We start from the raw sequence: 1153433 nt of genomic DNA, 5'->3' as shown, positions 1-1153433 counted from the left end.
GCTGCGATTACAACATTGGACCCTAATAGAAACTGCGAGGGCTCTTTAACATCTCAGTAAAAAAACACCACACGGTGTCCCAGTCCCAAAGTCACTACAGAGAAAACACCCAGGGTATATGTTCCAACGTTCTGTAATCATAGATGCAGTGATGCAGTCACACAAGAATGAAAACAGAAGAAACCTGATAATCTGTACGAAAACTGATCTTTTGGATTACGCGGAAAGAGTTCAAGAATTTGAAATACGTTTGACATAGTGAAGAGGAGACTATGTGGACATGAACTGAGATGAATATTGTTTCTTGCAAGACTGATCAATGATCCTGGAAGACAAATTACTACACCTCACTGATTTGGAGGAGGCATGGGACTAATTGGAAGGATGGCAACCAACCAAAAGAATACCTCACTTTGACAAAAGGAGCAATACACTTAGGCTAGAAAGAAATGGAGGGGTTTCAGTTGTGCCTTGTAACAGCCATAGAATTTCATCAAGCCTTGAGATGAAAAAATTAGTATGAGGTGGTGACTTCGGCGATGGTGGAGGGAGAAATGCTGAGACCAGAGTGGCATAACCCAGCTAAATTTGACTTGGAGAATGAAGACCAGAATTATAAGGACTAAGAGGATATGGGGTATTAGGGACAGTGATGTTTGTGGCTGTGAGGTAAGACAAATAATTTTAATGCGAGATGAAGTTAGGGAGTCAGCACAAGATATGTGCAAGAATTTGTTCAGATATGACTGCCCACATGAAAACAATGTAACGTAGTAATTAAAATACTTGCAAAGTGTGTGTAAAGATGATGTTATTTGGGTGATACAATGGCCATACATCTGAAAAAATAATTGGTGACCAAAAAAAATCTCCGTAAACCCCAAAATTCTCATCCAAGTGTCAGCCCTCTCGATCCCCGTCTTCAAGACTGAAATATCTTTCCTCGAATGTCCTTCCACAACAGTAGAACTGCTGCGAAACACAGCCTTAAGATTGCAGATGTGATTGTCTAAAAAAAATCCTTGACCTAATATTCCTGATAGATATATAGCTAACAAGCTCATCCCAACCAGTTCTTGACTTTACCTCTCCGTACTACAAGATCTCTTGCTTGGATAATATGGGAAAGATTGAGTGGTGGGGTCACGGTTGGGGGTGGTGTGGGTGCCATTCACAGACTTTCCGTTAAATGTAAAAGCACACCTATACGTCAACCCTCACCTTTACAATGTCTGTTGAAGTAAGCACATCAGATGAGCTTCCCACAATCTTCCAATTTTTATATAATTCTCCAGGGGACAATCTCTTATTTGTTTAACAACATATACAATTCACAGCAGAACAAAACAACTAGGCCACACACATCTTTTTCTTAGGAGAATCTAATCCTCTTCACTGCAGAGATGCCCAAGTCCGTGTGCATCCTGAGTGGGACTATTTCTACCTGACAACAACATGAATCAATCTTGATCTACTTCATCCCATGACAAGGGCTTGATCCTGGACCTTTTAAATATGAATAAAGACTCAACAGAACATGAGTTCCCTATTTCAGTGAACTGGTCAGACCATCACCAAATCCTCTTCTGTGCGCCAAAAACACTTCCTGGGGTCCATCAACAAAATTGAATGTCTTGAGTCAGATACTTGAATGGGACCAATAGGTCTGCTCTAGAAAACTCAATTTCCTAGTAATATCCTTGCAACAACACACACTGCAGACCTGTAAACAAAACTACTTGACTGGAGACCAACCATAGTAGAAACGTCAAGATGGATAGGCTTCATTCCAGGAAAAGAACCCAAACCTACATACATGTGCACAGTGCTATAACAAGGTGTGCACAACACCAAATAAGCATTATGTGAAAAATCAAGCCCCTAATCCGAATTTAAGCGTTTGTTCGGATTCTGCTGGTTACGCAGAACTGTGTGTCAGGACCACAAGATGTCTGAGTGTGGGGAATGAGTCGCTCTATGTTGGTGCCTGTCTGTACAATCCTGGCTAACTCACAGTGCCTCCCCTGAACTCCTAAGCTTCCCATTGTAACAGGGGATTTTGGCTACCTAGAACATGACCCTCTAGTCCCCAAGAGAACTATGGAAACCAGTACTCCCCTTTCAATACTCATGCATGCCCATAGTAAACATAAACAAGCATTTACAATGCAACGGTTTCGCCTTTGGCACACACTAATTAGGACTCGTTCCCTGATGATGCATCAAATTGGGGCTAATTTAGGCGCTACTAAATAAATCTTTAGTCATCAGATACCAACAGGGTTGTGGTGTGGGTGGTTAAAAAAAAAAAGAAAAACAGCCAGTCCAAACTGTACGATTTTGACCGCTCTAGAGTTAAGAGCTACAAAAGGTGCTACCAACATGGACAAAACGGATCGAAGAGAGACTGAAAAACATGACATTGTATATTCGACCGTGATGAAGCTAAGCGGCCGCGCTGTATTGTGTGTTCTTATTAAGACTGTTTTTAGACATGCATTCTTTTGGGGGTCTAAGATTCTACTGTTGTCGGGTACGGCCGCCTCGGGCCCCGATCAAGTTCAAACGATTACCCAAGAGATACCAACAACAATCGCTAACTAGAGCCACACTAAGGCGACTCTCCCTCCGAGCCACTGGAAGGATTTCCAGCTCTCGCCATTCTGACAAGAAAAGAATAAAAATTAAGGTTGCACCTTAGACCATTAGAATAATACCAGAAAAATATCCAACAAAGGATGAGACCCATAACAAGGCGGGGTAGAAAATTTATCGACACCACCAAGGGGGAACGCAGTTCCAAAATTCCCAAAAACGCCAAATAAAAGAACAAATGTAAGTATCATGGCCTTTGAAATACTTTTCCGAGTTCAACACACCCTATATGAAAATATTCCAGGCCACATTCACAACCTGATCATTTAATGCAAATTAATTAAGATCTGGTATACTGCTTTTACATTGTGTAAATATCTCCAGACAAAACGGATGTTTGTAGAAATACAGGATTCCCCGGTGACGGGATACACTTGTTACAACGAATGTTATGAATATGTGGAAATCGATAACAAGTTTGTTGATGTTCAATTCCTGTTCTTTTCTTCTATATGGCACGACTATGATTACATAGAATGCTGTGAAAAGAAAGATATAGATATTGCATCGAATACTGTAATGATCAACTGCCTGGTCTCCCTTTGATTTGGAAATAAAGCGAAGGCAACTAATTAATTTTAAGTGTATCACATGAGCACGTGGTCTAACCTCCCGTGACACTGGCCCGCCCCATGTTAATCTAATACGAGTGGTGTAGCCGACACTGTGGGCAATGTTAAAATAACCTGTGACCAACTTTTCTGTGAATTACAATTCCAGGATATCAGACACTTTAACCAAAGCCCGTTCTTACTTGAATTTATTATTTATTTATTTTATTTATGCATTTTTATATAGCGCGGACTTTACCCGAAGGCGTCAGAGCGCTTCACATTAAGAACAGAGATGAAACATAATGAGAAACATTACAACAACAGATTGCAAAAACATACGTTACTTACATAAGGTAATAGTGACAATTGTGAGCAAAAAAAATACATGAGGTAGTAAAAACTGTGAGCAACCACAAATACATGAGGTAGTCAAGGTAATACTGACGGTAATAGTGAAGGGTGAGGAGAAGATATATATATATATGCCCTCGCCAAACAAACACGTGGCGCTAGAAGAAAATAGCACTGCATGGCCAGTGTAAGAGCAAAAGGTGAAATTGAACAGTAGTCCCTGTTTCTGAGCACGGGGTGCTCACGATGTATCCCCCTTTGCCCACCGACCCACCCCTTCCTTACCTTGAAGATGGTGTACCCTGCCGCCGTTTCTAATAGCACCAACATGGCGAAGACGGATCTGTGGGGATTCAGAGAGAACGGGGCTTCCGTATAACGATTACGGAGCCCTTTGGAGGACGTGAGCTTCTGTCTGGTGCAGTTTCGACCCACAGAAATCACCGACCGGGGCTCTTAGTGCACGCATACTAGGGCCCACTCCTCCCCCTTTCAAGCCCCAGTCTCTTTTCTACACACCACAACACCGTCCATCACCGGTCGCCACCCTTCAAGCACAACACGATACACCCCTCCCCCACCCTGCACTGGAGCCAACCTTGTACACTCACTTCCGATCACGTCGGAAAACAACTCGACCCTGCAGCTCAAGCCTCGCTTAGTATGTGATGATTCCAGAGCCACCATGTCCCAGCGATTTCCTTTAATTCTAGAACCAAATGCATTCTGGGAGCTGTAGTCTTGGCCAGTTAAAATGAATGGTTTGCAAGTGTAGCGCTCGAAACTATACGGTTGCAAGAGCCTGCAGTCATCTGCTAATCCTACTTGTCTGTAGACACCCAACACCCTACAACTACAATCCCTCCCCGCCTGCCGTCCTGCCCGAAGCCTCTCTGGCCTTGGATTACTGATGGATTATTCGGTGCCCTCCTTCCCTGCCGCCCATTTGTCCTCACTGGCCGCCTCGATGAGCCCGTGATATGCCCCCTCCCTGCGCCCCTTCTGCTCACCCAGCTCGGGCGGCTCCTCGGTGGGCACGGCGCCCCCGTCGATCACCCCGAACCCCTCGTCGTTCTCGATCCCCGCAATCTCGCTCTCCTGCTGGGCCAGGAAGGCGGCCGCCGGGTCCTACTCCGGCTCCGCGGGCTCCCCGGGCACCCCGTTCTCCGAAGAGGAGAAGAAGCCAAAGTCATCGGCCATGTTTCCGTCCGTGCCCCCCCGCGCTCACTGCTGCTCGAGGTGGGTGTGGGTCAGTGGCCCCGGGCCGGGACGCGAAGGTCGGTCTAGGGGTCTCGCAGGCACGGGAGGGGCAGGAACAGGACGGCACTTCCTCCTTCTCCGGGTGGCAGGTGGAGCTTTTCACAATAAACAAGCATTTACGGACGGACAGCAGGAGGGGGAGGGGGGCGGTAACGGGCAAATGGACAACGGCAGGGGGGGCGGGAAGGGCCACACAGACAGCGGGAGGGGGGGGCGGAATAAAAAGCACTCACCTGGAACTGGACTTCCTCCGGCGGCTGCGGTCGGCCGCGGAATGAGCTGGATGCCGAGAAAAAAAAAACAACTCCGCCCACCGCCGCACAGAGGGACGCCCAGGGAAAAAATCGCGGGAACGCCCCCGAATCTGGTCCGGCCTTGACGGACAGATCCGGCTCCCAATGGCTAGCCTCCATTTATGGAGCTAGCCATTGGGAGGTGGGGGACGTTCCAATAGCCAGTATGGTAAACAAAAGATTTCACCTGCGCGAACTGCTTGCGCAGATCGCCAGGTCGAAACCTAAAAAGACACAAAGGAAGTTTACAATACATTTATTGAAACTATTGTAGTCTATTATGAAGCAAATGTGCTGTGATCAATAGGCAGATGCAACTAAACAAAGTAATTAGCATTACTAACAGACTGTATACGACAAACATCCCAACCATGGCAAATTATAGATCTGTCTAGGTATACTCTTACTATGTGACCACAGTGATATATTTGCGATCTCTGGGATTGGCCTAAAACCTCATACCTAGTGTATGCAGTTAGGTGGTCGGCTTCAGGGCTGCATGTTTGACACTGCTGTCATTTCAGAACAGTTGTCTCTTCCGGGATTCTCCTCTCTAGCCCCCACGGTGACAGGACACAGTTTATATCATAAATTATTTGCCTGGAGATGCAGTTGTGCAATCGTATTATTTCTAAACATTAGGAACTGTTGCTGAACGAGCAAAGAAAACAGTACACTATATTGTTATGTATTTCAAGCAACCTTGTACAAAATGTGTAGATGAAATCCCAAGAAGAGTCCCTGAATAACAACATGTACAGCATATTCTCAAAATACTGTGGCAAAAACAAATGTGCTATAATTCAAATCTTTATTTTTAATTTGGAGCTCAAAAGTTGTCAGCATAAAATCTCACCAATACAAAATATAGCATGCTTTAAAATTACACGTTAAATCTAATAAAGAATAAACATAAAAATTATAACATATTTGTACACATGATCTCATTTCTGTAGCATCCACATGTATATGAATTGGAATACGTTCATAAAACCCAAAAATATTACTTATGTGGAAATTACTCCGTTAAGAGCAGCTAAAGGAGTTCTCACCACACCACAACATCAAGCATGAATCCAGATTAATCAATATTCATAACGCCTTTAAAAAATTTAAAAACCTTTGTACAAATTATTTCATTTATTGGATACAGGGGAAACTCTTGTGCCACCTCTACAGATTTAGTATTATTCTTTGAAACATTGGCAGTAAAAGGTGGTGGTGCTGAAGTAACAGTGCAGGACAAACAAAAAAGAATATGATTAAGATCCTGGGTCTCCGAGTTATACTTGTCACAATCTTTCCCTGTTTTTCCAGAAGAGGATCAGTGTGCCGTTAGCTCATTTAAAGGGAGAAAATTATTTCGAAATAATATCTAAAAATGGCAAAGACGGTGGTCCATGTTCCAGGCGAAGTACTTCTGGGCTACCTTATAATAAAGTTTCTACCTCCAACCTTTTCTTCAGTGTACAATACGCAAGATCGCTCTGATAACTAATAGTGCTAGCAGTACCCTTTCAATCATTTTTAAATTGTTTGTATGAAAGGGAGGTTAAGACCTCTTTCTGCAGATCAAGATAGCTTAGCACCAAAGTAAAATCTCGGGAAAAGGAATATTTACTCTGGTCTGAGCCAAATACTTCACAATTCATGAAACCACTCATGGAAACTTTTTCACTGTTCTTAAGCTGCTAGCCCCACCAAATCACTCCAGCTAATCCTTACACTTAAGAGCTTGTCAAACCAAATTCTAACCTTATTGCTAGGGTTGAGACACAAATTACAGTTACACAGTTTATGCAAGATGTGCCCTTACATTTTCTTTGGAAAGTCCCATTTTGTCACATTAATAGATTCTTTAGCGTGTAGTAGAGTTGGGGGGACTTTCACTTGAAAACAGAAAGGCAACTCTGTTAGAAATGGGATTTTTGGCAGGCTAGGGCATGTGCCAAAGCCAGGCAGAAACACCACTCTAGTCAGGATAAGGGAGTTACACTCCTAAAATAACCTCTGCTCACCCCCTTGGTAGCTTGGCACGGCAGTCAGGCTTATCTTAGAGGCAGTGTGTGAAGCATTTGCACATAACCAACAGTAATACAGTGTAAGCACTACAAAAAGACACCACACCAGTTTAGAAAAATATCCAATATTTGTATATACTATAGACCAAAAACGATAAAAATCCACAATACAGTATTTCAAAATCTTCACTTATCAAAATATGCTTTAAAAATAGTTCCTTGATGTCGCTAGCTCCGTCAGGGGCTATCACGGCGTCGTGAGCAAACAAATCCAAACAGTTCTGGCTGACTGCGGCGTCGCAGGCCAGCTACGGTGTCGGGAAGACCCGCAAACAGTACCTTTTAGAAATTCAGGGGGTCGATGACCTCTTGTTGAGCTTCCGAAAACACTGCGTCCGCAGGTGTTGGTTCTGGAGGTCGGTGCAGGAGTCACAGTGCAAGCAGCGGCGTCGTAGTTGCTGAAGCGCTGTCGTCGGCTGACAAACTGGAGTCGAAGGCGCCGGCAGGCGCAGTCTGCAGTGGGGGATGAGGGCGATGCGTCGTGTAACTTTACGAGTGGTGCCCTCGAACCACGGTGCAAGCAGCGGCGTCGATTTTAGTGTGGAGCGGCATCGTGAAGCGAGGCGGTGCGGAGTAAGGTGTCCACTGGTCGCGGTGCGAGCAGCGGCTTGGTGGCGGCATCAGCAGGCGACGACGGTGAGACCAGGGTTGCGGTGCCAAGGTGTCGCCGGGAGGCGGTGCTGAGTGTTGTGCCCACAGGTCGCTGTGCGCGCAGCAGCTCGGTGGTGGCGTCGGTGAGACCAGGGTTGCGGTGCCTTCAGGACACGGAGTCGGCAGCGTCGTCGTAGACATCGTCGGGTGCTTCTCTTCTGTTGCAGCACAAAACACACAGTCCCCAGTGCTGAGGGCAGAAGAGCTTGAAGTCTTTGCTGTTCCTGAGACTTCTTGAACAAGCTCCACCTCAAGCCCTTGGAGAATCTCACAAAAGTAGATTGCAGAAAGTTCAGTCCAATCCTTTCACTGCCCAAGACAGAAGCAGCCACTGCAAGGCAACACAGCAAAGCACACAGCAAAGTGGTAGTCCCTCCTCACAGCTTCTCCAGCTCTTCTTCTTGGCAGTATTCTTGATCCAAAAGAGTTCTCAAGTTCAAGGGTCTGGGCCCCAGTATTTGTATCCAAAAATCATTTGATCCTTTAGGCAGAGGGTGTCTGTGCCCAGCCAGAACCAGTTCCCCCTCCTCTGGTGTGATTTCCCGGCAGAGGGTGGAGACGGCATTGTCAGAGGCAGACCTAGACCCTTTGAGGTGCAAGGAAATCTCCTCCCTATTCCCCCATCGCAGCCCAGGTCTATTCAACCCTTTCCTTACCAACCTAGATTATCGGGAGCCACCCTTGCTTCCTAGCCATCTGTCGTCTAAAACCCAGACAGGCAATCCACATTCCAGCAGAGGCACACGGGATGACTGAGCAAGAAAATACCTACTTCCTAAAAGTGGTATTTTGAAACACAGAATGTAAAAATCACCTTTACTAAAAGATGCATCGTTGGATTCTGAGTTCTGGCATACTAAATTTTATTTTCCACCTAGTTCCCATGGCCAGTTATGTTCATAAGATGTTATAAACAAACTTCCCGTACTGACCATTGGGGAACAGGTAGCCTTGCAATAGTGAAAAACGAAATAGGCTGTAATTCACTATCAGGACATGCCACACACACCAGGGCATGTTCTACCTTTCACATACACTGCACCCCGCCCACAGGGGTACCTTGGGCCTACCTTAGGGGTAACTAACATGTAGAAAAGGGAAGGTTTAGGGACTGGCAAGTGTGTGCACTGGCCAAGTCGACATGGCAGTTTCAAACTGCGCGCAGACTCTGCATTGGCAGGTCAGAGTTACCTTTTTAGGGCTACTTACGTGGGTGGCACAATCCGTGCTGCAGGCCCACGTGTAGCATTTGGTTCCCAGGCCCTGGCACACTCAGTGCACTTTACTAGGGGCTGACAAGAAAACGAAACAGCCAATCATGGAAAAACCAATCCATGACATAATTTACACAGAGAACATATGCACTTTAGCACTGATTAGCAATGGTAAAGTGCCCAGAGTCCTAAAACCAACACAAACAAGACAGGAAAAAATAGGAGAAAGAAGCAAACATTTTGGGGATAACCCTGCCAAAAGGCCCATTTCCAGCAAACTTCATAAAGCGTCTGCGCCCCATTGCGTTATAAAAAGCACGTAGTCCATTTGCATGCGAGCAACCTTAGAGGAACAATAATCAATTTGAGCTTTATCCAGTGTAAAACCAGCTACAATTTTCCCTAAATAAGGATATCAATTTACAATCTCCTGTTTCTCTGAACCTATGCCCCACTTAGCTATAGGTCTTCCTAGAATTTCTACGTTTTATGATCAGTATTTTACTCTTTGAAACATTGATCTTCAGGTAATTTGGAGTGGTACTGTTGATGGGACACCAGCCTATTTTTTAAGCCCTTGAGCGGTAGGTCCAAAATTACAGGGGAAAGGACGGCCACCTTTCTTCGGAGCGTCTCCCTTATTAGATGCAAAACAGTTAGGAAGGTCCAAGACATATAATGAAAAAATAAGTGGGTCTAGCAGACAGCCTTGTTTCAGCCCATTTTTTGTTGGGATTATAGAAGATAATCCTCAATCACCCCATAATAGCAGCTAGCACCATGTAGAGGGGTGCAGGGCGATTATTAATGAAAGGAGAGTAACAGGCATACCTAACTTCTCTATTTCTTTCCAAACAGTTGGCCGGTCAATCCTATCAAATGCCATTGAGAAATATAGATATTAATCCCTCCAAATTAGGTGTACTTTTCGGCTATGAGTTTCAAAATACATATGTTATCTGGTGTTCAATGTTTTTTCCTAAAACCCGCTTGTTTAATATGGAGGACATTCTCCTCCTCGAGCCATTCTGTAAGGTGCTTTAAAATGCTTCTAGCGAATACTTTCCCAACTGCATCCAATAGTGCTGTTTGGTGATAGTTAGTGAAAAGGAACAGGAGTAGGACCCATAGACCAAACTGGGACTGGGTATGAAGTATATATAAAGCACAATGTCCCAATAGGTAACAATTGACAGGCAATTAAGTTGTGCATGCAAAAAGCATTACATCTGAAGGAAAACAAGGAGGCTCAATTAGTTAGTACATGGCTTGTAATTCACCAATATTCTAGGATATTTACACATGGAAATACAGTTGAAAAGCAGCACTGTACAAGAGAAACAATGTTTGGTGATAGTTGCCAGGGAAATTTCTAGGAACTTTTTTATATAGTGGGGTTAAGAGGCTTCCAGACCAGGAACGTGGAGTAAACCCATGACGGTGGCAGTAAACAAAAAGAGGTGCAAGGTAGGAAGCCCAAAACAAGGGCTCCTTTTTAATAACAGTAATGGGCACCTCGTCTGGGCCCATTGCCCCTGAGGTTCTACTTCCCTTAATAATACCCACAATTTTATTCGCAGAAGGAGTACAACACGCTGAGAAAGAAGAAGGGGCTTCAGTATGAGAGAGAGGAAGCCAATGGGAATCAGCGCTTCCTGAATAAAGTTCTTCCAAATAGATACTGCATACTGCTTTCTTTATGGGAACCACAAGAGATTTTAGTCTAGATCCACAGCTGTTTGAGATGATTATCTCAATATTGTTTGGCATCTTTACAAGAGTTTGCTTCTTTTAACAGGATGGGGTTATTATCTTCCTTCTCTTTTTTTCCTGCATCTTCTCCTCTTAATGAGATTAATTTACTTTATTCTACGGAAAAAGAGAGAAATTGTGCCCTCACTAATCTATTACTTCACTGTTTAAGCCAGCAACTGGATTAATGTAGAATCGTTGGGAAAACGATGAATTAGTTATTTTACAAGGGGAAACTATGTTTTTTAGGCAGGTTCCATGCTTAATCAGTGGGTCAAGAGAGAAAAGCTACTGATCTCCTAATTGTGCCGTCAATGATTCTTCTAATTTTACAGAAGCTTTAGCATTCCAATACATTATGTCATTCGTTTTTTTTAAACCCCCACTGATTCGTCTTTAAAATTCCAGGGACCTACTTCTGTTAAGCTCACGTCAATCACATAGGAAATCAACATATGACCACTAGAGGCATTATCTAGGACTTCCATATGTGATAACCTATTAAACGTGACAAATGAGACAATTTCATAATCGATAATAGACCTACTGAAGAGGAATGTATGACTAGCCTTCACTGGGGTGTCATTTTCAATCCTTAGGTTTACAGTAAAAAGTTCAGAACTTTTTAGATCTTCTGGCAAAACCAATCCTCTTTTATCTGCCCTACTGTTAGAAGGAAAAATATCTGCAGGGATTTTTAATGCTTTCTCTTTAGATTCATTTGCAAATAGCCTTAAAATGTGATTAGAGACTGTAGCATTCAGGCCGCCTACCAGAATTATATGTGTACAAACCTCTCTTACCGTGATAGTAGAAATAAAATCAAACATATTCTTCAACAAGTGAACATGGGAGGACTCAGGTAGAATATATGCATTTACAATCAATAGTGAGTCAATACTTTCCTGCTTCCAACTGAAACATATTTTTATTACCTGAAATAGATTTGAATCATGAGAGAAATCGTTATACATTCAACTATAGTTGGTGGTAAGCAGTATGGCTATACTACATTTTGCGTGTCCCCTCTTAACTGAATGCACGCTATATCAGCTTCCAAAACGTTAAAAATTTTGATTCTGGTATTATCTGACAGTAAATTATACAACAAAAATGTAAATGTAAATGTAAATGTAAATGTATTGTATTTATACAGCGCACTTCTACCCGGAGGCCTCGTAGCGCTGTATTCATACCGCTGTGGAACCCATCCTGGCTTTCCTGTGAAATGTACACTCCTGGGCACCCCCAAGGTGAAGCCAGGCATCCAAGCGCTGCTGGGGCCGTTGTGGAGATTAAGCAAGCTATTGCCCAGAGTCACAGAGTGGGACCCATGATTAGACTAGGCACGAGGCGAGAATTATCAGGTCCGGGGAAATTGAGTCCAAGAGCCGCCCAAAAACTGGGTCATGTGTATATATTCATCATAGTGCACTTCGTTGTATACATCATTTGTTGTTAATCCGTGGCCAGAAATGAATAACTTATAAATATAGATACACTTGCCTTTAGCGTTGTTTTTTTCCTTAGTATTATCGGACAGTAAACCTTCTACATTCCACGAGACCAATTTACGATTAGCACTAGGAGCAATTTTTAAAATGTAGCCCTGTAGAACTGTTAGAATTAAGAACACCCGCCACCCAACTTCATTTTCCAGCTTTCTCATCTTTGGTCAAGATCTGCTTCTCTTTTGCTGGAAGCAGTGAGACTCTCCTACTCCCCTTTTCCAGCAAGACCCGCTAATTACTTTCCCTCTTAGTTGAAAAGGAGTCTGGAAGAGGAAATTTTGAAAGATAGCTGCCCTAACCATGGGAGTTACGCAAGAAGGTTTTAGAAACCTTCTCATGCAGTGGGAATTCATCCATACCGTGACAATGCAGCTTATCACTATTTAGAATTATTAAGTTGGATATCACTTTGGCCCTAAAAGTCACTCTAGCCCACTATTCCTCCGTCAATTGATGATTCGAACCAGTGCAAGATCACTACTCTGTACCATATGAATATCTGGAATATCTGCAGAGCAGCCCATGCAACCAAACATAAAATGGTAATTACGGAAAGTTATCTCCCCCCTGCCTAGACATGCTGGTTCCTCCGGGATTCTCCCTCATCTCCTAAGACAGGATAGAACAACGAGGAGGTGGAGTTGCTATCATCCACAAGGACAGCTGGATCATCACAGAAACCTCCCCCTTTGAATACAACTCATTTGAATGTCTATCCGTTTCCATCAAAACCAAAGACAATGATTCTCTATTTTGCCATCTACTCTATCACCCCCCGGGCAGAAACAATGAGTTTGGAGACCAACTATCCAACCTGATCGCTCAAGACGCTCTCGGTGATTCCAAAAACCTAATTCTTGGTGACCTAAATCTCCGATGGAATGAAACCCGCAACCCTCTAATTAGATCGCTATCCAACCTCCTCGCAGATAACAACCTCACTCAACATTGCACCGAGGAGACACACTACAAAGGAGCCACACTGGACGCCATCATTGCACAAAAGAATTCAATCACGATCAACCACATACTCCCCGTTGACTGGTCAGATCATCATATGATCCTATTTCACATTAATCACCCCATCATCCCGTTCAAACCTCCCCAAGACCCACCCAAATGGTCAAGAAACCTCTCTCAAGTCCCCCTAGACATTCTAGAAGGGCAGCTAAGCTCACTTCTCCCAGACAACTCTCCACACCTTTCGACCAACGATCTCATTGACCAGTACAACTCTGAGCTAGTCTCCATTCTCGATAATCTAGCTCCTCCAAAGCTCAAAAGAAGCCGTACCACCCCGTCCAGAACCTGGTTCAATTCGGACCTCAACGCAGAAAGAAGATCATTGAGAGCCAAAGAAAGAAAGTGGAGAAACAACCCAACAACCTTCCTTCGCCTACAATTAAAAACAGCCCGAAAGAAGTATAACAACCATATGAAAAACAAGAAATCCAACTTCTTCCGAGAGGCACTTGCCAACTCCAAAAACAGACCTAAGGAACTCTACAGCATAATCAGACACCAAACATCCAAGCCTCTGCCCTCTCCCCTGCAGGCGTCCAAAGAACTATGCGACAACTTCGCAAGCTTCTTCAACGACAAGGTCCTAAAAATCGAACTATCTCTAGACATCAGCAACACGACCATCCCTCAGGCCCTCCCTTCCGGCCCCCCTCCCCTACCTTGGCTAAGCTTTCGCCACGTGCAGGAAACGGAGATAATCTCGCTAATCTCGACCTCCAAACCATCAGCTCACATCTCAGACCCCATTCCCCCCTCACTTGTCAAAAAAAATGAAGCTCACCTTAGCACCAATATGGGGCAAAATCATAAACAGCTCCCTACAAAGCGGAGTGGTCCCCGACTGTCTAAAAATGGGACAAGTCACTCCTTTGCTGAAAAAACCCGGCCTTGACTCTACAGACTTGAACAATTTCAGACCGATATCCAACCTCCCTCTACTCGCCAAAACAATGGAACGCTGCGTGCTCCTGCAACTAACTCATCACCTGGATAACATCAATCTCCTGGACCCCCTCCAATCTGGCTTCAGACAAGGTCGTAGCACAGAAACCGCAATGCTGAACATCATAGACGACATTCACGGTTCTCTTGACGCTGACAAGTGCTGCCTTCTCATACTCCTCGATCTATCCGCAGCGTTCGACACGGTAGACCATAAGCTCCTCATCAAAACTCTGCAAGTAAGAGCCGGCCTCGGCGAGGTAGTTCTTGACTGGTTTTCTTCCTTTCTCCACAACCGCTCGCAAATAATAAAACTGAAGAACTTCACCTCCGAAACACAGCAAGTCAACAAGGGTGTCCCCCAAGGATCAGTACTTTCTCCTCAGCTCTTCAACATCTATATGGAACCGCTCGCCAAACTACTCAGGAATGCCAACATCCTCTTCCACCTCTACGCGGATGACACGCAGATCTACCTGGAAACCTCTTCAACCAACGACATCCATAGACTAAATGCTGTCTTAAAAGATGTTCAAGATTGGCTGACAAAAAACCACCTGAAACTCAATCCCGACAAGACCGAAACCCTTCTCATATCAAACAAAGAAGACAACCCTCAAGTCACAGAGTGGCTGAAGTCGATCGATGCTCTTAAAGGTTCTCTCACGCCAACGGACTCCGTCAAATCTCTGGGTTTCACCCTAGACCCCAAACTCACCTTGACAAACCACATCAAGAACTCGGCAAAAAGTGCCTTCTTCAACCTCAGACTGCTGAACAAAATCAAACCTTTCATTCCCAACAAGGATCTTAAACTAGATACACAATCTCTAGTCCTATCTAGACTGGACTATGGGAATTCAATCCTTACAGGTATCCCCAAATCACACTTGGCGCCACTAAAAACAACACTACATGCGGCAGCAAGAATGATCACAGGATGCAAAAAATTCGACCACATCTCCCCAGCACTCAAAGAACTTGAATGGCTTCCGGTGGAAATGCGTAGCTCCTTCAGAACGGCCTGCCTAACCCACAAAGCCCTCCACACCGGTAAACCGGAGTACCTGGCAACCAAGCTCAAAAAAGCAGGCCAAAGCAGATATTTGAGAAGCTCCAACTCCCTGCTGCTCATCCTTCCAAAAACCAGAAAGAAGAAAACTGCGGACTGCTCCTTCACTGGAAATGCCCCCAAAATATGGAACTCTATCCCTCCACATATCAGAACTCTACCGTCCTATGCGGAATTCAAGAACCAACTCAAATCCTTGTTCCTCATCCGCTCCCTAGGTCCCAGATAACCAGGATCTCCCACTGAACTATGTGTTGCTATGTATCCTTATACCAAAAGCCCCACTGTTACGCACTTTCCCTCCCCCAATATTGGACTGCCTCTACTTGTTACATGTCTTGTTGTTCACCCTGTCACACCTGTTACTGTAAAGCGCTCTGCTACCTTCGGGTCTTGTTAGCGCTATAGAAAACTTCTAAATAATAATAATTTCAATTTTATGTTTCAGCTACTCGCACTGCAAGAAAGCAGTGGGGCAACGCTCTTCCGCCCTAGTGGAGGAGCCGTCCCAGCATGAATTAACCACACTGTGCAAGGTGTTTCACCTATTGTGAACAGCAGTTGTTCTAACTTCTCGGTGTGTAACACTATAAGCTGCATCTTTTCTTGCCATTAGTTGCTGTTTACGTGTCAGGTTAAAAGGTAAAAATAGGTGCGTAGAATTTAAATAATGCCATGGCACTCAGACAGATTTCAGTACCTGAAATGTCCAACTAAATTGCATAATAGATCTAAGCTGACTTTACCCATGATATAATGAAGACATGTCATTTTGCATGATAACAATAACAGACGACATCATGTCTATCCCATGCCCAGCAATATTTTGCCTCCAGAGTAGTATAAATATCTCGTTTCCACTGATGGTTCAGCCTAGCCTGCTATACATACCAAGCTCCAATATTCAGGGGCGTGCGCCACTTTTCATGGTGTATTGTTGGATGGTAAATTCCATCCACAAAAAACTTGCACACAGTCCTTAGGTGACTGCGCTGAGCAGTTGGTTAAACTAAAAGTATTGTTTCTGCCACTGGAAAATATGGATCCTGAATTCCCCACTCTTATAGTGTGTGATTCTTATTATTGTGTTCAGTCTTTTAATGACAATTTGCATTATCAGCACTAAAATGGTTTCAGAGATTCTAAAGGAAACACTATAAAGCATAAACTGCTTTGATTTTCAGCCACGCACACTCCTTGTACCTACCTCTATGAGCTGAAGCTGCGGTGTGCTGCTGGGTGCTGCCACTGTCATGAACTGTTGGACCTGGCTTTTCCAGTGGGTTTATGCTTAGACTTTTTGCTTTTTGGCCTTTTGTTTCTGACCTTTTTTTTTTGTTGTATGACTCTGGGCACTTTACCACTGCTGATCAGTGCTAAAGTGCGTATGCTCTCCCTGTAAATTGTTGTTATGGATTAGTGATTCCATGATTGGCATAATTGGTTTACTAAAACGAAAAAGAAAAGTATATACCCTGCCAGAGCATATGTATAGGTCCTACAAGAGGATCCTTCAATCAGAACATCGGGTGATCAAACAATGAACATCAGAGCCAAGTACTACACATGACCATTTTAATTTTTCTCTTTTTTATATAAAGCATTTATTATTTTATCAAGGACATAGTCATTCATTATAAACATAATTGATATTAGGATGATAGGTAAATAAATTTGTGCATAAAAAGTTTTATATCATATTTAGACACTGTCTAGAAAACAAAGGTGTCCCACAATAACCCATTCATCACAACAACAAACATACTCAGTAGCATACCATAAATAAAGTCAATCACACTCAATCAGACAACATTTTCATTTTCATACTATTACAACAGGGCCCACAGTCAAGATGGAGTTATGACTGTATGGACAGTTTTTACAGAAGGTGAGGTGGCAGAGTACACGATGAAATCGCTTAGCCAGAGTAGAACAACTTCTGCCGTTCAAAGGAACCACGCCAACATGCGTTTCGGTGTGAGGCTCTTTCAGGCCACACCTTCGTCAGGGCGATGATGCGGAAGTTAAATCAAACACAGCAGAGGGAAGAACAACGTCCTCGTCATATGTATATAGGGAAGGTATTGCAGGACCCGTCGGGTTTTTTCTCAGATATCCTATTTTATGTATTGCTCTCCTACAGTATGTCTATTCGATGGCCGGAAGGAAGGGAAACTATCTACGTGCACACAGTCAGATCAATTCGCTTGATTTCAGCGGTACGTTGTACTCAACCAAAATACAGCCAGAGTGAGTCCTAAGATTAAAGCGCCCCGCGTCAACAGGCCCGCACGTTTGTGTGCTCCATAGGTTAAGCAATGCCGTTGATAGGAATCTCCCAATGTGGGAGCCGGTCTGTGTAAAGGGAGCTCTCTTCAAACATCCAGAACTGTCACACACCTCCTGAAAAAGCTTGGTGCTTTTTCAGGAGGTGTGTGACAGAGAGCAATACATAAAATAGGATATCTGAGAAAAAACCCGACGGGTCCTGCAATACCTTCCCTATATATATATGACGAGGACGTTGTTCTTCCCTCTGCTGTGTTTGATTTAACTTCCGCACCTACTTTGATTATTACCCAGTTGCGTGTCCCCCACCCCAAGATACATCATCGCCCTGACGAAGGTGTGGCCTTAAAGAGCCTCACACCGAAACGCGCGTTGGCGTGGTTCCTGTGAATGGCAGAAGTTGTTCTACTTTGGCTAAACGATTTCATCGTGTACTCTGCCACCTCACCTTCTGTAAAAACTGTCCATACAGTCGTAACTCCATCTTGACTGTGGGCCCTGTTGTAATAGTATGAAAATGAAAATGTTGTTTGATTGAGTGTGATTGACTTTATTTATGGGATGTATGACGTTACAACGCAGGCTATTATAACGCCTGCCTTTACAACGCGGTTTTTACATCGCAGTCCATTACAACGCATAGCGCTTTGGGGTGCTGGATAGTGAATAGTTTAATTTACTATTCCAACTCCAGTCCCCGTGGACACTAGGGAAGGTTATTGGATAATAAATTAACCTATTCCCTATCCTAGAGCGCCCCCCAGAGCAATGCGTTGTAATAGTTTGCATTGCAATGACCGCGTTGTAATGGTAGTGCGTTGTAAAAGTTTTGTTGTAAAGGTTGTTCACCTATTTATGGTATGCTACTGAGTATGTTTGTTGTTGTGATGAATGGGTTATTGTGGGACACCTTTGTTTTCTAGACAGTGTCTAAATATGATATAAAACTTTTTATGCACAAATGTATTTACCTTTGATCCTAATATCAATTATGTTTATAATGAATGACTATGTCCTTGATAAAATAATAAATGCTGTATATAAAAAAGAGAAAAATTTAAATGGTCATGTGTAGTACTTGGCTCTGATGTTCAGTGGTTGATCACCCGATGTTCTGATTGAAGGATCCTCTTGTAGGACCTATACATATGCAACGGCAGGGTATATACTTTTCTTTTTCGTTTGATTAACCCCTTTTTTCCTGCCAGCATCACAAAAACCCAACTGGGAAACTCCTTCTTTATTGATATTTGGTTTACTAGTCAGTCCCTAATACAGTGCACTGTGTGTTCCCAGGGCCTGTAAATCAAATGCTGCTGGTGGGCTGCAGCACTGATTGTGCCACCCACATAAGCAGCCTGTAAATGTAACTCAGGCCTGCCATTGCAGAGCCTGTGTGCAGTCTGGTACTGCCATATCGACCTGGCAAGTGCACACAGCATGTGATCTTTTTGGGTAGATCCAAGGCAGACACCAACCTGTCTTGGTGGCTGTAGGAGGAGATTGTTCAGGACTTCTTACACCAGTGCCACACGGCCTAGTCAGAGCACACTGCCTAGCCTATGCAGAATATAGGGATGCCATCTGAGAGGAAACAAGGGGCTCTATGAAGCAAAGTGAGTAGCAGTGTGTTCCAGTCCCAGACAAGCATCCTTGGTCCAGTTGCATCTGGGGACTGTATGCATAGCAATCACTTCTCCTCAAAATGGGCCCGACTCATTGTCAGCAGCACAGTAAGTGTTCTGTAACAACACAGCGCCTATGCCGGACTGGCTGTAGTGGGTATCAGGCATTTCCATGGGAGGCTGGAAGGATGGGGTCCAGTTTTGCAGCGATGGGGCTTGTTTTGTTACTGGGGGCCGACTTTTGCAATGGTTCTGCAATATCGGCCCCTAGTAACAAAAGCAGCAATGGGTGGGCTGATTCGACAACATTGCCAAGACTGCTTTGGTTTCCCAGTCCGGCCCAGGCAGTGCCTCAGTACAGACAGCATTTCCATCAACATGTATGACACAGCATTTCAGTGTGATGATGCAGACACCAGCACTAAAAATTTGTTAGACTATCCTGTGATGTGTAGAATACCCCCATGTACCGATGAGATTGCCACTAGTTACCCAAAATGTGTCAGCCTATCATATTCTCTATCAATATTATTTAGCCATATATTGTTTTTAAATATGTAGCAAGATTATTTTATATCAATCATATGTAGGTGAGGTTTTTGTAGAGCACACATCCTGTAATTAATTACTTCAATGTGCTCTCAAGCTGGATAGTTGAAAATAACAATACATAATGAAGTAAAGTGATTGGATGAGGATCACAAAATGTGGTCAATTAGAGGGTTACATCCTTCTCTATTACACCCTTCTCTATTATGTTTAGCATCAAAGGTCAGTGCTTTGTATGCAGTTATTCACTATTTTGTTATTAATTAAGTGTTACTATACGGAGTTCAATAAATACACTTATCATCAGTGGCAGCTGCTGCATAACGGGGGTGGCGGGCCGGGGGGCAGTGATGGGTAAAGAAAATCCACTTACCTGCAGGCTGGTCGCCGCCTCCCGGTCCTCATTGGTCATCGACACGCTGGAAGCACACAGGCTCCCCTAGCCAATCACGACAGCAGCGTCATGATTGGTCTGAGTGCTGTGGTTCGGTGCTCAGACTGGGACTATGAGCCAGTGAATGTTCTCCACCCAGCCAGTGAGGAACATGCAAAGTGTGCATGACTGTTTGGCCGGCCCAAGACGACTGGCCAAACCGTCATGAGCACTTACAGTGTGCCCACCAATCCTTCTCCTGGCCCCTGCTCTGGCCATCCCTGTCCCGCCCCACACCTAAGCAGGAATGGAAAAATGAAATGATAATAGCGTTGGGGTATTATCATTTTATTTTTCCTTTTTAAACTGCTCGCAGTGGAGTGACACTCCTCCACCTTAGCGGAGGAGCTGCCGCTTCTTATCACACCTTTAATGAAATTGACACTATGCACATATGCGTAGTCATAAGATTTAAAGGTGTGGTTTTTCTGTTTGGAATGTTTCCATAGACACTGAAGATCAAACACCGTGATATAAAACATGCCTGTATGAAATCATGCTCCACTTTGTAAGTGTCTCTTTGCAGAGCTGTAACCCAAAGAAGCAGACTCTGAGGGGGGTGTATGCTTGGAAATCTCTTCCTTTTTTCTAATTATTTATTTGTGGTGATTGAAGTGTTGAGGCTCTCCTAAAATCATTCTTTGTCTCAAATCAGTGGTGATAGAAGTAACGTTAACATAAAAAAGCATCTCATATCTTCATTACTCTGCTGACTCGCCTGGCTTGACAAACAAACTATTTTATGAGAGGCTCAACACCTCAATGACTGCAATTAAGTAACGAACAACATATAGAGGACCACAGAGTTTGGTCCTCAGGTTACAATACTTTGTGAAGTCTCTAACGCGATGTGGAGCATGGCTTCACAAAGACATGTTATGTCTGTGACGGTTTAATCGATAGATGCCACTTTGAATTCTGAGGGTTTGTTGTACAATGTGTAGTCTAACCCCCATTTGCAGGCCTCAAACTTTTGAACAGGTGTAGCACCGAGACTTGGATTTCACTGCACCTGGCATGTGTGCATTCAAAACCCTTCCAAAGAAGTTGCCACCTCTGTGCCTGTGTAGATCATAGTCCTTAGGCTGTGGCTGGGCTGTTCTAAATTACTACAACCTACAATTTAACGAATACTTCTCGATATGTGGAAAACCTGGGACTTTCAGGATGTTGACCTGAATATCGAGTACGCGAGAATGGTGTCCGAACTCACATATTCACTCACTGATCCTGGCATACATTCTCTTCTGTGAGTTAGGCACCTGCTTCGGAGATCTGCCCCTAACCTGCATGTCACTCATACCTTAACCATGTATGTTCTCTGATCAATGAAAGCGTGTACTAGTCTGCAGTGCTGGATTTGTTCTGCTGGGAATTCTTGCTGTCTTCTGTGATATTGGGAATCTTGCTTTGCTACTGCCATTTCACACCCTTTCAATGAGGAATCAAAACTTTCACTGCTGCTGCCTCATTTGTATGTGTCAAGTGATGGGGAAAGCTTGCACTGCTGCTGCCCTGCCAATATTTCTCCTCTTGAAGGCTATTCGATGAAGGGGTGTTTCTACTGCTGAATAAAGGTATTTCTCCTGCTTATGAAGAAAAAAAAGAAAATATTATATAGAATGTGCTTGCCTAGCATGCCATATGAACGGAGTTTTCCACAATATTTGATGCAAGATGCCTGTAGTCCTCAGTTAGTTGCTGTCCCCAGTGGGACAATATTTAAGTGCCAAAGCATGTTGACAGAATAGAGAAGCAGGATCCATTGCAGTACACTCTACTTTTATTGTTGTGGCAGGGAGACACCAGTAAAATAGCATTTATCTCACACACACACAATGATATTATAGTTCTGAGAGTTTAACAAAGGGAGAACATTGATGTTGACGTAGGTGACATAACCTTACCAAAACTAAGGAAGCCATTACTAGCAGACTATAGAACCAGCAAACGTTAGTACTCTTGGATGTTACTTTTGGATTACAGCACTATGGGGCCGATTATGATGGCGGACGGACCTGAGTCCGTCCGCCACCATAGAGAAGGAGGGACCGTCCGCAGGGGCAGCGGCGGTCCCTCCGTGCAAATTAGGATGTGACCGCCACCCTGGCGGTCACATCCTGTATTTTTATCATTGCGACGGGTGCTGCTTGAAGCAGCACCCGCCGCAATGATAAAAAAGTAAGTTGTGCATTTGCATGCACAAAGCGGCAGGCACCTCGCGGTGCCTGCCGCTTTGTGCAGGCAAATGCAGGGGGGTACCATAGGTACCATGTGCACCCCCCACCCCCCCTTCACCCCTGAATCCGCCCGCGGCGGAAAAGCGGCGGACAGATAGTAAGACCCACCAGCCATCCTAATATGGCGGTGGGTCTTTCAAGGCTCCCCGGCGGATTTCCCACATCCTCCGGGCCGGCGGTGGCTTCCGCCGGCCCGGTGGATGCGGGAAATCCGCAATCGTAATAGGCCCCTATATGTGGAATATACTAATGAACCATATCACAGGTTGATGTTTCTAGCTCCCCTCCCTTACCATCCTGATCCCAGTCACCCACAAGATGGCCTGTAGAAATGTCTGTCAAGAAGGGGCGTTCATAGATTGCAGGACATTGCTATATGGCAAGACAGATACATTGTTAGAGATCTTTTTATATATCAGACTTTGGCATGATATCAAAGCTGCTACTCTCACCTTCCCGCAGGAACCCCCACTATATACGCTACATATTCTACTACATGCTTCAGGGCTGCACATATGGTCGTGGTCTCTTTGCTTTCTCAAGGGGCACAGGCGGAGTGTCTGTAGGGTCAGAGTGGGGCACGTACTGGATGGGATTCAGAGCTAGACACACCACTAACAGATAAACAATGGCTTTATTGCTGCAAGCAAATAGGTGGATAATAGCTAGTAGGTGCTCATGCATCATCCATTACAAATATATACATCTAGTTCATTACACCCTGGCAAAACACCATAGATATAAACTACGGCCTGATGATCGCTGGGTGAGATGTGGGAGTGAGGGGGCATACTTCCTACATTTTGCGTGAGGATGTACAGTGATACAAGACTTCTGGTTGAGGGTGTTGGATGCCTTATCACATATGATAGAGAAGCACATACATCTCACCTAGTTAATGGCGCTGCATGACTACACAGAGGGAATTGAGGCCCCATACAGGAAACTAATCTCACTGGGGTTAATGTTGGCAAAGCAAAAAGTGGCATGTAGATGGGGTAGAGGACGTGCTCCCAAATTCAAGGACTGTCTAGAAGACTTCACCTATTGTAAGGACCAACTAAACAGCTACGCTGCGATGTTCCCCCACTTCAAGGCCGCAAGGTATTTGGGGCCCATTGCAGTCCTATCTGAGGGAACATCTTCAATTTCCTTGGACAGTTATTCTGTGTGTTAAACACAATGACTACCGAAACAGAAAACTTAGACCAGGTACTTGATCACTCAGAGGGTGAGGAAGATACCGATGCAATTCAGATTGCACCCAATATAAGACATACTCTGACACTTAGACTATTCAAAAATGGGTTAGCAGCCAGAGGAGGTGTAGTAATATTTGTGATAGAGGCACACAAAGATTTCAAAACAGAGGTAGTCTACTCATGGATTACATTCCCAGCAGCGAATGCCGTAACAAAAAACTTTTGATTATTACAAACATGAAGTTCCAGGGGTCTACAATCCAATTGAGGGGGTTGAGATTCCACTTACTCACCAGGAACATATTTTCTGGTTTAATGGCGCCCTACCCCATTCAAGAACAAGAGTAAGGCTTTGTCCTTTAGGAAGACTGGCTGATATTAGCGACCTATGCACCACATCCTGATATTGACACAATGCCAGGTGATGAACTGCTTGTTCAACACAAAGAGTTGATAAAACTCCACAGAAACGTGATACACTTCATCTTGAGGACACTCGCGGTCCAACCAACAGCAATTACACCAAATGTAGCTCCTACACCGAGCACAGGTACTAAAATTATGCCACAAACATTACACGCGGTAATGGGCAAAGTGCCCACAAAATGTTAGCAAATTCCTTTTTGGGTAGCTCAGAAAATAACCTAGTTAGACGCAGTATTCCCAAATACAACACCACTTGAAAAACACAGAATGTTAACAATCTGCTTGCCCATGGGGGTTACACCACAGTTAGAGGATTATACCTCTTGGGGTACAGTCTTTGCTGCCATATATACCAGAACTCATGATATTCCTTCATTAGCTGTAATACCAGATGTATTAGGACAAATACAAAATGAGTTCGGAGCAGAACCTGCCCTAAACTTAGGGATGAAGTTATTAAATAACTACGACCAGATATCAGCCATAATACTAGCTAATATTAATGGGGAAGCAGCATCAGTGTCAATCCGCCAATGCCTACAGGAGTTCTTTCCATTAGAACAGGTGAATGAACTACCCAAAATAATTGAAACTGTGTCTGCAGAATTAGGCAGGGATAGTTTGTGGGGAAGAGATTTAAAACCTCAACTACAGGGCAGTCCAGAAAAGGACACTTCTAAGCAGATACCTACTTCTTCTAAAAAGAAGTGGGATAATAAAAAAGAAAACTCTAAAGACAAGAGATCTCAGTCCCAAGGTAGGTCTCCTCAACAGGAGCCCTCTGAAAAACGTGTGCCCAGGACTTGGTTTGAATTTCAGTGTGGCCCTGTGCCCTCATTTTTCAGGGGTTAGTTTGGGTTTCCCCTGACCTGGTTGCACCGTATTTATTCTGTACGCCTTTTTACCTTACCACTAACTGTTGAGAGTGCCAGTCTTCCTGTTCACTCAAAGCCCTATGTAGAATCTGTCCATCTGAAAAGAGGCGCAACCTTAGGAATAGGGATAATATTAGAAAACCTGACAGGTATCAGGATACTGATAAACGTTCCTCTCGTTCCTTTCAGGGCTAGAAGAAAAGCTCCAAAAGAGAAGGACGGTCAGAAAATAGAGAGGCGCGCACACAGTCCAAAGACAAGCAGCACGCTCAAGACTTTACTTCTAAAAAAAGAAGATAAGCAAAATCCAAAACCTCAGTTTAAGAAAAAGAAAGTTGCTGGTCTGATAATCAAACATGCCCAGAATTCTGAGGACACAACTTCTGAACAGGGAATGGGCTCTGACAATGCTAGACAGTACAGCAGAAGTAACAATAGCTCACCTGAACCTAATGGAATTTCTGGTGACAGCGGAGTTGAATGATTACATCACGGTGGAAACACCAGACACCAGAGTGAGCGTCCCACATAAGTTATATGAAATAACACTCCGTATGGAGGGGGACAAGCCCAGGAAAGTAAAAGCTCTTTTTTGGAAGAACTTGTCATCTGTTTATGACATCCTGTTAGCAGAACAAGATTTGCCACCTGCATTCGTAATGGAGTGCCCCGAGGGAGAAAGTATAATTTTTCCTGTATTTTCCAACCACGTTCCCGTTCACCTTAAACATACATATGCACAGGGGGGCGCTAGAAGGCGCACAGCAAAATGGCCGCACTGCTGTGAGGCTCTGCCTGACCGAGTAATCATCCAACCACTATCCGCTGCATCCTGTACTACTGACGACTCCACATAACTGGTGCGGACATTTGATCGGCTCCTGCACTGCCTGGAGTGAATTGCGGCGCACATAACTCTGTCCTTTGCTGAGAACTGTGGCGTTTCATCTGCCTTGCTGCTTGGCCTGGAACTGGCGGCCGCTGGGTCTCGGTAGGCCACCGGACGGAGGAACTGCCTGAGGCCTGCGATTTTTCTGCGAGGCCCTCCTCTGGGTGTTGGATGGCACTGCGGCAGAGGTAACGGATGTATGTCTACCCTAGGCGGCGGCTGGTGAGGGGCAGCATGATCGGAGCCGGTCCAACCTGGAGGAGACCCGCAGTGCTGTTGGCGTGTCCCGAGGGCAGCATTGCCAGCAGGGTCCAAGGCTGACATCAAGGACCTGCGACTGCGGAGGAAAAGGCCCCTGCTGCTTTCAGACAACGGTGCCCATCGGCGCCGGATGCGGTGAGTGGGTAGTCCATTCCCACAGCTCGGGCCGCGGAGGTGGGATCGGGCCTGGGATTGGGGTTGTGCCTGGCTCGCTGTGTCTGGTGCGGGGCCTTGTGAGGTGGCGGAGGAGTGGCCGGCGTGCTGCAGGGTCTGTGGCTCTGGAGGAGCCTCCTCTAAAATCGAGTCCTGGGTGCTGGTGTGAAACGGCCGAGAGGACGTCGGCAGCTGTGGTAGTGGCTACGGGGGACTGGGCCTACTTGTAACCTGGCGGGGGCCCCCCTCTGATGTCGAGTGCTGGGTGCTGATGTGAGACGGTCGAGAGTACGTCGGCAGCTGCGGTGGTGCCTGCGAGGGCCCGGGCCTACTTGTATCCCGGCAACATTAGGCCCAGCGCGCTCGGATTTGGAAGGCGCCTGCATTCCCTGCTGTACCACCGACGGCAGGCCATTACTACTTGGGGCTACGCACTTCTGGGGCTGAAGTTGTTCTCTTGTTGATGCTGCTCTCCTGCACGTTGTCCTGCAATCCCTGCTTGCTAAGGGCCTACGGTGACCTTGGGAGTCTCTACGGACTTTGATAGACTTTTTATCACCCCTCCCAATTGGCGATTTGTGACTCCTCTAATCTCTACCACACACCCTGATACGGCCCGGTACCCTGGTTGAATCACTTGGCGGACCGGCTTGGGGAGTCTCCGAGTGGATGGGGGACTGCTTAGGCTGCGTTTAGGGGTGAAGCTGTCTGCGGGTACTGTGCGACCACTGGTGGGATTGCGCTACCTCTCTTTGCCTGGCAGTGTGTGGTGTGGTCCTAGGAGGGTCCTGACGCCTGGGTGTACTAGTCCCTGCCGTTTACTGCATAGCTGTCTGCGGCATGGCCTACGAACATGGGACGGACAGATAAAAATCAATCTAAACTTACATTTGAGACACGGAGGACACCTAAGACCCCACAAAAGGCTGCATCAGACTCGGAGGCGGACGCCACAATAGATGGACCCCCCACATTGGAGGCCACTTTGTTGGCCATGCAGCAGACTTTACAGTCGATTGAAGGTGCTATGGCTGCTGTTAATCACAGACTGAATCACATGTCCTCTCAACTTGAAAAGCAGAGCGCATGCATGGGGGAAGTGGAACAAAGGGTCTCGGCTGCGGAGAATGGACTGTCCACTGTCACTGACAAGGCGTTGAATGTGGAAGTCCTATCTCTCATCCAGGCGAAAAATGAGGACTTAGTGGCGCGGTCCCGACGCAACAACATCCACGTTACGGGGATGCCGGAGTCCACAAATGTGGGCAGTATGGAGACCTATATGGAGCGCCTCATTACAGACATCTTTGGCACGGAACAGTTGTCTAACATGCGCTCTTTGGCTGCCCGTCCTGTCCCAGGGGCTCCCCCGCCCCATAATAGCTACAGTTCTCAATTATAGGGACCGAGATACAATTTTGCGCCTGGCAAGGGAGAAGGGAACGATTGAACACCAGGGGAATACACTTGCCTTCTTCCCAGATTTCACAGTCACTGTGAAGCAGTTCTTGCTAAATGAGGGGGTCCCGTACGCCATGCTATATCCGGCCCGACTCCGCATTGGCGCTACGGCCGACAACAAGCTTTGTTCTTCACCAAAGGCTGCGATGGATTATGCCAAAGAACTGAAGCGCAGGAAGCGTAATTCCACTGAAACACCCGAGGGGGAGGGGCAGGAGGATGCTGAGTGCTGATGGTTCCGCTTTGGGGAGTACTGTGACTCTCTCTCTGGGGATCCCTGTTTATATTGGAATCTGAATGTACAGTTATGGTGCCATGTTCCCTTATTGGTCAAGCCTTTCTTGTATTTTTTAATTCTGTGACGGTCTCTACGTATGGGTGAATGCTGGCAAAATTCTGATCGTCCACTATTTTGCAACAAGTTGGGTGGATTAATTGTCCTGCCCCTCCTGATTAGGGTGGTAACTGTTATCTGCGTGGTACTCCCGCTTTCTTTAGTCCAGCTTCTATACGCCCCTTTCACCGTCGTCGGGGCCTGTGGCCTCCCCCATGTTCTGACTACAGTGAGTTATCCTACTCTATTCGTATACATATAGTCTGTTGGGTTGAGTTGGGATGCTTTGATATTGACTGCTCGGACAACTCCTGCTATGTGGGAGGACTGCGCAGCTGTGCCCCCTTCATATGGGTGTACCCCAAACATTGATCTTTGTTGTTACGGGGAGGGTTAGGCTGGGTTTCGGGATGGCTTTGGCATGGTTGGGGTGCTGAAGTGGGTGTTGGGTGGGTGGAGCTGGGTTTGGGGGAGGGGGAGTGTTCGTTGTTTCTTACCAGGCGCAAGAATGTGGTGTGCAGTATTCGCTGCGGGTTGTGGTCACATTGTTCTGAATTCAACGATCAATGCTTGATTTTTATGCAACCAGGTAATGGGTAGCTCTATTAAATTTGTCACATGGAACGTCCGTGGCCTGAATTCGCCGCGGAAAAACAGGATCGTATGGGAGTGAATGTCGCTTTCCTTCAGGAAACACATTTGACGGCTGCTTCAGTGTGGAACGTGGGGGTGCGGTGGGCCAGTGTGCGCACGACTTCCTCATATTCCTCGTATGCAAGAGGGGTGATAACATTGGTGAAGAAAGGTGTTCCCTTTACGGAAATTAAAACTGAAACGGATGATAGTGGACGGTTTGTGATTCTGCATGGTAGATTGGGAGATGAAAGTGTGCTCTTGGTGAACATTTATGGACCTAATGTGGATGACCCTGCATTTATTTTGGAAGTGCAGCGCAGGATCCTGTTATTCCCACCTGCTGAAATCATTTGGGAAGGAGATTTCAATGTGTATTTGGACACGTTCAAGGATCGGCATGGCTCTGGTGAGCTCAGACACAAAAGGGCATCAGATGTGCTGTGGGGTCTTATTGATGCTGGACATGTGCATGATATTTGGCGCTTGCGTTATCCGAATGCCAGTGAGAGTACGTGTGTGTCTTCGGGGCATGGCTCATGGTCACGTATTGATTATTGGTTGATCTTGGGGGAGGTTGGTCACTGGGTCAAGAATGTCTCTCATGCAGCCAGAACACTATCTAACCGTTCTCCGGTGCTTATGGAGTTGGTCTTGAAGGAATATCGGGCGCCACAGTTTGCATGGAGGCTCCAACCATCGGACCTTAAAGATCCTGGGCCAGATGAAGGAAGCCTAATACCGGTCGGTAATGGCCGAAATTACCGAATTTATGGTAATTAGGTATTAGGCTTTTCAGATGTAGGAGGCCACATTTCAGTAAACTACCAAATTCTTAAAATACCGATTACAGATTCTGTAATGTAGGGAGCACTCAAGTGAGTGCTTCTTACATTTAAGGATAAATAACGAATTCCTTTTAAAAAGCAATTTTTTGCTTTTTATTCAGTGCCATGTGGCAGACATACATGCCCTTAGGGCATGTATGTGTGCCACATGTGCACCCATGCACTATTCAGGGGTGCAACAGGGTGTCAATGTGACACCCTGCCACCCTTGAAAGGGTTCCCCCTATTACCGATTCGGTATTTACCGAATCGGTTAGTCCCATTCATTTGTATTGTATTGTATTGTATTGTATTTGAGCTTGTAAAGCGCACTGCTACCCGTCCGTAGGTTTCCTGGCGCTGTATAACTCTGGGGAACCCGTCCTGGCTTTGCCTGTGGGATGGTCCCTGCTGGGAGTCCCCAAGGTGGAGCCAGGCATCCCCGGAATTGATGGGGCCGTTGTGGAGATTAGGCAAGCTAATGCCCAGAGTTGCCGAGTGGAACCCCTGATTAGAGTAAGCACCGAAGCGAGAATTATCGAGTCCGCTGACCCAAGTCCACGACCCTGCCGCGTCAGGAATTGAACCCTGGTCCCGGGCCGACTTCTGCTCCAGGGTCTGCCGCCTCTAACCAGTGAGCCACACCACTCCACCAGGCCCATAGGAATGAATGGCAATTACTGAATCGGTATTTACCGATTCGGTAAATACCGAATAGGTAAATACCGATTCTTAATTACCGAATCTTACCGATTCGGTAATTTTTACCGAAAAATTATCTACATCCCATTTACCTATTCTTAAATACCGAATCGGTAAAATTCGGTATTTAAGAATAGGTAAATTGAGATTGCCTACATCTGGCCCCCAGTGTTTAAGCAAACTATAGAGAAGGCGATTGGAAATTATTTTAAAGAAAACGAAGGCACGGTAGATAGCACAGGAGTCTTATGGGAAGCCTTTAATGTCACCATTAGGGGAGCCTGTATACGGGCGCAAGCCGGAGTTCTGCGAGATATCAGGCGCCGGATACGGAAGCTGGCTGCTGACATAGGTGTCCTAGAGCGATCCTTTGATACGGATCCCACTGCAGATAAGCTGGCACAGATACATGACCTTATCACTGGACACAGTGACACTGTAGATCAGGAGCTGTGGCATTGCTCTCGGCGTCAGACAGCTCAGTATTATGGGGAGGGTGGGCCGCCTAGCCGCTCTCTCGCCCAGAAATTGAGGGAGCCCCATAGTCAGGAACCCATAAATGAGCTTATTGATGACACTGGTACGCCCCGCCACTCGACGGAAGAGCTCTGCAATATAGTGCTGAAATTCTATAAGGACCTATATACTGCTAGGGAATCCCCTTCATCTGAGGAAATGCATGATTACCTGGACGATGTGGCACTGGGTTGGCTGTCTAAGACCCATTGTGAATATTTGGTGCAGCCGTTTGGTGAGGAGGATGTGCGGGACGCTATAATGGCTTTGCCTACGTGTAAAGCTGCTGGACCGGATGGTCTGCCAAGTGAATTCTATAAGACGTTTGCGACAGTCTTGGCTCCGCGATTGTTGGAGGTTTATGCGGAGGTGTATGATAGCGGGTCTCTGCCACTGCGCTCCGGGAGGCCTTACTGGTCACCCTGTTGAAACCTGACAAACCCCCTAACAAGTGCGGCTCATACAGGCCACTCTCCATCATGAATATTGATACCAAAATATTAGCTAAAATGATAGCCACCATGCTCCAACCCCTTGTGCCCTTGCTGGTCTTGCCCATTCAGTCCGGTTTTGTTATGGAGAGGTCCACTACACATAATCTGCGCACGTTATTTTCTACGTTACATTATTTCGAACCAGACTTTCAGGCCGTTGCTGTGCTACTTGACGCAGCAAAGGCGTTCGACTCCGTGCATTGGTACTATATGTTTACGGTCCTGAGCAGAATGGGGTTTCGACCCTTCTTTGTACAGTGGATTCGGGTTCTTTATAGCGGGCCTGACGCCAGGGTGCGAGTCAATGGAAGGGTATCGTCCTTATTCTCCAAACAAGAGGCACATGGCAGGGATGCCCCCTGTCATCCATGCTCTTCTTATTGATAATAGAACCTTTATCCTGCAAGCTCCGCCAGAAGCATTCTGCCGCGGCTTTACGGTTTCGGCAGCGCCCGCTGATCATCTCGCTATACACGGACGATATGCTACTCTACGTCCGGGAACCATCAGTATATCTATCACCATTATTGAGGGAATATGTCCAATTTGAGAGGTTTTCTGGTCTGGGTATTAATTGGACCAAATCTGTGGTCTTTCCAATAACGGAGCACACAAGGGAAATTGAGCTGGATTTCCTGCTGTCTTTGTCTTCTGAACCCGTAAAGTACCTGGGGGTGATGATCCATAGGGATCCGGCTGTTGTGGTCACCGAGAACTATGGACGCGCCATTATGCGTATAACAGAGCAGGCAGAACGATGGGCACGTCTTCCTTTGTCGTTGGCGGATAGGATCGCTGTGGTTAAAATTGTGTTTCTGCCCAAGATGTTGTACTTCTTTATCAATATACCAATTAAACTGAATGCGGTGATGTTCCGAACGTTACAGACGGCACTGCTTACATTCGTTTGGGGGGAAAACAACCTCGATGATGCTGGGATGTGCTGGTGCAGCCCTTTGACCGGGGCGGCTTTGAGGCTCCAGATCATCGTTTGTATTACATCTGTGCACAGGTGCATTTTGCCCACTACTGGCATTTTCCGCAGCTCTATCAACCACACGTAGCCATTAAGGTGGATGCTGTTCTTCCCATCCCGGTGCAGGCTATGGTTCTGTCAGGTGGCTCAGGTGGACCCCGGCAAGAAATAAACCCCCCTCTGTGCACATCTTGGGCGTGGCGGGCTCTGGCTGCTAGAGTACAGCTCCCATATTTATACACGCCTCTCTTGCCCATAGCGTCACATCTGGGGATTTCGGTTGCTCGAGAGCCCGCCGCATGAAGGGAGCTGGCGGCTGTGGGCATTGTCCGGATGGGTGATCTGTACAAGGAGGGACGCTTCAGGACCCTTGGGGAGGCCCAGAGTGAAGTAGATTGCACCTTTATGTTCCGATTCTCATACGTCAGAGTCCGGCAGGCCGTTCGGGATGCGTATCCGGACTTTCCTGAGGAGACTACGGCTCTTCGAGCGTTACAGGCAATGTTGGCAGGGGAGAGCCATAAGGGCCTTATTACTAGGCTTTATTATGCTTCCCAGCGGGAGCGAGAGTTCGAGGACCACCAGTCCCGCCAACGATGGCAGACCGCGATAGGTAGTCCAATCTCGATGGAGGTGTGGACGGCATGTTGCCAACTCACAGGCAAACTCACGGCCAATTGTAACCTCAGGATCATTCACTTCAAATATCTGCACCAAGTATATTATTCGCCTTTACAACTCCATAAGTATGGCCTGAGAGAATCGGCGAGGTGTGTACGGTGTGGCGCTGTGGATGTGGATTTTTATCATGTTGCCTGGGTGTGTGGGACAGTGTTTGCATTTTGGACAGAAGTGGTTCGTATGCTGTCGGAGGTGGTGCTGGAACCTGTGGCCTGTACACCTGAATTATGTCTTCTAGGGTATGTGAAACGGTTGAAACCCGCCAATAGACGCCTAGATGGGGATCGAGGTCTGCTCCCACTATAAAATTGTGGCTTAAGGATCTAGCCTACTGCAGGGACCAGCTGCAAGTGTATGAAGAACAGTTGCCTGAAGCTTCACGTTCTAAAGATGTTTGGAGCCCTATGACAGCGTATCTGATGGCCCATTCCGATCTATTCTGAGGGGTCATGTTCCATGAGTGGTACAAAAGGGGGTGGTGATGGACGGAGCATCTGAATCAATCAAACACTCACACCCAGTCAAAAGATCTTGGTTTAATCCATCACCGTTCTTTAGCCCACTCTGCCACCCCAGTTCAGACATGGCTATATGCAAATCAGTCTGACCCTGTGCCTCATGCGAACAGTCCAGCCCGAACTGCCAAGCCATGTCTTCCCTGGACCTGAAACAAGCTTCCGAGGACCGGGTTCGGTTCCTGTTAAACAAAAATTAAGAGGAGTCCCCATCAGCATAAGAACGGAATTAAAAGATATGTTGGATGCTATGGTCAAGGATGACATCATTGAAGAAGTAGAATCATCTGAGTGGGTATCTCCCATAGTTTTGGCCCTTAAACCTGATAAAAGTATTAGGTTGTGTATTGATTTAAGAGCATTAAATACTAATTTAGTTACTGATTGTCATCCCCTCCCTAACATCAATGAGATGATTTGCATGTTAGATGGGGCTTGTGTTTTTCCACCCTTGATATCCGCTCTGCTTACCATCAAATAGAACTTACTAATGATTCCAAACAATACACTGCTTTCATACCTCCCCACTGTCTTTTCCAATTTAAAAGGATGCCGTTTGGCTTAGCATCGGCTGCTTCTGTAACTTTAGTTGATGCCATCGTAAATGCTCCAGCTCCAGATAATAAAGAGAAACTTCTTTCTTTCGCTGGTCTTTGCGAGTACTATAGCAAATTTATACAGAACTTTGCTACCAAAATGGAGCCCCTCAGAGAATTGACTAGAAAATCTTCTGAGTTTGTCTGGTCAGAGGACTGTGATTCCGCTTTCAGACAGATTAAGAAGGAGATTATCAATGCTCCTACTCTTAAATCATTTTGTCTTAATAAGACATGTGTCTTTACTGTGGATGTAGTTTTCAAAAGAGGGGAGGGTGATCAATCGATCAGCGGGGCACTCTTTACCACTTAGCAGAGTGGAAGGTCCAGTATCAGCCAGTGCCCCCCTCATTACTGTGGATGCCAGTCTATATGGACTTGGTGGTGTTCTTAGTCAAAGTTCAGGTAAGGATGAATGGTGTGTAGCTTTTGCTTCAAGGACTCTGTCAGCAACTGAAAGGAGGTATGCTGTAATTGAAAGGGAGTTATTAGCATGTATCTGGGCTGTTGAACATTTTCGCAACTATGTGTGGGGAAATAGATTTACACTTAGAACAGATCTTAAACCCCTGGTTGGCATATTGTCTCCTGGAGGAGGTTGGAATTCAACTGAATGGATAGCACGCCTTACATCTCGTTTACAGGAGTATGATTTTGATGTGGTATATGTTCCTGGCAGAAGTAATGTCACTGCAGATTTTCTTTCAAGACTGCCATGTACAGAGGATTCTATTGCTACTATTGAACAAGATGTAGGCATGATTGTTACCATAAAGGATTTCATTTCTCATGAATTTGTAAGTTTATCTGAAAGTGAGTGGACTATGGAAATGAATAATGATGTTTTATGTCATCAGATTTTTGAGTGTGTGAAAAATGGATGGCCAAAGGTAAAATCTGCTTCTGCTGACATTTCTCCTTTTTGTCGTGTTTCTGCTGAGATTGAAGAAATTGGAGGATTACTTTTCAAAGGAGGTAAGATCATTCCTCCTGTTTCCATGCAAAATAAGATTTTGTCTCTCACTCATCAGGGACATTTAGGGATGTCCTCTATGAAACGTCTTATTAGAGCCAACTTCTGGTGGCCAGGACTAGACAAAATGGTTGACAGGACGGTCAGAGAATGTCCAGAATGCATAAGTAGTGATAAAATGCTTCAAGTTTTGTCTACTCCTCTCAAACCAGTATCTTGGCCTATATACCCTTGGCAAAAGATAGCTTTTGATGTTTCAGGTCCATTTAAACATTTGCCTATTAATGCCCGTTTTGCTTTGATGATGGTGGACTACCACTCTAAGTGGCCTGAAGTTAAATTTGTAGCAAATGCTTCATCTCAAGTAATCATTACTTTTTTCAAAGAAGTTTTTGCACGTGAAGGGTCACCAGAGGTCATTGTTACTGACAATGGTATATAACTCATGTCACATGAAATGAAAGATTTTTCCACATGTGTAACATCAAACATATTACTACATCGTTATGCGAACCAAGGGAAAATGGTCAGGTAGAGCGTTTCAATCGTGTTTCTAAAGATTGTGTTCAATCAGCTACCTTGTCCAGTGAGCCTTGGATAGATGTGGTGAGGAAGAAGCTGTGGATGTATCGTATTACTCCACACTCAGTTACTGGTGAAAGTCCTTTCAAATTATTGAAACGCAGGGAACCTTCTTCAGAGATTTGTCCTTGGTGGATTAAAAAATTGAATAAAACTGATGACAAGGGTTGACATCAATCTCATTCTCAATCGTGTGGGGAAAAAAACAAGAGAAAATTAAAGCATTATTTGATTCCAAAATGAAAGTCGAAATTCCTGATTTTGTAGTGGGAGAATCGGTCAGAATCAAAAAACCTGGATTCTTAGTGAAGGGCTATTCCAAGTTTTATCAGCCTATTAAGATCGTGAAACTTTGTAAAAACAGTGTTATCACTCAAGATGGTAGAGTGTGGAACGTAAGGATAGTTGCTAAGTGTAAGACTTCAAATTCTGATAAATCTCTTTTATTACATAATCGTACTAATATGTTTGATGTTGTTTCTCAATCTGTAGCATCCAGAGTCAAGAGTAGTACTCGACCAAAGAAATTGCCAGGGAGATATCTATGTTAATTTTATTTTAGTTTTTTTGTTAGGAGTGAGATGTGTTGCATTTATGTTGTGTTGCTCTGCTTCTCTTTCTCGTGCTCTCCCCTGCCTGGAACATGGAATGCTGTACCTGCGCTGTACGAACCCCGTTCCATGTTCCAGACTAGGCAGTTTGAGGAGCTGTCTTTACTGTTAGACGTACTGTGCCCCATGCTTAATCTTTAAATAAATACATTAATCTTACCTGGATCCCGAATTCTTCTTTACAGGCTGCCACTGCAGAGGTGGACAGCAGAAGGATAGAAAAGAGTAAGACTGTACTTGGGGTGAAAGGGGGCACAGGGGAGGATGGAGGAGACTGCGGGAAGGGGGTAAAGGGTGTGAGAGTGACTGCAGGGTTGGAGTGGGTGGGAGTGCAAGGTTGGTGACAGAGAAAGATATGGAAAGACTGCAGGGCAGTGAAGAAAGGATGTCAAAGAGTGACCAGAAGAGACAATGCATGGGGGCAGGTAACAAGAGCAGAAGATAAAGAGTGGAAGGCAGATGTGGGCTTCTGAAGTGGGGACGGGGCATGAGAGAGAGAGGGGAAGGGAGAGATTGCAGGTGACAGACGAAAAAGCAAAGATAGGTGAGGGAAACACAATTCTGGGAGGGAGAGGGCGAGGGGGAAAGTGGGCCATGGGATAACGTACATGGAAGGTGAAGATTGCAGGAAATGGAATGACAGTCATGAGGGTTGAAAGGCAGGTGAAGGAGTTGAAAAGGGGTGGGGTGACTAAAATGGTTAGGAGGGGAGAGGGGTACGAGGCAAGAGAAGAGAGAGACAGAGACAGATGGTGAGAGAGGAGTTACCTGGTAGAATGGAAGGGTGTTTAAGGTAGAAAGGAGGCCGGAATTGGTGAAAGCTCTGGCAAGGGTTAATAGTGAGTCAGGAACTAGTGAAAGCTCACGCAAGGGGTCCTAGTGAGCCCCGGACTAATTAAAGTTCACGCGAGGGGTAAAAGATAGTGAGTCTGGAACTTGTGAAAGCTCAGGCAAGGGTTAATAGTGAGTCAGGAACTAGTGAAAGGTCGCGTGAGGGGTCCTAGTGAGCCCGGGACAATGAAAGCTCATGCAAGGGGTAATAGATAGTGAGTCTGGAACTAGTGAAACCTCAGGCAAGGGTTAATAGTGAGTATGGAACTAGTGAAAGCTCACACGACGGGTCATTTGTGTGTCCAGAACTACTGAAAGCTCACAGGGGTCATAATTAGTCCGAAAGTAGTGAAAGCTCACGCGAGGGTTCATGTGTGTGTCTGGAACTACTGAAAGCTCACGGGGTTCATAAATAGTCGGTAAGTAGTGGAAGCTCACACGAGGGGTCCTAGTGAGTCTGGAACTAGTAGAGAGGGTAAACCCGAAGGGCTATAATGTGTCAAGTACGCGAGTAAAAGTAAAAAAGACGCGCTCTATGTTGGGGGAGGGGAGGAGCACTGAAGCGCGCGCTTGGGAGAGCTAGCGAGAGGAAAGCCAGATGGTGCCTGATCGCCTGCTGTAAGGGAGCCCGCGAGCGATGGGAGGAAAACAAGATGGCGCCTCTGCTCATAACTGTGCACGTAACCGCACGCTCTAGGCTGCACAAAAAGCTGTGGTCGGCTTTTTAAAGCCCACTCACTAAATGTCTCGCCAGAGAAGCGCATGCGCTGGCTCAGGCGAGACCTACAAATCATGCAGGGTGGGATGAGAACTCAACCTACCACGTGATCTCGTTAAAAGTTTCACCTAATGCTCAGAGGCAATATCCAATAAAGCAAGAAGCTAAAAAACAGGTCAGGGAGATACTAGATCAACTTGAATACCAGAGGGTCATTGAAAAATGTACCTCTCCAATGACCAATCCTTTGTTTCCTGTCTCTAAACCCGACAATACATATTGTCTAGTTTTAGATTACAGACATTTAAACTCATGCACAAAGACATTTGCTGTCCAAAGTGCTCATAGTGCTGCATTAATGAATAACATTGAGCACAAAAAATACAATGTCACACTTGATATCTCAAATGGATTTTTCTGCCAAAATATTGCACCTGAAAGCAGGTATCTGACCACATTCAGGGCCATATGTAGGTAGCTTATTACCGGTCGGTAACGGCCGAAAAATCGGTAAATTTGCCATTACCGACAGGTATTTAGCTTTTTCTAATGTAGGTGGCTTGATTTTAGCATTCTGTAATTTACCGATTGGGTAATTTAAGGATTCAGTAAATTACTGATTCCTTAAAATACTGAATCAGTAAATTACCAAATCCTAAAATCCTATGTAGGAAGCACTCAAGTGAGTGCATTTTTGATTTAAGGATTCGTTATTTACCACCAACTACAAGTTGGTGGTAAATATCGAAAACCTTTAAAAAGTGCCATGTGGCACACATGCATGCCCTTAGAGCATGTATGTGTGCCACATGTGGACACATGCACGATTCAGGGGTACAACAGGGTGTCAATGTGACACCCTGCCACCCTTGAATATGTTCCCACTATTACCGATTCGGTATTTACCGAATCGGTAATGGTGAATGGGAATTACCGTAATGGTAAATACCAATTCTTTAATACCGAATATTACCGATTCGGTAAAATTTACCGAATTTTTACCTACATACTATTTACTGTTTCTTAAATACAAAATCGGTAAAATTCGGTATTTAAGAATCGGTAAATAGAGATTACCTACATATGGCCCTCAGTGCGTTAGGGTCTCAACGACAATTTTGTCGACTAGCACAAGGGTATAAGAATAGCCCCGGTGTATTTTCAGCAAGAGTAACAGAATTACTTCAAAAATTTGATGAAGAAGCGTTGTCCTATGTGGATAATATTTATCTGACAGACGACGACTTAGAGAGGCAGTTGACCAGGGTAAGCACCATTATTATGGGATCTGCCGGAGAGGGATACAAATTTAACTTTAAAAAAATCAAAAATAGCCCACCTCAATGTCCTATTTTTGGGATATGAGCTGTCAAGTGAAGGCAAAAGTCTGGCAGCTAACTTTTTAGAAAGTGTGCGCTGCTCCAGCCTCCAAAATCATAAAAAAATTACAATCAATACTAGGATTCCTAAATTTCGACGGGACATACTGTAGGGAACTGGCTCTATATATACTGGACCAAAGTAAGGTGCAGTGTGTATAGAGTCCCCAGTCCCCAGAGGTTTGTCAGAGGCTGAAGTTAGAGCTTGGTCGAGCAGTAAGGCAGGATCAGAGGACAGTGTAAAGCATTTGATGTACACACCCAGTCAGCAAATGGTCTCACACACTCAAGAACTGAACTCTAGGCCAGTGGTTTTGTATCAAAAGATATAGTCGTTTTATTTTAGAACCAACAAGGTATCAAAATATACTTTCTCAGGATGAGTTGCTTTAGTTAAATACTTTTCAAATAGGCAATAGACTTTTTGAATGCAATAGTTACAGTTTGTTGCAATAGGAAACACAATTTCAAACACAATGCAACATTGAGCTCAATGGGAATTTCTGTTTAAATGCAATTAGTTACTTTGTAGATTACTTTTCTAACCACAGGCCTGGATTCTAGATTTGATACACGATAGTCAGGAAATCAATACTAGATCGGTACATTGTTAGGCGTGCTATCATACAACACTGATATACTGTTAAATTAATGACATATCATATGGCAACAGTGGATATAGTCTTGATGGCAGGGCAATACAAAACCACAAACAGTCAGCTCACATGCCTCGGGGTCAATAGTCTTGAAACCGTCCCAGCTACGGGTATAACCACAAATACATTATTCTTGATCCAGTGGCGTCCTAGAGACAGGCATTGTACATTAATATGAATACAGTATACAATATCAACAGGAGTGACACTCCGACTCACCATTCCCTTAACCCCCCCCCCCCCACTCCGGTACAATGCAAAGCTCCACCTGCGTATCAGAGTCCCTATTTATCTCAGCAATGTATGCCCTATAAGGGCCCCAGATGTCATTAGGACGTGAGGAACTGGGCATAAGGGACGCATAAACTTCACAATTCACATTACAATATGCTAGGCTACGAAGCCAAGCCTGTAGTGTGGGTGCCTGTTTCTTGCCCCACATTAATGCTATCTCTCGTTTAGCCAATAGGAACCCAAGCACTGCAAACCTCCTCACTTTCTTGGGAAAGTTAATCATGTAGCCCAGGAGTGCAATTTCCGGGGTGGGGGTCAAAGACAGGGAGACCATGTCCCCCCGTGTGGCATGTACCTGTTCCCAATACAAGTCCAAGTCAGATGTGCAAAATCTGCATGAGGGGCAGAGTATTTCCAGCAATGATGTCGCCTAGATGAGTCGATCCTGTGCGACCAGGCAGGTGTGTGGTACATTCTACAAAGGAATTTAAAATGCAGAAGTTTGTGCCTGCTGTTAAGGGACACCTCCTTCGTGACCCTGCAACACTGTTCCCATTGGTCTTCCGAAATGGGCTGGCCTAAATCATGTTCCCACGCCGTCCAAGTTTTAACATCAACGTATGGGCGGGCAAAGACGCACACCTTATACCTTTTAGAAATCAAATGAGCGCCCGTTTCACTTTCAATAACTAACGTTAATGGAGCAGTAGGTTCGGGCGCAATGGGGAATGTGGGAAAAGTGGCCCTCAGTATGGAATGCATACGCCGCAGTATAAAGTCATCCATGAACGAGCGGTCTTGGAACTGAACAACCTCTGCCACCGAGAAGACATGATCTTCTAGAATTAGATCACCCATCCTTTGGACCCCAAACTTAGTCAGTGTGAGTTGTACTAATGTTTCTCCCGTGATGGGAAGCCATGAGGGGTTCGAAAGCTGCAAAGCCGGTGAATTTAATAGACCCAGCTCCAAAAATGTCCGTAGCTTCACCCATGCCCAGCTAGTGGTGGAAACTGTCTGGATATCCAGTGGGTCCCTCGAGATCACTTTGGGTAGAACCGTGGATAACTTCTGCGGGAGCACCAAATCTGCCTCTGGTCTCAAGTAAGGGATCCGGGCGTCCGGGTGGTACCAAGCAAAGGAATAACTGCACTGTGCCGTTAAGTAATATAAGTACATATCTGGGACACCAAAACCACCCCTCTCGTAAGGGAGAGTCAGAGTCTGCCAGCTTACCCATGGTCTCTTAACCCCCCCACACCAATCTTATAAGGTGTTGCCTCAACTGCGAGAAAAATGACTAAGTGAGGAGAATGGGAATGTTATAAAAAATCTCGGCAGGACTACCATGGACAATGCGAGGTGAAGCCATCGCTCTATTTGCGACTTCAAGGAACTAACCGCCCGTCTATAATTTAACCTGATGATAGTGGTCGAGTCCATGTGTATGTGGACACCAAGATTACGTTTTGATAGTGGGTACGATTTTTAAAGAATATTTGTAGTTTGCAAAAATCAACACTTAGAAGAAATTTCACAGAAAAACAGCCAATGGTTTCCTATGGAAGCAAATTCAGTTTGCAGGTAAAGTATGTTCACTTTACTATTGTAATCCAGTACTGGAGTCCTTGGTTCAGCACTGGGACCTCTATCTGAAACAAATAAGTAATTGAGTTTTGGTTGTTGGTACGATTTTTAAGGAATATTTGTAGTTTGCAAAAATCGACAGAAGAAATTTCACAGAAAAACAGTCAATGGTTTCCTATGGAAGAAAATTCAGGTTACTGATAAGTACGGTTAAATTGACTTTTCAGGGTTTGTGCTGGGCTAAAAGGTGCAGCACTGAGGTCTCTCCTGATAACACGTGAGTTAATCAGAATTCGTTGTTCGGCTGATTTTAGGAAGAGAGTTAGCGGCTTTTAGGTAAGTACTCGACTGGCAGAGTTAAGGTTCTGGGCATAGACTCAGGGGTCTCCTAGGGTCAGGTAGGTACAGTTGATACACCCTCAGCGGCACAGGGGCAGCCGGGTGCAGAGGTAGTTAGGCCCAATGTTATCCAATGAGAGGCAGGGGCCTTCGGTTGGTGGCTGCTGGCTAGCAGCCACAGAGCTGTGGGAGCTGGGCTCCTGGTCACTTGCTCAGGGCAAATGGGGAAGTGGGATAGGACACAGGTTGCACTGCCAGGGGCACTCAGGCGGCTGGGTGCAGGGTGCTTTTGAGCCATCAGGCGCTCAATGTTATTCAATGGAGATCTTGAAAAGAGAACAAAGGCTGCAGGCCCGGGGACGGTGGATCTTCTGGAGTGACCAACACTTCGAGGGGTAAGTTGGGAACTTGGAGGGTAGGTAGGCACCCCGGCATTGGGCACAGGACGCCGGGGGTGCCGGGTGCAGGGGTGTCTGTCGACGTCGGGAAATCTTACCCTCTGCTGGTCGCGGTAGGAGGGGTCCCTGGTTCTGAGTCTGCAGGCGTCTTCTGGGTCGTCGAGGAGGGTCCTTGGCCACTGGATTCCAGGTCAGGGTCGCTGGGGGGACGTCCTCAGGGTCTTTGTCCACTTGGGCACAGGCTCGGCTCGGCGGGTGCACAGTGGGCTGGGTTTGCGGTTCCTGGCTGGCACCAGGGGTATTGCTGTTTGAGCAGAGCCACTGCTTGTGGGAGTCCCAGTCTCTAATAGGGTCAAGGCAGGCAGGTCCTCCGAGGTTCTCGAGGTTGCTGTCAGCAGGAGACGCCGGGATTTTTAGCGGGAGTAGGTTTAAGGATCAACAGGCCTGTAGGGCTGGATCCAAGTCAGTTGGTGTTGTCCTCTTGTTAGCAGCTGCACGACAGGTCTTCTTCTTCTTGATCTTCTTTCTTGTTTCAAAATCGGGATCTGAGGAAGGAAGGTTCAGGGTGCCCCTAAATACTACATTTAGGGGCGTTACAGGTAGGAGAAGGGAAGGGGCCAATAGATCCCTGTCCTGGGGTGAGTACACCCCCTATCCTGCTCCTCTCCTTTGGGAGGGGGCAAGAGCCTATCTCTAATTGGGCAAGGCTCCCCATCTTCAAGATGACCGGAGCCCGGAGTTGCGCTTCACCTCGCCTCTCCCACCTGAGGGGTGGAGTTGGTACAGGCTGGCACACCCCCTTCCCTAGAGTAGGTTTTCCCACCTGTCTTCCTGCCAGAGTGGTGGTCAGAATCGGTGGGGGCCAGTTGCTGAGTACAGCAAGTGGTCTGGAGAAGCTCACAAAGGCGGTATGCCTTTGAAGCTTTCCCTTGCCCATCCTGGGGGGGGGGGGGAGGCCTAGCACCTCGCCCAGGATGTGCATTGTTGCAGGCCCAGGAGAGCAGGGGCTCTCCACCCAGGGGTCCAGCAACATGTCTGCTGTGTGGCAGCCTAGGCAGCCTCTCAGACCAGATGTGGATTGTAGGTTAGGTTTCAGGGGGCATCTCTAAGATACCCTTTCTAGTCTAGTGCATTTTACATTAAATCCCACACTGGCATCAGTGTGGGTTTAATGTGCTGAGAAGTTTGATATCAGTGTAGCCATTATGGTGCTGTGGAGTCGTAATGACAACCTCCCAGCACCATATACTGTTAATGGCATCACTGCACTTACAGTGCCCAGGAATGGCCCTGGGTACTGTAGGAGCACAGGGCTCCTGCACCAGTGGCATAGGGCACCCAGCTAGAGGGGTGACTGAGGTATACCAAGGCAGTGTGTGTGTGGGCATGGCACACAGGGATGTGTGCCATGTCGAGACTTTGGTTAGTTCTGCATTAGGCCACTCAGTCTGCAAAGGCAGTGTGTGGGTGTCAGGGTGCAGAACCCCTAAGGGTGGCACAATACGTGCTGCAGCCCTTAGGGGTCTTCTCTGGTCACAATGCCCTGGGTACCTAGGGTACCATTTACCAGGGGCTGACAGGTGGCCAGAGATGCCAATTGAATTTCAGCTTCAATACAGTTTTAGGGAAGGAACACAGGCCCTGGGTACCTGATTGGCAGGAGCCCAGGGCACACTCAGTTAAAGAACATCAGCAATTCAGCAAAAGGTGGGGGCATACCAATGCAAGAAAGATGGCGCTTTCTCACACAACCCCCCCTCACCAAACGAAAGGTGATGAGACTAACCTTGCCCTACGGAGTCTTCATTGTCTATGTGGAAGAACCTGGAAAGTCCATCTGCATTGGCATGGGCAGTCCCTGGTCGGTGTTCCACTTCAAAGTCCATTCCCTGTAGGGAGATGGACCATCTTAGTAGTTTTGGATTTTCCCCTTTCATCTGCATTAGCCATCTGAGAGGTCTGAGGTCAGTTTGAACCCGGAAGTGAGTTCCAAACAGGTAGAGCCTCAACTTCTTCAGGGACCAAACCACAGCAAAGGCCTCCCTCTCAATGGCACTCCAACACTGCTCTCTGGGGAGTAGCCTCCTGCTTATAAAAGCAGAGGTTGGTCTTGGCCTTCATCATTGGACTGGGATAGGACCGCTCCTATCCCTAGCTCAGAGGCATCAGTCTGCACTATGAACTGCTTGACATAATCTGGTGCTTGTAAAATTGGTGCTGAGCCCATTGCTTTTTTTAGGGTGTCGAACGCCTTTTGGCAACTAACAGTCCAGTTGATTTTCTTGGGCATCTTTTTGGAGGTGAGCTCTGTGAGGGGAGTCACAATGGGCCCATATCCCTTCACAAACCTCCTGTAGTACCCAGTCAAGCCAAGGAATGCCCTGACTTGGGTCTGGGTGGTTGGAGCTGCCCAGTCCATGATAGTCTAGATCTTGGTTTGTAAGGGCTGTACCTGGCCTCCACCTACAAGGTGGCCCAATTACACCACAGTGCCCTGCCCTATCTGTAATTCGGATGCCTTGATAGTTAGGCCTGCAGATTGCAGTGCTGCTAAAACCTTCCCAAGGTGGATCAGGTGATCCTGCCAGGTGGAGCTAAAGACAGCAATATCATCAAGATTAGCTGCACTAAAGGACTCCAAATCCAATCAGGACTTGATTCATCAACCTCTGGAAGGTGGCAGGTGCTTTCTTTAACCCGAAGGGCATTACAGTATACTGATAGTGCCTATCAGGTGTGGAGAATGCTGTTTTCTCTTTTGCTCCTGGGGCCATGCCAATCTGCCAGTATCCTGCAGTCAAGTCAAAGGTACTGAGAAATCGGGCTGCCCCCAATTTGTCTATCAGTTCATCTGCTCTTGGAATAGGGTGAGCATGTGTCTTGGTGACAGAGTTGAGTCCTCTATAGTCCACACAGAACCTCAGATCTCTCTTTTCGCCCTGTTGATGGGGTTTGGGGACCAGAACCACTGGGCTAGCACAGGGGCTCTCAGAGGGTTCAATAACCCCTAACTCCAGCATCTTGCTGACTTCAGCTTTGATGGTTTCCTTGACTTGGTCTGACTGGCAATAGATCTTGTTTTTGACAGGTGCACGGTCAGCAGTGTCCACATCAGGGGTACACCAGTTGGTCAGGCCAGGGGTCAGGGAAAAGAGGCTGGCATACTGTTGCAAGACTTGCTTCCAGTCAGTCTGCTGTTGGGCAGAGAGGGTGTCTGAAAAGACAACCCCATCTACCGAACCATCTTTTGGGCTACAGGAGAGATTAGGAAGAGGTTCACTTTCTGCTTCCTGTTCCTCATTAGTCACCATCAGCATGGTGATGTGAGCCCTGTCATTGTAGAGCTTTAGGCGGTTCACATGGATAACCCTTTTGGGTGTCCTGCTTGTGCCCAGGTCAACTAAATAAGTGACTTCACTCTTTTTCTCTAGGATAGGGTAAGGGCCACTCCATCTGTCTTGGAGAGCCCTTGATGCCACTGGCTCCAAAACCCACAACTGTTGTCCAGGCTGAAATTCAACCAGTATTCATTACAAACAAATCTGGTGGTCAAACAAGGGGTGAAAGGGGAGCAAAAACTAGTTGAATACCACACAACAAATGTGCAACAACCCAACAGATATACCCAATAGATAAGAACAACATATGAGAAAGTGACCTTTACGAAATAGTCAGATTTCCATCAACTGCCAAGAGAGGCCAGTGTCATCACTTGGATATCTTTCCTTCCCGCCATAGCACCTCTTGATCACAGAGGGGAATCATGTGGTTCGGATTTCGTACAGATCACTGAAATCTCGACAAGAGGAAATATATAAAAAGGGTGAAAAGAATGACCAGCTTAGTCACTTATTTCAAGGATGTAAACATAGGATATCTATTTGGTTGGGTGATGGATAATATTCGTGCAGTGCAAGTGAGTGAGGACTAAAAAGGATACGGAAGAGAAAAATACTTTTATTACAATATCTCTCCCAATCCTATTATAATTGTGCAAAAGCGGCTATTAACAAATAGGCCACTTTTCAAAAATGGTCGACTAGTTTCAGCCTGATGGGCCACTTGCCCAGGCTTTCTTCAGGACCTAAGCTTTAGATAGCTACTGCATTCTTAAATTTGTGCAAATTTGCATTATAATTGTTAAATAAATACAACCTCGTACATAATACCTCGATACAAGCAGAGTGGTCTTCACACCTGAAAGAGATAGCGACACAAACACTTGATGTGAAATAGTACACCAGTTTCACTTCCTCGCCCTAACTCATAAACCACACTGTCATTGGCTAACTATTTCTATAATAACAGATGCACTCACTTGTCTTGTATGAGGTATAAGCCTCACCTCACCTGGTAACCACTCAGGCATATGAGACCCCGCCCTGTATGGAAAATAAAGTCACTATTGAAGAGGGGGCACCATACAAACTTCTGGATGTACTCTGTTTGGGTAACTAGTACTCCATTAAAATCCCCTTAACAAGAAAAACACATCTAAAAAAGGTTATTTCTTCTCATGGCTGATATTTGTGTGTATGCTTCAATATAGGATTCATCAAGAAATGTCTTGCTCAGTGTAGGTCTTAAAATAGCAACATCTCTGCCTGTGCTTCGCATCAATCACCTTAATCTTTATAATGGAACGTTGTAGCCATAGACAGGACATTCATCTCATTGTGCAGAAATTAATTTGTACTTAAATCGTGTATATAGAATGAAAACAAGATTTCTTCCGCTTACAGCTCTAGGCACACACCAGAACTACTCAAGCATAAATGCAGAAATTTCAAAGCGAAAGCACATTTATGTGATATTCATGGTACACTCTTTATGTGTCTATTTGGTCTACTCTAAAGTGTCACCACCTTAAAACACTCTTCCAGATATAGAGCCTACTCTGGACATAGCGCTTAATAAATATCATACTGATAGCGAGGGATTTCCTGAACTTAATGTGAGATCAGCATGCAAAGAAGTGGCGGCGTAGCATAGGAGTACGTTTCTCATATGTCTACTTCGTATTCCTAAACCAGTCAAAAGTCCCGTGTTACAAGTGCCTTAAACAACCTAGCGCATAAGTGCAAGACGGCATTGCTATGCAGAGAAGCGTGTTACTACAAGGTTAAAGCTAGGTGGTGATAGCGCATGTAATACCAGACTTTCATAGCGCTAAACGGGAGCCTTACCGCTTTGTCGGTGCCTCGGGCTTCTCCTGAGATTGTGGGAGGTCCCAAGGCACTGAACGCGCTCCATTTTGAACACATGGACGCTAGAGTTACACAGCGTCACGTGACCGTACTACAAAATGATGTCATCTACGTGGGACCTAGTAGTTCCTTATCGGCCAGTCTCTTACTTAGCGAAAATGTAGCGAGACTACAGAAAACACATTGTTTTTCCCGGCCATAGTTTTTAGATGCACGTGCTTAAAATAATCGCTATTATATTTTCGGGACACATATTCATTTGTTAATGTATTTATTCATTAGTCAACCGATATGTGCAATACAAATTGCCTAATGCGTTTATGGGTGGACAATAACGTTTTATTGCAAAAGCATTATGACAATTGCAGAGGTTTATCCATCACATTAAAGGGAGAAGCTAGGATGGGACTATTCAGCATAGGACTTTATTTTTAAGTACGGGCGCCAGTTATGGGCGGCGTCACGTGAGATCTGGAATTCAAGTGTATTCTGGCTATCGTAGTTCGCTATGTTTATTCAGGACAAATAACAATACTTATGTCATCTGTTTTGTATTCATAAACGGTTGAGATTAAATTTTAAATTTGTAATTACATTACAGTTCTGTAAATCTGGTGTATTCTGGCAATCATAAATGGTGATAGATTAAAAATAGGTAAGACCCAAATCAGCATTCAGATAAAAAGTGCCATCTACCTATATGTAGGGCACGTCTCATTATTGTGTTATCAGTTTTGGCCATAGGTCTAATCAGTATTTTTTTGTATTTATCGGCCCTTAGCGTTAACTAGTCAGGCTTTCAGACATAATCTTACATCCGGCCTGCACGTTATAGTAACCACAATCATGTGATCCCTGAAAAGACAACATTTTTTGAAAAAAATCTTTTTCTGAATACCTGGTTATGATGGATAATGAATTTAAGGAGCTCATAGCAAAGTCCACGGTATTGTGTCATTAAGGCCCTTGGTGTCACTGCGCAGTTTAAACACCCATTTTTGTGCTTTATTAAAAAGATACTTGGTTCTGTCACTCACATGAGGTGGTATGAATGGTTTCTCTAAGACCGTCCATGCAAAATCGTCTTGTTGATGGTTGAGTTCAGTGAAGTGCCTTGTGAGTTTTGTATTGGTCATCTTACACCAGAAGGTGCTTTTATGTTCTAACATCCTCAGTTTAACCTTCCGAGTTGTCATTCCGACATACTTGTATCCGCAGGGACACTGGATGAGGTAGACAAGATTGTCACTGTTGCAATTTGAAAAGCTTATTTGTGTCCATGGCCTTGATGTCCCAATATCAACCGTTTTTGATTGTTGAGTTTGTGGGTAGATAGCACAAGCTCCGCAACGAAAATGGCCTTGGACAGGTGGTAAGTCCCACAGCGTCCCAACTTTTCTTGGTCCTTGTTGTATTGGACGCGTGTGTACCAATCTGTCGCATAAGTTTTGCCCTCGTTTGAAGGCAAAGAGAGGCATTGGTATCTTTTCTTTGCTGGTATTCAGAAAACGGCAGTTATTTTCGAATGCACTTCTGGATCCCATTAGTTAGTGTACTAAAAGTGTTGACAAAAGTCAGACGCCCCAATGGTGTTTTTTAAATCTTAGGTTCCAAAAGCACCTCTCTGTGGTCGTTGATGGCGTGCTTATATGCCTGTTTTATGAGTTTCTTCGGGTACTTCTTTTCCATCAATTGATTGGATAGATTACTTGCATGGTGTCTATACTTTTCAGTTGTAGAACAATTCCATCTCACCCGTAAGAACTGGCCAAACGGCAAGTTGTTACGCAATGACTCTGGGTGTTGACTATCGTACCGCAAAAGAGAATTGCGTGCCATTGGTTTGCGGAAGAGTTCACTTTCCAATCCTGTAGGTGTCACATAGATTGATAAATCAAGAAAAGAGATCCTAGTTTTGTTCACCTCCAAGGTAAACCTCAGAAAATCGTTCCAAGTGTTGAGCCACGCTTGGAATTGTTCTACTGATTACAAATCTCCACGCCATACCACGAGAATATCATCGATATATCGCTTCCATAGTCTGATCGACCCATGGAAGGGATTATCGTTATTCAGTACGTGTTCTTGTTCGAAGATGTGAACGTAAAGATTCGCCAGACTAGGTGCAAAAATGCTCCCCATGCTCGTTCAGGAAACCTGGAGGTAGATTGTTTCTTCAAATTTGAAAAAATTATCTTTCATGGCCAAATGTGCCAGTGTCATGATGAAATGGACTGGAGTGATCGAGTTCGAGTTTGAATCATTCAAGATGGTCGAGATAATGTCCAACGTCGCATCCTGAGGTATAGACGTATAAAGTGATTCAACATCGAAGGAGACCAATAGGTCACACGCCGAGTCAAATTCCACTGTGGGTAGCAGACGTAGTACATCTTTTGTATCTTGCAGATACGTTTGCATCTTTTTTACCATCGACCTTAGAAAGAAGTCTACAAAGGTCGACAATGGCTCCAACAGAGAACCTAGCCCCGATATTATGGGCCTGCCCGGTGGTGGTCTTTGAATCTTATGTACTTTTGGTAAAGTATAAAAATAGGGCATCACCATGTGGGCAGTCTGGAGGAAAGCAGATTCTTGAGATGTTATCCATCATTCATTGTAGGCCTCGTCTACTACTTCCGTGATGGCTCTACTGATTCTCTCTGTGGGGTCCCCTTTCAGAGGGCGGTAAAATCTCCTGTCATTCAATTGTTGCAGACACTCAGTCCGGTAGGCCTCAGTGTCTGAAATAACAACTGCCCCGCCCTTATCCGCGGGCTTGATTGTAATCAATTGATCTTCAGTGAGCGCTCGAAAAGCAATTTGTTCTTTATTGGGGAAATTACTGTAATTCCTTATTTTGTTTGAACAAAGGGTAGTGATCTCCTCTTGTACTGCTCTTTCGAAAGTGAGCACTTGTGGTGGTACACTCTACTCTGTAAAGGGGAGATTAAAGGTAGAACGCTTTTTTAGCCGAGTGTTGGTGGTATCAATCGTGGGTTCCAATTGGTCTCTATCTGTGAAAAAATGGCATAAGCGGATTTTCCCCAAAATATGCGCAAGTTCACACTGAACTGTGAAATCATCACCATCCGACGTTGCAACGAAACCTAGGCCTCTGTTGAGAACTGTTTCCTCTTCGGTTGTCAGAGTTTTATTGCTGAGGTTCACTATCAGGTCCCATCTGGGTTCATCCCTGTTTGTTGCTGGTTCTGATTCAATTTGGTTTTGCTGAGAGTGCCTATTTGTTGAGGTGCTGGCGGAGAATGATTCCAATGCACTTGTAATTGGCGATTTCTTCTCCTGCCTCTGGATCTGCCTGGGCCTGACCCTAAAAAAGACTGGTTATTGAAGTCTTGCTGATATGTCTGGAATGGCGCCCCGGGTGGCTGGAATTGTGGTGGCGAATAACCCCATGGTGTGGGTGGCCACCATTGGTGAAACGGTGGTGCAGAATGTCCTCTCCATGATGCTCTTCTACCGCGACCTCTGAATGGTTGTCTGTTAGTTTCAGAGAATTCTGAGTCGCTCAAGTTATCTTCGGAGCTGCTGCCCGAGTATGTAGAGCCATAGCGTTTACCTTTGTTGTTAAACTCAGGAGGAGTATAGTAGTCGCTAGTATATGGATAAACCACCTCCTTCTTAAACTTAGCCAAGTCTTTCTTAAATTTCTCTATTTTGGACAGAAGTATTGAATCTTCAAATTCTTTATTCACCTTATTGGATTCATCTTGGTTCTTTTTAAAGAGAATACTCGTGATGGTAGTTTTAATTTGAGCTTCCATCACCTGTATTTCTATTAAAATGGCATTGGCTAACCGTTTTGCCGTGCTAATGATCAAGAGTAGCCAATCGCGCCTGCAGCGCCAGGCTATAAAAGACCAATCCCTCCAGAAGGCCTTGTCCTGTAAAAACAGGCGTGGGGCGTTAGTAACAATCAGACCTGGGGATGCACAGTTCCCTCGCAAATACTCTGCCATGATGGCACCATGTATCACTGTACGTGAATGAGACTTTTTCAAAACTGTGACTAAGCTCCAATCATCTAGATTAGGACCTGCAGAGCTGGTAATGCTGTCCAATATACTCAGCGTGTTGTCTAATATGCTTTGGTATGTGGCATCATCATATGCTAGACCACTAAGAGTGTACCATGAATATCACATAAATGCGCTTTCGCTTTGAAATTTCTGCATTTATGCGCGAGTAGTTCTGGTGTGTGCCTAGAGCTGCGAGCAGAAGAAATCGGGTTTTGAGCCTATATACACGATTTAGGTACAAATGAATTTTGGCACTATGAGATGAATGTCCTGTCCATGGGTACAACGTTCCATTATAAATATTAAGGTGATTGATGCGAAGCACAGGCAGAGATGTTGCTATTTTAAGACTGAGCAAGACATTTCTGGATGAATCCTATATTGAAAACATACACACATATTTCAGCCATGAGAAGAATTTACAGTTTTTAGATGCGTTTTCCTAGTTAAGGTGATTTTAATGGAGTACTAGTTACCCAAACAGAGTACATCCACGGGTTTGTTTGGTGCCCCCTCTTCAATAGTGACTTTATTTTCCTTACAGGGCGGGGTCTCATATACCTGAGTGGTTACCAGGTGAGGTGAGGCTTATACCTCATACAAGACAGGTGAGTGCATCTGTTATTATAGAAATAGTTAGCCAATAACAGTGTGGCTTATGAGTTAGGGCGAGGATGTGAAACTGGTGTACTATTTCACAACAAGTGTTTGTGTCGCTATCTCTTTCAGGTGTGAAGACCACTCTGCTTGTATCGAGGTATTAAGTACAAGGTTGTATTTATTTAATAATTATAATGCACATTTGCACGAATTTCAGAATGCAGTAGCTATCTAAAGCTTAGGTCCTGAAGAAAGCCTGGGCAAGTGGCCCATCAGGTTGAAACTAGTCGACCATTTTTAAAAAGTGCCCTATTTGTTAAAAGCCGCTTCTGCACAATTTTAATAGGATTGGGAGAGATATTGTAATAAAAGTATTTTTCTCTTCTGTATCCTTTTTAGTCCTCACTCACTTGCACTGCACACATATTATCCATCACCCAAACAAATAGATATCCTATGTTTACATCTTCGAAATAAGTGACTAAGCTGGTCATTCTTTTCACCCTTTTTCTATATTTCCTCTTGTCGAGATTTCAGTGATCTGTACGAAATCCGAACCACATGATTCCCCTCTGTGATCAAGAGGTGCTGTTGCAGGAAGGAAGGATATCCAAGTGATGACACCGGCCTCTCTTGGCAGTTGATGGAAATCCGACTATTTCGTAAAGGTCGCTTTCTCATATGTTGTTCCTATCTATTGAGTATATCTGTTGGGTAGTTGCACATCTGTTGTGTGGTATTCAACTAGTTTTTGATCCCCTTTCGCCCCCTTTATTTGACCACCAGATTTGTTTGTAATGAATATAAGTTGAATTGGGGATTAAATCTGGGAGTTGGTCGTTAAACTGCCCCTAGGCCCCTTTTTCCCTTGTGGATTTGTATAAAAATGAAATTCAACCAGTGCAGCTTTTTGGTCATACCAGTGCTTCTGAAGCTCCTGGCTGGCCTCAGGATTCTTGGATGTTTTTTCCATGTACTCAGCCATTCTGGACCTTAGGCCAAGTGCATAGTCCACAATGTCTTGCTTGGGTTCGTGGAGAGGCTTCTCCCAACCCTCTTTCACAAGACAAAGTGGTCCCCTTACAGAATGAACAAACAGGAGTTCAAAGGGGGAAAACTCTACTCCCTTCTGTGGCACCTCCCTATAAGCGTAAAGCAGGCATGATAACAGGACATCCCATCTCCTCTTGAGTTTTTCAGGGAGTCCCATGATCATACCTTTCAATGTCTTGTTGAATCTTTCAACAAGTCCATTGGTTTGGGGATGGTATGGGATAGTAAACTTGTACTGCACTCCACACTCCTTCCACATGTGTTTTAGGTAAGCAGACATGAAGTTAGTACCTCTGTCTGCAATCACCTCCTTAGAAAACCATACCCTGGTAAATACACCCAGGAGGGCCTTCGCTACTGCAGGAGCTGTAGTAGTCCTAAGGGGAATTGCTTCAGGGTACCTAGTGGCATGATCCACTACCACTAGAATGAAAGTGTTCCCTGAGGCTGTGGGAGGTTCCAGTGGGCCCACAATGTCCACACCTACCCTTTCAAAGGGAACGCCCACCACTGGCAGTGGTATCAGGGGGGCCTTTGCGTAGCCACCCGTCTTGCCACTGGCTTGACAGGTACCACAGGAGCTAACAAACTCCTTCACCTTTTGGTGTATTTGGGCCAGTAGAAGTGACTCACTAGCCTTTCCAAGTTTTGGTTTGCCCCAGATGTCCAGCTAGGGGGATGTTATGAGCCAAAGTTAGGAGGAACTCCCTGTACTTCTGTGGCACTACCATCCTCCTGGTAGTTCCAGAAGTGGGGTTTCTCACCTCAGCATACATTAATCCCTCTTCCAATAAGCTCTGTGGGTACCACTGACATCTCCCTGTGCTTCTGAAACAGCTTGCTACCTCATGCTTTCAAGAGTGGGACAGTTTTGCTGACCCTGGCACAGTTCTTCCCTAGTGGGTCCCCCTGGGCCTAGGAGATCAACCTGGTAAGGTTCAAGCTCCTGGGGCTCAGTTCCCTCTGGGGTTTCCAAGTACTCTCCCTGAGGAGAGGGGTTCTGTGAGGTTAGCTGTGCAGAAGCTGCCCCCCCCAGTCTTCTTGCTGTTTCTCTTGGTTGATTGGGCCATACTTCCAGGCTCCAAACCTACTTGTTCACCCTTCTTTTTGCTCTGGGCTCCTGTTTGCACACTTACCAATTCAGGGATACCCGGCATGGCTGCATGTGTCTTCAACTCAACTTCAGCCCAGGCTGAGGCTTCTAGGTCATTGCCAAGCAGGCAGTCAGCTGGTAACTTCTGAGAGACTGCTACCTGTTTCAGGCCAGTACCCCCCCCTCCCCAGCCTAGTGTCACCATAGCCATAGGATGCATGGTGGTGACACTGTCAGCATTGGTGACTGGAAAACGTTTTCCAACTAGGTATTGCTCAGGGGAAACCAGTGTATCTCTCACCATAGTGATACTGGCACCTGTATCCCTCAGAGCTTCTATTCTGTTCGCATTCACCCAGGGGTTCTGTAAGTGCTTCTTTAGGTTGGGTGGCCATACAGCTGCATTGGTAAACTCATCCTCCCCCATGGAAACTAGACGTGCTTGAGTGTACGTCCAGATTTGCTCTGGGTACTCCTCTGATCCCAATTGTAGACTTACTGCCCCAGGAGTAGCTGTACTGGGTGCCTTAGGGGCTTTGATGTGGGGGCAATTTTGGTCTACAGGTAAATGTCCCAACTTCTTACAGTTGTTACAATAGGCCTTGGAGGGATCAAAGGGCCAGATGTAGGTAGCCAAATACCGGTCGGTAACGGACGATTTCCGCCGTTACCGACCGGTATTTGGCTTTTGAGATGTAGGTGGGTCGTTATTTCCCGAATCGGTATATTTACCGATTCGGTAAATTTACCACTTCGGTATTTTACCGAATCGGTAAATATACCGATTCTGTAAATCCATATGTAGCTGACACTCCTAAGAGTGCCACAGGCCCTTAAGAGTCGGTATTTTACCACACAATCCTATTGTGTGGTAAAATACCGAATTCAGGTGTGCATGCACATCTGTGCATGCACACCTGTGCAATGTGACACACAGACATGCCCTTAGGGCATGTATGTGTGCCACATGTCACACAAGCCTGTACTTGGGGTGCTAGAGGGTGTCAAAGTGATAACCCCCTGCACCCTTGCAGGATTCGGTATTTACCGATTCTGTAAATACCGAATCTGTATTTCCCATTGATTCCTATGGGCTTCAAGGCCCATAGGAATCAATGTGAAATGCCGATTCGGTATTTACAGAATCGGTAAATAACGAATCTTACCGAATCGGTAATTGGAAAATAAGATTTACCTACATATGCCTCCTTTCTATTTACCTACTCTTAAATACCGAATCGGTATGATTCGGTATTTAAGAGTCGGTAAATAGGAATTACCTACATCTGGCCCAAAGTTCTTTCCCCTATAGGGCTGAGGCACATAGGGAGTAGTTTGGGACCCACCCACCTGTACAGGTTTTTGGGGCCCTTTGGAAGACTCAGACTTTTTATCTTGGGAATTCTCACCACCTTTCCCCTGGGGAGGTTTTGTGACCACTTAATTTTGGTCACCCCCAGTGGTTGTCCTTGTCACCCTTGTCTTGACCCAATGGTCTGCCTTTTTCCCAATTCTTGGGGAGAAATTAGACCTAGGTCTACCAAATGCTGATGCAACTTTTCATTTGTGCAATTACTTAATATGTGTTCCTTCATAAACAAATTATAAAGTCCAGTAAATTCATGCACATCATGTCCAGGTAATCAACCATCCAGGGTCTTCACTGGGTAGTCCACAAAGTCAATCCAGGACTGGGTCTGGGTTTTGTGAGCCCCCTGAATCGAATTCTGTATTTCTCAGTGGTGAGTCGAAATCCCTCAATCAGAGTGCTCTTCATGAGATCATAGGACCCTGCCTCTGGCACATAGAGGGTCAGAAGCCTGTCTCTGCAGTTACCAGAGAACAGTTCCCACAGGAGTGACCCCCTGAGAAGTTTCTTTACTTTTCTCATTTCACATGCCCTCTCAAATGCTGTGAACCACTTGGTGATGTCAATACCTTCCTTAAATTTAGGGATAATCCCTTTGGGGATCAGAAGTTTCCTCCCTATCCTGATTGTTATTATTGCTGCCACCATTGATGGGTGCTAAACCCATCTCTTTACTTTATTTTTCTAGAGCCAGGAGTCTGGACTCTAGGTTTATCCTTTTGGCCAGCTTTGCTAGAAAGCTGTCCTCTTCACTGGGACTACTCCCAATGTTTTCCCTGGGGCCTGGTCCACCTGTGTGAGGCCTAGGATCCCAGAGATTGACACTTGGAGGCAAGGGTATGTGGGCCCTCTCCTCCCTAGAGATGACGGGGGGGATTATTCTCCTCCTCTGACACATCTCCCTCTTCTCACTGGTCATCACCATGTTCAGAGGGGTGGCCTTTATCATACTCAGCCAGGAGCTCCTGGAGCCCTAGTTTGGTTGGATGCAGGCCCATTGGTATATTTTTAAGTTTGCATAAGGACCTCAATTCCTTGAAATTCAAGTGTAAGTAAGGTGTGAGGTCGAGCTCCTCAACCAGGTCCATGGTGTTATCTTCACTAATAGCTGGGTTCTGTTGAGCCATTCTAACCTGACAGTTCTAACCCTCTACCCTTGACTATAGTGACTTCTATTTTTCTAAAATGCTAATGGACTTAAGCAAGGCCCTGACAAGACTTTTAGTATTTTGGAAAACCCAATTTCAGAATTCTAAAGGCAATTTTAAGAGTTCTGTTGTGTGATCAGATGGTAACCAAGTTGTCCAACAAATGCAAGTTTGTATCCCACTGCTGCCACCAATGTAGGAAAGTGGCTCTATATATACTGGACCGAAGTAAGGTGCAGTGTGTATAGAGTCCCCAGTCCCCAGAGGTTTGGCAGAGGCTAAAGTTAGAAATAACCTTACTCTCTTAGTCGAGCAGTAAGGCAGTATCAGAGGACAGTGTAAAACATTTGTTGTACACACCCAGTCAGCAAATGGTCTCACACACTCAAGAACTGAACTCTAGGCCAATGGTTTTGTATCAAAAGATATAGTTGTTTTATTTTAGAACCAACAAGGTATCAAAATATACTTCCTCAGGATGAGTTGCTTTGGTTAAATACTTTTCAAACAGGCAATAGACTTTTTGAATGCAATAATTACAGTTTGTTGCAATAGGCAACACAATTTCAAACACAATGCAACATCAAGCTCAATGGAAATTTCTGGTTAAATGCAATTAGTTACTTTGTAGATTACGTTTCTAACCACAGGCCTGGATCCTAGATTCAGTCCCGGGACACGAGCTGTAAACAGTTAAGTAAAAGTGTTTTGGTTACAGTAGTGATTTTTAAGGAATATTATTGTATTTTAAAAGTTGACATTTAGAAACTTTTCAGCTGAAATTACCAATGTTATCCTATGGAAGGAAATTCAATATGCAGGTAAAGTAGGTTCTCGTTACTTTTGTAATCCAGTACTGGACTCCTAGGTTCAGCACTGGGACCTCTATCTAAAACAGGTAAGTAATTACGTTTTGATAGTTGGTACGATTTTTAAAGAATATTTGTAGTTTGCAAAAAACGACACAGAAGAAATTTCACTGAAAAACAATCAATGGTTTCCTATGGAAGAAAATTCAATTTGCAGGTAAGTATGTTCACGTTACTTTTGTAATCCAGTACTGGACTCCTAGGTTCAGCACCGGGACCCCTATCTAAAACAGGTAAGTAATTACGTTTTGGTTGTTCGTACGATTTTTAAGGAATGTTTGTAGTTTCCAAAAATCGACACTAAAGAAATTTCACAGAAAAACAGTCAATGGTTTCCTACGGTAAAAATTACTTTTCAGGGTTTGTGCTGGGCTAAAAGGTGCAGCACTGAGGTCTCTCCTGATAACAGGTGAGTAAATCGGAATTTGTTGTTCGGCTGATTTTAGGTGAATATTTTAAAGTTCCAAAACTCCACACTTTCCAAGTGAAACCAGTCAATGTTAGCCTATGGAAGAAAAGTGAGTTATCGGCTTTTAGGTAAGTACTCGACTGGCAGAGTTAAGGTTCTGGGCATAGACTCAGGGGTCTCCCAGGGTCAGGTAGGTACCCTCAGCGGCACAGGGGCAGCTGGGTGCAGAGGTAGTTAGGCCCAATGTTATCCAATGAGAGGCAGGGGGCCTTCGGTTGGTGGCTGCTGGCTAGCAGGCCACGTGGCTGTGGCAGCTGGGCTCCTGGTCACTTGCTCAGGGCAAATGGGGAAGTGGGAGAGGACACAGGTTGCACTGCCAGGGGCACTCGGGCAGCTGGGTGCAGGGTGCTTTTGAGCCGTCGGGCGCTCAATGTTATTCAATGGAGATCTTGAAAAGGGAAAAAAGGCTGCAGGCCGGGGACGGTGGATCTTCTGGAGCGACCAACACTTCGAGGGGTAAGTTGGGATCTTGGAGGGTAGGTAGGCACCACGGAGTTGGGCACAGGAGGCCGGGGGGTGCCGGGTGCGGGGGTGTCTTTGGACGTCGGGAAATCTTACCCTCTGCTGGTCGCGGTAGGAGGGGTCCCTCGTTCTGAAACTGCAGGCATCGTCTGGGTCTTCGAGGAAGGTCCTTGGGCACCCGGATTCCAGGTCAGAATTGCCAGGGGGACGTCCTCATGGTGTTTGTCCACTTGGGCACAGGCCGGGCTCGGCGGGTGCAGAGTGGGCTGGGTTCGCGGTTCCTGGCTGGCACCAGGGGTATTGCTGTTTGAGCAGAGCCACTGCTCGTGGGAGTCCCAGTCTCTAAGAGGGTCAAGGCAGGCAGGTCCTCCGGGGTCTCGAGGTAGCTGTCCGCAGGAGACGCCGGGATTTTTAGCGGGAGCAGGTTCAAGGATCAACAGGCCTGTAGGGCTGGGGCCAAGTCAGTTGGTGTCGTCAGCTGCACGGCAGGTTTTCTTCTTCTTGGTCTTCTTTCTTGTTTCAAAATCAAGATCTGAGTAACTGTGGGTACACTTATTTGACCTTTAATGAAGGAGACACTGTACCAATCGCTTACAAATCACACCTGTACACAAATGCAGAGATGCGTTTCACTTTAACAGAAAAAATACTGACAGCGTTCAGATAGCTGTAGCAAAAGAAAGAGCACTGGCTCTGGGAAAACGCATTAATGTTGTAGCTCCAGTACCAGCTTTAGAAGCAGTTACAAAGGCCAGCATCCCAAATGCAAAAGTGTTACATCCAAGATGGATACAATGGGCTAGTTCTCTTACTGCAACAGAGGTTGAATACAGAGTTGATGGCAAGTTTTAAAACACAGGCATTCCTGCAATACGAACAAGAATATCCTCTACCAAATGAAACCTTGCCTCTAGAACAATATGAATATAATATTTATACTGACAGATCTGCACAACCGGCCATAGGAAGTAAGCAGCAATATTTTTCGTCATGTGCTATCGTTAAAGGTTGCATGCTTGATGGCAAGTGCAATCTCTAGGAGACTGCCAGGCACAGTTGGCAGAATTGAAAGCACTTATACTGGCACTTGTAACTACGGATAACGAATTCCCCACACCAATCATGTGTGATTCTTTTTACTGTGTACATTTGTACAATGAGTACTTCCAGCATTGGGAGCAAAATGGGTTTGAGGACACAAAAGGTGGCACAATTAAGCACAAAATATTATGGGAAGAGGTAGCTGAATTGAAAGCCGAGCTACAGAGGACTCACATGATCCATACGCTGAGTCATCAACGTGATGTCGTTCATGTTGAAGGGCATTCATTGGCTGATGAAGCCGCAATGGGGGCTGTTCACAAGGCTTCAATATCTGCGCTGACTCGCTCAAACATGAGAATAGACAGAGATATTATGGTAGCTGTATGCGGCTGTATCTTTAACTATATCTCGCCCTCATAGCGCCCCATTGCTCCCACTGCCTGTGCCCCAATCTCGCCCTGCCTTGCAGCGTTTGTTGTTGTTGCTGCCATTTTGTTTGTTGACCCGAGCCCTCCCTCCACCTCGCTCCCGCCTCCCAGCTGCCCCTCCCACCCACTGGAGCTACAGGCCGTCCTCACCCTCACGAAGAGCTGTGACCATCTTGCCTTACACACGAGCAGTCGCTCCCCTCGCCTCCTCCTCATCTGATACTTCTGGTATCGTAGCGCTTAACTCTGCATTTGCAATTTAGACCGCTAGCGCGCACCTCTGGGCATTATCTTTGGCTGTGCATTATTTTGTATTACTTATCATAGCGCCTTGACTCTGTGTATTTGGCTGTGCTTTATTTTGTATTACTCATCATAGCGCTTTGACTCTGTGTATTAGGCTGTGCATTATTTTGCATTGTTTAGACTATTATCATAGCGCTTTGACTCTGCGCTTCAATCCGCTTCCACTGCGGCTGTATCTTTAACTATATCTCGCCCTCATAGCGCCCCATTGCTCCCACTGCCTGTGCCCCAATCTCGCCCTGCCTTGCAGCGTTTGTTGTTGTTGCTGCCATTTTGTTTGTTGACCCGAGCCCTCCCTCCACCTCGCTCCCGCCTCCCAGCTGCCCCTCCCACGCTCCGCCCCCCCCACTATCCATTTATGACAGATGTCCCAACGCGCAGCGTCCACGCGCTGCGGCCGCGCCGAAGGTGCGCCAAAGGTAAGCCCGTCTACGCCCGTCCGCGCCTGGACCGCGCCCAGCGCCAGTCCCCCTGGTCCCCGCATCACTCACCCCTCCCGCATTACATACGACGCCTCCACCCTCTCAGCACTTATCCCCGACCGACTCCCTAACTGCACCCAAGCAGCACCAGGTCACACCCAAGGACCCTTCACCTGCCACTCCTGCAAATTCACCTGCATCAAGACCCACACCAAACCCACAAACACCAAACAGAGATCCAATACCAACCACCTCAATTGCATCCTTCTCAACACCTGCTCGGTTCATAAACACGCCATCGACCTTTGGAATCTACTCGACACCATTTCTCCGGACATCGCCTTCCTAACAGAAACCTGGATGAATGCCTCTTCAGCTCCAGACATCACCATAGCCATCCCGGACGGCTACAAGATCATCCGCAAGGACCGCACCATCCAAACAGGAGGAGGCATCGCCATCGTCCACAAGAACACCATCCGCGTCACAACCAGTTCAGAAGACAACCTCGCTATCGCCGAACACCTTCACTTCCAGATCCACACCGACCCCAGGACCACACTCAGAGACACCCTCCTTTACAGGCCACCAGGACCCCGTACAAAATTCAGCGAAGACATCACTGACTTCATCACCCCACACGCCCTCCCCTCGGAAGAATACATTCTACTGGGAGACCTCAATTACCATCTGGAAAAGAGCAACGACAGCAACACTACCACTCTTCTGGACAACCTCGCCAACCTCGGACTCAAACAACTTGTTAACACCCCCACACACTATGCAGGACACACACTCGACCCTATCTTCACTTCCAGCAAGCATATCTCCTTCACGCACACCACACCCCTCCACTGGACGGACCACAGTTGCATCCACTTCATTTACAATAAGACCACGATCCACAACCACCCTCAACCAACTCTGCGAAGAAATTGGAACAAAATCACCATCGACAAGATCTCCACATCGCTTCTCCAAAACCCCCTGGCCTACTCAACGAACCCTAACCAAGCCGCCATCAACCTAACACAGTGGTTAACCCAAACCGCCGACAAACTAGCTCCCTTGAAAAAAACATCAAATCAAGCAAGACAGCAAGAATGCCCCCTGGTTCAACGATGACCTTAAGAAATCCAAGAAGCTCTGTCGCTCCCTTGAGAAAACTTGGAAAAAAGACCCAAACACTATCACCCAAGCGGCCTTCAAAAACGCCACCCGCAAACACCACCAACTAATCAGGACAGCCAAGAAATCAGCACTCAAAGACCGACTAGACAACAACGCCCACAACAGCAAGGAACTTTTCAAAATCATCAAAGAATTCACCAACCCCACCGCCAGCTCAAACGACATCACCCCCTCTCAAGTCCTCTGCGACTCCCTCGTCTCATTCTTCCATGACAAAATCGCCGACATTCATAACAGCTTTGACAACCAACCCGTAAACCAGTCCACCTCACTTACCCCCGAACCTGTACCTCCTCCGAATAACCTTTTCGACTGGAACCCAATCACCACAGAAGACACCATTCGTCTGATGAACTCCATCCACTCAGGATCCCCTACAGACCCATGCCCCCATCACATCTTCAAAAAAGCAGACTCCATTATAGCACCCCATCTCCGAGACGTCATCAACTGCTCCCTCTACTCCGCCACATTCCCAGAAAGCTGGAAACACGCCGAACTCAGCGCCCTTCTGAAGAAACCCACAGCTGATCCCACCGAACTTAAAAATTACCGCCCCATCTCGCTCCTCCCATTCCCCGCCAAAGTCATTGAGAAAGCCATCAACAATCAGCTCGCTGCCTTCCTCGAAACCAACAAATCACTCGACTCCTCACAGTCTGGCTTCCGAGCCAAACACAGCACCGAGACCGCCCTCATCGCAGCAACAGACGACATTCGAACACTACTGGACAACGGAGACACAGTCGCCCTCATCCTCCTAGACCTCTCTGCAGCCTTCGACACAGTCTGCCATAGCACCCTGATACAACGCCTCAGAAACATCGGAATTCAAGGAAAAGCATTGGACTGGATCAGCTCGTTCCTCACTGGAAGAACTCAGAGAGTCCGCCTCCCCCCTTTTAAGTCAGAGGCCACCGAAGTCATCTGCGGCGTCCCGCAAGGATCATCACTTAGCCCCACCCTCTTCAACGTCTACATGAGCCCCCTCGCAACCATCGCACGTCAACACAACCTCAACATCATCTCCTACGCTGATGACACTCAGCTTATCCTTTCACTCACCAAAGACCCAATCGCCGCCAAAATCAACCTACATGAAGGGATGAAAGAAGTAGCCGAATGGATGAAGCACAGTCCTCTAAAGCTGAACTCGGACAAAACGGAAGTCCTTATCTTAGGTGCACCCCCTTCCGCCTGGGACGACACCTGGTGGCCAACGGCCCTAGGAAAAGCCCCCATACCGACGGACCACGCACGGAACCTGGGCATCATCCTGGACTCCTCACTCTCGATGACCAGACAAGTCAACGCCGTCTCATCATCATGCCTCAACATCCTACGCATGCTCAAAAAATCATTTCGCTGGATCCCCACCGAAACAAGAAAAATGGTCACCCACGCATTGGTTACAAGCCGTCTGGACTACGGAAACACCCTTTACGCCGGCACCACCGCAAAACTGCAGAATAAACTCCAACGCATCCAAAATGCCTCAGCCAGACTCATACTAGACATACCCCGCACAGACCACATTTCTGCTCACCTGAAAGACCTTCACTGGCTCCCCATCAACAAGAGGATAACGTTCCGACTCCTCACCCACGCACACAAAGCCCTATACGAACTTGGTCCTGATTGTTTCAACACGCGCCTTTCCTTTTACACCCCCACTCGCCAGCTGCGTTCGTCCAACCAAACCCTCGCCACTGTTCCGCGCATCCACAAAGCCACCATGGGGGGAAGATCCTTCTCCTACCTAGCGGCCAAAACCTGGAATTCCCTTCCCATCCACCTCCGCCTCACTCAAAACCACCTAGCCTTCAGAAAACAGCTTAAAACCTGGATATTCGATAAGTAAACCTCCCCCCCCTTCCTCAAGCGCCTTGAGACCCTCTGAGTATGTAGTGCGCTATATAAATTCTGACTTGACTTGACTTGACTTAGCTGTCATCGTATCAAGCAGTACGCAAAACATTTCCACTCAAATACTCCTACAAGTTAGATGCACAAAACATTCCATATGCTCATATTCCTGGAGTGGGAGATAGAGTAATACCAAATATGGATCGTAGACAAGGTTTAATACTAGCTGCACACAGGGTTTGGGCTCTGCGCACACAGGCGTTACAGCAACTATTTCTTTACTGAAACAGCGCTATTGGTGGCCAGGGTTAACTAAGCAAACGAAAGACTATGTCTTGAAAAGTAACATCGGCCAGCAGTTAAAAGGCTCCACCGTTGCACACCCGGTACAGCCGCCATTACTAAAGTCAGACAAACCTTTTGCATGTGTGTACTTGGACCACTGCGGCCCCTTACAAACAGATGGGGCTTACAGATATACCATGGTTGCAGTGGATTCATGCTCGAGATTTCTATGGGTATGGCCTCAGCCTTCGGGTGACGCTCGAACTGTTAGAAAAAATTTGAGAGTCTTTATCGGCACATACGCAGTTAGCACATTACATTCTGACCGCGGCCCTGCGTTTAGCTCTCGGGCTTACAAAGAGGCCATAGAAAGAATGGGCGTAGCATTGCGGTTCTCATCTGCGTACCATACTGAGGGAAATTCGGTTCTGGAGAGAAAAAAACAGGACTGAAAGCAATCTTTCACAGCTAGGGTACTAAGCAAGGGCGGTAGTTGGGTCACACACCTTTATGGGGTACAGCGGGCATTAAACAACCAGCCAAGAAGCTCTCTAGGGGGTGTCACTCCATATGAGGTCCTCTTTGGGACACAAGTGTGGGTACCGGATCTTGATTGTGAAGGTGCAGTGGCGGATGAAAAACCATTTGATATCCATGATCGTTTGGCTGTTTTACAGGATCTAAATGAATCCAGGACAAAACAAAGCAATGTCCATCTAAAGCAGACCGCCACTGAGGAAGTCAAGGTAGTCATGGCAAGACCTTTCTGGATCCCAAAAGTCGTGGATCTGGTCAGAGAGAAAACTGCGGACAAAAAGGAATTTGGACCTTCTTAAAGAAAACCTGTACCAGTCCTTCCAGTACACGGAACAAGAACTGTGCTGCTCCCGCCTCTTGCCGTAAAAAAGGAGAAAAGATTTGTCTTAATCGACTTAATCAAACCACAATATGTGGCCGATACTAAACAGTAGGCCTAGTGGACTCCGCTGTAGCAGACACCATCCTCTAGCTACAATCCAAGAAGTTCAGACAGAAAGGCTCATCACGTTTAAGAGCCACCTGTAAGGAATGAAGGACTAAGCAACAATGCTATGGAACTTGTTTCACTTGAACCAGACATTGAATATCAAAATGAAAATCAGAATAATTCACAAGTTGCAATTAGACCAAATACAGACTTCTACATCAACATGCCTCGCCGAGAGGAAAATAAAATTTCAACTAATCCCAATGCAATTCCTACAATAGATCAAACAGCTTCTGGCTATTTCATTAACTTTGATACGTTCTCTCTGGATCCAAGTGAGCCGGAAATGACGCCATCCAAAACACCATTCAAGCAAGAATTAAAGAACTTTTTTTCTTTCTTCAAAAGAAATACCTGGAATCACCTTGGATTGAATTCTGGGTAATTTCTGGGATTTTGTTTTTTTCTTTTCTGGCTAGGCTTAGTATTGACTTTTAGTATGCTTATCAAAGGACACTATCTACAACAAGGTTCCACTGCCCAAAAGGTCAACATCCTACTGAATCCACATCCATCATCACATCGTGAACAAAGAGACTTGTCATCAGTGAACATTACAGCTGTTCCTATACCCGATGGTATAGTATGGGACAAGGATGATTTTAACATTTTTGACCCGACCGAAAGCTTAAAAATGAATCATGTATTTAAAATCTCATTGAGTGATTTCATTACCTCCAGTACATTTTCTGATGATTGGTACACTGAAACAGTAAATAGCATGTTGTCTGATTCAGAGAAAACTGCTGCATTTTCTAATAAAGAAATGTTAGAGGGTTCTTCAGACTATGACAAATTGTACTGTTACCAACATTATGGTCATCATTTCCTGAACCAATCCATTTCGGCTATGAATTTTTTTGAGTACCATCAGTGGGAACATTGCCCAAAACCACCGAAAAGTAGTTCACAAATATTTGACCAGAAATCTGCATACTTTTCAGGGTTTAACACCACAGACCCAGCCTCATTTTATAATAAGGTTGCACCAACATCAGCACTGAAAATTATGTTGACAAACACTAAACAAATTTACTCTGCTTCCTTTTTAGCCCAATTGTCTGAACAGGGTTTCAACCTATGGAAAGATAAAATTGCCTCAAAATCGATATGGGGTTCAAGGGACTGGCAAGTCTAGGGTACAGAGGCACTATTTAGAGCATGCTTCATTCCACAGCAGATGATCTTTTTAAATGATACTGTGAAAAAGACATCCTGTCTTGGAATAGCCAAGATAAAGGACCTGAACACTCCAAAGCTTCCTACACCAACACAGGGGTGGCAGAATTCTTCTACAAAGGAAGGGGCAACAGGTGATGATATACTAAAGTACAATAGATCAGACCCAAATTGGATGGAGTGGGTGGTTTGGCTCTTAGACACAAACACATGTCATAAACGGTTCCTGCACATCACCAAGGGACTCGGTATGCAAAGGCCAGATCCTCGATATGTACAGAGAGAACATCCGGGGGTATGGACATCCTATAGTGTTGGGAAGTTGTGCCGAGATTGGCTAGAAACCACAACACTGTAGAAGTGAAACAAGACTTATCTTTACTCTCACAAGACATGGATCTTAGGGACTTTTTACTAGGACCTAGGAAACAACATCAAAAACATTTCATATATGCAGGCATTTATGCTGCCTATAATGAAATCTGGAAGATTTCCCAACAAGAAGCCACAGACAGAATACGGGAAATAGACCGTATAAACTTAGAAAAAGCGTTAGCTGTGATGGATAATGGGTTAACAACTTTCAGCTCCAGAGTATATTCATTGGGCAACATTGCATCTTCTGCTATTGACATACTGGAACAGGATTTAGCCATATTACAACACGGCCAATCACAGTTACGTTCTATTATGTTACTGAGCTGGACGCTGCAATCTTTGCGTACAGGCTTTGTGCCTTGGTGTTTTATAAACAGTAAGTCTCTGTTTTCAGAATACAATCTAACTGACACACAGATAGAAATGGTACAGAGGGGAGAAAAATATACAATGCTGCAAATTGAAAAACTGGACATGCTACCGTTCACAGTGGCCGAATTACCATCCACTGAGTGGCTAATCCATAGCCAAATCACTCTCCCGGTCACTACCTTTCAGTTTCACTATTGCCTTGAGCAAAGGCAGGCAGGCAGGCAAATATGAAAAGTTGGGTAAAGAATACATTAGAAAATCCCTGGATTTACCATATAGATTTTGATGCTGGAGTGGGCCTCAAGAAGTGTTTCTTGCAGTTGGTACCACTACTGCAAGAACGCTTTAAGCGGTTCTCTCAAGTGCCAAGATTTTGTTTTGCACAGGGCCTGTAATGGTTCACTTTCGAATCTGTCTTGCCACATGAAAGGATCTCCAGCTGCCATGATTACGCCAGCATTTGAGTTACTTTCGAATGGGAGTTACTTGATGCTGAGCGATCAAGGTTGCTGTGGGATGCTCTCGGGCATTGCCTATCTGGTCACCGTGGACACCAGGGTTAATTGCTGTATGCAAGTATTGATTCCGCCAACAAATACAGTCAGGGCGGCGCTAGAATGGCCTTCACTGAATCTTTCTTTTACACAATTTGATGCTTTGAGCAGAATGAAAGGCATGCTTTTACAGCAAATCGTGCCGTTAACCTCCGCTCGAGGAACCTTTGAACTTCAAGTTGCAAGGACCTCGACAGAGATACAGGCACTAATACGTACTAACTGCCCCCAACATTTCATAGAAATGATGGGAAGTATCGCGAATATGTCAGATACAAGCAGTGTTGTACACCTATTTAAGACCATAGGGTCAGGATTCCTTAACCCCTTCCATGCTCATGACGGAACGGTTCCGTCATCAGCGTCGGTGCTCCGGTGCTGATGACGGAAAATTTCCGTCATGAGCCAATACGCTTTTAAACCCTTCAGCACTGCAGCGAAATTCGCGCAGCACTGAAGAGGTTAACACCTTCCAGACCATCCTCAGAGTTATTCCTAACTTTATACACTCCGTATTTGGAAGCATTTTCGGGGGTCTACCTCTGATCCTGCTTGCTATTGCTAGAATCCTGATTGTTGTTTACCTGCTACGCAATGGACGGACCATCCACCAGCGAGATTGCAAAAGCTCTCCTGGAAAGATATTACAGTGAGCGCATGGTACAACATCTTGGTGCACCTCGCCTTAGAGAACTAAGTGCTTCTTGGTTCCTATCAGTCAGACCAGTCTTTGAAGACTGCATCGTACCTGTTTTCCGATGCCTGTTTTGTGGAGGAGAATGCAAGTTGGGCATCTGTCTGACACATCTAACGGAGACACCAGCGGACTTAGACTCCAGCTGGAACCACTGCGGTCCCATGATCAATTCTGCCCTCAGCGTATTCTCATCTTAACACATGCATTCCTCTAGGATCCGCAGGTGCCCTTAACTGAGTTGGATTTCAGCTCCACCCTTGGCACCGAGGTATCGACTACAGCACCGGCTGCCTCTCCAACAGCTGTTGGCAGCACTGAGTTTAATCTATGCACTCTTGACGTCCTATGCGAGGTACTACAATGTTTGTCCCCTACGACAGCAGGTAACGACAATGTTATGTCTCCCAGCCATGACATATAATCTTAATCTGGCTCACCGTGTGCTGGGAACGAATTCAGTTTTTTTCTTTACCCTTCTTTTTCTCAAAAGAACTTTTTTCAAATTGACACTTTCTATAACAAAGCATGGCCTCTAAGTACGCTTGCAGTAGTTCAACTTGTGTGATCGAACTCATTTAGAACTGTGATTTGTGGAACTTTACTACAATGTCATACTTTCACAAAGAACATTTTTCCACAGTTTTTTAATGACTGCTTAATAATTGTATGCACTGACACCGTTATAAATGTGTATCTCAAATGTGTATTATTATTGTTAAGTATTAGATGGAATGGGTGTTATATTTCATATCGGTAGCCTGATATAGGTCCAGGGAACATCACACACTTTCCCTACATCATCTTCCTGTCATTTCATATGAACGAACCTTATAAGGACATAACTCCAAATAAGGACAGAATGCCCTGTATGGACATACGCCTTATAAGGACTGCAGCCTTTTATGGACTGAACCTTTCACCTAGTTCCATGCCGAGGGTGGGTTTTTCCTAATCGATATTGCTAAGACGTGATCCTTAGCACATATGAATAATTTATGAGTACAGCCTCCAGGAGGTACACTTCACCTCTCCCATTGATGCACAAGGCTTAATCCCCAACGTCATCCTCATACTGAACAATGGGGAACATACACACATAGACTGTATAAATACAGCTCCTCTTCCTATCAGTAGGCAGGAGGTAACCGAGACTTCAAGGCCGACACACTGACCAGAGACGCTGCCGCTCCGGCATGCCATTGCTCCAGCTGACAGTGGCTAACTATTCTTTGCGGGGTGTCCAACTCAAGTCCAGGACGAAGTCCCACACTCTCACTATTCAGGTATGGGGGTTCGACTAAATCCTAGTGGCATTCTTGGCTCTTAGACTCTTAGGCGCTTAGGCTCTTTCGCACCTACTCACATGCTAGGTACATTTAGTTACATCTAGACAGGCATCTTAGGAGTACGCACTTTATTTTATAAATGCATTTTACATTCATGTATGTGTTCATGACTATTGCAAAATGGTAGAACAATACTATTCCTTTTTATTCACTATCCTGCTGATTCTATATCTCTGCTACTGTGTCACAGTTGTAGCAGCACATTCGTTTTATATGAGAAGAACAACTGTACAATACATTCTTATTGTAAACACGCCCAACTGTTTCTTCTGTGTATCTCTCAGGGACCAAAACAAGCAAGTACGAGTGACTGGGTGAAAAATAGTATATTGTTTACACGAGTCTGAGGAATCAGGGTTTGTTGTGTTCTGAGGTTGCCAAAAACAAATCTCTCTGATAATAGAAGATACTAGTGGCACTGCGAGCTAGCTAATGCAAAACATAGGCTAACATATTTGGCGGGGATGTACAGAGTCAGTCTACCACCAGCCCCACAAACACACCCAACTGTTTCTTCTGTGTATCTCTCGGAGACCAAAACAAGCAAGTACGAGTGACTGGGTGAAAAATAGTATATTGTTTACACGAGTCTTAGGAATCAGGGTTTGTTGTGTTCTGAGGTTGCCAAAAACAAATCTCTCTGATAATAGAAGATACTAGTGGCACTGCGAGCTCGCTAATGCAAAACATAGGCTAACATATTCGGCGGGGGTGTACAGAGTCAGTCTACCACCAGCCCCACAGTATTTGTTATCCGTAAACTGTGTTTACTTTCCAACGATTATCGGATAATAAACACTCTGGACACTTGTTAATATACTGCTCGACTTAAGTATCCATGCCTGGCCACCAATAAAACGTACGCAGCAATTTCTTAGTACCAGACATACCTGGGTGGCCATTATGTGCTGATTTGACTAACTTTTCAAACAATGTAGATGGTGGTACAAACAAACCTTGCCCAGTGATTAAATTGTTTTCAATACTTAACTCAGAAGAAACTTGTTGAAATGGAACTAAGCATTTATCCAAATTCCTCACTGGCGGCCAACCATTTGTAATCTATTTAATTACTTTTCTAAGTACTTCATCTTTTTCATAATGTTGAATCCACTCCTTCTCGTTGATTACTCCAACAGTGCATGCTGAAGCATCAATTGCTGAAACAACACACTCATCATCAAGGTGCCCATTAACAAATTTTCTTTGAGGGGTAAACGAGACAAGCAATCTGCTCTAAAACTGGCCCTACCAGATATATGTTTTATCACAAAATTGTATTCTTGTAATTTTGAAATAAGCCTAACTAGTCTTGATGAAGCCAAACCTGTTCCATTTCTGCTCATCAAATATATTAAAGGTTTGTGATCTGTCCGCAAATCAAAACAATTTCCCCATAAATAACTTTTACATTTTTCAACATCCCAGGTACATGCAAAGGCTTCCCTTTCTATTGTGCTGTAATTTGTCTCTGCTTTACTTAAAGTGCGTGAAATAAAAGCAATAGTACATTCTTTTTCTTTATGTGAAAGCTCCTAGTCGAATGGAACTTGCATCAACAGTGACAGTAAATTTTTTCCCACCACAATATGGCTGTAATGCAGGTGTATTTTTAATCATGTCCTTAACATTAATGATAGCATCCTCATGAATCTGGTTCTATACAATTTTTTTTTCTTACGTGTTTAACATCTTAGGGCCTCAACACATAACGCATATCCATGCACAAAACGTGCATATTATTCACTGAGACCCAAAAATGATCTCAGTGAATCCTTATCCACAGGTGCTGGTGCATTGACAATACCATCAATTAAGTTTTTCTTTGGTTTAATTCCTTCACAGGTAATGGAGTGACTAGATACTCAAATTCTTTCACAAGGAAGTGAAGTTTTTCTTTTGAAACTGTCATACCTTTCTCACTCAAAATGTTTAATACCCTTTCCTAAACAGCATTATGCTCTTCAATTCCTTTCCCAAATATCAAGATATCATCTTGAAACGCTTGCACCACCCTGACGCTTCCAAATAATGAGTCCATTAGGTTCTGAAATACGCTAGGTCAATAAGTGAAAAACGTGTTGCCTGTCCAAATGTCATTAACATTTCCTGAATAAGTGGCAAAGGATGGCAGTCTACTGGTATATTTTTGTTCAGTGAGCGCAAATCTGCGCATAGGCGCAAACTGCTATTTTTTTGCCAAAAGCCACTGCCGAAACCCATTCTGATGCATCAGTAGGTTTAATAATGTTATCCTTGCACAAACAATCCAAAAGCTCTTTCAAATCCTTTCTGACACTGAGTGGCATGCTCCTAACCTTAAGGTTTACTGGTAATGCATCTTTTTTAAGCTTGATATCATGTATTACTCCCTTGACACATCCAATTTTATCCTCAAAAACTTCTTTATATTTGTTCAGAATTTCATCCAATTCACATTCTTTGCTATTTTCACATACCTCAACAGATGCAACAGGCATATCTCCTAATATTATGGGAGTATCACTTCCTGGTTTGAGCATGATGCCCATCCTTCCAAGATCACGCCATACAACCATGTCACGCCATTCTTAGCTATATATACCTTAGTTTGTATTGACCTGCCTAATAGACTAATTGTCTCATGAAAATAATCAATCATTTCTATGTCCTGTCCGCCAAACGCTTTAGGATTAACATCTGTATCAGTTAGTTTTTTTGGAAAAGCATTTTTATAATAAGTAACATTTGATAGTATGCTAATTGGTGAACAAGAATCTGCCATTACTTCACGTGAAATATCTCCTATGCATGCTTCTCCTAAAGGTGCCTTAAAGGATGCCCCTGAACAGTCAATATCAACATTTAATAATAAATTGTTAATTATGTAATCTAGAAACTCCTCCCAGGGTATAAATTGTCCTGGTGGAGGTTCACTTTCTGGCATATTGTCAAAGATCTCTCTCCCTGCTTCACCTAAAAATCCACAAAAAACGTTTTTTTTGCGTTCATTAGAATAGCCCTTTCCATCAATGGCTATAATGTAGTTTTCAAATGCTTTGTACCATTGCTGCCATTTGACTGTCTGTTTTCCTGGGTTTTGTAGAAATTGATTTATTTGATAAGGCTGCATTTGATTTGCCATGTAGATTCTTTAATAACTATAGTATTTGAAGAAATACTAATATAATATACTATATCTAACCTTTATATTACATTCCTTTCTCCTTTTCTTTTTTGTAATCTTGAGATAACTTGCTGTAGTACAAATGAAAGCCTTTGTAAAATATAAATATATTCTGAAAGTCTACAGTTCTTCAGGTACTAATCTACGATGCGCGTATGCTGCCTTCATTGTAAATCATCAACTGGCAGGCTTTTCAAAAGCGGTCTAGTCTTTCTTTGACTTAACGTACAACAAATTGGCGATGATTTGGCTGACCAGACCAGAGATGAAGCCGTCCCTGTCATCCTTGCACAGCCTCGAGCAACACCTCGCACGAAGAACCCATGGCGGTCCCCCGAACTGGTGCCAGAAACGAGAGGAAAAGAAACCAGAAACCAGAGATATGAGAGAAGCAAGAGAAAACTAGAAATAACTAAACAAAAAAAATAGATATGAAGAAACCACTCGCAAGTACATCTGACTTCACTCGCCTCAACCGTGAGTCAATTGCTGGGCTGCATGTGTCCCTCCCTGCAGGCGCCACTCCTTCACGCTCCAAACATTGCTAGGAAGCGGAGTTACCATGCAGCGCCGTATCTAAGAAGCATTTCTCGCTGTGTTCAGGGCTCGAGTCGGGGGACCACGCGGGTGGACGGCATCCCCCCACTTATTTTACAGGGGGGACGCCATCCCCCCTGCTCAAAAGCTGGACCATCTAAGATGGCGAGTTACTTGTCCCCACCTCCCCGTCGTGTGCGCAGCCCGGGAGGAGACAGCTTCGCGGGCGCGCACACAGCCGCACCCGAGCCCTTCACAGGTCTTTAATAGACCATTTGGTTGTGAATGAGGCTTTGTTGTTTTTTTTTACTCCTTAAAGCCCCTGCATCTGCATACCTAGCAACTCTTTGAAGCTCCAGTTTGAGGAAAGAAGGGAACCGGAAAAACACAAACAATGATGTAGAAACTTGAATGCGCCCTGCAGATGACTTTCTCTGATTGCACAGATGCACAAGGTGACGCTTAAATAAACAGGTGATAAACTGCCAGAGCTGCAGGAAATCTATCATTCCCCAAAGCAGTCACCTTGCTGGAACTGAAAAAAAGGGCGCTTTCTGTTTGCGCTGCAGACCCTCGGCACAACAATAAAACCTTTGAAAGTATTCTGATTTCATGTGAAGAGATTTAGGCCTGAACAGGGTCGGATTGGGCACTCGGGCATTGGCCGATGGACCCAGTGGCACATGTGGGCCGTTTTTTTGGGCCTCTGCAAACTGGCCCAAGAGACTTTTATAGTCTTCCCTAATCCCCGCCAGGCCACGACACTCTAATGAGGTGCCAGCATCACGGTTCTTTCCTGACCTGCTGTTTTTGAGGCTGGGGACCCGGTGTTGCTCTGGCCTTTGGGGAATTCTTGCCTCTGCCCCCTGCCTCGTGGGGCCTGCCTGGCAAGAAGCAGAGTCATCCCCCGCTGGGCCTTGGTCTTCAGGTTATGGGGGCAATAAAGGAGGGTGTGAATACGCGTGGGGTGGGGTTGACTTGTGGCCTTTGTGCCATTCTCACCTCAGGCTATTGTGTGCTGGGAGGGGGGTAAGAGAAGCAGCCTTCCTAGCAGCCAGGTGTTGTAGCCTCAGCCCCAGTGTCTTTTAGGCCTTGTTGCGGGGGTGCGTGGCTTAAAGACTGGATATGGCACCGCACAAAATGTGTGTCTATAAAAGTACAGAAAGCACTGAGTGGAACAGTGTCAGTGCTGTAAACGAACATTAACAAGAGTTAAATGAACAAACACAAAGCTAGTCTACACATGTGGCAAAACCAGATGGGCCCCTGATTATAGGTAATAGAGTAAAGCTGAATAGAGTATTATATCATGAACAGAGCATCACCTGTAAATCATGAGCTCCTGTAAAACAAGCTTCCTAAATGTAATCATCAGGGACTTCTCTGCTGTCAAACAGAAAGGGTTTTATGCAGCCACAGAAAGGGCTTCCCTATGTTTTTAGAAGATATTTGATGCAAACAAAGGAGGGGTATTCCTGACTTTGTGAGAGTTGCTTGCGAAAAGTCTGTGCAATTTGCACTTCTTGAAAAGTAGGGTATAGGGTTTTTAAAAATGTATTATTTTTTTACGATTGCGGGTTTAAAGCACGTTCAGGCATGGATAACATCAGAAACAAATACATAACACATCAGCCCTTTGCATTTATAAAGAAGACATTGGGGCACAGAAGGGGGCTTCTCCCAGCACATTTTCAGATTCTGTTCTCTGCAGCCTTGAGCAGTCCAGGGATATTGCTACACCAGTAACATGAGTGCCCCAGCAGTACTCACTTATAGTGCTTATACCGCTGGGGAAACATGAGAGAAAGATGTCAGTGGACTTCTTTCCACTGTTTGTGAATAACACTATTACAGAGTTTTCGTATATTTTCAAGCCCAGGGCCGCAACTGAAACTTAAAAAAAAACTCTCTCTGCCTTGTACCATGTTGAAAATTTAAAAAGCAAGAAAAAAAGTGCGAACGATTTGGAGGGAGCTGCAGGCAGGGGAAGTTGGAGGGGGAGAGAAATAGTATCTCAATCAGTCGTGAGCAGCAGATGGGCATAGATTAACTTGAATCAATCGGTACCTTTGTCCCTACTTCACTGAAATGACCAGAAATAATGTTTGGCCTGGTCTGGCCAATTAGGGAGCCTGTAAAGAAGAGTGTCATCAAACGTACAAATAGCAAGCAATGCCCGGGCTACAAGTCCTTCTTGTGAACAATAGCTAGGGAATTCTCTCACAGACTCGACTCTAAAAATGAATTTAATCTTGTATAATGTATTAGCATAATCTTGTATGTAAATTGCTTTAATGATTTCAAGCCAAGTTCACACTATATAAATCTACAAAAAAACAAGAAACAAACAGATTCTGCAAAGGCCGGACAATGATAATTAAAGAGAACTCTTTATATAAAAAAAAGTCCTGATTCCATTGTAACATCATTTTTCAGCTTTTCTTTTTTAGTTTAACTATCAGTCACAGAGTATTAAGCCATCTTTAGAACACATTTTAAAGTGCTTTCGCATTACATTTACTACTTAAAGTACATACCTGTAAGATGAAAAAATACCGGCTTTGGGTGATTTTCGTCTGTTTGGTACCATAACATAAACATAACATAACATGTGTATTTGTAAAGCGCACGTTCACCCAGAGGTCTCTTGGCGCTGAATAACAGATGTTCATTGTTACCCAACTCAATGGTACTCATTTTATCGACCTCAGATGGATGAAAGGCTGAGTGGACCCGCCGGGATTTGAACCTGTGACCATGAGGTCGAACACAGACCCCTGCAATGGACGCATTAGCCCACTGAGCCACCAGACCCAGCTTCCATCCAGGTGGCAACCCTAGCCAGATCAAGTGTTGTGGCTGTTATATATTCACAATTGCTCGTTCTATTGGTTCTCTCGTGCTTGCAAGCACGAGAGACCTTCAATGTCGTTCTAGAATTTCATGTCCAGCCTCGAGGATTCCTTGAACGTCACTTTGGACGTTGGCTTCCTCAAGACTGGACGGCTCTGGTCGTGGGTGCTTACTGAATACTAATTTCTGAAATAAACACTGAACGGAACCTATGCTAGTCTCTGTGACTAATTCATAACATATTTGGCGACGATCGGGATTTCTCCACACCCACCGCCAGTCAAGACTCACCAGGACGACTCGACCACTGCTCGTCTTTCACCTCTTCAGCCGAGCCTGCCTCCAGTCCAATTCTACCACAGGTCGTATACTTCTTGGACATTATCTCCCGTCCATCACCTGCTTCCCGGCGTGAATTTTCTTCATTTTGACATTTTCTCAGCGTTGCTTGCTACTGGCGGTTGCTGCCTCACGCTCTGTCGCGCGCGCAACGTTCCAGCTTCCTGCTCGCACTGCCTCACGCGCACTGCGCCTTCACTGCCAAACAAGCCCACCGCCTCTAGAAATTCACGTTGTCCCGTCACCTTGACAACGACGCCGGCGGCCATTTTCTGCGACCTTTACCCAGCGTTCAGCTTTAAACACAGTTTAACGCTGTCAATTTCAATTGCATCTACAGCGATAGGCACGCTTCACAGCCTACCGTCCTCATTGACATTTCATTTACAAGTCTTCTAATACTTCAGCGATAGGCACGCTTCACAGCCTACCGTCCTCATTGACATTTCATTTTACAAGTCTTCTAGTAACTTCAGCGATAGGCACGCTTTACTGCCTACCATGTTCATTTGACATTTCATTGTCGTTTTAGGTCTACAAGTAAATACAGCAATAGTCACACTTTACTACCTTTCATATTTACTTCACCTTATTACTTTACACTCTGAGCCTTTTCATTTACCATAGTAATAGACATTACCCATTGTCTTTCACAAACATTTCATTATGGCTTCTTCTCAACAGTTTCAAACACCAGCTCCTTTCCTACAAACTCCTGGAAAACCTACTCTTGCTTGGCGCAATTGGTTCAAAAGTTTTGAGAACTATTTAGTGGCCATTGATGCTACTAAATATGATCCTCCTCGCAAAGTCGCTATTTTGTATGGATGTTTGGGAGTTGCTGCTCAACAAGTTTTTGAAAATTTACCCCATATTTCTGCTCCCACTGGTGAAGCAGGTGACGGCTGGAATGCCTATGAAGAAGCCATTGCTCGTCTCAATAAACAATACGACGATGAACCTAGTATTGTTTTAGAACGTCATAATTTTTCAAACGTAAACAAAGTGTTGACGAAAGTGTTGAAGACTATATCGCTCAACTCAGAATCTTAGCATCTACCTGCGAATTTGGTGCTGGTACAGATATCTATATTAGAGATCAATTTGTCTTGGCTTGTTACTCAAAGAAAGTCCAAGAGCGTTTGTTAAGCTGCAAAAGTCCTCCCTTATCCGAGACAGTTGATATCGCAAAAGGGATTGAACGTGCAACTTATTCATCTAAAATTCTTCAAGAAAGTCTATCTCAACCATCTGTTCATTTAGTTGATCAAGCTTCTGGTTTCACTTCCATTGACTTTGTCAACAATTCCTCTAGACAACCAAACAAGAAACCACTCATTTGCTACAGATGCGGATCCAGGAATCATCTTGGCAATTCTCCTACGTGTCCTGCTTCTGGCAAAAAAATGCTCTTCCTGCAAGAAGATTGGACATTACCCCTCTGTTTGCAGGGGTCGCAAAAGATTCACCAGAGTCAATAACATTGAGTTTCAAGAAAATGTAGAATCTTGTTCCACCAGACTCAATGATGTTATGTTATCCATTGAATGTGATTCTATCGAGTTTACTAAAATTAAGAGTCCCTTATGTGAATTGTTGATAGGCACAATTGCAATCCATGTCAAAGCTGATTCTGGGTCTCCTATCACCATTCTATCCGACCTTACATTTTACGCTAATTGGAGTCATGTTGTTCTTTCAGAGTCAGACGTCAATCCCAAGGCCTTTGGCGAAAAGGACATGGATATGTTAGGTTTCTTTTATTCTGACATTGCTTGCCTAGGCAGATACACATTTACTAAAGTCTATGTTGCCCTTAAGGGCAGGGATATCGTAGGTTGGTTCGACTTAGCCAGAATGGGTTTGATTCTTAAACCTGGATCTGATCAACCTATCGCCCTAGGCGACATTCCTGATGACTATTATACTAGTCATGATTCTGGGACCTTCAATATTTCCGATCTTTCCTTTCCCATAGTCAAAATGGACACCTTATTAAGTTCCTTTCCGAACTTATTTAAAAATAAGGTTGGCACAGTACTTGGTTTTAAACATGAAATTCGACTTAAACCCAATGCTCAGCCCATTGTTCACAAAGTTCGTCCTCTTCCCTTGAGTGCTAGAGATGAACTTAAGGCTGTCCTGAAAAGTCTCTGCAATGAAGGAATCATTGCCCCCTGTGACTCGTCTGAATGGGTGTCTCCTATCGTTTTAGTTCGCAAAAAGTCCGGAGAGGTAAGATTGTGTGCTGATTTGCGCTCACTAAATAACAATATAATAGTGGATTGCCACCCCCTTCCCAAAATTCATGACCTTTTGGCTAATTTGGGTGAGGCTAAATTTTTCTCCCTCCTTGATCTCAGGTCTGCTTATCACCAGATTCCCTTGTCCCCCACATCTCAAGAATTAACAACATTCATCACACCCTTTGGTGCCTACAAGTACCTAAGACTCCCCTTTGGTTTGGCTTCGGCAGCCAGTATTTTCCAAAAACTAATGGACAATCTTTTTCAAGACATCCCTGGTGTGCAGGCATACCAAGATGACATCTTGGTTTATGCCAACGACTCTCTACAGCATAATCACACTCTTAATACTGTCTTACAAGTTTTAGAGAAAGCTGGCATGACTGTTAGACACGACAAGTGTAAATTTGGTGTTCAAGAGTTAGATTACTTGGGCCACTCTCTTTCTCCCAATGGCATTAAACCCAAGTTCTCTCTAATCAAAGCCATTCGAGATGCTAAACCTCCCAAAGATCGTGATGCACTTCGCTCCTTCCTGGGCTTATCTGAATACTACGCCAGGTTTGTTCATGGCTATGCCCAGATCGTTGAACCTTTAAGAGCACTTTTGAGAAAAGGTGTTAAATTCGTTTGGTCTCAAGACTTGCAGAAAGTTTTTGATCAAGTCAAGAAGATCATCGAAGATTCACCTGCCTTAAATCCTTTTTGTGACGGCTCCAAGTGTTTTATCACTGTAGATGCCAGTCTTACTGGTTTGGGTGCCGTTTTAGGACAATGGGTCGAAGGCAAAGAGCACACAGTTGCTTTTGCCTCCAGAACTCTTCTTCCGGCCGAAACCAGGTACAGTACAATCGAAAGAGAAGCCCTGGCTTGCGTTTGGGCAATTCAGAAGTTCAAATCTTACATTTGGGGTCGCGAGTTCGAGATTTACACAGACCACAAACCCCTTATGCATATGTTGTCTGACAGTGCCTCCAATAGAGCTTCTGCCAGACTTGTTCGTCTTCTATCCAAACTCCATGAGTTTCATTTTGTCATCAAACACATTCCTGGGGGTAAGAATTTCAGGGCCGATTGCCTGTCAAGAATGTCTTTAACTGATGATTCAATTGTTAATGATGATATTGAGTGTGTTGTTGCCACAGTTGATGCAGTTGCTGAATGTCAACCTATTTCTGTAACACAATGGAATTTGGCTTATAAGAATGATCTTGTTCTTTCCAAGGTTAAAGATTTCGTTGTCAACAAATGGCCTGAAACTAGAACCCTTTCCCCTGAGCTAAGAGGTTTTGCAAATGTTTCAGACGAACTATCCTTAGTTAATGATATGGTCATGCGCAATGATTTATTTGTTCCTCCTTAGTCTGTTCGTGATCATATCATTCGTTCTGCCCATCAGGGTCACCTTGGTATTATTAAGACCTGTCAACGCATCAAACAATTTTACTGGTGGCCTTCCATGGACTCTCACATTAGGAAAATGATTGAAAATTGCACACAGTGCATTCTTTCTGATAAGCACTGGAAAACTCTTTCCACACCTTTATGTCCCGTTCCTTTGCCGGCTGCTCCATGGGACAAAGTAGCTTTGGACTTTTCTGGTCCATATGATGTTTTAGCTTCTGAACACAAGTTTCTTATCCTTCTTGTTGATTATTACTCCAGATGGCTCTATTATTCCTTTTGCAATTCTGCTTCTACTGACAATGCTATTACATTTTTGCAGTCTATTTTTGATGTCGAAGGTTTTCCCAAGTCCATCGTTACTGATAATGGTACTCATTTTGTCTCACTGAAAATGTGTTCTTTCCTCAAGTCTCATGATATTTCTCACCTCAAAGTGGCCTTGTATTCACCATCATCGAATGGTCTAGTAGAGAGATGTAATCGCATTATTAAGGAGGGTGTTCAGACTGCTTTGTCTTCTAGGCTTGACCCTTTGGCCTTCGTTCATGACAAAGTGTGGGCCTATAATACCTCTCCACATTCTACCACTGGTGTTTCACCCTTTAGCCTACTTCGTAAAAGAGGTTTTCATTCTGCTCTCAATCCTAGTTGGTTACATAAAGATTGTGATTTGCCTAAGTCTTCTTTTTCTGTTCAAGATCGTGTGAGTGCTAAACAATTATCAATGAAATCACGTTTTGAAGAAGGTAAACATTTTGTTGATCAACCTCTGCAAAAAGGTGATATTGTTCTTGTCAAAAATCCCAAGAAGGTTTCCAAAGGGAGGTCTAAATTTTCTTCCCCAAATTTGGTTACACAAGTTAGTAAAACCTCAGCCCTTCTTGATGACAGTGGGTGGTGGAACAAGCGAGCTCTTGTTAAGATTTCTCCATTTCAAGCCCATGTCATCAGGGAACATGCCACTTCAGAATCCGAACATTGTGATTGGTTTGATTATACACCCTCATCCAATCCAATTGCTGAATTTTCCTCCAATTCAGTTATTAAAATCTCAGATGCCCTGCCTTCCACCTCTGCCTTACCACCGTCCTCTGTTTCTGCAGAGTTACCCGTGTCACATGATTCGACTTCACAGGGAACCTCTGAAGTGGCAACAAAAAGGGCTTTTCGTTTAAAGCAGTTATCATGCAGATTGAGAGACTATGTCTTAGAATAACTCTGTTTTATTTTTCAATTGCCCATGTTTGCCCTCATGTGTTTTCTTTGTTTCTCTTTGTAGTGGAGAAGATGTTATATATTCACAATTGCTCGTTCTATTGGTTCTCTCGTGCTTGCAAGCACGAGAGACCTTCAATGTCGTTCTAGAATTTCATGTCCACCCTCGAGGATTCCTTGAACGTCACTTTGGACGTTGGCTTCCTCAAGACTGGACGGCTCTGGTCGTGGGTGCTTACTGAATACTAATTTCTGAAATAAACACTGAACGGAACCTATGCTAGTCTCTGTGACTAATTCATAACAGTGGCCCTAGGCTATTTTATTTCTCCTCGCCAGCATGCAGAGCTTCTAGTTATGCCAATCTCAATGGTTCTAGAAGCATTAAATTATTTAATTTACCAAATATTTCTCAAAAAAATTAGTCTTAGGAGACTAACCAGATGGTGATCCATGAAAGGGACGTTCCGGGAAAGTGGGCCACGTTTTTGGGAGTGCCCGGGCCGAATTGTAATCCCAATCCGACCCTGGGCCTGAAGTAGAGGGCGTGAGCCTGGGTAGAGCCACCAGAGAGGGAGCTGAAGAATAGAAAGCAAGGAATCAGTGGCAGGAGCGGGGATGGGGGGAGAAATACAACAACGAGGTAAATAAAAAGAGGAAGGAAATTCATTGAGGAGGTAGGTGTAGTCAAGAGATTTATGAAGCGAGGAATAAAAAACTGTGGTGCAGATTTACAAGCCCCTTGCGTCACTTTTGCATCACTTTTAACATGGGAAAAGTGACGCAAAATTGGCGCAAGAGCCTTGTAAATCTGCCAGTGAGACTAGAAATAACGCAGCGAGTGAAATGCAGCGAGGAGGGAAATGTAGAGAGGCGAGAAAGAAGAACTGAAGAGAAATAATACGAGGTGTTGCAATTTTCCATGCTGTCCAGCTGCTGGCCTAGAATTCATGAAAGACAGCACGGAGAGTGACTTAAAAGTGGGACAATTTTCCGTATTTCTCTATTTTTAAAAATAAATGCAGACAGAAAACACATTTTCTGTCTGTATTTATCTGTAAAAAATCTGTGAAAATGGGAAGCCTTACACATAAGCATCCTGAAAACTTGGCATGCCATGTTTTAGTATGCCTCGCTTACAGCACTTGATGGCTTGACTAATGTAGTTGTACGCCAAACTTCATCCACATTTGGGCTCTAAATTCTTCCATACAGGGACCTTAAGTCACAGGCCTAAGTACTGAGCAGCTTCAATTGTTAAATCTTGCGATACATGCAAATGATAGATCTGCTGCACATGTGCTGTCACTTCCTGCCGCAATGTCACTTCTTTCGCGATGTCACTTCCTGCCGCGATGTCGCTTCCTGCCGCAATGTCACTTCCTGCCGTGATGTCACTTCCTGTGACACCATCTAACTTGGAGAGTCCCCCCACTTCTTTTTTTAGGACTTGAGCCCTGGCTGTGTTGCAGCTTCCTCGCCGTTTGTAACCACTTAACATAGCACGTCACGACGCAGCATAAGGCCGCCATCTTGTGTGTAATTTTTCAGCGCACAGCTGCACTCATACGCTATCATTTCTTGCGGCTGGATTTTTGTAAGCAATTACGGAGATACACACTCGTCGAGGTAAGCTGTGGCACGCAAACTATCGCGTCTTGTGCACAGAGGACACAGAGAAATCCCTTGGCAATATAGTGAAACACAAAAGAACTACAGTACGGGATTCTCTAAAACCAAAGGTAAATGCAGAAAATTTGAGACACGAATTTTTTTTTAAAGTGATTTATGTGTGGAAAGTCACAGTATGGATCTGCATTTAAAAGTCAAAACAAAATTAAAGCAGCACGAGAGAAAATGAGAGGAATACTAAAAACTGTTAAGTCAAAGGTTGAAGATTCACCTCAGAGTGGAGAGTCTGTCAGATGTTGTGTTGTTACTACATCGCCATGCTGTTTATTACTTGCTCTTAGTTTGAATTTCATTTATACACCCACCTGCTGCCATATATCTGCGCGCCATTTGCAACAACAGATAACAAACGGCTCCCAGATCCGGGTCAAAGAGCCCAATATCAGGGACAGAGACAGAGAGCCCAGGACTGGCACAGGGTATCAGGGAAAGAGAGTCCTGAACCTGACAAAGGTCCCGCAACTAGAACCTGGTCGGGGAGCCCACAAAACTGAGACAAAGAGCCCAGAACTGGGTCAAAACAGGGACAAAGGTCTCAGAACTAGGACTGAAGGTCCCAGAACTAGGACTGAGAGTCCAGAACTGAGACTTCATGGGGACAAAGGTTCCAAGGGAACCAAAACCAGGGCTGAGAGCCTAAAACGAGGACAAACGTCCTAGACCTAGAAGTGGGTCAAGGAGCCCAAAACGAGGAAGGAGAGTCCAGGACTGGGACAAAACTGGGACAAAGGTCCCAGGACTAGGACGGAGAGTCTAGAACCGTGTCCAAACAGGGACAAAGGTCCCAGAACTAGGACGAAGAGCCCAGAAAGGAGACAAAAGCCCAGAACTAGAACTGGGTCAGAGAAAACTAGGCCCGTAACATAGAATCCAGAACTTGGAAATAGACCCCAGAACCAAAGGAAAAAAAAACCAAGACCGGGCAGAGTGCCCACTACCAAGAACCTAAAAAAAAACTGAGGCAGAGAGTCCAGAAGTGGAGTACGCGGCCCAAAACCAGTGAAAGAGGCCCAGGACCAGAGAAAGAACCAGAACTGGGACAAAGCGACCCACAACTAGGACAGAGAGTCCAGACTCGAAGGAAGAAAAACGCCCAGAAACGGGACACAGGGCCCAGAACTTGCAAAGGAACGCCAGAACCGGTGAGAAATGGTGGAAAATAGAGACTCCCCAACAGGGAGTAGATTCAAAAGTCATCCAGAACGATTTCAAGTCAAATCGACAGGAGAACTTAAGTATGAAATGTCACTCGGTAATGAAGCACATAAATTAATGTACAAACTGCTGAGAACCTAAAAAAAACTATTATAAAGGACTTTGTGATATTATGACAGTCCGAAGCACTTCAAGAAGAAAAGCCATAGAAGACAGAGAAACCATCTGGTGAAGCTGCTGCAAAGTCAAACCGCAAGCATAAAATGTGACGACTAGGCAACAGCAGCACCATGGAAATAGAATAGAATACTATTACAAAATTCTAAAACAAGATATGTGTTAAAGGGATAGAGCAGCACAGCACTCATTGAGCTCTGCTTCAGCTTGGGCGCTAAACTGCACCCGCATTAGTTACTTGTTTGACCGCAGAACTGGTTAACTCAAGCACCAGAATACATATATGCATGCATCGTGGAATTTTGCCTCTGCAGCTAAAAAATGTAATTCAGCAAATATTAGGTGATGAGGAGGAGGAAAAGGTGTGACAGAAAGAGAAACGCACTGTTTTGAAATCATTACTTACATAGTGCACTTGACACTTGTAAAACACAAAAACAATATTTCTTAACTTTTTGCATTTTTTTTAGGGTTAAACAGCCAAGTGGGTGAGAGAGCAGGGAGAGCGTTTTGAATGTAAACAAGAAGGTTTCGCTGCTAAAGCGCTAACATTAACACTCCTTGGGGGAAAACAGCATGCTAAAAAGACCTTGGGGCATATTATCAAGGGCCATATCGCCGCTTTTTTAGTTTAAAGCCAAAAAAGCGGCGAGATTTCCATTGCACTATAAACAAGCTCACGCTAACTAACACTTATTAGTGCTTGTTTTCGCACGATGCCTCCCGATTATTTTCGCCCTGCATGCCATCGCTAATGACTTGCAAAGTAGGCGTTCCTGGGTAAAACAACATGGGAGAACTTGCTAACGCGGCTTCGCAAGATTATCAAGCCGGCAGCAGACCGGCGAAGTGATGTTAACAATCGCGCTAAGCCCCTTTATCGCAGGAATTTAACTCCTGCTTTAAAGTTGACTTAGCCATCTTAGTAATGGGAGGTGGATTGCAAGGCTGAGACAACAGGGGCGTATTAGCAAGGTTTCCCTTATCGCCCAAAAAATATTGCAGCATTTCCCACGCTATTCCCCCTTTTTGCAGCTAATGCTGGATTTTCTATCGCCTTTGAGATAAGCGTTGATAATAAAGCGCTAACTCGGCGAGGAAATCCAGTGATAGCCGGCGATAGAATTAAACGCGCTAAGCGTGCTCTGCCATATTTATCACAGTTTGTTGATAATATGCCCCCATGTTTCTCAGAACAATGCGAGCAGCAGCGATATTACGGAAGCAATGTGCTGGCATCCATTATGGCACTTCCTAACATTTATCTGTGGCTCACAGGTCACCACAAAACATTAGCAGAAATTAATAAATGCTGCAAGAATGCTTACCATGACACAGGTGTGGGGTGGGGGTCAAAGGGAGCCAAAGTAGTGGAAAATGGTGACAAAGAGCCAAGAGAAATTATTAGAATGGTAAAGAAAAGAAAAGTGTGAGGCAAGAGGAGTGAGGGTGCAAATGACTGAAAGATAATAGAATAGAAATAAGGAAAGAATGCTTGAAAGAAGAAAGGAAGCAGGATGTAAAAATGGCACAAAATAAGAATTGAAATAAGAAATGAAATACAGGAAGTTTTGGGTCTAGCCTCCAGAGCTGGAGGGGAAATGGTCATATAGCACACAGCACTTTGGTGAGGTACTAGCAGGGTCTAACCACGAGCAGCTAGTCCACCTTTATTTCTTTATTTATTACCTCTGGCTTCACCTGACCCTCGGTATGCATGCATCACGTAACTTGCGAGTATGAGCTGGGTGGCTCACTACAGCCCATCTAACCATTCAACTGAACAAAACACTGAAAGAAAGAAAATACAAACATAAAGTCCAATACATGAAATATTCAAGTCTCCTTCTTCTCAGGTCTGCAGTTTGCTGGGATCAGCACAAAAAGTCTTGTATCCTCTGACTCGGTTGGGGGTTGGCCTTGGCCCGTAAGGTGCCCCTTGGTAACACTTTCAATACTAGATGGAAAACGATAGCCGCTTTCAAACTCAGTTGTATTCGGGACGCTCTCCTCTCTTGGACACTGTCCTTTCGGTACGTGCATGCCGTCTTCCCTCTGCACCCCTTTGGTCCTGGTGATATACGGTTCATAAGTGGCGTTGTCCTCTTAGGCCTCATCACTAATCCCCCAGGGGACCTTCCGAAATCAGGACACATTTCTTGACACCTCTGTAGTTCCTCACCTCGCTGTCACCATGGTACTGTGAACTTTCACTACTCTACAGGTTTCTCTTTCGAGTCTTGGGGTCCCAATTTTTCAACCAGGGTGGCAGTCCTGGGTGACCACTCAGTCGCCCTCCTGCATGGTGAGGTTGGCGGCTCTTCTCATACGGCTAGCCCGGTCGTTATTGCTTCCCCTTTTCTCAAGAGCTGCTTGGATATCTAGGACTGTGGGTTGCCAGTTTGGGCCAGCGGGCTGCTTCATCGAGAGATCCGTTGGCGCACACCCGAGGAGTCAAAAACTGATGCAAACATCCTTCTAGGTCTTCTACTTTTACTACGCCAATGCAGAGAGCTTTATTGAGGGTCTTCATGAACCTATCTACCTCTCCCTTAGCTTGAGGCCACTGAGGTGTAATGCCACAGTGCGGAACATTGAGGTTTTGCATATACTCCTTGAACTCATGGCCTTGAAAAGGGGCCCTGTTATCAGTTTTAATTTCGTCAGGCAGTCCTAGCAGTGCAAACACCCTTCCCAATGCCGGTTTCACACACTTGAATATCGTGGAGCTCACCAGTTTAACAACAGGGAACTTGGTATGGCTTTCCACTAAGACAAGGGTCAGCGACTATCGGGGAAGCTTCCAAAATCCATGCTGAGGGAGGACCACGACTTGGTCCAGGGAGCTTCAGTGATGATTGGAGCCACAGAGTGATCCCATTCCGTGATGATGCACAATGGGCAGTTCTTGATGATCTCTTCTGCCAACCACAATCCATGTCAGGGTACCACACTGTCAGCTGTTGAGATGGCAGGGACGCGTGATAAAATTCTAGAGGAGTTGTTGTAGTCCTTTGTTTCTTTATTTCACATTTAGTTTACAAAACAAAAGAATAATTCAACTCTTTCTTTAGGAATAGATAGCGTTGATAATTGGTGCCAGTCCACAATATGAATTCAAGTTGCCTTCTTTATTTTTCAGGGTCTCCGGAGTTCCTGTCCGTCAGCACCCTCGGCAGAAAAACAATACAGGTTAGAATTCATTCTTGGGAAATACTTAAGTAATTAGGGTGTATTAGTACAGACTTTACGGTGTGGTAAATCTAATTCTTCCACCATGGAAGGAGCTAGTGCTGGGTAGTGCTGAAGAGTGAAAAAGAAAAGTTTCTTTAGGTCAGGAAGTACGTTTTTTTTATATTCCCTTGTGAAACAGAAATTTAAATAAAGTGTTCATGAATACAACATTCATTTTTTGTAGTCTGCCTTCCTTGCCCCACTTTTTAGGTCTCGACCTGCCAATGCGCTTGCGCATTGCAGCTGTCGAGACATATAGAGGTGCAACAGGAAAGCTTACCAAGAGGGCTTAGGCAGGCGGATTACACACAGTGCATGTGCTCCGTGCGCGCGCTTGCCGTTTGCTACCCGAGCCTCGGCATCACACTTCAAAGGAATCCATTCCGCTCCCCCGCCCCTGCTAGGTGTCCTTATCTCCTCAGACACTCCTTAGCGTCTACGCGTGTCTCCCCAGCTCCTCACAGTGCCATATGTCCTCAGCACCTCACACTGCCTTTCAATATGTCCTGTGCGCTTCACGCTATCCGTGTGCCCCCCGGCTCCTCAAGTCCATGCGGTCCCTCAGTGCCTACCCGTGTGCCTCCTGTTCCTCACAGTTTGTATCCACATGACCCATGGTCTCCATTATTGTACTTCTCTCCCTGTGCACTGTGTTGCTCTTGGTCGTGTGCTTCTCTCAACACCTTTCCATGTTGCTTTTGTGTATACCGCCTCATCTTTCTTGCCAGTGTGCGTGCTTCTCCTTGCCTGCTCCACGTTGCCCTTTCGCACGTTGCCTCTTCTACCCCTCCCCCCCACACACACGTCATTTTGAAGAAGTGCACATGTGAGGTGCTGGCGGCCACATTATAGTTTTTTTTCTATTTTTTATTTTAAATTCTTTATCTATGAGCATGTATAAACCACTGGCAATGAGTTACCTAGAAAGACCTAACGGCTTCGCCATTGTTTGTTTCATTATCCTTAGATGGTTGTGTGATATACAGTACCGTGTGGTCTGGTTTGCCTAGCCAACGGCTGCTCATGGCTTGTTTTTGAGGTTTTGCATACTTGAATATTGACAACAGATAAGGTTCTCTAAACTCATTTCCATGCCTGCTGTGCACTGCTGGCTACTCAGCCAGAGTTATATTTGTGGTCAGTCCATATCCTGTACGCCTATTGTCATGTTAGCCTCCTATTGAAATAAGGGTTCAGCGTGAAAACATAATGACAAAAATTCTATTTTCCAGAGTGTCCATCAAAGTAGCAGCTTTCAAGTAAATACATAGTCATCAAGAAAATGGATATGTGTACTTAATTTGTTAAACCAGTCAAACTCAACTCTGTTAATAGTAAGATTAGGTGGACGTTGATCTTTTTGTAGAAAGGTAGTTAATTAAGAACAGATTTTGTTAAACCGTTTTAAAGGTTCAGTTTTTGAAAAGATAATTTTTGCAGTATGTTTTCATGTTCTACTCAGTGGGTTCCACACTCCTGTCCTAATATCAGGCATCTGTTCACCACAAATGATGAGGTCTCCTTGGCTGTATTCATGAACACTCATCCAGCGCTTGTATGTCTTGCCTACCAGGCAGTGCTAGCTGTCTGGGGATGAAGCCCTCTCTCTCTTACACACTCTCTCTCTTACACACTCTCTCTCTTACACACTCTCTCTCTCTTATACACTCTCTCTTACACACTCTCTCACACACACACTCTCACACACACACTCTCTCTCTTTCACACACTCTCTATCTCTCACACACACACTCTCTCTCTGACTACACCCTCTAACTCCACCATCCAACTCAACACTCCAAATCCACCCTCCAACGCCTTCCTCCAACTACAAATCCACTCTCCAACACCACCCTCCAAAAACACCATCCAACTCCACCCTCCAACTCCAACATCCAAATACACCCTACAAATCCACCCTCCAACTACAGCTCCAGCCTCCAAATCCACCCTCCAAATCCAAATCCACCCTCCAAATCCACCCGCAAACTACAACTACAGACTCCAACTCCACCCTCAAAATCCAACTCCACCCTACAACTCCACCATCCAACTCCAACCTCCAACTTCCAAATCCACCCTCCAAATCCACCCTCCAACACAACCCTCCAAATACACACTCCAACTCCACCCTCCAACTCCACCCTCCAAATACACCCCCCTCCAACTCCACCCTCCAAATACACTCTCCAACTCCACCCTCCAACTCCACCCTCCAACTCCACCCTCCAACTACACCATCAAACTCCACCATCCAAATCAAAATCCTACATCCAAATCCAAATCCACCCTCCAAATCCACCTTCCACCATCCAACTCCACCCTCAAACTCCACCCTCCAACTCCACCCTCCAAATCCACCCTCCAAATCCACCCTCCAACTCCACCCTCCAACTCCACCCTCCAACTCCACTCCAACCTCCAACTCCACCCTCCAAATCCACCCTCCAAATCCAACTGCAACCTCCACCTCCACCCTCCAAATCAAAAGCCAACTCCACCCTCCAACTCAAAAGCCAACTCCACCCTCCAACTCCACCCTCCAACTCCAAACCATTGTTGTTTGTAATATCAATACATGTAAGTCACATAAATACAACCCATATTGCATTACAAATGCTATAGGTGTCACATTTGCAATAGTTATAACTATTAGCGTTGTAAATGGCAAAGCAATTCATTTCACTATTTTTCACAACAAAACATGAAAATAAATTGGTCATTTACAATAGCAATAGCTCAAACTTTCCAAATGAGAAACATATTGCATTGCATTTTAACTCCCTGTTAACTTCTGCTGATCTGATGCTCACTTTCACCTCACCTCCTTCTCTAAATCCCTATGCTATTCTCTTCTCCTGTGCTGATCTGCTGCTCTCAAACACCCCGCCTCCTTCTTTAACTCTGTTCTTTTCTCCTGTGCTAATCTGCTGTTCTCTTCCAACCGCCTCCTTCTCTAACTCCCTGTTCTCTTCTCCTGTGCTGATCTGCTGCTCTCTTCCACCCCAACTCCTTCTTTAACTCCCTGTTCTCTTCTCTTCTCCTGTGCTGATATGCTACTCTCTTCCACCCGCCTCATTCTCTAACTCCTTGTTGCCTTCTCCTGTGATAATCTTTTTGCTCTTTTCCATCAGCCTCCTTCTCTAACTCCCTTTTCTCTTCTCCGGTACTGATCTGCTGTTCTCTTTCACCCCGCCTCCTTCTCTAACTCCCTGTTCTCTTCTCCTCTACTGATCTGCTGTTTTTCTTCACCGCCTCCTTCTGTAACTCCCTGCTCTCTTCTCCTGTGCTGATCTGCTATTCTATTCCACCCCGCCTCCTTCTTTAACTCACTGTTCTCTTCTGCTGTGCTAATCTGCTGCTCTCTTCCACCTCACCTCCTTCTCTAACTCCCTGTTCTCTTCTCTTCTCCTGTGCTGATCTGCTGCTCTCTTCCACCCCACCTCCTTCTTTAACTCCCTGTTCTCTTCTCCTGTACTGATCTGCTGTTCTATTCCACCCACGTCCTTCTTTAACTCCCTGTTCTCTTCACCTGTGCTGATCTGCTGCTCTCTAAAACCCGCCTCCTTTAACTCCCTGTTCATTTCTCCTGTGCTGATCTGCTGCTCTCTTCCACCCGCCTCCTTCTTTAACTCCCTGTTCTCTTCTCCTGTGCTAATCTGCTGTTCCCTTCCACCCGCCACCTTCTTAAAATCCGTTCGCTTCTCCTGTGCTAATCTGCTGCTCTCTTCCACCTGCATCTTTCCCTAACTCCCTCTTGTCTTCTCCTGTGCCGATCTGCTGTTCTCTTCCACCCACATCCTTCTTTAACTCCATGTTCTCTTCTCCTGTGATAATCTTTAAGCTATCTTCCATCCGCCTACTTCTCTAACTCCCTGTTCTCTTCTCCTGTGCTGATCTGCTGTTCTCTTTCACCCGCCTCCTTCTCTAACTCCCTTTTCTCTTCTCTTGTGCTGATCTGCTGTTCTCTTTCACCCGCCTCCTTCTCTAACTCCCTTTTCTCTTCTCCTGTGCTAAACTGCTGTTCTCTTTCACCCCGCCCCTTCTCTAACTCACTGTTCTCTTCTCCTGTGCTATGTTGTTCTCTTCCACCCGCTTCCTTCTTTAACTCCCTGTTCTCTTCTCCTGTGCGGATCTGCTGCTCTCTTCCTCCCCACTTCCTTCTTTAACTCCCTGTTCTCTTCTCCTGTGCTGATCTGATGTTCTCTTCCACCCACCTCCTTCTTTAACTCCCTGTTCTCTTCTCCTGTGCTGATCTGCTGCTCTCTAAAACCCGCCTCCTTCTTTAACTCCCTGTTCATTTCTCCTGTGCTGATCTGCTGTTCTCTTCCACTCACCTCCTTCTTTAACTCCATGTTCTCTTCTCCTGTGCTGATCTGCTGCTCTCTTCCACCCGCTTCCTTATTTAACTCTATGTTCTCTTCACCTGAGCAGATCTGCTGCTCTCAAACACCCCGCCTCCTTCTTTAACTCTGTTCTTTTCTCCTGTGCTGATCTGCTGCTCTCTTCCACCCACCTCCTTCTTTAACTCCCTGTTCTGTTCTCCCATCCTGATCTGCTGCTCTGTTCCACCCCGCCCCCTTCTCCAAAACCCTGTTCTCTTCTCCCGTGCTGATCTGCTGTTCCCTTCCACCGCCTACTTCTTTAACACCCTGTTCTCTTCTCCTGTGCTGATCTGCTGATCTCTTCAACACGCATCCTTCTTTAACTCCCTGTTCTCTTATAATATGCTGATCTCGTGCTCTCTTCCACATACATCCTTCTGTAACCTCACACACACATACATACAACCACGCACACACACACATACAACACACATACAACCACACACACACAACCACACACATCTATCGCCTATCTATCACTCTATCTATCACCCTCACTCTATCTATCTATCGCCCTCACTCTATCTTTCACCCTCACTCTATCTATCGCCCTCACTCTATCTATCACCCTCACTCTATCTATCACCCTCACTCTATCTATCACCCTCACTCTATCTATCACCCTCACTCTATCACCCTCACTCTATAGATCTATCGCTCTCACTCTATAGATCTATCCCCTCACTCTATCTATCTATCGCACAACAACAGCATCACTCAGGGGCACCACAGCATCACTCAGGGGCACCACAACATCACTATGTGCTACCACAGCATCACTGAACGCCACAGCATCACTTGTCGCCACCACAACATCACTCAGCGCCACCACAACATCACTCAGCGCCACCACAGCATCAATCTGTGCAACCATTCAACAACAACTGGTTCAAATATGTTCTCTCAATGTTTCAAGCTTTATTACAAATGTCACAAAAAGATGTTAATATTTCCCTTCTGTTCTTGGATTTTCGCCTCAATAAAATACACAGAACATAATCTTCACACAAGTTATTTACAAAAGTTTAAGCTATTGCCATTATAAATTACAATAACTTTTATTTAAGTATTAATTATTTTAAAAAATTAAAAGCCATTGTTATTTGTAATATCAATACATCTAAGTCACGTAAATACAACACATATTGCATTACAAATGCTACAGGTGTCACATTTGCGAAAGTTACAACTATTGGCATTGTAAATGACAAAGCTATTAATTTCGCTATTTTCAAAACCAACACATTAATACAAAATGTGTCATTTACAATACCAATAGCTCAAACGTTCCTAATGCGAGACCTATTGCATTGCAAACGCTTGTTTTATATCATTCTTCTCCCACCCCTACACCCAAACTGCCCTCTGACCCTTCTTGCGGAATTTCTCATGCACCTGGTGCAGCCACGTCCCTCCAGGGGCCTGGCAGGGTTGGCGTGCCTTCAGACGGACAGGAGGCTCCTCTCTTCTTTTGGTGTCTCGGGCCAAGGTCACTTACGTTGCCACTGCCTCGCTCCTTCTCCCAGTGAGCTCTGTTTCCTCCTCCTCCTCACACAGTAGGTCAGCATCTCCACCCTTCTTCAGTTCTTCTTTCGCATCTGACAGCTTTTCTTCTTTACGTGTTTCTGACGACCACCCTAGCGCGTTGCCTTTCTGTTTTGTGTACTTGTGACTCCTCCCCTCTGCCTAACTTCCGGGGCGAGCGAGGAGGATCGGGTCAGATCCTGTCTACAGGGCACTGTGGACATCCAGTAGGTGACACAACCCCATCACAGGATTTTCCTGTTCGGGAAAAAGGGGAAAACATGACAGGTAATCTGGTCCAGTGAGAGCTGTAGCAGAATTATGGTACACTTCGAACTGAAAAGGTTGTAGAGAGAGAAACCATCTAAGGACCCGGGGATTGTTTCCTTTGTTTCTACTTAACCAGGTAAGAGGTGCATGGTCTGCATAAAGGACAAAAGGTTTGCTCTCAAGATGGTATCGAAGTTTCTCGATTGCCCACTTAATGGCTAAACATTCTTTTTCAATAGTAGAGTAGGCCATCTCACGGGGAAACAACTTCCTACTAAAATATAAAACTGATTTTTCGGCACCTTCCTCATCCATTTGCGCAAGTACAGCGCCTATACCTATATTAGAGTTGTCAGTCTGTAGAATGAAAACCTTCTCGAAATCTGGGGAAAAGAGAATGGGTGCAAAAGTAAGTATTCTTTTTAGGGTTTGAAAAGCATTTATAGCATCCTCAGAGGTGTTTCGGAAACTGATAGTAGGTGTTCCCTTCTTTATAAGATTAGTAAGAGGCGCTGCTATGCTGGAGTAACGAGGAATGAATCTACGATAGTACCCTACCATTTTTTAAAAGGATCTTACCGCTTTTTAAGATTTTTGCTAGGTGCTTCAAATGGTCTTCCCATGTATGGCCAAAATATAATGATATCATTGAGTTATGCAGAGGAATAGTCCTGGTAGTTTTTAAGAATTAAGTTCATTAGTCGTTGAAATGTGGCAGGGGTTCCAATAAGCCCGAAAGGAAGTACCGTAAACTGAAATAACTCAAAAGGAGTGGAGAAAGCTGTTTTTTCTTTGTCTTCTTCTGTTTTGAGGGGAACCTGCCAATATCCTTTTGTCAGATCTATCGTAGTGATGTATTTAGCATCTCTTATCCTCTCTATTAGTTAGCCAACCTTGTGAAGAGGGCACGCGTCTAATTTAGAGATCTGGTTAACTGGTCTGAAATCTATACTAAATCTTATACTCTTGTCAGGTTTCGGTATCAATACTATGGGTGAGGACCAACTGTTTGGGAAGGCTTCATGATGATGATCATGAGCATTTGTTCTATCTCTTTAAAGACAGCTTGACCTGGGGCAGCTGGGATTCGATACGGTATTTGTCTTATCACTTTCCCTTCCTGTGTGGGAATAGCATGAGCGGTTAGATCTGTTCTTACCGGGTTATACAAAAAGATAGGAGAAAAAGATTTTAACGTATTTCTCAACTCTTCTTTTTGTTCTTCAGTCAGATCTTCATTTACTTATAATTATTCTAAGGTTATTGTGGTGGAGGTACCTATCATATACACAGTTTTAGGTAGCGGTCCCAACCTTTTTTTAGGAGATTTATATGAAAAACCTGTTCTCTGCGACCACCCATTTTTTATTTATATGTGAGGTTCCCAATTTTCTCTATAATTTTAAAGGGGCCTCTCCATTCAAACTTCATCTTATGATGAGAGCTGGGTAATAAGACCAAACCCCAATCACAGGGTTGATATACCCATAGCTTCTTCCCTTTAGCGTATATTCACTTTTGTTTGTTATGATTTTTATCTAAATTCTTAACCTCCAGTTCTCTGAGCTTCCAGATACGGGTCCTTAGTTGTTGGATATACTCTAAAAGGTTATCTTCTTCTGGTTTTATGTCCTTCTCCCAAGCCTAAGAGGGTTCTTGGCTTTCGTCCAGAAACTAATTCAAAGCAAGTGCACCCTAGACTACTTTGGACCTGGCTTCTTAATACAAATATGGGAAGAGGGAGCATTTGATCCCATTTTTTTCCTTCCCCAACCAACATTTTCTTTTAGTAGGAGTTTCAATGAACCGTTATATCTCCCCACCAGCCCATCTATCTGGGGATGGTAAACAGAGGTTTTATTATGTTTAATATTTAGCCGTTTACAGATCTCGGTCATGAGACGGGAGACAAAAGGAGTATCTTAATCCGTGATCATTTCTTTGGGAAACCCAACCCAGGAGAAGAGTTCTATAAGGTGTTGTGTAATTGAATAGGTCTGCAGCTACACTCTGCTTTGGTTCTTCTTTTGCGTCTCCCGCATCTTCCGGCTTTTCTTTTTTATACGTTTGACCACCACACTAGCCTTCCTGTTTTGTGTCCTTGTGACTCCTACCCTCTGCCTGACTACCAGGGCGAGCGAGGAGGATCGGGTCAGATCCTGTCTCCGGGGAGCAGTGGACATCCGGTAACTGACACACACCTTCTGCCTTAGCCTGGCCTTCGTCTTTACCAACCCTTGGTGTCTTTGATGGGCCACTTCCACTGTGTGATCCCACAACATGATGACTCCTTAGGATGACTCCTTCCTTGCTCTGACAGAACTCATCTGGACACCTCCACAGCTGGGTTCCGGTGTCTTTTTCTTCTGGAGTGAGGTCTCCCACTCTAGCCAGGAAGTTCCTCAATGGTGCCTTTTCAGTGCTTCCATCACCTTTCCGAGGCAGAGATCTGTCAAATTTGCTTCAGCATGCTCTGAAAGGAATAAAGCCCTCTCCGTCATGTAGTCTCTGATACCCTTCTTATGAAGTATTCTGCCCCAGGATCTTCTTCTAATGGATTGCATGGATCTGCTGCAAGGGGATGCCAGGAGAGGTAATCCGCCGGGTTGTTTGTCCCCAGCCGGTAAATCACAGCGAAGGAGTACTGTTGGAGAGGGACAACCCATGTTTCTATTCGAGGCTGGCCATTTCCGGCAGATCCTGCAAACAGCGGTACCAAAAAAACAGTGGTTTGTGGTCGGTCACCACCTGAAAGATTTGACCACACAGATACAAATGGATGTTTTTGCACGCTCAGCAGATTGCCAGTGCCTCTCATTCAATTTAGAACAACGACACAGGGTCGTGACTCCGAACCAGTAAGGCTGAGCCCAAGCTAACTAAACAACAAAAACAACTGCCAATACCGGATGTTACTTCACTATTTTGAAAATGACCTATATGAAAAAAGCATAACGGTCCGTTTTTTAATTTGCGTCACTAGTTTATTTATTTATTTTGACACTAGTGGATCAAGATTTACTTTCATGAATAACCAACTCAATTTTTAGCGTATGTACAAACAAAGCAGAAAATACAGTAAAGCATTTACAAATAATTCATAATATACAGAACAATTTACAAAATTTACAATACATCCAAACTTTCACACTGGCCAAACCTTTCATCCATCTACAATCATACAACACAAAAGCACAAATCCTTAGGGCCTAATGTCAAAAGTATAAGTTCCTATATACATATATACAATTTCACATCCTGAAGTTGATATTTAATGTGATGAATGTAATTTCAGGGGAATTAATCCTATTTAATGAGCCCTATATAAAGTATTATTTCAATTTGACAGAAGGACCCAAAAACAGGTCGACGTGTTTCGAACTCCCCAATGCGGAGTTCTCCTCAGGACCAACAATCTACAAAAACAAACAAACATTTATTAAGAATTATTTAGTTCAAGAACCCATTCTCTAAGTAACAGTGACAACTCCTGTTGGCACCTCTCACCATACCTTAATATAGTGAACAAAGCACTCCACTAGTAGATGGCGTACAGACGGTAGACAACTGTAAGTAGGAAGACATGACATACATTTTAGAATTAACTGTCCCTGCGGACCATCTTACATATACAATCTCAAATGAACCTAGGTAAGGCAATGCACACTTACCTATATCAGAGTTCTTATCCCATTGTCTGCGGGAAAGAAATATATATAAGGATTTGAATTCAGCCTGCATATAATCAGACAAGGTGCGGGTACACCAACAGAATGCTCACCGTATATTTTTAGCATTCAGTTTCGGAAGTGACCGGCGTGTGCACAAATTAATCACTCGCATCCTAAAGAGAAGGAAAAGCGGTCGCGAGTTAGACCAAGTATGCCGTGTATGCTGCGGTCACGGGACTCAATGAGATCTCAGAAATCATGAGGGTAGATATGTAAAATTACACTACCATCCTATCTTCGGATTTTGGTTGCCCTTTAGACTCATTGGTCAAATATGCGGGTCGCAACTTTTTATGATTCTAAGCATTGGTGACAGGACTGTGCAGAAATGGCCGCAATAGAGCACACTATTCGGAAGCCACAAGGTCATCTGATTAGCTTCTGATTATAGTCCAGTGTTTAACTATATGTGAGCTCTACATCCAATAAATGTTCGTCAATTGGCAGCATAACCGGAATCCATATGTAATCTCTTAAAAGTTTATAGTGCTCTTCACAAACAGAAGTTTAAAAATACCACGAGGATTTCTAATTCATGAGTGCATAAATAAATAATAATTATGGTTTCATGTGTCCGTGGTGAATCATTTTTTGCAATCATGATATCCCTGAGCATAAGCAAATACATAATATGTTTACGAACCATAAAGCTTTTTTGAAATGCTATATTGAGTAGCACTACCGCTATAAATTTTCCTGCAGTCCCACGAAGCCCGCGATCACGTGACAGCTTAACCGTCCAATAACAGTGCTTGTTGCATAGCACTGTTACCGCAGATCACGAAAGTCTACTACGGAGGAGAAAAGTTGTTTACGCTGGTAAGCGAGCACTTTGTTTCTTTTACTGAATACGCACGGCCCACAACGGGCGGCATACTTGGTCTAACTCACGACCGCTATTCCTTCTCTTTAGGATGCGAGTGATTAATTTGTGCACACGCCGGTCACTTCCGAAACTGAATGCTAAAAATATACGGTGAGCATTCTGTTGGTGTACCCGCACCTTGTCTGATTATATGCAGGCTGAATTCAAATCCTTATATAAATTTCTTTCCCACAGACAATGGGATAAGAACTCTGATATAGGTAAGTGTGCATTGCCTTACCTTGGTGCATTTGAGATTGTATATGTGAGATGGTCCGCAGGGACAGTTAATTCTAAAATGTATGTCATGTCTTCCTACTTACAGTTGTCTACCGTCTGTACGTCATCTACTAGTGGAGTGCTTTGTTCACTATATTAAGGTACGGTGAGAGGTGCCAACAGGAGTTGTCACTGTTACTTAGAGAATGGGTTCTTGAACTAAATAATTCTTAATAAATGTTTGTTTGTTTTTGTAGATTGTTGGTCCTGAGGAGATCTCCGCATTGGGGAGTTCGAAACGCGTCGACCTGTTTTTGGGTCATTCTGTCAAATTGAAATAATACTTTATATAGGGTTCATTAAATAGGATTAATTCCCCTGAAATTACATTCATCACATTAAATATCAACTTCAGGATGTGAAATTGTATATATGTATATAGGAACTTATACTTTTGACATTAGGCCCTAAGGATATGTGCTTTTGTGTTGTATGATTGTAGATGGATGAAAGGTTTGGCCAGTGTGAAAGTTTGGATGTATTGTAAATTTTGTAAATTGTTCTGTATATTATGAATTATTTGTAAATGCTTTACTGTATTTTCTGCTTTGTTTGTACATACACTAAAAATTGAGTTGGTTATTCATGAAAGTAAATCTTGATCCACTAGTGTCAAAATAAATAAATAAACTAGTGACGCAAATTAAAAAACGGACCATTATGCTTTTTTCATATATCTCATTCAATTTAGGCATAGCGGGTTTCCACCACCGTGAGTGATCTGCTTGCATTGATGATGGACACCCACTTGTCTCTGTTCTGCCTCTGTAACAACACAGTGCTCAGCACAACGGGACTGGCGTCAACAATAAGCTCAGTCAGGCATGCAGGATGAAAGTATGCCATGGTGGCATCATGGAGAAGGGCTCTCTTTTTATCCTTGAAAGCTTGAGCTGTCCGGATCGCCCATTCCCACAAGACCTCTATTTTCATTAGTGTCCTCAGTGGTTCAGAGAGCATTTCCTGATTCAGAATGAAACGGCTGCAGTAATTTGCCATTCCCAAGAAACTGCAAATTTCTGCCAGGTTTGGGGGGATTGCAGCAGTTCTGATGGCCTCCACCCTTCGGGGATCAACTTGCAGACCATCCTATGAAAATATGTTTCCTTGCTGGACCAGCGTTGGAGACAGCGTCCGCTGGGGCCCGGTTGCTGCAGGGAGTGCGTTTGCGTCACTCTGGCAGCCCCGCTTGTCATCGGCTCGCACTGTGTCTCCTCTGGGTGCAAGTTGTTTTCTGCTCGGCACTGCTGAGGCATGTGTGGAGATTCTTCCTCTGACACGCTTTATAAACGATCCCACTCTCGTCGCATGTGCTGGGTCTGGCCTCCAGAACTGGAAGGGATATGGCCATAAAGCACACAGCACTTATATTTGGTACTAGCAGGGTCTAACAACGAGCAGCTGGCCCACCTTTATTTATTACCTTTGGCCGTGCCCGCCGTCGGTATGCCTTCACCACGTAACTTGCCTGGTGGCTCACTACAGAAAGGAAGAACAAAGGAAATAAAGAAAGAATGACTTATTGAACAAGCATTAGAAATGCAATCGGGCTCGGATTTATTTGAGTTCGAGCTAATGGCATTGTAAATGCCAATGTATTGTTGCTATGTGTTATGGGGTGTGTTCATGTGGTGTGTACTGCCAGTGATCTCCTTGTGAGTGTGAGAATATTGCACCGTTACTGCCTGTGATGTCCTTCTTGTGAGTGTGAGAAGCTTGCACCTCTGCTGCCTGTGGTCTCCTTGTGAGTGTAAGAAGCTTGCACTGCTGCTGCCTGTGATGTCGTTCTTGTGAGTGGGAGAAGATTGCACCTCAGCTGCCTGTGGTCTCCTTGTGAGTGTAAGAAGCTTGCACAGCTGCTGCCTGTGATGTCCTACTCACTACTCTACTCTACTCACTACTCTACTCACTACTCTGCACTCACTACTCACTACTCTACTCACTACTCTGCACTCACTACTCACTACTCTACTCACTACTCTACTCACTACTCTGCACTCACTACTCACTACTCTACTCACTACTCTACTCACTACTCTACTCACTACTCTGCACTCACTACTCACTACTCTACTCACTACTCTACTCACTACTCACTACTCTACTCACTACACTACTCACTACTCTACTCACTACTCTACTCACTACTCACTACTCTACTCACCTCACTACTCTACTCACTACTCTACTCACTACTGACTACTCTACTCACTACTCTGCACTCACTACTCACTACTCACCTCACTACTCTACTCACTACTCTACTCACTACTCACTACTCTACTCACTACTCACTACTCTACTCACCTCACTACTCTACTCACTACTCTGCACTCACTACTCTGCACTCACTACTCTACTCACTACTCACTACTCTGCACTCACTACTCACTACTCTACTCACTACTCTACTCACTACTCACTACTCTACTCACTACTCACTACTCTGCACTCACTACTCTACTCACTACTCACTACTCACTACTCTCTACTCACTACTCTGCACTCACTACTCACTACTCTACTCACTACTCACTACTCTCCACTCACTACTCTACTCACTACTCACTACTCTACTTTCTACTCACTACTCTACTCACTACTCACTACTCTACTCACTACTCTACTCACTACTCACTACTCTACTCACTACTCACTACTCCCTTCTCTACTCACTACTCTGCACTCACTACTTTACTCACTACTCTACTCTACTCACCTCACTACTCTCTCACTACCATACTCACTACTCACTACTCTACTCACAACTCACTACTCTGTACTCACTACTCACTACTCTACTCACTACTCTACTCACTACTCTACTCACTACTCACTACTCTGCACTCACTACTCACTACTCTACTCACTACTCACTACTCTACTCACTACTCTACTCACTACTCACTACACTACTCACTACTCTACTCACTACTCACTACTCTACTCACTACTCACTACTCTGCACTCACTACTCTGCACTCACTACTCACTACTCTACTCACTACTCACTACTCTACTCACTACTCACTACTCTGCACTCACTACTCTGCACTCACTACTCACTACTCTACTCACTACTCACTACTCTGCACTCACTACTCACTACTCTGCTCACTACTCACTACTCTACTCACTACTCACTACTCTCCACTCACTACTCTACTCACTACTCACTACTCTACTCACTACTCTACTCACTACTCACTACTCTACTCACTACTCACTTCTCTACTCACTACTCACTACTCTACTCACTACTCACTACTCCGCACTCACTATGTTTGAAGGGAAAGACAACAGTGGTGTAGTGTAGTTCCTATTATCCCAATAGGCTCTGCGCATTGGAATAATACCTTCAATAGTGTAGACCTAGGGCCGAGGTTAACTAGGTCTTCTACTGACGATATTAGACTTAAAGTTTTGGGTTTGCCAGCTAGCTCAGAGTTCACTAGAAACTTTCTCGAATAGGCAAGGAGGATTTTAACCTCCCTGGATAGACAAGAAGGGATTTAGTTTCTGACAACCATAGAACATGACAACTTTGCTCTCCCCTAATCAAGAGTGTATCTCTAGAGTCGTGTGAAAACAAAAGACAACTTATTTTACTCAGTCAGTTCAGTGCATTCTTAGTTTCAACAGATTGTAGAGAAAAGGAAGAGACGGGCGTGTTCAATAAAAGATGTTATTTATTGATCAGTCTCTTTTCTCGTACAAGAGAAATGAATCGATAATATTGTAATACTTATGGTTAAGTAAAGTGCATACAATAAAAGCAGAATTATAAAATAATACTGTAAAAGCATTGATATGGTTTCTAAGCCATAAGATATTTAAAATGGATAAAATAGATACATACATATATACATTTGACTAATCGTACTCAACTGGTGCTTCTAACTACGCCTACCCCGGTGTACCTGACCTAAGCCTAATACGTGGGCGGGAGTAGATAAGTAGCAGTTTAAGTTAAGTTTGTTTTGCCAAGTGACTGACTCAAGAATTCTCTGCAAGGGGTTATTCAGTTCTGTACCTGAGATCTAGAATGGTTGAGGGCTGGTATCTCTCGTCTTTGGTCTTGATATTCCAGCTGCCTGCAAGGGCTGCTTGGAAGCGCCGGAGCTGGATTTCTCGGCAGAAGAAAGGCAGCGTTTCCTTCTCAGCGCGTCAGGAAGGCGGGGCAGCGCCAGTGGGCTTCGCTCTGTGCTGGGCTCTTCGGCAAGTCTTGCTGCTCCGATCTCGTCACCACCGCGTGTGTTTGCTTAAGGCAATGTCGGTAATATTTATACCTGTAAGGTGCCGAGATTGACGTAAGGATGGACATATATACGTCAATAAGGATGTCATACGAACTGGTTGTTAGCACATTCTTTACTGAAGTTCTCGGTGAAATCAAAACAATGGCTGTAGGGATTTTCCCAGGTTGTCATAGGTTTGATTTGTTTTGAGAACTCCGTATGCCTTATCAGGGGCTGGAGGAATAGTGCTTGCCTAATTAGATGGCAAGCGTTATGACCTAATCAGATAACGCGTTCCTGTGCCGTGGTGTGGCTTAATCAGATAACGGTTTTTGCACCGTGGGATGGCTGCTAGTTAATTATTAACCAGACCAGGGTCAGGAATAGGGGGATCGATACAGAACCTATAGGAATACATCACACCCACTCCACGCAGACTATGTCCATAATTACAAATCTAGGCATAGTAAATATACTAGTAGAGCACGTGTATACCGTACCACCCCAAAATACATTCATATGCATTTTGAAACCATGAAATATACGAAAAGATAATTATATGCACCATATGCACTCAAGCAGTATAGTAATGCTAAATCAATTACGCATATTCATACATCATTATTAATAAGATATGAAAATAACACATGAAATGGCTCTTAATACAGAAGAAAAGGTGCGAGTCCATTTCATCACAAAAATAAAATATTTATGAACATGCCAGAGGGCAGCTAATGTCTCTAAAGTTCCTAAAATAGAATTTTAGTTCTCTAAGAATAGTTTCTACTTTAAGCAGAAGATAAGTGTCCCGAAAAATTGCAAAATATTTTGGGGCCGCTGAAAAAATTATGTTTCGCTGTCCGTAAACTGGAGAAAAATTGTTCATGATACTTTATTATCAAAGTTGAAGGCCAAATTCAGGGTGTTGGGAACGCCGTGTGCTAGCTTGCTCAAAAGTCATTATTTCTGCTCTGGTGAGAACATCATATCATTTAGACTGTCGAAAAAGCTGTCAACAGCTTCCTGTGAAAGTTCCACTAACTCGGAAAAAGTGGTTACCATGCATTCATGAGCATGATTGCCTTCATTGATGTTTTGATCAGCATAGCTGACAGAAGGTCGTACCTGATCGATGCTGCTTTCATCTTGAACTTCACTACCCCTCAATCGTAGTGGTGAAGTCTCCACGAATGCCGTCATCAGGATTGGTAGCCGCTGGGGACAGCACAATGCATGAGCCGTTACCGGACCCAACAAGGTTTCTGCGTCCATTGGCACATCCGATTGTAGTGTCAGACAGGTATCCAACACGCATTCTTCGCCACATAGCAAGCACCTTAAGACAGGCATAACACAACGTTGCCACATCGGTCTAAATGAAAGAAACCAAGTCATGTTTAGGTCTCTAAGCCGGGATAGTCCAAGGATTTTAGATATCCGGTCCCGGTATCCAATGGCTAGGATTGTTTCTTCCCTTGTCGCAGGTGTTTTGTCTGTGACACGGTTTGCCATAGCGAAATAACAGGATCAAAAATAGGATTCCTGCCACTAGTCCCAAAAGGAGAGGAAGTCCGCCAAAGATGGAATGGACGAAGTCTGGAAAAATACCCAGAATGGCTTTGAATGGTGTTAAAGCCCCAGAAAACACTGTCTTAAATACATTTGAGACTCCACTGGTATCAGAAATATTTAAGATTTCGTTCAGAATTTCTGCGAAATGTATGGGGGAATTAGTTGATAACAATGAATGAATCTCTGCCGTTGTCCTTGCAACTTGGAGATCATACGTTTCTTTTGATGACGTTAGCCTGGTCGGCGTCTGAAGGAGCACTGTCTTCATTCTGCTTAAAGTATCAATTCGAATAGAAGTAATTTTCAATTTGGGCCATAACCTTGCCTCCCTGTCTGGTGAAGCGCTGGGGAACAATACCCGTTCACAGCACATGACCTTCGCAGTCGTAGTTATGAGATAAGGTATTCCGGGCAGCAAACTACAACATCTGCGGTCTACAATCATAATGTAACTCCCGTTCGATAGTCTCCTAAAGAATGGTTCTATTTGTGTTGCAGGTGTGCCTAGCTGGTGACATGAAAGGTTATTTGAGGACCCTTCACAGGCTCCATGTAAACTAATACCATTACACAGAAGTGTACCGCTTAGTGACATCGCACAATTATTGCCACTAAGAAACACTTTCTGGCCTTTATTACTGACACATGCATGTGAATAGGGCAGGTTCCATGTTGACTTAATGTACCCTTTTCCCAATTTTTCGTACATGCCAGCCTGTATATATTTTTGGCAGTATTGAAACCTGAAAGTAGATATTGGAATATTAATTATCCCATGTATTATCCATTCAATGACAGGTCGTTCTGACATTGTCAAAGGTAATCTCTTGAGTTTCTCAATGCTCAGGATTGTATAATCAGCACCCTTCTGTGCCATACTGATTTGTTTATCAGTAAGGTTAAAGATATTGAATAGTGACGTTGTGTTGATTAAACGCCAAGGCACATAGCCTGAACGCAGATTTTGTAACGTCCAGCCAAGCTGTACAATAGAACGCAATTGGGACTGACCGTGTTGTAACAACAGTAAGTCTTGCGATATTATGTCGATTGCTGAAGACACAATGCTGTCCAAAGAGTATATTCTGGAGGACAGAGTCATTAACCCATTGTCCACTACAGAAAGTGATTTTTCCAAATTAATACGGTCAATTTCCCGTATTCTCTCTGCTGTCTCAATTTGAGTTATTTTCCAGGCTTCGTTATAAGCTGCATATACAGAGGCTGCTATGAAGCGTTTTTGACGCTGTTTGCGCGGTCCCATAATGAAATCACGCAAGTCAGCACCATCAGTAAGTAAAGTTAGGTGTTGCTTAATTTCTGCCAGTGTGGATGTTTGTAGCCATTGAAGGCAGAGCTTGCCCACACTGTACGTGGTAATTATCCCTGGGTGTTGTCTTTGGGAATATCTAGGGTCTGGCCTGGTCAATGTGAACCCCTGTATTTTGTTCAGGAATCTGTCTTGACAGTTATTAGTATCTGTGGGCCAGATCAACCATTGTTTCCAATCAGGATGTGTTCTGTTTTGGCTTAATACATGGTTTACGTCTATCTCCTCATCTATAGAGCTATTACTGTTCATTGTTGGCTTTGGAATAGACGGTTTGTTTAAATCTTTGATTTTGGCTAGCCCAAGACAGGTAGTTTGTTGAATAGTGTTATTCAAAAATATAATTTGTTCTGGGATCATGCAGGCTCTAAACAATGATTCCATACCTTGTACTTGCCATTCTTTTGTACCCCAAACACTTTTTACTTCAACATTTTTGTCCCAGTAATCAAAACCAAATGTATTCATTTGTTCAAAAAATGAGTCTGAATATATCAATTTAGTGTTTGTAAGCATGGTCTTCGTACCTGTCCTGTTTGACAATTTGAAATAAAATGTTTCTGCATTACTTGTGTTGAACCCTGAAAAATATGAATATTTGTCATAAAAAGTTCTTGAGCTACCTTTTGGAGGGGTTGCACAGTGTTCCCATTGATTATAATTTAAAACATTTCTAGGTTGTGCAGATTTATGCAGATAATGGTTACCAAAGTGATTATAGCAGAACATCTTATCATAATTAGACGAACCCTGCAAATAATCATGTTTTGTAAATTTAGCAGACATCACTAGATCAGACATCATATCATTAATACTTTCAAAGTCCCAATCATCAGCAAATGAGCTTGGTTTTACAAAGTCACTCAATGAGATCTTAATTTGATGTGGATACTTCAGGATTTCAACCGGACCATAGATTTCATAATCAGTATTGTCCCATGCTACCCCACCGGGTATAGGATTGGCTGTGAAGTTGACTGAAGAAAGTTCTCTTTTCTCAACGTGTGAAGTTGTGTGTGGTTTGAGGACCAAGTTGATTTTCTGGCTTGCTGTGTCCATTTTAGCATATTTTCCCTCAATGAAATGTCCCAAACATAGTACCATGATGAGCCAAAGTATGAGGATAAATGCACCTAAGGCCACCCAAATATCAATCCAAGGAGAAATTAGATAGGTTTCTTTCAGATGTTGAAAAAGTTCCTTAGCTCTATCTTTAAAAGTTTTTGTTGATGTCTGTTTCTTTGATTCACTCAGATCTTCAGTTGAATCATTGAAGTTGATGAAGTAGCCGGATGATGTTCTATCTATTGTTCCAATTGCTTCTGGATTAGTTTTTGTTCTAGAAGTTTCCTTTGTTTCATCAGCATAGTCATATGGTACTTCATTGTAGGTTGGTGTGTCTCGACTAAATGTTTTTATTTGGGTTTTTAGAGGTTTAAGTTCAATTGCTTTGTTGCATAGTCCTTGTTGATGTTCTGTAGGCATTTCGAATGTGATTAGCCTCTTAGTTTGAACCTCTGTATTTGTAGCAAACCTTGGTGTTCTACTACTTCTCGGGAGTCCACTTGGCCTACGGTTTGTTATCGGCCACATGATTGTGGTTTTACCAGGTCGATGGATACAACTCTGTTCTCCTTTTTACCAGCAAGAGGCGGTAGTACTACTGATCTTGTCCCGTTGATAGACAAGACAGGAACTGCTTTTCTGTAAGAAGGCCCAAATTCCTTCTTTACCGCGATCTTTTCTCTGACTAGATCCCCGACTTTTGGAATCCAGACAGGTCTTGCTGGGACAGGTGGTTTTTCTTCAGTGGTTGTTGGCTGTTGTTTCAACTTTATGTTGCTCAGGTCTTTCCTTGTTTCGTTTAAGTCCTGTAAAATAGCCAAACGATCTTTGATGTCAAAGCTTTTTTCTTTAACCACTGAAGTCTGACTGTCAAGATCTAAGATCATCATTCTAGTCCCAAACAATAATTCGTACGGACTGAATCCCCTCAGAGAATTTCTTGGCAGGTTGTTTAGACTACGTTGGACACTTATTAGATGTTTGACCCACCCAGCTCCCGAACCTAATACCTTCGCTGTTATAGATTGCTCTATGCCTTTGGTTTTTTCTTTACACTATCCCTTATCCCTCAGGTAGGAAGTGAGAAGAGTCCCGCTATGCTATGCTCATTTGGCCATGTTTTTCCACACGCTTTAGGGCAAGAGGAAAAAACATTAGCCAAACGTAGCATGCTTCTAGCGTATATGCCATTATAGACTCGCAAATCTTTTTATAACAGTCCAGACGTCAGCCGAGTGCTGGGGTCTACATTACAAGTGGAAACTAGTCTTTATATGTTAATTGGACGCATTATTTTTTATTGTTGATCCATTCTGGAGTGAAACGCCATGGTAATATACCGTTTCTCTCGCCACTGCGATCTCTATTGCAGTCTGGGCATTTCTTTACAAAGATGTGATGATGCAGGCTCATGCCTGGCCACCAGTACACTGATTGTAATTCTTCCAGGGAATCTTTTAGTTTGAGGTGTCTGAGACCCTCACCCATATGTGCGTCTGCTATTAACAAGCCTCTCCTATCCGTGTTTGGAATTACTCTATCCCCCACTCCAGGGATTCGAGCAAAAGGGACGGGGTTTGCATCGATTATGTATGTATAATTGAGTGGATAGTTGATCGGTAGCGCTGAGCAGTCGCCTTTTGATGACGTTTTCACCGCCAGCACTGTTCCACCGTCAATGTATTTTACTGCACGCTTTTTTCTAACTACGGAAGCCGATTCAGTTGCTACCGTTGTGGCTTTCTCAGCGAATGAATTCCCTGCAACGTGAACGCCATCACGCTGATGACTCAGTGAGTGTATCACGTGAGTCTTTGGTAGTTCTTTCTGCAAAAGAACTATTTGTTTCCAAAGCAGTTTTTGTAATTTCACATGTGGGGTTGTACGCTTGTTCTCCCCACCCTGGTGGTTGAGCATGGCCGTCTGTATAGATTACACAGGCGTACTGTCGTAAGGGCAGAATGTCGATTGGCAGAGGGTATGTCATTTCATATTCTAGATATTTTAATTCCTTTAATTCTGGATTAAAGTAGTATTTTACTTTGTCCGTTGTAATAGAATTCACCCATTGTATCCATTCTGGATTCAACGCTGTTGTTGGTAAATTACATGGGGTTGTTAATGCCTCAAAGGCTGATTCTGCTGTTCTGACTGTGATACGTCTACCGTCAGCTTTGTCTTTTTCTCTTGCTATAGCCGTTTGAACTGCATGAACAATGTTTTCTTTAATACTGAACTTCTTTTCAGCTTCTGTGTACAAGTGTGATTTGTATGCAATTGGTACCCTTTCTCCCTCATTAGAGGTCAGGTATGTGAATCCGCATCTTCCTGGGATGACTCGAATCACAAGATTGCGTGTGTTATCACGTGTTTGTAATTTTGTTTTAATTAACATGTCTGTTTGTAAAGATCTCAAAATTTCTGTGTGTTTTTGAGTCCAATTGATTCTTTTAAAATCTGGTTTTATTAGATCATAATGGGGTTTGACCCTTTCTGCGTAATTTATAATGTAAGTTCTTCCGAAATTTAGGAAGCCTAGAATTGATTGTAGGTTTTTTAGTGTTCTAGGTGCTTGGAGTACAGCACATTTCTCTAGGAAATTGTCAGCCAGGCTTTTGCCTTCACTTGATAATTCATATCCTAAAAACAGGACTGTTACATGGGCAATTCTAGACTTTTTAAAGTTGAATTTGTAACCCTCTGCTGCGAACCCAAGTATTATGGTTTTCACTCTCTTCAAGTGAGTATCCAAGTCATCATCTGTTAGGTAAATGTCGTCGACATAGGATAATGCCTCGTCATCAAAGGTTTGTAGTAACTCTGTTACTCTCGCTGAGAATAATCCTGGGCTGTTCTTGTGCCCCTGGGGTAAACGGCAGAAACTTTTTTGCGAGCCATTTACCGAGAACGCAGTCAAATATCTGCTCTCTGGTGCTATGTTCTGACAAAAGAATCCATTAGAGATGTCTAATGTTGTTTTATATTTTTTGCGCACTATGTTATTCATTAGCGCAGCACTATGCGAGTTTTGTACTGCAAAAGTTTTGCAACATGAGTTAAGGTGTCTGTAATCCAAAACAAGACGATATGAATTGTCTGGTTTGGAGACAGGAAACAAAGGGTTGTTCATTTGTGAGGTGCAAGTTTCAATCACCCCCTGGTATTCAAGTTGATCTAGGATCTCTTTTACCTGTTTTTTAGCTTCTTGCTTAATTGGGTATTGTCTCTGTGCAGTAGGTTGTGATTTTAACTGGATTTTATGAGGAGGAGAGTCCTTATCCCATCCTACATGATTTTTATATAAAGCAGGAGCTAGAGCTACTGCCCACTTTCTTGCAAGTGTATATTTTTTATGAATTGGAATATGATTTGAGAAGGCAGGCATAATTATTTCTTCGCCATGAGGGCACTCCCTGACAAACTCGGGTGGCCAGTCTCGTTCAGCTAGAAGGATGTCATAGCCCTTGGAGAGATTATCCCAAAATAAACCCCTTATTTTTCTAGTCTTATCCCCCTCTATACGTAATGTTATTTCATATATTTTGTGAGGTTTGCTAACTCTGGTATCGGCAGTTTCCACCTGAATGTATTCATTCGTGTCCACTGTCTCCAGATGATTCATAAGGACTTTGCGAGCTATGCTCACTTCTGCTGCGCTGTCTAGCATTGTCTGAGCCCATTCTCCGTTTTTCAGCTGTGTCCTCAGTATTCTCGGCATCTTTGATTACTTTAATACTGGCTACCTTCTTTTTTGGAAATTGTAACTTTTTATTTGGATGAGCAGGTTCCTTGTCTTTGGACTTGACGTGCTCTTCCCTGTGTTCTGATCGTCCTCTTCTTTCCGATTTCTGCGAGGAAGTCTGAAAAGATTGAGAGGGACGTGTATCATTATCTTGATATCTATCAGGTTTCTTTATATTATCCCTATTTCTAAGGTTGTATTTTTTCACAGAGGGCTCCCTTTGGGGAGACTTGCGTCCTTGGTCAGGAGATCTTTCTCTCTGCCGAGGAGACCTTCCTCTGGACTGGAATCTTTTTTCTTTAGGATTGGATTGTTTTTTTCCATCCCAGCTCTTTTTTTGAGTGTTTAAATTACTTTTAATAAATAATTTTTCTGGACTTTCAATTAGTTGGGGTTTTACCGGTATTCCACCCAAACTATCTCTACCTAGTTCTTCATAGGATTTTTCTATAATTCTGGCAATTTCAGCTGGTTGGTCTGCTATATTTGTCTCTTTTAACCTCTGGCGGATCGCCACATTCGCTGCTTCTCCCTTTATGTTGGCTAGTAATATTGCCGAGACCTGCTTGAAGTCTTTCAGTAATTTCATACCAAGAGTTAAAGCGGGTTCTGGACCGTATTCATCTTGAATTTGTTTTAGCACATCTGGTATTACTGACATGGATGGTACACCATGTGTTTTTGTGTAAATGGAAGCAAAGACTGTACCCCAAGTGTCACAGTCCTCCACGTGTGGTGCGATTCCCATTGGAAGACAGATAGTCAGAATCCTGTGTTTCTCAAGAGGAGTGGTTTCTGGAAATACCGCCTCTATTTGAGTGATTTTTTGTGCTAACCAGAATGGAATTTGTTCCCGTTTAGCTGGTACTTTACCTAGGCAGGACTGTATGTTCTGTGGTGTAATTTTATTTGTGTTCCCCTGATGAGGGGTCAGCTGTGGAATTTTAATTGCTGGTTGGACTGTTGAAGTCCGCATTACATATTGGACTAATTGTCTATGTATTTTGATTAGTTGTTTTAGCTGTATTAAAAGTTCTGGTGCAGGCATTTCTTCAATGTCTGGATGTGGTGTGTATCCGGCTAGGACCGGCCACGTTGCTCCTGGTCTACCTAGTGGACCGAGCCTGGTGATGCGATTATTATGTTTTAGGGCGCCATTAAACAAGAGCAGGTGCTCTTGGAATTTGAGTGGTACTTCCACCTCCTCGAAAGGAGTGTACTCATTAGGAGGTTCCTCTGTTTTGTAATAGTGGAAGTTCTTTGTTACAGCGTTTGCTGCTGGAAAGTTTATCCATGAATAGAATACCTCTGTCTGCCGATATTCGTGTGCCTCAATTACGAATATGACTGTACCACCTCTCGATGTCAGTCCATTTTCTATAAGTTTTAAAGTTATAGATTTTCTTATGTTGACCGGGATGAGTATAATATCCGGGTCATTTTCCTGCAGAGTAGTATCAGCTGCTATGAGTTCAGCTGTTATTCTAGCTGTCTCTCTTTCCTCTTCACTGTCTACCATTTTACCGACAGGAAGGTTATTCCGTTTGTTTGCAGATCAGGTTTCTTATGGAAACAAAGATTAGATGCACAATATTTTGGAACAGTGTATCCTTCAACGTTGACTAAACCAAGAATCATACATAGGAGTCTCCTCCTGCGAGGTTTGGCGGATATGACCTTTCACCCACTCCAGACGTCTTTGGAGTATTATGGGGAAAAAGGGGTTCTGTGTGAAAAAGCACGACTGAGTTACTCTAATGCCTTGCGTTAGATTTATCGCCTTACCAAACGTTGGGCGCCATGTAGTGTAGTTCCTATTATCCCAATAGGCTCTGCGCATTGGAATAATACCTTCAATAGTGTAGACCTAGGGCCGAGGTTAACTAGGTCCTCTACTGACGATATTAGACTTAAAGTTTTGGGTTTGCCAGCTAGCTCAGAGTTCACTAGAAACTTTCTCGAATAGGCAAGGAGGATTTTAACCTCCCTGGATAGACAAGAAGGGATTTAGTTTCTGACAACCATAGAACATGACAACTTTGCTCTCCCCTAATCAAGAGTGTATCTCTAGAGTCGTGTGAAAACAAAAGACAACTTATTTTACTCAGTCAGTTCAGTGCATTCTTAGTTTCACCAGATTGTAGAGAAAAGGAAGAGACGGGCGTGTTCAATAAAAGATGTTATTTATTGATCAGTCTCTTTTCTCGTACAAGAGAAATGAATCGATATTATTGTAATACTTATGGTTAAGTAAAGTGCATACAATAAAAGCAGAATTATAAAATAATACTGTAAAAGCATTGATATGGTTTCTAAGCCATAAGATATTTAAAATGGATAAAATAGATACATACATATATACATTTGACTAATCGTACTCAACTGGTGCTTCTAGCTACGCCTACCCCGGTGTACCTGACCTAAGCCTAATACGTGGGCGGGAGTAGATAAGTAGCAGTTTAAGTTAAGTTTGTTTTGCCAAGTGACTGACTCAAGAATTCTCTGCAAGGGGTTATTCAGTTCTGTACCTGAGATCTAGAATGGTTGAGGGCTGGTATCTCTCGTCTTTGGTCTTGATATTCCAGCTGCCTGCAAGGGCTGCTTGGAAGCGCCGGAGCTGGATTTCTCGGCAGGAGAAAGGCAGCGTTTCCTTCTCAGCGCGTCAGGAAGGCGGGGCAGCGCCAGTGGGCTTCGCTCTGTGCTGGGCTCTTCGGCAAGTCTCGCTGCTCCGATCTCGTCACCACCGCGTGTGTTTGCTTAAGGCAATGTCGGTAATATTTATACCTGTAAGGTGCCGAGATTGACGTAAGGATGGACATATATACGTCAATAAGGATGTCATACGAACTGGTCGTTAGCACATTCTTGACTGAAGTTCTCGGTGAAATCAAAACAATGGCTGTAGGGATTTTCCCAGGTTGTCATAGGTTTGATTTGTTTTGAGAACTCCGTATGCCTTATCAGGGGCTGGAGGAATAGTGCTTGCCTAATTAGATGGCAAGCGTTATGACCTAATAAGATAACGCGTTCCTGTGCCGTGGTGTGGCTTAATCAGATAACGGTTTTTGCACCGTGGGATGGCTGCTAGTTAATTATTAACCAGACCAGGGTCAGGAATAGGGGGATCGATACAGAACCTATAGGAATACATCACAGTGGAAGGTTCCCAAGAAAACAGCACCTAGTCAAAGATTCTCCAGGAAAAAAAAATTTGGGCCCACCCCCTAGTACACGGGGCAGTCTGTGTGCACACTCCACAACAAAAAAAAGCGTCACCCTCCGTCAAGTTCCCGCACACATGCGGGAACTTGACGGAGGGTGACGCTTTTCACCCCCTCTCTCACCGAGCCACGGATGAACCAGGGGATGCTGCAGCTCACTTTATTAAGAGGTTCTCTGCAACAGAACTACTATCCATTCTCCTACTAAAAAGAGGAAATAAGTAAAAAAGGCCCTAGAAGATACCCAAAATTCTTTCAAGATACTAGACATTGGAGTGGACACCATTGAAGGGACGTCCGTCTAACAAGAGATCAACATCAATATTTTTGACAACAGACGGAGCTCTCCCCCACTCTTTTACCCTGGTTCACAGCGATTGGAACATTATCCTTATTGGGATGTGGCTTGAATGTACAATACTTAAAAATACCATATCACTGGCGTAATTTGGATTTAATTAAATCCGAATAGACCTCTACTGTCACTCTGAGAAACTGATCTTCTGGAACAGAATTAAAACGGATAGGTGTCTGTAAAACATGCCAGCTTTTATTAAGGACCCTGTGTTGATCATTCTCAGATGCCATATGTACTATAGTGCAACATCGCGGACAAACATATACCCCTCTACAACGGGAGGAGACCCAGGGACCTCACCATTAGCTACTATCTTGCCCTGAAGAAGTCCCTTGAGGACGAAACGCGTCGGCTGTAGACCCTGTGTATAGCTTTTCAACTGAATTGAATAAAAAAACTCCAAGAATACAAGAAATAGTTGATGTGATCATTACTGTTTACCTTAACAGAGATAACAGTTTCTAAAAACGTTTAAGTGGTGCACCTTGACCCTTTCTCTCCAACTCTGCACTCACTACTTTACTCACTACTCTACTCACCTCACTACTCTACTCACTACTCTACTCACTACTGACTACTCTACTCACTACTCTGCACTCACTACTCACTACTCACCTCACTACTCTACTCACTACTCACTACTCTACTCACTACTCACTACTCTACGCATTACTCACTACTCTACTCACTACTCACTACACTACTCACTACTCTACTCACCTCACTACTCTACTCACTACTCTGCACTCACTACTCTCCTCACTACTCACTACTCTGCACTCACTACTCACTACTCTACTCACTACTCTACTCACTACTCACTTCTCTACTCAGTAATCTGCACTCACTACTTTACTCACTACTCTACTCACCTCACTACTCTACTCACTACTCACTACTCTGCGCTCACTACTCTACTCACTACTCACTACTCACTACTCTCTACTCACTACTCTGCACTCACTACTCTGCACTCACTACTCACTACTCTACTCACTACTCTACTCACTACTCACTACTCTGCACTCACTACTCTACTCACTACTCACTACTCTACTCTGCACTCACTACTCACTACTCTACTCACTACTCACTACTCACTTCTCTACTCAGTACTCTGCACTCACTACTTTACTCACTACTCTACTCACCTCACTACTCTACTCACTACTCACTACTCACTACTCTACTCACTACTCACTACTCTGCACTCACTACTCTACTCACTACTCACTACTCACTACTCTACTCTGCACTCACTACTCTGCACTCACTACTCACTACTCTACTCACTACTCACTTCACTACTCTACTCACTACACTACTCACTACTCTACTCACTACTCTACTCACTACTCACTACTCTACTCACCTCACTACTCACTACTCTACTCACTACTCTGCACTCACTACTCACTACTCTACTCACTACTCACTACTCACTACTCACTACTCTCTACTCTACTCACTACTCTACTCACTACTCTACTCACTACTCACTACTCACTACTCTACTCACTACTCTACTCACTACTCACTACTCTACTCACTACTCACTACTCTACTCACTACTCACTACTCTGCCCTCACTACTCTGCCCTCACTACTCTGCCCTCACTACTCTGCCCTCACTACTCTGCCCTCACTACTCTTCCCTCACTACTCTTCCCTCCCTACTCTGCCCTCCCTACTCTGCCCTCACTACTCTGCCCTCACTACTCTGCCCTCACTACTCTGCACTCCCTACTCTGCCCTCACTACTCTGCCCTCACTACTCTGCCCTCACTACTCTGCCCTCACTACTCTGCACTCTGCCCTCACTACTCTGCCCTCCCTACTCTGCCCTCCCTACTCTGCACTCCCTACTCTGCCCTCCCTACTCTGCCCTCACTACTCTGCCCTCACTACTTTGCCCTCACTACTCTGCCCTCACTACTCTGCCCTCACTACTCTGCCCTCACTACTCTGCCCTCTGCCCTCACTACTCTGCACTCCCTACTCTGCACTCCCTACTCTGCACTCCCTACTCTGCACTCCCTACTCTGCACTCCCTACTCTGCACTCACTACTCTGCACTCACTACTCTGCCCTCACTACTCTGCCCTCTGCCCTCACTACTCTGCCCTCACTACTCTGCCCTCCCTACTCTGCCCTCACTACTCTGCCCTCACTACTCTGCCCTCACTACTCTGCCCTCACTACTCTGCCCTCACTGCACTCTGCCCTCACTACTCTGCACTCTGCACTCTGCCCTCACTACTCTGCACTCTGCCCTCACTACTCTGCCCTCACTACTCTGCCCTCCCTACTCTGCCCTCACTACTCTGCCCTCACTACTCTGCCCTCCCTACTCTGCCCTCCCTACTCTGCCCTCCCTACTCTGCCCTCCCTACTCTGCCCTCACTACTCTGCTCTCACTACTCTGCACTCTGCCCTCACTACTCTGCCCTCACTACTCTGCCCTCACTACTCTGCCCTCCCTACTCTGCCCTCCCTACTCTGCCCTCCCTACTCTGCCCTCCCTACTCTGCCCTCCCTACTCTGCCCTCACTACTCTGCCCTCACTACTCTGCCCTCACTACTCTGCACTCTGCCCTCACTACTCTGCCCTCACTACTCTGCCCTCACTACTCTGCCCTCACTACTCTGCACTCTGCCCTCACTACTCTGCCCTCACTACTCTGCCCTCACTACTCTGCCCTCACTACTCTGCCCTCCCTACTCTGCCCTCCCTACTCTGCCCTCACTACTCTGCCCTCACTACTCTGCCCTCACTACTCTACACTCTGCCCTCACTACTCTACACTCTGCCCTCACTACTCTACACTCTGCCCTCACTACTCTGCCCTCACTACTGTGTGTGTGTGTGAAATACGTACGTAAAAATCAACTCAAGGTGATGGCAAATAAAACACGCCGCAATCTACATAGGTGTTTTTGTTTATTGCGAAAATCTCTGTTAAACTCTAACATATTGAAGGGATGAGAAAACAGCTACGGAAATCACTCCTCGCAGAGAAGAGGCAAATGTTCGTGCAACAACAGAAATATCTTTTCAGAAATCTTGAAAGACTGCGCACTTTTATTTTAGAACACACGCGGATTGGCGAGGCAAGGGTGCTTGTATGCGAGGTATCTTAAAAAATACTGTGACTGCCCTTGAAGCTACAGGAAACTTCTTTCCATTATCTCCGCCGTGCACGCGGCACTCTGACAGCTGCTAATTAAAATGAATGGACTGCCGTGCGCGAAAGGTAAATGTTAAACGCGCGCATGATACATGCAATGCAATGGTGAACGCGCTCGCACCATCTGGATTGCATTACACGGGCACTCTGACAGCTCCTAATTAAGATTAATAAGTCTGCCGTGCGCGAAACCGCCGACAATATGCCAAACATGGCGCGCGTAAATTACATATAGCCTATCACGTCTAGGCTACTAAATAGACAGCACAGCGAAGACGAATCACTAGGCAGATGCCATAAAAAACGCGGCGCGCACTAAGGAATGTGCCAGCCCGGACCCCTTTCAGAATTCTTTTTTTTTCTAAATACATAAGAGCTCGGAAGCTCCACCCCCACTTCGTGGTGACGTAGGCCCGAGCCCTAAAAAGGACAGCAAGGAGAAAAGATGAAAGGAACAAGAAAATAAACATGGAAGTGAGGGAAAGAAATAAGGAAATATAAAAATAATGAAAGAAGAAATGGGAGACGAAAGGAAGGTGATGGAAGTAGAAAAGAGAAAGAACTAATGAATGGAAGAAAAACAACAAGACAAAGGATGTAATAGAGAGGACGAAGGGGAGAAGGAAGTACAAGAAGATGATGAGAAAAAAGGAACAAAAAATAATGAAAGATTAGAAGGGCAAATGTAAATAAAATATTTATATAGAAGACAGGCAAAAAATGAGTGATTGAAAGAAACGACAAAAAGAGGAATGAAAGAATGTTAGAAGTAAAGAAAAAGTATAAAAGAAACATGAAATGAAAGAAGAGCATGATGAAAAATAATGTCATGAAAGATGGAAAGAGGAAAGCATGAAAGTAAGAAGTCAATGCAGATAAATTCAGTTTTTGCCAAAATTCATTTCCTGCTATAAACTGTATCATTCATTTTGCACATTTTCATTGAGGAAACAATTCTCACGGTCTTCCATGGCAAGGCCTGGGCTCGCTCACTTTGCTCCGATATTTAATGCCATTCAAAATGAGAAGCATTTTATTTTTCTAGCTACTGTTTTGGTGGTTCTAGATCATGCCAAATTTCGTACTCTAAGCTCCGGGCAAGGGTCAGTAAATGAGGCCGGTGTACTATCGATAGACCCACCCCATCTGTCTTTACACCCCCCGCGTTTCCACGCATGCGCATAATTATGCGCATGCGTGGAAACCCCATGTCTTGGCTGCATGTATTTTGAAGCACCCCACTCTACTGCCCGTGTACTGCGCATGCGTGTGATTACACGCATGCGCTTTCAAGATCCAGCGGCGAACACTCCTCCTGCTCGAGCAGCGTTAACCCCATCGCTGCCAGCCAAGGGCTGCAGCTGAAAACAGAGCAGAAGGGAGCCAGGCAGCGGCTGCACAGCTCTCAGACACAGTAAACTAAAGGCAGCTCAGAACGAATGAAGCATCAATTGTATTTATTAATGGCAGCCACAGCAGGTCAGCTGCACCGGGCTCAGGGAGGTGCACTGGCAGGGAGAGCTCTGTCAATATCATACTATCCTGCTGACTTTCAAAGGCTCTGCTCCATGAGGACCGGAGTATCACGGGTCAACTGGTGGCAATGTAATATTTATATAGCTTATATAGCTGCCACCCGAGCACTCAGCATGGTTTGCAGTGACTGCTAGGAGTCAGTGAGCTTACAGAGAGCCCCCTTTTCGGTCACAGGCTGCTCTGAAGACAGGCAGTATCACTAAAACACTCTACTGTGTGTGCTACTACACTGTCCGAACACCGTTATCTTACTGGGACATGAGGTATGGTAACAGTTATATATTACACTGGTGGCCCAAGGAGCTAATGTGCCTACTCCAAGGATCTGTGTTTGCTCTCCTATACTCACATGTTCACTTGTTTGATTCCACATGAGTTTACATAGCTTTTCATCCTTCTAGGGTCGATAAAATGAGTACCATTGAACAGAGGATCTTTGACCATTCAATAGCACAGCTAAACTCTGGGGGTTTTACTTGCAGTCTACTAATATGCGTGCTATGTTTGTAGGTAATAGAAATGAAAACTCTCAGAAATGTCCATCTACAAACAGTGGTGCTGTGTTCTGCTAAACAGGCAGAGCACAGCAAAAGACAGGACCACAGGGACAGCACGGCTATACAAATATCCAATCCACCACTGGCCTGAAACCCCCATCGCATGGCCATGCAGTCCACAATAACTGCTGACTGGCACCACTGGCGGACTCAGCAGCTATCACCTGCCTGCTGGAAGCAGGCATGGCGACCAGCTGACAACCTGCACCCCTGCATTTCATTTGGCCTCATAAATGACACTGTGGAGTGGGTCAGGTATAAAAACAAATTGCATCCACTTAAAAGATCCCCTCTCCCAGAAACCTCTGAAGGCAACATTGGAGATGATAGATCATTGCAGGATTCCTGTATCCTGGCACCTTTGGAAAAGGCATGTAAAGTGGCAGGGCTGTACTTTTAGAAGACCAGGTGGTGGAGTACAGAATGAGATAGATAGAGTGAGGGCGATAGAGAGATAGATAGATAGATAGAGTGAGGGCGATAGATAGAGTGAGGGCGATAGAGTGAGGGCGATAGATAGATAGATAGATAGATAGATAGATAGATAGATAGATAGATAGATAGATAGATAGATAGATAGATAGATAGATAGATAGAGTGAGGGCGATAGATAAATAGATAGATAGATAGAGTGGGGCGATAGATAGAGTGAGGGCGATAGATAGATAGATAGATAGATAGATAGATAGATAGATAGATAGAGTGTGGGCGATAGATAGATAAAGTTAGGGCGATAGATAGATAGATACATAGACAGATAGATAGAGTGAGGGCGATAGATAGATAGATAGAGTGAGGGCGATAGATAGATAGATAGAGTGAGGGCGATATGACCGATAGATAGAGTGAGGGCGATAGATAGATAGAATGAGGGTGATAGAGTGAGGGCGATAGATAGACAGATAGATAGATAGAGTGAGGCAGATAGATAGATAGATAGATAGATAGATAGATAGATAGATAGATAGATAGATAGATAGATAGATAGATAGATAGATAGATAGATAGATAGATAGAATGAGGGCGATAGATAGATAGAGTGAGGGAGATAGATAGATAGATAGAGTAAGGGCGATATGACCGATAGACAGAGTGAGGGCGATAGATAGATAGAATGAGGGTGATAGATAGAGTGAGGGCGATAGATAGACAGATAGATAGATAGAGTGAGGCAGATAGATAGATAGATAGATAGGATGAGTGCGATAGATAGATAGATAGAGTGAGGGCGATAGATAGATAGATAGAGTGAGGGCGATATGACCGATAGATAGAGTGAGGGCGATAGATAGATAGAATGAGGGTGATAGATAGAGTGAGGGCGATAGATAGACAGATAGATAGATAGAGTGAGGCAGATAGATCGATAGATAGATTGATAGATAGAGAGTGAGGGCCATCGATAGATAGAGTGAGGGCGATAGATAGAGTGAGGGTGACAGATAGATAGAGTGAGGGCGATAGATAGATAGAGTGAGGGCGACAGATAGAGTGAGGGCGACAGACAGAGTGAGTGCGACAGATAGATAGAGTGAGGGTGACAGATAGAGTGAGGGCGACAGATAGATAGAGTTAGGGCGATAGATGGATAGAGTGAGGGCGATAGATGGATGTGTGTGGTTGTGTGTGTGTGTTGTGTGTGTGGTTGTGCGTGTGGTTGAATGTGTGTGTAGTTGTATGTGTGTGGTGTGGTTGTATGTGTGGTTGTGTGTGTGGTTGTGTGTGTGGTTGTGTGTGGTTGTGTGTGCGATTGTGTGTGTGGTGTGGTTGTGTGTGTTCGTGCGGTTGTGTGTGTGTAGTTGTATGTATGTGCGCGCGCGTGGTTGTATGTATGTATGTGTGTGCGCACGCGTGGTTGTATGTATGTGTGTGCGCGGTTAGAGAAGGATGCATGTGGAAGAGAGCAGCAGATCAGCACAGCAGAAGAGAACAGGGAGTTAAAGAAGGAGGCGGGTGGAAGAGAGCAGCAGATCAGCACAGGAGAAGAGAACAGGGAGTTAGAGAAAGAGGTGGGTGGAAGAGAGCAGCAGATCAACACGGGAGAAGAAAACAGGGAGTTAGAGAAGGAGGCGGTGGAAAGGAACAGCAGATCAGCACGGGAGAAGAGACCAGGGAGGTGGAGAAGGAGGTGGGGTGGAAGAGAACAGCAGATCAGCAAGAGAGAAGAGAACAGGTAGTTAAAGAAGGAGGTGGGTGGATGAGAGCAGCAGATCAGCACATGAGAAGAGAACAGGGAGTTGAAGAAGGAGGTGGGGTGGAAGAGAGCAGCAGATTAGCAAAGGAGAAGAGAACAGGGAGTTAAAGAAGGAGGTGGGGTGGAAGAAAGCAGCAGAATAGCATGGGAGAAGAGAACAGGGAGGTAGAGAAGGAGGCTGGTTGAAGAGAGCAGCAGATCAGCTCTGGAGAAGAGAAGTGAACAGGGAGTTAGAGAAGGAGGTGGGTGGAAGAGAGGAACAGATTAGCACAGCATAAGAGAACAGGGAGTTAATTCAATTCAATTCAAATAATTTATATAGCGCGCTACATACCCAAAGGGTCTCAAGGCGCTTGGAGAAGGGTGGGGAATTATTTGTCGAATATCCAGGTTTTAAGTTGCTTTCTGAAAGCTAGGTGGTTCTGAGTGAGGCGAAGGTGAGTGGGGAGTGAGTTCCAGGTTTTAGCCGCCAGGTAGGAGAAGGATCTTCCACCCATGGTGGTTTTGTTGATGCGAGGTACAGCAGCAAGGGCTTGGTTGGAGGAGCGTAGCTGGCGGGAGGGGGTGTAGAAGGAAAGTCGTGTATTTAGGCATTCGGGTCCAAGTTCGTAAAGTGCTTTGTGTGCGTGGGTTAGGAGGCGGAATGTTATCCTCTTATTGACGGGGAGCCAGTGGAGGTTTTTCAGGTGGTCAGAAATGTGTTCATTACGCAGGATGTCTAGTATGAGTCTGGCTGAAGCGTTCTGGATGCGTTGGAGTTTTTTCTGAATTTTTGCGGTGGTGCCGGCGTATAGGGTGTTTCCGTAGTCCAGTCGGCTTGTAACCAGTGCGTGGGTGACCGTTTTTCTAGTTTCGGTGGGGATCCAGCGAAATGTTTTTTTGAGCATGCGAAGAATGTTGAAGCAAGAAGATGAAACGGCGTTGACTTGTTTGGTCATCGAGAGTGAGGAGTCCAGAATGACGCCCAGGTTCCGTGCGTGGTCTGTCGGGATGGGTGCTTTTCCAAGGGATACTTGCCACCAAGAGTCGTCCCAGGCAGAGGGGGAGGTGCCTAAGATAAGGACTTCTGTTTTGTCGGAATTCAGTTTCAGACGGCTGTGCTTCATCCACTCGGCTACTTCATTCATTCCTTCATGCAGGTTGGTTTTGGCGGTGTTAGGGTCTTTGGTGAGTGATAGGATCAGTTGAGTGTCATCAGCGTAGGAGATGATGTTGAGGTTGTGTTGGCGTGCGATGGCCGCGAGGGGGCTCATGTATACGTTGAAGAGAGTGGGACTGAGTGAGGATCCTTGTGGCACGCCGCAGATGACTTCATTGGCCTTTGACTTGAATGGTGGGAGGCGGACTCTCTGGGTTCTTCCGGCAAGGAACGAGGTGATCCAATCCAGCGCTTTTCCTTGGATTCCGATGTTTCTGAGGCGTTGTAACAGGGTGCTATGACAGACTGTGTCGAAGGCTGCGGAGAGGTCGAGGAGGATGAGGGCGACTGTGTCTCCATTGTCCAGTAGAGTTCGGATGTCGTCCGTTGCTGCCATGAGTGCGGTCTCAGTGCTGTGTTTGGCTCGGAAGCCGGACTGTGAGAAGTCGAGGGATTTGTTGGTTTCGAGGAAGGCGGAGAGCTGGTTGTTGACAGCTTTCTCAATGACTTTGGCCGGGAATGGAAGGAGCGAGATGGGGCGGTAGTTTTTGAGTTCGGTGGGGTCTGCTTTGGTTTTTTTTAGAAAGGCGCTGAGTTCGGCGTGTTTCCAGCTTTCCGGGAAGGTGGCGGAGTTGAGGGAGCAGTTGATGACGTCTCGGAGGTGTGGTGCTATGATGGAATCTGCTTTGTTGAAGATGTGGTGAGGGCATGGGTCTGTGGGGGATCCTGAGTGGATGGAATTCATCAGGCGGATGGTGTCCTCAGTGGAGATTGGGTTCCAGTCATTAAGGGTGTTCAAGGGGGGTGAAGGTATGGCAGAAGGTTGGGTGGGTTGGTCTTCGGGTTGGTTGTCGAAACTGTTGTGGATGTCTGCGATTTTGTCGTGGAAGAACGAAGCTAGGGAGTCACAGAGGACTTGAGAGGGAGTGATGTCGTTGGAGTTGGCAGTGGGGTTGGTAAACTCTTTGACGATGTTGAATAATTCCTTGCTATTGTGGGCGTTGTTGTCAAGTCGGTCTTTGAAAGCGGCTTTCTTGGCAGTCCGGATCAGTTGGTGGTGTATGCGGGTGGCGTTTTTGAAGGCGTCCCTGGTGTTGGTGTTTGGGTCTTTTTTCCAGGCCTTCTCAAGTGAGCGACAGAGTTTCTTGGATTTCTTAAGCTCATCGTTGAACCATGGGGCGTTTTTGTTGCTTAGTTTAATTTGACGTTTTTTCAGGGGTGCCAGGTTGTCGGCGCATTTGGTTAGCCATTGAGTGAGGTTAAGGGCTGCTTTGTTGGGGTTCAAAGAGTGGGCAGGGGGGTTTTGAAGAAGCGATGAGGAGATCTGGTCGATGGTGATTTTGTTCCAGTTTCTTCGCAGGGTAGGTTGAGGGTGGTTGTTGGTTGTGGTTTTTTTGTAGATAAAGTGAACGCAGCTGTGGTCCGTCCAATGGAGGGCTGTGGTGTGACTGAAGGAAATATGTTTGCTGGAGGTGAAGATAGGGTCGAGTGTGTGACCTGCATTGTGGGTGGGGGTATTAACAAGTTGTTTGAGTCCAAGGTTGGCGAGATTGTCCAGAAGGGTGGTGGTGTTGCTGTCGTTGCTCTTTTCCAGGTGAAAATTGAGGTCTCCCAATAGAATGTAGTCCTCGGAGGGGAGGGCGTGAGGGGTGATAAAGTCAGTGATGTCTTCACAGAATTGTGCACGGGGTCCTGGTGGCCTGTAGAGGAGGGTGCCTCTGAGTGTGGTCTTAGGGTCGGTGTGGATCTGGAAGTGAAGGTGCTCGGCGGTAGCGAGGTTGACGTCTGGGCTGGTTGAGATGCGGATGGAGTTCTTGTGGACGATAGCGATGCCTCCTCCTGTTTGCTTGTAGCGGTCTTTTCGGATGATCTTGTAGCCTTCCGGGATGGCAATAGTGATGTCTGGGGCTGAGGAGGCGTTCATCCATGTTTCAGTTAGGAAGGCGACGTCCGGAGAGATGGTGTCTAGTAGATTCCAGAGGTCGATGGCGTGTCTGTGGATCGAGCGGGTGTTGAGCAGGATGCATTTTAGGTGGTTGGTGACAGGTCTCTGTTTGGTGTTAGTGGGTGAGGAGTTGGTCTTGGTGACGTCAAATTTGCAGGAGATGCATGTGAAGGGTCCATGGGTGTGTCCAGGAGCGGCTTGTGCGCAGTTGGGGAGTCGGCCGGGGTTAAGGGCTAAGAGGGTGGATGATTTGTATGTAATGCGGGAGGGGTGGGGGCTGCGGGGACCAGGGGGTCTGGCGCTGGGCGCGGTCCAGGCGGGGACGGGCGTAGACGGGCTTACCTTTGGCGCACCTTCGGCGCGGCCGTAGCGCGTGGACGCTGCGCGTAGGACCATCTGACTTAAATGGATAGTGGAGGGGGCGGAGCGTGGGAGGGGCGGCTGGGAGGCTGGGAGGAGACACGGGCCACGAGCACAACAAATGGAGGGAGGGAAAGTGAAACTGGGGCACGGACACACAGAAGGGGACAGCTAAAACCCAGTTAATGCAGCGCAATATAAATAAAATATGATTTAAACTAAAAACGAAATTACACAGGACAGGCAATGCAGCGCTTTTAAAATCAAGTAAAATAAAATGTGATATTCCCTCAAAAACGATACCACACAGGCAATGAGCGCTAGTCCGGCGTCGAGGCGCTAGAACTGCAGGCGATGTCTGGCAGTGATCAGCAGGAGTGTATCCAGGTGGTCGGGGAAGTGAGGCAGGGAGCGAGAGGGAGCGACCGTCGAGGAGCTATTCCAGCTGGTCAGTTAAAGAAGGAGGTGGGGTGGAAAAGAGCAGCAGATCAGCAGAAGTTAACAGGGAGTTAAAGAAGGAGGCGGGGTGGAAGAGAGCAACAAATCAGCACAGGAGAAGAGAAGAGAACAGGGAGTTAGAGAAGGAGGTGAGGTGGAAGAGAGCAGCAGATTAGCACAGCAGAAGAGAACAGGGAGTTAAAGAAGGAGGTGGGGTGGAAGAGAGCAGCAGAACAGCACGGGAGAAGAGAACAGGGAGGTAGAGATGGAGGTGGGGTGGAAGAGAACAGGTAGTTAAAGAAGGAGGTGGGTGGGTGAGAGCAGCAGAATAGCATGGGAGAAGAGAACAGGGAGGTAGAGAAGGAGGCGGGTTGAAGAGAGTAGCAGATCAGCTCTGGAGAAGAGAAGTGAACAGGGAGTTAGAGAAGGAGGTGGGTGGAAGAGAGGAACAGATCAGCACAGCATAAGAGAACAGGGAGTTAAAGAAGGAGGTGGGGTGGAAGAGAGCAGCAGATCAGCAGAAGTTAACAGGGAGTTAAAGAAGGAGGCGGGGTGGAAGAGAGCAACAGATCAGCACAGGAGAAGAGAAGAGAATAGGGAGTTAAAGAAGGAGGTGAGGTGGAAGAGAGCAGCAGATTAGCACAGCAGAAGAGAACAGGGAGTTAAAGAAGGAGGTGGGGTGGAAGAGAGAAGCAGAACAGCACAGGAGAAGAGAACAGGGTGGTAGAGATGGAGGCGGGGTGGAAGAGAACAGCAGATCAGCACGAGAGAAGAGAACAGGTAGTTAAAGAAGGAGGTGGGTGGATGAGAGCAGCAGATCAGCACATCCTTAATTTTTCCTAATTTTTCAGCACATGAGAAGAGAACAGGGAGTTAAAGAAGGAGGCGGGGTGGAAGAGAACAGCAGATCGTCACAGGAGAAGAGAACCGGGAGTCACTTTTCATCTCTTATCTTTATCACCCCCCTCCCCCATTTATACCCCCGTGAAGCCTGATCCACAGCTAGTCCACACTCACGTGCGTGCGTTTCCAGGAGCGCCCATAACCGGCGCATTTATCTAATATGATGTCGAAGTCCTTCATTTCTGTCTAACGGTAACCGGTCGCAGCGTTGCACGCCCCGCATAAACATGGCTTCTTGGGTGGTAGATGAGCGGCAGCGCTCCCCACGCTAAGATGGCGGCTGGGGAGGCTGGCGTCACACAAAAAGATGGCCGCTGAAAGGTTGGTCTTCTCACCGAAATAACAGGCCACGTCCCTCACAAAGACGGATGTCAAAGTAGTCTCTGCTCTTGCACAACGCGTAAGGGCTAGAGCATCGCGTCCTTCACAACAAGGCTAAAGCGGTTATTGGGATCCACGTGACAGTAGCCACGCATGCGTTTGTCTCACAAACGTGCCGGTGTTCCGTGGTTCCCTGCTCCCCGTCTATATGCGCTCCCCCCTCGTGTGTGCTCATGCGCACTATCCTACGCAACCGCACAATGTACTTTTGGCTTCATACAAGTATTTTTAAGCTCCCCGGTGTTCTGCCGTTTTAGTGCGCATGCGTGTCCTTGCACGCATGCGCACTATATAATATGTTTTTTGATTTGAAACTCCCCACGACAGCGGTTGAAGTCCCAGGAACAGCCGGGGGCCACCCCCTCCCCATCCACAGCCTGACCTTCCAAAACACAAGCCACGTGCACACGGCACATGCTGGTCGTGCACTAAACACAACCATACGCTGTGCAACGCCCATTGGGCTCAAAGTGCTCCCCCCCCCCACGAGTAACTTCTACAACCAAATGTCTGACACTTGGAGCTTTTCTCTCGTTTAAGGACGCCTGGGTAGGGGATGTGATACCTGGGCAGGTGGGCGGGAGCTAAATAGGTGGATGTATGTGATTCTATGCGTGGTGGATGGAAAGGTGGTTGTCTGGATGAAAGGATGAGTGGAGTGGTGGTGGATGAATGGGTGGATGTCTATCTGGCTTGATAACTAGGAGGATCTGAATGGAGAGGCAGGCGGTGAAAGGGCGGGTTGCAGAGATCTAGCGTTCAGGGTTTTTAAATATCATCACTAATCTATAGCGTGAAATCACATCCGGTGGAGAAGAGGATAACTACACTTTCAGGGGAGAGACTGGCCCTCACCTGTGGGACTCCCACTCATACATCTCTATGGTGCCCAGGGAGGTGACCTTATATTCCTAAGTCACAGGGAAACGAGGATTTAATTTTTAAGCATTCACTTCAACAATACATTCTGAGGCAAGAGTCTTGGTTTACTTCCAATAAACCGACTAAATGCCAAATACAGAAAATGCCGCACCTTCGGTGGCAACGGGTCACCTTGTTGCAAACACACAGAGGCCACAAGCCAGCGTGAATGGCGAATACACCGCACTTCAGGCCTTGGGGGCCGTTAGGCCTCTGGCCTCACAGTTTCTTCAGTTACCCATCCAGCAGTGCACAAACGCACCTCCCCACGAATTCATCCATCAATTCATGCTCTAAGCACCCACAGTCAACCATCCACCCATGCATTCATCCATCCACCCTCAATCAATCAATCAATCAATCAATCATGCCATTTGTATAGCGCACTACTCACCCGGGAGGGTCTCAAGGCGCTTGGGGGGAGGGGTATGCTACTGCTCGAACAGCCAGGTCTTGAGTTGTTTCCTGAAGGCGAGATGGTCCTGGGTCAGCCGAAGGTGGATGGGGAGGGAGTTCCAAGTCTTGGCAGCCAGGAAGAGAAGGATCTTCCTCCGGCGGTGGCTCTTCGGATGCGTGGTACGGCTGCGAGGGCGAGGCTGGTGGACCGTAGCTGGCAGGTGGGCGTATAGAAGGTCAGGCGGTCGTTGAGGTACTTGGGGCCCAGGCCGTGGAGAGACTTGTGTGCGTGGGTGAGGAGCCGGAATGTGATCCTCTTGTCGACGGGGAGCCAGTGCAGGTTCCTCAGGTGGCTGGAGATGTGGCTGCGTCGGGGGACATCCAGGATGAGTCGGGCGGAGGCGTTCTGGATGCGCTGGAGTCTTTTCTGTAGCTTGGCTGTGGTTCCGGCGTAGAGGGCGTTTCCGTAGTCCAGTCGGCTGGTGACGAGTGCCTGGGTGACAGTCTTCCTGGTCTCGGTCGGGATCCAGCGGAAGATCTTGCGAAGCATACGCAGGGTGTTGAAGCACGATGAGGAGACGGCGTTGACTTGTCTGGTCATCGAGAGGGAGAGGTCCAGGATGAAGCCCAGGTTGCGTGCGTGGTCGGTTGGCTTGGGTGCGGTGCCCAGGGCTGGGGGCCACCAGGAGTCGTCCCAGGCGGAGGACGAAGATCCCAGGATGAGGACTTCCGTCTTGTCCGAGTTCAGTTTCAGGCGGCTGTCCTTCATCCACTCGGCGACGTCTTTCATCCCTTCGTGTAGGCAGGTTCTGGCGGTGTCGGGGTCTCTGGTGAGGGAGAGGATCAGCTGGGTGTCGTCGGCATAAGAGATGATGTTGAGGTTGTGCTGGCGTGCGATGGCTGCGAGAGGTTTCATGTAGATGTTGAAGAGGGTGGGGCTGAGTGAAGATCCTTGCGGGACGCCGCAGATGACTTCGGTGGCCTCGGAGCGAAACGGGGGGAGGCGGACTCTTTGTGTTCTACCGGCGAGGAACGAGATGATCCACTCCAGTGCCTTCTCTTGGATACCGATTTTGCTGAGGCGCTGGACTAGGGTGCGGTGGCAGACCGTGTCGAACGCAGCGGAGAGGTCCAGGAGGATGAGGGCCACTGTTTCCCCCTTGTCGAGCAGGGTCCGGATGTCGTCGATGGCTGCGATGAGGACGGTCTCGGTGCTGTGGTTGGCTCTGAAGCCGGACTGCGAGGGGTCGAGGGATCCGTTCGTCTCGAGGAAGGCGGTCAGCTGTCTGTTGACGATCTTCTCGATGACTTTAGCAGGAAAAGGGAGGAGCGAGATGGGGCGGAAGTTTTTGAGATCGGTGGGGTCCGCTGTAGGTTTCTTCAGGAGGGCGCTGATCTCGGCGTGCTTCCAGCTCTCCGGGAAGGTGGCGGTGTTGAAGGAGGCGTTGATGATGTTCCGGAGTTGGGGTGCCATGGTGGAGTCGGTCTTGTTGAAGACGTGGTGTGGGCAGGGGTCGGTCGGTGATCCGGAGTGGATGGTGTTCATCGCGCGGGCTGTGTCTTCGGTGGTCACCGTGGTCCAGGTGCGAAGGGTGGCGGTGGGGGGCGTTGGTTCGACGGTTGGGTGCGTGGGTGGGGCGCCGAAGCTGTTGTGGATGTCGGCGATCTTGCGGTGGAAGAACGAGGCGAGGGAGTCGCAGAGGTCTTGTGACGGAGTGATGTCGTTGGTGCCGGTGCTGGGGTTGGAGAACTCCTTGACGATAGTGAAGAGCTCTTTGCTGTCGTGGGCGTTGTTGTCCAGTCGTTCCTTCAGGGATTTCTTCTTGGTGGTGCGGATGAGCTGGTGGTGCTTGCGGGTAGCATGTTTGAGGGCGGTCATGTTGTCGGTGGTCCGGTCGAGGAGCCATGCTTTCTCGAGGGTGCGGCAGGTCTTCTTGGAGTCCTTGAGGTCGTCGGTGAACCAGGATGCCTTCTTGCTTCTGGGTCTGCTGGGAGGGTTCTTTAGTGGCGGGAGGTCATCGGCGCAGGTGGTCAGCCACTGTGTGAAGTTGGGGGCTGCTTCGTTGGGGTCCATTGTGTTGGCGGGTGGGCTCTGGCTGAGGGAGGTGGTGAGCTGGTCTGCGGTGATCTTGCTCCATTTCCTGTGAGGTACCTGTTGCGGTTGGTGGTGGGTCGTGGATCTTTTGAAGCTGAAGTGGACGCAGCTGTGGTCGGTCCAGTGGAGTCCGGTGGCGTGGCTGAAGGTGATGTACTTGCTGGAAGAGAAGACGGGATCAAGCGTGTAGCCGGCGTAGTGGGTGGGGGTGTTGACCAGTTGCTTGAGTCCGAGGTTGGCGAGGTTTTCCAGCAGGGCGGTGGTGTTGCGGTCCTTGTTGTTCTCCAGGTGGAAGTTGAGGTCCCCGAGGAGGATGTAGTCAGTGGAGGGGAGGGCGTGCGGGCTGATGAAGTCTGTGATGTCTTCGCTGAATTGTGTGCGTGGTCCCGGGGGTCTGTAGACGAGGGTGCCTCTGAGGGTCGTCTTAGGGTCGGTGTGAATCTGGAAGTGGAGATGTTCAGCTGCGGCGAAGGAGTCGTTGGCGTCGGTCGTGATGCGGATGGTGTTCCTGTGGACGATGGCGATGCCACCTCCGGTCTGGTTGATGCGGTCCCTCCTGATGATCTTGTACCCGTCTGGGATGGCGATGGCGATGTCGGGTGCAGAGGAGGCGTTCATCCAGGTTTCCGTGAGGAAGGCGACGTCCGGTGATGTAGCGTGATGTAGCGTCGAGGAGGTTCCAGAGTTCCACAGCGTGTCTGTGGACGGAGCGGGTGTTGATCAGGATGCACTTGAGGTGGTTGCTGCTGGTGTTTGTCTTGGCGGGTGCGGGGCAGGTTCGGAGGCAGGTGAACTTGCAGGTGCAGCAGGTGAAGGGTCCGTGGGTGCGTCTCGGCAGCAGGCGTGGGTCCGGCCGGCATTGAGTGCGTTGAGAGTGGCGGCGTCGTAGGTCAGTCGGATCGTCTTGCCTCGGCGGGGAGGGCCAGGGGTCCTGGCGCTGGGCGCGTTCCAGGCGCGGACGGGCGCAGACGGGCTTGCCTTTGGCGCACCTTCGGCGCTCAATCGGCGCTCCCGTTGCGCGCATCCGCTGCGCGGTCGCTCTGGGGGCGTCATAAGTAAGGAGCCGGGAGGGAGGAGCAGCTGGGTGGCGGGAGCGGGGCGGCGAATGGAATCACAGGGGGGCGGGGCCGCAGGGAGGCAGCGGCGGGAAATTCCAAGAAGCAGTGGGCAGCGGGAAATTCCCAGGAGCAGCGGGCAGCGAGCGAAGGAATCTGCAGGCAGGAGGCGGCAAAGGCAGGCAGGAGCGGCAGCAGTGAGTGGGGCGCCCATCTCCAACCCAGCATCCATCCACCCATCAATCACACATCCATCCACCCCTCACACATCCATCCATCTCCAACCCTGCATCCATCCATCCATCCCCACCCCAGCATTCATACATCCCCAACCCAGCATCCATTCATCCACCTCCCACACATCCATCCGCCCCACTCCATTCATCTCCAACCCAGCATCCACCCAACTCCAACTCAGCATCCAACCAACTCCAACCCAGCATCCATCCATCTCCAACCCAGCATCTATCCATCCCTAACCAAGCATCAATCCATGCCCATTCCATCATCCATCCATTCCTAACCCAGCATCCATCTATCCACCACCCAGCATCAATCCATCCACAACCCAGCATCCATCCAAGCCCAACCTAGCATCCATCCATCTCCAACCCAGCATCATCCATCCCCAACCAAGCACCCATCCATCTCCAACCCAGCATCTATCCATCTCCAACCCAGCATCCTTCCATCTCTAACCCTGCATCCATCCATCCCCAACCCAGCATCCATCCATCCCCAACCCAGCATCCATCCATCTCCAACTCAGCATCATCCATCCCCAACCCAGCATCCATCTATCTCCAACCCAGCATCTATCCATCTCCAACCCAGCATCTATCCATCTCTAACCCTGCATCCATCCATCCCCAACCCAGCATCCATCCATCCCCAACCCAGCATCCATCCATCCCCAACCCAGCATCCATCCATCTCCAACCCAGCATCCATCCATCCCCTACCCAGCATCCATCCATCCCCAACCCAGCATCCATCTATCTCCAACCCAGCATCCAATTAATTCCAACCCAGCACTCTGAAATAAAATCGACAAAGACTCCCATCTACCCAGTGGCTATTGCAGCGCGATAACAATCAGCGCAACTGCCTGCCTGTAGCGGTCAATACATAGCCCCTGCAGAGCGCACCAGTAGGAGACCTCTGATGTTGGTGGTTGGGGTCTCCCACAGATGCTGAGGGCACCCCTGACATTGAGAGTGTGTGCCTCGGAATATACCCTGACTCTGGGGGATTCAGCACGAGCCAACCTGAACCCAGCTGCCTGACCCTAAGATGGCGGCCATTCTGCCCAGGGTTCATTGCGCCCAGGTACCTGGGACTTACCTGACTCTAAAATGGCGCCCAGACTTCAATTTATGACTATGAGACCCCATCTAAGCTTGGAGACCGTTTACTCTACCGTCTTGAGCCCCCACAAGGTTTTTTCACTCCCACTGCTGATCTGCCAGTTCTAACCCGCTTCCCAGCTCCCTGCCCCCCCCCCCCCTTCCCTCTTTCCTCTTTCTTCTCCTGGGGATTGGTTTCTTCTGTCTTGGACTTTTGCAACTCTAACTATTGTAACCATGTGCCCTTTACCAAAGCACTCCTTCTCCCCTTGTTGAGAAGGGATCCAACATTTATACCCTCGAGTATGTAGGTAAAGACACTCGGGATCCAGACTCTTCTCCTGCTACACCTCGGAGACGGGAACTTATACTCGTCTGGGTTATTGTCTCATTACCCCTGAGCTGGCACGGCAGGTTAGGGAGGTTTCCTATCTGGCGTGGTATGTATCTGACCACTCCCCGCTTCTGGTGTGCCTGGCAAGGGGACGCTGTGGAGCTTATACAGCGATACAAAAGGGGATGATGGACAGAGAGTTTGAGCAAATCAAACACTCACCCCCAGTCAACTGATCTGGGTTTAATCCATCACCATTCTTTAGCCCACTCAGGCACCCCATTTCAGACATGGCTATATGCAAATCAGTCTGACCCTGTGCCTCATGGGAACAGTCCAGCCGAACTGCCAAGCCATGTCTTCCATGGACCGGAAACAAGCATCCTGGGACCGGTTTCGGATTCATAATCCTCATCAGCCAGGCTATCTTGAATCCAGTGGCCAAGTGAGCAAGGGACTCACGTCTGAGCATACCCTGCCACACTTATGGCGGCCAAAGCGGCACAAAAGGGGGTGGTGATGGACGGAGCATCTGAGCCAATCAAACACTCACACCCAGTCAAAAGATCTGGGCTTGATCCATCACCGTTCTTTAGCCCACTCCGCCACCCCAGTTCAGACATGGCTATATGCAAATCAGTCTGACCCTGTGCCTCATGGGAACAGTCCAGCCCGAACTGCCAAGCCATGTCTTCCCTGGACCGGAAGCAAGCTTCCAAGGACCGGTTTCTGGCATTCCAGCCGTCATCAGCCCGGCTTGCTTGAATCCAGTGGCAAAGTGAACAAGGGACTCACGTCTGAGCATACCCTGCCACACTTATGGTGGCCAAAGTGGCACAAAAGGGGGTGGTGAGGAATAATAATAGGGCACTATCATGTTCCAGAATGCTGCCAGCCTCCCGCCTTCCACCTCGAGTACAGAGCCCTATTGCTAATATACGTGACTTTTATCATATACATGCCCTAGGATGCTACGCGTTCTCCGTGGTAATATACTGTAGACAGTTCTCCTAACTATGGGCGTTATCAGTGATAATGCACACTACCCAGTGTGTGGTATTTATATTTATTTTTAACACTTTTACAGCTGCGCAGCAAATAGTGCCAGCTGCACCGTTTAGGCGTTTTACAGCTGCGCAGCAAGTAGTGCCAGCTGCACCGTTTAGGCCTCATACAGCTGTGCAGCAAGTAGTGCCAGCTGCATCGTTTAGGCCTTTTTTACAGCTGCGCAGCAAGTAGTGCCAGCTGCAACGTTTAGGCATTTTGCAGCTGCGCAGCAAGTAGTGCCAGCTGCATTGTTTTGGCCTTTTTACAGCTGCGCAGCAAGTAGTGCCAGCTGCACCGCTTAGGCCCTTTGTACAGCTGCGCAGCAAGTAGTGCCAGCTGCATCGTCTTGGCCTTTTACAGCTACGCAGCAATTAGTGCCAGCTGCACCGTTTAGGCCACCAATCTGATGTACAGCAAGTAATGCCAGCTGCATTGTTTAGACCTTTTCACAGGTGCACATCTAGTAGTGCCTGCTGCACCTATTAAGCAACTTTCTCCGTGGGGACAGTTCAAATTGAGTCATGACTCCTGCTGCATCAGAGGTGGTCTGAAGATGACGAGGTTACTGTGCATTTTCTAGACATTGCTAATCATTTTGTGATCCACCCTATGCTCTTTGCCCTAACGTTAGTGTCTCATAGGAGCTTAGGGTCATATAGTAGTCTGTTGAGAACTTGGGCATTCATGGCGGCTGGTACCGAATATGGTTCTATTAGCAGGCTGGTACTAAGTTCAGTGTTCTCCAATGGTCACTGGGTGATCATTTTTATTCTGTTCTACTTTGTCTGTGTTTGCTCTGTGATGGGTCCCTACTATTTGCAAATATTTCCCTTGTAACTTTTATCTAGTGCTAGGTGGCACCTCATACTCCTAGATGAAGGGCCCAACAAATTCCCACCTCACTTCCCTGACGGCACATTAACTGAGTATTCTCACCAAAAACGTTTGGATTATGCGCCCCCTTTTTGCCCTTTTATTTCTCCTCACCACCGCTTTCCCAATAACACCCCTCTCATCCCTCCCCCACCCTTCTTCGCCTCATCTTCCCAACATGGCCACCTGTCGAGTTAAGTCTGGAGCCAATTGCTACAAAATCATTTATCCTCCCGACCAGACTAAAGCTACAATAAAACGACTGAAGCATAACACTATTGAACGTTTCCCGGACTCCCTTTTTGTTGATCAATTTTACAATGGTTGTCTTGGGAGGCTCAAAAACGATTTCATTTTCTTCACTCGCGACACCCCCTCTTGGTCCAACAGTTTTTACAATTCCCTTAACGTCACCTCCTCCTCCTCTATCCCTTATGGGAAACAACTAAAAATTTCCCCCTCTGAGTGCTTCAATGGCTACCTCACTATCTCACTCTATAACAACGGTACTGTCATGATCCAAGGCAAAGACGCCTGCCTCTCGCTCTTTGACCACCTCTTCCCCACCTTACTCCCCTCCTCTGCAACCGGGTTTCCCCCTGTCTCTCCTTCCAGCTCCACCCATTACTCCCTTTCTCCTCCGCTGACCCCACCCCACTCCAATTGGCTGCACTCTCGAGAAGCACAGGTCGGCCCTCTTCCCTCCCCGCCCCAGCTTACCTCATCTCCTATTCCTCCCCCCTCACAGTATGTCCCCTCCCACATTACTTCAGCCTTACCACTAGCTAATACGCTCCTCGTCCCATCTGCACTATCACGATACTCCAATCTCTTCTCCTCCCCATACTTCTTCCTATCACCCCCCTTTTTAGTCCACCTCTCCTCCAACCCTATCCCCCAATTAACCTTCCCTATGCTCCCCTTATCCCTCCTCTCCACCCCTTCATCCCCTCGTCATTCATCCCGTTTTCGCCACATTCCCACTGCATCTCTCTCCTCCCTCCTACTCCCCCAGTACTGCTGCACTACCCCCTTTCCCCTCCTAGTAACCCCTTCCATCTCCCTCTCTCGGGCCCAACAGGACCACTTCCTTTCCTCAACTTCCCTTTCTCTCAACCCCCCTCACTCTGCCAGATGACCGTTCCCTCACTGCCACCTCTTCTAACTGACAGGACCTCCACAACCACTGCACCTCTTTTCCTCCCAAACCTCCTACATTCCCATGACGCCACTCAGGCCTCCCCCCTCCTACTTCCCTACCGCCGTGTTCCGCACCTTTCTCCCTCTAAATGTGTCCTTAATTCCTCTTTCTCTTGCAACACCAACAATGACAACTCTCCCTTAACGCCCAATTCACTTCCTCCACCTGTGAACCCCACACCCCAACTTACCTCCTGTCCCCCCACCTCTCCCCAACTTACCTCCTGTCCCCCCACCTCTCCCTGCCTTCCACCACCAATTCCACCCCCCCTTGTCTCAATCGAGCCACCCAACCTTCCGTGCCCTGCCTCATTCTCACTGGAAAATACGCGAGGCTCTCTGATCACCTCCATCTCCCAGCTTACAGCTGCCATTTCACTTTTATGCTCTAAGATCTCCACCCATCCATGCAACTCTACTCCCTCCCAACTTCCCATGAGATGCACCTCGCCCCCTCACCCCAATACAGCCAAGCTCAACCTCTCGTCTGCAAACGTCGTTAACTCACACAAGCCCTTGAACGCCACCCTTCTTCAACAGACATACCCTAGCAACCCCACTATCTACACTATTCCGACCATCACCTCTGTCAGAACAAAGCATCCACCTAAACCTTCCCGAGCACCCCCACATAAGTACAATATCCCGATCACCCTTCAGAGCCCAAGTGCCCCGTCACCAAAACAGTCTTGACAGAGCTGCGCTGTATGCTTCACAACTGCAGATCTGCAGTAAAACACAAACTTGAAATCTCCGATACCATCACCCTTCACAAACTTGACATGCTCTTCCTCACAGAGACCTGGTTCCAAGATACCTCTCACTCGATGTTTGATCTCCTATTACCCACAGGCTATTCCATTTTTAGGAATGACAGAACTGACAACACGGGGGGAGGTGTTGCAGTCATCTTTAGAAACGCCCTCCAACTTAAGGCTTCTCCAATCAGTTCCTCCCTCACCTTTGAATGCCTTTCTCTTGAGCTTCAATTGAAACACCGTTCACCGCTCAGATTCCATATCATTTACCGCCCGCCTCGTAGTGGCCCTTCGTTTATAGAAGATCTCACTGACTTCATCAGCGACCAATACACACAAAGTGACAATCAGACCTTCGTGGGTGACTTCAATCTCCACTAGGGCGTACCACAAGACTCCTCTGCGATCTCTCTGGCCACCTTCCGCTCTACAAACGATCTTATCCAACACTGCATTGAACCAACCCACTCTAAGGGCGCAATCCTGGACCTTGTTATTTCTAAAGCAGGCATGCTTTCTACCACTACCCCAATTCATGTAGATTGGTCTGACCACCACCTCATCCCATTCTCTCTTCACCTTTCACACTCTATAACTCTTGGCCAACCCAAGAGGGCCATCTCCTGGTTCCGTGATGCCAAAAATATTGATGTCGGTCCCCTCTGTGAGTCAGCTTTGCTATCACTTCCAAGGCTAGACCCGAACATAGCTGTTGACGACCTCACCTCCCAATGCCTCACAGTTCTTGCAGCTGAAATTAATAATGTCGCTCCACTCAAAAGCAAAAGGATAAGGCCCACTCCCTCAGCACCTTGGTTCAACAAATCCCATTATGAGGAAAGGAAGCAGCTAAGATTCCTGGAGAAGCAATGGAGGCAAGTGCCCTCCACAGACAATTTAGCCATGCTTCGCACAGCAAGATCCAAGTACCACAAGCATATCTTCCTTGAGAAAGCGGCACACTTCAAAACCCTCCTTGACTCCGCCAAAAATAGACCCAAAAAACTATTCGATCTCATCAAGATTCCGAGCTGCTCTCCCCCATCCTCCGAGGTGGAGGATTCTACTAAGAGAGCAGCGGATTTCGCTATTTTCTTGGCTGATGCGAAGGACCTCAACAACTTCCGCCCCATCACTAACCTTCCCTTTCTTGCGAAGATCACAGAAAGATGTGTAGCTAAACAACTCTCTCGTCATATCAAGGACAATGATCTTCTTGACAATTGTCAGTCCGGCTTCATCCAAAACTGCAGCACTGAAACAGCCCTACTGCAAGTGGTTGATGATGCGCTGAGGATACTCGACTCAGGGGGGTCCTGTCTGCTAATTCTCCTTGACCTTTCTGCAGCCTTTGACACTGTCAATCACAACACCCTCCTCAATATCCTTCAACAGAGAATGGGCATGGAGGGCACTGTGCTTAAATGGTTTGCATCCTTCCTCTCTGACAGATCTCAAATGATCAAAATAGCGAACAATCTTTCTTCTCCTGTGGCGGTGGGCCAAGGTGTTCCCCAAGGTTCTACACTTGCACCCACATTGTTCAATCTCTACTTAGAACCACTGGGAAACCTCCTAAGCAAATCCGGGATTCACTATCATCTCTATGCAGACGACACTCAACTCTACCTCAAGGTTGCCTCCACTCATGATCTCTCCATCCTAAGCTCTACTCTTGACTCCATCCAAAACTGGATGGCAACTCATCAATTGATTCTGAATCCCTCCAAAACTGAATTCCTCCTCTTCTCCTCCACACTCTCTCCTCCCCCGGTTCAATCATGGATGGATCAGATGAATCTACTAAACAATAAACCCATCATTGTCGACAACACAGTCTCTAGGGCGATATACGTTCTAAGTGCTGATAGGCGGTCCCGAAAGCCATATACGTACATGTCTCTGTTGGGAATATACATACTCCATTTTTTCCTGTAGGGTACCTTTTGATTGAGACCAGCTGAAAGCTCCTCTAGCAAAATGCAGGGCATCTCTGAAAGCGCAAGCATGTTCACGGAACTCAGCCTACCGTTTTGAAAAGTGATCGCCACCCAAAGTATCTGTGTTGTTTTTGTCTACATGTGAGTTATATTTTTGGGTGACTTGGATTTGAGTTTTCCTTTGAGAAACGACACCTCCTGTTTCTGGTAGTCTGTGACCTGACCATTTTTTTTAAATTTGCATTCAACACGGAGGTCTATGCATGTTGTATGGTTTCTAGTCAATCTATGGTATTCAACAGCGACCAGCTTTTTTTACTGTAGGGTACCTTTTGATTGCGACCAGCCAAAAGCTCCTCTAGCAAAATGCAGGGCATCTCTGAAAGCGCGAGCATGTGCAGGGAGCTCAGCCTACCGTTTTGAAAAGTGCTCGCCACCCAAAGTATCTGTGTTGTTTTTGTCTACCTGTGAGTATTTCTTTTCATGAAGCCCTAGTGTATAACCTCAAATCCAATTTTACCTTTTGAGAGTTCTATACTTGACATTTCTATCAATGAACATGTTGAGTGTAAAACAAAAAAAGCTGTGTCTTCGAGGACTGCAGCCCTCCTTCCCTCTCGCCCCTTCCTCTATTTCTACCCCTCTGCTTCTCTTGCCTCAATCCTACCCCTCTCTAACCGCCTGTCCAACCCCAGCCCCGCACCGGTCACCAGCACCCTTCTCCCTCTATCTCTCTTCAGCACCTTCACTGCAACCCGTTCCCTCACCACTGATTTCGCTTATCCTCCCTCCCCCCGCCTTCTGTGCGATCTACACTGCCCCTTTCCTCTCACCAGTTCCACGTCCCTGTCTCCCGCCTGCCCTGCTCTTCACCACAAGCCGTATCTTAGTCCACTTTTTCTACCCCTATCTTCTCCAGGATACAAGAGACCATCTACCCTATTGCACATTTTCCGCCTCGCACCACCTTTTCCTTCGTATTCTGCCTGTCTGCCCCTCCCCCGCCCGTTTATATTTCTGCACATGTTTTTCTCCCTATTATAGGCCTGCTCTGCCCATTCCTGTCCTGTTCCTCCCTGTCCCCGCCCCTCACTTCCCCATTTGGCCTTCTCAGCTCTCCTGAATGCACAATTTCAATTTCAGCTCTATCGGGTTCTTTCCCTGCGCGCCGCTCTCCCTTCTAGTTTTCCTTGCCCTCTCCTGCTCTGTAAAAGGCACCCACCTTTCTGAGTCACTGCCTCTCCACCTGCCAATGCTCTTCTTCTCGTTTCCCAGTTTCCATGTTCTTCCTTCCCTTTCCACGCCTCAAGCACCCCCTCTCATTCCAATAGCACACCTCTATCTTTCTGGTATTTTTCCTCTCACCACCTTTTCTCTAATTTCACTTCATTTTTTTTTCTATCTTCTTAATTCCCTTTTATGTTGCTAATGTCCCCATTAGCCCCAGCCCCATTTCAAAGCCGCTCATGTCCCTGCCCTTTCCCCTAGTTAACTCTCCCCTCCAGATGCCTCTCCTTGTAGTGTCCTAGCTGACACTGTTAAGGGTTAACTGTGTATGCTTACACTAAACACCCACCCACCACTGATGTCACGACATCACGTGACACAGTCAATAAAAGGAGCCGAGCGCACGTGCTCGGGGCTCACTAACCCACTATACCCCTGGTGTCAGTGTCGCACTTCTTACAGCATGTGGGCCTAGGGCCCCACACGATTACAATGGCGACGAGGGAGTGTTTCGAACTCCCCGCGACGCAGCCACTGCTCAAAAGGGGGAGAGAATCCTGCCCGAGCGAAGGGCACCCCCAGAGGAAGCAGCGCCGGCCGCCGAGTGCCCACGGGGCGTGCACCGTGCCCCGGGCCTAACCTTTGATAAGGAGGTGATCGGGAGCTGACCCCGCACCTCTCTGGCCCCACCGGGAGCTGTCCTGCTGAGCGAGGCACTCGAGGATAAAGCGGACCGTGCGGTGCCCACCCACCACGGCCGCAGCGGAAGAAAAGGCCCGTAGGCCAGAGGTGAGCACGGGGACTGCGTATGGCCCCGGGGGGTCACGTATGCCAGAAGCGACCCCCCTCATCGTTTGCCCATAAGCGGAGCCCACCCGCATGACCAGCGCGCCTCGCCGGGCGTGAGTGTGCCCACAAAGACATTTAATTAAAGCAGTGCCAGCGGAGCCCACCCGCGGCCTGCCTGCTGCGTCTGCTGTCCCTCGCCGCGCCGCGTGTGTGAGGAGAGGCGGCCGCGGCGAGGGTGAAAGACTGTAAAACAAAGCAGCGCCGGCGGAGCCCACCCGCGGCCTGCCTGGATCGCTCCCCGGCCGGTACAGCGCATGGAGCGGGGAAAAAGAAATTAAAGCGGAGCCTACCCGCTATTACAAAACAGCGCGAGCGCCTGCAGCGTGTGAAGAGCTGCGAGGCACTGTCCCGGCAAGTGTGGCCTACCCGCAGGACGTTGGAACTCAGAGCCGCATAAGTGCGAGCACGGCCACAGCCCCCCCCCCCCCCCTCCGTACACACAGCTGAGTGAGGCTGCCGCGGTGGGAGAGGGGCTGCAAAAGAGTGAGCACATGCGGGGACGAGTGGCCGCCCGTGACTCAGCCCGCCGGGCAAAAAGAGGCACCAGCACCGACGTTCCCCACCCTGCGCAGCAAGTGAAGAGAAGAGCTGCCGCGGGCGGGGAAAAGACTGCTTGCAGCCTGTAGCCGGTCAGGAGACGCACACCGGGAGACCGCGAGTAGGACAAGCCAGCCCCCCTGCCTGCGCGAGGACTAGGTGAAGCTACCGCAGGCAGGGAGGAACAAGGGAAGCACTGCACTGCATGGCTGCCAGTGTGGCCCCGGTAGAAAAAAAAAATGCTAATCTGCAAACTGCCAGCACCTTCAAAATGGAACGAACTGCAAATGCAGCAATGCATGCTGCTTGCCACGGATGAGATCCCTCCTCCCTCTGCAGCTCCCTCGAAGTGTTTTTCTGCCCTACTGCCACCAAGCTAAACAGCATAATTAGCTGAGACTTACCTTCAGCCAGCAGTGCCTCCAAGCCCCCTCCTCTCCTGCACGTTCCAGTGGAAGACAGCAGATTCCTCAAGCCCGGGACTTCAGGAGGGAACAGAAAACTTGGGGAGAATGCACCAAGAAGAAATAGGCTATTGAAGCAGGGAATCTAAATCCTGCACTGCCATCTAGCGGACAAAGAAGGAAACTGCACCCAAAAGAGGCACAATAGAAGGAAACAAGCACAAGTAAGCACAAGGGACAGCCTACAAGGAAAGCAAGCCTGCAGCGACGCGGACGGAGACCCATCAACACTGCAGAAGTGACGCCTGTGGCCACAGGTGCTCACCGCAATCGCAGAAGACAACCTCACGCTGGACGGAGAGGAAGAGTCAAGACGTCTACCGCAAGCAGCAAGATTCAAGTGCAACCGACTGGAAGCGCACAAGTGTACCCCGGACGCGGACAGTACAGGACAGCGCCTGAAAGTAAGGAAGCCACACCCAAAGCACCAGAAGACGTGCGAGGCAAGTACCCAAGTGTGGAGAAGAAAAGTGCGACACGCAAGTGGAAGAGCGACGACGCCAAAGAATCAAAGGAACCGCAAGGAACAAAGCTACATTGAAGATGTATCACGACGGTACCAAGTGAAGCAAGAACTTGCCACTACACTGCACACTGACGTGCACCGGAAGAGTAACGCAAAGTTACCCCGCAGCCAAAAGGAGGCGAAACAACCAAGCAAGGTCAACGCCCCAAGAAGCTACAGAGCCTCACCGGAAGCGAGCACGAGAAGTGCATCCACCGGAGAAGATCCAGGGAGAGGTGAAGCTAACCCTCCGGAAAAGCAGAGCACACGAAGAGCGCAGGAGAAACTGCGCCAACGCAAAAGCACTGCAGCAGAACTAACAGCGATCCCAACGGTCGCGGATAGCGAGAAGACTCACGAAGAGGAAGCTGTCCACCCCATCTGCAAGCAAAGCGATCGCCCAAAACAAAAGGATGATCCGACAAGCCAGAGGGGCACCCAAACAAAAGCCGATCACCCCAAATGATCGCCAAAGATGAAAGAAGAAATTCTGCCAAGTCAGGATGAATATGTCCTGCCAGAAGACGTCCGTGAACTGAGAGATCAGAAGACCCGGAGAGACGGACGCAACACCAACAGAGAAACTAGAAGTAACAGGAAGCAAGAGAGAAGATCGTAATGACCGGTCCAGTCACCGAAGAGTGGAGAGAAGACAGTGTCCTAAAGACAGGACAAGACCAGAAGGAAACAGGCGGAGTGCACGCTGCTTGAAGAAGCCTGGTCAGCAAGACAAAGGAAGAAAGGTGACTGCACTGTGTTGTGAAAAGGAGAAGCATGGCACGATGCCATGAAGAAGAGAACTGAAGTAAGAAGTCATGTGGCACGACGCCATCATCAACAACTTCTGGAAAAGGTGAAGAGAGGTGTAACAAGTCCACACACCCACAAGAAGAAGAGGTGACACACTACAACATCGTGTACAGTGACCCGCACGTCCTGGAGAACACTGATAGCACCAAGAACAGAACAGGCACCTATTCACAAGACCCCGACGACCCGTGGACGGTAGGAGAGCACAGGCCGGACCATTGGCAACACCCACCTTTGGGATTGAGCGGCAGTCTGGAAGCTGAGGGAGCTCAGATGTCCTGAACAAGGAGCACTGACCAATCCACACCAGCCCGTGGAGATCCAAGGGGCAAAGGCCTCAGGGACACCGGTGGCAGAGGGTCCCAACACGAGAGATGAGTCCATCGCCGTCTAACCTGCACGTCCCAGGAAGATGAGGAACTTGTGCGCAAAGGCAAGAGTCAACAACTACCCTTCAGGTGGAGCTACGGACTTTGCGAGGTAGTACCCCATCGACTCCTCCATTCACACGCAGACTGTGGAGTTGGAGCAACGCTGTGGAATAATACCCGGCCCAGTGGAAATTTGGTAAAAGGGCCTCCGGTGATATCTCGTGGCAGGAGAACACCCGCGAGAGGGGCGTCCTAGTGAGAAGAATGTCCTTCGAACACTCCACCCTTTGAAAAGAGAAGCCAAGCTGCCTACAGTGAAGAAACCGACGGACCAGCTGAAGACAACCCCATCCAAGTCTAACTTCTGGTCATCCTGTTTGACGTCATCCTCAAAAGTAAGATCTCCGTGGACTGACCACCACACGTCCACGGCGCAAGCAAAGAAAAACACGCCCACCGAGAACCAGGACGTCGAGCCAAGAATAAATAAAGTCTCAGCAGCAATTTCCATCACCGTCATCAAGCAAGCAGCTGAAGAGACTCACTGTAAATTTGTAATTACTGTATATTTATGTACTTCCTCCCACAGGCTCGGACTTTTTGCCTTTCCTTAATTTTTATTAAAGTTTGGGAGGAATGTAGTGTCCTAGCTGACACTGTTAAGGGTTAACTGTGTATGCTTACACTAAACACCCACCCACCACTGATGTCACGACATCACGTGACACAGTCAATAAAAGGAGCCGAGCGCACGTGCTCGGGGCTCACTAACCCACTATACCCCTGGTGTCAGTGTCGCACTTCTTACAGCATGTGGGCCTAGGGCCCCACACCATTACACTCCTCTCAGTCCCTGCGTTGTGTCCTGCCTCACCTCTCCCCCCTAGCGTTGTGTCCTGCCTCTCCTCTCCGCCACTGCGCTGTGTCCTGCCTCTCCTCTCTGCCCCTCGCTGATTGGGGCAATCATGGGCACTCAATTAACTTCCCATGGTCGTGTACTTATCTGGCACCAGGAAATACGAGAGGGAATGGCTCGCCTGAATGAGCACCGGTAACGATATCATAAGGCCCGGGAGATAAGTAGATTACATTTTCAAATTCCTTTTACAATGGTGCGATAAGACCGGGGTTCTAGGAGCACTTTGCAATGTCACCCCATGACTAAACCTCCAGGAGCGGGGGAAAAGTGCATTTTCTTAAAAATACCCATGCGTACTTATATATCATGATCACGCTTCCGACGGATAGTGATTCACGCTTCCCAAGCGTGTAAGGAAAAATGAGAATGGCCCCTAACCGGCTACAGCCGACTCCCCGAACGAACCAGGAACCTATAGAACTACAGTCAGAGCTCCCTGCACTGAACGGACACTGTCGTTCCCCTTCAAAATAGAGCCTAGCGCTTGATCGCTCGAAGTGCTGGGAGTGCAACATGCGCCCCGGATGCTTTTTCATGGGACACTCGCACGATAGCAAGCTGCTACGAGTCCCCGAAATACCGCCTTCGACCACATCCTGGTCTGTAGTGAGAGTCAGGATTGAGTGAGGGTCAGGATTGAGTGAGGGTCCGGAGTGAGTGAGGGCCAGAAGTGAGTGAGGGCCAGGTGAGGAGTGAGAGTCAGGATTGAGTGAGGGCCAGGTCAGGAGTGAGGGTCAGGAGTCAGTGAGGGTCAGGATTGAGTGAGGGTCAGGAGTGAGTGAGGGTCAGGAGTGAGTGAGGGTCAGGATTGAGTGAGGGTGAGGATTGAGTGAGGGTCGGGATTGAGTGAGGGTCAGGAGTGAGTGAGGGCCAGGTCTGTAGTGAGAGTCAGGATTGAGTGAGGGTCAGGAGTGAGTGAGGGCCAGGAGTGAGTGAGGGCCAGGTCAGGAGTGAGAGTCAGGATTGGGTGAGGGTCAGGATTGAGTGAGGGCCAGGTCTGTAGTGAGAGTCAGGATTGAGTGAGGGTCAGGATTGAGTGAGAGTCAGGAGTGAGTGAGGGCCAGGAGTGAGTGAGGGCCAGGTCAGGAGTGAGAGTCAGGATTGAGTGAGGGTCAGGATTGAGTGAGGGTCAGGAGTGAGTGAGGGCCAGGTCAGGAGTGAGTGAGTGAGGGCCAGGTCAGGAGTGAGAGTCAGGGTTGAGGCAGGGTCAGGATTGAGTGAGGGTCAGGACTTAGTGAGCTATGTTTAGATACATGAGCAGATGCCACCCTGCGTCACTGACCGAGCACTTCAGTATGTGTAGACAACAGCAGTCAAGCCGTCGGTTTCCGGTGCAGTATTATGCCTTTGCTTGTACTTTGTTCGCTTTTGTAACCTGCACACGTCATTTTTCCTCCTGTAATGCACCGTTTGCTCTTCATGTATTTTGTTTGCTCACGATTGTCACTTTTGTCTCATGTAATGTAGTGTTTGCTTTTGTAACATGCTGGCGTGTAATCTTCTCCTCATGCTTCAGTTCTGTTCCTAGTGTGAAGTGTTGGTTAAGTGAGCCCTGCACACCAGGTCTGCAGGAGTGAGTGAGGGGGTCTCGGGACTGTGGCGCTCAGGGGGTCTCGGGGATCTCAGGGCACAGGACTGTGGCTCTCAGGGGGTCTCGGGGGTCTCAGGACGGAGGACTGTGGCTCTCAGGGGGTCTCGGGGGTCTCAGGACGCAGTACTGTGGCTCTCAAGGGGTCTCGGGGGTCTCAGGACGCAGGACTGTGGCTCTCAGGGGGTCTTGGGGATCTCAGGACGCAGGACTGTGGCTCTCAGGGGGTCTCGGGGGTCTCAGGACGCAGGACTGTGGCTCTCAGGGGGTCTCAGGACGCAGGACTGTGGCTCTCAGGGGGTCTCGGGGGTCTCAGGACGGAGGACTGTGGCTCTCAGGGGGTCTTGGGGGTCTCAGGACGCAGTACTGTGGCTCTCAGGGGGTCTCGGGGTCTCAGGACGCAGGACTGTGGCTCTCAGGGGGTCTCGGGGATCTCAGGACGCAGGACTGTGGCTCCCAGGGGGTCTCAGGGGTCTCAGGACGCAGGACTGTGGCTCTCAGGGGGTCTCGGGGGTCTCAGGACGCAGGACTGAGCTCTCAGGGGGTCTCGGGGATCTCAGGACGCAGGACTGTGGCTCTCAGTGGGTCTCGGGGGTCTCAGGACGCAGAACTGTGGCTCTCAGGGGGTCTCAGGACGCAGGACTGTGGCTCTCAGGGGGTCTCGGGGGTCTCAGGACGGAGGACTGTGGCTCTCAGGGGGTCTTGCGGGTCTCAGGACGCAGTACTGTGGCTCTCAGGGGGTCTCGGGGGTCTCAGGATGCAGGACTGTGGCTCTCAGGGGGTCTCGGGGGTCTCAGGGCCGAGGACTGTGGCTCTCAGGGGGTCTCGGGGATCTCAGGGCGCAGGACTGTGGCTCTCAGGGGGTCTCGGGGATCTCAGGGCACAGGACTGTGGCTCTCAGGGGGTCTCGGGGATCTCAGGGCGCAGGACTGTGGCTCTCAGGGGGTCTCGGGATCTCAGGGCGCAGAACTGTGGCTCTCAGGGGGTCTCGGGGGTCTCAGGACGCAGGACTGTGGCTCTCAGGGGGTCTCGGGGGTCTCAGGACGGAGGACTGTGGCTCTCAGGGGGTCTCGGGGATCTCAGGGCGCAGGACTGTGGCTCTCAGGGGGTCTCGGGGATCTCAGGGCGCAGGACTGTGGCTCTCAGGGGGTCTCGGGGATCTCAGGGCGCAGGACTGTGGCTCTCAGGGGGTCTCAGGACGCAGGACTGTGGCTCTCAGGGGAACTCGGGGGTCTCAGGACGGAGGACTGTGGCTCTCAGGGGGTCTCGGGGATCTCAGGGTGCAGGACTGTGGCTCTCAGGGGGTCTCGGGGTCTCAGGACGCAGGACTGTGGCTCTCAGGGGGTCTCGGGGATCTCAGGACGCAGGACTGTGGCTCTCAGGGGGTCTCAGGGGTCTCAGGACGCAGGACTGAGCTCTCAGGGGGTCTCGGGGATCTCAGGACGCAGGACTGTGGCTCTCAGTGGGTCTCGGGGGTCTCAGGACGCAGGACTGTGGCTCTCAGGGGGTCTCAGGACGCAGGACTGTGGCTCTCAGGGGGTCTCGGGGGTCTCAGGACGGAGGACTGTGGCTCTCAGGGGGTCTTGCGGGTCTCAGGACGCAGTACTGTGGCTCTCAGGGGGTCTCGGGGGTCTCAGGACGCAGGACTGTGGCTCTCAGGGGGTCTCGGGGGTCTCAGGACGGAGGACTGTGGCTCTCAGGGGGTCTCGGGGATCTCAGGGCGCAGGACTGTGGCTCTCAGGGGGTTTCGGGGATCTCAGGGCGCAGGACTGTGGCTCTCAGGGGGTCTCGGGGATATCAGGGCGCAGGACTGTGGCTCTCAGGGGGTCTCGGGGGTCTCAGGACGGAGGACTGTGGCTCTCAGGGGGTCTCAGGACGCAGTACTGTGGCTCTCAGGGGGTCTCGGGGTCTCAGGACGCAGGACTGTGGCTCTCAGGGGGTCTCAGGACGCAGGACTGTGGCTCTCAGGGGGTCTCGGGGATCTCAGGGCGCAGGACTGTGGCTCTCAGGGGGTCTCGGGATCTCAGGGCGCAGGACTGTGGCTCTCAGGGGGTCTCGGGGGTCTCAGGACGCAGGACTGTGGCTCTCAGGGGGTCTCGGGGGTCTCAGGACGGAGGACTGTGGCTCTCAGGGGGTCTCGGGGATCTCAGGGCGCAGGACTGTGGCTCTCAGGGGGTCTCGGGGGTCTCAGGACGCAGGACTGTGGCTCTCAGGGGGTCTCGGGGGTCTCAGGACGGAGGACTGTGGCTCTCAGGGGGTCTCGGGGATCTCAGGGCGCAGGACTGTGGCTCTCAGGGGGTCTCGGGGATCTCAGGGCGCAGGACTGTGGCTCTCAGGGGGTCTCAGGGGTCTCAGGACGCAGGACTGTGGCTCTCAGTGGGTCTCGGGGGTCTCAGGACGCAGGACTGTGGCTCTCAGGGGGTCTCGGGGGTCTCAGGACGCAGGACTGTGGCTCTCAGGGGGTCTCAGGACGGAGGACTGTGGCTCTCAGGGGGTCTCGGGGATCTCAGGGCGCAGGACTGTGGCTCTCAGGGGGTCTCAGGACGCAGGACTGTGGCTCTCAGGGGGTCTCGGGGGTCTCAGGACGGAGGACTGTGGCTCTCAGGGGGTCTCGGGGGTCTCAGGACGCAGTACTGTGGCTCTCAGGGGGTCTCGGGGGTCTCAGGGCGCAGGACTGTGGCTCTCAGGGGGTCTCGGGGATCTCAGGGCGCAGGACTGTGGCTCTCAGGGGGTCTCGGGGATCTCAGGGCACAGGACTGTGGCTCTCAGGGGGTCTCGGGGATCTCAGGGCGCAGGACTGTGGCTCTCAGGGGGTCTCGGGGATCTCAGGGCGCAGGACTGTGGCTCTCAGGGGGTCTCGGGGATCTCAGGGCGCAGGACTGTGGCTCTCAGGGGGTCTCGGGGATCTCAGGGCGCAGGACTGTGGCTCTCAGGGGGTCTCGGGGATCTCAGGGCGCAGGACTGTGGCTCTCAGGGGGTCTCGGGGGTCTCAGGACGCAGGACTGTGGCTCTCAGGGGGTCTCGGGGATCTCAGGACGCAGGACTGTGGCTCTCAGGGGGTCTCGGGGGTCTCAGGACGCAGGACTGTGGCTCTCAGGGGGTCTCAGGACGCAGGACTGTGGCTCTCAGGGGGTCTCGGGGGTCTCAGGACGCAGGACTGTGGCTCTCAGGGGGTCTCGGGGATCTCAGGGCGCAGGACTGTGGCTCTCAGGGGGTCTCGGGGATCTCAGGGCGCAGGACTGTGGCTCTCAGGGGGTCTCGGGGGTCTCAGGGCACAGGACTGTGGCTCTCAGGGGGTCTCGGGGGTCTCAGGACGCAGGACTGTGGCTCTCAGGGGGTCTCGGGGGTCTCAGGACGCAGGACTGTGGCTCTCAGGGGGTCTCAGGACGCAGGACTGTGGCTCTCAGGGGGTCTCGGGGGTCTCAGGACGCAGGACTGTGGCTCTCAGGGGGTCTCGGGGATCTCAGGACGCAGGACTGTGGCTCTCAGGGGGTCTCGGGGGTCTCAGGACGCGGGGGTCTCAGGACGCAGGACTGTGGCTCTCAGGGGGTCTCGGGGGTCTCAGGACGCAGGACTGTGGCTCTCAGGGGGTCTCAGGACGCAGGACTTTGGCTCTCAGGGGATCTCGGGGGTCTCAGGACGCAGGACTGTGGCTCTCAGGGGGTCTCGGGGGTCTCAGGACGCAGGACTGTGGCTCTCAGGGGGTCTCGGGGGTCTCAGGACGCAGGACTGTGGCTCTCAGGGGGTCTCGGGGATCTCAGGGCGCAGGGCTGTGGCTCTCAGGGGGTCTCGGGGGTCTCAGGACGCAGGACTGTGGCTCTCAGGGGGTCTCGGTGTCTCAGGACGCAGGACTGTGGCTCCCAGGGGGTCTCAGGGGTCTCAGGACGCAGGACTGTGGCTCTCAGGGGGTCTCGGGGGTCTCAGGACGCAGGACTGAGCTCTCAGGGGGTCTCGGGGATCTCAGGACGCAGGACTGTGGCTCTCAGTGGGTCTCGGGGGTCTCAGGACGCAGAACTGTGGCTCTCAGGGGGTCTCAGGACGCAGGACTGTGGCTCTCAGGGGGTCTCGGGGGTCTCAGGACGGAGGACTGTGGCTCTCAGGGGGTCTTGCGGGTCTCAGGACGCAGTACTGTGGCTCTCAGGGGGTCTCGGGGGTCTCAGGATGCAGGACTGTGGCTCTCAGGGGGTCTCGGGGGTCTCAGGGCCGAGGACTGTGGCTCTCAGGGGGTCTCGGGGATCTCAGGGCGCAGGACTGTGGCTCTCAGGGGGTCTCGGGGATCTCAGGGCACAGGACTGTGGCTCTCAGGGGGTCTCGGGGATCTCAGGGCGCAGGACTGTGGCTCTCAGGGGGTCTCGGGATCTCAGGGCGCAGAACTGTGGCTCTCAGGGGGTCTCGGGGGTCTCAGGACGCAGGACTGTGGCTCTCAGGGGGTCTCGGGGGTCTCAGGACGGAGGACTGTGGCTCTCAGGGGGTCTCGGGGATCTCAGGGCGCAGGACTGTGGCTCTCAGGGGGTCTCGGGGATCTCAGGGCGCAGGACTGTGGCTCTCAGGGGGTCTCGGGGATCTCAGGGCGCAGGACTGTGGCTCTCAGGGGGTCTCAGGACGCAGGACTGTGGCTCTCAGGGGAACTCGGGGGTCTCAGGACGGAGGACTGTGGCTCTCAGGGGGTCTCGGGGATCTCAGGGTGCAGGACTGTGGCTCTCAGGGGGTCTCGGGGTCTCAGGACGCAGGACTGTGGCTCTCAGGGGGTCTCGGGGATCTCAGGACGCAGGACTGTGGCTCTCAGGGGGTCTCAGGGGTCTCAGGACGCAGGACTGAGCTCTCAGGGGGTCTCGGGGATCTCAGGACGCAGGACTGTGGCTCTCAGTGGGTCTCGGGGGTCTCAGGACGCAGGACTGTGGCTCTCAGGGGGTCTCAGGACGCAGGACTGTGGCTCTCAGGGGGTCTCGGGGGTCTCAGGACGGAGGACTGTGGCTCTCAGGGGGTCTTGCGGGTCTCAGGACGCAGTACTGTGGCTCTCAGGGGGTCTCGGGGGTCTCAGGACGCAGGACTGTGGCTCTCAGGGGGTCTCGGGGGTCTCAGGACGGAGGACTGTGGCTCTCAGGGGGTCTCGGGGATCTCAGGGCGCAGGACTGTGGCTCTCAGGGGGTTTCGGGGATCTCAGGGCGCAGGACTGTGGCTCTCAGGGGGTCTCGGGGATATCAGGGCGCAGGACTGTGGCTCTCAGGGGGTCTCGGGGGTCTCAGGACGGAGGACTGTGGCTCTCAGGGGGTCTCAGGACGCAGTACTGTGGCTCTCAGGGGGTCTCGGGGTCTCAGGACGCAGGACTGTGGCTCTCAGGGGGTCTCAGGACGCAGGACTGTGGCTCTCAGGGGGTCTCGGGGATCTCAGGGCGCAGGACTGTGGCTCTCAGGGGGTCTCGGGATCTCAGGGCGCAGGACTGTGGCTCTCAGGGGGTCTCGGGGGTCTCAGGACGCAGGACTGTGGCTCTCAGGGGGTCTCGGGGGTCTCAGGACGGAGGACTGTGGCTCTCAGGGGGTCTCGGGGATCTCAGGGCGCAGGACTGTGGCTCTCAGGGGGTCTCGGGGGTCTCAGGACGCAGGACTGTGGCTCTCAGGGGGTCTCGGGGGTCTCAGGACGGAGGACTGTGGCTCTCAGGGGGTCTCGGGGATCTCAGGGCGCAGGACTGTGGCTCTCAGGGGGTCTCGGGGATCTCAGGGCGCAGGACTGTGGCTCTCAGGGGGTCTCAGGGGTCTCAGGGCGCAGGACTGTGGCTCTCAGGGGGTCTCGGGGATCTCAGGGCGCAGGACTGTGGCTCTCAGGGGGTCTCGGGGATCTCAGGGCGCAGGACTGTGGCTCTCAGGGGGTCTCGGGGATCTCAGGGCGCAGGACTGTGGCTCTCAGGGGGTCTCGGGGATCTCAGGGCGCAGGACTGTGGCTCTCAGGGGGTCTCGGGGGTCTCAGGACGCAGGACTGTGGCTCTCAGGGGGTCTCGGGGATCTCAGGACGCAGGACTGTGGCTCTCAGGGGGTCTCGGGGGTCTCAGGACGCAGGACTGTGGCTCTCAGGGGGTCTCAGGACGCAGGACTGTGGCTCTCAGGGGGTCTCGGGGGTCTCAGGACGCAGGACTGTGGCTCTCAGGGGGTCTCGGGGATCTCAGGGCGCAGGACTGTGGCTCTCAGGGGGTCTCGGGGATCTCAGGGCGCAGGACTGTGGCTCTCAGGGGGTCTCGGGGGTCTCAGGGCACAGGACTGTGGCTCTCAGGGGGTCTCGGGGGTCTCAGGACGCAGGACTGTGGCTCTCAGGGGGTCTCGGGGGTCTCAGGACGCAGGACTGTGGCTCTCAGGGGGTCTCAGGACGCAGGACTGTGGCTCTCAGGGGGTCTCGGGGGTCTCAGGACGCAGGACTGTGGCTCTCAGGGGGTCTCGGGGATCTCAGGACGCAGGACTGTGGCTCTCAGGGGGTCTCGGGGGTCTCAGGACGCGGGGGTCTCAGGACGCAGGACTGTGGCTCTCAGGGGGTCTCGGGGGTCTCAGGACGCAGGACTGTGGCTCTCAGGGGGTCTCAGGACGCAGGACTTTGGCTCTCAGGGGATCTCGGGGGTCTCAGGACGCAGGACTGTGGCTCTCAGGGGGTCTCGGGGGTCTCAGGACGCAGGACTGTGGCTCTCAGGGGGTCTCGGGGGTCTCAGGACGCAGGACTGTGGCTCTCAGGGGGTCTCGGGGATCTCAGGGCGCAGGGCTGTGGCTCTCAGGGGGTCTCGGGGGTCTCAGGACGCAGGACTGTGGCTCTCAGGGGGTCTCGGTGTCTCAGGACGCAGGACTGTGGCTCCCAGGGGGTCTCAGGGGTCTCAGGACGCAGGACTGTGGCTCTCAGGGGGTCTCGGGGGTCTCAGGACGCAGGACTGAGCTCTCAGGGGGTCTCGGGGATCTCAGGACGCAGGACTGTGGCTCTCAGTGGGTCTCGGGGGTCTCAGGACGCAGAACTGTGGCTCTCAGGGGGTCTCAGGACGCAGGACTGTGGCTCTCAGGGGGTCTCGGGGGTCTCAGGACGGAGGACTGTGGCTCTCAGGGGGTCTTGCGGGTCTCAGGACGCAGTACTGTGGCTCTCAGGGGGTCTCGGGGGTCTCAGGATGCAGGACTGTGGCTCTCAGGGGGTCTCGGGGGTCTCAGGGCCGAGGACTGTGGCTCTCAGGGGGTCTCGGGGATCTCAGGGCGCAGGACTGTGGCTCTCAGGGGGTCTCGGGGATCTCAGGGCACAGGACTGTGGCTCTCAGGGGGTCTCGGGGATCTCAGGGCGCAGGACTGTGGCTCTCAGGGGGTCTCGGGATCTCAGGGCGCAGAACTGTGGCTCTCAGGGGGTCTCGGGGGTCTCAGGACGCAGGACTGTGGCTCTCAGGGGGTCTCGGGGGTCTCAGGACGGAGGACTGTGGCTCTCAGGGGGTCTCGGGGATCTCAGGGCGCAGGACTGTGGCTCTCAGGGGGTCTCGGGGATCTCAGGGCGCAGGACTGTGGCTCTCAGGGGGTCTCGGGGATCTCAGGGCGCAGGACTGTGGCTCTCAGGGGGTCTCAGGACGCAGGACTGTGGCTCTCAGGGGAACTCGGGGGTCTCAGGACGGAGGACTGTGGCTCTCAGGGGGTCTCGGGGATCTCAGGGTGCAGGACTGTGGCTCTCAGGGGGTCTCGGGGTCTCAGGACGCAGGACTGTGGCTCTCAGGGGGTCTCGGGGATCTCAGGACGCAGGACTGTGGCTCTCAGGGGGTCTCAGGGGTCTCAGGACGCAGGACTGAGCTCTCAGGGGGTCTCGGGGATCTCAGGACGCAGGACTGTGGCTCTCAGTGGGTCTCGGGGGTCTCAGGACGCAGGACTGTGGCTCTCAGGGGGTCTCAGGACGCAGGACTGTGGCTCTCAGGGGGTCTCGGGGGTCTCAGGACGGAGGACTGTGGCTCTCAGGGGGTCTTGCGGGTCTCAGGACGCAGTACTGTGGCTCTCAGGGGGTCTCGGGGGTCTCAGGACGCAGGACTGTGGCTCTCAGGGGGTCTCGGGGGTCTCAGGACGGAGGACTGTGGCTCTCAGGGGGTCTCGGGGATCTCAGGGCGCAGGACTGTGGCTCTCAGGGGGTTTCGGGGATCTCAGGGCGCAGGACTGTGGCTCTCAGGGGGTCTCGGGGATATCAGGGCGCAGGACTGTGGCTCTCAGGGGGTCTCGGGGGTCTCAGGACGGAGGACTGTGGCTCTCAGGGGGTCTCAGGACGCAGTACTGTGGCTCTCAGGGGGTCTCGGGGTCTCAGGACGCAGGACTGTGGCTCTCAGGGGGTCTCAGGACGCAGGACTGTGGCTCTCAGGGGGTCTCGGGGATCTCAGGGCGCAGGACTGTGGCTCTCAGGGGGTCTCGGGATCTCAGGGCGCAGGACTGTGGCTCTCAGGGGGTCTCGGGGGTCTCAGGACGCAGGACTGTGGCTCTCAGGGGGTCTCGGGGGTCTCAGGACGGAGGACTGTGGCTCTCAGGGGGTCTCGGGGATCTCAGGGCGCAGGACTGTGGCTCTCAGGGGGTCTCGGGGGTCTCAGGACGCAGGACTGTGGCTCTCAGGGGGTCTCGGGGGTCTCAGGACGGAGGACTGTGGCTCTCAGGGGGTCTCGGGGATCTCAGGGCGCAGGACTGTGGCTCTCAGGGGGTCTCGGGGATCTCAGGGCGCAGGACTGTGGCTCTCAGGGGGTCTCAGGGGTCTCAGGACGCAGGACTGTGGCTCTCAGTGGGTCTCGGGGGTCTCAGGACGCAGGACTGTGGCTCTCAGGGGGTCTCGGGGGTCTCAGGACGCAGGACTGTGGCTCTCAGGGGGTCTCAGGACGGAGGACTGTGGCTCTCAGGGGGTCTCGGGGATCTCAGGGCGCAGGACTGTGGCTCTCAGGGGGTCTCAGGACGCAGGACTGTGGCTCTCAGGGGGTCTCGGGGGTCTCAGGACGGAGGACTGTGGCTCTCAGGGGGTCTCGGGGGTCTCAGGACGCAGTACTGTGGCTCTCAGGGGGTCTCGGGGGTCTCAGGGCGCAGGACTGTGGCTCTCAGGGGGTCTCGGGGATCTCAGGGCGCAGGACTGTGGCTCTCAGGGGGTCTCGGGGATCTCAGGGCACAGGACTGTGGCTCTCAGGGGGTCTCGGGGATCTCAGGGCGCAGGACTGTGGCTCTCAGGGGGTCTCGGGGATCTCAGGGCGCAGGACTGTGGCTCTCAGGGGGTCTCGGGGATCTCAGGGCGCAGGACTGTGGCTCTCAGGGGGTCTCGGGGATCTCAGGGCGCAGGACTGTGGCTCTCAGGGGGTCTCGGGGATCTCAGGGCGCAGGACTGTGGCTCTCAGGGGGTCTCGGGGGTCTCAGGACGCAGGACTGTGGCTCTCAGGGGGTCTCGGGGATCTCAGGACGCAGGACTGTGGCTCTCAGGGGGTCTCGGGGGTCTCAGGACGCAGGACTGTGGCTCTCAGGGGGTCTCAGGACGCAGGACTGTGGCTCTCAGGGGGTCTCGGGGGTCTCAGGACGCAGGACTGTGGCTCTCAGGGGGTCTCGGGGATCTCAGGGCGCAGGACTGTGGCTCTCAGGGGGTCTCGGGGATCTCAGGGCGCAGGACTGTGGCTCTCAGGGGGTCTCGGGGGTCTCAGGGCACAGGACTGTGGCTCTCAGGGGGTCTCGGGGGTCTCAGGACGCAGGACTGTGGCTCTCAGGGGGTCTCGGGGGTCTCAGGACGCAGGACTGTGGCTCTCAGGGGGTCTCAGGACGCAGGACTGTGGCTCTCAGGGGGTCTCGGGGGTCTCAGGACGCAGGACTGTGGCTCTCAGGGGGTCTCGGGGATCTCAGGACGCAGGACTGTGGCTCTCAGGGGGTCTCGGGGGTCTCAGGACGCGGGGGTCTCAGGACGCAGGACTGTGGCTCTCAGGGGGTCTCGGGGGTCTCAGGACGCAGGACTGTGGCTCTCAGGGGGTCTCAGGACGCAGGACTTTGGCTCTCAGGGGATCTCGGGGGTCTCAGGACGCAGGACTGTGGCTCTCAGGGGGTCTCGGGGGTCTCAGGACGCAGGACTGTGGCTCTCAGGGGGTCTCGGGGGTCTCAGGACGCAGGACTGTGGCTCTCAGGGGGTCTCGGGGATCTCAGGGCGCAGGGCTGTGGCTCTCAGGGGGTCTCGGGGGTCTCAGGACGCAGGACTGTGGCTCTCAGGGGGTCTCGGTGTCTCAGGACGCAGGACTGTGGCTCTCAGGGGGTCTCGGGGGTCTCAGGACGCAGGACTGTGGCTCTCAGGGGGTCTCAGGACGCAGGACTGTGGCTCTCAGCTGCATTCACCGCCTGACACCTCTGCACACCTGCTCTCTGGGTGAACATACTTCAGGCCTCATCTTGTTGCATCAGTCTTGTAAACACTCAGTGACTGAGACTCATTGGGTTGTAGTGAACACCTGGTGCAGGGGACTTCTGCCTGTTATTCCCCAGACGTGACTGCGTTACTGACTGTGTTACCCTCTGTGGCCCCATCAAACATGAAGACGTTACAAGGAGCCCTGCCTCACCACACCGCTGTTACAACAACCACCCCCCCCCCCCCCCCCCCCCCCCCAGGCGGCGTAGCTAGGGGGGGCGGGGGCGGTCCATCCCAGGCGGCACCATTGAGGGGCGGCCGCGCTGCACTCGAGCTCCCTTGCGGCGGCATTTATCATTGATTTGGTGACACTCAGTGACAGTAGTGTCACTGTCCCCAAATAAATTATAAATGCCGCCGCAACCAGTGTTGCCAGATTGGGTTATTTTCCCCCCGCACAAATGGGAATAATGTCACGAGGGAAAAACGCATAAATAAAATCAATAAACCGAAGCACGCATGCGCAGAGTGAGTGACACTCGTAGGGTGTGCAACCAGACGAAGAAGCACGAATACACAGGTGGAACCTGCATGAATCGACACCCCTCTGACGTAGGGGGTGTACAAAACGACGGGGGTGGAAATATAGTTAGAACACCGGTGTACTATCAATAGACCCACCCCATCTGTCTGGTGGAAATATAGTTAGAACACCGGCAATTTAGGGAACTCAATATGGCGGTACCTTTTTTTCCCCTCTGCCCATAATCGCACAACATTCTTGTTGGGAAGAACGTCATGGGGAAAAAAAACGAATCGAACATTTTATTTGAGAAGCGTGACACCATAACTTTACTTGGTAACACATTCTTCCGAAATGTTTCATATGTTACTGTAAAGACGACTGACACAGAAGGTAAGTGTAAGGTCTTTATTATAATAACCTGACACCAGGGCACATCTGTTCGCTGCCACCATAACCTAGTAACTGACAATCAACTGCCAACCTGCCGGTGGTCAGTTAGACATACTGACGTCACAATGCACCGGCAGGTCGCTCGTGCAGAGACATGGCACGAGAGCAATACATTAGAGGAAAGAACTTTATTAATAAACACAACACATCTCCCTTCCCAGAGCAACTTGTCAGAAAGAAGATGTCCTGGTGAAACATGAGGAAGGGAGGAATGACCACTGCTAATCACGAATGTAATCTTGTAATTTAGCTGGTGGTTTCACCACCCTTCCGTACCTGCTCACAGAAGGTTCATCCTGACCACTAGCGTCTTGCGCCATAACATCTTCATAAATTGAGTCCTCGGAATCAGAATCTGCTTCACTGTTTGTCTGATACCTATATTCTTCACTTGCCTCCTTACTCAGACTACTACCACTGTCTTCTACCCGAGAAGCGTCCGAATAATTCTCACTACCCGAAGGTACTTCATTCATACCCAGAGATACAATATTGGTACCACTCGGTTGAGAACCTTCCCCATCTTCTCGGTCTAGAATCCACTCAAAGTCTTGAGAACCGGAAGCCCCTTCCTCATCATAAATGGATTGAAAGTCAAACATTCCTTTCCTTTCTTTGCATAATGATAAAGCAGAAAAATGCCAAGTTTTCCCATCACTCAAAAGGGCGGAATTACAAAACACTTCCTTAACTTGCAACGGTTGTGAGTAGTGGTGTTTCCCATTGATGACACTTTTGTTATTCCTCACTCTCACATAGTCTCCTGCTTTAATGTTAACCTCTTTACATGAATGTTTTTTGTCATAGTATTTTTTTTCTATGGTTTGACATTTTCTTACATTCTCCTTTATCTCCTCTGGAGACCACATTACTCTTTTAGGAGTAACCCATCCTACATTATCTTTTGTAATGGGGGTCCTCCCTCTCAGAATCACAAAAGGACTAGTACCAGTAGACACACATGGCGTAACTCGGAATGACCAAAGGTTTTTCATAAGTTGCTTCCTCCATGACATGTCATTCTGATTAGCCAATTGAATTATGCCTTTGATCACCCGGTTAAACCTCTCTACAGCTCCGTTCCCTGCCGGGTGATACACAGATGTGGTTTTATGTTCTATTCCCTGGTTTCTCAGGAACTCTTTAAAAATTTTAGACTTGAATTGTGGACCATTATCTGACACCATGCAATTGGGAAGGCCTTCTCTAAGGAATAGCTTCCTCAAAAATCCTACCACACTTTTAGCATCAGCTTCCTTCACCACCTCCACCTCTGGCCACTTTGAGAAATGGTCTACTAACACTATTAAGTACAGCATCTCACCATGTTCATGAATTGGCCCACAAATGTCAATTCCCAATCTTGTCCAAGGCATATCAGGACATGACAACGGTTGAAGGGGTGGTCTCAACGTGTATTTTGTCTTGTCCGAGTTTTCACAAGCTGTACACTCTCTGACACCCCTTTCGATTTCCAAGTCATACCCAGGCCACCAGTAAGAATTTCTGACCCTGCTCTTGGTTTTTCCAATGCCAAGATGTCCCTCATGGCAAATATCCAACAGTTTTTTACGTAACTTCTCGGGTGGAACTACTCTTCCATTTCTCAAGATAAGATCTCCTTCTACAGATAACTCATCTCTTACCTCCCAAAACGGACGCAAAAGAGGAGACACTTTTTTCTTTTCTGGCCACCCTGTTCTTATTTTCTCCTTCACTTCCATTAGAATGACATCTTTTCCCATCTGTTCACTCCACTCTGCCCCTGAGATACATGGTACTTCTTCCGTGATATTAGCTACACAGAAGGTGTCAATGTCCTGAATCTGGTCATCTCTGATTGGAAGAGGTAGACGGCTTAGACAGTCCGCCACCTTGTTTCTCACACCCGGAAGGTATTCAACTTCGTAGTTGTATTCTAACAATTTCATTGAAATTCTGGACAAGCGAGGAGAAGCAACCTGAAGACCCTTGGTAGAAAGCACTTTCACCAAAGGCTTATGATCACTTCTAAGGGTGATTTTGTACCCCCAAATGTATTGCCTGAAATAGTTCAAAGCCCAAGCACAGGCTAGTGCTTCTCTCTCAATCACAGAATATTTTTCCTCTGTGGTAGTGATAGAACGAGAAGCAAAAGCAACAGTGACCTCTTTGCCGTTTACATCAATTTGTGACAGGACTGCACCCAAACCCTTGTTACTAGCATCAGTTGTCACTATGCTTTTAAGAGAGGGGTTAAACCCTTGAAGAGGTGGGGCCTCACAAATATCCTCTTTAATCTTCTTGAATGCCTCTTCGCACACAACATTCCACTCAAACTTGTTTTTCTGTTTTATTAGTTCTCTGAGGTGTAAGGTCTTAGATGAGAAATTCTTAACGAATTTTGCATAAAACTCTGATAAACCTAGGAATGCTCTAACTTCTTCCTTATTCTTAGGTGAGGGAGCTTCCCTGATGGCTGACAGTAGTTCTTCTTTTGGTTTAATGCCATTCCCATCAATCTCGTGCCCCAAATATGTGACTTTATTAGTTGCAAACCTGCACTTGCGCAGATCGGCTGTAAGTCCATGATGCTCTAGCAACCCTAGGACTCTGTTTAATTTAGCATCATGTTCACCTCTACTTTTGCCCGTGATCATGATGTCATCTTGGAAAATTAATAGATTTTTCTCCTTCTTGAATATTTCACTCATTAACCTCTGAAACATGGCCGCAGCAGAGGCCAGTCCAAAAGGTACTCTTTTAAACCTAAAACATCCCAGAGGAGTTACAAATGTAGTCAGGCATCTGCTCTTGGGATGCAAAGCCACCTGGTGGTAAGCAGAGCTAAGATCGATAGTTGAAAACCACTTAGCACCATTGGTAAGGGACAGCATCTCATTAATCTTCGGCAAGGGAAATTGATCTACCAATATGTTTTTATTTAGATCGCGAAGATCAATGCATAGCCTGAGCTTGCCGTTAGGTTTCTTCGCGATAACTAAAGGTGAAACCCACTCGGCCGATTCAACTGGCTCAATGATGCCCTCCCTCTGTAATCTCTTCAACTCATTCTCCACCTCACCAATTATAGAGAACGGTATGTTCCTAGACTTGTGTATGCAAGGTATGGCATTTTTCTTAAGCTTGATTTCATGTACAAACCCTTTTAGTTTCCCTATGCTTTCTGTAAACACCATAGGATATCTTTTTTTAAAGAAATTGTTACAATCTTCCTCAGTTTGTAATATGAGAACTGGGTCAGGACTGTTCGGATCAAGTATTATACCTAGTTCCCCTTGGTCCATCCATCCCAACACTGATGGACCGACCTTGGATATATAAAGCTTGCCCATAGCTTGGCGTGATTTAAATATGAACTCCAGTTCCCTGTAACCTAGCATTTCAATTGGTTCGTAATTAAAAGACTTAGGGGAAATATCAGGTTTCTTCAACCTTGTTCCAATGGTTGGAACAAATTTCTCTAACCATACCTTTTCATTTACAATAGTATACGGCGAGCCTGAATCCGCCACAATTGACATGTCAACCCCGCCAATGTTCATGTCACAAATAGGTTTTTTCTTCTTATTAACACTGTCTTCAACATTTAACACAAACAAATTCATGTCATATTCATCTGAGGATGTACAATCTTCTTCTTCCTCATAAATTACAGCTTTTACATTCCTCCCTCCTTTTTCTTTCTTTGGACACATAGCACCAAAATGTCCCACCATACTACAATTTGAACACTTTTGTCTCACTGCTGGACATGACCTGTCATTGGCCAAATGGTATCTACTGCCACATCTGTAGCACCTCCTGTCATCCGAGAGTTTACTCTTACTACTAGAATCACTACGTCGTGCATACCTTGAACCCGGCATACTACTTGACTTTTTAGAACTAATCACTTTTGCTACCATGGACTTATCCTCAGTAGAGGATTTTTCCTCTTGTAAAACAGCTTTGGCACACCTTCCAGTTAATTCTGTACATTTAACTATTTCCACAACCTCTTCCAATGGTAATTCTCCCTTCGCCCACAGTTTCTCTTGAACATGTTTATTTGAGGATCTCATAACAACCTGGTCACGAATCAGTTCGTCATGTAACGCCCCAAACCTGCATGTTAATGCCAAACTCTTCAGCGCAGCAACATAATCCTCCACAGACTCTTCCTGTGTTTGCCTGCGTTGAAAAAATTTGAATCTATTCACTGAAATGGAAATAGTAGGTTTAAAATACATCGTTAAATCTTCCAAAGCAATAGTATAAACATCTCCTGGTCTTGCTCTTTTGTTTATGCGATTATAGATTTTCATAGCCTTTGCCCCCAAACAATGAAGAAGAATCTTTTTTTTCTTTTCAGGAGTCAATTCTTCATCTCCCTCAAATGTGGATAAATAGTTTTCAAAATACTCTCTCCATTCTTCCCATTTTAGGGCGTCATCCCCCGTAGACGGTATGAAATGTAAAGGTGGAGATAGATTCCAAACATTCCCTGAAGCCATGGCCAATACCTAACTTTAAGCGGTAAGTAATTATTTTTCAATTCAACTTTAAGCTGGAGAACACTTATTCTATTAAATGAGGATAGTAGTCCTTCTTTTTCCACTTTTAACTAATTATTACAAACTTATGTGTTCCCTGTTCACATAGTCTATACCAAGAATAACTTTCAATGGTGTGCGTGTCACCGCTGTAAGTAACACGCAATCAGAACATTTCTTGAAAACGGCGAGTTGTTTGCTTAAAAAACGCCTCCTTTCTCTTTTTATTTTCCTCCGTGAAACTGACTGAAACTCCTTTGCCGGATGACAGACACGCATTAAATGGCCGCCCAACGTCGTCCTGCGATGCGTTCCACTGACGTCACTCTGTCGGCTGACAGGAATCTCTCCTCAGGTTACCGTGCCTGCGCAGAGCACAACCGCTGAGGTGAAATATTCCAGAACTTCTCACACGCCGGAGACTCAACTCGCTCTCCCCAATTATCCTCACGTAGCTGTACAACAGTACAAGTGCACTCCTATGCGCAACAGACAACCAACAGCGCAAGGATGCGGGAGAAGGGCCGCTCTTAAAATTCTGACCGAAGGTCACAATTGCGGAATCTTCATGCGGAACATTCAACGCTCGCAGCGCTGGCACCGAAGGCTGGGAAACACTGACTCACCCTATTCAATGGCGTTCAACAAGACCTCCAGACCTTCTTTTCTTCCAGGCGTGTTCCAGGAATGAACACCAAACTGCAAAGCCGTTCGCCGATCCCCGACTCACTTCCACATGCTCAACGTGCATGTATAGAAAAGCTGCATCCTGGAAATTCCGCGGAGTGCGGAAAACAATAAACAGGTGGACACCACTGCGCCAGATGCACCCAACACAAACCGGTCCAATGGCCTCCCGTGGGTTCTTCGTGGTGTCAGGAGCCTCGTCGCCAAGTTGTAAAGACGACTGACACAGAAGGTAAGTGTAAGGTCTTTATTATAATAACCTGACACCAGGGCACATCTGTTCGCTGCCACCATAACCTAGTAACTGACAATCAACTGCCAACCTGCCGGTGGTCAGTTAGACATACTGACGTCACAATGCACCGGCAGGTCGCTCGTGCAGAGACATGGCACGAGAGCAATACATTAGAGGAAAGAACTTTATTAATAAACACAACAGTTACATTTCCGAAAGCTACCTAATGTGCTCATCGCATCCAATTGGGAAGGGCTTTTTCCATAATTACATCAGCTTTAAGTCGGTGAAGCTGAATATGCATAACCGATCCATTCCCAAAGAACACGAGTGCTTTGGAGCCTTTTTTTATTTTTTAATAAAGAAGATGTCAGATTCAAACTTGGCGGCCATGTTGGAACTGGGACAGGGAATAGCCTTCGTTATTACCGCATACGTCAGGACGTTCTCACCGATGTGTGTATATGTGTTTTTTGTTTCTAATTATTTCTACTCCCAAGATCCTCCATTTTGTAAGCCGTTCCGCAGACTTCGTCAGCGCCGCCTGTTGGCCATGATTATGAGTCTCAATGAGAAACATAAATTAAAAGAAGACACTAAGCCTGCTCACCGCCATCTCCTTCTATCAGGTGGATTCGTACGTTTTAAAGCGTCACGTACCTTTTTCATTGTATTGTAATTGGTATATTTTACTTTTTCTTTAACAGGGATTAACAATAACGCTTAAATAAGCGGCTTGTCAACAGAGCGTTCAAAGAGTAGAATTCTAAAACAGAACTAGAGGGATTTTCACCTTGATGACTGAAAAACAGAGCGGCGCCATTGGAGCATGAGGTCTTAAAGTTTAAGCAGAGGGGCTTTTGTAGAATTGACCAACCTATTTGTATTTCATGCTGTAAATGGGCAGGTACTCAGTGGTGCTGGAATACTTTTCAAAGTAGTGATGCTATCATCGATGTTACGTCACTGAGCTAATAGGGATTGTGAAAAATGTAAAAGTACTTAAAAAATAAGTGTGTCCAATAGCTGCCAACTTTGGAGCAGGGGAACTAGGTTTGAATCTCGGCGTTGGTTCAACATCCTGTGATTTTTTAGCAACACGCGTTATCTCCCCTTGCTTACCAAAAATGAATGTGTTCGTGTGTATTGTAACTGGTGCTCATGTAAAGTTTTCCAATACCTTCCGGTCGAGTTCGTGCAGTACAAAACTTCAGATTTTTTTTTCTTAATCCATACCCATTTGTGGATAGAGTCCAGTATGTAGCTACTGCATGCATACATGCCATTAGACCAGATTCAGACGGTAGACGTGATTTTTTTTAAGCCAAAAATTGCACTTCTTAGGGCTGTCTCCTGTCCAGTGCTTTAAATGAGCTGGCACTGAGTACATAAACTTCTGTTTGCCTTGACATTTCCTCCCTTCTTTGCCTAACAGCAGCAAGGACCGTCAACAAGGAGCCAGCCAGGACAGCACATGTATAGCAGGTTTCCTTCCAGTGCCAGGCAGTGGCCCGGAACCGGGTTCCTGCATCCAGCACCATCCGGGACCCAGGAAGCAAGGATCAGATTGCAGTTGGACCCCCCCCATCCATACAGTGTCGCTGAAGACCTAGAACATGTGATGGGCCATTTTCACCCCTTAGCCAGCTTGCCTTCCACTGGACTCTGACACTGTCTTTCACCTGAAACCTTTCCCCACTGTAGAGCTAGGACATTAAGGAAATGATGAGCAGGAGGGTTGAGATGGCCTGTGCGGCCTAACTGGAGCCCAGGTGAGATTGGAGGAAGCCTCTACCCTGGTGGAGACTCTTCTTATGCTCGGGACCCTAGCAGTGCTCACTGTCTCTGCTACTGCGAGTTCTCTGGCCGTGGGGCCCTCTGATCCCAATCCAATTCTACCTACTGCAAAGGTGGATGGAAAAAGTTAAGTTAGACAGACCACTTTCAGCGATGCCATTGCTGCTGCTCAGTGAGCACAATCTATTATTGTCGGGAAGATTTGTTTTTACACTTGTTTTTAGCTAGTAACATTACATCGCTGGAGTTAAGATGAAATAGCAAAAAGATGCCTTTACATTTTTTCTCTTGCCACAGAGGTTCAATGTCAGGCGATACCATCTGACAAATTGCTGCGTATTCTTTAAACATTGAGATTGATGTGTACTTTTAATTCCCTAACTGCAAGTTGAGAGCATTTTTGAAAGTTTGCAAACATAAATACCCGTTAATGGACTGTACATATATTTCAAAATTGGAAATAAGTGAGAAAAAAATTAAGCAGCTCTTTTGTTATTCTGAAGTGGCATGGAAGAATTTAATAGGATGCTTTACTGGGTGATGCGCAAAAGATAACTATTCTCTAGAGCGGGGTGGGGGTGCAGCAAGTGCAGTGGCCTGGGGCCCTATTGAATCCAGATTATTGCTGTATTTCACAGATCAAACCAGGATAAGTGGTTTATTTCCTTCCTTGCTGTCAGGCCCATGACACACTGGGCCTGAGTGCATATTATCCTTGGTGCAGTGCATAGTTTTTGTCTGTAAAACTTAGTCTGTGCAAATTTAGTAGCCATGACAATGGGAAATGTGCTGTCTCTGAATGACCACACAATGCACCACCAGTTACATACCACATCGATTTCCGGTAAATATTTGCCAGTAGGACAGATACCCTATGCACACACATTAGAAAGTACATACAATAGTCATATCATTGGATAAGTACAGAATCACAAAAGGTAAGGTGGCAGAGAGACGAAGGAGTCTTGTGTAGACTGTAATCCTCAGTTCTTTATTTTCATGACAGAAAAACAGCAGCCAGCCGACACGTGTTTCATCGCTCACGCGAATCTTCAGGGCTCGGACGCTACAATATACGGAAAGGAGGTCGCTCTGCCGGTGATACTTTCGACCCGGTGGGGCCCTTGACCAAAGTAAAAATAGCAAAACTGTGAGGAAGGTAACCATCTCGAACTCACCACTGACCCTTGCACCATAGACCTAACTGCCAGCCTGGAAGCTCTGCAATTGTGTCTACTCCCCACAGGTCCAAATCATGTAGCTGGACACACTCTTGACCTTTTATGTACCAACTCCCCAAAGGTCACGATTACACAGACTGATTCAGTCTTCTGGACGGACCATTCTATCATAGAATTCGCAATAAATGGATCTCAGATCCCGGCGACCCGCCCAGACAAGATGAAAAGAAGTAGACCATGGAGTAAAATCACCATGCCAGCTTTTGTCAAATCCTTTTTCCCTCCCTCAATCTCCCAATGCACCAATCCTAGTTTAGCTCCCATGGAATTTGAATCGGCCATCACCACTGCGCTGGATGTTATAGAACCCATGCGCACTTCTAAGCCTCCGAAAAATAATTCTCCCTGGTTTACGCCAGAGCTTAAACAAATAAAATATTTCACTAGGATGGCAGAGCGAAAATGGCGACATACAAAAAGCGCCCAAGACAGGGAACTATATAAAGTTGCTCATAGGCAGTACATGAAGGATATCGCCGAGGCGAAAAAAGTCTATCTAGGCAATAGGATCACTCTAGCAGCAAACTCACAACGAGAATTGTTTAATATTGTCAAGGAGTTCACTACACCCCCAGGCACACAGCAGGCGCCCCCTGATTCCAAGAACTGGGTGGAATCCGTAGCCTCCTACTTCCATGAGAAAATAAATGAAATTCACAAACGGTTTCCCCAACCTACGACAGAGGATGAGGCCACTACCCCTCACACCATAAGGCAAAACTCCCTTGATACCCACTCCACCACGCTAAAACAGTTCTCACTCTTGACTGAAAAAGACGTGAACCAAACTCTGTTGAAAATGAAATCTGGAGCACCGGGAGACCCTGCTTCGCCACAAATTATATGCAAAATCTCCCCAGTTCTGATCCCCACCTTGACCAATATTTTCAATCAATCAATACAGCACTGTGTTGTCCCAATCACTGGAAGGAAGCAATAATCAGGCCCATTTTGAAAAAACCCACGGCTGACCCGGATCAATTTGTAAATTATAGGCACATCTCCCTTTTACCACTCTTTGGGAAAGTCATGGAGACCCTAATTAACAAACAGCTTATTGCCCACCTGGAGTCTAACAAACTCCTTGATCCATCTCAATCCGGTTTCAGGGCATTCCACAGCACCGAAACGGCCCTGTTGGAGATCGTGGACAACATAAGACTGTCCTTGGACTCAAAAAAGTCAGCCATCCTGGTTCTATTGGACCTATCTGCGGCCTTCGACACCATCTTGCATCGCGTTCTGCTAGAGCGTCTTGCCGAGATTGGTGTCGAGGGCAACGCCCTCCAATGGATATCAAGCTACCTTGGAAACAGGCGATCAAGGGTCCAACTAGGCCCCCACACCTCTATCTCCTACAATAATGATAGAGGTGTCCCGCAGGGATCTATTCTGAGCCCGACCCTTTTTAACGTTTATGTTTCCCCCTTGGCAAAGATCATCAGAGAAAATGGTTTTGGGACCATATCCTATGCTGACGACACTCAAATTCTCGTCACCATTAACCATAACTCTGATGACGTAAAAGATAGGTTCAAAAGCTGTATGACTGATATACAAGAATGGATGACCAGAAACTATCTTATGATGAATGCAGGAAAGACCAAAGTCATGCTTTTTGGCAAAGCTGACCAAATCTGGTCATCGGACTGGTGGCCAGACTCCCTTGGTCCCTGCCCTGCCCCTAAGCCATACGTCAGGAACCTGGGAGTAATTCTAGACAACAAGCTTACCATGTCTGAACACATAAAAAAAACAGTAGGAAGCAGTTATGGCCAGATGCGAAGCCTGAGGAAGATCTTTAAATGGATCCCTCTCTCAGCACGCATGCCCCTAGTCCAGGGACTCATTGTTAACAGGATGGACTATGGGAATGCCCTGTTCCTGGCCATCAACCTAACACTACTGAACCGATTGCAGGTCCTCCAAAACACAGCTGCTAGGCTGGTATTAGGTCTACCTCCTCGCACCCCCTCAGCAGCATGCCTTAGATCACTACACTGGCTTCCCGTACAAAAGCGTATAAAGTTCAAGCTTTGCTGCCTGGTCCATAAGGCAGTAAACGGACATGGACCTGCATACCTTGAACAGAAACTCAAAACTCACGTCCCAAGCAGGACGCTACGCTCCTCCAGTAAAGCCTTTCTCTCCGTTCCCAGAGTCCGAACAGTAAGAAACGGAGACAGAGCTTTCAGCAAAACCGCCCCAGAAGCATGGAACTCCCTCCCCATCTCACTGAGAGCAGAGCCAGATCATATGAAATTCCGAAAACAACTAAAAACCTGGCTCTTTTAATCTCTAGTTTACCGAGCCCCCGACCTCCTGAATCTGTTGGGTTTTAAGGATCCTTATCAGCTGCCAGCGCTCTGAGACCTTCGGGTGATTTACGCGCTATACAAGTGAAATAAAATGGAAATGGAAACCTCCGATTAAGTTGCATCGGACAGGACTGGTAAGGAGTATTGTGTAATGACCGTAGGGATGTCAGAATATTGCATAAGTGAACCCACTATCAAATGTCGTGAGTCATGTCCGTCCCATTTCTTATTTGAAAATAGGAGAGTCCCCAAATGGTAGTATGGAAGACGTGATAGAAAGAGATAGACGCGAAGTGCGTGCCGACATCCAGATCTCCCGGGTCACAGTGTTCCTGGTGTCGGGTTTCATAGGTTTTCCATTCACCCAGTTGCACCACCAATCTACGGTTGCTAGGCTGCACACTCATGCGCGTTGATCTTTAGCAGTGCGCCCATCTTTTACTGACACCCAAACCTTTCTTTGCCTCAATATTTGCCAGTAGTTCAACCCCCGGCCCTACCCTAAACCCTCCTCCTCGCCCTGCCCCTAGGGTCATAGCTCTGTTTGGTGAGTGCCTGCACTCTTTTCTCCCCATTTAAAGCACCGTGGACGAGTACTTGCGCTTCTCATTCTCAACACTGCTACAATGCTTTTAATGAAAGAGTACTGCCACTTATCAGTAGCAAAGAGGTACTCCAATGAGTGAGTACCTGCACTTCTATATTTCTATTTAAAGCACTGCTCCTGCCTAAAATTACCTTGCTTTCAACATAAGTTAAGAGAAGGGGAAGAATACATTCTCCAGATAATTTTTTAAATATCTTCCACTTTCCTCTTCTAAAATGTTGGCATGTATACTGGTGGTATTTTTGGAGCACAATGTTGTAAATATATTACTAAAGCATGGTGTGATACCACACTGTCATTTGCAAACAGCACATTCTCCATTGAAATGGCCATTACATTTTCAAAGACCCACAGTTTTACTGATAAAAAAATATTGTGTACGTACAATAATACATGGACGTCAGGTTTCAGCAAATATTCGTCATCTGTGCATCACCAAGTAAAGTGTCTTGATTTGTTTTGATCTTATTAAAATCTTCGTTTCCATCACGTTCAGAATTACAAAAAAAGCCCTTTATTTGTATCTGCTGATATATTTTAAAACATAAATATAGTTCATTTATATTTAAATTTTGTTATGTTAGCAAAAATGAGATCCTGCATCCTTTCCTTTCTCAACAGCAAAATAATCACATAGTTCATTTGACAAAATCCTCTCTCTTTGAAGTTGGGGAAAGAAAAGTGTTGTGTAGTTTCCACCCTACGATAGTAACTGAGGGGCAGATTTACAATCCCCTTGCGCCACTTTTGTGTCACTTTTAACATGGGAAAAGTGGCGCACTGGGCTTGTAAATCTGCCCCTGAGTGCTTGTGGACGGCATAACCATTGGGATGATGCTAGACTGATTCTATGCACCCCCTCAGGATATGTTGTCCTAATGGCAAGCTGGCTCACAGCGCCACTGTGAGTACCCTTAATCCTAGGTGGGGAGCAAATTGTTCTGGCAATCACTGAACATGAGAACCCTGATTTCCCCCACCCCCTAAGGAATCATGGTAACGGATCTATAAGCGTTTTGCTCAGTCACTTGTGCTCTCTTACACTCGGAGAAATATACAAGGAATACACAGTGGGATGTTTTCAATGTTTATTGAATAGTGATTCTTGTATAAATATATGTGGTGCAATGATCAAATGACAGAAGTAAATGAAAGTTATTAGAAGCACTCGGACAGTGAACAGAATATGAAGCTTCACCATCGTGCTTAAACAATGTATATATGCAGGCATATTAAAACAATATAATAATCTGGCGTACTCCTACTATGCGCCCCTAACCTAAGTGTCTAGGGCATGTGTGTTCTGTCAAGAATCCCCGTACTGGATGATCCAACCCGTTTTCTGAAGGGAAAGAAAGTAAGTCCCCGTCTTGGTTACGAGCTGGATACCCTTCACAGAGACATCAGCAAGCTACTGGGCCAAAGCTTCAGCGTGTAGAGACCTCACCAATGACAGCCAAATGCTTCTCTGCCTAACCCCGGAAATGCTTGTTTAATTATAATGGAAAGCATCCTTGTGAGTCCCAAGGCAGGCCAACATTGTTATGGTCTATAGATAGCCATGTCACCCTGTGGATGCAAAATAGAATAACATTTGCACAATGTGTGTCGAGGCCTTGTACATGATTTCCAAGGAGTCGTGATAATGGTTTCGCGAAGTGGAATCTGTAAGCGAAGAGGTTTTAGAGAAATGAATCCAGCATCGTCACAAATGCAAATGTGTGTGAAGGTTGTGTGAAAGGGAAGGCAACTTAAGAAACATGTACATGGTGTAAGATGGCAGCATTTCATTATGGGCCTAACTAAGACACATGACACCCACTCAGACAAAGGGACGACCAGTAAGCTATCTAAAAATAGAAAAGCCATATAAAAACAGTGGCATTTAAAACTTATGATGTAGTAAAAATAGAAAAGCTATGTAAAAGTTATGATATAAAATCCTCTGAAACTATTAAGGCATTCATGCAATTTGAAAGTCAAAGCACACAGAAAGCCATTCGCTTAAAAATATATAAAACATATGAATTTAGTAAAATCAAATATAAAATCATTTTTGGAATTAAAAAATTAGGTAAACATAAGAATTCCCACCAAACAGAATAGCCAATTGTTTGTGTTCGGAGTGGTAGACAAAACAAATCTGGTCCCAGCAACTGCAGACGATGTTCCCAGAAGCAGGTTTATGGAGCAAATGTGTTCTGATCCAGCCCCCACAAGTGCCACTGAGGGAGTGACCACAGCCTGTAGAAGGTCCACAGAGCCAAGATTCATTTCACTAAGAGCTGAAGCATCCCGGGATGGCTAAATTCAGCAGCAATGGGATACCCTGGGGGCAACTATACAAATGGTCCTTTAAGGGGTCCACCAGTACGTCTATGTCCAACGGCTCAACTAATTGCAATCTGAGGCATAAATCCAAGGTACATTCGAAAGTGCACAGCAGACAGGAGAATACAGGTTGCACGTAGTGCATCCAGACAGGCCGAAATGACAAGAACCAATGCTCATTCAGTTCCTGAAGTAGGGGTGCACCAAAGTAAGGCACCATTACAGCACAGCAGCACATGTGGTAGAGTTTGTTTCATTTAGTTTTAAACTGGGACGTCCATTGCGGAGCAGAAAAATTTAAATCACATTCCTGGCAACCAGGAGCAGGACAAACAGAAGACCTCCAAAAATCCTTCAGAATACGTTGTGTATAAAGGATGGAATTACTTCAAAAATTGTCTGGCAGGTACTAACCAATCCTGAATCTATAGACTTAAAAAAAGTCTGCTCTTTCCTTCATATCAGACGTTAAAAATATGATGAAACAGCTCCCCAAAATGCAATGGGAAGTTAGTATGGTGTAGTGCCTGTATCTCCAAAGAGGACTTTGCAACCTAGAGATTAAAAGTCTCTTTAGCAGATGTTAAGGTCACATCTCATTGAAACAGTATAGCTTTCAGTTTGCTCAGAGAATCAAACCGTATGTTTGAAATATTTATTGAATGCCAAAGCATTGCCTCACTAACTGTGCAGGCAGATGGAAACAGAACTTGAGTATAACAAGTAAGCATGTAATTTACAGTCACCAGATAAGCGATGCAGAGTTTAATTCCACACCATCCTTGACTGTTTAGCATCAAACAACTCCCATTAGCATGCAATCTGAAAGCTGGATGAATCACGGCAGGCAGGGAGCCTTTTAAGTAGCAGGACTGGTTTGCCACAGAGGCATTACAAGCCCTGAGCAACAAAAGATCCTTGCAAACCAAGGATACACTTAAAGTGGACTTCAGTTTTCCCTTGATACATGTGGTTGGAGTACCAAGTACACCAGCTGTACTGCAGAGCATTCTGGAAGATCGTTTCCATTTAGAAACAAGAAAAAGACTGTCACCAAACCAAAGGACCAGGAAAAGTAACCCAATTGTAAAGCAAAGATGTCACCAAAGAGAAACCAAATATGACCTTTTCAGCCAAAGATAGAAAACATGCACTTTCAACCTGAAAGGGAGAGGTGGCAGTTGTGGTGGTGGATCCGATGTGTCAGAAGTTAAGTCATCAAAGTTGATGAAATAGCCAGAGGCTGTCCTAACTATCTTTGGCAGCTCAGCAGGTGTTGTAGAACTGGGAGAAGACTCGATCTGTGGTACATTGATGTAGACCTTATTCTTGTTTTGATTCCGAATTGAAATCTGAGTTTCTGTACTAATTGACTGTACAGTAGTTGTAACAGTTATCAAAGATTCCATCTGTACTGTTGCGAGAGTAGCTACCCATGAGCCCACTTGACTTACTGTTGAGAATCGGCCACATAGTGTGGTTTGATCAGAGCAATAGAAAAAAATCTTTTTTCTTTGAGAACCGCAAGGGGTGGAAGGAGTATGGTTCTGGTACCTTCAACAGCCAGGACAGGTACAGACACTCTATAAGATGGCCCAAACTTTTTTTTTGTCCACATTTTTTCTGACCAGATCCCCAATCTTCGGGATCTAGCCAGGCCTAGCTGGGACTACCTTCACTTCTCCAGTGGTAGTGCGTTTTACTTGGACGTTTCTTTGTTATTCCCGGAGTTCCTGTAAAACAGATAACCGTTAATTGATGTCAAATGGTGTTTCCGGCACCACTGTGCTGGGATTGTCGAGGTCTGTGACCCACATCTTTGCCCTAAACAGGATTTCATAGGGACTCTGACCACCCAGGCATTATCTCTGCATGGTATTGAGTGTCCTCTGGACCCCATATAGGTAATGGACACAACTGCGACCTGAGCTTTGTACTGCCGCTTTAAGTTACGGTTTTTCCTCTCCACAACCACATTTCCCTTGGGATGGTATGGAGATGAGAAATACAGGGTCACACCCAACTTCCCATGGCCTCTTTGTAAGCCGTAGAGCTAAATGCTGGACCCTGGCCCGTATGTTGTGTGCCAGCTGCGCAAGTCCCGATAAAGATTTGCAGATCCTTAATAACAGTTCGGGCGTCACCCGATCACTGTGGCCATACCCACAGAAATCGAGAGCAGGAATCCGCTGCTACCATGATATGCTTGTAAGCCCCATCTAATGACAGAGGACTGCAATTTCCAGATACACACAAGCCAGTGGCTTGTTTGAATTCAGTAGAGGTGTCTGGGGTTAACGCGCTATGGTGGAACCCTTCATCTGTTGGCAGATGTCATATTTAAGGATGAGTCCTTGGTCTGTTTGTAAAGACTTGGCAACCAATAGCGCTGCTGCAATAAATAAATTGTATCAGCCATCCCCAAATGAGTGAAAACCTGACCCTTGTGCGAGCTAGTATTAACCCCAATCTGCAAACAGTGTTTGGTATTACTCTATCCCCCACTCCAGGAATGTGAGCATATGGTATTTTCTGTGGATCTAACTTGTAGGAGTACTTGAGTGGAAAGCCTTTATGCAGGTGGGTGCTGTCACGTCCACCGTTGACAGCCACTATGATCTCTCTATCATTGTGCTAGTACGAGTAAGTGCAGCAACCACAGCAGTGCAGACTGTTGCTTTTGCTCCTTCATCAGCAATGGAATTGATGACTCAATGTGTGTATTACATGAGTTTGTGGTAATCAATCTTTCAGTTTTGCCACCTTTTCCCACAGCAACTTGTCCTCTAATGTGCAACCCTTTGAATCTCTGAATCCATTATGGCTCCAGTATTGTACATATTCATTATAGGACTGAGCACAGTAGTACGAATCACACACTATAAGCTTGGTGAATCCATGATCTGTATTTTATACTACCAGAATGAGAGCCTTTAGTTCTGGCATCTGCGCAATGCAGTCACCAAGTTACTGTGTGTAGGTTTTCCCAGGAAGGAATTCTCTATTGTGCATGTGCCCTTTCACAATTAAGCACGTAGCAGAGTGTTGATGCTTAGTCTCCACAGCATCATAACGATTAGATGCATTATTATTTGATTAGGCAGAGGATATTCTTGTTCGTACTGCAGGAAAACTTGCATTTGAAGTGTAGAATCAAATTTTTAGGCTACATCTATTGCGGTGAGTGAGTTAGCCCATTGTATCCATCATGGATGTAAAGCCTTAGTGTTTGGAAAGCTGCTCTGGTGACGGACTCTAAGGTCGTCGGGCTGGTCCTGACAATTTTGCGTTTAGCTTGAGCCAGGGCTCACTGTCTCACCACAGCAGTCTGTACTGTCAGTATTTTTTCAGTAGGTGCAAAACAAATTTTAGCGTTGGTGTATAAATGTGATTTATATGCAATTGGTACTGTCACCTTCATTGAACATGGCCTAAGTGTACCCTGATGTTCCTGCGATGACGCGGATTAACAGGTTTGTTGTGTTCACATGTGTGTGTACATTTTTGGAAGCTATCATGTCAGCTTGTAAGGAACGTAACATACTTGTGTGTTCCTGTGTCCAATGTGTGCTTGAGAAGTCTTGACATATCAAGTTGTAGAATGGTTTAAACCATTCTGGGTAATCTGAAATGTATGTTCTGACAAAATTTAGGATTCCCAATATGGATTGTAGTCTTTTCAATGTTGTGAAGCACACATTTTTCTAAGAAGTGTGTCACAGGTCATTTGCTTTCGCTTGACAGCTCTGTTGAGATCGATAAATATAATAGCAATGTACACCTGATGTAGGCACGCATAGCAGGGGCAGTACCAAAACATGCAATATCAATATATGCTGTAATCTATGTATGCACAATGATGTCAATATCATGAATTGCAATACTGATTTATGCTGTAACCTATGTATGCACAGTGGTGTCAATACCAGTAAATCCAATGGTGTTGTACACAGTAACTTATTCACACATAATGACGTCAATCTCAAATGTTGATGTACGGTGTAACAACTGTATGTAAATAATTAGAAGATCTGTAAATATGATATCGATGACCACCATGTTACACATGCATGAACTCACAAACTTGTATTATTGCTGTCTGATTCATCCAAGATGACCTACCCTTCAACTCGAAGTCAGAGAAAAGTGGTCAGACATGCCCTGTGACCCAAACACAAGTCTACTGATTGACAAGTCACATTGGGATTACACAAATGTGCACCCAGAGAAAACCCTGGACGATCTCACAGATAGGTAGTCACACCACAAAATGGACCGAGGAGATTGGCCCCAATAAAACACTTTTAGCAAAGACACGCAATCCCAAAATACCACAAAGTTAGATGCCACATGTAGTTGGGAACACTCAGCCAATCAGGACGCGACATGTAGCATCTCACAGGGTGATCACGTGATCATCAAACTGGACATCTGGACATGCACACACTGGCCCACACTAGCTTTCCCCGGGGTCAAGAACCAATTGTACCTCCTTATCAGATGGTTGAACTTGTTGTTTATTACTATGATGCTTGTCAAAGAATGTCAAAGTGTTTTATCGTACCCACAAAATGTGTTATATGTGCAGCCAAAACTTCTGTACTTCGAGACGGTCTTCAAACGTACCTCTGTCATTACCCTCCTGGTGGCTGTGTTTAATTAAACCAACTTGTTCCTGTTTTGCCTAACGCCTCATGTCTTTTACATTTATTTAAGGTAAATTAATATTTGAGTAACATTTTGGCAAGCCAGATAGGAGAGTTGGTTTATTGAGCCAAACTGCTCTCAAAGGAAGGACCCCGGCCCGAACGGATTCACATCTGCACAGTGAGATGGGTGAGCAGATACCATAATTGATTAGAAGTTCTGCGGAATCCACGGGGCTGAGGTCTGTCTGGAAACAGCCGTCACAGGGTAAGAGACTACATCTGATCCTTAGTCCAAGTATGTGGCCTGTGACAAGCTAGGACATGTGCATATATAACTTTTGCTTTTCCTCTAATCAGCACGCTAGAGAATGCGAAGGTAGCTACCATTTTTTTCGCGTATAGTTAGAAATTAGCATTTAAAAAACCTTAGATATTCACAGAAGAAAACCACATGTTTCAGGGGCGTTCTAGTTAGTTGGACATTTCACTCGTACAATACCATAGAAATTCCCCAGTTCTAGTTAGTTCAGCTAACTAGAACTTGCGCACCTGCAATGCACTGTTGATGACGTCACATATTGCATCACTCATGACATCACTCATGACATCTCAAATGACATCACTGAAGACAACATCCCATGAATGTGTGTTTTTCTGAAAAATAAATGTTTAATGTATGTATATCTCAAGGTCGATGGAAGAATAAATGGGTATATAAGTGTTTTATCGTACCCACAAAATGTATTCTATGTGCAGCCAAAACTTCTGTACTTCGAGACGGTCTTCAAACGTACCTCTGTCATTACTCTCCTGGTGGCTGTGTTTAATTAAACCAACTTGTTCCTGTTTTGCCTAACGCCTCATGTCTTTTACATTTATTTACGGTAAATTAATATTTGAGTAACATTTTGGCAAGCCAGATAGGAGAGTTGGTATATTGAGCCCTACTGCTCTCAAAGGAAGGACTCCGGCCCGAACGGATTCACATCTGCACAGTGAGATGGGTGAGCAGATACCATAATTGATTAGAAGTTCTGCGGAATCCACGGGGCTGAGGTCTGTCTGGAAACAGCTGTCACAGGGTAAGAGACTACATCTGATCCTTAGTCCCAGTATGTGGCGTGTGACAAGCTAGGACAAGTGCATAGATAACTTTTGCTTTTCCCATATCAGTATGCTAGAGAAGGCGATGGTAGCTACCGTTTTTTCCGCGTATAGTTAGAAATGAGCATTTAAAAAACCTTAGATATTCACAGTAAAAAACACTTGTTTCAGGGACGTTCTAGTTAGTTGGTCATTTCACTCGTACAAAACCATAGAAATTCCCCCGTTGTAGTTAGTTCAGCTAACTAGAACTCGCGCACCCGCAATGCACAGATGATGACGTCACATATTACATCACTCATGACATGGTCAGTGACATCACTCCTGACATCTCAAATGACATCACTGATGACAACATCCAGTGATTGTGTGTTTTCCTGAAAAATAAATGTTTTGTGTTGTATATCTCAAGGTTGATGGAAGAATAAAAGGTTATATAAGTGTCTAAATGGATGATATTTCTTGTAAAATTGATTGTATAACTGACTGATTAAGTGTATCTTAGTGAATACATGGGTTAGTGAGTAATGTTTAAATATGTAAATATCTTTATCTGTTTCTCACTTTCTGTATAAGTGGCTGCATGGGTTGTTGAGTAGGTACATGAGCGTCTATATGGGTTTTTAGTTGTTTTTTGAGTATCGGTATGAGTGTCTGAGTGTCTGTATGGTTCGGTGGGGGGTATTACTTAGTGCATAGATGCATGAATGAATGAGTGATTCACTGTTTGTATATGTTGAAGACAGCATGTGTGCAGGACTGTATGGGTGGATGAGTGTGAGTATGGGTGTGTTAGTGAGTGAATGACTGTTTCAATAGTGCCTTTATGAGTAACTATATATGTTTTAAACTAGTATATGTGAGTATTGGTGTAAGTGAGTATATGTGAGAGTGAGAGATTGGAAGAGTTCCTGTATAAATAAGTATGTGTTTCTTTAAGTGATTGTTGAAGAGAGTAAGTATGTGTACATTTCTATAGAAGTGTGGTGGTGTGTGTGTATATGCAAGTGAATGGATGTTTGATACTGTGTTTGCATGTGTGACTGTGTGAGTAACTCTATGGATGAGTGTCATTGAATAACAGGAAGTATAGGTGTATTAGTACATATGATGAATGAGTACATGTATGAGTGTCTGTATAGGACTGTTGATGAATGAGTGGATGTGTGTGTAGATCTTGGAATTACTAAATAGGTGTTTTGTAACTCGTATTGGTATGTCTATTGTTTTGAAACGGTTTGTTTGTATTTTTGAGTGTGTGTATCAAAGGTTATATTAGGGTGAGAGGAGGTCTGCCACTATCACAAGGATGATGTCATGAGTGATGTAATATGTGATGTCCTCAGCAGTGCATTGTGGGCGCGCGAGTTATAGTTAGCTGAACTAACTATAATGGGGGAATTTCTACTTTTTTGGTACGAGTGAAATGTCCAACTAACTATAACGCCCCTGAAACCTATGGTTTTTTCAGTGAATTTCAAAGGTTTTTTTAAATGCTAATTTCTAACTATAACGTGCCTGAAACCTATGGTTTTTTAAGTGAATTTATAAGGGTTTTTAAATGCTAGTTCTAACTATGCCTACAGGGGTAGGACATGTGAAGAAAGAAGAAAACATGCACAGAAAGAAGCAATAGAAGTCCACAAAGATGAAGAAAAGTGCAGGAAGAAGCAAGATGTGCAGAGAGAACAAACAGAGGAGCAGAAAGAGGCCTTGTTGCAAAATCATCCTGTGCCCACAACTTTTTTCAGGCGGGTACTGGTGGTAACTCACTCTGACTAAGCAGGCCTAGAACCAGTGCTATGCTAAAAGACACTTAGGATACAGTCAAAATACCTACATACACTAGGGAACACTATGCATTGGGGTACCCCTGTGATTAGCATGACCTCCTCTGTAAGGCCCTAGCACATAATAGGTCAGGGGGATAAAACTACCTTTAAGTCAGAGGTGCAGAAAGATCCTTCTTTAACTAGTAGTCGTGTTTGCAGAGTGGTGGAGAAAGGGTGCTGGGTGTCCAACCAACGCTCAGGAACTCCGCTGCGTAGTACTTACAGGAGGTACCAGGAGAGATTATAAGCCCCCAAACTCCCTCAGGACTAAATTTGACTTCATCCCCCATCCCGTAGCCTGCCACGAGGCACGTTTGCAGAGTGATAGAGAAAGGGGGCCATGGCCTCCGAAGACGTCTTAGCAATCCCACTGTGTGGGACTTACTGGAGGTAACCAGAGGGGTAGTTGGACCCTGAGGACATCCTTGGGGGGCCAACTTCCCAAACTATTACCTCCAGTCAGTCCCACACGGCAGCATTGGTAAGTACTCGTACCAAGCCATGCCCACTTTGCCCTCCACTCTACAAACGCACTCCCTGGGACGCTCTTGGATGGGGATTGAAGTCCTCTTCACTGCTGGAGGTTCTTAGGGGCCAACTAACCTACCTTTCACCTCCAGTAAGCCCCACGCAGTGGGATTGGTGAGAGGTAGACAAAGGCTATGCCCCCTTTTTCCACCACTCTGCAAACTCGCGCGTTGTAATTTGGGGGATTAAGCCCCCTTGAATCCCGAGGGTCTCTAGGGTCCAACTAGCCCACCAGGTACCTCCAGTAAGCGCCACAGAGCTGCAGGGATGTCATTTGAGATGTCATCAGTGATGTCACTGACCATGTCATGGGTGATGTAATATGTGACGTCATCAGCAGTGCATTGCGGGGGGTGCGAGTTATAGTTAGCCGAACTAACTATAATGGGGGAATTTCTATGCTTTTTTATGAGTGAAATGTCCAACTAACTATAATGCCCCTGAAACCTATGTTTTTTTTCTGTTAATTTCTAAGGGTTTTTAAATGCCAATTTCCAACTATACCGTGTTTTTTTCAGTAAAATATATATATATTTAGGTTTTTGATTTGTGTCGAGTTCTAAGCTTTAGAGTTGGATAGGGGTTTCAGGGATGGTTTGGGGTATAGGGTAGTAATGGTATTTTAGGGTTTAGGAATGGGTAGGGGTATAGGGTGGAAAGGGTATTTTTAGGATTTAGGGGTGGTGAGGGTTTAGGGTGGTAAGGGTACTGTTTAGGGATTGGGGCTGGGGAAAGGGTTTGGGTGGTAAATGTGTTTTAGAGTTTAGGGGTGGGTAAGGGTATTACTAGGGTTTAGGGATGGGTAAATGTATGAGGTAGTAAGGGTATTTTAAGGGTTTGGGGGGTAGGCGTATTGAGTAGGAAGGGTTTAATAGGGGGGGGGGGGGTTGGGCTAGTGTATATCTATATCCACCATTTGAATCCCGCCGGGTCCCAAGCCTCTTGTTAGCGGTATTCTGCAGCAGGGTAGTGAAACCCTATATCTCAATTTAATCATGCACAGCGTTCTTTCGAACAAACACATCGCGGCCCAACTTGTATTTCAAGTGTGTTTTTTAATCAAGCAAGGACAACTCTGCGTGTTTCGGAGAGCAAGGCTCCTTGTTCATGAGTGTTTTAAAAAACATTTCCTGTTTATATAACAAACCATGTGACCGTGAAACCCAATGTAATAGGAAAGAGACTTTGCCAGCAAATCAGACCACCATATTGAGTGTTTTTCAATGTAATAAATGGTGCTTGTTTGCAGAGTTATTAGCAATTGTGAGGAACAAGCAACAATCCTTTTCTATGACCACTTGATTAAAATATTGTATTGTATTTCTGATATTTCGAGTCTCAACACTAGTCAATAAAGTTATAACCCCCCCAAAAAATCATCAAGATTTCCATATTGTATTGAGGCTCAGTCTCAATAAAGCTTCAAATGACCGGCCGTGAGGCCTCGTCATGCCTGATTTTCAAGGGAAACACAAGCAGCAACAGCAATGCAATTATAAATCCCTGCTACAAGAAAATGCTGCAGTTCTTGATGAATGCATGGGAGGAGCACAAAGAATTGATGCTCCAGATACAGACACTGATGGACGAACTAAGTAATGAAACTGATCAAAACGAAGCCAAGAAAGTGCTAACCACCGTGGAAGAAAATATAAAGAATTTCGATAAGGTGGTTATTGACAGAAAACAGAGGAATAAGATGAGTGGGACTATAAAGCCGGGAGGATACTAACCTTTGAGAGAGAATTTGACAAAGCCAGAGCGGATTTAACCAAAGATAGAGCCCTTTGAATAATGGACAAGGGCAAATAGGAATCTGGAACGGACCTTAGTTCAGACCAAGAATCCCTGGACAGCAACTGCTCTAATCCTACAAAAATGATGTATTTTTCTGAGAAATTTCTCCTACAAAAAAACAACAAACATTCCTCCAGAGAAAAACCAAGAGGGAAGGGGAGAAGCAGAAAAAGCAAAAATAAAGACGACAGCCGCACAGGAGAAAAAAAGCAGCTGTACTGGCGTGGGAACACGAAGCCAGGGCTTGAAGAGACAATGATGGGAGATTCAATGCAACAACTGACAGTAATCAGTTTTTCTCATAGAGAAATTACTAACACTGAAGAACAGGCTTTTAAGTTGGGTCTTTCATTTTGTCCTGATATGCATTAGACTATTCTCAAACACGCATTGATCTGTACAAATTTGTATGAAGACTCAAATTATTCAAAGTACACACCTTACAGAATAAGAGTACCTTGGCCGTAACCACTAGATCATACAGAAGACTATCGTCCTCTCTGTCAGTTGAAGACATTGACCCATTACGACTTTTACATGACATGAGTGATCAGGTTAAGGGTCGTATTACAGACACAACACTAGATCCTTTTGACCCAACACATCTTAGAACACTACCAGCCACATTTGGTATTGACACAGGCACAGCCAGTGAGACCAGGTTCAGAGCACCTTCTAAATACACACCACAGGCAGCTAAAGACAACATAGATATATTTTGCGAAGCCCTGACCCATGACATACTAAAAATAACACAAAAAGTACCCCAAAGAAAGAACATTACAAGAGACCAATGGGCAGCAATTGCCGCTCTAAAAAAATATGAAAATCAAATCATTAAACCGTCAGACAAAGGCAATAATATAGTCTTAATGAGCAGAAACAAATACATATGCGAGGCACATAGGCAGCTGAATAACACTACATGCTATGTGAGGGTTGACCAGACATACTTGACAGAGCTAGAAAGGAGATATTGTGATCTGTGGTATGATGGCCAACTATTAAGATGGGACTAACAACAGTTCCTTAAAAATGAGACACCCATGACACCTACTTTCTACCTACTCCCCAAAGTGCATAAAAACACGAAGGATCTACCTGGGCGCCCCATAATGCCCTCAAAGAACAGCTTATTACATCCATTTTTGTGGACCATTTTCTATTTCCATATGTAAAAGATCTGAACTCATGTGAGAGACTCAAAAGATTTCCTACAGAAGACACAAAACCTACACTGGGGGCCTGAACACTGGATGGTATGTTTAGACATAGAAAGTTTGTATACCAGCATAAGACACACAGATGGTATGAGGGCATGTAAGCACTTTTTCAAAGCATGTAACATACACCTACAGGAGCATACACATATGATTCTTCAAATGATTGAGATTTGCCACATAGAAAATGTGTTTATGTTTGACAGTGTATGGTATGAACAAATACAGGGAACTTCCATAGGCTCCTGCTTTGCTCCCAGCTACACCAACCTAACAGTGGGCTGCTGGGAAAAGCAGGTGCTCTGGAGCAAGGAAATGGAACAGTGGACTAACAAGGTTAACCTTTGGCTAAGGTACAATGATGATATGTTCTTTGTATTGCAGGGCAATGAACAAGAACTTTACATTTTTTGTCAGAACTAAACAGTAACGTAATGAACCTCAGGTATGCCATGCAATACAGCCAAGATATCATAGACTTCCTGAAAGTTAACCACTGAATTATATAGAAAACTGACAGCAGGCAGTTCGATCCTCCATGCAGCTAGTTGCCACCCACCTGTTTTTAGGTGGAGCATTCCCTATAAAGAGTTTCTTTGAGCCAAAAGTAATTCCAGCTCAGAAGAAACCTATGAGAGAACAAAGAAAGAGATGATTAAAAAGTTCAAAGCTAGGAAGTATCTCCAGAAAGCCCTACACCAAGCGAGTAGGAAGGCAGTAAAAATCAAAAGAGAGGATTCCCTTTTCAAACCCCCTAAACTTAAGAAAGGGAAGGGAGGTAATGGTGGCCCCATTAGATTCTTACCCAGATTTAACACCCTTGCAGGAGACCTATGACTGACCCAAAGAAAAAAATTGGATATCTTGACTCAGGATCCCGTTCTAAAAGAACAACTTGAAAGGAAAGGGTTCCCTCAATCACCTACCAGAAAAACCTATCCCTTAGGGATATGGTAGTTCATAGCCTCCTCGCAAAACTAATTGGCTAGACCAAGGTGTAGTCATCCGCAAATGTGGGAGGTGCAAGGCCTGTAGACACAGGGAAAACATCAAGGCGGTAACCCTGCAGAAAGTGAACAGAAAATGGAGGATCCCCAGAGTAATAAACTGTGGGACCGACTTTGTTGTCAACGCTATAGCCTGACCATGTGGTAAATGGTACATTGGACCCACTACATTCCCAGTAAAAAAATGTGTCTTTGAGCACTGGAGAGGTATAACCAACAGAGATCTTAGTTACAGCACTGCCAGGCATTTCCACAAAGTACATGACGGGGACTAGACACTAGCCAAATACTTTGGCCTGGAAACAATCCCAAAACACCCAAGAGGTGGGAATCTCCTTTCAGCTTTACGCAGATTGGAATCACGATTTATCCTACAAGCTGGTACTATATTTCCGATTGGAATGAATATTGATGACGAGTTACATTTACATCTGTGAATAGCCAGATGTCCAACACGAGCCCAACTCCACAAGTTCCTTTTAGTTTCCAGTAACTGTATCTACACATTTTTTCGGTTTCATTTATATATAATTTCCTTTTAATCTTAGCCCAAGAAAAGTGCAAGAAAGTTGGAACCTCTCTAAGATGACATTTATCTTATGAGGACAAACTAGAGCACACTACAGTTAGTCAATATACACCAAGAGATATATGAACCAGAATTTAACTGGGGATATGACCTTTTCCCTACAGGATGCTTTCTACGAAGCTGAAGTGAATCGAAGAGTAGCCACTTCTATAGAGTTAAGAGCATCAGAGGAATGGGTATGTTCTGTGTAATAGTCGCCTCTCCTTTCCAGAATAATGAATAGTGGTAGGATGTTGTTTTCAGACAAAAACCTTTGTCTCTAGCTACGCTACTATAGCATAATCCTTATATGATTGTATCACCATAATCAAACATTTTGTCACTGACTGCCTCTCGAAATGTGCATATATTCATTTGTTAGATATCAAGAATGTCGCTCCACACAAACACACAATAACATTAGAATGTAATGCATCTCGGGGTACTAAACCCAAATGAAAGTTATGCTTCCCAGTTTTCCCATTTTTTAATAATATGAGGTACCACAACTGTATACAACATTGTTATTCCTAGTGAGAGGTATAGTGTGCATCAAACTGCTGGTGAAATTGATATTCCAGCTGGTAATTAGGTGACCACTGTAATACTGTCCTTGGCATGCATCACTGCTATGAAACCATGATTGATATTAATTCTTGTCTTTCCTCTAATGGTTTTCACGTGCCGTCTGGCTATATGTATTTGAGATTAATCTTTTTGAATACTGCGAACTTTTAACAGAATAAATATGAGGATGTATTCCACAAAACTACAAATGCATCCTCTTTTCTTTATGTCTATTTTTAATGTCACGTCATGTCTGACGCATTGACTTTATTTGACCCGGAACTCAGCACATGGTCATGTGACCCAGATCTTGTGTGAGGTCAAAACGTCTTTTTTTCTGCTGAATAAACACCTTGTTTATACACCCCAACTATTCTTCAATTGTGAATACATATATATATATATATATATATATATATATATATATATATATATATATATATATATAATCTTACCTTAAAAGACTGACAATTTTGTGGTAAAGGCATGCAATGTAAATTTATCAGACCTCGAAAAATTGAGTGAAATTTTAGCAGGCCGAGCTACTTTTAGCACTTACTCAACCTTGCTGGCGAGTAAACTTAAGCTGGAGGTAAAAGGTGTTTTTGTTCAGAAAGTGAATGAGCAATTAAAACGCCTTTAAATCTTGTGTTATCTTGACACATTTGCCAACTGCTCAAGGACAGAGGTCAATTGTCAGTTTGTCTTTTTACTAATTGTTGCTCATTTGTTGCTGGAAATGGTGTTTACTTTTCTTTCTCTTTTTACAGTTAATGCTTTTTGTCAAGTGAGCTATTTGACAATAATTGTGAAACAAAATGCCGTAAAATGTCAGTTTTTTCCTCTAAAGCAACATTTGAACAACTTGTAAATGAATAGTAGAAGTAGATCAGAAATGATGAAATAACTTTTTTTTGTAATTCAGAAGAGTGATCCAAACAAAGATTTAAATTGGTTGAAAACAAATTAGGCGACTTTACTTGGAGATGTGCAGATGACAAATATTTGCAGAAACTTTATTTCCAAACATTGTACACTATATAATTTTAAAACCACGTCGGTGACAAATTCTGTTGCCATTTCACTGTAAAATCTGCTGATTGCAAATAACAGTGGACTTTATACTTTTGTTATGTATTTATTAAAAGTGATAGTTTTTAAACATGATGTGAGAGACATTCCTGGCCAAGCCTTGATAACAATGCATTTAATTAATTAGGAGGCAAATCTGCAGTCAATTGTATCTTGTATGGGGCTAGATTTGCATTCTATATATGGAGCTAATGTTTAGTCTATTAAATAAAACAAAAGCGTTTTCTGTACTGCAGACGTGCTGAACGTGCGTATTTGAAGGTGCTTTCATATGTGATGAAGAAATTGGCGTCTCAGTGAATTAAAATACTTGCCCAGATCCACATAATTTGAAGCTAAATTATGGGTCAAGAGTATTATAATTAGGTTGAGTAGATTATTTAAGTCACTAGACCTGCAGGTCTAGTAAAAGTTTCAGGATTTTTCGAGCCCTATACGTGTGATAAAAAACAAATGTGGGCTAAAAAAATGTTTTTATAGTACTATGTTGTATTTCCATGCGTTGTAATGTTGTACAACCGTGTAATATTGGGTCACCACCTGCATCTTATTTTTTTGTTAAAGGGAGTTATCTTGGGCACTGTCAGTTTCTTAACACTGACGGTTCTTGAAAGAAGTGAAGGGTGGACTTTTTCGCTTGGACTGCTGGGTGCCAGGCACACAACCCCTGGGTGTGACACAGGGTGTAATTTGGATGTTAGGGAACAATGTGCACCTTGGTGAATAAGGTATATCTTGTGACTGGCCACAGAAGGCCAATAGTCATTAGCTGGTAAAAGGGGGTAGGAGCACACTGTCTTCACGTCTCAGCGTCATTACCTCTGGGCATCTTGGTAGATGTAGTGCCTCATTTTCGGTTCAGTACAAAGTTCGTAGTAATAATCGGCTAATGCCTTAATTTGTTATCGCGTATCCCTAGACATGTGTTTCTGGATTCTTCCGTCATCAGTTGGGAAAAAGTCGTAGGTTGCTGGACATCCTGCCGCTTAATTTTTACAGGCTTAATTCCACTCGGGGCATGCAGGCGCTCCCAAGCTCGTCAGCTCAGGCGCTCTAGGGAGCCAATTTAAACGGTAAAAGGGGGTAGGAGCACACTGTCTTCACGTCTCAGCGTCATTACCTCTGGGCATCTTGGTAGATGTAGTGCCTCATTTTCGGTTCAGTACAAAGTTCTTAGTAATAAGTCATTAGCTGTCCCTTTTTCTCTGCACAAATTGTTACTAATTTAGTCTGCAGAGCCGATATTGACAGACTATTGAGCTCTCTTAGCTCCGTGTTACAAGGAGCATCCCTCCTCTCTGGCTATCGGCTCTGGGAGGAGACTTAGGCTTTTTGGACAAAGTAACCATTTTTTCTGTCAAATCCTTTCTCTTCTAGTATCTTTTAGATTATTCCATTTTATGCATTATTGATGTTGGGGTGCTGTTGAAATTTTGCAAATTGTGCTTTAAATGTTGTCATGTTAGTAACTTTATGCGTTTCATGAAGTGATTACTATTTTTGTCCATAAATCAGAATTCCATATTTGCTGATTTACTGCAAAAAGTCAACTTGTATTGAACTAACCATTACACTTGGTTACAGGTTGATATTATTACATTGCGTTTGTGATTGTCAAACTGTTAAACATCTTTTGATTCATCAGTTTTTTAGCTCATAACCAGTAGATTGCTTCTGGTACAACCCTGTGTACACAGTTTCCACACAATTAGAGTAGAATGTGTAATCATTTAACATCTCAAGACAATCAAAAGTTTGTAAATTCCTTAAAACGAGTTCCCTAATCCATCATGGAGACTCGGGAAACATCCTTTACAACGCAACTTTTACCACGCAGTGCCTTTACGACGCTACTTTTACAACACAAACTATTACAACGCATTGCGCTGGGGGGCGCTCTAGGATAGGGAATGTGTTTAATGTACTATCCAACACCTTCCCTACTATCCACGGGGACTGGAGTTGGAATAGTAAATTAAACAATTTACTATCCAGTGCCTAAAAGCACTATGCGTTGTAATGGTGGTGCGTTGTAAAAACCGCGTTGTAAAAGCATGCGATGTAAAAGCATGCGTTGTAATGTCATACATCCTGGAGACTCCATTCGACCATATGAAGCTAGGTTTCCCACACAGGCCCGAAAATGAGGTAAACATTGCAGCGAGTGGCACGCCCATACCAAAGCATACGCATTCCTCTGGCGTGAAGGAGGAACATTCAATACCATAATCATAGAGCACACAAAGACACACAGACAGACCAGATAGTCTGGTCAGAAGAGGGCTAAATGAGAGGCCCTACTAAAACTATGGGCCATCTTCGAGGTGGCCCCAGCCTATAAGACTATCCCCGAGCCTGTAAGCGAGGCATCTGCTCCTACCCACCTTACACCGACAGGGGTGTGCTCTTGCTGATGCTGGCCATCCCAATCGCCACTGCTCTGGGTTAAACCAATCCATCGATGGAGGAGGCTGGTGGACCTCCCCAGGGCAGCAAGCCCCCATACCCAGGAGGGAAAGATCACTAGACCAACCAGCCCAGACTAAGTCAGCCTCGGCTCAGTCCAGTGCCAGGCTCCCTCAGTATTCAACACCCCATCCCATCGGTCCTGACTCACCAGGGCTGAGCAGAATGAGAAGCACATAATCCTAACCGCCCCACAGGACGTCCTAAGGTCAGAGGGAAGTTTGTGGGGGTCCTGGAATGTGATTCCCCGAGGAGGGGAAGATCCGGCCCCATTCCAAAATCCGACTCCAAAGGGGGAGCCGTGGGATATACTCCCATAGGGTATTCCCATGGTGCTGAGGAAGAATCTGGAGTGCGTTTGAGGACAAGACATTACCTAGAAGAACAGCAGAAAGCAAGAGTGAAGGAGGCAGCTCAGGTGGGAATTAGAGGAGAGGCGTGAGTTAAGGTTAAAAAGAGAGAGCTCTCGCCTTGGAATCCCAGCAGAGAGGGGGAACAATTCCCCCAGAGGAAGCAGGGTTAGGCCCTGGGCCCCACATTGGGACGAGCCTGGGGAAGAGTCAGAAGGAAGGCCCCCAACAAGCACACACACACCACCTGGCTGTCGGTGAAGGAAAGGGGTCAACCAGGAAATAAGTACTCAGGATAGCCTGACTTTAACACGACAGACACCATCATGCCTGCACGAGGAGAGCGATGAGGATGTCCGCCGCTCCCACTGAACACGTCGGTCAGGCAGACCAACCTCTAGAGAAACAGTGTCCAGAGAAGAGGGTGAGGCTTTTGTGTGGCTTTTCTGCCATTTACTGCCTAGTGGACCGAAAGGAAGGGCCAGTATGATCGTCCCTGGCTGGAGGAGGGATCCATCGAACCTGAGGACATGGCCATTGCAGAGGACTGCATTCACATGGAATGGGGGATCCGAGATGAACTCCCCCTAGATACAGGAATGCCTGAGATAATGGGAGCACTATGTTGGGGAGAAACCAACAGAGCCACCTGTGCCAGAATGTGTCCGCTACTGTAGAAAGGTGTATCAGGGACCATCTACTTGCCTTCGGCACAGATTGACAAAAAAGAGCTCAGAAACAAACTGCCCCTAATTGATGGACAGGGCAGGTATGTGGATCTTTTGGTTCGAGAAAAACACCACAGGAATAAACTTAGGGCTAGGTGACATCAAGTCTGCTCAGCAGTCTCATCGGGGAACAGACACAGTGTTTTTTCAATCCCACATCCCTGCAGTCACACTGATCAACAGTGAGAATGACTGTGCCGCATTTGACTCATTTAGGCCCCGCATATGGAAGCCCTGAGATACTCCCTGACCACCCAGACGTAGGAGGATTGATTGCAGAAAGCATCAAGCCTGGGAAGACCGTAACTGATTTCCTAGATAGAATGAGAGCACGATGGGGACAAGAGAAAGGACAGCCTTGGACCGACACGGGTCCCCAGGTTGCATTCTTTGACAACATCCTCAAAAAGGAACTACCCACCGAGATCCAAACTGGACTAGATGGCGTAGTGGGATTAGACCCAAACCCTGGCGGGAGATACTGGCCCACATATTGCATTATTCCTGGAAAAACAGGAGAAGGACAGGGAAAAGCAGCAGCTGGCCCAAAGAGACACTGTCAAATTGGTCCAACACAAATTGAAGAAGACTGGTCTAGAGGGGGCCGTGCTGGTCGCTAGTATACAGATGGCACTATTCTTAAAGGGAGCTTTGTCCCCGGACCTTTGGGGAATATCTGCCCAATCCTGGTGGCAGACACCATGGAGGTTGGCCGCAGCCAAGCCTTGTGGAATGTTACTATTATCACAGACCAGTTGACATGGTCAATCTATGTCACCTTAAAGCATACCACGAATAAAAAGGCATAATCCCAGGACAGCCCACACAGTATACCCATCCACAAAATCAAGCCCAAAGCGAAGCTCTTGCAGCTACCAGTCAGCCCCAGGGACATAAGGGAACCAGTGCCCCGCACAGCATGGACCAGATGGTTGTCTAAGCTTGTGACAACAGTCACCGCAGACAGGGAGCCCAGCCCAGCAATACACACCGTACCATTAGATCACCCCCAACAGGATGTATCCCCTCACACCATTGTGCCGATACATTTCCTTACCTACATCTACAACAGTTGTGTAGGCTGCCAAGTGCTAGGTCGATTGGGAGGCCAGGCCACAATTCGCCACCCTAGTGCCCATAGGGGTCTAGGCCTTCCTCCGCTGTTGGTATCCGAGGGCGGGGCTAGCTGACCACACCCTATTGGGATGACAGTCTGACGAGGGAGCAGGGCAGCCCCCCAGCTGGTCCTTAAAAAGGGCACCCAGGAACGCTCACCCAAGTCAAACTTTATGCATTCTACGTACCAACATCTCCCTCAAAGACCATCCTACAGCTTGCTCACCCCGTCAATCCCCGTAATGTGCCTAGTCCCATGAAACCTGCTTTGACATTCTTATAATGCATGCGCAGAGACCTCTTGCACCACATGTACACATTGCTAGCATCACACACACTACGCAGCACGCTCCTACACAACACAGGGTATCAACACATCACCAACGTGGGCTCTCAAACCACGAGCAGGTTATGTTACATATGCTCACTGATACCCCATGCCATAGGTTCAGACAGACTTTACTTACCCCAAGAGATAGCCCCAGAGAGAGCCAAATGTCTCACTCATTGGTATCTTATGCACACATAATGACGTCAGTCTGAGTGAATGCAATGTTGATGTATGATGTAACAACTGTATGTATAATAATGAAAATATCGGTAAATATGGTATCAATGACTGCTATGTTACACGTGCAAGCACTCACAAACCAGCATCATTGCTTTCAGATTCATCTGAAATGACCTGCCCATCAACTCCAAGTCAGAGATGCATGGTCAAACAGGCCCTGTGACTCGAACCCAAGCCTACCAATTGACAGGTCACAGGTGGGGTTACACTTAGCCCAAAGACAAACGCATACCCAGGGAAACCCCTGATCTATCCCACAGATAGGTAATCACAACACAAAGAGGACTGAAGAGATTGGCCCCAATAAAACTTGTTTGGCAAAAGGCGCGCATTCCCAAAATCCTTAAAGTCAGATTTCACATGTAGTTTGGAACACTCAGCCAATCTGGACACGACCGGTACATGTACCCCGCATGGACATCTGGACACGCACACACTGGCCCACACTAGCTCTCCCCGAGGTCGTGAGCCTTCTGTTGTTTATTACTGTGATGCTTTTCGAAGAATGTTGAAGTGTTTTATTGTACCCACAAAATATATATATATGTGCGTCCAAAACTCCAGGACTTCGAGCCTTTGTGGATACTCTCCCAGCCACTCTGTTGAATTAAACCGAAATGTTCCTCTTTTGCCGAACACCTCTTGTCCTTTTATTTTATTTAAGGTAAATTCATATATAAGCAACAGCTCATATTTCAGAAAAAGGACGTTGAGGTGGGCAATTTTAGATTTTTTTTAATATAATCTGTAGCCCATGTGAGCAAATCCTAAAATTATATGATCTACTCTTGTCAAGTGTTCCATGAGGTCATCATCCGTCAGATATAATTAATTGACATAGGACAATGCCTGTTCAAAGTTGTGTAATAGATCTGTTACTCTGGCCGAGAACAGCCCGGGGCTATTCTTATACCCTTGGGGTAATCAACAGAACTGCTTTAGAGAACCTAGTTTACTGACTGCAGTCAAATATCTGCTTTCAGGTGCTATATTCTGGCCCAAAAAATCCAGATATGAAGTGTTTTTGATATCTTCCGCACAACGTTGTTCATTAGTGCGGCACCATGTGCATTCTGTACTGCAAATGTGCGAGTAGCTGCTTTTAAGTATCTGTAACCTAACACAAGATAATATGAAATGACCGGTTTCCTTACTGGAGACAAAGTATTATTCATAGATGAGGTGCCACTTTTTAGTATATCTTTCAAGCTGTTCTAGGATTTCCTCAGCTTGTTTTTTAGCTACGTGTTTAGTTGGGGGTTGTCGTTGAGGTTGTGGGGTCGTCCTCAATGGGCTCTCATGATAAGGGGAACTGTCGTCCCACCCCACATGGTTGAAGTATAACGTGACCCCGGGCGGAGTAGCCGTGCTTGCGAGGCTATGCAAAGCAGCAAAAAAAACTCTGCAATGTTGCGCGAGCATGCAGAGTTGCTTGTTCCGCATGCTCGCGTATGCTTGCGAGATGTTTTTGACGTTCGGCAACTCGGATTACATGTTCGGGGGCCTATTTTTCATCCCTCTCTAATCTTTTCAATCCTTTTTTTTTATTACACATTTTTTCTGATCTTTTTTATTTATTATCTATCCCTCTCTCTCCCTAAGTGTATATTTTAGGTTTTATTTCTACCTTTACTGCGTTTTCTGACTTTTTTCTACTGTTTCATGTTACTGCTTTTTTTACATTTTTCTACATCTTCTCCTGACTTAACTCTGTACTCCTATATTTTCTTTTCAGCCCCCCCCCCCCCCCCCCCCCACCCAGTACTATAGCTAAGGCTACCTCTACCTCTAATAGTAAGGGGAAGGCACCTTCTCCCAACAGCTGCCTTCCTTGTGGCAGACTACGCTGCTCTGGGGTCTGGCTCACCCATAACCAGCTGACTCACTGGTGGTCAGACATCTTGGAACAGGATGGAGCTAGGTGAGGTTGTAGGGCTTTGTGAGTAGCTAATTATAGTAGTATTGTGTTTTATGTTCTGTGTTATTGTTATTGCTAATATTTTTTCCCCAAATAGCAAGAATGCTGCTGCTTACATGCAGGTAAGTTACGTTTAAAAATCGTATGTGATTGTTATTCTTCTAGACAGGTGCTCGACGCTACTAATCTTACTTGTTTGCAACTTTCCGTTCACTTGGGCTGATTATGTAAGAGAGTTTAGAGAATTTAAGTTAGGTAATGCTAGAGATACTCAAGTATTTTCCTTTGTCCTCCTGTCACTATTAGTAGGTCATTTTTTTCCAGTCTGAGTGACGTGTCCTCCCTCATGTCACATGCTCCTGAGTGCTGACTCCAGTCCTTAATAAAAAAAATGCAGTTTGTTAGTGAGTGAATAATATAGCAACTAAGTCATCAGCACATTACCAACAACCAACCAATAATTTGGTATATGCAAATTTATGCATGCGTCCATCTATGCATTTTTGAGGACTAAAATAAATGGAACTTCAGACTTAATGAACAATTGGCCCATCAAAGGGGGTTGATTTATTGATGATTTTGAATGAGATTGAAATTTAGAAGAAGCAAATATATTTTTGACAATTAATTTCCAATGTCTTTGGAATAGGTGGGCTAGGTCAGGTGGTACTTAGGTTTAGGATTCTGGAATCAGAATGGAACACTGGATTAACAAATAATAACTAGACTTTCTGTGAATCTTAGATACTACTAGTCGATCAGATTAGATATGTCAATTTTATTGCAATTGTTGTTTCCAAAAATGTTTATAGTGCGTTTTTTAAAATATTTGTTCACACCAATCATCAATGTTTGTCTCTTTCTTTATTATATCTTACATTATCTGCACCCAGGGGCTAGAAAACGACGGAGTCTGAGGCGGGAGCTGGAGATGCCTCCCAAACCCAGGACTGCTCCACTACCAAGGGCTCGGCTGCTAGCCCCAGTAAGTCCTCCTGTTGTTAATATTAAAAATTATATTTCCCTAACTTTTACTGCACCCTATTTTTTCCGAACTATTATTTCCGTTTCCTAATTCTATTTTTCCCCAAATCTTCTTCGATCTATCTATTTCTAAATTCTTGTTATCTCTGCCTCTAACTGCCTCTGACTCTGTACTACTACTATTAGTCTGTCTGTAGCTTGCCCAGTTGGCCGCTCTTTATTTTTTAAACGTTTTAAAACTCAGATTCACCAATAGCTCTAGCCACGGATTCCAGTCCTTTGGGTTGTCCTCTTTTTAATCTTGAGAGGCTTTTCGACAATTGCCACCAACAAAATGCCCAACCAGATATTTTACTATTTTTGTTAGGAAAGGACATACTACTACTGTCTACTCTAGTACCCGATTTGTACTAGTGATGTTTGTGGTGTATGTACGTATTATATTAACTAATTTCAATCTTGCTAGGGGGAGGCGTATATGGCATCTAAAAAATGTGTAATGTTTTTTCTAGGCGTACCGACCACTAGTGCCAGGGCCAGCTGCAGGGCAGGCAACGCTAGCCAGGAGGGAGCAGCGTATGTGGTAGCTGCCGCAGGGGTGGGTGAGCCACCACCCACCCACTCGTTGCAACAGTGTACACTGTATGTTGAGAGAGACTAAGTTGTTGTGAACAACGGTTGAAGAAGTCACCCTTTACTTAGCATTAGCAATAGCATTAGCGGTGGGAGTTGAGTAACTAATGGCCTCTTCTACCCGACTTCAACTCAGCTGGAAAAGTTTTATGGAGAAGACTACGAGTCAGACGACCTTGATGGATGGGTTGAACGAAAAGGGAAAGAATTATGGAAGGGGGAAGGACGGACGAGATGTAATATATGACTGGCAGAGAAGGATGCGTGGGATGCATAGGTGGCTTATAGGAATCGGATGCATGGGTGGTTGAAGGATGAGTGGAAGGTGAAAGAAAAGATGCCTGCCTGGGTGGGTGAAACTGTATGGGTAATAGGAAGAATCCTCCAGGGGGGTTCATGGGTCAAACTGGACGCTTGGGTGGCAGTTTAAAAAAATAACAAATGTATGTGGTTGGTGAAACTAAGGTTTGCTGAGAGATTAGGAAGAATGATAGACCTGTTTACTTTGAATGTTGAATGGATGGATGCCTGGATGGTATTCAATCATCATAGCATAGGTGGAGACTGTCACTGGATGAAGAGTCTTTGAAGAGAATGTAAAAGAAAAATAAACCGCACCAGAGTAGCAAAGCCAAGGAGAATAGAAGATTAGAATTAAAAAAATACAAGGCTAGAAGAGCAGTGCTATGATTGATAAATGGAATAATTACTGGGAAGAGAAACAATAGGACTGTTTTTTGCAAGGTTTTTGGTTCAAGGTTGTATTTTCAGAATACTCCCTTGACTCACAGTAGTTTGCAAGCACAGCATGTATGTTGTGTATGTATGGTATCAAGCCACTCCCTCCGACTCTGAGGCCCACGCCCTACCTATGTCATTTATTTTCGACTGTGTCAGACTGCCATGGGTGGATTGTCGGCTGCATGGTTACACAATCAGTCAAAAGTACCTCCTGTCGTCCCATATATAATCAATGATCATTTGGATCAGATATCATCTGCCTTGTTGTATCAGTCAGGGTGAAAGTGAAATTGAGCAGTTGCCATTGATGTAACAGAGTATGGCCACCCATAATAGAAAAATAAGATAATTGTGTAGTTGTAGACTACAGCTTCCCCACCTGCAGACAGTAGTAAATAAAAAGAATGTGAGTCTGCGACACAAGTATTTTTGTCTAGGCAACAAGCTGACTGAGCTGGCATGCATACAACAAGGTTAATTTAGCTAAACAAGAGAGAGAAGACTTGTCTACTCGTAAGTGCCTAGTATTAGTAATGCCTGAAACTCCCACAAATGTTAGAGGCCGAGAAAGTGGGAGGATACCACAAATGTTATGTACTGTGCTTGCTAGTACTTCTGTGCCACTATGTGTAGAATTAATTTTGTGCTACCGTTTTGCTTTGGTTACAATTATCTTTTTTCTGTCTTGATATGGCTACTGCTTCCTAACCAAAAGCACAACCAAACAGGAAAGAGTTGGCAGCCATGGCCCTGAACTGTAAGCTGGAAGCCATCTGCAAAGAATATCGGCGGCTGGTGGTTCTGGAGGAGGAAGAGGAGGCGGCAGCAGCTGGGCCCCAGCCAGGCCACGCAGTGGTACGGTGCTGGGGTCTGGCAGCCGCCCACCGCGCTTTATTCTACACTGCTGCCCACCCTGTGGATACAATTGTAAAGCATTCAAGCGACGCATGCTCCTCCGGATGGCGCGCCTACAGGAGCGGATAAAAGTCCTGGAGGGTAACAAGTGGGCCCACCGCTAGAACTCCGTCGCATTACCCCTTTTTTAATCTTTTTTGGTGGGTGGAAATTGGGCGTCGGGGAAAAGTTGGGGTTTATATTTATTATTTATTATTGACAATAGAGCGGATATTGGTTGGACTCTATCTTTGGACATTGATGGGTCAGGTGTTGTGGGATTTTTACATTAGTTTATTTTTTGTTAGGGGAATACATTATTTATACTTAAAGTTTACATATGATGTAAATGTTTTGTGGGGTATTACTGTTTTACTTCACACAGTTTCCTTTGCTGCTGCAGGGCTGCAGCCAGTTTTTGATTTAAATGGCAGTAGCAATTTAAAAAAAAGAAAATGAGACACTCAGTCGCCTGAGGGAGACTCGGGAAGGAGTAGTAGAACAAAGTACAGTACACAGGTAAGACTGCCAAACAAGAAACCATGATGATGAGCAAAGCTAATGTAAAATTACACATAATGGTGGCGGGATAGCCTAGTACAGGTTACAAACTGTAGTTGACTCGACCTATGAATTGGACAAGTATAACATTTAGTGCAGTAAGAATGATGAATCGATGCTAGCAATTAATTATGATGGATTATGTTCCTCTGGAAAAAGAATTGACTTGCAAATACTGAGCATAGTGTTGCTTTTACCACATCCGCCCCAGCAAGTGTGTGATAAATTATTGGTGTAAGTTCATTTAATTTAGTCACACCTCAATATAAATCACACAGCCCGGGGAAAGAGGGTTAGGGTTTGATGAATGGTTGGGAAGGGGTATTTGAGGGAAAGGTTTGACAAAGACAAACACTACACATGGACAGCACACAATCTTGGCAGACCATCATAAATCTGTTAAGGGAGAAAAAGGAAATACATGCATGATGATGACTTGATGGTTAATGTTGAGTAGTACTAGACTAGTAGTACAGGCGAGGGCAGCAGCATATTACTAATCATTATTATTATGCAATTGCCTTGCCTGTCTGCCCCCAGAGAGACCCAACTTACATACATTTTATGTTCTGTTGTACCAGGTTCCTTTAATAGCTAACAAAGACAATAAAAAAGTAGCTGTAGGGGTTAAATCTATATAAGCAAACATAATAAACAACAACACACACAGTCGTAGAATGATCGCAGAGAAAACATGAATCAAATGAAATGAAAGAAGACTACTATAAGTTACTATGTTATGGTCAAATTGGGAGTGGCATCTCTGCTTTCCTCGTGGTCCTTCCTTCCATGGATGCTCCGTCCGTCAATCTTGGGTGCCACTGCCTGCCTGGTGGATGCGGATTGGTAAGGTAAGTGTGAGTTGTTTTTCGCAGTGTAGCAAAGGGTAAAGGCCGGCCTGTAAGTGTAGATGGAAAAACAAAAGGGATATTGAAAAAACAAGAAGAAAATTAATGTTAAAATGCATAAATTACGGAGGAGTGCAACAAAATCACTTTCAGAGGCGGCATGGCTAAATCATGTCTACTCTGTTTCCAGCATTAACCTACAACAACAGGACAGAGCAGGTCAGCGGCGCCTACCGAATCTCCACTTAGCTTAGATTTTGAGCCAGACAGAGCACACATATACAGCAACATAGCATTTTCCAAATTAAGAAACAAAATCAATTCACCGCTGTCAGTCATACCACTACACTCGCCTGGACCACTACACAGACATGTTAACCTTTTAGGCCACTTCATGAAACGCCCAAAGTTATTCCATCAATCATCTCCGATCCTACTGACTGACTGCGACGAGTATAGTATGGTCCTCATGGTGTCCAACTCTGTAGTGCACCATATTCAAAAATGCCAAGGATCGGCCTGCAGTAGAAGTACAATTTTGATATTAAACAACAAGAAGAAAACATTGATTTGAGTCACTTTTTCGTGTGTAGATTAAATACTAGTACACTTCATGCACAACAACACCACAAACACCAATCACTCCGAGTCAGCGTCCAATTTTATTTATTTATAAAGTTTTATATAGAGCAAACAAGATCCCGAGGGATAACCAAGCGCTTTACAATATGATGGGAGGAAGGACAAAAGCAATATCTATAATATCAATAAGAGGAAGGAAGAGCAAGAATATACAGTGCAACATGCAACCAGGAGGGTAATACAATAAAACAGGTGTAGGCGAGCAACAAGGGTGAAACACAGTGTACAATAAGGGGGAGCTGTGACAAAAGTAAGAACAAAATTAGGAACAAAGTCAGCAGGTGCAGTGTCAACGGGCCCAAGGGTATCACCCTATTAGGGTATGAATTTGTTCATTATGAATCTTTTGGCTTCCACTTTGAACGCTGTCAATGAGATTCTGCGAACTTCCGGTGCGAGAGAGTTCCAGATTTTAGGAGCGGCTCCGGAGAAAGCTCAGTAACAACTTCTCCTTTTCTTAAGGCTGAGTGGTTTCAGGAGGAGGGTAGAGGCGCTTCTTGAAGCTCTTACGCCACAGGATAGTTTAAGTTTTTGCGCAAGGTACGTAGGAGTATTAAGGTGAAGGGCTTTGTGTGTGAGAACAGCAATCTTTAATTGAATTTGTGCTTCGAAGGGCAACCAATTGAGGGATTTTAGAACTGGGGCTTTATGATCTTTTTGCTTGGTGTCTGTAACCAGTCTAGCAGCCGAGTTAAGTGCAGCCCTTAGAGGAGCCAAAGCGTATTTGGGAAGGCCACTGAGCGTAGCACTACCGTAATCTAACCTCGGCAAGACAAGCGCTTGGACCACTTGCTTGAAATCATTTAGAGGAAGGAAAGGTTTGATATTTCTGAGGGATTTTATCAAGTGGTTAGCTCCTTTGCATACATTGCTGATATGAATTTAGCGAATGTGCAAGAGGTTCCAAGAAAAGACTGAAGAGGATAGGAGATAGAGCGGATACTTGGGGGACACCCATGACTACGGGAGAGATGGCTGGGAGAGAGAGTTGTTTGCCTTGACTCTTTGAGTTCTGTGATGAAGGAAGGATGAGAACCATTGTAACACCTGATCAGAAAAACCCATTCTATTTTGCAGGATGGATAGGAGGTTGTCATCATTAACCGTATTCAATGCGGAGGAAAGGTCGAGGAGGATCAGGAGGCCGGATTCATTTTGGTCGAGCATTATTAAAATGTCATCAAAAACGTGAGTGAGAGCCGATTCAGTGCTGTGCCCCTTCCGAAAGCCCGATTTATGCTGATCTAGGAGTTGGTAGTTCTCTATGTGAGCACAAAGTTGGGATTGCACACATTTTTCTAGTAGTTTCGCTAAAGTGGGGCTGTTGGAAATAGGGCGGAATTTATTGAGATCAGATTTGTCAGCCTTAGGGTTTTTTAGTATGGGTGTTACCTGAGCTGCTTTAAGGCACTCTGGGATCATGCCTTGTGCTAGGGAAGCATTAACAATCTTAGTCCATGTGGGGATCAGTGCATTCTTGATTTCTTTGAAGATAGAAGGGGGCAGTGGGTCGCTGGAGTGGTTGGAAGGGTTAATATTCTGAAGAATCTTGAAGATATCATATTCACTAAAAGTGGTAAAAGTGCTCCATGATGCAGTGTTCTTGGAATTCAAGGAGGTCGATCATCATTACCTGTTCTTGAGGGGCAGTTCCTCTAGTCTCGGCTCAGAAAGGAGGATAGCTATAGTCATGTTCTTTGGAGGGGCTCGACGAGGTAGGCACACATTTCTTGTTCTATTTTCCGTCAAATGTGTGGCTTGAGGGAAATTGATTTAGGGTGAGTCAGGAGGAGTGGACTGGAGCAGGACTCGGAGGAGTGGACTTACTTCTTTAATGACTGCACACAGTTGCAACTCCAATCCGGCAATATAAGAGTAAGATGGTGGTGATGGATTTGTGATTCAAACCACAAAGACAGAGACACACACAAATAATAAAAGTAAGTAAGGATGAAAGAAAGTAACAAGTTGAAAGCCTAGTTGTCAGGGAAGTAGAGCTCGTCCTCAAACTCTGGTGGTTCTGCCAGAAGTAGGTAATCTAAAACACTACTTCCATGACGTAAGTCGCTGTCATCATATTCCTGCTGTACTACTTCAGTTATGGTGTAATCCGGTGGTATAAAGTGCAGATTCATTTTGATCATGGTTAACCTCTCTACGTTTTGGGGCAAGAGACTGGTCCTTTTCACTGTTACAACGACACCAGCTGCACTGAAAACACGCTCAGAAGAGACACTTGCAACAGGTCGAGCCAGATAGTTGATCGCCAGCCTGCTGAGCACTGGCCATGGGCCCCTTTTCCCAAACCAATACACCAATGGGTTTTGATCAATGTAGACCTCTGTTGGGTCATTCAGCTAGGCCTGGACCATCCGCTCAATGCTCAAGGATGCTCCACTTTGCTCTGCCTCTTTTGCTTTTGCATCAGCACTGGACCTAACAAGCCCTTGCCATACATACCAATCCTGTGCCGATGTTACTAGGGCTGATGATCCTGTTCTTGCTGTTTTTGATGATGTCAGGTGGATAGTGTCAACAGCACTCTGCTGCAAAGCTTGTCCAAGCAATTCCAGCACATCGTGATGTAGTGCTGGAAGAGCAACTCTGGCAAAATAGAACCTTCAGGGAACCTTCGATTTTGGGCAGATGGCTGTCACAAATTCAAGAAAACCCACCCCTTCCACAAAAGAAAAAAGGAGAAGGTCCAGCCTAACATTTTAGCCAGCTTTGCATTGTACAAATGTGTCATTGGGTGGTTGCGTTCGTACTGCCCCTCCGACCTAAACATGCTGAGAATGGTAGCCTGGATTTTTTTCTTTTCTGGTGCCACTGATGCAGGTGACATCTTTTTGAGACCAGATGTTGGGCTCAACACACGTTTCGTTGTGGTACTCTCTTGCCTGGGTCACCTTGGTGTCTTACTCTCAGCCTGACTTTTTCTCTTGTGCCATTGCAATGTTGTGATGCGGATCTGGCCGGTACCACTGCACTGTTGGCGACAGGGCTAGTTTGTGTACCAGAGAAAATGTCTCTTGTTCACCTTCCACCGTGATCGGATCTTCTACTTCTTCATTCCCACCAACAAAGGGTGCAGATTTTTTTCTGCTAAGGTGCACCTCCCACTGGATCAAGTGGTGCTTTTCAGATGGGTTGTTTGGCCTCCAGTACCATAGTTTGTACCAAGCTCACCCCGACTAACACCTTGTCCACAAATTAAGCATACCTCCTTCCTGCTAACCGAAAAGAAGTCCCAAATTGGGGAGGTCAACTTTCTGGAGCTGCTGATGCCACTTTCAATGCCGGATGAACTGGTAGGTGGACGTGGAGTTGGTCTCTCTGCAGTGTCTACTTCTACTGCGGTGGTTGTGCAGGATGTAGGTTTCTGCTGGACCTTTGCAAATGCAATTATGGGAGCTGGAGGTGGTGTTGATGTTATCTGTGTTGGTGGTAATGTCTGTCTCCACTGGGGCGGGACTAATGTCCTTGATGACTGGCTCGTCATCATCATCTTCCTCTTCTTCTACATCTACCTCCATAACTCTAAGGCTTTCTGGAACCTTCCTTTTCTAGAAGCCTTGTCTCGTGGTGTGTCTCACTCTCAAACTGAGGTGGTGGCTTGCAAGTGGCATCTAGATCAACAGAAGGGGGACTTGCAGAAGAACTCAATGGACTAACCCTCCTTTTACTTGCTGGGGATCTGGAAGACAATGGATCGTCTGAAAGAGTGGCTTGCTCTTCTTCCTCTGCATTAAGCTTGATTTCCTGAACTGCCCCTACTTCGGGAAGAAAAACTACTATGCCACAACAACAAGAAAGGGAAGACCGACAATGCCGGCCTATGGCAAAAGCACACTGGCTGCCTTCACAAAATGGCCGCCAGCCACATGGCCAGGCCAGAACAAGAAGCAGTAAGCCAAGAGGAACAGGTAAAGACATACAGGCCTAAGGCAAAAGCAGCACACTAACTACCACCACAAAATGGCCACCAGCCACATGGTCTTACACAACAAGCAACAAGGCCTGTAAAACAATTAATTAAAGCAGGCCTATATGGCCAGACAAAGGAGGCATGCTAAACAACACAGCTTTAATGCAACAATGCAAAAACATAAATCCACAGGACTAAAAAAGGTTTGCAAGTTACACAAAAACCACCTCACACACATCCAACAAAGGCATTTAACACACACGATAAAAGTGAAAAAAAAAGAAAAAACACATTTTGCAATGCAACCCAATGCCATCCATGCCCTAAAGGATGTGTAAATTCAACAGACACCACAGAAACAGTTGTTTCATGCACCCATGAGTAGCTCTGGACCTACTGGCTGAAAGGCCTATTGACAGAATACTGGGCTAGTGAATTAAATAAATATTGCAAATTAATTTCAAAATTTGGAGACAATGCAGTGAACTGTGCAACACATTTCCTTTATAAAAGATAAGAAATTACTTACAAAGAAACAACTAGGCTCCTAGGGCCAGATGTAGGTAATTCATATTTACCGACTCTTAAATACCGAATTTTACCGATTCGGTATTTAAGAGTCGGTAAATATGAAGGGGGGAGATGTAGGTATTACAGATTCTGTAAATACCAAATCGTTAAGATTCGGGATTTACCGAATCTGTAAATACCGAATCGGTATTGCCCATTGATTCCTATGGGCCTTGAAGCCCATAGGAATCAATGGGCAATACCGATTCTGTAATTACAGAGTCGGTAAATACCGAATTTTGCAAGGGTGCAGGGGGTGTCACTTTGACACCCTCTGGCATCCCAAAAATAGGCATGTGCGCCATGTGGCACACAGACATGCCCTAAGGGCATGTCTGTCTGTCACATGGCTAGGTGTGCATGCACACGTGCATGCACACCTGAATTCGGTATTTTAACACCCAATTGGATTGGGTGGTAAAATACCGAATCTGAAAGGCCTGCGGCACTCAAAGATGTGCTACCTACATGTGCTTTTACAGAATCGGTATTTTTACCGATTCGGTAATTTTACCGAATCTGTAAATACAGATTCGGTAAAATACCGATTCTGTAAAGCATGCTCCTACATTAGAAATCCCTAATACCGGTCGGAAACGGCCGAAATCGGCCGTTTCCGACCGGTATTAGGGCTCCTACATCGGGCCCCTAATGAACTACAGGCCACCCACCACAATAAAAAAAATGTAAACAATAAAAATGACAAAAAAGTAGGTGCAATGCCCCAATCAAACAAACAACACCAATTTTCAGTCAGTTGGGAAATCTCAGATTAAAAAGTCCTCAACTCCAATGATATATGATGCAGCAGCCACAAAGACTGATCCTTCCAGTTCCAAATCCAAATGAAAAGTGAACAGGAGATGGACAAAGCACTGGGAGGAGCCAGCCGGACAGGAACAAGAAGTTGAAGACTCTGGGGCTCTTCCTTCCTCTTAACTAAAAAAAGAACAAGCACTGGCGTTGCCAATAGGTCTCGTAGAATGCAGTGCATCCTTCTTGCTCTAGTAGGGCGATTGGGTGGCTGTTGGTAATTAGAGAGTGGCCGGAGGGAAGCCGGATGGGGGCAGGAGAGCTGAGATAGCGTGTTAGGGGAGGAGAAGCCGCAGAGCGCACGCTGGGCGAAGCCCTTTGATGTGCTGTGCGGCCGTGAATGCTAGCGTGTTAGGGGAGGAGAAGCCGCAGAGCGCACGCTGGGCGAAGCCCTTTGATGTGCTGTGCGGCCGTGAATGCGCGTGCTTGTTTGCTCACGTGATTCACGTGAACTTAAAGAAAACCGCACGAACGAAACCCTTGGTTTCACGATTTTTTGGAGCACTTGAATTCTCGCTCCCTCAATGTGCTTGCGCGCATTGATAGGTCACGAGACCTAAAAAGGACTCCTTGCACAAAAAAGTACAGCCATGAGTTTGTTTTTTTATCCAAATCACCATTTTGAGAAGGTTTTGATGCTGCTTGAGAGAGATTCATATCCAGATTGCAAATTCTGCATGTTCGGGATCTTCGCAAAACTTCAGCCAGAAGTCCGATCGCGCACCCGAATAACGTGTTCGCGATCACACACTCTCGCGGGACCGTGCGGCCGACTATCAAATCTCGTGGCGCCTGTGAACAGTTGAAACATCTCGTTGGCGATCGCAGGCATCCTGGTAAGTCGCTCCCGTGCGCGAAAACATATTTTGAGAGCGCTAACACAAAAAACAAGCATTTGCAATGCAATAGGTCTCGCATTAGGAAAGTGTGAGCTATTGTTATTGTAAATGACATTTTTTTTAATATGTGTTAGCTCTGAAAATACATAAATTAATAGCATTGTTATTCACTAAGCCAATAGCTTACACTTTTCTATTGCGAGACCTATTGGCTATGACAATGCTTGTTGGTAGTAAGCAAGGACAGTGCTGTTGTGGTGCTGAGTGATGCTGTTGTGGTGCAGAGTGATGATGTGGTTGGGCTGAGTGATGTGGTGGTGTCCCAGACTGATGTGGTGGTGTCCCCGAGTGCTGTTGTGGTGTCCCTGAGTGATGTGGTGGTGTCCCCGAGTGATGTGGTGGTGTCCCTTAGTGGTGCCCCTGAGTGATGTGGTGGTGTCCCTGAGTGATGTGGTGGTGTGCCTGAGTGATGTGGTGGTGTCCTAGAGTGATGTGGTGGTGTCCTAGAGTGATGTGGTGGTGTCCGAGAGTGATGTGGTGGTGTTGTGAGGCGTACAGCAGTGGGAGGCGTGCAGCAGTGTGTGGCGTGCAGCAGTGTGAGGCGTGCAGCAGTGTGAGGCGTGCAGCAGTGTGCGGCGTGCAGCAGTGTGTGGCGTGCAGCAGTCTGGCATGCAGCAGTGTGTGGCGTACAGCAGTGTGGGGCGTGCAGCAGTGTGTGGCGTGCAGCAGTGTGTGGCGTGCAGCAGTGTGAGGCGTGCAGAGAGAGAGGTAGAGAGAAGTAGAGAGAGGGGGGAGAGTGAGGGGTAGAGAGAGAGGTAGAGAGAGAGGGGTAGAGAGAGAGAAGTAGAGAGAGAGGGGTAGAGAGAGAGAAGTAGAGAGAGAGGTAGACAGAGAGAGGTAGACAGAGAGGGGTAGAGAGAGGTAGAGAGAGAGAGAGAGAGGTAGAGAGAGAGAGGTAGAGAGAGAGGTAGATAGAGGTAGAGAGAGGTTGAAATGCAGATGCTCACCCTGGTACAAGTTATAAATCTTTGCAGTGTTTTGGGCATTTTTTTAAAGTGACTTTTTTTTTTTACATGATTGTGAACACATTCATGCCTCCCGCCCTGACGACGTTGCCACGAGTGCATAAAGAGTTGATGTGGGTAAGACAATGAATGCCAGCTTTTCCCATGACAACAAACTGAGCACGGGTGAATTTTTACAAAGCAAATCAAGTTACTTACTGGTTAGCGCTGAGAAAAAGCAAACTGCAGCATTTGGTGCTATCTTAAAAGAAAGTTATAATCAACCACCAATGTAGCGAAGAACAACAAGCATCGGGGTTTATTAGTCAAACAAAGACGCAAGCACAGTGTGAGGGTGAGGACGCAAAGCAGGGGGCAGGATTACAAACGCCACGGGAGAGGGGAGCAATTGGATTGCGGCGGAATGCGTGGGGGGAAGGGGCGCAACACGGTGACATGGAGCAAGCTGGCGCTGCGCGCGTACACGTGCACATGCACGCAAGCTTGCAGCCAGGGAAAACAGGGGTAGCAATTTGAAAAGCCCCTGTACAAAATGTTGAGCAAGCTCGACCTAAAAAAAAAATGGGCTAGTGGCATTAATATCAAAGAGATCTGATCTGATAATCGTGATGGCAAAAAATGACAATGAAGGTACGGGGCTTCTCACAAGACTGCACAAAATGGCACTGAGATCTATGCTTATATCACTCAAATCAAGACTCTCAAAACATCAGGGTAGTCTCAGTATAGCTGTTTTTTTCTAAATACCAAACAGTCTTTCCGGGAAGTTTCCATTAGACTGTAGAAAACAAACAAAGACCCCCCTCCTTGACTCTTAAATGAACAAGACCTGATACAAACTCTTCAACTATTATCAAAGATCACAATGAACTGTACCAGCATGCAAAGTGAACATAATAAACAGTAGCGAGAACTATTGCATTGTAAATGCTTGTTTTAAAAGTCGTTATCTCATTCCCATACATGAGTGCTAAAAGCTAGCCTTAGCGCCTTGACAGCCTGTAGGTGGAATGGACGCTACACAAACCTCTGATAACATTCCAGTTAGATCGTAGCCTAAAGTTAAGCTAGAAACAGCAGAAAAGGGAGGAAGATGGAGAGATGAGAGAGAGCTAGAGACGGCCCGAACAGAGAGTCTGCGGGGGGTGGGGGGGTGGATGGAGGAGAGAGGAAGAGCAAGAAATGAGGAAAGAAGAGTAAAGAATTGTTTAGAAAGCAAGGGGGGGTGAGACACGGAGAGCGATTTAGAGGAGGGCAGAGATTTAGGAATGACGGGACAATAGAATAGAGAGACGGGGTGGGGGGGACAAAGTCGGGAGAGAACCGGCTGGGCGAGAAGCGGAAAGCTGGAGAGACAACAGCGAGATAAAGTGAGAATGGAAGAGAAACTGGGGGGGAGAGAGACGGGCCTCTGCAGAGGAATAGCAACGAGTGACTTGAGCAGAGAGTGACAGACAGACTCGGACAGAGCAAAGTAGGGAGGGACAGTGCAGAGATAACAATGGACTGTGCGGATTTTAAATGAGGCCGGGGGAGGGAGAGGGCAAAAACCGAAACATCAAGAGAGAGGCAAAACGGGTTGAGAGATGGGTCTTAGCAGTGAGAACACAATGCAAGAGAGACAGCTAGAGAGGAAGACAGCGGGAGAGAAGGAGAGAAAAGAGCGGCAAAGAAGGGCAACAGCGGGAGAGAGGCGGTAAAAGAGACAGGACAAGGCGCAAATGATAGATCTTTACACTAACGCACCAAATGAATGGAGGTATACACTTGCAGTGTGAATGTCGTAGGTTCGAGGCCAAGTGTGCCTCTCATCCTTGTGAGGTCGGTACACTTTGCACCATTCAGTTGAGTGATAAAACGCCAAACTCGTCTAGAATAGCAATAAATACTACTAAGTGAACATGCTCTCGGCATTGTTGTGGGGGGGGCGGAAACTGCGTATTAAAAAAAACGTTAGAGTAAGTGCGCACTGAAAAAATAACTAATACTGGCTCCCCAGCCTTTCCCCTGACTTTGGGGACCGGGAATAATCTGAACTGTTGCACTTGCAGGCGAGGGAGATGGTTAGTAGTTGTTTTGGTACAATCACTGGCAGCACTGGGAGGGGCAATGTGTGGTGCAAGCTGCAATAGCCTCCTGGTCAGAGGCCGGGCCCTGGCACTTAATAATTTACAAATTAAGCACTTTCCTTGTGTGTTATCAGCTCACTCAGGGCTGGGTGCCTTGTGTGTTGTTATCAGCACAGTATCTGGAGTGATGGAACGTTAAGCAAACAGGCAAACACAGAAATGAAACAAAACTCAGAGACAGGGCGCTGGAGATCCAATCACTTCAGCCGATTGAAGCCCGGCACACGAGCACTCCGATAACAGGGTGCGAAATGTTTATTTCCAAACCAGGCGCAATTATCTTTGTCACTGCAAATACAGGGCCTGCTCTTGCAGGCCGTGGGTGCAACTGCGTAACGTGTCTGGCTTGTTATACTGTAACCATCACAACAACAGTAACGATAAGAATATTAATCATAAGAACCGCAATAAAAACAAGCAAACACATTAAAAAGTATTTTTATGCGCGAACCTTGCAGATATTGTTTTTGACACTTTACACGAAACCAGCTCAGAACGTTAGCGCTGAATCGTTTTTTGTTTTAAGGCTCTATACGGGGGGGGGGAGAAAACACAATTTTGGTGTGTCCTTCTTCAGGGGCGGGGGCTTCCGGCGTGTGTCCCCTGCACATGCTATTATTTTCGAGTTCTGCTGGCAGAAGTTACTGAAACCTGAAATATAATGCATGGAATTACCACAAACACTGTTGGACTTTGGCCCTTAGGGCAGGTTCACCCCTAGACTTTTTGCGTGAAATGGTGACCTGGCAATGGTGATTTTTGGGATTCTGCGCACTTTCACTGTGTCCCAGTGGAAAGTGCGTGCGCACTCTGAGTGCATGTGCTGAGCTAGGCCTGCCCGCCCATAGGAATGCATGGGGAATGTATGTGTCCCTGGTAGTTCCTGATGCGTGGGGTGTACAGGCTTGAGTCTGGTATGTGTGAACTCGTGTGAGTGAATGCTGCGCAACGGTGTATGCAGCATGTATGTGTCTAGTAGCGAAGCGCCATTTCTAGACATGGCTGTACGTGTGCTGTGAGGGTGCTGGCGTGTGATTGGCTGGAGCTGGCTGGCATGCCAGGCTCCAGGAAGTCTGGATGGGTCTGCCCGGTGGTGAGTGGGAGATTAGCATGAGTGATGTGTGGGAAGAGTGTACCTGTGTCCTGGATGGGCTGGGTTTTCCCCACACAATGCTGGCTCCGCCCCCCTGTGGTGTGTCTAATGACCCAAGCCCTGCCAGTGAATAGAGAGGGTGGTTGAGGTAAACAGAGTACTCAAGAACCAGCTGCGACTGGTTCCGCCCCCACTCTACACCCTTGAACAAAGGAATGCACTGTATAAAAATGGGGCTGTGTCCCCACTGAAGTTGTTCTCTTCCAGGATCCTGAGGGGGCTGTTGCTGCTGCTGGGCCAGAGGACCGCCACTTGGGCTGTCTCCCTGCCTGGAGACCCAGTGTGCTGGCTCTGGGCCCAGCCTTGTCCCCCCTGCCTGCCCAAGGACTGCTGGGAATCTGCCCTGCTTGCTGAGGGCACCTGGGAGCGCTTTTATTTTACTTATAGCGCTTAAGAGCGCTTTATTTGGCTTGTAGCGCTTGGGAGCGCTGTGCCTTCACCCCAGCGCTGAGAGCGCTTTATTTTGAATTATAGCGCTTGGAGCGCTGTGATTATCTGCCTAGCGCTTGGGAGCGCGCCAATTGCTGTGCAGGTGCCCACCCTGCTCGTGGTGACCTAGCGAGTGCCTACCTCGCTTTATATTTGCTTTGGCGGCGCGGGTGCCACCCCGCTCCTCGCCGCCTTGTTGTGCCCGTGGTTATCGATCTACGAGGGAGCCCACTCCTCGGATCATCTGGGAGCCCGCCTGCCTGCCTAAAGCGAGCCGCCGCGCTGCCCGCGGCGACCCGGAAGTGAAGGGACGGCCGTCCAATCACCGCGCGGCCCGGGAGAGTCAACCCGGAAGTCCCGCCTCCTCCACCGAGCCGCGAGAGAGCCTGCCGAGGCTCCCCGAGAGGAGAGGAGAGCCCCGGGACCAGCGGGAGAGACCCGCCTCCGCTGGAGAGCCCAGCGCGAACCCGGTAGGTGCCTGCAGAGGAGGGGGGAGCGTCGGGACACATTGCCGGTGTCCGCCCCGCCCCCTCTCTGTAGCGCGACCTCGCGCCTTTGTGTTTTGAGCCTGAGGGCTCAGGGGGCACTTGTGAGCGACCCGAGTCCCCAAGAGGGGGACTCCAACCCGAGCCTAAAAGAGGCTCCAACGACCGGCGCCTTTCTTGTTTGGCGAGCCAGAGAGGCTCGCGAGTACATTAACTACGAGCCCAGAGAGGCTCTGAGGGGCATTTCGTCCGTGAGCCTGCAAGGCTCTTGAGGAGCATTTGTCTGTAATCCGGGTCCCCAGAGCGAGGGATCCCCCCAGCCCAGCGAGGCTGCACCTGTTCATTGCTGGAGCCCTGAGAGGCTCAGCAGCCCCCCCCTTACTGGTGAGAGAGCCTAAGAGAGGCTCACCAGTGCCACAGTGGTGGTTCTTTGAGCCCAGAGAGGTTCTAGGGGAAATTCTATTTGCCAGAGCCTGCGAGGCTCTAGTGGGTGGCCACATCCTCCTCAATTGCACCAGTTGCCCAGCACTTTGTGGGCAACTGCTACGTTTAGGACCCTGACTTTGGACACAGGGCGTCCTAGCCCCAGAGAGGCCAGTTGGCCTAGGGACAGTCACAGGTGGTGACTTACGTGAGTTGGCGCAATTGTACTTTCTGCACCTCTGAATGTGTTTTTATGCGTCATGTGCCTTACACCTCTGAATGTATTGTGATGCATCATGTGTTTTCCTCTTTTACACCTCTGAATGAATGTCATGCATTGCATCATGTGTTTTCCTCTTACACCCCTACAGGTATTGTAATACATAGGTGGTTGTTTTCTCCCTAGTACAGGTGGTGCTAGTGAGGTCCTGGTTACCAGTAATTACTGGTTGTGTGCTATTTTGTACTATATATTATGTACTAAGTGCTATTTCTGAAAGTGCTACTTCTGATTCCTGACAGTGGTCCAGGTGGCCCTGTCTTGTAAATATCCCCTTGTAAATTCTGCCCGTGCCTCTGGCACATTGTAAAGTGTGTATTTTATCTAATGTGTTTTGGTGTAATACAAAGGCTATTTTTATATAACCTTGTGTGGAGTTTCCTTTGTGGTGGGCCTGGCTGGTGTTGCTGGGGTGCGTGCGCAAATACTTAGCCTACATCGCCTCCAAGTTTAGCCTTGCTGCTCGCGCCACGTTACCTAGAGGGTGAGTAGGGGTTATCTTGGCGTGTAACTCCCTTGCCCTGACCTTGGGAGTGTGGGTCTCTGACTGACTTTGGCGAAAGCCCTGGCCAGCCGGGGATCCCATTTCCAACATTGGCGGCAAGCGGTGAGGATAAGGATTTGTGTTTGCCTTGTACCTTAGTAGCGGCTGGCTGCACCACAAAACTCTGCATTTTAGATGACCACATTTTAGGGGATTGTATTGTTTTTGAAATTCCATTGTTTCTTCTCCTGAAGAGTGTCATTTGATTGTGTTCAGTACATTTGTCCCCCGCCCTGCTTCCAGAGTTTGGTACCTGTGTCGCTTTTGGTCAGGTTGAGAAGTCAGGGGTGGTAGAAACTGCCTTACCGATCCGAGGGGAGGGTGTGTGTGGATGAATTGTGTGTTTTCCTGGACGCATGAGTATGAGTTCTCTTTGATAAGGAGAGTGTGGAAGTTTTGGAATTGTGTCCTCTTACTTCAGATTGTTCAGTCCCCTGTGTTGCACGTGTCTGTGAGCATCTTGCCAAGATGGAGTCTGCTTTTAATGTCTGGGGTCTGTTTTTGCATGAACTGAGAGAGTTTTGCGAAGAGAGAGACATTGCAGTGAATGAGTCAGACACCCAGTCCCAACTTAGGGGTAACCTGATCCAATGGCAGAAGGATGACTGGGAGCGTGAGCACAGTGAGGAAAGGGCCCGGGTCTCACACCATGAGGGTGGTGGGTCAGAGGGGAGCCCTGAAGAGTCTGAGGAGGAGGAAGAAGATGATAGCACAGGGACGCCAGCAGATAGTGAGAACCCCATAGATAGGGAGTCCCTTGCTGGGTCCAGCGTAGGAGGCAGCGCCTCATCCCTTTTCCTGTCCCCAGAGGAGCTGGAAGATAGGAGGAGAGAAAGGGAGCACCAGCTGGCTTTAGAGAAGCTCAGGTTGGAGCATGCCCAGGCTATGGCACAGCTGGGCATTAGAAAGCAACAGCTGGAGGTTAAGAAGCAACAGCTGGAGACCGAGAGGGTCTTAGCGCAGGACAGGATAGAGGAGGCTGAGAGGGCCGCCACCAGAGGCAAAGTAGCTTTGGAGGGTAGACTATCCCCTGCGCGCAGTGTTGAGTTTCTGGATCCCCCAGGGAGGGTTGGGTCCAGTGGTGGCAGCTATTTAAATCTCAGTCTAGAAAGTCCCAGTTCCCAGAGCATGGTTCCTGTTTCCCCAGAGGAGGAGAATAGGTTGAGGTTTAGGAACCTTAGGAAACCGTCTCATCAGTCTTGGGAAGACTTTGAGGATGACTGTTGTGGAGCCCTGTGTGATTGGGTACGGGAGCCCACGAAATGTGATTGGGACCTATTGCTCGATATGTTTCTCAGAGAGCAGTTGCTCAGTTGTTGTTCACCAGGGTTGCGCCAACACCTGTTAGGGTGTGGATTGTCTGAACCATGTGAGCTGGCAGAGGAAGCAGACCGCTGGGAAGGGACCAGAGGTTCTGTAGAGTCATTGGTGAGTGACTCCAAAAGTAGTGGGTCAGGGATCTTCCAGCCCAGCGTGGTGGAAGAGGCTCAGTGTAGCCCAGCTAGGTCCCTGGTTAGTGAGAAGGGTGTAGGGGCTGACTGCCTGGCTCAGTGGAGCAGGAGTCAGTGGGTGGCTGAGAGCCCCCAGAGGCCCGAAGCTCTGTCTCAGAACCTGGGTGGTTTCTTGAGGGAACACCAGGTTGGGGACCTAGGCTGTCCTGTTAACCCAGTTGAGGAGGATCTCCTAGTGAGTAGAGGACCTGGAGCGTCTGTAACCAGAGCTCCTGTGGTTCGAGAGTCTGGCAGTACCGCTCCGATAGGGAGGGTACAGGAGTCCAGAGTGAGGAGTGATTGGGGGAGTTCCCCAGTGGAAGGACCAGTGGGTCAGGGACTACCCAGTTGGGCTAGGTTCCCGTGTAGTGACCATGGTAACAACACTTCTGGTCTGGGGGATCTTCACGCACTGTCAGGTGGACAGAGGGCGGGAGATCTGCGCCAGACAGACAGTCACACAACAGATGTGACATTTGTTAGCCTCAGGGGGATGGAGTGTAAGTCCCCAGAAGTCCTGGAGTGCCAGGCAATTGTTCCACCGAAGGTTTTAGACCAGAGGTTGGAAGGCCAGGTTCAGGATCAGCCTGACCTGAAGGGTAGGACGACTGTAACCAGTGTCCTGACCGGTTCTTCTTCCAGAGGAACTTCTCCAGGTGGGAGAGGGCAGACCTCTGGAAGGGGGTGCAGAGGGTGGGAGAGCCCACCTCTGACCCCGGTGCAACCTGAGTGGATAAGTCCTGGGTTGGAATGGCGTTCTAGGGGTACCCCTCGCAGAGGGAGGAGGAACCCTAGAAGAAGAGGTAAGGGGAGGAGAGCCTTCCCTGAGACTCCTGGTCCGCCTGAGGTTGTAGGCCTTAGGCTGGAGAACCAGTGGCAGTCTAGTCCTGTCTTGCGGACAGGAAGAGTGGAAAATGGCTCCTATGTGCCAGGGGTTACTACCCCCCACTCTGCGAATTGGCATGGACCAGTGGCACCTGGGTGGCCCAGGGCCTGGTCCTGGCCGCGGACAACTTGGGAGTACCAGTGGGGTAGCCCAGTTGGTCCAGACAGTGTGTTTAGAAGGAATCCCATGGGTTCACCGTGGCGTAGAACAGGAGGGTGTCCCTGCAGTTGTGGGCCCGCGTCCGTGTTCTATCGCCCCAAGCAGGGAAGTCCATCACGGTGGTGATTGGTCTCCCCTGCGTTTTGGCTGGAAGGGGGTTATGTTGGACTTTGGCCCTTAGGGCAGGTTCACCCCTAGACTTTTTGCGTGAAATGGTGACCTGGCAATGGTGATTTTTGGGATTCTGCGCACTTTCACTGTGTCCCAGTGGAAAGTGCGTGCGCACTCCGAGTGCATGTGCTGAGCTAGGCCTGCCCGCCCATAGGAATGCATGGGGAATGTATGTGTCCCTGGTAGTTCCTGATGCGTGGGGTGTACAGGCTTGAGTCTGGTATGTGTGAACTCGTGTGAGTGAATGCTGCGCAACGGTGTATGCAGCATGTATGTGTCTAGTAGCGAAGCGCCATTTCTAGACATGGCTGTACGTGTGCTGTGAGGGTGCTGGCGTGTGATTGGCTGGAGCTGGCTGGCATGCCAGGCTCCAGGAAGTCTGGATGGGTCTGCCCGGTGGTGAGTGGGAGATTAGCATGAGTGATGTGTGGGAAGAGTGTACCTGTGTCCTGGATGGGCTGGGTTTTCCCCACACAATGCTGGCTCCGCCCCCCTGTGGTGTGTCTAATGACCCAAGCCCTGCCAGTGAATAGAGAGGGTGGTTGAGGTAAACAGAGTACTCAAGAACCAGCTGCGACTGGTTCCGCCCCCACTCTACACCCTTGAACAAAGGAATGCACTGTATAAAAATGGGGCTGTGTCCCCACTGAAGTTGTTCTCTTCCAGGATCCTGAGGGGGCTGTTGCTGCTGCTGGGCCAGAGGACCGCCACTTGGGCTGTCTCCCTGCCTGGAGACCCAGTGTGCTGGCTCTGGGCCCAGCCTTGTCCCCCCTGCCTGCCCAAGGACTGCTGGGAATCTGCCCTGCTTGCTGAGGGCACCTGGGAGCGCTTTTATTTTACTTATAGCGCTTAAGAGCGCTTTATTTGGCTTGTAGCGCTTGGGAGCGCTGTGCCTTCACCCCAGCGCTGAGAGCGCTTTATTTTGAATTATAGCGCTTGGAGCGCTGTGATTATCTGCCTAGCGCTTGGGAGCGCGCCAATTGCTGTGCAGGTGCCCACCCTGCTCGTGGTGACCTAGCGAGTGCCTACCTCGCTTTATATTTGCTTTGGCGGCGCGGGTGCCACCCCGCTCCTCGCCGCCTTGTTGTGCCCGTGGTTATCGATCTACGAGGGAGCCCACTCCTCGGATCATCTGGGAGCCCGCCTGCCTGCCTAAAGCGAGCCGCCGCGCTGCCCGCGGCGACCCGGAAGTGAAGGGACGGCCGTCCAATCACCGCGCGGCCCGGGAGAGTCAACCCGGAAGTCCCGCCTCCTCCACCGAGCCGCGAGAGAGCCTGCCGAGGCTCCCCGAGAGGAGAGGAGAGCCCCGGGACCAGCGGGAGAGACCCGCCTCCGCTGGAGAGCCCAGCGCGAACCCGGTAGGTGCCTGCAGAGGAGGGGGGAGCGTCGGGACACATTGCCGGTGTCCGCCCCGCCCCCTCTCTGTAGCGCGACCTCGCGCCTTTGTGTTTTGAGCCTGAGGGCTCAGGGGGCACTTGTGAGCGACCCGAGTCCCCAAGAGGGGGACTCCAACCCGAGCCTAAAAGAGGCTCCAACGACCGGCGCCTTTCTTGTTTGGCGAGCCAGAGAGGCTCGCGAGTACATTAACTACGAGCCCAGAGAGGCTCTGAGGGGCATTTCGTCCGTGAGCCTGCAAGGCTCTTGAGGAGCATTTGTCTGTAATCCGGGTCCCCAGAGCGAGGGATCCCCCCAGCCCAGCGAGGCTGCACCTGTTCATTGCTGGAGCCCTGAGAGGCTCAGCAGCCCCCCCCTTACTGGTGAGAGAGCCTAAGAGAGGCTCACCAGTGCCACAGTGGTGGTTCTTTGAGCCCAGAGAGGTTCTAGGGGAAATTCTATTTGCCAGAGCCTGCGAGGCTCTAGTGGGTGGCCACATCCTCCTCAATTGCACCAGTTGCCCAGCACTTTGTGGGCAACTGCTACGTTTAGGACCCTGACTTTGGACACAGGGCGTCCTAGCCCCAGAGAGGCCAGTTGGCCTAGGGACAATCACAGGTGGTGACTTACGTGAGTTGGCGCAATTGTACTTTCTGCACCTCTGAATGTGTTTTTATGCGTCATGTGCCTTACACCTCTGAATGTATTGTGATGCATCATGTGTTTTCCTCTTTTACACCTCTGAATGAATGTCATGCATTGCATCATGTGTTTTCCTCTTACACCCCTACAGGTATTGTAATACATAGGTGGTTGTTTTCTCCCTAGTACAGGTGGTGCTAGTGAGGTCCTGGTTACCAGTAATTACTGGTTGTGTGCTATTTTGTACTATATATTATGTACTAAGTGCTATTTCTGAAAGTGCTACTTCTGATTCCTGACAGTGGTCCAGGTGGCCCTGTCTTGTAAATATCCCCTTGTAAATTCTGCCCGTGCCTCTGGCACATTGTAAAGTGTGTATTTTATCTAATGTGTTTTGGTGTAATACAAAGGCTATTTTTATATAACCTTGTGTGGAGTTTCCTTTGTGGTGGGCCTGGCTGGTGTTGCTGGGGTGCGTGCGCAAATACTTAGCCTACATCGCCTCCAAGTTTAGCCTTGCTGCTCGCGCCACGTTACCTAGAGGGTGAGTAGGGGTTATCTTGGCGTGTAACTCCCTTGCCCTGACTTGGGTGTGGTGGTCTCTGACTGACTTTGGCGAAAGCCCTGGCCAGCCAGGGATCCCATTTCCAACAAACACCAGATGCAGAAATGTCATTACTGATGCCCATCCTTTGCAAACAAGCTCTTGGCATTGCAGTGATTACGGGGGGAGGAGAAATGCGGCTCGGGAGCAAATGTTAACGAGCGCGTGAATGGGAAGAGCGGCCGTAGGAGGTGGATTTGGATGGTGAGAAATGATCACACCATGGACCTCGGGAAGGGGGTGGAGGCGTAATCAGCACACCGCCCTCGACGCCAGGCACCCACTGGAAACCTGCAATCACCCTCTGTAACCGGGTCCATGGTGTGATCATTTCTCACCATCCAAGTGCATCTAATTTTTGGTCTCCATAATTGCGAGTACCATAAAGGGAATTATTTTTCATTTTTCCCTTTTTTTCATGCACTATTTTACATCTTTTTCACTTTCACGTCCCTAGGTTAGGGTGAGCCTTAGCGTGCCCTTACCGCCGGGGTTTAGTCCACTATAAGTCCTGGCGAATGCCAGGTAAAATGACACCACCTATGGCAGAAACATGTTGACCCACTTGTAACTTTATTGGAAACAGCCAAACAATCTATTTGGTTCATTCTCCAACACATTAATATGTCCAATTGATCAAGTAATAAATCATTTTATGATACAATTCAGAAATTTTTAAATCCCACCACCAACACTATCACTTAGCACTCACTATTCCACATTACCTGCTCCGCAGTAAATCTGGCGTTGAAGCACACTGGGGAGGCATTCGGCCTCTCCCAGTGGGGCCCAATGATGAAGCATGTCACCAACCAGGTTGGTGAGTGAGGGCTTTTTATACAAACCCAATTGGTGTTGTATACCTCTCTTTCCTCTGCTCTGGTTGTACTACTTACAGTCTTTACACTCTTCTCTTGTTTTGAATACATTATGTGGGGACTAAGAGTGTACTGTTATGTTCTCCCTACCTCTCTCTTTGTTGAAGTATTATTCTGGCACCTACAGTAGAAAGGAGAACCAGAATGCAATCTCACCACCATTGGATCATTTGCTTGACTAAGAATTGTCAAAGCTGGCAAGAGGGAAGTCTCTCTTAAGTGGGTATGTTTGCAAATATGTTTTTAGGGGTCAGGGGTTACAAAATATTCCTCAGCCTGGAGGCAAGGGGCTGCAGCAAAGAATATATATCACTGGAAGTATCGCACTCAACCAGATCTCAAATCCACTGTTAAGTTGTAGGATAAGAAAAGGCCCCAACAGTTCCGAGACACCTGGCGTCTAGCCAGCAATAGGGTAACAGACGCATACCTTCTGACTCCCTTTGGCAGTGGAAGGAGGTATCCCAGTAAGGCCACTAGCGGGAAGGGCTCGATAGTGATCTCTATCATCTTGGCTAGAATGTCGAACACCTCCTCCCAGTATCTCAGTATATGAGCGCAGTTCCACTTCAAATGTGTAAAATCAGCATGTTCTGTTGTGCATCCGACTGTTATATGACATTACAACGCGGGCTTTTACCCCGTGTGTCATTACAACGCTGTTTTTACAACGCAAGTCGTTACAATGACTTGCGCTGTAAGCGCTGGATAGTGGAATAGGTTAATTTTCTATTCCAACTCCAGCCCACGTTACAGTAGGGAAGGTGTTGGAATAGAAAATTAAACTATTCCTTTTCCAACAGCGCCCTCCAGCGCAAGTCGTTGAAACAACTTGCGTTGTAAAAGCAGCGTCATAACGGCAGCGCGAGGTAATGCTCGCGTTGTGATGGCTGCTCAGCGCATCCGACATTTGTGGGATTTAGTGGAGTCTAACTTAAAAAATAGTTGTGAAGTGCAATATGAGCAATGTAAGTATTTAAAATGTAATAGTTTATGCAGATGATTATTGGATACTAATTTAGTTTGTTCGCAGCAGAAACCACATCTTATCAGTCAAAGGGATACCCAAATCTCTCTCCCAAGCCGTTCTCAATCCCATGTCAGAAATGGGTTTTCCCCCACTGGCAGCATGATAGAGTCTGGACATCAAGTGTGTGCTGTCTGGAGTTGTGATTACCATTGTTAAGAGTGGGAAGTCTGGTGGCTCAAGTGGAGCAGTGGGGATTACCGATTGCAATGCGCTGTGTATTCTATATAGAATGAATCTGTCCATTTGAGTGATATTGCTCCCCTCATGTAATGTAGTTACTGATCGGAGACCCGTCTATTCAAAAAGGTCTGTTTGAATATGACATGTGCGGAGTGTTTTTTGAGTAAAGACCTCCATTGTAACAGGCAGCCATGGATTATTAGCTATTGGGATGTTTGGAGAGTAGAGGTGTTCAACGCCCATATACTGCTGCAGTTTTTCCCACGCCCAACATGTTGCTATCGTCTGAATTTCTTACACACGTCGGGGCAGTCCCCATGGCAGCAGTCTATCTAGTGGACAAGGATGGATTTGGGAGCTTATTGATTTAAGGTATTGGAGAAGCACATCCAGATGATACCAACGATAGGAGAAATGTACTTGATCAACTAGGTAATTGAGAAAAAAATCCGGGACTCCCAGTCCCACTCACTCATATTCGTAATATTAAGGTAGACCAACCAACCTTAGGATACCGACCTGCCCATATCAACCAGAAAAGCGTGCTGTGGAGGCTGTCAAAGAAGGCGGCAGTGAGTGCAATTGAAATATTGAGGGACAAGTAGAGAAACTGGGGAGTACCACCATTTTTATTATCGCAATTCTGCTGGCCATGGCTAAAGGAAGTTTAATCCATTTATCGACCAATGTATTTAATTTATCTACTGCAAGCTCATAGTTCAGTCGCACAACCTCCAAGCTTTGCCGATGTGTATATGCCCAGATATTGAAGGGGATCCAAGCACCACTGGAGAAGAAAGTCTAAGGGCACCTGCAGTGTGGCATCTGTCAATGGGAAGATTTCCGATTTTAACCAGTTTATCTTGAGGCCAGATAGCGCCCCAAATCGGACCACACCTCTTAATACCGGTGAGAGGTTGTCTGCAGGAGTTCTGAGAAATAACGTAATGTCATCTGCGTACAATAACGCTAACAGTAGGCCACGCTGGAATCGCAGCCCTCTCGCATGATGTCGCTCTTGTAAACGTCGAACAAGTGGATCCATTGCCACTATAAATAGTAATGTTGACAGAGGACAACCCTGCTGCATTCCCTGGTATAGGGGAAACTGACCTGTGTGCCATTCACTTTAAGACGCACCACTGGTGCAGCATGTAATAAGTAAACAAGGTCGCAAAAAACCTTTAGGGCAGCTAAGCTTACTCAACGTAGCAAATAAAAACGGCCATACTAGGGAATAAAATGCTTTTTCAGCATCCAATAGTATGGATGCCGCCCGGGAGATCCGGTTCAATTTGATTAATGACTGCTAATATGGTGCTTAAAGTTACAGATGTGGATCGGTTAACGATGAATCATGTTTGCAGTGGAGAGATTATCGTACTCATTAACAGAAAGCTGGGTCGCTAAAACTTTGGCCACTATTATCATGGTTCAGCAGGGGTTGTATGACGATACATCGCAAACCCTCGCATCGCATGCCCTTACATCGCAATTATTACACCGCATGTGCCCTTACATCGTGAGTAATCACATCGCATACCATTACCTCGCATTGGTATAGGCATGCATGTGAAAGACCGTAACATCGCATACAGACACCCCGCATGGTATTACATAGCAATTTATGTGCATTTCCCTTCACCCGCCCCTAAACCCTTAACCTTAAACCTTGTACCCTACAATATGGCACGCTAACCCTTCCCTAACCCCTAAGCCCTAAACAGTAATACAAGCCTACACTCCGACCTCAACCCTAAAGCCTAATCCCCAAAGGTGAAAACATCCCTTATATAATATGGCACGCTAACCCTTCCCTAAACCCTAAGCCCTAAACAGTAATACAAGCCTACACTCCGACCTCAACCAGGGTTATGACTGCCTCACATTGTTAGGGGAAGAGCTTCACAGGCCAGGGCTTAAGCATATACCTCAAGTAAATATGGGGTAAATGTATCCTTGTACACTTTGTAGAACGCACATGTGAAGCCATCTAGCCCTGGCACTCGTGTTCCACACAGGTCATCTATGGCCTGCATGATCTCCTCGCAAGATATTGGTACAGCTAGGAATTGTTGTTGCCCCTTCTCCATCCAAACCATTGCAATATCTGCAAGATAATCTGTAATAGTGTCTATATTTGCGGCAGTTTTGGATGAGTATAGGGCTGTGTAATACTTCAGAAAAGTATTCGTTATATCCTCCAGTACAGTCATTACAGTGCCATCGGCGAGATGGAGAGAGGATATAATTGACGATGGTGGACGAAGCATGTTGGCTAGTGTAAGCCCTGGTCTTTCACCTACACCATAAACTCTACAATTAGCATATTTGCTCAGATATTTAACCTCCCTCATAGCCAATTCTTGGAACTCAAATTAGGGTCCCTCTTTTTGTTAATAATCAGTGCTGCCCCTTGTGGGTGCATCGGACTCGAGCGCTTGTAAGGTCTGTTTAATCTGTTGCAGCTCTTTACAGATAGTATGTAGGACTCCAGAATGCTTCACTATGCAAGCCTCTCTAATGAACGCTTTAAAAACGTCCCACAGTGTTGAGAAGTATTGCACCGTGCCCACATTATGCTGAAAGTATTCAATAATTGCTTCACGATCCTCAGAGCGGAAGACCACATTAAGTAAGGCATTTGAGGGGAATCGTCAGGGTGGACATGGTGATAGGGTGCCTGCCAATTGCATAGTGAAGAGCACCGACAAGTGATCTGACAACGTTCTGGGCACATGCAAGATGTCCGTGAGTGCATGGGTGAGGTCATGTGTGGTGAACTAATACTCAATCTGGGACCAGGTACTGTGCGGAGCCAAGTAGAATGTATGTTCCCTAGCATTTGGATGTCTAAGTCTTCAGACGTCCGCTAAAGAGTGGGATTGCATAAGATCTCAGAGTGCACATATCATGCATGGCTTCGTGGAGTGGCCTGGGCACGTCATATCGGGTGCTGGACTCATGGGCAAATTCAAATCTTCACTCATGAGTATAGTGGAGGTAAGCAACAAGTGCTGTGCATTGATATATTTGTAAAATTTCCAGGACATCTGTATTTGACACAAAGATGTTGATCAACAATATGGGTATGGTGCCCAGAGTCCCTGCCACCATGAGATAGCGAGTCTCAGAATCAACAATCAACTCACGTGTGACAAATAGTAATGTTTTATGTATCAAAATGCAGACCCCTCTAGAGTAGGTGCTGTAGTTTGCGAAAAAGCAGTTCACGCCCATTGTTGAGGTGTACTGAAGTGTGCTACCCAGAGTCTAGTGTGATAACTGGAGGAAAGCTAGCTTAAGTATGATAGTACCTGGCGACCCTTGCAGGAATTAATGAGGCCTCTTACATTCCAGGACATACATTTTAAGGGAGTGATATTAGCTGTCATGCTGGATAGGGTCTTGCACAGCAGTGATCCATCCAGTTATGGAATGAGCTAATGTTATATAGTGGACTTCTGGAAACCATGGCACTTTCAGGTGATACAGTATGCAATAAAACCATAATACGTGATAGTACCGTGAGTAGACGTGTAGTGTATAAAACATCAGGCACTATAACAGTAAACATACCCCTCCCCCCGCCCAACTGACAGCATAATTTATACTGCCAGAGAATCCCAACACACAATAACCTTATAGGTACCCAAAAAAACATTAATGTGGTAATCCTCGGGGTAGTACGGCGCCCAAGAGACGCACACAGGAATATATATTGTAAATGTTGCCTATTAGACATAAGTAGTACAACGCTCATCATTATCAATTGAATGTCCGCACTCAAGTGTCAAATAAAGGAAGAAACATCCTGCTGGTCTGGTATTGTCACAAACCGGCGATGGCCGCAGAACTGCCATCAGGCCTGATAGTGGCAGGAGCCAAGGCACAGTTCAAACCAGAAACTATCCAGAGACAGCGCATGGTCATTCAGAGGGGCGGTGAGCAGGAGATGCCCATTCGGTCATCGAGGCTGCAGCCTAAAATTCGGAATGGTGTCGCTTGTAGAATTGAGTAGCTTCATCTGCTGTATTCAAAAAATGTGCTTCACCTTTGAAGTGTATGCGAAGCCAGTCTGGATAAAGCATTGAATATTTAACGTTCGCCTCGTGCAAGGAGCGCTTCACTTCTGTAAATTTTCTTCGTGCCTCTTGTACTATTGGGGTGAAATTAGGGTAAGAAGTAGGTGTCATAACGTGATATTGGATTGGGCCTTTCTCTCTGGCAAGTCAGCGAACTGCGTCCCAGTCTCGGTAATTTCCGATGATCAACCTGGGCGATGTACCTGGGACCGGCCTGGGTAACAGGGTCCTGTGGGCTCTCTCAACTGCAAATGAGGCAGTGAATCCGCTTCTGCCAAATAGATCAACAAGGAGACTCTCGACGTAGTCGCTCATGCGGCCAGTGTTTGTGGTCTTGGATATTCCTGCTATGCTTATATTGTTTCTGCTGGATCTCGCCTCCAAATCTTCAGCCTTAGCCGCAGTCTGCAGTAGTCTTTCAAGTTTATCGATATGTTTGAGGCTGGTGGAGTGCGCGTCTTCAACATCCGATATCCGGTGTTCCGCGGTGGAAATACGCATCTCCTGGTGGTCTAGATGCGTAAGCATAGTTTCTAGCTTCGAGGCGATGCCATCCATGTGAGTATCCATTGCCTTAAATCTAGCTTTTACTTCTGCAAGAATGTCCGCTGTCCCCACCTGCGCTGTTACACCCATATCCCCAGCTTCGTGTGCACCTTCTTTGTGCACTTCGCCGCCGCCGCACCTGGGTGTTTTGGCGGAGTCAAAGGACAGTGGGCGTTGCCATGGATCTGTGCGTCCCATGTTTAAAGCAGGAGGCCAAAGGATAGTAGACACTTAAGGTCACTGACGGTTGTGCTAGTGCTGTTGATCCGTGTAGCCAGGTGAATACCAAGATGGGATGTCACAACTTTCGGGCTGCCTATTGATATTTAAAGTATGCCAGTTAGCACGGATATATATAGAGTGAGCCTCAGAAGCCATTTATACAAATTACCAGTGCATGCCACCTCATTAATCCCAGCTATGTCATGATGTGTTTTGCCCTCGCATGGCAGGGGACAGATTGGAGCCCAAACTGCGCTGCCTCAACCACCACCAGGGCCTAATTGTGGCTCAAAGCATGTTAGCCCTCACTTGTAGTTCCCACACACTGCCTACATGTTATGCTTTGCCCTCACGGGGGGGACTCGACCCTCCTGGTCACCAATCACCAAAATATATTTCAGTGCGTTACAGTTTTATGAGGCACAAAGTATCTTTAACTGTTGCCGGAGTCACGCGGGCAGTGCATCGATCCGCAGCAGCAAGATGTGGCAGGCATGCATCTAGAGTCCCCGGCGCTCCACCTCACCTCCGACACCAGGAGAGTGGGCCGATAGCACAGTGGGTCTTGCGTCTGGTGCGCATGCCGGCAAGCAGCGCAAGCTCCGCCCTCAGACTCACTCGCATCCCCTGTCACTGCGGGCCTCCAAGGGCCGTGTCAGGCCACTGTCCGCCACAGCGCAGCCTCGCACCTCAGCTCCAGACACAAGCTCGGGTTCACGGATTCCCTCGAAGCATGGGTCGATCTACTGCAGTCCTTGCCATTAGTTTATGCAGCTGTGCGGTACTTAGGCCGCCGGCTTATGGCGCGTACTCAAGAGCTTAAGGTCCGAATGGCCATCTTGGTCCTCGGCCTGGCCACGCCCCCAGTTCTCAGCTAGGTATAATGCCCGAGGATCTTCGTCTCCAGACATAATACAAAATGAATAACAGAGTGGGTATACAGAGTGGGAAGTAGATCCTTTAAGAATTCAAGCTTGAACAGCTTACTGCAAATACATGGGTGTTACCTACTCAGCTGAGGAGGATTTTCCCTACCACCTTGGATGTTTCCACTTTGGAGGTCAGTAGGGGTCTGCGAGAGGGCACAATTGGAACTACTTAGGCGATCCATCAAAATAAGAGCCCAAACAACGTTAGCAGTGCCATGTCATCTAGTTACCGCCCTACAGTAGGAACTCCGTGTTTATGGACGGCGTAACCGTTGGAATGGTGCTAAACAGATTCCATACACTTCCTCAGGATATGTTGTCCTATAGGCCAGCTAGCTTAAAGGGCTACCATGAGTACCCCTAAACCTAGGTGGGTAGTAAATGGCTCTGGCAACCACTGTACATGAGACCCTGATCCCCCAGGAATTATGGTAACAGATCTAAAACCCTTTTGTTCAGTCACTCGTGCTCTCTCACTCTCAGAGAAATATACAAGCCATACACAGTGTGACATTTTGAACCATTGTGATTCTTGTATAAAATATAAGTGCTGCAATGATCAATAGACAGAAGCAAACTAACGTTTTTAGAAGTACTAGAACAGTGAACAGCCATGGTGCTGAAACAATGTATATATGCAGGCATCTAAAAACAATTCAGTAATATGGCTTATTCCTACTATGCGTCTCCTGAGTGTCTAGAATGTGTGTGTGTTCTGCCAAGAAATCCCGTACTGGATGATCCAACCCCGGTTACCTGAAGAGTAAGAACGCAAGTCCACATCTTGGTCACGAGCTGGACACTTCGCAGAGATATCAGCAAGTTGTTGGGCCGAAGCTTTAGCGTGTGGATACCTCACCAATGACAACAAAGCGCTCCTCTGCCTAAACCCAAAAATGCTTGATTATTTATGATGAAAAGCATCCTTGTGAGTCTCCAGGCAGCCCAGCTTTGTTATGGTCTATAGATGAAAAATAGAAAATTTGCACAATGTGTGTCGGGGCCTTGTACATAATGCCCATAATGGTCTTGCGAAGTGGTATCTGTTAGCAGAGCAGATTCACATAAACTATTCCAGTATTGTCACACACGCAAATGTGTGTAAAATGTTATTGTGTGAAAGAGAAGGCAACCTAAGAAACATGTAAACAGTGAAAGATGGCAGTGTTTCTTCATGAGCCTATCTAAGGGCCTAATTATGAGTTTACCGGTCTGTGGACCGCCAAACTCAGTGGTAAAGTGGAGGAATTTCGGCCACTGGCACCCTGCCCGCCTTATTACAACTTAGGCATTCGAATCGTTATATCACCACAGCAGCTGCCCTGGAACTGTGTTCCCTGGTGGTAGCGCTGCGGGCAGGGGCTCACAATATGCTGGCGGTGCCACCAGGCATATGACGAAATTCTCATGGTAGTTCTTACTCCATGAAGCTGCTGGTGCTCAGGAAACAAAGGGAACCCTACAGGGACCCCCTTGTCCCATATATGTTGGTGCATGTACGGGATTACATGTTGTTCCCCCCTGTGTGCATGCACTCCCAGTTCCAGCACAGCATGGACTTCACAGTCCATGCCATGCTGGAATGCGCTGTGATGGTCCCGCTGCAGTGCAGCATTACAGCTCACATTGAAGCCTTTTTACTGCACTGCCGCGGTACCGCCATGCCGCCCGCCAGACCACTATTTCACTGGTAATCTGGCGGGCAGGCGGCAGCCCTGTTTGTGGTGTGGGAGCGGGCAGGGGCTTGGCGACCAACTTCCACACTGCCAAACAGAAGACACAGCCTGGAATTTTACCTCTGACTTCGAACACAAAGCAAATGTGACCCAATACAAACTACATTTAAAGGCATATGTATTGCTAATTCATCTTCAGAACTCTGACAAGGTTATTTAGGTGGATGGTGCAGCACCCCCCTCCCGCACCCCTACTTCCAGCGCCTATGCATACATTTCTTTAATTTGGAATAGGTAATACTGGCACTTCTCAGCAGTGCTTCAATGCTTTTCATGGAAGAGCACAAGCCATTTTTAGCAACAAACAAATACTCTGGAACAAAGAATACGTGTTCTTCTATATTTACATTTCAAACATAGCTGCCAAGTTTCCCATGTCCGGGGGGGCGGGGCCTGGCGCTGGTGAAGATGACCACCTGAAGAAAGAGCTCTGTCGGGGCCGAGCCCTAAAACCCTTAAATCCGGTGTAAATCCTGCAGGAGTGACCCAAGAACACCCGCAGCGTTGTCGGAACGTCATCCGAACTGATTGCCACCAAAAAACCTGACCGAAAAAGGACAACTTGGGCCCGTTCCTCAGCTCGGAGGCAATTTCGGGATCGCTAGGAGAGGCCCGCGTGATGATCGGAGGTGAAGCCTTTACCCGCCCTCTGTTAACCCTGTGTGGCGGATTACCTGACAGGGAACGGACTGGCGCTGCTTTCTCCCTTCTCCCCACCTCCCCCTACTGCGTCCGGCGACCCACCGTCATCTGCACCCGGGTCCTTCCGGGCCTCGACAGCCGCGATAGGGGAGCGGGAGCTCACGATCAATGAATTCCCAGAGGCCGCTCTGGATGCCGTGGGCTCATGGACAGGGGGGTGGATCGTAGCCCACGCCTTGTACCACACTATATGTTGCCCAGCTGTAGCCAGTGAGCAGGACTGGGACAGCGGGCCTCCGTTCTGTTTCCCATCCCCTGCCCCATGGCTACACAGACAGACTCTCCCGAGCCAGGCAACAGTAAAGAGAAGCGACCCCACAGACGCTCTCGGGGACTGCAGTAGTCGGGAGCGACAGGCCCAGATCACACCCCTGTGCGCGAAGGCAGACGGCCCTTGACGGGCATACAGGCGCAAACTGGGATCCACCCTGGGACGTGCATGCACCGCCCGCAACAGAAGCAGAGCAGATTCATCGGGCACACTGGGCTGCTGTACCCACGCAGGAGGCCGGTATTGGACTGAGTGGCCAGGTGGCCTAACACGTGGTCGGCCAGCAGAGGGGCAGCCCCCATTGGGAAAAGTAACGGAGGTGCACCCAGGGACTTATGGGGGGTACCAAACCCCCCCCTCCACATACACACTCATCATGCCCACTGTAGACAGCCACCAAAGGGTACCACATCTACTGCGATTGGCTTTCAAACACCTGGCCTGGCCAGATTGAAGTACCGGCAGCAAGGACCCCACACGGGATCAGTGGGGCTGACCGCACTGTTGGGGTGTTCAAGAGCGGTGGAACTATCCCTCCGGTGAGCGTGCCAGAGGCAAACGCCCCTAGTATGAAGCCTAAGAGTGGCACAGCGGTGCAACAAATAAACTCAACAAATATGCGGTTCCAAAGCAAGTTCCCCCAGACGAAGGAGCCCAGGGTGGGCAGACTGGAGGCAACAAACCACCCTCACCTCAATAATGGCGGCCATCCAGGCGCTGGGAGCTACGCTTGAAACCAAAATTGATAAGGTATCCATCAAAATGAACTTGTTAAGGGCTGACATGAATAAAACTGCTGATACAAACGTTCTGAAATTCCAAACCTCCACTAAAAAGCTTGCAGAGCGGGTCCAGCAGCTCGTTCACCAACACCGTCAGATGGCCTTTAAACTCTAAGACCAGGAGGAGCGCGCTCCCTGCAACAACATAAGAGTGGTCGGGGTCCCGGAGGGATCAGAAGGGCCGAGTGTGGACCTCTTCCTCAAAGATTTAATCCTCAACCACCTCAAACCAAAACGGTTCTCCTCCCTCTTCACAATCAAGAGGGCGCACCGGGCACCGATTCCCCGGCCAAAACCTGGGGCGGCTCCCAGGACTATCATCGCAAAAATCCTCAACTACAGGGACTGTGACGCAAGCCTACAGGCAGCCCGGACACAAGGGGACCTACACTACGAAAATGTAACGGTCCGCTTCTTCCCGGACTTTACACTTAAGGTCCAACAAGAGCGGCGCTCCTTCGATAGGATCAAGAGGGCGCTACGAGAAAGAGGAATCAAATACATGATATTTTTCCCTGCAAAGCTGAAAATCATTGGAAATGGAAAATCATTGTTTTTCACGACTCCAGCGGAGGTCCAGAACTGGTTAGATGAGGAGACTATGCAGAGATCAGCAGCGACCGCAGGAGAACTCTGGAGAGACACCCACGCACATTCACCGGGCTCGGTGGATGGCAGGTTGGACTTAGACAGGTGGAGTCAGCGATCCTGGAGATCATGGTCCAGTAGCCCGGGGACGCTAGCGGCCAACAGAGACAGAACGAACCTGTTTTGTGGTGTTGGACTTAAGAATCTGCCCCAACAAAACTGTAATGTATAACACTTTATTATGAGGAGGCTGAGCGGGGGTATGTCATAAGACACTGGCCCTGCGGGACTCAGGGGTCCTCAACCGATACTTTCCTTGGATGGGTGGGGGCAGGCCTGGGCGGCCGGAGTCGGCGCTAGTCCGTATTCCCCGCAACTGTTGATTTGTTCCTGGAGCGATAGGCACCCTGCTAGTTGGGGATGTGGGTAGTTTTTAACCTATGTAGCAGAGAGGGGGGTTGATGTCGAGGGGTTCTATCTTTAGTTTCATTGCAAACAGTTCTCAGAGATGTTGGGGAAGCGGGAGGTGGGGGGAAATTATTGATCATGCACAACAGAAATTGTTCTAAATTGGCTGTGTTACATGTTTTGTAGATTTGCCAGAATTACCATTTGTGAAAATAAGTACGCAATGGGATGAGAGTCTAAAGCTCCTAAGTTGGAACGTCAATGGGTTGGGGGACAAGGTAAAGCGAAACATTGTTCTCCAATACATAAAACGCAAGTCCCCAGATGTCGCCCTACTCCAAGAGACACACTTAATCGGTAACAACTGTAAGGTACTAAACAGATGGGGATACACAATGGTGGCACATGCTGGCTTCACCTCCGGGTCAAGATGGGTGGGCATCCTACATAAACATACTTTCCTGCTCAGCATAAACCACACCTGGACCGACCCACTGGGGCGCTACGCAGCGGTCTCGGGCACTGGGAGGGGCACACTCTCACTCTACTAGTAGTCTACATACCACCAGGTCTCCAAGCCCAGTCATATAAAGACCTGGGGGCCTTCATAATCTCCCTTCCTGAGGGGCAACTCGTGCTGGGTGGGGACTTCAACGCATTCGTATCTGGCGCACTTGACCGACAAATGCAAAAACAACAGTTGATGGACAGAATGCAGAACAATGTTATACATTCACCCCAGTACAGAGATCTGGGCCTAAATCCATCGTTTTTTTGCACTCCACACCACCCCAGTTCAGACATGGCCATATGCAAATCAGCCTTGACCCTGTGCCTCATGGGAACAGGCCAGCCCGAACTGCCAAGCCATGTCTTCCCTGGACCGGAATCAAGCATCCTAGGACCGGTTTCTGGCTATCAGCCGTCATCAGCCAGGATAGCTTGACTCCAGTGGTGTGGAGAGCACGGTACTCATGTCTGAGCATACCCGTCCCACTCGGGGTGACAAATTGAAAAACAACAGTTGATGGACAGAATGCAGAACAATGTCATACATTCACCCCAGTACAGAGATCTGGGCCTAAATCCATCGTTTATTTTGCACTCCACACCACCCCAGTTCAGACATGGCCATATGCAAATCATTATCAAGGGAGGTTGCTGTGCACACCTGTTATTCCACATCATTTGTTTTCTTCAACTATAAAGTTTATTTGCGTGCATCTTGGGTGCCGTGATCTACCCGAAGTCACGGTGCAAAGTTAAACATCCAAACAGAAGCGGGTTCTCACTCCTGACCCAGAGCACAGCTTGTAAGAATGTTTCAATCACTTATGAGTTTATCCATGATCAGCATCAATAATCCATGTACTGCCAAAAATTGTAAGTCCATTATTTTATTTCTTGATTCTTTGTTGTGAATAAACACGCAAGATGAATATGTTTTTATACAGCTTCTAATGCCTCGGGTATGCTCATCCAAGCCTTTGCCCGGGCACGTGGCAAAAACATAAAGCATCGCTGTAGTGGGGCTTCATCTCGCCCCAAACAATCGCACAGCTAAATGTGCCAGTTGCATCATGATTTACTCCTTTGTTTATTCAATGTTCATCCATTTACTCCATAATCTTTCCAAGCTTGTCATACTTATTCTCAAACTTTCATCCGAGTCCATGCGCCGAGTGTACATGCCATTTCCGATTTTTTACTGTTCAAACCATGTCTATCCGGACTTTATGAATGAACAGGACTGAAGCATTAATTCATATCAGGCAGCGTTTTATTAAAAAAAATACCCAATGCATTTCGGGCTCATCGCCCTTCTTCTGGGGTCACTGTAAATGAATAATAAATGACCATAGTCACAAGTTGTGTTCACCACTTCGGCATAACATTTCTTAAAGCTAACCCAATTATAAACTTGTTACGTGATACCAAAAAACATTTCTATCATTTAAACACTTAAAAGGTTTGCACAATACCTCAATGCATTACGAGAATACCTGAATGCCAGACAACCTAACTCCCACACTCCTCCCCGATTTTATATCGATTGTCCTTATCACATTCCCATTATACGAAAAATCAAAGCCAGCCCATCATAATATGCCTTGCATGTTAGTTTTTCACAACATCACTTATATTCCCCTTCATAACTTTTCGATGTATCCATCTAGCTTTCCCGAATAGTACACAGTGTGAAAACTGCCGTGGCTTGTCTCTCAAGTTTACTTCCGTTCACAAAAAAAACGTTGTATATGACAGTATCACCTCTCTCTATTCCCACCCCTCCGCTTTTGGTAAATTGTGCGCCAAAATATAAGCTTTGCCATACCCTCTACTTAACACGTACCTGCCATCTGTTGTTAAAAGACGTGCGTCCTTACTCCGTCTTCCATACCATCGCTCTCCCTCCCATAATCCCTCTCTTATTTAACACCTGATTTCAACTTCCCAATTAGGCTCTAGATACAAATTTCCCGCCCTCCTAGCGCCAGTCCTTAGATATTCTTCGTCAATTACTGCATCTCCCATAATGCAATTCAACTTGGTTTAACCACCCAGTACGGTGCACAGTGATGCAAATAAATACAAGACCAATGGTAAGTCACGTAGAGTGAACACATTTCAAATGTAAATATGCAATGTCATCTTTGCTTGAAGATATACTCCTAGAGCGTCTCTCACACTGTCAATAATGAACCACGGTGTTTTTGCCTGGCGCGCCGACTCGTTTTTTGCAACAATTTAATCAATATTCAACGTTTTTCATCCTTGGGTGCTATCCTGGTGTAGGGCATTAATTGTAAACTGCACTGTAGGGGGGGCCGGATGCACACCTATTGTTCCCAATTTCTCATACTTGTCTTTTTTTGTTTGAAGATTGCGTGCTGATTGAGTATAGTGCCATGCCCTAATGGCACTGAAGTTATGAACATTGCTGTAGTGGGGCTTCATCTCGCCCCAAACAATCGCACAGCTAAATGTGCCAGTTGCATCATGATTTACTCCTTTGTTTATTCAATGTTCATCCATTTACTCCATAATCTTTCCAAGCTTGTCATACTTATTCTCAAACTTTCATCCGAGTCCACGCGCCGAGTGTACATGCCATTTCCGATTTTTTACTGTTCAAACCATGTCTATCCGGACTTTATGAATGAAAACATAAAGCATTCATAAAGCATTCATAGTTGTAGTCATAGTTCACAAATCACCCAATGCATTTCGGGCTATCATTAAGCCCTTCTTCAGGGGTTTACTACAAATAGAAAAAAACATTAATCAGAATAAAATCGTCTGAACATCATTCCATCACATATACATTTGCCATACTAACAGATCGATACTCTATGTTTTCCCTGCGCTTATCCCTCTACACAAGCGGAACTGTACTACTCCCGCTATTATACCTAAAAAACGTTATTGACAGTTATCACTGGTGTTACTAATGTTTAAGCCACCTTTAAATCCCCTCCCTTGAGGCCTCCCAGGACAGTTTTTCATGCAAATCATGCAAATCAGCCTTGAGCCTGTGCCTCATGGGAACAGTCCAGCCCGCACTGCCAAGCCATGTCTTCCCTGGACCGGAATCAAGCATCCTAGAACTGTTTTCTGGTTATCAGCCGTCATCAGCCAGGATAGCTTGACTCCAGTGGTGTGGAGAGCACGGGACTCACGTCTGAGCATACCCGTCCCACTCGGGGTGACAAATGCAAAAACAACAGTTGGATGGACAGAATGCAGAACAATGTCATACATTCAAACCAGTACAGAGATCTGGGCCTAAATTCATTTTTTTTGCACTCCACACCACCCCAGTTCAGACATGGCCATATGCAAATCAGCCTTGACCCTGTGCCTCATGGGAACAGTCCAGCCCGATCTGCCAAGCCATGTCTTCCCTGGAACGGAATCAAGCATCCTAGGACCGGTTTCTGGCTATCAGTCGTCATCAGCCAGGATAGCTTGACTCCAGAGGTCTGGAGAGCACGGGACTCACGTCTGAGCATACCCGTACCACTCGGGTTGACAAATGCAAAAACAACAGTTGATGGACAGAATGCAGAACAATGTCATACATTCACCCCAGTACAGAGATCTGGGCCGAAATCCATCGCTTTTTTGCACTCCACACCACCCCAGTTCATACATGGCCATATGCAAATCAGCCTTGACCCTGTGCCTCATGGGAACAGTCCAGCCCGAACTGCCAAGCCAGGTCTTCCCTGGACTGGAAAGTGTGTAAATGTACAGGAATTTATATAGCGCAAATCACCAAGCGGTTTCTAAGCGCTTGCTTAGGGAACCTTCCTGGTATTCCCCTGTGAGATAACCCCGGCAGGGTATCCGCAAGGTGAAAGCCAGGCATCCCGCCGCGAGGGGCCGTTGTGGAGATTAAGCAAGCTATTGCCCGGAGTCGCAGAGTGTGAACCCGTGAATCGAGTAGGCACCGGAGCGAGAATTGTCGAGTCCATGGACATTTTAGGACTCAAGACCCCGCCGAGCCGGGAATTGAACCCTGGTCCCGGGCTGACCTCTGCTTCCAGGTCTGCCTCCTCTAACCAGTGAGCCAAACTTCTCCACTTCTCAATCAAGCATCCTAGGACCAGTTTCTGGCTATCAGCCGTCCTCAGCCAGGATAGCTTGACTCCAGTGGTGTGGAGAGCACGGGACTCACGTCTGAGCATACCCATCCCACTCGGGGTTACAAATGTAAAAACAACAGTTGATGGACAGAATGCAGAACAATGTCATACATTCACCCCAGTACAGAGAACTGGGCCTAAATCCATCGTTTTTTTGCACTCCACACCACCCCAGTTCAGACATGGCCATGTGCAAATCAGCCTTGACCCTGTGCCTCATGGGAACAGTCCAGCCCGAACTGCCAAGCCATGTCTTCCCTGGACCGGAATCAAGCTTCCTAGGACCGGTTTCTGGCTATCAGCCGTCATCACTTGACCGACACCCACCACGAGACATCAGTGCAGCGAACAACTGGCTCTCCAACTTTATCGAAGCCTGTGGCCTCACGGACCTCTGGAGGATACATAATCCTGGCCTCCAACAATACACGTTCTTCCTGCGATTGCACCACACCTTCTCTAGAATAGACTATGTCCTTATGCCTCTACAACAAAACACTATCACACAAGAAATTCGACACTTGGCAAGGGGCATTTCTGATCATTCCCCTTTGTGGGTCCACCTAACAATCAGGGAAAAAAGGGTGGGCTGTGTAGCACCCATTAACCCGTGGTATCTCCACAACCCTGAAATCAAAGCTACGCTCACACGAACCCTCGACCACTACTTCCAGGACAACGAAGGCACAGGCGACTCCCCCACCACTCGCTGGGAGGCATTCAAAAGGGTAAATAGGGGCCATAGTCGGGTTGTGGGAGGTGTCGAAAGACAGGGAGGATCAAGTTGCTCTTCATAACTTGCAACTTAAGGCTGTTGGATACAAAGCAGAGGCAACTGACGCTGCCAAAACCCTCGCGAGGGACTCCTATACGACCAAGGAGACAAAGCGGGCAAGCTGATCGCTTGGCTGGACAAGAAAGAGAGGTTGAAAAGGCTGGTGCCAGAGCGCAAGAGCAGTTCTGGTACTGTATTGACGGAACCCCGCGACATAGTGCTTGATTTTGCCACCCATTTCAAACGAGTGTATCGGAGTAGTTCAGAACTGCCGGACGAGGACTCCTCCGCACTCCTTGCAGACATCCAATTTCCCATCCTTGCTGACTCCGATAGGGAAGCACTAGATAGTGCATTGACAAATGACAAACTTGCTACGGCGATTAGAGATCTCCGGCCGGGGAAAGCCTTTGACCCCAACGGACTGCCCATTGAGCTTTACAAACTCAAGCCCGACAAACTCGCCCCACACCTTAAGAACATGTTCGAGGACTGTAAAGAACTTGGCATATTCCCGCGAGACCAACGTATCGCCACGTTGGTGGCCATACCTAAGGAAGGGTAACCAAAAGATGAGTGCACTTCATACAGACCTATCTCCCTGTTAAATGCGGAACCCAAAATCCTGGCTAAGCTATTGGTGAACCGACTAAGGCAGGTAATAGATAAACTGGTCCACCCGACCAATTGGGCTTCATGCCACACTGAAATACTGCGCTCAATTTACGACAACTCCATGGAGTATTAGGGCATCAGCCCACCATTAAGGAAGACTCAATAGTGGTCTTGTTAGACGCCACAATGGCGTTTGATAAGCTCGAATGGACATAACTGATGGTGGTCCTCAAAAAGATGGGCTTCGGCCCCAACTTTATTGGATGGGTGCGGCTCCTCTACACAAAACCGTTGGCCCAAGGGGTAGTAAACAACGTTTCAGAAGTGTTCACTTTCGGCAGGGGGACCCAGCAGGGATGCCCCCTCTTGCCCTTGCTCTTTGCCCTGTCCCTTGAGCCACTAGTGGCTTGGATTCGGCAGGATCCTTCAGGGAACTTAAGTGGGCTGAGGGATGGGAGGATCGCATCTCACTGTATGTGGACAAAATCCTTCTATATCTTGCCTCCCCCGTAAGTCACTGAGGGTGATCCTGGATATCTTCACAAATTTTGGGAGAAACTCTGGCTACAGAATTAATTGGAGCAATTCGCTGCTGTATGTCTTGTGCAGAGACCCCCCTCCGGCCAAGAGACTGCCCAATCCTGACAGCAACGGACTGATACTAAACTCCACTATGAGCGGAATCTCCTCCCACCCCTGCAGAGGTTTAAACGAGACACTACTGCTTGGAAGATGTTGCCGCTATCTCTACTGGGACAAGCAGCGCTCCTTAAAATGATGGCATTGTCGCGGTTCCTCTACGCCCTCCACAACTTCCCAGACCCAGTTCCGCCCAGGTTCTTTAAAGACATCTAAAGCACCCAGAGAGATCTGCTGTGGGATGGTAAACCGCGCATAGCACTCCACAGGCTAACGCTCGGTTGGTATGATGGAGGTATAGCACTCCCTGACATTAAAAAATATTACTAGGCGGCACATCTTCCAGCCATCAACCATTGCACTTACTGCAGTGGAGACGACCCGGGTTACAGGATGGACAAATGGGTGCTCCCAGGTGGAGGCTTCACTAGGGCGCTCTACTCCAGGCCCAACAAATATTTACTGACGGGCCCCACACAACAGTCAGTCCAGCTCTGGCACACGGTAAATCGTACCTTAGGATGGGCCAAAAAACTCACTCTCGCCACTCAACTGCGGGACTCCTAGTGCCTGCGTACACTTGGGCGAACCAAGGGCTTTAACAAGTAGGACTTAATCTGGCTCTCCCGCATTGGGGATCTATGGGGAACAAGCGGGGTGGTCTCATTCACTTCACTCCAACAGACACACGAGCTAGAGGACTCGGAATATTTTAGATATGTACAGGTCAGACACTCCCTCCAATCTAACATCCCGGCACGGTCCTCCCTTCCGGAGTCTTCTCCTCTAGAAGATAGACTGCTGGACTGGTACTTGCCAGACAAAGCTGTCATCCTCACATACAAAAAGCTCATACAGAACACTCCAGACCCCTTAATATCATTGAGGGAGAAATGGGGGCGGGATGGCCTGGAGTTGGACGACGAGGAATGGCAGGAGGCACTGTCCTTTCCTTGGGAGGTCGCTATCTCATCCGAACTGAGACTTGTCCAGTTGAAGATTTTACATTGAGTATATCTCTCCGGTCCTAGGCTGGGGTTGATGGGCAGGAGTGAGGAAGGGCTGTGTAGAAGACAATGTGGCTTAGAAGGCTCCTTTCTGCACATTATTTGGGAGTGTGCTTTAATTCAAGACTACTGGAAAAAAGTGCACGAATGTAAGAGCACAGTCAGGGGAGTGGAAATTCGGCTTGAAGCTAAGAGATGTCTCCTAAACGTCTGGGAGCCCACAGACCTCAACACCAAGGGCAAACTCTGGGCAACGCTTAGTCAGATGTTAGCCAAGTGGAACATCGCCTGTCTGTGGGGAGCAGTGGCACTACCAACGCTGAGCGTCTGGAAGGCTGATATGGACTGGTGTATGGTAAGGGAGAAGACTGTATATGTAGCATGTGGCTGCCCCCGAAAATGGATAGCGATCTGGACTAAATGGAACGTTTATCGTGGCAATATTTGTGAACCCCCAAATGTCCCCACCCTTGACGAACCATTGACACCTTGATCTGTATAGATTGTGAACACCTTGACAACCACACATGATACCATGTACTATGTAACTGCCTCAGTTGCGAAAATGTGACACTGTTGCAATTAATGATTAACTGTATGCGATGACCTCCCATTTCACTTGTTTAATAAGAACAGTTTACAAAAAAAGAAAAGTTTCCCAGGTCCATGCGTGATGTGCTGTTGCAGTACAGATTTTTTTCTTTGAATTCTGAGACTTATAGTCCTGTTGTATAATGGAATAAATAAGAATACACGTTCCAGAGTTCAAAGAAAAATCCTGGACTGGAGCAGCATATCACATATGAACCTGGGGAACTTGGCATATCTGTAAGCACTGATAATATTGTAGCCTTTATGTCAATTCTATTTTATTTCATGATTTGGAACTCAGAGGAGGTTCACATAAAAGTAAGACCATACAAAATAAGTTACACACACAAAGGAGGCCATAAGAAAACAGTAAAACTCATTTTGTTCCAGACGTGTATAATTTAAAAATATGAGTCCTAATAAAACTCCAATATTGATTTAAAAAAAATTTAAAAAGGAAAATTGTTTAACGCAGACCATTTTCTTTGGTGGGGTCAAACATCAATTGCAAGGTCTCAAAAGTGGTTCACACAGACAGTTTAAAAAAGAACGGTCTTAACATCTTTTGGTGGCATAGCAGCAAAGCAGGGCAGATAAATAGACATGATTCAAGTCTTGGATACTATTTTGACAAAGATTGCATATGTTGGATGACACATCCACTTGGAAGTTAAAATATTGAATTGCAGAATATTTAATCGCAAAATGATCCAAAAACATCTAACTCCATGAGGTATATTCCAAGTCACATAGAGTTGGGCTCTTTTCATGGTAATGGAATCCATTATTTCTTGAAAGCTTCCTTTATTACTACAGACATTACTGTCCAAGCGAAACCTTAGTTCATATGAAGCTTGTTTTAGACAGACCTTTAATGAAGTTAATGATAATGAAAATATAAAGCTTTGGTCCATCTCAAATTGGTCTAAAGCAAATTTCAAGTTTCTAAAAAAAAAAGGGGCATATTAACAAAGCGACGCTATAAACTTATCGCCGCTTTTGCGGCCGTTTTCGGCCGAAAAGCAGCGATAATTTTATCGCCTTATCAGAAAAGACACGCGGTCGTGTGTTTTGCTGACTTAGCACCCGTTTCCAGCATGCCTAACTTTGCATCACTATTGAGATGCAAAGTAGGCGTGGCTGTGAAACCAACCAGGGAAAATATCGCGAAGGCAGCTTTGTGATGTTAACACGGAAGGGTATCGATTATTTAAATCGCGTTAAGTATGCCTTAACGCAGGAATTTAACGTCTGTTAAATTCCTGACTATGGCATACTTAACATGAGGGGTGGATTATGTGGCTAGGACCACAGGCCCTATCATCTAGGATATCGCCATTTTCCACCATGGAAAACGGCGATATCCACACTATCTCTGGAATTTTTATCGCCTCAGCGATGCGCGTTGTTGATAACACGCTAACCGGGCGATAAATTCCAGAGATAGCCGGCGATAAATATGCAAGCGCTAAGCACGCTTTGGGATATTTACCGCCGACCCTTGTTAATATGCCCCAAAGATTATTCTTTTTTTACTTCAAAAATGTACTTACATATGGGCTATCTTAGGGAGTCACCTTCCCTTCTCAACAGGCAGGAAACCCACTGGACAACTCCCACCAAACCTTGTGCGAAGTAGCTTTTGAGCCAAAAATGCTAGTTTTAAGGCAGCAGTCGATGTTGAGGAAACTAACCTCCTTAATAACTGGCCTTCTGCCTTGTCCAAGAAACCCCATCTTGCCACACCAATTAACTCCACTGCGTACATTAAGGGGCTGGGATTTTAGCCTGATACACCGATAAAAGATGAGAAAAAGGTCTTTTACCTACTTCATTATAAAATGTGCCCAGCCCCTTGGCCTGAGATTGCACCTTACTGACATTATTAGACATATGAGCAGTATCACTGAGAGTGCTGCACATAATCTCCCCCCCAAAAAGTGTATTATTTAACAAATTCCATTTTTTGGGAACCAAAATACCAGGAGTAATTGGTATATTTACAGCCTTTAGTCCCATGAAAACATGGAACTTTACTTTTTGAGGGGTATATTTTCAAATGTGTGCGTCAGCATACTGCTGCAACGCTACTAAGAGGACGTTTAAGCCTTTAGGGATTAGGTCTACAATTACAATATCATCTACATATAAGAGACAGGATATAGAATGACCCCCAATACTAGGAGGGAAGCCAGTTCATTTTGAGAGAAAACCAAGCAATTCAAATGTATACAAGGAAATCAACAATGTAGCAAGTAAGCACCTCTGCTACAAAGCATTTTTCATAGGGAACCTTTCAGATCGGCCTAGGTTGCACCCTAGTAGATCTTGACACCAGGTTGTAGAATGAAGGGTGACAATTAAATGTAATAAAGTTTTAGGTATGCTGAGTTTGGCCAACTTTTGACAGTTGACTTCATCAAAAGCCGTAGAGAATTTGATAAATGCGGCATATACTGGAGAACTCCTGATGGGCACATATTTTTCATTCGTGAGTTGCCAGGCTGCTTTATTATCCAAGGTCCCATGTTTTTTCCTAAAGCCCATTTGCTCTTATGGAATAATCTTATTATCTTCTGCCCAGGTATTGTGTCAGGTTTCACCTTGCCGCGCCTGCCTAGAGTGTTAAAACTACAACTTCCATGAGCCTTTGCTACAGGAAGTATATGGGCTGGAGGCGGTCGGGGGAAGGTGCGCGTAATTCTGAGTCCGTTGTCAGTTGTGTTGAGGAGTTTCCAACCGTCGTTTGCCTCAGGAGCGGCTGCTCTTGGTTTGGAGCGATGTGTTTGCGGGGCCAATGTACATTCTAAAGGTACTGTTTCGTGTAAACGCTGGGAGCCGTTGCTCGCGTTTAATTCCTGCTCATTTGTCTCTTTGTTCAACCGGAGGATGTGCATCGGTTGATGCGTGCCGGTTTTGCTAACGTGACTAGTATTTTTTCTGTCCGCGGAACGTTGTGGCTAGCCGCTGCGCGTTGCCGTGAAGGGTGTTTTGCTTTGGGGAGGAGTTTTCTCAGCAGCGGAGCGTAGTGGGGTTCTACACGTTACCGTGTGCTAGTGGTGATCTTAGATCTGGAGTGGTGTGGTGGTCGAAACTACCCGCTGCCGGATTGGTTGTTCATTTACTTTTGTCTACACCAAAAAGCGGAGCATAGTGGCGGTCGCAACCACATGTTACCGTATTATTGATATGTACAAGGAACCCACTATAGGAGGAGCTTAGAGGTGGTCGCAACTTCAGGCTGCCTTTACCGGTTGTGGAATCAAACTCCTTTCCGTCTAGGATTATAAAGTTTAAGATATTAATCAGAGTGCCTTCAGAGACTATTCTCTCCAACTCTACCTAGGTTTTATGTTCTTCTGGGGAAGTGGACAATCAGAGGTCTGATCAAAACACGAGGTCCATAGAAAAGGGTTATTATGAAGTTCACCTCCACATAAAATGGTGTGTAGATACAAGGGTCTTGGTCTGTGAGTGCTGTATGCAGAATCCTAGATATGGTGTTAACCAGTGTGCTTATTTACAGGAGGCTGGACTAGGACTTTCTTGTTACTGCTGGAAGAATGATTACAGCTTGATAAGGTATTAGAATTTCTAGCGAGAATTATTGAGTGTAGTGTCGGATACTGCCTAGTATTTATATATGTTCTGTGCTTTGTCATTTCAGATCCCTTGTCCCTGCTACCCTTTCCCTTCCCCGGTCTTTTTCTTCTTCATTTATCCCTTGCCTGATGGTTCGAACACCCTGTGTGTATATTCGGGGTGTTGGTAACATCTGGAGGTGGAGCCATTTATTCATCAGCCAGATCCTGCGAGGCGGGCCCTGACATATTGAGCTGGGCCAATAAACATCTAGTAAAAACCTTACCTACCGCATCCAACAGAGCAATTTGGCTGTAGTTTACAGGCAAGCTATGATCACTCTTCTTGTATAATGGAACTATAATACTTCCGGTCTATAAAGAGGGAGCTGTCGTATTAACAAAACAAAATAGAAAACCAGGAATAATAACCTAGCACAGAGTTTTGCTTCTTTTTTTTTATTACAGAGATCAGCACTTCATTTGGACCCTTTGCGGCAGAAGACTCGATCTCCTGCACGTAAGGGGCATTATGGCTAGATGTAGCCGTGTCAGGGTGACTGGGTAGCTCTTCAGTGAAAAATCTATTTCCTATATCCTCTCCATATAGTATTGAGATGAAGCTGGCCAAACTGTCGGCTCCTGTCTCCCAAAATCTTTTCATATGATTTCTATGTGCAGTTTCTCTTAAGGCTACCCACCTATGATCTAAACTCTGCTTTATTATGCTTGCCTTTAGGTGTCTAATTTTCCTTTTCTGGAGAGATATATGAACGTATCTGTTTCCTTAGGCAAAGAAGCTTTCTAATCAGCCTGTTTATTTCCTTATTCAACAGAAGGATGGGCAGCGATATCGGTTTATAAAGAGCATTAGTATGCCTCGAAACAGTAGTTTTTGTAATCTTTTTAATGAACTGGCCCACAAAATAAAAAATATCGGCTTTCCAGGAGTACAAATCATTTACAGCCTTCTGCAGAAGCACTTTTAAGTTAGAGATCTTGTTAGGATCCCATAAGGTCCTACCGGAGCCTTTATTAATTTTGAGTTGGGACCATCAATTTTCCACAACCCTACTGAAGTCATACATGCGTCTAGAGAGACAAGCATTGGCATAGCCAATAGGTCTCGCTTTTGGGACCTTCTAAGTATTTAGTTATGCAGCACAATATCCTTGGTGCAACCACATCAACTGGTTTATAAGGTCCCAAAGGCGAGACCTATTGGCTATGCCAATGCTTGGTGTGGTTGTGTGTGTGGTTGGTTGTGTGTGTGGTTGGTTGTGTGTGTGGTTGGTTGTGTGTGTGGTTGTGTGTGTGTGGTTGTGTGTGGGTGCGGTTGTGGGTGCGGCTGTGTGGTTGTGTGTGTGTGTTTGTGTGTGTGGTTGTGTGTGTGTGGTTGTGTGTGTGCGGGGTTGTGTGTGTGTGCATTTGTGTGTGGTTGTGTGTATGTGGTTGTTTGTGTGGTTGGCTGTGTGTGTGTGGGTGCGGTTGTGGTTGTGGGTGTGTGTGGATGTGTGGTTGGTTGTGGTTGGGTTTATTGTGTGTGTGGTTGTGTGTGGTTTTGTGTGTGTGTGTGTGTGTGTGTGTGTGTGGTTGTGTGTGTGTGGTTGTATGTGTGGTTGTGTGTGTATGGTTGTATGCGTGGTTGGATGTGTGGCTGTGTGTGTGGTTGTGTGTGTGGTTGTGTGTGTGGTTGTGTGTGTGTGGTTGTGTGTGTGTGTGTGTGTGGTTGTGTGTGTGGTTGTGTTTGTGGTTGTGTGTATGGGTGTGGTTAGGTGTGTGTGGTAGTGTGTGTGTTTGTGTGTGTGTGGTTGTGTGTGTGGTTGTATGTGTGGTTGTGTGTGTGTGGTTGTATGTGTGGTTGTGTGTGTGGTTGTGTGTGTGTGGTTGTTTGTGTGTGTGTGGCTGGTTGTGTGGTTGTATGTGTGGTTGGTTGTGTGTGGTTGTGTGTGGTTGTGTGTGTGTGGTTGTGTGTGTGTGTGGTTGTGTGTGTGTGGTTGTGGTTAACTGTGTGGTTGTGTGTGTGGTTTTGTGTGTGCTGGTGGTTGTGTGTCCTGGTGGTTGTGTGTGTGGTTGTGTGTGTGTATGTGGTTGTATGTGTGGTTGTGTGTGTGTGGGTGGTTGGTTGTGTATGTGTGGTTGTGTGTGTGTCATTGTATGTGTGGTTGGTTGTGTATGGTTGTGTGTGTGTGTGTGTGTGTGGTTGTGTGGGTGTGGTTGTGTGGGTGTGGTTGTGTGTGTGGTTGTGCATGTGTGTGGTTGTGTGTGTGTGTGTGTGGTTGTGTGTGTGCGTGGTTGTGTGTGTGCTTGTGTGTGTGGTTGTGTGTATGTATTGTGGTTGGGGTGGTTGTGGTTGTGTGTGTGACAGTAATACTAAAAGCATCTCAAAATAAAGGAACACAAACATTGAGTTTGTGGAAAGAGAAAGCACATTGTAAGTCAAACGGGCGCATAAAAGCATTAAGACATCAACATGTTCTTTGATGTTCTTTGAACGAGAACATCAAAGGGGCGCTGCTAAAGTGATCGCGGTCGGAAGTGATCTCGGGCGCTTAATGAGTATGACGAGGTCTGCCATTTGGTGCCTCGCTCCTAAGCGCGCACCCGTGCACATGCACGGTAGCTCTAGGCTGGCCATGGTAGCGTTTTTTGAGCCCTCACTAAATGGTTTCCCAGACTAGTGCATGCGCTGGGTCAGGTGAGACCTAAAAACAAGTAGTCTGTGATCACTAAGCACAGAATGTAAGGTTTTCAAGTCACTTAAAAAATAGAACATTGAGTATGAGACAATAAGATAGTAAAAAAATTTAGTGTTCTGTTGAAGATTTATGTATATACTCCCCAGGCGAGTCTAGGGTAAATCTTCCATTTACAATTAAACATTCATTTTTTTCTCAGTTGGTCAATAAGTACCTGTCCTCTCCTACCTATTCTTATATTTGGAGGGAAAAGTAATGGGGGAATATGCAGTGCTTCCTCTTCATCAATCTCCGAGCATAAACTGATAGCGTGGTTGGTGACTTTAAAATGTAAGTCTCCAACCAAAATGACCAGGAGTTCACTCTCCTTAGCAATGGCCTTGGTTATGAAGGGAAACATTTCATATAAAAGGTTATTATGGGATAAGTCAGTAGTAATATAAACATTCATCAATAAAATGGTAGCCTTCAAGCATCCACCCTCAAGGGAGAATATGGTCACTGCTTGAAAGAGATTAGAGGAAGCTTTAAAGCTTGTATACTTCCATTTCATTTTATGTCTGTTGAACCACCACACTGGAGATCTGATGAACACCAGGGTTCCTAGATGCAGATTATATCGGAATTTAAACGATCCACAAATTTCATTTCCTCCATATTATTCATTAGTCCCGCCATATTCCAGGAAACCACTTTTAATTTGCTGCTAATTTTATGGTTTAGATACTGGGTCCGATATACGAGCACCATTAAGAGCACTGGCCAACCACTTCCATTTTAGACGCTCATCATCCAAAAGAGGTGGGGGAAGATCTGAAGCCCAAAATAATATGGTGTGTCATGTCACGTATCTCCCATCATTTGCACCAGAGACCCGCAAAAGTTTTGGGGCTTCAGCTGAGAATTCGTTTGAAGACAAAGTGGAAGATTTGCGATGGGCATTACTCAAATTGGCAGACTAATTTATAAAGGTTTTATTTTCCCCATATACCAAAAACACATCAATTCCTCTACATTGAAGGAAGTAGTTATTTTGCAGGACCAAATCTGCAACAATTTTAGACTGCAATACGACCCTTGCTTTTGACTCAGTTGTGTCACCACCAATAATTCCTGCGCGGTGTTTGCCCTTTCTTTTTGAAGTTCGTGGTGATGGTTGACCGCCCTAGGCACATCCCACCACTACCAGTTATTTCCAGTTTAAGATCACTCTTGTATCACTCTGAACTAGGGGAATATGCATGTGCATTCTGATTTTTGTGTACCCTATGAATTGTTTGTGTATACACAGATACAATGTTCACCTGTTGAATTGCCTCCTAATGGTGTACCGTTTCGTAGATGTGCAAGATCGCAGCATTATGTGTCTGCTGAAATCACACAGAAGGGGGGACATTGTTGCTGAGGTGCTTGGCTTTGACTTTCCAATGCAGGAGAAGGATCTTTGTATGCCGGATTTGGAAGTTTGTTTCCTTTTTGTTTAACGCATTCTTGGATTCCCTGTGCTTTGACGCTTGGCTTGTCTGGTTGGATTCCTCCTGTCCTCCCAGACCCTTATTCTCTGTTCACCTGGACGTTGCAATTATCCTAAGCCATTGGATTTTAACCATTTCTGTTTGAAATCTACCCGTGCAGCCCTGAAATATGTGGAACGTTGCACTCAGTTTTTTCTTCTAAACGTCACTGTACCGATTATTGCTTTGCTCCTGTTTAAACCTTTAAGAGTTACTTTCTCTTACTTACCTGACATTGGTCTCGTCTTGTTGCTCTATCTTTACTCTCATTGGTTTGTGACTTTGTACCCTGGACCCTTTGAAATAAATATATATTGGCAACATATATATATCTTTTCCTTTACCAAGACTTTGTCCCATGATATCTCACTATGATAGATAATTGGGATATTTATATGTTTTCAAGATTTTGTGTGCATTGGTACCAGCAATCCGTGGGGCTTAAGGATGTTTGATGAAAGGTATTGCTGGGTGAGTACCATATCTTGAGATTGTTTACAAAACGGTGGCACAGGGTTTTTTATCCTTTATGCTCTGATCACTATTTCACTCTTTTCATGTGTATTTTCAGAGTAAGCTGTTCAAACTCCTATCCTTGATCCAACATACTTACCAGAAAAGACTCCCTTGTAGGGTTGACGCTTCGCGCTGACAGCGGGGCTGCCAAGGAGAAGGACCACATGCCCCAGGAGCCAGCGGGGCCGAGCGTGAGTTGATGCCCCTCCCTCCACCTTACCGGGAGGCCTGAAAACTGCTCGCGCCTCCCGCTTCGCGGGAGACACTTCGCGCTGACAGCGGGGCTGCCAAAGAGAAGGACCACACGCCCCAGGAGCCAGCGGGCTGAGCGAGAGTTGCTGCCCCTTCCTCCACCTTACCGGGAGACTTGAAAACTGCTCGCGCCTCCCGCTTCGCGGGAGACGCTTTGCGCTGACAGCGGGGCTGCCAAGGAGAAGGACCACACGCCCCAGGAGCCAGCGGGGCCGAGCGCGAGTTGCTGCCCCTCCCTCTATTTCACCGAGAGGATTTAACCAACCAGTTTCTCCCGCCCCGCGGGACGCACGCGGGCACAGCCCGGGCCAAGGGCGGGCCCGTCTGAGCCCGTCCGAGACTGTTTGAGGCTGGGCTGGGCTGGGCCCTATCTCTTTGTTTAAGTCACAAAACTGGTGTGCAAGGGACAAGCTGCAGAGACAGAGACAGTGAGTAGCCGTTGTGCCCATCATATTCAAGTATCTCCCCTTCGGCAAAGGACCCTTTATAGTCCTGAAGAATTTTGTTGAATTGTTTTAAAAACTCTTAATTTACTAAATAGGCTTTGTGTTTGCGGTTCGTGGGTTCGTACTGTTTAATACGATATTTTCGTATAATGTCAAAGCGTAAAGGAAAAAAAAACTACTGTTGAGCATGCGGGTGCAACGATTGATACTTATCTCGTAAAAGCAGTGAGTGCTATCAATGTCGAAATTGATGGAGCTGAACGCCGGCTATCATTACGTTTGGGTAGTATGTTGACCACAGCCTCTGTACCTCTGATTGAACCCCCTATAGAGCTTAGCCATTCCTCTAGCCAAGGTCTTACACCCATTAAGGCGAGTGGCGAGGTAGCATCAACACCATTGTGTCTAGAGCCTGTAGTTACCCCTAGCTTGTCTGCCAGTGAGGCACTCGCCTCTAGAGCAAAAAGAGGATGCAGGAAGCCTCAGTCTAAACAGGGGATGATTAGTGCTGGTAAGGGATCTAAATCTACTCCTGCCCCCATTACAGGTGAGCGATTAGTTAACATCAACCCTGGTGTTTTAAATGATATACAGGTTAACCAGATTATAAACGCCCTGGCTGCAAAAATTGACATGTATCTTAAACCACTCTATGATAAATTAGATCTACTTAACGGAGAAGTCACCAGGTTAGGTGGGGAATTAATACTCCATAATGAGTTACTTAAAATAAGGAAAGATACATCTAAGGAATGCCCCAAAGAGATATGTGCAGTAACCTCACCGAAAGAGGTATCCGGCGCCGTTAGGCGGCCGATGACCGACTCTGGGGGCGATAGTAACCGAATTACTGCAGAAAGGAGTACACACAGAAGATTAATACACAGCCAGAGAACATACCTATGGAGGGGAAACGCAGCAATACAATAAATCTACCTCCTGACTGTTCACCATATGTGGCGGTCCTGGCGAATGTAGCCATCCTGAATCCGACCCTAACGGAAACCCATGATTCACTTAAAAATAAAACGGTGCACTGGCTTAACCACCACTGTGGGTTTCCAGTGAATCAGATCCTTACAACTAGAAGGGTCAACTGGATAGGTCCACTAGAAAAGAATATACGGGGTGACTGTGTCATTATTAATTAATTTTAATAATCCCCACTATGCTAGTACCTCCCTGATTAGAGCAGCAACTCTTCCAACTAATGAACAGGGTGCTTCTCTATGCCCGCTCGGCTTCTTCTATAGTCACCTGAAGCATGCACCCTCCTGAGGGACAACCCGGACCAACATATAACCAGAAGGACTTTATCACTACAACCCCTGTACAACCCCTGTAGGAGGTACCCGTGTCTAATCGATTCCAAGCACTTAGTATTCTTGATGTGAACGATTGACAGGACCCGAACCGCCTTATAATTAATGCTTTATAAACAAGACAGAGCCACCCAATATTCCCGCGAGGACTGGGTATTATCAATTACAAAAACACAATGTTTCACAATACTTCAATAGATTTGATTTAGTCACAAAACAGTGATCTTTAGTCAACAAATGCAAGGAAATACGATTTAGCGTGTTATTTATTCGTATTTCCTTGCATTTGTTGACTAAAGATCACTGTTTTGTGACTAAATCAAATCTATTGAAGTATCGTGAAACAATTCCTGGGAGGGCATTGTGTTTTTGTAATTTATAATTAATACGGCGGCAGATTATAGGTCTGGTGGTACAGAAGGGGAAAATAGTGAGGAACAGGTTGCTGTGGTTTCGGTCAATTTACAGCATGTTATAATACCAGGGGGCGAAAGGCATTTTAGCCAAAATAATGGGGCGCCCCTGAAGAAAATATTGTCCAATTGATAGAGCCAGAAGTTATATGTAATACTAACGGACTTTCTATAGCCAGCTGGAACATAGCTGGGCTGGCTTCTAAGGGAGAAAAGGTGGGTTGGACGGACTTTATTAGATCCCATGACATCATCTGTTTTCAAGAAACCTGGTGTATTAAATTGGTTAGCTATGGGGGGTTTGCCGCGTATAATCTACCAGCACAAGGTTCTGTGGCAGGTAGAGCAAAGAGGGGCCTTTTAACGCTTATATCAACAAGCTTACCAATAGAAGTAAAAAGGCACATGAACATCGGGTCTTGTTCGCAGATTCTATGGATTTATCAAAAACATGCCCGGGATGTACTCTTAATTCATTTCTATAACAACATCTTTGATAACACTCGATGTAAAGTTATTAAGGATCTGGAGAATGCTATCGATTAGTTAAGCATAGAGGAAAATGTTATTTTTGATTCCATTTGGGTTGGAGACTTTAACATCCCCGGGTCTGTGGGGTAAGAAGGGATGCAGGAGAAGATGATTTTCATTTCCCCCACAATTTATATGGCGAGTCATTAAACAGATTTATGGAAGATTATGACTTGGAACTCTTGCAATGTGCAAGAGACGCTTGTGGAAATGTGATCCCCACTTTCACTGGTAGGGACACAAATTCAATTATCGATCACATCTTATTATCCTCCAATATTATCCCCCTGTGTAATGCTCCCAGGATTGAAGAATCTTTACTCAGCGACCATAATTGTATTATTTTGATAGCTGAAATCTGGGAAACTACATCTGTAAATACAATAAGAAAAGTGGGTAATATTGAACCGCACAGACCCAATGGTACCAGGATAAAATGGAAAGGGGTGCATGCGGATTAGGTCATAAAGAATATTGTAATGGATTGTTTTGCTGAGATATATGACAATTTGAATATTAATTGTGAGCCTCCATTGGTCCTAAAATGTTTTAGAAAAATTAATCATTCAATCAATACCATTTTTACAAAGGTTGGTAATGGGGAATCCACACATAACAAGGGTTGGTTTGATCATGCTTGCACCTCTTCCCTTTCCCAGTTAAAACAGGCACTGATAAGTAGACCTAGAGACCCGATACTAATAATTAAACTAAGAGCAGACTATAACCTTGCTCTTAAGCAGAGGAAAAGAGAATTGCAACAGGAGGCCTGGGATAAACTCTCCCAGGCGGCTGAGACCTCTAACTGCCAATTGTTTTGGGCAACAGTTAATTCCCCCTTTTTAGGGCTCGGCCTACGCATCACGAAGTGGGCGGAGCTTCGAGCTCCTAATGTTAAAGAAAAAAAAAGGTATCTCTAGGGCTCTGGCCAGACACATTCCTTAGAGTTTTCTGGCATCTGCCTAGTGATTCGTCTTCGCTGTGCTGTGTATGTAGTAGCGTTGACGTGATAGGCTGTAAGTAATTTACGCGTGCCCGATGTGGCATATTCTGTGCGAGAACGAGCACGGCAGAGTGATTAATCTTAATTAGGAGCTGTCAGAGTGCCCGTGTAATGCAATCCAGATGGTGCGAGCGCGTTCACCATTGCATTGCATGTATCATGCGCGCGTTTAACATTTACCTTTCGCGCACGGCAGTCCATTCAAGTTTACTCGGCTAATTTCAATGTTTGAATAGCTGAAATGCTTTTACCGAAATTTAAAATGTTTGTTTGGAATAAAAGGTTTACAGTTTTCAGCTAGCTTGCACCTCCTTGTTTGAACACGGAATGTAAAGCGAGTTTGTTTTAGAGCACTGATGTGAGGTGATACTTCAGGGTCGACGTGGTGGGTGCTTCGGCTGGCTTGCCAGTTTGTTTATTTAAGTGGCTGACATGGTAAGTGGAATAACGAGGGAAGAACACGGTACCAGCTGTATATTTGACTGTCACTCTTAGCTGCGATAAAAATAAGTGGGAAAGTGCAATTTCGGATGATATTGAACATTCACTCATTTCAACGGGTGACGAGTTCAGTAAGAGGTAAAGAGTGTGCTTTTCATGGCGGTGCAGAGTGGCGGTGCAGAGTGGCAGTGAAGAGTGCAGAGTGGTGGTGCAGAGTGGCGGTGCAGAGTGGCAGTGCGGTGGTGCAGAGTGGCGGTGCAGAGTGGCGGTGCAGAGTGGCGGTGCAGAGTGGCGGTGCAGAGTGCAGAGTGGCGGTGCAGAGTGGCGGTGCAGAGTGCAGAGTGGCGGTGCAGAGTGCAGAGTGGCGGTGCAGAGTGGCGGTGCAGAGTGTCGGTGCAGAGTGCAGAGTGGCGGTGCATAGTACAGAGTGGCGGTGCAGAGTGGCGGTGCAGAGTGGCGGTGCAGAGTGGCAGTGCAGAGTGGCGGTGCAGAGTGGCGGTGCAGAGTGGCGGTGCAGAGTGGCGGTGCAGAGTGGCGGTGCAGAGTGCAGAGTGGCGGTGCAGAGTGGCGGTGCAGAGTGCAGAGTGGCGGTGCAGAGTGGCGGTGCAGAGTGGCGGTGCAGAGTGCAGAGTGGTGGTGCAGAGTGGTGGTGCAGAGTGGTGGTGCAGAGTTGTGGTGCAGAGTGGCGGTGCAGAGTGGCGGTGCAGAGTGGCGGTGCAGAGTGGCAGTGCAGAGTGGCGGTGCAGAGTGGCGGTGCAGAGTGGCGGTGCAGAGTGGCGGTGCAGAGTGCAGAGTGGCGGTGCAGAGTGGCGGTGCAGAGTGGCGGTGCAGAGGTGCAGAGTGGTGGTGCAGAGTGGCGGTGCAGTGCAGAGTGGCGGTGCAGAGTGGCGGTGCAGTGCAGAGTGGTGGTGCAGAGTGGCGGTGCAGAGTGGTGGTACAGAGTGGCGGTGCAGAGTGGCGGTGCAGAGTGGCGGTGCAGAGTGGCGGTGCAGAGTGGCGGTGCAGAGTGCAGAGTGGTGGTGCAGAGTGGCAGTGCGGTGGTGCAGTGCGGTGGTGCAGAGTGGCGGTGCAGAGTGGCGGTGCAGAGTGGCGGTGCAGAGTGGCGGTGCAGAGTGCAGAGTGGCGGTGCAGAGTGGCCGTGCAGAGTGGCAGTGCGGTGGTGCAGAGTGGCGGTGCGGCGGTGCAGAGTGGCGGTGCGGCGGTGCAGAGTGGCGGTGCAGAGTGGCGGTGCAGGTGCAGAGTGGCGGTGCAGAGTGGCGGTGCAGAGTGGCGGTGCAGAGTGCAGAGTGGCGGTGCAGAGTGGCGGTGCAGAGTGGCGGTGCAGTGCAGAGTGGCGGTGCAGTGGTGCAGAGTGGCGGTGCAGAGTGGCAGTGCGGCGGTGCAGAGTGGCGGTGCAGAGTGGCAGTGCGGCGGTGCAGAGTGGCGGTGCAGAGTGGCGGTGCAGAGTGGCGGTGCAGAGTTGCGGTGCAGAGTGGCGGTGCAGAGTGGCAGTGCGGTGGTGCAGAGTGGTGGTGCAGAGTGGCAGTGCGGTGGTGCAGAGTGGCGGTGCAGAGTGGCGGTGCAGAGTGCAGAGTGGCGGTGCAGAGTGGCGGTGCAGAGTGGCGGTGCAGAGTGGCGGTGCAGAGTGGCGGTGCAGGGTGCAGAGTGGCGGTGCAGAGTGGCGGTGCAGAGTGGCGGTGCAGAGTGCAGAGTGGCAGTGCAGAGTGGCAGAGTGGCAGTGCGGCGGTGCAGAGTGGCGGTGCAGAGTGGCGGTGCAGAGTGGCAGTGCAGAGTGGCGGTGCAGAGTGGCGGTGCAGAGTGGCGGTGCGGCGGTGCAGAGTGGCGGTGCAGAGTGGCGGTGCAGAGTGGCGGTGCAGAGTGGCGGTGCAGAGTGGCGGTGCAGAGTGGTGGTGCAGAGTGGCGGTGCAGAGTGGCAGTGCGGTGGTGCAGAGTGGCGGTGCAGAGTGGCGGTGCAGTGGTGCAGAGTGGCGGTGCAGAGTGGCGGTGCAGTGCAGAGTGGCGGTGCAGAGTGGCGGTGCAGAGTGGCGGTGCAGAGTGGCGGTGCAGAGTGCAGAGTGGTGGTGCAGAGTGGCAGTGCGGTGGTGCAGTGCGGTGGTGCAGAGTGGCGGTGCAGAGTGGCGGTGCAGAGTGCAGAGTGGTGGTGCAGAGTGCAGAGTGGCGGTGCAGAGTGGCGGTGCAGAGTGGCGGTGCAGAGTGCAGAGTGGCGGTGCAGAGTGGCGGTGCAGAGTGGCGGTGCAGAGTGCAGAGTGGCAGTGCAGAGTGGCAGTGCGGCGGTGCAGAGTGGCGGTGCAGAGTGGCGGTGCAGAGTGCAGAGTGGCGGTGCAGAGTGGCGGTGCGGTGGTGCAGAGTAGCGGTGCAGAGTGGCGGTGCAGAGTGGCGGTGCAGAGTGGCGGTGCAGAGTGCAGAGTGGCGGTGCAGAGTGGCGGTGCAGAGTGGCAGTGCGGCGGTGCAGAGTGGCGGTGCAGAGTGGCGGTGCAGAGTGGCGGTGCAGTGGTGCAGAGTGGCGGTGCAGAGTGGCGGTGCAGTGCAGAGTGGCGGTGCAGAGTGGCAGTGCAGTGCAGAGTGGCGGTGCAGAGTGGCGGTGCAGAGTGGCGGTGCAGAGTGGAGAGTGGCGGTGCAGTGTGGCGGTGCAGAGTGGCGGTGCAGAGTGCAGAGTGGCGGTGCAGAGTGCAGAGTGGCAGTGCAGAGTGGCAGTGCGGCGGTGCAGAGTGGCGGTGCAGAGTGGCGGTGCAGAGTGGCGGTGCAGAGTGGCAGAGTGGCGGTGCAGAGTGGCGGTGCAGAGTGGCGGTGCAGAGTGGCGGTGCGGCGGTGCAGAGTGGCGGTGCGGCGGTGCAGAGTGGCGGTGCAGAGTGGCAGTGCAGAGTGGCGGTGCAGAGTGGCGGTGCAGAGTGGCGGTGCAGAGTGGCGGTGCAGAGTGGCGGTGCAGAATGGCGGTGCAGAGTGGCGGTGCAGAGTGCAGTGCGGCGGTGCAGAGCGGCGGTGCAGAGTGGCGGTGCAGAGTGGCGGTGCAGAGTGGCGGTGCAGAGTGGCGGTGCGGTGGTGCAGAGTGGTGGTGCAGAGTGGCGGTGCAGAGTGGTGGTGCAGAGTGCAGAGTGGTGGTGCAGAGTGGCGGTGCAGAGTGGCAGTGCGGTGGTGCAGAGTGGCGGTGCAGAGTGGCGGTGCAGAGTGGCGGTGCAGTGGTGCAGAGTGGCGGTGCAGAGTGGCGGTGCAGTGCAGAGTGGCGGTGCAGAGTGGCGGTGCAGAGTGGCGGTGCAGAGTGGCGGTGCAGAGTGGCGGTGCAGAGTGCAGAGTGGTGGTGCAGAGTGGCAGTGCGGTGGTGCAGTGCGGTGGTGCAGAGTGGCGGTGCAGAGTGGCGGTGCAGAGTGGCGGTGCAGAGTGCAGAGTGGCGGTGCAGAGTGGCGGTGCAGAGTGGCGGTGCAGAGTGGCGGTGCAGAGTGCAGAGTGGCGGTGCAGAGTGGCGGTGCAGAGTGCAGAGTGGCAGTGCAGAGTGGCAGTGCAGAGTGGCAGTGCGGCGGTGCAGAGTGGCGGTGCAGAGTGGCGGTGCAGAGTGGCGGTGCAGAGTGCAGAGTGGCGGTGCAGAGTGGCGGTGCGGTGGTGCAGAGTGGTGGTGCAGAGTGGCGGTGCAGAGTGGCGGTGCAGAGTGGCGGTGCAGAGTGGCGGTGCAGAGTGCAGAGTGGCGGTGCAGAGTGGCGGTGCAGAGTGGCGGTGCAGAGTGGCAGTGCAGAGTGGCCGTGCAGAGTGGCCGTGCAGAGTGGCCGTGCAGTGGTGCAGAGTGGCGGTGCAGAGTGGCGGTGCAGTGCAGAGTGGCCGTGCAGTGCAGAGTGGCGGTGCAGAGTGGCGGTGCAGAGTGGCGGTGCAGAGTGGCGGTGCAGAGTGGCGGTGCAGAGTGGAGAGTGGCGGTGCAGTGTGGCGGTGCAGAGTGGCGGGCTTAGTGGCGGTGCAGAGTGCAGAGTGGCGGTGCAGAGTGCAGAGTGGCAGTGCAGAGTGGCAGTGCGGCGGTGCAGAGTGGCGGTGCAGAGTGGCGGTGCAGAGTGGCGGTGCAGAGTGGCGGTGCAGAGTGGCGGTGCAGAGTGGCAGTGCAGAGTGGCGGTGCAGAGTGGCAGTGCAGAGTGGCGGTGCAGAGTGGCGGTGCAGAGTGGCGGTGCAGAGTGGCGGTGCAGAGTAGCGGTGCGGAGTGCAGAGTGGGGGTGCAGAGTGGCGGTGCAGAGTGGCGGTGCAGAGTGGCGGTGCAGAGTGCAGAGTGGCAGTGCAGAGTGGCAGTGCGGCGGTGCAGAGTGGCGGTGCAGTGGTGCAGAGTGGCGGTGCAGAGTGGCGGTGCAGTGGTGCAGAGTGGCCGTGCAGAGTGGCCGTGCAGAGTGGCGGTGCAGAGTGCAGAGTGGTGGTGCAGAGTGGCGGTGCAGAGTGGCAGTGCGGTGGTGGTGCAGAGTGGCGGTGCAGAGTGGTGACGGTGCAGTGGTGCAGAGTGGCGGTGCAGTGGTGCAGAGTGGCGGTGCAGTGGTGCAGAGTGGCGGTGCAGAGTGGCGGTGCAGAGTGGCGGTGCAGAGTGCAGAGTGGTGGTGCAGAGTGGTGGTGCAGAGTGGTGGTGCAGAGTTGTGGTGCAGAGTGGCGGTGCAGAGTGGCGGTGCAGAGTGGCGGTGCAGAGTGGCAGTGCAGAGTGGCGGTGCAGAGTGGCGGTGCAGAGTGGCGGTGCAGAGTGGCGGTGCAGAGTGCAGAGTGGCGGTGCAGAGTGGCGGTGCAGAGTGGCGGTGCAGAGGTGCAGAGTGGCGGTGCAGAGTGGCGGTGCAGTGCAGAGTGGCGGTGCAGAGTGGCGGTGCAGTGCAGAGTGGTGGTGCAGAGTGGCGGTGCAGAGTGGTGGTGCAGAGTGGCGGTGCAGAGTGGCGGTGCAGAGTGGCGGTGCAGAGTGGCGGTGCAGAGTGCAGAGTGGTGGTGCAGAGTGGCAGTGCGGTGGTGCAGTGCGGTGGTGCAGAGTGGCGGTGCAGAGTGGCGGTGCAGAGTGGCGGTGCAGAGTGGCGGTGCAGAGTGCAGAGTGGCGGTGCAGAGTGGCCGTGCAGAGTGGCAGTGCGGTGGTGCAGAGTGGCGGTGCGGCGGTGCAGAGTGGCGGTGCAGAGTGGCGGTGCAGGTGCAGAGTGGCGGTGCAGAGTGGCGGTGCAGAGTGGCGGTGCAGAGTGCAGAGTGGCGGTGCAGAGTGGCGGTGCAGAGTGGCGGTGCAGTGCAGAGTGGCGGTGCAGTGGTGCAGAGTGGCGGTGCAGAGTGGCAGTGCGGCGGTGCAGAGTGGCGGTGCAGAGTGGCAGTGCGGCGGTGCAGAGTGGCGATGCAGAGTGGCAGTGCGGCGGTGCAGAGTGGTGGTGCAGAGTGGCGGTGCAGAGTGGCGGTGCAGAGTTGCGGTGCAGAGTGGCGGTGCAGAGTGGCAGTGCGGTGGTGCAGAGTGGTGGTGCAGAGTGGCAGTGCGGTGGTGCAGAGTGGCGGTGCAGAGTGGCGGTGCAGAGTGCAGAGTGGCGGTGCAGAGTGGCGGTGCAGAGTGGCGGTGCAGAGTGGCGGTGCAGAGTGGCGGTGCAGGGTGCAGAGTGGCGGTGCAGAGTGGCGGTGCAGAGTGGCGGTGCAGAGTGGCGGTGCAGAGTGCAGAGTGGCAGTGCAGAGTGGCAGTGCAGAGTGGCAGAGTGGCAGTGCGGCGGTGCAGAGTGGCGGTGCAGAGTGGCGGTGCAGAGTGGCAGTGCAGAGTGGTGGTGCAGAGTGGCGGTGCAGAGTGGCGGTGCAGAGTGGCGGTGCGGCGGTGCAGAGTGGCGGTGCAGAGTGGCGGTGCAGAGTGGCGGTGCAGAGTGGCGGTGCAGAGTGGCGGTGCAGAGTGGTGGTGCAGAGTGGCGGTGCAGAGTGGCAGTGCGGTGGTGCAGAGTGGCGGTGCAGAGTGGCGGTGCAGTGGTGCAGAGTGGCGGTGCAGAGTGGCGGTGCAGTGCAGAGTGGCGGTGCAGAGTGGCGGTGCAGAGTGGCGGTGCAGAGTGGCGGTGCAGAGTGGCGGTGCAGAGTGCAGAGTGGTGGTGCAGAGTGGCAGTGCGGTGGTGCAGTGCGGTGGTGCAGAGTGGCGGTGCAGAGTGGCGGTGCAGAGTGCAGAGTGGCGGTGCAGAGTGCAGAGTGGCGGTGCAGAGTGGCGGTGCAGAGTGGCGGTGCAGAGTGCAGAGTGGCGGTGCAGAGTGGCGGTGCAGAGTGGCGGTGCAGAGTGCAGAGTGGCAGTGCAGAGTGGCAGTGCGGCGGTGCAGAGTGGCGGTGCAGAGTGGCGGTGCAGAGTGCAGAGTGGCGGTGCAGAGTGGCGGTGCGGTGGTGCAGAGTGGCGGTGCAGAGTGGCGGTGCAGAGTGGCGGTGCAGAGTGGCGGTGCAGAGTGCAGAGTGGCGGTGCAGAGTGGCGGTGCAGAGTGGCAGTGCGGCGGTGCAGAGTGGCGGTGCAGAGTGGCGGTGCAGAGTGGCGGTGCAGTGGTGCAGAGTGGCGGTGCAGAGTGGCGGTGCAGTGCAGAGTGGCGGTGCAGAGTGGCAGTGCAGTGCAGAGTGGCGGTGCAGAGTGGCGGTGCAGAGTGGCGGTGCAGAGTGGAGAGTGGCGGTGCAGTGTGGCGGTGCAGAGTGGCGGTGCAGAGTGCAGAGTGGCGGTGCAGAGTGCAGAGTGGCAGTGCAGAGTGGCAGTGCGGCGGTGCAGAGTGGCGGTGCAGAGTGGCGGTGCAGAGTGGCAGAGTGGCGGTGCAGAGTGGCGGTGCAGAGTGGCGGTGCGGCGGTGCAGAGTGGCGGTGCGGCGGTGCAGAGTGGCGGTGCAGAGTGGCAGTGCAGAGTGGCGGTGCAGAGTGGCGGTGCAGAGTGGCGGTGCAGAGTGGCGGTGCAGAGTGGCGGTGCAGAATGGCGGTGCAGAGTGGCGGTGCAGAGTGCAGTGCGGCGGTGCAGAGCGGCGGTGCAGAGTGGCGGTGCAGAGTGGCGGTGCAGAGTGGCGGTGCAGAGTGGCGGTGCGGTGGTGCAGAGTGGTGGTGCAGAGTGGCGGTGCAGAGTGGCGGTGCAGAGTGCAGAGTGGTGGTGCAGAGTGGCGGTGCAGAGTGGCAGTGCGGTGGTGCAGAGTGGCGGTGCAGAGTGGCGGTGCAGAGTGGCGGTGCAGTGGTGCAGAGTGGCGGTGCAGAGTGGCGGTGCAGTGCAGAGTGGCGGTGCAGAGTGGCGGTGCAGAGTGGCGGTGCAGAGTGGCGGTGCAGAGTGGCGGTGCAGAGTGCAGAGTGGTGGTGCAGAGTGGCAGTGCGGTGGTGCAGTGCGGTGGTGCAGAGTGGCGGTGCAGAGTGGCGGTGCAGAGTGGCGGTGCAGAGTGCAGAGTGGCGGTGCAGAGTGGCGGTGCAGAGTGGCGGTGCAGAGTGGCGGTGCAGAGTGCAGAGTGGCGGTGCAGAGTGGCGGTGCAGAGTGGCGGTGCAGAGTGCAGGGTGGCAGTGCAGAGTGGCAGTGCAGAGTGGCAGTGCGGCGGTGCAGAGTGGCGGTGCAGAGTGGCGGTGCAGAGTGGCGGTGCAGAGTGCAGAGTGGCGGTGCAGAGTGGCGGTGCGGTGGTGCAGAGTGGCGGTGCAGAGTGGCGGTGCAGAGTGGCGGTGCAGAGTGGCGGTGCAGAGTGGCGGTGCAGAGTGCAGAGTGGCGGTGCAGAGTGGCGGTGCAGAGTGGCGGTGCAGAGTGGCAGTGCAGAGTGGCCGTGCAGAGTGGCCGTGCAGAGTGGCCGTGCAGTGGTGCAGAGTGGCGGTGCAGAGTGGCGGTGCAGTGCAGAGTGGCCGTGCAGTGCAGAGTGGCGGTGCAGAGTGGCGGTGCAGAGTGGCGGTGCAGAGTGGCGGTGCAGAGTGGCGGTGCAGAGTGGAGAGTGGCGGTGCAGTGTGGCGGTGCAGAGTGGCAGGCTTAGTGGCGGTGCAGAGTGCAGAGTGGCGGTGCAGAGTGCAGAGTGGCAGTGCAGAGTGGCAGTGCGGCGGTGCAGAGTGGCGGTGCAGAGTGGCGGTGCAGAGTGGCGGTGCAGAGTGGCGGTGCAGAGTGGCGGTGCAGAGTGGCGGTGCAGAGTGGCGGTGCAGAGTGGCAGTGCAGAGTGGCGGTGCAGAGTGGCAGTGCAGAGTGGCGGTGCAGAGTGGCGGTGCAGAGTGGCGGTGCAGAGTAGCGGTGCGGAGTGCAGAGTGGGGGTGCAGAGTGGCGGTGCAGAGTGGCGGTGCAGAGTGGCGGTGCAGAGTGCAGAGTGGCAGTGCAGAGTGGCAGTGCGGCGGTGCAGAGTGGCGGTGCAGTGGTGCAGAGTGGCGGTGCAGAGTGGCGGTGCAGTGGTGCAGAGTGGCCGTGCAGAGTGGCCGTGCAGAGTGGCGGTGCAGAGTGCAGAGTGGTGGTGCAGAGTGGCGGTGCAGAGTGGCAGTGCGGTGGTGGTGCAGAGTGGCGGTGCAGAGTGGTGACGGTGCAGTGGTGCAGAGTGGCGGTGCAGTGGTGCAGAGTGGCGGTGCAGTGGTGCAGAGTGGCGGTGCAGAGTGGCGGTGCAGAGTGGCGGTGCAGAGTGCCTAAAACACATTGCCATTTACAATGCCATTATCTCTAACTTAAAACAAACCCGAGCCCTCTCCACTACCACTCTCCACTACCACTACCACTCTGCACTACCACTCTGCACTACCACTCTGCACTACCACTCTGCACTACCACTCTGCACTACCACTCTGCACTACCACTCTGCACTCTCCACTCTGCACTCTCCACTCTGCACTCTCCACTCTGCACTACCACTCTCCACTCTCCACTCTCCACTCTGCACTACCACTCTCCACTCTGCACCACCAATCTCCACTCTCCACTCTGCACTGGATGTATGACGTTACAACGCATACTTTTACAACGACTACCATTACAACTAATTTTTTACAACGCAAAAACTTTTACAACGCATACCATTACAACGCAAGATTTTACAACGCAAGTACCTTTACAACGCATACCATTACAACGTAAATATTGGTAAGTATATAATATTTTTTTTAATATAAATTATTTTAAATTATTAAAATATAATTACATTTTATTTAATTTTATTTAATTAATTTAATTTAAATATAATTGTAATTTATTTTTACAAATTAACCCTGTACCCCAAAAACCCAAAACTGACCCTGAACCCTAAAAATATTTTTTTTAATTTAAATTATTAAAATATAATTAATTTTTATTTAATTACATTTAATTAATTTAATTTAAATATAATTTTATTTTATTTTTACAAATTAACCCTGTACCCCAAAAACCCAAAACTGTCCCTGAACCCTAAAAATTCCCCTTTACCCAAAAACCCAAAACTGACCCTGAACCCTAAAAATACCCCTTTACCCAAAAACTGAAAACTGACCCTGAACCCTAAAAATACCCCTTTACCCAAAAACTGAAAACTGACCCTGAACTCTAAAAATACCCCTTTACCCAAAAACTGAAAACTGACCCTGAACCCTAAAAATACCCCTTTACCCAAAAACTGAAAACTGACCCTGAACCCTAAAAATACCCCTTTACCCAAAAACCCAAACATATAATATTTTAAAAATAATGATATACTTACCAATACTTACGTTGTAATGGTATGCGTTGTAAAGGTACTTGCGTTGTAAAATCCTGCGTTGTAATGGTATGCGTTGTAAAAGTTTTTGCGTTGTAAAAGTTTCGTTGTAATGGTAGTTTGTTGTAAAAGTTGCGTTGTAAAGGTTGTTTCCCCTCTGCACTACCACTCTCCACTCTCCACTCTGCACTACCACTCTCCACTCTGCACTACCAATCTCCACTCTCCACTACCACTCTCCACTCTGCACTACCACTCTGCACTACCACTCTGCAAGAAGGACATCACAGGCAGCAGCAGGCAAACTTTTTACACTCACAAGGAGACGACAGGCAGCAGAGGTGCAAGTCAGTGCACTCGCAAAAACGACATCACAAGCAGCAGTGGTGCAAATTTCCCTTACACACTTACAGCAGGTACTGTGCCAAAGCAGCAGCAGCAACAGAGCAAGAGTCCCTTACAAAGAACAGGCACAGCACAGAGATGCACAATGCAATTTTCTCAAACTCACAGGCAATAGCAGTGCAATATTCTCACACTCACAAGAAGGACATCACAGGCAGCAGCTGTGCAATTTTCTTACACTCACAAGTACGACATCACAGGCAGCAGCAGTGCAAGCTTCTTACACTCACAAGGAGACCACAGGCAGCAGAGGTGCAAGCTTCTGACACTCACAAGAAGGACATCACAGGCAGCAGCAGAGCAAGCTTCTTATACTCACAAGGAGACGACAGGTAGCAGAGGTGCAAGCTTCTCACACTCGCAACAACGACATCACAAACAGCAGTGGTGCAAGCTTCCCTTACACAGTTACAGCAGGTACTGTGCCAAGGCAGCAGCAGAAACAGAGCAAGAGTCCCTTACAAAGAACAGGCACAGCACAGAGATGCACAATACAATATTCTCATACTCAGAGGCAGCAGCGGTGCAAGCTTCTCACACTCACACGAAGGACATCACAGGCAGCAGAGGTGCAAGCTTCTTACACTCACAAGGATACCACAGGCAGCTGAGGTGCAAGCTTCTCCCACTCACAAGAAGGACATCACAAGCAGCAGCGGTGCAAGCTTCTCACACTCACAAGAACGACATCACAGGCAGCAGCAGTGCAAGCTTCTTACACTCACAAGAAGGACATCACAGGCAGCAGCAGTGCAAGCTTCTTACGCTCACAAGGAGACCACAGGCAGCAGAGGTGCAAGCTTCTCACACTCACAAGAAGGACATCACAGGCAGTAACGCTGCAATATTCTCACACTCACAAGGAGATCACTGGCAGTACACACCACATGAACACACTCCATAACACATAGCAACAATACATTGGCATTTACAATGCCATTAGCTCAAACTCAAATAAATCCAAGCCCGATTGCATTTCTAATGCTTGTTAAACAAGCATTTGAAATGCAATAGGTCTTGCATTATGAAAGTTTGAGCTATTGGTTATGTAAATGACAATTTTTTTATTTATGTGTTGGTTTTGAAAATAGCTAAATGTTGGACTTTGGCCCTTAGGGCAGGTTCACCCCTAGACTTTTTGCTTGAAATGGTGACCTGGAGATGGTGATTTTTGGATACTGCGCACTTTCACTGTGTCCCAGTGGAAAGTGCGTGCGCACTCTGAGTGCATGTGCTGAGCTAGGCCTGCCCGCCCATAGGAATGCATGGGGAATGTATGTGTCCCTGGTAGTTCCTGATGCGTGGGGTGTACAGGCTTGAGTCTGGTATGTGTGAACTCGTGAGAGTGAATGCTGCGAGATGGTGTATGCAGCATGTATGTGTCTAGTAGCGAAGCGCCATTTCTAGACATGGCTGTACGTGTGCTGTGAGGGTGCTGACGCATGATTGGCTGGAGCTGGCTGGCATGCCAGGCTCCAGGAAGTCTGGATGGGTCTGCCCGGTGGTGAGTGGGAGATTAGCATGAGTGATGTGTGGGAGGAGTGTACCTGTGTCCTGGATGGGCTGGGTTTTCCCCACACAATGCTGGCTCCGCCCCCCTGTGGTGTGACTGATGACCCAAGCCCTGCCAGTGAATAGAATGGGTGGTTGGGCCATCAAGAGTGCTCCAGAACCAGCTGCGACTGGTTCTGCCCCCACCCTGCACCTAAAGACAAAGGGAAAAGGTGTATAAAAGAGGGGCTATGACCCCATGAAAAGGTTCTTGTTTGCTGCTTGAATCTACCAGGGGCGTGCTGCTGCTTGGGCTCAGGGATGGCTTGCCTCCCTGAGCCCTGCCCAGCCCCTGGACTTCTGCTGTCCTGGACTCTACCAGGACCTGATTGTTGGCTGTTGCCCTAGCGCCTGGAAGCGCTTCCTTCTCTCAGAGAGCGCTGGGAGCGCTGGATTATTGCCCCAGGGCTGTGGCTGCCCTTAGCGCCCCGTGAGCGCTTTACTTTGCATTCCTGGGCAGAGCGCTGTCGTTTTCCCTCGGAGGGAAGCGCTCCTGCCCTTTTTGGTGCCCCAGAGTGCTTCGTTGCACTTTATTCTTAAATTGCGGGTGCCACCCCGTTTATCTGGTCCTGAGCGAGTGCCCACCTCGCTGGTACCTTTTGAATGCTTCTCGAGGGTGCCACCCCTCGTAAATGCCCCCAAGATTCACCGCCGCGGCCCGAGCGCCGCAAAACAGGAAGCCAGGCACTTCGGTGCCTGACGCGGGGCGGGACTTCCGGTTTTGGAGGGAAGTCCCGCCCGCCACCGCACCACGATTGGCTGGCTGCCTGCCGACCAACCGGAAAGAGAATGGGGCTGAGCAATGGCCGCCCGGGGCTCCCATGATGTGGAGAGAGCCCCGGGGCAGCCAGGAAGCAGTCGCCGGATGTCGAGGGGCTCCCAGGACCAGGAGGGAGCCCCGGTGGGAGGAGAGCGCCGCCGAGCACCAGAGACCCGGTGAGTGCGTGCGGAAGGGAGGGGGCGTCGGGGCACTTTGCCGGTGCCCGCCCCTCCCCTCCAGAGCGAGGCTCGTTGTGTGCAGAGGCCCGTGGGGCCTCACCTAATGCCGAGTCCCCCGAGAGGGACTCCGCCTGGGTTCTGAGCCCGAGAGGCTCTTGGGCCCCATAACTGCTCCGAGTCCCCCGAGAGGGACTCTGCCTGTTGTCCCGAGTCCCCCGAGAGGGACTCCAACGTGCCCACATTTGTTTATTGAATCCTGAGAGGGGCACCAGGCGCCCTAAGTGTTCCTGGGTCCCCCGTGAGGGACCCCCCTGCCTAGTGAGGCGGAATTCCTGTTGGAGAGCCTGAGAGAGGCTCAGAGGGACATTCTTTTTGTGCAAAGAGCCCAGCGAGGCTCAAAGGGGCCAGTTGGTTTGTTCAGAGCCTGAGAGGCTCCAACTTTGCGCTAAACTTTCCCTGCTCCAGTTGCCCAGCACTTTGTGGGCAACTGCCACGTTTAGGCCCTGACATTGGGACACCGGGACAGTCACAGGTGGTGACTGGTGAGTTTGGGGAAATTGGTATTTGTTCTGCACCTCTGAATGTATTGATTATGCGTCATGTGCCTTTACACCTCTGAATGTTACGGCATCATGTGTTGGCTTACACCTCTGAATGGGTAGATTATTCATCATGTGTTCTCTTTGTCCTTTTACACCTCTGAATGTTACGACATCATGTGTGTTGCTTTTGCACCCCTACAGGTAGTGTGACGTGTAGGTGGTTGTTTTCTCCCTAGTACAGGTGGTGCTAGTGAGGCCCTGTTACCAGTAATGACTGGTTGTATGCTATTACTGAAAGTATGGCTTTATTACTGAAGGTATTGCTAAAGTGCTATTACTGAAAGTATTGCTTTATTACTGAAGGTATTGCTTTATTTCTGAAAGTATTATTTCTGAAAATGCTACTTCTGATTCCTGACAGTGGTCCAGGTGGCCCTGTCTTGTAAATATCCCCCTGTAAATTCTGCCCGTGCCTCTGGCACATTGTAAAGTGTGTTTTATCTAATGTGTTTTGGTGTAATACAAAGGCTATTTTTATATAACCTTGTGTGGAGTTTCCTTTGTGGTGGGCCTTTGGTTGTTGTTGCTGGGGTGCGTGCGCAAATACTTAGCCTACATCGCCTCCAAGTTTAGCCTTGCTGCTCGCGCCACGTTACCTAGAGGGTGAGTAGGGGTTATCTTGGCGTGTAACTCCCTTGCCCTGACTTGGGTGTGGTGGTCTCTGACTGACTTTGGCGAAAGCCCTGGCCAGCCAGGGATCCCATTTCCAACATTGGCGGCAAGCGGTGGGATAAGGATTTGTGTTTGCGTTGTACCTTAGTAGCAGCTGGCTGCACCACAAAACTCTGCATTTTAGATAAAAACATTTTGGGGATTATTGTATGGAGTTTGCTAAAAATGTCATTTCTGTGGAAATGTGTTTCTTGTGCACTTTGAGTTAGGTGTCCCTAGCTCGGGAGGGTAGATCATCCCCCTAAGTGCAGTGTGTTTTCTGGATTCACCAGAAGGGTGGGATCCAGTGGTGGCAGCGTAAGTGTGTCCAGTGCATGTGTCCCCCGTCCCTGCCCTGGAGTAATGGTACCTGTGTCAAGTGTGGTCAGGTTGAGAAGTCAGGGGTGGTAGAAACTGCCTTACCAGTCTGGGGAGGGGTGTGTGTGGATGAATGGTGTGTGGCACTGGATGTGTTTGTGAGTTCTCTGGATGGGGAGCTTGCTGAATGCTAGTTTTGTTCAGATACCTAAGTCCTGTGTGTTGAACTTTTCCCAAGAACGTCTGCAGATAGTGGAGCCTGCTTTTTGATTTCTGTGGTCTGTTGAGAGACAGAATTTTGGAGTTGGTAATGTTCTGGGAGGAGAGAGGCATAGGGGATGGAGTGATTCCAAAAGGAGTGTCTGAGGTGTCTTCCAGCCCAGCGTGGTGGAAGAGGTTCAGTGTAGCCCAGCTAGGTCTCGGTGTAGGGGCTCACGTCCTGTCTCAAGAGGAGAAGGAGTGGGTGGGACTGCATGTCTCCAGGTGCCCGAAACCCAGTGTCAGGGCCTGGAGTGTTTCTGAAGGGAACATCAGGTCGGGGGCCTAGGCTGTACCAATAGGTCATTTGAGGAGGATCTTCCAGAGTGTCTGGAGAACGTGGAACCTCTGTAACCAGGGTTCCAGTAGTTCTGGTGTCTGGCAGTACCGCTCCAGTTGGGAGGGTGCAGAAGTCCAGATGGAGGGGTGCGAGGGGGATAGGTTCCCCAGTGGAAGAACCAGTGGGTCAGGGGCCAACCAGAAGGGTTGTGTCGCCAGTGAGTGGCCATGGTGATGCCACTTCTGTCCTGAGTGTCAGGCAGACTTGTACACGACACATTAGTTGTGTCACCCTCAAGGAAGTCCTGGTGCGCCAGGCATCTGACCAAAGAGGTACGTCCCTTGGTTGGGGAGCCAGTAGCCGGTGTTTCCGGATCTGGACGTAAGGGCAACTGTATGTAGTGTCCTGAAGTTACAAGAGGGAACTCCTGCCTGATGAGAAGGAACCGGGTAAGCTGTATGGGGTATTGACCTGCAGTGGTTGCCTTGCTGCTGAAGGAGGAGAGAAAGTCTTAGATTTTTGTTTCCAACTTGTAGAAGTCCTGGTGCGCCAGGCATCTAACCAAAGGGTAGCATCCCTAGGTTGGGGAGCCAGGGTCAGGTGTTGCCTGTCCTGGACGGTAGGGCGACTGTAGCCAGTGTCCTGGCCGGTTTGTCTTCTAGGGGTACCCCTGTGAACACAGGTGGGGCTCATCTTAAGTGAAGAGACCCTGTGTTTCCCAGAAGGGGTGGTACAGGCCTAGCAGGGATCTTTAGGGTTCTTGGCTGAGTGTTGTGGTACTACCCTGCGAGCAGGTGGGGCCTACCTTAAGTGGAGGGACCCTGTTCTACAGTGGGAGGGTGCAGAACTCTGGAAGGGGGTCAGAGGAAGTCTGACCCCTGTGCATCCGGTGAATTTGAGTCCCAGGTGGTAAACCAGTTAAGGGAGCTGTGACTCAGTCATGACCACCCTGGTGTCCTGTAGGCACCGCACTGAGCAACGTCCCCCTCGAGCAACGCCGCCTCTGCGCTCACCGACGTCGTCTCGACGCCGTCAACGAGCCATAGGATGCACCGCAACTGGGGGGCACCGCTGCGTGCAACGCCTCGCTACACCGTTCTGGTGGTGGTCTGACTGTGGTCACTGCTGCTGAGGAAGACAGGTCCTAAACTGGTGGGAGAGTTGTGTTCTGGAGGGTGCTTCAGAAATAGAGGTAGGGTGGGGCATTCCTGCCCGTGACCTCTGGTCAGCCTGAGGGTGCGGACCCTAGGTTGAAGGACCAGTGATAGTTTGGAACTAGACTGAGAAAGGGAGTGGAGAATGGCTATTGTAGGCCAGGGGTTACTACCCCCCACTCTGTGGATGGGCATGGACCAGTGGTATCTGGGTGGCCTAGGGCCTGGTCCTGGCCGTGGACAGCTTGGGAGTACCAGTGGGGTAGCCCAGTTGGTCCAGACAGTGTGTTTAGAAGGAATCCCATGGGTTCACCGTGGCGTAGAACAGGAGGGTGTCCCTGCAGTTGCGGGCCTGCGTCCGTGTTCTATCGCCCCAAGCAGGGAAGTCCATCACGGTGGTGATTGTTCTCCCCTGCGTTTTGGCTGGAAGGGGGTTATGTTGGACTTTGGCCCTTAGGGCAGGTTCACCCCTAGACTTTTTGCTTGAAATGGTGACCTGGAGATGGTGATTTTTGGATACTGCGCACTTTCACTGTGTCCCAGTGGAAAGTGCGTGCGCACTCTGAGTGCATGTGCTGAGCTAGGCCTGCCCGCCCATAGGAATGCATGGGGAATGTATGTGTCCCTGGTAGTTCCTGATGCGTGGGGTGTACAGGCTTGAGTCTGGTATGTGTGAACTCGTGAGAGTGAATGCTGCGAGATGGTGTATGCAGCATGTATGTGTCTAGTAGCGAAGCGCCATTTCTAGACATGGCTGTACGTGTGCTGTGAGGGTGCTGACGCATGATTGGCTGGAGCTGGCTGGCATGCCAGGCTCCAGGAAGTCTGGATGGGTCTGCCCGGTGGTGAGTGGGAGATTAGCATGAGTGATGTGTGGGAGGAGTGTACCTGTGTCCTGGATGGGCTGGGTTTTCCCCACACAATGCTGGCTCCGCCCCCCTGTGGTGTGACTGATGACCCAAGCCCTGCCAGTGAATAGAATGGGTGGTTGGGCCATCAAGAGTGCTCCAGAACCAGCTGCGACTGGTTCTGCCCCCACCCTGCACCTAAAGACAAAGGGAAAAGGTGTATAAAAGAGGGGCTATGACCCCATGAAAAGGTTCTTGTTTGCTGCTTGAATCTACCAGGGGCGTGCTGCTGCTTGGGCTCAGGGATGGCTTGCCTCCCTGAGCCCTGCCCAGCCCCTGGACTTCTGCTGTCCTGGACTCTACCAGGACCTGATTGTTGGCTGTTGCCCTAGCGCCTGGAAGCGCTTCCTTCTCTCAGAGAGCGCTGGGAGCGCTGGATTATTGCCCCAGGGCTGTGGCTGCCCTTAGCGCCCCGTGAGCGCTTTACTTTGCATTCCTGGGCAGAGCGCTGTCGTTTTCCCTCGGAGGGAAGCGCTCCTGCCCTTTTTGGTGCCCCAGAGTGCTTCGTTGCACTTTATTCTTAAATTGCGGGTGCCACCCCGTTTATCTGGTCCTGAGCGAGTGCCCACCTCGCTGGTACCTTTTGAATGCTTCTCGAGGGTGCCACCCCTCGTAAATGCCCCCAAGATTCACCGCCGCGGCCCGAGCGCCGCAAAACAGGAAGCCAGGCACTTCGGTGCCTGACGCGGGGCGGGACTTCCGGTTTTGGAGGGAAGTCCCGCCCGCCACCGCACCACGATTGGCTGGCTGCCTGCCGACCAACCGGAAAGAGAATGGGGCTGAGCAATGGCCGCCCGGGGCTCCCATGATGTGGAGAGAGCCCCGGGGCAGCCAGGAAGCAGTCGCCGGATGTCGAGGGGCTCCCAGGACCAGGAGGGAGCCCCGGTGGGAGGAGAGCGCCGCCGAGCACCAGAGACCCGGTGAGTGCGTGCGGAAGGGAGGGGGCGTCGGGGCACTTTGCCGGTGCCCGCCCCTCCCCTCCAGAGCGAGGCTCGTTGTGTGCAGAGGCCCGTGGGGCCTCACCTAATGCCGAGTCCCCCGAGAGGGACTCCGCCTGGGTTCTGAGCCCGAGAGGCTCTTGGGCCCCATAACTGCTCCGAGTCCCCCGAGAGGGACTCTGCCTGTTGTCCCGAGTCCCCCGAGAGGGACTCCAACGTGCCCACATTTGTTTATTGAATCCTGAGAGGGGCACCAGGCGCCCTAAGTGTTCCTGGGTCCCCCGTGAGGGACCCCCCTGCCTAGTGAGGCGGAATTCCTGTTGGAGAGCCTGAGAGAGGCTCAGAGGGACATTCTTTTTGTGCAAAGAGCCCAGCGAGGCTCAAAGGGGCCAGTTGGTTTGTTCAGAGCCTGAGAGGCTCCAACTTTGCGCTAAACTTTCCCTGCTCCAGTTGCCCAGCACTTTGTGGGCAACTGCCACGTTTAGGCCCTGACATTGGGACACCGGGACAGTCACAGGTGGTGACTGGTGAGTTTGGGGAAATTGGTATTTGTTCTGCACCTCTGAATGTATTGATTATGCGTCATGTGCCTTTACACCTCTGAATGTTACGGCATCATGTGTTGGCTTACACCTCTGAATGGGTAGATTATTCATCATGTGTTCTCTTTGTCCTTTTACACCTCTGAATGTTACGACATCATGTGTGTTGCTTTTGCACCCCTACAGGTAGTGTGACGTGTAGGTGGTTGTTTTCTCCCTAGTACAGGTGGTGCTAGTGAGGCCCTGTTACCAGTAATGACTGGTTGTATGCTATTACTGAAAGTATGGCTTTATTACTGAAGGTATTGCTAAAGTGCTATTACTGAAAGTATTGCTTTATTACTGAAGGTATTGCTTTATTTCTGAAAGTATTATTTCTGAAAATGCTACTTCTGATTCCTGACAGTGGTCCAGGTGGCCCTGTCTTGTAAATATCCCCCTGTAAATTCTGCCCGTGCCTCTGGCACATTGTAAAGTGTGTTTTATCTAATGTGTTTTGGTGTAATACAAAGGCTATTTTTATATAACCTTGTGTGGAGTTTCCTTTGTGGTGGGCCTTTGGTTGTTGTTGCTGGGGTGCGTGCGCAAATACTTAGCCTACATCGCCTCCAAGTTTAGCCTTGCTGCTCGCGCCACGTTACCTAGAGGGTGAGTAGGGGTTATCTTGGCGTGTAACTCCCTTGCCCTGACTTGGGTGTGGTGGTCTCTGACTGACTTTGGCGAAAGCCCTGGCCAGCCAGGGATCCCATTTCCAACACTAAATTAATAGCTTTGTCATTTACAATGCCAATAGTTATAACTTTCGCAAATGTGACACCTATAGCATTTGTAATGCAACATGTTTTGTATTTACGTGACTTAGATGTTTTGATATTACAAATAACAATGGCTTTTAATTTTTTTTAAAAATTAATACTTAAATAAAAGTGATTGTAATTTATAATGGCAATAGCTTAAACTTTTGTAAATAACTTTTGTGAAGATTATGTTCAGTGTATTTTATTGTGACGAAAATCCAAGAACAGAAGTGAAATATTAACATCTTTTTTGTGACATTTGTAATAAAGCTTGAAACATTGAGAGAACATATTTGAACCAGTTGTTCAGATTGATGCTGTGATGGCGCGGAGTGATGTTGTGGTGGCGACGAGTGATGCTGTGGCGTTCAGTGATGCTGTGGTAGCGCATAGTGATGTTGTGGTGCCCCTGAGTGATATTGTGGTGGCCCTGAGTGATGCTGTGGAGGCCTTGAGTGATGCTGTGGAGGCCGTGAGTGATGCTGTGGAGGCCGTGAGTGATGCTGTGGAGGCCCTGAGTGATGCTGTGGAGGCCCTGAGTGATGCTGTGGTGGCGCAGAATGATGCTGTGGAAGCGCATAGTGATGCTGTGGTGTTCCAGAGTGATGCTGTAGTGTTCCAGAGTGATGCTGTGGTGGTGCTGAGTGATGCTGTGGTGGTGCTGAGTGATGCTGTGAAGGTGCTGACTGATACAGTGGTGGTGCTGACTGATACGGTGGTGGTGCTGACTGCTATGGTCGTGGTGCTGACTGATACTGTGGTGGCACCGAGTTATGTTGTGGTGCTGTTGAGTTATGTTGTGGTGCTGCTGAGTGATGCTGGGGTGGCGCTGAGTGATGCTGGGGTGGCGCTGAGTGATGCTGGGGTGGCGCTGAGTGATGCTGGGGTGGCGCTGAGTGATGCTGGGGTGGTGCTGAGTGATGCTGGGGTGGCGCTGAGTGATGCTGGAGTGGCGCTGAGTGATGCTGGAGTGGCGCTGAGTGATGCTGGGGTAGCGCTGAGTGATGCTGGGGTGGAGCTGAGTGATGCTGGGGTGGCGCTGAGTGATGCTGGGGTAGCGCTGAGTGATGCTGGGGTAGCGCTGAGTGATGCTGGGGTAGCGCTGAGTGATGCTGGGGTAGCGCTGAGTGATGCTGGGGTAGCGCTGGGTGATGCTGGGGTAGCGCTGAGTGATGCTGGGGTAGCGCTGAGTGATGATGTGGTGCTGAGTGATGCTGGGGTGGCGCTGAGTGATGCTGGGGTGGCGCTGAGTAATGCTGGTGTGGCGTTGAGTGATGCTGGGGTGGTGCTGAGTGATGCTGTGGTGGTGCTGAGTGATGCTGTGGTGGTGCTGAGTGATTCTGGGTTGGCGCTGAGTGATGCTGTGGTGGCGCTGAGTGATGCTGTGGTGGCGCAGAGTGATGCTTGGGTGGCGCTGAGTGATGCTGGGGTGGCGCTAAGTGATGCTGGGGTGGCGCTAAGTGATGCTGGGGTGGCGCTGAGTGGTGCTGAGTGATGCTGTGGTGGTGCTGAGTGATGCTGTGGTGGTGCTGAGTGATGCTGTGGTGGTGCTGAGTGGTGCTGTGGTGGTGCTGAGTGATGCTGTGGTGGTGCTAAGTGGTGCTGGGGTGGCGCTGAGTGATGCTGGGGTGGCGCTGAGTGTTGCTGGGGTGGCGCTGAGTGATGCTGGGGTAGCTGCTGAGTGATGCTGGGGTGGCGCTGAGTGATGCTGGGGTGGCCCTGAGTGATGCTGAGGTAGCACTGAGTGATGCTGGAGTGGCACTGAGTGATGCTGCGGTAGTGCTGAATGATGCTGGGGTAGCGCTGAGTGATGCTGGGGTAGCGCTGAGTGATGCTGGGGTAGCGCTGAGTGATGATGTGGTGGTGCTGAGTGATGCTGGGGTGGCGCTGAGTGATGCTGGGGTGGCGCTGAGTGGTGCTGTGGTGGCGCTGTGATGCTGTGGTGGCGCTGAGTGATGATGTGATAGTGCTGAGTGATGCTGTGGTAGCGCTGAGTGATGCTGGGGTGGCGCTGAGTGGTGCTGTGGTGGTGTTGAGTGATGCTGTGGTGGTGCTGAGTGGTGCTGTGGTGGTGCTGAGTGATAATGTGGTGGTGCTGAGGGGTGCTGTGGTGGTGCTGAGTGGTGATGTGGTGGTGCTGAGTGGTGCTGTGGTGGTGCTGAGTGATGCTGTGGTGGTGCTGAGTGATAATGTGGTGGTGCTGAGTGATAATGTGGTGGTGCTGAGTGATAATGTGGTGGTGCTGAGTGATGCTGGGATAGCGCTGAGTGATGATGTGGTGATGCTGAGTGATGCTGTGGTGGTGCTGAGTGATGCTGGGGTGGCGCTGAGTGATGCTGTGGTGGTGCTGAGTGGTGCTGTGGTGGTGCTGAGTGGTGCTGTGATGGTGCTGAGTGATGTTGTGGTGGTGCTGAGTGATGCTGTGGTGGTGCAGAGTGGTGTTGTGGTGGTGCTGAGTGATATTGTGGTGGTGCTGAGTGATATGTGGTGGTGCTGAGTGGTGCTGTGGTGGTGGTGAGTGATGCTGTGGTGGTGCTGAGTGGTGCTGGGGTGGTGCTGTGGTGGTGCTGTGGTAGTGCTGAGTGGTGCTGTGGTGGTGCTGAGTGGTGCTGTGGTGGTGCTGAGTGGTGCTGTGGTGGTGCTGAGTGATAATGTGGTGGTGCTGAGTGATAATGTGGTGGTGCTGAGTGGTGCTGTGGTGGTGGTGAGTGGTGATGTGGTGGTGCTGAGTGATGCTGTGGTGGTGATGAGTGGTGCTGTGGTGGTGCTGAGTGATAATGTAGTGGTGCTGAGTGATGATGTGGTGATGCTGAGTGATGCTGTGGTGGTGCTGAGCGATGCTGGGGTGGCGCTGAGTGATGTGGTGGTGGTGCTGAGTGATACTGTGGTGGTGCCGAGTGGTGCTGTGGTGGTGCTGAGTGATAATGTGGTGGTGCTGAGTGATAATGTTGTGGTGCTGAGTGATATGTGGTGGTGCTGAGTGATATGTGGTGGTGCTGAGTGGTGCTATGGTGGTGGTGAGTGATGCTGTGGTGGTGCTGTGGTAGTGCTGAGTGGTTCTGTGGTGGTGCTGAGTGGTGCTGTGGTGGTGCTGAGTGATAATGTGGTGGTGCTGAGTGATAATGTGGTGGTGCTGAGTGGTGCTGTGGTGGTGCTGAGTGGGGCTGTGGTGGTGCTGAGTGGTGCTGTGGTGGTGCTGAGTGGTGCTGTGGTGGTGCTGAGTGATGCTGTGGTGGTGCTGAGTGATAATGTAGTGGTGCTGAGTGATGTTGTGGTGGTGCTGAGTGATGCTGGGGTGGCGCTGAGTGATGTGGTAGCGACGAGTGATGCTGTGGCGTTCAGTAATGTACCCAAAGAAAGCATCTTTCTGCCGTTCGGGTGAAGTGTTAAAAGGAGACCTCATACTCACAGGTTCCTACTTCACCACATGGGGATTGTTTGTGTGTGTGTGTGTTTGTTTGTCTGGTGCATATCTGTAGTGTGAGTGTAGTATGTGTGCGGTGCAAATGTGTTGTTTATGTATGTGTGCACGCAGTGTGATTTGTGCAGGGTGTGTGCAGTGTGCAATGTGTATATGTATGTGGTGTGTATGTCTGTTCACTATGGTGTGTGTGCCGATGGGTGGAGGGGACTGTGGGGGAGGGAGTCATAAGTTGTAGAAGCGTTTGTTTCCTTCTCTGTCTCGGGACGCGGTGCCAGGGAGAAGGCTACAGGTTGGCTGAGTTAAACTTCGACAGATTTGTGTAACTTTAACACTTGTCACGCACCAATTAGAAATGAGGTGTGAAGCGCTACATAAAACCCATAGAACACGCTGTGGAGCGACAGAGAATGGAGACGCCCAGGATTACTGAGACCACTACGAGATTTGTGAAAACTGGTGGCTCATATTGATTAAACATCCACTTTGTACCGATTTTATTTAATCATACGCACAAATGTATGGATTTAAAATTGACATCTCCAAATAGGTGGAGAAATCCCAAACCTAAGAGCATGCCATCAACATTGACATCTCAAGCAAACAACTGCATATGAAATTATGCTCAAGTCTCAAGTACCTCCCCCTTTGAAATGACGACCTCCGCAGCTGCGAAGTTAGGCGAATTATTAATGCTCGATAATTTCAGCCTACAAAACAAGAGATTGCATAAAAGATTGGTACAGGGCAGGTGCTGGCACACCATGTTTACGTCCAGGCGGGGCAGGTGAGGAGCAAAAGTGGACATTATCGGCTGCAAGGAGAGGCGACAGGTAGAGGCCACGCGCGGCGGACATCAAAGGAAGGGTGGGAGGGAGGGGGAAAAACGCATTAGTGAGCGAGAAACCGTAGCACCACCTCATGAGGTGTAATAAATATTACGTTTTCTATTTCCAGTTTCTGTGCCAACTTCTTTCCATTTGGCCTGAGGACTTCGTGCAGAGAAGGGCGAACCCCTTGCACTAGCGGGTCTGGCTGAGGCCTGCACGACAAATTGGTGCCCGACACGTGGGGCTCATTGACGACTCGGATGCCCGAAGGATTGGTCGTGACGAAGGTTTGGTACCTCGCTGAGGACGCGATCGCTGCCAGAAGAGACCCGAGTCTTGGCACCCAAGGCGTTTCTTCCCTTCTTTCCGATCTGACCATCCAGGCGGCGCTGGTCTTCGACTGAGATCTCTTCTGTTGGTTCGCCGTGCAGTGACCGGTTGGTCGAATTTAGAACTTGTCAGTTGGAATCTGGACACCCTATGATTGGTAAGAGCCGTTTTGCGGCACCTACTACGGGTTTTGGATGCCCTTGTATGGTATGGTAGTTTTAGGAACACTTAATGTGGCATATTTGTATTTGGAAAAGACTAGTCTAATTTGTATTTGGAATTTGGTATATATATATATGTGTTGCAACCCATATAGGCAGGCAATGTGAAGATTTTTCTTCAATTATTTGATTTGAACGGCGCAACGTACTAACAGTACTTTAAGTGCTACTTTGTGTATAATATTGCATATTTTGCATTATTTCTGGCATGCCTGTTTTTAGCGCACTTCGAAAGCTGTGTTGCTTTTGTAATGGTACCAGTCTACGACTTGAGGAATCGCAGCCGGCTCCCCCAGAGGGGACGCCTAATAGAGATATGTATGTAAAATTTGGTCTTTCTGCCATAATGTACAGCACGTTGTGGCATAAATATACCAAAAAGGCTCCTGAATTACGTTGGCCAATGAATGGGTCATTTAATGCACGGAAGATTGAGTATGTGGAGCGATGTATGTTTGAGCGAAGGTCTAGACGTGATATGTTTGAATGCGTACGTATGTGGGAGAAAGAAGTACGACAACAAGAGAAGCGTGAGCAAGCATTGATTGAGAAAGAACAGCGTAAGAATGTGTATGAGAAAGCGTTGGAGTTGAGAAAGAAAGAAGTGAAAGAGTTGAAAGAGAGAGAGGAGAAAGAACACAGGTTGCAGGTATCTGGTCAATATCCTGTCCGACAGCCTCTCTATGCTGTCCTTAATAAACCACAAGATGATTTCTTGTTACTAGATCGACCTCCACCTCCGTATGCCGTTCCGTCCGCTCCGGCCGAAGGCGACGAGGATTCTGACACAGAGCAACAAAAAGCGCGGGACACTCGATCCATGTTGTCTGCTGAGCGTGCATCCGATATCAGACAAGCTGCTCGTAAAGCATTACGTAGTACTGATTCTGCTCCCGTTCTTCTAGCTAGTATACAGGGATGGTCAGAAAAGGAGCAGCTATATTTCACTGAGACATTTGCTACAGAAGTTGTAGAATTGTTTTGAAAATTCTCTCCAATAATAGAACCTGATGATGTAGCAGCTGATTGTAAATCCATACGTGATGGTCTTTTTCTTTTCTCTCAGGTGCCTGACACGATGAGACGGTTGGTTAAATTACGAACTGACGCGGTTCACTTGAAGGAGAAGAAAAAGCTTGCATACGCAGCTGCGCAGTCCAATTCGTCCGGAGTGTCGCAGTCTCCTATCTTCGGAACAGATAAGATAATACCAGTCGATATGAGGCCTATGCGGGAAGCCGCGCCCTTGTATGTTCCTCCTAAAGGAACGGGTGACGATGATGATAAAAATTCTGTTAATGCTAAAGGATATTTTGTTTATAATTGGGTGTACACTCCTTGGAATTGAGCAGATGTAATGGCGCTTAAAGCAGCATTACCCGATCCGCGTAAAAATCCAGCCGCTTTCTATGAGGAAGTTGAAGGTGCTATAAATTCTTGTACTATGACCCTATGCGATATAGATTTATTTTTCGGCTTGATCTTGCCGCCAGATATGTGGCGGACTGTTCGTAAAATTGATGACCGTGTTACCTTTGGTGCCGAATGGAAGGATTTAGAACGATTTGATGTGGATAAAGAGCCCGCCAAAAAGCCACATCAGTTAATATTAGATCTCCCCGCAGCAATATTGACTAAGTTAAAAACAGTTATTTCCCCTAAAAAGATAGACTGGACTGTTTTAGCATCGTGTAAACAAAAGGTAGATGAATCGGTTTCTGATTTCTTTACACGCTTTGAGGAAGCTTTTCATGATTTTAGCAGTCAGTCTTCGACGGATGATACAGGCAGACATCTGTTTGTCGATAAATATGTTACGAATCTGTTGCCAGGGATAGCTAGCCGCTTAAAAGCCAGTGAAAGTTCTTGGACTACCTCTTCTCCAGCATTTGTTTTGACGATGGCTCAATATTAGGAGCGTCAAGAATTAGAAGTTGAAGTTGAAGTTGGGGCAATTTATAAAGCGCGCGTTTACCAAAAAAGGTTTCATGGCGCTAAGAAGCAAAAGGTAACGAGGAAAAAAAATCTAAAGATTTGAAAACGAAAGTCATGTTAGCCCAAGTCTATGGTCCGCCCTCTAGAGGCTATGATAGAGGCTACGATAGAGGTTACGATAGAGGCGGACGTGGATCTTTCAATCCCCCTATACTCGTACGAATCTGTCTATTAATCAATGTGCGTATTGTAAGAAATGTGGTCATTGGATGGCTGATTGCCCAGTGTTGCGTGCCCAACAGAATTCACGAGGGCGGGGACAAATAAGAAATCGTTCAGGTTTTTCAGGGCCTAGGGGGAATACGAATGATCGTGCCAGATTTGATACTAATGAACAAGCACAGAATGGACCAAATGCTTTTGATAGACAAAATCAATATCAAATGTCTGATTATGTTCAGCGTGACCTTTACGATTCTGCTAATGCATAGGATTGCCTAGGATGGGGTGAGGAATCAGTTGAAGTTCCAGTAGATCAGACGGGTCCCTATGTTACAGCACATGTTTTGGGTTCTACTGATCGGTTTCTGGTTGATACAGGAGCTACTCGTAGCGCTTTGTCTAAACAATTGGTTCCGAGGGCTCCCCTGTCTGGCGTAACTATTACTTCAATTGGTTTCGATGGAACACCTTCCCTTAGCCCATTGTCACAACCACTTGCATTTCATGTCGATAAATTTAGTGCTCCATGTCCGTTTTTGCTTTCCCCAAATACACCAAATAATATTGTGGGTCTTGATATGCTGAAGTATTTCAGAGCCACAATACGATGTTCCCCTGAAGGAGTGCGTGTCATTTTGAATGATAATCATTCCGAGCCTGAAAGAGATTGCCTTGTTAAAGAGGATATTACATTAGCTTCGCTTCCTAAAACTTTGTGGGCTACCTCAGACACTGATGTGGATCACATGGTTATCCCACCAGTACAGATTAGTGTCAAGAAGGAAGCTGTGTTACCTCGCTTGCCTCAATATAGGATTTCACAGGAGGGTGAAGAAGCACTCATACGAATTGTACATGATCTTATTCGAGTTGGAGTTGTAGAGGAAGTCCCATTTAATGTTTGCAACAGCCCGATTCTTCCAATTCTGAAAAGAGACACTGACACTCGAGTTTATAGATTCATCATAGACTTGAGGGAGGTAAACAAGATTGTTGTACCGCAGTACCCTGTGGTTTCTGACATCACAACACTTCTTACTTTGTTTCCCCGACTGCTACTACGTTTTCGGTTATAGACTTGAAGAATGCTTTCTTTTCGATCCCTATTCATCCTGACAGCTGATATTTGTTCGGTTTCACTTTGAATAATCGATCGTATAGATTTTGTACAGTTCCTCAAGGCTATACTGAGAGTCTGAGTATTCACAGTCAAGCATTAAAAAGAGAACTTGATGCCTGAAGGTGTAGCTCTCATACAATATGTTGATGACATCTTGCTGGCAGCAGACACCCCAGAGCCGTGTGAAAAGTGTAATCTGTCTTTGCTTTCTTTTCTTGCTTCACATCATCACAAAGTGTTGAGAAAGAAGCTGCAGTATTGTAGACCAAAGGTAACCTACTTAGGTCACCTTTTGTCTAAGGAGGGACGTGCATTGACATCAGATCGTATACATGCAACTTTAGACACACCAGTGCCTACTACACAGAAAGGAGTACGTGCGTTCCTTGGTCTTACTTCCTTTTGTAGGCAATGGGTTTTGGGGTTTTCATATGTTGTTAAGCCTTTGTTAACACTTTTCACGAAAGATACTCCCGTAGCCCTTCCATGGACAGATGAATGTGAAAATGCTTTTCGACAGTTACGACAAGCCCTTTGTTCAGCACCAGTTTTAGGTACACCAGATTACACAAAGCTTTTTAAACTTTACGTGCATGAGAAAGATGGATGTGCATTGTCAGTTTTAGTCCAGTTAGATGGCGATAAGCAACGTCCTTGTGCTTATTTTTCAGCAGTTCTTGACCCTGTTGCTAGAGCATTTCCTGGGTGTTTTCGCTCAGTTGCAGCAACAGCTGTGTCAATACGACAGAGTGAGGGAATAGTTTTATCACATAAGCTGTTAGTGTTGGTACCCCTTGCTGTTGATGTCCTTTTGAATCAAACAAAGACGCAGCACTTAACTAGCGCTCATCTGACAGGATATGAGCTGACATTGCTAGCTCCTCACATTACATTGAAGAGATGTGCAACTTGAAACCCAGCTACTTTGTTGCCGTATCCGGTGACTCAACCTCAGTCACAAGAAACGCATGATTGTACATTCCTGACTGAGGAACAGACAAAGGGTCGCATTGATTTGCAAGATACGCCCCTTCCAGATGTGGATGGTGAATTGTGGGTTGATGGGTCTTGTTTGAAATTACCAGATGGTACGACCTCAGCCGCATATGCAATCACCACGCTTGAAACAATAGTGGAGACAGCTCGCATACCACAGAAATACCACAGAAATCGGCTCAAGCAGCTGAATTGATAGCTTTGACACGAGCATGTGAGCTTAGTACTGATTTGTGCGTGAACATTTATACAGATAGCCGCTATGCTTTTGGAGCAGCGCATGATTTTGGCCTACTCTGGAAGGAAAGAGGCTTTCTTACATCTCACGGAATGCAAATAATGCACGGAGAATTAGTGCATAATCTTTTGATTGCATTGACATGCCCAAAGAAAGTAGCCATAGTGAAGTGTAGTGCGCATAAGAAAGTGACAGATAAGATTGGACAAGGTAATGCCTTTGCAGATCACGTGGCACTTGAAACTGCGACGCAAAGAAGCACTACTCCCATGTATGTAGTGAAGTCACAAGCTGAGAGATGGCATGATGCTAGGCAAGAAGTACGAGAGATACAGAGGACAGCCTCTGACAAAGAACGTGAACAATGGTCTAAAGAAGGAGAGTTAGATGATGAAGGTTGTTGGCGGAATAAGCAAATGGATAGATGGAAGCTGCCTATAGCTTTCGTACAACCTATGGTTCAGATGGCACATGGGCTAGCACATGTTGGAGCTTCAGCAATAACGAAAATGCTTACGCAAGTTTGGGAGCATCCAGAAGTTGCTAGCACAGCTAAGAGAGTAGTACAGTCTTGCTTGATCTGTTTACAATATAATCCTGGAAAAGGAACGCGAGTTCCATCTGGAGGTTTTGCTACACCAACTGCACCTTTTGAAGTCTTGCAAATGGATTACATCCAACTTGAGCATTGTAATAATTTAAAGTATGTTCTAGTGGTGGTTTGTGCCTTCAGTAAACGGATTGAGGCGTACCCCACAAAGGACAATACTGCTATTACTACTGCTAAGGTGTTATTGAAGGAATTCTTCCCGAGGTTTGGTGTTTGCAGACTCCTTTGGAATGATAACGGACCTCATTTTGTTGGGGAAGTTATCAAGTATGTCTTGAAGGGATTAGGAATTAAACAGAAGTTCCATGCAGTGTTCCATCCACAATCAGCAGGATTGGTGGAAAGGTATAATGCTACTCTGAAGCTGAAAATTGCAAAAATTCAAGCTTCTACGCACTTGACTTGGCCAGATGCGTTGCCATTAGCATTATTGTCTATCAGATCAGTACCACATTCTAGAACGGGTCTCACTCCATATGAAGTGGTATTTGGACGACCCATGAATATTTGGGGAGTTCCAAAACCGAGTTCTGTGTATGATGTACCTTGTGTCTTGATAAATGACTATTTGGCACAGTTCACCGACAGTTTGGTTTCTATTCATCAACAGGTTCGAGAAGCACTTCCTGACAGTTCTACAGGTGAAGGCCATGAACTCCGTCCTGGCGACCTTGTGATGATCAAAGCGTTCGAGAGGTCAAGCAGCCTGGAGCCGAGATGGTGCGGACCGGAACAGGTGCTCCTTGCCACGAGAACAGTGGTTCAAGTCACCAACAAGAGAACTGGGTGCATAGTACCCATTGTCGGAAGGTATCGTCGACCTTGGTGGAACCTGCTGTGCTGACTGATCATCGAGAGATCTTGACCACGGAGAAAGGCCCTGCTGCATCACCTGATGAATCTGCAGAGTTCTTCCCGGACCAGACGATTCCTAGAGCAGAGCGATACAACTTGAGACCGAGAAAAGAGTCTACAGTTTTTTGAGAGAGACAGGTTGAGCAACCGCCCTAGGTAGTGGATATGACAAGGGAGGGGGATCAGCCCTGTGTAGTGTAGTGACACCTGTCTTGATCTGCGGTGGAGAAAAAAACGTCTACCCACGGGAGAAGAGCTCCTACGATTATTTTTATTTTTGTTGTTGTTTTTGTTTTTAGAGAAAGTTGATTTTGTTGCTATGATGAAAACTAATAAGAAAAAGATCTTGGGAGTTATAGGTGTTTTTGCTGTTCTGACAATTATAGCAGTAATCACCTGGTCTGTTGAAATGATGGCTCCTGCTCATGAGTATTTTGTGGTCACTACTCCAGTCCCAGAAGAACACCAGCATTTCACTAGTCTGTATCATGAGCAGAAGCATCGAGAATCTTATCTTAATAATACGTTTGTTCAGATGCTCCACCATACACATAATGCAACGAACACCACTAATTGTTGGATATGTGGTATCAGGGCTCGACAAATCCGAAAAATGGTACTAGTCCTGCAGGTCTAGTACCATGGAAAATCCCCTCGACCTGACTCCAACCCACTTGACCTCCGTCTCTGAAAACGGAGCAAAAGTGACAAGATAACAAGATTTAAAGGCATGTTTATTGCTCATTTCCTTTGTGAGCAATAAAAATGCCTTTAAATCGTGTTATCTTGTCACTTTTGCTCTGTTTTTAAAGACAGAGGACAAAAGTTAGTTTGATTTCCTACTCGCCAGAAAGGGCGAGTAGGACCTAAAAATAGCTCGTCCTCATCCATTCTCCCTCGCAAATGCGAGCGGGCGAGTGGATTTGTCGAGCCCTGGGTATGCTTCCAGCGCATCAAAAGAAAGGAGGAACACCTTTTATTCCACTTCCTTTCTCGCATAATGGTTCTTGTCGAGCCTGGTACACTCTTTTGTTTGCCACTAGGAAACCTATAGTAGGTGGCCTTCTTTTCCGTTTGAATAAGAAGTGTTATCAGGACAAACATGGGTATCCTCAAGCAAATGGAACTATATGGGAATGGGAGAAATACCGACCGGACAATGCTTCTACGCCATATGTTTTCACCCATACGAGAGACTTTACTACAAGCAACCAATCTATAATTACTGTTACAAGGACTAAAGTAGACTTATGTGTACAAAGTACTGGACGAATCCCAGTTGGAATTAGTGATTGTGTTACTGTATTAAATATAGATGGAATAAACACATATCTAGTATTTGGAAGTCATGGATATCATAGACTACCAGTTGGGTGGTCAGGTGCATGTTATGATTCTTTTCTGTTGCCTCCTGTTTTCCTAGCAACTGCCTCATACCATCGAGATTTTAAACTGTTTAGGAACATTTCAATGAATCATTATAAGAGGACAATAAGTACTGATGATGTGGATCAGACAGACACTAGTCTGCAGCAATATGTTGATTTTAATTTGGGTTTGTTTCCTTTTGTGGGCGCTGCATTAAATAGCAGAAAAGTGCGACGATTGACTAGGGTTGTGGAAGCTGTCACTAATGAAACTGCTATAGCTCTTGGAAATATTACCGAAGAGTTACAAGATGCTAGAATTGTAGCGCTACAGAATTGGATGGTGTTAGATGTTAGGTTAGCCGATAGAGGAGGTGCATGCAAAGTTATCGGTAGTAGTTGTTGTGTTTTTATCCCTGAGAATTCGCCTTCAGTGTATGATGCAATTCTTAAACTGCATAAAATAGCTACAGATATTCATACTAAGAATGGCACCTGGACTTTTGCTGGATGGTTTTGGACTCTAGTTTCTGCTTGGGGTTGGAAATTACTGACTGTTCTCTGTATTGCAATTGCAGTGATTTTCACCTGTTGTATGTGTATCCATTGTGGCCCAATGCTATGTTCTATGTGTATAACTGCTTGTATACCATCCAAGAAGAATACTGTGAATATAAAAGCACAACACACATTAGATAAAGAAGTAGCTGATATGATGCATATAGATATACAGGATGAATGTTTAGATTATCCCAAAAGAGCGTATGTCTTCAGCTAATGCTAAAAGGGTCGTCTGTTGTAATTTAACATCGATTAGATTGAGCATTGGCAAAAGACTTCTTAGTTCTAGCCGTTATCTTGACATTTAGCGGATTCCATTTTGTATTCACGGCAGCCATTTTGTCTGCTACATGCTGCCTCGTGCCGACAATGTGCTTTGTCCTATCTTCCTGTTCATGGTGCTTGAATCTGCCCAGCAAAAAGCTATAAATAGCATCCTCTACTTTGCCGCTGTCCGTTAGGGTTCACATCTGGTAGTGATTAGCTCTAGATTGTAATGTGTTTGTCAAGCCCCCAAGACTGTTAGCTCCTCCCACTGATCGATTGTGCCTCTCGATATTACTTTATATGTACATTAAATGTGCTCTTGTGTTTTCTACCGCCTTCTTTTGTGCCCCTGTGCTGGTATAAATAAACCATGCTTTCTTAGCTCGGTGTGCTACTTCTTGCAATACCGAAGGGTACTGTTTGAACCGTAGCACCACCTCATGAGGTGTAATAAATATTACGTTTTCTATTTCCAGTTTCTGTGCCAACTTCTTTCTATTTGGTCTGAGGACTTCGTGCAGAGAAGGGCGAACCCCTTGCACTAGCGGGTTTGGCTGAGGCCTGCACGACAGTAAGGCCCAGTGCCCAGATGGGGTCCCAATTGATGTTTATAAAGCTGTTCCAGCTCTGTGGGACCCCTTATTAACTATTGTCTTTAATGCCGCCGTAAATAATGAAGTTCCTCCTACATGGGGAGAATCTATTATTATCCCCATTTTTAAGAAGGGGGATAAATCAGTTGCCAAAAATTACCGCCCAATTTCTCTTCTAGACTGCTCCATTAAAATTATGAGTAGGATTTTATTAGTTAGACTAGGAGAGTGGGTGGAGGTAAACGGGATTTTAGCTAATACTCAATACGGTTTTAGGAAAGGGCGAGGAACACCTGAACAGTGTATAAACCTAAATTTACTAGTTGGGAAATATACTTAGGCGAAGCAAGGTTCCCTCTACCTTTGCTTTGCGGATTTAAGCAGTGCATTTGATTTAGTGGACCATTCGATCCTATGGCGACCTTACTAGAGCTTGGGGCTCCTGAGTCAATAATCTACTTTTTTGGCACGGCTGTATGAAAGATTACAAACTTTTGTACGTTACGGGACTAGAGGGGAATGTACGCCCAAATTTAATGTCAGATGTGGCATCCGACAGGGCTGCGTCCTTGCCCCTCAGCTTTTTACTCTTTTTATCAATGAGGTAGACGCAGCGCTTAAATTAGTTAAATCAGATGCCCCACAGGCAAACGGCGTAGAAGGAGTAGTTTCTGTCCTGTAACTCCAGTTCTGTAGTAGGGGTATCTCTGTTATAGTCATAATCTAGTGAATAGTCCCGCCCATGTGCGTGGACCCCGGAGCAATCAAAAATAATCTCTTACAGTATCGAAAAAATGCAGAACTGCACAGACACTTAAGAGAGAATTTAAAGACAGATAATGCAGCCTATAAAAGCTACACTGTCCAGTACTTCACCTAGAAATTCCACCACAAAATCCACAAAACAGCAGAGCCTGTATAGATTTCCCTTGCTTTAACAGCAAACACCCTCTGGAATGATAGAGAGGAGAACCTGGACAGACAAGCCCCATAGGCTGCCATTATGTGGCTCAGAATAGGATACTGTGCCTTTAAGAGAACCTTCCACAACTTCACAGTATCCCAGAATGCACTGCAGGTCCCAGTTACTTTCAGTTCTTTTTGAAGGCGTAACACGCCAGACCTGTAGCATTCCTTACATGAATATCTCTCTCCACCGGGGAGGAGGGCGGGCGCTTATGACTATAACAGAGATACCCCTACTACAGAACTGGAGTTACAGGACAGAAACTACTCCTTCTGTAGTAGGGGATCTCTGTGTATAGTCATAATCTAGTGAATAAAATGGCAAGCCCATCCCCACACCAAAGCGGTGGTGGAGAAACGAGAAATAACACCACTATTGTGCGAACAGATTTCGCAGCGAAGCCTGCCCAACCTGAGCGTCTGCCCTGGCATCAGTGTCCAGGCAGTAATGCTTAGCAAAGGTATGGACCGACTTCCAAGTGGCCGCCTTGCAGATTTCTGCAATGGGAACATTACGAAGCAAAGCCGTTGTGGCAGCTTTGCCCCTGGTGGAATGAGCCTTAGGTTTGCCCCCTAAGGTCTTATTAGCTTTTTGGTAACACAATTGTATGCAGGACACAATCCACCTCGAGATGGACTGTTTAGAGGTAGCAAGACCCGTCCTGACTGATCCATAAATGATAAACAATTGGTCTGACCTACGAATATCTTTGGTTTTATCCAGATAAAATTTCAACACCCTCCTAACATCCAGGGAATGTAAAGACCTTTCCGCTGGAGATGAAGGATTCTGAACAAACGTAGGCAAAGTTATAGTCTGGTTGACATGAAAATCAGAAATAACCTTGGGAAGAAATTTAGGGTGAGTACACATAACAACGTTAGCAGCATGAAATACAGTATAAGGTTCTTGGCAACACAACGCCTGAATTCCACTCACCCTGCGGGCCGATGTAATGGCCACGAGGAACGCCGCCTTCCAGGACAGGTGCTGCAACGAAGCCTTATGAATAGGTTCAGAAGGCTCCTTCATCAATCTGGACAGCACCACATTCAATTCCCAGGAAGGCGAAGGAAGCCTGACAGGAGGGAATACTTTCTTCAAGCCTTCCAGAAAGTCTTTGATCACAGGGATCTGGAAGAAGGAAGTCTGTGAAGGGCATTTCCTGTAGGCAGTCAAAGCAGCCAGATGAACCTTAATGGAATGGACATTAAGGCCAGACTGCGCCAGATGTAGTAGATATGGAAGGATGACATCCTCCTTGCATGTCGTAGGGTCATAGTTCCTGGACTTGCACCAGATGCAAAACCTCTTCCACTTGTAAGCATAAGAAGTCCTAGTAGAAGGTCGCTTAGCCTCCTTCAGTATGTCCATGCAATCCTCTGGGAGATTCAGATGGCCATATTGCACTATCTCAGGAGCCATGCCGCCAAACTCAAAGACGAGAGGTTGGGGTGCAACATCCGCCCCCCGAACTTCATGAGAAGTTGCACGGCAGCTTCATGTGAGGAAGGAGAGACCGGTGAAGCAGGTCCGTGAACCACCACTGTCTGGGCCATTCCGGGGCAATCAGTATCATCCACGCCCTGGACTGGGACAGCTTGATGAGAACCGTCGGAATCAGGGGAATGGGTGGAAAAGCGTACAGAAAGCTGTTCGACCAGTTGATCCATAACGCATTCCCTAGCATCCCCTGCTGGTAGTACCTGGAGGCGAAGTCTCGGCATTTGCTGTTTTCGGCGGTGGCGAACAGATCTACGTCTGAAGTTCCCCACCTTGCGAAGACTTCTCCTAGTACTTCGTCGTTCATGACCCATTCGTGGTTTTCCTGAATCAGTCTGCTCAGTTCGTCTGCCTGAACATTCTGCACACCTGGCAGATGGGTGGCCGTTATCGTCAGTCCTCGGGCCAGAAGCCAGTGCCAGATCGCCTGCGCCTCCTGCGACAGAGTGCGCGATCTCGAGCCCCCTGCTTGTTGAGGTAATACATCATGGTCGTATTGTCCGTCTGTACAAGCAGAGAGTTGGTCTGGAAGGACGGGTGAAAAGCCTTCAATGCCAAGTGAACAGCTCTGAGTTCCAGGAAATTGATGTGGTACGTGGACTCCGTCGGGGACCACGTCCATTGAATCTGTAAGTCTCCGGAGTGCGCTCCCCATCCCTGGAGAGAAGCATCCGTCACAATAGTCTGAGTGGGAATGTCCTTGTGGAAGGGCACCCCTCTGAGGAGATTCTCCGCTGAACACCACCACTTCAGAGACTGAAGAGCATGCAGAGACAGTCGTATCTTGTCATCCCAAGATCCTCTCCTCTGGTCCCACTGATCTTCCAAGCACTCCTGTAGCGGTCTCATGTGCAGCCGCGCATGTGGCGTCAGGAAGATGCAAGAGGCCATCGATCCCAGTAGAGAAGACACCGTCCTCACTGTCGTAGATGGAGTGGTCATGAGAGCCTGAACCTTCCGAAGGAGTGATAATCGTCGCTCCTCCGAAGGAGACACGCTTGCCGACAGCGTATTGATGGAGGCACCCAAGTACTGAATGCACTGGACCGGAGTCGGGACAGACTTGGACATGTTGATGTGCAACCCCAGCTTGTTCAATAGAACGCATGTCTTCCGGAAGTGCGCTTGAGCTTCCGAGAAGGAGGAGGCCTCGATCAACCAATCGTCCAGGTACGGGTAGACAAACACCTTGTTCTTCCGCAGGTGTGCCGCTACCGCTGCCATGCACTTCGAGAAAGTCCTGGGCGCAGACTTCAGCCCGAACGGAAGTACCGTGTACTGATAGTGATTGGTGCCGACTTGAAATCGCAGGAACTTCCTGTGTTTGTGTGCAATGGGCACATGGAAGTATGCATCCTGTAGGTCTATGGCACACAGCCAGTCCCCCTGTTGCAACTGAGGATAAATCTGATGCAACGACAGCATGCAAAACTTTTCTCTGCGAATCCACTTGTTTGCCTGTCGCAAGTCTAGAATGGGCCTGAACTCGTTCATGTCCTTCTTGCGGACCAGAAAGAACCGGGAGTACAGACCTCTTCCTCTTTGAGACAGAGGTACGTCCTCTATCGCCCTTTTCCTTAACAGGATATCGGCCTCCGCCTGGAGCTCGCGCAGCTGATACTGCGAGCTGACTGGAGGAATCGATGGAGGAGGGCTGGTGAACCGAAGACTGTATCCATTGCAAACAATATTCAGCACCCACTTGTCCTGAGTAATTTTTCTTCACTCTGCCAGAAAAAATTGAACGCTTCCCCCCACCGGAGCGGGTAACGGATGAAGGGAAAGTAACCGCTCAGGGTCGAGACCCGGCCGGGCCTTTGTTCACGGTAGAGGACTGTTGTCCACCTCTACCCCTCTGGCGTTTTTGGAAGGGTCTCAGGAACTGCTGCTGTTGTTGTTGCTGCTGTTGTCCCGAAGACTGTCCTCGTCTTTTTCCCTTCGAACCGAACCGTCTCTGGAACGGGCGGTAGGGCTTCTTGTCTTTGGGCTTCTCCAAGCCCACAGCCGTCAGGGTCTTCGCCTCAGCCTTCATGCGGGCCATTTCATCATCGGCATGTTTTCCGAACAGAGTTTCTCCGGAAAACGGCAGATTGGCCACCCGCTGCTGTGCCTCCAGCTTGAGTGACGTAAGCCTGAGCCAAGCTTGGCGGTGCTGGTTGATCCTGTGACAGTAACCATGGGCCGCCAACAGCGAGATATCCGCAGCGGCGCTGATGACCTGGTTTGAAACCAGCATCCCTTCCTTAACTATTTCTTGGAAGTCCTCCCTCCTGTCACGTGGCAGAAGGTCCGCGAACTGTTCCAGGGAATCCCACAGTGCACGGCCGTACCGCCCCAGCAATGCCGAATCGCTGGAGGCTTTCATGGTCGTGGAAGAAGTCCCACAAGCCTTCCTTCCAGCCGAATCAATCCAACGGCTTTCTTTATCAGGCGGCACGGTGGAGGACGGGGAGGTAGAATGCAACTTCCTGGCCGCCGTCACTATCACGGAGTCGGGTACTGGGTCCATCCGCAGGAAGGCTGGGTCCGAATCCGGTGCCCTGTACTTCTTCAGAAGTCGGGAGGGAGCGTCCTTCACCACTGCAGGCGTAAGGATCAGCTCCTCCGCAGGTTCGACCAGTCCTGGTACTAATGGCAGCAGAGGGCGAGACAGATGCCTCTTGTGAAGTGTCTCGAATATCACGGACGTCGTAGGTGTAGGAGCCGTCACCGTGATGCCCAATTTCGCAGCCCCCCTCAGGAGAACCTCCTGGAACGTGCTGATGTCGTCTACCGGGGAAACCCTTGTCTCCGGGGAGTCGGATAAGGTAGGTGAATATGAGCGAGTCTTCGAGGAGTCCGTACGGGACCTGGATCCTCGCCTCCTATGGCGATGCCTAGATCTAGTGGAGGACCTGTGTCTACTCCTCGATCTTCCTCTCCGTCCGGAGTGTGACCGTGATTTCCTAGGTCTGGGACGCTCTGCCGGCTTCCCCGGGGCGGGCGTCTTGGGCTTGGACGGGACCTGCGGCTTAGGAGTCCCTGTGGGAGGAGTCGGAAGCCTGGGCAACGAGACCGACCTCGGTGGAACCGGGGGCGGCCTCTCTGGCACATGAGGCCGAGGCACCGGTGGAGGCAGAGGAGGCAACGGAGGAGGGGTCGGAGCCCTCGGAGGGAGACCCCTCGGCAACGGAGACGGGGGTGTAACATGCTTCTGTGATGGAGTATACACCTCGGAGTACACCGATCCCGGTGATCCGCCTTCCTTTCCAGATCCGGACTGTGGAGAGCCTCCCACAGTATCAGGCCTCTCACCACGCTTCCTCGACGTCGAAGAACGGTGACCAGACGGCGAGCGTAGGCCCCTCGACGTCGAGCGCCCCTTCCTCGGCGTCGACCGTTTTCCATGCCTCGACGGCGACCTCGGCCGCCTCGACGACGACCTCATCCGCCTTGACGACGACCTCTTGCGTCTCGACGACGACCTCTTGCGTCTCGACAATGACCTCTTGCATCTCGACGACGACCTCTTGTGCCTCGACGGCGACCTCTTTCGCCTCGATGGCGACCTCTTTCGCCTCGACGGCGACGTCTGCCGCCTCGACGGCGACCTCTTCTGCCTTGACGGCGGCCTCGACGACGAGGATCCCCTCGGCGAACGTCGGTGTCGCTTCGACGGCGAGCGCCGACTCAGGGCCCGTCGACGTCGAGTGATCGACGCCGACGATGATGACGACGAAATCGTCAAAGGAGACTTCGACGGTGGCCTGTGTAACTCCCTCGACGTCGACCGTCGACGTTTCTTCAACCCAGAGCCCTGGGGAGATGGGGAACAGAGCGTAATCATCCCTCTCGACGTCGTGGTCAGTGCCACCGACCCAGACGGAGAATGGGAACGTTTGCTGGTCTTCCTGCCCCTGGGGAGCCCCCAGAGGCCTCAGCATGGGCAGAATAAGCCCCTCCAGACCCACCTTGCGCCTTCAGCCTTCTTTCCTCGAGGCCCTGAAGCCTGATCTTCTGTCTTTCCTTCAGGGTCCTGCCAGAGAAGCCTTGACAAATCTCACACTCCTCAGGGATGTGGGAAGAGGGAAGGCAGAGGATACACACCTCATGGGAATCTGATTTTGCCTTCTTCCTGGAGCACTCCGGGCATTTGTCAAATAATGCAGGCATATTTGACATCCAAAGGGAGCAAAAACCAAGAAGAACAGCACTAAAGTACTTTAGAAGCACTCAAATCGAAATTAACAGTGAAAAAACACTAATAAACCCTTGAAAAGGGAGAGCTCAATGCTCCAGGGTCCTGCTTGCAGGAGCCGGAAAAAAGAACTGAAAGTAACTGGGACCTGCAGTGCATTCTGGGATACTGTGAAGTTCTGGAAGGTTCTCTTAAAGGCACAGTATCCTATTCTGAGCCACATAATGGCAGCCTATGGGGTTTGTCTGTCCAGGTTCTCCTCTCTATCATTCCAGAGGGTGTTTGCTGTTAAAGCAAGGGAAATCTGTACAGGCTTTGCTGTTTTGTGGATTTTGTGGTGGAATTTCTAGTTGAAGTACTGGACAGTGTATCTTTTATAGGCTGCATTATCTGTCTTTAAATTCTCTCTTAAGTGTCTGTGCAGTTCTGCATTTTTTCGACACTGTAAGAGATTATTTTTGATTGCTCCGGGGTCCACGCACATGGGCGGGACTATTCACTAGATTATGACTATACACAGAGATCCCCTACTACAGAAGTACCGGTACTGCTTTATGCAGACGACACCATGTTACTATCCAGAACCCTGATTGGCCTTAGGCGGCTGATAGATAGGTTTTATAACCAATAGGAAGATGCAGATCAATAACAGTAAAACCTATACTATGGTATGTGGCAGCAGCCGTAAAAAATCCTACTCCTTTTTTATAGATGGACAGAAAGTCCAACAAGAGGACAAGTTTTGCTATTTAGGGATCACCTTTGCCAGAGACAGAACCTGGTCCCAGGAGATATTAAATGTCTGGGCAAAGATGGCAAAAAGTGTCCATGGAGTCTTCAGATTTGCAGCCAAGTTAGGAGACAGACGTATTAGCGACATGACACAGATGTTTCAGTCTAGATGCGTTTCTATCGCACTCCATGGTGCTGGGGTTTGGGGATATTACCCCGATAGTTGTTTACAAGTGGAGGAAAACAAGTTTATCAAAAAACTACTTGTCATGCCCCGACGTCCCACTCGTACTGAAACCTTCATCATGACACTATATAAGGCGCTGAGATTATCAGAACGCCGCTTTGCATTCTTGCGTCTAGCCTGACTTCTGTCCCGATTCAGATTGCCTGACTTCCGGTTTCTCGTTGTTCCTTCGATCCTGTTTGTTCCCGTCCACCTCCTCCGTGTGGTGGCTACGTTTGGCAGCTTTTTGCAGCGATTCCTCTGCATTCCTTGCCGCCCTGTCCCTTCTCGTCCTACAGTCAGTGTTTTGTTGTGTTATTTGTCTTTGTCACTTTGTTTCGTATCAGTGTACATATTTCGTGCTCCGCCCGGCGGTCGGGTCTATTCCCCGCCATCCGGCCGGGCACAGTTGCTCCTTACTCACCTCCATTCCTGGTGCTCCGCCCGGTGGCCGGGTCTACCTCCGTCATCCGGCCGGGCACTGCAACCCCATACTCGCCCCCTTTCCTGGTGCTCCGCCCGGTGGCCGGGTCTGCCTCCGCCATCCGGCCGGGCTCTGCAACCCCATACTTGCCCCCATTCCTGGTGCTCCGCCCAGCGGCCGGGTCTTTCCCCGCCATCCGGCCGGGCACTGCCTAGCAATTGCGTTCTGGTTCCTTGACCTAGCTGACTCCCATTTTGTATTCCTCACACCCATTGCCCCTCTTGTTGGTATTCTTTCGGGGAACTTGCGTGGACCAGAGTGTGGTGTGATTTTCAGGACCCATCTACAAGAAACACGGTAACAGCGCCTGGCGCTGCTTTCATTACTCTTTTTCAGGGGGAGTTACAAGATTGGATAACTATTGTGTATCTTATGTGGCAGATAATATTGTACACACTGGAAGGACAAGTCTCGTATTCACGTATCCAGCCCTGAGAGGAGACGTAGTGAATGTTCTTCCAGATTTATCCAGAAAACTAGCACAGTGAGATCTCTACACTATTACCTTTTTACACAAATAGTAGGTGGGAAAGGAGTTTTTGATTATCTTTTGTCTTATTGCACACAGAAACACGAAACACCTTCTACTACCCTTCCACCAGATCCAACAGTACAGATGTTTAAGATGTGGTAGGTGATATCCTTGATTATGTGTTAGACTTTGTGCAACCACATTGTACCGTTATGGAGTGTAGATGGTAATATCTTCCTTCCTTTACAGCCTATGTTTCACCAAACGTCACTCTGAAGTCCACAGTCAAGACCTACAGTCTTCCCCAACCTTTCCTTGTTTTGTTTCCCTGTTTTCCCCTGGCGAGCCCTTCGTTACTCTAGAGTCTGATAGAGTCGAAGGGCCGTAGGAGAAGGCTGAGGATTATTCTCCGGATTCCTGACGCTCCTGCAGAACCAGACTGGAAACCATTACAGAACGCAAAGCCCAAGTGGTGTGTTCTGCCCGAGTGTCATGGAATTGGGAGCAGTGTCATTGGCGGATATCGCCGGTATGATAGGGAATGTACAAGCTGAAACTCAGGCCTTAGCCACTAGAGTGGATACTCTTCAGCGCCAACAAACTACAGGAACCTCGGGAGGTGGATCGAGTGTAGGACCCCCAGCGGTACAGGTCACCACTCCGCCCTCCATCCCTTTAGCACCCCCTGAAAGGTTTTCCGGAGAAGCGGCCCGGTGTGCAGCTTTTCTTAGTCAATGCCAGCTGCATTTTTCTTGTAAAGCGCAATGTTTTCCATCTGACCAGGCCAGAGTTGCTTTCGTTATATCATACCTGAGTGGTTCTGCGGCTGATTGGGCCATTCCTTTGGTAGACAGGGACGATCCATTGCTGCACAGTTTTTCAGCTTTTAAGATGGAATTTCGTAAATTGTTTGATCGACATATGTATACTCATTCCTCTGACACTGAGTTGTTGGGCCTTAAACAGGGGAATCAGAATCTCGTAGCGTACATAACATCATTCCGCAGGTTGGTGGTTGAGTCCAACTGGCCTGAAGAGAAACGCAGCACGTTGTTTTACAGGGGTTTGAGAGACGACCTGAAAGATGCTTTATCACAAATAGTCGACCTGCCTGAGTCCTGTACAGATCTTATTGATTTGGTTGTAATAATAGAACATCGAATACAGGAAAGAAAAAAAGAGAGAGGGAAGTTTGAATCCAGGTATGTCACTATTAAGGATAAAAAGAGCACTCCTGAGAAAACGAACGAAGACAGTAAGCCCATGCAGATAGGCATAGTAAGAGGTCCACTCACACCCGAAGAGAGACAGAGAAGGAGAACACTCAGACTTTGCTTATATTGTGGCAAAGCAGGCCATTTCCTAAAGACATGTCCCATTAAGCCCACACAATCAAAGAACTCGGGAAACTAGAAAGCCTGGGATCCTGTGAGACGAGGATCCCGGGTAGTTCCGGTCTTACAATCTCTTCCTCTGATTTCACCATAAAACCTCTTAATCATTTATATGTGTCGGCATACCTTACTCATGAACAGTATGGACTGCATGTTTTAGTGATGATAGATTTCGGTGCATCCGGGAACTATATGGACATGGAGTGGGCAAAAGAAAACAAGATACCCCTTACTAAGAAGGAGGTGATCACTAATGTTACCACAATTGATGGCAGCTCTCTGGTCTCTGGACCTGTAGCTCACTGTACAGTTCAACCTGTAACTCACTGTACAGTTCAGTTGCACATGAGGATAGAACCTGATCATCAAGAAGACATACAATTTGACTTAATCTGTTCTCCACAGTTTCCAGTGCTCCTAGGCATCCCGTGGTTGAGGACTCATAACCCCGACATAGATTGGGAAACATCTACAGTAACGTTTCCTCCGGTTACTCGTCCGCTTCCCTTAGGGGCGGCTGTTGAAATGGTTCCTAACATAATATAGAAGAAAGATATCCTCTCAAGTTTACCGTCCTGTTATCAGGATTTACATTCCGTCTTTGACGCTAAGGAAGCTGAGACTCCACACAGGGTCTATGATTGCCGGATTGATCTTGCGATAGGGGCAAGGATCCCCTGTAGTAGAGTGTATGCTCTCACAGAAAAAGAGAATGTCTATCTAAGAGACTATTTGGACGTCATGCTTGAGAAAGGATTCATTCGGCCTTCTCGATCCCCTGCTTCTTCGTCTTTATTTTTTATCCCTAAACAAGAAGGGGGTCTCCGCTGTTGTATTGACTACAGGAAGTTGAATGATGTCACTATAAAAAATCGCTATCCTTTGCCTCTCATCGCCTCCCTCCTTGACAGAGTGCGCAATGCTCAGTTTTTCACTAAGTTAGACCTGCGTGGTGCCTATCATCTTGTGCGGGTCAAGGAGGGGGACAAATGGAAAACTGCCTTTTGCACTAAATTCGGTCTTTTTGAGTATCTTGTAATGCCCTTTGGGCTTTGTAATGCCCCTGCGACGTTTCAATTTTTTATAAATGAGGTGCTCAAGGACATGCTCGATGTATATGTAATTGCGTACATCGATGACCTGCTGATTTTTTCCCCTAATATGACAGAACATGTGCGACACGTCCGAAAGGTTTTGGAGCGTTTACTGGATAATCGCTTGTATTGTAAATTGGAGAAGTGCACTTTTCATACTCAGGAGGTCCCTTTTTTGGGTTATGTTGTCTCTCCTTGGGGCCTCAGCATGGATCCGGCTAAGGTAGATGCCGTTCTTTCGTGCCCAGCACCCCGGGGCATAAAGGAAATCCAAAGCTTCCTAGGTCTGGCCAATTTCTATAGACGGTTTATTCAGAATTTCTCGGCTCTGGTTACACCCATTACGGCCTTGTTAAAGAAGGGGGTTCCATTCGTATGGTCCGAAGAGGCAGAACGTTCGTTTCGGCTCCTAAAAACTGCATTTACTGGTGACCCGGTTTTGCGTCATCCGGATCCGGCCTTGCCCTTTGTGGTGGAGGTGGATGCCTCCCAAGTGGCAGTGGGAGGCATTTTATCTCAGGCGGATCCAGTGTCAGGAGAGTGTCATCCTGTAGCCTACTACTCCCACAAGTTTACCCCTGCTGAATACAATTATGCAGTTGGGGACAAAGAGCTCCTCGCAATCAAAAAGGCATTCGAGGAGTGGAGGCAATATCTACAAGGCGCCCGTTATCCTGCAGTGGTGTACACGGACCACCTTAACCTTCAATACATCAAGACGGCCAAAGCCCTGTCCATGAGGCAATTACGCTGGTCCCAGTTCTTCAGTGAATACGACTTTTCCGTCCACTGTAGACCAGGGAAAAGAAACGGCAAGGCGGACGCCTTGTGCCGACTGGGTTTCGATCACCCAACAGAATTGATAGAGCAGCCCCATATCATTCCTAGGGAGAACATCATAGGGGGGATATTCACGGAAGAGAATTTCTTGAATCAGGTCAAGACAAGTCAGGCCACAGTAGACATGCAAGCCTTAGTGGGTTCTCAGGAGACCTCTACGATAGGGGGTTATGTATGTGTACAGGGTGGAGTGGTGTTGCCATCCCGTGAGTTACAAGAACAGGTTTTGAAGTGGTACCATACACATCCTGTGGCAGGCCACCCAGGAATCAAGAGAACAACCAAAGCCGTGCGTGAACGTTTTTGGTGACCTACTATGCTGAGGACATAGAATCCCTTGTTAAAACTTGTTACGTATGTGCTCAGAGCAAAGTATCTCACGAAAACCCAGTAGGCCTACTCATGCCTTTAGCTACCCCGCCTGGCCCTTGGCATACTGTGTCCCTTGATTTTATAGTAGAGTTGCCACTCACCAAGAGGAAGAACAATACTTTGTTAGTCGTGGTAGACTTGTTCACGAGAATGGCCCATTTTGTACCTTTGGGGGGTCTACCCACAGCAGTTGACTTGGCTTCGGTGTTTATGCAACAGGTAGTCCGTCTCCATGGTTTCCCTTCTGTCTTGATTTCCGATAGAGGGGCCCCATTTGTGTCCCGTTTTTGGAGGTGTTTATGTACTTTACTCCAGATAGACGTTCGACTGTCCTCTAGTCACCACCCTCAGTCAGATGGGCAGACAGAGAGGGTCAATCAATGCTTTGAACAGTACATAAGAAATCAAGTCTTACAGTCCCTAGTAGATTGGGACGAACTTGTATGGGTGGCTGAATTGTCATACAATAATAGTCCACATACCTCTATTAATGCCACCCCTTTCTTTTGTTCTTATGGTTATCACCCTAAGTTGCTGCCTTCAAGGATCCCTACAGACAGTCCTACTCCAGCAGCTGCTGATCTGGTTGAGAGATTACAGGGGATACATACGAAAACATTAGACAGTCTAGAGATGGCTAAAGTGAGATACACGGAGGGAGCAAATCTACACAGAAGGTTGGAACCTATTTATTCACCCGGGGATGAGGTATGGTTGTCCACGAGATACATTTCCCTTGGTGGTCCTCGCAAGTTCAACCCAAAATTTATAGGTCCCTATAAGGTGATCAAGATGATTAATCCGGTGGCCATGAAGCTAGAATTGCCCCCTTCATTCAGAATCCACCCAGTATTCCATGTCTCACTGTTAAAGCCGGTTGAACCAGGTACCAGATTACCTAAGAAACCCGCTCCTATAACCATTCAAGATAATGAGGAATATGAGGTCGAAGCTATCTTGGACTCACGTAGAGTGGTAAAAAACCTCCAATATTTGATCCATTGGAAGGGTTATGGAGTCGAGGAGCGCACCTGGGAGCCAGCTCATAATGTGCACGCCCCGCGGCTGGTACGATTGTACCATCTTAGACATCCCGACAAGCCCAAACCCAGGGGGTGCATTGTGGGTGGAGTGTACGGTCATGCCCCGACGTCCCACTCGTACTGAAACCTTCATCATGACACTATATAAGACGCTGAGATTAGCAGAACGCCGCTTTGCGTTCTTGCGTCTAGCCTGACTTCTGTCCCGATTCAGATGGCCTGACTTCCGGTTTCTCGTTATTCCTTCGATCCTGTTTGTTCCCGTCCACCTCCTCCGTGTGGTGGCTACGTTTGGCGGCTTTTTGCAGCGATTCCTCTGCATTCCTTGCCGCCCTTTCCCTTCTCGTCCTACAGTCAGTGTTTTGTTGTGTTATTTGTCTTTGTCACTTTGTTTCGTATCAGTGTACATATTTCGTGCTCCGCCCGGCGGCCGGGTCTATTCCCCGCCATCCGGCTGGGCACTGCAACCCCATACTCGCCCCCATTCCTGGTGCTCCGCCCGGTGGCCGGGTCTGCCTCCGCCATCCGGCCGGGCACTGCAACTCCATACTTGCCCCCATTCCTGGTGCTCCGCCCGGCGGCCGGGTCTTTCCCCGCCATCCGGCCGGGCACTGCCTAGCAATTGCGTTCTGGTTCCTTGACCTAGCTGACTCCCATTTTGTATTCCTCACACCCATTGCCCCTCTTGTTGGTATTCTTTTGGGGAACTTGCGTGGACCAGTGTGGTGTGATTTTCAGGACCCATCTACAAGAAACACAGTAACAGCGCCTGGCGCTGCTTTCATTACTCTTTTTCAGGGGGAGTTACAAGATTGGATAACTATTGTGTATCTTATGTGGCAGATAATATTGTACACACTGGAAGGACAAGTCTCGTATTCACGTATCCAGCCCTGAGAGGAGACGTAGTGAATGTTCTTCCAGATTTATCCAGAAAACTAGCACAGTGAGATCTCTACACTATTACCTTTTTACACAAATAGTAGGTGGGAAAGGAGTTTTTGATTATCTTTTGTCTTATTGCACACAGAAACACGAAACACCTTCTACTACCCTTCCACCAGATCCAACAGTACAGATGTTTAAGATGTGGTAGGTGATATCCTTGATTATGTGTTAGACTTTGTGCAACCACATTGTACCGTTATGGAGTGTAGATGGTAATATCTTCCTTCCTTTACAGCCTGTGTTTCACCAAACGTCACTCTGAAGTCCACAGTCAAGACCTACAGTCTTCCCCAACCTTTCCTTGTTTTGTTTCCCTGTTTTCCCCTGGCGAGCCCTTCGGTACTCTAGAGTCTGATAGAGTCGAAGGGCGTAGGGGAAGGCTGAGGATTATTCTCCGGATTCCTGACGCTCCTTACTGATCTGGAAATTCATATGGCAAAAAGAAGAGACTGCTCTTAATAAATTAATAATTAAAGATTGCCTTGAACTGGATAACTACCTTATGATACCGTGGTTATAGCTTCAAGGAAGTTTTTGATTTAAATGTTCTGGATGATCCTAACGCTGTAGCTGAGTTGCCCAAAACAGTAATGAGGAATATGTTTTTGTCATATAGACTAAAGAGGCGCATGAGCTACAGCAGGCAATTAACAACATGTATGTTTTATAATAGTTATTCAGTTTTTAAAGGATTCCAGACATATTTAAGCGAGGTAACAAGAATTTCACATAGGTATGTTCTCACTAGATTAAGGTTCGGGCTAGTTCATCATTTGGTAGCTTTCCCAAATCAACAACAGCACCTGGCCCGTCCATGCCCTTGTGACGGCCATTCCAAACAAAGCACTTTGCACTTTCTTCTTATATGTGATTTTTATAAGAATTTTCGCACTGCTTTTTTAAAACCACTGTGTGGTACTTTTAATGTGGATGCAGCGATGAGGTTGCTTTTTATAATGCAGGAAACAGATATTTGCTTCTTCACTGCAACTTTTATACTCAAATCATTTAATGCAAGAAAGAGCATGATATTTTAATTGTTGTTTCTAATGGTTTATTAACCTTGTACACAGCTGTATAAATTTGTATGATGATGTATTTTTTCAATGTGCTTTTATGGTTGTTTTTATACGAACTGAATAAAGCTTATCGAATCGAATTGACTCCCTTGTATCCAAAGTCGGAGCTGTGTTGTCTTCAGAATAGTTTTTCCCATTAGGGCTAATTGCCTGCACTGGTACTTGTTCCATGTGGAGGGTTAGCCTCGAGGTGAGAGGACGGATCATCTCCGGTCCTGTGGATCCTGGCTTTCAGGTGAGTGGGATACCTTGTATGACTCAGATTAACAAGAGAGATATTACTGCTTTGGATTAGTTTCAATTACTCAATATTTGCAAAGCAAGATAATAAAAAAGAACAGTTCATAATCAAATCATAATCAAATAGAGCAACATAAGAGTATTTGCAGGGAGAAAACAGGAAGGTAATCTTTCCCAACAGTCTGTAAAGATGTTAACTTATCTTTAGTCTTCCCACCAAACGGTTCAGCCGCTGAGTGGCGCATTCCAAGGTCAGGGTGCATGCAGGTGCCTCCAGAGGCACAAATCGTACTGGCCACTTCCCCAGTATTGAATCTTTCATAGATTCACATGCTTGTATCTTCCCCCGTCGTCATGGTGGGAGTCTCGCGGTAACAGAATGACTATAGCAGTAACAGAGTAAAACACTGCATAGAAAATCGCATAGGGGACCATAATATGTGGTTGCCAAACCTCCTCATTATGTGGTCCACAACTCAGCCAATCAGCTGCCAGCCCTGACATCACACTCCCCAGCAGAGCCATCATACCTCAGATTTCCAACCGCCTTCGTGTGAGGAGGAGTCTCCCTGATCTCTGCTCAGTTGATTTCCTGTGAACTTTTCACCTTTTTCAACTGAAATTTTCTTTCTACTGTACTAGGTACTTTGCTACTTACTTTACCTAAAATCACTGAAAGCTCTAAAAAGAGGCTTTTCAGGTCCTGCAGATCCTGTGGAAAACCTACACTATACTCAGAGGATCCACTTTAGGACTGTTTGTACTGTCTCCACCCTAAGCATGTCCCTAAAGACTGCAAGCATTGCAGAACCTTCTCGGCTAAAACCTTGAGGGACAAGGAGGCACGTTTATTATTGTGGCTTCAAAAGAAGAAGGCCACTTCAGATTCGGACTCTGAAGAAGAGGTTGATCCTCAGTCTTCTAAGAAAAGAAAGTCTTCTGCTTCTGAGGAGAAAACCGACACTAAAAAGCAAAAGACCAAAGAAAAAGACGCTTCTTCATCTTCTTTACCTCAAACACCGTTAAAAAGGCCTTCTGTTTCAGTTTCAAGGGAGGTGTCATCTGCTTCTTCTTCCAAGGTAGGAGTATCTCCAGCTTTGATTCCTGTCAAAACGATGATGTTGACGATGACGATTTCGACGACGACAGTTTCGTCGACGACGAAGACATCGTCAAAGAAGAGTTTGTCGACTATCCCGTCGACGGGATGATCAAAGTCGACACCGTCAACGTCCACGTGGACGGCGACCTCACCGACGCCATCTGCGTCGACGGCATCATTAACGTCGACGACATCGTCGACGATAATCCGAATTTTAACACATTTTAAGTCTCCGAAGTCGAAGACATCCATTACTTTGAAGTCCTTCCATCCGTCGACAGGCTCATCGATGGTGAAATCTGCTGATTTTACCAGTTGGACCAAAGTTTCACCGTTGCCTCCTTCGACCCTGCTGGAAATGCAGTCAGAGCATGAGGAATCTGGAGTAGTTTATAGCCCATCCCAGCTTCAGATTAAAAGCCAGGACACTGATGATGAGGAGTACCAGGAAGTTCAGGAAGTCTTTTCTTTTCAAGACCGTCCATTGACAGAAAAGAGATATGAGTCTTTTTAACAGTCTTACGACTATGAGGAGGAGGAAGAAGTTCAGCAGGAGGTGAGAGAGGAAACTGTTTCTATGCCAATTTCCTTAGTAACAGATCTTGACCATATGATAAACGACTACTATCGTCGTTTTCCAGAGACTAACGCTCCCACTTCAAAGCCCACAACAAGTCCTGTTCAGGCTCAGCCTCTGCCTCCTCCTACGCCTTCAATTCAAAAGATTCGTTCCCCTACTATTGTTACAATCAGAGATGATCTAATGGAAAGTGACGGAGATCAACCAGAAGAAAGCGAACTCCTTCAGGAAAGTCCAGTTGGGATAGAATGGGATGAATACGTTATCCCTACTACGCCATCTCCATCGCCGTCTCCAGCACCACTGTGCAACCACTGTGCCATACCTTGGCCTGGTCGCCCCCACGCTCCTCCTGCTTCCTGCTCATCGCTGCCCGCTCCTGATCTCGCCGCTGCCTCTGCTTCCTTGCAGGCGACCCAGCCGCCGCTGAGCCGCCCGCCCGCCCGCACCTGTTTTCCCGCCGCTGCCTCTGCTTCCCTGCAGGCGACCCAGCCGCCGCTGAGCCGCCCGCCCGCCCGCACCTGTTTTCCCGCCGCTGCCTCTGCTTCCCTGCAGGCGACCCAGCCGCCGCTGAGCCGCCCGCCTGCCCGCACCTGTTTTCCCGCCGCTGCCTGCCTGCGGCCCCGCCCCCGCCAGCCGATTGGATCACCCGCTCCCGCCACCCAGCGGACCCTCCCTCCCGGCTCCCTTCTTATGACGCCCCCACGCAAGCGCAGCGTTGACGCGCAGCGGGCGTGCCGATTGTGCGCCGAAGGCGCGCCAAAGGCAAGCCCGTCTGCGCCCGTCCTCGCCTGGACCGCGCCCAGTGCCAGGACCCCTGGCCCCCGCCGATGCAAGACGACCCGACAGACCTACGACGCCGCCGCCCTCAACGCACTCAATGCTGGCCAGAACCCCGCCTGCTGCCGAGCCACCCCGAGACGCATCCACGGACCCTTCACCTGCAAGGCCTGCAAGTTCACCTCCCTCCGAACCTGCACCGCACCAGCAGCAACCACCTCAAGTGCATCCTGCTCAACACCCGCTCGGTCCACAGACACTCTGGAACCTCCTCGATGCAACATCACCAGACGTCGCCTTCCTCACGGAAACCTGGATGAACGTCTCCTCAGCCCCCGACATCGCCATCGCCATCCCGGACGGGTACAAGATCATCAGGAGGGATCGCGTCAACCAGACCGGAGGAGGCATCGCCATCGTCCACAGGAACACCATCCGCATCACGACCGACTCCAACGACACCTTCGCCGCCGCCGAGCACCTCCACTTCCAGATACACACCGACCCAAAAACAACCCTCAGAGGCACACTTGTCTACAGACCACCGGACCACGTACACAATTCAACGAAGACATCACGGACTTCATCAGCCCACACGCCCTCCGCTCCGCTGACTACATCCTCCTAGGGGACCTCAACTTCCACCTGGAGAACAACAAGGACTGCAACACCGCCGCCCTGCTGGACAACCTCGCCAACCTCGGACTCAAGCAACTGGTCAACACCCCCACCCACTACGCCGGCCACACGCTTGATCCCGTCTTCTCATCCAGCAAGCACATCACCTTCAGCCACTCCACCGGACTCCACTGGACCGACCACAGCCACGTCCACGTCCACTTCAGCTTCAGAAGAACCACGACCCACCACCACCCGCCACAGGTTCCCCACAGAAGCTGGAGCAAGATCACCGCCGACCAGCTCACCACCTCCCTCAGCCAGAACCCACCCGCCAGCACAACGGACCCCAACGAAGCAGCCCGCAACTTCACGCAGTGGCTGACCGCCTGCGCCGACGACCTCGCACCACTGAAGAACCCTCCCAGCAGACCCAGGAGCAAGAAGGCATCCTGGTTCACCGACAAACTCAAGGACTCCAAGAAGACCTGCCGCACCCTCGAGAAAGCCTGGCTCCTCGACCAGACCACTGACAACATAACCGTCCTCAAACACGCCACCCGCAAGCACCACCAGCTTATCCGCACCACCAAGAAGAAATCACTGAAGGAACGACTGGACAACAACGCCCACGACAGCAAGGAACTCTTCAGCATCGTCAAGGAGTTCTCCAACCCCAGCACCGGCAACAACGACATCACCCCGTCACAAGACCTCTGCGACTCCCTCGCCTCGTTCTTCCACCGCAAGATCGCCGACATCCACAACAGCTTCAGCGCACCATCCACGCACCCTACAGTCGAACCAACGCCCCCCACCACCACCCTCCTCACCTGGACTACGGTGACCACCGAAGACACAGCCCGCACGATGAACACCATCCACTCCGGATCTCTGACTGACCCCTGCCCCCACCACGTCTTCAACAAGGCCGACTCCACCATCGCACCCCAACTCCGGAACATCATCAACACCTCCTTCAACACCGCCACCTTCCTGGAGAGCTGGAAGTATGCCAAGCTCAGCGCCCTACTGAAGAAACCAACAGCGGACCCCACCGACCTCAAAAACTTCCGCCCCATCTCGCTCCTCCCTTTTCCTGCTAAAGTCATCGAGAAGATCGTCAACAGACAGCTTGCCGCCTTCCTTGAGACGAACGGATCCCTCGACCCCTCGCAGTCCGGTTTCAGAGCCAACCACAGCACCGAGACCGCCCTCATCGCAGCCACCGACGACATCCGAGCCCTGCTCGACAACGGGGAAACAGCGGCACTCATCCTCCTGGACCTCTCTGCAGCATTCAACACTGTCTGCCACCGCACCCTAGTTCAACGCCTCAGCGACATCGGCATCTAAGAGAAGGCACTGGAGTGGATCATCTCGTTCCTCGCCGGAAGAACACAGAGAGTCCGCCTCCCCCCGTTTCGATCCGAGGCGACCGAAGTCATCTGCGGCGTACCGCAAGGATCATCACTCAGCCCCACCCTCTTCAACGTCTACATGAGACCTCTTGCAGCCATCGCACGCCAACACAAACTCAACATCATCTCCTACGCCGACGACACCCAGCTGATCCTCTCCCTCACTAGAGACCCCGACACCGCCAGAACCAGCCTACACGAAGGGATGAAAGACGTCGCCGAGTGGATGAGGAACAGCCGCCTGAAGCTGAACTCAGACAAGACGGAAGTCCTCATCCTGGGACCATCGCCCTCCGCCTGGGACGACTCCTGGTGGCCCCCCGCCCTGGGCATCGCACCCAAGCCAACAGATCACGCACGCAACCTGGGCTTCATCCTGGACTCCTCCCTCTCGATGACCAGACAAGTCAACGCAGTCTCCTCATCGTGCTTCCACACCCTGCGCATGCTTCGCAAGATCTTCCGATGGATCCCGACCGAGACCAGGAAGACAGTCACCCAGGCACTCGTCACCAGCCGACTGGACTACGGAAACGCCCTCTACGCCGGAACCACAGCCAAGCTACAGAAAAGACTCCAGCGCATCCAGAACGCCTCCGCCCGACTCATCCTGGACGTCCCCCGACGCAGCCACATCTCCGGCCACCTGAGAGACCTGCACTGGCTCCCCGTCAACAAGAGGATCACGTTCCGGCGCTTCACCCACGCACACAAGTCTCTCCACGACCTGGGCCCCAAGTACCTCAATGACCGCCTGACCTTCTACACGCCCACTCGCCAGCTACGGTCTACCAGCCTCGCCCTCGCCGCCTTACCACGCATCCGAAGAGCCACCGCCGGAGGAAGATCCTTCTCCTACCTGGCAGCCAAGACATGGAACTCCCTCCCCATCCACCTTCGTCTGACCCAGGACCATCTCGCCTTCAGGAGACAACTCAAGACCTGGCTGTTCGAGCAGTAGCGGACCCCTTCCCCCAAGCGCCTTGAGACCCCTCCGGGTGAGTAGTGCGCTATACAAATGTTGTGATTGATTGATTGATTGAGCAACTTCTCCTCCTCAAGCTATTGGGGGATTCCATGATATCATGGAAAAGGCCTCAAAAAGGTTTGAACTCCTGCTTCCTGTCAAAGAAGCAGAATGTTTTCTTTACGACTTTAAAGAGGAATCAAGAAAATCTGTCCGGTCAATCCCAATTATAGATTTCATTTGGGAAGAAGGATTAAAATTGATGAAGAACCCAGCCTCCGTCGCAGCCTCGGTGCCTAGGATTGAGAAGTATCGGGCACCTGAATCCTCTCCTGCATGTATAATTGGGCATCCACGGCCGGAGTCGGTGGTGATGCAGGCAGCGCAGCGCAATTAAAAAAATCCGGTCTCAACAACTGAGCTCCTCTGGTTAAGGAAGGAAGACTCATGGATGGAGCAGGAAAGCATTTTGCTGTGTTAGCGGCAGCAGCGATTAGAGCTGCAAATGCGTTAGCTCTCCTCAGTAGATACAATCGCCAAATGTGGTCGGCTATTGCTCCTTTATTGTCACATTTACCAGAGGATAAAAAAGAAGAGGCAGCCGCTAAAATCCAGGACGGTTCCAGTGCGGCTTCTGAGTCCATTGATATAGCAATGGATATGTCTTCGCTTTCTTTTGAACAGATGGCAGCGGCGGTGGCGCTGAGAAGACAGGGATGGCTTAAAGCCACTTTGTTTAGACCAGAAGTCCAAGCAAAAATAATTGACATGCCGTTCGACGGAGAAAATCTGTTCGGAAAGCCCATAGATGAAGCCCTTCAAGGCATCAAGGCTGACACTGATACGGCACAGGCACTGGGCTCTCTGCAACAGGGCAGGTTTCAGTCCTTTCGAAGGAGAGGGTCGAGAGGACAGTATACTCAAAGACCAACATATCAATCTGGCAGATATCAGCTTAACAATCAACAGGGATATGGCCAGTTCTCAAGTGGTCAGCAGTTTCGATCCTCAGGTTCCTCGTATCAGCAGCAGACAAAAGGAAAACCATCGGCAAGAGGCAAGTCTCAACAGCCTAATAGAAGACAGTGACTTCAGCACAGCGCCCGCCACTGGTTTAAGCTCAAACAACCATTATCTGACTCTATTTTACCAAGCTTGTAGGTCAATTACAACGGACAAATGGGTTTTGGATATTATTCATCAGGGCCATACCCTGGAATTTATAGAGAAGCCTCCAAATCAGCCTCCTATTCTCAAAAAACAACGGCACCTGTCCGCTCTCAAAACGGAAATGTTATCGCTCTTACAAAAGGAGGCAATAGAGGAAGTGCCACGTCTTCAACGAGGGAAAGGCTTTTATTCGCATTTCTTTCTAATAAAGAAGAAGCTTACAGGGAAATGGAGACAGGTAATGGACCTGAGAAGTTTGAACAAATTCATCAAAAAGATTCCTTTTCACATGTTATCCCTTCAAGAAATATTACTACTTCTTTGCAGAAGGGAATACTTGGCATCCCTGGACCTCTTAGATGCTTATTTTCACATCCCGATCCACATAAAACACAGAAAATGTCTTTGCTTCATGGTGGCGGGGTGCCACTACCAATTCAGAGTCTTGCCATTCGGTCTGAAATCGGCCCCACGGGTTTTTACGAAGTGTATAGGCCAGTGGCAGCTCACTTAAGACTTCAAGGTTTCTAAGTCTTCCTGTATCTAGACGACTGGCTCATAACAGGTGCTTCGCTTCAGGAAACACAGCTCTCTCTGCAGTGTTGCATGGATCTCTTCAGTCGTCTGGGTCTGAAAGTCAATATAGAAAAGTCATGTCTTCTCCCATCTCAATCTCTTCAGTTTCTAGGATACATGCTTCGTAAAAAAGAAGCAAAAGCTTACCCTTCAGAGGAACGTGTTCAGAAGATAATAAACCTGGCTTCTCTTCTTCAAACAAGAAAGTTTGCTTCCGTGAGAAAGTACAAGTCATTATTGGGGATGATGTCTTCTTGTATTCCATTGCTTCCCAATTGCAGGCTGCATTTGAGGCCTCTTCAAGAACTTCAAGACAAGCAGTGGATTCAATCTCAAGGGTCTTTCGAAGACCGGGTGTCCATCTCTCCTCAGATAAAAAAGGCCCTGTCATGGTGGACAATCAGAAAACACTTATCGAAAGGTCTGCTATTCGTACCTCAGCATCACAGTTATGTAATGATGACAGACGCATCTCTGCAAGGTTAGGGGGCACATCTCCAAGAATTAGAAATACAAGGTCATTGGTCAAAAAGAGAAACTCATCTTCACATCAACCTGCTAGAGTTAAAGGCAGTGTTCTTGGGATTACAGGCTTTTCTTCCCAGGATCAAAGGTTCCACGGTTCTGGTCAGGACCGACAGTACGACTACCATGTTTTATCTACTAAAACAGGGGGGTACAAGGTCGGAACTTCTCTCAAGACAAGCGCAAGAGATTTGGAGGTGGTTACTTCTCCACAACATCTCGCTACAAGTTCAGCACATTCCGGGAGTGGACAACTCAAGGGCAGATGCTCTCAGCAGATCTCCAAATGTTTCTCAAGAATGGGAATTACATCAAGATCAACTTCTCCAAGTCTTTCGCCTATGTGGAACCCCATCACTGGATCTTTTCGCGACCGTTCACAACTCAAAATGCAAGCACTTTGCAAGCAGATTTCATTAGAAAGGATTGTGGGGCAACGCACTTCAAATGTGCTGGACAGGGATTTTCGCATATGCATTCCCTCCTTTCCCGCTAATCTCAAAAGTGATACGGAAAATGAAATCGGAGCCGTGCCGCTTGATCCTCATAGCTCCAACAAGGCCGAGACAGGCTTGGTTCTCCGAGCTCCTTAAGCTGTCAGCGACAACCAGGATTCAGTTCCCATTCTGGCAGAACCTGATCTCCATGAACGAACGTCAAATTCTTCACCCAAATTTGAAATCTCTCAATTTGTCAGCATGGAACCTCACGAGCATGAGTTCCAATCCTTGAATATTTCTCAAGAATGCTGGGATATTCTCTCTAAAGCACGGGCAATCTCTACAAACAAGACCTATACGGCTAAATGGAAGAGGTTTTGTCAATGGTGCGCATCTCAAAATCTTCATTCCTTTAATATTTCTTCAGATCAAATTCTGCCTTATCTTTTACACTTGGCTAAAGCGAATCTCTCACATTCTTCTATAAAAGTGCATTTGGCAGCTATCTCAAGATACACAAGGGATCATAGCCGTCCATCTCTCTGGTCCCAAAGAGTGATTGTTAGGACTTAGCCTGCCTCCCCACAGTCCCGTAGTCCTGTCTCTGTGGCCATGCATACTCAAGTCACATGGTGTAAATGTAAATGTATAGGCATTTATATAGCGCACTACTTACCCGTAGGGTCCCAAGGCGCTTCGACCGCTGCGAAACCCTTCCTGGCTTCCCTGAGAGATGGTCCCTTAATGGGTATCTCCAGGGTGAGACCAGGCATCCCCGGCGGTCTGGTGGGGCCGTTAGTGAAGATGAGGCAAGCTAATGCCCAGAGTTGCCGAGTGTGAACGCTGATCAGAGTGGGCACCGAGGCGAGAGAATTATCAAGTCCGCTGACCCTGGTCCAGAAACCTGCCGCGCCGGGAATCGAACCCTGGTCCCGGGCCGTCCTCTGCTCTCGGGTCTGCCGCCTCTAACCAGTGAGCCACACTACTTCACTATGGTCTGGGGCAGTGTCCTTTAAAGGGAAGCCGGCAGCGCCTTACCAGTGCTTGTTTTCTACCTTTGTCAAGACTCACCCGGAAGGACTTTGTTTGGAGTTTCCTGTGTTTTTCGTGTGGGTCTCTAGATCGTCGGATTCCAGCCTTTTCTTGCCTGCTGGAGTTCGGGGTTCGGCCGAATCTCGGACATCAGGCAGTGATTTCGGATTTGCTCTGTTGTTGTTCGAGGCCCTCGTGGGAGCTCTTGTGCTGGTCTTGGATTTCCTTTTGCCAGTATAGAATTCTATTTCTGGAATCCCTTATTTTGGAGTCTGATACGCGGTTGCGTGCCAGTGAGTAGAATTGGACTAACTTCCTGGATTTGTGTATCCGCTCCATGTCATTGTGTGGAGTTCGGGCGGATACACGAACATTTCGTTTTGCAGTGTTTTTCCTTCTTTACCTTTTTGTAGTGGCCACTATTTAGCAGTTTTCGGGTATTCATTATTATGTCCCAATTTAAGAAGTGTTTTTTTTCCCCTGTCTATGGAGTCTTTCCCCCCCTCCCCGATATATAAACTTCTATGTACATGTGGAGTGTGGTATCCTGAAACATTAAGTATTTGCGAATTCCTTGAAGCCCTGGAAAAGAGGAACTACAATTCTACGTGCTTGGACTGGTAAGTGATCATCTTGTGCTTCTAAGACAGGGCTTGTGTGTGCATTTTCATAGAGACAAAATATATATATATATATATATATATATTGAAATATTGAGGGTTGTTATTGTTTGTTTCCCTACCCAGGTGCTGTCTGTGTCCTATGCCAAATAGAATAGGACAAGCAGGAGGCCAGACAAGGTGTTCTTTCTCGACCTACTCTTCCTCATCTATCCCACCCTCTCCCGGTACTCTAGTGGCAGGTTCACTGTGTGCGTACTTCAGTGGATGTCACTGGGGGTGCGGGGGGGTGGAGGAGTGGGGTTATCCTCGTTCCTGCAGTGTTGGGCATAGTCTGGTGGTGTGCTATTGACCGAAAAACAAGCCCACATATTAATACATTGCCTGAGCAAGGATGTATGAGACTGGGAATGCGATAGGAGGGGACAGTAGTCCTACCATACAGGATTTAATGGGTGCAATTACAACCTTACAGACACAGGTACATGATTTGAGACAGGAGAATCTGGGGTTACGCCAGGAGTTGAGTGCTGTTAGGGCTAGAGATCAGACTAGGGGTCAGGGTCCTATAGTACAACCTGCCACCTTTCAGTTTGATAGAGGGTCTGGGCAGGGAGCTGGTGGTGGCACTCCAATAGCGGTTACTATGACTACTCCTGTCCCTGTTCCTCTGGCTGTACCCGAACGCTTTTCAGGTGATTGTAATAAGTATAGCACCTTTATGAATCAGTGTCACCTGCATTTCATGTGTCATCCCACTGCATTCCCAGATGACTCTGCCAAGGTGGCTTTTAATATATCATATCTAGCAGGTACGGCTGCTTTGTGGGCGGTTCCATTAGTGGATAATGACGACCCAGTGTTGTACAATTATCTGTCACTTTAAGGAACAGATGCGATGTTTGTTCGCAAAACATGCCTTTATGCAGGCAAGCGATGCCGAGCTATTGAAATTGAGGCAGGGCAAGCAGGATTTGATGACTTATGTCTCCTCATTTAATCGTTTGGTATCAGAAACACAATGGCCTATGGCTAAAAGAACCTCCCTGTTTTATCAAGGGTTGTGTGAAGATTTAAAGGACATCGTATCACAAGTAGTAGATCCTCTGGATGATTATGTGGCTTATATAGATTTAGTGGTGAAATTAAACCACCGGTTGCTAGAAAGGCGTGGTGAGCGGAATCGTTATCAGGCTTCCCGTGTGATGCCAGTAAGGAATGAAGTGAGACATCCTGTAGAGCAGAAACAAGGCCCTGAACCTATGGAGATAGGTGGAGTTAGAGGCCCCTTGTCGAGTGAGGAAAAAGGAAGGAGGCGAGTTCACAATCTATGTCTTTATTGTGGAAGGGATGGTCCCTATGCACGTGAATGTCCGGTCAAACCATCTAGTTTGTCTCCCAAAAACACTGTGGCATTTGTGGGTAAACAAGGGGAACCCATGAATGCAGAAGAAAATAATGCGTCGTATGAGGTGGCAAGGCCTGTACAGAGGTTTCCGTTGCATTTTTTTTATTACTGCTTGTCTGGTGATCTCGAACAGTAATAGAGATACCTTATCAGTGTTGCTTGACTCAGGGGCAACTGGGAATTTTATGGATATCCAATTAGCAGAGAAATTGATGGTCCCAAGTGTATTTACACAACAGCCAGAACCTCTACACGCTATTGATGGGACTGAATTGTCTTCAGGATCGATAACACGGCAAACAGAACTATTGTGTTTATTATGTGACAATGGTCCCTCTGAGTCTATTTGTTTTGATCTAATTGATGCGCCTTCTTTTGGAATTTTTCTCGGAGTACCTTGGTTGCAGAAGCACAATCCTCAGATAGATTGGGAGAGGCGAACAGTAACCCTAGATTCAGACCATTGTTTGCAATGTTGCTATCAGGTTGCAACTGATTGGGTTACACCATTGACTTGTGCGGTAGGTGAAGGAGGAGAAGCAAGGATATACCAGCCCCGTATGCCATATTCAGCGATGTGTTTGATAAGGGCCAGGCCAATAGCCTTCCGCCGCATCGCTCTTTTGATTGCCGTATTGACTTAGTGCCTGGTGCTACACTGCCGTGTATCCGAATATACGCACTGTCTGGGCCTGAAGAACAGCATTTGAAAGAGTATCTGGACGAGATGTTGGTAAATGGTTTTATTCGCCCATCCTCTTCACCTGTGTCCTCTGCTACCTTTTTTATTCCAAAGAAGGAAGGTAGTTTGCGCACATGTGTGGACTATATGGCACTCAATAAGGTCACAATAAAGAACAAATATCTTCTTTCCTTGATCCCTGTATTATTAAAGCAACTGAAGCATGCCACTGTATTCACTAAGTTAGATCTGAGGGGAGCGTATCACCTCATTTGTGTCCATGCTGGAGACGAATGGAAAACAGCTTTTAGGACAAAATTTGGTTTGTTTGAATATTGTGTTATGCCTTTTGGTTTGTGTAATGCTCCGGCGGTTTTTCAGTTTTTTATTAACGAGGTTTTGAGGGAGTTTTTGGATTTGAGTGTTATTGTTTACATTGATGATATTTTGATTTTTTCTGAATCCATTGATGAGCATGAGTTACATGTATTTCAAGTCTTGCAGAAACTGAAGGAACATCTGTTGTATGTAAAGTTGGAGAAATGTCAATTCCATGCGTCAAGTGTGGAGTTTTTGGGTTTTATTGTCTCTGCTGATGGTATGAAGATGGATCCACGCAAGACATACGCCATTGTCACCTGGCCCACGCCCGTATGTGTAAAGGACATACAGGTTCTTTTAGGATTCACCAATTTTTATCAGCGGTTTATTTCTCACTTTTCTGATATGGTGGCACCAATGACAGCTTTGTTGAAGAAGGGGGTTCCTTGTTTGGTCTTTTAGTGCGCAAGCAGCTTCTAATTTAATTTCTAATTTAAAACATTTCTAAAGCGCAGCGTACACCATGCGGTTTCTTGGCGCTAGTGGGCAGGATCGGCAACTGAGGGAAAAGACAAGAGTAGTAGGAATGAAAAACTAAGCGGGGAATCAATTGCTTTCCAGCAATTGATTGATAAATTCACCTCGGCTCCTGTTTTGGTGCATCCCGATCCTGCTTTGCCTTTCTTTGTGGAGACTGACGCCTCTTTATGTGCAGTGGGGGGGGGGGTGCTTTCACAGAGAGATGTGGATGCAGGGTTTATGCACCCCATTGCATTCTTTTCTAAAACTTTATCACCAGCTGAACGCAATTATACGGTGGCAGAGAGGGAATTGCTGGCCATTAAGTTGTCCTTCGAGGAATAGAGACATCATTTATGGGGAGCCCGCCATTCTGTTACGATATATACAGACCATAAGAACTTAGAATTCTTTCGCTCTGCTAGAGCTCTAACCCCGAGACAGATGTGTTGGGTATTGTTTTTTAATGAATATGATTTAGTTATTACATATAGACCTGCATCCCAACAAGTGAAACAGATGCTCTGTCTCACATACATGTGGATCAAGCAGAAACAGGGGCAGAGAAGGAGATAAGACCCATGATAGCGAGTGAGGAGATTGTGGGAAGTGTTTCTGCGGAAGACTTCATGTTATTGGTTAAGAGGAAAATGAGGGACGTAGATTTGAGTCCTTGGTTGTCCCCCTCACAATTTGAAGTTCAGAATGGGTTGTTGTATCGTGCGGAACGTTTGTTTATACCCCCTGAATTAAGAGTCAATGTTCTTCAATGGTGTCATTCATCCTCCTTGGTAGAACATCCCGGGACGACTAAAACCAAGGAGTTTTGTTTGCGATGGTTTTGGTGGGACACGTTGGCTCATGATGTCCAGGTTTTTGTTGCCTCTTGCCCTATGTGTGCCATTAGCAAACCCTCACACCAGTCCTTCTGGTCTTCTACAACCGTTGCCAGTCCCTCCTACCCCTTGGCATACCATAAGTATGGATTTTGTAACAGATCTTCCCATTATGTCTGGGTTTACTGCTATATTAGTTGTAGTGGACTTGTTGACTAAGATGGCGCATTTAATTCCGCTACCAAAGATACCAAGAGCAAGGGAGTTGGCCTCAGTTTTTATGGACTCGGTGGTAAAGTTGCATGGTTTGCCATCAGCGATAGTGACAGATAGGGGGGCTCAGTTTGTGTCCCATTTCTGGACTGAATTCTGTTCTTCGTTAATAAAAGAGGTGCGTCTGTCATCTGCATACCACCCGCAGACAGATGGTCAGACAGAATGTACCAATCAAACCACGGAACAGTACCTTCGATGCCTGTTAACATCTTTGACATGTAATTGGGTTGAGGCTCTCCCTTTAGTGGCATTCGCTTATAAAAACAGTATGCATTTCGCTCTGGGGATGACCCCTTTTTTTTGCTCTTCGGGATATCATCCTAAGGCGATTCCTATTCAACCCACGGGACTTGTGCCAGCAGTAGATACACTTAGCAAGTCATTAACTCTCATTTGGGAAATAGCAAGAGAACATCTACAGAAAGCTAAGGATGTTATGAAGAAACAGGCGGATCAGCAAAGGGTTCCTGTGACTTCTTATGCTGTAGGGGATCAGGTATGGTTGGCCTCAAGGAATTTATGTTTAAGTGGCTCCAGGAAGTTGCAGCCTCGATATGTGGGTCCCTTTCCTATTGTGAAGGTGGTGAATCCTGTGGCAATGAATCTTGAGTTGCCTGATGAGTATCGTGTACACCCCGTTTATCACACTTCCCTTTTGAAGCCATACATCAGAACTTCTCTGAAGTTGCCTCCCCCTGTGGTAGATGGGCATGAGGAGTTTGAGGTGAACGCTATCCTGGATTCTAGGAGAAGGCGGGGGAGGTAGTATTACCTAGTTCATTGGAAGGGATATCCCCCAGAAGACTGTACTTGGGTGGTATCCATGCTCCCCGGTTGGTGCGTTTGTTTCATGTACGTCACCCCTCTAAACCTCGTCCTGTAGGGAGGCCTTTCGGGGGTGGGGGGGGTACTGTTAGGACTTAGCCTGCCTCCCGCAGTCCCGTCTCTGTGGCCATGCATACTCAAGTCACATGGTCTGGGGCAGTGTCCTTTAAAGGGAAGCCGGCAGCTCCTTACCAGTGCTTGTTTTCTACCTTTGTCACGACTCACCCGGAAGGACTTTGTCTGGAGTTTCCCGTGTTTTTCGTGTGGGTCTCTGGATCGTCGGATTCCAGCCTTTTCTTGCCTGCTGGTGTTCGGCTGAATCTCGAACCTCAGGCGGCGATTTCGGATTTGCTCTGTTGTTGTTCGAGGTCCTTGTGGGAGCTCTCGTGCTGGTCTCGGATTTCCTTTTGCCAGTAAAGAATTCTATTTCTGGAATCCCTTATTTAGGAGTCTGATACGCGAGTGTGTCAGTGAGTAGAATTGGACTAACTTCCTGGATTTGTGAATCCGCTCCATGTCGTTGTGTGGAGTTTGGGCGGATACATGAACATTTCGTTTTGCAGCGTTTTTCCTTCTTTACCTTTATGTAGTGGCCACTATTTAGCCTTTTTCGGGTATTTCATTATTATTTCCCTATTTCAGAAGTGTTTTTTCCCCCCCCCTGTCTATGGAGTTTTTCCCCCCGATCTATATACTTCTATGTACATGTGGAGAGTGGTATCCTTGAACATTAAGTATTTGCGAATTCCTTGAAGCCCTGGAAAAGAGGAACTACAATTCTAATGCCTGGACTGTAGGGATCATCTTGTGCTTCTAAGAAAGGGCTTGTGTGTATTGAAATACTGAGGGTTGTTATTGTTTGTTTCCCTACCCAGGTGCTGTCTGTGTCCTATGCCAAATAGAATAGGATAAGCAGGAGGCCAGACGAGGTGTTCTTTCTCGACCTACTCTTCCTCATCAATCCCACCCTCTCCCGGTACTCTAGTGGCAGGTTCACTGTGTGTGTAATTCAGTGGATGTCACTGGGGCGGTGGTGGAGGAATGGGGCTATCCTCGTTCCTGCAGTGTTGGGCATAGTCTGGTGGTGTGCTATTGACAGTGATAAAAGAATTTCTTAAAGGTCTTTTCAGGACGTTTCCCCCAATTCACCGTCCAACAGTCTCTTGGCAGCTTAATACAGTTTTGGCACAACTCATGAAGTCTCCTTTCGAACCGATACATAAAACGAATTTACAATTTCTCTCATGGAAACGGCCTTGCTTTTAGCTCTCACTTCAGCAAGAAGAGTAAGCGAAATTCAGGCTTTCTCGATTTCAGAACCCTTTCTCCAATTTCGATCAGACAAGGTTATCTTGAGGACCAATCCGAAGTTCATTCTAAAGCTTCCCTCTACATTTCAATGAGCCTGTGGTGTTGCCTACATTTTATAGGGATCCTTCCACGTCTGCGGAAAAATCTTTACATTCTCTGGACGTCAAAAGGTGTCTAAAATTCTATAATAACCGAACAAAATCATTCAGAAAATCAAGCCAACTTTTTGTGGCATTTTCTGGTCCACGAAAGGGCTTGGCACTATCCAGATCTAGTATTTCTAGATGGATTTCTTCGGCTATCTCTTTATGCCATGACAAAGCCGGTAAACCTCTTCAATCCAGAGTACATGCGCATTCCACAAGAAAGTTGGTAACATCTACGGCCCTATTTGCAGGAGTGTCGTTGCCAGACATTTGCAGAGCCGAATCATGGAAAACTGTGCACACTTTTACTAGACACTATTGTCTAGATACAGCATGGTGAGTGACACAGCTGTGGGACAAGCAGGTCTATGCCATCTGTTACATTAAGGTATTGTTCGGGCTTTATATATCCCATTATTTATATATATATGCATGTATTTCAAAGTTATGCTCTTACTGTATTTCGATTATGTCTGGTCAATGGATATGCATTGTGTACAATTTTGAAAGATATCCTATTCTTATGATTGTTGATATTCTAAAATAGGAACAGAGCCCACAAAGGCTGTGAGGTTCTATCCTGAGCAACGCTCCTATAATGAGTACTGCTCGCTATTCTGATACAAGCATGTGAATCTATGAAAGATTCAATACTGGAGAAAAAACAAGTTACTTACCTGTACACTATGGTTCTCCAGTATTATCTTTCATAGATTCACATGCAGCCCTCTCACCTCACCCTTACTCAGGTAGACCGCTTATCTCTAGATATATCCTTGGTTCTCACTCTGGCTGGAAATCTGAGGTATGATGGCTCTGCTGGGGTGTGTGATGTCAGGACTGGCAGCTGATTGGCCGAGTTTTGGACTAAATAATGAGGAGGTTGGGCAACCAAATATTATGGTCCCCGATGGGATTTTCTATGCAGTGTTTTACTCTATGATACTGCTATAGTCATTATGTTACCGCGAGACTCCCACCATGACGACAGGGAAGATACAAGCATGTGAATCTATGGTAAGTAACTAGTTTTTTTCTGTGCGATTCGGCAAGCCACCGGCCTAATGCCCTATACCTTACTGCACCTCCATTTGCCTTACCACACTCTTCATGCTCTCGGTTTTCATGCTCCCCTCAGCTCGCCCCCTGGAGTCAGAGGAATTGCTGTAGGAGTCGCAGAGGGTAATGTCGTTGCTCAGTTCTCACTTAGGCGTCCCCACACAAAGTTAGTGGCAACAGCTCGCTGCACGCCTCTCGTTACTCCAGGGTCAGGCTGGGGACAAGTTTGAGGGCTGGTATCAACACTGCAACTCCTCACATCTTCAACTCTCAATGCCTTACGTCAAACATACATCCATGCAGCCTTTATATTGCGTTTACTACCCCTATGTGGCGCACTGAAGCGCTTGCCGCTGGGATTGATGGGTTGTGGTTGGACGGATGTTGTCTGTATTTTTATTCTATCTGGGAAATGTGTGATTACCACGGAGGTGTAGTTATCGTGTTCTGGGAAGCAGAGCTTAGTTTGTGGTGGATGAGGAGGTGTGAGAGATCGGCACACAGTTTATGGTTTTATATAAGCTCCCAAATTTGAGCAGCTGTGACGGTCCCTTCATAGTATTTCTTATGACCATAGTCCACATAGTTAGTTATGCACTGGGTTGTCAAACCTGAAATGTTGCTTATAGCTTTGGTCCTGAGCTGGGATGGTTAGGGTGAGAAAAGAAGTAGGGAAATCTGTTGGGATATGCTTTACAACTACCAGCCCATATTGGAGTGTTAGGATGTAAACAAGCAGCCATAATGTATAGATATTTCATCATGTAGTGGTAGACTAAATTAAAGTACTCTGATTGACCAGCAGTATATGAGAGATCTCTTCCGTTATTCCATCCTCTTTATTTGGTGATGGCTAGTTTACAGTCTGGTAAAGTACTGGTAATGGACAAGCCCTGTAGAAGATATGTCTTATGTGAGTGTAAGAGGGGTAAGTTGCATTTGGCCCAAAGCTGAGTGGTATGGGGTTAGCATTAGTGAGAGTCAGAAATGGTATATGGGAATTGACGCAATTATATAATACCCAAGTGAACCATAGGTAAGCCTTTAAAAAATATATATATTATCTGCATACAGAAAGTAGTTTGCTGGTTGGGTTGTTACCTATTTGTGGGTTGTAAGCTGAAGATTGAAAATGAAGATGGGAATGTTTTTCCAGGATTTAGACCAGAGTAGTGGTATGATGTAGTTACCTAGTTTTCAACTGTCTTCTGAAGATTATATGATCCTGGCTGCTGGCTGGTAGGAAGTCCCAGAGCTAAGGTGGCTTGTACTGAGGATGCAGTTTCTCCTATGGGGTTCTTATGGTAAGGAGTGCAGTGTCCTATTTTCTGAATTGCTTGAACTTAACTTGTAGGTATAGTGGTTCTGTTCCTTGAGAGACTTTGTGGACAATGCTGAGTGCCTTAGACATTGTCCTTCTAGCTATTGGTAGCCAATAGATAATTGCAAGATTGGAGTCATGCATTCCCATCTTGGCTGAATATCTCTTGCAGGACCTGCCAAGACCCAGAGTCTACACAGTTACAACTGATAAAGAAAATTTCTTCATTTTGCAAACAAAAATACATTTAACTGAAAAGTGGAAAAGTCTACGCTAAATAATGTACTATGTATTAAAGATTTAGCAGCAAGCAATCATACTTATGCATTATAAGGATACAAAAGAAATAATAATGTACTGACTTAAGTTAGCCTAACCGTTGATGCCATATGAACAGAGAAGTATTTGATAACATTGAAAGGCCTGTTTTTCCGGCTGTATTGTTGTTTTGCACATTATGTTTTTTTCTTTCCACTGCAGATGCTGTACTTTCCAGAAGCCTTCATTAGTTAGTGAATAAACATTTGTCTTGTATTAGACAAGTGATAGTGAGATTCGTACCAGGAGAAGACGAGACAACAGGAAGGATAAATCATAGGAAGAACTACAAAATGTGGACAAACTGTTTTTCAAGGACTTGTATCTGTGGCTGTTAGAAGGCTGGATGCATGAACAAGCACTAACTTGGTGTCCTGGCCCAGCAGGAGCGGTGGTGTGAAGACACTCCGTCCACTCCCCTTAAAATCAACAAGGGGGAGAGATATACTGATCGACAAGAAACACACCCAGGGGAATAGGGGTGTGGATTAAAAAACAAAAGACATCCTGCTGGCACTGTGTGGTCCAGATGGGCCTTCCTCTTGATGTGCCCCCTGGATTTTCTCTCAAGGAAGCAGCTTGTGGAATGGAGCCCGTCAGGAGGTTGTCACATAATGCCTATGTTGAAAGGAGATTAAGAATATCAACTTGCTCATATACCAGATCTCCCCACCTGAACTGATTCACTCATATGTCACATGCACTCGGTCAGACTCACTTACATGAACTAAGAGGCTGTTTAGCTTGATCGCAGAATTGGAAGTTGGAAAGACACACCTCTTAACGTGCACAACAATTATCTTTCAAGGGTTGGTGATGTCTCACATACTTGAGCATCTTCTTAATAACCAATATGCTCAGGAGTTCTAGTGTCTAATTGCTTGCATGGCCAAACTCTCAAGAAATGTATCAGCTCACTCGCAAGCACTGACGTTTTTTCATCAAACGTAAAAGCCATGTCAGTTTTTGCCATGCACGTGCACGCATTCAGTCCTGTTGTACTTAGCTTGTCTTTTTCTCTCCTATAGGTTCTTGTGGGCTGAGGCTGCAGAAAAGTGGGTCAGGCTGAGATCGGGATGCGGAGATCGTGGCAGTGCACTCAGCAAGGCTGGTAGCAAGAAGCAGAGGATCTTGGTGGCGCACTCGGCGAGGCTGATCTGGTACAAAGCACTCACCCTGACGGGTCGCTGGGCAGAAACCAAAATCAGGAAAGATGAAGGTCCGTCTATCAGATAGGCAGAGAGTGTCTAGCAAAGGTGCAGTCAATAGGCGTGGCTTTAATGCCCTCTTCTATGCAAGATGGCTGGTGAGATTTCAAAATCTTGTGTGGGCTCGTCAAAAGCCCCAGACTATGGGATTCCTGGGAAGTGGAGTCCTAAGTGCTCACATGCAGTACAACACATCATTACGCTGGGACTGTCATACGTAGGGTGATTTGCCATTAATTCCTACTGGGGCCTTCAGTGTATATGCCGTCCTACTACTGGGGCCCTCATTTAGTTTTTGAGAACATCGCCACTGGCGAATCCAGCCTGTTCAGTCTCTTTAACAAGTAAGCTCAAACTAGATCTTGAGCATGTGTCCGTGAGTGCCCAGTTTCGCCCCTTAAAAACCGCCATCTTAGCGGTTGACCAGGTTTTGTAGGATGCTGATAGTGGAAGCATCGTAAGAGACTGATGATTGTGGACTGGTTCCCAAGATCTTTCCTCTGGGTTTGGTGGGTTTCCCTAGATGCCTGCTGAGCCCAGGACCAAAGACGCAGGTGACTCCCTTAGCAAAATCACGTCTTTTTTGGGATCGATAACTTTGAAGTCTCCACAGTACGTTTTGGGCCTTTCCTGTCACGGGCACTAGATCTACCCATACAAGTGCAGTACCGTTTTTATTAGGAGACTTGGGGAAATGGAGGGTGGGTGGAAGTTTGTGGCTTCCTGCAGAGTCCAGAACTTTATATCACAGAAATGTGAGGAAAATCTGTTTTCTCTTTACAAAGTTTGAGGCTTGCAAGGGATTCTGGGTGACAGAACCTGGTGAGAGCCACCCACACAAGTAACCCCCAGGGTGTCTAGTAAACATTTTTTTTTTTAAGAGGTTTGCAAGGTTTCCCTAGGTGCCAGCTGTGCTAGGGTCCAAAATTCACAGCTAGGCACACTGCAAAAAAAACTAAGTTTTCAATGGAAAAATTTGATGTGTCCATGTTGCATTTTGGGCCATTTCCTCTTGCGGACACTAGGCCTACTCACATACGTGAGGTACAATTTGTATCGGGAGACTTATTAAAATACAGAATAGTAGACAAAGTGTTATCAACAATTGACTTTCTATGCAATACTGCCATCCAAATGTAAGGCAATGTGTAAAAAAGTAATTTTGAAAAATGCCCTTTAATTCACATGTATGGGTACCCACCATTTCGGAGATATGTAAATAACCACTGCTTCTAAACTCCATATTTTGTTCCCATTTCCGAAATACATAGGTTACCTTGATACCGATTTTTCACTCTTTATATTTTACCAAATGAACTGCTGTATACCCAGTGCACAATGAAAAACCATTGCGAGGCGCAGCTCTGTTATTGGCTCTGGGTACCTCAAGTTCTTTATGAACCTGCAAGTCCTATATATCCGTGCAACCAGAAGGGTCCAGCAGACGTAACGGTATATTGCTTTAAAAAATCTGCCATGGGAGGAGCTACGCTCGTAACCAAGATGGCCGCATAAGCTCCCGGCTCCGCCGACCTCCGCCAGAGGCTCATGAATCCTGACTCCTATCCTGATTTCCCGCCGGACTCCCGTGCAGGTGAACTGCGCCTGACTCGAAAGGTGCAATCCCAGACTTTCTAGCTGCTCGGACGACAAAGATGGGTCGTGTGCCATTCTTGGCCTACCCCAGATTTGAAGCCGGGGCCTCGAGTTTTAACCCGGCCAGGTTGGAGTGGAACAACATCAGCCGCGGGCGGTTCCGGTCTCCCGAAGTGGCGCTTTTCCTCTCCCGTTCTGGATGGTGATTTGGTGACAGCTCTACCTAGCAACTACGGTGGCCTATTGTACCGACTATTTGTTCGGGGTTCCGCTGCCCGGAGGCCCCGTTGAGCTCCCGGGGTTTTCTGGGCTCGGTTCCTCGTGTGCGGCGACGGTACTGCTATCGTGCTTTGGACGTGTTAACGGTGGTTTCTACATTGCTTCTGCCCTGTGCCCCGGAGAAGTCGACCTCCGAGGTTCGGACACCCGCCCGGTCGCTCATTGAGGGGCGATGGAGCGGGCTGAAACTACACCGTCGCTACGCACTGTAATGGCCGCCATTTTGGAGCTCCACACACGATTCGCCGCCACCTTCCAGGAGATGATCATAATTGTTGATCAGATGGGCTTGGGACCGGATTCCGGCGCTTTGTTCCTGGAGAGCCGGGATACTTCTTCCGCGGAGAACGCCTTGATTGTTACCGAGGACCCTGTGCAGGATACCGACACGGAAATCTACTGCGACCCTTAGATGGCGGCTATCGAGCCCGTAAGAAATGGACGTTTATTTAGCCCTATATCGACCCCGCCCGAGATGGATGTGACTACCTTCGTAAGCCATTGTGACTTCTCCAACGTCTGTCGGACTACACCTTTGCCTCTTTTTGTGGGTGATCGACACCGCTTTGCTGATTTTTCGCTGGTCGGCAGTGGATTTGCTTTGACTTTTGGACTCTGTGGCCGTCTATCCTGTTTTCCCTCCTATCGAATTGATCTTGACACTCTACTATTTTCTATTAATCTTGTTGTGCTGGCGGTTCGGCTGGACAGAGCCTGCGTGGAGAAACACAGCGACCTATTTGTACTGGACGGGGTCATCGTGATGGCTCGTGAGGGTTTGGGCTGAACTTGATTGGACTTTGATGCGCTGTTTCTTTTGTCTTTGCTGGGTGGTATCTGTGGGAGCGAGGGCCGGATGTGAATCTGATTGTCTGATTATTAGTCTGATATGCTCGGGATGGGATTTGCTGCCTCTGCGGTGCCGGGGTCGGGCGGGATGGTCCTTTTTCTGTTTGCGGCTCCCCTACGGACTGTCTCTTGATTTGCTAAAATTTGCTTAACACTACAGTAGGGGGTGTCTGCTTCTGGCGGGGAGATGGGAGTCCGGGAGCTCGTATCGTTTTGCAACATTCTCCTCCTCCAACTTTTTCCCTTCCTTGGGGCGTAGTTTAGGGGGCGACAGGCACGCTGCTAGTGGGGTTAGGTCGTAGCCATCTGCAGGGGTGTAGGGTGTTTTTTTTTATTTTTCCTTTGTTATTTTCTATGACCATTCTATTTCCCTTTTCCCTTCTTCACAAGAGATGTGGCATATTCTCCTGATTTTTGCCTAAACGTATCTGGGTGTCATATGTCTGCCTCGTATATCCTGTACTCCTGGTGGGCGGGTGCTGTGGGGGGGTGCCTGCGGTCATTGCTATCTAATTGTTTTGCTTCTGCTTTACGCTGGTATTGATTTCTTTGCTGACTGACTGTACGGTATTTCTTCACTTCACTTGCCCGTCCACAGCTGTGTTGTATTCGTTTATGTCACCCGATATGTATATTTCTCCTCTTGTGTTATAATAATAAAAAGATTTATAAAAATAAAAAAAAATCTGCCATACTTAAAAGAAGTTACAGGTGGAAACGTACTGTATTCCAAACAGTGGTTTAAGAGCTACAATTAACAAATGAAAAAATAATAGCTAAAGCAGTGAAAAGAAAGAACTAGTGCATGAACATAACAAAAACTATACTAACTTAATTTAGCGAAAACCATATACATAAAAAATCGTAGAAAAAAGATTTTAATACAAATTCCAAGTAACACACATAAAAATCAAAAATATTGGGGGCGGTCGGACAGTTACACAAACAATGATAAAATAATATACCTAATCTGTCCTTATTTGTGAAACATTTGCCTTTGATTTTTTTCTACAGATTTCTTTTACAACTATTGGTTCTCCATTTCAATTCAGGCATCCTTTGCCTAATATACCAAAGATTGCGGCTATCGTGTATATTACGGAGATCCAGTCAGGTGACTGTTTAGTCTCTTCCCTTTTTTTGAGTCTTTGCTTTTTGTCTCTATTTTCTTTTAAATTTTTCTAATTTTTGGTCTCTTGAGCTATTAGGTTTTCTTTATTTAATTGTCTTCTTCTTCTAAAAATCACCCTTTTAAATCTTTTCATATCACACATTCGTTGTTAAATGATAAAGAAATATGAAAAATGGATATTGAACAATTTTTTCTATGGCAAAACCATGTATATATTTTATTTTTGTAGAAAAGAAAGTGGACGCTCTTGTATTGAAAGTCGTTGTCCTGAAGATGACCCCTTAAGTACTCCTGGGTCGAAACGCCGTTGACGCTTTAAAATGTGGACTAATTTGGAGAGGACACAATTGTTATATTGTGTATTTTTTTTTTGTTATTTGCTGTTTCATGTTTTTTCTCTGCCACTGTTTGTTCAGTCTACACTTGTCAATGTTCATTATTTTATCATTGTTTGTGTAACTGTCCGAGCACCCCCAATATTTTTGATTTTATGTGTGTTACATGAAATTTGGATTAAAATCTTTTTTACTAAGATTTTTTTATGTATATGGTTTTTGCTAAATTAAGTTAGTATAGTTTTTGCTATGTTCAGAGACTAGTTCTTTCTTTCCACCGCTTTAGCTATTATTTTTTCATTTGTTTATTGTAGCTCTTGAACCATTGTTTGGAATACAGTAGCTATTGCCTCAGGTGCTTGTTCTAGGGTTTCCCTTGTTGTTGTAACTTATTACAGTACAGCTGTTAGCTGTAAGGGCCTTGTTGCCTTGACATTAGGTCATATTAAAGATAACTAATGTTTCTTTGCCACCATATTCTGAAGAATATATCTCTAGAATAATATGTGGTCCATCATTGTTGGGTCCATCAACAACTATGCCTGTTGGGACTGAAGCACAAGCATTACTAGATGAATTGAAACAATGTAAGAAAAAACATGTACGCACAAATCTTCCTGCATTAATGATGACAGAATATCTAAAGGAGGATGTGATCCCGATGGGCCTACAGGTCCGTAATGTTCCTGTTATTTTTACTAACGATCCCAAGTTTATGAAAGGGTTTAGCCATATTGGTGTTACATGCTCCCGCCCTTGGTTAATCCATGGCATAGACACAGCTTTTGGAGCTTAGTAAACGTGAATTGGAAATCATCGCTGATTTGGAAAAACGTCTTAATGAAGGAAATGTGGTTGCTGACGCTAAAGCAGCTCTAGACAAAGTTAACAAAACTATTGCTGAATTTGAAACCATTGAGCACACAAAGAAAACAAACAAAATACAAAAAGATATTGTTAATTTTGATCAGACTAAATTACATTTGTACCTTCTTGCTGACTATTTTTTCCAACTTCGCCAAACCTATTCTAATAAATTTGAGACTTGGGGCAGTTTTCGTAGACATATGGCAATTCATTTTTCTGAATCCTCAGCTAGTTCTGCGGATGAGACTGAGAATAATTCCAATTCCAATTCTGGACCGGGCCTTTCAACGTCTGCCTTTAATTCTTTTTTAGGCCAGCATGGACAGGGGAGAGGCCAAGGGAGGGGTCGAGTGAAACCCGACCTCCTCCCCAACAGTGGAACTTCCAAGTGGGGGAAAGTCAAACCCCCCGGAAGTTCTATCAGTGGGGTCCCCCGCATTAAAAGAAACCATGACTATCGCTAATCTGCCTAATTCAATCCCTATCTTTAATCTTTCAAAACATATTTTGTAATCTTTTGAAGTTTCTCTGCTGAGTAGGGGTCTCAGTTTTGTCCCTACGGAGAAAATGTGCTAGTTTGACACTCAGATTGAACTTTTACAGTTCTTTTGTAAGCTACGTTTGAAATATTTTTTTTATGGACAAACCGGATCATGTGAATTTTAACCCTTCTGAATTGAGGCCTCCATCCAGGTTTAACCCTCCGACTCAACTAATGCCTGCTGAATTACTGGCATTTGAATCGATGATACTTAAGGATGTTATAGCCCTGGATGTGGGCTTTGAATATACCCCCTATAACATCACTTTTTGTGAAAGACAAGTGCTACGTACCCTGAAAGAGAACCGGGAAGTGATTATCAAAACTGCAGATAAGCGGGCGGGATTGTGATCTTACCCATTAAGATGTACAAATCTGAAATTCATTGTCAACTTGCCAATATAAACCACTATGTGACTTTGTGAGGGTACCCCCTCTCTGAGTTACAGAGATTGATTTTGAGAACTACAACTGCAGCTAAACTAGCTGGTTTTCTTAGTCCTAAAGAATTTGACTTTTTAAATGCCAAGGCTCCACGCACCCCGGTGCTGTATACCTTTAGGTGCACAAGGATGTAATAATCCGCCAGGCCAAACGATAGTTTCTGGCTGTGGGTCGGTCCTGGAACCCTTGTGCAAGTACATTGATGGTTTTATTAAAGAGCTGACTCCTCAGACTCGGAGCTATGTACAAGACAGTGGCAACATCATCTGCCAACTGGAACAGATGCAATTTGATCCATTTTTTGTTGACACCACAAACAACCAAAACTTCCAAAAGGGTCCTTTGTGTTACCACCTTTGGGACCAAAAGTAAACAAATTGTAAAAATTGTGAAACGACATTGGCCCCTTGTGCAGGCAGTTGGAATTACTAAAGAATAGCCGCTCTTTTCCTTCAAACAGGGAAAAAACGTACGTGACCATTTGGTCTGGTTAGTTCTTCCTGTTTTCCTGATTTGACCATTATTTGGGGACTTAAAAAAATCCTGGGACACCACCTTTGTGGTAACTGTCTAATGTGTGACTCCACCACTAATACCAAGCAATTATCACATGGTAACATCAAACACAATCTGCGGGACCATACCAACTGCAATTCGCAGAATGTGGTGTATGCCATTTAGTGTCCCTGCAATTTAATTTACGTGGGACAGACTACCCAGCATATCAAGAACCGTCTTTCCCAACATAAAAGTCACATTCGGTGCCAAAACGAGCATGCACCTATGGTGTAACATTTTTTGGAACATAACCATACCTCATCAGATTTTAGATGGTAAGTGAATGATCTGATTAAGATTCCACGCAGGGGTGGCGACAGCACCAGTCTATTAAACCAAAGTGGGTGTCGCTGGGTGTTCCGGAGTAACAGTATAAATCAAGGGCTCAACAGTTTAGAGGAATGCACGGCCGTACTATTCAACTAATCTGTTTGTTGGGCTAGGAGTGTCTTTCTACCCTGTCATTGTAGATGCTTTAACGCTGAAGTTCAACTGGTATGTCCTCATGACCTCTATTTGCATGGTGAAACTGCATATTAATGTACTATACGTGAACGTACCAATGTTATATGGTTGGCTTTGTTTTTGTGAATTTCTTGGAAAGCAATGCCATATTGACAGCACAACCTTTACCTGTACTTTTGGTAATTATAGGGGCCTAAAACTGAATTCTTTGTATCTGGCCTCAGTGCATGATCTCTGAGCTAAAATGTCCCATACAATTTGTCTAAGTTTGACCAAACATACTGAAGATTGCATGTATACACTATTTTATTATCTCTCATGCATGGCTTGTTAAATGGTGCAGCAGCACTAATCTGGTCATTTATTAAAGATCCTTCTTTTGTGACAATTGATCTGTTGCACAAAAACATGATTTCTTTGTTTTTATATATGAAGTGACAAATATAATGCGTCAATGTTGGGAAATGACAATTTATGACAGTAATGTGTTTCCAGCAAAGTAGTAGGAGATAAATGTATTGATATGTCGATAATGTATTCTCTTGTGTGTGAAAACACTGAATGTAATTCAAATTTATCTTTAATGTGTGTAGCCCTTAATAGCGAGGCTCTGGGAAATGGGTTTCCTTCTCTGCTGCTTTCCTTCTATTTCTTCGTTAACTCATTTGCCCAAAGGAAGATGGCCGCCATTTTTTTACATTTTCTAGCTTGATAGGCTTGCCCTATTTCGGATTGTTATAATTTTTGGAATGAACTACCTCTGAGCGGTTTTACAACAAGAATTTTTTGGGGAGGATGGCAATTCAGTGCTTCGACTTAGTTTGGCTAATTTGCATTCTGGTATCCAGCTCGGTGAACAGAACCTGTCCTCTTTTTATGAGAATGACGGCACGCTTTAAAATCAGCTAGCGCAGCTCCCTCTAGCAACGGTCCGAACTTGTTGAATCCGATACGCTGACTGAGTATGGCAAGCGGGAGCACAGACAATTTTAAAAGTAAGTACGGGTGATGGAGGAGAACGATTGATTCTATTCCCCTGGACTCATCGTTCTTTGCTATTAAATATACGTGGGGCGACAGGTTGGTTCCCCTAATCAGTCCCCCGGTGGTTTGTTTGTAGCTGGGGAATTCATTACGTTATTTTTTAACATGACACCTTTATTGTTTTCCGTTTTAAACCTGCTCCGAAGGATTGCTTGAAATGAGTTTCGTTTTTTGACAGAGCATTTTTCCCATTCAAGGGGCTAGTGGTAATGGAGGTTAGCCTATGTACCTTTGTTGGACGAGGTAGTGGCTAGTTCATGTGTCCTACCCATTCGCCTTCCTCAACGGATGTTCTTGTAGGTTGCAGGTCCCTCGTTTGTCTATGCACATTTTAATATGTAGTACCCAAAGTACAATTGGGCATGGTCTGCGTGGCCGAGGAGCACGCATGAATATGTGGGATCGAATTTAAATTTCATGGGCTTTAATTTTGGCCTGAGATCTTTCCATAATTCTAACAGTTATTCTGTCTGATTTGGATCCCTGCTACATGATGGCCCGCACATTGATGTCCGGATCTGTTTCAACTGCAGTTGCACTGTTAGCCTTATTTATAAAGGTCTAATGGAAGCTGTGAGATAATCCAGAGGCATACTGGCAGGTATGAAGGTACATTTACCTTTTCCTAGTGAATCTCTTATACCTAACCTGTCCATATTTGTAAAACACATGCCTTTGATTTTTTTCTACAGATTATTTTTACAGCTATTGGTTCTCCATTTCAATTCTGGCATCCTTTGCCTAATATACCAAAGATTGAGACTATCGTGTATATTACAGAGACCCAGTCAGGTAACTGTTCAGTCTCTTCCGTTTTTTTGAGTTTTTTCTTTTTGTCTATTTTCTTTTCCATTTTTCTAATTTTGGTATCTTGGGCTATTAGGTTTTATTTATTTAATTTTCTTCTTCTAAAAATAACCCTTTTAAATCTTTTCAGACCACACATTCGGTGTTAAATAATATAGAATTATAAAAAAAATGGACCTTGAACAATTGTTTCTACAGCAAAACCACGTATATATTTTATTTTTGTAGAAAAGAAAGTGGACGGTCTTGTATTGAAAGTCTTTGTCGTGAAGATTCATGGGTCGAAACGCCATCAACGCCTTAAAGGGTGGCCTAATTTGGAGAGGAAACAATTGTTATATTGTGTATTTTTTTATTTGCTGTTTCATGTCTTTTCTCTGACATTGCTTGTTCAGTCTACACTTGTCAATGTTTATTATTTTATCATTGTGTAACTGTCGAGTGCCCCCAATATTTTAGATTTTTATGTGTTTTACTTGTAATTTGGATTAAAATCTTTTTTCCTAAGATTTTTTATGTATATGGTTTTTGCGAAATTAAGTTAGTAGTTTTTGCTATGTTCATGCACTAGTTCTTCCTTTCTTTTCACTGCTTTAGCTATTATTTTTTCATTTCTTTATTGTAGCTCTTGAACCACTGTTTGAAATACAGTACATATTGCCCCAGGTTCTTGTTCTAGGGTTGCCCTTGTTGTTGTAACTCACAGGTGAAAATGTAAGCACAAATAGCTGATTTTATTCAACTCAATTTCAATATTTATTTTGACTGTTAGTTTCTATAGGAAAGCCTCTAAGGATCTACACAAATGACCCCTCGTTGAATTCAGAACTTTGACTACCTTTCAAAACTGTACAGCTTTCCAGGATCCATTATTGGTTTTACACCCATTTCTACCACTAACTGGAAGGAGATTGAAAGCACAAAAAATAGGAAAGATAGGTTATGTCCCAGTAAAATGCCAAAACTGTGTAGAAAAGTTTGGCTTTCTGACAAAAGTCGCTCTGATCCTGAAAGCAGGCGATTTTAGCACTGCAAACCATTCGTTAATACTATTTGCAATGAAAAAAACAGATGCTTTCTTCTGCCACACTTTCCCCCACCCCGAAAACATTTTATTTAGCTGTATTTTGGCTAAAATCTCAGTTCCCTCCAGGGGAATCCACAAATGCTGGGTACCTATAGAATCCTCGGGATGGTGAAACGGAAGAAATGGACACAAAGTTGGGGCTGATACCTTATGTGGATAAAAGGTTACACGGGCCTAAGAGTGGACTAACTAAAACAAAAAGATTAGCACAGTGGGGGTGGCCTAGCAGAGAAGGGGTTAAATGTTTGATTTATAATATTTAGTAATTAATTGATTTAACACGAGCAAGACTTTGTACATTATAAGATGATAATTGGATGACCATATTTTCAAATGCTCCCTTTGGCTAACAATTCTTGCTTTGGTGATAAATGAAACCGTAGTTGTGCAGTCATAAGATAATCTTGTAACTTTTGAGGTTAGGTCCACACAATGATATGTAAAAAAAAAAACTGTAGCAGTTTGTGTTCTTAAATGATATTTGGGATAGAAAGTGTATGTTGCTTTAACAGAGAGCAACAAGGACTGTTTAAGTGCAGAATCTTGAATGTTTATGTATATTCACATTAATATTTATTTGTTTTGAATATTTTTATCCTACTTCTATTGTAGTGAGACAAGACAATTATATAAACAAAAGCCTTGAAGAAGCTGCAGGACACCACAAAACACGTTTTGGCTGAGGCTCAAAATTACAATGATCTCTTTAGGAGCATGATTGGACGATGTCTCACTGTTTGATTCAAATGTTGGTTCAAAAACAATCTTGGAATAAATGAACAGCATGTATTTGTAAAAGACAGTATTAATTACACAGTAGAAATTATATGACAGAATTGTGATAAAAAATCTTTATAATTGGATTGGTTAAGTTGATTTCATATATATAAAATATAAGAACAATTATGGATTTGTATTAAGAATTTGCTATTGTTAATTCTATGTGGGGTGGGTGTATATATATGAACTTTGTGAAATCAATTGCCTCCCTTTTCTGAATATATTCAGTAACTATTTTGTTGGTCTTTCACCTTCAGTTAACTGCATATAACATAACATCATAAGTGAAAATAGATACAAATTTAAATAAAAAGTGGGAAATGCAGTGTTACACACGGTATAAGATAGACAATTACATAATGTTAGGTTTATGATAAAGTGCTTTCAAAATATAGATTTTAGGAACAGCAGCCAGACTGCTGAGTGCAAACTTTTTTTATTAGTGTCTATTAAAAGAACACACTTCACAGCTCACCTGCTAACACCCTTAGAATATCTCTCAAAAAGAAGAAAAAACCTGTCATCATGAAGCATCAAACAACTCCATCAATAAACAGCTGTATCAAGACATCGAACTGCCACTCCTCTACCTTAGGAGGCAAACATATGATGCAGGAAATAAGGGTGGCATGCATCTGCCTCAACAATTAAGGGAGAAGCTGGAGAAGGATTACATACCTGGAATCTTAAAAGACATGGGAAAGCAAGAACTAGCAGTACAGAAACCAGAGTTGTTCAAGTACTCCTATATAATACATGGATATATCCCCGGCAGAGTTCCACTTGCCAGGAGAGCAGATTAAGTACATTAACCAAGCTAAACGTTCTAGACGAGAGGTATTCAACCAATGGGCGTCCGGCCCACCATCCTCCCATGGGTCCGTTGCTGCATTCACAGGGGGGCACAAATGGCTTTTGAAGTACTTGTAAATAAGGAAGGCCTGGAAGCCGACTGTTCATTTGGGGTGTTTCCAGGCAATAGTACAGCAGTTGAAGGGCTTTAAAATAGAATATGAACTTTGGTCCTGGATGCCCTGGGGGCGGGACAAATCCATAATTATGCAGAAAACGCAGCAGAATCGCATAATTTCAGTAGTCCTGCCAGAAGAAAAAAAATCACAAAACTGAATCCTGGTTGGCACAATGAGGAGTAGAGGCATGTGTATATGTAGTGCTAAAAGGTCTGAGCCTGTGATAGAAAACAGTGCAAATATGTAAGTCAACATTTTTATCTATATATGTTAGTAATAAGTAATCAGACTATACCAATAAATATTTTGATGAGTGTTCATTAAAAGGATCCACTCAAAAACTCAGCTGGTGACACCCTCATATTACCTTTCAAGAAAAATAAGGCTCTGTGGAGCTACAAGTGGCGTCATTAGTTCAAGCATTTACTGGCTCCTGATACTGACTCAACGTCATGTGATTCTGGGCAAATCACAATCTCCACATGCCTAAAAACAAAAAGAAATTATCTTACCCGGAGTAATTTAACTGGTGCTCATGTAAAAGCCCTCCAATGCCCTTGGGCTGAGTTTACGCTGTATGGAATTTCCCAAAAAACAAAAGGTACATAGCCTGTTTTAATACTGGAGTTGGTATTAGGCATTGCTGGGGGAGGAGTGAAAAAGACAGAGGAGATATACTTCTACTCAGGGCCACTATCACTAGTGCAATAGGTGTAGTTGCATCGGGCCAGGTGTGCAAGGAGAAAATTTCAAATCACACTTGTGAATCTGCTCGGATGCTGATCGCATGAGATGCAACAAAGCAATGTTCACTTGTCCGAGTACCGGAGGAGGTCGAACTGGCGGGTAGGCTCTAAAAAGACCTTTCATAAACTCTTTCACTAGTCTGTTGGACCATAGAGACAACTGATTTGAACGTCTCCTATACCTCGAAATTGCTGCTAAATGAACTTTAATCGAAGAGTGGGAAACCAAACTCCGTGTGGTGAGGAGCCAAGCAGACAAGAGAAGTGAGTGAATCTGTGGATGAACCACTTGACCTTGATCCATAGAAAGCAGACGCTCCGTAGGATGAAGACGGATTGGAGAAGCCTTTGATAGGCGAAACAGCTCTTTGTACCAGTATTGTCTTGCCCACACAAGAACAATGGGAATGATGCAGCAAGGCTCCAGTTTCATCTTCTGTAGAACCTTTGGAATTCGTGGGAATGGGAGAAACGCGTAAGCAAGCGTTCCTTCCCAGGAAAAATGGAAAATGTCCCTCAGAGAACCTGGCAGAGGAAATCTGCTGGCTTAGAATTAAAATTTTTTTGTTGAGTGATGTAGTGAACAGATCCAAGGTTGGTAATCCCCAGCACTGAAATACCTTTCCCAGCTGAACCGCATCCAACTCCCATTCGTAACACTGCTTGGTGTCTCAGCGGAATGAATCGGCCCATTCAGTTAGCACCCCTGGAACGTGCTGGACTTGCATCGATAGGTTGTGGTGAATCAGCCAATTCCAAATTTGTTGCGCTAGGCTTGAGAGAGCCAGAGATCTCGTATCTCCTTGTTACTGCAGATAGAACATGGTGGTTGTGTTGTCTGTGCGGACAAAAATCAACGATCCCTTTATCCTTGGCAGAAAGGATCGGAGCCCTACGAAGACTGCTTGCAGTTCCAGCAGGTTTATGTGACAAAGACTCCTGGTCTGACCGCCTCCCTTGGACCTGAAGGTGAACTCCTCATCCTTCCATAGTTTTGCTGGGTGGAAGGATATACCCTGTGCGAGATTGCTTTTTAATGTCAACCAGTACATTGCCCTGATCATCTCTGGCGTGATTGACACAGTGCCGTCAAAGGAGCCTCGAGCTTGAATCAATTGGGAGTCGAGTTGCTCCTGAAGGTCTCATCTGCAATCGACAGTGAGGAATCAACGGGATGCAAGACAACATCATCCCCAACATCGACTCGTAAGTCCTCACAGAAACAAACCCTTCTTGAGGAAAGGGACTGAATCATCCTTTGAAGACGAAAGATACTTTCCTCTGTGGGAAAGGCCTTTGAGCGGCTGGTATCTAACATCGCTCCCAGAAACACCAGCGACCTGGACGGGAGGAGCAAGGACTTTTCTCTGTTGAGATTGAGACCCAGAGATGGGAAAAAGGTGAAGACAGGCACTCGTGGACTCCTGAAAGCATGGGGCCTTGACCAACCAGTCATCCAGGTAGGGACAAACCTAATGTCTGGAACGCCGGAGATATGCCGCCACTGGCGTCAGACACTTGGTGAAAACCCTGGGTGCTGATTTTAGCCCGAAAGGCAGCACTTTGAATTGGTAGTGGAACCTACCAATTCAAAGCCACTTGGAACCTGAGGAAAGAACAATGCTTTGATGAATGGGAATATGGAAGTACGCATCGAGAAGATCCAGGGAGGTCATGTAATCTCCTGTTTCCAAGAGAAAAATCTCCTGGAGCAACATCCTGAAAGGCTGACTTTTGATGAACTTTTTCAACAACCTGAGGTCCATAACCTGCCTCCATTTTCCTGTCTTTGTATTTATCAGAAAAAAGTAAGAGTAGAAGCTAAGGTTGCGCTGACTGTGTGGCACTCCTCCGATTGCCTGTTTGTCGAGAAGATTTCTCTACCTTTTGAGAAGCGCCAGAAGACTGCGAGCAGTCTTCCTCGGAGGGAAATTCGGAGGTTGTTGAAGAAATTCCAGGGTGTGAGCATGGTTGAAAACGTCTGACACCCATCTGTCGGACTAAATGGTGTTCCATTGAACGAAGACTTTGGAGCAGTTATGAGCCAATTGGAGTGGGACTGGTGTGACAGGTGCCTGAAAATTCTCATTGCCTTCTGCATGTATCATGGAATTTTCACCATATGCAGGGTGCCTTCATGCCGGAGCCCTCGTATAAGCTAGTACCAGCATCTGATGAAAGGATTGTGCAGAATATGGAGGCTGGAAACCCATTATCTGGGGCCGAGAAGCAAATGCACCCCTTACTCGAAAAGAAGAGAACTTCTTCTGCTGCAGATTGGCTAAGGAATTCACCACATCTGTGTCTGATTTAATCGCTTGAAGCGCCTCATCCACATGTTTACCAAAAAGGTATTCCCCGTTGAACGGCATGTCAAGCACCTTAGCTTGGACTTCTGGGTGAAATGTCGTTGCTTTCAGCCATCCCTGTCTGCGCAACACAGATATATTTTGGATAAGTCCTGCAACAAGGATGGCATTGGCATGTCCATTTTCTTATGGGACGATGGGATTGTAGGCAGTAACATTGATGGCGTTAGTGACTGCACCGACGGTGTGAAAATGTCAGTTGACGGGGCGGAGACGGCCGTCAACGACAGTACCCAATTGAACCATAGACTGTGAAGCTCTTGTCGACATAGAGCCCCTCACAGGAGCGGCCAACATCACTGCCTCAGTTTTCGTCGACCCTTCAGCATTCATCGTCCTGACCATCGACATCGTAGATGTCGCTGAAGAAACAGCAGACGGAGCCTTGAAATCATATAGGAAGCACTTTGTTTGCTTGACAGGCATGGTGAGATCAAACTGTTTTGATGCCCTCTCTAAAAGGTCATGGAAGCCGCCGATATCTGCTGGAGGAGATCAGCCACTGGCAGAGTGTGAGAAGGCAGTGTGTGTGCAACATAGTCCATCCATTCATCATGGACATCAGAATCCAGCAGCTCTCCTTCTTCCAGCTGTTGGTCACCACTGTCTGAGCAGGGATCTGCAGGGAAGGTCAGGATTTCTGTTTCAGTGGTGCAGGTGGAGATTCTTGATCTGGGATAATGATAAGATCCTCCTGTAGAGGAGCTGGCTTTTGAGCAACATTAGAATCCGGAAAACGTTTGTAGTAGTCACTGAGCATCAGATATAAATCTGTGACCAGCGATATCAGAACATTGATGGAGGGTTCCTGCTGACGTTCCTCCTCTTCCTGCTCATAATAGGGATAATGCTCCTGAAAAGTATCCAAGCATTGCATGCCTGAGCGTCCTCCGTCTAAGAAGGAATATTCACCTTCTAAATACGCAGAAAGGTCATCTAGTTTCTCTTCTTCCTCCGATTCCTGGCACTTGACTAAGCTGCGAAGGGCTGCATGCGGGACCATAAGGACCTACATCCTCCAACTCCTGGAAATCCAGAAGGCAAGCCGGAGGTAGCAGTGATATTTTGAAGAAGTCTTGCAACAAGGATGGAATTGCCTTTGAAACTGGCATGTCCATTTTCTTAGTAGACGGGATAGTCTGCAGTAACGTCCACTGTGTTTGTGACTACACCGACGGTGTGGAAATGTTAGTCAACAGGGTGGAGACAGCCATCAACATCGTAGCACCCAACTGAACCATAGACAGTGAAACTCATCGATGTACAGCACCTCACAGAAGCCGCCAACATCACTACCTCAGTTTGTCAATGCCATGTCCTGACCATCGACGTCGTAGATGTTGCTGAAGAAACAGTCGACAGAGCCCTTGATTCAGCGGTCGCAGGCGGCAAATGCCTCATTGACGAGCCCGTTGGTGGGCAGATTTTCTGGAGAGTATGTGGCGCAGATGGAGGTGTACAGCCAGATGTATTTTGGGCATGAGAAGAGCCATGCTGCTCCTTTTTTGTCTTTTCTCCACAGAAGACTCCTTGCTCTGAGATCTTGACTTCTTTGGAACTCTCTGGACAAAAGGAGGATCTTCTTCCTTCCTTTTCTTAGAGGAGGTATGAGGCCATTTCTCACTCTCAGTCAGAACCCTTAACGAATTTTCTCTTCTGAAGGCAGAGGAGTAGCCTTCCCTCCCAGTCTTTAAGGGTTTTTGAAGAAAAAGTCCAACAGTGCTTACAGTCTCTAGGCTTATGATCCGGATAACTACAGTATAAACACTTTTTATGAGGGTCTTCAGAGAACTTTCCGCAAGTCTTGCAGGGCCTAAACAGCTCTTTTTTAGATTCCGGCATTCTGCAGCAAAAACAGAAAAAGAAGGTATATTCACTTTCTAGCAGCATCTCAGTTGAAGAGAAGATTGAGAAAAAAAGAAACTGCTAGCTGAAAGTTGAAAAGTTCAAGGTAGAAATGCTGTGACTGTGCAGAGCTCAAGGAGACTCCCTAACACACGACGTACTGTAAGACATCTGAGGTGTGGCGGCCCTGCAGGGAATGGATACTCTGGGTCTGTGATGTGATTGGCTGGAGTTTGTGTGTTCTTTAATAAAGTTGACTGGTTACTAAATGCTATTGAGTTTCATGGGAGATTAAGCTTTAAGCTTTGATACTACTATTTTACTGTTATTGTGGGATTCCCACCATGAAGATTTAAGTATGTGAATCAATACAATCAATACAATAATTGGGCTCAATGAGTTAAGGTCAACGCTCTTCAGTCTCAGGTCACGTCACTTCAGAAGCAGGTGGAGGACCTTGAAAACAGAAATAGACTAAATAACCTTCACATTATGGGCTATCTGAAGGCACAGAAGGCAACGAGCCCCTCATGTTCTTCAAATCTTTCATGCCAAGAATTTTCAACATGCCATAAGGAATTTCTCCTAATATTCACCGAGCTCATAGACTGGGGCGTCAACATACCAATGCCTCCGATCTACGACGACCTAGAGGTGTTATTTTATAGAGTACACTGATTTGCTTAAAGTCGTTACAGCAGTTAAGTCAATAAAACGCATCTCCTGGTCGGGCAACAATCTATTTTTTTCTCATGACTACGCTAAATGCACAGCAGATAGATGCAGGGAATTTCTCAATTTGACGTCAGATCTTCGATCTCTTGGTGCACGTAATGGTCTTTTTTCACCCCTGCCTATTTAAAGTCACCTACAAGAACAAAACTACAACCTATGAAGATCCAGTCCGACTGAAAAGCCTCATTAACTCTTGCAAGATAGAGGACATGGAATTTTCTGGAGAGTCTACATCCCAGACCAATTAGAGCCACAAGAACTTCCTAATGGTTTTTCTGAATTGATAGGTATGTTTTAACCTTTGGTGTGACTTGACGTTGGCAATTATAGTATTGTTCTATTAGGCTATTTGTTGAGTTTAGTTTGGTTGTTCGTGATTAATTTTCTTTTTTCTTCCCTTACAGGAGCATCTACGTTTGTGCCGGTTATCCCTTTTCCTTGACCTGTGGTCCTTCCATGCCCTCCCCTCTGTCGCGCTTGGACATGCTTTTTGTTCCATGCGGTTTCACCATCCCCCATATTTATTTGGATCTTTAGGTATGTTTTGCTTCTTTGTTTCTGTTTTTCCATTATTGTTTGTCTAATCTCAATTAGTCTTTCACCTTCTGTTTCTTTGTTTTTTCTCTTATTCCTATCATCCCCTTCCTTTTCATTATTTCTTCATACTCGCCATACATGGTTATACCGTTTCGCTGTGTAATTGGGTTGATTGATGCTTTATATTTTGTTCCTTACATGGTCTTCCTAAAATACTGTGTCTTTTTTTCCTAATTACTACATGTATTTGAGAATGGTTTCCTGGAATGTCAGAGGTTTAAACTCTCCCATTAAGAGACAACATGTATTATCGCATTTGTCTAAGCTTGGGGTTGATATAGCACTTTTACAAGAACCACACCTCACTATAAATGAATCCTTAAAATTGAAGAGGATGGGTAAGGGGAGACTTTTTTTCACCAGGAGATGGCCGGCGCAATGGGGTAGTAACAATAGGTCGTACATCACTTACTCATAAATTGTCTCAGGATTCAGATGAGAAGGGTTGATCATTATATACCAAGTTTAAGATTGGGGGTGCTCCAATTTCTTTATTCGATATCTATGCTCCTACTTTTGGGGATTCCTCTTTTTGGACTCCTATTACTCAACAATGTACAAAATACATGGAAGATAACTATTGTAGCTGGTTATTGTAATCAAGTTTTTGACCCTTTCATAGATAGAAATTCTTTGGCCTCTTTCGTAGCTCATAAAGCATTTGTTCAGACAATCCTACAGTGCAAGTTAGTTGATGCTTGGAGACTTTGCAACCCCACCCTGAGGGAATATACTTACTTCTATCCGACACATCAGACTCCATCTCGGATTATCTCTTTGTTTCCCATCAATTTCCCAGTCCTTATAGGCTACGGAAATAGGCTCCATTTTAATATCTGACCACGCCCCCATTTCCATTCAATGGGACATTCTACAGAAACCCAACCTCCCCAGGCGTTGGGGTTTTAATAACTCACTCCTTGTAGATCCTATATTCACCTCGTCTTTTACCTCTTTCTTTAATGAGTACTTCTCCTTTAATCAGACGGACTACTTACTCTATTATTTGGGAAGCGTTTAAAGCAGCTGAACGTGATTTTGTTATTGGCTATGTTTAAAAAAAACACAGGGATTCACACAAGAATGCCTCAAAGCTTTTAGCAAAGATAAAGAGGTTGGAGCACTCCTATTATTCTTCTAGCTCGAAGGAGTGTCTGTCTGAGGTTGTTGAAGCTAAACTTTAATTTAACAAGGAATCAACGGATAACGCCTCACTTTATATACTTAAATCTAGTGCTAAGTTTGACAAAGGCCAACATAAAGCGGATAAATTGTTAGAAAATTACCTTAAGGTAAAACAGAATAAACTCAACATTGAATCGATTATGGATGGAAATCAAAACTTAAGGTTCAAAGATTCTGATATGTTAGATGAATTCCTATGATTTTACAAATCATTATACACACCTGAGATTTCTCCATCAGAGAAGCATATTTCTCGATATCTTTTCACTATTCAAAAATCCATGGAAACTCACATTGACCGTACACCATTAGATTCTGATATATCACAAACAAAACTCCACACTGCATTGCATACACTTAAAGACAAAGATCTGGGACCAGATGGCTTTACAGTGGAATATTTTTAAACACTTCTCACAATTACTTCTCCCTAAACTACATACTTTTCTCTTTTCCTTTTTACAATTGTCTAATCCTTAATTTCTCTGGTCCCAAAAGAAGGGAAGAATCCATGGTTTTTGTAAAAATGACAGGCCTATTTCTTTAGTCAACATTTAATACAAGATGTTTTCTAAAGCCCTAGGCCTACGAATGGAGGATTCTCTCCCTAAATCACTGTGTAAGGATCAATCAGGTTTTGTTAAAGGACGTTTTATATGTGATAATACGTGCTTATTTTTTTTTTAGATTTTGTCAAAATCCTCACACCTTTCTGAATCTATGGCAGCAATCACCCTAGATGCCAAAAAAGCGTTTGACTGGGTGTATTAGCCTTTCCTCTTTCAAACACATAAATGGTTTGGTTTTGGTTCAAAGATGATTTTCATTCTGTATTCTCAGCCCTGCGCAGCGGTATATGTCAATGGCCTTACCTCTCTTTACTTCACTCTGGGTAGAGGTGTACGTCAGGGTTGTCTTCTTTCCCCATTCCATTTTTAACTAAGCAGCGTTTGATTTGAAACCAAGAAATCTCCTATAGGAAACCCTGAGCAAGCAGGGTGTCCTGGCAGAGATCTTATTGCAAATAATAAGGCTCCACAATGGTAATTTCGCTAAGGTACGATGGGGTACGGGGGAACTCACAGAGAACATAACATCCCTATTAAAAAGGGTGATAGACAGAGATGCGTTTTTGCCCAAACTCTGTTTTTAGTGTATGTGAATGACTTGGTCTACCATTTACAAAAATACCCACACAACTCCCCAAAGTTCGGAGGGAATCACATTTTTGCTCTAATGTTTGCAGATGACACAATCTTAGTGTCTCAGACACCTAGCGGACTACAAAACCTCCTCAATAGTTTCAGTAACTACTGCAAACTAAAGGACTTAAAAATAAATCCATCTAAGACCAAGTGCATGGCCATTAGAACACACAAAAATGTCAAGAATAAGATAGTCTTGGCTAAGGTACCATTAGAATGTGCTGCCAAATTTACTTATCTTTGTGTGACACTTGATTCAAAACTGTCTTGGAAACCTCACATAAATAAGGCCAAGACATTTTTATTGTAAAATTCTATTCCTATTGTCAGGAAACAGTATTCTAGAGTCAAAAGCCATCACTCCAGCTTTGGAGGTTTACAAGTACAGAGCACAATCTGCTGCCCTATATGGATCAGAATTATTGGGTGTAGGAAATTAAAATTCTTTAACAGGCGAAAATAAAATCATGCGGATAACATCACTTCCCCAAATTACCCCACTGATTTCTTCATTTTATGATATTGGCATGAAAAGATTGGTATATCTGGCCACATTAAGATCCTTGTCTTATTGGGTTAGAATATGGACTACTGAAGAACTAAAACCATCGAGGCAAGCACTAAGAGTATTATTGGGTCTTGATACTCAGTTAACATTTCCCCTGGTTTACCTATGTGCGAAGCTGGTTTTCAAAGTTGGGCCTGACCAGGTTCTGGGTAAATCCGCACTTACTGACACAAGATTCAAAGAATGAGATAAAGCATAGCTATGGGGATTTTATTGTGCACAACGTCACTTTAGATAGTACCTCTAGGAGACTTACTACACAATTTTTGTCTCATAAAATGTTCGAGTTTTGAACCATTTTTGGATGAAATTTAACCCCCGTTAGCAAAAACTATCTAAAATTTCAATATGAGACACTCCATATCAACTCTTTCACAGCTAAATGGTCTAACTCGCAAGTTGTGGGAAGGGAAACTAAATGTACCTTGTGCTCGCTAGACGCAAGCGAGGATATTGCACATATTTTATTCTTTTTCTCTACATATCTTAAACCAAGAAGGAAATGGATAAAGCTGCTGTGCCTGAATTTGATGACGAGGAAGCACATTGAGGCTGCAAGAATAATAAAAGCAGATCGCTCAAGGCTTATCGTATTTGTTGTCAGTAGATTATTACTTGCCGCAAGCTATTCAAGGAAGAGAGGGTTACATTTAAAAAAAAAAGTTTTACAATTACAAATGCAATTTGTATCTGCGTACTGTATCAGATTTTAGACTATATTACTAAATCAATCAACCCAACAATGTCTTTTCAGTGCAACCAAATCCATCTAGTCGTCCCATGATTAGTGCTTGATGAACATATTTTAATCATTTCCACAATTGCGATCAAATTACCTTATTACCTTGGCTGTGTTATTTTAGGATGTACTATGATGAGATGCAGGGTATATCCAATAAGTTCATATAAGTGGAAAACATTTTAGACAAAATGGGAATTTTTTTTTTTGTAAAACAAAATGGGAATTTTTACTTTGTATACTACTGTCAACATTAATTCCGTTTACGAATGTTATCATGTATTAATTGTATAGGAATGCATTTTACTGTAGTTTTCTTTTAGGGTTCTTTGAATCGGATTGAATTTAGCCTCAGAACACTTTTTGTCTAGAATATGTCAATATATAAATATATGCACAACTTTAATTTTAACTATCAGCAAATTAAATTAGTGGCCTATACTGACTATGTGTTATTTATGACAACCTCAGACTTCTCTTTCCATTTTAATGACAAATATGAGATCTTACCTTTAACCACTTGTACTTTTAGAGCAGATTTTACAGTCTCGAACTTTACATTGAGTACTCACCATATAAAATATTTAATTCTCCATTTCAACTCATCAATTCAAACAAATACAATGGCATCCTTTAGATTTAACTTGGTGGGGGCCGAAAAGATACTATTAAAATTATGTTCGTTCTTATTATACTTTATACTATTTCTAACATACCAATAAGTATTCCTCAACGATTCTTTAAAAAGATGAATTCTATATTAACTCTGTTTCTATTGAATAATAAGAGGCTTTGCATGTCGTTATGAAGGTTAATACGTCCAAAAGTGGAAGGCAGAGTGAAATTTCGGGACTTTCCCAACTACTATAACACATTACTGCTTCGCCAATCCTCCCTGTGACTGACTCATTTGCGAAGTATCCAGTCTGGGTTGAGTTAGAACTTTCTTTCTGCTGTAAAGAGTACTTATCTTTTTTTTGCGCAAACCACAATTATCATCTACCCCATTCTCAAACATTCATGTAAAACTCTAGAATCTGTGTCTTCATCTGTGCTCACAGATCGGGACTCTTTTCTCAACTCTACGATTTGGCATAATAAATCTGTGTTCATACGCATCAAGTCCTTTTACTGGAAATCCTGGCGACGTAAAGGCTCAATTTGGATACATCAATTATTTTAACTGAATGAGGTCATACCTTTCTCACAAGCTAGCCGTCGCTTCAATCTACCTCCTTTCCATCTTAACCATAGACTTCTGCAACATGCTCTCCTCACTGCATATACCCAATTTATCCCTCACACAGCTCTTCCTATTAACCGTTTGCATGCTCTCCTTCTCACACATTCCAAGGCATCCACATTGTTCTCTCACCTAATGTCTCATTCAGATAAGAGAGAAAACTAAGTTAGAAATATCCTGGAAGCATGTCCTAGAGAGTGATTGGTCTACCTCATTCTGGAGTAAGATATGGATTAAGATTAGGAAATCCTCTAGAGCGGCAAATACCATACAAATATTTTTCATTTACAATAGACTTCTTATCTCTCCTATGGGTTTACATAAAATGAATGTTTGTTGGACTTGCTTATCTGAACATGCAGATAGCAAACATTTACTGTTTTCTTGTCCTTATGTACATAATTTTTTGAAAGATTTTGGAGTCAGATCAATTACATTTTTTGTTTAACAGTTCCCTTTTCTTTTGTCAACATATTTCTGGAAAGTTTACCTAAGGACTGGATTACTTGTTCCTCTAACGTCAAAATCGTAGATTCATTGTTAACAGCAGCTTTTCAGCAGATCACCAAAAATTTGAAAGATTTGACCAAACTATCTTTTTAGGCCTGGTGGTATGCAGTTTGTCATAACCAAGGGTTAGATACTTGTAAAGGAAACAGGAGTGTGACCCATAAACCAAATGGGATTGGGGTTCAACGTTATAAAGAAAAAACAATATCCCAAACGGTATGAATGAAAAGACAAATTATATTGCATGCACAAAGCATTACATTGATCAAGGAAAGGAGACACTTATTCAAATAAATTAGTTTCCAAAGTTAATTTGTTATATTTTGATATTCAACAAGAGAGAGAAAACATTTTATATGGAAATGATTATATACAGCACAGAGTAGAATAATTCAAATGACAACCGACAAAACTTGGTGCTCAGTATATACAAGTGATATGTGGCGACGCAAGTGAAAAAGGTGAACAGCGATGAACGGCGCAAGGTGAGCAAAGTGAAATATTTACAGTGAATAGCTCAAAAATGGGACATAAAATCAGTGACTTTTTATAATACAGTTCGTGATTTCAATGGAGTCACAACAGGAGGCGCCTATAATTTGCGCTGTAGGGTCGACGACGTTTCTGTCCTTAGTTAATGTGGACCATCTTCAGGACGAGGTTGTCTAGTTTTTGGGTGCTGTAAGGGAGTAGTTTCTCAGCCCTGATCCATAGGATCCGGCGAGGTTCATCTAACCGCCCATAAGCTGAATCTTATGGCGGGTCAAGGTAAACGTCGTGAAAGAATCGCGGCGAAATAGTCTTTGGCAGTCAGGGATCTGGAAATTTTATGGTCCGAGAACGCAGTGAATCCGTCGGGACGAACCAGCCAAGGGTCAGGAAGTCTGCGGTTAGAAACCTCGTCCTGAAGATGGTCCACATTAACTAAGGACCGAAACGTTGTCGACCCTACAGCGCAAATTATAGGCGCATCCTGTTGTGACTCCATTGAAATCACGAACTGTGATTTTATGTCACATTTTTGAGCTATTCACTGTAAATATTTCACTTTGCTCACCTTGCGCCGTTCATCGCTGTTCACCTTTTTCACTTGCGTCGCCACATATCACTTGTATATACTGAGCACCAAGTTTTGTCGGTTGTCATTTGAATTATTCTACTCTGTGCTGTATATAATCATTTCCATATAAAATGTTTTCTCTCTCTTGTTGAATATCAAAATATAACAAATTAACTTTGGAAACTAATTTATTTGAATAAGTGTCTCCTTTCCTTGATCAATGTAATGCTTTGTGCATGCAATATAATTTGTCTTTTCATTCATACCGTTTGGGATATTGTTTTTTCTTTACAAGGGTTAGATACAGCACATGTTTACCCTGTTTCTCATGTTGTGAAACAATTAACCTTATAGTTGCCTGTTATGAAGTTCCTGGATGTCTTCTTTTGTTTTCTCTCCAATTTGACATCACATTTTTAAACCTCCATGACTTACTCTTATTGATATTATAATTTCTTAATTAGGTTTATCACTGCTATTTTGTTTTATATGCATTGTCCGATCATTTTTGGCCTTTAAATGTCCTCTTTTTAAACTATGTGTAACTAATGTATTTACCTAAATCCTCCTTTTGAACTCCCTACTTATATGTACGCGACTATTATATTATGTATTTATATTTTAATTTGCCTTAATAAACTTACTTTTAAAACTTTAAGAAGTAATATTTGGCAGAGCTATGTAGAGATAAACTCCCTTTTTATGTAATATAAACGAGTGTGGAGGTCTTGTATGTGCATGACTGAAGCAGTGTTGTAAAACTAGAGCATTAATGGCATGAGGTTATTCTGCCTTTTACATTTATTATCCTAAATGATACCAATGAGAACCTTTGTTATTAGAATCAACTGATACCCAGGCCTCATGGGTCTAACAGTTTCTTTGGTAGAATAATACATCCTGCTGCAACAACAAGTCCACTCTCGGCATGATGGGGAAGGTGTGGCTGAATTGCAACAGATCACCGGAACTATACTTTTTGCCAGATCAGGGGCAATTAGGATCAGCTGAGCACAAGCCATTTGTACTTTCAAGAGAAACAGAATAGGTGGAAACCCATACAGAAGTCCCTGATACCAGCTGAACTTGAAGGCATTTTTCCATTAAACCATTCAGAGAAAAGCATATGGCACTAAACTTACGACACTTCGCGTTCTATGTCGCAGTGAACAGATCCAAGGATGCAGACCCCAATCTGGAGAAGAAAATTTCCACTACTTAGGGGTAGTTCCAACTAGTGGTCCTCCGGCGAGCGGCGACAGTGTCTGCTCATGTTGAGGAAATCTGGCAGATGGGCCAGCTATTGAGAACATTCTCCAGGCACTGCAACAAACAAATCACCTCTCAGCACAAAGCCCATGAGACTAGACCTCCCTGTCTGGTGATTTAATGGACAGTAGTGGTGTTATCCGGACAGCAATTACCGAGACAAAGAAGAGAAAAGTCATTATGGCAAGGCAGACTGTCTACAGCACTAGCACATTTATATACAGACACTGCTCCAAAGCAGACCAAATTAATCTGGACTGTCATGTTGCCCAGATGGGCAACTCAGCCTAACAAGGATGTAGTAGTAATCACAGTAGTCTGCTTGCGATGACTGAATGCATGTCACACCTCAAGTTTGGAAAAGTCATCCACTAACAGGTCCGATGGACGGACTGGAAAAGGAAAATGCTACTTACCAGTATGCATCTGTTCTTGGCATGTAGGGCTGCTGACATTCATATCTTAGCATAGATCGCCGCCTACTGTTGGGTCTGGATGTTTGCACCTTGAGTCTTCGAAGTATCACGAGATAGGTGACTCCTCGCCTGGACTACAGTGCGCATGGGCATCCTCTCCATCCTCCGATTGTTTTTCGCCATTGTGGCAAAAATGGAGTATAGAAAAGAAAGAGATGACCATGTAAGTGTACGTAGAAAAGATTACTGCAGCTGTGACAGGCACCGGGGAGGAGGGTGGGCGATATGAATGTCCGCAGCTCTACATGCCAAGAACAGATGCATATTGGTAAGTAGCATTTTCCGTTCAAGGCATGTGGGCTGCTGAATTCATATCTTAGCATAGACTGTATAGCAGTATCTCCTCTAGCGGTGGTCACCTATACCAGCTGCAGCAGTTTGAAAAATAGTTTTAAGGACAGCCTGGCCTACAGCAGCTTGCTGCTTTGTTTACACGTCCACACAGTAGTGTTTAGTGAAAGTGTGTATGGTAGACCATGTAGCCGCCCTACATATGTCTTCTAGGGGAATATTTCCTAGGAAAGCCATGGATGCCCCCATTTTGCGCGTTGAGTGGGCTTTTGGGGGGACTGGTAGAGTGCGCTTAGCCTTTTGATAGCATACTTGAATGCATTTAACTATCCATCTGGCTATTCCTGATTTTGAAATGGGATTACCCTTATGTTGTGGAGAAAAAACAACTAATAGTTGCTTTGTTTTCCTGAATGACTTAGTCCTGTCAACGTAACAACATAGCAGAGCCCTTCTTACAACTAGTGTGTGTAGGGCTCTTTCAGCCACTGACTGCGGGTTTTGGAAGAAAACTGGCAATTCTATTGACTGATTGATATGGAAAGTGGATATAACTTTTGGCATAAATTTAGGGTTAGTACGGAGCACTACCTTATTGTGGTGTATTTGCATGAAAGGTTCCTGAATGGTTAGTGCCTGTAGCTCACTCACTCGCCTGAGGGAGGTAATGGCAATCAAAAATGCCACCTTCCATGTTAAGAATTGTAATTCAAATGAATGGAGTGGTTCGAAGGGAGGCCCGATAAGTCTGGTAAGTACTACGTTTAAGTTCCAGACTGGCGAAGGTGGATGCTTTGGAGGGATGATTCTTTTAAGTCCTTCCATAAAAGCTTTGATAGGTGGTATTCTGAACAGGGACACGTGTTGTCTGTTTTGGAGATATGCTGCTACAGCAGCAAGATGTAGCCTTATGGAAGAGTATGCCAGATTGCATCTTTGAAGATGTAACAAGTAACAGATTATGTTTTGGATGGAGGCATCTAGTGGATTGATTTGGTTATTATTGAAATACATTACACATCTTTTCCATTTAGCTGCGTAGCATGCTCTAGTAGTTGGGCGCCTTGCTTCCTTGATAATGTCCATACATTCTGGAGGCAAGTTAAGGTATCCAAACTCTAAGACTTCAGGAGCCAGATCGCTAGGTTCATCTGATTGGGATCTGGGTGCCTGATTTCTCCATGGTTCTGAGTTAATAGCTGTGGCGACAGGCGACGTCTTTGATGGGGAACTACTGAGAGTTCTAGGAGCGTTGTGTACGATGGGTGTCTTGCCCATGTGGAAGCAACCAGGATCATTGAGAGTGACTGTTGCCTTAGTTTGCGTGCCACTAACGGAATCAGTGGGGTTGGTGGAAAAGCGTACGCAAATCTGCCTGACCAGTTCATCCATATCGCATTGCCTTGTGACAACGGGTGTGAGAACCTGCCGGCAAAGGACTGGCATTTTGAGTTTTCTTTTGTGGCAAACACATCAATCTCCGGATGCCCCCACTTTTGGAAGAATGGTTGGAGAACTTGAGGGTGAATCTCCCATTCGTGTATCTGTTGGCTGTGTCTGCTTAGTAGATCTGCTATTTGATTGGCTTTCCCTGGTAGGTGTTCAGCGAGGAGAAAAATGTTTTTGGGAATTGCCCACCTCCATAGGCTCTGTGCTAGGTGAGACAGCTGCGGAGACTGTGACCCTCCTTGTTTCTGGATGTAGTAAATGGCTGTCATGTTGTCCGTTCGGATTAACACAGCCTTGTTGTACAAGTATTTCTTGAAGGCTTTCATTGCTAGAAATACTGCTAGCAACTCTAAGTGGTTGATATGCAGTGTCTTTTGCTTGACTGTCCAGAGCCCTTGGACTGTGTATTGAAGTAGGTGGGCTCCCCAACCTGTCAGTGATGCATCCGCTGTTAATACTACTTGTGGAACTGGCTCTTGGAACAGTCGCCCCTTGGAAAGGTTTTGTGGGTTCCACCACTCCAGAGTTATAAGTGCGACTGTCTACCAACACTAGGTCTTTTAGTTGTCCTTGAGCTTGGTTCCACTGTCGTGCTAGGCATTCCTGCAGTGGACACATTTGAAGTCGGGTATGAGGGACAATGAATATGCAGGAGGCCATCATGTCTATAAGCTGCATGAACACTCGAGCTGGCAAGGAGTGTTGTGGCCGAAATCTTTGAATAAGAGTCTGTATGTTGGCTATCTTGGCTGGATTTGGATATGCGTTCGTCACTAAGGTATCTATTGTTGCTCCCAGATATTGTTGTAGGTGGGAGGGCTGCAGATGTGATTTTGGGTAATTTATGAAAAATCCCAGACTGTGCAGCAGCTGGATTGTCAGACGTATGGTTCGCACACTGTCCGTATGATTTGGCCTTTATGAGCCAATCGTCCAGGTATGGAAAAACGTGGATGTGTTGCCTTCGGAGGTGTGCTGCTACTACTGCTAGGCATTTTGTAAAAACCCTTGATGCTGTAGTTACCCCGAAGGGGAGAACTTTGAATTGGTAATGGTGACCTTCTATTGTGAACCTGAGATATTTCCTGTGAGCTGGATGGATAGGTATGTGAAAATATGATTTTTGGGGTCTAATGTAGCAAGGAAGTCGCCTTGCTGGAGTAACGGGAGTACTTGTTGTAGAGTGGTCATATGGAAATGCTCTAAGAGTATGTATTGGTTCAGAGGTCTGAGGTCCAGTATCGGTCTGAGGGATCCGTCTTTTTTGGGAATTAGGAAGTATAGAGAGTATACTCCTGTTCCCTGGTGTTGAAAAGGGACTGGCTCTATGGCTCCCTTTTCTAGCATGGATGTGCGTTCTTGTTGTAACAGCGTGATGTGTTCTTTGGACATTAGACGGCGTTTGGGTGGCATGTTGGGTGGAGTAGCAGTGAGTTCCAGGCAGTAACCATACTGGCTAATTTGTCTCACCCACCTGTCTGTGGTAATGGCGTTCCAGACTGGTAGGAATTGTTTTAGTCTGCCTCCGACCGGTGTTGAGTGGTCTGGAGGGAGTGTGAAAAAGTCACTGTTTGGTGGCGGTGGTGGCTCTGGTGTTGTTGCCGCCACGTCCTCTGCCCTTGTTATTATTGCCTCTATAACCTCCTCTGTTGGAATCTTTATTAAAGGTGCTCTGGGTATTACTTTTGAATGTTGAGGAAGTTTGGGATATGTTGCCTCTCCCTGAGCCTCTGAAGGAGGAGCGACGAAAGGAACTTCCGGGTTGTTGAAACTGAAGTGCGCCCATAGACTTAGCAGTATCAGTATCTTTTTGCATCTTTTCTAAGATGGTATCTACTGCAGGACCAAACAAGAAATCTTGGTTAACTGGCTGGTTGAGGATGGTTGATTGCACTTCATTCTTAAAGCCGGAAATGCGTAGCCACGCATGCCGGCGTAGTAATAAGCTAGTGTTGATGGACCTGGCTGCTGTGTCAGCTGCGTCAAGTGCACATTTAATGGAAGCGTTTGTGATAAATTTGCCTTCCTGTATCAGGTCGTTAGCTTTAGCTTTAAAAGGTTCTGGCAGGTGTTGTAGTAAACCCTCCAGTTGGTCATAATGTGCTCTATCGTAGCGTGCTAATAGAGCTTGTGTGTTTGCAATCCTCCAGGTATTTGCTGCCTGGGAGGCCACTCTTTTGCCTGAGGCTTCTAAAATCTTTGACTCCTTGTCATGAGGGGGAGCATCTCCTGTAGTTTGTGAATTAGCTCGCTTTCGAGCGTTTGCTACAACCAGTGAGTCCAATGGCAACTGGGACTTAATATAAGAAGGGTCTGTAGGGACTGATTTATACTTTCTCAATTCTGGGATTGAGGACACACGCACTGGCTGGATCTTTAAATATGTCTGGCGCGTGTTTTAGTACCCCTTTTAACATAGGAAGTGTACGTACACTTTATTCTTAAGTAGGAAAAGTGTCAAATAGGAAATCCTCTTCTATTGGGTCAGTGTGCATTTCTACACCATGTATTTAGCTGCCCTATCCACTAGTTGGTTAAAAATAATGGTGTCATCTGTAGGAAACGGCTTTGTAGGATATGTAGAGGTGTCAGGCATGGGTTGTGGCTCGTATGTATCATAAGAATCATTCTGGTCATCCCATGTGTTATCCTGTACATCCTGATCCTCTGGTTCTACAAAATTATCCTGAGGATCTTCCCCCATGTTTTCTCTCTCATCATAACTTGAAGGTGTAGGAGAGTAAGGAACAAAAAGGCATGTCAGGAAAGAAAGGAGGAGGAGTTTAAGGCCTTGAAGGAGATGTTCCAAAGTCTTTTTTCTTTGGAGGAATAGGGGAAGAAGTGTCAGTGTCCAATGGTCTCTTCCTCCTCTGGTAAACTGTTACGTATCCTGTTTCAGGGTCTATATACAGTTTAGGTTGTTCTGCGCTCACTGGATCAGGATGGAGAAGTTCTTTCTCAACTGTCCGTGGTTTTGGCGCCGATGGTTTTGGCTTAGTCACTTGTTTGTGATGAGACTTTGGCTCGAGGGCCTTCGGCTGTGGAGCTTTTTTCGGCTCGACTGCTGCTTTCGGGTCGGTGACCTTTTTCCGTTCGACGTCTTATGTTGGCTGTACTGCCTTTTTTGGTTCGGGGACCTTCTTTGGTTCGACAAACTTTTTCGGATCGACCGGTTTCTTCGGTTCGATAACCTTTTTCGGTTCAACGTGTTTTTTGGGCTCGACGACCCCTTTCGGTTCGAGGTTTTTTGTCGACTCGACGGCCTTCTTCGGGTCAACAGGCTTTTTAGTGTAATCATTTTTTTGTAGATCCACACTCTTTTTAGGCTCAACGGCCTTTTTCAGGTCGACTTTTTTTTGGGATCGACGACCCTTTTTGTTTCGACGCCCTTCTTTGTATCGACAAGCTTTTTCGGCTCGACAACCCTTTTAGGTTCGACGGCCTTTTTGGGAAGAGTGTTGCTCGGTCCTGGGGTATCAGATGGCTTGGGTTGGTCTTCGGAGCCGAGCCAGGGCCTCTGAAGGAGTTTGTCGATCTCGGCTAAGGCCTTTAGGCGATGCTTCGACCGGAGCCTTGTCTTGAGGTGGAAGCGGGGTTGGGGGCTTGGTACTCACGGTTTGCCCCGGTGTGATCTGGTCATCGGAGTCCGACTGGTCCTCTACGGTGACAATTTCTAGGTCGGAGTCCGCCGCTTCTGGGAGGTCATGTTCGTCATCGAAAATGTTCTCCAGTTCCGGTGCCTGCTGCTGCGTCTCTTGTCTAGCGGCCCTTCGGAACCGGATAGTTCTCTTCGACCGGAACTGAGCACAAGCTGGACAGTTTTCCTCGTTGTGCTCGGGAGATAAGCATTTGTTGCATACTGTAGGTTTATCAGTATGTGGGAATTTGGAGGGACATTGTGGGCACCTTTTAAACGGGGTCCTTTCCATCGGCAGCAGGCCCACGTGGCGTCGAAAAGGCCCAACAGCCCGCGTTGACGACCGGATCGAGATGGAAAGTATTATCGAGTCAAGGGGTACCGAACGAGAACAATACCGTCGAGGTAGAAGGCCTTTTGGCCTTAGAAATTTGAAAAGTTTCGGTTCCTAAGTTGGAGTTGAGGAATAGCATCCGAACCCAATGGCGGGAAAAAACAATCTGAGGATGCCCATGCGCACTGTAGACCAGGGGAGGAGTCACCTATCTCGTGATACTTCGAAGACTCTTCCAGGACAACAAGGTGCAAACATCCAGGCCCAACACTAGGTGGCAATCTATGCTAAGATATGAATTCAGCAGCCCACAGGCCTCGAACATTAGAATTTGAGCTAAGAGGCTACCCGTGCTGTTGAAGCCACTGACGTCATAGGCACTGCTGGAGGGCCCTTATAATTGACATGTGAAATTAACAGGATGCACAAGGCCGAGCAGACAGAAGACCTGTGTAACAGGGAGAGGAGTATGAGTAAGAAACCTTGCAATCAACTCCCAAATGATCGGAGGGGGGGGGGGGGAAAGCCTTTAGGTGGGTCATGTACCTCATCTCATGTATAAAGGTCAATCAAAGCAGTGGAGTGAGGTGGGACTTTGAGCTTTAATGGGGGAAGGTCAAGTCATGGAGGTGGAGGAACATTTATAGCACTGAAGATGTTCCTCCACCAGCGACAGGGACTCTGTCTTCACTAACCAGTCGGACAATTATGTAAATACATGGCCTTCAGATAGGCTTAGTGAAGCAGCCACAACTGAATGACAAGACTAATGCGCTTTATCACTCACAGTGAACCGCATGTAAACTCGGAGACAGTACTGGAAGATAAATCAGGCATTTTGGTAATCCAGGCACAACAGCCAAGCCTCCTGTATTCAAGGTCAGCAAGACCAGACACACACAGCATCTCGAACGTGTCCTGCTGAATGAACATGTTCAGAAAATGGGTTTAAGATCTCTTTCCTGATTTCTAATGAAGAGACAATCCTGTACCACTTTATGCACCTCCACATCTTAAGTGTGCTGGAATGTAGCCCTGGCAGGATGATGGTCTGTAAACAAGGTATGGCATAACCCTAATAGATCAAATTGATGACCTAGCGGTCTGTCATAGTAGTCGCACAGTTGATAGAAAAAAAGGAAACTGTCCCACCCCACATAAGGTGGTGTAAAGGGATAGAGTCAGAGGTTTTGAAGCAGTAGAGGGGAAGGATCATTTTGCTGCTGCCCTCAACCCCTGGACCACAGCTGACATGAAAGTACCAGTACGGTGTTTAGGTGTCTTGACTGTTTGGGGAGGTTTTATCAGCTGGGAACACTAACCACTAGAATAGACCCGCAGTTTTTGTATTGCTGATGGACCTGGCTTGCTAGCGAGGCCAGGTCCAGCCAGAGAGCCATATTCCTGATTAGTTACAGGGAAGAGTCTGCTTTTCTCAGAAAAGTTGCTCATCATCAAATGGCATGCCTATCAAAGTGGTCTCCCAAAAAGCCAAATGAAGGCCTCCGGGCATGGTGGCACAGTGACGAATGAGCCTCAGGACTACAGCATCTGCAGATACTAAAGTGCACTTCATGATCTGTTTCAAAGTGACAAAGCCATCACTAACAAATGGAAAATGGTGTATTCAGGTCTTATGGTAGGCCTAAAAAAACGAGTTAGGTCAATTCTAACAAGGTATGGACATAGGAGTCTAACAGAAGTGGTAATAACCATACAAAGACTGAGATGGCCTGAATTGAAAATCTTAAAGCCCACGGTATTCAGCGATTTAGACTTCCTGCCAAGAGGAGCCATAAGAAAGTCTTGAGGACAGAGCTTGAAACACCATGACCCTGGTGTAGGTGTGAGGAAAAAGATTACGGGTCATCCGGATCTGGCCTACGCATCTGGCAATTTGTCTGTGGGCTGCTGGGCCTGAGAAAGATTTCTCCCAGGAAGCCAAGACAGTTTTGAATAGTGCCCAGCTAAATGGAAGCAAGGCAAGGCAGCTGAAGAGGCAGGTTACAAGGTTTCTGTCAAAGTCTAATATTAGACTTGGACTCCTCAGACAGAGTAATGTTCAATCTAGAGCTCCAGCAGATTTATGTATCACTGTGGTAATGGAAGGCACTTCCTTTGTCAGAGGCAATTTGTATGGTAAGATAAAGGCCAGCATCAAAGTAGGAGGGAGGAAGCAGATGGTCAGCTTCATGTTTATGCTGTCAGAATTTGCTCTAAACAACGCGTCAATCTTGGCAAATTTCTGTTCCCTGGGAGGAGACTTTATCACAGCAAGTTCCAACCTTCCATTTTACCACCCACAGAAAGGTCACCGACTTCGATAGCAGTACGAATGACAGCTCGGAGCACAGTACCATGGCCGCGATAGGCAATGACAAGGATAGCATTGGACAAACAGGAAAGGATGTCGTGGTGTAGCTATTCTTTCCCTGTGCCAAGGCCAGGGCCCAAGGAGGCAGGAGTCCGGAGGTGTCCGAGCCTATGGAGTTGCCAAGCCCCAATCAGCAGGTTTGTCTTTTTAGACATGGCCCAGAGGAGTGGTGCGGTCTGGATTATGCCCAACCAAATGAAAGGCCTCAACACTCAATGGTCAGAGTGGGACCGTTTTCTTGTTCAAAACATGAAGCTTCCTATGGTGCTCTCTTGTATTCAAAGGAATATGCTTGGACAGTTCATGTGGGCCTTGTTAAACATAGCATGGCCTCTGGCTCCCACTATGTGCATAAAGCAACAAGGCTGGAGTCAAGACACCACATGCAGATAAAATCTGGATCAGATAAAGACATCCACCTGCTGCACTACAACAGGTAGGTTGGGTTGCAGAACCCTGTTCTGCTGGTATGACAGGAGGTTCCCCCGAAGAGGCAGGATGACAAATGCTCATGCACAGGAGTTCAGGCCATCATACCCTGTGCCCAATCCGGGGCCACTAGGATGACCTGAACCTGATCGGTCCTTATCTTTAGAATTCCGGAGAGGAGAGGTATCAGGGGGAAGGCGTACAGGAGTGCAGAGTTCCATGCTACACATAACGAGTCTCCGAGCTAGAGACCCTTTGGAAACTCAAACACAAGAGCTGACATTTTGCATTCTCTGCAGTCGCAAAAAGATCGAACCAGGGTTTGTCCCATTTGCAGAAAAGACCATGTGCCACATTTGTGACCTGCATGGTGTTGTCGCCTTAGTTCGTCTGCTCTGGCATTCAGGGAACCCAGTAGGTGGTGCGTTACCAGAAACATCCCTTGGTCATCCAGCCACATTCAGAGACGCAACGCCTTGTGGTACAGGGTCCACAATAATATCCCAGCTTGCTTGTTGCAGTACCATACCACTGTAGTACTTTGACAGAGGGCAGGGAGATTTTCAATGCCAAGCACATTTCTCTCAGCTCCAAAAGGTTGATATGGAGCCGGGTATCCACCAGAGACCAGATACCTCTGATCACTCTTTCTCCCAGATCGTTATTCCCACCCAGAAGTGATGCATCGGCCACCACTGTGAGCTCCAGAAGGTGTAAGAAGAGGAGTCTGCCGCCGAACCAATCGCAGTCTCGCAGCCACCACTGGAGATCTTATGCAGACTCTTCGCGGTGTCCCGGCTCCCAGACTCGAAGGCCAGTACGCCGAAGAACTTATCCTGTTTCATCGTTTCTTCTCCCCAATCTTCAGGAGCTCCTTCCGTATCGATCCAGACCTAACAGCCAGCCGCGGCCCGTGTAGGGAGTTACGGTGGGGCAGGGATCGGGGCGGGGTGGAGGGTGCTTAAAACCAGCATATGGATAATTGCAGGTAAGTAAACAATTTAATCAATAAAACGAATTTCGTAGCGCGCACTGCATCGCATTTTGCGATTCAAGGCGCACTACCAAATTCGTTTTATTGATTAAATTGTTTACTTACCTGCAATTATCCATATGCCGGTTTTAAGCACCCTCCACCCTGCCCCTCCCCGCCTCACCGTAACTCCCTGCACGGGCCGCGGCTGCTAACAGCGGAAAAAAAGAATCTGAAGATGGCGACCAAAGGTGGGAGCTTCTGGAGGAAGCACATCTACGTCACCGAGGGACACCAAATGGTGGTATGTCGACGATCGCCAACAATAAAAGATAAATAAAAAAAAAAGAGAAGAAGAAATACTAATATTCCGGACCCAACCACTAATGCACAGCATGTGATTCCAGAAAAGATTCACGCTGCAAAACAGTCTTTAGGGTCAAGAGTCACAGAGGACAGTTGTCTAGCTGTTCAAAGTAGGACCACATCAGAAATATGAGAAACAGACTGAATTCCCATTGAGGCATCACAAAGAGAATAGAAGGAAATACGTACTGTAAAGTTTTCACGAAAGTATTCACAACAGGTGACAAACAGGAAAGGCTGGTCTGGCAACTGAAGTGGCAGCTGCACCTCAAACAGTGGCGCACATAGGGTGTCCACCGGATGGGAGGAGCACTAGGGCACAAACTTATATCAAGGGCAGACTTATACAGTTTTGGTGGTGGGGCGCCTGGCTGCCAAGCGGGGATTATAGACCTCAGGTGGGAGATGATGGGACCAACTGCTAATACTCAACCTCCATGCATGGAAGTGGAGCATGCACAAGACTGGGTGCAACAGCCCAACCTGCTGCGACAGGAGATTTTCACGAAGGGGAAGCTCAGTCGGAGGACTGATGCTCAGGTGCACCATCCTTGCCATACCCAATCTGGAGCCACTAGGATGAATTGGGCCCAGGCAGTCTTGATCTTCTTGAGAACTTGGGGCACGAGTGGCATTGATGGAAAGGCGACAGGAGTCTGGAATCTGAACTAAAAGCACCTCAGAGCGAGAGGAGCTTTGGAAATTCCAACCTCCAGAAGTGCGGACATTGTGCATTCTTGACAGTGGTGAACAAATCAAGCCAAGGTTCTCCCCATTCTTGAGAGACATTGTGCAACTTTCAGGTGTAGTTGCCATTCAGGATCCGCAATGGATCAAAAACGGAGTTTGTCCGCCAGGCAGACAAAGCTTGCCAGGTGTTGTAGCACGTCAGCCAATTCCAGAGGCGTAGAGCCTCCTGGCAAGACCCCATCCCACCCTGCCCTGATTGTTGCAATACCACATGGCGGTGATGCTATTGAAAGCCTGAGCCAGCCTCCCTTCGATAGCCGAACGGCTTACAATGCCAAGTAAATCGCTCTCCGCTCCAGAAGATTAATATGGAGCAGAGATTCAGCTGGAGACCAGATGCCACTGATCTCCACCTCTCCATGATGCCACCCATACTCAGAAGCTGACCCAGTCTAAGTTCATCAGCCACCACTGAAGGTTTTTAGCGGTCTTCTTCAAAATCTGGGCCAGGTCGGAGGGGGTCACCTGGTTTTGCGCCCACTGGGACTTCAGATCCCATTGCAGAGTCCAAATGTGTTATCTGGTGTACTATATCAGCAGGATTCCAGAGGCAGTCAGTCCCAGTCTCACCGAAATCCAGAATTGAGGCTGGAACATTGACCAAATATCCTGAACACTACTCTGGAGGATCAGCGGAGAACTGCACTTTATTCAAACGATGTGTCAGCCTGATCGCCAAATAGGTGGGATTCATTGAAGGGAATATCAATGAGTGAAGCGTGGACATCACCAGAAAGCTTTGTGGACCACAAACTGCAGGATGACTTAGCCACTGTGGAAGCTATGGCTCTGATCAGGGAGTCCGCTGCATCAAACTCGGGGGTGAATGATGGTGTTCAACATTCTGGCCATCATTTGCTCTTTTTGTTTTTGTTGCCCTAAGTAGGAAAGGTACGCCCAGACGTGGGTTCCCTTCTCACTGCACCTCTGGACTCAAGGTAGCCTGGCTGATGAGGGAAACCAGTCCCAGGATGGTTGTTTCCCATCCAGGGAGGACCAGGATTGGCAGGTCGAGCTGGACTTTTCCCATGAGGAACAGGGTCAATACTGATTTGCATATGGACGGGTCCATACTGGGTGGCATGGTGAGCAAAAAAACTAAGAATTAAACCCAGATCCTTGTGCCTGGGGGTGAATGTTTGTTCGTTTTGCTTTTGTTGCCTTAAGTGGGAAGGGTTTGCCCAGACATGAGTCCAGTGCTCACTGAGTCTCTGATCCTTGTGTCTGGGGGTGAACATTTGGATTGTTCAGCATTCTGTATTACACCTAATGGCAAACTTTGCTGTACCCGACCGGCCAAAAAGGTTTGATTTAGGATGACAGGAATGCTTACAGGTTGAGATCCCCACCAAAAGGCTCTAAGGGGAAGGATGCTGGGAGAGAAGTCTAGGTCCTTTGGTGCAGGACTATGGCACTGGACAATCGTGCAGTGCACAGGAGCCCTTGTGAAAGGAGTTTGCCATGCTCACGAGAGAATGTCAGTAAGGGCTTCTTTAAAAGGGAATATGGCTTAGCAACTCAGTCAAGACATTGGTCTTGACTGCGACTGCTGCAACTGCAAGCAAGGACCTCAGCTGCCCTACGCATCATGGTGGTGAAGGATGCACCTTCCATCAAAACCGCCTTCAGAGGAAATCATGCCAGATTCTGAAAATGTGTCCAGCCACTGGCTTCCCATAGCTCCTTATAACAGTTCTCAGATGGATCAGGGTCCTCCTCCATAGGACCAAACCCTTTCTCCTTATCTTCCCCCTGCAGGGAGGAAAGGGTCATCAACTGGTAAGTTCAAGGGTGGGTAGGTCCTGGACAGCACCAACAACAACACTGAGGCTTTGCCAGCTTGGAGTCGCAGATCAGGATTGGTTTGCTGTCGTAGAGCGACGCTGGGATGAAGGAGTCGTGACGGAAGAAGGCACCTGTGTTTGCATCAGCCCGGATAAAGGATCAGATTCAGAGGCCCCAACTGGCATCAAGAGCAAACCTGCTGGCGGTATATCAACCAAGGCACCTTGTGCCGCCCTGGGGCCCAAAGTCACTCCAGAGATGGCATGCATGATGTCCGAGAACTCTGTTGGGCAGGCGTTGCTTGGGATCGGGGAAATTCGGAGAAGTGTGGAGCAGGCCCTGACAAGAGCCCTGCAGGTGGAGTTTGGGGGGCAGGGCCTAGAAACATGCCGTTTGGATGGCAAAGTCAAAGAGCACTTCAACTTCTTTTTCTTGTGCTTCCTTGACTTAAGCAACTTGGAAGGAGAGATCCCAAAATGCAATGACAACAATCTGCTGGAATGGCTCCTAGAATGGCTCTAGGAGTGTCTTCCAGAGCAGGAACAGGACTGAACATCAGGAGCTTATTCACCCTCTTGCGAATCTCCTTGGGGTGCACAAACTTTCACTCAGCATGGGACTTGACTCAACCCAAGGCACCAGAGACAGACCAAACGGCATCAGACACCGACATCTGTCTGACACAAGAGTTAAACCCAGCAGGTTTAGAAGGGGGACATGTCCAGAGCAGACAGAACGAATGCTCAAACAAAAAGTTAATCTAAATATGACTGGGATAGCTCTACATATCCACCTTGTTGGCGCGGAAATAATTAAACTGATGCCGGGGTGGTGCTTACATGGGCACCACAACCTCACTTCCAGTGCAGACAAAGCAGTCTATCGACGCTACCTACGAATGTGCAGAGTCCAGCCTGACACCTGGGGAATTTTCGAAGGTGAAGAATCTTCAGTTAGAAGTCTCTATGAAATCAGTTTTCCCTCCATTTAAGTTTAATCCATGCTTGGACATTCTCCATACAGTTGTATAAGGTCTCAGCTTTCATACTAAGATCAGGGGTAATCTGGCTAACCCAAAAGATTGTATCAGATGTACCAGCGAGATAATATACAGATTAAAAAGCAAAGATAGAGAGTATTGACCCCTGAGGAACACCCATGGCATATGTTTGAAATCAGATTCATGAGGGTCCATTTTTACTTGCATAAATAGTTCCAACAAAGCTGTGAAGCCAGAACAAAACAGTGTCGCACATAACAGTTCACCAAGCATTTTAATGAATCCTGGTGGTCCACATGCATTCCAAGTGCACATTAAACACAGTTAAGATACCCCTAAAAATGGGTTCACCAAGCTCAGAGCAGTACCACCCGTAATAACTTAGGTAAAATAACTCTAGATCATCAACTGATACATGTGAGCTATATCAGCTTACCATCCACCTTCAAGTGGTCAGCAAATTGGAATTGGTCTGTAGATTAAATGGTGTTGGGAATCCCGACCTGTCCAAAATTCACTTCTACTCTTATTGATGCTGATTTGTTTTTTTACAAATACTCAATGACTATCCAGTCCATGATTAATTTACTCAAAAGAGCAGTCAGAAAACCGTACCACTTGTCTGTGTTTAAGTCCATATACGAGTTTCTGATGGCTTCAACCAAGAAAAAAATGAAAAGGCAGTTGCTCTAAGAACGTCCTCTCCCAAATTGTTCATGTATTTCGAAAAGCTCCAGGGTCCCTATCCTCACCAACATTGGCCCATGCAGAAGTATGGCCACTTCTGCATTAATATTTCTTTAGGGTCTACTGAGTTTGGAATTCAGAGCCTTTTGCAAGATTGGAGAATACGGTTAGACCAGCTGATTGGATGAAATATTTTACAGCAAACTGGCACACATTTTGACACCTGTCAATTTACTTTAATCAAGTATAAGAATCCGCAAGTCTGGCTATAACTGCAGATATTCCATCCCAGAATACAGTAGTATAAGAAAGTCTTCATTTTGTAAAATAAACAGAGGCAAATACCATTGTTCTAATGGGTTTGCCATACAAACTGTGTTCCTGCCCTACTCCTAAAAATGTTACAATATGTAAACTTTGCTAGCTCAAATCAGATGTGCTTCTGGCTCCTAATGTTCTTTGTTTTGTGACAATAGGGATGATGTTCTGCTGCTTGTCTTGAGTTTCTTCTAGATGATGGTCTTACAGCATATAAGAAACAGTGTAGAATATGTATCACTTCAAGAAAAGAGGACATTACAGCGATGGACCCACTCACCTACCATTCCTCGGCAAGATCATTGAAAAAGCAATCCATGTTCAACTCCAAGATCACAACAATGCGAACCATCTCCTGCACAACTACCAGTCTGGATTTAGAACATGCTGCAGCATGGAGATTGCCACATTACACATTGTATGCCGCCTTCTTCACCACAGATGTAGAGGACCCCGACCTCCTACTATTACTGTACCTATCATGTGCCTTTGAAACAGTCTACCATACCACCCTCAAAACATAAATGGGATTCACTGGCAATGCCCATTACTGGTTCTCCTCCACCTTTCCAACCAACACCAGTCTGCTCACACGACCATCTTTAGGTCACAAACGATTCCCATCACATGTGAAGCCACCCCAGGGGTGCATACGGTCTCCTGTCATCTTGAATCTTTACATGGGTATACTTGAAGCTCTACTCACAGATATCAAGATTCACCAAAATGCAAATTCTTCTTTGCTTCAGACATCCAACACTGCTTGCACACATCCACACCTAGATGTTCAACACCTACCTGAACTTGAGCCAAGACAGGATATCTATTATCTGTCAAGATCAAACAAGATACCTGGCTCAATGACATGAACCTTGACGTTTCAAACCCCAGCTCTTCCTTCTAAATAAAGTCAAACCGTAAAGTAACTTCAGAACTGCTGTTCAAGCCCTTAGTACTTTCACACTGAAATGGTAGTACTGCCCGACTCCATGTTCTCACAGAGGGCATAATGGCACTCCCTTAGAGGGACCCTACACGTCATAGCACTGCTCACCCAGAGTCTGAAGAAAACTGATCACATCTCCGCCACTAGAAGGAACTTCATAGGCTCTCCTAGTCAGACTCCACCATCATTTTCCACACACTCCCAGCCAAGACACCATCAGACTCCAAACTAAGAAGGTTAAAACAACAAGAAAAGCCTTTTCCATATATGCAACCAAGATCCAGAACAGCAGCCCCTTATTCATCAGGACTGCCTGAACACTGCTCCAATTTAGGAAAAAGTTTAAGATTCACCTTTTTAAACTACACTACAATACAATAACCGTCCACAACTCTGCTTTTTCTCCTATTACTCACTGACTTTGACCAAGTACAGTGCTTAACTGCCTTTTGACTAGATTTGCACAATAGAAACACCATATACATACACAGGCTACGATTAGTTTTGAAATTCTGTTCACTTTCTTGATATTCCTATGTCTATTTAAAATGTTTCTTGGAACGTTTGGGTTCCGTATGGCTACTATTCAAAAGTAGCAAAATTGGAAAGCATGTTTACTTTGGTCACTAAAATAATATCAGAGTTCTCCTTTACTATTCTAGCTGGGACTTTGTTCATGAACGACTGCAGTTCACCATTTTCCTGGCTAATGTTTTGGCCATAAGGATCTTGCTTTTTTCCAGGAAAGATACTTTAGTTCTGATCTATGTATAGGCTTAAATGGGAGAAACATCAGTCTGTTGAGTACAGTGTTCAGCTCTCATGGTACTGAGTGAGATGTCGAACCGGTGGAAAGGCTTGGAATAGTCCTTTCATTGTTTAATAATGGAGACACCTATAGGGACCATAGACCCCTCGTGGAGATGTCCATGTGCGCTCCCTAACCTCCTATCAAGGTATTTCTCATTATGATCAGCTGAGCTTCTGCATATTGGAATAAAAAGGGCTGCCACCAGGTTTGATGGAATCTCCACCAAATTAGCCTGAGATGTTGATTGGCGCAGACTATGTCATCCAAACACCCCACTACATGCTTCCACAGTAGCTCCAGCTCTTGCAGTGCAGGCCTCATCAGCGGTTGGCAAAGTGGTATTAATGGTGTGTAGGATGACATTCGAAAAAGGAGTGATTTGAAGATTCTGATCATACTGTGTTACCCATGCATAAGGTTGTAGACATATTCTAACTTGTAAATACGGTCTACTGGCGAAAAGAGCTTGCCTAAGGTGTATCTAGCGGAGTGGTGCGGTAAAAAGCAGTCAGTGGCAGTGTCTGCTAGGATCCGCTTAGCGCTATTTAAGCTACTGGGAAGCTTGAAATGTGCCCTATGTAATTTTAGAAACGGTTTTTAATTTTTTTTAAATCGTGTTGTGCACTCCTATTTGGTTTACTCACTGTTGGTTCCTTCCGCCCCGGTCCGTCACGGCTTCTTGTGCAGATTATACGGAGGGCAGAGAAGGCAGGAGGAGTGTTTCCGGCCTCCACGCCCTGGACCTATCAGCTGGCTAGTTGGAGGTGGGAGGGGACTTTAAATGTACATCGGGGGAAGGAAGCGCAGCGGACGAGCCGAAGGCGCGCCTAAGGCAAGCCCGTCTGCGCCCGTCCGCGCCTGGACGATGCCAGATGTTCTGATGGCCCGGTAAGCAAACCGCTGACTTATTCCAGGGAGTGTCTGTTGTCCCTCTGTATTCCTTCTAATCCTTGTTGCCCCCGTTTGGGTGAATGTATGGAGGGTCCGTTTTGTTGCCGCAAATGTGGCTTTGACACTTCCCCGTCCCCGCCAGCCCTAGTAAAGCCCTCCCGTAAACTCCTCCTTCTCAATGCCCGCTCTATGGTAAAACACTACATGGATATTTACGATGAGGCTCCTGACGTCCTCTTTATAACCGAGTCTTGGTTAACCGAGGACAGCGTGGCGGAGCCGGGTATAGCCCTGCCTCCTGAGTATAGCATCTTGACAGTGAACAGGGGGGAGGGGGGGGGGGGGGGGGGGAGGGAGGAGGGTTAGCGGTTATTTTTAAATCTAGGTTCCCCTGCTCTTTGGTCAGAGAGCCTATAGCGGGATGTGAATGCGCTAGATTTGTTCTTCCTCTTACGGCACACTTCTCCGTTACGGGCCTCCTAGTGCATCGCCCCCCAGGCCCTGCGGCAGAATTTAGCTCGGCGATTGTCGAGGCAGCAAGTGCTTTGGCTCTGACCTCTGCTAATTTCATTCTCCTAGGAGACCTTAATCTTCATTTCGATCTCCTCGCGGATGGGGAAATTGGGAGGCTACTTGCGGACTTTGCCGCTTGCCAACTAAGACAATTGGTGGTGGGTGCTACACACTCTGCCGGCCACTTGTTGGATCCGGTCTTTTCCAACATCTTGGGGATCACATCTGGGGCTCCTAGACCAGTCTGTTGGTCAGACCATTGTTTAGTACCTCTCTCCCTTTTGCTTCCCACTCCGCTTCTCAGAGTTAATCTTAAATCTACGTTTAGACGCTGTTGGCATAAACTTAAGTTGGAGGAGCTTCTTGCCGCCTTAAAGGCTTGCCCTCCAACTTTAAGCGCGGATCCCGATCTGGCTTATAAAATATTTTGTGACTGGCTTACTGGTGCCCTGGATTCTCTCATCCCGGTGAAGCGGTCTGTTGGTCGTTGTTCTAGATCCAACCTATGGTATAGTGACTCCTTGGCTGTCATGCGCAGTGCCTGTAAAAAGCTTGAACGGGCGTGGAGAAAGAACTACGACCTAGAGGCTAAAAGACAGTACCAGGATGGGATTAAGGCCTATCATAAAAGCAATCCATTCTGCTCGGGCTGTCTATCTTACCGATGAAATCAAGGCCAGTAATAACCCTATTAAATGTGTTTTTAAAATTTTGAATGATTTTAAAAGTAGGAAAAATCCCCCCGCCCACGCGCTCACCTCTAGCGAGCAATGTGAAGCTCTGGCTGAATATTTTGTCCGGAAAGTGGAAAACATCTACAAAACGTTTCCTGGCTGTTCTGTTGAGCAATTTACTATCCCCGCTCTCCGGCCTACTAACACACTATCGGTTATTCCTACTATCACACAGGAGATGCTTTCCCTAAGTAGTAGGGTCAAGTCTGGCTCCCCTTTGGATCCAATGCGGCCGGATCTTGTCAGGGACTGCCTTCCGGTTCTTCTTACTCCCCTTTGTCAAATGATCAACTCCTTTTCTTCGACGGTTGTTCCGCTTGCTTGGAAATCAGCCAGGGTGGTCCCCCTGTTGAAAAAACCCTCTCTTGACCCCACCAACCCTGCTAAATTTAGACCGATATCTCTCCTTCCTGGGCCGCCAAAGTAGCGGAGGCTCACGTTAATAACACTCTTGCGTGCCTCCTGGAAAGTAATAGCACCTTGGACCCCTCTCAGACGGGCTTCTGCCCGGGCCATAGTACCGAGACCGCACTTTTGGCAGTTTGTGAACATCTGCGGTCGATTCTAGACAAGGGTCAAACAGCGGCGCTGATTTTGCTCGATCTCAGCGCCGCGTTTGATACGGTCTCTCATCAGATCTTACTACGCAGGCTGGAGGAGGCGGGGGTAGTGGGCCTTGCTTTGGATTGGTTTCGCTCCTTTCATGTTGACAGGACGTTCCAGGTTACTTCGCCCCCTTTTCTTTCGCATGTCCATTTTAGCAAGCAGGGGGTCCCACAGGGCTCTGCCTTGAGCCCCTGCTCGTTTAACATCTATGTCCAGCCTCTGGCAAGAGTGGCGCGTGAAGCCGGCTTGACCTTAGTGTCATATGCCGACGACACGCAATTGGTGGTTGCCCTCTCGGATGGCGGAGTCTGTGGTCCGGTGCAGTTTCGTACTGTACTTGAGGCAATTTCGGAGTGGATGACCTCGAATTGTCTTCAATTAAATGCTAGCAAATTGGAAGTATTGCTGGTTGGCAAAAACAAGGACCTTAGGAGCTCACAGTGGTGGTCTACTTCCATGGGCAATGCGCCAACTCCCAAGCCAGTTGTAAAAAACCTGGGGATCAGGCTTGATTCTACTCTGGGGTTTCAGGATCACACTAAAAAGGTGGCTGGCATTTGTTTTGGGCTCCTACGTGGCCTTAGGCCCATTTTGGGATTCTTTGACTCTGCCACTCGCCAACTGATAGTTCAGGCTACCATTCTTTCATGCATAGATTATGTGAATTCTCTCTTGTTAGGGGCCAACAAGGCGGACGTTCTCCGCCTGCAGAGAGTCCAAAACGCAGCGGCACGGGTCCTGCTCAGGCTCCCTAGATTCTGTTCTGTGTCAGGTGCCATCAGACAACTTCATTGGTTGCCTGTTCAAAAAAGGATTGAATTTAAAGCACTCTTACTTACTAGATTTTAAAATTTTCTTCTCCTGAGATACTATCCAATTTAATGACTCCTTATGTTCCCAACCGCCAACTTCGCTCCTCGGAGCAGTTGCTGGCTGGGGTTCCCCGTGTGAAGCTGGCCATAGCCGGGGGGGGGGGGGGAGCGGATGGACGGGGTCTTTCTGCCTTTTGGCGGGTAGGCAGTGGAATTCCCTCCCTGCCCATGTCCGCCATCTGGATGGTCTGTTCCCCTTCCGTAAGGCCATAAAAACCCTCTTGTTTCCTGCCTAGACTGTGCCGCTGCCTTTGTTCTGCTTTTTTGCCTCTAGCGCCGGGACGCCCCTTTGCTGGGGCAGCTGCGCGCTTTATAAAATTACGTTATTATTATTATCTAGGACTGTCCATGTGAATTGTATGGCGAGTCCTTGGCATGACAGAGGACTTGGTCACATTCAGTGTCAAACCCAGCTAAAAGAAGTTTTATATAGGCATCAGTTAAAATTTGCTTTCGGCGCTGAAGAGGCCTTTATCATGAATCAACTAAGTATGGAAATATCTGCTGACCTCAATGTTGTAAAAAACACAGTTGATGGACAGAATGTAGAACAATGTCATACATTCACCCCAGTACAAGGATCTGGGCCTAAATCCATCAATGTTGTAGGAAGGCTCTGTCAAAGTCACTGTTTATTTCATTCTTGTGGGTATTGTAGGGTCTTGTAGGTATCGAGTCGCCACAGATAGGATTTTCTTCAGCATCAATGGGCATTCGTCCACAGAACAGATGGCGGGAGGTACTTCGAGAGATTTCATAGCAGGCACTGGAGTCTTTGCTGTAAATGAGATGTCTTCCAACATTCATGGTTTGAGCATTTTGTTAGCCCAGAGTGCTCCAAAGCCTTTTTTTGGTTGCCTTGCTGGAGAAACAGGATTTAATTTTCCTTCTGGAGGCATGACTGGGTGCTTCATGAAGGAATTCCAGACAGGAATGTCTACATGTTTCCTGGAGGGGCACGGTCCACAGTATCCTCCCTGATGAGGTAGACCTCCCTTTAGAAGGGGAATCTTTTTACTGTTTGAAGAAAAACAGATTCCCTGATTTCTCTATTTCGAGGGAAAACTTTGCAGATGTCACTGTGGACTCCTTGTGCTTGGGGTACAAGCAGACTAGGTATTATTCACAAGGGTTATCACCAAAGATCTTTTGCTGTCCACAAGATGAGCAATTTTTTAAGAGATCTCGTCTCACATGACACTTGCAGTTTTTCCCTAGGACAGACAAAGTTATAAACTCTGAAACAACCATAGATAGTAGTCTAAAAAAAAGTAAATACTCCAATATTGAGCTCACTTTACAGTGCAGCTGAAGAAACCGTTCCAGACGGTCAAAATCAAGCCACATGTAGCCAATCTGTCAATACAGAGCAGCGCTCTGTTCGGGGACTACCTCAAACAATATGTGCGGTAAAATTCTGAGCTGTGGTGGTCTCTTGACATTTGGGGCCAAAGTTTCGATCGTTTTAAATTCGGCGAGTGTACTATTAAACAGACACTGCTGTTTGGACCTATGTCAATTTTAACACGGTTGCTATTTTAAATTACCTGGGCTGGGAATGATAATAAAGATCCAATGCTGGAAAAAAGTTATTAACTATTAATCATTTACATTTTTGCTTTTTTGAGGGTTATACACATACCTTAAGAATTTGGGATTTCCAATGATCTATGACTATTATGCTAAAACGGTCTGCTGACTACAAAAAAGCAAATGTTTAGGACTAAAAAAAAAAGCAAATAAATGGTTACTTACTATAAATATTTTACAACAAGGGGTGGTGATGGACAGAGTCTCTGAATTAAGCAGAGTACTCTCACCCAGTCAAGAGATCAGGGCTAGATCCAACACCGTTTTTTAGCTCATTGCACCATCCCAGTTTCAGAACCTGGCTGTATGCAAATTAGTCTGTCCCTGGCCCAGTGCACCATGGGAACAGGGCAGACCAGACTACAAAAGCCAATTCTTACACTGGGAAGGAAACAAGCTTCCGGGGACCGGTTTCTGCCATTTCAGGCGTCTTCGGCCCGGCTTGCTTGAATCCTGATGGTGCAATGAGCAAGGGACTCACATCTGAGTATACCCTTCCACGCTTAGGGTGGACAAAATAATTTACAACAAGGGGTGGTGATGGACAGAGTCTCTGAATTAAGCAGAGTACTCTCACCCAGTCAAGAGATCAGGGCTAGATCCAACACCGTTTTTTAGCTCATTGCACCATCCCAGTTTCAGAACCTGGCTGTATGCAAATTAGTCTGTCCCTGGCCCAGTGCACCATGGGAACAGGGCAGACCAGACTACAAAAGCCAATTCTTACACTGGGAAGGAAACAAGCTTCCGGGGACCGGTTTCTGCCATTTCAGGCGTCTTCGGCCCGGCTTGCTTGAATCCTGATGGTGCAATGAGCAAGGGACTCACATCTGAGTAAACCCTTCCACGCTTAGGGTGGACAAAATAATTTACAACAAGGGGTGGTGATGGACAGAGTCTCTGAATTAAGCAGAGTACTCTCACCCAGTCAAGAGATCAGGGCTAGATCCAACACCGTTTTTTAGCTCATTGCACCATCCCAGTTTCAGAACCTGGCTGTATGCAAATTAGTCTGTCCCTGGCCCAGTGCACCATGGGAACAGGGCAGACCAGACTACAAAAGCCAATTCTTACACTGGGAAGGAAACAAGCTTCCGGGGACCGGTTTCTGCCATTTCAGGCGTCTTCGGCCCGGCTTGCTTGAATCCTGATGGTGCAATGAGCAAGGGACTCACATCTGAGTATACCCTTCCACGCTTAGGGTGGACAAAATAATTTACAACAAGGGGTGGTGATGGACAGAGTCTCTGAATTAAGCAGAGTACTCTCACCCAGTCAAGAGATCAGGGCTAGATCCAACACCGTTTTTTAGCTCATTGCACCATCCCAGTTTCAGAACCTGGCTGTATGCAAATTAGTCTGTCCCTGGCCCAGTGCACCATGGGAACAGGGCAGACCAGACTACAAAAGCCAATTCTTACACTGGGAAGGAAACAAGCTTCCGGGGACCGGTTTCTGCCATTTCAGGCGTCTTCGGCCCGGCTTGCTTGAATCCTGATGGTGCAATGAGCAAGGGACTCACATCTGAGTATACCCTTCCACGCTTAGGGACTCAGACATGAGTCCCTTGCTCATTGCACCATCAGGATTCAAGCAAGCCGGGCCGAAGACGGCTGTAATGCCAGAAACCGGTCCCCGGAAGCTTGTTTCCTTCCCAGTGTAAGAATTGGCTTTTGTAGTTTGGTTTGCCCTGTTCCCATCATGCACTGGGACAGGAACAGACTAATTTGCATACAGCCAGGTTCTGAAACTGGGATGGTGCAATGAGCTAAAAAACGGTGTTGGATCTAGCCCTGATCTTTTGACTGGGTGAGAGTATTCTGCTTAATTCAGAGACTCTGTCCCTCACCACCCCTTGTTGTAAATATTTTTGTCCACCCTAAGCGTGGAAGGGTATACTCAGACATGAGTCCCTTGCTCATTGCACCATCAGGATTCAAGCAAGCCGGGCCGAAGACGGCTGTAATGCCAGAAACCGGTCCCCGGAAGCTTGTTTCCTTCCCAGTGTAAGAATTGGCTTTTGTAGTTTGGTTTGCCCTGTTCCCATCATGCACTGGGACAGGAACAGACTAATTTGCATACAGCCAGGTTCTGAAACTGGGATGGTGCAATGAGCTAAAAAACGGTGTTGGATCTAGCCCTGATCTTTTGACTGGGTGAGAGTATTCTGCTTAATTCAGAGACTCTGTCCCTCACCACCCCTTGTTGTAAATATTTTTGTCCACCCTAAGCGTGGAAGGGTATACTCAGACATGAGTCCCTTGCTCATTGCACCATCAGGATTCAAGCAAGCCGGGCCGAAGACGGCTGTAATGCCAGAAACCGGTCCCCGGAAGCTTGTTTCCTTCCCAGTGTAAGAATTGGCTTTTGTAGTTTGGTTTGCCCTGTTCCCATCATGCACTGGGACAGGAACAGACTAATTTGCATACAGCCAGGTTCTGAAACTGGGATGGTGCAATGAGCTAAAAAACGGTGTTGGATCTAGCCCTGATCTTTTGACTGGGTGAGAGTATTCTGCTTAATTCAGAGACTCTGTCCCTCACCACCCCTTGTTGTAAATATTTTTGTCCACCCTAAGCGTGGAAGGGTATACTCAGACATGAGTCCCTTGCTCATTGCACCATCAGGATTCAAGCAAGCCGGGCCGAAGACGGCTGTAATGCCAGAAACCGGTCCCCGGAAGCTTGTTTCCTTCCCAGTGTAAGAATTGGCTTTTGTAGTTTGGTTTGCCCTGTTCCCATCATGCACTGGGACAGGAACAGACTAATTTGCATACAGCCAGGTTCTGAAACTGGGATGGTGCAATGAGCTAAAAAACGGTGTTGGATCTAGCCCTGATCTTTTGACTGGGTGAGAGTATTCTGCTTAATTCAGAGACTCTGTCCCTCACCACCCCTTGTTGTAAATATTTTTGTCCACCCTAAGCGTGGAAGGGTTTACTCAGACATGAGTCCCTTGCTCATTGCACCATCAGGATTCAAGCAAGCCGGGCCGAAGACGGCTGTAATGCCAGAAACCGGTCCCCGGAAGCTTGTTTCCTTCCCAGTGTAAGAATTGGCTTTTGTAGTTTGGTTTGCCCTGTTCCCATCATGCACTGGGACAGGAACAGACTAATTTGCATACAGCCAGGTTCTGAAACTGGGATGGTGCAATGAGCTAAAAAACGGTGTTGGATCTAGCCCTGATCTTTTGACTGGGTGAGAGTATTCTGCTTAATTCAGAGACTCTGTCCCTCACCACCCCTTGTTGTAAATATTTTTGTCCACCCTAAGCGTGGAAGGGTATACTCAGACATGAGTCCCTTGCTCATTGCACCATCAGGATTCAAGCAAGCCGGGCCGAAGACGGCTGTAATGCCAGAAACCGGTCCCCGGAAGCTTGTTTCCTTCCCAGTGTAAGAATTGGCTTTTGTAGTTTGGTTTGCCCTGTTCCCATCATGCACTGGGACAGGAACAGACTAATTTGCATACAGCCAGGTTCTGAAACTGGGATGGTGCAATGAGCTAAAAAACGGTGTTGGATCTAGCCCTGATCTTTTGACTGGGTGAGAGTATTCTGCTTAATTCAGAGACTCTGTCCCTCACCACCCCTTGTTGTAAATACTTACTATAAATATAGCACAACAACTATAAAATACAGAGTAATAAAGGATACCTACTTCCAGGCATCCTGAGCAGGCCATTCCTATAAGTCAATGTTGATTAGTAACCGAGCAAAAAACAGCACTAAAATACAAACTCTTTATACATTTCAGAAAAGTAAGAAGACTTGAAGCAAATTGCCTGAGGTCAGGTTTTTTAAAATTTATTTTTTAACAATTTCTCTTTTTTTTCCTACAAGAAAGAATAAAAAAAAATATAAAATTCTACAAGTCGTGGACCTGAAATTGCACTAAATTTCTTTTCTCTCAACAGAATTAACGGCTGCTTCAAATATTTTACATCTAGACGAAACACTCAGAATGGTTTCTCTTATATCCTTTTTCTTTTCTCTTAACGTTTGTACCAAAAATAGTAAAATCTACGATGGGGACGAGATGAAAATAATAACAGTGTAAAACGGAGATAATGTCAATTTCCAAAGCCCAGAGCGAGCGGGGGAAACGGAATTATCAAAAATAAAACTCTGAAAATTGCTACGAAAAATTATGTTAGTGATGGCTGCAAACTGGATCAGTAGTGATGCCCCTGAATAAACAGAGGCTTGGCTCAATGCAGTTATCGTGCACTGAAGAGCAAAGACAATGGGGTAAAGCGGTGTTTTAGATCTGGTCTTGTACCCTCCACCAAGGGATAAAACGGTGAGATTAAAGTCTTTCGTGACTCACTTTCCTTAATCCGATGATCTGCAAAGACCTGTGCTGCTTATGCTTGGGAGCAGTGAAGTGCACTAACGTGCTGTTTTAGCTTGTCAAGGTTAGATTTCATTATTTTGCTACACCTAAACCCCTGGTGACTCCAAACACCTCGACTTTTGGAGCAAGAGGATCAAATTAGGTGCTACACACAGCTAGAGCCCGGGGAGAACATAACGGACTGATTTTCAAAATCAAGTTTGGAGGCTAGTCTCCTACTACACACGGCACAGTTACTACAAATGGGTGAGAAAGTGAATCCTCTGAGGAAAATCGCTCTGTCTCTAACATCCCCCAGCAGTCCAGTTCTTCCAGACCTTTCCTCTGAACTTCCCCTGTGTATTCCTGGCATCTCTTCCCCTCTCTTAAGAAAAGATAAGAAGGTTATGTGGGGTCAGCATGCCTGAAGATATATATCCCTCTGACTCTTACCTTCCCATTAAGGGTGCTTGATGAAATCATCCTGAATACCATGTAGTCTCTTCTAGAGGCATATTACATGACTTTAGCATAGTAGTCCTGTCTGGGCCTGTATGTAGGCCGTGCTTATATCCCCCAGCCCCTCACTTTAATCATATTAGGGGGCTTGCATATGCCCCATGCCCTCCCTACAGATATTCTAATAGGCGGAGAGAATAAGACTGAAGGAGGTAACAAATGTTTCCTTTCCATCCACTACTATCTCTAAAATGAAGTTACAGGGTCCCGCCAGCATATCTCCAACTTTAGCCCTTCTATAACAGGATAGGTGAAAGCAGGTCATAATTTCCTGTGTCTTGAAAATACTCCATACTTTCCTCTCTCAGCTAAACCCTCCACTAGAATGAGACGTTGCTGTAATATAATGTCACATCCATTCCCCCATAGACTCCTTGTAGGCCGCCATCTCTATTAACACTTTTATATATTGTAATGAGAGGTTTCCTCCCTACTGTGTACATAGTCTGCAATACTTATTCAAACACGTATGTCTTACCCCACTAATGATCTGATTTTAAATGAGACTCCTTTACCCCAAAGACCTGTTTACAGCCATCAATCACTTATCCAGATTTACAGACCCTGATTCTAGTGAACTTCAAACAGGTGTTAGTTATCACCAAAATCCTAGACTACGTGACCCTGGCCAGCATGACCCCTCATAGGTAGACCTGTGCAGCTCCTTAGAACGGATCTTGACTGCCATGGAAGCCCTACTCTCCTGTGTGACTGGAAGTACAAATTACTCTCCAACTTGTCACCATTGAAAGGATGCAGACTGAACAGCAGTACATTTTTCTTTTCTTTTTAGGAAGGTCCGGGATTGGCTCCCTCCAGATGGGACGTCCTGCTGGCCATCAAAACCCCCCAGCAACTCACAGTGAACCCCGCCCGCTCTCAGAGCAAGTATACTTGTTACATCTTCTTGTGCCCTTAGTCTATTCGTTTAATTACCGATTCCGGCTTGGCATTCCTGCCTCCTCTTCTTCTTCTTCTTCTTCCTCCTCCTCCTCCTCCTCTTCTTCTTCTTCCTCTTCTTCGTCCTCGGAGCTCTCATCACTCAGGTTTTCCCCATTTGTAGTCTTCAGTGCCTCCTTGTGTTCCTCACCAGGTCCAGCAATGGTGTTCAGTAGAAATGACTCATCACAATCTTCAAGCACCGACATACATGTGTCTGCTGCTGGCTGTCCAGGATACTCGGTCTCCTCATCTTCGTCATCATACTCCTCCCCATTAAGGCTTGGACTGTGGTCTTCTTCCATTCTGCAGATCCCTGCGTCGACCTCCTCAGATAGAGATTCACCCCTTGTATCACCCACGAGGTCTGGGTCCGAAGTCATGCTTTCAGGTGACGCAAGTGTTGGGTCTGGATGCACAACAGTGCGATAGAACTGGCTGGGACTCGGTGACACAATGTAGCTGCCACTCTCACAAGAAACCCCAGAGTTCTTTGGGTTGCGGGCCACCCGATCTTTCCTCCGTGACTTCCTGCTGTGATGCACTTGCTGGTGTAGAGTCATCAGCTCCCCAGAGGAGGTGGCAAAGGGACAAAAGAGACATCGGTGTAGTGCTCCCTCTTCTCCAGAGTCCTCGAGCGAGGGCCGGCGTGACAGGTCCAGTGGCTCAAAGTCGGGTTTTCCATTTGCCAGAACACGGCTGGTGCTGCTTGGCTTCCGGCGGGAAGTGCGTGGACGCTCTGCTTTTGCACTCTGGTGCTCAACAGGAGAGGGGTGGCGGTCATGGGCATCTGATGGCCTCGTCTCTGTAGGCATACTGGCAGTACTCTGACTGCTATCACTTTTCTCAGGAGTTGTGAAGGAGAGCATGGAAGGGTGCAGTTGCAGATCACTCCCTGACAAACTCTGGAAGACCTTGGCCAAATCTGAAAGTGTGTGAACTGTTTCACCCCTTTCCTTGGGGGCCTTGGTGGGATAGCCTGCTGCAGGCCGGGGTGGAATCTGTGTGGCAGCCCAATGTTGGGGAAGGTACACATTGCGGTATCGGCCAGCTTGCACAAGAAGGTTCTGCTGGAAGTTGCCAGAGTTCTTAGCACCACCCTGCCCACGTCCTGTTCGTTCCAGGGCATTCGCAGCATTCTTCTGCTCACGGTGGTGGCGCTGCAAGTGATACTTGAGAGATCCCGACTGGGTGCCAGCGTAGTCACAGTGTGGGCACTTGTAGGGTCGCTCGCCTAAGGAAAGAAATACAAAGCAGAGATTAGGACATGCAAAAGGAATGAGTTCCAGAAAAGTACCTTCCATAGGAGAGGGGAATTTTGTAAAACACCAAAAAAAGTCACTTGAGGTTTATAACAAATGAGAGCACATTTTGCAGGATACTGCCATATCATTAAAAAAAAAATAACAGGCAACTTTTTCGCAACAATGCAATGTAAATTCTTTCCAACAAATCTATTTTAATTATCAAAGTGCAACTTGAATATCCACATCGTTCTTGTTTTGATGAGCTATTGACTGAGATCATCGCTCTTTTTCTGAACGTGACCCGTCTCACCAGGAGATTGCCATGTGCATTTATATAAAATGTCAAGTGGCTAAGTATTTCCTTTGGAGTAGGTTTCTGTTGCAGAAGCACTAGTTTTGCACAGAGTGCCCATCAGTGCCTTTAATAGAAGAGGGATAAGAGGACTTAAGATCCCCAGATTCATTCGCCACACCTGCCTTGTATAGTCATCAAGGCTGAAGCCTTTTATCACAATGTGTAGGAGTACTAATCTGCCACCATATATCTCTATTGTAACAGAGAATTAAAGACTGTTGAGGCAGTCATTAATTTTATTAGGTATTACTCACCGTTTAATTTCTGATCAGCAACATAAAATTATCCAATCTGCAATCCATTTTAAAGACTGCCATCAGCTAGTTTGCCAAACACTGATCTCTTAAGCTGTATTGTCTTTTCTCTTTCCTCACACCTCAAACATCATATTCAAGTGTATTCTGGCATTCTCTCTGAACACTACTTTCTGCTGGAGATAATGAAGAAAACCGGTAGCTCAATAGCCAGAATGACATCTGAAATCAAGCACCTCTTCAAAAGTAATCTTGGGTATGGCCTCATCACCGCGCTGTTACTGTAAAACTTAATGCAAGGTTTTTTTTTTTAACCAAAACATGCAACCCTGAATCAATGTCTTTAAATGACCAGCATCTGGAAACCATTTCCTACGATAAGTATTTTATGGGACATTAGGCTTGTGTTTTTAAAAGTGGATGTTTATTTTGTCAGAATTACTATTTAGTACCAAAAATACACCATTTGTAGAGCCAAGTGGAAAGTCTTAATCAGTTATGTAAGGGATATCCACTCAATATTTGAACATATATAGTTTTCCCTGGCTCCTTTATACTCTGAGAAAGGCACTAAATGCAGCTGACTCAAAAGATGAGAGCCCCTTAAGTCTCAAAATAAGCATATAAATCAGTATGCACTAAATCGAGCTCCTCATATTGAAAGTTTACTCCCGTACTAGTACGCATTTCTTCTATTTCATCGCAATCATTGCCTGGTTGTGGGTTTCTCGTTTTCTACAGTATTTTCAAACCTAAAACATTCACAGTGAGGTGCCTACATTTTTTGACCTCACAAAACTTAAAACAATGCATTCAAATAAGGGTATAGAATTTTGCACAGCTCAAAGGTCAGTCTATTGTTCTGCACTGGTGTCTATGGTTGGAAGGTATGAGTCAGCCCCATCAATTTGGAAAGGAATGTTCATTATGCCCACGTTGAGAAGTTTTGAAAAACAATTCCTCTATCCGAAATCTTGTATATGACAGGCTTCGATATCAGAATTGGATAAAAGGTTTATGCAAATTTTCCTAACCAGCAGTCCTAACCATGCTTATGTAAAAGGGAAATATTAGCATATGCTGTTCCATTTTGTTGCAAGCAGACATACTTCAAAGTCAAAGGGTGGAGGAAGAAGTGCATTGGTAGAAGACATTTGCCTTCAATTCCAGACAGGCTTTTCAAAAGACAACTTGATATCCACTTGCAATCTGATTAAGAATGTGTCTTAAGTATTCTTGCTAGTTGTTATGCTGACCAAGAATGTCCTCTAATGGATACAGTACCCACCACCCAATGAACCAGCCAGTGCCACAACATTCTGGCTTTCCATTACATCTATCTAGATCAAGTTTCACTGTGCTTTAAGATGTAGCTCTTAGTGGTCTAGTTGTTTATTCCCAATAGGAATGTCTTGTGGGCTACAATTGTTTCATATTTCAAGTGTCAGTCTCACAGTTCCCTAGTCTCACACACATATATGCAGTTGAGAACCTGCTTACTACAAGACAACTTTTTTTGTCCATTCCCTAGTGAGATGAAGCCCCCATCAGTATAGTCTATTGGGAAGGGGTGCTGGAAAATCCTCACACTCTACACATGATGTTGGAAGTTTTTTAAAGTCATTAATTCCTCCGAAGGTCATTATGTGGGAATCTTACTTTTTATGTTCTTAGATTTAAGACCTTGCACACCTCAGGAAGTTATTGTCCCTATTGTTTGCAGCATTCTTAGAGTGGCCTAATAAACTATTATTTTGGGGCAATGCACCATCACATTCCAAGTTTTATGTTCTATTTTTTAAATTATATGCATGTATAGGCTGAGTATGAAATTTGACAGGGGCTCCAACCATTTACTGAAATTCACAAAGTATCTATCCCAATGAGAGTTATGACTCAAATCATTACTGTAAGGTCCTGCGGCCTCACTCTACCTGAATAGCTTCACCCTGCCCATCAACCTATAGAACTACAGCCCCCACACATGACACATTTCACAGACTTAGTAAACTAGGTCTACCCTACCACTAACCACAAGATGGAGGACAGTAAAGCTCACCTTTAGGACAGTCCTCCTATTATCAATTTTCTATAATCCAGGTCAACATGATATTATGAACTAAGTCAACGAAACAAGCATATAATGTATAAAAGGACTTGTGGATCCTTGCAAGCAACTGAAAGGCATCAACAGGCTATACCAGTCCACACTAACCAGACAGGCCTCCCAAGAACAAAATAGATCTTCCACCAACTTATTAAAGGAAGATGGCCGCCCGGTAGGAGCTCTTGTACGGAGCTCCCAGTGCTCGGGATCCCTCTTTTGGATTTATCCCCGATAGCACCCATCTCCCTGCGAGAAAAACAACTACGAGTAACTGGAGTGTTAAACGAGTAACTGGATTGGCCACAAAAGTAACTGGAGTGCACAGCAACATTGATGTTAGACACCTACCTGTGGCACCGGCGGCTGGGACCCCTGCGACTGTCTCCCGAGCATCGGCAGAACACGAGACATCGGGGTTGAGCCACTGTGGCCGCCGAGGAGGCTTGTGGCGGCTGGTGACCGGGAGGTTGCGGGCGTCGGAGAGGCGCTGCTGTCTGGGGCCCAGACGCTGCTGTGGCTGCCTGCCGTGGCTGTCTGCTGGGATCGCCGGTCACTGGCGGTCAGCGGATCGGTCATTGGATCCCCTTCGGCTTCCCCTGTCGACGGTCTGGAGACCACCGGGACTGCCTGCCGGGGCTGCAGTCACTGACGGGCATTGAGGAGGCGCTGTGGTCGAGGCGCTGTGGCCGGGGCTGCGGTTCACTGCTGTGCGATTTGTGGTTTATTGGGGACGCAGCAGTGCGGAGAGAAGGCGAGGAGGACGGTGGGCGCTGCGGAGGCGCCGGAGGTCTGGTCCCTGCACTGGAGCATCGGGCCCCGGTCTGCGTGGCTCGTGTGCATCTGGCCTCTCTCCCCTCTCGCCGACTGCACGGCGGGAGCTGTGGAGGTGTGGGGCAGCTGCTCAGCGGCGATTCGACTGCGGTGCCGGCAGGAGAACTGGGCGGTGGGTCGGCGGATCCACACGAAGCCTTGCACACGGAGAGAAGGCGCCTAATAGCCCCGTCCCCCCCAGGAAATGCAATGAACAAACGAAAAGAATACTGATAGCACGAACATCGGCTAGTATCCACTAACGGAGTGCCTATCTCTACTTAACCCTCAACTGCACAAATCTACTTTTTGCATCAGATTTGAACAGCCTCAGTGCAGCCTAACAACCGTGATGTCCTGAAGGTATTTGCACGCATACTTTAAATTAATTTTTGCATTCCCTGCCCTGAATCCTATAAAGTTATCTGCCTGCAAACTATCTTCGTGACATGGCGGGCTTTTCACTCTCCATTCCTAAAATGGCTGGGGCCATATACCTGAGCCATAAATCGCCTCCACTGCCCACCAGATGACCATGAGGCTACATACCAACGTGGTCACAGGTCAACAAAACAGAGATAAGACTCTCTCCTCGCCTCCAAGCAGCAGGGAAGCTAATCTCTCTCCTCCCCACCTAACACAGAAGATGGACTAATCGCGACCTGCCCCTGAGCAGAAAGGGAAACTATCTCTCTAAGGCACACCAACAACAGAGAAAGGACTACTATTGTCTCCATTTATGCTATTCTGGCGGCCAACTTTGACTAGTTCTTCATTGGGGTGGCCATCTTAGACTAGTCATCCCTACCAACTGCCCATACGTAAGTCCACGTGGGTTTACAGCCCTGTAATTTCACACTCACCCACGTACACCCCCCCTCTCCTACCTACGCTTCTTCCACTATGGAACGCATGGGCGAACACACATACAAAATAAACTACCCACCCGAGCTCTCCAAAAAAAACGCCAAACGCTACAAATACGACTTCCTGAAGGCACACCCTAAAACCCCGTTTGTGGACACCTACTTCTCACTGACCAATGGAGCCACAAGCACCGATATCTTCTTCTACACACTCCGTAGAGCACAGTGGAGGAAAGCGCTCCTCTCCATTCTCACTAGCTCCACCACCAGCAAATCCGCTCATGGCCTAACGCTGTCTATCACGCCATCCCAAGTTTTCCCAGGCAAAGCCACCATCACCATCTACAACAACGGGATCATACTATTCCAAGCCACTGATAGGAACCTCGACCGACTCGACAACCTGTTCCCTACCTTCTTAGAACACATCGCCAAACGGCGGACCTCCACTCCGAACACATCAAGCTACTCAACACCCTCCAACTCCAATCCTCTATCTAACTTGCCTTACCCATCTCACCACCCCCTTTTGTACCGCTTTTGGCCGCCATAAGTGTGGCAGGGTATGCTCAGACGTGAGTCCCTTGCTCACTTTGCCACTGGATTCAAGCAAGCCGGGCTGAAGACGGCTGGAATGCCAGAAACCGGTCCTCGGAAGCTTGTTTCCGGTCCAGGGAAGACATGGCTTGGCAGTTCGGGCTGGACTGTTCCCCTGAGGCACAGGGTCAGACTGATTTGCATATAGCCATGTCTGAACTGGGGTGGCAGAGTGGGCTAAAGAACGGTGATGGATTAAACCCAGATCTTTTGACTGGGTGTGAGTGTTTGATTGATTCAGATGCTCCGTTCATCACCACCCCCTTTTGTACCGCTTTTGGCCGCCATAAGTGTGGCAGGGTATGCTCAGACGTGAGTCCCTTGCTCACTTTGCCACTGGATTCAAGCAAGCCGGGCTGAAGACGGCTCGAATGCCAGAAACCGGTGCTCGGAAGCTTGTTTCCGGTCCAGGGAAGACATGGCTTGGCAGTTCGGGCTGGACTGTTCCCCTGAGGCACAGGGTCAGATTGATTTGCATATAGCCATGTCTGAACTGGGGTGGCAGAGTGGGCTAAAGAACGGTGATGGATTAAACCCAGATCTTTTGACTGGGTGTGAGTGTTTGATTGATTCAGATGCTCCGTTCATCACCACCCCCTTTTGTACCGCTTACCCATCTCAACAGCGGATTGACACCCACCTCTCCCATCCCCCCAGCCCTATAGTCAGTCACACACCCGACCTAACACCTCCTCACCCCGCATCTACTGGCAGAGAACACTCTCCCTCATATAGCCTCCATACCCCCACCCTCCCTTCCCCCCACCTTACACCTCCCACGAGTCCCTCTGAACACACCACCGTCCGGAGCTTATCCCCCCCCCCCCCCCGCGGCAGATCCTTCTCCCACCCTAGCTCCCCCCCCCACTCTCACTCCCCACCTCCCCACCCTCCCAACTAGACCCTCAGAACATACCACCTCCCTTACCTTAACACCCCCCCTCTCTCCCCTCACATTCTCAGCCCCCACTACCTTCCTGCCACCCCCATTGTCTTCAGCCTTCACTCACTTCTCAACTCACCGGCGCCGCATCCCACCGACGTCTCTACCTATGCCTCCAAACCTCCCCCTACCTCACCAACACTCCTCGCCCACAAATTCTCTCACACATCGAATGCCATCCCACTCAATATTATCGCAGAACCCTCCAATAACGCTAGCATACCCCCCCCCTCGGTACCCAGCTCGCTTTCCAGCTCACTACTCAACCACTCGCCCACAGCTCTCATCACCAACACCATCCCCAATCCACCTCTGGACATGATTTTATCCACCCTCCAACAAGTCAAAGAAGATCTCCTACAAGTCAAAGAAGATCTCCACACCATCAAAGAACTTCTCTATTCACACCCCAGTCAACCGCCCACTATTCCACTACCCAACAAACGCCCCACCCCCCCGCATACCCTCGCATCCAACTCTCCCCGCGCTGGCCCACTATCCCCGCTCGCAATAACACCCACCGCCCCCGTCGCGCCCTCAACTCCCTGTCGGACCGCGACTTATGCTCCCTCCTTCGCTCTTTTGGGCCAGGTCCTGTAAAACACACAACCATCACACACCTCCCCATACCCACAATTCTCACAAATCCCCTTAGGCCCCCAACCCTAAGCAACAGAGGCTCCGTCCCTAACAACCTCAGAAAAGTCCCCCTCTCTCTAGAAGGCTCGACCACCCTTCTCACACCCAGACTCAAATGCATCCTACTCAATTGCAGATCGGCCCAGAGACACTCCTCCGACATCGCGGATCTCGTCACAACAATGGATCTGGACCTAGCCATTCTGACTGAAACGTGGCTAACTGAGGCTTCTACACCGATAATGGACATACTAGTCCCCCCCAATTATCACATCATTAGACTTGACAGGCCCGGCAAGACGGGCGGGGGAATTGCATGCATTTTTAGGAGCAACCTCTCTGTTACTAAAGCCACCTCCCCCTCCCTTACTTCCTGTGAACTCTTCTGCCTCGATATCGCCAGCGAGGGCAAACAAGTTTGTGCCTTACATCTCATCTATCACCCCCCTGGGGACAACCTCACCTTCACCCAACAACTCATGGACACGATCACATCCAATGCCGGTCGGCATATCACTCAAGTCTACCTGGGTGACTTTAATCTCCACTGGAACGATCAGAAAGACGCAGTGGTGAATAGTCTCAAAACTTTCCTTAATGCGCTTGACCTCACCCAAATATGCAATAGACCAACACACGACAAAGGCTCGATACTCGATCTCATCATCGCCAAAGAGGACTCTACCCAACTGGAGGCGATCCAACCCTGTGACTGGTCAGACCACCACATTATCACCTTCTTTATCAACGAAAAAGTTAAACTTAACCCGGCTCAACCTACCAAATCCAAGATCTGGAAAAGGGACATGAAGAATCTTAACCCCAATTCCCTGCCTCCCCACATCTGCAGTCTCCTCCTTCCCCCTTCGGACACCTCGGATGTTCAATCACTGACCGATCACTACCTTGACTCTATGAACCCAATAGTCAACGAAGCCGCCCCATTGCAACTGAAAAGAGTCTCCACCAAGAACTCAAACCCTTGGTATGACGGCAGACTCAATGATGATAGGCGTGCTATGCGAATGGCAGAGCGCACCTGGAGATCTGACCCCTCTTCACTGCATCTCAAAACGCTTAAGAACAAGAGAAATGCCTACTTTCGGAAAATAAAGCGCGCAAAGTCTGACTTCTTTAGCCTCCAGCTGGACCAAGCAAAAAACAGGACAAAAAACTGTTCGAACTAATCAAAACTCAAACCAAGACACAACCCTTACAATCAAACAGCGCAACAAGCGATACCCCACACTGTGAAGTCTTTTCCACTTTCTTTAAGCTAAAGACCGACAACATAAGAAGTGACCTCATCAATGATGTAAGCCGATACCCCAGCCACACCAGAATGTCTAACACTCAACCTAAGAATAACGCATCATGGTTGTCCTTCGACACCTACTCTGAAGATGCAATACACAAATTGCTCGGCACCTTGAAGCCCTCTAATCACCTCATAGACCCCCTACCTGCCAATGCTGTAAAAGACTTCATCCCCTTGCTCCTCCCACTTTGGACCAAAATCATCAACAGCTCCCTTCAACAAGGTTTCATCCCAGACTCCCTCAAGGTGGGGCAAGTCACGCCTATACTCAAGAAACCTACAGCTGACCCGTCTGACCTGAACAATTACCGCCCTATCACCAATATCCCCACCCTGGCCAAACTGCTGGAAACATGTGTACAACTCCAACTAACAAAACACATTGACCAGTTTGACCTCCTCAACCCTCATCAATCAGGCTTCCGAGCGAAACATAGCACGGAAACGGCTATGACGCACATAATTGATGACGCCCTCCAAATTCTTGATCGCAATGATTCCTGCCTCCTCATCCTTCTTGATCTCTCCTCAGCATTTGACACGGTCAAACACGAGAACCTACTGGAGTTGCTAAACACTAGAATGGGTCTATCTGGAACTGTTCTCAAATGGTTTACTTCCTTCCTACATAACCGGTCTCAGAAGTTCAAGATCAACAATGTGCTGTCTTCACCTGTGCCAGTAGATCTAGGCGTCCCACAAGGATCTTTCCTTTCCCCCACACTGTTCAACCTCGTCATGGAACCTCCCGCCACCCTGCTCCAAGCATCCAATGTACAATTCCATATGTACGCCGATGACACACAACTTTACCTAAAGCTACAATCCCCGGAAGATATCAAACTTCTGAACTCCACACTTAGAAACACTCAATCTTGGTTGGCCGATAATCACCTCAAACTAAATGCTCTGAAAACTGAGTTCCTACTGATCTCACCTCCTGCGAAAATTACTACCACCCAAATCTGGCTTAATCACCTAACAGCACTCAATGTCCAACCTACCATCGTGGATTCTTCGAAATCCTTAGGCATCACACTTGACGCCAAGCTCAACATGCAGCAGCACGTTAGCAAAGCAACGAAAGGATCTAATTTCCAAATCAACACATTGAGGAAACTTAAACCTTCCTCCCAGCCAAGGACTTCCAAACTGCTGTACAAGCTCTAGTCATCCCCCGCATAGACTATGGAATTGTGGCTCTCAGCGGACTCCCGCTATCAACGACTGCACCCCTAAGAGCCTCCCTGAACGCTGCCGCGAGACTCATTACTGGCTCAAGAAAACACTCGCATATATCCCCAGACTTAAAATCCCTGAAATGGCTGCCTTTTGAAGCCAGAATACAGCTACAAATTGCCGTTATGACACTCGGCCGTACACCACAAGGCACCCAACTACCTCGCTCAAAAGTTGTCTATATCAGGAGGCTCGAGATCCAACAGAAGTACAAAAAGTCTACTCCTGAAACCTTGTAGATTCCGGAAGAAAAAAACATACAAACGCTCCTTCTCAGGAATGGCACCCAGGATCTGGAATGCACTCCCTCTGGAAACCAGGCTTATCTCCTCCACTGCATTCTTCAAGAAAGAGGTGAAAACCATCCTTATGGCTAAGTTCACCTGAACTTTAAGGTTGTTGGATCAGAGACTCTGCATCGCTTTTTATCACTGGTTACCTGATTGTATATTGGCATTTTATTCTTACTTGATTGCGACCCTTTTATGCTACTCCTACTACCGACCACTATATGGTACACATGAGTTTGTTGAATCACCCTCTTGATGCCCCCACCCCTTGTTCTCTTTAATTCTAAGAAAATGGTATAAGCCATCCCTACAGCCAAAGTTTACCTGAACCCTATTGTAGCTGGATCAATGACTTTGCGCCGTCTTATATTACTGGTTACCTGATTGTTTATTGGTATTTTTTTTATCTGTACATGACTGCTATCCTATTATGCTACTGACTATTATACTGTACCCATTAGTCTGTTTAGTCACCCTCCTGTTGCCCCTACCCCTGTCTCTGTGAAGCGCTCTGATATCTGTAAAGATCTTGTTCGCGCTATATAAAACTTTGAATAAATAAATAAACTGCTGGTCACTAGAGTACTCCAACCTAGTCCACCACATACTAAATGAATAGCCACACTCAAAGCAAGGACATACATTAATGACAAAAAGGATGATAATGCAAGGCATCTAGCAAGTTTCTTAATGAAAATTAAATAAACACGGACTGTAACTGTTTATTTGGGCAAATATGTAACCCCCCCAGCCCCATTCTTTATTTACACCTATTAACGGTTTCAGATTCAGGAAATCACACAGTGGACAAACTTCTGCCACAGCCAGCATAGGAAACTGGCTTGAGAACATAAAAGATAAATCTATAGATAACAGAGCTATCCCTTGGGGTTAGATTGTTTTACAGGTTCAGACAGCATGTTGTGAGGAAGGCAATATATGAAGTTATGAGCAGTGAATGATGGGGCACAAGTTATAGTGAGTTCACTAAACTATAACAGGCATATTTCAGTGGTTTATGGAGTCTTAAGTGTTCGAATGAGACGCAAAGGTAACGTTCAACTAGAATGTCACTTTAACCTTTGGTTGTTTGAGTGAAACAAAAATATATGGATTTGGCCTACCAAAATATTACTATATTATTCAAATGGGCTAGCTGTTAAGCTATTGAGATGATAGGTAGGCTGAATAAGCCAATGTGGAAATGGGATGCAGAACTTATGCAGGCGTCTGTCCAACTATTTTTAGCCTAAATTATTAAAATCTCATACCTTCCTACTCCCATTTTTAATCCTATTGTTTCATGCCAGCTTTAACATCTCCATGCTCAGTTACTTCAGCCAGCTCCTCAGGAACGGCTTTACATTTGACAGCTTCTTTTCTAACAAAATGGCTTTCTGGAATATCTCACTTTTGTCTTCAATAAATGTTTTTTAATGCTCTCGCTGTTTGTTAGAACTCTGTGGTGACTCTGCAGTTGATTAATAGGGACTTAACGGTCATATTTCTGCTGGTGTTAAAAAAATACATGTTGCTCTTTGAATTTCAGACTGTTTTACTGAAATGGATGAGAAACATATTCGAGAACACAGAACATTTCTTTGAGAAAAAGAACTCGCTCATTTTGTAATTTCATAAAAAAAACTAGGTTTTCTTGCTTTTAATCAATCCCAATGGCTTCAAGTGTGTCCCACTTTTGTCATTAATACAGAATGTTAGTGCTCTAGTTGTTCATTGAACACTGCGGGAAGCTGCAGTAGCACACTGGGGAGCTAAGTGACTGCTGCTGGAGTTAAAAGTACATGTTTCCATTTGCATGTCGGAATGTTTTACTAACGAGGATTAGAAAACGTGTAGAAAATGTGTCCTCATTTTAGCTTTGTAGAGCAATAAATAAGAATAGGATTCATATTCTTGGCAAGACTGCAATGTAATGGGTGAAAAACGAATAGTTTCTTACCTGTCGGTGTAGTTTTGCAGCTTGAAGATCTTTCTGGATTCACTATGCTGTGCATATTCCGCAATCTGGTGGTTGGGTCCGGAATCGTAGTCTTTTTTCTGTTTTTTTTTTTTTTTGTAGCCCAGGTGGGCGTCGACGTCCCACCATTTGGTGTCCCTTCGGTGACGTCGGCGTGCTTCCGGCGGAAGCTCCCACCCTTGGGCGCCATCTTCGGATTCTTTTTTCTGTCTCTTTTCCTTGTTTATCTTTGTAGTGAATCCATGGCAATGTTTGTTAATCGTTTTTCAACGTAATTCTTTTCACGTATCTTGTAAGCTTCAACTTGCTTTCTTTTCTGTCTGTTTTCACCCTTTTCTCCGGCCTCATCTTTCTGGCGGAGGCGGGTGGGTTCGCTAGTGAATCCAGAAAGATCTTCAAGCTGCAAAACTACACCGACAGGTAAGAAACTATTCGTTTTGCAGCGTGAATCTTTCTGGATTCACTATGCTGTGCATAGATTTTGTAGCGGTTTTCGTTACTTTTGTGGCGGTTGGGTGGAAGATGAGCGTTGGTTGCTAAAGATATGTTGAAGCACTTTTTGTCCTACTTGTGCTTCTTTGTTCATCTGTACATCCACGCAGTAGTGCTTCGTGAATGTGTGTACTGAAGCCCATGTTGCCGCCAGGCATATATCCTGAATCGGTGTGTTGGCCAGGAAGGCAATTGTTGCCCCTTTCTTTCTGGTGGAGTGGGCTCGTGCCCCTTCCGTTAGCTCCTGGCCAGCTTGCTTGTGGCAGAACTGGATTGCCTGCGCGATCCATCGGGCTATGGTGTTTTTCGTAACTGGTTTGCCCATGTAACTGTTGGCAAAGGACACAAAGAACTGTTTCGTCTTCCTGTGGTCCTTCGTTCTTTCAATGTAGTGCATCACAGCCCTTCTTGCGTCTAGGGTGTGGAGCGACCTCTCAGCGCTTGTAGTGGGGTTTTGGAAGAAGCTAGGGATCTGAATACTCTGATTCATGTGGAACCTTGACACCACCTTTGGCATGAAGTGTGGGTCAGTCCTCATCACGACCCTGTCACTGTGTATCTGGATGTACGGTTCCTGCAGTGTGAGTGCCTGCAGTTCGCTCACCCTTCGTAGTGAGGTGATCGCCACCAGGAAGGACGTCTTCATTATCAACGTTTGCAGTGATGCTTTGTGGATGGGTTCGAAGGGTGCTTTCATGAGCTCCGTCAGTACCACGTTTAAGTTCCAGGCCGGTGGCGGCATTCTCTTTGGCGGCGCTATTCTTTTAGCCCCTTCCAGGAATCTTTTCACGACTTGAGATGTGAAGAAGCTTCTTCCTGTTTCTCCTCTTGTGTATGCCACAATCGCTGCTAGGTGCACGCTCAGTGAGGATGAGCTTAGCTTTGCCTTGATTAGGTGTGTGAGGTACCTTAGTACCGTGGACTCCTTGGTCAGTCTCCTTTGGAGTTGTTTTTTGCAACACCATTGAGTGAATCTTTTCCACTTTTCCCCATAGCACTTGCGTGTGCTGGGCCTTCTTGCCTCTCGCAGCACCCGCAGGGTGCTCTCGGGTAGTTTCAGGTGTGCAAATTCTAAGTCCTCAGGAGCCAGGCTGAGAGGTTGAGGCTCTCTGGCTCTGGGTGTAGGATTCCTCCGTTTTCCATGGAGAGTAGGTCTCTTCTTTTTGGGAACTTGTGGGGAGGCCCCTGCGCCATCTCCATAATCTGAGAATACCACGTCTGTCTGGCCCATTGTGGTGCCACCAGGATGAGCGTCATGTTGCTCTTCATGCATTTGTTGAGCACCCTGGGGATCAGTGGTATCGGGGGAAAAGCGTAGGCAAATGTTTTTGACCAGCTTATCCATAGGGCATTCCCCTGGGACCGTGCCTCTGGTTGCCTGGATGCACAGTGTTGGCATTTCGCATTCCGGTGTGTTGCAAACAGGTCTATTGTTGGGGTGCCCCACTTCCTGAATAGACTCTCTGTTTCCTGGTTGTTGAGTTCCCACTCGTGGGATGCTGAAGTCTGCTTGCTGAGCCAATCCGCTTCCACATTGTCCTTCCCTGGCAGGTGTATGGCTAGCAGGTCTATTTTTAGTGGTATGGCCCATTTCCAGATCTCTTGTGCCAAGTTTGACAGCGGGAACGATTGAGTTCCCCCCTGTTTGTTTATGTAAAACATCGTTGTGGTGTTGCCTGTTTGTATTAGCACCTTCCGGTTGTGTAGGTCTTTCTGAAAAGCCTTGAGGGCTAGCAGCACCGTTTTCAGTTCCAGGTAGTTGATGTGCCTGACTGCATCTGTAGGGCTCCACAGACCCCTCACTCTGAGCCTGTTCATGTATGCGCCCCACCCCTTCTGGGATGCGTCTGTGGTCATGGTCACTGTTGGGTCCGGTGGTGTTAGAGGTTTCCCTTCTGTTATTCTCTCCTTGGTCCACCACCTTATCTCTTCCTGCACCCTGTGCGTTACAACCACTAGATCCTCCCAACTTCCTGTAGCTTGTGACCACTGTTGTTGCAGCCACTCTTGGAGTGGTCTCATTTGTAGGCGTACATTGGGGACCAGGTGGATGCATGATGCCATCATTCCCAAGATCTTGCTCACAGTCCTCACTGTCAGATCGCCCCTTCTGGTAGTGACGTTTCTCCCTCAGCAGGCTGAGCGTTCTCTTTTCGCTCGGTAAGACTCTGCATTGTATGGTGTCGATCTGTGCTCCCAGGAAGATCTTCACCTGCTCTGGTTCCATTGAGCTCTTGCCCCAGTGTATGGAGAAACCCAGGCTTGCTAGTGTTCCCGTCACCTGTTCTGCATGCTCTTTGCATGTCCTGTAGCAGTTTGCCTTCACCAGCCAGTCGTCGAGGTAGGGGTACACGTGTATCCCCTTTCTCCTTAGGTGCGCGGCCACTGCCGCCAGGCATTTGGTGAACACCCTTGGTGCGGACTTTAGGCCGAAGGCGAGGGTCGTGAATTGGTAGTGATCCTTGTTTACAGTGAATCTTAGCATGTGCTTGTGCTGCTTGTTCATGGGGACGTGCAGGTATGCATCCTTGAGGTCTATGGTAGACAAGAAGTCCCCTGCTTTTATCTGAGGAATGACCTCTTGTAGGGACGTCATTTTGAATTTTTGTGTTTTGACGTATTTGTTCAGGAACCGTAGGTCCAGTATGGGTCTTAGGCTTTCGTCCACCTTTGGTACTAGGAAGTAGTTTGAGTACACTCCCATGTTCCGTTCTTTGAAGGGGACCCGTTCTATGGCCGCTTTGAGGAGGAGTTCTTGGGCTTCCTCTTGCAGTAGTTGCAGCTCTCTTCCTGAGTGCTGCCTTATTCTTGGTTTTCTGTTTGGTGGCCTTTTTTCCAGCTCTATGCAGTACCCGAACTGCATAATATTGAGTATCCACTTGTCTGTTGTTATTTTTCTCCACTCCTGGAGAAAAAATCTCAATCTTCCTCCTACCGGGGTTGCATGTTCCTTTGTGTCTTGTCCGTGTAGTCCTCTCCTTTTTGTTTTCCCGTGCTCCTCCCCCGGAGGGTGTGGGTGGTAGAGCACCTTTTCTCGTGCGAAGTCACTTAGAGGGGGGCTGTTCGCCGCCTCTTCTTCTCTGGCCCCGTCCATTTCCTCTCGATCGAAAGGACTGGCCCCTGCCTTGGTAGTTCCAGTTTTGCCTCTGCTGCCCCTGGTGGCCTTGGCTGTCACCCTGTTGTCCCTGGTGGAAACTCTGGTGGGAATCTCCTCGCTGGCTTCCACCTCTGCCGTTCGGCCTCCGCGACGGAGTGCCCCTTCTCATCCCTCTGAATTGCAGGGCTCCCATGGACCTTGCCGTCTCGTTGTCCTTCTTCAGTTGGGTGAGCTTATCATCAACTGGGGCTCCGAACAGTGTTTCACCGCTGAAGGGTGTGTTCAGGATGTTGTTCTGGACCTCAGGCTTGAATCCTGAGATCCTGAGCCATGCTTGCCTCCTTTCAGTGATGCCTATAGCCATCAGTCTGCTGGATGTTTCTGCCCCGTCCAGGGCTGTCTTAAGGCATGAGTTGGCGATGCTCTTCCCTTCTTCTACCAGGTGTGCTCCTCTGTCACGGTATTGTTCCGGGAGGTGTGTGAGCAACTGTCCCATCTCCTCCCAGTGCTGGTATTGATGCCTATTCAGGAGGGCGTTGGAATTCGCCATCCACCAGTGCGTCGCAGCGTTCCTCTCAATCTTCCTGCCCGTTAGGTCCATCCTCCTGCTTTCTTTGTCAGGTGGGGGTCCGGACGTTGTTGGGATGTTAGCCCTTTTCCTGGCCGTCGCAGCGATGATAGAATCTGCTGTGACGGAACCTTTGATGTAAGCTGGGTCTTCGGAGGAGAATTTGTACTTCTTCTCGGTCCTCGGCGTTACAGATCTGCATGTAGCCGGGTCTTTGAAGGCCTCCTTTCCCTGGGCCGTGATACTCTTGAGCATGGGCAGGAACTGGTTCCTTGTCTGTATGGGGAGCAGTGTCTCGAGTAGGAAGTCTGCCTCTGGCTTCTCCTCTTCCAGCTTAATTCCATAAGCTGTTGCCGCCTTTCTTACCACCTCATTGTATGCCCCAATGTCGTCCGGTGGCGAAGGCCTCGAGGGGTATGTTTCTACCGCCTCCTCTGGGTTTTCGGCCTCGATGTCCTGCCATTCCTGGTCATGGGTCGTCGAGGAACCTGAACCGTAGCTCGACTGCTGTTCCCCGTAATTCCCCTCTGTGTAGTAGAGGTCCTCCTCCTCTTCGTGCTCCGAAGGTTCTGGAGTTTTCGGCGGCTCTTCGATGTCGAACTCTTCGATCGCCTGTACCTCAGCGACGGTCGGTGCCGGCTTCGGGGGAATCCTGTAACTTTTCATTTTTTCGATGTCCTTCCTTCTCTGAAGGATGTTCTCCATTTCGGCCTCGAGCCTTCTCTTTTTTCTCTGCATTTCTGCGGCCTGTTCGTCGTCGAGCGTTTCGGCCGCCCTTTTCGGTGTCGTCGTCGACGCTTTCTTCGGCTCTTTGTCTTTCGACGTCGAAGTCGAAGGCCCTTTTTCGGGGGCTGGCTTCGATGACCTTTGCTTTTCGCTGGTCTTCTGCCTCCGGGAGTCCTTCTCGGAGGATCCGCTGGGCTCTTTTTCGGAGGATGCAGCTTCGGTCGTCGATTTGCTCGGCGCCGGTGCTACTTTCGAGGCTCTGTGCTCTGCCTTTCGAGAGTCTGCCTCAGGCTTTCGAGGCCCTGTGGGGGTTTTCGGGGTCGTAGACTCTCCTACCTTATCAGGCGTATTCTTATCGGTCTCAACGACCGTGCAGTCATCTGGTCCTTCGGCGATGTTGTCCTCATCGTCGGTGGAGAGGCCAAGTTCGTAAAGCGTCGGGGCTTGGCCTTTGCCCTGCATCGTGTGGTGCGCCGTCCTCTGCCCTTCTCGAATTCGGAGTGTCTTCGGCTTGAAGACGGAGCAGGCGTTGCAGTCTCTGCTCTCGTGGTCTATTGGCAGGCAGAGGTTGCAGACTGGGTGCTGGTCCCTCTGTGCGAACTTGTGGTGGCAGTTCTTGCAGAATTTGAACGGCGTCTTGTACATCCCTGCGCTCAGGGGGCCCCCTGTGTGCGCATTCCTTCAAGGGCGTCGAAGATTTCGAAGTTCTCTCCTTTCTTCGTCGTCTCCTCGCTAAAGGTCCTCTTCTGTCGATGTTCTCAGGTCTTCCCCTGTGAGTTTTTGCTGTATTTTCTTCTTTCCTCCTCCAAAACTTCTGTAGCTTCACGAGACGATCCAGACCCAATGGCGGAAAAAAGAATCTGAAGATGGCGCCCAAGAGTGGTAGCTTCCGCCGGAAGCACGCCGACGTCACCGAAGGGACACCAAATGGTGGGACGTCGACGCCCACCTGGGCTACAAAAAAAAAAACAAAAAAAAAAACAGAAAAAAGACTACGATTCCGGACCCAACCACCAGATTGCGGAATATGCACAGCATAGTGAATCCAGAAAGATTCACGCTGCAAAACCTCTTAAAATGATAGATACAACTGTGAGAGCTGTGGCTAAAGAATAGTTTTGGTCATAATCATATTCTTGGCACTTTACTATCAATGTGCCAGGACTGTTTCATAGCAAAATGTACTTTCATCGCCTGATCCTTCTGTGTCCAAAAGCCTTGCAAATGGTTTTTCCAATACTTTAATAAGAGAAGTAGGCTGTGGCATAAATTTTGTAGGACACTCCAGAATCTGAAATACTGGACATTTGAACGGAGGGTGGTTCATCAGTTGCAGATTGAGTTTGCATTTGAAGATGTCTCATCAACAGTAATGTTGCTGTAGATCTCCTTGATGAAACGTTGCAGACTTTTTCTTCCTAGATGGTGTTGGTGAGGCTTTGAAGTCTTTAGTCATTTCTGTGCTCGACGCACAAGTTACTTACCTTCGGTAACGATATATCTGTAAGAAACATTAGTAGTGATAGATTCCTTACCTTAGAATTAGCCCTTGGCATCAGACTGGATCCGGAAAGTTTGTCAGCAGTACCCCTGTGTGTCGGTAGGAGTCGTCTTGCGGCTCTGCCTGCGTTGTTATAGAGATGACGACGCTGGAGCTACTTGGATGCGGCCACGCGCGCGGACGTCAGTTCTATACACTACTTTCTGCACCAGGAACACAGAGCCATGCAAGAAACTGACCTTGAAACTAGGGCCCTGAAAGGGATGACCTTAACCTCAGGAATCAGTTCGCAGAACAGGAGGATGGGTGGGGCGGTAAGCAATCTATCACTACTAATGTTTCTTACAGATATATAGTTACCGAAGGTAAGTAACTTGTGCATCTGAAAGAAACACGTAGTGATAGATGCCTTACCTTCAATAGATACCCCAGCAATAAAAACTCCAGTGGTGGGTCTGCGAACCAAGATCACACCAGAAAGTCCTGGAGAACAGAACGGCCAAAGAAGCAGTCTATCCGGACTTGGCTGTCCAGGCCGTAATGCTTGGTAAACGTGTGCAGCGAGGCCCAAGTAGCTGCCTGACAGATGTCATGCAAGGGAACTCCCCGTCCCACAGCAGTAGTGGCTGCCGTCGCCCTGGTTGAATGGGCGCGTAGCCCCACTGGAGGCTCCTTTTTAGCCAAGGAATAACACGCCTTTATGCCCAGAACGACCCACCGAGAGATGGTCCGCTTGTGCACGGCACGACCTTTCTTGGCGCCCATGTAGACCAACAAAGAGCTGGTCATCCACCCGGAACTGTTGTGAGCGATTCAGGTAGAATGAGAGCGCACGTTTTGGATTCTGACGGTGGAGCATCTCCCTCTTTTGAGGGATGCGGAAAGAAGGTGGGCAAAGTGATGGTCCGCCCGATGTGAAAGGCAGTGACAACCTTTGGCTGCAAAAAGATGGACGAGTCCTTAGAATCACCTTGTCAGGATGGACAGAGAGAAAAGGAGGTTTAGAAAAACGGCGGGATGGCGAGAGAGGAAGCGAGGACTTCACGACTTTAAAATGACAGTGTCAAATTACCTCTCGACCCGATAAGAAGGTTCATGGAGCACTGGCTCCTTACGTTTCTAGCTTATTTTCAGAAATACTGACAGCTTTACATAAAAAATCCTAACCAACTAGGTATCGTACTTTAACATCACTTTTGTATATATTCATGGATTCTTTCACATATTGATAGCAACATAGTGAGTGACAGAGGGATCATACTCAGTCCTGATGAAGAAGCCATGAAGCTTCGAAACATGTTACTTTCCCAGGAGAATCAGCACATTACTAACATGATGTCTCCGAACCACCTTTTTAACAGTACCAGCCTATGACCAAATAAAGTTTCTTTAGTCCATAGGCCAGGTACCTTTTGATATCAAACTTTTCATCTACCCCTGACCCTTTCCACTCACTACAAATACACCTCACATAGCACTACAAAATTAAGTGCTCCAGCATAGTTGCCAGTCGTAGCACACCCCGTCCCGCAGCGGGGAGGGGAAGACCCCCGATGATGAAACATGACACCAAGGGCCCTTTTGTGTGCGAGGGGTATTTTAACAAACACAGTGTATGCTTTGACTTCTAGACATACACCCCCCCAAAAAAACCTCGGAGGTGGATCCTTTTTGTTTCTTAATTCAGAAAACCTGCCAGGTGTTGAACCACCAGGGAAATGCCCTGATATTACAGCCATGTCCAGAGGCGCAAAGCCTCCTGACATAGGGTCCACGAACCCACCCCGCCCAGTTTGTTGCAGTACCACATGACGGTGGTGTTGTCGATGAACATCTGCACTATTCTTCCCTGGACAGAGGGAAGGAATGCCTTCAGTGCAAGACAGATCGCCCGAAGTTCCAGAAGGTTGATGTGGAACCCAGATTCCGCTGGAGACCAGAGTACTCTGATCTCCGCCTCTCCCATGTGGCCGCCCCATCCCAGAAGGGACCTGTCCGTCACAACTGTGTGTTGCGGTTAGGGAAAGGAGAGGGATCTGCCATTGACCCAATCGTGATTTGTGAGCCACCACTGCAATTGTAGTGCAGTGCCCTCCGAGATCAGGACATGATCGGACAGGTTGCCCTGATGCTGGGCCCACTGGAACTTCACGTCCCACTGCAGAGCCCGCATATGCCATCTGGCATGATCCACTAGCTGGATGCAGGATGCGGATGCCATCAGGCCCAGTAGCGGGAGGGTCCTCCTAACCGAAACCCTGGATAGCGGCAGAAAGATCAGAATCATAGCCTGAATATCCTGGACTTGCTGCTTGGGAGGATAAACCCGAAACTGCGCAGAGTCCAGAACCGCTCCGATGAAGAGGAGCTTCTGAGAGGGAATTAGGTGAGACTTCAGCACATTGTTGGAGAACCCCAGCAAATGCAGGTCGGCCGTAGTCTGGAGGTGGTAGACTACTGCCTGGGGTGAACCTGCCTTCAACAACCAGTTGTCGAGATAGGGGGAAGACTGGAACCCCTGATCTGTGCAGATGAGCTACGACTACCACAGGGAACTGGTAAGGCCGAAGGGGAGCACGGTAAACTGAAAGTGCTCGTGGCCTACCGCGAACCGCAGGTAACGTCGGTGTGCCGGCAGGACAGGATGTGGAAATATGCGTCCTGCAAGTCCAACACTACCATCTAGTCTCCTTGGACAGTTGGGCAGCACCTGCGCAACCGTGTCCCACACAAAGTGGGAATAACGGCCCAAGAAGCATGCAGTGTTCACCGACCGCAGCCCTAAGCTGGTAGATGAAAACAGCTTCCTGCCAAGCTGCTCCAGCTTCTTGGATTCCCTATCCGGAGGCGCGGAAGGGAACGTGCTCGGTGAAGCAGAGGCTTGGACAACCAAGCTCTCAGGAGTGGGGTGTTGGGAGATAAAGAAGGGGTCGCCCGGAGCCGGGCGATGGCATCGAGCCACGTTCCTGTCCACAGGAGCCCCTGTGTTGGGCCTGGAACAAGTGGCCAAAAGAACATCAGAAAGTGCATCATTAAAAGGCAGCAAGGGCTCCGAAAAGGTTGCTGCCGGCTGAAGCAGTTCTGTCAGGAGGTTAGTCCCGACGGTCACTGTCGGGAGTTCGAGGTGGAGGGCCTCGGCCGCCCTACGCAACACCACTGCGTAACTTGCTCCCTCCTCCGTAGCCATGGAAGGAGGAGACAGCATGCCAAGGTCAGGTGCGGTGTCAACATCCCCCAAGTCCTCTGCCCAGTCTGGATCATAGTCACACTGTTGTGTGAGAGGGTCCTCAGACCCCTCCGAGTCTTCCCCTTTCTTCTGAAGTCTGTGAAACAGGCTGAAACTAAGGAGGACGGACATAGGGGTAGAAAGGCCCAATCAGTGGTGGAATCGGCATCGAGCGATGCCGATCTGGCGCCATGTCCGGTTCAGGGCTGAAACCGTGACAGACATCGGCGGTAGCACCTGACAACGTTGGAGGTGGTGCCGGGTGAGGTGTTATGAGGTCAACTGGTGTCACCCGGGATCAGAGCCCAGATCCAGGGGGGTCCTGCTGCGCCAGGGCCGGCGATAAAAGGGCAGGACACCTAGACGGGCCCGTAGGCACACCGGCGGGGCCAGACGACCCAAAGAGTCGGGTCAGGGCAGCAAGAAAATCTTGTACCTAAGCAGATGTCGCAGACGGACCCGGAAAGTGTGGGTAGGCCGACGGCGGCATCGCAGGCTCCGCGGGTGCCACCAGCACCTTCAGCTGTGACGGGTGAGGGGAAATCTAAGAACGACGACGTTTCTTCGACTTCTTGGAATGCTTCGACTTACCGGACCCAAGTGCGATGACTTAAATCCAGACGAACGATGGTGACTGCTCCGCGACCGGTCCCTCAAACTCCCACTGGACAGGGACCTTGAGCAGGGCACGACTTGGCGTTGGGATCGCGCCCGAGGCCGTAGAGACACACCGTGCGGGTCCGTCACCGGCATCATGCGGTGATAGTCCCTGCAGTTCTTGAATCCGGGCATTCCTACGACACCAGGAGTCGATAGACTCAAAAGAATTGAGACAAAAGGCCTCGAAAAACTCAGCCAAAAAGTGACTGGTGGTACTTGCTGGCGCAGAAAAATAAAGAACTGACGTCAGCACACGTGGGCACATCTAAGTAGCTCCAGCGACGTAATCTCTGCGACAACGAAGCCAACAATGCACGCGGAGCCTCATGACGAAGTCTACCGACGCACAGGGGTACTGCTGATGAAAACTTTCCGGATCTAGTCTGATGCCTGGGGGTCATTCTAAGCTGAGGAATCTATCACTATGCGTTTCTTTCAGATGACACCAGCATCTTAGACAATGCTTACGCAGGCCTCGAAGTGGATTTTTCTCTTGAGGAAATTGTACACTTCTTTGCTTGTCGAAATGTGACTTCTTGTCGAGATTTTCAATGAAGCATTGATGAAGACGGATGGTGAAAAGGGTACATTTTGAGGATCAAGAGAAGGGACTCTTGATTGAGGATGTGATTTGGAGAGAATGGTTCCAGCTGAAGCTTCGGGTTCTTCAGGGAATGCGGTAACTCAGGAGACCTCCTGGGATGTTTATATTTGTTTCAATTGCCTATTTTGAGGTAGACTCTTCATCTCTACCCATTTCAGAGACTGGTTTTCTCATAGATTGAGACCTCTTGTGGGTCTTTGTTTGATTAATACGAGCCTTCATCTGAGGCAGTTGTCACTTGATTTTTACAGCCAAAGCAGAAGTTTTGCCTCTGTATCTTTAAAAGTCTAAGATGAAATGTTTCTACATATCTTGCAGACTTAGGCTTGTGAAATGGATAATAAATACAACGTCATCAGTATATAACCTATGCCACAAAGTCTAAAAGGGCTCTTTTTAGCAGAATCAGACAAAACAAACAACTTAAGGATGCAAGGGTTCTGAATTATGAAAAATGTCTTGTAGGCCTAAAAGAATTTGGAACAATGACTTATCTGACGTGATCTGAGCACAGCTCAATAGGGACTCCCTTTACAAACAATGTCCGGTAGAAAGCAGGAGGTTTATGGCCTCTCTAGGTGTAAAAGACAATTGATGAAAGGAATGCAGAACAAATAAAAAAAAATTCACCTCAGTCAAGAGATCTGGGCTAAATCCATCATTCTTTTGCTCACCATGCCACCCCAGTTTAGACCTGGCCATATGCAGATCAGTCTTCGCTCGGTGCCTCATAGGAAAACAGTCTAGACTTAACTGCCAAGCCAGGTCCTCCCTGGACCGGAAACAAGCATCCTAGGATAGGTTTCGGGGTTTCACTTTAGGTGTAGCCTTCAATCATGCTGGTTATCTCCGATTGGCTGAAGTTAGATTCTTTTTAAAAGGATGTGACTAGGTACTATTATAAGAGTACCATGGGAGTCCCAGCTCAATGACAAAAAGACGTTTCAAGCATGTGCATCTATGAAAGGTTCAAAACTGGAGAATTTAAAAAATGCATAACTGATATCATGTATAATAAGGTCCTATATTGTTCTTTTGTGAACCTATATATACATAATTTTACTTTCAATAAGTTCTCAGCCGATATAGTAACAGACACCATTTCTCCAAAACAGATATATTCTACATATCTAAACATCTATATACAATTCTAGAATTATTATGGAGTAGTCTGAAAATAAAAAGTGCAGCAGCCCAGATATCTAATTTACCTAAAGTTTCTACTTCAAATAAACCAGTAAACTGATTACCACCGTTGACTAAACTGAACGTATGCATGGATTAACATCAGAAAACGTACAAATTCATGTATTATCTTATAAAAATATAGGCATTAGTCTTCATTTGTGGAATTCGCTGGTACCAAGGTCCTCCCTTAATTTTCCTCATTCATTACAGTAAAACATTCTGCTTTGCAGACTGAAACGCGTACGTTCAACACCAGCAGCTAACTTCCCAGTAATCAACTGCAATGCCAATCAATCAATCATATCATTTGTAAAGCGCACTACTCACCCGTGAGGGTCTCAAGGCGCTGGGGTGGGGAATGCTGCTACTGCTCGAAAAGCCAGGTCTTGAGGAGTTTTCTGAAGGTCAGCAGGTCTTGGGTCTGCCGTAGGTGGATCGGGAGGGTGTTCCAGGTCTTGGCGGCGAGGTGGGAGAACGATCTGCCGCCGGATGTCACTCTTCTGAAGCGGGGGACAGTGGCGAGGGCGAGCTCGGCGGAGTGGAGCTGGCGGGTGGGGGTGTAGAAGCGGAGTGGTCTGTTGAGGTAGGTTGGTCCGGCGTTGTGGAGTGCCTTGTGTGCGTGGGTGAAGGTTATCCTCTTGTTGACCGGGAACCAGTGCAGGTCTCTCAGGTGGGGTGTGATGTGGCTGCAGCGAGGGATGTCGAGGATCAGGCGTGCAGAGGCGTTCTGGATGCATAGGAGCAGTCTCAGGAGTTTGTCCGTGGCTCCTGCATGAGTGACTGTTCTTCTCGTTTCAGTGGGGATCCACTGGTAGATCCTGCGGAGCATGTGGAGGGTGTTGAAGCAGGAGGAGGAGACAGCGATGACCTGTTTAGTCATGGAGAGGATAGAGTAGAGGATGACCCCTAGGTTGCGTGCGTGGTCGGTGGGTGTTGGAGCGTTTCCCAGTGCGTCGGCCACCAGGAGTCGTCCCAGGCCGAAGGGGTGGATCCGAGGAGGAGGACCTCCGTCTTGTCCGAGTTCAGCGTCAGTCGGCTGTTTCTCATCCATTCAGCGACGGCCTTCATTCGTTTGTGAAGGTTGGTTTTGGCGGTGTGGTTGTCCTTGGTGAGGGAGAGGATCAGCTGGGTGTCTTCGGCGTAGGAGATGATGTTAAGGTCGTGCCGACGTGGGCGGTGCCATTTAGATGTTAAACAGAGTTGGGCTGAGGGATGAGCCCTGGGGTACGCCGTAGATGATCTTGGTGGCTTCAGAGCGGAAGGGGGGTGGGGGGGGGGGAAGGCGGATGCTCTGTGTTCTGCTGGAGGAAGGAGGTGGTCCAGTCCAGGGCCTTCTCTTGGATCCCGGCGTTGTGGAGGCGTGTTCGTAGTGTGTGGTGGCATACCGTGTCGAAGGCGGCTGACAAGTCAAGGAGGATGAGAGCCGCTGTTTCACCGTTGTCCAGCAGGGACTTGATGTCATCGGTGGTGGCGATTAGGGCAGTCTCTGTGCGGTGGTTGCTGCGGAACCCGGACTGGGAAGGGTCCAGGGTGTTGTTCTCCTCGAGGTAGCAGGTCAGTTGTTCGTTGACTGTCTGCTTGATGACCTTTGCCGGGAACGGGAGCAGGGAGAGTGGCCGGAAGTTCTTGAGGTCCTTCGGGTCTGCCTTGGGTCTCTGGAGTAAGGCGTTGATCTCGGCGTGCTTCCAGCTCTCCGGGAAGGTTGCCATCTTGAAGGAGGTGTTGATGATTTTCCGGAGATGGGATGCGATGGATGTGCTGGCTTTGTTGAAGATGTGTTGTGGGCATGGGTCTGACTGAGATCCGGAGTGGATGGTGTTCATGATCTTGATGGGGTCGTCGTTGATGTTGGTCCAGGAGAGCAGGCGGTTGGTGCGGATGGTGGTCGTGGGGGTGGAGGTCTCAGTGGTTGTCGTGGCAGTCGTGGCTTTGAAGCGGTCATGGATGTCTGCAATCTTGCTGTGGAAGGAGGCGGCCAGCGAGTCGCACAGGTCTTGCGAGGGTGGGACCTCAATGGTGTTGGAGAGTTTTTTCACGATGTTGAAGAACTCTTTGCTGTTGTGCGCGTTGTTGTCTAGGCGGTTTTTGAAGGAGGCCCTTTTGGCGGATCTGATGAGGTGATGGTGTCTGCGGGTGGCGTTCTTGTTTGCTGCGTGGCTGTCCGGTGTTTGTTCACTGAGCCGGATCTTCTTCAGCTTTCGGCAGGTTTGTTTGGAGCCCCGGAGGTCTTCAGTGAACCAGCTGGCTTTCTTGTTGGTGTGACAGTTGGAAGGTTTCTTGTTCGGGACGAGGGTGTTGTTGCAGTCGTTGATCCACTGTCTGAGGTTGTGGGTGGCGGTGTCGGCGGGTGGTCTCTGGGCGAGGGTGGTGGTTAGCTGGTCTTCGGTGTCTTTGCTCCAGCAGCGGCGAGGCATCGGTTGGGTGCAGTGGTGCGTGATGGGTTTCTTGAAGGTGAAGTGGATGCAGCGATGGTCGGTCCAGTGGAGTTCGGTGGTGTGGTTGAAGGAGACGTGGGGGCTTGCAGAGAAGATGGGGTCAAGCGTGTGACCGGCAGAGTGGGTGGGTGTTGTGACGAGTTGTCTGACACCCACCCACTCATGGGTCTGACGGAGATCCGGAGTGGATGGTGTTCATGACGTCGTCGTATAACCTGAGAAGCAGGCCGAAGTAAATGAGAATTGGGACGTTAATGCAGGCGTGACAGCAAGGGATAAACCTTTAAGGGCAAGTGCACTTTTTTTGTTACTTGAGGCATAATATTTTTTTTAAGGGAGTAAAAGTAGTTAAAGAAAGGCATCTGCATAAATACAGCATTACCTTTACTCATCTATTTACTGATCCTACCCATTTTCTCAGTAGCTTAACACCACCATCACTTTACAATAGCAACATTTTGGTAAACAAATACATAGTCACTGAAAACACAAACGTTAATGTGACAGGCTAATAAGACCATAGCTTACGGAAAAAAAGCCTAGAAACGCACAGAAAAAAGCAAAGGTTATAGTGAAGTTATAGTTAGGTGCTGAAAAAAGGTAAAAACTAACCGTTAAAAGCTGAATACTTCTGAAATTCAAAAGTTCTAGTTTACTGAGGTAACTATAACTTGAGCCCCTTCCATGTACTGAGAAGGACCTCACATATTAGATCACTTATATCAAGTTAAATTACATCATTGATGACATCTCAACTAGGACATGTTACTACATCACAGACAGCACCATAGTCGTATACAGCATAAAGTTAATGAGCGTACACGTGCGGGTCGATAGCATAGAAATAGTATAAGCTCTGAAGACAAATTAAATGGTGCATTTTAAAAAGGTACATGCTGCACCATTTAGAATCCATTAAAGATCGGGGTGCATGAGGTACTCCATGTTAAAGAAGGTAAACGCTGAATGCACCTGATGTGGGTTGCAGAGGTATGTTTGAGAGTAGGTTGAGGCTTAAAACCCCAAGTCTGCTGAGAATAGGTTGTGGCTTAAAGCCATACATTATCAATACATTATGCACAAGTGAATATCTAGCACATGTCCCCGTTAAATAGTTGTAATACAGTGATGCAGATATACTATATGCTGTGCATGTTTATTTCCAGAACTTCACTAGAGATGTAGAGGCATTGCAGATTATTGAATAATGTAAAATGTAGGGGGGTGTTCCACTTAGAGGTGGGCTACCTCATATTGGTGTTGTAAGCATAGCTTGAAGGTTGCAAGCCATTATGCCTATATCAGGAATGTGTGTACTTTAATTTACTAAACTATGGAGTGTTGCCCATAGGGCCAGACACAAGGGGTGTTCACAGTGGCAAATGTACATCTATCATTTTTTACTTAAACTTGCTGGTCCTGTGAAGTCTTTAAGAGGGTAATTCTAGTAAGGAGATCAGAAAATTGTCCACAGGTGTAGCATGTTGAATTACTTCTACTCCACATACCCAACTGGATGGTGTCACAATGATAGTATGCTATAATCAGTGATGTCATTAATGAGGTCCTCAATATAGTCTTTAACACGTCATGAGTGATGAAAGCTGCAAGGTCATAAACAGTGCACAGCAGGGTGCAAGTTATAGTTGGCTCAAACTAAAACTGGTTTAAGACAGTTTTCACCTTATTTCAACACCCAACTAGAACGTCACAAACCTTTCGTTTTTTTCAGAGATTTTATATATTTACAAATAACACACACACGTGTTTGAAAAAAAGGAGGGTTAACAAGAATATGCCTGGCGCTGATCACCTCACTAAACACTTTTGGTGTTCTTGTATATTTAGAACAAAGCAAAACAAAGAGAAAGTAGAGGTGTTCATAAAGTCATGAGATCAACGTCTTTAGCATTCTTCAATGCACATGTTCTTTACTAATTTTGTAGTTCATACTTTGATAGGCATAGTTTTATCAATGTAATCTTCACAACAATTATAATAATGGGATCCAAATTCAATCTTTACAATAATGGAGTCCACAGCTCATACGTTTCGCAGTCCTACCACTTTATCAAGGCTCAATCTGACTTTTAATGATAATTATCTTGTGCATCGATTGTAAAATCAGATTGACAATTAGGTTTTCAATAAAAAAAAATGCAGTTTCAAACACATACGTCTTTAAATAAGATTATACACCCCATATCAAGTTCCACGAATAAAAAGGGAAACTATAATGATAATTAGACAAGAAAATGAATCTGGGAAATTATACATCCCCCAGTAATCTACAGGGATCATATGAGGACTTTTGACCGCAGACTAGCCACACAAAATGTTTTCTTGGTGAGTCAGTGTACTAGCAGACATTGAGAAGGAGCACAAAACACACAAAGAGAACCAGAGACTTAGAAAGATTTACACTAAATATGAAAAGATGGAAAAAATGATTGACAGACAGATTGATCAATAAGTTGGCAGCGAAAGAGCTAGAGGACAGAAATGCCATCAAGAGTGACAGTAAAGGAAACAGTTAAACAGGTGAGAAACAGAAAAGAAAAATGGCGGCTACAGCAAAAAACAAAAGACGTAAAGATAAAGGAACAACATGGTCTCTCTCTCACCTGTGTGCACTCGGAGATGTACTTTCAAATGGTGTGATGATCGGAAAGATTTTCCACAGTATGGACAGTCTTTTCCGGACATTCCACGACTTGATCCGGACTGAAGACTCCCAGTGCGCATACCGTTATTTTCATCTATGGTAAAACATATAATATATTTACACTTGTGTGAAATAAGGACAGGCAGGAGCCCACAGTCGTACACATTTATCTCAGAACATCCTTGCAAGTACACCATTTAGTTTCTCTACTTTACCATCACAGGAATCCTTTAAGAGCTCCGATCAGGGTAAAGACCAGGCACACCATCAGCATTCTCCACTGCCCTATGAAATAATGTAAACCAGCTCTGAAACACCATCGCGCTGTATGACCCACGTAATCTTTGACCACTCTATTGATGGCTATCATTCCTTGATGAAGTAGTAAAATTTCGACCAAGGGCATCCTAAATCCCCCGCTCCTTCGCCCCCCCCCCCCCCCCCCCCAAAAAAAGAAGATTACTTGTGTACTGAATGCTACTGCTGGAATGTAAACTCCTGGTCTCTAGTTAGGCTCGTCTCTGTACTTAGCTATACAACCAAATAAAATTAAATGCTCTTAGCCTATGAAAAGACCAGGAACATCTTAAATTCTGTACAGAACTACATAAAAGACCACAAGTATATGTTAAAAGCACTCATTAAGGAAACCTACCTTTTAAGACTACCACCCTCCAAACTGATTGTCGGAGAGGGAATGGGCAAATTATAAATGTCAGGGTCACTGAGACTTAAGTTCTAATTCCTATGGGCAGTGTGAGGGTCAATCTTTCCTAACAAACCACTCTACTGCTCATTCCTTCAGAGACGTTCATACTAGAAACGAATGCTATATGCTATGCATTGGGGCCACATTTGCAAACTAAGATTTATGCTCACACATTCATCGGTAAACTGATGGAGTACTTCATGGATATCCATTTGCATGTACACTTTTAATATGGTCGTAGTACAGAAACAGCAGTATTATCAGCTATCCATGGGCTCAGAAAAAAGGACGATAGAAATACTATAGCACTGGTCTGATTGGACCTGTTCCTGGTGTTTGATTTTACAGACCATTAGGTAATAGTAACCGGCTTTGGTCAGCTAGGCAGGCGTTCAGTGCCCTGTCTGAACATGGTTAAGAGATTTCCTTAATGGAAGACCTCAACTGACCATCTAAAGCCTTACATAAGCCTCAAGTTACATCACATTGAGAGAGGATGTGGCCTTACGGCTAGAGCGGTCGACCTCGAAGCTGGGGAACCGCGTTCGAGTCTGGGCAACGATGCTCAACATCCTGAGATTCTGGGCAAATCACTTAAACTCCCTGTGCCTAACAAAAAAAAAAATGAATGTGTCCTGTTACAAAACTGGTGCTCATGTTAAGCGCTCTGATACCCGATACCTTCAGGTCAAATTTGCGCTATATAAAACTCAGTAAAAAATAAATAAATTGCAGGTTATCTTGCATGTGGCGGTCACTGTACTAGTCTGACATGGTCACTATTACCACACTAATAATATTAGAATACGGTATGAGTTTAATTTAATATAGGTAGCCCTTATTATAAAAAAAGGTTGGGGACCCCTGTTTAGTATATGTAAATCTGACACCATCACATACCTGCCGTGGAGGCAGGAAGGCGCAAGTGAATCTGCAGCACTACACACTATGAGTAGATGATTAACAGGTACTTCACTATTCCCCATCTCGATGTGGATGATGTCTTTCTTCACGCTCCATAACCTGGGTGTGGTAATAACAGTGTTAAAATGGCAGTTTGACCCCCCCCCCCCAACTGAATACAGACTAGGACCAGTGATGCTCTGCTAGATCCATCGATGCCTTCCGCACATAACTGAGAAAGCCTGTATGCAATTTTAATGTGGCATGAGGGAGATGTGATGGCAACACTAATCCACATGATGCCCATCTAAATTGCAATAGCCCATCTAAATTGCAATAGCCCATCCTGTGTGAACTGACCAGGAGCCTTACAAACATTTTGGAGTTAGGCTGCTTATCAAAGTTCCCTCTAGCGTGGGCTGAACAAATTAGATCGGATTTCTTCACGTTAACATCAAAGAGGAACCCATGGAAAGTGTGTATATAATTTCACCCGAAAATGCAAACGAGAAACAGGCATGAATGAAACTAAAGGTTTTGAAAGAGACACTCTTGCACAGGAGGAGTTAATTGGCCACAGGGTTGAAATCCTCAGCATGTATGAAATTCAACCATTTTGCAGAGGAGTGCCATTCAGATGATCCCATTCCTCTCGCAGTGGCTCTAGGCATTAGATGGTGCGGATGTCTGAAATAGCCTCTGTAAGTCTGTTTGTCCTACAAGAGGCTGCTGTCTGGCCTGAACATCTACAAAATATTTTGTAAATGTGTGTGGATTTGACCAAGTAGATGCCATACAAATGTAAGCTAAGGGGATGTTTCCCAAAAATACTACTGAAGCCCCCTTTTTCCTCAGAGTGTGCTTGTGGAATGGTAGGCAGTGTTCTTTTGGTCTTTATAAAATAAATGTGAATATATTTCACAATCCATCTTAGAATTCCTGCTTTGGAGATGGCTTTACTTTTTTTGAGATTTGAGAAAGCCTGAAAAAGCTGTTGTGTTTTCCTAAAAGGTTTAGTTCTCTCAATGTAATACACAAGTGCCCTTTTAACATTGTGTGTATGGAGAGCCCTTTCTGCAACAGTGTCAGGCTTAGAGGAGAAAACCGGTAAGACAAGTGGTTGATTCAAATGGAAATACCTTTGGTATAAATGTAGGACTTGTACGAAGACGTACCTCATCCTGGAAAACTTGAAATTAAGGCTCTTCTACAGTTAGAGCATTAATGGCGTTCAACACACCTTTTTCACCTTCTCCTGATACAGGCTTGGAGTGCGCATCCTCCGTCTTGTCCGGCTTTTACACACCCTACCCACTGCTAGGGTTTGGACAGGCCAGTTTGCATCTGAACCTGTGGCCCTCGGTTGAGGCACTAGACAAGGCTGCCCATTATCACCACTCCTGTTCTCACTGGCTGTGGCCCTCGGGAATGGGAATACCCCTGGGTAATGGGACGCATGTGATGTTGGTGATAAATGTTGTGGGTGTGAAGTGGCAGCCATCCGTCTTTAAGTACTTAGTGGTCACGATCCATCATCAGGCAGAGGAGCTACTGGAAAAAAAATCTCTTAAATGCGATTTCCGCCGTCAAGTCGCAGTTGCACTTCTGCCCTGGACGGTCATGGGTCACACCACCCTGCTCAAAATGACGGTGCTACCTCCGCTTTTGTTCTTCTTCGCCAAGCTGCCCTTATATACACACTCGATCGACCCACCCCCTCACCCCCCCCTATTTTCTGTTCTTTTGAAAGCACCATGTGGGAGTTTAACTGGCACGGCTCACGATGCCGCGTTGCTCTTTTGAAACTGTACCTACTGATCAGCCAGCCGGGGAGGGCGGTGCAGGTGGACAACATGGAGCACTACTACCTGGCAGCACAACTGCACTGGGTGGCCAGATGGGCCAGCGGCCGTATTCTGGGGGACACTACCACACATCTGCCACTGTGGAAGCATTCATCCATCCTCAGACTATTTCATCCCGGAAGGCAGGGAGCAACGCCCATCGAGCTGATAATGGAGGTCGCGCACAGGTGTTTCCTACGGAGCCTGCGACTTGCAGGCGATACAGTCCCTCACACACTGGCATTGCCTTTGCAGGCCCCGCCAAGGGGATGGCGGGCCGCCAACGGGGTGGAACGTTCCACTTGGAACGAGGCGGGCTACAGAAGCTGGGAGATTATTGTGGCGGCTGCTGGCATCGTTTGTGTCCTAGTACCAGAGGACGGACTACCGCAAGGCCAGTTTCTCCTGCACACCACGCTGCTCGCGGCGCTGCAGGTGATGTGGAGGAACGTATTACAGGAACCCACCATACAATACATGTAATGGGTACAGGGAGACACCTCATGAAGTGGTTCGCTGACTCATTGTGTACTAACGTGGTGCAACCACTGGATCCTCTTAGGTCTCACTGGGAAGCAGACCTCCTCCGACCATGCACAGACCGGGAATGGGGGGTAATACTGTAGGGACCCACCATCATCCCCAGAAACGGCAGGTTCCGACTCATACAATACTACATCATTCACAGGGCATACCTGACACTGGCCAAAATCAATAGGTACTTCAGGCACACCAATGCCAGCTGTCCTAGGTGCCAGCTAGTAGACGCAAATCTTCAGCATATGATGTGGAGCTATAAGGCGCTTGGTATCTACTGGCAGTCCGTGGTATCTCACCTGTCCAACTGCACTGGGTGAGTGGTAGACTGCGCTTGGGAGGTGTGCCTGTTGTGCCTCTACCACAGATCCAAGAGGCACAAGGTGACATCTAGATTGATCAAATTGGAACTAATCACGGCCCAATGTTTGATCACCAGGTACTGGAAGTGGCCGGAGTCTCATATGATGCGACTGCGGGTACTTCGCTCGTTGACAAATTGAGCATAAGTGGAGATTGTCGCTCTCCCTCGCGAAGACACCTTGGGACATGATGGCGACTGTATGGGACACAATCCTCCAGGAGCTCCGCCGCACCTGGAAGACGACGAATCCCAAGTCCACCGTGGGCCCACAGGTGGCACCTGTAGAAGCCGGTGATGAGATGTAGCGGGGGAGGGGGGCACTCCAAGGGTGAAGTTTTGGCGTTTTGAATTCTCTACAGTGGAGAATAGATCTATGTCCGGTGTCCCCATCAAACGTTGGAAATACCGCAGAGGACTTGGGGTGGAATTCCCATTTGTGGACTTGTTCCTGCGTCCTTAGCAGGTCCGCCACTGAATTGTTCACTCCTAGAAGATACTCAGTCAGGAGGAGGATGTGATGGCGAATAGCCAAGTGATAAATGGTCGGTGCTAGCTTGGACAGCTGTAGTGAAGGAGTCCCTCCTTGTTTCTGGATGTAGTACATTACCATCATATTGTCTTTCCAGATATGATGGGAAAGGAAGCTATCTGAATTGCTATAAGCTCCAGGACATTGATGTTGAGTTTTTGTTGAAGAGCCTGGACTGTGGTGTCCTCAATGTGTGCTCCCCATCATATGAGTGATTCATCCGTGGTGATAGTCACTTGCAGTACTGGGTCCAAAGAAGGTCTGCCTTTGATGATGATGTGTGTGTGTGTGTATGTATGTGTGCCCCACCAGTTCAGAGACTGACGGACCCTGAGCAAAACCAACACTAGATCATCCAAATAATCATGTATTGTTCTGGGAGATGTTGTATTAACTATACCATACTGTCCCAGTTGGCTCTGTTATACCGAGATGGAAATGCTACAGAGATAGCTATGAGCCAATGATTGGCGTGTCCCACTGCCATCCTTTTTACCTGCTGCATCTATGCGCTTACTTTTTTGGTCAGGAGGAAAGGTGTCTCCAGTACATTGGTGAAGCTGCTCTCTTCCTTGCAGTGGTTACCACTAGAGAGACAGCTGTTGGGTGTCCCATTATGCAAAGTGGGTCACTGGAGAAAGGTTTGTACTTCCGCTTAATGCGTGCTGCAAGGACTCTAGTTTTGACCAGGTCTCAGTGGAGACCTTGAGGATGGACCTACCATATGTAGGTATTGTACAGGGTGCTCAGTTTCAACCAGAAACACGGTTTCCTCCTCTCTAGTATGCATTTGTACCTTGTATTAATCAGGCGCTTGCTGAATAACAGGATGCTATGAGGAGATATCATCTGGCGGTGAGGTTTTCGCTGGTATTGGGAGTTAAATGTCTCAATCTGGCATTACAATATTGTATGCATTCCAGAGATCTTAACTATGGGGACGGTTTCCTTATGAGTCTGTCATGTGCCTAATGACTGGGACTCCCTGTTTCTACATCAGCTGAGTGTACGAATTATGGTAATATAGGCTGTGGAGATGGAGTGCGTTCAAGTGGCATAGGGCTTGTGGCGTTATGTTCAATACTTTTCCTCTCTTAAGAGGATCTGGAAGGCCAATACCCGGCCTCTTTCTTTTATGTAAGTGTTTGACTACAATAGGGCACTTCTTGTGCCGGAGTTCTTGCAGGTTTTCATATAAGTGTCTCTCTGTAAGTAGAGGTTATTACCATCCTTCCTGTGGCGGAGTGTGGGTTTCTGATGGTCTCTTCCAATGCTTAGTTGGAGCAAAGCAGGTCAAAACCGATGTTTTTTTCAGTATCGGAGTTGAAGTGTGAATTTGCAACAAGCCCAGTTTTGGAGTTGTGTATGTCGCGGCTCCATTGAGGTGTGTGTGTGTGTGTCAATGCCGTATGCTTTGTTGAGCTCAAAGGGAGGTGAGGTGTTGGGAGTCTTTGCTGGTGCCATAGGCTGCACATGCGTTAATGGCTTCATTGCTGCGTATGGTCTCCGTGCCGGTCGCCTGGAGTCCAATTAGAATAGAGTGTAGTCTTGTCCTGTCTCTGCTCCAATGCGCTCTCTCTGTGTCGACCAGAACCTGAAGGCTGTGGTGCACCCAAACTATGGTGGGTGAGCTGTGGGTTTGGTTTTTAGGTTGGGAGGGGGCTTGGGGTGAGCTTTGGGTGCTCTTGGCGTCCTCATCCTCAGCCCCAACCCTGCCTGTCCTTGTGGAGGATCCACTGTCGCCATCACTGATTCGTTATCCTATTCATGTTGACTGTACTTACCGGAAGCGACGTAGTGCGGGCTGCACAAGATGGCACCCCCTTCTACTGGAAAATTGCTGCCTTCTTCATTGCCAGCCTGTGCGTGTTGTTCCTCGTCTGCCAAGAATTCAGCTGGCGTCATCATGTCCATGGTATGTGCTGGAGCGTAGTCTTTTTTATTCTTGAACACGCTGTAGATTACATGCATTGTACTGGTCTGAGCACATGTATTTAGCCCCACATTGAGGGCATTTCCGAAACAGTCTCTCCTTTTTTCCTTCCATCACCCTGGAGTCAAACATTCTCAGCAGACCCTGCACCGAAGTTTTGGTGTGGAAGCCGACCACAGTGAAGCGGTCACTGGAAAACCTGGATCCAATGGCTGGAGATATTGAGGTGAAGTTGTTCCGTCTTGTAGAGCCTGCTATGGATTCTTTAGGCGTCCACATTTGGCAAAGATGTCAAAGACACAGGGAGCTCTGGCACAGTCCGTCTGAACCAGATGGTGGAAAAATAAAAATCTAATAATTAAGCCGTATACATGTGTATTCTGGAGAAGAGGAGAAGACTGGACGTCACGTCAACAATAAAACGACTTCTTCGAGAAAAACAAGATGTAAACTCAGAGCCCAACACTCGATGGCAGGAGAGTGCATAGCATGTGTATCTGCAGCCAACACTTGCTACACATATTCTACTGTCTGTCATACCAACATCTTTCTGGCACAAAGAGCTTTAGCCACAAGATCTCCCATACCCGCTCAAAGAGTGCAAAATTAGGGTTTCAAAATTGACACAGAACTTTCATGTACAAATTAGATATACATTCCTATTTTTTCATCTACACACAATAAAAAGGCACTTCGATTTTTTAGCATTCCTCACAGGCACTGTCTTGAACGCATTTAAAGCGGAGATACAACTTTTGCAAAATAGTTTCCACAGCCAAGAACACTTGAAACTAGCTTTACAAACATGCACTAGTTGCCGGTGAATGAACAACTCAAATTCAAGTCACTATGCGTGGCCCATAAAGAGCTGTAGTCCCAGTATGAATCACAAGTCACAACTAACCCAATGCGTTTCATTGGTACAGATCAGGCTGGGAGTTCACATCAGTTTAGTCTATTAGATGAACAAGGCTTCGAAGTGTTATTTTCCAAAACTGCAGCATCATTAAGGAACATGCGTCCTCCTTTCCCTATATACGGAGTATCACTTCCTCAAATTTAGAGAAGGCTTGAAAACTTTAATATTTCTACATTCTCCTTGCGTGCTAAAACCACCTGGTTTGTTTATTGGTATCTTGAAGCCCAGGGGCGAGTTGCTGTACTTCATAAATTAAATCAAAGCTGTTCATTGCACTGATCGACCTCACCATGCACTGTTAAGTACGTTTTCTACCTCCATCAGACATCGGAGGTCATCATGCTGTGCATTCAAATAGGCCAACATTTTTAAATGATTATGAAATCCTGCTCACAAAATAAAAGGGGTTTTGGATGAAGTCCACTGCCATTTCAAGGCAGCCAAAAGCAGAGCAACATGACGGCTGAGTAGTAGAAACCCTAAGTGTACCTGAAAGAATACTCTCCATAATACAGAGGTTTCTTGCTGCCACATACAAAAGGCCTATAAGAAGCAGTTTTGGTTTCCTTTAGTTTTCCCATGTACTATTTGTGCTATTTAAGTGCATGGACTACAGGTGACTAGTGATTAAATCAAGTCAAACAATTTAAAATAAATAGGCCTATGATAAAAGACTTAGTAAAAAAAAAAAAAAAATTTTTTTTTAAACAAGGCCAGAAAACTAAATAGAAATGAGAATTCGACCCCACGAGAAATAAAAAATAATAAATAAACGAGATGAAACTAAGTTATTAATTTGATATTAATGCAAACATGTGCAATTACATCTGTCTCACATTTGTGAAAGTTTGAACTATTGGCATTGTAAGGAAAATGCTACTTACCATTATGCATCTGTTCTTGGTATGTAGAGCTGTAGATTCGCATACTTTTGCATAGATTGCCATCTGGTGTTGGGCTCGGATGTTTGCGCTTTGGTATTGTAGAAGTCTTTGTAGTCACGAGATGGGGGACTCCTCCTTTGGTTAGTAGTGCGCATGGGCATCGACTCCATCTCCAGATTGTTTTCGCCATAAAGGGTGATGATGGAGTTAGTTAGAACTAGAAAAGATGTCCATGTGTAATGTATCTAAGTAAGATAGTACTGCAACACAAAGGTGTCCGGGGAGGTGGGTGGGAATATGTGCATTTACAGCTCTACATGCCAGGAACAGATGCATACTGGTAAGTAGCATTTTCCGATCTAGGCATATGAGCTGTAAATTGCATACTTTTGTATAGACTATACAAGAGTTACCCCGTTAGCGGTGGCTACCTGTATGTGTTGCAGTAGTTTGAAAAAGTGTTCCTACAGCATGGCCCACACTAGCTTGTTGTTTTGCCTGCACATCAACACAGTAGTGTTTCGTGAAAGTGTGCGGTGTAGACCATGTTGGGGCTTTGCAAATGTCATCCATGGGGATGTTTCCTAAGAATGCCATGGATGCCCCTATTTTGCTTGGGGAATGCGCTTTAGGGGGAATGGATAACAAACTCTGCTTTCTCGTAGCATATTTGAATGCACTTAACAATCCACCTGGCAATTCCAGCTTTTGATATAGGAAGTTGTTGTATCCTTTCCATGTAGTAGAGAATAGCTCTTTTGACGTCCAGCGTATGAAGAGCTCGTTCAGCTACTGAGCCTGGTTGAGGGAAAAACACTGGGAGCTCAACCGACTAGTTAAGGTGGCCAGCTGAAACTACTTTGGGTAAGAATTTAGGTTTCGTCCTAAGAAGCACTTTGTGATGTATTTGCAAAAATGTTTCTTGTAAGGTTAATGCCTGGAGTCCACTTACTCTTCTGAGAGATGTGATGGCCACAAGAAAAGCCACTTTGCATGTGAGGAATTGTAACTCACATTTATGTAAAGGTTCAAATGGGGGTCCCATGAGCCTAATAAGGACGTTTAGATTTTATACCGTAGAAAGTGGAATTCTGGGAGGAATTATCCTTTTAAGGCCTTCCATAAATGCTTTGGTGGAAGGTACCCTAAACAATGACCAGTGTGGTCTGTTTTGTAAGTAAGCTGCTATAGCAGCAAGATGTAATCATATGGATGTGTATGCTAGATTACATCTATGTAGATGCAGGAGATCACAGATAATGTTTTGAGTTGAAGCATATAGTGGATTGATTGACGTCCATACAGTCTGGTGGGAGACTGCGGTAACCAAATTCTAAGACTTCAGGAGCCAGATCGCTAGGTTCAGTTGAGCTGGTTGTAGATGTCTTATCGCTCCATGGTTCTGTGTGGGAAGCTTTGGGGAAAGGTGTAGCTTTTGGTGCGGTTCTACTGAGAGATCCAGTACTGTCGTGAACCATGGTGGTCAGGCCCATGTTGGAGCAACCAGGGTCATCGTGAGAGACTGTTTGAGTTTACGCACCAGTAACGGAATGAGCGGGAGAGGTGGAAATGTGTACGCAAATCTGCCAGACCGGTTCATCCATATCACATTGCCTTTGGACAATGGGTGTGGATACCTGGAGAAAAAAAGTTTGGGCATTTTGTGTCTGGGTGGCCCCACATTTGGAAAAACGGAAGAAGAACTTGCGGATGAAGTTCCCATTCGTGAATCTGCTGTTGTTGAAGACTGATCAGATCCACAATTTGATGGTGCATTCCAGGCAGATGCTCGGTTAAGAGATATATTTTGAGGAATGGTCCATCTCCAAATGCTTTGTGCTAGGCGTGAAAGCTGCAGAGAGTGTGTCCCCCACCCCCGTTTTTGTTTATAGTACATTGCTGTCATATTGTCCGGACAAGGACAGTTTTGCCTAGGAGATTTTTCTGAAAAGACTTTAGGGCGAGAAATATGGCCAGTAACTCCAGGTGATTGATGTGGAGGAGTTTCTGTTAAGTGGCCCACATACCTTGAATGGTGTGGTTCAAGAGATGAGCTCCCCATACGGAGAGCGATGGGTCTGCTGTTAGTACTATTTGTGTAACCGGGTCTAAGAACGGACGACCTTCGGAAAGATTTTGTGTGCTCCACCATTGCAGAGAGCGATATGTGCGGCTGTCCACCAACACCAGATCTGTAAGATGACCTAGAGCTTGGTTCCACTGTTGTGCTAGACATTCTTGCGTAAGGGACAATTAAGATGCAAGAGGCCATCATCCCCATTAACTGCATGAACACTCGAGCTGGTAGTGAGTGTTGCGGTTGAAATTTTGTTATGAGGGCTTGCATACGGACTATCCTGGCTGGATTGGGGTATGCTAGGGCTTTGGAAGTATCTATTGTTGCACCTAGATACTGTTGGGTGTGGGACGGTAGGAGATGTGACTTGGTGAGATTTATAGTGAATGCCAAGTTGTGCAGCAGCTGGATTGTGTTGTGTGTTTGTTGTACACAATTGCTGCGTGACTTGGGTTTTAGGAGCCAGTTGTCTAGGTAAGGAAACAAATGAATGTTTTGTCTTCTTAAGTGGGCTGCTACCACTGAGAGACATTTTGTGAAGACTCTGGGTGCTGTTGTGACCCTGAATGGAAGGACTTTGAATTGATAATGTTGTCCGTCTAACATGAAACGTAGATATTTCCTGTGAGCCGGGTGAATAAGAATGTGGAAGTAGGCGTATTTGCGAGCTAGAGTGGCAAGGAAATCACCTTGTTGGAGCAGTGGGAGGACCTGTTGTAGTGTGACCATGTAGAAGTGGTCGGATTGTATATACAGGTTTAACAGTGAGGTCTAATATTGGCCTCTGAGAGCAGTTCTTTTTGGGAATGATGAAATAAAGGGAGTAAACTCCCGTACCTTGCTGGTGTAGGAGAACTGGTTCGAATGCATGTTTTTGCAAGAGAGAGAGAACCTCCTGCTTGAGAAGCGTTAGATGTTCTGTGGACATTAGACGTTGTTTGGGAGGTATGAGGAGGGGTGGGGGTAGAAGTAAGTTCCAGGCATTAACCATACTGGATAATTTGTCTTACCCACTTGTCTGTAGTGATGGAATTCAGGCAGGTAGGAACTGTGATAGTCTTCCCCCGACAGGAGTGGAGGGGTTTTGGGTGGGTGGAGTGGAGGGATGTCATGGTTTTGTTTTTGGGGTAGATGCGGGTATTAGAACCACGTCCTCTGCCCCCGTTATTGCCTCTGTTAGTCCCTCTAAAAATATCCTCTGCTAGGGGAAGTTTGAGTGGGGCTTTTATAAGCGGAAGAGGTTTTTTCTGTGCCAGTTGTTTTGGAGGCGCCCCTATAAGAGGAGAGACAAAAAGAACCTCTACTAGTTGTTGCTTGTAGAGCTCCCAAGGATTTGGCAGTCTGTGTCCTTTTTCATCTTTACCAACGATGTGTCCACAGTAGGCCCAAACAAGTGTTCCTGATCCAAGGGTTGATTGAGGATAGTAGATTATACCTCTTTTGAAACCAGTTATGCATAGGCACGCATGTCTACGCAGTAATATACTTGTATTCATTGTGCGAGATGCTGTATCTGCTGCATCCACGGCACATTTAATTGAGGTGTTTGTAATTAATTTCCCCTCTTGTATAAAATAGTTTGCCTTGGTCTTATATTGGTCTGGGAGATGCTGCATGAGCTTTTCAAGCTCATCGTAGTGAACCCCGTCATACCTTGCTAGTAAGGCTTGGGAGTTGGCGATACGCAAGAAGTTTGCTGCCTGGGACGCAACTCTTTTACCCGATGCATCTAGTAGTTTAGACTCTGTCTGGCGGAGGTGCATCACCTGTTTGGGAACTTCCCAGTGTACGGGCCCTCGCCACAACCAATGAGTCCAGAGGAAGTTGACATTTAATGTAAACTGGATCACTTGGAGCGGTTTTGTATTTTTTCTCAATTCTAGGATTGAGCACCCTAGCTCTGACAGGGTCTTTAAAAACCTCAGGGGCATGTTTAATCATCCCTTTGAGCTTAGGGAGAGTGTTAGTTGTTTTTTGAGGCTGTGAGAATGTCTCTAATAAAAAATCCTCTTCCAGGGGGTCTGAATGGAGTTGAACTCCATGGTATTGTGCAGCTCTATCTATTAGTTGCGCAAACCCTATGTTGTCATCTGGAGGGGTATAAATCTAGCTCAGGTGCATCTGGGACATTATAATCCTCCCAAGAGTCATGAGGTGTCATCATCAGTATCTATCATTATGGGGTGGGTCTATGTTTTCATCCCCATCCCCTAAATCCTCATCAACTTGTGGTGTGAGCGATAGAGGTGGTATTGGAGAGCGTGTTGAAGAGGGTAAAATGGCTGGAAGCTGTGGAGGTTCGGAAAAAGGCCTCACAGGTGAGGTGGCCAAGTCTTTTTTCTTTGAGGGCATCTTGGGTGTTTGAGGTGTCCAATTTCCTCTTTAGGTGGTATAGAGGTAACTTGCCCATTAATGTCTTTTGCATAGGATCCAGTGGATCTGGATGGAAAAGTTCCTTGGATGCACTGTCATTTTCAATGCCGAGGATTTAGGCTCCGAGTGGTATTTTGGTCTATCTTCTTTATCTTTAGGAGGAGTTTTTGTGACCTTTTGCTTAAGTGGAGTTTGACTCCAAAGGTTTTGGCTGTTTGTTCGGATCCAAAGTTTCGGATGGAGTTTGCTTTGGTGCCGAGTTTCTAGTATTTTGGAGCCATAGAGTCTGGAGTCAACAGTACCTTGGGCTTATGTTTCGGTGCCGAAGAGGGTTTTTCAGCACCATGATGCGGCTGGCTCGACCCAGAGCTGCCTGAAGGCTTAGTGGGCTTCGGAGCAGTATCACAGCTTCGACCCAGACTTGAAGGTGCAGGTGTTACCGGAGCTGTATAATTTTTTCGGGGCCGGGGCGTCGACGTCAGTACTCACGGTTCGTTGACCTGGAGTAATCGACTGGTCTTCTGAGTGATTCGTCGGCTTAGGAAACGCTGGCTTGTTCATCTTCTGTTTCTGGTTCCGGATAGTCGGGGCCTGCCTTGAAGAGGTCTTCCGGCACAGAGACTGTTGATCTGGACATTTTGTGACGTCGAGCCAGGCTATTGAATCACAGGCCTTGCAGTGTCGACTCTCGTGTTCTGGAGAGAGACAAAGGTTGCAGACCTCGTGGAGATGTGTGTGTGGGAATTTAGCCCCGTCCTTTCCATATGCTGGTTGATGGCGCCGATCAGCCTAACAGCCCATGTCGACGACCGGACTCAAAAATCTGTTTGGGAAGTAGATGCGCGTTGAGAGATTGAGATCGAAACAATACCGTCGAGCGGTGAGAGCTTTGCGCGTCGAAGGGGAATCAAAACGACACAGAGCGCAGCAAATTACATCAGAACCCGATGGTGCAAAATTACATCAGAACCCGATGGTGGAAAAAAACCAATCTGGAGATTGAGTTGATGCCCATGCGCACTACTAACCAAAGGAGGAGTCACCTATCTTGTGACTGCAAACATCCAAGCTTACCACCAGATGGCGATCTATGCAAAAGTATGTGATCTACAGGTCATATGCCTCGAACAATGTTTTTTTATGTATGTTTTTTTTTTGTTCGCTGTGGAGTAATGTAATAGGCAAAGCAACTGACTTTGGAAACGGTGAACTAAGCTTGAGTTCTAAGATTAACCGGCCTGTGCATTACGTAATTTAATGTTTTTCTTCCTATTAAAAGCACAAGGTTCACAAAATCAAAAAACAGAAATAAAGATGCAAAAACAGCGACAGTGAAGTCACCCCCTTGCTGAAAGTTTGAACTGGAGGGCGAGTGAGAACACACTGACGCAGTTGCCGACAGAAAACTTACTGAATGCACAGTGCGCGCATCAGCTTAGGGCATAAAACTACTCACGGAAAGCGAAACTACTACAGCTACAAGTGGAACTTGTCGGTGAATCTGCAAAGTAGACCACTATTTCCCAAGCCGGAGTCCCCTATGAGGATCAGACGGAACAGGGCGTTTTACTTCTAAGAAGAGACTTTTGCTAGGATCTCAAACATTCTTTCAGCTCCTCTGCTCAAGCTTTTTGTGAAATACTTGCATTAAATCACTTACTATAATAAATGTTAGAGCAATACTTTTACTCATTACAACCTGCCCTGGAGCCACATAATATCTGCTTAAACAAAACCTACCTTTACTTTCGAGACATCCTAGGACTTTAACGTAATTATTACTTCAGCTCCACGTGTGTCAGGATCCTTACAAGCCATGGGTGCTGCGATTTACCGTCTGCGCTGCATTTCCTACGATTGCGCATGTAATGTGCTTTGTCGTTTTGTCTCTGAAACTGTCTGCTACAAGTATCATTAAAATTCATTGACGTGGGGGAGGAGCCACGCTAGCAACCAAGATGGCCGCGTAGGCTCCCGGCTCCGCCGACCGCTGACTCCCGCCGGACTATCCTGTCACTTATCCTGTTCTTGCGCCCGGCCACCGTGTTTATGAACCTGCCGTGAGCTTAATGGAGCTATTCCAAACTTTTTACCTGTTCGGCTGACGAAATTACGTTGAGTGGAAGTTTGCGGCCTAGATCTGTCCAGAAGCCAGAGTCTCGAGTACTGGCCCACCCGGGTTTCGGTTGAACAACATCGGCTGCTGTGGTGAGCTTGGGTCCGGTCCACTGATTGCTATGGATGACGTTTGGCTGCCTCGGTGAAAGTCGGAGGAGGGGGGACAGCTCAACGGTCGCGGCTGCGGACTGGGTCCTGCCCGGTGACCCGGTAAAGGGCCCGCTGGTGTTCGCTGGGTTGGGGCCGAAACCTGCGGCTGTGGACCTGGGATTTAATCTGAACTATTGATAAGTTTCCCTCCGTAGTCGGCTGTTCCCGACTCGCCCGTTCCCTCTCTGAGAGATCGAGTTCGAAAGGTGAGGCGATCATGACTGCCGCCGATTGCAGAGTAGAGGAACGGACCGAGAGTGACCCGTCACTATGAACTGTGTTGGCAGCCATTGAATCTTTCCATGTATACGTTGAAGAGCGTATTCAGACGATGATGGTACGCTTGTCTGAGTTGGTACAATTTGGACCGGACCCTACTCCACTACATGAAACTGTAACGACAGACACCCAAGATGGCCACTCTGCTGGATGACATAGACCCCGTACTGTGGGATGTGTCGGCGCCTCTGCCCAGTGTAATGGAAGATAAGAACAAACTTGATGCCACAATGGATCGCCGAGCCTACGATCACTGCCGCCTCTGAAAGAACTAATTGTTGTTCCCATTTTAGAGACTTTTGATGAGAGCTGTTATCGGAATGGAACTGCGTCACTCCTCCATATATCGGCGCCGCTAAGATGGCGGAAGGATCGACGTTTGGACTTTATAACGATGGGGGGAGTCTCCAGACCGGTCGGTGTTCACAGCGCTCTAGTTCTACTATTTTGTCTCGCATTGAATTCTCTTGCATTTTCTTCAACCTCGTACTGTCCGGTGGTAGAGGCGGTTCGTTCAGAGGGGACTCCTGTGGCTGATCATAAAGGGCAAGGATGAGTTTGAAAGTCGGGGGGGGGGGGGGGGGGGGTTTGCTTAAGAACAATGGACACGGGATCTGTTATACTTATGTCTAGAAATGGCTGGGCGGTGATTGAAATTTCCCTTGCAGAGACTATGTTTGGTATCTGATAGCTTTATTGACTTCAACTTGGGGATTCATCGCCCTGGCGGGGGGAGGGGCGCCCGGGGGCCTGTGCAAATATGCCCTCCTCCACTTCTCTACTCTGGTAGAGCTCTTCTTTTAGAACCTAGTTTGTTGGGGCGACAGGCACGCTGCTATTGGGGGTTAGGCGGTAACCGTTTGCAGGGGTGCAGGGAAGGGTTTATTGTTTACTTTTTGTTATCGCCCATATTATTTTCTTATTTTTCATTTTTTTCCTAGCCTTTCCTATATATGTACGGTTGTCGTAATATCCGGACTCTGATCCTTAATTTCTAGTGTCAGGTTGCCATGATGCTCCTGCTGTTTGATTTGTGGGAGGATGGGTTTTGAAGATCCGTTTCCAAACTGTTTACCGATTATATTGTAGTCAATTTTGTTTTTTGTGCTTAATAGTGCGGACCTCTCGAAGAATTGTACTGTTATAAGTCAATCCTGTTTTTGTACCACTTCACCCTGGAAACATTGTATGTATCTATGGCACTGGATATGTCTGTTGATTTTTTTATTTTTGTTTCAAAATAATAAAACGATATATATAAAAATAAAAAAATTCATTGACGTGGCATCAGTCATGTCTAATATGAGTTTTAAAACCACTGCTGTTTACGCGATAACAAAAGACAAACCCTTAATTGCGAAAATAAAAATAATAACATTAATTTAATAATGGCATAGTGTTGCTATAAACTGTGAAGAGGTGCCAAGTGTCGCTCATTGGAAGGGTAACACGCTGTAAGTGCACGATGCACAGTCCCTTGCTGGCTTCATACTATGCCTGTGCAAAAACCCTTAATTGCGAAAATAAAAATAATAACATTAATTTAATAATGGCATAGTGTTGCTATAAACTGTGAAGAGGTGCCAAGTGTCGCTCGTTGGAAGGGTAACACGCTGTAAATGCACGATGCACAGTCACTTGCTGGCTTCATACTATGCCTGTGCAAGAACAGGGTCTGGTGAGATCCAGCCTGCACTGAGTTTCCTCCATTAGGAGATAAACTGAATCACTCCAGTGTCACCTGTGCCCTGGCTGCAAGTGTGCGATGAAACGGTGACCTCAAAGAAAAGTTTCTCTGAAAATATGTGAGTATTTTCCGGAAATTAAGGATATTATATAGTAATGCCAACCAAAGGAAAGCCAAAAAATAAGAATAATGTACTGCAATTAGGATAATGCAGCGGGACAACAGTAGCAGGATAGGTCAACTAAGAGCCGGCAACTACGAGGGCAGACGTGCGGCAGGAAGACAGACAGAATGCTCTTTTAGCCCCCCAATTTAGTGACACTGGATGGAAAGTCGATACGGGCAATTTTTTGCCAATTGACTACATCCATCTCTTTTTAGATGTGGACTACTCTGAGCAAATGGTGCAACCAACAAATATGCCTGCTGAACAATTTCTGAGAGAACATCGGGGCTCTCTTGGGCCTCATTCTAGGATACACAAGTGGACTCCAACTTCATTAGGGGAGTCGAAGAAATTTTTGGGCCTTGCACTCAAAATAGGGCGGGGGAAGGGAGTGCATAAACGCACAGTTTGGGTAACCCCCATCTCTGCATAGTAAATGAGCAGAGATTGTTTTTTCTATTGCAGCACATGCTGCATTTCAATGACAATTCTGCTGCACTGCCCCGAGCTCGACTGGCTATATGTACAGCTTGAGAATTTATAAAGGGAAGGACTCCACTCTCAACCCTGTAGATTGCCCTTCAACACTAGGAGTCAGAGAAAATTGTATGGGAGCTTGTCTAGCTTCTCCTTCACAAAGATTATAACATTTATGTGAAACATTTCTATACTGGACTAGATCCGTTCAGTGAGCTTTAGAAAGGTGGCACTGCGGCCTGCGGTACAGTTTGTTGGCGCTGGAAAGGATTTCAGCAGGAGCTTTTTTGTAAGAAGCTCCAGAAACCCCACAGCACTGCTTTGCAATCCAATGAACTGCCCACAGTCAAGTCCTCAGATAGGCGTGATGTGTACGTGCTCACAACAATTCATGATGAGAGCACTTCCTACGTCACGGTTTGGGGTCAGATGGCCAAAATACACAAGCCCACCTGTATACTTGATTACAAGTACATGGGCAGAGTGGATAAGAACTACCAGGTTCTTCAGCCATATAAACTCATACTTCGTACAAGAAAATGTTTATGCAACTGATAGAGTTGGCAACATACAATTGTGTAGAAAACATTGGGGGATCCAAACAAGCCACACCTCCATGTACTCCCCGGGGTGTCTGGTTTAAAGTACATCTTTTAGTGAGGATTATTTTTATATTCTGTGTTTGAAAATACCACTTTTCGAAAGTAGGTATTTTCGTGCCTAAGCCTTCCAGTGTGCTCTGCTGTAATGTGTATTGGCTGTCTGGTTTTGGAGGGACAGAGCAGTCTGAGCCCAACCTAGATTGAATAGAGAGATCTGAAGTTCGAATATAGGGTGGGTTGACCCTTTGATCTGAGCAGGGCTGTCCCTGGCAAGGTGAATGATAGCTCCACCTCCCACTGTGCGTCTGATGGCAGACCCCCTCTTCCTGAAAGGCAGGATGCAGCCTTGTAAACAAAGTGCTTCAGGTCGACACCAAACTGGTTCTGGTTGGGTTCAGGGGTTTTGTGACTTTTGAGAACAAAGACTTTTTGGGGTATAAGTATCTATGCAAAAACCCCTACATGGCGTGTTACTTCTGGATGTCAAGACGAACCTCTGTCCGTGTAACTAGAGGGAAAGGACTTGAAACTTTCATCTATCTTGCTGAAGCAACTAAACAAGGGCCTGATTTGAGCTTCCCTCCTGCTGAAGTCTCAGGGACATTAGACTTCGCCCATCAGCCGTCTGAATTCCTATTTGAGGGGGAGTCTACTCGCAGGTGAGGCCTCTGATGAGAATTACAGAGCCTCTGTTTCTACTGCGGGGAACGCTGGCTGAAAGTCATCGTATCGCTATTGTGGGCGGCTGAGAGCCCGCATTTGCCTGTGTTACCAAAGTCATCGTTTTCACTATTGTGGGCCGCTGCAGCAGAGGAGCTGTGCCGCCGAGTGCCCGCATTTGCCTGTTTTACCAAAGTCACTGTTATCGCTATTGTGGGCCGCTGCAGCTGAAGAGCTGTGCCGCTGACTGCCCGTATTGGCCTATGTTACCAAAGTCAATGTTATCGCCATTATGGGCCGCCGTAGCTAAGAAGCTGTTGCCACTGAGAGCCCTCATTTCCCTGTGTTACCAAAGTCATAGTTATCGCGGGCCGCGCTGCTGAGGAGCTGTGCCGCTGAGAGCCCGCATTTGCCTGTGTTAACAACGTTATCGCTAATATGGGCCGCTGCAGGTGAGGAGCTGTGCCGCTGAGGGCCCGCATTTACGGTTCAATGAGAATCATCCCTATTGTGGGTCGCTGCAGCTGAGGAGCAGTGCCACTGAGTGCCTGCACTAGTCACCACTTCGAGGATCTTGTTATCACCTGTGTGTGCCACTGGGTGCCCGCCTTTAAGCCCAGTCCCAGGATTATCGTGAGTGCACACCACGGACCGCTTCAGCTGGGAGCTGTGGCCGCTGCAAGTCCGCCTGTCCCCACCGCGGCTTCCTTGTGATGCTGCCTGCCGTCCCCCTTTAATCTCAGGTACATTGAGCATCACCGGGTCGCGTGGACCCCGGCCTCGAACTAAGTCCATTCCACACCCTTTTTGAGTGCTTTTATTGCGAATCTGTAATAATGTGCATTGTGGCTCCTTGAGTGCTTTTAGCCTCGTGTTCAGTCTATATAAAGAGAACTATTTTTCTATAACCACTTGTGCTGTCCGTGTGTAGCGTCTCTCCTGTGTTATTGTGTATGGTCATAAATGCTTCACACACTGCCTCTGAGATAGGCCTGTCTGCTCGTGCTACCTTACCACAGGGTTAAGCAAGGGATATCAAAGGATGTAGCCCCCTTATTCAGACTTCGGAAGAAGGATCCCAATTTGGACCTCGGCGCCAGCCGCTGCCAACTGGAGATCCCCATTTCTAACAAGGAGGAAACACAGGAGATATCAGACATGAGCTTTAAGCCATCACCATCTGTATTCACAAGTCCGGACAATATCATAATAAATGGAATATTAGATATCAGGTCAATGTATCCCTTTTAGAGTCAATGAGCAAAGCACCACCCAAAATAAGTGGAAATAGATCAGAACAGACCAATGAGGCACATCAAAGCCCAGACCTTGCAGAGCTATCTAGGCAAAATATATATATTTTTTAAGTATACTAGATTTTCAGTTAATTAAATCCATATAAAGTAGATATATTTTCGGTTTACATAGCTGCTACAAATCTGCCAGAGTCGATTTTAAGGAGGCCTCAAAGCAGTTAAACCTTCACACAGTATTTTGGTATATTCACTATACAGAGGAAAGGCCATCACATTGAAACATACCATGTTCAAGTGACTCATTCGAGGCGTGGCACAGCAGACAAGTTCTATAAACAGATGAAATGTTTGCCAGCAATGGGAAATGGATCTAGTTCTTTTAACTTCATTTTAATTGAACATCCAGAACTTTGCTTCAACATGTTCAGTGCTAGAATAGTAAAAGCAGTAGAGATGGTAGCTTTTCTTAGTACTATAAAAGGGATCATTCAGTACGTGAAACATGACAAGGACTGCTTTAAAAACTGCACTATACAGTGCAGCTCTCTAAAAATGCATGCTCACCATTTCTTTGAACTATAGACAAAATGAGCTTTGGCTCCACTCAAAGTATTTCGCTCTCACTTTATTAGAATATTGGCTGTTTTTGGTGTAGCATTTCGCCTCCAATGGAGCTCAGACATCACAGTGCATGAGGGATTATAGTGCATCTCAAAAGAATGCTTAACCGCATCGCTGCGGCGGCTTTTCCCGCTGTACGCGGCAATTTTGAAATTACCGCGTTACAGCGCACAGCAGGTTACGCTCATGACAAGCTCAGCTCGTCGTCAGCCCCGAAGGGGTTCATCAGGATACATTTCATTTGTTAGATCATAGATGCACTGCATAAAGAAAGTGATCGGTTTTTTCCACTGCAGCAGGCTGTCTTTATAAATACATTTTGGGAGCGTGGGACTATAGGTATTGCCAATGCTTTTTAAATACCCTTTTTAAACTCATCTGGAGAGTTTGCCAGGTTTCTGTAGAGTAATGAAACATCAAAGTGCTTGATATATTCTTTCAAATAATAGATTCAGCTCATGTATTTTCCATTGACAATTGTCAGTAGTAGCCATGCTCTATGGATTGTAAAGTACTAGAAGAATGCACGTCTACTGCAAAGGCCCACTGGACTTAATCTAGATAAAGTCTCACTAATTTCAAGGGAATTAATTTCCTTAATATTACAACTCAGCCGCAATTATTGTTCAAGGTGCAGGACAGAAGTACTGGTAACCAAATAAGGGATCCATAGGTGAAGACAGGAGTGATCTTGACGATCAGTGTCTACATGGAAATTCGACCATGTGATTGAAATAATGGGGGGGATTATAGCCATACCATCGCTGCTATTTTTTAGGCCTGGGTGTAAATTTTGTTCCGCTCGCGGAATTTGCGAAATTGACAATTTCATGTTTCGCAGAGAAAGCGGAAAGGTCGAAACTTCCGCGATACTCTGCGAAACAGAATGTTTTCTTGTTCGTGCTTGAAAAATACGTACTTGCGGGCGCGGTAGCAACTTACCGGGTCCCTGCGTTCGGCGACGAGTTTTCCTATGCATTCGCCACGAGATGTTGGATTGTTGGTAGCCGATCGCACTATCCCGCGAGACTTTGAGATCGCGAACTAGGCATAAATAGGATAAAACCAAAATAAAAGGACAAACCAATACTACAACTACTTCTCTCTGCATCACAGAATAAGTGAAAATAATATTGTGACTGACAAATGACTGGTGAAAGCCAGATTTTGTAGAGCTACCACTTGCTGGGGAAAGTAACAGATAGCAAGTGAAAGCTAGTATCACAACAAAGGGAAAAAGAATATTTATGTAGCAATCTCGGCCTGCAACGAAAGGGCGTAGCAACACAAATCGTGTAGGAAACAGGAAACCAGTCAGATAGATTAGAGAAAATAAACTAGTCTATGTGGACGTTTTCTCGCAAAATCAGAAATAACAGAATGGTGGAACTGGTTAAACATGAGAAAAACTAAATGTTGTACATCTACATTATGAGACAACCAGAGGGCAAACCAAGCAATTGGTAGTGGTAGGATAAACATGACATTTACTCCAACATAGTAATTCCCTCAGTAACTATTCACCTTTCATAGACTATGATCAAAACTAAACTAAGCCCTCCTCCATTTCAAGCAGACTGCACCACTTTACATTATTGTAAAATATAAACATTTCATACGACTGAACTATGCTCACAGCTTCATACCTTGGTAGTCTGAAATCAAATACAGATCACAAAAAAAATACTCACCACGAGTCTCCTACCCTAATACTTCATTTCCACTCTAAAACACCCACACATCTATGTCACTCAGCTTCATGAATATCAATTCACAAAACATACTCACTCCCCATCCCTTCTCACCATTACTAAAAGGTTGAATGCATGCTGACTCGCATACATGAAAACATAGCACAATAATTATCTGGATTACAGAGCCATGGTTTATTCCCTGCATTGTTCACAATTTTCTATGAACTCAAGATAGTTGCTTAGTCACACAAGACCCATTCACACCAAAAAAACTAAAACAGGTAGAGATCTTCGCATAATGCAAAAATCAACCCGCTTTTGCGCAAGAATATTGGGGCGTCCCTTCAGGCTAAGAATCAGCAACGGTCTCAAGGGAAATGCTCCTCTTCCTGCCCCTCAGCGCTGCTCCAACGTTTAAACGCAAAAGCTCATGAGGCAAAGTAACCTTTAGAAATAAGGATTATGATCTGATGGAGACAATCATTAACCCTTCGTGTGAATTACATGTATTAGCATATTCTGAGTCAACTAGGTCATTGCTACCTGTTCTTACAGCTATGCCTCCTCTAGTATAGGTATTGATTCTATACTTTGTTTCTCCTCCAGGTCCGATCTTATTAGCCAATTGGGCGCTAGGACTTCAAGAAAAACATACATATTAGGCACACATACACCTAATAATTTTTTTTGTATAATACACTTTTAAATATATACCACATGTGAGTAAGGTGGGGAATTAAGTGCTTTCCCGTCCTGAAGAAGGAGTTTGATACTCCGAAACATGTCCATGTCGACGCACTAGAGAGGTAGCTGTACTTAAATATACAGCCACTACCTCGTAGAGCCCGTTTTTAATAATACCAGCCGGGGGTTTAATTAAAGTTTTTTCAACCCCACAAGCCAGGTATTTTTAACATCACTTTCACCACTCACGTTCTATACCCCACACACCACCACACATAGTCAACACAATAAAGTGCTCCCACGTAAACGTTTGGTCGCAGCACGCCGCATTCCGTAGAGGGGTGCGAAGACCCCAATGATGGTAGAATGACACCAAGGGTCCTTTTGGTGTGTGAGGGGTATTAAAACAACACTGTGTGCTCCCCACCATAGTAGGGACCACTCTCTTGATCCCTAGTGGATTCTACTTTGTTTATTTACGTTGCCATGGGAGAATGAATCCACTATAGTCTCTCTCTCTCTCTCTCCCCCCCTTGTTACAAATATTTGTAGTCTAGTTAGCAAGCAAGCGTTGCAATAATCGGTTAGGAAGGAATCCCTGCTCAAACCCGGACACAAATTATACCGTACAAAGGTGTCTGCATGAAACAGTGGGTAATTCTAAAGGAGATATAAGCCCAGAAAGTCTGTGGCAGATGGAAGACCGCAATGGCCATCTCACTATTGTGTTTCAGGAAAGGGAGGCATAACTGCCAACCCAAGTGGTAACTTTTTAAAAAGGTGCTGATGGAGCAAGAATTCGCACGTAAAGCGGCTTGCTTGTATTCAAGAACCTCGAATAACTATAATGAACTAAATCAACATGTTTGTCTCACTAATATCCCATTTATTCTGACATTTGGGGTGTCCCAGAGAAGCTTGCATATGTGTTTATTAACCATAATACGCTTGCCACTAAAATGGCCGCTGCTTGGCGGGAATTTCTTCTGCGCATGCGTTGGTCACTCTCACGTGACGTGACGTACTTGCAGTTCTGGTGGGAATCTTTGCGCTTGCGCACTAGCTTCAAAATGGCCGCTTTGTGTTCTCACATGCCGAAGCTTGCCCTGCCGCTTTTTGCACTGCTGTTCGTTTTGCATTAATTTTAATGCTATAGTTAATATAAAGAAAGGGGAGTCATATAGGGATTCCTGGTATACAGTGTATTCATTTATTTCTGTGTTCTAAATTGTTTTCCTTTACTTTTCATGTATCGTAATCCTTGGGCATAAGGGATGGGAATACTCCATATTGAACAGCCTTTCTGCGCATGACAGTTTCCGCCAGAGGATGAACTCTGGGACATTGAACGTGCGCCAACCCAGAGGTCCCCGCCAAGATGCGCCTGGGAAGATGCACCTTTGCCTAGTAGAAGAAGCTGAACTGTACTGCATTTGTAACAATTGTATATAATCTTTGTATTCTCCATTGTATTTTGAGGAATATGTCATGGGAACCCCAAATTCACTAGGCGGTCCCAAAAGATGCAAATTGGGGCTTGTAGAAGTTTAATCCTGGTTGGTGTGTTGACCTGTCCTACTTGAGGACCAATCAAAATTGGGGATTCTTACACTTGCAACATTTGGGGGGTGGTACACGGACCCGAAAACAGTACAACTAGCCTAGGTTTAGATAGAGAAATTGTCCGACTTGTCCGAATAGCTGACCTGTCACTGACCCAACGCACTCAATAGGTGACTGATAGAGAGCTGCGGAGCACTCTGTCCGTAATTTCCATAGACTCAAGCGGGGTTTTGGAAACCTTAAGTGCTGGCGGAGCACTTTGCTGGGAAATTCGATAACCCAATCGGGGTTCTGACTGATCGCTGCAGAGAGGGTGGAGCGCAGGCGTTGCTTCCGAACTGCGGGTGCTGGCCTTACCTTGGTGGTCCTGTCCGGATCCAAATCTGGTTTTCCTGTCCTGTCCTGGGGTGTCCATTCTGCACCTGCTGGCCTACTGCCGTCTACTTTCCTTGGGGTTTCTCCTGTCCTTGACTGACCCGTGGCCAGGGTTGGTCTCCACACCGTTCTAGGTAAATATATATCTGAGGGAACCCATTTTGCATTCTCCATTTTCTTGCTTTGAATAAATTCGTACTTGCTTTTTATTCCTTTTTCTTACCTTCCCGTTGCTGACAAATGATAAAGTCCTACATTGTAGTTGTTATACTAGCATGTTCCAATTTTTCCCATCCTATAAGTACTGTTCTACATACTGTTCATAAAATCTAGATGTTCTTTTTCTTTACCCATCCTTTAGTCGATTCAAGTAATTACGCCATCTTATTAGTATGGTCCATTCTTACTTTATTTATAGTTACTCTTCAAGGGGAAATACTTCACTGTGAAATTCTAGTATGTTCCTTATTTTTCCCGTCCTTTAGACATCATACTGAGTCTAAGCTCTGAAACCTATATTAGTATGTTCCCTGTTCTTACCTTCCCCTTAGACTCATAAATGGTTGGTCTTATCTACTTTCTATATGGGTATGTGCACTTTATAATATTAGTTATTGACAGTTTGCTTACTGTGAACCTTATGCTTTCTGAAGATGATGAAAACTAGAAAAAGATATTAAAACTTCCCGAGTCTGTGGTTATTACATGAGTGCAAATTATAGTATATGATCCTTGTATTTTTGTGACTGCCTTTCTTTTACAGCTATTTCCCTGATCCATGGTGATCATAGGTACCCGTAACAGTGGATTGGTAAGTCGGGTACATTAGAAATAAATAGGAAGGAACAGGGTTACTGGTAGTAGAGTGTAAGGTTACCCGATCAATAAATATGGTAAATTGAATTTATGAGCCCGATGCGTATATGGTAAAATTATGAGTCGGGTGACCTGCGCGCTCTATCAGTAATTTTCTGGTAGCAGAGGAAATGGTTAGGGACTAGTTAAAGGTAGGTAGGACTAGTTAGGATAGGTAGATAGGTTATTTGCTGCTAAACTGTGAAATTTTTAATTGCTGCTAGATCGATCGATTGTACAATTGTTGCTTATGGTTTTGAAAATTATGAAATGTTTAAACTGTTTTTCTTGCTGATATATTGATATATGTTCTAACAAAACTCGTTGGTGATCTGTTATATGTTTGTCTGGAATCCCCGGGGGCAGAATAGCGGGTGGTGAGGAGAATCCACGTTGCAGTGAGGTCAGTGGCTCGAGGAAAATTGGTGCAGGTTAGGCAGAACTGGAAGCACTAATTAGGGTTTTTCTGAATAAATGTTTGAATAAATGGTAGCAAAGAGTTCGCTGGCAAAACTTCTATTGTGATATAACCTAGTAAGGGTCACACGGAAGGAGTAGCAGGTTCATCTAAGCTTGATTGATAGCAAAGGAGTTCACTAGTGAAACTTTTGGCTTAGTATATATCCCAAAGTGGATGAGTCGAAGGAGTAGCAGGTTCACTAATGCTTGTGTGAAGAGTAGGCAGAAGGGATCTACTCGTAGTATTTGAAAAGTAAATAGAAGAAGTTTACTTGCAGTGAAACAAATCTTTTTTTTCTAGATACTCGAGTACAGTGGCGAATGTGTTTACGTTGTAAATTAAATAGAGCACTTGCACTTTAAAGGGTAGAAATCGAAGCGTTTCTTACCTTGTGAAGGAGGGAGTCAGTTGCGGAGCTGCGCTGACATCACTCAGTGCCGCGCTGGTATTGGTCAAGACAGCGGGCGTGTAGCTGAGGCAGAATTGTAAAGGAGGGGTGAGCACAGGAGCGTGAGAACTCGTTTACGAGAAACGCCGCACACCCATTGGTTGAGGTTATTTAAAATCGCGCATTTGATTGTTCGCAAGAAAATAAGAGACGCATTTGTATTGGAAGTGATTTTGTAAACAAAAGTAAGTTGCGGAAAAGTATATGTGGCATACGTATACTCCGGAGACTAGACCTGATCCAAGATATCTAGGGTTTGCTATAGAAAAGTGGAAAGGGCGTAACTGTAGCATTATGTACGGAAATAAGAGGAAAATGACCTTAGTAAAAAAGGTAAAGAATTCTTTCAAGAAAGACAAGCCTATCAAAACTAGAGAAGGAGTTGTCATTCCACCGCCTAATACTCCCGCATCATTCATGATGTTTGATAAAGGATACCACTCTTGTGTATGGTTGGAACATTGGGTGGAATACACTAAAAATGACGGGATTTTGGTATTTCCGTTAGATGGTACATTTAATAGCAGGATTCTGTTCAATTTGAGGACCGAATGAATGATTTACATCCTAGACCCAGATTAACGCAATATGAGGCCTTAGAAGAATGGGAGATAGAGGCTTTTGAGCGAGACAAACAAAGAATGGACAAAGGGTTAACCAAATGGTATCCTAAAGTGAAAAAAGAAACCCTAGAGAAGAGAATGAAAGAGTGGAGACAGAACATGATAGTAGAAGGACTGTACCCTGTAATAACCCTAGAAGCACCCATGGGAGAGAAGAGGACAGAGAAAAAGCATTTGATGACCTGTGGGGATTCAGATGATGATTATTTGGAGGAATTATTAATGAAGAATCCACCTCCTTATAATGAGGGTTCAAGACCCCTAAGTGCGAGAGACACCTGTCCAAGACCCCCTTATAGTGAAGGATCGAGACCCCTAAGTGAGAGAGACTCTGGTCTACGACCTCTTTATGAGGAAGAGTCCAGACCCTTAAGTACAGGAAATGCATTCCTAAAACCAAATTATGGTGAGGGACCAAGTATGACACATCCGACTGCCCCGAATTATACTCCAACCCTAACTCCACAAATATTGCATGAAACCTCCATAGAAAGGGCACTACAGGATAGAGAGCGAGAGGCTCTAGTTAAACAGAGAACAGAGTTAATTCAGAAAATCTCCCAACTACATACAAGTCCTGAAGCTTTGACAATCCCAGTAACTATTGGACCAGTTGTTCCTTTGTATGGGGATCAACGGGGAAATCCAAAGACTCCAATTATTACCCCATCTGTAGTACAGCTGAGAAAAGAGCCATTAATTGTAGATGATCAGGCAAGTGAATGTGAATCTGTGATTTCCTTGATGGATTTGCCAGTAAGGGAGCCAGAGAGGGGTTCACAGAAAAAGAACACTCCTTTCACTTCAAGAGAAGTGCAGATTGAGTCCTGTACAGGTACTAGAAGTGCCACGGTAGTGACTCCTGAAGAAATTGAAAGATGGAGTCGAGAATTAGAGAAACAAAATCCTCAGACGAAACCATTAGATATTTACAAATTAAGAATAGAATTGGAAGAACTGATGGCTGGAAATGTGGGGTTAGACAGACTGAATACCTTTACTGAAGAAGAATTGCTGTTTATTTGCAAAAGTATCACCCGTAATACCAGAGTGTTCCATGAGAAATTAATGGACACCGCGGCTAGAATGGAAAAAGATATTGGAAAATCTAAAGTATTGCAGAAACCCTACAGAGCAGAGTTCTCCGACAGAGACTTAGAAAACATGAATGTGTCAGGGAAAAAGGTACAGATCAGAGAGTTATTGAACCTGTTGCAAACATGGGGAGAATTAGAAAAATGGAAAGCCAGGTGGGCAAAGAAAAAAGAGGAAATAAGAACCAAACAAATGACTTCTGAATATGTCTTAAAAGAAGCAGACAAGGCAGAAAAATGTTATCCTATGAAAGAAGTGCCAGGTGGAAAGTATGTCCATGTTCCATGGTCCCGACAGGATATTGTGTCCTTTACAAATGATTTCCCAAAATTACGAGAAAAACCTGTAGATTGGTACCGACAGGTTGAGAGATTCGTGAAGGTCCAGAGGTGTCTCTGGAAAGATTTGGATGGGTTCTTTGACATTGTAATTCCCGTAGATTTGTGGACAGAATGTAAAATTGCTGTTGATTGGCCTAGTGAGGAATACCCGAAAGACCCAAACACAGGAGCTCCTTCTGCAGAAGTAATGAAAAAGTACAATCAGGTAATACTACATTAAAAGGAAAAGTGCCTGCAAAAGAAACTGATTGGACCCGAATAGACAGAACTACCCAGAATAGAGATGAAACTGTGCACTCCTATTATGAACGACTGTTACAGGTGTTCAAGACGTACAGTGGTCTAGACAATATTGAGATGAAAGACATGACCCATTTCATTTATAGATTCGTGCTAGGATTAAGACCTGAAATTTCACAGTGGATCAAAGACAATAAAATCTGCTGGCAGTCTAAACCAATTGATGAGGTCCTGAAGTATGCCAAGTATTGTGAGGATGAATTGGCAGATAAACGAAAAGAATTAAAAGGAAAAAGTCACGTGGGCTCAGGTGAAATTAGCAGAACACCAAGAACAGCAGCTAAATAAATTGACCAGTAATCAGAATCAAGGCCCCGGGGGTGGGGGAAAACCCAGAGTAAAAATGAGCAGAGAAGAGGCCAAAAAGAAATTCCCCTGTCACGGGTGCTGTCAGATAGGTCACTGGAGAGACGAGTGTCCACATGCACAGAATGGTAACGTACAAATAACTGATTTAAATCCACAGACGCAGAATGAGAAACCACGAAAGACCCAGCAACAGGTAAAGCAGAATCAGTTGCCTCGTGCACCTAGACAAAATTATAGGAGCAAAGCACAACAGGGTGAAGGCACCGAAGTATGGGAAGGAAGGAGTAGTTTCTGTCCTGTAACTCCAGTTCTGTAGTAGGGGTATCTCTGTTATAGTCATAATCTAGTGAATAGTCCCGCCCATGTGCGTGGACCCCGGAGCAATCAAAAATAATCTCTTAGTGTCGAAAAATGCAGAAATGCACAGACACTTGAGAGAATTTAAAGACAGATAATGCAGCCTAAAAAGGCTACACTGTCCAGTACTTCAACTAGAAATTCCACCAAAAAAATCCACAAAATAGCAAAGTCTGTACAGATTTCCCTTGCTTAAACAGCAAAAAAAACCTCTGGATTGATAAGAGAGGAGGACCTGGACAGACAAGCCCCATAGGCTGCCATTTTGTGGCTCAGAACAGGATACTGTGCCTTTAAGTGAACTTTCCAGAACTTCACAGTATCCCCGAATGCACTGCAGGTCCCAGTTACTTTCAGTTCTTTTTGAAGGCGTAACACGCCAGACCTGTAGCATTCTGTACATGAACATCTCTCTCCACCGGGGAGGAGGGCGGGCGCTTATGACTATAACAGAGATACCCCTACTACAGAACTGGAGTTACAGGACAGAAACTACTCCTTCTGTAGTAGGGGATCTCTGTGTATAGTCATAATCCAGTGAATAGAATGGCAAGCCCATCCCCACACCAAGCGGCGGTGGACAAAAGAAGAAATAACGCCACTATTGTGCGAACAGATTCCGCAGCGAAGCCTGCCCAACCTGAGCGTCTGCCCTGGCATCAGCGTCCAGGCAGTAATGCTTAGCAAAGGTATGGACCGACTTCCAAGTGGCCGCCTTGCCGATCTCTGCAATGGGAACATTACGAAGCATAGCTGTCGTGGCAGCTTTGCCCCTGGTGGAATGAGCCTTAGGTTTGCCCCCTAAGGTCTTATTAGCTTTGTAGTAATACAATCGTATGCAGGACACAATCCACCTCGAGATGGACTGTTTAGAGGTAGCAAGACCCGTCCTGACTGATCCATAATTGATGAACAATTGGTCTGACCTAAGAATATCTTTGGTCTTATCCAGATAAAATTTCAGCACCCTCCTAACATTCACGGAATGCAAAGACCTTTCCGCTGGAGATGAAGGATTCTGAAAGAACGTAGGTAAAGTTATAATCTGGTTGATATGAAAATCAGAAACAACCTTGGGAAGAAACCTAGGGTGAGTACGCATAACGACCTTAGCAGCATGAAATACAGTATAAGGTTCTTGGCAACACAACGCCTGAATTTCACTCACCCTGCGGGCCGATGTAATGGCCACGAGGAACGCCGCCTTCCAGGACAGGTGTTGCAACGAAGCCTTATGAATAGGTTCAAAAGGCTCCTTCATCAACCTGGACAGCACCACATTCAAGTCCCACGAAGGCGAAGGAAGCCTGACAGGAGGGAACACTTTCTTCAAGCCTTCCAGAAAGTCTTTAATCACAGGAATCTGGAAAAAAGAAGCCTGGGAAGGGCATTTCCTGTAGGCAGTCAAAGCAGCCAGATGAACCTTAATGGAATGGACATTAAGGCCAGACTGCGCCAGATGTAGTAGATATGGAAGGATGACATCCTCCTTGCATGTCGTAGGGTCATAGTTCTTAGACTTGCACCAGATGCAAAACCTCTTCCACTTGTAAGCATAAGAAGTCCTAGTGGAAGGTCGCTTAGCCTCCTTCAGTATGTCCATACAATCCTCTGGGAGATTCAGATGGCCATATTGCACTATTTCAGGAGCCATGCCGCCAAACTCAAAGACGAGAGGTTGGGGTGCAACATCCGCCCCCCGAACTTCGTGAGAAGGTCCGGCCTGCACGGCAGCTTCATGTGAGGAAGGAGGGACCGGTGAAGCAGGTCTGTGAACCACCATTGTCAGGGCCATTCCGGGGCAATCAGAATCATCCTCGCCCTGGATTGGGACAGCTTGATGAGAACCGACGGAATCAGGGGAATGGGTGGAAAAGCGTACAGAAAGCTGTTCGACCAGTTGATCCATAGTGCGTTCCCCAGCGTCCCCGGCTGGTAGTACCTGGAGGCGAAGCCTCGGCATTTGCTGTTTTCGGCGGTGGCGAACACATCTACGTCTGGAGTTCCCCACCTTGCGAAGACTTCTCCTAGTACTTCGTCGTTCATGACCCATTCGTGGTTTTCCTGAATCAGTCTGCTCAGTTCGTCTGCCTGAACATTCTGCACACCTGGCAGATGGGTGGCCGTTATCGACAGTTCTCTGGCCAGAAGCCAGTGCCAGATCGCCTGCGCCTCCTGCGACAGAGTGCGGGATCTCGAACCCCCCTGATTGTTGAGGTAATACATCGTAGTCGTGTTGTCCGTCTGTACAAGCAGAGAGTTGGTCTGGAAGGACGGATGAAAGGCCTTCAGTGCCAAGTGAACAGCTCTGAGTTCCAGGAAATTGATGTGGTACGTGGACTCAGTCGGGGACCACGTCCCTTGAATCTGTAGGTCTCCGGAGTGCGCTCCCCAGCCCTGGAGAGAAGCATCCGTCACGATAGTCTGTGTGGGAATGTCCTTGTGGAAGGGAACCCCTCTGAGGAGATTCTCCGCTGAACACCACCACTTCAGAGACTGAAGAGCATGTAGAGACAGTCGTATTTTGTCGTCCCAAGATCCTCTCCTCTGGTCCCACTGATCTTCCAAGCACTCCTGCAGCGGTCTCATGTGCAGCCGCGCATGTGGGGTCAGGAAGATACAAGAGGCCATCGATCCCAGTAGGGAAGACACTGTCCGCACCGTCGTAGATGGAGTGGACAGGAGAGCCTGAGCCTTCCGAAGTAGAGATAAAATGTCGCTCTTCCGAAGGAGACACGCTTGCTGACAGCGTATTGATGGAGGCTCCCAAGTACTGGATGCACTGGACCGGAGTCGGGACAGACGTGGACATGTTGATGTGCAACCCCAGCTTGTTCAAGAGAACACACGTCTTCTGGAGTTGTGCTTGAGCTTCTGAAAAGGAGGAGGCCTTGATCAACCAATCGTCCAGGTACGGGTAGACAAACACCCTGTTCTTCCGCAGGTGTGCCGCTACCACTGCCATGCACTTCGAAAACGTCCTGGGAGCAGACTTCAGCCCGAACGGAAGTACCGTGTACTGATAGTGATTGGCGCCGACTTGAAATCGCAGAAACTTCCTGTGTTTGTGTGCAATCGGCACATGGAAGTATGCATCCTGTAGGTCTATGGCGCAAAGCCAGTCCCCCTGTTGCAGCTGAGGATAAATCTGATGCAACGACAGCATGCGAAACTTTTCTCTGCGGATCCACTTGTTTGCCTGTCGCAAGTCCAGAATGGGCCTGAACTCGTTCTTGTCCTTCTTGCAGACCAGAAAGAACCGGGAGTACAGACCTCTTCCTCTTTGAGACAGAGGTACGTCTTCTATCGCCCTTTTCCTTAACAGAATATCGGCCTCCGCCTGGAGCTCACGCAGCTGATACTGCGAGCTGACTGGAGGAATCGATGGAGGCGGGCTGGTGAACCGAAGACTGTATCCATTGCAAACAATATTCAGCACCCACTTGTCCTGAGTAATTTTTCTCCACTCTGCCAGAAACAATTGAACGCTTCCCCCACCGGAGCGGGTAACGGACGAAGGGGAAGTAACCGCTCAGGGTCGAGACCCGGCCGGGCCCTTGTTCGCGGTAGAGGACTGCTGTCCACCTCTACCCCTCTGACGTTTTTGGAAGGGTCTTCTGAATTGCTGCTGTTGTTGCCCAGAAGACTGTCCTCTTCCTTTCCCCTGCGAGCCAAACAGTCGTTGGAACGGGCGGTAGGGTTTCCTGTCTTTGGGTTTCTCCAAGCCCACGGCCGTCAGGGTTTCAGCCTCGGCCTTCATCCGGGCCATTTCGTCGTCTGCATGTTTCCCGAATAGAGTATCACCGGAAAACGGCAGATTAGCCACTCGCTGTTGCGCCTCAGGCTTGAGCGACGTAAGTCTGAGTCAAGCATGGCGTCGCCGATTGATACCGTGGCAGTATCCATGTGCGGCCAACAGGGAGATATCCGCCGCGGCGCTGATGGCCTGGTTCGAGACCAGCATCCCTTTCTGGACAATTTCCATGAAGTCCTCTTTCCTGTCACGCGGTACAAGGTCCGCGAACCGTTCCATAGAATCCCACAGCGCACGGTCATACCGCCCCAGTAACGCCGAGTCGCTGGAAGCCTTCATAGTCGTGGAAGAAGTCCCACACGCCTTCCGTCCAGCCGAATCAATCCAGCGGCTCTCCTTATCCGGAGGCACGGTGGAGGACGGTGAGGTAGAATGGAGTTTCCTGGCCGCCGTCACTATCACCGAATCGGGCACTGGATCCATCCGTAGGAACGCCGGGTCCGAGTCAGGCGCCCTGTACTTCTTCAGAAGTCTGGAGGGAGCGGCTTTCACCACCGCTGGCGTAAGAAAAAGCTGTTCAGCAGGCTCAACCAGTCCTGGTACCAACGGTAGTAGGGGGCGAGACAGGTGCTTCTTGTGCAAAGTCTCGAATATCACGGACGTCGTCGGTGTAGGAGCCGTCACCGTGATACCCAACTTCGCAGCCCCCCTCAGGAGAACCTCCTGGAACGTGCCAATGTCATCAATCGGAGACACCCTAGTCTCCGGGGAGTCCGACAACGTAGGCGAATAGGAACGGGTCCTAGAGGTTGAACGGGACTTGGACCTATGCCTCCTGTGGCGATTTCTGGATCTAGTGGAGGACCTGTGTCTGCTCCTCGATCTTTCTCTCTTCCTGGAGTGAGACCTCGATCTCCTGGGACGTTCTGCTGGTTTCCCCGGGGGACGTCTTGGGCTTAGGAGGTTCCTTAGACTTAGGAGTCTTCTTGGGAGGGGTCGGAAGCCTGGGCAACGAGACTGACCTCGGTGGAACCGGTGGAGGCTTGACAGGCACAGGGGTCTGTGGTCCTGTTGGGAGCGGAGGCAGAGGAGGTAACGGAGGAGGGGTTGGAGCCCTCGGAGGTAGACCTCTTGGCAACGGAGGCGGAGGTGTAACAGACTTCATCGGAGTATACACCTCCGAGTACACCGATCCCGGTGAACCGCCATCCTTCCCGGACTGAGGGGAGCCCCCCACAGTCCTAGGCCTGTCAGCACGACCCCTCGACGTCGAAGAAAGGTGTGCAGACGTCGAGCGCCCCTTCGGCGTCGACCGTCTTCCATGCTTCGGCGTCGAATGGCTTCTATGCCTCGACGTCGATCCCGACCATCTCGACGACGATCCTTTATGCCTCGACGGCGATCTCTTGTGCCTCGACGTCGACCTAGACCGCTTCGACGGCGACCTCTTCGACCGCCTCGACGGCGACTTCTTCTTCGCCGGAGATCTCTTCCGCCTCGACGGCGACCTCTTCCGCTTCGACGGCGGCCTCGACGACGAGGATCCCCTCGACGACGATGATGTCCTGTTCGCCGATCGGCGGTGTCGCCTCGACGGCGAGCGCCGACGCCGGGCCCGTCGACGCCGTTCACTAGACGTCGATGAAATCGTTACTGGGTTCAACGGCGGCCTGTGTAAGTCCCTCGACGTCAACGGGCGACGTTTTCTTGACCCAGAGCCCTGGGGAGACCGGGAACTGGCCGTGGACCTTCCTCTCGACGCCGTGGTCAGCGCTACCGACCCCGACGGAGACTGTGGATGTTTGCTGGACTTCCTGCCCCTGGGGAGCCCCCCAGAGGCCTCAGCATGGGCAGATGAAGCCCCACCAGACCCACCGTGAGCCTTCAGCCTTCTTTCCTCGAGGCCCTGAAGTCTGATCTTCATTCTGTCCTTCAGGGTCCTGCCAGAGAAGCCTTTACAGATCTCACACTCCTCTGGAACATGGGAAGAGGGCAGGCAGAGGATACACACCTCATGAGGGTCTGACTTAGACATCTTCCTGGAGCACTCCGGGCATTTGTCAAATAATGAAGGCATATTTGACACAAAAAGAGTGCAAGCCCCAAGAAGAAAAGCCCAAAAGTACTTAGAAAGTACTCAAATCGAATTTTTGAATGAAAAAACACAATAAACCCTTGAAAAGGGAGAGCTCAATGCTCCAGGGTCCTGCTTGCAGGAGCCGGAAAAAAGAACTGAAAGTAACTGGGACCTGCAGTGCATTCTGGGATACTGTGAAGTTCTGGAAAGTTCTCTTAAAGGCACAGTATCCTGTTCTGAGCCACATAATGGCAGCCTATGGGGCTTGTCTGTCCAGGTCCTCCTCTCTATCATTCCAGAGGGTTTTTTGCTGTTTAAGCAAGGGAAATCTGTACAGACTTTGCTGTTTTGTGGATTTTTTTGGTGGAATTTCTAGTTGAAGTACTGGACAGTGTATCCTTTTTAGGCTGCATTATCTGTCTTTAAATTCTCTCAAGTGTCTGTGCATTTCTGCATTTTTCGACACTCTAAGAGATTATTTTTGATTGCTCCGGGGTCCACGCACATGGGCGGGACTATTCACTAGATTATGACTATACACAGAGATCCCCTACTACAGAAGGGAAAATAGAAATGCAGCAACTTAACAATTTCTGTTAAATGACACGTTTCTCTGTGATGACACCTACTGACGGTGCCTGAGGGGGGAGGACGAGGAGTGCGTGCTTGGCGCCTCCTTGCCGGTGGACCAGTCAGGGCCATACATTGAAGGAAAGGTTGAAGGAAATGACGTCACCTTTCTGTTGGACACTGGTGCTACCCGTTCTACTGTGAGAACAGCAGACGTTCCAAACCTACACCTCTCGGGAGAAGCGATCCAAGTAGTGGGCGTTTCTAATCAGCTAATTAGTACCCCAGTTACAAAACCTATGGAGATTAAAATTGGGAATTTTAAAGAAATGCATAGGTTTGTTGTCTGTGATTCCAGTCCTGTAAAAATGCTAGGACGAGATTTGTTGTGTAAAATGAACTGCACTATCTTTTGCACACCAAATGGCGTTGAAATTCAAACCCCAAACGAAGATGAAATTTACAAATTAATGTTAGCAAGACCCAACTCAGAAATTAAAAGACTGACAATACAAGACTTACCTGAAGAGCTCCAAGAGACAGTGAAACCAGAGGTATGGGATTTTACTGGAAAAGATGTAGGATTAATGGAAAATGTTGACCCAATTAAAATAGCCATAAAGGAAAATGCAGTATACCCAAATATTAAACAGTACAAAATGAGTGCAGAAGTAAAAGCAGGAGTTGCCATTGAAATAAAAAGACTGCTAGAAGCAAATATCATTCAGGAAGTGATGAGCAGTCCATGTAATTCACCCATAATTGGAATCAAGAAACCTAGTGGTAAGTACAGGGTAGTACAGGACCTGCGCAAGGTTAACAAAATTGTGGTTCCTTGTTGTCCTGTCGTGCCAAACCCTGCAGTGACTCTATACCAAATTCCATGGAATGCTGGATGGTTTACCGTCATTGACTTATGTCATGCATTCTTTTCAATTCCATTGCATCCAGACAGCAAATTTATTTTCTCATTTGAATTCGACAGTCACGTGTATGTCTGGAATCGCGTCCCTCAGGGGTATACAGAAAGCCCCTCAATCTTTAATCAGATTCTGAAAAAGTGCCTTGAGACCCTAATTTTGCCCGGAAAATCAGTTTTGGTGCAATACATAGACGACCTATTGGTGGCGTCTAAAAGTCGAAGAGACTGTGTAACTGACACCACTGCCTTGCTGAACCATTTAGGTGAAGGACAAAGTATCACCAGAAAAGCTGTAATTCTGTACCACATCAGTAAAATATCTGGGGCACCAGATAGAGAGAGGTATCAGAAAAGTCACCACGGAAAGAATCAGGATAATTCGAAACATGGAATTGCCAAATACCCAGAAGGAAATCAGAATGTTCCTTGGAGTTGTAGGGTACTGTAGGAAGTGGATTGTGGGATTTGCAGTCCTAGCAAAACCATTGATAAAAATGACAAAGAAAGGAGCAAGTGATCCATTCGTGTGGGATGACTAAACCAATGTCTGTGTACTGCTCCTGCATTAGGAATGCCCGATTATTCAAAAGATTTTGCACTGTTCTGTGACACACAAGATAATTGTGCACTTTCAGTCCTGACCCAAATTCATGGTTTGACTCGACGTCCAGTGGCATATTTTTCTTCCACATTGGACCCAGTAGCAGCTGGATTACCTGGATGTTTGAAAGCTGTAGCTGCAACTTGCATGAGTCTTGAACAGAGCGAGTCCATTGTATGGGACATCCTGTAACTGTGTATGTTCCACATTCTGTTGTAATTTTACTGACAAGAACAAAAACCCAGTATCTCACACCTAGTCGGCTGACTAAGTATGAGAGAATCCTTGTAGGTGCAGGAAGCGTGACCCTTGAACGATGTAACATTCTGAATCCAGCTACCTTACTACCTAGCTCATTTGCAGAGGAGGTGAGGGAAGAGTTTGCACATGATTGCATTGATTTGACTGAGTTCAGTACCAAACCACGCCCAGACATCAGAGAGAGCCCTCTGTACTGTGAAGATTATGAGCTGTTTGTAGACGGCTCATGCATGAGACATGAGGATGGTGGCCTAAGTGCTGCCTACTCCCTGTGCACTCTAGGGCGTCCAGTGGAAGCATCCTATTTGTATGGAGTCAAGTCTGCACAAATAGCCGAATTAATTGCATTGACAAAAGCATGTAAATTTGGGAGAAATTTGAGAACAACAATATATACTGATGGCCAGTATGGTTACGGGGTTGTGCATGACTTTGGCCAGTTGTGGCTACAAAGGGAGTTCATGACTTCTTTAGGCACTCCTATCCGAAATGGAAAATATGTGCAGGATTTACTGGAATCAATCCAGTTACCAAAAGAATTGGCTGTGGTCAAGTGTGCTGCTCACAAATCTGGCGACGACAATGTAACAGCAGGTAATCGATATGCTGACCAGTTAGCCCAACATTGTGCAAAATACAAAATGGCAATCAATATAAAGGTTGGGGGAAACGGAAGCAGCTGCCAACTTTTGATGCTAGAGGGAGTGAAGACATGGGAGGAAGTGAGAGACTTACAGGAAGCAGCAGACCCACAGGAGAAGCAAAGATGGAGAAACTTTGGTTGTCGTAGGAGGAATGCAGATGGTGTCATGGTTTACCTTGATGATATGCCTGTGTTGCCAGACTGCATGCTTGCTCCTATGGCTAGATTAATTCATGGAAACACACATGTAGGCAGAGATGCGATGATTCGCATGTTCCGCCAGACATGGTTCAATTCAATATTCAGAAGCGTAGCAGAGGCACTCTGCCAGAGGTGTTTGACCTGTCAGCAATTTAACCCTGGAAAGAAAACAATTGTCTTGCCAGGAAAAATTGGAAAGGCAGAAGGCCCTTTTATCAGACTACAACTTGACTTTATTCAGTTGCCCCCTTGTCGAGGAATGGAATACCTACTTGTCATTGTCTGCCTGTTTTCAAAATGGGCGGAAGCTTTCCCTGCACGAAGAAATGACAGCATCACAGTAGCAAAATTGTTACTTAGGGAACTCATACCTCGTTACGGTTTCCCAGTCTTAATTGAATCTGACAGAGGAAGTCATTTCCAGAATGAAATAATAAGTCAAATCTGTGAAGCATTCAAAATCACGCAAAAACTGCACTGTGCATATCGTCCAGAGGCTTCTGGAGTGGTAGAACAGATAAATTGCACAATCAAGTCAAGATTGAGAAAGATGTGTGAATACACTCAACTGGAATGGCCAGACGCTCTGCCTCTTGTGTTGATGGGACTCAGAAGTATTCCAGATCGGAACACGGGCTCGAGTCCCCATGAAATCCTGATGGGAAGAGCAATGCGGCAAGCATGGGTGCCAGGATACAAAATAATAAGTATATCTGATGATTTGGTACTGGAATACTGTAAAGAACTGGCTGACCAAGTACGTTCTATCTCTCGCCAGGTTGGGGGAGAAGACGTCGCCAGGCCAACGACTCCAGCACATGCCCTGAATCCAGGTGACTGGGTCGTAATAAAGAAGCACACTCGGAAAAGTTGCCTTGAACCCAGGTGGGGAAAGCCTCTACAGGTGATTCTGGTTACCACCACAGCTGTAAAGTGTGCAGGAGTACCTCGCTGGATCCATGCCAGCCACACGAAGAAAGTGACTGAACCCGACGAAACTGAGGCTGAAGGTTGCACAGCTGAAGGATCCCAAGACATCGGTCCTGAAGTAGCTGAAGAACAACAGAGCTCCAGTCAAGAAGAGTGGATTCCATTAGTCGATCTGACAATCGACCCTATACGAACTAGAAGTCAAGCCCAGTTAGATAGACATTGGGATAGTGAGGACGAGACAGGGGAAGAAGAAGCTACTCAGATCATGAAATCCACGGTAAATCTGATTCTGAGGAGGACCAGATAGTGAAAGAGCAGGTAATTGACACTCCACCCAGAACACCTGCACCAGAAAAGGGACAGATAGAGACTAGGGCTGAAGTTCATGCAGAAGAAAAATCAAGAGTTTGAAGAGCTTGAACAGGAACAGATAGGACTAGACAATTGTGTTCAGGAAGAAGAAATCGAAACAGATCAGAGTCAAAATCAGCATACACCTGAACAAGGCCAGTTTAGGGACCAGGCAGAAGAAACAGATGAAAGACCTGGACCTAGTCAGTTAGGGAATAATACAGAGGACGAACTTGATCCCATTGTGCCACAACTGAAAGAAAACAAAAGAGTGTTTGAAAAAGGCCAAGACACAGTGCCAGTTAAGAGACTGAGGAAAGGTGACTCAGTACCCAGATTTGTAAAAAGGCTGAGATTGCGTTTAAAGACGATAAACGAGGAGCCTGAACGAATAAAGGAGGTCTCGAGTCAAACGGACCCAGTGGTGACAAAGCAAAGGAGAAGAAGTGCTCGCATCAAAAAGCTGAACAACAAGTATTCGAGCCCTGAATGGACTTACTATGTACTGGAAGAATTTGAAAATCTGGAATTAAGTGACAAAAGTACTGAAAGTGACGAAGAATTGATTGCTGAACAGACTGAAGAAGAAGCAGAACCACCCTGAAAAGTTACTCGAGTAAGCAAGTTGTGCAGAGTTACAAAGAGGGGTTGAACCTTCTTTAGATCCAAAATGTTTGATTCTTCTGAGAATGGGAGACCGAGACGAAGTTGTTGTAAAACACGCTGCCAAGTATGTTTATGTAGTGTAGCATTAGTACTGATACTTTGGATAGGACTAACAATAACTATTCCTTCTATGAGCAAGAACCCGATTTTGTACCCGAAGAATAACTTACCTGATGACACTGTAGAAACGCACACTAGAATTACACCACGACGAGTAGATACATTGGACAAACCACTTAGCCTGAAACGGAGACAATTAGATTTAGAAGCACCAGATGAGGAAGGATTACACTTTAACAAAATAAAGAACAAGACTCACCTAAATGTTTTCGTGAACCTGTTAGTACATTATGTAGAAACTATGGAAATAGATGACTGTTATGTCTGCATGAAGCTACCTACTTCTGTAGCTGAGGGTGTGACTTATCACCTGCCCTTAACCTATGGAATTTCCTGTAGTATACTAACTAGTTTATTTTATAAAAGAGGACCGTTACAGTATTATTACTCAAACTTTGACTTGAGATTTTCCGAACTTCCTGTCCGAAGAACCCTGTACATACGACTAGAGATGTAGCTAAATACAGGAGTGATTATTTTCTAACTGTAGGAAAAATTAATATATATGATGCACACAAAAATAACCTAACCTGTTCATTACATGAAAAGGAGAAAGAATTTCTGGATATGGTAGAAAAGAGAAGAGAGGGTTTCCAAAAGAAGGCCAAGGACAAGAACCACAAAGTTCCTAAGTGGGCAGAGAGTATAGGGAGCACCCCAAATGGTGGAGCTAATGCTGCGATGCTTCTGGATTTCGAAAAGAAGGGGAAACGCCGTCTTAAAAGAGAAATGACTAGTTATTATAACAATATTTTCATTAGTTCCAGTGAATGCGAACATAATTACAAGGTAATTGGAGGGTGGGGTTTCAAAGATGGGACAGAGCCTGTGTTTCCTGGAATTTATTTTATTTGTGGGAACAAGGCTTACTTCAAATTACCCGACCATTGGTACGGGAGTTGCTATCTTGGTATTGTCTTCCCAAAGAAATACCATGTGGGGAAAATCACTGGAAGCACTGAACAGACTAACCAATTAGTACGTAATAAAAGAGAAAGTGCTGGTGAAATTGTAGGAGATATTTTTAGTGCAATGATACCTGCAGTGGGAGTGGTTCTGAACACACACAATTTGCAAATTGTCAACAGTAGTGGATCGGTTATCTACTGACACCGCTGGAGGTTTCCTGATGGTCAATACCGAAATGGTTGCAGTAAGATCAATGGTTTTACAGAATAGACTTGCTCTTGATACCCTATTGGCAAAAGAGGGCGGAGTCTGCAGAATGTTGAAAGCGCAACATTGTTGCACTTACATACCTGATAAAAGTATAGAGATCAAAGGGTACGTAAGGAACATTACTAATTTGGTGAAAGAACTCAAACCACTGGAGGTTGACAGTGCCTGGAAGAGACTTACTGATGGTCTCTCTGCCGTAGGTCATTGGTTTGCTAATTTAGGTAGAAGTTTGTTGATTAAAGTACTGATGCCAATTACAGGAATAGGTTTAGTGATATTCATCATATTCATCTGTTGTAAATGTGGAAAGCACCAAAAGAAGTACACTGTGAACCAGAGAGGAGTGAAAAGAAATGTGGATGAACTTGAATTAGAGGAAATGAATAATCAGATTTATAAAAGGGTGAAAAATTCTCACCCTAATAAAGAGACCAAAGAGAAACTGAATCGAATGTTTGAAGAAATTGAATTGGGCAAATTGTGAAAAAGTTGGCATCTGGTTCTATTTTTGATTTGTGATGATATAAAATATCATCAAAGAGGGGATTGATGGAGCAAGAATTTGCACGTAAAGCGGCTTGCTTGTATTCAAGAACCTCGAATAACTATAATGAACTAAATCAACATGTTTGTCTCACTAATATCCCATTTATTCTGACATTTGGGGTGTCCCAGAGAAGCTTTCATATGTGTTTATTAACCAGAATACGCTTGCCACTAAAATGGCCGCTGCTTGGCGGGAATTTCTTCTGTGCATGCGTTGGTCACTCTCACGTGACGTGATGTACTTGCAGTTCTGGTGGTAATCTTTGCGCTTGCGCACTAGCTTCAAAATGGCCGCTTTGTGTTCTCACATGCCGAAGCTTGCCCTGCCGCTTTTTGCACTGCTGTTCGATTTGCATTAATATTAATGCTATAGTTAATATAAAGTAAGGGGAGTCACATAGGTATTCCTGGTATACAGTGTATTCATTTATTTCGGTGTTCTAAATTGTTTTCCTTTACTTTTCATGTATCGTAATCCTTGGGCATGCGGGATGGGAATACTCCATATTGAACAGCCTTTCTGCGCATGACAGTTTCCGCCAGAGGATGAACTCTGTGACATTGAACGTGTGCCAACCCAGAGGTCCCCGCCAAGATGCGCCTGGGAAGATGCACCTTCGCCTAGTAGAAGAAGCTGAAATGTACTGCATTTGTAACAATTGTATATAATCTTTGTATTCTCCATTGTATTTTGAGGAATAAGTCATGGGAACCCCAAATTCACTAGGCGGTCCCAAAAGATGCAAATTGGGGCCTAGTAGAAGTTTAATCCTGGTTGGTGTGTTGACCTGTCCTACTTGAGGACCAATCAAAATTGGGGATTCTTACACTTGCAACATTTGGGGGGTGGTACACTGACCCGAAAACAGTATAACTAGCCTAGGTTTAGATAGAGAAATTGTCCGACTTGTCCGAATAGCTGACCTGTCACTGACCCAACGCACTCAATAGGTGACTGATACAGAGAGCTGCGGAGCACTCTGTCCGTAATTTCCATAGACTCAAGCGGGGTTTTGGAAACCTTAAGTGCTGGCGGAGCACTTTGCTGGGAAATTCGATAACCGAATCGGGGTTCTGACTGATCGCTGCAGAGAGGGTGGAGCGCAGGCGTTGCTTCCGAAGTGCGGGTGCTGGTCTTACCTTGGTGGTCCTCTCCTGATCTGGTTTTCCTGTCCTGTCCTGGGGTGTCCATTCTGCACCTGCTGGCCTACTGGCGTCTACTTTCCTTGGGGTTTCTCCTGTCCTTGACTGACCCGTGGCCAGGGTTGGTCTCCACACCGTTCTAGGTGATTATATATCTGAGGGAACCCATTTTGCATTCTCCATTTCCTTGCTTTTAATAAATTCGTACTTGCTTTTTATTCCTTTTTCTTACCTTCCCGTTGCTGACAAATGATAAAGTCCTACATTGTAGTTGTTATACTAGCATGTTCCAATTTTTCCCATCCTATAAGTACTGTTCTACATACTCTTCATAAAATATAGATGTTCCTTTTCTTTACCCATCCTTTAGTCGATTCAAGTAATTACGCCATCTTATTAGTATGGTCCATTCTTACTTTATTTATAGTTCCTCTTCAAGGGGAAATACTTCACTGTGAAATTCTAGAATGTTCCTTATTTTTCCCGTCCTTTAGACATCATACTGAGTCTAAGCTCTGAAACCTATATTAGTATGTTCTGTTCTTACCTTCCCTTTAGACTCATAAATGGTTGGTCTTATCTACTTTCTATATGGGTATGTGCTCTTTATAATTTTAGTTATTGACAGTTTGCTTACTGTGAACCTTATGCTTTCTGAAGATGATGAAAACTAGATAAAGATTTTTAAACTTCCCGAGTCTGTGGTTATTACATGAGTGCAAATTATAGTATATGATCCTTGTATTTTTGTGACTGCCTTTCTTTTACAGCTAGCTCCCTGATCCATGGTGATCATAGGTAGCCGTAACAGTGGATTGGTAAGTCGGGTACATTAGAAATAAATAGGAAGGAACAGGGTTACTGGTAGTAGAGTGTAAGGTTACCTGTTCAATAAATATGGTAAATTGAATTTATGAGCCCGATGCGTATATGGTAAAAATATGAGTCGGGTGACCTGCGCGCTCTATCAGTGCCATGGAGGAATTCTGCAAAAGGAGCCTAATAAATGTGCCCAACTGTTTTAATCTTTAGTAAAAACACACTTTGCTGGAGTACTGGTTATGCTTTTAAGGGCAAGGATCCAAAGAACTGTTGTCTAGTACGTTATAAGGAAACAAACCCGATACTGCGTGTCCTTGAGAAAAGGTCTGCATGGATACAAGCAGGCGGCTTTCGAACTAGGTTATGGTAAAACATATGGATCAGTATGATCCAGGCTATGGGGGCATGTATTGAACAGCTTCTTCACTGAACTGAACAGCCCTGCCATGGTATGAGGGGCAGCAGTTTTAAACCGGTCGCGACAATGGACGGCATATTCTGCGAGATGAATGCCCCCAATCAAAATGGTTTAACGTCTTTTTCCTCGGCTATACCACGCACAATTTCAAATCATAATTGAAGCGATTTCACAGCTGATCCAGAGTGCAGAACACAAATACAATACTCTGGGATGTGGCCATTTCAAGGTCAGACAAACAAAATAAATTCTTATACCTAAAATCTGTCAATCCACCCTGTGTTGTACCTAATCACGTTGGGTTCACAAACTATTAAACCTCCCTCCTCCAAGTTCATTCTCTGCGTAACCGCTCTAATAAATTATTCCCTTCTAGCAGTTACATGCCCCTCAAGCTTTGAATGTACAGTGGTTCCACCTCTAATTAGGAAGCATACTGCTGATCTGTAATATACCTACCACCTGGTGGATCATGCCCCTCTTTTTAATTCTCTAAAGTACAGCAAAAATGCTTGTTTGAAATAGTCTTCCCTACTCTACCAATCTACAGGCCTCCTTCCCTAACCTATGCAGTCCGACTGCTGGGCCCTAAACTCAATGGGAACCACACTCGCATGAACCCAACTTCTTCACCTTAACCCAGTTGTTCCCAAACTGTGCGCCGCGGCACCCCGGTGCGCCGTCATGAGTAGCCAGGGGTGCCGCTCTCACGTTAGGAAAATGAAGTTTATTGCAACTGCAGCGCAAAATACGTGCCACCCGCATAATCCGGAAACAATGGTTTTGCTGAATATCGGCCCCTTTGGCTTTCATGTCGCACCGATGAATAAAAAATTAGTAGTCTGTGGCAATGTGCAGGTATTTTTCCCTCTTGTTCGTGGTCCATTGCTATGTAATGTCTCTCACCATAGGTGTGATTCCCCCAGCATAGCTGTCTGCAGTGAATGGAGGCCCCGTTTGGACAGGTGATGCGCTGTGTCAGAGGAGCCCATTGTGGCTGTGTGCTTGATAAAAGCAGCCAGCGTGCTTCCATTTTAAATTACACAAAATCTTCAATCTGAAAAATCCTTCCACTACTAACACGTGGATTTACTCAGGCAGGCTGGCGTAATACTACTGCAAGAAGAATATGAGCTCTGAGCGGGCCCCTGCCAGCCCCCGGTTCCAGCGAACACAAGGCAATATAAACAAGGGGGAAATACCAGCGCGCCCCACGCTAACCTCGATGTGGCAATAACAGGCCATAAATACAGTTATTGACACCTTTTCAAAAATAATGTGATAAGCTTATTATTGTGTCGTGTTACTAGCGGGGTAGAGTGGTTAAAATGCTAGTAAATCCAACACACCTTCAACGCGCTGTCTCAATAGGTTGCCCTTAACATTAGTTCCTGCATGTATTCAGCATGTTGTCTTGCTGCGTTGTACTGCACCAAATATTAATAAATCTGGACCCCAGAGGTTCTCACACAAAGTCAGAACTTCTACAATAGCGTGCCCTGGCTTTGCAAAACTAGGAGGAAATAGGGGACAAACCGATTATAGCATGATATTCATATATGTAAATTGTGCAATTAGCGTGAATTAATGACCCTTTGTCACTACTTAGGGATTTGTGTCAGAGGGTGTAATTCGAGTACAAACTTCAGGCTAGGCACCTCTGGCTCTCCCTTACGATACAATGGTTTGATAAACAGGGTGCACACTCAAGCATGGCCAATGACAACACCAGCTTGTGTTTGTTAGTAAATCCAGCACTGCAAGGTTTTAAATCTTTATGTAACACAGTGCTGCAGATTTTGATCCACGGCTTGGTTGTGTGATTGTTAGTGAATCTGGGCTCAGGTTTGTCTGAGATCCAACAGTATTAAAGATATAGCCCTTTAAAGATCAGAATACCCTCAGAAGCAGCTGGAATAAAGATGATTTGAGAACTCTAACTTTATTTTCTCTTTGGTGCCACTAGCAGGATTACCAGAGCTGTTGGGACAACCTCTGCGATCATTTGACACAATGGCACAGCTATGCAATATCACAGCTTCAATCCAGAATGCTTGCCATCGATTCTCTATGCCTGCAAGTGTGCTTGAAGAGGGAACTAGAGGTCAGCATCCTACTAGAAGGACCAGTGGGATATGTGTTATTCTGAACTGTCTTCAGTCACCATCTCTGTAAAGTCAAATGTGATGGTGCCAGCAAGGCTGCATCTTGTTCAGCGGGATTGGGTGTGTTTGGCTTTGTGATTCATCAACAATCACCATAGTGTGTCTAGCGAAAAACAAAGCAATATGCAGAGGATGGGCAGTTAAATGGGTATTGGCAGGGTAGAGAGTTGGGAGATGTTAGGGGTGGCCAAGGGTGAGGATCTGTGTTGGGAACACAAGCTTCTGGAAACTGAAGCTAATCCCCAATCCTCCAACCACAGAGAGGCACTTGAATACAAGCGTGGTTTAGTGTTTGTGTGACTGGGGAGACAGAAAAATGTTTATTAACATGGTCGCTGCCCATGACATTGTCAGCGAATATCTCGTTAGACCGGATACTGTTTTATTTTTCATCTAATCACAGTGTGCAATAAATTCAATGCTGTCATTTTTTTCTCTAAGAAGGAACTGGCATGGGAGGGATTCCCGTTCAGTAGAACAGGAGTACAGCAGTGATATACAAGCCAAGAAGCCCGACTGTAACAAGGCGGGCTCCACTGAGCTCGTTAAAGCTGCCAGAGAGAAGGCCTTGGCTTGGTGGAGTAGTGTGGCTCACTGGTTAGAGGCGGCAGGCCTGAGAGCAGAAGTCAGCCTGGGACCAGGGTTCAATTCCCGACGCGGCAGGGTCGTGGACCTTGGTCAGCGGATCGATAATTCTCGCTTCGGTGCTTACTCTAATCAGGGGTTCCACTCGGCAACTCTGGGCATTAGCTTGCCTAATCTCCACAACGGCCCCACCAATTCCGGGGATGCCTGGCTCCACCTTGGGGACTCCCAGCAAGGGACCATCCCACAGGGAAAGCCAGGACGGGTTCCCCAGAGTTATACAGCGCCGGGACGCCCCGTTGCTGGGGCAGCTGTGCGATTTACAAGTATACTACATTTACATTTCTTATGCCTAATTTCTTTAACAAGCTCCGTGGAGCCCGCCTTTTTACACTAAAACTAATGCAGGTGATACGGGTGTAAACGGAGGGTGGACAGAAGATCGGCATGGCATTTATCATTAATTATTAATCAAATGTGGCAAAAACACAGGGGAAACAGGCATTGTCATGGAGTGCTTTTCAATAAATAAATAAAAATCCTGAAAGCAAACACTTGTGGTACGATAAAAAGAGCCAAAGCGATGGTAAACAGGCTATATTTGACTGGGACAAAGACTAGATGTGCAGCGCTGTATTTTCAGCATTTGCATGTGTTTATGTGTGAATGGTAGTGTTTCTGTGTGTGCTATCGTGTGTTTGCTTCGATGCCTTGAATGTGCTACATAGCTTGTCTCTGGTCAGCTGTATTTGCAGCATTTGTGCATGCAGGCATGTGTGAGCTCTGTTATATGTGCTCTATTGGCATGTTTGTGCTCAGTTTAAATTTGATGCACATGCCCAGGCTTTACCTTCATTGCATCACAATTACTTTAAGGAAGCCGACAGGAAGTACTCCAGAGGTTGTGCTTATAGTGCAGGCACACGCACACCGGTAAAAAAACGATGGGGAGCCACGGCTAACTGCCAGTTAGGTCAAGGGAACCACGGGCCAAAAAAGTTTGGGAACCACTGCCTTAACCCATCACAATAATTTCTCTTCATACTTTATGAATCTGGTGTCTTCAAAACCATCATCCTGCTCCACAATCTTCCTTCAACTTAAGGCAGCACGTGTTTTACCCACAAAGGACTCTCCTTCATCTCAAAGTTTTTATTTCATTTTTTTAGTTGCTTTAGTCTCTAATCTTTTGCAATTGTCTTCCTCGAGGCTCTGTCTTCTTTCCTCTCAAAAGAATTTGGGAAGGTGTATATAATCTTAACCTACTTTTTAGAACGACAAACTTTTCAAAACCCACCTAGTTTTAATGGCCATGAGTCGGCCGATTTTTTAAAATAAAACTAAAGCATCGAGTGATAGTTCACCGCCATTTACAGACAGCACATATTCTATTGAAATGGACACATCTGCACAGACATACAGTTTTTCTGATAAAACTATATTGTAGACAAATGTGTGGAAATTGGGATTCACTAAATATTTACCATTTGTGCATCAAGTAAGGTGTCTTGAATTGTGCGGATCCTTTTAAAAACTTTTTTCCATTACACTTCAGAACTACACTAAATGTGCTTCATTTTGATTTTCATAACTGCCGAATGTGCACTGTTCATTTACAGGTATTTACATTTTGCGGAGTGTTACAAAAACAACATCCTTCTGCCTTTCCATTCATGATCCCTGTACACCAGCAAGATTGTCACATAATTCACTTTACTTTCTCTGACTGCAAAGTGATAGAAGTTTGTAAACACCAATCTCATGTTAAAAAAAGCATTGGCATAGCCAATAGGTCTCGCTTTTGGGACTTTAGAAGTATTCAGTTATGCAGCACTATCCTTGGTGCATCAACATCAACTGTTGCATGGCTAAACACTTATAAGGTCCCAAAGGCGAGACCCATTGGCTATGCCAATGCTTGTTTTTCCTGGCGATTCAAAAAAGTGGGTGGTGATGGACGGAGCATCTGAGTTAAACAGAACACTCATACCCAGTCAAAAGATCAGGGCTTGATCCATCACCGTTTTTTAGCTCAGGTCACCATCCCAGTTCAGAACCTGGCTACATGCAAATTAGTCTGTCCCTGGCCCAGTGCATCATGGGAACAGGGCAGACCAAACTACCAAGCCAATTCTTTACTGGAAAGGAAACAAGCTTCCGGGGACCGGTTCCTGGCATTGCAGCCGTCTTCGGCCCGGCTTGCTTGAATCCTGATGGTACAGTGAGCAAGGGACTCATGTCTGAGCATACCCTGCCACTCCTATAGTAGCCAAAACGAATCAGAAAAGGGGGTGGTGATGGACAGAGCATCTGAGTTAAACAGAACACTCATACCCAGTCAAAAGATCAGGGCTTGATCCATCACCGTTTTTTAGCTCAGAAACCGGTCCCCGGAAGCTTGTTTCCTTTCCAGTAAAGAATTGGCTTGGTCTGCCCTGTTCCCATGATGCACTGGGCCAGGGACAGACTAATTTGCATGTAGCCGGGTTCTGAACTGGGATGGTGCAGTGAGCTAAAAAACGGTGATGGATCAAGCCCTGATCTTTTGACTGGGTACGAGTGTTCTGTTTAATTCAGATGCTCTGTCCATCACCACCCCCTTTTCTGAATTGTTTTTCCTGGCAGCCATCCAAATCCTAAGGAGGGGGAAACTAGACCGATGTAAGTATCAACCCAAACCTACAATGGAACCTTTCTAGTACTGGCCCAACCTCAAAAGGAGAGAAGGGGGAGGGGGTGAAGAATCAGGTTATGAAAAAAGGCACCCCTTTATAAAAAGAAGGTCTGGGAGCAAGGGAAAAACACAAAACTAAATGTAGTCACAAGGACAATCTCCCACCTGACCTATTATTTTTTACTAATGTTCTCTCACTATTACTTGGAGAGTTAAGGGCAGCAAACAGGACATTTTCTTTTTTATAAAATGTTATTTGTATATATTAATTACAAAAATATAATTATATCTCTTTCACCATGACATTGTTTGTATAAATATTTTCAAATACATTATTACATAGTTATACAGTTCTCAGAGGGTGTAATCAAAGCATGACATCTTATCTCAGCCTAATAAGCATTATTCTTTATAACATCTATTCGATGTTTGCAGTTAGTGAGTCACATACAACACGTACAATCCCCTTCAAACATATCCCATTCCTAAAGGATTCCACAATCATGCCACACTGTCACCTCATCAATCAACCAAAAACCCATTTGAACCACATATCAGGCACAGATGAACAGATCAAGAGGTGATAGTTGTCTTCATCTTGTATTGTGCTGGGTTACGGGGTTTCAGACACTCTTGGCCGACGTACGTTTCGATGGATCTAGTGATTAATATCCATCTTCTTCAGGGACTCTACTACAAATAATATTGACAAATGCGTGTCGATATGTCACAGATTAATATGGGGAATCTGAAAAATACCTCTCACCAGCCTGTGAGGTACTTCCCTGGCTACAGGTCGTTGCGGCTAGCCTGTATATTATCTTTACTGCCGTTCCTCTCACACCCGTTGATGTGGACTTGTATTTCTCTACCTAAACTGATGTGAGCGTACACCTCTTCTTTCCCAGTTCGTGGGCTCCGCTCCTCTGCACAGAGGATGTAGTAACAAATGTAGTTTCTCTGGAGAGTGTCCTACACTTCACCGGTCTATCTTTGTAGAGAGAACTTTACACTAAGAGACTTGGTGTGGAGTTTAGTATGTCTCGATATGTGTCCCAACAAGGAGTGAAGGGGTATGCGCTGGAACCTCTCTCACGTATAACGGTTTCCTCTCAAAATCACAATCAGGAACAAGGAGGGGGTGAAGAATCTGCAGAAGATAGATTATAAACCATAAAAAGAGTTATCGGACACAGGGGATACTTCTTCCCAAGACGCCTAATCTTAAGAAATTGTCTCAAAGCAGTACCCAACAGGCGGCACTAAGAAGTGCCAATCAGACAAGAAAATCATGCAAAACTGGCCAGGCAAATGAGTTACTGCTCCTCTTCTGGGAAGCCAGTAGTCCTTGGCAAACATGCCCCGATAAAGAGAACGAGAGAGAGAGAGAGAGAGAGAGAGAGAGAGAGAGAGAGAGAGAGAGAGATAGAGATATGAAGTGCGAGATAAAGAGATAGCGAGATAAAGAGATAGAGAGGGGATAACCCAAGGATTGGATCAGTGGGCGGAGTCAGAGGCCAGAATGTGCCAAACATCCCAATTTTTAGTATTTGTTTGGCATTTCACCAACCTACTTCAGCTTGTTTTATTTAATTCAACCAATAGCTATACTTCATATTTCTAATCACACAATGTCTCAAATACGCCTAAAAGTGGAATCACAAGGCATTTGTCTCCAAGCCATGCAGTTTCTCTCATTAGCACTTCTCCCTTCTTTCACAAGAGCAGTTCAAACATGAATGGCAAAATATCCTAGTTTGCAAATGTTTTCTATATAATTATGGCTCTGCCATATTTGTCACATAATACATCATCCTCTGCATAATCTTGCAGTTTTAACTAATCATTTTTGTAGCTCAAACGGATAAAAAGTTACTAAAAAATGTGACTTGAGTTGCTGCAAAGTGGACGGCTCTTTGCAAAGGTTGACTAATCACCATTCTCACTGCTACATTTGTATTACGCTGCAGCCTTTTTTGTTGTTGCATAATTTAGTCAACACTGCGCCATCATTTTGTCCCCCATTGCTGCATAATTCCAGTGGCTCCAGAGCAGGTAGCACATGTTAAAAGTGCTTGTGCATGAAGCAGAGTGATCCTGCATTGCCGATCCTTGGCGAGTTGCAGCTACTACAGCTGTAACAAGGCCAATGAAGGTATCAATGGGTGAGGCAGACTGGCCTTGACGGCAGGGCCGGCTTTAGTGCTGGTGGCGCACTGTGCAACAATGTTGGTTGGTGCCCCCAAAGATCACATACGCCTCGGACACTACACAGAGACAATCATTTATAAGTGTGTAAATCACTGTATAGGAAATGTTACATAAGACAAAGGACTACAAAGTGTAGAAGCCACATGACAACCATACTAGTAGGCTGTATAGTTTAATAGCTCACTGTTCTATGTTACGATTTTAACTTATAAACTGCAAGTAACAAAAGGATCTCTCAGACACAAGCAGTGACCTACTATCCTAGTTAACATTATGTGCACTTTGTGATCTGCATGGTACATGTTCTTTGCAGCAGGCACATTAACCCTCTGTGCCACCTTTCCAGGAGTCAACCCTTCCACTAGACAAAAGTTCGATCTCTCTCTAGGAAGAACATTAATCACCAAAGTTGTTATGACGTTTTTATTGTTGCTGAAAGTTTCTGGAGGCCAGGAAGGAGGCAACAAGTTTTTTTAAAACCATCACACCCACCCAAAATCGGTACCCAGTGCAGTCACACTGTCCCGCCGCCCTAACCTGCTCAAGGTTCATGTGACCTCCGTGACAGTCACAGTGACTGGATCACTGTTGCTCTAGGGTGTGCTGCTTCGTAGGCCTGCCCGCAAAACTGGAGGTGAATTCAGTATGGATTGTGGTGGACAGGCCTTCAAGGTTAATCCACACTTGCCACTGCAAAGGTCCACCTGCTGGTGCTAAGACACCTGGGCTTCTATGGTCTAGTGGGGCTTTCTAAGGTCTAGCATGGGAATGTGCTCCCTCAGGAGAGTGGTCTGGGTGACTGGTCATGAAGGCTGAACCCGGCTCTCCGGTTCCAAATTCAACAGCTTTGCCCATAGTGCCACATCCTCCCCCACTAAGCACCATACTGTACCACCGGGAAAAACACACTGCCTTCAGCTACAACCCAATAGTGCCCAGCTATAAACACCAGGATGCGACTTAATTCAAATAATGCATTTGATAAGAGTAATATGCTGCCTGAAAAAAAAAAGTAAAAGCAAACACTCAGAGAGTGCAAGATTAAGTAAAGCATGTGAAATGTAAGCAGAAACAACATGGTTACCTTAACTATCTCTCACTCACTATTCAGAAATCAGTGAGTGGTTTTACCTGAAAAGTTAAGGACATTGCTTATATCCTTAATAAACGTAAACAGTATGGTTTTAAAAAAAAAAAAAAAAAACCTCCATAAACAGAGGTACAAATTTTGTCTTCCAATCCACCCATCAACCAGGTATTGCAATACAGCTAGGAATGGTGCACTTCCCCACCTGGGGACAACAATGCTATTCAAAGAAAGACGAGAAAAGAAAAGTAGAGCTTCACTGCAAAGTCAGTAAAGTGAGGCTGATGTGTTTGGATGTGAATAAAACCAATCTCGCCACTTTGCAACCACTCTGTCTTGCTTTATTTAGTTATGTATTTATTTTTCATATTTAAAACCTTTAATTTCTCTCCACCCGAGGCTGCACTTTGGGATAGAAAAATGTCAGAAAAAGAGCATTTCCCGCAAGAGTGTTTTTCTTTTTTGGATCAATTTCACAGGTAAGCAACTAAATGAAAGAAGGAAACAGGTTGTGAACTGTTTCTTAAAGTCACGGTTTTCAGTAAGTGAGGAGCAAGATAGAAAGAGGGAATAATAGGAAGAGGGGGGGGGGGGGGATGTCAGCTTCCAGCACAGAAAAGAAAAGGACATTGTCCGTGTCTTCTTTGGGCAGTAAGGAAGAGACAGCCCTTTTCCTGCTCTGCCCGGCCCCGATCATCCACAAAAGCAACCACGCTCACATATGTTGCCCCCTGCCCCCCATAGAAGTATTCTAGAGCCTCATTGCATTACAGCCTTAAGAAAAGAGGAAGGAGAGGCATAGCGAGCATTGGAGAGGCAGAGCAAGGCACACACGGGCTTGTGCGCGTCACCGCAAGCTCGAGGCCGCCAAAAGCATGTGGTAGCATTTTCTGGAGCCACACACTAAATGTCTTGCAGAGCAGCGCATGCGCTGGCTCAGCAAGACCAAGAATAATAGCAGCAATTAGTCTGAGGACACAGCCTGACATTTGAACGCTGTTTTTGAAGCGCAGCAAATGTGCCAAGTTTATATACAGTTTAGAGGCATCTTTATTTATTGTTTTGACTTTCACAACCCACAAAAATGTGCTCGGGACCCAGTTCGAGAAACACTGCTCTACACCATCTCATAACATTATTTGATCATCTGTACCACAGAACACCCAAATATTTCTCATTTCCAATTTTCTTACCCATCCCTCATAAGCAGTTGATGAAAACTCAGCCATGAATAACTTCGTATAATCTATGTAACCTTCAACAAATGTATTTGCCTAAGTGCTCACTCATTCCGACTCTGCCAATATGTTGGCGAGCTCCTGTTAATACTACGGAAATTACAGAGACCGTGGCTCCCAGACATCTTCTCAATATATACAAGTTAAAGGATGGTAGTGGTGGATACAAAGGTTGCACACCAATATACCTTATGAAAACTCGGAACCCCTGGCATAACTTCCCACTGGCAGTCAGTAACTAGAAGTATCACCTTTAAAGCAATGTGCATTGCTCACCAAGCAAACCACAACATGGACTTCACTTGCTTCAAGAAACTTCATGCATATCAACTGGCAGGAACCTCTTTGAGCCAGACGGACCCCTCTGTAAACTGGGACACTCTTAAAAAGGTGAGAAAATTGGTGGAAGCTCCTGCATCAACACAGCAAAAAGTTAAAACAATGCCTGCATGAATAAGAGGCAATAATGTACTTAAAACTCTAGACTGGACTAAAACCAGGACTCTTCCCATCTATACAACCACAAGAGGCAGATCTGTGAAAATTGTTAAGCACAAATGCATCCAGTCTCGCATTATACGCAACAATTCACGCTTATGCTCAGCAATTTATGCCGCATCACACTGGAAGAGATTAGTGCCGAACCCAACCACTAGATGGAGGAATAATGCACAGCATGTGGATCCAGAAAAGATTTATGCTGCAATATCCTACAAATACCCCTTTCTTATTAGGGCAACCCTACATATAATGGATGATAAACTTTCTCCAAATAAAGGGCCATAAGGAGGCATTTTGATAGTTAACTTAATTTACCTTCTCAACTCGGAGACCTTGCTCCACAGATGAAAATTAAACCTTGTCCTAGCCTTCATTTCTGTGCCACCCATTTGAGGCTTGGGCTTATTGTAACATCAATCACCTAACCCAGAAGACAACCTTTCAGCTGCCATTCCCTTTGCCATGATAGTAGTGAACTGCAGGCCCATCATAAGATCTTCCATAAATCCCAGTTGGTCCATTTGTTACAAGGTTTGTACCAGAATTCCAATTTAAGCCAAAAAATAGTTCTTCCAGTTCATCAATCAGAAGTATCTGGACCCTTAAAATTCTGTCTGAGAAGAACTTTTTAATTTGGTTACGTGAACATCTTCAGTAACAGCAGTACAATCTGTAAATAGCTTCTTGCAATTGTAAGACTCATTAAATCAGTGTTTAGCATCCACCAGAGCAAAGGCAGTAGCAACTCTGGCATACAAAAGGCACATTCTATATCTATTGCAGACATTTCTCAGACAACAGCCGCTAACATGCTTTTAGTAAGCATTACACCCTGAGCGAATTGTCTTCTGACAATACAGCTTTCGAACAAGAATTTCTATGCAAGGAAAGCAAGATATCATGTACTATACGAGGCATCAAGACATTCACTATGAAATAAAAATTCCAAATAATTGTCAGTTAAAGTAGGATGACCAAATAAGGAAAAACTATGTTTGCGATGATTGCGTTACTCAGCCAGCCAGTCATCCATCCATCCATCCATCTCCTTTACAACGCTGTCCCAGCCATTCCCTCAGTGAGCACGTTTTTCCTGTTATAGCACCGGTACTACATTATGGACCAGATCATCCTCACTATGAAATCTTAATCACCTGGTGCTCATTATACTCAAGGCTCAGTCCTAGGCTATGTTCAAATTTTCTGTATGCACCTTCACCTTGCTCCCTATCTTTCTTTGGTTTCCATCACCTCCATGCGAGACACTTTGCCAACACTTGAAATAAGAATCTCAAACTGCATAACCAGAATTCAACACTAGTGGCCTTTTCCTCACTCACACAAAAGACTTCAATAATTTTCGTACAGCCTACACCAGAGTATAGGGAATGATTCTGGTTTTAACAACACTTTTAGTAGCCGCCTCACTTGTGAAAGTTGCTCTTCCACTCTGGGGATGAGAGAGACGTCTGGGATAATGACTCGGTCTTTGTCCTGAGTGGGAGAGGGGATATGACCTGCTGCAAAGCATGTGGAGTAACTAGTTCTCAAGCACCAAAGGGGCCCTTTAACTATCAACAGCGTGTTTCAGTGCTTTTGAGGTTAAGTCGTAATCAGCTCTCTGGAAGTAACAGTCTGAGTCCCTATTTCGACTCTTAGGCCCTACATCAATCGATGCATTTGAATCCGGGCTAGCAAGTGCTATATAATTGGAAACGTTTTCATTCTATCCCTCCACTATCCTTCTCAATCCCAACAACTGACTAACATATCAACCACTCAAATTAGTTTCATATTTCACTATACCAATTGAGCACAAATCTTTTATGGGTTCCGGAGTAGTGTGCTACTCGCCCGAAAAAGCAATTTGCTGCTTCGTCAGGGGTAGTAAGCAATATAAAAATGCAATTACAATAAAACACTCAAGGCATGCAGCTTGAATGTGATCCCCCCCATCATTGGAAAAGCAGCCACGTTTCAGCTGCTGAACATCAGAAAGAGCTACCTTACCAGACGACCAAATGCCCTATTAACACATTAAGTATGAGCTAAATGGAGCATTGAAAAGAGCTACTATGAAGGACCCACACAATATTTCTCGGGGTTAAACAGCAATTAACTGTCAGGTGAATCCTCATTGCCTGCTTATGACATACACCTACTTCCTATACTTAGCTAGCTGTTTGTCCGCCAAACAGGTAGTTCTGTTGAAACTTATTACTCTGGTCTTCAAGGCCTCCTTCTCATGGTCCTAACTCTTGGACAACCATCTCTTTATTTTATCCCAGAAAATCATGCGCTGCAAACGGAAACCAAATCTTTTCAATCTGTTTTGTTCCCCCATTCAAGGCTTTTCTCAAAGTCCACCTTCGTTAATCTAGTGACAAGCACGGTTTGCAAACCAAAGTCAATCCTATCATAGTCATGGCCAAGTGACACAGCCCAGTGTAAAATGTGCTACCTTGTACAAGATAGTACAGATTCTATATAAAAATATATAAATAAAGATGTAAAAAGCTACTTACCTGTAACCATCTATCTGTAGTGTGCAGTGCTCTACATTCACATGTTCTGCATACTCCTGCCATCTAATATTGGCTCCCCACATTTGCTAGTTATTATTTTTCAAGTACGAGTCACAAGACAACGCGACTCCTCCCTAGTCCCAGAATCCACCAGCACAACCTTAGATTGTTTTCCTGCTAGAATGACGAGAGATATGAGTAAAGTGACAAAGTTCTCATATGAGTGCTGATAAGAGTGCAGGATATATGCAAACGTGTGATCACTGCTAATTCGGAGATGCGCTCAGAGTGTCCGAGCCCAATGGCACAGACTAATCGTGCGTACTGAATGTATATGTACTTGTTATGGTACAATGTATGGAGGTAATAGTGCTGGATAGTACGTGTGCTGAGAATGTACCCTGAGAATGGATGCCTGCATTGATACATTATATAGAAGACCCTGGATTATATTCTGGAAACTGCCTGGTGAAGACATGAGTAGAGAAGTCCTCCCAGGCAGATTTGTGTGTTGCTGCATTCTGGTCAGCTGGGTGAGATACACTGGAGGAAGGAACCCTCCCTTTACACTTCAAAAGGCTGCTCTTTTAATCAGTGATAGATCACAAGAAAGGGGTCTAGACATCTTATGAAAGGAGATGTGGCTGATCAGGAGATCAAAGAGTAGGGCTGGGAGTCTGGGATTAACTGCTTGATGCATATATCACTGTGGCTAATATTCAGGTGTGCACTCGGGTCACTCAGTGAATTGTGCTGTGGGTCAATCAGCTTCAAAGGCAAGCCTCCTGCAACAGATAGTCTTACATGAGAAAAGAATAAAAAGAAGTGGACACTTCAAACGAAGTCCCAACATGAAACTTCAAAAACTCAGACCCTAAATCACATTTTGATGCCTGAAATAGACATTAAGAAGGGGAGATTGAGACTTCTACCAAGCAGCCAGACGGGCTGTGTAAGAAGTGGAAGCTCTGCCAGACTTCTGCCAGTGACCAGAACTAGGGGGCAATGACTGCTTGTCTCCCTGTTGGGTGAGGGGACATTACCCAGAGAAAACGAAGATCACCTGCCCTGAAGACTGCAGCACCAGCGCCTGTCTGCTTGCTAAGACCAGTGTGCCCTGGAGTGTGTTGGAGAGGGAGAGGTACAGTGGGGAGGCATAGAGAGAGGGCTCCCTGAGCGAGATGTGAGGAGAACGATTGCCCATTGATCAGGTTGCTTCCCTGTGCACTAGGAGAGGGCCACAACGATACGAGCCACTCGAGAAGTGTTGCATGGGAAGTGACCGGTCACGACCACACCACGGTGACCCCGTCTGAGAGAAGGGGCCACTGTAACTTTTTTGGGCCAGGAGCGTGAGACCTGTGTCCACAGAGATCAGCAACCCCATACGTCTTGAGGCGGTGCAGTAGTCAGGGAGAACACACGGATGAATCTGCAACAAACTAACATGGCAACCCCGTATGCCAGAAGGAGGGGGGGGCTTGCCAGTACCATTGTGGCCAAGTGTTTGGGTCATGGCCCGGATGAGAGAATTATTGCCATGATAGCGGCTCAAGTCATCCAACTGCACTGGACTGATTCCTAGAGGATCGCAAGGACACTGCCGAAGATAATGCACCCTTGGAGGTCCAGTCACGAGCCAGAGAACCTTCAAACCCCAGTTAGGGAAAAAGGGGCTTATTGACACTGCTGTGTGCTTTGGAGTTATGTTCACTAACCTGCATCCACACTTCCTACTACGAGGAAGTGATTGACTGCTCGTCCACAGCAATCACCGTGAGCCAAGTGCAGAGGAGTACCATTGATTTTAGGAACGATAGTAGGTCGGGCCCGGGGCATCAGGAGTAAAAGGCCTCAAACCACCACGGTTGGGCCCAGTAGCCCTGCATTACCCGCGGCCCTCTGACAGGGTTTCTGACATTATGGAAACATTCTACAGAAATTGTGCTTTAGGGAACAGGAGTGCAAAAATTTCAGCAGCAGATTAAGTAGTCTGTTTTCTCCTGCAATTAAACATTAAAGGAGTGCTCCATTCTTGGAAGATACCTTGCATAACCTGCTCTTGCAGTTCTTCATTCTGGCACTTTGCCAGACAGCAACTTCGGTCTGGTAAGGCTTTTTTTGTACCACTTTCCTGGAAATTATTCTGGGTAGAGCACTGCAAAGTTACCACAGCATTTTAACATCTGGTGAGTGGTTAAAAGGGCTCTACCAATTTGTGATGCACTGCAACAACTATTTCCGAGCAGGTCCAGATTGCTGTAGCGAAGGGAGGCAAAACTCTGGGCACAGCAATGAACTCCACCTATTTGATGTGCAACTTCCTTTCAGGCACTCCCTAACTAGTATATGGGTCACTGCTGTGTGACTAAGTGAAGGAACAGCGCTCTTTCAGTAAGCTGTGAAAAGGGATTCGCAGTTACGACACAGCAGCTCCTGGGGTCACTTTCACTACCAATCAAATGTAGCGTCTGTTTACTGAATACCAAGGAATTCTAGCAATAGTCACTGCTTCAGACTGGGGAATGGAATAGGCCTGCTGTACAGAATCCTGCACTACACTACAGATTCATGAGGGTAGTCGCTGTATTAAATGCTAGCAATACAATGAGTGGAGTTATCTTTCTGAACAGTCATTCTTCCCTGGAATCTCTGGGTGCGATGTAGGATTTATTTTGGCTATGTTCTTGCTATTTTCTAGATGGGAGAGAGTTTATGGGCTCTAGCCAGCTGTAGAGATCAGTCAGTCCCCTTGTGTTGAGAAGGGAATCATTGATCGTAGGATTTACTCCAGGTTGCAAAGGGACAGTTTTTCTAGTTTTTGGGATGTTTTGCTACTAAAAAAAACCAAGATGGGTACATAGTCCAAACGGTCATTTTGTTAAAATGAGTCGGTTGGCAATGTTTAAATGTGGGTGCAGGGTGTGAATAGAATAGGTCTTCATGTTGGTTAGGGTAGTTCTGATCTATAGAAATAGAAGAGCACTCGGACAGTCGATAAATTGCACCAATGGTGTTTGTTTTGGTCACCGATTCCTGACCAGAGATTGAAGCCCTCTAGCATAACCTATCCTTTAGCTCTCATAACAGGGATGGGAATTATTATCAAAAGCAATTTCACTGGTGGACAGTACACACACACATATATATATATATATATATATATATATATATACACACACATACATACATACACACACACACACACACACACATATATACACATACACACACATATATATATATACACATACACACACATGAACCACACTGATTTTAGGACATTTTTAAATAAAACCATTAAGAGCTTCCTAACCCGTAGATCTAGCTTTGTTTACCTACTACAGTGCCCATGTTGTAAGATTTATATAGTACAACCCTACCTGTATATAAGAGAATTTAGCAACATCGGAGAGCGATTGTAAATCAGGATAGAACTTATCCAATTGCAAGACATTTTGAAATCCATCACCAAAGCAATCCCTCTAGCTTGCAATATACCTGTATAGCAGAAATCCACAGGAAGAGAAGAGGATAGGGAAAAAGAACTCAGAAAATTAGAAACATACTTTAAACTGGAGTTCAATAGCAAGGAACCTCATGGGCTGAATGTAGATGAGGATCTATATATATCCGCTTATACTAAAAGGAAGATGGAAATAAGAGAATGAGGATAAATCTGCACAAAGTGAAACCATTTTTAAAATTTTATTATTTGTTGGTAGAACGCAAAACGAGGGACGTGGCGACACACAACTGATGGAACAAAAAATTATTTTTTAAGAGTTTACAATATCTGGTACCGAACTAGCTCCCCCGCCCCATGAGGAGTGCCCTGGAATCCCACTAAGACCATTTTGCAAACCACACTAAAGTGTTCAGAAGGGTTTTGGTTTACATTTTTCCTCGGTATAAATTACAACTCCTGATTGATGGAAATGTACAAAGCTGAAACGATGCAAAGAAATAAGTAGGCAATAACAATCAATGCACCATTCACCCAACTTTTTTTGCGGATCTTGCATCTCATTCTGAACTCCATACCTTTACAGACCTATGACATTTCAGCATCACTTTAAAGAAAATCGCCAAACCAGCCTTTGTAAACAGCTTCAGTCTGACCATTATCCTCCCCCATAGTAAACCACTATTCATCATTCTAGTCTCCACATTACAAACTTACTCTACTTCCATCATTAAGCTCCCCCATCTGATCAATCCTTAATCCACAAACTATATAGATTGGTTTCTGCACATTCATATCTATGCATTGGTGCAAACCCTATATCAATATCACACTATAACCTGACTACTTATCACACTCGGGACTATATTGAAAATATAAAAATCTATTTCTTCTTCTGTATAACCTAAGAATGTACGTGTGTGGTATGCCTATAGTGTGAACCTAGCCAGAATGCAGCGGAGAGCTGCACATATTTTAAGGCAAGCTTTAATGTAAGTGAGTAATAGGACAGGAATGTTGGAAGGAGCGATGGATGGTTAATGTATTTTGTTGTGCTGTTCTTTTTTTTTTTTTTAAGTGAGTTCAACTCTTTTCTAAATTGGAGCACCGCTGGGGTTCTCCTGATGGATACAGAAGTGCTGTTCCAGATCCTGGGTACATAAACACGTCTTGGTCTGTAGTCTGACGGTATCCTGGCGGCAGGTGTGCTGCGAACCACCATAGATGGTAAGCTTGTCTGAAAGATAAGCAGGGTGATGGCTGTGAAGGTTTTTGTAAATGATACAGTTAATGTTGAAGATGGTGCGGGACGGCAAGGGGAGTGAATTAAGTTCCATCGGTGTGAGGGTTAAGTGATCATATTTCTTCAGGCCCTGAATGAATTGTGCTGCGGCATGTAGGATGCCCCTACGGGGTGCCAATGTGAAGTCTGAGGCGCCCTGGAGTAAGGTGTTACCACCATTCAGATGCAACAGTACAAGGATGAGAACAGCAGTTGTCTTTGCAGTCCCACTTTCTTCTTCTTCTCCCACCCGCACCGTTTCTCCTTTCTCTCCGCCACCCAGTCTAGTTTCTTCTTAACTTCAGAGCCGCCCATACCTTTTTTTCTACCATTCCCACCCATCCTGTTTCTTCACCCACTTCCACCCACCTCCGTTACATTTTTCCCTTCCCCAAAGAACAGAAGGAAAGGGAAAAAAAAGCACCATTAAGCGACCAGTGCTGGCCGCTTCATATCTCTTTTTTTAATATCTTGTTCTTCACCCCCACCTGACTGACCATGCCGATAGGTCGCAAATGGCTTTTGCCAATGCTGGTTTATTCTTCTTGTTCTTTTTTTCTCCCACCTCTAGATCAATGCATCAAACTTAAGTTTGGCTTTGCAAGTCAACTGCTTGTGTCACCGTTTCTTCATATGCAGCATACACTCTTCTCGTGTGAGATGCGATAATTAAATATGGCAAACCTCCACACTTTACAGGTGTGTATGTCACTAGTACCACTTGATGTGGTCCACACCACCCGTGATTCAAAGCAGCACCTTTTTACATGCTTCTTCACAAGAAACCCACCATCACATCTTACACAAGTAGTTCAATGCACTAGTCTCGCCATTTACAGTAGCAACAAATCTGGCAAGACAAATCTCCCATCATTACATCGCCATAATTCATTTTCATCTGGCTTACATCCTACTTTTTCTTTTCCTCAACTGACATTTCATTCCGCATGCCTCTATCTCACTGTTTCAATGGACATTCAGAGAAAATTTACATTTTCAAAAATTGTTTATGAATTCTCATTTGTCTGTTCTTTGAATGTTGCTAACATTAGTGCACAATACTTGGCAACTTGGTCACAGAAACTTTTACCCAATGTAATCATGTCTTTTCCAGTTTCGTTTGCAGGAAATTTGACAAATGCAATTTTTTGGATAATTTCAATGCATGTAACAGTTTAAGAATGCGTGACCCATTGCAAATTTGAGTCCCAGCTTAAGTTATGAAACCTTGCCGTGAACACAAATGGGCAAACTCATGCACCACTCCAAAACAATACCATCAGTATAGATTGTGACACCCAATTCATTGGCTATGCAGCAAGCTCTGGTAATAGTAATGAATTCAGCTACTTGTGCTGAGGTTACATTACAGGAGTATGATGCCTTCACAATGTAGGTTGATGTGCAGACCCCATATGTTGCTTTTAAACATCCTGGGGCATCTCAAACATGAGCATTCCACAAATACAATCAGGCAAATGGAGTGGTACATCTTGAATTAGACTATTTGATCTTGGTTTAGTGCCAATTCTGTTAAAGCTATGGAGTCCTACTCAGACCCATTTATTTTTTAATCAATGGTCATCTGACAATGGTAGAAGCAAGTATAGCAGAACTCAAAATCTCGCACCTTTTAAAGGAAATATTTTCTGCAGCCAGGATAATTTGCTTATACTCAATTGGCTACTGGATAAATATGGTGTTCTGAATTCAGTTAAAGTTTCTCTGTTGAAGTAGGCACGAACATAAGCAAGTAACCCATGATTTTTGTTTCACATTGTAACATAGTAATGTCAGGCGTTGCAATATTATTTATACATCCATGCAGAGCTGCTACAACTCAAACAATTCCCTGATTGAAAGCGCAGTATTCACCCGTGAGGGTCTCAAGGGGTTGGGGTGGTCCGCAGATCTGTTTAGCCGAGGAGCCAGGTCTTGAGGGTCTTTCTGAAGGTGTTCAGGGAGGGGGCACATCTGATGTCTGCTGGTAGCTCATTCCAGGTCTTAGCTGCAATGTGAGAGAAGGATCTTCCGCCTGGTCTGGCTCTATGGATGCGCGGGGTTTCGGCCAGTGCGAGGTTGGAGATCGGAGGTTTCTTTTGGGTACGTGGAAGTTGATTCTGTCATTGAGGTATTTGGGTCCGTTGCTGTGTAGGCGTGAGTGAGGATTTTGAAAGCGACTTTTCTCCACGTGGAGCCAGTGGAGACTACGTAGGTGTTGGCGGATGTGTTTGTGTCGGGGGATGCCGAGGACGAGTCTGGCGGTGGTGTTCTGTATTGTCTGGAGTTTGCGGAGTAGGGGCTTGTTGATGCCGGCGTTGTGTGTTTCCATATCAAGTCTGCTGGTGATGAGTGCGTGGGCTACGGTCTTCCTTGACTCAGAGGGGATCCACTCAGGGGCGTAACACAGGCCCCCGCATTGGGGGTGGGGCCTGCTGCATGGGGGCCCCGCGCTCCAGGGGCCCTCATCACAAATTAAATGGAGCGCAGTGCGCACGGTGACAGCACACACACCTGGGCCCCGCCGGGCCTCTGAGCCTCTTCAGTAATTAAATGGTGTGGGGCCCGGCCGGGCCTCTGAGGCTATTTATATTAAGGGGAGCTTGCCTCAACTTGTAGAATAAACAACTAATCTTCTGGAAGGAAAGTTTCAAGCAATAGGACGACTTTATCAGGGTGTGTACACAAGGCGTTTATTGTCGAACAGTGTAGTTTGTTAAAAGTGTATTCTTAGAAATATTAAGTCAGCTCAGAGTTCATTATTGAAGCACTGTTCATGACTTACAATAAAGTAGGGATTCGGTTCCGTGGGAGCACTGCGCTAAATGTGGACTTTTTTAATATTATTAGAATGAGGCAATGTGTCAAAGGGGGCAGATAGATGAAGTGGAGCCTGATGAAGTACACACTTGCACATATCTGAAGGTTTAAAAGCCATAAAATTCTCGTTTAAAATTCCACAGGTTTATTTCCGCAACTGCACGTTTCGGTCTTGGTCTTTTCCAGTCCATGTCTCGATTGTCATCGACACATGGGTCGTGAATTCACTACCCTTTTTATGAATTTTTTTTATTAATACTGATTTTACTTAACATTTTTACTCAGTCCAACATGTATCATAAGAGCTAGTTCTAAAGTCTTTCACTAAAAATCATCCCACTCCAACCGTCTCATTCCAAGTACTGCAATAAAGGTGATGGTGAGCAGAATCGGTGTTTGTGGCGCTTGATTCTACTTTCTGAAGTTAGGAGAGATTGTGCTTGCGTTCTGCGAAAATTCTCCTCAGGTAACACTCTGAGGAACTGGTTTGAGAAAAGCAAAGCATACGGTGTACTTCTATGAGCCAGGAAGGTAGAAACAGCATTTTTTTCATTTTTTTGCAGAGTTTTATATAGCGCGAACTAGACCCGAACCGAATCAGGTATCGGAGCGCTTTACACATTTTCCAGTTACGTTACATTTTACGTTTCCAGTTACTTTCATTTTAGGCACGGGGAGATTAAGTGATTTGCCCAGAATCACGGGAGGTTTTGGCGTCATTACCGAGACTCGAACCCAGGTCCCCAGGTCCGAGGTCGAGCGCCCTAGCCGTTAGGCCAACTCCTCTCCCCATTCTTACAAAGAAAACTGAGGAAGCCATTAAACTCACCCTGGATATTACTGTGCGGTAATGTATCCCCGGCAGATCCAGCAGTCCTAGTAGGCAAGGCTAGGTACGTCCTAGCCACAGTAGCACATACAAATCTCTTCGCTGCTCAGCTCTCACCTCTTTTACTGATTTCTCTTCAGACTTGAGAAAAAGAAACCTTGTTCCATGAATGCAAAATTTTATCATGTCAAGGTTTGCTTATGGTGCAGGTGGTTGGTGGTTCCTCGGTGGCCCAATGGCAGCAGGCAACCTGAATTCAGTCTCCATAGGAAGAAACTTGCATTGGCACACCCAGAAGAGTTAAGTATTGTATTGCAATGTTTATAAAGCTCTTACTACTCTTATGTCGGGTGCTAAAGCACTTGTGAAGAAGAGCAGCATGATACACCATATTGGGTGTGTGGCTGGAAGTATGTTGTCTTTGTTTTGATCCTATGTAGGAAGTGGTTCAGTGTCGTGCGTGAGGTACGGTTATAGTGTTATGGGACGCAGCCCTTAGCAGTGTGATGGATAAAAAATTGTGGGACAGAGGCGCAGTTTATGGTTTTCAGTAATCTGGCAGCTCTGTAGGTCCTTTTATTGTATTTTGTTAGGATCATAGTCCGCTTAGCTGGTTACTTTACTTGATAGTCCCTTCTGAGATATTTTGTTTAAAGTTTGTGGTACTGAGAAGGTATAGAGATTCCCACCCAGATGTGCAGATGAATGTAGATGTGTGGGTCTCAAACTGGGTATACTACGATGAAAGTCGCCTTAGGAGAGCAGAACCACTCCCCAACCATTATTGTCACTATTCCCTGCTCATCACTCCAGCCGCGCCTTCAGCCAGCCTGCCAGGGCTACCTTGCCATTCAGAACTTGTTTGCCTAGAGCAGAAATTTAGTGAGTGATCAGCAAGAAGCACAGTAAAGGCAATATCTAAAGAAACATTGGCAAATCCAATAGGTATTGCCTATGAAAACCTTCATCAGTGGTTGTAGCCATGATGTACATAATACCTGAAGCTATGCAGCATGTCTTTTTAAAAAGAGAAATAAAAGCAACGCCCAGCCATGTTGTTTTGTAGGCACATACCTACAGAATGTTGCTTTCGCTTTTTTTTGTTTGCCGGTCTGAGTGGTTTGCCGGTCTGTAAACAAAAAAAGTAGCATGGGTAGGGGAAGCTACACAGGGGAAAGGGAATTAACTGGGTGCAGGGAGGAACAAGCATGGAGCAACACTGAGGTGGAGCAACAGGAAGGGGTGTGCAAAGCAAATTGGTGGTGTGAAGCATGAAGGAGCACCAATGGCAGGGGAAGCAAATAGAGAGAAAGAGGAACATGTGGGAGCACATGGATGAGAGAACACAACGGGGTGGTAAGGGGAGCAGCATATGGGTGAAAAGGCAACGTGGAGTGGTATGAGCACACAAGGGCATCACAGGGAGGATGTGGGGGAAGCGCACGGGTAAGGTTTGGGGGCAGGGCTTAGAGCATGGCCAAGATGATGGCATTGAGTGGGATTGAGATTTTCTAGATGTGCATCCACAGCGCCTGGTGATCTTTGAAAGCGGTAGGATGTAATACCTGTTAGGAGTCTGTGGCTGAGTCAGGCGCACATTGGTGGTGAGTAGGTAATCGTAGGGTCACACAGGGCGTCAGTGTTTGAGTCGAGAATTGGTTACTCAGGATGGTGAATGATCTTCAACAGGTAAACACAGTCTCAGATTCACAGCCAAGAGTTGGACACAGGATAGTGAGCTGTCTTTCCTCATGTCACTCACCCTGAGTAAGTGACGCAGTTGGGAGTTAAATCACAGCAGTGAATGTGCACTGCTCAGGTAACCCATAGAGGCAGTGGCTGAGTCAGGCACTCACAAGGAGTAAGAGAGCTATTGTTAGGAGGTGGATACATGAGGTTGCGTAGCCTTTGTTAGATCACTCAGAGTCAGTGGTAGACTTCTCTCCCCTGGCTCGATGTTCCTGCTGATGTGTCCAGTGTATGAAGCCTGCTTGGATGCTGATGGGCCCCCGAGCAGCTTTTGTTCCTCGATCTGCCCTGGGAGTGCACTGCCCGATGGTTTGGAATGACTGTTCTGCTTCTACTCTCAAACCCCAGTGATTTTGTTACCTACGGTCATCCCCTCTCCCTCCCCTCCACTGCCCCCTTGATATGGTGGTTTAATGAGTGGAGGAGGCCCTGAAATATTTAACCTGCTCCTTAACTCTATGGATGCACTCTGGCATGCTGTGCTTCTGTATTCTGAGGCAGGTACTCAGTGCTGCGATATTCTCGACCTTTCTCAGAATATTACCAGTGGTGGAAAGCAGGCCCAACACACTTGCACACCTACACTGGCACTCCCATTGAACACAGGCAGACACACACCACTCCCACACACTCACAGCATTCAGCACAGTGGCACAAAAGCTCTCAGCCAGCTAACATTCCTTTTTAGTATATCCTGTGTGCCTAGGAGAAAAGAAGATGGCACACCCTACATCAGTTGTACAGGGTGATTAACACACTGGGGTTTGATTGGTCCCTGGGCTGTTAACCACAGTGTGATGCAAGGCCCATCCTCTCACCATATGAAATGAGCCATTGCAAGATAATTCAGCCGGGCCTAGCTCACTGACACTCCGGCTGTGACAGCCTCATCATCAGAATTGCATCACACCGTCACTTGAACCTGGCCCGGCCCTTGCTTAAACATCATTGGTACCGGTGCTCTCTTAGGCCAAGGAGAAGTTCCTGTACAATAAGGGAGGAAATTGAAAAGGGCCAGTACTCCGTACCGGTGAGTACAGGCGCATTTAAAGCACTGACCATAGCTTAATAGTCTGAATGTAGGCCCACAAGGAACACTGCACTCTCCTCTCCTCCTTTTGCCTACATCATCCAAAACCTCTCCCTAATAAACTGTCAAATATATTATTATTAATATTATATTCATAGGCAGACCCATTTTGATCTGAGAGTTTGACCTGGTGTAATATGAAATCAACAATCCACGATTGGTGCATGAAAAACCCTTTCCCAAATCCAGTTCATGAATGTTTGTATCATTATGGTTCTTCTCACACTGGTCCGTGAAGGTCTCTTCTCTGTATGCTGCTCACCACGTTTATGCAAGTGTCTGTCGCTATATACTCGACTCACAGACCTCGTATAGGGCTAGTTAAATGTTCATAACTTGTTAGAGTATTTTACTGTGCAGTCCCATCTCATGTATCTGCTCCTGTCCACAGCCAAAAGCAACTACTCTGAATTGGTAGTGCCGACCACCCACCATAAATAGCAGGTACTTTTGATGCCATTTGTGTATGGCCAGGAGAAAAGAGGCATCCTCTAGATCTGGTGATGTAAATATTCCAGACAAATGATTGACAGAAGAATGTCCAGGCAGGAGCTCATCCCGAAGCCTTGCTTCTTTAGAAGTTGTTTAGTAGTTTCAGATCCAATAGGAGACACTACTACACACATTTTTTGCTGTAATTCTGAATGTCTGGGGCTGTGCTGTAGAGTCAGCACTATATCTGACCTTCTAATTACCTGTTAAAAAATAATAGAGGTGGCAACTTCATGTCCACTTGGACCAGCCACCCTAAGAAATCACAAGAACTCATCTTCACAACTGCTTTGTAGGTGACAACGTCCGCCCATTCTGATCCACAGACTCCGCAAACTACATGAATAGAACTACTATTACATTTCACTTGTAGTCAGTCAGCTGTTTATTGTCCAAGTATTAAGTAATTAGTGAGCAAAATGTCTGTACACCCTAAAGCTATTGATGGTATTTGTTTTACAGTGCTTATGGCACAATATTTGTTTTTCTGCAATATTTGTCAATGGTTGCAAAAATTAGATTGCCTACCCGGTCTCACTTTAGGGTTTCAGATGTTGTGACTGTCGGGATTCAAGGACAACTTAATTGTCCAAGCAAAAGTTTCAGTAAAAGTTTGTACAAGTATACCTTTATCTAGGCTTGATTTACTGGCTGTTCTCAATCCCTTCCAAACGATCTTATATACTGGAGAGTTGGCGCAGTCGTTTGAGTGGCCCAGTCCTTGAACTGTGGTAATAGAATGTGGCTGAAGAGGCAGAAGGTTAAAGAGGTCATCCTGTGAATGATGCCACAATAGGTCAAAATATTCAAACAGACATCATCAAACAAAAGTACATTCTGAAATGCCTATTGTTGGTTACTTTTAGACATGCAGGACTGGTTAAAGAGAACGTTTTTTTCCCTGTACACCAGGTGGCCATTTAAGAGCCTGATCACTGTAACCGAACTGGTGTTGCTCTAGGTAAGGATGATATTCTGTACTGGATCAAGGACAATTTGAGTGTTAGATCTTAAGGTTCCAGATGGAGATGGAAAACCAAAAATTCTTGTAATTGCTTGTGACACTACGGACTTTTGGGAGGTCAACACACGGGTGCCAGTTTCCTAACACCAGTGGGTGTAGGTATTCTCTTAGGTGGATAATGAGTGCCAGCTGCTTGAACTGTATGTGTAGATTAAATGTACTAGTGCTCCCCATGCATTGCTCCCAAAGCAGTGTTGCTGGCACTTTTAGTGAACGGTTCTGAGGATGCTTGAACAGGAACCTCTGAGGGTGGGGAGGAAGACAGGAATGTGCTGGCAGTACTAATAGTTGAATACTGATGGGCTTATCAGGTGCACGGTTCAAAGAGAGGAAGCCAGACTGCATTTCAACTGCTATCTCTTACTGTGAATTTGATAGTTGTATCTTGAGATTAATAACTGCTTTCCCGCATTTTGATCATGTTGAGTTCATACAACTCCACAACTGTAGCCATTTGCGAGGCAAAATTCGGTGTAACAAACAAAATTGAGCTACATCAGAGACAGGCTGGACTCAAGACAAGCAGGGGCAGAACAGGAGACAGGCAGGGGTGAGAGACAAGAGCAAGAAGCTTAGGGCAAGGACCTTCACAGTCGGAGGCAGAACAGGACATTGGGGGAGAAATGGGACACAGGCAGGGTTTGGCAGCTAGAGTGGCAGTACTAGACACCATTGAGGGGCAAAGAAGAGAGTAACATTGTACAATGGGTGCTTCTGATGATTCTCCAGCAAACAGCACCGCGGCAGTGTATTGAAACGTTCTAGTTAATTTGCTGTCATTGTGTAAAAGTGGCAGAGTGACAGCTAGTCCAGTTGGGCCACTCTGGTGCAGTTGAACAATGGCGTAACACAGGCCCCTGCAACCTCTGCGGTGTGTAGGGGCCCGAGCTCTAGGGGTCCCCCCCAGCACAGTACGGAGCAGGGGCCCCCTCCAAGTGCCTTGCAGGGGGGCCCCCTCAAGTTTCGTTACCCCACTGGATCCACTTTAAGGTCGCGGAGGATGCAGAGGGTGTTAAAGCTGGAGGCGACGGCGTTGACCTGTCAGTTCATGGTGAGAGATGAGTAGAGTACAATGCCGAGGTTCTTGGCGTGATCTGAGGGGGTAGGTGGGCTTCTGAGGGCGGTCGGCCACCAGGTGCTGGCCCATGCAGAAGGGGTGGTACCAAGGACGAGGACTGCTGTCTTCTCAGCGTTGAGCTTGAGGCAGCTGTTAGTCATCCAAACTGCGACGTCTTGCATTCCTTTCTGGAAGGAGTTTGGCAGTGGTGGGGTCTTTGGTGAGGGAGAGGATGAGCTGGGTGTCGTTGGCATAGGGTACGATGTTGCGGCCGTGTTGTCGGACGATGGCGGCAAGCGGGGTCATGTAGATGTTGAAGAGGGTGGGGCTCTGGGATGAACCCTGTGGGACTCTGCAGGTGAATTTTGTGGGGTTGGAGAGGAAGGGTGGGAGTCTGATCCTTTGCCTTCTTCCAGTGAGGAATGATTGGATCCAGTCTAGGGCTGTTCCTAGTAGTCGTGTAGTCTGGCAACTAGTGTGCGGTGGGAGATGGTGTCGAAGGCCGCTGATAGGTAGAGTAGGATGAGGGCTGTGGAGTGGCCTTGGTCCAGGAGGGTGCAGATGTCGTCTGTGGCGGCGAGTAGGGCGCTCTCTGTGCTGTGGTTGCTTCGGAATCCGGATTGGGACTGGTTGAGAACGGTGTTCTCTTCAATGAATCGTGTCAGTTTCTTTTTGACTGTTTTCTCTGCAACTTTGACTACGAAGGGGGGGGGGAGCGAGATGGGCAGATAGTTATTGAGGTCGCTGGGGTCAGCTGTGGGCTTCTTGAGCATGGGTCTGACTTCTGCGCTCTTCCAGTCGTCTGGGAAGGTGCCTGTTTTGAAGGTGGTGTTGATGGTGCGTTGTAGTTCAGGTGCAATGACAGCCACAGCTCTGTGGTAGATGTGAGGGGGGCAAGGGGTCGGAGGCTTTTCATGGTCGAGGTGGTGTCTTCGGCCGTGATCGGTGTCCAGTTGGAGATAGTGGGCTGGCTGGTGTTTATGGGGGGCGAGGGCCATCTGTAGCGCCTGGTAGATGGTCGATGAAGTTGTTGTAGAGGTTTTTGATCTTAAGAAGGAAATAGGTTCCAAGCTTGTCGTAGAGGTCTTGGGATGGGGTGATGTCTGGCTTCGCTGCGTAGGTTGGTGAATTCTTGAATGACACTGAAAAGTTCCATGGAGTTGGCCAGTATCTTGTTGTGGATGAAGTTCCTCTTGGTGGCTCTGATCTGGTTGTGGTAGTCAGTCATGGCGTCCTTGTAGGTGGTGTGGTTTTTGGTTGTCTTTGTGTTTCTCCAGTTCTTCTCCAAGCATCTGGCTTCTTGGACAGCAGTGGTGAACCAGGCGGCTTTCCTGGGGCGTTCTGTAGGGGTTGCATAGCGGGGCGAGCTCGTCTAGGCAGTTGAAGATCCAGGTGTGGAGTTCTCTGGCTGTGTCGTTTGCGTCAGGTGCCCAGGTCTGGTTGTCTCGGGTGAGGGTGGAGTTAAGTTGCTCATCGGTTTCCTTGCTCCAGTTCCTTTGTGGTGGGCGTGGGGCTGGTTTGGGTGCCTTGGGTTTGTTGATAGCGAAGTGTACGCAGTGGTGGTCGGTCCATGGCGGCTGCGTTGTGCGGCTGAATTGGTCGCGGTTTACTGCTGCGAAGAGGAGGGTCGAGGGGGTGCCCTGTTCTGTGGGTCGGTATGTTGACGGGTTGTTTAAGTTCGATGCTGGCGAGGTGGTCACGAAGGATAGTGGAGTTGGGGGTCGCTGGGGTGTCGAGGTGGAAGTTCAGGTCTCCAATGAATATGTAGTTTGTTGAGGCGATGGAGTGGGGTGTGATGAAGTCAGTGATTTTGGTGGTGAAGGATGTTCGGGGGGTCTGTAGACGAGGGTTCCTCGGAGTGTGGCTTTGGGGATGGTATGAATCTGGAAGTGCAGGTGTTTGGCGGAAGGGAAGGTTTCGATGGAGGTGCTGAGGCGGACTACCTCCAGTGAAACATGAATCTAACGTGGCAGAAAAGTATGCAATTGGTCTCTTTGGGTTTCCATGCTGTTTTGTGTGAACAGAAAATGAGCACCCTTCTTTTTTCATGACAAAATAAAAATCTTTTTCATAGTTGGGCATGCCTAAATTGAGGTCTTCGCTCCAGAAAGGCTTGCAGAACACAACGCATCGCCACGCCTCACATCACTGCCCCGAGTTTGCAGATGACCGCGCTCGGCACCAATACCGCCCTGCTGCCTGCATCGAAGTCGCGATCATCCTTCATGAAGAACACAATGCATCGACTGAGACATCGCAGCCCTGGCCCGCCGGTGCCAGTGTTCCTGACCTTGACATCACGGAGCTCGATCCACAGAGCGTGAGACTCCAAGGCCTCATTGACTTCGACCAGACTTTCTGAACCAACGCCCGCCGACTCCTCATCTTCGGATTTCATCGCAAGGTCCCAGAGGCCTCTTCACTTCCAAAGGTACTGTTTTGCGGGTCTGTCCGACACCGTATCACTGAACTGTTTGTATTCATGCAAAATTCAAATCTTTACTTGTGTATGTTGGATTGTTATCGTTTTGGTCTTGTATTACTCAGATAAATATTGGCTATTTTTCTAAACTGGTGTGGCATCCTTTAGTAGTGTTTTGACTGTGTTACTGTGTGTATGTGTACAAATATTTTACAAATTGACTCTTAGATAAGCCGGACTACTCATGCCACGCTACCAAGGGGGTGAGCAGGGATTATATTAGCTGTGCAATTTACGCTGACTAGAGTGAGGTTCACCATGAAATAACATTCAAGTACAAACTGAAAGCAGCGCCATGCTGTAATCACAATAAGACAAGAAAACCATACGTTGAGATCGCCACCATAAGCAATTGGCCAAGGAAAATAGGCAGAAAAAAAATCCTCAAGAAAAGGAAATCTCAGTGGCCATAAATAAACTCACTCAAATTCAATTCACTGAATATGGTCATTAGCAAAAAAGACACATTAACACTACAGGGAAACTGATTTGTTTAAATCAGAAAAGGTAGGTAGTTAAGAACTGGATTGACCTTCAGCAGGCAGCAAAAACTTAAAAATTCCGGCAATTTGAGTCGTATTGCATCACAAAGGATCAAAAAAATCTTTAGCAACTATCCCTATGAGAGAATGGATTGAATATGCATCCATGTTGTACTCTGGGAATTTATCTTTAGAAGCAACTGAATGGCTATTAGATGTTCCAGTAAATCAGGTTGAACTTGTAATGCCCCCCACACGTAAACAAATAGTAGCATATATAAAATCCTCATCAGCAATGGGCTCATATTAAATTCACATAGAAGTTTTGATAAAAGTTTCCTGAAGGATGGGGCACATTTATACTAACTTTTTTTTATATCTTGTTACCACATAGGCCAAACCGCCTCCTCCTGGAAGGGCAATATTTGAATACCACTATTTAAAAAAAAGGCTCACGAACATGGACAGCCAACCACAGCCAGATTGCTCTTCTGGATGCATCTGGAAAGATTTTTGCAGCCAGCATATTAGAACAACTACAGGATGGGCATTCACTAAAGGAATTCTCCCATGAAAACAGTCTGGTTTCTGACCTAACCACTATGTGATGGAAAAAATGGATTATCCTGTATAGCGCCTTCACTGACTGATGCAATTTGAAAAGGTTGGCAGGCCAATCATTTCGAAGAAACTGAGCACATTGGACATTCTTCTGAACTGAGATTACTTATAGCACTGCATTTCTATACTTGGTGTGTGTAGTGTTAAAGGGCCTAACTCCAAAAATGCAAACAAGTAATGGCCTAAAACAGGGCTGCCCGTTGGCCCTTTACTTTATTTACTCTTTATAAGTTTGTTATTTACCAGTCCAACTTGCAAATGTTTAAATTTCCATTATGCATTACAGCTTATGATTTATATATCCATGTATGCAGATGATGTGGTTGTATTAGATCTTACACCATTAGGCCTACGGCATAATTTGAAAAGTTTGAATAAGTGAGTATGCACGAAAAAAAATAAAAAATTCTAAGACTAAAATAATGGCTTTTGAAAGGAAGATAACACTTGTGAATTTAGTTGGCATATAGGTCGAATACCATTGGAAATAGTAACATCCTCTACCTATTTAGGAAAAGTGTTGTCAAAACCTTGATAATAAAGCTCACTACACACTACAGAAATAAGGCCCCGAGGGTGGTTAGACGCGACGTAGATGGCATCGGCGAAAGGGTGGCGACCCTGGAGGAACAGGACCTTCGTAGGGAAGAAGACCTCCACCAACTACAGCAAGAGATGATACGCCCCGTGAGCAGAATACTGATCTCCAGGCCCTTGCAGAAGACCTGGAGAACTGCTCCAGACGGAGACGATCTTCATGCCTACGTCAGCGCCTTATTTCACCAGATCCTCTGGGATGAAGTCTCTGGATAACCAAATGGACCTGGTCCACCGGGTGGGTCTCCCGCGTGGTGTTAAAGCTCCTCCTCCAGATATTCTTGTCCATGTACATGACTTCCAGTTAAAAGAACACATCCTCCAGAGGGCGCGCGATCAACACCCCGTGCAGTTCCGTGGACACCACCCTACTCTCTTCCAGGGTTTGGCGGCCTCCACGCTTGTTAAGCGCAGAGTTCAAGCCTGTAACCAACCACCTTCGAGAAAAGAACATTCCCAACTCCTGGGGCCACCCGTTCTGTTTAATTTTCAAATACCAGGGCAAGCTTCTTCAGATTAGGTCCTTAGACAAAGCGTTTGATACCTTGGGTCTAGAGAGAGCGCCATCCATGGAAGGGGAAGACGAGCCAACTCCTAGACAACGACGACGCACCTCTGAGTGGCAACCGGTCGGGAAACCACCATCAAGCTCAAAACCTGACCTGGCTACAAGTAAATTAGAAAGAGAAGCGGTTCTTTCATCACGGTCCCTGGTTACAGAGCACCCGGAATCCCCTCGATCTTCCTGACTAGTGGCATCCAATTGGGTTTAACAATGTGCGCTGGAGGGACGGAAAAGGTCGATTGTAAGGAGAGGATGCCTTTCCCCGGGCGCTGGAGTGGTAAGAGAGCACCAACTCTTGATTTGACTATTTACTTGCCACAACCCCCTGGACTTTAACCATTAAGACAAACTTTTGTCATGTTTCCTGGATTAGGCCTTTCCTTCTCATTAATTAGTTATTTCTTATTGTTTGGGGATGGGATTTGGTTGGGTTTGTTTTGTGTCTCCGCATCAGTTCTTATTTGGGATTGGCAGGCGATTAGGCTCCGCATGCTGGCCCTTGTAGCATCAGTGCTGCTTAGTTTTTTGAGCATGCTTGGCTCCACATTCCCCGAACGCCCCAATGGGTAAAGTTTTTAAAGCGAATTGTTTGAATGTCCGCGGGTTGAACAATCCAGTAAAGCGCTCAGCGGTACTCTCCCTCCTAGAAAACACCACTGGTGATTTCTGCTTACTCCAAGAGACCCACCTCCTTGCTAAAGACACCCAAGCGCTTGCGTGATAAGATTCCCTCAGCAATTCTGGTCCTCCGGGCCGCCCAAAAGGAATGGGGTAGCGATTCTGTTTAGCATGCGATTCCAATGTGAAGTTGTAAAATTGCAGAAGTTAAAGGCAGGCTACTGGCCGTCAGGGTACAGTGGGGAGATGCACACCATACACTAGGGACCTTATATGCTCCTAACGAAAGACAAGGACAAGAACCTTTTCTGCGCTCTGCTCTGACCGATGTGCTGGCTTCCCCATACGCTGCGATTTTGGTTGGGGGCGACTTAAACTTGGTAATGGATCCGGACCTAGACAGATCGGGACAGAGGTCACACCAAACAGGGGCGCTTTCACAGGGTGGGAGGAGGTGGTTAGAGGACTGTGGGCTGCGCGATGTGTGGCATTCAAACGAGCAAGACTATACATATTTCCCTGCAGCGCACAAAACGTATGCACGACTTGATCACTTTTTAGTCCCCCCCCCCCCCCCCATCTCTTATAGCTAGCTTGCACTCAGCGGAGCTCACTCCCCACTCTCTCTCGGATCATGCCCTCATGTCAGTTCTTTTGCCGGCGCGGTGTTTGCACTCAGTCCCCCCGGGTTGGAGACTTCGAGAATCCTTCCTCCACTCTAAAGAGGTAATCCAGCAGATATACGAGATCCTATAGTACAATACTTTCATGACAATGACCAGGGGTCTACCCCTCTTGCGGCGGTGTGGGAGTCTCTGAAGTTGGTAACGAGGGGAGAGTTCATTGCGGTTGCGGCATCATCCTCGGCCCTGCGCAGGGAGAAGCGTGCAGAGTTAGAAAGAGGTGGGAGAACTGAAGGCGGTCCACAAACCTACTGGTGCCCCGAGGGTGTAGCAGGAATTAGAAAACCGACGGCGAATGCTGACACACCTAGATCTAGACAGGGCGGAACACGCTCTTCTTCAGTTGCGACACAAATTTTTACCCTAGTGGGGATTAATGTGGGAGAATGCTAGCACACAGACTACGGGCAAAGACGCAGATGTGTGTAATTCAATCCGTGCGGGATCAAGCTCGGACGGAACACTCCGCCGACGACCGTATTGTTGAATCCTTCCGCAGTTATTATCAGCTCCTCTAAGTTGCTAGAGACGCCCCCTTGAAAGACCCTGATGCATATTTGAGTGCCTGTGATATCTCCCGTACCCAGGCATACAGCCGATAACCTAGACTCAGCCATCCGCATAGAGGAGGTGAGATCAGCCATCTCAAGGTTAAAAATAGCTAAGTCACCGTGCCTGGATGGCTTCCCAGCAGTCTTTTACAAAACATTTTGTGTGGAGCTGGCTCTCTTCACCTCGGCTATTTAACTTTCCTTGACTCGGGGGAAGTAACACCTACAATGTCGAAGTATCGATTTCTGTTATCTTGAAACCTGGGAAAGACGCCAGGGATTGTGGGTCATACTGACCCATTTCCCTTTTAACATCAATGCGAAGTTGTTGGCGGGCATTTTAGCTTTGTGCCTTGACCCTCTCATGGCCGACATAGTAGACCCGGACCAGTCAGGTTTCATACCCACTAGGCAGGGGGGAGGGGGGAAGACAACTCTAATCCTGAGATAGGTGGTCTTAAATTTGGGTCTGACATGCAAAAAATTAGCATGTATGCCAACTATGTGATCCTTTCGCTTACTCAACCCCGGCTAACTTTGCAGTCTCTGACCAATGAACTTACAGCCTTTGGGAATGCTGCAGGGTTCAAGGTCAATTTCGCAAAGTCGCAGATTCTCAACATCTCGGTCCCTTCGAGTTGGATTCTGGACTTACAGCAGGACTTTGCATTCCACTGGGCGCCCACAGACATTACCTATCTAGGCATTAGGCTGACCTCGACCATTGATAAAACAGTCTCCCTCAATTACACTTTATTATTGGAGCAAACGACCAAGGCGCTGGATGCCTGGTCGCGCCTCTAACTGGCATGGTTCGGAAGACTAGCTGCGGTGAAAATGACGGTGCTCCCATGCATCCTCTACACCTCCCAAATGTTGCCATTGTCTCCGCCGCCGGGCACAATCAAGAAATTGCAATCGCTTTTTACTAAGTTTGTATGGGAGGATAAGAAGCCTCGTCTCTCACTACCGCACATTACTTCCACGAAAACACAGGGAGGGTTAGGCTTCCCGCTGGTGGGCGCTTACTACCAAGTGGCATGCCTGCGCTACCTTGTTGAATGGAACAGGCCCCTATCCAGTAAACATTGGAATTTTATGGATCAATCAATAGCGGGAGCTAATATATGGCGGGAACGAATAGTTTACCTGTCGGTGTAGTTTGCAGCTTGAAGATCTTTCTGGATTCACTATGCTGTGCATTATTCCGCGGTCTAGTGGTTCGGTCCGGAATGGTAGTCTTTTTTTTTCGTAGCCCAGGTGGGCGTCGACATCCCACCTTCTGGAGTACTTCCTGTGACGCCGGCACGCTTCCTGCGGAAGCTCCCACCTTTGAGCGCCATCTTCGGATTCTTTTTTTCTTGTTTTTTTGATCTGTTCGTGAATCCTTGGCAATGTTTTCAAGTTCTTCCTTAAAGTAAATGATTTATCATCTTGTCTCTTAAAGTGTCTGTTTGTACTTCATACCTTGTATTTCCACCTTCTTCTCCTGCCTCATCTTTCTGGCGGAGGTGGGTGGGTTCGCTAGTGAATCCAGAAAGATCTTCAAGCTGCAAAACTACACCGACAGGTAAGAAACTATTCGTTTTGCAGCGTGAATCTTTCTGGATTCACTATGCTGTGCGTAGATTTTGTAGCGGTTTGTTATGTTTGTGGCGGATGGGTGGAAGATGAGCGTTGGTTATTGAATATGTGTTGAATCATCTTCTGTCCTACTTGTGCCTCCTTGTTCATTTGTATATCCTCGTAGTAGTGCTTAGTGAACGTGTGCACAGAAGCCCATATTGCCGCCAGGCATATGTCTTCAATGGGTGTGTTAGCCAGGAAGGCTATTGTTGCTCCCTTTTTTCTGGTCGCGTGGGCTTGTGCCCCCTCTGTTAGTTCTTGCCCTGCGTGTTTGCGGCAGAATTGTATCGTTTGTGCGATCCAACATGCAATGGTGTCTTTTGTTACTGGTCTACCCAGGAAACTGGTTGCGAAGAACACAAAGAACTGCTTTGTCTTCCTGTGCTCTTTTGTTCTTTCCATGTAATGCATTACTGCCCTTCTAGCGTCCAGAGTGTGCAGTGACCTCTCTGCGGTTGTTGATGGTTTCTGAAAGAAGCTCGGTATTTGTATTGTTTGGTTCATTTGAAACCTTGACACCACCTTTGGCATAAAGTGTGGGTCCGTTCTCATTACCACCCTGTCATTGTTTATTTGGATGTAGGGTTCTTGTAGCGTCAGCTCGCTTTCCCTGCGCAGCGAGGTGATTGCCACCAGAAAGGTGGTCTTCATTGTGAGCATTTGTAGTGAAGCCTTATGAATGGGTTCAAAGGGCGCTTTCATAAGCTCCGTTAGGACTAAATTCAGGTTCCATGCTGGTGGCGGCATCCTCTTAGGTGGTGCGATCCTTTTTGCCCCTTCCAGGAATCTCTTAACTACTTGTGATGTAAAGAAGCTCTTTCTTCTCTCTCCTCTTGTGTAGGCTACTATTGCTGCTTGGTGTGATCTTAGCGAGGATGAACTTAGTTTTGCTTTCAGCAGGTGTGTTCGATATTTTAGCACCGTTGATTCCCTTGTCATTTTCTTGTGTAGCTTCTCCTTGCTGCACCATTGTGTGAACCTTTTCCATTTTGCCACATAGCACTTTCGTGTGGTAGGTCTCCTTGCCTCCCGTAGCACTGGTTTGCATGGAGAGGAAGTCTTTTCTTTTCCCAAACTTGTGGGGTGGTCCCTGTGCCATTTCCATTATTTGTGAGTACCAGGTCTGCCTTGCTCACTGTGGTGCCACCAGGATCAGTGTCATGTTGCTGGTTCTGCACTTGCTGAGTACCCGGGGTATCGGGGGGAAAAGCGTGGGCAAATGTTTTTGACCAGCTCATCCATAGGGCATTCCCCTGGGATTGTTCCACTGGTTGCCTGGATCTAAGTACCGGCATTTTGCATTCTGGTGTGTCGCAAATAGGTCTATTGTCCTGAATAGCCACCTGAATAGCCTTTGCGTTTCTTGTGCATAGAACTCCCACTCGTGGGACGCTGATGTCTGTCTGCTGCGCCCGTCTGCTTCCACATTGCCCTTTCCTGGTAGGTGTATGGCTAGTAGGTGTATTTTGAGTGGGATGGCCCATTTCCATATTTCCTGCGCTAGGTTGGATAGTGCGACTGATTGTGTTCCTCCCTGTTTGTTGATGTAGAACATCGTTGTTGTGTTGTATGTTTGTATCAACAATCTCTGGTTGTACAGTTGTTTCTGGAAGGCCTTCAGGGCGAGAAGCACGGTCTTTAGATCCAGGTAGTTGATGTGTCTGACCGCATCTGCTGGAGTCCACAGACCCCTCACCTTGAGCTCGCTCATGTGTGCTTCCCATCCCATCTGGGATGCGTCTGTGGTGATGGTCACCGTTGGGGTTGGTGGTGTAAATGGCTTCCCTTTTGTTATGTTCTCCTTGTTCCACCAAGTTATCCTGTTTGAATGCAAGTCAAGACGTGAGATTTTAAGCACTCTGAAGCAGTGACCCCCGACGAAGGGCGCGTGCCGCCCGAAATGCATTGGGTCTTTTAATTAAATAAACGCTGCTTCATACGAATTCTGCAACAGTCGTGTTCTTTCAGAAGGTCCGGATGGACACAGTTTGAGCATCAGAAACTTGAAAAATTGGCATTTCTCATTCAGTGTGTGGATTGACATCACTGTTGATAAAAAGTGAAAAAGAGTTGAAAAGTATTGAATACAAGGAGTATTGTGATTGAAAAAAAGTTGATAATACACGAGTGCCATGGTGGCATCGTTTAAGCTGTGCGATTGGCTGGGGTGAGATGTTCGCCCCACCTCTAAAAGTTATTCATACATTTTTGTGCCTCTTGGGCTGGGCACCATTCCAATCTGCACGCAATCTTGAAGTAACATTTGGATACATTTTGAGGAGTAAGAGATATGAAGGTGTGCATCCTACCCGTACTTTATCACATTGTTGTTGGAAGCCATTCCTGGAATGGTCACTTGTGGAGCCGTATATTGGGGACCAGGTGTATGCAGGATGCCATCATCCCCATGATCTTGCTCGCTGTCCTCACGGTCGGAGCTCGGCTCTTCTAGTAGTGGGGTGTCTCCTTCAGCAGGGCAAGTGTTCTCTTGTTGCTGGGGAACACCTTGCTCTGTATGGTGTTGATCTGTGCACATAGGAAGATCTTCTCTTGCTCTGGTTCCATTGAGGACTTCCCCCAGTGTATGGAGAATCCCAGGCCTGTCTGTGTTTTTGTGACCCCTCTGTGCGTGTCCCTTGCATGTCCTGTGGGAACTTGCTTTTATTAGCCAGTCCTCGAGGTAAGGGTATACATGAATCCCTTCCCTCCATAGGTGCGCTGTCACGGCAGCGAGACACTTGGTGAAGACCCTTGGTGCGGATTTTAGTCCGAAGGCTAGGGCTGTGAACTGGTAGTGTTCTTTGTTGATGGTAAATCTTAGTAGAGGTTTGTGCTGCCTGTTCATGGGAATGTGTAGGTAGGCATCTTTGAGGTCTATGGTGGACATGAAGTCTCCGTCCCTTATCTGAGGAATGACCTCTTGTAGGGATGTCATTTTGAATTTGTGTCTTTATGTATTGGTTTAGGAACCTTAGACCCAGGATGGGTCTTAGCGTTTCGTCCACCTTTGGTACTAGGAAATAGTTTGAGTACACTCCCTAGTTTCTTTCTCTGAATGGAACTGGTTCGATGGCCTCCTTTTGGAGGAGTTATTGTGCTTCCTCTAGGAGTAGCGCTAGTTCTTTTGCTGAGTGCGCCTTCCTTTTTGGTTTTCTGTTCAGTGGTTTATTTTCCAGTTCTATGCAGTATCCAAACTGTATGATGTTGAGTATCCATTTGTCCGTGGTTATCTTCTTACATTCCTGGAAGAAATGTTTTAGCCTGCCTCTTACTGATGTTACATGTTCGTTAATGTTTGGTTTGTGTAACCCTCTCTTGTTGACCTTCTTGTGCCCCACCCTCGGAGGGGTCGTGTGGGTGGGCACGCTTTGCGGGACGGAGTCACTTTGAGGTGGGTTGCTGTCCCTCTTCTAGTTTGCCCTCGCCCATTCGCCCTCCCGCGAAAGGACTGGCCCCGAGGCTGGTACTACCAGGTTTGTTTCTGCTGGCCCTGCTGTGCTTGATTGTCGCCCTGTTCGGTCTACTGGAATGTCTGGTGTGACGTTCCCGGCTGGTTTCCCCCCCCCTTCCGTTTGGTCTCCGTGTTGTGGTACCCCTTCTCATTCCTCTGAACTGTAAGGCCCCCATGGATCTTGCAGTCTCATTTTCTTTCTTGAGCTGGGTGAGTTTTTCATCCTTTGGTGTCCCGAACAGTGTTTCTCCATTAAAGGGAGTGCTCAGAATGTTGTTCGGTACTTCCGGCTTGAAGCCTGAGATCCTCAGGCAGGCATGTCTTCTTTCTGTGACCCCGAACATCATAAGCCTGCTGGATGTGTCAGCCCCATCCAAGGCTGATTTCAGTCAAGAATTTGCTATATTTTTTCCTTCCTCCACCAGGTGTGACGCTCTTTGTTGGTATTGCTCAGGGAGGTGCTGGAGCAGCTGTCCGACCTCGTCCCAGTGCTGGTACTTGTGTCAATTTAGTAGGGTATTGGAGTTTGCAATGCGCCAGTGTACCGCTGCATTCCTCTCCATTTTCCTCCCAGTTAGGTCCATCCTCCTACTTTATTTGTCTGGTGGTGGGCCGGAGGTTGTTGGCACTTTTGCCCTTTTCCTGGCTGTTGCCGCAATAATGAAGTCTGCCGTGACGGATCCCTGGATGTAGGGGGGCGGAGGGGGTCCTTAGAGGAGTGCTTGTATTTCTTCTCCGTCCTAGGCGTGACCGACCTGCAGGTCGCTGGGTCTTTGAATGCCTCCCTCCCTTAGTCCAGGACACGTGGTGAGCAGGGTCTCTAAGAGGAAGCATGCCTTTGCTTTTCTTCCTCCAGTTTGACTCCATAAGCCGTTGCCGGGTTCCTGATGACCATGTTGTAGACCCCAATGTCATCTGGCGGCGAAGGCCTCGAGGGGTACGTCACCACGGGCTGTTCTGGGCTTTCGGCGTTGAGGTCCTGCCACTCCAGGTCCTGTGCCAGCGAAGATGCCGAGCTGAAACTCGTCCGCTGGTCATCGTCGCCTTCCTCTTCGTAGTATAGGTCCTCTTCCTCCAGGTGTTCCTGGGGCTCGGGAGTTTACAGCGGATCTTCGGTGTCAAACTCCTCTTCTTCCATTTCGACGATAGTCGTCGGCGTTTGACGGAATCGTGAACCTTTTCATTTTGTCAAACTCTCTCTTCCTTTACAGGATGTTATACATTTCGGCCTCGAGCCTTCTCTTCTTTTTCTTCATTTTGGCTGCCTGTTCGGCATAGAGTGCTTCGGCCGATTTCTTCGGTGCCGTCGTGTCGAAGCGGCCTTTGGGTTCTTCTCCTTCGAAGTCGAGCGGTCCTTTTTGGGGACGTGCTTCGACGACCTTGGCTTTTCGCCCGTTTTCGCCGCCTACGAGTCCTTTTCAAAGGATCCGATGGGCTGTTTGTCCTTGGATGCAGCTGCGGCCGTCGAGATTTTCGGCGCCGGTGCTCCCTTCGTGGACTTAGACTCTGTTTTTCGAGAGTCTACCCAGACTTTCGATAGTCTGTCGGGGGCGACATCTCTCCTACCTCTTTAGATGTTTTCTTATCGGTCTCTACGACCGTGTAGTCATCTGGTCCCTCAGCGATGTGGTCCTCATCACTGGAGAGGCCCAGGTCCCGAAGCGACGGAGGTTGGCCTTTGCCTTGCATGGTGTAGTTGGCTCTTCTCTGTCTCTTTCTAACTGTCTTCGGGGTGGAGACGGAGCAGGCATTGCAATCCTTGATCTCGTGGTCGACCGTTAGGCAGGGGTTGCAGACCGGGTGCTGGTCCTTCTGCGCGTATTTGTGGTGGTAGAATTTAAAAGGTGTTTTGTCCATTCCTGCGCTCGGGGGGCCCCCTGTGTGCGCATGCTCCGTTGGACCTTGAAGTTCTCCTTCGTCGTCCTGGCTCTGTAATCTTGTTCCTCGGTGTCTTCTCTTATCTTTTCCATGTAGAATTCGTCTTTTTCCTCCAAAAACTCTGGACCCTCACGGCGGAAAAAAGAATCTGAGGATGGCGCCCAAAGGTGGGAGCTTCCGCAGGAAGCGTGCAGACGTCACAGGAAGCACAACAGAAGGTGGGACGTCGACGCCCACCTGGGCTACGAAAAAAAAAAAAAAAAAAAAGTACGATTCCGGACCCAACCACTAGACCGCGGAATAATGCACAGCATAGTAAATCCAGACAGATTCACGCTGCAAAACTGTGGCTCCCACGCAAACAGAGCTTGGGGATTATACTGTCACCTGTTACCTCGCCAATGCTCAGGGTCTGGGATCGGCTGGCGGTGCAGAAGGGCTGGACCACATTTCCATCACCCATGCCCCCCATTGTGGACCATTTCAACTTCCCGCCGGGGAAAGCGTCTCCGGTCTTTCATCATTGGAGGGAGGAAGTGTGCAAGAGAGTGGGCTCCCTCTTTGACATTGAAGGTTTGATCTCAATTGCGTAAAGACTATGATTTACCGGCTGCTGATGCATTCCACTACCGACAAATTGCACATTGGGTTACACAACCCAGCACATTTTGCCCAAATGTCTCGCCTGGCCCCTTACTTAGTTTGAAAAATGGCTGGTGTGCAAAAAAGATGATCGTAGACTCATATCTGAACTATATGCTATGATTACTACACACCCGAAGGGGCACTGTACAAAGGCGCAAGTGCGGTGGGAGACTGAATTGGGGAGGCCCTTATCGCACAAGGAGTGGGACCACATACTATATAGAGCACATCATACTGCATACAGCACCGCGGGGGCGGATCCCGCCTATAAAGTGGTTACATACTGGTATTACACACCAGCGCGTATACATTGTTGGGATAAGAACAAGACAGACCTCTGCTGGCGGGGGTGTGGCTCAATGGGCACCCTAGTTCATTTACTCTGCACTGCCCGAAATTGGTGTGCTACTGGAAAACGGTTATTTATGACATCGACGTTGCGTTTCCGATTACATTGCTGGGAGCCCAAGAATATACGCGGTTGGGTCTTTCCCATCCTAAATTCTTCCCGTTGAAATTGTTGAGGCAGACAGATTGTGATGGAGCTGCTTGAAGCGCAACAGGTTATTTTAGCACATTGGGAGTCATCGTCACTACCTGAGCCAATCAACTGGATACATCGTCTTTGGCAGCTCTTGGCCATGGAACGCCTTTCGCTCAGTGTAGAAGGGAAAGGCGGTGAGTTTGCGAAGTTGCGGGCCCCTTACTTGCAGATACTCACCAAGGATATGAGTTAGGTAACTTGTCCTAAATATTTGCAAATTCTCCAGCTCATTCCACTAGAACCTCCCGGGTCATCCCAAGATAGAAATATTAGGTAATGCCCCAGTGCTCCAGCGGGTAGAGGATAGGTCCTGCGTGCAAGAACTGATGCGGATAGACGGTGGGTGGGATGGGTGCGGTTGGGCGGGGATGTTGTGTTTGTTCTCTTTCCAAAAGCGGTTGTCATTGATGGGTGAGCCATTCCATAACTTATATTTAAAACTTAACGCGAGGTCGCCCTCCGGGTTGTAGACCTGTACGCTGTGTATCTCTGCTCATCCCACGCTCTGCCCTGCAGTACCCCGATGTAGGCAGCTAAGCTGTGTATATAACTCTTGGATAACACACAATAAAAATGATCGATTCTAAAAGGCAATGGTTATTTTTTAATCACTATTAAAGGAATATTCTCTGTAAATTGGCTTCAGTAAGCCAAGCTGTCTCAAAGCAGGCTCTGCGACTAGAATTCAACCGTACAAGTTTGCCATTACAATAGCAAACATAATGCACTTGGCCGGTAGCTTAGGTCACGCAACAGAAGGCACACAAAGAAATTGTGGCAGGGAGCTCTGCAAATCTGAGAAAAATTAAACAACACTGAACAAAAATCTACAATTGCTTTTTAATAAATAGGAATGTGTTAGAAATGGGGGTCTCTAGTTGGCAGTAGCTTACACCCTATTCAAGTAGGGACCCTTAGTCTAGTCAGGGTAAAAGAATAGCCCCCAAGATAACCCTGGCTCACCCCCTTGGTAACTTGGCACAGGCAGTCAGACTGAACTCGGAGGCAAGGTGTAAAGCATTTGCACCAACACACGTACTAACGTAGTGACAACACTACAAATGCACATCAAACCGGTTTAGAAAAATAACCAATCTTTATCTAAGTAAAACAAAACGAAAAAAAATCAACATAGACAAGCAAAGATATCACTTTTAGAAGGTTCGAACAGTTGAGTTTATAGAAAACTATGGTTACATCACTTTTTAGTGCATAGTACCTGTGATGCATCAAAATCCGAAGACGAAAAAGGATTGGGGAGAAGAGGACCTGAAAACAAAGCAATGTGTCGATTTCTTACTGCCAGAGGATGCGACGCATTGATTCCTTGTTGCGGTGCAGAAAATGGGACACATCCAATTCCCTTCTGCAAGGGGAGGCGATGCGCCCAATTCCCTTCTGCAAGGGGAGGCGATGCGCCCAATTCCCTTCTGCAAGGGGAGGCGATGCGCCCAATTCCCTTGTGCAAGGGGAGGCGATGCGCCCAATTCCCTTCTGCAAGGGGAGGCGATGCGCCCAATTCCCTTCTGCAAGGGGAGGCGATGCGCCCAATTCCCTTCTGCAAGGGGACGCGATGCATTGGTTCCCTTCTGCGAAGGGAGGTGATGCATTGAGTTTCAGACTGCTGGGCAACGTCGAGGACTTTTTGCACATGTGTGATGCGTCGAAAATCCGGTCATACTGGGTCGCTGCGGCAAAACAGGTGCTGTGTCAAATCTTCAGCCGCACAGCAGAGCCTGCATCAGATTCTGAGCGGGTGCCTCAAATGTCGGAGACATGGTGCTCAGGACTCTGGCGGCTGTGATCTGATGGCCGCCCGGAAGGCTGCATTGATTTTTCAATCGCACGGCAAGAGTGTGGCAGGAAAAACAGGTGCTGAAGGTAGGTGCATGGGTTTCCTTCTCTTCTTGCAGCAGAAGCCACGTCCAGAACTGGAATTGGCACCACTTGTCACGTCGGAACTCCCATCATAGGAGTTCAGGGACTGCAGATGAGGTCTTTCATGCTCCTGAGACCTCTTAACAGGATGCAAGCACACACAAGCCCTTGGAGTACTTGGAAGCAGGACACAGAAAGTGAGTCTAGTCCTTTCAATGCCAGAACATAAAGCTGCAAACAGAAGGCCAGACTAACAAAGCAAGTCAGGGTGCTGGTTCCTCCTACAGCATCCAGCTCCTGGCAGGATGGCATTTAGTCCACAAGTGTTCAGATTTGAGAGTATCAGAGGTCCAATACTTAAACCCCTTTCTGCCTTTAAAGTAGGCAAAGGAAAATCTTTGTAGTGTAGAAGACACTGCCTTTCCCGGACCTGGCTGCAGACACACTACAAGGGGGGGGGGGGGGGGGGGGGGGGGGTTGAGACAGCTTCATGTGAGGACAGGCACAGCCCTATTCAGGTGTAATAACTCTTCCCACCACTCTAGCTCAGGATGGCCCATCAGCTGGTGATGGCCCATCAGGATATGCAGTGCACACCTCAGCTCCCTTTGTGTGACTGCCTACAAAAAATCCAACAGTCAGTCTAAACCAGACGTGGATTCCACAGGCAGAGGCACAGAATGGTAAAGCAAGAAAAGGCTCACTTTTCTAAAAGTATCATTATCAAACACGCATTTTAAAAACCAACTAACTTGAGGGACCCCCTCTCCCCAATTTGTAAGAGGTTACAAGGGAGATCCAATGATAACTTATGTGAGAAAAAGCCCTTGCAATAGTGAAAAACGAAATTAGCAGTATTTCAATACCAGGACATGTAAAACACACCAGTACAGGTACTACCTTTCACATATACTGCACCCTGCCGATGGGGCTGCACTGGGCCTACCTTAGGGGTGCTTTACATGTAGAAAAAGGTAAGGTTTGGGCCTCACAAGTGGGTGCACTTGCTAGGTCAACATGGCAGTTTAAAACTGCACTCACAGACACTGCAATGACAGGTATGAGGCATTGCTGCAGGGCTACTCATGGTTGGCACAATCAGTGCTGCAGGCCTACTATTAGCATTTTATTTACAGACCCTGGACACACACAGTGCACTTCACTAGGGACTTACAAGTAAATCATTTATGCCAGTCATGAATAAACCAATCATAAATGCAATTTACACAGTGAGTATATGCACTTTAGAACTGGTTAGCCGTGGTAAAATGCCAACAGTTCTAAAGGTAACAAAAACAGGTCAGAAAGAATAGGAGGAAGTAGGCAAAATGTCTGGGGATAACCCTGCAAAAAGGGCCAGGTCCAACAAAATGTAAGGTGGAACACTTTAACCCCTACATAAATGAAGCTTTTTTTATGTACATATAAAAATCCTGTCAAGATTAAGTCAATTAGGCAGCTAGGCAACATCAATCACTGCATGAATTTAAAATGATATAAATCATTGCTGGTTGCTCAAGATTATACAAATTCAAAGAAGTATCTAGTCTTCAACTTAGATAACTTCGATAGGTGGATGGTAGTTACTCAGGTTAGGGGTGCTATTATTAAATCCTTATAGGAGCAGTTGGAATAATTCTACAGGCAACAAACTAAAGAAAGTGGACCAGATAAATAAGGTACTTAGTGCCTCTACGAGAAAGAGCTGTATCCAAGGTATCTGACCGCAGTTCCTCACTTTAATACTCCCTAGGGATCAGACTGGATCCGGAAACATTTCCGCAGTACCTCTGCGCACGTGAAGGTGGTGCTTAGCAGCTGAGCACGGACACTGTTCCACGCTAGAAATGCCATCCGGGGCCTAAATAGGCACCACACCTGCACAGGGACGTTAGTTGCACTTAAGATAGACCCCCAAACATCCCCCCTCCCCCCACAAAACCCCAAATGCAAACTGGTAGACAGCGTGCAGATTCCTTGACTTGGGTTCTTATTGAAGAATAGAGTCCAATCACAGAATGGGGAGGATCAGTGAGGAATCGTTAGCTAGATAGTCTCTCTACCAGATAGCTACTGAAGTGAAGTCACTTGTTCTTATGTAGAGACTGCTAGCAGCAGATTACTCACCTTCTGACTAGATACCAAGCAGTACCTATTTGGAAGTGGGTCTATGAAGGGATTCAAACCAGAAGATCCTGCAGGATGGAGTGGGCAAAATGTCCCTCTTGGTGAACTAGACTGTCCAGGCAATAATGCTGTGAGCTTATGGCTGGACATCCACGTAGCTGTCGGACATATGTCTAGGAGCAGGATTCCGCTTGCCAAGCCAGTTGTAGCTGGTTTGGCCATGGTAGAATGAAAATAGTCCCGGAGGCTGCTTTTTAGTCCATGAGTAGCAGATCTTTATGCAGAGCACGAGCCAGTGGACGATTGTTCTCTTCTGTACTGGTTTGCCTTCTTTCGCTCCAGAGAACCCCACAAAGAGCCACCTGGTGTTCTTTGGTATGATCAATATAGAATCTCGGTGTTCTCCTGAGGTCAAAGAAATAAAGTGTCTCCTCTTCAGAGGAGTAAGGTGGACCATAAAACGAAGGCAGGGTGATGGTTTGACCGACGTGGAGTCACAACATTTAGAGGGAAGGATGCCAGAGTCCCAAAACCATTTTGTCTGGAAAAAAAGTAGTGCCCGCTGGATTGACACAAAGCTTGAAGCTCACTCATCCGCCGTGCCGATTTGATGGAAACCAAAAAAATGGTCTAAATGGTAAACAGACATAAGAGGGAGCTGTGAAGTGGCTTGAACAGAGTGCACATCAATAGAGCCGGGAGCAGATTAAGGTCCCATTCAGGCCTGACAAAGGGAGGAGGGGAAACATGTTGTAGCCCTTTTAAAATTCACATCACAACTGGGATATTAAACTAGGAGGGCTGATCTGGCAACCGCAAGAAGGCAAGGAGGGCCAAAAGATAACCCTTCACTGTGCCCAAAACAATACCTTGCCGGGCAAGAGACAGAACAAGCAGAACGTCAGATAACTTGGTCTGGACGGGGTCAATTTGGTGTGCGTCGTACCAAGTCATAAATCTGTCCCAACGACAACAATGTGCAATCATCCGGACCCAACACTAGGCGGCGATCTATGCAATAGATATGAATTTAGCTGTCCACATGCCTCGAACGTATAGGTTTCTTCGAGGGATTCTTGGCTACCAAGATGCCATCATCCATCTCGAGAGGAAGATGCTCAGGTGACACAGTTCGCTCTTCAAGCATGAAGTTGGAAAGTGAGATGGCACAGGTGCGCCGATCGGAGGATACATGCTCAAGCCCAGGAGTTCTGGATACCATTATTTTCGCCCAATCCAGAGCCTCTAGGATGACCTGGGCCCGATCCTCTGCCTCATGGGAATAGTCCAGCCCAAACTGCCAAGCCATGCCTTCCCTGGACTGGAAACAAGCTTCCTAGGACCCATCACCACCCCCCTTTTGTACCGCTGGACTGTTCCCAAGAGGCACAGGGTCAGACTGATTTGCATATGGGCCATGTCTGAACTGGGGTGGCAGAGTGGGCTAAAGAACGGTGATGGATTAAACCCAGATCTGTTGACTGGGTGCGAGTGTTTGATTGGTTCAGATGCTCCAACCATCACCACCCCCCTTTTGTACCGCTGTACTGTGACTCGACATGACACTTGGCAGATTTGAAGAACTGAGCAGTTTGGAATAATTCAGATTTGACACCAAGTACAGAACTCATCCATTCTGTCTGAGTGTTGCAATGCACTTGGGTCTCTCTGCACCTAGGACACTCCCAGTGCATTTGAATCTTTCTATGTTGTCCCTGCCAATGTGCCCCCGAGTCGCTCTCTTGCTGCTTTTATCTGCATAGCCATGATAAACAGCTGCCGCTCTGGTGTACAACATGGCTAAAACACATTGGCAAAGACAATAGATTTTGCATTGGTTTATTGTAACTTTTCAACATGCTGCACAGCAGCCACAATGCTCTACAATATAGCTTAAAAACATTGGCAAAGCTAATAGCTCTGGCTGAACACTTCTAAGGTTTCAAAGGCAAGACCTATTGGCTATGCCAATGCTTGTCATTTCTATTTTGCCTTTCTATGCAGGTTACCTCATGCAGGGCACTATGTATGGAGCACTGTTAGCTAGTGCTCTCTAGTAGCGGTAAGATGTCAATGGGCACCTTATCACTGACGCACTGTGTGAAGGTTGGAGATAACACTAAGCTTCTCATTCTGCAGAGAAGATTAGTTCACAATTATCTTACTATTTTTGGTCCCGACTAAATGCCCACAGATTGCCCCTCGGCTATAGAAGGTATGAAACATGTTGACTTGAATTGTAGACCCTAGCATATTAGCAGGTCTAAGTGACCAAAATTCTTCTGCAAATAAAGACCGGGACAAATATGGCCAGTTTCCTCTGTCAGTTTTGTTTTAATCTCAACCTTGTGCAGCAACGTCACATTAAATACATTGAGACATATGGTCCATATTTGGTTTTAAAATCCTACTTTTGCCAATCTTCTTACCTTTTGGACATTTCACCCTCTGTCCAGCTTTGCTCATCAAGCATTTTTGAGAAAAGATCTGGTAAAGTGCCCTCTCTCTGGGCCGGCCTGGCCATTGCAGTGCCGGCCTGGCATGTAGCAAAGCATGTAACCCTCGGGTGAGTGAGGGCAATTGTTTCTAAAAAGCACATGCTTCCAATAGGTACCTGCTGACAGCTTGCAATAGTTTCTCTCGGACTTACTCTCGGAACAGTATACTTAGGTTTACTTTGACATATTTGAGAAGTTTGTATACTGGACCGCTAAATCTCCTCGTCCTTTTACGTGATAGGGTATTTATTTAGTTAAGCAAGTGAGTACATATACATAAGAGTGATTTTAGAAGAGGTTCCATAAGAAAGAAAAGGATGGGAGACTTCTAGCACAAGATCAATGCTCTTACAATGTCTTCTTGTTTCACCAATATGCACGATTTAGGAACTTCATTGAATTACCACGAAGGTTAGACTGAAGAATCAAACAAACACTTTGGGTCTGCAAAGTATCATTTCAAACGGAAAGCGGACATCCTGGAATGCTGATCGATATTTATCATACAACATTACATAAACCTAGCCCAACATATTCCTCCTACATCCTGTAACAAGATAACTTGTTTGCGTCATAACTTAGGCAAACAAAACTAGATAAATACTAGATTTTGGGGGGAAAAGAGAGGACTTCAAGGACCCCTAATGAGTCGTTATTGGAAATGGGAGACAAATTGCTAGGATTTAAATCTCAAAATAATACACAAAAATACAAAAAACTTGTATACATCAAACAAATGCTCAAATACTGAAATATAGTGTTTGATTCCCTAACAAATATATATAACGTTTTAAAATTAACTTTCTTTGTATATACTTTATTCATTTTGTTTTACAAGAGAACTATCTGCTGGACCCACCCTTGAGTCTTAAATACATCTAGGCACTCTTTAGCTGGTCTCACCTTCGTACGCAACCCATTTCTATTTCATGAAAGAATTTTTATTGCCCATATCTCGCCTCTAGATTTCAAACTCCTGTATACCCAATTTTCGTAAATAGGCAGAAATAGCACTTACAATGCAATGCAACTGAAATGCCGGAGGTTCATGAGTATTTTCTCTATTTTTCCCCCTTTATGCTCCCCACCCAGAGTACTCACCCTTCACCCTTTCCCCTCCCTCCCTCGGAGTACTCTCTGCCTTCCTCAAGGACGTTAAAGCCCTTCGGAGCACCCCTGGGATAACCTAACACCAGGTGAGAGAGGAAAAAAACAAGAGAAATAAAAGTAGATGAATATTAAATGAGCTACTGAATCCTAGCATTCGTAAGCCACCTAATTCAGATTAGATCAAAAAAAAGAAAGAAAAAAACATTACTGCTCCATCTATCCTACGGAAAATTGCCCTTCTTGATAATCCTAATCGGCTCATCAGCCTTCTGAAGTTATACATCTTATAATTAAACATCACTATACGAGTAGAAGGACTTTTTTTCCCCAAATGATTTAATTGGGTTTTAGAAATGAAACAGAAGAAAACAGAAGAAAATACATGGCAAGGTACGCTGGTAGAAAGAACAGATATCACGCGCAGAATTAGTTGCTAGACTGAACTATACTGGAACGAAAGTTAAACGATTACGGTCAGGGCAACCGAATCCTGCACCAGTCTTTAACGCATTGTGGCAGTAGCAATAAAATTAAAGCTTGGTGCCATCAGCCGGAGAGGAGAGCATATGGAACATGTCTCTTACATGCTAAGCCCTGAAGAAGTCCCAAAAAGGACGAAATGCATCGGTTGTCAAATGTGTGCTGTGAGTTTAAGGAATTTCCATTGAATAAAAGAATAAAAAGGAACTGATTTCTTCAGCAAAGATGCCCAACAACGGGTTTAATTTAGGAAGATACCATTCTATTTCTGTGTGATGGACTATGGGCACTAATATCCATTTATAAAGTGCTTATTTGTCCAATATAACGAAAGTGAACTCATACAAAAAAAAGCACGGTCTAGTGCAAAGTAAAACTTAAAAAGAAATGGGGTCACAAAAGGGTCACAGCAGCTGGCATGGCAGAACTACAATATAGGTGCAGTAACATATATCATGAAATACCATGAGCAAGTATATATTCTGCAGAGTACATTGTTCCGAAAAATAGATCACGTTACATCCTGTTAGACGCGAGTTACAACAGCAGGCATGTCAAGCCTGCGATAAAGGCATAGTAATATACCAAGTGAAATACAAGTAGCAAGTATATATATATATATATATATATATATATATATATATATACAGCAGAGTAAGTTAAACTCTAGCATATGTTACATACTAGATCAACACATACGTGGTTTGGGGAGGCGATGATCTGACTACGTTGATGCACAGAAAAGATCTGGCTAAGAGGTCGGTTTATGGCCTATTAGGGTACTTATTGGGGTTTGGTAGAGCCTTCACAATAAGAGTTGAGGGTCGAAGAATACCTGAATTAGGGAGAGAAAGACTTTCTTAGTTGGAACCCAAATAGAGTGCGGATACAATTGAATATGCAACCCCATCAGGGAGAGATTGCGCTGCAATAAAAGAGTAAGTGGCGGAGGTCACCAATGGCTTCATTACAGTTCCAGCATGTTGAGTTCTATCTAAGGGACATTTTATGAAGTCGCACGGGGTCCAGAATGTCATATGCAGGAGCCAGGACTACATTTGAGAGCGCGAAGGGGAGACCTTCTGGGTTACAACTGATTTTCAGATTAGCTGCCAGGGATATGGGTGGACTATCCATTTTCCTCTGCTGTGTTGCGGTGAGGAATGTAGATTTTGGCTTTAAAAGGTAGTAAAACTTGGAGGATTGTTGGCCGGTCTTGTTGAAAGAAAGTATGGTCTTGAGAAAAGAGGAATCTTATTTGGGGTGTTTAATTTTTGCTAGACTGACTTTGAGCTTGCGAAAGTCAAAAGTCTGTCAAGCATGCTATATTGTCATTGAAGTTCTCTGAAGAAGAGAGGTGCTTGTCGGGAGCCCAATTGCACAAGGAAATGGATACCTTTCGATGCCCAGGAGGCCCAAAATATGGTTTACCCATGTATTCTAATTTTAGCGTTGTGACAGAGTGACAATGTTAGAATGGGCAAAAGGAGTCTCTAGAAGTCGATCAATCCTCAGTAGGGCTCTTTTCGTGTTGTTAAAGATGTATTTGGCCAACAAGGGTGATTTTGTCTAACTAGTTAGCAGTGAGATGGGGTGGAGGGCCCCCAGAAGCTCTTTCAATTAGTAGCCATGTTGGGGTATAGTTTGTGGAAAAGGAGACCCAAAGGGAGCCTTGTCTAGCTAAGAAAGCAGTTTAATCATGTTTACAGTCTGCCAGATTACATCCTCCTAGCTGAACGGGCAAGTGTAGTTTTTTGATGGAGATTGTAGCGCGTATATTTTGCCAAATAAACTTTGTCAGCAGCTGGTCTAGTTTATGATGGAATTAGCCGGATAATACTGGGGGCAACATACTGATGAGGTAATTAACTATTGGGGAGGCCATTATCTCGATGCAACCCCACCAGGTAAAGAACTTTGGATGCCAACCATCTAGCAGGGTCTCAATTTTCTTCAGTGTTAGGTTATCGTTATGGTGGAGAAACTCTATAGGTCAGAGTTAACTTCTAGGCCCAGGTACTTTATGAAGTGAGGCTGCCAGGACAGTCCTGTGGATGTGAAAGGTCGCTAAGGCGGAGGTTGTTCAGACACATGATTTAGGACTTGTCATTATTGAGTTTACAGCCAGAAACATGGGCGTAGTCCTCTATTGTCTCCAGCAAAGAGGGGATTGACTGGGGGAGCGTCTTAGATCATAATCAGAATGTCGTCCGCATATGCAGCCACCTACACTGATGTTTTGTTAAAGGAGACACCAGATATGGAGGGGTTAGTTCGAATCGTATGGGCGTAGGGGGGGGGGGGGGGGATCTAGGTCAGGATAAAAAGGGACACTGACAAGGGGTAATCTTGCTTAATGCCTCTCTCCAAATTAAAGGATAGGGAGAAGAGTCCGCCTTATCTTACCTTGGCAGAGGGACCACTGTATAGGGCCATGGACATATTGGTGAAGCCCTCGCCTAGGTTATACTTCAATAGGGTTTCTCAGAGAACGATCAAGATACCCTATCAAGTGCTTTTTCAGCATCTAAGGTAACCGCAACGGTTGCAGATTGCGCTAATTTGGCTCTCTCAATGGTTTGACATAGGAGGCGGGTGCGGTCATTAGATACTCCATCACTCATGAACCCTACCTGTGTATGATCGATTAGAGATGGCAATAATGGTTTGAGCCTTTAGCAGGATTTTGGCAGTGATTTTTGCACCTAGATTAATTATTGAAACTGAACTGTAATTCTTCTCCAAGGTTGGGTCCTTATCCTCTTTTGTAAAAACCACTATTGTGGCCTCGCTGGCTATGCCTGTGATGGTGCCTGAATCTGAGAGGTGACGGAATAAGGCCAGTAATGTGGGACTCAGGACAGAGGCAAATGTGTTCTAAAAGGTTAGCTGTGAAGCCACCTGGGCCCGGGGCCTTATTAGGTTAAAGGAATTTGATTGCTCACCAATAACGATGGAGGTTGATGTAGCTAAGAGTCAGCTGATCTTGATCAGTGATAGCAGGTAGTATTGTTTCATTTAGGTAAGCCTTACAGTCCTCCACTGGAGGATTATCCTCTTCTTTGTATAGGGATGAGTAAACCTCTTGGAGGATGTCAAGGATTTTTTCAGGTTCAGTATGGGGAACATTCAGATTATCTTTAAGATAGTGAATACCCCAATGGTTCTACTTATGTATCAAGTATAAGGACAGAATTGTGTCAGCTTTGTTTGCCTCACTTAGTTTTAGAGATTTAGATTTATTGATCCAGACCCCAACCCTCTCACTCAGGATTCTATTGCATTCATATTTTGTATTGGCGAGAGTGGCGAGGGTTTGGGAATCAGGGAAGGAAATGTGAGCAGCCTCTAGGGATTTAATATCTCCTTCTAAATTTAGATGGTCTTTTTTATGGGATTTGTTTAATTTAAATTTAAATTAAAGTACTCTTAACAGTAGCTTTGAGGGCATCCCTTTGAATAGTAGGGGCTGTATCCAAGACCATATTTTCTTTCACATAGTTCTTTATCGTCTTTTCGACAGCATCTCAAGAGGCAGCGGCTCTAATAGAATCATCACTGAATCTCTAAAGTTTGCTAGGGGTTCTTGTGTGAATGCCTGGGAGAGATAGGTAACAGCAGAATGAGCCGAGACTAGTCTTGATAGGATGTCTGACTGGTCTACTAGAGGTATGTGGGCCTTAGAGATCAGCAGGTAGTCAATCCTGGATTAGGAATTGTGAGGGCTGGAGAAAAAGTTATAGTCCCTGGTATCAGGATGTTGTAGTCTCCTGGAGTCAAGTAGGTTGAACCTGGAGCAGAGTTTTGGAAGCGATTTGTGTGATCTAGAGGGCTATGGTGAGATCTGGATTGCCTGTTGATGGCAGGTCGATGGGGAGGTTAAGAGGAATTTGGTTTAGAGGAAGTGATAGGGACTCCCAAAACTCTGGGTTGTCAGTGTTTGGGCCGTACACATGGAGGATGTGGAAATGGCAGATGTTTTTGGAGAATTTTGACAGGATCCATCTTCCTTTATCATCTGTAATGGGAAGACTCTAGATCGGCCTGATTTTTTAGTAAGCAGCGTAACTACTCCTCCCTTTTTATTGATGTCAGGGGAGCAGAGAATGTCATCAAGCCAGTTTTTCCCTAATTATGTGATTTTCTTACGGGTAACTTTTGTTTGCTGTAATAGGATCAGGTCTGCTTTGAGTGTATAAAAGTAATTTTCGATTTTCTTATGCCTTACTGGGTGATTCAGACCTTTGATGTTTAGAGAGACTAATTTCAAATTAACATTGGTGTGGTCATTATTCATGTTGTGGAGGTATGTACGTGGTTGTGCTGTGTGGATAGGGCGATTGACATGTGATTGAGGAGCGGCTGGTGGTCTCTGGCAACAAGCTTGTCTCTGATAACGGACCAGTGGAAGACATGTACTATCTGAGACATTAGGCATATACGGAGAAGGCAGGGCCATGAAACCCTGAAACTTCTGTGACTGCAGGATAAAGCAGCTACTGTCCAAGAAGAAAATAAGACCAATGAGCAGTGCTGGATTGTCAAGTCACACAGAATATCGGAAAGTAAACAAAAGGGTACTAAAAAAAGTATAAAATAATGCAACTGGTAACAGAAAAGAACCCATCCCGAGAGCCCTACACGACCTCGACCTCCCCCTCCCGTCTCACTCAACCTACCCTCCCCTCCCTGAACATTGAACATGAGGGAGACGACAGCAGGGTGAGGTCCGCCACTGCAGAAATACCGCAAGCAAGTACCAGCCAACTGGCTAAGCGGAGAATTTGCTGGTAAGGAAGGCACAGCGTTAGTGGAAGTCATACAAAAGGAAATGGAGCACAGCTAAGACACTAATAATTTTGGCGGCCCCCAGTAAATCTTAATTGGGCAGTTGCACGCAAATTTTTAAAGTCATCTAGCCCCTTTCCCAGCACCCATAGTAGCCTGAAAAATTTCAGATCTAATCTCAAAATTTAACTTCAAGGTTTTCAGACTCAAAGATTTTTAATAAAATCTGCCATTTTACAGAGGAGGATTGGAAATTTACTAGGATCTTCTGTGGTTTACTTGTATTGGGGTTCTTCTTGAATGGAACCAGGTGGACTTTTTGAATATTCTCTGGCTAGGTCTACTTCATGGTCTTCCTTATGAACTCCTGACTTTATCAAGGTAACAATGAAGGATTTTAAACGCTTCCATTCCGCCGACCCCCCCAAAACACTTAACATTTCAAAGTTATTCCTTCTACAGCTCTTCTCTAATATTTCTATTCTCTCCAGAAGCTTTCTTCACATTTCAACAATTGAATCTCCTACTTATTGTGAACAACAGAGTCTTCCTTTGCGGTCTCCTCAAGGGCCAGAGTCTAGAGTCCTACATGTCCCTTGAATTTCTTTGATTTTTTCAGGGATCACAAGTCTATTTTTGCATTTCAGCGGACAAGGACAACATGGATCCAACTGTGAATGTAGGAGAGGTTGCTATAGGGGTAGGCCTGCCAACTGGGCGGGGAAGGCTGGGCTTGAACATCAACCTTTAGCAGGTTCACAGTCTGGTGGCTGGGGCTCTTCAGCAGAGACTGATCACCCTTTACCCCCTACAACCATTTTTAATTGCCCTGACTCCCTGCTGTCCTTCAAGACTTATTCGAGCAAGCTAACATTACACACTCCATTTCCTCCCTACCGAGACAGAAGCATGCACCATCACCTTCAGGTAACTGTGCCAGCTCTTTCCCTGGTATCTTCCTAGATTCTTCTAAATCACCAGCACGTGTCCGATCTATATCGCAGTGACTCTGGCGACCCCGCGGAGATAGAACTAAGAGATCGTGCTGCTTCCACTCAAAAAGAAACTCTCGAACGGACCACTGCAGCCAAGGTCAACAAGTATCTGCGAGCCATGAAAAAGACGGAGCTCCAGGGCCCAACGGTCTCCCAGCTGGGATATTTAAATGCACCCCGGAAGAGTGGGCTGACCTTCTGACTCCCCTATTTAACAACGTTTTCGCGACAGGCCAGCTCCCAGACTCTTGGTTAGGTTAGACTATGCCCCATATTCAAGAAAGGTGACCCTGCGTCACCGGCTAACTACCGGCTCATTGCCCTATTAGACCTGGAGGCAAAGGCATACGTCGATGTCTTCTTCGGTTGCTGGAAAAATGGGTCGAAGAAAATAATATACTACCATACTACCAAACTGGGTTTCGGGCATCAGCCTCCACAATAGACAACATCATTACTCTAGCCGCTCGGAGTCAAAAAGCTGCATAAAAAAACTCATCTTCCACTCTATTGCTGCTTTATAGACTACAGCGCGGCTTTTGACAAAGTGTCTCGGAACATCTTGTGGAGGAAGCTGAACAAATGGGGGATCCCGCATGACCTACTAGGCGCACTAATTTCCCTGCATAAGAACACGTGGGTGCGAATCAAAACCAGCCCAAAGACACTTTCCTCAAGAATTGCCGTCGAAGATGGGCTAAAGCAAGGCTGTGTTCTCGCCCCACTGCTGTTCAATCTCTACACAGCCGACCTCGGAACATTCTTGGAGAATAGTAATCTTCTCCCGCCAAAATTGGGACCCGCCAAAAAGCCTCTTCACATATTACAATATGCAGATGATATTGTAATAATGGACCAAACAAAATCTGGTCTCCAATGGGCATTAAATATGCTTCATACATATAACTCCGCCAATGCCCTGAAAATCAACCAGGCAAAGACGAAGGTACTGGTATTTGGCAGATGTAAGAACAAGAAAAGGCTGGCATGGAACATCGGACCCGCCAGGATTAATACAACAGTAAAATATAATTACTTGGGAGTCTGGTTCAACGAGACGTCCAGGCCTACAGCTCACCTAGCCGCTCTGCAAAAGAGAGCAGGCGCAATTACATACTCCCTGACCCGGCTGAACCAAACTCTGAGCAGCCCCTCTGCAGAAGCCATCCTGAAGGTGGCTAAAGCCACTCTACTTCCTGCATTAACTTATGGACACCAGGCCTTGCCTGGAGCGTGCTCCTCTAGTCTTGAGCTCGCCCAAATCTCCACCTATAAAAAACTTTTCCATCTGCCAAGTTTTATTCAGCCGGCAAGACTACGACAGGAGCTGGGCCTACAAAGACAATCTCTTTACTGCGAGGCCGACACCCTGAAATACTTTATTAGGACCCTAAAAGCAGGTGATAACACTCTTAAATTCCAGCTAAAAGGAATCCTGTCTAGCCCCGGCAATCCCTGGAACTCCCAGATTATAAAGGCCATAAGAGTGTTAGAGATTGAAGAGTCATCTGTCCCCCTAGTCACTATTCCATACTCGGCCTGGAAAAGCACCATCAATAAGCAAGTCAAACTTATTTCTCAGTCCATGGATCTGCAGGCTCTAAAGGCATCAACCATTCTGCTCCCCTTGAACTCTTCGTATCTTCTTGGGCGTCCACAAGCATACTGCCAGCAAAACTTAAGCAAAGTGGCTAGGAAGAACATAATGTTTATGCGACTTCTAGGCCTGCGCTCGACGGCCTTTAATAAATGGGCCCCAACAAGCGAGGGGGGAGCATGCAGGCTGTGCAAATACCACTCCGAATCATGGCTGCATCTCCTGTGCTGCTGTCCGGCACTAGCAGCCCCTAGGAGGTCCCTTTTGAAACCCTTGTTCCTAAAATGGGGCGCCAGGACGTGCTGGGAGGCCTCGGCCTTGTGCTTTACATCTACTGACATTCAAGCGCTTGCTAGGTTTGGAAAATTTGTGAGACTTTTGGACAATCTTTTATTACCTCCCTTGGTTGCCATGCTTCCTCCCCCTCCCCCTCAAAGACTCATTACAGACTTTTTCCGTCCCTTGGCCCAGTACCCTCTGTCTTAACTATTTTATCCGGCCAAGCATAGTAAAACGCTCACATAGGCAACCATAATGCTGCCCCTCAATAAGCATATCGGTCACTAATGCCTTTTAAATTGCTTTTTAGCCTTGTTTTTATTTGATAAATGTGCTAAAAACTAAATTTTATATTCATGCTAAAGTGGACTTTGTACAGCAATAGTTTTAAGTAACTGTGCTAAACTAATAAAAACTTGAAACCAGCCATAGACTCAATAGTAGACCTCCCAAAGGTTATTGTTTTAGACAAAACCTTAAAAAAAAAACTTCGTCCTCAGCGAGGGGGCAATTTTTGGACCCTGCTGTTTATTTTGGTTCCCTTTAGTTTCTAAGCCTCTCGAATGCCCTCGAGAGTTAGTGTCTATATATTGGTGTTGGATCAAAATCAAAAAAAGGTTATTACAGTAGCTCACTACTCTCGGTTTACTATTGTTGGAACAAGGGGTAACCAGGATGAGTTCTTATGCATCTCTTTAAATGGACTCCTTAAGGAGTATCAGTTTCTCTTACCAGACAGCTTTGCAGGCAACGACTTATTAGCCCTACTTTGCCCCCTTATGGGCTTACCTTTAATCCTGAAGACCTAAAAAAAGCATTGTTTCCTATTCCCAGCTACAAGCCTGCCACTATGGGCAGAGGTCCCATCGGTGCCACAATGCTCAATGTTTATTTTCTAGTCCAATCATGGGCGCAAGAAACGCACAAGACGCTTCCACCCATTTTCCGGAGGGGAACCCTTGATGCTGCCCTGCAGTCTTTTCAGTTCTACCGTTTTGGTTAGGGACCCGCTGCTCACAAACAGAACAAAGGAGACTCGTAGAGATAACTATTCTAGTGGCTAATTCTTCAACATTCTACCGAACTGCTATTCTGTTGCAGGCATTCCAGAGCATGCACGCTCCTGCGACCTACTACCTAGCAGGCCATTGTGTATTTTTGGGAAGATCTGCACACAGAAGACTAAGTGACGACTAAGGAAAAGGTCAAGGATTGGATGGGGGGCGAGAGGCCATATAGGCTCACCGAGGTTAAAAAGGGTCTCATGGAAGCAACTTTATAGGAAACGTGACAAGGGTGGTTTAGCTCTTCCCGACAAACCGCTTTATGCATGGTCTTTTCAGCTAAAAAAAATTTTATGTTTTTTTAGAATCCAAACAGCTCAGAGATGGGCCTCATGTTTAAGGCTATGCTTAAGTATATATATATTAGAGGGGGCAAAACGAATTTCTTATACACGTTTGGAGACTCGAAATTCTATAAGAAAGTAAGGCTAAAATTACTACAGTTGATGACCTTGCTATGGGTTCAGGTAAGAAGGACCACAAAGCTTATTATAGTAAATTTGCCCCTATTTGGGAATCTCCTGGCACCCCAAAGTGCGTGATGGATAAGCTAGCGTACCCTATCAGGGTGGCAAGTATACTTCAGTGAGGCTAACTAATACAAGAAGGCACGTTTATTCCCTGGTTTGAACTATACACAGTGTTGCAAGGGAATATTTTCAGGCTTAAATATCTGCAATTGAATAGGTGATCTGAGAGTTGAGCATTAAAGCTGGGAATACTAACCAAAAGAAAGAACGCCTGGTGTAAGAGAACCCAAGGAAAAAAAGAAGTCCATAGACAGTGACTTAGTACCGCCAGAAAATTTGGGGAGGAATCCGGTCAAAGACCCAGATTAAAGACTTCTGGCAAGTATCTATGCGCACACTTCATAGAACGGTTACACATGCCATTTTAAGAACAACTCATTTGTTCTCGATGCTGCACTGGATCTCAAAACTGGGAAAAAAGAATTCTGCTAAATATATGAATGTGGTCTTGAGAAGACAGACGATATCCAAATGAATATATGTGTGAACAGGAAGATGTGAGTAAGATAATGACAAACATTTTGCAAAGAGATATTAAGTAAGCCTCAGTCTAATCATCTCTGGCAGCATGGACGATTTGGGGAGCTTAAGTAACGATAAAAGTAAGCTGCTATTTAATTTGATACTGATGGCCCGCAGGGAAATATGTAGAAAGTGGATATCTGTGGTGCCAGTTATTGGTACTAAGTGGCTAAATTCACCAATGTATACATAGAATTTGGCAACCTCTGGTGCACTGGAGAGGGCGGAACAACCTAGGTTGAGAATACCTGCTGTGCACACATGGATCTATCAGGCGATATTCGTACATTTGTCCAATGATTACACCAGTTCGTGGCTTCAAAACCCAGCAGTGAACAGGTTGGATTCTGGGAGAGGATACATCTTTGTAAGTATGTCTAACCCTTGCTTCCTGGTTTGGATAAAAAGGTGGAACAATGGAAAGTTGGTGTCAATAGCAGAGATGGAGGACCATAAAAAAAAATACAAAACTATGGTTTACATAAAGCACGCCAGAAGAAAACAAGCATTGACAAAGTGATAAAGCTGCCAGCCAATGCCAGACCAACTGGGTTGGATCATGCTTGTTAATTTCTGTGGTATAAACTGATGCACACCAGTTTATCCGACTGCCCTATAAGCAATGAGGAAACGTCGGTCGAGGGTGCAATGGGAAAGTAGTTATATTAGATCGAGTATCCTTTCCTAAAGTGTAATAACTGTCAGCAAGTGGAGGAGTAAAGGCGGGAGAAAGTCCTCACTTGACTTCCTACTACATTTGTCTGGTGGAAACACGCCTTTCAAGATGCAGGTAAGATGTGCAATTTTACATCAGGTCACTGTAATCTAAATCAAGAGACTGGTGTTGAGGCTGGGATGTTCAGAAGATTTGGGCACAGATGCATGTCTTTATTTGCACTATGCATTCGTTCACTCTGCATATCAGACCAATTGAGAGAGACAAAACCACCCCAACCCCACCCAGATGGATCCACGAGGCCATATCAACACACAATGATGTACATCAACTCTCTCCTACATTACATGTTAACGGGCACACAATGACTCAGTCTGTGCCTATACCAAAATTCACCTCGTTCCCCCTGCCTGTGAATGTTGTATTCTGTTACTGCCCATAACATTTGAGGTTGTGTCTAGCATGTACACAGATGCATCTTAGCGAATATGTTAAGCATAATTAATAGTGTTAGTATTCCAATCACACACAGTACCGAATCGATACAGAGAAGAGCTGAAATCAACGTTATTGAGGTCTGCAACCCTAAGGACTAAGCTCTGCCAAGAGGAAAATGGGATTCAGTCACTGACTGAAGGCACTCTACAGCTCGATTTCTCCTTTTTTCCTGCACATGCAACCATGTGGCAGTGAGCATTGCAGCAGTGACGGTATAGATTATTTGAAAGGCTTCTAAAATACGGTTTGCAAGCTAAATAGATTTGAGCAATCAGTTTCTGCACCAAAGCATGATCCTTAGTGGTGGGGAACAGGGAGGGACACGGAAAAGGCAACAACAACAACAAGCATTGGCATAGCCAATAGGTCTCGCCTTTGGGACCTTATTTAGGTAGAGCTATTGGCTTTGCTAATGTTTTTAGCCCAGTTGTAGACCACAGAGAATCCTATTTTTCAATGTTCCATTGGTTGACAATTTGTTCTCATGCAGTTCTGAGGAACAAGAAAGCAGAAAGAGGAGCAGTAAAGTAAAGTCTGTTCAGAGAGCATTATTTGCTTCGTAATAAATCAGTAACAGAAAATAATAAAATGAAACATGGACGCGGGCTCCCCTGCTCCTCCTCCCCTAGTGCAGAGTACTTGCGGAGTCGTTAATTGTCTCAGTCAGTAAACAAGGAGCATTGACGATCATAAAAACATGACTATTGAAACAAGGTTGTTGTTTATTGAAATAAAAGACAGCAGGCACATACTACATGGTGTATTATGGGATGGCCATTTTACGCAGGACCTGAGGCATCGGCTGTGATTGGAGCATGACGGAGCGGCTTAAACGCATGTTAAGAAGGTTATTAATTTTACACTTTCACAACATATCGATTGTAAATTATTCCACAGCGCTTTGTAAAAAGTGAAGCTTTTGGAATAAGTTGTGCCAGTAAACCATTGCAGTGCGGCATTTCCTTTTTTTTCAGAATAGGCTAAAATCGCAGGTCAGCTGACCGTAGCCCTCTTGCATACAAGTGGCCCTCGGGTGACATAGGCAAGATTGATTTGAGAAATGCAGCGCCCAGGAGTGATTCCAGCTACAGATGTATAAATATCGCACACGACTTATCAAGGACTTCCAGATTCCTTACTGAAAAGAACACGCAAAGTCACTCAGTGAAAATCTTTTCTGACGAAACACATGACAAAACCTTCAGTAACCAATCCAAGGTTGCGACGCATGCACAGCTTTATATGTTGTGCTCCTGTGGCATAATCTGTAAAGTATACCCTAACAAACATGAAGCGCAGTGTCCAGCAGCCACCGTCCACCTCCTCGCTCCAAAAGCGGGCACGGACTGGTGGGGGAAGGAGGGAGATGAACGGGTGGGAGTGTAGACTTTATTTAATGCGATTTTATATAGCGCAAACATTACCCAAAAGTTTCAGAGCGCTTTACAAAAGAAGCTGCTAATTAAATACAAGAGCGGCCGGGAAGCGGCTTATCAGGGACTTCCAGATTCCTTACTGAAAAGAACACGCAAAGTCACTCAGTGAAAATCATTTCTGACGAAACACATGACAAAACCTTCAGTAACCAATCCAAGGTTGCGACGCATGCACAGCTTTATATGTTGTGTTCCTGTGGCATAATCTGTAAAGTATACCCTAACAAACATGAAGCGCAGTGTCCAGCAGCCACCGTCCACCTCCTCGCTCCAAAAGCGGGCACGGACTGGTGGGGGAAGGAGGGAGATGAACGGGTGGGAGTGTAGACTTTATTTAATGCGATTTTATATAGCGCAAACATTACCCAAAAGTTTCAGAGCGCTTTACAAAAGAAGCTGCTAATTAAATACAAGAGCGGCCGGGAAGCGGCCAGGAAACACAAGTACGGCCGGCCACATAATTAGGGCAGGAGAAGCCGCACAGCACACGCTGGGAGAAGCCCTTTGATGTGCTGTGCGGCCGCGATGCGCGCTCTGTGCTGGGGGAGGGCCATTAGGAACAGGAACAGATGGCCATGAAAGTGTATGGGCCAAATGCGCGTGCCTGTACGTGCACTCGAAGAAAACGCCACGGAAAAAAGTGGTGGTTTGACTATCCGATGGAGCACATGAATTCTCCCCCATTTCCCATTGCTTCGCAATGGAAAAGGACGAGACCTAAAAAAAAAAAAAACACCTCGCACAATGTGGACATCGATTCTAATGACACGGAGGACACTGGGGGACAAACTGGAGAGTTAAGACGGAGAGAAAGGTTTCACTCCGCCCCAGATGATCCATAAATTGTAGTATGAACTCAGAAGCACGTGTAATTACAACATTATGTAAAATAGCAAATTCTCGAGTGAATAGGAGACTGAACAGGCATGATTCTAGACAGGCAGGAATGGCAAGGAGAAATCGGTTATCTTAAGTGCAGGACTTGGGAATACTATGCGAGATGGAGAATAGACTTACTTTGGAACTCCTATGTAAAAACCACATTAAATTGTGCATCGACAAGTGTTCAATGACTTCTTAACTGAAACCTGCTCAGGTCCAGGCCAGAAGTGCCAATCAAAAGCTCCTATACGAGACTATACAGTATATTACCTGGGACCGACGGCTGATAGGAGCTCCTTAGACCATTCTTTCTGTCGCTATTGACATTTGAAAGATGTGTTTTCGGCCAATTAGAGAATGGTGGATACAGCCAAAAACCAAAATGTCTTAATATAGAGCACTTATTAATGTTTTAAAGGTTTTAGAACGGTTTGCCACTCCCAGGACACTGAAAAGCGTGCAAATTAAAGAGGTTAAACTTGACAAAGAATGCAACACAAGTGTAAATTGTATCTACTGGTTTGTGTAAATTACATTTACTAACCAGACCATCCGCAGGTGTAGTGGCTGCAGCATGTTGAAACATTTAGTGAACAACACTAACAAACACGTCTAGAAAGGCTGGATCCTTCTAAGATTTCCGGATGTCCAAATAGATTCGTACAAACAATGACCCTACATAAGGGCTCATTAGATTTTTATGGAAATCCGATGTGGACCGGGACTCTCTGAATCCAAGTTAGATCCATCTACCAACATAATAAGTTGGGAGGGGATCAACTTACTAAACGCTCACTTCCTTATGAATTTGCAATACCAAAATCTTGCCTGGCTTTAAGAAATATGCTCAGGAGCTCCTTTGAAGTTCATGGCATGTAGCTTCTGTTGGCACATATTCACCAAAGAAGTCAAGGAAACATGAGTGGAGTTTCAATATTTGGTGAATCAATAATTTTAGACCTGGGACCTTATTTAAAGACTGAGTAGCATTGACATCTGCCAAAAAGTGATGGATGTTCCAACTCGGAGTGAAGCCCTTAAACTCCTATTCAAGCAAATGTTTAAGCATCTCGCACTCTGCCCTCCTACACAATACTTTTTGCCAGGTGAAACCTAGCTGAATTTGAGCAGGGACACACTACACAATATTCCAGGCTTTCCAACACACAAGAGATGAACACATGCAGTAATATTGCGACACCCCCATTCAGAGGTGTGGAACTCTGAATTGGGTTGCACCTGGAAAATTCTGCACCCCCTATTTACTATGTATATTAACGCCCAGAATAGACAGGTTTGAGTAATTTTCCCAAGAAAGTGTTTGGGACTGGTGGGTCAAATGTAATTTTTGTTATATGCTATATGGATAAAGCCCATTTAGAAACACAAAAAGAAGTTCAGCACCTGGCAATCCTCAAAACACAGGTTTAGTAAGAAAGTGTGCATAGCAAATGGTTTCATTTACCTGGAAATGTAGAAACTGCCATCCCAGATGAGCCACCAGCAGCCACAACCTTCCCGCTGGAGGGGGAGCCATCAGAGAGCCGGGGGCCAGTGGTACTATTAAGCGTCTCTAGATTCCCAAGTGTCCTACCCCTGGTCCACTCCTTGTCATCATTCATGTGGCTCCGGGCATGGACCGCCATCTGTTGGTAAGTGCCAAAAGTCCTGCCACATTCTGGGCATCGGTACCCGGAGGCCCCTCGGTCCCCACCCTCCAGTGGTTCCCGCCTCTCTGGCCCAACCGGATTCAGCAGCGCCTCCTTTGCCCGCAGAGCCTGCATCTGGTTCTTTATTTCCTGCTTCTGTGTCCTGCGTGCGCCAGTCATCATGCCACCACCGTTCCAGCATGGCTCCAGGTCTGCCGCTGACCCAACCAGCTGCCAGCCCTGCAGGCGGCCATCCTGGGAGATTTCCACTGCTCGAGCTGTGGCCTGCAGACGTTCTGTGCAGCTCCCATCTGCCGGTGTCTGTAGATTGAGATACCCCAAAAAGGAATTCTTATCTGTAGGTGCCAGCAACTTTCCACGCCCATGTTTTTTCTCCTCCTTGGAGGACCGATTTGCAGAGAGCAAGAATGTGGAGTAAAAAGCATTGTAACCCAGTAGCCCTAGCTCCTTCTTAGGCTTGGTGCTAGTGGTAGTCCCTGCAGGCTTCTCCACTTTCAGGCCCAGTTTGCTCAGATGGACCTTCATGTGATTTTTCAGGAACCAGGGTTCCTTAAAGCAGCGGCCGCACACCTGGCATTTATGATCAAACGAGTCCTTGTGTTTACGCATGTGCCCTTTTAGGAACCAGGACTGCGTGAAAGCCTGGCCACAAACCTCACACCGGAAACCAGCCACAGGGGGCTGGGCAGGCGGAACCTTTTCCACCACTGCTGGGAGTGGAGGAGGAGGAGCTGGTGCAGGCTCCGGAAGGCTGACCACATGCACTTTCTCCACATGCTGTACTAGCTCATCCTCCTGTGCCGCAGCAAAGTCACACAATGTGCACTTGTAAGGTTTGTGAAGGATGTGGACGTGCTTCTCCAGCTCGCACGCCTTCCGGAATTTACCTTTGCAAAATGGGCATCGGAAGCCTGGCGCTGGGATGCAGGGTGGAGGAGGTGGAGCCGGAGGGGCCTCCTCATCTTCTGGGGCAAGAAAAGGGACACTTGCATTTTTCAGCATGGAGCTAGAATGAGGGGAATCCAACTTGTGTGGGGAAACGGATAAGGGTGCTTCTTCCTCCGGTGGTGTATCCGCAGTGACCAAGGTCAAAGGGTGGTTCCATCTTCCCTGTATGTCCCTTGTTTGGCGCTCCCGCAACAATGCTCGCTCCTCTAGTTCCAGCAGCAGGCGGTTCTCCTCACTCAACCGTCCCAGCACCGGACCCTCTGCTCCAAGTCTGTGCGTTTTCAAGTGGATTTTCAGATTTCCTTTCTGGGCAGCCCTGTGCCCACAGTATGGGCACTTGAAAGGTTTCTCTCCAGTATGAATGCGCATATGTAGTGACAGGATGCTGTTGAAGCGAAAGCGTTTGCCACAGACTGTACAAGGGTACTTCTGCGAGTTTGGACCATTCTCGCCACCACCAAACTCTGACGCCAGCCCCAGCAACTGCCCATTGAAGTATTGTTGCAGATCTAGCTCTCCATTGAAGGCCAGCTCCTGGAGCCGCTCATCATCGAAGGGGGACAAAGGCTCACTGAGCTCATTCTCTGGCCAGGTCTCTGAACTGTCAGGGTCTGGGGAGTCTTGAGGGGATGGAGAAGCTGTTGGAGGAGGAGGAGACACAGATGCAGTCAATGGGGGTAAAGATGAGCAAGCTAGAGGCAGAGGAGAGGTGGATTTCTGAGGTGCAAGAAGAGATGAAGAATTTGAATGATGAAAAGGTGAATCAACAGGAGGGCAGTCAGGGTGGCTCTGAGGGGAAGTAGCTTTCATCTGGTGCTCAAGGGAAGGCAGCTCCTTTGAAGGTGGAGAAGAGTCGGTCAAAGGACATGAAATTGTAGCCTCTGGCTGACAACAGAGTGCATTAGGATCAAATTCATCACAAGTTGCAGTGGAATCATTCTGAAGAGGCGAAGGAGGTGAATCCACCCCAAGATCTGAAGGAACATCCAGTTGGAGGCAGTGAGATGGGGACTCAGCCCCAAGTCCAGACGTAGGCGGAGGCTGAAGAGTTGCAGTTGGGATATTTTCTTGGTTATCTGAGGGAGCATCCGGCAGCAAGCCAGGCAACTGAGAACCCTCCTGGGAACAGGGACGAGATTCCATCTGGAAACCAGTGCAGGCAACCAATGGTCCACCAATCCTAGAATCTTCTGGTTGAAGGCCAGGGAATGGAAGAGAAATGCCAATTGGGCTTGAAGACCTGTGAGCCATGTCCTGTGGAGAGAGAGAGGGGATACTGAATGACAAGCAACCAGTCAAAACATGAAGTGTGTAACAGATGCATTCTGCCAGTTAATGTAGTTGAAAGGAAAAGTAACATTAGTGCTGGAAGAGTTAACTATAATATTTCCATCTTTATTTCTTGGACCATGCCCCAAACCTTCCAAACTGTCTGCTTGTTTGCTCACCTCTCATTAAAACTCACCAACTTATTTTAGATGTCCACTCATACATATTCCAAGTCCAAACCTTCAAAAGGAGTCTTCTTTACCTTACATGCCTTATAACGTGAATGCTGTAAATGCTTTTATCTCATTATGACTCAACAGTGGAAATGGCGTTTACTTAAGCCTACCTTCATTTCTTATCCGGAATCTACAAATCGGGAGTTTCAGATACTTGTTGGAACCTAGGGTACTATTTTCAGAAGGATAGCTTATTTAGCAGCTCTCAGCCATACGCTTGAGCACAGCTCAACAGGAGCAAGGTTCCTCTACCACAACTGTCTACCTTGGGTTAACAAGAGTTCTCTTACGTGTCTACAATTCTAAAAAGGTAGTAGTTTTCTTTTACCCACTTTAGTTTATGACCTTTACAGAGATGTCCATCATTCATAGGATTTAAAGGAATGAAGATCTAGCCTATTGCCAAGTATCATTGAACACACAAGACTTTTTCAAACATGAAGCAGTGAATGTGTGGGATTGTGTGGAGCATTGCTCTTGGGATTGAGAGAGCTTTTGCTTGGACACTGTAGAGTAAATCAGTTGATCTTTCCAAATTGGTTATAAACAGGGCTTATTATTTGGACGCCAACCAGCAATGATTCACATAAAAACAGCTCATTCTGTTCAAGGGATACCTCGCAACATCGGCAATTGAAGGTATTATGTATGTAATATGAACATCTATGAACATCTACTGTTCTAGAATAGCAATATGCAGCTCTACCAGGTCACCTCAATTGTAGAACAGTCTAATCAAATCACTGGCCGTTACCGCCCCCACCCAACTCCTCTCTGCCTTACCAAAGGTTTTCGGACAAGTAACTTCAATATTGATCTGCAGAACCCTCTTGTATTCAACTCCTGAGTTGAGAAGAGTGGCTGTCACAATGCCCTTCAATCCAGACCTGCAGATGCCCTACTAAACTAGCTTAGGGACCCACATGCAGCTCTACCGATTCACCTTAATGGACACCTTCACACTTGCAATTTTAGTATAGAAACTGGCACCTCACTTCAATCATGACAGTCGTTATTAAGGCTAATGTAGCATATCCACATTCCAATGTCTATCCAAATCTGCACTGATTCCTATACCTGGACTCAAATACACACACTAGCCAATCTGGATTTGTAGACCCTTTAGAGGAGTACAGCACCAAATTACCAACAGCTCTGACATAGAAAAACTATATACATATACCTGAAACACTGCCATTCTAAAACGGAGACCTACACACAATTAAGTCAATTCAAACTTAAGCCATCCCTGATAGCACAACACTAGTACAGGAGAAATCATCAATGCAGCAATCATTTTAACATATCTATGACATACACCTAGCTCTTCCAAAGTATGTCATAGTGGCTATTAAGCACTCCAGGAACCAACTCATCCTGTAGTGGGAGCAACACAGTGCTATTACTTAGTGCCTCAAATCAGACCAGCAGCACATTATTTCCACCCACTTCTCAATACTCACTTGTCTAGGGATCCTCATTACATGCTCCGGCCCCCTCTTCAGGCAGCAGGAAAACTGCAGCAGCTATCAATTCTGGCGCTATCATGGAAGTGAAGTCATTCGTCTAGTCTTATCGAGATACCTGAGAAGATGTACATAAATTAATATATTAGCATCACATACATAGGATTACAGAATTTTTAAGACACCCACAAAAGCTCAAAGCACAATATACTATACGACTTGCAAAAATAAAGAGAAGAACCAACAGGTTTAATTATTCATGGGCTGAAGATGCCCAATTCAGGTGGGTCCTTTTCTATGCCGCCCTCTTTTGATATAAGCCAGCACTGATGTGAAATCCATTCAGTCAAGGAAATCAGAAGAAATGTATGGCATAAATCGGCATATCTCTGAACGCCTTGAGACTCTCACGGGTGAGTAGCTGTGCTATACAAACTCCTGATTGATACTGGACAGACATCACCCCCTCAACTGTGCAATTAGAAATATAAAAAATGACCTTGAAGTTCCATACTCGTATAAAACATTTGGCCCGTGACTTTGTGCCTCTGTATGGCCACTTAACTGTTCTAGGACTTGCAATATCACCCTACTATAAATAATTCATGATAGCCTGCAAGAACTGTAAACACTTGAATCAAATTTCCGTATTACTGTCTGTGTAGGACATCACTAACCTCGCCATAAAAGAAAATAAACAAAATAACTTCTCACAGAAGAGTTGTGATGTTGAAATGGCAGCTGCCAGGGCCAGCAAACAATGTGATGTCCAGTCACTAAGCAGTAATACCACTGCCACTTCAGCAAATAGCGGGAAGAAACAATGTCTCAGGACACGATCTTCTAAACATTATTCGCCAAGAAATGTACTTTAATAAGCAGACCCATGTGGTTACACGTTTATTTAGTGCACTGCTGCAAGGAAACAAAAATATTTTTGCAGGTTACCAAAAATTGTAGCCCATTTCCAGTTTACGTGACTTTAAAATACCAAACACAGCACACTGGCAGGTTGATTTGAATGGTACACATTTCAAACACTTTTCCCTGGAGATGGTCTCTTGTGGGAGAAAAAGCAAGAAACCGAGACTTGAGAGGGCTGCAGGCAGGGCTATGCAGCGTCACCACATATTATATGGAGTTGACATGCCCGCTATCACATGTAAAGAGCACATTTACTGTAAATAAACTAAAACTTTTTTTTTTTTAAACTGACCTAATCAAATGTCAGCCTTTAGCTCTGTTCATCTAAACGATCATAGAACTTCTCGGTGACTTCCAATATTCTAATAGCGTAGGGCAGAGGGTGCTTTAGCAAATACATAAACACATTATCTGGTTGCTCGAATGTGGCTTTACCAAGTGACACAGTAAGTTAATAAAGATGTTACAATTGAAAAAAAAAATTCTGAACAGGAGACATACCCCCGCACAAACCCCATCCCCAAAAAAGAACTACTTTGCTGCATCTAACAAAAAGTCTTTCACACAAATATACTGTATTACACATGAATTCCTTAGTAATGACCCAATACATCTACACGAGGACTGAGTGTCCGACATAATTATCTCACACATAATGCTTCAATGCTCAAATCGACACCTTCCGTCCAGAAGACTGCCTAAATACTATGTCCCTCATATTTTGTTAATTTGCCATGGCAGCCCCCACTAGTTAGAGTAGGTCACTTGTTTCGCCTCTCCAGTTAGGGTACTTGCATGGCAGCTCCATGATGAAGATGAGCCAAACAAACATTTCTGAACTATATCTCGCAAGGCCACCGTAGGTGCCACATCCAGGAATAGTCTGATGTCTCCCAATACTGTGCCAGACACCCAACACAGTTAACCTGAGTGGTAGATTCATTGAAGAACCGTCACAACCGGTGCGATTCCCAGGGCACCGGTGTAGCACATTTAAAAGGTGCCCTTTTGTCTGCATTTATGCAACAGAGCAAGGAGCTACCATCTCCAAAGGACTTCAGCTGGGCCATGGAATAAATAGTATACCCATTATATAATTTTAAATTATATAATTTTAAATCATAGGAGTCCAAACCCCGCCAGGATGCCTAGGTCCCTAGGATATGCCAGCACCTCCTGCCAATCAGCTTCTACTAAATCTCGAAAAGATAAATCCCTATTTACCCATCAAATTAGCCAGCATATGGAAGGCAGTATTATTCAGTCTTGTATATGCCGACAATGCATGCCTGCTATTAGCACATTGTCAGGCAGTGGGTTCTTCAATCAGGAACACTTAGAAAGTCGTCCAATTGCCAACTTCACATATTTAAATAATGCTTCTTTCACCGGAAGGTATCCGAAGTACTGTCTTGGAGAGGACATAAACCCTTGGCTTGATTGCTAAATGACAGCAATGCATCTCTCCCCCAGCTGTCTCCTATGTAAGAGCTACCCATCTGGTCCCATTGACTGATTCATGAAAGCCCAGCAATTTCTGACATGCGATCTCCAACAAACAATGGTGTTTCCTACATTATCTTTCGCCCCTGGGTTATTATAGATCCAGCTATTGCTAGTGCTTTTATCACAACTGCCGTAGGGTCTGGCAAAAAGATGTTACTATCCAACTCCATGGTGATCATTTGATCAACCTCGAATAATCTAAAATTGAATGGAACTTTTTAGGATTCTAACTTAGTCCATTGGCCCATCTTGCTAATTACTGATGTTAGAATTTTCTACTGTCTGAGATCTAAAACGGCAAGATGCTTACTTGAGAGAGGCGAAGTAGGATTTACCACGGACAAGGATGGGGTAGCTCCAATATTTTAAGCCTGCAACACCTGTTAAACAGGGGGATTTTTTAATTTCATAAATACACACCAGGCAAGAAAAGTATGGACCAAAGGACCCCAGACCTAGTCATGGACGTCATTTAGGGATCGCAGCTGCAACCTTTGCCTTGCCCCTTGTTAGCCCTGGCACTGCCTTTGCGACCCCTGGCCACATATTGCAAAATTAGTACTAGGAACTCATGGGCAAATCCATGGATGTCGGATGGGGCTCTATTTTCTTCATTTTCTGATAGTGTTTTATTACAGGAACAGTCAACAATGTTAGTCACTATTAATGTTATAAAGAATGGAGTTCTTCGCTAGAATATTCTAGCGAAGTACACTTCGCTAGAATATGGCCCTCACTGGCAGCCGTGGGAAGTAAAAAGAATTTTTAAATATATGTTGTGTGCGGACTTGTTGGTGAGAGCCGGTTTATGCAAGTGTGTATGTGTAAACGTGTGATTTAAACTAAAGGTGTGTGATGTCACTTCCGCTATCCCTGGCATTTTGGTGGACTGACGTTCATGTAGATATTCTCCCAAAAGCCATTACACACTTCCCTTCCTAAAAGACACATCTCTCATTCTACTTCACAACACTCGACGTGTTAAGTGAAGCTATAGGATCTCAATGATATGAGGTGTGAATTTGGTTAGGTACCAAACACATATACTTGGCACATAGGCCACTCTCATAACCAACACACTTCCAATAAAATCAGATTTAAAAAAAATAGATTTCGTTTATACTTTCGAACCCTCAATCTTTGTTGCTTCGCTACATGCAAAGCGCGGTAACCAATGTGAGGGACTTTACTCTGATCATCATACAGGACAGAAATACACTACTCACATAAAACACAAACTGCAACTTTCAACTAATCACACACTATAGTACATAGAATGTTGCCTTTGCATTTCAGGGACGAGGTGCTGTATAACTGTAACAATGAATATACACTAAGACTTATAGCAGAACTTTCCCCTAAATGCTACAGAATATATACAAGCAAAAGGTACTGCGCTTAAGTTACGTTTTCTTGTAACTAGTAGACAGGTGGACACAAAGAAAATGTGCACCGAGTATTATTCTTTGCAAAATTAAAAAGTATTGTTTTAAGATATGGTGCTTTTACTCTATAGTGAAGCTTTGCGGAATACTAGTTTATTCTATTATTGTCTAAATAACTTTCCAGTAGTGCTATATGGAGCCTGGGCCAGAAAGGTCCATGTGGCAAGAAGTCCAAGTTTGAGCTACCAATGTAGCTTTTTTCTTCTTTTGTCGGAGGGCAGAGCGAGCTTTGCTGCATGGGAGCTGATAATCCGAGTGTTGGCTCAGTATCCAGGGGCACTGCTCGGTGATCGGGTTAACCACGGAGATAGGTCTGCTTCAGGAGGCAACGGCCTTTGAGACGCGTATTTTGAGTGATCTATTTGTCGCAAGGTTTGAGCTAGTACAAAAACATAACCAGTCATAAACAGCATAACCAGTAACAAAAAGTCCAGCGCACGGTAAAGGATGAGGCCTTAACGATCGTATAACCCTCCTCTGCACAGCGAATATGTGCTGCCAGGCTTCTCCCGGCCCCCACCCCCATCACATTCATCTCCTTTCATTACAAAAGCCCATTCATCCATGTAATGGAGACAGTGACAGGCAGGGTTGGCAGCCAGGCAGGAGGATGGGGGAGGGTACCTAACAGAGGGACAAACACAAGGCCTTAGTCCTGCGGCCAACAGAGAGGGGTTAAATATCGCACACCTGGGTTCTCAAAAAGTGATGGACTTAAACTGCGCACACCGAAGCCCAAACATAGCCAGTAGTGAGGCTGTTAAACACCACAACCAGTCAGCAGCCGCCCGCGAGAAGGGTTAAATCACCTTGGGCACCTAGTGTAAACCAGCAAACGGGTTAAGCACAGCAAGCAGGGGTCCCTGGAGGGCAGTACCCTGAAAAGAGTTAAATATTGAGCACCTTTAGGGTTAGCTTCCAGCCAGCAATGAAGGTGTTAAAGCCCTCAAACTAAACCCCCTCACTAAACGTGGACCAACAGCCAGCAGCGAGAGGGTTAACACCTGTTAAACCCATCCCACGTGCAGAAGGGGATGCTAATCCTTTCAGCGGTATCTATAGGAGGAGGGGGCATACGTGCTTACTTTAGCTTTCTCATTGGTTGCCGAGGAGCTGCATGCTCTAGTATTGGCTCCCTTTTACCCCCTACCCCCACCCAAACTGAAGGCCGCTGGGTCATGGAATTGCACCCCCCCCCCCTCCCGACTTAAAGTCGAGGATCTAGATGTGCTTCACACCATCTCCTCCCTCGCCACGGCTGCTGGCAAGTGCTGAGAACTAAGTGTCCAGACTGGTGCAACACTTTTGGGCTGCAGGACAACCGCTCTTTTGTGGTCACTTCAGCCTCATACTTTTTTAGCAACATCACTTGCTAAACAAATGAGCACAAACTACAAGGCGCAGTCTCCGGTGTGCTGGAGGATTTAATTCCATCAAAACTGGATGCAGGCCGATTGGTCCATCAGTACTGGTGTGTTTTTACACACCTCAGTGATAAGGAATTTTACACCTTTTACCCAAAAATAATTTATGCCGAGGTCAACATGCCATACTAAAGGTTTAGCCCATTTGGAGCTGCATGCAGAGTACAGATCCAAACGTGCTAGGTTTCACCTTCACACCACATGGTGAAAATCCAAATTCTAGGTTTAACAACCCCACCCCCCCCCCCCCCACCCCGACTGCAATCTCACATGTAGTGCTCACGAAACTGCCTAATACCCATATGTGATGCATTCAACCATCACTTCTAACTGCAGGGCAAACGACCAAATGTGTTGTAGGGTGTAAGCCCAGGTGTGATTGAATGAACCAGAACACATGTGCCTGATGCGACCGAGAGGAGGTTAAGTTTACAATCATTCATTGCTGGCTGCAATCTGAGTGCACACTTGTGCGGAATTTCACCTTATTGTGGCTGCAAGCTCAGGGCCTACTTGCTTTGATGGGCTCAACCCTCTACCCACTGTCTGTGGGCCTAGGTGTTCGGAGTTTAAACCCTGCACATAAAAGGGTCTAAACAAAACAGGCTAAAGGTTACACACCAGAAAAACCATATCGGGAGGCCGCTCCTCCTTCCTCGCGGCCAAAGCCTGGAACGCCCTTCCGCTCCACCTCAGACAGACAACATTGCTCCCTAACTTCGCAAGAAACGTCAAAACCTGGCTCTTCGTCGGACCCCCTCCTTGAGGGACTGGAACCTGCACGCCCCTCACCCCCAGCACCTTGAGACAGGTACGGGCGAGTAGTCGCGCTTAACAAAAGCCTGATAGATTGATCTAATGATGTCAGCTATATTATATTGATGACATAACATGGTGGTTTAAATGGAGGGGCTTTATGGTGAGAAAGGATAGACTTTGTGCCCAGGAGCGTAAAACTGATTGTATTAGATTGTACTGCAGCATTTATATAGAGCTTACTACCCCTGTGTGGGGCACTGAAGCGTTTGCCTTTTAGGGCTACGAGCTATGTCCTGTTCAGCTGTAATGGCTGAATTATGGGCTGGTACAGTACTGGATGATGGACAAGATTGTAGACTAATGTAGGATTATCTTTCCAGGTTCTAGCCCAAGGTTGCTAGATGATGTGCCTATCTTGGAAATAGCCATGTTTTCAACTGCTATTTGAAGGGTATGTTTGGAGTGTATATGCTCCTGAATACTTTGAATCTTGTCTGGTAGTGAGTTATAGACCTAGGCAGCTGTTACTGAGAAAGCAGTGCTTCCGACAGATTTCTTATAGTAAAGTTGTATTATAATCCATGGTGCAAGCCTGGAGCTAAGTGTCCAGTTTTATTTGTATTGCTTGAATTTAAGTTGTAGGTATAGTGCTCCTTTTCATTGGGAGGCTCTGTGGGTAATGCAGAGTGCCTTGATCACTGCTCTTCTAGCAAAATATATCAAATGGTGTGACTCCAGGACTGGAGGCATGCATAATTTTAGTGAAGGCTGGAAAAGACTTTTCCAGCAACATTTTGGATTGAATGCATTTTGCATATGATGAAACTGGATGTTCCGATTTATAGGCTGTTGGCAATAGTCAAGCTTGGGTATTACGAGTGAGAGGCCTGCCTGTAGCTCTTGTATATCCAAGAAACGGAAAATGCAACACAGTGTTTATTACGTAGAAGGTGCTCTTAAGTGACCTTGTTTATATGCGATATCAAGGATAGGTTTGAATCCATGGTTACCTCTGAGTTTCTGATTTCTCTTGATGTATGCACTTAAGTGACTGTGGTGTTGATTAACTTTAAACAGGACCAAAACAGAGCTTTTCATGTACTTAGGTCATGCTATTGATTGCTCTTGGCCAGACCTGGTCTCTCTCTGGGGCAGAATGCAATGGCCACTGAAATGTCAGATCTCTGAAGCTCTAAATAAGCAAGTATCAGTTGTGAGGAGCACTGAATAGCTGGCTCCCAAAATTGAACCCCACAGATACAGCCACTATTTTGTCCACAGTGTCTTAAACACATTATACATTGGAATCCCATCACACTCCATTCAAAGGTTTTAATAAATGTCCAAAATATCGAGATGTAGCTAGATATTGGGGGGCCCCGAAAGTACCCATTGTGAAAGAATGGAGAGCAAGTCTTGATTTGTATATGGTGGCGGAACAAGTTAAGTCTAAAGCCTGGGGTTGTCCAAGAAAATTTAGTAAAATATGGGCACCGTGGATAGATTATTACAATCTGGGAGTGGAAGGGGACGAGCAAAATGGGGACTCAACGGGGAAGGCCTCAGGGGACATGTTGAATGTTGTATTGTTTATCCCACGGTGCCTGCATGCACTATAGAGATAGCTGAATGTTCCTATTTCGTCCAAAGGGCTCAAACTAAACCGTGGGTCCAACAGCTGACTAGTTTCTGTTCCGATAGATACCTCATTATGGAGGAAAATTCGTTATGTACGGTGTATTCATGCTTTGTTTTGTATTATGAACAAAATTAAAATTTTATTTTAAAAATAAATAAATAAAAAAAGTCCAAAATATAGCATTTATGGCCATCATTCTACTAAATCTGAGCCAGGATAACACTCCTGCATGTTCAAAGAATTCAAGAGCCATGGGCCTCAAATTAAAACTGTTGCCTTCACCCATAGGATTTTTTCGTACACAGGTTTGACTTACCTCCTGGAACCCCTGACCAGGCAATGTAATGTGCCCATTAGAATCTGTGTTGAGCATTTCTACGAAGATTTTGAACACCAAGATGCAAGGCAAAGTCTGGAGGGACACAGTTTTCTGGTCCAGATGGTGGAATAAACTGCTCTTAGCCATCATAGCAGATTAGAACCATTTAAAATGTAAACTTCCTTAAAACAGAAATGTTATGCATGGCCTGTGAGTGCAGGGTCCTAGAAAACCACACAACAAGCCTCAGATCCCTGGTTGACACAAGTGCACAGTGAATTAGCAGGGGTGTCCATGTGCCTGCAAGCAGTAAGGAGGTTTAAACAAGTCAACAAACCCTACACCCAGCCTGCCATCGGCTGGTAGATGATTAAAACCAGAGCATATAGTGTCCGCAGCACTTAGGATAAGTGCTAACTCTGAGCACAACCTCTTGAAAACGAAAAACGTTTTATAAATGATTGTCAATAAAATTCAAATCCATATTGTAATGAATTGCTTCTTCTTTTATTCACTGTTGTTTGTCAAATGAATAAATTTGATCATTTTATCATGGTCGATCAATTCATATTTCACATTTTGCTCTTGATAGATTCATCGTCACCCAATGCATTTCGGACAGATGGTCCTTCATCAGGGGTGTTCTGCAAATAATATAAACACAACGTATGTATGATCCCATAGGAAATGAATGCTATACATGAATCAAAACATAAGTTAAGACGTTTGAATAAGCCTGTGTACAAGTGAAAAAACAGAATCAATGTGCATATTCGGTGAAATCGAACAAAGTATGTTCTAAAGTTGTTCGTGCATATTCACAAGATAAACCAAAAAATAAACCATCATTAGAAGTGTCGTGTACCAATTGGAAGGCCACCCAAAAAGAAAGTGACGTGAATATTCGGGAGTGTACAAGCGTATTAAAGCAAATTGCAAGTGATACGGTGTGGATATCGGTCTGTGCAATGATAGGAACCCAAGGCGTGCATTCGCTCGTGACTCATCAAAAGGAGTTCGCGGGTCGGGTAACATGATTTCTAATCTATAAAATGATTAGTTCCCAGTGCACAATGTGCTAGCGCAGCAGTTACGTAAAGCAAAAACTTAAACAAAGTACACAAAGCTATGCGAACAATGTTAATGCGGGACTTACTGATGGTGCAGCGTGGACTCGCGCGTCTACTCCATGCGTCTAAAAGCCGTATGTGTGTATCATATATACGGAAGTGCACCCACCTAAGGCCATGTGTATAGAAAGAGGACACCGAAATGGCGGCCATATTGTAATGGTCAAAAACTGATCTGGTACACGATTGAAAAGAGAACATGTTTGAAATACATGAGATTAATTAGTAGCATTACATAGTTAAACAAGAAATAACTCATTTACAAATAACATCAAAACTCCATACGATCATTTAAACCCAAAGGTTTGGTGGATTGTAAAAATTTAATCCAATGGTTTTCACGTTGCAACAAAAAATTGTTGTTGTCCCTGTCTTCTCGCTTTGTCACCACTTCAACAGCAGCGAATCTAAGTTGACTAATGTTGTGTCTTTTTTCTTTGAAATGTGTCGCCAAGCTGGATTTAGCATTTTCAGTCCTTATATTGCTTTTATGTTCATTGATACGTGTTTTCAACTTTCGTGAGGTCTTCCCAGTGTAAACCAATCCACATGGGCATTTAAACAATGTAGATCACATTTTCAGTGTCACACGTCGCATTCAGTTTCAAGTTAATATCAGTGCCTTTCATGGGATGTTTTAAAACTGATCCTTTCATCAAATTATTGCAATTTTTGCAGTTGAGGCATGGTTGGTTCCCTTTGAACATGGTGTAGGTGGTTTGTTTTGGTTGTTTAATGATTTCTTTTAAATTTCTGCCCCTTTTGTACACAACATTAGTCAACTTAGATTCGCTGCTGTTGAAGTGGTGACAAAGCGAGAAGACAGGGACAACAACAATTTTTTGTTGCAACATGAAAACCATTGGATTACATTTTTACAATCCACCAAACCTTTGGGTTTAAATGATCGTATGGAGTTTTTATGTTATTTGTAAATGAGTTTTTTTTGTTTAATTAGTAGCATTACATAGTTAATCTCATGTATTTCAAACATGTTCTCTTTTCAATCGTGTACCAGATCAGTTTTTGACCATTACAATATGGCCGCCATTTCGGTGTCCTCTTTCTATACACATGGCCTTAGGTGGGTGCACTTCCGTATATATGATACACACATACGGCTTTAGACGCATAGAGTAGACGCGCGAGTCCACGCTGCACCATCAGTAAGTCCCGCATTAACATTGTTCACATAGCTTTGTGTTCTTTGTTTAAGTTTTTGCTTTACGTAACTGCTGCGCTAGCACATTGTGCATTGGGAACTAATCATTTTATAGATTAGAAATCATATTACACGACCCCCGAACTCCTTTTGATGAGTCACGAGCGAATGCACGCCTTGGGTTCCTATCATTGCACAGACCGATATCCACACCGTATCACTTGCAATTTGCTTTAATACGCTTGTACACTCCCGAATTTTCACGTCACTTTCTTTTTGGGTGGCCTTCCAATTGGTACACGACACTTCCAATGATGGTTTATTTTTGGTTGATCTTGTGAATATGCACAAACAACTTTAGAACATACTTTGTTCGGTTTCACCCAATATGCACATTGATTCTGTTTTTTCACTTGTACACAGGCTTATTCAAACGTCTTAACTTATGTTTTGATTCATGTATAGCATTCATTTCCTATGGGATTATACATACGTTGTGTTTATATTATTTGCAGAACACCCCTGATGAAGGACAATCAGTCCGAAATGCATTGGGTGACGATGAATCTATCAAGAGCAAAATGTGAAATATGAATTGATCGACCATGATAAAATGATTAAATTTATTCATGTGACAAACAACAGTGAATAAAAGAAGCAATTCATTACAATATGGATTTGAATTTTGACAATCATTTATAAAACGTTTTTCGTTTTCAAGAGGTTGTGCTCAGAGAGTTAGCACTTATCCTAAGTGCTGCGGACACTATTTGCATTTCAACACCTTCTGTCAGGGGGTGATACCTTTGAAGCACACCACAGCTATTCATTTTGATTCAAAGCGGTAGTGTGCAATCCAACCCCCCTTCTTTGGATTATTAAAACCAGAGCATCACACCCCTGAGTCCAAGATCAGGTGTGAAGTTAATCAGAACAGATTAGCCTTCAGCGAACATGGACCCCAATAGCACACTTGAACTCTCACATTCCATCTGTAGCGAGGGCTGGGATCAGTAGTAAACCCAAATTTTGTGGCCAGCAGCTATCAGAGACTTAAACCCAAATCAGAAGGACCATTATTAAGAGTGGTCCCAAAACATATGGGCCCTCAGACAGCAAAGAGAAATGTGAACACCAGCCTGGGCCCTACAGCAAGGGTGTAAATTCGACAAGCACCAAGGCTCTCGCCTTCAAGCAGCAGTGAAAGGATCAAATCCAGCACAGGAAAGTTCAGACCTACATGTAAATGCCGTAAACAAGCCCACATCAGTAAGTTAGAAAAGCATACGCTCAAGGATATCGCTATTCACAACTCAATCTATGTGAATGCTTATTCAGTGGGTAAGCTCAACACAAGTACATGGGTGCAATAGACATCGAATCAACTAGAGTGATATGTTATACAGCAGGTGTACTGAAGTCCAAGGTCAACCACAAAGTTGCACTATTAAGCAGCTTATATGCTTGAAAGTCATATATTGCTCACCCTCCAGTACTTGAGCGAACACGTCTGTTCATGTCATTAGGGTCATAGTTTCCAGTCCTTGAACTGTGCGATAGCGTAATGCATTCTGGATAATGTATTTTTATTTTGTTTCCATTAATTAATTAGACTACGACACCTCAAATCAATATTATGCAGGTGAAAAGAGTGTCCATAAAGACATGGTGAGAGGTACTCATCCAGAGGGTACACCTCAAATGCATGCTTGCATGAACAGAACTAACCGTCATGTCGATGCATATGCAAAACACTAACTCACCATGTGCATATAGATAAGCTGAACACAGCTCGCCCTATGAACATGATTATAAGCATTAATCTACTTGTAGGTATCAATTGTTCCTCATGAACATGCTTTGTAAAGGGTACATGGAGATACTATTTAACAGTTCAATTACAAAAACTTTATGCAAGAAACCTGTGACATTTACGTGATGTTGTAAGATCAGGATGAACAGTTGGTTTACATACAAATTACATCTTAATTTTGTTCCACTATTTTAAAAGTTAACAAAAAAATCTGCTGGCTCCACACAACTGTATAAGACAAAATACATGCATTGGCAATGCCAATAGGTCTGGCTTATAATTTCAAGTATCTCCAGTCATTGAGGAGTTAAGGGAGTTCATAAATCATCAGGCAAGCACTCTATCACTCATAGTGCGCTAATACATATATGCACCTCTTGATTTATTCTTGCATTTACCCGTCCGCAATGAAAGAAACTCCCACAATCATAAGGAAGACCAATTAAAAGAATAAAAGCAGAAATAAGAAAACATGCCACCACAAACTTGGCAGGCATATGCTTGCAATACACAAATAAAAATAAGCATAGTAAGGGCTGGCCATTTTGCAAAGGTATTGTATGTACATTTAAAAGCAATGTGTTGGTCATCTTGAAGCTGTAAAAACAATTATACACTATACACACCACCAACATTGCCCTGCGTATAGTGCATCACTCTTGTGCTAAGTCAAGGTGGCCAAATACAATGCTTCCAAACATGCTAGTCATCTTGGAACGGTTAAACAATTGAATGCTTTGGACAATACCATTCCGAGAGGAGTGACCAGTTTAGAAATTATGGCTGCACAGGTTGCAGCACACACAGTGGTTGCGGGCACGGATCGGTGGTGACGGGGAACAAGGGGTAAATAAAAATTAAACTTACCTCCTCGCCACGTCCTCCCTCACTGCTTCTCTCTTGGCCAGAACATGGAACAGAAGCATCATTGCTGAGGCCCGCCCGAGCCAATGGTTCGGTGCTCAGACGGGGACAGGGAGTCTAGGCATGTTCTCCACCCAGGCTGTAATTCAGCCTGGGTGGAGAACATGCTATGTGTGCATGAATGTTTGGCCGGCCCAAAAGGGCCAGCCAAATATTCATGCGCACTCAGGGAGCAAAAACCACTCCTCTCCTGCTCTGTCAGCAGAGCAGCCCTGCTCTGCCCTGTCCCACCTCGTCAGGCAAAGCTGCTGCGCCCATAACTTTGTTATTTTCATTTTACTTTTCCTTACACTGCTGAAAATCAGTTGGGCGACGCTCCTCCGTCTTAGCGGAGGAGCTGCCACTGAGCACACAGCAGATGAAATGAGGGGCAGGCAGGTAGCCTGATAGGGCTGTCTCGGTAGCTGCAGGATGCTCAACAAACATCAACAATGCAATAGGTCTCGTCTTTGATTAAGTTAAAGCCATTTGCTTTGCTAATGGTATTGTATAGCAAAGTAAATTTAATAAAGGCGAAACCTATTGAATTTTCAATGTTTGTTATTCCAGCCAATTATTGCACTTCAGGCCCGCTCTGAGAGCGGAGGTTGCCTCCAGGTCGCTAATTTGCATGGCTATCAGTGGGGTTTTCTCAACAGTGCACTCGCTTCAAGGGGTTAATTACTCAGTAAAGCCTTGTCGATTGCAGATGCTCTGCTGGAGCCCGCATCCTCTTCTAATGAGGCCTGGAGCAGAGGCTTGGCTATCGGAGAGCTGGGAGCGGAGGCTTGGCCATCGCTGGTTCACCTTAGGAGGAGTTGGGAAAGTGACGGTTGAGAGGCCCTCGGATGAGAGGACGGCGGATGGGAGGGCGGTTGCTTTCAACGGCCCAGTTTATAAATACTGCAGTCCAGTGTCACTGCACCAGCCTGGGGCGGGGCCGGCAGACCCTCCCTTTCAAGTAACTTCAGCCAGGCAGAGGAATGCTCACCATGTGGTGCCTCAAAGCGCAACATTTGAATGAAGGTCTCTGCTTTCCCATCACAACCCGACTTCAGCGAGAGGAAAGTGAGTGCAGGTGGAGGAGCGAGATGAGTAAATGACCAAAATGCTTGTTCTCCACTTACGCGATACTCAGCAAACTGGGTCTTTTAAATGCACCGCTCGCGGGCACGTTCATGTGCGTGGCTGGTGCTGGGAGCTGCTATAGAGCGCTGCTATAGAGCGCTGCAAGTGGGCCACTCAGGGACCATGTGAGGGCTCGAGGTTGTGTGCAAAATAACCAGGAAAGGCTGCAGACTGGTATTCTTGGTAGCAAGTTAAAGCAGCAACAGGGCGGGGGAGCGAGATAAAGGCGGGTGTTTTAGAAGTGGTGAGGGAGGGGAAGCGAAAGCATACCACTATGCTGGCGCGCACATAAGGGGTAAGGAGGGAAAGCGAAAGCATGCTGCCATTCGCACGCGTGTGCACATCCCTACGCCAATTACAGTAAACAAAGATGGTGTTGGGCTGTCCACATGCGCGATTTGCAATTTTTTTGTCCCTCCGTACGCGTGCCAGGTGAGACCTAACAAGCACGGTCGTGAAAGGCCATGCTAATTAAAACAAGATCGCGTCGGACTGTCCGTACGCGTGCATGCTTAGCTTTGGATGAATGGCGAGAGCAGCCATCTTTGCCCATCAGTACGCGTGCATGTTTAGCTTTGGCTGAATCGATTGCAAAAGGTACTTGCAATGGCGAGAGCAACGCTTGCGCGCTGCTAACGCCAGGCGAGACCTAAAAAGGAAAACTAAAGAAACTAAATAGAACCTAGAAGAGGAGAAAATGAAAGCTTGGCTAGCAGCCTAGACAATGAAGCACACATTTTCAGACAAAGGGGCACATGTTCATGCCAAATGGCATTATTCACAGGACAATATAGTCAATCATAGAAATGGTTTAACCATTTGCATCATGCAGTATGCAATAAATCGGAAGAAGCAGAATAAAATAAATCACACACAGATAGAAGAGGGCTATCCTAAATATTCTCTATAGTTTGTGCTTTTTTTTTTTTTTACATGCAAGGGTCTGGCAGACATTTGAGTAGGTCTTACCCTCTACCTCAAATGGTTTATCAGATAAGAGTAGCCAACTAAAAAACCTCTGCTTACTGTCAGTCCATGTAATGAAATAGCAGTTGACAGTCTTCAGAATAGCGTAATAACGATCCACCCTTTAAGGCCTACTTCCTGGCTACAATAAATGCATTTCACAATACATTGAATCAGGCCTATTACCTTTGTGATAACTGGTCATAATAAACAAATCACACCCATGGCAACTCAAATGTTCCCAATGAAGCCCATAGCCTTCATCACTGGATTGTTGCATACCAAACTGAGGCATCCTTTATTGCACACATATGCTGACAAACTCTGGGAACAGTCATAAGATTCCACATTTGTAAACATTACAGTTGGCAAAACAATATTCGACTCGAGAGTTTCAACAGGGATTATCAAAGCACGTATTTTCTTCCTGCAGGGTTGGTCTGAAAGAGAAACTGGCATCAAACTCCTTGCCTGCTACTGTAATCTGTGAGAATGCATGTAACGCAATACCAGTCTACAAGCTTTAACCCCTTCGCTGCGCCGAACGTTCTATTGCGCGGGTGGGGTCGGAACGTTCAGCGGACGTGCGCAGCACTACCGAGGCTGTGCACGCGACGTCCGCTGAATGTGCACCGCACAGAAGGGGTTAACACACTATATTAAACAATCTAAAAGCAAGGCCTACTGCCTTTGTGGTCATTTTACATAACAGATTAGACCTATGGCCCCGGACATAACTTTTTTCTAATGAACCACTCGACCTAGGACCAGAACCTGCATCATGGGCTTGTCACCATAACTAACTCATACCAACTGTATTCTGCGTAAGCTTCTCTACAAGGCAATACCTGGTATACATTCATCAAATTATAAATCTATACAAAATTACAGTTGGCGAAACATACAATCCTTCCGTAAAAGCACATTACAAGGATTCTTAAAGTACAAATATTCTGCAGCTACAGTTTGTCACTGGATTGGGGGTAAGGAGTTAACCAACACCCTTACCTACTACGGTAACACAAGAGTATACCTGTAACAAAATAACAGCCTACAAAGTTGAACACTATGTAATGACAATTAGCCCTTAAAGGCCTATTGGCTTTTATATATGATTTTTTACATCCATATAGTCAGGCCCACTGCCGTTGTAGTAACTTTTGCTATTGAACAGATAAGGCCTATGTCCTAGTTCAACAGCTTTTTACCAACCCAGTCTTGCTGTGTTGAGGCTAATATTTCCCACAAGACCATAAATGCAATAAAAATACTCCTTTTCAGTGGAAGCACACAACTTCTGACCAGTAAAAATCTGTATGTAGGGGGACTCCATGTTTGGGTGGGGCCAACGTTTCTCTCTCAGTAGTCACAAAATAGCAAATATGTGCAAAATTATTAGATGGCAAAACAATACACAACCGTTTTTAAAATAGAATACCAAGGGTTCTTAACCCCTTCGGCGCTCAGGACGAGCTCAGCTCGTCCTGAGCGCAACCTGCCCTACGCTGATGACGAGCTGAGCTCGTCATGTAACGCGGGTTTTTGCGAATCGCAGCGGGAAAACCGCTAGCGCGCATGCGGTTAAAGTGCACATCTTCAACCTTATGTATTGTCACCGGGGGTAAACAGCAAAACCCTTGTCTACTGTGGTAAGCTGTAAGATTCCCAGTAACAAAACAAACGGTCTACTGTCTTTAATACAGTGTAATGACAAGCCAATCTTAAAAGGCCAAGTAGCCTTCGTTTTTTTTTTTTTTTTTTACAATAATTCAGCCATGCCTAGTTTCTTAGTCCTAACCATTCATAAAACACACCTCACGACTTTATCGTCACAATAACCAACTCAGTCCTGTTTCGCTGCGCATACCTTTCCTTAAGGAATAAACTGTAATACAAGCACTCCTTTTCAAGAGAAGCAGACAACTTTTGCCCAATCAAAAAGCAGTACTCATGGCAACCAAAATTTAGGCGGAGGCACAATCCCTCTCTCTGTACGACTCCTGAAAACTCTTTTTTTCATTAATAACGTACAAAAAAAATACAAATGTCATACCAAGGTCATGCTATGCGTGAAACTATTAAGTGCCATCATCATAACCGACTGAAACCCGACGTCTTTAGCCAAACGGCAAGATGTTAGATAACAAGAGTCGATAACTTTTAAGTATTCAAACAGTGAAAATGTTGACTTCATGAATTCAAAGTAGAAACAGGTAAAATTTCAATTGTGAGGGGAAAATGTTTGTAAATAATAAATTAACAGGGGGGCGCTAGAGGGCGCACACGCAGTATGGCCGCACTTGTGTGAGGCTCCTGCAGCCTGAGCTTTAGATCCGTCATTTATCCTACTGTGCCACCACCAAAATCAATAAAAATCGGTATGGTTGTTGCACGACCCTGCATGCACCATCGGTCGAAGTTTAAGGGCCATCGGACCTCGGAAGCGGGAGCTAGCAGTGACGACGTGATTACCCGTGAGCCGTGTCGGAGCTCACCTGACTGCGCGCCTGGGGCCGGCTGCTACGCGACACCGAGGCGCCCACGAGGCATGTAGGCCTGCATATGGCGGAACTGCGGGCGAGTGAACGACTCGTGGCGCTGTACTGGAGGGAGTGAGCTTGAGTCGTCGGAGCAGCGTGCAGGTACGCTGGCCAACGCTGGACAATCGCCTGACCTGATGCTCCCGGTGAGAAGTCCTCGGCAGACGAGACCTGCAGTGAGGCACTGGTGACTGCGGGGCGCCGCGACCGCCATTGCGGCAGAAACGGGCTGGGGTTGCCGGAGCTGCTGCTGTGCGGAGAGGTGGGCGACCTGGCCCTACGGGGCTTCGGCGGAGAGAATAACGGAGGCAGTGCTGTGCTCCATAGCGGCCACGCGAGACCCGCCAACCGCAGCGCGTATGCTCACCCGAGAACTGTGTGGGCCCTGGAGGTAGCGTGAGGTGGCGCTGTGCGAACAGGAGGCAATACGAGCGGACAGGCGAAGGGTGCGAGAGGGTGACGCAGCTCCTCACTGCTCTCACCTGGTGAAACAGGCTGCTGCGCCGTTCGGGCATACCGTGCCATATGAAGAGTGATGGGACTACGCCTGGGGAATAACGATACGATCCCCGCGTGAGGGGAACTTGAGTGCTGCGAGCCCGGAGCCTGACAGGGGGTCAGGGAGACGCCTGAATCTGCCTGCATCTATGACACTAGAGCCTTCCATCTCGGTGAGCTGCTGAAGTGAACCCAGCTTTGCCTGTGGGATCATTCCTGACCCGCTTGAGGTGTACGCTGTATGGTGGGGCAATTGAGCTGCATTGGCCTAGGGACTGGACTACCGTTTATCGGACAGTGTTAGCGGATTGGACCCCCACTTGGAGCCAACGAGTGCACGTCTGGTGCTGGCTGAGACGCTGGCATCGGATGAGCGGGGTGGCCTGGTGAAACACTCCTGGTCTGCATCGGCGGGACATGTGATAAAATATTATTGCCGTCGAGAGGCTCTGTGATCCCAGATCCTTGCGAGCGGACACAACCCTGTGAGGTGGCCTTGCTCTGCCGTAACGGCTATTGTTGACCCTGATACGGTGGGGTTACGTATCCGACCACAGCGTACCCCTGCTACCGCCCGAAGATGGGGCGCCTGGACAATAAACAGCCCAATTGGTCTTTTGACTCTGCACCTGCGTCGAGGAAGGCAGTGCGCCCGGCGCCGGAGTCCGGCGGGGCGGACAGTCCATCGACAGCGGGTGTTAGCGCCAGTACGGGTGCTCCGGATATGCAGTTGATCCTACAAGAAATGAAGCAGGGATTCGCCACAGTGGTGGACAAGGTCGATCGGCTATCCTCCAGGATGGATGCGATTGCGCAAAAGATGGATGTCCATGAGGAACGCATCGACGAAGCGGAGAGACGTATCTCGACTGCCGAGGATACCACTGCCTCCCATGCCACCCGACTTACGAGGATGGACAATGTCCTTAGAGTGATTGCTGCGAAGAACGAGGAGTTGGAAGCGCGTAGCAGACTCAATAACATCCGCGTGGTCGGTGTACCGGAATCAACCAACACGGGACGCATGGAGGAATATGTAGAGAAGATACTTCAAACGGCGATTGGAGCGGAAGCTTTTTCCAAACAGTTTATAGTCGAGCGAGCTCATCGATCTTCGGGCCCACGACCTAAGCCTGGGGCCCCGCCCGATAATTGCAAGGCTACTAAATTATCGCGACAGAGACACTGCGCTACGTGCTGCACGGAACAATCAAAAGATGACGTGTGAGGGTGTGGGTTTCTCCATCTACCCGGACTTCACACCCGTCGTGCAGCAGCAGCGACGAAAGTTTCTGGATGTTAAAAAGAAATTACGTGTGATGCAGATCGATTATGCATTATTGTAACCAGCGAAGCTCAGAGTGACCCACCAGGCGAAACAACATTTTTTCATGAACCCGCAACAGGTGGAGGATTTCATAAAAACACTGAAACGCAACCGCGGAGGGCAACATAGAGATGAAGTTGGTGAGGACGAAGAAGGTCCACGCGTACCGGAGGAGCAATGAGTCACTGGGCTAGCTGAGATGCTTCTCTCTGGGTGGCGGAAGGACCTTTCAGGAAACTCACGGGGGAATGCTGCAACGTACAGACAATGTGAAGGACTGCAAATTGGACACTAGGTGGTAACGTATGCCAGGCACCATCCCCTCCCCTCTTCAAGCCCTGTCAGGGTGGATCAGGTCGAAGGGTGAGGAGTAGGGGGTGGCAATGTGTGTACCTCAGATGACCCCTGTAGGGAATACCCCACTTACAATGTTTTTTGCACTGCAGCTGTTGGGTTGTTTGCTAGCGGTGGAGGGAGAACGATGCTGGCGAGTTGGGGATGCTTCAGTGGGCGGGGGGGGGGGGGGGGGGGACAGGGAAACTACTTGATGAGGATGTTTATGTTCCTTGATAGCCGACATGTGACTAGGGAGATGGGTCCTGACCAAGACCTGAATGCTGATTGGTAGGAAGGGGTGCGGCATAACATGTGTCAAAGATTTGGGACTGAGGGGCGGGGGGGCGGGGGGATGTGCTGACAAAGTTGGGGTCAGTCAGCTGGGGTGGAGCCGTATGCAGATGATCAAGGCCTCAGCACTAGTGGAATGGAGGCTGGAGAAGGGAGGTGTTGCTGATGGTATGGGGAGGGAGCGAGGGGGGTGGAGACTGTCTGACATAGTTGGGGGATGTCAGTGGGGGGGGGGGCTTTTGGAGTGAGTGTGAGGATATTTGGTTACAAGTGCGGATGGAAGTTAGTTGGAAGTTGGGTTGCGGTACGACTGGACAAAGGAGGGCTGGACGAGCAGGGGCAGAAGCTGTAGAGATATTTCATGAGGGTACTGATGGCTAATGTGGACGATAGGATAACGGTATTATCCTGGAATGTGAGAGGCCTAAATGACGCCAGAAAGGGGAGGAATGCAATTGCTTATTTAGACAGGCACAATGTGCAGATAGCAATGTTACAGGAGACGCATATACACCCGCGTTCCGAACCACAGTTTGCTAGTGAGTGGGCTGGAATTATAAGATTTTCATCATATTCCTCTTATGCCAGAGGGACTGCTGTTCTAATACGGAAATCCCTCAAATTTCACGTGATGGGAGACATTGTGGATCCGGGTGGGCGTTATGTGATACTGTGGGGTAGATTGGGTACTGACACTGTGGTAATTGTGAATTGTTATCCAGCAAAATGGATAAAGTCGCGACTCCATGAATCCAGTCCATGGTTTAACGATGAGCTTACTCTTCAAAGAAAGGAGTTAAAAATAGCAGAACGTAGATGGAGAAGGGACTATGACCCTGCGTTCAAAATTTTATATGTCCAGCTTAAAAAAAGTTACCACCGTAATATATGTAGGATCAGGGCAGCCTATTACGCCACTGAAATCCACAATAGTCAGAACGCTTCTAAAACGATTTATAGAATTTTGAAAGAGCTCAGTGCTAAAAAAAAACTGAAAAAACTCCCAATACCTCACCCGCATTATGTGATAGCTTGGCCACCTTTATCATGGACAAAATCAAGAAAATCTACAACTCCTTTCCAACCACCTCTCAACCTACTCTCACTGTAGACCCTAACAGGCCAAAACGTTCCATCATTCCGGCACTTAGCCATGAAAACTTCCTGACACTATGCAACAAAATTAAATCTGGCTCCCCTACAGATCCCATGAAACCCGAACAATTTAGAGAAGCTGGAGAGATCATTCTAGGCCCCCTTAGAGATATTATCAACCTGTCCTTTCTCATGGCCAATCATCCCACCAGCTGGAAGCAAGCATGGGTTTCCCCTGTAATAAAAAAGCCCACACTTGACCCTAACTTACCTGAAAACTTCAGGCCCATTTCTCTACTTCCTTGGCCAGCCAAAGTGGCGGAAGCCCATGTTAATTCCATCTTGGCCAACTTTTTGGTGTCTAATTCCATTCTAGACAGATCCCAACATGGCTTCCGGGCCAGGCACAGTACCGAAACAGCCCTCCTGAGTGTTACTGAACATCTTCGAACTATATTAGACTCAGGAGGAGCGGCAGCACTGATTCTTCTTGATCTCAGTGCTGCCTTTGACACTGTTTCCCATAAGGTACTGTTGTCCAGGCTAGAGGAAGTAGCGGTATCTGATCAGGCCCTTAGCTGGCTCAAGGCCTTCCGGTCAGATAGATCCTTCAGGGTCTCCATTCCACCGTATCTCTCCAAGGAATTTCCCATTGAACAGGGAGTACCCCAGGGGTCTGCTCTCAGCCCCACCCTGTTCAATGTTTATGTCCTTCCATTGGCAGAGGTAGCTAGGAAGCATGGGCTTTCGCTTGTGTCCTATGCCGACGATACCCAGCTGGTGGTAGCACTAAAAGATGACAGAGGCCTAAGTGCGCAGAATTTTAAACAGTCTCTCGCAGATATCACCAGCTGGATGTCATCAAATTACCTCCAACTTAACGCCGGCAAAACGGAAGTCCTGCTATTAGGTAAAGACACAACGGCCTGGGGGAATAACTGGTGGCCTGAGATCTTGGACCAACCTCCTGTGCCAAAAAATTTGGGAGTATGGATTGATTCTGCTCTGAACTTTGTCCACCATACTAAAAAAGTAGCGGCTACCTGTTTTGGCATCCTGCGAAACCTACGACCCATTTTAAAATATTTTGACCACCATACTCGCCAACTGGTGGTACAATCAGCTATTCTCTCGCGGCTGGACTACGCTGGCTCCTTGCTGCTAGGAGCTAACGTAGCTGAGAAAGCCAGACTGCAACGAGTTCAAAATGCCGCCGCAAGAGCCCTGATTGGTCTTCCCCGGCACAAATCTGTCGCTACTACCCTCAGAAGTCTACATTGGCTCCCTGTAGAAAAGAGGATTCATTTTAAAACCCTATGCCTTGCTTTTAAAATCCTGAAACATGGGTCCCCCCCATGCTGTGCCCACTCCACTCATCCTACATTCCTCGACGCTCTCTACGATCGGAGGGACAGAATTTGGTCACAATACCCCACATCAAACTGAGTCGGATGGGCGGTCGCTCATTTACATATCTTGCGGCAAAACTTTGGAATGAACTTCCAGCTCAGATTCGTGGAATGAAGGATCTGTTACCTTTCAGGAAAGCTCTTAAGACTCACCTTTTCTGTTAGTTATGTTATACCATCTTGTCTGCATCTTCAGCAACCCCCTCTGGACACCGACAGCTAGCGCCGGGACGCCCCTTGGCTGGGGCAGCCGTGCGCTATATAAACACTTATAACCTAATGTGGACACACCGGACTTCTTCACAACACTCTGGGGGCACGTGCTGGGTACAGATGCTACACATTATCTGGGCGGCGGGAGGGGGGTTAATATTTCACTGGAGCAGATAGATCTGATGGTTGTGGTCAGTATAATAGACAGGCGAGGGATGTACTGCTGGGCATAATAGAGGAAGCTGGCTTAGTTGATAGTTGGCGGTTTGCTGATCCCGAACACAGAGAGGGGACGCACTTTACAACACATGCGAACACTTGGGCTAGACTTGACTACTGCTTTCTATCACGGGGACTTAGCACGAGGCTGGGGAGGGTGACACATTTGCCCAGAACATATTCAGATCACTGTCCGGTGTTGGTGCAGGTAGGCATGCCGGGACATGGTACAGCAAGACCTCCATGGCGACTACTCCCCACAATGCTACTAGACACAGTATTCAAGACGGAGCTGGGGGAAGAAATAGAGGCTTTTTTCCCTAGAAATAAGGGCTCGGTCGACAGTGTTGAAACAGTATGGGAAGCATTCAAGGTCACTATTCGTGGGTTTAGTATCTCTAAGGGATCCGGGGTACTGAGGGACATCCAGAGGACAATAGGGAAGTTAGACAGAGAATTGAAGGAGTTGGAAATCAAGATGGCACGAGGTGGAGGTCCAGAGGTGCATATGACATTCAGGGACAAGCTCTCAGACTATGAAGAAGAGGCAGCGAGGTAAGCTAAATTCAGGGGGAAATATTGGACGGCGCGAAGGTACTGCGAAGGGGAGAGGCCGGGTAAGATCCTAGCAGCAATCACTAGGCAGCCGCGGTTTAGTGCAAACATACGGGAGATTGTAACGCCGGAGGGTATACGGTATCAAGATACGAATCAGATCCAGGGCGCGTTTCTGGCTCACTACCGACAGCTGTACACTTCCCAGCAGACGGAGGGAGTAGAATACGGGAGCTTTTTGGATGACATTGCGCTGTGCTGGTTGAGTGACGCTCACAGGTCTTTTCTAGGAGCGCCACTAGAGGTGGACGAGATAAGGGACGCAATTATGTCACTGAGCAACGGCAAGGCGCGCCTGGATGGGCTCCCCGCCGAATTTTACAAATGCTATATAGATACTATGGCGCCGGTACTTAAGGAGGTATTCAAGGAGTCTTTGGAGGTTGGGGTGTTGCCGGGATCCATGAGAGAAGTGGCGATAACTTCCTTGTTGAAGCCGGGTAAGGAACCGACGGACACCGATTCCTACAGGCCGCTGTCTTTAATCAATTGTGATGCAAAGGTACTTGCTAAAGTTCTTGCGACGAGATTATCGCTGATTATGACTAAGATAGTACTGCCAGATCAGGCCGGGTTTGTCCCGGGGCGTGCTACCACGCATAATCTTCGTACGCTGTTCTCTCAGATTCAGACTATAGCCCCGGAGCTCCCGGTTGCTGCCATATTTCTTGACGCCACAAAAGTGTTTGACTCCGTTGAATGGGACTACCTTTTCGCTATATTACATAGGATGGGCTTTCCTAAAATATTTGTTGCATGGATTGAACTACTTTATACCAGGCCAGTGGCTAGAGTGATTATCAACGGAGTATTGTCGCCCCAAATGCCTATCACGAGAGGTACTAGGCAGGGATGCCCCCTCTCTCCATTACTGTTCGCTATAGCGATAGAACCGTTGGCATGTCGTATTCGCCAGTTGCATAAGATTAGTGCTTTTAACTGTCTCCAGCGTCAAATAGGAGTGTTGTTATGCGCAGATGACATTACACTGTATGTGAAAGACCCGCAACTAAACCTTAACCCTATCCTGCGTGAATTTATAGTATTTGGGAGGCTATCGGGGGTGCACATAAATTGGAAAAAGTCGCAACTCTTCCCACTCACGAGTGCGGTAACGATGTTCCAGTTGGATTACCCTCTTGAATGGTGTGACGCTGATCTTCGATATCTGGGTATTGTAATATCACTGGATAAGGAGGACACACTCCGACCTAATTATGGAGTGGCTATCACTAAGTTGGCCGATAACATCACACGCTGGATGTCGCTGCCGCTATCAATGGCGGGCAGAGCATCACTCATTAAAATGGTGATACTGCCACGATTTTTATATCTATTTCAGAACATTCCTTATTATCCCGGCGCTTATTTTTTCAAACGCTTGAGATCGGAACTCCTGCGCCTGTTTTGGGGGGGTAAGCAACCGCGAGTGCGATGGGCCATTTTGACACAGCCGTACGAACAAGGTGGCTTTGATGTGCCAGATTTCAAGGTCTACTATTTAAGTGCCCAGGCGCAATATGCGTATCACTGGATGCACCTACCCCATTCATGCCACAGATAGCGGCTGAGGACTGGATAGTGTGTCCTCTCCCGCTCAGCGGGATGATACAGGGAACGGTGAAGGTTCTGGACACGCCGCCTAACACGGTGACCTGCACGGTAGACGCTTGGGGCAGAGTGGCGCGACTCCTACAAACCCAGTTGTTGTACTCCCCGGCGATGCCGCTGACATATCATCCTCTACTATCGCTGTTGCAGGAGACAGGTCTCCAATTGATGTGCAAACGGCTTAAGGTTGTCACATGGGGCGATCTATTCCTCGACGGACAGTTTCGTATTCGGGAACAGTTCTTTCGGGGGGGGGGGGGGGGGGGGGGGGAGGCCAACCCCCTTAGAGGTATTTTATTATATCAGACTGAGACAGGGGATGCGGAATGTTTTAATGGATTTTCCGAGCGAACCGGGGCTTGTAATGCCATTGCATGCCATGCTGATGTCGGATGGCCGCCATCTTGTTTCCCGGATGTACAATAATATCAGACTACAGCGCGACGGGCTGGAGAGTCAGGCACGTACATCGTGGAGTTCGGACATAGGCAGCGAAATCACTGAGGACCAGTGGAAATACTGCTGCGCCATTACGGCCAATATATCTTCTAGCTGTAGGCTCAAAATTATTCATTATAAATTTTTACTACGCTTTTATTACACGCCAGTACGGAAGCTGCGGTTTCAGTTGGCAACTACTGATAGATGTGATAGATGCCATGCGGAGGGTGCGGGATTTCTACACCTGGCATGGGAGTGTCCTGCGGTGTACGACTACTGGCCACAGGTGCATGCGGCGTTGCAGGACATGTCGGAAGGTGCGATCAACAGAGACCCACTAGTGATGCTGCTGGGATATACATTGGAAGTGCCTAAGCCCATTCGGAGGTTTATAGACATATCCTTGCTGCTGGCGAAACGAAGGGTGGCATGTCGATGGGGCAGGGGGAGGGCCCCGAAGTTTAAGGAATGGCTGGGAGACATACTTTACTGCCAGGACCAGCACAACATATATGCTGATCTGCTAGCAGGCCGAAAGACATCTGGGGCCCACTACAGGCTTATTTGTTGCAAATACATCGCCACAGGGAGAGCCTGCTACTGATAGCCAGGAGGGTGGGGCGTAGATGGAGTACGCATGTGTATATAGCACGCAATGCCATTTTGGATAGGACCTTTCAACTGGGTTACATGCATGCGAACCAATACAATGTGCAGAGACTGGAATAACCGATTCATGGGAACAAAGCTGCCTAGCCTGCAGTACTGGACAGATGGCCCCCTGTGGTGTCTGCATTTGGACTTGTATACAGGATATGCTTGTGCGGTGCTATGAAGGCCTAAATATATACTGTCTTTGCTCGGATCACTTGCTCATACAGATGTACCTACCAGATTGTAAATCGATTGTTTGTTCTTTACCTGCATGCGCAACAAGTTTGGTACACAGCAAAACGGCGTTTTAATTACGAGTAACTCGCAGCCAAGAATAAAGTTGAGAGGGCCAGCGAGTTATAACTCAATTTTAACTTTCACGTAAGCGGCGTGACATTACCTGTGTCACTCCCCTTCCCTTTGTTCGGTCCAGTCTTGCTGTGTACCAAACTTGTTGCACATGCAGGTACTGTTGCCCGAGCACCCCCACTATTTTTACCACTATTTTTACTTCTTTTTCTCTCACACTTCACAATTTCTGTTTGAGTGGTGTACGCTAATGATGAGAACCTAGGCGGCAGGCAAGTCCCTTCCTGCATTATGGGCACAAGCTGCTGCAGTTTGTGTGTGCCATATACCTCACTTCCTAGTCGCCACAGCATAAACGCAATACAGCCCTGGATTGAGATCCCGACATGCCCTTGCCCTTGGATTGCCGTGTTTTCAGGGTTGGATTTGGCATTTTCCCACCAAATTGAGTTAACATCGGCTGGGCAGTGCTTGTAAGGGTGTGAGAAGCTGTGCGTTTCCTCTTCCAGTGAATGGCTCTTCTGCACAGCGAGGAGGAGCAGGAAGGAGATCGGCTGTTGCAGCTCAGTGGAACCCACTCCAAACTTCAGAAGGTGAGCTTACATTTAGTTACGGTCACTGATATTCAACATGGCTAAAAAGCATTAACATTGGCAACACCAATAGCTCTCAGATTGCAGAGTCCTACTGGCTTTGCCATGCTTGTTGTGTGTTGGTTTTAGTCCTGCTGGCGCCTCTCTTCTCCAAATTCCTTACTCTGACTTTTTTTTTTAATGTGTTGATCGGTTGGGATAAAGGCATCTTTGATGAAATTGGTAGTGCGTGGAATTCTGCCTGTTGCAGTTGGTAGTGGACATCAGCTAAAGCTAAAAAACGTATGCAGGCATACAGTGAGTATTTGACTGGTGTACACAGGAGGGAAACTAGATTCCAACGCTCAAGAGTTGACTGAAGAGGATCTTGAACGGCTTCCTAAAATAACTTATTTTTAAGAGACATTGGTAGCAGAGGTTGTGACCAAGCAGATAGGTCGGTGGACCTGGATGGAATAACATATAGGAAAGCTGGAGGATCACAGATCACAAATGTAAGTTAGGGGTGCCGGTAATTTCTTTCTCCCGAAGGTAGAGAGGAGCCAGGACACAAAGGAACTTGAAGGGCATGCAAATAATTTTGAATTTGGCCCATGGAAAATGGGAAAGAAGGTCTATAATTTTACAGGCCTACAATTCTATACAACACACATACTCAATCTTTGTTATAGACTATAAATACATTAAAAGTGTGCAAATGTGATCTCCTTTACATTAGCTCACCATATTTGCCTGAATAAGCTATATTCAAGGGTACCTCATGCACCTAGATACATTATGCAATAGTGAAGTGTGTCCATAGTTAGAAAACAGTTACATAATGTCTTCTATCTTACAGAACTCATCACTGTACAAAAACTTACTATACAAAGAATTATCATGGTACAAGGATGCACGAAGGTCAAATGACCACCTAATGCATGAATACAATACACACACATCCTCCTGGATATGGCATACACATTTGATCCTTATGTACCTACAAAGCAGAGGCTCATAAGACATAGGTGGGTGCTTTATACACCAGATAAACTCGTCTATGGTTGTTGCACACAAGATCACAATCATACACCTAGATATACTATACAACTGCACTTTTCATGCCTATGTCCGTTACACAACTTGCCTTTAAACAGGGAAATAAAAAGGTCACATTATGTCCAGAGTTAAACTACATGAAGCATTCATGTACATTGGTCTACTATACCCTGGTTCTCGTGGATAATGTGCATATACTAAATACCAGCTCACCTCATAGTAGACAATTTTTCAACTCAATCACGACACAAACTTCATGGATGCATACATATTAACAAATGCTCACATCACATGATCGCCTGGTGTACATGGATGTACACACCATCTCACCCACATGTGTATGGGTATTCCATACATAGGCTACCAACATGGATATAATCTACACACCAACTAACCTGATATGCTAGGACACCCTAAATACCAGTTTATCAAGTATCTCAACTACATGGATATATGTTAAAATAAATCACCCATAAGTACAAGTGCTTTGTATACACTAGCTCCTGTCACAGCAGAATATGCTAGTTAATCTCACTGTATACCCACATATATAAGAAGATCTGTTTTACAGGCAATTTAGAACATTTTCCAGTATTGACCTTTTGTGCGACAGCATAATGTATTCTGAATATTTGTCTTGTTTTACTGAAGACATCATATAAGCCAGCTCATTACAAATATTTAGTTGCGATTTGCACACAGGGACATTTGCTGAGCTCAAATTTCCCAACTTGAAGAAAAAAAAAAATAAGTGGGCTGTAGGGTGAATGGACGAGATGAAAGGTTCAGAATGGACTGTTGCCATAAGTAGAAGGGTCAGCACTGGGTTGCATTAGAAGGACCTATGCGGCCGACAGTTTGGAGGACAAGTACTCCATTGCAATGGCGACCAAATACCCTGTCCTGAAAACCCAATGTCTGCCAACCCAATTTTGAGTTGGTGGACTGCAAGCTTTCACTGATAAGATTAAAATCTATTCAGATGGTGTAAAACTTCCTCCAATGACCCAACAAAGTAGGGTCTGTTGGCGGTAAGCCAACCGACCGTCTGCCCTATTCAGAATGGGCAGTCGGATTACTCCCCCCCCCTCCCCCCCACCGTCTTGTCGCCGCCAAACTAGATGTGAGGGACAGTAAAAAAAAATAAAAAAATGTTAAAACACACACTGAGAGAACACCCAAGGAGTGGGAGGTTATTAGGTTGTTTTTTTTCTTCTAAAAAATAAATCCTGCAATGCGAATTTGTTTTTGAAACTTTAAAACTGTGGAAAAGTTTGACGGTTGGATGTCATGTTTGATAGAGCTGTCCGTCAAACTTTAGCTACATTGGGACATTTCTAAATTTGGCAGGTGGAGTAACGATAGGAAACGAGACGTAAAGTCCTTTGCCACTCTGTCTGCTTTCCTCTGTCAACCTCTAAACCAGGCCCTCTATTTTGTGAGGCAGTGTGGGTGAAAAAAAAAAAATGGTTTGGGATGCCAGCTTGACGGATTGCCAGTAGATAGACTATTTGCACGCCTTTTTCCCCATCACGTTTCAATTGCCTGGAAACCGGAGACTGGTGCAGCTTTCCAACCCTACTACTGACAATATTAGTAAATTCCAAAAAGTAGAAAATGTTTATCCATTTCACGAGTACTTCTATGGATGTAGATTAGCTACCTTTTTGTTAAGCCAACCACTATATATATTGAAGTCAGGACTACAAGAAAAACAAACAGACATAGCAGACCTGAATTAGGCCTTACAGGCCCAAGGGGGGTTCTTGGTCATACCGCAAACAAGTCCACAAACCTACACCCCTATATACACCTACTCAAATACGTACATTTTACAAACTAGTCCCAATACGAAACAGCAGGGTAGTATACAAATCTAGGCTCCATCTACTGAACAATAATATAAATCAGTTCATTCAAGGTACAGTGATATGCTGCAGAGAACTCACTCTTACTTCCCTACAGCAGCCAGGGTGAGGTGTTTGGTAGCGCTCCCTCTCTTACTTCTAAACCCTGGTCTGTCTTCCAGTCCATCCCACAGGAAGAGATAGTCAACTTATCTCCACGCCCAAACCCTCATCACATGCCCTAGTCCCTCTACCTGCTCAACTCACCATAAAGCTGAAACTCTCCCTAGCCCCTCTCTGGTGCAGGATTATTAATAGCTCCCTTAAAACCGGAATCGTTCCGGATTGTCCGAAAGTGGGACAAGTCACCCCACTGCTAAAAAAAACAGGCCTAGACATAAATGACTTAAACAACTTCAGACCCGTCTCCAACCTTCCGCTTCCCTCCAAGATCCTAGAAAAATGTGTCCTCTAACAACTAACCCAACACCTAGATAACACCAACTTTCTTGACTCCCATCAGTCGGGATTCAGGAAAAGCTGTAGCACTGAAACCGCAATCCTTAACATAATAGACGACATGCACAAATCATTGGACTCACACCAATGCTGCCTACTCATTCTCCTAGATCTATCTGTAGCATTCGATACAGTAGACCACAAATTTCTCCTCAAGGCCCTCGAAGTTAGGGCCGGTCTAGACAAGGTGGTCCACAAATGGTTCTCCTTATTCCTCCACAACCGCTTCCAGAGAATCAGAATCAAAAGCTTTGAGTCCGACCTCCACCCCGTCAACAGGGAAGTCCCCCAAGGATCAGTGCTCTCCCCTCAATTCTTCAACATCTACATGGAACCCCTCACCACCCTACTCAGAAAAGCGAACATCCCTTTCCACTTATATGCTGACAATACTCAAATTTAGTGAGAAATCTAATCGGCCAAAGACATTCAAAGACTCAACGAATCGCTAAGAGAAGTGCAACTGTGGTTGTCTAGTAACCACTTAAAGATAAAAGCCATTGATGCGCTCAACGGGAACCTCACCCTGGCTGATTCTGTTAAATCTTTAGGCATTACACTAGACTCAAAACTGGACATGACCAAGCACATTAAGATCTCGACGAAGAGCGCCTTCCTCAACCTGAAGCTACTAAACAAAATAAAACCTTTTATCCCGCCAAGAGATCTTAAACAAGCCACCCAAGCATTGGTGCTGTCAAGACTAGACTATGGAAAAGCAGTCCTCTCTGGAATAGCTAAAACTCATCTTGCTCCTCTGAAAACAACTCTCAATGCGGCTGCCAGAATGATCAATGGAATAAAGAAATTTGACCATATCTCTCCTGCTCTCAAAGAACTCAAGCAGCTACCAATAGAACTGCGGGCGGACTTCAGAACAGCCTGCCTCACCCACAAAGCCCTTCACACAGGCAAACCCGAATATCTGGCGGCCAAACTCAAAAAAGCTGGCCAGAACAGGACCCTCAGAAGCTCCAACACGCTACTTCTCATCCTGCAAAAATCACGAAAACAGAAAAACGCGGCCAGGTCCTTCGCCGGCAACGCGCCCAAATTCTGGTACTTTATTCCCCCTCACATCAGAACTACTCCTTCCTTCGCTAAATTCAAAAGTCAGCTCAAAATCCTTTTTCTCGACCGATCCCTAACGAATAGATAGGAGCAGTTGGAGCCTTGAGATTGACAATTCCCTCATCCCGGATTCGATGTAAACATGACCTTAATATGAAACTCTTACGTTACTGTCACTATGATTATTATTATTATCTGGACTGCCTTGCCTTATTGTATTTTGTTCTGCTCACGTTTCCTCTGCTGTGTAACTGATGTGAAGCGCTCAGATACCCTCCAGTCAGGCTAGCGCTGTAAAAAACTTCTTAAATAAAATATTTCTATATATAAAAATAAAAACCTTAACAGTATCCCACTGGAACAGAAAATAAACACATGTTGTACAGCGGTTCACTCAAATACAAGAGCTGGCCACACCTACGTGGATATATACAAAGAGGTTGTGTACACAACGTACTATGCACTAGGTCAAGTCATAGATAACGTAATCAGTTCACCTGGTCTACAAGAGCATACTTTACAAAAGATCACCTCATGTCCATGAAGTACCCATCCTTTTCAACACCTACACGAGACCTCTGGCCAACCTCAGACCAACTGCTACTACTACTATCCCAACATCATATCCTACGCTGTACTCTGGCTCTCAGCAGACTTCACCACCACGAAGACCAATTTCTACAACTGCATGAAGAATGTCGCCGACTGGATATAGGCCAAATGTCTGAAGCTCAACAATGACAAGGCTAAAGTGCGATCTTGGCAGCAACACCCCCCCCCCCCGCCCCGGAATGACACCTGGTGGCCCGCCGAACTTGGACCCACATCGACAGACCATGCCTGCAACCATGCCATCACATCATCCAACGACAGATCAATGCAGTATATTCTGTTTGCTTCCACACTCTCCGCAAGCCCCGGAGAATCTTCAAATGGCACCCCACTGGCACGAGTAAAACCGTCACCCAAACACTAATCACCAGCCAGCTGGACTACGGAAACGCACTGTAAGCAAGAACCACCACTGAACTGATGGAGACTGTAGACGATACAGAACTCAGCGTCAAGACTCCTCCTCAACCTGCCCAAACGGACCAACAGCACCCCACACTTTAGGAACCTTCACTGGCTTCCTGTACGGAAAAGATGCCAATTCAAGATATTAACACACACCTACAAAGCCGTCCACGACCTAGGACCAGCAGACATCAACCATCGCCTGAACTTCCACCAACCATCCAGGGACCTTCGCTCTGCATCCCTCGCCCAGACACTGTGCATCCTCTGAAGCAACAGCAAAGCCTGTTCCTTCCACTACCTCCCCGTCAAGTCCTGGAAGAGCCTCCTCCCTCCAGATATCACCCTCGGCTGTAGAATTCAGGAAGAGACTCCAGACCTGGCTTTTGAACTGACCCCAGCAACCTAGCGCCTGGATACCCTCATGGGTGATTAGCAGCACTTTACAAATACTGAATGATTAATATTTTGCCCACGTGAAATGCTCAGCAGTGCACTAATGCAGAAAGCAAAATTGTTTATAGTATATAGGTGCAGTGACCTGAAGCATAGTGCACACCTATGCATCAGCTCAGATTAATATATTTCCATATACTGCACATACCGGTCAAGTTCATGTCAAAGCCTATGTATGTCATGCACTAGCTGCTGCAGGCAGCACGAATGGGGGTATAAAAAAAACAGCTCACTAGATGTAGGTGGGTATTCAAGCACCTCCTGGTGACTGAAGCTCGCCCCAAGCACATGGATATTCTATACAAACCTTCATCCGTGGACATGGATAACCTACCAACTAATTTATTTATACACTCAAAAAGTACTCAACCTGAAGGTGAGAGTGGCAGTCTACATGAAAGATTGAAGACAGACTGCCACAATACAAAAAAAAAAAATCTATAGGACCGGGAAGACTGGTACAAAATCAACTCAAAACATAGGAATGAGTACAGGCAGCAAAAGTGTAAAAGAGATACAATTGGAGAGGAGGCAAGAAGTAGAATAGCGCTAGAGAGAAGCAGCAAGGAAAAAGCAGGATGCAGTTAACTGTACTAGATGCCTACTAACCGTCTTATACATGTGAAAACATGCACTGTGACAACCTCTTTGGCAAAAAAAACAGACTGCTACCCGATTACCTAAATAGCTACACACAAAATGTTGACCTGCACTTATAAACAATATTCAGGTACTCGTCACAAATATGTTCAGACTATAGCAAGAATAGGATATGTAATAATTGCAATATAAGTTGGAAATGAATTTGGTTATATCTAGGAATTAAATACAGGTTGCTTCTTTGTATGGACCCAATTTATGCAATGTTGAGATTTCCGCAATTATATTTTCAATCCTATTTTTGCAGCCTACACCTTCACAACACACTGTACACACTATGCAACTCACCACATGGATATAGTGTAAACCAACCGACTGTGACGTAGGTCGGTATACCACGTACAAACAACCTCAAAAACATGAATATACTTACTACAACGTACATGGTATATTCTATACCATCCCACGTATGTACTTAAAATCTAAGTAGTTTAAATTCGCCTCGTGTACGTTAATATACTATAAATTAATTGCCCAAAATACCACTCCAGTTTAACTGATATAGCTCTGCAATAACACAAACAAAACCATCAATAAGTAAAACCCTGCAACTGAAGGGGGGCGCCCGTCTCTAATAGGCCATGGGCGGCTCCATACAGAGAGAGAAAAATGAAAAATAAATCAAGATTTACAGGAAATTAAGAGGGCTGGTGAGGAGCAGGTGTCAGACTGAGGCAGCCCTGAGTATTTCATCACCACCCGTCTACACATTAACCAGTACAGCACCTGAGCACCCCCGCACAACACATGCATCGCTGCAGACCACCCCCAGCCTCAATAAACCAGTGCTGCTGCTCCCCCACGCTCTCAAAGAAATCAGAAACGCAGATGTACATGGTGTCAGTGGATCGTTCTACCGTGGTTCACACAGACGTGCTGTAGACCCCCTTAGCCGTGTATCAGCCCCCCTTATAGGACTGGATACCCCCGACCCCCTACAAAGCCCATTTGTGCAGGACCGCCCCTCAAACAGAAATACCTTGGCTGTAGCGGACTCCCCCCCCCCCCCCCCAACAAAAATCTGATCGCTAACTACGTTGGATCCACCAATAACCCCCCCCCCCGACTCTCAACAGACCCACTGTGTGACCCCCCCCCCCCAAAAGACCACACACGAACAGACTTATAGCTGCACAGAAACCCTCAACTCAGACAGGCAGCGATACAGGATCCAGGTAAAGAGGGTACCCCCACCACCCGATCGGCAAACCCGTACACACATATACATCTACTTGTACGGGATCCCTCACATACGCGTCCAGGCACCCCCTCTAAACGTAAACTGCCCAACACTTATCCAGACCACACATTAGGTAAAGCGAAGGTGTACACCCACTCCCATCTCAAAACGGGTCACCCCAATACAGTCACCCTACTTTTTAGGAGCTCCGACTATTTGAAAAACCAAGAACCGGCTTCACTCTGCTGCTCAAGCCATCTACGGAGACCCAGATATTATAGAACACCCCAAAGGAGGGCCATCGGCCCGCTGCCGCCGGGCACGCGCGCCAATCCCCCCAGAAACGGAGCCGCTTGGGGCCCATGATGCACTCCGTTTCTCAAGGATCGACCAACGACACAGTCCCCTTCACCCCAGTCCTCCATTACCCTAACAACCCAATCGGAAAAACACAATCAAAGGAAGCCAAACAGCAGAAAGCAAACGTCCCCGAGCACTCCCGCCCTCTGGCCACCCCAGGCCGAGCAAGGGCACCCCCAGCCTCGCAGATGAAAAATACACGAGCGATAGCGCCCCCACACCTCCGCCACGGCGGCGAGCCACCCGCCCCACCTGGTGTATACCCCCCCGTCCCAACCCCGGAACCTACCCTCATGGCGGCGCACCCTCCCCCCGTCCGTCCCGAGGTCTGTGCAACTTACCCCCACCCCCATCCACAGGTCACTTCCTGCACCTTCTCGTTTCCTGCAACACCGCTTCCTCCTTTTCCCATAAATCTGTCTCTTATTTTCCCCCATTTGTTTGTTGCTTGTTTCCTGCGGCTCCCACTGACCTGCTGTCTGCAAATGGATCCCTTCTCCCTCCTTCTGCCCCCTCCCCCCACACCCCCTCCCCTACTCCCAGCCGTGACTGACTCCATTCACTACAAAAGCCCTTGTGCTCCTCTCTCTGGGAAGGAAGCCGAAGCCTTCCCCCGGCCAGCCCCCCACTTCACAACGAGGGTACACCCCCCCCGGCATACACACCAGGAAACGCAGAAAAAAGTTATCTTTCCCCTTCCAGACCAAAACCCCGGCCCCGATCGCCCTGCACCTGCTCCCAAAAACTTCACAGACACACACATATAAATACACAAACCTGCTCTTCCTGTATCCCCGTTTTATTCGCTGCCCACCACCCTAATGAAGGCGCAGCGAGGATGAGGAGGGCAGTACTCACACTCGGGCCCGGATGAAGGCTGCTCTGCTCCCAGCTCTGCTCAGGGACAAGGAGCGGAGCTTCTGCTGCTGCTTTTTTTTGCTTGAATTAAACACAATTTAAAAAAAAAAAAAAGAGGGAGGGAGCAGCTCCTGCTCTCATTGTGCTCCCTGCATTCAGCAGCAGCACATTTGCATTTTTCAGGCCTTTTCATCAGATCTCACTGGGGGCTTTTATTGAAAGAGCAGCTCAGAGCCAGGAATGCTGGGAGGGACTGGGCCCTTTTTTTCTTTCAAAAACTGTGGGTTTCTTTCATTTTTTTCGCTCTCATTCCCCTTCGTTTTACAGACGGGACTAGATATTTTATTTTGACTTTAGGTTTGAGTCCTTTTTTAGAATGATATTATCACCATTGTTTTCCTTATTTTTTATTATTATTTATTAAAAAGGGGAAAACAGTCAACATTAAAGAGACGGCAGATTATTTAATAGGATGAGACAGAAAGGTGGGAGGGGGCAAACACCGAAAACCCCTGTAAGTGCCCTGCCTTCACATTAAGAAGAGGGGGAGTAGTCTGGGTACACTCAGTGGTATTTGGGATTCTTCCCAGATTGATCTGCTTTATTCGTGGTACGGCTCATGAGACACAGGCTTGATTGTCAGGGCAGAAATTGTTAAAAATGGAGTCGTTCTCTTCTGTATTCTGATAGATGCATAATTATTAACGCTCACGCACAGGGTTATACGGATAGAGGGGAAGGATGTAACACTGGCAGGTGGGGGTGTGTGAGAGAATCATAAAGTCATAGATATGCGCAGAGAGACAGACCAACAGAGTTAGATTCGTAGATAGATATACTGAAACTATAAATAATGGTTAGATTGAAAGACAACTAGACAGAGTAATAGTGCAGAAACAGAGTGATACAACAATACAGTGTTACACTGAAAAAATGATGGCAATGACAGATTTAGTAATAGATGGAGGGATGTCAAAATACCATTATAGCGTGATAGAAAAATATAGTTACATCTTATTTCAGCCTGTCTATAATGCTTAACTTCCTAAGGGTCGATCTTAGACTTTCTGGTATGCTTTAGGTTTTTTTCCTTTCCACAATTGTAGTGTATATTTCATTTTGTCCTATCTACCAACTTATTGTAAAGCGCTCTGATATCCTTCGGGATCTTGTTTGCGCTATATAAATCTTTAAAAATAAATAAAAGAATTTTAGTCGTCTACTTAAAGCAGCATAAACTGACAACACGCCAGCCCCCTTCTCAATCCTGACTTGCTATAGGTGATGACAGTTATCAGCGCGTCCAGCGGGCTTTGATTGAAAACCATTATGGCTGATTTGGGGCAATGTAAAAATATAGGAAATGATTTAGAAGTGGGTGGTAATGATGCAGCTGCCAATCGAAGAAAATTGGTTACCCCCGTCTGTCCACCCGGGCCCCCATCTCATTTAAAGTTTGGGCAACAGAAAACTCCTCATTGCTGCACAACCTCTGGTGGACATGGCGTCCGAAAACATGCAGTACTAAGGTCAGGCCTCTGTACTTCATGTCTACCAACGGCACTCCTACACAACATGGTGGTACAAGACTCCTTCAAAATAGTCAAATGAACTGCCTAACGGCTAAGGCGCTCGACCTCGGACCTGGGGATCTGGGTTCGAGTCTCGGTAACGACGCCAATAACCCCCTGTGATTCGGGGCAAATCTTAATCTCCCCGTGCCTAAAAAAAATGAAAGTGTGTCCTCATGTAACGTAACTGGTTCTATGTAAAGCGCTCTGATAACTGATTCGGTTCGGTTCTAGTTCGCGCTATATAAAACTCCCCCCAAAAAAAAACTCAATGCGCTGAGAGAAATCATCTAACGAGGCCATGTATTTTTTTCCATTACAAAGAAACCTCCCCTTCGGTAAATAAAAGTAAGTGCTAGCACTACGTGGCAGGCCCTCACCACCCTCCCATAAGGCAGGAGTCGTTTCAGCAGCAAAAAAAAATAATCTTCGGACTCTACCAGAAACTTTAAATAAAGCACCCACTAAGATAAATGTGACCTCCATAGGGTTTCGATACATAGAAATACTGTTAGACTCAGCGGTTTCCAGCTGGCTGGAACGCATGGAAGCCGGTCGGAATCCCTGTCCTTGATAAGATGAGTATGATACACGTGTCTGATACTCACCCTTGTGTAGCTTGGCACACAGCATTCAGGCCTTTCCTCCGGGTCAATGTGTAAAGTACTAGCACACCACCACCCTCACAACACACTGCGTACACTACAAAAAGACTCAGTCAGAATAACTTTATTCGGCTTACTCAAAAGCCATACAAAGCAAAAAAAAGATAAAATACATTACTTATAAAACTATCCTGAATACATACAAAACATTACATGAATGACAATTTGACATACAATTAAAGTATATCATTTACACATAAATATAAGAAAGATAAAAGGCAGTTTTCTATAAAACTAATCATGACAGGCAGCTTTAGCCCTTGAGGCGGCTACCAGAAAACTAGCAATGCAAAAAGTAACATGGGGGTTGGGTAATAATTGTAAATAAAGCAAAGCCGGTCTTACTTGAGTAAAGCCGGCCTTTTTAAGTATGGGCAACAAATATTTTTTCCGTGGTTCTGAAAACAACCCGCAAAACATAACAAAATGCATCGTGTCCTGCACTGAGAAGTGGTCACAGCTACAGGGGGGAGCTAATTCTGGTTTCTGCCAATTTTTAAAAGAACCTAAATAAAAATGTAACAAATTAAATCTAAATTTGGTTAAAAGGAACCTATGGAAAGGGATTGTTACAAAACCAAGGTAGGGTGCAAGTAATAATGAGTTGACCAATAAACAGTGGTCCCTCACTGCCGGTTTTACCAGTTCACATTCTTCACGACATACTTCCTTCCTTTCCAGAAATAACTTTTTAACAAATTCGATGTCTTGGAACTTAATATTCTCGGGGGAGGAAAAAAGATCTGGACGGCCAAGATCCAAAAATGCCCTGCTCAAATAAGCCACCCAAGGGATCTTTTTGGATCTGTCCAAAGACAACACATCAGACATGATCATGTGGTTCAGTGGGAGATCTTCATTCATCCACATTTTCAGCCAAAAGATCAAGGGGGCCATGCTCAGCTTGTCGGAAAGAAACTGTAGGCCCACTTCTTTATGGATCGAATACGTAGGGGTCGACTGGGGAACAGAAAGTAGGGTTCTGATAAATCTGTTTTCCGCTTTTTGTATTGGTTCCACATTTACATAGCCCCACAATGCGGATCCATATAAGGCAATGGCTACGGGTTTACTGTTATAGATTTGTATTATAGCTTCCATGGGCCTAGCCCCTAGCCTACCGGCGAAGCCCAGGAGCGCAGAAGATGATCTAATAACAGCCAACCTCTTAGCTCTAACCTGCGGACCCCAGGACCCTTTCTGGTCAAACAGTACACCTAGATAGGGGAATGTAGATACCCTAAAGACTGTGTCCCCCCTGCATGTAAATGTTTTGTTTCTCTTCTTGAGACACTCTCGACCCACCACCATAGTGTGTGACTTGGTAACGTTTATTTTAAGATCCAGTTTCTCCATAAACGAACCAAATGCATTCAAAAGGCGCTGGAGGCCAACACCCGTGCGGGCAATCAGCACGGCGTCATCCGCGTATAGGAGCGCCGGGATCTTAATTGCTCCCACACGCGGGACGTCGGCTTCCTGGCCACACAGGTGTGCACCCAGGCCATTAATATAGATGGTGAAGAGCAAGGGGGCTAAGATGCAGCCCTGCCGCACCCCCCTTAGTGATCTAAAGGGAGTGGTACACCTGCCCTCGTTTGTCACGCGTACACTAGAGGAGAGTTCTTGATGCAGGGAAGCTATAAAAATGACCAAGGCCTCGTCTATACCCATCTCTAACAAGATGGCCCACAACTTCGACCTATTGACTAGGTCAAAAGCCGAGGAGAGGTCCATAAATGCAAGATATACGGACCCCTCCTTGGCCACAGTGTATTTGGAGATGAGCAGATGTAAGTTGACGCACTGTTCAATGGTGCCCTTTCTTTCCCTAAAACCATATTGAATTTCAGCCAACCCACCACAGTACTCTACATTCTCCCTCAGCCTGGTTAGAAGAACTCTGCCTAAAATTTTCACTGACGAGTCCAGGAGGGATATAGGCCTATAGCAGGCTGGATCATCCCGCAAACCCTTTTTAAAAATTGGAACAATGGTAGAGGTATCCCAAGAGGCAGGTGCAGAATTACCGTTAACGGCATTAAACACGTTTGCCAGAACTTCAGCCCACAGTTTTGGAGAGTACAAGAAAAAATCAGCAGGCACACCGTCAGGGCCCGGTGCCTTGTGCTTTTTGGTGGCCAGAATAGCTTTTTCCACCTCATTTCGGTTAAAAAGGATGGGGCGAATGACTGAGGTTTTCAGCGGAGCATCATTCGTCGCATCAACAGTGTCCCCATAGACATTTTTGAAGTGTGACAGCCATTTATCCTCGGAGACGACACAGTCCATAGATTCATTGCTGTCATCCGAGAAAAAGGGCTGTTTAATGGTCTCCCAGAATTTTTTACTATCTTTCAGGACAGCCACCGAAATGAGACTGTCCCAAGCTTCTTGTTTGATAGTGTCTTTCCGTTTTTTAACAGCTAACTTATAGATCTTCCTAAGTCTGGTAATCTCGCTTTTTACCCTTGGAGTATTTTTAAGGGCTACCAGCAGTGATCTATGTGCTTTGGAGCAAGCTGAATCAAACCAGCGCTTAATTCATGGGGTTCCCTTTTTTGACTTTGCTATGAGATCCTGTGATACCTGCCCACATATTCCTTCAAATGCCTCGACAATTTCTTGACCCTGGGCACATGGATTTTTACAAATCTCCACCTTATCCTTAATTTTAACATAATTTTCAGCATAAAATTTCTCCGGTACCACCTTGGCCCATTTCAAGCGTCTACCTTGATCAGAAGTCTTCAGATGGTGGCCAGATCTTATTATCAACGGGGATAGGCCCATGTGACCTCCCCACGCTACTTCTAATTCAACTGGATTATGATCGCTGAAATGTGATTGAACTGTGCGATAAGAAATTACCCGGTTTAAGATTCCCAAGGATATAAATATGTAGTCTATGGTTGTACCTTGGGGAATGCCAGTAAAAGTTGGCAATCTAGTGCCCCCATCTGGTTCGTGCAGATCGAAATTAGCGAGAAGATCTTCCAATTCCTCTCCCTCTGCAGTATGTTCAAAATGGGGTCCCTCTAAACCATCATCCCTTTCCATGCTATTTTTCGTACAAAACAAGTTACATGGATGAATATTAAAATCACCTAATAAAATGTATTCAGTATCAAGCTTAGTATTCTGACTGGCCAAATTTAAAATATTGTCTAGATCGGTGATATTTTGACCTCTGTGGTCGCAATTCCCTGAATTGTAAAAATTTACAAAAATAGTCCTGCTACTGTTATTTGTCACTCTTTCGACCATCAAGATGTTTGGGGAGTTGGTGCTAATCTCCCTACAACTACCCTTTAAATCTAATGAGAACAAGAGCAACAGGCCTCCCTTAGCCCTCCCCATACGACTGGGAGCAGCTGGTTTGGTAAAACTTATAAACCCATCCCACCAAAGGTTGGCAGAGGTATCCCAGGTTTCCTGGAGAGCAATAATATGGTAACCTAAAACAAAGTTTGACCATAACTTGTCCTGTCGCTTACCGTTTAACCCTGCTATATTCCAACTTATCAACTTGCACGGGTCTCTGGATAACTTAGGTTCAGAATACCCCGCCAATACCCCTGCATTATTAAGCATTGGTTGAGTTAGATCATTTGAACCTGCTTTCGGTAGGCTCTGTGGCTTATCTCCTGCGATGCACTGAATCACACAGTGCTCAGGCAAATGTGACATAGGAGGGTGATCGTGTCTAAGTATGATTTGTTCTCCCTGCCCTATCTGAGGGATGAACTCATCAGGAAATAATCCGTTAATATGTGGGCTATTCCATTCTGATTGCTGATTAAAATCATTATTTCCCAGAATCGTACCCTCTATATGTCAATCGCAGTCATTTAAGTTGGCCAAGACTCCGTACCTATTCCCTATTCCGGGACCCCAATCAAATGGGGTGGCCGCCTGACCCCAGCCGTTCACTACTGTGTTCCACACAGGCTGAGGAGTATTGGGGCGCATCAAAAACTGTTCGTTACCCGGCCTGGCCATAAAGCCGTGTCCATATCCTCCATTATCAAATCCCGGGGTACTTGCCCCCACCTATTTGTGTTGGGCCAATTTGTACCCGGGGTTCTGGCCATTTGCCCAATCGGGAAGTTGTATTGCCCTGTCCCATGGCTAATCATCGAATGTGGACGATCGTTGTTAAATCTAAATCTATTTTCCCCACCCCAATAGGTGGCTCTTGCATGCCTACTAGGCCTGGGAATATTAGGGGAAGTCACATTATGATTTTTATTATAAAAGAATTTCAGGGTAAGCGGAATTATAGAACCGCTTCTACGTTGGGGCGGGAAGATATTTGTAAGGATATTTGGTAATACCTCTGCGCTGGCAAAATTTAAAACTACGCAGTCCCCTTTAAATTTCTTTTGCTTATTCCCAATCCAAGGTACCCTCTTTGTCGTGACAATTTCCCCTGCTAGCTGGTCAACACCCTGGGATGCCATATGCATATTATTGGAGAGCCAGTGTAGAGCTTTATCTTTTAGTCCTTGAGAGGTTTCTTTTTGCTCAGGGAGTAGGACTGGAACATTCGCTAATACTAAGACTAGGGGTGAGGCTGCCAAGATGAAATGCGTTGAATCCTCCCCTGAGTTCAGTGGTGCTGGGACAGCAGGAGCTAAAGTTGGCGGCTCTCTTGTAACAACCTGGCTTGGGTCAGATGATGGTAACTGCCCTACCAAAGTGGGCTGTACTTGGCCTTCCATGAGGCATGTATCAGGGCCTATGCCCACCTCAGCTGTGACTACTGGTTTGATAACATGGGAGACTAGATTTTCCAGATCGTTAACCACCTTAGTTTGCGACCCACCCATCTTTTTTACTTCTGCTGTTAATTTGTCTATTTTCCCAATGAGTGGCTTAATGATGGTCCTAATTTTAATGTCAATCATTTCCGAGATCCTATTGAATAGGTCGTCATCAATGATTTGCCTAAACTCTTCTGGGTCTTCATGCTCCACATTTCTCACTTTGTGTCTAGGTGGCGAGGTGGCCTTTTTCTTTCCTGTCTGCTTAGCCCCACGTTTAGCTTGAGACTTTCTACAGTTTCTCACTGGCCGGGCAGCAGGTGACGGAAGTGGCAGGGCTTCCGCTGTGGCATTGTGCTGTTGCTCGGAATCAGACACTACATGTAGTGAGAGATCAATTAACAAGTCAGAATTTTCTACCATGTTGCTAATAGCTTGGGAATTTATATCAGGAGTCAAGATTGTGGGATCAGGAGACCGAGTCCCAATCAATTGTGCATCAGGGGCAGGACTCAGTGGGCGCAAGATTGGGGATTGACTCAAGCCTAGGGATTCCCTTCTCTCATTATTTTTTTTCTTCACCAGTTGCACTAGGAAGGAATCTAAGGTATTAAGTGGCTCTGACGTCACAGAGGCCGATTTTCTAGGCATGTTTATAGAGCTCAAGAATACTAGCAAGGGTCAAATATAACTCGATAGTCTAATAAGTATGGTCAAACTAGGACACAAAAATAACAGAGCTATTATGTAATATCAATCATAACAAACTATACAACATAAAACAGTTTCAATTAGTCGACAAGAGCCTGCATTAATTTAAATAAGCAAGTTCTAACCCTTTTCCTGTGTCCAAGAAATCGGTAACAGTGTCAATAAAAAAGGATTTTCCTAGTTCCACACAGTACCTTGGCTTATTCAAAATGACATGTAAGAGAGGTGGCCCGGCCCGGCCTCCTCCGGCCCCGGACGGCCACAGACGGTCCCGCCCTTGTCCCGGGCTTCTCCCGGCGCTCCCGCGCAGCGGGACACTCACATCAAAATTAAGCTGCCTGCAAAGGAAGGGGAGGAGCCTGCAGGGAGAGCGTCCCAGGTGTTGGCAATTGGGAGTTGTGGGCGCTCCTGGGACTTGGAGTCCTGCGCCCACAACACGCTCGCAGCCCTGCAGGTCTCAGTGCCCAGAAGGTGATTTACAGCGGTAGCGCTGTGCAGGAAAGGCCTCCGGCGAAGCGGGACCCGCACAGCGGGTACCGCGAGCAGTTGAACAAGGGAGACAGAGAAGCCCAGCAAATGCGGCAGCACGGCAGCCCAGCGTCTGGTCAGCAAGGAATCCGCCAATGCAGATGAGGAAACGGCTTTTCTCCGCGTTCTCAGACCAGGGGAGGAGCCTGCAGGGAGAGCGTCCCAGGTGTTGGCAATTGGGAGTTGTGGGCGCTCCTGGGACTTGGAGTCCTGCGCCCACAACACGCTCGCAGCCCTGCAGGTCTCAGTGCCCAGAAGGTGATTTACAGCGGTAGCGCTGTGCAGGAAAGGCCTCTGGCGAAGCGGGACCCGCGCAGCGGGTACCGCGAGCAGTTGAACAAGGGAGGCAGAGAAGCCCAGCAAATGCGGCAGCACGGCAGCCCAGCGTCTGGTCAGCAAGGAATCCGCCAATGCAGATGAGGAAACGGCTTTTCTCCGCGTTCTCAGACCAGGGGAGGAGCCTGCAGGGAGAGCGTCCCAGGTGTTGGCAATTGGGAGTTGTGGGCCCTCCTGGGACTTGGAGTCCTGCGCCCACAACACGCTCGCAGCCCTGCAGGTCTCAGTGCCCAGAAGGTGATTTACAGCGGTAGCGCTGTGCAGGAAAGGCCTCCGGCGAAGCGGGACCCGCGCAGCGGGTACCGCGAGCAGTTGAACAAGGGAGGCAGAGAAGCCCAGCAAATGCGGCAGCACGGCAGCCCAGCGTCTGGTCAGCAAGGAATCCGCCAATGCAGATGAGGAAACGGCTTTTCTCCGCGTTCTCAGACCAGGGGAGGAGCCTGCAGGGAGAGCGTCCCAGGTGTTGGCAATTGGGAGTTGTGGGCGCTCCTGGGACTTGGAGTCCTGCGCCCACAACACGCTCGCAGCCCTGCAGGTCTCAGTGCCCAGAAGGTGATTTACAGCGGTAGCGCTGTGCAGGAAAGGCCTCCGGCGAAGCGGGACCCGCGCAGCGGGTACCGCGAGCAGTTGAACAAGGGAGGCAGAGAAGCCCAGCAAATGCGGCAGCACGGCAGCCCAGCGTCTGGTCAGCACAAAGTGAAGCAAGGAATCCGCCAATGCATATGAGGAAACGGCTTTTCTCCGCGTTCTCAGACCAGGGGAGGAGCCTGCAGGGAGAGCGTCCCAGGTGTTGGCAATTGGGAGTTGTGGGCGCTCCTGGGACTTGGAGTCCTGTGCCCACAACACGCTCGCAGCCCTGCAGGTCTCAGTGCCCAGAAGGTGATTTACAGCGGTAGCGCTGTGCAGGAAAGGCCTCCGGCGAAGCGGGACCCGCGCAGCGGGTACCGCGAACAGTTGAACAAGGGAGGCAGAAAAGCCCAGCAAATGCGGCAGCACGGCAGCCCAGCGTCTGGTCAGCAAGGAATCCGCCAATGCAGATGAGGAAACGGCTTTTCTCCGCGTTCTCAGACCAGGGGAGGAGCCTGCAGGGAGAGCGTCCCAGGTGTTGGCAATTGGGAGTTGTGGGCGCTCCTGGGACTTGGAGTCCTGCGCCCACAACACGCTCGCAGCCCTGCAGGTCTCAGTGCCCAGAAGGTGATTTACAGCGGTAGCGCTGTGCAGGAAAGGCCTCTGGCGAAGCGGGACCCGCGCAGCGGGTACCGCGAGCAGTTGAACAAGGGAGGCAGAGAAGCCCAGCAAATGCGGCAGCACGGCAGCCCAGCGTCTGGTCAGCAAGGAATCCGCCAATGCAGATGAGGAAACGGCTTTTCTCCGCGTTCTCAGACCAGGGGAGGAGCCTGCAGGGAGAGCGTCCCAGGTGTTGGCAATTGGGAGTTGTGGGCCCTCCTGGGACTTGGAGTCCTGCGCCCACAACACGCTCGCAGCCCTGCAGGTCTCAGTGCCCAGAAGGTGATTTACAGCGGTAGCGCTGTGCAGGAAAGGCCTCCGGCGAAGCGGGACCCGCGCAGCGGGTACCGCGAGCAGTTGAACAAGGGAGGCAGAGAAGCCCAGCAAATGCGGCAGCACGGCAGCCCAGCGTCTGGTCAGCAAGGAATCCGCCAATGCAGATGAGGAAACGGCTTTTCTCCGCGTTCTCAGACCAGGGGAGGAGCCTGCAGGGAGAGCGTCCCAGGTGTTGGCAATTGGGAGTTGTGGGCGCTCCTGGGACTTGGAGTCCTGCGCCCACAACACGCTCGCAGCCCTGCAGGTCTCAGTGCCCAGAAGGTGATTTACAGCGGTAGCGCTGTGCAGGAAAGGCCTCCGGCGAAGCGGGACCCGCGCAGCGGGTACCGCGAGCAGTTGAACAAGGGAGGCAGAGAAGCCCAGCAAATGCGGCAGCACGGCAGCCCAGCGTCTGGTCAGCACAAAGTGAAGCAAGGAATCCCACAAAAAGACTCCACACCATATATATAAAAAACACTAGTCTTTGTATTATATACACACATCGAAATCAACACAATATATACATTGAAATCAAAACGACATACACATTGAATATATATTTCACAGTTTTATGCAACGGTCAACCTTTCCCATTAGCAGCAGAATGGCATAACCCTATATGCCCTATTCAGAGGTAATCAACAAACACAGCATTCCCAATATCGAATACCACCACGTTTGCAAGAGTCAAGAAATCACAGGCCTTTGACTAGGCCTCATGGCCCAGCTCCATAGTTATTCAACTACACCAGACAACAATACATATTGCTCCTGCTGGCGCCACGTTGACGGACCCACCTAAAATGGAAAGAAATAGTTACTAAGTTTCATTCATCCGGATTAGACCTCCAAGTGCCCAACGGCACCCGCAGGAGTGCAGGAGTGCTATCCCCATAGATAAAAGGTTGTGACTGAGGAAGCAGGTGCACTTCAATTCTGGAGAAATGTTTCCCTTCCGGCAGAGGTGTGAGCTGCCGTATCTCCAGACAAGCAGCAGTAGGTGCCCACAAGACACAATGGAACCCCTCGGGCCCCATCATGATGTTCTACACAAAAAAGTACCTTATGGCGTGTATCCAGGGAGAGAGAGCCAGTGATCTTGGACTGAGGGAGTGATGAGTGATGTCAGGCACTGTTGTCCTCCTGATGTGGAGGCCGAAGACAGTCACCCCCCTCACCCCCCTCCTCCCCCCAACGGGCATCACCTGTCCGGAGCGCAAGCTAGCACAGGTCCCCTGGTCGTAAGAACAGGTCCCTCAGACTCTGCAAGCTTCACCCGCATTCCTCACTTTCTGGCACCTCAAGTGGGCTGCTGATCTTTACGAGAACACTCCTCTGCACAGTGTTATGGCGATGTACGTCAGGACAGTCCTTGTCCCAACCGACGATCACTTCCACCCGTTTCCACCACATCCCTGCTCTGTCCTTACAATCTTGCGGAAATGTGGAGATCCTTTGTGTCCCTGGGATCTGGTGGACAGGAGGCCAGCCAACTGCCCTTGGAGACTACTTAGAGAACTGGGTCACGACAGCTGGCACTAGCTGCAGTCCAGTAACGTCCAGGCAAAATCCATCAAGTGATAGTCTCCTTCGTGGAGCATGACAAGGTCCAGGCCACCAAAATTGAACATATAATCCAGTTGCTGTCCCTCCTGCCCCAATGATGCCTCATGTTGATGTCCCAGCGTCGAACCAGTATAGTATCGCTCCAAATCCAAAAGCATCTCTATCTTGTGAGGCCAGAGCCCCAGCAGTTATACCCACAATGGCCTTTGAAGATGCAATCAGTTCAAAGGCCACCTTTGAAATACACTGCCCGTCTCTAATCTCTGTTCTGTCTGCCAGACTACCTCCTGAGGTAAGATCACTATCTTTAGTGGGGTCAAAACCCTGGTCCTAGGAATGCAGGTGCAGGTGCGCCAATTCCACCCCCACATAACTGTCCTAGAGAGGCCCTTCAGAGTCAGAGTTCCGCAGTTTCTCTGGAGCCCCTGGGTATGGCCTTGTATCAGGAATGCACAGATGTAGCTGTACCCCCAGCATCCAGATGTAGACTGGAGACAGGCCCACAGGCCCCAATGAAATGCCCACCTTCCCTAAGTGACATTTCCACATACATATTATCGAATCCACTTTTTCTGCCGGAGAGGATTTGCCATTACGAACTCATCAACACCAAACACTATACTGTTGCCATGCTGCACATAGGGAATCCTGCTCAATAGCCTTTACCACATTCCCCCATGCTAATCTAATGCGAGAAGCAGGCCCGTCGTACCGATCACACCATCCAGTGCAATTCACAACCCTTGCATATAACCCACATGCGCACATACTCTACCTCTTCGTAACAAGGCATCCTGTCATCAAGGAGAACTCTGATATAGCAAAAAAAAATGCAGAACCTTGGCACGTGCGAAGCCAAGTAAGAGGTCCCAGAAGAGCAAACCTGTGGCACAATCAATCAGCTACCTCTGTGCATGGCACAACCAGTGCTGCAGGCCCACGGAGAAGAATTCAATTTAGATACTCTGGGTATATGTCTTACCCCTAGATAAGGGACTTGCAGCCAACTCGAATAAGCCTACCATGTATACACCAATCACCAGTATGTATATGACAAACATAGAGTTTTGGCACTGAATGTCAGTGTCAAACGCGCTCAAACTCCTAAGGCTAGCACCTAGATCAGCGGCAAACCGGGAAGGAGAAAATCTTAAAGTCAAGGGAACCCTAGAAAGGGTCATTTTCAACAAATATAAAAATAGAGGCTCTTGTAGACTGCAAATATAAATTTCTTGCAAAAATATTGACTTATAAAAATACTGACTTAAAAAAAAATTCTCAAATCTAGCCCATTTCACTGCCTAAAGTTTAAGACTAGGTTAAATTACAATTCCAACTCCAGTCCTATATTTTGTAGGGGAGTGTTTGATGAGAAAATTAGGTGATTGTTGAATTTTTGTGGGCAATTATTTTTGTATGGCATTTACTTTTGCAGGTTATGTTTTTTTTCCTTATTTTTTAAAATGTTCTCATGTCGCGGTGTAAGATACATGAACATAAACAATTCAATCAGGGTGATTTAAAAAAGAAAGAACTTAAGCAGAAATGATTATAGTTAGTTGATTAATCCATTAATAATTAATTAATTGGCTAAGATTATGTTAAAGGGATTTCGCACATATAAAACGCAATTTGTTTCGGATTCATAATAAATTTCAATATATAATTACTCATGATCAACATCGATAAATTCCCACCAAAACTTTTTCCAAATCTTATCAAAGTTTAACATCGAGGAGGGGCCCCTGGCTTTGGCCAGAGCGTGCGCAGATTCATATCTCTGATAGAGAAGGGTACACCATTCCATATCTTTAACCCCTCCCATGCTCGTGACGGAACCGCTCCGTCACGAGCCTCGGGTGGGCTGTGCTGGTGACGGAGCGGTTCCGTCTCGGCGCGCCTGCGCGGCGCGTTCTATTAAGCAGGTGGGGTCGTGACGGAACCGCTCCGTCACAAGCACAGCCCACCCGAGGCTCGCGACGGAGCGGTTCCGTCACAAGCATGTGAGCGCCGCGCGGCCCCCCTACCCCCTGGCGCTGCGGCGGAATTGCCGCCGCAGCGAAGGGGTTTAAGCCGCTCCCTGAGACCCATGCCCTAGCAACTCAAAGTTGGGCGGATACCAGCATAATTATTATTTTCTGAATGCCCCCTTCAAGAACATATATATATATTTTTTAAACATTTTTTATTGAGGATTGTACACAATATGCAGGTCTCTGTACCCCAGAGATGGCTGCAGGACATTTAGGCATCAGAAAATAGAGCACAATCCAATTTTCTTCTCAAATAATATAATCATTCAACAAATACAAAAGCAGGGGTGAACATTGCCCCCCCAACCTTCCCACAACCCAAACTCCCCTCTCCCCCAGCCCCTTCCCACCCCGACCCTCCCACCCCCGTCGCAGGGTCATCATTCTTTGTCTCCACTTCAGTACATAATATCCGAACCCAATGTATGCACTCTTCATTAACATCTCATCCCACATCTACCAGTGGGTCTTGATCAGCCGGAGGCTCAAGCCATAGGCCCCTAAAATCGGCCCACCTCTTCCAAATTTTGAAATGTTTCCGTGGGCAGCCCCTAGCAATAAAAATAGGCCTCTCACGCCCCACGCAGAAATCGAGCCCCCTCTTCCATGCTACAACCGTAGGGGCTCGTGTGTCTTTCCAAGCTCTGGCCACATCCCTCTTGGCCAGGGTAAGGCCCAACAACAGCAAATGTCTCTTGTAAACATTCCCTCCCACCCCATCTAAAACATGCAGTAGACCCAACTGTGGTGTACGGGGGAGTTCCCACCCAAGCACTTCAGACAAACAGTCCCACACCCCTTTCCAAAATCTAGCCAGTGCAGGACAGCTCCATACTGTATGTAAGAACGTCCCAACTTCCAGCCACATCGTAGACAGTCCAGAGACACTATCAGGCCCGCCCTCCATAACCGCTGTCTGGTAAAATATACCCCATGGAGGTACTTGAACTGTATAAGCCGGAGGTGTATCGAAATGGCGGCACCCCGGGGCCCGGCTAATGCCTCCCTCCAGTCCTCCTCTTCCAAGGCACCCACATCCGTCTCCCAGGACTCCCGTAACTTCTGTAACGAAGTGGAACAGTGTGTAACTAAGGTTTGATTTATACAGGATATCTTTTTGGGCCCCAGGTCTCCCATAAACACCTTGGCCTCTAGGAGGCTAAACTCAGGGAGTGATTCTAACCCCTCCAGACACGGGGAGAGAGCATGGCGGAATTGAAGGTATTTGAAGAACTGATTTTCGGGGCATACCAAACTCCTGGCTTAGCTCCTGAAAGGACTTAAGGGTAACCCCTGACAGTACATCCCCCAGTGTGGAGATTCCAATGTTGTCCCACCCCCCAAAGCCTTGTAACACGGCCAGACCGGGGAATCGACCATTGTGCCAGAGGGGAGTTTCGCCCGTCAAAGTGTTCCACCAACCCATAAGCCGCAGGGCTTGCCTCCAGATCTGAAACACTAACTGCGTGCCGGGCGGCAGCGTCTTCCGTATCTGCGCCGCGTAGAGTATAGTATGAAGCGAGTGGGCACCCATTAGAAGGCGCTCCAAAGCGTATGCTGGGTCTCTCCTATCCCCATACCACCAATCTTTTAGCACGAGAAGATGGGATGCCTGATAGTAGGAGAGGATGTCAGATGTCCCCAAGCCGCCGCAGTAGGAGGAGAGAAAGCACGTGCGCACTGCGACCCGTACTGCGCCACCAGTCCAGAGGAACTGTCCCAGCACCGCGTTAACCTGCCGGAACCATGGGGAGGGAATCGGGTAGGGATGATTCTGCAGTTGGTACAGCAATCTGGGGAGGGCCACCATTTTGAAAATGGCCGACCTGCCATATATAGTCAACGGCATGCGTGACCATGTTTTGATATCCGCTCTGGCCCGCTCCCACACCGGCACAACATTCCGCTCCCAGGAAATCGCTGGGACCTCGGATATGAAGACACCCAGGTATTTAATGCCTCCCGTCGTTACCTGAAGCGCCGATGCCCAAGCCTCTGCCCGTGCATGTCCCCCCAGCACTCATAAAGTGGATTTGCATTGGTTCATGTAAAGCCCCGACGTCTCGCCAAAAATCTGCATGATTTCCATGATGCGTGGCCCTGACCTGTCAATGTCTGTCAGAAAAAATAAGACATCGTCCGCATACAGCACGATTCTATCGGACACGTCCCGATCCCACTCGAAACCACGTAACTGCGCATCCATGCGCACCCACACGGCCAGCGGCTCCATGGCCAGGGCAAAGAGGTAGGGCGAGAGGGGACAACCCTGCCGGGTGCGCGGCTCCATGGCCAGGGCAAAGAGGTAGGGCGAGAGGGGACAACCCTGCCGGGTGCCCCTTCCAATGTTAAAGCTAGAGGAGGAGGTGGCCCCTGCCTCCCTGACCGAGGTCATCAGGTCGGTATGCAGCAGTTGTAAATACGACAGGAAGCGAGGACCCAGATTCAGCCGAGATAGGAGGGCGAATAAGTAGACCCAACTCAGTGAGTCGAATGCCCTGTCCATATCGGCCAACAGGAGCACCACAGGCACCCCGGCTCTCCGGACTGCTGCCACTGCCACATGCGCTCTTCGAATGTTGTGCCTGGTCGCCCTCTGAGGCATAAAGCCGGCCTGGTCTGGGTGAACAAGATCGGCCACACAAGGCAGGAGTCGATTGGCCAACGCTTTAGCTATAATCTTTGCTTCAACGTTCAATAAGGAGATCGGGCGGTATGATGCATGCTGCCCGGGGGGACGGCCAGGTTTGTGGAAGAAAACTACTTCTGCGTGTCTCCAGCCGGGTGGAAGGCTGCCCCGCTCCCTAGCCTCCTCCACAGCCATTCTATTATGTGCCCCCAGCTGTAGGTGATATTTCCTGTAGAATTCGCTGGGAAACCCGTTGGGCCCGGGCGCTTTACCAGTATTAAGTTCACCCAGTGCTGTGCTTAGTTCCTCTTCCGTTAAGGGGAGTTCCAGACGGTCCCTCACCTCGTCCGAGACCGCACGCGGCGGCATATCTGCTCGGAATTTGTCCACTACGTCAGCGGGGAGACATTCATGTGGGGCATATAGGCCAGCGTAGTAAGTGGCAAACCCCTCTGCCAATGCTGTGGGATCTGTGACCGGGGACCCCGCCGTGTCTAATATCCGAAAAAAAAAAAGTAAACAAAAACACGTGCCAATACTGTTCCTTGTTCTCTACAGTCGACTAGAACCCATATGAATAAAACATATTGGTCTGTTTCGTATAACGTCACTAGTTTAATGGTTTATTAATTCCACTAGTTTTTTAATTCTTTTGAATTTTTTGAGAAAAAAATCTTTTTTTGTGCATATACAAAAGTGTACAATTGAATACAATCTATAGAAATGACAAAACATAGCTATACATATTTACAATTCATCCTCTCTGTATTTACAATCTCATACATTCATTCCACAATCATACCATCCTCACATACAAAATGAAACAAAGAAAAATGGCATTGTGTCAAAACGAATGTTTCTTAACACTTGATGTACCCTAGTAACCTTTTCAGTACAACCATGTTAAATACATATGTACAGTTGAAAAAACTATTCTAAATTTTAGAAACAACGTCCTTCTAATCCTACTTAATGACACTAAGCCACCTACAGTCGACGCGTTTCGAACTCTTCACCTACACCTCGCCGCACCCGCTTCGCGGGTGCCGCATCGCACAGGAGTGCGCGGTGCTCGGATCTTCAAGTACCAAGGCGGCTGGGCGTGAGGCTCGGCGGGGCTGCGAGTGTGCAGGGGACTCCGACTACCAGGAGCCCCTGCGAGACCACGGACACCAGCATCCGGTCCGCTCTCCCTGCCGGCCCGCCCCCCGTCCACCTGAGGGCTGTTAAGGCGCCCTGTACCTCTTACCGGTGGGACTTCTGACTTTCCAGTATCCACGGAGGCAAGCACTTCCAGGCGTCATTCTTTCTTTTCCGGTTCTTCACCTACACCTCGCCGCACCCGCTTCGCGGGTGCCGCATCGCACAGGAGTGCGCGGTGCTCGGATCTTCAAGTACCAAGGCGGCTGGGCGTGAGGCTCGGCGGGGCTGCGAGTGTGCAGGGGACTCCGACTACCAGGAGCCCCTGCGAGACCACGGACACCAGCATCCGGTCCGCTCTCCCTGCCGGCCCGCCCCCCGTCCACCTGAGGGCTGTTAAGGCGCCCTGTACCTCTTACCGGTGGGACTTCTGACTTTCCAGTATCCACGGAGGCAAGCACTTCCAGGCGGCATTCTTTCTTTTCTGGTTCTTCATCTACACCTCGCCGCACCCGCTTCGCGGGTGCCGCATCGCACAGGAGTGCGCGGTGCTCGGATCTTCAAGTACCAAGGCGGCTGGGCGTGAGGCTCGGCGGGGCTGCGAGTGTGCAGGGGACTCCGACTACCAGGAGCCCCTGCGAGACCACGGACACCAGCATCCGGTCCGCTCTCCCTGCCGGCCCGCCCCCCGTCCAACACGCCCCCTATATCATAACCACCTACTCCCGCAGCGCGGGACGCAGCCCGGGCAAAGACTGGGCCGTTTGAGGCCGGAGAGGACTGGACTGGCCCACCCCTTTTACATCAGGTACTGTTAATATACCCATTCTCCAGTTTACAGCATTTTCCCCAATTGCAATACATACCCAGCCCTAACTCCAACCACGAGCCATATGGAGACCAGGAGCAAAGTTAACCAGGCAGCTACCGGCCATACATCAACCGCCCCAACCCAGGGCACAATCGATAACTATTTCTTGAAAGCAGGCTCACTTTTAATAGACGATATCCATTTACTGGAAAGACGTATCTCCCAAGAGATAGAGTGGGTCAAGCGGTCCTCAATGGGTGCTATAGCCATGGCAAAAACCCCTGAAGATAGGCGCATTAGAAACACACTACAAAATGGTGATCGGGGGGGGCTCAGTTATCCGATGGTTTAGACCTTAGTAGTGTGGCTCACTGGTTAGAGGCAGCAGACCCGAGAGCAGAGGACGGCCCGGGACCAGGGTTCGATTCCCGGCGCGGCAGGTTTCTGGACCAGGGTCAGCGGACTCGATAATTCTCTCGCCTCGGTGCCCACTCTGATCAGCGTTCACACTCGGCAACTCTGGGCATTAGCTTGCCTCATCTTCACTAATGGCCCCACCAGACCGCCGGGGATGCCTGGTCTCACCCTGGATATACCCATTAAGGGACCATCTCTCAGGGAAGCCAGGAAGGGTTTCGCAGCGGTCGAAGCGCCTTGGGACCCTACGGGTAAGTAGTGCGCTATATAAATGCCTATACATTTTTACATACACCTTACTGAGGACACACTAAATGATCTAGAGGATATGGAGCCTTCTCCCACTGCCCTCAATACAAACTGCCCAATTGTCTATTGACAAAAATCTGGGGGAGATCACAGCCACACCGAACCCATCCCCCGTCTTAACCAGGGAGGAATTGAGTGTGGTAAGCACTAACCCAATTTCGTCAGGGACTCCAAGCATCAATCGAGGAACAAGGGAAGGAGCCATCCAAAAAAGGATACAGGGAAAAAATCCATCTAAGGGAAAAAAGTCTAAAATTCCTAAAGAGCAAACAGGGCACACCCCTACCCTAGTCACACCAAACCACAACACCCAGGAAAAAGCTTCACCGGTTATAGTAATTGACCATTCGCAGCAGCTGCACAGTAATATCCCTACTGACTACATACCACCTACTGTAGTCCAAAATCTAGAGTCACCAGAAGAGGATATAACCTTAGCTGATATAGGCCACCTCCTGAAGTCAATTATAGGCCCTTTAGAAGCACGACTAATAAAAATGGAGGCAAGAATAATAAAAATAGAGAAAACAGCTATCCAGATCATGGACACCTGGAAACCTGGGGCTGTAGGGCCTACTCCACCCTACATAGATACACAACATAATAATAGTAGTCCGGTCACCCAAAAACTTGTAACATCTAATGAAGCAGTAATAGCACCCACGACAGGCAAAAACAATCCAAATGTTTGTTCTAACCAACACACAATATCAAATTCTAAACCTGTTGCAAAACCGACCTCCGGCTTAACCAATCAACCACATGCAACAAAACAGCCACTAATAGTAGACAAGCCCAAAGTGCTTCCTATCCCGCAATCGATTAACTCCTCAACACCTTCCCTAAACGCTAACCATGATATGGATGATCACAGAAAGGCAAAGGCACCTAGAACGGTTACTGTCAATCTACCACCCGAGGTTGCCCCATATACTGCCATCTTAGTTGGGGTACCAGAATTAAAAACAGATTCCTATGAAACTGAAGAATCTCTAAAAAATAAGGTCATCAACTGGCTGTCGACACACAGACCACTCCCTGGAGGCATGACCAGCGACGTTCGCATGGTCAGAAGGGTCTCCTGGGTAGGCAAGAGTCCAAAAACAATCAGCGGTGATTGCCTTTTGGTGAGCTTTAGAGACCCAAGAACAGCTACTTTTGTCTGTAATCCATCACTAGAAGACGAAGGTAGTAACATCCAGCCAGTCTCCCTCTCGTTTTTCTATCCACCTAACGAATATACGGCTAAGCCTCAGAGTAGAGGTCACTATCAGAACTTTAAGGGAATTTGGCAGGGCAATCAAGGAAGGAGGAGGATACCTTTCACTCAACCACAAATACCCCCATTCCGCCCAAACATATATAGTGACTCTCATGGATGGGAAACTGTCCCGAGAAGGACGGGAGGGGGTGGGTTTGTTAGAGACGACCCGTGGCCTCAGAGAGTTTACCAGCCACCACCCCTTCCTTTGTACAACCACTATGATTGCCTTGAAATGGTTGATTGACAGCTGGCTTCCACACCTCGACTGCATGCGCAAACGCCAGGAAATAAATGTCTGAACTGCCCCCCCCTAATCTGTACCCAGGAGATGGATACTTCTGGGATTACCGATACACCTGACGTTTTATATAAATCGGATATCATTAGAGATGTCCCACTGGTAGTCGAGGGCGAAATAGTAAGTCCTCATTTGCCAGAAAATACAATCCCTATGCCTAGGCAACCGGACATCCAAAAAGCCCCACAAACCTTAAATATTCTTTCGTGGAATGTCGCTGGCCTATCAAACAAAATAGATACAGATCCATGGGCAGAATTAATACAATCAAACAGTGTTTGTCTTTTCCAAGAGACTTGGGCAAGGGACGAGACCCACTATCGGGGCTTCCACATATTCTCAATCCCTGCGGTTTGGGGCGGGAAAGGCAGACCATCTGGAGGCTTAGCGATTTGGGTGGCCTCGGACATAGGATGCCAAGCCTCAAGATATCCCGTAGACTCTGTAGACATACTGGCTGTTGTGCTTGAATGGCCAGGCCATTTGAAGCTGTTGGTTATTAATATCTACTCAAGGCCTGTTAAAAATGGGTCAACTTCCAAAACTATAGAGTCCCTTTCTTCTCTATTGGAAACTATCCCCGAGAACTTGTCTTATCTAATAGGAGGTGACTTTAACTCACATTTTGAGCCTCTACTTGGTTTACTCGATGGACCCTCCCTAGAGGAGGATTCGAGTTGGCAGGTCCCTCGGACGGAAGCACCTCCTCCCAGAGTTTGGACAACTCTGGCTGTGCAGATCAACACCTTTAATCTTACACATGGGTTGAGAGCTTGCAACGGCCGCACTCGGTCCGACATTCCTTCCCAATGTACTTTCAATAAACAAGGGAGGGAATCTAGAACTGACTACATCCTTGTACAGTTAAAGACATGGAAAAGGGTGGTCGATTTTAAAATAACAGCTAGACATGACAGTGACCATAACACCCTGGAGCTAGAATACATGATTCCCTGGGAGAAAGCGACTGGCGAGGGGAAACAGACAGGAGGAATCCTACTAGAGAATAACAGGAGGCGGATAAAATGGGATAGCCTCGCCTCCAGCGAAGAAAGGGTTACCTCCCTCTATGCTGGGATTATTCCCATTCTTGAGGAGGCCTTTGACCTATGGGATCCACTATCTACTACACACAGAAATGAGGACTTAGCTCAAATCCATACTCATTTAATCCAGAAGCTCGAACTAGTCTTTTTTGTTAAGGTCCGTCCGAAACCTAAAGAACAATTCGCCAACTCCTGGTTTAATCGTTCATGCCGTCTGGCAAAACAAGATCTTATCATGACCTTAAAAGAGGGACGTTGTATGGAGGAGATTCGATCCAAAAGGCGTGCCTATAAGACACTCCTAGACAACGCAAGATTGGAGTGGGACACACAACACTGGGAGAACCTGGCAGACTCCCTAGCTGATAGGGACTCTCGCAGATTCTGGAGAATCATCAATCATGGCTCCGCAGATCTTCCATCTGCATTTGAACCAAACATTGAAGCCATTGTCTGGCAAGATCACTTCCAGAGGCTATATGCCCCCGAGGCTGAGGACCTAGCGCCATCTGCACCTAGTATTACCACCACACACAAATCAGTCCCCTTCACACTGAGAGATGTCGAGGTGGCCATATCGGGCCTCCCAGCTGGAAAAGCCCTGGGATTAGATGGGATCCCAGGCGATCTTTTTAGGCAGGAACCTGTGATCTGGGCTCCATATTTGATGGTTTTATTTAACGCAGTCCTGGGGGGAATGAGGCTTCCAGATACTTGGCTGGGAGCAGAGGTGGTACCGATATACAAAAAGGGCTCGCCTCTGCTCCCCGCCAATTATCGCCCGATCAGCCTCATTGATGTCAGTCAAAAGCTGTTTGGAAGGCTGATCCTGGACAGACTCCAATGTTGGATGGAAGAGACAGAGATCCTGAGCCCCCTTCAAGCCGGCTTTAGGAAGGGTGTCTCAACAGTGGACCAAATACTGAGGCTAAATATCCTATTCTGGAAAACTGCGTATGTAGAAGAGGGGTCACTTTATGCAGTTTTTGTGGACCTCCGTGCCGCCTTCGACCTGGTCCCTCGGGCCAGGCTGTGGGCGGTATTGGAGGACATGGGTGTCCCAGGAGACATCCTCCAGATTCTTATTAGGCTCCACACAGATAATTACGCACGGGTGAGATATGGAAAGGGAGGTAGGCTTACAGATAGGTTCCCTGTCCAACGGGGGGTAAGGCAGGGATGCGTGTTGGCGCCGACCCTTTTTTGCCTATTTACAAACGGGGTGATAGAGCACCTGTGCAGAATCGCCAACATCGATGCGCCACAATTGAACAGCAGTAGGGTGCCGGCGATTATGTTCGCGGACGACACCCTGCTGCTGTCAAAGACACCAATGGGGCTGCAAAGAATCCTGGATGGATTTTTGGACTTCTGTATTAAAAGGGGATTAGAAATAAACCCAACGAAGACCAAATTCATGGTCCTGAGCCGCAAGTATAAAAACTGCCCAAATCCACGTCTGGGGCCAACACCTCTGGAGAGAGTTAATGTGATTGAGTATTTGGGCATAACACTCAACCACAATTTAACCTGGCTGCCACATAAAACAAAAGCAACCACTAAATTAATCCAGAGGGCGGGTGCAATCACAAGAATCGCAAAAAAATCCCGCTTTCGTCCATTGGCACCAGCAATACAAATTTACAAGGCCCAAGCACGAGGCGGCATCATCTATGGGGCGGAATTATGGGGCACACACCGCTTCACTCCATACAAGTGGCTGAGAATAACTTTATTAGACACTTGACGGCTCTCCCCCCAAGTACTCCACTACTTCCGTTAAGAATGGACTTGGCATTGTGCCCAATCAGTGAAGAAGTGAGCCTCAAACCGTTGACATATTGGAGGCGCCTCTGGAGTAGTCAAGATTTGAGCCATTATAGAAGCGAACTGCAGGAGCTTCTCAGACTGATAACAGTATCTAAAATTCAATGGCTCAAGTATATAAGAGACATGTGTATGACCCTTGGAGTCCCAGAGCTATGGAATAATCCAGAACTAACATCTCTAAGGCTTTCCAGGAAAGCACTTTCTAAACTTTTTTATGGTTTCATGCTGCAGAGTTCCATCACCTCAATCCGGGAGGGCTCCCTAACCGACATATTCATCAAAACAAAAGACATTTATAGTTTTGAATATGTCCTCGACGCAATGTCTCCTGTACAGGCCAGAAAAATTTTCTTACAATGGAGATATGGTTCTCTTCCCTTGAGGTCGCTCACTAAAAACTGGGATGGAAACCAGACCTCACCCAACTGTCCCGCGTGTAACTATAAACTAGAAAATGATGTACACGTGGTTTTATTCTGTAAAGCCTACTGCAAAATCAGGAGCTACTGGCTCAGACCGTACCTAAGGAACTTGGGCTTCCGAACTTATGCCCCAGCCTATAGAGTCCTCAAAACTGACCTTGCCTCCCCTACAGTGTTTGTAATGGCGAAGTTCCTAACAGCAATGTGGAGAGCTCGTGCTAGAATTATAAGTAACTCCACTGTGCCACGACTAATTTGTCCCTAACATACTCTGAAAACGTCACTGTAAAACCTAGAAAATGATTTTATCTTAAAGATGCGCTTTTAAACTTAGAAATTGATTTTATGGATTTTAAACCAATGAATCTATTCTATATACAGTTTGTAATGGTGTAATGTTGTTTGCCTGCATATCTTTTATGATCGCAAAGATCGAAATAAAGATTGTTGAATTGATATAACGACCCTGCACATCTGTCCATTGAGCTGAGTGGACATAAGGTATCCATGAGAATAGCCACTCCCCTAGAGCCTCTCGTAGAGCCAGCGTGAAACACTTGGTGATAACCATAGCACTGTAGACAAGGTGTTTTTGTGCCCAGTAGGTGAGTTTCTTGGAGTAGAAGCACATCTGCGCCTGCCCTCTTTGCCTGCCGTAGTACTGCCCCCTCTTAATCTTATCCAGAATTCCCCGTACATTCCAACTGAGGACCCTAAGAGAGCCCCAGGGCCCATGTGCTCTATGCTCGGAATCTGCCATTAGGGGACATCTAAGGTGAACGCCCAGTCAGTGGGCCCAGCCCGTGCACACAAATCAACATTCCAGACTCCAATGAGACCATGTGACCCCCCCCAACGATCCCCTACCCTGAACTCTAATGACCCCCCCCCCTCCCCCCTCACCCCCCCCCCCCCATACCTCAGAAACATTGAAGTACCTGTCGCGGCATAGTATGCACCCGACCCCCAACGGGAGGCCGGAGGACATCTACCCCAATGGATCCCCATTAACTCTCCCCAACCCCTCAGTCACCCACTACCAACCCGCTCCTCAGGGAGCCGCCCGCCCAGAACCTCCCCCCCACCCCGCTCCCCAGTGCCCCCTCATTTCTCGTGCAATATGGAAATCGGCTCCAAAAGGTGCCACCTACCCACAAAACTGAACCAATATGCAGGAATAGCAAGAAACATATAAACGCTAATACACAGCAGAATGTTCAAACTTGCAGTAGATTACACTCCCAAATTGTAGCTGACAGCGACATCAGGTTCCGTTGACTTGGTTGTCAGGGGCTTCTTTCCCCCTCTCCGATGCACTCCCGGATGTTGAACGCTGCCGGGACCTGGACCTCCAGTTACCCTTTCGCCGAGTCCCTCGAGAGGCCTGTGACTGCGGCCCGCCCTGAGAAGAGTCCGTCTCTAATCCCGGGGGTGTATGCACTCTGACTGGCACTGTCTCGTCTGTCCATTGGAACAACTCCTCCAGGGTGTCAAAGAAGTGAGTGCGGGAATGGAACACCACCCGCAAACGGGCTGGATACAGCAAGGCATATGGAAGTTTCAATTCGCGCTGGCGGGCCTTGGCCGCTGTGAATGATTGCCGTTGCTGCTGCACCATGCGAGTATAGTCCGGGAATATCATGATTCGATGGTTCTCGTAACGCACCGGCTCCTTCTCTGTGGCTATTTTTAGGATAGAGTCCCGGTCATGATAGTTTAGGAGTTTAGCGATCACTGGTCGTGGCCGTGCTCCCTCTGGCGGTTTCAGCATGAGGGCCCGGTGCGCACGCTCAATCACAAAACAGCGGGATAGTAAGCCCGGTGGGAGCCAGCCTTCTAGCCACTGTGTCAAGAAGCCCTCCATGTTGCCATTCACACATCCTTCGGGCAGTCCCACAAAGCGCAGGTTGTTCTGCCTGGCGCGTCCCTCCGCATCTTCCACTCGGAGAGCTAAACCCTTCTGGACTGACTCCATAGTTGCCACCTTACGCTTCAGGGCCTCGACGTCATCCTCTACTCCGGAGAGGCACGTTTCAGCTTCCGTGATGCGGGACACGGCGTTCCTCAGATCTTGACGCAGTAGTGTCACATCGGACCCCACGGCCCCTATCTTTGCATCCAGCATATCTCAGGACTGCGTTATGGCTGCCATGAATGCGGCGTTGTCCGGCCCAGCATCCTGGCGGCCGCCAGATGCCCCTGTAAAGCCACTGGGGCCCGTGAATTTGTCAATGGGGCCTTGTTTGGGGGGCACCCCACCACCGCGAGTCATATCCACCGGCCACTGGGGATAGCCCCCCCGGGGAGGGGGGGCTGGCCGTCGATACCGCCGCCGGTCTCGCTCTGCTCTCGCCGATGGCCCGCACTTGCGACTGGCTCCTGTCTAGTCAGGGCCCTCACCGCGGTGTGATGCTCCCTGCCTCCTCCGTCAGGCCCTCCGCCAGGGGGCCGCGATAGTGACTCTGGGGCAAGTGTCCCGTACCACTCGTCTCCCCGCCGCGGCCCGACATGACCGCCGAATGGGTATATGGTTGTCTCAGCATTACCCTGCGCTCCGAGATCGGCCCAACGCGCAACCCACGGGTACGGCAGCCGGGCACTCGACGCTAATTCCTGTATGCTGCACTGCCTGGGGCCACCTGATCAGTAATTGCGCCTTCTCGGCCAGCACTTGCCAATTGTAGAGGCCCAATGCCCACCAGTGTCTTTTGCCTGCTGGCCCTACCCTGGCCCTGGCCGTCTTTTGCTGCTGCCCTCCTCAGGTGCACGATGCAATCCGGCCCCCCAGCACACCCCCCATGCCGCACCGCCGCAGCCTCCTTACTGTATACCCCGCCTGGGTCTGCTGCTACGAGGGGTGGCTTGCAACTCAGGCTGACGTCTGGGTCTGTCTCTGGGGGCGCTCCAAAATTTAGTCCCCGGCGTCTCCGGCTGTGCCAGGCCTCATTGCTCCTCGTCAGCGCCAGGAAGTCGTATCCGCCATGGTCCCAGGGGGTCCCGCAGTCACCGGAGGATGCAGGGGACCGAGCAGTGCTGCCGGGTGTCCACGTCAGTCCCACCAACCTGGGGAACGGCGCCCGTACTGCCCGCCCAACCCCCTCGTTCGCAGCCGGGACCCGCGAAACTCGAAGTCCCAGCTGCACCACTCCGCCTAGGCCCCACAGCCCGGGGCCTCGATTCTCCATTCCCGGTGCACCAATTCAGCCAGAATTGCGCTCGGGTCCCGGTACCAGTGTCCGGCGCTAGATTCTCCCCGCTGGGGCACGCAGGAGCGGGGGGAAGCAGGATATTTCGGCGGATGTGTGAACGGCGGGACGGAGCTTCTTTAGGCTGCGTCCGCCATGATGGCTCGCTAGGCCACGCCCCCTTCAAGATCATATTTAACACCGATCATTCTCTCTTTAGCAGATAATAGTACCCTGAAGCTCAGACTTAACACCATAAACTTCATCACCACTTAACCAAATTTTTGTAGACAAGGGCAAAGAGCGAACATATGCAAGACATCTGGAGCAAAAAGATTGCATTTATGGCATTTTGTTCTTTTGAGGCAGTTGCTTCCCATTTTGAAATTAAATGTTCGGTTATAGTATAAAAGACAGAGCGTGCGTCACTGTTGCCCTTTGACTGGGTGTGAGTGTTCAGATGCTCAGTCCATCACCACCTCCTTTTGTACCGCTTTGTTCGCCATAAGTTGGCAGGGTATGCTCAGACGTGAGTCCCTTGCTCACTTTGCCACTGGATTCAAGCAAGCCTGGCCGAAGACGGCTGAGATGCCAGAAACCGGTCCTAGGAAGCTTGTTTCCGGTCCAGGGAAGGCATGGCTTGGCAGTTCGGGCTGGACTGTTCCCATGAGGCACAGGGTCAGACTGATTTGCATATGGCCATGTCTGAACTGGGGTGGCAGAGTGGGCTAAAGAACGGTGATGGATCAAACCCACATCTGTTGACTGGGTGTGAGTGTTTGATTGGTTCAGATGCTTAGTCCATCACCACCCCCTTTTGTACCGCTTTGTTCGCCATAAGTTGGCAGGGTATGCTCAGACGTGAGTCCCTTGCTCACTTTGCCACTGGATTCAAGCAAGCCTGGCTGAAGACGGCTGAAATGCCAGAAACCGGTCCTAGGAAGCTTGTTTCCGGTCCAGGGAAGGCATGGCTTGGCAGTTCGGGCTGGACTGTTCCCATGAGGCACAGGGTCAGACTGATTTGCATATGGCCATGTCTGAACTGGGGTGGCAGAGTGGGCTAAAGAACGGTGATGGATTAAACCCAGATCTGTTGACTGGGTGTGAGTGTTTGATTGGTTCAGATGCTCAGTCCATCACCACCCCCTTTTGTACTACCCCCTTTAGTACTGCGTTGAAATTTTTGTGGGCAATTATTTTTGTACGGCATTTACTTTTGCAAGTTATGTTTTTTTTCCTCATTTTTTAAAATGTTCTCATGTCGTGGTGCAAGATACATAAACATAAACAATTCATTCAGGGTGATTTAAAAAAAAGAAAGAACCCAAGCAGAAATGATTATAGTTAGTGGATTAATCCATTAATAATTAATGAATTGGCTAAGATTATGTTAAAGGGAATTCGCACATATAAAACACAATTTGTTTTGGATTCATAATACATTTCAATATATAATTACTTATGATCAACATCGATGAATTCCCACCAAATCTTATCAAAGTTTAGCATCGAGGAGGGCCCCCTGGCTTTGGCCAGAGCGAGCGCCGATTCACATCTCTGATAGAGAAGGGTACACCATTCCATATCTTTAAAGCCGCTCCCTGAGACCCATGCCCTAGCAACGCAAAGTTGGGCGGATACCAGCATAATTATTATTTTCTGAAAGCCCCCTTCAAGATCATATTTAACACCCATCATTCTCTCTTTAGCAGATAATAGTACCCTGAAGCACAGACTTAACGCCATAAACTTCATCACCACTTAACCAATTTTTTGTAGACAAGGGCAAAGAGCTAACATATGCAAGACATCTGGAGCAAAAAGATTGCATTTATGGCATTTTGTTCTTTTGAGGCAGTTGCTTCCCATTTTGAAATTACATGTTGGGTTATAGTATAAAAGACAGAGCGTGCGTCACTGTTGCAACTTAAGATTAACAGAATGTACAGAGCGATCCAGCAAATCTAAGGTCGTCTGGATCTCACCAACCAAAACTTCAGACGAGAGAAGCCTGCTTCACTTTGCTATTAATAGCGGGGTGTCGTCTACAGCAAGCTGCGAAAATGCCTGATAAATCATGCTTATAGTAGGTTTAATACCAGGCTTAAATAGTATGAAGAAAGCTTTGAGCTATCAATGTCTTTTTCATATCGGAGCCCGACCGCCTATAGTCTCTCAATTGAAGGTATTTAATATAAAATTACGAGGGAGATCGAAGGCGTCCCGTAAAAGCAGCCCAGAAGTAAAGTTAAAATCTGGGAGTGAGAGCCCTCCTTTCTTATCTGGAAGTTTCAAAAGTCGACTAGCACGTTTTGCCTGCCTGTAGCCCCAGATAAAACTTCCAATGGCGCTTTCCAGCCGTCTAAAAAAAAAAGAATTCGGGACCCTCAATGGGATTGCTCTAAACAAATAAAGAGATTTGGGAAGAATATTCATATTAATAATATGTACTTGTCCAACAATAGTAAGTGGCAACTTATTCCATGATTTTAATTTAATGACTATTGTAGAGAGCAATATTTTGTAATTTAGTTTAACAATATTTGAAACTTCAGGACACAGCCTAAATAGACCGCCAAGGTAGTAACCCCTGGAGTTGGAGAATTGGGAGTAAAATTTATAAGAGCCTGAGTTTTAGATAAATTCAGCTTATAGTCAGAAAATGTTCCAAAAATATGTGCTTCAAGGGTGAGCTACAGTGTACGTTTTTATGTCTTTCTCTTTGTAGTCTAAGTTTCTTTAGATCAGATATTCACTTGCTATCCTGCTTGAACTCAGCACACGCAAAACCAATGTAGTGTTAGCAACGCTATGCTAGTATTAGCCTATGTTAATAAATGTTACCCCTTATGTCTTTGTGTATGCTGCACGTTCTGGGGCGGAATGGTGGTTTGAGGTTCTGACAGTGACTAGAGTCAGCTGCTGTCAGGGCCTGTAGCTGACCAGACAATTCTGGTGGTGGTCAACTGTCTCCAGGAATAAATTGACTTGAAAACACTCACATTTAACCGGCGTGCTTTCTTCTACATTTTGGCAAAAAAGACTTGAGCGTCTCATGCCTAGCTCTTGCCAAGTGACTTACAGCTTTTCATTTGGTTTCGTTCAACTCTTCTTCTGGATGTGTTGGTCTCCTCATTTACCGGTTTCGTTTGAAGGAGGACATCGTGCTCACAGAGGTATGGCAACTTTTAATTACTGAGCGCTTTCCGACCCCACCAGGTAATTTTGTTAACTGGCAGCAAGCAGGAGCCCAACAACATTGTAGTCACTCTCCGGAAGAACACAGAGAGTCCGACTCCCCCCCTTCAGATCTACAGCTACTGAAGTCATCTGCGGCGTCCCACAAGGATCCTCCCTCAGCCCCACCCTCTTCAACATTTACATGACCCCCCCTGACGAACATCGCACGCAAACACGGACTCAACATCATATCCTACGCCGACGGCACTCAACTCATCCTCTCCCTCACCAACAACCCCACCTCAGCAAGAACCAGACTACACGAAGGCATGAAGGAAGTAGCGGACTGGATGACAGACAGCCGGCTTAAACTCAACACCGATAAGACTGAGGTCCTAATCTTCGGCCCTACTCCCACCGCCTGGGACGAATCCTGGTGGCCCCCCGCCCTGGGCAGCACTCCCCAACCCACCGACCACGCCCGCAACCTCGGCTTCATCCTGGACTCGTCCCTCTCCATGAACAGACAGGTCAACGCGGTGACATCGGCATGCTTCAACACCCTCCGCATGCTCCGCAAAATCTTCCGCTGCATCCCCACCGACACCAGGAAGACCGTCACCCACGCCCTTGTCACCAGCCGCATGGACTATGGGAACACTCTGTACGCCGGCATCACTACCAAGCTACAGAAGAAACTTCAACGAATCCAGAACGCAGCCGCACGACTCATCCTGAACATCCCCCGCCACCACCACATCTCCGGACACCTGAAGAAACTTCACTTGCTCCCAGTCAGCAAGAGGATCACCTTCAGGCTCCTCACCCACGCACACAAAGCCCTTCACAACCTCGGACCAAAACTCATCAACCACCGCATCTCCTTCTACTGTCCTCCTCGCACCCTGCGCTCGACAGGACAAGCCCTAGCAGCCGTGCCCCGCATCCGCAGGGCCACCGCCGGGGGCAGGTCCTTCTCCTACCTGGTAGCGAAGACCTGGAACTCTCTTCAGAGCCACCTGCGCGCCACACAGGACCACCTCTCCTTCAGAAGGCAGCTCAAGACCTGGCTTTTTGAGCACTGCCCCCCCCTCCCCCCCAGCGCCTTGAGACCCCCACGGGTGAGTAGCGCGCTTTACAAATGCAAATGATTGATTGATTGACTCTGCTCACGGGGAGCACTAGCCTAACGACATTGTCTCCACATGAGTTCTACTTCATCTTCTTCTACAACAGACACAGACTGCGCTAGCGCGTACTTCTCACTACTGAGCGCAGTCATGGCATGTGCACCAGTGCGTACGTCTCACTACAATGCATTAATAGTGCAGTTATCCGTCTAAAAATAAATTTAGTCAGCATTCATTTTGGGGCTATAACAACAGTAATTGCTGTCCAACTTACTTTGGAATACATTTGCCGAATGTTGCTGATGGATGGACATACATTTCTTTTAAGTATACTTGGCATGTGCAATTTAGAGAAAAATGCAAGGTGCTTTCTCTGTTTACTACGATCAATTTTCTTATTGCACAAGTTACTACTTTTGTAACGATATATCTGTAAGAGACATTAGTTAGTGATAGATTCCTTACCTTAGAAAATCCCAAGGCGTCAGACTGGATCCGGAAATTTTTGCGTAGCAATACCCCTGCGCGTCGGTAGGTGTCGTCCGCGGCTCCGCGTCCGTTGTCGGCGTCGTTAGCGCCGGAATGACGTCGTCGGAGTATTTAGACGCCGCCCATGCGCGCTGACGTCAGTTCTGATACACAGCTTTTCCGTGCCAGATACGCAGAGCCATGATAGAACCAACACTGGTGCCAAGAAACTAGGGGCCCTGAAGGGGGATGACCTTAACCCTAGATATCGGTTCGCAGAACGGGGAGGATGGGTCGGTCGGTAAGGAATCTATCACTAACTAATGTCTCTTACAGATATATCGTTACACAAGTAGTAACTTGTGCATCTGAAAGAGACACGTTAGTGATAGATTCCTTACCTTAGAATAGATACCCCAGCAATACCAACCCCGGTGGTGGGTCTGCGAACCAATAATCACACCAGAAAGTCCTGGAGGACGGAACGGCCAAAGAAGCCATCCCTCAGGACATGACTGTCCAGGCAGTAGTGTCGTGCGAACGTGTGCAAGGAGGCCCACGTAGCTGCCTGGCAAATGTCCTGCAGGGGCACCCCCCGGCCCAGGTCAGTAGTAGTCGCCGTGGCCCGAGTGGAATGAGCCCTCAATCCAACAGGGGGCTCCTTCTTAGCCATGGAGTAACATGCCTAGATACACAAGATGATCCACCGGGAGATAGTCCGCTTGTGTACCGCCTTCCCCTTCTTAGCGCCCACGTAACCAACAAAGAGTTGGTCATCCACCCGGAACTGGCGTGTGCGATCCAAGTAAAATGAGAGCGCACGTTTTGGGTCCAGACGGTGGAGCCGCTCTTCCTCTTTAGAGGGATGCGGAGGCGGAAATAAGGTTGGCAAGGTGATGGACTGCCCGATGTGGAAGGCTGAGACAACCTTGGGCAGGAAAGATGGCTTGGTACGCAACACAACCTTGTCCGGATAGACAGAAAGGAAAGGTGGAGTACAAGAAAGGGCCTGGAGCTCACTCACTCTCCTGGCAGAGGTGATGGCAACCAGGAAAGCAGTCTTCAGAGTTAGAAGGCAAAGAGGACAGTTGTGAAGTGGCTCAAAGGGAGCGCACATCAGGAAAGTAAGAACAAGGTTCAAGTCCCACTGGGGCATCACGAAGGGAACAGGAGGGAACATGTGTGTGATGCCCTTAAGAAATCTATTTACAATAGGGGACTTGAAGAGAGAAGGCTGATGAGGTAGCCTCAAGAAGGCAGAAAGGTAGCCCTTGACAGTGCCAAGAGCAGAGCCCTGCTGGGCAAGAGAAAGAAGAAAGAGGAGAACCTCAGAAAGGGGGGCAGAGAGTGGGCCCACAGCCTTTGCTGTGCACCATGCCACAAATCTGTTCCACCTGCAGGCGTATACCAACTTTGTGGAGGGACGCCTGGCTGCCAGAATGACATTACAGACTTCGGGAGGCAAGTCAAATGGCCTCAACTGTCGCCGCTCAATCTCCAAGCTTGTAGGTGGAGACTGGACAGGTTCGGGTGGAGGACCGTCCCCTGCTGCTGCGACGGAAGGTCCTCCCGAAGAGGCAGACGAATCGGGGGATCAACTGACATGCTGAGTAGCTCGGGATACCAGTATCTTCGTGCCCAGTCCGGAGCCACAAGGATAACCTGGGCCCGGTCGCGCCTGATCTTCTTCAGCACTCTGGGCAGAAGTGGTATAGGCGGAAAGGCGTACAATAGACCGTAACTCCACTCGCAACGAAAAGCGTCTCCGAGCGAGCGCCGCCTTGGAAATTCCAACGCGCAGAACTGATGACATTGCGCGTTCTCTTCGGTGGCGAATAGATCTAACCAAGGCTCTCCCCACTGCTGAAAGAGGCCTTGCGCCACGTCCGAGCTCAGACGCCATTCGTGATCCATCATGCACCGACGACTGAGTTCGTTCGCCCTGGCATTCAGAGAACCTGCCAGGTGTTGAACCACCAGGGTCACGCTCTGACGTTCCAGCCACTGCCAGAGGCGCAGAGCCCCCTGGCATAGGGTCCACGACCCCACCCCGCCCTGTTTGTAGCAGTACCACATAACGGTGGTGTTGTCCGTGAACACTTGCACTACACTCTCCCGGACAGAGGGGAGGAATGCCTTCAGTGCTAAGCGAATCGCCCGTAACTCCAGCAGGTTGATGTGGAGCCGGGCCTCCGCCGGAGACCAGAGTCCTCTGATCTCCGCCTCTCCTATGTGGCCACCCCAGCCCTGGAGGGACGCGTCCGTCACAACTACGTGCTCCGGGTGGGGTAGGAAGAGGGATCTGCCACTGACCCAATCGTGGTCAGTGAGCCACCACTGCAACTGTCTTGCAGTGCCCTCCGAGATCAAGACATGGTCGGACAAGTTGTCCTGATGCTGGGCCCACTGAAATTTCAGGTCCCACTGCAGAGCCCGCATCCGCCACCGGCCGTGACGCACCAGAAGAATGCAGGAGGCCATCAGTCCCAGAAGCCGCAGCGTCAACCTGACCGAGACTCGAGACAAAGGCTGGAAGATTGGAATCAGAGCCTGAATATCCCGAACCCGAGGTTCGGGAGGGTAAACCCGAAACTGCGCCGAGTCCAGAACCGCTCCGATGAAGAGGAGCTTCTGAGAGGGACACAGGTGCGACTTCGGCACATTGATGGAGAACCCCAGCAAGTGCAGGAGGTCGCCGTAGTCTGGAGGTGGCTGACGACTGTCTGGGGCGAGCCCGCCTTCAACAACCAGTCGTCGAGGTAGGGGAAGACTGACACCCCCAACCTGCGCAGATGAGCTGCGACCACCGCCATCACTTTCGTGAACACCCGTGGGGCGCTGGTAAGGCCGAAGGGGAGCACGGTAAACTGAAAGTGCTCGTGGCCTACCGTGAACCGCAGGTAACGCCGGTGGGCCGGCAGGACGGGGATGTGAAAATAAGCGTCCTGTAAGTCCAACGCTACCATCCAGTCTCCGGGGTCCAGGGCAGCTAAGACCTGAGCCAAAGTCAGCATCTTGAACTTCTCTTGTCGGAGGAAGCCGTTGACGTTCCGTAGGTCCAAGATAGGGCGCAGGCCCCCTTGCCCTTCTTGGGCACCAGAAAGTATTGGGAGTAACATTCACACCCTACTTCTGGCCCAGGAACGCGCTCGATGGCCCCCTTGGCCAAGAGGCCCGTGACTTCCTCTTGCAGAAGTTGCAAGTGATCCCCCGACACGCAGTGGAATTGCGGTGGCATGGCTGGAGGGGTCGCCTCGAAGGGGAGGGAGTAGCCCCTTCGGACAATTTGCAGCACCCACCTATCCGACGTGACAGTGCGCCAGTGGGAGTGGTGATGGCGAACCCTGCCTCCCACAGGCGTCACATGGGCCTGAAAACTCGGACTAGGAAGGTTTTGAGGGAGGTGCTGCGGAGGGAGGTGTGGACTGGCCTCGCCGTTGACCCCGACCGCCGCCACAGCGGTTTCCACGGCCGCCACCGCGCTGCTGGACATTCTGCGGTGCGTGGCTGGCAGCACGTGTGGGGACGCCCCTTCCGTGGCCACAAAAGGAGCGAAAGGCACCCGATTGCTGGCGCCTGGCCGAAAGGCCTAAGGACTTGGCCGTAGCCCTGGAGTCCTTAAAGCGCTCCAGCGCATGGTCTGCCCTGTCGCCAAAAAGGCGACGGCCATCAAACGGCATGTCCAGAAGAGTGTCCTGGACATCGGCCGAAAAATTGGCGGACCTCAACCAGGCGTGGCATCTAACCGCCACCGTCGTTGCCATCGCCCTGTCCAGTGAGTCCGTGGTATCCAGCCCACACCGGATAGAGTATCGCGCCGCATCTCGACCTTCCACAAGGGCTTGGGCGAGTTTAGCCCGGACCTCCTCCGGGCATTGTGGCAGCAGGTCCGCGACCGTGTCCCACAGGGTGTGGGTGTAGCGGCCCAAGAGACACGCGGTATTGACAGACCGCAGTCCCAAACTCAGGGACGAGAACACCTTCTTTCCGAACTGTTCATATCTCTTGGATTCCCGATCGGGCGGGGCCGTCGGGAATGCGGTCTGAGAAGTGGAGGCCTGGATAACCAGGCTCTCGGGGGTGGGATGGGAGGACAAAAAGCAAGGGTCGCCCGGAGCCGGGCGGTAGCGTCTGGCCACGTTCCTATCCACAGGCGGACCTATGGCGGGCTTGGACCAAGTGCCCACAAGAACGTCACATAAGGCTTCATTAAACGGCAGCAGAGGCTCACTGGAGCTTGCCTGTGGCTTAAGAACCTCAGTGAGGAGGTTAGTCCTCACGGCCGCGACGGGGAGCTCAAGGCCTAAGGCCTTGGCTGCCCTCGTCAACACTACGCTGTAAGCAGCCCCCTCCTCCGTAGCCACGGTGGGAGGGGAGACAAATCCAGTGTCTGGCGAGGTGTCAATACCACTGGCCTCCCCAAGCTCATATGTCCAGTCCTCTTGAGACTGGCACTCCTGTGCCAGAGGGTCCTCAGACCCCTCCCAATCACCTCCGTCACCAGTCTCCTGTAACTCAGGGTCAACAGACTGGACCTCCTCATGGAAATAAAAATCTCCACAATGGGCGCCGGGAGCGACACCCTCGGGGCCGGCGCCGGTGAGGTCGTGGTCGACCGGCGACGACCCGGATCCGGAAGCGGATCCGGTGAGGTCCTGCGGCGCCGGGACCGAAGTCGCCGGCGGCGCCGGGGCCGAAGCACCCGGCGGCGTCGGGGCCGAAGCGCCCGACCCGCTAGGGCCTCCTGCCGGGACCGCTGGGCCCGAGGGCGCCGCGGGACCCGGCTGAGGAGGGAGGGACCTCATGGCCATGAGGTACCGCTCGACCTCCACCGGCGTCGCGCCGTGCCCAGGGACCCGAAGGTGTGGGGCAGGCGGCGACGCTTGCGACTCTCTCGGAGCCGCGTGGGCGATGTCGCCCGAACCCCCGGCCGCATCGTGCGAGCGTCGGGGTGGGTCGGAGGAGCGATGATGCCTCTCCTACCTCTCATGCCTCTTACCTGAGGACTTGGATCCCGACGACCGATGTCCACTCCCGGAGCTGCGGGGACTCCGACCCCGCGACCGGTCTCTCGACCTCCCGTGGGACCGGGACCTGGAATGGCGCGGGCCAACTGCCGGAGCTCGAGCCGCTTGCGGGACCGCTCCCGCCTAGCCTTTGACGTCAGGGCCCGGCAGTCGGAGCAGGTGCGGTCGTCGTGGTCGAGGCCCAAGCACTTCAGGCACCGGCGATGGGGGTCTGTGACCGACATTAGTCGGTCGCACTTCGAACAGGGCTTGAACCCGGGCATCCCTACCGGCACCGAAGAAATGATCAAAAAGATCAAAAAGTTTAGTCAAAAAATGACTAGGGGTAGAGTTTCTCCGGATCTGCGCTAGCTGGGGCGGAAAAAAGAAGAACTGAGGTCAGCGCGCATGGGCGGCGTCTAAGTACTCCGACGACGTCATTCCAGCGCTAACGGCGCCGACGACGGACGCGGAGCCGCGGACGACGCCTACCGACGCACAGGGGTATTGCTACGCAAACATTTCCGGATCCAGTCTGACGCCTGGGGATATTCTAAGGTAAGGAATCTATCACTAACGTTTGTCTTTCAGATTTATTGTTTAATTCTTTACAAATCATCTATATTTTCGGTTGGGGTTTATAGTTTACGTGTTGTAGGACTAGAACTCATTGTATCCTCTCAGCATTTTACACAACCACCTCCTTTTCTTACGCATCCAGGAAAACCTCAAATGAAATTGATACTAGGTTGAAATTATACGAAAATTATCTTGTCTTAGATTCAATAAACTATAGTCCTACTTGCAAACTAGCATTATGATTTGGCAGCCTAGGGCAAGCTGCTCAAGAAGTCTGACAATTTATCAGCCATACCTGCCCAACAGAGAGATGGGGCACTGAATGTATACAAAGCCATTGAACAGTTGAGTATACAATATTCAGATAAACCAGGCATTATGCTTGAAATCACAATTTTATTTTTAACGTAAACAGCATAGGGAGAAAAGTGTGGAAGAATACAAGTCTGCACTAAGAGTGTTGGTTGGTATGTGCAATTTTGGTATAAATGTTGACACATTTGAGATCAATTCGTCTTCAATTCTATGTCAGGACCGGAGGCGAGTCACGTCCCACGGGAAGGGCACCAGAGGAACACTGCAGCGACTCGATAGAGCGCGGGACCGTCACAAGAGAGCTACAGCTCCCATGAGCCTCTGCGGTTTCGACAACGGTGACGTCAGCATGCACCTCAGGCGTTGCCAAGAAACGGCTACTGGGGCATCAGAGAGGTGCTGCTTACTTTTGTCCGAGGAGCATCGCCTGCGACGAGAGGAGGCTGGTAAGGTGCTTCGTGCACCAACACTTCTCATTCCTTGGTCGCAAAGGTAGCGACAGCTCTTTCCTGTTGTGGCATTTAAGGGCTCCACGCTGCTTTCTCGTTGCTCCGTTGGCTGACCCCTCAAGGCGGTTCTTTGCGGAGCAACTCTGCAGCAGAGCAATTGTGTCCGTAGTCGAGAGAGGGAGAGACCCTTCCCTGCCTCTCTGGGTTCTCCCCTTTTGGATTGTAAACCTTCGTTGTCAGGGAACAGTGCCAGTTCTGGGCAGGTGAACTAATGTGCGTTTTCTCGCATTGGAGAACCGACAACGGTTCATGCGGGACAAACGCCCACCTGACTTAAAGGCTGTCTGTTTGTGACCTGGTTGCGCATAAGGAAAGAACGTGGCGTTACCCTCCTGAGACATACTGTATATCACAGTGCTCTTTCCTTCATTTGTTTCTTCGTGAAAGTTTTGTATGGTGAATCACAGCCCTCAGCAAAAAGGGGGAACCTTGTAGGAGAGCAGACGGAAGAGCCTTCCGTGTTTTCTCAAAGTTTGTTTTCATGTACCAAATTGAGTTTGCAGCAAAACACACAAGATGATGGACGGAATGTTGCACAATGGCAAAACATTCACCCCCAGTCACAGATCTGGGTTTAATCCATCGTTATTTTGCTCACCAAGCCACCCCAGTTCAGACATGGCCATATGCAAATGAGTCTTGACCCTGTGCCTCATGGGAACATTCCAGACCGAACTTGTGTGTTTTGCTGTTCACCCTATGTGGGAAGGGTATGCCCAGACGGGGGTCCCATGCTCACTACGCCACTGGAGTCAAGCTATCCTGGCTGAAGACGGCTGATAGCCAGAAACCGGTCCTAGGACGCTTGATTGCGGTCCAGGGAAGACATGGCTTGGCAGTTCGGTCTGGACTGTTCCCATGAGGCACAGGGGCAAGCCTGATTTGCATATGCCCATGTCTGAACTGGGGTGGCTTGGAGAGCAAAATAACGATGGATTAAACCCAGATCTGTGACTGGGGGTGAATGTGTTGCCATTATGCAACATTCCGTCCATCATATTGTGTGTTTTGCTGTTCACCCTATGTGGGAAGGGTATGCCCAGACGTGGGTCCCGTGCTCACTACGCCACTGGAGTCAAGCTATCCTGGCTGAAAACGGCTGATAGCCAGAAACTGGTCCTAGGATGCTTGATTCCGGTCCAGGGAAGACATGGCTTGACAGTTCGGTCTGGACTGTTCCCATGAGGCACAGGGGCAAGACTGATTTGCATATGCCCATGTCTTAACTGGGGTGGCTTGATGAGCAAAATAACGATGGATTAAACCCAGATCTGTGACTGGGGGTGAATGTTTTGCCATTGTGCAACATTCCGTTCATCTTATTGTGTGTTTTGCTGTTCACCAAATTGAGTTCGGCCACTGACCAAGAAGCACTGAAGAAGTGGGCCGGAACTGCTTCTTGTTTTGCCTGTTTCTGGTGCTCTGTGATCTTTGGAGTCATATCTATTTCCTTGTGTATTCTTTAGCAGCGGTACCGAGAGTGAGCAGGAGGACGGCTCTTCCGCACCCCTGTCTCAGCCTTCATGACTGACCAATTGGTAGGTTAGATTGCTACAGTTGGAGCACTTGTAGACTATGATGCTTTCCCTTTAGGTCTAAGCTGAGCACTGCTAAACGCCCTATTGGTTAACTGATTCAGAAGAAAAGTTTTCTTTCTTTACAGGTACAGTTCCCAGACCTTGTACCTGATTAGGGAGGGTCAGGGTAGGAAAGAAGACTGTACTGTTGTTTGCTTATACCAGTCTCGTTCTCTTTGCAGGTGTCCCTCCCTGCTGTCCCCTTCCTTCCCTTCTCCCACTTGACGACTCCATTGAGTCTGTGTGTATTCAATCAGACCATGGTGGTGTCGAGAGGTGGACCATTTTGAGCAACGTACGATCCTGAGGATTCCAGGTACGACAGAGTAAGCGGCCTAAGGATAACAATCCTCTTGGTCGTACGTTGAAGCACGGCCACCTTAGAGGACGTGATCGCAGCATTACACATAGTACAGACGGAGTTGGCAGCCTCCATGATAGAGACAGCTACCTTACAAGCTACTGTAGATAGGATGCAGAGAAATCCTTTCAATGCAGGCATACCTATAGTATCCAACTCCGCACCACTGGTGGTTGAGATACCAACACCCGTTCCCTTGGCCACACCCGAGAGGTTAAAAGGGGAAAGTAGCAAGGTACAGGTTTTCCTCACTCAGGTGCTGCTTCACTTTTCATGTGAGCCTAAGGCGTTTACCACCAACCATGCAAGAGTAGCATTCTTGATTTCCTATCTAGCAGGGGATGCTGCTCAATGGGCAGTTCCTCTAGTGAAGAGAGATGATCACCTGCTATATGATTGGAATTCATTCATTAAAGACTTTGAAAGAACTTTCAACCGTCGAACGGCCACTCTTTCAGCTGACAAAGACCTGTTAAAGCTATGACAGGGGAACAGGGACCTTAATGCCTATCTGAACGACTTCAATCGGCTGGTTACAGAAACCGAATGGCCTTGCCATCTTTCATCGGGGCTTAAGAGAAGAAATGAAAGAAGTGTTGGCCCAAATCGAACCACAACCAGCGATGACCTGATAAACCTGGTTCTCCGATTAGATCACCGCCTCAGCGAAAGGCGAAGAGAAAATAAATGGAGAGACGGAACCTCCTGGCAATTGGATCAACCACGGAACTCTGAACCATCACCAGCAGCCAAACCCGAACCTATGGAGATAGGAGCGGTCCGTTCCACCCTCACCACTGAGGAAAGACATTACAGGCAAAAGAAAGGCTTGTGTATCTATTGTGGGAGGAAAGGTCACTTCATTAAAGAATGCACCCTGAGAACGAAGTTCCCACCCACGGAACCCCGCAAACAACTGGCAGCTGTGGGAAACGACAGAGCTTGAAGAAAGGACAAGGGAATTCTTCAATCCCGACTTATATCCCTTCGTTGATCGGTGACACCAGACAACATTTCCTTGTAGACGTCTGCCTGCTGGTAAAAGGAGAGTGGTGTCGAGTGCCAGCCATGTTGGACTCTGGTGCTCCTGGGTGTTTTATGGATCAGGAACAGGCGTCGCTGTTGGGTTTGGTACTTCATGAAAAAGACACACCGGAAGCGGTGTTTGCCGTGGATGGGAGACATCTAGAAGCTGGTCCTATCCGTTTCCAAACGGATATCCTGGAAGTATGCCATGGCCTCGACCACGTGGAAAGGCTCGCCTTCAACGTGATTCAAGCCCCCCAATGCAGGGTTATTTTGGGGTTACCCTGGCTGAGGCAGCACAATCCCCAGGTGGACTGGGTGGAGAAGAAATTGCGGATTACCTCTGTATATTGTTCTACGCATTGTGTTCCACCTACCCACAGCCCATCCCAAGCATTGGCTGTGCTTCACCACGTCGCTACTGCAGTGGAACAGCCGGTCACTCTGCCTGGTGAATATCAAGACTACGCAGAAGTGTTTAACGATGCCAAAGCCAAGATACTTCCGCCTCATAGGCAATATGACTGCCAGTTTGACTTGGTACCAGGGGCCTTCGTACCCACAGGACAGGTACATGCATTAACCGAACCTGAGAACACTCACCGATGGGCACATCTGTATAAGTATCTGGCATTGGGATTTATCCGCAACTCCATGTCTCCTGCGGCTTCCCTGCTGTTTTTAATCCCCAAGGCTAATGGAGAGCTGCGCGCATGCATAGACTTTAGAGCGTTAAACGCCATCACGGTGAAGAACCGGTATGCTCTACTGTTGATGCCAGTATTACTGGAGCAGGTAAAAAAGGCTGTTATATACACGCGGCTGGACCTAAAAGGGGCCTACCATTTGGTGCGGATGCGCAAGGGTGATGAGTGGAAGACGGCCTTCAAGATGCGCTACGGCCTATATGAATACCTCGTCATGCCCTTTGGGTTATGCAATGCGCCCGCTGCATTCCAGTTCTTTCTGAACGACGTTCTACGCGTATTTCTGGACCGCTTTGTCGTTGTATACATAGATGACATACTGATCTATTCGTCCACCATCGAGAGCCATGCTACTCATGTGCGCACCATATTACAGACCATTCACGAACACAACCTCTACTGTAAAATCAGTAGGTGTGAGTTCGGAGTCACCACAGTTGAGTTTTTGGGTGTGATGCTGACCCCTAGGGGACAGGAGATGGCGGAAAGGAAGATAGCAGCAGTGAAGGATTGGCCTACCCCAGTGAACGTCAGAGACATCCAATGCTTTCTCGGGTTCGCCAATTTTTACCGCCGGTTCATTGGCCATTTCTCATACCTGCCGGCTCCCCTGACACGCTTATTACAGAAGATGGTCCCCTTCCAATGGACCGCGGACACAAAAGGGGTTCGAGGCATTAAAGGAGGCTTTGTATCCGCTCCAGTATTGGTGCATGTTGATCCTGATCAAACATACATCGTAGAAGCGGACGCAACCGACCACGCGGTGGGAGCGGTGCTGTCACTACGTCATCCGGATACAGGCCAGTTACACCCAGTGGCATTCAGGTCACGAAAACTCAACCCGGCTGAACGTAATTATACAATAGCCAAGAAGGAGCTCCTCGCTATCAAAGATGCCTTCCAGGAGTGGCAACATTTCCTCATGGGAGCGAAACCTGTTATTACGGTGTTTACGGACCACCGTAATCTCCAGTTCATGACAGCAGCCACACACCTCTTCCTGCGGCAGCTGTGATGGACTCTGTTCTTTGCTGAATACAAATTTCTGGTCACATATCGACCAGGGAAGGACAACAAAAAGGCTGATGCCTTAACCCGTCAGTCTAACACTCAACCGTTGGAAGAGCAGGCGGAGAAAGCCATTATCGATCTGCCAAACGTTATATGCACCACTGTGACTGAGCCCTTCCTCAAGAGCATTGCTCTGAACATTCTCACCGAGGGATGGAAGGCATGGTTGGCGAAGCATCAGGATTGGAAGATGAAAGAAGGTCTGCCGGTTCGAGGGAAACAGCTGTTGGTACCGATCCCTTCGTTAAGGAGGCGTGTCTTCGCCTGGTGTCATACCCTACCCAGCGCAGGACATAATGGCATAAAGAAGACAACAGAGAGAGTGCTACGCCAATTCTGGTGGTGCACTGTAAAAACAGACATTCGTTCATGGGTCAAGGAGTGTGTGGTGTGCAATCAAATGAAGGCCTCACACACTACCTTTACCAAAAAGGCCCATTTTATCGCCTGCAAAAACATACCCACATCAGGCCAGTTAGCCCATTTGTTATGAGTGCATGTGGTGAAGTTACACGAGCTGCCTCAGGTAGTGGTTTCGGACCGTGATTCTCAATTTACAGCAAAATTCTGGAAAGTGTGGTGTGCTGCCCTGAAGATAACACCTAATCTGTCAACGAGTTTTCAACCCCAGACAGATGGCCAAACCAAAAGGGTGAACCAAACACTAAAGCAATACCTGAGGTGTTATGTGGATAACACTACGGAAGCCTGGGTAGACAGTTTATGGTTGGCAGAAATAGCCTATCATAGTGTTACACACAGCTCTACGAAACACTCACCTTTCTTCTGCAACTATGGTTTCCACCCTAGATTCACCCCTTTTTTGCATCCAGTTAGGACTGAGAACATACCAGAGGTACAGGAGAGGGTTCTTCACATTCAGAACACTTTAACAGATTCACAACATAGGCTGAGAGAGGCAAAAGACCGCTACAAGGCCTATGCCAACAAACACCGGCGCCCAGGGCCCGTTTACAAGTTGGGGGAATACGTCTGGCTGTCCACCCGGAACATTAGATTTAAAAGGCATTGCTTTTTCAATCCCAAATACATTGGCCCGTATAAAATAGTGAAGCTCATGAACCCAGTAGTAGTTAAACTTGCCTTGCCCTCCTTGCTGAGAATACACCCGGCATTCCACACATTCTTGCTCAAACCCTCTCGTTCAGCTACCAAAAGAGGAGGTATACCTCAGGTGTTGGTGAACGAGGAAATGGAACATGAAGTGAGGGGTATCCTAGATTTCAAGATATACCGGACCAAGTTGTGGTATTTGATAGCTTGGAAAGGATACGGAAACTAGGAGAACTCCTGGGAGCCAGGGGTAGGGGTTCATGCGCCTCGTTATGCCAGACTGTTCCACAAACGCTTCCCTAGGAACCCATGTCTCTGTCAGTGTCCTTCGGTAGAGGGGTGTACTGTCACATCCCACGGGAAGGGCACAAGAGGAACACTGCAGCGACTCGCAAGAGCGCAAGGACCATCACGAGAGAACTACAGCTCCCATGAGCCTCTGCGGTTCTGACATCGGTGACGTCAGCACGCGCCTGAGGCGTTGCCAAGGAAAGGTTTCCAGGGCTTCAGAGAGGTGCCGTTTACTTTTGTCCGAGGAGCATCACCTGCGATGAGAGGAGGCTGGTAAGGGTGCTTTGTGTACCAATGCTTCTCATTCCTTGGTCGCAGAGGTAGCGACAGCTCTTTCCTGTTGTGCCATTTAAGGACTCCGCGCTGCTTTCTCATTGCTCCATTGGCTGAACCCCTAAAGGCGGTTCTTTGCGGAGCAACTCTGCAGCGGAGAACTTTTGTCTGGAGTCGAGAGAGGGAGAGACCCTTCCCTGCCTTTCTGGGTTCTCCCCTTTAAGATTGTAAACCTTCGTTGTCAGGGAATAGTGCCAGTTCTGGGCAGGTGAACTAATGTGCGTTTTCTTGCGTTGGAGAACCGACAACGGTTCACGCGGGAAAAACACCCACCTGACTTAAAGGCTGTCTGTTTGTGACTTGGTTGCGCATAAGGAAGGGACGTGGTATTACCTTCCTGAGACATACCGTATATCACAGTGGTCTTTCCTTTATTTGTTTCTTTGTGAAAGTATTGTATGGTGAATCACAGCCCTCAGCAAAAAGGGGGAACCTTGTAGGAGAACAGACGGAAGAGCCTTCCGTGTTTTCTCCTTGTTTGTTTTCAGGTACCTAGTTGCGTTCGGCCACTGACCAAGAAGCATTGAGGAAGTGGGCCAGAACTGCTTCTTGTTTTGCCTGATTGTGGTGCTTTGTGATCTTTGGAGTCATATCTATTTCCTTGTGTATTCTTTAGCAGGGGTACCGGGAGTGAACAGGAGGACGGCTCTTCCGCACCCCTGTCTCAGCCTTCATGACTGACCAATTGGTAGGTTAGATTGCTACAGTTGGAGAACTCAGAAAAATACTGATAATGTGGTATTGAGCACTTGTAGACTATGATGCTTTCCCTTTAGGTCTAAGCTGAGCACTGCTACACACCCTATTGGTTAACTAATTTACTTTATTTATTTTAAGGGTTTTATACTGATTCAGAAGAAAAGTTTTGTTTCTTTACAGGTACAGTTCCCAGACCTTGTACTCGATTAGGGAGGGTCAGGGTAGGAAAGAAGACTGTACTGTTGTTTGCTTATACCAGTCTCGTTCTCTTTGCAGGTCTCCCTCCCTGCTGTCCCCTTCCTTCCCTTCTCCCACTTGACGACTCCATTGAGTCTGTGTGTATTCAATCAGACCATGGTGGTGTCGAGAGGTGGACCATTTTGAGCAACGTACGATCCTGAGGATTCCAGGTACGACAGAGTAAGCGGCCGAAGGATAACAATCCTCTCGGTCGTACGTTGAAGCATGGCCACTTTAGAGGACGTGATCGCAGCATTACACTTAGTACAGAGGGAGTTGGCAGCCTCCATGTTAGAGACAGCTACCTTACAAGCTACTGTAGATAGGATGCAGAGAAATCCTTTTAATGCAGGCATCGAGAGGTGGACCATTTTGACCAACGTACAATCCTGAGGATTCCAGGCCATGACAAAGCGAGGCTCATGCTTTATAATATTTACTTCGCAGATTATAAATTTGAACAGCAGCCATTTAACACAGCTTTGTGCACAAAAAAAAAAAATCACAAAAGTCTTTGGGGTATTAGAGCATGCCAATCAATCAACTCAAGGCAATGGCAATAAAGTCCATCTTTTATTTCCATGCTGCCTCTTTTGTTCGCTGCTCAGCAGTCGCAGATAAGTGTTCTCTCTCTGTAAAATCTTAATGCTTGACTGCGTATTTATGGTATTTCAATGCCTGCCGAACATTTTCTTTAGCAATAGCATGTTTGCTTATAACCAGTTCCTTGTAATGCAGGTTTGTGTTTTATTTAGCAGTGGGAACGCTCTGCACTCCTTATGCAGCCGGGTCACATCGCGAGGCCGGGGGCAGCTGTTGCGGTGCAGCCCCCGGACTGCTAGGTGGCACTGTTGTCCTATCCCAGCGCGGCCCCTCACTCTTGCAGAGGGATTTGAGTGACGCACCGCAGTAGCGCTTAGAGCCTCTTGCAGCCTTGAAACGGATGCCTCGGCGAGGCCTGTAATTCCAACTCCGCTTCGGCTGTAATTGCAGTGTAGGCATTTTTTCACACCACGCTCGCAGCCTTACCTCCCGATTTGAGTTTACGCCCTGAGGGGTCTGTACCACATGTTTCAGTCATGCAGACCTGATGAAACACCCTGTGGGCTCAATACGTTGGAAAGATAATGCCCCAGTGTCCTGTATTCCTTGCACATTTCAAGCTTGCAAAGCTTTAGGAAAGACACTGTTCCAGGCTGACCCACAATACATTTTTGGGGATTAGTGTCCCTGGGGCTTAGTTTTCCCCACAGATTAGAGCCTCTGGTCTCCCCAAAAGCGTTTACTGAACGCCCAGTACCATATTGCCACCTCATATTATACACTGATTCTTAAGACAATATGCAGGCGTCTGAGAGCACATACATTGAGGAGGAGGCCTGGTCCTTCCTACCCTGGGACAACGATTTTTATGAGGCAGTTGATGCCTCCATTCATGGACCAGTTGTAGAGGCTATTACCACCACAGGACAATGCCTATATTGGCAAACTTTTTGTAGTATGCAAAGCACTCTCGCTCGCAACCCCTGAACAAGGAGGCACACGCCCCAAAAGGAAATCCTTTGGGGTGGATCAGGACGCCTTCAGGGACCTTACGCGGGTATCTGTGGTCTACACTCAACCACCTGCAGACCCATTTGGCATGGTAGAACTCCTTTTAGACCCAATGACTACTTCCCCATATGGCGATGATTCCCATGGGGACTCCGATAAGGAAGCAGGCCCCTTGAAGCCTTGACTCCCAACCTCAACAAATGACAGCTCAGACCCCCCTCATAACCTGAGGGGCTGGCAAACATGTTGGACCCTGATTAAATTATTCATCCGCGCTTAGCAGAATGGGCCCCCGATTCGTAGGCTGCTAATTATTTTGCAGGCCACCTGCACAAACCACTAGATAAATAAGCCAGAGCTGTCTACGGGCGGAATGTCCCTGACCTTCGCTGAAAGGCAAAGTTGCTCTGATTCCTAAAATCGATACCAGGATGGCCACCTTCTCAAGCTCATCAGGGATCCCAAAAAGGGCAATGGTCGGTTCTGGCATTAGTGCATAGACAATCTCCTGGATGCAGTGGGACCCATTTTTTCTTGTGAATAAGAAGGACCCCTGATATAATAGAAATACAATTCCTAGGACAGGGCAATACACATTGAAAAATAATTTCCTAGGCAACAATTATACATAGCATTTCTTGTTTGGTGTGTCTAGTTGAAGTAACTAAACGTGACAACAAAAAATTAAAAAATTACAAAAGGTTTATTCTTTACATATCAATGTTCAATGTTGTTTAACACAATATAAAAAAACGCCATATTACATTTAAACATCCAGTTTCTTTGTTATTTATAGAAGGTTCTCATTACAAAACAATTGTTTAAAAAATATAGTTTCGTGGCAGAATACTTAATCTTCGATGCGCGTTTCGGCGTAAAGTACGCCTTGTCAGGAAAAGCCACAAATCCTGAAATTAGTAAAAAACCATGCTAAACAGCCGGTTATATTGTCATTACCTAATGTATTCATATGAACTGTTTTAAATTAAATTTAATACAGTTCATATGAATACATTAGGTATGTAACCGGCTGTTTAGCATGTTTTTTTTATTAATTTCCGGATTTGTGGCTTTTCCTGACGAAGGCGTACTTTGCGCGTCGAAGATTAAGTATTCTGCCACGAAACTATCTTTTTTAACAATTGTTTTTTTAATGAGAACCTTCTAGAAATAACAAAGAAACTGTATGTTTGAATGTAATATGGCGGTTTTTTATACTGTGTTAAACAACATTGAAAATTGATATGTAAAGAATAAACTTTTGTATTTTTTTAATTTTTTGTTGTCACATTTAGTTACTTCAACTAGACACACCAAAGAAGAAATGCTATATATAATTTTTGCCTAGGAAATTATTTTTCATTGTGCAGTGGGACCCATTACAACAATTTTAGACATGGCTGAGGAGGCCAAATCCTCTGGCTGCCTAATATCTCTAGAGGTCCTCTCAGATTGGGCTCAGCGAACTATTATTTTCTGAGGGAACGCTAACTGTGCACTTTCCACAAAGCGTCGCCGCTCTCTTCTGATTAAAGTGGTCCCCAAGTTAGGGGATCTAGCGTCTTCGGAGGCTGGACCTGTGGCCCAGGGAGCCTTTTTGTCGATCCCTCTGTCAAGGAGCTCAGAAAGGTTGTGGCCACCTTCTCATCCCTTGATAAGTCCAGACTTCCATAATATTCAACCCTGTGTTTTCTGTCGGGCCGGCTATGGCAGGGGCAGCTCAGCCGGCTGCCTCTCCTACAACCTCTTCCAAGGTCAAGGCTCCAGACGTGGACAGTATCAGGACCAAGCCTGCTTTGCTTGCTTCTACTCAACAGGAGGCCAGAGATTTCGTGGCAGAGGAGGCTCCAGAGGACAAACCTCACATTTGTTTCTCTACCGACAGACGCATAGGTTCTTCAGACAGACCAAAGTTTTCAAACAGAATTCGAAGGTTCGCCCTGACAACAGTCGCACCCCGACCTTTAAGATGTCCCTCCCCCGCACCTTAGAGAGTATCCTCAAAGACAAAGCGGTGACAGACCTCCTCCACAGAGGGGGCTTAGTTTTCCCCACAGATTGGAGCCTCTGGTCTCCCCCAAAAGCGTTTACTGAACGCCCAGTACCATATTGCCCCCTCATATTTTACACTGACTCTTTAGACAATATGCAGGCATCTGAGAGCACATACATTGAGGAGGAGGCCTAGTCCTTCCTACCCTGGGACAACAATTTTTATGAGGCCGTTAATGCCTCCATTCATGGAGCAGTTGCGGAGGCTATAACCACCGTAGGACAAGGCCTATATTGGCAAACTTTTTGTAGTATGCAAAGCACTCTCGCTCGCAACCCCTGAACAAGGAGGCACACGCCCGCAAAGGAAATCCTCCGGGTTGGATCAGGACGCCTTCAGGGACCTTAAGCGGGTATTTGTGGTCAACACTCAACCACCTGTAGACCCATTTGGCATGGTAGAACTCCTTTTAGACCCAATGACTACTTCCCCATATGGCGATGATTCCCATGGGGACTCCGATAAGGAAGCAGGCCCCTTGAAGCCTTGACTCCCAACTTCAACAAATGACAGCTCAGCCCCCCTCATAACCTGAGGGGCTGGCAAACATGTTGGACCCTGATTAAATTATTCATCCGCACTTAGCAGAATGGGCCCCCGATTCGTAGGCTGCTAATTATTTTGCAGGCCACCTGCACAAACCACTAGATAAATAAGCCAGAGCTGTCTACGGGCGGAATGACCCTGACCTTCGCTGGAAAGCAAAGTTGCTCTGATTCCTAAAATCGATACCAGGATGGCCACCTTCTCAAGTTCATCAGGGATCCCAAAAAGGGGATTGATTGGTTCTGGCATTAGTGCATAGACAATCTCCTGGATGCAGTGGGACCCATTTTTTCTTGTGAATAAGAAGGACCCCTGATATAATAGAAATAAAATTCCTAGGACAGGGCAATACACAATGAAAAATAATTTCCTAGGCAACAATTATATATAGCATTTCTTGTTTGGTGTGTCTAGTTGAACTAAATGTGACAACAAAAAACAAAAAAATACAAAAGTTTATTCTTTACATATCAATGTTCAATGTTGTTTAACACAATATAAAAAAACGCCATATTACATTTAAACATCCAGTTTCTTTGTTATTTATACAAGGTTCTCATTAAAAAACAATTGTTAAAAAAGATAGTTTCGTGGCAGAATACTTAATCTTCGTTGCGCGTTTCGGCGTAAAGTACGCCTTTGTCAGGAAAAGCCACAAATCCTGAAATTAGTAAAAAACATGCTAAACAGCCGGTTATATTTTCATTACCTAATGTATTCATATGAACTGTTTTAAATTAAATTTAATACAGTTCATATGAATACATTAGGTATGTAACCAGCTGTTTAGCATGTTTTTTTATTAAATGCAGGATTTGCGGCTTTTCCTGACGAAGGCGTACTTTGCGCGTCGTGTCGTGTATAAGTGTTCCAGCGCTATTAGTGACAGTAGGGTGTTAGGAAAGGTATCATGTAGCGTACGGCATGTGGCACGCAGCTGTAAGTATAGGATCATGTCCACCAAAGAAAAAGTGATTGAATCAGTTGATTTCGGAGGAGCCAGGAATTGGTCACCAGGGTAAAGATTGGCGAATGAATGAATGCCGAGTTTGTCTGCATGGTCAATAGCACCCCTGTCATGCAGGGGAGGCAATAACGTATGATTGACCTCTGGGACCGAAGGGGTGTACAGCTGTGGACAACCCATGCTCCACCTAAGCCCAGCCCAGGCCGAACGAATACAATGCATGGTATCAATTTTGGCTCTGGGTGGATTGTAAGGAAGGAAAAGGGCCATGGAGAGCGGTCACGGGGAGGCTCTGTCTAATTCGACTGTGACAAGAGACTGGAATGGCGTAGGATGAATCAAGTAATGTAAAAAGTGGTCCTGAGCACACAAAGCATACAGCTGCAAATCCGGGGCTCCCAGCTAACCTTGCGATTGTGGTAAACTGAGCAGTCCATAAGAGGCGCAGGGTTGTCGACCTGCCTATACCAGTAATATGAGGTTTGACCGCAAGCATTTGAAAAAACAGGAAGTAAGAGGAATTGGGACATTGACGAATAAATAGAGGAACTTGGGCAATACAATCATTTTCGCGATGGCAATGTGGGCAGCTATAGATATCGGTAATCTAGACCGTATCATGCGACACTATCGCCAGTCTATGGACCAACCATAATTGGACCGCCAGAGCTCGTGCAGGTCTCTGCTGATCTTGATGTCTAAATACTTAACTGAGCTGGAAACCCATTGCAGTGAGTATTCCGTGGCGACGGTAGTGTTATATTGGTTAAAGGAAAAAGTACAGATTTAGACCAGTTCACATTGACACCTGAGTGGTCGTCGAATCTTATGACCTCACAAACTAGTGGTGCTAAATTGGCCTGGGGGTCCTTCATATAAAGGGTGACATCATCAGCGTATAAAGAGACAAAAAGGCCCTGAGACGTGAAGCCCAGATCTCTATCCGCATGATGTTGGGGAAGGCATGCAGCCAGAGGTTCCATCACAATAGCGAATAACAAAGGGGATAACGGGCATCCCTCCTCTCGTGAAAGGGAATGGGTCTGAGATTAGCCCGTTAAGGCAAACTCGAGCGGTGGGTATAGTGTAGAGGGGCTGAATCTGCGTTACAAATCTGGTACTGAGTCCTAGTCTCCGCAGCAATGGAAAGAGCTATGCCCACTGTAGTGTGTCGAACACTTTTGTAACGTCTAATAAGCAAACGTCAGCAGGAAGATGCTGGTGCAGGTAATGTAGCACCGCAAAGAGGGTGCGCAAATTGTGGGATGTAGATCTGCCGTGAATAAATCCAGATTGGTCCGGACGCACCATAACAGGCAGCAGCAATTGTAGGTGGTTTGCTAATAATTTAGCATAGGTTTTATTGTCTGTGTTTATTAAGCACAAGGGTCGGTACGAGCCGCATTGGTTCGCTTGTTTGTCAGGGTAAAGGAAAGTGATTATCGCGGTCAGGTTAAAGGAGAGTGATTATCGCGGCCTCGCGGAGGGATTGGGGGGGCGAAGACGGACAGATTAATACATATGTAGGAGTTTAGGGGCTAAAATCTGAGAATACTCCTTATAGAAGTCCACAGGCAGCCCATCAAGGCCAGGGGCCTTGTCGGGAGGAAGGTTCGATATTGCCGGAGAAATTTCCTCAATGGTGATGGGGGGAGTCTAGAAATTCCTGCTGGGCGTTAGATAACCAGACCAGCTGTATCGAATCTAGATATGCCTGGAGACAGGTGGCGTCCGCTATTGGAGATGTAGAGTATAGACGGGCAAAAAAAGTAGCCATTGTGTTGAGTATGTCGGTGGGAGAGGAGCTTGTGCTGCCTTCAAAGTTTAGAAGCTCGGAAATGTGGGACGATGGATGTGGTTTACGGAGCATACAAGCCAGAGTTCTACCCGGGCAGTCGCCTTCGCCAAAACTGCGCGTAAGAGACTCCCTACCCAAAGAACGGGTCTTGCGCAAAGCTTTGTCTTGATACTCAAACAGTTTGTGCTGGATACCAGCCATCATAACTGGATCAGTGGACTGATAGAAGTCTGATGCCAATGCTGAGATTTCAGCCTCTGATCTAGTGAGCGTCCGGGGAATATCCCTGAAGATACCATTCTGTTTCGAAATGCATACACACCGAATGAACGCCTTAAATGCGTCCCATATAACTGAAGGCGAGTCGACGGAATTAGTGTTCAACTCTAAATACTCCAAAATAGCCGTACGGATCTCCTTCGACTGAAGCAAATGTTGCTTCCTCCGGCGAAGATGGGGCTGAGAGTGTGTCCCGCCATGTGGGTATGGGTTGTGACTAGTTGCACCAGTCCAATGTTGGCGTGGTTCTCTAGGAGGGCGGCAGAGTCTGGGTCTCTGAGGTTGTCAAGGTGGAAATTCAGGTCTCCGAGCAATACGTAGTGCGCAAAGGTGAGGGCATGGGGCACGATGTAGTCTACAATGATGTTGGTGAACGGGGAGTGTGGTCGGGGAGGTCTGTAGGCAAGAGTTCCGCGTAGTGTCATTCTGGGGCTGGACTGGATCAGGCAATGGATGTGTTCCATGAGGGGCGAGGCGTCATTCCAGATGGAGGTTGTCAGTCAGAGGGAGCTTTTGTGGACGATGACGAAACCTCCTCCAGGGCAGTTGGGGTGGTCTTTCCTCAGGATCTTGTACCAGTCGGGAATGGCGGTTGCGATGTCAGGAGCGGAGCTGGCGTTGGTCCAGGTCTATGTGAGGAAGGCGAAGTCGGGCAAGAGGGTGTTGAGGAGGTCCCAAATTTCTACTACATGTCTGTGCAGGGAGCGTACGTTGAGGAGGATGCAGCCCAGGGCTTTCGGTGCGCTGGCGTCTGGTGGGTTGGCTGGAGCTGTCTGGGTCCGGAGGTGAGGGAAGGAGTGGCGGCAGTGTCAGCAGAACAGGTCTTGGGAGTTGCTCAGCCTCGAGAGCTGGCAGTTGTTTTTGCGTCCAAGGTTGAGAGCGTGGAGAGTGCTGGAGTCCTAGCGGCAGAGGTGAGGGGGGTGGGGGGGGGGGGGTCGGAGGACCAGGGTCCCTGATGCTGGTCACAGTCGGGAGGCGCAGACAAGCTTGCCTATGGTACGGCATGGCCGTACAGCAGCCGCCATTAGGTAGAGGTTAGGGGGTGGGAGAGAAGCTGGGAGGCGGGAGTGTGGAACACGCAGGGGGGAGTGGCCACTGGGCAGCAGCGGTGGAAATAGAGGAAAACAGTGAAAACGGGAAAAAAAGGCAAGACAAAAATAGGTAAAAGACAGAAAAGGAAGTAGAAAAAGAGCCGACAGAAAAAGGCTGGCTGAACGGACCAGCAGAAGAGCAGGATCTCCCACTGGACCCCCCGGGATGAGGTGCAGGCAGGAGCCTGGGGGTTGAGGAGGGCCTCAAACACCTACCTGGAATCAGAAAGGCGCTGGGGGCAGTGCCTCAATGATGGAGCTGCGTGAGGGGAGAGCAGTTTCCCTGGCCAGGAGGTTTGAGGTCTTGCTCTTCAGGTCTTCAGTTGGAGATGGGATCTCTTAGTGTAGCAACTGATACATTCCTTCAAGACGGGACGAAGGAGAGGAGTTATGCGTTCCCTCATTTTTAATGATCACGAGGGCCTTGCCCAAGTGCAGAGGCAGCAGACGGACTTAGTCTTGGTAACACCATTTTTGATGTTGCAAGTTTAGTTCTCAGTTATGAGGGGAACTTTCTTGGAATCTCCAATCTTTCTCCTACTCTTTCTGTCTCTCCTTCTCAATCCAAACCTAACACTGCAGCAGTTGATAATGGAAGGCTCTCTGTCTCATGGCATGGCGGATTACCAGCAACCCTGGAAAATCCCACAACTTTATAGTCACGCTGAACTCCTATTGTCCAAGACCTGGGCAGATAGCACGACCAAGCAGTATATAATCTGCCTGGACAGTTTGGATGGGTTGGTGTGCACAAAGAAGTTTGAAACCATGGCTGCAGAAGTAGTCCAGTTTCTGAACTTCTTGTCTGAATTGTATTCTGAATGATTGGCCTATCGATTCATTGAAATTTCTGTTGTGCTATTTTTGAGGGTCATAACCTTATTAATTGTTCTCCTGATAGAAAAACACCCATTTGTGCGGAGATTGCTGCGTGGTATACGCCTCTCCCTGCCTCCGGAACCTCGATATTCGGTTCTGTGGGAGTTAATCTAGTTCTCAATCTTTGTCTCTTCTTCCAATCTAATAGATTCTGGCTGTGGAAAGAGCTTTCAGCTAAGTTGGCTATGTTACTGTCTTGGTGTCATGTCTCAGAGTCTCAGACTTTCGAGTCTTGGATATTACAGGTAGAGTGTTCTCCCCAAATACGTTCTCTTTTACGATCTGTAGATGGACTAAATGCAACACTCGCATCATTTCATACCCGGCTTTCATTGATTTTCTCGAAACTTTGTGTGGTAAGGTGCTCAAAAGCATATGAAGACTTGACTGAGGCAATCTACTCGCCCGGCGAGAGACAACTTATGAGTGCCCTCAGAAAGCCGGATAAAGCAATCTCTTCTTGCACGATTGCCCAACGGGTCCATTGGGTCATGCAGGAGACAGGCATTTTTTGTGGGAATGTTTGGAGCACACTGCGAGAGGGGCTATGGCATCCAAGGCTTTTCATTCTGGTGTCTGTTTGGAGGATATCATGAATGCAGTGGATTGGTCCTTGTACTACACGTTAAAGAGGTTCTACTTCAAGCCGGTGATGGATGTGGAACAGCTGGCAGTCAGCAAGCTTTGAACAAGCATTGTCCTAGCCTCTAGTCCTGACATAGAATGAAAAATTTTATAACAATTCTATTGCGGACTCTGAGGTGAGGATTATTCGACCCAACATGAGGTTTCTCAAAACATCCCTCCTTGTTCTCAGTAAGTAATTGGATATTCTGAATTGCCTCGTTATGGATAGTGTTATTTTCCTCTCATATGTAATTGAATTTTGAAGTATCTTTTGATTAACTGTGTTATTACTCATTACTCATTACTCATAACAGTTGTTTCTTTTTTATTACAGTTGCTGCAATTGAAGCAGGGTCTGAGGCCCGTGTAGACAGTACAGTAGTTGGTCAAATAAACCCTAAGTTTTCGCATCTTTTCCAGCAAATTATTCGCAAACACTGGAGCATCTTGTCCCTTGAACCTGATTTTAAGGGTTTATTTGACCAACCGCCCATGTTTGCATTTTCCAGAGGCAAGAACCTTAAGGAAATTCTCAGTCAACCTAGTGGGGAATAAAAAGAATACTGTCTACACGGGCCTCAGACCCTGCTTCAATTGCAGCAACTGTAATAATTGTATCCTTGGTAATACCATCAACCACCCGATGAAAGGTAACCCTATTAAACTTAAGGTCAATGCCACCTGTAACAGTATGAACGTAATATATGTTCTCAAATGCCCCTGTGGCAAGTGTTATGTGGGCCATACTGAGAGGAAGATCCGTGTGAGGATCTTAGAACACAAGAGCAACATTCGGACACAGAACCTTAAATCTACTGTTGCCACGCATTTCCTGGAGAATAGACACACTGTTGCTCAACTTAAATTTCAGATATTGGAACAAGTTGAAATCACGTTCGACAATAAGAATACCTTGTTAAAACGAGAACATTTCTGGATCCGTTTTCTGTCCACGATGGTCCCCCATGGGCTCAATGACCGAATGGAATTTCTTTGCTACCTATAATGTACTATGTTATTTTCGACTGTATATCCTTGTTCTGTGAATTTCCCACTTTATTACTTTTGCTATTTCTCTGTGTTTCACTTTTTCATCTTGTTTCATGTTTTCTATGCTACCCTCTTCATTTTTCACTTATCCAAACTTTATTTCTGTTTGTTTACAGAATTACTAGCATTTTGACTGTCTTTAACATGGCGCTCGTTTATACGTGCATCTTTTGCACTTCCTGTGACTTAGTCCGTTTTTTGTTTTGATTATGATGGCTTTGCCTTTATAGTGGTTTGTTTCTGCTCCCGCGGTTGATCCCTGTTTGTGGAACACCGCGGTGACCACACAGTTAACGCACTTATGTAAGTACCCCTCTGGGGACTTTTCTACTTTCTTCACCGCTCCTTCACGCTATGATCTTACCGGGCTCCTGCTCACGCCGGTTAACTAATGTTTACCGCGTTTCTCTTTTATTTTAACACGCGCACGAATCTGTTTGCATGTCTCCTACTCTCGGCTCGTTCCGGGCTTTTTCCTGTTGGTTACATTCACAAACTTGGTGTATGACTTTTGGTGATCGGCGTTCTTACTATTTATGACTCTTGTTTCATTTCGGTTTAAACACTTTTTCAGCACCTGGGCTGACTACAATTGGTTCTCGTAATTTGGAATGCCCATTTTATTTTTATTTTTATGTATGATATGTTTACAGTAGGATGTTACATTATATTATAGCTTGGTGTCTGTTGTTTCTTTTGTAGAGTAATCCCCTGACGATGGGCTCTGCCCGAAATGCATTGGGATTGGATGTGTGTTATAACATGAACTATTATTTCTGAACTGGATGTGGAATAACATCCCTTTTCACATGTCGTGAAATTAAGACATTTTCTTGTTTGAATAAACTCCTAAAGTTGGATAACTAATTCTGGATCAATATTGGATGATTACCATTTGATTATGGAATAAGACCTTTGGTCCTCCTAGGTTGTGCTCGGAGGTGTTCTCCCCCTAGGCGGGGGAGCTTTATTTGCTTTATCACGTCCCACTGCCTGGCCAGACAGTGTTCCCTCAGCAGCACACCACAAATCTTCAAAATTCTTTACCTTTTCAGATTAACATTGCTGTGCGAGCTCCTCTCTATTTCTAAATTCAGAGAAGCTCTTCGGTCCTTTTTGGGTTTGGCAGAGTATTACGCTCACTTTGTTCAGGGATATGCGCAAATTGTGGAGCACTTGAGAGTGCTGCTGGGAAAAGGTGCGAAGTTTGTGCGGTCTAATGATTTGGACACAGCTTTTGCTAAAGTCAAAAGGTTGATTGAACAAGCATATGCTTTAAAAGCTTTGCAAATACATGATTACGGTTGACGCACGTTAAACAGGACAGGCTGCTGCTCTTAGTTAATGGGTGGCAGGCATGGAGCAAGTTGTAGCTTTTTTTCAGGAATATTAAAATGGGGTGCAATGCATTACAGCACTACTGAGTGGGAAGCACTTTTTGTACGTGGGCAGTGCAGAAGTGCAGAATGCACATTTGGGGATGTGAGTTTGAATTGTTTACTGATCACAAACCTTTAGTTGATATCTTGAAAGGAAATGGAAAAAGTAACGTGTCTGTAAGGCTGGTGAAACTGTTGTCAAAACTACAGGAATATAATTTTGTGGTGAAACATTTACCTGGTGGGAAAAACTTTCGGGCAGATTGATTGACTCGTATGCCCCTGGAGACCAATGATGAGGATGATGTTTTGAATTATGTGGAATGTGTTGCTGCATCAGTAGCTGCTGTAAGTGAAAGTAAAAGCAAAGTGACAGAGAAGGAATGGATGGAAGCTTATCTGTATGGCATGAATTTGCTAAATGTCCAGCAATATATTTTTATTTCATTTCATTTCAAAATCTTTATTCGGATACGATAAATATCCATAAAAGCACAAATCCAAAATCACAACATATAATAAAAATACATAGGTCAGTGGCATGAGTGTGTTCCATGCATTGATTGTATGAGCTGGCTTTTATGAGCCAGTAGTCTAGGTACGGGAAGACATGGATGTGCTGTCTTCGTAGATGCGCTGCCACTACTGCTAAGCACTTGGTGAATACTCTTGGTGCTGTTGTGACTCCGAATGGGAGTACTTTGAATTGGTAGTGCTGCCTGTCTATTACAAATCTGAGATACTTCCTGTGAGCTTTGTGAATAGGAATGTGGAAGTATGTGTCCTTGAGATCTAGAGTAGCAAGGAAGTCATTTTGTAGCAAAAGCAGAAGGACATGTTAGAGTGTGACCATGTGAAATGGTCTGACTGTATGTATATGTTTAGCGGTCTGTGGTCTAGAATAGGCCTCAGAGAGCCGTCCTTCTTAGGAATTAGAAAGTATAGAGAGTAAACCCCCTTGTTTTGTTGGTGCAGGGGAAGTGGTTCTATTGCACTTTTTTCTAGCAGCGATACTAATTCTTGCTTTAACAGTGATAGATGTTCTTGTGACATTGGACGCTGTTTGGGTGGCATGTTTGGGGGTAGATGTTAGTTCTAGACAGTAACCTGATTGAACAATTTGTCGCACCCACCTGTCTGATGTGATGTTGATCAGGCAGGCAGGAATTGTTGAAGTCTTCCCCCCACAAGAGTGGAAGGTTGGGGGGGGGGGGGGGGGGAGGGAGGAAAGTCATTGGGAAGGGGTGGAGGCAGAGCGGGAGGTGTTGTTTTTGCCTCTGTCTTTGTTGTTGTTACCCCTGTGACCCCCTCTCTGGTAGCCCTTGGTGAATGTGGATTGGCCAGGAGTTTTGTAGGGAGTGGGGGGACTTTCTGAGGAGTAGCCTCTTGTGTTGCCTCTGTATGATGAGCGACGAAAAGAACGTCTGGGAGCTTGCTGCTGCAAGGCTCCCATAGATTTTGCAGTATCAGTGTCTTTTTTCGTAAGACCCGTCAACATTTGGGCCAAATAAGTGTGTCTCATCAAATGGCTGATTAAGGATGGAGCTTTGTACCTCAGGTTTAAAACCTAAAATACGTAGCCAGGCCTTCGTAGTAAGGTGCTGGTATTAATTGCCCTTGAGGCAGTATCTGCGGCGTCTAGGGCACAACGGATGGAAGTATTGGTAATATTTTCACCTTCCTGTATAAGTTAATTAGCCCTGCTTTTATATTTGTCTGGTAGGTGTGCATTATGGACTCTAGCTCATCATAATGTGCCCTGTCATATCTTGCCAGAAACCCTTGGGTGTTGGCAATGCGCCAGACGGTGGCTGCTTGTGCCGCTGTTCTTTTGCCGGAGGCGTCAAGGAGCTTAGATTCTTTGTCTGGTGGTGAGGCCTCACCTGATGTCTGGGAATTGGCACGTTTAAGTGCGTTAGAGACTACTAAAGAATCTAATTGTGCTGGGCCTTTAATATAAGTTGGATCTGTAGGGGCAGCTTTATATTTTTTCTCAATGCGAGGTTTGAGGACCCTAGCCCTGACAGGATCCTTAAAAACCTCTGTTGCGTGCTTGATGACACCCTTGAGTATTTGTAAAATGGCAGTAGACATTTGAGTGTTATCAAAAGTGTCTAATAGGAAGTCTTCCTCCACCGCGTCAGTGTGTAAGTCCACCCCATGATATTGTGCAGCCCTTTGTACTAGTAGGTAGAAACCTATAGTATCCTCTGGTGGGGAAGGTCTGGAAGTGTATACATCATCCTGTGGGACGTAAGGCACATCAGGGGTGTTGTAATCATCCCATGGATTAGGTGACTGAGGGGGACTATTGGTCCCTGCTGGGTCATGTCCACCCCCAATTGCGTTGTCAGAATCTGTGTCTACATCATCATCTGGGTTAGGAGATGGTGTAGGTGAATGATGTGGTGGAGGAGGTGTAGGAGGAGGAACAGTGTGGGGAGGTGGTGGGGAAGGGACCCTTAATGGAGAGGTTGCAATGTCTCTCTTCTTAGGAGGGGGCGGAGGTGCTGGCGCCTCAAGTGGTCCCTTCTTGGAGCTGAGAGTTAATTGTCCAGTTTTGGGATCTTTAACAAGAGTTTTTTGATGTGGATCTGGTGTAAAAAGTTCTTCTGAACAGGGCAGATCCCTCAGCGTCGAAGTTTTCGGCTCCGTAGGTTTTTTCGGCACAGAGTCGGTAGCTGTCTTATGAGTGTGCCCTTTAGAAATGTCTTTTGCTGGAACCTGTTTTTTCGGTTCCGGGTTTTTTTCCGGCTCCGGGTGTTTTTTCGGCTCCGAGGCGTGTGACTCTGAAGCTTTGGGTGATTTTTTACTCGGCTCCGAGTGCGGTTTTGGCATCGATGAGCCGCTGCCAGTCTTCGGCGCCGTGTGCCTAGGTGTCGGAGCAACGGTTGGCGTGGTAGAGGAAGATGGCTTCTGTTTCGGTATCGGTATAGGGTTGGCACTGGGAATAGGCTGGCTCGAGCCAGAGCCGCCTGAAGGCTTAGTAGGCTTCTTTGCCGGGCCCGAAGGCAGGGCGTGGGAAGCAGTGTCTCGGTGTGCACCCGGACCCAAAGGTGAGGGTGTGACCAAAGCCTTTTTTGTGGGTGTCGAGGACGGGTTGGGGTCGACGGTCTAACGTACGACCTGTTGAGCTAGAGTGATGTCCTCGACGTTGAAGTCTTCGGCATCTGAGGATCCGATACTCTCCTCGGCGTGCTGGTGTTCTGGCACATCGACGCCCTCTTCGAAGATGTCGTCGGGGATCGAAGCTGACGAGTGAGCCATGGTTCTTCGAGCTCGTCGGTGCCGGATCGTCTTCTTGGAGCGGAATGAGGCACACGCCGAACAGTCTTTGGCCTCGTGCTCCTGCTAAAGCAAAGGTTATACACCTCATGTAGGTCGGTGTGGGGAAACTTCGACCCACATGGAGGACACTTCTTGAATGGCGTCCTTTCCATGAGCCAGAGAGTAAGGCTTAGGTAGGCCCGAAGGCCTTCGTCGACGACCAGAATCGAAGACTTTGAAGTGGTAGAGAATCGCGTCGATGTGGATCGCGATCGAAACAATACCGTCGAACTGGGTGAGGATTGCGCGCCGAAGCAAATTCGGTTCCAATCCGGAACGCAGAAAAATACATCCGAACCCGATGGCGGAAAAAAACAATCTGGGGATGGAGCCGATGCCCATGCGTAATGTGGTCCAAAGGAGGAGTCACCTACCTAGTGACTTCCAAAGAACTTTTCTGGACAACAACAAACTGCAAACATCCGAGCCCAACTCTAGGTGGCGATCTATGCACAGTGTGCAATCTGCAGCTCATATGCCTCGAACACATTTTTTTATAGGTTTAACTTTTTTGCATAGAGCAAATGTGTGAAAAAACTATTGGTGTGGCAAATGCTTGTACTAGAACGTGCTTGCTTTCTCCTATTAGCAACCTGTGGGTACACTTCCATTGCCACCTAGAGGTGGGACCAGAAACTAGTTCCCAAAGTTATTAATCCAGAGCTGCTTATATATGCTACCACATCCGCTATCGACGGGTGCTTATGCAGTAATGGCACTTACCTTCTTTCCTATGATCGATGCTGACTGGAACCCGATTCTCTCAAGCTCAGCAGTTCTATAAAGTGGGACCTCCGAACAGGATTGGCCTGTTGCTGCGCTCTAGTCTTTACTCTTATTGTAAGCATTGTTGCAATCCTTCAGTTTCAAGTCATGTGCATCACAAGCAGTTTGTGACAGCTAACTCTCATTCCTCCTTTGCACTTTGCTAAAAAAAGAAATTGCTGATGCCTACATGCACTGCAAGTATGTGACCACCTGCAAAAGGACTCTGGACAACTGTTTGTTGTGCCTGCAGAACACAGGGGATCCCAGAACATATGAGATGTTTGATTTATTTTTTAAGAAGAGAAATCAAGAGGAAAGTGCCTGGGCTCAGAATCTGGGTGCTGTTCCAAGCAGCTCTTCAAACCTTAAGGAAGCAAGCCACCCTATTCAAGACCCCTACCTCTCATGCATGGTAATTACCCTCACTGGACAAAAGCAATGCATGCTATCAACCCAGAAAAAGTAAAAACGTAAGTTCTCAACTATCTGTTCCACTGTACCCAATAACTTGATCCAGCCAATAATCTTGGTGCCACAAGAATTAGAAAAGAACCAAGAAGAAAGAGAAACAAACAAACGCAGAATCACTTATAAAGCTCCATATGGACCAAGCTCACGGCCTATAATGAAGAGTGTAACGGCAAAACCTAAAGTGAAATTCTACACAGCAAATGAAAAGGAGATAAGAACACAAAACAAAACGATGATAACAGAAATCCCGGAACGTAAAAAATGGGCTTGTGTAGCTGCAGCCCTAGCACACTGATTCACTGCAAAACGCATTGTTGAACAAGGCACAATCTAGAAAACAAACCGTTAAAGTCAGGAAAATATCAATGGCAGCATGTGATACACTAATGAGGACATAGAAGGATTAAAACAAAAACTATGGACAGTGATTGAGATTATTCTATTATGAAACATGATATATGTTGCTTCGAAGAGACATGGGCAGGGAAGAGACATTGATGGTGGGCATTAAAACCCATTGTGTTCTCGAAACAAAGTCAAGAACGGGAGTCCAGTCGGGCGAGCAGTAATATGGGTCTGTTTTCTTATGTATCAGCGTAAAATTCAACTGTGCCCTCGGAATATATTTTTAATGTTTGTTATCCTCCTGGGAACTTCAGAGAGTAAGATCTTATTACTACTAAGTTGGAGCTAGCTGTAGGGAAGGTCTGCTTCCTTATCTAGTAGCGTAAAATTCAACTGTGCCAGCGGAAGAGACCCTTAGGTGTGGGTGTGACATAATTGATATTTTCAATGTTTGTTATCCACATGGGAACTTCAGAGATAAGATCGTATTACAGCTAAGTTAGAGCCAGCCATAGAGAACTCTGTAGGAACTCACAAGATCGGTGCTAAGCATATCTATTTAGTGTATGGTGATTTTAACCCAAGACCAAATCAAAGAACTCCTGGAGGAGGAAAGCATGTGGCAACTGCTTGAGGCAGTTATAAAATGGATCTCGAAAAAAAGGTGGACAACTCGCTGCCCTGATGGTGGACGGATCTCTTCACACATTTAAAGGACAAACTAGGTCAGATGTGCCCGCCAGAAACCTGAACAGCACAGGCACAAAAATAGCCTCTTTGACTATGTTATAATTAACATGGATGCATGGCATGCAGTATATGATGTGAATGTCAAATACATGATAGATAGAAAGTGACCATGATCCGTTGTTACTCCACCGACTGCTTCCTGGCCTACAGCAGCCTGCCTCTTCTATCAAAAACTAGTTGGCCCCCAACACTCTAATACTACGCCCCATTTGAAGGGCTATCAGGTTGGAACACGAAAAATATGAAATTATAGCACCACACTTAAGCAGTTGTATGATGGGACACTGCAGAAAAAATCCCTTTTTTTTGCCCCGCATTTTCTTTTTAGAACACATATGCTTTTACAATACATGCCATTAACATCATTGAAAAAAATATATATCTATATCTATATCTATATATATATATGGCGATCTCAATTGTTGAAATAAATAATCTTGCAAAACTATCCCCGAGTGGAGTGCCATCAATATTGGAACATTTGTGTTTGAATACGAACGGGAGACTGCCTTGACCCCGTGAATGGCACCAGCTACAACAGAGCTCCCCCTGCGACAAGGCAAAGTGTGTGAGAATATATATATATATATATATATATATATATATATATATATATTAGCAGCCCGTCCCGACGTTGTCCGGGCATAAAAACAGAATGTCTTCAATATTCGAACTCTTAACACGCTTTCTTTCGTAAATGTAGAAAATGTTCGTTTACCTGTGTTGTTGATGTTTGCAGACAGGCTAATGCTGGGGGTACGTTGGAGCAGAACATGTGTCTCCGTTAACGCTATTCTCATGCGGCGTGTCACGGTTCCGCGATAGAACGCTATTGTCATGCGGCGAACGCTATTCTCAGGGGGCGTGATGCAGGCGGCGTCTCACGTTCTCATGCGGTGAACGCTATTCTCAGGGGGCTTCATAAATGTAGAAAATGTCCGTTTACCTGTGTTGTTGATCTTTGCAGACAGGCTAATGCTGGGGGTACGTTGCAGCAGATCATGTGTCTCCGTTAAGGCTATTCTCATGCGACGTGTCACGGTTCCGCGATAGAACGCCATTGTCCGGCGAACGCTATTCTCAGGGGGCGTGATGCAGGCAGCGTCTCACGTTCTCATGCGGCGAACGCTATTCTCAGGGATAGAACGCTATTCTCCTGTACAGAGCGCACACGCCCACCTCCGAGCCGGTGCTACTTCCAACGGACTACTTTGTCCCAAACATTCTTTTTCCCTTCTAAAGTATATGTTGGGCTGGTGTATAGCCTATATCCGTCTGCTTATTCTCACCTGTCCAATGCTGTATGCGGTGTTCCGGTTGGTGCTGTGGTTCTGGAGCTTACCCACCTCAAAGGTTTCAGTCTCTCTCTTTAAAATAGTAGTATAGATATATATATATAAAATATCTGTGGGGACAGAGCCCCACTCCCCCAACTTACCTTAAATGCGTGGTAAAGGTACATATGTGGTAAAAACATGCGCTGTCAAATGCTTGGTGAAGGCACATCATGGTAAAAACCTTGTTGTAAGGAGGCGCTAGGGGGCGCACAGCGGGATGGCTGCCTGAAGAGACAGCACCGCCGGGCAGACACAGGCCCAGCGCAATTTCAAGCGTGAAACAGACGAAAAACAACTGTAACTGTGCAGCATCAAGCGTGGGAATGCATCGGCGGCCATGTGAGCAACATAGTGAGCTGCCGGTACGAGAAACGTGAAGATATGAGCCGAAATTAGCTGCGGCGGCTGCGAGGTAAAATGGCGGTCGTGGAGGAATGCGAAGACTGAGAGACGCGAGATCGGAGATAAGGCGGAAATGCTGCGTACACACAGACAAGGCGGAATGCCTGACTAAGCGGTAGGAGCGGCTGCATAAAATAGGAGGCTGGCGGGGCTCCCGATGATTTAGAGGCATATAACGGCATAAAGACGGGACTCTAACGAGGTAGATCTTACGAATCCAAAATGGCGGCGCCCACTGCTCTGATTGACTTGAACATTACTGTAAGGTAGGAGCTGCTTCCCACCACCACTCTAATGTGGCTTTGCCCTCAGCGCTATGACCTGGCTACACACAACAGGATGTATGGGAGAGGTGAACCCGCAATAGTGGGGAGAACCAGAAGCACATTCCCTGCACATGTGAATGAGACGGGGGGATATGAGGGAGGTGCTGGTCACTATCACTGCAAAGGCGACTTGACCCCACCACGTAGTGGAGACACCAACGTATTGTAAAGATCCTCCCAGCGCAGAAATTCACGTTTTAACCAGGAGCTGCGGGAACTGTGCTGCGGCTGCATGCCTTGCTCAATAGCGCATCTGAACTGAGCTACTATAAGGCTGGGCAAAGCCTCTTCCCGCCGAGGACCTTGAGAGATCAGCCATTTTGTAGGAAGTGGCGAGCTGAGGTCCCTGGACGACAGAAAACGGGGAGCAAGGTAAAAGCAGCGCGACGAGCCAAGGTAGTTCCCATATGTTGAAAAGCGGCATAATTGCGGGGCAGAAAGAAGACACCACACGCGCCATCTATGACTACAGCCAGGGCATGCAATTTACGAAGGAGGCCTCTGGTGGTCAAGTAGGGGGAAAGTGAGCGGAAGATTTGCGGCGTGTGATAACCGACCATCTTGCGATATCGCATACCAATTGACTCTCACTGAAATATTGCAGACAACTTTTCGACACTGAGGGGGAAGGGGGCAGGGTTCTGCGTATCAACCATCACTTGCTACAAGTACGCCAACCCGCCACGTGCAAACGGGGTCCCCGCCACCTGATCTCAAGTACAAAACGCACGCTTCTTGAATACTGGTGCGTGAGTACCCCATAAACAACCACAATGGGGAAACCGGACATGCAGCAAAAAAAGCTAAATTTTGAGTCCCGCAGAGCAAGGCGTGGCCCAAATGCAAATTAGGATGCGGATACTGAAGCAGATATGGCCACAGAGAGTAGTATGGAAGTCATTCTGAAAGCCATCCAGACAAATTTGCAAGACATCAATGGAAAACTTGACAACCTCACGTGTAGGGTAGACAACATGGCCGCCAAGCTAGACAAGCAGGGGGAGCGATTGGATGCAGCTGAGAATCGCATCTCGGCGGTAGAAGATGAAGCACATGTCACGATGGGTAAATGCAGCGGTATGGAGAAAGTGCTTGAGGTGATTAAAGCAAAAGCAGAAGAGTTAGAAGCCCGCTCACGCCGGAACAATGTAAGGATCGCAGGGTTCCCGGAATCAACAAACACGGGCCGAATGGAGACCTATGTAGAGGAATTGTGCCGAGACGTATTCGGGGCGGAAGCGTTATCACCGATTTTTATAATAGAGCGGGCGCACAGTTCCCTAGCGCCGCGGCGGCCGCCGGGTGCCCCACCAAGAACTATTGTGGCCCATGTGCTAAACTATCGTGATAACATACTAAGGCTGGCGTGCGAGAAAGGGCAGATCAACTACCAAGGCATTCAGCTAGAATTTTACCCAGATTATACAAGTGCGGTACAACAGGCACAAAGAGAATTTGCTGCCGCCAAGGCGAAGCTACGGACCATGCAGGTAGACTACGCCATGTTATACCCTGCGCGGCTAAAAGTGACATGGGAAGGCAAGCCGCCGATTCTTACTACTCCTAAGGCAGCTCAGGAATTTATTAAAAAAATAATGAACAAGCGAAAAGCAATGGATCGCGAGGACAAACAGCGGGATTCCGATTAATTGGGACCAAGCTCTGAACTGTTATTACACACTGCAAATGTGGGCATCTTCACCGACGTGGTGGACGCATGGAAGTTGGGGCGGAGTTGGGCAGGATTACGAAACCAACTGTCGACACAGCCTGGAGGGGTAGTGGTCACATTCCACTATCTAACACCAGGAAGAAGCTGAACTCTACACACCCGCTGCGAAGGGGGAATTGTGATATTTACAGCATGCTGTTGACAATATGACTGTACTAATACACTGGTGATGCTGCAAAGTGGGACAACTAAGCATGGTTTGGCCCAAAGCAGAACTTGTTACACTGCAAGATGGTGGCTATTGCAAGCGGTCGGGGGTCAGTCTTGGTGCTCTTTCCCCCCTAACAGTTTCAGAGATCTGCGCTAAGTATAGTCCCCGGGATTGATAAGTCTGGAACCTATGACCAGGGAATGAAGGTCAGGGAAGGTGGAACACACTACGGGAGGTAAGGATCATAATTGGGCTGCACGATGGGACAACTGAACCCACACGCCCTCGGACATGCACACAGCTGATATACTGTGAACAACTACTGTTGCTCTATGGACACCAATGGCACAATTGAGCTACATGCTTTGATGGTTGTGTATGTGCAGTGCAACGGAACGTTTCAATAATGCTATTATGCCGTTAGATTTATTGCCAGTTACATGACCAGAACGTTTGTTATCAAATGCGTCTGTGATGATTACTAATGTTTGCCCCCATCCATTAAGTTGGGTGGTGTAATGTACCCTCGGCGGACCTCCATATGGGTGTTCCCCAAATACTTTCTGATGAGTTTGGGTGTTATTTTTGGGTTAAGGCTTTGGCAAGATTGGGTTGCTGAAGTGGGTGGGGGAGGGTTCAATGAGGGGATTGTTAAAGTTTAAGATGCATTGCTGAGATTCATGATGTTAACCATATCTACGAAAGAAGTTCTGTACTAGCACTTGATGGATATAGTGATATAGGGAGACAATAACTGCATGTACGTGGCGGAAAATTAGATAACCCAGCAAGATGTCGGTAGATGACAAACACACAGGCAAACTGCGTCTAAACTTCATCACCTGGAACATTCGAGGCTTCACAAATCCCAAGAAAATAAGACAGGTGTTTGCTTGTCTAGATCGCTGGCGTATAGACATCGCACTGTTGCAAGAGACCCACATTGCTCCGAACACTCATAAATACATAGGCCACAGATGGGAGGAAGCATCGCACTCCTCCACATATTCCTCATATTCTAGGGGGGTCACCACTATGATAAGAAAGGTACAAATTTTACAGTGGAACACACGATAATTGACAAGAATGGGCAGTATGTCATACTCACGGGAATTCTAAGGGGGCAGCGGATAACATTGATCAATCTATATGGGCCAAACGTGAATACACCTGAATTCTACACTGAGGTCTGGCAGCACCTACATGATAAACAAGATACCACATTGCTTTGGGGTGGAGACCTTATTATGGCATTGCATGATCATATGGACCGCTCAGGCAACATTGTTGAGTCGTGCACGGGCAAAAGTGTTAGATATCATGATTGAACTTCACATACGCGATATCTGGAGGGAGAGACACCCGGCCACTACAGAGGCTACACACATAAATGCTGCATATGGTAGTTGGCCTCGCATTGACTACTGGCTAGGCTCAGTTCACACACTACCTTGGACGCGGGAGGCTAAACATATGCCCAAAACTCTATTGGACCATAACCCAGTACTCCTATCCCTCCAGATTCCACACTATTCCCTACCTCTGTTCAGCTGGCGTTTCAACGCAAAAGCACTAACTGACACGGTATATGCCGACACAATAGCAACAGCGATTAGGAACTATTTCCAATTAAATGATTCTACTGTCGAGAATCCATGCCTGTTATGGGAGGCTTTCAAGGCCACACTAAGGGGAGTATGCATTAGTATGTCGGTGGGAATATTACGAGACATTAGGGGACAGCTTACGCGCTGTGAAGCTCGGATGAAATTGCTTGAAACACAATATGAATGTACACAGGATCAGTCTCTACTAGGAGAGCTAAGACAGGTACTGACAGAACATCAATCCTTCGCCGAGGATGAACTCAAATACATTTTTAAGCGCCACACAGCTAAAAGGTTCGGCGAAGGAGGTAGGCCCGGCAGGGTGCTAGCCTCAAAAATATGTGAAAGGTGTTGCCCACAAACAATAACGCAGATCCGGAAAGGTGATGGATCCATGTCCACAGACACTGAGGGTATCCTACAAGGGTCTGTGCGTACCTATAGTGAGTTATACACATCACAACCTACGGCACCACCAGCGGAGGTTATGTCATATTTAGAAGATGTCGCCATTGCATGGCTTTCGGACACACAAAGGAAATATCTGGCGCTGCCGATAACAGTGGAGGAAGTGACGGAGATCATTAAGACATTACCAAATGGAAAAGCACCAGGCCCGGACGGGTTTACATGTGAGTTTTACAAAACATACGTTGACATGTTAGCCCCGCATTTAGTAGCAATGTACGGTAGCGCCTTCGATCAGAATATACTGCCTCCAACCCTGCGTGAAGCAGTGATAGTAGCCCTTCCAAAACCCACTAAGGACCCTGAATTGTGCGATTCATATAGGCCTTTATCACTAATAAATGTCGATTCCAAGATTTTTGCTGTAAGGTTGCAACCTCTCATGACCAGTCTGGTTCTACCGGATCAGTCTGGTTTTATACCGTCAAGGGCCACCACACATAACACCAGGACACTGTTTGCGCTTTCACACTATTTAACACCAACCACCGAAGCAGTAGCGGTTATGTTAGATGCCGCTAATGTTTTTGACTCTATCGAATGGTCCTACCTCCTCACGATATTAGACAGGATGGGATTCCCCTAAATGTTCACGAAGTTGGTAAAGCTATTATACACAAAACCGGTAGCCAGAATTAGAGTGAATGGGTACATGTCGGAACCGTTAAACATCGCCCGAGGGACAAGAAAGGGATGTCCGCTATCACCCCTATTATTCGCCCTGGCCATGGAGCCACTAGCTTGCATAGTGAGGCAAAAGCATAAACAATCAGCTCTGCAGTTCCCCTCTAGGCCCTTATATATATAATTTAATGCAGATGATATGCTACTATATGTCCGTGACCCTGAACAAAATCTGGCAGCACTACATCAAATTTGGAGGACACTCAGGATTACAAATAAATTGGGCTAAGTCTTCGATCATTTCCCTAACAAACACGACCCAGCCACATACAACGGAGTTCCCCCTAGAGTGGCAAACCGATCAGATTAAGTACCTAGGGGTATGGTACGACAGAAACCAGGAGATTGTCATACGCACCAACTATGGACGGGTAATATCCTCCTTAGAGGATAAAGTTAACCGATGGATACAGCTACCGCTATCCCTAGCAGACCGTATTGCCATTGTAAAAATGAATGTATTACCCAAGTTCCTTTATTTGTTAAACAACATTCCCATTACCCCTCCTAAAGAAGTTTTTAAAAGCATCACATCGCTAGTACTAAAATTAATATGGGTGGGCAAACAGGCACGCATTGAGTTACAAACCCTGACACTGCCCTATGTTAAGGGGGGATTTGGTGTACTGGACTTCTTACTATACTATCTGTGCGCCCAAGCACAATACGCTACATATTGGTACCATCCGATACCGTACTTAACGCACACAGCAGTGGAAGAGGGATACGCGCTGCCAATACCCTTAACAGCTGTTATAACGCACCGACGCCCACCACTGCATGCTGAAGACATTAACACAATTGACACAACCAATGCAGCATGGCGCCAACTAGGACGGTTAACCCATAAGTTACCATTATATGCTCCGGCGCTTCCATTACATGATCATCCAGAGCTTTCAGTAACTGGGGAGAAGGTAGGCATGGAACTGCTACAGCAGGTAGGGATAGCCACTTTTGGAGACCTCTATCACAAAGGGAAGTTTAAGACACTGCAAGACCTTTCTTAAGTAAAGAATCAGACGCTGCTGTTCCGCTTCACTTATTACAGAGTACAGGTAGCCATTAAAAAATTGTACTCAGAATACCCTGCTGAACCAGCGCGATTAGACACCCTACAACTGGTATTAACTTCACCGAATACTACACACTTAGTCTCTCGACTATACACTGTAGCACAGAATGAAATTCCTATTACCACTAATAAGGCAATGGAGAGATGGAATTCGGTGCTAGATGACCCGCTTACAGAATTGGAATGGCAAGCTTCATGCGCTTTAGTTCAGATGCTTACACCAAACGGGAATCTGCGAATACTGCATTACAAATATTTGCATCAAACATACTATACGCCAGTCAAACTCCTTCGATATTGACTACAACAAGAGGCAAGGTGTAGCAGGTGTGGGTTAGAGGATGCTGACTTTGCTCACCTCGCGTGGCACTGTCCGAAGATTAGAGCCTACTGGGTGGAGATCACTTCATTAATCACTGCAATGGTGGGGATAGAAATAGTGTGCAATATGCGTACATGCTTATTAGGGCTCGTTGTAAATGTGAGATCTGTAAAGAAGAAATTTTGTGCGATAGCGCTGTTATTAGCCAAAAGCCAGATTTCAAAATGTTGGTGTAGTGTAAAGATTCCCACCGTCAAGCAATGGATGCATGATTTGACCTACTGTAGAGATACGTTGGCGACCTATGAAGAGGAACTACCTGTGAGATCACGACCTAAAGACTGTTGGAGGTTTTTCACAGATTATGTCCGTGCCAATTCCGTTACTTAATTACATAACCTATCTGTATTCTCCCCAATTTAGGCAATGTAGTATGGAAACAGACTCTCTTTTTATTAAATATTAATGACACATGGAAGATGAATGCAGAAATGTAATGGTCCGTAATGGTTGTTATGTTTGTACCTGGTTTCTGATTTTGACATAGAAAATCAATAAACAGATTTAAAAAAAAAACAATCCTTGTTTTAAAGGCTGTTTCGCTACATACGCATGATAACACAACACCAGTTTTAGGACATTGTGGGGAGGGGAACAGACTCACGGACACAGGAACTGTGGGTAAGGAGGGTTTTATTGTTTTTAACACTCTTTTCCGCTGTATAAACTTCCGGTAGAACGGTAAGGGCAGCTCCCGATCCGCCTCTGTTCCGGTGGTTCGTTTCTCCCGGTGTCTTCTGGGACTTGTAGTCCGGAGACTAGGCACGTCGTCTTTCAGGTCGGAGTCCAGATTGGAACATAGGAGGGAAAGGGAAAAAGACTCAGTGTGGCGTCCTGCTTCACTCTTAGTGTCTCGGGGGGGGGGGGGGGGGGTTGTGAGGGAGTCACACGTGCTCAACAAACAGGTAGGATAACGTGGATGGCAATGCCGTGACGGGGTAGGGTAGTGCCGAGGATACTCTTGTGAATCCCTCATGGAGGTTTAGCCCACTTATGTCCCGCCCAGCCCGCAAAGCGTGACCGCACCTGCGAGAGCCACACTTCCCTGGTTGAAGTGTGGTTGGGCGAAGCGCCTTCTCGTTGGCCTCCTGGCGTGTCGCTGCAGTCGTCTGCTCTCCCTCCGGTCTCTCCTCCGTTCCTCTCCTCCTTCGTCTCGATGTTCCTGACGTTGCTGCTGGTACCGCTCGTCTCCTCCGGTCTTTCTCCTCTGGCCTTGTCTCCCGCCACTCCTCCGATGTTCTCCTCTCCGCTCCTCGTCCTCTCCGCTTTCCGACCTTCCACTCCTCGCCGTCTCCAAACCTCCACTCCTCGCCGTCGCTCTCCACTCCACTCCAAACGCCTCCTTCGCCTCCGGGTGATGAACACACCTGTGTGGGAAGTGCGTGGTGTTTTACCTGCTTGTCGGGGGCGAGGCCAGCCCCGGGATACGCCCAATTAAAGAAACAGTGCTCCTCAGGGAGACTGTACTCGAGTCCAGGTGTAATCACGTCGTCGATCTTCCAGTCCTCGGGGTGCTGTTTGAAGAAAGGCATAGGGTCAATGCTTCTCGTGACCCCGTGCACAGCCACCCCGTCAAAGACATCCAGAAGCAGCAGAGCCAACAAGGAGGGAGGAATTCTTTCAAAGTGTTTGAAAGGATATTTGAGATGAAATACTCATGCTTTATGAGGATTAAGAAACCCCCACATCATAAGAAAGCTGCATGTACCAACAACACCATAAATAAAAGAGCTGGTTCGATAAAGAATGCCGTCTCAAAAAAGGAGCTAGATAGAATGTTAAGGCAATGACTTGAGAGACCCAAAGGAGAGCAAATTCTCAAAGGCAACAAAAAGACGTACTAGGATCGAATTAAATTTAAAAAAAATTCAAGCTCAGGGCAGGTTCTGGGATGATGTAAGGAATGTACTAGTTGTGAAGACAGCAAGATATTTTGGGAATTGTCCTCAATGGAATGCAAAAGGCCTCCTGTGGATTTTGAAGTTGGAGATGGGGCAGCGCTATATTCAAGGCTGAAGATGGCATGTGCCTTGAAAAACAGGGGGATGGCGGAGAGTTAATCAAATGAAAGAGAGCACCACTATAGAAAATGATCAATCAAGTTCCAACACAGATTTGAAGAGTGGAGAACCAAAAGCTTGAACAAGGAGTTCGCCATGGATGTGGTTGCTGCTACTATTTACAAACAATAAGGCAAAGGGCAACTGGCTTTAATAGAGTAACACATGATGTCTATCGTGTGATCATGAGTGCATTCATGGCCCCAGTTTTATCTACAGTTTACAATGCAGTTTACAACTACTAGAAACGTAGCACAGGGTGTTCGTACAGCTGCCCCAACATATTTAAGCAAGGGTCAGATACAAATAAGATAGTGTATATATTAGCAGCTTTGCAAATTAATGCTGTGGTCCATCAGGGATGTATCATAGCTGGGCTGTAATTTAGCATATATAAAAGATGTGGGAACATACCTATTATAAATAAGGCTCCCTGCTTTCAGCTTTTACTGATTTTTACAGATAGATACAGACAGAAAACATTTATTTTCTTGTCTGTATTTATTTTTAAATGTGGATAAAAACGGAAATTGGTTTGCTTTTTAAGTAATTCTAAATACTGTCTGCCATGACTGCCAGGCCAATAGCTGTGTGAATTGATAGGCGAGGGGGTTAAAAAAGAAAGGATTTTTAGTATAGAGGCTTGAACACCAGTAGAAATGCACAAGGTTGATACTGAAATGTGCATATTTTCATTCAAGTACATTGACTGTGGGTGTTCATATCACTGAAATCTGGCAGGCATTCCAGCATGAGTGCATTTTTATCGGTTAAATTAATGTGGAAATATAATAATTTCAGCTTCATTTTTCCCAAAATAAATATGGATAAATACAGTATAAATAGCAAAAAAGATATATATATATATATATATATATATATATATATATATATATATATATATATATATATAAATAAAGACGCAATAAATACCATAAAACCGGGAGCCTTAATCATAAATAATCACTGGACATGCAAAGTGTCAGAACTCAAGTTGTTCACTTTAATGACTCACCAGTTCTTGCACGGGAACAGATATGCTAGGTCCCAAGTCCCACTCAGCAATGTCAGTAGGTCTCAACGAGAACCTCCTAATCATTACCTGGGGGGACGGGGGAATTGGATAAAATAATAAACAAAGAAGAGACTGGTCCGGATTGGTTCCTTCTGTCAGCAATCTGCAAACACCTTCTCTTTGTTTCATTAGTGGAACCTGTAAATTTAAAGCAACATTACTACCTATACTTCTACTCTGCTTTCGTTAAACTCTACTGTGTATCTCACCCACCCTTAATCTCCTGGACCTTGCTTCTCTTCTGGTTATTTAGTGAGATTCTGTCTTCCTCGCCAGCTAGTTGTTACTGATAAAAAATAAATAGAAAATTAATTCCTCTAGTCCTTCTTTTTAATCTATCGATCTATTTATTTTTATGGAAGTGCACTTACTTCACTAACTGTAGAGTTATTCTTTATGTGGGTTTCTGCGAGTATTCCTGTTCTGTTCCTTGACTATTATTTTCATAGTCTTCCTTTTCTTTAATTCTGTTCTTTGATTCACAGATCCTTAATTATTTCTCAATATTGCGCTGTATTTATTTAGATTTATGTATATCACTTGTGTTTTAGAGAACTCCAAGATAACTAACTCCTTTTCCTTTCCTTTCTTCCTATACCAGGGTTTCTCCTTACGTATATGTAGCGGAGCATACAGTTTCTGGTAAGTATTTACAGACTTTCAATGGATACAAGTTCCTTAATTGTCTTTATGTCCCAGAACTAATTTGCCTTTTTCATTTTCAGGTTCTACAACTGTAATAGACTTCAATGCAGGTAAGTTCTTTTCACATAACTAATATATTTCAGAAGTAATGTCCACTTAGCTTCAGTGCTCGAACACGCCTTTTCCTACTCCTCGAATATCTGCTAGGATTCGCCGCTTCTGACGATTCTGTGTACTGCGGCGCCGCTCTGACTTCAGCTTGAAAACGCCGCCTCTGACGAATTCTGTCACACGCGACGCAGCTCTGAATTCTGCTCGCCGGTTTTGGTGACAGGTTCTGTAAGGTTACAATTAAGCACACATTGCTCTCCGGATATTTACTGGGAGTGTAACGTTTAGTTTTTTTTTTTTATAACGGGCCAAGAACTCTGGGGAATCTAAATTAATGGCGACCTTCCTGACGGGAAACTCTAGTGAAGTGCGTCATCATGAAGGCGCTCGCGCTGCTCCTCTACTCCTCCGCAACTGTGGGCACACAAGCTAGACTGCTCACCTCCGCTCTATCATCGGTGGCTATCTTAGGTGCCATCTCATGTCTCTACTTGCGGACCAGACTGGTCCAAGTATTCCAGTTAGGAAACACCTGATCTTTTATTATGCAACATACTCCGCACGTATTGGTACCTAGATTTGTGGTTCTGACAGTACCCCCCAAAAAGGTAGCTCCTTTCCCTCTTGGCTTTAAGGGGAATCGTTGATGAAAAGATCTAATTAACCTGGGAGCATGGACATCCTCTTCCAGTTCCCAAGACCGCTCCTCTGGACCATAGCCTTTCCAGTCAATTAGATAGTACAAGCTTCCCTTGGACCTTTTGGAGTCTAAAATCTCTTTCACCTCAAACTCAGTTCCTGTCTCTAACTGAATTGGTTTTGGAGGTTTGCTTGTTCTAAGACCTGTGGAAGCTTTCTTTAACAGTGAAACATGGAAAACTGGATGGATTTTTAGCTTAGATGGTAACTTTACTCGATAGGTGACCTGATTGATTTTTTCCTCAACTGGGTAGGGCCCAATGAATCGGGGCTGGAATTTACGATTACCTTTCAACCTCAAGTTCCTTGTGCTTAACCAGACTGGATCTCCTATATTCAGAGTTGGTCCTTCTCTCCTTTTTCTATCAGCATAGCCCTTATATTTTTCCTTAGCCTTCGCAAGATTGTCTACTGCCCTTAGCTGTGTCTGGTGCAAATGCGATACTACTTCTTTCACTGCTGGAACTGGAATATCAGTTTGTCGAATGGTAGCATTTGGATGCCTGCCATAATTCAGGTAAAAGGGGGAGTAACCTGTCGAACTATTCTTTGCATTATTGTGAGCGAACTCTGCCGTCCACAAATACTCTGGCCAATCTCCTTCCTCTTTTAGAAGAAACAGTCGCAGTTACTGTTCTAATTCTTGGTTCACCCTCTCTGTTTGTCCATCAGTTTCTGGGTGATAACTAGTGGAGAATCTAACTTCCGTTCCTAATCCTTCCATAAAGGCCCTCCAGAAGTGAGACACAAACTGAGAACCTCTGTCTGAAATCACTATCCTTGGTACCCCATGTATCCTTACAATCTGAGAGCTGAAATGGGCGGCTAACTGTTTGGCAGTGGGGACCCCCTTTAAGGCAGTAAAATGGGCCATCTTGGAAAAGGTATCCACTACTACTAGGATCGTATCAAACCCCCGACTGTTTGGTAAGTCTGTAATAAGATCTAATGTGACTGTGTGCCATGGGTATGGGGGAGTGGGCAGTGGTTGCAAAAGACCTCTTGGGGTCTGCCGTTCTGACTTTCCCTGAGCGCAGATCTCACAGGACTTAACATACCTCTCGATGTCTGAAGCCATCTTCGGCCACCAATAGTGTCTCTTGATCAACTCCTCGGTCTTAGCTTCTCCCTTGTGACCGGCTAATTTATCATCATGACATTCTCGCATTATTTGTTGTTGCAATCCTACAGTGGGAACATACAAGGCCTTTCGATAATAGGGTAGTTGCTGGATAATCTCTCGATCTGGATCTTCTTTTGCCCAATCCTGCATGGTGTCTGGACTCACGACCTTAGCGACATCTTCCTCTAAACTGATTGAAATGGTTGCCCCAATTATCGTTGCACTTGGAATGATTGGTTGATTCTCTGTAAGGGTTTTCTGTGCTTCTGTGCCAATCCTGGACAGCGCATCCGTTTTTCCATTTTGAGCCCCAGGACGATACGTGATCACGAAATCATAGTCCGCAAAATATAAGGACCATCTCAACTGTCTTGGTGTTAAGGTTCTGGCAGTCTTTAAGAACTTTAGATTACGATGATCCGTAAACACAGTCACTACGTGTCTGGCCCCCATCAAGTAATGCCGCCACTCCTTAAAAGCGTCCTTGATAGCTAATAACTCCTTCTCCGTGATGGTATAATTAATCTCAGCCGAGGTTAACTTTCTGGAGCGATAGGCAACCGGGTGCAACTGACGTGGGTTTTGTGTCATTGAGACAGTACTCCGCCCACTGCTTGATCAGATGCATCTGTCTCAACATAGAAGGGTTCTGTTGGATCAGCATGCAACAGGACAGGTGCTGTGGTGAAAGCCGTCTTCAAGGATGGAAAGGCTTCTTCGGCTTCTCTTGTCCATTCAAACTTGATTCCTTTTCTCAGTAATTTGGTAAGGGGAAGAATTTTCCTGGAGAATTCACTAATAAACCTCCGGTAGAAATTGGCAAATCCAATGAAGCTCTGGACTTCCTTCACGCTTGTAGGAGATTCCCAGCTCATTACCGCTTCCACCTTTCTCTGATCCATCAATATTCCGGAAGGCGAAAGGACAAATCCCAAAAACTCCACTTGCGACACATCAAAGGCGCATTTCTCCAGTTTCACAAATAATTTGTGCTCTTGTAGTTTTCTCAAAACCCCTCTTACTTGCTCGTGGTGTCTTGACACATCAGATGAGTAAATTAAAATGTCATCTATGTACACAATTGCACATTGATCTATGAATTCCTTTAAAATGTCATTTATGAAATGCTGAAAGGCAGCCGGGGCATTACACAACCCATAGGGCATTACCTGATATTCAAAAAGGCCAAACCTAGTTCGAAAAGCTGTCTTCCACTCGTCTCCTTCGCGCATTCGGACTAAATGGTAGGCCCCTCTCAGATCTAATTTGGTGTAGATTTTGGCTCCTTTGACTTGGTCCAATAGTACTGAAATCAATGGCAATGGGTATCGATTTTTCTTAGTGATCTTATTAATTGCTCTGTAGTCAATACACGTCCTCAGATCTCCCTCCTTCTTTGGCATGAAAAATAAGGGAGACGAGACGGGGGACTGGGAAGGCCGAATGAATCCATTTGCAAGATACTTATCCAAGTATTCTTTTAAATGTTGGTTCTCCTTTTCGGTCAGTGCATAGACACGACTGCATGGTAAGTTTGAACCTGGCTCCAGATCTATCTTGCAGTCGTACACTCGATGTGGAGGCAGCTGTTCGGCCTCCACTTCGTTAAACACATCTTGGAACTCTCGGTATTCTTCGGGAATTTCAGTAATGCTTATTACACACATGGAATGTCCAGTGGAACACAGTGATTGAGCCGGATTATTTTCCAAGGTCTTCTCCTCAGCACCAAAACAATTCTCATGGCAATACATCGAATTCATCTCAATAGTTCTGGAACTCCAATCGATGGTTGGATTGTGTTCGGTAAGCCATGGAAGACCTAAAATTAATTGAAATTGTGGTGCATCAATCAGATTAAATTGGATCCTTTCCTTATGCCGATCTCCCGAAATCAATTGGATTGTCTCCGTGTGACTTACAATCGGTCCTGATGAAAGGTTGGTTCCATCTACTGCTCGGACGGGCTCACTTTTACTCTTCTTAATCGCTTCAATGCCCACTTTAGCCGCAAACCTTAAGTCACAAAAATTCCCTGTGGCGCCGGAGTCGATCATAACCGACACCTCTCTTAAGATGGTCTCTCTGAATCTTGCTTCCATGGACAGGTTCAAATGTGGAGCCGCTGACTGTAATGTGTTCGCAACTCGATGTTCAGTTGGAGTTTTTTCTTGATTCGCATCCACCCGTTCAACCCCTTCCACAGGAGGTGCCATTAGTTTTCCTTCGGCTTGTAGGTGTTTTTGGGCTTTCTAGGACAATTCCTAACGAAATGTCCTCCTGATCCACAGTACATACATAAATTACCAACTCTTCTTTTGTCCTTCTCCTCCTTAGATAGAGGGCCTCTAATTGTTCCAATCTGCATTGGTTCGATTCCTTGTTGGGTCTCCACACTTCTTGTTCCCTCTGATCGAGCTCTATCGAATCTTTGAGTTGTTGTTCTAAAATCCTTCTTCTTTTCTCCTCTTCTCTCTCCCTGATGAAAATCTATTTCCAAAACTAGGTCTATTAATGCCGAAATCTCTGTGGGTCGATTTGGAGTTTGAGCCAATGTATCCTTTAATTCATCTCTCAACCCACGATAAAATACTGCAGCTCTTTTGCTTTCTGGCCAGTCAGTCTCGAACACCAGTTTGTTGAACTGGGCCAGATATGCTATTAGGTCTCGATTTCCTTGTCGCAAGTCGAGTAATTCGTTATCCACCACCTGGGAAATACGTCTCCTGTCAAAAATTCGAAGAAACTCTTGTTTAAATCCTTCAAAGTTTCTAAGCAGAGGATCATCTCGGGAGACGAGCGGCATTGACCAGGAAGCTGCGTCCCCACTTAAATACGAGAGTATGAAAGCCACTTTAGACTGCGCATCAGGGAAGACCGAAGGGCGGCACATAAAGTGTAATGAGCATTGTGAAAGAAATATTTGCGCCTTCTGGGGATCCCCGTTAAATCTTTCTGGAGCCGCTAGTGGAATAACAGGGGATAGGGAATGAATTACCTGGGTGGTCGATCTATTAGCGGCTTCTAACACTGGATTCATAGCTTCCCTTTCCAGACTACTGGAGGACCTAAGTCTTAGTGCTAATTCTGCAGTTTCCTTCCTGGCACTAACTACTTCTTGCCTAAGGTTTCGATTTTATTCTCTGACTGCTCCTAGCTCCTTTTGTATCGCATCTAAAATTGTTCCTAGGGATTGTACATCAATTCCTTCCGCCATCTCTGTTCAGGTGCGAAGGCAACGTGGGCACTTCACTCTGTCAGAACTCAAGTTGTTCACTTTAATGACTTACCAGTTCTTGCACGGGAACAGAGATGCTAGGTCCCAAGTCCCACTCAGCAATGTCAGTAGGTCTCAACGAGAACCTCCTAATCATTACCTGGGGGGACGGGGAAATTGGATAAAATAATAAACAAAGAAGAGACTGGTCCGGATTGGTTCCTTCTGTCAGCAATCTGCAAACACCTTCTCTTTGTTTCATTAGTGGAACCTGTAAATTTAAAGCAACATTACTACCTATACTTCTACTCTGCTTTCGTTAAACTCTACTGTGTATCTCACCCACCCTTAATCTCCTGGACCTTGCTTCTCTTCTGGTTATTTAGTGAGATTCTGTCTTCCTCGCCAGCTAGTTGTTACTGATAAAAAATAAATAAAAAATTAATTCCTCTAGTCCTTCTTTTTAATCTATTGATCTATTTATTTTTATGTAAGTGCACTTACTTCACTAACTGTAGAGTTATTCTTTATGTGGGTTTCTGCGAGTATTCCTGTTCTGTTCCTTGACTATTATTTTCATAGTCTTCCTTTTCTTTAATTCTGTTCTTTGATTCACAGATCCTTAATTATTTCTCAATATTGCGCTGTATTTATTTAGATTTATGTATATCACTTGTGTTTTAGAGAACTCCAAGATAACTAACTCCTTTTCCTTTCCTTTCTTCCTATACCAGGGTTTCTCCTTATGTATATGTAGCGGAGCATACAGTTTCTGGTAAGTATTTACAGACTTTCAATGGATACAAGTTCCTTAATTGTCTTTATGTCCCAGAACTAATTTGCCTTTTTCATTTTCAGGTTCTACAACTGTAATAGACTTCAATGCAGGTAAGTTCTTTTCACATAACTAATATATTTCAGAAGTAATGTCCACTTAGCTTCAGTGCTCGAACACGCCTTTTCCTACTCCTCGAATATCTGCTAGGATTCGCCGCTTCTGACGATTCTGTGTACTGCGGCGCCGCTCTGACTTCAGCTTGAAAACGCCGCCTCTGACGAATTCTGTCACACGCGACGCAGCTCTGAATTCTGCTCGCCGGTTTTGGTGACAGGTTCTGTAAGGTTACAATTAAGCACACATTGCTCTCCGGATATTTACTGGGAGTGTAACGTTTAGTTTTTTTTATAACGGGCCAAGAACTCTGGGGAATCTAAATTAATGGCGACCTTCCTGACGGGAAACTCTAGTGAAGTGCGTCATCGTGAAGGCGCTCGCGCTGCTCCTCTACTCCTCCGCAACTGTGGGCACACAAGCTAGACTGCTCACCTCCGCTCTATCATCGGTGGCTATCTTAGGTGCCATCTCATGTCTCCACTTGCGGACCAGACTGGCCCAAGTATTCCAGTTAGGAAACGCCTGATCTTTTATTATGCAACATACTCCGCACGTATTGGTACCTAGATTTGTGGTTCTGACACAAAGGCTGGGTGACGATAAAATTATGATTCTAATATTTTCGCATAATGCTGATCTCCTAAACTTGGACAAATGGCTTATTTAAAACAAGACACACATGTTGACAAGCGCAGCGCTCTGTAAACGGCGTAAATAGATCAAATGAATAATAAACGTTGACACAGCTGCTCACACTACCTGTAGGAAGGAGTAAGACCGCTCTTTGTCACTCCCTTAGTGTGAAATGTTTTCAGAGTGCATTATCCCCCCCTCACCCCGTGGGCCCCCCTCCAGTATTACAAACTCGTACAAAGGAGAGTTTTGGTACTATACACACCATGATGAAAACGTTTAACTTGCAACACTTAACTGATTAAATTAAGGGAGGCCACACTTACTTCACCCACTAAACTAACACGTTGACCCCTCCCCGGCCCCCAACAAACACACAAGATGGTGCCCATGGATGCCACGCCCCACACCCTTGCATGACCTTTGAACCGACAGCAGTGCGCTAAGTGCAGCATATTACAAGGTGAACTACAAGTCCCAGAATGCAGCGCGCTCATGGCAGCCAGGCACACCGGCTGTTGATTGACGCACAAGGCTAGTGTGTGAGCCTCGCCAGGGCTGGCTGTGACCTGCTGAGGGAGAGGGGGGGTCTCCTGTTAACAAGACCCCAATTAACAACAATCTCCAGAAAGGTAACTCCCCACTTAGAGAAGACGTGCAGGCGGCGGGGGTGGCGAGGGGGGGTAAAGTGTATTAGCATTGAATGTCCTTACCCATCAGCACCCACCCTCCCCCCACGGGCACACAATGAGCTTGAGAACGGTCACTAATGTGATTACATCTTCAAGGGGGGCGGGGGTGCCCAGAGGACACCGCATTGTTTGTAAACCCTGGGTTCTGCCTACGCACTGCCACATACTATAGCACACAGCGCCAATGCAGCCGCTTCTAGGTGTATACAGGTGTCCGGATGTACCATAGATGGGGCAACATGGCCAGCTGCAGGTGGGGAGGGCATGCACTTCTCAGTGCCTCATAGAGCTGAAAGGTGGGCGAAGCTCTAGATCTGCGCCTCGCCTGGAGGGTACAGGCGAGAACGGCTGAGCACAGGCGTGGTCATGAGGCCCAGTCAGATCTATCCTTCAAGGGTAGAATCGAGGCTGGTAGGGCTGGGGCAGAGTCGGTGCTATGTGAGGCTGGGACAGAGTCAGCTGGGGCACAGTCAGTGATCGTGTGAGGCTGGGGCAAAGCCAGTCGGCATGCACGGCCGGTCGGGGTGAACGCACAAGGGGAGGCGGGAGTGAGCGTGGAGGAATGGTGAACTCGCTATCTAACCTAAGAAGCGGCACAGAGGAAAACTAGAGAGATGGCAACACAGCAACAGCATTTGAAGAGCAAGGCTACTGTAAACAAGCATGGTAGGCTTTCACTTTCGTCCTGAAAAAAAAAACTATAAAGATGCAGAAAACGCCGAACAAAACATGGCTTCCCCGCGAAATGGATGCAAAAAAACCATGCTCTCGGCATTGCTGTGGCAGAGGGCGGGGGAGCGCATTCCTTTGAAGTCTGATGGGGTGGGGGGGCGGGGGAGCAGCTTGGGAGCGGATTCCTTTGAAGTCTGATGCCGAGGCTCAGACAAATGGTGGTGTGCGAGCGGCTTCCTTTGAAGTCTGATGCCGAGGCATGGTGTGTGATGCGGCTGGCGATGATGTGCACGCGCATAGCTCACATGAACTGTACGCGATCCGCAGCTAGGTAGACTTTTCTTTTCCGTTTACTATATCTCGCCTATTCAATCCCTAACGGGATAGAATAGGCGAGACCTAAAAAAGCAGGTTTGACTGTACCATATTGTGTAGTCATTGATGCTTGCCATATATCTTGTATTGCGATCTTTGGCAAGTTTCTCCCCCATAGTTCTGCTGGTAACTTGAAATCCCCATCCGCCACGTTTACTATCAACCAGTACAATGTCGCCATCTCTCTTTTCTTTGGAGCCTTGTTAAAAATCAGCTCCTCTAACTCATTGGTTTAGGATCCCTTGTCTTTCTTTGCTTGGGCCCAACTCTTGAATTGAAGGTATTTATTTATACCACAATAGTCTTTCCCGGGTGGTCTTATTCAATTGGCCTACGGTAGTAGCTGCCCCTCTCTCCAAACATGTCATCATCTATCTATTCCTCTCGATTTCATGGAATTGGCCAGCTTATCCTCTAAGCACTCTGGCATTCCCGGTGAATCCCATTTAGGGGCATAATCACTATAATGTGATACACCAGTTGCTTTTCTGATCTGCGCCCATAATCTGGAAGTTGCCTGAAATATTTTCAGCTTGACCTTCTTTAAAAATCTTTTATCTCCAAACTTGTAAAGGAAATGTGAGTTTCACCGTCTCATGTCCTTTACCAATGCTAAAAACACCAAGTCTATTTCAAAAGCTTGTAGGTCTTTCAATTTTGCCGCTAAAACTCTGCAATTTTTAAACTGTGAGTCCCATGAGTACTATTGGAAGTCTGGTAACCCCAGTCCTCCTTTGGCCTTCTTTCTTTGTATTGTTTTCCCTGATATCCTCAACCCCCTCTCTAGGCCCAAAGAAATCTAGAAATCTTCCCTTGTAGTTTATCAACCCACTCTTTCCAGCAGGATAAGGGTTTTTTGTATTAAGTAAAAAAGTGAACTTCAGAAGGATAATCATTTTTATCAGGTTTGCTACTCACGAGCGTTAGCAGAAAGTGAGCCCATCTCTTCAATAACGTGTTGGATTCCAGCAAAGCTTTAAAAAAAACGGTTTCATTTATCTGATCCACCTCTCGCGTGATCTTAATTGTCAAGTATCTCATCTCCTTATTAATTTGTTTGTTATTAGGACAGTTTCATGTAATTATCTCTGTTTTCATAGTGTTCACCCGATATCCTCAGATACTCCCAAAATCCTGCATCATTCTTTCTAATTTAGGTAGGGCTCTCTCTAGGTTGTTCGTATATATTAATAGATCATCTGCGTAAAGTGCCACTTTTTTCTCCCATCCGTTGTATCTAAACGGGCTTATCGGGAGTGCTTTCCTCAATTTATTTGCAATATATTTATATGTGTGTGTGTGTGTGTTAAAAAGCAAAGGGGACAGTGGGCATCCCTTATTGGTGCCCCTAGCGGTCTTAAAATCAACTGTTAGAGCACCATTTTCATTGATTCTCGCAACTGGATCTTTATATTTCTGTTGTATTGTTCTACCAAAGTTCTCTCCTAAGTTGTTATGGCCCACTACCACTCTCAGTTATTCCCAATTTACCTGGTCAAATGCTTTCATGGCGTCTACTGCTAAGTTTGCTTTGAATGTTGAGGCTATGTCAACTGCTCCAATCAATGCATGCGTTAGTTCGTGGAAGTATCTCCCCATCATAAAACCCTTCTGATCTTCATGTACCAAATATCACATAACCCTATTTAATCTCCTAGCTAGAATGTTTGTGAACATTTTATAATCGTTATTTAGTAGGGATACTAGTCTATATGATTCACAAGTCTCTGCATGTGTATCAGGCTTGAGAATTAGGTTGATTTTTGCAACGTTCCAGGAGGGAGGGAGTTCAAGTCCCTTAATAAAAATGTCTCCAAATAGCCTAGTCATAATATCGGTATTGTTGCATCTACTAATACTATGCATAATTCATTCGGTAACCCGTAAGGTCCTGCAGGCTTCCCTTTCTTTCCGTTCTTAACAACTTTAACTATTTCTTGATGCTCAGTTCCCTTATTCAAGGCTGCAGCTTGAGCACTTGAGAGTTTTGTAACAGGGTAATCTAGCCAATCTAAAATCTGCTTTTCAGACACTTCTAAATCTTCTGTGAATACCTCACTAAAATATTGGAGAAAAGCCTCTAAACTTTCCGAGCTGCCAGTTATTACCCCACCATCCACTCTACCTTTAACTGACAAATGCTAGTAGTTCGCCACTATTCTCACGATATTCAAAGTTAGTCTGTTTACTAGCTTTCCACCCCTTCCTTACTCTTTCCTCCATCTATGCCCCTATTTTGTTTCTATTCCTCTGCAGTTTAGCATTCAGCCTTTTGATCTGTTCATTTGTATTATGTTTTACTTTCAGTTGTTCTTCTAGCTCTCTCATTTCCTCCTCAATCTACCTACATCCATCCCTATGTACCTTGTTTAATTCCATTCCATACTACTTATTCTGTCCTGAATATAAGCTTCATAGGCATCCCAGACAATGTTTTGCGTTACAGAGCCTTAATTATGTTGAAAAAAAACTCTACCATATCTACTTTGGGGTTCTCCACAGCTTTGTTTTCCATTAGTAAACACAGTTCCAGTGTCCATCTTCTCTGCTACTGCCTCTGTGGGGCTTCAAGTTCTAATAACACGGCTGAATGGTCAAATAGATCGGCTGGTATATGTCTAGCATTGAGGACTTCCCCTGTCTGCACTGTGTCTATCAGAAAAGAATCAATCCTGGAGACATGCCTGTGTTTCTTATTCTGGAAAGAGTATCCTCTTTTTTTCTCCCGACTTCCTTATCCAGATGTCACAAACACCTAGCTCTGATATCATATTTCTAACAGCTAATTTTATATTTGTCGCATGTATCAACTCTGTCCTGGAAGATTTATATTGAAGTCTCCTGCCATGATTACAGGGAGTGTTATCCTTTAATAACCGCTTTTATCGGGGTTGTATCATCTACATTTGGGCCACAATATCCCATCAATCAATATCCTCCGTTCAGTATTCCTAGATTAGCTATCATCCACCTTCCAGTGTTGTCAGTTTCATGCTCCATAATTGTAGTGTGGGCATTCTTTCTGACAACTACAGGTACTCCCTTAGAGCATCCCACTTCATCTGTAGAAAACAATGCTGAACCCATTTTTGTGATTTGAAAAGTTCTACAGACTCATTACACATTAAATGGGTCCCTTGGAGAATAGAAATGTGCGCTTGGGAGTCTCATAAATATTGCAAGACCCTCCTCTGTCGTGCTTTCGTCTGCAGGCCATTTACGTTCCATGACATGATTCAGGTTAGTATCTCTCTCTACATCTCCGATTATCTCATGTAAGCAGGTTTGATCTTGTTGCTGACCATCTGATCTTTAAGAGGTAATTTTGGTTCCAGAGGTTTTCTTTTGTCCCCTAATGCGCCCACTCATGTGCTCCTAGTGCCCCTTCTCCTATAAAAACCCCTTTCGCCTCCATTCCCTCCCTTGGGAAACCCTCCCCAACTCCTACTCGACATTTCTATTGTCCTATGGGACATACACAGCTTGACTAATGAAAACGTTTGAGCACAGTGACAGAGTACTAAAAAACAAAAAGAACTTAGTAGCAAATTTGAATATTAGGGAGGGACTTCATACTCTATTTTAAAGTAAACAGTTTATCTAATCGCCTGCAGCAGTAGCGGTCTTTGATGATGAATTAATCTTAGTAATCAAATTCAACCCCCTCCCCACAGTTTTTCAGAGGTAGGGGATCATCAACACTCCTTACATCTCTACCCTCTACTATGTTGATCTCAGCTCTCTCACTAGTGTAACCGCCTGTACTGTTCCTAACTCTACTGACATGTCTGCACCACCCACTTCCATCATTGGTTGAAATCTGTTTATTACCGACACATTCAATATACTCTGTGTAGAGGCACCTTCATCCTTTGCACTGGCTGAACTTTCTCAGGGTGAATTACTCCTTGGTCCCAGGGGTCTGCCTTAGCTGGGGTGCTCCGGTTTTTACCAGCTTTCGCTGTAACTACATCCATCAACTCTAAGCTACTAGGCAGTGCTTTAAAAAAAGATTTCACTGATGGTGTTATACCCTCTTCAGGGTCTTCAAATCACTCTTTGGCTTAAAAGATTTAGAATCTGACCTGCCTCTCCCTCTCAGCTGAATTATTCATCCATTTAAGATCCTCCTACTTACACTCTACAATGGGTATATTGGATTCCACATACGCTAGAAAAGATGGGCAAGCGGAGTTAATCTATTTGTGCAGTGTGGCGCTGAGAATTCTGACTATGTCCACATGTTTTGGGGATTTTACTAGGAAGATGTGGATAGGAGTATCAGAGATATTTTGCAAATGGTTTATTTGTGGACATCTGAATGACTTGGATATAATGAATGCAGGCAAAAGAAAGCTCCTTTTTTGTCTTACCAGAACGGAGATTTGTAAGAAATGGGTGTCATTGCTGCCACCAGATAAGAAAGATTGGGTGAGCACTGCAACAAGTGTTATGGAAATGGACATTATGGATGGATCAAATATGAGAATTAGGATGTGGCAATTTGTGAATAATTGGGTCAGCATAATTAATTAATCATGCCAGCCTCCCGAAACATTGCTAAAAGATGTTTCAGTGAGTAGAAAACAACATGAGGCTTGTCCAGTGATTACACCTACTTCCGACTAAAGTACTTGGGACCAGATGTAGGTGGGTAAATAACGGTCGGTAACGCCAAAATTCGGTCAATTTCAGCGTTACCGGCCGGTATTTAGCCATTCCTAATGTAGGTAAGGAATCGGTAAATAAGGAATCGGTAAATACCAATTCCTTAATACCGATTCCTTATTGCTTTTGCATTTAAGGAATCGGTAATACCGATTCTTTAAATGCAATGTAGGAAGCACATTGAAGAGTGCTTTTGAGCCTTAAGAAATTGGTAATTACCACCAACTTCAAGTTGGTGGTAATTACCGATTTCCCTTAAAAAAGCACTTAGGGCATGTATGTGCGCTACATGTGCACACATGCACATTTCAGGGGTGCAGCAGGGTGTCCTTTGGACACCCTGGCACCCTTGAAATACCTCCCGGTATTACTGATTCGGTAATACCGAATCTCTAATACTGAATGTCTTCACAATAATTCCTATGGGCCTCCAAGCCCATAGAAATGAATGGGTAGGTATTCCTTATTACCGAAACTCAATTACCGATTCGGTAATAAGGATATTAAGGATTCGGTATTTTTTACCGAATCTTTAACTACATAGGAAATACCGATTTCTTAATAGCGAATCGGTAAAATTCGCTATTTAGAAATCGGTATTTCTCATTTACCTACATCTGGCCCCTGGTCGAGTAAATCTGAATCATCATCTCCTCCCACAAAGAAGGTGCAGAACCTCCAGCTTCCCTGGTTGCAGCAACAAAGAGTCAATATCTCAGGGAGCATGGTGTATGTGGTGAATGAGGACAACATTTTATTTTTTAAATGCTGCTCTTCTAACCTTGTCCAAACTGGCAATGCACCGTGCATTAAAGCACTTTGGAACATATTACCTTAAAAAGAAGCTCATGACAAATGCAAGCAAAACTAAATTCATGATTATGAATCAGAAGACCCCCTCAAAGCCAAACGTACTGTTAATGAGGCTCCACTAGAAACAGTCACAACCTTTGACTATTTGGGTATAAATCATCATAACAAGTTACCATGGGGCCAAGAAAACGACAAGATAGTCAGTGCTACGAAACAAAATTTGGGAGCTGTGCTCTGCTGCACACATAACATTCGATGAATCGTGACAGAGTGCATCCTAGAAGTACATGGGATTGAGCCAGTGGCAACATATGGTGCAGGACTATGGGTTACCAAAAAAGCTTGAGGTGTATAAGATATAAAGTCACTTTTTCGAAAAAATTCTTGCTCTTGAGTTTGGACACCCTCCGCTGCAAACCCTCAGGACTAAAACTTGAACTGAACCCCAAAGAAGACCTGATTCAACTGGGCCCAAGCCTGCTGTGGGCTAGGCTACAACCTAGCACTGAAGTAAACCTAAAGGCTATGTAAGATGTTACAACTATGTAAGCATCCCCAATAAACGTCTGAAAACCACAGAGAAAAAAAATGTCAAAAGGATTGGCTACAGCGAATTGTGGGAGAAACCAAGTAAACTGGTTTCAACAAGCATAACACTGATCAAGGAGATTTTCTGGCAGATGAAAGCTAATTCCACAACAATAGTTTCCCTGTTGAAAGTACTTGTCACTAAAAATCCAAAATAGCCTAGAATTCGTCTCAAAATAATTAAGCCAGAGACTTGACACTCTGTAATTAAAATTCAGAATTGGAACTATTCCACTATGGACATTTCCATTGAGAAGGACGCCCAAAAAACGAGAGCAACAATTTATGCACCTGCAAACTGGGAGAACTAGAGACAATAAATCACTTTATACTCTGCACTAAAACCATAGAACCAGGAAAGGGAATACTTGGTAGATTGTTTAAGAAGTTTTGGGCTTGGTGTAGTGAGGAAACATTAGTTATATTGCTCCAGGGCTGTTACATCAGCTATCTTCCTCTCGGCCCTAGCAATATTCACTGCCTATATTGCTTAAGCAGGGCAGTAACTAACATACGTAGAAAAAGGATCTGCCTTTGCTTCCTCTAAACCAAGATAATAATGACCCAATTAACAATTTTGCTGCAAAGACTTAATGCATTTCATAAGATTTTAACAGCTTCTAACTATACAAAAAATCTATGTTAGGACTGGAGGTTCAGATTATGCTTCTCTTTCTTCCCTTATTTTAGCTCAGCAGCCCAAAAACATTATGTAATTACTAGTAGGTTTAGGACTACATGAGTCCAGACAAAGTTAAATTACATTGATCACATATCTCTGGTCCCCATAAGAACACCCCCAAGGAACAGCACTTCCTTTTTCTTTGCTGCTCCGCAGCCAGGTAAGTATCTTTCCTTGGGATTATTCTTGTGCTATTTTTTGTACTATTTATCTGCATACAAAAACGGGTTGATGTTGTAGGTTAATGGTTTGAGAACTGCTGTCTTGGTAAGCGTGCAGTTCTGTGCCACACCTGCATCACTACACTCCGGCCGTACCTGAGGAGTGTTACAGCTTGAAGAGCATTAATGGCTTTGGCCTGCTCTAGTTCGAGGGCAGAGGTGTGCAGTCGCACTGGATGCTATGTTCACATCTCGCTCGTCCTGCACGTTAATGCTGAATAGTGGTCGGAACGAGCGGCACGTTTACCCCCTGCCTCTCTCTTGCAGTTGTTCCACCCATGTGAAACTAGAACAAGCATTGGCATAGCCAATAGGTCTCGCCTTTGGGACATTATAAGTATTTAGCAATGCAGCACATTATACTGGGTGCTACAACGTCTATTGTTGTTTAACACGGAAGCTTTGTGCTTAGAGTAGCGCTGCTAGGCGCTGAGATGTGGCAGGCATTCAATGGCATGCACTTATAAAGCAGTTGCATAGGTTTCTAATCATGGTAGTTTTTTGTTCAAAAGCCGTCCCTCCAGAGTCTGCATGTTAGTGGTATAGCCGGCAATCATTAATTAGACGTGCTGGGGATCGAAGTGCATGCCCCAAAGTATGTGTGTCAGTGTGTGTCCGTTTAAGATTAGGGCTTGCCTTTTACGTGACATGGTGAGACAAGTGCTACTTCGGGTGTACAGTGGAGTGCATGCAGTCATGAAATCTTAGCTGGACCTGCAGAAATGTGATGGTAAGAGTGGCACCTCCCGCCTTATTTACAGGGTGGTGTAGATGTCACTGGATCTCGGAGAGGCCAGTCATTGTGAGTTGTGCAGGCATGTGTTGCAGCGAGTGCATTGATGTCGTCGTATGGCTATGAGAACAGTGCCTCGCATGTGATGTGCACGGCAGCCAGGCGGCACAGAACAGTGGTAAAAATCATCTATTGGAAACGTGCTGCTTGAAAAAATGAAAGGCAAAGGAGATGCGCTGTGTTACGTTATTATTATATCTCCTATGAAAGCACCATGGGGGAATACTTGTGAAATCACGTATGGCTCATATTAGAGGACAAAGGTATAATGTGCTCATGTGCACTGTAGGATTAGCAACATGCCTTGAACAGCAAACAAGACTAATTGCGTGCGCATTTGAGCAGCAGCAAATAAACGTGACAATGCTCGCATATTGACAACACCCTAAATAGGCAATTTGGGTCATATTGATACTACTAACAGTCTCCAGTTCTGCAGGCCAGGACTACATGTCCCATAGTGCCTTAGTGTTGTTGTGAAAATATTGGAGGAGAACGCCTGCGCAGCAACTGAAGTTCATGCTTTTCCTGATAAACACGGATGCTGCGTAAGAAACAAAGGGTGTGCTGGGTAGAGGAGCAGAGGAGGGGAATGCAGAGAAGCAGAAGAGTGAGGGGGTAGTGGGACAGGGAGTGCGGAAAACATGGAGTACAGTGAGACCTCACAGAGGCAGCCAAAATCATATTTCTTTAAGAGGTTTTTTACTGTCAGAAGTTAACTTTAAAGTACTCGCTCAACTACAGATTTGCAAGTGGCCCCAATGCAAACAGTACACGCAAGCAGCATCCCAATCGGCGGTCTTCACTTTTGAAGCACTGCACTCGTGCTTGTGGCAGCATCCACCTGGCGGGAGCGAGAAGCGACCATATGTTTGTAATTAACGTGGCTGCACCGCTGCTCGCTCCCGCAAGGTGGATGCCGCTACAAGCACGAGTGCAGTGCTTCAAAAGTAAAGAGCGATGGCTAAGGGCCCTCCTAGAGCAGCGCATGCGCGCTGCCTCAGCGAGACCTAAAAAAGAAAGTGGTTCCGTGCACAGGACTACTTAGGCACTGAGTCCTTGAGTTTATTCTAGGCAATTCCCTGGTATCTTGTCTCTTTTAGAATAGGTCCTTAGGGTACTTGTTTTACACGAATGAATCTAGTTGGCCCTGTTATATCATACAGCCTATTAGGAGCTTCAATCAATGCACACAATTTGCTTCAGCGGATGTTTGCTTACAAAAATTCACAATACATGACCCCTAGTTTGGTGCCAGTTTTATGTTTACTTTTCTGCTTCTGAGCTTACTACGGCAGAAGCTAGCGGACAGGGGTCTTTTGATTCAGAAACAGTGACGCATTCCCTCTTTCCCTTGTTGAGGTTCTTGTCGATGCACTGGATGTGACTTTGCAATGGGAATATGCCCAGGCCTTAGTGCCTTTGAGCAGGCCAGTTATTTCCTTGGTGTGTGGAAAAGTAAATTTTGCCATGTTCTGTGTCCCTACTCATCCATCATATGTTATGTGTGCATGACCAATATGCATATGTTATTCCCCATGGTCCGATTAAAGACGCAATTACAGTTGTGTCCACCTCTGATATGTCAGTTTCCAGTCCTCGTGAATACTACGAATATCAGGCCTATGTAAAGTTATGTTGCCACGTTTCTCAGTGTGCACGTTATTCCATTATAAAGTCCCCGTTTCCAGGCCTCAAAAGGGCCCGGACATCAGATTCAGCTCCTGTCTCCTGAAAGCCTCGCTGAGGAGCGATACAGCCCCCACCTGTATCCTCGACCCTTCACTTACTTCCTGCCTCGCAGTGCCCGGTGCAGCTTGGCTCTGCCTCTGAGTCTGCCAAGAGTATGTTATGATTCCAGCTATCAGTTCAGTCCTTCTTCTCTGCATTCCTAAGCTACTGAACTGCATCAATAGTTTCCGTCATTGTCTAGCCTTCACGTCTCCACGTTAGAGAAATACTGTATTAATGGTCATTTAATATTCTTCATCACGCACTACATGTAGAATAATGCATGGTCCAGTCTTAGAATCAAGTTAGCTTTTCCCCTCATGACTTCTAGTTTATATCAACATGTTCCCTAAACATCAGATACCAGATAGGGTTTAGGTACATGTCGCTCCGACCCTCCAGACTCAAGTCTCTGCTCCTAGCACAGAGTTCGTGGCCCCCAGCTTCTCCTAGTAACACGTCATTGCCAGTTTTCGCGCACCATTAGATTAGAGGTCCCGGCTCCTTAGGTAGCCCCCTCCAATGTTTCCGCCCATTCATGACATATTCTGTTACGTTTGCATCACATGTCTATGTATACTCCCAGTTACACCTACTTTTACTGTTATCTCTCGCGACTGCTACGCGTCACGCCTTCTGCTCCACCCACTGTTACGCCTACTGCAATGTAATGCTATGTGTTTGCGCTATGTATATAAGTCAATGTATTGTTATTAAAAGTTAGCGCGCTCATCCCAGATCAAGCCCCGGCAGCTGCTGGGCCCCAGTTGTCCTGCTGGGCCCTGTCACCTCTGTTCCTATGCAGGTTGTCCTGATCCTGTCCTTATGCTGTAATAAACCTGCAGAAACTCCTACTACCTCGAATCTTGACTCTTATTTTATTGAGCTATCTGTTATTCATTCATTCATTCAAAAATAGATCCGGTATTATTTATTTATATACCACATAATGGTGCCCGAATAGGGACTTGCCCTTTCCCCACGCGTCGGTGAAGCCACGCCGACCCCCTGACCCTCTGCAGCCGTGACGGAACCATACCGGCCACGTGCAGATATTTCTGCTTCAAGTATCCCTCAGGCCCACGGAGGAGACGGAGGAGGCGGTCCAGCATCCGAACGAGACGGTGGAGGAACGCGGCGAGTCCCGACCAGAGCCCAAGCCGAGAGTCCAAGGTCCGAGGTATCCGGAGGCCCACCCGTAACTGAAGTCCGAAGTCCGAAGTTCGTCGTCGTAGCAGTCCAGTCCCGTCCGAGGCCTTCCGTTCCGTGCTGCCCGGTGAGTACCATTGCTGGGGTAGTATCTAGACAGGACCAATCTAAATTGACTCCTGGTCCGTGGGTTGGTGGTGCCCAGACTCACAAACGAAGTGTTCACCTAGGTGGATACGGGTCTTGATGCGTTCCTTTATGGGACCGGTATGTTCCGTACTGTTACAGCAGTGCATCCAGTAACTCTAGTCTGTTCCGTTCTCGAGAAAATCTGTTCTATTTCTGTTCTCAGTATTCCAGGTAATATTCTGTTCGAACTGTTATTTATAATGTTGTTTAATGTCTTTCCAATGTCGTGGTATGCCTGAATTGTTTTCCCAATTGTTATTGTTTTTCGTGTATTGTATTGTGTTCCGATTCAAGTTTACAATGCCGCTCTTTTCCAAGTTACGTCAGTTAAAAACTAGAAAGGGTTTATTAGAAGAAGCAGTTCCTGTCCCGCCTAGGGACAGTCCAGGTCACTTTATGTATCAGAAACATGGCATAAGCGCCATAATGTATCTAGATTTATGGGTAGAGTATACCAAACAGTTAGAAGAAAAGTATAGATGGCCCGTATCGGGTACATGGGATGCCGAATGTATCATGCGAGTAGAAGAAGCATTATGGAAAAAGAAAGCCAGACAGTCACAGAAAGATGCCATCGAGTTATGGCGTAAAGAAGCTCATAGAAGAACGGAAAAGGAAGTCAGAAAGTCAGAGTTAAGTAGAGAATCCCAAGAACGAGCCCAAGAAAGAGAATTAATCGAGATAGGTGAACAAGTCAAAGCCGAACAGTCAGACAGACAGAGGCATGCCCTTATTAAGGGTATGTATCCTCTTCTTGCCGAAGGCTTGCCAAAAGCGACCCCAGAGGCATCCAGTAATTTCCCGCCACCATTAGTTCCGACCAAGCTACGTCACAAACCGACCGCAGCTGATATTTTTATTTCGTCCTATCTGGACGACATAGTCCCTGAATATGCAAATCCTGTTCGCACTCCGCCAGTCCCTGCAAATCAGGCACTTCCCGCTCCTCCAGACACCGGAGTACCTGTTACGGTACCCCCGGTCCAGCCTACAGTTCCATTTCCCACTCTGCCAGGACGTAGAGCCTCAGTCGACGATTCCAGTCTAGGGGCCGCAGGAGGAGGTCTTCCTCAAACCCCGCCGCCACACAAGCGTTTAACATTACTCGAATTACATGCCCAAGCGTTACAGCGCACGCCTAAACATCAGTCTGTTACAGAAATCAGACAAACCCTTAACGAATGTGTCTATGATCCAGTTCCAGGCGAATATAATATGGTTTTATATTCCTTACGTGTAAGGAGAGTGACCGAGTATCTAGTCACCTTGCCGAATATGAAAGAAGATCTAGACAGAATATATCGTTTCATCCGTACAGGGGATGATCCAGAAAGTATTGGCGAGATTATGTCTCAAAGGAAAGCCGAGATTCAGCTCATGATATTAAAGTTCCTGATCAATTGTCTAATAAGAGAACAAGATTACCCGTCTAAAGATTCCGCCGAAATGAGAATCCTGACAAGGTGGAGTGATAATATAGCCGAGGGTAAGCACAAGACCGTCGGTGCCATGGAGAGTATGTACAAGAAAATTCGTAAAGAAATAATAAGGTTACACGACCAGCGTAAAGCAGCACAAGTAAGCGAGAAAGAAAGTATCTCTGATCCTGAAGAGGAAGAGAACGAGAATCCCGCCAGAATAGCGTATGTAGGAAAATCCAGATTTCCAGATCGCCATTTACGTCTAGAACACAAGTCTATTTTTCATCATCCAGCACCAGAACAAGGTTCTCTAGAACAAGTATTTCAAGCTACCGATCACATTCTGAAATCACGAGTCGGTTACAGTGAATTAAGTACCATGCATGAACAAGAACTAGCCCGATCAGCAGTCCGATGGATTACTGATTCTACCACTTTTCCAGACGAAATAGTGGCACAAATGTTTCTGAAACTGCCCCCAGCCGAGCAACGACTGGTGGGTATGTATATGATCCAGTACCTCATTACTCTGTATGAGGGTCAACATTCTGATCCAGGCCCGTTACACGATATCCTGAACGAGTTACTCCAGTATAGATGGAGAGGTCTAGGTACCGATTTAATTAGTGTCATTCTAGAACAGCGCCACAAATATAGAACGTTTCTGAACCCGCATTTTGTTCATGTCTCACCCCCAGAAAGTAAACCATTCTACATAGACAGACAGAATCCGTTACGAGAAGTCCACCCAGTCCAAGGGGCGGGTGGCGTAATGCAACGAGTGTTTGTATACACTCCGATTTCAAAGATGGAACTTCTTGAAATGAAGAAATTAATTCCCTGTCATGACAAAGATCCAGCAGGGTTCCATAGAGAATTAAAAGACATGCTCCGTATGGGAGAATACACTTACCCAGATATCATTAAAATGTTAAAGGTCCTGTTACCCGCAGGGGTATATGAAAAGTTAAAAGAAAAAGAATGGGAGGTGGGAGAGAAAAAGATCGATTGGGCAGCTCTAGAAGCTGAAGACAAGGCACGAGTACCAGGTACCGGTCTTGGAGATAAATGTAAAGAATTACCAGAATTATTGATTCAAGTTTTACCTAGATTATTGACAACGAGAAAAGAAGACTGGGATGCAATCTCAGCCTGTAAACAGAAACAAGATGAAGATATTAGTGATTTTTATTCTAGATTTGAAAAATGTTTCAGTATCAACAGTGGTCTCAAGACAAGTAGTGAGTCATACCCTCATCTTTTCGTTACTAAATTAGTCGAGAATTCAAGTCCACAAATTAAAAATCGAGTTTTGAAAGTCGAAAGCACCTGGCAAGCTAATACCCCGTCCCAGATGCTCCAGATGCTCCAGTATCACCAGAATAGAATTAGGGAAGAGCAAGAACACGAGAGAAAACGTATGAAAGACACGAAAATGAAGGTGCTAGTTGCACAATCCGTTCCTCAAGACAGTCAGAAGAGGGGTCCGAATCAAACCAGTCATCCTGCAGCTCCCGTTAAAGGGAACTGCAATTATTGTAAACAGCCAGGTCATTTTATAAACGAGTGTGCAGTTCTGAAACACAACATAGCTACTGGTAAGACTAAAGAAAGACCACGTCCGCCGAGACAAGAACAAGTTTCACAGATTCCTCAGTCACAGAATGCACAACAGACAGTTTCCGCACCGCAGCCTATTGCTGCAACACAGCACGTTACATCGCAGATGTACCAGTATGCACAGTCTGAGTATCCAGAGTACCAGCAGTATTCATGAAACAGCCTAGAGAGGGAGGTAGGCTTGCCTCTCATCGAGATACCTGTAGATCAAGAGGGTCCCTATGTTCACAGTCAAGTATTAGGGAAAGATAGAAAGTTTTTGATCGATACAGGGGCAAGTAGGACCACAATTAGTCACGCCGAAGTTCCAGGGGCTCCGCTCTCAGGCTCAAGAAATGTTTCCCTTGGATTTTCAGGAAAGCCAATAGTTAATGAGATATCTAAGCCAGTTACTCTAGAAGTAGGTCCATTGTCCCGCACTACTGATCTGTTACTTACTAAGTCATGTCCAGAAAACCTATTAGGCATTAAAACACTGAAAGAGTTAGGTGCAGTCATATGCTGTTCCCCAGAGGGAATACGTCTGTTCCTACGTGACTTTAAGGGTCACTATGTATTACGAGATTTTGATTCGAGATTGTCTAATGTCCCGCAGCATCTATGGGCGCAAGGTCCAACTGATGTAGGTTACATGCGAATCACACCCCATCGTGTGACTCTCAAACCAGGTGTAGTGTTACCCCGAATCAGACAGTACAGATTGCCACCTGAGGCTGTAGCAGCCTTATCCAAAATTATTGACGAGCTCATGGCTCAAGGAGTAGTTGTAGAAACTGACTCCAATGTATGCAATTCTCCGATCATTCCAGTCATGAAACGTACTGATCCAAATGCACCCCCAGTATATCGATTAGTGATTGATTTACGAGAGCTTAATAAATGTATTATTCCGCAGTACCCAGTTGTTCCAGACATCTCTTCCCTGTTAACAGCCATTGATTCCGAAGCCATGTTTTTCACTGTCATAGACCTCAAGAATGCATTTTTCAGTGTTCCGATTCATCCAGACAGCCAGTTTCTTTTCGGATTTTGTTTAAATGGAAGGAGCTATATGTTTACACGCGCTCCTCAAGGTTTCACAGAAAGCCCTAGTATTTACAGTCAAGCACTTAAGAGACAACTAGACAATATTCACATGCCAACTGACACTGCCCTGCTCCAGTATGTCGATGATCTCCTGATCACAGCCCGTTCTGAACGTGCTTGCGAGCGAGCATCACTTACAGTCCTGTATTTCCTTGCCGAGATGGGGCACAAGGTGTCACCTTCGAAGCTTCAATTCTGTGTCCAGCAAGTGGTATACTTAGGACACTTACTGTCCAAGAGGGGTAGGCAGTTGACACCAGACCGTATCCAGTTAATAGTGAGTCTTCCCCAGCCCAGAACCCAGAAGGAGGTACGTGCCTTTATCGGCCTTACTTCTTATTGTAGACAATGGATTCCCCAGTATGCATTTCTAGCCAAGCCACTGATACAGTTAACGACACAGGAGGCAGCCGTATCGACTGTCCTCCCTTGGACATCTGACCATACACTTAGTTTCAACGAGTTAAAGAAAGCTTTATGCCAAGCTCCAGTTCTAGCTACACCGAACTACAGTAAGCCTTTTACACTTTTCGTTACTGAACGCGAAGGTACAGCATTATCTGTTCTCACACAAGATCAAGCAGGACAATACAAGCCCTGTGCTTATTTTTCGAGCACATTAGATCCAGTCGCCCAGGCGTTGCCTGCGTGCCTCAAGTCAGTTGCAGCCACAGCACTAGCTATCAGACAAAGTGATTCCATAGTTTTAGGACACTCCCTGACAGTACAAGTCCCACATTCCGTGGAAGCTCTTTTGAACCGAACACAAACACAGCACTTGACAATTGCACGTTTAACAGGTTATGAATTGACACTGTTCCAGCCACACATAGAAATCAGACGCTGCAACGTTCTGAATCCTGCTACACTGTTACCATCAGTTAATTCAAATCCAGACCCACATGATTGTGTGGAAGTAGTTAATATTACGACAAAGCCAAGACAAGACCTGACAGACATTCCGTTACCAGATCCTGACCTGACACTTTATGTGGATGGTTCATGTATGAGAACTAGTACAGGAGAACTAGTCGCCGCGTATGCAGTGACTACTGACACCGAAGTTATTGAAACACACCGTATTGATACCCTGTCCGCTCAAGCAGCAGAGCTAGTCGCTCTGACACAAGCCTGTATACATGCCAAGAACCTGAAAGTTAATGTTTACACAGACTCACGTTACGCATTCGGAGTTGTACACGACTTCGGAGTGCTCTGGCAGGAGAGAGGTTTCATGACTTCTCATGGAACCAAGATTCAGCATGGTCTCCTTATTCAAGCCCTGTTAGATGCCATACATTTACCGACATCCATTGCTATCATGAAATGCAAAGCACATACGAAAGTTACTGACATTATTTCCCAAGGTAATGATCTAGCAGACCGCACAGCCAAGCTTACAGCACAGACTCCAGACATTCCAGTTAACCTGACACATATTCCAGATCCGACTACATGCATGACAGTTAAGGACCCTACTCAAGATGTCATAGATATCCAGTTACATGCTACTCCTGAAGAAATCAAGAAATGGTCCGAACAAGGAGGGGTCCAGACAGATCAAGGATGGTTAACGAAGGGTAGAGCCACATGGTTTCTCCCCGACTCTATGGTTCAAGTCATTATCAATACCGCACATAGTCCCGCACATTTAGGAGAAAAAGCTATGTTAGACAGTATCCAGAACATTTGGTTCAACAAGCATTTACGAGCTGCAGCCAAGCAGAAAGTCCGCACCTGTATGATATGTTGTCAGTTTAATCCAGGTAAAAGTGTCCCGGTGGAACAAGGTGGTTTCCAGCCCCCTGACCACCCTTTTGAGGTCCTCCAGATGGATTATATTCAGATGGAGCGATGTCGAGGTTTCAAGTATGTCCTTGTAGTAGTATGCGCTTTGTCCAGGTGGACAGAAGCATATCCAGTCCCAGATTACACAGCCGCGACCACTGCCAAGCAGTTGGTTCGTGAATTCTTCCCTAGATACGGACTCCCTAGAGTCGTATATTCTGATAACGGCCAGCCATTCTCCTCAGAGTTAATGAAGCACGTTTCCCTGTTGTTAGGGTACCAGTGGAAGTTCCATTGTGTACGCCATCCTGAAGCAGCCGGTCTCGTAGAGAGACATAATCAGACTCTGAAAATCCGTATTGCCAAAGTTTGTAAAGAAAAAGGTGTGGACTGGCTAGTAGCTCTGCCAGTCGCCCTGTTTTATATGCGCATGGTCGCACATTCTAGATCAGGTCTGTCCCCGTATGAGGTCGTGTTCGGCCGCCCCCCTAACATGTGGGGTACTCCTAGACCCCGAAGTATTACCGATGTTTCATGTAATATGCTGACAGATTACCTAGCTTCCTTGATGTCTGCCCTCAACTCATGTCGTTCACAGGTTGCCGCCGCATTTCCAGACAATACCGAGGTGGCACCGCACGAGATCGCTCCAGGCTCCTTGGTGATGATCAGAAATTTTGACAGATCAAGTCCGCTGGAACCACGTTGGAAGGAGCCACGTCAGGTCCTCTTGACCACCCGTACTGCCGTCAAGTTGGAAGGCAGGAAGGGGTGGGTCCATCTTTCTCATGTAAAACTTTTCAAAGGACTGAAACCAGTTTCTAAAAACATTTCCCAGGATTTGAAGGACTGCCAGAATATTGCTCTTAAGGACTGTCCCGCAAAAGACATTGTTACAACCCCTCCCTTGTTAGAGAAAACTCCGCAGCAGGAGTATAAGTTAAAGCTCAGGTCTAGTAAAATAAGTCAGTCAGTTTGATTGTATAAGTCCTCCCCTAGGTGAAACGGTTAGACTGTTTCTGACATGTATAAAATAGACCCCCATAGTGAGAGAGTCAGTAATAACTCAATTCAATGTATCGTTTTTCTGAGTTTCATATTATTCATCAGCATTTTGATTTCCTGCACCAGCTATGCATTCTATCTGTATTTTCCAGTTCCTCATGCTAATATGTCTGCTAATACTACAGTAGAACACACGTTTAGTGATCTACCTCCTCACGAATATTCTTACCGCCTCGCTATGCGCAACAACACATTTATCCGTATGTTACATTACTCACACCAGACCAGCAATGCCACTAATTGTTGGGTGTGTGGTCGACTCCCCCCTTTTCAGACGTCAAAGGGAGTTCTGCCACTCTTTCCTTATCCATTCTCACACAATGGTTCGTGTGGAGCATGGTCCAGGTTAACGTCATCCTCAACAGATATGTTTTTTCTTAAAAGTACATGTTTTTCAGACAAGCAAGGTTTCCCCCACAGAACAGGTTTAGATCTAGAAAATGAAGTATATAATTTAGGTAATTATTCGTCGAATTTTATGGTCCTGAATGTTCAGTCTGATACTACTCCAGACTTACCTGCTATTTCAGTACTACCTGTCAAAGGCGAATTATGTGTCCGTAGTCATGGTTCTGTACATGTAGGACATAGTGAATGTACTACTGTTATCCAGTATAGTGACAGTGGGAAATCTGTTTTCAAAGCTTCACGTCATTCTTATTTTATTTGTGGTCAGACCGCATATGTCCGTCTGCCCCTCGATTGGGAGGGAACCTGTTACATTGCCTTCCTACTGCCACCTGTTTTCCTAGCCCCATCTGATTATCACAGAAACACACATCTAGTACACATTAGACATAGAAGGGAGTCCCCAATTGTCGATTATACTGAAACTACTCTAGAACAGTATACAGATTTCAATAAAGGTTTCTTCTTCTTTGTAGGACCTGTCCAGAATAGTAAACTGATCCGTAGGTTAACAAGAACCCTTGAAGCTGTAGTAAATGAGACTGCCTCTGCTCTAGGTAACCTAACCGAAGAACAATCTGCTATGAGATTTGTCGTTTTGCAAAATCGTCTCGTCCTTGACGTCATACTGGCCGATAGGGGCGGGGCCTGTAGAGTCATCGGATCTAGTTGCTGCATTTTCATTCCAAATAACGCGCCGTCTGTTTATTCAGCTATAACCAGACTCCATAAAATTGCCCATCTGTTACACCAAGATCCAGGCACCTGGACATGGTCCGGTTGGTTCTGGAATATAATTTCCGCATGGGGATGGAAAGTCCTGTCCTTTCTAGGTATTGTAGTAGCGATCATATTCAGCTGCTGCCTCTGTATACAATGTGGCCCTGCGATTTGCGGCATTTGTGCTACCTCTTGTATTCCTAGTCCCAAGCCCCGTTCTAAATCCCGTTCCAAGACAATTCGAGACGAGCAAATGATACTGTATGAAATGATAGATGGTATCATGAAAATTGATGTTTCCTGATGGAAACGTAGTGACAAGGAGGGAATGTGGAAAAGTAAATTTTGCCATGTTCTGTGTCCCTACTCATCCATCATATGTTATGTGTGCATGACCAATATGCATATGTTATTCCCCATGGTCCGATTAAAGACGCAATTACAGTTGTGTCCACCTCTGATATGTCAGTTTCCAGTCCTCGTGAATACTACGAATATCAGGCCTATGTAAAGTTATGTTGCCACGTTTCTCAGTGTGCACGTTATTCCATTATAAAGTCCCCGTTTCCAGGCCTCAAAAGGGCCCGGACATCAGATTCAGCTCCTGTCTCCTGAAAGCCTCGCTGAGGAGCGATACAGCCCCCACCTGTATCCTCGACCCTTCACTTACTTCCTGCCTCGCAGTGCCCGGTGCAGCTTGGCTCTGCCTCTGAGTCTGCCAAGAGTATGTTATGATTCCAGCTATCAGTTCAGTCCTTCTTCTCTGCATTCCTAAGCTACTGAACTGCATCAATAGTTTCCGTCATTGTCTAGCCTTCACGTCTCCACGTTAGAGAAATACTGTATTAATGGTCATTTAATATTCTTCATCACGCACTACATGTAGAATAATGCATGGTCCAGTCTTAGAATCAAGTTAGCTTTTCCCCTCATGACTTCTAGTTTATATCAACATGTTCCCTAAACATCAGATACCAGATAGGGTTTAGGTACATGTCGCTCCGACCCTCCAGACTCAAGTCTCTGCTCCTAGCACAGAGTTCGTAGCCCCCAGCTTCTCCTAGTAACACGTCATTGCCAGTTTTCGCGCACCATTAGATTAGAGGTCCCGGCTCCTTAGGTAGCCCCCTCCAATGTTTCCGCCCATTCATGACATATTCTGTTACGTTTGCATCACATGTCTATGTATACTCCCAGTTACACCTACTTTTACTGTTATCTCTCGCGACTGCTACGCGTCACGCCTTCTGCTCCACCCACTGTTACGCCTACTGCAATGTAATGCTATGTGTTTGCGCTATGTATATAAGTCAATGTATTGTTATTAAAAGTTAGCGCGCTCATCCCAGATCAAGCCCCGGCAGCTGCTGGGCCCCAGTTGTCCTGCTGGGCCCTGTCACCTCTGTTCCTATGCAGGTTGTCCTGATCCTGTCCTTATGCTGTAATAAACCTGCAGAAACTCCTACTACCTCGAATCTTGACTCTTATTTTATTGAGCTATCTGTTATTCATTCATTCATTCAAAAATAGATCCGGTATTATTTATTTATATACCACAGGTGGCACGGCGCAACGTGACACTCCCTATTGGGGAGGACCAGAGCAACTTGCATCCCTTTGAATCTCTTCAATCTCATCACTCCAAGAGCCTCACAGGGCTCCTACTGAACCAATTGAGGTCCTCTCTTCCTTCAGATGCCTTTGAAGGCTGGGAAAGGCGTTCATGAAAAGATTAGCTCCACCAATGATGGAACCCCATGATAACTGTCCACTTGGGCTTACCCCCGTGGAGGAGGAGGCCTAACCCTTCTCCAATGAGATGGATGACAGAAAGGAATTTAGTGATCCTGACAAAGAGAATTCGGACAATGAACCGGCCCAGTTGACCATAGAGACAGGAAAGTGGTCCCAAATGCTCCAGGTTGGATAATTCTGCTAGCGGAGATGTAGAAGGGATGAATCATGTAGAAGGCATGTTGAACCCGGACGATATACATCATTCACGATCAGCAAAGTGGGCTCTGGGAACAAACTGTCCCAGTAGGTTGGTAGTCGGATTCATAAACAGACGGATAAGGAAGACAGGGGCTGTCTTCGGGTGGAATGTCCACGCCAGTCTCTGGGGGGGTGAGTTGCACTGACACCAGAGGGAAAATGGCCACCATTGATGCAAAGTTCACTAAGGACCCCCAAGAAGTGGACTGACTGTCAGTTGAAGACATGTCAGGATAAATTCTTGGATGTCTTGGGGCCTTTGACGAGATTTTGGAAATGGCTGAAGAAGCCAAAGAAATTAGACGTATTATATCACTTTACCTGCTATAAGGATGGGCCAAGAGAGCAGTATGTTTCCTCAGAAACACCAACTGTGCCCTCTCGGCCAACAGACTGTGGTCCCTACTGATTCAAATGTATACTAAATCAGGGGAATTAGCCACATCTGAGGCAGGTCTAGTGGCAGATGGAGGCCTCTTTGGAGAACCTTTTATAAAGGAGTTGGGTACATTTGGAACCCCGTTCTCATTGCTAGAAAAAGCCTAAACCTCAATAAAAAAGGATTAGTTAAACATGTATTTTGAGGGACCAGCAGAGGCAGAGGCAGGGGCATTCTACCGGCCGCAGGTCAACTCCCAGCAGTACCTATGCAAATGCTGGTTCCAGAATCAAAAGCAGTTTAGGGGCTTCTTCCCCACCACAGGTTGAGGATGTGGCGGCAGAGGAAGCTTCTAATGCCCCAGGAAGATCCTCAGATAAGGACTATCCCTTCGTCCTGACCAAAGGTGGGAGGTCGCATGGTGTTGTTCCTACACAAATGAGGTGAGGTGACATGAAATGCGTGCATGCTTCTGACTGGCACTGGGTTTAAAATAGATGTCTATGGGTCACCTGCCCAGTTCCGAACTACAAAACCCATTCATTTTTCAACAGCAGGCAGTCTTTTGATCTCAAAGGGAGAAGAGTCACTTCTAGAAAAGGGCGCTATAGTTCCTTCACACCTGCACCAACAATGTTTCTTGAGCTACTCCTTTCTGGTTGAGAAAAAGGACAAAGAGATGAGCCTGGTGATAAGCCTCTGGAAATTGAATCAGTGGATTGTCTATTGACACTTCAAGATGGGGGGGGGGCTCTATCTACTACACGACATTTTATGCTATTGAGTTTGGACCTTAAGGATGCATACTTCATGATTCCCTTCTTCCCGCAGGTTCCTACAATTTATGCAGGACAGGCGGTGTACATGTTCTTTTGTTCTCCCTTTCAGACTCTCTTCCGCTCGTTGGTGTTCCACATAGGTTATGCGTCTGGTAGCAGAGCTACTACATTCTCGAACAGTGCATCTTATTATATATTTGGACAATATCCTCCTGCTGCACCAGGAACCGTCTGTCCTTGTTCAGAAGTTGTCTTTGACAGTCCCTCTCACAGGAATTGGGCTTTGTCATCAACAAGCCGAAATCAAAACTTATTCGAACACAATCTTTGTGTTTTCTGGGGTTACTGATCTATTCTGTCCAACAGGTGTTAAAACTCCCATACAACACATTTACTCTTTTCAGGAAGTAATTGAGACACACCTTGTCAAAGGCATTCATTTGACTTTGATACCTCACCCGATTTATAGGCCTCTTAGTTTTGTCCATTCAGGTGATTTTTTCCAGCCCATTGCATTATGGAGCTCTTCAGAGTAGTTAAAGACAGTCCATCTGAAGGAGAGGGCTCTCTTACTCTGATCCAAATCCAGTTGTCGTCAGAAGCCCAGATGAAAATGAGATGGTGGTTGGATCACAATAGTGACTGGGGGTGAGTGTCTGAAAAGTTTCAGTGCTCAGTCAATCATTTCCTTGTGTTTGCATGGATCACATGATGACCTGGAATGGAAAAGCTATCTTTGGGCAGGTTCCTTGTGTGGTCTAGAATCTGATGGAAGCCTCTTAAGCAGGGGTGCTCATTGTGGAGACATTACCACTGGCGGCCTTTGGGTGGATTATGGGAAAGGATTAGACATAAACTGCTTTTAGAAATGCTTGCAGGGCCCTTCACAGTATGCTCGTTCACAAACAACAAAGTATTGTGCTGCATCCTCATGAAGATGGACAATAACAACGTAGCGGCAGTCAGATACATAAATCATCTAGGAGGGACAAAATCGAAGATCTAGCCAATTTTGGCATTTCTGCATGGACAAATGACTCTCCAACAAGGCGGAGTACCTACCGGGCAAGGTCAATCGGATTGCAGACAGGCATTCCATTAGAAGGATTCCAGCATGTGGAAACTTCACCTGGATCCGTTCCAGATGATCATCGACAGGTGGGGCCTGTGTGAGGTGGACCTGTTTTCGTCTTGCCTTTATCACCAGCTCCCGTGCTTCTTCAGTTGGAGGTTGGACCGCATAGCGTTGGAAATGGGTGCATTCATGCAAGACTGGAGCCAGTTTCTCGAATACGGTTTCCGTCCTTTCTCGATCATTAAGAGGTTATCAGCTCAAGTTGTAGCATCTGAATAAAAGAGTCAAAGACAGTCAAATTTCATAGGCAGTTTTATACATGAATCACGGAGGCCCAAACTAAAATAGAAAGATGCCCAAAGTACATAGTTTTAGTGGGTCTTTTACACCTGTAAACCACAAAAGGCAGGTTAAACACACATCCAATCAGAATACAGTAACAAGGTGATTTTGTCACTGTCATGAACAAATACATTGTGAGCTGTTGCTCAGACAGGACAGAATTACACCATGTTCAACCATATAACCAGTCAGAGATGAAAGATGATACATGCCACCTGCGTGATACAATACGGCAGAGTGTGTGATGTCCAGATGCCCAGTATTGTGACTGTAGGAACTTCCCAGAACTTGACAACAACATAATTTGCGTGTCCAATCGAGGACAGACGCTTAGTTCTATTTATATATGGTAGGCTAAGGATGTATTTGAGCAAGCCTGGCGTTACGAGCTGTGCTAGTTACCAGGGTTTAGCAGGGTACACTAGTTTATACAAGAACATTCTACTTCTGCTCATAGTATTCAGGCCTTATCATTGAATATCACAAAACATGAGCAAGACAATATGGATTCTAAATAAAATAAAACACACTTCTACAAGGTCAGATGCAAGAGGGTTTTTACTCAAACCCTCTTCCCCAGAGTCCAAACCTGTCAATGGATACCTGGGGCAACTCACAGCAGTTAGCCCGAGGGGGGTCCCTCAGGCTCACAGCTTCAAAGATTACAGAGAACAGTGGGGAATCTCAGGCCTTTCGAGACAGGCTTCAGAGTTTGTTAAGAAAGCCTTGGCAGATTCCACCTTTAAACAATATAACAATGCTTGGCACAGGCGACCCAGTTGGTGAATGATTATAAAGTAGTAGGTTTGAATTTTTGGAGCATGTCTTAAAGCTTGATGGACCAGCCGCCACAGGTTTCATCCCTGTTGCTGCACGCAGGCCTGGGGCTTTTTCAAGGTTGTATGACAAATATAAATACAATAAATCATTATACTGAAGAAAACAAACTTGGACCTGCTGAACCCTGACAACTACAGACTGATTTCAAATGGACCTTTCCTGGGCAAACTGACAGAAAGAGCAGCTTTCGCCCAGATGTCCCAATTCATTGAAGAGAATGCCATACTTTCAGACTTCCAAACAGCATTCCGTCTGGGAAGAGGCACAAAATCTGCTCTCCTTGCCAACCGGGATGACCTGAAGAACACAGCTAACTGTAAAGGGGTTGCTGCACAACTTCTCTTGGATCTCTCGGCTGCCTTTGACACGGTTCACCATGACACTCTGATACAAAGACTCTACAAAGCCGGCATAGAGGGGACTATTCTAGAATGGATTACCTCCTACCTTTGCAACAGAACTAATGTCATCCATACCCCACCTTTCTCGTACAAACTGTACTTCACAAGAGCTGGGGTAGTCCCTCAAGGATCTATTATCTCGCCCATGCTTTTTAGCATCTACATTAAGTCATTACCAGTTTTGATCAATCAATTTTACCTCATGTTTTATAGCTTACACGCAAATACTCCTTCAACTGCAATGCCCCAAAGACATTGCAAACCCACCAATTTTCAGTTGTCTCAGAACGGTGGATCAATGGATGACGTGGAACCATCCCAAATTAAATGCATCCAAAACGGAAATGCTCACGTGTGGCAATTGGAAACATTATGACCTGCTCGACACGTTGCCTTATGAACTGGGAACACCTCCTAAAATATCAAAGGAAGTAAGAAACCTTGGAGTAACCACAGACTCCAAGCTATCAATGAATGCCCAAGTAGGTGGGGGCGCTAGAGGGCTCTGAGAAAGATAGCCACACTTGTGTGAGGCTCTTGCCGTACAGGGCCACAAATCATCATAATCCTGCTTATATGTCAAAATAATCAAAAGACAGCAACAGGTACGAGCGTCGGAACATCTGGAGTGTCACGAGAACCCATCAGAATTGCAAAGAACAGCCAACACACAAAGAAGTCACACCCGTGGGTCAGAGCTCTGGAGCGGATCCAAGATGGCTGCAGCGATCTGTGACTAACTGCTAAAGGGGCGGCGGGTGGCCGGAGAGAGGGGCTGTGAAAATCAGCGAGTGCGAGGACGTGAGGGCAACGCTCCTGGAGCACAGAAAAGACCTTTTGGACAACTGAGGAGGCGAGCGGGGAGGACTTGGAGAGCCGAGAGCAGCAAAACTGTAAGCAGCATACCCCGGCCAGTGGGAGCGGAGACAAGCACCTCCCCGCAATCGCTCCGGCGGCACCTCCGCGCAGAACCGAACGAGAGAAGCGGGTAGCACACTCTGACTCTGAGGTCGAAAAAAAGACAATCACCCCCCTGCTGAGACGAGCGCAGCCTACACTAACAGAGAGAATGGGAAAGACGTCTGGGAATGGCCGAGTCCAATACATAGGGCAGGGTACGGAGCGGCGCACCTAGGGGAAACATATACAAAGCGGTTTAAAAAGAAGGCTTAGAACAACTGTTCCCTAAGCAACTTGCTCAGGTACAGACAAAAGAGAAAGTCCACACGGGCACCACACTGACTGCCTACACAATAAGAAATAGTGCTCTGGCGTATTAGGAGAAACCACTGCGAAACGTTTGCCGATTGGCTAAGCGAACTGAGAAAGTCACAACAAGCCAATAGGAACTGCAGAAGCAGGAGGAGTGCTCAAACCCTGCGGGGGGGGGGGGGAGGGTGGGGGGGGGGGCAGACGAGCCACTTGAAGTGTAGGGAACTCAAGGCCCAATCACTTAACACGAACAGAACAACTAACAGCTGAGCGGTCTGACAGAGGGTCTCAAGGACCAGCAGGCACTGACTGCATAACAAGGCACGCACAAATACATGTTAAAAGAAGTGGCAAAGTAGAAACTAACGCAAGACCTACAAGAATAATTCAGCAAGACGCCTAAAAAAATAAAAGAAAACACAGGAGTTATCCGGAGCCAGAACCTGCACATATTCACAAGCTAACCGCACAAGAAACACGCCTGTCGAACCACGGCTGCCTGCTCTTTCCTTCAGACCATAAGACAGCACGCCGAAACACGCAAAGAAGCAGCAAGCATGGGAAAGGCAGACGGGAGACAAACAAAACTACACTTCGACACAAGCAAATCCGCCGGCACACAAGATGACTCGGAACATACAATGGCGGATGGGTCAGGCGCAGGCAAACGGACCTCTGCAGAGGATTTGAAGGAACTCCTGCTCTCTATGAGAAATAGCCTCAATTCCATAGAGGCCAAAATGGACAAAATGTGCACACGCTTGGATAATATTACACACAAGATTGACCAACATGAAGAGCGACTCAAAGAACAAGAGCAGTGCATTTCTGACCTAGAGGACATCTCCACTTGCCGTACAGAACAGTTACTAAACATGGAACACTTCGTAAACGTTATTGCTACCAAAAATGAAAACCTTGAATCCAGATCGTGCCGCAATAATCTACTAATTTTAGGGATCCTTAAATCCACCAATACGGGAAGAATGGAGGAGTACGTAGAACGCCTACTCACAGCGGTATTTGAGGAGACGGCATTCTCGACAATGCTGGTGGTAGAAAGAGCCCACTGCTCGCTCGCCACTCGACCGCTGCCTGGTGCCCCATCGCGACCAGTAATCGTTAGACTGCTCAATTATCGAGATCGGGACACTGCATTGCGTTTAGCAAGAGAAAAACAGAATCTCTACTTCGAAGGCACAGAATTGGCAATCTACCCGGATTTTACCCTGGTGGTCCAGGAAGCTCGAATTAAATTTGTACCAATTAAAAAGAAGCTCCAACAGGCCAATATTGCTTATGCCATGCTTTTTCCGATGCGCCTTTGCGTCACGCATCAGGGGAAACAGCATATTTTCTAAGCATGGGTGTAAAATCCGTTCCGCTCGCGGATTTTCGGCAAATTCGCAATCCGCGAACTCTCGCGAATTTGCCGAAAATTCGCAAATCCTCGCGAAGCAGATTTTTTGCTTGGTCGCACTTGCCAACTAGAATACTATACAAGTTTGCGGCGCGCAGCGTTCACTTACCGTCATTCAGCGTTTGCAGAGTTGTTTTTCTCCATGTTTGCGTGTGCTGCGCCATTTTGGATCTTGCTGCGGGATCCCGCGGGAGTTTGTCGACGTCATCGCGGCTTGCCACCTTGCACAGCGAGAGTTTGGCAACGCGAGTACGTCATAAAGGCCCGTGATCACGCATCGCGGGAGTAAACACTTGCGAACACGTAGATGCGGCGGGCAGCGACAATCTCGCAATTGCGAGAAAATTTGCAATTTCGCACAAGAAATCCACCAGCAGGCAGCATAAACCTTGAAAATTATGATTTTTATCAGAATAACTCCTCAGGTTGACATTTGCCTGCACTTTTTTTTTGCAAGGAGTCCATTTTTGGGAGGGGGGCGGGGGAGGAAGGAAGTGCCCCACAGTCTCCAACTTCCTGTTCCTGTCCAGCAGGCTCCTCCCAGTGCTTTCTTCATGTGCTGGTCACTTTGATTTGGATCTTGACCTGGAAGGATTACTTTTTGTGGATGCTGCTGGATATTTGGATTTTTGCAAAACTGAAAGCGCTCAGCAGGTGCAAAAGTTCAATCTTATCATTAGTAACCATTCCCTGTAGTGCTTCCTGAGGGGCCTCTTCAGAGTTCAGTTGCCTACTTGCAACTATTCTATGACCCTGCTCTGACCCTCACAGCAGGCTCAGAGAATAGCTACAAGTATACAACAAAGGTCCTGTTAAAAAAATTACACTGCAACAGAAAGCAATTACAGATAAGGAAGCAGGTGCCAGCCTGGAAGTTCAAATTCAGTGACACATTAATCAGCCCCTAATTCATTCATGTCAGTTGAGGCAGGGCAGGTGTGCTTTTCCCCCCATAATCTACAGTGATGAGCCAGAGGGTGGCATGGGTGAGCCAGAGGGTGGCAGTGGTGAAACAGAGGGTGGCAGTGGTGAAACAGAAGGTGCTGTGATGAACCAGATGCAGAAACAACATGGTCGCGACCGTTGCTACCCGACAAGTAAGTTTGCGTTTGCGAACTGGTAAAAAACCCTTGCGAAATGGCAGAAACACTTGCGAACACAAAAAAAAAGGAATCTGCAAAATTCGCAAGAGTTCGCGGATTTTGAATCCGTAAATACGCAATTTCGCGGATTGCCAATTCACAAAATCCGCCCATGCTTAATATTTTCACAAACCCACAGCAAGTGGCTGACTTCCTAAAAACAGCTGCCGAGGATCGCCCCGACGCGGAGCCGCCTCTAGCCCATCAAGGGCCACAGATGCTCTCTCTGACACTGAATGAGAAGAACAGATAACCAATGACCTCCAAACTATCGGAGCAACACATAAGATACTGCACGAATGCTTTGAGACCGTCGTCTTTCGCTACACACTGAGCCCAAAATCAATGAACCACTGAGAGAGGATAAAAACAAACTGAGAATGCCTCAGAAGACACGAACACTGCCATCGGCGCTCCCTGATCTCTCAACGGACTTGCACTGCGAGGACGAACCAAGGCGCCCTCCTGCGCTAACCCAGAAGGACATCCCTAATATGAACAGTGACATCCGTTTTTAGTTTTTTGCAGGGGGATCCCTATAAGGACCAAGTTAGAATGTTACAGGTGGGGATCGGGGGTGGACCATTACGGCAGGATTGGGCTGCTGATGTGGGTGGAGTGAGGGGGGGAAGGATTGTTGGCGACACTTAGAAGCGCGGCAAACACAGGCCAGGCATAACTGCAAGCTACTACACTACCCACACGAGACGCATTAAGAACACACGCTATCCACTACATAACCTACGCACACTGAATGACTCCCCAGGCCCGCCTAGCTACAATTTCGTCACATGGAACGTGCAGGGACTTGGGAACCCAAGGAAACGCCACCAAGTCCTGGCCTACCTAGATAGATACAACATATATTCTCCAGGAGACTGATATCAGCCCCACTGCCCAACCACGCTCGACCACTTTTGAGGCCCGATGGGCTTCGTGCAGATGCTTCTCGACATACTCCACCTATGCTCAGGGAACAGTTATCCTAATACAAAAAGAATATCCCATACGTAGCGGTAAAGGAAATTACAGACCTACAAGGTCGATATTGCATCACGTGGGGACAGATGGCATCCCAGTCTATAACTATTGCATGCTGCTATGGCCCTAATATTCACAATCCCGAGTTCTTCAAAATCCTATGGGGGAAAACCTTAGATATAGGCTCCACTCACGTTGTATGGGGGGGAGATTTTGATGTCACCTTAGACCCGACAATGTACCGGCAGCACCAACAACGATACCATTAAACGAGCGCTCAACGCCAACTACTAGAGATAGTAATGGAACATGGACTGTTGGATCCATGGAGGGGCCTACACATAGCTGATAGAGAGGGCACATGCTACTCTACTATGCATTCCTCATGGTCACACATAGATGGATGGTTACTGACCAGAGGGTTAAAGATGTGACTAACGAAATCAAGACACTTACCGCGAACATACATCGATCATTCACCCGCTTTGTTGACCCTCACCCCATCCTGCACAATGACACCCTACCAATCTTGGAGACTGCCAGCGAATGCTCTGACTAATACCCCATTCCGAATGGAAGAGATAACAGAATTCTTACCACGCAACATTGACACAGTGCCACAGTTCTCCACGGTCTGGGCATTTAAGGTGACTATTAGGGGAGTATGCATTGCAAAGGGGGGGGGGGGGATGTATCCTGAAGGATATCTGTAACACACTTAGGAAGCTAGAGATCGAACTTAAACACCTGCAGACTCAAATGTCATCTGACCCCAGCACTGACCTATAGAGACAGCTCAGGGAGAAGTTGACAGGAGACAGCAGAGAGGGAATGCAAGTTTCGGGAAAAGTACCACCGCGCCCGGCAATATGGAGAAGGGGAACGCCCAGGGAAGGCTCTGATAGAGCTGACCGGAACACCAAGATTTTCCAGCACCATCTTGGAAGTTATTGATCCAAATGGCCAAACAAATATGCCGACGACCTTACTATACCTCCATGATCCTGAGGAGAGTCTGAACCCTATATTGCAGGTGTTTCTGCAATTCGGAAGTTATTTGGGGATCATTATCAACTGAAGCAAGTCACAAATCTTACCCCTCACAGATGCGGTCAAGAGATACATACCAGACTCCCACTTAACCTGGTTTGATGAAGAAGTAAAATACCTTGGGATAGTAATAACTAGGGACAGGGAAAATCTCATGAGGGTCAATTATGGCAAAGCGCTGGACACATTAGCAGACTCCATAAAAAGGTGGATTGCAATGCCTCTCTCACTAGTAGGCCGGGTAGCACTGATCAAAATGGTCATTCTCCCAAATCTACTCTATCTCTTTATAAACATTTCCTATGCACCAGCAAATCATTTTTAAAGCCCTCAAATCTCAACATATCCGACTGACATGGGGGGAAGGGGGGCAGGGGGCAGTGGGGGGTTAAACAGCCCAGACTAAAGTGGGAATCATTAACTCTACCCTTTGACAAGGGTTTGCTCTAGGTGCCGGACATGGAACTGTACTTCAGGTGCGCCCAGGCACATTTCACTGCATATGGATACATCCAACACCGTACATGCCACACCTCGCAGTAGAGCACTGGCCCCGACTCTATATATAAGTGCACCTACTAACCCTAACTGTAAAGACCCAACCACAGTGGAATGCACAAATAGTGCATGGAGGGCCATTGCTAAGCACCTTAAAGGGGGTACGATATACTCTCCCATATTGTCATTACCAGGTCGCTTGGATATTCCAGTCACACAAGAGAGAATATGTCGACAAATGCTCCGTAAATTCGATATACAAACCTGGGGGGGCACTTTATGAAGGGGGGACTTTTCGCACACAAGAACAGTTTTTTAAAGATTGCCAACCCAGCAAAATAGAGTACATTATGTATGTAAGGCTCTGCAACGATGTCAAGTCTGACACACCTGACTTGCCAGCTGAGCCCCCCAATTTGGCCCCATTACACGCTTTACTTCAACGGTCCACTCCGGCACACGTGGTATTCCTGCTGTACCGGGCTACACAAGCAGACAGCCCACACACTGCCCAAATTGCGCGATCCAGATCGGAGAAGGACCTAGATACCCCTCTCAGTGACAATCAATGGACATTTTGCTGTCAGCAAACAGGGCGAATATCGGCCAGCAGCAGAGAGCCTATAATACTCTTCAAATACCTCCACCGCCTCTACTATATTCTGGTAAAATTATTCCGATTTCGACTTAGGGATAATGACAACTGCGACAGACGTGTGTGTGGGGGGGATTTTATACACTTGGCCTGGGAATGCGCCTCCATTAAGACATACTGGGATACAGTAATCGAAGCTCTCAGCCAGATGACGGGGATACATATAGCTAACACCCCTCTCACCACACTATTGGGATACACAAAAGATCTCGAAGCCTCCCTCAGAAGATACATATAGCTAGGCTTACTCCTGGCTTAACGCAGGGTGGCCAGCAGATGGCCACCCAAGTTTAAGGATTGGCTACAGGACCTTCTATTCTGCCAGGGACAGCTAACTATATATGAAGAACTGATGCCACCCACGTCCCGCTCACCGGACATTTGGGAGCTTTTACGAGCATACCTACAGGCACGATCCGCTGAAGTAGAAGCAGCAGAGGAAAGTACTGAAGTCCCATAGATCACACAACCAACTTTGATTAATTTGTGTCGCATTGTAAGGCTGTTTCGAGTCGGCTTATGTTATTGTCCTGTTGAAAAATCAATAAAAAAGATGGCTAAAATAAAATGAATGTCCAAGTGGGCAAACTAGCAAGATAAAGCTTTGTTACAAAAAAACTCTGCGACGAATCTCCCCTCACTTGGGATTTCCACACAAGGTCCAGGCTACCATCTCCCTCGTTTTATCCAAACTTGAATATTCCAATAGCCTCTACCATGGAGCACTTTTAACTACTATGAAAAGACTAAAACGGATTCAGAGCTCGACTGCCAGACAACTCTTATATATAAAACCGCAGGACCACATCTCTCCTGCCTTGAAAGCCCTGCATTGGTTACCGGTTTCCAGAAGATCCACATTCAAGCTGCTCTGCATCACCCACAAAGCGGTACATGGAACGGGATCGCTCTTCATCAGGAATAAAATAACCAAACACATTCAACAAAGGAACCTCCGCTCTAGAGTGGCACCTCGCCTCAAAATCCCAAAATACAAGAAAAAAACAAAGGGTGGCGGCACATCATTCTCTGTCCAACCATTCAAACTATGGAACTCTTTACCCCCCCAACATACGATCCACGGATAACACCTCATCTTCAGAAAACTACTCAAGAATTGGCTCTTCCCCACGCACATAACCACCACACGCAAACAGAATTAAATATACAGCATATCTCCCTGTATATAAGCATTTATTTGTGCCATAGATATGTACCTATATATGTGTATTGCTTTGAGTATACCCACAAAAAAGGTTGCCCCAAATGAAGACGCCGCCACGGGGAGTTGAAACACCTTTTAATTTGAGGACCTTACAGCACAAACAAGTGGCAGTCTCTTCTTCCAAAAATAAAAAGCCCAACGCGTTTCAAACATCCAGTGTTCTTGTTCACGGGCTGTGCTCAAAGGAAGTAGCGGACAGTCTTTAAGAAACACCTGATGATTTCAAGACCCGCCCCAGTGGGCGTGTGCAGCTAGGCACTCTGGTACTTGCGGTTTCTTGACGTCTTCCACAGTGGGTGCCGCTACGTCCCTGATATTCATGCCAAGTATTACCCTGGTGGGTGAGTCAGTAGTTGCCAGCATTGTCGGGCTGTATTTGTAAATTGTCTCTCAACGTGGCTCCCCGCTCCAATGCAAGTGATGCTGCCACTCGCTGGATCTGCATGCTTCGCAGCGGGCGTCTTCGCGGCTGAGCAAGCCGCTAAAATCCACAAAAAAGGTTGCCCCAAATGAAGACGCCGCCACGGGGAGTTGAAACACCTTTTAATTTGAGGACCTTACAGCACAAACAAGTGGCAGTCTCTTCTTCCAAAAATAAAAAGCCCAACGCGTTTCAAACATCCAGTGTTCTTGTTCACGGGCTGTGCTCAAAGGAAGTAGCGGACAGTCTTTAAGAAACACCTGATGATTTCAAGACCCGCCCCAGTGGGCGTGTGCAGCTAGGCACTCTGGTACTTGCGGTTTCTTGACGTCTTCCACAGTGGGTGCCGCTACGTCCCTGATATTCATGCCAATTATTACCCTGGTGGGTGAGTCAGTAGTTGCCAGCATTGTCGGGCTGTATTTGTAAATTGTCTCTCAACGTGGCTCCCCGCTCCAATGCAAGTGATGCTGCCACTCGCTGGATCTGCATGCTTCGCAGCGGGCGTCTTCGCGGCTGAGCAAGCCGCTGAAATCCACAAAAAAGGTTGCCCCAAATGAAGACGCCGCCACGGGGAGTTGAAACACCTTTTAATTTGAGGACCTTACAGCACAAACAAGTGGCAGTCTCTTCTTCCAAAAATAAAAAGCCCAACGCGTTTCAAACATCCAGTGTTCTTGTTCACGGGCTGTGCTCAAAGGAAGTAGCGGAGTATACATGCAGAATAATTATGATTATAAAAAAAAAGAAAGAAAAATATATATATATAGATATTCATTAGTTCTGCTTAACAAATGTACATGTTACTGATAGTTAAACCAAAAGGGATGATGGACGGAGTGTTGAACAATGCAAGCACTCACCCCCAGTCAACTGATCTGGGTTTAATCGATCATCATTCTTTAGCTCACTCCGCCAACCCAGTTCAGACATGGCCATCTGCAAATCAGTCTGACCCTGTTCCTCATGGGAACAGTCCAGCCCGAACTGCCAAGCCATGTCTTCCCTGGACCGGAAACAAGCATCCTGCGACCGGTTTCTGGCTAATCAGCCGTCATTAGCCAGGCTAGCTTGAATCCAGTGGCAAAGTGAATAAGGGACCCAGGTCTTGGCATACCCTGCCAACTTAGGGCGAATCAAGCAAAACTAAAGGATATGATGGACGGAGTGTTGAACAATGCAAGCAGTCACCCCCAGTCAACTGATCTGGGTTTAATCCATCATCATTCTTTAGCTCACTACGCCACCCCAGTTAAGAAATGGTCATATGCAAATCAGTTTGACCCTGTGCCTCATGGGAACAATCCAGCCCGAACTGCCAATCCATGTCTTCCCTGGACCGGAAGCAAGCATCCTGGGACCAGTTTCTGGCTAATCAGCCGTCATCAGCCAGGCTAGCTTACTTATATTTATGTTATTCTATTTTGTAACATGTATATAAGTGACTGTATAAATAAGTAAATCTTTTTATAGTAACTCTGCATCTAAATCGCTTCACTGTCTACATATATATAGGCAAGCAGACGGGGTGGCAACAGGGAAGACAAACTACGCCGCCTCGAAACACAGTACATAATTGAACTCAATACAAAGCATCCCTCGGGCCTCAACATCACGGAGGACCTTTACACGTGTCTTTAATATGGAATAGCCTTTGGCCTTTTTTGCTATTTGCACAGGATTTTATAGGATTTGTAAATTATTAAGCAGGTTTTTTAAGACTGTTATTTATACAAATTTAGTATTAACTATTCTATATTTTATACTTTTTTAGCAATCAATTTATATATGATGGTTTTTAGATATATCATATGAATTCATCCTTTTTAGCCATTTAATAACTATTTTAAGGTTTTTTATAGGCGTATTTATGAATCTTATGCTTGTGTATATTTATTGATTACCATGTTTTGATTGTTGAATTCATTTGTATGAAATATAACATCCTACCTCTAAAACTTGCGCTATTTGCACACTCTCCTATAAAAACAATTTTGGTGGCTAAGTTATGTGGTTAAAATAATGGGACAATTAGGTATTTTACCGATATTATCTCCCAATTTAGAAAACCCAATTAACTATTGGTACAAAATCCTTCGCTGAGGCATTAAATCCAACCTTGCTATAGCACTTTACTCTTTCCTTTACCAATACTATACACAGTGTATGGACATTAACAGCATATGGGGCTCCATATCGTTTCCATTCGAAGCATGTGCAATTAATTAAATGTAAAAATAACACGTTCTGTAATATGATGAACATCAGTAGTCGCTTTGCACTTAACAAATACCACATTATCTGAAATTTTGATTTTAATAGAAACACATATATTTTTGTTGTTCATATCACTATTTACTTAAGACAAAGGCTTTGTACATTCACACATTGAATTATAACTGTGTTTTCTTTTCAAAAAACTAAAACACAAAGTACACCAAACCCGATAATATGATGAAATAGTTTGTGTAGTTTTTTGATGTTATGAACTCTTCTATTTCTATGCCATTTGTAGGCTTAGATATCATGTGATGAATGTATTTAAACCAATGTCTTGTGATTAGCTGTGTCATGTGATCAAGCGCTCTGGGAAGCGCGAAACGCGTCGTGATGACTGGGAACACCGTAGCTGAATAAATCACTTTTTTGCACCGATTTTGGGTTCGTGTCCGTACTTGCAGCCTGGAGAAAGCCTGCGCCATGCCGGATTATCCTTGGAATGAATATATATATATATATATATATATATATATATATATATATATATATATATATATATATATATATATATATATATATATATATATATATATATATATATATATATATATATATATATATATATATATATATATATATATATATATATATATATATATATACAAATAAGTACAACAACACTTGGAAGTCAGAGTTTATTTAATGCATCTTTAATCTACATATACTCCCTATCTTTATGCATCTATATACATTCCATGTACTTATGGATCTATATATTTATTACTTTTACTTATTTATTACTTTTCTTTTTATTCAGCATATCCAATGCACTACCCTATTTTTCACCATATACTGCTCTCAATACATCCTCTACCTCAAATCTCGGACTCATTTCAAACCTGTTTCTACTACTCTTTCCAATGCACTACCCTATTTCTCACCCTATACTTCTATCAATATATACTCTACCTCAACACTCTCATTCATCCCAAACCCCATACCACTACTATGATCCCCAAAATAACCCTTTCAAGACTCGTCCCTACTACACCCCTCCTTGCATTATCTCATACCTCTTTTACTATTTTGATCCCCCAAAACAAGCCATTCTAAACCCTTCCTCTGACTCTTCCTCCTCCACCTCCCTTTTACTCAAGCCCCTCCACCTGCCTTTTACTCATCCTAAGCCTCCTCCTACTGCTATCAGCTCCAAAACAAACAAAAAAAATCCCTCCACTATCCTTTTCAATCCAAATAACAGACTAACATGTCCACCACTCAAATGAATTTCATATTTCACTACACTAATTCACCACTATTCCTTTATGGGTTCTTGAGTAGCGGACTACTAGCCAAAAAAGCACTTCAACACCTCATCAGGGGTAGCAAGCGCTATATAAATGCAAACCATTTTTACCTCTTTTACCCCTTCGCTATCCTTCTCAATTCAAATAACTGACTAACATATCCACCACTCAAATTACTTTCATATTTCACTATGCTAATTCACCACTAACGCTGTATGGGCTCCAGAGTAGCGTGCTACTCACCGAAAAGCACTTCAGCACCCCTTCAGGGGTAGCAAGCTCTAGATGAATGCAAACCTTTTTCCTTCCTCTCTTCCTCCACTATCCTTCTCAGTCCAAACAACTGACTAACATATGCACCACTCAAATTACTTTCATATTTTCACTACACTAATTCACCACCAATTCTTTATGGGTTCCGCAGTAGAGTGCTACTCGCCAAAAATGCACGTCAGCACCCCATCATGGGTTCCCTCCACTATCCTCTTCAATCCAAATAGCTGACTAACATTTTACTCATATTACTCAAATCACGTTCATATTTCCCAATACTAATTCACCACTAATCCTTTATGGTTTCCGAAGTAGCGTGCTACTCGCCGAAAAAGTGATTCAACACCGTGTCGGTGGTAGTCGGCACTATATGAATGCAATTACAATAGAATAACAAATAAAGCAGAGATATGATAAAAAGTGTACATAATAGTGTAATCATAAGGGTTAGAAAAAGGAGAAAAAAAAGAATAAAAGAGAAAAACAAACTAGCCATAATTATATGGTATTAAGTATTCCATTAAATCATGCCTGCTTCACAATCTGTGGGGTTTTCATTGCAATCCAAGCCACTCAATATTTCAGTATATGGCAAATGCAAGTCATCGTTAACATTTATCATTTGGTGGTGAAGTGCCAGTGTCTGTGAAGTTTAGGCATTATGGGGCAGTGCACTCTGGGAGTGTTTAATCCGATGAAATCTGAGACCTGCTAATTTGGTCGCAAGGCATAGGAAACTAAAGAATTAGTGAGAGAGATTTTTGCGAAGAGTCATACATAACATACAGAGCATTCAAGAGCAATTGTAATCAAATTCTTTGTCCATAAAAGTGAACATGCATAAGATAAAGTGATCCATCTGTGGAGGGCTGAAGAAGCAGGTCTGGATTAGAACATAATTAGAGATGAGAAAATGTGTAATGATAATTACTAACTTCCAAAGTGGTGCTAGTGTTCAAGCTGTCAACAACATACTTGAAATTCTAATTGCGAATTTGGGCATAAGCTGAGCAATGGCCGTCTTTCTATTAAGAGATGAAAAGGGAAATTAGGCATAAATTGAGCTGTATTAGAAAGTTTGGCTGCAAAAGAAAGCGGAGTGGGGGAACCGCTTCCCTAAAAATGGTAAGGTAACAAGTCCCTGCAGTCAGGAGTCTAGAAATGGCATGCCGTGCAGTTTAAAGTATGCACTGGGGGGAGGGGAGGGGGAAGGGAGAGGGCGAGGGAGAGAGAGGCTTATGAAGCTAGAGAGGGTTACATGCTAATGACACATGCAACGGTAGAAAATGTATCGGCCATGTTGAATGTGTTTAGTAAAGAATAGATAGACTTGCAACACATAATTTGTTTATGTGGTCTCATCATTGAAAAATGTCAATTTAGTACATATCTTAACAAGTATTCTCAAATGTTATTTTGAGAATAACACATGTTGTCATACATAGATATATTTGTATATGGGATTCAGGGACACAATTTCATAGTAAATAAATTATTATTGGATATTAAGCATGATCTCAGGGTGGCTAGAAAAAAAGATTGTATGGACGATAGGAAAATCGGTAAGTAGGTAAAAAAAAAATGAGGTACATATCTTTCCACATGTTCTCGAATGTTATGCTGAATGAGTCATAATAAGAGGATATTGACAATAAAAAATAAATATGTGGCCCTAGTCATGCGTATTGGCAAATGGTTAGTTTGTACCTTTCCCTTTATTCTAGAAGGTTATTCAAGATGAGACATAGTACATTGATAGTCATTAAGAAGGAACAGCGAAGAGCAGAAGTGGTCGATCAGAGTCATCATCTGCGGTCTTTGTGAGTCAAGTTCTGGCTTGTAGTCATACAATGTTATTGTGTTGCAGTGGGAAATAAAGTAGTTGTACATCCAATGATGAGCGTATGCATAACAAACCAGGTGCTGTTGTGCCCATGACAGGATGGCGTGAGGGCTAAGGACTGGGTCCAATGACTTGATTAACTTCAAAGAGGCCTACCCTGAAACAAGCAGAAGTAGCTAACACCCTTGCCTGTCCTATTTTTTTGTTCCTCCAGCCAGACCGGCCTCCATCACAGTGGGCCTCTTGTTGACATCACAGTGTCAAATTCTGTTGAACTGTCAAGACCTGCTTGACAGGTCTGCAGTGGTTTTCATATGACACTGGGGTACTCTTCAAAGGAGGGAAACAGAATGCCAAAATTATTTGTTTGTATCCACTGTTTGGTTGTTAAAAGTCAAGCCTTGTTCTGCTAGACGTCTCTCTATAAGTTTGTTGGGTGTACAGGACCTACCTAAAATGAGATTTTAGTGTTTGAGGACAATAGGATTACCCTAGTACACTCCCCTCACACACTCCCGGCCCTCAGAGCCCAGGTTTAGTGTGGCTGAAGATTTGGCAATCTTGAAAATTCACTAAGTGGATAAGGTTATCTCCGGTAGCTTTCCCCATTGGGTAGAGCCTCCCCAGAGGTCATTCTCACCCACTCTCAGGCCTTCATGTAAATTGGTCAAAATCTGTGTTGTTCCCATTGGGTCAACTGAAAGGGATTGAAGATTGTGGTACTGTGTCTTACTTTTATTTCTATTGTATTATGTTGGAATGTAGTTTTATTCTTGGTATTCTAAGAATGTTATTGTGCATAGGATTCTTTGTTAGGGGTTGGCAGTAGAGAAACGGTTGCTGATCGGTCGAGCTTGGAAGTGTTTCCTGCGCACTAGTGGGTCCTTAGTTAGCACTTAATAAATAGACTATTTTTGTACTACATCGTCTCCCTCTCGTCTTTACAAAGATGCACGGCTACCCGAGTTGGGAATCCCCTGGAACACTGATAGTGTTTTCTACCTTGGCTTGTAAGTGATACATGGGGCGCAGCAGTGTCACAGTTTAAGTATGGGGTGCGTGATAGCTAACCTTAGGCCATCCATTCAATTTTGGAACACTTTCAACTCCTTAATGGGGAAGACTGCCATAATTAAGATGGTTGTGCTGCCCCGATGCCTTTATGTATTACAGGGAACCATGTTTGAGATCTCCCAGAGTGTCTTTCTGAAACTGGATAAGCTCCTAGTTGACCTGTTGTGATTAGGGAGGCGGTGCAGGGTCAGACCAGCCACACTCAGGGTTGAGTGGGATAAGGAGGTACCTGACTTTGAATTGTATTATCTTGCGTCGCACACCCAACAAGCAGTACACTTGTTTGACGAAAGACCTCATTGAAAGAAATCCCTATTGGTCGGTTCTACCGGAGGGGGATGGCGGACCTAAGGCCCCTCCTCCTATGTAGCAATGGAACACCTGGGTCAATGCCACACGTATTGAAACTGGTGTGCAGGCTCTGGGAACATGCAAAGCGGGTGATACGTAACAGGGTGCCCTATGCACCGGAACTGGAGGTGTGGAGGAGTCAGCCTTTCGTACAAAATGCTTGGACCATGTCTATAACTTGCTGGCGGGAGGGGGGCTGTGTTTACTAAGATGACATGTATCCATCGGGAAAGCTTATCAGTTTACAGGAAGCAATAGAAACATTTAGTTTGGGAAGGCTTTAGTATCTCCAGTATGCCAAAATAGCAGCCAAAGCAAGGGAAATGTGGCTGGGGTTCCCTGGAGTCCCCGAGTCCACTCAAACACTAGTTGTTGCACTGTTAACATTGGCAGGTGCCAGGAGCTTATTACTCATATATACTCTGCCCTGCGAGCGGTGAGACCTAGGTCTCCACTTAAGACTGAGGGAACGTGGCACCAGATCATTGAGCACACAATCAAGACAGAGAGAGTATCTGCCAACGCACAGTTTAAACTCTTTCAATTCTATATGGTGCATATCACATATCTTTCGCCCAAGTCTCTGCATACAATATACCCCTGTAGGAATCCGGGGCATACACATTGCGGGCACACATCAGCTGACTTCTTTTATGTTATATGGACCTAAACCAACAATAACATATGAAAAGGAGCAAACAATTATAGGGTCAATATAGCTCAATTAATAGTATTAGAACAAGTTCCATATAATACTGCATCAGCAAATCACATCCAATAATATTAGTCAGGAGTCTGGCACGTGAATTTCAAATCCGCTTTAATGAAGTTTTTTTAAATTGCACATCAGTCCAGGAAGGTTGGATATTGGCAATGTGAGCTGGGAATAGCTGTGGAGTAAACTGCTGAGGTTCAACTGAAAAGTGGTGTACATCTTTTGGAATGTGAACTATTTAAAGAGCAGACCACTGGAAGGGGGAGGTGAGGCGTTTAAATGCACATTGGATTTATGGGGATTTTCATGGTTGAGTTTTGAACGGGCTATATAGCATTTGGTGTTACATACTGTGGGGACAGGTGCTTGGAGGATCTACACATCGGAATTGCCTATACTGTGGTGCTGGTTATGGTTTCAAATAGCGGTAATACTGTGCATAATCTAGGTATGTATAATGCTGAACAGATATTTTGAGTGTACAGCGAGGCTGAACTGGGTGTAATCTGTGAAAATTAACCATTATAGGTTTGAAACTGTATTGTGTTGGATCTACAACAAAGGTGTAAAGGTAGCATATTCCAGAGCCAAGGGGGAAAAACAAAGACAAATCACTTCCACATTCATTTAAAACCCAGGGGACCTTTGAAAAACATCCCAAACAAAAGCTAGGGTGACTCACACAAGGTATGGAGTATTTACAACATGATGTTTACCACAATACACTTTACAATGCACGACTTTACAAAAGTACAAGGCCCCTTTTTAAGCGTTTTACAACGCAGGTTAAGCATTTGTATTAAATGACAATTTTTGGGTCACTTAAAAAAAGGGAGGCATTAAAGGGTTAAGGGATGGGGTATTCAAGTTTCCTGACTGGGTAGAGGTAAGGGTTCTTTAGGGTTAGGGGTGGGGGTAGTAAAGGGAGGTCAGGAATTTTTAGGTTTCAGGGGTGAGTAAAGGTAGGTCGAGATGTTTAGGATCCGAAGCAGGGAGAAGTAAAGGGGGTAGGGGTGTTCAGGCTTTGAGGCATATAGAGGTACAGGGTAGTAATGACATTTTAGAGTTCATGGGCAGGTAGCGGTAAAGGAAGGCAAGGAGTTTTTAGAGTTCAGGGGCAGGTAGACTTCAAGGAAGGTAAACTTTTTTAGGGTTCACAGTAGTCTACAGGTAGTTGGGTAAGTGGTTTTCTGGGTTCTCTGGCAGGTAGAGGTTCAGGGACGGGTAGAGGTAACAGGAGTTAAGATGTTTTTAGCATTCAGGGGGTGGGTTGAGGCAAAGGAAGGTCAGAGGGTTTCAGGGTTCAGGGGTGGGTAGAGGTGAAGGGAGGTAAGGGGTTTTTAGGGTTCAAATGTGGGTAGAGGTAAAGAGGGGTAAGGCGGTTTTAAAGTTAAAGAAAAAATATATATACATGTATACACACATATATGTCTGTATATCTATATACATATATGTCTGAATATCTATATACATAGAATGCACTTTCATTTGTAGAATGCACTTTCAGTCTGATTTAGATCTTCGCAGACGGGTTAGTCCGTCACAACGGTGATGAATTTCCCGCCCGCCAAAATATAAATTCCATTATATCCTATGGGATTTATATTTCAGTGCACAGCATATCCGTCACCTTGTGATGGAGTAAACCATCCGCCAAGATATAAATGAATATATAGATATATCCCAGTGGCGAACGCTACTGGGTACTTGTCCTTAGGATTGTATTTCTCAAGGAAATTCCTTTTTTGTGTTGCTAATAATTTTTGATGAATCTCCACAAAATATTCCAAAATAGTTTTTGACTGGTTTGCACATGTAACATTTCTGGGTGATCCGTCAAATGGAGGCTGGGAAAAACAGGGCGTCCCAAAACGCGTTTTCCTCATTCATTTTCCATAGGAACTTTAGCTACAGCTATAGCCTAAACCACTGAACGAATTTACACCAAAGTTGGCAGAAAATAAGATCTTGGTCCAGAAAGAATGCTTTTTTTGATTTAGTGTAAATCGGTTCAGTAATTTTTAAGTAAATAATGCTCAAATTCTTTGTATATCTAGGGATGCAGAGCCACCGCGGATCGGACAGATAGATCTCTTGCTAAAATCTGAGTAGCTGCCACCACCTCAACCAGGAATTGATTACAGCGATCTTAGGACTCGGAAATCATAACTGAGTCTTAAAAAAAGCAAAAAACCAAGGCTTAGGTAGCAGGGTGGGGATACCCTGGCTCCTAGAAGCCTGGGGACCAGGACCTTTAAAAAAAATAAAAAACCTACTGCAAATTCGCAGAGGATACGTGAATCTGGCAGATTTTTTAAAGAAAAAAACCTTTATAAACACGCACAGGCTACTGAGATTGTTTATTTAACACCCCCTGCACCCACAGGGAGGGACTGTGGGGTGACGCATTAATGTTTTTTTTGGTGAGGGGCGCAGGACCCTCCCTCGCTGACCCTCCAGGAGGCTCCGGGGACCGAAATTACCTGGAGCAGAGGCACAAATATAATGGAAGAGAGGCGAACGGCTCCCCTTCCTGAGCCTGATTTGGCCCTGGGAACCCCATTCCACAGGGTTAAAACACAGGTTAAAGTGGTGGGGGATGAGTGGCCCTCTCCTTGTGCCTTTAATGGCCCCAGGGACCCTATCCCTCGGGGCCAACTCACTTGCTGTGCCTCGAGGAGCCCAACTCCAGAACATAGCAGTGTCCCTGCCTGCACTGGTATTGTCAGAGAAACTGGTGTTTTTAAAACTCCTGCTAAATAGAAGCAAACCCAAAGTCTTTAAAAATGCTTCAGTCAGCAGGGAACAGACTTGCGATCTATATACCTAGCCGCACTGATGGGGGCACGAAACAGATCAACAAATTGCTCTTGCCCGGCGGGAGCAACATAAATAGCTTCTACCTGTGGGTGGGAGGAATGCTGGCTCCCGCAGCATGTGGTGATCTGGCTGGGGACACAGGGATCCGGCTGGGGCTGTGGGGACCCTGGGGCACCCAACACGGCCCCCAACACTGTGTCTGGTGTGTGTGCCCTAATTGGGCACACACCTAATTTAAACATATTACTCATGCCCTGAGGAAGCATGCAAAGAAAGCTGCTCCCCTCCCTTTGGGTGAGAGCAATGCTGGAATCTGCAATATGCGGATAGTTGGCTGGGACTGTGGAGGCCCTAGGTCGCCCAACTAGTAGTTTGGGGTATCCCAGGTGGGCACTGGGACACCCACCTGTGTCCCCGGGGAATAGGGTCCTCGGGTCCAAGAAAGCTCAGGGAGGTGTGCTGCATGTCCCCTGCCCTTAATTATGCTTTTTGGCCCGACAGGATGGGGCACCCAGGGCCTAATAAGGCTTGGGGAGGGGAGCATTTCCCTTTTTTATTGTATTTGTCCCCAGGGGATGGAGCATGCAGACCTAATAAGACTCGGGTGGTGGGCAGAAAGCACCACTTCCTTTATCCATCGGATTCAGCCCCAGGAAGTGTTGCCAGTCATCTTGGGACTCGGTTTCAGCTGAGTCACCCCAAAAAAAATTGTGATAAAAGGGGGCAGGGTAGGACTACCCTGACCCTCAAACAAGGGCCGCACGGATTGCAGTCAAAGGGAGGGGGGCTTGCATGGACCTCCCTGCTGGGCTGTTTCAAGCCCCAGGTACCACCATCTCCCTGGGACTAATTCAATAACGGGCGTAATCGGTTCGGGCAGGGCGCCGCGCCCCCCCCTCACCCATAAACAAAAAAGAAATAGCGGCGCTACCGTCTCGCTAGTCAGCCTCAGCACCGTGTGGTCTCAGGAGGCGCTATAAATGCATGACTAAGCATTTTAGTGCTGTGATGTAGACCACCACACTGAAATGCGTTAGTCTAATGCCTGATGCGTGGTACCTGGCAGGGCTGTATGTATTAAGGCAGGTCACCGGGGCTGAATTCGGCTCGGGGGCAGAACAGTCCCCACATTTCCAGACTTGATATTTTATGTTTTTTTTTTTTTATCTTTATTGAGGAGACTCCTAGAGCCTGGTCTAACCGGTTTTATTTACTTTTTTTAAAGAACTGTCACGTTTTTTGCAGAAGTCAGTGCCTGGGTCATTGAAGGGCAGCAAGAAGTAGAGAAAGCAGCAGCAGAAGAACTGAAAGGGCAAAGCAAGTAGTGTGGTGAAGGAAGCAAAGAACAAGTTACTTACCTTTTGGTTACGCCTTATCTGATAGAGACCATCAAGCTGCACATTCCTTACCGTAGGATATTCTCTAGGCATCATCCAGAGATTTTTTAGCAATCCCCTTGCTCACCGGTAGGTGGCGTTATTCGCCTGAGCATGGCGTGGTTTGCTTTGTCTGCACAGGAAGTGACGTGTGCAGTGCCTATATAGGCACCACCCTAGGGCGTTGACCTCCTTTCTTAACTGTTTTTCTGCACCAGAAGCACAGAGCGAAAGTGAGGAGGCAAGGCTAGTGTGCCAAAGGGAGGCCCTAAAGAACCTCATTCATGTGAGAAGACAGTTCGCAAACGGAGGATATGAGGGTCGATAAAGAATCTGCGACTAGATAGAATCTCTATTACATAAGGAGTTACCGAAGGTAAGTAACTTGTTCATCTAATAGAGACTTCTAGACACAGATCTCTTACCTTAGACTAGATACCAAAGCAATCTCTACCCAGGGATGGGTCTGCTGACTATTTAAAACTAAGATCTCCTTGAAGGCCAAAAAGGGAAAAAGCCCATATCGACGGATCCTACTGTCGAGGCAGTAGTGTTTGGCAAATGTGTGCAGTGATGGCCAGATGTCCAAGATTGGGACTTCTCTAGCCAATGCATTGGACGCAGCTGTAGCTCTGGTGGAGTGAGGTCTTACGCCCCAGAGGGCTGGCTGTTTTTTGGCAATTGTGTAACAGATCTTTAAACAGTGGATGATCTATCTGGGGATGGGTCTCTTCTGAACTGCCTTTCCTTTCTTTACCAGTGCAAATCCAACAGAGTTTTTTTTGTTTTTTTGTTTTTTTTAAACTTTATTTATTGCTTTTTCTCAACGAACGTGAAAATTACATTCGCACACCTTGCAGATAAGACATCAACATATCTTTACATCTCTGAAGAATGACAATCAGATTACAGAAACGGTTCATACTAGTCTGTAGTAATACATATCACATCAGATATCACATAGACAATCCAATAGGCTGAGGAATCAGAGTCCTTAATGCAGAGCTAATTATGACATCCTGCAACATTGCGTGTACAGTATCATTTAATCATTATAGCGGCTCACAGACACCCATTTACAGCGTGTTTAAATCTAGCGCTTAAGAAAGTACCGCCCACTGCACTATCGTGTCGTCCCTCCAGCATAGATACTGAAAAAGAATCACATACAACTATATCTGTGCCATCTCGTCATGACTGACTTGGTCTTCATCGTCTTGTTGTGTTGCGCGGTACATCAAATACACCCTCAATGGATCCCAGATACCCCTGGGTCTGTTCCGAACAGGCTGTAATTCAGCATAAACATTATTCTGGTCTTGGCAATAAATAACATCATTCAGCCAGTCATTAAATTTCGGCGCTCTTCCCCTCCCCCATCTACATGCAAGCAGTAGAGCAATATTCAGAAACTTTCTGGTGGGTTTAGGTGTCCGCAACGTGTAGCCCAATATCATAATGAGTGGGTCCTTGTCAATCTCTCCCTCTAACATGACCTGCAATGCGGTATGCACCTGAGTCCAATATTCATAAACCCCTGGACACTCCCAAGCCAAGTGGATAAATCCTGCTCCCTCTGCATTACACCTTTCACATCTATCGTTGTCTGACAGTTTAAATTGCAGTTTTAGAGCTGGTGTATAATAGAACCTCTGAAGGAATTTAAAGTGAATCATTTTGAGCCTACAGCTAGACGATATGCTGGCAGTGATGCCACAACAGTAGTTCCACTGCTCTTCAGAAATCTCCCTTCCAATGTCTGCACTCCATAACCAGGGCTCGACAAATCCACTCGCCCGCTCGCATTTGCGAGGGAGAATGGATGAGGACGAGCTAATTTTAGGTCCTACTCGCCCTTTCTGGCGAGTAGGAAGTCAAACTAACTTTTGTACTCTGTCTTTGAAAACAGAGCAAAAGTGACAAGATAACATGATTTAAAGGCATTTTTATTGCTCATAAAGGAAATGAGCAATAAAGATGCCTTTAAATCTTGTTATCTTGTCACTTTTGCTCCGTTTTCAGAGACGGAGGTCAAGTGGGTTGCAGTCAGGTCGAGGGGATTTTCCATGGTACTAGACCTGCAGGACTAGTACCATTTTTCGGATTTGTCGAGCCCTGATAACCTGCAAGCAGCACTCTCTATGACTGTGCGCTGCCGTCGAATACTATTATATAGTCTAGAAACTAGATGCCGTCCATCTGCCGTCGTCAGCATAGTGTGCAATGGCAGTTCTATTTCCGGTTCATCCGGGAATTGCAGCAAAACTTCCTTCAATCCCTGTCTCAGTCTGATATAATAAAATACCTCCAACGGTGTGGGGAGCATTCCCTGGAACATCTGTTCCTGTGTACGAAAGTGTCTATTGAGGAACAAGTCCCCCCAGGTAGTGATCTTAAGGCGCCTGCACATCAGTTGAAATCCTGTTTCCTGGAAGAGTGAAACCTGGGGATGATATGTAAGTGGCATACGCGGGGAGTACAGTAGTTTAGTGTGCAGGACCTTCGCTATCCTTCTCCAGGCATCTATCGTGCATGTCACCGTGGTGAACGGCGTGTCCAGAATGTCTACAGTACCATGAATGAGTCCGCTAAGAGGAAGAGGACGTGCGACCCAATCCTCTGCTGCCAGCTGCGGCATATACGATGTTGGAAAGATCCAGTGATATGCGTATTGTGCCTGTGCACTGACGTAATATATTTCGAAGTCTGGCACATCGAAGCCACCCTTATCATAAGGCTGGGTTATAATGGACCATTTCAACTGAGGCTGCTTGCCACCCCAAAAAAGCCGAAGGAGTTCCGATCTCAGTCTTTTAACCACTTCCGTGCTCATGAGTAGCGCCGCTCGCATGCTCATGACGAGCTCAGCTCGTCATGTAACGCGGCTTTTACAAAAAAGCCGCACAACGCAAAAATAACCGCTGCACGCATGCGGTTAAAGAAGTATGTGCCCGGATAATAAGGAATATTTTGAAAGAGATATAAACAGCGCGGTAGTACCACCATTTTTATGAGGGATGCTCTGCCTGCCATGGACAGTGGTAGCGACATCCAACGTGTGACATTGTCAACCAGTTTGGTGATAGCTGTGCCATAATTGAGTCTAATTGTTTCTTCCCTATCCGTAGACACTATGATTCCCAAATAGCGAAGGGCTGAGCTACACCACTCCAGCGGGTAACCCAGCTGGAAGCGTGTTACTGCCGGGGTAAGTGGGAAGAACTGCGATTTTTTCCAGTTTATTTGAATACCTGAGAGGCGCCCGAACACAAGAAATTCGCGCAATATGGGATTAAGATTGTCTTGAGGGTTCCGTACATATAAAGTTATATCGTCTACATATAGGGACACTCCTATTTGCCGTTGAAAGCATCTAAAGGCACTCGCTCTATGGAGTTGTCGGATGCGACACGCCAGTGGCTCGTTTGCGATAGCCAACAGCAATGGGGAAAGAGGGCAGCCCTGTCTGGTGCCTCTTGTGATGGGCATCTGGGAAGACAGCTCACCATTAATGATCACCCTCGCCGTAGGTCTAGTATAAAGCAACTCTATCCATGCTACGAACAATTTGGGGAAACCCATTCTATGCAATATGGTAAAAAGATACTTCCATCCATCTGAATCAAACGCTTTCGTGGCGTCTAAAAATATGGCTGCGACTGGGGAATCTGGAGCTATGGTTGATATTAGGGAGAAGAGTGTGCGTAAATTATGATTAGTTGCTCGACCCGGGACAAAACCAGCTTGGTTCGGCAACAAAATCCAACAAAGAGTTGTTTGTCCACCCGGTTTTCTTTGGTACGATCAGGGTAGAACTATAGCACTCTTTTTCTATCCAGGCGGAGAAGTCTCTCCTCTTCTTTGGAAGGATGAGGAGGGGGAAATTAGGCAAACCTGGTGATGCGTTGTCCGCCATGAAAAGGTGAGACCACATTGGCAAAAAGGATGTCCAAGTTCCAGCTTTTCTGAGAAGAATGAAGTGTTGAGAGGATTAACGGAAAGCACCTGCTTAACTAACCCTTCTGGCATGTATGATCGCCAAAACAAAGACAGGTTTGATTGTTAGGAGCCGCAAAGGGCAGCTGTGCATCGGCTCAAAAGGGGAACACATGAGGAAGGTGAGAACTAAATTTAAATCCCATTGGGGAATAAAGAAGTGCTTGGGAAGAAACATATGCTGCAAACTCTTAAGGAATCTAGTCACAACAGCTGACTTAATCAGGGCCGGGTCTGGTGGCTCTGTAGACTAATGCATCCACTGCAGGGGCCTGCATTCGACCTCATGGTCACAGGTTAAAATCCCGGCAGGTCCACTCAGCCTTTCATCCATAAAATGATTACCATTAAGATGGGTGGCAATATTCATATGTTATTTCAGCGCCAAGATGCCCCATTGCTGGGGTGAACGTGAGCTTTACAAATACATGTTATGTTATGATCTGGCAACCCGCAGAAAGGTGAAAATGGCAGACAGATATCCTTTCACCATGTCTAAAACAAACCCTTGATGGGACAATGAAGGAGCGAAAAGGAGAACTTCAGCAAAGGGTGAAAACAAGGATTAACTGATTTAGATGCACACCAAGCCACAAACTTGTCCCCTCAGCAGGCGTACATAGTTTCTGAAGAAGAACTCCTGGCTGCCAGAATGACATCACATACTTCAGGAGAAAGATCAAACACCCTCAACTGTCGTTGCTCAATCTCCATGCATGAAGGTGGAGAGTGGACAGGTTCAGGTGCAAGACCCTGCCCTGCTGCTTCAACAAAAGATCTTCCTGAATAGGCAATGACCCCGGAGGACATCTGCTTAGGTGTTTGAGATACCATACTTTCTGTGCACAGTTCGGAGCCACGAAGATGGCTTGAGCCCGGTCGTTCTTGATCTTCTTGAGAACTCTGGACAGGAGTGGTATCAGCAGAAAGGCATACAAGAGTCCTGAGCTCCACTTTAGATGAAATGGGCCTAGCTGCCTCGGAAATTCCAATCGCTGACATTGTGCGTTCTCAGCGGTGGTAAATAGTACTAACTAAGACCCTCTCCAATCTTGGAAGAGACCTTGAACCTCCTCCGGATGAAGATGTCATTTGTGATCTGCTAGGTATCGATGGTTAAGTTAATCTGCTCTGGTGTTTAAAGAGTCTGCCAGATGTTGAACCACCAGGAATATGTCCTGGCATTCCAGCCAAGTCCAGCGATACAAAGCCTCTTTTCATAGGGTCCAAGACCCCAACCCACTTACTGTAATACCACATGGCGGTGTTGTTGTCTGCGTGCACTTGAACTAGTCTCTCTTTGATGGAAAGAAGAGAGGCTTTCAATGCCAGTCGGCTCGCTCTTAGTTCAAACAGCTTGCAGTTGAGTTGAGACTCTGCTGGAGATCACATGCCTCTGATCGCCACCTCCCCCAGGGGGTTGCCACAATACTGAAGTGATGCATCTGTCACAACTGTGAGCTCTGTAGGGGAAGAGAGAGAGAGGTCTGCCATTGACCCGATCTCAGTCTGTGAGAACCACTGCAGATCGTTTGCAGTTCTCTCTTCTCTCAATATGTGGACCATGTTGGAGAGATTTCCTTGATGAAGAGCCCACATAAGCCAACGGGCAGATTTTAAGATGAGCTGATATGACCCAGCAGCCTCAGAGTCAGTCTCACCAAAATCCAGGATAGAGGCTGAAACTTCAAAAGCATAGCCTGAATATCCTGGACTCGCTGTTCCAGAGAATAAACCCAAAACTGCACTGCCTACAGAACAGCTCTGATGTAACAAGGCATCTGAGAGGGAGTCTGGTGTGACTTCGGGCACGTAAATAGCGAACACCAGAGAATGCAGGAGGTGGGAGGCGACTGCCTGGGGCAAGCCTGCCTTCAACAGCCAATCATCGATGTAAGGGAAGACTGGAACCCCTAGTGCTGCAACCTCCGCTATCACCTTGGTGAACATCCGAGGAACCCTGGTAAGGCCAAAGGGGAGCACAGTGAACTGATAATGCTCCTGGTCCACCCTGAACCGCAAGAAACATCTGTGGGCAAGCAGGGAGGTAATGAGGGAATAGACATCCTTTAAGCCCAACACGACCATCCACTCTCCAGGGTCGACGGCAGATAAGACCAGAGCCAGGGTAAGCATCTTGAATTTTTTCTCTTTCAAGAAGTAATAGAGAGGGCGCAGATCTAATATAGGATGGAGAAAAACATCCTTCCTTGGCCACAGAAAGTAGCACAAATAGCAACCATGACCTACTTCTGATTCTGATTGGCCCCCTATCAACGGATCCTTTGGTCAGAAGGGCCATTACTTCCTGTTGCAAGAGCGAAAGGTCAGTCGATCTGGGGACGGAGGAACTGGCAGTGGGGTTTGTTGGAAGAAGACAAAACCTCAGTGGACAATCTGGAGCACCCATTAGGCTGTTGTGATCTCCTGCAATCGAGGCAGATAGTGTCAGATTCTGCTGCCAACCAAGTGCCCATGCTGGATCAAGGGCATACTAAAAAGGTTTTGACTGTGCGGCTGCTGAGGTGGTGATGGTAGGGGCAGAGTGAGCAGGCCTCTGGCTTTAGGCTCCACAAGGCTTGTGGGAGCCATGTTAGTGGCCACAAAAGGACTGAGCCTGCTGGTCATAGTGCCAAGGTGGGAATGAACATGGCTGATCAGCCCTACCATAGCTATGGAAGGGGCTTTGAGGTGGAATGTGGCTTTCATGGGGCCAGAGAGCCCCGCAACTTGCCAGAGGCCCTAGTGTATTTGAGTCTCTCCAAGGCTGAATCTGCCTTGTCTCGAATGAGAAAGCACCGGGCATGCACATGAGCAAGGCTTGGACATTCCACGAAAAGCTAGTATTCCTCATGCAGGTGTGACGTTGAAGCACCACTGAAGAAGAAATGGCCCTGCTTAGTGAGTTGGTCCTATCCAACTTGCATCTAGTTCTAAACTTTGCTGTGTCTCACCAGTCAGCAAAAGCTTGAGAGGGTTTGGCAGCACACCTCATCTGGGACTACAGGCCATACTTATCCAACTGCATCCCATATGGTATGGGAATAACGGCCCAATAAGCATTCAGTGTTCACAGACCACAGTGCATGTTCGCAGAAGAGAAAATTCTCTTACCGAAGTTATTTAGACTCTTGGATTCCCTATCTACTGATGTGGTAGTGTACATGCCAAAAATGATTCAGGAAGTCGAGGCTGGACCTCTAGGCTCTCAGGAGTAGGGTGATGGGAGAGCAAAGCTGGGTCCCAGAGAATGGCACGATGGCGATGGGCAATGGCCCTGTGCACATGAGTGTTTGTGCAGGTAGTGGCCCAGGCCCCGATCAGTAAGGGCTTCGTCGAAAGGTAGTGAGGGTTGTTATGGGGATACCACCAGTTAAGAACATCAGTCAAAACATTGGTCTTGACTTGAACCGTGGGCAGCTGTAAAACCAGGATCTCAGCCACTCTCCAGACCACCATCGCGAAAGAGGCCCCTTCCTCCGTTGCCGCTGTGGGAGGAGAGAGGATGCCGGTGTCTGGTGAGGTATCCAGACCACTGGTATCAGTGAGGTCATCATACCAGTTGTCCTTGGCCATGGCCTTTGTTAAAGGGTCAGTATAGATATGGGGGACCTCTGATCCCCTCCATTTATGTTCATCAGTGAGTCCTTCAGTGAAATAGGGTTCCGTATCGAGTTAAGGCCATGGCAACGCCAGTCCGGCTCCATATCAGAGTCAGGAATCACGATGGGGTTCAGCGCTGCCAATAGGCATCAGCAGTGCAGGGAACCGCACCACAGGAATTGCCTCATTAGGAGGTCGCAGCCGAGGACTATCTGGATTCACTAACAGATCCAAAAGGGTCGATTGGCACTGAGAGCAGATAAGCCGGTGGATTATCAGTCGAAGGCTCTCCTGAACCTGAGGGACCCGAAGATGCTCTAGAGGGGTTCAGCAGCCAAACAAAGAGGCGCATGGCCTCATAAAATTCTCAGAGAGGGGTGGGGTTGCTCCGGCTCCAGGAAATTTGGGTAATCGTGGAGGGGACCCAGTTTGGGACGCCTGCTGCACAGGAACCACCAATTAATGAACTACGGTCAGCACGCTGGCTTTGTGCCTATATAGGCTCCATGCACATCCGATCCGTAGCCAGAGAGACCCGGACAACACCACCTACCAGTGCGCAAGCGGATTGCTAAAACTTTTCCAGATCCAGTTGAATGGCAATATTCTATCTGAGCAGGAAGTCCCTATCAGATAAGTGTGACTTTTTTAATATTAATAATGCAAAATAGAGTATATATATATATACACACACACACACACACATTTGAATGTATTATCTAATATGGAGCTGCAATATGTCCTTGGATTTTTGGATCTACATGTCTTGGAATTTGGTTCCCACAGAACCAGTTCTCTTGGACTTCTTCTTGGATCAAATATTGCAAGAGAAACAAAAAGCCTTAATTTGGGGGGTTTGCCATCCTCTTACTACCCAGAAGGCTATACTAACAGGGAAGTAAATTATAGCCATAGCTTCAGCCATGGACTCAACCTGAAGATATTTCCATAAAAGCTTTGGATTCTAAGGAAAAAAATATAAACACTATCACCTGGAGACCGTTCAACAGATATAATATTCTTTTCAATAAAAGGATCTCGATACAACTACTGGATAGTTGCACAGGTTAAACAGTCGAGTACATACCAATGTTATCCCTAGAGCCAAAGAGAGGCCACATTTTTACGGCCGGCCAATCTTCTTAGTGAAAAGAATTCTACTACGAATTTGAAAATAGGTGAACAATTGATTGTTGACATATAGGGACTAATTATGAAGCAGTTGGATGGAACATGACAGGCCGTCGGTGGCGGTCGACCGACAGCGGGCAGAGTCCAGACCACAGTCTACGACAGGATCTCAGACGCAGCCCAAAATGGCAGTGGTGCCAAGGCAGGCATCAGCGTCAGGATTTGGATATCCCTGTCCGACAGCTTGTTCATGTCGGGAACACTGCCATGAACTGGCTGTCAGAAAGGAATATTGGGGGCCTCAAACAGGGCACCTGTCCCTAATGGGCCACTGCAAACAATGCCCTGGGGCACATATAGTGCCCCCACTCACCTCCATGCACCGTGTGCCATGCACCACATGGTCCATAGACGTGCAGGAAGTGCCCCTTTTCCTGGGCCGCAGCACAAACCACTGTGAAAAGGAGCACATTACGACCACTAGCCCGGCAGTAGCATCCTAATGCGGCAGTAAGACCACCAACTGCTTGTCGGGCTGTCTCCTGACTGACCGCTATCAAATCACCCCCATAGTTATCAGACCTTATTGCTCTTATTGCACTAAAAATTATCAAGTTACTTACCTTAAATAACGCATTATCTTGTGGATACTCTATCCAACTGCAGATTCCTCACTTTGTTAATCTCCTCAGGCACAAGCCTGGATCCAGAAATGTTTTTCCATTAGCTCCTGCACGCCAGCTGATGGGGCCATCGGTCTCCATTGCAACACTTTCCCAACTCTGCATATGACAACATAGAACCATAAACAGACGCCACCTCTACACATTGCCACAAGTTTTTCAATGACATATTTATCACAAACTGGGTTGAAGTCTGACAGACAAACGTAGACTACTGACAGAGTGGACGACTTACATTCTGAAAGTCCACTCCACAGAACAGGATGCAGGGAAGGCAGTGTGGGCTCTGCAGTTAGAGTATCCATCAGAAAGAATATCACATTAGGTAACTTGTTCTTCTGATGGATACCAAAAACTGCATATTCCACACTTTGTGAACTGATTCCAAAGCATTGCCAATAACGGAGGAGGCCTGAGGAATGGACTTTTACATCAGGAAGCCCTGCAGGCCCAAGCGGTCAAAATGACCTCCTTTCAGACCGGAGAGTAGATACAGTAAGCAGTGCCTGGTGAAAGTATGCAAGGGTGCCCACATGCAGCATGGCATTTGCAACTTATTCTGGCTTTGGATGACAGAATTCCCTGCTGTATCTCTGACAAAAATATCAACTGAACTATACTCTCTATAAAAATATTGTTCCATTGGGTGTAGAATTTTTAATATTAACTCAACTGGTTTAATATTTTTGGAATGATTTAGGACTCAATATTTTCGGCAGATTATATTTTGTCCACGATATTAGGGTCACACCAGAAATCCCACAGGCTTAGTGGTGGTGTTTTCTACCCCTTCGTTTTCAAAACGTACAAGACTGTTTCAGGTGATAATGCAGTGACCCCTTATAGTCTGCTGAGATTGCTGATGAAAGAAAGTGTCAAGAAGTCACTGTTACTAATGACAGACACGCTTCTGCTGCCCTGGTGATTTCAAGTAAGATTGAACATGCTGCCCGCAAGAATAGCTTACTCTAAATAATACCAGAATAAACAGTTCCAGCTCTCAATGCCATAAAAGGGTACCTTAATCATACACTCAATTAAGTATAAATGTAAAATCCTAGCCACATGTGTGATGGGCACGAGGAGCCTTTTAGCATATTTTTATCACACGCAGCCCCCATCTCCAAGCTTGTACAGTGATCCCAACCCCAGGGCCTTAAGTGGGTGCCCCAGTGACCACCGGGGGCACCCACAACACAGAAAGCAGGGGGCTCCTGCAGGCACCCTGGGTGCAGCGGGAGCTGGAGCAGGTTTTCTCCTCTGCTCCAGGTGAACAGGCTCAATCTCAGTTTCTATGCCTGCAAGAGTGGGGCAGGGATACAAATGTGTGCTCCCATTCGGTGGAACAGGAGACAGTGTTCCCCAGGACATAACAATAGGGCAGAGGTGCCCGGCCTCAGTAAGGCTCATGGGGGGGGGGGGGGGGCGCATGCTCCCATCCCATTTCAGAGATGGGATCACTGGGCCCTTTGGAGGCTTGGGGAATGGGGCCGCATGCTCCCCTCCCCTATAAACTGTTTGCTCCACCCTCCATATTTACGTCAAGCGCGAAGACCATGCCTTAAAAAAAATGTTCTGCAGGTTTGTGGATCCCTAGCAAATTTGTACTAACATGCATTTTAAACAAAAGTTTTTCACCCCATGGAGGATCCCTTTAAAACTTCCCCCCTACCTGTCTTAAGGGGTAAGATAGCTCTAACCTGTCCCCTTATAACTTCTTTTTATGTTTTTTTCAGGACAAGGGAAAGGCCATAATATGGCGGCAGTCACATAGTTGTTGATGTGGCGGTAGCAAATCAGATTTCATCTTGAGATCGGTTGGCTTAGGGTATCCTCCGCAGTGTGAAGTATACCAAGTTTTTGAGCCTTAATATCTCAAAAACGAATGAACAGATTCACAACTTTCAGAACCAATAGCAAGCTTTCTGCCAAATTTTGTGTAAACACGTTCAGCTGTTTTGGCTATAGCTGTGTCTAAATTTTGAAAACTTGCTCCCCCCTTTCCTTGCACCCCGTCTGACGAATCACCCAAAACCTTCAAAGTTATACCCTTTCAGGTTTAGGGTGCTGCATACATTATGCAAAAAAAGGAAGTAGAGAACTCTAGGTAGCTGCCAAGTTTGAGGTGGAGAGCAGTTCCTTTATATGGGACACTGTACAACACCACCAACACTCTAGAACTTCTAACCTCAAATGCCCGTTCTTCTAGCAGAGTTTTTAAGCATAGGATTGGCATAGTGCCATCCATGGCGAGCTAGAAAAGTGACAAAATGACAAAGTCCTTTGCCATTTTTGCAGCAAACTTTTTAAGTACAGGATTGGCTACTGCCATCTTCATCAAGCTTCTTCCACCCAAGACACAGTATTGCAGCTTTAGATTGGTAATGCACTATCCAAGCTAACCTGGAATGAATGAAAGCAGTCCTCAATATGTGTTTCGCTCTTAGTAGAGCTCGTCAGAGAGACATCGCATTGTTCAGACAGAAGGGAGCACACAGTACAAGTCAAAGCAATACCCTTTCAGGTTTAGAGTGCTGCATCAATTATGTAAAAAAAGAAGCAGGGAACTCTGGTTGGTTGCCAAGATTTAGTTGGAGAGCAGGTCCTTTATGTGGAACACTTTACAAGACTACCAACACTATAAAACTACTCACCTCAAATGCCCATTTTTCTTGCACAGTTTTTAAGCTTCGAAATTCTGCTATGAAAACAGATATTTGAAGTCGGAAGTTTTAGCGTGGCGGTTATAGTTAAGTCAGAGTTTTCACAGGAAGAGCACTTTTTTTTAACTATTACTTTGGTGCTGTTTGACAAATTTTACCAAAACTCAAATAAACGATCATCCATTTAAGCTCGTTCCTCAACAGTTGTGTGGTGATCTGACAAGCAGGGGCCAAGAAAAAGAGAAAAGGAGAGGAGGGTGGTCCCAAAACATTAATTTTCCATGTTATTTCCCACAGGAAATTGTGGAAAGAGATAGCTGAACAGAATTACATCAAATTTTGCTGAATGTTAGAAATGTACTCGGAAAGAGTGCTTTTTAGGTTTCGACCTGGCGATCTGCGCAAGCAGTTCGCGCAGGTGAAATCTTTTGTTTACCATATTGGCTAACGGAACGTCCCCCACCTCCCATTAGCTAGCTCCATAAATGGAGGCTAGCCATTGGGAGCCGGATCTGTCCGTCAAGGCCGGACCAGATTCGGGGGCGTTCCCGCGATTTTTTCCCTCTCCGCCTCTGCGATGTCGTCATCGCGGCGGTGGGCAGAGTTTCGTTTTTTTTCCTTCTGTGTTTGTTTTGGTCATTCCATGCGAGGAAGACCAGGTGAGTGCTTGTTTTTTAGTGGTGGAGCACGTGAATTCAGTTTACGTTGGCTTGGTGGAGCACGTGAATTCAGTTTACGTTGGTTAAAAATACATGATGAAGACACAGGCCACGATCTGGCTGTTCATCAAGTGCATGGGCGCTAAAAGTAGTTTTTGCCCCTTTATTTGTAGTGAGGACTCCGCAGTGGTTTGTCTGATGTGAAATTGCTCGGCTGATCCCCTTTGTTGCAGCATGCATAACTTTTCATTCTTTCAGTTCGACTTTACAGTCCGTTTTAATAATGTCCTTAAAACTGCGGGTGTCCAGTACCCAAACGGCCTAAATAGACTCGTATGGGCTAAGCATCTCGTGCCCCTCGTGTGACACTTGTAAAACTGCTCATAAGATTTGCAACAGGGAGTTTTTTCATGGTTTGGCATTTTTCGTAATGCATTACAGTTGAATTTATATAGCGCTTCATATCCTAACCGCATTGCAAAGCGCTGAGTGGATAGGGAGTGCAGGGTGAATAGGGAGTGCAGGGTGGATAGGGAGTGGAGAGTGGATAGGGAGTGGAGAGTGCATAGGGAGTGGAGAGTGCATAGTGCATAGGGAGTGGAGAGTGCATAGGGAGTGGAGAGTGCATAGGGAGTGGAGAGTGCATAGGGAGTGGAGAGTGCATAGGGAGAGGAGAGTGCATAGGGAGAGGAGAGTGCATAGGGAGAGGAGAGTGCATAGGGAGTGGAGAGTGCATAGGGAGTGGAGAGTGCATAGGGAGTGGAGAGTGCATAGGGAGTGGAGAGTGCATAGGGAGTGGAGAGTGCATAGGGAGTGGAGAGTGCATAGGGAGTGCAGAGTGGGGAGTGGAGAGTGCATAGGGAGTGGAGAGTGGGGAGTGCATAGTGCATAGGGAGTGGAGAGTGCATAGTGAATAGGGAGTGGAGAGTGCATAGTGCATAGGGAGTGGAGAGTGCATAGTGCATAGGGAGTGGAGAGTGCATAGTGCATAGGGAGTGGAGAGTGCATAGTGCATAGGGAGTGGAGAGTGCATAGGGAGTGGAGAGTGCATAGGGAGTGGAGAGTGCATAGGGAGTGGAGAGTGCATAGGGAGTGGAGAGTGCATAGGGAGTGGAGAGTGCATAGGGAGTGCAGAGTGCATAGAGAGTGGAGAGTGCAGAGTGCATAGGGCGTGGAGAGTGGGGAGTGGAGAGTGCATAGGGAGTGGAGAGTGCATAGTGCATAGGGAGTGGAGAGTGCATAGTGCATAGGGAGTGGAGAGTGCATAGTGCATAGGGAGTGGAGAGTGCATAGGGAGTGGAGAGTGCATAGGGAGTGGAGAGTGCATAGGGAGTGGAGAGTGCATAGGGAGTGGAGAGTGCATAGAGAGTGGAGAGTGAAGAGTGCATAGGGAGTGCAGAGTGCATAGGGAGTGCAGAGTGCATAGGGAGTGGAGTGGAGAGTGGAGAGTGCATAGGGAGTGGAGAGTGCATAGGGAGTGGAGAGTAGAGTGCATAGGGAGTGGAGAGTGCATAGGGAGTGGAGAGTGCATAGGGAGTGGAGAGTGCATAGGGAGTGGAGAGTGCATAGGGAGTGGAGAGTGCATAGGGAGTGGAGAGTGCATAGGGCATAGGGAGTGGAGTGCATAGGGAGTGGAGAGTGCAGAGTGCATAGGGAGTGGAGAGTGGAGAGTGCATAGGGAGTGGAGAGTGCAGAGTGCATAGGGAGTGGAGAGTGCAGAGTGCATAGGGAGGGGAGAGTGCATAGGGAGGGGAGAGTGCATAGGGAGGGGAGAGTGCATAGGGAGGGGAGAGTGCATAGGGAGTGGAGAGTGCATAGGGAGTGGAGAGTGCATAGGGAGTGGAGAGTGCATAGGGAGTGGAGAGTGCATAGGGAGTGGAGAGTGCATAGGGCATAGGGAGTGGAGAGTGCATAGGGCATAGGGAGTGGAGAGTGCATAGTGCATAGGGAGTGGAGAGTGCATAGTGCATAGGGAGTGGAGAGTGCATAGTGCATAGGGAGTGGAGAGTGCATAGGGAGTGGAGAGTGCATAGGGAGTGGAGAGTGCATAGGGAGTGGAGAGTGCATAGGGAGTGGAGAGTGCATAGAGAGTGGAGAGTGAAGAGTGCATAGGGAGTGCAGAGTGCATAGGGAGTGCAGAGTGCATAGGGAGTGGAGTGGAGAGTGGAGAGTGCATAGGGAGTGGAGAGTGCATAGGGAGTGGAGAGTAGAGTGCATAGGGAGTGGAGAGTGCATAGGGAGTGGAGAGTGCATAGGGAGTGGAGAGTGCATAGGGAGTGGAGAGTGCATAGGGAGTGGAGAGTGCATAGGGAGTGGAGAGTGCATAGGGCATAGGGAGTGGAGTGCATAGGGAGTGGAGAGTGCAGAGTGCATAGGGAGTGGAGAGTGGAGAGTGCATAGGGAGTGGAGAGTGCAGAGTGCATAGGGAGTGGAGAGTGCAGAGTGCATAGGGAGGGGAGAGTGCATAGGGAGGGGAGAGTGCATAGGGAGGGGAGAGTGCATAGGGAGGGGAGAGTGCATAGGGAGTGGAGAGTGCATAGGGAGTGGAGAGTGCATAGGGAGTGGAGAGTGCATAGGGAGTGGAGAGTGCATAGGGAGTGGAGAGTGCATAGGGCATAGGGAGTGGAGAGTGCATAGGGCATAGGGAGTGGAGAGTGCAGAGTGCATAGGGAGTGGAGAGTGGAGAGTGCATAGGGAGTGGAGAGTGCAGAGTGCATAGGGAGTGGAGAGTGCAGAGTGCATAGGGAGTGGAGAGTGCATAGGGAGTGGAGAGTGCATAGGGAGTGCAGCTCGAGGGAGTGGAGAGTGCATAGGGAGTGGAGAGTGGAGAGTGCATAGGGAGTGGAGAGTGCATAGGGAGTGCATAGTGGAGAGTGCATAGGGAGTGCAGAGTGGAGAGTGCATAGGGAGTGCAGAGTGGAGAGTGCATAGGGAGTGGAGAGTGCATAGGGAGTGGAGAGTGCATAGGGAGTGCAGAGTGGAGAGTGCATAGGGAGTGCAGAGTGGAGAGTGCATAGGGAGTGGAGAGTGCATAGGGAGTGGAGAGTGCATAGGGAGTGGAGAGTGCATAGGGAGTGGAGAGTGCATAGGGAGTGGAGAGTGCATAGGGAGTGGAGAGTGCACAGGGAGTGGAGAGTGCACAGGGAGTGGAGAGTACATAGGGAGTGGAGAGTGCATAGGGAGTGGAGAGTGCATAGGGCATAGGGAGTGGAGTGCATAGGGAGTGGAGAGTGCAGAGTGCATAGGGAGTGGAGAGTGGAGAGTGCATAGGGAATGGAGAGTGCAGAGTGCATAGGGAGTGGAGAGTGCAGAGTGCATAGGGAGGTGAGAGTGCATAGGGAGGGGAGAGTGCATAGGGAGGGGAGAGTGCATAGGGAGGGGAGAGTGCATAGGGAGTGGAGAGTGCATAGGGAGTGGAGAGTGCATAGGGAGTGGAGAGTGCATAGGGAGTGGAGAGTGCATAGGGAGTGGAGAGTGCATAGGGAGTGGAGAGTGCATAGGGCATAGGGAGTGGAGAGTGCATAGGGCATAGGGAGTGGAGAGTGCAGAGTGCATAGGGAGTGGAGAGTGGAGAGTGCATAGGGAGTGGAGAGTGCATAGGGAGTGCAGAGTGGGGAGTGGAGAGTGCATAGGGAGTGGAGAGTGGGGAGTGCATAGTGCATAGGGAGTGGAGAGTGCATAGTGCATAGGGAGTGGAGAGTGCATAGTGCATAGGGAGTGGAGAGTGCATAGTGCATAGGGAGTGGAGAGTGCATAGTGCATAGGGAGTGGAGAGTGCATAGTGCATAGGGAGTGGAGAGTGCATAGGGAGTGGAGAGTGCATAGGGAGTGGAGAGTGCATAGGGAGTGGAGAGTGCATAGGGAGTGGAGAGTGCATAGGGAGTGCAGAGTGCATAGAGAGTGGAGAGTGCAGAGTGCATAGGGCGTGGAGAGTGGGGAGTGGAGAGTGCATAGGGAGTGGAGAGTGCATAGTGCATAGGGAGTGGAGAGTGCATAGTGCATAGGGAGTGGAGAGTGCATAGTGCATAGGGAGTGGAGAGTGCATAGGGAGTGGAGAGTGCATAGGGAGTGGAGAGTGCATAGGGAGTGGAGAGTGCATAGGGAGTGGAGAGTGCATAGAGAGTGGAGAGTGAAGAGTGCATAGGGAGTGCAGAGTGCATAGGGAGTGCAGAGTGCATAGGGAGTGGAGTGGAGAGTGGAGAGTGCATAGGGAGTGGAGAGTGCATAGGGAGTGGAGAGTAGAGTGCATAGGGAGTGGAGAGTGCATAGGGAGTGGAGAGTGCATAGGGAGTGGAGAGTGCATAGGGAGTGGAGAGTGCATAGGGAGTGGAGAGTGCATAGGGAGTGGAGAGTGCATAGGGAGTGGAGAGTGCATAGGGCATAGGGAGTGGAGTGCATAGGGAGTGGAGAGTGCAGAGTGCATAGGGAGTGGAGAGTGGAGAGTGCATAGGGAGTGGAGAGTGCAGAGTGCATAGGGAGTGGAGAGTGCAGAGTGCATAGGGAGGGGAGAGTGCATAGGGAGGGGAGAGTGCATAGGGAGGGGAGAGTGCATAGGGAGGGGAGAGTGCATAGGGAGTGGAGAGTGCATAGGGAGTGGAGAGTGCATAGGGAGTGGAGAGTGCATAGGGAGTGGAGAGTGCATAGGGAGTGGAGAGTGCATAGGGAGTGGAGAGTGCATAGGGCATAGGGAGTGGAGAGTGCATAGGGCATAGGGAGTGGAGAGTGCAGAGTGCATAGGGAGTGGAGAGTGGAGAGTGCATAGGGAGTGGAGAGTGCAGAGTGCATAGGGAGTGGAGAGTGCAGAGTGCATAGGGAGTGGAGAGTGCATAGGGAGTGCAGCTCGAGGGAGTGGAGAGTGCATAGGGAGTGGAGAGTGGAGAGTGCATAGGGAGTGGAGAGTGCATAGGGAGTGCATAGGGAGTGCAGAGTGGAGAGTGCATAGGGAGTGCAGAGTGGAGAGTGCATAGGGAGTGGAGAGTGCATAGGGAGTGGAGAGTGCATAGGGAGTGCAGAGTGGAGAGTGCATAGGGAGTGCAGAGTGGAGAGTGCATAGGGAGTGGAGAGTGCATAGGGAGTGGAGAGTGCATAGGGAGTGGAGAGTGCATAGGGAGTGGAGAGTGCATAGGGAGTGGAGAGTGCATAGGGAGTGGAGAGTGCATAGGGAGTGGAGAGTGCACAGGGAGTGGAGAGTGCACAGGGAGTGGAGAGTACATAGGGAGTGGAGAGTGGAGAGTGCATAGGGAGTGGAGAGTGTATAGGGAGTGGAGAGTGCAGAGTGCATAGGGAGTGGAGAGTGCAGAGTGCATAGGGAGTGGAGAGTGCAGAGTGGGGAGTGGAGAGTGCATAGGGAGTGGAGAGTGCATAGGGAGTGCAGAGTGGAGAGTGCATAGGGAGTGCAGAGTGGAGAGTGCATAGGGAGTGGAGAGTGCATAGGGAGTGGAGAGTGCATAGGGAGTGGAGAGTGCATAGGGAGTGGAGAGTGCATAGGGAGTGGAGAGTGCATAGGGAGTGGAGAGTGCACAGGGAGTGGAGAGTGCACAGGGAGTGGAGAGTACATAGGGAGTGGAGAGTGGAGAGTGCATAGGGAGTGGAGAGTGCATAGGGCATAGGGAGTGGAGTGCATAGGGAGTGGAGAGTGCAGAGTGCATAGGGAGTGGAGAGTGGAGAGTGCATAGGGAGTGGAGAGTGCAGAGTGCATAGGGAGTGGAGAGTGCAGAGTGCATAGGGAGGGGAGAGTGCATAGGGAGGGGAGAGTGCATAGGGAGGGGAGAGTGCATAGGGAGGGGAGAGTGCATAGGGAGTGGAGAGTGCATAGGGAGTGGAGAGTGCATAGGGAGTGGAGAGTGCATAGGGAGTGGAGAGTGCATAGGGAGTGGAGAGTGCATAGGGCATAGGGAGTGGAGAGTGCATAGGGCATAGGGAGTGGAGAGTGCAGAGTGCATAGGGAGTGGAGAGTGGAGAGTGCATAGGGAGTGGAGAGTGCAGAGTGCATAGGGAGTGGAGAGTGCATAGGGAGTGGAGAGTGCATAGGGAGTGCAGCTCGAGGGAGTGGAGAGTGCATAGGGAGTGGAGAGTGGAGAGTGCATAGGGAGTGGAGAGTGCATAGGGAGTGCATAGTGGAGAGTGCATAGGGAGTGCAGAGTGGAGAGTGCATAGGGAGTGCAGAGTGGAGAGTGCATAGGGAGTGGAGAGTGCATAGGGAGTGGAGAGTGCATAGGGAGTGCAGAGTGGAGAGTGCATAGGGAGTGCAGAGTGGAGAGTGCATAGGGAGTGGAGAGTGCATAGGGAGTGGAGAGTGCATAGGGAGTGGAGAGTGCATAGGGAGTGGAGAGTGCATAGGGAGTGGAGAGTGCACAGGGAGTGGAGAGTGCACAGGGAGTGGAGAGTACATAGGGAGTGGAGAGTGGAGAGTGCATAGGAGTGGAGAGTGTATAGGGAGTGGAGAGTGCAGAGTGCATAGGGAGTGGAGAGTGCAGAGTGCATAGGGAGTGGAGAGTGCAGAGTGGGGAGTGGAGAGTGCATAGGGAGTGGAGAGTGCATAGGGAGTGCAGAGTGGAGAGTGCATAGGGAGTGCAGAGTGGAGAGTGCATAGGGAGTGGAGAGTGCATAGGGAGTGGAGAGTGCATAGGGAGTGGAGAGTGCATAGGGAGTGGAGAGTGCATAGGGAGTGGAGAGTGCATAGGGAGTGGAGAGTGCACAGGGAGCGGAGAGTGCACAGGGAGTGGAGAGTGCACAGGGAGTGGAGAGTACATAGGGAGTGGAGAGTGGAGAGTGCATAGGGAGTGGAGAGTGCATAGGGAGTGGAGAGTGCATAGGGAGTGGAGAGTGCAGAGTGCATAGGGAGTGGAGAGTGCAGAGTGCATAGGGAGTGGAGAGTGCAGAGTGCATAGGGAGTGGAGAGTGCAGAGTGCATAGGGAGTGGAGAGTGCCGAGTGCATAGGGAGTGGAGAGTGCAGAGTGCATAGGGAGTGGAGAGTGCATAGGGAGTGGAGAGTGCATAGGGAGTGGAGAGTGCATAGGGAGTGGAGAGTGCATAGGGAGTGGAGAGTGCATAGGGAGTGGAGAGTGCATAGGGAGTGGAGAGTGGAGAGTGCATAGGGAGTGGAGAGTGGAGAGTGCATAGGGAGTGGAGATTGGAGAGTGCATAGGGAGTGGAGAGTGGAGAGTGCATAGGGAGTGGAGAGTGCATAGGGAGTGGAGAGTGCATAGGGAGTGGAGAGTGCATAGGGAGTGGAGAGTGCATAGGGAGTGGAGAGTGCATAGGGAGTGGAGAGTGGAGAGTGCATAGGGAGTGGAGAGTGGAGAGTGGAGAGTGCATAGGGAGTGGAGAGTGGAGAGTGCATAGGGAGTGGAGAGTGCATAGGGAGTGGAGAGTGGAGAGTGCATAGGGAGTGGAGAGTGGAGAGTGCATAGGGAGTGGAGAGTGGAGAGTGCATAGGGAGTGGAGAGTGGAGAGTGCATAGGGAGTGGAGAGTGGAGAGTGCATAGGGAGTGGAGAGTGCATAGGGAGTGGAGTGCATAGGGAGTGGAGAGTGCATAGGGAGTGGAGAGTGCATAGGGAGTGGAGAGTGCATAGGGAGTGGAGAGTGCATAGGGAGTGCAGAGTGGAGAGTGCATAGGGAGTGGAGAGTGGAGAGTGCATAGGGAGTGGAGAGTGCATAGGGAGTTGAGAGTGCATAGGGAGTTGAGAGTGCATAGGGAGTGCAGAGTGGAGAGTGCATAGGGAGTGGAGAGTGGATAGAGAGTGCATAGGGAGTGGAGAGTGGATAGAGAGTGCATAGGGAGTGGAGAGTGCATAGGGAGTGGAGAGTGCATAGGGAGTGGAGAGTGCATAGGGAGTGGAGAGTGCATAGGGAGTGGAGAGTGCATAGGGAGTGGAGAGTGGAGAGTGCATAGGGAGTGGAGAGTGGAGAGTGCATAGGGAGTGCAGAGTGCATAGGGAGTGCAGAGTGGAGAGTGCATAGGGAGTAGAGAGTGCATAGGGAGTGCAGAGTGGAGAGTGCATAGGGAGTAGAGAGTGCATAGGGAGTGCAGAGTGGAGTGTGCGTAGGGAGTGCAGAGTGGAGAGTGCATAGGGAGTGCAGAGTGGATAGGGAGTGGAGAGTGGAGAGTGCATAGGGAGTGGAGAGTGGAGAGGGCATAGGGAGTGGAGAGTGCATAGGGAGTGGAGAGTGCATAGGGAGTGGAGAGTGCATAGGGAGTGGAGAGTGCATAGGGAGTGGAGAGTGCATAGGGAGTGGAGAGTGCATAGGGAGTGGAGAGTGCATAGGGAGTGGAGAGTGCATAGGGAGTGCAGAGTGGAGAGTGGATAGGGAGTGGAGAGTGGAGAGTGCATAGGGAGTGGAGAGTGGAGAGTGCATAGGGAGTGGAGAGTGGAGAGTGCATAGGGAGTGGAGAGTGCATAGGGAGTGGAGAGTGCATAGGGAGTGGAGAGTGCATAGGGAGTGGAGAGTGCATAGGGAGTGGAGAGTGCATAGGGAGTGGAGAGTGGAGAGTGCATAGGGAGTGGAGAGTGGAGAGTGCATAGGGAGTGGAGAGTGGAGAGTGCATAGGGAGTGGAGAGTGCATAGGGAGTGGAGAGTGGAGAGTGCATAGGGAGTGGAGAGTGGAGAGTGCATAGGGAGTGGAGAGTGCATAGGGAGTGGAGAGTGCATAGGGAGTGGAGAGTGCATAGGGAGTGGAGAGTGGAGAGTGCATAGGGAGTGGAGAGTGGAGAGTGCATAGGGAGTGGAGAGTGGAGAGTGCATAGGGAGTGGAGAGTGCATAGGGAGTGGAGAGTGGAGAGTGCATAGGGAGTGGAGAGTGGAGAGTGCATAGGGAGTGGAGAGTGGAGAGTGCATAGGGAGTGGAGAGTGGAGAGTGCATAGGGAGTGGAGAGTGGAGAGTGCATAGGGAGTGGAGAGTGCATAGGGAGTGGAGTGCATAGGGAGTGGAGAGTGCATAGGGAGTGGAGAGTGCATAGGGAGTGGAGAGTGCATAGGGAGTGGAGAGTGCATAGGGAGTGGAGAGTGCATAGGGAGTGCAGAGTGGAGAGTGCATAGGGAGTGGAGAGTGGAGAGTGCATAGGGAGTGGAGAGTGCATAGGGAGTTGAGAGTGCATAGGGAGTTGAGAGTGCATAGGGAGTGCAGAGTGGAGAGTGCATAGGGAGTGGAGAGTGGATAGAGAGTGCATAGGGAGTGGAGAGTGGATAGAGAGTGCATAGGGAGTGGAGAGTGCATAGGGAGTGGAGAGTGCATAGGGAGTGGAGAGTGCATAGGGAGTGGAGAGTGGAGAGTGCATAGGGAGTGGAGAGTGGAGAGTGCATAGGGAGTGCAGAGTGCATAGGGAGTGCAGAGTGGAGAGTGCATAGGGAGTAGAGAGTGCATAGGGAGTGCAGAGTGGAGAGTGCATAGGGAGTAGAGAGTGCATAGGGAGTGCAGAGTGGAGTGTGCGTAGGGAGTGCAGAGTGGAGAGTGCATAGGGAGTGCAGAGTGGATAGGGAGTGGAGAGTGGAGAGTGCATAGGGAGTGGAGAGTGGAGAGGGCATAGGGAGTGGAGAGTGGAGAGTGCATAGGGAGTGGAGAGTGCATAGGGAGTGGAGAGTGCATAGGGAGTGGAGAGTGCATAGGGAGTGGAGAGTGCATAGGGAGTGGAGAGTGCATAGGGAGTGGAGAGTGCTTAGGGAGTGGAGAGTGCATAGGGAGTGCAGAGTGGAGAGTGGATAGGGAGTGGAGAGTGGAGAGTGCATAGGGAGTGGAGAGTGCATAGGGAGTGGAGAGTGCATAGGGAGTGCAGAGTGGAGAGTGCATAGGGAGTGCAGAGTGGATAGGGAGTGGAGAGTGGAGAGTGCGTAGGGAGTGGAGAGTGGATAGGGAGTGGAGAGTGCGTAGGGAGTGGAGAGTGCGTAGAGAGTGGAGAGTGCGTAGGGAGTGGAAAGTGCATAGGGAGTGGATAGTGCATACGGAGTGGAGAGTGGAGAGTGCATAGGGAGTGGAGAGTGCATAGGGAGTGGATAGTGCATACGGAGTGGAGAGTGGAGAGTGCATAGGGAGTGGAGAGTGCATAGGGAATGGAGAGTGCATCCCCTCTACTTCTCTTCTATGGACACTTGTACTTCTTCTACTTCTCCACCAGCACAGTGTGTGTTTCCACTCGCCCGTGGCACTAGAGACTGAAGCAGATCCTTCTTAGGGTGAAAACCGTCTTGCTGGTCATTATGGACACTCTTTCCAGTTCTGTACTTTTATGTGATCACACTATGCATTATGGGGGGGTGTAGTGTTGCTTTGATTCCATTAGAACACAGCTGAAAACAATGATTTGTAGATAAAAACTCTAGTCCCACTAAATCTTGGAAGTGCTTATTCACACACACACATGCATGCACGCACATATGCAAACACACTCTCTCTCCCTCAACAGGTGCACTACCTCCTCACAAGCACGGACACATGTTTGTAAAACAGGTTCTTTAACCCACCATGCCATCCCATAATGCAGTTCGGTTGGCTAGCACACCGTGGCTGACTGAAGATGCGCACTAGGATGGCGCCGGCACTTGACAGCCAGGCACAGAGAGGCGCGTGTTTGACAATGGGCGACAAGACGAGCGTGACTGAGAGCAGACGCCAACTGAAATGTCCAACCCTTAAAAAGGAAAGATTTAATGACGGTATTTTTTGTGGAACTGGTGGCGAGCTTCCTGTTTCAAGATGAGTGAGTGGACCATGTCCAAAAAGACTGACACTCCAGTAGGGTAGTGTAGTGCTTTCAGCAAGCGTTGCCTTAATGTGCCACCCCAGCACGATTTAACCCCCTCAGCTGTCAATTGGGCATCTGTCACGTGACACCTGCAGACCAGACTCTGAATTTCTTCAGTGAAATCCAGTAGGGTACAATAGGTCTTACATTTGCAAGAGATTACGCTGTTGGCAATGTAAATGACAATGCCATTTATTTATCTGTTTTCAAAACCAACACATAAATAAAAATATTGTCATTTACAATGCCAATAGCTCTAACTTTGGCAAAGGCGAAACCGTTGCATTGTAAATGCTTGTTGTTATTTGGAGTAAATCCGTTCAGTCGTCTTCCAGAAACTTGTGTTTAAAGAGGTACTTAGGGTGGCCATGAAGGGGTTCAAAATAGGTTTATCTGTACTGTTGGTGTCCAGATATGCTCCGATTGGCCACTCCTTTGATTGGCTGTTGTGGCATAGACATGTTGTGGCAGCTATTACAGGATTTGGGGTCATGGTCCCCACTGAAATGCATTTAGTGAATGGATTGTTTTGAGGGTTACAAAAGCAGCACATATAAAGGGGGGTTTCCGATTTTAATCACAATTAACATCATTTGCTAATGGTAGCATACTAATGTTAGGAATTGTGGTTTGCTCTAAGGTGATTTTACCTAGTGAAAAATGCCAATCCTCTACTGAGATTTGTTTAACCATGTTTGAGAAAAAACTGTTTTCTCGCATGATTTTCCCATAGAGGTTATGGAAGATGCTCCAGAAGCGAAAATGAGAGCACATTTCCTATAACTTCACACTATTGCTCTCAGCCATTTGAGGATATAGTCTGACATTTTGAGTAAAACAAACCCAAACAATGAATAGATTGTTGCCACAGAGACCAAGCCCTCCAAGCTACTGTGCAATCCCCTTGTATTGCGCAGGCAAATGCTACCTAACGAGTTTCAGCCTTGTGACTGTGGTGAAGCGATAAAGTGCACAGTAACAATAAATAAGCAAACAAGTGTGACCACAGTGACTTGACTCACTGCAGCTACATTGTCATGGCATAGAAAATGGGTAATGTAAGCTTCGATGGATAACCTTCCTGTGAGCCATCTTAAAATGTAAAGGTTAAACAACTCAGCCTTTGCAAAAAGTGTCAGAAGAATTACACAATAGAAGGAATACACTGAAAATCAGTCATGACAAATAGAGTAATCGACGGTGAAAACAGAGCCCAAGTGGGCTAATGGATTACCAAAATCTGCCCTACATGAAAACTGGAAAATATAAATCCAAAACACAGAGTAGGCGGACATATATGAATAAATGAACTCAAACAAACAATTTTGTCAACAACGAAGAGTAAATTAAATCCACAAATGGTCAGACAATACAAATTAACATAATTATGCCACCATTGGAAACTTCATCAGCAAAATACTACATTGATCAGCAAAATCATGTCCCAGTAGACAAATTATTAATGTGTCATCAGGAACAGTAGATACATTTCCTAAAAATATGTTGTTATGTTACCTATTACAACAAGCCTTTGGTTGTTTGAAATATATACAGGGTGCAAAATATTTCATGGTTGTGTACAAAATAATTCATCATGATAATGAAAGCCTCCAAACCGCTTGGAAGAGGCATATCATCATCATCACGGCTACTAGAATTATGCACCATAAAAAACCAAATTATGTGCCAAGGCTATCTAAATTATGCACCAAAAAAAAATTATGTGACTCTCTGAAGGTATTGTTTTCACCATCATCCATTTGGGCTAGAAACACATTTTTGTTAAATATGCAAATTATGTGGCAAGTGAATAAAATCTATAGGTAGGTAGTAAACTTTGCAGCCCCAGATTTGAATGCTCTGTCCACTGTTTACCAATATATCCATAAAAGCTAAATAAAACCTAAATATTCTAATTCTAATCAATTCTTATTGTTAGCTGCACTTTTAAGAACACAGTTTTTTAAGTGAACCACCCCAAAAGAAACATGCAAGATAAAAAGCACAAACTAGGTAAACTGTGTAATATAGTCCTACATTGCCATTACAAACTACTCATCCTTCAGGCCCATGGTTTGCAATGTCACAAGAACCTCTTGATGACAATATTGGACTATACTTAACAGTTTTATCCTTTATGTAATTCTTCATATATACTTGAAACTGATAACTTATGATCTCTTGATGACAGTATGACTCGTTAATATAAGTTTATCAGAGAACCTTCATCCCAGACCATTAGGTATGTTGTCAAAATGTAGACAATCAATGCATTTCCAAAATGTTAAAACCCTTTAATAAATCAGGCCCTTAATACATTCTGTTTCCAATCACCCCTTTTATAATATTCTGCACACTACCTACTTTCCCATAAGTAATTGGTTAAAGTGAAGAAAGCCCTCACTACGTAAGCATCAAACAGTTGGTTAACTGTTAGTTTCAGTGGTGTGCTATTCCTCTATCCTGAGCTCCATGGGCCTCCCAGGAAATTCAAGATACAGACCTATAAAATGCTACAAATCCTTAAATCTTACATGCTTAAAATAAACATGATGAGGTGAATTTTGTAAATAGGACGAAGATAATTTTGTATTCCTGACTAATTTTTTCATCCCTAACCTCTGAATACCCACAAGTGTGGATTTCTCCTTTACTGGGTTCACAAATGCATTAATCCTTATTAAATGTGCTGCCCATTAATAGTTTTGATAATCTGGGAGTCTCCATCATCCACATTTTTGCACATGGATAAACTTCCTTCAGCAGATTCAAGGGTTTAGTTTGTCTCAGTTCCAACTGTTAACAATCACTTGCAGCTATCTAACGAATGTATCAGTGATAATAACAGTAATGAGGGGACACAAACACACTTCTTGGCAACATAAACATATGTACTGTACTTATCTTCCCGGTAGGGAAAATCAATATGAATGGCCCTTCGTCATTTCCTTTTTAGCTTTCTGAAGAAATGTAATCATACCCAAATAAATGAATTCGGAACCGAGGTATACCAATGATCTGCAATTCCAAGACATTTGCCTGTATTATGATTCGTTCATTTTATACTATGCTGTCTTCTCAAAGTGTTTGAATATCTTATCAAACCAAGCATTTTTTTAGGTCTCTGAGAATGAAAAGGGATATCAACAGCGTGTAGCGCACACAAATAGCCTTACCTCCATAGACTAAACAGTAGTTATAAAATACAGTTACGAAGGCTTTATGTTTGAGGCAAATAGGGAAGGCAACATTGAGCAACCAGGTCTACTTCCCCATTATTTGAAAGCCTTTACATAGTTGCTCACTCATAACTACCATTCATGGGGTGATTTAAAGAATCGCCCCGATGTGGTTATACAGTTTACGGAAAATCTAAAGTTTGTCAGGGTCTACTAAGAGATGCCCAACAGACTATGTCATATGAGTCTATTTTAGATGTCTCTGACTGCATTTTCCCGAGATTACAAAGGAATTGCACACAGATAAATTATTTCATGAAACATGCTGATAAATTATCTATCAAACTATATGAAAGAGAGTAAGTACCCAATAAGTATATCAAACAAGTGAAAAAACATCCCAAAACACCCTTTATGAGATCTACTAAAGACAAATAACAAGAAGGAGCAAATAGTGTTCATTTCAACATCCTGGAAAAAAACAGTACTAAAACGTCTGCCTCCTGAAAGTACGATCTACCAGTGTTTGCGTTCAAGAGAGGGAAGTCCATAAAAGACATGCTCATCCATAACAGGCCAAAAAAGAAAATAATGAGAGCCGATGTAGACATAAAATCTCTATAGAATCTCCCACCAACCACAGCCCATTACAATGTGTGTGTCCTAACATGGAAAACCACGTATTAGACCTTGGATTGAAGACGGTGGCTTCTGAAATCACACAAAAACTGCAAGTCGCAGAATGTGCTTTATTGCTTTACCTGTCCATTCAATGTACATTGTGTTGATACAACAACATGAAAAAATTAAATCAGAAAAAATTGGCGTAGACGTATAATCAGACGAAGAAACAATATAAAATCCTACTGACAATGTAGGTCGAAAACTGCTCCATTAGGAACAACGATGGATTCACTGCCTTCAAACTGACAAATGGGGCCTAAACGATGAGGTTGCTTGGGTACATTTACATTATTAAAGGTATCTGTAGATAAATGCAGACGCGCATTTCAGGCAATGAGAAACATGAAAGTGTCAACTCAGCGAGGTTTAAATATCTGGAGGATTACACAACAGGGCTTTACATTTTAGCAAGGGTAAAATATACCCTTTCCAAAATACCCCAAAATTACATATACTTGGTGCACTAACAGATTACATACGTTATTTAATCTGCATTACTACAAATATAGCAACAGATCTGTAGGACTGTACAATCAACACTCCAGATTTATTATCATAATTACAGCAATATGTCAGTGGTAATATATGCGGTACGGTGTACCACACAACATTACATATGGATGGAAAATGAGACCCACAAAATGCTAAGAGGGTTGGTTTATCTAAGCATTATACATCAATATTTTTTGTATATCAACAAGAGTAGGATACGTCACCATCCCCCTAAAAAAACACGAGATCGGCAATGCGCTATGCACAGGGGAGGGACTACATTTCCTATGAATCCCAGTGAGCAGTTGCATCTGATGTCATGTGCCAGCCGGTACAGAAAACCTGAGCAGGGTGCAGATCTAAAAAGGAGGGGCAAACAGTGGCACACTGGTCAGCGTGACAAAGGAGAGCACTTGTAGGGCCAATTTTCGCTCTCATCACCTCCAAAAGGGGCGATAGAGTTGGGCCGGAGAGATTTTTTGCAAGCTTGCCTAATGATACCGCAAGAGTTGTTGCTTTGACTGCGATCTCATTACGATGCTTTCTAAAATTATATTTAGAATCCAAATGGACGCCTAGATATTTATACGACTGGCCTGTTATGAGGCTTATATTGTTGAAAGACCAGCCTCCACCTGTGTGTCGTTTCTTACCAAAAGGAACGACTTGCGTTTTTTTTAGGTTGACCTCTAATTGGTTGATAGTTGTGTAATCATACAGTTTATCAAGGAGCCTTTGTAGGCCCACCCTAGTGAGGCTAAAAAGGACAAGGTCGTCGGCGTACAAAAGGTTGCTTAGACCCACGCCACCGATTTTTGGAGAATGGCTGTTGGTGCCATCCAGGGTCGCCGACAGATCTGCTATGAACAGGTTGAAAAGAAGGGGGGCCAACACACATCCCTGCTTCACGCCTCTAGTTGTCATTATTTTCCGCGAGAGATGTGTGCCGGACCCTAGCTTCACCCGAACCCATGTTTGCGTATGGAGTTGGATGATTGCCTGTAATAGATTCTCTGGGATCCCCCACTTCCTTAATTTTACCCATAGAGCCTCCCTGGGTACTCTGTCAAATGCTGCTTTGAAGTCGACAAAGCAACAAAACACCAACCTAGATGTTAATATGGCCTTGTCGACTATAGTTGAAATTGCTAGCAAGTTAGTGCTGGTCCCTGAGTTTGCAACAAATCCTGTTTGATTCATTGGCAACAGTTTATGGTCCTTTGCCCATAACCTTAGATCCTCCAGTAGGAGGCTCGCATAATGCTTGGCTTCAATGTCCAGGAGGGCGATAAGTCTGTAGTTATTCGGTTGGGCATGTGATCCTGATTTAAAAATTGGATGGATTATAGCGCCCCGCCATGAGTCCGGGATTGTTGCTGTTCTCAGTGCGTAGTTGAAGAGATTAGATAGTATTCCAGACCAGAAGGCAATGTCAAATTTAAACAGGCTCTGTGGCAGGCCATTTGGGCCCGGAGCCCCATCAGATCTTGCTTTTGACATTGCAATAGCTACTCTCTCTTGTGTCACTTCAAGGTCCATGTCGGTGGAATATAAGCAATCAGCGGGTAGACTCCGTGGGCTGGCAGGCCCATGGATAATCTCATTTAAAAAGTTACTTCCTTTGGGATCAGGGTGTTCTGGAGACTTGAAGTGGTCAGACAGGTATCTTACCCAGTCTGATTCCTGGATGTTTGCAGATCCAAGGCTCGGTGTACTAGAATTGAGGTGATTGATAAGAGCCCAAAATTTTCTAGAGTTTTTTTGCTTACTCTCCCACACCAGTTTACACCAAAGTTGGTTTGCAAAAAATCTCTCCGGCCCAACTCTATCGCCCCTTTTGGAGGTGATGAGAGCGAAAATTGGCCCTACTCTATCGTATGGTATAGAGCTATTTGGGGGGAAAATGAATACAGCCCTGAACCAGCACACAACCAAAATTTATAAAAAGGTGCTCCGGCTGCCAAAATCTGCATCTGCTGCACAGATAAGACTGGAGATGGGGCTGATAAATTACGATGCTTCCAACATTGGGGCATATCTTAATTTCTGTCATAAACTAAGACAAGCGGATCCCAACACATTAGAATCCCTGGTCTGGCAGGAAATAACCCGGAATAACCCAGGTGGAACATACGGCCGCCTCTTTAAAGAGGCCATCCAGCAAATGTCTGCGAGTGACTTGTGGGCCCTGAATCCCAGTCCGACAGCATTTAAAATAGGGATCAAAAAGGGTGTGAGAATGACATCAAGTATCACCGATAAATCACTCTTTTTGAAACGTAGTCATGCCTGGGCCCTTGTAAACTCTTATAGACGGTTAGCCCCTGCCTCCTATTTGGCCTGCACATATTCACTCCATCTAAAACGCAGCCTTATCGCTATTAGAATGGGCGACTGGCGATTCCTGAAAGATCTACCCCCCTGGCGACGCACAACGGAAGATTTGACATGTAGAGGGTGTGGTAAAACAGCTGAAACTATGTTGCATGTGATCTGCCTGTGTCCAGTTTTTAATTCAGAACGGAGGCGGAGACTTAAACCAGAATGGAATAGGCTGGGTGTTAGGACCTCCAGACAATCCATCATGGCAGCCTTGAACCCGGAGAATACTTTGTTAAACATAAGATTCACAAATTTTATTCTGCATGCATATCGTAACTTTAATCAAAAGAGGCCCTGTTAAAGACTCCCTTCCACCTGCCAACTCTTATGGAGGTTAAAATAAAGTGAGCTGTAGCTTCACGAATGTCGGTCACCTCCTAAAAGTAGGATATCATCGAGTATAATACAAAAGGGTGGAAGAGATGACTTTTTTCCCTGTACACCATGCTTCAAACTATTCTATTTTATCTTAAGAGGCTTATGAGAAGACACTTCCTATTTTTATAATGATTGCTAAATGACCATGCTTTTATTCTTCCCTGATTTTTATCTTATTTATGGATACACAATGTGAATTTTGTAACTTTCTTTTAAAGATATATGTGCTATATCTAAATAAAGATAATTGATTTGATTTGAGAGCACTTGTAGGTACAGAAAGCAGCACTGTACACTTGAAGTATGTTCTTCACAGAGAGGCCACGTGTAATGTTACTCGAGGGCAGCTTATAGTGTCCACTGGTTTCTTAGCCTACCATCTCCTTTTGAAACAGCTAGATTTGTGGCATTTCTGTGGCAATAACATATAACAATTTTATTGCAAAAATATATTGGAAAGTCATATATTTTTTGTATGTTGTCCCTGAATTTGTAAGTGTATGCTATTGGCAATGATCAAACTACAATCTGAGGCACCACTTAGATGTCATCTATATATATAAAAACGAATGTATGTCTTTCTTTCTGTTTGTCCTTTAAGCATTACTACACCATTCTTCCGATCGCCATGAAGCTTTGGGAAGTTGTTGAGTACACTCCCGCGAAGGTTTCTGGCATAATTTTTTTTTAAATATCGGCCCCCCAGGGCCCTCATGATCTTTCGAATACTGATGTACGCACCAGACGGAAAAACAACTAATCGTGTATCCACAAGCACTCGAATAAATAAATAGAATTAAAACGACACTTTGAAATGTTTTCCATATTAAAATGAATATGTTTCAATAAAAATGACACAATGTAAATTGAATGTTATCATAACGAGTTTTCTTGAATTTCCTTTCTTCGGAGATCGCACCAACGCGCAACGGGTAAGCTAGTCTATATATATAAAAACGAAAGTATGTCTGTCTGTCTGTCTGTTTGTCCTATACGCATTACTACACCATTCATCCGATCGCCATGAAACTTTGGAAAGTTGTTGAGTACACTCCCGCGAAGGTTTCTGGCATAAAAATGTTTTAAATATCGGCCCCCCAGGGCCCTCATAATCTTTCGAATACTGATGTACGCACAAGACGGAAAAACAAAAAATCGTGTATCCACAAGCACTAGAATAAATAAATAGAATTAAAACAGCATTCATCCGATCGCCAGGAAACTTTGGGAAGTTGCGAGTACACTCCCGCAAAGGTTTCTGGCATAATTAAAAAAAAAATATCGGCCCCCCAGGGCCCTCATAATCTTTCGAATACTGATGTACGCACCAGACGGAAAAATAAAAAATCATGTATCCACAAGCACTCGAATAAATAAATAGAATTAAAACGACACTTTGAAATCTTTTCCATATTAAAATGAATACGTTTCAATACAAATGACACAATGTAAATTGAATGTTATCATAACGAGTTTCCTTGAATTTCCGTTCTTCGGAGATCGCAGCAACGCGAGGCGGGTAAGCTAGTAAAACAATATAATTGACAGAAGTAACAATGAGATAAAAGTAGTGTCTCACAGTGCCTTTCTATATCTCTGTCTTCTGTTTGTCAGAGGACTAATTTTACTAGAGCACACTGACAATATGCACCTGCCTGAACTCATATGTCTGAATGTATATAAAAGACTAGGGGGCATATTTATGTTGGGAATGCGCCGCGTTTGCGTCACGCAACTGCGGCGTAAACGTGGCGCATCCCTACGACCCATTTACAACATGACGCATCTAGGCAGAAGCGTCACGTTGTAAAGCCCTGCGCCACTTGTGGGCATTCCGGCGCAGGGTGGGCGTTCCGGGGCAGGTGCGCCTCGCAAAAGATTTCACTCAGTCACTTTCAGGCCAATGCTGCGTCAAAACCCGCGCCTGCTTGAAGCAGGCATAGGTCTTGACGCAGCATTGTAAAGATGGGGCACCCCCGAGCCTTGCTGGAGCTGCATCGCACTTGCGACGCAACTCCAGCAATGCGCCACCTTTACGGCACAGATGCGTCACGCATCTGTGCCGTTTTTGACCCATGGTGCGCCGCATTGTAAATGCGGCGCACCATGGGTGGCGGAGCAGCGGCGCAAAATAACTGGCGCATCCCTGGGGATGCGCCAGTTATCATAAATCTGCCCCTAGGAGCCTCCAAGGCATGAGATAGCATACTCCTGATTTATTATGATGAAACAGCGACTGCCTAACATCACTTAATCTTCTGTAGTGTGACAAAAGGGAAGTGCCCACCCCTTCCAAATTGTTGGTACTGGAAGCAAAACCCAAGTGGAATAAGTTAGGTAAGTAGCGAATACATACACGCTAGCATCCGTACATTTATGTTCACATGGGTTTGCATGTGTAACATGAATGTATGCATTTAGAATTGTCATAACAGTGTAAGGATGTATCCAGCTCTATTTGGCTACTCACAAACGTGCGTGTGTGTGTGTGCTTTTATAGTGATCACCAACATTTGTTCTGAATCTAATTAGTAAGTTTTATTTTAAAAAACAAACAAAAAAACAGGTATGAGAGTGTTACGCCTCTTCTTCTAAATGCATGATTTCATAATCCTGGATCATAAAAGCAGGAAGTTTATAATCCCTGAAGTAACTGGAGACCCGCACGGGCTGGTTGGAAATAACTGAAACATGTAGGTAATTACGAATAGGAATGGGGTGTATGAAACATTACATGTCATAACACATCACCCAACTGTATTTGTAACTATGATATGGGTACCCAGCACATAACATCTTCAGGAGATACCCAAAGTCATTTTTAAGAAAGAACTGGATCCCTGCATTTATCCAGAAGAAAACTCTATATTTAGCTCCAAACTAGTGGTTGAGACCATTTGGGTGATACTCACCTAACCGAATGAGAGGAAGGCACCTAGGATGAAGCATGCCATCATTAACTGGGAGGTGAGGTGTCTAATCTTAATATTTAAATATACTTGCGAAGCCGCCGGTGTTTCATAAAAAGGGATTCCCCTAAGTTATAGGCCCATGCACACATGTTGTGTTTGTATGCATTTTATTCTGTTATACCATGTCTATCATACCAACTAACATAAGCATTTGTGCAGCAAGCTCATGTCCTGAATGAAACATTGCTGTTCACAATGACATTCATTTCCAAAATGTTCTTAAACAAGCAAGGAAATAGGGAAATATGATTCACACAATGTTCGAGTAACTGGAGGCATACTTTTCTTATTCATTATTTAAATGTTTTATATAGAGCTCCAGTACCGGATAGTATTTGGAAACTTTACCTATCCCTCCATGCCTTACAGAGTGAAAACTTTAAAAAAACAGTAGAACTCACTGAACATACAATTACACAAGTCAGTATTGCAAAGGAGTAGGGAAATGCCGGTTCCTGAGTATGCCTTCCTAATACGAACGGTTTGGACTCCGCTAATCCGCTAAATCATCTCAGTGGTACTTTATATGGCTAATCATTACATGAAACGCTTCTCACTCAATTACTGCTCAATAGGCGGGGGAGGCTGATGGTCTGCTTCTGCACAGTCTTTTCCTTCTTCGCTCCAACATACCCCACAAAAAGTTGGTTGTCCACCTGGAACTCTCTCATGCGGTCAATGTAGAATGACAACGCTCTTTTTGGGTCCAGTTGCTGAAGTCACTCATCTCCTTTAGAGGGATATGACGACGCAGAACAAAATAGGCAGGGTGATGGACTGGTCTACATGAAAGTGAGTGACGATTTTTGGCAGAAAATACACCTTAGCTCATAGAACCAGTTTGTCTGGATAGATCTTCAAGTAAGGAGGCTTGGATGACAACTCACTGACCCTATGGGCAGATTTTATTGCCACCAGGAAGGAAGCCTTGATAGTAAGGAGCCAGAGAGGACAATTGTGGAGTGTACATCGGGAACGCCAGGACTAGATTAAGTTCCCACTGAGGCATGATAAAAGGTGAAGGAGGAACATGGTTGCAAACCTTTCAGGAACCTATGTATAATAGGGAATTTGAAGAGGGATGGCTGGTCAGGCAACCACAGAAAGGCTGATATGGCAGAAAGGTGGCCCTTTAAGGTGCCAAGAGCAGAGCCCTGCTGGGCAACAGAAAGCACAAACAGAAGAACCTAAGAAAGAAGACCAGAAAGGGGGTTAACCTGTTTTTCATGCCACAAACTTGTTCTAACGGCAGGCGGTTCTGGTAGAGGGACACCTGACTGCCAAGATAACAATGCAGACTTCGGGTGGAAGGTCAAAAGCTGTCAACTGTCATTGATCAATCTCCACGCAAGAAGGCGGAGCATTGACGGGTTTGGGTGGAGAACCTTCTGATGCTGCTGCGACAGAAGATCCTCTCGAAGGGGCAGCCTGATCAAAGACCAATGGCCAAGCTCAACAGCTCGGGATACCAAGTTCTTCGAGCCCAGTCCAGAGCCACAAGGAAGACTTGGGCCTGGTTGTTTCTGATCTTTTTGAGAACTCTGGAGAGGAGTGGTATGGGTGGAAAGGACGGATGAAAAGCAAAAGCCGCCTTGAAAACTCCAGTGTACAGAACTGCTGACACTACACGTTTTCAGCGGTGGCGAACAGATCTAACCAAGGCTCTCCTCACTCATGAGACTCTGCACCACCTCTAAAGTGATTCGCTATGCATCGTCGGCTGACTTTGTCCACCCTGGCATTCAAAGAGCCCGCCGGGTGTTGAACCATCAGGGAAATGCCCTTACATTCCAGCTATAACCAGAGACACAGGGTTTCTTGACAAAGGATCCATGACTCCACCCTGCCCTGTTTGTTGCAATACCACATGACGGTGGTGTTGTCCGAGGACACCTGCACTAGCCTTCCCTTGATGGAGGCTTTCAATGCCAGTCGGATCAACCAGAGCTCCAGAAAGTTGACGAGTGGCCGGATTCGGCCGGAGACCAGAGACCTCTGATCTCCACCTCTCCCAGATGGCTGCCCCATCCCAGGAGTGATGCCTCTGTCACCACTGTGACATCTAGTTGGGGAAGGGAGAGGGGTCTGCTGCTGATTTTCTGCAATTCCCTGTGACATCAGACCCTGTCAGAGAGATTCCCCTGATGCTGCGCCCCTAGAACTTAAGGCCCTACTGCCGAGGGCATGTGTCACAAGCAGGCCCTGATACTCAGTAGCCTCAAGTCAGTCTCACCGAAATCAAGGATAGAGGTTGAAAAATCAGTATCATAGACTGAATATCCTGGACTCGTCATTCGGGAAGATAGGCCGGAACTGCACCATGTCCAGAACAAGTCTGATGAAAGGGAGCATCTGAGAGGGAGTCAGGTATGACTTTGGCACATTGATAGTGAACCCAAACGAATGCAGGAGGTTCACAATGTCTGGGAGTGGACACAACAGCCTGGGACGAGCCTGCCAGCAAACAGCCAGTCGTCGAGATCAGGGAAGACTAGCACCCCTGATACCAGCAGATAAGCCACAACCACCACCATCACTTTGGTGAACACCCAAGGGGCGCTGGTAAGGTCAAAAGGGAGCACGGGGAACTGAAAGTACTCTTGGCCCACCGCGAACTGCAGGTAATGGCTGTGGGCAGGCAGAACGGGAACGTGGAAATATGCGTCCTGCAATTCCAAAGTTACCATCAAATCTCCAAGGTACAGGGCAGACAGTACTCGAGTGAGCGTGAGCATTTTTTATACTTCTCCTTCTTGAGGAAGAAATTGAGAATGTGCGGGTCTAGCATAGGATGAAGGCCTTCATCCTTCTTGGGTACCAGGAAATAGCGGGAATGGCAACCGCAACCTACTTCTGGGGTTAGCTCTCTCTCAATGGCTCCGCTGGCCAAGAGAGCAATCACATACTGGCAGAGCAGGGAGAGATGGTCCTCCATCAGCCGGTTGCAAGCAGGTGGCATGGGTAGTCACGAAGGGGAGGGAGTATTCCTCAAGACAATTTGAAGAACACGGCGGCCTGATATTATAGACCTCCAGTTGGTAAGGTGATGGTGTATTCTGCCTCCCATTGGGTGCCCAGGCTGGTAAGAGGGCAGACTATAAGGGTTTGAGGCTGCGGCTGTTGGGGATGGTGGACTGGCCCAACTTATGGCTGCCCAAACCACATGGTCTGTGAAGGCTGGGAAGTCAGTGCGCTGCGGTGGCTGGGAGCATATATGTCAAAAAGTAAAAAATGTATTCTGTTAAGTTAGCCTTTACTCCTCTTCCATTTTGTCTAGCAGCCCCCATTTTTGTGTTTCTGCGGGGACTTTCATAAAGTCAGAAGCTACGTGTTCCCTGAAAGCTGGTTGTATTGATAATGCTCACGCATCAGAGGAAGCAACCCTGCCCTGCCGAAGGGCCTACATGCACAGATGTCTAATCTGTTTGCTTACCAACGCCTGTAACCTCCCTTGCCTATCTACAAAGATGACGTGGTAGGAGTTTATTAGGATTCAACAGTTCAGCATGTAAGCATTATACAAAGGGGTTGTGTAAGCATCATGTAACAATGACGAAGCGGTTTCAATGTGTTTCACGGGGCACCGAAAATTATAAATGCCATGTTTGAACTTGTACTTGTTAGTTCCCTCCCTCTGGCACTTCCTGTGTCATGAGTGAATTAAACTTGTATTTTGTTTCCACTCCAGTGTTGATCCTCATTCTGTGAACCCGTAGGCTAAGGGTGTCCCTGCACCAGTGAGATTGATAGCAATCTCACTTCTACATATAAGCCACGAAATTAGCAAAGTCAGATTGGGGGTGGCGAGGGGCCATGGAAAGGCCTAAGAACCCAGCAGTATCCCTGCTGTCCTTACCACTCCCCAGAACTGAAGAGACAGGAGCCATCTAAGCGCATGTCCATAAGCGATGCTTGGACATCCCCTGAAAAGCCAGCTGTTCTCAGCCAGGTGTGGGCTGTAAGGCCACCGTTTTGAAACTGCTCTGCAGAGCGAGTCAGTGGTATCCAGTACACTTTTGATCGTGAACTTAGCGGCATCTCTCACCTGCGCAACCAAATCTCATAGGGCATGCGAGTAACAGCTTAAAAGGAATGTGGTGTTCGTGGACCACCGTACTAGGCTGGTGGAAAAAACATCTTCCTAAGGTGTCCAGCCTCTTGGATTCCCTATCCGGTGCAGCGGTAGCGGATGCACCAGGATTTATATGGGAGGCAGAGGCTTGAACCACCAAGTTCTTCAGGCAAGGATATTGTGTGAGGAAAATGGTGTCCCCTGGGGCAGGGCAGTGGGCAATCGTCCTGTTCACAAGCGCCCCTGTGGGGAGCTTGGACCAGGTCCCAAGCAGGATGTCCGTAAGGGATTCACTAAATGGGAGAAGTGGTTCTGAGATAGACCCGCTCGGCTGAAGCATCTCTGTGAAGACTTTGTCTGGACTGCCACTGAAGGCATGCCACGGTTCAGGACCTCGGCTGCCTTTCTCACCACCATTAAAAAGGATGCTCTCTCCTCAGCAGCCAGGGTAGGGAGAGAAAGCATATCAGCATCTGGAAAAACATCCAGTCCACTGGTCTCCGCCAACTCTTGACACCAGTTCATTTATGGATCTAAAGGCTGGTATTTCTAAGGGACAAGTGACCTCTCCCAATCCTCCAGAGTCCTAGCTCATAGGAAAAGGGCTTAGGCTCTGGCCTAGAAGGCATGGCTCTAGTGTACGCCGGAGTCGTCTGACACCCATCCGGCTCAGTGTTGGAGTTGGGGATCAGAATAGGAGCATCGGCATAAGGATCGGAGCCAGGAAAGGTCAAGGTGGCACAGCCAGCTCCGGTCTGGATCCATCTGTGGATCCAAGGGGCCTGACTGGCGTTGGGCCCAGATCTGCCAGCGTGCAACCAGTAGGGACTCCTCCCGAACCCACAGGGCCCGAAGGCGCACAAACAGGAATGGGCTGCTCAAATATGACGTGCATGGCCTCATAAAACCCTTGGGAGTTCAGCGGGGGTTGTATTGAATCCTGGAAACTCAGGGGAGCGCGGAGCTAACCCAGGCAGTGGATCAACCACGGAGCCAGGCGTCAAAAGGCAACACTCCCTCGTCAGCCAACAGACATGGTGAAGTCAAAGACCTCTTTGTCTTATTACTCTTTTTCTTGCTGTGGGACTTATCCGAGTGAACCAACGACTTTGAGTGTGACAAAGATTCCGGGCTTTCCGACCGATGCCGGGACCTTCGTCTCGACTGAAGTTCCTGGGATCAAGATCATTGCAGCATTGCAAGTCGAGCAGCCAGGAGTTTGAGGGACCAATCGTTCAAGTACTTCATATTCATAGTGCAACAGTTGATGCAGGACTTTATGTTGTGGTTGCAATCGAGGCACCAGAGGCAAACAAGGTGCGGTTTTATCACCGATATCGATCGGTGACAGGAGCAGCAGGGCTTGAAGCCAGCCTTCGTAGATGACATTCCTGCCGCACCAGAAGAAAAGCCTCTCCAGGGCTCGACAAATCCTAAAAATGGTACTAGTCCTGCAGGTCTAGTACCATGGAAAATCCCCTCGACCTGACTGCAACCCACTTGACCTCCGTCTCTGAAAACGGAGCAAAAGTGACAAGATAAGATTTAAAGGCATCTTTATTGCTCATTCCCTTTGTGAGCAATAAAAATGCCTTTAAATCGTGTCATCTTGTCACTTTTGCTCCGTTTGCAAAGACAGAGGACAAAAGTTAGTTTGATTTCCTACTCGCCAGAAAGGGCGAGTAGGACCTAAAAATAGCTCGTCCTCATCCATTCTCCCTCGCAAATGCGATCGGGCGAGTGGATTTGTCGAGCCCTGCTCTCTAAAGGCTTCGACAAAAGTCGAAAAAAGCATAGTCAAAAAGTGACTAAGGGTAGCTCTCTCCAGATCTGAACAAAACTGGCACTGAAAGAAAAGAACTGACATCAGCGCACTGGAAATTCACCTATACAGGTACCACGCATGTCACTTTCGTTGCAGATGACACTGCTGATGCCACGCTGTGCCAAACGGCACCAGCTACTGGTGCGTACTCCTCACGAATGATTTCAGGATTCAGTCTGACACCTGGGGATAATTTAAAGGTAAGGAATCTCAGGTAGAAGTCTATCAAATTGAAAAGATTTAATCAGGGCAGCTCATGAGGCAATAGACTCATCACATGCTGGCTTTGGCGCTACTTCATCAATGCAAGGATACTAGTGGCCATATTAACAAAACCTTAAAAAAAACATGTGTCGCAATGCAAGATCTGTCAGCAGATATAACATTCAGCTGTAGCAAGACCTGCACAGACTCCACTTACTATATCTGAAGAAACGTTTGGGAAACAATACTGCAATCATCTCAGACCAGTACCGAGTGCTAAATCAATAAAAATATTAAATATTGGTTGCACTAAACTCATGCTCCAGATTCTTTTGGGTTAAAGTATCACTACTCAATCGGGCATAAATAGGTAGGGGATAATCAAGTATGCTTGAATGTATTCACAGTACATAATCTGAGCTGCACTGAGTTGTGAACAAAGTTTCATGGAATCTGATAATTTAATTTCTTGTTTATTAATATAATTCATAGAGCAAGGTTTCACAGAATGAAAATCAGGCTTGTTGCTGCTAATTGTTTGTTTTGAAAGTTGCAACAATTAGGAACAGAGTTTGAAGAGCTAGAGAGGAACTTCTTGCCAGAACACTGAGATAAGACAGGCCATTCAGAATCGCTTCAAATACATCTGCTGAAAGCTAATAGGAGGAGCATTTGGCCTTCACTCGATGGGCTTATCACCCTGTCTTACTGGAGGGATACAATAGCTGACTATGCTATTATATTGAACAGTAACTTAATTGTTCAAAGCACGTATAATAGTGTGAACCATCTTTGAAACACAAATTAGACTTTTCTTTGTAGTGCTGAGTTTACGTTTAGTAATCCAAAGATATGAGGGAAGGATGGTTATAAAGTTAAGCAGCCAATATGTTGCAATATTTCCTGCTGTTCACATTACTTGTAAATGTTGCAGCTACAATTCTGTTTGTTTTTAGTTACTATAAATAGTGTGTGCAACAGAATCGGATTTGGATTTTAAATTAAAAAAATATATATATAGTCATTGTTTCCTTGTGTTCTTGAATGTGCCTTTCTACTATGAAAGACGGTTTGGTTTCTGCAAATTATTACTTCGAAACATTCTAATCGGGGATCGTTAACTCATCCTACTTCAGTTCTGCTCAGTGGTTTGCGGGGTAATTGCAGTTCAACTGGCTTTCTGTCTTTTGGTGGCACATTGACCGAGTTTGAAGTGCAAGGGGGGCTAAAAGGTCCAGAAAATGTATCACTGATGGCATGGGCAAACTGTTTAAACCGACAAGCCGACCCACCACATTCTCAGACCCCTTACCTCATTTAGTGAAGGGGCAAAATCTGATTGATCGATGGTGGAGCCACTAGCAACCCATCCACCACGGGGCGCCACTTTTACTTCATCAGTATATCCTCCCTAACTATGCAATCCCTCCTGAGGCACATTTTCCCTGTACTAGTCTGGCATAGCTACTCTATTTGGCTGAAAATTCCACAACAAAGTTGGTTTGAAATTCTTTACTGAAGTTTACATATTTCCTTAATACAAGACAACTTTTCTGAAAGGTACGTGTAATGCTTCGCCATCATGTTAAGAAATGACACATTTAACTTTAAATTATAATTTATTCTGATAATAATCTTACATACATAATAACATTAACTTTAAAAAATAGTTTACATACTTTATAATACATTAAGAAGCTGTGAAATAAATCATCAGTATTGTAGACTGTTTTTTTGGTAGGATAAAATAGACTGAAGTTGACGGTAGAGATTTCCCTTAGGAAGAACTAAGACTGGCAGTTTAGCATTATTTGCGGGAAAAGTTTAACTTAATTTCCAAATTAATGCCAACGTCTGGGTTCAACTGTATGTTACGACACATAGCAATGACGTTTTCTCGACCTGCTTCAACACCCTCTGCATGCTTCAAAAGATTTTCAGATGGATCCCAACTGAAACCAGAAAACTGTCACACACGCACTAATCAGCAGCAGACTGGACTACGGCAAAGCTCTCTACGCCTGAATCAGCAAGAAGCTCCTCCGCAAACTCCAGACTGTCAAGAACGCCCCAGCCAGACTGATCCTCGACATGCCCCCTCGCAGCCACATCACCCAAGACCACCGTGATCTCCACTGGCTTCCAGTCAAAAGAAAAATAACTTTCAAACTTCTCACCCACACAGCTGTCTCTCCTTCCACGCACCCAAAAGACACCTCTGATCAACCCAGCTCTCTCTGGGTCCCACGTATCAGCAAGACTAGAACGGGAGGAAAGTCCTTCTACTTCGCAGCCAAAGCCTGGAACACCCTCCCTCTCCACATCCAACAATCTCCCTCACTACCCCAGTTCAGGAAGGACCTCAAGACCTGGCTTTTCGGATGACCCCAGGACTCAACAGAGCCGCCCCCGGTGCCTTGATACTCTCACGGGTGAGTAGTAGCGCTTTACCAACCCCTGATTGATTGAATGTGGCATCTTGAGGATTCAGAGACGGCTTGACTGAAACTGCCCAGGTACGTGTAACATACCTTATTTTATGCACCTGCAGCAAGGCCAGGTATGTTATATAGACTGTATACCATTTCAAGCTTGCCTAATAATATACATCAAGCTAGCTTCTGGGAGTTCACTCATCTTAAATTATAAGCATAATACAGCTACTATGATAACGATACAGCTTGTTTGACTCTCAGATCTAGCCTCAAGTTTTATATTGGAATAGATTTTCTAATTGCCATTACTTGCCTCCATGTTTGGGATTGTAATGTGTCTAATGTTGAAAGGAGTTCAAATAGCAAATGTCCTGCACCATAGGTATGAGTTAGAGTTACCTTGGCTAGGTAAGTGTGACCCATATGAATCTGGCAAGTATTGGGGTACTTTGAGTAGTTAGCTTTGGTTGTCATGCAAGAATTCCAAGGCAACCTAGAATCTAACTGTAACCAGAGGTATTAGTAGTTATTTACCACCAGGGAGTCTGGAGCCAGTTATATGTCAGTTACCTCAGAAATTGTTTTACTTATGACCAAGATCTGGTTATTCTTATAGCTGATTTTGATGTGGTTATTTGAACGTATTTGTTCAGAGCTCTTAGTGAGCTTTGGGGAATCATCAGCGTTTAATTGAATATTAATGGAACAGTGGGTAAGCAAAAATGAAGAGTTTTTTTTATAATTAATGTTGTTGCTATTTTTAAAAGTTTGCTTTTGTTTTACCTTTGGCATGGCTGTCTGCCTTTGTTTACCTTTGGCAGCAAATAAATACAGAATATCACATTGAAAATGTACATCTGACTTTGGGATTCTTTAACCCAGGAACTTACAGACATACATTAGGCACAGACCTATCATATGCTTATATCAATTTACCCATTTTGTTGGCTCTTGGGTGAAGCCACCCGATAGGAAAGTGGTCCTATCCCATTGTGTGTGAACCCCAGCAGCATCCACTTTTTCAATGAGTGTAATGACATAAGCATGCCAGGTATAAAACAGACAAGATGCAGCAATTAGCAACCTCCCAGCACAAATTCCAATAGTGTAGCATCTCCATAAGTAGTCTCCTAACATATAAGGTCACACGAGACAAGAAAGTACATTTCAGTACTGGCGCTGGTAAAGAGTGGTTTGGTACATTAATATTGAAATGTAACTTCAAAGGACACCATATCTTTTATTTTTGTCGGCAATCCTAACACAGCAACTCAAAGCCTCTATGACCATGGTGTTGGTAATGCTGCAAACCCTTGTTGCCTCCTTGGGGGAGGCGCTAGGGGGCGCACAGCGGAATGGCTGGGTAAGACCACAGCTCCGCCGGACGGCTGACAACGCGGCACCCTGCGGTCGCTCTAAGCCGGCTACCGATGTCTGAGACCACGGTACCAGCGAGGCGAACATGGCAGGCACGAAATGAGCAAGGAATAATGTTCTAATGTCCGGCACTTTGGCGGAGAAAAACGGGAACCTTGCTCCGGACGCCGACAACAAACAAGATGGCGGCCATCACTTTCCCGATCAAGCCCGAGTGACTGACAACACACTGGGCTCGCTAACTGGAGCGGAGGTGGCGTGGAGAGACCCCGGGTGTTCCTGAGCGACACGTACGTGAAGCGCTTCTTGGAAGGTGAGCGGGAACGATAGCAAACGGCTCACACTGTGGCGCTCTGACGGCGGCCGGAGTTGTGGCGCGAACGGAGGAGAGGGAGGGAGCGCTGCAGACGACGGGACTCGACTTGTGCGCGCTGACTGCGCCGGGGGGCTCGGCCCTTGTTCTGTGGCCATTGAAGACGCTGGGCTTGACCGAGTTGTGCGGCTGCAGACCTAGGCAGTAAGATGGACATGCACTAACAAAGGGGTCACACCGTCACCAGCTACTCATGCAGACCGCCGGAATGCAGCATTGAGTGCCCGGGGTTCGGCAGCTACGCGTGGCGCACTTGGGAGCGCAGAACCTACCACCGCACCACCGGATGGCTACAGGAGATTTTATATAATGGCATAGCGCTACCTCGCACGTGGGGAACACCGGCCAGATTGACTACCCGGGATCCGGAAAGGGCATACCACGCGGCGCCAAGACGGCGACGGTCACTAGAAGAACGAGAGCCGCGCCACGCACCGTAGCTCTGCTCACCCCATCTCCATCTAACTTGGTCAAGCCGGATAAACTACAACAAAAAATCTCCTTTGACTCAAAAAAGACACCCAAGGCTGCGGAGACAGGCCCTCTTGCCATGAATGACACGCCAGAAGACCCTGCTACTGGTAGCAACATGGAAAAGATCCTATTGGCCATCCAATCCAATTTACAGGATATCAACGGCAAACTCGACAATTTAACGTGCAGAATGGATGGTATGGCGGCAAAAATGGAAAAACACGGGGAGAGGCTGGAAACGGCGGAAACGCGGATTTCGGCGGTCGAGGACGAATCTCACGCCACAACTGCCAAATGCACGGCCATGGAGAAGGTACTGGAGGTGATCAAAGCGAGGGAGGAAGATTTAGAATCGCGTTCTAGACGCAATAACGTGCGCATAGCGGGGCTGCCGGAGTCCACCAACACCGGTAAAATGGAACACTACATCGAGAAACTGTGCAAGGATGTGTTTGGAGACGACTCCCTATCGCAGATTTTCGTTATAGAGAGAGCACATAGGTCCCTTGCTCCCCGCCCGCCGCCAGGAGCGTCGCCACGGCCGATTGTGGCCAGGGTACTGAACTACCGAGACAGGGACACCATCTTGAGACTGGCGAGGGAGAAAGGCCCCATAACGCATCAAAGCAATAAACTGGAGTTTTATCCGGATCACACAGTGGCCGTCCAACAGGCTCGGAGAGAATATGCGGCGGTAAAGGCAAAACTCAGAGATCTCCAAATTAATTACTCCATGCTGTATCCGGCCAGACTCCGGGTTCAATGGGAAGGAAAACCGGTGATATTGGCGAACCCGAAAGCTGCGCAAGACTTTGTGAAACAAATAATCTCGCGGAAAAAAGCTGCGGCTCGAGAAGGACAGCAAGGTGACGAGGATTGAGTATGACAGGGCCACGATCGCACAACACCTGTATGTGAGTATGTTGCACTTTTGCGCCCCATGGACATTTCATTCAGTTGGCGTAGGGGTGGATCATATCAGGTGATGCTGAACGTTCACGTCGACTTGCAGGACTTATCACTCTTGATGATTGGTGCTATGTCGCAATGCTGACTACAGCTTGACTCTTGTTGTGATGTCACCTGATACACCTTGAGGTCGCATATTGCGGAGTGTTGTGGTCGAGGGTGGGAGCGAACACCGACAGATGGAGCTGATAGCGTTAGGTCGGCGACACTCCGGTAACATTGCAATACTTGCTCCTATAGGTAACTACGTACTTGCTCCGGAAGGCCTTCATGGCTGTGTTTAGTTGTGGGTGCTGATCCACCTGTGGGAACCCTCATTGTACGGGGCATATTTGAGAATTCATAGTAACGGATTTAGTCCCATATTGTCTAAGATACCCACTCTTTATATTGTCTCCGTCACATGGTCAGAGTTAGTGGGTGGAGTACACGGGGGAGCAATGGTGACGCTGACTGAATACTTGCTTGCCTCCAGCATGTCCTAGTTACCCCTATGTGTGATTGTTATACTCCAGTTATTTATGACTGTATTGTTGTGGAACCAGGGCTCAAGGGCAGATGTGTAGCATGGTGAAACACGATGGTTGATATGTGAAGGGACACATGGGGTTCTTACACTGTGAATGGACTTGGGGATGTTATATATTGATAAGGGAAACATTAGGGTTGGGGGGCCGGGAGGGACCGAGGGTGGTGAGACATGATGAACATATTTTTCATAACGTCGGAAATGCCGTCCACATCCACTTCGTTGGATGGGGAGTTGCGCCTCCAGCGGACCACTAGGGAGTTCCCCACTCAGGTTTTGTAGGAATGGTTTTGATGTTTAGCCTCGAACTGTTGTCAAGGGCAATTGGGGGGGATGTATGGCTTCGGCATGGTTGGGTTGCTGGAGTGGGAGGGGGAGGGGGGGAAACAGTAACTACTGCAGTTTTGAGACCTGCACGATCAGATTTTGTCTATCGATTGTATTTTATGCACCTAGAGAACAATTATTTACACATGCATGCACCTGAACACACTTTTGCAGGAAGTTGGCACTATTACAGTTCACAACTGATACAGACACCACCACCTTACCGATGACTCAGAGGTCAACTCAAACCACTAATTCACGCATAAAACTACTAACGTGGAATGTACGCGGCTTAACTCAACCCAAGAAAATTAGACGCGTGTTTGCATACCTGAACAGGCATTACATAGATATTGCGTTTTTACAAGAGACGCACATTGCCCCAAACACCCATCACTCCGTGGGCCTCAAGTGGGCCGAATCTGTCCATGTCGCAACGTACTCCTCCTACTCTAGAGGGGTGATGTTGTTATTGCGGAAGGGGTTAAATTTCACGGTCCTACGGGTGATACAGGATCCAGGGGGCAGATATGTTATTGTTTCGGGGACACTACGTGGTAAGGAGCTAACTTTGCTTAATGTTTATGGCCCTAATGTAGATTCCCCCGACTTCTTTCAAGATGTATGGGGACACCTACAACACTTTACCCACACTAGGATAATATGCGGGGGTGATTGGAATGTGACCCTTAATGACGGTATAGACCGATCCGCTCAATCCATTGAACCACATAAAAATGCCAGAGTCAAACTCCAACATATATTGGCGGATGTACAGCTGACCGATATATGGAGACACAAATTTCACATGGAACCAGGGGCCACACACATCTCTGCATGCCACAACAGTTGGTCCCGACTGGACTATTGGCTGGGGACTGCTGAGATCGTACATTGGACTGATGACATTACCGTACATCCTCGAACACTATCGGACCACAATCCGGTTTTACTGACACTTTCCATACCAGACCACACCCCTCCTCCATATCAATGGAGATTTAACTCACGTGCCCTATCGGACATAATATACGTGGACACTATTCAAACAGCAATTAAGGAATATTTCCTGTTGAACGAACCGGCGGTCGAAGACCCATGCCTATTATGGGAAGCCTTTAAGGCAATGGTTCGAGGGGTGTGTATGAGTACGACTATTGGTATTTTGCGTGACATAAGGCGCCAGATTAAACGATGCGACACACAAATGCGAGAGTTGGAAAGGGGGTTTGAAACTACTCATGATGTTACGATTCTGGGAAACCTACACACATTAACTACGGAACATCAGAACCTAGTGGATGATGAAATCAAATATATGGATAAAAAACATACTGCTAAAGCTTTTGGGGAGGGAGGCCGGCCGGGGGGATTGTTAGCGGCGAAAATTTGTGAAGGCAGAAGACACACCGGGGTGCTGGGTATTACATCTGAAAACGGGATTATGTTGACGCAAACGGCAGATATATTACACAGCTTTGTCGCTTTCTATAGTGCATTATACACGTCACGCCAGATAGCCCCCATGGATGAAATAAACGACTATTTTAGGGATGTCGCCATAGCGTGGCTGTCTGACCACCAGAGAGAATACCTGGCAGCACCCATCACGGTTGAGGAAATCACGGAAGTGATAAAAGCACTACCGAATGGTAAAGCGCCGGGCCCGGATGGGTTCACGAATGAATTTTATAAACATTATGTAGGTATCTTGGCTCCCCGGCTGGCGGAGATGTATGGGGCCGCGTTCGACCAGGGTGAGCTTCCCCCAACGCTCCGAGAAGCAGTTATCATAGCCCTCCTGAAACCATCAAAGGATCCGACCCAATGTGACTCCTATAGGCCGCTATCGCTGATAAATGTTGATTCTAAAATTTTAGCGAAGATCATGGCTGTGAGATTGACACCGCTAATGACCAACTTGGTGTTGCCTGACCAGGGGGGCTTTGTCCCGTCACGGTCCACGTCCCATAATACCCGGACAATGTTCGCCCTAGCCCATTACCTCCAAACGCAGACGAAGGCAGTAGCGGTGCTACTAGACGCAGCAAAGGCGTTCGATTCCATTGAATGGCGATATTTGATTGCGGTGCTGAACCGCATGGGCTTCCCTAAAAGATTTATCCAGTGGGTATCCCTAATTTACACTAAACCACGAGCCAAGGTCCGTATAAATGGGTACTTATCCGACAGTTTTGCAGTGGAGCGTGGTACCCGGCAGGGGTGCCCGCTCTCTCCCCTAATCTTCGCCCTGGCTTTGGAACCACTGGCCTGCATTATACGACAGAACTATAGAGAGTCTGCCCTGCAATTCCCCGCCAGGCCGCTACACATATCTCTGTACGCGGACGATATGGTGCTATACGTTCGCGACCCGAATGACCACCTAAACAAGCTGCTGAGGGAATACATAAAATTTGGCGGACACTCAGGACTAAAAATCAACTGGTCAAAATCCTCTGTCATTCCCCTCACAGATACTACGACTCCCTTTGATATCGAATACCCCCTAGAGTGGCAGACAGACCCGGTGAGGTATTTGGGAGTGATGTTCCATAGAGACCCAGAAATAGTAATCCGATCAAACTATGGCGTAACAATATCCACCCTAGAAGATAAAATAAAGCGCTGGATACAGCTCCCGTTGTCTCTGGCAGACCGTATTGCAATAGTTAAAATGAATATATTGCCCAAACTGCTGTATCTATTTAATAATATCCCCATTGCTCCGCCGAGAGAGGTATTCAGTCGCATCAAGTCACTGACACTGCAACTCATTTGGGCAGGGAAACAAGCGCGGATCGGCCTCCAGACGTTGACACTCCCCTATACTAAAGGAGGATTCGGAGTGCCAGATTTTAAACTGTACTATTTGTGCGCACAGGCACAATACGCGGCTTATTGGTTTCACACGGTGCCATATTTAACTCACACAGCGATCGAAGAAGGCGATGCACACCCGGTCCCCCTTACCGCCATCCTCTCGTATAAACGCCCACCACTACACGCTCGCGACATAAATACAGTAGACACTACCGTCAAAGCGTGGCACGAACTTGGAAGAATGGCACACAAAACCCCGCTTTACGCACGAAACATGCCACTGCATGATCACTCAGCGCTTTCTGTTACACGCGAGAAGGTGGGGATGTCGCTGCTACAGAAGGTGGGCATTGCACATATGGGTGACTTATTTACAGAGGGCAGATTTGTGGAAGTTGCTGAACTCCAGTACATACACAACAAATCACAGATGTTTTATTTTACACACTATAGACTGAAGAGGGCCATGATGGAATTATACTCTACCTTTCCTGAGGAGCCGGCTATCCTAGATACATTACAACTAGTCATTACCACATAAGATCTTTCACACCTCGTATCACGACTATACTCATCTGCACAAGCTGAGATTCCGCATTCCACGGACAAGGCCAAGAATAGATGGGACTTGGTTTTAGACAGCCCATTGACAGAGAAAGAATGGGAACAGACATGTGCACTAACACAGATTCTGACCTCCAATGGGAATCTCAAAATCATACATCACAAATACCTGCATCAGGCATACTACACCCCGGCACGAATGTGCAGATACGGAATGCAGGTTGACTCCAGATGCAAAAGGTGCGGTGCAGAGGATGCTGATTTTGTACATTTAGCCTGGCATTGCCCCAAAATTCAGGAATACTGGGCAGAGGTAATCACTAAACTGTCTATCATGGTGGGATCTACTGTGGACTGTACAATCCGATGCTGCTTGTTGGGCATTGTCCCGCAGCTCAAATCATCTAAGCGTAAGTTCTGTGCGATTGCCCTATTGCTAGCCAAGCGGCAGGTGTCACAATGCTGGCACACTACTCAGGTACCCACCACTCTAAAATGGTTACGAGACATGTCCAGTTGTAGGGACAAACTACTGACGTACGAAGAGAGCTTACCACTGCGATCCAGACCGAAAGACTTTTGGTTGTATCTCACTGGATATTTGGCCACGATGGAGAGTGACACGGAGTAATAATAACACTTGCCGGTGATAAGGGCCGACTGTATTGGTGCCTGGGAGGGGTGGAGGGAGAGGTGTTCAGGAAAAAGGTAACGATGTGTTTATACTGTACTTTATGATATGGACGAATGACAAGTGAAGGTCTCATAGTTGGGGTTTCAGGTTATTATGTTCTGTATGTGTATGTATTTTGTTAAAATATAAGGCCTAACTTATGTGCTTTACGCCGCCGGACGGTTGTTGTCGGCTAAATGGCTGTGTACTATACACACTGAAACGAACATTGCCACTAACGCAGCCGGCCCCAGGGTTGTAGGCTACCGGCTGTGTATACATCTTGTGCTACGAATAAAGGTCTTACAAAAAAAAAAAAAAAAACCCTTGTTGCCTCCTTTCACAATAACTCACTTCACAATGCTAATAAACAGGGTCTAAGACAATTCTCATGCTAATATCTACATAAAGATCTTCCACGATTTGAACAAGCAATACTTTTCTGGGTTAGGGTCTACTGCCAACTGAACACACGAGAACGGACTGTAGTGACTCCACACAAACGTTTAAAGCACAGCTCCTGCTTCATATGCAAAAGCGTACCCCTAGTGTAATACAGACAAACCTTACCCATTACCTCTGAATATAAGCCTCCTTGGCCCATTTCCTGTAACTGTTCAGGGACATTAATTAAGAATGATCTGTAGACCCAGCAGTCAAATGTTTGGAAGTTAATTTGGCCTCTTAAGGACTGAAACTAGGTAGCTAGTGACAGAGAACATGACTCAACTGCAAACATATGCATAACTGATTACCATCCAATTCAAATTCTGTTTGCAATTTTGCAAAGGATTTTAGGCAGACCAGTACAATCACAATATTTTAAAATCTAATTCAATCTTAGTCTATGAATGCCTCTGAGGCAGATATCTGATGAAGTCATGCCTCCACACTTATGGGTGTTTCTGTAAGGTGAACCATTCTTACAAATCATTTTGAGGTCCTTCAAAGCATGAAACATTGTCAATGTTGCTTTGTGGATCTGATCTGGAGAAAATGTATTTCCTGTAATTCCTTCTTAAACAAATGAATGCAGATGGAACGTGCTATAATTTGGGGTGCTCAAGACTGAAAAATAACACAATATTGTTCCCTAAAAAAATATGGAGCGGCTGATGCCCAAAAGGGACACTTTTCTACCTGCCTCTGCCCACTGTCACAAAAGCTATTAATTACATGCAATTAAAATTGATGACCAGTATAACAACAGCATGAAACTTCTCCATGTAACTCTTGGCATTTCCTCAAATCATAATGAGGAACGGAGATTTGTCTAAAGCATACTGAAAAGTTCTCCAGTGATTATGCATGAATAGTTCTGAATTGTAGTGCCTAAGGAGGGCCACTGGATTTGTATGCCAATCCATAACTGAGATTGGTATACCAATCTAGTTATTTAAGCCTCTTATGAGGGAATGCGGGAGGAGACTTAAGTGTTGTGCCTAGCTAGGCCCTTCATCCACTGGCACATATTTAAATCTGTTAATTTCAGGGGGTGGAGGGTAAGCAGTGAGCGAGGAGGCTTTCTGTCCCCTATCACATAATAGAGAACACAATGGTGACATTGAAGGGTTGAGCAAGTCAAGTAGATGCAAGATACAAAGCTACGCTGAGTATCAAAACTGGTAAGAGCACCAATGACAATAAAAGGCAAAACAGATCACCTGGAAAATACTAAAAGGGAAGCAAACATATGAATAATGAGGTGGTCTCAGCTGCTTGCTCGAAGTGGTTGGCCCGCTCAAGCTAGGTGACTCCCACTACGGTGGGGGGAGAGTGCAGACTCTCTTCTAGGTCCATGGGGTCTATGTGCATGGCTAATGGTGGCACCAACATGGTGCGCTCCTAGGCCCTATTAAGAAGAAGGTGGCTGAACCGACATAGACCCTGCCGAAGGATATTTATCTATAGCATTCTAAGTGGGGAGTGCATCTGTATGAAACATGACAAAGCTAAAAGTGACCCATATAAGCAGACATAATGGGCCTGATTTAGAGCTAGGCTGACGTGTTACTCCGTAACAACAGTGACGAACATCCCGTCGCCCAAAATGTAAATTCCATAGGATATAATAGGAGTTACATTTCAGTGGACAGGATATCCGTCACCGTTGCAACGGAGTTACCTGTCCACCTTGATTTAAATCAGGCCCTATATATATTTTCACACATGGAAGTAATAGACTTTTCTGGACAGCAATGAGGACTGTGTGCAACTGGTACACTTTTCCAATGTTAGTTAGTCATTGGATACCTCTTGTTTTGTCCTAATTAGAAGTTATGTGGTGGTGGGAAATATTTCCTTGGGTGGTTTAGCAGGGGGGGATGTACATGTGCTTTGCTTTCTGCACTCCCATGCCTTCTCCTGTACTTTCATCGCTTTCTTTCCCTTTTGCCATTCTCAATTTACTTTTCCCCTGCTTTCTACCTTTGTTGTTCCTGTAAAAGAATCTTCTTTCCTCTCTAATCGTTGGTGAGATGGGGTAGTTTAAAAGTTGAAGAGTATGTGGCCATTATTATCAATGGATAACAAGCTGGCACAGGCTGGTTATGACAATGGGTCTGGATTTTGTACATTTTGACCTAACTATGCATAATGAACTGCCATCTGCATTGTTGGCATTACAGTCCTTGTTAAATTAAAGATTTGAACTTAAACCTGTTTATTTTTATATTAAAGCTTAACTTAACTACCTCCCTGCAATGAAAATCGAATTGCTGTGAGTCAACCAACGTGGTGATCAAATCCAGTAGCCCTCCACAAGAGGGTCTATTCTATCTGTCCTGCAAATGGGGAGGGATTGGACAGTGCACTATCAACCTTGACAGTGACCACGCAAGGTTTCTCTTACAAAAATTTAAATAACCCAACACGCAGGTTTTCTCTTACAGAAATTTAAATAACCCAACTCCAAAGCATCAAAGGATTTTCAATGTTGACAACAATCCAGGCTAAAGGGCATTAAGAGGTGTCGTTAAATGTACCTATAGTTTCTGGCTAGCATGAATTGACTCTTGTTACGTTGTACCAAGCAACCAATTTATTTAAAGCTTTTTTGCTTGGATTGTGAACTCTAGGTCAATTAGGTAAATGGCCCAAATTAAGGCAGACTGAATGACGCATTGGGAATGACCAAAATCACTGCCTCTCTCAAATACATGAGCAATATTCCCTTGTCACAAGAGTTCTTAATGTTCCCCCACAGGGGTAGGCCATTTTCTATAGAGAGTCTTTTAAATAATTCTAGCTGTTAAGTCCAAATACTCTAGTTGAATTTGCTCAAGTGTGTCAAGCAACCTTTGTGTCAAAATGCCTTATTTTAGTAAACCTATTTCATTGGGTAGAGGCTTTCTCATAGGGAGCAAAAGTATATTATCTGATGGGCTGTCCTGCATTTCTGCAGGCCTTGTGATTAGAACTATTTCTGGGTGATTAAATAAACCTGGACAAACCCACGTCCATCTGGGTTGAGCAGCCCATCATAGTCGACGTATCTAACAGATCATTCTTGTGCAGTTGCCATTTAAAGTAATTTCCCCGAATTATTCATAGATTCAAAATTGTGGTGTTGTGTGTTGGGTTGCGATCCAGGAAACTTGGCCATGTCCAAAGTCATCTTTTTAAAGTATTGTCCTAGTCTGCACTGTCTCCAGTTGTCATACTCTGTTGCCCACGGCCAGATACTGCTTTTCCAATTCAAGGACCAGCTCCTACAGCTCAACAGTTTCTGTCAATTTATCTTGACCCTTTGCCTAAGCTATAACAAAGCCCTCTCACTATGGACAGGCTTAAATGCTTCCTAAATGTGAACCCACCAACCCAACATTTAGCCAGAGAATAGCTGATTTCCTTCTTTAAGTAGTCCATATTGTACTCACCAGGCAGCCACCAGGTGTTAAGGCTTCCTACCCAGAGTTAGTTTTAATTGAGTGGTCAATCCGAAGTTCAAAAGGGCAATGATTGGACAGGCATAACAAGTATCCAAGTTCCCACTAGGAAATGTGTATCAAGGTCAGACATAAAAAAGTATGTTCTAGAGAAGGAATGGTACATGGATAAGTAAAACATGCATGTGCGAGTTAAAGGATGTCAGATGCGGACTATGTTGCGCAGTCCCAATGACACTGCAAGTTCAGCAAACAGGCTATTATCATTATGCATCAGGTGTCTAGTCCCTTTCATCTGCAGCACTTCTGAAACCGTCTCCAATGATTGTGGATCATATTAGGGCTTCCGTGACCACTGTGCAGAGGGTATCTAGCATACTCCTGGTCAGTGCAGGAGTTGTACAGACATGTAATAAGTTACATTTCAGGCCCCTGAGTGCACCTGGTACCATAATGTGCCAGCCATATTTGTCAGCTCATGTTTGCTCAAATGTGTTAATCGTGGAAGAAAATGCGACATAGAGCCTTTTGTGAACGGTACATGAAACAGCCTGCAAAGCCATATCTACCCAAAAAAAGTGTAGATATTTCCCAATAGACAGGTCTTCCATGCAATCACAATGTCTAGGGAATACCTCTTTTTGGATTGGAATACTGTCTCGTTCTCTGCTTTATTACTGAGACCATTAACATTCCAAGTGAGGACTCTGAAAAAGTGCAGCTCAGTATCCCTGTTCAAGTCTGCCATTTCACAATTAAGTCTGAAATGGGTGAGCAACTCAATAACCCCTTGCGGGCTTGGGCAAGATATGTATTCAAAGAAATGTGCCAGCAAGGGATTTTGTTTGAACAATTTAAATTAAGGCCACAGTGAGAGGTGAATGAATCAATTACCTACACTGATATCAATTGGTGGCTTAGTTTTTGAATTACAATTAGAACAAAAGTGAATATTGTTACCACACTAACAATATGAATAAACACAAAAACCAGGGTTTTTAGTCCAAAAGTTATTATTTTCTTTACAATCAATAACAAGCATTTGCAATGCAATAGGTCTCGCGTTTACATAAAAATAAATAAAAGGCATTGTTATTTACAATGCCAATAGCTGAAACTCTTATAACTACGAGACCTATTGCATTGCAAATGCTTGTTGCTGTTGGCGTGAATTGACTGATTATGAAACGTGAGTTGATCTAGGCTACAACTGATATATTATGATGAATGACAAGAGTTCACATCACATTTTTGTCCTTTTTAGATAGTGCAAAAGTAGATTTTGGAACCGCTGACCATTTTAGCTGCCCTCCCTGTATTTCCCAAGATTTACTGAGACCTTATATTTCAAACTTTGGGGGGTTAATATAATGTATTCGAACTCGTGAACCTCCTTCTCGTGCAGATAACTGGCAGCGAAGTGGTTTAAACCTCGTCCATTTCATCCTGAGGCTAATCTTCAAGGAGTGATGGCTAAATCTGTAATAGACGCCATGGTTTGGACAGAATAGGCAGACAGCAAACCAGAACCACCACACAATCCGATAAGCAGAACCAGGCAAGGCACAGCTTTCTCTCTCACAATGGTTCATCCAATCATTTTGAATGTTTTAAGGCAGGTACGAGTGGCAGACGCTTGACAGACCTTGTTAAATTTCTACTACCGAAGACTGAAGCATTAAAGTTTGTTTTTGCAAATTTTGCAAAATTTGAGAGAAAACTTTTCAACTTTGCAGTGGTTGTGAAATGTTCTACTTTCACAATAAAGGGTGAACATCATTACTATGGTAACAATTTATGCAATATACATCCCTACTTCTCTTAAATTAGTGTTCTCTCGTAGCACTTTGATATTACACATAACACAAAACTCAGCAAAATGAAACATATTCTACATACATTTTCCAATTTCGCTGATTTCGGCTAGAGTGAAAGTCAGCTTGATAAGCATTGAAAATTACATCACAATGTAAGAAAAAAACGGTAGCAAAGACATAAACCGGGAAACTGTACAATCTCAGATGGCGAGGATTTGAAAACTTTGCAAAACATTGTTAGTGAAAAGAAAACTTTACACACCCCTAACCTGTCTTATTGATATTATGTTATGGCTTTTTCACTTGTATATTACATATAATACTTTATCTGACCCTAAAAAACATTATATAGCAAGCGCATGTATATAGCCCCTCATTGCAGTTCCCCGTTCACTTCTTGGGGAGCTAGGTATTCTTTTCCATATCTCCCCATGTGTTAATGCAGTTCATAAGTTCAACTGCCTGGAATGGAAAATAACCTGCTTGTCTCATGATTACCAGATCCTTTTAGGTAAGTTTCCCCTGGCTCTTGGAAGTGTTCTATGGCCATTTACCATCTGATCTAAGCATGGAGTAAAAGGCCGTACGAGGGTCAGTTTGTGTTGGGTCAGTGAGGCTAGAGGGGTAGAGGGCTGTGGCCTGTCCCTTGGGGAAGTGCTGTGTGACTCCACTGTTGCCCTGTAGGGAGTGGTTGGTGTCTGCCTGCAGCCCCTTACCATGCGATCTGCATCTGGTAAAAAGAGGGTCTGATGTTTCCGGGCCTGGTATGTCACGTCTGGAAATATCAAACCACTTCTAGTTACCCAGAGCAGTACCGCGCAGCTGTTCAAATCAGACACGAACTTCCAGGATAGGCAAACATGGACACATTCAGCTCTGCACGTGACTCTCTGTCTCTTGGTCTGAATAGCACGAGCTTTGAAGCAAAAAGTCGTAAGTTTCACATCATGGCGCCTTCTTACCTTTTCTCTGAGCTTTGCGTCCATCTGTATGGCTAACGACGAGGAGAAGACACAAAAAAGAAAAATATGTGAACAAGTCCCCGCCGGGCCGCCGCGCTGCCTGCGACGACCCGGAAGCGGTTGGGCAGCCGGCGAATCCCATCGCGGCCCCAACCGGAAGTCCCGCCCCATCGCGGAGAGAGCGAGAGAGAGCCACGAAGTCTCCGGATTCAGTCCCGGTCCCGAGATGGGGGACCGGGTGAAGAGCGGCCGGGCGCATGGGGAAGGCGGGGCTCTCATGTGGTGAGAGAGCCCCGCAAAGCGCTACCGCCGCCCGAGAGGCAGAACCGCCGCCGAGCACCGCCAGAACAGGTGAGTGTGTTGAGGGAGAGGAGGGGTGAGTGGGGGTGGGGTGTACCCGTGTGTGTCTGTTTGAGTGTGTCTGTGCGTGCGTCTGTCTGTCTGTGTGCGCGTGTGTCTGTTTAAGGGAGGGTGCGTGTGTGTATGCAGTGTGTGTATGTGCGCATGCGTGAGTGTAGAGTGTTTGCGCAAGGGAATGAGGCACAAGAGGGGCACGGCGCCGTGCGCGCTCACGAGGTCAAAACTGAGCAAATCTGCGCTCGTGCACCCTCTCGTGTCCACATTCCCAAAAACGGGTAGCAATAGTTGTCGAAGCACACTGCAATCAATGCTTACGCATTGAATGCAGGTCGTGCTTCGACCTAAAAAGGGTACTTGAAAATGCATTTGGGATAGAGGAGGAGCATCCTATATACTCCTACCATAAATCTCCAAGAAAGTCAAAACTGCTAAATGATATTAAAACAATGATTTCAAATCAACAAGATAAATGAAAATCAATGATGATAAATGAAAATCAGGCAGAATTAGACTTTGTAGTTCATATATCACCATCTTAATCCCTTCCTAGCCAACATTTCATGTTGGATAAGGTATATCGATGACGTTTTCCTAATTTGGAGGGGCGACAGAGACCTCCTAACTGACTAACACGTCTGGCTCAATGGCCTGAACTCCAACTTACAGTTCAGCCTAGATTACAGCACAGAAGAGATGAATTTCCTTGACATTACTATAAAAATCAATGAAGATAATACCATCTACACGACACTTTTCACCAAACCCACTGCGAGGAATACCTTCCTCAAATTCAGTAGCCATCATCCCAAAGCACTACGGGATGGGCTCCCCTTTGGACAGTTTCTTCGGCTCCGAAGAAACTGTACCAGACGCGTGGACTATTTTCATGAGGCAAAGATCCTCAAACAAAAACTGCTTGTAAGAGGTTACCCCAACAGGCTCCTAAAGAATTCTCTTAAACGAGCCTGGTATAACAACCGAGAATCCTTACTAGAAACAAAATCCACCAAATCAGAAGTACCACTTGTTTGCGTGACCACTTTTGGCTCCATCAGCCAACAAATTAAAAAGACTGTCATCAAATATTGGCCACTATTACAAGATCTACCTGAACTAAAAGACAGGCCACTTTTTGCCTTCAAACGTGGCCCCAACCTACAAGATCGTTTGGTACATGCATATAATCATGACAATCTCAATATGGTTGAAAATATGAGACAGCTAACACCTGTCCAGGGACATTTCAAATGCAATAATTGCATTGCCTGCAGTACGACTAAAAACATCAAATCCTGTGTTATCAATGGTAAAAATATCACCATCAATCATTTTTGCAATTACAGGACTTCCAATGTCATTTACTGCATTTGTTGTCCTTGTGGTTTCTTATACATCGGCAAGACCACACAAATGGCCAAACAGAGAATTCTGCAACACCAATCTCGCATTCGATGCAGAGTAGAAAATGCTCCACTAGTTGATCACTATTCTCTATTTAAACATTCTGACAAGGAAATGACATGGTGGGTCATCGAAGTGGTAAAACCTACAATCCGACAGAAAAACATCGACAGAATTCTGACCATCAAGGAAAACCGATGGATTGAATTTGCCGACAGTATCAAAAAAGGATTGAACTCATTCACTGAATGGCACACTCTTGCCTGTCTTAAATTACCTTGAACATGTCCCCACCTTCTTCTGTTCTAAAATGAGCTCTAGATAGATGCTAATATTATATAAGATCTGAAAATATTTATACATGTTTCATGTGCTCTCACAGTGATCCACTGACTGAATCCTTTACATACATTTCAGTAACCAAAGATTGTGCGCGTCCATAAATGACGACAGTTTCCTTGTGATATTGTCCCTAATATCTGCATCCTCTTTGAAACATCACCTATGGACTGCAAACATTATGTCAGTGACAGAATTTGTATATAACCGTCTCCTTCGTTGTTATAATGTCAAAATGTGCACTATGATAAAAATGTCGATTGGAAGCATTAACATTAACTAAATGGTTTCTAAGAAGAATTTTTATAATCATGACTGTTTAGTATTTATTATTTTTTCGATAAATCATATAAAATTCAGTTGATATTAAAATTGTTATCGCATATCTAGTGCATTGAACAATGCTTTTGCCTTAAGCAATCTTCTCATATAACTCACGTACTTCAGTATATAAACAACCGTTCTAATATGGCCGCTGTAAAAACTCTTACACTGGGCGCTACTTTAGAACAAGCCGCCCTTTCTTTCTCACGACTCAATTGAATGCCGGTAGTTCCCGCGCGATTTCCTTTAAATTACGATATCCCTGATCCCCAGGGTGTCAGCTGTTTACACATTGCTGTTGCCCTGATGCTGCAAACGCGAGTCGTGCCGGTTTATAACATTGCCCAAGTAAGTGACCAAATACTTTATGTGGACTTTGGCTGCATTGGTTATGGTTCTTTCCTCTGCCCGTCCCCCTCTCCCCTTGTCTCCCTAACCGATGTCTGAACACCCCCAGTCGTTATTTTGATTTATCTAAAACGGGTGTCTTGGATATTTTTCAATCACTTAGTGAACGGTTCAAACTGGGTTTAACTGTGAAATGCTCTCCGCCGCCCAGTCCCTTACATGACAGTTTGTGATATGTGTCCTTGTCCAAATCAGATGTCATGTATAGCGCCTTAACTCCACCCTTCAGTATGTTGTTCTTCGCACAGATATAATCAACTTTGAGTTAGTCCTTGTAAATAACCCCATGCCAGACTGCTTTTATATATAATTTCTTTGCGAGAATCAAGCGTTTCTCAACGTTGTACTTCAGTCCATCCATCAAAACATGTTATCAATTTATGTCAACTTTATTGGGCCCCTTGCCCTTGATAAACAAGCTCCCTATATTTGTCAATTTTCAGATCGTGTAAATATCATTCGCACCCCCTGGAATTAAATCGGGAGTTGATATTTGGATCACCAATAACTAGATTCAAACACCATCAACAGAAGGTAATAATGCACCATCGACCGTGCTTATCACTTCCTAACAGTTCACTGTTTTTCAGCATAGTGAACCGGTTATTCTCTTTTTTCTAGTGCCTGAATACAGTTTTAAGGCCTGGATTCAACAATACTGTAGCATCCCGTCAAATTAACTTCGACCAGTATCACTGACCGCTAGGCAGTGTATTCTGCATGTAAGCTTATTCACGATCTTATATGAACTGTTGTCACAATTTTGGTCACCACACCGACCAACAACTTTGCATGACACAATTGTAAATAGCTCCACAGTGACTAATGTACCACTTGAACTCTCAGTATTGTACATTTTAGGTATTATTTTGTTGTCTAATTTTTTCACTTGTGCACACAACCAGGTTGTAATCGAATGTTGTTCTTTCACAGTTTTTCTTTAGGGTCATCGCCTTTAATGCTCATAATGAAGTCCTGATGATGGTCTTATGAAATTGTTCCCAAAGACCGAAACGTCGACTACAAAGTCTAATTCTGCCTGATTTTCATTTATCATCATTGATTTTCATTTATCTTGTTGATTTGAAATCATTGTTTTAATATCATTTAGCAGTTTTGACTTTCTTGGAGATTTATGGTAGGAGTATATAGGATGCTCCTCCTCTATCCCAAATGCATTTTCAAGTACCCTTTTTATTGATTGTAAAGAAAATAATAACTTTTTGACTAAAAACCCTGGTTTTTGTGTTTATTCATATTGTTAGTGTGGTAACAATATTCACTTTTGTTCTAATTGTAATTCAAAAACTCAGCCACCAATTGATATCAGTGTAGGTAATTGATTCATTCACCTCTCACTGTGGCCTTAATTTAAATTGTTCAAACAAAATCCCTTGCTGGCACATTTCTTTGAATACATTTCACAATTAAGGCTAAACAATTTTCAGGGTAGCCAAATAGATAAACAACACGTTACCTGAACAGAATATTTCCCCATCCACAGTTTCAGCAACTCTATCACCTTACATTTTCACTCAATGAGCATATGTCACCCCAAACTGAATGCATTCCAACTTGGAGGGACAAAATAGGGTCTACTGTTTCAAGAATAATTTCCCTATCCCCTAACTTCATTTGGCTGTAAAGGGCATACCGCTAAGGTCAGCACTTTCCGTCGGGACTCCATGATACAATATTATCCCATGTTAACAGAGCTTACTTATATTGTGTTTCCCGACTCAATGATAAATCACCTCATCTCCCTTTCACCAGTGTAAAACCCACTGTGCAATGCATGCATGGGGGTGAAAGAAAACCCTTTTCACAACATCCTAATCGGTCATCCCAGCCTTTGTAAAAAGGCTACTCGGCTAGTTTCGAAATTCAAGCAGTGCCGTAATGAAGTAGGAAATTACACATTTATCCTTTACATTCTATAATAGATGCGTCAAACTCTGTTGTTTTACCTCCATGTGCTGTAAAATGACAAACAAAAACCGGTTCAGATCACAGTAGGAATGGATCACCAAAGTTGCCAATCCACCATAATTTCAGGATGCCCACATGTTGAACTGTTCGACCAGAAAGGTCTCCTGTGTGGTGTACAGTTGTGTTCCCGTGCCCTGAATGCCTGACTGCGATTATCTGGTATCCTGGTTTTTGATCTTGACCCCATCCTCACGTTAATCTTGTTTGTGTGCAAAGGCTAGGCCTGTCATTTGGTTGGGATGAGTTCCTGAACCTCTCCTGTGACCTGGAGGGGCACATCAAGCGTGTTCTCATTGGACTGACAGTGAACCATCACCTCGGTCATTGGCTCAGCATATAGAGTGGAGATGGCGGAATTACGTATTTTGGGAATCAATAGTTATGATCAGACCTTTGCTGCTTGTGAATTCATCCGACTGGGACTGAGCCTTTACTCCTACTCCTTACTTTACTTTACTCCTACTTCTCGCGGAACCCGCTCCGCGGGTCCCGCATCGTGAAGGGGGACTTTGTTGCTGCCATTTGAAGGGAACGCTGAGGGAAGTGTGTGTCCACGGGGCTGCGAGCGAGTGCGTGTGCTCGACTGGGACTTCAATTCCCAGGAGCGCCCGCCAGCCAGGATCATCAACACCTGGGCCGCTCTCCCCGACCCCTCCCACCCTTCCACCGAGCAATTCAAAACCATCACCTTTTTGGTCGGTGAGCGGGACGCTTTGCTGCTTGTGAATTCATCCGACTGGGACTGAGCCTTTACTCCTACTTCTCGCGGAACCCGCATCGTGAAGGGGGACTTTGTTGCTGCCATTTGAAGGGAACGCTGAGGGAAGTGTGTGTCCACGGGGCTGCGAGCGAGTGCGTGTGCTCGACTGGGACTTCAATTCCCAGGAGCGCCCGCCAGCCAGGATCACCAACACCTGGGCCGCTCTCCCCGACCCCTCCCACCCCTTCCTCCTCTTGTCCGCATACTCTTTATTGGTCAACAGTACTCCCGCAGCGCGGGAGAGCGCGCGGGACAAGCCCGGGACAAGGGCGGGACCGTCTGTGGCCGTCCGGGGCCGCAGGAGGCCGGGCTGGGCCACAGTATTGTCATTTGTATTTTAATATTGTATGTCATCTTAACTATTTATATTTTATAGTTGCCCACCGCCTTGCCGCTGCTAGCTTTGTATCAAGGTATCAAAAAGGGGTTGTTATTATATTCTTTTATTCTTTTTTCTTTATTCCCCGTTCGATATGAGTCATTCAGCCCCCCCTGGTGTGGGTAGTTTTCCACTTGGCCCTCTTGACAAATTTTTTAAAAAAACATCCAAGGATGTAGACAGGGATCTCCTCCTTGCCGAAAGGAGAGCTGTGCGACGACGCTCAATAGAGCAACTGAAGAGAAGCCAACTGCCCTTCCCATCAGACTCAATTCTTACTCAGGCCACGGATGTCCGAGGGCTGAGCTCGATTGAGGATGATGCTACAGATATTAATCAAATTCCCAGCATATTTAGGTTTCCTATTATCTCGCCGCCATGTGTTAGTGCAACCACTGGTGATCAGCTACTTTGTATTCCTATTGATCACTCGAGCTTTGCGGATGTAAATATTTTAGATAGCCAACCTAAGGATCAGGGGCCCGGTCCCACGTTGCCCAACCCTTCACTGGTCTGTATTGAACCCAGTGAGAACATACCCCTGAAGTGTGTGGGCGACGTTGCTATTGGGCCTGATGATGATGTTGAGAGGGTGGTGTGTTCCCCACCGAGGAAAAGAAGGAGAAAGGGTGGGGTAAAAAGGAAAGGCCAAAATCGCCGAACTGTAATAACACCCCCACCAATTGTTATCCCAGAACAACTAATCCCTCATCATGTAGAGTTACCGACGCCAGAAATACAAATCCTGCCTATTCCGGACTTAGCTTTTGAAGGACTTAGTGAGGCGTCTAGTGCCATCATAGAGAAGCTCATTAAGTCTTACATGTTACCTTTGCTGGAGCGTGTTAGGGTTGTGAGTGAAAAATTGGATCGCCTACTGGTGTCCTCTGAGTCAACACAGCCTTCCACCTCTGCTAAGGGCAAGGGTGTTTCCATCAGCCCCCAAACCACTAAACCCGTGATAGGTACCACAAATACTAATACCAGTAAACATCCTAATAGTGTAACCAATGCAGCCACTATCCCAATTAAAGTGTCGGCTGTGGCTGTTAAACCCCCAAGACCAGCCAGTATGGCCAATGCGAATCCCAGGGCGGTTGTTAGTAAACTCCCGCCACAGGGAACTGGGAAACAGTTAAGGAAAGGCGAGGGTACACTGGCTCCCTTTACTGGTAACTCCCACAAACCTCCATCAAGGAGGCACAATGTGGATTTGCCGCCGGACTCTATGAACTTTGTTATTGTAATGACGGGTGTGCCACCTGTCTCGGAAGGGGATCGGGAAAACAATGAAAGTTTAAAAAATAAAGTCATCTTTTGGCTAAAGACAAATAGACCCCTTCCTGCACATCTTAATGGGGACATTGTCACGGTCAGAAGATGTCAATGGGTGGGGGTTCGCCCAAAGGATATAGAGGGTGATATAGTTATCATTAACTTTAGGGACAACAGAGTAGTATCTTACATCTCAGATTGGTTTGTAGGGAAATACGAGGGAGGGGTTTCCACCAGGAATCTTAGTTATTTTTATCCTGAGACCCTGATTAATCCAACCGAACGTCCCCATGCCTCAAATACCAAAAGCCTCCTCAAATGGTCCAATTTTACACCTAGCTTTCATGGACCTCAAATTAATCCCGAGGAACGGTATCGTTCCTACACCCAATCTACCTACAATTGTCCCCCGCAAACACCGGGTTGGGCTAAAACTAAACTTCAACCTCCCGGCCCACCAGTTATACCAAATAACTCTGTCACAAATAATCCTCTGTACCCTATAGTTCCTTTCAACCATGTCTTTCCGCAGGTCCAATAACCCCCTAACTTCTACCCAGTATATCAAAATCCAACTAGCTTTAACCCTAAAGACCACTGGAACATACCGCTGAGGAACCTTTATGATCCCTTATCAGGGTTATCATCAAATGATTGACCAGTATTGTCGATAAGGGATGATGTATCTTATTCGGATTACTTGGGAGGGGGGGCCGTTCTTTCTAACTCATCCAATAATCCTGGAAGTTTTCTTGAGCACCCATGTAACTACTTGGAGGGGGGTATGACTAACCGAGTAGAGTTGGGTACACTGGATTTGTCATTAACCCCTTTGCCATTAATGAGTGTTATTATAGTGGGTGCAAATCAACCCCCATGTCCTCAAGTTGGGTCTGTAGGGTTGACGATGTTGGGTACGAGCCTGGTTGCCCCTGAGCATGTAGAATCCCCCCCCTGTCTAATGTTTCCCACGTTTTTGAGAATACCAACCTTTGTGAACAAATGTACAATAAGGGTACTGTTATGGGTTGTTGGAACATTGCAGGGTTAGAACCTCGAACATGTACTCCTGATTGGGTAGAGTTTATCTCATTAGGAGATATTTGGTGTTTTCAGGAGACTTGGGCAATCCCTCCAGTGTATCTCCATGGTTTTCAGAATTTTTACAAACCCGCGACTAAAGGCCTAAGAGGTCGGGCTATGGGTGGCCTCACAACATGGGTTCGTCAAGCAGCGGGTGTAACTGTCAATGAAATATTTATTGATTGTATAGATTTATTGATTGTTAGCATCCGAACATGCAGAGGGCTGGATATATTGTTGATCAATGTTTATGCTAGGGGAATGACGGGTGGCAGAGTCGCTCACACCCTTACTTGCTTGGATGAGTTTTTAAGTTCTAATGAATATCCTGGTCATGTAGTGCTTATGGGTGACCTTAATACCTGCTTTGAACCATTAAGTAATGATGATGGTCTGTTAACAAATGCAGAGGATGAGATCTGGGGAATCCCACAACTTGAATTACCCCCGATAAACAAATGGTCTCAAGCAGCTTCATATATTAAAGGTCTTTGTCTGAACTGGGGGCTCCGAGCACTCAATGGTCGGACTAGCTCGGATAGGATGGGTAATTATACCTTTTTTAATGGTAGACACAGTAGTCGTATTGACTACATTTTAGTTGACATAACAATGTGGCCGATGGTTTTGGATATGTCTGTTAGACCGCGTCAAGAAAGTGACCATGACCCCTTGGTGGCAGAACTTAAGGACTTTAGTTTCCTCGGGTTGGTTGTACGACACCCTAATCCTGTTCAGGAGGCTGTAGTACTTTCTAACGACATGAGGAGGGTACGATGGCCAAAGGTTTCGGTAGACGTGGAAGCACGCAAAAAGATCAGAGCTCTGGTCTCAAACTCCCTGGCAGAAACTGAAAAGTGTGATGTTCAGAATTTAGATATTGCAGCTATTCATGCCAGCTTGTTTTTGTCCCTAAAATCTTTTTTTGTTAAATATGTTGCAAACAAAGGGAGATGGAAGGGTAAGAAACCACTAAATTGGTTTAATGAAGCCTGCAGAAAGTCTCATACAGATCTGTTTAAGGCTCTAAAATCAAAGAACCCTGTCCTAATTAAAGTAAGTAGGAAGGCTTTTAATGAAGCCAAGCGCCATGCCAAAGCTGATTGGGATAATGAGCGATGGACATCGCTAACTGAGGCCTGTGGGAGTAGGAACCTACAGCAGTTCTGGCACCTTCTTAGGTGGGGTAACTCACGGGATGACCGCCCAAGCCCTGCGTCTGTTGAACCACAAAAATGGGTGTCCCATTTTGTGGAACAATTTAGATGCTGCAACACAGCAAATGTCTCCATTAGATGGCCATTATCTTTTGACACTCTTGTGTTTTCGGCTAAGGAAGTTGAAGCAGTTTTGAGAGCTATCCCTAGGGGCAAAGCGCCTGGTCCAGACTGTATCCCTGCGGATATTTTTTTGGAGGATCATGACCTTTGGGTTCCATATCTGGTGCGTTTGGTTAATGCATTGGCAGCGGACGCCAGAGTACCCGATTCCTGGGCCGGTGCTGAAATACTGCCTATCTTTAAGAAGGGCGATCGGTCGGTTCCATCCAACTACCGGCCGATCAGCTTAATAGACGCGGTACAGAAGATTATTACCCGTCTTCTGCTCACTAGGATCCAGGCATGGATAGAGGAGTATGATATCCTCACCCCTCTTCAAGCAGGGTTTCGATCCCATGTGAGCACCTTGGATCAGGCATTCCGTTTTATGCTATTGCACTGGAAGACAGTTACCTTGGGAAAAGGCAACCTGTACGCGGCCTTCGTGGATCTTAGGTCAGCTTTTGACCTGGTCCCGAGGGCTGGTTTATGGAACTCCTTATTGGATATGGGTATGCCCCCTATATTGGTACGCCTCATAGTGAACCTTCATGCCCAGACCTTTGCGGATGTGCGCTGGGGAAAACCGGGAGAGGTGACGGAAAATTTTCCAGTGGATAAGGGTGTCAGGCAAGGCTGTGTCATGGCCCCTACCTTGTTTTCCCTATATATCAACGGGGTTACTAAATATTTTGATAACTTCTCCACGGATGCCCCAAGCCTGGCGGGCCTGCGAATCCCCCTGCTCATGTTCGCAGACGACACTCTCTTGATTTCACGAACCAGACAGGGTCTGCAAAAGGCACTGACAAGGTTCGAGAGTTTCTGCAGCGAACATGAGCTGGAGGTGAACGTGTCCAAAACCAAATTCATGGTTTTGAGGGGGCACAAGCAAATAAACGCCAGGGTCTCCATGGGGGATATCCCCCTGGAGCAAACCAAGCACTTCACCTACCTGGGAGTTACCTTTAGTGACACACTGAGCTGGACCCATCAGATCGAGCTCATGACTTTGAAACACCAACAGTTGGGCGGGGCATTGATTAAGGAGCATAAAGGGTCATTTACGAGGCCAATGTCCCCGCTTATAAAGATCTATGGTGGGAAGGTACTATCGGCAGTCCTCTATGGTGCGGAACTATGGGGTGGCAGTAATCTGAATCCATTAACACTTGCCCAAAATAAGTTTTTAAGAATGTCTACAGGTTTGCCACAGTCGACCCCTCTAACTCCTCTTCTCTATGATCTCGGGTGCCACTCGGTGGTGGACCAAGCAAGACTTCGTCCGTTAACATTCTGGCGTCGTCTGTGGACAACATCTGAACTCCATTATTATGCTGAAGCATGCCTGGAGGTTAAAAATAGTCCTGGTGCCACGAATATTGGTTGGTTCAGAGACCTTAAGGCTACCTTATTAGCCCTGGGTCTTGGCACTTTGTGGTCCTCGCCTGAGTCAGCCATTTTCCCCTCTAAAAGGGACCTTAAAAAATGTTACTGGGACTGGGTGACTCTTAACATGTACCTGAAATCGAGCCCTAGTAGCCTTACCGGTCAGTTTATTGTACATAAGGATGCGCCCAAGCTAGAATGGTATTGGGACACTATAACTAAACCCCTGGACCGCAAATTATTCTTTCAATTCAGATGCGGCTCGCTTCCCATTGGGGAGTTTACTAAAAAGTGGGGAACTGAAAGGACGGGGTTTTGTCCCAAGTGTTATGGTACTGGGGAGAGCCTGGAGCACTTCTTGTATGTATGCCCTCTATATTCTGCCCCCAGAGCCAAATGGCTAAGACCGGTCTGCAGACATCTAGGTACCCGAATGGCTGTGGAAGCAACCAGATTGTTAAGAACCAATCTAGATTCTCTTATTGTTGTCGGGGTTGCTAAATTCTTAGGTTGGGCCTGGGTGCTTAGAAGCAGGTTTATCAAAGGTACTCAAATGGTGTCAGCCTAGTGTTTTTTGTAACCGTTTGACCTATGTTTGCATTAGAGGCCTTATGTAAAATTTGGCATATTTGTTTAAGACAATTGATTAATTTTAAATGATCTAAATACTCGTTTTAAATTGAACTATGGTTGTTAAATTCCATTTATAAAATGTTTTGCTTACCTGTACAAGAAGCTGATTAGTTATAAATGATTTAATACTTGTTTTAACTGTTTCACATGTATGTATATATTGTATTTTATGTCTTTTATGATGAACTAATCGAATAAAGACTTCTTGAACTTAACTTGATCAGACCTTTTTAACTGTGTCACTGGAGTGGAGGTATAATGGTCCACTTGAGTAAAAATCGACTTCTACGTGTTATCCCAGACATTAGCACTAGCATCCCAAGTGTATGTCATTCCCACAGCACTCTTCTTTCATTTCATTTTCATTTCATTTTGGACATTTATAGAGCGCCTGGAAGTACGCCCACCGGCGTGTCCCCGCGCTGTGATAAGTGAGAACTGAAGATCCACCCACCCTCCCAACCGTCTACCTGCTAAACAAAAGGGTCTTGAGTCTTTTCCTAAAAATCAATTCCGATGGCTCCAAGCGCAGGCTTAAGGGTAAAGCATTCCAGTACTTGGCCGCCAGATGTCTAAAAGATCTACCCCCCATACGCGCTTTCCTTACTCTTGGTACCGTTAAGAGTCCTGTGCAGGAGGAGCGGAGGTTGCGTGTGGGCTCATACCCGGTCACCAGACTCCTGAGCAACGCAGGAGCCTTGCCATTCAAAATACGATGGCATGTGGAGAGAGATTTAAATTCCACCCGACTGGCAACTGGAAGCCAGTGAAGTGCGTGGAGCGCGGGTTTGGAGGGGGATCTCCTGGGGAGCCTCAGCACCAAACGGGCTGCCGCATTCTGCAACACCTGGAGGCGCCTGGTGACCTTACCAGGGGCACCCAGGTATAGCAGGTTGCCATAATCAAGACGGGATGTCACCAGGGCATGCACCAACGCTCTGCGGGCCGCAAGAGGAAGAAGATCTAACACCTTTTTTAAGGTCCTCAGAACGCCGAAGCATACCCCAGCCACACGGCCCACATGTGTGTCAAAGGTCAGGCCAGTGTCCAGCCAGACCCCTAAATTCCTTGCCTCCCGGCAAGGAACTGGCGCCTCGCCCAAGCAAGAAGGCCACCATGCCGACGACCAAGCATCCGGAGTCCCACCCACAATCAGTACCTCGGTCTTGCTACCGTTTAGCTTTAAACAGTTGGCGGACATCCAGGCTGCTAGATCTTTCATGCAGTTCCTGAAATTGTCCGCCGCAAGATCCGGGGTACGTGAGAGGGAAATGGCCAGCTGCGTGTCGTCGGCATAGGACACAACACGTAGACCATATTTCTCCACTATTCCCGCCAAAGGGGCAACATAGAGATTAAACAAGGTGGGGCTCAGGGACGAGCCATGAGGCACTCCCTGGCCCAACCCGATCTCTCTAGAATAACAATCGCCCAGATGGACCTGAAAGCGTCTGTCAGATAGAAAAGATCCTATCCACCCCAGCGCTGCACCTGAGATTCCACCTTCCTCCAGACACTGTAGCAGAATGGAGTGTGCTACAGTGTCAAATGCAGCGCTGAGGTCTAGCAGGATTAAAGCCATAGTTTGGCCTTCATCCGCACCCTGACGCAAGGCCTCCACCGCCATTAGAAGAGCTGATTCCGTCGAATGACGAGGGCGGAAACCAAACTGAGAGTCGTGGAGCAAACAGGCATCATCCACGTACTTCATCAGCTGGTGATTGGCAATCTTTTCCGCAACCTTTGACATGTAAGGCAGGAGAGAGATGGGACGTAGATTCTCAAATTTGTCAAAGCTGATATTGGCTTTTTTTTGCAGCGGGAGGACAATCGCTTGTTTCCATGCAGCAGGGACAGTCTGAGTCTCATAAGATAATAATAATAATAATCCATATTTGTATAGCGCACAATCACCAGTTAGGGTCTCTAGGCGCTGGGGGCCGTCGGGAAGATTAAGCAAGCTATTGCCCAGAGTCGCATGGTGCTGGGCTAACCTGCCGCCGGACCCGGGATCGAACCCTGATCCCCAGATTCCAGCGTCAGTCGCCCTGGCCGCGGCGCCACACCTCTCCCTCAGGTGTTAAGCAGATGGCGGATGTGTGGTTCGAGAACATCCAAACTTCCCATCAGCCGTCTGGGAGTAGTGGGGTCCCTAGGTGAGCCAGATCGTATCGATCCGCAAATGCGGATGAGCTCCTCAGTCGGGGGGGTAGTGAAACTGGACAGCCGTTGTTTTCCTAATCCCTTGGTAGTTACCCCAAGCCTGGGGATTTGATCAATCTGGTGTGGAAAGGAGGCGTAGATTGTTGCTACCTTGTTGGCAAAATATTCTGCTATTCGGTCGCAACCCTCCACTGTGCAAAGTTCTTCCGGCACTGCTACAGGTTTCCCTACCGATAACGTTTTGTAGATTAAGAACAGTTCTTTAGTGGAATTTTCAGCTTCCAAGATCCTGGTGCCAAAGTATGACGTCTTCTGACCCGCCTAACTCCACTAACTCCACTACTGATGGCACCACGCTGATGCTCATACCAGAAATCTCCTATGAGGATCTAACTAAACTCTGCAGGAAGGTTAAGTCTGGCTCCCCAGCAGACCCAATGAGGCCAGCTCAATTTAGTCAATCTTTAGAATTTTTTCTACCCTCCCTGGCCTCTATACTCAACCTTTCCTTTTCCTCGGCTAATGTCCCGACGGTCTGGAAACAAGCCTGGGTCTCCCCCATTATTAAAAAACCCACCTTAGACCCTTCCAAACTGGAAAACTTCAGACCCATCTCGCTGCTCCCATGGCTGTCTAAACTTGCGGAGGCTCATGTAAACAACGTTCTGTCCCAACATATGGACCATAATAACATCTTGGACCCATCTCAAAACGGGTTCAGGCCGGGCCATAGCACTGAGTCTGCCCTCCTGTCCTCGACTGAACACCTCCGGACAATCCTCGATGCCGGCCAGAGTGCTGCGCTGATCTTATTAGACCTCAGCGCAGCCTTTGATACGGTTTCTCATAACATTCTGCTAAACCGTCTGGCGACAGTTGGGATTACCGGTCTCGCCCTGGAATGGTTCCGCTCATTCCTGAGGGACAGATCCTTCCGGGTGTCAGCTCCCCCGTTTCTCTCCCAGTCCCATCCCATCGGCCAAGGAGTCCCTCAGGGCTCTGCACTTAGCCCATCCCTTTTTAATCTATATGTGCAGCCACTTGCGGCAGTGGCTAAAGAATGGGACCTAACGCTGGTGTCATATGCAGATGGCACGCAGCTGGTCATCACTCTCACCTCGGCCTCGAGATTTAGGGATGGCCTGGCAGCAGTAGCCCAGTGGATGACGGACAACTGCCTGCCGCTTAATGCAGGCAAGACAGAGGTGCTGCTCCTCGGGAAGAATTCCAGCTATTGGAATGAACACTGGTGGCCCTCGTCGTTGGGCACCATTCCACCACCTAAAACCTTGGTCAAAAATCTGGGGGTCTGGATGGACTCCTCGCTTAGTTTCCAGACCCACACAAAAAAGTGGCTGCTACTTGTGTGGGCCTGCTGAGGAGCCTCAACCCGATACTCGGTTTCTTTGACTTTAAAGTCCGTCAACTCATTATTCAATCCTCTATCCTCTCCCGTTTAGACTATGCCAATGTCTTACTTTTGGTAGCCAAAAAAGTGGAGATGCCGCAGAGTTCTTCACGCGCTGCAATCGCGCTAAGAGCCTTGGTTGGTCTTCCCCGCAGATGCTCGGTCCGGGCTGCCATCCGAAATCTGCACTGGCTGCCCATTGAATCTCGCATTCAGTTCAAAACCCTAATCATGACATTCAAGATCCTCAAATTCGGCTGTCCAGAACTTTTGCGCCCGCTTCTAACATCTTACGAGCCACTACGCAATTTGCGCTCATCAGGCCAGCTCCTTTTGACTGTACCCCGTACAAAGCTTTGCCGAATCGGCGGCCGCTACTTTAGGGTTTTGGGAGCCAAGCTCTGGAACTCCTTGCCACTGAACATTCGCTCTCTGGAGGACCTGTCTGCTTTCCGGAAAGCTATTAAGACCCATCTGTTCCCTTCTCCTTAGGACTCCCTGTCTGCCTTCTTCATCTCTTTGTACAGCTCTGACTTTGGTTCTTTAGCGCCGGGACGCCTCTTTGCTGGGCAGCTGTTGCGCTTTATCAAAATGTTAACATAACATAACATGCATGTGTGGTACATACATTGTGTGTGTAGATGAACCAGAGTAATGGAGTCCTACAGGTTTCATTTTGTAATCCCCTTGCCTGCTCATGTGCATAACATGGGAGGTGAGGTTGCTTCCCAGACAGTGTAAGTATACTGGTAACATTCCTGAAGCTGGAGGATGAAACAGTCAGTGAAGTAGAGCTCCCTTTAGAAATGTGATTAGGTCCTTTTGTTAAGAGAGAATGCTGAGTAGTTTAGAGGAGCACTGCCATTTGCCAGATGGTGGGGGTAAAGTATGGGACTGCTGTCACGGTTGTTCAGAGTGTAAAGGGCCTTTAGGTGAGTGCATCCTTTTGTCCTCTTCCTATTCACTATTCATTGTGGCTGCAGAAAGCTAGATAGCTAGCCAGGCCCAGAAAGGTCACACCTCTTTGTGGCTCTGTTGTGGTAACCCGAAGCGGACACCTTATTGTCCCCGTAGCTGCACAACCTATTATAATGAATTTAATGAATTAAATTCTTAATCAATCTTTTAATTGTTCCAAATTTTAAACCAGTTGTGGTAACTCCATGTTGGAGTTTATACTACTGTGAGCGGCATTACTTTGATAAAATGCTGCATCTGAAGAACAACCTGGAGAGGACAGATGAGAAGAACCAACCCAAACCGCTTCTAGAAGTACAATACAAAGACTCCACATCCCTTGTCTGCTGTATACATGTGGGAGCCTCTGACCCACTTATTGTTCCACTCCTAACCTAGGGAGTGCTCGGCAGTCTGCTCAGGGTATTGCTGTGCAGCCAAAGCTGACTCAGAGCTGACTCAGAGCTGACTCAAAGCTGACTAACAGCCAGCTTTCCGGAGGTAAGAGGACAACATCTAGAGTCTGACCTGGAAGGGAAAAGCTGGACCCATTCCCTGAAGAACCTGTAGGCCACCCAACCTGTTGAAAGAGAGAAGAAGCATGTTACCCCTGCAGGAGTGGGCCAGGGACTTGAATGCTGTGTTCCCCAACAAGCGGCCAGCACTGCAGCAACACTGTGAAATTGTGCCTCAGCATCAAGATGTGCTCGAGTGGACTGTGCTGCTACATCGTAAAACTAAGTGGTGTGTGCTGCTGTAACATGTTAAAGCTGTGCCCAAGTGAACTGTGCAGCTTTGACTTTAAACTACACCAGACTGCGGCCAAAAGGAGAATTGCTTGATGTGGCCCTGTGACACTTGACACTGGGATGCCACCACCCAATCTCACCCAAAGCAAAGAAACTGGCAGATATGTGACCACACGGAAGGCTGCACAGATTCTGGGTGTCACCCTCTACTGTAGCCTTCCCCAGACTTGACCGGAGAGCTGGAGCACTCGCAACCAGCACATTTCCTCCTAGGACAGAAAGGAAGACAGCTAGACGCATGCTAAGGCTTCCTGCCATGTCCAAAGAGCATAAAAAAGGGACTGATAAGAGTAACTAAGCACACAAACTTAATACTATACCTGTGCTGGATACCTACCAAACAAAAAATTTGAACCCGGGAAAAAAAAAGAGAGCGAGAAGCCAGTGAAATGTGTATCTATGACCTGTAGTGTACAGTACTGAGTTTTCTGTGTAAATTGTGTCTTTTAACAAAGACAACCACTGGGCTGGAAAATCTGTTATTGCACTGCACGGTGACTGTTGAGTTTTGACTTTGAAGCACTCCCACACTACCTGCACGAGACGTCTGCGATTGCTTGCAATTGCTATCACTGAGAGCCAAGTGCTCAAGGGGCTGTACATGGTTCGGTTTACAGAGCAATAGTATGACGGACCTCAGGGCAATGAGATTCAATTGATCCCAACTCCCCACGATTGGTGCTAAGAAGCCCTTGTTTGCCCTGTGGCCCCAGAAGCCTGAAATGGAAGCATTACCTGATTTAGAACCATGAAATCATTTTCCTCAGCTGCTGTTCACATCTGATGTGATCTTTGTGCTGTGGTGCCCAGTCTAATGCAGATTTAGGAGTAAAGTAGGAGTAGGGTTTTAGCTTTGTTAAATATGTAGTCCAGCTCCACCCTCCTAGTTTTATCTAGTCCTCTTCGAAAAGACTCGTCCTGCTTTTAGACTGGGGTAATCTGGGAAAATCATCACTGCCAGTCATGGAGGACTTGTATGAGACCTGACCCAATTTCCATGCTGTTACAGTCCTTGTATGTATGTTATATTATGTTGTTACAGTCCTTGTAGTTGAGGAGGTTGGCAATGAGCAGAGTCGGTCAGACCCCCAGCAGGCGCTGCAGTGGCAGCACCTGGTGTACTACTTCTACCATATGAGTAGAGTTCTTCTGTGGCCATAAAGGTGTAGACCCAGGTTTCAAAGACAATTTGGGGTGCCTTCCTTCTGCAACCTCTGGGATTCCAACAAAGCACAAATTACTGTGACTGACCATTCCTTCAGCATCCTTGCTGCTTTTTACAGGTCTAACATGATCGGTTTAGTTTTCTAATTGTCGGAGTATGTGCTGGAGCTGGCAACCATGTCCTCAACTCTTAGATCCACCACTCCCTACTTTGAATACACTATAAAGTAACAGCAAGATGTCAATGTTCACTTCCCCAATGTTTCCCTCCATCAAGGACCAGATATCATTAATTTCCTTGAGAATCATTTCTGTGGGAGCATCTTGCCCTGAGCCTTAGCAGAGTGTCAAACAGTTTACATGCACCAGACAGTCATCTGTTTATCATGGAGTGGGTTGCCTCTGAAAATTATTCTAGTTTGTCCGGATTAGGCATTTAGCCACCTTAGTAGCTCACCACTATTTTCATGTGTCAGAGAGGACTGGTTTACATTGCAGAGCAGAAGAATAAAAGTTGTACATAAGGACTCTCCAATAAAGTAAACAATAACACAGAGCAATAGCAATGTAGCAACTTTCAGCGGACCACCTTTAGTGCAGATGCTTTACACCCAAGTTCCTTCTTACAAAGGGAAATCCAAGTGACTCACAAAGGCTATATAACTGGCATCAGTCCGAACTATTCTTGAGTGTTAGTTCATAAAGGTGAACAGTGCTCAGGTTCCTTACTCTAGAAGTAGGGTGGTTTCTTGAGATGTCTCACAGATGTACTGTAGCACAAGTTACTACTTGTGTAACGATATATCTGTAAGAGACATTAGTTAGTGATAGATTCCTTACCTTAGAATATCCCCAGGCGTCAGGCTGGATCCGGAAATTTTTGCGTAGCAATACCCCTGCGCGTCCGTCGTCATCGTTAGCGCCGGAATGACGTCGTCGGAGTACTTAGACGCCGCCCATGCGCGCTGACGTCAGTTCTGATACACAGCTTTTCCGCGCCAGATACGCAGAGCCATGATAGAACTAACACTGCTGCCAAGAAACTAGGGCCCTGAAAGGGGACGACCTTAACCCTAGATATCGGTTCGCAGAACGGGGAGGATGGGTGGGTCGGTAAGGAATCTATCACTAACTAATGTCTCTTACAGATATATCGTTACACAAGTAGTAACTTGAGCATCTGAAAGAGACACGTTAGTGATAGATTCCTTACCTTTGAATAGATACCCCAGCAATACCAACCCCAGTGGTGGGTCTGCGAACCAATAATCACACCAGAAAGTCCTGGAGGACGGAACGGCCAAAGAAGCCATCCCTCCGGACTTGACTGTCCAGGCAGTAGTGTCGTGCTAACGTGTGCAGCGAGGGCCACGTAGCTGCCTGGCAAATGTCCTGCAAGGGCACTTCCCGGCCCAGGGCAGTTGTAGTTGCCGTGGCCCGAGTGGAATGAGCCCTCAATCCAACAGGGGGCTCCTTCTTAGCCATGGAGTAACATGCCTGGATACACAAGATGATCCACCGGGAGATGGTCCGCTTGTGTACCGCCTTCCCCTTCTTAGCACCCACGTAGCCAACAAAGAGTTGGTCATCCACCCGGAACTGGCGTGTACGATCCAAATAGAATGAGAGCGCACGTTTTGGGTCCAGACGGTGGAGCCGCTCTTCCTCTTTAGAGGGATGCGGAGGCCGAAAGAAGGTTGGCAAGGTGATGGACTGCCCAATGTGGAAGGCTGAGACAACCTTGGGCAGGAAAGATGGCTTCGTACGTAACACAACCTTGTCCGGATGGACAGAAAGGAAAGGTGGAGTACAAGAAAGGGCCTGGAGCTCACTCACTCTCCTGGCAGAGGTGATGGCAACCAGGAAAGCAGTCTTTAGAGTCAGAAGACGAAGAGGACTGTTGTGAAGTGGCTCAAAGGGAGCGCACATCAGGAAGGTAAGAACAAGGTTCAAGTCCCACTGGGGCATCACGAAGGGAACAGGAGGGAACATGTGCGTGATGCCCTTAAGAAATCGATTTACAATAGGGGACTTGAACTAAGAAGGCTGATCAGGTAGCCTTAAGAAGGCAGAAAGGGCAGAAAGGTAGCCCTTGACAGTGCCCAGAGCAGAGCCCTGCTGGGCAAGAGAAAGAAGGAAGAGGAGAACCTCAGAGAGTGGATCCACAGCCTTTGCTGTGCACCATGCCACAAATCTGTTCCACCTGCAGGCGTATACCGACTTTGTGGAGGGACGCCTGGCTGCCAGAATGACATTACAGACTTCGGGAGGCAAGTCAAATGGCCTCAACTGTCGCCGCTCAATCTCCAAGCTTGCAGGTGGAGACTGGACAGGTTCGGGTGGAGGACCGTCCCCTGCTGCTGCGACAGAAGGTCCTCCCGAAGGGGCATACGAATCGGGGGATCTACTGACATGCTGAGTAGCTCGGGATACCAGTATCTTCGTGCCCAGTCCGGAGCCACAAGGATAACCTGGGCCCGGTCGCGCCTGATCTTCTTCAGCACTCTGGGCAGAAGTGGTATAGGCGGAAAGGCGTACAACAGACCGCAACTCCACTCGCGACGAAAAGCATCTCCGAGCGAGTGCCGCCTTGGAAATTCCAACGCGCAGAACTGATGACATTGCGCGTTCTCTTCGGTGGCGAATAGATCTAACCAAGGCTCTCCCCATTGCTGAAAGAGGCCTTGCGCCACGTCCGAGTTCAGACGCCATTCGTGATCCATCATGCACCGACGGCTGAGTTCGTCCGCCCTGGCATTCAGAGAACCTGCCAGGTGTTGAACTACCAGGGTCACACCCTGACTTTCCAGCCACTGCCAGAGACCCAGAGCCTCCCGGCATAGGGTCCACAACCCCACCCCGCCCTGTTTGTTGCAGTACCACATGGCGGTGGTGTTGTCCGTGAACACCTGCACTACACTCCCCCGGACAGAGGGGAGGAATGCCTTCAGCGCTAGACGAATCGCCCGTAACTCCAACAGGTTGATGTGGAGCCGAGCCTCCGCCGGAGACCAGAGTCCTCTGATCTCCGCCTCTCCCATATGGCCACCCCAGCCCTGGAGGGACGCGTCCGTCACAACTACGTGCTCCGGGGGGGGGAGGGAGAGGGAGCTGCCACTGATCCAATCGCGGTCCGTGAGCCACCACTGCAACTGTCTTGCAGTGCCCTCCGAGATCAAGACGTGATCGGACAAGTTGCCCTGATGCTGGGCCCAATGAAACTTCAGGTCCCACTGCAGAGCCCGCATCCGCCACCGGGCGTGACGCACCAGTAGGATGCAGGAGGCCATCAGCCCCAGAAGCCGCAGCGTCAACCTAACCGAGACTCAGGATAAAGGCTGAAAGATGGGAATCAGAGCCTGAATATCCCGAACCCGCTGTTCGGGAGGGTAAACCCGAAACTGCGCCGAGTCTAGAACCGCTCCGATGAAGAGGAGCTTCTGAGAGGGACACAGGTGCGACTTCGGCACATTGATGGAGAACCCCAGCAAATGCAGGAGGTCGGCCGTAGTCTGGAGGTGGCTGACGACTGATTGGGGCGAGCCCGCCTTCAACAACCAGTCGTCGAGGTAGGGGAAGACTGACATCCCTAACCTGCGCAGATGAGCTGCGACCAACGCCATCACCTTCGTGAACACCCGTGGGGCGCTGGTAAGGCCAAAGGGGAGCACGGTAAACTGAAAGTGCTCGTGGCCTACCGTGAACCGCAGGTAACGCCGGTGGGCCGGCAGGACGGGGATGTGAAAATAAGCGTCCTGCAAGTCCAACGCTACCATCCAGTCTCCGGGGTCCAGGGCAGCTAAGACCTGAGCCAAAGTCAGCATCTTGAACTTCTCTTGACGGAGGAAGCCGTTGACGTTCCGTAGGTCCAAGATCGGGCGCAGGCCCCCCTTGCCCTTCTTGGGCACCAGAAAGTAGTGGGAGTAACATCCACACCCTACTTCTGGCCCAGGAACGCGCTCGATGGCCCCCTTGGCCAAGAGGGCCATGACTTCCTCTTGCAGAAGTTGCAAGTGATCCCCCGACACGCGGTGGAATTGCGGTGGCATGGCTGGAGGGGTCGCCTCGAAGGGGGGGGGGGGGAGTAGCCCCTTCGGACGATTTGCAGCACCCACTTGTCCGATGTGACAGTGCGCCAGTGGAAGTGGTGATGGCGAACCCTGCCTCCCACAGGCGTCACATGGGCCTGCCAGCTCGGACTAGGAAGGTTTGGAGGCAGGTGCTGCGGAGGGAGGTGTGGACTGGCCTCGCCGCTGACCCCGACCGCTACCGCCACGGCGGTTTCCACGGCCGCCACCGCGCTGCTGGGTATTCTGCGGTGAGTGGCTGGCAGCACGTGTGGGGACGCCCCTTCCGTGCCCGCGAAAGGCACTCGATTGCTGGTGCGTGGTCGAGAGGCCTAAGGACTTGGACGTAGCCCTGGAGTCCTTAAATCGCTCCAGCGCATGGTCTGCCTTGTCGCCAAAAAGGCGACGGCCATCGAACGGCATATCCAGGAGGGTGGCCTGGACATCGGCCGAGAAATTGGCAGACCTCAACCAGGCGTGGCGTCGAACCGCCACCGTCGTTGCCATCGCCCTGCCCAGTGAGTCCGTGGTATCCAGTCCACACCGGATAGAGTATCGTGCCACATATCGACCCTCCACAAGGGCTTGGGCGAGTTTAGCCCGGACCTCCTACGGGCATTGTGGCAGCACGTCCGCGACCGTGTCCCACAGGGTGTTGGTGTAGTGGCCCAAGAGACACGCGGTGTTGACAGACCGCAGTCCCAAACTCAGGGACGAGAACACTTTCTTTCCGAACTGTTCGTATCTCTTGGATTCCCGATCGGGCAGGGCCGTCGGGCATGCGGTCTGGGAAGTTTAGGCCTGGATAACCAGGCTCTCGGGGGTGGGGTGGGTGGACAAAAAGCAAGGGTCGCCCGGGGCCGGGCGGTAGCGTCTGGCCACGTTCCTATCCACAGGCGGACCTGTGGCGAGCTTGGACCAAGTGCCCACAAGAACGTCACATAGGGCTTCATTAAACGGCAGCAGAGGCTCACTGGAGCTTGCCTGCGGTTTAAGAACCTCAGTGAGGAGGTTAGTCCTCACGGCCGCGACGGGGAGCTCCAGGCCCAAGGCCTTGGCTGCCCTCATCAACACTACGCTGTAAGCAGCCCCCTCCTCCGTAGCCACGGTGGGAGGGGAGACAAATCCAGTGTCTGGCGAGGTGTCAATACCACTGGCCTCCCCAAGCTCCCCAAGCTCATATGTCCAGTCCTCCTGTGACTGGCAATCCTGTGCCAGAGGGTCCTCAGACCCCTCCCAATCACCTCCGGCATCAGTCTCCTGTAATCCAGGGTCAACAGACTGGGCCTCCTCATGGAAATAGAAATCTCCAAAGGCCGTCGGAAGCGGCGCCCAACGGCGCCGTTCCGGCGCCAGAGTCGGACCTAAGGGAAGACTGGGGACGGCGTCCAGAATGGGCGCCGGGGGCGACACCCTCAGGGCCGGCGCCGGTGAGGTCGTGAGGTCGACCGGCGACGACCCGGATCCGGAAGCGGATCCTGTGAGGTCCTGCGGCACCGGGCCGAAGCACCCGACGGCGTCGGGGCCGAAGCGCCCGACCCGCTAGGGCCTCCAGCCGGGACCGCTGGGCCCGGAGGCGCCGCGGGGCCCGCCCTAGGAGGGAGGGACTTCATGGCCATGAGGTACCGCTCAACCTCCTCCGGCGTCGCGCCGTGCCCAGGGACCCGAAGGTGTGGGCCAGGCGGCGACGCTTGCGACTCTCGCGGAGCCGCGTGGGCGGTGTCGCCCGAACCCCCGGCCGCATCGTGCGAGCGTCGGGGTGGGTCGGAGGAGCGATGATGCCGCTCCGACCTCTCATGCCTCTTACCTGAGGACTTGGATCCCGACGACCGATGTCCACTCCCGGAGCTGCGAGGACTCCGACCCCGCGACTGGTCCCTCGACCTCCCGTGGGACCGGGACCTGGAATGGCGCGGGGCCGACTGCCAGAGCTCAAGCCGTTTGCGGGACCGCTCCCGCCTAGCCTTCGACGTCAGGGGCCGGCAGTCGGAGCAGGTGCGGTCGTCGTGGTCGAGGCCTAAGCACTTCAGGCACCGGCGATGGGGGTCCGTGCAGTCGGTCGCACTTCAAACAGGGCTTGAACCCGGGCATCCCTACCGGCACCGATAGAGTCGAAGACTCAAGAAAGAAATTATTGAAAAAGATCAAAAAGTTTAGTCAAAAAATGACTAGGGGTAGAGCTTCTCCGGATCTGCGCTAGCTGGCGCGGAAAAAAGAAGAACTGACGTCAGCGTGCATGGGCGGCGTCTAAGTACTCCGACGACGTCATTCCGGCGCTAACTACGCCGACGACGGACGCGGAGCCGCAGACGACGCCTACCGACGCGCAGGGGTATTGCTACGCAAAACTTTCCGGATCCAGTCTGACGCCTGGGGATATTCTAAGGTAAGGAATCTATCACTAACGTGTCTCTTTCAGATTTGCACTATAGCATTTACCTACCTGTGAGACCTATAATCTGGGGGTCCTGACCTATGGCACCTGTCTTTTACCCTTGCTAAAGTAAATAACAGTGCTATTAATTTCCATTAGGAGACCTTCAAAGATTTGTGATCTTTTAATTTATTTATGTTTGATCACTAACAAGATGTACAGGCCTGCTCAGTAAAGGATTTCTCATCATCTTGTTTTCACATGTTACTTTCTCATTCATGTATTTGTGCACGTACAATTTCCATTGTTAATTCAAAAGCACATTTGGGGAAGCAAGGCTTGGCTTTTAACGTGTTTTTCTATGGTGCAACAGTAAAAAAGAAACCCATGTTTTAGTCAAGCTACTGAAAGAATAAGATCATTATGTTGGGACACTCTGCAAAGAACAAAGGATCACTGTCCACTGACCTTGGCCTGACAGGAATGCGAGGCCTGCTCACTTAACAGATATCATCTGAGAAAGGTTAAGTGGTTGTTTTAGATACATTCTTCAGTATGGCAGCATGTAATTTAGAGTTTGTGAGGCTAATTTTCCACCAAGTTAGAAATATATTTATTTTTACATTTTTGTTACTCTTGCCAATGTTTTAATAATAATTGATGTAACTGCTATGCATTTGGTCTTTACTAGAACAGTGCTAAATAAATATTAAATAATGTATGTAACAAATGAGTTCTACCTAGTTAGTCTATCAGGATATTTTGCTTTTGGCTATCTGTTTTTTGCACGTTTACTGTGATTGAGTCTCACTATCTGAGTCTCAGTCATGATAAATTCATGGTAATTTAACTGAGTGAGCTAACTGCCAAAGTCCACCATATTAGATGAGGTCGCTGCTGACCAGCTAAGGTAAGCAGCACTCGGCTGGTAACATTTCAACAAGTGCACACGCGGGAGTGTGGGCTGCAAATGCGAGACTACCTTTGTGTGCAGCCCAGTAGCAGCCTGTTATTTGCGCACAGGTAGCCTGTCGCAGAAGGGACTCTGCACGGACTGTTACTGACCTGTGGTAAGCCTCATAATATGAGTGAGCATTCATAATGCCGGCCTGTAGTGCTTACTGGAAAATCTGTCGTTTTTTCACTGCATTTTTTTTTGTTTTTTTTTGCAGAGTTTTATATAGCGCGAACTAGACCCGAACCAAATCAGGTATCAGAGCGCTTTACACATTTTCCAGTTACGTTACATTTTACGTTTCCAGTTACTTTCATTTTAGGCACGGGGAGATTAAGTGATTTGCCCAGAATCACAGGAGGTTTTGGCGTCGTTACCGAGACTCGAACCCAGGTCCCCAGGTCCGAGGTCGAGCGCCCTAGCCGTTAGGCCAACTCCTCTCCCCATTCTTACAAAGAAAACTGAGGAAGCCATTAAACTCACCCTGGATATTACTGTGTGGTAATGTTGTATCCCCGGCAGATCCAGCAGTCCTAGTAGGCAAGGCTAGGTACGTCCTAGCCACAGTAGCGCATACAAATCTCTTCGCTGCTCAGCTCTCACCTCTTTTACTGATTTCTCTTCAGACTTGAGAAAAAGAAACCTTGTTCCATGAATGCAAAATTTTATCATGTCAATGTTTGCTTATGGTGCAGGTGGTTGGTGGTTCCTGGGTGGCCCAATGGCAGCAGGCAACCTGAATTCAGTCTCCATAGGAAGAAACTTGCATTAGCACACCCAGAAGAGTTAAGTATTGTATTGCAATGTTTATAAAGCTCCTACTACTCTTATGTCGGGTGCTAAAGCACTTGTGAAGAAGAGCAGCATGATACACCATATGGGGTGTGTGGCTGGAAGTATGTTGTCTTTGTTTTGATCCTATGTAGGAAGTGTTTCAGTGTCGTGCGTGAGGTACGGTTATAGTGTTATGGGACGCAACCCTTAGCAGTGTGATGGATGAAAAATTGTGGGACAGAGGCGCAGTTTATGGTTTTCAGTAATCTGGCAGATCTGTAGGTCCTTTTATTGTATTTTGTTAGGATCATAGTCCGCTTAGCTGGTTACTTTACTTGATTGTCCCTTCTGAGATATTTTGTTTAAAGTTTGTGGTACTGAGAAGGCATAGGTATAGAGATTCCCACCCAGATGTGCAGATGAATGTAGATGTGTGGGTCTCAAACTGGGTATACTACGATGAAAGTCGCCTTAGGAGAGCAGAACCACTCCCCAACCATTATTGTCACTATTCCCTGCTCATCACTCCAGCCGCGCCTTCAGCCAGCCTGCCAGGGCTACCTTGCCATTCAGAACTTGTTTGCCTAGAGCAGAAATTTAGTGAGTGATCAGCAAGAAGCACAGTAAAGGCAATATCTAAAGAAACATTGGCAAATCCAATAGGTATTGCCTATGAAAACCTTCATCAGTGGTTGTAGCCATGAAGTACATAATACCTGAAGCTATGCAGCATGTCTTTTTAAAAAGAGAAATAAAAGCAACGCCCAGCCATGTTGTTTTGTTGGCACATACCTACAGAATGTTGCTTTCGCTTTTTTTTGTTTGCCGTCTGAGTTGTTTGCCGGTCTGTAAACAAAAAAAGTAGCATGGGTAGGGGAAGCTACACAGGGGAAAGGGAATTAACTGGGTGCAGGGAGGAACAAGCATGGAGCAACACTGAGGTGGAGCAACAGGAAGGGGTGTGCAAAGCAAATTGGTGGTGTGAAGCATGAAGGAGCACCAATGGCAGGGGAAGCAAATAGAGAGAAAGAGGAACATGTGGGAGCACATGTTATGTTATGTTACGTAGATTTGTACTGCGCACAGCTGCCCCAGCTAAGGGGCGTCCTGGCGCATGGCAAGGTAGCACGCAACAACCACAAGAAACACAACAGCTAAAAGAAGGAACCAAGTTAGAATAAGACAGTTTTTATGGCCTTACGAAAAGAAAAAAGATCTTTCAACAACCGAGTCTCCACCGGAAGGGAGTTCCACAGTTCGGCTGCTTTAACCCGGAAGGAGCGACCACCAACACGGCACAGCTTATATCTGGGAGTAATAGTGAGAGCTTGGCCCAAAGATCTCAAATGCCGAGTTGGGACATACCAGGACAGGAGGTCCAAAAGAATTTGAGGAGCCATACCATTTAAAATCTTGAAGGCTAGACACAGTACCTTGAATTGGATTCTAGCCCTGACTGGCAACCAGTGCAATGCTTTCAGAGTACTGGAAACAGGGCAGAATCGAGGAAGACCGACAATTGCTCTGGCGGCGGCGTTCTGCACCCGCTGGAGGCGGGTGATTTCGGCCAGGTTAGCGCCCGCCAAGAGGGAGCTGGCATAGTCCAGGCGCGATATAACAGTTGCCTGTATTACCAGCTGCCGGGTACGGGGGTCGAAGAACTTCAAGACTGGACGCAGGGCCCGGAGAATTCCAAAACAGCAGGCAGCCGTTTTCTTCGTGTGCCCCACAAAACTAAGAGTGGGATCCATCCATACTCCCAAGTTTTTCAATTCCGTCACCGGAAGAGGGGCCGACCCAAGCTCCGAAGGCCACCACCTATCCCCCCAGAGATCCGCCCTTCTGCCGACGATCATGATCTCGGTTTTCTTCGCGTTGAGCTGGAGACAGTTGGCCTTCATCCAGCTTGCCACCGCCCTAAGTCCACTCTGAAACCTGGGGGCATCCTGGTCTACATCCCCGCTGATCGTAACCGCTAGCTGGGTGTCATCGGCATATGACACCATGGTCATACCCCACTGCCTGACAACCTCAGCCAGCGGTCTCACGTAGAGATTAAACAACGTGGGACTCAGCGAGGATCCCTGCGGTACCCCCTGTTTCAGAGGATGGAACTTGGACTGGAACGGTGGCACCGCAACGCTGAAGAAACGACCCTCGAGGAAGGACCGGAACCACTGGAGGGCAGATCCCCCCACTCCTATCTCCTCCAGGCGATGCAACAGGATAGGATGAGAGACAGTATCAAAGGCGGCGCTTAGATCTAATAGTACTAGCGCCGCCGTCTGTCCTGCATCCATCACTGTGCGAAGATGTTCAGCCATGGTTAGAAGGGCGGTCTCCGTGCTGTGTCCAGCACGGAACCCGTTCTGAGTGGGGTCTAAGATGTTAATTCGGGTAAGGTGGTCGGAAAGAACCTTGTTCACATGGGCCTCCATGATTTTGGTCGGCCAGGGGAGCAAGGAAATAGGCCGATAGCTTTCCGGCTTTTCCGGGTCCAAGGAGGGTTTCTTTAAAATAGGAGAAACCACAGCCCGCTTCCAACTTGCTGGAACCGTACCCGAGGCCAGCGAGATGTTAATCAGAGAGAGTACCGAAGTACGACCCATAAACAGCTGGTCTCTAAAGAGGGCAGGCTTGAGCGGATCAGCGGGCGACCCGGATTTCACCTGCTGGGCCAAGATGCCAAATCCCTTAGTTGTCAACGGGGGCAACACATGCAGGAGGGAATCTCCAGAGATGTTACATAGAGTACCTGCCGGTGGCCTAGTATCAGGGAATGTTAAGTAGATGTTCTGTACTTTTTCTAAAAAGAACAAGGCAAGGGCCTCACAGTGCGCCGTTGAGCTCGTTGTAGTTACCGAGGCCCGCTTTGCCACAAGGTCCTTTACCACTTTGAAGATGGTTTTTGATGGATTCGGGCTATTGCCGAACTCTGCAGCATAGAAAGCTTCCCGGGCCCGGCATATAGCACGGTGGTAAATTTTAACGGCAGCGAGGTAGATGACCTTCATCCCATGTCGTACATGGATGAGAGAACACAACGGGGTGGTAAGGGGAGCAGCATATGGGTGAAAAGGCAACGTGGAGTGGTATGAGCACACAAGGGCATCACAGGGAGGATGTGGGGGAAGCGCACGGGTAAGGTTTGGGGGCAGGGCTTAGAGCATGGCCAAGATGATGGCATTGAGTGGGATTGAGATTTTCTAGATGTGCATCCACAGCGCCTGGTGATCTTTGAAAGCGGTAGGATGTAATACCCGTTAGGAGTCTGTGGCTGAGTCAGGCGCACATTGGTGGTGAGTAGGTAATCGTAGGGTCACACAGGGCGTCAGTGTTTGAGTCGAGAATTGGTTACTCAGGATGGTGAATGATCTTCTACAGGTAAACACAGTCTCAGATTCACAGCCAAGAGTTGGACACAGGATAGTGAGCTGTCTTTCCTCATGTCACTCACCCTGAGTAAGTGACGCAGTTGGGAGTTAAATCACAGCAGTGAATGTGCACTGCTCAGGTAACCCATAGAGGCAGTGGCTGAGTCAGGCACTCACAAGGAGTAAGAGAGCTATTGTTAGGAGGTGGATACATGAGGTTGCGTAGCCTTTGTTAGATCACTCAGAGTCAGTGGTAGACTTCTCTCCCCTGGCTCGATGTTCCTGCTGATGTGTCCAGTGTATGAAGCCTGCTTGGATGCTGATGGGCCCCCGAGCAGCTTTTGTTCCTCGATCTGCCCTGGGAGTGCACTGCCCGATGGTTTGGAATGACTGTTCTGCTTCTACTCTCAAACCCCAGTGATTTTGTTACCTACGGTCATCCCCTCTCCCTCCCCTCCACTGCCCCCTTGATATGGTGGTTTAAGGAGTGGAGGAGGCCCTGAAATATTTAACCTGCTCCTTAACTCTATGGATGCACTCTGGCATGCTGTGCTTCTGTATTCTGAGGCAGGTACTCAGTGCTGTGATATTCTCGACCTTTCTCAGAATATTACCAGTGGTGGAAAGCAGGCACAACACACTTGCACACCTACACTGGCACTCCCATTGAACAAAGGCAGACACACAACACTCCCACACACTCACAGCATTCAGCACAGTGGCACAAAAGCTCTCAGCCAGCTAACATTCCTTTATAGTATATCCCGTGTGCCCAGGAGAAAAGAAGATGGCACACCCTACATCAGTTGTACAGGGTGATTAACACACTGGGATTTGATTGGTCCCTGGGCTGTTAACCACAGTGTGATGCAAGGCCCATCCTCTCACCATATGAAATGAGCCATTGCAAGATAATTCAGCCGGGCCTAGCTCACTGACACTCCGGCTGTGACAGCCTCATCATCAGAACTGCATCACACCGTCACTTGAACCTGGCCCGGCCCTTGCTTAAACATCATTGGTACCGGTGCTCTCTTAGGCCAAGTAGAAGTTCCTGTACAATAAGGGAGGAAATTGAAAAGGGCCAGTACTCCGTACCGGTGAGTACAGGCGCATTTAAAGCACTGACCATAGCTTAATAGTCTGAATGTAGCACCACAAGGAACACTGCACTCTCCTCTCCTCCTTTTGCCTACATCATCCAAAACCTCTCCCTAATAAACTGTCAAATATATTATTTTTAATATTATATTCATAGGCAGACCCATTTTGATCTGAGAGTTTGACCTGGTGTAATATGAAATCAACAATCCATGATTGGTGCATGAAAAACCCTTTCCCAAATCCAGTTTATGAATGTTTGTATCATTATGGTTCTTCTCACACTGGTCCGTGAAGGTCTCTTCTCTGTATGCTGCTCACCACGTTTATGCAAGTGTCTGTCGCTATATACCCGACTCACAGACCTCGTATAGGGCTAGTTAAATGTTCATAACTTGTTAGAGAATTTTACTGTGCAGTCCCATCTCATGTATCTGCTCCTGTCCAGAGCCAAAAGCAACTACTCTGAATTGGTAGTGCCGACCACCCACCATAAATAGCAGGTACTTTTGATGCCATTTGTGTATGGCCAGGAGAAAAGAAGCATCCTCTAGATCTGGTGATGTAAATATTCCAGACAAATGATTGACAGAAGAATGTCCAGGCAAGAGCTCACCCCGAAGCCTTGCTTCTTTAGAAGTTGTTTAGTAGTTTAAGATCCAATAGGAGACACTACTACACACATTTTGTGCTGTAATTCTGAATGTCTGGGGCTGTGCTGTAGAGTCAGCACTACATCTGACCTTCTAATTACCTGTTAAAAAATAATAGAGGTGGCAACTTCAAGTCCACTTGGACCAGCCATCCTAAGAAATCACAAGAACTCATCTTCACAACTGCTTTGTAGGTGACAACGTCCGCCCATTCTGATCCACAGACTCCGCAAACTACATGAATAGAACTACTATTACATTTCACTTGTAGTCAGTCAGCTGTTTATTGTCCAAGTATTAAGTAAATAGTGAGCAAAATTTCTGTACACCCTAAAGCTATTGATGGTATTTGTTTTACAGTGCTTATGGCACAATATTTGTTTTTCTGCAATATTTGTCATGGTTGCAAAAATTAGATTGCTGACCCGGTCTCACTTTAGGGTTTCAGATGTTGTGACTGTCAGGATTCAAGGACAACTTAATTGTCCAAGCAAAAGTTTCAGTAAAAGTTTGTACAAGTATACCTTTATCTAGGCTTGATTTACTGGCTGTTCTCAATCCCTTCCAAACGATCTTATATACTGGAGAGTTGGCGCAGTCGTTTGAGTGGCCCAGTCCTTGAAGTGTGGTAATAGAATGTGGCTGAAGAGGCAGAAGGTTAAAGAGGCCATCCTGTGAATGATGCCACAATAGGTCAAAATATTCAAACAGACATCATCAAACAAAAGTACATTCTGAAATGCCTATTGTTGGTTACTTTTAGACATGCAGGACTGGTTAAAGAGAACGTTTTTTTCCTGTACACCGGGTGGCCATTTAAGAGCCTGATCACTGTAACCGAACTGGTGTTGCTCTAGGTAAGGATGATATTCTGTACTGGATCAAGGACAATTTGAGTGTTAGATCTTCAGGTTCCAGATGGAGATGGAAAACCAAAAATTCTTGTAATTGCTTGGGACACTACGGACGTTTGGGAGGTCAACACACGGGTGCCAGTTTCCTAACACCAGTGGGTGTAGGTATTCTCTTAGGTGGATAATGAGTGCCAGCTGCTTGAACTGTATGTGTAGATTAAATGTACTAGTGCTCCCCATGCATTGCTCCCAAAGCAGTTTTGCTGGCACTTTTAGTGAACGGTTTTGAGGATGCTTGAACAGGAACCTCTGAAGGTAGGGAGGAAGACAGGAATGCGCTGGCAGTACTAATAGTTGAATACTGATGGGCTTATCAGGTGCACAGTTCAAAGAGAGGAAGCCAGACTGCATTTCAACTGCTATCTCTTACTGTGAATTTGATAGTTGTATCTTGAGATTAATAACTGCTTTCCTGCATTTTGATCATGTTGAGTTCATACAACTCCACAACTGTAGCCATTTGCGAGGCAAAATTCGGTGTAACAAACAAAATTGAGCTACATCAGAGACAGGCTGGACTCAGACAAGCAGGGGCAGAACAGGAGACAGGCAGGGGCAGGACAGGAGACAGGCAGGGGTGAGAGACAAGAGCAAGAAGCTTAGAGCAAGGACCTTCACAGTCGGAGGCAGAACAGGACATTGGGGGAGAAATGGGACACAGGCAGGGTTTGGCAGCTAGAGTGGCAGTACTAGACACCATTGAGGGGCAAAGAAGAGAGTAACATTGTACAATGGGTGCTTCTGATGATTCTCCAGCAAACAGCACCGCGGCAGTGTATTGAAACGTTCTAGTTAATTTGCTGTCATTTTGTAAAAGTGGCAGAGTGACAGCTAGTCCAGTTGGGCCACTCTGGTGCAGTTGAACAATGGCGTAACACAGGCCCCTGCAACCTCTGCGGTGTGTAGGGGCCCGAGCTCTAGGGGTCCCCCAGCACAGTACGGAGCAGGGGCCCCCTCCAAGTGTCTTGCAGGGGGGCCCCCTCAAGTTTCGTTACGCCACTGGATCCACTTTAAGGTCGCGGAGGATGCAGAGGGTGTTCAAGCTGGAGGCGACGGCGTTGACCTGTCAGTTCATGGTGAGAGAGGAGTGATGAGTAGAGTACGATGCCGAGGTTCTTGGCGTGATCTGAGGGGGTAGGTGGGCTTCTGAGGGCGGTCAGCCACCAGGTGCTGGCCCATGCAGAAGGGGTGGTACCAAGGACGAGGACTGCTGTCTTCTCAGCGTTGAGCTTGAGGCAGCTGTTAGTCATCCAAACTGCGACGTCTTGCATTCCTTTCTGGAAGGAGTTTGGCAGTGGTGGGGTCTTTGGTGAGGGAGAGGATGAGCTGGCTGTCGTTGGCATAGGGTACGATGTTGCGGCGGTGTTGTCGGACGATGGCGGCAAGCGGGGTCATGTAGATGTTGAAGAGGGTGGGGCTCTGGGATGAACCCTGTGGGACTCTGCAGGTGAATTTTGTGGGGTTGGAGAGGAAGGGTGGGAGTCTGATCCTTTGCCTTCTTCCAGTGAGGAATGATTGGATCCAGTCTAGGGCTGTTCCTAGTAGTCGTGTAGTCTGGCAACTAGTGTGCGGTGGGAGATGGTGTCGAAGGCCGCTGATAGGTAGAGTAGGATGAGGGCTGTGGAGTGGCCTTGGTCCAGGAGGGTGCAGATGTCGTCTGTGGCGGCGAGTAGGGCGCTCTCTGTGCTGTGGTTGCTTCGGAATCCGGATTGGGACTGGTTGAGAACGGTGTTCTCGTCAATGAATCGTGTCAGTTTCTTTTTGACTGTTTTCTCTGCAACTTTGACTACGAAAGGGGGGGGAGCGAGATGGGCAGATAGTTATTGAGGTCGCTGGGGTCAGCTGTGGGCTTCTTGAGCATGGGTCTGACTTCTGCGCTCTTCCAGTCGTCTGGGAAGGTGCCTGTTTTGAAGGTGGTGTTGATGGTGCGTTGTAGTTCAGGTGCAATGACAGCCACAGCTCTGTGGTAGATGTGAGGGGGGCAAGGGGTCGGAGGCTTTTCATGGTCGAGGTGGTGTCTTCGGCCGTGATCGGTGTCCAGTTGGAGATGGTGGGCTGGCTGGTGTTTATGGGGGGCGAGGGCCATCTGTAGCGCCTGGTAGATGGTCGATGAAGTTGTTGTAGAGGTTTTTGATCTTAAGGTGGAAATAGGTTCCAAGCTTGTCGTAGAGGTCTTGGGATGGGGTGATGTCTGGCTTCGCTGCGTAGGTTGGTGAATTCTTGAATGACACTGAAAAGTTCCATGGAGTTGGCCAGTATCTTGTTGTGGATGAAGTTCCTCTTGGTGGCTCTGATCTGGTTGTGGTAGTCCGTCATGGCGTCCTTGTAGGTGGTGTGGTTTTTGGTTGTCTTTGTGTTTCTCCAGTTCTTCTCCAAGCATCTGGCTTCTTGGAGAGCAGTGGTGAACCAGGCGGCTTTCCTGGGGCGTTCTGTAGGGGTTGCATAGCGGGGCGAGCTCGTCTAGGCAGTTGAAGATCCAGGTGTGGAGTTCTCTGGCTGTGTCGTTTGCGTCAGGTGCCCAGGTCTGGTTGTCTCGGGTGAGGGTGGAGTTAAGTTGCTCATCGGTTTCCTTGCTCCAGTTCCTTTGTGGTGGGCGTGGGGCTGGTTTGGGTGCCTTGGGTTTGTTGATAGCGAAGTGTACGCAGTGGTGGTCGGTCCATGGCGGCTGCGTTGTGCGGCTGAATTGGTCGCGGTTTACTGCTGCGAAGAGGAGGGTCGAGGGGGTGCCCTGCTCTGTGGGTCGGTATGTTGACGGGTTGTTTAAGTTCGATGCTGGCGAGGTGGTCGCGAAGGATAGTGGAGTTGGGGGTCGCTGGGGTGTCGAGGTGGAAGTTCAGGTCTCCAATGAATATGTAGTTTGTTGAGGCGATGGAGTGGGGTGTGATGAAGTCAGTGATTGTGGTGGTGAAGGATGTTCGGGGGGTCTGTAGACGAGGGTTCCTCGGAGTGTGGCTTTGGGGATGGTATGAATCTGGAAGTGCAGGTGTTTGGCGGAAGGGAAGGTTTCGATGGAGGTGCTGAGGTGGACTACCTCCAGTGAAACATGAATCTAACGTGGCAGAAAAGTATGCAATTGGTCTCTTTGGGTTTCCATGCTGTTTTGTGTGAACAGAAAATGAGCACCCTTCTTTTTTCATGACAAAATAAAAATCTTTTTCATAGTTGGGCATGCCTAAATTGAGGTCTTCGCTCCAGAAAGGCTTGCAGAACACAATGCATCGCCCCACATCACTGCCCAAAGTTTGCAGATGACCGCGCTCAGCAACAATACCGCCCTGCTGCCTGCATCGAAGTCGTGATGATCCTTCATGAAGAACACAATGCATCGACTGCGACATCGCAGCCCTGGCCCGCCGATGCCAGCGTTCCTGACCTTGACATCACGGAGCTCGACCCACAGAGCGTGAGACTCCAAGGCCTCATTGACTTCTACCAGACTTTCTGAACCAACGCCCGCCGACTCCTCATCTTCGGATTTCATCGCAAGGTCCCAGAGGCCTCTTCACTTCCAAAGGTACTGTTTTGCGGGTCTGTCCGACACCGTATCACTGAACTGTTTGTATTCATGCAAAATTCAAATCTTTACTTGTGTATGTTGGATTGTTATCGTTTTGGTCTTGTATTACTCAGATAAATATTGGCTATTTTTCTAAACTGGTGTGGCATCCTTTAGTAGTGTTTTGACTGTGTTACTGTGTGTATGTGTACAAATATTTTACAAATTGCCTCTTAGATAAGCCTGACTACTCATGCCACGCTACCAAGGGGGTGAGCAGGGATTATATTACCTGTGCAATTTACGCTGACTAGAGTGAGGTTCACCATGAAATAACATTCAAGTACAAACTGAAAGCAGCGCCATGCTGTAATCACAATAAGACAAGAAAACCATACGTTGAGATCGCCACCATAAGCAATTGGCCAAGGAAAATAGGCAGAAAAAAAATCCTCAAGAAAAGGAAATCTCAGTGGCCATAAATAAACTCACTCAAATTCAATTCACTGAATATGGTCATTAGCAAAAAAGACACATTAACACTACAGAGAAACTGATTTGTTTAAATCAGAAAAGGTAGGTAGTTAAGAACTGGATTGACCTTCAGCAGGCAGCAAAAATTAAAAATTCCGGCAATTTGAGTCGTATTGCATCACAAAGGATCAAAAAAATCTTTATCAACTATCCCTATGAGAGAATGGATTGAATATGTATCTATGTTGTACTCTGGGAATTTATCTTTAGAAGCAACTGAATGGCTATTAGATGTTCCAGTAAATCAGGTTGAACTTTTAATGCCCCCCACACGTAAACAAATAGTAGCATATATAAAATCCTCATCAGCAATGGGCTCATATTAAATTCACATAGAAGTTTTGATAAAAGTTTCCTGAAGGATGGGGCACATTTATACTAACTTTTTTTTATATCTTGTTACCACATAGGCCAAACCCCCTCCTCCTGGAAGGGCAATATTTGAATACCACTATTTAAAAAAAAGGCTCACGAGCATGGACAGCCAACCACAGCCAGATTGCTCTTCTGGATGCATCTGGAAAGATTTTTGCAGCCAGCATATTAGAACAACTACAGGATGGGCATTCACTAAAGGAATTCTCCCATGAAAACAGTCTGGTTTCTGACCTAACCACTATGTGATGGAAAAAATGGATTATCCTGTATAGCGCCTTCACTGACTGATGCAATTTGAAAAGGTTGGCAGGCCAATCATTTCGAAGAAACTGAGCACATTGGACATTCTTCTGAACTGAGATTACTTATAGCACTGCATTTCTATACTTGGTGTGTGTAGTGTTAAAGGGCCTAACTCCAAAAATGCAAACAAGTAATGGCCTAAAACAGGGCTGCCCGTTGGCCCCTTTACTTTATTTACTCTTTATAAGTTTGTGATTTACCAGTCCAACTTGCAAATGTTTAAATTTCCATTATGCATTACAGCTTATGATTTATATATCCATGTATGCAGATAATGTGGTTGTATTAGATCTTACACCATTAGGCCTACGGCATAATTTGAAAAGTTTGAATAAGTGAGTATGCACGAAACAAAATTAAAAATTCTAAGACTAAATTAATGGCTTTTGAAAGGAAGATAACACTTGTGAATTTAGTTGGCATATAGGTCGAATACCATTGGAAATAGTAACATCCTCTACCTATTTAGGAAAAGTGTTGTCAAAACCTTGATAATAAAGCTCACTACACACTACAGAAATAAGGCCCCGAGGGTGGTTAGACGCGACGTAGATGGCATCGGCGAAAGGGTGGCGACCCTGGAGGAACAGGACCTTAGTAGGGAAGAAGACCTCCACCAACTACAGCAAGAGATGATGCGCCCCGTGAGCAGAATACTGATCTCCAGGCCCTTGCAGAAGACCTGGAGAACTGCTCCAGACGGAGACGATCTTCGTGCCTACGTCAGCGCCTTATTTCACCAGATCCTCTGGGATGAAGTCTCTGGATAACCAAATGGACCTGGTCCACCGGGTGGGTCTCCCGCGTGGTATTAAAGCTCCTCCTCCAGATATTCTTGTCCATGTACATGACTTCCAGTTAAAAGAACACATCCTCCAGAGGGCACGCGATCAACACCCCGTGCAGTTCCGTGGACACCACCCTACTCTCTTCCAGGGTTTGGCGGCCTCCACGCTTGTTAAGCGCAGAGTTCAAGCCTGTAACCAACCACCTTCGAGAAAAGAACATTTCCAACTCCTGGGGCCACCCGTTCTGTTTAATTTTCAAATACCAGGGCAAGCTTCTTCAGATTAGGTCCTTAGACAAAGCGTTTGATACCTTGGGTCTAGAGAGAGCGCCATCCATGGAAGGGGAAGACGAGCCAACTCCTAGACAACGACGACGCACCTCTGAATGGCAACCGGTCGGGAAACCACCATCAAGCTCAAAACCTGACCTGGCTACAAGTAAATTAGAAAGAGAAGCGTTTCTTTCATCACGGTCCCTGGTTACAGAGCGCCCGGAATCCCCTCGATCTTCCTGACTAGTGGCATCCAATTGGGTTGAACAATGTGCGCTGGAGGGACGGAAAAGGTCGATTGTAAGGAGAGGATGCCTTTCCCCGGGCGCTGGAGTGGTAAGAGAGCACCAACTCTTGATTTGACTATTTACTTGCCACAACCCCCTGGACTTTAACCATTAAGACAAACTTTTGTCATGTTTCCTGGATTAGGCCTTTCCTTCTCATTAATTAGTTATTTCTTATTGTTTGGGGATGGGATTTGGTTGGGTTTGTTTTGTGTCTCCGCATCAGTTCTTATTTGGGATTGGCAGGCAATTAGGCTCCGCATGCTGGCCCTTGTAGCATCAGTGCTGCTTAGTTTTTTGAGCATGCTTGGCTCCACATTCCCCGAACGCCCCAATGGGTAAAGTTTTTAAAGCAAATTGTTTGAATGTCCGCGGGTTGAACAATCCAGTAAAGCGCTCAGCGGTACTCTCCCTCCTAGAAAACACCACTGGTGATTTCTGCTTACTCCAAGAGACCCACCTCCTTGCTAAAGACACCAAGCGCTTGCGTGATAAGATTCCCTCAGCAATTCTGGTCCTCCGGGCCGTCCAAAAGGAATGGGGTAGCGATTCTGTTTAGCATGCGATTCCAATGTAAAGTTGTAAAATTGCAGAAGTTAAAGGCAGGCTACTGGCTGTCAGGGTACAGTGGGGAGATGCACACCATACACTAGGGACCTTATATGCTCCTAACGAAAGACAAGGACAAGAACCTTTTCTACGCTCTGCTCTGACCGATGTGCTGGCTTCCCCATACGCTGCGATTTTGGTTGGGGGCGACTTAAACTTGGTAATGGATCCGGACCTAGACAGATCGGGACAGAGGTCACACCAAACAGGGGCGCTTTCACAGGATGGGAGGAGGTGGTTAGAGGACTGTGGGCTGCGCGATGTGTGGCGAACACAACATCCAAACGAGCAAGACTATACATATTTCCCTGCAGCGCACAAAACGTATGCACGACTTGATCACTTTTTAGCCCCCCCCCCATCTCTTATAGCTAGCTTGCACTCAGCGGAGATCACTCCCCACTCTCTCTAGGATCATGCCCTCATGTCAGTTCTTTTGCCGGCGCGGTGTTTGCACTCAGTCCCCCCGGGTTGGAGACTTCGAGAATCCTTCCTCCACTCTAAAGAGGTAATCCAGCAGATACGAGATCCTATAGTACAATACTTTCATGACAATGACCAGGGGTCTACCCCTCTTGCGGCGGTGTGGGAGTCTCTGAAGTTAGTAACGAGGGGAGAGTTCATTGCGGTTGCGGCATCATCCTCGGCCCTGCGCAGGGAGAAGCGTGCAGAGTTAGAAAGAGGTGGGAGAACTGAAGGCGGTCCACAAACCTACTGGTGACCCGAGGGTGTAGCAGGAATTAGAAAACCGACGGCGAATGCTGACACACCTAGATCTAGACAGGGCGGAACACGCTCTTCTTCAGTTGCGACACAAATTTTTACCTAGTGGGGATTAATGTGGGAGAATGCTAGCACACAGACTACGGGTAAAGACGCAGATGTCTGTAATTCAATCCGTGCGGGATCAAGCTCGGACGGAACACTCCACGGACGACCGTATTGTTGAATCCTTCCGCAGTTATTATCAGCTCCTCTAAGTTGCTAGAGACGCCCCCTTGAAAGACCCTGATGCATATTTGAGTGCCTGTGATATATCTCCCGTACCCAGGCATACAGCCGATAACCTAGACTCAGCCATCCGCATAGAGGAGGTGAGATCAGCCATCTCAAGGTTAAAAATAGCTAAGTCACCGTGCCTGGATGGCTTCCCAGCAGTCTTTTACAAAACATTTTGTGTGGAGCTGGCTCTCTTTACCTCGGCTATTTAACTTTCCTTGACTCGGGGGAAGTAACACCTACAATGTCGAAGCATCGATTTCTGTTATCTTGAAACCTGGGAAAGACGCCAGGGATTGTGGGTCATACTGACCCATTTCCCTTTTAACATCAATGCGAAGTTGTTGGTGGGCATTTTAGCTTTGCGCCTTGACCCTCTCATGGCCGACATAGTAGACCCGGACCAGTCAGGTTTCATACCCACTAGGCAGGGGGGAGGGGGAGACAACTCTAAGAGACTGTTGCACCTCATCGACCTTGTGCATTGCTCGCGAACACAGGCCTTCTTGCTTTCTATAGACGCGGAGAATGCCTTCGACCGCGTTGACTGGGGACACTTGTTTGCGGCGCTGCGCAAATATAACTTTCGAGACAACTGTATCCAGTGGAATCAGTGCCTATACGCTGCCCCTAAGGCCTCCGGGCGGGTTAATGGATGCAGGTCGACCCTCTTCCCGGTCGCTTGGGGAACGCAACAGGGCTGCCCCCTATCCCCACTTTTATTTGCGCTCTATATGGAGCCGTTCGCCCAGCGGAATCGGTCAAATCCTGAGATAGGTGGTCTTAAATTTGGGTCTGACATGCAAAAAATTAGCATGTACGCCAACTATGTGATCCTTTCGCTTACTCAACCCCGGCTAACTTTGCAGTCTCTGACCAATGAACTTACAGCCTTTGGGAATGCTGCAGGGTTCAAGGTCAATTTCGCAAAGTCGCAGATTCTCAACATCTCGGTCCCTTCGAGTTGGATTCTGGACTTACAGCAGGACTTTGCATTCCACTGGGCGCCCACAGACATTACCCATCTAGGAATTAGGCTGACCTCGACCATTGATAAAACAGTCTCCCTCAATTACACTTTATTATTGGAGCAAACGACCAAGGCGCTGGATGCCTGGTCGCACCTCTAACTGGCATGGTTCGGAAGACTAGCTGCGGTGAAAAGGACGGTGCTCCCATGCATCCTCTAGACCTCCCAAATGTTGCCATTGTCTCCGCCGCCGGGCACAATCAAGAAATTGCAATCGCTTTTTACTAAGTTTGTATGGGAGGATAAGAAGCCGCGTCTCTCACTACTGCACATTACTTCCACGAAAACACAGGGAGGGTTAGGCTTCCCGCTGGTGGGCGCTTACTACCAAGTGGCATGCCTGCGCTACGTTGTTGAATGGAACAGGCCCCTATCCAGTAAACATTGGAATTTTATGGATCAATCAATAGCGGGAACTAATATATGGCGGGAACGAATAGTTTCTTACCTGTCGGTGTAGTTTGCAGCTTGAAGATCTTTCTGGATTCACTATGCTGTGCACTATTCCGCGGTCCAGTGGTTGGGCCCGGAATCGTAGTCTCTTTTTTTCGTAGCCCAAGAAACGAAGTCTGCCCTAAAGTACAATTTCTCTCCACATAGTCTTACAGGGTCCAGCAAGGTATCTAATTGGTGTAACACACGCACAAAGAGTTTGGCTCTGTAAACCCAAAATCCACAGCTTATGAGACTTCAGCATTTTTCATATTTCTCTATCTCTGCTCAAAATCAGAGCCTGGGCCTTTGTCCACATGGCTGGGCAAAATAAATTACTTTGCTTCCCAGCATTGTGAACCCCCAAAAAGTTGACTACAAAAGGAATCTTTTGCATGTATCCATGAACACAATTGCTTCTTCGCCTCTAAAAGACTTCCTTCCTCTAACTCAATGTTTTCTAAGGGGGGGCTGAAATCATCACGTTATGATGCAGATATGTATAATGAATTTAACACAGAAGTATTTGAGGACTTCATTAACAAAGCGTTGGAAGCAGGCAAGGCTCTGAAGGTCCAACACTATTGCTAAATACTTTTAGAGTGGCCATATGTGCTAAAAGAGGACTCGTATGCAAATGAAGTTGCATACATACTGTAAATGTAGCTTGGCAAAAATATTGACAGACTGCAATGAGTCGAACACCAGTAAGGCCATGGGAAGAGTATATTTATTTTGTGAGATTATGGTGTTTAATTCACAATAGTTGACGATGAAGTGAGATTCCTTATGAGTTTCATTAACACAGAAGTTAAGGGCACCCACTGAATCTTAGCAAGTTTTTCTCTAGATACTTCTTTAGCTGTTGATCTACTGTTACAGCCAGTACTTAAATGCAACCAAGAGGTATGTTGGCCTCAGGAGCTGATCAAATGGTTTGTCGTTCTCACTGTTTATTTCTCACTAAACAGGTCTGAAAATAGTTAGTATGGAGTTGAGAGAATGCCGGATTCCATCCTTTGTAACATTGCAAATTAAAGTGTGTGTGTGAAATTGATTCTCAAATTGGATTACAGGATACTTTGCAGAGGCCAAGACTAAAGCTATTACTCGCAACAAATAGTCATTCATGGAATTATGCAAACATTGCAGACCAAGGTTTAGGATGACAGGAAATCCTGACACTTCTACAAAATCAAAACCTGTATCTTCCAAGGTAGACCTAATTTACTAGCTAGTCTTAAATCTCTCCAATCGAGAACCAATTATTTACAGTTTCGTTATGCACATTGACGAACATCACCATTTTGTTTTTTTTAAATAATTTCCTTCTCAATAAATCATGGCATTCCAATAAATAGTGCAATCATTTAGTAACCGTTCCTTAATCTATCTACTGCTTCACCACCTTTGGTCGTTGTTAGTCAAGTCATACACTTTGCACTGAGGTCTGTTTTCCTGATACCAAATCTATCCCCTAAACATGCTACAGATTTTTAGATTGTTTTGTGCTTCTTTTGCATTATATACATCACTGTAGGAAAAGTGCACTTAATGGAGTAGTACTTAGACTAACAGCAAACACTACTTTTCTTCAAGGAGCAGTGCAGCATTCTTTTTTCACATAAAATACAAGTGCACAGAATGTTCTTTTCAATATATAATACAATTCAGAAAGTTTACCAAACAAGACCAAATATTATCACTTGGGGTTAGACCAAACTCACCAGAAAGACACATTCACTCAGTCTAACTAACAGTATTAAAAGCTATTGGATTTCCTGGCCTTTTGCTGCAGACAGAATAGGGCTATCTCCTATGTCCTGATGCCTTCTACTGGACAGTTTGGTTCTTAGGTATTAGGAGACATACGATTCTCGGGCGCGCATAACTTCATTACTGTGCTGCAGTTACATGACAGCATTAAGAAACTAGGGACTTGATTTAGAACTCGTGGATAGGTTACTTAGTCACAATGGTGACGGATATCCCGTCTGCCAAAATGTAAACCCCATAGGATGCAATGGGATCCATATTTCAGCGGATGGGATATCCGTCACCATTGTGATGGAGTAACCCGTTCGTCGAGTTCTAAATCAGGTCCCAAGAGTCATGAGTCTGTGTTTGCTTTTTGGGAGGGTCAAAAGGCCAAAGCGCTGAATTAGCGTTTTGCTGAAAGAATCTATGCACACCAGTGTGGTGCACCTACTGCCTTTTTCGTAAACACAGAGATTTTGTCACCAAAGTGGTTCTCCCCAAAATGAAACGAGACGCATTGGTGGTGAGACTTCCCGAGAAAAACCTACCAGTTGTATATTCCTGTTAAATAATATAGGACTTTGTCCTTGATGCATCAAAGGACACTAATTACACATGAATGCAGATCACGAGAGAAAGAAGTAAAATTGTTATCTGGCGTGACCTCAGATTTTTTATGGATTCAGCTTTGGTAAAGCCAGTTCTGCCACACATACTTTTTTGTTTAGTGAAAATGTAATATTTTTAATTCAGATTTACTCCTGTTCATGCTACACTTTGCAAACAAAAAATACATCATTGGTAGACCTCATAGACTTACTTAGATACCAGGCGGCTGATGACATACAGTTCTTCATACAACTATGATAGTGGCAGCTCCCTCACTAGGTGTTTGCCATGGCATGGGCTAGCAGGTTAACTCCCTCTAGGAATCTGGAATTCATAGACACATGTTTTGCACACATCTATGGCAAATGTTTGTACTTCAAGACTACTGAAACTATGGTATTTGTTTTTCATTCTTCTAAGGGTAGCCAGTAGTATTTTCTTGGAAATGTAGGTATATACAGCACCAATATATATGGCTGTATATACAATGTGTAATATATTTCTTAATGAAAAGGAAGCACACTAGTCTTTAACTAGTCTCACTGAGTTTTGATCGTACTATCTATGGCTGAATCCGTCTATTAGTGGGAGTGTATCTGATTCTAGAGAACCCAGGTATGGTATCCTCACATCAATAGGGATAGGTGTCATGAACGTAACATGCGCTCACTGACTGACAAATACAAAGCAAGCATTGCCAGTTTGTTCAAGCTATAACTCTCTGGGGTGACTACAATGGCTTAAGAAGGTTCTAGCCCCCCTTTTCAACTACCTGTTGCACAAATAAAAGTATTACCACTACCTACAGTTGAGAGACAGGCTTTGGACCGATTTCGAGCCAAGGCAGTGATAATACCAGTGAGTAAACCTTTGGAAGCCACATTGGTGATGGAGGAACGGAGTGAAAAAAGGCATATTGACATTATAGTGGTCCCTCGTGGTTAATTCCCTAGACTTCATGTTGGCAAGTTGACACATAGACAATGACAAGTGGGTAGAAGCCAAAATGGCAGCAAAAACTCTAGCAATATCCTCCTGGCTCAAAATGATTCAATTTAAAATGTTCTACAGGTTTTATTATTATCTGTTCCACTTGTGGAAAATAGGCCATTCTCCTAAACCGTGCTGTCAACAATGCAAGACAGCACTAGGCACTTATTTCCATATGATCTGGAAATGTCCACAAAAAGCTAGTAAAAACAGTATGTTGGAGAAAGTGTTGGGTAGAAAGAGTATGTTAGAACCGAAAATGATAGTACGTAAATTATGGGTGAATGGAGTGGCCCACTGTACAACAGAACACTTGTTGGCATGGGTTTGTTGATTAATAAAAAAGATACTGCCAAACACTGTTATGCCGAATTAACCCCCGCAATGGGCTAATGGACCAGACAGATTGACTTTGTGCCATAACTGAAGAACAGGTTTAACAAGACATAGGTTGCAAAAAACAAAAGAGCATATCAAAAACTGGGGAAGTTGGTAGGACTACCTACTAAGCGTCATTTAATGCATGATACGGAAGGCAATGTTCCGAGGTTTTACAAGTCACTCTTACTTGATGTTAACATTATTATATCCAACTTGCCATGTAGGAAACCCTGTACGATCTCTTAAAAGATGTGGTATTCTGTACTGTACCTGTGGTTGTTGTACATTAAAACGAATGAAAATAAATAACTAAAGCTACTGACGAGTTATCATGTTACTATAGCAAATGTAACTCTTCTGTGAACTTGATGAAGAAACTTGGCTGTACTATTGCTCGTACATGATCAAGGGCTTCGATAGGCCAGGGTAAAAAAATGGACCCTCTAACCCATCCAAAGTGCTGGTTTATTCCCAGATTGTTCATGTTGCAGCTTCAGCAGTCTGAACTGCAATATAGTTAGCGCCCTGTGGTCATGTCCATTTGTGGAATGCAATTCTGCCAGAATATAAGCTCTGCAGCAGTGGTACTTCCACATGATGTGTGGAGATGCCTGAAACTAAAAATGGACCCTCTAACCCATCCAAAGTGCTGGTTTATTCCCAGATTGTTCATGTTGCAGCTTCAACAGTCTGAACTGCAATATAGTTAGCGCCCTGTGGTCATGTCCATTTGTGGAATGCAATTCTGCCAGAATATAAGCTCTGCAGCAGTGGTACTTCCACATGATGTGTGGAGATGCCTGAAACTAAAAGAGCATTGAAGGAGCTCTGTTGCAGTAGTAAATCTCTGTGTTTGGAGACAGTTATGGATTGATTCTGTGCATCTGTAGGAATGGTTGTCTCAGTTGACAGTGATGGCATTCCATTAGAAGGATGACCAGGTTTTGAAAAACAAAAACAGAGACGTTTCCCAAAAACAGAAGTAATATTCCAAATTTGCATTGACCGAGGGGCACAGACTTCCTTAATTGACAGTGCTCATCAACATAGAAAACACAGACAATGCAGCACTTTGGGGAAATAAATGCAAACTTTACACACAATATCATCTGTGTTTGGAAACATGCTACCTGTTAGGGGCTGCTAACTGAATCTGCACTGGAAAATGTGAAAAAAACATGGCTTTCTGCATTCAGGCGAATTCTCTGAAAACCGGGACACTTAATAATTGTACTGAAATTTTGAGGAAGGACAGTGAAAAGCAAGACTGCCCAGCAAATGCAGGACACCTGGACGCCCTACCCATGACAGACTAATCTACAAGGTATAAGATCAACTCCAAACATGGTTTCAGAAATGAGACAGTTTCCGAGGCCCCCGACCTGAGCAATGGCTGCAAAATGGTGAAGGTACATAAACTATTTTCTTTGTTGCAACCAGAGCACACCCAGGTTACCGGAGTGTTTATGTATAAGCTTTTTCTAATTATTGGTGGGGCTATTACAGTGTGATACTGCTACATGCTTTCTCTCACCTACCTTTTCTATCTTATTCTAGTTTAATGATATCCTCCAGACAATATGATACCCGAATATCAACCAATATATAATCTAATAGAAATATTTAGTCCTAAATATGATTTATAAAAATATCACCTATATTTGAGTAAATATAAAAAACTCTACACCCAAATATATGACATTTTTGTAAGTAATATTGAAGATACAATATTTCTGTCAGCTGATATTTTTTTTGTTAACAGTATTCTGATATACAACCCTTCTAGAAGGTTGCAACTGTAATTGGACACAATCAACCTGGTACACTCTCCCTCATGCCACCATTGCCTGTATCATGTAAGTTGCTTTATATACATGTTCCACAGGGCTGAAGTCCAGTACTCTTTTTGGCCTTTTCTCTTTTAGGATGAGGCATGAATTCAGTTCTGCCAGGCCTTCAGGAGGCTTTTACTTGGCTTCTACGTGGAGCACATCTGTAGTCTCGAAGTCTTCAGCCTCCTGGGGAGAAGTGAACATTAAGACAAACTTTAATCGTTGAAAACCGGCAAAGAACAGACGTAGAGACTTACTGTGTATGTAAAGGACTGTCCACTGTGACTGAGGGCAATGACAGAAACCGATTTTTGATTTTTTTAAAAAATAACAATGTGTAATGCGGCGCAATAAACAGAGAAGCAGAATGTTTATATGAGGACCCCGAATCGGTTTTGCTTGTGCCAGGAATTCCATGTATCGACAAACCAAAAGAACAAAAATGCAGCTTAATATAAAAGGATTCGACACCTACTGCAATGCTGTATTGTAGATCAAGGATCAGTAGTCTAGAACATACGAAAGCTAAACTCGGACTGTTACATCACTGCCGTTTCAAAAAGAAGCCCCCCTTATTAGTTCCGCTAGGCCAGCACTTCGTAAATGTCAGTGAGGACGACAGTCCACTAAAATGATGAGAGAAGACAGTAATGTGTGTCATGTATCCTAGTGCAAGGAAGGAAATAGGGCCCCAGGTCTCTGGGCCTTGGTACCACTGCACCAATAAAAGCTGCACCCCTGTGAACATGTTTCACAAAAGGACCAACAGGGGAAAAAGCTTTAGAATATCACCCTTGAACATAGGCCACCGGTCAAAGAAAGTATAGGACATGAATACCAACGAAGCCACCCTAAGGATGCAAGACTGTGCAATGGTGTATTATAAAAGCATCAACATATTTAAAAAATTACGTTAGGGTATATGTAGTGACTTGTTACTGCAATGTAGTCAAGCCTGCTCCATGGGAACTGCAGTGCAAGTCTACATGACGTGGCTGGGACTATTGATTGGTCCTGGTCTGTACCATAAAATTCGATAACTCATTCCAACTGTTGCCCCGGACTAGCCCCTTAAGGAACTTAGATCCAGTTCCCCCATTTGCCTTAATCCCTCTTGGTTTCTGCTCAGGGCCCTGTTCTCTGGTGCAGGAACTTCATAAAGTCTGTCTTTAGACCTCCTACTTCGCACTTGTAGAGATCCCATCGTAAGAAGATAGACAACTTTGTAGGCCTGGCAGCTTGTCTCATCTTGCTGATCCAGAAACCTGAAGGGTACACAGGGAACAAGTTTTCGTAAAGCCAACAGGCGATGTCTTTTTGACCTACTGATGTTGCCAATGTTTTTAACGAAATTGTACAGTATCTTTGATGTTGTGGATCGTGGCTGAATAGGAAATAATAATAATTAAAAAAGTTGCGATGAATGAGGTGGGGGTTGCAGAAGCAACGTCAGGGGAGGGGAAAACAATTGGGTTTGGGGAAAACAATTGGGCTTGGGGAATCAATGCTGGAGGTGGGGAGGGGGAGCAACACAGCGGTTAGGGGGGCAGAAGCAAAATGCAGGACGTACACACAGGCTAGAGAGAAGGACGTGATCTTAGGTATGAAGCAAACAGGTGAGACAGCAACGTGGGGGGGCACACAAGTGCAATCACTACACTGAGGGGGGCAGAGGAGAAACACCTGAGGGGGAGACAGCAACATGGAACACAGCAGAGGGGAGGGGAGTACACGAGGGAGACAGTTGAAAACAAGCATTTGCAATGCAATAGGTCTCGCATTTGCAAGAGTTTGAGCTATTGGCATTGTAAATGATAATGCCATTTATTTATATGTTGGTTTCAAAACAGATAAAAAAGGCATTGTCATTAACAATGCCAATAGCTTAAACTTTCGCAAATGCGAGACCTATTGCATTGCAAATGCTTGTTTTGTTTGTTTGTAGTTTTATATATAGCGTGAACTCGACCCGAAGGTATTGGAGCGCATTAAATTTTACCCAGAATCACAGGATGTTGAGTCGACGCAGAAACTCTAACCAGGCATCCCATTTCCAAAGTCGTCAGCTCTAGTTGTTACGCCACAACATACAGTCGTGTTGCCCTCCAGCTGTGAAAAACCACGATGAAGATTTCTAATGAAAATGTGGCTTGTTTGAGCATCCAAAGAAGCGTAGAAAGACATTATCAAAACTTTAAATACAATAAAGTTGAAAAGGAACTCCAAAAGAAACCATGAGTGAGGTCGCCCTGGGAGAGAACGAATCACACAAAGGAGGGGCGGGCAAGTTGAAGGCGATCCCAAAAGTGGGAAAAAAGCCGACCAACACATATAAAAATAAACTGAAGAGCACAAATACATGTAATCGAGCCAGTCGCAGCAACGGAGCAGGCTGTTGGAAATGTCACAGTGAAAGCCCCTTCTTGTTATGCCCAACTTGAGTTGAGGAGTAGGTGGGAGTGATGCTGGTCAAACAAGTCCGTCCGTGAAGCAGGGGGCGGGAAACGAGCCTGCTTAGAGGAGAAAAACAGATGGCCTGAGAAGAGTCCGAGAAGAGAGAGCAAGAGGAGAAATAATCAAGGGAACAGAGAGTCAATGAAGGGGAATGAAAGAGAGAAAGAGAAATAAGGTGATAGAGAGAGTAAATAAAGGGTAAAAAAAAACAGAGGGAGAGAGAAAATAAAGGGGGAGCAAAAAGAGAGCGAGAAGATGCAATAAACAAGAGCGGCCGGGAAACTGAAAGTACGGCCGGCCAGCCATGAATAATTAGGGGAGGAGAAGCCGCAGAGCGCACGCTGGGAGAAGCCCTTTGATGTGGTAGCGGCCGTGAAAAAATGCAATTAGGAGGGAGGGAGGGAGGCCGATGCGCGTGCTTGTTTGGTCACGTGATTCACGTGAACTCGAAGAAAACCGCACGAAAAAACCCTTGGTTTCACGAGTATTTTGAGCACTTGAATTCTCGCTCCGCTCAATGCGCATGCGCATTGATAGGTCGCGAGACCTAAAAAACATGCACTCTCTTGGAGTGCTTAACCAAAAGAAAAAAGCATATGCAATTAATGTTCGGAATTATGTTATGTCTTAGGGTGTATGCAGTTCATGGTGCGATCTGGTGGACAGTGCTGCTGTAAGCAGGGTGGTGCCCAACTCAGTGGTATATCTATATTATGTTGGATATGTTCTTAAAGTGATGTCTAAAATATACTATTAGATGTTGTGTCTGCGGCGTGTGGTTAATGAGTTGTGCTGTTGCAGGCAGATACCCACCTACTACACCTAGGCTTATCAACATGCTGGTTCCGACATAGCTGGAGCATTCTCTGTCATGCAAGCACAACACTAAAACAATTTCCAAGTAGCACTCACAAGCTCTCAATTCATACACTCACTAACATACAAATTCTTATGCATCCTATCTAGCTCTACAAGTTACACATAAGCATAGCTCCAATCGCCGTTGATGGCATCAAAATAGTGCCCCTATAGGCCAGTTTCTGCCATCCAATCCACAGAACTGCCACAAAATAACTTGCTTCCTATCCCTAAACGTGCTTCGGCGCCACAACAGGGGCATCAAGCACTTTATAAATGCAAATTCAATCCAATACACCATCAGGAATGCCTTTTCAGTGCTGCATGGGTCATCAGTGTTTTTGGGAATGTGTACTAACTTATGAGTGTCTTCTGAGGGTTATCCATGTTCAGAATAGTATTGGTGAAGCAAAAGTTGACGACCATCCACACAAAAAAATAAGGGCGACAGTAAAGACACAGAGCAGTAACGGAACATTAGTTAGGAAGAGGAGTCGAGGGCTTGGGGTGTAGATAAATCCTTCTTCCCCTTAACAATGTGCAACTAGAGTACAATACATATATGGCTATATAATCACTTAGACTCTGGTCTCTGCAAACAAAAATACTTTCAGAGTAAGCTCAGCAGTGGGGAATGACATGGGGTTCAGGGAAGGGCCTAACTGCAGGTGGTGTTCCCACTGTAGAACTGGGGTGGACAGAGTTTATACTGTGTTAATATCCAGTGTGCCAACAGGTAATACTAAACAGATTACATCAACGCATTTGTCTCACACATAGGAGCTCACTCCATTGGAAAATTAATCTTGGCATGTTTAATAACATTACACACCTGTGATCAAGTTGCAGAACATTTCTAAATTCAACTAACGGGCTAGCCAAATTTGTGGAAGACTGGTCAGCTGGGAAAACATTTTTAATGGGGGGGGGGGTGTAGCGGCAAACCCATAGGAATTTATCACAGGGGACGTTAGCTGCGCAGATATCACAAAAAGCTAAACAAAACTATAACAGTGTTGGCAGACACAAAGTGCTTCCTCCACTGGGTCCCATTTCTTTGTTTGGTGTATTGCTATTCTGCCATTTTGTAGTTAAAAAACAAGTGTTTAGTGCATATATGCCACAGCTGTGTTTATATAACAAATACTTTTGAACAAGCACAAACAACTGTTAAATGTTTGCAAAGAGCAAAAATGCAGGGGCAGTGGCGGATGAGCTTTCTACATTTATCATTAATGTTTGCCAACATTAACGGTCGCAAACTCCGAGGCAAAGCCATCTATAAACTTGGGGTGGGAAATCCTAACTCTAAAACTACCATATTCACATACACTCCACAACTAATGTGGTGTTAGAAAAGGGGACAAACACAGATGTTGGCTGACATCAACGCAAAGGTATATTTAATTTAACAGTTCAGGACATGCATTGGCAGACCCAATTGAAACACCTACAACATACACACCCACGTCTGAAGTTTTGCTGTGCTCCAAAACCAAACATTAACAAATGATCTCAAATAGAAGAGAAAACACAATGCCAAATTCTGTGTCGGCATCGAAAACTTTACCTACATCCACATACTGGCATAAATCAGGTTATGTTAAAAAAAAAAACATAAACAATGTTTGCGCATCAGATTCGCATCAGCTTCTCGAAGTGCCACAAACACAGAGGTCACAGCATGCCTGCAACAATCTTGCACATAAGGAAAAAATTACACCAACATCTTCTCAACATTTGTGATCATGAAAATGAAAACAAAAAAGCATCTGAAAATTATGCTTACAAACATCAAAAATAGTATAAATAATTGTAAAAGCTATTAACTTCCTACTACACAAAAAGTTTTTATTTGACAACTGAATTACAGCGCTGTCATTCTTCAACATAACAGCTGTAAACATATAACAAGCATTGACAAAGATAATAGGTTGCGCCTATGCAAGATCTATTAGCTTTGTCAATGCTTGTATTACTATCGTTCTGGAGTATTCTGGGAATATTGACTTTCGGATTATGCACTTAAGCGCTTTTTTATTAAGAGGTTTTATTTCTGCATGGAGATGAGGGTTGGGTAAATCAATAGAGAGCTGGAGGAGGAGGTGGTGTTTTAAAATCGGGGGGGGGGGGGGGGGTGTTAAAAACAATGGAGGGGGCAAGAGGGTACCAAAAAGAATGCATGTCGTAGGCAGAGCTGCAAACCTTGCAAATGGGTTCAAGTCTAGGCATCGGCTCAACATCCTGCGATCCTGTGCAATTCACTTAACAGCCACATTCCCAACCACCACGTGTAATCGATAAAAAAAATTGAGTGTCTACGCCTAATGCAAATTGTGCTCATGTCCAAAAGCAGGAAGGTTGGGACCTGAGGCACTGGCTTCAAGTTCACCTATGATGATACACTCAACCCCTCTTGAGAAAGGACTGTAGAACTAGGCTGGTGCAAGCCTTAAACCCTGTTCTAAAATTTCAAAAATGCCAATTTACTAAATACAACATATCAAAATGTGCTCTGCGATCCTAAACATAGTTCAGACAATTAACATTTGCATGACTTCCATAAAGTTTCTCAAGACAGACTATGCTTATTGCCAGTGGTTGCTTAAAAGGTAATGTATTTAAACCTCTTAAAATTCAACTTACGAAATGGTTATCAAACAGAGCAAATAAAATTATAGAGTTTCATACAGATAAAGCAGTAGCCAGAAGCAATGGAATAAATACAACCTGCCAAAAAATGTACACAGGATAATACATTTATTTGAAGTGGCGGGAATAAATGTAAATGTACAGGAATTTATATAGCGCAAATCACCAAGCGGTTTCTAAGCGCTTGCTTAGGGAACCCGTCCTGGTATTCCCCTGTGAGATAACCCCGGCAGGGTATCCGCAAGGTAAAAGCCAGGCATCCCGCCGCGAGGGGCCGTTGTGGAGATTAAGCAAGCTATTGCCCAGAGTCGCAGAGTGTGAACCCGTGAATCGAGTAGGCACCGGAGCGAGAATTGTCGAGTCCATGGACATTTTAGGACTCAAGACCCCGCCGAGACGGGAATTGAACCCTGGTCCCAGGCTGACCTCTGCTTCCAGGTCCGCCTCCTCTAACCAGTGAGCCACACTATAGTTGTGGGAATGGCCTCATCATGCTCAGGCACCCTACAGGACAGACCAGTGAGGTAGTTGCGGGTAAATGTAACAATTTTGGGACGGGAATGGACGTAATACCCATAGAAAAGTTATTAAAAGAAAGCTGCCACTTTTGTTTTTGGGTGGTTCTTACTAGTGTCTCCTCCTCGAAACTGTTAAAGCAGATTCGAGTCTTGGCGTCGACTCAACCTCCTGGGCAAATCACGTAATCCCCACATGTGTAATAGAAAAAAAAACCCACAAAATTAAAGTGCATATTTGTAATGTAAATGGTACCCATGTAAAGGACTCCAAATCCTTCAGGGACACAAGTGAGGATGCGGAGGGGGGTTAAAAGAGCAGAGAGGAGGTCGTGGTGGGTTAAAAACAGCGAATGGTTCGTTAAAAAAAATGCTGGCGGGCGGGCGCTGGTGGTTAACAAGTCAGTGAGGAGAGAAGGGTGGGCGTTGGTGGTTAACAAGCCAGTGAGGAGAGAACAAGGCTTGCATATGCACTTGTATGGGATGCTCATTAACAAATAAAAGACAAAGGGGCAGATTTATGATGACTGGCGCATCCCCAGGGATGCGCCAGTCATCCTGCGCCGCTGCTCCGCCACCCATGGTGCGCCGCATTTACAATGCGGCGCACCATGGGGCAAAAACGGCACAGATGCGTGACGCATCTGTGCCGTAAAGGTGGCGCATTGCTGGAGCTGCGTCGCAAGTGCGACGCAGCTCCAGCAAGGCTCGGGGGTGCCCATCTCCACAATGCTGCGTCAAGACCTACGCCTGCTTCAAGCAGGCGCAGGGTTTTGACGCAGCATTGTCCTGAAAGTGACTGAGTGAAATCTCATAGATTTCACTCAGCCACTTTTAGGAGGCGTTCCTGCGCAGGAACGCCCCCCCCCCTGCGCAGGAACGCCTCCTTATGGCGCATGGCTTTACAACGTGACGCATCTCCTAGATGCGTCACGTTGTAAATAGGGCGCATTGTTTGCGCCGCCGTTGCGTCAAATAAAGTGACGCACCCGCGGCCCAAGGCCTTCATAAATCTGCCCCAGTGTACCTTCAGAGTGTGTAGCCGGTGGAAGGACACTAGCTAGTGGCCAGTGAACAGAAGCTGTACTTGGACTAATCTCCACGGCATGGATAGGGGAAGCAGAGCAGGAAGCCCGAACAAGCATTGGAAATGCAATAGGTCTCGCATTAGGAAAGTTTGACTTTTTTTATTTATGTGTTGGTTTTGAAAATAGCAAAATTAATAGCTTTGTCAGTTACAATGTCAATAGTTTTAACTTTCGCAAATGTGACACCTATAGCATTTGTAATGCAATGTGTGTTGGATTTACGTGACTTAGATGTATTGATATTACAAATAACAATGGCTTTTAATTTTGTGAATAATTATTACTTAAATAAAATGTATTGTAATTTATAATGGCAATAGCTTAAACGTTTGTAATTATCTTTTGTGAAGATTATGTTCAGTGTATTTTATTGTGACGAAAATCCAAGAACCTTGCATTTGCACCTCCACACACACAGAGCGACATACACACACACACACACACACACACATATAGATGTGGTGGTGGTGGATCTGGGGGATATGGTGGTGGTGGATGTGGTGGTGGTGGTGATGGTGGATGTGGTGGTGATGGGGGTGGATGCGGTGGTGTTGGTGGTGGATGTGGGGGTGGATGTGGTGGTGGTGGATGTGATGGTGGTGGATGTGGTGGTGGTGGATGTGGTGGTGGTGGATGTGGTGGATGTGGTGATGGTGGATGTGGTGATGGTGGATGTGGTGGATGTGGTGGTGGAAATGATGGTGGTGGGTGTGGTGGGTGTGGTGGATGTGGTGGTGGTGGATGCGGTGGTGGATGAGGTGGTGGATGTGGTGGATGGGGTGGTGGTGGATGCGGTGGTGGTGGATGTGGTGGTGGTGGATGTGGTGGTGGATGTGGTGGTGGAGGTGGTGGTGGATGTGGTGGTGGATGTGGTGGATGTGGTGGATGTGGTGATGGTGGATGTGGTGATGGTGGATGTGGTGGATGTGGTGGTGGAAATGATGGTGGTGGGTGTGGTGGGTGTGGTGGATGTGGTGGTGGTGGATGCGGTGGTGGATGAGGTGGTGGATGTGGTGGATGGGGTGGTGGTGGATGCGGTGGTGGTGGATGTGGTGGTGGTGGATGTGGTGGTGGATGTGGTGGTGGAGGTGGTGGTGGATGCGGTGGTGGATGTGGTGGTGGATGCGGTGGATGTGGTGGTGGACGTGGTGGTGGGTGTGGTGGTGGGTGTGGTGGTGGATGTGGTAGGTGTGGTGGATGTGGTGGTGGATGCAGTGGTGGTGCATGTGGTGGATGCGGTGGTGGTGCATGTGGTGGATGTGGCGGTGGATGTCATGGTGGATGTCGAGGTGATAGTGGATGTGGTGGTGGATGTGGTGGTGGATGTGGTGGTGGATGTGGTGGATGTGGTGGATGCGGTGCTGGTGGTGGATGCGGTGTTGGTGAAAGTGGTGGTGGATGTGTTGGAGGATGTGGTGGAGGATGTGGTGGATGATGTGGTGGATGATGTGGTGGTGGTGGATGTGGTGGTGGTGGTGGATGTGGTGGTGGTGGATGTGGTGGTGGTGGATGATGTGGTGGTGGTGGATGCGGTGGTGGATGCGGTGGTGGATGCGGTGGTGGATGCGGTGGTGCATGTGGTGGTGCATGTGGTGGTGGTGCATGTGGTGGTGGTGCATGTGGTGGTGGTGCATGTGGTGGTGGTGGATGTGGTGGTGGATGTGGCGGTGGATGTCATGGTGGATGTGGCGGTGGATGTGGTGGTGGTGGTGATGGTGGATGTGGTGGTGATGGGGGTGGATGCGGTGGTGTTGGTGGTGGATGTGGGGGTGGATGTGGTGGTGGTGGATGTGATGGTGGTGGATGTGGTGGTGGTGGATGTGGTGGTGGTGGATGTGGTGGATGTGGTGATGGTGGATGTGGTGATGGTGGATGTGGTGGATGTGGTGGTGGAAATGATGGTGGTGGGTGTGGTGGGTGTGGTGGATGTGGTGGTGGTGGATGCGGTGGTGGATGAGGTGGTGGATGTGGTGGATGGGGTGGTGGTGGATGCGGTGGTGGTGGATGTGGTGGTGGTGGATGTGGTGGTGGATGTGGTGGTGGAGGTGGTGGTGGATGCCGTGGTGGATGTGGTGGTGGATGCGGTGGATGTGGTGGTGGACGTGGTGGTGGGTGTGGTGGTGGGTGTGGTGGTGGATGTGGTAGGTGTGGTGGATGTGGTGGTGGATGCAGTGGTGGTGCATGTGGTGGATGCGGTGGTGGTGCATGTGGTGGATGTGGCGGTGGATGTCATGGTGGATGCCGAGGTGATAGTGGATGTGGTGGTGGATGTGGTGGTGGATGTGGTGGATGCGGTGGTGGTGGTGGATGCGGTGGTGGTGAAAGTGGTGGTGGATGTGTTGGAGGATGTGGTGGAGGATGTGGTGGATGATGTGGTGGATGATGTGGTGGTGGTGGATGTGGTGGTGGTGGTGGATGTGGTGGTGGTGGATGTGGTGGTGGATGTGGTGGTGGTGGATGATGTGGTGGTGGTGGATTCGGTGGTGGATGCGGTGGTGGATGCGGTGGTGGATGCGGTGGTGCATGTGGGGGTGCATGTGGTGGTGGTGCATGTGGTGGTGGTGCATGTGGTGGTGGTGCATGTGGTGGTGGTGCATGTGGTGGTGGTGGATGTGGTGGTGTATGTGGTGGTGGTGTATGTGGTGGTGGATGCGGTGGTGCATGTGGTGGATGTGGTGGTGGTGGATGCGGTGGTGCATGTGGTGGATGTGGTGGTGGTGGATGTGGTGGTGGATGTGGCGGTGGATGTCATGGTGGATGTGGCGGTGGATGTCATGGTGGATGTGGAGGTGGATGTGGAGGTGGATGTGGTGGTGATGGTGGATGCGGTGGATGCGGTGTTGGTGGATGCGGTGGTGGTGGTGGATGCGGTGGTGGTGGTGGATGCGGTGGTGGTGGTGGATGGGGTGGTGGTGGTGGATGGGGTGGTGGTGGATGAGGTGGTGGTGGATGGGGTGGTGGTGGATGTGGTGGTGGATGTGGTGATGGTGGTGGATGGGGATATGGTGGTGGATGTGGTGGTGGATGTTGTGGTGGATGTGGTGGTGGATGTGGTGGTGGATGTGGCGGTGGATGTGGCGGTGGATGTGGCGGTGGATGTGGTGGTGGATGTGGATGTGGTGGTGGATGTGGTGGTGGATGCGGTGGTGGTGGATGTGGTGGTGGATGCGGTGGATGTGGTGGTGGACGTGGTGGTGGGTGTGGTGGTGGATGTGGTAGGTGTGGTGGATGTGGTGGTGGATGCAGTGGTGGTGCATGTGGTGGATGCGGTGGTGGTGCATGTGGTGGATGTGGCGGTGGATGTCATGGTGGATGTCGAGGTGATAGTGGATGTGGTGGTGGATGTGGTGGTGGATGTGGTGGTGGATGTGGTGGTGTTGGATGTGGTGGTGGTGGATGTGGTGGTGGTGGATGCGGTGGTGGTGGATGCGGTGGTGGTGGATGCGGTGGTGGATGCGGTGGTGGATGCGGTGGTGGATGTGGTGGTGGTGGATGCGGTGGTGCATGTGGTGGATGTGGTGGTGGTGGATGTGGTGGTGGATGCGGTGGTGCATGTGGTGGATGTGGTGGTGGTGGATGTGGTGGTGGATGTGGCGTTGGATGTCATGGTGGATGTGGAGGTGATGGTGGATGTGGAGGTGGATGTAGAGGTGGATGTGGTGGTGATGGTGGATGTGGTGGTGGTGGATGCGGTGGATGCGGTGGTGGTGGTGGATGCGGTGGTGGTGGTGGATGGGGTGGTGGTGGATGCGGTGGTGGTGGATGCGGTGGTGGTGGATGCGGTGGTGGATGTGGAGGTGATGGTGGATGTGGAGGTGGATGTGGTGGTGGATGTGGTGGTGGATGTGGTGGTGGTGGATGTGGTGGTGGTGGATGTGGTGGTGGTGGATGCGGTGGTGGTGGATGCGGTGGTGGTGGATGCGGTGGTGGATGCGGTGGTGGATGCGGTGGTGGTGGTGGCGGTGGTGGATGGGGTGGTGGTGGTGGTGGATGTAGTGGTGGTGGGTGTGGTGGATGTGGTGGTGGATGTGGCGGTGGATGTGGCGGTGGATGTGGCAGCGGATGTGGCGGTGGATGTGGCAGTGGAGGTGATGGTGGATGTGGTGGTGGAGGTGATGGTGGAGGTGGTGGTGGAGGTGATGGTGGATGTGGTGGTGGATGCGGTGGTAGATGCGGTGGTGGATGCGGTGGTGGATGCGGTGGTGGTGGATGCGGTGGATGTGGTGGTGGTGGATGTGGTGGTGGATGTGGTGGTGGTGGTGGGTCTGGTGGATGTGGTGGTGGATGTGGTGGTGGATGTGGTGGTGGATGTGGTGGTGGATGCGGTGGTGGATGCGGTGGTGGATGCGGTGGTGGATGCGGTGGTGGTGGATGCGGTGGATGTGGTGGTGGATGTGGTAGTGGTGGATGTGGTGGTGGGTCTGGTGGATGTGGCGGTGGATGTGGTGGTGGATGCGATGGTGGATGTGGCGGTGGAGGTGGTGGTGGATGCGGTGGTGGTGGATGTGGTGGTGGATGCGGTGGTGGATGCGGTGGTGGTGGATGCGGTGGTGGTGGATGCGGTGGTGGTGGATGCGGTGGTGGTGGATGTGGTGGTGGTGGATGCGGTGGTGGTGGATGTGGCGGTGGATGTCATGTTGGATGTGGAGGTGATGGTGGATGTGGAGGTGGATGTGGTGGTGGATGCGGTGGTGGTGGATGCGGTGGATGTGGTGATGGTGGATGCGGTGGATGCGGTGGTGGTGGTGGCGGATGGGGTGGTGGTGGTGGTGGATGTAGTGGTGGTGGGTGTGGTGGATGTGGTGGTGGATGTGGCGGTGGATGTGGCAGTGGATGTGGCGGTGGATGTGGCAGTGGAGGTGATGGTGGATGTGGTGGTGGAGGTGATGGTGGAGGTGGTGGTGGAGGTGATGGTGGATGTGGTGGTGGAGGTGATGGTGGATGTGGTGGTGGAGGTGATGAAGGATGTGGTGGTGGATGTGGTGGTGGATGTGGTGGTGGTGGATGCGGTGGATGTGGTGATGGTGGATGTGGTGGATGCGGTGGTGGATGTGGTGGTGATGGTGGATGTGGTGGTGATGGTGGATGTGGTGGTGATGGTGGATGTGGTGGTGATGGTGGATGTAGTGGTGATGGTGGATGTGGTGGTGATGGTGGATGTGGTGGTGGTGGATGTGGTGGTGGTGGATGTGGTGGTGGTGGATGCAGCAAACACATGCACACTCAACACTGCACACTTTCAAGGCTGATGCAACGGTGTACACAATGTCACCTCTTCCACTGCACAACTGGACAGTCAGTGTACAGAACCGCCTTTAAATAAAACCCATTTGCACCTCGAAAACAAGTCCATCTCCTCCCGTTTCAGCTGGCTCTTGAAAGAGGCACAAAGGAGAGGGGATAAGGAAGGGGTAGGGCAGGAGGCTTTAGCAAGCGCGGCCACACGAAAGCTAAAAGTGAAAGTTTATTTCACTGCACTTGTGACTCCTCTCCCCCATAGCCACCTAACCTTACATTTAAGACCATACAGTGGAGTAACTGTTATATTTTAATGGCATTTCCCCATGTGCGTACCGGTAACCACCGGCTCAAATTATGCCCCTCTCCAGGTGCCTGCGTTACGCCCCTGGGTTAACAGAACCCCAAAAGCCTGGAGTGTAGACACAAAAAAAACCTCAAATAAGTTGTAAAAGAAGAGACACACGGTAAACAGCGTAAATTCGTAAAGGCGAGGACGGGGCAGTAAAGGCAGCGTAGGCAGAAAAAAAGAGAGAGATGGGGGGGGGGCAGAGTGTGAAGGGAGCATGGGTCCGAGAGAAGGAGTGGGTAAGGGAGGAGAAGGTGTTGGAAGGGAAGAAGTAACAGGGAGAGAAGAGCCGATTAAGAGGGGAGAGCATGTGTGTTAGGGGTGTGTAAGAGGTAAAGCATGTGGGAGATACCTTGGAGGGTAGGACATTGTTAAAGGGTGAGGAAGGTGGGAGGAAGCAAGCGAGTACGATGGATGGAAGGCTTGGGCTGTGTGTTAGGGGGTCGTCGAATGACAAGTCAGGGAGATGAGGCAGAGGGAGGAGATGGGAAGGGAAAGCCGGAAAGATGGGACTAAACAGGTATAAATGTGAGAGGACGAAGAGGAGTCCGACAGGTGAAGGAGCAGGGAAAGCGAGTGAAAGTGTGGAGAGCCTGCGTGAGAGGGTGTAGTGTTAGAGAGTAGGGAAGAGTAGAAGTGCAGACGTGGAGAGTTGAGGCGTGGGGGGTAGCAGTTTGTGGTACAGAGCAATTTGCGCAGTTGGTTAAGAATTAACAAGCTCTTGGCACTGCTGTGGGGGGCATGGCGGGAGCGCATTGCTCCAAATGGTGGGTTGTGACGTGGCTGTTGTTGTGCTGAAACAGTTTCAACGACCAGAGACTTGGAGACCAGAGTTCGAGCCTAGGCGTTGGCTCAACGTTAATCTCCTAAACTACTAATTTAAATACACAAATCACTGGAATCGACTAATTAAATAAAAAAAAAAAATAACAGCGATCTCGAAGTGTTGGGGTTAGGGGGAGACGAAGTAAACAAGCATTGGCCGTGAAAGAGACAGGCCTTGAAAGTGCGGCCTTGAGACTTGGTAAAAGCTTGCGAGAATGAGAACAAAACAAGGAGAGCGAGGGATAGAGAGGAGGCGGGGCGGGGAGCAGAGCCGGGGAAGTACATGCGAGTCATGGCCTGCGGCCGTGAATAAGTGACAGCTCAGGATCGGGGCCGGAGTGGTGCCGAAGGGTGTGAAGGAGGGGGGTGGGCGGGGAGCGTAGGGATGGCTCAGGCTTGGGCCGAAGTAATGACAAAGGGTGTGAAGGATGGGGGTGGGTGGGGAGCGTAGGGACGGCTCAGAGGCCTGAGGCAGAGCGCACCATATGGAGAGGGAGGGGGGTGGCAGTGGGATGGTGATTGATGGGTGGGGCAGTGCTGGGGAAGCCTTTGATGTGGCTGGCGGCCGTGGAGAAAGTGCCCTGAAGAAATGCGACACGGCAGACAGGGGAGGGGGCGGAGCGGGGGGGTGGGAGGAGTGCGGCTGAGGGAAAAGACATCCAGGCGGCTGGGGGCATGTGCACGCGCTTTTAATGTCAATGCGCATGCGCATTGAGCTTGAATTTCACGGGCACTGCAAGGAATCGCCACGATTCCTTGCAAGTTGGTTAAAGACTGTTTAAGCCCCAATAGTCTCGCAAGCTCGATACGCATGCGCATCGACAGGCGAGACCTAAAAATGAAAGCAGCTGACATGCTGACCAATCAGAAGCACGTAAATTAGAGTGATGTTGGAATCAACAAGTGATAGGTAAAGGTAAGTATTGGGTTGGCTGTAAGGCCCTTTTAAGATTTAGTTTTTTTTAATTTCAAGAGATTTCGCAAGCACAGTTAAAGTGAAACCTACATTTTTTTCTACATTTCCTGAAAAAAACATAGGCAGTGAAAAGTTAAGGTTGCCAGTATGCCAATATTAAGTATAACACAAAACCTAAAAGGACAGCAAATTTGCTAATGTAGTATCTTAACCTTAACATCCATTTTGCCACACAGACTTGAAATATAAAATATTATTTCACAAAAATAACGTATCATTATATTATCTATATTATCACTAATTAAATCAATAACGGTTACAGGTGGATTATACTTTAAAATACCAAAAACAATGTACGCCACAATTCAGTACTCAAATTACAATCATGCTTTTGTATACAAGAAGCATTTAGTGACACAGGAAAACACTTCATGGCCATTACAAGAAACCTATGAATAATGGCCAAATCACATTTTCAAGAACTACCAATATTGAGTGACATAATTAAGATGTGGCACAACTACTATTTCAATTCTGGTTTTAACTTAATGAGGAATCAACGAAACTCCTTCACAGCCAGTCATTCACAACTCATACTCTCCTCTCACACGTTAGCGGTATACATGTTAATTTTAAGTCAGTACATATGCCGTCCTTTTGGGTTTTTGGCGTTCCCAGCACTGACACCCTATCAGCCTTAACTTATACAATATCACACAGAGGAGCAGGGATAAAATGGAAGTGTATAGCAATGTGCATACCTAGAAAGGTATGGCACCTGTATAATGTGGAAAAACTGCCCTCACTCACAAAATTGTGACATGCTTCATCATAGGGCGTGCTACAGACACGTCCGCGCAGACCTACGGTACCGCACAATAAAGACACTTGGGGCCCGATGTAGGTAGGCAAATACCGGTCGGAAACGGCCGAAAATACAGATTTTCGGCCGTTTCCGACCGGTATATGGATATTGAGATGTAGGGGCATGTCAAATTACAGAATGGGTAATTTTACCGAATCTGTAATTTTACCGATTCGGTAAAATACCGAATTGGTAAAATTACCGATTCTGTAATTTTACATGTAGGTAGCACTGTAATCAGTGCTACACGGGTTGAAGAATTTGTTATTTACCACCAACTAGAAGTTGGTGGTAAATAATGAAAACCCTTCAAAAAGCATTTTTTTTGCTTTAAAAATGTGTCATGTTGCAGACATACATGCCCTAAGGGCATGTATGTCAGCAACATGTGCACCCATGCACAATTGAGGGGCACAACAGGGTGTCAATGTGACACCCTGTCCCCCTTGTAAATTCGGTACTTTTACCGAATCGGTATTTACCGATTCGGTAATTGACATTCATTCATATGGGCCTCAAGGCCCATAGGAATCAATTGCAATTACCGAATCGGTAAATACAGATTCGGTAATTACCGAATCTTACCGATTCGGTAATTTAAAAATAGAAATTACCTACATCCCATTTGCCTACTCTTAAATACCGAATCGGTATGATTCGGTATTTAAGAGTAGGTAAATCGAGATTACCTACATCGGGCCCTTGTTCTCCTAGAGACAGTTTTAATATCCTTACTTACTCTTTTTGCTCTCTACCCCTGACTAGCCATATTTTTGGTCCCCTCTATTTAAAACACCACAGCTCCACTTCTGGCCCAGGAGAGTTGTAGCCCACACTAGGCACCTTGCAGCCCTGGTGTGAGGAGGGAACCCTATAATGGAGCATGTCGCCCTTGGGTGAGTGAGGGTTCTCGTCCTAAGAAAGGTCTCTCCCGTACATGAATAGGGCACACAATTTCTTGTCCCTGATATTTTTACTACATTACACTTGGGGATTTCTTCTCCTTAGGTTTCCTATCATTTGATCATTCGAGAGAATGTACTTTTAGTGAGTTTGCATACAGACAGGGAGTAGTACGATCTCTTACTTTCTGGGGCTTCTCCCTTTGATCTTTTGTGTGCATCAATATCACTGTGACTGCCATCCAGGAGTGAACTCTGATCAAGGAGTAGTACGATCTCTTACTTTCTGGGGCTTCTCCCTTTGATCTTTTGTGTGCATCAATATCACTGTGACTGCCATCCAGGTGTGAACTCTGGTCACTAGAATGAATTTCGTTGTGGGTTAGTCAGATTAATAATGATTATTTTTTTTTTGTAAAACAATTTTTATTGCAGAGGTAATGTGGGTCACATAATTTATACACCAGTTCGGTCTGATAATCGCTTCCACATCTGTGCTTTCTTCCAGAACTTACACAGCCGTACAACCCATATCCCGGAGGCTGGGCGGCAGTTAATCGCTTAACGTGGCGTACAATCCTCAGTCACAGATGGCTCAGTGTATCAACCCCCTCCGCTTTTGGGTATTCTGCCCCTCGGAGCATCCCTTCGTTCCATTGCGGTATATGAGCTCCCTACATATTAGTGGTCAGTTTCTAGGTTTTCTCCCGCCCCCCTCCCCGTGTCCCTGGTGTCTGAACCAATGTGCCATGTTTGTAAACTCGTGCGGGTTGGTGTAAGAAGGATCTTAGAGATAAGACTCAAGTGTGTGTGTCTGGTGTTAGTGCTATGTCCTACCCTGTCTCCTCAGGGGCCTCCCCGCGTGGTGTGTTTCCTTCTTCCTCCTTCGTTTCTACACTGTCCCTTAGCTCCTGGACTAGGGTCTCCCACGCTAGTGCCGCTTCCTGTGCTTTCTCGTTTGCCGTGCGCCGGGCTAGCTGGTACCGAAGTGTGCTCTCCGCTGTCGCCCATTTTAGAAATTCATGCAGCCATTTTTGGTGCGTTGGTGCTGCTTTGGATTTCCACCCCCTTGTGAGTTCCCTCTTTGCGATCAGTAGGCCCATATCTATAAATTTGCTCGATATTTTCGTTTTGCGTGTGTGTGGGAACCAGTGTAGGAGGGTGGTCGCGCTATCGTAATGCAGGGATCTTCCTGTGACCTCATTTAGGGTGTCCCCGATCTCCTCCCAATACTCCTGCAGTCGCGGACAGTCCCTGAGCATGTGTAGTAAGTCGGCACCTAGCAGTGCGCATCTGGGGCATGTTGCATCTGTCGCGCCAAAGTACTGTATTATTTTACTTGGAGTGAGGTAGGCCCTATGCAGGATGTAGAGATGTATTAATTGGAAACGGGCATTTCTGGTGCTTTTCCTGGCCCGTTGGATGAGTTGGGACCACGTCGCTTCCGGGATCTCTCTCTGCAGGTCAGTCTCCCAGTGGTTTTTGAGGCGCGTTAACGGCAGGATGTTTTTGGTGCTCATGCGGGAGTAGAGACACGTGACCGCCTTGAAAGTGCCTGCTGCCATCATCGTGTACTGACACGCCATCGACAATTTAGGTTCCGTCAGTCCCTCCCCCCAGTGTTTCTGAATAGCCCCCACCACCACCGCATGTAATAAGTAGTCCCCACGTGGGAGGCCATACTGTTCCTGCAGAGTCTGGAAGTCCGTCAGCACCCCGTCGGCGTATAAGTCACCTTTCATGTGAAGGCCCGCTTCCTCCCACAGTTGGAGGTTCGACCAGTCCCCTCCGTGCGGAAGCGCCGTCACCATTCCCAACGGAATTTTGGGCACGTAAGGATGGCCCGGACCCGCACGCCGCTGCATGCGATTCCAGCACAGACGTAGAGTCCTTTCCTCTAGGGTCAGCCCCTTCAATAACAATTTCTGTTGCAGGGCTATGTATGCCAGTACGTGGCGGGGGGTGCCCGCATCCCTCTCCTGGTCGGGTCCCCGGTACACCCTCGCTACCTCCTGCGTAAAGAATTGAAGTTGTGCCGCTAGATAATAGAGCTCGAAGTCTGGGACTGCGAGCCCCCCCTGGTCTTTGGGGCGCATGAGAGTCGCCAATGCTATTCGCCGCCTGCCTTCTCCCCAGAGGAATGATACCACATTTGATTTTAATCGCCGGAACACTTCTCCCGGTATCCATACCGGAAGGGTCCTAAAAAGGTACAATAAACGTGGAAGTGCAATCATTTTGAGGAGGGACACCCGTCCCGTCATTGATAGGGGGAGGGTAGCCCAGAAGGCCATGTTGCCCTTCAGCGATCGGATACAGCGACCAATGTTCACGTCAAGCAAGCTGGCGGGTTCGTGATAGATGTAAACCCCAAGGTAGTGCAGGCAATCAGGTTCCCAGCGCATGCCAATGTTCGTTGGTGGTTGCTGCTCTTGCTTTCGGAGCGGGAAAAGGCAAGTCTTCGCCCAATCAGATTAATAATGATTAGAATTAAAATACTTTTAACCATTATTGGACAGGCTATCTAGAATCTTCTTCTGACTGTCTAAATGCCAGCAAACTTTAGGTGATCCTATTCACAATGATGTTATCCTTGGCATCAAAAATTTCCAAATTCTTATAAATCCCACTTACGCACTCAATTTCTATTAGCATTAATTGCTTTAATATTTGTAGCTAACATTGAACCAATAAATGCGTTTCATCATGCAAAGACTGCATTTCAGCTATCTGCTTCTGGTGTTACACAGCCTAAATCTATATAGTGTACGAATACAAATATGCTTGCGTAGAGGAATGTTCTCCAAGAAGTTATGTCACATTTCTTGCATGAGAATGATCTAAGAAACACATAGTAAATGGGTCTCTCTTCAAATCAAAATGTTGGATATAACAATTTTTATTATGGCACATCATAATAAAGTGGTGAATATGAAAATATTAACAACTAGAAAAGGACATCCAGTAAACTGAGAGACTTTCTGTAATAATTGTAATTTGAATTTACAAATGTTTGATATGTTTTTATACTATTTATATTTATTAAGAGAGCTGTTTTTTCCACAGACAATGACAGAGCAATAACATTTGTGTGACGTAATAAATTTGAAAATTATGCTCAATTAGTTGAGAATCAAACAAGAAAGAATAGAAAACCCAGGACAAAATATAGAAAGTTGACTAGTGCAGTAGACAGGATTATCAAAAAATTTGTAGACTGTTATACTAACTTCTGTATGAATGTTAATAAGCTAAATTAAAATATATTTTAGCACATATCACTTCATGAAAAGTGAGTGATACAAGTTGATCCAGAAAATTTAGTGTCTCCCCTTTCTCAGACAAATAAATAGTCAAGCAAAGAAATATGGTAATTGTTTGGTACTTGGCACAATCATGGTTTTTATATAAGAATTAATGATTTGCACCTGCAGCATTTGAAATACGTATTCTATCTGTTTGGGGGAGGTGTGTGGATCTTTGTATTCAGCTTGCTGGGATTATTCAGTCAATTCGTAATTGGGAACGTGAGGATTTATTTCTTCAAAGGCCCTTTATCCTCTGATTGCACTAGATCGATCTATCATGAAATGCCTTTGGTAATAGAACTGAAACATTCTTCGGTCCTTTTAAACTATTACATTTGTGAAACGGCCTTTAGCTCTGTGTTTTTGTGGTTTTATTGAATGTGATTTAAACATGATAAACATTTTGTTAATTTTATGGCAAGGCACGGAGACCAATATTATGCATATTCATTCAATTGCCAACTCACAGCAGCAACAACGAACAATTTAAAAGAACTAAGAATATTAGATTTAACATTCCAATGTCCATATGATCTAGTGAGACGCAGCCATCTTACTTCTTTGTTGCTGCTCACAGCTGAGATAAGTTCGCTCTCTTTTGATCTAACTTTTCTGCTTGATTGTGAATATTTTAATTTAATCTGTGTGAAAGAACTTGTTTTTTTATACGTGCATGGACCAGTATTAGCTTGTTATAGGTAATACATATATCTAATATATTGTTTATGTGCTTAAGAAAGAATTTGGGTATTGCTGCGTTTTTGCTCATAACTTCGCTCGCCTTTGTTAATAATATAGATTTAAAGGATTAATATAGATTTAAAGGATTTGCGTTTTGCCCCTCCCGATGACTATGTTCCCTTTCTCGCTTTTATTCTGAATTATTCTTGCTGAGCGCGAGTACGACCGTTGCGCTTGCGGTGATTTTGTAGTTACAGGCAGCACCTTATACGCGTTTAAGATTGGAATTTAGTTTTTTCTTTCTTCCGGGTCTGTTTTTATTAGTTAGCGGGAGAGCGTCTTTGTGTTTACAGGCAATTTCCCCCACTTTTGATCCACAACTCCCGCAGCAAATCAGCTGCACGCGCGATGGGAACACTCCTCCCGCCGCGTGCTGGACAGATTGGCATGAGCGTGTGAGCAACGCTGTAGCCTCCCGCCATGCACAGTATGTTTATTTCAAATCGGACGTGTGAAAAGCATTGCTTGACCCGATGTGCAAGAGTGAATAATTCTGAGTATTGAGTTCTATTAAAAGGACCATTACCTTCTACAGATCCCGTTTCAGTTCAAGGGTAGTTTTGATGCCTTTAGACCACCGTAGATGCATCACATTATGCAGAGGCCATTTTCAATTGGACTTTTCTGTGTTTTTACTATGCTGAATTGGCAGCCATCTTTGGACAAACAAAAGAGGCAGAAGTCTGTTTTTTCCAGTCAGACTGAGGTGCTTATCAGTGCAAGCAACTGTCATCTGGCAGTTTCTTGAGGAAGGTGATTATGTTTCCAGTGGGTTTGTGATTTGACTAGAAGAGTTTTCCTTTGTGAAGTGCATTTTATTGTTGCAGTGTTCTAGTTTTTATAATACGGTTTGTTTTATTTTGGAAAGGTGAATTTTAGTTGAATGGAGGAATCTAATGGAAATGGTGATTCTTTGGACTTAATAGTCAAAGAGTGTGTAGATAAGGCGGTATCTGCCCTGGCATCTCAACTTGGGTAAAAGTTGGATGACTGAGTGGATATGTTAGAGGGCAGAGTATCAAAGAAGATAAATAGCGAAGAACAGTTCTGGTCTGTGGAGGAGTTTATAGATGGTTCTGCAGCTAGTGGAAGTGGTATGAGAGTCAGCCAGAAGAGAAATCGCCAGGTGATAGGAAAAGTGAGAAAATACAAAGGGGCCTTTATAAAGAAATGGTTTAAGTAAAAAATGGTTCTGTTGGGTCAGAACAATTACTTTGAAGGAAAGTCATTAAATGCAAACAAAAAAGGCTCTCTGATACAAGTCCGACCTTAGAGAAATGAATGCTCTAAGACTTAAGATTGTGTGATCAATTGATTATATTATAAAGTACAAACATTTAGTATCCGATTTATAATCATTCATAGATAACATTCAATGCATGTTGTGACTGTAAAAATGAAGTGACTTTTTGTGAAGTGTGCTGAGTTGATCACAAGATATAAAGAAAGGCAAAGGGAAGACAACTCGCAAGGAGTTAAAGGAACAGGCTATAAAGGCCACAAAAAGGGATAGCAGAGCCATAGTCTGCGATGAGTCCTCAAGCAGTGGGGACATTGTCATTTCATGTTCTTCAGATTTTTAATCCTCTGACGAGGAGGAAGTTAAGAGAAAGATAATTAAAAAGGAGAAAGATGATGGTTTGTTGGTTCAAGTGATGGATCCATTAGGGGAGCTCATATTTGACCTAAACACTATCCAACACCCACACTTTCCACAGTGGGTTCCCGCTAAACATGTTGCTCAGTATGTGGAGTACTGGATAAGGAAAGAGATGCCAAAAGAGGTTAGGGCAAGGCTGAGGTCAGAGTGCCCTAGACCTTCGTTGGCAAATAAGGTTGTGTTTACCCCAGAACTGGACGCTAAGATGCTAACTTTCCTAAACAAAATGGACAGGGACCCTAGAAGGGGTCTTGATAAAGGGCTCAAGGGGTGTCAATATTGCCTCCGTGATGTTTTTGGTCAGTTGACCAAGATTTTTTATTTATGCAAAGAAGCATATCTACAAGAAGGTGCATTAAATACTGAGGAATTGCGGCAATGGTTCCAAAGGGCCGTTTGCCTGTTGGGCAATGCCAACGCGTCCCTGTGTGTAGAAAGGAGGAAAAGATTACTGATAGACCCGAAGTTAGCATGTAAGGAGTCGGGCCAGTTAGCCAATGGTTAACTCTTTGGGTTGGAGTTTGTTAAAGAGATGGCTAGATATGCAGGGGCATTCAATTCTATACAAAAAGTCCAAAAGGACATTAGAAAGGTTTTTGGAATGGCCGGAAGACTGCGGGCCGATTCCCCGGCCGCGGAATTAGAATTTCTTGAGGCTCCTTCTCCAGAGGTGGTTTCAGATCTGGAGGATTTTAATCAGAGTCCTATTCCCCTGTATGCTACCCTCAGAGACAAAGAGGTGGAAGAGGTCGCTATAGAGGTGAGAGAAGAACAAGGTTCCAAGGTATGTTTGGGAAAAGGCCCTTTGTCTATTCTAGTAAAGGTGGGTGGCAGGCTAACTCTCTTTTTAGACAGATGAAAGGAAATCCCCTCAGACCCTTGGGTCTCACAGACTGTTTCTGGTTACCAGACAGACTTTGTTGCAAATCCGATTCAGGTAACAAGACGACCACTTTTAAGATTCTGGAAAGAACAAGAGGACTTGGTAAGTCAGGAGGTGTAGAGTTAGAGAAGAAAGGTGCCATAGAAAAAGCAGACAATTCATGCATTGGGTTTGTAGGCAATCTTTTTCTCGTGGAAAAGAAAGACAAGACTATGAGGCCAGTGATAAAGCTCCAGGATCTGAACGAATGGGTGGAATACAACCATTTCAAGATGGAAGGTATTCATATGCGGAGAGATATCTTGAGGAAGGAAGACTGGTTGACTCACCTGGATCTGAAAGATGCTTATTTGACTATTCCTCTTTGTGTAGAGCAAAGAAACCTTTTAAAGTTCCAATGGCAGGGGACCATGTGGAGATTCAAGACCCTCCCCTTCGGTTTGACATCTGCCCCTTGGTGTTTCACGAAGGTGATGCGTCACTTAGCGGCTTGGTTACGATCAAGGCGGATATGGTTGATCATTTTTTTAGATGACATTCTCATAATGTAGGAGAACAAGGATCAAGCTCAAGAACATACGATCTTAGCAGTCAGGGTAATAGAGGATTTGGGCTTCATAGCAAACAGGAAAAAGTCATGTTTGGTACCCTGTCAGGAGACCGTTTTCCTGGGATTTCAGATCTCGACATTGGATTGAGTCTATAGATAACCAATGGAGAAAGTGAGGAAGATTCGCAGAGAGGTGCGAAAGATTCTAGCGAGCAAATGGGTTTCATTGAGACAGGTAGCAAGAGTTATTGGACTCCTTACAGCTTCTATCCAGGCAGTTGTTCCAGCTCCTTTGTACTATCGAGCACTTCAGAGACTAAGGACCTTGTATATGAACAAAGGGGTGAGTTACTCTCAGAGAGTTCAGGTAAATGCAGAGGCGCAGGAGGAGCTGGCATGGTGGTTGAAAAATCTTGAGGCATGGAATGGAAGGGCACTCTTCGGTCCGAGCCCAGACATGATTATAGAATCAGATGCCAGCCTTCAGGGTTGGGGAGACAGGTGTGGCTCATTGACTACTGGAGGAAAGAGGACAGGTCAGGAGAGCAAGATGCATACCAATTACCTAGAGTTGCTGGCAGGTTCCTTTGCAGTGAAGATTTTTGGAAGGTATCAGGTCAAATGTTGTGTTCTCTTAAAGATGGACAACATTTCTGCAGTGAGGTATGTAAACAAATTAGGGGGTCCTCGTTCAAAAGCTTTAGCGGACTTGGCAAAGGAGTTTGGCATTTTTGTCTGAGCAGAAACATTATGGTTCTGGCTCAATATTTGCCGGGGTAAACTGTAGTGTAGTTCCTATAGTCCCAATAGGCTCTGCGCATTGGAATAATATCTTCAGTAGTGTAGACGTAGGACTGAGGTTAACTAGGTCTCTACTGACTATATTAGACTTAAGTTTTTTGCCAGCTAGCTCAGAGTTCACTAGAAACTTTCTCGAATAAGCGAGGAGGAGTTTAACCTCACTGGATAGACAAGAAGGGATTTAGTTTCTGACAACCATAAGACATGACAACTTTGCTCTCCCTGAATAAGAGTGTATCTCTAGAGTCGTGTGAAAACAAAAGACAGCTATTTCACTCAGTCAAAGGTGCGTACTTAGTTTCACCAGATTGCAGAGAAAAAGAGAGACAGGCGTTTTCAATAAAAGGTGTTATTTATTGAGCAGTCTCTTTCCTCATACAAGAGAAATGAATTGCTACAATTGCAATACTTGTAGTAAAGTAAAGTGCATACAGTAAAAGCAGGATTATGAAATAATACTGTAAAAGCATGGATATGGTTTCTTGGCCTTATGATACTTTAAAATGGATAAAATAGATACATACATATATACATTGACTAATCGTACTCAACTGGTGCTTCTAACTACGCCTACCCCGGTGTACCTGACCTAAGCCTAATACGTGGGAGGGAGTAAGTAAGTAGCAGTTTAAGTTAAGTTTGTTTTGCCAAGAATCTGGCTCAAGAATTCTCTGTAAGGGTTTAGTCAGTTCAGTACCTGGGTATTAGAAGGCAGGAGGGCTGGTATCTCTCTCTCAGGACTCGGTATCCCAGTCACCCGCAAGGGTAGGCTGGAAACGCCGGAGGCTGGATTTCTCGGCAAGAGAAAATCAGCGCGTCAAAAGAGAGGGGCAGCGTCCGTGGGCTCTCGCATCAGCTGGGCTCTCGGGCAAGTAGTAGCTGCTCCAGATTCATCACCACCGCGTGTTTGCTTAAGGCAACGTTGGTATATTTTTACCTGAGAGGTGCTGGGTTTGACGTAAGGATGGACATAAGACGTCAATAAAGATGTCACTAAGAACTGGTTGTTCTTACAGTGCTTTACAGGAGTTCTCGGACGAAATCAAAACAAAGCAGCGGGGATTTCCCAGGTTGCTGGAGGCTTGGATTTGTTTAAGAACTCGGTGTGCTTTCTAGGGGGCTGGAGGAATAGGCTTGCTTAATGTGACAGCATGCGTTATGACTAAATTATGAAACGAGTTCCTATGCCGTTGTAGGGATATTATTGATTTATAACCGGACAAGGGCAAAGAATAGGAATATCGATTCAGGTACCTAGATAAACACACTACACCCACTCCACGAATTCATGTCCATAATTACTAAACTAAGCAATAGTAAACATAAGTAATTGTGCATGTGTATACCGATCCACCCCAAAATACATTATTTTGCATCTGAAATGGTATATGCGAAATACACGAAAAATGAGTATAGGTACTGTATGCTTTCAAGCAGTGTAATCATTCATTAAAAGGATGCACATATATATCAGCATGAATGATTTGCGAAAATTACACATGAAATGGCTCTTAATACAGAAAAGAAAAGTGCGAGACCATTCCATCACATATAAATACAGTTATTTGTAAATATGCTAGAGGCTGAGGTATTATATTGTCTCTAGAGTTCCTAAAAATAGAAGCTCTGTTCTCTAAGAATAGTTCTACTTTAAGCAGAGGATGAGTGCCAAAAAAAGGTAAATATTTTTGGAATCTGGGAAAAAACAATTTTGTTCTTCAGGGGAAGAAAGTCAAAACAGTTCCAAATATTTTCAGAAGCTTTTGTTTTTCAAAGCTGAAGGCCAAATTTAGAGTTCAGGGAACGCTGTGTGCTCGTATGCTTAAAGCTATTCTTTTTGTTCTGGGGAGAACACCATTTCAGACAGACTTTAAAAAAAGCAGTTTACCGCTTCAGGTGAAAGTTCGACCAAGTTGGAAAATGTCGCTACCATGCAGTCGTGAGCATGATTGCTTTCAATGATGTTTTGATCAGCATTGCTCACAGAAGGTCGTACCTGGTTGATGCTGCTCTCATCTTGTACTTCACTACCCTTTAATCGCAGTGGTGAAGTTTCCACGAATGCCGTCATCAGGATAGGTAACCGCTGGGGACAACACGATGCATGAGCCTTTACGGGACTTAGCAAAGTATCCGTATCCAATGGTACTTCTGATTGTAGTGTAAGACAGACGTCCAACACGCATTCTTCTCCGCACAGCATACATCTTAACACAGGTAAGATACAATTCTGCCAGATGGGTCTGAATGAAAGAAACCAGGTCATATTTAGATCTCTTAGCCGGGCTAATCCAAGGACTTTAGTTATGCGGTCCCGATAGCGTATAGCTAGGATCGTTTCTTCCATTGTTGCTGGAGTCTTGTCTGTGACATGGCTTGCCATAACGAAGCAGGAGTATCAAAAATAAAATGCCTGCTACGAGTCCCAACAGGAGTGGAAGGCCGCCAAAGATCGAATGGAAAAAATTAGGAAAAATGCCCAGGACTGCTTTGAAAGGTGTCAACAGTCCCGAAAAAATTGTCTTAAATACACTCGCGATACCATTCGTATCAGAAATGTTTAAGATTTCGTTTAGCATTTCTGCGAAGTGTAGGGGGCAATTTGTTGATAATAATGCATGTATCTCTGTCGTTGTCCTTGCAACTTGGAGATCATACGTTTCTTTCGATGACGTCAAGGGCACAGGCGTCTGTAGAAGAACAGACTTCATTCTGCTTAAAGTATCAATTCGAATAGAAGAGATTTTCAGACGGGGCCAAATTCTTCCCTCCCTGTCTGGAGTGTCGTTCAGATACAATACTTGCATACAACAAGTGACCATGGACGAAACGCTTACGAGATAAGCTTTTCCTAGCACCAAGCCACAACATCTGTGGTCCACAATTAGAATGTAGCTCCCGTTAGAAAGCTGTCTAAAGAATGGCTCTATTCGAGTTGCAGGTGTGCCAAGCTGGTGACATGAAAGGTTATTTGAAGTCCCCTCACAGGCCCCATGCAAATTTATACCCTGACACAGAAGTATACCACTTAGTGATTTTTCACAATTATTACCACTAAGAAATACATTCTGTCCTTTTTCACTATAACATGTGTGTGTGTAAGGTAATTTCCATGATGACTTAATGTATCCTTTACCCAACCTTTCATACTGGCCTGCCTGTATATACTTTTGGCAGTATCGAAATTGGAAAGTTGTTATCGGAATAGTTATGATTCCGTGTATTATCGATTCAATGACAGGTCGTTCTGACATTGTCAACGGTAATCTCTCAAGTTTTTCAATGCTCAGAATTGTATATCCTGCTCCTTTTTGTGCCAAGCTGATTTGTATATCAGTAAGGTTAAAGATAGAGAACAGTGACGTTGTGTTGATTAAACGCCAAGGCACGTAGCCTGAACGCAGATTTTGTAACGTCCAGCCAAGCTGTACAATAGAACGCAATTGGGACTGACCATGTTGTAACATTAGTAAGTCCTGCTCCATTATATCAATTGCAGATGATACAATACTGTCCAGTGAATATATTCTGGAAGACAGAGTCATTAACCCATTGTCCACAACAGAAAGTGATTTTTCCAAATTAATACGGTCAATTTCCCGTATTTTCTCTGCTGTTTCAATTTGAGTTGCTTTCCAAGCTTCGTTATAAGCTGCATATATAGAGGCCGCTATGAAACGTTTTTGACGCTGTTTGCGTGGTCCCATAATGAAATCACGCAAGTCAGCACCTTCTTTAAGTAAAGTCAAGTGTTGCTTAATTTCTGCCAGTGTGGATTTCTGTAGCCATTCGAGGCAGAGTTTTCCTACACTGTATGTTGTTACTATCCCTGGATGTTGTCTCTGGGAGTATCTAGGGTCTGGCCTGGTCAATTTGAACCCCTGTATTTTGTTCAGGAATCTATCTTGACAGTTATTTGTGTCTGTGGGCCAGATCAACCATTTTTCCCAATCAGTATGTGTTCTGTTTTGGTTTAAAATATGGGATACGTCTACCTCAACATCTGTAGTGCTATTACTGTCAGGTGTTGGCTTTGGAATAGACGGTTTGTTTAAGTCTTTAATTTTGGCTAGTCCAAGACAGGTTGTTTGTTGAATTGTGTCATTCAAAAATATAATTTGTTCTGGGATCATGCAGGCTCTGAATAATGATTCTATACCTTGGACTTGCCAGTCTCTGGTACCCCAGATCGTTTTCGTTTCAATGTTTTTATTCCAAAAATAAAAACCAAATGTGTTCATGTTTTCAAAAAATGTTTCTGAATAGATTAATTTTGTATTTGTCAGCATGGTTTTCATTCCTGTCTTATTTAACAGTTTGAAATAAAATGTTTCTGCGTCACTTGTGTTAAACCCTGAGAAGTATGGGAATTTCTCATAGAATGTTTTTGAACTACCTTTTGGTCGTGTTGCACAATGTTCCCATTGATTGTAATTTAAAACATTTCTAGGTTGAGCAGATTTATGAAAATAATGGTTACCATAGTGGTTGTAGCAGTACATCTGGTCATAATTAGACGAACCCTGTAAATAATCATGTTCTGTAAATTTTGCTGACATAACTAAGTCTGACATCATATCATTAATACTTTCAAAGTCCCAATCATCAGAGAATGTGCTCGGTTTTACAAAGTCACTTAATGAAACCTTAAATTGATGAGGATACTTCAAGAGCTTGACCAGGCCATATATTTCGTAATCTGTTTTGTCCCATGCTACCCCACCGGGTATTGGATTGGCTGTGAAGTTTACTGAAGAAAGTTCTCTTTTCTCGATGTGTGAAGACTTGTGTGGCTTTAGGACCAGGTTGATATTCTGACTTGCTGTGTCCAATGTAATATATTTTCCTTCAATGAAGTGTCCCAAGCATAGCACCATGATGAGCCAAAGCAGGAGGAAAAGTACACCTAGCACCACCCAAAATTCAATCCATGGGGAAATCAGATAGGTTTCTTGTAGTTGATGAAAGAGTGTTTTAGCTTTGTCTTTAAAAGTTTTTGTTGTTGTTAGCTGTTCCTCAGGTTCGCTCGGATCCTTAGAAAAGTCATCGAAGTTGATGAAGTAGCCTGATGCAATTCTGTCAATTATTGGAATTGCTTCTGGATTTTTCTTTGTTTTATTTGCATAGTCTGTGGCTACATCGTTGTAGACAGGTGTTTCTTGACGAATTGTTGCAATTTGGGTTTCAAGAGGCATAAGTTCCATTAGTGCTGCACTATGTGAGTTTTGTACTGCAAAAGTTTTGCAACATGAGTTAAGGTGTCTGTAGTCCAAAACTAGACGATATGAATCGTCTGGCTTGGAGACAGGAAACAAAGGATTGTTCATTTGTGAGGTGCATGTTTCAATCACCCCCTGGTATTCAAGTTGATCTAAGATCTCCCTGACCTGTTTTTTAGCTTCTTGCTTAATTGGGTACTGCCTTTGTGCAGTTGGTTGACTTTTTAACTGGATTTTGTGAGGAGGAGAGTCCTCATCCCATCCAACATGGTTTTTATATAATGCAGGAGCTTGGGCTACTGCCCACTTTCTTGCAAGTGTATATTTTTATGAATTGGAATGTGATTTGAGAAGGCAGGCATAATCATTTCTTCGCCATGAGGGCACTCCCTGACAAACTCTGGTGGCCAGTCCTTTTCAGCTAAAAGGATGTCATAGCCTTTGGAGAGGTTATCCCAAAATAGACCCCTTATTTTCCTAGTCTTATCTCCCTCTATACGTAATGTTATTTCGTATATTTTATGAGGTTTGCTAACTCTGGTGTCTGCAGTTTCCACCTGAATGTATTCATTCGTGTCCACTTTCTCCAGATGATTCATCAGGATCTTGTGAGCTATGCTCACTTCTGCTGCGCTGTCTAGCATTGTCTGAGCCCACTCTCCGTTTTTCAGCTGTGTCCTAAGGATCCTCGGCATGTTTGATTACTTTTATACTGGCTACCTTCTTTTTTGGAAATTGTAATTTTTTACTTTGATGAGCAGGTTCCTTGTCTTTGGACTTGACGTGCTCTTCCCTGTGTTCTGACCGTCCTCTCTTTCCGATTTCTGCGAGGAAGTCTGAAAAGATCGAGAGGGATGTGTATCAATATCTTGATATCTATCAGGTTTCTTTAGATTATCCCTATTTCTAAGGTTGTATCTTTTCTCAGAGGGCTCCCTCTGGGGAGACTTGTGTCCTTGGTCCGGAGATCTTTCTCTCCGCCGAGGAGACTTACCTCTGGACTGGAATCTTTTTTCTTTGGGAGTGGATTGTTTATTTCCATCCCAGCTCTTTTTTGGAGTGTTTAGATTATTTTTAATAAATATCTTTTCAGGATTTTCAGTTAGTTGGGGTTTTACTGGTTTCCCACCCAAACTATCTCTTCCTAGCTCTTCATAGGATTTTTCTATGATTCTGGCAAGTTCAAATGGTTGTTCTGCTATATCTGTTTCTTTCAGTTTCTGGAGGAAAGTTATATCCTCAGTTGCAAATTGAACCAAGTCTCTATATGCCTGTGTTAATTATTTTATTTTAACTAAGAGTTCTTCGTTTGACATTTTAGTAATGTCAGGATGTGGTGTGTAGCTGGCTAGAAACGGCCACGTTGCTCCTGGTCTACCTAGTGGACCGAGCCTGGTGATGTGATTATTATGTTTTAGGGCGCCTTTAAACCAGAGCAGGTGCTCTTGGTATTTTTTTTTTCACAACAAATTTTATTGGTAGGAATAAGCAAGCAATTTGCGTGGCTCCCCACAATCAGGAGAACACCACCAAACATCAATTCTCCATTTTAATACAGAACCAAGTGTCCAGCTAAGCAATCCAGAAAAGACAGATATAAAGGAACATTATTATGCCTTCCCCCACCTTTTCAAACCCAAACTACCCATTCCTCCCAACTCCCTCCCAACATCCCACCCCACCCCTTAGCACGTGTGTATTAATCGCCGCTGTGTCACATCATGGAATAAGATTTGTAGCACAATGCAAGAACTGGCCAACAACACAAGTCTAGAGGTCTTCTTCCAGTGCCGCTGGAGGGTCAAGAGTCAACCCCCTATACTCGGCCCACCTCTTCCATATCTTGAAATGTTTGCGGGGGCAACCGCGGGCTTCAAAGATCGGCCGTTCCAGGCCCATGCAAAAGTCCAGTTCGGCCCTCCATGCACCCAGGGGGGGGGGCCTCACATCCTTCCAGGCTCGGGCCAAGTCCCTCTTGGCCACTACCAGACCCAGGAGCAGCAAGTGCCGTTTATATACATTTCCACCAACTCCCTCTAAAACGTGGAGCAGGCCCAGGCGATGGGTGCAAGGAAGAGTCCAACCCAATACCTCCGACAGGCAGTCCCACACACCGCTCCAGAAGCCCACCAACCTCGTGCTCTTGGTATTTTAATGGGATTTCCACCTCCTCGAAAGGAGTGTAGTCATCCTGAGGTTCCTCTATTTTGTAATAGTGGAACTCGTGTGTGACAGCGTTTGCTGCTGGAAAGTTTATCCATGAATAGAATACCTCTGTCTGCCGATATTCATGTGGCTCAATTACGAATATGACTGTACCACCTCTCGATGTTAGTCCATTTTCTATAAGTTTAAGAGTTATAGCTTTTCTTATGTTGACCAGGATGATTATTGCATCCGGGTCTGTCTGTAGGAGACTATTGTCATCCTCTAGGAGACGAGCTGCTATTCTAGCTGTCTCCCTCTCTTCTTCAGTTTCTGACATTTTTACTGACAGAAGGGTTTTTGTTGCAGATCCAGTTTCAAGGAAACAAAGATTAGGTGCACAATATTTTGGAACACTGTATCCTTCAACGTTGAATAAACCAAAAACTATACATAGAAATCTCTTCCTACTAAGTTTCGGCGGATTTTAACCTTTGACCCACTCCAGACGTCTTTGGAGTATTTACGGGAGAAAGGGTCTGTGTGAAAAAGCACGACTGAGTTACTCTAACGTCTTGCGTTAGATTTATCACCTTACCAAACGTTGGGCGCCATGTAGTGTAGTTCCTATAGTCCCAATAGGCTCTGCGCATTGGAATAATATCTTCAGTAGTGTAGACGTAGGACTGAGGTTAACTAGGTCTCTACTGACTATATTAGACTTAAGTTTTTTGCCAGCTAGCTCAGAGTTCACTAGAAACTTTCTCGAATAAGCGAGGAGGAGTTTAACCTCCCTGGATAGACAAGAAGGGATTTAGTTTCTGACAACCATAAAACATGACAACTTTGCTCTCCCTGAATAAGAGTGTATCGCTAGAGTTGTGTGAAAACAAAAGACAGCTATTTCACTCAGTCAAAGGTGCGTACTTAGTTTCACCAGATTGCAGAGAAAAAGAGAGACGGGCATTTTCAATAAAAGGTGTTATTTATTGAGCAGTCTCTTTCCTCATACAAGAGAAATGAATTGCTACAATTGCAATACTTGCAGTAAAGTAAAGTGCATACAGTAAAAGCAGGATTATGAAATAATACTGTAAAAGCATGAATATGGTTTCTTAGCCATATGATACTTTAAAATGGATAAAATAGATACATACATATATACATTGACTAATCGTACTCAACTGGTGCTTCTAACTACGCCTACCCCGGTGTACCTGACCTAAGCCTAATACGTGGGAGGGAGTAAGTAAGTAGCAGTTTAAGTTAAGTTTGTTTTGCCAAGAATCTGACTCAAGAATTCTCTGTAAGGGTTTAGTCAGTTCAGTACCTGGGTATTAGAAGGCAGGAGGGCTGGTATCTCTCTCTCAGGACTCGGTATCCCAGTCACCCGCAAGGGTAGGCTGGAAACGCCGGAGGCTGGATTTCTCGGCAAGAGAAAAGACAGCGTCTTTCTCAGCGCGTTAAAAGGGAGGGGCAGCGTCCGTGGGCTCTCGCATCAGCTGGGCTCTCGGGCAAGTAGTAGCTGCTCCAGATTCATCACCACTGCGTGTTTGCTTAAGGCAACATTGGTATATTTATACCTGAGAGGTGCTGGGTTTGACGTAAGGATGGACATAAGACGTCAATAAAGATGTCACTAAGAACTGGTTGTTCTTACAGTGCTTTACAGGAGTTCTCGGACGAAATCAAAACAAAGCAGCGGGGATTTCCCAGGTTGCTGGAGGCTTGGATTTGTTTAAGAACTCGGTGTGCTTTCTAGGGGGCTGGAGGAATAGGCTTGCTTAATGTGACAGCATGCGTTATGACTAAATTATGAAACGGGTTCCTATACCGTTGTAGGGATATTATTGATTTATAACCGGACAAGGGCAAAGAATAGGAATATCGATTCAGGTACCTAGATAAACACACTACAAAACTATTCTATAACGATTGGAACTTAAGGAAACTGAAGGACTTAAGCAATTGGAGACTAAACAGGGTAATTTTCTTATCGTTGGACAGGAGATGGGGTCTTTTCTTGGTGGATCTTTTTGCGAACGGAGTGAATGCTCAGGTTCACAGATTTTTTAGCTGGAGACCGGACCCAGCTGCAGAAGCGGTCGACGCTTTGCTGTAGGTTTTGAACAGGTCTCATTGTTACGCATTTCCCCCCTTTCCTCTGACTCAGAGGGTTCTTTTGCAGGTGAAAAAGGAAAGGGGAGATGTTGTCTTAACCCCATTTTGGACGTCTCAAGTTTGGTACTCAGATGTTATGGAGATGTTGATTGTTGACCCGGTACTTCTTCAGAATGTACCGGATTTGTTAACCAATGCTTTAGGAGATTTTAACGAGTTGGTACTTCAAGGTCATTTAAGGCTAATGGCTTGGTTGATTTTGTGAGAGCCTGGCAAATGTCGGGCTTATCTTCGGCGGCTTCAAAGCTCATTAAGGAGTCATTACCAAGGTACTCAGTAAAGTTTTTCCCTTTCCCATTTTTTTATGCTTACTAGCCTTGGATTACTGTTGTCCAATTTACCTGAATTCATGCCTTTTGTTGGAGATCATAGTGTCAATACTTTTCCTAAATTACCAACAAAAAATGATGACATTTTGTTATGTTGGATAACTTGGGAGTTTTACACCTTCTATGCCTGATAGAACATTTAACTGATCTCTACCTTCCAGCTACCCGTTTGATACATTGAAATCTACTTTTGTTTAGCGTATAGATATTCAACACAGAAAACCATATAAACTAGTATGCTCAGCATAGAATGCTAACACTTCCAATTTTGAGAAAGTTAGATTTTGAAAAGTCTTTCTATTGAATCAAAAAGCTGCATTTCTCTCAGCTGCTTGGTTCTCAACTCCAAAAATCAGACCACATCACACTAGGCGTACTTGCCATCAAATGGGTGCCCTCTGCTTTCAAAATAGCTTCAATGATCTGAAACATCAAAACAAACTCACAAATGAAATACTGCTCCTTAAGGACAGACATAACTCACTAGATCCTTTTCTAAAACTGCCCAGAAGTCTCTGCCTACCCAAATAAGAAATGCCCACCTTTCCTTAAAGTTCTCTCTCACACACTATGAAAAGCCCACCTGCGCACATCCTCAGCATGCACTAGGTGCAGGAAGGAGGGGACAATTTTTTTTCATATGGTATGGTCCTGCCCGGTGATAGCCCGATACTGGGAAGAGGTATCTTGAAGGAAACTTGAATCCAATCTACTCGCCGAGACACTGGATAAAAATCCCCCCGACTTTGAATGTGGAAACAGCGAGGATTGGGCCTCTAACTTCAACAAATGGATCACCGAGGCAGTCAATGAACTAGCCCCAATTGAAGCAAAGAAACCTAGAAAACGGTTCGCCACTGCTCAATTGTACACGGCCGAGATGAAAGCAGTCAAAATTAAGTGCCGACGCATAGAGCGAATCTGGCGCTCTGACTACAGCCACGAAAAAAGACTGGACTATTTAAATATTCTACAGGAGTATAAAACTGCAATAGAAAGTGCAAACAGTATATGATGACCTCAGCACCATGGTATCCGTCACACCCACTAGTGAAGTCGGACATACCTTCATAACCACCTCCTGCTTCTCCAGTTTCTCCGCACTCGAGAAACAGCAAGTGTGTAACCTAATCACCCAGATGAAATCTGGCTCTCCCCTGGACTCTGCCCCCCCCTATGTACTGCATCTCATCCCTGAGACCATTGCAAACACCCTGACCCCCCCTGCTTAATAAAATCATTTCCCTTGGTGAGTTTCCCAAAAATTGGAAAATGGCCTGTATCAGACCTATTCTTAAAAAGGATACCCTTGACCCCTCTGAGCTCAAACACTACCGTCCCATTTCCTGTCTGCCCCTACCCGCAAACATCTTGGAAAAAGCCATGAACCAGGAAATAATGCGACATGCGGAGGAAAAAAAGCTGTTAGATTCATCACAACACGGCTTCAGACCCCTGCACTCTACTGAATCAGCTCTTATCATGGCCACCGAAAAAATACGCAAAACCATGGACGAAGGCGGGCGGTCGGCCCTGATACTATTAGACCTTACAGCGGCCTTCGACACCGTAAACCATTCTGTCCTACTAAAAAGACTTACCTCCTTAGGCTTCACCGGCCCTGCCCTGGCCCTCATCGCCTCCTTTCTAACCACTCGCACTAACCAAGTGATCTGGAATGGACTACAATCTGATGAATTCCCTCTTCCGGGCAGGGTCCCACAAGGTTCGGCACTGTCACCTACACTGTTCAACCTATACGTCACTCCCCTAGCTGCCCTGATTAGATCCCATGGCCTACAATTAGTGTCTTACGCTGACGACACACAAATTATTGTGTCCATCTCACAATCCATCGATGCCACGGCGGAGTGCTTTAGAAACGGCCTTACTCAGGTGAAGAACTGGATGAGCAATAACTTTCTCAGATTGAACACAGATAAAACTGAAGTCATCGAGTTCGGTCATAAACCTTCTATTTGGAATGACCTATGGTGGCCCCCCGAAGCAGGAGTCTGCCCTCTCCCGTAGACAAGGTCAGAAACCTTGGCTTCCTATTAGACAAAGATCTCTCGTGCAAAGCCCAGGTGAATCAGGTGACTTCGGCCTGTTTTCACAGCATCAAGGTGCTCAGGAAAGTCCTACCTTACATCCCGGGCATGTTAAGAAAGACGGTGATGGGAGCCCTTGTAATGTCCCGGATAGACTATTGTAATTCCCTCTATCTGGGAGCAGGAGAAAAGCAATTGTCCAAATTACAGGCAATTCAAAATGCGGCGGCCAGAGCCTTACTGAACCTCCCCAGACGCCACCCTACGTCCAAAGCCATTCGGGAGCTGCATTGGCTCCCGGTCAGACGTCGCATCCAATTCAAGGCTCTTTGCCTGGTACATAGATCTCTGCACGGCAAGGGACCTGAGGACTTCAATAACCTACTGCTCCGATATATACCCTCGCGAGCACTGAGGTCAGCCACCCACGACATAGTTTGCCAACCCAGAATCAATAGAGCTCGATGGGGAGGAAAATCATTCCCTTACCAGGCGGCTAAAATATGGAACTCGCTACCCCCAGCACTTCGTGCCCAAAAATCTAAAATGTGCTTCAGGAAGGATCTAAAGATCTGGCTCTTTACTTAACCTGATCTGCCCCACTGCTTTCCCCTCCTCTCTGTATCTTTCAGCGCCAAGACGCCGCGGCATTCGTGCGCTCTACAAATACTTCAGTCAGTCAGTCAGTCAGGTGTTCCGCACCCTGTTACGAGCCCTGTAGCACCCCGTAGATATCTCCCCACGTGTGGTGCTACTAGGCTTGTTTGAAGAGGTAAAGGGAACCAGAGTAGAGGCCACTAGTAGGAATGGGTACCCTTATAGCTAAACGTGACACCACCAGAGGCTGGAGCGTGGCCGACCTCCCCTCAATATTAACATGGAGTAAAGAAATGGACTGGTGCGCTAAACCTCAAGAATCAGTATATGCAGCCAGAGGTTGCCATCATACATAAGAAAATCTGTGGATGATGGTGGACATATCATGGACTAGAGTGATTGATGTACGTTTAAGTATTGCTTCGCCTGTACTAATTTCGTTACTGACCAAATGTATTGTTGGGTTCTTCTTATTTAACCGCTTATGTAAAAATAATTTTTAACATTTGATTATAAAAAAAAATTCACACCAATTCCAGAACTCTTAAAGCTATCTATCTCTGCCTTGCTCAGTTATACACAATGATACACTTGCCAATTCTCCAGCACTGATACACCTACAAACTCCCGAATTTAAGGCCACCAACTCAGTGCTTCCCTTTTTTCTCATCTTATATAACCTGTCTTCCATCCATAATTTTACTTGAAATTCTGATATGACTGTAATTGTTCATCATCTTTTAAACCCCTGGGGACTGAGAACTCCCAAACACTGATGCAATTGAGGGTCTTTATGACAATTTTCTTTTTAATGTAAAGATTGATCTACAATTTAGAAAGAAATCATGAGGGAAAAGTGCGATATGGTACCAAATAATAAACAATTCCCCGTGCTTCACATAATGGATAAATTGACTGTTTCAAAAACCGTCCTGTAAGCAGATGATTGTAAATTAACTGATTTACTTATTTATGGCTTTGTGAGTTAAATAATTTACATCGAATTGGAGGTCCTAGGGTGGGTCCTGTCCTATAATATTCGGTGCAAAAGGATGCATTTTACTAGGATAGGCATTATGAATGATAGCTCCAACTTCACATCTTCAAACAATGCAGATTTTTCCTGAGGGTCTCTAGCAGATGTATAGTAACTTCCTTGATTTTGTTTTATTTCTTTTTGTAACATAGGATTTGGGACAGTCGATTTATCTTAAGTGTCTTCTGACATACCATATTATGTTTCAAATAATTATCTTATGTTATTCTTGGAGCCTTTGAAAATGTAATAATTCTACCTTACAAAAGTTCTTTACATTAAATATATTATTTAATATGTTCTAGTAAGGCATAATAATAATTCTCAATGCTTTTTTGTATAAGCGAATAGCATGTACTTATGCTTTGTTCCTATTTGATGTATTATATTACCTATAAAAGTGCTTCAAGGAGTGTGGAATTCCTATCGCCTGATGCCCATGACATAGGCCTGGCAGCACAAACCCTTTGACTGCCAGATTACAGTACCACACTGTGAATCTGTGATAAACAGGCATAGTTGGTATCCAAATGTACAAGTTGTTCCTAGTTGCACATATGGTTCATTAATGCAAAGCCATTAGGGCGAGTGTTCATTGGAAATGCAGTGAGCTTAGCTTCTATACCGACTGTGGGTTCAGTATAAAAAGCATGTTTGCAATATTAAAAATATTGAGGCTCTGTATAAAGCTCCCATGATTAACCCTGCTTATATGACAATGCATGCATATTTGTGAAAGCAGGATTGCTGATGGTTTGCTTTCAAAATAAATGAGAATCAGTATACAACCATTAGGGGCAACATGAAATTACATTAGAGGTTTTGTTTGTAAAGAAAGTCACAAAAGCTGCAGGCATATGACTTTCAACTTTCAGAAGTTCACAGTAGTATACAGGTGGCCTGTAAAGCATACCCCTAGCAGACCTTTGTGAATACTCGCTAAAATCTATTGCGAGGTTGCAAATTCACTTTCCCTATGTCCCTTTTTGCCACCCTGAAAAAAGTTTTACTCCTGCCCTTATCATGATCAAATTCTAACGTTTTCCAGTGTGGGAAGAGATTGGACGAGAGATGGTGAATACCCTTAATCTTGTTAGTGTGTATAAGACATTCCAAACACGGACCAATCACTTCCTGAGTGTTTTTACTTACAGCCACTGCATACAGATTTCAAGAAAGGTAGAATGCAAATTCTGATATAATATGCACCCTACCATAACCAGAGAGGCTATTATGAGAGCTCTGATAAAATGAGAAATCTGCCTTAGTTTGTCACTTTACTGCATGGCATCAAAATGGAGGAGTGGAATTCTTCACAGAACCAGTACATTTCTGAAGCATCCCTCCCATTATCAAATATTACACATGCCTGCATGGAAACCCCTCCCTAGTCAGTCCTGATAAATATATGCCCAGTCACTGTTCATACATATTCGAAAACCCATCTCTTAAGTAATAGAAATAAACAAACTGCTCTTCCTCCCTCCTGACCCATAAAATACACAAACCCTCTCTGAAACACTATTGTAAATAAGAGGATTACACAAAAATGTTCTAATTGTGCCACTTTGCACCAGGTCCCACCACTCCTAATTCCACTGCATGATTTTTCATGGGTCTATTCTTTTGACAATTGTTATTGTATACCGTTTTTATACTTTCTAAAACATGTCTGGTAAATGGCTTCCAATTTTTAATAAAATAAGTTCAGCCCTAGTGCAGCCTCTGCAAGACTCAAACTAACTTCCCAAGCCCTTCTCTGAAGATATCAAAAGGCTCACTTTTGCGGTGACCTCAGACGAATCAACTCAAGTGAACTTATTTTTTCAGTTCATCTAGACAAGGAGATATCCTGGCACATTAGTCACCAACAATGCAAATAAAAGGGCACAATGAAAAAACAATTTTAGTAAAACAATTTTGGCAAGACAATAATAAGTGTGTTTAGCAATAAAATGTGAACATTAAAATTCTACCATATAACTTTTTTTTGTTTTATGATTGTACTTCCTGTGGGTCAGTTGTATTTGGAAAACATTTTTAACAAAATATTCATGTAACATGTCCTTCTACTGCCTTTTTTCTCTAGAATTTACATTTTCTCCTAAAATGGCATACTTATTAACTTTCTCATTATTGCCAAATTTTAAAGGACTTTGCCACCCACACTTTGCAGCTGTTTTCATACATGGTAGTATGGTTGCATATAAGCATACTAAGAAAACCTTGGATTTGAGAGTCAGTTCTGAAGGAGAGTTCATGAAATTATTCAATACTTACAGTTCTACCACAGAGCATAGAAGCATTATCCCAGCAGTGTTAACACACTGCAGTAACAAATACAAGTATGCACATCAGAAAAATGTCTGCTGTTTAAAAATAATTGATGCACAGAAGATACATTGAGAAAATGCCCATCACCACTGACCAGAAGAAATAATGCCAGCTGTTGCATCATACAGCAGGATTCAAGGTAGAATTCTCTGGCAATGAATGTTCCTTCAGCCTCACATTAACTACACATTTTCATCACATACGCTCAGCACGTGGTGGGAGGTTTCTCTTCACTATGTGTTGCTGCTGGTGTGTCCACGTATCCTGCATCAAAGATGGTTGTGTATCTAATGTCTGTTGTCTGAAAATATAAACTCAAGACTGCCCTTACCATTCTTCCAGCGGTATCATTTCATGTCTTAAGCATATATACAGATGTTTGGAACTGAGAAGGATAACAAGACATTTGGTTTGTTGCTTGTTCATGTTTTTCATCACCCTTTGCTATTAGTTTTTGTCTGATTTTTACCTTTTTACATAAGGGTTTCTTGTGGAATTGGCCTTCTGGAAGACTTATGGTGTGCTCATTCAGGGTGGTTTTGGTGCTGATTATCAACCTTCATCTAGATCCTAAACTACCGTCAAGATACATCAACTTTTAATGAAGGTTAATGCAAATATCACTTTTTCCTTTTTATTGAGCCTCTCTTAAGAGACACTCAACATCGTTTACATGTGTATTACAGTTCAGACTGGCATGGTGCCAACTGGGAATATTTGACTTTTTATCGCGTCATCGAGAAAAAACTAGAGACACCTTCTTCGAGTCCAGTCCTTGACATCAGCTCAGTTGCTGTGTACGAGGAATATTGCCCATCACTCACCACTAATGTATTAGTGATTTTCCATCATACTCCCTGGGCCAGGAAACTGCTGGTATCTATATCTGGGTGCTGCTTGAATACTAATAGGTAATATCAGGGTGATGCTTATCTGTGTCAATGGGCAAATAAATTATGCCAACAGGTTATTCATTCACATTCATACTGGTGCTCGACTTTGTGAGATGTGATAATCGAATATGTTCAGTGGAACTGTTTAATTAGGACATGTGATGTTTTACAATTATGTTTGTGCAACAGCTCAGTTATGTCAGAGGTGGTGGTCAATTAAGCCACTATTGATGCTCAGTCATAGAATGGAGAAATGAAACAAAATACAAGATGGCATCAGCACCTGAATGACTCTGGCCAGGTGAGAAACACGATAGAGACCTACATAAACCAGTGAACTTTCAAACTAAAACGCATTAGAGAGGTTCTCCAACACAACATGAATCTGGAAAATGAAATACCTCACAACCAGGATGCACTACCAGAGGATAAGAAGGAAGAACAAGGAAACATGAACTTTTCCCACTTTGATGTGTACTGGCAAAAAAAAAAATGATCATGATCAAAGGCGAAGAAAAAAATAAACAGCTGAAAATATAGCCAAGAACGTGACATTTAAGTACAGGAAACCTAGTAAATCAAAGTATGGGTGGGGCACATGATTGTAAGAGAAGCAAATCCCAAAATATTAGTTACAGAACTGTTAAGTTAATGGGACTACTACCTCTTTTGCGGCACCTTCATAGACAAAGAAAATTGAGGACAACAGAACAGCTACTAGGGTGTGGACTATGCTTTCATTATCACAGTATGAATGAAAATTACTCTATTTGATTTAAAATCATAAAAAGGCTGCACATCCACCAATATTCATAAAATACACGAGCAATTATAACAATACATTAACACAAATCGTATTAGAATCTTGCATTAAAACATGTAAAAAAGGAATACACTTGGTCCTAGTGGAGACTACTACCATTGGTAAATTCCAGTAATTTCTCAAAGATAAAGTGTAAGGTGCTGTAAACAAGAGGACTCCAAATACGTTTGATTGCACTTTATCTAAAGTGAAGACTAGTACCGTTGGTAATTTCCTGTTATTTTTCTAAGGAAAAGTGTGTGGTGCTGTAAGTAAAGGGACTACAAAGTGTTCAATTGCACTTTATCACCTTGCATCGCCAGCCGGTTTGAAGTATCTATTGCTCTTTTCTAGTTTGTTTGCAGCTATACTCAGAAACTTTATTGCCTTGCATGCCAATTGTACTGTCGAGCCTCCTAGGCATTTTATTACGGCGGATCTGCAAGTCCTTCTTTGTTCTTTTTTCAATAATGGCCGCAGGAGGGCTTTCCGTATGTGCAGTAATGCCAGACAAATACATAGTAAGTGGAGTAGTGACTCTTCTTCTTGGCCACAAAGGCGGCAATCCATTGTGAGCTATACCCTTTTCCATTTCGGAGTAAGATCTTTTGATGAATAAACACCGTCTTAGTAAAATCAATTTCCGCTTTTTTTAATTTAGAAAATGTTCTGTAAGGAATGGTTGGGGTTTTAGCATTTCATATGTCGGCATTACCATCCAGGCGTTGGTAGGAGGCTTTGTCCATTACCTAGAGATTGTAGCTTGATGGTTTTGTTAACTATTTGTTTGAATTCAGGGTAAGACGATATTGTATTCCAAGAATCCTCTAGTTTTAGAGCTGCGATGGATTGGTTTAAGGAAAAGCAGACTCCGTTAGTCGATCTGGATTGCTTTTCGACTTCCAGCCAGCAGTAGTGTGCTAAAGTCTTTCTCCACTGCCCTCATTCTCCAATCATTTTGGCAAGGGTCCCTTGTCTTGTTGGAATCTGATTTTTAACCTGAATTCCAATCTGATCAAGGCTTATATATAGCGCAGAATCAAAAATAGATTCTTTAAGAGGCTGGTTTGCGCAGTGTTTAAGGCTGTTGCGTCCTTTGTATTTAGAAGTTCAGAGCCATACATGATTGATGGCAAGAATTTTGCTACCACGACTGTTAATAAATGGGTTGTTGAACTGTCGCAACGTTTTTTTGTGCAAGATTTTAAATGCAAATAGTAGCTATTTCGCTTTGACTTTCCCTAGTTCTAGATGTTGCTTGAAATTGAGGTGTTGATCTAGCAGTACACCCAGATATTTGTATGTTCCCATTCGGTCCAGGGGGTCGCATTATCACAGTGGAAAACAGATGTGAGGTCTACCATATGAAACTTGACAGTGAAATTCGAGTCATTCCGACTGAATTATTTTTAGAGCGCTCTTATGCCGAGGCGTCTTGGCGCTGTAGGATGGAGAAGAAGGGAAGGATTAGGGCAGTGCGAAAAGCCAGGTCTTCAAGGCCTTTCTGAACTTCACTATGCTCATTTCCAACGGAGTGAGGATGGTAGGCTATTCCAGAGCTTGGGGACTTGATTGGAGAAGGATCTGCCACCCCAACGAGCTCTCTTTGTCCGAGAGATGCGCAATAGATTTTGAGAGCTAGATCTAAGTGAATGCTCAGGTGCATATGCTAGGAGAAGGTTGGAGAGCTGTTTGGAAATCTTCCCATAAAGGGATTTGTGGGCCAGGCATAGGACCTTAAAGTGGATTCTGCGCCTGACTGGGTGCCAATGGAGTTCACGAATGGCTTTGGAGGTGGGATGTCGTTTGGGGAGGTAGAGCAGTACTCTGGCCGCTGCGTTTTGAATTGACTGAAGTCTGTCAAGTTGTCGTTCACCAGCACCAATGTACAGGGCATTACAATAATCTACCCTGGACATGACCAGCGCGCCTACTACCGTTTTCCTCAAGGAAAATGGGATGTAGGGTAGGATTTTCCGGAGGATCTTCAGTGTGAAGAAACAGGCCGATGTGACCTGGCTGATTTGTGCTGTACAGGTGAGGTTCTTGTCCATTATGAAGCCAAGGTTTCTGACCCTATTGGCCGGGACAGGGCAGGTGCCAGCCTCTGGAGGCCACCACAGGTCGTTCCAAATGGAGGGTTTTTGGCCAAACTCGATCACCTCCGTCTTTTCAGTGTTAAGCTTGAGGAAGTGGATGTTCATCCACTTCTTTACGTTTGACAGAAAGTTTCTAAAACTGGTAGCGGTGGCTTCCACCGTCTGGGCGAGTGAGACTACCAGTTGGGTGTCGTCAGTGTAGGAAACTAGGTGCAGGCCATGGGATTTTATCAGTGCAGCTAGGGGGGTGACAAAGATTAACAAGCATTTGCAATGCAATAGGTCTCGCATTAGTTGGAGTCATTGACATTGTAAATGACAATGTTTTTAGATATGTTTTTTAAGTGGAGTGATAATTTAAAGAACAAGAGGGGCGTAAACACACACTTTGCACATATAGTCGTTGCTTAGGAGAAGCAATGCTACCAGTAACTGCACCTCTTTTACTGCCAGCCTTGCTTCTCATAAGCAAGGACTATAAGTTTAAAGTGCATGTTTACACACTGCTTCCAGGTTTTGAAAACACAGAAATAAGTCATTCTCATTTACAATGCCAATAACTCAAACTCCTGCAAATGCGAGACCTATTGCATTGCAAATGCTTGTTATAATTATGTCTCCAATACTCTTGCTGAAATGCGGTTCAGGTTCTTACCAGTCTTTCTTGACGAACTTCCTTAAGGTACCCCTCAAGATCTGAAAGATACTTCCCAAGTCTATAGTTGTAAAATAAAATATCCAATGTTTTCTGACTCACTCAAATAGCACCGTCTCCAAGAACTGCTGCAGCATGTTTATACTATGGGTCCAGAGCCGCCGCTTTCACAGCTTTAAAAGGATAAGACACAGAGTGACGTCACTCAAGAAATCTGTGCACTGGAGGCTTCACGTACCGCATAACCCACCATGCTATCCAGCAATTCAAGTGCAAGCCAGGGAGGCTTTACTTTCTAGTTTAGTAAAGTATTTCTTCATTCAAATAGACTGGCTTCAGCTGAGAATGTTACGTTCCTAGTTTGCATATTTATATTGTTCTTTCATTGTGCTATTTCGGGATAGAATTACAAAAATATATGACCAGTGAGCGCTGCAGCAATGACTTCCTACTTTCCAAACGCCAAGAAATTGCAAAAATGCATGTAAACACACGCTCGGAACTCTCATTTCAAAAATATATATTTATTTATTTTCATTTAAGTTTAATCCGGTACCACGAAGTTGTCAGAGTGCTTTAAGGTGCTTTATACACGTATCATAAAATGTTATTCATGTTTTGAGGCTCGGGGCGAATAAGTGATTTGCCCAGAATCACGGAAAAGTGAGCGAAGCCGGGATTCGAATCCGGTTCCATTTCAATGCGGCCAATTACAGCCACAAGGCCACATATCCTTCCCTAAAATTAAATGAATTAAAAAAAAAACTTGCTTTTTCAGTCCTACCAAAAAACACACTACGGTCTGAACTTGCAGTCTGCCAGTTTTTTTTGTGAACGGATGTCTGTGTGCTGGGGGCGAGTACACAATTTGGAAAACGTCTGTGAGAATGAGAACTCTTTTGAACCCCCAGCTCCAAAGTGTAAACACCTGTACGCGCCTGCAAGCCTTGCAAAGCATACAAAGGTGCTGGCACAAAATTGGAGGGTGTGAAGGTCAAACACAGTTGTTATTTTATTGCTTATTCTGTGCGTCTCAGATTAAACATTTATAAAAATTGGAGTGGGGACAGGCGACTACTAATCACGTCTAACGCAGCAGCTCACTCGAGTTATCTAATCGTGTTTAAAAGGGATGGGCTTGTAACGGGTGATGCCAAATTAAAATAAAGCTTTGTAAAAGATGTATAATCCAAAGTGTGACATATACAATCCATTAGTCAGTTTTTTTGATCGCTTTACACGAATAACCAGCGCTGAGGGGCGCTCAGCCAATGGCGCACTAGCAGGGCCGAGTCCCGGAGGCGGCCGAAGGGCAGGGGCTACGGATCCTGCACAGCCGCCGTCTTGACCAGCTCGTGCACCGCAGGTCCCGCCGGAGCAGCAGAAAGTTAGCAGGCTGGAAGTTGTCAGCCTGTCCCTGCTCTGGAGCCCCTAGCCGCGTCGCACCCGCCCGCCCATCCATTGGGAGCCGAGCAGAAGGAGCCCACAAGAAAACAGGGATTCCAGCAAGAAAAGAGCCCGGTGAGGTAAGGGGGGAGGGGTGTGTGCCTGCCGTGTGTGTGCCTGCCGTGTGTGTGCCTGCCGTGTGTGTGCCTGCCGTGTGTGTGCCGGCGTGTGTGTGCCTGCTGCGTGTGTGTGCATGCGCGTGTCTGTGTGTGTGTATGCACATGTGTGTGAGCGCGTTAAGCGAAAGCGGGCCCACACAGCAAGCAGCCAGCAGCAAAAGAGCGCTCACAAGGACAAATCTGAGACAGAAAAAGCGCGCGACCGACTCGTGTCTCACATTCCCAGAAGTCAGCAACATTAGTTGTCGAGCTAGGCAATGCTTCGCATTGCTTTCTAGCTCGACCTAAAAAGGGTGGGTGAGAGGACCGATTACAACAAGGAACAAAGATAAAAATGTAACCAATCAGAAGGAAAGTGGAAAAAAGTAAGGGAATTAACAAAGAGGTAATGTCTATCATTGTTGGGACAAAGAAACATAAGGAGCAACCAAGTACGACTACAAGGAAGAGGGCCAGGAAGGCACATTTAAAGCATGTGTCGAATTTGTGACATAGTAAAATGGTCTCAAGACAGATGGTATTGAAGATGCAGAGAGTGAGGCCAGGCCAAAGACATTGGTCACACAATATTAATCTTAGCCTGTTCTCAAAGTGGCGGGTTGGCTGCTGAAACTCTCATTTTAAAGGGTCAGTAATATCACTTCAATACCAAATGTTCAAGGATACTTTAAATGAAGAGACGTGATCCTAAAGGCATTACAACCGCCACAACAAAATCAGATGTCAGGTAAAACACACTCATCATGCATGTAGACGCCCACAAATTTCAAGCAAATGGGTGAGAACTAGAAATGGGTCTAGCCCAGTGGTAGAAGTGGGCGGGGACGGAAGGGCACGGCGTGCCCTTACTTTTAAAATTTAACATAGTCCGTTCCCCTACTTCTGTATTTTAAAAATGCGTCCCAGGATGACAGGAATGGTACGAATGTATAAAGTACCACGTGATTGTTCAGCCCTGTGTGATGCAGATTGAGGAAACCTCTGAAGTCGACACGACTTCCTCCCCCTTCCCATCTGTATCTGGGCCCAGGAGTCTGCCTGACAATACTGTAGGAGAAGTGTTTCACTGTAGGAGGAATCAATCAGCAGTGAAACCGGCTTCCTTTGATGGCCCGGCTGCTGCAGTGATTTACACCTCATTTAGTGACCACTGCCTGCCCCCACTGTGACCAATACAATGGTCACATCAGGATGCATTTAAGGCACCACCCTTGCCCTCATCTGCCCTTTGTTTTGGGGCTCACTCAGACTGACGACACCACAAAGAATTCCTGGCAGACTGTGCCCAACCAAACCTTGGCGCTTATAAAAATAAGTATTTACAATGCAATAGGTTTTGCATTTGCGAAATTATAAGGTAATGGAATGGTTAATGACAATGCCTTTTATTTATCTGTTTTCAAAACCAACACAGATAAAAGGTTTGTCATTTACAATGCCAATAGCTCAAAGTCTCGCAAATGCGAGACATATTCCACTGTAAATGCTTTTCCATGTTTGTGAAAAGCAAACTTTGACAATCTTGTATACCGAGCGCTGTTTAGTAAATTTGCAGTTAAAAAGCACATAGAAAGAAAATCACAGTATACACGTAAAAACAGCCAACAAAGAAAGAACTTAGGGGCAGATTTACAATAACTGGCGCATCCCCATGGATGCGCCAGTTATTGTGCACCATGCCGCCACCACCATGGATGCGCCGCATTTACAATACGGCGCTCCATGGGGCAAAAACGGCACAGATGCGTGACGCATCTGTGCCGTAAAGGCGGCGCATTGCTGGAGTTGCGTCGCAAGACGATGCAGCTCCTGCTCTGGGGGCCCTATTCTCACAATGCTGCCTCAATACTTACGCCTGCTTCAAGCAGGCGCAGGTTTTTGACAGCAGCATGGGCCCCAAAGTGACTGAGTGAAATCTTGTAGATTTCACTCAGCCACTTTTAGGAGGCGTTCCTGTGCCGGAACGCCCCCGCCTCCCCCCTCCCCTCCCCCCTGCGCAGGATCGCCTCCTTCTGGCGCAGGACTATACAACGTGACGCATCTGGGAGATGCGTCATGTTGTAAATACCCCGCACCATGGCGTATCTTTTGCGCCGCCCCCTCCCCCCTGCGCAGGAACGCCTCCTTCTGGCGCAGGGCTATACAACGTGACGCATCTGGGAGATGCGTCACGTTGTAAATACCCCGCACCATGGCGCATCTTTTGCGCCGCCACGTCACAAAAGTGACGCAACGGCCGCTTAAAAGACCCGGTTAGAAGCATTAGGCAATGCAGTCATTAACAGCAAAGAAAAAGATTTAAAAGGTGACAAAAACAAAAACCCAAGAGTAATGAACGTTGTCCAGCTGGATTTTGGCATAGGCTGGAAACAAAATGGAGAACATTTACAAAGGACAGTAACAAAAGCCAATACAAAATTGGGGGGGGGGAGAGTGGATGCAGCTTCAAATCTGTACCTCAATACAGCATGTCTCGAAGAGACAGCGCAAGCGATGCCTAGGCAAAACCTAAAAATAACTGTAGAAAACATTTGATGTCTTATCAGCTGTTTTCCTTATTTTATTTTATAAAATGGGTAATGCTGCTCTGTCTGTGTTCAGGGATGCAGTCTTTTTAAAAATACTGTTTACCTTTTTTAAGGATATGAAATAAAAAGCAGCCCTAGGTGTCTAGTTCTGTGACACTCGAGCACCAGAGCCACTTGTGTACCCCATCCAAGGTGGGACTGTGAAAACAAATAGGCCCAGACACCAAGGCAGGACTGGTGTAATGGGCATTGGGTGGGAGGCAGGACGCTGGAGGGGTGAGAGACTGGTTTTGTTACTGGGGGCTGGAAAACCGGCCCTCAGTAACAAAACCAGCAGGACTGTCCAGCACAATTTCTCACTTCTCAATCTAAAAAATTAAGTCACATCCAGGTGTTTATAACTGGGCACATTTGGGTTGTAGCTGAAGGCAGTGCAAGTTTATCTCAGTGGAGCAAAAGGCGTTCGGGGGTGGGGGGGCTGAAACTGGAAATCAGGATCAGGCATCATGACCAGAACAGTCTCCTGAGGGAGCACATTCCCCTACTAGACTATAGAAGGCCTGGTCTCTTAGCACTAGCAGGTGGACCCTACCGGTGGCCAGGGCGGGTTAACCTTGAAGCCCTGTCCACCACAATTCATACTGAAGTTCACCTCCAGTTTTACAGGCAGGCCTGCGAAGGAGCACACCCTAGATAAACAGAGGCTTTGTCACTGAGGTCATAGGACCCTTGAGGCCACTCCGCCTCACCCATTGGTACCTCTATTGGCTTTGTTCCAGCAGTAGTAGTGCATCTCACCAGGGATCGACAAGGCAGGATTTGCACGCACTAAGGGACCTATTTACAAGGTCCTTGCATCATGTTTGCAACACAGAACGTGATAAATGCACAACGCAAATCTCCAAGTCATATTTATGAAGCCACTCATAGCCACTTTGCATTGATTTGAATAGTTTCATAAATATGGAGTAATGTGACACATCGCAAATCGCCGCTAGGCACACTTTGTGGTGGGTGTTCCCATGCACCTCCCATGGTTTTTGATGCATTCCTAGTTTACAAGGACTCGGAAACCTGGGAATGTATGGAAATCTTACGCTTCCCCAAGGGAGGCACAACAAGGAGAAATATCTTTATTTCTCCCTGTTTTTTTCTCTTTCTAGAGACGAATGGCGTCTGGTTCCACTTATAAGCGTATTTGGGACATTCTGTGATTGAAAACGTACCCCACATTGTAAATGAATTTTAACCCCTTCGATGCTGATGACGGCCCCCAGCCGCCATACATCACGGGGCTCGTGTGCTGATGACGGCTGGTGGCCGTCATAAACCCGCCCACTCGCGATTCTGTCGCGCCCAAGGGGTTAATGTCATTAACTCATATATTAAACCTAAAAAAAAACGTGTATCGATTGGTTGTATTAAATAATGTTATAAGCTGTAACTGGTCAGTGAAATGCCAAACATACTAAAAATTGGTATGTTTTGCTCATTTTAGTCACATCTCTTGACTCCGCCCACTAACCCAATCCTCTGTTATTCCCACCTCCTGATATTCCGCCCACTGTTCCCCTACTTTTTTTTCCCCACTTCGACCAGTGGTCTAGCCACAATTGGCGAAATCAAAATCTCCACCTGAAATCAAATATACCCTCATTTGGAGAGTGTCACCCGTTTATGGAAACATTTTCACCATCCCAAAATGTCAAATGCTTACCACAGACTTCAAAGGGTCAAATGCTCTGCATTCTTGGCTCACTCTCCAAAAACTGTTCCCCTTAATAACTCAATGGGGTCATGTTCCACGAGTACCTTACTTCCTCGTCCTCGATTACTCAAAATAGGTACAGCGGTATTAATTATTCAAAAACGTTAGGCTTATTTCTTCACCGTGTATCACGAAGACGATATCATAATCTGCAGTAGAGCAATAACATATATCGGCAAGAAAACTTTAAAAATGTCTATCATTCGAAGAAAAAAACAGACGTGCAAGCGAGGTCAGAGCTGCCGAAACAAAATAAGGTGACGACGGCGTCGCCGTGGGAGCCAAAAGGATTCTGGGATTCCTGTCACGTCACCGGCGACTGTTTACTAATGTCGACAGGATGATATCTAACTTTTACAGGACGATTCCTAATCAAGCCACAGGGTGGCAGGAACGTGCAAAGCACGTGCACCTACGAAAGAGCATAAGGAGTAAAACGTGTAACTCAATTATCCTAATTGTATCCAAATTCAAAGAAGAAATATGGACTTGGCCTTCCTGGATTCGAACTACAAATCAGCTGCTTATACTCAGATGTTAGTACTACTTACTTTTAGTGGAAGGCGCATCACCCCAGCTGGCCTATTTTTACCAAGACAAGTCTGCTGCGTCGTGTTTGCAATTTTATATAGCACGGACATGGCCCGAGGGCATCAGAGCGCTTTACAACACACAGGATACAGGGTTACAGTAATAGCAGTTAAACTGTGGTGGACGTGTACAGGAGTTACCACAAGAGACAGTTACATTACAACAATTGGGCGGAGGACATATACAGTTAAACGAAGGCAGATCAGGTTGCCGTGGATCGAGTACTCAAGTCTGGTCAAGTGTAATATAATCACATTTTACCCAGTGGTCAAAGTGAAATAAAGAAAAGTATGAAAACTGTGATCCTCAGTGTAGAGGAAGCGAATCATCTAGAGTGGGAGCGGAGTCAGAGATGTAGCTAAAAAGAAGAAAATATTTGTTGGCCTTCCATCCATTTACAGGTAACCATATATAGAATATAATGACCCAGCTTAAATAAAAAATAAACACAACTTAGATTTATCTATGGTAAATGCATTTTTCTGGTTGGAAAGCTTGGTGAGTTAAGCGATAACTTCAGTTGTCTGTGTGTAACTGGAGGGTCACTTAGTTGAATCGTGGTCGGTGCTCTAGGGAAATAGTGACATCTATTTATAGTGCTAAGAGGGCCAAGCCTGTGACAGAAAGCACTGTTGAGTATGCGTCCTTAGTTAAATTACACACAGTATAAGCTTGCACGTAGTGTAAATAGGCTGTCGCAAAATGATTGTTTAAATGTTTACAGTACCTTCAAAAGTTATGTTTTTATTAGGACTCTATCTAGTGTAAACTTTTTTATATATATATTTCCATTGTAGAGACAAATTCCAGATTCTATCAGTAAAGCCTGTACTGGCTCCCAAGTAGCTTTTAGATTTGCTGATTAACAAATTGCCCACATTTACATTTCTTTCAAACAGCAAGCATCCAGAAGAAAGTGCTTGTTTCTTCTTGAGCTCTCACGTCACAGTAGAGAAGATGCTTCTTCTTCCCTTTCAAACCGAGCAAACTCAACCGTTCAGGGACGTTATTTTTTAATAAAAACTGTTTTGATCAAATTAAAACGTAGTTCCCCCGTTCCCCTGATCATTTTGACCTCTGATTTTACCTGAAATGTGTTCGATCACAATTATGAGTATGCCTTAAATAATGAACTAATGGAAAAGGTCTACTGAATGAGCAATCTGGTGCACAAGCCCTACTATATTTTTGCTGATCATATGTCCAACACAACAAATGCATTAAACGTCTGCAGCAGACTCATATTATATCATTACTTAAAATAAACTACACATGTGTCTGAAGGTACGTACGTCTTTCACATTGGACCTTTTAATACATATGCTGTCATGTATGTCATTGAAGCAGAACATGTGTGCTCAGATATAAGTAGGGCTTTACGTGGGCCGGGTCTCACCGGGTCTGAGCACCAGCAGTTTTTTTTAAGGGGGCCTCAAAACGGGTCTCTATCAGGCTCTGTTTTGTGCCCTGGCACATGCGGTCCATTTTTTTTTCCGGACTGCAGTGACAGCAGGCACATCCATGTGCGCATGGTGAGCGTTGTAGGGGAAGGGAAATCATTTAAAGAGTGTAATTTTCTCTCTGGATTTCCCTATCTCTTTTCGAATCTCAGGAGCAGCAGCATTGTCGTGGTATCACCACCAGGGCTGTAAGTGGGAGTGTTTTCAATATTATATACAAGCTATTAATTGCTGCTTATTTATCTCATGCAACAAGTAACTGTTGACAAAGCCAATAGTCCTGACTTGTAGGTATGATGTGACTTTTTGTATCATATATCTGAAAGCAATGACAGGAACAGCAAAATACAAGTCGGGCGGCACACTGTACTAAACACAGATTTTTAGCTTACATGTTTTCAAGCCACGCCCTTAATTACATTGACCACGCCCCTTTGAGAGACCCCCCCCCCCCCAGTTTTTTCATCCTACTTAAAGCCCTGGATATAAGTCTATCACACAAGCTGTACTTCCTGTAAGATTTTAGAGACAACATTTGCAATTCTCTAATTATAGTTGACTGTTCAGATTCATGACACCACACTCAGAACCTTGGACATGTTAGTACAGCTGCAAGTTCTTTGTTACAATAATGTACTATGAAGTGTATGTTTCACTGTGATGTTTTTTTTATGTTTGCTCCAAAAATCTTGATAAATAAAACATTTAAAAAGAAAAATAAAGGTTGACACTACATTCTACGGGGGAAAAAAACATTTTTGCATCCCCTATAGATAAGCTTCCCTAATTTGCACAAAATTGGTAAACGATACAGTTGTAATTTGGGCTTAGCGCATGACACATTTTACCAAAGTAATCAAAAGTCATTTAAGGGTGTTGGGGGCAAAACAAGTGATTTTTTAATTTAAGATGTAAATACACATTGACAAGCTAGAGCACAAAAACTATTAAAACACGTAATGAAACGTTGCTTGAATTTATAGGCACAAGTAAAAGTACCCACATCCAGATGTACTACTGGCTCGCCATCATATCTCTTGGCTGTACAACACAATGATAGCGATGCCCCTAGTTGGCTTGCTGCACCTAGGTGACTGGTGGATGATAGTTATAGGCCAGCAGTTTAAAGGAAAGAGTGCGAGAGAACCCTAGAACATGCCTATTGCCTATACTCTCTCTAGGAACATCTGTTTCAAATTCACACAATTTAACTACCTGCACACCACATACCACACCTCTGACAAACTAAACATTATGATGAACACCTGCGGCCTGGAGCAGATATACATAATAAAAACTCAACTGAGCCATCCTAAAAGAGTATATCATTCAAAAAGTATGATTCATATCACGTAATCAATCAATCTGTACTTGTATAGCGCACCAGTGAGGACATCCAGGTGCTGGGGTGGTGGGCTTAGTCGAAGAGCCATGTTTTCAGTTTCTTCCTGAAGTCCGTTAGCGAGGGTGATGTTCGGATGTGGAGGGGGAGGAGGGCATTCCAGGACTTGGCGGTGAGCTGAAAGGAGCATCCTCTCCTGTGGCTATAGTGGATGTGCGGTGTCTGTGCGGGGGCGGGTGAGGCGGAGTGAACGTTTCTGGATAGTTGGTGGATTTCAGGTGGTGGTTCATATATGCTGGACCATGGTCATGAAGGGCTTTGTAGGCTTGTGTCAGTAGCTTGAATTGGCATATTTTCTGGATGGGGAGCCGGTGGAGGTTTCTCAGGTGCTGGGTGAAATGGGTCCATTTGGGCAGGTGAGGATTAGCCTAGCTGCTGAGTTCTGCATTGTCTGTAGCCTTCTCATGAGTTCGATGGTGGTGCCTGCATACAGTGAGTTTCCATAGTCGATACGGCTGGGAATTAGGGCTAGCTGGATTGATTTTTTCCTGGTGCTTGTGGGTAGCCATTTGAAGATTCTTCAGAAGCATGCCGTAAGTGTGGAAGCAGGCTGAGAAGGCAGTGTTGATCAGACATTTCATGGTGATTTGCTGCCCAGAACGAAGCAGAGGTTGCATGTGTGGTATTTTGGTGTAGGGGTGGGTCCGAGTTCTATGGGCTATCAGGGGTTGTTCCAGAGGGCAGTATGGTTGGCAAAGACCAGCACTACGGCCTAGTCTCTGTTGAGTTTCAGGCAGTTGTCCTTTATCCAGGCTGCAACGTTCTTCATGCAGTTGTGGAAGTTGGTCTTTGCTGTAGTGGGGTCTGCTGAGAGCGAGGGGATGAGCTAGGTGTCGTCGGCGTAGGATATGATGCTGATTTAGTGGGTGGTGATGATGTCGGCTAGCGGCGTTATGTAGATATTGAAGGGGGTGGGGCTGAGGGATGAACTTTGGGGGACGCCGTAGATGGTGGTCTTGTGTTGCGAGGTGAAAGGGGGAAGGCAGACTCTCTGCGTGCGTCTCATGAGGAATGATGCCATCCATGCGTTAACGCTGGGCTCTGCGGAGGGTTTCTTGAGGAGAGGTCTGACCTCAGCGTGTTTCCATGCATTGGAAAAGGTGACTGTCTCAATGCATGTGTTGACAACAGTGGTAAGCTGGTGGCTGATCTTGTTGCTTCCTAGGTTGAAGAAGCGTGGGGGAATGGGTCAGTGGGTGCTCCTGAGTGCATGGAGTCCATTATGGCTATGGTGTTCGGTGGGTTCCAATGCAGTGAGATGATGGTCAGGGGAGACTTCTCTAGGTGTGGCGCGGCTGAGGAGGTCAGTGGGATGGGGGTTGATGTTCCTGTAGATGGCGAATATCTTGTTGTGGAAGTGATTTTCTAGAGCATCAGAGTTCCTGTGAGGGAGGGATCAAGTTCTCGGTGTCTGTTGGGCAGAAGAACTCTCTGACGTTGGAGAACAGTTCCTTAGTGTGGTTGGTACTAGCCTCGATGTGTTCTACAAGGGCCTCCTTTTACGAGTCTTTGAGTTGGTGGTGGTATTTGCTGACGGCTGACTTGAAGGTGGCTCGGTGTGGGTTGTGTCTGCTGGTGTGAAATCCAATTGGAAGAAGGACAATCGCACTCCTGTTTAAACTTGATAATCCAAGGTTCAAAAAAGTTTGTGGGTGCTAGTTGGTGAACCCTCCTGAGTATGAGGGTAAATGAATCAAAGAACAAGCGCTGTCTCTTGTGAGAGAAGCGTACCCAAGTTGCACACCAGAAAGAAATTCCATAAATTTCCGTGTAGACTGTTTATGAGGTTTTCGATAAATTTGATTTATTTCATCTTAGTACTATTGTTTTCATAGTATACATTTCTTAGATGATTTTGTTGTCATTTCTGCCTAATGCATTTCGGGCTTAACCCTTCTTCCGGAGACATTTTTTGTAATATCAGATGCTTTGATGAGATAAGAATTAGCAGTAACGACCGTACGTTGTTCACAGGTTTTTACCGTTCTCTACTACCCATGACGTGGCAATTTTGAAAAATCCAACAGTATTCTTACGAGTGTCTATCGTGTTGATACTACAACATCAGAAACTAATTCAAAGCATCTGATACTGGAGGTTGGCGGAGTTCATGTTTGTGGGGTTATCCAGGTAGAAGTTGAGGTCTTAGAGGAAGATGTAGGGCTTGGAATCAATAGTGAGTGGGGTGAAGAAGCCTGTAATGGTGTCACAGAGGCCGGTTCGTGTTCCTGGGGGTCTGTGGGTCTGTAGGTGCGGGTGCCTTTGGTGGTAGTTTTGTCATCAGTGTGGAGTTGGAAATTCAGGTGTTCTATGAACAGCATGGTTTTGCCATCAGTGGTGGTGCAGCAGATTGATTCTTTGTAAATGATGGCAATACCAGCTCCATGTTTGTTGGTGCAGTCCCTATATTTCATCTTGTAGCCGCTGGGCATTGCAATGGTGATTTCAGGCGCCGAAGCAGGGTTGAGGTGTGATGAAGGTCACATCGGGGCAAGGATGGAGATGGTGTCCCAGAATTTGGTAGTGTGTTTGCAGAGCGATCCGGCATTGATCAGGAGCCATCACAGAGGTTCCAGGGAGGTGTCGGCTAGTGGGGAGGGGGTGGTGCAGGTTTCTACAAAGATGAACGGTCCGAAGTTGCAGGTGAACAGGCATTAGTGGCAGGTGAATGGTCCTGCTGTGGTGCTAGCAGATGCGAAGCAGCAGTTGCTGCAGTGTTCAGGGTCCAAGACCCGAAGATCTGCAGTGGAGTACCTGTGGGTGTCCAGAAGGCCAGGGTTCTTGGCACTGGGCGCGGTCCAGGCACAGACAGAAGTAATAATTTGTATTTCTTATTTTTATTTATAATGTTTTATAGAGCGCGAACATGACCCTAGAGGGTATCAGAGCACTTTACGTGAGAGGAAGGCAGGATGTGGGTGTGAAATCAAAAACTCAACACATGTATGAACGAAGAACAACAGAATAGTAAGTTTGTCCTCTTTAGAGAGTCATCAGTGTAGTAGTCACAATCAATACAACAATAGTAGGCAGGTATGCAGTAAAAATAACAGAATTAGTTATCAGTAAAACATAAAGTGATTATCTTAGAGCAAAAACCTGTTCATCAGAAGTGTTTTCACTTCTTTTTTGAAGGAGGAGGTAGACAAGATTAGGCAGACATCTGGTGGCAGAGAGTTCCAAATCTTCAGGGCGGCACCCTAGAAAGCTCTGTAGCACGTTTTCTTTTTGTGGAAAATCTGTGGTTTCAGTAGCAGGGAGCTCGCACCTCGCGAGGATCTGCATTCCCCCTGATAATTCTCGCTTTTTTGCCAAATATCTGGGGGTCTTGAAAATGTAGGGCTTTATGAGCCATGCACACAATCTTTGGTTGTATTCTTGTCTCATAAGGGAGCCAGATCAGTGCTTTTAAAGCCGGGGATATGTGCTTTTTTCTTTTTGTTCCGGAGACAAGTCTGGTAGCAGCGTTAAGGGAGGCCGTTTGCGGGGCTAGTTTGTATTTAGGTTGGCCGCATCGTGTGGAACTTCCGTAGTCCAGCCTGGGCAACACAAAAGCATGGACCGCCAGCTTAAGGTCATCCTGGGTGAGGATGAGTTTAAGTTTCCTTAAAATACTCATCTGGTAATTCGCTCCTTTGGTGGCATTACTGATGTGATTTTGCATATTCAGGTATTTGTCTAGTGTAATTCCCAGGAATCTAGCAGGGTCTATATTGTGAGGAGAACATCTGAAGGCTGTTAGATGCTTCATCCAAAGGTTGATCTTGGAAGTGTGGTTCGAAGGAGTAATGAGGAGTGTTAGACCCGTCTGCTTCTGAGAGTCCCCTCACCACTATGATTTCTTTTGTTCCCCTGTAACCCCCATAATTTGTCGCTTTTTATTTGTCTACCAGGACTTTTTATGTGTTGTCTCATCGGGTTAGATGTTCCTTGACGCTTAGTTGCTCACAAGGTTTGTGGCACCTATTTACAAGGCGCCTGGCCCAAACCTGTGGCACTACAAACTGGGGTTGTCAACCTGTATAAATGGACCTAAAATGGTGGACACCCTTTTTCCTCATGTGAAGTGACTCCCATTGGAGCCTTCATGAACCCTGGCCTCTTGAGGTTTTGGCGCCCTTTGTTTGGCGCGCATTTCTGACAGGAATTCCTTTATTTTCCTCAGGTACACAAAATGGCTGCTCTAGAACCCCAGTACGGTGGCTGTGAGTGTCCTAAATACCCCTCAAGAGCGCCTTGTCATTGTCACAGCCAGAGAAGGTTCTAGAACCTTCTGGCTCGTGCCAGTACCCCAGGGCACTGGCTATATAAGGCCCAGTCCCTGGTGGCCATTTTAGATTGAATGAAGGATTAGAAGAGATTCCAGACTTGACACCAGATTGACACCTGCCCTCTTGACCGCTGAGGTGGCTGGTAGCGCAGGCAGTAGAGCAGCAAAGGGTTGCTGGCGTTGTGTCTGACTGGCGTTCCAGTCAGACACGTGAGAAGTGACCTAGCGCCTACAGCGCCTGCCCAGCGAGTACCTCATTGCCCCCAAAGACTGTGGCCCGTTTCGTGTGCCTCCCCGCCCCCCCGGTGGTGAACTGTGATCGACTTATCGAGTCGCGAGGTGAGAGCAAGTTCGCCGCGACCGCGATCGTCAGCTGTGCCCCCTTCGCGTCAGGTGCCTCTAGAGGGGAGCTCGGACGTCTCCGAGCCCCACCAGCGTAGAGCGCTTCCTGCGCAGATAGAAGGTGAGGTGGTGCGCCGGGGCGGGGAAAGGCCGGCCTTCGTTGGGCGGGACTAGCGTCTCTGACACTCCCCAGTGACCCGGGAGCTGTAGCTGTGGGCGGGAACCACCCTGAATGCGGAAGTCGGAGGGAGGTCCGTGGAGCCCCTGAGAGCCCCGTCGCTAACGAGAGGAGTGCTGTGCCCGACTGAATCGTATCTTGATTGCAGCCGATGTGAGGTGGGCCCGTTTCCTCATAGTTAATGCAGCGTTGTGAAGGAACTGTGAACCGGCATTTACTTGACTGTGTGCGAAGGTTGTGTGACCTCTCCGGCAGCCCGTTCGTCAGTCTAATGACTTTGAACTGGTGCCGCCTGTGCTCAAGTGGTGCTAAAGCCCGTAGGCGTGCATAGACTTCACCGGCAAAGCAGAGATCCTATCCCGGTGACCGCCGAGTGCAAATGATGTATTTACTGTGTTTCCTTGCCTTCTAGATATACGCGCATACGCCTTGAGTGATTATTAAAGAGTCCCAAACCTTATTTTGTGCTCAGAGAAGCCGTATACCTGGTCATTGAAAACAGCATAAACTGTAAGAGTTATCTTTCCCATTTGAAACGTATTGCAGATGTAATGATTCTGAAGTATTTAATTGGTGGCAGCGATACCAGAAGAAACATGTGGTTGTTTATTTAAATGAACCAATATTTATTCTGATATTTATTCTGATATTTATTCTGATATTATTTGTGATATGTATTGTGATACTCATTCCTGAAGTTATTCTGTTTATTAATACTATTTATTACCAGAACTGTATGACCAAAAGAAATGTATATGTGCTTTCCCAGTCAACCCTATTTACAACAAAGAACTTTTATATAAAGGAATCGTATTTTTCTACAGCAGTGGTGTGGTGTCCTTCTTTTTGGTGTGGATGTACAAGGAGTTATTATTGGGTCAGAGCCGGCTTAACACTACAGCCTTCACTTGCCTTGTCACTTGAGCCAAGCTACCCCCTTTGTGCTGGGCTTGCCCATCGCAGGTCCAACATAAAATTGGTGCTCAGCGGATGGGATTGCGAGCCGTGCTTGTTTTGAACCCCATAATAATTCAGTGTGCACCACAGGTACACACCCGGAGTTTTCTCCTAGCGGCCCTCAAATTCAACGTTTCGCTTTTTCCAAATTCTTTCCTGGAGGTGGGTGGAAGTGACCCTCAAAGTTCTTATCCTGGTCACCTACTTCGGGGTGGTGGTCCACACTTTTCACTGACAAGATGGAATTCGAAATGTCAGAGCTGGAGACCTATACTGTGGCACAGCTCAAGGATTTCTGTCAGGAGAGGGGAGTGTTTGTCAGGCGAGGGGCCAAAAGAGAGGAGCTCCGTACTAGTCTGCGAGCATGGGTGGAAGCACACACGGAGGGAACGGTGGAGGAGGAGGAATCGGACAGAGGTACTGTCATTGATAGGACTGCGGAATGTCCCCCGGGGGTGGGTGAGATGTCAATCAGCCCCAAGGCAACCTCACGGGAGGGCAGCAGTGTGTCATCGAGAGGGTTGTCAGAAACCGAGTTAGCTGACAGGAGAGAGGAAAGACTGTTAAGATGGGAAATAGCAAAAATGGAGTTGGAAGAAAGGAGGGAGGGGAGGAGGTTGGAACATGAGTCCAAGCTGGAGATGGAAAGGAAAAGGATGGAACACGAGTTCAAGCTACGAGAACTCGAATTCCAGGCCCCTAACATCACTCCGAAGGGTGTCGAGTCAAAGGAATTTGCCAGGGAGCCCAGGCCCCATTTACCCAAGGACGTAGTCGCCAGTTATACCGCTGGAGATGACATAGCCAAGTGGCTGGCAGCCTATGAGGTCTCCTTAAGAGCCCATGGGATCCATGAGAAGCATTGGGGTGGTGGATTATACCGGTACATGCCTCCGACAGGTAGGGATGCCCTATTGGCCCTAGACCGGGAGGAACAGGTTAATTACCCCGCCATGAAGTTGGCGCTCATCAGGAAGTTTGGGTTGACCCCCGAGAAATACCGGCAAAGGTTTAGGGGCAGCCACAAGCTGAGCTCACAGAATTGGGTTGACTTCCTGGATTTTGCCAAGAAAGCCCTGGATGGGTGGGTCCAAGGTAATGAGGTGGAGGACTATCGAGGGTTGTACGACTTGATACTCAAGGAACATCTACTCGAGAAATGTCTTCCCGAGCTGAGGCAACACCTGGTAGACAGCAAACTTACTTGCCCCCGGAAGCTTGCTGAGGAGGCGGACATTTGGGCAAGTACCCGAGTGTCCACGAAGGGGACGGGAGGAGATTCTCAGAAGTCCGGACAGGGCGCTCCCCAGAAGAAAGAGGGGGGAGATAACTAGAAGCAGGAGTTCTCCAAAGGCCCCCAAAATACCTTTAAGGGGAAAAGTTTCTTCTCCACTTCTAAGGCTAACCCGCAGAAGAACCCTAATCCTGGCCAGAGTCAGCAGCCAAGGGATATCCATTGCTATGAGTGCGGTGGTATTGGACATTATAAGGGAGATGTGAAATGCCCAAAGAGACCACCCCCTCCCACTGGAGGAAAGGCCCCGGGAGTCGCTAGTGTAGCGCTCGGGGAGGAGATGCCCTTAGTTAAGGGGGGGGAGTGGGCGGGTGTCACCTTAGTGTCCTTGGGTGATCGGGAGATGGTTCCAAAGATCCAGGTGCCCTCAAATACTACCAAGTATGGGCAATGGGTCACCATCAATGGCCATAGAGGGGAAGCTCTGAGAGATACAGGAGCCAGTATGACTATGGTAAGGAGTCATCTGGTGTCCTCAGAGCAGGTGATTCCAGGCGTACTTCATCCAGCCGCGATGGCTGACGGCAGAATGGGCCACTATCCTGTGGCCGAGGTTCCCTTTGAGTGGGGAGGGGTTGCAGGTTCACTTCGAGTTGCCGTAAGCCCCGCCATGCCAGTCGATTGTCTGCTGGGCAATGATATGGAGCACAATGCTTGGAAGGAGGTGGAATACCGGACTCATACTGAGATGCTGGGTACACCTGATTGGCCCTGTGTGAGTACCAGGTCTGCGGCTGCTCGGGAGGAGAAGTCGCGTGGGTTGGAGCCTGGAACAATGGCCCACCCAGCTGCTGATGAGGGAACATTTCGAGGACAGGAGGAGCCTGCCTCGATGTCCATGCCCCGTGAGATGGATAGGCCACCTGTGGAGGTGGACCCGGAGTCCGCGGAGGAGGACATGGTTCCGTTGGAGGACTTGCCTATCCCCGCTGAGTGGCGAGTGGAAGGAGGACCATCATAACCGTCATGTTGGTTATGGTGACTGACGGATCGGAGGAAGAGGACACAGAGCCTCTTCCCGACCTTTTTGCGTCTCAAGAAAAGGATGGGTCAGTGGAGGGAGTGAAACTCTCGCCAACCCTGACTCCTGAGCAGCAGGAGGAATGTCGCCAGGTCTTGGGGTCATTCGCTCCTCTGTTCTCCCTTGTCCCGGGTAAGACCCACTTGTGTACCCACGACGTGGACACAGGGGACAGCCCACCTGTGAAGTCAAAGTCTTACCGGCTGTCTGACAAGGTGAAGGCCAGTATCCAAAGCGAAGTAACTAAGATGCTGGAGCTAGGAGTCATCGAACCTTCAAGTAGCCCTTGGTCTAGCCCGGTGGTGTTAGTTCCTAAAGCTGCCCCACCTGGCACCACACCAGAATTGAGATTCTGTGTGGACTACCGAGGACTAAATTCAGTAACCAAAACGGATGCTCATCCGATCCCTCGGGCGGATGAATTGATTGACCGGTTGGGAGCTGCCCAATATCTCAGTACCATTGACCTCACTGCCGGGTACTGGCAGATTCCCATGTCTGATGGAGCCAAGGAAAGGTCAGCCTTCTCCACGCCTGATGGACACTACCACTTTTGCGTCATGCCCTTTGGGCTCAAGAGCGCTCCTGCCACTTTTCAGCGGCTGGTGAACACGATCCTCACCGGGATGGAGTCATTCTCTGCTGCGTACTTGGATGACATAGCTGTCTTCAGTAGCAGCTGGGAGGATCACTTGCAGCACTTGCAAGCCGTTCTTCAGACCCTGGAACGGGCTGGCTTGACGATCAAGGCCAGCAAATGTCAGATTGGACAGGGGTCGGTAGTGTACTTAGGACACTTGGTGGGCCGGGGAACGGTGCAGCCCCTTCAGGCGAAGATTGAGGCAATCATGGCCTGGAAACCCCCCAAGACCCAGACTGAGGTCCGAGCCTTCCTGGGCCTCACAGGTTACTACAGACGATTCGTGAAGGGGTATGGCACTATCGTGGCACCCCTTACAGAACTCACGGCCAAAAAGCAACCCAGGAGAGTCATTTGGACGGAGGCTTGCCAGCGAGCCTTCGACACTCTGAAACAAGCATTGTGTAAAGCTCCAGTCCTGAAGGCTCCAGATTTTTCAAAAGAGTTCATTGTCCAGACAGATGCATCCGACATTGGCATTGGGGCGGTGCTATCGCAACTCAATGAAGAGGGTCTGGATCAACCCGTGGTCTTTCTGTCACGAAGACTGCTTCCCCGGGAACAGAGGTGGAGTACCATCGAGCGGGAAGCCTTTGCGGTGGTCTGGGCACTGAAGAAGCTGCGACCATATTTGTTTGGTTCACACTTCCTTGTTCAGACAGACCACCGACCCCTTCGTTGGCTCATGCAAATGAAGAGGGAAAATCCCAAACTGTTGAGGTGGTCTATCTCCCTACAGGGAATGGACTTTCGGGTGGAACACCGGCCCGGAGTTGACCACGCCAATGCAGACGGTCTCTCCAGGTATTTCTGCCTTAGTGTTGAGGACTCCAAAGGGGTTGGGTAGCTCTCCCCACTTTCAGCTGGGGGGGACGCGTGTTAGACCCGTCTGCTTCTGAGAGTCCCCTCACCACTATGATTTCTTTTGTTCCCCTGTAACCCCCAAAATTTGTCGCTTTTTATTTGTCTACCAGGACTTTTTATGTGTTGTCTCATGGGGTTAGATGTTTCTTGACGCCCAGTTGCTCACAAGGTTTGTGGCACCTATTTACAAGGCGCCTGGCCCAAACCTGTGGCACTACAAACTGGGGTTGTCAACCTGTATAAATGGACCTAAAATGGTGGACACCCTTTTTCCTCATGTGAAGTGACTCCCATTGGAGCCTTCATGAACCCTGGCCTCTTGAGGTTTTGGCGCCCTTTGTTTGGCGCGCATTTCTGACAGGAATTCCTTTATTTTCCTCAGGTACACAAAATGGCTGCTCTAGAACCCCAGTACGGTGGCTGTGAGTGTCCTAAATACCCCTCAAGAGCGCCTTGTCATTGTCACAGCCAGAGAAGGTTCTAGAACCTTCTGGCTCGTGCCAGTACCCCAGGGCACTGGCTATATAAGGCCCAGTACCTGGCGGCCATTTTAGATTGAATGAAGGATTAGAAGAGATTCCAGACTTGACACCAGATTGACACCTGCCCTCTTGACCCCTGAGGTGGCTGGTAGCGCAGGCAGTAGAGCAGCAAAGGGTTGCTGGCGTTGTGTCTGACTGGCGTTCCAGTCAGCTACGTGAGAAGTGACCTAGCGCCTGCAGCGCCTGCCCAGCGAGTACCTCATTGCCCCCAAAGACTGTGGCCCGTTTCGTGTGCCTCCCCGCCCCCCCGGTGGTGAACTGTGATCGACTTATCGAGTCGCGAGGCGAGAGCAAGTTCGCCGCGACCGCGATCGTCAGCTGTGCCCCCTTCGCGTCAGGTGCCTCTAGAGGGGAGCTCGGACGTCTCCGAGCCCCACCAGCGTAGAGCGCTTCCTGCGCAGATAGAAGGTGAGGTGGTGCGCCGGGGCGGGGAAAAGCTGGCCTTCGTTGGGCGGGACTAGCGTCTCTGCCACTCCCCAGTGACCCGGGAGCTGTAGCTGTGGGCGGGAACCACCCTGAATGCGGAAGTCGGAGGGAGGTCCGTGGAGCCCCTGAGAGCCCCGTCGCTAACGAGAGGAGTGCTGTGCCCGACTGAATCGTATCTTGATTGCAGCCGATGTGAGGTGGGCCCGTTTCCTCATAGTGAATGCAGCGTTGTGAAGGAACTGTGAACCGGCATTTACTTGACTGTGTGCGAAGGTTGTGTGACCTCTCCGGCAGCCCGTTCGTCAGTCTAATGACTTTGAACTGGTGACGCCTGTGCTCAAGTGGTGCTAAAGCCCGTAGGCGTGCATAGACTTCACCGGCAAAGCAGAGATCCTATCCCGGTGACCGCCGAGTGCAAATGATGTATTTACTGTGTTTCCTTGCCTTCTAGATATACGCGCATACGCCTTGAGTGATTATTAAAGAGTCCCAAACCTTATTTTGTGCTCAGAGAAGCCATATACCTGGTCATTGAAAACAGCATAAACTGTAAGAGTTATCTTTCCCATTTGAAACGTATTGCAGATGTAATGATTCTGAAGTATTTAATTGGTGGCAGCGATACCAGAAGAAACATGTGGTTGTTTATTTTAATGAACCAATATTTATTCTGATATTTATTCTGATATTTATTCTGATATTATTTTGTGATATTTATTGTGATACTCATTCCTGAAGTTATTGTGTTTATTAATACTATTTATTACCAGAACTGTATGACCAAAAGAAATGTATATGTGCTTTCCCAGTCAACCCTATTTACAACAAAGAACTTTTATATAAAGGAATCGTATTTTTCTACAGCAGTGGTGTGGTGTCCTTCTTTTTGGTGTGGATGTACAAGGAGTTATTATTGGGTCAGAGCCGGCTTAACACTACAGCCTTCACTTGCCTTGTCACTTGAGCCAAGCTACCCCCTTTGTGCTGGGCTTGCCCATCGCAGGTCCAACAAGGAGGAATTCCGTTTCGGCAGTGTTGAGCTTGAGATGGTTGCTAGTGAGCCAGTGTAGAGTGTTATGCAAAGCAGAGTTGAGGGAAATGATGTCTGCTGGGGAAGAGATTTTCAAATACAATTGAGTGTCATCAGCATACATGTGATAAAGGAGGTTGGCAGATTTCAAGGCGCCTGCTAGAGGTTCCAAGAATAAATTGAAGAGTGGAACCCCAAGGGTGGCCACGGAGGGCTGAGAAAGGGATTAATTCACCTTTACTTTTTGGGTTATGTTGTGGAGGAATGAAGTAACCCATTGCAGCACAGGTCCTGATAGGCCCATCCTCCGTACAAGTAGGGTCAGTAGACTGTCCTGTTTAACAGTGTCAAAAGCAGAGGATAAGTCAAGTAGCATCAGAAAACATGATTCATTTAGGTTTCGCACTTTTAATATGCCATCCACAATGTGTGTGAGTGCTGCTTCCATGCCGTGACCTTGACAAAACCCAAATTGGTGTTGGTCAAGCAGTTGAAAGTTACCTATATGGTTGCAGATTGAATATGAGCACATTTTTTCCAGAAGTTTTGCCAGAGTGGGGATGTTGGAGATAGGGTAGAAGTTGTTAAGATCTGAACAATCTACATTCGTTTTTTTAGAATGGGGGTTACCTGCCTTACTATTAGATAATCAGCGATAGTGCCTTGTCGCAGTGAAGCATTAACAATCTTAGACTGTAGGGGGAGAATAGCAACTTTGATCTCCTTGAAGATTGTCAGAGGTAGTGGGTTGATGAAGTGATTAGATGGGTTTAAAGCTAGACGAATGTTATAAATGTCACTTTCATTGAGGGGAGTGACAGTGTGCCAGGCTGCATTGTTTTTGGGGACCCAACCAGTGGGACCAAGTGGATCCGTGGCCTGGGAGTGTGAGGCAGCTGGATGAAGTTCCCTCATTGATTGTCGTTCGTTTTAAATGGTTTTAGATTTTTCCAAGAAGAAGAAAGCCATCTCCTAACAATTTGGGGGACAGATGAACCCAAAGCCAAGTGGGTTTGGATCATTGAGCGATTGTTGCTTGACGATTTAAAAAACAAATTTGGGTTGAGTTCTGTCTTGGTTAAGCTGGGTTCTAAAGAAGTTGGCCTTGACATTTTTTATTTTTCTGTTGTATGTGTGCCTTACTGATCTTTAGCGCTTCCAGTGTTCTATGGATGGTACCGATCAACAGGCTCTTTCTGCCAACTTAGATTGCGTCTTTCAGAGTTTAGGTTGTTATTGAACCAAGGTTTAGAGACTTTGGTGGAAATCTTTCTTTTGTTGAAGGGGGCGTTAGAGTCAAGGATGTCCAAAATAGAGGTATTGTAGAACTCTGTGAGGCCATGGACATCTACTATGTCCATCTGAGGAGTCAAGGCATTGTTACAGTGGGTAGATAAGTCATTAGGAATTATGTTTTCAAGACTCCTTTTCTATTGTTTTGTTTTCTTAGGTTGATCTCTTTTCGGGGTCACCTCCACATTGATGAGGATGATGATACAGAGTGGTCTGACCAGTTGCAGGGGATAATGGACTCCAATGTGGTATTGTTCATTGTAGAAATGATAAGGTCCAATGTCTCAACTTTCTTGTGGGTAGGACTGTGACAATAGTGGATCAACTCATGGTCTGATAGTAAGGATTAAAGGCTGTTCACTGCATTGTAATTCAGGTCATTCCAGTGGAGGTTAAAGTCTCTGAGTAAGATCTGGGCCACTTGAAGGTCATCGTTGGTTGTGATGACTTCCATGATTTGTTCAATGAACGGAAGATTGTCTCCAGGAGGATGGTAGAACACATGTAGTTTGCAAATGAGACTGTTGTTGCTAGTGATGTTGATGCAAAGATATTCACAGGCAGATAGGGTGGCAGTTTCTGACTGATGCACAGAGAATGTGTTGCGGTAGATGCAGGCTATTCCTCCACCAGGTTTCTTAGTTCTATTTAGTCAAATTATGCTGTGACTAGGGGGACCAGTAACTCTATAATACGAGGAGATGAGCTGTTTAACCAAGTTTCTGTGAGGATAACAATATCAAGCTGTGTGAGAATGAGTTCATAGATATTGAGTACATGTTTACTAGCTGATTTGCAGTTGAGGAGTAAACATTTCAGTTGGCTTTGGTATGGACAGTGGCAGCGTGAGAGATGTTAATATGCTTGAGGTTGTCATTATTTACAGCTCTCTGATTGTAGCTAGGTTTTCTGTAAGGGTTACCCTGAATGGTTAGGATTTGACCCGTAGGCCTTATTAGTATCTTTAGTGTGGGGGTATGAGAGGAGGAGGTTGTGGATGTCACTGTCAGCTAGACCAGCATTCAGTCTCATGGGCCGACAGGAGGCATTAGGAAAGGGTACAGTTTTTTGAGCTAAGACGATAGGTGTGAAGGGCATGGGAGAGATTCATGCCTGTTTGGAGGCAGGTCCGATTAATCAAGACACTATTGGGTCTATACATGGGCAGTAGCTCTGTTGTGATGGATGTAAGTCTCTGGAATTGATTCTTGAGATGGAGCAGGCTAAGGGACATCTCACCAAGGTGTGCATCCCAGGCAACGTGGTGACAGGAAGTTATGGGTTGGGGGTGAGGTCCAGTAGAGGGGAGAGGCCACATGAGAATCTAGGTTGAGATGAAAAGGCATTTTTGGGGCCATGGGATATTGGTGGGCCAGAGAGGTCTAGCAGAGGCTTTACTGAGTGGAGATGGGGAGGAGGAAGGGTAGGGGGATTATGGGCTGAGCGGGGCCCATTAGCAGAAAGAGGTTAAGCAAGTTAGGGGGTACAGATTCAGAAGAGGAGAGCATCTGGGCACAAGAGGGCACTGTGAGAGTACCTGATGGAACCTCGCTGGAGAGTTTAACGGATGGGAGAAAGCGCGAATGGGAGGGAGAGAGTGCAGGGAGAAGTGAATCTCTGTTTGCCCCAATAGGGGCAGGGGAAGCATGTGCATTGGGTTGGCATGTCACCGATTGATTCTCAAGCCCTGTCGGAGATGAGGACTCTAGAGTGGATAGGTCAGGAAAGAAGGTGGGGTAGCATGCGATGGTGATGGGGAGTGGGCTGAGTGAATTTGGAGTGCACCTGGATGTTGAGTGGGGTGCGAGAATGTCATCAGGGTAGCCATGGAGACTAGGGAGAAGATGTAAATTCTTATTGTTTACCAAATTCTTGAGGATAGGAAAGATCTCCTCCATTGTTGATAAATTGTCATTCGGGGATTGCATTAGAATGTTACCAGTGTTGTAAAGAGATATGGTAACGTTCACCCCGCAGAAGGACGAGAGAGACAGACAATCTAAGACCATGAGGTGTTTCCACAATTCACAGCATGATATATAAGATATTTATTCATTGTGCACGTCTTTTTGTGTAGAAGATAAGGTCATTGATTAATGGGTCTGAGATAAGTGTTTCAGGGCGGGTTTTGAGGAGCCGGTGTTTTCACATTTTAAATCAGGTAAAAGAATGACTAAACCAAAATAGATTTGCCCCTTTGAGTCAAAAACCCCTCCTTTTATAGTACATATTAAAACAGCTCTTTCCATGCGTCATCCTTCATTTATTTACTACTTCTTACTTCATAGCTGCTTAAATGCTGTAGCTGGAATGCTAAGGCTTTTAGGAGAGGTTAGGTTTAAGAAAAAGTATAAAATAGAGCCTATAAAATTTACAAAAAAACATGAAACGCTGCAGAGATTGCATGGATGACCTATCATAAGGGCAGGCAAGCAGACTATCTCCCCAATGACTGGAGATATCTGAAAAACATAAAAGCCTCCATACAGTGCTGACCCTAAAGCAGAAGAGAAGTGATCTCTCCCACCACGTTTGTTCCAGGGATAGGTAAAGTGCAGGTTACACAGATCCTAGGCAAACTAAATAATCCCCGACGGAGCACTTACTATATGCCAAGTCCGATCTTTGGTAAGATAGTGATCTGAGAAAACAAGGTTTCACCAACTTCTCATTGGACTTGGTTAGAGCGAAAGGTGTAGTAAAAAAAATAAGCCATACCAATTTCTTAAAAGGACCTAAAAACATTTTTCAGCCAGGGGATAGAGAGATCTCTATCTAAACTAAGGCAGGCTAAAATAACCTCCCTGTTAAAGGTTGCTTCCGTATTAGACCACACATTAACCCAGAGTCGAAGCAGAGCCAGCCTTGCTTTATTAGATATATATGATAGGTTTAGCTCTGAAGGTAAGAATATAGGAGCTAGTAGGCGCCTGAAAAAGCAGTTTTCTTCTTCCCCCATGGGGGGGAGTATTGTGATATCCATAACCTATGCTCCATACAAAGCCACTGAAACTCACTGCTGGTTGCATATATTTACGTAAGGGGAGGTGGACCACCTGCGTGACGTCTGGGGAAAATAAGAATAGCTCCAGCCTCCCTACTTAGTTTTGTACTGGAGATGGTGACTTGTGGCTGCCATGAGCCGGCCAAGTTAAAAATGTCACCAAGATAGCTGAACTTGCTCAAGCAGCTGAGGGAGTGGCCACTAACTGACAAGGGTGCAATATGCCTCTTCCCAAGGCCGCACCCCATAACATGGTATTTCCCAAAATTGGTTGCCAGATCTAAGCTGCCCATAAAAGAAACAAAAGACTTCACTAAAATGAGCAAGGCTCTTGTGGTCCTGGCCATTATAACACCGTTGTCTGCATAAAGTAGTGCTGGGACCAGTGAGCTAGCGATTTTCGGACTATTGCCTGTACCTACCACCAGGTGAGAACTCATATTATTAATTTAAATAATAAACAAATGAGGTGCCGAAATGCTCCCCTGGCACACTCCACTGACTAAAGAAAATGTATCAAAAATGTATCCATCTGGTCCGTAGCCCCTCTTGGCCTCTAGATTTACATGCAGGTTATACAAGAAATTCACCAAGGTGATTTCAACTCCCAAATACAGCAATATCAACCAAAGCTTGGTCCCGTTTACACAATCAAAGGTGGTGGATAAATCCATAAAGGCTAGGTACAGTGGGCTGTGCCTGGGAAATTGGGAATCATACATTTACACAAGATCAAATGCAAGTTTAGGCATTACTCCTCTGTACTTAGCCCAAGGACAAAAGTCATATTGATGGGGGGACAAAATGTTATTTAGACGTGTCCAGGATGTCAAGGGATTTAAGGTCACCCTACCTATGATCTTTCCTGTACTATCAATAAGGGAGGTTCGACGGTAATACTTGGATGAATTCCAATCACCTTTTTGGAAAATTGGCACTATGATCAAATGTGCCCAAGAGCTCAGGATCGTGCTACCCAGGGCATTGCTGAATAAATTGGTAAGCAAGGGGCCCCACGCCTCAATGTTACATTTGAAGAGGTCAATGGATACCCCATCCGGCCCTTGGACTTTGCCGCCCGGGCTTTGTATCATCGCATTCTCCACCTCTGATAAGATAGTGTGCAGGGGAGGTGGGTTACGCAAAATGGCCAAGAGTGGATCTTTCCGTGACTTATCTTCCATTATGTAATAAAGAGAGCCGACGTTCATTACCCAAATTGAGCCAGATATGTTGCAGGTCAAAAGAGGGTTTGGCAGGGCTTCCCTCAATCGAATCTTATTTACCATATTCCAGAGCATTTTGCTACTATTTCTCAATGCGGCCCACTTAAAATGTTCCCAATTCCTGTTGTTCAAGAATTTCTTCCTATTATTTAGGGTGTTTTATAGGACTTTCTAGCCTGCCTTATTTCCCTAGGGTCCTTGGGATTAGGAGTAAGCACCTCACTAAACCAGCGGATAGCGGCACAACAAAACCTGTCAAACCACGGTGGGCATTTCTGGACTAGCCGAATAACTTTCTGCAAGTGGCTTTTGATACATGCACATAGATGGCTGTAATGAGCTAAAAGAACTTCCCCATTCTCCTATGCTAAGCAGCCCAAAAAGGAGGCTAAGAGTAACCCCAGGGTTCCCGAAGGAGCCAAACCATTCTTAAGCCATCCCATGAGTACTGATTAATCTCTATGGGTACTGCTCAGGATTCAGCCTTACGTACTGGGAAATACCCACCAGCGGTGAGTATATTAGGATTCCCCCCACAAGGTCTCTAATACCAAGCCATGAGAGAACGTCGGGAGAAAGTCCCTTGTAACAAAAATATAGTAATAAAGTCCACAGATGGCCACACTCGAACCCACTCCAGGCGACACACGCTTGGCAGACCCTGGCTGTCCTCTCACCTACCCCCGAGATAGATATCACAGCCCCTTGCCTACATGACGTCAACGACCACCAATGACGCTGTCAGATGCAGAGCCTACAACGCCCCAGAGATCAGACAGAGGCTGAACACACACCCCGCCACGCCTCTCCCACACACCTCGCCCCTCTCCTCTCCTCTCCTACCCGCTCTCTCTTTGCTGTCCCTTTCTTTCTCTTTTTGTTCATTATATTGCGTATCTCGGGCCATATTATCAAGAAAGGGCGATACATTATCGCCGCTTTTATCGGCAGGAAACTGCTGATAAAGCGGCGATAATGGGCTTGATAATAGGCCCTTGTGAATTCCCATAGAAGCCCAGGTTCTGGTGTTAACCTGGGCTTCTATGGGAATTCACAAGGGCATATTATCAAGTCCATTATCGCCGCTTTATTGGCAGTTTCCTGCAGATAAAAGCGGCGATAATGTATCGCCCTTTCTTGATAATAAGGCCCATCGTTATTAGTGGAAAGGGCGAGCCTTACGAGCAGACTTAAATGTTGTCCCCCTTAGGCCAAACTCGGCAGGGTTAAAGCTTCATTTCGCGGCATGGTAGGTACTAGACGATAGCCCCATGATTGTTGAGACACAGAAATTGCCCCTATAAGAGACTAGACCTTGCCATTGTGTTTCCTGTTATCGACATCGGCTTGTACTGCACAGTTGCGGTCGGCAGTAGGTGTTTCTGCATCACATGATGCAGTGCGCGCAACGAAATTCGTTTTATTTATTTAAATGTTTACTTACCTGTAAAACTCCGTAATCGATACATTACTACCCCCCACCCTGCCCCTCCCCCTGCCCACGTCATCGCCCTGCAGAAACACCTACTGCCGACCGCTACTGGTACTGCATGTAATGTCTCTCAAATCAACTTAAGCGGCAGAACACTAATGCACATCATGTGCTGGCATCCACCCTCTGGCTACACTGATTGGGTCTAATACTATGGGGACGACAGTTGAACATGTTACTGCGATATGCTCATATGTACCACCTATAAAAGTCAATAAAAACAAATTGGAAAACAAATATATGTAGTAAATTATTGAGGCTTGTCCACTGCCACTAAAGGAGTGTAGAATGGGTCCATCACCCCTGAAAGTAACAAACAATATCCACTAGATCATTTGCAGCTAAATAGTGACTCGGCTCTTTCCCTCTGCTATCTATGGGCCCCTTATGGTTGGCGGTGCCCATGTCTTCCAACTCCTCTGTTTCTTGCTAGTTTGGCGTTAAAATCCTCACAAAGGAGATACTTAGGTTGGTACACAAACAAAATTAGTAAAATCATTATCATAGAAATTAACCAAATTAAAATAAAAGGAACTCAGTTTGTCCTTAATAAGCTGAGCCTGGAAGGTGGAGCTGCCATGTCAATATTTACCACCTCTACATTAAGATTTGGTTGAAGCCAAACCGAAATACCAACCCTAGCTCTCCTCGTGAGGAATCTAAGGCAGGGCTTGAATAGATGCAAACCCAGGACATAGTGGCCCACGTTTCTTGACAAACTATGATATCGAAATTAACAATAAAACTGAGCAAGTCTGGGGTGGTAATATTGTGCTTAAGACCTATGATATTCCAACTCAAGAAGCAAAAAGTGCACCTAGCACACACTGACACTGTCGTACCTCCCTTCTTTACTGCAACAGGACCTTTACTTTGCTCGGTGAACATAGGCCCTGAGAGAGTTTGTGGGAGTCAATCTACATCAGATAAGACTTCAAAATGGTTTACAACTGGAATAAAGGAATGGTCCTTAGTACGGGCTGAAGAGAGGCTGGATGAGCCAGCTCAAACTAAAGGTGTTAAGAGCACAGACTCTGTGCAGTGTCATTTTTACTTAAAACTGCTGTTTTTTAACGGCAGGAGTGTTTAAATTGACTTTTCTAAGGCTGCTATAAGGCAATTCCCTGTAACCCAACTCCTTTCTAGGATCCAAAAAGGCAAAAACACCATAGACCCTAAGCTGAGTGTTTAACAGACTGCTTAACCTGATTTTTGGTTACAAAAGGGATATATTTTGTTTGTAAAGTGTATGCAGCACTCGGTTTTACAAGAAAAACAAGGTTTATGAGTGCACGAAAAGCAGTATTCAGTAGTTATACATTTGGGCCTTATCTGCCTGGTAGAACAGGGCCTGCAAAGAGTTTATTGGACCTGTCTGTATCCAAGTAGGTTCTCTGCTCAGGAGCAGCTCCTAGCCCCCTTGCACACCAGTTTTGGCTTCACTGATTGGCCGACAGGGCACCTGACCAGGCCTCTGCCTACCCTAATACCTTGCACAGCCCCTTAAGTTTAAGGCACATGCTCTTTAGATAGGGTTCTTATTTATTTTATTTTATTTATTTTGAAGGTTTTATATAGCACGAACGAGACCCTTGCGAGTATCAGAGCGCTTTACAAGGCATATGTAAAAAACAAGACATTGCACACAAAGATATAGGTGAAACAGCTATACAAAGCTCATAAACGTAAAAATAAACTAGCGAAAAAACAAAAGGACACTATGGAGCACAAAAACAGAACCATTAATAAAATACAGTAATAAGTCAAGGATTTCACGTGAATTTTGCCATGAGAATCGCTTTCACTTCTTTTTTGAAGGAGGCAGTGGAAGAGTTTATTCTTGTTTCAATGGGCAAAGCATTCCAGGTCCTAGGAGCCATACCAGAGAAGGATCGGTTATAGGTGTTTTTCTTGGCAAAGGTTTTTTTATTGGCTGTTGCATCCATATTCTGATGGGTTCCTAGGGCTAGGGTTTCTATTGAACCTCAGACTTAGGGTTTGAGTTCTGATTGGCTGATTGGCCTAATGTTCTGATTGGTTCTCAGGGCTAGGGTTTCAATTTGACTCAGTGCTTAGGATTTGCTTTATGACTGGCTGATAGGGCTACAGCTCTGGTTGGTTCATAGGGCTACGGTTTCTATTGGACCCAGGGCTTAGGTTTTGAGCTCTGATTGGCTAATAGGGCTATGGTTCTGATTGGTTAATTACCCATTGATTACTACCCTACACTCCCCAAAAGGACCCCAAATTCAGTATTTAGGGGAGCCCCTGGCACTAGAGAAGCAGATCCTTATAACCTACAAAAAAGAGGGACACACAGAGCTACAAAAGCAGAGTCTGAAGAGAGCACTTGGCTTGGCCCCAGCCCTGCTGTCCTGCCTGCCATTCTCTGTCAAACCTGTGCCAAAGATGACTCCTCCTGCAGCTATGTGCCTTCAAAACCGCGTAGGACTGCCTGCCTTCAATAAAGACCAAGATTTCCTGAAGAACTGCATCCTGCAGAAACTCCAAAAGAAAAGACTCTGAGGTATCTGGAACTGCCAAAACCCGACACCTGAAGCCACCACTGCATCCGTCGCCTTCGGCCCGAGTTGCAGTGGGCCACCAGTGTCAACAAGGTCCCCTGCCCTCTAGAGCTTGCGTCCATTGTGATTTCACCCCTTATGATTTCCCCTACGTCACCGCCAGCCTTGGCATGCAGGTCCCTCGATCGCAACTGCTCCTGGCAAGAAAACGCCCCGCCTAAAGTCACCTCTGCATCTGTCGTCCCCGGGTCGTGGAGAAGAGGACCCCAGGTATCCCTACGTTCCTGAGTATCGCAAAGCTTGAACCCCCATGTTGGTTTAACCCAACTGGCCTTCCAGCCAGAACCTGCAGACTCTCTTTGCAGAGATTGATTGCCATAGAAACCTGTTGGGCTCCCGACGCTGTTCTTCACCATGAGCAGGGCCACCCTCATGCCACTGGTGGTGTACTGCTGGTGCTGCCTGGGACCTTGCCCACCACTCACCTTAACTCCTGGAAATTGATCTTGTAAGTCACTGTATTATATCTGTTTGCAAAACCTGTTCTTCCTTCCATAGGATAATATTGCAGAACTCAGAAATTGCACTGTGTCCACTTTTTAAAGGGAAAATAAGTTATATTTAAAAACTTACTTACCTGGACGATTTTTTTCTGATGCCTAAACATATATAAAGACACTTGTTTTTTTTATAAGTTGGTATAGATCTGCTTCCTGAGTGGTATGTGTCATTTATTAATTATTGTGTGTATTTGTAAATGCCTTGCACTCCTCTGTGTTAAACCTAAGGCTGCTCAACCACACAACCCCTAATAGAGCACTTTGGGATTGCTAGAGCAAGCCCCTATCTTCTCATAAGGGAACCCCTGGACTCTTTACACGCTATATCAGATTCTTGATATATCACATAAAGAGCGAGCCTCCTACAGTGGGGAGATATCCATTTTTATAGGCGATTTATGAGACAGCCATATAAAGTTCCTTGGGTGGTAGAGGGGGTGGAAAAGGCCTAGTCAGAGTTTTCCTTGAAGACAGGGAAGCCCAGGGCTTAGGCAGTACGCTCAAAGGGTGGGGGACTTGGTCAGGTTAAAAGGACTGTGGTTTGAATGGTTTGAAGGTATGTTGGATGACAGTATTGAATGTCGGTGTCGTTTGACTGGGTGAGTTGATATTTTGGGGAAGGCTTTAGAGTGGGGGTAGGCTGCGTTAATGGATTAATGAGGCCTGTGTTTGTTTTGATTGTAATATTTAAAATCTAGCCGCAAACCTGTCCTAGTAAAGTGATATTTTGCTCTCCGATGGTGGTCATGGTCTCTGTTGCATCGTCCAGCCTGATTCCGAGTACTCTATTCCACTTTTCTTTTCATGGCAACTTGTAATGAGGCCCTAAGTGGCTCACTTGGGCACCACTGTACGTACCTGCCCTTGTCTCCGTGGCACAAGTTATTAATATATATTACTAAGGGGTAGCGTGTCCGTACCTCATGTAGCTCCTGATAAAGGGCCTGGATCTTCAGGGACCTCCAAGGTTTCCGGCATGCAAGGAGGAGCAGGGTGAGGCTTGAGGTCAGGAGGCTGAGGCAGGTAAGCACGATGGCAGTGGCCTTAATCACCAGCACACCATGTCTCTGAGAGGAGAACATCAAATGGAGAAAACAATATAAGATACAAAAGCACAGATGGGTCTGTGGGGAGCTCACGGAAGCAGTAAAGATCGCGCAGGGCTCAGCAAACCTTATGCAAGGGCTGACGAGCAGCAGCGGTGAATTTGTATAAAAGAAAATAGGTGTGCCGGGGTGAGTGAGGGGCATGCATTTGTGTGTGGTCATGTAAAAGCACACATGCTGGTCAGAGAGGAAAATGAAGGGACTCATGTATAGCACACAGAAGACACAGAGAAGTATTAAGGGGCAGGTGAGGAGCCAAAAAGAAATAAGTGTAAGCACACAAGGGGTGACGAAGAGCAAGCATGCACTGGTGAGAAGCGCACATGGACCTATGAAGAGGACCCAGGTAGGTGAAGAACATAGTGGGAACAGACAGACGCACATTGGGTTTTACCTATGAGGACAATAGAGGGTCTGTAAGGAGCATTCAAGGAAAGAAGAGTAACATGCACACAAGCAGACTGGAGTGTGCATGGAACAGTAAACAACACCATGAGGCTTAGTGGAGAGTGTCCAGGGCGCACAGACAACACTGAGGAGTGCCCATTGGATAGTAAACAATACAAAAGCAGTCAATGAAATCTTAAGAGGGCTTGTGAGAGCCTGTGATGACCACACACAGGCCTCTTAGGAACAATCAGGAGGCAATAAAGAGGACGCAGGAGCCAGTGAAGAGCACACTGTGGTGCATAGGGAGCACGCAGCGGTGGATGAAAGCCATGTAGAAACCAGTGGTGAGCATACAGGAGCCAATGTGAAGCTTATAGGCACCAGTGAAAAGATTAGGTGCCTGTTTAGCCAATGAGACAATATATAGCACACACCAGCTCCTCTTGCAGACTCATTGGAGGTTCCCAGTCCAGACGTAGAAAAGGATGTCACTCACTTGTGTATCTTATGCCAGTCTCTGTCTAACTGCGTTAGGGTGGAGAAGGATTCTGGTCCTAAATCTCTACAGTCTAGGAATGCAACTCTTCATTGCAGCCCTTCTTACACTTCATGTCGCTATCAAATACGGAAAAGAGACAATCATGAAAGGAAGAGTTCAACAGCCTCTACATAGTCAATGCTTATTTACTGCCTGTCCTCTGTGCTTCTCTCCAGCAGGTCAGCATTTCAGCAAGTCTGTCCTAATCTATATCACTCAAACTCTATTCGTTGGACACAGCCTCTAACTCCAACAGGCACACAGCACTGGGTCAAAGCTGGCTCAGTGTTTGCCATCTACATAAACCTCTGCTCCATCCTTCTCATCTCATCACACCTCCAGTCTATACATTTGATTCAATGTTTGTCTTCTCAATAGTAAATGCAGATCGAGATGTATGAACACTAAGACTTTACATCAGACACAACTCCTGGCACCATCATTCGCACATCTCCACCCTCAAGCCATCTTGTCGGATAAGCATTTGTCACCCCAGCGGCAAATCTAGATAAAAGTGTACTCACCCATCAGCCTACACCAATAGCGCACATGCAACATAGACATAGCCCCTGGCATCATCACACGAACCACATGGCTCCAAGCCATATGTGTAGTTAAGCGTATGCCACCTCATTGGTGCATCCATTCAAGCTGTACCAAAACATCTACATCTTCTCACCAACGTTCATATCCACCACCCTGAAGAAGTGAGTTAAACATTCCAAATCCACCTATATACGTGAACCACAGGAGAACAAAACAAATTGCACAGATGTCCCTTGACATAATGCTCTACTGAGACCCAGCCGTGGATCTAGCAGGCTACCACCCAATGCAATCCATTCCGAAGGTGAATACACCACGTCCTGCTGGAAAATGGTGCTTTGGCCTATAGTATATATAGTTCAAGTCCACCAAAAGACAGATGAACATTCCTTTTAACTAAGCCTGGCTCCAAAGACTAAAAGTAATAGAAATTGCTGTAGTTCCTAGAAACTCTGTAGGGGAAAGTGATAGTGGAGAGACCACAGATTTTCTGCTCCCAAAGTTAAGAGAAAACCAATAACAAGAACACCCCAAGCCACCTCTGGAGGAGCAATCCATGAGTCTGCCTTGCCCAGAAAGCTCAAAAACACCCAATCCGATTTCCTTAAACCCGACACACAGCCATTCAATCTAGATTAGGATGCATATTGTCATATTGAAGGTTCTTTAGATTTAGCCTATGAAAACAGAAATCTCTTCCACATCTACTCAGATTTCAATGTTACAGGAAAGCTCATTGCAATGGCAAGCCTAGCATCTCTTGATACTCAACAGGGCCCTTTTCCTGGCCAATGCAGCAGGGTGCAGGCCGGGGAAAAACAGCAGGTGCAATTTTCCATCAGCGCTTCGACCTTGCTGATGGCTACCCAAATAATTCACTCTTTGCACTCCATCACAAAAATCCTCAACACCATACCACACAATCCTCCACCCAAAACTTGTTTGCTGGTGGACAGTCTGTAAAGCCTCTTCTTCCACAGCTTGTATGGCCAACAGGTCGGCCAAAACCTCAGTCACTTTATGCTGAAAAGCCTCCTCTGAGGTCCTTGCTGGAAACTCCAGCTAGCAAAGCTCGGTCACTCTACACAACCTGATGCTCTTCCAGCCTTTGGAGTTTCTCTGCTGATTTTTTGAAGGACTCCAGTTCACGTCCCTCAGAGGAGGTCTCCGTGGCCTGTCCTCAAGTACATGTACTCTGCTATCTCAGTTGTTTCCACTTCGTGTTCCGCAGACCTCACCTTCTCTGCTCCACTACTGAGATCCTATCATGATGCTCAATGTGTGGAGAGTGGTGATGGAGCGCAGGAGGATCTACTCTCCCTCCACCTCGCCTTTAATTGTACCTCTGTCTCTTGTCATCAGTAATCCCCCACCATCACCCATCTGGGCTGCTCCTCGCAGTGTGAACAAATCCAGTGCTCCTTTATTTTTCTTAGCAATCTTGAAACAGAGGTAGGTGAACACAGGCCCTAGGGTCCCCACTCTCTGCTCAATGCAATGATGTATGAGGGCCCAAGGGTTGTGTCCTCTGGCTTACATAATGCAGGGGCCAGCGGAGAACACAAGTAGGGGCCAGAAAAGGCGGGAAGGAAACATGGAACAGCACAGGATGAGCCCACCGGGGCTAGCCATGTGCACATAGGCGCAGATGATCATACGTGGGCTGCGAGTAGGACCCAGATGGTGATCGTTCACATGGCTCGGAGGAGCTGGGATTGGAGGAGGGGCACATGGGTCAGTACAGCAGACACACAGGCTGATGAGGAGCAGACAGAAGTCAGGGGGGAGGGTGGAAAAGCAGGTGAGGATCACAAAGGACTAGAAAGGAACAAGGAGTGGGTGCTCCCACAGGACATTGTGAGAAGTAGAGTAGGGGTGGATAAGAGACATACAGGCGGCGATAAAGAGCATAGACCGTAAAGTGAGAAGCACCCGGGGGACATCGAGGAGCACAGTTGGCACAGTGAGAAGCACAATTGGCATACACGAGCCCTGGACCCGGAAAGAAGTACACAATAGTGTGTGAGGAGCATATAGCCCTACTTCTTCTAAACCTCAAGGCACTTTTCAGCCCCACCTACCTGGTAATGGGTGAACAGCTCCTGCTCCTTCTTCACCTGCAGGCTGAAGAGAAGCACTACACATCCGGCCAGGACCAGGGTCAGCAGGTTCAGCACCATCAGGGCCTGCATCTGGAAGAGATTTCGGAGATGGCTGATATACAATAAAAGTGTGACTTGAGGAAATATGAGATATATGAGATGAGAAAGACAGGAGATGTAAGAGACAGGGGAAAGAACAGACAAGATGTAAGAAACAGGAGGGTCAAGAGGGAGGAAATGTAAGAGGGGCTTTTAAGAGACAAGTATATAGGGACCAATCAATGTTTGAGACATGACATGTAAACCGATTTACATGGCAAGAGATGTAAGAAGATGGGGGCAGGAGTTATAAGAGAGAGAGAGAGTTATGTAGGAGTAAAAGAATTAGGACACAACAGAGGGAGAACGGGGATATTGCCATCAGGGCCCCAAACCAGAAGTGAAAATGTCAACAGATTAGAGAAAATGAGCCTTGGAAAGAGAAAGAACAAGCATTTGCAATGCAATAGGTCTCGCATTTATGGAAGTTTGAGCTATTGGCATTGTAAATGACATTGCCGTTTATTTTTGTTTTAAAAACCAAAGCATAAATAAAAGGCATTGTCATTTACAATGCCCATAGCTCAAACTCGCGTAAATGCGAGATCTGTTGCATTGCAAATGCTTGTAAGACTTCTGACCACAGCAAGGCAGTAAAACAGAAAGACAGTTTTAACAATCATCAAACTGCACAGCTCGCCGTCTAGTCAGGTCACAAGTGCATGTGCCCCTCTTGTCACATCCTGATTTTTGTAATCACACAAACCACTCACTATCAACGTATAACCTCACAAAGCATAATGCTTTGCTTAGGGCACCACATATTCAAGATGCTCCAGCGCCAATAAAACTAATTCTCTTTGAAACGATTTGCAGCTGGTTGGAGGTATGGCTGTGTTAAATATGTGCCAGATACAAAAATATAAGTATATATAGAGAGAGATTTTACAAGAAAACATGCACTATGAATACTCTGTTCCTGCAGCCATTTACCCATACTAGTGCATTATAAAAGGGCAGGTAGGGACACTGCAGACTCTAGCAAACAGGATGTCGGGTGACTCAATTCGAGGGTGTGGTTACATGGACTGCCTTGATAGGCTGCCTTAAACAGATAAGCTGACACGACGGGAATCCTATTGGCAGAGAATTAAATTATTCAGCGCAGAGTCTCCCTGTATGCGACACCAGAATACAGAGAGCCGCCGTACGGATCAGGATCGCGGGCATACATTATGTGAAACTGTTACGCCGGGAATCCCATTGGCAGAGAATTCAATTATTCAGCGCAGAGTCTCCCTGTATGCGACACCAGCATACAGAGAGCCGCCGTACGGATTAGGATCACTGGCATACATTATGTGAAACTGAATGAAAAAGGTAACACTGCAAAGCCCCTCTTTTTCCAGGAAAAGTATCTGAACCAGGCTGCTCCTTCTTTGAGAGCAAGAGAAGTGGGGTGAATGAACATTTGAAACAAATTATTATGATGGACAGCGAAGGCTGCAGAGATTCAATTCCCGCTAACCAATGAGAGAGCCGACTGGTGCTCCAGGCGGGAAGGCAACGTGGTTGCAGGAAGCCCAGAGCGTGCAGTACACGTGACGCCTTGTAAAGATAAGAATTCATTTGCGACAGAAGGAAACCAGACGAGCCAGTCCGGGTGGGCCGGAACAAAAAGCCAAAGGAAGGCAACCCAAAAAGCTTATTTCCAATGGCAGCCCACCATTACCATAAAACAGTGACGCCAACCAATGGAAATGAGGGGGCGGGGCTTCAAGCCCTCTTCTCAAAGTCCTCTCTCACAAAATCTCTCGCTGAGGTGAGCAGCGCTTTGCGCTGCAACGCCACGCGAGGCCTAAAATCACAGAGAATGAAAGAGCAACGGAGAAAAGAAACAGATAAGCGTCTTACCAAACATTAAACAAAGACAAGGAAAAAAGAAGAGGAGATTAAGAAAAGAAAGAAAAAAAAAGCAAAACGAGTAGAAAAGAAATAAAGGAGGACATAACCAACACAAAGGCAGCAAACATAACAAAAGCGAATAGTTTGGGCTATTAGAAAGCGAACACCATTTTCTTAAGCTTCCTGTGCCATGAACATCAGCAGTACAAGGTCTCCTTACACCCAGAACAGGCACCAGAATTGTATCATTACTAGCAGAACAGATGGAAAACGCAAGTAAGTTTTATAAAATAAGCCGAACAAGTATATATGCAAAGATATCTTCCAATAACCCTCAGTGTCTTAGAAAGAGATTTGTTGAACCATATGAAAAAGCTAGTAGGGTCAGGACACAGACACATAGCGGGCAAACACCAATACTTGGCCAGCCTTTCATTGGGTTGCTATGACGAATCATATTTACTTTTCTCTACGGCTTAGCAGGCCTCTGCTTGCCAGATGTTGTGCAATGGCTCAAGTGGTGACTGTGCTACCACCTCGGTTCCTGCCCTGGCTTTCCCGCTTAGCCATGGCAGGTGATCCTGGATGTTACTTCACTTAACCTCAGCTCCCCTACTTGTCAAAATTCAGATCACTTAGAAACAATTTGATATTATGTTCTAGAAAAATAAACTGGCCATTTATATTTTGTGTAGTGATGCACTTCTAAACTATAGTAGAGGTGTAGGGAAGAGGTGTGGCGCTAAGGCCAGGGCGACTGACGCTGGAATCTGGTGCTCACGGTTCGATCCCAGGCACCAGCGACAGGTCAGCCCAGCACCGTGTGACTCTGGGCAATAGCTTGCTTAATCTTCCCGACGGCCCCCAGCGCCGGGATGCCTTCGGGGAGCTGTTTGCACTTTACAAATACTGGATTTACATTCTTGGTGATCATAGAACACATTGCAATTGAGAGTAGGGCACACACAGTAATAATACCAACTAAAACAGAAACTGTTCAAAACAAAATACTACTAGGTAAAAATGTACCTGTTTTGCATGTGCACTAACAATTATTGCTTCCATACTGAACAATAATTGGCAAAACCAATAAGTTTGGCTTTGATGTGCTAATGCATGCAAACTGTTTTGAGAATGGACATATATCTCCATGCATTGCCACATTAAAGTCAGAGCTATTGGCTTTGCCAATGCTTGTTTAGTTTTACTCAGCTAACTTGAGTGCCCTTATGCATGTTTGTCTATGTCAATGTAGTAATTCAAGTAAGTTTAAAATGCCAATCAATATGCACGATCGGCGTCGTGAGTGACCAAGGTGCAGCGAGCACCAAACGCGTTGATGCTTTCTTCCGACTGAGCATTACATCAAAACTTGATTATTGACCTCAATTTAAGTGGCTGCATGCAAAGCAGCAGCATTTTAATACATTTCAATATTAAAAGATTATTTTAAAGACAGTGTCTACTCCTCCGTGTCCTGTTTTTGTAGTCCATGACCTTGTGGCATTAGCCCTAATAAATTACCTCACACTTAGATTCGAGGTCTTTCTTTTACTTGAGTAAGTGAATTAATTTTGTTGTATGTTTTCTAATGTAAATTTTGTTTGTACACTTTTGTATGACTGGGCAGAATGATCGTCATATGCAGTCGATCCTTTCCATGAAATATTTTGGTGCTGCAAGAAAACCTGAACGTAGGTTTGTTTATCTTGCAAACCATCTGTTTGCATGAAACAGGATGAGTGCACTGTGCTTGCTCCATGCTTCCAGCAGTATGCACCACAGCGTGAAGCACAACAATAGTAGCACTCTATCTGGCCACCATCCCACACATCTACAAGACCAGAATGGGAGGAAAGTCCTTCTCTCACCTCACAGCCAAGGCCTGGTACGGCCTCCCCCTCCACCTCTGGCAAGTGCCTACACTGCCCCAGTTCAGGAAGGAACTCAAAACCTGGCTCTTCGGATGACCCAGCACTCAACTGAGCTGCCCCCCCCCCCCAGTGCCTTGAGTCCCTCGCGGGTGAGTAGCTGCGCTTCACAATTCCCTGATTGATCTAACTTCCAACCCAGTTCCTACTAATTAATTACCAGTGTAATAGTAATGAGCACCAATACACAAACCCGTTAGAAGAGGTATGTACAAGAGGGCACGAGGGAAAAGAGTGACAAACCATCTCACCTTCACGACCCTCCTGGGTCCACAAAGCAGCGCCAGCGCAAGCAGCCCAGTGAAGACGTACTGTAGAGACAGAAGAGACAGGAAACAGTCAGCAGTCAAAACTGGGGAACTTCCGGGGCAGGGTTGGCAACCCAGGGCTAGGGGGATAGGAGAGATCCGAAGCCTTCACTGAGACAAAGCAGGGGCTTGTCAAGATCAAAGAGTAGGGGAAGAACATCAGAGAAGAGATGACAGGCTGGTGGCACCTTCTAGATCATTGTAAAGATGCTCAGGAGCAAGAAGCGAAAGGAACACATTAGCCTCCGTCTCTGCCAACGTGTCTCAGCATCTTAGGGACCACCACAAGGAGTCCAAATAAAAGAAAGTAAACAGGACCTTTCACTGTACAGATCAGACCCCTTGACATGAAGCAAGCAGAACAGTTGGATGGTGTTTTTGCCAAAAAAGTGTTCCATTTAGGTTTATTCAGACTGAGTACGTTCATAGTCTGCTAAGCTTACCGAAATGCTGGACCAGAGGGGCATTCCCATGGCGACATTACAACCAGAATCCAGACAGGCAAGCGAGACGGCAATGGGAATAGAGACAGCTCCGAGGAAAATCTGAAAGAACTGCAAGAGAGGAAAGGGAGTATAGTCAATAAGGGATAACAGAATGTGACAAAAGCAGCCTACGACCGCGGCAGACCTCTTGTGCACCACTTCTCAGACAAATGTCACTACGTCATATGTATTTCTCTGCACTAAGGAGAGGATCGCCAAGATGGTCTTGCTAGCAAACGTCTACGCACTTGATTATAAGACCCACTGTGCAGAGTCCTCTGGAGCCAATGCTGAGTGCATTACACAAAAGTAGACACTTAGAATCTAGTATGTCGTTAATTAGGGCTTCAAGTCTACTAGACTGGTATGAAATGGTTTTCATATTTTGTCTGTAGTTAGACCTTGAGCTCTTGGGAAAGCGGTGATTGAACAGGGCGTCCAAATATCCTTAACAGCTTCTCCAATTTGCCATACCTAGATTCGGGAAAGCCTTATGTGCAGCTCATGGTGAGGGGCCAGTGGATTGCCATGTTGTGTTTTTCTACATGGGACTCGTGTGTATGTACGGGGACAAGAAACATTTGTTTTACATACAGATCAGGCTTCTTTTTGGGGGCCTGGTCCCTATTCCATATTGTCTAAGACCACCAGACACAATTAGCAGTTTTACCAAAGTTTATTTTCCTTAAGAGCGCTTTGTTCCTGCCAAAGGCATTCCTTCATGTGGGTTGTTAGGATATGGCGGCTATCGGAAGAGGGTGCACCATCTAATTAATCACAGTCATTGATCTGTTCTTCTGTCACATATCAAGACCAGCTTTGAAAACGACCACACCATCTAGGAGGATTTGTACAAGAATATAGGGGTAGGTTCTTGTCATACAAAAATACTGTAACCTAAATATCAAATACAAAAATATCTTGATGGGAAGTAAATATATGTGCTTATAGGTGTACTATACTGAACTCCACATATATGTACATTCATGGTCCATACATCTTCAAGGGATGTGGGTGTGGAGTTAAGAATAGCAAATCTATATTTACCTGTACATAATTCTTTCACGCTGTTTTTGAGGTCGATATTTACACTATAATATTTTTAAATCACAATATAATATTTCCCCCAAATATTCTGCTATATTATCCATTGAGGAGATCCCCTGCCACATTATAGTAGTCCCAGATGCAACCTGGCACTAACAAACATCCACTGGAACTGTTCTTCCACTGACACAAGTATGAGAAGTCATCAAGTATCTAGAAACCTTCCAGCTATCAATCTAATGCCTTACTCTCACTGAAACCTGTTCTTATGCATACTGCAGCCCAGATGTAAACTCCACCAGGCCTACTAATTCCAAACCAGTCACTCTCACCACTAAACAAGTGCTCTATCAGCAATTGTGTTCTACAATTCCACCACCTATTTCGAAAAAACAACCATTCAACTGCCAAGCTTTCAAAACCTACCAGTCCTCTGTCCCCTGACGTCAATCAGCAATTTTCTGATCTATCTCATTCCTCACATCTCTTCGTTCTAGTAATGGTAGGAGTAACAATTTGTTCTAACATTGGTGCGTAGTTTAAACTACACATATTTTCGTAGTTTAAGCAACAACTGAGAGTGTTTTGGTGAAGTAATGAAGTCCAAAAGCACTAAGGCAGAGCCCTTCAATTTAAAATAGAAAACAATAAGGGTGTCACATATGGTAAATAAATTAGAGTTGGTCAGCCCCAAAGATATGTAGTGGATCCTATTCATCAATGGTACTGCCTGCTACTTTTTCGACTTTGTTTAGTTTACTTTGCATATGCTGGGAGGTTCTGGACAAAGATCCACCCTACTGTTCAGCTCCTTTCGTACCACAGGAAAGTATAGTCCATATTCTTCTGTCATGTATGTTTTTAAAAAATACAGCAGCATTTACATCGTTCTGCGTAACTTCTTATTATTGTATACTGGCACTTTTAATGAAGATGATGTCAAATACTATACATTAGGCTGTATGTACATTTCTGAACTGTTTATAATGAAACATAAAAAACATTTTTGTATTCAGATAGTGTCATGACAAAAATGTTTGTATTTTGTAGCAAAACGCTTTTTTAGCTTTTCTAAACCATGCATTAAAAAGAAGGTTAGAACATTCTTAAAAAGATTTCTAGAGAAATATGGGCCAGATGCACTAAGCAATGTAACGGTTGCAACCACTCCAATTTGGTGTTTGTGACTATTAAAATGTTTTTTTCTAGTACTTGTACTAATTCATTTTTAGGAAGCTTGACCAACTCTTAAACGAGGATTCCATATGAATACCAATTCGGTATCTAGAAGGGATGTCTCTTTCAAATATTGAAAATCTTATGCATCAATATTTTCTTACAGAAAATCCAGTCTAAAAACATTCATACCTTACCAACACAACAAAGGGGAGGTAAGGGAAGTGGGCCTCCTGGGACCCTTTTCCCTATGAGAATGTAAAAAGAAATGTTGATTCAGGGGACCACTGCCCCCTGTTAAACAAGCATAAAAAGGTAAACCTTTATTTTTAAACACATCCTGTTTACTTTAAGGAAAACAGGCTGCATATTATTTTTTCAAGTTTGCTTTAATAATAAGCAATCACACATGGTGGTCTCTTTACTTTAACAGGTCACCATTCATGTGATGGACTCAAATCATAGTGACTCGCAATTTGAGACTTTCCTCAATAGTATACATTACAACCTACTGCAATGTGAAAGACTCAACCTATAAGTAGATTGGTCACTTGTTAACACTCTTTACTGGTCACAAAAATACTGGTCACAAATTGAGAATACTATAATACAACAATTAAATAATACATCTGGTGCTTACCTGCCGGACCTGGACCTTTGCTGTTGGCGTTGCTATTTGGCCCCATCGGAACTTTGAGCGCTCCTCCCTCAGTAAAGCGCTACCTCTTGCCGGACCCGCTTCGCGGGTCCCGCTTCGCGGCGCTTTATCCCTGTGGGTGCTGAGGAGTGTAATCCTTTGGTAACTGTTGCTGCGGGCGTTGGCTGGAGCAGGGCTGCGAGCGAGGCGGTGCTCGGACTCCGGTTCCCAGGAGTCCCTGCTGCTGACCCGAGTCACCTGGGCCGCTCTCCCTGTTCGCCACGCCCCCCTCGAGACAGTTAAAATCACCAGTCTTTAATCCCTTGGCGGATTCACTGCTTCCTTGTGCTTACCTGCCAGACCTGAACCTTTGCTGTTGGCGTTGCTATTTGGCCCCATCGGAATTTTGAGCGCTCCTCCCTCAGTAAAGCGCTACCTCTTGCCGGACCCGCTTCGCGGCGCTTTATCCCTGTGGGTGCTGAGGAGTGTAATCCTTTGGTAACTGTTGCTGCGGGCGTTGGCTGGAGCAGGGCTGCGAGCGAGGCGGTGCTCGGACTCCGGTTCCCAGGAGTACCTGCTGCTGACCCGAGTCACCTGGGCCGCTCTCCCTGTTCGCCACGCCCCCCTCCATCACTCCCCTATAAACTTAGTACGTCTCTCCGCTGCGCGGGAGCGTCCCGGGAGAAGCCCGGGTCAAGGGCGGGACCGTCAGAGGCCGAAGGAGGCTGGGCTGGGCCCAGTTCCATTGATTTTATTCCTTTTATCTTTGCCGTATTGTAATTATTGCTATTCTATAAATTATAAATTGTTTGACATTATTCTAAGAGTGCTTTTGCTCTGTTATGTATTTTTATATTGTGTGTTTTTTAAACCTAAACAAATATGACGGCAAAAAAACTCCGGTCTGGTCGAGTAATAGTAGGTAGGTCAGGTTCTAAGACAAAATCGAATCCCCTGAGGAATAAAATTAATTCCTCTATGCAACTGAAAGGGCAGTGTCAACTATTCAGCTTATGGGAAAGGGGAAAAGATAAAGTCGTGCTGGATGTCATAGACACTGAAGGCAAAGTGTCCGAGGCGGTTTCTTCCCTTGTTAAGGATAATATCAATCTAATTGAGGTTCCCGCCTTGGTTAATTTTGGAAACCGCCTCTCCGAGGCAGTGGAGGGCCCGCCTCCCGCTCTCTTGGACTCACGGTTGCAAAGGGAAACTCCTTCTGTAGTCTCTGATTGTTTTATTCTGAATACTTCAAATGTCACCTTAAAAACGGCCGAATTTAGACTGCCTAAACCCTCTCATCCAACTACGGAGCAATCAACGATCATTCCAGACTCTTCTTCTATCCTGGTTGTACCGGTGGGGGACTTCACTTTACCTGATATAGATTTAGTCTCCCAAAAGAAGTTTTCGGAATCCATTTTTACCGATTTTATGACTAAAACAAATTTTAATGAAGTCCCATTAACCTCTAAACTTCATCCACACAACAGTACTCCCTCTAATAAATCAGATTTCTCTTTAGCCCAGTTAAACCTCACCCCGTGCTCCGGCACCAATTTAAATAATACTGCTGTGAGCCCCCCGATTGTTGATGATAATTTAATTTCCAAATCTCTGTTCTCTTTGGAGTCTTTGTTATCATCAATTTTACGTCTACTGGAAAAATTTGTCGGTGGGTCTGATTGTGTTTTGGATACGGTAATCCATATTTTAAGAGTGCTTTTACTTAACCAAGGTGGGCTCATTCCCGGGTGTCCTCTTGAGCCCGGCAAAGGTTTGAACCATCTGAGTGAAGCTAAAAGGCCAACTAATGAAATAGAGACTCTAGATCCAGTCCAAATGGATCAATCTCCTATTTCCGAAGACTTGTTGGTAAACACGCTCCCGTCTAACCCAGTAGTGCCCAGCACTGATAATGTAGCTCCCGCAGGTGGTAATTGTATTGCTATCCTTGATGAAGAGATAGTATCTTTGGCTGCCCCTATGGATACGCAAAATTTAGAAGCACCTTTTGTATTTCCTATATTTAATACACATATAAAAAAAAATGATGATGAAGAGGTTTGTCCCGATTCTTCAATTAATGGGGTTAAAGCAGTGATTATTAAGCATAAAAAGAATAGATTAAAAAAAAGGAAACCTGCTCGAAGGTTCTCTAAAAAAAGGCAGGGGAAGCTCATTTTTGAAAATAATTTGGAGGCCTCGTTAGAAAATTCTAGCCTGAATGACCTACATTTTAATCAACCCGATGTCATAATTGATCCTCCCACAGAGGTTCAACCGATTATTTCTATTACTTCTGCGGGATCATTGAACCAACCTCAACCCATAGAACTGCCTTTGTCGGAAAAAGTTCAATTGAGTATTGTTAACCCTTTAGCTAGGCCTTTTCATGATTTGCCTTCAATTATACCTCCCGCTTGCGTGCCTATGCGGGAGAAAGAAAATGTAGACACTGTCTTTCTAGATTTTATTCCTCTTTTTGATACTGATCTTGTCTTAAACAGATCGTCTCTTCTCAAATGTTTCCGTGAGATTGAAAGCCTAAAACTAATTCAAACCGCGGATTTGGATTCTGTACTTTTATTGAATTCCACCCTAGGGAAAATTGCAAGGGTCAAATTCCATTCTAAACTAGTTCTGAACCATATTTTACATTGGGCAGATGAATTGCAAATTAGAGGGATAGATGTTTCTCCACATTTTATGAAAGAACTGAGTGACAAATTATTTTCTAATCACCAAATAACCTATGGTGTTAACTCGAATTTCTCTGACTGGTCCTCAGCTAAAACTGAGGAGTTAAAAATATGGGTATCAAAAAATGAACGTCAAGTTCTATTTAAAAATCCCTCTCCTCCCAAACAAGTTCTGACGGATGACAATTTTAAATGGAGTTGGTTACCCGGCATTCTTTCTAGTAAAGCTTCCCCTTTTCGTTAACCACATCCAAGTTTTTAACACAGATTTGAAAATAATTTCCTGGAATATTGCTGGTCTTAAGAATAGCCAGGAAAAATTGTCATCCTTGCGTTCCTTAGAAGCCGACATAATTTGTCTGCAGGAAACTTGGGTGGATGGAAAAAGATTATTTGGTTTTTGATTGCAGCGCTGCCCCTTCTAGGAGAGGCCACGCGAAGGGTGGAATAGCCTGCTTACTCTCTAATAAAATTAATTGGAATCTTTCTTATTATTCAGAGCCTAATAAACTGTTTCAGGCACTAACCATGAAAAATCTGTTTAAAGACAGTCCTAATAAATTGTTCATTTTAATAAATATCTACATTCCCCCCGGCACTCGATTTAATGAAGGTTTAAAGTTGCCCTTCACCTTTTTATCCAAACTTATGGATGTCTCTCCCGCCCCATATATATTGTTACTAGGGGACCTCAATTGTAAGATCTCTAATTGTGGCCTTGAGCTATTTAGAAATAAACTAAGGGAAGAATCCCTGGGAATTCCCCAAGCCCTGTTCCCAATGCATATTAAAACCGATAAAAGAGGTAAAATATTCTTGGAAGGTCTCTCTAAGGTGGATTGTCTAATAATTAGCGGTAGACTCCCCTCTGATACCCCTGCTGCCTTTACACATACATCAAAAAATGGAGATTCAATTATTGATTATGCAGTGGTAGATTGTTCTTTTTTCCCAAGGATGTTTTGGTCGTTGACTCTGATCTAAGTGACCATAAGGTACTGATTATTACAGCTGATCTTAGGCCTCCCCCGTCTGATCCCTGGCACTTAGATACGGATTTAGTGAATTTTGGTACCAGTTCAGGGAGATGTTACTGGAATTCCCGGGCTTGTGACGGGTTGTTGAATATTTTAACCTCTACCATTGAGAATCTGTCCCAATGGGACGGAAGGGAATTTCAAAGTTTTGAAGATTTTTTAAATTCGGTAACTTCAATATCAAGGAAAGTCTTTTTGATTAAAAAACCAATAATATTCCCCGAATCACTTCGGAAACTAAATATTGAAATAAATAAATTGATAAGGGGTCAATATTTATCTTTCAATCAGGAGAGGCTCCACTCACTAACTTTGTTAAAAAGAAGGAGATCAAGGTTGAAGGATAGATTGAAAAGAGATAAGGAGGACACCTTATGGCTCAAACTCCGGGAGTCCTCTTTTAAGGGTCAAGCCAAATTATTTTGGTCATTGATAGGCAAAGGTTGTGGTACTAGATCTTGTCCCACGCCAATTGCTATTGATGAGCAGATCTGGGTCCATTATATTGAGCACTTATATAGCAGTAATGCCCCGCAACGGAATAACGTCATTAATTCTGTGTCTTTCGTTCCATCTGACATTCCGTCCGAAAATGATATTGAATTAGCCATTAAGGGCATGCGCTCTTCCGGTGCAATGGGGCCAGAAGAGGTTCCCATTTCTGTCTTAAAACAGCAGAGTAAATTATGGAGCTAAATTCTGCATCCGGTGTTTAGGTCTTGCTTTCTTAGTGGTTCTGTCCCCCCATCTTGGAAAGGGAGCATTTTGGTTCCGTTATTTAAAAAAGGGGACAGAGCTTTGCCTCAAAATTATCGACAAATTGCCTTACGAGATGCCATTGGCAAGGTCTTTGCAAAATGCCTCCTTATGCTAATTAACGATTGGGTAACTAGGGCCAAAATCTTGCCTTTTGAACAAACTGGCTTTAGACAAAAGCACGGCACTTTAGATAATTTAACTGCACTCCAGGTTATAATGGAGAAATATGTTAAAGTTCGTGGAGGGCGTGTCTATGGAGCCTTCATTGACTTCTCCACAGCTTTTGATAAAGTTGACAGAGTACTACTGTGGGGAAAGTTATTTGATTTAGGGATGCCTCCCTTTCTTATTAGATTAGTTCACGCCCTGCACTCGGATACTTGGTGCAGAGTATTGCTGGGTGGGGAAAGGGGACTTTCCAAAATTATCTACACAGCGAATGGGTTAAAGCAGGGTTGCCTATTGGCTCCTCTGCTATTTTCCCTCTACATAGCTGACTTACCCCAGGTTCTCTCTGCAAGTACAGGTATTGCTCCGATCCTGGGGGTTCCCCTATTGTGTGCCTGATGTATGCTGATGACATTTTGATCCTTGACCTAATGCCTAATGGGCTGAATAATCGCCTGCATGCCTTACATAAGTTTGCAGAAAAGCATTATCTATTAATAAATATTGCTAAGAGTAAAGTGATGTGTATGTCTGGTAGGAAGAGACCTAAATTTGTGAATTTTGCTTGGACGGTGGGGGGCCAAAAATTGGAAACAGTGAAATCCTATACCTTTCTTGGCAAAATTGTCACGAACAATTTAAATGAAAAAGCTCATATAGCTAATAACATCCAGAAAGCTATTGTTCAGGGCAAGAGTTTGATATCCTTATATAAGGCCACAGGCAGAAGGCACTTCTCGATACTGTTGGATGTATATCGAACTAAAATCCCAGCCTCTTTACTCTATGGTATAGAGTTAATTGACATAAAAAGTAGGAGCTTTTTAAACTCCACTGAAGGAAAAATTCTACGTAGCCTTTTATCTGTCAATACAGCTAGTTCTACAGCTGCTCTTAGACAGGAATTCGGCTTATGTAGTAGCTGGGTACAAGGTCTAGCGGGGATTGTGCGCTGGGTTTTCAGCCTAGCAACGAGTGAGCCAGGCACATTACGACATTTAATAAAAAATGAGTTGCTGGGACATTTCAATGACTATTCTCTGCTTATAAAAAACTTTAGATATGCGGTGAGTCAATTACAATTAGATAAAGCTGAGTTATTCTCTTTATCTCCATATCAGTTAAAAACCCGTTTGAAATTTACTTCTTGGGAACTAGGGTTTAGACTGGATAGAGAGCTCCGTACTATGAAAAAGGGCATAAATCCAGCCATTGACTCCTGTCTGGTGAGGAAAGCACAACCCTTTGTTCACTGGAACATTCCTCATGGTGTCAGGCGTTTTATGTTCTTAGTAAGACAGGATTTACTTCCTTTGGAACTGCTCTTATCCAGATGGTATGGCTCACCAGCCGTTTGTGACTTATGTCACATGAAAGATCAAGACTTGCTGCATGTTATTTTTGTTTGCCCAGCTTTAATGTCATTTAGGCGTAAATGGTTAAGACCTATCTGTCTGCAATTGAACATCTTGTCTGCCTCTGATTTTATTTTTGCCATGAATAATCCCCCGAATGAAATGTTTTGTTTTAAATTATACAATTTTTTAAAATGTTTTTTGACTCTGTACTAGGTGGTAATACTAGAGATTTTGATTATTTCTGTATATCTGACAATCATTTCTATGTACTCTTTTCTCTTTTTGTATTCATGATTTATCTTGAATATATGTGATGTATATTTTTATGTGGACCTCTTCGGAGTTCCGTAATCATAAATAAATAAATTGAAATAGAAATGCCTTGTGATATTGATGTGCCTTGGATGCTAAACAACACTCTGGTGGATGTAACAAATAAACTGAAAATAATAAAAAAAAAACAATGGCAATTTAATTATACATAAAAAGGAAACAAAATATGTTTTAATAAAATCTTTAAAATTACATACATTTCTATGAATAGATATAAAATTAAATACACATAATAATACTATATATTTAAACAATATTAACAAATTAATAAATTCTAGGAATAATGAATATACTATTACCACTCCAGCGTGTGCAACAGTAGGGAAAGCGCTGGACTCAGAACGGGCAAAATTTGCTATTCCCACTCCAGTCAGTTCAACAGCATAGAAAGCGTTGAACTAAGGAGGGGTAACATTCACCATTACTTTTCCAGTGTGTGCAACAGAAGGGAAAGCATTGGACTCAGGAGTGGTAAAATGAACTATTCCCACTCCAGCATGTGCAACAGTAGGGACAGCCTTAGACTCAGGAGGGTTACAATTAACTTTTCCCACTCAGGTCTGTGCAGCCGTAGGGAAAGTATTTCACTTCAAACACATAAAATATTTTAATATATACACTACATATAAAACTATTAATATAAAATTGTATGTATATATATATATATATATATATATATATATATATATATATATATATGCCTATATATATATATATATACAAATATATATATATATATATATATATATATATACACACACTTTTAAACAACAATTAACCAATATACAAAATATTATTTTTTTATTCATTAATATCGAATACAAAATCCATTAATTGTTTATTTAATTAAATGTTCACACCATACCCCCACATACAAAGCAGCCCACATTTAAAATATAATAAAAATAAAAATTGTAACACAATTAGCAAATTAAGTAATAAATAAAATAGTTAATAATAAATTAATAATGAATTTTTAATTCATTATTTTAATTATCACTTAATTAACTTTCCACCCTATACCCCTATAAACCCAACAACCCACAGTTAAAATATAACTTTAACAAATATAATAATTATACAATTGACATGATTAGTTATCAATTACATTATTAAAACATTCATAATTCATTATTAATTAATTAGTATGTAATTAACTTCCCATCCTATACCACTACAAACTCAACAACCAGCACCTAAAATGTAACTTTAAAAAAATAATTACACAATTTACATAATTGATTATCAATTTTTTTTTATCCTAAATCAATAATTAATTATTAAAGCATTATTACTTCATTACCTTCCCACCCTACAACTCCACAACCCCATCAACCTACACCTAAAATATAACTTAAAAAACGAATTACACAATGTACATAATTAAATAACTAATATTAATTAAACATTAATTATGAATTTTTTATACTTAATTAACTACCCACCCTGTACCCTGCAAACCTCACAACCCGCTACAACACTATAAATTATTGATAAAAATTAAATTAAAATAATAAATAACTTGCAATTATAAACTATATTCAAAAACATTAACTTATACAAACAATATATGTCATATACAATTAAAATATTATTTAAAACACCTAAAGATAATTACAAAATTATATTTTTTACAATTATATATTGAAAACAATATTAAAAACAATGATATTCTTGAAAATGATATTCCTTACTTTAAAAAAGTTATCTTTTTGTCAACAATATTTCTGCATTACAATATTTTTGTGACACGATATTTAAAACTTGATATTTGTGTCACTTGATATTGATGACTCAGTATTATGTCCAAATACCATGTCCAACATTAGGATTGAATATTCTCACCCCCAGGAGCTGCAGGTTCCTCCAAGGTGGGCCCTTCAGCCAGCCAACCAGCTTTTGCTCCCTCTCCAACCTCTCATCGGCCTCTGGGCCTGCCTCTACAGCAGGACCCTGGACCTGAGCTTCTTCCTGTTCCGCAGACATGTACAACTCCTGGGGAAAAACAGAGACAGTTAAAGAGTGAAAGAGTGGGGACCAGTGCTTCAATCCTGCCTGCACCTGGCTGTGTGCCTATGTGGACCCATATGTTGGGTTATCTGCAGATATCTACCTCTGTGTGTCTGTGCATCCATCAGTCTTTCCTTCTGTGTGTGTGGTACCTGTCTATATGTCTACTGTCTGTGAAGCTGTACCTCTGTCTTTTCATCTGTGCATTTATCCTGGTCTATGTGTTTCTGTATCTATTGGTATTTTGTATCAAGCAGTGTCCCTTACAGTAACAGTCTCTACTATTCTTTTCAACCAGATTCTTGGACTGTGGCTTGATGAAGACCCTAGGAAATATACCCAAGGGTTAAAACGCGATGCTTCAACCAACCCATCTGGGTTACCTCAACATCTGAAAGAAATCTGGAGAACAGACTAAAGGATTTTTTCGAAACCCTTCTATGTGATCTAATACATTTCCGCCGCAGATGATTCAGTGAATGAACTCTACCAAAAACAGCAACTGTCCATTAGACAGTCATACAAAAAGAGGACGATGTTACACTGTGATTAAAAGTGGTTTTCCAAATTCTACATTCTAAGTCCAGATACCACGCCAGCTAAGCAAATACTTAAGTCCCCCTAAGATATTGCACTGTGTATGTCCTATGTCTGCACTTTAATGGCACAGAGAAGGAGTGTAGTTCATATGTAGATACATGTATTTTAAATGTAAATGATTTCCTGTGTACTATGTTAAAGGTAAACAGTTTTTACGATGATACTTGTATCCAAAAGTAATGAAATGCACAGTGTTATATGTGTTTCCTTCATTAGTACTTGACTTTTTCAGTGATTAATTCAAAAGGATCATGATTTAGTAGTATCTTCTATGGAAGAGCATAACTTTAGATTTATGGCAAAGCAGGGTCCTATATATAATAATTGTAAGTCTTGCAGGAAAAGCATTGATTCTGTAAAGATTTCTACACTGGATCTTAGCCAAAGGGCGGAGAAGCGACATGTAAAGATTTCTATTTGGTTTCGTTGGATGTTCTCTCAAAAGCATTTATCTTCTGTAAGAAATCCTGAAATCTGCAAAGGACCCCGGCTTCCCTGTACCTGTACCTTGGTTGGACACTATTGAATAAAACCAATGGGAGTAGACTTCTGGAGGCCGGAATTTTGTCTCATGTTACCCCTTTGGGATCGCTGCCCAATGCAAATGTCCATATATTGCCAATATTTTATAACCTTCATCTGCTAGGACAAGGTGTGGTCACGCACTTCACAATTAAGTCAGGGAGCCCCTTCATTGTCAAATTTAAAATGTTACATTAAGAAAAGAAAGTTAGTGTTCTTTTTTGAACATCAGCAAATACTAAGGGCCCAAATACGAGTCTGAACGCCAGACTTGTGGTGGCTGGTGGTCCATGAACCGCTGCATCAGCGGTCTGACTGCCCATTATGACTTGGGCGGTTGGACCACCATGGGGCCACTGATGGCGCTGTGGTCAAGAGACCGCAATATGCTTGACGGGACCGCCGTGGTCCCACCATGCATATTATGAGTTTCCTCACCGCAAAGGTTTTTATGCAAATTGCACCTACAGGGCCCCCTGGTGCCTCACGCCATGCTGATGCACAACATGTGCCCCCTGTGTATGCACACCAAGTCCTGCACTGCATGAACGTTAAAGTCCATGCTGTGCAGGAACCGTGTGTGGGGTTCCCATTGTGGTGCCTTTTTCAAAAGCACTGTCGCTTTTGAAAGCAGGACCGCAGCAGGAACCGCCACACCACCTGCCCGCCAGACCACTTTTGAGTTGCAATCTGGACAGCCGGTGGACGGGCGGCGGCGACTCTTGAAGGAGAGGGGTGCGGCGGTGGCATGGCACTCGCTCCTGCACCGCCAAAAGTCGTAATACGGCACTAAGATAGAAGATTGATTTTCTTCAAATACTTCTAGACCTCACAGAACCACAGAAGATACAAAGAAAAAACAGCAGCTGGACTGGGAAGGGTTCAAGCTGAGGCATCCTTCCTTGAGCAAAGCTGTCCAAGGCGAGCAAGTTACCCTTCCCCAAAAAATGAACACAGGCAATGCGACAAAGAGTCTAAAGGCAACTCCTCCTCCACTGAGTGTGAGATACAATATGATCAGGCTGAAGACAAGGCCCCTTCTTTCGCTAGCCGCAGTACAAACACCATTGTTGCATCCTTTATTCGCATATGGTCACACTAGGAACTGCCCTAACCCAAGTCTTTGGAGTGAACTGTTGATCTTCAGAAACAAGAGGAGAGGGGCAGCTTGAAAGTAAGAAGTAGGGGTGAGAGGAGGACACAGCCGTGCTCTATTGCTCCTTCAGTCCTTCTCCTAGATATCTAACCAACAGGACTCCATTTAATAGCGATTGCTACCAAGGTCTCGGATTGCAGATTCAAAAACAATTACAGTAGAATTCCCATTGCAAAATAATAAATGTATATCTATGCCGTGGCAGGAGAATACATGTGACAAAATGCAAAGGTCTTACTACAATCCTGCAACAGTGACATGGTAAAAACACGTTTTACTACCTCACGGATTGCATTCAACAATTACTTTACATACATACAAGACAGACCGAGTCAATCAGGAAGGGCAAAGTTACAGCTGAAGAGAATATAAAGAGAAAAGAGAAAGCCAAACAAGGATATGCAGACTGGCAAGAGAGGGGGGAATAGAAAAGCACGCCAGACAAGGAGGAACCCACTTACACAAAGAGAAGAAAAGAGGAGAATTGAGGAGAGACAGGCCAAGAGGGACAGGCGCATGAAAGACTAGAAAGAATGGAGGCCACGGCGTACATACACGGAGGCGGGATGGACCTACCGAAGAAGCAGAGGAACTGAGAACGCTATTAAGCACCAAGACGAGGAGGGGCAAACTTGCGGAAGGACAGAAGTATGCCAGCGCCACCGCTGTTGCTCTCTGCCCTCACACCTGGTTCTACTCCCTCCTCCGACAGGGAGGGTCAAAGTCTGTGCAGGTGACATCATGAGAGGCAGGATAGGCTTGGAGGAGGCGCGGGATACTAGCGTGTTTAGGGACTGTGTCTCTCCTCTCAATAGCAATGGTTTCACTCCTTCGCCTGCCCTCGGATATGGCTCCACGGGTACATCACACCCTAGGCGTGGGTTACTCATTTTACTGGCACTCTCTCTGACCCACGCCACGGATTCACGTTAACGAGCTCGGGACAAGCAGCAGTGCTTAATTTGAACAGGTGTTTTCCAGTGCTCAGCACCGGCACTTAATCATCAACAGCTGTGATTTTCATGAGCACCAGTTAAGGGCACATTTATTTACAGGGAGATTAAGTGATTTGGCCAGAATCAGAGAAGGTGTTGAGCAGAACTGAGACTCGAACCTGATTCCCCAGCGCTGGAGTCGGCAGCTCTGACCATTACGCCACTCCTCTCCCCACTTTCATGGTTAGTAGTTTTTTCTGTTTTAGGCGGTGCTAACAAGAAAAATAGGCTGGTGCAAACTGCCTTCTGACAAGAGCCCAGGCACATATTTGTTTACAAATTACCCCCTGCAAGAAAGGCCTTATCTGTACCCCTGCCACCTGGGTGGGCTCTGCTTGTAAAGCTTCCTTCGAACATGGCTCCTTCTATACTCTTACCCAGGGCGCTGACTTACCTACTCTTCTACCCTAGACACGACCTCAGCCTTGTGGTGCTGTACTTGGAAAGAGCAATATTCCAAGGGCCTTATTTATGAAGGCCTTGCGCCGCCGGTGCGTCACTTTTAACATGGGAAAAAGTGACGCACCGGCGGCGCAAGGCCTTCATAAATAAGGCCCCAAGAATCCATACATTGGGGGTCAATATAAGGCAATGAATAGGGGGGGTGGAGTCACGGGGGCGGAGTCATGAAGAGCAGGCTGAAAGTCAACCTATACATTTTTTATAAAACTCTGCTGCGAAGAAATTGGCAACAAGAACAAATGTAACACCTATTCGGGCTTATTTGGTTGTTAAGAGCGCCTTTTAAAAATATCTTATGGGGTAAAATCGCTTGCTGCAGAGATCTGTGAGCAAAATGTCAGGAGGTAACAATAATGGTAAGATAGCTCTGGTGGTTAATGCACTTGCTGGAGACGTGTGTGCTTTGACTAGTCACAGTTTGACTCACAAAGTAGCATAGAGGGTTACTATGTCTCCTGCAAAGCACAGATTTTTGTTTTATGTAGAGAAGTGGGTTACTGCTTTGGACACAAATATCCTTTTGTTAATTGCAGTTCATAGACTTCAGTCATTCTATTATAAGTGAGCAATGAACCGGCATCAGAGAGCTGCATGCAGACTGCCGGGCATGGGTTTAGAAACGTCTTGTTCCTTTGGGTAGTAATAAAGTCTTCTTACTACAGACAACCCAAGCACTGCATTATGGTTTAAATCCTGACTTTGTGTTTCTCCTGAACTCGCACACTCTGTTTTGCCAACTTATAAATACATATCACAGTGTGAGAAGGGGGCGTGGCCTTGGATGGGGTTGGGACTCTTGCCAAGAGCTACCTAAGAGTCACTCTGTCCTTAACAAATCCCTCACCCCTCCCCCCAAAAATCAAGAAAGGGTCGCCAAGCCTGGCACCAATATACTGGAGTGTTTGTTTTCGCAACTCTTTATGGACATGGGCTGCTTGCAGCTTCCAAAGAACAGCTGGAAAACCACTATCTGCAGGGGTTTCCAGCTCGTTTTCCCTACTACCCGCTGATTTTTCGTTTCTCACTGGGTGGCTGTGTAAAAGGAGCCAAAATCCCGTGACACATGGTTGCACTGTGTGAGTTGGCAGGCCAGTACCAGTAAAATGATGTATGACTCCTATGTCTTGTAACCCTGAGTGTCTTATGTGACACATCCGGCATATGGATTTTTACATTACTTATTTTCATTATATACTATGTGTGTGGTGTAAAGGTCTCTGCACTATACATTGGAAAGAGTAGCACTATTAAAGAATTACAAAAATAGGGCTATTTAAATTGTTATTTGTCGAAGCACTCAGACAAGCTGATACATCCGTCATCCTTACAGTGGATGCATATCTCTTACATACAGTGGTTGAACAAAGACAAAAACCTGCCTCCAAAGTACTTGTCACAAGCTGTGTGCCTTTGTTTTCCTACATTTGGCATCTAGGCGTTCAGTTCCACATAGCTCCCAGTCAGGATAATACTCTAACAAAAGGAGGGTTGACGGTCCCCTAAATTCGGCATTTGTTTTAGACACAGCTGTTATGTTATTAAGACTTGTATAGCGCACTTATCACCTGAGGGGTATCCAGGCACTGGTTTAGATGAGTAGGTTGATCGGGCTGCCAGTTGAATAGCCAGGTCTAACATTTTTTGTGGAACTTGAGTAGGGATGGGGAGGTCCTGATGTGGTGTGGAAGGTAGTTCCAGGATTTTCCTGTGATGTAGGAGAAGGAGTGTCCTCATTTGCTCCTGCGGAAGTGGGGTATTTGCACAAGGTGGAGTTTGGCTGAGTGCAGTTGCCTGGTGGGTTGGTGGAAGTTGAGTCAGTGGTTGAGTTAGGCAGTTCCGACATTGTGGATTGGCTTTGCATGCATGAATGAGCAGTTTGAATTGGCATCGCTTCTGGATTGGTAGTCAGTGTAGCTCTCTGAGGTGGGGCATCATATGTGTGCTGCAGTGAATGTTGAGGATGAGACTGGCGGTGGCGTTCTAGGTGGTCTAGCGTCTTTGTATCAGTTGATTTGTAATGCTGGTGTAGAGTGTGTTGCCGTAGTGTAGTCTGCTGGTGATGGGGTACTGGATGACCATGTGTCTGGTGTCAGTTGGGAGCCACTAGAATATTTTATGGAGCAGCCGCAGGATGAAGAAGCTGGAGGAGGTGATGGCATTCACTTATTTGGCCATTGTGAGTCTGACGTCCAAGATAATACCCAGATTTTTGGCTTGGTCATTGGGGGTGGGCATGGGTCCTGGAACTGTTGGCCACCAGGAGTCCCATAGAATGCCGTTTTGTCAAAAGATCAGGACTTCTGTTTTATCCGTGCCAAGTTTTATGCAGTTCTGTTTAATCAAATTTGCTACGTTTGACATGAAGGTGGTGAAGTAGGTCCTGGTTATATGGTTGTTGTCTGTAAGTGAGAGGATGAGCTGGGTGTCATCTGCGGTAAGAGACAATCTTTATTCTGTGGGATCTTATGCCATGAGCGAGTGGTGCCTTGTATTTATTTATTTAAAAGTTATGTATAGCTCGAACAAGACCTAAAGGGGTAACAGAGCGCTTCACAATAATGGAAGGGGGGAACAGCTAAAAGGGGAACATTGTCTAGAAAGTAAGAGAGGATAACATTATGAGCTAACAAAAACGTACAGGGATGTACACAAACATTGCTTGGTACGGTGAGGTAGACAATACTGGGTGCTACAGTTGTTAGGCCAGAAAGAACAAACTCCCATGTAAAAATCAGATGACCAATGGTTATTTAATGCAGGAACCTGTTCATTAGGATTGTTTTTACTTTATTTTTGAAGGCCGCCGTGTAGGGAATTCTGCGGATTTCCAGAGGGAGCGAGTTACAGAACTTCGGTACCGTGCCAGAGAAGACTCGGAGCCTAGTTCTCTTTTTGCGAAAAGTCTGGGGTTTCAGTAGCAAAGATTTTGCACTTCTTGATGGTCTGCCCCCGCCAGATAGTTCTAGTTTTTGGGCAAGGTAACCAGGGGTTTTGAAGTGGAGGGCTTTGTGCGTCAGACAGGCAATCTTTAGTTGAATTCTTGCTTCATAGGGTAACCACTTTAGAGATCTTAGGGCTGGGGATATGTGATCAATTCTTTTTGTATCAGTGATCAGTCTGGCAGCTACATTCAACGAAGCCCTGAACGGGGCCACTGTATGTTTGGGGAGGCCACACAGCGTCGCGCTACCATAGTCTAGTCTCGGCAGGACAAGCGCTTGAACTACCTTCTCTTTTTTTTTGTATTTATTTTTATTGATTATAAAAAACAAGCAAGGCAAAAACAAATACAGAGTGCTGTTACGGGCGTGAGGCCAGACAGTGAATAAGAGAAAAATCAACATTACATGCAGGGGGGGGGGGGATACAAAGGGGCAAACAATAAATCAAAATTACGATCAGTGAAAGCAGGGCTAGGGAGACATCGGAGTATCAATGTTATCTATCAATGGGGGAGTGCATAAATATCCTCGGTAAACGTTCCACAGTCCCCACACACTCTGCCATTTCCGTGGACGGCCCCGGGCCACATATACAGTTTTTTCACGAAACATGCACCAGTCCATGTTCTCCTTCCAAAGTTCGACCTGAGGTGGTCTTGGCGAGCCCCACAATTGTGCAATGTCACGTTTTGCTATCATGGCACCCAGGGTCGCCATTGAGTTTGGGCCGCATTATAATCCGTGGGCTCCCAGACATTCAAAAGACAGCGCCTAGCTTCCGGTAGGAGAGAGACACCCGTGACTTCCTCCATCACCTTATATACTCCGTTCCAATAAGCAACAATCTCAGGACATTCCCAAAGAATATGAAGAAACGTCCCCACCGAGCCACAGCCTCGCTTGCAGAGCCCCTCCTCAGAAAAACCCATACGGACTAGACGGGGACCAGTGACATATACCCTATGCAGAATCTTAAGTTGGACCAGTCGAAGTCTCGCAGGAATCCCAATCTCCTTAGGCGAGGAGACAGCAGACTGCCAGTCCTCATCATCTAACTCGAGACCGTCTTGGACCCACCGGTCACGTAGTGGTAACAGGAGATCTGCTCTGTCATTAATCAGTTTCTTGTATACCAGGGAGATTGTACTGTCTGGAACGTGGCCATCTAGTAATCTATCCTCCAGTGGAGTCGATTCGGGAACCGACTCACCGCTAGTGAAAACCGACATCAAAGCATGATGGATCTGGATATATCTGAAATATTCCGAGTCACCCAGCTCAAATTCCGTTTTCAAAACATCAAAAGACTTCACCTGTCCCTCAACCCACAGATCTCCTACCTTTCTAAGTCCAATGAGATCCCACTTTTCGAACCCCTTGGATTTCCACAAACTGCCGAGCCTTTCAGAGTCAAAGAGTGGGGTCGCCAGAGTCAGTCGGCCCCTCCAGCCCAATGAGGCGGTAGCATCAGGCCACACGCGGACGGCCGTTCTAGTTGGCCCAGACAACGACCTGATCACCGATGTCGAGTATAGAGCTCTAGAGTAGTTACCCCCGGAAGCAACAGTTTATCCATCGCAAATGCCGGGTTCAGTGCAGGGCCATACATGCCATGATTAATGGCACCAAGTTGGTACGCCCAATAATACCTCCTGATGTCCGGGAGTGCGATGCCCCCGTCGTACCACGGAAGTGTTAACTTTGCCAGGGCAATGCGTGGCCGGCCATCCCATATCAATTTCCTCTGGAGGCCCTCAATCTTACGAAAATAACTGTCAGGGACCACATCTAGCGTGTTTTGGAGTGCGTATAAGAACCGAGGCAGGGACATCATCTTAAAAAGGGCGGCGCGCCCCAGTGGGAGCCTACGCCAACCCAAGACATCACGCTGTAGCCTAACCAGGGGCGGAAGGAGATTACGTTTATATCTAGCCACGGGGTCTGCGGTAATCCAAATACCCAGATATTGAAATCCTGTCTGTGTCACCTGAATGGGGCAATTCCGTGGAGGAAGGGGCGGGTCCCCCGAAATCACGTATAGGTAGGACTTCGCCCAATTGATCATCAAACCCGAGTTCCTCCCGAAGGAGGCTAGGACATCACAGAGAACCATCAAGGATTTCCTGGGCGAGGTCAGATACAGCAGAATATCATCCGCATAAAGCGAGATACGATCCTCGTGTTCGGGGGACCACAGAATTCCTCTTATAGATGGCGCCCAACGAACCCAGGCGGCAAGGGGCTCTAGGGCCAAGGCGAACAGAAGGGGTGAAAGCGGGCATCCCTGACGGGTGCCGCACCCAAGATCAAAAGGAACCGAGACTCGACCATTCACCACCACCTGCGCCAGGGGGTCCTCATAAAGAAGTCGCACCCATCCAATAAACCCGGATCCAAAACCGAACTTGGCCAGTGCTGCCCACAGATACGGCCACTCGATAGTATCAAAAGCCATCGTGGCGTCCAAGGACGCCAAAATGGCCGGTTCACGCAATGACGTCGCCCTCGCGAGAACTCCATGAAGTTGTCTGAGGTTCAGGGCGGTATTCCGATGCGGAATAAAGCCGGATTGATCCGGATGAACGAGTTCACCAATGACCGTGATCAATCGGTTTGCAAGGACCTTAGCTAGAATTTTTGGCTCGGCATTCAGGAGCGATATAGGCCGATAAGACCCACACTGATCTCTCGGTTTCCCCTCCTTATGAATAACGACAATCGTCGCCAGCCGCTGGTCCCGAGGGAGAGTGCCACATTTACGAGATTCCAAAAACATATCTCGCAAATAGGGGGCTATCTTATCAGGTCGCAACTTATACAGTTCTATCGGCAATCCGTTCGGTCCCATGGCCTTACCAGAACGCAAGGAACGAATTGCGATGGCAACCTCTTCCGCGGTTATCGCAGAGTCCATAAAATCCTTGTCTTCTTCAGTAAGCTTGGGGAGGGCTATGTCTCGCAGCAATAAGTGGGAGTCCTCCTCCGGTCTGTCCGAGACAGAAGAATACTCAGCTTTAAGGTGGTCCGCAAAGCACTCAACAATCTTAATCGGATCAGACACCTGTGTACCGCTAGCCAACTCAATCTCAGGCACTACGCGGTGGACTCTCTCCTTTTTGTCTAGCCAAGCAATCAATTTCCCTGCCTTATCTCCCACATCATAGAGGCGGCCCTGTTGCTCGCGGAACATAGTCTTGGCCGCTTCAGTGACCATCGCTTTGTAATCTAATTGCTTTAGTCGCAATAGATGCATGTTCGCGCGGGTAGGGTCGTGTTCCAGAACAGACTCCAGGTCCGCTATTTCCGTTTCAATCTCAACCACAGCCTCGTCTCTTGGTTTTTTGACACCTGAGATCAGCGACAAAGCCTGTCCCCTCAAAACCGTCTTAAAGGCCTCCCAAAGCGATATCGCAGATGACACGGAACCCTCATTTTCCAGGAAGTATAGGTCAAGTGATTTTATCATGTCAGACCGTGTTTTAGGGTTACGAAGGTACCAGGGATTGATTGGCGCAACCCTCCCTTCCGATCCCACAGAGAGTTCAATTTGAAGCCAGACAGGAGAGTGGTCAGAAATTCCCCTAGCCATGTGTCTAATTTCCGCCACAGACGCTGCCTGTGCTGCAGGTACCAAGACATAATCAATTCTTGAAAGACTACCATGTGCACCAGAATGAAATGTATACTGCCGCTGGGAGGGGTGCAACAGTCTCCAGCAATCAGCCAGACCCAGTGTACCAATAAAGTCGTGTAGCCAGCTCTGTGAGCCCTTGAGGTCTCTCGGTGGGTGTCTATCAAAAGTACCTGAGACGACCTCATTAAAGTCACCACCCAGTATCATTGGCCCCACAGGGAGATCTAGGAGAGTCCGCCCTAGGTCCGCAAAGGTAGTGGACTGCAGCCCGGGGGGGACGTAGACTGATACCAGGGACAACGTCTTACCCTCCCAACGGCCAGTAAGAACAACATAGCGGCCTCTATCGTCCAGTACCATTGTGTCGATCTCCAGAGGAAATTAATTTTTAATGAGTATACCATCTCCTCGGGAGCCCAAGGAGAACCCCGCATGAGCAACCAAACGGTAACCCCTCCTATTCATTGCATGACACGTGTTTCCGACCAAATGGGTCTCCTGAAGCAGGACAACATCAGGGGCGTTACGTTTAATCAGCTGCAGCACTACACCCCGCTTGATCCTATCTCCCAGCCCGTTCACATTCCAACTCAATAGTTTCAGCCCCCTACCCCCCATCCCATACAAAGTGGACCTTCCAGCCACACGCAGCAGTCAGCACTTGAACCAGATATGTAAACGATGCATTGCCTTGCAGAAATAAAACTCCAAAAACAAACAAACCCCACCTCCCTCCCCAACCCCATCCCGTTACAACACCCCCCACCCTGCACCCCTGCGTAAGACCAAAAAGCCACCCCAACTTGCAGTGTGCCTGTCGCCCCCATACCCCAACTAATCTACGGAAAGTCTAAGTGGAGGAGGAAAACGACCTCCCGGTTCCCCCCACCCCTCCTAAAGTGTCTCCGTGAATCTTACTGCACAGCCAACGAATCATAGTTCAAAGTATGCAGGAACCCAGGAGCCAAACAAACGCAAAAGAGTCATTCTTGATCCGGCGTTCTGCCCTCAGCCCCACTGCTCTGCCCATCCTGCGGGCGGTGGGCCGGAAGCGTCTCAAGCCAGTCGGCGACCACTTCTGGACGGTCGAAAAAATAAGTCCTTTCAGCATGTTCAATGCGTAATTTAGCCGGAAAAAGCATGGCATACTTGAGTCCCATCTCACGAAGTCTCCTCTTCACCCCCAAAAATCCGAGTCTCTGTTTCTGGACTGCCTGAGTAAAGTCAGGGTAGAAGCTGATGGTGGTGTTCTCAAACTTCATGGGTCCACTCAAACGCGAAGCCTGCAGGATAGCGTCCCTGTCTCGAAAATTAAAAATCCGGGCGATAATAGGCCGCGGAGGGGCCCGGTCTTATGCCTCCCACCAGGGACTCTGTGAGCACGTTCCACAGCAAAAAAATTACTGAGCCCCTTGGGGGCGAGGTGGTTCGTGATCAGGTTCTCAACAAAGAGATCGGTCGCAGAATCTTTGGCCTGTTCCGGAACACCCATGATACGAACGTTGTTCCGCCTAGATCTCCCTTCAAAATCCTCCAGGCGACGCACAAGGAAATCATTAGAGGCCCTCGCATTGCGGATACCTTCTCATTGGTTTTCGCTGGGTCTGTACGTATCAAATTCACATCTATGGCAACAGTGTCGAGTTTATGAGCCAGCGTTCCATCTGTTTGCCAAGAGACGATTGGATCCCGTCAATAGTGACCATTACGTCCTGCAGAGTGAGGTCCGCCATCGGGGTCGACGAGTCCTTTGTTCCCTCGGGCGTCTTACTTGTCCCACCGGGTGATACCTTCGCCTGAGCATAACGATCCATGATGTTGGTTTGGGTGTAGCCACCTCGTCGAGTGGTCTTAGACCTCTGCTTGTCCCCCTCTGGCTTGCCAGCCATGTCGAGGGGCCGTATAGACGGTTACCAAAAAGGTCAGATGGCGGCAACACACAAGAGCCGAGTAGCAGGCCACACCCAAAGTACAGGCGAGGTCGAGGAATATGGTCCACCAAATCGCCGGCGAGTAATCCAAAATCGATCCAAGAGCGCGGCTTCGGAGTCGCCTTGAAGTCGTGCAACTCATAAATGTTCACACTGGAGCGCAGATCAAACCATCACGGTGATTGGTGACTGCTCTTGCGGGATCGTCTCATCCAGCAGAAACGAAAGTGAAAGTATGCCCACCCGGTCTTCTCCTTCACAGCTGGCCGATGTTGTTCAACTTCAGCTCGGGCATCACACCTACACCACTGCCGGGCATCGCGGAGGTAGAAGGCCGCAACTCTCAATCGGCACAACTTCGGCACCCCGGGTCCGATTCGAGTTCTGATTGCAGTGTTCGCGTCTGCCGTGGTTCGTCTTCACGGAGACGTAGAGAAAAGTCAGGATTATCCGCAGGATATATGCCGGTGGTTGCGAGGGTCTCGGGAGCCCTAAGCTCACGCGGCCATCTTGGTTGCACGCGAAGCTCCTCCCCCTTGAACTACCTTCTTGAAGTCCTCTTGGGGAAGGAATGGTTTTAGGTTTCTGAGAAGCCTCATTTGGTAGTTTGCGCCCTTACACATTTTACTAATGTTTTTCTTCATGTGCGATTCTAGGGTGGTTCTAAGAGATTTGGCTGAGTTGATGATAAGAGGGGAGCAGTTGAAGGTATTGAGGTCAATCTTGGGGGTGTGCTTAGGAGGGGATATGAGAAAGAATTCTGTTTTGGCGGTGTTGAGCAGCAGATGGTTCTCAGTTAGCCAGTTTTGGGTAATCATCAAGGATGAATTGAGTGAGAGTAAATATTCTGAGGAAATGATTCTTAGGTAAAGTTGTGTGTCGTCCCCATATATGTGAAAAAGAATGTTCATGGATTTAAGGGTGTTCGCTAGCGGTTCCAGAAATACATTAAACAGTATGGGAGAGTGTGCAGACCCCTGCGGGATCCCCATAGAGACTATTGCTGGTTGGGATAGTGTATGGTTACCCTTAACTCCTTGGGATTTATTGTGAAGGAATAACGCAAGTCATTGCAGTACCCGACCGGGGATGCCAATTCTGTGTTCCAAGATGGCTAAAAGGTTATCGTTATTTTTCAAGGAGCTTAGCTAGAGTAGGATGTTGGAGATGGGACGGAAGTTGTTGAGGTCAGATATGTCCGCATCAGGTTTTTTGAGAATGTGTGAGACCTGAGCCATTTTCAGACATTCTGGGATCTTGCCTTAGGATAAGGAGGCATTGACAATCTTTGTCCAGGTGGGGATAAGGACCACCTCGATTTCTTTGAAGACAGACGGAGGCAATGGGGCGCTGAAGTGATTAGAGGGGTTAATGTTCAGAAGAGTTTTGTATATGTCGTTTTTCCTGATGGGAGTAAAGGAGCTCGAGGTGACCATATTCTTCGTGCTAATACTAGGTGGCTTTAGGCTCTCAGGGAGGGCAGGATCAGTCGCACTCTCAGGGGAAGTAAGTAGGGCCATTTTAGATTCAAGATCAAGACTAATGAGTTTAGTTTTTTCCATGAAGAAGATAGCCAGATCATTGCATGACAGTGAATTGACTGACGAATCAAAGTGATTGGGTGCTCTTGCTGATTACTGTTTGACAATTTCAAAACGTTTTTGGGGGCGGTTTGAGGCTAGAGTAAGTTGGGTTCTAAAGTAATCTGCTTTAGTCATCTTGATTTTTTTAATGTAAGAGCTCCAAACTGATCTCAGGAATTCTAGATGATAGGCGGACGGTTTGGATCTCCATAGACGTTCAGCAGCCCTTAAGTTGAGGCGTTCAGAGTTTAGGTTGTTGTTGAACCAGTGTTTTGAGATTTTGGAGGAGGCATTTTTTTGCTGTAGAGGAGCTATTGAATCCATGATACCAGAGATAGTGGATTTATAGAAGTCTGTGAGATCATGTACTTCAAATATGTCAGTTTGGGAGGATAAAGCATTTTTACATTAGATAGCTAGACAATCCGTGTTAATATTCCTGAGGTCCCTTTTCCACTGTTTAATTGTTTTTGGTTGGACCCCTTTCCGTATCACCTCCCTGTTGATAAAGAAGTAGATGCTGTAATGGTCGGTCCAATCATACGGGGTAATGTCCTCCAATGTGATGTGGTCCAGAGTTTCTCCTTTGTTGTGAGTTGGCTGGCCACAGAATTGGATAAGGTCCAGGTCAGATAAGAATGCGTTAAGACAGATTACCGCTTGGTCATTAGGTTTAGACCAATGAAGGTTGAAATCACCAAGGTAATTGTAGATGTTGTAGAGGTTAGGGCTCTGCAATGATTTCTGAAATGAGGTTCTTGGGTTCAAAAGTGTAGGGCGGGAACCTGACTAGCTGGGTCCTGTCAGAGATAAAAGAGGCCAGCCATCTCAGGCTGAGTCCATGTACTCGAGAGTAGTGGAGTCTTGTGATAAGGGTGCTATGGAAGATGAAGTTGAAGGCAGTGGAGAGGTCGAGTAGGATGAGTGCTGCAGTTTCTCCTTTGTCCATGATGGTCTGGATGTCGTCAGCTGCTGCAATGAGAGTGGTTTCTGTGCTGTGGTTGCAGCGGAATCCAGAGTGTGAGATGTCTAGTAGATGGGTCTTTTCAAGATGGATGGAGAATTGTTTGTTGATAGCTTTCATCACGATTTTGGATTGGAAAGGCAGGAGTAAGATGGGGTTGTAGTTGTTGAGCTCTTTTGGGTCTGCCCCAGTTTTTTTCTGGAGAGCTGTGATTTCTGTGTGTCCCCAGTTGTCCGGGAAGGGTCCACTTTGAATGGATTTGTTGATGATTATGGTGAGGTGGGATTTGATCAGAACTTGAATTGAAAATAAGAAAACCCACTCACTGCCTGCACTATGCTGATGGAAACGGAAAAAAGAAAATGTGCAGGTGCTACTGAATGTGTCTTAGTGTTGGAAAATTAAATATGTTTCACTGGGTCCAGCCCGGATCCCGGTTCCAGCTCAATAATAGCTGCCGGATCCGGGATCCGGCTGGGTCAGTGTCATTTCTTGCATTTGCTGTGCTAATACATGGCATGGCTTCAATAGTACTCTTACCCTGAGGCCACTGGCTACTGCGGTCCGTGCAGGTAACAGCGGTGGGGCAGATTTTGAGGGACAATGCAGAGGGAAAATTAAATAAATATTTTTCCCTCTGCATCGTCCCTCGAAATCCCCCCCACGCGGCCCTACCTCTGTTACCTGCACGGACCGCGTCTGGCCACTGGTATTTTGCGATTATGGGGCCGCTGTAATTTCTAAATAATTATAGCTTAGCTGCATTTCCCACATCATCCTTCATCTGTTGCATAATTTTAAAAAAAAATGTTTCTAGCTCAAATGTGTCACGTTACTAAAAAAGCAGCGACAGTGCAGTAGAAGTCCATTTGAAAAAGGATCATTCATTGGTTTTTGCTATACGTAGGTGTTAAAATGAGGTGCAACCAATGTCCAAACAGTGCTAACAAGTGTAACAAGCATTTGCAATGCAATAGGTCTCGCATTTACGCAAGTTTAAGCTATTGGTATTGAATGACAATGGATTTTATTGTGTTTTAAAATCCAAAACATAAATAAAAGGCATTATCATTTATAATGCCAATAGCTCAAACTCGTGTAAATGCGAGACCTATGCATTGCAAATGGTAGGCATCACGGACAATGGGCAGGAGGGCAGGAGGACAGGGGGTAAAGAAGGCACGGACAACCGGAGGGAGGGGGGTAAAGAAGACACGGACAACAGGAGGGAGGGAGAGTCGGGGTATTAAAGAAGGCACGACCATGGGGGTAAAGAGGCACGGACAACGGGAGGGGGAAAGAATATACGGAGCGGGGCTAAGGAAGGCACGGGGATAAAGAAGGCACGGAGTGTGGGTTATAACGAAGGCACCAAAGCACGTCGTGCCTGCAGTAAGGGAAAAATGATAAAGAAAATAGCGCTTAAAGACCAAAGAACAGGTACTGTGTAGCAACCGAAGTAAAACGGCCAGTCGCTATGGGAGGTGACAAATGAAGATGGGGTGGTACTAAGGAGGGACTAACAATCAGTCTTATGAATCAGAAACCAGCATTTAGGAACGACAATGACACAAGCCAATGGCAAATATGGGTGGAGAGTGGGCGGGGCTTCTATTCCCTACTCCACCACAACAAGTCTTGCAGAGCAGCGCATGCGGGCTGACTCTAGGCTCGACCTAAAAATGGCAAAACAATGAAATATTATTGTCGCAAAATGTGCTGTATTACGCCGCATATTTTGCCTTATCTTGACACATAATTTACTCAACCCTGTCACAGAATTTGGGCCTCCCCTGCCGCATAATTTTCAGTAGCCCTGGGTATACCTTTGCCTATACTTCCGTCCCAAGATATGCGTTCATCTATGCTTCTACTTTAGAGTATACCTTCACCTATACTCCTTCCTAGGTATGCCATGTTTTCACCAGTTGTCTATGCCTTCACCTATACTCTTGTCCCAAGGTTATGCCTTTACACCACACTCTTGCCCCAGGGTGTACATTTGTCTGTACTCCTGCTTCAAGACCTGATGTTCATCCCGTGTACTGATGCATTATGGTGAGGTTTGACTTATACCTCGGCTGTGGCTTTACATGAACATTTATCCCAACACATCATGACACAGTGACACCGACAGCATGGCACACATTTTATCTGTGACACAGCTTCAGATATTTGAACAAAATATTGAGTTGTAAATTTCAGGAGACCGAAATATCGCAAAAAAGAACATTATGATCCAAAAATATTGTGATGCAGAAATAACACTGTTCAGAATAGTGTCTTTTCAATGTAAGTAATATCGTTGTTAAGAATATTGCTGTTGTTAATATAATTGTCAACAATATAGTTGTAAAAAAATGTTATTTTTTAATTATTGAAATGTATTTTAGTTCATATATTATTATTATGTGTTACTATTGTTTGTATAATTGTTATAATTTTTTAAAATATAGTTTGTAATTTAAAGTGTCTTATACATTTTAATTTAATTGCTAATAGTCATTTATAGTGTTGAAGCAGGTTGTTGAGTTTGTAAGGGGAAAGGGTGGTAAGTTAAGTAATAATTAATTATTAATTAATATTTTTAAGTATTTGATTGATATTCATTATCTACATTATGTAATAGTGATTTATTTTACTCATATTTGTCAGGGTTGCGGCGTTTGGCCGTTCTGCGTATCCCCAACACACATGCAGAGTACCGCTATCCTCACTTCCGGGGGGAAGTCGAGTTGCGGTCTAGTTCCGCAAGGTACCACCTCCACTGTTTCTGCGCTTCCGGGGGAACCGCATAAACACTGCGGTTCCTGGCGGCTCGGCGCTTCGAATTCGCGCTGAATATCCTGGCTGCTGCTGCCTTCCACGGATCGTCCGCCCTATCAGGTAACTATCCTACTTTTCGCCGCGCTGGAGCGCTTTCCCTGCCATCTTACACGCATCGCGCTGGAGCGCCTAACCTGCCATTTTGCACGCATCGCGCTGGGTTGCCTAACCTGCCATTATGCACGCATCGTGCTGGGGCGCCTAACCTTGCCTAACAACTCCGCGCTGGAGCGCTATCCGCTTGGAAGGGGTTGACATTACTTGACATTGTTTTTGTTGTATTCCCACACTGCGCTGGAACACTTACCTTGTCTATCAACGCTTATAGTGCTGAAGTGCCTTTTCTTTGCCAACCACGCCACGCTGGAGCACTACACATGTGGGTGGGTTGACTTTCATTGCGCAGGAGCGCTTTTCTTTGTTTTTTGCCTCATTGCGCAGGAGCGCTTTCCTTTGTTTTTTGCCTCATTCGCGCAGGAGCGCTTTCCTTTGTTTTTTCCTATTAGTGCAGGAGCGCTTTCCATGGTTTATGTCTTTATCGCGCAAGAGCGCTTGTATTTGTGTTGCTGACTACGCTGAAGCACCATTACCTTTCTCCTTGCTAAAGATGATTTCCTGAGACTTGGTGCTTCAGCCGCCAGGTAGCTATTCCTCTGTATTTGTGTAGAGGGGTACGTAGGAGTGGGTAGGGTAGGTTTCATCCTAACTGGGTCTTCCATTGTCTCCCTGCCAGCTGAAGTCCACGGTCCTACCCCAGTCAAGAGACGTTTCTTCCTGAAACCACAGGCTCCTTCCCATCATCTTTAGCTTCCTTCCCTGGTCCCATCTCATCCCAGCTGGGTACATCTGTTCTTCAGGGGGTAAGGTGGGTACGGGGGCGTTTGCTCTTGTCATCTCTGCGAGATTACTCCGCAAGCAAAGGTAAGCCTTGTGGGGTACCTGACAATATTTTAGGTGTGGAATGCTACATTTGTAGGGGTATCGAGTGGGAAGGTAATAGGTAAGAATAATTAATTTGTCATTGATTATTAATTGTGTAATTGATTATTAATTACGTACATTATGTATTACTGATTTAGTTTAGTTATATTTATTTGCGGGTTGCTAGGCTTTTAGGGGTATAAGGTAGGAAGGTAATTAAATAATAATTAACAAATAATTATTAATTTATGATTAACTATTGAATTAATTATCGAAGATGCACATTATGTTTTAATGATTTATTTTAGTTATATTTTAGTTACGCGTTGCTAGGTTTGTAGGGATATAGGGTGGGAAGCTAATCAAGTATTAATTTATAATAATTATTAATGTATAATTAAATATTTAATTGATTACCAATTATGTAAATTGTATCATATTTATACATTTTAGTAATATTTTAGGTTTGGGTTGCTAGGTTTGTTGGGGTAGAAGGTGGCAAGCTAATTAAGTAATATGTAAATAACCATTATTTTTTATTGAAAATTAATTATTACATTATTTATGAATTTTGTAAATTGGATATATATATATATATATATATATATATATATATATATATATATATATATATATATATATATATATATATATATATATAAAATGTTACGTAATAATGTTTATAGTAAGTGTTTTATATTTTTTCTAAATTAATAGGGTCATTCAAATATGTAATGTGTTTGAAGTGAAGTAGTTTACCTACTGTTGCTTAAACTGGAGTGGGAATTGTAAATGTAACCCTTCCAAAGTCCAACGCTTTCTCTACTGTTGCACAGACTAGAGTGGGAATAGTAAATTTAACCCCTGAAATCGAACCCTCACCATACTGTTGCACAGATGGGAATGCAAATACTAAATCTTACCCCTCCGAAGTCCAACACTTTTCCTAATATTGCGTGGTTTGAAGTAGGAATAGTATATCTAACCACTATGAAGTGCAACCCTTTCCCTACTGTTGTGCTGTTTGGAGTGGGATTAGTAAATGTAACCCCTCCAAAGTTCAACACTTTCCCTACTGTTGCCCTGGTTGCAGTGGGAATAGTAACTCATCCCTCCAACATCTAAAACTTTTCCAACTGTTTCACTGTTTAGAGTGGGAATAATATATTCAAATCCTATACTTTCTATACTATATCTATTATTCCCAGACTCCAATACTTTTCCTAATAGTGGTGAAATATATTTATTATTACTACTTGTTTATAATTTTAATTTTACATTATGTATTTATATTTTCATCTGCTTTCATTTTTTATATTTTATTGTGAATGTCTTTTTTGTTCTTTACATTTTTTATATTTTATTTCTTTGGTAATTTATTTAATGTTTTGGCATTGAATTTTGTTTTATTTTTCAAGTAAAAAAGAAATATATATATATATATATATATATATATATATATAAAACTATATATAACTATATATGTATATAATGTGCTTTTTATAGTAGTACATTTAAAGAATTAAACAAACAAATTATAATGTAAAATATATATTTTTAATAATTCTGTTACATCATATATATGTAATGATATATATATATACCTATATATTCCAAATGTCTTGATTTCTCGATATGCTCCTTCCTGCCCCTTCAACTCGTAGATAGGTGGTGCGAATTGCCAGTGAAGCCCACTGGACACATTAATTCAAATCTTTAACACCAAGTAATCATACTCTCAGGATTGTTGCAATACCAAAGATTTATTACCAGTAACGCGTTTCGACTGTCAAGGCAGTCTTGATCACACATTGGCGTGTCGAAACAGCGCCTGTTTTACATACAAAATCATGGAAATCAGCATGGGACAATGTAATGCATGGTAAGCAAAATCACGTCAAAGTGGCATCCATTTTGTAATGGTAAATTTATGCTGTATGTACATTGATTCTATACACATCAAAAAAAATTCTCTCCTCTACAGGTTTATGTATGTTACCTCATGATACTGCTCATGCTTGTATTCAAGAAGGTTGCCAAAAGGGCAGCTAATGGGAACCTGATGGAATGAGTGCCCTATATTTGTCTTAAGCCCTTATTGTGTCGAGCACTGTCTCCTAAAACTCTACAGGGCATATTATAAAGAACGGCGATAAAATTATCGCCGCTTTAGCGGCAGGAAACTGCCGCTAAAGCGGCGATGATGGGCTTGATAATATGCTCTTGTGAATTCCCATAGCAGCCCAGGTTCTGGTGTTAACCTGGGCTGCTATTGGAATTCACAAGGGCTATTATCAAGCCCATTATCGCCGCTTTAGCGGCAGTTTCCTGCCGCTAAAGCGGCGATAATTTTATCGCTGTTCTTGATAATATGCCCCTACGTTCTTACCTAATGCATTGGTACTGGGCCGCACTAGTATCGTAGTAGAAATGCGATCACTGTAGTGAAACCATGCCAATGGAAATGCGGGAAGGCATGGAACAGAAGCCCAAGCTGGGGGTTACTTAGTGTCTGTACGGACTGAGTGCTAATAAAGTTATTGACACAAAAAAGAAAGAAAAATAAGAACACTGTGATGTGTATAGAATCAATGAACATGCAGCATAAATGTACCATTACAAAACGGATACCACTTTGACGTGCTTAACATGCATTGCATTGTCCCATGTTTGTTTCCATGATTTTGTATGTGAAACAGGAGCTGTTCCATCACGCCAGTGTGTGATCAACCCTACCTTGACAGTGATGCCACAGAATTGATCTCTCTCTCACCTTTGACATGGTGGACCATGATGTCTTGGCACGGCGCCTCAAGGAAGCAGAAGGAAGCAGAACTGCAAATCACCATCTTGCAATGTTTCTTGTATTTCTCGGAGGAGCACTTTCAATCAGGTGGATTTTACATCTGACAGCACAGTGACTTCTTAGGGGTCCAATCAGCTCCTCGTTGTTAGCAATTCTTTTTAAGTTGTATGTGGGATCCCTGTTCCGGATCATCCATTCCTTTGTGGGGCAAGGCATTGCCACTATCCAGATGTGAAAGTAGGAGGGCCTGAACAGCAGTCCTGAAGTTGCTTTCTGTGGTGAATGATTTCACTTTCTCCAATATAGAAAATTGGTTTTCTTTATGATATATTCCTTGATGGCCAGATTAGTGTTCAGAGTGATTTTGCATTAGATAGAAGTTTGGGTTAGAATCCCTACAGGTTTATGTAACTGAGCTAGGGTTAAACTATTTGTTGGTTGTTGTTTTTGGTAAAGGCAGCATTTGAGGTGCTGGAGGTGTGGAGGGTAGTAGATTTTTAAGTAGAGTTGTGCAAATAGAGTCTGAAGGGGCTCCACATAGAGGCTGAAGCTGATGGTGGGCAAGATAACATTTGGAGGGATTCCTCAGGTGATAGGGATCTTCTTGGACCTAGAGTTGCCCATGTGAACAAATTGGTGTCAGCTGGATAGGAAGGAGGTGACCTAGTGAATGATGTTGTCAGTGAATCCCATTTCACCTACACGTTTGCCCAAGGGCATGGCTTCATCCATACTCATTCCCAAGGCCACATGACATCATGAGTGCCTTGTGGAATGGTTTGGAGAAAACTGTGGTCAGTCAACTAGGCACCTTTTTGGAGGAAGAGAGCAAATTCATGGCGGAGAGGAAAGGAAATTCACGGTGAGGACAGGATAATCATGGCAAGGGAGATAGAAGGGTATAATGTCTACATCCATTCATCCATCCATCCATGATGATCAACAGTATTGAAGGTGGCTCAGAGGTTCAGCAATAATAATACGAGGCAAATGTCACCTTTACCTCTATCCATACATCATTTATGATTTGTAATGTTGATGCCTCCCTTGTGCAGAATGATCCGAACCCCAATGGGTCGTTATGCAGGAGATGGTTAATGTGGTCATGGAGCTGCTCCCAGACTACTTTTTCAATGACCTGGACAATGAAGAGTATGTGAATGATGGACGAGAAGATGCCAATGTCATCAGAGCCCAGTGTGGGTTTTCTTCAGGAGTTAGGAGATCTGAGTTTTCTTTGGAGTTTCTTTGAAGATGTCCTCAGTGAGAGAAGCATTGACAATCATAAATGGAGGTAAGAGAGCTTCATTTCTACATGCAAATAAAGACCTCTATTTTTTAATTCATTATGTGTTGATAGAGCGAATTTCATCATTTTGCAAATGAAATGCATTTAACTGTAAAGTGCTAACTTCAATATTGAATAGAATGCAAGATTTATAGTAGGTAATCACATTTAAACATTATACGAAAACACATGAATGAACATATTGTAATGAATTAAGTTAGCTTAAATGCTGATGCCATTTTGAATGTTAACTTCTGAGGGCTGAGAGCCCTGTTTCCATGTTTAAACGGCTGCTTTGCAGGAGATGCTTTTCTCTTTCTTCCCACTGTAGATGCTGTAACGTTCCAGAAGCCTACTGCTAGCTAATGAATATGTATAAGACAACTGATAGGGAGGTTCTCACTGGGAGGAGAGGAGATGAAAAGAAGCGCGACTCATGGAAAGAACTGTCTGAACTCCAAGATCTGTTCAAAGTAACACACCAAGGACATGACCATATAGAACCCATAGAGAAGATGTGAGATACTGGGGCGTTTACCTGATCCAAGCCTTTGCAGAAGAATGATTGGTTCCTGAAAGTAGGAATAAGATAAATTGTTGCAAATTAAGTTTTGTTGAATAATTTTAGCGTGAGTTCCTTCGACTAGAGAGGTGACCTCGCTGCAGAATTAGGAGGCAGATCTTTTCCGGCCCCTGCTTGAGTGCTAAGGCTTTATACATATGCATCCCTATTCTCTCATCAGAAACCTTAATTTGTTTTTCTGAAGCTGACACCGTACTTTATTTTTCTTAAAATAAATGCTATTTATGCCAATTCTCATTAATTTAGATGAGAGATTTTCCTTTATGGAACACACTTGCTGCATAACCTGCATTTTTTTGTACTTCTTATTATGTTTGAAGGCTTTATTTAAGGTGAAATTGTCAATACAATAAGGTGACATCAGCAAAGCAATAGGAAAAGGTAAATTATGAGAGAGATAAAACAAAAGCAGCCGATGGCACAATGAAAAAGCAAAGCATTTTTTGAATTTTAAGGGGGGGGGGGAGAAGGGAAGGGAGGGGAAGAAAACCATGATAATACAATCCAAAAATGAAACAGAAATAAGCATAATGAATGTTGGCAATAAAGTACAGTAAATACACAATTATCTAGCGAATATATGAAATATGAACGTTAGGAAAACCATGAATAAAGAATAGAAACTGCATTAGTGAAATTTAAAAACCTGTAGCTGCAAGCAAGAGTACGAATGTTCAAGGGGGTTTGAAATTGTCAGAGGAAAACGGAGAGTATTTCTTTTTGGCGGACTGATCCAAATATAGGGTGAGAGGCAACCAATAGAGTTCAACATTTCGAGAGGGTTTGCAGGAGGACGCGAAAGCAACATCAAGTCTATGTGAATGACATAGTAGGTTCCACCAGCAAATTAAGGAAAGTTTGGTCAGAGATTTCCGATTAGAAACAATATGTTGTAGTGCAAGGGCTAGCATAAGGTCAAAAAGACCATGTGAATGTGGAGGGAGGTCCAAGGATTCTGAAAGGCTACCCAGAAACACTAAAGAGGTAGAAAAAGGAATAGAGAGATCAAAGATACGGGAAACACGAGACCATATCTGTGTCCAGAAAAGTCGAACTGAGGGACAGAGGAAGAAGAGATGAAAAAGATCAGCATTGGGGGCATTACAGGTCCAACAGTTAGTCGCAGAAGAGGATAGAAAACGAGAGAGAGAAAGGGGAGAAAGGTAAAGTCTATGATAATAGAAAAATAGGGATTGAGTTAGAGATGCAGTACGGGAAGTCTTCAAGGATTTAGCCCAGAGTTTGTCCCAAAGAGAAGTCGGCCAGGAGTGACCCAAGTCTTTTTCCCAAGAAAGTTCCAGTTTTGATTTGGGACGATCAGGATCAGGAGCTGAGAAGTATCGGTAAATAAGGGAAGCTTATGGGGTAGTAGAAAGATTGGTAAGTAGAGAGGAAGACAAAGCGGGCAGTACATCAGGAATAAGAGAGTACTATCGATCAAGAACGATTTCCATAAGAATGAAATATTTCTTTGCGAACGAGGAAGGACAGTGAAATTGGGATTGAAATTGAGGAAAGGAGCAAGGAGATGAACCATCAAAAAGATGGTGAACCCAGATAATACCCTTCGATCTCCACGAAGGCCAGGCAATAGGTCTATTGCGTATAAAAATTAGTGAGTTATACCAAATGGGTAATAATAAGAAGGATTCCCGAGAAACAGAAGCTGTGGATACCAAGGGCCATAAAAGAGAAGAAGTGTGTTTAAATAAGAGGGGATTAAGACATGGAACCTTAGCAGTGAAGCGAATGACCTCCTGAAAAGAGTAAGGGAGTAATAATTCATGCTCAACAGAGAGCCAAAGGGGAGAAAAAGGGGAGATATCCTGTGATAACCAGCGAGAAGCTTGGCGAAGTGAGAAGAACTTATGATAAAGACGGAAGTCCGGAAAGTTAACCCCACCATTTAATTTAGACTTACGAAGGGCTGAGAGAGATATACGAGCCTTTTTCTGCTTCCAGAGAAACTTAGATAAAACAGAGTCAATACGACGGAAGTAGAGCGCTGGGATATGGATTGGGAGCATGGACAGTAAATAGATTAAGATCGGAGCAATCATCATCTTCATGGAATCAAGACGACCCCACCAGGAAAGAAATAGAGGGTTCCAAGAGGAGAGTAAAGAATCTATTCTAGAGATGACTGCATTCATATTAAGTTGGATAGAGGATGAGATAGAGTTAGAGAAAAGAACACCAAGATATTTTATTTTCTGAGAATTCCAAGCAAAGCCAGTGGAAGTAAAGAAATGTGGAAGGCAAAATTTAGTTAGAGGAAGAATCTCCGTCTTATCCGAATTTATTTTATATCCTGAAACTAGGGAAAATTTCTCAAATTCATCTAATAAAGAAGGGACAGAGGCAACAGGATCTGAAATAAATAAAAGTATGTCATCCGCGTAAGCAGATAATTTAAGATGATGATCACCATATGGGAAGCCAGAGATGGAGGGATTGTTACGAATAGAAGATATGAAGGGTTCGAGAGCTAAAATAAATAAGAGAGGTGAAAGAGGACAGCCCTGACGAACTCCACGTTTAGGTGTAAAAGGGGGTGTAAGTTGACCGTTGACGAGAACTGAAGCCTTGGGCATAGAATATATTAAAGAAATATAAGAAATAAATTTAGGACCAAAGCCATGCCATTTCAGTGAAGCCATCAGAAAGGACCAGTCAACCCGATCAAAGGCTTTCTCAGCATCAACCGAAATAGCTGCAATGGGAATAGACAGAGAGGGGGCCTTACTTAAAACATTAAGGAGGAGTCTGGAGTTGTCTGAGGTGAGGCGGCCCTTAACAAAACCACATTGCTCTTTCCCAATGAGATGTGGCATGGGTGGGTCAAGGCGAAGAGCTAATAATTTTGCAAAGATCTTATAGTCTACAATAACTAGAGATATTGGCCGATAATTCTTACAAAATTTGGGATCTCGACCCTCTTTAGGGATAAGGCATATAGTAGCATCTTGGAATGAGCCTTGGGCCAGACCGGCAGAACAAAAAGACTGAAAAAGAAAGAGAAGTTTGGGTAGGAGGAGGTCGGAAAAGTGTAAATAAAATTCAACTGGAAAGCCATCAGGCCCAGGAGTCTTGCCTTTGGTTAGAGAAGACAAAGCAGTGGATAATTCAGAAATGGTGAGATCAGTATCAATGTCCGAGAAATTAAGTTGGGAAGTATCTGGTTTAGGCAGGTTCTCAAAATAGGATTGGAGGAGATCTGGGGTAGGGGGATTTTCAGGAGAGTATAAGGATTCATAAAAAGATTGAAATTGGTCCAAAATTTCTGCGTCTGTATGTAAAAGGACATTAGAAGGGGAATAGATAGAGTCTATGATAGTCCGTTCTTTACGCGATTTTAGATAATTAGCAAGTAATTTGCCCGATTTATTGCGACCTCCATAGTACCGTGCACTACTTCGGAGAAGAAAAGAAGAAGCTGAATCCGTAGTAAGTTTGTTAAAAGCAATTTTAGCTCGAAGAAGGTCAGGAGACATATGATTTGGAGAGGAAGTGTAGAATTGATGTTCTAATGACTTAATATGCGCAAGGGCAACTTTACGTTTTTGAAGGAATTTTTTCTTCTTTTTAGAGACAAAGTCGATAATAAATCCGCGGGCTGAGGCCTTGAAAGAATCCCAAAGAACATGGGGAGGGGTATCAGGATCAGAGTTAAGTTGGAAAAATTCAGAAGTGAAAGAACGAAAAGAGGAAGAAAAAAGAGGATCAGCGAGAAGAGAAGAATTAAAGCGCCAGCAAGAGGATTTAGGAGTAGGAGGAAGAAGATCAAATACAGTAATAATAGGAGCATGATCAGAGATAACAATGGGTTCAATAGAAGAGGATAAAAGATTTTGAGATAAAGAGGAGGAAAGAAAGATGTAGTCTAAATGAGAGAAAGAAGCATGTGGAGGAGAGAATAAAGAAAAATCTATAGTGTCTGGGTGAGTGAGTCTCCATGAATCTACAAGATGAACTTGAGTAATAGTATCAAGAAACTGTTTATGGGGCTTGTGAGGGGTGAAACGAACAGAGGACTTACGATCTAAAAAAGGGTCGATCATCTGATTACAGTCTCCACCTAATAGGAAAGAATCGTCTTTGTATTGGATGCATTTTGCAGTAATCGAGGGCCAAAAAGAGGAGTCAAAGCATGTAGGGCCATAAACATTGAACAGAGTAATTGGGATAGCATTGATAAGTAATTTAGCTAGAATCCAACGACCCTCATCATCCTTTTCTTCAAGAAGTACTTTACATTTGAGACGTTTGTGAATCAAAATAGCAACACCATTCTTTTTATGAGATGCTGGAGAAAACAAGACAGTACCAACCCATAGTCTTTTTAGCTTCATAGATTCAATATCTGAAAGATGGGTTTCTTGAATGAGAACAATATCAGGATTGTAAGAGGAGAGGTGTGAAAGTACTCTTTGCCGCTTAATAGGATGGTTAAATCCTTTCACATTCCATGAAACAACTTTGAAGATGAAAACATAGTAAACTGTTCAAAATTGAAAAATGCAAAAATATACTGTACAAGCAATAAGTCAAACTTTAAGGAAGGAGAAAATAAGCAAACCATTAAAAGATTAGAAGGAAGAATAGGAGGAAGTAGGAGAAAAAAGGAAAGGGAAAGAAAAAAGACGAAGGGAAAGGAAAGAGGATCAGCAAAGGAAGGAGAAGGAAGAAAAGAAAGAAGGCATAGAAGACAGTACAAATCCATAAGACTGTAAGAGACATACCTGAAGGGGGAAATACACAAAGGGGAAGTGGGGAGGTGGTGATGCGTTACAAGACGGGTAGACCAGGAACAGAAGCACAACCGCACCGAGACCTCACAAAAAGTACAAAGGGTGGAACATGATGATGAAGGGAACAACCGATACATATCTGCATGGGGGAAGAAAGAAAATATTTAGTACATCACGGAACCTGTGACACAAAGCATATAACCAAAGACAGGATATAAGAAAAAAGAAAAAAGAAGTGAAAGATAAGAAGAGCAGTTTAGAACATGTTGGAGGAGACACAAGAAAAAGAAGAAGGACAAGGGTACAACGGGAAACTTGAGTAGTAAGCAAAGAATGGAAAGGCGAAGAAAAGAATTAGATAAGAGTAAATGAGACTAGAGAAAACAACTAGAGATCATTATACAAATACAACAAAACATTTCAGCCACTGTTTGAGGGAGAGGCTTCCATTCCCTCCTCACTCTGCAGAAGGAGGAAGTTTCGTAGTTCACCAGGATCTTGAAAAGACCATGTCTTATTCCGATGAGTAACTCTGAAGGTACAAGGATGGAACAAGCCATATCATGCTCCAAGGGAGCGCAAAGAAGGGCGGAGAGCTAGAAATTCCTTACGCCTGGAGGCAGTAGCATTAGATACGTCTTGAGATAAGTAGACTCATTGACCCAGCCAAGTTATTTGCCTCTTGATCCTTGCTGCTGAAAGAATCGAGAGAAGATCTGTGAACTTAAAAAAGAGAATAATAACACCACGAGGTTTTGTAGATGAAGTTGTTCGTGCTCCCAGTCTATGAGCTCTTTGAATACTGATAGACGTAGAAGGGGGCATGTCTAGAAGTTTCGGGAGGAAGGAGGTAAAGAAAGTCACTGGATCGTCACCCTCAAGATTCTCTGGTAAACCATAAATACGAAGGTTGTTTCTTCTGTTGCGATTTTCCAAATCCTCCGTATGTTGCTGTAGAGAAAGGACAGTCTTTTCTAATGCTACAATGCGTTGCGTGTTGGACTGAACTTCAGGGATCTGTTGTTCAACTGAAGAGAGTCGTGCATCCATGGTCTCCCATTTATCTTTTAAAAGCTGCATATCCTTACTCGTCTCTTCGATGAAAGGACGCATTGCACGAATTTCTTCCAAAATTAGATCAATGGAGGATGAAGAAGAGGAGTTATCTGGTGTAGGAGAATCTTGTTTAGGTCGTTTACTGGATGTAGCAGGAGGGGAGGATCTATTAGATGAAGAATGACCCGAAGGGGATCACTGAGAAGAAGAAGTCGCCATCTTGGTAGATTGAATAGATGTAGACGCAACAGTTGAAGAGGTCACCGGGGTAATCACAGAAGGAGCGAAAACAAACTTAGGTTTACGTAACCTTACCATAGGAAGTTTGCACTCTAGTCGAAGAACTAATCTCAATTCTCTGAGAAGAAGACAAAAGTGTGCGGAAGGTATACGCTTCTGTAATCAAAGTAAATGTGTCTCAGAAGGTCATTCCAGCATAAATTAGGTCAATAATATTGTACTACAAGATGCTCCAGAAATATAGTAGTATGAGTAACTCCAACAGGAAGAGAAGTATCAGCGTTGAAAGCCCTAGGAGACCATAGCAGGGTTCACTAAAACACCGCCAGTGGGTACAGGGATTGTGCCTGTCATGAAAACCGGGAGTGTATATATTGAAAAACAAAGTACTTGAAGACGCAGCAACAGGAGGTGGACGAAATGAAAATTATTTCCTCAGGATTAACTTGAAAGTTGCATTAGAACAGCGCCAGTGGATTGAATGGTTTATACGCTAGCGGCGCCAAATAGACAGAGCGCTTAAAATGGCAGCCATGTATAGAAATGCTGGGGATGGCGTATTATAAGGTGCGATATCGTGGGGCACCTGAGGCTTAATGATATAAAGCATTTATTCATTAGGAATCCAGTATGAGAGGCACTGGTGCATTGTCGGTGAGGAGGAGGGCGCATAAGCTAGGAGTATCTGCAGCGCTGAAGAGATGGAGCGCCTAAAATGGCGAATCTCGCACAGGTGGCGCCATGACGCAGCTTCCAAGCAGCCACTCCACAGAATAGACAGAGCAATAAAGGCTAAGGAAAAAGTTATTGAAAGTCCCGGTTGCTCACCCCAAAGTCCGTTGATGCAGGATAATACATGGTGAAAGAAATGTATCCTGGCGGTTTGTAGAGGCAGAGGTCCGGTAGCGTGAGGAGCGTCGAAGATGGCGGTTCAGTGAGGCGCGACAGTCACGTCGCGAAATTAGATGAAGGGCGGCACTCTGGAAGCCGCAAAGCCACTCCGTTTGCTCCCCTCGTGTTCCGGTTAAGAAATCCGGCAAAGAGGTGTAGGAACAGCCCCCTTCACATCGGGAAAGCTGCTCTGAGGCGATACGGTGCGGCGGAGCTCAGCACCTAGCCGGCCATCTTGCGCGGCATCCAAGCCACGCCCCCTGTACTTCTTATTAATGTATTATTTTTATCACATGCTGAAATATATACTATTAGATTATTTGAATCTGTAATACTGATGACAAATGTAATTACTTACTGAAGTAATGATTGATTTGAATTAATTTGTTAATAAACCCTTTTAAACTCACATTAAACCCCTTTGTTGATTCATGTGAAGCCCCAATTGGAACTCACTGAACATGATAACTAAAGTAAATGATAGCTCCATATGCCCAATGGAGGGGGCTATTTGATGATTATACCCGATGTTTGAGACTCAAAAATCCCTGCTCCAGCAGTGTGAATGAACATTGAATTTGCTTTGTTTGATACTGTTTAATATAGAGTTGAAGTTCCAAACCCAATACTACATTTTGAAGTAATCTTGATTGCAGGACCCAGATATCCTTGGAAAGTTGAGAGTACAAAGAGGGTACTTGTCTAGTGCTTTCGTTCTGCTTCCACATATAGTTATTAGGGTTCCTACAGAGGGATATACTTCACAATAATTCATAATACTTTAATGATAACCATGACTCTAAGCACCAACATTTTTATTTACCAAGTTTATAATATTCCAAATAAAATCTAGGATTGTGATCAAAAGAAAAAACCTCTATAAAATATCTATATACATTTGTTCAGAACTTTTTCTAAAATAAACATGCTATTTCATTTGTGCAGGTGGATAGTGATGCGAGTAATTCACATGTGATAGTGCACACAAAGTGCAGTGAAACATGAATGTGAACAGTACAATGCAAAGGGGAATATAGAAATCAAAGCCTAAGCTTTGTTGTTAATCTACGTTCAGCTGTGACATGGGGTCCAATTTGGCTATGAATGTGAGCATAGATCGTACAAATAAATAAATCCCTCAAGTAATGGCAAAAAACTAAATATGGACATTCCATTCTCAGTTGTACTGAATACGGGTATCTTCATCAGGATGATAAGCAGTCCGACACATATCACCAAACATTCTAGTGTTTCAATTCCAAAATTCTTTGTCAGTATAAGGTTCCAAACCAATCAAACGACTCAACCAACTTGGCATGGGATGTTAAGTGATTTCTTTTAGCATGCCAGGAAGTAAAAATGGCATCGGTTTGTAGCTTGAGTTTTATGGCCAGCCTCAACTTGCGGTCAGAATAAATTGATATACTGTCAACAGTTTCATAAAGTGAAGTCTGTGCACCTGTCAATGTAGCATCCAACAGTTTCAGGTATGAGCCATGCCTGCGCAGTGTGGTAAAGTATGGAGGCCGATAGGACCAACAATAATGTTCACTTTAGAATCTCAACGCTCCTAGAGTGTTACCCGTTTCTGTTTTCTTTCTTTAGTACTGTTTTGTTTATTTGTGTTGTGATGCAAATCGCATCGTGTTCACTTAAGGGGCATAAGAACGCATCAGTCTACATGAAAAAAAAGACATCTTTAGTCATAAATGTGGTCTAAGTAGCCCCCTGCGATTCTATTAGAAAGGCTGAGGTGTCTAGTTGCTCCAGAAGAGCTTTCACCTTTGATGGGAGGGGACGAGACCTGCTTGTACATACACGTAAGAAGGCTCCCCGGGAGACCCAGACCACTCTGTTGGGTCTCCCCCTTGTTAAAGGACAATATCCATGTGGGTCGTGCACAGTGTGTCCTTTCACCCAGACGACTAAGACAATTGACATTGGTCTGCGATAGCCATGGGAGCAGAGACATCACACCAGTTGTAATACGAAAAACTGTACCTACCTAAATACATGCCTCTGGCCTGCAATATATCGGTATGACTACTAGAATGGAGAAAAGATGCATTAACGAACATCGCAGCACAATACGCTGTGAAAGACCAGCACCAAGATGTGCTCTCACTTTCTTGAGTCAAACCATACGGTGGACAGTCTGAGGTAGACTATCATTGAGGCAAATAACAAACTGAACACTGATTCACTCTTTGCAGGAGAGCAGCGGTGGGTGTTTCGACTTAAAACACACATCCAAGGATTGAACGATGATATTCCTTGGGCTGAATGAGCTAGCTGATGTGCACACTCTTCTGTAACCACCCTTTTCTAAAATCTTTTCTCCCCCCAGTACCAGATAACACCCATCTGATTCAGCTCTTTCATTGAATGACCTTATTAAGTTTGATGTATTCAGCCAATACCAGCCAATACCATAGTCAACACAATATGATTGAGCACATCTATGATTAGACATTAGTTGTCACGAACACTCTGACATCCACCCACCCTCCTAGGTCACACATCCCCTTTTTTCATTTAGGGCGCCATTCACTCCCTCCTGTAATCTGTCAACCACCTAGTGTCTACTTAGGATTGGATCTTTCCTCAACATCATAGTCCCGGCTGTATGATGTTGACCCCCAACTACTTTAATGGAACTACGCATCCGCTCCTGCAGTCCCATATGTATCTATTTTTCCCCGTCTAAAAGAGGTCCGCCACATATCAATATAGAACTCCGGCGTCTGGATCTACGAACTTCTCCACCATAAGCATGCATCCTTGCTAGACAGACGGCTCCTTCGGTTGTAGCAGATGTGAGTAGGTGACAATGCCTAACGCTCCCACGCTGGGACACTGTGAGTATGAATTTTTGATTTTTTTACTTATGGATAGTATGCTCCCCCATACGTCATATCCTTTCATGCTCCTTACACCCTACGATGTTTCTTCACCCAACAGGTTACCCATAGCGTACGCCTGCTACATTCATAGAGGCCATTCCCTCCACTACTTAAGGCTAAGCGAGAAACCTATGCTGTGTCTTTTTTGTCAGATATCCAGTATTCAAATACGATGCGAGTAGTGCAACTGACCCTGCTTAAGGTAACTTCGATGTCTTTGTGCATTTGGACATTGGTCTCTAATGTCAGTTATCGTCTAAGATGTATGACCTACGCTGTGATACATGATAACCTGCAATATGTGTATCACTCTTCTTGTGCCTCATTTTCTCAGCCATTTTACTTTCTATGTGGCGGATATATACTTACAGGTATATTTTTCTCTTCTGTCTCTTTGAGGTTGGATTTTACTTGGGTGACTGATGACATAAACAAAACAAATTTTCCGGCACCATTACGACTAGTCTTTTTGAGACTAAGATTCAGGGAGTTTTTCCCGCTGTTTATTTATAAATAAGTTTCTATTACTCACATCTACACTTCTTTATATTTTATCTGGTCCTGATGAAACGCCAAGGATCCCTTCCGGACCAACAGGGCATGAAACATGTCGACCCCATGACCCTCATCACTGCACACACTAATTGAACCAAACTATATTTCCTCATTAGTGGAAGATCACTCTATGGTTTCTGTTTTTAGTATACCCGGTGGACCCAGGATTAACAGCCCTCTTTGGGTACTACCTAGGTATTTTTAACCCACAACTGCACCTATTCCACACACCTGCACTCACCACTACCACATTTTTGACAAAAAGATCTCCGCCAAAGAGCCCTTTTGTGGGGCCTGTAGGGGATTGCAGTGCCGGCACCACGAGGAGCAAAAAACCCCAATGATGAAGCATGACACCATCACGGGTGTGTGAGGGCAACTCTTCAAAATAGAGGATTTCCCCTCTGAGATATATCCATCCTGAGACCTATTTATTTTCTGTGGGCCACCTGCATCAAGCTTTTTTCTGGTCGCAAATGGGCGATTCGCAGAATCGGCCCGTTTCCGAATGGAAAAAGCCCATTTCTAACGCTTGAACCCATTTCCATTCGCAAATTAGGTAATCGCAATTGTTTTGCGATTACCTAAATTACTAATGCATTTACGGAATCGCAATTTGCGATCCCGTAAAGGCGATGCATCAAGCCTTTCCTAAATGCAAACTGTGCATTTAGGAAATGCTAATTACGATCAACTTCAAGTTAATGGTAAGTTGCGCTTTCTTTGAAAAATGCACAAAAGTGCATTTTTCAAAGTGACATGTAGCGCACACACATGCCCTTAGGGCATGTGTGTTCGCCACATGTGCACACTTTTTGGGGGTGCATCAGGGGGGCCTTAGACTCCCTGGCACCCTTGGAATTGCATTCGCCATTTGCGATTACCAATTTGGAAATCGCAATTTGCTAATGCATTGCCATTCAATCCTATTGGCCTATAGGCCCATAGGAATGAATGGAGTAACATTACCTAATAGCGATTCGCAATTTGCGAATCGCTAATAGATATTGTTAAGGAATCGTAATTCATTTTGCGATTCCTACATGCATAAGGATTTGCGATTCCCAAATAGTGATTCCTTAAAATGTGCTATTTAGGAATCGCAAATCCAAATGTTGATGCATGTGGCAGTATATTCTAACCTTTTTTGCCCACCCTCCCTATATTCAGTCCAAAGCCCAATGGGCTGCAATCCTCTTAAGGGACAGCTACCCTCAAGTGTTTTATATAGGTGACACATGAACCCAGACCTAAAATGTATTTGGACCACATGTAGGACAGTAGAAATCCAGAGGATGGCAAAAGGAGCTGGGTAAGAATTAAGATAGAAAGAAAAGAAGAGGTGATGAATGACAAAAAGGTAGAACCCATGGGTGAGGTTTGCATTGAAGTGTATTAAGTGGTCTCCACAAAAAAGGAAAAGAAGGGCGCAGAATAAAATGTTCCCCATATTATTTATCAAACAGGTGAAGAGACGAGGATATGTAAATCCCATCTACTCCCGAGAGTTATCTCCAAAAAAGTGAAGAAGTTGCAAATCTCAGATATATAACACGTCAAGAGGTATTCCAAGAGGTAATCCATCAGTCACCAAATGGTAGACCAACAGAATAGTAGATTCACTGTCAACCTCCTAGTTCTTGCTAATAATGTGACGTGACTTCATGACTAGTTCCTCATGCCATTACCTTCTCATCCCTTGTGTGTGCCAGGGTCTCCACCCGTCCACTTCTTCTTCAACCTGAGAAAACATAGAAATGTTGTTGTCTACAATGACTCTCATCTGAGTTGGGAGCAGGACTCAAATAGGGCTCCTCTCTTTTCTTCTTCCTTCCTTTGATTTTGCATCCCATGTTACCCGAAGATGGACATGGAAGTTCAGAGAATAGAAGGATCTGGCCATCCTCACCAGGGTCCCAAAAATGTACATATAGACCAACTCACCATGACAGGCCAAGCAAATGTAGCCTCTGTCTCCTTCTTCCACACACAGATCTTTAAATGGGTCCATACCAACACTTGCAGAACCATCACCCAAGCCCTCATTATCAGCAAGCTGGACTACAGCAATGCACTCTATGCTGGAATCAATGTTCAACTGTTTCCGGTCCAGGGAAGGCATGGCTTGGCAGTTCGGGCTGGACTGTTCCCATGAGGCACAGGGTCAGACTGATTTGCATATGGCCATGTCTGAACTGGGGTGGCAGAGTGGGCTAAAGAACGGTGATGGATTAAACCCAGATCTGTTGACTGGGTGTGAGTGTTTGATTGGTTCAGATGCTCTGTCCATCACCACCCCCTTTTGTACCACATCAATGTTCAACTGACCAGAAGACTTCAGACCACACAAAACTCAGTGACCAGTCTTATCTCCAACCTCTCAGCCCACACTCACATCACCCTGGACCACATACAGCTCCACTAGCTCCCAATTCACTAATGAGCACCCTTCAGACTCCTCCCTCACACATACACAGCCTTACACAACATCGGGCCCCCGTATTTCAATAACCACATAAACTTACGCAAATCTATTGGCATCTCCGCTCAGCTGGACTCCTACTGGCACACACTCCCCGCATACACATAATCAGATTCGATAGTCGTACTTTCTCCTTCCTCGTCCTAAAGGCTAGAATGAACTGCCCTTCCACATCAGAGCCTTCTCCTCCTAAGTTCCCGAATTCTGCAAAACACTGACGACCTCCTCTTCACCTAGCCCCAACCCTGGGGCGGCCCATACAGCTCCTGCTTCATGCTAGCATACCCTTCCGGGTGAGTTTGTGTTATACACATAGACATAATATATGGGTTAAAACGAACCCAGATTCCTCCTCAGTGCAAAGTGTATTTTTACATTCTGCATCACATTTCTTATTTTGTTCTTACAGTGTATCTAGCATGCCTAGCATAGAAAGTACTCTTTATACTTCACTTTCCTCTACCACTGAGGTGCCATGTTTCAAAAAGACCATATAAACCAAGCTGTTAGCTGTCACCTAATGCCAGGCGAGTGTACTCAGGCTCTGATAAGGGCACACCGCTGTATATGACTCTGACCTTGATCTCAGAACATTGTTTTGTGAAGTAAACCTGAAATGCCGACCTAACAACACCGCTGGGAGCTTACCTATAGCTTTGTGGAATTTTAGTCCTGTCAGAGTCCGGCCCTTCAAACCCCTCATTCCAGTGTTGCATCAATGCATGGCCTAAATGACCATGGCTATTTCATTCTGCAGGTACAAAAGGGGGTGGTGATGAACGGAGCATCTGAACCAATCAAACACTCACACCCAGTCAAAAGATCTGGGTTTGATCCATCACCGTTCTTTAGCCCACTCTGCCACCCCAGTTCAGACATGGCTATATGCAAATCAGTCTGACCCTGTGCCTCATGGGAACAGTCCAGCCCGAACTGCCAAGCCATGCCTTCCCTGGACCTGAAACAAGCTTCTGAGGACCGGTTTCTGGCATTCCAGCCGTCTACCGCCCGGCTTGCTTGAATCCAGTGGCAAAGAGAGCAAGGGACTCACGTCTGAACATACCCTGCCACACTTATGGCGGCCAAAAGCGGTACAAAAGGGGGTGGTGATGGACGGAGCATCTGAACCAATCAAACACTCACACCCAGTCAAAAGATCTGGGTTTGATCCATCACCGTTCTTTGGTCCACTCTGCCACCCCATTCATTCTGCAATTCACACTTACCTACCAGATGTCTTCTGTCTGGAACCTTGACGTTATGGTCATCTTCTTTAAATATGCACATTTGAATAAAGAGTCTGGGGTCATTTTCCAAATATCTGAGGACGGGATAAGGACAATCTCACAAGGAGAGGCTCCTTGGAGAGTGTTTCATCATGTCAGCACCTCTGTCTGGTTTTTGACAGACTTGGTGGCTCTTGAACTCACTCTCATCATTTTAACCGGCACTGACTAGCCATCCAATCAGCATGCTGCCGGCTAAAGAGTCATCCGATCAATAGGTAGCCCTTGAGAACAATGGAGCAGCAATCAGTACACTGATTTTTCTTAGTGTTCAAAACCCATCACTTTGAGGGTGGGGAATGATATTCACTTTAAAAATCATCAAAAATGTAGTAATGACAGGTGAAGCCCTATGGAGAAACATTGACCAAAATGTCTCTCTCAGGATAGTCGCATCACACCCGAAACACCATTACTGTATGTAAATGTTTAATTCATACTTCACCTGTGGTGCTATTGGGACAACTGAGGTAAACAACGGTATCCATGTTGACTGCCACATGCTCAGAGAAAAGTGCTCACACGTGTATGTTGTTAGTGATACAGGTTTTGATAGATGGTGTGTTTTTATCTTGGAAGCATGAGTTCATTCATTCATGCGGTGCAGGCATAGGAACACGTGTTATTAACTAAGATGGACGTGAGTAGCAACATTAGGAGCTTGACTAATAAAGGAATTTTGGAGTATTCTGCTGTAACCCCAATCTGAATCTATGTAGAGAAAACACAACATAACAAGATTTGGGGGAAATACCTGGTTCGGCTTCCCAGCAGAGATGGGGCATTGCTACTAATTAATGGTGGCGCAACTACTGAAATATTAGATACTCTTCTGTACTGCCCTAGCCGCTGCTGTTACACCTGCCTTACTCTGGGCTCTATCCTGGGCAGGCTCTGCCTTGCCACGGTGTCTCATTCATTTGTTTTCTCCCTAACTAACCTCAGGAGAAGCAGGTCAGGATAGCTGCTCCCTCGATGACGTCAGTATTGTTGGTGTTTACTGACACACTGGGCCAACCAAATCCGGCGCCACTCGATAGTAGTGGCTGGCTGCTGCAGTGGTGGCTGACAGTGCAAACGTGCTGCTGATCAAGCGAGGAAGAATGCCATTGGATCACTGCCTTGTGGCGTAATCAGCTGTCATCCTCCACTTGCTAAAAAACCGCGCACTAAATGAGCGCCAGGTGTTATTCCCGGCCCGCTTCCCGGCCAGGACAGTGCTAGGCAGTCAGCCGCGCTGATCGCTGGTGCAGCAAGCAGCACGTGCTTGACGGCGACTGACGAGTCATCGAGGCTGCAACCAATCAAAACTGCTCAGCGCTTCTTTCATCAAAAAACGTTCGTGCAGCACCCAGCATCGCTCGGCACGGCTACAACTGTGGACTGTGCTGGTGTGTGACGGGAGTCTCGAGACCGAGGAAGCAGCTAGCGTCGGAAGCCAGGTGCAAGCTAAAGAAGAGCGAGTCAAGGCACCGCATAGAGCCAAGGACAATTGCAAAGACCACGCTTGCACAAGCATCATGTCACAAAAAACCTCTTTTGTCGCCTTGGTGGGAAAAATGGCCCAGCGTTTGCAACATACTAATATTTTACAAATACCACTGTCGTGTGGTAGAAAACAAATCTGCACATGTTGGAAAGTTTATAGACCCTTAGAATATGCTATATATATATACTATATGCACCTGGATGCTTTGAATCTTGTCTGGTATAGCTGTTGACCAGAAATTGAGAAGCAAAAACCGAGAGGGGTTAGACATAAAAGTAGGACTAACGTCTGTCATGTTACTTTTATGTCTGGCCTGTCCGTCCCAGTTTTTCCATACCCATGTAAATGTAAGTGTGGGTAAAAAAATAAAAAAAAATATATATATATATATATATATTCACACGCATTTATAACACTATTATATTAGAGCTGTACCAGGACCTCCACGCTGAGATCCCCCCTCCCTACTCTGTCTTTCCTCTGCTTCCAACAATCAGCTGATCTCCTACCGTGCTTTCCGAAAGAAACAGTAAAATCAAATCACTTTGGAGGCTTTTCTCGAAATTCGAGTGCAAGTTTCATTACTGCTTTGCAGGATGACTTCATCTTTGTCCTAAAAACTGGGAAATGTCTTGAAAATTAGGGAAAGCGTCAGGATGCCGGGACAGTCCTCTCAAAACCGGGACTATCCTTCGGAAATCCGGGATGTCTGGTCACCCTAATCTGGCAGTGCGTTTTAGAGCTTGTCGGCTTGTACTGAGAAAGCAGTGTCTCCTACAGAATTCAAAATTTGCAAACATTTGTAACAAGAATTTTCAATTCTATTAAGGACAAAGAGGCGAGGATTATGCTAATCTCATTTCTTTAATAGAAATGCCCAGCAGCCATAGAAACAGATAAAAAACCACAATACCCATGAACACTTGGGCAATAACCATAGAGTCTATGCTATATAAGGCCGTGTAGATAGTCACACTTCCTCTTTCTTTGGTGAGAAATTGTTCAAGGAAACCAGAAAGTCAATCATGGAAAGTCAAATAAGGAACACCATCTCCAAACCAGGACAACACAGGAGAATCCAGAACGGTAACGGCAGAAGAAGACAGGAATCACAATCCTCAAAGGAGCAGGCAGGGAAAACCAGGCCTCAACGAAGAGTCGTCACTTGGGATCAGACCCTGAAAAGAGATACAGAGCCGTAATACACATTCCGTGCAACCATGAGTATACAAAAGAAGGGTGGGTAGAAAAACAAGTCAATGGCAATTTATCAACATGAAGAAATCCAAGAACATATGTACAGCAACAATAATGTATACAGAACGGGTGAGATAATCCTCGCCTCCTTGTCCTTAATAGAATTGAAAATTCTAGTCAGGAATGTTTGCAAATTTTGAATTCTATTTCAGGACAGGAGGCTCCGATTATGCTTGTTTAAAGCTGATCCACCACAACAGAAGCAACATGATCAATAGGCTTATAATAAAAGGTTTTAAAAACAGAATCAGAGGACCAATCAGCGGCCTTCATAATATCAAACAAAGTGACACCCAGTGAGAAAGCCTTAGAAGCCATAGCTCCACGAGCAGAGTGTACCCCAAAGATGGACACATCAATCCCAGCTTCTGCCATGAGCCAACGTACCCAACGAGCCAAAGTAGCCGGGGTAACGGGGCGAAAAGGCTTCTGCAAAGCAATCAACAACTGACCTTGCATATCAGAACGAAAAGAAGAAGTACTTACTTCGTAATCCTTGAGACATTGAACAACACAAAGATTGGGATGAGCAGGGAAAGACGGATAGGAAATGAACGCAGTAGTGGTCTTGGTACGCCGAGAGAGACGAAACGTGACGCCCTCTGGAGTAAAGCTGCGCCTGGCCAGATCTAAATCACGGACATCAGACACCCGCTTGCAGGAAACCAGGCACAATAACATAGTCAGCTTGGCTGATAGTTGTTTACGGGAGAGTAAAGAATTGACCGGCCAGGCTTCCAGGAAACGCAACAGAACCGACACGTCCCATAATGAAACATGTTTAGGACGTGGAGGAGTGGCAAGGCGGATACCTTTGAGCAATTTAGCAACCAAAGGATGTTCACCCACCGGTTTACCGTCTACGTGAAGATCGCCCGCGGAGATAGCAGAACGGAAATTGTTCACCGTGCGATATGCCAAACCAGATGAAGCAAGCGAGGCCAAAAAGTTAACCATCACAGAAACATCTGCTGATGCTGGATCAACTTTCCGTTGAATACACCAGTCACACCAACGCTTCCCAGAACCTCTGTAGTGTTTGTGGGTACCTGGAGACCAGGCGTCACTGATGAATCTGGAAGCGTCTGCAGAAAGGCCCGGGACCGACCAGCGTTCCCCGAAATCCGCCACGCCAGTAGAAGGAGAGAGCCTGACAGAATCAGGGGGTGCGGATTCTGAAGAGGATCGAGCAGGAGATTCCACTTCTGGGGAAGAAGGAACGGCAACGCACAAGCCATCTCCAGGAGAACCGGGAACCACGCCTGAGCCCTCCACAGAGGAGCAATCAAGATCAGCTCCGCTTGATATCTCTTTGCGTAAGCCAGGACTCTTGGGATCATCATGAACGGGGGAAAGGCATAACACAGAGTCGCAGGCCACTGTTGGAGAAAGGCATCCGTGGCCAGGGCTTCCGGATCCAGCCTCCAACTGAAGAACAGCGGGAGCTGGGTGTTGAGACGGGAGGCAAACAGGTCTATCTGACACTGGCCCCAGGCCCGAAGAAGACGACGGAACACACAGGGATGGAGCTTCCAATCGCTGAAGTCCCTCAGGTGTCTCGAGTTCCAATCCGCAATGAGATTGCTGTGGCCGGGGAGATACTCTGCAATAACAGTGATCTTCTGTTTCAGACAAAAGTGCCAAAAATCCTTGGCAATCTCCGCCAGTAACCTCGACCGGGTCTCCCCCAGCTTGTTGATGTAGCAGACTGCCGATACATTGTCCATGCGGAGAAGTATACAGCAGTTGGTCTGAAAGGGAGAGAGGCAACGAATTGCAAAAGAGCCCGCCAGGAGCTCCAAGCAGTTGATGTGGAGGGAAAGCTCCTGGGGAGACCACCGACCCCCTGTCGAGACCGGACCGCAGCGGGCCCCCAGCCCCAACGACTGGCTTCCGACTCTATCACCACTTCGGGCGCGGAACCGAATAGGGCTCGACCATTCCAAGCCTCCATATGATCTAGCCACCATTGCATCTCCGACCTTGCGTTCTCCGAGAGAGAAATCTGATCCGAATATCTGAGGCCGTTTTGGAGATGACGAATCTTCAGGCGCTGCAGAGCTCTGTAATGCAGCGGGGCCGTGAAGATCGCCTGTAGGGAAGAAGCCAAGAGACCGACTACTCATGCTAACGACCTCAATGATACAGTTGATTTCGTAATAACCGAAGTCAGTTCCCTCTTGATATACCGAATCTTTTGATTGGGTAAAAGAAGCTGACATGAAAGAGAGTTGACTTTGAAACCCAAGAAGTCTATCACTTGAGTCGGGCACAACACAGACTTCTGAGCATTCACCAGAAATCCGAGTGATTGCAAGAGGTCTATGGTCCACTCCAGATGAGACATCAGCTTGAGAGGACAGTCCGCCAGAAGGAGGATGTCGTCCAAGTAAATGATCAACCGAACTCCCCGACTGCGAAGAGATACCACGACCGGCCTCAACAATTTCGTGAAGCACCAAGGTGCTGACGAGAGGCCGAACGGGAGAACCTGATACTCGTACCAAGTCCCTTGCCAGTGGAACTGAAGGAAGCAGCGATGTGGACGGAAGATGGGAATGGACAAGTAAGCGTCCTTGAGGTCTAGACGAACCATCCAGTCCTTTTCGCGCAGAAGATCCCGCAACAGATGGATTCCCTCCATCTTGAAGTGTCTGTAGACTACTCCTCCATTTAACTCTTTGAGACTGTGCACCAATCGTGAGCCCCCTCCCTTCTTCTCCACGAGGAAGACCGTGCTGACAAACCCCTGTGGATGAAGCACGGTTGGAGCAATCGCCCCCTTTGAGAGAAGGGACTTGAGTTCCTCAGGGATGAACTCCTGATCCCTTTGTGAAAAACAAAGAGGAGAGGGAAGATGGGATTGACGTTGGGGCTGATAAAACTCTATCTTGTATCCCTGGACCGTCTCCAGCACCCATGCATCGCTGGAGATCAAGCGCCAATTGTCTAGGAAAAAACGTATCCTGCCCCCCAGAACAACACTGCATGCAGGAATCAGGCTCACCTGAAGTTGCGGAATCTTGATATCCACCGGAGTGTCCACCGGAACGTCCCTTCCTGTACTGGCCGCGGCCCTTATTGGAAGGATAGAAGTTTGATCGTTGGGAGTAGCCGGAATCCTGATTCCCTCCTCTGTGGGACTGGTACCCTCTCTGGTTGGGTTGTTGACCACGGCCGAACGAGCGTCCCCTGTTTCGTCCGGCCTTACTGAAAACCGAACGAAAGGCTCGTCGAAGTGAGGCCTGGGCTTTGTCTAATCCACTGAAAGTGTTGACAAACTGGGTCAGTTCCTTCAAAAATGGCTGACCAACAAGCAAACCCTGAGCTGCAGGCCCCAACTCAGATGTGGAAAGCTCTGCCAGTTTGGGGTCGAGTTTGAGGAGAATAGACGAACGCCTCTCACTGGAGAGCGCGCCAGTTGGCAAATTGCCCGCTGAGCCCATTCGATCAGCTCATCCGGATCCACCATCATCGATGGCTCCTTTGCCATGAAGCCGAGATCCAAAATCTTGGTAAGGGGCCCAGCAGATCCAGGACCTTGTCCTGGCACGAACGCCAGGACCGGTCCAGACCCTTCTTTGGGTCCTTAGCAAACTTACGCAGGTAAGTCACCATGGTGGGATCCCCCTCTGGTGTGTCTGCCAGGTTATCTTCCAGATCTGGTCTGGGGCACTCTGAGCGCAGACGAGCATGAACCTCCTTTTCAAAAGGCTGACGGATATGTTGTTGCACATACTCCGCCGCCGCCGGGGATGGGAGCCACGCAGTGGACTGTGGATGTACAATGTCCGTGGGTTCAAAGGTCAGAACGGGAGGATGAGTTGGGGCATCTACAAAATGCTCTTTGCACTTTTTCTTTTTTGGAGGAGGAGGTGCGGGATCCGAGGAGGAAAAAGAAAGGTGGTCATCACTTACAGCATCATCCGCAACTGTCTTGGATGTGGAGGAGGACAGAGACTGTGCCAACCTGCGAAAGTCAGAGGCATGAGGGTTGCCTGGAGACGCTGTGGACTTTTTCGAAGTAGGCACCCAACCTTGTTGCTGAGCATATTTAATTAAATGGCGCTTAAGGTGTAATAGCGCGATCTAGCGCCTTATTCATGGAGTGTTGCACTCCCCTGTCAAGAGCCTCCACCAAGTCCTGTTCCAGAGACTCTGACGCCTCCTCCTCATAGTCACCTTCCTCATCATAATAATAATCACTCATTGTACACTAGTAGTGTAATAATATGCCCACTAGGTGACTGTATGATAATGTTACCAAAGGCAAAATTCTGGGGGAGTGAAAAAACCCCGCAGCAAGTCAAGACACTGCAGAAAAAACGGTGTCAAAATTGAGTAGAGGGTGGAGGGAGGGCTTGCTGCCAATAAAAACTCACTCTAGGCAGAGCCTATGCCAATTAATACAGCCGGGGACTCTTAGCAGTCTCCGGCATCAACAAGGGTAACTGCACGTCGCTCTGGACGGTCTTCTCTTAAGATCCGGTATGTGAGGAATGCTTGGAGCGCCGGAAACATCAGCCGCGCATGCGCGGACACCGGCTGCCTCAGCAGGATAAGAGAAGCTTGTGCCGCAAGCGCGAGGCTACCTAACCCCTACACTCCCATTCCACAACTAGAAATAGGACACGGGCACCACGCGCCCGGTCACCAGGGAGGTGACACACGCTCCCAGCCGCGCAACGCTGCAAGACACGAAGCGGAATAAAGACGCAGTAACGCGGCATGAAGCGCGAGCAGCGCGCTTAGCAAGTAACAATGCAAAACACTTCAAACATCAAAGAAGAAAGATAAAAGCACTTAACTGGCTGCGGAGCAGCAAAGAAAGAGGAAGTGTGACCATCTACACGGCCTTATATAGCATAGACTCTATGGTTATTGCCCAAGTGTTCATGGGTATTGTGGTTTTGTATCTGTTTCTATGGCTGCTGGGCATTTCTATTAAAGAAATGAGATTAGCATAATCGGAGCCTCCTGTCCTGAAATAGAATTGTCATGGTAAGGTAGAATGAAGATGGTTGTATATCGAGAACAACAATATGAAGACACCAGAATATTGTGTCAAAAACATTGTCTACAAAATTATTGAGTTTACTCGCTCTATATTAAACGAACAAAATATAGAGTAAAAAATATTGTACAACAGAATATTGTCACAAATAAGTATATCAAAAACGTAATATTTATACCATCATATGTAATTTATTTAAAATATTAAAATACAAGATAGGAATATAATTACAAATACATCATTTTAATTGATAATGTAAATTTAATATACATACATATATATGTATCTTAACAATATGAAAACAGTACTTAATTTAATGGAATACATTAGTAATATTAAGAATAAGTTCAGAATTTAAATTACCAAACATATATTAACAAAGCATATATCATAATTAAATAAAATATAACATTAATATAAAACACTTTAAATGAAAAATCAAACCTTTTAAAATGATATAAACATTAAAGAACAAATAATAAAAATAATAACAACAATCAAAAATAAACAACACTAGCAAAAGTGTTGGACATCAAATAAATCAGCTTACCATTCTAACTCCAATTTAAAGAAAAGTAGGAAAAGTGTTGGACTTTGGAGAGGTTAAATTTACAATTCCCACTGTGGTGCAAGCAAAAGCAAGGGAAGGGTTGGACTTTGGAGGGGTTAGATTTATTATTCTCACTGCAGCATAAGCAACAGTAGGAAAATGCTGGATTTTGGAAGGTTTAGATGTACTATTCCCACTCCAATTTAAGCAACAATCAGGCAAGTTTTGGACTTTGAAGGAGTTATATTTACTATTCCCAGTTCAATCTAAGCAGGAGTAGGAAAGGTGTTAGACTCCGGAGGGTTTGAATGTATTATTCCTACCACAAACTTCAAGCTAAGCAAGAGTATGGAAAGTGTTGACTCTTGGAGGGGTTAGATTTACCATTCCCACTCCAATGTAAGCAATAACAGGGGCAGTGTTGAGGTTAGGAAATGTTAGATATACCATTCAAATTCCAAATTGTTTTCTGAAATAAAAAAAAAACATTTAAATACCTGACAGCATGATACTATTAAAACGTATTCAAAATAAAAACATGTTTTCATAAATTAATACAATTAAATGGAATAAAACAAATTCTAAAATAATTTAAGAAATATAAAACAAAATAAATACAATTCCCTCCCTCTGCCTAAAATAATCACCAACCAAAACAAAGTTACAATACATTATAAATAAAAAGTAATAACATCAAAATAGTAATTAAATAAACAAATAACATAAAAATATATACAATTAATTTTGAAAAGTTAATTGTTGAATACAACTATCAGTGAATAAACAGTTATTTAATATACTACAAATATTCAGCATAACAAATAATATTTAGTGATTTAGATAGTTAACTACCAAGAAATATTTAATTATTATAAAGATTTTTGAAAAAAATATTAATTAAATACCTTCCCACCCACATCTCCTACAAACCCAACAAGCCCATAATAAATTGTAAATCAGTAATTAAACTATAGGAAATTAAAATTAGACATTAAGAAAATCACAAAACACACTTAAATATTATTAAATTAAATAATTTGCATAATTAATTACTAATTACCTATTTAATTTACATAAATCAATTTGATTACCATAAAAATGTATTTTTAAATGCTCTGGAGGACTGGCTCGATGTCATTAGCTGCTAAAGCTATAGAGGACGCTGTTGCTGAACTGGGCATTACCGCTGTCTGGCGCTCGAGATCTCGCGGGGCGGGGTATTCATGCACTACTCAGCCCCACATGACTTGCACACCAGGATCGATTATTGGTTCACTTCCCGATCCTTGAGTGCGGTGATTAACGGCTGTGAGTTACACCCTCGCTCGTACTCAGATCATTCCCCTATACAGCTAGAGTTTGAGACCTCATTAAAAAGACCCGCCCCATTTCTTTGGAGGTTCCCGCCCTATGCACTCCTCGACAACCTGTTTAAATCAGAAATGTCGGAAGCTATTGAAACCTTCTTTGCTACAAATATCGGCTCTGTACCTCAATTCACTACGGTATGGGAGACTTTCAAGGTCTACATTAGAGTGATAGCTATGGCCAAACACTTGGGGGCGCTGCGTTCAATCAGAGGGGAACTGGAAGCGCTTGAAAAGAAAATGGCGGCTCTGGAACGGGAGGTCATGAAGTGTGGGCCGATCGGGTCACTGAGGAGCCTAAAAACAACTTGGAGGAGTATCATGATGCTGCAAATAGAGCGGTTAATTACATAGGGAAATACACTGTAGCCAAAACATACGGGAAGGGAGAGCGCCCAGGTCCTGCATTAGCAGCTATATTGAGAGGAAGATGAGAGACACCTAGCATCATGGAACTCCGTGCCACAACGGGGGAGATGTTGCGGGATCCTTATTCCATAGCGGACAGATTACCTAGAACATATTAAGCTCCCATGGCTTGCTGACGAGCACAGGGAATATCTCATGAGACCTCTGGAAGACTGGGAGGTCCACAAAGCCTTGAAATCTATGCGCTCAGGGAGTGCCCCGGGTCTGGACGGCCTAACGGTCGCTTTTCATAACGAGTTCAGGGACCTGCTGGTTCCTCACCTGATTACACTGTTCGAGGAGATAAGAGAGAGTGGACTGATGCTCCAGTCCATGCATGATGCTCTGCTAATAATTCTTTTAAAGGCAGGCAAGCCACCCAACCAATGCTCATCATACAGACCGTTGTCACTGCTGAATGTAGACACAAAGCTCTTTGCCAAAGTTTTGGCAAATCGCTTAGCTCCCCTGGTGCCATTATTGGTTGGTCCAGAGCATGCACGTTTTGTTCCGGGCCATACTCTTACACACAACTTGCGTGCAGTTTTTGGCACAATTCAGCATACAAGGCCAGAAACCAAGGCTACCGCTAAATTTTAAGGTGCAGAGAAGGCTTCTGATTAAGTCAAATGGAATTTTATGTTGGCAGTTTCGAGACGCATGGGAGTAGGAGACCTCTTTTCACAGTTGGTTAAAGTTTTATACAACTCCCCTAAAGCCAGAGTCAGAGTGGGGAATCTGCTGACATCTCCAATTAAAATTTCAAGGGGCACCCGCCAGGGCTGCCTGCTCTCGCCTTTACTCTATGCTGTTGTGGCGGAACCCTTGGCTTGCGCCCATAGACAATACCAAAGCCACAGAGGAATACGTTTCCCTGGATACAATTTAATCATCACCACTTATGCGGATGACACCCTTCTGTACATTAGAGATCCGGAGGTTAATCTATCCCCGGTGTTAAGGGAAGTGGTACGTTATGGGGAATTCTCAGGCCTGAAAATCAACTGGACTAAATCCACCATTTTTCCCCTTACTGCAGCCATGGTGCAGTTGGAAATGGATTTCCCCTTGAACTGGTCCATTGATTCTGTGCGCTATTGAGGCATTCAAGTACACTCTAATTCGGAAAGAGTATTCAGCAAGAATTATGGCAGAGCAATAGCTAAATTGAAAGTTGAGGTTACTAGATGGATACGATTGAAATTGTCTCTTCTGGGCCATATTTCTTTAGTGAAAATGGTGGTGCTACCTCGATTCCTGTTTTTGTTTTTAAATATCCCTATGGTTCTTCCAACTCACTTTTAAAAATATATCAGGTCCTTACTGGTTAGATTGGCTTGGGCTGGTAAGCAGCCTCGAGTCAAATGGGATATCTTGACACTGCCTTACTTGATGGGCAATCTCGGGGCACCATATTTGGAACTTTATTACCATGTGGCGCAGTGTACTCAGGCGTTTTATTGGCTGCACCAACAACCCTCTCCCCCACACTTACATGTAGAAAAGGTTGCGGTTGCGCCCTCTCCACTTGCAGCTTCTTTGCACCGAGCGTCACCCCTGCGAACAGGTCTATTGGACTCCATAAATGCCACCGCACACGCATGGATGAATTTAATTAAAAGACAAGCTGCCTCAATCCTGTACTCTCGACTTGGTGCCAATGGCTGCTGCTGGTTAATGAACCGGAGGTTTCACGTGCTCTTGCTTTCTTAGACATCTCCAAAATAGGTGATTGTTTTGAGGAAGGATAGGGACGGCGATGGGAAGAGATATTGTCAGAAAAACAACATATCACCCCACTCATCATGTTTCACTTTTATAGGGTTAGGCACGCGCTCCGTGATTTGCTCGGACAAGAGATGATGGAACCCCAGAAGTCGCCCCCTTCTCGCTGATACTACGTTCAGAGTCTACCTGTAAATTAGTTTCCAGGCTATATAGCCAGGCACGGCCCGTGCCGGGCGTTATACTGGGGCGGTGACGTCAGGCAGGGGAGGGTCAGGGTGGGGGGTTGTAAAATGCGGGATATGGACCATTAGAGGTAAGTACCGATAAAAATAAATAAAACAGCCCCCCACCCTGACCCTCCCCTGCCTGACGTCACTGCCCCAGTATAACGCCCGGCACGGGCCGTGCCTGTGTATAGCACGGCACAAGATTACAGAAAAACGTCTATATCGAGGCCAGATTGGAGTGGTAGACGGACTTGGAGGTTACACTTGATGATGATAAATGGCGCTATTGCTGCGACCTACCCCACTATTGCTAATGTGAGAGAGTCATAATCACTCTCTATCACTTGTAAATAATTTTATCATCTCCAAACCAGAACCAATAAATACGTATATCTGGAAAAGAGAGATTTTTAAATTTGACTCATTCACTTCATTATTTCACATACCTTTCACTGATCACTACTGATCCTAACCAAGGGTACAACCTCCTGGTGGAGGGTGCATAAAACAAAAAAGACCCGATGATTATGCACACATGTGTGAGGGACAGCGGAGAATCAAGATAAACCGCTCGAACGACCATCAAACACACGTGCATGAGGGTTAAATTGGGACTGGTAAGAACGCAAACTGCATACCCTGGTTATGCAGGACAAGTGATCATTCTCCTCTCTGATTAGTTGATATAAACTTAAGGAAACTGAATGATCACTCATTCTTTCTCCCCACACATTGATTTCTGCTATTGCTGCGAGGCCACGTAATGAATCTCCCTAAATGGAAGAAACCATCTTAAATTTTGTAACAGGGTATTGTATAGATACCGCCTTCAGGACTCTGTGAGATGCAAGAGATGTAGACTAGACCAAGCAAGGTTTATGCATTTAGCTTGGCTGTGTCCCGATATAGCAAAATTTTGGGTACTCATTTTTCAAAAACTGAGTGATAATATTGGGGAGCCTTTGACGCCTGATCTTTTGCTAGCTCTTCTTGGCTATTCTAAACATGTTCGGAAAGAAATACGATGGCTGTTGGATATGGGGTTACTGCTGGCTAAGCATGAGGTTGCTAGGCACTGGGCCCGAGAGTCTCCTTCTACTGCAGTACAGTGGTCTAGGGATATGTTATACTGCAACACGCAATCCGAACTATATAGTGAGTTGCTCCCCCCTTAGAGCCGCCCTAAACATTTCTGGAGCCTGTATCAGAGCTACTTAGCTGGCCGAGAATGAATATCTCCTGTAGTTCAGAGAACACCCTGTAGTAGGGAGCGCGCATCTAGTGATATCTGGGTATGATGGATTCCATATGTTAGTTTTTATACTAGGCACTTATTAGACTAAAGAAGCCTACATGCCGTATAGAGAATACTGTCCACAGGATGTCTCCATTAGACAACTCAGCAACTGGGGCGTAAATGCTAGCCTAGATTCTGCTGTATAATTAATCATTTTAAGGGCTTTTTGTATCCTTGAATGCATAACACCCCCGGGACATGTAACTTGATATCGGAAATGTCATCTGATCAAAATGTATGTGCATTGTACTATTTTTTTCTTTCATTATCTGTTAATTTAATCTCGTTTGATTTGCAATGTGTGACTTCTTTTTGCAAAATCAATAAAAACATTTTTTTTCAAATGTCTTTTAAAAAAATAAAACAAAACTTTATAATGTAAATAACTTCCCACGATACTTTATAAATGTAAAAAAATGAATTACACATTACAACTTACAAACTATATTTCAAAAACAATTACACCTAAAATTATTATAATAACTGATATGCATTAAATTAATTAAAAAACAATATTTAACACATCTATAATAAAGTAAAAACAATTACTTACAATATTTTGACAAATAATATATACATAAAAACTATATTTCTTCAATTTTCTGTTCCTCAATATTTTTGAGTTGACAATATTTATGATACAATATTCTTACTACTGATATTTTCGAGAAAATATTCTTGTCATTCACCATGTAGCGAGATTGCGAGAGAGGAGTCATGCGTTTTCTTGGGGGAAAGCAAAGAAAATAAGTCTTGTAGCAGCATGTTGGATGAGCTGTACTTTGCGTAAGTGAATCTTGGTGCTCCGAGGTATAGGCTAGAAATGACTAGTTTGAGGATGGCTTGCCTTTGGATTATTATTATTACGGATCTTATAATGCACAGCTACCCTGAGGGGTTTCTCAGCGGAGGGTGGGAGTGGGAAAGACAAAAAAGATGATCTGCATAGCGAGTTAAAAGAGCCAGGTTTTTAGACCCCTGCGGAATGCCAGAAGGGATGTCTAATCTCTCAAGAAAGCTGGCAGGGAATTCCACAGTAGCGTCCCTAAGTAAGAAAAAGATCAGCCTTTCATGCGAGGCAGCCGTATGTTTAGTACAACAAACCAAGTCTGCAGAAAGGATCTCAAGGTGCAAGAAGGATGGTATAGGTGGACCAAGTCCAAAAGATATTTAGGGGCATTTTCATATTTGACCCTGAACATGTAGCATAATGCTTTGAACTTGACACAGTGAGGCACAGTAAGCCAGTATAGTTCACAAAGAAGGCTGGAAACTGAAGCAAACTTGGGTAGGCAATAAATAAGCCGGGCTGCTGCATTCTGCACAAGATGCAGTCTACAGATGGTAGATTGATCGGCTCCCAAGTACAGTACGCTCTCGTAATCCAATCTAGAATCAACAAGGGCCTGGATCACCGTCCTCTGTGCTAAGAAGGGAATCAGCCACAGGATCTTTTTTAACCATTCAAGAACTGCGAAACAGGTGGCCGTCACCTTGGCCACTTGTTGTTTCATGGATAGAGATTCATCCATAATGAACCCCAGATTCTTCACACTACTTGAAGGGGTAGGAAAAACTCCCAGCTCAGCAGGCCAGTAATGCTGTGTTTAGAGATTGGGCCTTTTGCCTAGAACAGGGGTACTCAAAGTACGGCCCGCGGGCCAGTAGCGGCCCGGCAAGCCTTCAGTGGCGGCCCGCGGAGCTTGAGACACATCGCACCTGTGTGTGGTTTTTTTTCAACTTCAGCAAACAGCTCGGGGAGCAGCAGTGCGAGTCAGAGACACTGCTCTGTGGGGGCCCGGGCGATTCCAGCCACAGTCAAGAGTGGAGCTGCAGGGGCACTAAGAGGTGAACAAGAGGGGCTTGGGGGGGGGCAGCCGACCCCTGGGAGGTCCCCCCCCGGGCTGTTTGGGAGGGGTGGGTGGGGGCCATTTTGGAGCAGGCTTTCGTTTTGGGCTATTTTTGGGCTTCTTTTTAGTTGCCTTTGGAGCCCAACCTATAAGGGGATTGGGCTCCTCCCCCCGGCCACCATTTTAGGCTTAGGTGACCTGGTGGCCGGGTGGTATTTGCAGTTAGTTTTTTGTCAGGTAGTTTTTGTATTCCATTGTGGTAATTTTCGCTTAGGTGATTATTATGGCTGGTGAAGATTATCGCGTGTTAGAAGCGATACGTCTCCTTAGTGAGGCGGGCCGCTTGGACTTGGTGATTGGAGAGCGGGGACAGGTCGGGCCTCCGCGTCCCCAACATCTGGCGTCGGCAGGAGTGGCGGCTGTTGTGGCGGCGTGTTGCTCACCGAAGCGCCGTCGGCAGGAGGCGGTAAGTGATCGGGGCCGCTCTCGAACTAGGAGAGTGGCCCCGGGTGTGAAGGCTCAGCGGGGGAGTGCTTCGGGGCTCTCGGAGCCTGTAGGTCATGGGGCATTTGCTGCGGGCGGGCCGGCGGGTGTGGGGGACGTTCAGGCTGCGCCGGTTGAATTACCGGTTGCAGCGTTGCATGAGCGAGCAGTTTCGGCTCCAATACAACGTGGCCGTCGTGCATTGTCACAGCGTGGGGGAAAGCGGCGCTCTGCCTCGGCCTCCGCAGTGACGGTTAGTGACGTCACTGGCGGGGGAGGGGCGGAGGCCGTGTCTGAGCGCGCGGCAGTGGTTTCAATGCCGGTTCAAAGCGGGCATGTGGAGCCTGCGCCTGAGGTGTTGGTTTCTCTTTTGGGGCATAATACACAGGCTGTTTTGCAGGCGCCTAGGGAGGTAGGGGGAGAGTTGCTCTTTACTCCTTCTCGCCCCCATAGAGTTTCTTTTCCGGTGGAGCAGGAGGTTGTTTTTCCGGCAGGGGGGGTTGTGGAGACTGCTTCAGCTGTGGTTCCTTATAGCCCATTATTGTTTTCCCCTCCGGTATCTGTTAGGGGTGAAGTTGTTTCTGTGTGCAGTGGTTCTGTGGGAGAGGGCGAGTGGGCATAGGTGGGGGGTCATGAGGGTTCTTCCCTTTTACAATCAGGTCTCGGGGATGAGGCTTTGGGCTCTTTTCGGGTTCCTGCTTTTTCTGGGGCAGTGGACAAGGGAGTGGGGGGGTCTTCTCCTGTGGTGGGGCATTTGCTTGGGGCTCACCCGGGGGTTAGGGTTCGGTCTTGGGGGGGTCTGGATATTTTTCCTTCTTGGACTGAAGGTTTGAGTGATGCCAAAAAGTTTCAGAAAGTTGAAAGTAATGGGGATGAGGTTTCAAGGTCTGGTGTGTTGAATTTTCCAGGTTTACAGGTTGGTGGTCAAAATAGGGTGTCAGGTGCTTTGGCAGTGGGGCATCAGGAAGGTGTTGGTCAGGGTTCTCAGGTGCAGGGTCCAGCGTCTGCTATTGTTCAGGCAATGTTGGACTGGAGTAGTGATGAGGAGGTGTGTGGGCCCCCCCTCCCCCTCAGTTGGGCACTGTTGTTACGGGGAGGGATCCTGTTTGTTCGGTTGATTTGCAGGTAGGTGGTCAGGGTGTTGGTAGGGCAACAGTAGGAGAGTTTTCAGGTGCTGGTTATTTATGTAGTAAGGGTCCCGGCACATCAGTCCGGCCTTTTTCTTTTCAGGATAGGGAGCGGTCTGGAGCAGCGGACTTGGTAGGGCGGAAGGCAGCCCATTTGCGCCAAGGTGAAGTGAGGGTGGAGCCTTGCGCGGCACGTCCCGTACCAACGAGGGAGCCCATCGTGGCCAGCAAAAGCAGGTTCAGTGCGACCTCGGTGGCCCCAACGAGGAAAGTCAGCGCAGTCAGTGTAAGTAGGTCAAGCGCGACCTCGCTGGCCCCATCGAGGGAGTACAGCGCAGTTTCCAAGAGCAGGTCCGGCGCGACTTCTCTTGTTCCGCAGGGTCTTCAATTTTTGCCAGTGGACAAAGGTTTTGTGAGTGGTAATAGTGGTGGTGTGTACCGGCGAGTTCAGTCGGCTTCCCCGCCTCGCTCACAGTTAAGGGTTGGTAAGGCCCGTGATCGTTCGCATACCCTGGAACAGGTCCGTAAGGATGTGGTGTTGCCTGCCCCTCCCCAGTTGGATGAATCGTTAATTCTGGACTATGATGAGGATAGCCCAGAGGAGGGTGAAGTACGTGACACAGTGTCTGGGGGGGGGGGCATTTTCATGTATCTCTTAGTTCTTCACAGGCACCGGTGGTGCATGCTCGAGCGGCGTTGCCCAGACCACGAGAGCTCGGCCCCTCGGTGAGGGCTCCTCGGAGGGTAGATGACGTTTCACATGTGGCATGGAGAGCGGAGCCGAGTCAGCCTCCTTTGTTACGTCCAGGTGAGAATGTGGAGCCTCGGGCGCAGCCTAAAATGGTATCTGTTGGGATTGGGGAGGATTTAGTATCTGCGGGGACTGAGGGTAAGTTATACAGGGGGCGCTATGTGAAGGACCAGAGTGTAGGTACTGAGGGGGTGGATAATGTTGGGGGTGCTAAGGCTGACAGTGTGAATTCTGCAGTCGGGGTGGAAACGGGAAAGGCCTTACATAGTAAAGAGCTGAAAATTAAAAAGTTGCCCTATATGGGCGTCACTAAGCCTTTGGGGGCTCATTTAATGTTGAGCACGAAGGAGAGGATATGGACTGGTGAGTATGTTGAGCTTTTAAAGTTACTACATAGGGAGGTCCGTGCTAAAGAGGGTTCCAAAGAAGAGGAATACGAATTAGCTAAGCGACCCAAAGTCCCGTTGAACATTGAAAACTGGACAGCAGCCTTTTTGATTTACGCCAGCGTTTATTGTGAGAAGTTCCCGGAGCGCTGCGTCTCACTGTTTAAATACATGGATGTGATTAGGAAAGCGCAAATCACAAGGAATGACTTTGCATGGGCACAATATGATGAGGAGTTTAGGGCGCGCATGGCCTGGGATCCTGAAGCGAAATGGGGGGAATTGGACACGGACCTTTGGCAACATACTATGGGTGCTTCAGCCAGTGGGAAAACAATTTTTACAGCTAGTGGCTTACCTGTAGTTTATCGCCCCTTTCAGCCGCGACCCACCCGGGGAGGGGTGGGGGCCATTTCATCAGCACAGTCTAGTTTCGGGACCTGCTGGGATTTCAATAAAGGGACATGCAATAGAGAGTTTTGTAAGTTCCGACATGAATGTTCCCAGTGTGGGAGGAAAAACCACCCTTTGGCAAGATGCTGGGGCCCTAGGCCTGCGGGTGGGCAACAGTGGTCGCAGCAGGGTTCGGGAACCCACGCCACACCACAGCCATCTCAAGCTTCCAGGGGAGGGAAATCTTCATCAGGGGTTGGGCCCAAAGGCTCATACACCGGTTAATGTACTTCGTTTGGCTGACACTTTGCATGGTTATGGGTCTGTTGAGTTGCGGGAGTTTTTGTTGTCAGGTTTTAGAGACGGTTTTCATCTAGGTTATGTAGGGCCTCATATGAGGCGTTGGTCTAAGAATCTCAAATCGGCAGGTGAGCATAAGGAGGTGGTCCAGGAGAAATTAAATAAAGAGGTGTGTGAGGGTAGGATGGCAGGTCCGTTTGACGATTGGCCTTTGGAGAATTTAATCATTTCTCCCATTGGTGTGGTCCCCAAAAAAGAACCAGGGCAGTTTAGGCTCATTCAACATTTGTCATGGCCAGAAGGAGGGTCGGTAAATGATTTTATTGACGATGAAGCTGCTTCTGTTTCCTATTCTTCTGTTGATGTGGCCATGTCATTGGTAGTGGCAGCGGGCCCTTATTCTTTAATGGCAAAATGCGATATTAAATCTGCATTTCGACTGCTTCCAGTCCATCCTGAAGATTGGAATCTTCTGGGTATCCATTTCCTTGGGAGGTGGTACGTGGACAAGGCATTGCCAATGGGCTGCTCAATGTCGTGTGCATTGTTTGAAACCTTCAGTACGTTTTTGCAATGGTTTTTCACACAAAAATCTGGACTCACTTTGGTCACACACTATTTAGATGATTTCTTTTTTGTGGGTGCTGCTGATTCTTCAGACTGCCAGAAGGCTCTGGCTGCGTTTCAAAGACTTATGGTGCATTTGGGTGTGCCATTGGCTCCGGAAAAGACCATGGGTCCTTGCGCGACCATGTCTTTTTTGGGAATAGAAATTGACTCTCAGTCCACGCAAGCTCGTTTACCACTTGACAAGAAAATGAAAATGTTGGAATTAGTGGAAATGATGTTACCTAAAGAAAAGGTCTGGGTGCGGGAGGTTCAAGTTTTGCTGGGTCACCTTAATTTTGCATGTAGGGTGGTCAGGGTGGGCAGAACCTTCTGTAGGCAACTGGGCAGGGCTCTGTCTGGTCATTACTTGCCGCATCACCGGGTTCGACTGTCAGCGGGAGTCAAGGAGGATTTGCGTATGTGGGTCACCTTTTTGCATTCCTTCAATGGTGTTCCTTTATGCAGGGAGGTTGATTGGATTTGGGATGTTCACATTTTTTCTGATGCGGCTGGCAGCGATGGTTTTGGTTTGTACTGGCAAGGAAAGTGGTGTGCGCAACAGTGGCCTGAGAGTTGGAAGTATGGAGGCAGGAGCATTGCCTTTTTGGAACTGTTTCCAGTTGTTGTGGCAGTTACTTTGTGGGGCCAGGATTTGGCTCACAAAAAGGTTCTTTTCAGGATTGATAATCTGGCTGTGGTGCAGGTAATCAATAGACAATCTGCCAGGGACGTGCAGGTCTTGAAATTGCTCAGGGTCTTTGTGTTGGGTTGCCTTAAGTTTGACATTTGCTTTAGGGCCATGCACATACCTGGTGTGGACAATGACATTGCGGATGCTTTGTCTCGTTCACAGTGGGAGAGATTCCGTGGGCTTGCTTTGGAGGCAGACGAGACGCCGACTCCCATGCCGGAGCACCTGTGGACGGTAGGCAACACAGGGTCTTTCAACTGGTGGTAGGTTCATTGGCTCCTTCTACTAGAACAGCTTATGAGTTGGCATGGAAAGAGTTTTTGTCTTCTGGAGCTCGTCAGAGAGAACTGCATTGGCAGAGGTCCGAGGATGTGGTTCAGTTTATTTTGGGTTTAATGGATAGGGGTTTATCTAAGGTTACTATTGCTGGGAAGTTAGCGGGCGTTTCCTTTATGGGTAAATTGTTCTGGGGTTACTCGCCGTCTGCTGGGGAGTTGGGTAGGAGAATGTTGGAAGGGTGGTCTCGGGAGCGGGGAGGTGTTCAGGCGGTGAGGTCTCCTTTGTCGTGGCAGAAGTTGGCTAATATTGTGGCAGTTTTGCCGGTGGATTGTAGGAATAGTTCTGAAGCTTGCCTTTTTGCCACTTTGATGGTCTGGATGTTTTTTGGAGCTTTTCGGGTGTCGGAGTTGCTGGGCAACAAGTTTAATAAAGGTGTTTTGTGGGGGGATGTTCATTTGTCAGTTAGAGGAGTTCATATATGGCTTTCTCATTCAAAGACGGATCAGAGGAACAAAGGCAAAGGCATTTGGTTGGAAGCTGTTGCCCCCTTGGAGACTTGCCCCTTACGTTGGGCGCAACGCTGGTGGGAGCTTTCGGGTGGGGTTTTGGAGCATAATGTTTTTCAACACCTGGATGGTTCTGTGGTTACTACTTATTAATTGCGCATGGTATTGCGGAAAGCGCTGCGTCAGCTTGGCCTTGATGAGTCACTATATGGCACGCATTCTTTTAGAATAGGTGCTGCAACGGAGGCGTTTAATAGGGGTTGGTAGAGGGAGGACATCATGCGTCTGGGGCGCTGGACTTCGAATTGCTTTCAGCACTATGTCAGACGGGAGGTTGGGGGAGCACCTGCGTCTTCTTCTGTTTTGCCTATCTGATGCTTCTTTTTCTTTCAGGTTCCGTGGCTGGTCCTCGTTCTGAATTCTTGACTATTTGGATTGTGGGGCACTCCTTCATTAAAAGAGCTCAACTTCAAGCTCGTTTGAGTTATTTTGGCACTATGCTTGGTTTTAATGACCGTCTATTTAATGTTGTTTGGAAGGGTAAGGGGGGTATGTTGTGGAAGGAGTTAATACCAGCTCTTGATTCTTGGTTAGTAGGTGGGGTTTGTCCGGATGTTTTGGTTATACATCTTGGGGAAAATGACTTGTGTGCGGTAAAAGGTGTGGTGCTTCTTAGAGCCATGAAGAAGGACCTTTCTTTGTTGCATCAGCAATGGGCTGGGTGTCACGTCCTCTAGACAGAATTGATTCCTAGGAGGCTTTGGAGGAATGCGGTTAAACCTAAGGCCATTGACAAGTCTCGCAGGAAGGTTAATCTTGAAGTATCTAGGTTTTGTAGAGATTTGGGTTTTGGTTGGGTTGTGCATAGTGACATCCGTTATGATGCTGTAGAATTTTTTTTAAGTGATGGGATCCATTTGTCACGAATGGGGATGGATTTATATCTCCTGGAACTGCGGGATGTGCTGTCACGCTGTTTGAAAGTTCAAAGTTTCTTAGGTTAGTGGTTCTTTCTTCCTTCAGCCTTGTTTTCTGTTTTGTCTGAACCCCCCCCCCCCCCCATTTCCCATTCTTTGTTGGGGGGCAGAAAGGTGGGGTCATGTGTTCCTTCCCCCACTGCTTTCTGGGTGGCGGATTAATTTGATTTGCCAGTGTTGGGCATGATGGGAGTTGTTAGTTTTGAATTTGGATTTTGTCGGGGGAAGTTGTGCAGGTGGGATTCGGGTTTGGAGGCATAGGCTGGGGGATCTGGACTGGCTTGGGCTGTAATTGGGGTTTTGAGATATGGTTTTGGGGCCTGTTGAAGTTATAATGTTTTAATGGGGCTGTTTGTATGGTTTTAATATGTGATGGGGTATGTACGAGTGGGGGCGGGTTTGACGAGGGGTGAGGGGCGGGGGCGGGTGTTTTGGGGGTTGGAAAACAATACAATCATTTGGTAAGGTTTAGATTGTTAGGCATTTGCCGAGGTTATGTTGTGTAAATGTGCACCTGTTTCAATAAAGCGGCCTTTTTCACACTCTATCTGGTCTCTTGGTCTGCTCACCTTCCCCCACCCCTCCCTCCCAAAGCCGCATTTGCATACAAATGGTCGTTTAAAGACCTGTGCAGTACTGGGGTGCCCGGGAGGATGTGTCAGCCAGGCTGACGCACAGGGGAGAGGGGGTGGGAGGGGGGAGGACAGCAGGAACTGAGAGCCGAGTGAGGTGGGAGGACAGAGCAGGGAGTGAGAGCCTGGGTGAGGGAGGTGGAGGGCAGAGCAGGGTGTGAGAGCCCGGGTGAGGGAGGTGGAGGGCAGAGCAGGGAGTGAGAGCCTGGGTGAGGGAGGTGGAGGGCAGAGCAGGGAGTGAGAGCCCGGGTGAGGGAGGTGGAGGGCAGAGCAGGGAGTGAGAGCCTGGGTGGGGGAGGTGGAGGGCAGAGCAGGGAGTGAGAGCCTGGGTGAGGGAGGTGGAGGGCAGAGCAGAGAGTGATAGCCTGGGTGAGGGAGGTGGAGGGCAGCAGGGAGTGAGAGCCAGGTGAGGGAGGTGGAGGGCAGAGCAGGGAGTGAGAGCCTGGGTGGGGGAGGTGGAGGGCAGAGCAGGGAGTGAGAGCCTGGGTGAGGGAGGTGGAGGGCAGAGCAGAGAGTGATAGCCTGGGTGAGGGAGGTGGAGGGCAGTAGGGAGTGAGAGCCGGGTGAGGGAGGTGGAGGGCAGAGCAGGGAGTGATAGCCTGGGTGAGGGAGTTGGTGAGCAGCAGGGAGTGAGAGCCCGGGTGAGGGAGGTGGAGGGCAGAGCAGGGAGTGAGAGCCTGGGTGAAGGAGGTGGAGGGCAGAGCAGGGAGTGAGAGCCCGGGTGAGGGAGGTGGAGGGCAGAGCAGGGAGTGAGAGCCCAGGTGAGGTGGGAGGGCAGCAGGGAGTGAGAGCCCGGGTGAGGGAGGTGGGAGGGAAGAGCATAGAGTGAGTGTCCGGGTGTGGGAGGTGGGAGGGCAGAGCAGGGAGTGAGAACCCAGGTGAGGGAGGTGGAGGGCAGTAGGGAATGAGAGCCGGGTGAGGTGACAGAGGGCAGCAGGGAGTGAGAGCCGGGTGAGGTGAGACAGATAGAGATAGAGACAGATAAAGACATATAGAGACAGATAGAGGCAGAGACAGATAGAGACAGGGACAGACACGGAGCTAGATAGTGTCAGAGACAGGGACAGACAGAGACAGATAGAGACAGGGACAGACAGAGACAGATAGAGGCAGAGACAGATAGAGGCAGAGACAGATAGAGGTAGAGACAGACAGCGATAGAGACAGAGAGACAGATAGAGAGAGAGACAGACAGAGAGAGACAGACAGAGGGAGAGAGGGAGACAGACATAGGAAGGGATGGAGACAGACTGAGAGTGACATACAGAGGGAGAGAGGGAGACAGACAGAGGGAGGGAGACAGACAGAGGGAGACAGACAAAGGGAGGGAGACAGACAGAGGGAGATAGACAGAGGGAGGGAGACAGACAGAGGGAAACAGACAGACAGAGGGAGGGATGGAGACAGACAGAGGGAGACAGACAGAGGGAGGGAGGCAAAGGGAGACAGAGGGAGAGAGGGAGACAGACAGAGGGAGACAGACAGACAGGGGGAGGGAGACAGACAGACAGAGGGAGGGAGACAGAAAGACAGAAGGAGACAGACAGAGGGAGGGAGGGAGACAGACAGAGGGAGGGAGGGAGACAGACAGAGGGAGGGAGGGAGGGAGACAGAGGGAGACAGACAGAGGGAGGGAGACAGAGGGAGACAGACAGAGGGAGGGAGACAGACAGAGGGAGGGAGACAGACAGAGGGAGGGAGACAGACAGACAGAGGGAGGGAGACAGACAGACAGAGGGAGGGAGACAGACAGAGGTAGGGAGACAGACAGAGGGAGATAGACAGAGGGAGGGAGACAGACCGAGGGAGACAGACAGACAGAGGGAGGGATGGAGACAGACAGAGGGAGACGGAGACAGACGGAGAGAGGGAGACAGACGGAGAGAGGGAGACAGACAGAGGGAGGGAGACAGTCAGAGGGAGGGAGCCAGACAGACAGAGGGAGGGAGACAGAAAGACAGAGGGAGGAAGACAGAAATACAGACAGAGGGAGGGAGACAGACAGAGGGAGGGAGACAGACAGAGGGAGAAAGACAGACAGAGGGAGGTAGACAGAAAGACAGAGTGAGACGGACAGAGGGAGGGAGATAGACAGAGGGAGGGAGATAGACAGAGGGAGGGAGACAGACAGAGGGAGGGAGGGAGGGAAACAGAGGGAGGGAGGGAGACAGAGGGAGGGATGGAGACAGAGGGAGGGATGGAGACAGACAGAGGGAGGGAGGGAGACAGACAGAGGGCAGACGGAGGGAGGGAGATAGAGGGGGATGGACAGTGGGACACAGATAGAGGGAGACAGATGGAGGGAGATGGAGAGAGGGAAGAGAGGGAGGGAGACAGAGAGAGGTAAGAGAGAGAGACAGAGGGAGACAGAGAGAGAGGAAAGGAAGGAGCGAGAGAGAGATAGAAGGAGGGAGACAGAGGGAGGGCGAGATAGGGAGGGAGAGAGAGAGAGAGAACGAGAGATGTGTGTGTATGCTGGTCTGTTGGCTCAGTGGATGAACGTGTCCGCTGCAGGGACCTGTGTTCAACTTCATGGTCACAATTTTTTTCTTTCTAGCCCCTTACCCCTCCACCACTGACCCCGCCTCCACCGGTGCGGCCCTCGGCCACAAACCACACTGTAAATTTGGCCCCCGAGAGAAAGTTTGTGAGTACCCATGGCCTAGAATAATAACTTCAGTTTTGTCCCTGTTGAGCTTGAGAAAGTTGTTCTGCATTCAGAGAGTGAATTTTCTCAAGACCAAACTAAGATCAGAGGGTCCGTGTCCCTGCGTTGGTGAGAGGGAGAAGATGATCTGAGTATCGTCAGTGTAGGAGAAAAGAGACAGCCCAGTTTTTTCTACCACTTCTGCTAGGGGTCGAATGTATATGTTAAATAGCAGAGGGCTCAGCACCAAGCCCTGTGGGACTCCACAAGAAAGAATGTGGGAGTTTGATGTGGCAGAGGAAGAGGAAACCTAAAAAGGACTGGTCCTTAAGAAAGGAGGGGCGCTTTTCAATCAAGACCCAGAGCTTGCAATTCACCCAGAAGGATATGGTCAGACACTGTATCAAAGAAAGCGCTGAGATCTAATAGGATGAGTGCCGCTGTTTCTCTCTCATCTATATTGCCTTAGCATCTCAGTTACCCCCAAAAGGGTAGATTCTGTGGAGAAACCATTGTATGGTACAATAAATCAGGGGAGGCTCCTCCGGTCAGGTTGAGGAGTGTCGCCCCTCTGCCTTTCAGCACTGCAAAAAATGGAAAATAAAATAATACTAACTCGTTGTTATTAAAATTTCATTTTTCCGTGCTGAGGCAATTTTATGGGGCAGGTCTGGGCTGGGCAGAGTGGGGGGAGTGGTGGCACTCTCTAAGTGTGCATGAGGCGGCCGGCCAAACAGTCATGCACACTTTGCATTTTCTCCACTGCATGTATTGTACTGGGTATTCAGACAGAATATCGAATTGGATATGTTAACGTATAAAAATATTGAGTTGGAAATACAGTCACACAGAAATACTGACAGTAAGAATATTGTGGTCAAGTATATCAAATTTAAGGTAAGAAATATTGTTTTAAAAAATATAGAAGTCATTAATATCGTTTGCAAAAATATAGTTTTTTAAAATATCAATTTTTCATATAGTGTTATGTATTTTAGTTTATATTTCAAATTTATGTGATGTATTTTTTTTGTATAAGTATTGTTTATGTTCTTTAATATAAGTGTTACATTTTTTGTAGTAATCATTCTTATTTTAAGTAAGTTTTGCGTTTTTTAGTCCGTAGTGGGTTGTGAGAAATAGGGTGGGAAGTAATTTAATTATAATACATTAATAATTATTATTTATTTAATCATATTTATTAAATTCAGTTTTTATAGTGTAAACTGTGGAAAGCAATTTATTTGTAATTAATTACTAATTGGTTGTTAATTAATATTACTTAATTAATTGGTAAATAATTATGGTAATTGTGTAAGCTTTTTTAGGTGCAGGTTTTGGGGTTTATGGGGTAAAGGGTGAAAAGTAATTTATTTGTAATTCATTATTAATTCGTTGTTAATTAATGTTAATTAATTGGTAATTAATTATGGTAAGTGTGTGATTTCTTTTAGGTGCAGGTTGTTGGGTCGATAGAGGTAGAGGGTGGAAAGTATTTTTTGATTAATTAATAATTAGTTAATTTATAATAATTAATTGATTGAAAATGAATTATGGAAATTGCGTAAATAATTTTAGGTGCGGGATTTGTGGTTCATGGGGTAAAGGGTGGGAAGTAATTTATGTTTAATTAATTCATAATTAGTCGATAATTAATAATAATTAATTAATTGAAAATTAAATATGGAAATAGTGTAATTATTTTTAGGTGTTGGTTGTAGTGTTTATAGGGGTAAAGGGTGGGAAGTAATTTATGTTGTATTAATTAATAATTAGTTGATCATTAATATTAATTAATTAATTAATATTACATTAGGGTATTTGTTTATTTTTTGTGTCTGGGTTTTACTTTTATTGTGGTACTGAGTGTGGAATAAATACATTTTACTTACTTTATAATTAATTGTTAAATACAATTAGTTATTTTTTTTTTCAGAACTAGATTTTATTGACATTGCAGAAATGATTGCAGAAACATCTACAGCACTCCAGACACCGGAGGGGCTGTGAGCAAATAAGCAAGAAACACAGTTGCAGCAATCAGTACAGTAAGCAGGATAAAACAGTGATATTAACTACCCGGACCCCCCCAACCCCGTAACACCCCCCCCTCCCGGGTCCCACCCTAGCCCTGTTCACGATGGTCACCAGGATCTAAACAAAGCAACCTATACAGAGATGGTAAAACACTCTCACTCTCGTCCCAGTACATAGGACAACTGGTCTACTGTCGCGTCTCGCTGCGGCGGCGGCTCCAGCCACAGCCCCCTGTATTCCGCCCACCTCTTCCAGATTTTATAGTGTTTTCTAGGGCAACCACGGGCCTCAAATACTGGGCGTTCCAGTCCCATACAATAGTCCATGCCCCGTTTCCAAACCTCAATCGGGGGAGCCCCAGGGTCTTTCCAGGCGCGGGCCACATCCCTTTTGGCCACTGTAAGGCCCAGGAGCAAGAGATGTCTTTTATAGATATTACCGCCCACCTGCTCCAAGACATGCAGAAGGCCCAGCTGCGACGTACGCAGAAGCTGCCAGCCCAGAACCTCATCCAAACAGTCCCATATACGCCTCCAATATCTCTCCATGGCCCCGCAGGTCCACACAGTATGTAGGAACGTGCCCACCTCTCTGCCACACCTCAGACAGTCGGGGGAGGCAATCAATCCAGCCCGCCACAGCCTCTCTCTCGTATAGTAAGCCCTATGTAGGTATTTAAATTGGATAAAGCGCAGCCGTACGGCCACGGCCGCCTCCCTCGGAGCCGCAAGAGCCTCCCTCCATCCTTCTTCATCGATTTCACCAACATCCCTCTCCCATTTGGACCGCAGGCCGTCTAGGGAGGATGCACAATGGGTAACAAGGGATTGGTATATGCAGGATATCTTCTTTTCCATCAGTTCTCCCATAAACAGTTTAGCCTCTATTGGACTAAATTCCGGTAGGGAGTCCAACCCCTCCAAGGCAGGGGAGATAGCGTGGCGAAACTGCAGGTATTTGAAGAACTGGGTATTTGGCATATCGTACTCATCCCTCAACTCCTGAAAGGATTTAAGGGTTGTGCCCCTCATGACATGCCCTAACGCCGAGATCCCTATCGAGTCCCAGCCGCGAAACCCCGGCAGGGCCGACAAGGCCAGCAGGCGGCCGTTCTGCCACAACGGGGTCTCCCCGGTCAGCCTATTCCACCATCCCATACGACCAAGTGCCCGACGCCAGACCTGGAAGACAATCTGCGTAGCCACCGGTAGCCTCTTCCTTTTCCCTGCTGAGTACAGTAGCGTGTGTAAGGTATCGGGTTCCATTAAATACCTCTCCAGAGCATATGCCGGATCGCCCCGATCCCCATACCACCATTCGTTGAGTATCAATAGGTGGGACGCCTGGTACTAGGAGAGGATGTCCGAAGACGCCAGGCCACCGCAGTACGTAGAGAGGAAACAGGTGCGAAGGGCCACACGAACCGCCCCCCCAGCCCAGAGAAAATGGCCCAGTGCCGAATCAACTTGGCGGAACCATTGTGGCAAGATAGGATAGGGATGATTCTGCAGTTGGTAGAGCAGACGAGGGAGAGCGACCATCTTAAAGATGGCCGACCGGCCATACAGGTTCAAGGGCATACGGGACCATGTCTTCATGTCCGATCTGACTCTGTCCCAGACCGGAACAATATTACGCTCCCACGAGACTCCAGGGATGTCTGTCAGAAACACCCCCAGATATTTAAAACCTCCTGTTGCCTTTTGTAGGGCGGATGCCCAGGCACCAAGTGCCACACCGCTGCCTAGGGTCCACAAAACAGACTTCTCTACGTTGAGATTAAGCCCTGAAACCTCGCCAAACACTCTCAGAATGTCAAGAACCCTGGGACCTGTTCTATTGAGATCTGTAAGAAAGAACAGCACGTCGTGTCCGCGTAGAGCGCGATTGGGTCGGACGGCCCAGCTTCCCATTCGAACCCCTTCATCTGCGCATCTATTCGCACCCACGCCGTAAGGGGTTCCATTGCGAGAGCGAATAAGTATGGCGAGAGCGGGCATCGCTGCCGGGTACCTCGCCCGATGGGGAAGGCGTCTGAAATCGCACCGGCCACCCGCACGGACGCCGTCAGGTCGGTATATAGCAGCCGTATATACGAGAGAAAGTGAGGGCCGAGATTCAAACGGGGTAGGAGCGCCCCCAAATACGTCTAGCTCAATGAGTCGAAGGCCCTATCGATATCAGCTAGTAGAAGCGCCGCCTTGGAGCCGGTGGCTCTCATCATCTCCAGAGCCACTTGGGCCCGCCTAATATTGTGCCTAGTGGCCCTGTGTGGCATAAAACCAGCCTGGTCTGGGTGGACCAGAGCGGTAATCAGAGGCAGGAGGTGGTTGGCAAGCGCCTTCGCTAGTATCTTCGCCTCGATGTTTAGGAGTGAGATAGGGCGGTACGATTCGTGGCGATCTGGTGGTCTACCCGGTTTGCAGAACACCACTATCTCGGCATGCCTCCAATCCGGCGGCAGCTGACCCAGTTCCCTAGCAGCATCCAATGCCTTCTTGAAATGGGGCCCTAACTGGAGATGGTATTTCCGTAGAAACTCGCACGGGAAGCCGTTCGGCCCTGGGGCCTTCCCGGCATTCAGCTCACCCAGCGCCTTGCCCAGTTCCTCCGCGGACAAAGGAAGCTCGAGACTGTCACGCTCCTCGTCGGAGATCCCCCGCGGTGGGAGGTCCGGCAGAAATTTGTCCACTGCCTCCGCAGGAAGAGAATCTCTGGGGACGTATTGCGCTTCATAATAGCGCGCAAAACTGTCGGCTATAACCCCTGGATCGGTTATAGAAGTCCCGGCCTCATCTCTCAGCGCCGGCAACGTCTGAGCCTGGAACGTGCCCTGGCACAACCTGTACAACATTGAGCTGGATTTGTCCCCCCATTGGTATATTCTACTCTGCGTTGCAAGCCATATATGGCGCGACTCCTCAAGAAGTAGGGAAGCAGCATCACTCTGCGTCTGCAGGAGTCGCCGCGTGTCTTCCTCCGCCCCTGTCTCCGTAGACCGTGCCTCCAGAGTGCGGACGCGATCCGCTGCCCTCTCCAATTCCTCCCCTCGTGCCCTACGGGCCCTCGCACACCAGGCTATGTCCACTCCTCTGAGTGTAGGCTTCATGGCCTCCCAGAGGGTCACCACGTCTGAATCTGGCCCCTCGTTCTCCTCCCAGTAGTGAGCAATGGCCTCTCGCATATGGGACTGGTAGTCATCTTGTTGCAGATGCCAAGTAGAGAGGCGCCATCGAAATGGCTGCCGCCTTCTGTCAAGGAGGATATCAATCGTAACGGGGGAGTGGTCAGAAAGCCCACGCGGCAGTATAGCGGTCGACGCCACCCTTCCGACGGTGGCGCATGGGGCGAACAAGTAGTCCAACCGTGAGAAGGATCGATGGACCGCCGAAACATAAGTAAATTCCCGACTGTGTGGGTGTTGATAGCGCCAGGCATCCATCCATCCCATACCTCTCACCATATCACTCAGTCTCGTAGGGGCAGCCGCCAGCTCTCCGCCGTTCGGCCTGTAGCGATCCGCAGAGCCATCCATTACATCATTCCAGCCGCCTCCTATCACTGACAAGACGTCCGGTACCTCAGCCCAGACCGCAAACAACTTCTCCACCAGAGACCATTGCAAGGGGGGAGAGCATACACACTACCAAAGACCACTTGCTCCTCGCCAATCATTCCTTTGATAAAGACATATCTGCCCTTGGCATCAATCCACTGTGTCGAATGTGTGTAGGATACCCTTCGGTGAACCAAGACCCCGGGATCCACGGGCAAAACCAGCATGGAACACCTGATGATACCCATAGCGCTGTACCTAGATGAGTCTCTTGTAACAGTAGGACATCAGCCTTCTCCCTTTTCCCCTGTCGCAGCACAGCCCCTCTTTTGATTTTATCAAGCATACCCCTCACGTTCCAACTCACAATTCTCAGTGCAGCTCTGGGGAGCTCCGAGGCAGAACCCCTAGCCGCCATCGATTGGAAAGGTCTGCAATCGCCCGGGCGTAGGAGAGTGTAATTGTCTAGAGGACATAAGCCGAACCTGGTGGACCATCGTGTGTGAACAAGTTACCCCTGTGGACCCAAACATTGCGCATCCCCCCCACCCCCCTCCCCCAAACCCATCCCCAACCCAACTCCCAGAAAACCGGCCTCCCCCCCCCCTCAACAACATCGAAGTACCTGTCGCGGTGCAGGATCGCCCTAACCCCCAATGGGAGGTCAGCGGCCACCTACTCCAGTGGATTCCCAAGAACCCCTCCCTCACAAGTCCCAACTACCCACCCAACCAACAGACCCCCCCTAGCATCTCCCACTTGAGTAGGAGGCAAAGCCCCTGTAAAAGAGCATCCTGAACCCCACTCCGCCGCTCCACACAGTCCCAACAATGATAAAGGAAAGCGAGCAGTGGCTATACATTCAGTTAGCAAGCAGCAGTCCAAAAGGACACATGAAAGCACCAACACCCAGCGGGAGCCTGTAACTTCTGCAAACAAGTTCAGTCCCCCGAGGCCCCTCCACGATCTTTGCCAGAGTGGTCGGAGTCGGTAGGTGCGCCATTCCGTTTCCCACCACGTGAAGAGGAGCGTTTCCGCGATCTTGACCTCCTATTCCTCTTGCTCCTGGCACTTTGATCCTCCCGTTCCGGCGATGGGCCCCTCGAGTGGCCCGGGTTCAGTCCCGGCTGGTCATGTGGCCTGACCCTCACCGTCTCATCAGTCCATTTTAAGACGTCCTCCGGAGTGTAAAAAAAATGGGTGCGTGACTGGAAGACTACCCGCAGGCGGGCCGGATAAAGTAAGGAGTATTGGATCTTCAGACCTCGTAGTTTCGCCTTGGCAGCAATGAACGAATGACGTTGTTGTTGCACGATTCTGGTGTAGTCCGGAAAGATCATGATCATCCGGTTTTCAAATAGAAGAGAGTCTTTGGTCCTCGCCTCCCGTAGGATAGTGTCCCTGTCGTGGAAATTCAGGATTCTAGCTATCACCGGCCTGGGCCGGTCCCCCGCCGGTGCCTTCTGCTCAGGGCTCTATGTGCGCGTTCAATCACAAAGCATCGTGACAGGACGTCCAGGGGAAGCCAAGTCTCTAACCATTGGGACAAGAATAGTTCCATGTTCCCCTTCTCGCATCCTTCCGGAAACCCCACAAAGCGAAGGTTGTTCCTGCGTGCCCGCCCTTCGGCATCCTCCACACGGAGCGCGAGACCCCTCTGGACGTTTTCCATTGCCGCCATTTTCCGCTTCAGGGTCCCAACGTCGTCCTCCACCACCGATATCCTGGATTCCGCCTCAGTAATACGCGCCACTGCGTTCCGCATGTCCTGACACAATAGGGTCACATCTGCGCCAACTGCCCCTATCTTGGCGTCTAGCATGTCCATGGTCTGGGTAATCGCTGCCATAAGTGCTGCGTTGTCAGGGCCTGTCCCGTGGCCTCCACCCGATGCACCGGGCGCCCCACTCGGCCCCGTAAATTTATCTATGGGCCCCTGTTTGGTGGACCCGCTGCCTCCCCCGCCTCTGGTCATGTCCGCAACACACCTGGGCTCAACTGTCTCCGGAGTGTCCGTAGATTGCCTCGGCGCCGGCACCCCACACCTCCAATCTGAACCAAGGGTACACCACACGAATAACTCCAGGCACACAGCTCCTCCGCGCTATCGTCGTCCGCTGCCAGGGGGGACACCGGGTTCCAAAAGGCTGTCCCCAAGAGTAAGGTGCACAATGTCGTGCCAGCCGGGCCCAGCCCCCGCACCGCGAGGTCCCCGTTCCAATCTCCAGCCACAAGGGGGGGGCCCCCATGGCCCCGCACCAGGCCACGCAATGACCAGCCACCAGCTCCCGGCGGAGGAGCCCCCCTGCCTCACAGTCCAACTGTCCCAGGCACTCACCGGTGCTGCGTGGGCCGGCCGCTGTCTCTCGTCGCCTCGTAGTCACACTCGGATGGGGCCACACAGAGTCACCCACGTCGAATCCGTCGTCTCTCCTGGCGGCGTCACCGGGCCCCCCAGGCTCGATCACCACACTCGCCTGAAGCAAGGGAGCACAATTGCCCCACACCAGTCTTTTGGGCTGGATCCCACCTCGGGGGCACCGTACCCCCAGCCGCTCCAGTCGATTCCCCAGCCACCGCAATGAACCAGCTCTCGTGGCCGGGAGTCCTGAAACTTGAGGTCCCGGTCTCTCGACCCCGAGGTAGGCCACAGCTCCCTCCGGCCTCTCTCCCTGCACAGGTCGGCGCCGCCACTGCAGCGGGCAGGCCCGAGGACTCGCCCACAGATCCGCCTCCAATGGGGACCCCAGGCCCAGGATAAATGCAGGCACAGCCGGCCGGCGCGGAGATTTCCCGACCGGGAGGCGCCAAAATCGAGGTCCCGGCTTCACCCCTCGGGACTAGGCCGCAAACCGCCGCTGCTGCTGTCTCCGCTACGCAGGGTCCGGGAGCGCCGAATAACGCACCGGACAATACCTCCTGCCCTCCGCTACAATCACCGCAGGTGTGGGCTACAAGGCGGGTTCAGGAGCCAGGATAAGTCGCCGGATAACAGTCAGGCCGGTGGGAGCTCTAGCAAGCTGCGTCCACCATCGTTGCCCGCTAAGCCACGCCCCCCCACAATTAGTTTTTTAATTGAAAACAAGTTTTAATTGTGTAATTAATTTTATTACAGTTTAATTTTAGCTGTGGGTTGTGAGGATTATAGGGGTAAAGTTTGGGATGTTAATTAATTTTTATGAGTTTGAATTTGCTTTTTAATTAATAATATTTCTTTAATTGGTATTTAATTATGTTAATTAAGGAAGTACATTAAAGAAAAAATTAGATGTGGGTTTTGAATTTTGTGGTGTTATAGGGTAGGAAATAAAAAAAGTAAATGTACGTAATAATTAAGTTTTTTGTTGCCAAATCATTTCTAATTAAAAATATTTATTTGATTGAAAATTCTTTTTTATTTTATTTAAGATAATATTTGCAGGTATATGTCATATATATTCAACATTATGTTTTTTAATCGTAATATTAAATATATTTGTTTTTTAATTTTTAACATATTTATATATTTGTTTATATATTTAAAAAATAGATCTTTTTATTGTTAATATTTTGTTTGTTTTTAATTTTGAACTGACTGTAGTGAGAATATTAATTTTTACCCCTTCGCAATCCAAAATGTTCCCTACTCTTGCACTCACTGGAGTGGGAATAGTACTTTTTATCCCTCTGCTATCCAACACTTTCCCTACTGTTGCACTGACTGGTCTGGGAATAGTAATTTTTACCTATTCGCTATCCAACACTTACCCTACTGTTGCACTCACTGGAGTGGGAATAGTAATTTTTACCCCTCCGCTGTCCAACACTTTCCCTACTGTTACATTCACTGTAGTGGGAATAGTAATTGTTACCCCTCCGCTATCCAACACTTTTCCTACGTTTGCACACACTGGAGTTGGAATAGTAATTTTGACCCCTCCGCAATCCAACACTTTCTCTACTGTTACAATTATTGGAGTGGGAATAGTAATTTTTACCCCTCCGCTATCCAACACGTTCCCCCCTGTTACAAATATTGAAGTGGGAATAGTAATTTTTACCCCTTCGCTATCCAACACTTTCCCTACTGTTACACTCACTGGAGTGAGAATATACATTTTTACCCCTCCGCTATCCAACACTTTCCTTACTGTTGCACTCACTGGAGTGGGAATGGTAATGTTTACCCCTCTGCTATCCAACACTTTCCCTACTGTTGCACTGACTGGTGTGGGAATAGTAATTGTTACCCCTTCGCTATCCAACACTTTCCCTATTGTTGCACTCACTGGAGTGGGAATAGTATTTTTTACCCCTCCACTATCCAACACATTCCCTACTATTGCACTCACTGGAGTGGGAATATTAATTTTCACCCCTACGCTATCCAACTCTTTCCCTACTTTTGCACTCACTGGAGTGGGAATAGTAATTTTTACCCCTTCGCTATCCAACACTTTCCGTACTGTTACAAATATTGTAGTAGGAATAGTAATTTTTACCCCTCCGCTATCCAATAACTTCCCTACTGTTGCACTGACTGGTGTGGGAGTAGTAATTCTTACCCCTCCGCTATCCAACACTTTCCATACTGTTGCATTGACTGGTGTGGGAATAGTATTTTTTACCCCTCTGCTATCCAACACTTTTCCTACTGTTACACTAACTGGAGTGGGAATAGTAATTTTTACCCCTTCGCTATCCAACACTTTCCGTACTTTTACAAATATGGGAGTGGGAATAGTAATTTTTACCCCTCCGCTATCCAACAATTTCCCTACTGTTGCACTGACTGGTGTGAGAGTAGTAATTGTTACCCCTCCGCTATCCAACACTTTCCATACTGTTTCATTGACTGGTGTGGGAATAGTAATTTTTACCCCTCTGCTATCCAACACTTTCCCTACTGTTACACTCACTGGAGTGAGAATTTTAATGTTTACCCTTCCGCTATCCAACACTTTCCCTATTGTTGCAATCACTGGAGTGGGAAATTTAAGTTTGAAGATTTTTAAATGGTTTAATGTTTTAATTTATAATAGAATATTTTTTTATTTGATTTTATGTTATTGTACATATATATTTGTACATTTTTATACAATTTTACAATTATAAAAGAAATAAAATTAATAGTTTATTAATTGTTTTAAAGTAAATATATATATATTAATTATTAAATATGTGGGTTTAACTTTTTTTATTTACGCTTATTTGTTATATTTGTTATAATTTATATTAAAGCTACTTTATCTTTTATACTAATTTTTATTATTTAACACATTTAATATTTATTATTTATTATATATATGTGTGTGTATATATATATATATATATATATATATATATATATATATATATATATATATATATATATATATATTATCTACTGGCGATAGCCTGTAGGTATATATAGTTAGGACCTAGCTACCATTGGAAATCCGCAACATTCTATTGGGAATAACTTTGGCGCCGGTTGAGGAATTTGCGTGTAATTTTCCAACATTTTGGCCAGCTCCGCTGCGCTCCTTCCCTGAAAAGTTTTGGGGAGATTCGTGAAGTGGGGGCTGAGAAAAAAGAGGGGTCCCAAAAGAAGGTTTTTTCCCCATGTTAATTTCCATAGGACGTTCTGACAAGGCTACAGCCCGAACCGCTGAACGAAATTACACCAAACTTGGCAAAATTGTAGGGACTGGTACGCAGAAGTGCCTTTGCTATATTTGGTGAAAATTGCTCCAGTGGTTTTTATGAAAATTAACTTCAAAAACACATATATATCTGGGCGGAGCCTAACCACACATCTCATCGTGAGATCTGATTGGCTGTCAGCACTTCATCCAAGAAGTGTTGGCAGCCATCTTGGGACCAATATACATGATAGCACCTCATTAAAAAGCATTGTAGTTAATAGAGGGTTTTAGGACTTTAGTTACATTATAAATCATTTGTTGGTGGTACCATACTCATTTTAGGAATTGTGGTGTGTTCTAAGTTGATTTTACCATGTGAAAAAGCCTTCTGCTGGGATATCATGAATCATGTTTGAAAGAAAACTATTATCTCATGCTTTTCCCACAGTGGGTTGGAAGGGGGATCTATAAGCTAAACTGAAAGCATATTTTCTGTAAATTCACATTATCTTTCTCAGTCATGTGAGAATAAAGTCTGACATTCTCAGTAAAACATGTACATCCAACAAGGACAGGACTGTCAGTTGATTCCTTTGTGTTCTACTGCAGCCTCCTAGAGTGTTCTAAAGAACAACTAGAGCGCTAACAGTCCTACTTATTACAAAGGTATGGCACACCTGAAGCCATCTTGATTGGAATAAAGTGGTAACTCTTAAAACATTTAATTTAAAAAGGAACAAAATGAGGGGGTATACTCCTTCATCCTCCTCACCTCCCCTCCTTGCCTCTCCACCTAACTTTCAGGTTCCCCTTAAGGCCTCTGCTATTTATAAATTACTTTCTCCCTCACTTACTGACAGGCCTAAAACTAATCTTGAACTTACCTGGGAATTGGACCTCAATCACACTTTCCCCTCATTGTCATTTGGGATTCTATTTGGTTCATTCCACCTCTCGTTCCGCTAGTACCACACAAACCCTTTTATTTTTTTTATAATAGATTATTTTACACTCCCTGTGATTTGTTTAAATTTAAATTGTTAGACACTAAGAAGTGTTGGTCCTGTTCATGTACTCCAGGTGACTTTATTCACATGTTTTTTCTTTGTCCTAAGGTCCAACTTATGTGGTCCCACATTTGGTCTACTCTTAATAAGATTTTATCTACTAATGTTCCCTTTGTTATTTCTTCTGTATTCCTGGGTGGTTTGGCCCCAGTTTGGGATGTCCCACTCCATACTCGTAAATTTATTGATCTTTGCATTGCTATCGCTTTTCAAATTATAACAACTAATTGGAAAGACACTACAAACGTGGTTTACAACGCTTGGTGGAATTTGCTCTGCCATCATCATAGACTAGATCGTGCATGTGCTTCTTCTATTCCATTGTTGATAAAACGTGATTTACTTTGGTCCCCTTTAACAGACTTTTTATCTAAAAGTGCCTCTTGATCACATGTTATTGTTATATTTAATATTACGGCTATTATTATCACTGTGAACTTCTCTGTATTTCATACCTCTTTATTTCTCTTACCATAAATTTTTCTATTGCTGTTCCCCTTCCATCCCCCCTTTTTTTCCCCTTTCTTCCCTCTTTCTTTCTCTCTTCCTTCCCCACAAAATGAAAAGTTATAAAAGCATTTTCTCTTTGTATAACGTTCTCCCCTTTTGGGGCCTTTCTTGATTATTGGCACACTATTCTCCACAATTATTTTGACTCCTATTGCTCTTTATTTGTGCTATTGTACTGATGTTTTACATTGTTTTCTTCAACATAATAAAGCTTTTCAAACTTAAAAAAAAAAATGAGGGGGTATCATTTGCCATAGAAAGTATGATTAGTGCTGCAGAAAGAAAAATTAGGGCACATTTTGAGTGACTTTCCAAATCCTCTTCTATTTCATTAAAAAAATTCTGACATGCAGTCTCCCAAGATGGCCACCAGAGACAAAAGAGCACAAATGTAGCCCAAATATCACCCAGATGTAGCCCAAGTATAGCCCAATGACAGAATGTCCCAGAGTGTTCTAAAGAACAACTAGAGCGCTAACAGTCTTACTTATGACAAAAGTATGGCACACCAGAAGCCATCTTGATTGGAATGAAGTGGTAAGTCTGAAAACATTTAATTTAAAAAGGAACAAAATGAGGGGGTTCATTTTGCCATAGAGAGCATGATTAGCAGCAGACTTCCCTGGTGAGCAGTAGCTTTACTACAGTGATCTAATGAGCAACTAGAGTGCTAACATTCAGAATTTATGGCAAATGTGTGACACATCTGAATGCCTTCTTGATGGAACCAAAGTAAACAAGCATTGAAAATGCAATAGATCTCGCCCTCGTTTAAGTTAAAGCCATTCTGTTTGTAATGAGGTGGCTTTTTAGCTTTGGTTTTATTAGTGTTTTTAAAACTTTCATGTAAATAACATGCATATGTATGCATATATGTATATGTATGCATGCATTTTTATTTGTATTTATATAGATATGCAGATTATATATGTTATATATGTATGTATATATATATATATACACATACATAAATGCATATGCATATATATGCATATATATATGTGTATATGTGTGCTGTAGAGAGAGGTAGAGAGGTAGAGGTGTAGAGGTAGAGAGTTAGAGGTAGAGAGGTAGAGGTAGAGAGGTAGAGACTAGTAGAGAAAGAAGTAGAGAGAGGTAGAGAGGTAGAGAGAAGAGAGTGAGTAATAGAGTAGAGAGTGAGTAGTAGAGAGTAGTAGAGAGCAGTAGAGAGAGTAGCAGAGAGTGAGTAGTAGAGAGTAGTAGAGTGAATAGTAGAGTGAGTAGTAGAGAGTAGTAGAGAGTGAGTAGTAGAGAGTGAGTAGTAGAGAGTAGTAGAGAGTAAGTAGTAGAGTGAGTAGTAGAGAGCAGTAGAGAGTGAGTAGTAGAGAGTATTAAAGAGTGAGTAGTAGAGAGTAGTAGAGAGTGAGTAGCAGAGAGAGAATAGTAGAGAGTAGTAAAGAGTGAGTAGTAGAGTGAGTAGTAGAGAGTAGTAGAGAGAGTAGTAGAGAGTGAGTAGTCGAGAGTAGTAGAGAGAGAGTAGTAGAGAGTAGTAGAGAGTGATAAGTAGAGAGTGAGTAGTAGAGAGTAGTAGATAGTGAGTAGTAAAGAGTGAGTAGTAGAGAGAGAGTAGTAGAGAGTGAGTAGTAGAGAGTAGAGAGTAGTAGAGAGTGAGTAGTAGAGAGTAGTAGATAGTGAGTAGTAGGGAGTGAGTAGTAGAGAGAGAATAGTAGAGAGTAGTAGAGTAGTAGAGAATGAGTAGTAGAGAGTGAGTATTAGAGAGTAGTGGAGTAGTAGAGAGTAAGCAGTAGAGAGTAGTGGAGAATATTCCAAAGTTTGGCACAGCACCACTTGCACAATAAGTCCAATCAAATCATATCACTTAGAGTCCTTATTGAAGCGCTGAATCTTGGTGTATATTCAAATGCTTTTATTTTCCTTAAGTTTATGTACCACAGCCAGCTGACGCGTTTCGTTCTGTACAACAGAACTTCTTCAGGGCGTTCTTATTTCCATCAAGTTATGTCGGTATCCTGTTGTCATATAACTAGATATTTCTTCCAAATGTTAGACGAGACGTAAGTACATTCTTATTCAAAGTGACTAGGTATCAATTTTACCCACACAATTCGGGCAGACTTGAGTAATTTATAGCATCCTCAAAGTCAGTCTTTCAAAAATTCCAAAGTATAGGACATGATAATCCAAATCCAAATGTTTCTCAAGAAAAGTCATTTTCAATCGTTCGGAATTTTGGCGTTTGGGCAGATATGACCCAGGGACCCCCAGTATGCAAGGGGAATTAGTCCCCCCTCTGCAAACGCGCCAGTGGCCTGCGTTGCAGAGAGGTGTAAAAAGAGGCATAGCCTCATTACACCTCTGTGCAATGCAGCCCCCTGGCGCATACTGGAGGTTCCAGGTGGGCTAGTTGGCCCCCAGGGACCCCCAGTATGCAAGGGGAATTAGTTCCCCCTCTTCAAACATGCACGGGGGCTGCGTTGCAGAGAGGTGTAAAAAAGGGTGTGGCCTCATTACACCTCTCTGCAATGCAGCCCCCTGGCGCATACTGGAGGCTCCTGGTGGGCTAGTTGGCCCCCAGGGACCCCCAGTATGCAAGGGGAATTAGTTCCCCCTCTGCAACCGCGCCAGGGGGCTGCGTTGCAGAGAGGTGTAACAAGGGGCATAGCCTCATTACACCTCTGCAATGCAGCCCCCTGGCGCATACTGGAGGTTCAAGGTGGGCTAGTTGGCCCCCAGGGGCCCCCAGTATGCAAGGGGAATTAGTTCCCCCTCTTCAAACATGCACGGGGGATGCGTTGCAGAGAGGTGTAAAAAGGGGCGTGGCTTCATTACACCTCTCTGCAATGCAGTCCCCTGGCGCATACTGGAGATTCCTGGTGGGCTTTCAGGTCTTATATAGTTAGGAATTAGCATTAAAAAAACGTTTGAAATTCACTGAAAAAAACATAGGTTTCAGGCCTTATATAGTTAGGAATTAGCATTTAAAAAACCTTGCAAATTCACTGAAAAAACCATTGGTTTCAGGCCTTATATAGTTAGGAATTAGCATTTAGAAAACCTTTGAAATTCACTGAAAAAACCATAGGTTTCAGGCCTTATATAGTTAGGAATTCGCATTTAAAAAAACTTTAAAATTCACTCAAAAACTATAAGTTTTAGGGGTGTTATAGTTAGCTGGACATTTCACTCATACAAAACCATTGAAATTTCTCCTATATAGTTAGTTGTACTAACTATATTTCGCGCACCCGCAATCCACTGCTGATGATGTCACATATTACATCATTCATGACATGGTCAGTGACATCACTGATGACATCTCAAATGACATCACTGATGACATCACTGATGACATCATCCACGTGACAATCACATATACCTTTTCATACACTAGTAAAATCTTTCATCACTCTTTGTAAAATAAAGAGTATCATATTTGAATCCATTGTTACAGCCATACAAGTATCTAAAAACCCACTCAGTGATTTTAGATGTATACACACATCTAATCACTTACCTGTAGATTCACTCATACATGCTGTCAATGAACAATAGAACACTATCAAAAATACTTATACACCTAAATCGACATTACACACCAGCACACATCCTATTCACATATGAAGTCATCCTACTCACTTATGCAAACAATGGATCATACTTACATATTTACTTAGCTACACACTTATACAAACACAACTTCATCTATTCATTTAGATAGTAACTCATACTTAGTGAATTATAAAATAATTATTACAAGTATAAAGTTATCCATACAGTCACTCACACAATCATTGAGTCTTATGTATACCTATTAATATACAACAACTGACACATACACTGCCTTTTATTTTTCTAGTTTGTTGGACATGTACCATTGAGAAATATATTTGCTCATCACCACACCCATAAAGATATTCACTCACCCAAACAACTGTTAGAACATGTAGTTTTAACTTCATATATCTAGTGAATCAACTATTCACATATCTTTGGGCAGTCACACACCCCCCACCGAACCACACACACATTCACTGTCCCATACAAATACTCAGTTAACTAATCAATAACTAATACAGACTTTCACATAGCTAGTAACCACCTGGAGAACCAGTTTACACAACAACTGACAAAGTGATACAGATATTCAAACAGTTTAGTCACTATCCACTATATTTAGTGAGACACTATAAATTGGTCAAGTAAACAGTCAATTACACTGCTACTAAATCCTCCATCCAAATATGTATTTTTATATATCCACTCATTCTTCAATGCAAATTGCTATATATATAATGCATATTTAAATAACGAAGCAAACCACATTCACTGGATGATGTCATCAGTGATGTCATCAGTGATGTCATTTGAGATGTCATCAGTGATGTCACTGACCATGTCATGAAGGATGTAATATGTGACATCATCAGCAGTGGATTGCGGGTGCGCGAAATATAGTTAGTACAACTAACTATATAGGAGAAATTTCAATAGTTTTGTATGAGTGAAATGTCCAGCTAACTATAACACCCCTAAAACTTATAGTTTTTTGAGTGAATTTTAAAGGTTTTTTAAATGCTAATTCCTAACTATATAAGGCCTGAAACCTATGTTTTTTTCAGTGAATTTCAAAGGTTTTTTAAATGCTAATTGCTAACTATATAAGGCCTGAAACCTATGTTTTTCAGTGAATATATATATATATATATATATATATATATATATATATATATATATATATTGCTATTTTATACCACTATATTTTTTACAGCGATTTTCCCACCCCCCGATATTTTTGTACCTGCCTGTTTAATAGGGAGTAGATATTTTTGCATTCAACATATTTTCATCTAGATTTTTTACTTCTATAGTTTTTTACATCGAAACATTGTACAGCGCCAGTGGAAAACATGCCCAAGCTCCCAGTCCCTGTCTGTGCACTGAATCACGGTTCTCAGATCAATCACAACGCTGCACTGCAGAGTTGTGATTGGCTTAGGGGAGCCTGGGTGCTTTCTGCTTCCACAGAAAGATGAGGGCGGAGGAGAGGTGGCGGACGGCCAGACAGCCGGCCGGCCAGCTGGACGGTAAGTGATTGCTTGTTTTTTAACCCCCAGATCCCCTCCTTGCCCTACGCCTGCTTCCCAGGAGCAGTCGCCACTGCAATACTCGGTAGTCTGTTAGTTGTAGCGCCAAGAAACCGCTGGTGTACGCGCGCTTTTACAAATAATTTTAAACTCAAACTCAAACTCAACTCAATACTTAAGGGTCCTGTGTTCCATTTTGGGAGACCCAGGTCTGCCTGGTGAAACATGAGGCGAAAGAGGAATTCCCTCAGACAGGTTTGTGTAATGCTGCATTCCTATAAGCTGGGTGAGACACATGCTAAAGAGGTGAGAGCAAGGCGTCTCCTGTGCACTTCAAAGGGTGCTCTTTGATTCAGTGAGAGGTCACAAGGAAGGGGCCTGGGCACATATCAGGAAGGAGATGGGACTGATAAGAGAATCATAAAGAGTAGAGATGGGACCCTGGGCTAACCCTTTTGATACACATATCACTGTGGATGACATCCAGGTGTGAACTCTAGTCATTTATTGACAGTCATTTAGCTTTGGAGTCGTTCCTGATGTGACAGACTGCTTTCAAGAGAAAGAAAGCAGAGGAGTGGGCACTTCAAAAGAAGCACAGCCCCAGCATAAAATTAAAAGGCTCAGACTCTAAATCACATCTCTATTCCTGGGACTCAAGTGCTGAAGGGGTATTTGGCCCAGTTACTGAGATTGGGTCCCCAGACCTCAGGAGTAAAAGACTTCAACCCTCACGGTTCGATACAGTAACCCTGCTTGCCCCATGGCCCTCTGAAAGGGGTTCTGATATAGAGCGAGCCAGAAAATTGTTTCATGCTAGCTTTGTGCCTCCGAGGTTCCATCACGCTTGCTTCAAGGTGGGTGGGTAACATTCTGGACCATTGCATGGGGGACCAATTCTAGGCACCAAATGGGTGTGCAGAAGTGTCTAATTTTATATGTACTCCCTGGACAGTTGAAGAACCTTCACCTAGAGGCTCAAGCATCCACAATGATAGCACATGTTCTGTTTATGCCATTTCGGTTTCTTGACAGAAGAAACCATTCTTGCCTTCGAGGGTTCATTTCAACAGGCATATATACCTGCTGTTCCTGCTTTCTGAGAATGGTGTGGGCGTAAACATTCAATGAATGAATAACTGCCAAAATTAGCAGGTGCAGTCCGTGCAGGTAAGAGCAGTGGGGTGTGGGGCATTTCGACAGAATAATCTGCGGAAAAAGGAAATAAATAATTAATGTTCCCTCGTCATGGGTTTAATACCCCACCCACCCCGCCGCACCGCTGTTACCTGCACGGGCCACTACTGCAAAATGGCCCATGTCAAGCCTGGTTAGCCAGCCATACTTGGAATGCAAAGATATGTCAACCAATAGATTTGATGGGAAGTCTAAAACTACAAGCCCTAGAGTGTCAAGTATTATTAGCTATGGGGTTGTGAACATTGCTTAAAAATGGGGTAACATTGGAACCCATCTGGCTTCGTAGCCTGTTAATTCCAGTATACATGGAGTAGGCAATGCATCTGTTTTGCTTTTCCCTTTTAGGCATTCCTTTGAAACAGCATGAATCAGATCTTGGATCAGGGCAGTGTGGTATATATGTCTCACCTCATTCTTATGGCTTTTGGTGAATCATTTGGCATCCTAGGAGTAGCTTGATTGCAATTCACCAGGGTCTATTTTACATCTGATAACTACACTTGAACATTACATTGTTTGCCAAATTCAATTAATTTTTCTCATACATACATTCTACGCTGAACTCAACCATTTTCTGCTATTTATTTTCATTATAAGACACATTGGATCACATTATGTCAAAACAAAGTAATCGTTAGGGATACCAAAGGGTCATTGCTCTAATGAGTTTCATTAGAAGAAGAATCCTTTGTCATCTCCAGCAACCACGGTCAGCCAGCCCAGCGGTGTTGGCAAGCCAGTGCTTAGACATATATCTGAAAATATAAGGGAGAACTATTGGCTCTGTCAGAGTTTGTTTTCTTGGTTGTTTAATTGTCATGTTAATTTTGCTGGGCACTGATTTCTTTTGAAGTTTAGTTACATTGGAAACCCTCGCTACAGAGCTTCAAAGCAGATGGGTCCATCCCACTGTGTGAGTCTTTGTTCTTGTGATGTAAGGATACAGATGAGTGCATACCACTGGGAAGTCTGGTTTCCAGTCCTGTCTTTCATGTAGCGAATCAATGCGATGTGTGAGCTGGGCTCTTTTTCAGTTTAAGTAAACCAGCAGGACGAAAGTACCCGAAAACTGTGGAAAGAAAGCCTTCATAACAATAGGAAAGCTCAGGACTGGAAAAGTTGTGTGACTTCACTTTGATATCAATTGAAGTTATCGGAAAGTAATGTCTTTTAAAGAAAACGAATTTGCGAAGATAAGTCGAGGTCACACACTTAAGATGTTTATTGCCCCCTGCTTTTACTCGTGTTATTTATTTTTACAGTTGAAGTTGTGTGTGTGTGTGTGTCCTTTTTTGTTAGTATATGTGCAAATAACATTTCTTTGAAACTGTTAACAGTAGGTCGTCATGGGGGGGGATACATCATTAGAAAGTAATGGTTAGTGATGGTGGCAGCCCATGCTGCTCTTGAGTATGGAATGAGCGCATGCCTAGGTGAACCTGACATCGGATACATGTGGACATGGAGATATATGGCTCTCTGATTAAAAATGTGAACATCAATGCTAAGAATATAAGGATACAAGGTAACTTGGACAAAATGTCCAACACCATCATATCGAAAGTCATTGCATATAAAGAAGGCTGAGATGTGCTGTTCCTAGCTCTACATCTATGTACCTAAAAGATATAGATATATATATATATATATATATTACCTACTGGCGATAGCCAGTAGGTATATATAGTTACGATTGGCTACCATAGGAAATCCGCAACATTCTATTGGGAATAACTTTAGCGCCGGTTGAGGAATTTGCGTGTAATTTTCCAACATTTTGGCCAGCTCCGCTGCGCTCCTTTCCTGAAAGTTTCGGGGGGATTCGTGAAGTGGGGGCTGAGAAAAAAGGGGGGTCCCAAAACGTGTTTTCCCCATGTTAATTTCCATAGGACGTTCTGACAAGTCTACAGCCCGAACCGCTGAACGGAATTACACCAAACTTGGCAAAATTGTAGGGACTGGTACGCAGAAGTGCCTTTGCTATATTTGGTGAAAATTGCTTCAGTGGTTTTTATGCAAATTAACTTCAAAAACACATATATATCTGGGCGGAGCCTAATCACACATCTGATCTGATTGGCTGTCAGCACTTCATCCAAGAAGTGTTGGCAGCCATCTTGGGACCAATATACATGATAGCACCTCATTAAAAAGCATTGTAGTTAATAGAGGGTTTTAGGACTTTAGTTACATTATAAATCATTTGTTGATGGTACCATACTCATTTTAGGAATTGTGGTGTGTTCTAAGGTGATTTTACCATGTGAAAAAGCCTTTTCTTTTTTTTTTTTTGCAGAGTTTTATATAGCGCGAACTAGACCCGAACCCAATCAGGTATCAGAGCGCTTTACATATTTTTCCAGTTACGTTTTTACGTTTTCCAGTTACTTTCATTTTAGGCACGGGGAGATTAAGTGATTTGCCCAGAATCACAGGAGGTTTTGGCGTCGTTACCGAGACTCGAACCCAGTTCCTCCAGGTCCGAGGTCGAGCGCCCTAGCCGTTAGGCCAACTCCTCTCTCCTTCTGCTGGGATATCATGAATCATGTTTGAAAGAAAACTATTATCTCATGCTTTTCCCACAGTGGTTTGGAAGGGGATCTATAAGCTAAACTGAAAGCACATTTTCTGTAAATTCACATTATCTTTCTCAGTCATGTGAGAATGAAGTCTGACATTCTCAGTAAAACATGTACATCCAACAAGGACAGAGACTGTCAGTTGATTCCTTTGTGTTCTACTGCAGCCTCCTAGAGTGTTCTAAAGAACAACTAGAGCGCTAACAGTCCTACTTATTACAAAGGTATGGCACACCTGAAGCCATCTTGATTGAAATAAAGTGGTAACTCTTAAAACATTTAATTTAAAAAGGAGCAAAATGAGGGGGTATATTTTGCCATAGAAAGTATGATTAGTGCTGCAGAAAGAAAAATTAGGGCACATTTTGAGTGACTTCTCAAATCCTCTTCTATTTCATTTAAAAATTCTGACATGCAGTCTCCCAAGATGGCCACCAGAGACAAAAGAGCTCAAATGTAGCCCAAATATCACCCAGATGTAGCCCAAGTATAGCCCAATGACAGAATGTCCCAGAGTGTTCTGAAGAACAACTAGAGCGCTAACAGTCCTACTTATTTCAAAGGTATGGCACACCTGAAGCCATCTTGATTGGAATAAAGTGGTAACTCTTAAAACATTTAATTTTAAGAGGAGCAAAATGAGGGGGTATATTTTGCCATAGAAAGTATGATTAGTGCTGCAGAAAGAAAAATTAGAGCACATTTTGAGTGACTTCTCAAATCCTCTTCAATTTCATAAAAAAATTCTGACATGCAGTCTCCCAAGATGGCCACCAGAAACAAAAGAGCCCAAATGTAGCCCAAATATCACCAGATGTAGCCCAAGTATAGCCCAATGGCAGAATGTCCCAGAGTGTTCTAAAGAACAACTAGAGCGCTAACAGTCTTACTTATGACAAAAGTATGGCACACCAGAAGCCATCTTGATTGGAATGAAGTGGTAAGTCTGAAAACATTTAATTTAAAAAGGAACAAAATGAGGGGGTTCATTTTGCCATAGAAAGTATGATTAGTGCTTCAGAAAGAAAAATTAAGGCACATTTTGAGTGACTTCTCAAATCCTCTTCAATTTATTTGAAAAAATACTTACATGCAGCCTGAAACATGCACTTTGAATACCAGCAGCAGACTTCCCTGGTGAGCAGTAGCTTTACTGCAGTGATCTAATGAGCAACTAGAGTGCTAACATTCAGAATTTATGGCAAATGTGTGACACATCTGAATGCCTTCTTGATGGAACCAAAGTAAACAAGCATTGAAAATGCAATAGATCTCGCCCTCGTTTAAGTTAAAGCCATTCTGTTTGTAATGAGGTGGCTTTTTAGCTTTGCTTTTATTAGTGTTTTTTAAACTTTCATGTAAATAACATGCATATGTATGCATATATGTATATGTATGCATGCATTTATATTTGTATATATATAGAAATACAGATTATATATGTTTATATATGTATGTATATATATATATACACATACATATATATAAATGCATATGCATATATATGCATATATATATGTGTATATGTGTGCGTGTAGAGAGAGGTAGAGAGGTAGAGGTGTAGAGGTAGAGAGGTAGAAGTAGAGAGGTAGAGGTAGAGAGGTAGAGACTAGTAGAGAGAGAAGTAGAGAGATGTAGAGAGATAGAGAGTAGAGAGTGAGTAATAGAGAGTAGAAAGTGAGTAGTAGAGAGTAGTAGAGAGCAGTAGAGAGAGTAGCAGAGAGTGAGCAGTAGAGAGTAGTAGAGTGAATAGTAGAGTGAGTAGTTGAGAGTAGTAGAGAGTGAGTAGTAGAGAGTGAGTAGTAGAGAGTAGTAGAGAGTAAGTAGTAGAGTGAGTAGTAGAGAGCAGTAGAGAGTGGGTAGTAGGGAGTAGTAAAGAGTGAGTAGTAGAAAGTAGTAGAGAGTGAGTAGTAGAGAGTGAGTAGTAGAGAGTAGTAGAGAGTGAGTAGCAGAGAGAGAGAATAGTAGAGAGTAGTAGAGAGTGAGTAGTAGAGTGAGTAGTAGAGACTAGTAGAGAGAGAGTAGTAGAGAGTGAGTAGTAGAGTGAGTAGTAGAGAGTGAGTAGTAGAGAGTAGCAAAGAGAGAGTAGTAGAGAGTGAGTAGCAGAGAGTAGTAGAGAGTGAGAAGTAGAGTGAGTAGTAGAGAGTAGTAGAGAGTGAGTAGTAAAGAGTGAGTAGTAGAGAGAGAGTAGTAGAGAGTGAATAGTAGAGAGTAGAGAGTAGTAGAGAGTGAGTAGTAGATAGTACTAGATAGTGAGTAGTAGGGAGTGAGTAGTAGAGAGAGAGTAGTAGAGAGTAGTAGAGTAGTAGAGAATGAGTAGTAGAGAGTGAGTATTAGAGAGTAGTGGAGTAGGAGAGTGTAAGTAGTAGAGAGTAGTGGATAATATTCCAAAGTTTGGCACAGCACCACTTGCACAATAAGTCCAATCAAATCATATCACTTAGAGTCCTTATTGAAGCGCTGAATCTTGGTGTATATTCAAATGCTTTTATTTTCCTTAAGTTTATGTACCACAGCCAGCCGACACGTTTCGTTCTGTACAACAGAACTTCTTCAGGGCGTTCTTATTTCCTTCAAGTTATGTCGGTATCCTGTTGTCATATAACTAGATATTTCTTCCAAAAGTTAGACGAGACGTAAGTACATTCTTGTTCAAAGTGACTAGGTATCAATTTTACCCACACAATTCGGGCAGACTTGAGTAATTTATAGCATCCTCAAAGTCAGTCTTTCAAAACTTCCAAAGAATAGGACATGATAATCCAAATCCAAATGTTTCTCAAGAAAAGTCATTTTCAATCGTTCGGAATATCGGCGTTTGGGCAGATGTGACCCAGGGACCCCCAGTATGCAAGGGGAATTAGTCCCCCCTCTGCAAACGCGCCAGTGGCCTGCTTTGCAGAGAGGTGTAAAAAGGGGCATAGCCTCATTACACCTCTGTGCAATGCAGCCCCCTGGCGCATACTGGAGGTTCCCGTGGGCTAGTTGGCCCCCAGGGACCCCTAGTATGCAAGGGGAATTAGTTCCCCCTCTTCAAGCATGCACGGGGGCTGCGTTGCAGAGAGGTATAAAAAAGGGTGTGGCCTCATTACACCTCTCTGCAATGCAGCCCCCTGGCGCATACTGGAGGCTCCAGGTGGGCTAGTTGGCACCCAGGGACCCCCAGTATGCAAGGGGAATTAGTTCCCCCTCTGCAAACGCGGCAGGGGGCTGCGTTGCAGAGAGGTGTAACAAGGGGCATAGCCTCATTACACCTCTCCAATGCAGCCCCCTGGCGCATATTGGAGGTTCCAGGTGGGCTAGTTGGCCCCCAGGGGCCCCCAGTATGCAAGGGGAATTAGTTCCCCCTCTTCAAACATGCACGGGGGATGCGTTGCAGAGAGGTGTAAAAAGGGGCGTGGCTTCATTACACCTCTCTGCAATGCAGTCCCCTGGCGCATACTGGAGATTCCTGGTGGGCTTTCCGGGCCTTATATAGTTAGGAATTAGCATTAAAAAAACCTTGCAAATTCACTGAAAAAACCATAGGTTTCAGGCCTTATATAGTTAGGAATTAGCCTTTAAAAAACCTTTGAAATTAACTGAAAAAACCATAGGTTTCAGGCCTTATATAGTTAGGAATTAGCATTTAAAAAACCTTTAAAATTCACTCAAAAAACTATAAGTTTTAGGGGTGTTATAGTTAGCTGGACATTTCACTCATACAAAACCATTGAAATTGCTCCTATATAGTTAGTTGTACTAACTATATTTCGCGCACCCGCAATCCACTGCTGATGATGGCACATATTACATCATTCATGACATGGTCAGTGACATCACTGATGACATCTCAAATGACATCATCCACGTGACAATCACATACAACTTTTCATACACAAGTTAAATCTTTCATCACTCTTTGTAAAATACAGAGTATCATATTGAAATCGATTGTTACAGCAATACAAGTATCTAAAAACCCACTCAGTGATTCATAGATGTATACACACATCTAATCACTTACCTATAGATTCACTCATACATGCTGTCAATGAACAATAGAACACTATCAAAAATACTTATACACCTAAATCGACATTACACACCAGCACACATCCTATTCACATATGAAGTCATCCTACTCACTTATGCAAACAATGGATCATACTTACATATTTATTTAGCTACACACTTATACAAACACAACTTCATCTATTCATTTAGATAGTAAGTCATACTTAGTGAATTATAAAATCATTATTACAAGTATAAAGTTATCCATACAGTCACTCACACAATCATTGAGTCTTATGTATACTTATTTATATACAACAACTGACACATACACTGCCTTTTATTTTTCTAGTTTATTGGACATGTACCATTGAGAAATATATTTGCTCATCACCACACCCATAAAGATATTCACCCACCCAAACAACTGTTAGAACATGTAGTTTTAACTTCATATATCTAGTGAATCAACTATTCACACATCTTTGGGCAGTCACATACCCCCCACCGAACCACACACACATTCACTCTCGCATACAAATACTCAGTTAACTAATCAATAACTAATATAGACTTTCACATAGCTATTAACCAACTGGAGAACCAGTTTACACAACAACTGACAAAGTGATACAGATATTCAAACAGTTTAGTCACTATCCACTATATTTAGTGAGACACTATAAATTGGTCAAGTAAACAATCAATTACACTGCTACTAAATCCTCCATCCAAATATTTCTTTTTATATATCCACTCATTCTTCAATGCAAATTGCTATATATATAATGCATATTTAAATAATGAAGCAAACCACATTCACTGGATGATGTCATCAGTGATGTCATTTGAGATGTCATCAGTGATGTCACTGACCATGTCATGAATGATGTAATATGTGACATCATCAGCAGTGGATTGCGGGTGCGCGAAATATAGTTAGTACAACTAACTATATAGGAGCAATTTCAATGGTTTTGTATGAGTGAAATGTCCAGCTAACTATAACACCCCTAAAACTTACAGTTTTTTGAGTGAATTTTAAAGGTTTTTTAAATGCTAATTCCTTACTATATAAGGCCTGAACCCTATGGTTTTTTCAGTGAATATATATATGAATATATATATATATATATATATATATATATATATATATATATATATATATATATATATATAACCACACCACCAATCACACTTCCTTGCTAAGAAACTGGTCCGACTCATGCTTTTGGACAGTTCAGGCGAGGTTTTATTTGCCACTTAAAACACCTGGCAGACGCATTTCGGCGAATGCCTTAATCATTGCCAGCATAGTGTTTTAAAAATAAGTTGAAGTAGGCAAGGACTTTACATATTGCTTGTGTTGTTCCTTTTGGTACATGTATGTCCAATCGCAGTAGTTGTTATTCCATCTCTGTGAGCAGTGGGTGCAAAGGATGCTGGTACCTGAAGTCCTGCAGTCTGTAAGTGTCCCACAGATAGTGAGTGTTAGCAGTCCCACATTGCGAACCTTGGTACAGTGACTGGTCCGTGCATTCAGTAATGCCTCAGCTCTTGCCAGCCTGTGAGTCCGCTCATCCACTACCTCAGGGACCATGGCAGCAGAACCTCGCCAGTCGCCGTTCAATTCAGCAGCAAGCTGCTGCTCTCTCCTCGATACCAGGACCGCTGTCTTGGGCGAGGGGGCGCCGCTTTGTGCATCCAGCACCAAACACCACAAGGTTGTCGACCAGAAGCGGAGCACCAAACCGAGAGGAGTGCCGGTCGTGCAGTGTCGACTGCTGCACACATATCTCCACCACCAATCCCGCCTCCTTGCTAAGAAATGGGTCCGACACATGCTTTTGGACAGTTCAGGCGAGGTTTTATTTGCCACCATCCAGACAGGTAAAAACTTAAAACACCTGGCAGACGCGTTTCGGCGAATGCCTTAATCATTGCCAGCATTGTGTTTTAAAAATAAGTTGAAGTAGGCAAGGACTCTACATACTGCTCGTGTTGTTCCAATTGGTACATGTATGTCCAATCACAGTAGTTGTTCTTCCATCTCTGTGAGCAGTGGGCGCAAAGGATGCTGGTACCTGAAGTCCTGCAGTCTGTAAGTGTCCCACAGATAGGGCGTGTTAGCATTCCCACATTGCGAACCTTGGTACAGTGACCGGTCCGTGCATTCAGTAATGCCCCAGCTCTTGCCAGCCTGTGAGTCTGCTCATCCACTACCTCAGGGACCATGGCAGCAGAACCTCGCCAGTCGCCGTCCAATTCAGCAGCAAGCTATATCTATATATATAATATCAAGATACATATATGTGGAGTTAGGTACAGAAGATCTATACTTACTTAACTTTGGATGTTTTCGATTCTATATTTTGTCCTCGATATTTGTATACCTCGAAATTCTAGCTTAGATCTTCAGGAAGCATACTGTCATTCCGTTTCACACTAAGTACTCAAGGAGCATCCTGTGAAGTCCTCAGTTACAGATAGGGTGGCTAGGGTGTAGTAATCACGCCACATGTGGGCCACCCCACTACATAAGGTCTTGCACATCTTCCTCCAGTCTCCTAACTTATGCAAATAACTTTAAGCATGCTTCATAAAATTCACATTTTAAGCCAGTATCTTTCACATTTTTTGACATTTTTCTGGATTCCTGAAGTTGCAAACTGTCTTTCTGTTAGTGACACAAGTGTTAAAATTTATTTCTGTCATTACGGGCACATTATGTAATATGGATTAAAAATGTGGCATGTGTATTTGTGCATCACCCATGTCGATTTTAGGCCTCATCTACCAGACAGACCAAGCTGTCTTTTTGCGAAAAACATTGTGAACTTACAGTGAGATTAAAGAACACCCATTGGTTGGCCTTTAATGTCACTCTCATATGCTTGCGTCTTATTTACTAGCCTGCCTTCCTTCCTCCTCTTGTTGCCTCCTGCAGAATAGACTCTTTGCGATCCATTTGATTGTCTGACTTGTATTATTCCACTGCTCACATTTTGGGAACTACTTTTTTCTTTTTCATTCAGCACTTCATAAGAGTCCACAGGGCCCATTACGATGTAGGATGTAGGATGTATCGCCACCGCCATAATCTGTTGTTCATGGGTAGGTAATGATGTAAAAGTCGACGTTTCGACCCCCAGATGACGTAGGTTGAGTTCCACATTACTATGGGGTCTTCCTCAGGACTAGAACAGGAAGTGGGGTGGGGGGCCACCAGGGGAGCCTCCTTAGGTCTGGGGCTGAATGAATTAAAAGGACGTTGGGCACGTAGGCTCCTGTAGTCAGAGAGAGTGTTAACACCTGATCGCCAGTGTAAACAAATATTGTCACTGAGATCGCTCCTTGTATGTATACACGATCCAGGCAAAATCGATCAAGCCCTTGTTTAAATCGCAGGACAAAGCGTTGGACCTCCCGAGTGAATCTATGGGCCCGACGTACTTTTAATTCATTCAGCCCCAGACCTAAGGAGGCTCCCCTAGTGCCCCCCACCCCACTTCAAGTTCTAGTCCTGAGGAAGACCCCATAGTAAGGTGGAACTCAACCTACGTCATCTGGGGGTCGAAACGTCGACTTTTACATCATTACCTACCCATGAACAACAGATTATTGCTACTGTGTTTGATTGTATGGGATAGGCCAGCAAATATTGTTTATTTGGCTTAAAACATGCCTATGTGATGTCAACTATTTATTTTGTGACCACATTGATCTTTGAAACTATTCACTTAACCTCAAACCCTCACAAAACCACTTACTTACCCCACCTCCTTTCCTACTACTCATTGGGCACATTGTTTATCTATGTTTGAATAAGTTTTTTGCATATATATGCATACATGAGGATGTGAATAAATAACATCTCTCATAAACTGTGTAATTATTTTTACGTAGAATAGTGAAATGAAAGTTTTTGTGTTTTTCTAAAGCACATATACTGGGACCCTCTCTTCCATGCAATGTTTGTAAAAGTACAGCACCAGGGACATTTTTGCTGAGGCATAGCTGAAGAGCAGAATTTAAGGGGGATTTGTGTTTCATCTCCTGCATTCTAGATATTAAATGAAACAACAAGCTTTGGCAAGCAAAAAACGCTTTTATAGAGCTGCACACTGCTGCACTCACTGACTCGGGCACCGTCTTTGGGAGAAGGTGTATTTAGCATGACACTTCTCCTGGAGGCTCGAAGTCAGTTTCCTAAAGAAGACCAAATGACTGAATACTATGCAAAATAAATGAGGGCTTTGCAAGTGTTTCCCTATACATTTTGACACTTCCATATTATTTTTAAATTCAATTTTAGAGCCCTAATTGAAAAGTATTTGAAAAATAAACCATATATTTTATAAATATTGGAAACATTTCCTTTTATTTTTAAGTACCATATTTACAGATTGACATTGGCAAATCAAATAGCTCGTCACTAGCATTATAGCGGCAAGACCTTTTTTTATATATATATATATGTTTTTATTGATTATAACACAAGAGTAAAATATACATATCGGGTGTCATTTGGCAGAGCATGTTACAGCAGTGAACGGGCCAAGGAGTTGAAGTAGTACAATACAATTATAGGCCTCTGAGAAATATCGATATCCGCTTAGAGCTGGGATAAGACAATACAATACAGATAAACGTAAGCAAACATTATCAGAACCCGCCCACCATGGGTACAGGATATGAAGATTGGACATACGACACCCAGGTATGAGGAACAAAAGGCTCAGGAGAATATGCCACATCTCTTGTGAAGAAGGGAAAAGGGCATAGAAAGGTCATAGAACAAAATAAAGGAAAAATAATAAGAAAAAAAACACAACCCCCCCACCCTGCACCCCTGCAGATGGCTACGACCTAACCCCACTAGCAGCGTGCCTGTCGCCACCTAAACTACACCCCAAGGAAGGGAAAAGATGGAGGAGGAGATGTGTACAAACGATACGAGCTCCCGGACTCCCCCCCGCCCCCCGCCAAAAGCAGACATCCCCTACCGTGGTATTAAGCGAGATTATAGAAAACTAATGAGCAAATCGATAGGGGAGCCACCAACAGAGAAAAGGCCATCCCGCCCAGCCCCCGGCACCACAGAGGCAGCAAATCCCTTTTCGAACCTAGCCGTCACACCAAAACCCAGAAAATCAGAATTCCATCTGGCCCTCACTCCCACAGATACAACCCAGCAGAGCCAAAAGAAAATCAAAGTACCGAGTTCAAACAGTCAAAATCAGCCCTGGCCCTTACGATCCATTGCACAAACCACATCCAGCAGGACCAATATAGTAGCAAAAGAGTCAAAGCGTTGTTGAAAAAGGAGATCGATATAGCCTAAAAGGGTCAAAAAGGTTAAGTCTCGAAGTCTATCGGATACACGAAAGTCAATCCAAAAAGTATGTATGGAGGTCTCCAGAAAAGAAGAAAGAAATTAGTCCTGTGCGGGCGAAAACTTTGTCGATCTTGCTTGTTGTTCAAGGGCTCCGGTAACGTACCGCAGTAGCTGCGCGGATACAATTGGCACCAGTTTCTGATAATCTTCGGGGTCCTTCTCTCGAGGTAGATCAAGCTTCACGGGGGTCACCGTATGTTGCAGGTCTGACACAAGGCTGGAGTCCGGTCTCAAACAAACAGTCTCGATGCTTGCAATCAAATTGTGGAAAGCAGCCTCCATTTGCAGGCGAAGAGCCCCGATGGCGGCCATTACGGTCCCCAGGGTCGGACCACACATCGTCCGAACCATCTCCGCGTGAACGATATCAAAGCAGATCTTCACCCCCGGAGGCCGGCTACTCCGGGGAAACCAACAGGCGCGGAGTGGGCGGAGGCGACTGGCGACTCTCAAGCTTGGCACTCTTTACACCGCTGCCGAGAGCGGGGGGTCCCACCCGCGGACCCCGAGGGCTGCAGCAGGGTCCCGGGACCTGGCCCCCCACCCACCGCGGCAACCATGTCTCGTCGCCGCTCGTCTAGTATTCGCAGGGACCAAAGACCACCACCAGGGTCGAGAATATGTTCCACTCCGATGAGACCGGACTCCGCCGGGTACCCGCGGCCGATGTTGTTCAACTGAAACCCGGCTGGGTCAGTACTCGAGGCCCCGGCTCAAACACTGGAGTAGGCCCGAAAATGAAAGACGGCGTAACTTCGTCAAGAAAAGCGATAAAGACTCCGGGATTGCCCCCCTGAGCTCAGCAACGGTTCAGACACACGGGAGTCTGGCGGGAGGTCAGGATGAAGTTCAGGATAAGTCCGCCAGTGACAGAGGTCGACGGAGCCGGGAGCTTATGCGGCCATCTTGGTTGCTTGCGTAGCTCCTCTCCCCGGCAAGACCTTTTTGATTTTGCCAATGCTTATTTTCTATACATATTCAAAATACTGTGTATATCCTGTATTGCAAACCTGCATTGGTACATTCCATCAATAAAAACCAGTGGCAAAGCCATTCACCCAGACAAGAGTGCATTTAAAAAAAATCACATGCAATATGTTGACAAAATATAAAAATAAAAGAGTGGCTGCTTCAGCAGCCCAGGCACACCAGCCCCTGGAATTGAAGTGCACTCATTTTTCAGGTTGTGGTGCATGTCAACAGACAAAATGCCACTGCTCAAAGTGCAAGACAGCCAGTGGATGAAGTGGGCGCACCCATTACGCCATGTTATAGCGGGTGGAATCAAAATTTGAATAATACTTGAACAGATTAATGGAAGAAGAATGCCTGTATGTATATATGTATTTTTAGGTCAGGTGGTAAATTGTATGTATAATATTTGTATAGTAACCTTTCTGATAGCCCTTTTCATCCATTAGTTGTTGTTGTGTCATTCACATTTTCTTCCGCCCAGTGCAGCATACTGCTCGGGGCAATGAGTCAACCCTCTTCAGCTATTGGCTAACTTCAATTTCGTAGTAGAAGAAGCACAGCCAGACACAGTATCTCCCGCTAGGGACTGCTATACAGTGCGTCCTTTTTTAGACCAAAAAAGTTTGCTTTTAGCAACTGTTTTCTTTTCTTTCTGCAGAAATAAAGTGCTTGCAAAAACAAGTTGCCAAAACAAGCATTGGCGAAGCCAAAAGGCTGACACTCTTCGCTTGACCTATTGGCTTTTCCAAGGCTTGTTGTTATGATGTTTTTGACAAGAGTCTACTGAGACTGATCTCTAAGCCAGACCTGAAAAGTATGAAACAGAGTGCAACTCATATGATAGACAAGCTTTAAATACACAACTAACAATCTTCCCTCCACACGAGAAACAATTACTTTAAGCATGGCGACTTTAACTGAACTCCAAGGAGTTGTTGCCTCTGCATGCTGCTAAAGTCTGCACCATTTCTGAGCTCCTCGTTATGAAACAGAGGGAAATGGAGAATATTTCAGAAAACAAAAACAGAAACAATGAAAGAAAAAAGAAACATCAATAAAGTTAGAAAAAATGGGCTAGTGGTAGAAGGTAAATAATCAAAAGAAAGGGAAAGAAGAACAAAGAAGGAGGGGATGCACGAGGAAGGGGAACAAGTAAATGAGAAAAACAAGTGAAAATGGAAGTGAATGAAGGGGCGGCGGCGGGGGGTGCAGGTAGGCCTCACCAGAAAGTGAGGGCAGGTAACACAGGTGCTCTTAAGCAGGGTACGTGCCCAGGTCAGAGGACGGGCACTGGCTCTCTGGGCACAGTCTGTGCATGGGCAGAGCAGGCAGCTGAGAGCAGGAAGACGAGCCGCGAGGACAGACACTCCCCTCAGATCTGGAGGTGACATTTCCATATAAAAAGGTTTCTGTCAGATTCTCTCAGCTCGGCGCAGACAATAAATACCCTGAGAATAAGAAGCAGCTGAGCCCACCATCCCCCCACAACATGCACTTCAAAGGCATTCTTCAGCTTTGTGCTCACACAGAGACAGGGGATTAGGGGAGATTAGGGGAGAGAGGGAGGGAGGGAGAGCGGGAAGAGTGAGAGTGTGGCGAAGGGAGCGAAACAGGGAAAAAGTAAAGGGGGAGGGGAGGCGGAGAGAAGGAGGAACAAGTGTATAGAGTGAGCAGAGATGGGAAAAGGAAACTTCAGACAGAAGTGAAGGAGGCGGCGGGATCGATGGGAGAGAGCACAAGGGGAATGGAAATGGAAGACAGTCCAGGGCAGCGGTTCTTAACCCTTTCACTTCTGTGGACCCCCACTGACTCATAGTCACTTCAGGGCCACAGGAACCCCCCGCCCCCACATAGCCAATATCCCGCAAATAACACACAGACACCAGTGTTGAGATTGGGAAATATTGCTGCAGGTTTATTGTTGCATACAACATTATGTAATCACGTTGGGTTATTTTACGGGCAATCCAAGGGCAGGCCGCATTCTCGCCACCTGCCCGCCTGATGAGCCAAACAGCACAGTGGCAACCAGCCAGCTGCTGCACCATTATGGTAATACACTACTCACGCCCCTTGCAGGGCGTATCTAGGCAAACCCCCGGTTGCACAGGCCCACAACCGCCCGAAGGACTACTGGGGCGCCGACTCGGATTCCTAGACCTCCCATGAGGTTCTAGGTTAGGCTCTGGCACCCCTATGTGCCTGCTGAAGTACTGTTTTGCACCTCTCTGTTTCCGGATTGCCCTGTAGCTCCACCACAGCCTGTGCGATGGTCCCCGCCGTCGCACGGGTCCCCCACCAACGCTACTACTTTTACCTGCAACCTTTGTTCTTTTAAATCGAGGAGGAATAAGTCTAAGCCAACCGGCGTCAGGAGGACCCCATCCACCTCGACGTAACCTTTTACTTTGTCCTGAATCATTTCATGTCTGAAGAAGCCCAGACCCCTCTGTTGGGTAAATTTCTTCATGGCACAGAGCTTTTCTTCCTAGACTTTATAATTGCACAACTTAGCACCTCACCAGGGGCATAAGATGCATGCCTGAAGAAACGCAGGCCCTTCTGCCACTAATCTGCAGATACCCTGGGTCTTATCCCTCACAAAATTTGTGTAACCATCCCTGGTTCGAGAGTCATAATACCAGGTAATGACAATGGGAAGAAGGGGCCCCTACTGTTGAAGGCGCTTCGTGTCAAATTATAGGCGTTCCAGCACCAGCCCTGACACTTGAACACCCTTCACGACAAGCGACAGCAGGCTACACCCAGCCAGGTTATGACTACTGCTGTAACGCCACTCTCCGCACAACATAGAGACAGTGTGCTTACAATAACGCTTGTGCTGCTATCTTAAAAGCGCACAGAGGCATAGAAGGGATAAATATATCCTACTATAAATAGGACGATGACCTTGCATGTGCCAATACAAGATTGAAAAGGTATAACAGCAGGCATCACCCGCCCTCTCGGGTTTAGTCTGGGAACAGCTTAGGCCATGCTACCTTTCTGAACACTCTCTGGCTGCATGCCAGCCTTGAGAGCAGAGGTGGCAGCCCCAATACGGGATGGATGGCTGGATAACCTTTTCCCTTGCTTCAGCAAACCAGCTCTATCAAGGCACGCAAGCATATTTTTATCCATTTTGGTATTTGGTCAAGGGACTCAGGTCAGCATGGATGAGAAGGTAACCTGGGACCGCAGGACGTAAAGCGAGGTAGGACTTGAGGGTCTCTACAGGGCAATAGCAGGGGTCACCCAAGGGGGCCAACCGGATAACCGTCCCTTTGCCTGTCTGATCAGTTTTGGACCGTCTGAGAGTGATGGACAGGCCAGCTTCAAAACTTATGTCCGCCACCCCTAAGACATCCCCAGTCAAATCCGACTAAGATAGCTGTCTGTAGGATTACTTAAGACCACCAGTCACTGAACTGTGCTTCGTGAACGCTTGTGCAACTATACTCAAGCAAAGTACAGAGGGGTATTCAGTGCGCAAAGCATAATATAGTAACTTGCGAGGAGGACTTACCTTTTATATACAGGATTGCAATGCAAATAGCTGGTATCACATGCCCCTATGACCTGGAGGCTGCTCAACCATGCTTCCTCATGAATAGCTTGTCTATAACGTTGACTTCGACCCCCGACCTAAGGGATTTAATAAACTGAACCAAGGTGCTCCCAGTATTGGCCAACTTCTCACCTTGGGAGGGGCCCACGGGAATCTGGAGGATACTCAGGTTCGCACAAGGCTGTTACAACGCAGCCCCGGGGAGCCCAACCACGCTAACCCAGTGAGAAACCGTGGATCCAATTCCGGCTAGGAGCCCATCGTGCAAGCCACCACCTTAATATAGAGAGCGAAGAAAAGGGGGTCTGGAATACCAGATAGACACTCAGCGTCTTCATACGGCTGTTACTTCACTTCCTGGGCACTACTATATTGAGAGTCTTCTGGGGGCCCACCTCTATAGGTAATATTGGCAGTCCCGGCTCAGGCAATGGCGCAATTGCTCCGCTAGTACGTGAGCTGAGTGAAAATTGCAGGCTGTAGACCCTACCTACTATTGAGAAGCAGCAGGTGCACCCGTGCTGAAGGCTCAGCGGGTGGGCTGCCTTTCAGAATCCAGAGCCTTGGGAGAACTGACCGACCACAGCAGTAATAGGAAGAGCAAATTGACTATTGTTCTACATAGGATAAGTTAAACAGTGCAGGTCCCGAGAATGTGCATAAGAAGGACTGACTACCACTTGGTAAGGCCCCAGGATCGATATGCGCATGGGTTATATATGTCCTATTAGCTCTGGGCTAGACCTAAGATTTGCTACTGTTCTAATATAGGCACATCCAAGATGGACTGATACTCGGTCACCTGTACGTACTGATACCTCATACATAATAGCTACTTTTTTCAGGAGTGACACCCGTCTCTAACATGGGCACCCAGTTACACATACCCATTAGTCCCCTAACACGTCTTGCACAGGGACGCCCAGACGCACTTACACATTAGCGGCCATATGCGGGGTACTCTAGCAGATAGCCTGATGTACCTCACACCTCAACTGCAGGTATTCAGACCCCTAAACATACTAATATCATTTCGACTTATATGCAGGCCCCCAGGATATGTACCTACTGAGTATATCATGCCGTGTCGGCTTGCAGCTAGCCTGGTTGCCTCACACGCTCTGCAACACTTATAATACAGGTGTACACAATCCCTATGGCAGAACATAGCTTGTGCCATAGCACACTTCCGCTCACCACCTTTCATGAGCCACTGAAGACGTTTGTCTAATATCGAATTATTAGCCCAGCGGCCCTGTAGTGCAACTGATTCTCTGAATGCGCTCTGACACCTATGTGTAAGGGCCGCGCTATCTAAAACACATATCGATAGGCAGCGCTATCGCTCCGTCCCCGCAGCATGAAGGGAACATGAACCATGGCCTGTATTAATCGAAAATGGTTCTTCTGTGCGGCACTCTGACACCAAGAACAATGTTCATGCCAAGGCTTGGTAAGATTGTGTAACATGTACACGCCACTCTTTTCTTGAAAGACAGCTTATGATCTGTACACTGGTAAGTTTCTCCTCCTGTGTGAATACTGTTCCTATTATGAATCGCTCAGCCGCATACGCGAACATAGTGCGGGGGCAGAAGGCGCACTGGGGATGCTACCAGTACTACCGCACTGTATCCATCGCCTCCTACAGCACCGACAATCGCGTACTGCAATACTGTATAATTGGAAGCATCTAGCCTGCTGGGAGACATGGCCCTAATACCAGTCGCGCAGCAGGGCAATTTTATCGAGAAAGTTTTCCGGTAAGTAAAAGAGTCTGAAATAAGGAACACAGGAATGAACCGGCGTCCGCAAGGCCTCCATGGTCAATGACCGCCAAACCGCAGGGAGGTGGACAGCCCGATGCCCTCGCTCCTTCCTCGAATCTAATGCGCATGTGGCAGAGTAAATACTGACCCGCACCAGACCGGACAGGGGCCACCCTAATGGAATGACCGCCACTACCGGGAATACCTAGGGCAAAGGCATGCTAACAACCTACGCTCTGGCCTACCAATATCGACAAGTTCCCGCTGCAAGAGGGAAGATATTGAACTCAACCTATACTTAACTACTAACCAGAGCGCCTAGTCCACGCCTTTAGTGGCGCGGGGCTCGGTCTATCTACAGCCAGGAGACCAAACTCCCGAATGCTTGTAGCTTCTGCCGGGTCTCCTGCAGAACTGAGAAGACCTGGGGCACGGCGGTTGGACCTGACCACATATGGTGAACAGAGATGCACTACCTGTGGAGCATATAGTGGGAGAGTGAAGTACTCGATTTCCTCTTATGGTGCCCCCCAGGGGGCCTGAAAATGTCGGCAATAGAACTAATCGCCAAATCAGAAACAGCAAGACCGCAGTTTCGAATTTCAAATCTGAAACGGACTCCCCGCGTAGATGCTGTTCTCCAGCCAAGTGCAAAACTACTGAAAACAGCGCCAGACTGATGGGATGCCCACCCCTCAATGTTTTGGCATACTTCAGTGCGCAGCCCTAGGAGCCGCAGACATGTCCAGGCGAAGGTTTCATTCTGGCAGTGCCACGGGAACTAGGATACACCTACACAAAACGCATATCGCATCGTGTACCGCAGATCTGCTGAGATAGAAAGAGAACAACCACGCCATGCCTGCACCTACCCATCATATACAGTGCGCATGTGGTGTTCGCGTGTGCCAGACCTGACTTCTACTGAAGTGCACCGACCCCATCAGGCAAAGTCCACGCCGCCTAAGCTTGCAAATTACAATGGAAAGACCCTTGCGACACCTGCCGCTGTAGGCGCGGGCGGGAACGGCGCCGCTGCTACTAGGGTCTGCTCCGGGACTTTATGCTACCCTGCCCTGACTGGGAAGCGCGTTATGAGAATGCGAAGGTACACCTATAATTGGGCAATTGACAAAAACCTGTACTCAGATGCACAGACTAACTAATCATGTACCGCCATCTGCCGCCTAAATACAAGGCCAATCGTCGATATGGGAGTGCGGCGATGACCACTCGTATGTGCCATAGAAAATTATGAACACCGGAAAGAACAGACATTTCCAGCCAACTATAACTTTAATAAAAGGGGGAAATTGCTCAGGCCCATGAGTATTCATGCCGAGAGCTCGAAGATTCCGCATTTGAAAATGTAGCATGTGGGTTTCTCTTTTTTTTTTTTATTTCAAAATATTTTTATTGAAAATAAATTTTACATATCCATAGAAAAAACATTCTTAATACTTGTACTGGTCTTGCAAGATTGCGGCCTGGCGGGGCCTGAGAGAGGAAAAGGAAGAGAGAAAGAAAAGAGAGGAGGGGAGGGGGGGCTGGGTTGTCGTTCCAAGTATGCGTCGAGAGCTTCCCACATGTTCTCCTTGGCCGTATGGTTTGCCGCCTTTTGCTTGGCGGTGATATTATCTGCCCCCCGGAGGAAGGTTACCCAGTTGAACCAGCGCTTGAAAGTGGCTTTGCTGGTGTCCTTCCAGTTACCCAAAATCGTTTTCACTGCGGCCGTTAGAAGTACATCGACCAGGTCTCGTACTTCTTTGGACTGGAGTTCTGTTGCTAGAAAGGCAGTGGCTATCCCCGCTAGTCCTCTTTGTATCTTGCTTCCCGTTATTGTGTCTATGACGTTATAGACCTTGCCCCAGAAAGCTTTGACTTTGGTGCACTCGTATAACATGTGAGATAGATCTCCCGTGGCCATCTGGCAGTTCCAACATGTGCTGCTCTCACTGGCTCCAACCCTCCCCAGTTTCGCTGGTGTCCAGTGCAACCTGTGGAGTAGCCAATATTTGGTTTGTGCTAGCTGTGGTGTGATTTTGTTTTTGGACGCTGTCGTCCATAGTTTGGCTCTTTCTACTTCGCTCAGCTGTCTCTGTATGGTCTCCTCCCAGAATGCCAGCGTCTTGTTGTTTAGGGTTGTGGTGCGTGGTGTAATTAGCTTGTAGATTTGTGCTGTTTGGTGGCCCGTCTTGTTTAAGTTTTGCGCGTATTGTATGATGGTGGGTGTTTGTTTCGTTAGTCCTGCTTTGGTGACAGCTGCTTTTATTTTGAGGAATTCGTAGAACTCCTTGTTAGGTAGGGAGGTTGTCTGCTGTAGTGCCGTGTAGGCGAGTGGGTTGTTCCCTGCCTCTAGTTGCGAAGGCGTAGTGATGCCTCTGCTTCGCCATACCTCGCTATCTAGTGTTTTCCCTTTGTAAGTGACTTTGGTGTTATGCCACAGAGATTCCCATTTGGTGCCTTTGATACTCACTGCCATTTCCCTGTCTACTCTTAGCAGCGCTATCTTTGTGTTGTGAATTATTGCGTTTTTGGCTTCTGGGTGCTTGTGGGCCGTGAGGGCCATAATTGGGTCTGCACCACCCAGAATACGCCTTTCCAGGTCCAGCCATACCGGCATATAGTCTGGCGTGGGGGCAATCCAGTGTAGTCCCTGTTTGGCCAGGGACGCCTTCTGGAAGGCTTTGTAGTTTGTGAGGTTCAGTCCGCCTTGTTCTTTTCTGAGTCTGAGTTTCGCTAGGCTCATTCTTGGTTTTTTCCCTCCCCAGAGGAACATGTTGATGCTTTTGTCTAGGCGTTTGTGGAAATCGGATGTGAGTGTGAGAGGCAGCATGGAGAGCAGGTAGTTTAGCATGGGGGTGACCATCATCTTTATTGTTTCGATCCTTCCCCACCAGCTTATGAATTTGGGGCCCCATGTGTCTAGCTTGGACTTAATTTTTTTTAGCATCGCTTCCTCATTATGGTCCAGTGTCGCTCTTAAGTCCCTACCAAAGAGGAGGCCTAGGTATTTTAGGGGTTTCGTTTGCCATGCTAGGCCGGATGTTCCCAGGACATCCTTGGTGGTGTGGCAGTTCATCGGTTTGCACTCGGATTTCTCCCTGTTAAGCTTGTAGCCTGAGGCATGTGCATACTCCTCTATTGTTTGCACTAGTGCCTTAATTGACTCTTCTGGGTCGTTTGTGGTGATCAGGATATTGTCTGCGTATGCCGCTAGCTTGAAAGCTTGCCCCTCTATCTGCACCCCCGTGATCCGAGCATTTGACCTGATCATGTGGAGGAGTGGTTCCAGGGCAAGCAGGAATAGACCCGGTGAGAGGGGGCAGCCTTGCCTTGTCCCTCTCTCTAGCATGAGTGTGTCCGATGTGGCTGCGTTGACCACCACTCGCGCCCGGGGGTTTTTGTACAGGGACATGACCATACCCCTGTACTTCTCGCCTAATCCAAACTTGAGCATGCATTGGTTGAGGAAGGGCCATGAGACTCTGTCGAAAGCCTTTTCCGCATCCAATGCGATCATGACCGCCTTTTCCGCGCTATTGGCCGTGCGGTTGATTAGGTGGCATAGCAGTCTGGTGTTATCTTGCGAGAGTCTGTTTTCCAGGTAGCCCACCTGAGATTTGTGTATGAGAGAGGGGAGAAGTGCATTCAGTCTGGCTGCCATGACTTTTGCATAGATTTTACAGTCCACGTTAATTAGAGAGATTGGCCTATAATTGTGAGGGAATTGGGGGTCTTTCCCTTCTTTGGGGATGACAATAATGTTTGCCTCAGCCATTGAGTCTGTCATATTGCCTTTTTCTGCACATGCTTTGAATACTCTGACAAGTGTGTCCTTAAGTAGCGGTTGGAATTGTTTATAGAAGGTGGCTGTGAAGCCATCCGGTCCTGGGGCCTTGTTAGGTTTTAGTGAGTCTATGGCCATCCCAACTTCCGCTTTAGTTATGTCTTGGTCTAGGGCCTCTCTTTGTTCGTCGCTTATACTGGGTAGGTCCAGGCTCTCCAGCAGGCCTGCCCCGCCGTCCGCATCTAGCGATGTGTCCGCGGTGTATAGTTCTTTGTAGAACTTCCTGAATGTTTCGAGGATATGTTTATTAGCTGTGTGTGTTTTGTTGTCTGCGTCTGTTATTGTGGCGATGCAGTGCTGCCTTTGCTTGGCTTTCAGGTAGCCTGCTAGGGCCTTCCCTGCTTTATTGGCCGAGCATAAGTTTATGGATTTGTATTTGTTGATCCACGTGGATGCTCTCTCGCTTAGGATTCTGTTTAGCTCATATTTTTTCTTTGTTAGCGTTGTGAGTGTATTCCTGTCTGTTAGGTTGGCCGTGTGGTTCCTTTCTAACCCCTTGATCTGCTCCTCCAGTTCCTTAATTTTCTTGTTTCTGCCCCTGTTCATGCGTGCTTTGATGTTTATGAGTCTCCCTCTTATTGTTGCTTTAAGCGCATCCCATAGTGTCGCTGCCCCTGTGTCTGCTGTGTCATTAAATTGGAGATATTCTTTGATCGCTTCCTCTATTTCTGTGATGTTGGCAGGGTTTTCGAGTATGTCACTGTTAAGGCGCCATCTCCTGCTCGGTGTTTCGTTATGCTTGCCACTCAGGGAAAGGGATATGTGTGCGTGGTCCGAAATTGTGATGGGTCCTATTTCCGTAGTATCAGTCAGGTGTGTGTGTGTGTTGGACATGAGTATGTAGTCTATCCTGCTGTATGAGTTGTGGGGGTGCGAGTAGAAAGTGTATTCTCTGGCACTCGGGTTTTGTAGCCGCCATGGGTCTGCTAGTGAGAGTTTGGCGCATAGGTTTTTAAGTATGTGCTGTTCTTGTGAGGTATGGCTCGGTCTATGTGGGTGTCTGTCTGTGGCGTTGTCCATCGCCTGGTTCATGTCCCCTGCCACGATTAGTAGTTCGCCCAGTGGGACCTTGCTAAGTTCAGTTTCTAGATCCTCCCAGAAGTCTTTGACCCCCGTGTTTGGCCCGTATATATTGGCTATGTGTACTCTCTCGTCGCCTCTATTGATTGATGTGATCAGCCTCCTACCCATGGTGTCTGCTGTGTTTTCGTTAACCTGGAACTTCCCTTTCTTACTGATTAGGGTGATGACCCCTCCCTTTTTGTTGACTGCCGGTGAGCATAGTACTTCACTTATCCAGCTGGCTTTCATCCTGTTCGCGTCCTCTAAGGACACTCTAGTTTCTTGAAGGACGTATATATCCGCCTTCAGTTTGTTTAGGTAGTCTAGTGTTTTTCGTCGCTTGACGGGGTGGTTGAGCCCTTTGACGTTAAGTGACACTATTTTTATGTCTGAGGCTATCTGTGCCTGGCTACTATTGTCAGGTAACATCATGGTGTGATATTTATGTCGCTATGCCCACGTGCACCAGTTATGTAGCGCCTCTTTGCTCTATGCTTGCTAGCTAGCAGCCACCACGCATAAGCCCCCCCCTGGGGCGTTGGATGGGATGAGGTGATGTGTGCGGGTATAGGAAAGAGGAGAAAGAAGAGAAATAAAGAAGCGTACTTCCGCCAGGCACCGATTTTCCATGCTGCAGGGCCTCCCCCCCAGCCCTCTCCCCCCTCCACCCCCCCTCCCCCCTCCCCCCTGTCAACGTACTGTAAACGTGCGACAGCAACGGTTCCCGCCCTCCGCTTCCCCGGTTCCTTAAAAAGTCAGAAAAGCCCTCGCCCCCTCCTTGTCCCCGTGCTGCGCTCTTAGGCAAAGGATATGGTTGTCAAGTGTCCACAGCCCCGTTATTCTCTCTGTGTGGTTGTCCATGTTCCGCTGGGCTTAGCAGGGTAGGAGAGTTCAGTGTATCTGCGCATGTCCAAAGATCACATTGTTGAGGTAGTTCCTTTTTTTTTTCAGTTCTTTTTATCCTTTCCTTGAGGTAGTTGTTGTTCGCCTTCCGCTGTGGAGTGTTATTTGCCGCCTGCTGCCCCCTTCTCTTCCGTCTCTGAGCTATCTGATGAGGCTCTTCTTTTTGCTGTCCCGGGCGTTCTTTGTTCCATCTCCTCCAGCTCTGGCTTCCTGAGGTACCTGCGCAGTTCCACTGGGTCATCGAACATACGTGTGTCCTGGCCGTCTATTATCCTCATTCTTGCCGGGCCAACAAAACTGAACGTTATCTTTGCTCCCTTCATAGTGTCTCTCAGCGCGAGGAACCCTTTCCGTGCTTCCACTGTGCCCCTTGAAAGGTCTTGGGTAAAGATTATCTTCTTGCCTTTCCAGATGGGGGTTTGCCCTCTACGGGCAAAGGCGAAGATCGCATCAGTATGGCTCGATCTTAGCGGTTTGCAGATGATCGTTCTAGGCCCTTTCATGTGCGGTTGTTTTGTGGCAGGGATCCTGTAGGCCTTGTCGATCTCCAAGGCTCTTTCGAATTTTATGCCTGTCAGCTTGGGTATCAGTGTTTCGAGTAGTGCTGCGCATGATCCCACACCTTCTTCCTCATCTTCTGGTATGCCTAGAATCCTGATGTTCCGCCTTCGATTTTTGTCTTCTTGTTCTGCGAGCCTTTTCTGCAACTCACTGGAGACTTTGGAGATGTAGCAAATGTCTTTATCCATGATGCCTGATTTATCCTCTATGTCGCTGATCCTTCTTTCTGTCTCCGCTACTCTGCTTGCCGTTTTGTTCTGGTCTGCTCGTATGGCTGTGAGCTCTAGCTGGACATTGTCCATTGAGATCTTTGTGGCCTTAGCTAGGTTGTTGGCTTCAGTTATTTTTTTTACGAGCTGGTCCATCGCAGACTCTGTGCCTTGCAGGTTTTTCGTTTTGATCGGTGATTCCAGGTCTTTCCTAATTTTTTTATTATCGCCGTTCATTGTCTCTAGGCCTCTTCTCCCTTGGTGTATGGACAGTCTCTCTTTCTTCTGCAGGTTATATTGTGCTTCCTTTGGTGGGGTGGTTTTGGCAGTCGTAACTGTGTCTGCTTTTGCCGTACCGCCGAAGGTGAACCTGCTTGGCCACCTTATAGACCTTGTCCTGGTTTTCCCGGACGCCAGGGCTACCACTCTGAGCTAGGTGCTGGTCCCTGGTTTGGTCTAGCGCTCCCACCTATTTTGTCGCCGCTCGTTTGGCTGTGCCTCCCCTGTGCTCCGCTCACTTCGCTGTGCCTAACCTGTACCTCCCCTAGGCAGGCGGCTGGTATGCTCCACTATGGCCAGGGAGCTGCGCTGACGCGGTCAGGTGTTGGGTCACTTTCTGGCTAGTTGTTGCACCGTGGCTGAGAAGCGCCGAGGCTGATTGTGCCCTTGTCCCTGCTGTCTCTGTCAGTTGTTTTCGCTGCCTTGTGCTGCCTTCCTTTCCCACGCTGTGGGGTTTGTCTGTTGTGCTGTTGTGATGTTCCTCCCTTCAAAGATGGCCGCCACCTTGTTTATCTTCCTATGTGGGCCTTGGTACTGCCCTATTTGGTGGCTGATGTTCGGCGCTTGCACTCACAGCGGGCCCCCTGAGTGTCGGGAAGGTAGCGCCGCCATGCAGCGATGCCTTGCGTTAGCTTACAGCTTTAGCTTGCTTACTTGCATGTCTGCGTCTCCGTCTTCCGTGCTATTGTGCGTTCGTGCTGTTGTGCGGTCTGCCCCTCTCAAGATGGCTGCCGCCTTGTTCACTATATTCCGCTCTTCCTCGGGACCGCCACGCTTTGTTCGCCGGCCCTCCTCTGCAGCACCCCGGCTCCCGCGAGGCCTTTGTGGGGGGGTGACAACGATGCTGCGCTGCTCTCTTTCCTGGGCTCGCTCGCAGCGCTGTGCCTGTCGCCCCTCCCAAGATGGCCGCCACCGTTGGTCTCCGGTTCTCGGAGGGTTCTGCTAGGATGCCGTCTGCCTCTCCGGCGCGGGCTAGGGCGTGGGCGTGGGCTCAAGCAGGCATTGCTTCGCTTGTGCCTCCTGGGGGGTATCGCTCGTGCTGGTGCTTCGGTTCTTCCAGCCGAGCACTGGTACCCTGCTTTTCTGCCCCGCCTTGCTGCCGCCCCGCTGCACCTCCCTCTCTGGAAGGTCGCTTGCTCCACTAGCCCGCTCTTGTGCTTACACGCGGCTGCTTTCTTCCCAGTGATGGAGCCGGCGCTCCCTCGCCTCCGTGTTGTGCCTTCTTGTTGCGCTTCAGGATGTGGTCAAGATGGCCGCAACCGTTCTGCCTTCGCGCTCCGCTTGTGTCTCTTATGCACGCTCGCAACCTCCTTGCTCTCCGGTGCTACCGTGGGCGCCTCCCCCTCACCTTACTCTTCGCCGAGACCACCACGTGTGTTTTGCCACCGGGGGCGCCTTGCGGTCTTCTCTGTGCTGTGGCGTCGCTTTGTCCCTTTTTTTTTCTTTTTTTATTATTGCCCCGCCATCTTGGGCTCGCTTTCACTGCCTTCGCTCCCCACCAAATGGGCTTTTTAATGCCTTAATCCTTGTTTCGTACACTTCAGCTCCTCATTTCCGCTGCTCGGCACACTCCTCCACACTACCTTCCGTTCCGTGTGTGGGACTGGGGGCTATCGCTGGTTGTCTCGCCGTTCTTCTCCCCGGGGTCGCGGAGCTCTCGAAATTAGGCGACCGCCTTCGTTGCCATCCAAGCCACGCCCCATGTGGGTTTCTCTTTAATTCCCATCCCATAGCTACCGAGGGCGTTGAAAGGCGCTTGCCGAACCTATCATGGAAAACACGCCGAAGATTTCATAAGGACATCGCCTCCGAAGATTTCCTAAGGACATCGCCTCCTCCCACCCACAGCCAAAGCTATATACAGCTGCGGTACACTAACAACCTGCCTCGATAGGAAGAAATAGTTAAGCAAGAAGACAATCCATATATCCGGCACAAGTCAGTGTTCCCGGACGTCGTTCCTAACAACTGCAAATACTCAACCATAATTATACTGTAAAGAGGACCTGCACGCACGAGGGGCGGGAAAAGGAACTCGTGTATGGATCAAGCACGTGCCTCAGCAGATGTGAGAATACAAAGACTTGGATGCGCAATGAAGGTGTACACCAGGAAGTTTACAGAGACTCGAACCGCCCTTATGAGATAATATATTTTGCTCTCCAAAAACCCTCTCAGCAGCATTCTAAAGGCTGCGGGCGAATCCATTTTCTTTTAGCAGGGTGGCGTAAACAGACATGCATGCGTACCTATGTATCGTGCATAAAGAAATAAGCAAGTACCGGTACTCGAACAACTGAGTACCCGAGTGCTCCTTAGAGGTGCGGCAATCTCCATAAATGATTTGCAGCGGTGCTGAAATTGCAGCGAACTCCCTTTCCAATTACACGACGATACTGTACTCCGTACGATACAATACCCACCCCTAATCACTGCTTGTCTGGGACGGTATAAATATGGCGAGACTAATATACGGAAGCCAGAAGACAACAAAGCGCTGTACTTGCAAGGGAAGAAGACTAAACCCGACTATGACCCCATCTGATAATACTAACAACTATGCGTAGCGGCATATGCGCAAAATATGACCAGGTCTGAAAGGAACACCCAAGCCGGATGAAAGCCGCACACCGAATACACCTCACCTCCATTCCCCAACGAAATACTGATACTGCTGGGGGGGGAGGGGTCAACCACCAGGACGGGCGCGCCAAGGGTTGGCCGGGGGGGGGGGCAGTTCTGTAAAACACTATGTTCGACGGGGGACGCAAGACGCGCAGCCATACCAAACCGTGGCGCCGGAATGTTGAAAAATAATTATGTAATGCCTTTGCTACCATTTACTAATTGACATAATTTTTGTGTCAATTGGTGGTGTATCTGCCCGCCACCGCCCGGAATCGGACTCGAGTCTCTTTGCATTAGAACTGCGATGCCGGTCTCCATATTCCCTGCGCCACCAACCTACTGACAAGGACAAGTGCCCCGCGGAGGCACCGGTAAGCCCGCCGAATATGTTGCGGAACCAAAGCCGAATCCCCGAGCTGCGCCGAGACCGGAAATGAGCCCCTCGAGGCTCCCTATGCAGTCACAAACATCGCACAGGTAAGCAAGCAAGAAACCGGGCGGCAGCGATTCACGAGGAACATTGACGGTTTTTCACATTTTGCTCCCAAACAGCGAGTGCACACTGTCACCCCGACGTACGGATATCCCGATTAAGTAGCAAGGCGTAGTGATTTCCGTCAGAATGCATAGAGTAGCGGCGGACACTAGAACAGACGGCTGCATTAGTAATCGCGCCTCTTAATCATAGCAGGCAACAACGGATATCTGGGCCCTGAGGCACCAATGAGGCGCCATGAAACCCAAACCACCATAAAACTTAACAATCACGCAATTATAGCAAGCCACAACATACATCTGGGCCTTGAAACCAAGAAAGCGCATAGAAACCTAGCGCTCATGCGAGCAAAACGCCTCTCAGCCCACAGATGCATGAGATGGATGCCACGACCGCCGGACAGCTCGGCAGAACTGGTGTATAAGAGGACCGCACACTCATATCTCCACAAGCCCCAGTCACAAATGCCGCCCCACCCTGGGACCACATTAAGCCTTCTCAAACCCTAGTCAGAAGCGATCACAAGAAAACACTTAGAATGAACGATGGCATTTCTTGTTAAATGGAAAATTACACAATACATGCTTATTGACGATGCGGATCAAATGGCTGATCACTCACATCTTCCCCCATCAACATGAATACATCCATTGAAAGTGTCTTAGCGTACGCCTGAAAGCCCGCGCATCACAGGGCATGCACTAACCCTTTGCCATAATCCTCTCAAAATGAATTTACATATTGGAATAGGAATCCCACACAACCGCCTAGTACTCGAAGGCACTGCACCCAGGCACGCACGTGGACAACGGGGAGCTATAAGACAAATCATAAATAAACCACGATCACCACCCCGGCCCGAGTGAACTACAGGAATAAACATCCGGCTCAGGACACCGGTACGAAGCACTCAGATGCGCCGGATGCAAAGAGCATGGCTAAGCGTTCGCAAGGGAAACCCGCTTACCCTACCCTAAGGCCACACCCGAGATGGCCGGGGAGGATCGGCCGGGGGAGCGGCATCAGGCTGCCAAAGTTACAATTGCTGCAGCTGAAAAGTCCAGACCACATGGGGACTCGAACCGCCAACCCTCAAGCCTGCAGTCGAACGCCTCATCCAATAGGACACGCGATCACCGGAAAGCCAATACCCCACCGACAGGCCCACCACGTGGGGCTCCCCGGACCCGCCCGCACCCCGAGGGAGAATGCGGGAAGCTAAACCAACGAGGAGGGGGGGGGGACGGACGAAGCGGAGGGGGGTGGAGGGGCTGGGTGCCAGGAGGCTAACCACCAAAGCCGCATCAGTGACCCCGCATGCCCCCGGACAAAGCAAAATGCTTGCACCGCTTCCCCGTAGGAATGTGGCCCACCCCAAAAGCCCCCTCACTCACCGCGGGCAACGCGAGCCATAACACCGAAAAACATCCTCTCGACGCAAGACCGGACCTCTGGACGCGACCAGAGGCGAGACAAAAGAGTGTCCCGACGTGTCTGCCGCAACGTCCGGAGCGCCAAAGAGGCCGCAAAATGGCCGGGGGGTGAGATATACCCTCACCCTGCCCGTGCCCCCGGACGTGCGTCACCTGACCGCCCCCCTCCACCTAGGCACATGCCCTGAGGAGGGGTGGCCAACTTACCAGCTGGGGGAGGGCGGGGGCAGCCCTCCGTGACTAAGGGCCCGCCCTCCTGATGGCCACCGGGTGGCCTCGGGCAGGCGCATTACTGGAATCCAGAGACCCCAATTGAGTCATTATTGGAAGCTGGGAACGCCCAGTCTAATCAATTTCTATGATTTCAATACACAATACACAAAAATACAAAAACAAGTACACAACAAACAATGATCAAATAATTAAATATTTTGTTGAATTCACAAATATAGAAAAAGATTTTCCATTTCAATGTTGCTGTTTATTTGTACATCCTGTATGAATTTTAATGGATTCATTTTAATTATATTTAATTTTGTAACACAGTCGCAGACCCCCTGAGTAGGTCTCGCGGACCCCCAGGGGTCTTTGACCCACAGGTTAAGAACCACTGGTGTGGGGGTGATGAATGAGAACAGGGGAAGGAAAGGGATGTTGAAATCGAGCAATTGAGGAGAAAGGGTGAACAAGGCAAGTAGTGGCGGGAGGAGGAAGAAAGGGGCTAGGAGCAACAGGGTGAGTGAAGGGATTAGGAGGAAGACCGGGAGTTAGGAGACAGATGAGGAAAGAGCAGGGTCGGACTGGCCTTACTGGGCATCAGGCGTTTCCCCGGGATGCTGGAGGTAGGTTTGCAGTGATGGGGGCTGGTTTTGCAGCGGTGCTGCAATATAGGCCCCCAGTAACAAAAGCAGCAAGCAAGTGTTCCAAGCCCCCCCCTTACCCCCCCCCCCTCCCCCAGGGGCCAGGCCGTGCTTCCCCAGGGGCTGGTCCTAGAAAATTGCCAGGTCTGCTTTGGGTTCCCAGTCCAGCCCTAGGAAAGAGAGGGAAGAAACATGAATGAAAATGGGAGGGAAAGTGAGTGATGGTCGAGGATGAGGGAAGGGAAACAAGGCAACAATAGGTGGAATAGTGTGGGAAGGGGAAGGCACATAGGAGTGAGAGAAAGAGAAGATTGAAATGAGGAGGGTCAAGAGGAGAGAGAAAGTAGATCCGTGGAATTAGTGGAGATGGGAAAAACGATAAAAAATAAGAGGGTACGAGTAGAAGGAAAAGAGAAGAATACAATGAAGAAAAATGGAACGAAGGGAGCCTGGGGTTTGGGAAACGAAGATGACACCTTACGACTAGGAGGAAAAAAAGAGGAATACGGGAACATAAGCAGGGCAAGGAGAATAGATATGAGAAAGTGGGAGAAGTAAGAGAAAAACGTAAGGTAGGCAGGGATTTAAGTGAGACGGGTCATCACCAGCAGTTCTGAAAAGCAGGAGCTGAAACGGGTCCCTATCGGGCTCTCCATTTTTGCCCTCACCTTCAGGGTGAAAAAAATCTTAACTCTGCATCAGTACCATCCTTCACGTCCTTTGATGTAACTTCAAAGAGACTCGTTATAGTTCTTTCTCATTCTCATCACTTCAGAACTGAAGCATCTTCAATATTCTATACAATGAAGGCATTGTTGCTGCTTATTTATCTTATGCCTCTAACAACCATTGGCCAAGCCAATAGTCCTGGCTTGTTGTAAGTGTAAAGTTACTTGTTGTTTTATATATCTGGATGCAATAACAGAAGCAGCAAATTATCAGTTGGGCAGCACACTATGCTAAACACAGATTTTTAGCTTACGTTATAATCCACGCCCTAATTACATCTGCCGCGCTCCATTGAGAGACCCCCAAGTTTGTTCATCAAACTTAAAGCCCTGAAGGTAGGACACGTGAGGATGAAGAGAAAGAGGGGAAGATGATTGGTATTAGCGGAACCTGGGGAATAAAGGGAGGACTAGGCAATGAGGACAAATCAGAATAGGAGTAAGTAATTAAGAAGAAGAAAATGTATATGGCAGTGGGAAGCAAAAGTGATGAAAAGAAGGGAACATAAGTAAGTGGAGAGGGAAAGAAAGAGATAATGGTTGATTTGTGGCATTACACCAGACGGGCCGACTTTGGAACTGAGGAACCAGGTTCGAGTCTCGGTTCCTGTGATTGTGCACAAAATCACTTAACCTCCCCAGTGTCTTGTGACGTCATGTAATGTAGCTGGTGCTTGTGTAAAGTGCTCCCACACTTTCGGGTCGAGTTTGCACTATATAAAACTGCTATTAAAAAAAATCACACTTCTGAATGACCTTTTTCTGAATGGAAAGGAGGGGCCACAGAACTATCAGAAATAATGACAAACATTTAGTCGTTTTGCTTTATTTAAAAGTTTTAGCAAAATATGGGGCATTTTACATCTTTTTGTTACACATATAGGTTTTATGCACATATGAAAAACCATCACATTCTTCTGGAATACACAGACTATGTATACAGCAAAAGAGTAGCAATAGTGCAAGCTTCCGTCACACAGAGAACATGCACAGCACAGGCAAAAGCATGGTGGTGTCTGTCACACATAAAAAGGAAATACAACAAGCATTGGTAATGCATTGATTTCGCCTATGTAATAAATAAAAAACAGTTTTCATCAATCATCGTTCGGGAGAAGGAAAGACCTCCCTGACAGATAACACAGGCGTGGAGAGTATGTGGGACAGTGGCCAGGGCTGCTGACTCGAGAGCTGGGGATCCCGGTTCGAGTCTCGGCCGCGCTGCACAACATCCTGTGATTCTATGCAAATCACTTAATCTCTTCGGGTGACAAATTGTTATATTAATGTGATGCAATAGTAAAATGCAAAACTTTATGAAAATATAGTTCCAGCAAAGCAGATGCTCGCAGTATTTCTGTGGTGGGAAAAAGATAAGAGAAGCAGACAGAAATAAGAATTGGTAAATGCAGGAAAATATGGTACAGCCAATAGAAATGAAGTAAAGGTAAGTGGCACACACAGGAACCAATAAGAAGCCAAGAAAGAGAGGAGGCAGGAGGTAAGTCCCAATTAGGTTTATATTAAATACAAGAAATTTCTCAAGCACAGGGCAAACGCTGTGCAAGCGAAACCTAAAAAGCAACGAGCGCGCATGCACACACGCACATACACACACACACACACACTCGAGCCCCCGTCACCCAGTGGTGCAAGCTGAGCTTCCCTCGCACAGCTGATTGGTCCCTCACATAGGCAATTAGTGTGGAAGCGGCTCTTGCATGCATGGCCAGTATCTAAGCATTGATGATGGACGTATTCACCTAGCTTGTTGACACATTGCACTCAAATGAGAGTTCTGTTAAGAGGTTGTGCCAGGGCCCTGCTTGCTCATGCCTTCATGCTACCCTGAACCAGAGATGGGAGCTAAAATGACAGGGAACAGATGAAAAAACCCTCATTAGGGTTTGCTGAAGACATTTGCATTTTGAGTACCTCAAGCAAGAAATGGGACCAGACTGTATCCCTAAGAAATTGGGACCAATGGAAAACAATGGTTAATTCTAAGTAATTCTCTAAGGGTGATGCCTGTGGCCCCAGGGCCGGCCTAAGGCATGTGCAAGCTGTGCACCTGCACAGGGCCGCCAAACCCCAGGGGCCGCCACGCCAATATATATCCTTAGATACATATTTGCGTGGCGGCCCCTGGCAGGGATTTGGCGGCCTCGGGCCCCCTACCTACACTCCCTGCTCAGGGCCTCCGTGAGCCTAGAGCCGGCCCTGGTGGCCCACTTGTCTAACGGGCTATCTACCTATACACTATAGAAGGAAACCTCTGAGTTTCATAATGTACAGTCAATGTTAATATGCAAAATAAGCGACCAAGAAGTAATACGTGAAATCCAACTGTATTTGTATAATCCAACCAATAAATACAGGGTGCTACATTGCAAAATGAGCACAGAACTCATTTCTGCCAAACGTGCAGTCACAGTAAAGATATTCAGAATCAATCAATTAATCAGTATTTGTTAAGCGTGACTACTCACAGGCTAGGGTCTCAAGGCGCTTGGGGGGTGGCAGGTGCTACTGGGCGCTGAGGTTCAGTCAAAGAGCCAGGTCTTGAGATCCTTGCTGAATTGGGTTAGCGATGGGGATAGCTTAAGGTGGAGAGGTACGGTGTTCCAGGTTTTTAGCGGTGAGGTAGGAGAAGGATCTTCCTCTGGTCCTGGTCTTGTGGATCCGAGGGACGGTGAGCAGAGGTGTCTGGTGGGTATGTGGAATGAGAGGCGGTGGCAGGAGCGGCTCCTCCACTAGAGCGGAGGAGTCTTGCCCCACTGCTTTCTCGCTGTGCGAGAAGCAGAAACATAAACTGGTAGTTTCTGCTTCTCCCACTACAAGAAAGCAGAAGGGTTGGGTTTGGGGTGGGCAGGTGGGCGGGTCTTCTCTAGGTAAGGGGCTGGGTGCCATACCGACCAATCACAATGCTGCCATTGTAGCATTGTAATTGGCTTAGGGGAGGGGAGGGAGGCTGCCTGCCTCCTGTTCCTGCTGGAGGCAGGAAAGCACGAGCAGAATGAGCAGTGTAGACGTGGGACCCAGGAAAGGTAAGTTTAATTTTGTTTTTATTATTCAAACTCCCCGTGTGACCCCCCCTTCCTTTGCAACCACCCGTGAGCCATGCCGGCCGCGACTGGGGAGTGGTCAAGGTATGCTGGTCCAGCATCATGGAGGGCTTTGTAGGTGTGTGTCAGGAGCTTGAACATGACTCTTTTGTTGACTGGGAGCCAGTGGAGTTCTCACAGGTCTTTGGAGATGTGGCAGCTGCGGGGATGTTGACCAGTCTGGCTGCGGCATTCTGAGCATTCTGTAGTATCCTGAGGAGTTTCTGGGTGACGCCTGCATAGAGTGCGTTACCATAGTCGAGTCTGCTGCTGATGAGTGTGTGGGTGATCGTCTTTATGGCCTCCAGTGGGGATCCATCTGAAGGTCTTTCGAAGCAGGTGATGAGTGTGGAAGCATGATGAGGAGATGCGTTGATCTGGTGGTTCATCGTGAGAGAGGAGTCCAGTATGATGCTGAGGTTTCGTGCATGGCCTGTGGGTGTGGGGAGGGGGGTTCCTAACGCGACGGACCACCAGGAGTCCTCCCAAGCAGAGGTGCTGGGCCCCAGGATGAGGACTTTGGTCTTGTCCAAGTTGAGCCTGAGGCAGCTGTTTCTCATCCAGGTAGCGAAGGCCTTCATCCTGTTGTGGAAGTTGTGGCGATTGTGGGTTTGTTGGTGAGGGAGAGGATCAGCTGGGTGTCGTCGGCGTCAGAGACGATGTTGAGTCTATGGATCCTGACAATGGCTGTGAGAGGGGCCATGTAGACATTGAAGAGGGTGGGGCTCAGGGAGGAGCCCTGGGGGACTCCACAGCCGATGTCAGTGGGTTCTGAGAGGAACGGTGGTAGTCTGACTCGCTGTGTTCAACCAAAGAGGAAGGGACAGATCCAATTCAGGGCTTTGTCTAGGATGCCGGTGGCGTGGAGTCTCATGCTTCGACACTAAAAACGTATAGACTCTCTGAACAATGTATGTTGGGAATTAGAATTTGACCGGTTTTAAGTGTCTTCAATTCCTCAAGAGGAGGGACATTTCAACCCTACATAGTCAATTAAAAGGTCTTCATCAAAAGATATGCGAAAACATTTCTGCTAACAACCCTCAAAGGGGAAGGAGAGACAGAGAGAAATCTTACAAAGAGTGCACTAGAGGAGCTGGTCCTCAGGCGGGATTGGTAGCTCCTTTAAATGACTTTTGCAGGAAGCAGATATCTAGTGTATATCTAAGAGGCAAAAAAGTACAAAATGTCACAATATAATATCAACACTATTCAAAGAGAGGGGAGGACTAAGAGCTGTTATGAAAAGGAAGGTCCTGTACCAACGCTCCTAAGGAAGTCGTCATCAACAAAGTGGTATCAGTTCCTAAAAGAGATAGTTGCGAGTGCTTGATGTGGGGTGAACCTCCTATTTGTTCTTGTGCCCTCACACATGCAAGGGTGTGTGAGGGTACAAGAACCAATAGGAGGTTCACCCCCACATCAAGCACACTCAACCGTTATCTGGAGACCAGCATAGTCACTCAAAACCGTAGTAGGTTGGAGAGTCCCTTTCTCTATCTCTTTTAGGAACTGGTACCACTTTGTTGATGGCAAAATGTCACAAGCCTCGTCAAAGTGTAGTTTTGCACTCGCAACCAAACCAAATAGCATACCTAACTGATTAAAAGTAGGGTACTGGAATCCTCAATATTAATGAAAAGATGAATGCACAAAATTATTATTGTCCAAATTTATATTTGAAACAAAAAAGATGCCTTTGCTTATCCCTAATGTAGCATGAAAAAGTCAAAGTCTCAGTGAACAGGGGAGGAAAGCAGCCAACTACAGAAACTACAAGATAAAAATAAGTTGACAAGCTGCTGTGGACTTGCAACAGTAATCGATTTAGCGCAGACGGGATCTTTTTAGTGAAGGTACTTCCATTAATGAGGAAGCAGACCTTGCACCGCACCATCACAGTCAATGGCCTAGAAGATCTGAACTTATAAATGTGGAAAACATATTTTAATTATGAATAAATACTATTTATTAGTTTTACCAAGCAGAAAACAGACTATAGCAGAGCACAATTTAAGTGCAATCGAAACGCAATGTACTTCAAACATGCCATCATTCCCAGGTGAGCATTTGTTTAGAGTCCAGTCCGTGATTACAGTCCCACCACATGCCCCATACCTTGCCATACTTCTGAGGGCACCATGTTAACCCATTCGCTGCGGGTGTTGGCCAACGGCCGTCGCAAGCACTACCTCGGTAGTGCTACGCACGTCCGTTGGCCGACGCGGCCCCACCCGTTTATTAGAACATTCCGCACTGGCGTTAATGTAGACACATTTTCCTGGCTGAGCAGCTGCATTAGCCACCAGTGTCCGGTATAATCTAGAAATTCCCTTCTTCCCAAGTTCAGATATTGTTAATTGGGATTCTAGACAGTTAAAATTGCACAGAGCCTTCAACTCTCCAGCATGAGCATCTAAAGCATGTCATAGTTGTAGAGAGCTCTTAAAATTGGGATTTGCGCATGTTATCAGTTTCCCTAAGTTGGTGAATGGCCTAAAATGGTCACCCTCACCCTTGCCGGCGCAGGAATTCGGTTTACAACAGCAACAGCTTCATAGAAGATATGCCACGATAAGAGCCTGGTATAAAATTTGGCGTAATCGAGATAATGAAATCAATAATGCACTCTGGACTGCGTTACAAGATGATCCGCAGTCCGCCTATTATGCATATCTTGAAACTTCACTACAAGTCACAAACACCGCAGATCTTTGGCAGAAGAACCTTCCTTATTCCACTTTCCAGCAAATCTTGAAGGAGGGAGCAAAGCAACACTCATTACTTCAGGACTAAGTAGACGGGCGCATGCATGGATGGTCTTGCAATCCTATGTAGAACTGCAACTGGCAGCCTATTTGGATCAGCCATTTTCTTACCATCTAAAATCTAAATTTATAGCGATACTCTTTGGTAAATTGCCATCAAATGCAAACCAACCAAGTTGGAAATATCAGGGCCCAAAATCTTGTTGTCTCTGTGGAGCACCAATGCAGGAGTTTATTCACTTAGTCTGTATCTGCCCAGCGTTAGGCGAGGATCACCGGAAATTGTTAAGGGGACCACTCAATACAAGAGGCGTACGCTCTGGCAGAACTGCAATATTAAAATGTCTAGATCCGTAATATCCACAGCTTACCTGTTGTTTGATCAAACTCCTATTTAAACACGAGGAAATATCAAATAAAGACTAGTGGCATGGTTAAATGGTTACAAGATGTAATATTGGAGACTATGCTAAGTGGACCACTTACTCTTGAGGATCTGATATATCAAAATGTTCCTGAGCAGCCTAGTCGACCCTTGATTAGCCTCAAAATCTAGTAAAAGGAACATTCAAGACAAGGCTAGCGGCCTGGTAAAATGGTTGTTTGATGTAACATTTGAGATATTGTTTTTAATATTAGGTAATTTTATCAAATGTTTTGCCTACATTATACAGGAAGAAGTGTAAATATCATGATAAGAAATAGTTTTATTTTTAGAAAACACAAAAAGTGATACACTTCGTTTTTTTAATGGATATTTGTTTAATGTTGCTATTGTTGTGGTTTTAATTAACTGAACAATAAACGTATTTTACAGTGGTCACCCTCTCATTTATCGCCTAACTTAGAAATACCTATTTGATTCCAAGGGCAAAAGCCACTGAGGTCTGCTGTATGCCAGAGCCATGGTACGCCATAATGGGGTTTCTGCAGTCAGGACTTCATCCCATCCGATCCTATGGAGTGCCTGATGCCAGCAAGAAAGTGTCGCATTAGTGACGTGGAGAAATCCTAGTCATTCACATGGGCTGTACAGCAAGTTAATTGTGCCATATTTTCAATGCCTATATTTGGGTGGTCGTGGTCTGCAAAGAACCAGTCATTCACAAGTATCATTTGACAGGCCATGTAGTATATCTTGACATCTGCCACGCCCAATCCTCCCTCACATGGGGAAAGGATACATTTCCGAAATGCAATACGGGCCTGCCTACCTGCCCCTATAAATGTTGTGATAGCAGACTGTGGTGAGTGAACATGGCCGCTGGGATTTCATATGGATAATTCTGTAATTTGTAGAGCTGACAGAAGAGTGAGATCATTTTAAACAATGCCCCCTACCAGCATTGCTAAGAGGTAATCCTGCCTATGCCCCCATGTCACTTTTAATGTGGGTTAACAAGAGCTCCACATCTAGCTCCCATGCTCTTAGACCTGCCAGGGCCATATGAATATCAAGATATTTAAAGTAATCTGTCGCTTTATCTCCGACTGTAAGTCACATGTATTTCTTTCAAAGGAATATGTCTATTTGGGGCTGGCTCAAAGTGAAAATATTTTAATACAGTGTTCAGTTTACTTAGATCAGCACATGTCAAACATGTACTTCTCACTGTTGCTGAGTAAATAAATGTGTCTACTTTCATATTTTTAAATGAAAGGTTATGATGATATTTTGGGCTTAAGAAAGCGATATTGTGGGCCACATCAGAGCTATGGATGGTACAGTGATCTGGTTGGCATTATTATAGTTCAAGAGGATAGAGAGAACAAAGTGGAGAATCTAGATGAAATTTCGTTTCAGCAGAATAAGGCCTTGAAGCACATCAGGTGATATTTTTTCAGCAGAAGACTCCATCTTGCTTTCTGAGATGTCTAGGGGGTGGCTTTTTTGTCTGAAAAGTCACTGACAATAGAAGTCGAGCATCTGACAGTGGGTCTGCAAAGATGAGGTCCAAAATTCTAACTTTGTTATGTGTCGGTAGGAGAGAGTGTTTGAGTAAGTTGAGTAGGAATACTAGGTTTTCTGGGGTGATGTATGAGTTGTTATGTGTCAAAGAGAAGTGTGGTAAGCAGGTTCAGTATGAATACTAGGTTTTCTAGGGCGTTGATTTGCGTTAAAGCAAAAGACTCACAATTGATGGACGGAATGCAGAACAAATCAAAACATTCATACCCCGTCAATAGATCTGGGTTAAATCCATCATTCTTTTGCTCACCATGCCACCCCAGTTTATACCTGGCCCTATGCAAACCAGTCTTGACCCTGTGCTTCATGGGAACAGTTCAACCCGAACTGCCAAGCCAGGTCCTCTATGGACCGGAAACAGGCATCCTAGTGGTATTGGTACTGTGAATCAGGCATTTTAAAGAAGATGAATTGCTGCTTCTGGAGATGGTGCATTGTGTAGGAGGTAGAAAAGTGACTCTTGATGTTAACACAATTAGGGTGAGAACAAGTGAGTTGAAGAAGCATATACTGGATGATTGGGATGGAGCAGGTCAGGGTGAAGGCACTTTAACATTAGCTGTCCCATTGTAATGAATGCCTTGTAAAATTCAGAACTTGCGTGTGATTTCAACTCAGTGTCGAATTTCTGATATCGCATCAGCTCTCCTTTTGCAATAAATGCCTTGCCATATTCTGAACATTCATATAGATTTTCTCCAGTATGGCCTTCCTGATGTTTTATTAGATTTATCTTTACAATGAATGCCCTGTCTCATTTTGTGCAATACATGATTTTGGTATGACCTTCCTGACGACGCTTTAGGTTTCCCAATAAAAGCCTTATAATATTTGATACATTTATATGATGTTTCCTCAGTCTGGATGTTCAGATGTTTTATTAGCACTCAATTTAAAATGAATGTATTGTCACATTCAATACAGTCATGTGGTTTCCACCCTATATGATTGTTCTCGGGTCGTAAAGTTTATTCTATGAAATTAACTCCTTGACATATTAAGTGCATAGATAAGCTTTCTTGCCCTGTCTGTGAACTTTCTGATGTTGCATATGTTTTCCTTTTGTAATGGCCGCATTGTTACATTTAGTACATCCATTTGGTTTTCCTTCAGTGTTGCGTTTCTGATGCATGCTTAGGTCTCCCTTCTCTATGACTACATTGTCACATTCAGTACATATGGAATAACCTATATACAAAGCTATGTTTTCACCTGTAGGTGTACTCCTGTGTAAATTTACTCTTTTACCTAGGAGGTACTGTATTAATTTTTGCTATTCACCTTTTCCGAGTGTCTTCAACCCCTCAATTCAGGTGGTGGAGTCTATGTAAACATAATTTATGACCATAAAGCTCCAACTAGGAACTTTATGATCATATTTTATGTTCCTTTTACCTGGGGAGACCTCTACTATCTTGGCGGAGATCTACACCTGAGCCAAATCACATACACCTGACACTTATTCATTTCCATCCACATAAATACTGCCAACACCACAAGTTAGTCTTTTCTCCTATTCGTGATCCTGCAGCAGCCAGGAAACCCATTCAATCTCAATGATGGACAACCCACTCTCAAATCTGAAGGGGAAGGTGAAGGGAAATTTCAATGAGTAGGAGACAGCCCTTGTAGTGTAATATGTGGTAAAACATTACAAAAAACTACTTAGCCTGCATCCATTTACCCTCTCTGGGGAACAGAAGGCAACATTGGGGTAGGATGTCACCGACTCAATGAATTATTTGGGGGAGGAAGTCCACACTTTGGGGGTATGTAAAGAACAAGTGACAAGATGAAAGGAGGCGGTGAAGGAGAAGGTCTGCTTGATTGAGCTGGCACATCGATCCTGTCTCCGTCTCACCTCACTCAAGGAGGATATTCTCTCCACAATGCACCCTCATCTGCTCTATGGGCTGCCTGTTTCAAACAACAATAAGGCGGTGACAGGTAAGATTTTAACACACCTGTTCCTTCAAACTATCCTACAACCACTTACCCAACTCTCTCCTTTCACCGTACCTACATTGTTAAGCATACATACATACCCCAACCACAGCCTCTATAACACGTCCTCATAAAAGTTGATGTTTATGCCAATGCTCTTTTAATTTGTATTCATTTCATACTTTCACTGTGTGCAGTAACTTGGTTGCTGCAGCTGTGGCAGGACTAATAACAAGTGCAGTTGGTCAACACAGAGGGCATGTCTCTCAACATAACACAACTACACATGCAGGCAGGTCCTTATGCTAACAAACTCACTACCACACTATAGAGGGAGTTCTATAACTGTTTCCTAGACCATAACTCTATTTTTAATTAACTAATAACTGTATTCAAGTATGACTTCGAGATTTCATTTTATAAGCAATATATACTCATATATGTTCTTTCCTCACTTTTAGGACCATGTGTCGTCGTCCCATTCACCACTTGCCACAATATCTACTTCTGCTCTGAGCACTGCAAAGAAACCAAGACCGGCAGCAGAGAACACATGGGTGGTAGAAACTGGCAGGCATAATGCCTTCTGGTTTGATTTTAACTCTAACCTATTCATTAATTTGTATATTAAAGGGTAGATATTTGAAGGGGGCGTGGCTATGCACGCAGCGAGGTCTGACGTCTCTGGGTAGAGCTCCGACGTGAGCTCCCCTTTACCGGGAAAATTATCCGTAAAAACTGAACACAGCCGGTCCAGATTCCGACACCGGTAGCCCGGACCCACTGGCCACCATCCAGGTGAATTACAGGCCGCTGGGAGGTGTATGACCGCACCGGGACCCCTGACCACAGAGCAGCCGCACTCCTGTGAGCCGCGCCGGTGGCAACAACTACGCGAGGCCGGGGATTGCCACGAAGGACAAGGCGGCAAAACGCGGCCTAACGCAGACGGTGAAAGCAGCGGAAACAGGTCGAGACACCAAAGCCCCAACACACTGCTTTCTGCAAGTGGCCTGCACCTACACCATCTACCTCCTGAAGATTTCCCGGCCGGGAAATACGCATGGCAAACCCGCAACGCGGCTGCAGCAGATGACACCCGGCAGCAGGCACGAACATCGGCCATACAGACGGGCCCGGCGGAGCGGGATGCAGAGACTGGCAGGCGCCATTGCAGCGCACCAGAACAGTGAGTGCACTGACAGGGATTGGCCACCGAAGGGAGCACACCTTCCGAGGCAGAGAGGAGCTATGGTGGCGAATGTGAACGCTTGAAGGACCGGGCTGGGTGACACGTTCAAACTATCTCAACGAGGGCTTGCATCATATAGCGGCTGGGACTCACCAGGGGTGCACACTACATAGCAGCACCAGACACACCCTCAGGGCACAGCTGCCGAAGGCCCTGGGAAATAAAAGGAAAACGCACAGGGAGTAAACGCTGAACGCAGAAACAGTTAGCGCAGGAGTACCTAGTGATGGGAGCTTGGCGTCACCGTTGAACGGATGACACAGTGGCCATCGAGTTGACCTGGGACAGACTGGCGGACATGCCCTGATAGTGGACACCACGTCCTCACTCCCCAGCCCGCGACTGACGGGCCCCGCGGGTCTATATACAATAAAAGATCAGCGACACGGCGGATAGGCATCAAGCGACATCAATCTCTTCGCCCTCCCTTGATACAAAGACACTGCCCTGCCCACACTCGCCACCGAAAAGCTAGCTGTTAAGTGAGTCGTCGGCTACAGAGCACAGGACTATAAAGCACACGACTTCGTCGCTGCCCATGTCTGGGGGCACCAGAGTGCGAACCGGCTCCAGCGGAACGCCGCTGAAAGGCAAAATGGATAAAACCACAAAACGAACAGAGGCTGACCTGGTGACGGCTAAGCTCGACACTGTGCTAGCGGCCGTAGAGAGGCTGGAGGAGTCGATGCAATCCACGCGTACCTCACTCGAGGCGAAAATAGATGGAGTAGCCATTGATCTAACCCACCTCCGCGCGGATCACAAGAAACTCGCGGACCGCACCATGGCATTGGAGAGTTCAATATCGGACCTCGAACCCCGTGTCACCCAGTCGGGCAAGCTAATGAAGGACCTGCTCAACAGAGTTGAATTTCTAGAAAATCGGGCAGAGGATGCGGAAGGACGGGCGAGGCGAAACAACGTACGGATAGTAGGAGTACCGGAACGATGGGAAGGGAGGGACCCCACGACGCACATGGAAGATTTGCGTACATTGTTGCCAGAGGGGACACTGTCACCGCATTTCGTGGTGGAACGAGCACATCGAGTAACAACGCGGCCTCTCCCAACAGGCTCTAATCCCCGGCCGCTCCTCCTCCGCATTCTGAATTACAGAGACCGAGACTCAATTCTAAGGGAAACGCGTAAACTCCAGGATATCCAGATTGACAACGCCAAAATCATGTTTTCCCCCGACTACACGGTCCAGGTGCAACGCCAAAGACACTCTTTTCTAGTGGTGAAACGACGATTGCGCCAACTCAGCCTCAAATATTCTCTCCTATTCCCAGCCAAACTCCGAGTGGTGGTGCATGACAAAACGCACTTCTTCATGAGCTCAGAAGAAGTGGAGGCGTGGTTGGACAGTGGCACGGATACAGCTCCCAGAAAGATTGCGGAACCTCCTAATCTGAAACGGCACCGAGACCCAAGGAGGAGGTGCCGGAATAGATCGTCGTATGCCCCAGAAAATCACACGCAGATGAGCAACGGACCGCCTGAGGACGTAGGGCACCAGGAACAGCAAGACGCCCTGCGCATAGTCGCAGAAATCAGTCATTCGCCGAGGGCGCAGCCGCCTTCGACCACCAGCCCTCAGGCCTTGCCCAGTGATGATGAGGCGATATATGGGATATCAGACTCTCAGCTCTCCTCGGATCTGCCGGACATCACGCCGCAAACAGTTGATCTGTTCGGATGAAAAGCTCTACCGCGCCTTTTCTCCCCTCCTCCACTGACAATGTTCCGGAAGAACTGAAACGCCTGATCACCTCTGACCCAGCTGGTTGCTAGTGACAAATCAACATATCAGTGAGGCCACTGCTGGGACACCTGGCCATCAACCGTGAGACGCAGTGAGTATCATTCCTGGCTGTTTGGCTGATGGCAGGTGGTCATAAACACATAGATAAATAGCCGTCCCAGCTGGCGCGCCCCGACAGGATGCCCTTGAGTCCGGTGGGCTCAATGAAACTATATTGCTCGCGCTGGCAGACGCTGCACTGAAGGGGTAACACACACAGATTGCCGTGCAGTAAAAAACAACCTCCATATCGCATGCCACAGAACCGGCTGTCTATGCATGTTACTCCCCGGAAGGGAGAATATGCGATGTCACTCACCCACTGAATATGACTGTTCGACCCTGCTCGGCAAGCAGCAACCCCCATAGACTTGAATGTTGACTATCTCGATAGAGTGTTTGGACGTCTGCACGGTTTGCAGCCGACTTTTTGGTATTATCTCCCATGTTGATTATTATTTAGGTTTAACAAGCTGTCTGGATTGCTTATCGCCACTTTGTGTTCATATCCATGCTCTGCAGGTAACCACCATAGAGCGTCTGAGGCACATATGTAGGAACTGCTGGGAGGTAATGCGTTCACATTTGGCAAGGCGGAGTCGGGGGGATGAGGGATGGGGGACACCTAAGCTAACGTAATGGTAGCACTTAAATTTTAAACATGGAATGTGCGTGGAATTCACACCCCCTCATGCAGATATCAAATGTATTCATACCTGAAAAGGCACTGGATCCAAATAGCACTCCTGCAGGAGACCCACTTGAATGACACAGAGGTGCACACATTGCGTCATAGATGGCGTGGACAGCTCTATGCCACGGGTTATTCCTCCTATGCCCGCGGCGCCCTAATATGGGTAAGTCCAGGGACTCCATTTGAGGTGGAACACTCCCACATTGGCGGGGAGGGTAGGCTGGTGGTGGTGAGGGGGCGGCTGGATGGGCGTCCGGTAGTTCTGGCCTCGATATATGCTCCTAACACAGACCAACAGGGGTTCCTTGCACGAATCACCGCCGTCCTATCCCCCTGGCATGGGCTCCCCTGGATAGTGGGTGGCGACTATAATTGCGTCTTTGACACCGCTCTGGATCGCTCCTTTCCACCTTTACCGGGTGCACCTGTGATGGGGGCTATGAAAGCCTTTACTGCCTGGGCCACACAATGGAACTTACGCGATGCATGGCGGAGCCGTAACCCGGATGCTAGGATTTATTCATTCTACTCGGGCGCCCATGATCTACACGTCCGCTTGGACAGGTACATGCTGGCTAGCGACTTACTCCCACATGTCACTGATACCTATTACATGGGCCGTACGCACTCGGACCACAATCCCCATGTTTTGGAACTTGCGTGGACACACACACACCCCCCTATCCCCACCTGGAGATTGCAACCAGATCTACTTCTAGACGCCCCATTCCGGGATTCACTATTTGCACAAATCACACACTATTTTGAGGACAACACAGGCACAGCGTCTGCTCCCTAAGTAGAATGGGATGCGTTCAAAGTTGTGATCAGAGGCCACTGCCTAGGTACGCAGGCCAACATACGACGGCAGTTAGAGACAGATCTGACACGGCTTGAGGCTACCCTCATGCAGACAGAACAGGGATCGGCTCAAAATGGAGATGGGAGCGAATTAGAGTCCAGGGCGGAACATGACCGGTTGCTAGAAAGGCTGCGATGCCTCAACTATGCGGCCCACTCGGCTCGCATAGCAAGGGTGACAAACCTGGCAAGCTTTTGACATGGTTGATCAGCAGAGAAGACCGAACGAAGCCGGTAACGGCGGTAAGTGACGGCCAAGGTGGCATATTATACACACAAAATGAGATACATGACGCCTTTACCACTCATTATACAGCTCTATACCGCTCCCAGCTGAGAACTCCCCCACCAGACACTGCCGATTATCTCGCACCCACATATCTCTACTGCCATTGGGGGAAACCCAACGTGGGGACCTTGAGGCACCAATAACGCCTGAGGAGCTTCATGTGGTCATAGCTGCGCTTTCCAACGGAAAATCCCCGGGCCCGGATGGATTGCCGGCGGAATTTTATAAGGCTTACCTGGATCTACTGATCCCAGAGCTGATCCGGATGTATGAAGCAGCAATGGAGGACTCCTCCCTCCCACCCACGCTTAATGAAGCCACCCTTATCTCCCTCCTCAAACCAGGCAGAGATAGCACACAATTAGGCTCATATCGGCCTCTTGCTCTCCTAAATACTGACTATAAAATATTGGCATCCACTTTAGCGCAGAGACTAGCTCCCCTCACACCTACACTAGTACACACCGATCAGAATGGTTTTGTGCCCACGAGAAGCACCTCCCATAATATCCGCCGATTGTTCAGAGTGCAGGAATATGCGGTACAACAATGGCCAAGATCAGGGTGCCTAGTGCTAGACCTGGAGAAGGCCTTCGATTCGGTGGAGTGGCCTTACCTCAGAGCGGTATTGCAGAAATATGAGCTAGGAGATGCCTTCATTGCTATGGTTCAACTACTGTATCAAATGCCCACAGTGCTAGTCCGCACCGGCGGCCTCTTGTCCGATGCCATCAGAGTTCGGAGAGGTACCAGACAGGGTTGCCCCCTGTCGCAGTTGCTCTTCTCGCTAGCTATAGGGCCACTGGCAGAACTACTGCGAGGGCAAAGTGCGGATTGGGGTATTCTCCTGGCAGACGGTATCCACGCGGTCTCCCTATATGCAGACGACCTGCTTCTATACATTAAAGACCTCACTCAAGTGCCGCAGATGCTAACGGACGCCTTTTGTACTTTCGCAGACCATTCAGGACTCAGGGTTAATTGGGGTAAATCTGGGGTGTATTCCTTCAGCCCAGAACTGCCAGAGTGTGAGGTGCGACTAGGCGGAGTACAACTAGCCTGGCACACCGCTACATTCAAGTACTTAGGTATCCATGTTTACAGATCCCCGGCAGATGTGCTGGAGGGTAACCTGGTCAGAGCCATCTCCTCCCTACAAGCACAAATAACCTTTTGGAAAATGCTCCCCCTGAATGTCCCCAGCCGAGTAACCTTGACGAAAATGATTGTTTTACCAAGGCTACTATACTACTACTCCAACATGCCAGTCTACGTTCCGAACCGCATCTTCCGAGAATTGGAATCCATGATCAGAGCTCTCATCTGGAGCACTGGTAGACCCCGAGTGGCGCTGACAAAACTATATGCGCCGGTAGCTGCGGGAGGCCTAGCGGTTCCCAACCAGGAAATATACTACCTGGCTGCGCAACTGCAGTGGGTGGTTGGATGGCTGAGTGGGAAGTGCCTGACTGACACCACCTCGGATACCACGACCCTAACCCATACGCAGGTGCTTACGCTGTTCCATCCCCTTGCCAAACTCCCTCGTCCAACGCAACTACACCTTGCGGTAGCCCACAAGTGCTATACACGCAGCTTGCGGCTCACACGAACGGTGACGCCCTACGCCCCCGCACTCCCACTGCTAGGTACTCCTAGAGACGGAGGAGCAATCACCTCGCTCATGCTAGAAAGATGGGTGCAGGCCGGGATAGACACGATGGCTGAGCTGTACGCAGACGGTGCTTTGCTCCCATTTGATAGATTAGCGGAGAACACTGACCTGCCAGCAGGGCAATATCTATTGCACAAATCATTGATGCGCACGTATGTCAAAGCTTGGGGAGACATGACCGAGGAACCGCAGACTCATTTATTAATGCAGTATCTGCACGTTATGGGGAATGGGTCACATGTGATCCACTGGTTAGCGCAGGCACTGCTGTCGCACACGACCTGCACCCTTCAACCACTGAGAGACAAATGGGCAGCGGACAGGGGCAGAGATTGGACAGACAAGGAATGGGAAAGGATACTAGAAGGGCCCACCAACATTCCACGCAACTCGCGTTTCAAAATCATTCAATTTTACATTATACACAGAGCATACTTGTCACCGGATAAAATAAATCAATATTTTGCAATTGACACGTCAATATGCCCGAGATGCTCCCTAGTGAATGCAAACCTCCTACATATGCTCTGGGACTGCCCTAGACTATCGACATACTGGCACAACATAACATCACTATTAGCGCAAGGGGCTGGCGAAGAGCTACCACATACATGGGAGGCATGTTTGCTAGGCTTATTTAAAAGATCAAAACACAACAAAGTATGTGGCAGGTTTTGGGATCTAGGACTGGTCACCGCCAAGAGGCTCATCACCAAGCACTGGAAAGGTACAGACCCACCGCACATTCAACATTGGCGCACTTCCTTTAATAATTGGGCGGTAGCAGAGGGTGCCACTCTACGCAGGGAGGAGATGGCAGGACTCAGAGCCATTCCAATAGCACAGCCCTGGGATGATATTTTAAAATCCTTTCAGCAGGCATGTCTCGAACAGGGAATCACATAGACGATTAACACACAAGACACCACCAGAATGATGGGCGACAGGAAGAATAACGCACCTGCAGGGGGAACTCTGACCCCGGTAGCCAGAGACAAGATATACCAAAGGAACAAGGGGGCTGACCATACGACGTACATGAGCAGACCTGCCTCGTCCCCATACGCTTGAAATCGGATGCCAAAATTCCACGCTATACGCACTCATGCTGTACACATCCACCTCCACCATGTGACCTCAACGCCTGGAAGCAATAACGCACACCTACCTGCACGCATGAACACTTTCTTCGCCTACGCACCTTATAGAAAATCCCCAGACTAAAGCTCTTTTTTTTCTTCTTCTTTTCTTTTACTTCCTCCCTCTCTCATTCCCCTTTTTTATTGTAGATCCCTTTCACTGTCGACCTATACATTTGCTCTACCCCCCCAGTTGACCGAGTTAATAATGTGCCGACAAGTTCTTTAGCGGACACGTTGGTTAAAATATTTGACACAAAATGATTTCCATCGATCCGCAGTACTTGCATCTGCATTTGAGGGGATACTCCACATAAAGGGTCCCTTAGGCACGATATGTGAAAAGCGGAACTGACACATAAGTAAGAGGATGGACCCTACCTGACACATCCGCAGAATCTGAGCCATTACTGCGATTGACCCAGGGGGCAAGACATCATTTGTCGCCATAATGGGCGCATGATTGCACCACGTAGCGGACCACGGTTTTGTGACGGGAACCATACACTCAACTCCTGAGCACTACCATATCACCAAGCTGATGGCCCATAGCTCTGTAGAGATGGGAAACACTTTTCTATTACACGTGAAGTGAGGAAAGGTTATTTGTTTTAGGTATCTCTGTTCCCCCTCCCGCACTAATGGTTGTGGTATGAGACATATGTGTAATCTAATGTTATTGCTGTACATGATCATTACTGGGACTTGGAGGGATTACCTATTGTCATCCTCAATGTATTGCATTGTATTGTGATAATAACTGAAAATTCAATAAACATATTCAAACAAAAAAAAAGGGTAGATGTTTGAATAGTGTCATGCGTTCCTTTATTTACCATAGTCAAAATGTAAGATATTTGATGATTTTGTAATTTGGCAACTTAAAATTTCCTTAGATTAAATTATAAATTGGCATTTTAAATTTCCCTTAAATGTACCATTGTAAGACCAACCCTATAATATATTTATTATGCCAGGAATCTGTATGTGTTGGAGCAGGAATCTGTGTGCATATGAAACTTAACATAAAAACCATAAAAAATATTATCATAGTGTATGACTTGGGATGGCTTCCCTATATATGTTTCTCTGTCCTATCAGTGTCAAACAAACAGACCTAAGATATCAGGGGACATCCTAGGTTAGCAGCAATTGGCCCTTTACCATCCATGGTCAGGTAAGTCTCGGAACATCTGATTTGTACTACTACATCTCACCATTAACGCTGTCATTGATCCTTTCACAGCATTTACTGTACTTTTTATGTGTTTAAAAATGGAAATGTGTCTTCGGTATTTATTACTTTCTATTCATGCGTTTTGGCTGTTATTTGAAAGCTTTTGGGTAAAGATACTTTTTTTGGTTTTTAGGTTGACAGTGATAATTTATTTAAAATGTCCCATTATTCTTTTTGCTATAGCTGCTGGATCAGGTGATACCATTTCAACACCACCTCTGAGAATGCTCGCTCAACTGTTGACATCTAGGGGACCATCCAGTAAGGAAACTTCTGTGGTTGGATCCGGTGAGTTGACATTGTGGAGATGTAATATTTCCATGCGTGGATCAACCCTTAAATTCATGTTTGTTTTTATTCACAACATACTCATTTTAATAATTACCTTAGCAGCTGGGAGGTGGGGCGGGGCTGTGAGAAGGACATGGAATGGCCAAATCTTAGCTTTTGGTAGGATTACATTTTTCAAAAGCAGACCACTGTGCAGGTGGATATTCAAGCAATGGGGGCAACTCTCCATTAATAGCTGACTCCCTTAAAGCATTCCCTCAGATGTTTGATAAACCAACCATGCCTTGGATAACATTGTGAAATGTTACCAATGGCAGAGATGCACCATGAACATCTTCATAGTTTGAAGGAAGAGAGTTCAAGGCAACATGACTTGACCATGAAGATTACAGAGACAAAAACAAACAAATGCCAATGTAAATCTTCATGGCCAACAACCGTACAAGATTGTTCTTAGGCATCTCAACCTATGAGGAACACACCACCCACAAACCCACATGTTAATTCCCTTGCAACACCTTTGTCGGTCCGTTCTGCAGCAGGAAGGAAAACACAACAGAAGTGCCACTCTGGTCATGGTTCTCACCTGGAAGGCGTCCAAGGTGGGGGTGTCTGGGCTGGATGTTGAACAAGCTTTGGCAGATGCTGGTGCCCTTGTACTAAGGGTATTAGTGCAGAGGCCCCCAAGGAGGGGCTAGCATCTCGAAACTTGGCAGAGAGATGGGAATAACCTTCTAGATCCACAAAGACTTACTCCTGATGTGATATTCTCTGTGGGCCTGATGGGCAGCAACTCAGTGAACCGGACAGATGCGGTTGGTGCCTGCAGATGTAGGGGGATGACTCCACCACCCCAAGTGAGATGATAGGTGGTTCTTAATGTGGTAAGCAGTCCTCAAATTGTTGGGCAGGATACACAGCTGCAGGATGAGTTGGGTCTTTGCAATGGTCAAGGAGCAAGCAGCCAGGCAGGGGTTGGTGCCAATTTCAGTGCAGGGTCTTAGTACTCCCGGTGTCTGCTCTTCTTTGTCCTCTTCAGTACCCATGAAGTCAAATCCGGGGACCTGGTGTCAGGGGAACCCCTAAATACTTAGTTTAGGGACATTTAGGGGAGTATATGATAGAAGCCAAAGGGCTACCTTCCACTAGTGCAATAACACCATCAATATGACCAAATCATGTCTGGAATGGGCAAAATCCTGACCCAGAAGTCCCTATTTTGCCAAAAATCAAGATGGTGAATCCCATCCTTGGCTGTTCACTTCAGGTAGCCCTCATTAGGGGTGTGACTAGCCTGTGAGTAAATCACGCCTCCTGAATATTTTATTTCCCACCTGCTCTGGTGCCAAATGTGCCCCAAGCCTGGGGGGGTGATTCCCCAGGTCTGGGAAGAAGCCAGGACTGCATATCAAAGGCAGTAGAGGCTTTGAAGCCTCTGACCTTGAGAAGTCAATTCACTAGCCATCCTGCTGGTGGAGGTGTGATGTACTTCTGCTGAGCATGCATTGTTTATGACCTCTGAGAGTGCTGGTTCTCCTTTGCAGGGGGTCAGAAACTCATCTATGGTGGCAGGCTCGAGGTTTCCACTCAGCCAACACACTAAGTGACTAGTAGGGTTACAGAGGGTACCTCAAAGGTGTCCTCTAGGTGTGTGTCTTCATAAATCCGATACTGACATCAATATGGATTTATTAAGATGAGGTGTTTGATACCAAACACCATTATTTTGAGTGAAGCCGTTAAGTAGCTGGGTAACTTTTAATGACCAGTGTCGAGTGCATAACTTTAAATTGGCTTCCTGATCACTTGCAATGACTAGTAACAGAACTAGGCATCACAGGGTAATATCTGTGCATGCAGATGTGTCCTCGCATGTAATATAATGCACTCTGCTGTAGGGCTCTAAAGGCCTGCAGTAGGGTTGACTTACAAATAATACAAATGCAAATGAACAATTGATGGACAGGACAATGTCATTCATTTGCCCAGTACAGAGATCTGGGCCTCAATCCATCATTTGTTTTGCTCCCCATGGCATTCCAGTTTAGGCCCAGCCATATGCAAATCAGTCACTACGCAGCCTGCACCTGGAGTCATTTGGCAATGGATCATACTTGTCTCTGGTCAGTTTCACTCTCACTGCTTTTTTCTCCTTCCTCCCTCTCACTGGTGCCTGATGTTTCTTGAACCCTCCTTGATGTTGAGGACCTTCGTCTGTGCCTGGGGCCCACTCTGATGGTTACTGTCCCATCAGGACCGCTGAAAATAAAGGAGTGACAAATAAAAGTGGAGTTCACATGTTCAGTACTTCATATCAATTCAAACATTTTTAAACGGGATATTATAAACTTAAATACACAATATGTCTTTCGTCAGGATGCCATAATAGGATTGTACCAAATAACAGCCTGCGCACTATAATTTGAGACTCTGTTACATAGCTGTCAATGGATGGTGCATTATAAACAAGTGCAGATATGATGAAGGCATTGCATACTTTGGATATGAATCCAGTGTAACAAGACCTATAGATGTTGGATGCACATGCTCAGGTAACTATGGGATACACTATGGCGTTATGTGTCATCCCTGTATAGATGAGACTTGGCATAAACAAGTGGCAACTTAGGCCCCATACATATATTGTGAAGAGACAACAGGCACATTGGAAACTGTCCCTTTATAGAATAGAAAAGAGTGGGTAAATGCCAGTGTATACATTCTTAGCCTTTTGTGTTGGTTTATTACAGTGGGTATCGTTGGTGAGCCCAATACAAGCCATTGTGCAGACCTCGACCTGTGAAGGCTAGGCACAGTTATGAGTGTGTTTCAATGACATATAAGTGTGAACCTCAGGCATGAGTAATTGGCCCATGAGGTTAATTGATTTTTTCTACAATTTACTCCTATAGGTGTTGTGGCAGATGGCATTCTTTCTTTGTCCTGAGGAGACCCACTTGAAATTAGGGTGTGGGACGAAACGTCAACACTGGAGTATGGAATATCTAATATAAATAGGATCAACTTCAAAATCAGTATTTGAACTGAACTGGGCATCAGAATTGTGACTAATCCTATTTCTATATACGTATCGGGGAACAACCTTTACAACGCAACTTTTAAAACGCATTACCTACAACGAAACTTTTACAACGCAAAAACTATTACAACGCATGTATTTACAACGCATGTTTTTACAACGCAAGTACCTTTACAACGCATACCATTACAACGTAAGTATTGGTAAGTATATAATTATATTTAAAATGTTATATGTTTGGGGTTTTTTAAGGGGTATTTTTAGGGTTCAGGGTCAGTTTTCAGTTTTTGGGTAAAGGGGTATTTTTAGGGTTCAGGGTCAGTTTTCAGTTTTTGGGTAAAAGGGTATTTTTAGGGTTCAGGGTCAGTTTTCAGTTTTGGGGTAAAGGGGTATTTTTAGGGTTCAGGGTCAGTTTTCAGTTTTGGGGTAAAGGGGTATTTTTAGGGTTCAGGGTCAGTTTTGGGTTTTTGGGTAAAAGGGTATTTTTAGGGTTCAGGGTCAGTTTTGGGTTTTTGGGTAAAGGGGTATTTTTAGGGTTCAGGGTCAGTTTTGAGTTTTTGGGGTACAGGGGTATTTTTAGGGTTCAGGGTCAGTTTTGGTTTTTTGGGGTACAGGGTAAAAATAAAATAAAATTAAATTTAAATTAAATTATTTAAATTAAATTTATTTAATGGGTTTTTGGGGTACAGGGGTATTTTTAGGGTTAAGGGTCAGTTTTGGGTTTTTGGGGTACAGGGGTACAGGGTAAAAATAAAATAAAATTAAAATTAAATTAAATTATTTAAATTACATTTAAATTAAATTAATTAAATTAAATTAAATTATATTAATTTCAAATAATTTAAAATAAAAAAATTAATATATACTTACCAATACTTACGTTGTAATGGTATGCGTTGTAAAGGTACCTGCGTTGTAAAAACATGCGTTGTAAATACATGCGTTGTAATAGTTTTTGCGTTGTAAAAAATTCGTTATAATGGTATGCGTTTATAAAAGTATGCGTTGTAACGTCATACATCCTACGTATCATATTTTATTGTTCAGACCATTGTCCCTATGAGCACTGCGCTGTCTTCACTTTTTTGAATTATGAAGTACCTATTGGAGAAATAAAATTTATGATCATTATTGGCATTTAATGTTTGAGTGTGCTGTATCTTCTTGGGGCTTTTGTGAATGAGACCCAGGAGAACAAATGTTCTATGGTTATCTGATGATTCATAGCTTCTTTTGCAAGGTGGTACTGGTAAGAAACGTCACCTTCGCGTTCATGATATTTTATGTATAACTCATTACTGTTAGAATAGAATAGCAAAGAGTACCAGGTGAAGTGCAAAATTGAATGATACATTCCTGCTACTGCCACGTGAGAATCTGTTTTAGTGTGGGAGCCTATAGTGACAGTGTCTCGAGAAAGCATGTATTGACTGGTATTGTCAGGTGGCTTGCTTGTATTGCACCTGCCATTTCCCAAAGCCTTGGTCTTGGGCTGCCGGCACATCTTTGCCTCCTGGCACTGCACAGGCTGGGGAACTCGAAGCAAAACAGTGACGGGTTATTGCGTTTCACTTTCCCACTTACCTGGAGGTGACCGGTCTGCCGAATCGGTCCTCTGTTTCGCCACTCTTGCCATAGCGGCGCAGCCAGTGTTGGCCACTTTGCAATACTTAGAACAGTATTCCCAATTCAAGATGGAGGAACCTGTACTTCCTGTCTTGGGGCCTATAAAAGGATATTTAATAATCTACTCCCTGCCTCGCAATGCTTCGAGAAGTAGATTCACCATGTTCCTCGCTCTTGTTGTGGAGTATTTCTCCTTCTTTTGTGCCAGTTGCTCTCGTTTTTTCACCTTATTTCTTCATCCTTCTTTCTGGTGTCCCAGTCTCTTCCTTCCTGTTCTAGCAGATGCCTCTTCTTAAACTCCTGGGCATCAAGGCTTCAACTCCTAACTCCAGCTTCAGATTCCTGATTGCGTCCTCTGTTGTCAAGGTTTACTTATTGCTGCTTCAACAGCATCGTGGCTACTGTAAGGGATCACACATACCTCTGGCAGACCAAGTCTGTGAAGACTGGACCACTCAGGCTCAGAAGCAGTCTAAGAGAGCTGTCCAAACACAAACCTGTGACAGGTATTGGTAGCGTGGCAAACTTCAGCGATTGGAATGGTAACAAACAAATCAATTTTCATGGTTTGCCATTTGGTTGAATGTGTGTTACTTCTCCCTAGAAGGGAATGATTAGCATTCGGATCACAGATGCATGCAATAAATTATATGTGTGTGTGTGTGTGAAGCTACATAAAGCCTAAACAGCTGATTTGATAACAGTGGGCCTGAGGTTTCCCTAAATAATGCCTAAGAGTTTGCATAATATCAAATATATTTTAGAACTGCTCAGCTGGCTCCAAGATATAAACAGGCTGCAACAAATGAAAATACTAAGTAATCATAGGGCAAAATTAAGATAAAACCAAAAGACAAGCTTATTTTATGAAACTCCGTAGAAGGATTACCAGCTGGAACATGCAAAATTGTACTTGGTGGCTGAAAGACTTTTATCAGTGCTAAATAAGAAAGGGATTTTGTTTTGTCCCATATAACTCATAGTACACACATAGTGGTACAGTTTGAAGGCCTCATATTTTTTAAATATAACTAAGAAGGTGATTATATGCAGCCCAGTACAAAAGGCACTGTGATACCAAGTATGTAAGCGGGAATCTACAGTCCAAATCTCCTTCAGTGAGACTTCATTCTAAGCTGGCCACCAGACTTCAACAGCATTCCTGCATGTTCCTTTCTGAGACCAGCCCTTTGCTGTCAGGTGTTCCCTGTTTAGAGATCAGCCTCTTTCTGTCAGGCAGTGCCTGTCCAAAGACCAGCCTCTACCTCTTCAGTTGTTTTGTGTGCTTCCTGTAGACTAGAGCCTCTGCTCAGAGTACCCGTGCACGTCAACTACTCCAGCTTGCTCTTACTTTTTGATTCACCACTCTTGCGATGCTCCAGCTTTGCACTGCTCTGCTCCACCTCCTCCTCACCTGCAGCTCAGATCCATCTCTTCTTCAGTTCTGCTCCAGTCCTGCTAATTCCAACTCTGCTCCATTTCTGGTTTTATTCCAGCTGTTCTCAGGCCTGCCATCACCAGGTCCAGCTCTTCTCCAGTCCCAGTTGTACCCAGATCCAAAACTTCAATCTTGTAAGATTAGCGGCTCTACCGTTGGCCCCAGCATTTTGGAGTTTTTTTGTGCATTTGGCATTTTTCTCCTTAGCCTGTCACATACTTTCCGGTCGTTCATGTATATTTTTACGGCAATTCATAGCCACTTCCTTTTTTCGTTTTCCTTTTTGCATGTCATGATTTCTTTATCATTTCTTGCTACAGTGTGTCTTTCCTTCTTGGCTTCTAATGGAACCTAAGAGTACAATAATGTGATTGCGGTTTTTCAATGTTTCCCACCAATTTGTTATTTGTTTTACCTATTGTAGGAAGCTGGCTTTCTATATAGGGTACTAAAAAAAGTACAGAGTCCAGTGAGTACCCAAGAGGCAAAAGTAAATAATACTAATACTCTATTTGTGTTAGTGTGGGCGAGCAGTTAGGCTTATCAGAGAGTAGTGCTAAGCATTTTTTGTACCCACTGATGCAATATATGAATCACACTCTCAAAAATAAATCTGAGACTAATTTAGAAAAAAAAACAATTATTTTTATATATACTTTTGAATAAAAGAACTATGTTCAAAGGTAAGTACTATATTTCTTATGAATTTTCAAAGATAAGCAAATAGTTCACAGTTGTGCGCTATTATGCACCATGCAATCCTATGGGAGGAAAAAGCAGTTAGGTAAAGCACACAGTACAGATAGTTGTAGGGGTTAATTTCTGGATTTGGAGCAGCAGGAAGCCAAGGTCCAATGTTCTACCAACAGTTTGTTGGGTGCGTCCCGATTCCCGCCTGAAGCAGAAAGTTGGTGGAGTGGTAGCTGGTGCGCTATGGGGAAAGGGGCCCTCTAAAGACAGGCAGCAAAAGGGAACTTACAAGTAAATATGAATGCTCCCAAACCGAGCCTAGGGTTGCTAGGGCCTTAGGACCAAGGGAGCACAGCCGGTTCATCATTTCCCAGGCCGGGCGGACTGGGTGCAGAGCAGATAGGTTGACTGACCCTGGTGCATGAAGGTGCTCCTCCGGGTCAGGGGCCACCAACTGGCAGGGATGATTTCAGGACTGCTGGGCCACTCTCATAGTGAGTCTCAGGGGTCTTGATGTCCCTTGATAGCTGCTGGACTCTGATATGGTTGGTGTCCCGACTGGACTCTTCGATGTCGGTGTTGGTTGCAGGGCATCCAGTTCCACAAGGATTGGTACTCAACGGCTCCGGTCAGTCCTGGTGCCTCCATACTCATTGGGGAGACAGATCAGACATTCCAGAGCAGTTGCATGACAGAAGCACGCATGGCTGAACCATGCCTGCCTCTACAACGCAGTTGCAACCACAAATGTGTCTTAACCATGCATTCCTTTACTGCTCATGCCTTTACCATGCATGCCTTTACAACAAATGTAATGTAAAAGCATGTTTGCTAAAGATATATGAGTGGTAAATTACCACCACTCTGACCAGACTGCCTATAGCCCTAAAATCCTATACCCCTACCTCCATTAGCCCTAAAAACTACCCTGCCTTGCCCTTAAAACTACCCCTTACCACCCCCTGCCCTGAGGCCTAAAACCCTGCCCGCTACCAAAAACTACCCTGACCACAGCCCCCCCATCCTGAGCCCTAAAACGTACCCTGCCCTGCCGTCAAAACTACCCCAACCCCTTACCCCACCCTGAGGCCTAAAGCCCTGCCCCCTACCAAAAACGACCCACCCCAGCCCCCAGACAGGAGCCTTAAATCTTAGCCCCACCCTGCCCTTATCACTACCCATACCTTTTCCCCGCCCTGAGACCTAAAACCCTGCCCCCTTTAAAAAATCTACCTCGACTCCTTCACCCTGAGCCCTAAAACCGACCCCCACCCCTAAAAACTCTCCACCAAACCCAGACCTTAAAGCTAACCGTAACCCTCGCCCCTGCCCTAAGCCGTAAAACCCTACCCCCTTCAAAAAACTACCCCGACCCCCTCGCCATGCCCCAGCCCCACTTACCTGTCCAAATCCAGAACTTTCTTTTCGATGCTTCCTGTTCCTCTCCTTGCTCATCTGGGCACTACAACGTTATCAGCCTTAACCACGCACATGCTTGGTTGAGGCAGATGTGGTGTTCAGGCAAACGTTGTTACGCTTGCGGGGAAACGGCACGCATGACTCAGCCCGAATGTAAAGGCTGTGTCTGTTCCAAAGCATGAGTACCTCTAACGGGTCAGTTGCTACACTGGTTCGGGCTGGGGAGCTGCAAGTCGGGGGACCGGAATCTGCGGTTTTGGTGCCTGCTGTCTGCAGAGGAGTGGCTCCTATAATCCGAGGGAGTTCTTGGCCAGTTTGTAAAGGCTGGTAGTCCCATGGGGGTCTCAGAGGCCACACAGCAGCAGGATGAGACAGTTCACCTTGATTGTTGAGTTTTGAAGCGGCAGACAGGGGACTGTTAAGGGGAGCATTAGGTAGTAGCCATTGGGCTACCAACCTTTAGGGTGACTACACCCTCTATATGACCACTTCCTGTGGGAAGTAGGCATAACCCTGAACCTAAAAGGCTAATTCTATCCAACACAAGATGGAGGATTGTGAAAAATGGTGTCCACACCAGCCCCCTCACCGTGGTGGTGGTGCTGGCTAGGTGAGGGCACACCTCCTAATCTAACTAATTTTCCCACCTGTCCACACATGGCCTTTGAAGCTTCCCGCCCTGGAAGGTAGTTCCTACTTGGATGAGGTGTTAACACCTCCTCCTAGAGCAGACTTTGTTTCCAGTCTCTGACAGTGACGGCACTCACCCCAGGAGACCAGAAACATGCCTAGTGATGGCAGGCTGGCTGAGGCCAGTCGGTAACGACACTAGTAGTCTGTAGGTTTTCCTTAATAAATCCAGCACTGGCATCAGAGTGGATTTAATAAGATGAGGTGGTTGGTACCAAACACCTTGGGGTATAGTGAAGGCATCATGTAGCTGGGGAACTCGTTCTGACCAGTCTGAAGCCCACATACTCGTCATGTCTTCCCTGTGCACTGGTAATATCTAAGGGTGAACTTAGATAGCACCTAGACATATCCACTCTGGCAGATATGCCCTCACATGGGTATAGTGCACCCTGCCTTAGGGTTGTAAGGCCTGCGATATGGGTGACTTGCATATACCACATGCAGTGTTTTGCTGGCATGGCACAGAGGGAAGTGTGCCAGGTTGGCTCTTCTGTTTTCTCTGCACCAAGACACGCAGGCTGCAATGGCAGTTTGCATGAGCTTGGTGAGAGGTGGCGCAATTCATGCTGCAGCCATTAGGGACCCTCTTCAGGCCCAATGCCCTAGGTACCACGGGTACCACTTACTAGGACTTACATTAAAAATCCTAAAGGTTGTGCCAATTCTGGAATAATAGTACAGTTTAGGGAAAGAATACTGGTGCAGAGGACCTGGTTTGCAGGACCCGAGCACACTCGTAATCAAAGTTGCACCAGATACCAGGCAAAACATTGGGGGACTACAGCAACAAAAAAACAGTTTCCTACAACTATGCCTCTCCTTGCATAGGTAAGCAAATTAGAAATTAATTCTGTCTAAGAATGGCATAAGCGACTTAAAATAAATACGTCTTAAAAAGAAATAAGCAGTTTGAGAGTAGAATTACCTAAAAAAGAAATCTGAATAAAACATAATAATAACCAAACCAAAAATGGGAAGGGAGTGAAAAGATAGAACACTGCAACACTAACCTGAGGAGATCTATGGTAACTAGGCATCCTTCGCTTAAAGCTGCGACTAGAATCAGAGAATCCCACAGTGCTTTATTCTGAGGACTTCAAATAATTGCACTTGACTGGGTTTGCGAAAGTTTTCCAGTAAAATATTCTCTGGAAAAGAATGGAAAAAATCAAGTGATACGAATAGAACAAAATATAGGTATGTGTGGTATTTTACACCTCTTCCAGCTCTATTATTATTGGTTTCCAAGTGATGATCTTCAGCATCACAATCTGGCTGATTGCTGGGGTTGGTATTGAGAGTGTTGGGGAAATATTTTGGGACCAGAATCAAGGGTGGATGAGGTCTCTAAGCTGTATATCTTAATAAATCTCCTTGATCATCAATCTTGATGCAGCTTCCTCATTCTTTATAAACAAACCTACTTCCACATTTTGGTGACAAGCAGAGCACATGGAAGAGACCTCAATACAACAACAGCCCAAACTACCAGATACAATTGTATTCTTTAACTCTGGATCCATGTATGGATCCAGAGTTTTGCGGATAAGACCTCTCACATGAGAGGAAAGGTAGTGAGTTTATTTGGTGTGATGGTTGTGAGAAAGAATTTGTTTCTATTAAGGAGCATTTGCCTGCGGCTCCTAGTTTAGGAAGCGTTGATCCTGCAAGAGCTTCTTATGTCAAGACAGATGCCAGCTCAAAAGGTCTAGGGGCTGTTTTGTTCCAAAAAGTGGGCGGTGTGGACAGAACTGTCTTGTTTGTGTCAAGACCACTAATAGGTGCTGAATGTAACTGTTCTGTAGTAGAAAAGGAGGCTTTAGCTGTTTTTAGGGATGTGCGTAAGCTACAAATGTTTTTATGGGGCAAGAAGTTTGAAGTATTGACAGATCACAAGCCTTTGAAAGAAGTGTTCACAAAGAAAGGTATCGATTTTGTGTCCCATCGTATAAGGAAATGGGTAGTGGCGCTGCAAGAGTATGCCTTTGATGTCACATACTTGCCTGGCTCTTGTAACATTTTAGCAGATTTTCTCTCCAGGCTAACCAATACTGAAGCTGAGGTAGCTGAAGAGGGTGATTGGTTTAGTGGTGAAGAATTTGAAGAAGAAGTCAATGTGTATGAGATAAGTGAAGGTGCAATTTTGTAAGAGGAATGGAGGATTTGTTTGGATAATGATCAAGTGCTGCAGAAGGTTCTGGCGTGTGTTCTTGGGACGTGGGAGAAGAAGAAAGATTGTGAGGAGGAGGTGATGGGTTATTGGCAAATTAAAGAAGAACTGTCATTTGTTGAGGGTCTTCTCATGAGAGGAAGTAAGTTAGTTCCTCCTTGTGAGGTTAGAGTCAGGTTAATGAGGAATGCCCATGTCAGTCATATGGGTATTGCAAAAACCAAGGAGAGAATTAGAGAGTTGTATTTGGGGCCGGGTATGGATTTGCAGATTGAAAGGTTGGTACAAGACTGTGTAAATTGTTCAAACAGTGATAGAATTTTGAAATGCAGGACACAAACTATCGTAATCAGGGAACAAGCTTGTAGTCCCTGGTCTGAGATTGCGATACACATTGTAGGTCCTGTTAAGCTTAAAACTCAAGACAGGTGTGTGTTGGTCTGCCTTGATTTGTTCTCCCGGTGGCCTGAAATCAAGATTGTTAACTCTGTAGAGTCTCGGTTAGTTGAGGAATTTCTATAGGAATTGTTTGAACGAGAGTGTTTTCCGTTGTCTATCTTATCTGATAACGGAGTGCAGTTTACATCCAAGATAGTGGAAGGTTTTCTGAAAGAAAGGGGTATTGTGCACAAGAAAGCGGCATTATATCATCCAAGGAATAATGGCGTTGTTGAGAGGTTTGTGAAGGTACTTAAGGAGACATTGCAACAAGCGTTGGTATCTGGCGAGAGCTGGGAGTTAGCCATGAATAAAAAGGTGCAGGAATATAGATTTACGCCACATTCCTCTACTGGGGTGGCCCCCTTTCATTTGTTCAAAGGTAGGATTGCCAACACACACGTGATTCCGTCATGGGTCACATCCAAAAGGAGTAGAGTGGATGACAATGTTGAAGACATTGTGTGATGGAGAGAAAGGGAGAGAGTGAAGATGGAAGAAAGGAAAGCTTTGTATCATGTGAGAAAGGTGGTGAAGAGAACGGTTGTTGGGGTTGGAGACTGTGTCAGGATAAAATCTCCACAAAAGGATGGAAGAAATTCCAAGTTCGGTCCACCTGTTAGGATTCTTAAATTGTTTAAGAATGCAGTGAAAACACATGATCACAAGATCTGGAATCTAAACAGGGTGGTGAAGTGCCAAGTGAATGGTTTAAACTCGAATGTGCCTGTTGTGCAGGAGGAGGACAAGAGGTCTTTTTTTCGTACAAGAAGGTGTTTTTTTCTCGATTGAAGGGCTGCGTCCAGTGAAACATATGAAGAAGGCTTGTTTGTTTTCCTTGTAGTTTGTAAGAAGGGTATAATTGTTCTGTATTTATGTTCTGCTATAAAGGGGTAGGTGTTGTGGTGTTTTACATCTCTTCTAGCTCTTTTATTATTGTTTTCCAAGTGATGATGTTCAGCATCACAATGTGGCTGGTTGCTGGGGTTGGAATTGAGAGTGTTGGGAACATCAGTTGAGACCTGACTCAAGGGTGGATGAGGTCTCTGAGCTGTATATCTTAACAAATCTCCTTGATCATCAATCTGGATGTGGCCTCCTTATTCTCCATAAAGAACCAACATCCACAATATGCAATCATAATCTTGCTAATGGGAAGTAATTTTTAGTTTCATAAACACTCTAAAAAATAGTATCTAATATCCCACAATCAAAAGGTTTACAACTTGACCCAAATGGGTGTGGGGGTGGGAGAATGTAGCCTCCATAGTCTTTAATGAAATCAAGACTCTCTCTGTATGACAATTGGAGAATCGCCATTTCATTACAAGACCGGAGGCTACCATTAAGCACGTTTAAAGCTTCCCAATGCCACATTGCTCACATGCTCCATAGGCATAATATAAAAGCTTGCAAATGTGGAAGCACTTGACCAGTCAGCCGCTTTCAATATCTCTGCCGAAAACGCCTCGCTGACCATTGCACCTGAAGCAGAGTGCGCTCTTAATTTAAACAGATCTACACCTGTTCTCTCCAACCTTCCATTTTAGGTACTACTTGGATGCAGCAAATGCGAAATGGATTCCACCGTGGCTATGGCCACCTGTGTCATGCAGCTGCACATATGCATCCTTTTTACAAAATGGATTGCAGTGACAGTGATCACCTGTGTCATACATGTTGCAGCACTGTTCATACGTACAACATCCATGTCCCTCATGCATGGGCAAAGGACCCAGTTACAGGGGGCTGGCATGGACATGTAAAAAAGCGTACTTGCCACTATATTATGCATTGCAGGCCATCACGGTCAGTTCTGTGCAGCCCATCAAGCTGACAGTAGTCACGCTTGTTCAGGAGGATGTACAACGTATCTCCTGTGTAACATAAATGTCCCCAGCACAAACATGATTGCCGTATGTGCTGAGGTGGGGGAAAAAATGTACAGCTTATTTAGATGAACCTGAGCTAGGCCATCTCACAAACCAATAATCCAATCCAACAAAATATCTGAAACATGTCTACTATTGGAGGAAGGAAATCAGGGCCGGACTGGGAACCAAAACCGGCCCTGGCAAAGTGCTTGGCCGCCCCCCCCGCCTCCCGGGCGGGAGGGGGGCGAGCGCTTTGCCAGGGCCGCTTTTCAGCCGATTTTGTTACAGGGCCGATTTTGCAAACCGGCTCAGCAACAAAAACGGCCCCCAGGGCCCATAACCGCCCCCCACCCTTGCAACCGGGGGATTGCCCGGGGCCCACAACGGCCAGTCCGGGCCTGAAGGAAATCTATCTTCACAAAAACTGAAATTCTGATATTTCACAATTACATGAAAAACAACCTGCCTTTCGAGTGCCCAAGTGATACCCCATCTCCAGCTCATTCAGAAATAAACCTCAGGGTGTGGTTCTACAAAGCCTTGTTGTTTACGCATTAGATTTCAAGAGTCAGCAAAGGCATCAAACACCAAATTATGAAGGGCAGAAGGATCACTCCTCCTTCTTCAATTTAGACATCATACCTGATCCAGGCACTTGTACTATGATGACTCAACTACTGCAACATAGTCTACATAGGAGAAAACAATAACAAGGATTTGCAATGTAATAGGTCTAGCATGAACAAGAGTTTAAGCTTTTGTCAATGCAATAGCTTTACCTCTTGCAAATGCGAGACGTATTGTATTATTATACTGCAGAATGTCATTCAAAAGCCCAGGAGGTGGGGAAGAAAAGTATATGCACAATAAATGGGATTTTCAGAACTGCAGCACCTTCAACAGGAGGGCTGTGGCAAAGCACAACAGAATTTGTGGTTTGTGGTGGGAAACTGTGTGGAAGAAAGACAGGAGGGTGCATGTAGAATACCTTACGGGACATACAAGGTATCTTAATCTCAACTCTTTGGCAAATGAGCTGCCACATATCTTTTCAGGTCTTGCAAAGAGACCGCTGTTGTCAACAAACTATTGTCTACAATACGTTTTCTGTTCTCTTTCAGCACTCCACAGTAGTACACTACTTGTTTCTTTTTCGCCACTGTTCACTCAGTAATGCTCACTACCCACCACCCCTCTATTTCTCCTCTGCCTTTCCTCGCGTCAAAATTTGTATGTTATATATATATATTTCCCCCTCCAGATGTATTGCTTATACAATGGCCTGACAGCTGAACACTGCTTCCCCACCTGTCGTTCTGTACCCGTTCCCTTGCTTTTTTTGTTTCTTTTTGTTTTTTCATGCCCCGGAGCATTTCTATTTTGTTTAATTTACCATTACATCATGGCTGTATGCCATGTTGGAATGGTCAATTAAAAATGGCACAAGGGGTGGCGGTATATTATGATGTATGCATACACATCCGAACAAGTGGCTGTTATCGTGGAATGGCCACCATCTGCAGCTGTGTTTGGTTACGCTTACGCTGTGATGTATCAGTGGCCATTTGTAATTTAACCTTCCAACATGGGCAACAGGCATTTTAGAAGATAAAGTAACCACAAATATGTGTGGAGAAGGTCAAAGCAAAATGCTTTTGCCAATGCTGTGCAGCATTGGAGGAAGAAAAAAAAGTTGTGACGATGTGGTCACTGTTACCAATCACATCATTCTGTAGGTGTGCTCATGAATTATGATATAAGCACACGCATGCGTTACCATGTGCGGCTACATAATAGATTGCCAATTGATTTTTTTACGCACCAATTAAAGATGGCGGATGGCAGTGTGATCGGTCAATGGAAAACAAACTAAATGTTAAGTGCTTGAAATCTGCTTTTCTTGTTACAAGTGCCTGGTAACAAATGGAAGTTCCCGGGATCTCTAAAACAATGAAACAAAAAAAATGAAAAATAAATGCAGGGGAGCCAAGGAAAAGTGTGCTGGGGGAAGCAACAGGGATTTTTGCGGTGGGGGGGGGGATAAAATAAAGGTAAACTGGATGGGTGACGTGGGGGGATGTAGCGCACGAGAGAAAAAGCAACATGGAGACCAGAGGCAGGGAGCATAGCACATAAGAAGAGAGAGAGAGAGAGCAGCAGCAGATGAGGGGAGAGCTAGGACATATTTGCACTCTCATGTAGAGATTAGGAAAAATAAAGTAGTTTCCTAAAAGTGAGAAGCGGAAGGATACAAGTCAGCCTATCAAAAGGATAGCAAAGCTTTTAGGATACAGGAGAGGGACAAACACAAGAAGAGAAAGGAAAGCCATAGAATAAAAAGAAAGCAAATGAAGGTGACAAGAAGGCCAACCAATGGAAAGAGTGGGCGGGCCTTAAGCTCACTGCAAGTTCTTAGTATAGCTGAAAAGGTATTTTGCAACCAGGAAGCTATTGCTGTCTGGTATATGAGAACTAAAAAGCACTGGCAAAGCCAATAGATCATCACTTGCCTTTTAAAGGCCAGACGTGTTGGCTTTGGCAGTGCTTGGTAAAAGATGATGGTCTAACTGCACATTCATGTCTTGATTCTTAAAAGCTTTTATAAATCTACAACTGGAGAACTAATTCTACATTTTTAGGCATAGAATTACGATTTGCCACTAAGGTTTTCAGGAGTACTTCTGGATATATGCAACTGGTGTGTATTTCCAGAGGTATTCTTGGAAACTGTTTGCGACGTCTCAATTATGCATTTAGGATGCAGGCCAGCATAGTGCCGATATAGGCAACCCTCCCCACCCCTGATGAACATGGCATGCATGGCAAATAAATAATCATGCAAAACAATTTTGTCGTAAACAGTTTGCTGCAGGTTTATTCCATACACAAGTATGCCAGCGTAGTGGGTTAACTTCCGGGCAATGCAAGGGCAGGCAGCAGTGACTGATCTAAACTGCCCTGCCCGCCTGAAGAGCCAAAATGCACTGTGGCCAACCCATTCGGTGCTACCAGTTATGTGGGGATTATCCCCCTTAACTACTGTGAATCACTGGTCCACCACCTTTTTAGGGGTGGAGCATTGCTAGGCAAGCCCCTGATTGCTCAGGCTTATAATCACCCGAAGGACTACCGGGGTGTAGGCGATTTTCATCCAGGGTCCTGCTGTAAAGACTCCTGGGGTTTAGCACAGACACCCCTGTTGTGCTCCTGAAGAGGTACCTTTCCGTACCATTTCACCTCCGGATCGCCATCTAACTCTGCCTCCAACACAAATAAATACATTAACCAGTCCGTACCTAGCCGTGCTCACCAGCCAATATGCTGGGTAAGCGGTATGGAGGGAGATGGCGTGACCAGAGCAAAGAGGGTGTCCTGATTGGGGGGAGCAGGTATAAATACCTCGCACCTACCCTCTGCGTGCCGGAAGTGACGCAGCCCGAGCGCCGGGCTTGGGGACTCCTCCTCGTGGTCCCCACCAATATGTGGTGGTGTGCCTAATGTGGCACTAAGGTGGCCGCCCTTTTGAGATGGCACACTGCGTGTGCCGCGGGCAGCCTCATAGTGCCGGTATAGACAACCCTTCCCACCACTGATGAACATGGCATGCATTGCAAATAAAAAATCATGCAAAACAATTTTGTTGGAAACAGTTTGCTGCAGGTTTATTCCATACATAAGTTTGCCAACGTAGTGGGTTAACTTACGGGCCATCCAAGGCTAGGCTGCGGTGACTGACCTAAACTGCCCTGCCCACCTGAAGAGCCAAAATGCACCGTGGCCACACCATGTATTGCTACCAGTTATGCGGAGATTATCCCCCTTAACTACTGTGAAACACCGGTCCACCACTTTACTCACGCCTTTTTAAGGGGGAAGCATTGCAAGGCAAGCCCCTGATTGCTCAGGCATACAACCGCCCGAAGGACTAGCGGGGCACTGACGATTTTCATCCAAGGTGCTGCCATAAAGACTCCTCAGGTTTGGCACAGACTTCCCTGTTGTGCTTCTGAAAAGGTACCCTTCTGTATCATTTTGCCAACGGATTGCCCTGTAACTCTGCCAAAGCTCTGGATGTGGCCATCGTCACATAGAGGGCCCCTCCCACCAAGGCAGGCAGCTCACTTCACTTACAACACGCTGTTACCAGAGCCTGGCCTAGATCCAACAAGAACAAATCTATGCCCACCTTCGACAGGTGCACCCCGTCCTCCTCAGAATACCCTTTGATGTTGGCATGTATCAGCCCATGTCTGATGAAGCCAAAGCCCCTCTGCTCCGTGATCTTGTGCATGGCACTGTTTACCCTTTTCCGGAAATGTTCGATCGCCTCCCCCGAATTGGCCACGTACCATACCCTCCACGGAATTATCTCAGCCCACCATAACACACATTGTCCCATGTATCTGCTAATTTCACCCATAGCTGCCTTCATTGCCCTTAATAGTGCCCCTCTCCCCATGGCCGTGAGGTTTTTTGCCACCGAGGTGTATGACCAGAATGTTCAGTAGCGGAATTTCCCAATAACTCCAGGCAAGACCTCATAACCCGGTCCACTTGGAATTTGATGAGGGTCACACGGTCTGCATGCATTAACAAGTATCCCTCAGAGCTAGGGCGAATGGGTTGGTAGTCAGTGACCAGTCCCACCGGGCAGTACCTTCTGTCACCCAAAGGCTATAACAGTATTACTTTCCCTCCCCCCACCTGGACAGTTTTGGATCTTCTCCCATGTATCCTAAGGGATTCTCCTAGTAAACCGGACGTCCTGCCTACTTAACACATCCTCTGACCCATCCTTCTTCGATCTAGCCACAAGCTTGCTGATTCTGAAGGCCCCAAAAAATGCCAAGCTGAATGCCGCTACAAAGAGGCTGGCCTCATAAGGTGAATATGTGGCCATGTGTACCCTGTAATGTGGGGAATTCAGTTGGTGGCCTGGAGTCTGGTACCCTTATCTCCTCTCTACCCCATCCCTTAAGTGCAGCCCGTATGGGAAAAGCCTGGGCCGGATCCTGTTGCCCCATGAGTTTGGCGTGATGATTCACTGCGGCTAAGTGGACCGTGATCCACGAGTGGCTCTTACCCTGATCCTTGGCCCACAGGACAAAGAGTTGCACCTTATGCTCTAGTGTTGGAGTGTCCTGACCCCAAGCACCTAACACATTGCAGAAAGGGAGACACAGGACTTCTACCGCCTCCTAGTCCCCGGCGCGAGGGACAGTTCGCCCAGTTCCATTAATTGTTGTTCCACTGGAGTAGATGACAAAGGTTTGCAGGGTTATCTCAGCTTTCACTCGCTTTCAAGCCTCCCGGAAACGGGGCCACTGAAAACAGGAGAAAGCAGCAGCAGCCACATTCTTGACTCCTTGAATGTATCTCATCCGGAACTCCACATTGTTGTGCGGACTTGACCTCACTAAATCCCTAAGTAGGCAAAGTACCAGGGGGCACTTCTCCATTTGCCGATTGATGGCCTGTACCACTGCCATATTATCTATCTGACCAGAACAGAACCCTCTTAGATGCTAAAGCCTCTGGCGATAAGTGAAGGGCTGCCACTATGGGAAACAGTTTCAGGACCGTGACGTTGGCAGTGATTTTCTTTTTGCACCAAGTGAATTCTGCCCACATTTTGAGATCCTCTTTCAAACCCTTACTCAGCCTGACCAGGTGGTGTTGCTTTTTTATGTTGCCCGTGGCCCTCGCCAGGCTTCTAGCAAAAACCCTGCCTGCTGGGATCACCCTTGCTGCAAAATGTTGTTTGCCCAAGAGGCTCTGAATTAAACCAAAGGATGCTTTGTCATTCGCCAGCGTGGTCTGGATGTCCTGGATCAAAGCCTGCACCTTGCCCAAAGGCAGTCTGGAAACGCCATCCACTGTGTCTAGCTCAATGCCTAGGAAAGGAAGAACCTGTGCAGGACCCTGAAGGGACCCCTAGGTGGTCAGTCAGGACTTGGAAACTCTTTAGTGCATTCCTACAATCCTTAGTTTTGGCACGGCCAAGAATAAGATCTGTAAAGTTGGGTCCTTTTGTAGGCCATAATGAGCAAATAAGGGATGAACTAGAACATGCCTGGAGCTAACAACGGCTGGGGTTCATTCAAGCTTTATATCCATATCTACTTTTGTGTTTTCTACTGAATTTCAGTTTGTTCCATCTGGATTACAGTAATCCTAAACGGGGCAGACCATCGAACACAAGAACGGGATGGTTCCTGGGCCCCAGGTGGCTAATTGCCTCCCAATCAGGGGCAGGGCGGCCACATGTCCTCCGGGGACGTGCAGTGCATCGATCCGCAGGGCAGTCACGTGGGGCAGCCTCGCTCGTTCATCGATCTGAAGAGGAGTCTGTGAAGCCAGCCCTGCTGTGCTGTTAACACTCTCAGCTGAGGCCCAGGCCGGAGAAATGAACGTGGAACAGGCCTGTACCCAGGGCACGAGTCGGGGTACCACGCGGGTGGACGGCATCCCCCCACTTATTTCCGAGGGTTTTTCAGGGTGGACGCCGTCCACCCTGCTAAATCAAAACTGCGTCCACCATTAAAAAAACGGGAGCGCGGCGCGCACAAAGTAAATAAAGCATTTCCGTAATTTGAACCGGGCACAGCTTGCCCCCACCTCCCTTCTTGACTCCGAGGCTGTATGAAAGCTCCGACCCCCAGCAGCAGCAGCACTGTAGAGGCACAGCGGGATGGCAGCCCTCACACCTCCAGCCCTTGATGAGCTGTTAAGAGGTGCGTGAAGGTGACAGAGGGAGGTGCTGCAGGTTCAGGAGCAGGGCATCCATTCGCATGCAAACAGCCCTGAATGCGTCTTGTATCTGCTATTTAGAGGGGGGCTCACACATTCCATTTCTACCCAGGGCCCCAAACATCCTAGACTCGGCCAGATTACACCCCTGATTACACCGAGGCAGCACCTGCTTCTCTTCACCGAGCTTAATTACTGTCCCTAATTTGTAAGCAAACCTCGGTTCTTCAAACATGCATAATGTAATACAATAAAGAAATGGCACAATCGCACCCACACTGATGAACAAAGTATGGAGGACAATCAGTTCAATCAGTTCTCTTAGAGTATCTTCTGTAAGTACTGTATATCACAGTGGGGGGTGGCATTTTGGACATAGAGCCTGTCTTCTCGTTGTCTTGTGCAGGAGGGAGCGAGAAGCCCAAGATGATACTAGAATACTGCATGCCCACCCTGGTGGATCACCTTCCCTCTCCTGTGATGACTCCTGCTCCTGTCCCCCCATGTTGTGGCTCCAGTCCACCCCCGCCTGTGATGGCTCCTGTCCCCCATGTGGTGGCTCCAGTCCACCCCCGCCTGTGATGGCTCCTGTCCCGCATGTTGTGGCTCCAGTCCACCCCCGCCTGTGATGGCTCTTGTCCCCCCCTGTGGTGGATCCTGTCTCCGCCCTGGGTGGCTTCTGTCCCAGTCCTGGAACGGCCCCTGCAGCGAGGGTGAAGTTCTTGATGGGCCTCTTCTCAAAAGGGCTCAGCTCAAAATTAATATGGAAAGGTGGGCGAGTGAGTAAGTGAAGGGATGTGTGAATGGCTGGATGAATTAGTGAAAGGGTGAATGGATGAATGAAAGATTGAATAAATGGATAATGAGAGAGGATAGATGGATTGATGAGTGAGGGGAAGGATGGAGAGAAAATGTAAATAGCTGGATGTATGGGTGGAAGGGTAGCTGGATGATTGATGAGGGGAAAGATGGATGAGGGGAAGGATGAGGGATGGAGGGGAAGGATGGATGAGAGGAAGGATAAATGGATGAGGGGAAGGATAAATGGATGAGGGGAAGGATGGATGGATGGAGGGGAAGGATGGATGGATGAAGGGCAGGATAGATGGATGGGATGGGTGGATGGGTGAGGGGAAGGATGGATGAAAGGAAGGATGGATGAAGGGAAGGATGAAGGATGGATGGATGAGGGGCAGGATAAATGGATGGGATGGATGGATGGGTGAGGGGAAGGATGATGGATGAGGAGATGGATGGATGGATGGATGGAGGGGAAGGATGGATGGATGAGGGGCAGGATAAATGGATGGGATGTATGGATGGGTAAGGGGAAGGATGGATGGATGAAGGGCAGGATAAATGGATGGGATGGAAGGATGGGTGAGGGGAAAGGATGGATGGATGACAGGAAGGATGGATGAGGGGATGGATGGATGGATGACGGGAAAGGATGGATGATGAGGGGAAGGATGGATGGATGGGTGAGGGGAAGGATGGATGAAAGGAAGGATGGATGAGGGGAAGGATGGATGGATGACGGGAAAGGATGGATGATGAGGGGAAGGATGGATGGATGGATGGATGGATGGATGGATGATGAGGGGAAGGATGGATATATGGATGGATGATGAGGGGAAGGATGGATGGATGGATGATGGGGTGGGTGAAAGGATGGATGATGAGGGGAAGGGTGGATGGATGGATGATGAGGGGATGGATGGATTGATGATGAGGGAATGGATGGATGATGAGGGGGTGGGTGAAAGGATGGATGGATGATGAGGGGAAGGATGGATGGATGATGAGGGGAAGGATGGATGGATGATGAGGGGAAGGATGGATGGATGATGAGGGGAAAGGATGGATGGGTGATGAGGGAAAAGGATGGATGGATGATGAGGGGAAGGATGGATGGATGATGAGGGGGAAGGACAGATGGATGGATGGATAGATGATGAGGGAAAAGGATGGATGGATGATGAGGGGAAGGATGGATGATGAGGGAAAAGGATGGATGGATGATGAGGGAAAAGGATGGACGGATGATGAGGGGAAGGATGGATGGATGATGAGGGGATGGATGGATGGATGATGAGGGGAAGGACGGATGGATGGATGGATGGATGATGGGTGTGTGAAAGGATGGATGGATGGAGAGTGGGTGAAGGGATGGATGGATGGGTGGGTGAAAGGATGGATGGATGGAGAGTGGGTGAAGGGATGGATGGATGGATACGTGGGTGGGTGAAAGGATGGATGGATGGATGATGAGTGGCTGGGTGAAAGGATGGATGGATGATGAGTGGGTGGGTGAAAGGATGGATGGATGAGTGGGTGGGTGGATGGTGGATGGGTGAAAGGATGGATCAGTGGATTGATGGTGGGTGGGTGAAAGGATGGATGAGTGGGTGTGTGGATGGTGGGTGGATGATGGGGGGTAGGTGGATGTGTGAAATGATGGATGGATGGATTGATAAGTGCAAGGGTGAATGAATGGACATATGAGTGAAAGGGTGGGTGTAAGTATGGATGAGTGAGTGAAAGGGAGAGTAGATGGACAAAAGGATGAATAGATGTGTGAAGGAGTGAAATGATAGATGGATGAGTGATAGGGGCAATGGATGGATTCATGAGTGGATGAGTAGATGGATGGATGGGTGGGTGGGTGGATGGATGGATGGAAGGAAGGAAGGCTAAGTGAAAGGGTCGATGGAGAGAGAAAGGGAGGATGGATGGATGACTAAAAGAGTGGATGGGTGGAAGGATTAGTAAGTGAAAGGATGGCTGGATTGGTGAAAGGGTAAATGGCTGAATGAATGAGTGAATGGATGGATGGGATGAAGAGTGGATGGATAAGTGTACAGATGGATAGGGTGAAAGGGTGGATGGATAATGGAGGATGAGTGAAAGGATGGATGAGGGGATGGATGAAGGGATGGATGAGTGAAATGATAGATGGAAGGATACATGATGGATAGGTTTGCAAATGGTTGAATACTTTTGGAAATGGCTGGGCTTACTTATATACTATTGCACAACCTCTGATGTGTCTGTAAAACGTACCTATTGTCCTAAAGTTTTGTCCTGAATTTTGACCTCCTGTCCTGAATTTGTGTCCTGAATTTTGACCCTTTGTCCTGAATTTTTACACTCACCGTCCTGAATTTGCACCAATGCCAGTTGGTCACCCTAATTCTTTGTGCGGTAGAACCAAGGCTCTTTAACACAGCAGCATGAGAGTGACGAGAGAGAAACCTGGCAGAGTGCTGCCAAAGAGCTCTCCCACTCAGAATATTTCATTATTCAAGTGATCGTGAACAATTAAGGGTAAACTGAGATGTGAAAAACTAAACACAATGCGATGCGGCTGCACGAGACTTGAGGAGTTAATTAAGTATTAGTACTAGCAAGTGTGCTGTAAGTTAAATGAAAACATTTTACATGCACTGTGCGCCTCGTGCGTGTAGAATCAGAGTCCCACTAGACCCGGCCCTGCCAATTAAGTGCCGGCGCTAAGCACTGGCACAAATTACGCCCTGCATTGAACAATTGACACCAGGCTACAAAATGTAAGTAGTATGATGGTGTACCCTTGTGTGTTCTTCCGTGTGTCGCTGTTTCCACATGGAATGTTTAATGATGACAGCAACGCCCCCTTCTAGTTTGTGTTGTTGGTCTGAATTGTATAATTTTGTGGAATGGGGAGGTGTAGGATGGTGCTGGATTGTTCATTTAAACATGACTCCATGATGACGTCTGACTTGGCATTACGTATGTCAGTATATTTTTAATTTAGGCTCAATCCTGTCAGTGTTTGGATAATTGCACTACTGGATAGGGGGGCACAAAGTTTTGCAAAGGTTCTGCCCGCTTTCTTCAAGGGGTCCCCACAAAATGACATCATGAGCTAGGCCCACCCCGATTTTATAGTAAGTAGTCTCTGTAAAAGGGGAAACAACCATTACAATGCATGAGTCATAATCGGCCCTTTTTTTAGGAACTATCACAAAAATAAACAGTATTAATACAAAGTAAAGCAATGTTTATATTTTGTTGCACTGAAGTAAATTAAGGCAAATAAGTCAAACTAAAATATACCAAAACTAAATACATTTCCTAAAATAAATAGAAATAAATAAATCTGCTAAAATAAATACAATGGCCAGTTAATATATCTAAAATTTAGGCATTGACCCAAGCTAATGCCCCGGCAGCTCCATTGTCTTCAGCCAAGATTCCCAATGTTAGACTAATGTTCTGATTTGTTACCTTTGCTGCAAATTGTAAAGCGTTCTGATATCCTTCGGGATCAAGTTCGCGCTATATAAAACTTTATAAATAAAATAAATAAATCTAGCCACAGCTAGAGAGAGGCAGCTGGGACAAAACTATTTAATACAGAGTCGCTAGTTTACAATAGGTGGGGAGATAACATATAACACTCATCAATAGAATAACGTGAATATGGAGCCCTACTGTGTGTAATAGTCATTGTTGAGTGTGGGAAGCAGCCTCTCTGGGAACCTGTAATGTATACTAAATCTTGCAGTCAAACTTTCCTGTAGCGTTTTGAAAATGTGTTCATGTCACCTTCGCCAAACTTCATCCACATTTGGGCTGCTAATTCCTCCATGCAGGGACCTTAAGTCACAGGCTTAAGTACCAAGCAGCTTCAATTGTTAAATCTTGCATTATATGCAAATGATAGATCTGCCTTACATGTGATGTCACTTCCTGCTGTGATGCCACTTCCTGTTGTGATGTCACTTCCTGTCGTGATGTCACTTCCTGCCGTGATGTCACTTCCTGTGACCACGCCTACCTTGGAGAGTCCCCCCACTTCTTTTTTTAGGACTTGTGCCCTGCCTGTACCCTCATAGCATGGGCTTGGACATACAACACTGAAAGGCGCCTCCGCTGTGTTTTTACTCAGCAATCCACTACATTCAGGAATTTGTTGTTTTCGGTTCAACATTGTAAGTATTCGCCCAAAACATTTCTGCTGATGGAGTGTTCTCTCTACGCTAGAAAGTCGTGACTGACTCGAGCTGTCAAGTGTGACTTTGGGACCCTCCCCCACCCCACCTGCCCACTCACAGGGGAGCTCTCGCCCTTCTCTTGCATAGGGGCAGTATCTGGCGCCACTGTGTGGTTGGACTACAGACAGTCGCCTAAGCTTGAGGCACAATACAGTCGCTCAAGGAGAATCTGCCCTTGGCCCCGGGCCTCTCCCCAAAGTGCCAGCTGCGGCCCTTGCCGCGTCTTTGAAGCGCCCCTGCTTCCAAACTCTCCGTCGCGCAGCATGCTGTGCTCCCGCCTTTCCCACCCCGCCTTTGACTCCAATGTCTCCTCCCGCTTCTTCCCCCCTCTCTGTCCGCTCATCCCAGTATTCAGTCTCTTCCTCCTCCACCCCACGCCGTGTGTGTTCAGTCTCTTTCTTTCTCTCCTATTTATTCCACGTTTCCTCTGTTCTTAACACTGCACCTTCAGGCTTCGTGTCTCCTCTCACGACTCATCCCCTTGGTTGGTCTTTCGTTTTCTCTGCCCAACTCACCACTTTCTTACCGCCCGTTTGCCTCTGTTCTCCTCTAACCTAACTAACTTACTTTATCTTCCTCCCAGTCTTGCCACCACGCCCCCCACCCCACACACACACAACCTTTTAGCGCTCGCGCTCCCGGTGTCCCTGATCTCTAACCTGTCGCTTCCTCTCCTTTTCATCTTTCACGCCTCAAGGCCCAAAACGCTCCTTTCCGTGCCCGCATCCACTCTGCCTTGTCCGTCGTCTCTTTCTGCCTTATCCCCACATCCCATGTGCACTGCTTACCCAGGCCCAGGGGTGCAGAAGTCACCCACTTCCTCCGATACAACCCTCCCCCGGATACCATGGAAACATCTCAGTGGGCGTCCATTTGAATATTAATGAGGTTGATTGAATAATTGCAGACTCTTATGCAGAACAATGCAAAGCAGTATGAATATTAATGAGCTGCATTTCTAATTAGCCCACTGACATGGAAACAGACCGGGGGAACGAGGTGGTGTGGGGATCAGAGTGTGAGACTGAGGAGCAACCACAACACAGAGAGGCCAAAGAGAGAATGGCCAGTGATGCATTGGTGAGTCAGAGGCAGTTGTATTCAGTGGTGAGCCAGAGGCTGCTTATATGAAGCAGCGAGAGATAGAAAGAGAGAGGGAGAGAGGTTTGTTCGATTTTTGTTGATCCTTCGGCAGTAGTGACCCTGGCAAAGAGTTTCTTGCTCCAGCGACAGTTTTAACATTACTTCTTGGGCTCAGGGGGATATTCCACTGGGTGAGAACCGATATCCAAATAATTTAATTTAATATGTATTTATTTATTTATTGTTCTCAGCAAAAGCCTACACAGTACACTCAAATAAAACATAAGACAGAATATTAGTGAACCACGACAATACAGAATACTATTCACCAGCTCATTATCAATTCACAAAACAAATCTATTACAGAACAACTAGATCAAGTTTCAATAATTCGCTTAAAAGCCAAGATGTCTATACCCTTTGAGCTAAAAATCAAGAAGACCATTCCTATAAAAAACCAGACAAAAATAGTAAGATTTAAAAAAATGATCTAGATGACAATATGCAAGGTAGAAAACTAATTAAACAACTCAAATTGCTATATTTAGGGAGCACGCGCTCAGAATAACATTTTGACACAAATCTGTCTATTTAATACATGTGGTCCAGATGTAAGGGGCAACTGCATAATGCATTTTTGGCTAGTTAGTTCTATAATACAGAGCTAGAGCTTCATATATATTGGTTACATTATGGATTTTAAACAAAGGTACAAATCATCTCAAGCGGGGAATACAAAATTTTCTAGCTATCGCGACAAGAATTTTAGATTCTATTAAGGACACGGAGGCGAGGATTATGCTTTCTCATTTCTTTACTGCACAAAACAGCAGCCAATGAAAATGAAAACTACAATGTAAAAAACAGCATTTCCCATGAGGCTTTGAACCACGCCTCTCATACAACAACCAATCACAGAGTCCATAAACATATATAGTATCGAGACACTAATCTGGCCTCCTCTTTCTTTGCGCGAACAGTCTTGTCATAGTGAACAAAAGTCTTAACTCTCAACGGAGAGAACAGATCCTTTAGGAAATCCCAAACGTAGAAAATCCAGAACCACAAGGAATCATCCTCCACCAGGAAAGGACAGCACCATCCACAGGAGGCAGTTAACTCTTGTTGGAATCATTTCCTGAAACAGAAAAAGAAGTTTGAGAAAAGAAGCCCACAAAACCTACTTCTCAGAGGGTGGGTATAAAGTTGTTAAGCAACATCATTTCAAGACAACTTTACAGTTACATAACTGTCCCAACGGGTGGGATAATCCTCGCCTCCGTGTCCTTAATAGAATCTAAAATTCTTGTCGCGATAGCTAGAAAATTTTGTATTCTATGGCAGGACCGGAGGCTTCTGATTATGCTGGTTCAAAGCTCATAAATCAAGCTCATCAAGCACAGCATCAGAAACATGAGGAATAGGCTTATAGTAGAACACCTTAAACGTTGAGTCCGAAGACCAATCAGCCGCCCTGAGGATATCCTCTAAGCGGGATCCCAATGAATAGGCTTTAGAAGCCATCGCCCCTCTAGCCGAATGCGCACCATAAGCAGAGATATCAATGCCCGCCTCAGACATGATCCATCGAACCCATCTGGCTAAGGTAGCCGCAGCGACAGGTTTGAAGGGTTTTTGAATAGATATGAGCAACTGTCCCAAAGGATCAACCCTGTGTGCTATAGTACGCTCCTCATAACATTTGAGACACTGCAACACACAAAGCTTGCTATTATGAGGAAAAGCGGGATATTCCACTGAGCGTGACATGGTTTTAGTACGTCGCGTGATAACAAAGGAGACACCTTGGGGAGAAAACATCCTACCAGCCAAATCCAAAGCTCTAACATCTGAAACCCTGCGACATGAAATGAGGCACAAAAGCATAGTGAGCTTAGCAGAAAGCTGTTTCAAAGACTAATCACCATTATCGGGCCAGGATTCCAACAGATTAAGCACTTTAGTAACATCCCACATCGTGGAGTACCTGGGCCGAGGAGGGTTAGCCACACGCACCCCTCTAAGCAACTTACAAACCAGAGGATGCATCCCCACCGGTTTACCGTCAATGTGGTCGTGACCAGCAGAAATTGCAGACCTGAAATTGTTAACCGACCTGTAAGCCAGGCCCGTAGCTGCACGCTCAGACAGAAAATTCAATACCTCAGTCACATTTGATCCCACGGGATCCACCTGTTTTGAAAGGCACCAACCCACCCACTTCTTCCAAGAAGCGGAGTAACGTTTCCGGGTGGAAGGAGCCCACGCCTGCTGCATAAAGCCGGAAGCCTCTCGTGAAAGGCCTGCAAGGCATTCATGTCTCCGGAGAGCGTCCACACCATTAAGGTCAACTGATTCTGCAGGACCAAGGGATGGCACGCTCCCACTGGGTCCTGCAGAAGAGTCGGGAAGACAGGGAGCAGGAAGGGGAGATCCACAGACAACTCCAACAGTGTGGGAAACCACGACTGAGTCGACCAAAAAGGAGTCACCAACACTATCGTCGCCCTCTGTCGGCGTACCAGCGCCGCCACTCTCGGAATCAGTGCAAACGGTGGAAAGGCATAATTCCTCCGTCGCCCCCAATTGTGAAGGAACGCATCCGTCCCTATCGCCATCGGATCCGGTCTCCAACTGTAATATAGGGGGAGATGGGCATTGAGACGGGAGGCAAACAAGTCCTTCTGACAAGGGCCTCGCATAGTCATGATCTGAGCAAACAGCAATGGATGGAGTCTCCAATCGCTGAAATCTCGGAGAAACCGGGAGTTCCAATCCGCCACCTGATTGAACGTCCCCGGAAGGTACTCTGCCACCACCGAGATCTTGGGATCCAGGCAGAAATGCCAAAATTCCTTCGCAATTTGAACCAACATTCGGGACCTCGTCCCCCCTAAGCGGTTGATGTATCTCACCGCTGAGACATTGTCCATTCGGAGGAGAATACAACAATTGCTCTTCAGTGGTGAGATAGACCTGATGGCGAACGACCCTGCCAACAACTCCAGGCAGTTTATGTGTAATGCTAGTTCGTTCGCCGACCAGCGTCCTCCTGTGGTAAAATCCCCACAGCGAGCGCCCCAGCCCCATTGGCTGGCGTCCGACTCGACTACCACATCCGGGGCTGTGCCGAAGATGGCTCGGCCATTCCAGGCTGACATGTGATCCAGCCACCACTGAAGCTCCTCTCGAGCTTCCGTCGAGAGAGGAATAAGGTGGTCGTAGTGAAATTGCCTCTGCAAGTAAAAGATCTTCAATCTCTGAAGGGCCCTGTAGTGCAGGGGCCCCGGGAAGATGGCTTGAATAGACGAGGCCAGGAGGCCCACTATCCTCGCCAGCACTCGCAAAGAGATCTTCTCCTTGGTCAGTGTGGAAACTATTTCTCTCTTGATGGACCTTATCTTCTGGAGAGGAAGAAGCAGCTGAGCTGACACAGAGTCTATCAGGAAACCTAAAAACTCCATCTGCTGATTCGGTATCATCACCGACTTTTTGGTGTTGATCACGAATCCCAGATCTTGCAAGAGGGACACAGTCCACTGTAAGTGGGTGAGAAGGAGGGTGCGTTCCTGGGCTAGAATGAGCATGTCGTCCAGGTAGATGATGAGGCGAACTCCCATCTCCCGAAGACGAGATACCACCGGCTTTAGAAGCTTGGTGAAGACCCACGGGGCTGAGGAAAGACCAAAGGGGAGCACCTTGTACCGGAACCACTGCCCTTTCCAAGGAAATTGCAAGAATTTCTGATGAGAGGGGCAGATGGGGACCGTCAGATAGGCGTCTTTCAAATCTAGACGGACCATCCAATCGTTCTCCAGCAAGAGATCTCTTAAAAGATGGATACCCTCCATCTTGAAGTGGCGATATGCGACGTGTGGATTGAAATCTCTCAGATTCAGTACTAGGCGTTGACCGCCGCCTTTCTTTTGAACTAGAAAGACATTGCTGCTGAAACCTCCGGGAAGGAAGGGTCCCACAGCAATGGCTTCTTTGGCTAACAAGTCTGATAGTTCTGAGTCGATAAAACTCTGTTCTAGAAGGGAAAAAAGGAGAGGAGGGGGAGGGAAGGCCTGCAGGGGACATCCCAATATCTCTATCTGATAACCCCTGATAGTCTGGAGGACCCATGCATCTGATGTTAGATGCGACCAATTCACCACAAAATGACGTAGTCTGCCCCCCAGCGGAGTGGAACCCACCTGACTTACCCGAGGATTGGTTGTCGAAGTTCTTGTAACCTCTATTGACTCCTCGGTTATAGCGACCTCTGAAGCCGCGGGATCTTGACGGATAGAAACCGGTCTGGTCCGGTTCTTGCGTGTATCCTCTGCCCCGCCTAGGGGCGTATCCACGCTGAGGACCGGGAGTTGAATAACGGCCGGTCGAGCGTCCTCTACCACGTCCGGCCCTGTGAGAGACCTGATGTAACACCCTCTTCAAGGAGGACTGCGATTTATCGAGGGAGGCAAAAGTATTAACGAATTTAGCAATGTCCTTCACGAAATTGTCTCCGAACAATTGACCTTCCGCCAAAGGACCCGGCTCAGATGAAGCCAACTCTACCAACTGAGGATCGATCCGGAGCAACACTGACTTCCGGCGTTCTGAGGCAAGGGCGCAGTTGGCGTTGCCGAGCATGCAAATGGCATGAAGAGCCCAACCCGCCAGGACCTCAGGGTGAATGGCATCCCCTGTTTCTTGCGCCTGAAGGGCCAGTTCCAAGATTTTTGCTAGAGGTCCGGAAAGGTCGAGGACCTTATCTTGGCACGCTCTGAGCGCGCGATCAATACCTTTCTTCGGGTCTTTCTTGTATTTCTTAAGAAAGGTTGTCATGGACGTGTCAATGTCCGGAGTGATGGCCACCTTGTGGGCTAAGTCGGGGCGGGGGCATTCGGATTTTAGGCGGGCCCTGACCTCCTTGTCAAATCCCTTGCGGAGATGAGTTTCCATGTAGGCCGCAACAGCGGGGGGAGGAACCCAGTCGGAGGACCTGGGGTGTACAATGTCAGAAGGGTCAAAGGAGAAGGGGGTAGAAACAACAGTAGAGGATGCATGTATCCTTTTCTTAGTGCGCTTGCGTGGGGCAGCGTCAGAGGAATCAGTATCGGTGTCCGTGCCAGTGGTAGTAGTATCAGGGACGGGCGAAGGAGGAGGGCGAGACGGAAGAACCTTATCGCCCGAAGAAGAGTCTTTTGCCTTACACAGTTTACCATAGGACTGGGCGTGGGGCCATGCAGAGTCACCAGCAACTTTTTTAGGGGCAGGGGGACGGGAAGGATCGTGTTTGGGCAGAGGAAGGGGTGTACCAGGGGCCAAGAGCTCTAGCTTTTTGGCTAAGGGAAGTAGGGCTGAAGAAAGAGCCTTATCCAGTTTAGCGTCCAACCTTTTATCAATCAAGTCCTCCATGGACTCTTCCTCATAATATTCATCTTGTCCCTGGTATCCACAGCAGCACCCTCCTCATCGCAGTATTCAGAATCTGCCATCATCACCAGGAATTGAAAATTCCACTCAGAGTCCCCAGAGGGAAGCACAATTACCAGCCCAGGCAAGGGCGTCAAGCAGGGGAAGTGCCAAGCACAGGAGCCGGAAATACCAAAGAAAACCACTCAGGTGAAGTCCAGTTCTAGGACTAATGGAGGGAAAAAAGCCTTATCAAGGTGAAGAAAGGCTGCCCAAAAATTGACCCACTCCCCAATCACAGGGAAGTCAGGGGTTAATGCTGTGAAGCTCCGATTTTAATCTGCGGGCAAAAGCTGCTTAATTTCTCCAAAAAACGGCCCTCGGCTCCTGGCCAACTGCGTGTAAACCCCTCTTCAGCTGGGGCAGAGCGTCAATGAGGCACAATGAGGGGGGCGCGCGCGTGTGAGACGCGCGCGACCACCGTCAGCGCACGCCTGGCGTCAGGTGAGCTCCGGCGCACGCCTCTTTCCCCGAGGGGGGGCCAAGTCCCTCCGAGCCGCGGACCGCGAGCAAAACGCGGCCGCCGGAGAAGCAGCGAGCGGGGAGGTAAAGGGGGCCTGACAGCGCTACACGCGCTCAAAAAGCTAAGGGGGGGCCGATGCGGAGCGGGCCAGAGAGGCGCCGCCCCGAATCGGTAGAAAAGGACAAAACCGCCGCAGTGGCCACGCACAATAAACCACAACCGGCAACCTGCAATAAAGGTTAGAAGTCGGGTGAAACACAGCAGTGTCTACATCAATAAGCAGTCAATAGCGCTGCGGTTAGGCATACATGGAATCAACCAAGAGGCAAAATAAGCATATATAGTAAAGAGCACTTATCTGGGCTGCGGAGCAGCAAAGAAAGAGAAGGCCAGATTAGTGTCTCGATACTATATATGTTTATGGACTCTGTGATTGGTTGTTGTATGAGAGGCGTGGTTCAAAGCCTCATGGGAAATGTTGTTTTTTACATTGTAGTTTTCATTTTCATTGGCTGCTGTTTTGTGCAGTAAAGAAATGAGAAAGCATAATCAGAAGCCTCCGGTCCTGCCATAGAATCGCCATCCTTAAGAGCTTGTCAGCAAAAAGTGCATTATAGTATCCTTTGTCCCCGTTGCACATTTGCAGCAATCATTGGGATCTTTGCCTATACGCCTTCAAGGGTAGGATACCCAGTCAAAATGTGATGAAGTCAGCTGTGCTTCTTAGCGGATCTCACCTAGATACGTTTCAATGCAAATGTTGTTTTCATGCGAAACATAGCTAGATGTCAGAGAATCCTCACTCTTGACACTACTAATGAGAGCCTTCATTTTTTTCTGCCAATATAACTCCTTTACTTGTGCTGGTGTCCCATCTAATGGTAGAAGGATCTTCATAGGTAGATTCCAGATCAAGCAACTTTAAGATGTTGCATACATGGGTCCATCATTGCACCCTGTTTGCACTCTCTCCAGATACCATCTTTATCAGGGACTTCCGATATCCATCCCCGCTTGCTGGCGCTTATACAAGCCGAGCCAATAGAGGATTGGCATAAGAGCAATGATGTCTGAAATGGGTTTAATTCCCAATTCCCAATAAAAGCAGTTAAGGGGGTTCCTTTGGGTAGACATAATGTATAGCTGAGAAAATGATTCTCGAACTTCTGTCTACAAAATCCAAATCCCAGCCCCATATATCTCTGCAGTAACATGTTCCGCTATATAAATATATATATATATATATATATATATATATATATATATATATCCACAACAATCCACTCCAAAGGAACAGAGAGAGACCACTCAGGGGAATCCTTTGGAACACCTTTATTTTTCTGAATGTCAGCGTGTGCATAATGCATTTCGGCCTGACGGCCTTCCTCAGATGCTGCTGATCAGGCTGCGTGTGACTCCACCCGCACATTTGAATGTCCAGAAGCCCTGCCATTGGAGGTGATCCTCTGACCTAGTAGTCACATGGGCCAGACTTCACTGCAGCTCTCTCACAACTGCAGCGCCCAGAATGCATCAAACCGGGTAAGTGCGAAATGGCAGAAGCTGAATGATTCAAGCCCCCTTGATGGGTGGATTTGATAACTGGAAATGTGCGCAGTGTCCAATTGCGAGTTGCAGCCCTCATTCCTCGCCGGTATTCCTCCGGTCCCCATCTACGTTACAACCTCGTGACAAGTGTGCCGGCTGAACCATGAGACAGTGGCACAGTGTCCTCGTCTCCCTGTGGGTTACAGGCTGCTTGGCGCAAAAGCTCAGGATACAGGCGTATGACACGAGGTGGGCTGGAGATGAATCAATACCTTGAAAAAGTCTGTGGCTGCGAGCAGCGGGTTGCCAGTAAACCTCCAACCTCTTGATGTAACGGGGTCTCCCACGCGCCTCTGACTAGCGCGAAAATATCCACAACAATCCACTCCAAAGGAACAGAGAGAGACCACTCAGGGGAATCCTTTGGAACACCTTTATTTTTCTGAATGTCAGCGTGTGCATAATGCATTTCGGCCTGACGGCCTTCCTCAGATGCTGCTGATCAGGCTGCGTGTGACTCCACCCGCACATTTGAATGTCCAGAAGCCCTGCCATTGGAGGTGATCCTCTGACCTAGTAGTCACATGGGCCAGACTTCACTGCAGCTCTCTCACAACTGCAGCGCCCAGAATGCATCAAACCGGGTAAGTGCGAAATGGCAGAAGCTGAATGATTCAAGCCCCCTTGATGGGTGGATTTGATAACTGGAAATGTGCGCAGTGTCCAATTGCGAGTTGCAGCCCTCATTCCTCGCCGGTATTCCTCCGGTCCCCATCTACGTTACAACCTCGTGACAAGTGTGCCGGCTGAACCATGAGACAGTGGCACAGTGTCCTCGTCTCCCTGTGGGTTACAGGCTGCTTGGCGCAAAAGCTCAGGATACAGGCGTATGACACGAGGTGGGCTGGAGATGAATCAATACCTTGAAAAAGTCTGTGGCTGCGAGCAGCGGGTTGCCAGTAAACCTCCAACCTCTTGATGTAACGGGGTCTCCCACGCGCCTCTGACTAGCGCGAAAATATCCACAACAATCCACTCCAAAGGAACAGAGAGAGACCACTCAGGGGAATCCTTTGGAACACCTTTATTTTTCTGAATGTCAGCGTGTGCATAATGCATTTCGGCCTGACGGCCTTCCTCAGATGCTGCTGATCAGGCTGCGTGTGACTCCACCCGCACATTTGAATGTCCAGAAGCCCTGCCATTGGAGGTGATCCTCTGACCTAGTAGTCACATGGGCCAGACTTCACTGCAGCTCTCTCACAACTGCAGCGCCCAGAATGCATCAAACCGGGTAAGTGCGAAATGGCAGAAGCTGAATGATTCAAGCCCCCTTGATGGGTGGATTTGATAACTGGAAATGTGCGCAGTGTCCAATTGCGAGTTGCAGCCCTCATTCCTCGCCGGTATTCCTCCGGTCCCCATCTACGTTACAACCTCGTGACAAGTGTGCCGGCTGAACCATGAGACAGTGGCACAGTGTCCTCGTCTCCCTGTGGGTTACAGGCTGCTTGGCGCAAAAGCTCAGGATACAGGCGTATGACACGAGGTGGGCTGGAGATGAATCAATACCTTGAAAAAGTCTGTGGCTGCGAGCAGCGGGTTGCCAGTAAACCTCCAACCTCTTGATGTAACGGGGTCTCCCACGCGCCTCTGACTAGCGCGAAAATATCCACAACAATCCACTCCAAAGGAACAGAGAGAGACCACTCAGGGGAATCCTTTGGAACACCTTTATTTTTCTGAATGTCAGCGTGTGCATAATGCATTTCGGCCTGACGGCCTTCCTCAGATGCTGCTGATCAGGCTGCGTGTGACTCCACCCGCACATTTGAATGTCCAGAAGCCCTGCCATTGGAGGTGATCCTCTGACCTAGTAGTCACATGGGCCAGACTTCACTGCAGCTCTCTCACAACTGCAGCGCCCAGAATGCATCAAACCGGGTAAGTGCGAAATGGCAGAAGCTGAATGATTCAAGCCCCCTTGATGGGTGGATTTGATAACTGGAAATGTGCGCAGTGTCCAATTGCGAGTTGCATATTTATTTATTGTAAATCGGACCAAAGGGCTCAACGAGTATCACCGGTTGAATGTACCATCGAATTCAACAAAAGTGTGTTTTGTATCCAGGACGAATGGAGGACTATGTACAGCATGACAAGCAATAAATATCAATATTGCACCAATAACTATCAATTAAAAAACACACTTTAAGATGGCACCTAAGAAACTTCGAAGAGGGTGGACTATGGGAAGAGTCCCTCTTCGCTGATGCCGGGAAAGGAGGAGCCAAGGCTGACTTTTAAAATGCTCATGAAATTGACAGCTTCCTCACATTGCACGCTGCATCTGAGGAAGTCGTAAGACGAAACGCGTCATGCTAAGTGCAATAAAGGAGCTGAGCAAACAACCCCCCGTGTGCTCTGCGTGTCTTTTCAAAGAGGGACACATTTGTGTTGAATATGTTCACGTGCAATGCCGCTTGCACGACAGAAGCACCCGCCTTAAGTAGCTCGGCAGGAGAGTGGCGTTTGTGTTTGATCTGCGGATAGAATGCCTGCCTGAACCGCCGCTGTAAGGGAGCTCCGCTATCTGCCAACGAGTTTGGACTGTGACTTACACATGGCAAGTTGTTTACTCAAAACGGCTTGCACAGGAGCGGTTTTCCGATCAGCGGCTAGCGTAAGGGGTAAAGCGGACCAAAGGGCTCAACGAGTATCACCGGTTGAATGTACCATCGGATTCAACAAAAGTGTGTTTTGTATCCAGGACGAATGGAGGACTATGTACAGCATGACAAGCAATAAATATCAATATTGCACCAATAACTATCAATTAAAAAACACACTTTAAGATGGCACCTAAGAAACTTCGAAGAGGGTGGACTATGGGAAGAGTCCCTCTTCGCTGATGCCGGGAAAGGAGGAGCCAAGGCTGACTTTTAAAATGCTCATGAAATTGACAGCTTCCTCACATTGCACGCTGCATCTGAGGAAGTCGTAAGACGAAACGCGTCATGCTAAGTGCAATAAAGGAGCTGAGCAAACAACCCCCCGTGTGCTCTGCGTGTCTTTTCAAAGAGGGACACATTTGTGTTGAATATGTTCACGTGCAATGCCGCTTGTGATGGAGCGAGATAGAAAACAAAATTTTGTTTAAACTCGTGAAGTCACATTTTCATAACATAAATAATAATATTAATGATTTGTGATATGTCGTGCTAATACAACTTAGATTAAACTTTACACATGGGGGGACTAACATGTGTGCTCATAAACGTGCATAATTGTTGCATCTTTTTGTTCGTGCAAAATAATAAAATAATTTATTGTTTTCGTTTTTTGTCACTACTAACTGCTGCAAACTTAAAGGAAGCATGTGCTTATTTTGCTTTTCCTTGTCTGTGTGATGTCATTTCTACTATTCTAGGTGCACATAAGTCTCATGGATTAATGAAGACTGGTAGATATAAACGCTGCTTTATTTGTTTGCATTTGCTAGGTAACATTTGATTAATCGGGTGGGTTAATTAATTAGTAAATCCTGGGGTGGATACAGAATTTATATTATTTCTTACATTAATACTTTTCTTGTGTTTGTTTTATACTAGAAAGCATAAGTTGCCTGCTTTTGGGCCTAGTTTGCTCAAGTTGTTAAAAGCTGAATTTTACTTCTGCAAAAGTCACGAGACGCCCATTCTGAAATAAAGTGATCGTCAAAAGCTGCATTCACAAAGCAAAAACTGACGTGCTATCATCATTCTGTCGGACGTGGCCAAGGTCGAAAAAGAACATTTTGTCAGCCCTTAACTTGGCATCCGCGGAAGTCAATTGGAAGCAGTGAGAACATTATTATACATTTGTTGCAAACCTAGGAAGCTCCTGGTTGCATTTGGAAAGGACAATGGTCCTTAAGAAAAGTGACTTAATGGAATATTTGAAAAGTGGGTGACATGTCACTTGTCACTCTCAGCCAATGGGACGTCGAAGATTTCTGAAAACTTTCCTTTGCGTAGTTTAGTTAGTGTAGAAAGGTATAAAAAGTCATGCCCCTAGGGATGGGCTGGCTGCTGCTTTCTGACTTTCCGATGAGGGTGAAGTGCTGTCGGACATTGCGTGGAGCACGTAAGAATCCTCAAAGAACTTTACTTTAATTTCTATCTATTTAGCTCAGTTAGGGACTTAGGTTTTAGAAATGCTAAACTTTAAATACTTACTTTAACTTCGATTCAATTGCTTAAATTGTATTTTCCAAGTTTCTTTACAATCATGTTTACTTCAATGCTAATAAATTACTTATATAAAACTATCAATTGAAATACCATAATTTAGTAAATAAAATCTTACTTTTGACAAACAAGCTGGTCTTGGTTATTCAGAAGTGCAGGTTACTATTAGCTAGATCACGTCGCCAATGGTGGTCGTTTAAATAATTAGGATTTGTTATAATGACAATATTCTTTCCGCTAAATATATAATATTGTATATAGTTTGTAAATTAGGTGTATATAGATATAATCCGATCACCTGATTCAGTAGGCCCAAAATATGTCAGGTTTATAAATGGGTCCATAATTTAGTATAGAATTTTATTTTAGGTTATGAAGTTGGGTAGCGTTGTTTATGATATATTTTCTATAGGCCGCTGGATCAATTCTCTGGTAGCAGAAATTGATGGTTGCTAAGGGTAACCAAGGTAATATGTTGGTTGCTAAAGGTTACTAAAATGTTATGGTATGGAAATAGGATCGACGTTTTAACACATGTTGAGTTCGTTTTTCGTGCTATCTGTAAGCTATACCGGTATAGATTGTGTGGCGAGAAATTAGTCACGCAAGCCATCTGTTCTGTTTGTAGTGATATCGCCGAGTATCACAAGAGGTATCGCCGTGTACCATAGTGTTGTCGCCGAGCAGCACAGTTTTAGGGCTAGGTGTGAATCTTGTATAGTGAGGGTTTTCTAAGAAATTAGAGCAGCATGAGAATAGGGACAAAGCGCCTTCCATAAAACTCACTGTGATAAGAGTATTAGTTATATCCAAGCTTGAATGAAGGGTAAAGTAGCGTCGGTGCATGATTATCTATAAACAGGTTAGAGTCCTGTACGGGTACATGTTTCATATCTATAAACAAGTGAAAGCCCTGTACGGATAACGTCGTTATTTTGCTAACGGTGCATGATCTCTATAAACAGGTGAGAGTCCTGTACGGATTTCATGTGTGTTCGAAATTAGGGAATTTTCAGTGTGAAAGTGCGAGTTTGATTTGTATTTTATGTTCAAGTGGAACTCTTAGAACTGTCACTTCGCGGTGCGTTCAGAGGAAAGCGAGTTCATAATTATACGTGTTAGAAGGGTGGGGTAAGGGTTACTCTACTGACAATTGGATATTATCCTTAGTGTGAATAGCGCCGTCTATTCCGAAGTGTGGATACTTGAATGTATGTAAACTATCCTAAATAGTGAAACGAACAGATGATGTCCTTATAGTCATTGTTAAGAATTAATTTACACTGAAAAGTGTTCTTAAAATGGCGCTGTGAAAAGATTTTGTGAAGGAGGGGTAAGCGCCAGGAGTGAGAAACGAGAAACCGCAGCTGCTGTGTACGTCACAGAGCCGCGCTGGGATTGGGTGACCTACGTCACAAACTATACTCTGATTGGCTCTTGAGTCTCTGACGACCTGTAAGCTGATTGGTCCTTCAGAAAAACTCCATTTTTATTGGTTGAGCAGAAAAGTGACGTAGCTCAACTGTCATTGGCTTGTTGGTGTGTTTCGCGCACGGATTGGTTGTTTTACGGAACATCCCGGAAATATTTTACGAACGATTTTGTGAATTAGATTTAACTCTTAAAAATGAGTTATCATTTTAAACATGTTGAGAAAAAGCCAACATTATTTCAGAAGTTTAAGAATTTATTTTCGCCTGACAAGAAAATCGAAACGCGAGGTGGTAAATTACTTCATAAGTATAAAACACCTGCAGCGTATATGGAAGGTGAATATGGATATCATACCGTCTTATGGTTTGATAGTTGGAAACGCTATACTAAGAACGACGGTGTTTTAACTTGGCCTGATGATGGTTCATTTAATGTAAAAGTCTTGAGAAATTTACGAGAGAAAATGAATGCTCTTATTCCGAAACCGAGACCAACTCAATTTGAAGCTTTAGTTGAGTGGGAAGATGAGATGTATCAGTTACAAAGAGAAGCTAGTGGAATTAAAAGACCTTCTAAAAATCCACCTTGGAGAAGAGAAACTCATGAAGATAGATTGCGAATGTGGAGACAGGGAAACATGAGTGAAGGATTGTATTTAATTCAAGAAATGGTAATGGGTACTCCTACAGGGAAATCTATGGAAAGTGAATCTGAGGATGCAGTTATGGAAGAAATATATACAACAGCTAGAAAGAATCAGCCTTTGAGACCTCCTAGATCATGGTCTACTCCGGTGGTTTCTACTGTAACTTCACCGAGTGCACCTCCAATTAATGAAGCTCCTAAACTTTATCCAAACAATTGTGAAATCCTTGAAACTCCTAGAAGACCAGAATTTGATAATGCTCGAAATGAAGGTAGACATTTTACAATGGCTCCAAGGGCAAGAGAAGCTCCAAAGGATTATACAAGAGAGACAAGAAATGTTGAAGATGTCGATTATAATGAATATTTAAGATCTAAAGAAGAATTAATAAAAAGAATGACAAAGGGCATGGAAGCTGTGACAGTTCCAGTAACGATTGGTCCTGTTCAGCCTGTATTTGACCAAAAAGAAACAAACAAGACAGGATTAACTATTCCTTTAAATACAGAAATTCAAAAGGTTGCTGAAAAATTTTATTCAGACTTATCTGAAAAAAACTCTTCTAAATCGAGAATGCCTGATTTAACCTTTAATGAGGATTTATCTCCAAAAACACCAATGGGTGCTATATCAGATATAGGGAGTCCTGAACTCAGAGTAACCACACCAAAACTTGATGTTGCCAAATTAAAAGCGAATATTGAAGAATTAATAATTGGAACAATTGGTCCAGATAGTTTAAATTACTATCGAGATGATGAACTACTGTTCATTTGCAAAAGCATTCAGTGGAAAACAAAAAATAAATATGATCAACTAGAAGATCTAGCAGCAGAACTTGAAATCGATGTGAGCAAACAAAAGAATTTTGCGAAACATTACAGATTAGACTTTTCAGAAAGTGACATTGAGAGTTTGAACTCAATGGGAAGAATAGTACATATAAAAGATTTGATTGTTTATATCAAAAAGCTAGGAGAACTGAATAAATGGAGAGTAAAATGGACGAAAAAGAAGGAAGATGAAAGATTGGAAAAATTGTCAAAACAATTTCCAATGAGAGAAATTGCAGGTGGAGGATATGTTCATGTCCCTTGGTCGAGACAGGACATTCTGTTGTTTACGAATGACTTTCCAAAATTGAGGGAAAAACCAGTGGAGTGGTACAGACAAGTAGATAGATTTATCAAAGTGTCAAAAGTTCTGTGGATTGATTTAGATGGATTCTTTGACATTGTCGTTCCATCAGATCTTTGGACAGAATGTAAAATATCGATTAGTTGGCCAAAAACAGAACCTGAGCGAATCAAAGAAACAGGTGCTCCAAATCCACTTGTAATGGATTTTTATGAAAAAGTGATTGTTTGGATGAAAAACAAAATTCCACCCAAAGAAGTCGATTGGGTTAAAATAGAAAGGACAGAACAGGAAACAAAAGAATCAGTTCATTCTTTTTATGAAAGACTACTGTTAATCTTTAAACAATACAGTGGTTATGAAAAACTAGATGAAAAGGATATGAGCCATTTTGTCTATAGATTTGTTTATGGACTAAAACCTGAAATCGGAGAAATGATCAGAAATAGCATTGTAGGATGGCAATCACTTTCTGTAGATGATATTCTAAGAAAGGCAAAGTATTGCAGTGATGAAATAGAAGTGAAACAGAAGAAGCTCAAGGAGAAAGCCATGTGGGCTCAAGTAAAGGTGGCTGAGCAACAGATTGCCAGCATGGGTAATAAGAACACTAATTTTGTTCAAACTGGAAATACAAACCAGATACAAGGAAAGTTTAAAAGTAATAATTTCCCAAAGAAATTTAGCCCAAAGATTGAGGAGTTGAAACAAAGATTACCTTGTTTTAATTGTGGCGAAATTGGACATTGGAGAGACGAGTGTCCTCATCCTCCTAAAAACTTAAAGAATCCCTTATTGAATCCACAGATGCAGAATGGTGTTGACCTGCAGCGACAGCTACAGATGCAACAGGGATTAAACGAATTAAACATTCAGCGACAGTTGCAGCAACAGCAACAGCAACAGGTGAATAATCGTCAGGATCAATTGCCACAACCACCTTTTCCGAATTGTGGGGGAGTTCAAAAATATAATCCAAACGTGGGATTTCAGGGAAGTGAACAGGTAATAAAACCGCAAAAACAGCAAAAGCAGCAAAGAGTTCAAATGCAAAATGCTTCACAACAGTTTTTATTAGCAGAAAGTCAAGACAGCGATTCTGATGATTATTGCTGACGGTGCCCGAGAGAGGAGGAAGAGTGTGTTGTTGGAGCCACTCTTGAGGTTGACCAGTCTGGTCCTTTTGTAAACGGGAAAGTTAATGATGTAGACATCACTTTTCTAGTGGACACTGGTGCTACCCGTTCTACTGTTAGATCAGTGGAAATTGAAAACCTACCTCTCTCTGGGGATACCATCCAAGTTGTCGGAGTAAGTAATCAACAAATTAAAACTGACTTAACTGATCCAGTTCCAGTTGAAATTGGAAACTACAGAGACAAACACAGATTTGTGGTTTGCAATAGTAGTCCAGTGAATCTATTGGGCAGAGACATCTTATGTAAAATGAATTGTAGAATATATTGTTCTCCTGATGGAGTTGAGTTACAAACTATGGAGGAAGATGGTTTATACAGAATGACAATGATGATGATGGAAGCAGAAGAAACAAAATTGTTTCCTGCTTTTGAAGAAAAGGATTTACCTGAAGAACTCAAGGAAACAGTGAAATCTGAAATATGGGATTTTACTGGGAACGAGATGGGTCTAATGAAAAATGTAGATCCAGTAAAAATTACATTGAAACAGGGAATAGAATTTCCTAACATTCCACAGTATAAAATGAAAACAGAAACAATCGAAGGTATTACACCTATAATTAAAAAATTAATCAAACAAGGCGTATTAAAAGAAATGGAGAGTAGTCCTTGTAATTCACCAATTATGGGAGTTAAAAAGGCAAATGGAACATTTAGAATCGTACAGGATTTGAGAAAGGTTAATCAAATTGTTGTTCCATGTTGTCCAGTGGTTCCAAATCCAGCAGTAATTCTGTACCAAATTCCGCATGATGCTGAATGGTATACAGTCATTGATCTTTGCAATGCATTCTTTACTGTTCCCTTACATCCAGACAGTTATGAAATTTTTGCTTTCAGATTTCAAGGTAAGACCCTCGGATGGTCGAGAATCCCACAGGGCTATACAGAAAGTCCTTCAATCTTTAATGAACTGTTAAAAAGATCATTAGAAGACTTAGACTTACCTGGTAGGTCAACGTTAGTACAGTATATTGATGATCTGTTGATAGCTGCAAAGACAAGAGAAAATTGTGTGACAGACACAATAATTCTGTTAAATCGCCTTGCAGAAGAAGGACATAAAGTGTCTCCAGCAAAACTACAGTTTTGCAAACAAGAAATAAAATACCTTGGTCACAGAATTGCAAAGGGAAAGAGACAAGTAACAATAGAGAGAATAAAAATGATTCAAGCAATGTTACCACCAAGAACACAAAGACAGGTCAGAATGTTCTTGGGAATGGTTGGTTACTGTCGTCAATGGATAAGTGGATTTTCAGTAATTGCAAAACCACTACAAAGACTGACAAAATCAGATGTAAAAGATCCAATTATTCTCAATGATGCAGAGATGGATTCCTTTGAAAACCTGAAAAAGAGCTTATGTCAAGCTCCTGCTTTAGGTATGCCAAATTATGAGAAAGATTTTGAACTGTATTGCAGTGAGAGAGAAGGATGTGCATTATCTGTGTTGATTCAGAGACACGGAAATCTAAAGAAACCTATTGCATACTTCTCTGCAGTTCTTGATCCAATTGCAAAGGCATTACCAGGTTGCTTAAAAGCAGTTGCAGCTACAAGTATTAGTCTCGAACAAAGTGAGGGGTGATCCAGCGCTCTCACCAAAATATTGCACAAATGACACTATCTACTACCACAAAACTTACACTACAACACTAGGCCCATAACAACAATAGAGCGCTTGAATCATGAGGCGATAAGATCTAAATATAGTTGTTTAAACCATCTGCAATAATCAAGACCAGCTTGTCATTTTAGAAAGTTTATTTTAACACATCTAAAAAAACTTAGGTTTTGGTATTTTATTAAACAAGCATTAGAAAATGTCATGAAGAAAGATTTATTCAGTATTAATAAAAAGAGCATAAATCAAGAATTATTATTCATTAGCAGGAATAAGTAAAATTAAGCATTTTCCAAAATCCTAACTATATCTCTGTCTCTACCCTCATCACCTAGTAATAAAGTAATTAATAAAAACTCCTGTCCTCACGTGTAAAGTCCATCAGCATAACATCGTCCTCCAGAATTCTCGAGCGTAAGCCAACTATGTGTTCTCTGAACCTATTCTTATACCCTAATTTTAGCTGAGCTAACTATTCTTCACATTCCAGCAGACGAATTCTAGTTCTCCATTGGCTGAGCCACCTCGTACCACAGTAAACTGTGACACCTCCTTTTTACATGCCCGGGCAAATTCACTAGTCCATTGTTCATGTAGAAGTCTTGGCAGCTTCTCCTTAGTCTGCTACATTTTGTAGCGACAGCTTCCTTTTTAACCTTGAGCTAGTCAGCTCTGAACTCCCATGGCACGTTAGCAAACGTTAGCAAATTTCTCCAAAAAGTCATCTTTTTAGCAGTTCATTCCAAAACCTTTCAAAATAAAAGCTCAGAGGCCTTTTCCATCCTTCTTGGAATTATTTTCACTTGAGCCATTTTCATCATTAGGCCTCTTTCAGAAAGCGTCAATTTTCTGCGCCACTGTCCCTGCGCCACTTTTAAAAGGGTACTAATTTTCTGCATCCATCTCTAAGCTTCACTTGTAAAACTATTATATAAACAAACACAAAGAATAATTAATGAAAGAAATACAGTTTGTTCTGTTGCCTCCCATCATTGCTAATTATTAACCCATTAGTCTAAATTACCTAGCAGTAAAGCACAAATAAAGCAGCATTTTATATCTACCTGTCTTCATGAATCCATAAAACCTTATGTGCACCTAGAATAGTAGAAATGACATCACATAGACAAGGGAAGCAAAATAAGCACATGCCATTATTTCAAAAACAGCTGCTATTAGTTATGACATGACAATAGACAAGATTAATTTATTATTTTCTACATACATAAGAATGCAACATAATGCACATTTATGAGCACACATGTTAGTTTCCCACGTGTTCTGTAATGTAATGTAACTTTAAACTAGGTTGAATTAGCACACACAGCACAAATTGTTAGCATTATTAATTTATTTATGGAAGTGTGACTTCACGGGTTTAAACAGAATTCTGTTTTCTATCCCGCTCCATCAACTCCCTCATCTGGTGATTAACAAATCACCACACCAGCACCCAAAATTTTAGCAAAAATTTTATCTACGATGAACATGATTCAATTTCACCTGTGTTAGTATTTCTAAAGACTTATCTCATTAGTTTATCTACAATTCTCATATTGAGTTTTAAGAAACCCCTCTAGTTCTATTTCTTTCTCTTGTGTAACATACAACTGAGCTTCAAAAAAAAGTGTTGCAAAAACTATAACTAATAAAATGTCAGTATCTTGCTTGTCATATTAACCTAAAACTTCTCCTTGTTAATTTCTAAAAGAACAATAACCTAAATTAACCAAAGCAGAATTATAATTGCATTGAGCTTGCAAAGAAAAATAAAACAAAAATTTTAAAAATTTTACCAAAATTTTCTAAAAATTTCTAACACCCCCCTTTTTCAATTTTTTTTTTTTTTTTTTTTTTTATACTCTTTAAACCTTCTAACAGTTTTTCTTCGACCTAATGTCACAAATTAATTTTTCAGCTAACAGAATTTCTTCGACCTTGTGTCATCTAACAAGATTTCTTCAGCCTTATGCCAAAAACAGAAAACCTAAAAATTTAACAGGTATGTACTTCAATCATTGTCACTATTCTTTTCAATCACTTTTTGACTGTGACTATTTACCTCTATTACAGGTATCACTTCTATTTTCTTTCCTGCCTCACTTTTCTTTTCAGAATCTTTTTGACTTGATATCTCATCAATCTGTTTCTTTGATCTGTATCTCAATTTGAATTTTAGGCCTTCATTTTCTTCTGGCCAGTTATCACTTTTTCTTAGTAATTTCTTCTTTTGCTTGGTCACATTACATTCTGTTCTCCAAGCTCCTTTTCTGAATTTTCTTATTTCAGAATCTTCATCACTTTCATCAGTTTCAGTGTCAGAAATTTCAACTTCAGACTCAGCTACTTCTTTACTCGGCAGCTTCACTCCGTTAGGAACGTCATCTTTGTAGCTGGTACTTGGCAATTCATCTTCTTCATTTTCAATTACCTTCAACTTCCCAGTTTCAGAATTCTTGTTCCTGCTTTCAGAGCTACTTTTCTGCTTTTCAATACTCTCCTGGTCTTGAATCACAATCTCATCACATTCTTCTTCTGCTTCTTTTTCTGACAGATTTCCATCATTTTCTGAGTCTTCAGTCACAACTTTCAAGTCTTCTTCAATCAAGGCTTGTTTTCTTTTCGTGTTCTCCAGATGTCGACCAACTTGTCGATCTTCAAGATCTGGATTCTCTTCAGGCTCTTCTTCAGAATCTGAATCATCAATTGTCACACTATTCTCATCAGGATTTTCAGGTGTAGATACACGAAAAGTATGGCCAGTGTCAATCCACCTCTTCAGTCTTTTGCACTTCTCTGCATTTGTAATAACAAGACTGACTAGCCTCCTTTTCTGCCACCTTGGCACTAGAGAATTTCTTTTTAGACGAACCTTTTTCCTCATTCTTTTACCTGGTAACTGATCAAGTACTTGCTCTTTTTCTCTTGTTTGTACTTCAGTTTCATCTTCATCAAACACAGAAATCATTTCATCTGATAAATTCCTGCAGTTCTCCAAATTGATGCTATCATTGATAGGCATCATTCTTTTCTCTGGTATAAATGTCTGTCTCATGACCTTGTCCATCATAATATTACGTGGACTTAAATTTGTCTTTTTATCAGTAGTACTTCTCAGAAACATCAAAACAAGTGGAAGGACATCTGTCCACTTTGTACCTGCAGCTAGGCACATTTTTGCATCTCTGTCTTTTATAGTAACATTCTCATGCTCCTCAACATCTGAAATTTCTAGTCTATCTGTACAATGAAGCAGTCTGTTTTCAATATGTTTTCTGTTATCTGATAACTTTGCAACAGTAATTTCATCATTATGTCGCATCTGAAATGTTTCAACCCATTTAGTAATCAAACAGTAAATCACAAAAATGTAGCACAGTTTATCATTCAGTGACATCTCACAGAAATCCATTTGTAATCTAGTCAATGAACCACTCTCCTGTAATTCAGTTCCCAATCTCATAATTGTTCTCTTAATTGTGTTCGCTTGCTGATAAGTCAGACACCTCTGGTAAAGAAATTCTGTAATTTTATGGTACATTCTGTCCATATCAGTAATCATGCTATTTAGCAAAACTACTCTGTCATCTTTGTGTATCCAAATCTCATCCTTATCTCGCTGTCTAAAATCTGCACTCAACCATGTGTTTCTCAACCATGTGTTATTCTCCTCATGAGTTGCATCATTTAGTAAGTCTTTGACTACTTGCCATGTTTCAACTACAGATGTTAGTATTAGTGAACTCAAAGCATGTTCATCATTCATTTTGTATGCTGCACATATCACGACAGCAAACCTTTCTGCAAATTGAATATCATCAATCAATCTTTTAATTAAATTTGCATTTCTGAAAAGTGAACCTGCAGAAGTCAATATTTCAATCTGTTGATCAATTGTTTCCTTTACCTTGATGTCTTCACTCAAAAGACCATTATTTTTATTCCAACATTCTGGAAGTGCATTTAATCCTTTTGGACTGTTTTCCTGTTCTTTATTTAATCCTGTATCTGTTTTGTCTTTCTGTTCATTAACAAAATTTTGGAATGGCAATGAAGCCATCTCAATCTCTTGAATCATTACCTGTCGCTGTATTTTTAGCTCTTTATTTAGCTCATTTATCTCAATCTCCTTTTCCTTTGAACATAATTTTGACTCATCAGGCTGTATCAATTTAATCAGGTCAATGTCAGACTTCTCACTTACCAAAACTGAAGTCATCTCTGTTCCTTGCTCGGTTGTAATCCCTACTAATTCAATCTCAAGTACAATAGAATAAACCTTTTCAGTTAATGGGACCTTTAAAATTGCGGAATTAATTTCATCTTTTCTAAGTACAGGGACTATCTCTTTTTCCAAAATTTTCATGGACTCCTTCAAATCATTTGATGAATTTACATAATTAGGAATATTAATTCCAGATGTACCAAGCATCTCATTATGTTTTTTAGTTGCATCATTTTCAGAAGAAGTCTGAGCTTGGATTCTTTTAATTTGATCTGGGACTTTTGACGTTACATTTACCTGTTCTGGGGGTCTTCTTGAATTCCTGTTCTGATCAATATTTACAACATCAATTTTACATTTATCAATATTTTCTGCTCTGACATTTTTATTATTTATTTTCACTAATTTCGGAATTTTTTTTTTATTCTCACATTTAGCAACAACCTTTTTCATTTTCTTGTATAAGGAATACATTTTATTTAATTAATTTGGTAAATGTACTCTTTAAATTTGCGTTGCAGTGCTTGCTGATCAATTAATTAATTAATTTAACACTATCAAATATTGAAAACCTTATAATTTGGTCAATTTAATGTATCTCCTAATTTACCTGTATCACTAAATTTAATTAACCTGTAAAGAAAAATTTAATTTGCAAAAACAGTAGCAATGCAAAATTTTATTTTATAACAGTAAATATCAACATATAATCACATGTGTTTTAATTGTACTTAATTTTTACTTACACACCTTCTGCAACATATACCTGTGAAAAAGAAAACCTAATCTATTTGCTTTAATTTACATATAATGTCTTGCTTGTAAATAACCTTAAAACTCCTTATCAATAAAATGTAATAAAATTTTACTATGACATTCTAATAAATTGTGAATAATATATAATGTTCACAAAACGCTGAAGGATGGAAAATTTCAAAACAGTAATATTTATTTTATGCAAATCTACTCAGCAAGCAATATTCACTGTATCAGTCTTTAAAAACAATGGTGTGATTAAAACAAAAGCGGATACCCAGCTAATTACATCATTATAATTGTTTTGGTCAATCAATGTACTGCCTTATCTCCGGACACTTTTATCTGATCAATGTACATCAAACCCTCCCCTCTTGGACACACTCTATCATTGCAGACCTCTTTCTCCTCTCTCTCGTGACTATACACGTCACAGCCAGTCACAGCATGTCTTTACTATGCTAGCAAATCAGAGCGCACCTTCCCTCGTGCTCCAATACAATATACAGCGCACAACGCTCAGTTTTTTCATTAGCTGCAATGCGCTTCGTTTTAAAACAATAGCGCATTTGAAAGGAAACCAAAGCGGGGACAATTGTAAATAATATGGCAGTTCCAGCCAATCAAAGAACTGCCCTCGCAACACTTAATCAATCTCAACACATTATAGTTGCTGTTGATGCTCTCTTTTTCCCATCACACCCTTGCGCTTAATTAATTTATTTAACAACGCTCGCTGACAGTTGCTATAATTATTATTAGCAGTGACATTAATAATACGGCTGCAGAGGACTCTCATAAATGTTTTTTAATGTTAATTTGTCTCGGCCAATCCCAGGGCTGTTAGCGATGTTTCAACCAATTACAAGGCAGCTTCGCTATCATTGGGTGAACCTTCTAGCAAATCAGAGCTCTCCCTCGGCCCGATGCTCCAGATGCCACAATCTACCAGAGCGCGGCTCTTCTTTTGATGCGACAGCCTTTTCCAACTCGCCTTTCGTGTCACACCTACAGTCACTGCAATCTCCGTTTCTTAAAAAAAAAAAATCGGCAACTAACCTACACGCAGTTCATAGAGCCTCGCCCAATCAGAGCGGCGCTCACAGAGCCTTAACCAATAGGGTCGCGGCCCTTGTATGACGCTACGCGTCAATAGCCAATGGGTGCGCGGCCTTGCGATGACGCGACGGGCCGTTTTAGCCAATGGCAGCGCGGCGGTAGACGCTGCAGCTGTTCTCTCTCCTCTTGAGACTGAAATACAATGTCCAGCGCTTTTCACATACACTAGTTGCAATGCCCTTTCCTTTCAAAACTAGTAGCGCTTATTAAGGTAGAAACCAAAGCGGGACTTTATTTTTATACTTGAATGAGTTAGCTGATAATACTTATTTATTATTCCTTAATTTATTTTAAACCTTGGAACAAATATAATTTGACGGGCAATCGCTTTTTAACAATAAAACGCTGTTAGCCAATTACAGCGCTGCTCTGTTATGACGCGACGGCATCCTAACCAATCAGGACACAGCCTTGTCTTGAAGCTACGATATTTTGACCAATGAGAGCGCGGCGGCTGACGCAAGCAGCCGCTGTTGCTGGCAGCTCTCCCCTTCGCTTTTCACTCGAATAAAACAGCCCCTCCCTCACAAAAATGAATTTTAACAGAGCGCACTATGCTCTTCTTTTAAATGATAGCGTCACAGGCTCACACAGCTGCTCCCTTTTACCACAATAGCGCGGCGAGGAAGGGAACAAAAACGGGGATATTTATTTATAGTAATTTATTCAGTATGCATCAGGCAGTCATTGCGCAACCACTCTAGACACAGAAACACTGTCAACGAATTACAGCGCTGTTTTGCTGTGCCTGTACCTATTAGAGAGCAGCTTTGCCAGAAGACATTTTAAACGCCTGAACCAATCAGAGCACTAGTCAATGATGACGCTCCAGACAGTTCTACCAACCAGAGCGCGGCAAGCTCTGACGTAGGCAGCTGCTGCAGCTGCAGGCTCTCTCCCCACACGTTCTCACTCCTAAAACCAGCCCCTCCCTTACAATTTTCGATCGGGGCACAATTTAATGGTTTTAAACTACGGAGAACAGTATAATACTATATTTAAAGCGAGGAATGTTTATAAAATCAATACTAATCACTTTTTATTTACTTAAAAATGTTTAACAACTTGGAATACCTTAATTATAGCCTAATTAACACAGAACATTCTAAAATGCTCCTGAATGTTTTAAATTAGCACAGTTCACCTTTTTATACTTTTCAACTATGCTGAATACTTTTGATTTGAATTTTATTAACGTGCAGAGCTTTTAAATGTATTTAAACACTGCACAATACTTTTAGAAAGTCTTAGAATGGTACAGACTTTATCCTGAACTTTCCTAAGTACCTTAAAATTACTTTTGGTACATTTTAGTGAATATATAAAACGAAACACATCTGTCTGCTTCTCTAATTAGGATAGTTTACATACATTCAAGTATCCACACTTCGGAATAGACGGCGCTATTCACACTAAGGATAATTTACATTTGCCAGTAGAGCAACTCTTACTCTACCCTTCTAACACGTAAGAATATGAACTCATTTTGCTCTGAACCCACCGCGAAGTGAAAGTTCTAAGAGTTCCACTTGAACATACCTTACAAAACAATCACGCACTTTCACACTGAAAATTCCCTAACTTCAGACACACATGAAATCCGTACAGGACTCTCACCTGTTTATAGAAATCATGCACCGTTAGCAAAATAACACCGTTATCTGTACAGGGCTCTCACCTGTTTATAGATATAAAACATGTACCCGTACAGGACTCTAACCTGTTTATAGATAATCATGCACCGACATTACCCTGCCCTTCACTCAAGCTCGAATATAACTAATACTCTTATCACAGTGAGTTTTATGGAAGGCGCTTTGTCCCTATTCTCATGCTGCTCTAATTTCTTAGAAAACCCTCACTATTACAAGATTCACACCTAGCCCTAAAACTGTGTTGCACGGCGACAACACTGTATTGCACGGCGACAATACTTCTGGTACACGGCGATACCAACAGTGATACTCGGCGATATCACAGAAACAGATCAGATATTCTGCATGACTACCTTCTCATCACACAGTTTTTGTACCGGTACACACATAGCACAAAATAAACAAACTCAACATGTGTTAAAACTTAATCCTATGAATTTACCAACATATATGTATCATGCATGTAACATGTATGTCAAAAACAACATATATAAACCGTCCGATGGCTACCAGAAATTGATCCAGCGCTCTCACCAAAATATTGCACAAATGACACTATCTACTACCACAAAACTTACACTACAACACTAGGCCCATAACAACAATAGAGCGCTTGAATCATGAGGCGATAAGATCTAAATATAGTTGTTTAAACCATCTGCAATAATCAAGACCAGCTTGTCATTTTAGAAAGTTTATTTTAACACATCTAGAAAAACTTAGGTTTTGGTATTTTATTAAACAAGCATTAGAAAATGTCATGAAGAAAGATTTATTCAGTATTAATAAAAAGAGCATAAATCAAGAATTATTATTCATTAGCAGGAATAAGTAAAATTAAGCATTTTCCAAAATCCTAACTATATCTCTGTCTCTACCCTCATCACCTAGTAATAAAGTAATTAATAAAAACTCCTGTCCTCACGTGTAAAGTCCATCAGCATAACATCGTCCTCCAGAATTCTCGAGCGTAAGCCAACTATGTGTTCTCTGAACCTATTCTTATACCCTAATTTTAGCTGAGCTAACTATTCTTCACATTCCAGCAGACGAATTCTAGTTCTCCATTGGCTGAGCCACCTCGTACCACAGTAAACTGTGACACCTCCTTTTTACATGCCCGGGCAAATTCACTAGTCCATTGTTCATGTAGAAGTCTTGGCAGCTTCTCCTTAGTCTGCTACATTTTGTAGCGACAGCTTCCTTTTTAACCTTGAGCTAGTCAGCTCTGAACTCCCATGGCACGTTAGCAAACGTTAGCAAATTTCTCCAAAAAGTCATCTTTTTAGCAGTTCATTCCAAAACCTTTCAAAATAAAAGCTCAGAGGCCTTTTCCATCCTTCTTGGAATTATTTTCACTTGAGCCATTTTCATCATTAGGCCTCTTTCAGAAAGCGTCAATTTTCTGCGCCACTGTCCCTGCGCCACTTTTAAAAGGGTACTAATTTTCTGCATCCATCTCTAAGCTTCACTTGTAAAACTATTATATAAACAAACACAAAGAATAATTAATGAAAGAAATACAGTTTGTTCTGTTGCCTCCCATCATTGCTAATTATTAACCCATTAGTCTAAATTACCTAGCAGTAAAGCACAAATAAAGCAGCATTTTATATCTACCTGTCTTCATGAATCCATAAAACCTTATGTGCACCTAGAATAGTAGAAATGACATCACATAGACAAGGGAAGCAAAATAAGCACATGCCATTATTTCAAAAACAGCTGCTATTAGTTATGACATGACAATAGACAAGATTAATTTATTATTTTCTACATACATAAGAATGCAACATAATGCACATTTATGAGCACACATGTTAGTTTCCCACGTGTTCTGTAATGTAATGTAACTTTAAACTAGGTTGAATTAGCACACACAGCACAAATTGTTAGCATTATTAATTTATTTATGGAAGTGTGACTTCACGGGTTTAAACAGAATTCTGTTTTCTATCCCGCTCCATCAGGGGATCATTATGGGATTTCCTGTGAAAGTTTTTGTGCCTCATTCAGTGGAAATATTACTGACAAGAGGTAAAACTCAACACTTAACAAGTAGCAGATTGACAAAGTATGAGAAAATCATACTAGGAGCAGAATCCTTCTACATTACTGCCTGATTCTGAAATTGTTGATGACATTGAAACAGAACATGAATGTTTAGATGTCATGGAATTCTGCACTAAACCAAGAAAAGACATCAAAGACAGACCTTTGTCTGAATCGGATTTTGTCTACTTTGTAGATGGCTCATGCTTAAGATCCGAAGGAGGTATCTTAAAAGCTTCATATTCGGTTTGTACAGTCAAAGACGTTGAAGAAGCATCATGTCTTGAAGGAGTTCGTTCAGCACAAGTAGCTGAATTAATTGCTTTGATTCGTGCATGTGAAATATCAAAAGATATAAGAGTTACCATCATTACTGATAGTCAGTATGGGTATGGAGTTGTACATGATTATGGACAACTCTGGTCACAGAGAGGATACATGACATCAGCAGGATCACCAATTAAAAATGCAGTTTTCATTAGGAGATTAATTGAAGCAATACAATTGCCGAAAGAAATCGCCATTGTTAAGTGTGCAGCGCACACTAGAGGAATTGATTATATTTCCAAGGGCAATGCCTTCGCAGATGAAACGGCTAAATACTGTGCAAGGAAAAATTATTCATACAATCGGGAAAGGAGTAAAGAAACTGATTCAAATTCATTAATGCTAACAACAGTTGTAGAAACATGGCATGAGATTAGAGATTTACAAAATGAAGCAGAAGATGAAGAAAAAGACTTGTGGTTAAGATCAGATTGTAGACCACGTGAAGAAGATGGAGTGTGGGTTTACAAAGATGGCAGAGTAGTCTTACCAAATTGCTTGATTGCTGACATGGCCAGATTATATCATGGTCCAGCACATCTGGGAAGAGATTCTATGGTTAGACTTTTCAGAGAAACATGGTTCAATACTAAGTTCAGAACTATTGCAGAATCTTTTTGTCAAAGGTGTTTGTCATGCCAACAAATGAATCCAAACAGAAAATCAGTGGTGGGGACAGGAATAATTGGTCGAGAGGGTGGTCCCTTTACCAGGTTACAAATGGATTTCATCGAAATGCCCTTACACAATTGTTTGAAATATGTGCTTGTAATTGTTTGCTTATTTTCAAGATGGGTAGAGGCTTTCCCTACACGACATTGTGATTCAATTACAGTAGCAAAACTAATGCTCAGAGAAATCATCCCAAGGTACGGTTTTCCAGTCACTATTGAGAGTGATGGAGGAAGCCATTTTGATAACAAACTGATAAAGTTAATTTGCGAAGCTTTGAGCATTGAGCAGAAAATACACTGTGCATACAGACCAGAGGCATCTGGGGTGGTTGAACAAATTAATGGAACAATTAAAAACAGAATTGGAAAAATGTGTCTTGAAACAGGTGTAAAGTGGACTGATGCTCTTCCACTTGTTTTGATGTCATTAAGAAGTACACCAGATAAAAAGACAGGTTTGAGTCCTCATGAAATTCTAATGGGAAGAGTTATGAGGCAAGCTTTTGTACCTGTAGGTAAACTGTTGAGCATAAATGACAGTGCTATTTTGGATTACTGTAAAAGGTTATCTGATATGGTAACTTCTGTGTCTAATCAGGTGGGAACTGAAGCGCAATCAAATGAAAAGGTTTTAACACATGATCTGAGACCTGGCGATTGGGTCAGAACAAAAGTACATCGGAGAAGGAATTGTCTAGCTCCTAGGTGGCAGAAGCCTAGGCAAATAATTTTGATCACTACTAATGCTGTAAAGTGCAGAGGATTGAAACGCTGGATTCATCCTAGTCATACTATTCCAGTACCAACTCCTGAGAGTTCTGATATTGAAAGTGATACCACAGATGATTCTGATTCTGAAGCAGAAGGCGAAATAGAAAGTGAAATAAATCCAGATTCTGAAGATCGACAAGAAAGTCGACATCTGGAAACTGTGCCAGTGAATGGAAATTTGACAAGAAAAGACTTGGAAATTATTGAAATAGATTCTGAAGGTGAAGAGAATCTGTTAAAAGGAAAGATAACTGAGGATTCGGTTGTCTATATTGAAGACAAAGAAGCAGAACAAAAAGAAGTTTCAGACCAGGAGAGTATCGAAAGGCAGAGAACAAGCTCTGGAGTAAGGAACAGAAATCCAAAATCTGGGAAGTTGGGGGTAATTGAAGAAGAGGAAGAAGACGAATTACCGAGTACCAGTAATGGAAAACAAAGTGAAGTTCCTGAAGGAGTGAAATTGCCAAATAGAGAAGTTCCTGAGTCAATTGAAATTTCAGACTACGAAACTGAAGAAAGTGACGTGGAAGGTGAAAGTGAAAACAGAAAGAAAAGGACTTGGAAGTCAGAATCAAATAATTCTGAACCAAAGAAGAAGTACGTGAGAAAAGCAGACTACTGGCCTGGTGGAAGATTGAGAGTCAAGTTGATCAAGAAACCAAAAGAACAAGTCGAAGAAATCAGTAGTCAAAAGAGTCCTGGAAAAGAAGTTGGAGTTGGAAGGAAAATTGAAGTAATATCGAGAAAAGGAAAAAGAATAGTAAGACCAAACCAAAAATACAAGTCTCCTGAGTGGACTTACTTAGTAATTCCACCTGTTATTGACATATATGGTAGTAGTGAAGAAGAAGACGAAATCCAAGAAATTAGTGACAACGATTGAAGTACAAAAATATTAAATTAGCAAAAGGCTGAAGAAAATTTGTTAGTTGACATAAGGTCGAAGAAAAACTGTTTAGTTGAAGAAAACTTATGTATGACATAAGGTCGAAGAAATCTTGTTTAGGGTTTTAAAAAAAAAAAAAAAAAAAAAAAATATTTTAAAAGGGGGGTGTAAATATAAATTTAGATTTTAAAAATTTTGTTTTATTTTGTTTTATTTTGAGGCTAAACTAACCAAAAATGCCTTATGTTAAAGAGAGCACTTCAAAGTGTTCTGTTTTTAAGAGATGCTGTAAGATGACTCTGGTGTGTCTGCTCATTTTAATTCTGCTCTGGTTGGTTTTAGCTGTGATTATCCCTTTGGAGATGAATAGAGAATTACACAAAGTTAACATAACAAGCAAAGCTCTGGTTAGCCAAACTAAACATAGTGCATCTGCAAAAGTTATTGATCATCAGCCTAACATTCATCAAGATAAATCAATTAGTGATTTTTCAAGTAATACATTCACAAAGCTATTGAGTGAATATGTTAAGGTAATGGATGCAAAAGACTGCTACGTCTGTGTTAAGTTACCTGCTTCTGTTTCTGAGGGAGTAACATATAATATGCTTCCTCTCACTTATGGTGTAACATGTAGTGTGTTAACTAGCTTATTTTATCAAACTGGACGTTTAGAATATTACTATTCAAATTATGACGAAATTTTTGCAAATATTAAGATTGAAAATGCTTTAAATAAGCATAAGAAAGCAAAGCAAATGAGAGAATTTTTCCTTGTTACTAACGAACTTACTTATGAATATGCTTATAAAAATAATCTAACTTGCAAATTAAGTGCTGAAGGAAAGAAATTTTTGAATATGGTTGAGGAGAGAAGAGCAATTTATAAGAGGAATGAATTAGTCAAGCAGACTAAGTCCAACTTCTGGCAGAAAGAGGATGAAAAGTTAAATGGCAAAATGCTTGAAAATGTTGCAATTCACATAGACAAACCAGTTAGTGGAAAGCTTTGCATTAGAAGAGATAACACACTTTTTGATAATTACTTTGTAGGTGCAAGTAACTGTGAAGATACTTATCAGATTATGGGAGGTTGGGGATTCAAAGGTGGAAAGGATCCAATCTTTCCTGGGATTTATTTTGTTTGTGGTGACAAAGCCTACTACAACCTTCCAGACCACTGGTATGGAACTTGTTATGTGGGAATTGTTTTTCCTAAAGTGTTTCATGTTGACAGAGATTCAGAAGGATTGTTTAAAATTCATAATTATGTAAATAGAGTTAAAAGAGAAACTTTTACTGAAGTTCTGGGAGATATTTTTCAAGCAGTAATACCTTTTGTTGGTATAACCTTAAATGCAGGGAGAATCAGAAAATTGTCCACTATAGTCGATAGATTATCAACTGACACAGCTGATGGATTTCAATTAGTGAATGTTGAAGTTATTGCAATTAGATCCATGGTAATTCAAGACCGCCTTGCTTTAGACATACTCCTAGCAAAAGAGGGAGGAGTCTGTGGCATTTTACATGTACAACATTGTTGTACATATATACCTGATGAAAGTAAGAATATTGAAATGTACATTAAGAATATTACACAAATGCATTCTGAGATAATTCCTTTAGAAGAAGATGATTTTACAGGGAAACTTTCAAAAAGGTTCCAAGCAATTAAAAACTGGTTTCACGATATTGGAAGTTCAATTCTTGGCAAGATTTTGGCACCTTTGATTATAATAGTATTCATTTTTATTTTGACCAAAATAGGTTGTTTGTTACATAAAAGAAAGAAGCAGTTGAAAGAAAAGAGAAGAATCTATAAACTTAGAAAAGAAGAAGAAAGGGAGATTGAATTACAGGAGTTACATAGAGAGCGTTATGCTAATTCCAAAGATTATGCAGAAACAGACTTTTAGGATTACTAATACAAATGAATTTGAATCGATTTCTCGGAAGTTTAAATTACCAAAATTTTGGGTGCTGGTGTGGTGATTTGTTAATCACCAGATGAGGGAGTTGATGGAGCGAGATAGAAAACAAAATTTTGTTTAAACTCGTGAAGTCACATTTTCATAACATGAATAATAATATTAATGATTTGTGATATGTCGTGCTAATACAACTTAGATTAAACTTTACACATGGGGGGACTAACATGTGTGCTCATAAACGTGCATAATTGTTGCATCTTTTTGTTCGTGCAAAATAATAAAATAATTTATTGTTTTCGTTTTTTGTCACTACTAACTGCTGCAAACTTAAAGAAAGCATGTGCTTATTTTGCTTTTCCTTGTCTGTGTGATGTCATTTCTACTATTCTAGGTGCACATAAGTCTCATGGATTAATGAAGACTGGTAGATATAAACGCTGCTTTATTTGTTTGCATTTGCTAGGTAACATTTGATTAATCGGGTGGGTTAATTAATTAGTAAATCCTGGGGTGGATACAGAATTTATATTATTTCTTACATTAATACTTTTCTTGTGTTTGTTTTATACTAGAAAGCATAAGTTGCCTGCTTTTGGGCCTAGTTTGCTCAAGTTGTTAAAAGCTGAATTTTACTTCTGCAAAAGTCACGAGACGCCCATTCTGAAATAAAGTGATCGTCAAAAGCTGCATTCACAAAGCAAAAACTGACGTGCTATCATCATTCTGTCGGACGTGGCCAAGGTCGAAAAAGAACATTTTGTCAGCCCTTAACTTGGCATCCGCGGAAGTCAATTGGAAGCAGTGAGAACATTATTATACATTTGTTGCAAACCTAGGAAGCTCCTGGTTGCATTTGGAAAGGACAATGGTCCTTAAGAAAAGTGACTTAATGGAATATTTGAAAAGTGGGTGACATGTCACTTGTCACTCTCAGCCAATGGGACGTCGAAGATTTCTGAAAACTTTCCTTCGCGTAGTTTAGTTAGTGTAGAAAGGTATAAAAAGTCATGCCCCTAGGGATGGGCTGGCTGCTGCTTTCTGACTTTCCGATGAGGGTGAAGTGCTGTCGGACATTGCGTGGAGCACGTAAGAATCCTCAAAGAACTTTACTTTAATTTCTATCTATTTAGCTCAGTTAGGGACTTAGGTTTTAGAAATGCTAAACTTTAAATACTTACTTTAACTTCGATTCAATTGCTTAAATTGTATTTTCCAAGTTTCTTTACAATCATGTTTACTTCAATGCTAATAAATTACTTATATAAAACTATCAATTGAAATACCATAATTTAGTAAATAAAATCTTACTTTTGACAAACAAGCTGGTCTTGGTTATTCAGAAGTGCAGGTTACTATTAGCTAGATCACGTCGCCAATGGTGGTCGTTTAAATAATTAGGATTTGTTATAATGACAATATTCTTTCCGCTAAATATATAATATTGTATATAGTTTGTAAATTAGGTGTATATAGATATAATCCGATCACCTGATTCAGTAGGCCCAAAATATGTCAGGTTTATAAATGGGTCCATAATTTAGTATAGAATTTTATTTTAGGTTATGAAGTTGGGTAGCGTTGTTTATGATATATTTTCTATAGGCCGCTGGATCACTTGCACGACAGAAGCACCCGCCTTAAGTAGCTCGGCAGGAGAGTGGCGTTTGTGTATATATATATATATATATATATATTCACTGAAAAAACCATAGGTTTCAGGGGTGTTATAGTTAACTGGACATTTCACTCGTATAAAATCATTGAAATTACCCCATTATAGTTAGTTGTACTAACTATAACTTGCGCGCCCGCAATCCACTGCTGATGATGTCACATATTACATCATTCATGACATGGTCAGTGACATCACTGATGACATCACTGATGACATCTCAAATTACATCACTGATGACATCACTGATGAAATCATCCATGTGACCTATGGTTTTTTTCAGTGAATTTCAAAGATTTTTTAAATGCTAATTTGTAAATATTTTTATTGTTTTTTTTATATTTTCTAACTACATCTTTTAAATCTTTTTATTTTTAGAAGTTATTTTTTAAATTACATTACACATTTTTTTATAAATTTTGTTTTACATAAAAATATTTTTTCCATTATTTTATATTATTTATAATATACTTAAATTATTTTTATTATTTTTTCTTTTTTTTTGCAGTTGCGCACCCTACGAACACCCTACTCATTTACTGCGCGAAACGTGTCTGCCATTTTAGGGTCGCTGTCTAGGATCCACGAAGGGTGTGCGAAGGGTACAACTTTTCCCACGCGGTTGCTATGCGACTTATGCGCGACGCCATGCGCATACGCAAGATGTAAGTATAACGCAACATGACTGACGTCATATACATATCAGACGTGGTGTGTGCGCGACTTCCGCGATTTTTTCAATGTTGAAAAACTTATTGATATATATTTAATATAAATATTAAGACAAGAGATTATCTGAGGTTATTATTTTAATAATTTTCTTTAACTTTCTTAAAAAGTACATCACTGGTATCCTATGGGTAGAAATTCACTTAGCAGGTAAATAGGGTTATCGTTACCTTTTCTTACTCAGTGGTGGATCCTGGATACAGCACTGCTGCATCTCCTCTAAACAGTTGAAAGAATGCAAATTACCAAAGACACGCGGAAGCCCACGTATTTAAAAAAAAATATATTGCTAGAATGCGCGGATCATACGCGCACCCCGCGATTTTTCCCCAAACAAGAAAAAAAAATAGGGGCCCTGGGAGACCTAGAGGATCAGGGTGTGTCTACCCTCCCCCTTTTCACATTTTAAACACACATTTCACACGCTTCTTCAGCCTCCCTTTCCCGAGACATAAAATGGCTGCCAACAGTTTCTAGTTTCGAATGTTGACAACCACTTGACAGCCAATTAGCCTTCAGCGCGCGATCGGAAGGGTGCGCTTATGGTACGATGATAATAAGCGGAGTATAGGTATTCAAATTTGTTTATGGGAAGTGTGCTGCGTGGCCCCCCTCCCGTGCCCAATTCTGGGCAGCAGAGTCCCCAGCCCCCGGGGCATGGCTAATTATATATTATTATTTTATGGAGGAGGGCTGCAAAGCCTCCCTCCTGAAGCCACTTCAAGACCACGGGGACATCCGAACTCCATCTATGTATGTACCCCGTAGGAGTTGCATTCACTTTGCGCATGCATGTTTGTGGTAGCGCATGCGTGTTAATGTTACGCAAGCGCACAATACGTCCCACCGTCTGGCTATGTATCCCTAACGTATTTCATTTTATTTGCGCATGCTCAATTACAACGTGGAGAAGTGTGGCTCAATGGTTAGAGCGGCAGACCCTGATGCAGAGTCTGGCCCGGGACCAGGGTTCAATTCCCGCCTCGGCGGGTCTTGGGCTCAATTTCCTCGGACCTGATAATTCTAGCCTCGGTGCCTATTCTAATCATAAGTCCCACTCTGCAACTCTGAGCAATAGCTTGCTTAATCTCCACAATGGCCCCAACAACGCTAGGATGCCTGGCTTCACCTTGGGGTGCCCAGGAGTGGGCACTTCACAGGCAAAGGCCAGGAATGGTTCCTCAGCGGTATTCGTACAAGCGCCGAGAGGCCTACGGGTAGTCGTGCGCTATACAAGTACCTCTACATTTACATTTACAACATGCCCAGTCACAGCTCTCACACCCAGTGACATCATGCTCCACCAATCATCCTTCTGCAAAGCATTTATAAGCTGCCAACCTTCTTGAACTTTTCCTATTCCGCAGTCACAGCCATTGAGAGTGTTCGTATCCACTACTTAGTAAGTGAGCACTTTTTTTAAGAGTAATTAAATTAATTAATCGGAACAATCTTTAAATACCACGTAAATGCAAATTCATGTTAGTTTTGGCAATGCTGTTTTTAAGCAAGCTTTTCTGCTTTTTTATATAGTTAAAGTTGACTTTGTAACTTTTGTTTCTGTGCAAATCACTTAATCCTGGTGCATTTGTTTAATTTGCCAAGCACCACGTGGCCGCTCCTTCAGCAGTGTGCTATGTGCTGTTCAAGTGAATACGATGTAGTTTTTCTCGTGTAAGTAGTACGCCACGTGCCCCATGCATTGCAAAAGTAATGTTTTCGGCAAAAGTATATTTTAGCACGGTTTCCAGCTCTTATAACTTAAATATTTTGCCTTGGTAGCCGATGTTTCTGAGCAAATCACTTAATCTTGTCGCATATAATTTTTCAAGTAGTTCGTCAAGTGCTGCTTCCTCCCCATGCACTGCACATGTAATTGATTGGTCAATGTTGTATTTTAGCATGCTCACCATGTTTTTTAATAACCTTAAACTTCATTTGCCCCCTGTTCTATCTCATTATACAGATATCTCAACCATGAGACGTACTGGTCGCCACAAGCTGTCCTGCCCATACACTACACCACGCGGTGAACAACTCGACACACCACATCCACTGACTGCTCTCCATATGTTATCAGCTGAAAATTGCAATGGACCTAATGGAGTTATAAGGTTTGTCATCAACATTTCATGATCGAAAACCATTCTGAGATAAGCACTTGTGTATTTCATGTGTTTGCAGACGGATAACTGTGTTATTGTCATGTTTTACTAGAATTCGTAGGCATTTTGAAATCAACCATACGTAAAAAAAGCATGTCCTCCCGATTTTATTGCCCAAATATGTGATTTAAATTGAACAATATATGAGTTATAATTTTTCTTGCTTCTATAAATATTTTTATAAAATATAAATCTGCATTGTGATAGTCTAATAGACGTTTCTTTCTGAAACTCATTTCTCATTTTAATGCTTGTTACACGTTTTCAGCCTGTACTTCAGAAACAAAGTAATAATGTTGTTTTTATTATTTTTTTGTAAACCTGTCTTTTAATTTTCCTTGCTATTTATTTCTGAATTTCTAGATCATGGAAGTCCAAAAAGGGTTCTAGCAGATCAAGCCCAGGAGTTTGTGAATGAAGTGAGTGACCAATCTCGGCCTAACATTTGTATAATGCAATACTATTTCCTATTTTGCTGTCCAAATAAAACCTCCGATGATTACTTTTCATCCCCAATCCTATTTAGAACAATTGTTTTTATGAACATGAGAATTAATCTTGGACATATGTACAACATATACATTTTTAACTCTTTTTTTCAGTTACCACAATGTTACATAAGTCAGCAGCAAGTTACCAACATTGAAGAAAGTATATCTTCCTGTTCCAGTTCATTTCACCGATTTATTTCCAAGACCCCAAGTGGTTTGCAAAAAGCACTTGGGATCTTCGAAACATACTGCACTGATCATGGCCTGGAAATTAATGTCTCAAAATCGAAATTCATGTCTTTTAACCAACATAAGTCATTCAGAGGAAAGGTGATGATGAATAACTTACCCCTGGAGCAAGTAAAATCGTTTTCATATCTAGGTGTTACCATCCAGCATGACCTACGATGGAATGAACAGGTTGACATAGCCACACTTAAGCATAGGCAATTCGCAGGGGCATTGACCCGCGAACATGCCAGGTCCCTGACAAAACCAATGGCACCTGCAGTTACGGTCTATAATGCAAAGGCCGTGAGTGCAGCACTTTATGGTGTTGAGATGTGGGGACACGGGAACCTAAGCAAGTTAACTGCCTCTGAAAACAGGTTCCTACGAAATCTTGTTATGCTCCCACACAGCACCCCCATGGGCCCGGTTCTACAGGACCTAGGCATGAAACCAATTGCGATTATTGCAAATCTCCGTCCTGTATTGTATTGGAGGCGAATATGGGTAACGCCGGAGTTGAAAATATTTGCTATGGGACTTCTGGACGTTATCAAAAGTGATGTCTTCCACCAGATAAAATGGCTCTCTGGAATTAGAGCGGTTCTCAGAGAGCTGGGTCTGGCGGAGGCATGGGAGGACCCAGCCAATGCTACATTTCCCTCAAAAAAGGTCATCAAGGGCTTGTACTGGGAGATGATAGCTTCAAAACGTTTTAGGACCACTCCCCCACTTTCACTAACAGGAGCGTTTATGGAGTTCAAGGATGGCACTTGTTTCGAGACATTCTGGGACGACATAACAAAGCCACTGGATAGGAAACTTTATTTTCAATTGAGAATCGGCAGTATACCTGTCAGATCTTTCATATCCAGATGGTCTAATGGTGGAAGTAGCTCTTGTCCATCTTGCCTAGATCCTAAAGAAACAGTTAGCCACTTACTCCTTGTGTGTCCGGCTTACTCTGCCCCGCGCAGAGTTTGGCTGCGACCCATGGCTAAATTGTTAGGCACTCGGAGTGGAATTGTGGCTACTAGAATCATCTGTACAAACCCAAGCCTTGTAATATATATAGCTGTGGCGAAATTTTTGGGATGGGCCTGGATCATTAGAAACAAAAATGTAAAGGGATAGGTTTTTGAAAATGCACTTTATACCTGAATACTTGATGTATCTTAAACTGATGATTTTTAATTATTACTGTAATGAATTTCATGTTAATGTTCTGTGTAAATTCGAATTCTATTTTATATAATACTTTTTATCTGTAATGCTTTTATGACTATGTCGAATAAAGCTTGTTTGACTGACATTTCACCGATGTCTCAAATATGGCATGAACTAGTTGTATGAAGCCAGAGAGATTCACACATTTTTAACGGACAACTTTAAGGTAAATATTCACAATACGACTAATCGACAAAGTTAAAAAGTAACGGATATAAGTACTTGAGGGGTTTTCGGTGGCAGATAATCTCAAATTCACACTTGTACGGATAGGTCTGATACAGGGTAGATCTCTGTTTAACTAAAAGAGGATTAGGTATTAGGATGGCATACAGAGCTCCCAACCTTCTTACTTTTTTTCTTTGAGGGTTCCAAATTGGGCACGAATATTAGGCTTTGCAGTAGAGGTTGACGGTGTTGCTCCACTGGTACTTTGTCCTCCTCATGAAGCAGTAGGAGCCTCTCTCAATCTTCTTAACTCTTCCCTTGCAAAGTTGACCGGATTCTTAGCCTGCAAGTGCTTCTGCATACTTACAGTTCCACACCAGTCCTCTTTATTGGGGTCTCCTCTTGAAAGCAGTCTTGCATATGCGGCAAGTAACTTTTCTTGCATTCACCTTTTTTTAAACTTGTGAAAATGAATTTCAAAACATTCAATAAATACAGTGTCACTATGCATTGTGTCAAATGCTTTATTAAAAATATGCAGAAAATGTTCCCTTTAATTGTTGTTAACGTCTTTACAAAAGAATTTGGAACGAGAAAGTAGGAGATGAATAACAGAGGTAGGACGTTATATCTCAAACTGCAAAAATTGATAAAGAGTGTGGACCAAAGTCTGCATGTACAATGCCAGTGGAAGCGTTTCAGGCACACTGCAAAGATTTAAAAAAATATAAATATTGTCAAGTGTTACTTTGACTTGTAATGTTTCACCTCATTTAGTCACATCAATCTAATTTTAAACACTAATTTACTTTTTTGTTTTGCAGATTAACTATAATACTTCTTTTGTACTCCATATTATATGTTGTTTATTATATTGTTTTGTTAGTTATAGTTCTAGTTATTTATTGTATTGTTATCTTTTAGTTATAGTTCCAGTTATTGTTTTCATAAAAGTTAATAAAAAAAGTAACGTCTGTTTTTTTTTTGTGGGGGTAGCAGTCATCAATAGAAGTTATATTTATAATTTGAAGTATAATTCTGAGGGTAACTCATTAGCAACATAGTGTGGTGAACTTTTTTTTTTTTTTTTTTTTTTTTTTAAACTTTATTTTTGTGCAGGTATGAAAAGAATACAGTTGTGACACGTCCATCCCAATATGTCAAACGTACATCAATGAATTCGTCCACAGCCGTCATGCCCACAACCCGGAGGCCGGGCGGCAACACCTAGGTATTCCAGTAGTGTGCACATGTGTCCATTTTTACGCGTTCCGCCTGGAACCTTATAATCCTGCTTTTGTCATTTTCTCCCACAACACCCCCCCCCCCCTTCCCCCACCACCCCCAACAAACAAATAGCACGTCCCCCACAAGGGGTGATAGACAGTTCCCATGTTCATCATACAATGCGTCACCAGTCCGCCGGTTCCCTTCGTGTCCAGTGTAGTAGTGCTTGTCCTCACTCCCATACCACAATATAGCATCTCTTATACAAGGAGTCTCTAAGGGAATCACCGTCTCAGGTTTGTATGGATACTCGTCGTTATCAGGTGGTCCCTCCCGCCCATCCCCGCCCGCTGCCCCTCTATGGGTTGCCTCCTATGTGCCCTGCCTCTAGGCCATGGTATTGTCTCCATTTGCTCCATATCCTTCGGAACTTTTTTGGACAGCCTCTAGCTTTGTATGTCACTCGTTCTGCTGCCATATAGAGGTCCAGACCTCTCCTCCATTCCTCAATCTCTGGCCGCTCCGCCACACCCCAGTATTTCGCTATGTCCCTCTTTGCCACCACCAGGGCCAACACCAGGAAAATGATGTGCGGGCGCGGCAGGTCCACTTCGGTCACCAATCCCAATAGCGCCAGTTTCGGGTCTAGTGTTAGCTCTGTTCCCAGCACCTCCCCCAATTCTGTGAAGATGTGAGACCAATACGTTTGAATTTGCACACATGACCATATGGTGTGGTAGAAATCTCCCTGTTCAGTATTACATCTAAGACACGTGGCGTCCGCTATCCTACCCATCTTGTGGAGACGCCTCCGGTCGAAGTATGTCCTGTGTAGCACATTTAATTGGATCAGCCTCAACCGTGACTTAATAGCGACTTCTCGGGGATGCATCAGTATTAGCTCCCAGTCTAAGTCTTCTAGCTGCCCCACTTCCGCCTCCCATGTACCTCTGAGTTTCGCCAAATTACCCAACATTTTGTTTGTGAGGGTTTTATATGTAAGCGACACTGCCTGATGTACCATCTGTTCCTGTAGGAGTCTCCCTTCCAAAGGTGCATATTCCGGTATGTCCTGTAGTGATATCTGCTGTGCATGCCAGGCATGTGCTAGCTGTAGGTGTTTGTATCGTTGTGTGTGGTGTAATCCGAACTCTGCCTGCAGCATAGCGAAAGTCTTCAGCTCACCTTTGCTAATCACGTCCCCAATAGTGGAGATCCCTATGTCGTCCCACCTTTGGAAGCCTTTCAGTTTACGGAGTTCCGTGAACCATTTGCAATGCCACAGTGGTGTCTGACGTGTTGGCCTCCCCTCCCATCCCGTGGATTTAGTAGCTCGGGACCATGCTCTAATCGTAATCAGAGTCGCTGGCAAGAGCGTTCTCTCCGCCTTTCCCCCATAGAGATAGTGGAGTATATTGTGTGCGGACAATTTATGCCTCTCCAGTGCATACGTTGGGTGGTCCGCTGGTTCGTGCAGCCAGTCATTAATGGGGGTCAGGTGTTCCGCCCAGTAGTATGCCTCCAGGTTCGGTAAGGAGATCCCCCCATTATATTGATGACGTTGGAGTGTCCGGAGCGCTATGCGTGGTTGTTTGCCTAACCATATGTATGACCGCAGGTCTGCGTGGATTCTAGTGATAGTATTAGTCGGCAGCGGATAGTACTCATTTTGAAGTGCGTATAGGAATTTGGGTAGGGTAATCATCTTATACATCGCCGCCCTTCCCAGTAGGGTGAGCGGCAACTGTCTCCATCTTGTCATATCCTCTACCGCCTCCTTCAGTATCCGTTCCACATTTTTCTGGAACGAGAGCTTTTTGTCCAAAGTGACATACACCCCAAGGTACTGGAACCCCTCGGTGGTGGTGAGTAGACGGTCCGGCAGCGGTATTCCCTGTACTGCTCCCTGTGGTGTATACAAGACCGATTTATGCCAGTTGATGGTGTGGCCGGCCAGTGCCCCAAAGTCTTCCAACTCTCTGAACAACTTCCCTACGGAGACCTCGGGGTTCGTGATGTACAACAGTACATCGTCTGCATACAACGAGACCTTTTCCTGAGTATCCCCCGACTCGGTACACCTGAAGCCATGGATCTCTGGGTTCTGACGGATTTTGGCCGCCAGTATCTCTATAGTGAGAGTGAAAAGGAGGGGGGACAGCGGGCATCCTTGTCTGGTGCCCCTCTCCACCCGGAATTCGCGTGATAGGCACCCATTCACTCGTACCCGCGCCTTCGGTGCCGCGTAGAGCAACCCTATCCATTTATGAAAGTGTGGGCCAAAGCCAAACCGACGCAACACTGCCATGAGAAAGGGCCAATGTACCGCATCGAACGCTTTTTCAGCGTCCAAGGACAGGAACCAATGCGGTTCCGTTCTACCCTGTATTTCTTGGAGCCAATTATGGGTCCGTCGGAGATTGAGTTTTGTCGCTCTGTCCGGCAAAAATCCGGACTGGTCAGTGTGTATAAGGTCTGAGACCACCGTCCGTAGGCGCGCCGCTAGAATTGTGGCCAGTACTTTGACCTCCATATTTAAGAGGGAGATGGGGCGATATGAGGCACAATCGTCCTCCGGCTTGCCCTGTTTGTATATCGGCACTATGGTTGCTAATGCTAGGTCTCGAGGGAGTCTCCCTAGTCCGTATGCTTCAACATAGAGCGCCAACAGATGAGGCGTCAATAGGTCGGCCGTCTTTTTAAAGAATTCCGCCGGGAACCCGTTGGGCCCCGGTGTTTTCCCAGTTTTTAATTTATTAATGGCAGTGGAGATCTCCTCCAGTGTGATTCTCGCCTCCAGAGGGGTGCTGAGGTCCTCATCCAGTACTGGGATATCTAGATTTTCCATATAGAGTAGGGCCTCGTCCACTGACCCGAGGTCCCGGCCTCTATAGAAGTTCTCATAGTGTAGCGCGAAAGCTTCTGCTATGCCCCTGTCGGTAGTTTCCAGGCCTCCCCCATCCTTTCTGATTCTTTCCACCCATCTCGCGGCTTGTTCTTTCCTACTGAGCCACGCCAGGAGCTTGCCTGACTTGTCGCCTACATCATACAGGCGGTGTAGCGTTGCTAGGGCCTGCGTCTTCGCCTCATTAGAGACCAGTTCCCTATACTCCTTCTGTTTGTCCTGCAGCTGCCGCAGTATACCTTCCCCTCTGTTTACAAGGTAGCGTCTTTCCAGGGTCAGGATTTCAAGTTCTAACGCTGCTGCCTCCCTGTGCCGTTTGCTGCGTTCGTCTCGCAGCCTCCCTCTAACCCTATCTCTCACCACCGGTTTCATGGCCTCCCAGAAAGTAATGTTAGATTCCACTGAGCCCTTGTTCTCCGCTACGTACACTTTTATGTCTGCCCTCAGACCCCGCACTATTTCCGGGGATTGAATATCCCAGGCTGCCAGGCGCCATTCCGTCTCACGCCTTTCGGTGTTCTTCCCTAATAGTGCATATAGGGGGGAGTGATCCGATATTCCCCTAGCCTTGTACGTGAGTTCGTCCCCCTCTGATAGGTACTGTCTTGCCACAAAAATATAGTCCAGCCTGGAAAAGGTTTTGTGGGCCCCTGAGTAAAAGGAGAATGTCTCTTGTGTCGGGTGTCGCCATCTCCATGCGTCAGTGAGTCCCATGTCCGCCACATATTTCGCAAGGGCGGTTTGTGTCCCCCCTCTGCGTGTTGCCCCTGAACGATCTAAGTCTTCCGACATGACATCGTTGAAGTCTCCCCCCACTATTTGCATCGTGTCCGCCGTTTCTAGTAAGATGGACGCTACCTCCCTAAGTGTGCGTGGTTGGAGTTTTGGAGGGGCATATACTGAGATGACTGTGATGCGTTGTCTGCACCATACTCCCTGCACTCCCACATACGTACCCTGTGTATCGCTCCATGTGCGCGCTACGGTGAAGGGGTGTGTTTTGTTAATTAGTATTGCCACTCCCCTAGCGCCTGATGTGTAGCCCGCGTGATTCAAGACTTTGTATCTACCCCTCGCTATGAATGTGCATTTTCCCGCCCTAAGGTGAGTTTCTTGCAAGAGGATGAGGTCCGGGGCGGTCCTCTTTATGTATGAATTAACTAATCCCCTCTTGATTTTGGAGCCCAGGCCATTAACATTCCAAGTCATAATGGAGATCCCCTTGTGTATCCCATCTGTGTTTGTTAGTGTACCTGCCATACTGTGTAGGTCTTCTGGAGGTCAATAGGCGACCTTAGCGGCTGTGCGTGACAATGTTGACTCCCATTCCTCAGGTTGTGCCTCTTCGTGCCATTCCTTGCCCAACTCCCTCCCCAACTTCCCCAACTCGGTGAAATTCCCCCGTGCCCTCTCCCACCCCCCTCCCCACCTCTCTCCCCTTCCAGACTCGTTCCCATCAAGGTCCAAGCTGTTAGTAGAAGTCGGTCTGTCACCCCCCCCACTCCCTCCCTCTATAGAACTATGGCCCGCTAGAGCCCCCTATAGCAAGGGTATGCACCACTCCTGGGCTCTTGTCCAAACTGTTAAGAACCGTTGTTGCTAACAAGTAAACTGTTCCTGAGACCACAAAAAGATTCAACGAGAGGAAAGAAGAAACAACAACTAAAAGGGTGCTGGTCACTTGCGTGTCATGGCCGCGTCCCGGCCAACAATCCGATCATCCACTTCTTCCAGGTTCACGAATGTGAGTCTTGTGTTGTCGGTACTGTGCTGCAGTGTTTGTCGGATATGTCCTGTTCCAACAGCCGGATCTCCGTTTCCAGTGGGTGTAAGGAGCGTTGATCAGTGTCTGACGCCTCGTCCTCCACATCCGAGTCCCTGAGGTGTTCCCCTTCCCCTTCCGAGCGTGCCTGGTCCCGTGGCCCCTCCTGAGTTCCGTGGGCCGTCCTCGACGTCCCGGGTGACTCCGATCTCCCCCTCCTGGATCCCGCCGATGTGCGCGAATGGTACGGGGTGCCTGTGTATCTCGAGTAGAGTCTCCGGGATCTCCTCCTCTGCTGTTTTGGCGAGCCCCACCTCGCCTTGTCCTGTGCCACCCTCACCAGCTCCTCTCTCCCTGCTGTTTCCCGACTGTTGAGGACCGGTCTCTCCTCCAGCCATTGCCATGCATCTTCCGGATGGCTGAAGAAGTGCGCCTTGTCCTTGTAGATGACTTTGAGTTTTGCAGGGAAGAGCAGCATATACGTAATGTTCAATGATCTCAATTTGACTTTCACCGAGTCAAAGGAGTGCCGCTGCTTCTGGACCTCCTGACTATAGTCCGGAAAAATCATTATGTTGGTGTTCTCAACTCGGATTTCGCCCATTTTCCTCGCTTCCCGCAAAATTAAGTCTCTGTCCGCGAAGTTCAGGAATCGCGCGATCACTGGCCTGGGCCTCGCGCCCTCCGGAGGTTTCGCAAGGAGCGCCCTGTGCGCCCTTTCGATTACAAAGCAGGAAGAAAAACGGGCTCCAGGGAAGGTGTCCGTGAGCCACTTGTGCAGGAAGGCTGCCATACTGTTCCCCTCGATCCCCTCTCTAAATCCTACGAATCGGAGGTTGTTCCGTCTCGCCCTGTTTTCGGCGTCATCCACCTTCCAGAGCAGCTGTTTGTGCGACGCCTGGAGCTCCGCCATTTCTCTCCGAAGGGTGGTTATCGAGTCCTCAGCCTCTCCAATGCGTGTTTCCGTTTCAGACACCCTGGCAGAGAGATTCTTGAAATCTTGGCGCAGGAGTGTGACTTCAGCGCCCACTTCCCCAATTTTGCCCTCCAACGCGGATCGGGATTCCTGGATATCCGATCTCGATGCCTGGATCGCTGCCAGCAACCTGTCCGTGTCAGTTGCCCCCTCCGCCGCCGCGCCCGAGTTGTCCCTGGGTGTCCTTGGCGCCGCGAAGAGCTCCAGAGTGCCCTGTTTAGGATGCTTGGGTGGGAGGTCTCTCTTCCCCATCCTCACTGAGTCAGTGGCGAGTCTAGCTATGAGGGATGTGTGTAGAGCCCCCTCGTTGTGGGCCCAACAGGGATCTAGGGTGTCCAGGCACTGCCCTCCGTGTGTCGAGCCTCCGATGCCAACCCGTCACTCGGCAACCCCCCCCGTTATCGCCTCACTCTGATCGTCCCAGGTGGTGTAGTTGGTTGGTGGTCCTCGCCTTCCCCGCCGATCTGGTAGCGGGTACTCCGGCCGTGTGTCCCGAAGTGACCCTCCGCTCTGCCCGCCCCACTTCGCTTCGGTGCCACTGAATGCGGTGTGTCGCGTCGCCCCTCAGAGGCCGCTGTGGTGGGCCCTCCCAATGCAGAGGCAATGCAGAGGCACCTCCAGCAAGGTTCCTACTGGGGCCCCCGTCCACACCGTCGCAGGTTGCGGCCGCAGCCCTCCTCCAGGATCCTTCAACAGTGCAGCGTAAATGTCCCGTCTCCCCTGCTCTCCAACCTGCGCTGCACCACCCCTGGTTCTTTGCCGGGCCGGCCCCCTCAGTACCACTGGTCTGCGCAGCAGTGCGGCCTCGGAGCGGTCATGGGGCGCCTCTCTCAGATTTGCGTGGTTGCCGGTGTGTGGCGCCGGTGTTGCCTGGTCGCTCCCCTCCGTGGGTCAGTAGTGAGGGCGGGAGGAGCGGTGGGGGCGGGGGGGGTGGGGGTGGGGAGGGTAGCTGCCACAGTCTTCCCCCGTTGCCGGGTAAACTCACCCCACCACCTGTCTCTGTGCGGCTGGGTACGCAGGGCTGCCTTTCCTCACCCCGCTCACTCACCGAGTGCGTCCGAGGTCGCGGCCGCCATCTTGGTGAAGTCGGGCTCCCGGTGTCCGCTGCTCCCCCGCTCCGGCCGTGACCAGCGTGCCTCCTCCGCTTCTCCGCTGTCGCCGGTGTGGGCAGGGAAGTCCCTCCTCCCTCCGGGGTCCTCTCCGGTCGTCAGTCCGGTGAAGCGGCCGCCATGTTGGATAGGTATGCCTCGAGTCCCAGCGACACCCACAACACCCGGTCCGTTCCGCTTGCGGCCCGACGTCTCTCACCGGTCCAGTCGAGGTAGCCTCATAACACGCTCCTCCGGGCACCAGCTCCTCCGCGCTCCGCTTCCCTGCAGCCGACCCGCACCTGGGCGCCTCCGCTGCGTTCCTACACTTCGCCCGGCGGGCGGTCCTGCAGGTTCCCGGGCTCGCGTGGCTCTCCGGGTTCGGCTGGTTTAAGTTTCCGACGGCGCCTCAGCACACACTGGTAGTCTCCAGCGCCTCACGGGATGCGGCGCTCCGCCCCGGGCCGGTCACCGAGCCGCCATCTTGCTTGGCCGTTACCCCTTCACTACAGGCTCCGCGCCAGGGTCGGCTAAACACCCTCTAGACGGTTCGGTCTTGGGCTTTGCCTCGTTAGTCCCTCTCCAGGCGTCCTCCGACAGCTAATACGTGAGTTTTATCCAGTGGAGATGTGCAAATTGTCGGATATTTAGATGTCGGCCGGGAGCTCCCGGGAGACACGTCTAGCCCTGCATGCTGCTGGCCACGCCCCCCCAGTGTGGTGAACTTTTAACCTCTGTGCTCACGTAAGTGTTCCATGAACTGTTACTATGGTAACAGGCAGAAAGCTGTTTGGGGGTAGGGTTAAAAGTTACTGGCTGTACAAAAACCGTTATATTTACCCAGGATCGTCTACATCACAGAAAGGAAAGCAAAGTAAAACAAAACACTGTGCACCAAATTTACAACCCCCTTGCACAACTTTCGCGTCCAACCCCCCTACAACATTACAAGTTTGTGGGCTTCAACGACCCCCCTCAAGCCCCGGGAACCGCCACCCCCTGAAATTTGTATATGACGGGACGCCAACTGCGTGGCCTATGTTTATATTTATTTACATGCCACCTTGCGTGATGCACCACTAGGATACAGGAGGCCTTCAGCCCCAAGAGCCGCAGCGTCAACCTGACCAAGACCCGGGATAAAAGCTGAAGGATCAGAATCAGAGCCTAAATATCCCGAACTCGCTGTTCGGAGTGAAAAACCCAAAACTGCGCCAAGTCCAGAACCTCTCCGATGAAGAGGAGCTTCTGAGAGGGGCACAGGTGCGATTTCGGCACGGTGATGGACAACCCCAGTAGGTGCAAGAGGTCGACCGTAGCCTGGAGTTGGGAGACGACTGTCTGGGGCGAGCCCGCCTTCAACAACCAGTCATCGAGATAGGGGGAGACTGGAACACCTGATCTGCGCAGATAGGTGAATGAACTTGTGAATAAATCTTTCTACTTTTCTACGAGACTATAGAATATTGTCCATATACCACAACAATCTACATTTCAATATGCATGGCATCTATTAAAGAGATAGTGTACATTATACAGATGAAGGAAACCGAGTCTGCCTCATGAACTTTAGATTCTGCATCAGTACTTATTTGTAATTACTAAAATCTCTCAATAAACACAAGGGCTCTTTCTAGAACCACCCAACATCTATACACATAAGCTTGATATATATCTAAAAAATACATGCTTTTTTTTTTCAGCGACCAAATGCGCGGATCCTACGCGCATCTCACGACTTTTTTTGTAAAAAACTTTTTTGCCCTACCGGTCCCTATGTCACCGACTGAGCAGACCTAGGGGGTCAGGGTGTGTCTAACCTGCCCCTGCCCACGTTTTGCCAACATATTTCAAAGACTTCTTCACCCTCGCTTCTACCGAGGCACAAAATGGCTGCCAACAGTTCCTGATTTTGAATGTTTACAACCGCTTGACAGCCAATTAGAATTCAGCGCGTGATCGGAACGGTGCTCTTATCCTACGATGCAAATCTTTGCACAATCCATGGATCCTCCGTGCCCATAGATATATAAATTACTTTAACTGTAATTTTCTCAAAAACTACTGAACAGATTGACACCAGATATGCCAAAGGCACAAGTCGGAACTGATGACTACCTTTATGCCAAATTTGGTGTAATTCCATTCAGCCGTTCGAGCTGTAGCGATGGCTAAAGGTCCTATGAGAAATTGCATGGGGAAAATGCGTTTTGGGACCCCCCTTTTTCTCGGCCCCCGCTTCACCAATCACCCCCAAACTTTCACGGAATGAGCGGAACTGAGCTGGCCAAAAGTTTGGAAAATTTCAAGAAGATTCATCAATCGACGCCAAAGTTATTGGCAAAAGAATGTTGCTGTTTTCCTATGGATAATAGGTCCTAACTATAACTACCTACTGGCGACCGCCAGTAGGTAATATATATATATATGTATATATATATATATATATATATATATATATATATATATATATATATATATATATATATATATATATATATATATATATCGCGTAAGGTGAAGTATGTACCAGGGTGCTTATTGACTGGGTTCCAGTCCTATGTTTATATCCAATGATAGTAAATATGATCCGTTTCAAGGTCGCCACTGCTTTTTGTATATATTTACCGCAAGTCAGCTTTGCATTAAGAGAATGCTCAAATTATCAAATTGGTTCACAAGTAGTTCTGTTTCCTATTGAGTAAAAAGGAGCACTCAAGGGCCAGTTAGGCATTAAGACCATGATTTTAGATTTTGCTTCATTTATTGTCAGGTATTTTTGGTGACAGTAACTAGCAAAAGCTTCAATTAATTTACGCATGGAGCGTTCAAGTCATAGTAGCACAGTAGTTCATTTCAAGATGCACTAACCTTGCAATCTAAATCCAATAGTAGCGATGTGTGCTTTCTCACTTCTCCTAAAACAGTGCCGGCCATACGCTGCCAATATGACACTGGGTATCATCACTGGTTGCACAACTGGGGTGGTTGCTCCTCGGGAGCATTGATCTCTAAAGACAACAGAAGACTTTTAGCATTACTATTCTACTGACTCTGACATCTGACTTCTGGTATTGTATACTATATAACTTTTGACAATCTCTGTATTCTCAACTTTGTAGTTGAATGATGAAACTGTGTTTTCCTAGAGCTGAAACATATGTAAAATGTATATAATTTATGCTAATAGTACTCTGAGCTTTTATGCGTTGTTTTCTACAGAAAACTACATTTAAAGGTATGCAATAGCATTCTGTGGTTCAAATTGCCTTCAGCGTAACTGGTTCATAAACTATAACATACTAAATGTTCATTAATATCATACAATTTGTCTAAATAACTAACAATCATATATGTCAGGATTTACAATGGCGGACTCCTAGTTCTGCTCCTCACGCTAGTTCCAGTAAGTCTTGTTCCTGCGCAAACAACCCCAGCGCCAGCCGTTGCGTGACGCCTCTGTGCTCCAGATCCAAGATTGATTTCAACAAATGGGGGTGCGCCAGGTAATGAAGTCCAGTAGGCTGTTAGTAGTGTAAAAAAAGTTCTTTATTTCAATTTCATAAATCAATTCAGTAATAAGCAAAGGTCAGCCAATGCGTTCCATTCCCTCCAAGGGAACTTCATCAGGGCTTAAACGTTAATTCTGATAGTATTCAAATGTCGAATTGGTCATGCAGAAAGTTAATTTCCAGTATATTGCGCTGGAAATCCTCGAAGTGCATACAGGCATATTAAGGCCTGCATTAAGAGAACGACAAAGGTGCTCGTCCGGTCAAAACTCCGAACGTTTTGACCGGACGAGCACTTTTGAATACTATCAGGATTACCATTTAAGCCCTGATGAAGTTCCCTTTGAGGGAATGAAACACGTTGGCTGAGCTTTGCTTATTACTGAATTGATTTATGAGATTGAAATAAAGAACTTTTTTGACACTACTCACAGCCTACTGGACTTCATTACCTGGCGTAACCCCATTCGTTGAAACCAACAATCATATACTCATCTAAGGGAATACCTCAATATCATATGTATCCAAGGAAGGTTATAACATTTGTGAAAGGCGAGGCTCCTATTGGCTCCTCTTCTAGAAACGAAACAAATTCAATCTAGAGTTTGTAATACTGAATGGATGACTCATTGTAAAAAAAAAGTGCAATGTAAGAATTCACAATCCTTAATCAATCACTCCTGAAACAATGTTCAACTGCAAAGGTTATTTCCTTTTACATGTGTTATGCCCGAACGTTTCTCTGACTCCTGTTAAATATTTCATTCATTTAAAAAAAAAAAAAAGATTCTTAATTTTCAATGCTTTTGTCAAATTGTCCCAGCTGCGACAACTGTGTACTACGATTGCCTATCAAGGACATTATCAACAAAATTATATTCTAAATATTCAAGATAACTACCACCATTTGAAAATTCTGTAAGAGTCATGTAACTCCATAGGACATATATCCCTTCTTGCCTTCACCAGCCGCGGCCTGTGCAGGTAAGAGAGGTGGGTTTGGGTGGGGGGTGGATTTCGACAGACAACGATGAGGGGAAATTAATAATTTATTTAATTTTCACTTGTGGTTGTCTGTCCAATCCCTCAACCCGACCCCACCACCCCACCGCTTTTACCTGCACGGGCCGCGGCTGGTCTTCACTCGGGTTTAGCGTAGTTCGTACATTAGAGATACAAAGCCTCTTTCCAGGCAGCACTCACACTGTGTGGTCCGCCATCCTAACTTCTGCGCCTAAAGATGAGATGTTCAAGAGGTTCAGAGAAAAGCGTCTCCTTGAAGACCAGAGCTCAAAAGTATGTGCGTTCTGCTCATCATGACAGCTCACTAATCGAAGTGGCATGTACCAGAATGCCATCACTGACATTAATTAGTCTGGTTAGAACTTCATACATGTAGTTTTGAAATACTTTGATGCCAAAGTTCCAACATTAATAGCTCCTCAACGCCGAATAGGTGGAGAATGTTATGATATACCCGGTACTGATGGTAGCTTGAGTTGAAGGTTAGTTTGGAAAACGAGTGTGAGCCATTGAGTAATCTATGCTTTAAATAAGTACCAGTTTTACTTGTCTGCTCTTTTGGGACATATCTATGTGGAGGCAGACAGTATCAGGTTGTTTTGATTTTTTGGGCCACTGAGATCAGAGAAACCCTAGGAGAGGGCCTATTTTCTTTTTGGTGATATTAGCAGTTTCTAGCTCGTGAAGCTCATCTTCGACCTTTTGTACAGGTGAAACACCATGTCTCAGCACCGCAAAGATTTATAGAGTTGCAATATGCAAGGTGATAAGCTTTCTCTTCTGGTACCCAATGCCACTATTTAGTTTTTTTGTTTTCCGTTAACATGACCTATTTCAGTTGTTTATATCTTCAGGGTGAATGGTATCAGCTTGATGCATTCAGCTATTTAAGTGGCTTACGAAAGTCTCCATGCCTTGTTTGAATTCGGTCAACCCTCCTTATAGAGTATATTGCTTGAGAATACCCCCAATGAAGGCAGTAAAGAGATGTTGCTGTATACAAATATCTGCATTTTTCTGGAATGGGGGTGTCCGGGGGGGAGTGGGATTGGTCTTTCAACGACACACATATAAGTATCTACGGGTCTAAAAAGAAGAAGAACTATATGATGCAACAAAGAATACCCAACCCAAAGGTAAGACTAAAGACCAAGGAAAGTGAAATTAACTAATCCTGACCTATCCTGATCGAGTATGGATACCCATCAGTCACCACTCGGTACCGCCCTTCATCATTTGGGACTCCTTAAGGACCTTGCACCATACGTGCTATAGGTGATGTATGAGGACAGAATGGAATATCCTTCATCAACCAAATAGCCCGTAGTGCTGTCCTTATGTTGTTAATTAGTTATGTTCTACTAGTGGGTGATAGGTCTTTCAATGCCACAATCGCTTTGGCAGTTCATTCCAACTGACTAATGTACAGAAGTGTTGATGGGATGGCTATTCGGGGGTCCCTCAGGATAAGGCATTGCAATTTCACAGAGCAGCCCCTTTGAATGAGCCAAGCTGTTATCTCCCCTTCCACTTTGTCTAGGGTTTAGGGACTTCCCATTTCTCTTAGTGTTGCATGATTTTCACCCAACAATTCCATTTCCTTTAGTGTTAATTATCAGAGTAGGAATTGCCAGGGTTGACAGAGGGGGTGAAATGAGAGTGGAGGGCATTTAGCACAACTGTATAGCGATCCGTAGCGCTTTTGCATCTACTTTCCCTCCTGATGGTCTTATCTGTAGCCCATGCCCTCTCATATAAGGCAATGGAGGTAATTACTGTCATTGTTCGTTATTTGCTGGGTCTCACTGGCTGGAAATTCCTTTACATGAGTTGCGTGTCAGCCCTGTGTGCCTTAAAGCATTCTGAGTGCCTCTTGTGTTGCCTTAGTGGCTCTTGATTGCTGGTGACTCGACTGTATCCCGATTCATCTCATGAGACTGAGTGTTACTCATTGAGCTGTCCAGGCATTTGCATGTTTCTCCTGTAGTTTAACTGGGACTACAGAGAATGTTCCACATCTATTTGTTACACCTTCTACTGACAGCCACCTCAAGCGCGCTCAGTTCTAAGGCAACACATTGGCTCAGTGATGCCACCTACTCCCTCTTGCAGTGTCTTGTTTTCTGTGGCACACACACAGGTTAATGGTTTGTAATCCCACTTCCGGTACACATGATGATTCTAAATGCTTTGCTGGAGCAAGTGGAGGGACAAATGGGTCTTTCAAACCAACTTGCAGACCCCTTCAAGGCATCAAAATTAAGGAATCCAGGAATTCCTTTACAAAAGAATCACAATATTCTTCATATTGGGAAATCAAAGGCCCCTCCCTTTTTAAGGGTATTGGTAACTGTATGTATAGAGAGTCAAATGTGCCTAGCTATGTGTGTTGGATTCGGGGCAAGAGGCTACCTCCAATAGGGAACTAGATATTGAAGATGATGTTTTCTGCTGGTAGAGATGAAGGACTCCGCCACTCATTTTTGGAGACCACTGGTTTTGTACAAGTGAAATCTGAGCCTAACTATAACGTCCCTGTAAACCTTTGTTTTTTTCAGTCAATTTCTAAGTTTAAAAAAATATATTTTTCCTAACTATAACGTCCCTGTAATCTTTTAATTTGTTAAGTGAAAGTCTAAGGTTTTTCAAATTCTATATCGTAACTATAAAGTCCCTCTAAGCTTTGGTATTTTAAGTGAATTGTATGGTTTTTCAACTGCTAGTCGCATTTGAAGAGTGGTGGAGAAAGGAGGCGGGCCCTTGATCAGCTCCTAGCAATCCCCGGTGTATGGGACTTACTGAAGGTAACATGAGGGCTTCTTGGCACCCCCAAGGACACTCAGCATCCAACAGGACTTTATCCTCCTACCAGTCGTGCACAGGTGACCAACTGGCATGGGTGCAAATTCAGGTCAGTAAGTGTAAAAATTCAGGACAGAAGTTCAAAATTGAGGACAAAACTTTGGGACAAAAGGTAAGTTTTACAGACACATCAGAGAAAGTTGTGCGATAGTATAAAAGTAAGTAAATAGACAACCACTTAAGTACAAGTCAAAATAAGTTTTATATTAGGTTGAGACAATCGTGCACTTCATGTTTTTTCCAATATTCGCGCAGCTTTGAGCAAATGTGCAGGTATTTTTTTGTGTTATTTCATATGATAATAATCTATTTCATATGCTAATAATCTACTTATATGGTTACTGCAATGGGTTGTCCAATATGATATTATGTTACAACTCATGGTCCTGAGCAGGCATTTTTAGAGAGAGAGAAGGGGTCAGGAAAATCTGCTCAGATGGACTTTGTTTTTAGCATCTCATATCAGAGTGCCATTGTGAGTTGTAAAGCTGCACGCATAGGTGAACTAAAGGGAGGATTGCTGTGTTGAACCTACTATAGGGAACGCATTATGGGTATTTTTCAGCAAGTGGAACTTAAAACATGGAATCTGACTTTGCTTATGGGGGCTTCGCAGAGAGTTGCACTAGCTGCCGAAAATTACAAAGGTACTTTTCCCTGCAGCTTTCTTAAAGAAGGCACTGTCGATACACTATTACATAGTTTATTTTTGACGCCTTGCCTATTGCTACAAACACAATATACATCTCAAGCACAGCTCATGGCACTATAAGGCTCTCCCTAACAAGCAAACATTTACAATTACTAGTGTAACATTCAAATAGCAGTTGTGTGTCACTCAAAATGTCATATGCATGATGTATAGATCCCACACATAAGCACACAGCGATTACAGAATAGTAACACAAAGGCAAGAGAGTAGCCAGAAAATGTAAATACCTCCCACTTTGAACTAAAGCTCTTATGGCACCAAGAGTAAGTAAGTCATCACAGCCCTCCCCAGAAGAGCTCTCTTGTCCAAGGATCTAGCCCCGTGGTACTCATAGTACGACCCGCGGCCCGCCAGCGGCCCGGCATGCCTTCCTTGATGGCCCGCAGACTTTGCAGGAAATGTACCCATGGCCCTTCAGAGAGAGAGAGAGAGAGAGAGGAGAGTGGAAAGAGAGAGAGTTGAGAGAGTGTGGAGATAGAGAGAGAGAGTGGAGAGAGAGTGGAGATAGAGAGAGAGAAAGTGGAGAGCGAGGGAGTGGAGAGAGAGAAAGTGGAGAGAGAGACAGTGGAGAGAGTGGAAAGATAGTAGCGAGAGAGACTGACTGACTGACTGAGAGACTGATTGAGAGAGAGCGACTGACAGAGAGAGACAGACTGACTGAGAAAGAGACTGACTGAGAGAGAGCGACTGACAGAGAGAGACTGACTGACTGAGAGAGAGACTGACAGAGAGAGAGACACTGACTGACTGAGGGAGAGATAGACTGACTGAGAGAGAGGTTGACTGACTGAGAGACTGACTGACAGAGAGAGAGACTGACAGAGAGAGAGACTGACAGAGAGAAAGACTGACAGAGAGAGAGAGAATGAGAGAGAAAGAGAGAGATTGACTGAGAGAGTTAGGGACTGACAGAGTGACTGACAGAGTGAGAGACTGAGACAGAGAGACTGACAGAGAGAGAGACTGACTGACTGACAGAGAAAGACTGACTGACTGAGAGAGTCTGACTGACTGAAAGAGAGACTGACAGAGAGAGAGAGACTGACTGGCTGACTGAGAGAGACTGACTGATTGACAGAGAGAGCCTGACTGACTAGGAGACTGACTGACTGAGAGAGACTAACTGAGATAGAGAGAGACTGACTAAGAGAGAGAGAGAGACTGACTGACAGAGAGAGAGAGACTGCCTGACAGAAGGAGAAACTGACTGACAGAGAGAAAGACTGACAGAAGTAGAGACTGACTGACTGACAGAGAGAGACTGACTGACAGAGAGACTGACAGAGAGAGAGACTGACCGACTGACAGAGAGAGACTGACTGACAGAGAGACTGACAGAGAGAGAGACTGACTGACAGAGAGACTGACAGAGAGAGAGAGACTGACTGAGAGAGAGAAAGAGAGAGAGAGACTGACTGAAAGAGAGAGAGGCTGTGATGGAATTGGGGTCAAAGTGTGTATGAAGCTGTGCAATGCCTCCTAATTTGCTATTGTCTGCTAATAAAAATGTATTATCAAAATGTGCTCTTTGTAGTTACATCTGCTTTTGAAATACAGCATTGTTGCATTGGCTAATGTTTTTAAACGGGTTTGATTTTTTTAAATCTAGCCACGCCCCCTCACAGACCACTCCCCCACTGACCCCACCCCTACTGGTGCGGCCCTCGGCCACAAACCACACTGTAATTTTGGCCCCCGACAGAAAGTTTGTGAGTACCCATGATCTAGCCATTCATCATTCCATCAAACCCATGATATCCACCATTTCAAATTTACATTCTGTCATCTATTAATTCTTTCAGCCATCATTCAGTCTTTCACCATTCATTCTGTCTTTCCATCTGTGTGACACACACACTAACCTTAGATCTTGCTGGGGATGGGAACTAGAGGCACAGGGCCTAGGGGCTAGCCAGCCTCCAATCTGATATAAATACACAAAAATGGGCTGCCCCTAGCATGTATTCCTACAATTTCCCACAGAATTAAATTGAGATGTAGGTCCAGTGGGGACAGCTCATAAAAGGTTTCGGACTGGCCTCACACACCGCCCGGTGTCATGCTTCATCATCGGCTGTCCTTACCCTCTAAAAACTTCGTTTGATAGAGGGCGGGCATACACCTGGAGACAGGGATGCACTTCTAAAGCTAAGTGGTGTCCGTGTGAAAGTGGAAGGTGATCTAAAAATCATTACATTTGTCTCTAGACAATGTTTATTCAGGGAGCAAATGCATGGTATTAAAATAGGTGAATGGTGATCTGGGACATTATTCTCCCTTCCCCGTACTAAGGGCCTCATTAGGATGGCGGACGGACCTGCGTCCGTCCGCCACCCCCGAGGAAGAGGGACCGTCCGCATGGGCAGCGGCGGTCCCTCCATGCAAATTAGGATGTGACCGCCACTCTGGCGGTCACATCCTGGATCTTTAACCTTGCGGCGGGTGCTGCTTGAAGCAGCACCCGCCGCAAGGTTAAAAAAGCATGTTTCACATTTACATGCACAAAGCGGCAGGCACCGTGTGGTGCCTGCCGCTTTGTGCATGCAAATGCAGGGGGGTACCATAGGTACCCCCCATGTGCACCAGCACCCCCCCTTTACCCTGGGGGCCCACAAGGACCCCCAGAAGCAAAGGTCCACATGCTTTTCCACGGCGGAAAAACCGCCGCGGAAAAGCATGTTTACTCATACTTCCTAATTTGGCTAACGGTGTCTTGCAGACACCGCCACCAAATGGCCCGGCAAAACCCGCGGATCGGCGGCGGACGGACCTGCTGTCCGCCGCTGGTCCCACCACATTCCAACCGCCATCCTAATCTGGCGGTGGGTGTTTGATGTGGCCGCGGCGGTGAATCCGCATCCTCCGGGCCGGCGGTGGCTTCCGCCGGCCCGGAGGATGCGGATTCACCGCCATCCTAATGAGGCCCTAAGTGTGGTCAACATGTTTCTGCGTTCGTGTCCCCGAAGGGTACGTCACATTCGTCAGGACCAAAGGGTTTATAACTATGGGTGCTCCCTTGTCGCATCTAATGCAAAAAGTGCCTGCCACTCAAGGAACGTGGGATGACGGGGTCAAGCTACCCTTCCGGTGTAGTACCGATGTGAGTGATTCTGTAGAAAACAGGGGAAACAAAAAAGAAGAGACATACAAGCCAAACGTGTAAGTATATATCACAAGTGGCAAACTATGTCGTCCGAGCCAAGTCACACCTATTGCGCGTGTGGTGTGGTCTTTGTGAGACACGTGGCAAGTATCCATCTGTGTGCCCATCCATATCCAAACCTTTTCAACCATTTGTAAACCTATCCATCATCTATCCTTCCATCCATCATTTCACTCATCCATTCCTCCAACCATCCATCCATTCACTTATCCATCCAACGATTTACTCAATCTATCCTTTCACTTATCCATCCACTCTTCTACCTATCCATCCTTTCACTCATCCATCCACCCTTTCACCCAATCCATCCTATCACTCATCCATCCCCTCTTCCACCCATCCATCCTTTCACTCATCCATATACTCTTTCACCCATCCATCCAACATTTACCCTTTCACCCATCCAACCATCCTTTCACTTACTCATCCATCCACCCAATCACTCATCCATCCACCCATTCAACTTTTCACTCATCCATCTACCCATCCTTTCTTCCAGCTACCCACCCTCGCTTTCACACATGCATGCATTATTTCACTCATCCATCTTTACATTCTTCTTTTCACTCATCCAGGCACCCATTCGCCCTCCATTCTGCCAATCATTCATCCATGCTTTCACTAATCCATCCAGCAATTCATCCCCCCTTTCTCTCTCCATTCACCTTTCACTTAGCCACCCATCCTTCCATCCACCCTCCACCCATCCACCCACTCATCCATTTACTCACCCACTTGTGAATCTATCCATTGACCATATAACTCATCCATCCTTTAACTAATCCATACAGCCATTTACCCATTCCTTCACTTATTTACTAACCCATCTTTTCACATTAGTTAAGAGCTGAGCCTTTGTCTACTGAGTGGCGGACATAAGTGGCCCATAAAGAACTTCACCCTCGCAGTAGTTCCTAAAGCAAGGGGTGGGGTGGGGGAAGGGTTCACTATGCCCCTGCACATAGGCAATCTGAAAACTTGGAAGTCACTAGTCATTCATGATGCACAGTACCAGGACGTGAGGTGACTGTGACATGGTGTTGCTTCCAGGGCTTTAAGTGGAATGAAAAAACAGGGGGTCCCTTCAAGGGGCGTGTCTTATATAATTAAGGGTGTGGCTTAAAATTCCTAAGCTAAAAATATGTTCTAAGCATAATGTACCGCACAACTGGTATTTTGATGTTTCTATCATTACATCCAGTAACATTAGACCTACAACAAGACATGACTATCGGCTTTGTTAATGGATGTTAGTTGCATAAAATACATTTTAAAAGTAGCAACTATGGCTTCATTGTATATAATATTAAACATGCTTCAGCTCTGAAATGATGAGACTGTGTAAGAACTATAACCTCTTCTTTTTAACTTTTTTTATCAGCTTCTTTTCATAAACTGGCACATAGCAGCATGGACGTTTTTGTACATTTGTTTTGTACATTTCTTCCATCTAACCCCAACAGAATGCCCTGCTCTAGACTGTGGCAGGAGGAAGCCACTGCATGCTGTAACAGCTCAAACTGGCCCATTGTCATTCTGTATGTGACAATTAGTCAGCATACAGAATGACAAGGTGCAGGATGGGGCTGCTCTTGTGCTCCGAGGATGAGTGCGAGGGGGGCCCATCAGGTAGCTGAGGCATCTCGCAGAGGAACAGCTCTGCTCCCTGCAAGGCCCAAAATTACAGACAAAAGGCGTCTGTAAAAGGGATCCTCATGGACGATGGACGTGATGTCCAAATTATGGACGGTCTGTGAAATTTATGGACGGTTGGTCACCCTAGTAGCGCCAGGAGGCACATTTACAGTGTGTTGGTGGAGACAGGGAGGGGGTGGGCCTCCAGCCATCTTTCACCAATCGTGCTTTGTGGGACTTACTGGAGGTAACAAGGACCTTCAGGAGCCAAGGGGACTTCCTCCCCCAACCAGTAGTGTGTCAGAAGGCTTGTTTGCAGAGTGGTGGAAAAAGGGGTGGGCCTCTGTAAACCTCTCAGCAATCCCGCTGTGTGGGACATACTGAAGGTAACACGAAGGGATCCTGGTCCCCAAGCACCCTCAGCAGCAAAGGGGACTTCATCCCCCAACTAGTATTACACCGGGAGGTGCGTTTGCAGAGTGGTGGAGAAAAGGGGCGGGCCTTCGATGACCTCTCAGCAATCCCACTGTGTGGGACTTACTGGAGATAACAGGATGGCTTGTTGGCCCATAAAGACCTTCAGCATGCAAGGGGACTTCATCACCCAACTAGTAGTGCGCCAGGAGGTTCATCTGCAGAGTGGTGGTGAAAGGGGGTGGGCCTCCAACAACTTGCCAGGCTGCTTTTTAAAAAATAGTTTTATTAGGAAACGGCCCCCCTTCCCCAGGCTGTTTTTGGTTCTGGGCCCTATACCCAGCCTCTATTCTGTTGGGGACCGCGGGGGTTTCAAGGACCTGCGCTCCCTGCTGGCTATCCACCTCATGCAGGAGCTGGCATTGATTTCACACAGAGGGAGCTGTTGGAAAGGTAACTCCCTCTGTGTGAAAGAAACTCTGCTTCGTTTCGAGCAAACAAGAGCATCTTTAATGTTCTCACTTGCTGGAAACGGAGCGTTTGCTGTGGCTTGCGGGAGCTTTAAAGCTCCTGTAAAGCCACAGAAAGCAGCTATGTCCTGGGGGTGGGCTCCCTGGGACATAGCAGGCAGTGCCCAGGGCCATCTATGGCTCCATGAGGGGGGAGCTGTGCCGCCCCTCTCCTTTCTAATTTATAGTGCCTGCCACTGTTAAGGATTGCCCAAAGGACAATTGGTGTGTGTATCAACATTTGGCACCCATACCATTTCCCTTAAGAATGTCACTAAGCATTGGAGTCGACTAAAAGGTGTCTCAGGACATGAGCAAAAACCCATGTTCTCTTTTAAAAGAGGCACGAACTTATAAGACCGCCTAGTTCATGCATATAGTGAGAACAAAGAGAATACAGTAGACAACTGACACCTTTAATAGGTCATCACAGATGCAATATGTGTTTGCCGTGCAATACCACCCAAACGGTTAAAACATGTGTGATTAATGATATTTCGATCACATTAAAGATGTTCTCCAATTGTAACACATCTAATATTATTTATTGTATCCAATGCCCATATGGGTTACATTATATTGGTAAAACAATACAGGCCACGAAAAAAAGCGCATCCTTCAACATCAGTCACGTATTAGGTGTGGTGTAGATAATGCCCCACTGGTAGACCATTACCGAAGAACCGGACATTCAGAAAAAGATATGCGTTGGTGGGTAATTGAAGTAGTGAATCCCACAAGGAGACAAAACAATGTAGAGCAAACATTTTCAATAAAAGAAGGTAGATGGATCTGTCGCACTGACCTGGTTAATAGAGGCCTCAACTCTGCTTCGGAATGGCATGAGTTAGCATGTCTGAAGTGAAATATGTGTCAGAAATGTCTTATGCTATAAATTGTGTGGGCTCACACATATGCCATTAGATAAAGAGAATTGAGGTCCTTACGTATGATTACGAGAGATAACATCAGTCTAAAATAAATAATACACATTTGGTACAATCTGTACTTTATTTCCTTTTGGGGATAAATAATGATGAGAGATGCAACAAACTGATAATTCATTATGTGCTATAGGTCAGTTTAGATAACAGCTATTCTTAAAAGGATTATCTGTTAATAGATGTTGGTGTTAGCAAAGTTGATGAAAAGACATTAGACTGTTAAGAAAAGTCATGAAAATGTAATGAATTTTATACGCTTTATGATATCTATTTGAATGTATAACATTGTGTACCTTTGTCTGATCCAATGATTGAAAAGCTGTACATTCTTAAAATCACAAACTAAGTTTTGTGTAGAATAAAACTCATAATCATAGTTGTGATTTACATGAAACAATTTAGTAATTCTACAACATAACTCTTTTATAAAAATCTTTAGAAATATACGATGTGGCTGTTTGAATTTGTAGTTGATGAATTATAAGATAAGATGACTTTTAATAATATATTCTCTTTGTACAATGTACAAATCAATCTCTAAATAATTTTTATGCAATACCATGATGTTTGGTTCTAGATTAAACTATAGTGCCTAATTAGAAAAGATCTATGAAAATCATGGTTTTGATCAAATCAGACACATTAGAATCAATGCCTGTGCTCTTGTGGATAGACATCTCTTTATGAGTTCTAAGGATGTTACATAATATATGCATCTTGAGATATTCTTACCTTCATTGATGTGAAATTTTGTGAATTGAGAAATTATCATTTGTTTGCATGGGTGTATCAATTATTTTGTGTAAATAATGGAATGCATAGTTTAAATTCATGCATGGTAATTATTATTTATTTCATGTTTTACTACGGGTCAACTGGTAAATTTATGATAGACCTGAAGATGGTCTCATGGACAAATGCATAGAGACCGAAACATCAACACTCACACTCTCTTCTGGAAAATAATGTACAATGAGAAGAAGTGTTTACAATAGTGACATTGAAGGATTATACAATTGTATTTATTTTCCCCTTGTTACATTGTTTGTATAACTGTGTATTACCCTTGATAAATTTCAAAAGATAAAACTTTTTTCTATGTATACCCGTGTTTTGAATATTTATTGTTTTGTGATTGGTTCATTGGTCTTGTGTCCTCACAAGGAACAAAAATATTTCTTAGATAAAAGACATTTGAAGAATATCTCTCTGGCGAGTTTATCAATAATTCTTGCAGTTAAAAATATATATCAAAAAGCAATAGAACAGAGTATTCTAAAAAAAATCCCTTGAAGGCACTTTTTACCCGTTAACTGGGAGGTGGCGGTCCCAGGGGCCGAGAATAGCCCTTCAGGGGTGCCATACAGCCCCCCTCCCAAATTTAATAAAAGAATATGGCCCCGTGAAGGTGGTGGTCCCTGCAGTGGCATAACAAAATCTTGAGGGGGCCCCCTGCAAAGTACATAGAGGGCCCCCCTCTGGACTCACTCAGGAGCTCCCTTGGTACTGTGCAGGTTCCCCCTGGAGCTTGGGGCCCCCCCTGCACTGTGGGGGCTGCAGGGGCGTTTGTTACGCCACTGGGTCCCTGAGGCCTCCCCAATACAAATTGCTCCAGGCCCTGGGAGATGGTGGTCCCTGGGGCATGGAGGTCCAAGACACCCCCCATTTTTAATTTTGCATGTGGCCCAGGGAGGTGGTGGTCCCTGGGGCCCATGGAGGGCCGAGAGGCCCACCATTTTCAAATAAATATGCCCTGGGGAGGTGGTGGTCCCTGGGACATTAATAAGTCCCATGAGGTGGGGCCGATGCTCCCCCCTCCTTTATTATGCAAATCCCCCGGAACCTGGCCCACCCAGGGGCAGATTATTAACAAAGCATGGGAGTCTGAGTTTCTGTTTTTTAAAACTTTGCGGTGGGATCCGCGGATACAGCGCAATTCTCCAGAGGGACCCTCTCAAGGCTCGTCTCAAGGCAAGTCCCAAGATGGCTTCCAACTCTTCCTGGTTTGAAGTGTTGGCAGCCAATCAAATCTCAGCACGAGATCGGAAGGGATTGTGGATCCCCCGCACCACTATATATAACATTGGAAATTTCTTTAACTCACTCTACAACTACTGAACGGATTTCCACCAATTTACAAAAAGGTTGCTTTTTGGACCAACAGCAACCTTTCTGCCATATTTGGTGTAATTCCGTTCAGCAGTTCGGGCTGTAGCCGTGTCTAAAGTTCCTACGGAAATTAACATGGGGAACATGAGTTTTGGAACTCCCACTTTTTCTTGGCCCCCGCTTGATGGATCACCACAAAACTTTCAAGACAGCAGCTGAAGTGAGTGGTAAACTAGTTTTGAAAATTTTCCGAGGATTCGTCAAACAACACCAAAGTTATTGGCAAATGAAAAAATGCTCTTCATATGGAATATCCATCCTAACCACAACTACCTAATGGTAATTGCCAGTAGGTAATATATACATATTCACTCAATGGAAAAACAGCAATGGTATAGCTAGTTGTTGAAATGAGGTAATGACTAACATTTTAAAATTGAAAAAACACAAAAATGTACAAGTTATAGTTTAATAAACTAACTAGAACGTGTGCTCCCGTCATGCACTGGTTATGGCCTCACATATTACATCCCGCATGACTAAGGGTGGGCGGTGAACTCTACTCCACCAGCGGAGTTCACAGATTTTTGTCAACTCTGCGCTCCGCTTGGAGTGCAGAGTTTGAAAAAAAGCCTCTGCTCCGACGCGTGGTGTATTTCTATTTCTATTGATGCCAGTTGCAGGAGGTACTTACTTCCAGCTGGAGCTCCTAACGAGTCTCATGCTTGTGGGTGCTCACGTGGAGAGCAGCATGTTATAAGATGACGTCCTAAGTGAGGAGGACCTGTATTCAGGTCCCATTTCTATTTTTATTGATGCTGGTTGCGGGAAGTACTTAACTTCCAGATGGAGATTTCAGCGCGTCTCATACTCGAGGACGCTGCCTTTGGAGATACACAGATGGGCAACTTTTTTTTTTTTTTATTGTTTTTATTTTCAGTTAACATTGTAAACATGACAGCTGTGCATGGGTTCGTTACAACAGATACATAGGTAGTGTTAGCGGGTTCGATACAATTACATCCAGTTTCGGTTCATAAATCTCAAACGTAATATTCTAAGTACAATATCACCTTACTTCGCATATCTTGACCAAGTTCCACTCGTCCGAATCTTCACCTTCCTCAGTGACACATGGCGGTTCACAAATATTACCTCTGAGATGGCCAACTTTTGATAACCTGGTAAGGACGGGTTGTGCTTAATGATATACCGAAATATTCTTAATGTTTGAAGTGGATATGTTAGTGGGGTATGATACTTAAATACGATTTCACTTTCAAGCTAGAATTCATGGGATTTCGGCACCAGACAAACGAAGGGCACTTCTAAACTGAGGAAGCCTCAAGGGGTAGACTTTGTTGCCCCATTTTTGGTAAGCAGGAGATGCACGTTAGAAGGTTTTTTTAAGCGATGTGGTAGGAGGTGGTGAGAGGTTAGAAAAACCCAGGGATACATTCCCTCTTTTTGCTCTTTTTACTTGATAGGATTGGACCTGGAGTTTGCTGAATTCCTGGCAGCACTGTGAACTGGTGGCTTGTTTTATTATAGTGAAATATGAACTGAAATGTCAGACTTGACTTTACTGCACAAGTGTACTGGTAAGGTCTCAACGTTATATTCTAATATATACTCTATTTTTATGGTGGAGGGATTATAAGATTAAGTACAATTTACAAAATAACAATGCCTTGGGATAGATAATTGCGCTAAACAGTAAGAAGAAGTGATACCTAAATGAACTCTTCCTGGAGAAATGAATCTCTAGACAACTTCTATACATTTCAATTATCTGTAGTCAACGGAGAAACAATATGTGTACAAATGTTCCTGAGTCAAGCTTCTTTGTACTGTATTTATTCCATATGTTCCATGAAGACAATCATCTTTTTTATATTTTCAAAATATATATACACAAATACATTACAACAACATATATATACACATATTTACATTTAAATATACATAACAAAACATATATATTTCTTCTTTCTTGCTCTCTTGGCCCTTATTATCAATAGGGATGCTCCTCATAAATATTTTACATTGAGCATTCCCTTCAAAGATAGATCACCATCTTGGAGTTACCTAGAGGTTTTGTAAATTCAAACCTCTTTCTTTATGGTACTCCTGATGTATTCCATATTATTTAGATTTCATATGGTGTCTCAAATTGTCTGTCGACGCGTTTCAGCCACACTAATTGTTGGCCTCATCAGGACTAGGGCAGTCGAGTGCATAGTTTTCAATTCCACCGGGATTGGTAGTTTCAACTGGAAAACCGGGAGGATGAGCTTTGCGCGAATGTTCTCCACCGAGTGTACTATCCAGGTGATAAATCTTGAATGGATAGTTCACTTTGAAATAACGTCCCCTCTCAAAACTTTCTTCTCCTCGTAATACCAATCCGACCACGGTGTATCTTCCCGGACGTGCTACAGTCACGTGTCACGGAAGGCAGTGTGTTTTTCTACGCCTACTATTAAGTACAGCAAACCCGCTGAGGTCTTCAAATATTTTGTTCAATTTTGTGATTTTAGGTTTAATTTAAATGAATATGGATAACTTGCAGCAGTAAGATTCGGATTGGGATTTTCTATACCTTGACTTTAATATCATGTGGGATGGAATTATCACCATATGAGAAGTAGGTGCTTTTTTGTTTTAACCTTGTAGTCTCTACGTTGAGACTGATAGTGATCTGATAGTGACTGATAGTGATCTGGGAGGACATGGAGTTTGATGATTGTTGTTTTCGCGTTGTTTACCCTTAGGTTTAATTACCTGATGATTAGGGTATTTTTGGTTATTTATTGATGCATGAACATGGGAACTGGCTAATGTGTATTGCACTCTCCAAGTGTGCATGGTGTACCTCCATATCTCCTTTACGGATAGATTTGATATGCATGCTTCACATTATATTTACAGTGGTGATTGAACGGCTTCAGGGTGTGACTAGAAGTACTTGAGAAAGTCCATGATGAATAACTAATCTGATTATAAGACGCGTTTACATCCTTATTTTTTGTGAAATGTGTTTTAATTCATGAGTACTATGACTTACTTTACATGAGGGTAATGCCTTGGTTTCCACTTTAAGCATATATTTGGAACAAGTTCCAATTTGTGATTGGATGTCTGAAAAAAGTCACAGTGAAGTATTTTCACTTGTCTGTTGTACACCAGAGATCTGTATGGTGTTACATTTGCTTCGTGTTTTTTATCTGTTTACTTAGCCGTGAAGAAATCGCGGGGCAACTTCCCCTTTAACGACGAAACACGTGTTGGCTGGCTAAGAATTCAACAAAGTTACAGAAAAAGAAAAGAATAAAGAAAAGAGGAATATAACAAGATTGAAAATGTTGTGTACTCTAACAAATATTTATTATTCATTCTAAATGTGTGCTGGGGATTGTGTTTGCTTTTTGTTGTTGGCCCAGGCCATGTTATAGGGGGATAAATGGTGCCCTCTACCCTACAGCACAGTAGTTTTATACTAGGTAATGAATTGAATGTATGTGTTGATTTTCCCTAGTGGCGCCAACATCCCTATAAAAGCACCACTGACCCGGATTTACATTATGCCCATTATCACTTGTTTGATAGAAAATTTAGCACAGATGTCCCTTGTTGAATTACTTCATGTCCACAAAGCCTATAGTACACTGTCACAAATATTGCATGATATCAATGATGTAATTTGGGATGTCTTCAGTGATGTCATCAATACTGTAATTGTACATGTCAGGAGAGATTGTAAAATGGGAAGTCTTAAGCAGTGTATGATGGGGCGCAAGTTATGGTTAGTTCCCTCAACTTTAACCAGTGAATTTCAGTGGTTTTAAATTTTTTTAATATTTGCTGTTATCCCATTTCAACATCTAACTATAAGTCATTTCAACCCTTGTATTTTTTCAGTAAAATGTAGTTTTTCTAGTCCTATTCTAAGTTGAGCATATGCCCAACACTCTCGGGAACCCTTCGGACAATGTGACCACTGTGCACAGCATTCGGTTATGCATAGCGGAAGGTTGGCTGTGTGGGATGGCCTCTGGTCAGGCCCTGCACCCACCAACCCATGGGCAGCCCAGCGGGCACCCAACTGTCTGCTGCACAAGCCTTTGGCCATGCTCAGCATGGGGTTGATCACAGGGCCTGGTCCCCTGCTAGCCCTGTGCCCAACTCCCTTCAGGCTCCGAACACCCCTCCCCCCCAAGCACCCAACCCCTTGCACATGTCTTTCAGCCACACCCTACACCCACCTCCCACATGGGTGCCCACAACCCAGAGTTTGTGGTGTGTGGTGTGCGGCCTTCTTCAAAAATAAAGTAGTTACATAGATGTGAAGAGTAGAAGTATACTAATCAGTCAATCAAAAGAATGGTAAACAGGGGATACTCAAGGGTGGCGTGGGGCGGGTCAAAGATAAGAAAAGAAAAACAAGCCAACGCAAGACAAAAAATAAGAAGCAAGAAAACGAGAGTGACAATAAATCCAAGGAATGGGCAGACTGTAAACCCACTGTAAACAGTGGCGTAGGAAGGGGGTGCGAGCCGCCCCAGCTGTCATCACTGGGGGGGGTGACAAAATGTCAAAAATATGTGTTTTAAACACATATTTTTGTCATTTTGTCAAGCCGGGTTGACAAGAAATTTCCGCAACGGGTACCACCTGACCTTGCTACGTCACTGACTGTAAATTCCAATTCCCACAACAGGGACAGCTGTCTGGTAGTCGAAACCCAAAAAAGGAGAAAGAGGGATGTGAATGGTGATGAGTGAAAAAAATAGCAGGTGTGGAATAAAAACGGAACAGCCTGTTCATTAAGCATTTCGAGCACTCAGCAGCACCCATTGCGCCTCTGCACTTAGGTGTTTTTGTTTGTTTACAACAAAAAAAACACTGCAGTTTGCTTGTTTGGGTAGTCAGCAGCTGCTAGTTTATTGAGACAGGAGCTGTTGGACTTGGGAGTGTTAAGAATTACTAACGCATATAAAGTAAGTAATTCTTTTAATCAAATTAAGCCAACACGCTTGCTCCTACAGACACGGAGCGATTTCTGTAGTTCACTCTTTTATTTATTTATTTGAAACGTTTTATATAGCGCTGCAAGACCCAGGGGTAGCTGAGCGCTTTACATGAGCATTAAAATTCCAGTCGGTAGTCTGGAGGCAGTGCAAGTCAGACTCTGCAGTCCCGGAGCCTGGTGTGGGAAGGCGTGTCCATATACACCTATTCCTGCACCGCTCCACTGACTCACGGTGACGCTGGGCCTTTGTTTACGGTAGTCTGTTTGTCTGTTTGACCTTTAATGCAGTTCGTATCGGGCAATTTGCTTAGTATCTGGCCGAAAGGCCAGCGACCCCTGGTGTCCGAGAGGCGCAATGCAGCCGGTCTATTCTTCGGATGGAGCCACCACCCTTTTGTGAAAACACAGTCTGACTGACTGACTGCGGCAACTCCTCCCCTGATGCTCTCACGCTCACGCCCTATAATCAGCAGTATTGTGCATCACTTGGGCTGTCGCTTACTCTCGCAGAAGCATTTGTTCTCCTAATAACTGTACCGGTAAGATTTTTTTTAAGTTATCTTTATTTATAAGGATCAACGATATAATAAAATAGAGCATGGGGAAGATAAATATTATTTTATTCTAATATGGGTGTAATTTAAATTTATACTGTGCACGCTGTACTGTGCTTTCTTTAATTGCTCGCTAAAAACATTGAGGAACCATGGATTAAATAAATCAGTTGCGCTGGAATTAGGAATGCGGGGCTGCTGCAGGACCCTCACAAATCCCTGAAGGGGTTCAGATGGGGAAATAAAGCAAAGGCCTTTACTTATTCGGCCGGAAGCATTTACTGTGTGTTAAAGTACAAACTGTTTCACGAAGAGCAACTTCCTTTGACAGTGTGCAAATTCTTTTAAAATAAAGGCTGCGTTTACTACTCCTTCCTCTTAGTGCATAAAAGGGTATTTTATAATTGTAACCAGTGGCCCTTGTACTGGGGTGCAACTGAAAGTAGTCTGCAGTATTCCAGAGATTTTCTATCACATAGGTAAATAAAGAAGTGGTTGCTTTCCAAAGTAAATTACACTTAACTCAAAATATATATCAGCAGCATGAAAAGTACAATCGAGACATTTAAATCAGGGGATTTCGCTGGCCAGCAACCCCACCCTAATAATTGTTGTCTCTGGCCAGCACCACACCCTAAAAATTGTCCCAGAACCACTGCGATGAATGCCTTTGCTAGGAGTTCATGCCTAATGCTTTCGAGCCTGTGCTGTTTACATTCGGAATTCAGAGGTGTCGGCATGAGGAGGTGACATTTTTTTTATAACATATTTTATTGATTTTAAGTTCGTTTACAGTCCTGTAAATTGTTCGCACAGAAGTTATGACAAGTCACACATATTAACATTGCTACATATTCATCTTGTAATTGCACCTCTGTGATTCACGATAATCAATCCTAAAGAAATAACCCCTTAAACACCCCCCACCCCAGAGAATTGAGGTCACACCACACACCCATATTCCATATTATTGCAATTGTATCTCGTACGGCGCACAGTCTATATACATATATAGGGCCTATCCACGGATGTATGACGTTACAACGCATACTTTTACATCGCATGCCTTTACAACGCAGTTTTTACATCGCATACCATTACAACGCATAGGGCTTTTAGGCGCTGGATAGTGATTTATTTAATTTACTATTCCAACTCCAGTCCCCGTGGATAGTAGGGAAGGTGTTGGATAGTATATTAAATACATTCCCTATCCTAGAGCGCCCCCAGCGCTATGCGTTGTAATGGTTTGCGTTGTAAAAGTTGCGTCGTAATGGTAGTGCGTTGTAAAAGTTTCGTTGTAAGGGATGTTTCCCCTATTCACACATTTCCATAGTTGGCCGGGTATGGGCAATTCGTAGTGGTGTATGCATCTTCAGGAACAATGTCATAGAAACATCTCAGGCTCCTCGGATTTGAACTCTTCTAACATTGATTCCCAATCTAATGCTATTGGTGTTTTCCGTAAACCCCTTGCCTCCTCTTTACGCAGCGCTGCACCCTCTGCACTACTCCATTTCACTACCTCTGTGTGCCAGTTGCGTATTTCAGGGGTCTGCTTGATTTCCACCGCATTGTCATGTTCCTACGGGCCAGAAGTAGGGCCAAGTCGACAAATCTAAATTGCACTTTGTGTTTAGACCTGCGTTTGTGTAATCCAAGCAAGCACGCCTCCACTGTGTCATGCAGTAGGAGGTGCGTCGCTCTTCCTATGATATCTCTAACTTTAACCCAGTAGTTGAACAGAGAAGGACATGTCCACAACATGTGTAATAATCCCACTCCAGGGCCGTGGCATCTGGGGCATGTGTGTTGTGTTTGAGGGAACATTTTATCCAATCGGTCAGGGGCCAGATAAGCGCGGTGTAAAATCATGGTTTGAATGAATTTGAACCTCGAGTTTCGGGATACCTTTTTGGGGTGTTCCAGAATCTTTGCCCATTCGGTGTCTGATAATACCCTACCTATCTCCTCCGTCCACACCACTCTCAGTGGATCCAGGCATGTCCTGGTGTGGTTGCTGATCCCAGTATAGATCCAGCGAATCAGAGGCCGCCCCCTCCCCATATAATGTACCATCTTCACTAGCTCATTTTGGTCGGGTTCACGACCCTGTGGTGCCCAGTGTTGTTTAATGTATCGTACCAGAGCAGCATAGGTTAAAAATAAATGTTGTGGAGCACCCGTCTCGTGCACGAACGTGTCGTGATCCATTAGGAGCTCCTGTCTAAAGAGGTCTGCCACTGTGGTGACGCCAGACTCCGCCCAGGGTGTTAGTGAACGAGTAGTAAGGGTACCAGCAGCAAGCGGGATGTCCAGCAGTGGTACATTACCAGCGTACGTGGAGGGCGTTTTTGCATATTTAAGCGCTGCTTTCCAGCATGCCAATGCTGTGGTCAGCAGTGTAGGTAAGAGTCTGCGCATCTTGTAGCTTGGTAGCATCAGGGTGTGTAGTGCGCCTGTATGAGGAGGTGACATGCTGCGGGCATCAATCAATCAATAACTGCCCGTGTTAAGGAGTCACGGACTCTGAACTGGCCTCTGAGAGTGTTCACTTCCTGCGTGCACTACTAAACCATGCTTTTCCTTTTTTAGGGAGTTGGATGGTGCCCTTGTGAGGGATCAGACGCCCTGTATTAGGGAGTAAGAAGCAGATTGACTGCAATAATAAGCCAGAGACAGTCTCTGCTGGAGAGTAGACTGCTGCCTTCTTAGTGAATTCGAGGCACTCTGTGTTAGAGAGTGCAAGGCTGCTGGTAGAGAGTCATAAGGCCTGCAGGTGTTATAGAATCCGAGGCTCTCTGTATTGGAAGGTCATGTCTGCATTAGGAGGTCAATGTACGCCCTTAAAAGAAAGCTGGAGGCTCTCGACCCTAGGTGGATGGAGGCGGTTTAGAGAGTCAGAGTGGGTACCTGTGAGGATGGAAGTCCCTGGCGCGGTGTTCCTGTGTGGGCCTGCCACTCATGGTGTCATTGTTGCAGAGCCAGTGTTTCCTAATGCAGAAGACCAGCGCTGAGTCCCACTCTGTTGGATACATGCGGGTACCCCGAAAGAAGCACTGACTCGGACACAGGAGCTACGACCCCCAACAGCAGGCCATGGCGCTAGCAGTGGTTGGTGCCAGCTGTTGCTAGTAGTGGTATACCGTACTTTGGGCCTGAGACCCAGCAGGGAGGCTGCCTTTGGGGTCTCTTGGTTACATCGCTGTAGTTGGTAAATAATGGGCTCCGCGGTCCCCGCTGTTTGCACGCCGCATGCTTGAGAGCCCTGGGGTGCTAGGGAGGTGGCAGGGAGCACCTGAGGTTGAAGACCACTCAGAACGTTTAGTTGGCAGTCAGTGCTGCTGTCTCCCTCTCCTCCCTACACACCCCCTGTGTGTCTCCCTTGACCCCCCACCCCTTCCCTGAAGGGGCCAAAGGCATGGCTCAGCCTGCACACCTGATTTGATTACCTCCTTAGCCCTGCATCCTGTGCTCTCTCCCACCAGTGAAGGGAGACCCCAACAACCTCTCCTGATTGGCCAGAGAGTGTTCTGGAAGCCTGTACACAGCCTGAGTGTGACAACTCCCCCCCCCCCCCCCCCCCGGCTAATTATCATTGGGCTGCAGCACACCTGAAAAAAATACATTTTGTCTGGATTTTTTCACCCCTTAAGGTTGGTGTGGACTTTAAATCAGAGTGGAAAGTTGGATTTGGGCCAACTAGCCCAAGACTGGGTACACTCTGAAAACGGTATCATGTCCAGCCTTTACCTTTTACTGAAGGAGCGCTCCACATCTGTGTAGAGGTAGGTGGAAGGCCTAACTATAACACTAGTCTAAGGAAGCCACTGTCTACTTCAGCAGCAACAGGAGCAAAATGTGGAGGACTGTCCTTCGTGCAGACACTGCATCTGGAGCCCAGATGTGTTACAGCACCAGGCAGTGATGACAGGTTGGAGAGCTGGGACCAGAACCTGCTCTGGCTGCTCAGCCTAACCTGCATGTAGCCTGTGAGTGGCACTGACGGTATGCGACGTTTACAACGAAACTATTACAACGCCGTTCCATTACGACGCGGTCATAACAACGAAAGTTGTTACAACGAATTGCGCTGGGAGGTTCTCAAGGATAGTAAATCATTTAATTTACTATCCCAACACCTTCCCTACTATCCACGGGGACTGGTGTTGGAATAGTAAATGAAATTTTTTTAATTTGCGCCCCCCCAACGCAAGTCGTTGTAACGACTTGCGTTGTTACAACCGCGTTGTAATGGAACGCGTGGTAACAGTGTGCGTCGTAATGACGTACATCCGGCACTGACATGAAGTGTGCCCATGTGTTCCACCTCTGCCTCTACACTGTGAGATTTGCTGGATGCAACCTGATGCCCTTGTATTTTGTGATTGCGGCAGCCCGGGGCGCACGCAGGGCGCCATTCTAAAAGGGCAGCCCCATAGTGCCACATTCAGGCATACTTCCCACACAGTCCACTCCCCTGGACCGACCCCCTAGGGGCGCTGCTGGTGCATCAGGCGTGCTCCCTGCATCACCTCCAGCGCAGGGAGGTAGGCAACAAGGTATTTATACCTGTCCCATCCATGTGCTGCCCCCTTCACCACCTCTGGACACACTGCCACCTGCCCTAGTGGGCCAGCGGAGTGATTTTCCTGCTGACCATGCTTGTTTATTTGTGTTACAGGCGGAGTTTCAGGGCGATCTTCAGGTAATTTGGTATGCAAGGGTACCATTTCAGGGAGCACAGCTGGGGTGCGCTATGCCAAAAACGCGGCAGTCTTTGCAGCTGGACCCCAGGATGCAAGTGATGGCTCCCATTGACCCCCTCTGGTGGTTGCAAGCCTTAGCAACTTGGGGCATGCCTGGTGACACTCCGCCCTCCAAACGGTGTGAGTTCTACTTCTGGACGGTGGTCCATGGTCTGTAAGGAAGGAAATCTCCAAAACTGCAATTGAAGCACTGAATGGGCAGGCTCACGGTGCCAATTGGCTCATCAGGCGGGAGGGCAGCTTAGCTACTCAGCCGCGGGCGGTAGTGGGAGTACCTGCCGGGCGGTGACGTGGGGAGGGGAGGGGCAGGGTGGAGGGTAGTAAACTATGGTTTACGGAGTTTTACAGGTAAGTAAACATATAAATAAATAAAACGAATTTTGTTGTGTGCACTGCATCCCCAAATGCGATGCAGTGCGCGCAACGAAATTCGTTTTATTTATTTATATGTTTACTTACCTGTAAACCTCCGTCATCCATAGTTTACTACCCCCCACCCTGCCCCTCCCCCTTCCCACATTACCGCCCGGCAGGTACTCCCACTACCGACCCCGGCTGTAGGTACTCCACTCTGCCTACCCCTGGATCACCCGTACATCAACCCACCATTTGTCATATTTCATTTTGTAAATAAACCCGCAGCAAAATTATTTCCACATAACAATGTGTGTAGTCTGAATTATTTCATCATTGTGGGTCACGTATTCATTTACCCAGGAGAGGGTCCTCCGCTAAGGCAGAGGAGCGTCGCCCCACTGCTTTTCAGCACTGCAAAAAAGGAAAAACAAAATGATAATAATGCAATGGTATTATAATTTTTTTTGTTCAGTGCTGAGGCAGTTTTGCGGGCTGGCGCTGGCCTGGGCGGGGCAGGGGGAGAGTGGTGGCACTGTAAGTGCGCATGACGGTTTTGCTGGTCCACTTGGGCCGGCAAACAGTCATGCGCATTTTGCATGTTTTCACCTGGCCGTGGAGTCCTGAGTGCCAAAACACAGCACTCAAACTAATCACAATGCCCCATTGCAGCATTATGATTGGCTTAAGGGATCCTGGGTGCTTCCTGCTTCCACAGAAAGAAGAGGACGCAGGAGAGGTGGCATCCGGCTGGCCGGTAAGTGATTTTTTTTTATCCCCCGCCCACTACTACCTCCATGGGAACAGCCGCCACTGCATTTACCAGTGTTGCTGGGGGGGGGTTGCCGATATTGGCGAAATGCCCAAAAGCCCATCAGCATTGCACTCTGTGAATTTTTGTAAAACCTTAGTGTCTGACAAACCAGTATCCTTGTGTGACCTTAGTGTCTGACAAATCAGCATCCTTGTATGACCTTAGTGACAGACTCCTCATCATGGCGGAGCCCTGTGATCATCTTCAATGTCAGATCTGAGTTCCCGACACTCTTGGGGAAACTGGTGTGTACATGTGGTTCGCATGTCCTCTAGCACATTATCACTGCACCTTCTGTTCTTCTGCAACCTGGCTTCCGGGTGGGGCTATACACACCCATCTGCCTTTGCTGCTAAAGATTATTTCGCCTCTTAGAGTTGCAGGCCTCTGCCTTGTCGCTGCTCACTGCCAACCTTCCCACCTGCCTTCACACTGCAGCTGCTGCTCCTTCCTGGGCTGCTGCCCATTGAACCGTCTGCATCCACCCGTGCTGAGCGGTGCAGATCCTGGACTGAACAAGCCACAGGGACTGCAGCAACCAAGACTGAATCCGGTTCTGAACTGTGCTGGTGGCACCGACTCCCCCGAGATGTTGTGTTGGCTATAGTGACGTCACTGCTCCACATTATCATAAAATGACAATCTGTGTTCTATGTAATGTAACACCTTAAAAAACCTAAACTAAATAATATTTCCATTGTACCTGCATCCCTGAAAGAGTGTGTTCCTGGAGAGAATAGAAGAGTTACTAAGTAACAAGAAATATATTTGGAGAATACGGAATGTGAAATAGAACTTATTAAAATATTCAGCACATTATCTTCATAATAACTGTAATAATAAAATAATATGAATAGACATATATTTTACTCAAAAGAGTAACACTGCTTGGATATTCTATTTATTATGAGTAAAGGGTGCGGTAAATGGACTAAGTCTTCCACCCACACGACCTTCTAAGAGTTCATCTTCATTGCTTGCCTTTGCTACCCCCTGAAATTCCAAGCCTAAGAACGACGTCATTGGTGGTTCGGTGAGCTCACATTCAAGTCTGCCTGCATTGTTTCCAAAGACAATGGCGATCCTTGCCAGGCGGATTGCCTCACTTCCTTGAGTCACACAGGCCCCGGGCCTGACTCAGTCTGTTCGAGACAGTTGACGGCGCTCTTTATGGAGAGCCTAGGGCAGTCTCTAGGAGGGATTCAAAGGCTGCTGCTGTGGAATGCTGAGTGTGTCTGCTGAGACAACGCGGTGACGCATGGAAGGTTGCTGGCCTGTGACGTGCTGGGGCCAGCCTGGCAGCCATTTTAGAGTTGGCGAGAGAATGACGCCCTGGCAGGTGCTAAGGATGCTGTGGCTGTAACCAGGGCCTGACGCTGAGTAAAGAACTTATCTATCACCTAAGTGGCCCCTGACTCTTTAATACTGCAGACTCTTCTCCCCAACTAAAAGAACATCATAGATGAGTCGGAGAGTGTTTTAGAGAGTCAGGTCTGTGAGAGGTCGCCTGTGTTAGACAGACAGTAGGTGTTGGTCTTAGAGAGTCAGCAGCAGCTGTATGTGTTACAGAAAATGAGGTGTCCATATTAGAGGCCCGGGGGTTCTCTATGTTAGAGAGTCGAGGTTTTTGTATCAAATAATTAACGGCTGCCTTTGTGATGGCTCCGGTGTGTCCAAGGCTGTCTGTGTCAGGACATGAGAGAGCAGAAGCTGAGTATAGATGCAGATAAACTTCACATACAAACGACAATGATATTTCTTATTTCACACCAACAGTGATGTCACTTCCCCCTTTCTAGTGATATCAGGAGCGTTACTCGCTGTGCCCTAGTGTTGTGTGCATGTTTTCTTTCTTTTACCTCTTTAATAACGTTTCAGGCAGTTCTCTCAGATGAAGAGCGTGTCTGTCATGTGCATTATTGATTTATTAAGAGGTGGTAAAGCTTTCCTCTCTGAATCCTCATCTGAAGCATAATTGGCCGCGGTTGTTGTGATGCAGAGACCGTTTAACCCACACAACACGTTGTACAGCGCTGTCTCCCACTCACACTCTGTTGGTCTTTTTAGGAACGAAGTCCCTACACTGTGTGCCTCCTGTCCCATGTCTGTCCACCTCTCCTTGCTCCTAGCTGTATATCTCGTTCCCCACTTTTGGAGGCCAGCCCTCTTGTAGTAGTGTGTTCTAGAAACTCTTGTGTGAGTTTCATATAATAGACAATGTAATTAAAGCCCGCCTCAAAACACATCAGTAAGACTAACCCTGCGGTCTGGCACTAGGAAGCACGGCCCAAAGGCCCGGAGAGGCAGTATAGGTTTCTGCTAAAGAAAGACCACTTTTCTTCACAAAATCAAACTGCTATCTGTCACTTAATAAAACGGAGACCCTGGTTCTGAAGCATCAGATAACTTCCCCCACACATCACCAAGTCAGAGCCCTCCAGGGAAACCAAGGGCCAGAGGAGTTGGAGGTGTGAGGGAAGATGTGAGGTCACAAAGGAAGTGGCATGACGTCACAGAGGTGGGGTATGGGAGTTGACAACACAGCTGGGCCTTGTCAGAGCAGCTGCTGCCATCTCTAGGGTACAGAGGCAGGGTACGGGGCTTGGCAGACACTGGAATATGACCCTCTCAAGGACAGGACCCCAGCACCAAAGAATAACACCAAGGTGAGCAAAGGCATCTGCGGCCTACCATATCCAAAAGGGGAGTGTCATGTGGGAAATGACTAGGATAAATGGCAAAGTGTTGAGAGAATGAAGGAGAGGCGAGGCATCGCGATACACTGACCTTACCAGCATTTCTCTGGACCACACCAGTGAGGGTTGAAGGCGGGGAACAGACTCTTTTAGAAGAGAACGTTCAAAACACAGAAATCCACCCCCTGTATATGGCAAAACCTTAAGGTAGCAGCCCACCCCACCAAACCAAATATTAGGATGCACATTGGAGATGTAAGAAGCCGCAATTAAACAAGAGGGGAAACATAGTGAGTAAAATAATTATTGCTAGTCCAGCATCTAGTGTTGAAAACCACCCTCAATACAACCCGGGCACTATATATGTGAGGCACATACAAAGCCAAACATGGGACCGTCTAGGAATATAACGTGACCCAACTGAACTAACAGGGAAACATGGCACTTACGAAAAAAAAACACAGAAGTAACCAGGGGAGTGTAGACAAAGGGATCGGACTTGAAGAAGTAGGTTCTAGTGGCTGTAGTATTCCTCTTCTGTAGATGTTTCTGTGGGATGGCTATCATGCTACAGCTATATTAAAACCACAACATACACGGCACACAAGACATGTGAGACCTGCAACAGAAACAATCTTTGTGGGCAATCTAGAAATATGAGATTATGGGAACAAAAGAAACATTCAGAGGTGAACTTAAGACATGGATCTCTTCTCTGCCCACAAACCCTATGAAGCCAACCCAGAAAGAGTGGCATCCTGACGAGAACCCCCAAGCTTGCCCACTAGCGTGTGACCCAGCACAGAGTGCCCATATAGAAATCTCAGAGCCCTGACAGAAACATCCCTGAATGCTTTGCATGACCTGGAGTGATTGCGATGTCAGACTCCGCGATGAATTCGATCTAGGTCTTGATAGGGAGTGTGCAGCACGTGAGACTGGGAGATGTTTGGGGGCAGTAGAGCTAGATTGTTGCTCAGTGATCTGTAATCTGGCTCCATGAATGTTCTGTGTTCTCCCCAGTAATAACCATGTCGGCTGAGTTGGAGTCCGCCTTCCGTAAGTTTGCCGTGCATGGCAACACAGCAGCGACCGGAAATGACATGACAGGGAAGAACTTCTCGAAGCTATGCAAAGAGACAGGCGTCTTAAATGGGAAAGACATTACCAGCACTGACGTGGACATCGTATTCAGCAAAGTCAAGTAAGTATGTGTGTGACAGTGGGGTTTGCTGGGCATGGGCAGGTGCGGAGGGTGTGAGGGAGAGAGATGGGCAGGAACCTCATCTTCAACAAAGACAAAGTAATGGGCAGTGCCCAGTGGTATTTCAGGTGAGGAATGAGGAGGGCACTGTAAGAGAACCAGCACAGATATAGTCATCCTGTTTAGCAAAGTTAATTGAGGATGCATAGTGTTAGACCTGTCTGGATTTTTTTGCGCAGTCCCTCCTCATTATTATTTATTTTGTCCCCTTTTTGCCCCTCATACCCTTGATAATTTTTGTGTCTACTACTTTTTTAGGTGTTGGTCAAGGGGATAGGTGTTCTTTTTCCCCCCATAGTCTTTTACCTCAGGCCCAGAGGCCTGTTCTGACAGGAAAGTTGGCACCACCTAAAATGGTGGCCACCAACTGCCCCAACTGTCACACCTAGAACTTGGCCATAGCTTAACATAGGGCATTCCAGAACCTTCTGGTCCATGCTGGACCATTGAAGGGCAGCCTATAAAAGGCGGAATGCGGGGCAGCCATTTTGTCTACCTGTGGAAGTCAGCTGGAGGACAGGTGGTAGCTGAGGGTGGGAAGAGGTTAGACTCAGGGTTGACCTCCTGGACTGGGAAGCTGCCTTATTGGTCCAACCCACTACTCCCCTGTTGGTTACTTGTCTTGGCCCCGCTGTGGGAAGTTACTGGAGACCCTGGGCGCCTGGCTTGCCCCCTTTTCTAAATAATAGGGGAAGTCCATAGGAGAAGGAGACTGCAGCGCTGCGGAGCGCAGTCCTCTGCCCAGTTGGAGAGACTGGTAATTGTGCTAGACTGTCCCCTTTGTCCCTGATTCCCTGGAGCGTCCCCTCTCACCTGCTGTGGTGGAGCGCCACTGAGGAGAGCAGAGACCAGGAGAAAACGGGCTGTTCCACCCTTCTTCAACCCCAAGCTGATACTGGGCGAGCGGCGCCGTTGTGGAGCCGAATTTGTGTGCCCTGTGGTGAGAAGTGGGCTGAGGGAAGTCCTTGTTAATTGCCAAGTTGGAGAGCAGCGTCAGATCAACAGCGCGGTCCCAGGCGGTGAGACACTGCTCCCTCGCGCATGCCCGGTGGCGCTGTCAGGCTCCGTGAGGCGGAGCCGGATCTTTGAAGGCGGGAGCAAGGAGAGCGTCGCGCATGCCCCAGGGAACAGCGCGTCCCCTTCCAGAGTGAGGAGGAGCCCTCGCGCATGACCGGAGGATCAGCGCGACACCTGGTAGTGTGAGGAAAGGCGCCGGGAGTCCCTCGGCGGAAGCCAGGCAGAAGAGCTTCTCTCCCCCCTGCTCAAGCGCCCTCTGGTGAGGCGAGCGCGAGCGGGTAGGGAGAGCCTAGAAGCCCAAGAGCGGCTGAAGTATTCTGAGGCCTTCTGCCTCTTTGAGTGTTGGTGATACTCGGAGGAGAGCTGAGGGGCCCCAGAGATTAATATACCTCACCCGCACGAGTCTCCCCCTTGTCTTAACCCCTGTCCCTCCCTCATCCTCTAATACAACAAGAACATCACCGCCTGACAAGCAAGTAAGGAGGTATTATTGGAAGGGGAGAGAAACGCTATAACCTAAGCAAGAAATAACTCATTCAATGAGCATTGTTCCACAGTGGTATAGCCTTCAGTGGGGAGGAACTTGAGAAATCCCTCAATGACTATGTACTATCAGAAGGAGGTTACTGGTACTGTGTAAATCAAGCATAGTGTACTCCATAGAATTCCATTCGACTACCTGTAGGGGCCTAATTAAATGCTGGTTTAAGTGGGCTTAACCCAATGGCCTTCAATTGAGTAATAAGAATATCTAAATGTCTCCTATGTAGATGGGAGTGTTGCTCTGCTTGGATTTAGAAGTTGTTTGTGCCAAAACTTAAAGTAATGCTGTGTTTGGAAATAATATAAAGTAAGCTGGGTACAGACATTACTTGATTGAATTATAAAAGAGTAAGAATTATTTGCCAAATGTCCAGGTGATTTATCTGTTTTACAAATGTTGGTCGTTCTTATGTTTTAGAATTGAAAAAGTATTCCTGCTATAATCCAACCAACCTGTATGATAATTTAACTGTGAATCTTGAAAGTGAAAAGAGCTAAGAGATATATATATATTATTTTTATAAAGCAGTGCTTATTTTCCTACATTTATGGTGTAGCGTTTTCTTTTGTGTGCTATTGCGGGGTTTTACTTTTGGGTGGTCTGCAACCTTAACACTGTGCCTCTGAAATGCATGTCTTGCCCTAGGCCAGGCTACCCACTTCCAACACATTGTCACTGGGCATGTCACATGAGAAACCCAGAAGGGTGCACATGCACCACCATGGACTTGGATAGCTGTAGTGGTCTGACTTCCAGGGAAACGTTCAGCAGAAGTAAATGAAGCAGCTTGATGCTGCAGCCCCGGTATATACACTACTTCTACTCGGCCTGGGACCAACTCCTCCCAAACCCACCAATTCACAGAATAGCATTATATAGAGACATTCTACAACGACATTCATATACTAAAGGTAGAACAATATCTACACTAAAGGTTAACAATGCACACATTCATTTCCCACCCAATAAAAAATGTACGACTAAATATAATGATATATTCAGTGCACATGTGAAACAGCTTGGAAGTTTCTGCATTTGCTCTAAATAATAATCATCCAATTTAACATGTCTTTTAATGCTTCTTTTTCTTTATTGTAACTTCCTGGCATCCATCTTTATGCTAACACCATCAACTTCATCACAAATTACTCTCTCTTTTCCGGTCAGCGATCCACCCTCCCGCTCTCCTTCCTCTCTATGGACTCATCATTAATAAACCCATCACAGCTACTCTCCTCATCACCTTCTTTGTCCTTGAGCAGCTCCTTGCCACTAACCCCCTCATGCAACTCAAACTCCCTGCCTAAGAAGGCCTCTCCACCAGAACTCTTCCATCGCTCCCATCTTTCTCACAAAATGCAAAGTGGATGAGATTCCAGACCTTACCATCACTCAACAGTGCAGAATTGGACGACATTATCAACACCTATTAGGTTTGGAAAATCTTGATCCAACCTTGGACACTTTCACTCCACTGAACCCACTGCCCACTTTTAATATGAACGAACTTTATCATGTTACCGTTGAATAGTTTTAGGGCCTTCTCATACCCCCCTTTGAACTAAATTGGGATCGTTTGCCAATTTTAGCTCGCAGCATTGGTCATGGATGGATCTTAGAACATGTAACCCTTCCCATTCCTAATTCAAAAAGGTCTTAGACCCATTACCTCACTTTTCGCAAAACCACCCAATCACAGTTGTCTTAATTTCCTCTGCTGTCCTCTTTAACAATCATTTTCACTGCTACGTTTTTTTTTCTCCATATTGTATCTTGAAATAATGTCTACGGAAGTCCTGTGAAGTTTCCTGTGCATTATTGGATCCCCTTGGAATTATAGGAGTATTGGAATTGATTTATGGAATCGTGATAGACATTTGATCAATTATTTTGCTTTATTCAAATGATATGGGGTGTCCTGTATTAGCTTATATTTATGACATTTTGGTGCATGTTGATTTCGACATGCTCATAGCACTCTTGGGTGGTGGGTGTTTTAAGTTAGCCAAGCACCCCGCTGTACTTACAGCAATTCTTCACTATTCACGCCATTTGACTAAGAATCTGTACAATATTGTATTACTTTGATCTGCAGTATTTCCCTTTTAGGGAACACTACTACCCTTGTTTGTGGTTCCCTTAAAAATACTTTGCCCAAGGAGCTCTTAGACTTGTCCGTATTTACTTTCATCACCACCTCTGACCCAGGCTATCTTGACAACATTCCCAAAAACATACAATAATAAATTTTCTAACTTCATCTCCCATAATATCGACAGCCAGTTGTTCCTTTGCATCCTTTAACATGCAGTTGGGTGTATTGGTGAGGTGTTTGACAGGTATTGTCTACACATTTGCATTTCACACCACTTTTCACAAACCTCTCAATGTTCCTATTGCCCTATCATTACCGGGCCAGAACAGCAAACCATTAATTATTCTTTTGTTGCTAACGATACACGCGTGACCTTCATCATCATTTTAACAATTTTTTAGCTCAAATCTTGTGCACGGTTCATTGTCTCCCATCTTAACAAAAAAAGTACCTAGCACACTAGCAATTAAATCATCTTTAACTTCCCAAAAACGTCTTTCACCAGTAGCCAAGCATTTCTTCTCAGAACACACGATTCACTTGTCTTCTTACTTTCTGATTGGTGGTATCCTTGCAGTACTTAGACAACTACTCTTTCTTCTGAATGACTTGCTCCCCACCATCATTCACCAATGCAACCCTACAATCACTCCACCATTTTCTTTATTCCCCCCCAAGGCAATTGACATCCTCCATTAAAAAATCAGCCTGTGTTTTTTACACTGGCCCCACAAACAACCTAGTAAGTGTAATCTTGAATCCTCGTAGATAATGTTGCTAGTCTTGATGGAGCATGTAACAGTCCACATGGAAGATGGTTTGTCAAAGACTTGTGATACAATTTTCTTGGTTTTTTAAAACTTTATTTATGGATTTCATTAAACAAACATGGTAATGTCGTCAATAGCATACGTTCTATGCATTAAGCACAATAAATTACTTACACAACAGGCAAAAACACTGACAATACAAGAATAGGCATGATGAGGGGTGTATGGGATACCTCAGGGGGACAATGCAGCGTACAATAACAATGAAATACTAATAACACAGGGGACGAATATCTCCAGAAAAGCAAATAAAGAGGAATGGGGGGGGGGGGGGGTGATTGGAGCCAACTCCCATATGCAGGTAGGTGGTCCTACAGTGGTGGGTCTGGCCTTCAGTGTTAACAAATAGTCACTCAATGCCTGCAACATTTCTTTAGACCTGGATGTGGAAGGTTGCAACATTGCATAGACCTCAGTGGTTCTGTCACAGGTCCTTTAACCAGGCAGACTTGATGGGGACTCTGTTGCTACCCCAGCATATTGCAATCTTGCGCTTGGCCAGCATTAACGTCCTAGCGATGAAACACCTAATGCTCAGCAGCAAACGTTTGACATATCCCAGCAATGCCATCATAGGGTGTGGGTCAATAGTGAATTCCACAATTTCAGAAAGGGCGACCATTCCAATATGTCTGGAAGAAAGAGCAATTCCATGCGAGATGTGCAAAGGCGTCACATTTCGGACATTGGTGGGAGCAGGAGGGGTCTTTTCTCGCTAAACGCTGGGGTGTTGTGTATGCACTGTGTAAAAATGTATAATTCAGTAATTTGTCGGTGCTTGATGGACACAAGCTTCGTATGAGTGCAGCAGAATCTCCATACTTTGTCCGCTATGGGTTGACCAAGATCACGCTCCCAGGCTGCTCACGCCCCCGCCACACCCCCAGGCTTCAGTGCTAGGCAGGATTGATAAAGGCAGGACTCAAGCCGTGAATCATCAGTCAATTTAATCTGAAAGGTCAGGGGAGGAAAGTCATTTGATGCCTTCTGGTATGAAGGCAACCGGTCCTGCAATGTGCCCTGAAGTCGTTTTAGGATGAAATAGTCCATATGTGTGGCTTCCCCTGTTTATGTGAGAGTAGCATGTGTAACAACCTGCCCATCAGGAAAAAGGTCACACAGCGTGTTTAAGTGGTGTCTCTCAAGCGTGTGCTGAACGAGCCGTTCCTGAGTAACCATGGATGGTTTTTGAGTGGAAGGGTGGGGTAATACAGCTTTTCAGCTCCCAAATATCTTTGCAGTCTCGCCAATGCCCAACTAGTGGTAGCAAGCACATGGATGTCCTCAGGATCATGAGGGAGGCCTAAGGGCAAAATTGAGGCCAGAGGGCTGACCTCTGCCGGGTCACGTTCCGGCCTGAGCTAAGGAAGGTGGACATTAGGGTGGTACCAAAAGTTCACGAAGTGGCACTGTGCCATTAAGTAATAGAGGTGAAGATCCAGTACCCGAGGCTTCTGCGCCATATGGCAGCGTTAAAGTTTCCCAGCGGATTTGTGGTGGGCGACCTGCTCAAACCAATCAAATTAGAAGACTGCACAAAGAAGAGAAGAAGCTGTTGGTGAGAGATATTTGGATATGTAAGAACAGATACAGAAACCTCAGGAGGACAACAATTTTAATTATTGTGTTGCGCCCAGCCATAGACAGCAGCAACATAATCAACCATTTTACCTGCATGGTAAGTCTGTCAACAGCTGGGCTGTAGTTGAGGCAGAACACCATCTCTCTCTGCCTATGTAAGATAATGCCAAAATATTTGGGAGAGTCATCGCACTATTTAAGAGGATAGTTCAGGACACAGGGCACCTTAGCGTTGGTAAGGGGAAAGAATTCCAAGTTTATGGAAAGCCCGGACAAACAGCAATATGTCATCTGCATACATTGGGACAAGCAGAAGACCAGTATGGAACCACAACCCTTGGTACATATGGTGCTGTTGGAGCTGGCGAACCAGTAGGACCAGGGCCATAATAAAAAAACAAGGGTGATAGAGGGCTGCCTTGCCGAGTCCCCGTGGAGATCGATATTGAGTTCTTAAAGGTGCCAATCACCCAGAGCCTGGCCTCTGGATTGGAGTATAGAAGCATAATGAGGTCCTGAAACCCACAAGGTAGCCCTAGTTTGGTCAGAGTTGCCTTCAGGAATGGCCACTTCAAGGAATTGAACACCTTTTTAGCATCGAGAAGCCCAGCGACTGCCAGTACAGATGGAGAGATATGATGCAAAGGTTCAACGTGGTGGAGCGATGCGGAACAAATGCTTGGATGGGGTAGGCATGCAGCAATGACTTCGGCTAATATCTTGCGGTCGAGGTTGAAGAGGGACCGCGGCCTGTATGATGTACAGGAGTTTGAATTTCAGTGCCTAGTCCACCTAGGCCAATTCCCAACAGATGGATATGAGGATACCAGTATGTTTGGCTATGTAGATTCCACATATATAAGCCTTGGCGGCCTCCCAGAGGACAGTGTGGTTGGATACAAAGCCGGGGCTTAATACAAAATATTAATTGATGGCACCTTGTAGCTCAGAGCAAAAGACCACATCGTGTAGTGCATTTTTGAGGAAGCGCTATTGTCTACCCGACCTTCCGGTGCTTAAGATTGTAAATAGCAACTTAACGGAGGCATGGTCAGAAGGGGTACGGGGCAAATGTGAAACGTCAGTCAACCACAGTAGTACCCCCGGGAAATAAAGCAGCAATCTAGATCGGTCCAAACATTATGTGAAGCTGAATAGAATGTATAGTCCCTGTCATGAGTGTGGCGAGTGCGCCATGCATCCGTCAGCTGGTAGGTGTCCATGATGTCCTGCAGGACATTATGGGTGCAGGGTTTGCCACTTGTATCTGACCCGTAGGAATTTAAGACGGGTCATATGCCATAATAAGGTCACCACCTGTCAGGACATGGTCAGCGTCAGTTCTACCCATCACCACAGAAAGGTCCTGTAAAAACTCAGGTGAGTCTCGGTGGGATGGCAACACCCGATAGCTGGTGACCCCCTGTAATGGAACAATGCGTGTTAGTGTGCATCGGACCAATTGAGGAATACAGGCACCAGGTCCCTGTGGCAACAGATGTGTGATGCATAGGGGCAAGTCAGTGAACGTGGCAGTACTGCAGAGATGGAGGGTCCATGGCAGTCGGTATCAGGCAGGGGGGCCCTCAGCAGAATCTAGCATCGCAGCACCAGGAGAACAGTCAGGGGTGGCATGCCGAGGTGAACTACCCTCCCCATCACGGCACCTGCAGAATAAGACGACATTGGCAGGCGTGGCGAAGATCCGGTGCTGGCTGTTCATCTCGATCTGCAAGCTGCCGGGTATAGCATACTGCACTTGAGACCCTGTTTCCGCAAAGGGTTCTTAACATCAGGAAACGTCCACTTCGCCTCCTGGATTGCAATGCAATGTTGTGTCTCTGTCCCTATAATTTATTAAGCGGACAATAAGTGGCCAGGGTGGGGCACCCAGGATGGCCTCGGGCCTTGGGACCTATGGGCACGCTCCACAACAACAAATGGATCGGTAATTGTTTGCCTGCCGTAAAGTTCAATAAGTAGACTTTTGACAAAGACGTCATGCGACCCATGTTAGTAGATTCCTCCACACCTCTTACACGGAAATTGTTGCAGAGTGACAGTGCCTCCAGGTCTTCGTTTTTAGCCACTATCTGCTTTAGGAGCCAATCGACTTTCTCCAGAAATGTTTGGATGCTAGCAGCATCATCTTCCAACTTAGATATGCGGCGTTCAGCACCATCGAGGAGGGTAGTGTGATTGTCAATGCTCTCCCCCATCTGATCCAGGTGACTGGTGAGTGTGTGGAAGTGAGAATCTATGGATTTTAAACTGGCACGCAGGTCAGCCATTATAATGACTGTACCATCAGAAATCTCCGCCGGTGGGGGGTCATGGAGAAGATCTCCTCCGTGCCCAACAGTGAGTGCTGCATGCCCCTGGGCTGGTTGAACATAAGTTTCTTCTGGCGGGGGTCCCTGCACTTCATGACAGTGGTGGCACACAGCGGGGCCCCAGGAGGCCTACAGCAAAAGAGAGGTAGTCCAAGGCCAAGAGGCGCCTAAGTCTAATGTCCCCAGGCACACCGAACGTATCCCGCAGCACGAGGGGGCCGTATCGCGGACACACACCGGAAACACTACAGTTGCCTACACCTCAGCTAGGATATTATATGGAAGCGAGGCAGCAGGTGTGGACCCAATGTTGCTAAGGTCTCTGCACCTCTCACCACAGCCTGGGAATGAGGTGAAGATGGCTATAAAGCGAGGAGCTCCCTAGCTACCCCAAGCTAAGCTGTCACACCAGGGGCCCTAGACGGCAGCAGGAACCGCAGAGGTAGGGCTACCCCAATCGCATCAGCCGAGGCTCCAGACGTCAGTGGGAAGGCACATCTCAAAGTTGGCATGGGCCCACAGCAGAGTCAGGCGGCACCATCAGCGGAAGCGGGCCTCCCTGCTGCCCCAAGCACTCAACAGATGTCTCATAAGCAGGGGCTGTATCAGGTGGCATTCTCTAAGTTTATAGGTCAGCGAGCCCGGGGACCTCGGTGTATGCAGTGTTGGCCATGCGCCCTGGAAGACTGCACTCGGCTTCGAGCTCCCGGCTCCCCTTCACCTCACCAGCGCTCTGCGGGATTTTGGACCTGGTTCCAAGTGGCTGGCCCTGATAGGCACCTCTCCCACCTCCACGTTCTCCGTAGCGATGTTCATCCATGTCAATGGCAGGCAAGCAGGAGTGTTACCTGGCAGCCCATCCCACAACCGGCCCATGAGCCCTTCCCGCCCCCCCTTCGGGCAGCATCAGCGAGGGTCACAAGAGGCATGTGGGCCCCACTCTGCCCCAAAGGCTGACGAGGTCATGTAAGGGGTATGAGCGCTGCCTCAGGCCAGTGTTAGGCAGGGCTCAGGGTCCCTGTCCTCAAGCTCACCTGCTGCCCCTTTTGCTCCAGGGCCTTCGAAGTCTGTCTCAGGCCGCGGAGCCCTCCTCTCTTTTAATCTGCCACCATCAGGCTCACAGCTGCACAGCAAAGGTGGCCCTGCCACCGGGGAAAGTCGATGTGTGTGGTTTCGCAGCAGGGACCCGGATAGAGTGCTTGGTCTGATCGTTTGGGGCAATCATCGTCACAAATTAAACAACATATATATATATATATATATGGAGTTTTCTTAACGTACAAAACACCAATACAGATTGCCTTTCAGCCTGTGCATTACATAATCTGTTCATTGACACTTTTATACAGAAAATACAATATGAGACAAGGGAGGAGGGGTGGGGGTGGGAATGGAGGAAGGGAGTAAAGAGGGAGGGGAATAAGGAAGGAGGGGGGAAGACAAATAAATGAGAAACCAATTACATTGCCACTCAGAGAAATCCAAGTCTTGCTAGACGACTACATCTGGATTGAGCACATCTTTTCAAGGCAGTTGGTTAGGGCGTCTGTCAGGCATGTTGGGGCAAACGGGCAAGACATCGCTATATAAGGGAGACATGCACATGTATGCAGACTGTGTAGGGCTGCCGTGGCATGGTGTATCCTCAGTTGAGTCGCCAAGCGACACAAGATAGTTTTTCAGGGGGGTCCAACTGTCCTTGGGGTGGGAGCAGACTGGCATCAGCAGCTCTTTGCAGAGAGCCGCATCCTGTAGCTAAGCGTTCCTCGTGGGAGCTATTCACCTGTCCCAATGCATCACCACCCTACGCTTGGCTAGCAGTAGTAGCATTGCCGTTAGCCGACGGGCATCCTGGGGAAATCACTTTGATGTCGCCCAATAGGGCAATGAGGGGCGTGCAATCCAGGGCATGTCCATCAATGCTAGTGATGTCCCTAAACACCATCACCCAGAAGTCATGGATCTCAGGACATTCCAATGCCAAATGCAGGAAGCCTGCATGCAGTGCAGTGCAACTCAATTAGTAGGGGTCCTCCACTAGCCCCATTCTCTGTAGTTGCGCAGATGTGTGATAAATTTGGCGTAAGAACATGAAGTGAATCAATCTCAACCTGTGGTGCAGAGGGAGGCCCCTGGATTGAGTACAACAGAACGACCACTGTTCCTTGCTGATTTCTACATTGAGATCATGTGACCAAAGCTGTCGAGCGTGGGCAATCCTCCGTGGCGCTGTGTGCTGCATGCCAGTGTAAATGCGTGTGATCAGTCTTCGCGGTGAGTGGTTAGTGAGCATTTCCTCTAGTACTGTAAACGTAGGAGGAGCTAGCAGGCAGGTTACGTGAAGGTTGTGCATATTTGATCTAAGCTGGTGATAAGTCATGTCATCCAGAAGGGGAACCGAAGCATCCCAGGAAATGTGCAGATAAGTGTTGTTGGGATATACCATTCCAAAGGAGGTAAGCTTTAGCCGGCAGAGGCTCTCTCATGCTCCAGCTTCCAAGGTAGCAGGTACCAATGAATGTCCCAGGATGGGAACGGATGGGGGGATTCAGGGTGGAGCAAGTGTGCTCTTATACTCAGCTCATTCCGCGCCTAGTTCGTGCAAGTCACCGTATCCAACTGTCGCCATGCTCTGCGGGGGGGAGGGAATAAAGCACGAAATGTAGTGGGCACAGAGCCATGTAGTCTGCCTTGGGCCATGTGGGGCTGAATATGAATAGGGTGCAACCAGAAATGCACTAAGCGTGCTTGCTTGCTGAGAAAATAGAGGTCCATATCCAGAGCACCCAGGTTGCCCTTCTTAAAGGGAAGCGAAAGAAATTCCGAAGACACTCAAGGTTGTTCACCAGTCCAGGCTAATGAAATTAAATGAGACCAATGCTGCAGGCGAAAGTAGAGGTCATAAGAGGAAGGGGCAAAATAATACAAAGTTGAACTTCGGGAGGATCACCATTTTAGCTTTTGCCAGTCTGCCAGTCAAGGACAGTGGAAGTTTTAACCATATAGGCACCCAATCCTCAAGCCATGACATCAGTCTGCCGTAATTATTTCTCCACAGCTCCTCCGTGTTCTGGTTAAGCCAGATCACCAAGTATTATGTTAGGGGAAAGTTAGTAACGAAAAGTTGCAAGATATTAGTGAGAAGGAATAATATGGACTTCGCCCAGTTGATGGTGATGCCTGCTATGCCCCAAATTGGATAAACTTCTCCATAGCGAAGAAGATAGGGGACAGCAGATACCCCTTGTGCGTGCCCCGAGTACCTGGGAAGGCGAGTGAGATTGTGCCAGTGATCAGTAGGCATGCAACAGTCAAGGTGTAAAGCAGGCGGATTAGATGAATGAACTTAGGACCCACAACCAAGTCGCTCAAGAAGATAAAAAAGATAGGGCTATTCAAGCGAGTCAAAGGCCTTGGAGACTTTAGGCATGCAGCAGTAACCTGTAGGTTCAGGGTTAGTATGTGAAGGATGACAAGAAAGGTGTGGCGGTTGTGGGCCGTGGACTGGTCAGGGACAAATCCGTATTGATCTGGATGGATCATGTGAGGAAGGAGAGGCTGGAATCACAAGGCAATAAGTTTTGTCAGGAACTTATTGTCAATATTTATCATAGAAAGTGGTCTGTAATACTTGTGGGGTTTTAGAGTGGTTACGATAAGGGACACCAGTTCACACAGATTCCTCATACATATCAATGAGAATGGGGAGCAAACAGGGACCCAAAGTCCTCCTAAAAGGCTGCCATGAGGCCATCAAGGCAAGGGGCCTTGTCTCCAGGAAATAACCTGAGGTATCTCCTCTACTGTGAAGTGCTAATTTAAAAAGAGGCAGTGGCCCTCCTCTAACTAGAGGAGCTGCACTGAGTCCAAGTAGGGTGCCAAGTCAGGGGGAAGATAGCATTGGGGGGTGGAGTACAAATTAGCACAGAAATCAACCATAGTGCATTGGACATCCTTGTTACTCACCTGTATGTTTTATTGGCCCCCCAATACGTCGACTATATAGTCACTCGCCATGGGTCTTTGCAATAAACCAGACAAGGTCTTGCCTGCCCTCTCCACCTCACCGTAACTTTTGGCCCAAGCCTCTCTTCCCAGATAATGGGTCTCCCAAAGCGCATCCTCCTTATAATACGCAAGTTTACTTCACATGGAAGCGAGTAGGCCCATCTTGCCAGTGTCAAAATATTGAAGTTCTATGGCCTGAATATCTGATTCAGATGGGACAGAGTCACCCGGATCATCTTTAACATCCAACCCTTTTTGGCAATGCAGAACCCCGCGAATGATCACTTTGAAGGCCTCCCAGAGAGTAGAAGTGTGAGTCCACCAACTGTGCATTCAGGGTGAAATATTCCACAATTACTTCCCAGTCCTCATGATGGAACACCTGGCCCTGTAAGGCCCTGGCAGGAAGCCTCCAAGAACAAGCGTGCGGGACAGCGTCAGATGGATGTATCTCCAAGAGCACAGGGGCATAATCGGACAACGTCCAAGCAAGATGTTAGACATCAAGGGTCCAAGAAACTACATCCCTGGCAACTAGCCAAAAATGCAAGTTCCTTTTGTGCTGTGTAAATTATGAGTGTGCCAAATGTCTGTCAAGCTAGTATCGGCTCTGATTGCATGGAGCTGTGCAATGGACTGTAGGTGTGGGTCGCGAGTTGCACTTGATTTGTCAGCTGTGGCATCTAGTAGCACATTAAAGTCCCTGCCCCACAATACTACTCCCGGTCCCATAGTTCCCACCAGTCTCCAGACCTCAGCGAAGAATGCAGGGTTGTCTCCTTTGGGATCGTATACCAATACAAGTATCAGCAGGTGGCCGTGTAAGATCCAAGCCAGTATAACGTATCAGCCCTATGGGTCTCAAAGCGATGAGCTTGTAAACCATTGTTAGCCTCTCCAAAGGACTATGGCCACTCCTGTGGCTTACATTGAGTAGCATGCCACATGCTTCTTGTCCAGCCAATGCGCCCTCATGCATATCAGATTTGAGTTCATCAGGTGCAGTACCTGAAAGAAGCATACAGCGATTTTGTGTCACTGCAAATAGGAAATGACTTGCCATGCCTTACATCTATCATTCATGCCCCTAATATTCCAAGTCAAACTTTTAAGGGACGCCATCAGGGAACAGAGAGAGTGCAATCGACAGACCCATACGGGCAGGTGCTAGCAATGTAGAGCGGAAAAGAATGTGATGTTGAGTAGCAAAACAGGAAGGAAATCAAGCAAACACAGAACAGTGTCAAAAAAGTGCCCCAATACCCACCTCCCACTTTGGCCCCTCAGTCTGACCAACTATGACCATCTCACCCACCCAACAATCCCCAATTTACAGTCTGACACATCTTAAGGGGACTCATCCCAGGGGGGGCGAGGGAGGAGCCCATCACTCTCCCAGCACAGGGCGCGCTGGGTGGCGAGAAGAAAGAGTTAGTTCAGCCATGGGTGAGCGCATCTAGCTTGAGGTAACAGCTATGCTTTCCTGCCCTTGGGTACAGGGATGTAAGATTAAACAACCATGTGGCAGGCAGGTTACTGAGGGAAGTAGCCTGGGCACAGGCGGTAGCAAAGTTTTCATCTTTCAGCACCAGGGAGATTCAATGCATTCAATCATTTTTCGTTGAGCAAGACATAGCCCAAGTCCTTTGATGAGGGTGGAGGGGGTTTCCCAGCTGCCGGCAGTCCCCTGGCAAATTTAGCAGCCGCCTTTGGGTTTGGGAAAACGTGTGTTTTGCCCAGGTGTTGTATGCAAAGTTTAGCAGGATATGTCAAAGAGTAATTCCCTTTCGTTTTTTGAAGTGATCGTTCCACTGCAAGAAAGTCCCATCGAGTGGACTGAACGGCCACGGTGAAGTCCAGAAAAAAGGAAATCTCGCTACCCTGGAACTGAAGTGGACAGAGTTCTGTAGCAAGGCGTAGTGTAGTTTCCCTGTCCCCATAATTCAGGATCCTAGCTATAATCGTTTTTGCGGGAGCACCCGGTAGAGGTTGCGGTCCCAACAATCTATGCACCCTCTCAACAAGTAGCATGGGGGACAGTACTTCTCCTAAGAGTGTATGTAACAGATTTTCTACAAAGTCTTCCATGTGGCCCATGCCGGTCGATTTTGGTACACCCAGATTTGCTGATTTGTGCACCGGGACCTCATCTCTAAATCTTTATTTTTATTCCGAATGACTTTAAGAACTTTCTTCATCAGGAGCAGGAGTTCCCCGTTGAGGAGTGCAAGTCTTCCATCTCAAAGGTACGATGCTCAAGTTGCTCCAGTCATTCCTCGAGTCAATCAACCTTTTCTTTAAGATGGTCAAAACGGTCTGCCAGCATGTCAATCTTATAGTCTATGGTGTGCAGGCTTTGCTCAAGGTTCAAAAACATGAAGTGGATATCTGACTCTGGGGCCAAGTTTCCCCCTGTCTAAGAGCCCTACGTGGGCTCCTCCTGCGAAGACTCCATTCTGCGCGTCGTCTTGCATGGCTCAAATGGCAGCGTGGACTGTATATTTTCAGCCTTCCCTTTAGTTGTGGCTGTCACACTGTGAGCCCTGGGGCAGGTCAGTAATATGCAGATAAGACAAGGGGAAAAAGACGAGATAATCATGCCGGCTTCTGGCTGGACAACTTCCCAGCCTGGAGAACCACTGCTGTGGGTACAATTAAGTTTGCATATAGGATGTTAGGAGCGAGGTGCAGTCTAAAGGGTCTGATCCATGGCAGTGTCTGATTATTTAATATAGAGGGATCGGGACCTGCCACCCAAGGCAGCAGGGAAATATCTTTTATCGGCCGCAGGGCCATTACCTCAGAGTCCTGCATCACTCTGGGAATGCCACCACAGGGGGCATGAGCAGACAGGCGATGGCCCACAGGATCCAATGCCCAAGAATGGTACACCCAAGTACTCCAGTCCGCACCACTGCCGAACAGGGGCCGTCAGCACTATGCAAGAGGTCCACTCCCCCAGCAAACCTCACTACAGCGACTGTGCCCTATTGACACAAGTACAGCACCCCAAAGAGGCTCCCCAAGGCATCTCACATTTTTGGAGCATATGCACCCCTCCAGCAGGGAGTCTCCCCCGTGAGACGCAGACCAACCAGAAGACAGCCAACATCGGGACCAAATAAGTGCAACAGGCCCCACCTCACCTGGGGGGGGGGCATGAGCAGGCCTGCGGCAGGATCGATCGAGGGGAGGATGGTATGGGGTCCAGTCTCTGGAGTACACCCAGCCAGGGTAGGGGTGGGCCACAAAATCCAGCATGCCAAGGATTGCTCAGGCTTCTAAGGGCCTGACTGGTGTCTGTACAGTCCAGTACACCAGCTCAAGATGGCCCCCACCAGCTCCAAGGGGCCCCACCCAGTAGCAGGGGTCAAGTTCAGACGGCATAAGCCTTCGGCATAGAGTCTATGGTGTGCAGGAGAGCAGGGGCCCGACCGAGCAGGGTCCCAACCGAGTCCTGCCAGGGATCCAGCAGCACTAAGCATGGATATTTTCCGGATTAGGCAGAGCCCCTTCAGAAAGGTGACCATTTTGTGCCTGGGCTTGCTCCGCCAACATCCATCAGCGTCAGAGCTTCACTGTGTTGCCACCATCTAGGTTGATGGCGTGGCCATGTCCTGCTTGTGGCTCCCATCTTAAAATGAACTTTTTACCACGCACAAACTGGCAGAAGTAGCCCATTTCCCGCCTACATGATAAAGGTTTGCATTTATACAGAGTATTTGTCTTTCGCTAGTGCAAATGCAATAACATCTTCCTTTCCATGTCGTCAATTTCAGTAACACAACTCAAAACTTTCCAATGTTTTTAGCCTTTACTGTATATCAAGGAAAGCAGCTTTACTCTGCTTCTGGGCCTAGCTATACATTTTTATCTTCTTTATAGCAGGACCTAGATGCTGCATACATTGCCTTCCATTCTAGCGTTAACTGTATTTGAGTATTTTACCACACACCACCCTTTAAAAGTAAACCCTCGCTGCTCACCATAGCGGGCCAAAATCTAAGGCGCCATTCTTGGCATGATCCTCACGAGGGTATTCCACATGCATGAGGTACTTTATTTTTGCAGTTTGATATAGCTTCGAACTTGGCCTGAGGGGCACTGGACGCTTTACACGAGCCCCAGATAATATTACACAAAATCAGATCATTATTATTATTATTGTTTTAGGCACAGGTGGATTAAATGATTTGCAGTGAATCACAGGCTGCTGATTCAGTGCTGCAACTCGAACTTCGTTCGTCAGTTCCAAGGGTGGCAGCCCTGTCCATTAGACCACATCTCCTCCCTCTTTGCACCGTTGGGTCTACCCTACCCACTGTGCAGTATCCATTTTATAAACGTCTTGAGCCTGTAAGATAAAATGGTTGTATGTTCTTACAACGAACTCCGTTGTAACGCATGCCTTTACCACGCATGCGTTACAACGGAATACTATTTTCACGCTTATCCTTTAACACGTATTTGTCCGTGGTGACGTCATACGTAATAAATAAAAAACGGCCGTTTCCTTCGTCTGCGACGCCGATTTCCTGCTCATCTGGACTAAAGGTTAGTGTTTTTATTGGGGGGGGAACCCCCCCCCCACCCCCCTTTTTTTATTTATACCCTTTACCACACATGCGTTTACTACATACCTCGTAGTAAACGTATGTGTGGTAAAGGCTTTTGTTGTAACCACGCATGCGTTGTAATGCATGCGTGGTTAAGGTGTTCGTTGAAACGGCCTCGTTGTAGTGGCCGTTTCCCGATAAAATGGATGCTGCCCCATCAAAACTCTAAAGTACAAGTGAGCAGGCCCTCCGTGGACAGACGTGCACCAGGTGTCCATCAAATGCTTACCGCATTCCTCCTTAATAGATAAGAAATGAGACTTTTATCACTGGGATTAGATATAATGCAGACTGACTTTTGGTGCACAGATGAGCACCTGAAGTGGTGTTGGTAAGACAGTATCGGGGGTGAAGGGGGGTGTGTGTGTGTGTATGGGGGGGGGACGCTGCATTCGTTTTAGGTCAGATTATAGAATTCAGGATGTGACCGGAGCATGTAACCTGGACCCCGTCCCCACTATGCCATAGGAATCAAGTGCACCTCACGAATCAGGTCCAGCAACACCGACCAGGGTGTGCTTTAATTCCTGTTCATAGGGTTATCGCCTGTCAATTCGGGCTGGACTCTTCTATTCAGGGGCGCCTCTTCCGCAGTGGCGGAGGAGCGTCCCCCATCTGGTCAGAGCCAGCAGCTAAAAAAAACCCTGATTTTTCCTTGTCGTTTTATTTTTAAGCAGCTGGCTCAGCCAGCGTGTGCAGGGGGGGCAGGACCGGGGCGTGAGAGGGGAGAGGAGTGCTATGTGCACTCTCAAAGTGAGCATGTGTGTTTGGCCGGCTGGCTCAGGCCGACCAAAACACACATGCGCACTTAGGTTTCTCTAACCCGGCTGCATTGAACAGCCGGGCTGGAGAAACCTCACAGACTTCCTGACCGGAGCAGAGCATCTATCCAGCCCGCTCAGGCCAAACCCCGAGCTGCTTTCAGCATGGGAGCAGTGCAGGGATTGGGCAGGGACACTGTGACGTGGTCCCAGTGTCTGCTGGGAACAGGAAGAGCCAGCACGGAGGCGCGACGCAGGAGGCAGCCGGCAGTAGATACGTTTAACATTTTATTATTATTAATCCCCCTCCATCCTTCGATCCCCTTCCCTCTCCCCCTCACGCGTACCCCGCGCTCCCCCACCACTTTATTTATATTTATGTGGCGGCTGCCGCTGCTTCTGTTGAAGGAGGACCAGGGCTGATTTGCCTAATGTTGGTGCGGGCCCGGTTCTAGCGGGTGGGCCGGACATGAGCCTGGCCCACCCAAACAGGTGTCTTGGCCCTCAGCAGTGAGGGCTGGAAGGCAAGGCGTGCAACGCACAGGTCGTGTGTGTCAGCCCGGGCCGAGACAGCTTCCCTCCCGGGCGCGCACACAGAGACAGTTTTAGATATTATCGCAGCCTCGCAGCCGAGTACTTCACAGGTCTTTAAAGACCATTAACATGTTAACGAGGATTTGTTTTTTTTTCACCTCTTAATCTCTGCATGGTGCAAGGCGACAAATCCTTTCTTTGACACTGGTAACCTTTGGTAACCTTTACCTACTGTCCTGCTGCGTTGCAGGAGAAAATACGTTTGTTTATTCCTAGTCACCTTTCCTAACCCCCGCAGCAGTTTATCACATCAGGCTGTGACACAAAGTTTGACTAATGGAGTAGGTAAGAGAATCTTTTACTACATTTTTTTCTTTTTAAAATCTGCACAGGCCCAGCAGGACACATACCTTGTGTGTGTTTCATTTAAACAGTTTTTATCATTATCATGGCCAATGCAGGACAACAATAAGACACTACAAAATGCCCAGATAACACTGGTGATTAATAATCCTGCTAGAGAGCAATCATTTGTGTGTTAGTAGTTTTTAAATGCAGATGAACTGTATTTTATGTGGATAGCTCAGTGGGTTGCTGCCTTTGTCACAGAGATCCTTGTGTTACTTGCAGTTCAGAAGTTACAATCGTATCATAGGTCAGTGACCTATGAACTGTCATCGAAGAGCTGCCTACAAACATGAATGGTATAGTTAGAACTTCGCTTTTTTTGTTTTGTGATATAGTTAGACCTTCCCCAGTTTTTCATTATTCTAATGTTGCTAAAATGACTATGTTTGGGCAGATATAAATTTTTATCAGTAAAGCTGACCCCCATGGAAATACTCTTTAAATCCTATGGTTGTGTTTCCCCACACCAAACCCTTTTAAAATATACTGCCCACCAGTATGGATGACATGTGATTCATACACCTTGTAATCCTCATTGGCTTATGTGACATTCCCTATAGGCTGATTTACATTCTTGTTTGATTCATTGTCTCTGTATAATGTGTGTGTGGTGTAAAGTACTGACACACACTACACTGATATGAGTAGCGCTATACAACAAATGAAATGCATATGAGAGAGGGGCTACGTAAAGGTGAGGGGCACTGTTGGAGGATCACTGTGAGGGAATCCGAGGAAGAGGTCATGGGGTGGAGGGGGAGCTAGGGAGAGATGAGGGGCACTGGTGGAGGGTGATAGTGAGGGAGTCAGACAAGGAGGTCATGAGGGGAAGAGGCTACAGAGAGATAAGGGGTACTGGTCTCCCAGGAGGAGGTCATGAGGGGGAGGAGCTATGGGGATATGAGGGGCACTTGTGGCATGAGGCAGTGAGGAAATCCGAGGAGGAGGTCAATAGGGGAGGTCATGGAGGGATGAAGGGACTGTTGGAAGGTGGTAGTAAAGATATTTACGGAGAAAGAGGTTATTGGTGTGGCGCCCAATAAGACTTTTGCATCAGCACTGAAGCCGGCCTTTCTGTTTTTGTTTATTTAATTAGCAGTCAGGTCATAAGGGCTACTGTGGAACATACTTTAAAGTGTGTGCTAATTATATTTACTGCTATATTCAATGTTTTAAGTTTGAAGGTGATTTTTCTAATGTTTTTACCGGGAAAAATGAAAGTGGAGCCCGATGGTGCCTGATATGGGGCTGGGGCCCAAGGTAAGCTGTGAGATAAGGTGCACTGGAGAGGAGTAGTGGATATTCAAGCCTGTAAGGGAGTGCGTTGCAGAGTCTGGGGTCAGGTGGAGGTAGTAATGAAGAGGGATTCTTCTTGAAGGCTCGCACAGAGGGAGCCCGAGAAGTGTCACTTGCCTGATACTCCCACCTCAGAAACCTCCTCTTCCCATCAAAGGGACATTACATGGAAAAAACACTTTGAGAGTGATAACATTTAGAAAGAGATTTGGAAAGGAGTGCGTTTTACTGGGCCTTGTAAGACTAAGAAGAGATAAAGGAGGGCCCTGAAGCAGGCCTGCCCAGAAATATATGCGACAAATCGAGCCCTAGTGGCCCACCCAAATGCACCCTTGGCCCACCCAAATAAAAATTCCTGGAGCCGGGCCTGTGTTGGTGCCTGCCTGGAATGGCTCAGCGAGCAATCACAATGCACTGGAATGCGTCCCAGGGTAATGATCAGTGGCTGAGGTTAATTCAAGTATTCCACCCATCACTTGTTTGTATTTCCCAATGCATAATACCGTTGTATTTTACAATTTCATATTACACATGCTAACAGTTAGAAGTACACAGAATTAAAGGCAATTTCAAGGTTCAACATCACAATCTTAGCCACAACACTGCATCACGCTCCATTAGGTCCAGGCAAAATGTCCATTGCACCAGCGTACTCTTGTATTATTTCAGGAACTGCGCACTACGCTTTTTACACGAAATTTCCCAAATGCTGCCATTATGCCACATGGTGTACAATTATGGCACAGGAGCAAGGAAAAAACACAAAGGACCAAAATACAAATGGCAGTTCGCGTCGCTTGTGTTTTTTGTACAAAATGCACTTTTATTTTTTATTATTAGCACAACATGCCTTTTCACGTCAAAACTGGATGCGAGGACACATTTCACACTAAAATATAGTGCTAAATGCTGCTTGTACATTTCACATCATTTTTATGAACATTTGTGTACTTACACAAAAGCACATAGCTCGAATTTTTCTCGCTCCTACCCTACATATATGCTGTCCCAATTCACCCCTCAAACAAGTGGTGTTGTTGAGCATTTAACCTTCTTCAGGAAGTACGGGTACCTTTTGTCACACGATTCCTGTGAGAAGAATATGAATTGCAATAGATTTAAACTAAAAGAAACGAATGTTGTATTGAACAAAGAGAAGTGACTTCGCAAGGCCCTGAAATCCGCAGCGAATGACGGCACCACCAACAATGGAGACATTGTCTGCAGCTAAGTGAATAAACGCGCGCTGCAGTAGTTGGCCGGGTTTGTAGAGTAAACGACAGGACACAAAATATAAGCATTTCAACCCTGAAGCCAGCATCGCAATGCAGAGGACACTGCTAGGAGGCAAGGAGTAATAGATGCTTCCAACACAGAGTGGGACTTTGTGTCTTATGTACTCCAGGGAGTGTCTAATTTTGCAGATCTGTGCGGAAGTGAGGTCACTGCAAGGCCTGCTGCATCTTAGATCTAGAAGCTTTGTATCTAAAAGATTTGAATATCGAGCAGGTGCCCTTTCTAAGGGAACCGACGCAGAGAATTCTAAATTCCTCTGATTTGGAAGCGTTCTTGAAGAACTCAGTTTAATGTATCACCAGGACCAGCATTGAAAATATCTTTCGTATTTACACTTGCCAACCCCCAGTATTTTTTTGCTGTGCCATGCTATTCATGTAAGGTTATATTATTGGAGTTTGTATGGTGCCCCTTCTGCCATAGGTATGGCTCGAAGTGGTTTCAGCAGTTACATGACTTTACTCATGTTTGAGGTAACAATCACAGAGCAGTATCTGGTTCTGCTTCTGATGCTGTGTTACATGTGTACCTGTCCCTCACCTGTCCCTCACCGGCTCTTTTACTCAGCGTAGAGTCATGCACCATTAGTCAATGCATTTGTTGAAACAACCTAAGAAAGACGCTTTAAAAACAACGTAGCCAAGTGCTCTCTCTCACTTACCTGCCTACTTTACCTCCTTGTTGTGATCTTTGATCTAGAGGTGTTCTTGCACAAGCTCTTAGCTTTGATGATTCTGGGAGGTTTTGTTGGTACACTGACAGAAGACCTAATTCCACCAAGTCTGAGTGATGATTTAAGCACCTCTTAAACACTAAAATCACCCCCACAGATCAATGAATAAGACAAAACAACCTGACTGAGAATAATGACCAGATCCTATGCATTAATTGGACGCCCAGGTCTAGGGAATTGACACATTTGTTCATTTGCAGGGTCCCACACCACACATTCTCCACAAGTTTAGGAATATCTGATACACATGCAGCTTGTGGGTCTGGAACAGCAATGAGGTTACTGTTTGTCTGCTGTGACAGCACAACATGTGAGATCACTCAACAGTGGAGCATGTGTGATTGTCTCCGAGTCACATCTGTTTGCCTCTCTGAGTACATCATTCCTTCTCAAATATACAATCAAGGAATTAGCCACAAGTTTTAATTTTGTAAGGTGGTTCCAGATAGTGTAGATGTCTTATGTTCCTAAGGCACAGCGACTTTATACTTCTGTGATGGTGGTGTTTGGGGTTGTAAAAGATGTGTTCATTTAGAAACTCAGGTTTTGAACCTTCAAGCTGAGTCTGGCTTTCTAGGAGGTGATTCTTAAGACATTGTGAGGTCCAGGGAGTAGCCTTCACTTCGCTGGGTAAGTATATATGCTAGTGCTGAATTTAGGGACACTGGTGTAATTATTTGTTCAGAGGTTGTTGTGGAATGTCATATTTTGATACTCGGTTGCTCCAGCCATGTGATTAAAGTAAACAACAATCCGTGAATCTGCTTTCCCCTCGTTGAGTAGAAATCATAGTGCATGTTTTGGAATTCTCTCTCACGGATTGTGATTTGGAGAATATGCTGAACTTGTCCTAGTCCTAGTTCTTTGAGACACGTGAAAAAGAACTCCCTCATGTTTATAAAATCTATTACTCACTTTAAACGCTCTAACATCCCCTGCTCTCCTGATCGAAAATAAGCATAATAAAGTATCTAACTTACATGATAACTGACATTAAATAATTATTCCATGACCATTCTTCACCGAAAGAAAACTATTAACACCCAACAAGATATTATAATGATGCTTATGAGACTTACTCAGCCTAATTTATTTAATTACATGGCAAACTAAAACATCCTTGCCAAGAGATCTACCCTCAACCAGTCTGTGACCATCTGCCACCAGCAACATATAGTAACTACTTATTCTGTCGCTCAATCCTTTACTATACTGAGCACACAAAAACAACTGCAAATCCACAGCAGAAGCTTCCAAGGGATCCAATGCCTTTTCCATGCACCAACCTACCCAGGCCTCCATGCCTCTCTATACTTCAAAGTACCCAGACTTTCCAAGCCCCTCTATACCTCTTCCTTGTTTCAGGAGCCCAGGACTCTCTGAGAAGTTCTGATGCTTCATTCAAAAGGCCTTTAAAATCTTCTCCTCTCCTGATATCCTCCAAGCAAGAAGGTTCATGACCCTGCTGGTCACTGAAGAATACTCCTCCACTGTTAACTCCATCCCTTCTGGAAACCATGGCTGGGCTGCCCAAAATGGAGAAACTAACACTGTCTGACAGTGCATCCTCTGAACCATCAGAAGAACACTTTGAAATAAGGCAAAATGTTTGAAGGCATAGCCTTTGATCTCCCTCCAATACTGCTGAAAAGCTATCTTCTGCCGCAACTTCCAAAATATTCCTTCAACTGACTCATCAAATGTGACGCACAAAAGATCCACTTCCATAGGTACCCAAACACCCTGCAACCTGCAAAACATTGTTCGATTGAGACTCCAATCGCTGTAATCCATCAAATAGTGGGAATGTCATTCTGCTACACAATTGCTCTGCCATGGCAGATACCCCCGCTCTCAAAACTATCTTGTGTTCTAAACAAAATTACTATAAATCCTTTGCTAACTATGACAAATTCCAAGCTCTGCTGTCTCCCAATCGAATTATATACTGCAGGTCTGACACATTGTTTATCTGTAGTAGAACACTACATCTGTCCAGTGTTTTCTTGAAACTCTTTAGGGAAACAAACCAACTTCCATCCCTAAACAATTGACATACAACTCTTTCTCCTCCAGACTCCATCTCCCTCCAGTTTCCTGGGGGATGTATGACGTTACAACGCATACTTTTACAACGCATACCTTTACAACGAAATCTTTACAACGCAAAAACCATTACAACGCATGTATTTACAATGCATGTTATTACAACGCAGGTACTTTTACAACGCATACCATTACAACGTAAGTATTGGTCCAGCTGTCAGACTTGGTCTCTACATCTGCGGCAATAACATGCGGAGTGCCGCAAGGATCTGCCCTCTCACCGCTCCTTTTTAATATATACCTACAGCCACTGATTTCTGCTCTAAATCAAATGGAGTGTCAAATTTTTAACTACGCCGATGACACACAGATTATCATACAAATTGAGGAGTCATCTGATACCCAGGCTAGGCTACATAACATCTTAAAATACACGACTAACTGGATGTCCACCAACTCCCTGAAGATTAATCCAGAGAAGACCGAAGTACTGCCTATTACCACCTCAAGCAATCCTTGGAACGATCTTCTCTGGCCTCGGGAGTTGGGTAGGACACCGACACCTGCAAAAGTGGTGAAAAGCCTGGGTATCCATATAGATGGTAATCTATCCATGAAAAATCAAGTGTCTTCGGTGGTTGGCACCTGCGTTGGCCTCCTAAGGCAACTCCGGAAAATTTTCCCAATGCTCTCATTTTCCACACGAAGGACGGTGGTGTCCGCAATGATTCTAGGACGTCTCGATTATGGGAATGCCCTCTACATTGGACTTCCCCAGCAGCAACTTTCGAGACTACAAATCGTGATGAACGATGCAGCCAGATTGATTTTTGGAAAGCCCAGATACACTCATGCCTCTCCTCTCTTACGCCAATTACATTGGCTTCCGATTAGGCAGAGGATCTTATTTAAAGGTCTGTGCATCGCTCACAAAGCGGTTTATGGCAATTCACCCAATTATATTAAAGCCAGGTTGGTGCAATATACACCTAGAAGAACCTTACGTTCATCTGATGACGCTCTTTTAGTGAATCCGCGCTATCGTCTGACCACCTTGGGTGGACGGGCTTTTTCAACCACTCTCCCCTTAGCCTGGAATAAGCTACCATCAAGTCTCAGGAAGGAACCAAATCTAATGCCTTTCAGGCGATCTTTAAAAACAGTGCTTTTTCGAGAAGCATGGGGTATGATATAACTGGGGTGTCTACTCTCTGAATGGTTCAGGTTTCTCTTCAAGTACAAGCGCTTAGAGACCAATCGGTGATAATGCGCTATATAAATATAATAAATAAATACATAAATAAATAAAAGTATATATTAATTTTTTTTATGTAAATTAATTGAAATTAATAAAATGTAATTTAATTTAATTTCATTTAATTTAATTAATTTAATTTAAATTTAATTTTACTTTATTTTTACCCTGTACCCCTGTACCCCAAAAACCCCAAACTGACCCTGAACCCTAAAAATACCCTTTTACCCAAAAACCCAAAACAGACCCTGAACCCTAAAAATACCCTTTTACCCAAAAACCCAAAACTGACCCTGAACCCTAAAAATACCCCTTTACCCAAAAACCCAAAACTGACCCTGAACCCTAAAAATACCCCTTTACCCAAAAACCCCAAACTGACCCTGAACCCTAAAAATACCCCTTTACCCAAAAACCCAAAACTGACCCTGAACCCTAAAAATACCCTTTTACCCAAAAACCCAAAACTGACCCTGAACCCTAAAAATACCCTTTTACCAAAAAACACAAAACTGACCCTGAACCCTAAAATACCCTTTTACCCAAAACCCAAAACTGACCCTGAACCCTAAAAATACCCCTTTACCCAAAAATCCAAAACTGTCCCTGAACCCTAAAAATACCCTTTTACCTAAAAACCCAAAACTGACCCTGAACCCTAAAAATACCCTTTTACCCAAAAACCCCAAACTGACCCTGAACCCTAAAAATACCCTTGTACCCAAAAACCCAAAACTGACCCTGAACCCTAAAAATACCCCTTTACCCAAAAACCCAAAACTGACCCTGAACCCTAAAAATACCCCTTAAAAAACCCAAACATTTAACATTTTAAATATAATTATATACTTACCAATACTTACGTTGTAATGGTATGCGTTGTAAAGGTACCTGCGTTGTAAAAACATGCATTGTAAATACATGCGTTGTAATAGTTTTTGCGTTGTAAAAGTTTTGTTGTAATGGTAGTGCGTTGTAAAAGTTGCGTTGTAAAGGTTGTTTCCCTTCCTGGGAGCCCAAACAAGGTCTCCCACCATACAAACTTGCATCCAACGCTAAAAAACAATCTCTGGATTCCTCAAAGATTGCCCAAAAATCCCAATCCTCTAAGTTCTCCATCCACCAAAGCAGCTCCTCCATCACCTCATCTGTCAAGAAAGCTGCTCACCGTACCAGAGACCTTTCCACAACTCACAGCTTTAAATGCTCGAAAGCCAAAGCCCTGTAATGAAGACAACCGTAATCATTGCCTGAGTCGATGGTGAAAAAAGTCACTCGTGCCAGTGTTCTCAAGGAAACCACATCTGTGTTTAAAACACTCTTCACCTCTGCCTTTAACATCTTTACTTTCCATGCAGGAAGTCTCAGAACTGCCTTCACTGTATCCACTTTCTTACTATTTTGAGAGTTGAGAGAAAGGGAAGTAGTCCTCATACTTACCTTGAAATTAGTAGTGCTCATACTTACCTTGGGATTCTCCAGATTCCCCAGATTGCTGGGGTTTGCCTGTGGATGCTCTTCCTCTTCCAGTCCTTCCCCTCTGGAAAAAAACCTGGCTGATTGGAACTCCCGGAAGGCTCCTCTGCCAAACAATTGATAGTGTGATCTTTTTCTTTTTTTTTTCTTTTCTTTTTTTTGTCCTCATTTGCCACCTTGGTTTTGTTTCCATGATGAAGTCCAGTGGTATACGAGCGGGATGCTGTCTCAGCTAGTGAATAACTGGTAGGGCCCACCTTGACCCTCGACACTAGACCCTCCGCTCCTCCATCTCAACCAACTGTAAACACCAGACAAAAACCAATCCAGAAAGGAGTGGATATTTCCACCGTGGTGTCTCGCCCTGGGTTTGGTCTAAGTGGCTTAATCATTGGACCCGGGGGAAAAAAAAACCCCGGACACTCAGTGCGCCCAATTTAATAGTTGCCAAAACGCCTTTTTGTTTGAATTACCAGACCTACCCAGGTCTAATCTGTAGACCATTAAAGTAGAAGTGTACCAATCTTCGATTGTTGGGGGCAAAGAGTTTTTCCATTTTTTACATATCTCCCTTCTGGCAAGCAAGATAGAATAAAAAACTAGCTTCTTCTCTGAGCTTTGGAGACCATCCAGAATACCAAAGATAACCAATGGGAGATCGAGGACTATATTCAAGTTCAAGGATAATGACAAAGTTCTTTTTATGGCCTCCCAAAATGTTGACAAAATGGGGCACTCAAAAAACATGTGAAAGTCTGAAGCGGCTACCAGACCGCACTTAGGGCATGTCACCGGGCTCCCCTGAGTAAACCTCGAAAGCCTTAATGGAGAATAATAGGCTCTATGAATGGTGAAGATGTGATTTCTACGGAGCCAAGATGGTTTCACTACTTCCCACAACATTCCACAGGATAGGCTCCAGAGCTCTTGCAGATTGCGACCCATTATGGTAGACGACCAAAGCTCTTCCGGTAGTGAAAAAACACCGTCCCTTTCTTCCATAATCTGCTTATACCAAGATGAAATTTCCTTTTTGGCAGGAGGTGTATCGATCAAAGAAGAAATTAACTGGCTGTAACCACCTAGGGGAAATTTATTTCCACGGGTTGTCCGAGAGACATATGCGTGGGACCAGCTAGATATTTGCATATACTTGAACCTAGCAAAGTTGGGGCCAATGGTGTTTCTAAGGCACTCCCACGGGAGCAGTTCCCCTTCTGTGAACAAATCACCCAACCCAGCTTCCTTAATCGGGGTCGCAAGGCTATCACTCAACCAAACCGGACTTTCGGGAAGATCCCAAAGCGGAGTCCTACTATTGTAGTACCCTACCTTAATAGTTTTAGTTATTTGTGCCCACATTTTAGCCATTCCTTGCAGAATCTTCAACTTAATTTTTTTTTAAAACTTGGGGTCCCCAAACTTAAACAGAAACCCTGATTGGCTAACACCTTCTCCTATAAGATAGTGTGATCTTGAATGGAGACTTCCAGAGAAAGGTTCCCTTGCTCTAGCCCTGCCAAAACCAATGCTTCCAATGAAAAACTTACTCAGTGAACATTGTGCTTTATCCAGAGCAGTAATCGGTGATACAAATGCCCCTACTCCTTTCACTAAACCATCACCAAATAATAACCCTCTTGCGTTTTCTGAAGATTTTCTTTTAGCAAAGTTCCCCATTTAAGGGGATATCCTCATCAACACCTCCTTTTATCTCTCAGCAGTTAGTGCCGTAATTTGCTTTTCTGAGGAAGTAGATGACACACTATCTCCAACCTCTCAGAAGCTGAACATAAATGTTCACAACCGTAGTATGGGCCTCCTCACCCATGTCTAAAATGTTTGTCTTGATACTGCTGTTGTGCCACCTCTAATCCTTTCCTAAGATCACAAACAAGTTTAAAGAGAAAAGTGATCATATCTGGATCTAAATCAAGATGTGAACAGGCCTTATCATCAACAACTGACTGATTGCATTCCACCCTCATGACCCTTTTGCTTCCTTTCCAAATGACCTTGTGTAATGGACTGACACAGGACTTTAATGCTACCTCATTCAAAACTGCGAGCATGTGTGCAAACAAACTGTACTCTTTCAATGGGCTGTGCCCAGTCCAATATGGCTGCTGCATATCGGATCAGAGCTACCAGCATACACACACTCAGGGGGGAGATTTATCAACATTTTACACTGAGTTAGTGTCACAAAAGTGACACTAACTAGCGCGAAATGTTTTTTTTTGCTCTAGAAAGCACCCTCAAAGTAGCGCGAAGCAGCACGAATCACTGCTTTACGTTACTTAGCACCGAACGGCCATTACATGGGTGGAACAGGGTGTTCCCATGCAACCACCCATGCCTTTTGACGCAAAATCATATATACAAAGATTTATGGACACGGTTTTGCACCAAAAGTTAACGCCTCTTCAAAGGAGGCTCTAACAGGATAAATGCTTTCATTTCTCTGTGTTTTTTAAACTAGGCATGCATGCTGCACTTTGCAGCATGCATACAAAGTGGGAACAACTTTGCATTGTGTCTGGGCATCTTATTTTATATAGGAAGGGTGCCCTTCCTGTACAAAACCAATGCCAGACTAATGCACACACCCTTGCGCTATGGTGCTAAGGTTTGTGCTTGGCGCACGGCAGCTGTAATCAGCGCCAGCATAAAGGAAAGGGGAGGAGAGAGCCATATCTCTGAAGATTTGGTGCCCTCCTGCTCCCTCCCTGTCGTACAATGCAGCGCAGCCTCTTGGGGGGCTGCGCTGCGTTGTGGGACTTTTTGATAAATATTCCCCTCATTCTCTGTTCATCCTGTGTTAAATAAATAAATAACTCTAGCAGCAACCAGGCAAAATCCAAGGCGGCTTCCAAATAGAGATTGAGTCCAACGCAAGACGAGGCTATCACAGCCTGTGCCTGCCTAATCACTCAGATCAAAACATATACATTAAGTGTATCAGTACACAGTGAATCTGAACTTAACAAAGAAACTCTTACCCTAATAAAGGTTTTTCTTTTTTCCTTCTCGAATACTTACCTTGACAAAGTGAAATAAATACAGTGATAAAATGAACACTCCTATAATACGGAATTACCCCCAAACCAAACTTTGTTTGGGACATTGTACTCAAATATTAGTAAAAATATGGTGCACGGCAGCTGTAATCAGTGCATCACAAAGGAAAGGGGAGGAGAGAGCCATATCTCTGAAGATATGGCGCCCTCCTGCTCTCTCCCTGTCGCACAACGCAGCGCAGCCTCGCGGGGGGCTGCGCTGTGTTGTGGGACTTTTTGGTAAATATCCCCCTTAGTCTCTGTTCATCCTGTGTTAAATAAATAAATAGCTCTAGCACCAACCAGGCAATATCAAGGCCGCTTCCAAATAGAGGTTTTTCTTTTTTCCTTCTCGAATACTTACCTTGACAAAGTGAAATAAATACAGTGATAAAACGAACACTCCTATAATTCGGAATTACCCCCAAACCAAACTTTGTTTGGGACATTGTACTCAAATATTAATAAAAATATGAATCAAACTTACAAGTATAACCTGAACCCCAAGAGAAGCAGATAGAATACTTGGCAGTTAGGGAGCAGAAAAGAGGAAGGATTCTCATTAGGTTTAGATGGGCTAGCTATTTTTTCTGATGCTAGAATATTGAGTGTTGCTGGTGTTTACTTTTAATGGCTGTTGAGGTGTAGCAAATAAAAGACTTATGCATAATGTTACCCTCTATTCTTGACATGAAATCATTCAGTGCACTGCCCTGTACAAGATGAGATAACAACATTTGTTTATTTTCTGATATCTTTAGAAACATTTGCTTTACTGGGCTTTTTTCACTCCCAGTACAAAGGGTTATACATTGTTTTCATTCCTTATCTATGGGAGATCTGATCACAAACTGACTAACTTTCCCATTACACAATGGCAGAGGACACTTTCAAATACAAAGACCTATGCAAGACCTTTCAAATGTGGGCCAAAGAAAATGTTCTTTGGTAACCTAGGCACAGTGCATTGTTGCCTTCATCCTGAACATGTCACTCAACACGCATTATATATAAGAATGCATGGGTAAACGAGTGATCCTCTTAAAGAGGGACCATGGATCCAGTCAGCAATATGTTCCAGTGTCTATTTACTACTCATGTACATTTTCACCCATCCAAGTTAGAGTCTGTCCCCTGAATAGTAAAACCACAGTATTATTGGGACACAATATTGGAAATATTGAACATAAAATATTGACAGGTAAGTCTAGATTTTCCATACCTAGCTCCACATATATGTACCTATGTCGTACATATATCTTCAAGCTACTTAGATGTGGAGTTAGGAATAGTAAATCTATACTTCCGTATACACACATACCTTTTGATATTCTGTCCTGCTGATTTCTGTTCTCAATATTCTTGTACCACAATATTGTTGGTGTTGATATTCAGCCATCAGTGCCACTGGAATTATGCGATTGTGCGGCCCGTTGTTTTTCTGCATAATTATAGATTTGCCGCATTTGACACATAATCCACCTGCTGCATAATCTGCCGATTTTAACAAAACGAAATTTCTCAGCAACGACACTCAACATCCTCTGATAATGGGCAATTCACTTAATCTCCCCGTGCCTAACAAAAACGAATGCGCCCTTGTGTAACGAAACTGGTGCTATGTACTGGTGCTCTGATACCCGATATCTCCGGGTCTAGTTTGCGCTATGTAAAACTCTAAAAAAAAAAAAAAAAAAAAAAAAGCTCAACCTACAAGAGATCAGATGCAGTAAATTTAGAAGTGTGTGAGGAGAAAATGAACTGTATTAAGTTAATAGAAGACATTTTAGTGGCAGAATATTTGAAATAGCATTTGATCATAATTAGGGACCGTATGGTAGTCTTATAGAACATATGGATGTATAGTTAAGAACTGTCTAAATATCAAAGAGGAGTCAGTTTAATATCTAGGTCAGCATTCTTAGGGTCTTGTTACAAATTTCTCAGATTTTCTTATGGGCCCATTAACTTCCTAACCTGCCCCACTGGAAATCATGAGGTCCGGAGAAACACGACCGAATGGCGTTGTTTTCCTCAGACCTTTTTAGGTCTCGGCCTAGCGTACACTGCGCAGCCGAGATTTTATGTTTACAATGTATGGGGGCTTGAACCTGCCCCTCTTCTCCATTGGCTGGCTTCCTAAACGGAGGCCAGCCATTGGAGGAGAGAGCGTCACTCCGTTCAAGCCCCTCTTTTTCGGATTCGGAGGCGTGTTTTTTGCAGTTTTTAACTCCGTGACGTCACCCCATCACACAACAGCAAAAACCACGCCCCGAATGCGAAAATGGCGGCGCTTTTCTTACGCCATTTCTGCTCGACCGCGGCCGGAAGAAGTCGAGAAGCTGCTGAGTCCTCCAGTGAGTGCTCGCTTTTCTTACCTATCTTCCCTGATTGTGCCCGTGTTCTTGCCAACCCCTCGTTGGTTGTGCTTGCTCTCCTGCCCCCCCCCCTCGTTGGTTGTGCTTGCTCTCCTGCCACCTCGTGCTTGCTGTCCTGCCCCCTCGTTGCTTGTGCTTGCTGTCCTGCCCCCTCGTTGCTTGTGCTTGCTGTCCTGCCCCCTCATTGCTTGTGCTTGCTCTCCTGCCCCCCCCTCGTTGCTTGTGCTTGCTCTTCTGCCCCCCCCTCGTTGCTTGTGCTTGCTCTCCTGCCCCCCCCTCGCTGGTTGTGCTGGCTCTCCTGCTTGCTTTCCTGCCCCCCCCCATGCCCCATGTTGGTTGTGCTGGCTCTCCTGCCCCCCCTCGTTGGTTGTGCTTGTTCTCCTTCCCCCCCCTTGTTGGGTGTGCTTGCTCTACTGCCCCCCCTCGTTGGCGGTGCTTGCTCTCCTGCCCCCCCTCGTTGGTTGTGCTTGCTCTCCTGCCTCCCCACGCTGGTTGAGCTTGCTCTCTTGCCCCCCCCATCTCTGGTTGTTCTTGCTCTCCTGCCCCCCCTCGTTGGTTGTGCTTGCTCTCCTGCCCTCCCCTCGTTGGTTGTGCTTGCTCTCCTGCCCCCCCTCGTTGGTTGTGCTTGCTCTCCTGCCCCCCCTCGCTGGTTGAGCTTGCTCTCTTGCCCCCCCATCTCTGGTTGTTCTTGCTCTCCTGCCCCCCCTCGTTGGTTGTGCTTGCTCTCCTGCCCTCCCCTCGTTGGTTGTGCTCGCTCTCCTGCCCCCCCTCGTTGGTTGTGCGTGCTCGCTCTCCTGCCCCCCCCTCCTCGTTGGTTGTGCTTGCTCTCCTGCCCCCCCTCGTTGGTTGTGCTTGCTCTCCTGGCCCCCCTCGTTGCTTATGCTTGCTGTCCTGCCCCCTCGTTGCTTGTGCTTGCTCTCCTGCCCTCTAGTTGGTTGTGCTTGCTGTCCTGCCCCCTCGTTCGTTGTGCTTGCTGTCCTGCCCCCTCGTTCTTGTGCTTGCTCTCCTGCCCTGCTATTGGCATATTAAATGACAATGCCATTTATTTATGTTTTAAAAACAAAAACATAAATAAAAATAATGTCATGAGCAATGCCAATAGCTCTAACTTTAAGAAGGCCGAGACCATTGCATTGTAAATGCTTGTTACTCTAGGGGATACGGCAGAGATGTATTGGAAATGGCCAGAAGATTCAGACAGGCAATTACTGATTCGCCCAATGCTTCCCAATATCTTAGGGGAACCTAAGGGTCCCATCCAGAATATCTGCTAACACCATATCCCTGTAGGTAATGGGACCCCTGGTAACATTCACTCTGGGGGGCAGACTTACAGAGTTCAGGCTCAGCGCCCTCACAATGAGGCTCCCACTAACTTTATAAATGAGTAATGAAAGAATGTTTAAAATTTTTTTTTGCATCAGTCAAATATTAGACAAGAGGCCCTTCAAAAACTTGCGGCAGCAGAACTTAATCAAATATTACTGTGAAAATATTTCTGTAATTATGTCCGAGGGATGTATACAGTTTCATTGGCGTGGATTCAACTGATGCAAATGGATGATAAAGAAATGATATAAAATCCTGCAGCGCCTGTTTATGAACACCTAGTGAAAGATGATAATAGTGATGGACCGGCAATAAAGGTGGTTACTGCAGATGCATGGACAGCAGCATGCGCCAAGGTCTTTGATAAAGACGCCATGTTAGCAATTAGGCAGGTTTCCTTTGAGTCACGTTTCCATTATCCTGAGGGCCACACAGGAGAAATTTGGCTTTTCTTTAAAGAGGAAAAATGCAGATTATGTTGCAGAACTCAACAATGTATTGTTGATTAACATTTTTTATTTGCTTATCAACGCCTTAGGTTTGCAGTTAATATTGTGATGTTAACACAAGCCACTCATGGTTTCTGCACTTGAACACGAGTCACAGTTTAACTAAGGGATGTTTCTTTCTCAGGGCCAAGGCAGCAAAAACCATAAACTTTGCCGAGTTCCAGCAGGCTCTGAAGGAACTCTCTGTCAAGCGTTTCAAGGGGAAGTCAGCTGACGAAGCTCTGGCAGAAACAGTCAGGCTGGTAGAGGGCAAGGAACCAGGCAATGCTGGTGTCACGGTGAGTGCATATCCAAAATAACCTAGCAAACACCCTGCACCCAAAGAGACAAGGGGCATGTCAGTTTTTAATTACAAAGGAACCAGGACTGCCGAGGGACCTGGAGCTGTCCAGCCACAACAGTTTCTCTATTATAGGTGGTTTTGCAGTTGACAAGTTGGTAATTGGCTAATTATTTTCTGACAAATTTGGAATTGAATGTATGTAATTGACATTTTGTCCTAACTTTTCTACTGTTCAATTTGTTATGCACAATCTGGTTACTGGCAAATGAATTTGCAATGTGTAACTGGCTCATGACCTCTTGTCCTGTCTTTTCATCCAGAAAGTCCAAAATGTAGGAGGTGTGGACCGCCTCACTGACACAAGCAAGTACACCGGAATGCACAAGGAGCGCTTTGACGAGAGCGGGAAGGGTCTCGGCATCGCTGGACGTGAGAATACTACACAAAACACCGGCTATGTGGGCAACTACAAGGGGGTAGGGACCTTTGAGGGCAAGGTCGGAAAATGAAGGGCCCACACATCTCGCTTCCCTCGCCTGACGACTGACCCTGCACCGTCTCACCGTCTCTTCCTTATTAACCAATAGCTACGCATTCATAGAGTGTTGCCTTCTTGAGAACGGTGGCTCCCAAACCCTGGACTGCTGCCGCTTGTACCACTAGATAAACAGCATTGCCTGCTCATCTTCATGTGTCTGTGTAATCTGTGGCCTAAGCTGGTAAACTTGTGTGATGTTACTTCAATGATCTGGGGCAAATTGTGACTAGCATCACGGAAATGGGGTTGCTTAAGAAGTGGCAAACATTTGTTGGCAGCTAGCTTCATGTTAATTGCTGTATTGAACACAAAGGGAAGGTTATATCTACGCTGATGCTTAATTGCATTGGAGAATGAGCTGTGCTACACTATTGTTTACTTTTCAAAGAAGCAGGACCTTCGTGCTACTTTTGACTAAGTAGTTGAAAAATAAGTTAACAGGGCAAACAAGGTCCCTCCTGTGTATTGATTTTATAGTATTGGGAGTCTTAAAGTGGGGTACACTACGATCACTGGGAATGGATCTGTCCCGGGGTGCCCGGGGACTCGAGAGGTATACTATCCTCTACTGTGCTAACTGGCAAATCACGGGAAGGAGAGGCAGAGAACTTAAATAGGCTTCTCAAAGAAGGTTTTATTTGTGTATAGGTCTTTCTCCTTCGGCTGGTGATGCGTTCTCTGGCGAACACCGCAGGGTCATAGGCCGGAGAGCGGGGTAGATCCAGTGTGGCTCTAGAGATGGTTCCACACGTCCTCCGAACCAGGGGTCTCCGTATGAAAGAGAAGAAGACAGAAGAGTATCAGAACTGGGTATGCC

At 46.2% G+C, this 1153433-nt stretch overlaps 3 protein-coding genes and 1 long non-coding RNA gene across 14 annotated transcripts; 2 read left to right on the top strand and 2 right to left on the bottom strand.

The window, feature by feature from the left end:
• The first annotated feature begins 163498 nt into the window (after positions 1–163498).
• LOC144755301 (uncharacterized) lies at positions 163499–197999 on the top strand. 2 transcript variants are annotated; one of them, XR_013594869.1, is made up of 4 exons: positions 163499–163630; positions 176004–176201; positions 193694–193785; positions 195874–197999. It is a non-coding gene; the product is annotated as an uncharacterized LOC144755301 (long non-coding RNA). The 2 variants fall into 2 exon arrangements; XR_013594868.1 differs by having other exon boundaries at positions 163548–163622.
• A 170940-nt stretch (positions 198000–368939) lies between these two features.
• ZNF219 (zinc finger protein 219) lies at positions 368940–835177 on the bottom strand. Of its 7 annotated transcripts, XM_078644088.1 has the most exons (6): positions 834833–835177; positions 657954–658237; positions 514636–514756; positions 510515–512921; positions 400712–400846; positions 368940–372181 (listed from the first exon to the last, which is right to left on the bottom strand). In XM_078644088.1, exons 3-6 carry the CDS (start codon positions 514651–514653, stop codon positions 370941–370943), a joined length of 3801 nt encoding a protein of 1266 aa, XP_078500214.1. In that variant the 5' UTR covers positions 514654–514756; positions 657954–658237; positions 834833–835177; the 3' UTR covers positions 368940–370940. The 7 variants fall into 7 exon arrangements, with proteins under 7 accessions (XP_078500214.1, XP_078500215.1, XP_078500217.1 ...); XM_078644089.1 differs by lacking the exon at positions 657954–658237; XM_078644091.1 differs by lacking the exons at positions 657954–658237; positions 834833–835177 and adding an exon at positions 550833–551076.
• Positions 779219–883579, bottom strand: TMEM253 (transmembrane protein 253). 2 transcript variants are annotated; one of them, XM_078644096.1, is made up of 8 exons: positions 883429–883553; positions 880410–880559; positions 869309–869419; positions 868809–868868; positions 864662–864772; positions 860921–861067; positions 786076–786185; positions 779219–784262 (listed from the first exon to the last, which is right to left on the bottom strand). In XM_078644096.1, exons 2-7 carry the CDS (start codon positions 880548–880550, stop codon positions 786111–786113), a joined length of 645 nt encoding a protein of 214 aa, XP_078500222.1. In that variant the 5' UTR covers positions 880551–880559; positions 883429–883553; the 3' UTR covers positions 779219–784262; positions 786076–786110. The 2 variants fall into 2 exon arrangements, with proteins under 2 accessions (XP_078500222.1, XP_078500223.1); XM_078644097.1 differs by lacking the exon at positions 786076–786185 and having other exon boundaries at positions 883429–883579.
• A 224053-nt stretch (positions 883580–1107632) lies between these two features.
• On the top strand, positions 1107633–1152762 carry TPPP2 (tubulin polymerization promoting protein family member 2). 3 transcript variants are annotated; one of them, XM_078641222.1, is made up of 4 exons: positions 1107633–1107779; positions 1117451–1117631; positions 1151920–1152073; positions 1152399–1152762. In XM_078641222.1, exons 2-4 carry the CDS (start codon positions 1117459–1117461, stop codon positions 1152585–1152587), a joined length of 516 nt encoding a protein of 171 aa, XP_078497348.1. In that variant the 5' UTR covers positions 1107633–1107779; positions 1117451–1117458; the 3' UTR covers positions 1152588–1152762. The 3 variants fall into 3 exon arrangements, with proteins under 3 accessions (XP_078497348.1, XP_078497350.1, XP_078497349.1); XM_078641224.1 differs by lacking the exon at positions 1107633–1107779 and adding an exon at positions 1115015–1115111; XM_078641223.1 differs by lacking the exon at positions 1107633–1107779 and adding an exon at positions 1115265–1116397.
• Positions 1152763–1153433: the final 671 nt, after the last annotated feature.

This window comes from Lissotriton helveticus, chromosome 5_1 (assembly GCF_964261635.1).
Source record: "Lissotriton helveticus chromosome 5_1, aLisHel1.1, whole genome shotgun sequence".
In the NCBI taxonomy this organism is placed as follows: Eukaryota; Metazoa; Chordata; class Amphibia; order Caudata; family Salamandridae; genus Lissotriton; species Lissotriton helveticus.
Note: the sequence above shows the minus strand (reverse complement) of the source record. Positions and strands in the feature narration are given on the sequence as shown.

Bases quoted from the DNA above. Each gene is read 5' to 3' on its own strand.
- TPPP2 (XM_078641222.1), top strand. From the start codon at position 1,117,459: ATGTCGGCTGAGTTGGAGTCCGCCTTCCGTAAGTTTGCCGTGCATGGC. The intron at 1,117,632-1,151,919 runs GTAAGTATGTGT...TTTCTTTCTCAG, and splicing joins ATCGTATTCAGCAAAGTCAA to GGCCAAGGCAGCAAAAACCA. The intron at 1,152,074-1,152,398 runs GTGAGTGCATAT...CTTTTCATCCAG, and splicing joins CAGGCAATGCTGGTGTCACG to AAAGTCCAAAATGTAGGAGG.
- ZNF219 (XM_078644088.1), bottom strand. The intron at 400,847-510,514 runs GTAAATGAAACC...GTTTTACCATAG, and splicing joins GGCAGTTTCTACATTTCCAG to ATGAAAATAACGGTATGCGC. The intron at 372,182-400,711 runs GTGAGAGAGAGA...TTCTTTCCTTAG, and splicing joins ACATCTCCGAGTGCACACAG to GCGAGCGACCCTACAAGTGC.
- TMEM253 (XM_078644096.1), bottom strand. From the start codon at position 880,550: ATGTCTGCGGAACAGGAAGAAGCTCAGGTCCAGGGTCCTGCTGTAGAG. The intron at 861,068-864,661 runs GTAGGTGGGGCT...TTCTCCTCTCAG, and splicing joins AGCTGTTCACCCATTACCAG to AGACATGGTGTGCTGGTGAT. The intron at 786,186-860,920 runs GTACGGACACGC...GGTTTTTCACAG, and splicing joins TTTATCAGGAGCTACATGAG to CTGGAGGGCAACACGACTGT.